This window comes from Schistocerca piceifrons, chromosome 2 (genome assembly GCF_021461385.2).
Source record: "Schistocerca piceifrons isolate TAMUIC-IGC-003096 chromosome 2, iqSchPice1.1, whole genome shotgun sequence".
NCBI classification, from domain to species: Eukaryota; Metazoa; Arthropoda; class Insecta; order Orthoptera; family Acrididae; genus Schistocerca; species Schistocerca piceifrons.
Genome location: NC_060139.1, coordinates 341,521,653 through 342,675,085, shown reverse-complemented (window position 1 = coordinate 342,675,085; position 1,153,433 = coordinate 341,521,653). Strand labels below are relative to the sequence as shown.

Genomic DNA, 1,153,433 nt, shown 5'->3' with positions numbered 1-1,153,433 from the left:
CTTTTTTTCCACATGTTTTTAAGCGTATGCAGGAGTATAGGGATGCAATCTTACAAACAAGTTGAGTCTGATGTAAGTCCTCAATCCTAATTTCATAACGGTAATCATGACCAAGAGCAGGAAATGGGTAATCTACAAATTTATTTTTAACACAATGCAAAATCTTGGCCTGTATATGTTTCTGTCACGTATCCCCTGCAGTCACAAACATCTGAAACAGTTTCTGAGTATTCTACAACAGAGTACACGCAGTCACTTGTTTTAACCAGTTTTCCCCATTTAACAAAATTTACAAATGCATTTTTATTGGCCATATTGGGAAAAGCATAGAGAGAATCACATTCTAATGCAGATTTAATTACTGGTGGCTTCTGTATGTGAAGACAGTCTTTGCATGTGATCTGCCTTGAAAGGCGCAATGACACATACCCTGCAATATAATAGAGTATGTTTTACTTGTGAAATGAGAACTTAATCTTATGATCAAGAAGTGCACACCACTCCTCTACTTCATTTTCTGCAGCACTTTCATCACTTTCTACTACATGCTTTCTTGCATGAAAATCATAAACAGGTGGCAAACAACACACATTAAAATTTGAGCAATTCCCATTCATTGCAGTGACACTGTTACCCAAGAGCAACTTTCTCATGGCACATTGAGCTGGTATGCATTTGGATTGTTGTTCCAACCACATCTGGACCGAATGCAGGGGAAAAAAAAGCTCTATGTGGTCTTGTGACAGTTTATATGTTAGCAAATACTTCAAAGGAGATTCAACACGAAGCATACTTGTCAGAGCTATGTGCCTTACTGATTGCACGTTGAAAATTATCCCAAAAGCAAAAATATTTCTTGCATGGAGCAGCAATGGAACACCAATGATTTTTAAGCTTTTGATATAATTTTCAGTGTGTATGAATATACCAACGTGTTGACTGGGTGTTGTGTGATGTCCTTACGTTAGTTAAGTTTAAGTAGTTCTAAGTTCTAGGGGACTGATGACCATAGACGTTAAGTTCCATAGTGCTCAGAGCCATTTGAACAATTTTTTTTAATTTAATTTTTTTTTTAAATACCAAGCCAATAAGATTTGTTGTCAAGTCTCAGGGGGGCTCTTATACCCTTTACCTAATGGGTTTCTGGAGTTCAGAATATCAAAAATCCTATCAATATTATACAAAAATTCTACTGTTACTTCACTTCCTTTAATATTTGGATCACCAACCCTCCTCAAACACTCTATACTATCTGCCACACTAGAACTCAGTGTGTGGAGCTAATGAAACATTCATTTTTCTATTTACATATCTTATATGTTGTCCTGATAGTTTGTTGGCAAATGTCATACCTTCTTCTTCTTGTACCTTGTTCAATTGCTCAACGAAATGCCATCTAATAATGCCAGTTGGAGATGTTGTACCTTGTTCATTGCTCAACGAAATGCCATCTAATAATGCCAGTTGGAGACTCAATAGCAGATACTTCTGCTAGAGCATTTCTGGCAAACTTAATCATATGACATGCCCAAGACACAATAAACATTGTAGCTCTTAAAATCACCCTTGGAAAAATTTAAAGTACAGCCAAGTGTACGTAAAGTGCTTATATATACCTTGCAGACATCACATGTAACACACCAAACCCTAATGCCAGAACTATGCAGCCTCTCTAAAGCGGATTTTATCAGTGTGGCCTGATTATTTGCCTGTACACCGTTGATAAAGAAATATGCAATCGGGCATATAAATTTGCCTTTAATAGAGACAAGCATGAAAACCAGAGCCTCAGATGCCTCTATTACTTCTTTTGACTGAGGCACTTCCCCACCAAACTCTAAAAAACCTGTGTATTGCTTAGTTCCTTGGTCCCAAACTACTTGCTTCCTAAGTGCCACACTGTCTACAATTAGACATGAATCGCTGAACTGGTCCCTTACAATTGAGTTTGAATCAACATACTTAGAAACATCTTTTAAGAAGCCAGTTTCACAGTCGACACTTGCCCCCCTTTTGGAAATCAATGATTTATGGGTCAGAGGCATTAATTTTTGCAGGTATTCATATGCTGCTGGTGAATAAAAGTACACAGTCATCGCGAACATTTTCACATTTGTTGTGTATCTATTACCCTTTGACGAGAGAGAGTTGTCCACTAAATTGCACACTAATTCCACTTGTGTTCCTTTCTGATGATTAAGGAAGCTATGTAACTATTCAGTAAGATGTCCTTCTCCTTCAATGAACTTATGATGTCATCCATGGAAAACACTTTCTTCTCTCTTCTTCGAAGTTTTTCACGGACACACTTCAGTTTACGTTTTAATTCTTGCACAATGTCTGAGAAAAAATTGCAAGTTTCGGTCGCTTGTCTTCCATTTCTACTTTCGGCTGTATACCACAATCAGTTACTTGAGAACCAACTGCACTCTGAAATAAAGAAATAATTACGTTATATATGATTGAAATAACTCAAGGCTTGATGAAAAAATATTATAAGAAAACTTTGGGGGTGTGAAAACATCCTTATACTAACGATTTCGACACAATTCGTAGCTTCTGCATTGGATAAATGGGACATGCTTTCCACGGAAGAATTCTCATTGACAACATTCTCCACGCAATCAGTAGCTTCTGCAGAGGGCAAATCAAGCACGGATTCCAGGACAGAACGCTAAAAACAAAAATATGGAACTGTATTACAACATTGCTTAGACCTATGTAGCCCATTTGTGTCCGTACGAAATAAATTCACAAAAGTCAAAACCACACACATAGCAAGGAAATTAATCCTAACATGTCGTCGTGGCTGCTTATTTGGTGGCATCAAATGTGTCGGAAAGTCAAAAATTGATGGCACTGCTTCGGATCTGAGACGTTTCTTCCACGTTCCAGGGCTCACTACGTAATCATCTTGTGGGAAAAGGTTTCCGCAAAGAAAACTGCAAGACGTAGGTTTAAAATCTTTCCGCTTCACGGAAGTAATCCACTTCTTCAGCAGCTCTGGGTGCTTTAGAGGAAACCTGTTCAAAAACATCGAATTACCAAACGCACTAAGTCTGTATTGTTGTCGTATTGTATCGGCAGTCTTATCATCTGTGAAATGGTAAGTCACTTCCCTTACTCCATCGCTTCGTACAATTGAAAGCGGGGGTCGACAGAAGCGTCCGATCCAACGCGTCGGCTTTGACCCGTGACGTAAGGGTGTTGTCGTATGTGACGTAATGACGGCGCGGAGTTCGGTTTAAGTGTGGCTGTCTCCAGTTCTGTTTTATCTTATTTTATTTACTTGTGAGATTTTTTTTTTTAAATTTAAAAACACTTATTACTTATTTTAATTATCTGTTTCCTCGAATTTCTGTTTTAGTTCATTATATTTATCTTTCTGATCTGTTCGTTCTATCCCGTGAGATTTTTATTTTTTTAAAGACAAAAAACACTAATCAGCTACTGAGGCATCTTTATCTTCTAAGGGTTGCAGGGGTTACGACCCCTGGGGAGGTGGGTGGGTATTCATGCATGGCTGTCTTCACTTACACGGTGTAGCTACGCAAGGCGTCTAAATTTGTTTGTATTTAGTTTGCCCCACACCCAAAACACCCCATTTCCCGCGCTTGTCCCGTTAGGGTCATTAGGCTTCTTGCGGAAAGTGTGTGTGTTTGTTTTTGTTTCCGCCATATTTGTGACGTCATGGGTCAAAGCAGACAGGTGGGATCGGACGCTTCTGTATTTCCGAAAGCGGAACAAGAAATCAACATTTCGATAATCCTTAATTCCTTATACACCATACAGACCGAGAGAAACTTCTAGGCAAATTCAAATATGGCGGGCAATACAGACGATAGTAATCAGCTGGTAGAGCCATCTATCGGTAGGTCCGGTAGTTGACCATCCCTCATTTCGCTAGCTTTAGACGCCTGTGTGTTAACTTGGTCGCGTGGAGCGCGGGTAGATGGGGGGTCTGGCTGGGTTGGTGCAGTGGAGCAGGTGTGTTGTGTGACGCTCCCGCGAGTTGCCGCGCTTTCGGGGTTGGGCAGCATGTAATTGCGCTCGACTTGCTATGATAGTTTCTGACACGGTGTCGCAGACGGGAAGCATTAGCTGGCGCACATCAAGAGCCTGTTTCGCCTGGTGACCGTGTTGAGAAGAAGGCGCGCCAACATCCAGCTTCTGCAACAGCGACGGCCGACAATGAGTGACTGTCGCCACCTCCTCGATCGACGGCTTCAAACCTTCAATCAACCAACAAGGAAGACTGGAAGCACGTATAGTTTTAGAACTGTATGGCAGACCTCAGCTTTTCAAACTGTTCCATTTTCATAACTAAATTACAGCAACGTAGCATGAACCTTTGTGCTCATTGTCCCAATTGCATTACCAAGCAGGGTCCCTTCCTTTTCCGGAATGAACCCGAGTGTCCTTGAAATTCAAACGCCAGCATCATTCGATTTCAAGGCTTTAATTTCAAAGTTCAGTTAAGGTATTCATAGCTGGCTACAATATTTAAATTACACAAGCACAAATTAAGAATGTGTGTTTTGTTACCGTATTTTAACTTACCTGTGACTGCAGCTCAGCTTGGTTCGTACTAAATTTTACTATTGTTAATTGTTCAGAATCATTTAAATCAAGTTCAAAGTTAAATCTCTTATTTCTAAATTGCGTAGATTCAAGTAGCTTTTGAAATGATTGTTGAGGTAGTCCAAGACTAACCGTATTTTACTGAATTTCGATGTGCTTCAGAAACAAAGTTCACTATTAATTTCAGTCACTAAATTAACTTTCAGTTTTCCGGTTTTATTAATTCTTTTGCTAAATTAAGTCAGAGTGTAGCGAAATTTATTACTTCTGACAAACTTTCAGTTTTCACACTACACGTGTCAACCTTCAGTTGCCATGCTTCTAGTGCTAATTATATGTGTAATAACCTTTCTTTTTCAGTTACTATAGTAATTGTCCATAGGGCTGGTGACCATAATTTCCCCCAAATCTCAAATATCTAATTACCACTAGTTAATTGTTAACATAACGGCCGCACATTTACTTTCTTTATTAACTTTACCCCTTTTCAAAATTAATTTCCACCAGTTTCATTTGCATTTTTCCTTTCATTTAGATGTAACCCTTTCCTCCCTCTTTACCGATAGATTAACTTCGGTGACGATTGCTTTTCCCAAATTTCCATTAGGTACACGTGGTTTAATTTTTCACTGTCATTGAGGTCGATAAGTGAGGAGTAGGTTACAACGTATTCTATTTAATTGCCAGAAAATGACTAATGAAGGTGTTGAACTATTTTCTGGTGCAAATGAATTTTTCCTTGAATTTAGAAATTATGTTATACTGATGGGAGGCATACCAAAGCATCAGAATAGGTCATTTGGATAATTATGGTGTTATTTAGTTTCTGTTTCAATTGAAATATTTTTGGACTGAGGAATCAATTTCACTTTTATATTGTGGTGTTCTTTAGTTTCTGTTTTAACTGAAATATTTTTACATAGAGGAATCAATCTCATTTTTTTCAGTATCTACTTTCTTATGATGAAATAAATAAATGATACCTTGTTTTCATTTTCTATTGAGAGTTCTACGACTATTACTAGACACTCCAGTGCTGCAGCGGTCAAAGCACTTAGCCTCTGACCATTTGTCTGAGATGGATCTGTGTTCAAATCCTAGTGAGGCATGGGTGTTTGTCTAAGGGCACTGGCTCTTTCCCTTCTCTGGAGTCAATGGCTGTAAGTTAGGGACAAGTGAATGGTTATAGCCCAGTGAGTTGCTCATTGTGGTCATTAAACCCTAAGCAAAAAAGAACTTTTGTTAAGTACATTATTTTTCCATTAAACAGTTTCTTCAAACGAAGTTACTGCACAATGAATATTCTTTGTACATAACCGCAAAGAAATTTCAGTCCTAACTCAAAATGTAGCATCCTTTTTATGTGCTCCCCCCTACAAGTAACATTTAAAATCTATTAGAAGTAATTCTCTAGATGATAGTATTTTATTTTTATTTTATAGCCTACTTATTTCATATGAAAACTCTATGGAGACAACAGCTTGCAAATACAAGGCACACAAGTTTTACAATTATGTCCCATCAATAAACAAGTCATGACAAACTCTTCCTGCTTATTGTTTGTGTATATGTTAAATTTTAAGAAAACTACAGCTAATTTGTCTGAGAAAAGACAATATAGTTCTTTTCTCATTCTGTGTGTGTCAGACATTCAGAGACAAACTTACAGACAGATACCAGCTCATTTTTGTGTACTGATATGATGAACTGCACTTACCTTTTACTCCTTTTAGATATGTAGGAAAAAAAGATAACAAATCTAGCTTGTGAATATACGACCGATTATGCACAGGAAATAATAGCAAAACTAAAAACTTCAATAGAACTACTCAGTAAAATTGACGCCTGGCCAATGAAACGCAAAGACGAAAACAAAAACAGGAACCAAGAGATGTGTAGTATCAAGTCGCAACATGATTAAAAGTCAGTGCATGTGCCCCTCTTGACAGAGATGAATCAAGGTTATGTTTGTTTCTGTTTTGTACTCAGTAGTGGGTGCTTTAGATTTGAGGTAGCTGTAGATAATGTGTTTATTTCCATCAAAGTAAGTAAAGACTTATTAAGTAACAGTTCTGTACGATTTTGCAAACAATTCAATATTTTAATTTTTATCTGTTTTTCATTTTCTTATCCTCATTTGCTCAATTTTTTCGCTGTTTGATTTGAAATTAACTTTTTCTCTCCCCTGCCGCCATAAAAATTTTGTCACACTGGTTGGCCATCTAATCCTATGTAATTGAATAAATGGCCCTAAATAAGTTCTCAAAAGGTATTGTATAATGTCATGGTGTCATTTTGCGAGGCACCATTTCGAACCTCATTGCCTTTATGTTGAAACCACTCTTTTTTTGTTGTCATATCTACATCTGCTTTTGACTCTGCAGTCTAACTCAGCATATTTTTTTCCTTGCTATTTGAAACTTTTCTTGATCTTTAGCTTGTTGATTCTGTTGCTTGATCCTCTGTTTTTTCATCTTCAGATGCCAAATTCTGTCTTGAATCCGCTGCTCTTCGATGTTCCTTTCTATCACCCAATTGTCTCTTCAGCACATGTAGTCACAGACTGGTTGAATTTAAATAATTGTGTTTCGATGTCATGACAAAAGGTAGCTGCTGCTACTAGAAGACAAGATATGTATGTGTATTGAGAATGGCATGTCTGAAAGGTGTATAACATTCAGAAAAGGAGAAAATTAGTACACTGTTATGGCATACTATGGCATACAGTAATTGAGACCTGGTAGTAGTTTAAGCTGCTAGTTCTACTTTTTACCAGTGGGGGAAGCTATCTCCACAAGTTTGTCTGACTCCCTGCCACTACAATGTTGACTACAAGAGTCCTTTGAATGTCATGACTGGGACCAATGGCTATGGGCAAGGGAGGTGTTCACCTGGACACTTAATTCATTGAAGATAAATAAAGAATGTATTACTTCTGCAAGACATGGTGGGCTATACCCATTTACAGTGTACAGTAAGTAAAGCCAGGTTCACACACATAACTAACCTGACACCACAACTTGTGGCTTTCTGTAGTGGCTCCATGAGCTACCATTAACACAGGACGCCGTAAATTCTACAGTTTTACTGTTTTCATTATAGACTTAACTGAAATCGTTAAGCAGATAATAATGTTATAGTGCAGGTCATGGCATTAGCGCTGTGACAACAGCGAAACCCAAATGTTGGATCCAAGAATAGATTTCGTGCAGGGATACATTAAAGCCCACAAACACATTTATAAAAGAAATGACGCACGAAAACGAAAAGGCTGTACGCTATTGCAAACTAGCCAACAGCTCGCACATAAATATCATCTGCACACATGTCACTCTTCCGAGTTGTGGAATCTTATTGTATTCGTTGCGGTAGGGATTTCAAATAACTAATTTTTAGTTTAATAGCTGCCATATCACACTTGGCGCTATACCGTGGCTCAACCAAGATGAAATTTTTGTGGAATGACAAAAGTTGCATCTCTTAAGTTGTGCCATTGAAAACCAGAAGTTCCACTAACTGTGGCGACACTTTTTATTGTGTCTGAACCATGCTTAATAGTCGTCCAGATGCAGAGAGACAATGGGATTAAAAACAACAAAATTTTGTCCTCAAGTTCTTCCTATGACCAAAACTTAGTCATGACTTTATAGATGGCTTTCACTGAAAAGGAGGAAAAACAATGCAGAACGGCGGAATTACGGCCACAGCTGACACAAGCAAAGAGTGTCCAGAATTCGCTGGCTTGCTCGCACAGATTTACCGCTAGGCCGGGTTCATACAAGCAACAAAAGTGTCTGCACAACTGGTAGCACACTGCAGTTACAATACAGTTGCATGTGTGGACTCGCAGTTTTTAATGACTCAACTCAAACGATGCAAGTTTTGCCATGCCATAAAAAGTTCAGCTTGGTTGTACTTTGTTGCACCAGTTTACTTCCAACACTGCTCGCTGGTGGCAGTATTTCGAAACAATAGCATTCTGTCACACTTATCGTGCAACAATTGCTGCTGTATTCCATACGATTTAACTGTGTTTTCATTTTTTACTTCTGAAAAAAGTGAAAACAGTATTCGGCAGGTACACTTTCACAGCTTCTGAAACTACAAGAACAGCAACCTATGTTTGATTTTCTGTGTGTGTGTGTGTGTGTGTGTGTGTGTGTGTGTGTAAACCAGGGGTGCACATCAATGATACATCACATAACTTAAAAGATTTTCGAATGAATATACAAAAAAACTTACATATGTATGCTTTAAACCAAAAACTAGTTATTCGAAATTCCTGATGTTGTTGTTGTGGTCTCCAGTCCTGAGACTGGTTTGATGTAGCCCTCCATGCTACTCTATCCTGTGCAAGCTTCTTCATCTCCCAGTACCTACTGCAACCTACATCCTTCTGAATCTGCTTAGTGTATTCATCTCTTGGTCTCCCTCTACGATTTTTACCCTCCACGCTGCCCTCCAATATTAAATTGGTGATCCCTTGATGCCTCAGAACATGTCCTACCAACCGATCCCTTCTTCTGGTCAAGTTGTACCACAAACCTCTCTTCTCCCCAATCCTATTCAATACTTCCTCATTAGTTATGTGATCTACCCATCTAATCTTCAGCATTCTTCTGTAGCACCACATTTCGAAAGCTTCTATTCTCTTCTTGTCCAAACTATTTATCGTCCATGTTTCACTTCCATACATGGCTACACTCCATACAAATACTTTCAGAAATGACTTCCTGACACTTAAATCTATACTCGATGTTAACAAATTTCTCTTCTTCAGAAACGCTTTCCTTTCCATTGCCAGTCTACATTTTATATCCTCTCTACTTCGACCATCATCAGTTATTTTGCTCCCCAAATAGCAAAACTCCTTTACTACTTTAAGTGTCTCATTTCCTAATCTAATTCCCTCAGCATCACCCGACTTAATTCGACTACATTCCATTATCCTCGTTTTGCTTTTGTTGATGTTCATCTTATATCCTCCTTTCAAGACACTGTCCATTCCATTCAACTGCTCTTCCAAGTCCTTTGCTGTCTCTGACGGGAATTACAATGTCATCGGCGAACCTCAAAGTTTTTATTTCTTCTCCATGGATTTTAATACCTACTCTGAATTTTTCTTTTGTTTCCTTTACTGCTTTCTCAATATACAGATTGAAAAACATCGGGGATAGGCTACAACCCTGTCTTACTCCCTTCCCAACCACTGCTTCCCTTTCATGTCCCTCGACTCTTATAATTGCCATCTGGTTTCTGTACAAATTGTAAATAGCGTTGCGCTCCATGTATTTTACCCCTGCCACCTTTAGAATTTGAAAGAGAGTATTCCAGTCAACATGGTCAAAAGCTTTCTCGAAGTCTACAAATGCTAGAAACGTAGGTTTGCCTTTCCTTAATCTTTCTTCTAAGATAAGTCGTAAGGTCAGTATTGCCTCATGTATTCCACTGTTTGTATGGAATCCAAACTGATCTTCCCCAATGTTGGCTTCTACTAGTTTTTCCATTCGTCTGTAAAGAATTCGCGTTAGTATTTTGCAGCTGTGACTTATTAAACTGATAGTTCGGTAATTTTCACATCTGTCAACACCTGCTTTCTTTGGTATTGGAATTATTATATTCTTCTTGAAGTCTGAGGGCATTTTGCCTGTTTCATACATCTTGCTCACCAGGTGGTAGAGTTTTGTCAGGACTGGCTCCCGCAAAGTTATCAGTAGTTCTAGTGGAATGTTGTCTACTCCGGGGACCTTGTTTCGACTCAGGTCTTTTAGTGCTCTGTCAAACTCTTCACGCAGTATCATATCTCCCATTTCATCTTCATCTACATCCTCTTCCATTTCCATAATTGTCCTCAAGTACATCACCCTTGTATAGACCCTCTATATACTCCTTCCACCTTTCTGCTTTCCCTTCTTTGCTTAGAACTGGATTCCCATCTGAGCTCTTGATATTCATACAAGTCGTTCTCTTATCTCCAAAGGTCTCTTGAATTTTCCTGTAGGCAGTATCTATCTTACCCCTAGTGAGATAAGCCTCTACATCCTTACATTTGTCCTCTAGCCATCCCTGCTTATCCATTTTGCACTTCCTGACGATCTCATTTTTGAGACGTTTGTATTCCTTTTTGCCTGCTTCATTTGCTGCATTTTTATATTTTCTCCTTTCATCAATTAAATTCAATATTTCTTCTGTTACCCAAGGATTTCTACTAGCCCTCGTCTTTTTACCTACTTGATCCTCTGCTGTCTTCACTACTTCATCCCTCAAAGCTCCATTCTTCTTCTACTGTATTTCTTTCCCCCATTCCTGTCGATTGTTCCCTTATGCTCTCCCAGAAACTCTGTACAACCTCTGGTTCTTTCAGTTTATCCAGGTCCCATCTCCTTAAATTCCCACCTTTTTGCAGTTTCTTCAGTTTTAATCTACAGGTCATAACCAATAGATTGCGGTCAGAGTCCACACCTGCCCCTGGAAATGTCTTACACTTTAAAACCTGGTTCCTAAATCTCTGTCTTATCATTATATAATCTATCTGATACCTTTTAGTATCTCCAGGGTTCTTCCATGTATACAACCTTCTTTCATGATTCTTAAACCAAGTGTTAGCTATGATTATGTTGTGCTCTGTGCAAAATTCTACCAGGCGGCTTCCTATTTCATTTCTTAGCCCCAATCCATATTCACCTACTACGTTTCCTTCTCTCCCTTTTCCTACTATCGAATTCCAGTACCCATGACTATTAAATTTTCGTCTCCCTTCACTATCTGAATAATTTCTTTTATTTCATCATACATTTCTTCAATTTCTTCGTCATCTGCAGAGCTAGTTGGCATATAAACTTGTACTACTGTAGTAGGTGTGGGCTTCATATCTATCTTGGCCACAATAATGCGTTCACTATGCTGATTGTAGTAGCTTACCCGCACTCCTATTTTCCTATTCATTATTAAACCTACTCCTGCATTACCCCTATTTGATTTTGTGTTTATAACCCTGTAGTCACCTGACCAGAAGTCTTCTTCCTCCTGCCACCGAACCTCACTAATTCCCACTATATCTAACTTTAACCTATCCATTTCCCTTTTTAAATTTTCTACCCTACCTGCCCGATTAAGGGATCTGACATTCCATGCTCCGATCCGTAGAACGCCAGTTTTCTTTCTCCTGATAACAACATCCTCTTGAGTAGTCCCCGCCCGGAGATCCGAATGGAGGACTATGTTACCTCCGGAATATTTTACCCAAGAGGACGCCATCATCATTTAATCATACAGTAAAGCTGCATGCCCTCGGGAAAAATTACGGCTGTAGTTTCCCCTTGCTTTCAGCCGTTCACAGTACCAGCACAGCAAGGCCGTTATGGTTATTGTTACAAGGCCAGATCAGTCAATCATCCAGACTGTTGCCCTTGCAACTACTGAAAAGGCTGCTGCCCCTCTTCAGGAACCACACGTTTTTCTGGCCTCTCAACAGATACCTCTCCGTTGTGGTTGCACCTACGGTACGGCTATCTGTATCGCTGAGGCACACAAGCCTCCCCACCAACGGCAAGGTCCATGGTTCATGGGGGGGTCGAAATTCCTATATCAACGAATACAAAAATGTTCTAAAATCTTGGAAGTGCGATGTGCCTGCTGATAGTATTTACGTGCCATTTGATAGTTAGTTTTCCACTGCAGACAACACTTTCGTCTCCAAGTGTTATTATTTTTATAACTGTGCCTGTGGCTTCTGATTTATCCCTGTGCGATATTTATATACAGATCCAAAATTTGGGTTTCGTCCTCCTTGTATGCAACTCTTGTCACAGCTCTAATGCCATAACTGCATTATAACATTCATAGCCGCCCATATCATTTCAATTGAAGCCATATTGGAAGCTGTGCAACTACATAGAATTTGTGACGTCCTTTGTGAACTGTAGCTCACGATGTGCTACAGAAAGCCACAAGCTGTGGCGCCACTTTAGATGCGTGTGTGAACCCAGCTTTACGCCAAATTTTGGCAAGGGTGCTAGGCGCACCGGCCTGCTCGAGACAAAGTTGGCAGGCAGTGCGAGCTGGACAACGCAGCGCGACACACGTCTCCGATGGTTCTTGCCGCTGACCATGTGGATCGAGTTAAAAGGACTCCTCTCAAACGCGCTCGTGAAATTTTGCTCATTCTTTCGGTTAGTGGTGCCTTTCATCCGTTTGCGAAAGACGCGACGATCCGCGAGTCGCGCCTGTACCGACCATTGAGAGACGCGACCTATTGTTTTGCACAATTTACGCGGCAGCGCATCGTTCTTATCACAGGAGTGTGTGCTCTCCAGAATCGGTGATCAAGTCGTAACGCCAACACAATGCGCCAGGACGGACATTAAAGAGTTTGTTTGCAACATTTAGCGAAGTATGGCAAAATAAATATACACTCCTGGAAATGGAAAAAAGAACACATTGACACCGGTGTGTCAGACCCACCATACTTGCTCCGGTCACTGCGAGAGGGCTGTACAAGCAATGATCACACGCACGGCACAGCGGACACACCAGGAACCGCGGTGTTGGCCGTCGAATGGCGCTAGCTGCGCAGCATTTGTGCACCGGCGCCGTCAGTGTCAGCCAGTTTGCCGTGGCATACGGAGCTCCATCGCAGTCTTTAACACTGGTAGCATGCCGCGACAGCGTGGACGTGAACCGTATGTGCAGTTGACGGACTTTGAGCGAGGGCGTATAGTGGGCATGCGGGAGGCCGGGTGGACGTACCGCCGAATTGCTCAACACGTGGGGCGTGAGGTCTCCACAGTACATCAATGTTGTCGCCAGTGGTCGGCGGAAGGTGCACGTGCCCGTCGACCTGGGACCGGACCGCAGCGACGCACGGATGCACGCCAAGACCGTAGGATCTTACGCAGTGCCGTAGGGGACCGCATCGCCACTTCCCAGCAAATTAGGGACACTGTTGCTCCTGGGGTATCGGCGAGGACCATTCGCAACCGTCTCCATGAAGCTGGGCTACGGTCCCGCACACCGTTAGGCCGTCTTCCGCTCACGCCCCAACATCGTGCAGCCCGCCTCCAGTGGTGTCGCGACAGGCGTGAATGGAGGGACGAATGGAGACGTGTCGTCTTCAGCGATGAGAGTCGCTTCTGCCTTGGTGCCAATGATGGTCGTATGCGTGTTTGGCGCCGTGCGGGTGAGCGCCACAATCAGGACTGCATACGACCGAGGCACACAGGGCCAACACCCGGCATCATGGTGTGGGGAGCGATCTCCTACACTGGCCGTACACCACTGGTGATCGTCGAGGGGACACTGAATAGTGCACGGTACATCCAAACCGTCATCGAACCCATCGTTCTACCATTCCTAGACCGGCAAGGGAACTTGCTGTTCCAACAGGACAATGCACGTCCGCATGTATCCCGTGCCACCCAACGTGCTCTAGAAGGTGTAAGTCAACTACCCTGGCCAGCAAGATCTCCGGATCTGTCCCCCATTGAGCATGTTTGGGACTGGATGAAGCGTCGTCTCACGCGGTCTGCACGTCCAGCATGAACGCTGGTCCAACTGAGGCGCCAGGTGGAAATGGCATGGCAAGCCGTTCCACAGGACTACATCCAGCATCTCTACGATCGTCTCCATGGGAGAATAGCAGCCTGCATTGCTGCGAAAGGTGGATATACACTGTACTAGTGCCGACATTGTGCATGCTCTGTTGCCTGTGTCTATGTGCCTGTGGTTCTGTCAATGTGATCATGTGATGTATCTGACCCCAGGAATGTGTCAATAAAGTTTCCCCTTCCTGGGACAATGAATTCACGGTGTTCTTATTTCAATTTCCAGGAGTGTATGTCACTGACAAAACAACTCTCATCAATTCCCGTCACCAAGCATCTTCCTTGGACATAGTGCGCGGGTGTGGCATTGAGGCCAATTCACTGAACGTCTGCACTGTAAGCGGCGATAACACACACCCACGCTTCACTACTTACCACCATCTTGGAGAGTAATGCAGCGCAGGAAGGACGAAGAGCACATAGTCTACTTTTCTCAAAGACCATCAAGAGAGAGCCCGAACTTAACGTGCTTATCCGACGGAAAGGTTACCATGAAATTTGGTTGTCATCCCGTCCGTATGCAGTACTAAATTGTACGATGAAAATTTCTTCTATCATTGTAAAGTGAAGCGATTATTTTCGGGTTGAGTGCTCATGGACAAGTGTGCGTTACTTCTACAACTTGTTGTCAGTGTAAGAAATTAAGAGAAAACAAAATTATGCACGTGTTTTTCTTCATTATTCTTCAAGGCAACGCTGGTGTTTGAAAGAGCACCTGGACTACAAAACTTTATTCCGTAGCATTCAAGAGGCACTTCAAATTCCTAACTGCAGAATCTGTATCCCCTATATCAACATACTTATGATGGCACTAAGCGACGTATTTTTACTTAAGGACAAACTTAGTCCAAAAGACGCATTCAGAATACTATTAAAACACACTCATGTAGGCAATAGTACTCTGTAATTACTTCAGTTTACATTTAGTTTTGGAAATATTTTTAAACAGTTTTTTTCAGCCACACTTATACAAAATTTCAATAAATAATTACTGGTTTTGAAAGTGACCAGTTATTTCCTACACTTACATATATACTCTACAAACCCCTGTGAAATGCATGGCAGAGGATGCACCCCATTGAACCAGTTATTAAGGTTTTATTCCCGTTCAATTCACGCATGGAGCGTGGGAAGAATCCCTTTTTAAATAGCTACTTTTGTACTATAATTAACCTAATATTGTCATCACGAACTCTATGGGAGCGATATGTAGGGGGTTGTGGTACATTCCTGGAGTCATCGCTAACAGCTGGTTCTTGAAACTTTGTAATAGGCTTTCTCGGGATAGTTTGCGTGTGTCTTCAAGAGGCTGCCAGTTCCTTTTTTTTCACCATCTCTGTAACACTATCACACTGGTCAGATACACCTGTGACCATTCGTGCTGCCCTTCACTGTATATGTGCAATATCCCCTTTTAGGTCTATTTGGTACGGGTCCCACTCACCTGATTAATATTCCACGAGCGGTCGCACGACTGATTTGTTAACAGTCTCCTTTGTAGGCTGATTGCATTTCCCTAGTATTCTACCAATAAACTGAAACCTACCAGCTGCTTTACCTACGACTGAGTCTATGTGATCGTTCCAGCCCTATATTCTTCAGATGAACATCAAAATATCCACGGGTGTACTGCCGGTCTACAGTGTCCAACGGGTACAATATTTCGGCGATCATACATGTCGCCATCATCAGGTGAATTGACGGACTGAGCTCCTGTGAACGTGCCGGTACGGAGATCCGTACGCTATGGCAGATGAAGATAGCAGGTGACGGCCGAACAGGTAATCCCATATAGAAGTTGTGTGTGATGGTGCTGAAAAATAAACTATATCCAAACAAGCATATCTTCAGTGTTTACCAAATCGTTTATCACGCATTATGCCATAATGATTGTAATCGTCTGCTAGAGGGAGTATATTCCCAACAATATCTTAGGTGTCGATTAGAAGGGAGAAGGAGAATGTAAACACTTTGTTGTTGTGGGTTGAAATTCATGTTTGACAGATGTGATAAATGAAGTTATTTCGTGTTCTGAGAGGCTTATGTGGCTTATTAATGTGCGAGATGTGTAACCAAAAATAAGAAGTACCAAATAAGTAAATTAATACAAGATGGCATTCCTAGAGGTATGATATGAAAGAATTGTTATTTTCCCTCGGCCGTCGCGTAATCGAAGCTCATGTAATATCACTAATAACATTCCTATTAATTTCTCCAGTTCACTTGTAGGTGTGATGTAGCCTATATGACAGTACAGATCGATGCCGGAACGGAAACAGTAATTCCTTGTTGCAAGATATATTTAGGGCAGCTTAAGGAATTGATTATTTGTTAATGTGTTCTTTTGTGGCGCTGTTAAAACTGTCAACCTTACCTATCGTGACAATGCAACAAAATGCTTTCTTTTTTGCTGAAGGTTTTCTCACCATTTTGTATGTCGTTATTAATTGAAATCAAAATTGAAATATCATCCTATCCTTTTGAAGGAGCTATGAAAGTTCAACTGTGTGCAAAATGTTAACAGCAGAGATGTTACACAGAATATTTATTAATAAAAGCAGAAAATGGGAGAGGGGAGGGAAGGATAAAGTACTAGTGAAACAATAGATTTGTCATAGCGTGTGCATATGAGTGCCAAATTGGAATGTAAAAGACTCTTAATTACCAGTAGGAACTGCAGTATCAAATAAACCTTATAGATGCACTCGGCAATAACGTATTTCAGTTGAACGTGAGCTTTTAGATGTATTGTTGACTTTTCCATTCAGGTTTCAACCAATTTTTTTTAAAAATTATAAGAAGTGTAGGCTATATTATTCTGTTCAGTGATCAAGTTCATTTTTTGTGTGTCAAGTATTAACATAGTGAATAGTTAATTTCCTTTTTAGCTCTGTGTTACTAATTACAAATCCCTTGAGAGAATGTATGTACTGAGATACCTATGATGTTAATATCCCAAATGCTGGAACATCAGCTATCTTAAGATTGTGAACTGACAATGTAATTGTTACAAAGAAGGTAGCTATTAGCCTTTTGTTGAGTAGGAATAATAATTGGGAATGCACAAAATAATCCCAGAATTATAGCATAGAATATAACTGAGGAAAATGAGTGAACTTTCTCATTCCATTTTGATGGAACAGCATTATATGAGAAACTTAAACATTCTTGCATTTCAAATAAATATCCATCATTTGAGACAATGTTTCATCATCTGCCTGAATGCTTCCCTCTTTTCTAACAGGTTCCATCAGTTCAATATTTTCCATTATATGGTATTCTAGTGTACATTAGATCTTTGTGTTTTAAGGAGGCTGCAGTGTCAAGAGTGAACTACAGAGTAGTATGAAGTATAGCTATGGATGAAAGGTGATAGTTTGGTTTTGAGATTGTAACACCAATATTTCGTGACAGAAAGGTGGTTTATAGAGACAGTCAGATAGCATGAGGCTTGGATTAAGTTTGAAGGTGACAATTTGGTTATGAGTTGGGAAAGCCTGTGTATATGTCATAATACTCATTTTCGTTTGTGTATGGCTACTTCGTGCATTCCCTAGTTGCAGCTACATCCTTGATCAAAATCCCAGGTTTATCACTGTGGTCTTTATTTCCAAGTTGTTAACATGTTTTATGGCATTAATAACAAGAACTCTTCCTGCCCAAAACCATCTGTTCCCATGAAAATCTCATTAGCGTTTGTAGTTTAATGTGATAATGCGCTGCTGGGGGCAAAAATTGGCACACTCTTTTAGAGGTTTCCAATTCCTGCAGGATGTATTGCAACACTGCATATGCAGTACATGAAATGATAACATTTATATTTCAGTAGCACAAGTGGTTCCAAGGTACTAGGTATCGACCCAACCATATTAGTATGTGGTGTAGCCTCCACAGGTGGCAAAGCAGTCTGGAGGTCGTGCTGGCCAGGGATGTTGCTGCCTGTGTTGCAGAGCACTTTGAGATACATGGGCGGTGTCTAACAACATTGTGCTTATAATGAGTGCTGATTAGTGTCCCCTTCAAAAATACTAAAGTTGAACAGGAATTGTAGATTATCACACACCATACCCTAAGGCCTGCAGTGGGGCCAGTGTGTCTTGGACAAATGTGTTTTACGAGACGGCACTCACCAGGTCTACATTGTATGTGCTAATGACCGTCACTTGCATGCAGGCAGAATCAGCTTTCATCACTGAAGGCCACAGTGTGCCATTCCATCTACAAGTGATCCTCCAACAGCACCAATTGAGCTGTGCACATCAATGCTGTAGTGTGAGTGGAAGACGGGCTAGAGCTGTGTGTGCACCTATAGTTCCACTACTAATAGCCGGTTAACAATAGTTCGTGTTGACACATCTGGGCTCACAAGGTCTCTTGTCTGTGCTGTGGTAGTTGTATGATTTGCTACTGCTGACTATACGGTATGACGAACCTGGCAGGCTTGTGTGCCGTGTGGATGCCTAGGACCATGTCTGTGGGTGTGAAAATATTCATGTGACCACTGATATCAGCATTGTTGCACAACTGGGAGAGTTTGTTTGAATTGTGCATGATTGATTTGTTTCCCTATTATTAGAAAATAATTTATTATTTAACATTCCAAGAGGAAACTTCTCCACAGTCAACCGCATTATCAACTGTCTAGCACTAAGAATATCAGGCTCTCTCTCTTTGTCAATAATTTCATTATGTATTGCAAGTCTCAGTGGATCTGTTTACTTGAGTGGCAAAGTCAGCACTGGCTCAACCACCCCTATTTGTGGAGCATAGATAACTGCTTCCACATACGCAGCAGAAAAACAGTCTGTATGAATATCTGGTGGTTGTAGTTCCTTGCAGGTCATCCTTACATCTCCAACCTTCTGCTCTTCCATTTATCAATACCACAAAATTTTTGGGGGTTAATGCTTGATAGAGAACTTAAATGGGCCTCCCTTATGTGATACCACACTGTATCCTTTCTCTGAAGGTCATATGTATCTAAGTGGCACCTCATTTAAAACAGACAGAACAGTCTTTTTTCGTTTGTATCAGACTTTAGTCCAATCAGAACTTGATTATGGAGATATAGAATATTCGTGTGCATGACCATACTATCTTACATTGTCATAACACCATTCATCACCACCATCGCCATATGATCCGTGTTGCCACAGGTGCCTTTTGCTCCAGTCCAGATATGAGTTTAGGTGGGAGCTTCTGAACTACTGCTGTCATTTAGGTGTGATGTTCTACTCTGCAGATAAGCTTTCAGATTGTACTCTGTGTCCAGTCATCCACCTTATGCATCCATTTTAGCACATTCTGCTTCTTTGCAGCCTCCTGGAATCTGCTTTTGTATTCTCTGTGAAAACTTCATTTCACATTACCTGTCACATTTCTAAAGACTGAGAGTCTTTCCTCCCCTTGGCTTCTTGCAAAAGTTCATGTCCATCTTATTTCATTTCTGAAGAACAGTACTCCAGCTTTGATCATTTGTCCAAGTAGTACCTTTAGGATACCATTTTCATTTACTCTTTTTGCTCTAATGGTGACCACAGTATAAGATGTGCATTTGTTGTCGATGGAGAGTGTTTTTAGGTTTTGCCTTTTAGGCCAGTGCTTGATTTTTACTGTCAGGCTTTTAGCCCCTTAATCTGGCAGCATAGATTCTCTAAATGTATTGTGTGGCCAGATTCCCTCAGTGCTCTCCAGAACCTCTGTGCCCTTTAGTAAAGTGAAAGTAGGATTGCCATCACTCACCTGCTGATGCTGGTGCCAGCGTATCATTCATAGAGGCTCCTGGGCACAGCAACGTGTCGGGAATGGGGTTGCTAATGCTGCTGCTAATCTTTCAATTAAGGTACCTGGACCTTGTAGGTGTGAAGTCCGCACACATTAATCAGCATCGTTAGAAACATTCGATGACTCTGGTACGAACAGTGGTTGCCTCTCTCTGTGTACAAACTTGGAGAGTTTTAAACCCCTCCCTCCCTCTACAACTTGGGAAATTTCTTCTAGCACATGTCGTCACAAGGAGATAATTTTAGCTGCTGTATCTATTGGACACTGTCTTTTCAATCATTGTCATCTGATAAGTGACGACACACAGGCTTTGCGCTCGCTGTAGTGAACTACATATAATACTTCAATTTCTAATCCTGTATCAGTGTTTTAATCCTGCCCACCAACTAATTCCGTTTAGTCTCCAGTGTGTTAACTAACGTCAAGAACCAAACAGTGCTTTACTCAGAAACTGGCTCTTTGTATTTTATGATTTGGGCACTTATGGCCACAATGAATTTATAGCAAAAAGATTTAAAAACTTCCTTAGTTCATATTTTGAGTCTTTATAACATAGCATCAGATTTAGATCATAATTTTATTACATTTTCTAACTTTCATGTTAATGTGTAGTTTGCATTCAAGCTGTTTGCCTAGAATAATGAGTGTATTTATTTTGGTACGTGACTGGCAGTTTTATACAAAGATTCCAGTTTCTCACTTGCTGTTATTTGTTTGTAATTGTTGAAAACATGATTTTGTCAATGTGGTCTGTGGTCAGTATATAATTTACTTACAAATGAGATGTAGCAAAGGAATTCCACCGAATGTTGAATTAATATTTGCCAATGGCTTTATTATGTGTGAAGCAATTTTTGTTATGACTGATGTTGGTGCTTCATTTACACAAACTGAAGTTTTTTAGTGTAGTCTTTTGATCCCCTTTTAATACTCCATATTCATTTATTGAAACAGTTTTCATACTGCTGGCAAATCTTTAATGTTGTGATGTGTGTCTACTTCTGAAGGGGTGTAAAGTATGAAATGCACTTACGAAATAATTATTTGAATTGTTTGACAAGTATTTTATTTAAATATTGATACAAGAAAATTGTAATTAATTGTCTGCTTTGGATGTTGATTTCAGTGGAGACGATTCAACTTTTTTGAGTTGATTCAAGATGTTGACAATGGGAAAATAGCTGAGACACTGAAGGTATGCCACCTTAATGGCTTTCTTTTTGTATTCAGCTCTGTACTGATTTAACTAGTAATAGTTGGTAATAGAAGAGTTAAATTAGATCAATTAATTCATATTTGATAAGTATGGCATCTCTCGTAGACTAAGAATATTGATCAGATTGGAGTTATGTTGTGTATCATTTTTCCAATGTTCCAAAGAAAATACGCACTAAACCTATACACCTATCTCTCCCTCGAACCCTCAACCCCACCAACATGAAATTTGCATATAGTGAGATTCTGGCTCCAAGAGGTGAAGTACTTCCAATAAAACTTATAAGATAATCGGTTGCTTATCATAAACTCAAAGAAACCTGAGATAGACATGCTCTTTCATAATTCAGATATGCCCGACTCCAGGAAAGCCAATGATTTCATAGACCGAAAAACTTTTTGTAATAAGTTAGAGAAATTAAAAGTTGGTAAAAAGACAATGAAACAAACTTGTAACAGCAACAACAGCTAAATTTATGAAAGAACATTTTTAACTACGGGAAGTCAATGCAGGTGTCAGAGAAGGTGGTGATTTGTCTGAGCACTGTTCATTTTAGTGATTAAAAAATGGTGACTATTAGTTGATGACTCAAAAGAAGAAGAAGAAGTAAAAAAGGAGTTCCATATTCTGTATGAGGCCAGACCTTTTCTAAACTATCAACATTTAATCAGCATATTTGCAGACCTATGGATTTAGATATTTAGGTGGTATTATTAAACTAAAGATGGCGGACAGTGCAGTGCGACATATTGAGAACACTCTTATGAAGATCGGAAAAGTGGCAGAAGGAGGAGGATATATGAAGAAGGAAATGAAGAATGAATTACTAGATGCGGTGAGTGAAATAAGAAAATGCTTAGAATCTTTGAAAAACGAAACAAAAGCAAAGGAGGAGGAGAACAGGAATCCTATGAGAGAGGTTAGGAACATCTAGCAAGAGGAGATGAGCGAGGAAGAAGACAGCTGCACTGCCAGACAACTACCAACATGTATCGGAGAAACACAGGAAACAGCACGTAACGGCCAGTGGACTGCTGGACACTCAGTGACATCTATTGGGGAAACACAGGAAACAGCACATAGTGGACAGAGGCAGACGGAAGAGAGACCTACAGGATCTGAGAAGAACTTCAGCGGAGACATCTTCGGAGTGGGTAGCTCTCTGGAAAACGCAAAAAAAGACGAAAATAACACGGAAATGAGAGAATTGAGGCATAAAATGGAGGAGGTAACTGATTTCCTAAAAAACCAACTTGGGATGTTAATACAGGAGCAAATAAAGAAAACTCTAGAAAAGGAAAGTCACCTAGAACCAGGGAAAACCAAAACTGATGGAAACAACATACAAACTAAGTACAACAACAAAGTTAAGCCAAGGGGAACAACAATATACAGAAATCCTCTGCTCCAGCAACAAAGGCAGCCACAAGTCCAAATCAATGCACATGAACAACATAATAAAACCCGAAATCAGGTTAATGAACTAGAGGAACCAACTTGGAGTACTGTGGTAGGAAGAAACCAGAGTAAAAATAAAACCATAATTGGTAAAAAAAAAAGAAGGAATGCAAGCATCAGAAACAACAGCATGGCTGTATATCAGTAACTTAATGAGAACCACCACAACTGATACAATAGTGAAATATCTCAACAAGAATGGAATACTGGGACAACTTGAATGTGAAGAACTGTGCACACTGGGCGACAAAAAAGCTGTCAGAGTAGGCATTCCGTTTGAAGATCTACAAATCACACAAGAACCAGAATTCTGACCAGAAAACATAAAAGTATGTTGATTTCGTTTCCCAAGATGATCAATGAAAGAGGGAGCAGAGCTCAACTAAACTAAGAAGAAAACCAGAAGAACAAGAAATAAAAGCAGTCTTGTGGAATACAAAGGGAATAAAAAGTGCTCTTAACCTAACACCAACAGACATTGTGCAAAACTCGGATGTTCCAATTCTAACATGAACCTTCCTGATAGACAGCTGGCAACATAAAGATTTCTACAATTTTCACCTAATGGCAAAGAAGGGAGAAAGAGGATGGCCCTTGGGAGGAGTATCTATCCTACTGAAACCCTGGATGACCCCCACAAAAAAAATTCATGAAACAAGAAAATACTATGTTAGTAGAAGCATCAAACATAAATATAATTGCAGCCTATTTCCAACTGCACACAAATGCTGTAGAAATAATTGATGAAATAATTACACTCATCAACCAATGCGACAGCTAACCCACCATTATTGCAGGCGATCTCAACTGCAGAATAGACACAGAGAACTATAAAACAAGACAAGTCGTTGAAACCCTAGAAGAAGATGGTTTCACGCTGCTGAACGATAGACAGAGACACACACAATGGGAAAAGCACCATTGATAATGCACTAACAAGAGGAGAAATAAAAGGAAGTATTCAACCAATATGGCATGACTCCATCACGTCTATACGAAAACACATTCCAATGAAGATAAAAATAAATAATGTCACGCCACCACCAGCAAGAATGACCCTCCAAATCACACAAAGAAAACTAGATAAAGAAAAATTAACAAACCAGCAAGAACAAATAACACAAATAGAAACTTTAATAGAGGAAGGAAACCTTGAAAAAGCAACAGACAAAAATAGAAGACCTCCTAAAAAATTTAGTGATACAAACAAACCCAGAAACAAGGGCGGCAAAAAGATGGTTCGATGCTGAATGCTACAGCAAAAGGAACACTGTTCTAAGAACGCTCCACACATTAAGAAACCAGCATGACAAGGAAACACGAAAACTATACACAGAAGAGAAGAAAATCTACAAAAAAAAAGCTAATAGAAGAGAAGAAAAAAGAATACATAGAAAGAGAGGCAAAAAGAGAAGCGGATGAAGCAGAGCAAGACCATGAAGACTGGCTCATACACCAATTATAGACATGAAGGAATGGGAAGACCACTTCAGTAAGGAACTGAACAAATTAGGAATCAAAACACCCCCAAAGAAAGAGAAACAACATCAAACAAAGGAAAAACACAATGTTTGGGAACCTCTAAATGAAGAAGATGTAAAAGAAGTAATAAAAACACTGAAGAACAAGAAAGCAGCAGGACCTGATAATATATATAATGAACATATATAAAAGATGCGAAAGAGGCTCTCCAACATGTGTGGATCAAACTATTCGACAAATGCCTGGACCTTTGAAGAATTCCGACCTGATGGACACACTTGATAATAAAAGTTCTCTACATAGGTAGAGGAGACCCAATGGACACAAACAAGTACAGAGGCATAGCCCTGGAAAATACTCAGTTCAAGATGTTTTCAAAGATAATTATACAAAAAATTAAAGCCTGTGTGGACAGTCACCTCCCAGAATGACAAATGGGCTTCAGATCTGGAAGATCAACCCTTACGGCAGTCAGGCTTCTTCTAAACAACATCAACGAAAGGTACAAAAGAAACAAATGTTCTACACAGTGTTCATAGACTTTACCAAAGCCTTTGACCTACTGGAAAGAGATTTCATAGTCCGAAAACTGGAAAACGCAATGGGAGAAGATAGTGTATGGGCAAGAATAATCAAGTGGATCCTCAAATACAACTTAATCACAATATCAGACAACCTCTCTTTTTCGAACCTCATTCTGCAATCAGACGGAGTCTTACAGGGTGGCCCAATGAGCCCTTTGTTGTAAATTCTTGCCACTTAAGAAGTACTGCGAATTGGAGAAAATGAAGATGATGTATACATATATGCATACGCTGACGACATAGCCATAGGATCAACAGATATACAGAAGCTGCAGAAAATCATTGAGAAAATAGATGACTGGTGCAGTGAACACAAACTACACATAAACATAACAAAGACAGAAATAGTGATTCTCAGAAAAGGAGGCAGAACACCCAAGAATGCGGAAATCAACATCAGAGGACAAAAAATAAAAATCTCATGAGACTTTAAATACCTGGGGGTGACATTGCAACCAACAGGCTAAACAAAAATACAACATAACGTGCAGCCCAAGCAATAATAGCAATACAGGACATCAAAAACATCCTACTACTCAGTCTAGAAACGGCCATGAAATTATTCAATGCAAAAATCTTGCCAATCCTGGCCTATGGAATGGAGGTTATATGGGACCATCTGACAGAAAAAAAATCCAAAAACACTGTTCTTGTTGCGGTCTTCAGTCCAGAGACTGGTTTGATGCAGCTCTCCATGCTACTCTATCCTGTGCACGCTTCTTCATCTCCCAGTACATACTGCAACCTACATCCTTCTGAATCTGCTTAGTGTATTCGTCTCTTGGTCTCCCTCTACGATTTTTACCCTCCACGCTGCCCTCCAATACTAAATTGGTGATCCCTTGATGCCTCAGAACATGTGCTACCAACTGATCCCTTCTTCTAGTCAAGTTGTACCACAAACTCTTCTTCTCCCCAATTCTATTCAATACCTCCACATTAGTTATGTGATCTACTCATCTACTCTTCAGCATTCTTCTGTAGCACCACATTTTGAAAGCTTCTATTTTCTTCTTGTCTAAACTATTTACCATCCAGGTTTCACTTCCATACATGGCTACACTCCATACAAATACTTTCAGAAACGACTTTCAGAAACATCTATACTCGATGTTAACAAATTTCTCTTCTTCAGAAACGCTTTCCTTGCCATTGCCAGTCTACATTTTATATCCTCTCTACTTCGACCATCATCAGTTATTTTGTTCCCCAAATAGCAAAACTCCTTTACTACCTTAAGTGTCTCATTTCCAAATCTAATTCCAGCAGCATCACCCGATTTAATCCGACTACATTCCAATATTCTCATTTTGCTTTTGTTGATGTTCATCTTATATCCTCCTTTCAAGACATGGTCCATTCCATTCAGCTGCTCTTCCAGGTCCTTTGCTGTCTCTTGACAGAATTACAATGTCATCGGCGAACCTCAAAGTTTTTATTTCTTCTCCATGGGTTTTAATTCCAACTCCGAATTTTTCTTTTGTTTCCTCTACTGCTTGCTCAATATACAGATTGAATAACATCGGGGATAGGCTACAACCCTGTCTCACTCCCTTCCCAACCACTGCTTCCCTTTCACATCCCTCGACTCTTATAACTGCCATCTGGTTTCTGTACAAATTGTTAATAACCTTTCGCTCCCTGTATTTTACCCCTACCACCTTCAGAATTTGAAAGAGAGTATTCCAGTCAACATGGTCAAAAGCTTTCTCTAAGTCTACAAATGCTAGAGACGTAGGTTTGCCTTTTCTTAATCTATTTTCTAAGATAAGTCGTAGGGTCAGTATTGCCTCACATGTTCCAACATTTCTATGGAATCCAAACTGATCTTCCCTGAGGTCAGCTTCTACCAGTTTTTACATTCGTCTGTAAAGAATTCCTGTTAGTATTTTGCAGCCATGGCTTATTAAACTGATAGTTCGGTAATTTTCACATCTGTCAACACCTGCTTTCTTTGGGACTGGAATTATTATATTCTTCTTGAAGTCTGAGGGTACTTCACCTGTCTCGGACCGCAATGGACCCTTCGACCTCTACATTTCCCCCTACCAGTGGCTTGGGTGGGCCACTGGTAGGAAAACACACCCCATCGAAGAAGCGACTTCGTGCTGCGAGTCCTCCAGCACCTAGTGTTGATCGAGATTTGTCAGACTGTCGTAACAGAGCACATGATGATAATCAGAATGTGTTTTTGATTATTAAACGGAAGGAGGGTAGCTTTGAGAGGGTTTCTCCCTTTTACATCCACAAGGGTCTTGAGGGAATTGCAGGAACACTTAAATCTGTGAAGCGACTGCGCAATGGGACTCTGTTAGTTGAGACATCTAGTTCCCGTCAAGTCGCTTCTCTTCGGAAAGCAACCTGTCTCGGTGAGTATGCTATCGAGACCGAGCTCCACTCCACTCTGAATTACAGTAAGGGTGTTGTGACATGTAGGGACTTGGTGGATATCCCCATAGACGAGTTAAAATCTGAATGGGCTGCTGAAGGTATTGTTGATGTGCAGCATATTATGAAACGAGTCAATGGGGACCTAGTCAAATCCGACTCGTTTATTCTCACGTTCAGTTGCCCACGACTCCCAGAGCATGTTAAAGCGGGGTTTTTACGTTTGCCAGTAAGGCCATATTTCCCCAACCCAATGCGCTGTTTCAAATGTCAGCGCTTTGGGCACACTACGTTGGGGTGCAATGGGATAGCCACTTGTGGTAAATGTGGTCAGCCTGCCCATGAAGGAGCTGACTGTTCATCGCCTGTGAAGTGCGTGAATTGCTCTGGGAGTCACCCTGTCTGGAGCCGGGTCTGCCCCATCTATCTCGACGAATGGAAGATACAGGAGATTAAAACATCTAAGCGCATCCCCTATGGTGAGGCCAAGAAGCTCTTTAAGGCCATGCAACCTCCTGTGTTTACTACATCTTTCGCTTCCACTCTGAAAAAACCGGTACAACTGGCCACTGTTGCTACGCAAACAGAGGTTGCTAGTGTTAGCACTAATACCTGCGTTTGCCAGTGCACTTGTGCTGCTGCGGTTGTTTTGCAACCTACGGCTCTCCCCGCAATGTCGGACAAGGCTGTGGTTGCTGACATTGGGGTACTTCCTCCATCTCCCCATATGGGGCCTTCTGCCCAGGCGAGTAATGCTCCACCTGTTGACAAGGCTCTACATTCTAAGCCCCCCAAGGCAAAGACGCCGAAGCTGAAGGTTTTGCCACCTGAGGAGACTAGTCAGGGTCGGTCCGATGATGAGGCCATCATACTGTCTGACATCTCCCGTGGGTCGTCATCGGAGCTGATGGACATTGACATCGGCCGGGGGCGATCTTCTCGCCCCAGGAATAAATCTCCGGCCAGTACGGGCTCTCCTCCAAAGCACAGAGGCAGGGTGAGAGTTCAGCCACCCTGATCACTGGCTCCCATATTACAGTGGAACCTGAATGGGTTCAGGACGCATGTGGCCGAATTACAGCTCCTTGTACGAGAGTGCCCTTTGTGCTTATGTCTCCAAGAGACACATTTTCGGAGCACTGATGGTCCTTCTTTACGGGGCTATACAGTATATCGGAAAGATGATCTAACGGGGGAAAGGGCAAAGGGTGGTGTTGCGGTTTTTGTCCGTGACATGCACCCCTCATCTGAGCTCCCTCTCGTTACAGACATGCAAGCAGTTGCAGTTGACCTTCTTGTGGGTTGGAGGCTCACAGTCTGTTCAGTTTACTTACCACCTCAGGATGCGATAGACTCTGTGGCTCTCGCAGACCTTATTAGCCAACTCCCCCGCCCATTTCTTCTTCTGGGGGACTTCAATTCTCATAATGTCTTATGGGGCTCTTCGACTACTTGCCCCAGGGGTCGCATTCTGGAAAGCCTCATGATGTCTGAAGAACTGTGCATCCTCAACTCTGGTGCTCCCACTCGTTTCTGTACTGCTTCTGGGTCGTCATCAGCTATTGACCTTTCCTTTTGCTCTCCAGCACTCGCGGATTCTGCTCTGTGGGAGGTTGCTGCTGACCTCCATTCTAGTGACCACTTCCCCCTTTGGATTCGCCTCCTGGATGAGGCTATGGCATTACCAGTGCCGCCCCGATGGCACCTCTGCCGAGCTGACTGGACACTTTTCAGCCAACTGGCTGTTTTGGAACACCGTGCCAGGAACACCGTGCCAGTGTCCACGAATGGGTAGACCATGTTACAGCCGTGGTCTCCCATGCTGCTGAATTGTCAATCCCACAGTCATCCGGTCATCCCAAGAGGCGTCCTGTCCCTTGGTGGACCACTGAGTGCCGCTCAGCCATCTGAGCCCACCGTGCAGCTCTGCGCCACTTCAAGTGCCGTCCCTCAGCTGACAATCTTGCATCCTTTCGGGTCGCAAGGGCCAAAGCGCGGCGCGTGATTAAAGAGAGCAAACGACGGTCATGGCAATCGTTCTTGAACTCCATCTCCCGCTCCACTAATTCTACGAAAGTATGGGAAGCCATCAGGAGGATTTCCGGGAAACACAGCCAACTACCTGTCACAGCATTGCTGCATCAGGGAAGTCTTCTCACGGCACCGAGAGACATTGCCCAGACACTGGCCATGCATTTTGCGGCATCTACCGCCACTATTAACTGTGATCCAGATTTCTGCCGCTACCGCACTGCCATCGAGAGGGGTCACTTGGACTTCAGGTCTCCAAATTCTGAGCCCTACAACTGCCCCTTCACAATGTGGGAACTGGATTCGGCGCTGTCTGTGGCTCATGATACTGCGCCTGGTCATGATCACATCCGGTACAGCATGCTGCAGCACTTGTTACTGCCATCCAAGGAAGTTCTCCTTAATTGTTTTAATATGATATGGTTATCCGGCACGTACCCTGACTCGTGGTGGGAGGTGATTTTGATTCCCCTCCTCAAACCGGGGAAGGACCGAACGCATCCCAGTAGTTATCGGAGTATTGCTTTGACGAGCTGTATCGGGAAGACGTTGGAACGCATGGTCAACCGTCGCCTGGTTTGGCTGCTCGAGACCAGGCAGCTCCTTAGCCCCTCTCAGTGTGGCTTTCGGAGATGTCGTTCAACTATAGACAACTTGACCCTGCTTGAGGCGGCCATCCAGCAGGCCTTCCTGCATAACCAGCATTGTCTAGGTGTATTCTTTGACATTCATAAGGCGTATGACACTACTTAGCGCCGCCATATCCTCAATCAACTCCATGAGTGGGGCTTTCGTGGCCGTCTCCCAATCTTCATTCGGTCCTTTCTTTCCCACCGCCTCTTTCGATATAGGGTTGGTAATGTGCTATCTGATTTGTATGTGCAGGAGAATGGTGTTCCTCAGGGAAGCGTTTTAAGTGTCACCCTCTTTGCCGTCGCCATTAACAGTATCACGTCCACTATCCGGAGTCCTGCCCAATGCTCCTTGTTTGTGGACGATTTTGCTGTTTTCTGTTCTTCCTCCAGTCTTGTCACTGCTAGTCGGCAGTTGCAGCTTACGATACAGCGATTAGAGGCATGGACTGCGAAGACGGGTTTTACCTTTTCTGCAGACAAATGTGTGTGTGTTCATTTTAATCGTTCTCGACGTCTTTTTACCTCCCCTGAATTGCATCTGAGGGACACCATTCTTCCTTTTAGCGACACTGTGCGGTTCCTGGGCCTCACTTTTGATTCCAAACTGTCGTGGTTGCCTCACCTTAAAGACTTCAAGGTGCGGGCCCTGAAGGCACTGAATATTTTGAAGTGTCTGAGCCTTCGGTCCTGGGGAGCAGATCGGGCGCGTCTGCTGCAGTTTTATAGGGCTTTCGTCCGATTGCATCTTGACTATGGTTGCACCGTGTATGGGTCAGCAAGACCTTCGTAACTGAGGATACTTGACGCAGTACACCATGAGGGTATCAGACTGGCCACTGGTGCCTTCCGTACCAGTCCCATCCCCAGCCTGTTTGCTGAGGCAGGGGAACCACCGCTCGCCATCCGGCGGAAACTCCTCATGGTGCGACGGGTGTGTCAATTCCTTGCCTGTCCTACCTCCCCTGCGTACCCTACCGTTGCCCGACCGCCAATGGAACGTCTCTTTTCCAGTCGTCCCAGGGCAACGAGACCATTTGGGATTCGTGCCAAGCATTTGCTTGAGTCCCTTGGTGTGGAGCGTGTGGCCCCCCAACGACAAGGTTTTACTCGCCTGCCTCCCTGGTTGCTCCAGAGGTCCAGCGTCCTTTTAGACTTGTCGGAGTACTGGAGGAGCTGCACTCCTGCGTTTGTTTTTACCTCCTTATTTTATGATATTTTAAACCAGCATCCCGACCATGTACCAGTATTTACGGATGGCTCTAAACAGGGGGACTCTGTTGGTTGTGCTGTTGTTTTCCCTGATCGAGTCGTAAGTTACGGCTTCCTGCGACGTTTACCATCTTTGATGCCGAATTGTTTGCGATCTTGGGGGCATTGGAGCAGATGCGATGTGTTCCCAGTCGTAAGTTCCTCATCTGTTCTGACTCCCTGAGTGCCCTTCAGACCATGCAACACTTGCACCCAGCGGATACGGTCGTCCAGGACATCCATGATGCCCTACTCCACCTGCAACGGCAGGGGAAGGAGGTTTCCTTCTGCTGGGTGCCGGGGCACGTGGGTATTAGGGGAAACGAACTGGCGGATGTGGCTGCCAAAGATGCATGTTCCCTCCCTCACGTTGTTGCATGTGCCGTCCCCCTCCATGCTGTTACCTCCCTCCTGCGTTATCGCGTTCTGCGTCAGTGGGAAGAGGAGTGGCTGGGCAGTCAGTGAAAATGAGCTGCGTCTGGTCAAGGCCACCACGCGGCCATGGCGCACGTCCTACCAGTCATGCAGGCGGGTGAGGTTCTCCTCACTCGCCTCCGCATCGGGCACAGTCCCTTAACACATGGTTTTTTACTCCGGCGGGCGAGCCCCCCAATCTGCAGTGCTTGTGGCGTCCAGATTACTGTCCACCACATTTTACTTGACTGTCTTTTATTCTCTGACCAGAGGGCGGTGGTTTCTTTGCCACCGGATTTGCCCTCTCTTTTACAAGATGACGCAACGACTGTAGTTAAGGTCTTACGGTTTTGTGTCCTGCCCAATTTGCTGCCTCTAATTTTAGGGAGAGGGTTGTAATGTGCTGCTGGGTGACTGGCTCACCCAGGTTTTAGGTAAGAGGTCAGCCAGTCACAATTACCTCCTTGTTTCTCTTCGGTTTCTGTTCTCTTTTCCTTGTTTCCCTTCCTTTTTAGTGTGTTCCTTCTCCTCTTGTTTTGCCTCTGTATGTGAGGATTTGGAACTGCGTCAGGTCTGTGTCTTTTAGCCATTCTCCTTGTTCGCTGTTCGTCTTAGTCCCTTCACTGCATGTGTTCCTGTTTTTTATGCGTTTGGGCGCTGATGACCCCGCTGTTTAGCGCCCGTAAACCTCAAACACACACACTTCACCTGTCTCATACATCTTGCTCACTAGATGGTAGAGTTTTGTTAGGCCTGGCTCTCCCAAGTAGTTCTAATGGAATGGTGTCTACTCCTGGGGCCTTGTTACGACTTACGACTTTCAGTGCTCTGTCAAACTCTTCACGAAGTATCATATCTCCTGTTTACTCTTCATCTACATTCTCTTCCATTTCTATAATGTTGTCCTCAAGAACATCAGCCTTGTTTAGACTCTCTGTATACTCCTTCCACCTTTCTGCTTTCTCTTCTTTGCTTAGAACTGGGTTTCCATCTGAGCTCTTGATATTCAAACAAGTGGTTCTCTTCTCTCCAAAGGTCTCATTAATTTTCCTGTATGCAGTATATCTTACCCTAGTGATATATGCCTCTACATCCTTACATTTGTCCTCTAGCCGTCCCTGCTTAGCCATTATGCACTTCCTGTTGATCTCATTTTTGAGACATTTGTATTCCTTTTTGTCTGCTTCATTTAGTGCATTTTTATATTTCCTCCTTTCATCAATTAAATTCAATATCTGTTCTGTTAGCCCCCACCCCTGATATCTAGTCCTTGTCTTTTTGTCTACGTGATCTTCTGCTGCCTTCACTATTTCGTATCTGAAAGCTCCCCATTCTTCTTCTACTGTCACTCTTTCCCCTGTTCTTGTCACTCATTCCATAATGCTTTCTCTGAAACTTCCTACAGCCTCTGGTTCTCTCAGTTTATCCAGGTCCCATCTCCTTAAATTCCTATCTGTTTGCAGTTTCTTCAGTTTTAGTCTACAGTTCATAACCAATAAATTGTGGTCAGAGTCCACATCTGCCCCTGGAAATGTCTTACAATTTAAAACCTGGTTCCTAAATCTCTGTCTTACCATTATATAATCTACCTGATACCTACTAGTATCTCCAGGGCTCTTCCATGAATACAGCCTTCTTTCATGATTCTTGAACCAAGTGTTAGCTATGATTAAGTTATGCTCTGTGCAAAATTCTACCAGGTGGCTTCCTCTTTCATTTCTTCCTGCCCCCCCAATCCATATTCACCTACTAAGTTTCCTTCTCTCCCTTTTCCTACTATCGAATTCCATTCACCCATGACTATTAAATTTTCGCCTCCCTTCACTATCTGAATAATTTCTTTTATCTCATCATACATTTCATCAATATCTTCATCATCTGCGGAGCTAGTTGGCATATAAACTTGTACTACTGTGGTAGGCGTGGGCTTCGTATCTATCTTGGCCACAATAATGCGTTCACTATGCTGTTTGTAGTAGCTTACCAGCATTCCTATTTTCCTATTCATTATTAAACCTACTCCTGCATTACCCCTATTTGATTTTGTATTTATAACCCTGTATTCACTTGACCAGAAGTCTTGTTCCTCCTGCCATCGAACTTCACTAATTCCCAGTAGATCTAACTTTCACCTATCCATTTCCCATTTTAAATTTTCCAACCTACCTGCCCGATTAAGGGATCTGACATCCCACGCTCTGATCCGTAGAACGCCAGTTTTCTTTCTCCTGATAACAAAGTCCTCCTGAGTAGTCCCCACCCGGAGATCCGAATGGGGGACTATTTTACCAGAAACACTAGAAAAGGTAAAATTGACTTACTTAAAAAGAGCGCTAGGTCTCTAAAAGACAGCAAGATCTAGACTACTGTACCTGCTAGCAAGTGAGACATTCCTAATTGAAGACATCAAACTTTGTTATATGATGCCACACACCAAAGCTTCCAGAAGTCAACTGAAGATCATGGAGGAGAAAAAGTATGGCCGTAGTTCTATGGCACCGAAGCAATGACGAACTGCTCATGGACAGCACCAAACTTCGAACTGTGACATATTGTAACTAGATTATCTGTTCACGGCTTTCATCATGTAATTTGCAAAAACGACCCAACCACAACATCTGTATGTGAACTGTGTAACAAAGCCTGTGAATGATATCACGTAGAACTGTGCGGTAAAAGAGTGAAATCTATAAATGAATATGCAAAAATGTAAAATGTCAAGCAAAGTAACTGTATATGACTATTTGGCTGCAATTTTATTAAATAAAATTAAACTATTAGCACTAAATCAGTGATCAAACAATGAAAATTCTGTAAAACTACAGAGGACGTACAAACTCATGTCTAGTAGATACAACAAAAAAATCTGAACCAGAAATGCAAAAGTACGGCAGTATAATACAACTGCCGGAATAGATTCACTTTACGTTACTTTTTATGACAAAAGTGCCAAGAGTTCAAATTAAATTTTGAGAGAAATTTCTGGTATAATGTGAAATACTTACAGATATCAAATAAGTGACTAAAAAATACCAAAACAGGAGAGGAAAGTTTGAGGACCACAGTGATCCGGCTGAGGGAAAAAACTATACAAATGCGGAAAAGTAATGCTTCTTAATTTTTTTATTCTGCCCTCAATATCAATTTTTTTTTTTAATATACTGATGCGTGTTGCAACCCTCTTCTGCTAGGAGGACTCTAAATTGTTGTGATGAACATGGCAGTGTGTGTAACATAACTATGTTGATGCGTTGACAACAGTGTGCTGTAGTCAAATTTAACATGGCAGAAAATGTGCCACCAACTGAAACCTATAGAAGAACGAAAGCTTTGCATGGTGCTGAAGGTGTTGACATCAGTAATGTGCAATGTTAGGTTCTTTGTGCTCATAATGAAGGACATGGTGGTGCTAACGTTGACATGCATGACACGAGTTCAGAGTGGATGACCACGTGTGACAACCAACAAGACTCATTGGAATCGTGTTGATGAACTCGTCAGAGAACATCATTGGATGACACAGATACAGCTCTCAGGTAAGTATGACATGTCGTGAGAGCATGTACAGGCCATCATTGCAGAACTGCAGTACAGAAGACTGTGTGCATGATGAGTGCCTCAAATGTTCACTTCTGAGGAACAGAGGAGATTGGATATGTGTCAACAATTTCTATTGCATTCTGAGTCTGAGGGTGATGAGTTTCTTAACAACACTGTTACAGATGATGAAAATTGTGTTCACCAATTTGTCTCCCAAAAACAAGAGATCATCAAAGGACTTCTGCCACGAAGGCTCACTAATGCCAAAAAAGTTCAAGAACATGCCATCAGCAGGCAAAGTCTTGCTCACAGTGTTATGGGATGTTCAAAGTGTGGCACAGTTGGAATTATGCGTAAAGGCACCACAATAAACTCTGCAAGGTACAGCGAGACTGTAAGAAAACTGAAAGCCGAATTCAAAGACTTCCTCCATACGTAGAGCAGCCTCTCCTTCAGCATGACAATGGCTGACCACAAACAAGTCCTGCAACATCTGCAGCAGTCCGATGCCTTGGGTTCACTGTCATCGGATCATCCTCCATACAGTCCCAAGTAGCCACATTTGATTTTCACGTTTCCAAAACTTAAAGAACACTCTCTAGGCTGTGCTTTGATAGTGATGAAGTGATGCAAGCAGAGGTGAGGTTGTGGCTCTTTCAACAAGGCCAAACATTCTACAGTGATGGTATCAACAAACTGGTCTTTCATTGGGAGAAATTTGGTTGTTGCTAATGTGTGTCTATCGTGAAATAAATACAGTCGGACAATGGAAAATCCAGGCTGGAATAATGATAATACATTGAGGTGACAAAAGTCATGGATACCTCCTAATATCACGTTGGACCTCCTTTTTCCCGGTTTAGCGCAGCAGCTTGATGTGGAATTGACTCAACAAGTCCGCTGCACAAATATTGAGCCATGCTGCCTCTATAGCCCTCCATAATTGTGGAAGTGTTACCAGTGCAGGATTTTGTACACAAATCTATCTCTTGATTATGCCCCATAAATGTTCAATGGGGTTCATGTTGGGTGATCTGGGTGGCCAAACCATTTGCTTGAATTATCCAGAATATTCTTCAAACCAATCATGATCAGTTGTGGACTGGTGACGTGGCACATTGTCATCCATAAAGCTGCAGCACTGTTAGGGAACATGAAGCACGTGAATGGCTGCAAATGGTCTCCAAGTAGCTGAACACAACCATTTCAAGTTGATCAGTTCAATTGGACCAGAGGACCCAGTCCATTCTATGTAAACACAGTTCACAGCATTATGGATCCACCATCGGTTTGCACAATGCCTTGAACCCTACCATCAGTTTTTACCATCTGAAATTAGGACTCATCTGACCAGGTCATGGTTTTCCTGTTGTCAAGGCATCCAGTTGATATGGTCGTGAGCCCAGGAGAGGCACTGCAAGCGACGTTGTGCTGTTAGAAAAGACATTCGCATTAGTTGCCTGCTGCCATAACCCATTAATGCTGAATTTCACTGCACTGTCATAATGGCTACATTTGTCATATATCCCACATTGATTTCTGCAGTTATTTCAGGCAATGTTGCTTGTCTGTTAGCACACACAACTTTGTGCCAACACTGCTGGTCTCGGCTGTTAAGTGAAGGCCGTTTGCCACTGTGTTGTCCGTGGTGATAGGTAATGTCTGAAATCTGCCATTCTCAGCCCACTCTTGATGCTGTGGCTCTTGGAATATTGAATTTCCTAATGATTCATGAAATGGAATGTTCCACATGTCTAGCTCCGACTAGCATTCTGTGTTCAAAGTCTGTTAATTCCAGATTTGCGATCATAATCACTTAGGGAACCTTTTCGCATGAATCACTTGAGTACAAATGAAAGCTCTGCCAATGCACTGCCGCACTGCCCCTTTTATACCATGTGTATGCAATACTACTGCCATCTGTACATGTGCATGTCACTCTAGACCTGAAGAATAAAATGTAGAATATTAATGAAATGTCTTTTATTCGAAAAGCTTTAAGACTTTTCACATAAAAAATTTAGAAGCGTTACTTTTCAGCACTCCCTTGTCTATGACATTAGTAAATTCTAAGGCTACATATGTAGTGTGTATAAGAGCAGACTCTCAAAAAGTGACTTAAACCTTGTCATATCAGTAAAAAATCAGAATAATTGGTTTAAAGAAATTAATGAAGACCAAAACAAAATTGGCATTCATGATGAAATCGGTTAACGTAACTCAAAATCCAATTCTCTAAATCTCAAAAACAAATTTGCTGAGAAGCCCACTGGACAAAATGCAGCAGCAACTGAAAAATATAAGAAGAAACACATTGAAAACACTAAAATATGTTGGGCTGCTAAGTAAGTTCAAACACGCTCCTCAGTTGGGCGTATTGAGGAAACAACTAAAAAGAAGTGCTTGCTATCTTACCTGTGGAAGCTGAAAAGAAGGAAAGATACACAATAAGATAACTGGCAAAAGAGAGGGAGTATAAAAAATGGAACTGATTGTGTTTCTGTTGAAATAGAAGTAAGGAGTATTTAATGATGGAATATTGATGGGAGAAAGGTGAGGTATGGAGTGGGGGCAGAGAGCGGTTTTTTTTTTTTTTTTTTTTGGGGGGGGGGGAGAGAAACAATGGAGGAGGTCATAGATAGCAAAGGTCGTGAAGAGGTATAAAAAAACTGTGTGGTGGACCTGGACTTATCCATCATGAGCAATGTTCTTAAGGGCTGAACTTTCCAGGCATCTGTCAAGATATTGTGGCAAAATGACTGTAGTCACAGCCTTTCTCTTCAGTATCCTTTCTTCCGGGAGTGCTAATCCAATAAGTATGGAGGAGAACTTCTGTAAAGTTTCTTAGGTTAGAGAGGTATTGGTGAAATTAAAGCTGAGATATGAGGACGAGCTGTAAATTGTTTCGAGTTATCTTAGTTGGTAACAGCATTGTCTATGAAATGCAAAACTCTGGGTTTGAGACCCGATCTGACAGAATCTGCAGGGAAGTTTCAAAACCGAGCAAATTGTGCTGCAGAATTAAAGATTTATTCTTGAAGGTGTTCAGTCTATGTATGGGAAGAGGAGTGGGAAACTTATATCAAATGATAAACATGTTTTTGTGCCTAATAAAGTTAAGAAGTGTTGTAGAAACTCATAATTACTGATGGGATCAGCTTGTATAATATTATAAAGTATTTGGATGTTTGAGCTGTGCTCCAAAAAATACATTTATTTTAACATGTAGTAACTAATTCAAAGTGTATGGTTTGACTGACTACTTTGAATATTTGAAGTGTTAATGCCTCTTTAAATGTCTGCACATGTTTGTTTAGGCTATTCTGAGGCTCTGTTCTTTCAATTCACGATATCTCCTCAAGAATTTGTCTTGTTATTTTGATACAATAATAACTTTACCTTGTAACTGTTGGTTCATCATTATTTGTTGATTTACTTACATGCATTTCTAAAAGAACAGTCACTGTTGACGGTCCAGAGCTCTATGAAATACTTCAGAATTAATTTGCTGGCTGCAAATATATTGACATCAATTTGATTTTGTAATTCTTATTTTCAGTATATTTGTAATTTAAAGTTATAAGAAGGCAGAATGTCTGGCCAACACTTGCCTTCAAGAGACGAAATTTTAAGTAGGCCTACTGCTAATAGACAAACATAAAATTACAAAATTATCTCATATCCTTCTGACTGGTAGTTCCTTCCTTATAGAGGAAAGAATGAAAAGTAGAGATATATCAGTAAGGAGGGATAAGTCACTAAAGCCCTCTGAGGTGAGGGACTCCCTTGTTTTGAGGATGCCATGATACAGACTTGGGTTCGTAATGATACTTTGCTTTATGTCATTGCGGTCTTGGTACTTAGATATGTTCCATTCTGACTTTCCTTTCTATATGCTCACTGCTTTTTGGCTTGTTGTTGGAATATTTGCTGACAGTCAGGTGGTTAATTTTCATAGAATCTGAGTACGTTCAATAACTTCTGCTTCTTTATACCTATTGTACAGTATTCTTTCCATACATTGTTATCTTTTTAAAGTATCCTTTGTTTTCAGTCCCAGTTGCACATTTTTTTATACAGTTTCAATCTTTCAATCTCCCTGGACCATCTCCAGATCTAAAAACAAAATAAAGCTAGATATGTACTTTCTATTATTTTACAAAATTTGGATGAGTATTTTATATAGATGTGAAATTTTTCATGTATATTTGTGTCAGCAACCTGTTTTGTCTGTATCGAAACCAGACTCAGTTGTGATATGCAACTATGTTCCATGTTTTAAATAGGCATCTGGTGGAGGTAAGGGAGAAAAATTGGACTGAGGAGGTATTGGGAAAGAGGAAGGAAGCCAGGGAGGAGGAGTGGGGAGAATGTAATGAGCATAGTGGATTTACGTTCGATAAAACATTGTATTAACTCCTGTAGAGTGCACCACTGCCAAGCAGAAGCGAATCCAATTAACTATAACTGTCGCTCCTGTTCCCTGCAATTTTAGTTGGTTCACGTAGTTTCACTTTTATAATGTTACTGTTTTATGCCTTTTATAAATTTATAATTCCTTTTAATATTTTAAGACATTTCATTCAATTTTAGTGACTTCATGTAATTCAGCATTAATAATTTTACTATTTTGTACCTTTTACAGTGTGCACAGGCATTGTTCTACAGTGTTAACATGTTATCGATAATTTTTATGCTATTTTACTCTTATAATTTCAGCGTAAGACTCCCTCTTCTACACAAGTTTTTACAATGTTTTATCTAATGTAAATTTGTCTTGCTCACGACATCCCTCCCTTTGTTTTCACACTCTTAATGTTTTAATGATAACTTTTACATAATTTCACCTTTTAAAATTTAGTGTAAGATTCTTTCTTTCTATACATTTTTCTACGATGTTATACCGAATGTAAATCTGATGTGTTCATGACACGCCTCCTCATTTTTACACACTGTTAATATTTCAACAAAAAAATTCATAATATTACTTTTTATAATTTTAGGGTAAGACACTTTTTTTATGCAAAGCACAATAATGTTTTACTGACTGTAAATCCATTACACTCATCACATCCCTTCTCTTTCCCCTTCCTGCCTTCTTTCTCCTTTCCCAATACCCCCTCACTCCACTTTTACTCCCCTCCGCTCTCTCCATTTTTGCCCCTCTCCACTCCCTCCACCAGCAGCCTATTTAAAACGTGGACCACCGTTGCTTACCACAATACTCTGATGTATGGTTCCGATACAGATACAATGGTTGCTGATGCAACTGCACAGGTAAACTCTGCAGCTGTGTAAAATTGTAAAGTAATAGATAATACGTTTAATGTTACTTTTTTTAGATCAGAAAGTGAGCCAGGGAGATAGAAACTAGTCATACTATGTAAAAACCTGCAACTGTGACTGAAAATAAACAAGATTTTAAAATTGTTTTAAATATTATTACAGTTTGCGACTCTTTTGTGGTGAATATGTTGGCAATACAGGATTTTCACTTACTCATTTTGACACCCAAAGAAGGATCCTTGTTCTAACGTGGATACCAATGTCTCTTTTTGTGCTGTTCATATGACACGTCATGTGGTCCCTCCCTTTGTAATTAAGTGTTCTTTTACCAATATTCCAGGACAGAAAAATTACTGCATCTACTAGTGGCCATGGGCATCTTGTATTTGGAGACTCTGAAGGAAATATTCATTTAGTAAGCCGCTTGTTTCATGTGACTTCTTTCCGAGCACATGAACTGACTGTTAATTTTGCAGAGCAGCTACGGCATTCTGCTATACTTGTTACTGTTGGGGTAAGTGAAACAGAAGTTTCGAAGTTTACCATTGGCAATTACTGTAAATTAATTTTTGTGTGTAACCATCTTCAAGTGTAATATGGAGAATGGTAAAGTATCACTGTTCTGATGTGCCAAATTGCAGGTAACAAATTCTTTGTACTATATAGAGTTGGACTTAAATATGTAAACTGTAGAAGCATGAATGACTAGGAGAAAGATAGATGCTGGCTGTAGGAAAACTAAAGAAACCTGTGAAGGAAAGAGAAGCATCTGTATAAATATTATGAGCTTAGGTTGCAAGCCATCACTGACCAAATAAAGTAAGCCTGAAAGGTTGAAGGACACAATATAAGGGCTGTACAAGAGAAATGAACTTGAATACAATATTGTAGAAAGGAAGGTGTAAGCAGATGAAGATAATGGGAGATGTGGTATGTGAGAAAAATTTTTGAAGAGCACAGGAACACCTAAGTCAAAACAAGGTCCATGGAGTAGATGACATTTCCTCAGAGTTATTGAATCCTTGGGAGAGCCAGTCATAAGTAAACTATTCCACTTGGTGTGTAAGATATATGAGTCGTGCAAAATACCCCCTGACTTAAAGAAGAATGTAATAATACTAAGCTCAAAAATTCAGATGGTTATAGGCATGACTATTACTAAATTATTGGTTTAACAAGCGTTTGCTACACAATATGGTAATAAGTTATTTACAAAGAATGGAAAAACTGGCAGAAGCAAAAATCAGGGAAGATGAGTTTCAGTTCTGTAGAAGAGTAAGAACATATGAGACAGTACTGACCTTACTATTTTTCTTAGAAAATATGTTGATGAAAGAGAAACCTACATTTATAACATTTGTATATTTAGAGAAAGCTTATACAGTGTTGACCGGAATACACTCTTTGAAATTCTGAAGGTAAGAGACATAAAATTCAGGGATAGAAAAGTTATCAACAACTTGTGTAGAAACCAAACTGAAATTAAAGGAGTTGAAGGACAGAAAAGGAAACCAATAGTTGAGATGGGAAGGAGACAGTTTGAGAAGTGGTATTGGAAACCAATGGGAAGTTTGGAAAGGGAATTAATGTCCAAGAAGAAATAAAAACTAGAAGGTTTACTGATGACGTTATAATTCAGTCATTGATGGCAAAGGACTTGGAAGAGCAGTTGAACAGAATGGACAGTGCCTCGAAAATACATTATAATGTGAATATCATCTGAAGGAAAACAGGGGTAATGGAATGTGGTTGAACTAAATCAGGCGATGCTAAGGCAACTAGATTAGGAAATGAGACCCTAAAAGTAGTAGATGAATTTTGCTCTTTGAGAAGCAAAATAACAGATGATGGCAAAAGTAGAAAGTGTGTAAAATCCAGACTGGTAATGGCACAAGAAGCATCTCTGGAAAAGAATATAAATTTGAATGTTAGGAAGTCCTTTTGGAAGGTATTTGTCTGGAGTGTAGCTGTGCACAAAAGTGATACATGCGTGATAAGCAGTGACACATTCTCTTCATTTCCACTGAATATTGCACACATAGAACAGTCATATACTACATTTATTTGCATACTCCACATGCTTTCTTATGGTGTGTGGCGGAGGGTACTTCTCACATCACATCATTTCCCTTCTTTTATGTTGCATTCGCAAATAGTGCATGGGAAGAATGAGTGTCAGTAAACCTCTGCATCAGCTCTAATTTCTCAGTTTTACTCATTCCTGTTGTTTTGTGAGGTATATGTGGGAAGAGTTGCTTGCCTCTTCCCAGAACTTACTCTCTAGGAATTTCAGTACTAAGCACAACACCTCTCTTTTAGTGTCTTCCTCTGGAATTTGTTGAGCATCTCTGTAATTCTGTTGTTCTTTACATTTAGAAGTTTAATTGCTTATCCTTGCTTGAGGAGGTAGGCTACTTGATGTAGTACATCAAAAAATAACAGCTGGAGATTTTTTTTACTATCTATGAAAGAATTAATTCTTAATATTCCTCCATTATTAATAGCCACTCCATTGGTGTGGCAATAAGTCCTAATATTCCTACAGTTTTACTAAGCATCGAATGTAACAACCTGTAACTGTAATGTTCTTGTCCTGCATCAGCATTTAAAGGAAAATAAATAGCAACTGTATTGCTAGGAGAATACTGACCTAACAATTTATCTTAGAAGATTGGTCGAAGGAAGGGAAAACTTACGACAATATTTACTGGAATATCCTCTTTGAACTTTTGAAATCCAGTAGTAGTTTTATAATTTGTCAGCACTGCAAATATTGCTTGGCCAATAGCCTGCTCTCATCTTTCATTGTCCGAGGGGGAAACAGAGGCTTATCTAAGTAAAAAAGATACGTTTTTACACCATGCTGTTACAAATATATAACTGTCAAATCTTAATTCAAATTTCTTTTATATTCTTGGTTTTATATTTTATCTTATGCGACATTAGTTGTAAGTATTTTGAGATAATTATTGGACCTGTGAGCACATAAGCCTCCATGGCCTTTGTCAGTATCATGAAAATCTTTCAGGGTGTACTGCTTTATCATTAGCATGTTAAATACAAGGTGTCCATAACTAAAGTTACAGTTCCAAAATGCTGTGGAAAGAGACCCACTGCTCAGAATGACTTCAAATCTGAACAGCACGTTATTGATGCAGAAGGAAAAGTCATAGAACAAAACATGATTTAACAAAAATTTTACCAATAGGTGGCACTGTAAACATTTTAACATAAATGGGAATGGCTACAAACGATAGACGAATCGCAATACAATGGTTATAGTTTGAGTTGCACATTACACCGTCCATATTATTCAGTGTGCACGAGAGCACAAGTTTGGTAATCAATGGTCATGGCGCTGTTGGGTAAGACCATCCGTCACAGCAAGATTGTACCACATTGGATGAGAATAATCAGTTTGTAATTGTCTTGAAGCCAAAAACCACATAAAAAGCAAAATGACATTGGTTTTCAATTTTCCTGAGGCCAAAAACTGAATAAAAAACAAAATGACATTGGTTTATAATTGTCAGTAGACTGGCAAAAGACAGGTTCACTATGCTGTCCACTGTTTTCTGACAAAAGTTGAAATCGAGAAACAGCATGTTCCACAACTGATCAGTGTTTCTCGGGGGTCACGTTCAAAATGTGTTGCACAATGCATGCCTTCAATTCAGCTATATTCATAATTGGAGCACAGAACACATCATCTTTCAGATAACCACTCAGCCAGAAGTCACATGGATTAAGATGAGATGATCTGGATGGCCAGGCTGTAGGAAATGGACAGAAAATAATTATAGCATTTCAGAAATGCCTCTCAGTCAGATCAGTGGCTGTGCAATATGTGGAGGAGCACTGTCTTGTAGAAAAACGATTCTACCCACACATCCATACTGTTGAACGGTTGGAATGATGTGGTGCACAAAGGACTATCAAAGCATTTACCAGTGATGGTATAGTTAACAGGACTTGCAGGACTCATCTTCTTGAGAAAAAAAGAAAAAGAAGGTCCTGCAATAAATGATGCCGTCAACCTGTAGCGGTGCTACCTGCTTTATTTCATTTGTTGTCCTCAGTGTCAACATACTGGCTAAAAAAATAGGGGGTGAACGTGCAGTACTGTCTACTGTAAATGATGTAGCCGACAGATGCACAGTTGCGTTTCACAGTCTTTTACTTTCACTTTTCACAAGTTACTTGTTTAAATGATGAAATTAACCTGTATCATTACGTAAACAATACTTTTGACAAAACTGTTAATTACTTTGGAATTAGTGGAGGGCTGGTTTTGCTAACATGTTTTCGAGTAGAGCCAAATAGATACTTTAAGATTACTAATATTTCATCTTCCAAATGTTTATAATGATCACACAATTTATCTTTGTTTGTAAGTCAACAATTGAATTTAAGTTATGAAACAATTACTGATTTCGCCCTATAATGAATGCTTTACCAGCAGCACATGATAATTCATAAAGAGAGTCATGCTGGGTGTCTCAGACGCAAACTGAGGAACAGCCATGTGTTGCGCATATCTATTGGTACGCATATTCTAGTGAAATTTGTGTCCCCCCCCCCCGCATCAGTTGCCGTTCAAATTTGACGTCATTCTGAGAAGTAATTCTCTTTCTACAACATTTTGAAGCTAGAACTTTAATTATGGACATCTGATATTGTGTATTATATAAAACCAATTAGTTTTTTGCTGCACTGAAACTAGCATCATTTGACGTAATTATGCTAATGTAAGATAGTATGGGTAAGTCGTGCGATACCAGTACACTTTATTGCAACTGAATTGTGGTGTCTGATCCAAGAAGCATTTCATCTCTGAGGACATGCAGGCATTAGAGTTTCCACGTGCTCTGAGTACCTCTGTCACCAAAGCCAGTGGCAACCGGCAACAATATGTAGCAGACAGGGATCACAATTGACTTTTGCAGATTGTACTGCTGGTTAAGTGGACTACTGAGCAGCAAATTACTCAACAGTTAATCACCAAACATGAACAGTAATAGGGCAGATATGCTATCCAGAATCATACCTTCACTATGGCCTACAGGAGTGACTGCTCAGTGCAAACACCTGGACTGATGAGCTTTTTTTAATGTTGATATATACCAGTGGCAGAATATGAGTACATCAACCATGTGAGATAATGCTCTCCACTTGTCTGCATTGCACTATTCTGTCAGTTTGTGCAGGTACTATCAAGTGTAGATTGAAATGAGGCTACTGATAACTATCAGAAGTTTTCATTCGCCAATGCTAAAAACTATATACTTTATTTCAATATAGAAATGCATTGTACATGCTAAATAGGCAAATAAAAGAAGTACTTTCTCTCTATATCATTAGGTACAATACAATATGGTTTAGATTTTAGCCTCTTCAAAGTATCCACCCTTGCCCTCATAACAGCTCTGCAAACTCTTGGCATTCTGGAGATAAGGGTCATTCCATGTCAAGTGTCCCAGTTTAGAAGATGATCCCAGCTCGACCATCTTAAATTATGATGAAATTTGTACAGGATGTACCTGAGGGCCCTACGTGAACTTATGCAAAGTTTCAGGCCCACCTGTAACTTGGTTTAGGTGCTAGAGCCATTTTCATGAAGACCACTTTTACAGAGACCGAAAACTCTTGAAGAAATTGTCAAGTTTGGCATTCCAGTTTTCCTAATGTAAAAGAGCTAGACTCTTGCTTCTGGGTATAGTGGTACAACTTTATGTGCTCTACACACAAATGTTGCAAGTAGAGTTCAGAAAGCAATGCATTTGGCATAATCTCAGTTCAAAGTGGGTAACAAATCATGTCGCGAGAAATTTGCCCCATAGTTTAACGAGGCAGAAGTAGTGGAGAAAGTGCGCTATGGACTTAGTCTTTTGCCAAACTACTGTCTGTTTGGGTGTTTTGTACATCACAAATTTTGGCCTGGCTTGTGTGTTTAGTTACTGTAAATTTGCTAAAAAGCATGAATGTATCAAAATATACCTGTGTTCAAAGTCATGTATCTCAAAATGGACGCCTACCACATTACATTCATTAACACCATTCAACAGAGCACATTTCATTCTATTAGAAAAACTTATTTTCATTTTGGTGTCTCTTTGGGTAAGGTGCAAAAAATTCACTTGAACTATTGACTTTTTTGGTAATTCGGAAAATCCTTGCATTGGTCCATGGTGGCTATGCCACAACCAATCTCAAGACTGGTAACCCCATCGCCCAGGGGCGACGCCCGATAGCCATGCAAGGTCAGCCATGGATGGGTTTCTTTACTGCAGGTTCCCAAGTCTGAATGTGGGTATCTAGCAGGTTCCCAAGCCTTTTTTGGGTGTCTCTGTGGTTCCCAAGCCGTAATGCAAAATTCTTCAATTGTTAAATGTTTCAATTTTTTGCTGATGTCCAAAACTGTTGCTTCCGGCAAACTGTATTGCCGCCCCATCATTGAAGCAGCTGGGACTGGTATGACTGCAATTATCTGTTGTTCTGGGATCCAGCATATGTCTCTTCTAGTAGGCCAATGAAATGATTGAGCAGCTCCATGAGGATGCATGAAATTAATCAAGGCATCTTTTTTTTCACATGGAACTTCACAGATATTTCCTATCCACCATTTTCCATCATAAACACAAGCAACATACAGGGCAGGCTGTAGTTCATTAATGGCAAAATGTTTAGTAGCAACTTTAGTAGGTCGGTTAACATTTGCTATAAAGGACAATGTATCATTTGGTACTCTGTGAATCTTAAGTCGCTTTCCATCGATTGGCACAAAATGGTGATGGTCTCTTGCACCAGACACTGTACATCCATCCTCAAAACGTTTCTCTTGATCAAGTTTTGCAACTTCAATAATTTCTTCTTTAATATAAATAAATTCAATGCCATGAACATTATTTTTGCAATATTCAAACAGATCAGTTGCTGTTAAGATTTGATTGTCAATTGGGCGTTGAAGGCTAGCTCTTGCTGCTAAACGCTTAACTGTGCCCCCAATTCCGTCACATAGTGATTTCTCATGGCTTGTTCCGAAAAAATTCCATTCTGCAATAATGCCAAAATCTTTTTGATGATGGCAAAGATTTAGGAAGCTCTTAAAATTTTTGTACTGTGCTGCAGAACCATTGCTAAAATAATGAATGTGCTTAATTTCTTTAAAAATGCACTTGAGGGATGTGATCAAGTACATTAAAAACACATGCACTGCAACTGTGTCATGTCGGAGGCAGTCACTGATTATGCAGTGGCTGACACTCTTTCGGTCTTCATTACCTTTGTAGTAAATGACAAATGGATGTATTGTAGCTTGACTATTTTCCCAGTGGAATCCCTGCAATATGTCTTGGACAATAAGGGAGCAATTTTCTGTGAAATCCATTAACATACTCGATTCTCATGGTTTGAGACCTTCTTCAGTGAACTGCAAATGCTTGCTCTGATGCTTTGCAATGTAGTGGTGAGTAGAAAGGACCAACAGTTTTCTATGAATTCTTCCACTGTCATTTCTCTGGTTTCAAGTGTATCTGTATCAGTGTGAGTCAATTGTTTGAACTGAATTGTATCCTCAGGATCAATATCTGCAAAAGCACTTTCCAAATATTCATTTAGAGCTTCTGTTCCTGTACATACTTCACAGTGATGCAGCATGTAATCCTTTGTTTCCAAATTATAGACAGTTTTGCTCAGTAAAATTTTGTAATCTTCTTTATTGGGCTATGAATGTAATGTGGTCGGTGTCCATTTTGAGATACATGGCTTTGAACGTGGTTATATTCTGATACATTCATTTTTTTTTAGCAAATGTACAGGATGGTAGCACAGTAATTAAACACACTAGCCAGGCCAAAATTTGTGATATACTAAACACCCAGACAGACAGTAGTTTGGCAAAGGACCAGGTCCATAGCACACTTGCTCCACTACTTATGCCTCGTTAAACTATGGGGCAAATTTCTCACGACATGATTTGTTGCCCACTTTGAACTGAGATTATGATGCATTCCTTTCTGAACTCTACTTGCAACATTTGTGTGTAGAGCACATAAAGTTGTACTACTATACACAGAAGCAAGAGTCTAGCTCTTTTACATTAGGAACAGTGGAATGCCAAACTTGACGATTTCTTCACGACTTTTTGGTCTCTGTAAAAGTGGTCTTCACAAAAATGGCTCTAGCACCTCAAACTAGTTACAGGTGAGCCTGAAACTTTGCATAAGTTCATGCAGGGCCCTCAGGTACATCCTGTAAAAATTTCATCAAAATTGAAGATGGTCGAGTTGGGAGCCCTAGGACACTTCATGTGGAACAACCCATAAGATTTTGTAGTTTTAAAAAAGGCTGGCAGCAGCAGTCGTAAACACATTTTCATTACCTAAAGTTTACAGCCAACCAATTTCATAATTTTAATGTAAGTACCTTAAACTGGTTTTGATACTACTAAGGATATCTTCTAAATTGTCTTTGCGGGTTTGCCACTGGATGATGAACCACAAATTCCACAGTATTTCCTTGCAGCAACTGTCTGACATCTTCAGTTGTTTGAACCTTGCTGGTTGCTAGGTACGACTGAGGGTATCCGCACGTTGATGCCCCGTATATAGAACACGCGTGAACAATGCGCAGGTGTGGAAATCATGCATGTGCAATGATTTGCAGATATAAGGTGCCATATTCAAATGCCCTCTGTCGAAAATCACAGAGTGGCCCTCCTGCGCGTGCGCTGTACGCTATGTTTCTTCGCACTCTTGTTCTGTATACTGAGTGTAAACATGCGGATACCATCAGTCGTACCTAGCAACCAGCAAGGTTCAATCACCTGAAGATGTCGGACAGTTGCTCCAAGGAAATATTGTGGAATTTGCACAATGTCGTCCGGCAGCAAACCTGTGAAGGCTATTTACAACATATCCACTGGCAGAGCTTGAAGAGTCACATAAGGATATCTTCTTCAGAAGAAAGGCACCTTTAATGTTTAAATATAGTATAAAATAAGTGTCCAAGATACTTAATACTTGAGGACATTGAGAAAGAGAATATGGAATAAAACTGATACTTACATAAATTACGTGACGGTAAAATTGTGGATTTACAAGGTGAGATAAGGAGCTCAAGTCAAACAGTGGAAAATAGTCCATGGGGGGTTTTATTTCATATTTTATGCTGTTTACTTGATCTTCTTAGCTCATCATGTATATGTACAATTTTAACATCATGTAATTTATGTAAGTACCAGTTTTATTCCATGGTCTCCTTTCCAATGTGAGCAAATATTAAGTATTTCAGATGTTTCTTTTACAATATGTTTATACATTATAGGTGACTCCCTCATGAAGAAGATATCCTTATTGTTACTGAAACATGGTTAATGTTTTTACATTAAACTTATGCAAGTGTTTGGCTGTAAACTTTACATATTGAAGATTTTGTAGTGTTTTTGAAGATATTGCAATCCAAAATGTTTGTAAACTATTCCAAAGGTCTCCAACATTAGATGACCTCAGTTTCCTGACCTCCCTGCTAAGTTAATCCCATGAGAGTTCAAAGGGATTTAAGTCAGGTGACTGACTTTGCCACATCATATTTTTCAGTTCCTGACACTTTCTTTTCTATTGACATACCCTCTGCACAACATACGAGGGCAGTTCAATAAGTAATGCAACACATTTTTTTTCTCGGCAAATTTTGGTTGAAAAAACGGGAAATTTCTTGTGGAATATTTTCAAACATTCCCGCTTCGTCTCGTATAGTTTCATTGACTTCCGACAGGTGGCAGCGCTGTACGGAGCTGTTAAAATGGCGTCTGTAACGGATGTGCGTTGCAAACAACGGGCAGTGATCGAGTTTCTTTTGGCGGAAAACCAGGGCATCTCAGATATTCATAGGCGCTTGCAGAATGTCTACGGTAATCTGGCAGTGGACAAAAGCACGGTGAGTCGTTGGGCAAAGCGTGTGTCATCATCGCCGCAAGGTCAAGCAAGAATGTCTGATCTCCCCCGTGCGGGCCGGCCGTGCACAGCTGTGACTCCTGCAATGGCGGAGCGTGCGAACACACTCGTTCAAGATGATCGACGGATCACCATCAAACAACTCAGTGCTTAACTTGACATCTCTGTTGGTAGTGCTGTCACAATTGTTCACCAGTTGGGATATTCAAAGGTTTGTTCCCGCTGGGTCCCTCGTTGTCTAACCGAACACCATAAAGAGCAAAGGAGAACCATCTGTGCGGAATTGCTTGCTCGTCATGTGGCTGAGGGTGACAATTTCTTGTCAAAGATTGTTACAGGCGATGAAACATGGGTTCATCACTTCGAACCTGAAACAAAACGGCAATCAATGGAGTGGCGCCACACCCACTCCCCTACCAAGAAAAAGTTTAAAGCCATACCCTCAGCCGGTAAAGTCATGGTTACAGTCTTCTGGGACGCTGAAGGGGTTATTCTGTTCGATGTCCTTCCCCATGGTCAAACGATCAACTCTGAAGTGTATTGTGCTACTCTTCAGAAATTGAAGAAACGACTTCAGCGTGTTCGTAGGCACAAAAATCTGAACGAACTTCTCCTTCTTCATGACAATGCAAGACCTCACACAAGTCTTCGCAACCGAGAGGAGCTCACAAAACTTCAGTGGACTGTTCTTCCTCATGCACCCTACAGCCCCGATCTCGCACCGTCGGATTTCCATATGTTTGGCCCAATGAAGGACGCAATCCGTGGGAGGCACTACGCGGATGATGAAGAAGTTATTGATGCAGTACGACGTTGGCTCCGACATCGACCAGTGGAATGGTACCGTGCAGGCATACAGGCCCTCATTTCAAGGTGGCGTAAGGCCGTAGCATTGAATGAAGATTACGTTGAAAAATAGTATTGTGTAGCTAAAAGATTGGGGAATAACCTGGTGTATTTCAATGCTGAATAAAACAACCCCTGTTCCAGAAAAAAAAAATGTGTTGCATTACTTAGTGAACTGCCCTCATAGAAGCTTATTTGGGATCATTGTCCCGCTGCAGAACAAATCCAAAACCAATAAGTCTCTTGCGTTATTGATCAGTATCCTGTGTTATCCTTCCTGTCTTAATGTTCTGTTGATTCTCACCAAGTCACTGACTTTATCACCTGCAAAGTATCCTCACACCATGACCAATCCTCCACCATGCTTCATTGTTGGCTTCACTCACTGACTGTTCGTACGTTCAATGCAACATCAATGAACAAACATTCAGTGATGAATTCCAAATACTTCTGACCTAGAATTGTCCATGAATAACAAATAGCTCTAAGCACTTAACATCTGAGGTCATCAGTCCTCCATGAATAACACCATGGACCATTGCTGCATGCTCCAGTTTTTATGTTGCTGTGCACATTGAAATCTTTTCTCCTTATTTTGTTTGTGTAATAAACATTTTTTTATTTATTTTTTATTTTCTTTACCACTAAGCAGCCCTTTAAACTTTGTTCATGAAGACGATGTTGCACTGTTGAGACAGAGGTTGCGGCTGCTCGCATACTATTTACTTCCTGATGAATTTGAGGTGCAGTATGAATCTCTGGCATTTGCTCTGTACTCACATGAACTGATCTTCCATGTATGATGTTACTCGGAGTCTTCCAGATCGCGAAACACTTGCGTTGACACCAGTTTGATGTGTTGCAATGTATACACCTCTGTAAATTGGGTTATACCAACTTTGGTTGCTATTGTCTTACTGGAATAGCCTTTCTGTGGCAGAGCTACAATTAGAGCATGTTTTCAATTCCCATCTCCTGCTTCCATCCCATTAGGAGATAATATGGTATGAACCTGATCAGGTGTATAAACACACTGCTAGAGGCACACAGTGTACTGTAAACTATTGAAAACTGATTGTTACACAGACAGCTGAATGAATGAAGCCTATTCAGATGGAATAGTCCTAGGTAAAGGCATGTCAGTCTTATGAACTCATCATTCTTACTGCTTCTCCCCTTCCCACCCTCGCCTCGGCTTGCAGTCAGTGGTACCATTGCTACTTGCTGCTAGCCTAGCAGCTGCTGATGAGAGGCTGGGAGGCATGGGGAGTGGTTTGTTTGGATCTGATTCTCAGAGATTGTTGATGCAGTGGCCAGAAGATTGTTGATGCAGTGGCCAGAGACAACAGTCATGTGTGCGTGAGTTGTGTCTGAGTGATTGCATGAATTTGTATGCACTCTCATTTTGTGACAAATGCTGTGACCAAAAAATTAGTTATGAGAGTGTAATTGTCTTTTCTGTGTGCCCGTCAGTGGCTCAGCAATCGTCTTTACGTGAGTTGCTACCTGTCCTCTTTAGTATTGATTCTCAGACTATTGGTGCAAGTTGTCTGTTGCGTAGGTGATCACTGCGGTCTCATTTCATCAACATGGTGTCTGTGACACATGAATAATGGGCCGCATGAGTGAATATCCATGACGGGCCAAAACTGCAGGCCATTTCTGTGGGTATGTCTAATGGATCAAGCCTGCCAATCTGAAGCCCATAGTTTCCCACTAACATGCAGACCCTGCCCATCGGATCTAGTCTCAGCAATTTGCCTGCAGGCCGGGTCTGTCTGTAGGTGTTTTAATGCGGCGGATTTTCATGGTTCATCCTTGGACGCAGGACTCTGGTGCTCCTCGGCAGGCCAGAGGCCACGGGCGATGGATTTCAGGAATTGTGGCTGTCTCACTACAAGTACATTGTACAGTGCAGTGTTTTATAGACATCTTATTTATTGTAGTACATTTTGGCACTTCAAAAGTAGTTTATATATTAGAAATTATGGACAATAAGAAGAAGAAAATTGTGACAGTTGCTGGTAGTTTGTACGCTATGTACTCTTGTATTTCTTGAAAGAAAAATCACATAATACCTGTAGAATAATAGAGATAACATGGCGGGTAATAACCGACAATAACGAACATTGTAGAAGCGACATTTTATTGGTGGTCACCTATAGTACTGGTTTACACAACTCTTCCCCACCTTATACATTTTTTCAAGAGGCCTACTTTTTTCTGAGGTTATTTCTGAAAGCAGTGGAGGTATTTTAAATCTGTCTTGTGAATCAAACAAAATGTGTGTTTTTATCATCGCATGTGTTTCGCTTTATTGAAATAAAATAACATCAGTGGTCTTAATGAAACATTTATACCATTTGGTTTGTTTTTTCCATCTAAAAGCAGTTCATTACGGAAGATGTTGATGTTAGTATTTAAGATTTTTGCTCAGATGAAAAACAGAAGTCCTTACATTGTTTTGTCAACTTATGTCTTTGCTTACCCTTGAGATTTCAAAATTTGTTGGAAAAATGGTAAAACTTGTCTGGAAATCAGGGAAATATCAGGGAATTCCTCTTGGGGAAACTTGTGGCAATCCTGTTGATCCTTACATGTTCATACTTCTCTTATTATCATAACAGAGATATGATAGTTACCAGAACAGGAATATGATAGAACATTCAAAATGAAATCTCTGTTTTAACCACAAATCCATTGTTATGATAATAAGACAAGTATAAAAATGTAAGGATTAATTGCCTCTATTGTTTGTGTATTTGACTGGTTATTTGCATGGAGGGATGCTGATGAGTTCATAAGACTGATATGCCTTTACCTACAATAGCTGTGATTTGTGTTGGAAAAATTTTGAGCAGGAATAGTATCTCCATCATCTTTAATCACATGTACTGTATAGGAACATACTGTCTGATGATGTGCATGAGTTGTTCACCTCCTGTCCTGTCAGGTAACCTGGACTTTCAGCAAGACATAGCATGGTGTGGACATGGTTGAGAGATTATGGATTAAGATGGCTTCTAAATGCTTTCAATGTGCAGTGGAATGCATGCTGTGAGACAGTGAACCTTCATCACAATGAGTGACCTGCACACTACTACATAGGCTGTATCTAATTTAGTTGCCAAGGAGAGTATTTTGATGCTAGTAGAGGCCTTCCTGAAGGAGAAACAATGTGCTTTTTGTGTTTCTTTGTTTGGTACCCAGCTAAAAGTAAGAACATTCGTGATATTCCCGTGCCGGTTCTTATAACAAAGATAATGAAAGAAATTCTAAATTAACCTCCCTAGTTAATGCCCTAGGATTGAATATAAAAATATTTGAAAGTAAAATGTGAAGTATCACACTACTATCTGTTTTTGTGCTTTCTAAATGAAACTTTAACTATATCCTGGATTACCATTAGCAAGTTCTGCTCTTTGAAAAATTGTCATTACAGCCCTGACATTGTTTGGGTATTCATTATGATGTAATTGATTCAGTCGGTATAGACAGAACTTAAAGTAGTAAAGTGTGGAAACAAGGCCTCGGGAGTAGACAACATTCCATTAGAACTACTGACAGCCTTGGGAGAGCCAGTCCTGACAAAACTCTACCATCTGGTGAGCAAAATGTATGAGACAGGCGAAATACCCTCAGACTTCAAGAAGAATATAATAATTCCAATCCCAAAGAAAGCAGTTGTTGATATATATGAAAATTACCGAACTATCAGTTTAATAAGTCACGGCCGCAAAATACTAACGCGAATTCTTTACATACGAATGGAAAAACAGGTAGAAGCCGACCTCGGGGAAGATCGGTTTGGATTCTGTAAAGATATTGGAACACGTGAGGCAAAACTGACCCTACAACTTATCTTAGAAAATAGATTAAGAAAAGGCAAACCTACGTCTCTAGCATTTTTAGACTTAGAGAAAGCTTTTGACCATGTTGACTGGAATACTCTCTTTCAAATTCTGAAGGTAGCAGGGGTAAAATACAGGGAGCGAAAGGCTATTTACAATTTGTACAGAAACCAGATGACAGTTATAAGAGCCGAGGGGCATGAAAGGGAAGCAGTGGTTGGGAAGGGAGTGAGACAGGGTTGTAGCCTCTCCCCGATGTTATTCAATCTGTATATTGAGCAAGCAGTAAAGGAAACAAAAGAAAAATTCAGAGTATGTATTAAAATCCATGGAAAAGAAATAAAAACTTTAAGGTTTACCGATGACATTGTAATTCTGTCAGAGACAGCAAAGGACTTGGAAGAGCAGTTGAACGGAATGGACAGTGTCTTGAAAGGAGGGTATAAGATGAATTAAATTAGGAAATGAGACACTTAAAGTAGTAAAGGAGTTTTGCTATTTGGGGAGCAAAATAACTGATGATGGTCGAAGTAGGGAGGATATAAAATGTAGACTGGCAATGGCAAGGAAAGCGTTTCTGAAGAAGAGAAATTAGTTAACATCGAGTATAGATTTAAGTGTCAGGAAGTCGTTTCTGAAAGTATTTGTATGGAGTGTAGCCATGTATGGAAGTGAAACATGGACGATAAATAGTTTGGACAAGAAGAGAATAGAAGCTTTCGAAATGTGGTGCTACAGAAGAATGCTGAAGATTAGATGGGTAGATCACATAACTAATGAGGAGGTATTGAATAGGATTGGGGAGAAGAGAAATTTGTGGCACAACTTGACTAGAAGAAGGGATCGGTTGGTAGGACATGTTCTGAGGCATCAAGGGATCACCAATTTAGCATTGGAGGGCAGCGTGGAGGGTAAAAATCATAGAGGGAGAACAAGGGTTGAATACACTAAGCAGATTCAGAAGGATGTAGGCTGCAGTACATACTGGGAGATGAAGCAGTTTGCACAGGATAGAGTAGCATGGAGAGCTACATCAAACCAGTCTCAGGACTGAAGACCACAACAACAACAACAACAACAACAGACAGACAGAACTAGCTGTCTAGATGTTAAGCTACATTCTTTACAAACTAGTTAGTGCAGTCCTGTGATGAAAATCTCACATTATAAACAACAGTCAAATTGAAGCAACCTTCCTCTGCACCTAAAGTATGCATGCCATCTATGTCATGTGTACAGGTATAGATTTGTTAATAAGTTTTGTGTAATGTTTGCAGCATAGTCCCACTTTTTAAAGTTTTTAGTGTTTCACGTTTTCTTTCTCATAAGTGTTGTTTTAACACACACACACACACACACACACACACACACACACACACTTCAATTAAAAGAGAACAGGCCCCCAGAGAGGGAGAGAGAGAGAGAGAGAGAGAGAGAGAGAGAGAGAGAGAGAGAAAGAAAATTAAGCAACTATTACTTTCCTACCGTGTTCATAAAATCTTCCACACTGTAATAAGGTTTTGCTTATTGTGTACATTTCGGTGTTTGCTTCTGTAGTTTTTAGCTTGTAGTCCTGGAACTCAGTATGTTATTGCTAAGCTTTAAAGCCACATAATACAGGGTATTTTCAGATAAGCTAAGTCCATGACAAGGCTACATGAAGCTTGATCTGCGCCTTGCTCCACATTTGTTGTTTTCTTCAGACCAAAGACTGGTTTGATGCAGTTCTACACACAACTCTGTCCTTTGCAAGACTCTTCATTTCTGAATAACTACTGAAACCCATATTCCTGCTTACTGTATTTAAACCTTGATTTCCCTCTACACAATTTACACCCCCCCTCCCACCCCCCCTGCCTCCCCCACACACACACTTCCTTCCAGTGCCAAATTAATGATTCCTTGATGCCTCTGGATAAGTCCTATCAACTGATCCCTTCTTCTAGGCAAGCTATGGGACAAATTTCTTTTTTCCCCCATTTAGTTCTGTACCTCCTCATTAGTTATTTGATCTACTCAATTAATTTTCAGTATTCTTCTGTAGTGCCATACTTCAAAAGATTCTGTTCTCTTCTTTTCAGAACTGCTTATTATCCACATTTCCCTTCCAGACATGTACTTTAGAAAATTCTTCCTGACACTTAAATTTGCATTAGATGTTATCAAATTTGTCTTTTAAAGAAATTATTTTCATGTTATAGCCATCTTCATCTTGGACAGTTTTGCACCTCTGGCCGCGTCTGTATGGAACCTCGGCCTCTCCATCGTCTTCTGTCGTGGCACCATCTCTCCGTCTTCAGCTCGGTCCAGTCTTTTCCTTTTTTCTGGATGCATTCCTCTACTCCTTTCAGCCATCTGTCTCTCAGTCTTCCTCTTGGTCTCTTTCCTTCCAGTTTCATCGTGTGTATCCTCCTGGGTATCCTCTTCTCCTCCATTCTCTTAACGTGTCCATACCATCTCAGCCTTGATTTCTCTATCTCCTCCTGTAATGGTTTCACCTTCGTTAACTCTCTGATCCTCTTGTATCTTAACCTGTCTGTCTTTGTCACTCCAGTACTGTTTCTCAAGAATTTCATCGCACTAACTTGTACTTTGCTTTTCTCACTTCATTTCAGAAGCCAGGTTTCTGATGCATACGTCAGGATCGGGACATAGTATGACCGGTATATAACCTTTTTACTGATTTGGGGTACATCCTTGCTCCATGTCAGGCTTCTGACACACTTCCAAAATGCTTCTGCTTTTCTCCCCGGCTCGTTTATTTCTCTGTCATTTCTTCCATCTTCCTGTATACGGCTTCCTAGGTACTTGAAACTCTCCACTCTCCTCAATTGTTACCCACCAATTGGAGAGGGGAACAACAGGAACATGTTATAGCCAACCTGCATTTAATATCCTTTCTACTTTATCAGTGATCAGGTATTTTGCTGCCCAAATATCAAAATTCCTGTACTGCTTTTAGTGTCCTCTTGTTTCATAATCCTGTGCAAAGGAATTTCCTTCGAAAAGTTGTAGCTTCTCTAACACAAAGTGGAGTATTTCACTTATAAACAGACAAGCCATTGTAAGTAAAGGCTTTTGAATGGTGTTTTGCATGATTGCCTATTATTTGTTCCTATCATAGTTGTGATGTTTTTTTCCTACAGTTTGAACTCTCTGAGGTAGTCTGATTTTCAACACCCAAAAATTTATGCCATATGTAACAACTGGTGTAAAATACGCATGATAAACAATTTTCTTGACAGCTATGTCATTACATGATTTAGAACTCATTGCACAAACAAAACTGTTTAATTGCTTCACTAAGCACTACATGCAATCAGTCCGTGACAAGTTTTTGTTGGTACTAATTCCAAGAAATGTAACATAGTCTGCAGCGATCAGTTCTTTGCCCTCATAATTTAACTGGAATATACAGGGTATCCCATTTATCTTGACCACCCTAAATAACTGTTTGTCCAGATGCAAATTACAAAATGTTTCAAGAAAATTCTCTTTAGCCGTTCAGGGGACATCAATCAGCATGATTGCCTTTGTTGCAGCTTTGTTTTTTACAAAGATATGAACAGCGGTATGAATTTTTAAAATGGCACCCTGTATTTTTTATTCAGTAATTCATTTCCTCTCCTAAAGACCTATTCAAAAATGTATCACAGTGTACCATTCTCTGAAACACAATGTTATTAATTACATAACACAACATTGACATTGAATATAATAGAGGGAAACATTCCACGTGGGAAAAATATATCTAAAAACAAAGATGATGTGACTTACCAAACGAAAGTGCTGGCAGGTCGATAGACACACAAACAAACACAAACTGTTTGTGTTTGTTTGTGTGTCTATCGACCTGCCAGCACTTTCGTTTGGTAAATCACATCATCTTTGTTTTTAGATATATTTTTTCCGACATTGACATTGACATTGACACTCCCAGCACTTAGGCAGGTACTCGGGGTAGTGGAACACGTCCAAGTACTGACATTGACAGAGGACAAATGTAAACATAAGTAGAATGCACACCCGTCATTCTGTCAACCATCATCAATTGAAGAGTTGTGTGAGTAGAATGTACACCAACGAAGAGAAGGTAGAAATGGTTCTCATCTATGGGGAATGTAAGTTAGCAGAACAGTAATTGCAATCCTGTTTTCTTATGTACGGGTACATTTAGTACAGTAGTTTAGTCCTTTTTAATACTGTTGTGTAGAGTATGCATACAGTAAAGGCTGTCCTTCCTACAAACTGCATCGACATAACGTTTCTTTTATTGTGTTGTTGAAGGTAAGCGAAATGCTATGCAGGCAGCAGAACTGTACAGAGAGCGATATCCTGACAAGAACCCACCTTCCCGATATATGTTTTCTTGTCAAGACGCTTCAGGAAATGGGAAGTTTCAACCCACAACAATGCAATCATCGTAGCTGCCGAAGTTACTGTTCTCGCTTCCGTTGCTATGAATCCACATGTGAGCACACGACAGCTTGAACACGAAATTAGCATTCATAAAACCATTGTACATCATATTCTTACACATCACCAGTTTCATCCTTACCATATACACCTTCATCAAGAATTGCATGGTAATTATTTCCAGAATCGTGTATAGTTCTGTCTGTCACTGGGCACTGCAGCAAATCCTTGCCAACCTGAACTTCTTCTCCAATGTTCTATTTATTGATGAATGTTCCCTCTCAAACAAAGGACAGGTAAATACAAAGAACATGCATTATTGGTCCAGCGACAACCCACGATGGCTTAGACAGGTGGGACAACAACGTCAATGGAGAGTTAACATTTGGTGTGGGATGCTTGGTACTACAATTATTGGCCCTTATTTCATCAATGGTAGTCTAATCGGCATAGCATGTGCCAACTTCCTCAGACAAATTCTTCCCCCCTCTTCTGGATGAAGTGCCGCTAAGAACCAGAATGCTTATGTGGTGTCAACACGATGGATGTCCAGCACATAATGCCTTGCGTGCACGCCGTGTTCTGAACTGAAGGTATCCTGCCAGATGGATTGATTGAGGAGGAACAGTTCCTTGGCCTGCTAGGTCTCCTGATTTAAATCATCTGAAATTTTTTTCTTTGGGGATGCATTAAAGATGTCTATCGCGATATTCCAGCAACTCCAGAGGACATGCAGGAACGTATCGTGCTTGCTTGTAATTCTCTTCAGCAGGCAACACTGGAAGCAGTAAATAATTCTTTCATTCAACAAGTCCACCAGTGTATTGGTGTCCAGGATCACCACTTTGAGCACCTTTGAATATTCTACTCCTGGACAATGGTACAGGACAGTCAGTCAATTTTGTGTTTTGTTTTTACTTGGTTTTCATTTGTTTTCTGGCAACTCCAGCAAGTGGACAGTTATTTAGGGTGGTCAACATAAATGGGACACTCTGTATAGCAGTCTGCTTGATCCTGAAACATGCAGTTTGTGTGTGTGTGTTGTGTTCCCCCCCCCCCCCCCCCCCCCCCCTCCCGATCTAATAGCAATATTATTTAATCAGATTTAAATTCTTGAAAAGTTTGTTTGGTAATCTTTGCTAGTTATTCATTGTTTTTACAGCAAGCTACTACTCCTGAATTGTTTGCACCTACACTTGTTTCTGAGGTTATCCTACATGGTGTGTCATTTGTGTAATACAGGAACAGTAACAGGTCTAGTGCGGATTCCTGGGATACACCTGCTTGTGTCTCCTTCCAGTTAGAAAGTGCTCTCATGTTTTTGGTGTGTAAATAAAGTATGTTTTTTTTTTTTATTTTTGAGATAGGATGGGAACCAGCTTAAAGATTTTTCATGAAAACTATAAGCAACCATTTTGCAAAGCAGTAACATATGTTTTACAATGTTGAATGATTTAGTGAGGTCACAGATTTTGCGGCGTGCACTGCAGCTGTAGCGGTTATAAGCTAAGTACTGACAAACTTATTTGTGCTCTGTAATACAGTTATTAAATTTAATAGATTGCAGCGGTGTTGCATGCCATTTGTGGCGCAATAACAACTTAATAAACTTTTGTAATTGTTCGCTCACTGTGTTTTATAGAGTTTTCAGTGTGTTGTAGTCGTTTAGTAAATTTCTTGCTTTAGTTTTCAACTGACGTTTATTATTCTTTCTAGTGAAATATTTCAGTAAAATGTTCATTTAGTGTTTTAACTTTGCTTAGTGTTACAGTGGTCGTTTTAATTTTTTGGTTTTAGCTAATAATTTTGTGAAGTTTTGCTGGTATTGGTATCGGCTGTGTTGTAGTAGTATTAATACAAGTAGCTGCTTTCTTAGTAGGCAGAGAATTTCGAGACCGTTATTGTTAGTTCTTAAATAGTTCTACTGGTGTAACTGAACTTTGGTAACGTAGACATATAGTTTTTTTCAGTAACTGTAAAATTTTACCATGAGTGAAAAATGTGGGCTCTATTGTAGGTTTGTGGGTAGTGGATTATGGTGTGGGATTTGTTCAGAGTATTTTCATTGGGAGGAATGCAGTGGGGAAGCCAGTGGTCATTTTAGGGAGATCCTCTCCGGGGAATGTAGAATCTGAAGTAGAAACGAGTTAATAGAGGAACAGGAGCGTAAGATCTGTGCCCTTCAAGTGCAGTTACAATGCATAAAGGAGGAACTAGATAGGTTGAGGAGGGTGAAGGGTGGTGGGGAATGGGAACTGGCAGTTGGCAAGAAGGTAACTAGGAAGAGGAGGTATTCAGACAGTTTTACTATGCATACATGCAATAGATACGACCAACTGTCAGAGTTGAGTGGAGAGGAGCCTCGTGTAGCCATAGATGTAGGTAACGTGCAGCAGTCCTCAGCAGTTAGGAGGCCTAGGTTAGTTGCAAAGTCTAGCAGAAAGAAACCCACGGTAGAGGTGTGGGCCAGCAGTTGCAGGAAGTGTTGGGGAGTGAGTACCAGGTCACCAGCATTGTGAAGCCTAGTGCAGGGTTGGCTCAGGTGACTGAAAGTATAGGGGAGTTATGTAAGAATTTTACGAAAGAGGATGAGGTAGTGATAGTGGGTGGAGCAGGGAACAGTCTCGATAGGGACGGGGAATATAATGTCAGTGGTGACTTGGTTAAGATAGCTACTCAAACTGGTGGCACTAATGTGCATTTCATGCAACTGTTTCAGCGTCATGATCGGCCTCACCTTAATGCGGCTGTTAGGCGCGTTAATGTGGGGCTGGGGAGGGCACTGATGGCGGAGGGCATGGATCACATCTCTCTCATTGGTGCCAGTTGGGTCTATCAGTAGATGGGGATTCACTAGGCATGGCCTGCACCTCAATAGGTATGGGAAGGGGAGGCTGGCTAAGCTTATAGGTGACAGAGTAGTGGGTGGTGGTGGTGGTGGTGGTGGTGGTGGTAGTGGTATCACTCATGGAAAAATTCCTGTAGTAGTTGGTGTTAGAGCTGCACCTTTTTTAGACTGAAGTCAGCTGATAGGTATACCTGCTTAAAGGAAGTGCCTCTAACTAAGGGCTCACCTCCAGAGGATGTAATGTTTCCAAGTAGAGAAGGAATTAGCATATTTCATTAAAATATAAGAGGTATTAGAGATAAAGTTAGTGAACTGCTAATAGATGTTAACTCTGAAATTATTGGTATATCAGAGCACCACTTAAATAATTTGATAATTCAGATCCTTCCTTTACCAGGCTACAGATTAGCTGGCTGTTTCTCAAGGAGTTCCTTGCGGGGTGGGGGAGTGGCTCTGTACGTAAAAAACAGTATTTCATTTGAGTCCATAGACGTATCACGACACTGCACTGAACAGATATTTTAAAGTTGTGCAGCATTAGTTGAATTTAGTGAAACTAAACTTCTAATTGCTGTTGTTTATAGGTCCCCTAACTCTGACTTCAGAGCATTTTTGATTAAGCTAGAGGGGTTCTTGATTCACTTTGTAGGAAGTACCAGAAAGTAGTTATCTGTGGTGACTTCAATATTAATTTTGTACATGATTGTGCAAGAAAGAGGATGTTGGTAGATCTCCTAAATTCATATGATCTGATGCAAACTGTGTTTTTTCCAACTAGGGTGCAGGGGAACAGTAGCACAGTCATTGACAATATTTTTATTCATTCTTCATTACTAGATGGTCATTCTGTTAGTAAAAGGGTGAATGGCCTTTCAGACCATGATGCACAAATTTTAACACTTAAAGGTTTTTGTACTCAAACCAATGTCGTATTTAATTACAAACTACGTAGGAAAGTTAACCCAACAGCAATAGAGTTTTTCAAAACTTGTCAAGGAACAAGAGTGGCAAGATGTTTATAGTGCCGATAATATAGATGATAAATACAATGCTTTCCATAACACATTTCTCATGCTCTTTGAGAGTTGCTTTCCATTAGAACATTCTAAATGGGGTACTAGCAGTAATGGACAGCCCGGTTGGCTGGCTAGTGGGGTAAGGATATCATGTAGAACAAAGTGGGAATTATATCAAAATGTTAGAAGTAGTCACAATCAAGCTACAGTAGCCCATTACAAACAGTATTGTAAGATGCTTAAAAATGTTATTAGCACGGCAAAAAGTATGTGGTATGCAAATAGAATAGATAATTCACAGGATAAAATTAAAACCATATGGTCAGTTGTGAAGGAAGTGTCTGGTCAGCAGCACAAGGTTGATGATATAAAGTCAGTTCGCAGTAATAATATTTCTGCTACTGATAAATCAGATATATGTACAGTATTTAACAACAATTTTCTGAGCATTGCTGGTGAATTAAATAAAAATTTAGTTTCTACAGGGAATCATACAAATTTCTTAGCAAATGCCTTTCCGAGATTGACGTCTGAAATACTCCTCTGTGATACAGACAAGAGGGAGATTGAGTCAATAATTAAATCACTGAAGACCAAGGACTCTCATGGTTATGATGGAGTGTCTAGTAGAATATTAAAGTACTGTGCTGCACATGTTAGCCCTGTATTTAGCCACATTTGTAATTTTTCCTTTAGGAATGGTCAGTTTCCTGAGCGATTAAAGTACTCAGTAGTAAAGCCGCTTTATAAAAAGAGAGAAATGGATAACGTAGATAATTTTAGGCCTATTTCTATGCCATCAGTGTTTGCAAAAGTTATCGAATAGGCTGTGTATGTAAGGTTAATTGATCATTTTGCATCACAAGATTTGCTATCAAATGTACAGTTCGGCTTTAGAAGTCGTTTGACAACTGAAAATGCTATATTCTCTTTTCTCTGTGAGGTCTGGATGGGCTAAACAAAAAGTTTCGAACGCTTGGTGTATTTTTTGATTTAACAAAGGCATTTGACTGTGTTGGTCTCACAATATTGTTCCAGAAGTTGGACCATTATGGAATAAGGGGAGTAGCTCACAATTGGTTCACCTCTTACTTTAGCAACAGGCAGCAAAAAGTCATTATTCACAATGTTGATAACGGCTGTGATGTGGGATCTGAGTGGGGTACTGTCAAGTGGGGGGGGGGGGGGGGGGGCAGGGATCAGTGTTGGGGCCGCTCCTGTTCCTTATTTATATAAATGATATGCCCTCTAGTATTATGGGTAACTCTAAAATATTTCTGTTTGCTGATGACACTAGCTTGGTAGTAAAGGATGTTGTGTGCAACATTGACCCGGTTTCAAATAGTGCAGTACATGACCTCAGTTCATGGCTTGTAGAAAATAAACTAACGTTAAATCACAGTAAGACTCAGTTTTTACAGTTTCTAACACATAATTCAACAAAACCTGACGTTTTAATCTCACAGAACGGGCATATGATTAGTGAAACTGAACAGTTCAAATTCCTAGGTGTTCAGATAGATAGTAAGCTGTCGTGGAAAGCCCACATTCAGGATCTTGTTCAAAGACTTAATACTGCCATTTTCACTATTCGAACGGTATCGAAAGTGAGTGATACTTCGACACGTAAATTAGTCTACTTTGCTTATTCTCATTCACTTATGTCATATGGTATTATGTTTTGGGGTAACTCTTCCCATTCTAGAAGGATATTTTAGGCTCAGAAACGGGCGGTTCGGGCAATAAGTGGTGTGAGTTCACGAACCTCTTGTCGACCTCTGTTCACGAGTCTGGGTATTTTGACGTTGGCCTCTCAATATGTATATTCCTTATTGTCGTTTCTTGTTACCAATGTTAGTTTATTTCCAACAATAAGCAGCTTTCACTCAGTTAATACTCGGCAGAAATCAAACCTCCATTTGGATCGGACTTCCTTAACTCTTGTGCAAAAAGGTGTGCAGTATACTGCTGCATCCATTTTCAATAAGCTGCCACTCGAATTCAAAAATCTTAGTAGTAATCCACGCGCTTTCAAATTGAAACTGAAGAGTTTCCTCATGGGTCACTCCTTCTATTCTGTCGAGGAGTTCCTTGAAAAATTAAGCTGATTCTCATTGTATTGCTGATAGCGTTTGCTTAAACTTATGGACTGATTTTCTTTCAGGTTCATGAACTTTTTTTTAATCTGTTATTACTTTTATGTTGTAAGTTCACGTACTGACACGTTCCATGACCTTGGAGATTTGCTCCTCAAATTGGAACTTGACATGTAAATAAATAAATAAAATAAAAAACAGAATGTACCGGATTCACACAGCTTTGTAGCAAGACTGTAGTGTAACAGACAGATTCACATGTAGTACTACATGATACATTTCATTACTAAACATCACAATAGTTTATAATTTTGTTACAATAACATTTTTTAAAGGTTCATGTCTTGTACTTATCATTTTGAAATAACATTAGGAATTATAATTGATCTGCAGTAGAAAGTACTTAAACAGGTTTCTGTAAAAAGATGAAATCAATTTTTCATTTATTTAGTCATCAGTCTTCTGCCTAGGTTGACACAGCCTACCATGAATTCCTCTCCTGCACTAATCGCTTCATCTCAGAGTAGCGCTTGAAACCAATGTCCTCAGTTATTTGCTGGGTGTATTGGAATCTCTGTCCTATCATCCTGTCCCTTCTCCTTGTCACTGTTTTCCACATATTCCTTTCCTGTCTGATTCTGCACTTGAGCTCCTTATTCCTTACCTTATCAGTCCACCTAATTTTCAACATTTATCTGTAGCACCACATCTAAAATGCTTCGATTCTCTTCTGTTCCAGTTTTCCCACAGTCCATGTCTCACTACCATGCAATGCTGTGCTCTGAACATACATTGTCAGAAATTTCTTCCTCAAATTAAGGTCTTTTCCTGATACTGGTAGACACTTCTCTTGGGCAGGAATTGCTTTTGTCTTTCTTTTGTTTACTCGAAGTCAATATTCTGTACTCACTAGACGTTTCATTCCATTCAGCAGATTATGTAATTCTTCTTCACTTTCACTCAGGATAGCAATGTCATCAGTGAATTGTGTCACTGATATCCTTTCACCTTGAATTTTAATTCCACTCCTGAACCTTTCTTTTATTTCCATCATTGCTTCCTTGGTGTACAGATTGAACAGTAGTGGCAAAAGACTACATTCGTGTCATACACCCTTTTTAATCCGAGCACTTCATTCGTGCTCACCCACTCTTAGCTCTTGTTCATATTGTATATTACCCGTCTCTGCCTACAGCTTACCTCTGCTTTTCTCAGAATTTCGAACATCTTGCACCATTTTACTTTGTCAAATGCTTTATTCAGGTCTACAAATCCTATGAATGTATCTTGCTTCCATTATCAACCACAATGTCAGAATTGCCTGTCTGGTGCCTTTACATTTTCTAAAGCCAAACTGATCATCATCTAACACATCCTTAGTTTTCCTTTCCATTTTTCTGTATATTATTCTTATGAGCAACTTGATGCATAAGCTGTTAAGCTGGTTGTGCGATAATTCTTGCACTTGTCAGCTTTTGTTGTTTTCGAAAAGTCAGATGGTATGTCACCAGTCTCATACATTCTACATAGTCATTTTGTTGTTACTTACTCGAATGATTTTAGGAATTCCAGGGGAATGTTATATATCCCATCTGCCTTATTTGGTCTTAAGTCCTCCAAAGCTCACTTAAATTTTAATTCTAATACTGGATCTCCTAACTCTTCTAAATTGACCCCTGTGTCTTCTTCTCACACATCAGGCAAATCTTCCCCCTCATATAGGTCTTAAATGTACTCTTTCCACCTATACACTCTCTCCTCTGCATTTAACAGTGGAATTCCCATTACACTCTTAATGTTACCACCCTTGCTTTTAATTTCACTGAAGGTCATTTTGACTTTCCTATATGCTGAGTCCTTCCCACAGTCTTATCTATCTTTTTCAAATTCTTCACATTTCTCGTGCAGCCATTTCCCCTTAGCTTCCCTGCACTTCCTATTTATTTCATTCCTCAGCAACTTATATTCCTGAATTTCCCATAATGTTTTTGTACTTCCTTCTTTGATCAATAAATTGAAGAATTTATTCTGTTACTCATGGTTTCTTCACAGTTACCTTCTCTGTACCCATGTTTTTCTTTCCAACTTCTGCGATTATCCTTTTTAGAAGTGTCCATACCTCTTCAATGGTACTGCCTGCTGAGCTGTTCCTTATTGCTGTGTCTATAGTCTTAGAGAACTCCAGTCATATCTCGTCATTCCGTTGTACTTCCACAACCCGCTTCTTTGCATATTGATTCTTCCTGACTATTCTCTTACTTCAGTCTACTCTTCAGTGCTACTATATTGTGCTCTGAGTCTATGTCTGCTCCTGGGCATGCCTTACAATCCAGTATTTGATTTCAGAATCTCTCCTTGACCACGATGTAATCTAATTGAATTTAAGTGGTGGCAAGTTTTGAACCCGGGACTGAAGACGTTTTGATTACGAATAAAAGATGCTACCCCTAGACCATGGGTGTGATACACAATTTTCATGTTACTAGACTTCAGTATAATTTGGAACTTTGTTTCATGTATAGAATGATAAAGATTTGGCATTAGTTATGATTATTGTGCAGAGTTGAAATACTTAATTTAATTTTAATGAAAATTAGGTAATTATAAGAAAACTCATAACATTATTCTGAACAATCAGTATGGTTTTAGTAAGGGTAGAAGTGCTGTGATGCTATTAACAAACTAATTTATTGTCAAAAGGATTTGTTTTATGTAATTGTCATAAAAAGCTTTGCAATTCATAAAGCAGTTGATTGAAAACCTTTTAATTTTCTGTTGACTCTGATGTCACATGTTAAATTATCTGTATTAATCTTTCTTCATTATGCTTAACATGAAACAGTTGTGATATTGCTGAAAATGTGATGCAGTCTCAAGATTTTAAATAAGGGTCGTGTTAGGCCAAAACAGTTTGTGGGTTGTTAGTGGTTATGAGGGAGTGATTCTCAGTTGCGGATGTTGAAAGGATGGAACCCACGTCTGGCCATTGAGATTTAGGTTTTCCATGAGTTCCCTAAATTGGGTCAGGTAAATGCCAGAATGTTTCCTTTGAAAGGGTACGTCAGATTTCCATCCCCATCCTTCCGTAATCAGAGCTTGTGCTCTGCCTCTAATGACCTCGTTTTTGACAGGATGTTAGACACTAATCTCCTCCTCTTTGAAAGTGGAAGACCTATAAATAAATGAAGAATGTTGTGAAATTTTGTTGTAAGAAGATTATTTAAAAGGCAACATTCTCACTACCATGTGAGACTGCAGAATGTTACAAGAAAAACATCTCAGGTCATCTGCAGTGAACGAGAATCAAGGATACTCGCAATTCGGCAATTTTAGTATTAGTATGTTAATTAATTTTAGTATTAATTAATTAATTTTAGTATGAGGATAAGTCAATTATTATCCACAAAGTAGTTATAAAATTTTATTGTAATCAAATAGGAAACTTACAAGAACATCATTTTTTGACATAGTCCCCTTGCGTTTCAATGCACTTGGTCCATCGCTGTACAAGCTTCGTGATGCCCTCATAAAAGAAGGCTCTTGGTTGAGCTGTGAGTGAGGAATGCACTGCTTCTTTCACTGCTTCGTCCAAGGCAAATTGACAGCCCCTTAATGCCTGTTTGAGTGGACCAAACAAATGATAGTCAGAAGGGGCAAGATCAGGACTATGTGGAGGATGATCCAGTACTTCAAATTTGAGTTTCTGGAGCGTTTCAGCAGTGTGGGCAGCAGTATGCGGACAGGCATTATTGTGCAACACCTTTTGACAGCAATCCTAGGCATTTGCTTCGAATTGCAGGCTTTAGCCTGGCAGTAAGGATCTCACTGTAATGTACACCGTTTATTGTTGTGCCCTTTTCCCCAAAATGTTCCAGTACTGGACCTTGTGCGTCTCAAAAAACTGTAAGTATCAGTTTTTTTGCGGACAGTCGGATCTTGAACTTTTTCTTGCACAGCGAATTTGGGTGTTTCCATTCCATACTCTGCTGTTTACTCTCTGGCTTGTAATGATGGATCCATGTTTCGTCCCCAGTAACGATCCTGTATAAGAAGTTGTCCCCTTCTTTACCATAGTGATCCAAATGTTTTTTGCTGATGTCCAAGTGTGTTTGTTTATGTAACTGTGTGAGTTGTTTTGGGACCCATGTTGCACAAAGTTTATGAAATCCAAGTCTGTTGTGGATGATTTCGTAGGCAGAACCATGACTAATTTGCAGATGATGTGTCACTTCGTCACTATTTAATCATTTGTCTAAGAGAATCATTTCATGTGAACGCTTAATGGTTTCTTCATTTGTGGCGGTAAACGGACGTCCAGCTCCTCCACCGTGCGTAACGCTTGTGTGACCATTTTGGAATTTTTCAATCCATTTGTAGACACTCCGTTGTGGCAAAACACTGTTCCCGTACTGTACCAAAAGTCTTCAATGAATTTTGGCCCCTGATATGCCTTCCGACCACAAAAAATGTATCACTGAACGGTGCTCTTCTTTGGTGCAAATAGACAGCGGAGCAGCCGTGATTAACAGCATGGCAGTGATAACGAAACTAACCTAGCAGCTTGAAAATTGCAAAGATATAACAACAAATAAACAAAGCATGTGTCATCAATGTAAAATGACAGTATTATCAAAATAAATAAAAATATAACTAAATTGTGGATAATAATTGACTTACCCTCATATTAATATGTTAATTTTCTGCTCTCAAACTTTTTCGTATCACTTCCAAGTATATTAATAGAATTAGAGTACAGTGGAATTTGTGAGCTGAAATTTACAGGTAATTCACATAATATATGCAAGCAGGAACATTTCAAGGTACTTGATTATTTTGGTGATTCTATTGTTAATAGCAGCATGGTACTGTACGTCTCCTTTTCCTAAATCTGTGTTATTCAGAATAATGTTATGAGTGTTGTTATACTCATCTAATTTATTACACATTGTTTACTGAAATATTTCAGAAAAAATTGATAATATTGTTACTGGGCAGAAATTTCCTATCTCACCAGCTGCCCCTTTTGTGGAGAGGTCCAGCTTCTGCATATTTGTCTGCTGGGAGAGCAGCTCTCATCAAATAATTATTTTATTATTTGTCAGTGTTGGAGTGCAATATTATGACAACCTGCCATTATTTATTTTTGTTGGAACTTCATCTCAGCCCACATATTTAAAATTTTCAAGATGGGATACCGGTACATGAATAAATTTAAGTTCTACTAACCTGTGTTGCACTATGTGGGTCAATCCATATGAAGTGGTTCAATAAAAATTAAATTGGTTGCTTAACCATTTTTAAATATTTTAATTTTTTTATATGTGGTTATCCTATAATTGAGAAGTTCAAAACAGTTTTTAAAAAAAATTTTACATTTCACCTTTGCTGAATGGCGGCCATTTTCGTTTGTAAGCGCGCGGCGATGTTTCAGTTAGCAAAAATATGAGTATCTCTGCACTGGGTTAAGCTACAACATTGCAATTGACATGATTGTTTTTAGAAAAGTGTCTTCTACAACATTGTCTATTGCACAAAATACCCTAAATTCAAAAATTACCTCCAAAGTTTGGTATCCAAATTTTCAGAAATTCACGTTTTAGGCCCAAAAATAACAAACAAGGAGTGATTTATGAGAGTCTATTTTTTTCCTATACTTAGATATCATACACTACTACCCTCGTATAGAGCAAGAACACTTACAAATTTTTCCTTAAATTTTTATGAATTTTTGAAATTTGAAAATTTTCATTTTTTGCAAAGTTTGGGATTAGTTATCTCAGGTGGGACTGAATATAAAAATATGATTTTTGCACAGGTTGTACATCTATATGATAGCAATGTACTGTAAAAATTTCAACATTGATATGTGACTGTGAACAAAGATATGAATTTTTGAAAATGAGGAGATAATTCACATTACTCTGCAACTGATCTTATGGCTGTTGCCTATTCATGTGTGATATTGGCAGGATATAATCAATTATTATTGAAGTAAGATACTGAATTATATACAAAAAGTGGAAACATCACTGAAATTAACATGTTGCAATTTAGGTTATGAGTAGATAAGTCATCTGTTTTATTTGAAATTATAATTTGTCTTGAATCATTCACAGATCTGTCTGAAGTTTGTAACAGTTTGCCATTCAGTTCCCAATTTAGGGTTTAAATAGGAATTTTTCTCACCACCTACTTCACTGTTGACAATCCACCACACAGATTTTGATTTGTTTATGCCATTTGAGATGAATTTACATTTACCATTTATTTGCATGTTTAACAACACTGTCAGATATTTTCCTGCATTTGTTTACATACTTGAGAAGCTCTGCGTCATGGTTGTTCTTTACTTCCATGTGCAATTTTCTTTCGAATGTTAGAAATCTTGATGCCTGTAGTTATACAAAAGTTTGTTGTACTTAGTTTGTCAACTACTTTGATGAAAGGGAAACATCTCATGAATCTTGATACAAAAGCATTGTAATTAGTGTTTACTGAATGTTGATTGCTGAATAATTGGGAAGTTTCATTCTGTTTTGAGACAAATATATTCACGTTTAGGTGTTTTAATGGCTCAAATGGCTCTGAGCACTATGGGACTTAACATCTGAAGTCATCAGTCCCCTAGAACTTAGGACTACTTAAACCTAACTAACCTAAGGGCATCACACACATCCATGCCCGAGGCAGGATTCGAACCTGCGACCGTAGCGGTCACACAGTTCCAGACTGAAGCGCCTAGAACCGCTTGGCCACACCGACCGGCAGGTGATTTAATGTCTTGACCATTTTCACTGTCTAGATTTTATATAATTTGTCACTGAGAAAAAATGGCTGAATGTTCATATATTCACCAATCTAAAATTAACTTTTCTGTAGCAGCATAATTAAAACTACGTAGAATATTACCTGTTGCAGTAGATGCTGTTATCATGGTATATGCACTAAAGTTTAGTATTAGGCTAGTTGTAGATAATGAGGCCTTCAGGAAAATGCCAAATTTGTTATCAGCTCTTATACCTTCGTAGAAGTAAGCACAAATAATGACATCTTTATGCAGGGTTTCTGTCTGCGAGCTACTCAGCAAGGTTCCAGATTAGTGTGGAAATGTGCATGTGACTGAATAGCAGGGGTACAATGTATGCTAATAATTAGCATATGATATATGCTAATAATTAATAGGTCATATTCCAAAAGTTCTTTGCAGCAGCATTCAGGTTATAATTCCTCATTTAGGCAGTTAAAAGTTTTAATATTTATCATCTAATTTTTCTCAGGTTTGTTCTCAATGATGGTCTGACATCAGCTGTAATTATCACATTTTACATTGTCAAAAATGAAAGGTGCAAATGTGTTTTTCCCAGCAACATGGTGAAGTAGATTACTCTGTTATGTTGCTGACTGATTACTTTTCAGAGTGATGAGCCCGGCATTAATCCAGTGATCAAAGTATGGAATTTGGACAAAACAGACAAGCAGGGCCATCCAACATGTGTGCGAATTTCTCGTGCAATACCAAACAACAAGCCAGAAAATGTTACTGCACTGTGTGTTCATGAAAATTTGAATTTGATGGCTGTTGGCTTCAATGATGGATCTGTAATACTTTACAGAGGTAAATACTGTGAGATATATTTTTTCTTATAATAAGGAAACAATGAGTATGTGACTAGAGAAAATTTAAGTATGGTTAGAGAATATTGTGTGATTATTCTAGTTTATTATCTTTTGCCACAGACATTCTATAAATAATTGGCAAGTTTTTTTTTATTATTATTTTTTTATTACTTTTCCTCCAGCTGTAACTTTTTCTGCCAAAACACAGTCATCATCTTGAGCTTTCCTTATCATTAAATTTCAAGTAGCACTATATCTTATCTGGTGTTAATTCTGAAATGTTATATTTTCATTATTAACTGTCTGTGTTGTTTCATCTCTTGAACATAAGGCAAGCAATAATACAATTAAAACTATTAACTAATGTCAGGACTGAGTATAGTCACGAAATACTTTATACAGCAGGACAGCGATGTGCTATTCAGAATCATACACATTGTATGATACACTATAGTATAATTATTGCAGAGTGGTTACAGGTAGTAACAGAGTTCATCTGATAACAGTGAGCCTCGATCATGCTGTGAAAGACAATTGGGATTAAACAGATCAAGTGATAAGTCTTCTAGGTCTGTCACCCACTTTCCTGTCTGGTGGTAATAGCACATACCTCCTTCTTTCATATGCACTTCATCATCGGACTGATTGACAGTACATTACAACATTACAACCATATTTTCCACATTCATTGTCAATATGCTTAATAATTTGTGTTGGGACTGTCGTAGATCATCCTGACTCCACAATTGCTCCAATATCACTCTCTCTGGGCAACTCGCTGTAATTCGCCAATTTACACCACTGTCTCACATGCTTCTGAGTACTAACAAATTATTGTGTGTGGACACCAGCAAACACAATGCCTGTACTCTTTTATATTTATTATTACTCATTGATTTATAGCTACAGAATTATGCATCTGTCTATAATAACAATAGTCACTTTCAGGTCATGTTATCATGTTTATACAGGCCATAGTTTAACACCTATATGTTAATTATATTCAGTATCACTTGCATCAATAGGTCATAACTTTAAAAAATTCTAAGTGTCAGATCAAGTGTGCACGGCATCCAGCCAGTCACATTTGACAAACCAGTTTATTGCTTCTACTTGACAGCTGCTCAGTTGGTACATTTGAAATCATTCTAGTGGGAAATTTCTATCGATAGAACTATGAGTACTGAAGTGTTCCATGTTGTGTATGCCAGTTAGATTGTAAAAAAGTTTTCAGCCACATTTGTTTATTGATTCTTGTGTTTGCCTTAATTTGTATGGCAATCCACTGGCAGAATGCCATCACCAGTGCAGCTTCTTCTATACTAGCTGAAATGTCATTCTAGAAAAAACAGTTTCTATGAAATGTTGTCCACTTGCTCTTCTTAAGTGATGTCTATTGCATCTTGTGTTTACATTTCAGAACACTTCAAGTACAGATCATTTACAGTCTTTTATGTGGACTAAGATTGTCTTTACACATCCACCAATACACTTGTAGATCTAGTTACTGGATGTGGACTTCATTTTATTGTGATGTTATCATTATTGTCACGATCTTCTAGATAAGCGAGTGTCAGTTGTCGTTAACTACCAGTCGTGTATGTAGTGAAGTTTGTAAGCCTTGTGATTGAGAACAGGTCACTGTGGAATACACAAGGGACATCACTACCTCAACTTACAAAGGAAACTATAGTTGCAGAGGACATGAATGTAGAAGCTAAGTGGAAATGCTAATAATAACTAGCAAGAAACTTAATACTGTGTGATCAGATTTGTTGGATTTGTAATGTGCAGTGTACATTGTGTAAGACTGTTTCAAAAATTCTAGGAACTGTATTTGAAAACAAATTTGAGAACAACCTAAATATATGCTAAAATCCCATATTGACTAGGTCTGCTAGATCACCTTAGTGCAGCGTGGTGGCAGAAACAGTACAGATCTTGGAAAAAGCACACATTGTAATATCTTTTTATTGAGTCTTCTGCTCTTTTTATATGTCAGTGACAGATTGCAAGCAGTCCATTAAGTAAGACTGTTTAAAAAATTCTAGAAACAGTATTTAAAATAAGAATTGAGAAGAATATCTTGAACCATACATTCACCTTATAAAACTAGTTTGCTCTAAAGTACTCAAATTGCTTTCATTCATGCATTTCCCCTGCACAAAAGAATGTCATGGAATCATATTGGATGGAATACGCGGCATGACACCACAGTTCTCACTGACGCATATCTTCAACTGTATTTATTGGCATGTAAATCCAGCTGTATGGAGTGTAACCACGTGTGGAAGTGAAACATGGATGATAAATAGTTTAGACAAGAAGAGAATAGAAGTTTTCGAAATGTGGTGCTACAGAAGAATGCTGAAGATTAGATGGGTAGATCACATAACTAATGGGGAGGTATTGAATAGAATTGGAGAGAAGAGAAATTTGTGGCACAAGTTGACTAGAAGAAGGAATCGCTTGGTAGGGCATATTCTGAGGCATCAAGGGATCACCAATTTAGTATTGGTGGGCAGCGTGGAGGGTAAAAATCACAGAGGGAGACCACGAGATGAATACACTGAACAGATTCAGAAGGATGTAGGTTGCATTAGGTACTGGGAGATGAAGAACCTTGCACAGGATAGAGTAGCATGTAGAGCTGCATCAAACCAGTCTCTGGACTGAAGACCACAACAACAACAACAACAAATCCAGCTGCCGATTCTTCCCCCTCTTTCTCAATTTTGACGTTGTGTAACCAGCATATACATTCATGCATAATGTCAACATTATCAGGCTCATCAATTTCAACGCTTTTTTTTGCAGCAGTTACCATTTACTGGTAATTATTCCAGACACATTCTATCACTTGTTGAGTCTTTGAGTCTTGGAAAGACACCTGTTGGAAGTAGTTTGTGTTGGTCCAAGTGGGAGTGGTCTTATCAGGTAAGTCTTCAATTCAGTTGCCTCACGACTGACTGGTCTCCAGCTGTGTTGTATGGGAGTCCGCTGCAGTGAATGACCTTCATCAGTTGGCCATAGTCTTACAGCCATAAGGACAACCTGTTAGATGAATATGGCCCCAGTGGACATAGAGGCTAAGAACACTGGGCATTTCACAGCCCAGAAATTCTGGGTCGACAAAGAAAATCTCACCAAATTCAGTGACTTTTTAGAATCAGTGCTGTTAGAATAGAATATGCGAGTGAAAGGCGAGAAGATATCTATCATTGGTGAGACTTGCTCTCGATAACCATCTTCCTGCTCGAGTTGTTTGTACTAAACTGCAAAGGCACACTGTTTGTGTGACACATAAGGAAAGGACTCAAGCTTAAAAGCGACTTCTGTAGTGGATTTCTAACAGGATCTGCTGTCCGTATGGCAGACTCTGGCTATATAAACAGAGAAGCATTTTTTGCGTGGGTGAACTAATATATATATATATATATATATATTTTTTTTTTGGGGGGGGGGGGGGGGATTAAAGCCAATGGGACCTGGAGTTAATAGCCACACTGATGCAATATTGATCATTGTTCTTGATTGTCATATTGAACATGAGTTGTGACTCAATGCCTTTCAACTCCAACCTTATGACAAGGCAGTTTTCAAGCCCATGAACACATTCTATTAGCAGTGTGCCATCAGTGAGTGTTCAGCCATCCACACTAGCTGTCAGTGAAAATGCACTTTGGGTCTCACTTGAAAGAAGGCTGGAGATATTATGCTACAGTCCTAAATGCTATAGGAGTTTCCAGAGGGACAGGAATCTTCCCTTGAGATTGACTGGCAATTTTTTGAGTGAAGTTGATTTCTGGAACAGCAGTAATGACTAACTTCATCAGCCAACTATAGAAGGTGAAAATAGAGAGGAGTCACATGCAGTAAGAAGCATACGGGTACTGTTGCCTAAGAACATGAACTGACGCGGGGCAGAAATATTTGCAGTTCATAAAAGAATACAAAACATTGAGATTGAGAAAGGATTGTCTTTTTCTCCTAAGCCTTCTGAAGTGAAAAAAAGCCTTGATTGAACAAATCTGGATCCAGATGTGTGTGGATTTTGTGGCAGGTCCTCCATTGAACACAATAGCAGTCGATTTTGGGTATGGATTATATGTAAAAAATTTGATACATGGTACCATGAATACGGACAGGAAAAAAAAAACTTAGTTTTTGTTAAATATGCTTAATATTCACTTCATCACAAGCAGGAGACTCTTGATAGTCACTTTACCCAGTGGTTTGGGATGATGTGGATGATGCAATACTAAAGTTGGAGTCCCCAACAATGGCGGCTGAATTTAGGATCGTTTTGCACACCTACGCCACACATTCTCAGACATCCAATGAGCGTTCAGTAGTGTTCTGAGTGCTGTGTTGGGAATGTGTTTGTATTAAACATGATAGAGTGTTATTTACTCAATTTTTATTCAATTTGTTGTGAGTCATCATGGCTGATGGTGCTGGTAAGCAACAAATTCTATGCAAGCGAGACACTTAATTTGTATAAAGCACAAAGCACATGTCTGTGCATACCACAACTCTCACCTGGAATCGACAACAATGAAGTCCCTGTCCGTTTCTTGACCTGCACGAACCACCATCTTTTGTGGAGCCGATTAGTCGGAGGCAACTTTAGTGTATGGAGTATAGACTGGGATGTCTATAGAGCTGCTGTGGGGGGTGTTTACAAACAAACAGTCATGTAAAATACTTTTGAAGGCATTTTCTGAAGACTGGCTTGAGCAGCTAGCTTGGTAGACCTCCTGCAATGGAAATATCTTGGATCTTGTAGCTACAAGTAGACCGGACCTTATCAACAGTGTCAGTATAGAAATGGGAATTTGCAGTCATGATGTCATAATCAGTCAAGAGAGCTAGAAGAGTGTTTCTGCTAGGTAGAGCAGATAAGCAGTTGTTAGCATCTCACATAGTGAGCTGGGTGTAGATGGGTGTAGAAGAATTATGGGTAAAGTTTAAGCAGATTGTAAATTGTGGTCTGGAGAGTTATGTGCCTAGTAAGTGGATAAAGGATGGAAAAACCCGCAATGGTTTAATAACGAAATTTAGAAGATGCTGAGGAAGCAGAGGCTGTTGCACTCTTGATTTGAAAGAGAACACACAAATGATGGTAAGCAAAGGTTAGTAAGATTCGTGCATCTGTGAAAAGATCTATGCATGAAGCATACAACTACCACTGTCACACCTTAGCAAACCCCACAGGGGGTCCACAACTCTTTTGTGGACACGTGCGTAGCGAGCACGGGACCCCGAGCTAATGTGGCCTTCCTTCTTTTCCGGGCTGCATACCCCCCCTCTCCGTATCCTTCCCCATCCCCCATCTTCGCCCCCCCCCCCTCACCTCTGGATCTTTCCTTCCCTTTCTCCCCCTATGGGAGTATGGTTTGTGCCTACGTCCGGAGATGGACGCTTGTAAATGTACCGCACTCTTCGCCTTCCTTGCTTGTATGTCTTCATCTTTCTTCGTCCTTCTCTTTTCCTTACCTCTTCTCTTTACCTCTTCTCTTTACCCTTTTCTCCGCTGCGGCGTTTGAGACCTCTCTTCTTTCCTTTCCCTGTCTCTTTCTTCCTCCCTGTGCGTGTCTGAAGGCCGACCCACGCACTTCCATGCGTAGCCGGTGACGGGGTAACGCGTAATTCCCCGCCCCGGGTAGACAGGTAGGACACGTACGTACCCCCTGGTAACGGCCAGGCCCAGGGAGGGGTGATTACCCGAGCTGATACCTTCCGAAGGTGCCTATTGGTCCCTCCGTCCGTTTGTCGGGAGGTGTGACCTGAGGTGTGAACAATCACCTAAGGCGGGTGTGCCCTCGGTGAGGGCCCCCACAAGGAAGGAGCGCGCCATCGGAGACGCCGGTAATCATGGGGGATTCTTCCGCAATGGTTTCCTCACCTTCCACTATGTCTGCTCATAAACGTAAGTTCACTGAGTCTCAACCACAGACGGTTCTTCCATCGTTGCCACAGTTCCTTGTTGTTTCTCGGTCTGACGAAGGTCACGACTTTTCCACGGTCAACCCTTTCATTATTCAGAAAGGTGTCGACGCAATTGCGGATCCTGTAAAGTCTTGTTCCAGATTACGGAATGGCACCCTGTTGTTGGAAACACACAGTGCCCTCCAGGCTCAAAAATTGCTGCGTACTTCTCTGCTCCACACCTTCCCTGTCCGGGTGGAACCGCACCGTACCTTAAATTCCTCGCGTGGAGTCGTTTATACACGCTCCCTCGATGGATTGTCTGACGAAGAAATTCAGCACTACCCGTCTGACCAGGGCGTCACAGCTGTTCATCGGGTTATGAAAAGGGTTGATTTGAACATCATTCCAACCCGCACTGTCTTCTTGACATTTGACAAAGTTCAACTCCCATCAAAAATCAAAGCAGGCTATGATATAATTTCCGTTCGCCCTTATGTCCCAAACCCTACGCGTTGCTATCGATGTCAGCGGTTCAATCACACCAGCCAGTCCTGTTCCAATCCGGCCAAATGTGTTACGTGTGGCAAGGATGCCCATGAGGGTGCTTGTCCACCTCCATCCCCTCGCTGCATCAACTGTATGGGTGACCACGCTGCTTCCTCTCGAGATTGCCCCATTTTTAAGGACGAAAAACTCATCCAGGAAATAAGAGTGAAGGAAAAGGTGTCGACCTTTGCTGCTCGAAAGTTACTCGCCAGTCGACAGCCCACTGTGCCTCAGAAAGGAAAATACAGCATTGTCCTTGCTTCTCCTCGGCCAACAAAGGAGGCGGCCACGCAGACTTGCGACCTCACCTTTAGTACCACGGTCGTCAGATCGGCCAGCGCAAAGATCGCCCGTTCAACCTCACCACTTTCGCCTGCCCACTCAATGGCTCACCCTTCGTCGGGTTCTGCTAAATCTCGAGCCCAAAAGTCAGACTCCAAGTCTTCGAAAAAAGAGCATTCTCGTGAAGAGTTTTTACGTACCGCAACTTCACAACCATCGGTTCCTCCTTCATCTAAACATTATACTTCCAAGAAGGCTACGAAGAAACACAGTTCCTCTCCTTCTCCGCCAAGGCGTGTCCCATCTACAGCACCACCTGGCGGAAATCGCCCTCGGCCGTCTTCTGTGTCGCCAAGGCGCATTGCTGGTGGCCGGTCAACTGGCCGATCGTTGGTGGCTGGAGCTGCTCCTGACCAACCTATGGACCAGGATCTTCTGCCTTCGACTGAATGCCATTCCATGCTGTCGGTCGCAAGCTCTGAGCAGTCGTTGAGTTGACAGCACCCTTGGTCACGTTCCTCCATTTTCTGTTCACCCTATGTCCATTATCCACTGGAATATCCGCGGCATTCGAGCCAATCGGGATGAATTGTCGATCCTCTCACGATCCTACTCGCCGGTCATCTTCTGTCTTCAGGAAACAAAGCTGCGTCCCCATGACCGCTCTGTTCTCCCTCATTTTCAGTCCATCCGATATGACCTCCCCTCTGTTGAAGGCACTCCAGCCCATGGAGGACTCATGATTCTGCTCCACGATACTCTCCATTATCACCAAATCCCCTTAAACAGTTCCTTCCAAGCTGTCGCCGTCCGTCTTTCCCTTTCTGGATACACGTTCTCTCTTTGTACGGTATACATTCCATCGTCCACACCAATGGCACGAGCTGATCTCCTTCATCTTCTTGGTCAGCTTCCACCCCCCTATTTGCTGGTTGGGGACTTCAATGCCCACCACCCGCTTTGGGGATCTCCACATCCTTGTCCACGTGGCTCACTATTGCTAGACGTACCGAGCGAGGTGGCGCAGTGGTTAGCACACTGGACTCGCATTCGGGAGGACGACGGTTCAATCCCGTCTCCGGCCATCCTGATTTAGGTTTTCCGTGATTTCCCTAAATCGCTTCAGGCAAATGCCGGGATGGTTCCTTTGAAAGGGCACGGCCGATTTCCTTCCCCATCCTACCCTCACCCGAGCTTGCGCTCCGTCTCTAATGACCTCGTTGTCGACGGGACGTTAAACACTAATCTCCTCCTCCTCCTCACTATTGCTAGACGTCTTCCACCAAGCGGATCTAGTCTGCCTCAACACTGGGGTCCCCACATTTTTGTCTGCCTCCACGACAAATTTATCTCATTTGGACCTTGCGGTCGGTACTGTTCCGCTAGCTCGGCGCTTCGAATGGTTCGCCCTTGATGATACACACTCGAGTGACCACTTTCCATGTGTTCTTAGACTGCAGCCTCAACTGCCATATATGCGCTCGCGACGCTGGAAGTTTGCCCAAGCCGACTGGACACTTTTTTCGTCTCTAGCGACATTCGATGACCGTCGCTTTCCCAGCATCGACGATGAGGTCACACATATTACCGACGTTATTCTCACAGCTGCGGAACGTTCAATACCACGCACCTCCGAATTGCCCCGGCGCCCTCCAGTTCCTTGGTGGAACAAGGCATGCCGTGACGCAATACGTGAGCGGCGACGTGCTCTTCGCATTTTCCGTCACCATCCAACTTTGGCAAACTGTATCCGATATAAGCAGCTCCGTGCGCGATGCCGTCGCGTCATCCGAAGGCAAGCTGGAAATTCCTTATTAGCTCATTTAACACCTTCACTCCCTCCTCGGAAGTTTGGAGTCGGCTTCGACGGTTCTCAGGCGCGCCTAGTTTCTCCCCGGTCTCTGGGCTCACTGTCGCGCATGATACCTTAGTGGACCCCGTCGTAATTTCTAACTCATTGGGTCAGCACTTTGCTGAGATTTCGAGCTCTTCAAATTACCCGCCAGCGTTTCTCCCGAAGAAACGTGCAGCGGAAGTGCGACATCTTGCTTTCTCCTCTCAAAATCACGAAAGCTACAATACTGTTTTCTCCATGCGGGAACTCCAACATGCCCTCTCTTCTTCTCGCTCCTCCGCCCCAGGACCGGATGGTATCCATGTCCAAATGTTGTTGCATTTATCAACCCATAGCCTGCGTTACCTCCTTCGCCTTTACAATCGAATTTGGACCGACAGTACCTTTCCCAGGCGATGGCGGGAAGCTATTGTCGTTCCCGTTCCGAAACCTGGAAAGGACAAACATCTCCCCTCTAGCTATCGCCCCATTTCTCTCACGAGTAGTGTCTGTAAGGTTTTGGAGCGTATGGTGAATTACCGTTTAGCTTGGTGGCTGGAATCCCGCAGTCTTTTAACACCAGCCCAATGCGGATTCCGAAAGCATCGTTCTGCCGTTGACCATCTTGTTGCTCTCTCCACTTATATCATGAACAATTTTCTCCGGAAACGCCAAACGGTAGCAATATTTTTTGATCTGGAGAGAGCATACGATACCTGTTGGAGGACAGGCATCCTCCGCACACTGTTCTCTTGGGGCTTTCGAGGGCGGCTGCCCCTTTTTCTTCGCGAATTTATGGCAGAGCGCACATTTAGGGTGCGGGTGAACACTACTCTCTCCCGTACTTTCTCCCAAGAAAACGGGGTACCCCAGGGCTCCGTGCTGAGTGTTGTACTGTTTGCCATCGCCATTAATCCAATTATGGATTGTCTCCTTCCTGATGTCTTGGGCTCCCTCTTTGTGGACGATTTTGCGATCTACTACAGCTCTTAACAGACCAGCCTGCTTGAAAGACGTCTTCAAGGATGTCTCGATCGCCTCCACTCGTGGAGCATCGAAACCGGCTTCCGTTTCTCACCCAGTAAGACCGTCTGTGTTAATTTTTGGCGACGTAAGGAGTTTCTTCCGCCCTCCTTACATCTAGGTCCTGTCAACCTTCCGTTTTCCGACGTCGCTAAATTCTTGGGTCTTATGTTTGACAGAAAACTGTGCTGGTCCTCCCACGTTTCCTATCTTTCGGCTCGCTGTCTGCGTTCCCTTAACACCCTCCGTGTCCTGAATGGTACCTCCTGGGGAGCGGACCGAGTGGTCCTTCTCCGCCTCTATCGCGCCTTAGTGCGCTCGAAATTGGATTATGGAAGCATAGTCTACTCCTCTGCTCGGCCGCCTATTCTTCGGCGTCTCGACTCTATCCACCACCGTGGATTACATTTAGTGTCTGGAGCTTTTTACACCAGCCCTGTGGAAAGCCTTTATGCTGAGACTGCTGAACCTCCGCTGTCCAATCGGCGGGCAGTCCTTCTGAGTCGTTATGCTAGCCATCTGTCTTCCATGCCTGCTAATCCAGCCCATGACCTTTTTTTCGACGCCTCCTTTGATGTCGGGTATGCGGGCCGCTCCTCCTCCCTACTACCCCCGGGAGTCCGCTTCCGTCAACTGCTCCATTCTCTTTCCTTCCGCTTTCCTAAAACCTTCTTGACAACTTGGGGTACAGCACCGCCTTGGCTCCGTCCCCGGATCGACTTGCTCAGAGACCTATGTCAATTTCCCAAGGATGGTACCCCTACACTTGTGTACCGTCGGGCATTTGCTGCTCTGTGTGCACAAATGACGGAAGCCACATTTATTTACACCGACGGCTCGAAAACATCGTTAGGTGTAGGGAGTGCCTATATTGTTGGCGACACCCCAAATCACTTTCGGCTTCCCGACCAGTGTTCGGTTTATACTGCGGAGCTTTACGCTGTTCTCCAGGCTGTCCACTACATCCGCCGCCATCAGCGGATACAGTACGTAATCTGCTCAGATTCTCTCAGCTCTCTCCTAAGTCTCCAAGCTCTTTACCCTGTGCACCCTCTGGTCCACCGGATTCAGGACTGTCTGCGCTTGCTCCACCTGGGGGGCGTCTCAGTGGCGTTCCTCTGGCTCCCGGGACACTCTGGTATCTGTGGGAATGAGGCGGCCGATATAGCGGCCAAGGCTGCAGTCTCTCTTCCTCGGCCAGCTATTCAGTCGCTTCCCTTCACCGATCTACGGAGCGGTTTATTTCGCAAAGTTGCTCAATTATGGCATGCGCATTGGTCAACACTTCCCCATAATAAATTGCGGGAAGCGAAAGCCCTTCCTTGCGCTTGGACCTCTTCCTCCCGAACGCGTCGTCGGGAGGAGGTAATTTTAGCTAGACTCCGGATAGGGCACTGTCTTTGTAGCCATCAACATCTTTTAAGCGGTGATCCTCCCCCACTCTGTCCCCACTGCTCTCAGCTGTGGACGGTCAGACACCTTTTAATTGAATGCCCCTATTTTAATCCGTTACGCTCCCGTCTACAGCTATCGCCTGATCTATCGTTGATTTTAGCAGATGACACGCGCTCAGCTGACCGCGTTCTACAGTTTATTAGTGACAGTGAAATGACGTCAGTCATTTGATTTTTTTTTTTCTGGGGACAACCAACCCCTTTCTATAGTGGATTTTTAAGCATTCCTTCTGCCTTTAGTTTCTCAAATTTTATGACTTTGTTCCCCTTGCTGCTGATTTTAAATTTCGTTTTTTCCTGTTTCCTACGTCACGGGCTGGGCGCTAATGACCATAGAAGTTTTGCGCCCTAAAACCACGACAGACTCCCATTGGACGACATTGTAATAAGCATCCCTGGCGTAGAGAAACAACTGAAAGATGGTAGGTCTGAATGGAATCCCAGTTAGGTTTTACAAAGAGTACTCTATGGCATTGGCCCCTTACCAAACCTGCATTTATTATGAGTGTTTTGCCCAGCACAAAATCCCAAGTGACTGGAAAAAAGTGCAGGTAATTCCAGTATATAAGAAAGGACCTGTAAAATTACAGACCAATATCCTTAATTTTGGTTTGGTGCAGAATCCTTGAACATATTCTCAGTTCAAATATATTAAACTTTCTTGAGACTGAATAGCTTATTTCTGAGAATCATCATGGCTTTAGAAACGTGTGCAGAACTCAGCTTGCCCTTTTCTCATATGATATACTGCGAACTACGGATGAAGGGCAGCAGGCAGATTCCATATTTTGACATGGTGCTCCATTGCAGGCTGTTAACGTAGGTTCAAGCTTATGGAATAAATTCACAGGTATGTGAGTGGTTCCAAGACTTCGTAAGTAATAGAAGCCGGTCACGGTGGCTGAACGGTTCTAGGTGCATCAGTCCGGAACCACGCGACTGCTACGGTCGCAGGTTCGAATCCTGCCTTGGGCATGGATGTGTGTGATGTCCTTAGGTTAGTTAGGTTTAAGTAGTTCTAAGTTCTAGGGGACTGATGACCTCAGATGTTAAATCCCATAGTGCTCAGAGCCATTTGAACCATTTGAAGTAACACAACCCAGTATGTTTTCCTTGATGACGAGTGTTCATCAGAGACAAGGGTATCGTCAGGAGTGCCACAGGGGAGTGTGATAAGACTTTGTTATTCTCTATATACATAAATGATTTGGCAGACATGTGTGCAGCAATCTGTGGTTGTTTGCTACTGATACTGTGGAGTACGGTAAGGTGTTGAAGTTATGTGTGTGTAAGAAGATACAAGACAACTTAGACAAAATTTCTAGTTGGTGTGATGAATGTCAGCTAGCTGTAAATGTGGAAAAATATGAGCTAATGCAGATTAGTAGGAAGAACAAACCTGTAATGTTCGGATCGGTGTTACTAGTGTCCTGCTTGATGCAGTTAAATTATTTAAATATCTGGGTGTAATGTTGCTAAGCGATATGAAATGGAACGAGGATATGAGAACTGTGACAAGGAATGTGAATGGTCAACTTCAGTTTATTGGGAGAATTTTAGGAAAGAGTGGTTCATCTGTAAAGGAGACTGCATTTAGGACACTAGTGTGACCTGTTCTTGAATGGGAATCCCTGGAGGGAAGGCGACATTCTTTTTGAGAAAGACTATTGAGAAAATATAGAGAAAAAACATTTGAAGCCAACTGCCACAGATTATACTGCTGCCAATACACATTGCTCTTAAGGACCATGAAGATAAGATACGAAAAATTAGGGCTCATACAGAGGCATATAGGCAGTCGTTTTTCCCTCACTCTGTTTGCAAGTGGAACAGAAAAGGAAATGACTAGTATTGGTCCAGGGTACCCTCTGCCACACACCGAATGATAGCTTGCAGAGTATCTGTATAGATGTAGTTGTAGATGTGAGTGAAGTGCAAAGACCAGAATTTTTATTTGTTTGCTATGTTTGCTGTGTAAATATAATTAAGAGCTTCATTCAGTTTGTGTACAGAGGAGACCATTGGTGTTTTTGAAACTATGCCGTATAGTGTCCGTTGTAAATGCATCGTAAAATCAAAAGTACATGAAAGACTCTATAATTTTAAACACTTGCTTCTTCTGTACAGCTTCCGTATTGGATGTGAGTTTTTTGGCTTTACTTTTGCTTTCCTCAGATGTACAACAACTTTTACTGTGTGCTTACATAACTTTGGTAAATAATTTCTTTTTTGGCTATGTTTTATAATCCTTATTTTCCAAGCTGCTGAAATTGTTACTTAATTTAATTTAGTGTATCGTCTGCCACCTTGTTCTTTAATAAATCCACACAATTGATCTTCCTGATTTCCTTCCTGTCGAGCCTGTCACTTTCTAGCTTGGTATTTGTTTTTACTCTGCATCATATGAGTCTCTGATGACTTGCAATTCAGAAATTTTTTAAAACTATTATATCCTATACAATTCCTTTAATGTTTAATAAAATTCTAACAATTTAATTCTTAGTTCAGTTTTGTCTTTTCTGAGTTCATTTTTTGTTTATCTTCTTGATTATTGTGTTAAGAATAAATTTATTAAATGATGACTAACTGAAACCCTCAGCTGCCGACAGGTGTTATATAATATAATTAAGAGCTTCATTCAGTTTGTGTGCAGAGGAGACCATACCTCGATGTGGACAACTGAAAATGTGTGCCCCGACCAGGACTCGAACCCGGGATCTCCTGCTTACATGGCAGACGCTCTATCTATCTGAGCCACCGAGGACACAGATGAATAGCGTGACTGCAGGGACTTATCCCTTGCACACTTCCCGTGAGACTCACATTCCCAACTGTCCACAATTCTACATATGTAATGTACCTTGTAGACTCTTACGGGAATCGCCAAAGCGTGCGCGAGTAATGAGTGAATGGGCAAATGTCTACAAGGTACATTACATATGTAGAATTGTGGACAGTTGGGAATGTGAGTCTCACGGAAACGTGCAAGGGATAAGTCCCTGCAGTCGCACTATTCATCTGTGTCCCCGGTGGCTCAGATAGATAGAGCGTCTGCCATGTAAGCAGGAGATCCCGGGTTTGAGTCCCGGTCGGGGCACACATTTTCAGCTGTCCACATTGAGGTATATCAACACCACCTGTCGGCAGCTGAGGGTTTCAGTTAGTCATCATTTATTCCAGGAAAAGCTGCACGGTCATCAGCAGTATTATCTTCTTTCGAGAACAGTTACTGTCTTCATATATATAATAAATTTATTGTTCATCTCTGCAAATTATATTAATGTATTGCCTCTTTATCATATCTAGAGTCTTTCTACTTAAGAATCATTCTTTAGTTTTCTTTTATTTTTACATTATAAACCCTAGTTATCATCTTCTAGTGGAGTTTTCTGTCATTTATCAGAGTCGGTGTGTCTTAATAGCGATTGTCTACAACCTCTTTGGGGTGTGAGCATGTTAGTAGATAGGTCTCAATGTTTCCCTGTTTGTTGTATATGTGTCAACTATGCCATGGCTGTGTTTGTCATCACGTCTGCCATAATGACCAACTGCCACTGATATAACCTGCCAGTCCTCTATTGTAGGCAAGGTTATATATTGATAAATGGAAGTGTTTATTAATGACTGCACTGGTGTATTGTCAGGGACAACGAAAGATACAAACTATCTAGTTACTGTAACTACATTTATTAGAACCCTCAAATGGGATGTAGAACTCTGATATAACGGAATATAAATACCTCTTCCTTCAAAAGTTAACTTCCAATAATGAAGTCTTCCACCTGATGTATATACAAGTCTAAGAGTTCATCTTAGAAGTCTATATTTACCAACTTATCTTCCGAGATGACTTCCTTCAGGACCACTGTACTGGCAGCAATACTGCCCATTGACTTCTGTAGACAGTATCTGATTCTCTTACTAGCTTGAACTCCTAAAGTTGACTAATTGTGTCCCAGTGAAACTGGTTATTTTGTTACACAGATGAGTACACTTAGACTGCATGATTGGCTGCCGGTCAGGTTGATGAGCTGCTTGCTCATTAGGTCTCCTCATAATGTGATGTCTTCCGGTTGCTGATTGGCATCTGCGGAAGGCATGGAAAAGTAGTTTCAACGACCATAGTGTCCTCTTGAGGCGGCCTTGCCTGTCAGCCTTCCCAAATTGCTGCTCCTGCAACCGGTAACACTTGGCTGTGCAGAGGATGTCGTCCGATGGGTGCCGAAGGACATAATACTATGAAATTAACCGTAAACAATTGATCTAAAACATTATGTCCCTGCTCAGAACAAGATGGAACACTGCTTCATGCGAGAATGTAAATAAGCGGAGCAGAGGTGGGAAATCACTCTAGCAGTGTTGTGGGCTGCAAATGGAGAAATACACTGGTCTAAGCAACTTTGACAAAGGGCAAATTGTCATGACCCAGCACCTGAGAACAAGTGTCTCAGAAATTGCAGTTGCAGAAATGGCATGCTACTGTTGTGAGCATCTATAAAAAATGGCTGAAGGATGGTGAAACAGAATAGACAACAAGGTGCTGGACATACATTCTTCATTGATTTTGGAGGCTTGCCCACTCTGTAAAACAGGATAGTTGGTGATCTGAGGCATACCTGACAACAGGTGCAGGCAACTGTTGGAGCCACATGTGTTTTGGACCACACTGTTCAGTGCACATTGTTGAACATGCAGGTTTGCAACAGACAAGCCCTATATGTACCTGGGGGGGGGGGGGGGGGGCAGTGACACTGCCAGTAATGATTGCAGTGGGCCTAGGGTCATTGAGATTGGACTGTGTATCAACTGAAACATATTTCCTGGCCAGATGAATCACATTCCTGTTTAGAGAAGTTTGATGGTAGTGTCCAGTTATGACATCATCCATCTGAAGGACTGCTGAAAACGAGCACAGCACTGTGGTCGCAGGCCTATGAGGGCATTATTATGCTATGGAGTACATTCACTTGGGCTTCCTTGGAACCTGTAATAGTAATCTATGGCACCATTGCGGCTGTCAACTACACAAATATTTCAGGCCACCAGCACCACTTCATGTTTCACATCTTCCCTAATGGTGATTGCAACTTCTAGCAGGATTATAAGTATCCATGTCATAAGGCCAGAATCATGCTACAGTAATTTGAAGAGCATGATAGTGAATGTACTTTGATATCTGGAACAACAAATTTGCCTATCTGAATTCGATGTAGCGTATCTGTGACACCATCAGGCACTAACTTCATTCTGACAAACCACTGGCCCATAATTTATGGAAATTGCATGACCTGTGACATCTGGTGCCAATCCCTCCAGAAACCTACCAAGGATTTGTTGGATCCATACCACACAAAATTCTTGCTGTATTGTGTACCAAAGGTAGACCAATATGCAATTAAGCAGCTTGTCATAATAATTTGCTCATCAATGCATGCCAATTATGTTTGGCCTTTAGGCTGTAGTCACACGTCTCATAAAGCTACTATGTTCCATTATATGTATATTTAACTCCTATTCCAATTGAAATATCCTGTCTTTGGATCCTAAAGTTATGCAATTTTTTGTTCTCAAAGAAATGGTTGTAGAAGCAGTTATGTTTCTAGGATATTTGTTTCGTCTGTTTCATCAAATTTTGCATAGAAAAAATGTAACTGGATGATCTGCATAGCCTGAAGCCATTGCTTGAATTACCTCAGTCCATTATTCCCAATCTTATTTCACTCAGATCAGAATAGTGATGTCCCTGGAGTGTGCACATCCCAGTAAGGCTTCTTACAGTCCCACCTGCAGTACACTGACTTGCCAGAGACCTAAGAGTTTGACAGTGCATATGAACCGTGTTGAACTTTTGCAGACCTATACTCAGCATCCAATCATGCAGTCTAAGTGTACTCATCTGTGTAACAAAATAACCAGCTTCACTGGGACACAATTAGTCAACTGTAGGAGTTCAAGCTAGTAAGAGAATCAGATACTGTCTACAGAAGTCAATGGGCAGTATTGCTGCCAGTACAGTGGTCCTGAAGGAAGTCATCTCGGAAGATAAGTTGGTAAATACAGACTTCTAAGATGAACTCTTAGACTTGTATATACGTCAGGTGGCAGACTTAGTTATTGGAAGTTAACTTTTGCAGGAAGAGCTATTCATATTCCGTTATATCAGAGTTCTACATCCCATTTGAGGGTTCTAATAATTGTAGTTACAGTAACTAGATAGTTTGTATGTTTAGTTGTCTCTGACAAAAAAACTGCTGCAGTCATTAATAAACACTCCCATTTATCAATATATAACCTTGCCTACAATAGAGGACTGGCAGGTTATATCAGTGGCAGTTGGTCATTATGGCAGACGTGTCGACAAACGCAGCCATGGCATAGTTGACTCATATACAACACATAGGAAACATTGAGACCTATCTACTAACATGATCACATCCCAAAGAAATGGTACACAATCCCTAGTAAGATACTTTTGCAATTGTAGATGGCTGTAGAGGCAGCATAGCTTAGTATTTCTGCATGGGACTTCCAATGGCTTGTTGAGTCCACGACTTTTGTCACTTCAGTGTAAAGCTACCTCAAGATTGTCACCTTATGGTTATGGTTTAAATGTGTGGATTTGACACTTAGATGCACCCTGATTTTTTTCCTTTATTGACACTAAGGTGTAATTAAGGCCCTTCCTACAAGCACTTAGGTGCAGTCAACTTTTGCCCATGTATGACATTTTTAATGACCAAATAACTTCTCTGCATGACTGTAATTGAAGAAGTGAGGTTTTAGGAAAACCATGACTACTGTTGGTATAAAGAAAGAAATACTGTCTGGATCACTTACAAGATATATTATTTTGATGGTCTTTATGGTCTAATAAATTGACTAACTTCAGATTTATAACATTTTATTTTCCAAAAACTTGTGTAACCTAGCTTTACAATTCCAAATACTGTGTTTATCATCTCACTGTTTTTACTGTATCTCATGACAGTTTTACAACTATTGCATCACAACTTGTGACCCAAAATTTACTAATTTCTAACAAAATTGGAGTATTATAGTTCACAGAAATCTATGTTAACTGCAATTTCTTCCTACCTGAACAACGAAATAGACATTACCCCTTAGTAAAAATTGGTATGGATATTCCATAGGGCTCTGTACTTCGGTCCTTATTTTTCATTGTGTCTGTAAATGACCTACCCCATTGTGTATCACAGTCTGTAATCTGTTATGCTGATGGTACAACTTTACTCCACATCATGACATTCCAACTCTCGATAAGATTACGCAAGAAACTGTTGACATTGTCTTAAATTGGTCTGCAGCCAATAAACTTGTTTGCAATCCAGACAAAACCCAAAAGCATATGTTAGGACTGCCTAAGAACTTAGAAAATAAATGTGTCAGAGCCTTAGCAATACATATCGACACCAAGCTCAGTTAGGAGAGCCACATCAACCAAGTCTGTAAAAAGATTTCGTGAGTGTCCTACCTCATTTGGAAACTATGAGATATGGTCAGTAATAAGTATCTCCATATGACATATTCACCCTCTTTGTCACATATCTCATATGGCCTACTCATATGGGGACATTCTCCTCATATGAGTGACATTAAGAAAAATGTTAACTGTATAATATGCAGGGATGTTTCTATAGAACACTGTCACCTTTCTCTCTCTCTCTCTCTCTCTCTCTCTCTCTCTCTCTCTCTCTCTCTCTCTCTCTTTTTTTTTTTACCTGGGTTAGGACACTAACAGCTGTGAATCTTTATATTGTGAGTCTGCGCTCTGTGTCAAGAACAGTATTAGAGAATATTTTATCAGGAAACAATTCACAACCATGACACTAGAAATGAGACAAACATTTAAATTCAAAGGCACAGGCTACCAGTGACAGGACACTCCCATAAAGTGAATGTCCTCAAAATCTTTAGTGAGTTTCCTCTTGCTATTTGATCCTTGCCATTTAAAAAATTCAAAACAACTATAATATAAAACAGTTCTATGATACGGACAATGTTGATACTAATATTTAAGATTTAGCTGTGTATAAGATACATAATTTGTATGAGCACATGTGAAATGAATATTAATTTTAATGCTTTGATTGCAAATGTAACTTCCTATCACTGAGAAAAACTATTCATTGTATGTGGTCAGTGGGAAATTAAGTCTCTGAATCTGAATTTACATATGTGGCATGCAGCTTTTCTGTTAGTGAAATCACAGTTCTGGAACCATCAATATATTCCTTAAGTTTTCCTTCAAGTGCATGTAGGAAATACCATGAAATTTACCACTATGTCAATCTCCATTAAAGGCCTTAATTATAACTGTCTATACATTTCAGTTTGAATACCTGGACATTAGTAAATAAATTAGTTGCATGTCTTATTAGCCACCCCTTCTGTGACTTAACTGGTTGTCTAGAGGTTAAAACTCCTTGTCAGTTGTATGATGGATATCAGTGTCCATAGTAAATAGGTCTCTGTTGGGTACATGAAAAATATAACACACTGAAACGTGGTCTATCTGAAACACTCTCTTGAATTGTTAAGTTACAGCCATGGGCTCTCTTCCATCTAGCTATGTTTAAAGTTAAAGTACATGAAATTGAGATTTACCAAAGTACCCATACAAACTTTAAACAGCTCTAGTGGATAAACATAAATTAATTAGTGGATTGTTATGACCACCCCTCCCCCCCCACCCCTTTCACACACACACACACACACACACACACACACACACACACACACACACACACACTCTTCAAAATTTTGTGTAGCACAATTAAATCATAGCATATTATTTGTAGTCATGGTCATTTTCTTAAATAGCCTCTCGTAGCTACTTCACTCTGTCCTTTTGTACCCAAATTCATTCCACATTGTGAAAGGATGTGCATTGTAATGGAAATGACAGAATGCTATTAATTAATTGACTGTACTTTGGGACATCAGATAACAAATCTTAATTAAACTGTTAACTGAAATATTTAATTGATTTTGATTTGAAGATCATTGTTTGATCAATAGCTCTTGTGTTCTACAAAAAGTATACTCAACATTGCTTAATACAGCTATAATTTATCACATTATTGTACAATCCTGGTTTGATTCATTGTCATGATACAAAAATTCATTTTTAAACTATCAAAAGCTGTTTGTTGTTGATAGCTGGATATTGTTTGAGTGAGTACATCAATCGAATGAGTGGAATCCCATCAGTACATGAAATATACTAGGTTTTCTTATGCTTCTTTGGTTAATTGTCAAGAGTAAAACATCTGTAATAATTTTTGTGTGTGAGAGAGAAGGCAGTTGCATTATCATCATTCACCTTCCTGAAGTGTGTTTTTATTATGAAATGTGAGAAAAATACTTTGTAAAATTAAAAAGGGATATGCTAATTTGAGATATTTATAAATTGTATTGCATTTTCCTAAATAAAAGCATTCAGATCTAATGAAGTTTATCATTTGGCCACGAAAACTGCAACATCATGAAGGCAACATGCAACAAAAATCTGATTGACATATGGTAAGTTTACTACATGCTTGATTATGCAAGTAAAGATCATTTCATTGCAGCTGCACAAAGTGGGGGGGGGGGGGGGGGTGGTAATGTAAAATACATTGTGCATATGCACAGAAGGTTTCTCATACAAAAATCACATTTGAATGTTGTAACAAAAAAAATCAGGTTTTGAAAATATGATGTAATTGGAGAGATAAAAAATCTACTCATTAAGCAGCAGTAGGAGAACTCACATATAAAAGATATTAAAGTTTGCCATTGGCTCCTTCTTCTGGCAGAAGGGTTGTGGAAAAGGAAGAGGGGTAAAGAAAGAGGACTAATGAGGTTTAGGAAAAGGGGTAGAGTTCAGAAAAGGTGCCCAGAACCCTGGGTCAGGGGAGACTTATCAAACGGAATGAGAAGGAAAGACTGATTGTTGGTGACTGTACCAGACAAGATTTGAAAACCTGAGAACTTAAAGGTGGATGACAGGTACTTTTCATGTACTTCAACTTTAAACATAGCTAGATGGAAGAGAGGCCATGGCTGTAACTTAACAGCTCAAGAGAGTGTTGCAGGTAGACCACGTTTCAGTGTGTTATATTTTTCATGTACCCAACAGAGACCTATTTACTATGGACGCTGATACCAATCATACAACTGACAAGGAGTTTCAACCTCTAGACAACCAGTTAAGTCACAGAAGGGGTGGCTGATAAGACATGCAGCTAATTTATTTACTAATGTCCAGGTATTCAAGCTGAAATGTATAGACAGTTATAATTAAGGCCAGGTGGATGGCGCGAACCAAGGATGTTGTAGTCCCGGTTCCCACCTGCAGAGTTGTAGGAAATTGGTGTCTCGGGAAAGAATCCAGATGGCACATGTGGTGAAACATGCATTGTGGTCACATCCATCATGTTGTAATGCATTCTCTGACAGGTTATTGTAAGTTGCCAGTAACATCCTCTGCCTATGCCCGTTCATCCTTACTGATAACTTGGTGGTGGTCATGCCATTGTAAAAGCAACTGTGTTACACGACATGTGGTATATGACATGTCATTTCACAGGTGGCTCTACCTTTGATAGTGTATGTTTCGCCAATTACAGGGCTGGTATAGGTGGTGGTAGGATGGTGCATGGGGCCAGTTCCGGGGCTAAGAGCCAAAGGGTAGGGTGATGGGAGCAGAAGGAGCATAGGGTCTGAAAAGATATTGAGATTGGGAGGGTGACAAAAAGCTACTCTAGGTGTCGCGGGAAAAATGTCAGCCAGAATGGACATCATTTCAGGGCACGATTTTAGGAAGTCGTAGCCTTGTCAAAGTAGCTGATTAATACATTCAAGACCAGTAAAATAATGAGTGAAAAGTGGTGTACTCAATTATATCCATTGAAGGCTGAGGTGAGAATGGTGGTGTCTCGTAAAGAGTCTGCAATGAAAAAGTATGTTTGCCTTGAATCCCAAGGCTTTAAGGGAAGGAACATTTGACATGGAAAGGATGGAAACTGTCAAAATGTAAGTACTGTTGTTTATTAGCAGGTTTAATGTGAAGTGTGCAGCTAAACCTTAGTGAGGATGAGGTCAATGTCAAGGAAAGGGGCGTGGTTTTCAGAATAGGACACTGTGAAATTTAATAGGGAGAATGTATTTAAAGATACCAAGCATTGTAACTGGTCAGCCTCATCTTCAGTCCATATATGGAAAAGATGTCATCAACGTTTTGATACCAAACAAGCAGCTGAATGAAAGCCCGTTTCAAGTGGCCCATGAAATGGTAAACATACGAAGAAGCCATCCTGTTTCCCATGGCTGTGCCACTGATCTGTTTGTATGTCTGCCACTGGCTCCGAAAACTTGCAAAATTTTAATGCCTCTTATATGTGTATTCCCCTGCTGCTGCTTGGTGAGTAGAGTTCTTACATTTGAATATTGGTTATCACTGAGAAGATCATGTTATCGCTTGTGTAAGAATAACAAACATTTATTAGCATACGGCTGAATTCGTCAGGGACACACTCGTGACCTTTCAAGATGGTAGTTTATCATTCTGCAATATTTCTGCTTGTGTTGGTCACCTTCCCATGACTGTCATGTGAACATGGAAGCCATGGGTTCATGAGGGCCATAATCAGTGCCATGCAGGATCTCAACCACCCCACATGACAGTGCACTAGAGGACACACACATTGCTTGCTCTGCCATACAGGATCAAACAGCCTCGTCTCATACCTTGAGTCTGAAAATGGTCCTGTTTGCAATGAGACAAACATTCACACAGATAGTGCAGTGGAGTCTGAAGCACCGTGAACTGTCAGCATGCCAACCATTGTTGCGGCTTCCATTGACATGGCAGCACAGAGTAACGCCAACAGTAGTACACCCAATAACAACTCTGGTTACAGGAATTACACGTCTTTGTCTTTTCAGATGAGTCCTGGTTCTCCTTACAGTATCATGATACATGTCACCATGTATGTAGGCTCCAAGGAGAAGAAACATTTCCAGATTGCATTTGTCGTCTTTGTCATATGGACTCAGCACCTGGATGTGGGGTGCCATTGAGTTCCCATAACTGGGCCTGCAGGAATTATGTTTCTGTTATGTTAAGGCTGGTAGCTGTGCCATATCTTGAAAGTCTCCTATGGCTGTGCCTGTGCCGCCCTGACTTTCCTTGATGTAACGGGTGTTCGACTCTTGTCTCGACCAACACATTCTCCAGATCTCTCACCCATTGAAAACATGAGTTTGCTGAGAAACAAGTGCACCACCACGCTTCAGCCACTACAATTAACAAGCTTTGGCATAGAGTTGAAGCAGTGTGGAATGACACACCGATCTTTTTGTCATCCAAGCTAAGTTTAACTCATTGCCCATTGGGGTTAGAGCCTTTGTCGCTGCTACAGGTGGCAGTTTTGAGCAATGAATTTTCTTGCTTCTATCCCCCAAATCACCTACATATTTAATCATGTGTTCTTCATAGTAAAATGTGTATGAGGTCTACCCAAAATATCCAAGAATTTCATTGTAAAAACCAGAAAACTATACTTGTATCCTAATGACCTCTGTCACCTTCTAAGTAGTCATCTGTGGCTTGTATGCAAGAATCCCAGCATTGTTATCATTTTTGGAAGCACTCCTTGAAGACTGGAGGATGAAGGACTTGTTGCAGTTCCACTTGGATGTCTTCAGTTGAGTCAAAACGTCACCCTTTCAACACGATTTTCGTCTTGAGGAACAGATGGAAGTCATACGGGCTATAGCTGGTGACTAGGGAGGTTGGAGACTGTTGTCCTATTATTTTTGACCAGGAATTCCTTCACAAGTGAAGTGTGTGCACATGTGTTGCCACGATACACCAATCAGTCTTGTTTTCTCCACAAATCTGGCCATTTGCATGGGAACCACTCAAATTTTCTTGTTTGACTCAGTGCACTCTCACCGAATGCCTCCGTCAGCATGTGGTGGGTTTCAGCTATAGTTTTCTTCAACTTGAAACAGAATTTGATGCAGATCTGTTGCTCATTCACGTTATCCATATCACAATTCGCAGAAGCATTGGAAGATGTCTTCTCACACACCATTGCAACTCGCAGCTGCAAGCACCAAAGATGATGCAACTTTTTGTCGCAGAAACTAAGATGTGTACCTCAAGATATCTAATGGCAGAAGGTTGTACTGTTATTGGTTCTACCAGTGCAATGAAATTCTCAGATTTTGTGTAGCACCTAATATGTACAATACATAGTATTTTGTTATTTACTATCCTTCCTGGTGTTGCAATTTTAATGGCCAGCAGTGTAAATGAGTGTATACAGTGAAAAAAATTCCTGTATGTGTTACTCAGGAACTAACAAGTCTCACTGTTTGCAAATTTTTTGCAGGTGACATAACAAGAGAGCGTACAAATAAAACAAAAGTACTGAAGGATGGAAATGCAACAGTAACAGGCTTGGCTTTTCGAACTACATCAAAATTAAGTCATCTGTTTGTTGTTACAACGAATTCCTTATTTTTGTACAATATCACTGTGAGGGATAAAGAACAGAAGGTAACTATAATTGTCTTCTACAATTTCGTACTTAATACTAGTAACTACATTAAAAAATTGTTCTGTGTGCGATCAGCTCTTTCTCCCATCCTTTGTTAGAATACTGCAGCATAGAATGGTATAATCCTTCTTTCATGGCAGAAAGAGCTGTTTACAGAAACTTGTATCTGGAACTAACTTTTAGAAAAGACAATGCTTCATTTTGTGTTTGTAGAAGACATCATAAATCTCTTCTGGGAACAAGAGAAAATGAACATTCTTTATCGTTTTATGTAAAGGTGGAAAGCACAGTATGGAAAATAATATGATACGAGAAGAGATGATTTAGCATCAAGTAGATGTGGATCGAAGGCACAAGGCTTTGGTAGCAGGAGAGGCAAAGTTGACAGACAGCAGTACTGTTTAGCTTGATTGGCTAGCAAAATTTTTTCATGGAGGTGGCCCTCAAGTGAGAATCTTGATTGATGGAATCCTTGTGTGATCGGCGTCTGGCACAGAAAAACTCACTCGGAGTGAACTTATCTGGTCTGGCTCATGTGCTGCCCTAAATACCTTTTGGTGCTAGGATACAGCCAGGTCTATTTTTGATCATGTCTCCTGCAGAAGAGACTAGGTCCATGTGGCCTGCAGCCTCCTGGTGGACACTTGTAGCATGGCCACCTGTCTTCTGCAGAACTGTCCTTGTGTGTTAGGCATCTTCGAAGCACTGATGTGATGCTGATTTCTGACACTGCAGGCGTTAAGACTTTGTACAGCCCCCACCCCTTCCAGAGGGGAGGAGATGGCGAAGCTCATCTCTACATCCCTTTAGTAGCCAGATTCTGTCCAGGCAGCCCGGGCAATTGGGGGACAATGTGCACATCCATTGGTGTCGACCCCCCTGCGGGTCCGGGTGTTAGAATAGGCCCACAGTATTCCTGCTTGTCGTAAGAGGCGACTAAAAGGAGTCTCACATATTTCAGCCTTTATGTGATGGTCCCCTGTAGGGTTTGACCTTCATTTTTCAAAATTTTCCCAAAGAGTGAGCCAATTGGGGAAGGGCACTTTACATGGTGCATAGTGTCCATCATGCGCTGAAACCTCTTGCATCCTTTGTAGACGTGGATCTGCACTTCCGCACATTCTCCAGCTGTTGGGTTCGGTCACCCTCCTGGGTGCATTTTCCTCCATCCTCTGTGCAGTATTGCTTTCTGTGCTGTCATTGATAATGGACTCCTTAGCTCGTTTGCACCTGATATCCAGTGTGGTAGCCAGTCTGTTGTGGTGGGGCTGCCATGCACCCTCTTGGTTGTAGCCCCCTGACCACACAGCGATCACTCTGCTGATGCCTGCACTGTTATCTAACCACATATGCCAAGGAGTAGATGCCCATCACCCTGGGGCATCAGGACTCCCGGCAATGGCCATCCTGTTGTTAGATGGCCTTTGCTGCGGCTGGCACCCATGGGGAGGGCCCCTGGACGGAGTGGGTGGCATCAGGGTGGATGACACGTCATGAAGCATAGTGCGTCATCTCTTGCTGGTGGTCAACCACCAGCAGTCTCCAAGCGATCAGGGTGTAACTTCAATGCTAAGAAATATGACCCCAAATCATTCCTCCCCCCCCCCCCCCCCCCCCCCTCTCTTTCGCCCTCCTGGCCACACTATGGGAGGAATTCCAGGCTAAGGATAGCAGCGAAGTTTATTCACGCCAGTACCTAATATGTACTAGAGTTCATGGGGAATCTTTCTTGTCAATGAACCCTCAGTTTTTTGTGGAGCATTTGGAGGACAAATTTGGGGAGGTGGAGGGCTTTTCCAAAATGTGATCAGGGGCGGTCTTGATCAAAACAGCACCCTCTGCCCAGTCACGGGCTCTACTTGCCTGTGACAAGCCAGGGAATGTTTCTGTTTCCATCATGCCCCATAAGAGCTTAAATATGGTCCAGGGTATCATAATTCACAGGGACCTTCTTTTGCAGTCTTATGATGAGCTGCGTGCCAAATTTGAGTGGTGAGGTGTCCATTTCGTCCGGCATGTCCACTGGGGTCTGAAGGATAATCGGGTTGCCACCAGCGACTCCATCTTGGCCTTCGAGGGTGACACATCTCCCGAGAAGGTCATGGTGATGGTCTACCGCTGTGACATAAAGCCAATTATGCCTCCCCCAGTGCGGTGCTTAAGTGCAGGAAGTCCAGGCACGTCTTCCCACTGTACTTCCAGCGTCACCTGTCGGGGTTGTGGACGTCCTTCATGTCCCAATACTCCCTGTGTCTTGCCTCCCATCCATGTCAACTGTAGAGAGCACCATTCACTTTTATTGCCAGACTGCAGGATTCTCCAGAAAGAAAGAAAAAATAATGGAATACAAGACCCTGGACAAACTGACCTACACTGAGGCTAAGAGAAAATATGAGAGGCTACATCTTGTGCATGTGATGTCAACCTATGCCGCCGCTACAACAGCGGTTCTATCATCTTCCGTTCCGCCACATATAGTTGGCTCTCAGAACTGTCAGACTCCACCTGCCCCCTTGATGGTGGGGGGCACTTCCCTCCCTGTTGCTCCTGCACAGCCTACTTCAGGAGCAACACTCCCCTCCCCTCCCCCCCCCCCCCCCCCCTCCCTCCCCAACCATCGGGCACATCAGTCCCCACTTCTCAGCTGGAGAAGCGTAAGTCTTCTTTGGCTCCACTCGCCTTGAAGGGATCCCTTGGGTCACTCCCTTCCCAAGTTCCTGCCAGTGGGTGAAGCAACCACAGGTAGCTGTTCGTAGGGCTTCACTGTCCTCCTCAGTCTCCCAGATTGAATCAGTGAAGCCCTCTGAGCCAGACAAATTTAAGGAGCAGCAAGAGAAACCTTTAAAGAAAAAGACTCCCAAGAACCAAGGCACTGCAGTGGCACCCACACCACCACTACCTACAATCTCTGTCTCTGAGGATGAGGTGGAGATTCTGGCATCCACGGAGGACGTAGATCTCGCTGGGCCCTCAGTCACTATGGATGTCGGTCACACAGGTACACATCTGGTGGCAGCAGGTGACCCTGAGGCATAGACTGCCTCATTGTGTGTTTCATGCCTTCCCAGTCTCACAATAACGTAATCCTCCAGTGGAATTGTGGTGGTTTTTTCCACGCCCTGGCTGAGCTATGGCAGCTATTAAGCTTTACACCTGCTGTCTGCATTGCCCTCCAGAAAACCTGGTTCCCTGCAATGCGGAGCCCTGCCCTCCACAGCTATAAAGGATATTACAGGAACCGTTGTGGCTATAATAGAGTGTCAGGTGGAGTTTGCGTCTATGTCCTGAACTCGGTATGCAGTGAACCTGCGCCCTTTCAAACCCCTCTTCAAACTGTGGCTGTCACAATAAGGACGACGCAGGAAATAACTGTCTACAATATATATCTTCCTCCAGATGGTGCAGTACCCCTCAACGTATTAGCTCCACTGATTGATCAACTCCCTAAACCTTTCCTACTTTTGGGAGATTTTAATGCGCATAACCTCTTTTGGGGTGGCACCATGCTTACTGGATGAGGTAGGGAGGTCGAAAATTTACTGTCACAACTCGACCTCTGCCTCGTAAATTCAGGTGCCCTCACACATTTCAGTGTGGCACATGGCGTGTATTCGGCCATTGATCTCTCGGTTTGCAGTCCTGGCCTTCTCCCATCTACCCACTGGAGAGCATTTGATGACCTGTGTGGTAGTGACCACTTCCCCGTGTTCCTGTCACTCCCCTGGCATCATGCCCACGGACACCTACCCAGATGGGCTTTAAACAAGGTAGACTGGGAAGCCTTCACCTCTGCTGTCACTACTGAATCTCCCCCGCATGGTGCCATTGATGTTGTCATTGAGCAGGTCACTACAATGATCGTTTCTGCGGTGGAAAACACGATCCCTCATTCTTTAAGGTGCCCCCGGCAAAAGACAATCCCTTGGTGGTCGCTGGAAGTCACTGAAACAATTAAAGAGCATCGGCGAGCTCTACAGCGACAGAAGTGGCACCCTTCCCTGGAGCATCTAATAGCCTTTAAACGGCTCTGTGCTCGCGTTCGCCAGCTTATAAAACGACGGAAACAGGAGTGTTGGGAAAGGTACATGTCAACTATTGGGTGCCATACGTCACCTTCCCAAGTCAGGATGAAGATCAGGTGTCCCTGGCATTAACATCAATGGTGTGTTATCTACCGACGCAAATGCGATTGCCGAGCACTTTGCTGAGCACTATGCTCGAGCCTCTGTGTTGGAGAACTACCCTCCAGCCTTTTGCACCCTCAAACGGAGGACGGAAAGGAAGTCTTCTCGTTCACTACACACCACAGTGAACCCTATAATGCCCCATTTACTGAGTGGGAACTCCTCAGCGCCCTTGCACATTGCCCCGACACAGCTCCTGGGCCAGATCGTATCCACAGTCAGATGATTAAACATACATCTCAGTGGCAGGAGAATACCATCATTTGTGGTCAAAACCCGCTTGATGTGGATAGCTGCCGCTCCATTAGCCTCACCAACTTTCTTTGTAAGCTGTTGGAACTTATGGTGTGTCAGTGGTTGGGTTGGGTCCTGGAGTCACGTGACCTACTTACTCCATGTCAGGGTGGCTTCCGCCAGGGTCGCTATACCATTGATAATCTTGTGTCCCTCGAGTCTGCCATCTGAACAGCCTTTTCCAACACCAACATCTGGTGCCATCTATTTTGACTTACATAAAGCATATGATACGACCTGGTGACATCATATCCTTGCCACATTGTATGAGTGGATCTCCGGAGCCTGCTCCTGATTTTTATTCAAAACTTCCTGTCGCTCCATACTTTCCATGTCCAAGTTAGACCTTTCACATGGCCCTAAGGACTCTGTTAACCTTGCGGTTCTCTGCTATCATTTCTTGACATGTACTGGGGCCATGAAGTGGTTTACACTGACACCTTGATGGCTGATGGTCATGCAGGCTTTGCTTATGTTCATGGAGGACATATTGAACAGCACTCCTTGCCAGATGGCTGCAATGTTTTCACTGTATAGCTGGTAGCCATATCTTGTGCTCTTGAGCACATCCACTCACACCCTGGCAAGTCATTTCTCCTGTGTACTGACTCCTCAAGCAGCGTACAAGCTATTGACCAGTGCTACCCTCGCCATCCTTTGGTAGCATCCATTCAGGAGTCCATCTATGCCCTGGGATGGTCCTATCATTCAGTGGTGTTTGTGTGGACCCCAGAACACGTCGGAATCTCAGGCAACGAACCTGCCGACAGGCTGGCCAAACAGACTACGCAGAAACTGCTTCTGGAGATGGGCATCTCCGAAACTGACCTGTGTTCTGTCTTACGCCACAGGGTTTTTCGCCTTTGGAAGACTTAATGGCTTAACAATATGCACAACAAGCTGTGTGTCATTAAGGAGACTACAAATGTGTGTAAATCTTCCTTGTGCTCCTCTCACACGGAATCGGTTGTCTTCTGCCAGCTCCACATTGGCCATATATGGCCAACGCATGGTTACCTCCTCCATCGCAAGGACCCACCTTGGTGCTGCTGTGGCTCACCAATGACTGTCGTCCACCTCTTACTGGACTGCCCACTTTTAGCCTCTCTGCAGTGGACTTTTAACTTTCCCAGCACCCTACCTTCGGTGTTGGGCGACAATGCCTCAGCAGCAGCTTTAGCTTTACATTTTATTCATGAGGGTGGGTTTTATCATTTGATCTAAGTTTTAGTGCATGTCCTTTGCCCCTCTGTGTCCTCCACCTTAGTGTTTTTAGGATGGATGTTTTAATGTGTTGAAGAGTGGCTGGCTTCTCCTTTTTATTCTCATGGTCAGTCAGTCATGGTAATCTCCTCTCTTATTTTGATCTATTCTACATGTTTCTTGTGTGTCTCTGTGGTTTTCTTGTCCAATTTTGTCCATTTTAGTGTTTGTTTGCCCTTCCTGTAGAATGAGCCTCTTCATTACATCACACCTTCTTTGTAATTTTATTGCTCCCCAGCCCATTCCTCATTACCAGGTAGCATGCCGTGTTAGATTGAGTGCTGGCGGGACACCCTGTTTAAAGAACCCCAAGTCATCTTTCACTGTATCTCATACAGCACATGTTTTTGGAGGTAGACAGAAAAGACATTTAATGTTACGAGGGCGGTTCAGAAAGTAACCTCCGATTGGTCACAGTGCGGGTTGTGGGGGGAGTAGCGATGCCATCTGTGCGTTCACGCACTCAACAAGTCAGTCGGCATCAAGCCGTGGTCGAGTGAACATCATACCTGCGCTAGTTTAGTTTTTGTGGCAGTTTGAAATGTGTGCTGCAATAGAAAGCCCCGCCAAATGTGAAGTGCGTGCTGTCATAAGGTTTTTTACAGCCAAAGGATATTCTGCAGCAGCTATTCATCGTGAGCTTTGTGCAGTGTACGGACCAAGAGTTATGAGTGAAGGAGTTGTCCGTGAATGGGTACGTTTATTTAAAAGTGGACGAGAAAACGTTCATGATGAAGAGAGGAGTGATAGACCATCATTGGTGACTGACGAACTCGTTCAGACAGTTGATGCAAAAGTTCGTGAAAATCGACGTTTCTCAATGTCGGAGTTGTCTACTGGTTTTCCACAGATTTCTAAGACTCTCTTGTACGAGATAGTGACAGCAAGATTGGGTTACCGTAAGTTCTGTGCACGATGGGTGCCCAAAATTCTTACCGACCACCACAAAACTCAAAGAATGGCCTCTGCATTAGACTTTCTGTCACGTTATGAGGACGAAGGAGAACCATTGTTAAACAGAATCGTGACCGGTGACGAAACCTGGATTAAGTACGTGAACCCTGAGACAAAAGAACAATCAAAGATGTGGGCACATTCAAATTCGCCTACCAAACCAAGAAAAGCCTCGCAAGATTTTTCTGCCAGAAAACTGATGGCAACGGTGTTTTGGGATGCCAAAGGGGTGTTGTTGGTTGAATTCATGGAACGTGGTACGACCATTAATCAAGACGTGTACTGTGAAACAATAAAAAAGTTACGACGGGCTATACAGAACAAACGCCGTGGTATGCTGACTTCCGGTATCGTTTTTTTTGCACGATAACGCCTGTCCTCACTCTGCTCGCAGAACAACGGCCCTTCTTGAGTCCTTCAAGTGGGACGTTATCAACCATCCACCTTACAGCCCAGACCTGGCGCCAAGTGATTATCACCTCTTCATGCATTTGAAGAAATGGCTCGGGTCACAGCGGTTTGATGATGACGAAGAGCTCAAAGATGCGGTCACAGGCTGGCTCCAGGCACAAGCGGGTGATTTTTATGCAGAAGGAATTTCAAAGCTTGTGAAGAGATACGATAAGTGCCTCAATCGCTATGGAGACTATGTAGAAAAATAGTGCAAAGATGTAGTTGTAAGATGTATATATTAAAATATTTTTATTTAACTTGGTGTATTTTTTTAAATCAACCGGAGGTTACTTTCTGAACGGCCCTCGTACATTGAGCCAAGATTTTGCTGACTTTCTTCGATACTTTGACAACATTGGCAGATTCACCATTGTCTTATCCTCTTAAGGTTGTTGAGCTCCCTTGACAGGTTTTCTTTAACTGATATTGCATGGGCTCTGTGGCCCAGTGTACATAACATATCTTCATGCTGTGAAAGATGATGGCAGCTGGAGGCATGGGGATACATATCACTGAGAGTGTTTCTTCTGTGCACACTGTGTCTCATAGTGACACGGTGCTCAACTAGGATGTCCAAAAAGGGGAATTCGCCATTCTCCTCCACCACTGTAGTGAATTTGATGTTGGAATGCAGTGAATTCAAATGCTGGAGATGCTCCTGAAGCCTCTCACTCCCATGTGGTCACACCACAAATGTGTCCATCAATATATTTGAAAAACAGCGTGTGTTTTAGGGCACCTTTTTCCAAGTTTTTTCTTTGAAGGCCCCATGCAGTATCAGGCAAAGATAGCCTACCAAGGAAACTCAACAACCTTAACAACATATTCAAGAAGAACGGATACAGTGGGAGGCTAACTGACATCCTTCCAGATGGAAGGTACAGATTCAGTGAATAGAACACGACAAGGAAATAAAGACAATGGCGTATCTACCATATTCAGTGAGGTATCGAACAAAATTGGAAATGAAATGTAAACAAGTGGAAGTGGTAAGACAGGCTTCAGCATTTTGGGAAATACAATTTGCCAATGTCTGATCAATAAAGACAGTGACTTCACCCTCAGTAAAGTATGGGACCCATAGCTGAGTCAACTGAAGTCACAACGTCAATTGAGAATGACATCCATGTCTGAGGGGGCAGCAGAAAAATTAAGGAACTGGAGTTTGCACCCATTGTTTGGCGATTGTATTCCCCCACCGTTCCACTTGATGTAGCATGTGACCTTTTAATGAGAGAAGCAGTAGGGACTGAAAAGAGTATAAAGAAGGAATGATGTAGCAAAGACATTCATTCTGCAGCTTCTCCTGAAGTTGACAGCAAAGTATGCTGTCAAAATATTGTGTTATATAAACAACTGCACTTGGCTGGACACCTGAGAACAGTTGATTCGCCAGGAAAGCTTAAGATCACACATTTCTTGTGTTATTAATAACCATTCATCAGTTGCATTCCCAGTTGCTAAGTTAATTTTGTTTGCAGTTTACACAAATGGTTTGAGAAATACTAACTGCAAAATGATTCTACTAGCAAATGATAAAATATAAAGGTTTGCAGATAGAAAAATTGACAACATTAAATTATTAAGATTAAAAGTGATAATAAATTTACTTGGAAGCATACCTCGTAACTGTGGGAAATCATAAGGGAATCTTTCTTTGCGACAACAATATGGTTCATATTAGTGGCATAAAAATAAAAAAAATAACATTTTATCTAGTTTAATTCTACAATGATATATGGTATCATATTTTACCATATTAAAATTTTCATAAACCAAAAATGTATGATTTGATTTCGTGTGTGAATTGCAGAATTCCTTGTAGAAACAAGTTCAAAGAATTGAAAATGTCATATCCTCCTCCTCAGTTTATTCATTCATAAATGTAAATGTGTGTAGACAATATACCATTTTTTTCTTTCAAGAACAGATCCTGAAAGGCACTTGCTTTGATCCAGAAAGGTATCAATTATTTGGGAACACACATTTTCAGTAATATATCAGTCACAAGAAATTCAGATACTATTAATTTACAATTAAGAGGAATTTGGATTTATTCTCTTCCTCTCTTAAATAATTTCTTAATATTACTAATTTACGTAAATTGGTAACATTAATGTACGTATGCAGCCTACATATTTATGTGTTTATAAACAATATTTTATAAATCCATAAACAGAAAAGTGTAATTTGTTTTTTTTATTTTCTTCTTACAGATCATTCACCATCATGTCAGTTATGACTTGATAAAAACACTTTACTATTACCCATTTCATAATGATTGACCCCTGACTTATATGCTGATTATATCGCATGCCAAATGTGGATGTGTTGTACCTTCCCAGAATTGTGGAAATGTCTACTTCTATTTGGTGTATGAATATTTCATTTTAGTTGGAAAGGGGGCGACAGCATGCTCTTTTGAGCGTTTTTTTATGAGTGTCAACTTTGAGGAGTCATAGAAGTCAGTTTATAATTAGGAGAATAATTCCCTTTGCACAGTTTAAAGGTACAACCATTTTCTACTTACAAGTGAATTTTTGTTGCTCTCTGATTGATCATTTTGTCCTAATAATGGTGGATGTGGATTGCTGCAGTTTGCCTTGTTGTAATGAGTTAACAAACGAAAAGTGTAGATGCAAGCTGTGTTGTTGCCTTTCACAGCAGTTAGGCTTTTATGCACTTAACTCTACATAAAGCACTAATATCGTGAGTTTAATTTATTTGCTTTTGTATCGTTATGCTCCCTGTGCTTGCATGTACTATGTTTCCGGATCTCTAAACAGTATTTCCACTTCATTATTCATCATTGCAGTCTTTACTTTATGGCTTCCTGTCAGATAGGAAACGATCATGCAACCTATCTATGTTTTGTACTCATGCAAGACAGTCTTCGTGATGTAATGCCTTGTGCGTGTGTGAAACCATGTATCATTTATAGATTTGTCGAAAGTCCATGGTGATCAGCAGCTTTCAGTGCATGTGCTTACTTTGGGTCTGAAAAAGAACAGGGCATGATCAGTTCCTATCACAGATGGTAAAGAGAACTTCTGAATATGTCAGTGTTAGTGAAAGTCAAGCAAATTTCGAGAGAGTGTAACTTTGTCTTGGATAACTGAAGAAGTGTACTGGTAGGTGACAGAAGTTTGCATTGGACGAGTTTGCACAGGGAACCATAAGAGGGAAAATCCTGGACTTCCGTGTGGAAAAAGTAGTTTCCAAAAGTAGCTGTCATATTGCAAAAGTTAGACTGAAGTGGAAGACTTTCTTGATGTGAATGAAATGACCCCCTGGTGTTCTATTCAGAAATTGGGCTCCAGAGACAGAAAGTGGAACAAAAACCCTGTGCTGATGGAAAATTACCAAGTAGCAGGAATAAGAAATGAGCCAAACACTGAACGGACTCATTATTACACTGATGAGAACTGTAGCACCAATCCTTCCAGAAAGTTTTTATGGCAGGAGCAAAAATTGCCTTGTGCATCATAAAATATTTACGATTATCACAGACAAAGTATTTGAGAGTGGAATGGATGGAAAGGAGGAATTCAAACACCATCCGGTTCTTGAAAAACAGATTATAAGGTGCCACATTGGGAGCAAAAATGAATTTGAGTAAAATGCTCTCTTATGTTTTACTGGGCAACAAGGAGGTGCAGTTTATCATTCTGAGATGAATGCCTGACCCTACAAAGAGTGGTCTAGGAGTGTAGTGGTGTAGGAGTGTTCTCGGAAAATTACCAGACAGATTGGCCTCAGTATCACTCAGTGATAAAATTGAGGAAGGATTCTATTATTGAATGGATGTAAAGCAATAATGTAGAGCTTCCATCAAACTCCTCATCATAGGCAGAATTTACTAAAGTAAGCCCACTGGAGCCCATGCGACTTTACTTCAGGTCACAAGAATACCTTTTAGAAATGTACGACATTTGTGAGAAAAGTAATGAGGCTGATTTTTTATGTAACTAAGTTTTTATTTATTTATTTTCAGACAATAATATTGTCCCCTTCAAAGTAGTTCCCTTTTGCAGCTGTACACCGGCGCAGTCATACCCAGTCTTGGTAGAGGCAATGAAAGGCTTCAGTTTGTAGGGCCTTTAACATTCAGTCACATTTTTTTTAATGTTCTCCAGAGTCTCAAAATGATGTCTTTTAAGACATTTTTCAATTTCAGAAAAAGAAAAGATCGGGTGAATAGAGGGGCTGTGGAACAACAGGAATGACTTTTGAGATAAAACATCTTGTGACGGAACTGACTGCGGCGTTGTCATGGTGCAGCATCCATTTGTCTGCAGTGACCTGTCTCACTTGATTCACCCTTTTCCTGAGCCTTTCAAGCACATCTTTCTAAAAAGCTTGATTGACAGTTTGCTCTGGAGGAACAAATTCTTTTTGCACAATACCCCTACCGTCAAAACAGAAGATCAGCATTGTTTTGATCTTTGATTTGCACATTTGACCATTTTTTGATTGTGGAGGTGACTCAATGTGCCACTCCTCAGTTTGCTACTTTGTCTCAGGATCATATGAAAAATCCAGAATTGATCACTGTGGTCACACAAATGCTCCATTAATGGTCATTGGCCACCCTGTCGAGAAGATCAATGCACACATTTCTTCGATTGTCCTTCTTCTCAGTTGTGAAGCTTTTCGGCACTATTGTAGTACAAACCTTTCACGTGTGCAAAACTTTGGTTGAGTGTTCACTTGCAAATTCCTGTGTTATTGTAGTGTATTTGTAACAGCAACTGAGTGCACTAATGCTGTATTGGAATGCTAGTACGAAGCTGCCATTTTTCACTGGTGAATAGGTGCTTGCTTATTGCACATTACAACAATGGCAATGCACTGGTGTGACAACGTTGCTCCTCCACAGCCTCACATATATTGCCGCTGCTAACACAATTGCTTTACAAGCTCTTGAGTGATAAACATGGGGACCATTCATTGGTAATGACATACGATGTAACCAATTAGAATTCAAGCTTTACACCTGTTCTTTTTCTGCCTCAGTTGCTACAGTGGTAAGCTCAGTCTCAGAGTCTTGCATTTGACATATAGTGATGAAACGACTAACCAGAAAGTAACAAAAATTTGTGCGCAAATAGAGCAAGGTTTTATCTTTAAACTGTGCAAAGGAAAAATTTCTCCTAAGTGTGTTCTGACTTCTATGACTCCTCAAGGATCACACTCACCAAACAATACTCGAAAAAGCACGCTTTCTCTTAAATTTTACTGTGTATGTCGTTACCATTTCAACTAAAGTGTAATATTCATACACAAAATAAAAGTAGACATTTCCACAGTTCTGACAAGGTACAACACATCAATATTTGTCAAGCGATGTATCCAGAATATGGGCTCATAGTCAGACATCAGTAATTATGAAATTGATTGTAGGTGTGGTCCTATTGAAGATGGCATGTCATTGTCTCCCTTTGAGATTAAGTACTGACATGGGTTACATGGGGTCCAATAGTTTCAATGTGGACTCCAAAGCACATTGCAGCTTGGTGTTTTTTCGCATTAACAAATCACTGAAATCATCGGGAGCGATGAAAAAAGCAATAAATGGCAAAAAAAAAAAAAGGTCTTGGGCTGACTGGGGATTCAGCCTCAGATCATCCAATTTTACTGTGACTCATACCCATTTAGCCATCAAGTTAAATCTAAGTATATCAGTTTTTATATGAAAATTGTATTCCATATCATGTTTAGTTACATGCACCACACCCATGATGATCTCTTCAGTATGAGTCTTAGGAGCAAACAGTGTAACTAATGTAACGTAATGTAATTGTATAAACAAGGGCATAAATAAAGAAAATGAAGTATCAAGCCACCATTTAATATGTTAACAAGAAGCTGAATATTGTAGCTGAGTTTTCAAACTTGCATCTTCACTCATATTGCAAAAACAATTATGGTATCTTTGAAAATGGTTATCAGTGTAGAATTGTATTTTGATGTTAACAGTTATTCTTGTTTTGCAATATAAGGCCCCTTCTTCAATAACCAACACATGCTTTGTGTAGGTATAGGGTGAAGGTACTGTTATGAGAGGACTGTTAATCTGATATTTAGAGAATGGAATTTAAGATATAATTTTATGTTTTTAACTTTTCTTTTTCTAGGTCCTACTAGATAGCATGGGATGTAGCAAAAAATGTTCTGTATTTGCTGATGCCTCACAGGACAGCCATTTCATGATTAGCAGAAATGATGTAAGTCATATTTTAGATAATCTGTAATTGCTAATGCAGGTATTATTTAATTCATAAATTTTGTACATTTTGTGCCTTATTGTATGCTGTCAGGCTGTTTATTGTTATACACCTGATGGGCGTGGACCATGCTATGCTGTTGAGGGTGAGAAGATTATGCTGCAGTGGTTCAGAAGCTACCTGGTCATTGTTGCCAAAGAAACCAAAACAATAACTGCAGTATCAACAGTATCTCCAAAGTAAGTCTGTGATTGTGGGTACTTACTAAGAGTTGCCACGGTTTTGTGTAGTGTGAAGTTTAGTAAAAAAAATAGGGTGTATATTGTAACCTTATTTACTAATTATTAGTTAACAGGGACAGAAGGATTCACTTATGGAATGTGTTGGATCCACCACTCAGTTTGCTTAAATCATATCAGAAAACATTTCAGTGCCATGTATGGTGCTATTGTATCGGCACACTCTGAAAGGTATGCGTCTGAACCAGAAAGCTTGCCTTTAGTAAGTATTTTAAGCTGCTTCGCTACACCAAATATAACTAATTTTAAGTCACTCATTGTGACATTTGTTCTTGATTCAAATTCTGGAATATTTCTTCATCTTCTGTGGCGAAGAAATTTTGGAAAACTGTGTTTACCAACTCTGCTTTAAAGGTGCTGTAATCAGTAATATTAATGTTGGTATCACACAATGAAGTTAGTGATTGTGTCTTGTTGCTGATGTACTTTACATATAATGAGAATCTCTTTGGATTTTCTGTCACATTTCAAGACAGAGTTTCATAGTGGAAGCTATTAAAAGCATCTTGTATTGAACCCCATGCTAAGTTTCAAGTTTCAGTAAAACTTCACTAATCTTGGAGATTTTGTGTTCTTTTAAATTTGGAATGCATTTTTCATTGCTTCTGCAACAGTGTTCTGACCTGTTTTATTTAGCATGAGGGATCAGTACCATCTTTTATTAATTTATTCACCCTAAGTCTCACCTCCAACGGCCTTGCTACAGTGGTTTCCATCAGATCACCTAAGTTAAGTGCTATCAGGCTTGGTTAGCACTTGGGTGGGTGACCATCTGCCAAGCATGTTGGCAAGTGTGGTGCACATAGCTCTTTTGAGGGAAACTGAGGAGCTACTTGATTGAGAAGTAGTGGCTCGGGTTTTGTAAACTGACACACGGCCAGGAGAGCAGTGTGCTGACCACGTGCTCCTCCATATTCGCATCCAGTGACGCCTGTAGGCTGAGGATGACATGGCAGCCGGTCACTACTGTTGGGACTTCGTGGCCTGTTCAGGTGGAGTTTAAGTTATGTTAGGTCTCTCAATTGGCTCAGACACTATTTTGTTGAATTCAGGGCATATCTGCTCTACACTTACATTGCCTGTTGTGAAGGAGTGAGGACTTTCTTAGGAAGATATCAAACAAATTTTTTGTATGCTCTCTTAAATAGATATATTCTGCATTTACTTTTGGTAGATTTGTATGTTGTGGTGGTAAGTCTCATTACAAAGACTTTGTGGCCACTAATCTCTGTATCCGTCATGATGCTCCCTATTTGCTCAGGATTATTTGTTATGAAGAGGTCAAGTATGTTTTTGCAGCCTTTTACACTTAACATATGGCACAATAAAGAGTAACATAACTTCCCCATTGCTTCACAATGATTTGTAAAATGCAGACATCACTACTAAATGCACTTCATTAATAACATGCATTTATCACTATTGTTATCATTGTGAAGCAAATAGGAAGGGACATTGCTCATTATTGTGGCATATATTACATTTGTCCTTGCTCCATTTGTAGACAGACGGTAAGCAAAGTGACTGCTTTTTACCTGTTTAGAAGTTCTTCATTTTTTCCTGTTGTTTAATGTTTCCTGATAAATGCCAAAGTTCAATCAAAACTCAAAGTCCTTGTAACTAAATACAACTAATTTCTGCTCTTCACACATGAAAGTTGAAGTTTACCAAAATGTTGGAGTACTGGCTTATTTTACAAGTACCACAATATCCCAGATATTCAACTCCAGCAAAATGTTAAAGGGTCACAAACACACAACTCATGAAATTTTCGTGGTAACAGAATGGCGCGACCTTCTTGCCACACAGGAATGGAGCACCAAACCAAGAATCCAAGCAAAAGTCAAGGCAAGTAATCATGTCATCGAGCAATCAAGAGTTCAATTGTTATAAGTGTCCATACACTGCGTACTCTACCGCCTCCAGATCCCACAACAGCTGTGACTTTCCAGAAGACAAAATGACCAAGCATTTCAATTTGACCAATGTTGGCATAATAAACTACGCGTGGACTGACAGACATTTTTCACCCATCTTTTTGAACCCTCACAAATTATTATATATCTGATAGCTTTCATTGAAACAGTAAAACATATTTTGGATTTGCAGCTGAATGTCATTTTAATCTTTACACAATATTTCAACAACTTCCTTAGTTGTCTCCATTGGGCCTCTGGAAAACTTTTATTGCTCACTGTCTAGATTCCAACCAATCTGTGAACCATACATGCAGCATATTACCCTAGTGATTGCTTCATTGTTCTTTAAACAGTAAACCAATCAGTAGAAATTATAACTGACATAAAGGCTGTAAAAAAAAAATTAAAAAAATGTGAGTTAGGGAAACAACTTAAGATAATACACATTGCCAAAAATATGTCTTAATATAACTTATCTGTGGATTTGGGGGTGGGAGAGGGGGGTGGGAGAGAGAGAGAGAGAGAGAGAGAGAGAGAGAGAGAGAGAGAGAGAGAGAGAGAGAGGGAGGGTGGGGTGGGGGTGGGGGGATGGATACACAGACAGACAGAACATTGAAATGTGTTCTGATGTGATTTAAGCAAACAGAGTGGTGCATCCCACACTTTCCACAAGCCAAAACTTGTATCACTGTTCTGGTTTCTTTGTGTGTCTTTCCAAGCGACTAAGTGATAGCTGATTTAATGAGCTTGATTTGCGTGTAACAATGTAAAGAGTGCTGCTATAATTAATGTTGTGATGTAATGATGATGTACTCCTTACTCAGTGCTGGCTTGTGGAATTCTGGAAGCCAAAAGTATGTTAGTGATTTGGTTCATTCACGAAAAGGTGCATGGAACTATTTACGAAAGTTGAGAACAGAGCAGCATAGTGTTTCTTAATCAGTAACTTCTGTGGTGGAACTACTAGTACAAAATATTCAAGTGATTACCTGTTAAATTAACATGGAAGTGCAGTATGACAATGGTTTCTTTTCAGTAGAAATGTGAATTGGGTTTAACTGGTGATACAAGAGTGGAAGAGGCTAGATATTGTTAGGGAGTGTGTTGCGTATTGAATGGATAATGAAAAGATGTGGTATTGATTTCTGTTGGTATTATTTCAAAGTGACATTTTCCATCTTACTACTGAGAAACTTTAACATCTGAGAAGTATAAGTGGCATGTGTTTTTATGAGACACACAGTCAAGTTTACTTAGTAACGAAGCATGTTCTCTCTGTAAGGCTCCTTACTTGAGTCTGACTGCCATAAAAATAATCAAAATAATGTAAAAGGAGCTTTACAGTTGTTCTGCAACAGGGTGAGATGCTTTACAGTTGTCACCATGAGAGGGACAATAATTTTACAATACATGTCTTTGTTCCATAGTTCTTGTCATCTGTTCAACATAAAACAGGCTACTTTCACACAATATGTATAAACATAGCCAAAGCCTTGCAGACAAACAAAAATTACGCGAAGCAAAATGTAGTGTGAGGAGGGCTATGCGAGAGGCGTTCAATGAATTCGAAAGTAAAGTTCTATGTACTGACTTGGCAGAAAATCCTAAGAAATTTTGGTCTTATGTCAAAGCGGTAGGTGGATCAAAACAAAATGTCCAGCCACTCTGTGACCAAAATGGTACTGAAACAGAGGATGACAGACTAAAGGCTGAAATACTAAATGTCTTTTTCCAAAGCTGTTTCACAGAGGAAGACTGCACTGTAGTTCCTTCTCTAGATTGTCGCACAGATGACAAAATGGTAGATATCGAAATAGACGACAGAGGGATAGAGAAACAATTAAAATCACTCAAAACAGGAAAGGCCGCTGGACCGGGGGGGGGGGGGGGGATACCAGTTCGATTTTACACAGAGTATGCGAAAGAACTTGCCCCCCTTCTTGCAGCGGTGTACCATAGGTCTCTAGAAGAGCGTAGCATTCCAAAGGATTGGAAAAGGGCACAGGTCATCCCCGTTTTCAAGAAGGGACGTCGAACAGATGTGCAGAACTATAGACCTATATCTCTAACGTCGATCAGTTGTAGAATTTTGGAACACATATTATGTTCGAGTATAATGACTTTTCTGGAGACTAGAAATCTACTCTGTTGGGATCAGCATGGGTTTCGAAAAAGACGGTCATGTGAAACCCAGCTCGCGCTATTCGTCCACGAGACTCAGAGGGCCATAGATACGGGTTCACAGGTAGATGCCGTGTTTCTTGACTTCCGCAAGGCGTTCGATACAGTTCCCCACAGTCGTTTAATGAACAAAGTAAGAGCATATGGACTATCAGACCAATTGTGTGACTGGATTGAGGAGTTCCTAGGTAACAGAACGCAGCATGTCATTCTCAATGGAGAGAAGTCTTCCGAAGTAGGAGTGATTTCAGGTGTGCCGCAGGGGTGTGTCATAGGACCGTTGCTATTCACAATATACATAAATGACCCGGTGGATGACATCGGAAGTTCACTGAGGCTTTTTGCAGATGATGCTGTGGTGTATCGAGAGGTTGTAACAATGGAAAATTGTACTGAAATGCAGGAGGATCTGCAGCGAATTGACGTATGGTGCAGGGAATGGCAATTGAATCTCAATGTAGACAAGTGTAATGTGCTGCGAATACATAGAAAGATAGATCCCTTATCATTTAGCTACAAAATAGCAGGTCAGCAACTGGAAGCAGTTAATTCCATAAATTATCTGGGAGTACGCATTAGGAGTGATTTAAAATGGAATGATCATATAAAGTTGATCGTCGGTAAAGCAGATGCCAGACTGAGATTCATTGGAAGAATCCTAAGGAAATGCAATCCGAAAACAAAGGAAGTAGATTACAGTACGCTTGTTCGCCCACTGCTTGAATACTGCTCAGCAGTGTGGGGTCCGTACCAGATAGGGTTGACAGAAGAGATAGAGAAGATCCAACGGAGAACAGCGCGCTTCGTTACAGGATCATTTAGTAATCGCGAAAGCATTATGGAGATGATAGATAAACGCCAGTGGAAGACTCTGCAGGAGAGACGCTCAGTAGCTTGGAATGGGCTTTTGTTAAAGTTTCGAGAACATACCTTCTCCGAAGAGTCAAGCAGTATATTGCTCCCTCCTACGTATATCTCGTGAAGAGACCATGAGGATAAAATCAGAGAGATTAGAGCCCACACAGAAGCATACCGCCAATCCTTCTTTCCACGAACAATATGAGACTGGAATAGAAGGGAAAACCGATAGAGGTACTCAGGGTACCCTCTGCCACACACCGGCAGGTGGCTTGCGGAGTATGGATGTAGATGTAGATGTAGATGTGGCATACACCCGACTTTTGGATCCCTAAATTAGCTTTCACGTAACTTAGTAGAATTTTTAATTTTGTTGGATGGCTCAATATACAGGGTGTATCGAAAAGAACCAACTGATTGGGGGGGGGGGGGGGGGGGAGAAATCATAACTACTATGTTATTTGAAATATGTGCATGAGAAACATACTGTTGGTAAAAATGGTGCCAGGACAACAGAAAGCATATCATGTTCTACATTTTACTCAGTGCGGGTCAGCAACAGCTATTCAGTGTGATTTTCTTACCAGGTATCATGTGAATCTTCCTACAGCACAGAGCATTAGATGATGGCATGAACATTCCGAGAAACAGGTTGTTTGTTTAAAGGCAAATTGCCAGGCCATCCCCGAGTGTCTGACACAGACGTTGAATGTGTCCACCACAGGTTCACAAGGAATACTCAGAAATCCATTTGCTGTGCAGCTCGATACCTCAACATGCCGCCGATGGGGCGTCTGGTGAGTGTTGCGTCGACATTTACAAGGGTTGAATGAAAAGTAATGCCTCCACTTCATTTATTAGGTTTGGATGGGAATATTTGAATAAATCAAATGCAGAAATAATCCTCAGAATGTGGTCTTTAATTACCAATATTCACTTTTCCTCATAATCACCAGTCAATTGGATACATTTCTGCCATAAATGAACAAGTTTCCTAAAGCCATCACGGAAAAAGTTGACAATCTGTTTCCGCACAACCACAATCTCACAGTTCTCTCAGTGTCGCTGGGTCATAATGGTGTATCCATGTTTCGTCTCCTGTCACTGTTGAATGGAGAAAGGCGTCACCTTCATTCTCGTAATGCAAGAGTTCCTGGCAAATTTCAAGTCTGTGCGCTTTCATTTCAGGAGTCAGCATCCGGGGTACCCATCATGCACAGGTCTTCCAGTAGCCAAGCAAAGCAATAATGTGACCCATATGTTCTTGTGAAATGCTGATTGTGCTTGGAATTTCTCTGTGAGTGATACGACGATCATCCTGAATCAATCTGTCAACATTTTTCTTGTGAAACTTGGTGGTTGCTGTCACAGGTCATCCAACTTTTTGTTTGTCATGCAGGTCACATGTTCCTACCTCAACATCTTTAAACTTACTCGCCCAGTAACGCATAGTACTCACATCAACACAATCACCATAGACTGCTTTCATTCTTTGATGAATCTCCTGTGGGGTGACACCTTCTGCTGTCAAGAATTCAATAACTGCACATTGCTTAAATCACGTTGACCGACCGTCTGCGCAGGGTTCCATACTTTACACTGTAACAACACAACCGTTCAATGCTAAGGCTTCCTGCCAACTGGAGCTGTAGAGAAGACGCTATGGAACAAGTCAGTTCCTGCTGCACACCAATGCTGCCAACTGTTGAAGAGTTACAAAGTTGGAGCCATTACTTTTCAGTCAACCCTTGTACATATGAAACTATACAAAATTCAACTAATGCAAGCTCTTTGTGAAAGTGATAAACAACAACATGTGGAGTTTTGTAATTTCGTTCTTGGCAAGATGAAGGATGTCAGTTTTCTTCCACCGTTAATGTTTAGTGATGAGGCAACATTCCATTTAAATTGAAAGGTGAACCATCATAATGTGAGAATATGGGGTATGGAACAACCACATGAAGTTGCACGATGTGAGAGGGACTCTCCGAAATGTAATGTGTTTTGTCAAGTTTGACAGGAAAATGTGTGTGGTCCATTTTTCTTTACCAAAAACACTGTTACAGGAAGCACATATCTCAAAATGCTTGAGAACTTCCTTTTCCCACAGTTAGAGACTGATTTGAATGACTCCATTTACCAACAGGATGGGGCACTGTCACACTGGCATCTGTAAGTGGGGGAAGTTTTAAATCAAAAGATTGTTGAACGATGGATCGGTCGGACTGTATAATATGATTCAGCCGTAGATTACTGGCCTTCAAGGTCACCGGACTGGACTGTGCATGATTATTTCTTGTGGGAGTTTCTAAAAGACTCTGTTTATGTGCCTCCATTACCAGCAACAATGAATGAACTGAGACGTTGCATAACAGCAGCTGTGAACACTGTAACTCGAGACACGCTCACTGCAGTGTGGGAACAATTTGAATACTGCATTGACATACACCGTGCATGTCAATGCATACCTATGAAAAGGTATGAAAAAAAACTTTTTGAGTTTCCTGTTAATAAAAAAACAATTCATTATATATGTTTATTACTTTCAGAAATATAGGCATTCCAAATTGGATGATTCTTTTTGATACACGCTGTACATTATAAACCATATTTTTGAAGTTATGCCATTTCCAGGAAGAATTTGAGAATATTCCTATCCCTCCCACCTCTCATGTCTCCAAGCACTGGTATTTTAGAACTTCACCATTTGTAACTTCCTCTTTAATATGTACATATGCTTCTGAAGTGATACTTCAAAATCTGTGCTAGTATCTTCCTTTTGTCTGTCTTCAGTTTCCCCATACATTTTTTTGCAGCTCAGTTTTACACTTTGAAAAAATGAGGTATCAATAAATGTAATTAGAGTAATAAGGTATATATTCTGCTGCACGGATGAATATCAAACATACCTTAAGATTGTGTAGTTCACCTACAGATGATATATACAATCTCTTCTTTCGGCACTACCTTATTGATTCATTTAACTTGCATTGCTAGTAATAATAAATAAAAGAATCTGAGAGAATGTAAAAGTTCAAAGTTCCAGATCAATATGTTCTGTAAAGTTATGTGTGGAACACAAACACTGGAAGGAGCCAAACCACTCACATGCAGCTGAGTAGTAGACAAAGACATAAACAACATTGAAATCGTTATTGAGTTTCTGGACACTACCTTTTTTCGTAACTAACAGTGTGAAAATCATGCATATATGCGTGGCTGTATTGCCTCAGCTTGAGTGGGATGAGGGTTTGAGTGATTGAAAGAAATAGGGAGGGTAGAGAGTATGGAGGCTAGGATGGGAGGGCAGCCATACTATTTCCGTAATATTGTTGTGATTAGTGAGAAGCAAATTTGAACTAGGATTTTATTATATTATTGCTGTCAGTTAGAAATTTCAAGCAGCTCTCTGTTAGACATTGCACTAAAACACTGACTGTTGCTCTTAATGTATAAAAATATACAAATAGGTTTTGATGGCATTTAGGACTGTAAAATTTGTTTTCCTTTGCATTTTTCAGTGAAACAGAAGTCCCACAAAAACAAGTGGTGACTATATTGGATATACAAAATAAGTTTATTGTGTTCACTGCGCCCATAAAAGAAATACAAACAGTGCTGGCTGAGTGGGGCTCCTTCTACATTTTAGGAGCCAACAACAAGCTGTATCAGCTCATGGAGAAAGACCTTCAGTCAAAACTTGCATTACTTTTTAAGAAAAATCTATACGATGTTTCTATTAGGTAAGATACATTTAAAAATATATGAAATTACTGCTTTCCTGTAATTATCTTGATTTGCTGTGTGCACTAACCATTTAGTTACAAATTAGAATGACATAATGAGGTTAATTATGAGTCTAGTACTGATGAAGTGCTAGAGTACTGTCCATGGTGTTTCATGTTTATGTGGAAAAAATGCTGAGCTGAGCTCCAGTTGTTCCTTATTAGTTCATGTAACAGCATCATGCAATGTGTTAAGTGTGGCTTTTAGAATTCGTGTTTGAAAATTTGTTTTATAAAAGATGAGGCTAGATAATATTAAACTGTCATTACTGGTAGTTATTACTAACTTTTATGCAGTTTCAAAAATAAATGTATACACAAAATATAGGCATGAAGGTACCAACTCACCAGATACACACGTGCCTGCTCCCAACCCTCCCAGCTGCTGTCAGTGTGTAAGCTAGACATATGTATTAAGACTACATGCAGCTCAGTGTGCACATTGACTTATGTATTGTAAGTGTCCCCCTTACTGTGATGAGTGGTAAAAGTCACATATGAGACTGATAATCATGTATGTTGCATGCCATGTACATGGCATTTCTGTAAATAATATTCTATGAAGTCTCCTCTAGTTGTTTCAGCTATGGCATATTGTAGTTTTAATGAGGTCGTGGTCCTGATCTTTCACATCTGTAACAGCAAATATCGGTTATTGGCACATGTCATCCTAGCCTCGTCATTCTTTAGCAAACATGTGGTTAGAACACCATGCCACAGCTTATGAGCAACAGGATGACAAACTATTAATCAGCTTGTCATTGATATGCATGGCTCTCTGTCACTGTCTGTCAGGTAAACGACTCCTTGCATTATTCAACAAAGCTGGCTATCACAGCAGTCTTCTCACATTTTCTCAGCACTAGTGGTCCACCTGCTTCAAATATGCTGTGTCTGCTATACAAAACAATAGATGTACTTCTGGATTGCATGTTGTAATCTTCTGCAACACTAGTGTTATGAAACATGCTCAACTTCTTAATTACTTCTTGTTTTTACTAGTTAAAGCAGCCTTTCAGACATTTTCCTCAGTTTATGGAAAACACTGTACTAACCAAACATGAGTTTGTAAACATACTACATGTGCAATGTAACTTGATCCTTTGCAAAGTCAGTGATTGGAAAAAAGTTCTACATCCAAATGCTCATTAACAGTGATGGCACCAAAATGGTCAATGACGAAATGAAGACCAAAATACTAAATATTTTCTTATGAAATTCCTTCACTGAGTATGACCACTGCCTCTACACTTCTGTTTGTGCACTAATCTCTGTAAGTTTCTCCTTACCGTTCCTGAACAACATGTATGTATGGGAGAATATTGTGTTTTTAAAATTGTCTATGGAAATGGAATCTCACCTGAAGCTGACTGATGTGTAGTGCATAGAAACACATGAAAGAAAATAGTATTTACACTAGCCTTTGAGCTCTTGCTCTGTCTCTAACAGGAGTACACACATTCACACACGCAACCACACAGACAATCCATGCGGCCGTGGCGAAACAGAAGTTTGATTATTGAGAACAGTTGCCTGTAAACTGGAGGCAAGGAGGAGGTAGTGCAGGGGTAATGTGAAGCTGGTCTTTCGACAGATGACTCAGCAGCTGCACAACAGGATGAAAGGAGTTCAAAGAATCTGGCAAAAGGTGAGGTGAGGCAGTGGGAAACATGCTAGTAGAGATTTATGATGGGGGAATTGTGAGAGTGCAGGATATCCTGGGGAAACAATTTCCACCTGATCCTGGGGAGACAATTCCTACCTGTATAGTTCAGAGAAACCAGTGCATCCAAATTGCTTGCATAATGAAGAAGTTGTTGAAGTCATTTCTGTTCTGGTGTGCAACATGTTTGGCAACTGGATGGTCAAGTTTGTGGTTGGCCATAGTTTGGCAGTGGCCATTCATGTGAGTGGATAGTGGGTTACTTACAATACCCATATAGAATGCTACCCAGTAATTGTAGCTTAGCTGAGATACAACATGGCTGCTTACACCTGTGCACCTGCCTTTCATAGGGTAGCAAATTCCTGGGCCTGGGCTGTGATAAGGGGTGATGGGTGGGTAAATGGGACAGGTCTTGCAACTAGGTCAGCCACAAGGAAATGACTCGGGTGCAAGAGTAGGAGCAGAATCGTAGTAGAGATGAACAAGGACATTCTGTACGTTGGGTGGCAGCAGAACACTACTTTGTATGATGTGGGTCAGATTTCGGGTAGGCTATCCCTCATCTCAGGGCATTACAAGAAATGCTCAGAGCCCTGGTGAAGGTGATACGGGATGTTTAGAAGATTGCTGGTCTTTGACTGCTTAATGGGCTACTTTTGTCAGAGGAGGAGATGGCAAGGGATATCTGTTTATGGATGAGATGAATAGAATATTGTCTTGCAATAAAGCGCCTGGTAAGGCTATCATTACATTTCGTCAACTCCTGCTTGCCACTGCAGATGTGGCATCCTCTGGTGATGAGGCTGTAAATCAGATACATTTTGACGTGGACTGGGTGGCACCTGTCAGAATAGATTTACTAGTGGTTGGTGCACTTGATATTAACAGATGTATTTAAGGGGCAATCTGGGAATTGGAGCTCAGCTTCCAGGAAGACAGCCTGTATAGCTGGGAAGGACCAGAGGAAGATGCAGAGCTAGTTCTTTTTGCTGATGGTACAAGTATAGTAATCACACCCAACAAACAAGAATCAGCTGAGGAAACTGTAAATAATGTCTTTCAGAAAATTATTAAGTGGTTCTCTGCGAATGGATTCTCACTAAATTTTGAGAAAACACAGTATATGCAATTTTGTACAGTAAGCGGGATAACACTATTGATAAATATAGACTATGAACAGAAGTCTGTTGCTAAGGCAGAATATTCAAAATTTCTGGGTGTGTGCCTTGATGAGAAATTGAATTGGAAGAAACATATCGATGATCTGCTGGAACGGTTAGGTTCAGCTACTAACACTATTAGGATTATTGCAAATTTTGGTGATAAACATATCAGTAAATTAGCCTACTGTATTTATTTTTTATTCAGTACTTTCATATGGCATCATATTTTGGGATAACTCCTCATTAAGAGAAAAAGTATTCATTGCACAAAAGCATGTAATCAGAATAATAGCTGGAGCTCACCCAAGATCACCTTGCAGACATTTATTTAAGGAACTCGGGATATTCACAGTACCTTTGCAATACAGGGTTATTACAAATGATTGAAGCGATTTCACAGCTCTACAATAACTTTATTATTTGAGATATTTTCACAATGCTTTGCACACACATACAAAAACTCAAAAAGTTTTTTTAGGCATTCACAAATGTTCGATATGTGCCCTATTAGTGATTCGGCAGACATCAAGCCGATAATCAAGTTCCTCCCACACTCGGCGCAGCATGTCCCCATCAACGAGTTCGAAAGCATCATTGATGCGAGCTCGCAGTTCTGGCACGTTTCTTGGTAGAGGAGGCTTAAACACTGAATCTTTCACATAACCCCACAGAAAGAAATCACATGGGGTTAAGTCGGGAGAGCGTGGAGGCCATGACATGAATTGCTGATCATGATCTCCACCACGACCGATCCATCGGTTTTCCAATCTCCTGTGTAAGAAATGCCGAACATCACGATGGAAGTGCGGTGGAGCACCATCCTGTTGAAAGATGAAGTCGGCGCTGTCGGTCTCCAGTTGTGGCATGAGCCAATTTTCCAGCATGTCCAGATACACGTGTCCTGTAACGTTTTTTTCGCAGAAGAAAAAGGGGCCGTAAACTTTAAACCGTGAGATTGCACAAAACACGTTAACTTTTGGTGAATTGTGAATTTGCTGCACAAATGCGTGAGGATTCTCTACCGCCCAGATTCGCACATTGTGTCTGTTCACTTCACCACTAGGAAAAAATGTTGCTTCATCACTGAAAACAAGTTTCGCACTGAATGCATCCTCTTCCATGAGCTGTTGCAACCGCGCCGAAAATTCAAATCGTTTGACTTTGTCATCGGGTGTCAGGGCTTGTAGCAATTGTAAACGGTAAGGCTTCTGCTTTAGCCTTTTCCGTAAGATTTTCCAAACTGTCGGCTGTGGTACGTTCAGCTGCCTGCTTGCTTTATTCGTCGACTTCCGCAGGCTACGCGTGAAACTTGCCTGCACGCGTTCAACCGTTTCTTCACTCACTGCAGGCCGACCCATTGATTTCCCCTTACAGAGGCATCCAGCAGCTTTAAACTGCGCATACCATCACCGAATGGAGTTAGCAGTTGGTGGATCTTTGTTGAACTTCGTCCTGAAGTGTCATTGCACTGTTATGACTGACTGATATGAGTGCATTTCAAGCACGACATATGCTTCCTCGGCTCCTGTCGCCATTTTGTCTCACTGCGCTCTCGAGCGCTCTGGTGGCAGAAACCTGAAGTGCGGCTTCAGCCGAACAAAACTTTGAGTTTTTCTATGTATCTGTAGTGTGTTGTGACCATATGTCAATGAATGGAGCTACAGTGAATTTATGAAATCACTTCAATCATTTGTAATAGCCCTGTACATATACTCACTCATGAAATTTGTTGTTAATAACCCATCCCATTTCCAAAATAACAGCTACAACACTAGAAGAAAGGATGATCTTCACTATTCTGGGTTAAATCCGATTATGGCACAGAAAGGGATGAATTGTGCTGCCACAAGAATCTGTGGTTATTTGCCAAATAGCATTAAAAGTCTGACAGATAGCCAACGAACATTCAAAAACAAATTAAAAGAATTTCTGAATGGCAACTCCTTCTACTCAATCGACGCATTAAAAAAAAAAAAAAAAGTGTAAAGAAAACTTAGGTTAAAGTGACACGTTCCACATCATTACGAAATGTCATATCCATGATCTGTGGAACAAGTATTAATGTATGTATGGATGGATGGATGATGAAGTGGACTTGGGAGTAAGTGTTACAGAAATTAATTTGGAGGTGTTTGTCAATAAAGGCTGAGGTTCATTTTGTGGAAGCATGTACCAGCCACAGTGAGACGACCAGTAAGGACACCTGGGCCGTTGGGTTTGTGGAGTAGGCAACATGTGGGAGTACGAGGGATTGCTGGTGTGAGGAGGAAGATCGATTCAGGTGTCAGGTTTGGGGATGAATCTGGCACCTTGGGAAGCTACTGGAGGTCATGTTGGACTTCTGGGATGGTTTGTAGGCAGAGATATCACAAACTAGGAAGAGACCCTGAACTACATAGATGCTACAATTCATGACCACTGTGTTAGAGCCTTTGTTTGCAGGAATGATTATAAGGTTTGGATTGGTTTTCAGGTTACAGATTGTTGTGTGTCCTGTAAGAGTGATGTTGGATTCAGTTGGGAGGGATCTAGGAAAGGTAGCTGAGCCTGGGTTAGAAGTTGGGTTTTCCTGAAAGATTGCCAGTGGATGACTGGGTGGAAGAGGAGGAAGATCATCATTTGAGGGAGGTTGGAACTATTTTAAACAAAGTTCGGTGTGTAGTTTTGATTGGCATCTCTCAGTTCCCTCCAGGAACTTCCATCGTTGAATCTCAGAATTTTAAAAGCATCCATCCATGTGATCACCCTCTTATATTATCATCCATTGAGTTTATGTGGATACTCATGTGTTGTCCTTGTGCCATCCAACCAAACTCATAAAAAAAAACACTTGATAACCTTCATGCACAGAGGACCAGATTGCAAGGAATACTGTCAAAGGTGTCTCAAAAGCTCTGTTTTTTATAAAGGAGCTATATATTCTTTATGTTTAGTACCTTTATGCTTATACAAAATTACTTGAAACTTTCACAGACTGGGATGATTTTTTAAGGATTCCATAGTTCCACATTATATGGAATTTTGTTTAATTATGCATATTAAATTATTTTTGTTTTATTTGTGTGGTAGTTGGCAGTCACAGAACAGACACAATTTTCCAACAAAACTTTCTAATGTCCCACCAGTTTTCAAGAGATAGCCAACTAATAAATTTGGGATAATCATTTTTACAATGTTAGATAGTGTGAGACACTATCTACTATAGTGTTATGAATAGGAGTTGTCATATTACATTTTGCATCGATCAGACCCAGTGCTATACAGGGTTTTGACTCTCAGTCGATAGTAGTATTCAAGATCTGCCTGACTGATCATTGATCTAGTTTATAAAATGATTTGAAAATCCATAATTATAAATCTTATTGGTTATAAATAACTTAGGAATAAAAGTAACAACTCGCTTGTTAGAATAGGTGTTGAGTCATTGTAAGACACACAAACACAAGTGAAAAATTTGCTAGCTTTCATGTGAACTTTTTTTAATTTGGAATGTAGACTGGGGTGAGGGGTTGTGTCAGGTGTCGTGAATGAAGGGAAAAAAGAGGCAGGGAGGGGGAGGGAGTATAGGGGAATTGTGGCAGATTGCTCAGAGGAAGCCAGCAGATATACAAGACAGGAATGCAGGAGAGAGAGGCAGGAGTAGCATGGGATAGGCATCTGACATATAGGCACTAGAACAGGTGAGTGCATGCGGTGCATGATAACCTTGACATGGGGGTGGTTTTGGAGGGAGTGACAGAAAAGAGGAAGGGAAGACTTTGGAGAAGGAAGTGTTGGTATAAGGTCTTAGCTGAGATAGAGTCAAGGAGGATTACGGGAAAAAGGATGTGTCACAAGGAGAACTCCCATCTATGTAGTTCAGGAAATCTAGGGCTGGGGATTAAGGGGCCAGATGACAATGGTTGTGAAGCAGCCACTGAAATTGAGTACATTGAGCCGAGCAGCATATTCCACCATTGGGTTGTCAACTCTGCTCTTGCCACAGTTTGCTGGGGACTATTCATTCTGGTGGACAGCTGGTTGAAAGTTGTGCCCACATAATGTCATCTACTAGTAACAGTCTTACACTAGTAATAGTAACTACTCATAATTGCTGTTGGTAGTATCTGACATGTGATGTGTGGCATTATGATCTGGATTCTGTCCACAAGTATTTATGTATTACAATATGTGGCTGTATACGTGTAGAATCTGATACTTGCGCAAAGTAAAGTGTGATGTACACAAGTTGATATCACACATGTGCTTGAAAATGATGCAAAGTTGAAATTAGCTAATTGCACAAATTAAATAAAAAATATTAATACAGCCTGCAATGGAGCATGTTTTAATTATAAAATATTTCGAGGCTATGGATCCAACAGAAACAAAATTTTACAAGACATACTCTCTATGAGGTGATAAATAGGAAACATTACTTAGAAATGGAGAAAGCTGTAATGTTTATGCAACAACAAATTTAACACAAAATCCATTATGTCTTGGAACCTTGGGGTTCTGCAAGCATGTGACACTTTGCAACTTAAAGGATGGGATTAGTATTTTCAAAATTGTTGATATTCCTACCTGGAGTTTCCATTATTGGATTAATATTTTCTTTGCACAAGAAAGAAATATTTTATTTTAATTTCAAAGACCAAATTGTGTTTCTGTAGAAGCCTACAGTAAAACTGCTGAGCATCATAGAGTTGATTTACAGGTACAAAGAAACTCCATCTACATAGCACAGGTATCTGTGAAGTGAAAAACATATTCCTGTGTGTTAATGAATCATACTGCAACCACATTGAATGGTGCACTCTTTTCAATTTCTTTTTCTTGTTCCCTTTATATCCCCACCACCCTTCTTTCTTTCTTTACTGCTACACTTTTTGCTCTATGCTCATGATCTGCTAAACAGCAATGTGTTGAGTCTCATGCTGACTTTCTCTTGTTGAGCAGTGTCAAATGTAACACTAGGGCTAAATTTCAAACTTTTTTGGGGTGCAGAACGTTGCAATTTAAGTGCAGAAAACCAGGTTGGTCACCTTACCCTTATTCTAATCATCTATGAGAAGGAATTTTCAGACAGTTACTTCATGATTAGTGTGTCACAAGTTGACCTTGAATGGTTAAAATAAGACTGATTTTAATCATAGTAATGACAGTTCTGGTAGTGAGTAAATAATTTAGGAATAAAGAAGACCACCCACCAAATAGCAGAAGTGTTGATTCGTCAACAGACATGTACAAAAGAGAAAGAAAACTTGCTAGCTTTCAGAATAAATTACTTGTTGAACTATAGTAGATGCAAGCATGCACAACCCCCCTCCCCGAGGTGTGTGTGTGTGTGTGTGTGTGTGTGTGTGTGTGTGTGTGCGGGGGTGCGGGGGAAGGGGGGAGGGGTGAAAGGCTCAATACTGTAAGTTAGAAAGTGAGAAAATGTTTCTTACTCTCTGTGTATTGGTGTGTGCCTGTCACTGACTTGACACTTCTGCTATTCAGTGAGTGGTCTCTTTACTCCTAAATTATTTACATTAGCCGTATTTTATTTCCATATGCTTATGACTGTCTACACATTTGATTTTGCAAAGCAGGGTGGTGTAGTGGTTAACACTCTGGACTTCAGTCAGGGTAAATAGATTCCAAACCTCTATCCGACAGTTGTCAAATTATTTCAGGTGCTCACCAAAATGATTTCTTCAGAAAGGCCACTGTTAATTACCTTCCCATTCTATGAGCAACAGGTTTAAGGCTCTGTCCTTTACAATCTTGATGTCAAAAAGATCTGCAGCTATAATCTTCCTACTTTCCATGGAGCTGATGTAATTAAATTATGTTTTGTCCCAGATTTTCTGTTGCATATTTGCAAGGGACAAACCTATGTTTTAGTGTAATAGGTCCACGAGAAACTGGTGTCCATAACAATCTCCAGTCATCGGAAGCAGTGAAAAGCAATCTTTCAAATTCTTTGCAGTGTATCATGTGTGTTTGTGATGCTATGAGGCGGCATTCACATTTCAGAACGAAATACCTACGTTAAGTCCACCTTGAGCACAAGAGTTAACTGTTGGAAACAGGGCATTACACAACTTTTTTCAGGAGCTTGCTTGTCATTAATAATTTTGGGATAGGTATGATGAGTGTGATATCTTGTTCAGTTAGCCTAGTGGACAGTGAAATACAAGATTTATAGTTTTATTTATTGTTTCTATCCCCAGAAATTTATTTTTATTTTTAGTGTTTTCATTTCTTTTACAGAATTGCAAAAAGTCAGCAGTATGATTCAGAAGGCTTAGTAGATATCTTCAGACAATATGGAGATCATCTGTATGCTAAGGGAGACCATAATGCTGCCATTGAGCAATATATTAAAACCATTGGGAAACTAGAACCTTCCTATGTTATAAGAAAGGTAACTTTATATTTTAGCTTATTTTATTCCCATAAGTACTAGTGCAAGGTATGCAGTAGACCATTTTGTCTTGGAATTTTGAAAAGTAATTAAGATTTGCTGGCAGAAGTGAAGCTGTGAGGACATCTCATGAGTAGTGCTCAGATATCTCAGTGGCAAGAGCATTGACTGGACAAGGCAAGATTTTGGATTTGAGTATGCACCTGGCACACAGTGTTAACGTGCCAGGTAGTTTCGAAAGCAGTGCACACTCCATTCTGGGAACAAACCCCTAGGGCAGAAGTTCCCAAACTTTTTTCTGATTGAACATTTTGAGAATCTTGATACTTTGGTGGAACATCTTGTTTATTTTGAAGGTTAATACAATTTTTAAAAATGAGAAAACTTGTTTTATTTAGTGATTACTTCAATTTTATGTCATAACTAATCACACACAAACCATAATGAAATTTTAAAAGTCGCACACAAATCATAACGAAATTTTGAAGAAGTAATTAGTATCTTCAAGGTGTCAGAAAAAAACACTATGGAACTAATAGTTTTTTATGAAGCACTTATTCACTTCCGTTGTGTTTGTGGAACACAATTAGGGAAACACTCCCTTGGGGTGTGGCTAGGGCATTTCTCTGCAGCAACATATCCTCAAGGAGTGCTAGTCCCACAAGGTATGTAGGAGAACCTCTGTGAAGTTTGAAGGTAGGAGATGGGGTATTGCCAGAAGTAGAATGGTGAAGGTGAACTGTGTGTCATGCCTGGATAACTTGGATGGCAAGAACACTGTAAGCTAAAGACAATGTTCCAATTATGGGCTCAGGTCTGGCACACAGTATTACTATGCCAGGCAATTTGGAGAACAGCACATGCTCTGCTGGAGAGTGGAAGATTTGTTCCAGAATAGAATATAATTTATCCCTCTGGCACCAGTGACACTAATGAAATAGAAACATATTTTTTATATAACCCAATTACCATCAATGTTGGAGACCTGTTTCTTTATTTTTATCATCATCATCATCATTATTATTATCTTCAAATTATGGAATTTGGCCGGTTTTAGACCACTTATGACCTAAGGTAAAGATTCAGTCTTTTTCATCTTGTCTTTCCAGAACTTCCTCATGCATTGACTGATGGCCTGCCTCTGTTCACTTGAAATCACCCTCCTATGTTGTGTTATCTGTTGCTGGATAGGGAATTTTGCATTATTGATCAATATCCTGAAATTTTCCCAGTCCTGTATGGTTCCATCTGTGATGTTAAGTCTTCTCAGATCCCTTCTTGTGTCTCCCAACCATCCCATGGAGTTTTATAATTTGGAAATGAAATTGATCATTTTGTTTGGTAGCCTACTGTCATTCATTTTGTGAAAATGGATGTAAAATCTCTTCTATCTTATTGTACCTGTGACTGTTTAAGTTTTTTGTTATCTTTGTTCTTCTGTCTAAACTGGTTTTGGGTATTTTTCATTCTCTTGTTTTCAATAAGTCTTTCTCACCTCTTTCATTTGGTGTAAGGCTGAATCCATGTAGTGCTGATCCATATACTGTTGTGTAATGTTTAATTTTTGCCTGGAACAATACTGATCATTTATTACATTAGTTTTGGATGTATTTGTATGCTAATTTCATTTTTAAATATTTCATTTTTAAATATTTCTTTACTTGTGATGTAACCTGAGTCATTTTATTGTGTCCATTCTACTAAATATTTGGACATATCAATTCTTTGTACATTTTTTCTTTGTTGTGCTTATATTCACCATACTCCATTTTCTCATATGATATTTGTTGTCCCGTTTTAGGTGCAATTTTATGAAGCATTTCTGTCCTTAACCCCCCACCCCCCCCCCACCCCTCCCCTATAGATGTTATTGTAATATCACCGACAGAAGTGGGACATTTCACTTGGACTCTTCCTTATCTCAGATGGATTTCTTCTATGTTTTTCCCTTGCAGTGCTTTATCCCACTTTCTGATGACCTTGTCTAATACCAAATTTAAGAGAATCAGTGAGAGCCCATCACCTTGCTAAACTCCTGTGTTAGTTTTGAAGTTTTCAGAAACTTCTAGGAATTTAAGTTTTGAAGTCGTGTCTGTAAGTATTTGTTCAACAAATTATCTGGTGGTTTTGTCAATATCCACTTCTTCTAGTGCTAGGAATACAGCCTCTCTATGGAGTCATAGGGTTTTTTGAAGTTAGTGAAGGTAATGACTGTCTTAAGATTCTGTATTGTTCTGATCCTGAGGATTGTTTCCAAATTAAAATTTTCCCTTGGCACAGTCCTGATTTATATAAGCAAACATAAAGAATGTGCACTCTGAAGCAATATTGGCATTTGATGATCATTTTTTCCGTTAAAAATGGGAAGAAGGATAAAATTTTTAGTTCCTTAAAACTGTTCCAAATTAATAATCTTATGTCAGTGTCTACGATTTCCTGTCCTCTTATCCCTTTATCCAACTCTAGTCCCATAAACTTTACCCATCAATGGGAAAAACATTAATAATACATGGCACTCTGTGTAATGTCGATTTTGCAGAGTTTGCAGAATGAGTTCCGTCACAACTTTTACTCATGTCAAAACTGTCTACACTTAAGTATATTTTAACACTATAGTGCAGAAAGTAAAAAAAAAAAAAAAAATTTCTACAATGGAAAGCAGACTTGAATGAGAGCACAATAATACCTCTAACAGTTTAGTAACTGGTCTACAGCTGATACCAGACCAATATTCAACACACTCAATAACAGCAGATGCCATGGAAATTGTAAGCGATTATAACAGTTATAGCAACCTCTCCTCTTTGGACAATGTTATTAGTGGACCCGCACAAAGCAGTTGTACAGTTGAAATGAGACTGAGCATTTATAAAACCAGACAGGTAACACTCTCCATGCAGCAATGCAAATTTATTGAATACTGTCTGAATGCTAAGTAGACTTAAACTAATATTTGAGCCAATAAATTTCAAGTGCTCCTAATTCCTTACTACCTCAAGAAGCATTAAACAGCAAGTCTTCCATTAGTCAGCATATACAGTAAACAAAAAGAATCACTATACAGACAATTATGTTAGCCCACTCAGTAGTGAGGAGAAGTGATGTGAAGAAAATATCAGAAGACTGAATCCTATAACAATAGGAAAACATCTTTATGGTTACCTTCAGTGTACGAGTGACATGCAGAAACAGGATAAAAATTGAACTCTCCAAGGTGGCCAGTTCACAAATGGAATCTCCAAGAATCAATCCTTTTGAAAGCAAAATTATACACATTAAAATAGCAATGTATTAAAAACATGATCTGGATCAACTTTTTGATAAATGAATTACAAAGTGTAGATAAATTTCACATTACCTGCGATTGCACCAGTGGTAGGAATACAAATGTGTCAGCAATTTTGTAACTCTACTAATTCTAGGTCGGTATTTGTAAACAGGAAATCCCTCAAATTTGAACTGATATTTGCAAAATAGACACCTTGCAGCTATCTCATAATTGTGTCTTACAACCCTACCCCCCTCTCCATCCAGAATGCAGCATTTTTGAAGAGACAGGTGTAAAAGAAAAGGAGTAGCATTTTTTGTTGGGATACTGATTTCAGTATTAAAAAGATACGTTGATCAGCTTCCATGATGCAATGGTGCATGTCCAATTAATGTCTTGACTCCTTTCCATATTTGCATTACATTTTCCACCAAGTTGAGTTTCAATTTTGAAACTCAATAGTGGTATTATTGTGTTCTCATCCAAGTCTGCTTTCCATTATAGAAATGTTTCTTTATATTCTACACTACAAAAAATATACTGTTAAAGTATACTGGAGTGTAGACATTAGTTTCTTCCAGCAGTCTTGAAACAAGTAAAGTTGTGTGGGAACTCATTCTGCAAACTCATCAACATTAAACAGTGTGAACTATTAATGTGACCAGTCCATGTGGAGGGTCCTCATGCACCCAAACTGTGATGGCCTCTTGACTATACGAGGAATGCACAGTCCGAGCAGTTACATACTCACTCATTCTGAAGAGTAGGTGCATGTCCATTTCAGGAACTGGACTCCGAGCAATGGCCATAAAACTAGATGGGCATTGCTCTGGCCGGGTGGCTACCCTTTGGAGAACCCTCATTCCGAGAGTAGTTGGCATCATGGCAGACATCTCATGCGGTGAAGGGACCAAAGCTATCAGCCAGTGCCTGTGAGGTTCTGGCAGTCTCTTCAGACAAACTTGAGCTTCAATGTAGATAATTATGGCTCCAAGAACTTGCCCTTATTGGTCACACTATGAGTCAAAATCTAAATCAAGTGGACTTGAGAAACTTACTCCCCTCAGCTGCTGATTTGCACCCAAACTGACATAGTATCCTTTGTAGCTATTTAGCTGTTGTTCATCTGTAGATAGTATCAAAAATGTTTTTTAATGTAACGTATCACTTTGGTAAAGTGAAGTGTTGCAGAAGCATTTACTGAGTCAGCGAATGATCATCTCCTCTGTAAAAAGGTTATATAAGTATGGTGCATGGTGGAGGTACAACATACCGCTACCAGTCATTTCATTTCAAATTCCACTTGCAAATAGAGTGAGGGGAAAACGACTGTCTATAAACCTTTTTACGAGCCCTAATTTCTCTTATCTTATCTTCATGGTCCTTAGGCAAAATATACATCGGTGGGAGTAGAACCGTCTTAAGTTGGCTTCAAATGCCAATTCTCTAAATTTCCACAATAGTGCCTTGTGAAAAGAGCTTTGTCTTCCCTTCAGGGATTCCCTTTTGAGTTCGTGAAAAATCTCTCTAAACTTGCGTGGTGTCAAACCTACTGGTAACAAATCTAGCAGCACACCTCTGAATTGCTTCAATGCTTTCCTTTAAACCAACCTGGTAGGGATCCCAAACAGTAGGTCAGCACTCAAGAATGGTTCACACTAGCATGCTATATGCCATGTCCTTCATAGGCAACCTACACTTTCCCAAAATTCTCCCAGAAAAACGAAGTCAAGTATTCACCTTCTCAACCCAATGTACTCATTCTATTTCATATTGCTTTATGACATTACGCCTAGATATTTCATTGATGCGACTGTATCAAGCTGCACACTACTAATGCTGTATTCGAACATTACAGGATTGTTTTTCCTACGTATCTGCATTAACTTACACTTTTCTATATTTCGAGCTAGCTGCCACTCATTTCACCACTTAGAAATTCTGTCTAAGTCGTCTTGTACCCTCCTACAGTCACTCAATGACAAAATCTTCCAAACATCACAGCATCATCAGCAAATGACCAGAAATTGGTGCTCAATGTGTCGAGCAGATTGTTTATGTGTGTAGAGAATGAGAATGGCCCCATAACTCTTCTTTGGGGCACTCCTGATGATATACGTGTGTCTGATGAACACTCGCCATTGAGGGCACTGTATTGAGGCCTGTTACTTAAATGTATTGCAACACTTATGCTTTCAAAATATACAAAAAAGACTCAAACTTTTTTTAGTAATAAGTTGCTGTTTCCTCAAGTAATCAAAAGAGGTTATTGCAATACCTAGGAGTTTTGTAGCAGGAAATGTAACATGCTTTTTCATATACTTAACTCAGAAAGATTGATGCTGATTCTGGTTGTTGTTTTTGATAATTCTTAATTCTTTTTCACATTGAAAGTCCTGGATTTTTCTTTATATGTGGAAAAGATTTCATACTTTTTGAATAAATTTTGACATCCAAGAATGAGATTTTCACTCTGCAGCGGAGTGTGCGCTGATATGAAAAGTTTGGAAGGTAGGAGACGAGGTACTGGCAGAAGTAAAGCTGTGAGTACCGGGCGTGAGTCTTGCTTCGGTAGCTCAGTTGGTAGAGCACTTGCCCGCGAAAGGCAAAGGTCCCGAGTTCGAGTCTCGGTCGGGCACACAGTTTTAATCTGCCAGGAAGTTTCTTGACATCCAAGTTAAGCAATTTCCTTGTTTATTAACAGCTTTCACTTCCAACATCCCACATATAGACCACAACTGCTGCCTTACAACAAATCAACAACAACTGAGTAACAACTGCATTGCTCTGGCCTAACACTGACTTGTATATTGATCCTATGACAGCAAATGATACTTATAGTATTGTTATGATTGGTGTTTCATGTAATTTACATTGAAAAATGATTAATATAAATAATTTCACATGTGACACAAAGGTCAAGACGAAATTTGTGAGTGTTTTTAAGCAATTGTTTTGTCAAATAAAATTTTTACTGTCATACATTTTGTGAAATAAATCCTTGTAACAATAAATATACAAGTATGGAAAATTTCACCAAAACGGTTTGGCAGCAATTTACTGCCACCCCCTACCACCTTTCTGGACATCGGTCTTGTGATCCCTTACTTCCTAAATTGTAGCTTAGTCACTATACAATGACCTTTGTGACATCACTTTACATTTATCCTTTCATTTCTTTGTCACCACCCAATGAACCATTTGATACATTGGGCTCTCCAAAAGGGGCAACTAACAATTTTATACCTCTGCCATCATCCTCCATCCCCATTCCATCAGACTGTATCAACAAGATTGTCAGTGACATCTCCCAGTGACCACAATGTGCTGTTGTAACTGCTATCACCTGTTATGGACCCCCATCCACCAGCAGCTAGTACCATGGTGGACCAAAGATGTTACAACAGCTATTCAGGACCATCAAATGGATCTGCAATATCTCCTGCAACATCTTTCATGTACCACCCTCATATTTTTAGCTCTTGGTGAAAGCTCACTGCCTGATTAAACACAGGAAGGTAGGAATCCTGGAAGGGCTTCATCTCCTCGTGGATGTATGCCTCTTCGTCCAAGGTGTGGTCTAAGCTCTATAGTCTACTGGGCCACCGAAGATCAACAGCTTTTCTAGTTCTCCTCCTTCACAGCAATATTTCTACTGATGCATTAGCTCATGCTGTTCATCATGACGTATTTTGCTATGATGTCAGTGTCCTCTTCTTAGCTGCCTACCATTTGAACTTCCCTCTATAATCCTGAGTTATGTGATAAACTTTCACTCTCTAGGAATTGCTCCATGCTCTCGACATGTCACATGATATCGCTCCAGGCTCTGATTCGTTTCATACTCAGATGATCATAATCTGAGTGTGACTGATGGACTCCATGTGCCCAGTGTCTTCTACTGTATTAGGCTACAAGGTGTGTCCCTTCACAGTGGAGGTATAGTGGCATCATCCTGATCCTTAAACCAGACAAAAACCCTGTGTCCATTGACAGTGACCAACGGAGTAGTCTCTCTAATATGCTCTGCAAATTGGAAGGATCGTAGCCCGACAAATATGCTGGGCTCTTGAATCACGGGGCCTTTTGTTACCCTATAGTAGTGATACCCAGGAGGGGCAGTCCGCAGTTGACCATCTTTTAGCCTGGAAACAACAATGCAACAGATTTTTTCTAAATGCCAAATTTCATTGCAGTCTTTTTCACCTGCATAAGGAATGTGTCACTGCTTGATGCCATCATGTTTTACTTATGCTCCACGACTAGGACTTTAAGGTTCCTTACCAATTTACTCCTGTGCTGTATGTCAGTGACATTTTTGTTTGGTGTAGCCTTAAATTTAATGCCCATTCCAAGGAGTCAGCCAAAGGACATCTGCTTGGACACTTTCCCATGGCTTCCAGATCCTCCCACAAAAACATGAGTCGTGTATTTCTGTCATTGTAGCCTGTCCACTAGGATATTCAGAGCTTTGACGTTGTTGCATAGTCCGGATTTTTGAGACTGGTATTTGATAAAAACATCTCTGCCCATATTCATCAACTTAAGACTAACTGCATGGTGAAGCTTAATGCTTTCTGCTTCCTTGCCCACACTTCTCGGGATGTTGATCGTGCTACTCTACTCCATATTTATCATGTGCTGTTGTCATCCCAGCTCGGTCATGGTTTGCAGATTAATGTCTCAGCAGCACCTTTGGCTTTTAAATTATGTAGTACATCATCATGGAGTAAGATTAGCCACTGTTGTCTTCTGGACTATTCCCATAGAGTGTCTCCTCGCCAAAGTTGGGGTCTTACCTCTTCAGTTCTAATGGAACCAACTCTTGCTCTCTTGCGGAATCACCATACAACACTTTCCTAATCAACCAGTTTCCGACTTATCAAATTCTTTCTTCATATAGGATTTTCCTACAGGAGTGCATCTCGAGACCCTCTCCAGACCATCCACCAACGTTCCTTATTATGTTGCTCTCCATGTATTCCCAAACACTCTCCAAGTATTTCCACACATCTGGACCATGAATTAGGACCAATCTATGTCAAGGACATAAAGTTTCAGTTGCCCCCATGATCTTTCAGCATCTGTATCAGAGTGCTAAGATCACTTACACTGATGTCTGCCCCCGGTAGCTGAGTGGTCAGTGCGACAGAATGTCAAGACCCGGGTTCAATTCGCGGCTGGGTCAGAGATTTTCTCTGCTCAGGGACTGGGTGTTGTGTTGTCCTAATCACCATCATCATCATTTCGTCCCCAACCACGCGCAAGCCTCCGAAGTGGCGTCAAATCGAAAGATTTTCACCTGGCGATCGGTCTATCCCACTGGAGGCCCTAGTCACACAACATTTTATTTACTTACACTGGCAACTCTAAAGCCACGAGCAGAACATGTCGTGTTTTTACAACTCCCTTCAGTCAGAAACAGCATTTGTGTCAAAACATGTGCTGTTTTTGTATGGAGATAAGTCATTATCAGACAGAGGCATAGTTTTACTGTACACAACTCCCTCAAACATACATTAATTTGCAGTGACTTATGAGTAGTCTCCAGGCTATTAATTAGTGTTACTCTTTTCACCCTATAATATCTGCTATCCATGATCTTTCCTCTTACCTCAGTCATACTACCAGCTCGGTAGTCTTTATGTGGGGCCCAAGTCAAGTGGGTATCTCAGGAAATGAATTGGTTGCCTGTGTGGAGAGAGAAGCAACTACTCATTCACTTTTATGATCCCAGGCATGGATTTAAGAGTGCAGATAAGATCCCTACTCAGTTGGAGGTGGAACAACTCTCATAAACCCCACTCTATCGAGGAGCCTACACTACACAGCCCTTCTCCTCCTGTTCTTCCCAGAAGGAATCCGCTATCCTGCATCATCCCAACATCAGTCAAACTAAGTTAACCCATAGCTTTACCCTATGCAACGATCTACCCCACATTGTGGTTGCAGAACCTTACAGACAGTAGCTCAATCCATGTCAAATGCTCCCTCCTCCTGGCTCTCGATTTCAAGCATGGTCTTGCAAATTATTTGCCACTAATATTGGCAGACAATGTACAGAGAGGTGAACTGGTTCTTTATTTCCTCTGAGAAAGAGATTTCTATTCTGAGAACTGATGTTTTAAACTGCATTCAAGATGGGGTGGCTCGGTTGGGGTTGGGGAATCCCCTTCCACGTGCTATGCCCAATGCGTCCTCAACCCTGTTTCCTGAGCCAGTTGCCCTAGTCATTTCTCTTTCACTCTGTTTTTAATTATTTCTAGATGCAGTTAGCCTTTTTTTCTGCTGGAGCATATTTTACATTTTTAGGATTGCCCTTTTATATAGCACTTTCATGAGGGACAAACTTCAAGGCTTTCTCATCCTTGATACTAGCTGATGTCAAAAGAACAGTTGAACAAGTGATCATGCTGCTTCCTCCAAAAGAGTGGCTTCTATTCCCATCTGTAACATTGGGGGTTGGACATTCGTGGGAGGGTGTCTCCCATCATATACTGAGCCCAGGGAAACACTCGACTACATCCACTCACTTACCACTCTGATTATTTTGCACTTCCTTTTTATGATTGTTGGTTTTACTGATGCTCATGAGGTTTTTAGCCATTCCATTTTTACTGTTATGCTTGTTCTCCACCTGTTGTGAAGGAATTATTCATTCAGTTACTGTGTTATCCCTGCATCGGATCAACAGCAGTTGAATATGGGGGAGATGTGTCTAGCCCAGGGCCGGCCAAATGCTGCACAGTGTGCAGACGTGCGGAAGTGCTGCACATGTGCGCACGTGTGCGACAGCGACATCTGTTATTCGACATGTGTCCTAAATGAACGGCGGCGGCTCCTCCTCTTCCCTGTTTATGTGGTACAAGCAAGAGCGCAATATACCCAGTCTCGTTTACCCCTGGTGACCGTAACCTTAACAGAGAAGTACTGAGAAAAGGCAGGTACTGTGAAAAGCAAAGGACGGTAGATCTATGTTCTCAGTCGTTTCGATCAAGCATCAGTTATGAAAATCTCCCGCAACTGCTTGCGTTTGTCAATGAGCCGTGCTTTTGTGCCCGATATTAACTATATCATTTCTCATAACCAGCGATAAACGTGTTTCGATTTATTCCTTTCATAATTAAAAATTATTGTTTACTAACTGCTTTTTTTTTTTTTTAAATGTGTGAAGGGCTACACTCAGCTGAAGTCGATAATACGTAACATTCATCTAATTGTCGATTATTATGCAGATTTCAGACGGAACTGATGAAAGATATAGCAACAATGGTACAGGTGATCATCGAGAGGTCTGCGGTTGTCATTCTGTTCAGAGGTCAGTGAGACAGAAATTATGTGGCTGTAACTGAGGGCACCGAGGGTTAGTTATAGGAAACCTTGCATTGGTTTAATGTTATTTGAAATCATGATTAAGGTTCGTTGGAAGTCGCTAAGTGCTTTCTTTTTTAAATACTAGATCAAAAACATTACGCGTATTTATATGCCGTCGGTCAAGGTGCCTTAATAAAAACCCACGGTTGTTAACTGTATTACTTGTCTTACTGGGTTAAACTGTTAACATAAAAGTAGACGTCTCAATGAGTAGACTGTGACAGTATTTTAAATGTTTAATACGCAAAATACCTTCCCATGGCTGGCTTGCAAGCTGTAGGAAGAGCACTAGGATGCACCGGTACAGAGTATCTCAGCAAGTGGATAAAACAACATCTGTGCGTAGAAACATGCACTACATGAACGCTGACGGCTGCGGTGTGCACGCTGTGACCCGGAAGTTGCACATGTGCAGGAGCATCGCATGCATGCAGAATTTCTGGCCAGCCCTGGTCTAGCCGCAGATGAGTCCGGAGGGAGAGGTGTGGGGTGGGGGGTATTGTCTGCTCTCTGGCCTGTAGATTGGCCCTGCCTGTATGCTTTTATCTCTCATTCAGTTGTTTCTTATTTTTGGCACCAATATTGCTTTCAATATCTCAATTTTACCACTCCTACAAACTATCACAATTAATTCAATTTTATGGCTCATTCCACTAACTCTAGATGGACTCCCTATTCAGCTAGAGACTGATGACCTTGTTGTTTAGTCCCTCAATCCCCTCAACCCACAACCCATTTTTGCCGCAGTGTGACAATTCAGTCAAATTTATGGCTCATCTCACAAACTCCAAGTGAACTACCCCTTAATTGAGAGACTGATGATCTTGTTGTTTAGTCCCTTAACCCCTCAGCCAACCATCCTGGCTAAATTTTTGGAAGAAATTCTAAACCAGTTGTATGAAGAGATCAAGAGGACCACCAAAACAGTGAACCTCCTGCCTCTTGACATCACTATAGTTTCTACAAAACCTGAAAGTTATTTACCAGATTCTTGCTGTAGTTTCATGATAAATTTATGCATTGTGCAATTTTGGTAAACATTTATGGAAAGCAGTGATCAATTAATTGTTATATTTTGACTAAAGTTCAGTCTTGATCACATCATGTATGTTTTAATGATATAGGTAACCGGTTTCGGTTCTTTCTACAAAACCATCATCAGACCTGTGGATAAATTTTAAGAAATACTAGATACCAATCTTTAAATAAAATGAAAGTGTCTAATGATGTCAAAATTTAACAAGATAAAATAAAATTAATTATACCCATGGCTCCCTTAGGATGGTAGGTGGAGCTCTCCTTGCTGCTACGCAGTCAACTGATGGTTATGAGTGCTGAGCACGAGCTTAAATATGCAGAGGTTCCGCCTATTCCTGTCACACTACTTCACAACTGCCAATCAGCGTTCATAATATGACGCCATCGTCAAAGTATAAAAGTAGGAAATATACTAATAACATAAAATTGATTTATTTCAATATCTGATTAACAGATAGTTAGTATGTCTACAGCTTATTTATATTTTGGATAAAAACAGTGAACTATGATGTGTAATAGTTGTGCCCTCTATGGGCAACCTTAATACTATTACAGTGCCAGTTACATCAAAGATGCGAAAGTCCTTGGCGTTGTGGTATATATCGATTATACCGAGTCGCCTACATCACAATTGCATCTTTGTTGGATGCTGCAGAATCGTCTTATTTTAACTGTAGTTTTTATAGCAATATTCTTTATAGCAGTAGGGTAGCAGCCAAGAGTACATTCCACATTATGTATATCTGAGTAACTGATGAGACTGCTGATAAAATTTTTATAAAATCATCGATCTAATAGTTTTTATAATAATCAATGTCAATTTAATTTTTTTTTTTATGTTGTGCAGCATATTTTACATACATTGCTTTTGCCAAGGGTATAACTAGTCTTATATTTTTAAAAAACAAAAGAGTAGATGCTTTTATTATAAAATTTCGTCAAAAAGGTCGTAATAATATTTTTCGCAAAAATCTAATTGTTCATTGAGCAGCATTGATGATTTGGTTTTCAAATGAGCATATATCTCGATTTCTTCTAGGATATTCATGAGTAAGCCTTTATTTGCATAATGAAGAACTTGTAAATTCTGTTGTACTGTCCCCTCAGCATGATTATTGAATGCTATATGATGGCCAAATACAGACTTTGTTCGTGAGGTACCCGACATATGTTCTTTGTACCTTACTGCAAAATTTCGACCTGTTTGGCCGATATATATTTTCTCACAGTCTCTACATTGGATCTTGTACACTCCTGATCTGGTAGATTTTCCATTATCTTTACTTACGGTATGTCTTAATTTTTGTTGTAATGTATTGTCAGTTGTAAATGCTATTGTTATTCCAGAATTTTTGAATAAATTAGTAATTCTATCTGATATGTTTCCCATATATGTCATCTTCATGTATTTTGGATTACCTATTAGTGGAGTACTTTGTGATTGTTGTACTTTATTAAAAATGATATCTACCTGTCGTGTGTCGAAAGAGTTGGTTTTTGCAATTTGTTTTAAGATGGTCATTTCCTTTTTGATCTCATTAGCTTCTAGCGGTAATTTTAGTATTCGGTGTATCATAGACTTAAAAAATGCTTTTTTATACTTGTCAGGATGACATGATGTGGCATTAATAACAACATCAGTGGTTGTAGGTTTCCTGTATATGGTGAATAAATGTTTCCCATTGTTATTAGTTATAGTGAGATCTAGGTAGTTAATAGATTTTCGATTTTCATGCTCAACTGTAAATTGTAACTTCGGATGCATAGAGTTTAATTTTATAGCAAGTTTCTCAATTTCATCTTTTGAACCATTATAAAGCAATAATGTATCAATGTGACAATACATTACAACAAAAATTAAGACATACCGTAAGTAAAGATAATGGAAAATCTACCAGATCAGGAGTGTACAAGATCCAATGTAGAGACTGTGAGAAAATATATATCGGCCAAACAGGTCGAAATTTTGCAGTAAGGTACAAAGAACATATGTCGGGTACCTCACGAACAAAGTCTGTATTTGGCCATCATATAGCATTCAATAATCATGCTGAGGGGACAGTACAACAGAATTTACAAGTTCTTCATTATGCAAATAAAGGCTTACTCATGAATATCCTAGAAGAAATCGAGATATATGCTCATTTGAAAACCAAATCATCAATGCTGCTCAATGAACAATTAGATTTCTGCGAAAAATATTATTACGACCTTTTTGACGAAATTTTATAATAACAGCATCTACTCTTTTGTTTTTTAAAAATATAAGACTAGTTATACCCTTGGCAAAAGCAATGTATGTAAAATATGCTGCACAACATAAAAAAAAAATTAAATTGACATTGATTATTATAAAAACTATTAGATCGATGATTTTATAAAAATTTTATCAGCAGTCTCATCAGTTACTCAGATATACATAATGTGGAACGTACTCTTGGCTGCTTCCCTACTGCTACAAAGAATATTACTATAAAAACTACAGTTAAAATAAGACGATTCTGCAGCATCCAACAAAGATGCAATTGTGATGTAGGCGACTCAGTATAATCGATATATACCACAACACCAAGGACTTTCACATCTTTGATGTAACTGGCATTGTAATAGTATTAAGGTTGCCCATAGAGGGCACAACTATTACACATCATAGTTCACTGTTTTTATCCAAAATATAAATAAGCTGTAGACATACTAACTATCTGTTAATCAGATATTGAAATAAATCAATTTTATGTTATTAGTATATTTCCTACTTTTATACTTTGACGATGGCGTCATATTATGAACGCTGATTGGCAGTTGTGAAGTAGTGTGACAGGAATAGGCGGAGCCTCTGCATATTTAAGCTCGTGCTCAGCACTCATAACCATCAGTTGACTGCGTAGCAGCAAGGAGAGCTCCGCCTACCATCCTAAGGGAGCCATGGGTATAATTAATTTTATTTTATCTTGTTAAATTTTGACATCATTAGACACTTTCATTTTATTTAAAGATTGGTATCTAGTATTTCTTAAAATTTATCCACAGGTCTGATGATGGTTTTGTAGAAAGAACCGAAACCGGTTACCTATATCATTAAAACATACATGACGTGATCAAGACTGAACTTTAGTCAAAATTATGCATTGTGAATGTCTTAATTATTTTAAAATGTATTTTTAATGAACAGTTATTGCTAAATGTATTTTGCCATAACCAAATCACATGACAGAGAGATTAAATAAATATTTTTTTAAATTATTTTTACTGGTCCTAGTCAGTGTATGAATGCTTATGCTTTCTGTTTTGATTTCAGTTTCTGGATTCTCAGCATATTGATAAATTAACAACGTATCTGCAAGCTCTGCATAAACAAGGTCTTGCAACTGAGGATCATACAACATTATTACTCAACTGTTACACAAAGTTGAATAATACAGAAAAACTTAAGGAATTTATCATGGTAAGTTCAATGACGAAGTTCTTCTACCAAGTGCACATCCTAATGCAGAAGTTCAGCTATCACAAAATGAAGAGCCTTAAGTGCTCTGTTATTACGTATTTCAGTGACATTACACTAGCTACAAGATTTTTGTTTAAGCTTGAATCTTGAATATTGTTCCTTTTCAAAGAGGGTGGCAGAGAGAGGGGGATGTGATTAAGTTGAATGATCATGTGTAGAGTTTACCATTAAATACAAGGGGCTGTACCTCTAACAATATTGAAAATAAGGAATGTATCACTATAACAGATATATACACTTACATTAGTTAGATAACAGCCACTTTGAGAAGCTAATAATATTTTCAACAGTGAAAATTAGTTTTATCAAATGCTTTTTAGTGCAGGTTTCCAGCTATACTTGTCTGTTACACCAATGAAAGTAAATTAATGTTCATATGTTAATGCCTACTGTGTTGTTACTGCTTGAGGTCAGTGATATTATAAGACTTAAAACAACCAGGCCTTTTGCGTGTGTTTATTGGTTCTAGTGCAATATTTGTGATGGTTGTGCCATTGCAAAACAATATACAGTTTTGCACTGGAGTTGTCAGTAAAGATAGATAACTCCACAGTTAGTTTTTACCTTGTTGGTATACTTTGATGGGGAATGTACAATAATTAATAGAATGAAGGTAAGGTGGCACATCTTGCATTCTGATGTTGAGTTATTAATTATATCTGTCCATAGTATAATGCCTGACAAAATGCAGCTGTAGTGAAAAGTTGTAGCGAACCCTTTACAAGGTGGTGCTTCTTTCGTAGCATGCAGTCCTTTAGTAGCATAACATAAGTAGTAGTAGGAGGAGATTAGTGTTTAACGTCCCATCAACAACGAGGTCATTAGAGACGGAGCACAAGCTCGGATTAGGAAAGAATTAGGAAGGAAATCGGCCATGCCCTTTCGAAGGAACCATCCCGGCATTTTCCTGAAACGATTTAGGGAAATAATGGAAAACCTAAATCAGGATGGTCGGAGATGTGTTTGAACCATCGTCCTCCGAAATGCGAGTCCAGTGTGCTGACCACTGCACCACCCTGCTCGGTAAATATAAGCACTTCATTTATATATTCTTCTCAAATTCGTTGGATAACAATATCCTGACAAAGATAGAGAGCATATTTAAGCTTGTCGTTAGCCCAAGTTCACTAAAATGAAGCTGTTTTAGGAAATACACAAGGTTTCTCACGTGGAGGTTGCATTTTCCAGTGGATGGGCAATGTAATCCATCACATGTATCGCCAGTTCATTGATCATAATAGTACGCCATGTGTGTGGCTGCAAATTTCTCCAGACCCTCTCTTCCCCCTCTTTCTTTCACCTGCAGAGCCGTATTAGTCCTCTGGACTTGAAAAGAAAATTAAATGATGGAAGAAAACATTTTGTAAAGTGATTTATGTCCGACCCATTTATATATAAGACCATACTGCAGTTTAGCATGTAGAAGTGCACGAAAAACTCTTTGAATAGTGATCTTTGTTTTATGGTAAAGTGTGAGACACTACACAATTAATGTCACAAATAAATTATAATATTTTCAGACCAAAGACCGTGAAGTTGATTTTGATGTTGAAATCGCTATTAAAGTATGCCGCCAAGTATCTAGAGAGGATGCTCTTATGCTAGCAAAAAAACATGGTATGCATAGTTGGTATTTAAAGATTCAGATAGAAGATCTTCTGAAGTATAAAGAAGCACTGGAATACATAGGCAGCTTGGAATTTGAAGAGGTAGGGTAATTAGTGTGATTTAGTTTAATTTTATATTGTTACATCTAAGCAAAAATTAAGCACATGCATTCTAATTTTTCTTTTATTCAGGCTGAATCAAATATGAAGAAATATGGAAATATTTTGATCCAACATGCTCCAGATGAAGCAACACAGTTTCTGAAAAGATTGTGTACAGATTATAGACCAAGTAACAAACCTCTTGTTGATCAGGTAAATGGTCTGATACTATAATTGCAAAGTTCTGTTGCATGGTTCATCAATTACAATGTCTCAAGAAGATTGTGTGTTCTATTTTACAAGTATTCCACACAATTTTATAAGTAATGTTAAGTAAAATTTTCTGCAGTGAATACGAAAAATGCTTGACACAAAAGTATCAACAATGTAGAAAAAAACAGGTTGCTGCTTACCTTGAAGTAGACATGTCAAGTTGCAGACAGGCACATTTAAAAGTGTCTTTTAATTGATGATATTCATACCTGGAGTTCCCATTGTTTGATACAATTTTTTTTATCAAATGCTTTATTATCAGATGACAATATTAATGCTTGGTTTTGCTAGTTGTTAGTTATTGTAATTGATATTGTTTAGAGTATGTTGGATGGTTCTTCTTCTTTGCACGTGGAACGAGCAAACCCAGAAGATTTCATTCATCTGTTCCTAAATAATTCTGAGAGGCTTGTGGAATTTCTTGAACATTTAGTGAAGGTGAGTACTTCAGCATGCACTTGTGTGTGTGTGCTTTTTATAATGTAAATTTATGTGATAGTTGTCAGTCACAAGTGTTGCTTTACCACTTAAATGTGAATTGCAAAAATAGAATTTACTGCATATGAATTACATTAAGATATAGATAAAGTCAGTTTGCAGTACAGGTTTGTCTTTCTGACAAGATGTCATGTGCATTGCAGCAGATCAGACATCAACCTTCCAAAACCAAAAGTTACTTTTCCAGAGTCTGGCAATGGCTACATCAGAAAAAGTGTGAAAAGTTGTGCCTAACATCTTGACATAAAATCCCCAGTTATTTCATTTTTATTATTTTGACAGAAACGTAAAATCCCGAATCTATTCAGACAACTTCAGACCAGAACTCGGAAAAAATAAAACCTCATTCATATCTGTTTTGATGCTGATAGTTAAGTGTTGGGCTGCTAGAGAACATCCAGTCCTATATTTTTAGTCTGGCTGTCAAGCTTTTTTGCTGAGATGATTGCCACCAGATATTGCATTTACTTCATGCAGCTTTGGATTCTTGACAACAAACGCCTGCTTTCAGACTTTGTCCTGTATTGCTGTTTTGGCAGTGCTACCAAAAATTGATGGCTATAGTGATTCTGAGTTTGACATTGAGTTTAACTGCTCAGAAAATGGAGAAGAATATGATGTTATTTCATTGGAGACCGAAAGTGACAACAGTTCACCAAATGACTAACAAGTGCTCGTGAACGGTACAAGATAAATATATCTGCTGTTCTCCAGCCAGTCCCTCCAAGATTTCTGACACAGGAAACCACTTGGAAGTACATGGTTCAATTTCATACCTGTTGTTGTTGTTGTTGTTGTTGTGATCTTCAGTCCAGAGACTGGTTTGAGGCAGCTCTCCATGCTACTCTATCCTGTGCAAGCTTCTTCATCTCCCAGTACCTACTGCAACCTACATCCTTCTGAATCTGCTTAGTGTAATCATCTCTTGGTCTCCCTCTAGGATTTTTACCCTCCACGCTGCCCTCCAATGCTAAATTTGTGATCCCTTGATGCCTCAAAACATGTCCTACCAACCGATCCCTTCTTCTAGTCAAGTTGTGCCACAAACTTCTCTTCTCCCTAATCCTATTTAATACCTCCTTATTAGTTACATGATCTACCCACCTTATCTTCAGCATTCTTCTGTAGCACCACATTTCGAAAGCTTCTATTCTCTTCTTGTCCAAACTAGTTTTCGTCCATGTTTCACTTCCATACATGGCTACACTCCATACAAATACTTTCAGAAACGACTTCCTGACACTTAAATCTATACTCGATGTTAACAAATTTCTCTTCTTCAGAAACGATTTCCTTGCCATTGCCAGTCTACATTTTATATCGTCTCTACTTCAACCATCATCAGTTATTTTACTCGCTAAATAGCAAAACTCCTTTACTACTTTAAGCGTCTCATTTCCTAATCTAATTCCCTCAGCATCACCCGATTTAATTTGACTACATTCCATTATCCTCGTTTTGCTTTTGTTGATGTTCATCTTATATCCTCCTTTCAAGACACTGTTCATTCCGTTCAACTGCTCTTCCAAGTCCTTTGCTGTCTCTGACAGAACTACAATGTCATCGGCAAACCTCAAAGTTTTTGCTTCTTGTCCATAAATTTTAATACCTACTCCGAATTTTTCTTTTGTTTCCTTTACTGCTTGCTCAATATACAGGTTGAATAACATCGGGGAGAGGCTACAACCCTGTCTCACTCCTTTCCCAACCACTGCTTCCCTTTCATGCCCCTCGACTCTTATAACTGCCATCTGGTTTCTGTACAAATTGTAAATAGCCTTTCGCTCCCTGTATTTTACCCCTGCCACCTTCAGAATTTGAAATAGAGTATTCCAGTTAACATTGTCAAAAGCTTTCTACAAGTCTACAAATGCTAGAAACGTAGGTTTGCCTTTTCTTAATCTTTCTTCTAAGGTAAGTCGTAAGGTTAGTATTGCCTCACGTGTTCCAACATTTCTATGGAATCCAAACTGATCTTCCCCGAGGTCCGCTTCTACCAGTTTTTCCATTCGTCTGTAAAGAATTCGCGTTAGTATTTTGCAGCTGTGACTTATTAAACTGATAGTTCGGTAATTTTCACATCTGTCAACACCTGCTTTCTTTGGGATTGGAATTATTATATTCTTCTTGAAGTCTGAGGGTATTTCGCCTGTCTCATACATCTTGCTCACCATATGGTAGAGTTTTGTCATGACTGGCTCTTCCTACCTACCTACCTACCTACATACATACCTACAAAGAAATTTAAAAATGACTACGTTTTAGGATACTTTAATCAATATCCAACACATGGGTATGCTCAGGATTGGTGATCCTCAAGCTTAAAAATGTATCTGGGACTGTGCAAAGTATTTCGCTATTTTATGTAATTTAGTTGCACTTACTATAGTTTATATTCTTCAGTTCGAGGCAGAACAGACATATATATATTTTTTTTTTTTTTTTTTTTTTTTTTTTTTTTTTTTTTTTTTTTTGTAAATCTGTCATCATATTTGAGTGAATTTCGTGACACTGCAGTGTTCATTTTAAATCAAGTTCATAACTGTGATGACTACAGTATTCAGTCAGCTGAGCCATATATTTCCTCAATTTTATTCAAAATGTTCATTAATTATTTACTTAAGAAGCAATTAACAAGTTGTCATTATGGTCCCGCATTAGCTGTAGAATATTTCAGAACAAATGAGAATTTGAGCCGGGCTAGGACACAGAACTGGATTTCCCGCTTGTTACAAATGATCGCCTTAACTACCTTGGCTATCCAAGCATGCCTGTAGGAGCAGTCCAATTCTCCATTTGTCTTGGTGAGGGAAAACAGTGCCTCACTTTCTGTCAGAATCACAGTACTGTAGTTTGAGCACAAGGGAGTGAAGACACTCTCCCCTACACTGCCCTTCTCCCCAATACACTGCCCTTCTCCCCAATACACTGCCCTTCTCCCCAATACACTGCCCTTCTCCCCAATACGCTGCCCTTCTCCCAAATACATTGCCCTTCTCCCCAATACACTGCCCTTCTCCCCTTTGCACACCTTGTCATCCCTTCACAGCTGTTCTCCACTTGACCACTCTTCTCCCCTCCACCGCCCATGCCCTCTCTCAACCGCCCGTGCCCTCTCTCGACCGCCCGTGCCCTCTCTCGACCGCCCGTGGCCCAACTCGACCGCCCGTGGCCCAACTCGACCTCCCGTGCCCCCTCTCGACCGCACATGTCCCCCCCCCCCCCTTCCCTGGGCAGAACGTGTCCTTCCCACCCCCCTGGACAGATCGTGTCCTCCCCCACCTCCCTGGACAGATCGTGTCCTCCCCACCTCCCTGGACAGATCGTGCCGCCCCCCCTCCCCATGACAGATCGTCCCCCCCATGACAGATCGTCCCCCCCATGACAGATCATCCCCCCCCCCGTGACAGATCGGGCCCCCCCATGACAGATTGGGCCCCTCCATGACAGATCGCCCCCCCCCCCCCCCCGCCATGACAGATCTGCCCCCCCCCCCATGACAGATCTGGCCCCCCCCCCCCCCCCATGACAGATTGGGCCCCCCCCATGACAGATTGGGCTCCCCCCCATGACAGATTGGGCCCCCCCCATGACAGATCATGCCCACCCCCACCCCCGGGACAGATCGTTAACCCCCAGGACAGATCGTGAACCCCTGGGACATATTGTGCCCCCCTGGACAGATCGTGCCTCCCTGGACAGATTGTGCCCTCCCGGACCACACTTGCCCCCCGCGTATATACACATGCCTCTCCTCTTCGCTGCCAAGTAGACCTCTTCCTCCCTATGCACCTATCTTCTCCGCTACACATCCCTCTTCTTTTGTCCACACTCCTCTTCTCCCCTCATACTCCTCTTCTCCCCTACACACTCCTCTTGTTCCCTACATACTCCTCCCTACCCTCTCCTCTTTGCCCTACATGCTTCTCTTCCCCCTAGACATTGCTTTTTCCTCTACATGCTCAACTCCCCATGTACACTCCTCTATCTCCCTCCACACTCCTCTTCCTGTTCTACACTCATCTTCCTCTTTCCACACACCTCTTACTCGTTCCACACTCCTCTTACTCTCTCAATATTCCTCTTCCTAACTCAATACTCTTCATCGTCCCTCAGTACTCCTCATCGTCCCTCAGTACTCCTCATCGTCCCTCAGTACTCCTCATCGTCCCTCTGCACTCCTCTTCGTCCCTCTGCACTCGTCTTTGTCCCTCTGCACTCGTCTTTGTCCCTCTGCACTCGTCTTTGTCCCTCTGCACTCGTCTTTGTCCCTCTGCACTTGTCTTTGTCCCTCTGCACTCGTCTTTGTCCCTCTGCACTCGTCTTTGTCCCTCTGCACTCGTCTTTGTCCCTCTGCACTCGTCTTTGTCCCTCTGCACTCGTCTTTGTCCCTCTGCACTCGTCTTTGTCCCGCTGCACTCGTCTTTGTCCCGCTGCACTCGTCTTTGTCCCGCTGCACTCGTCTTTGTCCCGCTGCACTCGTCTTTGTCCCGCTGCACTCGTCTTTGTCCCGCTGCACTCGTGTTCCTCCCCCTGCACTCGTGTTCCTCCCCCTGCACTCGTGTTCCTCCCCCTGCACTCGTGTTCCTCCCCCTGCACTCGTGTTCCTCCCCCTGCACTCGTGTTCCTCCCCCTGCACTCGTGTTCCTCCCCCTGCACTCGTGTTCCTCCCCCTGCACTCGTGTTCCTCCCCCTGCACTCGTGTTCCTCCCCCTGCACTCGTGTTCCTCCCCCTGCACTCGTGTTCCTCCCCCTGCACTCGAGTTCCTCCCCCTGCACTCGCGTTCCTCCCCCTGCACTCGCGTTCCTCCCCCTGCACTCGCGTTCCTCCCCCTGCACTCGCGTTCCTCCCCCCTGCACTCGTGTTCCTCCCTCAGTACTCGTGTTCCTCCCTCCACACTCCTCTTGCTCCCCTCTCTTCCTGCCTCCATGCTCCTCTTTCCCACTCAGTGCTGCTTTTCTTCGCTCCACACTACCCTTCCCCCCCTGCACACTACCATTTCCCCCTGCACACTACCCTTTCCCCCTGCACGCTACCCTTTACCCCTTTCCCTTCTGCACGTTCCCTTCACCCCCATCTCTCTCACCTCGTCCCCTCTCACTCACTCCCCACTCACACCCTCTCCACTTACACCCTCTCCACACACCGCCCTCCCACCCACTCCCCTCTCACACCATCTCCACTCACACGCTACCCTCTCACACGCTCCCCTCTCACACGCGCCCCTCTCCCCCCTCTAACCCTCCACCCTCTAACCCTCCACCCTCTAACCCTCCACCCTCTAACCCTCCCCCTTCTAACCCTCCCCCTTCTAACCCTCCCCCCTCTAACCAACCCCCTCTAACCAACCCCCTATAACCAACCCCCTCTAACCAACACCCGTCTAACCAACCCCCGTCTAACCAACCCCCGTCTAACCCACCCCCCTCTAACCCTCCCCCCTCTAACCCACCCCCCTCTAACCCACCCCCCCCTAACCCTACCCCCTCTAACCCTCCCCCCTCTAACCCTCCCCCCTCTAACCCTCCCCCCTCTAACCCTCCCCCCTCTAACCCTCCCCGCTCTAACCCTCCCCCCTCTAACCCTCCCCCCTCTAACCCTCCCCCCTCTAACCCTCCCCCCTCTAACCCTCGCCCCTCTAACCGTCCCCCCTCTAACCCTCACCCCTCTAACCGTCCCCCCTCTAACCGTCCCCCCTCTAACCGTCCCCCCTCTAACCCTCCCCCCTCTAACCCTCCCCCTCTAACCCTCCCCCCTCTAACCCTCCCCCCTCTAACCCTCCCCCCTCTAACCCTCCCCCCTCTAACCCTCCCCCCTCTAACCCTCCCCCCTCTAACCCTCCACCCTCTAACCCTCCACCCTCTAACCCTCCCCCCTCTAACCAACCCCCCTCTAACCAACCCCCCTCTAACCAACCCCCCTCTCACACACTCCCCCCTCTCACACACTCCCCCCTCTCACACACTCCCCCCTCTCACACACTCCCCCCTCTCACACACTCCCCCCTCTCACACACTCCCCCCTCTCACACACTCCCCCCTCTCACACACTCCCCCCTCTCACACACTCCCCCCCCTCTCACACACTCCCCCTCTCTCACACACACTCCCCCCCTCTCACACACACTCCCCCCTGTCACACACTCCCCTCTCTTAACCTCCCCTCTCTTAACCTCCCCTCTCTTAACCTTCCCTCTCTTAACCTCCCCTCTCTTAACCTTCCCTCTCTTACCATGCCCTGTCTCCCTCACCCCTCTCTCACCCTCCCCTCTCTCACCCTCCCCTCTCTCACCCTCCCCTCTCTCACCCTCCCCTCTCTCACCCTCCCCTCTCTCCCCTTCCCTTCTCACCTCCTCCCCTCCTACTCTCTCCCCTCTAATCCATTCCCCTGTAACATCCTCCCATCCCCTCCCCTCACTCACCCCAACCCCATCTGCACTGTCACCTCTCACCCCTACCCTCTCTGCATGCTCCCCTCTCACCCCCTCCCCTCTGCACACTCCCCTCTCACCCCCTCCCCTCTGCACACTCCCCTGTAACCCGCGCCTCTCTGCATGCTCCCCTTTCACACCCCTCTGCATGTTCCCCATTGCATGCTCCCTCCCGTCCCACACTATTCTGCACGTGCCCCTCTGCAAGCTCCCCTATGCAAGCTCCCCTCTGCAAGCTCTCCTCTGCATGCTCCCCTCTGCAAGTTTCCTTTCACCCACTCTCTTCATTATGTTCCCCTCTCACCCTCTTCTTTCTGCATGTCCCCTCTCACCCCTTCCCCTCTCACCCCCTCCCCTCTCACCCCCTCCCCTCTCACCCCCACCCCTCTCACCCCCACCCCTCTCACCCCCTCCCCTCTCACCCCCTCCCCTCTCACCCCCTCCCCTCTCACCCCCTCCCCTCTCACCCCCTCCCTCTCACCCCCGCCCCTCTCACCCCCGCCCCTCTCACCCCCTCCCCTCTCACCCCCTACTCTCTCACACCCTCCCCTCTCACACCCTCCCCTCTCACACTCTCCCCTCTCACACCCTCCCCTCTCACACCCTCCCCTCTCACCCCCTCCCCTCTCACCCCCACCCCTCTCACCCCCTCCCCTCTCACCCCCTCCCCTCTCACCCCCTCCCCTCTCACCCCCTCCCCTCTCACCCCCGCCCCTCTCACCCCCTCCCCTCTCACCCCCTACTCTCTCACCCCCTCCCCTCTCACACCCTCCCCTCTCACACTCTCCCCTCTCACACCCTCCCCTCTCACACCCTCCCCTCTCACCCCCTCCCCCTCTCACCCCCTCCCCCTCTCACCCCCTCCCCCTCTCACCCCCTCCCCTCTCACACCTCCCCTCTCACCCCTCCTCACTTTCCCCCCTCCCCTCTTACCACCTCCCCTCTTACCACCTCCCCTCTTACCACCTCCCCTCTTACCACCTCCCCTCTTACCACCTCCCCTCTTACCCCCTCCCCTCTTACCCGCTCCCCTTTCACACCCTCCCCCATCACCCCCTCCCCTCTCACCTCCTCCCCTCTCACCTCCTCCCCTATCAACCCCTTCCCTCTCACCCCCTCCTCTATCAACCCCTTCCCTCTCACCACCTCCTCTATCATCCCCTTCCCTCACACCTCCTTCCATCTCACCTCCTCCCCTCTCACCCCTCCCCTCTCACCTCCTTGCACCCCCTCTGCCTCACCTCCTCTGCCTCACCTCCTCTGCCTCAACCCTTCTCCTCTCACTCCATCCCCACTCACCCCATCCCCTCTCATCCCACCCTTCACACCCCATCCCCCCTCACCCCATCGCCCCTCACCCCATCGCCCCTCACCCCATCGCCCCTCACCCCATCGCCCCTCACCCCATCGCCCCTCACCCCATCGCCCCTCACCCCATCGCCCCTCACCCCATCGCCCCTCACCCCATCGCCCCTCACCCCATCGCCCCTCACCCCATCGCCCCTCACCCCATCCCCCCTCACCCCATCCCCCCTCACCCCATCCCCTCTCACCCCATCCCCTCTCAGCCCTCCTTCTCACCCCTCTCCAGTGAATCCCTCCCCTCCTATCCCCTCACCTCCTCCCCTCTCGCCACCTCACCTCCTCCCCTCTCGCCACCTCACCTCCTCCCCTCTCGCCACCTCACCGCCTCCCCTCTCACTACCTCACCTCCTCCCCTCTCGCCACCTCTCCTCACCTCCTCGCCTCTCACACCCTCCCCGCCTCTCACATCCTCCCCTCCTTCCCTCTCACACCCTCCCCTCCTCCCCTTTCACACCCTCCCCTCCTCCCCTTTCACACCCTCCCCTCCTTCCCTCTCACACCCTCTCCTCCTCCCCTCTCACCCCGTCACCTCTCATCCCGTCACCTCTCACCCCCCTCACCTCTCACCCCCCTCACCTCTCACCCCCCTCACCTCTCACCCCCCTCACCTCTCACCCCCCTCACCTCTCACCCCCCCTCACCTCTAACCCCCCTCACCTCTAACCCTTCTCACCTCTAACCCTTCTCACCTCTAACCCCCCTCACCTCTAACCCCCCTCACCTATCACCACCCTCGTCTATCCCCCCCCCCACCTCATGCCCCCCACCCTTCTCAGCCTTCCCCTCATTATGTTCCCCTCTCACCCCTAGCCTCATTATGCTCCCCTGTCACCACAACCCCGTCTGCACGTGCCCCTCTCACCCCCACCCCCTCTGACACTCCCCTCTCACCTCCACCCCCTCTGCACACTCCATTCCCACCCCCACACCTTGCTCTCCCTTGGCCGCTCTCCTCTGCACGCTCCCCTCTGCACGCTCCCCTCTGCACGCTCCCCTCTGCACGCTCCTCTCTCACCCCTCCCTTTGCACACTCGCCTCTCACACCTATCCTCTCTGCATGCTCCCCTCTCACCCCTTACCTCTGCATGTTCCCCTCTCACACCCCTCTTCACTCTCCTCTCCCCTCCCCTATGCACACTCTTCTTTCCCTTACACACACCAACTCTTGCTACACACTTCTACCCTTTCCTCCCACACAGTCCTCTCCTCTTAAACTCTTTGTTCTCATCCTCTTATTCCTCCCACTCACCACCACCACCACCACCACCACCACCACCACCACCACCACCACCACCTCACTTACAGTTTCACCAGTCTGCTTTTGCTTGTTGTGAAAGTGATAGGCAGGGGGAAGCTACAGTAAGTGCAGGACAGGGCGAGTTCGGTAAGCTGTGTGTGTAAGTTAAGGTAGGTTGATTCTTGTACAATATTCACCACCCTTACACCCCATTACATATCTATAAGCACTTGGCCTCCTTGAGACAGCCGCTTCACAACACAACACAGCATGTGCCCTGCTCATGTGCACTCACATGAGAGTTAAACATCTTGTATGGAAATTAATATAGAAATATCTTTTCATGCCAATGGATATGACTGGGAATTTCAGTATAGCTACTTTGTGTCTAATTACTAATAATGTAGTAATCCACTCTAGGTTATTATATTATACAGGCGTACTTACCATAATTTTCACCCTTACCTATGGTATCTTTGGCATGAAGCCAGCAAATCAACCCAGCATTGATGAAGATGACACTTAGTAGTAGTGTACTTTCTGGTTTTTACATATACAGTTTATATCATGAAATTATTCTAACTTTGACTTACATTCTCCATTGATTAACCCAGTCTTCATATACTTTTAAGAGCACTGTACAGTCAGGGTATATCTTAGGTTAATGCAACATAAATTTTATGGGGGTGTATTGTAGTGTCTCTGCTGATAATAGTATTTTTTCAGGTCCATACAAAATGGAGCACCCTGGTGTACAATACACTGATTGAACATTATCTACACCTATGGGAATCTCTATCTGATGTAACAAGTAAATGTACAGTAGAGCAGAAAGTTGTCCGCCTGCTACAAAATTCAGAAGCAAACTATGACAAAGATCAAACACTTATACTCTGTCAGATCCACAACTTTAGAAGTGGAATTTTGTATCTTTATGAAGAAGGAAAGCTGTAAGTACTTTGTAGCAGCAACATCTTTTAAAACTCTTTTAACCTTTACACTTTTTCCAGATAATCTCTTTATATTATCGTCATTACAAAAATCTATTTCCTTCGATTTATTGCACAAATCTACCCTTCATTCCATCGTATTAAGCATTTCATATTCTGTTACCTGCAAGATGATTGATAAGGAACTGAGTGAAATTGATGGCACCTACTTCTATGAATATGGAAGAAAGCACTTCTGTGCCACCTATTTGTTGAATATATTCAGTTTTGTAAAATAAAAATGGTAGTTGTGTACATATAAGTACCATGATTTCAAATTTTCCTTGAAAGATGTAGAAAACTACCTAAATACTTACCATTGTTGAGTTATCAGCCCTTGATAAATTGGTGCATTCAAATGGAGGAACACTGCTCCATTTTCCCCAGAATCAAGAAGGAGATGTGTAAAGCCTGCAGTTAACACAGTCATATGACTTCTAGATATTACTTTAATTTTCACTTCATAAGCCAAGGCAACATAAACTTTCAGTGATAAAAATATCTGCATGAAAATTTGATGCTGTGTTATTTTCAGTAAATATTGAAACTGGGGAAAAAAATTGTTGGAGTTTGATTTTTTTCACACTTTCAGTTTCCCAGTGTAAATGTTTACAGTAGCTCAGTAAAAGTGTGCCCTGTAAAGCCAATAATCAACTCTCGTATATTTAAATTTCTGCAGATATTTTATGTTCTGAATGTCCTTTGGGAAGAGGTTGTTCGCTTTTCATTTTTAAACTTTCTGTATTGATTATTGCTGTTGGGAAGTGAAAGGCTGTGAATTCTACTCAATTCACTCATGAATAATCAACACTCAATATATATTACAAAAGTAAGTGTACAATATGTGTGCCACTAAAACACATTTCTGAGTCCCAGTACAGTCAAGGCAGTTATATGGTGTGGTAGCCCTCTATCCCCTAGCCATGAAGAAGCATCCCATTTTTATCTGAAGTGCATGCTTGTGAAAATATAAGGGCTGGAATCTCATCACCTAGAAATTTCTAGAACATTTGAGAGCATTCAAGAACATTCGACAGCATTCTTCTAGAATGTTCCACAATGATCTGGGATGGTTTGGAATGTTCAGGAATAGTCTAGAACATTCAGAAAGATTCCAGAATGTTCGGTAACATCCCAGATCATTGTGGAACATTCAGAAGCCTCTTGAATGTTGTGGAATTTCTGGAACATTGTGGAGCATTTGAAGCCTGTCATGGGTTCAAGCGTCAGTTTCTTATCTGTGACGAAAGGAGGAACCGAAAAAGTAGTGCAGTGAGAAAATAAAAACAAACAATGAAGTGTGAGTAGTCAAAATGATACAATGACTGAATATAAATAAAAGTACAGTTTGGAAAGTATGCTTAGTGTATTTGTTAATAAAAAATTGATTTGATTTATATTTTAGCCAATGCCCAAATGTAAAAGAGGAAGAGATCTTGCCGGTTCAGAAGCAAAATGGTGAAAACAAAATGAATAGCGAAAAATGAAACAGACGAAGAGAGCAAAGCACATTTAAGTTTCCAGCGAATGACAATGAGCACTGTGAGAATCAGAGAAATGGAAGAACAACAAAATGAACGGATTGAAGAATCAAGAATAGTATCACAATCTTATAATAAAAGACTACAAACTCATGCCAGCCGTGAACATCACCCTTAGAGAAGTGCACACGAGGACAAGTAAACAGTACAACCTAACAAATGAAGTATTCCGCTATGACCCGACTAAAGAATATAACAAATGCAAACACATGATTATCAAAACAATGGCTAACATCTGCCAATTTTGCAACATGAAAAAATTCAGTAGAAAACTCCAGGGTTATGTTGCACGAATGGAAAAATTTGATTACCATCACAGGAAGCACCTATGAAGGAATTTTTACATTACATGACCAATGAACTCCAGAATCAAAACACTTTCTTCAACATATAAAAGCTGCAATACCTGCTTCTAAATGACATCTTTTGATGTCATTTCAATCAACACTAACAGAGATGAAATTGATTGCTTTTTCCTTCCACAGACAAATCTACCACAACATGGGATCATTACTAACACTACCCAATGATGATCATAAACTTTTGCAGTTATATTGCATTGGAAATGAAGAAACAGAAATTGATAAATGATGCATAATATGAGGAATGATGCACAATATGAGGGGATTGAGGTGAATAGTAGTCCAAGACATACAGAGAATCTTACACAAACACAATCAACTGATTCACGTATTTAAAATGGCACTAGACCAAATGATCTCTGATGGCTATAAAGTTATATTTCAAGCCAACAAAAGACCACCTGGAGAACATGAATGACAATTTCATGCATCTGAAATAGATGAAGTCACCATCGTAATTATGGGTAGTGAAAACCCAAGCTGTGACATAATTGTACAATGAAGAAGAGGAGGACTACAACACATTGCAGAGACACACAGTTCATATGATGCCCTCCAGTATCCATTAATGTTTCTGCATGGAGAGTATAGATATCATTGTAATGTGAAACAAATATGACCTGAAACAGGCATAGAAACAAACAAGAGTGTCACTTCCAAAAAGTTCTATGCTTACTGCCTAATGATCAGAGGCAGTGAAACAGTCACATTATCAACACTTGCCATTTATTCCAACAATTTCTGGTAGATGTGTATGCAAAAATAGAAGCAGAATGGATGCTTTATGTAAGACTGAATCAGAAGAGACTATACACAGACAATACATCCACTTTCAAGATGCAATCATAAATGACAGAAACATTGATGACATTGGAACAATGGTACTCTGGCCCTCATCATGCACTGGAAGTCTGAAACACATTCATGAATACACTGAAGATGCCATGGCCTACATAAGAAAATATGTATGATGTGACCTCTTCATAACATTAACATGCGACTCATTGTGCGCAGAAATCAAAGAACAACTAAGATACAGACAAGCCCCCGTGCATTGAAACGTCATAGCCCGAGTTTTCCAACAAAAACACATGAGATTTATAGAAGTCTTACAAAATAAATGCTGTATGTACACAAGCAAATGGCAAAATGAGGACTGCCTCACTCACACAATCTCGTATCGCAATATGACAGAATTCATCCCAGGGATATCAACAAAGTCATCCAAGCTGAATCTCCCAACCCACTAGAAAATATGGACCTGTACAACATAATAGTGGACCATGTGGGCCATTAAACCCCAATTTGCCATGTGAGCAATGGAAAATATACAAAAAAAAATACCAAAAATCATATTAGGACAATACGCAAATGTGGGTTGATGGCTATCCCAAATACAGAAGACAATCACCCAAAAACGGTGGTTTCATAGCAAAAATATGAATACGAGGCAGCAATGAACTGGAAATAGATAATCAGTGGGTAGTACCATGTAAAAAACTGCTTTCCAAAGTGATCCAAGCACACATAAATGTAGAATACTGCAGTTCAGTGAAATCCATCAAATATGTCTGTAAGTATGTGAACAAAGGCAGTGACATGACAGTATTTCAAGTAGCCACAGACTGCGAACAACAACACAGAAATGACGAGATCCTCATTTACCAAATGGGAAGATACATTAACAATAACGAGGCAGCATGGCAGATTTTTGGTTTTCCTATACACAAACATGAACCAGCTGTGCAACATCTTGCAGTACATTTGGAGAATGGACAGAGAGCTTATTTCACAAAAGACACCACCAGAAGAACTGCAAACAACTTTTCACCAACTCTAGCAAATGGATCCATTCATAAAAACATTACTATATGTTGACAACCCTACGTATTATACATGGAACACAACAAGAAAAATCTTTCAACAATGAAAACAAGGAATTCCAACAGAAGATCATCAAGGTGTCTTAAAAACAGGTGCACTAGGCTGACTTTTCACTGTACATCTGAACAGCGCTGGATGTTTCTACCTCCTGATGTTGCTACACGAAATACGGGGAGCCCCAAGTTTCACAGATCTCAAGATTGTTGTCATTTACCTATGCCAGACATACAGAGAAGAATTCCAATGCTTAGGACTACTGGAAAGTGACAACCACTGGTAATTAACTCTACAAGAAGCCTCACTCACAGCCTCAGCTGAACAAAATGAGAGATTCATTTCCCATAATTCTAACAATATGTAACCCATTGAATCTAAAACAGCTATGGGACTCCTTCAAAGAGAGTATGAGTGATGACATACTCTACCAAATTTAACAAGCTCATTCTGAACTAACCATTTAATTCAGCAACATCCTCAATGAAACACTCATTCGCCTAGAAGATAAACGTTTAGCAATAAAGAACCAGACCTTGGTACAACCTGGAATACAAGCACTACAAAAATATGCGTCAGTGTGCTTAGCTTTGAAATTGGAAAGGAAAAAGCTACAACATGAATGAATTACTTCAATACATTGCTCACAACAAACCACACGTCAATGACAATCAAAAGAAAATTTTCAACATTATTGTGGACCGGATGAACAACACTGGCAGAATTATTTACTTGGGTCCACCCGGCAGCACCGGGAAAATGTTTCTAATAAAGCTATTGCTGGCGGAAATACATCCTAAACAACACATCGCACTTGCGCTGGCATCATCTGGCATTATAGCCACATTTATGGAAGGAGAACAAACTGCCCATTCTGCCCTACAACTACCATTGAAAATAGCCAAAGAACAATTCCCGGTATTTAAAATCTCGAGAGCATCTGGACTTCTGAAGCAAGGTAAAATTATATTCTGAGACAAATACACAGTGTCACATAAAAAAGTCGCTTGAGTTCGTGAACAGAACATTACAAGATTTGTGAAGAACTTCTGAAGTGATGAGAAGAGCACTACTTGTGCACTCAGGAGATTTTTTACAAACACTTCGTTATCCTGAAGTCAACATCAGCAGACAAGATCAATGCATGCTTTAAAAAAATCATATCTCTGGCCATTCATGCAATTACTATGACTAACAATAAATATGAGAGTTGAACTATTGAAAGATGAAACAGCAGCACATTTTGCTCAAGAGCTTTTAAAAACAAGCGAAGGCACATCTCCTACTGACCAGACTACAGGCCTCATTAAACTCAACAGCAATTTCTGCAACGTAGCCACTGTTGAAAATGAACTCTTCAACCAAATTTAACCAAACGTTGTTTACAACTATACCAATCTGAACTGGCTATTTGAAAGGGCAATTTTTGCAACTAAAAATAATATTGTCAATGATATCAACTTTAATGTTCAAAAGAAAATTCCCAGTGAAGAGAGAATAAACTAATTGGTTGACACAATGGTAAAACTCTCTGCATGTACCAGGAATGCCATTACACTGCCTTCGACTTAAAATTGGATCTCCGATCATACTACTTAGGAATCTCAACTCACTAAAACTATGTAATGGAACAAGGAAGATCATCAAATAGCAATGGAATAACATCATTGAAGCCTAACTTATGATTGGAAATTACAAAGGACACACACTATTTATCCCCAGAATACCACTGATCTGCCATTCCAATTTAAAAGACTGCAATTTCCAGTCAAATTAGCCTGCAGTTTACAGGTAACAAAGTGAAAGAACAAATCGCAAAATACTGCGGCATCAACCTCAAAGACTCTTGCTTTTTATCTCACGGCCAACTATACGTAGTTTGCTCTCGAGTAAAAAATTTGAAAAATTTGTACATATATAATCCGATAACAAAATGAAAAATGTTGTTTATAAACAAGTGTCGTAAATAGTTAGAATATGTTTTCAATAATTTTTTTTACCTCTTATCCTTTAAAGTTTATCCTTTTATTCCAACTACCACACAGTCTCATATCAACTCCCAGAGCAAAGCCAGGTACCCCAGCTAGTATTCAATGACAGTGGTCATATTTTAATTACAGTATTACTGTATACTCACCTTTCAGTTATAGCTCACTTTTTGCCCATGTTTGCTTTCAGATAAATGAGTTTTGAAAAGGTTTCTGTGTTGAACAAACGCAATTTTCTTACTTTTTATCCATACATATTTTGATGAAGCTAAACCATCAGAGGGCTCATTTTATTTTCTGTCAAATAACACACCAGGCGAGATGGCGTAATGGTTCGCGGTGTGGACTCGCCTTCAGGAGAGTGGTTCAAATCTACATCCATCTATCCATATTTCTCTAAATCACCTCAGACAAATTCTGAGATGTTTCCCTTGGAAAATACATGGCTGGTTTCTGTCTTTAATCTTTCATAATTCGATCTCGTGCTCCATCTCTTATGACTTCTCTGTCAATGGGGGTGTCAAACTCTAATCTTCCTTCCTTCCTGTTGAATAACAGGAACAAATTCCATGATAATGTATGCTGCTTGGGTTTAATGTCTTTATATTCATAACATTTTAATAGCACATACTGATGTTCAGGTAGATATGTTATCTGCAGTCACTCGGTGTTTTGGTAAAGTTTGTTACTTGCAATGTATAGAGGATTTCTGTGTGGTTGCAGGTGACAAACAGTACCATACTTCGGCTATCCTGAAGATGACATACAGCTTCACGAATATCAGTATGTGCTATGAAGTTATATACAGGATGATTATAAAGTTATATACAGGGTGATTACAATTAAATTTAAACTTCTGAAGTGCTGTAGAAATAACACCACTGGTCAGAATGATGCCAAATTGCCACAGAATGTTGCCGGAGAAGTGGGAAAACGTATGGCAAAAGAAAAAAATAATGTGAAAGTTGATCAGTGAGTCAGAATCTGTAAATGAAAATACCTGACATGTGCACAACCCATTGAAGTTGGTATAAACACACAAGATACACGGCCTTTCTCCTTTTGCATCGGCAACGTTCACCATGACTGTCTCATTGCAGGATCTGCTCTGCTTGTAAAGCTGTATTACAAGAATGATGACTGTGCACATGTCACTCTGCAGAAGTTCTGGACACTGAAGGGTTTAAAAAAGGCATTGTTCTGATGACTGCTGTGGGTCTGGAGAAAATGATTCAGAAATTTGAAAAGATGGGTTCTTTTGGTGTGCAATCTGGTAGAGGGAAGAAACAAATTGATTTGATGTCAGTGGAAGCAGTGGCCACAGCAGTGCAGGAGGAGATGAGTGGTGGTGTGCAAATTTGTAGTGCTTGGAGAATTGCCCGAACATTGGACATACCCGTAAGCACGGTGCATAAAATCCTATGAAACATCCTTCCTTGCTATCCATTCAAAATTACCCATGTGGACGAGTTGCTTCCTGTTGACATGCCAGCAAGAGAGATCTTTGCTTTATAATTTCTCACTCACATGGAAGTGGACAATAATTGGCCATGGAAGATTTTGTGTACAGACAAAGCCCACTTCTCTGATAGGATATGTCAATACACAGAATCGTCGAATATAGGCAATGGAAAATCCACACGCAAATCAAACAGTACCACTTCATCCTGAAAAGGTCACTGTGTGGTGCGGGTTTACAGCATCATTTATCATAGGGCCATATTTTTTCGAAGAGACAGGTGCTTCAGGTCCTGTCACCTGTACTGTCACTGCTAAGTGCTATGAGTGTCTTTTGTGCAACCACGTCATTCCAGCTCTCTAACAGTGTGGGTGTGTGGATGGGATCATTTTTATGCAAGATGGTGCATCTCTGCACATTGCAGATACAGTTAAGCAGCTGCTAAAGTGCCATTTCGGAAATGCTAGAATTATCAGCCACCATTTCCCTACAGCCTGGCCATCCTGATCATCTGATCTTAATCTGTGTGGCTTCTGGCTGTGGGGCTGTCTGAAAGATGTTGTGTTCAGTGTTACGATTGCAGACTTAGCTGCATTGAAGGCACGCATTGTTCAACACATTCTAAACATGACCCCGGAAACACTTCGATCAGTTGTGGAACATGCTGTTTCTCGATTTCAACTTGCTGCAGAAAATGGTGGACATCATATTGAACATTTTTTGTGCCAGTCACACAGAAATTAATAATCCGATTTTAGTTTGATGCTTTTTATGTAGTTTTTGGCCTCAAGACAATTACAAACCAATGTAATTGACGCTTTTTATGCGGTTTTTGGCCTCAGGAAAATTAAAAACTGATTTTTCCCATCCTATGTGATATGACCTTGCCGCAGTAGATGAGCTTAGGTAACTAACAGTGTCACACCTGTACACCCATGCACACTTAGTAGTACAGTTTGTTTAACGTCAATCATACACCTAAGTCATTGTTATATGATTCATTTGTCATTCGTAGTCGCCCACTGTTAACTTATGATGCTTACTGTGCCCTCTATTGCTACGTTTTGTAACTATTTTTCTTCTGCCATATATTTTCCCCCTTCTCCAATAATATTCCATTACAATTTGATATCATTATGACCAGTGGTGTTATTTCTACAGTGATTTGAAAGTTTAACTTTATTGATAATCACCCTCTACTTTGTTAAAGTGTTATGAAAATAATGACCATAATCCCAAAACTATGTACAGGTTTATTCATAAATATCTCGAGAGCGTTTGAAGATGCTTGTATGAAAACCACAAGACATCCAGAAAATAGACACGTAGAGCATAGAACACCTCTCCAAGTGTTTAATTCATGTCACAAATGCTCAGTATGAGCACTGTTTGTGATGTGACAAATGTCAATACAGTAGACAAAATCTTGTCATACACATTGTAACCTGTCATGTTTGACATCAGTGATCGCATTAATTATCCGACCTTTTAACTCTTCCTAGTTGAGTGGCAGCAGATGCTGGAACACACGATCTTTGACATAACCCCATAAGAAGAAATATCCTGGAGTTTCATTAGGTGACCATGGGCACCACTGAAGAAGAGGAGAGTCTTAATGAGAAGCACATGCAGTCTAATGTTGAGGCAGTGTGGCACTAAAGAAATTACAAACATCTGAAAGGAAGTGTGATGGAGCATCATCTCGCAAAATGAAATCCCCATTGTCTTGCTGTAATTATGGCAGAAGATATTGCTGCAGCATGCCCAAGTACACAAAAGCAGTCTCTCTCTTCTGCCAAGAAAATTGTCCATGAACTTTTAAAGGTGTTAACTTTAGATGAATCATGAATTTGTTACACAATATTCTGTAGATCTTCTGTGCACCAGACATGCACCTTATGATGCTTTACATGGCTTTGTCACTGAGAATCAACTTCTGTGAAAAGCTGTCTTCATCCAGCAGTTGCTGCATATCATTGCAGAAGTCGAAATGAAGCTCATTCTTGTGAGTAGTCAGCTCATGTAACTTCTGCAGCCAGTATGGATTTACACACAGAAGTTTCTGTAGAATGCACCAGTCAGTTGACTGTGGTACCCACAGTTCTCCGCTTACATGTGTTATCAGTTTCTTAGGGCTCCTTGAATGATTCCCACACACACTCCGTATTTCTGCTAACAGTGCTGACCGGCCTACTTCGTTCACACTACGTGAGCAGCCAGTTTCTCTGTCGTGGTGTATTGCCAATGGGTTGTTTTTCTGTTGCAGTTTTTACATGATATTTGGTATGAAATTGTCACCGAACTCTCGCAGTTGACTTACAGTTGAAGACCTGACATTGTCAGGTGAGGGAGACAGTGATTTGTGTTATTTATTATAAATTTTAATGTCTCAATCACAATGTAATGTTGTAACTACATAGCTAGTTTCGGCTGGCTAGCAACCATCCTCAGATCCATGGAAACAAACAGAAATGTGCCCTTCAGTTAATTTTAAAACCTTCTAACAATATTAAAAAAAACACATCCTTTGTAAAAGAATTAAAACATAAAAATAATGCAAATAATACTTACAGTATAATTGGTACCTATGTACAATTGCAATCACAACAGTATCATTCCTAAGCATAGATTGTCAATACTAAATGGCAGCCAAAGCAGTATTGGCAGTCTACCCTTAGTAATGATAGCGTTTGGTTAACACTATATGAGGTCTGCTCAAAAAATTCCGCAACTTTGTCCACAAAATTTTTCTCCTCTTACTTTTTGCTTATTGTGCATGGTCTACGCCCAATGCCATTTCCACTTACGCAAGCAGTCTTGGTATGCCTCTTGCTGTATCATGCAAAACACCGTCTGTGAATTTTCTTTTGTCTCATCTATCATTGCAAATCTTCATCCTTTCAACGGGGTTTTCAACTCTCGAGGTTAAAAAAAAAAAGGTCTGCAGGGGCCAGGTCTGGAGAGTATGGAGGATGAGGCAGCACCGTGATTTCATTTTTTGTACAGTAGTCATGCACCAATAGGGATGAATGTGTGGATGTGTTATCGTGATGCAAGAGCCATAAATTGTCTCACCACATTTCAGGCCATTTCCTTCTCACATTTTCTTCCAGGGATCGCAACACTTCCTGATAGTACCATCAATTAATAGTTTGTCCCTCTGGCATGAATTCATGGTGAACTGATCCGTCAAAGTCAAAGAAAACTGTCTGCATGGCTTTGACATTTGACCTGACCTGATGAGCTCTTTTTTTGTCTTGGAGAACCTTTCGCAACGCATTGTGAAGATTGAACCTTCATCTCAACATCATAACCATAGACCCACATCTCATCACCAGTTATGATTTTCTTAAGGAGCATCATGTATTTGCATGGTTCAGATGCTCTTCAAAGATAGTGAGAGATAGATCTTTCTGATCTTGGGACTTGTGAGCCATGGGATGAACTTAGTGGAAACACAATGCATTCCAAACAGTCAATCTTTGATTGACTTGCACAATTTTGTTGACGTTCCGGACATGAGCAAAGGGCACACTGAACAAGGGTCATTTTTAACTTCCATCTTACCATTTTTAAACTAGGTGAACCATTTGTAACACCAAATATGGCTTACAAAAGTTAATGCAGATGTGTTGCTTCTTGACTCTCCTATCTCAAAATTCGCGAACTGTGTGACGCAACATTCTACTCAACACAGCACTGAACAGTAGGTAATGGGATACAACAATGAAATGTCTGGCAGTTACACATTAAATACAGGCGTGTGCAGGAATGCCAACCACATTTCGCTCCAACACACCACTGGCGTGAAATTATGAATGTTACGGAATTTTTTGAACAGACCTCTTACATAGGTACCATTTATACTGCAATTACTATTTGTATTACTTTTTTATATTTTAATTCTTTTACAAGGTGTTGGTTTTATTTAAAAAATACTGTTAGGAGATTTTAAAATTAACTAAATGGTCATATTTCTGTCTGTTTCCATAGATCCAAGGATGGTTACCATTCAACGGAAACCAGTTATCGAATTATAATGACATTACATTCTGACCAAGACCATTAAAATGTATTCTCTCTGACATTTAATGAATGCAAAGATACAAAATGCACATCTCTCTCCATTATACGCCATGGCCTGTCCGTTAGTGGTGCTGTATCTACACCACTGTGGTGCATGTTGAACTGAAACTTGGATAGATTCTCTATCTGAGATATCTGCCTTATATTTGCCCCCCCCCCTTTTTTTTGCATTCTGTCATCTTCTGAAGCCCCAAAGTGACTTAAGAATAATCCTGTATATTATCATGCAAGTTTTACCAGTTATAGAGTGAACCCACTGGTAGTAATGAAACTTCACCAAAACATTTGTGGATGAAAAAGAAGAGACTTGTATTTGCTCAAGGTAGAACTCTCTTCAAAATCTGTTTACACTTTCAATTGTGAGAGCTGAGAGGAACATCAATATTGTATTATGCGCATCTCACTAGAACAACTGTTACTGTCTTTACCACCATCTTGTGCCCTATAGACATGTATTGTGAATGTAATAGCTGGCCAAAATTGAAACCTGTGCACTGCAATACAGAATTTTGTTGACTAGTTACTATGAAATGAATACTCCTAGCTGCATACAGGCGTTGATGGAAGTCAACGGGGACAGTTGAAAACGTGTGCCCCGACCGGGACTCAGACCCGGGATCTCCTGCTTACATGGCTGATGCTCTATCCATCTGAGGCACTGAGGACACAGAGGATAGTGTGACTGCAGGGACTTTTCTCTGACACGCCTCCCATGAGACCCACATTCCCAACTTATTGTCCCAACTTATTGCATCGTCTGTATGCAGCTAGGGGTGTTCATTTCATAGTAACTAGTCAGCAGAATTCTGTATTGCAGTGCACAGGTTTCAATGTCTGCTTGTGTCTGTATATGTGTGGATGGATGTGTGTGTGTGCGAGTGTATACCCGTCCTTTTTTCCCCCTAAGGTAAGTCTTTCCGCTCCCGGGATTGGAATGACTCCTTACCCTCTCCCTTAAAACCCACATCCTTTTGTCTTTCCCTCTCCTTCCCTCTTTCCTGATGAGGCAACAGTTTGTTGCGAAAGCTTGAATTTTGTGTGTATGTTTGTGTTTGTTTGTGTGTCTGTCGACTTGCCAGCACATTCATTTGGTAAGTCACATCATCTTTGTTTTTAGATATATTTTTCCTACGTGGAATGTTTCCCTCTATTATAACCATATCATTAATTTGAACCCAACAATTACGTTTTTTATTGTCGCTGTTGCATTTTGAAATCTTTCCTGTCGTCTTATTTTCTCTTTCTGTTTTTACCAGTAGTCTCACTTTGTATTCACCTTCCCCTTTTTACCGTAATACAATTTTATCCCGCCTATATATACTCAATAATACGTAACCCACTTCCAAACCATAACCAAAAAAAATTTTTATTTTCTGCTTCCAACACTACCGCTGCTATAAAATCCACCGTTTCTAGTTCAATAACAGCTGCTTTCACGTATTAAACAACCATTTCGGCTAGTTCTAATAACTTTCACTTTATTTCCACTTCCGTTTTTCGCACATCACTGATCATTTTTAGCCGCTCCCCACAGGTTTTAACGTCATTATTTCTTCGTCAGACAATTGTTAGCCCCATTTTCGTAATCTTTCACCACAACACCACTCCTTTTAATACATTTACACGTTTTTTCGAAATTTTCCCGAATTTCTCCATCCTTTAACGTGTTTTAGCGGCAACACAACCACCTAACCTTCATGCACATCGCTGTCTACCAACCCAAGTTCACCACAGGATCAACTTAACCAACACTTTTTCGCCTTTTTTCATACCAGATCTCCAGTTACTTTCTAGTTCACCCTTATCTCTCCCCATATATTTTTATCTTTCATTTTCATTTCAACCTCATGTTACACTTTCCACCTTCCAATACCATGTTACCCTCACAACACCCCCACAACGACCCCATTAAGTTTTATTTACATTCCCTCCGCAAACATGCCTTCCTCCCTAGCCAGATTACGCTCGCATATTTTATTTTCTCAGGCTTGTCTGACATTTGGCATAACCCCCAAGGGCCTCACACTTAAAGTTCCCATCTCTGGCTGCAACCCTTCTTTCCATCAGTCCCTATACCAGTTCCAAACTGAACAATCCATTGCCCTCACCCACCTAATCCTTCACCTACACATCAACTCAGCCAATGAACACACCCGTCAACTCCTATCCTTAATAAAAGTCCTCAATCTTTCCTCTCCCACATTCACACCGGGTATTCAGAGCATCCTCCTACAGGCCAACCGCAAATTAGAACAGCATGCCACCCTTCATCTTAAAAAACTATCCAATCTCCTGGTTTCCCACCTCCGGAAAGGCAACTCACTCACCCTTCACAACCTTTCCAGCAAACCTCAACCACCTCTCATTGCACACAAACCCAGTCTCTCCCATCTACTCAGTCTCCCACTTCCAGCTCCACTCCCTCCAAAACCTCAAAATTCCAATCAACACAATCTGGCACCACAACACCCTAATTCAGTAGTTAACCTTTCCTCCAAACCTCTCTCCCAATCCGAAACCTCTGTCCTATCCAAAGGCCTCACCTTCAGCCCCACTCCCAGATTCAACCAAACAGCCCTCGTCAAAGATTTGCTGTCCTACACTCGTACACTCTGCTGGAAGTATCACTTTGCCACGAAGAAAAATGATCCTAATTCTACCCCTAATGATCCAACTCCCCAAGACACTATCCAAATTGAACCCTGCCTGGAACAGTTCTGTCCTCCGTCACAGCGGGACCCACCTCCTCTTCCTCAAAATCACCCTCTCCAAACCTTCCAGGAATTTCTGACTTCCAGCCTTGCCTCTCAATCCTTCTTAAAAAACCTCAATCCTACTCCCAACATCACCACTGCTGAAGCCCAGGCTATCCATGATCTGAAGGCTGACCGGTCCATCGTCATTCTTCCGGCGGACAAGGGTTCCACGACCGTGGTACTTGATCGTCGGGAGTATGTGGCTGAGGGACTGCATCAGCTTTCAGACAACACCACATACAAAGTTTGCCAAGGTAATCCCATTCCTGATGTCCAGGCGGAGCTTCAAGGAATCCTCAGAACCTTAGGCCCCCTACAAAACCTTTCACCTGACTCCATCAACCTCCTGACCCCACTGACACCCCGCACCCCTACCTTCTACCTTCTTCCTAAAATTCACAAACCCAATCATCCCGGCCGCCCCATTGTAGCTGGTTACCAAGCCCCCACAGAACGTATCTCTGCCTACGTAGATAAACACCTTCAACCCATTACGTGCAGTCTCCCATCCTTCATCAAAGACACCAACCACTTTCTCGAACGCCTGGAATCCTTACCCAATCCTTTACCCCCAGAAACCATCCTTGTAACCATTGATGCCACTTCCTTATACACAAATATCCCGCACGTCCAGGGCCTCGCTGCGATGGAGCACTTCCTTTCACACCGATCACCTGCCACCCTACCTAAAACCTCTTTCCTCATTACCTTAGCCAGCTTCATCCTGACTCACATCTTCTTCACTTTTGAAGGCCAGACATACCAACAATTAAAGGGAACACCCATGGGTACCAGGATGGCCCCTTCGTACGCCAACCTATTCATGGTTCGCTTAGAGGAAGCCTTCTTGGTTACCCAGGCCTGCCAACCCAAAGTTTGGTACAGATTTATTGATGACATCTTCATGATCTGGACTCACAGTGAAGAAGAACTCCAAAACTTCCTCTCCAACCTCAACTCCTTTGGTTCCATCAGATTCACCTGGTCCTACTCCAAATCCCATGCCACTTTCCTTGATGTTGACCTCCACCTGTCCAATGGCCAGCTTCACACGTCCGTCCACATCAAACCCACCAACAAGCAACAGTACCTCCATTACGACAGCTGCCACCCATTCCACATTAAACGGTCCCTTCCCTACAGCCTAGGTCTTCGTGGCAAACGAATCTGCTCCAATCCGGAATCCCTGAACCATTACACCAACAACCTGAAAACAGCTTTCGCATCCCGCAACTACCCTCCCGACCTGGTACAGAAGCAAATAACCAGAGCCACTTCCTCATCCTCTCAAACCCAGAACCTCCCACAGAAGAACCACAAAAGTGCCCCACTTGTGACAGGATACTTTCTGGGACTGGATCAGATTCTGAATGTGGCTCTCCAGCAGGGATACGACTTCCTCAAATCCTGCCCTGAAATGAGATCCATCCTTCATGAAATCCTCCCCACTCCACCAAGAGTGTCTTTCCGCCATCCACCTAACCTTCGTAACCTCTTAGTTCATCCCTATGAAATCCCCAAACCACCTTCCCTAACCTCTGGCTCCTACCCTTGTAACCGCCCCCGGTGTAAAACCTGTCCCATGCACCCTCCCACCACCACCTACTCCAGTCCTGTAACCCGGAAGGTGTACACGATCAAAGGCAGAGCCACGTGTGAAAGCACCCACGTGATCTACCAACTGACCTGCCTACACTGTGACGCATTCTATGTGGGAATGACCAGCAACAAACTGTCCATTTGCATGAATGGACACAGGCAGACAGTGTTTGTTGGTAATGAGGATCACCCTGTGGCTAAACATGCCTTGGTGCACAGGCAGCACATCTTGGCACAGTGTTACACCGTCCGGGTTATCTGGATACTTCCCACTAACACCAACCTATCCGACCTCCGGAGATGGGAACTTGCTCTTCAATATATCCTCTCTTCCCGTTATCCACCAGGCCTCAATCTCCGCTAATTTCAAGTTGCTGCCACTCATACCTCACGTGTCATTCAACAACATCTTTGCCTCTGCACTTCTGCCTCAACTGACATCTCTGCCCAAACTCTTTGTCTTTAAATATGTCTGCTTGTGTCTGTATATGTGTGGATGGATATGTGTGTGTGTGCGAGTGTATACCCGTCCTTTTTTTTCCCCGTAAGGTAAGTCTTTCCGCTCCCTGGATTGGAATGACTCCTTACCCTCTCCCTTAAAACCCATATCCTTTCATCTTTCCCTCTCCTTCCCTCTTTCCTGATGAGGCAACAGTTTGTTGCGAAAGCTTGAATTTTGTGTGTATGTTTGTGTTTGTTTGTGTGTCTGTCGACCTGCCAGCACTTTCATTTGGTAAGTCACATCATCTTTGATTAATCAAGAACTCTTTATCCCAATCTGAAATCAGAAATACTGCTTGTTGTCTGACAGGTGGCTGATTACTCTCTACGTTACCTTTTCTGTTGCATTTGACAGTTTTAACAAAGAAAATTAAAAATTGTTTCTCAGCAGTTCGAATAGAAAACTATCTTGGAAGAATTACTCAGTCTGCATACGTTGGTTAGCTAACAGAGATGTATTTGCAACTTAGTAGCACTGAGCTCCTCTATTTAAGAACCCTCTGACGTGTGGGTGGTGTGCCAGTTGTGACTGTCCATGCGCAGCTCGCCTTTTCAATATCAGGTTGACCATCTTTGCATGGTAAAATTGCAGAATGACATCAGCTACACAGAGCACAAAGCGTTCCTATAACTGCCAATCCATGCATAATCTAACTGGGAGCAGCCATCTCAGCTGATAGGGGCTTGTACGGTTGTATTTCTACTGATTCATGACAGCAGAGTTCCAAAAGTTCGGAATATGGGCCCCAATTTTTGTTTCAGTATATTCCATCAAAAGATGAGCAGGAATAGTGTGTTTGATAACAGTGGACCTGTTAGCTTGGAGGAGATGAGTACGCAAATTGTGTTCCACAATGTGATCCTGAACAGTGTGCATCATTTGCCCTATAGAAGATTTACTCCACTCACACAGAATACCATGTACACCTGCCTTGCACAGCTCTAAATCGTCTATGATAGATCCCAAATGTGCAGAGAATTTTTTATGGGGTATGAAATACCACTTTAACCTTATGTTGTCTTAATACTCTGCCTATTTTCGTTGAAGCATTTCTCATGTGTGGTTGATAAGCTTTTATTTTGAAGGCCTGATCCGCTTCCTTGTTTTGTCATTTGTACTTCTGTAGCTAGGGCTGCCACAAGTTCAGGAAATTTCAAACGTGTCATGGAAATCAGAGGGGAAAAAAAAAAAAAGCTGGAAAAAATCTTGCTTATGCACTGCTTCCCTGCTCCCTCATTCTTACTGCTTCTCCCCTTCCTACCATTCCCCTCAGCTTGCAGTCAGTGATGCCACAACTTCTTGCTGCTAGCCTAGCAGCTGCCGACAAGAGGCTGGGAGGGGTGAGGAGTGGTTTGTGTGGATCTAATTCTCAGAGACTGTTGATGCAGTGACTGGAGACAGTGGTCATATGTGCATGAGTTGTGTCTGAGTGATTATGTGAGAGTGTGTGCTCTCATTTTATTACAAAGTCTATGGCCGAAAATTTAGTTGTGAGAGTGTGATTGTCTTTTCTACATGTCTGTCTGTGACTCAGCGATCATCTTCATGGTGAGTTGCTACCTATGTTCATTAGTATTGATTCTCAGAGTATTTGCGAAAGTTGTCTGTTGCATGGATTGATTACTGTGGTCTCATTTCATTAGCATGATGTCTGTGACTCGTGAACAGCTGGCCACACAAGTGGACTTCCACGATGGGCCAAAACCGTAGGCCATTTCTGTGGGTATCTGTAACGGATCAGGCTTGCCAATCTGAAGCCCAGTTTTATACCACTAATGTGCAGGTCCTGCCCGTCAGATCTAGTCTCATCGATCGGCCCACAGGCTGGGTCTGTTTGCGTGTGGCATAATGAAGCAGATTTTTGTCACAGACTCAGGACTGCCGTGCTCCTCAGAAAGCCTTAGGCCACAGGCAATAGATTTCAGGAATTGTGACTGTCTCACCACAAGTATATTGTACAGTGCAGTGTTTTTATTGTTCTAGTACATTTTGGCACTTTGTAAGTAGTTTGTATATAGAAAGTATGGACGATAAGAAGAAAATTGCAGCAGTCACTGGCAGTTTGTATGCTATGTACTCATAATTCTTGAAAGAAAAATCACACAATACCTGTAAAATGAAATGATCATGTGGCCTTGATGGCCATGAACCCCATCCAGGGAAGTTCGGCTGCTGCGTTGCAATTTTTCATTCAGGTGATGCCACGATGGCCTCCTGGTGTGTCAGTGATCATGAAATGATGATGAGGACAACACAACACCCAGTCCACAAGTGGAGAAAATCCCCAACCCGACTAGGAATTGAAACTGGGCCCGCTGCGTGGTAGGCAAACACATTACCTCTCAGCTAAGCAGGCAGACACACAGTACCACTAAAATAATAGGCTTAACACAGTGGGTAATAACTGACAATAACGAACATAATAGAACCAACATTTTATTGGCAGTCACCTGTAGTAGTGTCTTACACAACTCTTCCCCATCTTAAACACTTCTTTCAAGAGACCCACATTTCTCTGAGGTTCTTCTGAAATCAGTGAAGGTATTTCAAATCTGCCTTGTGACTCCAGGGAAATGCATATATTTGTCACCAAATGTGTTTCCTTTTATTGAAATAAAATAACGTCAGTGGTCTTAATGAAACACACATACCATTTGGCTTGCTTTATCCATCTAAATACAGTTCATTACAAAAGATGTTGATGTTAGTATTTAAGATTTTTGCTCACATGTTTAGAAATGCAGCAGTCCAAACATTTTTTGTCGGCTTATGTCTTTACTCATCCTTGATATCTCAAAATTTGTCAGGAAAGAATGCTGAAACTTGTCTGGAAATCAGGGAAATATCAGGGAATTTCACACTCTGTGCTTGCTAAGATAAATATCCATTGTTCAGGAGCACAGTCTGTAGGTATTCCAGTTCTTCTTGCGGGTTATCGGCGTCTGAGATGATTTGAGCTTGGAGGATCAGAGTCATCAGAATATTGATTGCTTGTGCTGGTCAGTGCCAATTAGTAAATATTGAATTGTATGAGTGGCCTTTCAAAATATTGTGTGTCCAAGTGTGCCATCATTCGCACATCACACCAAAAAGGCTAAAAATAACACAGATTCTTCTTTTTCCAACCCCATAGAAAATATTATGTTTTTGTGTATGGAGTTCAGATTTTGAAGGAAATCTCTAAAGCTGTCCAAAGCATGAGCCAAACTATAAAAATATCATCAACGTATCGCCAAAATACAGGGTGTACATAAAGTCCGGGAACACTTTCAGTTATTTATTGCACAAGAACCAAACATTGCACAGATATTATACATATGTCGTTTTGAAGAGAAAGCCAGAAAGTTTTTTTTCTTTTTTTCATGTATACCGCCACAGCATAGTTTGGTAATTTGCCAATAGTCAGCGCTAGTCACAAACATGGTGAGTTCAGGTGCGGAGCGAGCTTTCTGTGTGTTGGAGTTCAACAAAAACAAGTGTGCTACAGCTGTTCAGTGGATGTTTAGAACAAAGTACGGTAAGAAGTCACCAACAAGGAAGGCCATTTACCTCAGGCACAACAAATTCGTTACGACGGGTTGTTTGTTACCGGCAAAGAACTATCAAAGTTTCTCTTCAAAATGCAATATGTATGACATCTGTACAATGTTTATCTCTTGCGCAGTAAGTAATTGAAAGTGTTCCAGGACCTTACGTACACCCTGTACTGTTGATCTTAAAACAACTGACTTGAGTGTTCAGTCTTCAGAATCTTCCATAAGCAACTGGCCACCAGGTGACACACAGGACTCCCAATGGTGACACTGTCAGACTGTTTGGAAAAAACTCATTAAGTATAAAGTATGTCAAGGAGAGAGTGTGATCTAATAATGCTGTAACATCATCTTGAGACATTTTGCCAGTGAGATGTAATGAGTCCTCCAAAGGCACATTTGTAAAAAGTGAAATGACATCAAAACCTAGTTGCCACCATTTGGCACAAACAATAGGCATTGTCGAGACCTTGATCCACGGAACCCATATCAGCTCAGACACTGTTAACCTTCAAATGGACCTCAAAGATTTACAAACTGTGTTGCTGAACAACAGATATTTATCTCAGCGAGTACAGATAGTACTACAGATGTATAGATGACAGAATAAGGGTGAGGATCAGGCCTTCTAAAAGATAACTTATCTACCATCCTATATGCATCACTCCCATAGGGATCGCAAAGTCAAGATCAAACTAATTACAACTTACACAAAGGTGTTTTTTGCAATCATTCTTTCCACACTCCATAAATGAATGAAATGGGAAGAAGTCCTAATAACACCAACAAGGAGAAGTACTTTCTGTCACGTATTTCACAGTAGTATAAAGAATATTGATGTAGATATACCTGATACGATGATTTCAGCTTTGAAAATAACCATACACATAAAGTAGTCCTCACACTTCAGTGGAAGGTGGCATTATTATAATTTTGATGAAGTTTCCACTGCACCATTTCCATATGAGATGCCTGTGCCTATAACTTGTCATACAGAATATGTATTGCTTGAAGATACATTACTGAACTTCCTCTTACTACATCTCAAAAATCAAGTGGTTTCACATCAGGCATTCCACGGGTGTGCCCAGTGCTACACAGACCAGCACAGAAACTGTCAGTTTGAAAAAAGGCAGAAAAGATCATGGATGCTGAGTGGCAGCAAGTGTACTCAAATCAATTTGTCATGAAATCTCAATATTATTTCGCCATTTGCTGCAAAACTCGTAGGAGTAACACCTTCACCCCAACCTCAGTTTGTCATGAAATCTCAATATTATTTCGCCATTCGCTGCAAAACTCGTAGGAGTAACACCCTCACCCCAACCCGTATCACATCCCCCAACTCAGATCCTGGGTGTACTCTAGTGTGTAAAACTCATAAACTATGGCTTAAAAATGATATTGTGTTTCATGACAGGCAAATAAATTTTGTTTGTCACCTGTCAAACCACAATGTTAATTGGTGTCATTCAGAAACAGCCCATTTGTGGTGACTGATAGTAAGAAACAATAAAAATTGTGACCATGTAGACTTTCCTGGTGTGATGATACATAATATTTTGTTGTTGTTTCAACCAGTCCAACTGATGGCCATCTATCTTCAGATGAAATGCTTCTGTTGAGATCAAGCGAGATGGTGCGGTGGTAAGACACTGAACTCAAATTTGAGAAGGCTGAAATTTGCTTCCAGATTAACTATCCATGGTTTCCCTAAGTCACTTGAGGCAAATACCAGGATGGTTGCTTTAAGGAGGACAGGGCTGACCCCTTTTCCTGTTCTTACCCCCATGCTTGTGCTTGGACAACTTCACAGTTCTCCCCTTGCTTCTACTGAGTCAGTTTGAAATAATGGGGCAACTGAGTCAACACCCTTATATATGCCACTAAAACCCACAGCTCGTGCTCAGTAGCTGTCAGTGCTGCCCCTGATACAGTGTGTACATGTTGCACCACTATTGGTGGATCCTTGCAAAAGCACTATATTATTGTTGAAAATTGCCACCAAAACATCCTGCCAGCAGAGATGAAAGCATTGTGATCTGATGCAGACCCAAACTGCCTTGGTAACAGTAAGCCCCCATTCTCTCGTAATATTATTGTCTACTGTTGTTGTTGTTGTGGTCTTCAGTCTATGCTGCTCTATGCTGTGCAAGCTTCTTCATTTCCAACTAACTACTGGACGCTACAGCCTTCTTAATCTGCTGAGTGTATTCATCTCTTCGTCTCCCTCTACGATTTTTACTCTCCAGACTGCCCTCCAATACTAAATTGGTGATCCCTTGATGCCTCAGAACATGTCCTACCAACCGATCCCTTCTTTTAGACAAGTTGTGCCACAAATTCCTCTTCTCCCCAATTCTATTCAGTACCTCCTCATCAGTTACATGATCTACCCATCTAATCTTCAACATTCTTCTGTAGTAACACATTTTGAAAGCTTCTATTCTCTTCTTCTCTGAACTATTTATCGTCTATGTTTCACCTCCATACATGGCTACACTCCATACAAATACTTTGAGAAAAGACTTCCTGACACTTAAATCTATACTCAATATTCACAAATTTCTCTTCTTTAGAAACGCATTTCTTACCATTGCCAGTCTACATTTTGTATCCTCCCTACTTCGACCATCATCAGCTATTTTGCTCCCCAAATAGCAAAACTACAGCATCACCTGGTTTAGTTAGACTACATTCCATTTTCCTATTTTTGCTTATATTGATGTTCATAGCCTCCTTTCAAGACACTGTCCATTCCATTCAACTGCTCTTCCAGGTACTTTGCTGTCTCTGACGGAATTACAATGTCATCGGCAAACATCACAAAGTTTTTATTTCTTCTCCATGGATTTTAATTCCTACTCCAAATTTTTCTTTTATTTCCTTTACTGCTTGCTCGGTGTATAGATTGAATAACATCGGGGATAGGCTACAACCCTGTCTCACTCCCTTCCCAACCACTGCTTCCCTTTCATGCCCCTTGACTCTTATAACTGCCATCTGGTTTTTGTACAAATTGTAAATAGCCTTTCACTCCCTGTATTTGAGCCCTGCCACCTTTAGAATTTGAAAGAGAGTATTCCAGTAAACATGGTCAAAAGCTTTCTCTAAGTCTACAAATGCTATAACTGTAGGGTTGCCTTTCCTGAATCATATCTTCTAAGATAAGTCTTAGGGTCAGTATTGCCTCACGTGTTCCAACATTTCTACGTAATGCAAACTGACCTTCCCCAAGGTCGGCTTCTACCATATTTTCCATTCATCTGTAAAGAATTTGTGTTAGTATTTTGCAGCCATGACTTATTAAACTGATAGTTTGTTAATTTTCTCACTTGTCAACACCTGCTTTCTTTGGGATTGGAATTCTTATATTCTTCTTGAAGTCTGAGGGTATTCACCTGTCTCATACGTGTTGCTCACCTGACGGTAGAGTTTTGTAAGGGCTGGCTCTCCCAAGGCTATCAGTAGTTCTAATGGAATGTTGTCTACTCCCAGGGCCTTGTTTCAATTTAGATCTTTCAGTGCTCTGTCAGATTCTTCACGCAGTATCATATCTCCCATTTCATCTTCACCTACATGCTCTTCCATTTCCCTAATATTGCCCTCAAGTACATTACCCTTGTGTAGACCCTCTATATATTCCTTCCACTTTTCTGCTTTCCCTTCTTTACTTAGGATTGGTTTTCCATCTGAGCTCTTGTTATCCATACCAGTGGTTCTCTTTTCCCCAAAGGTCTCTAATTTTCCTGTAGGCAGTATCTATCTTACCCCTAGTGATATATGGCTCTACAGACTTACATTTGTCCTGTAGCCAACCTTGCTTAGCCATTTTGCACTTCTTGTCGATCTCATTTTGCGTGCTTCATTTACTGTATTTTTATAATTTCTGCTTTCGTCAATTAAATTCAATATCTCTTCTGTTACCCAAGGATTTCTACTAGCCCTCGTCTTTTTACCTACTTGATCCTCTGCTGCCTTCACTATTTCATCTGTCAAATCTACCCATTCTTCTTCTACTGTATTTCTTTCCCCTGTCTTTCCCCTTGTCAGTCGTTCCCTAATGCTCTCTCTGAAACTCTCTACAACCTCTGGTTCTTTCAGTTTTTACCCAGATCCCATCTCCTTAAATTCCTACCTTTTTGCAGTTTCTTCAGTTTTAATCTACAGTTCATAACCAATACATTGCGGTCAGAATCCACATCTGCGCCTGGAAATGTCTTACAATTTAATACCTGTTTCCTAAATCTCTGTCTTACCATTATACAGGGTGTTAAAAAAGGTATGGCCAAACTTTCAGGAAACGTTCCTCACACACAAATAAAGAAAAGATGTTATGTCGTCATGTGTCCAGAAACGCTTAATTTCCATGTTAGAGCTCATTTTAGTTTCGTCAGTATGGCTTCATTCCAACATGATCAAATTGTACATTTTCACAATCAACATGTGTGGGCTGACGAGAATCCGCAGCAGTTGTGCAATCACGTCATCAACACAGATTTTCTGTGAACGTTTGGGCAGGCATTGTTGGTGATGTCTTCATTGGGCCCCATGTTCTTCCACCTACACTCAATGGAGCACGTTACCATGATGTCATACGGGGTACTCTACCTGTGCTGCTAGAACATGTGTCTTTACATGTATGACACAACATTTGGTTCATGCACGATGGAGCTTCTGCACATTTCAGTCAAAGTGTTCGTACGCTTCTCAACAACAGATTCGGTGACCGATGGATTGGTAGAGGCGGACCAATTCCATGGCCTCCACGCTCTCCTGACCTGAATCCTCTTGACTTTCATTTATGGGGGCATTTGAAAGTTCTTGTCTACGCAACCCCGGTACCAAATGTAGAGACTTTTCATGCTCGTATTGTGGATGGCTGTGATACAATACGCCATTCTCCAGGGCTGCATCAGCGCATCAGGGATTCCATGCGACAGAGGGTGGATGCATGTATCCTCGCTAACAGAGGACATTTTGAACATTTCCTGTAACAAAGTGTTTGAAGTCACGCTGGTACGTTCTGTTGCTGTGTGTTTCCATTCCATGATAAATGTGATTTGAAGAGAAGTAATAAAATGAGCTCTAACATGGAAAGTAAGCATTTCCAGACACGTGTCCATATAACATATTTTCTTTCTTTGTGTGTGAGGAATGTTTCCTGAAAGTTTCGCTGTACCTTTTTGTAACACCCTGTATAATCTGTCTGAAACCTTCCAGTGTCTTCAGGCCTCTTCCACATATACATCCTTCTTTCATGATTCTTAAGCCAAGTGTTAGCTATGGTTAAGTTATGTTTTGTGCAAAATTCTACCAGGCGGCTTCCTCTTTCATTCCTTATCCCCATTCCACATTTCCCCACTACTCTTCCTTTTCCTACTATTTTTGTCTCCCTTCACTATCTGAATAATTTCTTTTATCTCATCATACATTTCTTAAATCTCTTCATCGTCTACGGAGCTAGTTGGCGTATAAACTTGTATTACTGTTGTGGTGTGGCTTCGTGTCTACTTTGGCTACAATAATGTGTTCATTACGCTGTTCGTAGTAGCTAACCTGTGATCCTATTTTTTTATTCATTATTAAACCTACTCCTGCATTACCCCTACTTGATTTTGTATTTGTAACCCTGTATTCACCTGACCAGAAGTCTTGTTCCTCCTGCCACCGAACTTCACTAATTCCCACTATATCTGACTTTAACTTACACATTTCGCTGTTTAAATTTTCTAACCTACTTGCCCGATTAAGAGACCTGACATTCCCTGCTCTGATCCGTAGAACACCAGTTTTGTTTCTCCTGATAACGACATCCTCTTGAGTAGTCCCCGCCCGGAGATGCAAATGGGGGACTGTTTTACCTCCAGAATATTTTACCCAAGAGGACGCCATCATCATTTAACCATGCAGTAAAGTTGCATGCCCTCGAGAAAAATTACGGCTGTAGTTTCCCCTTGCTTTCAGTCGTTCACAGTACCAGCACAGCAAGGCCGTTTTGGTTAATGTTACAAGGCCAGAGCAATCAATCATCCAGACTGTTGACCCTGCAACTACTGGAAAGGCTGCTGCCCCTCTTCAGGAAGCACATGTGTGTCTGGCCTCTCAGCAGATACCCCTCCGTTGTGGTTGCACCTACAGTACAGCTATCTGTATCACTGAGGCACACAAGCCTCCCCACCATCGGTAAGGTCCTAGGTTCATGTGTACTAAACTAATTTAAATCAACCCACGAGGTGCACAATACCAGCAATGGGATGTGGCGGGAGCTATCTGTGTTTCATCCTCGTGTAGCATTAATATTCCAAAGCAGCTGTTGTGGACAGTACAAACAATCTGACATACACTGAGATGACAAAAGTTATGAGACGTCCAAATATCGTGCCAGACATCCTTTTGTCGGGTTTAGTGCAAGAACTCGACATGGCATGAGCTTAACAATCGTTGGAATTCCCCTGCAGAAATATTGGGCCATGCTGCCTCTGTAGCCATCCATAATTTTGAAAGTGTTGGTTGTGCAGGGTTTTGCGCATGAGCTAACCTCTTGATTATGTCCCATAAATGGTCAATGGGATTTGTGTTGGGTGATTGGAGTGGCTAAATCATTCACTCAAATTGTTCCAAATGTTCTTAAAACCAATTGTGGACAATTGTAGACTGATGACGTGGCACATTGTCATCCATAAAAATTCCATAATTGTTTGGGAACATGAAGTCCATTAATGGCTGCAAATGGTCTCCAAACAGCCAAAGATAACCATTTCCAGTCAATCATCAGTTCAGTTGGACCAGAGGACTCAATGCATTCCATATAAGCCCAGCCCACATAATTATGGAGCTACCACCAGCTTTCATAGTGCCTTGTTTCTTGGGTTCATGGCTTAGTGGTGTCTGCACCACACTCAAACCCTACCACCAGCTCTTACTGTTCAAATGTGTGTGAAATCTTATGGGATTTAACTGCTAAGGTCATCAGTCCCTTAGCTTACACACTACTTAACCTAAATTATCCTAAGGACAAACACACACACCCATGCCTGAGGGAGGGCTCGAACCTCCGCCAGGACCAGCTGCACAGTCCATGACTGCAGTGCCTTAGACCGCTCGGCTAATCCCACGCGGCTCAGCTCTTACTGACTGAAATCAGTACTCATCTGACCAGATCACAGTTCTCCTGTCATCTGGGGTCCAACTGATACGGTCACAAGTCTAGGAGAGGCACTGCAGGTGATGATGTGCTGTTAGCATAGGCACTCGCATCGGTCGTATCATAGCTCAGTAATGCCAGATTTCACTGCACTGTCCTAACAGATAAGTTTGTCCTACATCCCACACTGATTTCTGCAGTTATTTCATGCAGTGTTCTTGTCTGTTAGCACTGACAACTCTATGCAAACACTGCTGCTCTCGGTCACTAAGTGAAGGTCACTGGCCACTGTGTTGTCCACGGTAAGAGATAATGCCTGAAATGTGGTATTCTTAGCACACTCTTGATACTTTGGCTCTTGGAATATTGAATTCCCTAACAAGTTTCAAAATGGAACATCCCATGCATCTACCTCCAACTACCATTCTGCATTCAAAGTCTATTAATTCTCCTTGTACAGGCATAATCATGTCGGAAACCTGTTCCATGACTCAGCTGAGTATAAATGACAGCTCTACCAATGCACTGCCCTTATATATCTTGTGTATGCAATACTGCCACCATCTCGATATGTACGTATCACTATCCCATCACTTTTGTCACCATTTTAAGCTTTCCTACAGTAATATGGAATTTTGTTTACACTGAAATTGTGTAGGTGCAGATAATCTGTAACAAAGCTGGCAAAAAAGTAAAGTCTTGGTATGAATTTTTGTAAATATTTTTCAAACAACGGAAAATCCAGGATGGAATGTTAAAATACTATGAGAAGGAAAGTTGCTACTCACAATATAGCGGAGATTCTGAGTCACAGTTAGGTGCAACAAAAAGACACACGCAATTAAATTGTGAGAGTCTTCTTGTTGTGTCTATCTGCGAATCAGCATCTCTGCTATATGGTGAGTAGCAGCTTTCCTTCTCATAATATCATTAAAATATTTTTCTGTTTTTCTGGGAATCCTCCAAGCACTGCAACTGCTCTACATCTACAAATCTACTTATCAGAATACCTATTGTGTAGAAACACAGGCTTTATGTATACGAAAACCTGTGTTGAGCTTTTAGTGACAGTGCTGACATGTTGCCTTCATCCATAAATGCTAAGGATACCCAATGGCTGGCCAGAGTGGCTGAGAGGTTCTAGGCGCTACCGTCTAGAAACGCGCGACCGTTGCGTTCGCAGGTTCGAATCCTGCCTCTGGCATGGATGTGTGTTATGTCCTTATGTTGGTTAGGTTTAAGTAGTTCTAAGTTCTAGGTGACTGATGACCTCAGAAGTTAAGTCCCATAGTGCGCAGAGCCATTTGAACCATTTGATACCCAATGCATTGATATGGTAGATGACAACTCATTTAGGTACAGGTGTGTGTCAGTGAGCATAGGTTTACAATGAATTGTGTGCTCCAAAGTTTCATAATTGGTTTTGTACACCAATATATCATAAATTAGTTTCTGTCACTTTCAACTTCCATTGCAAATTTAATGCCAGAATGAGTAGAATTTAAATACCTCAAAGTCATTAAAATGAATGTAATCTGCATGCCCAAATCGTGAAGGTGTGCTTAATATACATCCAAAAACAGGTTGGTTTTGAAGTTTTTGTCCATCATGCTTAGTTCTTAAAAACCTCCGTGAGAAAGTTAGCAGTTGTGAAGGGTTGATTCTTCATAGTCACTCCATGTATCTGAAAACCTTGTCATTAAATTTCGAGTAGGTTAAAGTCAGAACATTGGCCTTTTCAGTGATCAAGCTCAAAGACTTATCAAGAGGAACTGACATAAAAAGGGATGTAACTTCGAAGATTACAAGCAGGCATAATGATGTCAGATGTTACAGAAATATAATGTTCACTATGTTCAATGGAATAATGAAGAATTGCTACTAAATATTTTGCCAAGGTATATGTAGGTCCATCTAAGTTACTAAAAATGTGATGCTTTGTAATGTTATATAAATATTATATATGTGATGCTTCTAAATATTTTGCTACGATATAAGTAGGTCCATCTAAGTTACTAAAAATGTGATGCCCCCTCTTTGTGGATTTTTAGCACACCACAGCATGTTGACAGAACATGAGCACTTCTGCAGACAGTAAGCATTTTTTCAGAAATGAAAGATCATGTGATCTTTAATAAGTTGGGTAATTAAGGAGAAAATCCTTTTTACTAATATAACCATCATGTTCTAGTTGAGCTTGGCCTGTCTTCCACTGATAAAATATTGTATTTTGATTGCTGAAGGGGAGAGTTGCAATTTCATTGTTAAAAACAATGTGCATGCATTAACCAATTATTTAACAGCATTTTAAAACAGCCTCCCTTCTCTCAATTTTGGATGCTGTGCATTACGTAGTAACCACCTACTCATCTAATATAGAGTGCCTAGGAAGCTGTGTTCTTGGATCACTAGGCAATAGTTCAAGCAAATCATATTAATGGAGTTTATTACAGTAAGTTAAACTGACAATATTTAACTTCGCGTATTGAAGGTATGTTGCAAGCAAATGGTGACAGGCAAATAAAATAATCAATGTCCTTCAGTACATATAATTTCAATCCAAGCAAAACAATTCAGTTCATAAGTCACTGCCATAGCATTTGTATGATGGCTAGTCTTCCACTTCTGCTGGGGCTAGGTGGAGCGGTACTTATATTCTCTTCATATAGAGGCTGCTCCTGTCTTGGTGTCAGCATACTATTGGCCGACATCATCTCACAGCCCTCTCTGCTCTTCCATTCTTTATCCTCATGTTGGCGCTTGTCGTTACACCGTAACACATTAAGCTGTATGAGCATGTCAAAGCAGTGCAGAATCCATTGCATGAAAATAATTTTAATTTATTTTCCATTGATATAGTGTATTACAGTGTGAAGGCTTAAAATACTTTTCCTCAGTCCACCAAACAACAACAACAGAAAAATATAGCAAAACTAAAAATAAATTTGAAAAGAAATAGGGAAAACATGTTTCACTTCTAGCATATATAAAACATGCTTGGTGCATCTGAATGTTACTTAAACTTCAGTTATAACTCATTGTGGAAGTTCTTTATTCGTGGTCACAGTTTCCTTATTCCGTTTGTCACATCTTTATTGATTTTTTTGTAATTCAAGTACAAGTAAAACTGATTTTAGTTACAACACTGTATTTGCGTAATTACAGATATCAGCAGATTCTGCAGTACCACATACGGCAGAGAGATTACAAAGCAGTTCTCACAACATGCAGAAGATTTGGTCAGCAAGATCCTAGTTTGTGGGTTCAAGCACTCTGGGCGTGTACCAAAGATTCTGAAACTCCAAGTGACCTCTTAGGAGAAGTTCTCAGCGTCATAGGTACTATACTGTAACTGTATTTTTATACGAGTTAATAATTCTGAGTGTTAAAATAATTGTTCAAATCACAAAGCTTCCTCCAACAGGATTTATTTTGCAATGTAATGTGTTCTGCTTTCATCCTGCTGTAAAGTAATGTATTGTGCAAATAAAACCTGCAAAAATGTGTAATATTTTATTATGCATCTTATATGTTTTGCAAATTTTTTATTGTAGTACAGTTAGAAATAAGTTTTATTTTTATAATGGGGAAAAATTGTATTTCTGATGGAGAATACATCTGTCGAGTTGTTACTCGTTGCCTTCTTTTGATCATTACTGTCACGGTGAGCAGTACATCCTTATTGTTTTCTGACTTGCAGAGAAACAACGTCTTCTGTCTCCACTTCTTGTTGTTGATGCTTTGGCCAGTTCAGGAACAGCCACTATTGGTGATGTTAGAAGTTACTTGCTCAGTGTTTTGCAAACAGAAAAGGAACTTACAGAGCAAGAACAGCAGCTCATCAACAAATATCGCCAAGAGACTGACAAAATCCGACAGCAGATACAATCCATGCAGACAAGGTTTGTTTTTTTCTGGTGTCAAGGGAAAAATGTTTTATAGGATGTAAAGACAAAAGTTTCAGGAAATTGATTTTGTGGAATATAAATAAGGAACTTTCAAGAAATTAATATTCCGTTAAGTGTAATAAAACCTGCACTTTCCATTAAATTGTATGTGCTGATACAAGGCCCAGCCAATAAAAAAATAGGTATTTTAGATGACATCAGCTTTCATTTCTTTATAATTGCAATCAGAGTCGTAGCATTTATTTTATCATGTACCTCAAAACCACTGTAAGCATATTTTCTTTGTGACTTACACCTAGTGTTCCTTGATGCCGAGAAGCCATATGACAGCATGAAAAGAGGAAAGATGTGAGAGTGGCTGAGAAAGAGACGCATGCTCAAAGGTTTGGTGAGGAAGGCTCAAGTGCTGTATGAACACTGTACTAGCTTTCTGTGATTGAAAAAAGGTCATTTAGCCTGGTTTCAGATCAAAATTGAATTTTAGGAAGTTAGTCCTCTATCATCACTGCCGCTCATCGCTGTCATGGATGACATAACGAAGAACATTGTAAAATACCATGCACAGCTTAACACCGTGGCTTTATTGGTGATGTGTTCTGAGAGACAAGTGGGGCTGGACAAATGGATAGATGAATTCCAGATATACAATCTCAGAACAGTAGTAGTATCAGTGAACTGTGAGGAGGAAACAGCAAACATCAAGATACCCCCTGCAAAATGTGGAAAACTTTTCATGCTTTAGAAATATGAATTCTCAAGGTAATCTAGCCATGAAAGAGGTTGCAGATAGAATTCAGAAGCACACGTGCTTGTGTCAACATGTCAGACGACTTCTATGGATTCTCAAGGTGCCAAAAAAAATCAACCTTACTTTGGCAAGCTAAAGTACACACACACACACACACACACACACACACACACACTGACACATGCACACATTGTGCCTGCTGAAGACACAACGTTGCAGTTTAGCAGGTGGGCTGGGAACGGGGTTGTATTGGTTGTAGTGGGAAGAGGCAGGAAGCAGGAGGAGGAGTTGAGAATTGGTAGCAAGCAATGGAGAGAGGTGGCAGGGGTGTAGGATAGGAATGGGGGCGGGAGGGGTGGCAGGTGAATGGGAGAGACATGTGACACGTGGGCACTGGAGCCAATGAGATGTGGTGCTAGATGTGAAAACGTGGAAGTGTGGATTTGGAAGTGATGAAAGGACAGAGGAAGGGGAAAGTGCTGGGTAGAGGTTGTGGAAACAGTGAGTCAGTAGAGGTTGAGGCCAGGAGGATTACGGGAGCGAATGATGTGCTGCAAGAATAACTTCGATCTATGTAGTTAAGAAAAGCTGGTGATGAAGGGAAGGCTCCAGAAGCAGTGGTGTGAGCCAACAATTGAACTTACGTATGTTATGCTCTGGGTGGTCAACTTTGATAGTGGACATTCATTCTGGTGGACAGCTGGTTGATTTTCACAGACATATAAAATATTGGCAGAACTTTAGCAGCCCCTGCTTCAGATGGAATAGGATTAGCCCATGATGGGACTGGAGTAAGTTGTGCTAAGTTGGTGTTTTGGACAGATCTTGCACCTGTCTTTCACAAGGATATAGATCAGGGCTTCACAACATACGTGTTCGCGGAGCAAGCTGTGAGCAGCAAGGCGCGAGCACGGAGCAGCGCGAGCACGCTATCCCCACTACCGGACCAGAGTGGAGAGTGGGGAGAGTCATGTGGGGCACACAAGAGCTGCCGCCAGTCAATGTAAATCCGTGGCCACCTGCAGGGATATCACTCACGAATTATTATTGCGACAAATGAAACAAATAAAGGAGAATGTACACGCGCCACATAATTTTATTAGCTTAGTGTATGCCTCTACATTTGTATTAATTTGTGAACTGTTACACAATAAAAGGTGTCACTGAAGTGTGGGATTCTCGGTTATCTTGTACTTTTCCCCCTTTAAAATTGCGTCTATGTTAGGAGTAATTGGTCTTGTGCATTGTAGGAGCAGCGTGCAGTTTAAATTTCGATCAGACAATGCGTTTCTCAGGCGCGTCTTGTTACATTTCATTGCAGAGGGCAGTTGTTCACAAACATACGTGGAACGGAACGTTGATATTATTGTAGCCGCCAGTTTGTGTAAACGAGGAAATCTATCCTGAGGGAAGTGTCTGTAGAATTCCAAAATGATTTCTTGCTCTGAAATTTGTCTCCGTATTCTCTGTCACACTGCAGGTCAATAATTTCTAGTTGCAGCTCAGGATGAATCTCTTCAATATTCGCTGAATATGGAGAGGAGAACAGATCAAAATCACTGTCTAGTGCTGTCAGATCTTGAAAGCATTGATCAAATTCTTCCTTAAGGGCAACTAAACTATGTGAATAACGTTCACAGTCTTTGTGAACATCTTGCTTGGATGATAATTTAGGAAAATGAGCTAGATTTCCTGTTTCCAGCTGACTCACCCAAAGTGTCAATTTCATTTTAAAAGCTTGTATTCGATCAATGAAATGAGTAATTAGCAGATCTTTACCTTGTAGTGAAATGTTCAAAGCATTCAGATGGCTAGTTAAATCTGCTAAAAACGCGAGATCACATTTCCATGAAGACTCTTTCAATTCAGGAACACCCATGTTATTTATTTCCATGAACATATTTATCTCATCTAATGGGCAAAAAAATCGATTTAATAATTCGCCACGACTAAGCCAGCGGACCTCGCTGTAATAAGGCAGGCTACCATACTGGCTATCTACATCCTCAAGAAAGCTTTTAAATTGTCTGTGTTGTAGCCCATGCTTCCTTACATAATTGGTTGTGCGAACAACAACACTCATCACATTTTTTAGAGTGATACTCTTTGCACATAAGTTTTCCTGGTGGATCACACAGTGAACGCCCCTTATTTCATTCGGCACGGTCAGATTTTGCATTTTCTCCTTCAACAGTGCAACGAAACATGATTTTTTTCCCTGTCATCGCTGGTGCACCGTCTGTAGACGCTGAAACTAAAGAATTCCACGACAATCCTATATTTTCAACACTTCCTTCAACACTACTTAAAATATCACCTCCGATTGTAGTATTCTTCATGGCTACTACATCGAGGAGCTCCTCCCTCACCTGAAGATCTCTATTAACACCTCTAATAAATATAGCAAGCTGCGCTGTTCCAGTGATATCAACACTTTCGTCCAGAGCTATAGAATACGCCATAAAATCTTTACAGATATTTGCAAGCTGCCTCTGCACGTCGTCTGCCATGTCCTGTATGCGACACATAATGGTCATGTTAGATAATGGCACAATCCGAAACTGCTCAACTTGAGATGGACACAAATGTTCTGCTGCAACTACCAAACATTCTTTTATTAAATCTCCATCAGTGAAGGGGCGCAGGGATTTTGCTAAAAGCAAAGCAATTTTGTAACTCACTCTGAGAGCTGCCTCATTTGATTTTCTTCATCGTCCAGATCTTCTTTGGATAGCTTCCTTTTAAGTTTAATAACTTCCTGTGCACGATCTGGTCCATCACATTTTCCACTTCCGTAGTCCTTCGCGTGGTACGACATATAATGTCGCTGCAAATTAAATTTCCTAAAAGAATTCAGTGTTTTGTGACATACTAAACATTTTGCAAGACCATCTTTTTCTGTAAACAGATACAATTCCTCCCATTGGGGGTTGAACTGTGAAAGCATGGTTGGGGTTACAACAACGGCGACTTGACATGATTCTTAACCAGCAAAGTGACTGTTAGAGCTGATCGTAGTACTTTACCATTACACAGTCGGCGCGAATTCAATAGGCACGCTGCGGCCCCATTCAAACGTGCGCGCACATTTCCCCTCCCTCCCTCCCTACTCCGCGACCTTGCACCTGCTCGCGAGCACATGCCTGAGCAGACGCGAGTACTCGTGCTCAAAACCGGCCAGTTGTTAAGCCCTGATATAGATCCTGTGGCAAGGGGTTGGGAGTGGGAGTGACATAGTGATGGATGATGATGGTTAGGTCAAGAGGTTGTGGGGCTTGATGGACCACCACTTTAGGAGGGGTGAGAAGAATTGTTGGTAGGTTGTCTTTCAACTGTGGGCACGATGATAAATAACCAAAGCCTGGTGAAGAACATGGTTCAGTTGTTACAGTCAAGGATGACACTGGGTGATGAAGGGGTCACTCTTTTGCAGCTGATTGTGGAGGGTGATGGAAGGATTAGAGATGTATGAGGATAAGGCATATGCAATCTACTTGCAGACTTGATTTGTGGTATATTTCCTGTCTGTGAAGGCCTTTGAGAGACCTCCAGCATACTGAGCAATGGAATTTTCGTCAGTGCAGATATGCTTTCCATGGGTGGCTAAGCTGTATCAGAGCAATTTTTTGTGTGAAACAGGTGATAGCTGTAAAGATGCTTATATTGTTGGTGTTTAGTGGGCTTAATGTAGACACTGGTGTGGATGGAGCCAACAAAGAGATGGCGGTAAGTGTCCAGGAAGGTGACATGTTGGGTTGAGGAGGATCAAGTGAATCAGACTGATCACACTGGAGAGAGATTCTGCACATCTGCTGCCTCCCTTCCTCTTCTCCTGCTTCCCACGTCTTTCTCCCTGTACCCTCACCACCTGATAGATCCCCCACCCCAGTTCACCTGCTGAACTGCACTTCTGGCATTGTGTGTCCCTTCCAGCACACTGTATGTGCACAGGTGTGTGTGTGTGTGTGTGTGTGTGTGTGTGTGTGTTGACAACTCAGCCCTTTGTTTTGGCAAGTGATCTCCATTACTCCTGAAGTAAAGGGTGAGGTGAAAGTCTGGATACACCCCTACGAAAGTCGAATGGTGTAAGGAATCGTAATGGCATCTTGTATGCGGTGTCAGCAGGTGAGGCCAGAAGTTACAGGAGCTATGGCGACAGTGAGGCCATCTTGATATCCTCCATTTTGGATTTGGGTTACATGTTTCAAATGGGAAGGGGTTATGTGGCACATCATGTGCATATGAAACCTGTTTTAAGCTATCTTTATTTGTGTAGGAGTTATGGCCTATTAAAATCTAGGACACTTGTCAGAATCGGGATTATAGCATATGCTCAATATGACCTCCATTGCACTGGACATACGATTAAAGTCTTTTTTGCCAGTCCTGCTGCATACATTACAGGATCTGTGAGTCAACAGAGACACATGCCTCCTTAATACACTGGCAAAGATGGGCTATATTGTTGATTTATACCTCATACACAATTGATTTCAGATGTCCCCACAGATAAAAGTCAAGAGTTACAAGATCAAGGGACCCTGGTGGCCATCCAGATGGACCCCTCCTACCTATCCTGTGACCTCCAAATTGTTCATCCAGAAACTGTCTAACTTCAGTAGCATAGTGGGGAGGTGCATTGTCTTGTTGGAAGAGGATTTGGAAATCATCCTCTGGATTCATCAGCATTGGTAGCACATACCCATAGAGCATGTTAAGGTGCCTCTCACCATTGAAGATTCCGACATTAAATGCTGGGTCCATGATTCTTGCGTCCCAGATCCCGCACCAAACCATTGCTTTTCCTCCACCTGCATCTTTACAGGGCTCCACCCACGAGGAGTTTGCATCTGACCAATAACGATGATTCTGTTTGTTTATTTCTTTTTGCACATAGAGATTAGCTTTGTCACTGAACAATACTTATGTGAAGTTTGAATTCCGCTCCTGAGCCCATTCTGCAAACTGCATCTGCGGATCAGGATCATCTGCTGAGAGATGGTATTGCAACTGTAACTTGCAGGAGTGCCATTGGTGTGTATACAGGACATGAAGGATTGAACGGGAACTGACACTGGATATTGCTCATAACCAGTGCATATTGTGATGTGGATGTTTTACAAACAATGCAACTACTGCTGTTGCAGTCTCCAAATCAGTGGCGGCTGTTCTTGGACGTCCACTGTGTGGCTTGTCCACCACAGAACCTGATCCACAAAATTTGTCCAATAACTTAGACACTGTCATATATGAAATGTCATTTCTCATAAGATGCCAGGCATTGAAGTTAGCAGCAATCCCTCTGGTACTTGATCCACCACTTATTAACACAGTTTCAATGTGTTCCTGTGGTGCAAGTGTGATTGTGGATCACCTGCGACAATAAACGGAACTGATCACCTCCTTGTAATTTCAAACTTTAACAGGCCAAAACTCCTACACAAATAAAGATATTTTAAAACAAATTTCACATGTGTTTTCCTGAGAAAGAGGGAGTTCAAAATGATGTGCCACATGACCCCCTTCCCATTTGAAGCATGTAATCCAAATCTAAGATGAAGGAATTCAAGATAGTCACCGCTGTTGCCATAGCACCTATAAATTGTGCCCCCATGTACAGCCACCCCATACCAGACACCATTATGATTCCTCTCACCATTCAACTTCTATAGGGGAGTATTCAGACTTTCGCCTCATCCTGTATATGCTATAGAAACGTGCAACCTCACACAAAGAGTGGTACACTTGTCATACACGAAGTTCCTGAGGCCCAAGATCCAGGATATAAACTTGGGTAGTTTAAGAAATGAAGAGGTGAGAGAGATTGGTGGTATCAAAGGATCACTGCTAGAGTGAGTCAAAATATCTGGACTCTTAATGATTTGGTCATGGTTTGGAACAAGTGAGAATGGCTCAAGGTAATTTGGAGAGATAACTGGAAGGGACTTCTTAGGAAGACCAGAAGCATGCTGGATAGACATTATAAAGATGGCCACTGCAGATAAAAGAGGAAGACTGGATGACGTTATTAACAATAGGATATACTGTATGTTGACTGGAAGATGTGGAGGCTTGTGCGCAGCAGTGATATGAAAGAAATATTTTTAAAACTACTTGTTGGGCCAAATTATTTCTAAATTAAGTGCACTTACAATAAGCAAATGCTAGCAATGTTAGCTAGTTATGTTTCTTGTGCGAGTACAGTGAGCAACTGCACATTCAAGTTTCTATATTTTAACCAAAATGGCTTGAGAACTGTGCAGCTGTTAACATATACATCAGAAAACTGCAACCAGTCACACTATTTGTTCAATGAACTATTTATTTTTCTGCAACTAATTTCAGACTTCATATGGCAATGTACATTTTTGTGCAATTTCTCTCTCTCTCTCTCTCTCTCTCTCTCTCTCTCTCTCTCTCTCTCTCTCTCTCTCTTTTGAAGATATTGCTTTATATGTAAAATAGCACACAATACTCACTCAGTGGAAAGTGTTTGCAGGTTGCAGGATTTTTCTCTCATAGACTTTGTTCCAGTTATTTCCCTCCTATTCTGAAGATGCTTAGATTAGAGAATGTATTAATTGCAAGTTTTATTTTGTGTTACTATTGAAGCATAATGTTCCTAAAGTATTCAATGAAATTAACTCCTTTGTGCAATTTATTTCATGGATGAAAAATAATTAAACAATATCCCATTAATTCTGTAATCAGAATGAAACTACATGAAAACAAGCTGTGCATGGAGGGAAAATCAGAAAAGAGATTTTGGCCTTTATCATACAATATGACTTTAAATTAAAGGTGTGTAAGAAGGGAAAAAAAATCTTAGTTCTGAAATACAATCAATCAAACTGTTGCACCCTCCTTTGCAAGGAACCTTGACTGTTGGGGAAGACTAAATTATCTCAAGTAGTACTTCAAGCTATTTAAGTTATTTTTGTTGTTGTTGTTGTTGTTGTTGTGATAAATCACATTAGTTATTTCTTCTAATTAATTTTCTACATATAAAACTTTTCTGTTTCCCTTTTCTTCACACTTCACACATGATGTCCCTTTATCAACTGATTATTTGTTGTATGTTTCTGTATGTTTATAATGGCTGCGTTTTCTTCACAGTCTGTGTACATAGTCATTCCAGTTGCATTTATTTGTGGTGTATAGAATATATAATATAGTCAGCTGAGACCATTCCCATAAATATTTCAGTGCTGTGGTGTTCCAAGCATCGCGCTGTTCTGCTTGCAACCACCAGTTGGAGCTACCTTCTGTTCATTTTCTGTGCCAGCACTCGTATCACCAACAGTAAGTCATGCAACATAATGTAGTATTAAATTTATGGCTGTTATTTTACTTGATCACACTTTTTTCCATGAACATAAAATTTTACAAGATGAGCTCATTATTTAAGTGACATAAAAATGTAATACTGAGTATCCATAGTTCTTCTACCATTGTTATAATGTATTTCTAATTTTGGACATCCAACATTCAGTTGTTTTCAGAGCTTTGCTGAAAATGAAAATGAGTGTCCAGCCTGTCTGCCAGATAACAAAAAAATACTGGATATAATCAAGTCACAGGTAATCAATGCACATGCCTCTCAAAAGGAATATAATATGATTAAATACCAAATTCAGTTCTTCTCGTGTGTGAAATGATGTTGTTACATTCTTCAGGAGCAGAGTCGTGACCTTCACGAAATATTCCATAGCCAGTTAGAACGTGCTGAGGATGGTTTCTCATTAGTAGCAGATTATTTTGGGCGTGGAGTATTCAATAAGCTAACTCTTATAACTGATTCTTCTGTGTCAGAAAAGCCATCACTAAGTAAGTTCCCAGTTATATAAAATATGGTTGTTTTCTAGTCAATATAATCGTGTTTTTACTGAAGATGATACAATTAGGTCAAATTACAAGAGATGAAACAGGCAGAAATGTGATGCCACAGCCAAAATTTAGTTAGTTACAGATAATACGTCGGGTTGCAGAGAAGCACAATGAAGAGACAGTTATACATTAAGCTTTCAGCCAAAGCTTTCGTCACGAGGCTCGGGCCAGACTGAAACTGCAACTCTTCGAGCAGGAGGAAGAATTCGTAGTGAAGTGGGGAAGGGAGAGGGATAGCTGGGTGTGGGTGCAGGAAGAGGGAAGAGTGCTGCCTGGTGGAGCATGCAGGGACAGGCACTTGGTGCAGTGTTGCGAGGCTGTGATGGAGGGAGGGAGGGGAAGAAAGGAAGTGCAAAGGAGAGGAGCAGAGGAAGAGAAGAGATCAGTTGGTGCACTGGCAGAGAGCAGCGCACAGTGAGGGCTGTGAGGTAGGAGGGGGGCACAAACTGTTGGCTGGGACAATAAGCTATCATAGGTTGTGGCCAGTATGATTTCTGGAGCAGAGAATGTGTGTCAGGAATAACTCCCATTTGTGCAGTTCAGAAAAGCTGGTGATGGTGGGAAGGATCCAGATGGTGTTTGCAACAGCTATGGAAATGAATGCTTGTTATGTTCAGCTGCATGTTGTGCAACAGGGTAGTCCACTTTGCTCTTGGCCACAGCTTAGTGGTGGCCATTCATCTTGGTGGATATCTGGTCAGTAGGTTGGTAGCCGTACCAATATAAAAAGTTGAGGAATGATTGCAGCAAAGCTAGCACGTGACGTGGCTACTTTCACAAGTTGGCCCGACCTCTGATGGGATAGCATAAGCCTGTGACAGGACTGGAATGAGAAGTGCTGGGTAGGTGGATCGGGCAGGTCTTGCACATAGGTCTTCCGTGGAATATGGCAAGGGCCTGGGATTGGGGGGCGGCATGGGATAGACTACAATGATGTGAAGGTTGGGTAAGTGACAGAACACCACTTTGGGAGGGGTGGGTAGGATCTTGGGTAAATGTATCTCATATCAGAGCATGATGATAGGTAATCAAAGCCCTGAGTGTGTGGGATATATCAAGGGAATCTGCAGACTTGGTCTGGGGATAGTGCCTATCTGTGAAAGCCTTTGTGAGACCTTCAGCATACTGGGCAAGGAAGCTGCTGTCCTTGCTGATGTGCCATCCCCATTTGACTAGGCTGTGTGGACACTTCAGTTTGTCTGGCCTAAGCAGCCAGAGATAGCAGTCATGTGTGAGAGATGTGCTTGTGTGTGTGTGTGTGTGTGTGTGTGTGTGTGTGTGTGTGTGTGTGTGTGTTTCTCTTTGCTGATGAAGGTGTTGGCCGAAAGCTTAATGAGTAACAGTCTTTTTATTGTGTCTGTCTTCAACTCAACATTCCATCTGTTTGGTGAGCAGCAATCTATCCTTTCCATTACTGTTAATTTTGCACCTGCTGTCTTGGCCAGTTTGCTGGTGAAATACATGACAAATGACTCGTATTCCAACATGTCCTTTGCAGTTGTTTTGGTCCGGACCATGTCTTTTCCCCAGAAAGCCATCACTTTCAGAAATCTCAAAATTATATTGTTTACATAGACTGTTCCAGTGCTGAAACATACATTATTAGTTCACTACATATAAAGTATAATCTAATACTGTCTCTTAGATTTTAATACCTTTACGCACTCATGGCTTCCAGTTTTGGATAACATGAATAATATACCTGATATTGGACATTTTTATCATACTCTTTTTTATAATTTCACCTTTTTTTTAAATTGAAACTCCGCACGTCCTCCCACCAATCACAACTCCCATTTGAATTCACACTTTCAGCATTTGGCCGTCCTGAACATCACCTCTGACAGACACTCATATCTGCTCCAGACTCTTTATGTTTTTCCAGTAGTCTGCTGTTAACTTCAGGACTGTTGTGTGGTGGTAGAGTATCATCACTTTTAACTATTTTACCTCCCTTTTTTTCACATCATGTCAGTATTCACAATCGCAACACTGATATTATCCACAGACAAACCACACTCTCTCATTTTCCTAATTCCTCAAGTTTACTGCTCAGCAGTATCTTCATCTGCTTTCTGACATAGGGACTCAATCCTCTTTTGATACTTTGACTTTCCCTTTTAAATATTTCAGTTTCGTTTTGTAAAATTCTTATCTCATCCCTACCTTCTTGTTCCTTCACAATCCGTGTTACCACAATTACTGTACTCAGCTCAGCTGAAAAACGAACTGTTTGAGCAGTACTACATCTAAATACCGATATCTAAATGAAATATTAAGCAACCTGAATTCTGTATTTGAAACTACTTGGGCACTAGATCTAAAGACACAGGTCCCCTCAGACTCTTTGTGGAAAAAGAGTCCCACAAACATCCTGAGACTGTCAGTTACCAATTTTATCACATCACAGTAGAAACACACACACACACACACACACACACACACACACACACACTGCAATCTCAGGCAAGTGAAACCGCACTGCGAGTAGCATCACCTGTGGTGAGTAGCAACTTTCCTTCTCATAATATTGTTACGTTCCATCCTGGATTTTCCATTGTTTGATTTCTGCTAAACATCTTTGTCTCTACATATTTAACAAGTAAATCGTACATTTTATCACATACATTTTGCTGTCTTACACAAACAGCATTATTACTTTTTTTAAATTTTTTCTTTACTTATTCATGAGAGTCTCTTGCTGTTAAACACATTCACATTCATAGAAATCTTACTTCTCTGTGCTTTTATTTTAAAAAAAATCCATTCTTCATTGCTCCATGGAATTCTTTTCAAAATATTTAATATTCATTCTCTCTGTCTGCTGCATTCCCCTCTCTTAATTACTCTAGTAACTGTTTGCTATACTCTGTTTTACTGTGGTGCTCATAGATCGTGCCATTCTGGAGCAATATTTTACACTGGTGACTCTGTGGAAAAAATCAATAAATAAATAAAAAAGCTTTAGAATCTTGAATGCGTCCTGACACATTTGTCACTCATTTCCCGAGGGCGGGGGGGGAACGAAAATTTTTGTACAATATTAACTGTCAGGGCAAAGTTTTACCTAACAACAGAGTACTGGACACTTTATAAGACCACTTGAAGTTAAAACAACCCACATGCTATACTGCACTCAGTGCTACACAACACAGCCCAGTCAACAAAGGGGGGAAAAATTCATGTAGTTGCAGATTTTTGCACAGTGGTAAGGAGGAGTGTAATGAATAACATACTAAAAACCCTGATTGGTGGTTTGTGATTGTGTTGGTGGGGTGGCATTTAAAGGTCAGTTCTTATGTTTTTCAGCAATAACTTAGAAACTGCAGCTTCTAGATGAAAATGTCTGGCAGTACAAAATTAAAATACATTAAATTTCCTACAATAAAGATTCTGTTCACATTTTCTCTAGGACTAGTAGTTTCCACATTGCAGAGGTTGGAAAAATCATGAATTATTAAAAATATTGTTGTAATGGTATGAAACAAATGTAGCTCGCCTTATGAGCCACTGGCGATGTAGTGCATTGACACTCCCGGGAGGGAGGTGCTTATTTTCCACAAAGTGTGTCAACACTACATTGAATACAGATATGAGTTGCTGATAATACAAATGCAAGAAAAGCTTATGGACAGATTCTATGTAAATTTCTGCATACTGTTGTACACTGCTAGAGGGGAAATTGATACTTAGTCATCCTGTACAGCAGTTGTTGGGTTCTTCCAGGAGAGTCAATATCTTTCACCCCGAATAATGCTCCCTTTTCTGCTTACAGACAAACTATACCTCCCCAGCATTTTGTGTTCATTTCTCTTACATAAGTAGACAATGTCACAAAGCTTGTTTTCATATAGTGGAGCTATTTCCAGTTTATTGGGTGGTTACTTATTTGCAGTTGTTAGGTGAGTTTTTATGTAAAATATGTTCCTATAAACGGTGGCAGAGAAGTACCTAATTTGTAAGTGTGATGTTGTCAGTGACCTTTGCAGCATTGATGGGAAAGGGATTGGGCGGGTAAATGTAGGATCTTGCCGCTGTCAGTCATTGACAGGATATTGTAAAGCTGTGGAAACCTGTTGTAGTCACTTGGTGGTGAAGTACTGAATGACCAGAAAGTTGCAGCCCATCTCTCACCGTTAATTGCGCTACTGGTACACTGCATAAATCTCTTCCACTCAGGGACTGCTGACACTTAGAGAGTGAACTTCACTGAGTAAAGTCACTTACCTCAGATCCAAAGTATATCTTGCAAGGTGGATGTCAATATGTCTGATGGAACAGGACTGATCATGTTTAAATCTAGGACAGTAATCTGCTATAATGCGTTGCTTGACTTGTATTGAAATATCTGAATTTCCTTAATTAGATAATTTACTTCTGTTACATTGGTAGCCAATTTAAGCCTCTGGGCCTCTTCAGATGTTGGGAGAGCTGACACTGGAGTGATGCATTTGTAGCTTCAAGTTGTGAAAAGTACTCCAGCTATTGATAGTGGAGACCATGAAATCGACATTGTCGAATATAAGTTGACAGCTTGTTATACTTGGGCAGACTCTTTGGTGTTGTAGACAGTTGACAGCTCCAGCTGTCAAGTTTTGTTAGACAATAGCTCTTTTAATAACTGCAAATAAGTACTCAGTAAACTGAAAGTAACTTCACTATGTACGCATGAGCTCAGTGAAGTTATTTTGTCTACTCATATGAGATAAGTGGACAGGAAATGTTGGGGAGGTATAGTCTGTCTGTAAACCAAAAAGTGAGCTACACCTGAGTTGGGAGAGGTCGTCTTTCCTGGAAACCTCAAACCACACACACACACTCACACACACTCTTTCCTGGAAGAATGCTACAATTGCCGTACAGCATGACTGAATTAATTATTAAGAATCACTTTCCCCTGTAGCATTGTAAACAGTCTGCAGAGATTTACATAGATTCTGTTCATATGCATTTCTGCTGTAAGTACTATTAGTATTCCATGTAGTGTTAACCCACTTTGTGGAAAATAACCCCCTCACCCCGAGCGTTTCTGCACACTGCATCACGTGCAATTCAGCCGGCCATGGTGGCCGAGCGGTTCTAGGCAATTCAGTCCGTAACCACACGACTGCTACGGTCGCAGGTTTGAATCCTGCCTCGGGAATGGCTGTGTGTGATGTCCTTAGGTTAGTTAGGTTTAAGAAGTTCTAAGTTCTAGGGGACTGATGACCTCAGATGTTAAGTCCTGTAGTACTCGGAGCCATTTGAACCATTTTGAACCTGAGATTCGTAAGGCGAACAGTGGAAGAGTCAGTATAACTTTGTGAAATACCCTCTAGTTGCTTTTTGTGATGTAGTGAGCTAGACAGACTGAGTAAGTGCCTACTCACTCTTCGTTCTGCACACCTATGAAGGAGGGCAGTGCGTGACCACAGTCCAGTGAGCTGCCTTCCCTCATGCTTCTAGCCTCCATCCCTGCCTTCGCCCACTATTACAGGCACCCGGAACACAATTTATCACTTAAGACAGTTCTTCTGCACTTATGTGTGGATCAGTTTTTTTCTTTATTGGGTCATTAATCTTCTGACTGGTTTGATGCACCCCGCCATGAATTCCTCTCCTGTGCAAGCCTCTTCATCTCAGAGTAGCACTTGCAATCTATGTCCTCAATTATTTGCTGGATGTTTTCCAATCTACATCTTCCTCTACAATTTTTGCACTCTACACCTCCCTCTGGCGCCATGGAACCCATTCCCTGATGTCTCAACAGATGTCATCCTGTCCCTTCTCCTTGTCAGTGTTTTCCATATATTCCTCTCCTCTCTCCGATTCTGCGCAGAACCACCTCATTCCTTACCTTATTATTCTACCTAAGTTTCAATATTTGTCTGTTGTGCCACATCTCAGATGCTTAGATTCTCTTCTGTTCTAGTTTTCCCACAGTCCGTGTTTCACTACCATAGAATGCTGTGCTTCAGGCGTACATTCCCAGAAATTTCTTCCTCAAATTAAGACCTTTGTTTGAAACTAGTAGATTTCTCTTGACCAGGAATACACTTTCTGTCAGTGCTGGTCTGTTTTTGATGTCCTCCTTGCTTTGTCTGTCATTGGTTATTTTGCTGCCTAGGTAACAGAATTCCTTAGCTACATCTGCTCTATGACCATCAGTCCTGATGTTAAGTTCCTCACTGTTCTCATTTCTGCTACTTCTCATTATTTTTATCTTTCCCCGATTTACTTCCAGTCCATATTCTGTACTAATTAGATTGTTCACTCCATTTAGCAGATAATCATGTAATTCTTTTTCACTTTCACTCAGGATAGCAATGTCATCAGCGAATCATATCATTGATATCCTTTCACTTTGAATTTTAATTCCACTCCTGAACCTTTCTTTTATTTCCATCATTGCTTCTTTGATGTACAGATTGAACAGAAAGGGGGGGGGGGGGGGGAGGAAGACTACATCCCTGCCTTACACCCTTTTTAATCCAAGTCTGTCGTTCTTGGTCATCTATTCTTATTATTGCCTCTTGCACTTATTGCATATTACCCTTGTCTCCTTATAGCTTACACCTATATTTATCAGAATTTCGAATATCTTGCACCATTTTACATCGTTGATCACTGTTTCCAGGTCGACAAATCCTTTGAACATGTCTTGATTTTTCTTTAGTCTTGCTCCCATTGTCAACCACAATGTCAGAATTGCTTCTCTGGTGCCTTCACCTTTTCTAAAGCCAAACTGATCGTCATCTAACACATCCTCAATTTTCTTTTCCATTCTTCTGTATATTATTCTTGTCAGCAACTTGGATACGTGAGCTGTTAGGCTGATAGTATGATAATTCTCACACTTGTCAGCTCTTGCAGTTTTCAGAATTGTGTGGATGATATTTTTGCGAAAGTCAGATGGTATGTTGCCAGACTCAAACATTCTACACACCAGTGAGAATAGTCATTTCGTTGCCACAACTCCCAACGATTTTAGGAATTCTGATGGAATGTTATCTATCCCTTCTGCCTTATTTGATCTTAACTCTTCGAAGCTCTCATAAATTCTAATTCTAATATTGGATCCCCTGTTTCTTCTAAATCAACTCCTGTTTCTTCTTCTTCTATCACATCAGATGAATCGTCCCTCTCATAGAGGCCTTCAATGTACTCTTTCCACCTATCCACTCTCTCCTCTCCATTTAACAATGGAATTCCCATTGCACTCGTAATGTTACTGCCTTCGCTTTTAATCTCATCAAAGGTTGTTTTGACTTTCCTGTATGCTGAGTCAGTCCTTCCGACAATCATTTCTTTTCAGTATCTTCACATCTTTGATGCAGCCATTTTGGCTTAGCTTCCCTGCACTTCCTATTTGTTTCATTCCTCAGTGACTTGTGTTTCTGTATTCCTGAATTTTCCTAAACGTTTAGCACTTCGTTCTTTCTTCAATCAGCTGAAGTATTTCTTCTGTTACCCAAGGTTTCTTCACAGTTACCTTCTTTGTATCTGTATTTTTCTTTCCATTTTCTGTGATTGCCTTTTTTAGAGATGTCCATTCCTCTTCAACTGTACTGCCTGCTGAGCCATTCCTTATTGCTGTATCTATAGCCTCCTTCATCACCACTACATTGCAATCTGAGTCTATATCTGCTCCTGGGTACGCCTTACAATCCAGTATCTGGTTTTGGAATCTAACTGAAATCTTCCTGTATCACCAGTCTTTTCCAAGTATACCTCCTCCTCTTGTAATTCTTAAACAGAGTATTCGCTATTACTAGACAAAATTTATTACAGAACTCAATTAGTCTTTTTCCCCTCTCATTCCTTGTAAACAAGCCCATATTCTCCTGTAACCTTTCCATTTACTCCTCCCCCTACAACTGCATTCCAGTCGACTTAAGACCACAGCAGTTGAGTCCCATAGTGCTCAGAGCCATTTTTTGCATTCCAGTCCCCCATGACTGTTAGATTTTCATCTCCCTTTACCTACTGTGTTACCCTTTCAATATCCTCATAAACTTTCTCTCTCTCTTCATCTTCACCTTGCGATGTCAGCATGTTTATCTGAATTAACATTATCGGTGATGGTTTGCTGTCGACTCTGATAAAAACAGCCTTACAACTAGACATTCTCAGCCCTACCTTGCTATTCATAATGAATCTTATTCCTGTTTTACCATTTTCTGCTGCTGTTGACCCTATACTCATCTGACCAGAAATCCTTGTCTTCTTTCCATTTCACTTCACTGACCCCTATTATATCTAGATTGAGCACATTCAAGCTTCTGACATCCATGCCCCAACTTTTAGAATGTTATCCTTTCATTGGTTAGTCAATCTTTTTCTCATGGTCACCTCCCCCTTGGCAGTCCCCCCCTGGAGATCCAAATTGGGGACTGTTCTGGAATATTTTGCCAGTGGGGACATAATCATACACTTTTTCAATTACAGGCTGCATGGCATGTGGATACACATTATGTGTCTTTAATGCAATGATTTCCATTGCATTCTGCATCCTCATTCCATTGACCATTGCTGATGTGCCTTTAGGGTCAGTTTCCCACCTCAAGGACAAGAGAGCGCCCTGAAACTCTGTCTGCTCCTCTGCCCTCTTTGACAAGTTCATTGGCAGAATGAGGGTGACATCTTATGCTGAAAGTCTTCGACTGCCAATGCTGATTATTAATCAAAATTTAAGCTGTGGTGGATTTCGAACCTAAGAGTGAGGACCTTTTGATTACTAATCAAAGACACTACCCCTAGACCATGGATGTTATAGATGTGATATACACATTTAATATTTGTTCTTGACCCACGTTATTTAACTGTATACATAAATTATGTTCCATTAAAGCAATATTTTCAATAATCTGTGATTCCTCTGCGCCCTGCAACAAGCAAACTATTAGTCCTGCAGAAAAAGTGAATAGGACGTTTTTAATGGAATTTCATGTAGTTCAATATTGTCCTCTGAAACATTTCCACTAGAAGCTGCGGTTTTCAAGTTATTCAAGGAAAACAAATAAATGCCACCCCAAACACAGGCTCACATGACCAATCAGAATATTTAGTATGTTGTTCATTACACTCCTCCCTATCACTATACAAAAATTTGTCTCCACATGATTTTTCCCCTATTTTTTCTTTGCCAGCTGGACTAATGCACAGTTGACAGACATGCTACACACATGGCTCACAGAGACAATTGATATACATTTGAATGCTTTAATTAAACACAAAATGTTACTTTTCTTTAACAAAGATAATAATTATGCTGTTTTTCCATGCTTTGGGTATTTTACCGGTTTGCCAGCAGAGATTAATTGCATGTAGAAGCCTTCAGTGTAGTGTCATACCTTCACATTTTAAGAATTCGGTACTTATTTTATATATTCCAGTTGCCAAATAATTTAAATAATTATGAGCAAAAAAGTTTCATTTACCGTGAAGATGTATCACTGCGGGTGTTATGATCATTGTTAGTCGAACAGATTTACTCATTGTTAAATTTGTAAAACAATGCAAACGGCTTATTGTACATTCTGTGGGTAAATAAGGTGAGCTTTCCAGTTAATGGCAGTGTAAATATACCCTACTATTGACTGTACTACAGCACTGTACAAACTACTGACTTAACTGAAACCCCATCTGTCAGAGAAAAATGTACCTGATCTAGCAGGTTTGTTATTTATTTATTTTTTGTTACAAATACAACTTTGTTTCATTATGTTTTTGATAACTGCATCATTCTTCTGCCAATACTTTTTTCTGTAATTTTTAGATCAACTAGTATGTAGTAATTCAGCTACAGGGTAGTACATTAGGGATCATAGAGAGAGTGCACAGTAGCGAGCTGCAACATTGGTATCACAGATGACCCAGTCACTGATCACTAGCCCACCACTGCCATAACCTGTTGTTTTAGTTTGTAAATGGTGATTAATTACAGTTTTAAACAACAGTTATAAGTCTATTGAGGAGTTTTGAGAGTATATTTTGAATTGTTTTCATTGAAAAATTATGGTTTGCTGTGCCATCTCAAGTTATGCTAACCTCTGCAGGTTAGAAATTAAGTTTAATAATTTCCTATGAGTATTGGTATGAAAATAAAAAGGGATAAATGCTTATAAACATGCTAATTCATTTCCAGTTACTAATAGCTGTGTGTGATCAATACATTTTGCTCATTCAGGAGTATAAATGATATTGGAAAAGTGAACTGTTGAACTTTCTCCGAAATGCAAGTCAAAGCCTGGTGCTGTTCCAACTCTGTATCTCCCATCCTTCAAAATTGATATAGGGGGTAGGAATGAGCATAATAATGAGTAGTAAATTCGGGTTCAAAAATGAAGTCTCAGTAAAGTAGTAGAATAGATTTTACATATCAATATATTATCAACTAATGGAACTACAAGTACAGAAAACATTAACCATGAAAACAGACAACATTGTTAATGCAACACTGCATGTTTTGCCAATAATTAGAAATTATGGAAAAAGAACGTTTTTGAAAAGTGGTTGGGGGATCTTTTTCTGACTGGCAACATGTGTTTGTGAAAGGATGGTGTGCTAATTGGCCATCTGGAGATATTGCAAGGGGCGCATTTTCATGTTATATATCATATATATATATGTGTTTAAATAAAGGTATAATTATTTGCTTATTTAATTACCAAATGAGTTAATAATAATACAGTATGACATGAAAAATCCCAGTTGCATTCACAATTGTCTACGAGTTACATGTATGCACAGTTGGCCTATTAGTTTCTGTGTGGTGTGTTGACATGAGAGAGTCAGCGATGACATCACTGCTCACAGCACATCTGTACATTACACCTAACATATTTTCTAGTAACCTCAGGTAAATATATGTTTTGTGTATTGCGTTATTCCCATCTAGTCTTATCTAAAACACATGGAAACATTACTTATAACTCAACCTGCAGATCTTCTACATGTGTGTCCAGTTGTTTGTATGAGGGTTCATTAAAATTAAGGTATTATTATTATTATTATTATTATTATTATTATTATTATTATTATTATTATTATTATTTACTTGTTCCTCATTTCAGAACCATCTGCTATCACGCAGCCTGAGACAACATTGACATCAGGGACATATAGCACTGTTCCAGAAGGAAGATTAAGATTGCATGAAGGGAAACCATCCAAAACATTTGGTGAGAGACTTTTTGCTCATATTCAAATGTACAATGTACATTCTCTTTTGCGGTACGCTCTTTTCTTTTTCAGTGTTCTCATTTACAATAGATCATCCCTCATTCACCTAACGAACTTTACCCTAACACATTACTATTTCTCCTTTGAAGGAAAGGTATATTACAAACAAATCTGCAGCACAGCCATTGGACCTGTATATCACCATACCATGCCAATCTGTTTACGAGCTATCTAGAGAAAACCTTCCTAGCCTCCCAAACCTCTGGTCTGGTTCATTGATGACATCTTCATGGTATGGACACCCTATCCTCATTCCTTCACAACCCCAACACCTTCTCTCCCATCTGCTTCACCTGGTCTTCCTCAACTCAGTGTGCCATCTTCCTGGGTGTTGACACCCTCCTCTCTAATGGCTCCATCCACACCTCTGTCCACATATAACCCACCAACCACCAGTGGTACCTGCTTTTTGATAGCTGCCATCCCTTCCACGCCGAAACATCCCTCCCATACAGCAGTGCCACCCAGGGTTGATGTGTCTGCAGTGACAAAAACTCCATTGCCAGTATACTGAAGGTCTTACCAGGGCCTTCACAGACAGGCACTATACCCCATATCTATAACAGAAACAGATTTCCCATGCTATTTCCCCACACCCCATCAATCCTCCCGCCACCACCAAGGTCCCACTACAGAAGAGTGCCCCCTTTGTCACTCAGTTCCACCCCAGACTGGAACAACTGACCACAACTTTTGTCAGAACTTTGATTATCTATCATCATGACCTAAAATGAGGGAGATTCTACCCAAGATCCTATCCGCCTCCCCTGTAGTGGTGTTCCATTGTCCAGTCCACCCTCCACAACATCCTTGTCCATACCTTGTGCCACTCCCAGTCCCAGGCCCCTGCTACAGAGATCTTGTTCCTGTGGAAGACCCTGGTGCAACACCTGCCCAATCCTCCCACTAGCACTTCCTATTACAGTCCTGTCACAGGCTTATCTTACCCGTCAAAGGCTGGGCCATCTGTGAAAGCAGCCATGTTGTATATCAGATACTATGCAACCATTTCACAGCCTTTTATAGTGGTATGATTACCAATCAGTAGTCCACCAGGATGAATGGCCACTGTCAAACTGTGGACAAGAGCTGAACATAATGCTGGCTGCTTCACAAGCCAGGCCATCTTGATCCTCCCCTCGACCACCAACTTTTCTGAACTGCACAGATGGGAGCTATCCTCATAACATATTATCTGCTCCTGAATATATTCAACATCTGCCTGTCATAACTTGCTGTCCCCACACTCTCCACCCAACAGTTTTGACCCCCTCGTTCTATCATCTCCTCCGTTTTCAAATTCTCTCACCCTATGCCAGTGTACTCACCCATCCTATTCCCTTCCTTGCTCCTCTCCTTTTCTGCTTCCTGTTTTTCCCACCACATCCCACCTCCCAATACTGTGCCTGGCAGTCTCTAGTTCTTGCATGCCCTGCTAGACAGTTCTCTTCTATCCTCCCATCTGTATGCTGTTATCCCTTCCCTGCCCCACTCCAGATTGCAATTCACCTGACAGTCTCATTCTAGTCAGAGCTGTTGGTGGTAGGGTTGTGTGTGCATGAGTTGTGCTTGCTTGTGCAAATGTGTATGTGTTTTCCTTGCTGATGGAGGCTTTGGCCGAAGCTATAATGTGGAACACACTTGCTGTTTTGCCTGTCTGCAACTCAGCATGTCATCTTTACAGTGACTAGCAATCTATTCTTTTCCTAATATTGTTGATATTCTAATCTGATGTGTCCATTGTTTAAATGTAAGTTAATGTAGATTACTAGAGGAAAGACATCTAGAATAAAGGAACCCTTCATCATTTTTGTTAGTTTTTTCCAGTGATTGAATTTCGATTAATCGTATAGTTTCACATATTCACCTGCTTTGATCTAAATCGAGGCCTCTAATCTCTGCAAATGTTCTGTAGAATTCAAGACACAGATTAAGTAAAACTATCTCATACCAAGTAATTAAGCACTAAATTGTCCCTCAGGTGACATGTTAAAGGTCAGTTATAGTTATTAGCTGTTGAGCAATGGGAACAGTTGCTTATTTTGGCCCAGCTTTCCAAATTATCAGGTACATCTTATATTGTCATAATTGTTTTCGTTTTTCAGTAGTAAGATAAGTAACAGGCTATGTCAAAGATCAGGTGTGCATAAAATTTTAAATGGTCCAGATCAAACACTTATTGTATGAATTTGATGTTACATTGAAGTGTCTTACAAGGATACTGTATAATTCCAGTCAGCACATTCTTTCAGAAGACTCAGTTGACATTCATGATTCAGTGCTAATTCAAACAAGCCTATTAATTACAAACAGCATGAAACGCTGAAGTCTCTGTTAATTATGTGGAAAATTGACTTTTTTTATTTAGATCAGTCACTCTCATTGTTTTCTTATAATAATACAAATAACTCACATGAATAAGAAAATAACTGCTTGTAAGTAGCTTTAAAAGTCATGTTGTAATATATATGATATCACTGATTTAATTTGGCAAAAATAATTGTGTTTCAGTTAATGGGCTCTCTAATGTGATCCCAGAGGGAAGGATGCGGTTGGATGAAAGTAAACGTTCTGATAAGCAGTACAGTTCTTCATTAGAAGCAAACCTTACACAGCCTGCTGACAGAACACCACCCTACAGACGTTCACCTGTTCCAGGATCACCAGCAATGGCTAGCCACAGTCTAAAATCTACACCACGACATTCGCCATCTGCTAGAGCAACACCACCTTTAAAAGAAACAATGCAGTCACAAACACCAAGGAACCCATTTGATGAACCTCCTTCTGATGTTTCGAAGAACCCATTTGATAATGAAGATGATGAAGAGTATGATGCAAGTAAAAATCCTTTTGTTGGGAATGATCCCACAAATCCTTTCCTTGGAAGTGATGATGATGCAGTTCTAGAAGATGATGACTATGATAAAAATCTGAACCCATTTGCTACTTGAAGAACTCTTTGTCTGTTTAGAGTTACAGTTCAACTGATGTGCAATGCTCTTTTCTGAAGATCGCTCCAGAATGAGAAACTGGATTCTTACTGTGTCATTAATATTATGAATAAATTACAGCCACAGTAGTTTCATTGTTAATTGTGCTACCAATTAGTTGCACATGAAATGTGTTTTTTCTTGACTCTCATCCTGGCTGTGGAATATTTTATACAATTTTTCAGTTCCTTTTCATTAAAGTGAAGTGGTAATTTGTATACTGCTTTCAGGAGGCAACATTATCTCAATTACAGTAAAAGTTATAATTTGAACAAATGCCACAAAAATGTGCAGAACATTAGTAGGAAGAATACAATTAAAAATCAAGAGTGAATAAGATTGGAAAGGAAGAAGGATTGAGATGTGTTTTGACAGTTGTAATTTCAGCATATGTTGACACAAAACTATAACAGTTGTAATTTCAGCCTATGTTGACACAAAACTATAATTTATGTTTCTTATCTTTTTTCATTACTGTCTCCATTTATCAAGCAGAAATATAATTGAGATTTTTTTGTACCAGTTGCAGTAGTTATTATTTTTTATTTTCCCTCTCTGTTCTCATACTGGCATTATAATTTCTTGAAGATTTCATCCATAGTTTCAGTTTGGAATGATCATGCCAGAGAGGAGCTATAGTCTACAAAACCCTATAGAATATTATCTTGCTTATTTCAGTGGTTTCTAAGTAAGTTTTAGAATAATGATTACTTCCATATCTAGTCTAAATAAAATCTGAGATTTTCTCAAATAATAAGTGTCTATATCTGGCATATACCATCCTTACTTTGAGCAGTGTTATGTCGAATATGAAATATAAACATATAATTTGTTACATAATTTATAATGCTTGAGTTGGAAGTTCTCTATTTGTTTAACAATACATGGATTGTATTGCTGCAGAGATTTTTACTAAAATTTAGTAAACTATTTTCATTTGTTATTAGTGATATAGAAGTGTGTCAGTACCTATAATGAAGATGATAAAGAGGCAGATTTTTGCTTCATATTTGTCAACTGTTTCTTTTCTTCCAAAATATTTTTATTTCTTCTACAAGTTATTAATAGATTTGCTGTTGGCTCAACAACTCTACAGAGTACCATCTAGTAGCTAATAAAAGTAATTAAAAGACTGCAATTTATTGTAAAGACAAAATTTCATAGTACTCAAATATCGTGGAATGTCAGATGTACCGCCATAAATGCTACATTGTCTCAGCAGATAAATTTGCTGCTGTGGCTGTAGTACTTGTGAACAGTGAGGAAAATTTGAAAGTAAAGCTTCAGAATGAAGTGGAATGACAGCAGATGTGTACATAAATCCATCACTGCAACTGGAATTGTGAAAATGTTTTGCCCATAATTTGACATAGGAATGTAATTATCAAAGCACATTAATAAAATGTGAAAATCAGTGCATAGCTGAAAAATGATGACATCCTCTTTTTAAATCTCACATTTCAATAAAGGTGAAGAAGAAATATGCATACAAGGTATTACTGATGTAAGACACAAAAAAAGATGAATGAAGTTCTGTCTTTGACAGGTAAAGGTTGCTTAACCTCCTAAGAAAGTTATAAGAGGAAACAAAACTATTCAGATGTTAAGTAATGTGAGAAATTTGGTCAAGGGAAAAACAGTAGGGCAGGATGATATAAATCAATGATGAGCTTTTCAGTTAGTTTTATTCAGTGTACATGTACGGCTGAAACAGAGTTCTCTAAACATTACTAATAATTCTACACAAGAAGAGACCCCTAGAAAAAGATTTATAGTGCTATATTCTTGCTATCCATTTGTGATTCTTAGTAATTTCATGTCAGAGTGGGGGTGGGGCCAGTTTTACATGTTAACAAGTGTAGTTTACAAAAGAGACAGTGGTGTGATTGGGCTTCATCATTTACAGAACTGGAATCTTTAATTTAATTGGCATGTGGTGTGCATACCATGCAGTAAGTACCATGTTATATTAGTAATACATCTGATAATTAAACAAATTTTTGTTGGTACATGAAGAACATGCAGTAGTCAATAATAATGTGTTGGTTACAATGCCTTCTGAAGTGTGTAATTATTTTGAAGATTTGCATATACTTATGAGAGGATAATGTTGATGTTCCTATAAAATTGATATTTCAATTTCTTAGTCTCTTATGTTACACATGGATCGCCATACCATTCACACACAACTAATATATGATGTAAATCACCTTCTGATATTGAAGTGCATGAACAACTTAGTGAGTTTCTAACACACGTTATCTGGAGTTGGTTGGGGGAGATTCTGTGTGAGTACCACATCCTTAATATTGCTGTTAGCTAACGTCCCTAGCAAGTGCTGTCTGTAAACCATAACCTTGTGGTGGAAGCAAGTTCCATCTAAAAAATTAGGTGGCCTCTGTACTATCATGTTTCTTCCCCCTCTAATTTCCATGTGTTATTTGTTGTCACTTTAAGCTGAGGGGCATGGGTAGATACATTGTAATTAGGGTTAAGTAAGTGGCCATTTAGCATTGTATCTTTTATGCTAAGAGATCCATATACTCATTTTGTTGGAGGTCTTGGTGCAATGGAATTAAGAGAATGTATACTGAAGTTCCAAACTGCCGTAATTCCACCACCTTCTGCATCATGTTCATAAGGTGAACCATGTTTTACCTTCAAATTTCAAGATTTGGTACAGTCCAAGCAGCTTGATGAAACCGACACCACACATGTTGGGCACAGACTGTATGACCATTCTGCTTTGGGATCAGGACAGAAGAAGTCACTATCCACATATGGTTAATAAGTCACTTTTGACATGTTCGGCAGTATTTTCATCACATCTCTTCACTTCATTGTGACAGTTTTCTTGAATGTATTGTTAATATTTGACATTTTGTCTCTAATAAACAAAAAAATCTATAGCAGCTTGTCACCTTGTTGGACTTCTGATGCCTGTGCTAAAAATAATGGTTATTTATGCTGACTTGCAGTCTACTTTTTGTGATGACACTCTGCTTCCAGCTGTGTTCAGGACAACAAATATGTGGCCTAGTGGTCTAGCAGAAAGTACTTAGGAAGAACACAATATAATTTGAAATTTGTTATGAGGCACTTTATGGAGACACGGCTTCACAGTAAATATTAAAAAAATAAAAATAAAAAAACGTTCTTATGGTACATTATTGCAAGGGAGGGGATCTTGCCTGACCCAGATGAAACTGAAGCAAAAAAAGCAGAGTATTCAGTGCCCAAAAACAATGAGACTGTTGTGAGAATACCTCGGTCTGATAAATTTTTGTAAGCATTTTGTAATTGTGGTGAGCTCCTCTCTGTGAACAAACAGGAAAGAAAATGTCATGGATGTGGGATGAAGAAATGGAATGGGAATTTCAGGCACTAATTGCTATGTCAGTACTATCACACATGGGTTTGTCAAAGGAATTTTGCATGGCAACACACAGTGCAAAGACTGGACAGGACTTAGTAATTTTTGAAGATGTCAAGGAAGGTGGAAATATAATAAAGAAAACTATAGCTTCCAATAACAGGTTATTTTCGAAATGCAACAGAATTGCCCCATAACTGTGCTGGAAGTGCTCTATAATGGAACAGTATCCTTACATAGAAGTTTGTAGTCTTCAATGGCCAGTGTCATTCTGACAAAATAATTTTGAGTATGAGGCTGTGTCATTATAAAACACTAAAGTAACTGAATTGCCAATGTTTCGACCTGTTTAGCAGTGGTTAACACAGTATCCTTACATGTTTGAGTGTAGTATCATTGATGTCAGCAATGCAGTGTAGCATGCACAGCAAACAAAGAGCAGGTGGCATTTGACTGTGGGTAGACATGCAAAGTGATGGTTTTTATAATGAATATGTATTTTGTACTATTATATCAAACAATGAAAACTCCGAGTAGGAACATCAACAATGTAGAAAAAGATAGACTGCTACTTACTGTAAAGAAGACACATCAATTTGCAGACAGGCACAATTAAAAGACACCGACATATAGCTTTTGACCACACCCTTGGTCAGTAAACAAACACACACACCACAAGTAAGCACACCTCATGCACACAACTGCCCACGACTGCCAACTCCAGTATCTCATGCCAGAATGCAACATCAAGAGGGATGCAAACAGCAATCTGGAAGGGTATGGGGAAGGGACAGTAGTGTACGGGTGGGGAGAGACAAACACTGTTTGGTGGAGTGTGCAGCGAATAGACTGCCAACAGGTGTAGCATCAGGAGGTTGTGGAGCAGGGAGGTGGGGGAAAACAGGAGAGGAGCAGGAAAATATGGGTGGTTGCATGGGCAGAGGGCTGCAAATAAAAAGAGTGGGAGCCAAGAATGGGGAAGAAATGATGGGATAGAGGGGGTGAAAACCGTTGGGTGGTGGGTGTGGGGACAGTATGTTACCTTTGGTCGAGGCTGGGATAATAACAGAAGTGGAGAAAGTGTTGTAAGAATAACTCCCATCTGCACAGTTCAGAGAAGCTGGTGTTGGAGGGAAGGATCCAGATCAGATGGCTCAGGTAGTGAAGCAACCATTGACATCAAGTGTGTTAAGGTCAGCTGCATGTTGTGCCACAGGGTGGTCTACATGGCTCTTGGCCGCAGTTTGGCAGTGGCTGTTCATCCTGGTGGACAGTTGGTTGGTAGTCATACCAATATGAGAAGCTGTGGAGTGATTGCAGCAGAGGTGGTAAATGACATGGCTGCTTTCACAGGTGGCCCGGCCCCTAATGGGGTAGGATAAACCTGTGACAGGACTGGAATAGGATGTGTTGGGTGGGTGAAATGGTTAGATTTTGCACCTGGGTCTTCCACAGGGATATGATCCTTCTGGCAAGGGGTTGGGATTGGAAGTGGTACAGGGATGGACTAGGATGTTGTGGAGGTTGGTTGGTCAACAGAACACCACATTAGGAGTGTGGGAAGTATTTCAGGCAGGATATCCCTCATTTCGGGGCACGATGATAGGTAATCAAAGCCCTGGCGAAGGATGTGGTTTAGTTGTTCAAGTCCTGGTTGGTTCTGGATGACAAAGGGGACACTCATTTGTGACTGGGTTTTGGGGGTGGTGGCAGGATTGGGGTTGTGAGGGGAAATGGCATAGGAGATCTGTTTGCTGACTAGGTCTGGGAGATAGTGCATGTATGTGAAGGCCTTGGTCAGACCCTCGGCATATTGCACAAGAGAGTTTTCATCACTGCATATATGCTGTCCCTGGACAGCCAGGCTATATGGCAGGGATTTTTTGGTGTGAAAGGGATGACAGCTTTCAAAATACAGACACTCTTGGTAGTTGGTGAGTTTAATGTGGACATATGTTTGGTGGAGCTATTAGAGAGGAGGAGGTCAACATCTAGGAAGGTGGCATGCTGGGTTTAACAGGACCACTTGAAGCGGATGGGAGAAAAGGTGTTGAGGTTGTGAAGGAATGAAGATAGGGTGTCTTGGCCCTGGGTCCAGATCAGGAAGATATCATCAATGAACCTGAACCACACAAGTGGTTTGGTGTTTTGGGAGGCAAGGAAGGTCTTCTCTAGATGGCCCATAAAAAGGTTGGCATAGGAGTGTGCCATGTGGGTGCCCATTGTTGTGCCCCAGAATGGGTTACATAGCTTCCCTTCAAATGAGGTTCGGATGAAGTTAATAAGGTGTATGAGCAATGAGTTTGTGGGTTTGGAGTCTGAAGGACATTGGGAAAAGTGGTGTACAATAGTGGTAAGATCATGAGGATGGGGGATGTTGGTGTATAGGGAGGTGGCATCAACAGTGACAAGTAGGGATCCAGGATCTAAAGGGGTAGGGATGGCTGGGAATCGGTGAAGGAAGTGGTTGGTGTCTTTGACATGGGAGGTGAGATTACGAGCAATTGGTTGGGGCTGTTGGTCAATGAGTGCCGAAATTCTTTCAGTGGGGGCACAATAACCAGCCATGAAGGGGCGTCCAGGAGTGTTGGGTTTGTGGACATTGGGGAGCATGTAGAAGATGAGTGTGCGAGATGTCATAGGGGTGAGGAGGGAAATGGATTCAGGGAAGATGTTCTGGAAAGGGCCTAATGCTTTAAGCAGGGATTGGAGTTTGTGTTGAACTTCTGGTAAAATTTATATGTGGAGGAGTCAGGCAATTGGCAGAGGCCTTCTGCCAGGTAGTCACTGCAATTCATAACAACAGCTATGGAATCTTTGCCTACAGATAGGATGATTGGGTCTGGATTTGTTTTGAGGTTGTGTATGGCCATTCTTTCTTCTATTGAACGGTAGGTGTTCTGAGGAATGGATCTGGAGAAGGATGGTGACAGTAAGTTGGACGTAAAGAATTCCTGGAAGGTGATCAGTGGGTTGTTAAGTAGGAGGGGGGAAGGATCACAGTTGGATGGTGCTACGAGCTGGAAGAGGCAGGGTTCAATGTTGGAATTAGTGGTTTTGGTTGGAGGGATTGTCAGCAAAGAAGTGCTTCCATTTTAGGAGAAGGAGAGTAGGTCTTTGATAAGTCCAGAATGGTTAAATTTGGATGTAGGGCTAAAGGTGAGGCCTTCAGATAGCACTGAAACTTCTTTGGAGGTGAGGATTTTGCTGGGAAGGTTAACAACAGTGTTACGGGAATGTTTTGGCTCTGAATTTGGTGGGGGCTTGGTAGTGAGTTTTGGGGGACTGTGGCAAGTTGAAAAGGCCAGCTAGGCTGGGTTTAGCTGCTATGAGGGGTAGACAAGGAGGAACACTGTGGGTACAATAGGGGGAAGTAGCAGTAGGATGTCAGCAGGCTAGAGAGCAAGGGATTCAATTTCAGAGATGTGATGTATGGAGTAGGGATGGCAGAGTAGTAGTAAACGGCAGAGGGAGTGGGGATGGTTCTGGGATGCTTGTGCCGTGGAGATGTGTTTTTGCAGTACCAGGCTTGCGGGTGCTAGGGACTGGCAGAATCTGAAAATGTTTAGGTCACTGTGAAAGGAGGGGTGGGATCCAGAGAAAAGAATCTTTACAGTTAGGCCATTTGAGGGGATTCCATGGTTTAGGCAGCATACGAGAAACAGGATGTGTGACTGAGTTTGAAAGAGGAAAAGGGATGCTCTTCTGAACTGGTGCAGAATGCTGGAGCAAGGGTCAATTGTGGCAGGAATGGTGCAAAAGAAACGGGAATAACGCAGAAATAAGTAAAATTGGTGTTGATGGTTGTGAGAGGAGCTGGATAAGCAAAAATATGTGTATAAAGAAATATGTAAAGACACGCAGAAACTTGCACAGACATGTTCAGTATCCTGAGGGTCTCACCACGGCCTTCACATACAGGCACTATCTCCCAGACCCAGTCCGCAAACAGATTTCCCATGCCCTTTCCCCTCTTAACCCCAATCCTCCCACCATCCCTGAAAACCAGCCACAAATGAGTGTCCCTTTGTCACGAAGTACCACTCCGAACTGGAACAACTGAACCACATCCTTCACCAGGGCTTTGATTACTTATCTTCGCGCCCTGAAATGAGGGACATCCTACCCAACACACTTCCCACTCCTCCCAGAATGGTGTTCTGTCGCCCACCCAACCTCCCCAACATTCTAGTCCACCCCTATGCCAGTCCCAATCCCAATCCCTTGCAACAAGAATCATATCCCTGTGGGAGACCAGGTGCAAAACTTGCCCAATCCACCCACCAAGCACTTCCTATTCCAGTCCTGTCAAAGTTTATCCTACCCCATCAAGGGCCAGGACACCTGAGCAAGGAGCCAAGTCATTTACTGTCTCTGCTGCAATCATTGCGCAGCTTTTTATATTGGTATGACTGTCCATCAGGATGTACAGCCACTGCCAAACAGTGGCAAAGAGCAAAGTAGACACCCTGTGGCACAACATGCAGCTGAACATAACACACTTGATTTCAGTGGTTGCTTCACTAGCCAAGACATCTGGATCCTTCCCTCCACCACCAGCTTTTCTAAACTGCGCAGATGGGAATGTTTCTTACAACACTGTCTCTGCTTCTGTAATTATCCCAGCCTCAACCTACCGTACCACTGTCGCAAAACCATCCACCCAACAGTTTTCACCCCTTCTGTCCTATCATCTCCTCCCCATTCTCATCTCACACCCTGTTTATTTGCAGCCCTCTGCCAATGCATCCACTCATCTTTTCCCACTCCTTTCCCTTTTTTCGCCCCACCTCCTTGCCCCACAACCTCGCCCCTTGCAGGTCCGGGGGTTAGAATAGGCCCTAGTATTCCTGCAGTTGTAAGAGGTGACTGAAAGGAGTTTCACACGTTTCGGCCTTTATGTGATGGTCCCCTGTAGGGTTTGACCTCCATTCTTCAAAATTTTCCAGAAGAGCGAGCCAATTGGGGAAGGGCGCCTTACATGTTGCATCATGTCCATCGTGCATTGGGATCTTTGGCCCACTTTCTCATCATCACGTTGCAGTCCCGGCCATTCTCCATCTCTTGGGCAAGGACACCTTCCTGGGTGTGTTTTCCATCATGCACTGCTTAGAACCTGATATCCAGCACGGTAGCCAGTCTGTTGTGGTGGGGCCACCATGTACCCTGTTGGTTGTAACCCCTGACCACACAGGGATCGCTCTGCTGATGCCTGCACTGTTAACTCCCCACGTTTGCCAAGGGGTAGATGCCCGTCCCCTTTGGGCATCGGGACTCCCAGCAATGGCCATCCTACCAGGTGGCCTTTCCTGCGGCTGGGTGGCACCTGTGGGGAGGGCCCCTGGTCAGAGTGGGTGGCATCAGGGCGGATGACACACAATGAAGCATAGTCCATCATCTCTTGCTAGTGGTGAAACATTAGCAGTCTCTAAGCGTTGACGAGCTCAGTTCAACGCACAGAAGTATGACTCCAAATCGTTCCCATCGATGGCCACAACATGGGAGGAACGTCAGGCTAAGGATGGCAGAAGATCTTATTCAGCCCGATACCTTGTATGTTTGAAAGCTGATGGGGAATCTTGCATTACAATGAAGCCTCAGTTTTTTGTTGAGCATAGAGAGGACAAGTTTGGGGAAGTGGAGGGCTTGTCCAAAATGAGATCTGGGTCAGTCTTGATCAAAACAGCATCCTCTGCCCAGTCACAGGAGTTACTTGCTTGTGACAAGCTGGGGGATGTTTCTGTAACCATCACGCCCCATAAGAGCTTAAATATGGTCCAGGATATCATATTTCACAGGGATCTTCTTTTGCAGTCCAGCGATGAGCTGTGCACCAATTTAGAGCGGCGAGGTGTACATTCCGTCTAGTGTGTCCACCGGGGTCCGGGAGATAATCATGTTGCCACCAGTGCCTTCATATTGGCCTTTGAGGTTGATACATTGCCCAAGAAGGTCAAGGTGATGGTCTACTGCTGTGATGTAAAGCCCTATATCCCTCCCCCGCTGCGGTGCTTTAAGTGCTGGTAGTTCGGCCATATATCTTCTTGCTGTACTTCCAGCGTGACATGTTGAGACTGCAGACACCCATCACTTCCCAATACTCCATGTGCCCCACCTCCCATCTGTGTCAACTGCCGAGAACACCATTCGCCTTGCTCGCCAGACTGCAGGATTCCCCAGAAAGAAAGAAAAATCATGGAGTACACGACCCGGGACCGACTGACCTACACTGCATCTAAGAGAAAATTTGAATGTGTGCATCCTGTGTGTATCACATCGTCTTACGCCACCGCTACAACAGTTCTGGCACCATCAGCTCCGCCAACGCAAGTCACCTCTCAGATCTGGAAGACTACATTTGCCCCCTTAATGGTGGGAGGAATTTCTCTCCCTGTTGCTCTTGCACCACCTGCTTCAGGAGGAACAGCCCTTCCCAACCATCGGGGACGTCCGTCCCCACTTCTAAGCTGGAGGAACCTTCCCAGGTTTCTGTTAGTGGGAAAGACGACACCCACCAGTGGCTGAAGATCCCAAAAGTAGCTGGTCGTAGGGCTTCACACTCATCCTCTGTTCCGGAGACTGAACCAGTGAAGTCCTCCGAGCCAGGGAAACCCAAAGAGCATCGAGAGAAAGATAAAAAGAAAACCCCCAAGACAAAGGAAATTGTGGTGGCACCCACACCACCGCTAGCTACAAGCACTGCGTCTGAGGACGGGGTGGAGATTTTGGCGTCCACTGTGGACCTAGATCTCGCCAGACCCTCAGACACAATGGATATAGACTGCTCAGGCAATAAGTCAGTGGCAGTAGGTGACCCTGAGGCGTAAACTGCCTCATTTAATGTTCCATGCCTTCCCAGTTTCACGATGTCATCCTCCAGTGGAACTGCGCCGGTTTTTTCCACCACCTGGCTGAACTACAGCAGCTGTTAAGCTTTACACCTACTATCGGCTTTGCCCTCCAACCGTAGCGACTATAATAGAGTGCTTCCCAGAATAATAGAGAGTGAGGTGGAGTTTGCATATATGTCTTAAACTCAGTCTATAGTGACTCTTGAAGCTGTGGCAGTCAGAATAAGGATGACACAGGAAATAACTGTCTGCAATGTCTATCTTCCGTCAGATGGTGCAGTACCCCTGAATGTATTAGCTGCACTGATTGATCAACTCCCTAGACCTTTCCTACTTCTTGGAGATTTTAATGTCCATAACCCCTCGTGGGTTGGCACCATGCTTACTGGCCGAGGCAGGGATGTCGAAACGTTACTGTCTCAGTTCGACCTCTGTTTCTTAAACACTGGGGCCGCCACACATTTCAGTGTGGCTCATGGTAGTTACTCGGCCATTGATTTATCAATTTGCAGCCCAGGACTTCTCCCATCTATCCACTGGAGAGCACACGATGACCTGTGTGGTAGTGACCACTTCCCCATCATCCTGTCACTGCCCCAGCGTCAGGTCCACGGATGCCTGCCCACATGGGCTTTAAACAAGGTAACATCGATGTGGTGGTAGAGCAGGTGACTACAACAATTGTTTCTGCGGCAGAAAACGCGATCCCTCTCTCTTTAGGATGCCCGAGGCGTAAGACAGTCCCTTGGTGGTCGCTGGAAGTCGCTGAAGCAATTAAGGAGCGTCGGCGAGCTCTACAGCAACATAAGCGGCACCCTTCCCTGGAGCATCTCATAGCCTTTAAGTGGCTCCTTGCCCGTGATTGCCAACTTATCAAATGACTGAAGCAGGAGTGTTCGGAGAGATACATCTCGACCGTTGGGTGCCATACGTCACCTTCCCAAGTATGGGCAAAGATAAAACGTCTTTTTGGGTACCGGGCCCCAACAGGTGTCCCTAGTGTTACCATAAATGGCGTGTTATCTACCGACGCAAACGCATTTGCCAAGCACTTTGCCGAGCACTTTCTCGGGCCTCTGCATCAGAGAATTACACCCCAGCCTTTCGCACACTCAAATGGCAGCTGGAAGGGAACGTCCTCCCATTCACTGCATGCCACAGTGAATCCTATAACGCCCCATTTACAGAGTGGGAGCTCCTCAGTGCCCTTGCACATTGCCCCGACACAGCTCCTGGGCCTGACTGGATCCACAGCAAAATGATTAAACATCTCTCATCTGACTACAATCGACATATCCTCGTCATCTTCAACCAGATCTGGTACGATGGTATCTTTCCATCGCAATGGCGGGAGAGCCCCATCATTCCGGTGCTCAAACCCAGTAAAATCCTGCTTGATGTGGAAAGCTATCAGCCCATCAGCCTCACCAACGTTCTTCGTAAGCTGCTGGAACGTATAGTATGTCGGCGGTTGGGTTGGGTCGCATCCTGGAGTCACGGGGCCTGCTGGCTCCATGTCAGGGCGGCTTCCGCCAGCGTCACTGTACCACTGATAATCGTGTATCCATCGAGTCTGCCATCCAAACAGCCTTTTCCAGACGGCAACACCTGGTTGCTGTCTTTCTTGACTTACATAAAGCATAAGATTGACCTGGTGACATCATATCCTTGCCACATCGTATGAGTGGGGTCTCCAGGGTCTGCTCCTGATTTTTATCCAAAATTTCCTTTCGCTCCGTACTTTCTGTATCCAAGTTGGTGCCTTCCATAGTTCCACCCATATCCAGGAGAATGGAGTCCCGCAGGGCTCTGTATTAAGTGTCGATTTTTAGTGGCCATTAATGGTCTAGTAGCAGCTGTTGGGCCTTCTGTCTCACCTTCTCTGTATGCAGACGACTTCTGCATTTCATATTGCTGCTCCAGTACTGATGTCGCTGAGCAGCGCCTACAGGGGTCCATCCACAAGGCACAGTCATGGGCTCTAGCCCACAGTTTCCAGTTTTCGTGTGTCATGAACTTTACCTCAACGATGATCCATTCACTGTAGTGGAGACATATCGATTCCTAGGACTGGTTTTCAATGCTCGATTGAATTGGCTTCCTCATCTTCATCAGCTTAAGCCGAAGTGCTGGCAGCATCTCCAGTGCCCTTGTCCAATCCCGAATTGACTATGGGAGTGTGGTTTATGGTTCGGCAGCCATTTCAGCATTGCATTTACTCGACCCTGTGCACCATTGCGGGGTTCGACTAGCGACAGGAGCTTTTAGGACGAGTCCGGTGACCAGCGTACTGGTGGAAGCTGGTTTCCCTCCATTGCAGATCAGACGTGCACAACTGCTCACCAGTTATGCAGCACACATTCGTAGTTGCCCTGAGCATCCGAATTACCGCCCTTTTTTCCCGCCCGCAGCAGTCCATGTACTGCACTGGCTGCCCAGGTCGGGGCTAACGATTGCAGTTCGCGTGCGGTCCCTTCTCTCCAAACTGGAGTCCTTCTCTTTACCACCTCTACTTGCGGTCTGTTCACGTATGCCTCCATGGTGTACTCTTCGGCTGCAGCTTCATCTGGACCTTTCACGTGGCCCTAAGGACTCCATTAACCCTGTCACTTCCTCTCGATTCTTGACGTGTTCTGGGGCTCTGAAGTAGTTTACACCGATGGCTCGATGGCTGATAGTCACGTTGGCTTTGCCTACGATCACAGTGGCCATATTGAACAGCATTACTTACCTGATGGCTGCAGTGTATTCACTGCAGAGCTGGTGGCCCTTTCTCGTGCACTTCAGTATCTCCATTCATGCCCTGTGGAGTCTTTTCTTTTATGTACTGACTCCTTGAGCAGGCTGACAACTATCTACCAGTGCTACCCTCATCATCCTTTGGTAGCGTCCATCCAAGAGTCCATCTATGCCCTGGAACAGTCCAATCGTTCAGTGGTATTCGTCTTGTCCCCTGGTCATGTCGGAATCCAAGGAAATGAACTTGCTGACAGGCTGGTCAAACAGGCTACACGGAAACCACTTCTGGAGACGGGCATCCCCGCAACTGACCTGTATTTGTTATTATGCTGCAAGGATTTTCAGCTTTGGGAGACAGAATGGCAAAATCTCAGTACGCACAACAAATTGCAAGCCATTAATGGGACCAAGAATGTGTGGAAGTCCTCAATGAGGGCTTCTCTTAGGGACACTGTGATTCTCTGCAGACTCTGCATTGGCCATGCATGGGTGACCCATGACCACCTCCTGCGCCATGAAGACCCACCTCAATATCGGTGCAGCACCCGGTTGACAGTGGCCCGTATTCTTATGCTACATCCTTCTTTGGCTGCCCTGCGATTTCATCTTCGGCTGCCAGACTCGTTATCATTGATTTTAGCAGACAATGCCTCATTGGCTGATTTGGTTTTATGTTTCAACTGTGAGGGTGGGTTTTATCATTCGATCTGAGTTTTAGCTCCTGTGCTTTGTCCCTCCGTGTCCTCCATCCTAGTGCTTTTAGGGTGAAGGTTTTAATGTGTTGTAGGGTGGCTGGCTTTTCCTTTTTATTTTCGTCGTCAGTCATCCACTGTAATCTGCTTCCTTGTTTTACTCCCTTCTAACTGTTTCTTGCATCTCTCTGTTGTTCTCTTGTCCTCTTTTGCTCCTTTTAGTGTTCGTTGCCTTTCCTTCATTATTGTGGTCTTTCCTTTCTTTCTATTTTGTGTTATATGTCTCATCTATTTTATTCTCACACTTTTGGCAATGTTTTATTAGGAACAAGGGACCGGTGACCTCGTAGTTTGGTCCCTTTCCCCCTCTTTTAAACCAACCAAAAAACCAATCCACAACCTCCTGATGGTGTGCCTGTTGGCAGTTTATTTCCCGCACACTTCACCAGTGGTTCGTCTTTTTCCCCACCCGTGCACTTTCCCTTCCTCTTCTCTACTCCCTTCAGAATGCTGCTTACATCCCACGTGGTGTTACATTCTGGTGTGAAATGCTGGAGTTGGCCGTTGTGTGTACGAGGTGTGCTTGCTTCTGTGTGTGTGTCTTTTTACTGACAAATGGTGTGGCCAAATGCTATACGTCGGTGCCTTTTAATCACGCCCGTCTGCAGCTTGACGTGTTTTCTTTACAGTAAGTAGCATTCTGTCTTTTCCTACATTGTTGATATTTTGTAATACTGGTATGATGGAGATAGTAATAACACAGTCTAACACAGCAGTTGTGACACTTAGTGTCGATTTTGTTGCCTACTGCGCTAGCATCGCGCCAAGTGGCCAGTAAGTTAAATTGTTGAGTTCGGTGCGATCATGAAAGCGAATACTAGTCGTTTATTTTGGCTTGTACAATGGTTTTTACAAATGGCAGCGTAGCGTTGCCCAATAAATTTCAACAAGAAGAAGAAGATACCACATGTCTTTTTTTTTTAGGTTTCCTAAGTACCCTGAGAGGTATATACGATTATGTTATTAAACTGTATCATCAGGATTCACTTGTAAATCACATTTATATTGATGATTAATGTTTCGTTTTGGGAGTAGAAAATGGCTAGTGAATAGTAGACAAGATCATCTTAATGTAAAAAAGACCCTGTTTACCTCTATAGTAATGTTAAGTTTTATCCGCTACACGTGGAACAAAAGCAGTTCATGAATGCAGACAATAATAAACTCATGTGGAGTGCAGTTAATCACATTGTTTAACGTTACAAATACGCCACCTCAACTGACGATGAAGGCGAGACTGCCATAAAGGTTCGACAATCCGTCTAAAGCTGTTAAACACTCCTATGGCACAGAAGAAGCCAGTTCAACTCTCCATATAGCAGTGCCATGAATCGTCAACACAGACGGTGAAGTGGTAAAATTAAGTGCAGTTATTCGTGTTTAGAAAAAGCGTATGGAGTATCAGAATGTGGAGATCGCTAGACTTAGTGCAAAACTGTTATGGGGCAAGGAAAGTGCTTATCATTTTAAGTACAGACTGCAACAGAAACTATATCGGAAGGAACAAGTGAAGAAGGACCAACAAATTTTGAAGACTATAGGATCCCAATATTAAAAAAAAAAGATGCCCTTGGCTTGTTAAACCAGATTAGCATGTAATCTGCAAGATGAAAAGACAAAATTAAGCCGTTTGCTCTAAATTAATTATATTCGTATTACAACACTCAGGCATACAGGTTTTGTCAGTATGTACATTACACAAGTATGTGGAAGGCATACAAATAAAATATGGGATCAGTGACAATATGTTCAACCTATTAATGCAAAAGGTACAGCATTTCTCCGATACTGATGAACTAGTGCGTATCTCACTGGATGAAAAGTCTCTAAAGGCAAATGTAACATACAACAGCACTTCTGACAGTGTTACTGGTTTTGAGAAAATGGGGTTTATACTCGCAGTATATTTCTCCCACTATTTGGCAGTTGCTTGTCCCGCTTAGAATAATACAAAGAGGAAGGTCATACTAGTGGCGCAACAGGCAACAATGACTAAAACACTGTAGACCTAAAGAACGACAAATGGGGCGTCGATCCCTTTTCCATGTAGAGATGGAACAAAACCAGTTCATGAATTCAGACGATAATAAACTCATGTGGAGTGCAGTTAATCACATTGTTTGATGTTCCAAATACGCCACTTCAACTGACGATGAAGGTGAGACTGCCATAAATCCGTCTGTGCTTCTTCTGTGGGAATCTATGTGTTTGTATTCCGTTGATATCAACGTGGTAAGCTGCAGTTCCATCCAACATCACAAGTGTTTCTTGACGAATGTATCGTAACTTGCCACTGGAGTCAAGACTTTTATCCCTTCTTGCGCTTATTTTAGAATCATTTTTAAAAAACATTTGTGTCTTCTGATATGCACACATTCTTGGACGCAAAAAATAATTCGAATGTTTCGTAAATCACGTAGGAGAGGGATGCAATGCGAACACTATGCTTACGACACATCTGAGGTTCTCCTTTCTCGCCGCTTGAAGTGCTAGTGTTGCTCCAGCTGTCAAGTTGTAACAACTTTCACTGCAGTGAGTGTCGCGACTGTTATGTTAAGCTGTGGCTGTACTCTCATCCGACAGCGCCTCCTCAAAGTTCCGTGAAATCACTCCTCTCTGCCTCTCAGTACAAATCTGAACAGGTCGGGTGTTCATTTGACTGCCTTGTGAGTGCATACAACACAGGAACTATGGTCAGTTCACCACCTTGAAAACACTTATGTGATTTTTTTTCTGCTCATCTGCTTCAGAATGTAAGTATTTATTTTTGTCATTCCTCTACAATTTCCCCCTATATGGACTCTTTTCCGTACTTTAATATGTGTGCATTGCTTTACATACATTTTTTGTTCCACGAATTCTATTTTTCTTCCTGCTTTTGCACATTTTCATTCAAAGAACTTTCTGTTGTGAAAAGTAAAAACTACTACTATTTTTAAAGGGAACGGGGATGCTTTATGTCTGATGATGTACATCGAATTTTGGATGAACTGGATAGGAAGGAAGCAGAGGGGAAACTTCTTGAGAAATATACAGTGTGAACCACTCACTAACTGTTGGCATCAAGAATAACTCCGGAAGTATGATAGTAGCTAAAAAGTTTGTGGGACATATGTTGCATGGGACAACGGGGGCAATAATATGATGTTGCTTTTTTGTTGCTAGGTGGCGTCGCGCCAGAGATATGGTCAACTTAGTTTTTTTTAATGGCTGCTATAGTTTTGTACTTATTTTCTGATAGCAGCTATCGAGACAAATCCAACGATGTGTAACAGTAAGATCAACGAAGGTCACAAAGGTGGCATGAACGTCCATTTACAGAAGGTGCTCGAAGTGATGGACCATTGGTATCAATGCAGCGCTACAGTCTTCTTATGATGGATTGAGTGATATACCTTATCACATCGGCACTTATCGAAGCACATGCTCTGACAATTCTCTCTCACATATCTTCAGGTGTAGTTCGAACGTCTTTATAAACAATGTCTTTTACTAATAACCACAAGAAAAAATTCAGAGGCATAAAGTCTGGCGAACGAGCCGGCCACAACACATCTCCTCTGTGTCAAATCCAACAGTTTGGGAATTGTCTCTGCAACTCATTTCTAGCCATCAGCGAAAAATGTGCCGGACACCCATCGTATTAATACCACATTCTGTTCCTTGTTCCCAAAGGTATTTCTTCCAATAACAGACCTAGTGTTTCTTGCAGAAATGTGGTATACTTCCTATCATTAAGATTCCCTTCGATGAAATATGGGCCTATAATTCTGTCCTCCAGACTCCCATATCATTCATTCACCGACCATGGTTTTTGGTGTGCAACTTGCCACAGCCATCATGGATTTTCAGGTGCCCAATAATGTATGTTATGCAAATTAACATTTGCATGGTTCGTGAATGTAGCCTCGTCAGTAAGTAAAATCAAATTAATACACGTGTCATCCCTCTGAATCCGAAGTTGAGACCATTAGCAAAATTCAAAGCAACACATACAATCTGTACCACTTAATTCTTGATGGAGGCTGACATGGTAAGGATGTTGTTTATGGCGATGCAGAAATCCTTTGCTGGATGTTTTTCAATGCATTAAAGATACAGTTGTTCTCAGTTTATCATATACATATTTAAATGTGCATTGGGTAGGGTGAGTACATTGAGGATATCTTGCCTCACATAAGTCTCTAGCTCTCACTGAATTTCGTTGGCATTCTCCATAAATGAGAGGCATATGGACTTGTTCTTGGAAGGAGTACATCATTCACATTTGATTGATTCCACGATACTAGTCTTACCGTTTCTATTAGTGTTGTATTGCGAAATTTAGAATGGTGTTTACAAGTCAATGGCACGTGGATACGCCATATTCGGCGAATATTTACTATTTGCACTATATATCAGAGAGAATTGTCAGAGGATGTGCTTCAATAAGTGTCAAAGTGATAAGGAATACTACTCAATCCATGATAAGAAGATTGCAGCACTGCACTGATACCAATGGTCATCACTTCGAACACCTTCTGTAAATGGACGTTCATGCCACTTTTCGACCTTTGTTGACTTTCAAAGACCTCACTATTACACATGATTGGATTCGTCTCGATAGCCGCTATCAGAAAATAAGTACCAAACCATAGCATGCATTAAAAAAAAAAGTTGACCTTCATATTATTGTCGCGACCCCACCTAGCAACAAAAAGCCAACGTCTTACAATGGCCCCCGTTGTCCCATGCAACATTTGTCACATAAGCTTTTCAGCAACTATCATGCTTTCAGAGTTATTCTAGATGGCAATAGTTAGTGACTCACCCTGTATTCAATGTGTTATTTATAATGACCCAGATTATGAACAAGAGAGGATTGAAGAGTATTTACATCTAAGTGACTCAGAGATTGATTTGGAAATCGGTGAAGAAGAAGACATAGGTCAACAAGAGTCAGCAGCAAGTGATCTGAGATTTTATGTAGGTATGGATATGGAAACTATTTGGGTGAGCAGTGCCAGTTTTGCTGGCTCAAAAACAAAGCAAAAAATAGTCAGAACATTAACAGGTCCTAGAAGACAAGCTAGAAAATGTAAAACTCGGCTGGGATGTTTTCAGTGTATAACAACTCCCGAAATGGTAGAAGGGATCTTAAGCTACACGGATATTTATATTGAAAGGAAGAAACTGCTGCGTCAAACCTTAGCCAAAGGAAACAATAATTTTGAGGTACGCCATAGGGATTATAGACCAACAACAATGGCTCAAATGTTAGCATTATTTGGTATTCTGTTTTTGATTGCTGTGAAAATGGGAAACCACGCCTATTTTCTCGCGTATTTCAATAGTAATTGCACAGTTCTGACGATTTTGCGAGCCAAGAGGTTGGAATGTCAAGCAACGGACAAAATTGCCCCCCCCTCCCCCTGCGGGTTCGGTGGTAAGAATAGGCCCGCAGTATTCCTGCCTGTCGTAAGAGGCGACTAAAAGGAGTCTCAACTGTTTCGGCCTTTAATGTGATGGTCCCCTAAGGGGATTGAACACTACCTTTCCAAATTTTCCGTTAGTGCGTACCATTTGGGGAAGGACGGCTTACGTGATGCATCTTAAATCCATCTTGCCTCAAGATCTGGCACACCCGATATTGTCAAGGAGTTGGACTTACATCGAGCTTCTGGCCACATCTGCTCCAGTGTGTTCCGGGTAGCATACATTCCCTCCATTGTGCACTTCCATCTTTTCCCTCGTGATGTACATGGATATTTCGACACCCGACATCCAGCACGTTAGCCACTCCATTGTGGTGGGGTCGTCATGTACCCTCTTGGTGGTAGCCCCCTGACTACACAGGGATCGTATTGCTGATGCCTGAGCTGCTACCTCCCCACGTATGCCGAGGAGTAGATGCCTATCCCTCTGGGGCATCAGGACTCACGGCAAAGGCCATCCTGCCAGGTGGTCTTTGCTGTAGCTGGGTGGCGCCCGTGGGGAGAGACCCTGGTCCGAGTGGGTGGTATCAGGGCGGATGACCTGCAATGAACCGTGGTACATCATCTCTCGCTGGTGGGCCTCCACCAGCAGTCTCTAAGCGATCGAGGTCTAACCTCAACGGGAAGAAACATGATCTGAAGATCATTTCCCTCTCTGGCCACTCCATGGGAGGAACGCATGGCTAAAGACAGCAGTGGAGATTATTCACCCCGGTACCTTGTCTGTACGCAGGTTGATGGTGAATCTTTTATGCCAACCAAGCCTCAGTTTCTTGTGGAGTATTTACAGGACAAGTTCGGGGAGGTGGAGGGTTTGTCCAAAATGCGCTCTGGGTCAGTACTCTTCAAAACTGCATCCTCTGCCCAGTCACAGAGGTTGCTCGCTTGTGACAAGTTGGGGGATATTTCAGTTAGCATCACACCCCATGAGAGTCTCAACATGGTCCAGGGTATTATCTTCCACAGGGATCTTCTTCTGCAGTCCGACGGTGAACTATGCGCCAACCTAGAACGACGAGTTGTTCATTTCGTCCAGTGCGTCCATCGGGGTCCAAGGGATAATCAGGTAGCCACTGGTGCCTTCATCTTGGCCTTCGAAGGTGATGTCTTACCCAAAAATGTTAAGGTGATGGTTTACCGTTGTGATGTGAAGCCATATATCCCTCCTCTGATGCGATGTTTTAAATACTGGAAGTTCAGGCACATGTCATCCCGCTGTAGTTCTGGCATCATGTGTCGAGATTGTGGACGTCCTTCGCATCCCAATACTCCATGTGCCCCACCTCCTATCTGTGTTAACTGCGGAGAACACCATTCGCCTTGCTCGCCGGACTGTAGGATATTCCAGAAAGAAAGGAAGATAATGGAATATAAGACCCTGGACCGCCTGACCTACCCCAAGACTAGGCGGAAATATGAGGGGCTACATCCTGTGCCCATGCCATCAACTTATGCTGCTGCTGTAACACCCATCTGATCCTCTCCCATGTCGTCAAGTACAGTTGTCTCTCAGCTATGTCAGAATTCACCGGCCCCCTTGATTGTGGGGGGCACTTCACTCCCTGTTGCTCCTGCTCCCTCTACTTCAGGAGCAACACCACCCCAACCATCGGGGACGTTAGTTCCCCCTTCCCAGCTGGAGAAGCGTGAGACTTCTTCAGCTACTCTCGCCAGAAAGGGGTCCCTTGGAGCCCTCCCATCCCAGGCTTTGCCCAGTGCCAAAGTGGACACCCGCAAATTTCTGAAGCAACCACCAGTTGCTGGTCGTAGGGCCTCATGGTCGTCGTCCGTCCCTGAGACTGACCCAGTGAGGCCCTCCCAGCCAGACCCACCAAAGGCACAGCGTGCAAAGCAGTCAAAGAAAAAGGCTCCCAAGCATCCTGACATTGCGGTGGCACCTGTCCCACCGCAACCATTCAGCTCTGCATTTGAGGATGAGTTAGAGCTTCTTGCGCCCGCTGAGGACCTGGATCTCGCCAGTCCGTCAGACGCGATAGATAGCTGTTGCACAGGTAGTGACTCGGTAGCAGCAGGGACCCAGGAGGCGTAATCTGCCTCCCCAGTCCCTTCATGCCTTTCTCAGCCATGGACAGTATCATCCTCCAGTGGAACTGCAGCAGTTTCTTCCACCATCTAGCTGAGCTCCAACAACTTATCAGAATTCACCCTTTCTTCTGCATTGCTCTTCAGGAAACTTGGTTTCCAGCAATGCGAACCTCCGCCCTCCGTGGCTATCGGGGTTATTATAAAAGCCGAGCAGCTTATGATATGACGTCTGGTGGCGTCTGCATCTACGTCCTTCACTCTCTTCACAACGAGTCTGTCCCTCTACAAACACCTTTAGAGGCTGTCGCTGTTCGGGTGTGGACGCCACAGGCTGTTACCGTCTGCAGTCTTTACATTCCACCGGATGGTGATGTAGTGCAGCATGTCCTAGCTCCGCTGATAGCCCAATTGCCGCCACCTTTCTTGTTACTGGGTAACTTCAATGCCAATCAGCCTCTGTGGGGTGGGTCAGTGGCAACAGGTCGAGGCGCCACCATTGAGCATGTATTCTACATCTACATCTACATCTACATGACTACTCTGCAATTCACATTTAAGTGCCTGGCAGAGGGTTCGTCGAACCACAATCATACTATCTCTCTACCATTCCACTCCCGAACAGCGCGCGGGAAAAACGAACACCTAAACCTTTCTGTTCGAGCTCTGATTTCTCTTATTTTATTTTGATGATCATTCCTATCTCTGTAGGTTGGGCTCAACAAAATATTTTCGCATTCGGAAGAGAAAGTTGGTGACTGAAATTTCGTAAATAGATCTCGCCGCGACGAAAAAGTCTTTGCTGTAATGACTTCCATCCCAATTCGCGTATCATATCTGCCACACTCTCTCCCCTACTACGTGATAATACAAAACGAGCTGCCCTTTTTTGCACTCTTTCGATGTCCTCCGTCAATCCCACCTGGTAAGGATCCCACACTGCGCAGCAATATTCTAACAGAGGACGAAAGAGTGTAGTGTAAGCTGTCTCTTTAGTGAACTTGTTGCATCTTCTAAGTGTCCTGCCAATGAAACGCAACCTTTGGCTCGCCTTCCCCACAATATTATCTATGTGGTCTTTCCAACTGAAGTTGTTCATAATTTTAACACCCAGGTACTTAGTTGAATTGACAGCCTTGAGAATTGTACTATTTATCGAGTAATCGAATTCCAACGGATTTCTTTTGGAACTCATGTGGATCACCTCACACTTTTCGTTATTTAGCGTCACCTACCACACCATACAGCAATCTTTTCTAAATCGCTTTGCAACTGATACCGGTCTTCGGATGACCTTACTAGACGGTAAATTACAGCATCATCTGCGAACAACCTAAGAGAACTGCTCAGATTGTCACCCAGGTCATTTATATAGATCAGGAACAGCAGAGGTCCCAGGACGCTTCCCTGGGGAACACCTGATATCACTTCAGTTTTACTCGATGCTTTGCCGTCTATTACTACGAACTGCGACCTTCCTGACATTAAATCACGAATCCAGTCGCACAACTGAGACGATACCCCATAGGCCCGCAGCTTGATTAGAAGTCGCTTGTGAGGAACAGTGTCAAAAGCTTTCTGGAAATCTATAAATACGGAATCAACTTGAGATCCCCTGTCGATAGCGGCCATTACTTCGTGCGAATAAAGAGCTAGCTGTGCTGCACAAGAACGATGTTTTCTGAAACCATGCTGATTACGTATCAATAGATCGTTCCCTTCGAGGTGACTCATAATGTTTGAATACAGTAAATGCTCCAAAACCCTACTGCAAACCGACGTCAATGATATAGGTCTGTAGTTTGATGGATTACTCCTACTACCCTTCTTAAACACTGGTGCGAACTGCGCAATTTTCCAATCTGTAGGTACAGATCTATCAGTGAGCGAGCGGTTGTATATGAGTGCTAAGTAGGGAGCTATTGTATCAGCGTAATCTGGAAGAAACATAATCGGTATACAATCTGGACCTGAAGACTTGCCCGTATCAAGCGATTTGAGTTGCTTCGCAACCCCTATGGTATCTACTTCTAAGAAACTCATGCTAGCAGCTGTTCGTGTTTCAAATTCTGGAATATTCCATTCATCTTCCCTGGTGAAGGAATTTCGGAAAACTGCGTTCAATAACTCCGCTTTAGCGGCACAGTCGTCGGTAACAGTACCATCGGCACTGCGCAGCGAAGGTATTGACTGCGTCTTGCCGCTTGTGTACTTTACATACGACCAGAATTTCTTTGGATTTTCTACCAATTTTCGAGACAATGTTTCGTTGTGGAACCTATAAAAGGCATCTCGCATTGAAGTCCGTGCCAAATTTCGCGCGTCTGTAAATTTTAGCCAATCTTGGGGATTTCGCGTTCTTCTGAACTTCGCATGCTTTTTCCATTGCCTCTGCAACAGAGTTCGGACCTGTTTTGTGTACCACGGGTGATCAGTTCCATCTCTTACCAGTTTATGAGGTATGAATCTCTCAATTGCTTTGAATTTGAGCCACATTTCGTCTACATTTGCATAGTCAGTTCGGAAGGAATGGAGATTGTCTCTTAGGAAGGCTTCTAGTGACACTTTACCCGCTTTTTTAAATAAAATTATTTTGCGTTTGTTTCTGGTGGATTTGGAAGAAACGGTATTGAGCCTAGCTACAACGACCTTGTGATCACTAATCCCTGTATCAGTCATGATGCTCTCTATCAGCTCTGGATTGTTTGTGGCTAAGAGGTGGAGTGTGTTTTCGCAGCCATTTACAATTCGCGTGGGTTCGTGGACTAACTGCTCGAAATAATTTTTGGAGAAAGCATTTAGGACAATCTCGGAAGATGTTTTCTGCCTACCACCGGTTTTGAACAAGTATTTTTGCCAACATATCGAGGGAAGGTTGAAGTCCCCACCAACTATAACCGTATGAGTGGGGTATTTATTTGTTACAAGACTCAAATTTTCTCTGAACTGTTCCGCAACTATATCATCGGAGTCTGGGGGTCGGTAGAAGGAGCCAATTATTAACTTAGTTTGGCTGTTAAGTATAACCTCCACCCATAACAATTCGCACGGAGTATCTACTTCGACTTCACTACAAGATAAACCACTACTGACAGACACAATCACTCCACCACCAATTCTGCCTAATCTATCTTTCCTGAACACCGTTTGAGACTTCGTAAAAATTTCTGCAGAACTTATTTCAGGCTTTAGCCAGCTTTCTGTACCTATAACGATTTCAGCTTCTGTGCTTTCTATTAGCACTTGAAGCTCAGGGACTTTCCCAGCACAACTACAACAATTTACAACTACAATTCCGACTGTTCCTTGATCCAAGCACGTCCTGTATTTGCCATGCACCCTTTGAGATTGCAGCCCATCCCGTACTTTCCCGAGGCCTCCTAACCTAAAAAACCGCCCAGTCCACGCCACACAGCCTCCGCTACCCGTGTAGCCGCCAGCTGAGTGTAGTGAACTCCTGACCTATTCAGCGGAACCCGAAATTGTATTGGCACAGCTTGATCTTTCCATTTTAAATGATGGTGCCTTCACACATTTTAGTGTGGCACATGGCACGTACTCCGCCATCGACCTTTTGATCTGCAGCCCTAGCCTCTTACCGTCTGTCCAATAGAGGGTGCATGACGACCTGTGTGGTAGTGACCACTTTCTGATCTTTCTGTCACTGTCACAGCTGCAGTCTTCTGGGCGCCCTTGCAGGTGGGCTATGAAAAAGGCTGACTGGGACTTGTTCTCCTCCACTGCCGCTATTGAGCCTCTCTCTAATGACAACATTGATGCGGTGGTTCACTCGGTCACCACCGGCATCGTTACTCGTTACTGCCGCAGAATCTGCCATTCCTGATTCTTCTGGGTCCCCTCGGTGGATGACTGTGCCTTGGTGGTCGTCTGAGATCGCTGAAGCGATTAAAGATCGCCGGTGGGTGCTACAGCATCACAAGCGACATTCCTCCATTGAACACCTCATCGCCTTCAAACGGCTGCATGCGCGGGCTCGCCGCCTTATCCGCCAATGCAAGCAGGAGTGCTGGGTGCGGTATGTGTCCACCATTGGCCTCCACGTCTCTCTGTCGCAGGTCTGGGCCAATATTCGACGCTTCTATGGCTATCGAACCCCTGTCAGCGTCCCTGCGCTCTCACTGAATGGAGCGGTTAGTACTGACTGTGACGTAATTGCCAACTGCTTGTCAGAGCATTTTGCTCTGAGTTCCACTTCTGCGAATTACCCACTGGCCTTCCGCTCCATTAAAGAGCGGATGGAACGTTGGAGCCCTTCATTTCGCACCCACCATCCTGAATCCTACAATGTTTCATTCAGTGAGTGGGAATTTCACAGTGCCCTAGCCGCTTGCCCTGATATCGCTCCTGGGCCAGATCGCATCCACTGTCAGATGCTGAAACACCTTTCAGTGGATCGCAAGCGACGCCTCCTCGACCTTTAAAACCGCCTCTGAGTCGAGGGTGAGTTTCCGTCGCAATGGTGGGAAAGCATTGTCCTCCCCATTTTGAAACCTGGCAAGAACCCTTTGGAGGTGGACAGCTACCGCCCCATCAGCCTCACCAACGTTCTTTACAAGTTGCTCGAACGGATGGTGAGCTGGCGATTGAGTTGGGTACTCGAGTCTCGGGGCCTCCTGGTTCCATCTCAGGGTGGGTTCCATAAAGGCCGCTCTGCTGCCGACAATCTGGTGAGCCTGGAGTCCGCCATCCGTACGGCCATTGCCCGCCGTCAGCACCTCATCGCTGTCTTTTTTGACATGCAGAAGGTGTACGATACGACGTGGCGCCATCACATCCTCTCTACACTTCATGATTGGAGTCTTTGGGGTCCGCTGCCAATCTTCATCGGAAATTTTCTGTCGTATCGTACCTTCCGCGTGCAAGTTGCGGCCTCCCATAGTTCCTCCCGAGTCCAGGAGAACAGTGTACCACAGGGATCTGTCCTCAGTGTCTGCCTATTTTTAATTGCAATAAACGGGCTCGCTGCAGTGGTGGGAACTTCTGTCTCAGCTTCGCTGTGTGCTGACGACTTCTGCCTGTACTATAGCTCCATTGGCATTGCAGCTGCTGGACGTCAGCTGCAGGGCGCTATCCGCAAGGTGCAGTCTTGGGCTGTAGCGCATTGTTTCCAGTTTTCGGCTGTCAAGAACTGCGTTATGCATTTCTGCCGGCGACGAACAGTCCACCCTGAGCCGCGGCTTTATCTTGCCGGCGAACTTCTTGCTGTGGTGGGGACACATAGGTTTTTGGGAGTTGTTTTTGATGCCCGGTTGACTTGGCTGCCTCATATTCGGCAGCTTAAACGGATGTGTTGGCGGCATGTAAATGCTCTGCGATGCTTGAGCCACACCAGCTGGGGCGCCGACCGATCTACCCTCTTACGGCTCTACCAGGCATTAATCCAGTCCCATCTGGATTATGGGAGTCTGGCTTATGGCTCAGCATCCCCATCTGCGTTGTGGGTGCTGGACCCAAAACTACACAGCGGGATATGACTTGCCACTGGTGCCTTCTGGACCAGCCCTGTGGACAGCATACTTGTAAAGACATGTGTCCCTCCACTGCGGTTACGGCGCCAACATTTATGGACTGCTTATGCTGCCCATGGTTTTAGCTTGCCCAGGCATCCAAATTATCATCTCCTGTTCCCGGAGTCAGTCGTCCATCTCCCAGATCGTCGGCCCCAGTTGGGTTGAATGGTCGCTGTCCGCGTCCGAGAGCTTCTCTGCGAGCTTGGGGTTTTCCCTGTCCCACCTCCTTTCCAGGACCCTCTGCATACACCCCCATGGTGTGTTCCTCGCCCTTGCCTTCGGCTCGAATTGGCACAGGGCCCGAAGGACTCAGTCCCTCCAGAGGCCTTCCGCCTCCGCTTTTATTCCATCCTAGCCACGTATCAGGGCTCTGGCATGTTTTAAACTGACGGTTCGATGGTTGCTGGTCGTGTCGGTTATGCTCTAACTCTAGGGGACCATTCCGAGCAACGTTCATTCCGGCTGGCTGCAGCATTTACACTGCTGAGCTGGTCGCCATCTTTCGTGCCCTAGAGTATATCCGTTCCTGCTCAGGTGAGTCCTTCGTTATCTATAGCGATTCCCTGTGCTGTTTACGAGCTGTCGACCAGTGTTTCCCTCGTTCTCGTCCGGTGATGGCTATCCAGGAGTCCCTGCATACTCTTGCCCGTTGCGTCCGCTCTGTGGTCTTTGTGTGGACCCCAGGCCATGTTGGGATACCCGGCAATGAAAATGTTGAACACCTGGCCAAACAGGCCACCAGTGAACCAACCCTAGACATTGGCCTCCCCGCGACTGCTTTGCGGGCAATCTTACGCCGCGAAATTTTCTGACTATGGGACACTGAATGGCGCAACCCACCCACGCCAAACAAACTCCGTCCTATCAAGGAGACGGCGACTGTGTGGCGGTCATCCATGCGGGTCTCTCGCAAGGAGACTGTTGTCCTCTGCCGGCTGCGCATTGGGCACACTCGGCTGACGCACGGGCACTTATTTCGCCGTGAGGACCCCCCACTATGTCACTGCGGCTCCGTTTTGTCTGTGGTCCACATTTTGTTGGAGTGTCGCCTTTTAGCTGTGCTCAGGCAGACGTTAGCGCTGCCTGATACGCTCCCTGCCCTTTTAACTGATGACTCTGCCATGGCGGACTTGGTTTTGCGTTTTATTCGGGCAGGGGGCTTTCATCACATGATCTAAGTGTTTGTCTTTATTTTGTGTCGAGACTGGCCTCTGGCCTACGGTTTTAGACTGAGTTTTTAATATATTTCTCGGTGGTTGGCTTTTCCTCTTTTTTTCTCTATGATCGGCCAATCACCGTCACACTGTGTGATTTTAATTCATTTTGTCTGATCTGTGTCTGTGTCTTTCTCGTCCTGTGTCGTCTGCCGTCCTTCCTGTTGTTCGTTTTTTGTTCTCTGTCGGTGTTTTTAGTTTTTGGAAAAAGGGACCGATGACCATAGCAGTCTGGTCCCTTTAATCCCACAAACCAACCAACCTTCTTTTACTGCAAACTGCCAAACACCGTTCAGTTTAGGGGAATTTGTTACTACTCATGATGTTGGTAGCGTATAGAGGATGCTGTCCATTCATCCAGTATATATTTAAAAAAAACATCCAAATATGGGTTAAAATGTATACATTGTGTGACATACACATTTTTTTATACATACAATTTAGATGTGTACTGTGGAAAACAAATTCCAGGTTCTAACATACCATCCAACAAACCGCATGACTTGGTGGCTAGATTGGTTGAATGTATAGAAGGGACAAATAGAAATATAACAACTGATAATTATTTTTCAAGTTACCCATTGGCAGAATACCTCCTTAGCAAAGGCCTAACTTTTTTTAGACGCAATGAGAAAAAATAAAATAGAAATTCTCCCCAAATTCGTGACAGTAAATAGAAATGCAGTGGCAGGAGACGTACATTTCCGGACATCTAGACGACAAAACTGTAATTCAATCAAAGGTAGGCTTGATACTGTTGACCTCATGTGCTTTCTAATTTTCACATCAAGAAAGACGCAAAAGTGGCCTGCGTTTATATTTTTCTGCTTACCGGATTTGGCAGGAATAAATTCGTTACAGATTTTTCAATTCAACATAGGTACTGCGAGAGAAATAGCGAGAAGGCCATTCTTACATGAGTTAGTTTTTGAACTGATGAGGGAAAATCTGAAAGAAAGAGCTAAATTGAAAAATGGCTCCAAGCATTATAGGACTTAACATCTGAGGTCATCAGTCCCCTAGACTTAGAACTACTTAAACCTAACTAACCTAAGGACATCACACACATCCACGCCCAAGGCAGGATTCGAACATGCGACCGTAGCAGCAACGTGGTTCCGGACTGGTGCGCCTAGAACCGATCGGCCACAGTGGTCGGCTACTAAATTGAAACATCTACCAAAAGATTTGTTAGTGTTTTTATGAAAGTTTAGAAAGAATGATGTCTCTCACAAATGGTTGTGATATTTAGTTTGTAATTTTTCAACCAAAAATATTTTTTATAGACCAAAATTAAATTATTTTGTGGTGAGCTAAGATAGTGAACAATTCTCCTCCTAAGTTTTATAGTATACATTCACAAACATCGAATTAGAAAAATGTTCTTTTCGTCTACCTTTGTCCGCCCCCGTTAGCTGAGTAGTCAGCGCTGCGGAATGCCTCGCCAAAGGCCCGGGTTCGATTCCCGGCTGGGGCAGGAGATTTTCTCTGCTCAGGGACTGGGCGTTGTGTTGTCCTCATCATCATTTCTTCCCCATCTCCGATACGCAAGTAGCCCAGTGTGGCGTCGATTACAATAAGTACTTGCCGTCGGCGGCGGAACTTCCCCGATTGGGAGACTCCCGCCCCACAATGCCGTATGCTCATTCCATTTTTTCGTGTACCTTTGTATAGTTCATCGATGAATAAACAATTTTGATCGAAAATGTGTTTGAAATATTCTGTGAGAATTCCTTGTCGATATTTTTTGGAAATTTGGAATTTAAAAAATGAAAATCTCAAGAGATTGTTGAAAAATATTAGGCTGTAGAACAACCGCCTGCGCGAACGATTACGTGACTCCGTCTAGCGCGAACGCATGAAGGTTGACGGTTATTAGTAAAAAAAATCTCACAATTATAATTGGCAGGAATAATATCCCATCTTCTTATTGTACACACCAGACTAATGGTACCATATGCATATTTTGTTGTATGTGGCAACGAGTGGTTGCAGGACTTGAAACCAATGCAATTAGAGAAGACAACACAGCACCATGGTGAGTGCATCACCTGTTAAATATAACTGGGAGCAACGTTTTTTAGAAGTGAATAGGAGCGGAACTCTGAATTGTGCTAATAATTTTAATTTAAAGAAGGAACTCTTAACCTACCTAGAGATTTCAGTTGTTATGAACAGTGACCGCAGTAACCTTTATTACCATAGCCCTTACAGAGCAAAACGGTGGTGTTATAATTAATGAAGTACAACAATCAGACGATTCGATTAATAAAGAACAGAATTTTGAATTTGAGAATACCACAGTTAGTATAACATAAGATATTGGCATTAGTGATTTAGACTCAACAATGCATAGTTCAACCGGAAGTTGGTCAGAAAGCTAGGACAGGTATTGTTAACAATGATTTACTGTTGCAGATATTACAAAAAATTGAAAATTCGTGTCAGGAAACTAAAAAATCTAATGAAGAAATGAGTCAATAAACTAAAAAATCCACCAAGAAATTAAATAAGATAATAAAAAAATCATCAGGGAAATAAAAATTTCACAGTGTTGTGAAGGGAGCATGCACTACGTTATTGGAATTCAGTTGGCAGTTAATCAAAGGAGTGATGAATTCCGAAAATAAATTAACATAAAACCTGACGGTCTCAAAAGTTAAATTCAAGATTTCAAGAGGCAGATTACCTAACTAAACAATCGAACTAGAATGTGACGAATGTAGGAAATGTTGAGATGGCAACCATGGTTAGTGATAATACAATTATTCCATGTAGTAAATGTGCGGAAGCAGACGCATGTGAAACAAATGATGTTGAAATGGTATCCGAATCCTCGAAGATTTTCTCTCGTATGCTGTTGCATGTGGGAGGCTTGTTTGGCAAAAGCTATTTGAATCGTGTAAAGTTACTGGTACTCAGTGTTGGGCAGACTGTCAAGATTTTGTCATCAAATGCAACTGAAAGGCACAGCGGTTTAAAAACAATTATAATCAACTTATGGTAGCATACAAAATGGCACTGACACGTCTGAAATTTGTGGCTCTAACAAGTAGGCACGAATACTTAGTCTAATCTGTTGCACTAGATCCTTTTTATTTGATAAGACGTGTAAGCAGAAGACTTGTAGCGAAGTATAGAACCAGAACTGTGTGTAATCGCACCGGATAGATACCGCAAATAGTATTAAATGAGAGATCATGGAGACCTGACAGGTTAATGCATTGTAGCCTACAGAAAACAAAGGTGATGCTTCGAAGTATTGCGAGATTTAGATTACAGACAACACAGTTAATAGGACGTTGTTATGACTGTCTAAGTAACTGTATTAGTTTGCTACAAGGAACTATATGCTTTCCAGGAGGTTACAGCAGAACAAGAACAGTAGTGCGTGTAGCGAGAGTTTCATTTATGTGTAGGCAGCTAGGAATGCGTGGTCTCGCACGCACAGTGCGACAGTGTGTTGTTGTCAACGTTCCTGTAGTATTTTTGTATTTTGATCCTGGTGATACGGTTTCGTACACGTAACGAAAGTGTCGCCACGGCTAGTGGCACACTGCACTGCTCCCTGGCGGCAGTATTTCGAAACATGAACATTCTGTCGCAGTTTTTGTGCAGTAATTGTTGTTATACTCCATTCGATTTAAGTGGGCTTTTATTTTATTTCTGAAAAAGTGAATACAATGGTCGGTAAGTACACTTTCGTAGCTTCTTGAACTACAAGAACAGCAACCTATGTTTGATTTTCCGCAGCAGTGTGTGTGTGTGTGTGTGTGTGTGTGTGTGAGTGTGTGTGTGTGTGCAAACCAGAATGTAGGAAATAAACTTTATATATGTACCAGTTATAATAAATGCGAGTCGTATAAACTTCGTAACTTGTGCGACCAAGCACTGTATAAATTGTGGATTATATACAGGAAGTAGCTCCAGAGAGTGATGTTGTAGCTATTAAACTAAAAACTAGTTATTTGAAATGCCTACATCAGCGGATACAATATGGTAATAAAAGAGTGGTGTGTCTGCAAACGATATTTACATTGCAGCTGTTGATTAATCAACCACTGCATAAGGCATTTTAGTATCTGGGCGTTATTTCTTTTATAATTGTATTTGTTTCCCCTGATTTACCCCTGTGGGAAATCTATTTTTGCATCCGAGAGTTCTGCAACCTGTACAGAAAATTGAAATGGAGATCAACATAAACATCATTTCCGCCCTTTTTATTGCTCATGAAAACCACACATTGCATGTTGTACCACCATACAGCGAGACCTTCAGAGGTGGTGGTCCAGACGCCTGTACTTCTAATACCCAGTAGCATGTCCTCTTGCATTGATGCACGCCTGTATTCGTCATGGCATACTCTCCAAACGTTCATCAAGGCACTGTTGGTCCAGATTGTCCCACTCCTCAATGGAGATTCAGTGTAGATCCCTCAGAGTGGTTGGTGGGTCATGTCGTCCATAAACAGCCGTTTTCAGTCTATCCCAGGCATGTTCGATAGGGTTCATATCGCCACTCTCGTAGATCGATGTCCTTATCCTGAAGGAAGTCATTCACAAGATGTGCATGATGGGGGCGCAAATTGTCATCCATGAAGATGCATGCCTCAGCAATAGGCTGCTGATATGGCTGCACTAGTAGTGGGCCTAAGTATGACTAAGTCACCCCACTCTCCATTGTTGAAAGATGTATCCAAGATGGCGGCGATGACATCATCCAAGATGGCTGCCATGACGACATTCAAGATGGCGGATTCTGGCGGGAAGATAGGTCAACTGGGCTACCTCCACTAACCTAACCCTCCAGAAAAAAAATTGGCTGGAAATTCAAATTCCAGCAGGATAGTGCGCCACACCAAGAAAATGGCGGGAAAATAGACCAATTGGGCTACGTCGACTACCCTAACCCCCAACCCCATAGAAAATAGCGGCAAGTTCAAATTCCAGCACGATAATGGCGGGAAAACGGCACTTGTCTTTATTATTATTTAAAAAATATCATGCAGGTGTGTGTGCCACGAAGTCTGGACACCAACTGGCTTAGTTCATATTCTCGTCAGCAGAGTGTGCCACCCTTACGTCAGATCATCACGCAACTACCGTTATTCAAGGTGTCTGCACCCAGTCTGTGTTCTTCACTGGGTCTGGACTCCAACTGACTTAGTTCATATCCTTGCCACTAGAGGTCGGCACCACGACATCAGATCATGGCGCAAGTACAGTTATTCAAGATGGCTGGACCCACTGTGTCCACCACCACAAGGTCCAGAGTCTACTTCATATCGCTGACACCAGAGAGTGTCACCTTCACGTCAGAACATGATGTATGTACCGTTATTCAAGATGGCTGCACCCAGTGTATCCACCACATGTTGTAAGATTGTACACTTGGCCTATCTCCAACTAATCTAACCCCCTCCCCAATAAAAATCGCGCGAAGTTCAAATTCTGACATGATAATTCGGCACACCTACGATAATGACAGGAAAAATGGACTTGTCTTTATTCAAATGTGTGTGAAATCTTATGGGACTTAACTGCTAAGGTTATCAGTCCCTAAGCTTACACACTACTTAACGTAAACTATCCTAAGGACAAACTTTAAGTAGGCTGTTTAAGTTTGTATGTTGGTAACGCCACATAACGCTCTATATGAAAATTATTGACTGTGCTATATGCAGTCTGTGGCTGGTTTGCATTGTTGCAATTTGCTATTGTAGTGTTGGGCAGTTGGCTGTTAACAGGGCGTAGCGTTGCGCAGTTGGAGGTGAGCCGCCAGCAGTGACGGATGTGGGGCAGAGATGGCAGAGTTTTGAGAGCGGAAGGTCTGGATGTGTGTCCATCAGAGACAGTAAATTTTTAAGACTGGATGTCATGAACTGATATATATATATATATATTATGACTATTAAGGTAAATACATTGTTTGTTCTCTTTCAAAATCTTTCATTTGCTAAGTATGCCTATCAGCAGTTAGTGCCTTCAGTAGTTAGAATCTTTTATTTAGCTGGCAGTATTGGCGCTCGATGTATTGCAGTAGTTTGAGTAACGAAGATTTTTGTGAGGTAAGTGATTCACGAAAGGTATAGGTTATTGTTAGTCAGGGCCATTCTTTTGTAGAGATTATTGAAAGTCAGATTGTGTTGCGCTAAAAATATTGTGTGTCAGTTTAGTGTTGATCAGAATAGGTAAAGAGCAAAATGTCTGAGTACGTTCAGTTCTGCTCAGCTGTTTGAAAATCAAATAACGTAAGGGGTTTACCAGCACAATCATTCATTCATTTTTCTAAGGGGACATTTCAAAACACACACATCCATACCCGAGTGAGGACTCGAACTTCCGCCGGGACCAGCCGCACAGTCCATGGCTGCAGCGCCTTAGACCGCTCAGCTAATACTTGTCTTTATTATTTAACCAATTTCAAGCAGATGTGTTCTCCACTGCGTCTGGACTCCAACTGGCTTAGTTCATATCGCTACCGCCAGAGAGCGCTCTCCTGACGTCAGATCATGACATCAGATGATGACGAAAGTACCGGTATTTAAGATGATGGCACACTCCATGTTCACCGCGAGCTCCATAGCCCAACTGACTTAGTCCATATCGTGCCCACCAGAGGGCGCAGCCGTAAAATAGCGTGATGACACAAGATGGTCTGCTATCTCTCCTCTCGCGCGCACGCGTTATGACCGGACACGCGCCTGGCCACCGGCTCGTGGGCATCCGACCAGTTACGTCACACACCCTCGGCCGCTCCCTCCATACACGCCCCAGACATAGTCTTTCGTAAATATTCTAATACTCACATCCTGCATCTAACTTATTAATTACCCAATTACTTCATTCTATTTCACTCTTAATGTACGACATCTATATTCAATTAACAAATTCAAATTTTTACATTTTCCCACTAGGGGAGCGCTGTCGTCCTTCATGTCATACCACTCCGTCATTAATAGAATGCTGCTGTCCTATTGGCTGCACCAACAGTCACGTCACTCTATGTAAGAAAATTGCAGGAAGGAAAGGACACTTGTACTAACCTCAGCCACCCAACCGCAACCTCTTTTTAGGAACCGACGCCCAGTTTAAATTCTTGCACTAAAGAAAGCTCACTTGCACTTTCGCTGCCATCCTAAGAAATTTTTTGCAAATCAAGCTCACCACCACTAACCTAAGCGTCCAGGACGCAACCTCTTCCTAGGGGCTGCTGGTAAAAAGGACTCAGCCCGCACTAGGCTGATGGAGAGAGGAAGGAATGTACGTTATTTATTTGGGGGCATTTTATTTAGGGATGGAGGATATCTATCACAGAACATACGCACTGACAAGCCCCACAGCATACAGACCTGCAAACCACTCCTACATAACTCATTTATAAGGCTCTACATACACGCTTGCTAATTGTAAACCGTCAATAATAACCCATTGCACAGCCTACAGACATGCGATCCACTCGCAAATAATACAATACATTTACGTCCAGATAGCCAGACAACTTGTAAATTGTCAAAATAATAATCCATCTAAAAGACTCTGCTTGCTAATCGTCAACTGTCGAAATCATACACCAGTCTTTGTTTAAACAATTAGGGGCAGCACCACAACCCAGTGCATTCGCCACTGAGTCCAGTGTCCAACTGACTTAGTTCATATATATGCCACTAGAGGACGCTGTAGTGACGTCAGGTGATGGCGCAAGTACCATAATCTAAGATGGCACCACCTAGTGTGTTCACCACGAGCTCCAGACCCCAATTGTCTTAGTACATTTCGTCGCCACCAGAGGACGCCTCCGTGACACCAGCTGATGACGCAAGTACAGTTGGCTCTGAGCACTATGGGGCTTAACATCTATGGTCATCAGTCCAAGTACAGTTATCCATGATGTCAGCAAACAGTGTGTTCTCCACGGGGTCTAGTACTCACTACCACCAGCAGAGGACGCTGTCGACCGCTAAACCCGCCAAATTGTCTCCACCTTATCAAACACATACCAGACTGACAATTATATTCGAAGCCCTGAATATATTTACCAATGTAACTACAATTAAATATCACCATTGCTACTACAGTCTGACACCAATCATTGTACACGTAATGTCTCCTCGTGATGACTGTGCTTCAGTATCTATAGCGCTTTTTTTTTCTAACACACTTTTGTACAACACAAAACATTTCCTTTTTTCTGCCACGACTTCGATGCCTGTGTCACGTTCTAAGCAAATAATTTTGTTACTGTAACTAGGATAATATGTGACACACGTTGGATGATTTCAAATAAAAGACATTTACAGCATAAGGAAAGTAGAAGACTATGGCTGCGTTGTGGAGAGTTTCCAAACTGATGTCTGAAAGCTACTGACGACCACTACAATCAAGCTCTTCTGTCACAATGACGGAATAGATGATGGTTCTGCGTTCCATTACGAGTGATTCCTCATTCTGCACTCATGTAAGGAATCACTGTTTTCACTGCTAGCAACACCCAGAAGCTGTCACCCATACACAAAACTCATTGTGTGTGTGAAATCTTATGGGACTTAACTGCTACGGTCATCAGTCCCTAAGCTTACACACTACCTAACCTAAATTATCCTAAGGACAAACACACACACCCATGCCCGAGGGAGGACTCGAACCTCCGCCGGGACCAGCCGCTCAGTCCAGGACTGCACAAAACTCATTCCCCAGCTCAAACAAGACTTGTCAGTCAATCATTATGCGGTAACCAACAGCGCACCAATGCACGGATGGGGTGGAAAAGACGCTGTACTGTAATATTAAGCAACACAGTTGATAGCGCGAACATTTTTAGCAATTTTACTCTAACTCCAACACTGTCCAATCATGTGACAGCATGTTTCCCCAATTTCAATATCATAGCTAAACAAACACTTCTCTACTTTGCGAGTATAATTGCGAACATGGATAGATCACTGCTGAGCACATCCATTAACTCTTAATTATCGAACACATAAATCATCAAAGTATGCGAGACAGCACTCTACATATTTCTACCACCTCGAGCATAGTGTGTAATTTACGATCTATCTCTCAGCGTATGAGAGTCACAGAGTATTCTTCCCATCTTAGGGTAAAAGACCAACCTCACACAGTCATTGACTAACCCACCTTGCAGCACCGTTAGAGAATTAATCTCCAAGCGATCAGAAGAAGTGTGTTACACTCCATGTCTCGTGAATGACTATACCTTTCCAAGTCCGAACCCATGCAAGCGCATGAGTTTTCTCAAGATGTGACCATGTCGGGGAGCTTAGCACTCCTTATCCATGTATAGTAACAGATTTCAAAGTGGTGTAATGTAATATCATACAGTTAAGAAGAACAACAAAAGACTTATTTTTATACGTGATGGAGTTCGAGACTAATTGAGTTTGGTACATTTTTACCTAAATCAATGAAGCTATCAACTCTAAATTGTTGTTCTAGAGTCTAAGATCCGTAGTTGGAAGGTAGAGAACATAAACACACACACTCCTAAGACTACAACATTCTTCACTTAAAAACAGGCTATAATGCTAGATTGAATACCTTTCCGTCCTATCAGACATACATCCTTCTTCACAGTTTCTCTACGCTGAACTATCTTATCGAATTGTAAAACAATATAGCTTTGCGGAGACGTATAGTGTCCACTGTTCACATCTGATCATGATTCAGGAATTATACAATGCCTGCATAAGGCCTACATAAAATGATAGTCAGTAGTGGGTACACATCCTACTAGGAAACAGATAAACGCATAGCAGCAGCGTCCAACATGTGAAAATTACAAGTCATTCCGTCACTAACTCTGTAAACAGCGCATCAGTAGGGCAAATGTGTGTACACAGGGATCGCAGTGCATCACAAGCTCTTGCCGCTAAGTTAGTTATAACCCTGAAGTCTCGATTTTACACCCAAGATGGGATAGGGGCGATCGCATAAATCAAAGCTCCTTTAGAGGAGTTTGTCTAATTTCTTCACACATGAGATGGAAGTCCTCTGATGACGCGTAGTGCAGCCTCAATGGAAAAAAACAGACTGCTTCCCTCATTCCCCTCGTTTCGATGTCACTGTTTTCTGCGATTCATTCTGTTGCAGCATACTTGGTCCCATATACAAATTGTTCGGCGCGAACCAGAAGATAGCAAAGTACTTCCTCAATTTCACCGCAATACGCCCTATATTCGGTCAATTTATACCTATTCCCTGGTCACTTTTCGCAATTCTATCGGTTTGAGGTCAGATCTATATATGCGATCATGACATAACATCTCGTACTGTGTTCTAAAATTGATTGTAAATGCAGCGCAGCTGCCACCACCTAGCCCAAATGTATTGATCGGGATGTATAATATAGCACTGCACTCGACTGTATCCAGCCACCTCCATATTCGGAGAGTGTTTGCTTTGATCTTTGTATGTCTTCCCTTGTTGAAAGCCCTTCCTGGCACAAAGTAAAAATGTGGATGTGATCGAACCTCAGTATTGACTGTCTAGGCATGGTTGAACTACAGACAACACGAGCTCTGTACCTCCTTCCTGGTGGAATGAGTGGAACTGATCGGCTGTCGGACTCCTCCGTCTGATAGGCGTTGCTCATGCACGGTTGTTTACATCTTTGGGCGGGTTTAGCGACATCTCTGAACAGTAAAAGGGACTGTGTCTATGATAGAACATCCACAGTCAACGTCTATCTTCAGGAGTTCTGGAAACTGTGTTGATGCAAAACTTTTTTTGATGTGTGTTACTAGATCATATATGTGTTTAAGATCAGAAAAAGTCTAAAAATACCTTCTTAGCGCTGCGCTATTCAGGAAAGCGCTGTAACATTTTCTATTAAAACAACTGTTTCATGCACGTGACAGAAATTAAGAATAAGAATCAATCATAAACATGAGTTGCATAATCCTATGAGGCATATAACATGGTGGCACGTATTCAAATGATCATACAGGGAAGTCCGTAGCGCCATCTCTCCTTACATCCATGATTTCTATTTTGGCAAGACATACCTTGGAATGCAACAGGACAACACCTAGAACCATGGGAGGCAGATGTCATTGGACGACCCGCTTCTTGTAATTGTCAGCACAAAGGTGGATGTGGATCAGCTATTATGATGCTACAGTGTCACCAGAGATATTCAGCTGTCACATCCACTGCAACGCATCTACAGTCCTCTGCAGCATCAATATCACAGCCCTTTGCTTCAAGAAAGTATGTAATGCTGCATCACAAATAAGTACAGGCGTGGATTAGGGGAACTGTAAATTTCGGGCAGCTACGGTTGGAAGGCATTAGTTAAGGAACCGACTGGCCATAGGATGGCAGGCACGGGCAATGTTGATATTTAGCAAACGATTCTGTGTAGCACATTTATGACACTGCTTACAGGTGACAAGACACAGCCCGGCAGTCACTTTATACTATTGTAAAGTAATCATGGCAGCATAGGACACTGACATGCTGTGAAGAACCAATATGTTGTAGTTACAACAGCACCTAATGACCTGTGTATAGAGGCCAAAGCGGGCTGAGGAAAGCTGACGTTATAATTATTAAAGAGCACCTCACTTGTCCCCTCCTGATGAACTATGCCAGGGGTATAGGTAAAAGAGGAGTAAATAAGTGAGCTTGAAGGTTCAAATCAGGCAGTCGTGTCGCCATTCTGTCCGTGTCTAGAACTGAAGAGTATGATAATTGTTTAAGTTGCAGGCCAATCACAACGAGCTTCTGGTGATGAGTATCAGCGGCCAACCAGCCTGCTGAAACTACTGCCAATCTCCACTGCATGAACACTGCTGCACCTTGGAGCTGCACTGGCACAAGGAGCGAGAAGACTGTTGGCCTTCACTCTCTGGGTAAAATCGTTTGGCAGACTGCAAGCTGCCTTCCACAGGGATGGGGCCAGGGTACAAATTGCCTCCCAGGCACAGAGCTGTCTGCAGTCACTGGCTGAGCTGCCCTGGCTGGATGGCTGTAGCTGCTAAAGCTCACTACAATGATGGCGAATGGCTTTTTCCCTTCAGCTCCCTACAAGCGGTCCACGAGTTGCGCTTGAGGGAGCAGTAAGCTACATCATGGGCTACCAGCGCAACTAACACAGATGGCAGCCGCTTAGCCAGTGCTTAGACCAGAGCTGTTTTAGCTTCCCTGCCAAAATCAAATCATATCAAATCAAATAAGTCCTCATGTTAGTTCGTCCATTACCTGCACCTACCTGTGAACTCGTTGCAGCAGATTGCCAGTAGGAAAGCTGAGCAGAAACGTACTGTACTGCAACTTGCTCCAGGCTGCATACAACATAACTATTCTAAGAATCTGAAAAAGGTCTTAATTTTGAATGGAAGGTGGAAATACTGGCAAAACTTTGGTATATTCTGAACCTTGAGATGTACACGTTCACTGCAAGCCCTCGCTAATCTTAACACAGTCATGCTCAAACCCTTTCATATTCACGTCTGCAAGTTTAAGGTAACATATTACCCGAAACCTGAACACCTACTAAGTATGGATTGTTCTTAAATTAAAATACTCAACACATTATTGAGTTTACCGGAGTCTAATGCACTCAAGGTAATCACCGATCTGCTCAATATGCCACGTGGAATTACTGTCTTTTGTCATACACAAAATTACTTAAAAATCCGTACTTTCTAAAAAAAACACTAGAATAAATATGCCTTCACTTTAAAACACTTTTGAAACATGTAGCACAACTAAAACCGGTAAATTATAACTTCCTTCAGAGCTCATACTACACGCGACCATATCATGGAAGTGCTGGGCTCTGTCCCCTTTAGACTGCTGTAAGCATTCTATACCTCCAAGGGAAAAGATGAACGGAGAATATTCCATTCTGACTGGTCAATTTTCTTTAAGGCCAATAGAAAAATATTATTTTCATTATTATTATTTTCATGACTATCCAATCAACAAATAACACACTTTCAAATTGTACTTTTTCTCAAAATAAATATTTAACATACTGATATTTTATTGATACTTTATGTTATTAACTATTTTCATTTGCACACGAATTAGCTTTCCTTTTATCAAAACTTACTTGTGATACAAAATTCCCTGTCGTCTGCATTCACACTGTCTTAAAACTTTCTCACACTAGTTCGTTCAGTGTTCATCAGTAGAACAACGATCTACATATTTACTTTAGACCACATTTACGCACCATTCACACTACTAAAAGCATATACAAAACTGTACAAACGTAAATAAACAAAAAACCTTCAAGAAATAAAAAGAACAATTCACAAAACATTCTCGTGACCTGTTTGTTGAATGTTTCTGTGCACTACTAGACTCTGGTTGTCAAAATTCTTAACTTCTTTATAGCTCTTTCTGTTTGGTCTTATCCACTACTGTCCTCTAGCACATGAAAATTAGAACTACGTACTCGACTCAATCCTCTTCAGACCTTCTGTCACTGTGCACACATGAGTCTTTCTCCCAATACACAGGCTCTAGACAGGAGCTATATAAGGCCTCACTCACAAGCAGGTATGGTTCTAATCTATGATGATGTCGAACAGAGAGACTCGGATACAACACTTCACATACAACAAAGTGAAGCAAGACACTTCAAGCTTCACAGTGTTTTTTCTTTTCCACAGTCATGAGGCCAAAACGACAATGGATGCACTTTCCTGTTTCACCTGGACAATACTCAGGATGTTTACGTAAAACACTTCTTGACCAGGACAGAAGAAGCAAGGCAGTTGGTTCACATACAAACCCTGGACGCCCAGGAGAGGGACCACGAGTGCTACAGTGTCAAACACCAGAGAGATATAGCATGAGAGATTTGGTTTAGAGTTTTACGCCAATGCAGAAACTAGGACTATTCGGAAAGTTACTAAAGCGCTATGTAGGCCATTTGCCCCTCGTTGGACATCACATATGAAGGCAAGGACTATGGCCCATCATCAAGAAGACAGAAGGGCAGAGACGTCGTCCATGTTCTCGACGTGACAATATATCTATATTTTAATTTCCCAAAGATGCAGCTGCCAGAAGCAAAACATTGATTGCCAGAGACAAAATGTTCGTTGCTACAACACAAGTAGACTCGTTTACGTATTATGTCACACATTGTGAAAATCAGTTATTAGCTAAGAGCACATAGGGCGTATATCATTTAATAAACTGAGTTAAGACCTGTACTACCACATAACGCCCACATGAATTATTTTAATTGGCACCATAATAAAAATCGCCAGTGGGAATATAGATCGCACACGTGTAAACACGATTTACTGCCCCCCGAAAGTGTATTGGAGGTACAGCCGACTGCAGTGGGTTATTATGTTGAGTGATGCTTGTGTAAGATTTCATTAACTGTGGAAACCTAGGTAACTGTCTTGTGCAGTTCGGAGAACCAATTGTGATACTAGTAGTGGCGCAAGTACGTATCCACTTTGTTATATCCATGGACAGAGATCACAATCTCTGATACAAAATTGTTTTTCCCGTAGTTATGAACACAGTAAGTAGGGTGTTGACAGTTATTTGTGATTTAGGTATAATTGACAAGAATGGTTCCAGTGAGGAAAGTGTTGGTATGATGTTTCTTGAGGCCTGTCGACGTACACGTAATATTTCATTATTGAAAACATTCAAACTTAAATCGGTGTGCCATTTCTGCTAGTTGACAGTTCGCCTGCAATTAGGAACGTGTTAAATCCAGTGTTGCAAATATTGTTTATGATAGCGCTAAGTTAGATAGCCGCTGTTGCCGTAAAGCAATGAACAGAACCTGTTATTTTTGCATCTGCACGACGTATGCCGTCCTTAGCAGACACTGCACTTTTCATATTGTGGTAATATATAAGTTAGTTTCGTTTCTTCCTTAAACACTGTTAACATATCGAACTGCTAGAAACAGCATGCGTGACAAAACAGTTGATCTTGTACGTCTTTAAAAGGTCGGACTATGCCCATGAATTGATATTCTGAGCAAAATGTTTATCAGATAAACACTAAATCACTGATTATAGTTATAGCGAATTGAATGTGTTGAAGTATTGGCACTACTTGTTTTGGTCGTTTGCGACTTGATAGTGCCTTTGTGCCAAAAAGTACTATTGTGATTGAACTGTTGCCTTACAGGCAAACCATGAAAATTGCAAATATGAACCACTGACAGTTTCATTTTAAAATACTTACTTCTAATACGATGTTTATTGGTGCAGCTACGTATTGAAATGGTTGAGTATAACATAAAAATCTAATCTTATCACATGTTATTTCCCAAAAGATTCGCAATAGCAATTCCACATTGGTTTACTTTGCTTGCACCCATTTGAGTGTATCGTATTATATTAAGTAACTCCCATGTGGGCATCAAAGCAATCAGTTGGTTCATACTTCTTACAACCGATTTCCACAAGATTGAAAGCTGACAGTTACTCATTGAAAACCCCATTACATCTTACCCCACACCCCCACTTTGATTACCAGTTTGTCACTAATGAAGCCCCATCTTCAGATCACTTTGCTCAAATATGTGAAAATGGCAACAGTTGACTCAAGCCACTGTTGATTTGCTTTGATCCATGATCATAGCCTAGAACAAATGTATGACATCACCTCACCCACATCCATCCTTAACCGCGCTGATATCTCATTTTATCATTTATTATAGTGTTGTGTGTAAATAGCTTCTTGTTTAATATTTATCAAGGCAAACTACCACTTCCTTATGCAGCCAAAACTATCCAAGATTTATTGGTAATTACTTTCCCCAAGGTAAGTTAATGATGAATACTGTACTCTCCTTAAGGATTGTCACATATTGACAAGAATACAGTTTTGTTGGCACCTTAGGGAGACTCATAATTGGAAATACAGAAGCGTCCGATCTTACCCGTCGGCCTTGACCCATGACGTCACAAATATGGCAGAAACGACCATAAACGACAATTCCAATATGGCGGATATAAAAACATCGCATACGTATCATAAACACAGAAATACACAGGTTTCACAAAAAGCCTAATGACTCTAACGGGACAAGCGTGGGAAATTGGGGGTTTTTGGGTGGGGAGAAACTAAATATACACAAATGTAGCCACCGACCGCCATACAAAACCACGCAAAACGACGAAAAAAATCAACATCACGAAACTGACCAAATACCAAAAAACACATTCTTATCCAGAATCAGACACTTCCCTTGACCTACATAGATCTACAGTAACTCCCGATCCCATAAATTAGGATCGAACACTTCCGTTGACCTATATAGCTCAACAGAACCTCCCGATCACATCCCCCGATACAAAACTCAAAAAACACTTCCCTTAAACCTACATACATCTACAACAGCTCCCGATCCCATAAATTAGGATCGAACACTCCCCTTGACCTATATAGCTCAACAGAATCTCCCGATCCCATCCACCAATACAAAAATAAAAAAAAACCACAAACCATAGCAAACAAACATTTCCCTTAAACCTACATACATCTACAGCAGCTCACGATCCCATAAATTGGGATCGAACACTTCCCTTGACCTATATCACTCACTAATGCAAATTCCGCTTCAAAACCACGAACACAGCACTCACCACTGAGCAACAGCAAACTGACCCCAACAAACCAAACAAACGTAAACCATGAACACACCACCAGAGGGCACGACAAACATCCCCACGACATCTACAAACACGCCACAATCACAAACCAAACTCCGCGCCGTAATGATGTCACACACCACAACACGCTTACGTCACGGGTCAAAGCCGACGAGTAAGATCGGAGGTTTCTGTTGACCCTCATAATTGGTACACAAAAATGGTCAGAAGGAAATATAAGTTTAACAGGCTATGCTGAATTTGTGGATGTTGTTATAACCATTAATAATGGATGACACAAAATTAATAACTTTTGCGTTACACTTTATTTCTATTTTAGAGGTAAAAATACCCATGTGCTGAAGGCTGCATTTGCTATAGAGCTACTTAGATACACACCAGTGACAGGATATAATAATAAAAAGAACCTTTAATAGATATCACTCTATTATGCAGAACTGGAATACAAATGTGAAAGTAACAAAGTTCGGTTTTGTGTACAACAGTAGCGTCCCCCACACCCACCTGTGACAATGAATTGTGACTAGTGAACATTGCTGGAGGTTGGAAAATAACAGTAGCATAATTTTTATACTGTGTAAAGGCAGAATGGAAATACATTTGAAATCAAAAACATCTAATTTACCCATTGGGAGTGAATAACACCAATATTTGTCTTGAGTGATGTGGGAAAACACAACTCGTGTAAACAAAACTGAATGCTCTGTAACTGAAATACTGACAAAAAATATATATAACTTTAATTTTGAGTGGAACCAAGTTTTCACAATTCACTTATCACATTTATTCTGTCACAGAAAGCAAGCCGTGTACAGCTGTGGAGTTAGCTGACGCTCTCTCTGAAAGCGTTGAAAGGCATAATGTAGCACCACTTCAACTTTGGCAATGCCTGCTGTGCAGAAGATTTTGTAATGTAGTGAAATTAAGTTTAATTTGGACAGACGTGCAAGACTTTATAAAGTTTATAACAGATAGGAAAAAAGAATCCCATTGATCTTCCGAACAGAGTTATTGTGAGTGAGGTGTGGGTGCAGAATGTCACATCAAAAGTGAAAGCAATTGATAGAGTGGGTGGAAGGCACAAAAACAAGTGAAGTCTGTTGTAAAAACCATGCTCGGGGATTGTTCTCATTGGTTACCTTGCACTTGTGCAAACAATTCTTAATAATAATAATATGCAAATATTTTTGGGAAAATCGGTCTGTTGACTTGGTGTTGCAATTATTCTTCTGTTGTGGAACAATAGAAGGAATAGCTTTACACAACACACTGTAGAGGAAAATTTTAATTATTTCTTAAATACATTCCTGTAGCACTTTGAATCTCGTTTTTCCATAAAACAAGTAAGGGTAAAATAGAATTAAAGTAAGAACTATTGATGACCAAGTACTGGGATTAAAGTATTTTCTACTGGTTTCTATGTAATTCGTATAACAAACTGCAGGCTGTGCGGTGTAGCCGTGCGGTCAGAGGCGCCTTGCCACAGTTCGCGCAGCTCCCACCGTCGGAGGTTTGACTCCTCTCTTGGGCATGGGTGTGTGTGTTGTCCTTAGCGTAAGTTAGCTTAAGTAGTGTATAAACCTAGGGACTGATGACTTCAGCAGTTTGGTCCCATAGGAACTTCCTACCACCACAAGTTGCAGGCAACACTTGAAAGTTGTGGTATTGTAAAATCCTCTAGCCTGTTAATAAGAATGCAAAACACATACACTGTCCTATAGTTTTGTGCTGAATGGTGTAAGGATAAAAATAAGTACTTGCACTAAAAGTAAGGCAAAAACAGTTTAGAACAATATCAAACAAGATACAAATAAAAAATAGCAAAACAGTTGCCGTTCAGCCCCAGAAAGCTCTGGCAGGAATGGTAACTCCAACAAATTATTGGCAACCAAATTTGACAATTACTTCCTCACACTGATAGCAAACATGCATAAACAAACAATTACAGATGCCTCCTGCGTAGTCCCCACCCGGAGATCCAAATAGGGGACTATTTTACCTCCAGAATATTTTACCTAGCAGGATGCCGTCATCATTTACCATACAGGAAGCTACATGCCCTCGGGAAATATTACGGCTGTAATTTCCCCTTGCTTTCAGCCGTTCGCAGCACTAGCACAGCAAGGCCGTTTTGGTTAGTCTTACAAGGCCAGATCAGTTATTCATCCAGACTGTTGCCTCTGCAACTACTGAAAAGGCTGTTGCCCCTCTTCAGGAACCACATGTTTGTCTGGCCTCTCAACAGATACCCATCTGTTGTGGTTGCACGTACGGTACGGCTATCTGTATCGCTGAGGCACGCAAGCCTCACCACCCATGGCAAGGTCCATGGTTCATGGGGGATTAAGTGTGAGATTGGAACTTAAAAATTGTTTTCAGCGAATCATGTATATGCCTCCTGAGCCTTTGCCATATCTGTGTTTGATATGGTTTATGACAATTAAACCTGCAGTGGCATAAACAAAACTTTGGGACATTCTCTTTCCATTTGTTATTACTACAAATGGGTGGGCATCATATGTTTGAAACTTTATGACGTCAAAATCTGTGACTCATTAGTAATCTCCCCATTTTTTGTATGCAACTGGCAAGTGACACTTTTCTGTAATTGTTAGCATTAAGTTTGTCTCTCGTTTTATGTAGTGGGTGTATTAATGCTAGTTTTCACTATTCTGGCATATTTTCTGCTTTCCAGATGTTCTCAGAAAACAAGTGTAGAGCACTTGTAATACTTCTGACTATTTTGTTGATTATTTATTGCAGCCTGTTAGAATATTGGTAGGCATAATGACTTCCAGGCACAAGAACACAGTCAAATGAATGCCATTTTTTGGAAATACAGAAGCGTCCGATCTTACCCGTCGACTTTGACCCATGACGTCACAAATATGGCGGAAACGACCATAAACGACAATTCCAATATGGCGGATATAAAAACATCGCATACGTATCATAAACACTGAAATACACAGGTTTCACAAAAAGCCTAATGACTCTAACGGGACAAGCGTGGGAAATTGGGGGTTTTTGGGTGGGGAGAAACTAAATATACACAAATGTAGCCACCGACCGCCATACAAAACCACGCAAAACGACGAAAAAAATCAACATCATGAAACTGACCAAATACCAAAAAACACATTTTTATCCAGAATCAGACACTTCCCTTGACCTACATAGATCTACAGTAACTCCCGATCCCATAAATTAGGATCGAACACTTCCCTTGACCTATATAGCTCAACAGAACCTCCCGATCACATCCCCCGATACAAAACTCAAAAAACACTTCCCTTAAACCTACATACATCTACAACAGCTCCCGATCCCATAAATTAGGATCGAACACTTCCCTTGACCTATATAGCTCAACAGAATCTCCCGATCCCATCCCCCAATACAAAACTCAAAAAACACCACTAACCAAAGCAAACAAACACTTCCCTTAACCTACATACAACTACAGCAGCTCCCGATCCCATAAATTGTGATCGAACACTTCCCTTGACCTATATAGCTCAACAGAATCTCCCGATCCCAACACCCAATACAAAAATCAAAAACCACCACAAACCATAACAAACAAACACTTCCCTGAACCTACATACATCTACAGCAGCTCCCGATCCCATAAATTGGGATCGAACACTTCCCTTGACCTATATAGCTCAACAGCAACTCCCGATCCCATCTCCAATTACAAAAATCGACATACTCCACCAAACATTGAGATTAACACTTCCCTCCAGCTATATAGCTCAACAGCAGTTACCAATCCCATATCGACCACTACCCATGACCTATGATCTCAAACACATCTTCCAATACAAATACGAATACCAACCTTCACAGCCACAAATCTCAATGAAACACTTCCCTATACCCAATACACAACACATACACCAAAAACAAAACAAAAAAAATGGAACTTACCACAAAAAAGTTCCAGCCCCACAACCTAGATTGGCCACCACAATCTCACACACACACACACACACACACACACACACACACACACACACACACACACACACACGCCAACGAAAAAATACTGAACTAAAATAAAAACCCAACCCACCCAAACGTCAACCCCCTCCCCCACAACCCCAAAATAAAAAACCCACAAACATAAACCAAATACAACATAAAAAACATCTCAATCACACACTACAACTCAACAAAAACTTCAACAAAATAGATCCTCCACAACAAAAAGAAAACACACACACACACACTCCCCCTCCCCCTCACCTTAACAAACACTATACAACAAAATAAACCACCCACCCCACCCTGAACCACAGCCACCCACCCACCTACCCAGCCCACCCTAACTAACCACTTTCGGCCTATACATTTTACCCACAGCCCTTAAAAAAACCCGAACAATGCAATAGCCCTCTGGGACACTCTTCCGTCAACAGTACTCATCTAAATGAGACTGAAGGTTGGAAGAGCGCCTCTTCCCCCTCCCAAGAACTGACTTAACCGCCCCCCACATCCCCTCAATTGTGTTAGTGCAAGCCCCTGTATCATAATTCTTAAACTCTAAACTGTGGTTCACTACTAAATGATTAAATCCCCTCTCACCCAACCCCCTATAAGAAGAAAAAGCATCGGAAACTACTGTGGACCCCGGCTCTACATACTCCTCAATTAACCCCACTAATTCAACCTTCGACCTCCCCTCCACAACCCTAAAAACACATTCGGAACCCCCAACCCCCCGGAACAACAGCCCCCCACACCCAAAGACCAGCCACAGACTTCCCCCTCCCATACTTCCTTTTCCCAAACTGCGACTCGTCCACCTCCACAACCACCCCATGCCCCCCCCCAACTTACCCCTGTACTTAATAAATTCCGAACACACTTCACGACAAAAGGAATACCAGTCTAAAACAGTCCTCTCACTCACACCAGTCTCAAACGCGCAAAAACTCTGTGGGGATCTATAACAAAAATAATACGTAACACGCACAATCTCACGCATGCCCAATCTAGACTTCTCGAACCAGGTACCGCGCCTTATGGAACGCCATACGCCATCTTTCCTGCAGCACCACATATACCCGTCCCTGGTCCGAGAGGCCGGAACTTTAACCAATTTCATCGCCTCACGGCAAAGAGAGCACTTTACAACTTCGGCAATTAATCCGAATAGCTGTAGAAACTTGATCAGGTCTAACGGTGTCTCGCCCATCATCGCCCTCAACCGAACACTATTCATGCGGTCTTTCATATCCATTCCTGAACAAAAAACCACAACCGAATACACTCAATAACAAACTCACCCGACGTACAGCAATTACCATTACATTAACCATCACACAAAACCGTTAACTCACTAATACAAATTCCGCTTCAAAACCACGAACACAGCACTCACCACTGAGCAACAGCAAACTGACCCCAACAAACCAAACAAACGTAAACCATGAACACACCACCAGAGGGCACGACAAACACCCCCACGACATCTACAAACACGCCACAATCACAAACCAAACTCCGCGCCGTAATGACGTCACACACCACAATACGCTTACGTCACGGGTCAAAGCCGACGAGTAAGATCGGAGGTTTCTGTTGACCCCATTTTTTAATAATAGCTTTTTTCCAATTACTTGGGTTAATGTCATAAACAGTGCTGAAGATCCTTAGTTTGCTATCCATAAGGGAATGTTGGTTGATGTGAAAAATACCAAGTTGTGCCATGCCTCACAGTCTGTGTTAAACTGTAGGTCCTCCTGTAACTGGTTGGATAAGTCAGTTCCAAGGTTGAGTGGTGTGCTACCTCCAACAGGTCCATGCGTAGTAACTATGGTGTTCAAACTAATCTTTGTATTGATGATGGCTTTACTTTTTTTAATAGAAGTTTTAGAATGATCTTAGTTCAGCTTTAGCCTTGATATTGTTGAAGTATAAGGCTGTCCCATCTTAGTATGTGAAGTTAAATCTCTTATCTCTAACCAGCACATGATTCAAAGGCCAAATTGCATTGATGTATTCAGGGGTTGACCCAACTAAAGCTGTTTTTATGTGCGTAGTCAGAAGTTCACTCCTCAGTTTTAGGAATGGGATAGTTACACTTTCCTCTTGATGTCTCTATCCTACCTGATGGAAGGCTACACTTGTGCCCTGCCACCCCACCGCCATTCCGACACCCCAAACCCAACTTTCTCCATCAGCCTGCTGCAACAGTGTTAAATTAAGTAAGCATCATATCTGTTCAAATTATTTCCATGTGACTTCTTGATATATGCAAATCACTCTCGCTATTTGATAGCACATTGGCCACATGCATGTCAGTGATGAATGCAACACTTCTACATAGTAGTGTGTGTTGTTATGAACAATTAAAGGAACTTATGAAGATTTTTTTTAATATCTCTGAAATACAATGACTCAGTCTGTTCAGTGTAAGATGTGAAATTATGAAATGATAGTGACTTGTCAGGCACAATATCGTTATTTTGATAATTGTTGACCTTATGGCAGTTATGTAGGTTATGTATTTTACCAGTCTAACAACAGTTTTAATTTCTTTGTACTATTTGTGTTCACAGAATGATACTTTACCACTAGATGAATTGAAGATCCCTGTATTTAAGGATGGGACCAGAAAAATGGTTCCAGCATTGGTAAGTACTTATGTTAGTTTTATTTTTTCAGACCTACATCACACTTTAAAAGCCACCTACTGGTATGCGGCAGAGAGTATCTCTAACTGATCACCCTACCCTGTTCCACTACCGAATGGCATCTGGGAAGAATGATTGTCAGTAGGCCTCTGTATTGGCTCTAATTTCTCGAATTTTCATGGTTGTTACACAAAATGTATGTGGGAGAAAGCAGTATGTCATCAGACCTTTCCTGGAAAGTGCTCTCAAAAATTTCAGTAGTAAACCTCTCCAGGATCCACAACACTTCTCTTGTAATGTCTGCCAATGGGGTTTGGTGAGCATCTCAGCAACGCTCACGCACCATCTACATGATCCTGCAATGAAACGTGCCGCTCTTCATTGAATCTTCTCTATCTCTTCTATCAGTTCCTACCTAGTAAGGAACCCATATTGATGAACAATACTGAAGAATCAGTCGAACAAGCACCTCGTAAGCTGCTTCCTTCACGGATGAGTTTCCTATGTATGTGCAATATGTTACATTTATTTACAATTAGGATCAACTGCTAGAGTCTGCTCCCCTCTTCAGTCCTCTGCAGGCCATTTTGCAAATCCATACTATGGCACTGCTACTTTGTTATAGACAACCACATCATCTGTACACAGTCTTACAGAGCATCCGATGCTTTCTACTAGATCATTTATGTAAACCAAACAACTGTCCTCCACTCTTCCTCATGGTACTTCAGAAATTACCTTTACACCTGGTGATTTTGTTCTGTTAACGAGTGACATGATGAGTTCTGTCTGCAAGGCAGTCTTGAATGCAGTCACAAATCTGATCCAATATGTGATTCGCTCGTACCTTTTTCACTAAATGTCCTTTCAGGATGGTGTTGGTTGCCTTCCTAAAGTCAAGGAACACATTATCAACCTGAACACCACTGTCTACAGCACTATGGGTCTCATGGAGGAACAGAACAAACTGAGTTTTGCAAGATCTCTGTTTGCAGATTTCATATTGATTTTTATAGATGAGATTTTCAGTCCCCAAAAATGCCACTATTCTTGAGCTTAAAATGTGTCATATTGTGTGCATCTGTCCTGCAGCCCTTCTTGAAAGTGGGAATGATGTGACCTTTTTTTCAGTTGCTGGATACCCTTCGTTACACCAACAGTCTATGATGATTTGCTGCTAGGAGAGCAAATTATTTTGCATAATTGTCGTAGAATCTTACTGTCATTTCATGTGATGCTGATGCCTTTCCACTACGAAGCAGTTGTAGTTGCTTTTCTATTCTGCGATCGGCTATCTCAATATCTGCTATTTCGATTTCATATGATGATCTAAAGGAGGGACTATGTCAAGATCTTTTCCAGCATTTCAGAAGACCAAATTCAGTATTTCTCTCAGTATCTTCTGTTTTGGTTCCAGTATGATCCCTGAGTGAATGAATAGGTGATTTCTAACCGATTATTGATAATACCAAAACTTCTTAGGTTTTTTACTCAGATCGGTTGACAAAATTTTACTTTTCAAGTCATTGAATGCTTCTCCCATTGCTCTCCTTACGCTCATTTTCACTTTGTTCAGCTTTCTTTGTCAGCCAGTTTTTGACTTTTCTTGAATCTGCAGTGAAGTTCTCTTTGTTTACAGAGCAGTTTGCTAACACAGCTATTAAACCATGGTGGCCTTTCCCATCCTTTAAGACGTTGCTCGGAACATACTTGTCTCATATATTGAACAATGCTTTTGAATTTTTTCTGTTTGTACTCAATATCTTTGTCCTCATCACTGAATATTTGATGCTGGCTACTCAGATACTCTGCAATCTATACCCAGTTACTCTTCCTAAGCACAAATATCTTATTACCTTTCTTAACGTTCCTTGTACAACCCATAGTCACAGTTGCTATCACAGCCTTAACAGTGTGAGTATTACTAATGTGTAGAGACCCAGATATTTAATGAGATATGAACATGTAAAATTAAAATAGGTAAAAATATGTAGAAAATTAAGCAGAAGCACGCCTTCCATAATCCAAATCAGAGTGCAATTAACCGTGTATTACAGCACTAGAACATGATTTTTACAGATTATTTAATTCCTGTCTTCATCTTTTATGTAGTTTGGATTAGAATATTTTCCAAAGGGAAGGGGCTACTGAGAGTTTGGGGAATTATAATTAAAGCTATGTCCCCACTGAGTGATTTGTCATAAGGACTTGTGCCCGGTATGTGCAACCAATGGGATCTGGCACAAGTTGCAGGTTCCTGCAACAAGTACCTATGACACCGACACTAAATTTCCAAGAAATACTCTGTTCTGCCACATGTGCCTGTATCCATTTGAGCTTCGAAAACATAGCACAGATCCAGAATGAGATTTTCACTCTGCAGCGGAGTGTGCACTGATATGAAACTTCCTGGCAGATTAAAACTGTGTGCCCGACCGAGACTCGAACTCGGGACCTTTGCCTTTCGCGGGCAAGTGCTCTACCAACTGAGCTACCAAAGCACGACTCACGCCCGGTACTCACAGCTTTACTTCTGCCAGTACTTCGTCTCCTACCTTCCAAACTTTACATAAGCTCTCCTGCGAACCTTGCAGAACAGTTTTAATCTGCCAGGAAGTTTCATATCAGCGCACACTCCGCTGCAGAGTGAAAATCTCATTCTGGAAACATCCCCCAGGCTGTGGCTAAGCCATGTCTCCGCAATATCCTTTCTTTCTGGAGTGCTAGTTCTGCAAGTTTCGCAGGAGAGCTTCTGTAAAGTTGGGAAGGTAGGAGACGAGATACTGGCATAAGTAAAGCTGTGAGTACCGGGCGTGAGTCGTGCTTCGGTAGCTCAGTTGGTAGAGCACTTGCCCGCGAAAGGCAAAGGCCCCGAGTTCGAGTCTCGGTCGGGTACACAGTTTTAATCTGCCAGGAAGTTTCATAGCACAGATCCTTGATACATTTTCTACTGAGCATGTGCTTTCAGTTCAGAGGCAGACCTCTGGTGTTGTGGACAAAAAGTAATATTGTGAAACTAATCAAAGAATTTTGCAAAAGATGTTCATTATGGAATCCTACATTCCACAATTATAAAAACCCCAAATCAGATGCAGTTCACCAACTCATATCTTTATTTGGTTTTTTCAATAAAGAATTGGACAGTAAAATTCACAACCTAAGGTGATATTTTCTCTGTGAATTTTACAAATGTTCATCCCCGAAGACTTCAGGGTCAGGTAGAGAAGAGCTGTATGTATTGAAGTGGTATGTCTGTGATTCACTGCTCATCTAGGAGAATGTAAGCTAACCGAGATTGAGTTTATCCACATTTGAGGTAATCTAGAGCATATTTATTTTATATGATTATCACAAATGTTTACCTGCATAACAGTGAAAGGCTGTGCATGGGAAAAAAAGCATTTTTTGATGAATATGATACTTATCACTGAACTACCTTTTGACACTAAACCCAAAACTCCAGATTGCTTCCAAACGTTGTGTGTCAATAGACCATCAACCAAAATGCTGATTTAGTGCATGCTGTGTGCTGTCGTCCAGTAGAACACGTGTAAATGGTAATTAAAAGTAATGCCAGAACTCTGGAGTACAGAAAAAGCATATCTGTGGGCTCTGAATGCGAAGAACTCTGATACGTGAATTGGTAGAACATCAGGTCGTCATACTAAAGGTCCCGAGTTCGAAACCCACTGGTGGTGATTTCTTTTTTAATAGTTTACATGCAAAATTGTTATATGGGAGAACATGTAGAAGGACATTTTGAAACTTGTAGCAGCGTTCTTTTGACAATTTGCTTTTGCTTCATTAGTTGAAAGTAGCAAACTTACAGCGTATATTTATATAGATAACATCACACCTAACAATATTATGAAAAGGGAGGTTGCTGCCACCATATAGCTGAGACGCTGAGTCGCAGAGAGGCACAACAAAAAGACTAGCTTTTGACCAGTAAGGCCTTTGTCAAAAATAGATGACTGACACGCGCACACACACACACACACACACACACACACACACAACTCGCACACCTATCTATATAAATGTACTCTATAGGTTTGCTACTTTCATCTAACGAAGTGAAAGCAGACTGCCAAAAGGACATCGCTAGGAACTCCGAAACATACTTTTACATGTTAGAAAAATGTTCTCCCATATAATAATTTCATGTGTGAACTTTTAAAAAATAATCGCCACCAGTGGGTTTCGGACTCGGGACTTTAAGTATGACAATCTGATGCTGTTCCAACTCACCTACCAGAGATGTTCACATTCAGTGCTCACAGATGTGCTTTTCTTGTACTCTGTAGTTCTGGTATTACTTTTAATTACCACTTACACATGTTCTACCAGACAACAGCACGAACTAAATCAGTATTTTAGTTGATACTCTGTCAACACACAATGTTTGGCACAGATCTGAATGCCTGACGTCTCGAGGTTTGCGTGTAAGCAAACAAATACTGTCTTTTCACTTGTCCTTTAGCAGTCACAAAATATGCCGCAAACCCATCTCTCACTTGCTTATCATCTTTGGTAACATTTCTACTGATCCTGAATAGCGGGATGTAAGTGGGGGATGGTCTCCATCTCCCAGGTTTTAAGGTCCCTCTTTGTAGGAATCAAAACTACCTGGTGGTGAATAAATTAGATGTCTTTTTAGGAAGTTGTGAAGACAAGCACAACACAAAGTCATAGTAGTTGCTTTATGGGGATCGATGTGAATAGGTTTTCTTAGAACGTGAAAAACAGACTACAGGATTCCAAAGGCATTCTCAGTGAATCGTTGGGCTCTTTTGCCTTTGTAATGGGTAGGATTTCGTGCCATGTTCTTGAAGTGCAAAGACATCACCAACTATCATTGAATAGGGAATGGACAGAGCTCTTCCAGGCAGAGGCTCTGGTTGTGGTATGTACAGCTCACTTGCTTGAAGGACTGTGTTAAAGGTTGTATGGTTAAACACACCTCCATCTAAAATACATTCTTACACTACCACAGCTGTATTAAGAAACTGGTAATAGACATCCACTAATGCCTTTAACTCAATACTGAAAGTGTCTTTATAGTTGTCGTAAGTGCTTCTAGCATGAGCAGGATTAATAATTTGCATGTGTTTTCCATCTAAGGCCCCTGTGTAGTGAGGAAAGTTCCAGTGAATCTCAAATTCTCATGAAATTTCCTTCCATTGTGCTTCAGAATATGGTGTCTGAAAAAAGGAAACAAAAAATCTGAGGAATATTTTTCCTCATTTTTATGGTACATTGGAAGAGAGAGATGTGAGGAGACTGCCCTCAGTATATCAATACCATTGGCAGACAAAGCATGTACTTTGAGTACCCATTCAGAGCCCCCTTACATATCCACCACGCAAGAAGGCAAAAGTAATAAAACAAATGTCTACTAATGATATAATGGGAGTTTTGAGGTGCACAAATGACTAAATCCTGAGGAACTTTTACCTTGTTTGCAAAATTTGTTGAGTGTGAACTGATAAGCTTTCACAAAAAAACCATTGCTATTCTTCAGAAGAGGATAAAAGACTTGATTTTTGAAACAAGAGTTGAGAAACTTGAAGTATTTGACATCGAGTCTTCGGAAAATGCAAGTGCAATAGCAGAATTAGACTTTTCACTTGTAATTAATATAAATGAGGGCAGCCGGAAAATGTTTACATTTTAACCAAGGAGAATTGAATTTTACTATTCAAATCTTAATCTGAAAAGCCAAAGAAAGATGCTAGTTGGGGAACTGCATAGTATTTGGTTTTTATAATCGGGGAATGTAGAAATTCTTCAATCTGTTTTATGGTATTGTAATTTATGGTAATTAATTTGAAATAAAAGAGCAATGAAGATAACAATTTCCTAACTTAATTTTTCTTTGAAGCACCTTTATTATAGCCTGACAAACTTTTAGTAGTATTTTGTTGATTTTAGGTATGAACATTCTTTGCATGTGCATTAAGGAGCCGTAGGAATCTCCAATAGTTAAAAAGTGTAATATAATGGCAAGTCGTCCCCAGGGGTTACACCTTCTGGAAAATTGGTGTCTTTTAATGTGTAGTATTGAATTGTCATATTTAATACTCCAAACTCTGTCATATATTATAAACAAAATTTTTGAATTAACCTTTATGTCTTGAACTTTTAGGTCACTCATCACTGAACTGTAAGTTCCAAGACTGTATGATTTCCAGTGAAAGTTATACACCCACTACATACATTTTCCTTTCTCAGAGTATTCTCCCTTTTTACAATCATATTAACAGCACTAACACACACACACACACACACACACACACACACACACACACACACAAAAGTTCTGCTTCAGATGCCATGTTTCGTGAAACTGACTGGCTACAAGTCACCAGTAAGAACACTCTCGTTGGCTACTTTTGCTGGGCACATGACCCTGAACTGGGTTGTGATGGACGTGCACCTAGATACTTCTCACCACAGGTTGTGGCAGGTAAAAATGTCCACGACAAATCCCTCAGTGTGAACATAGGTTAAGGCTTAAAAAATGCATTAATACATGTAATTTTGTGCACAAATATATCTAAAACACGTAGAAACATAATTATAGGAATATATGTAATGATAAAATGAAATTAATCAATGCTAGCAACATAGTTCATGAACATTTACACTTTTCAAGTGTGTAGGAGCAAAGAAAAGAATTCTTCACAATAAAGGATGGCAGCCAAAAACAGTTGCAGGATAGAATTTTTTTATTAAAATTCTTGACCAAGGTTTCGGTACATATAAACATACCTTCATCAGAAGTACATTTCTGAAATTACATCATGCACTGGAGAATAATGAAACAATTATGCCAAAAGGCGTCGTCAGTAATTAAAATCTCATCTCCATTTGTACGACATGTGTAATGGGTACAGGATCAAAGCGAACCGTTTAACAATGTTGAACATTGTTAAACGGTTCGCTTTGATCCTGTACCCATTACACATGTCGTACAAATGGAGATGAGATTTTAATTACTGACGACGCCTTTTGGCATAATTGTTTCATTATTCTCCAGTGCATGATGTAATTTCAGAAATGTACTTCTGATGAAGGTATGTTTATATGTACCGAAACCTTGGTCAAGAATTTTAATAAAAAAATTCTATCCTGCAACTGTTTTTGGCTGCCATCCTTTATTGTGAAGAATTTTAACAGTTGCTGCTGCAGCCATGTTTAAAATCTTGAAAGAAAAGAATACTTAATAACATACAAATCTGGGCTGTACTGATGAATGAGTACAGATCAGTAGAATTGAGATGTATTACTGTGATGACATATTGTGCCAGTATGTACTGACTGAGTAGCTGTATTTTCAGCATCATATCAAGCACTTCCCATTATGAATGTACTGACAGTTTACAGTTTTTTAAGAGTCAGTTTAAATATGTTGTATGAAGTTAGAGATGTTGATATTGTAGTTAACCTTTTGAAGGGTATTCAGAAACACCCTTTAAAATAATGATACATATTTCCTTAGCTAATTGGATAAAACCATCTAGTAGGGATTAAATAGTGCAGGAAGTAGTGAAATAGCATCTAGTAGAATATTTCTCAATCCCTTACTGTAACTTGTAAAATTTTGATTTTTGTGGTTTGTGCACATAACACTAGATCCTATATTGTGTAATGAATGTTTGAATGGCGTATTCTGAAATATGACATCTAAATGACTGAAAATCTCATTTAAAATGCTTGATTGAAAGTAATAAATTATCAAAGCATGTAATTTTAACGTTTTTTTCCGTCATAATGAATGGTTACTGGGGCAATGAGTGAAAGAGAGAACTCTGTTAAACACAACCACTCAGTCACACAGCTATAAAATATTTCAATCTACTATTCACATTTTAAGAAATGTGACCCCATTGTAACGTTGTGTGAGTAATTAAATAATAAATACAATGCTATTCCAGTTTCTTTATACAATTCTCATGTCGTCATGTGGGAAACAATAGTATACAGGTTGCAGGCAAATTTAATATCCCAGAAACCTGCAGCAATATTTGTACAAGAATTTTAAGTGATCTTCATGCAAGCAGCACATTTAACAGAATCTTTTCATCCAAATTTGTTTTCCCATTAATCAAACCTCTGCAGGATAATTTCATTTGCAGATATGTATGGGATTAGTTTCAGTACAAACTGTTGAAGATTGACAAAGCAATACAAAAGGAAATTGCAAAATTGTTTACAAAATGTGTGTGTGGAAAAGGAAATTCCTCAAACTGTGACACTGCTGTAATTATTTTACTTCGCAGTGAGGTTCTGGGGGGCCTTTAGTTCCTGAAACCAATATGTTCCATAGAGATGTCCTAGTATATCATGAAGATCATCGAAACCAATGGGTTCAATAACTCAAAAGCAGCTGTAGCCCATCAGTACCAATATTTAGGAGAGGTCCTGCCCAATAGTGTTTGGTAAGACAATGTCCAACTGAGAAAGACAGCTCAATGTAGCCCATACATTTTATTTAGTCTTTTGGTCAGTAATGTGGCTCATTCTGAATCATACAGGAGTTGCTGCATAAGAAGTGATTCCAGTACTGCTGTTCATAGTAAATGGTGCACTGGCATTCAGGTTTGAAGTGGTGACTAGTGACAAAGACTTCGCAATCAGAGGAGGACCAAACTTTTTTGTGTTGGCAATATTGTGTCCACATGTCTGACAGCCTGCTTGATCAGATGTGAGTTAACTGCTATAGAATTGGGAGTTTTGTTTTGTGGTCAAGAGAGGCATGCCAATTAATGTGCCCCAGGTAAGAATACAACAAAACAGTCATTCAGACTTGAATCAGCACTACTTGGTTCTAGTCCACCGATAGTCACAGGCAACACACTGGAAGAGCTTGTACAAGTATGAAATCATTATGGCCATATCTGTGGAGAGTGGTACAGCTTGAAGATGGTTCAGGACACTGGTCCCAATAAGACAGAAGTTCTTAACTAGACAGATATAGTGTGGTTGGTATGGAGAGATGATCTCCATTGGATAGTCTGCAGACATGGTTGGCGTAATCTGGTTACACTCTGACAGGTCGCAGGTGTTCTCAGCTTTAAGTCCAGCATGGAGAACTTGGACGAGATGCAGAATGAAGACTTGGATGCGGTGCAGAAGGAATGACTGCGTTGGGGAGAAGACATACTTTATAACTGCCCAGCACAAGGATGCTGCTACAACAATCAACAGGCACATGGTGTGTGGAGGGTTAATCAGTCCTCGCAGTAGTATCGCTGTTTGCAGCATAGCTGGTGCCACATGTTGCTGTGGTGGCAATGGGAGATGACGTTGATGATGATACTGTGTGCTTAAGTCAAACTCAGATTGTTATCCTGCCTCTCCGATGGTGGTGTCGCCATTAGCCTGGAGAGCGTCAGCCTGCAGTACATGCTTGTATTGATAAATCGTAGGTCCCATGTCAGTACCATTGATTACAACAAGATGTGGAGAAGCTGGCTTTGAGGCAATGCAGATGCCACTGGGAGGTGGTGCCCCTTGACCAGTGAGCTAGCATCAGCAAGTGCGGTGGGCGATGAGAGGCGATGCCCGATTCACAGCAGCCGCCCAAGATGCGACAATGCCAACAGGCCATATGATGTGGCACTGATGTGGCCGGCAGGAAGGGCACAACAATCAGGGACCTTGAAACAAAAGATGCGCAAGGTCATCATTGAGGATGGCAATCCGGCACTGGGAGATGGCAATGGTGATGGGATTGGGAGTGGCACAGGGATTTGCAGTATGTCATGAGGTGAAAAAATAGAAATGGGAGGAGGAAGTGACACAGAAAATGAAACTGCCACAGAAAATGAAACTGCAGGAATGGTGGATTTAATGGCGGTATCAAGAGCAGCTGTGGCAATGGTGGGAAGGCTGTGCCAGTGGCAGTGGAAGCCGTGATAGTAGCAGAGGCAGTGGCTGGGGACTTGCCGGAACCCGGGCTGGAGACTCGTTGGAACCCGTCAGGGGTGACAGGGCCAGTTTAAGTGGCATCCAGGGACTCATCTGAACCTACAAGCTGCATTTGGGGTGCCAGAGGAGAAGGCATGCCTGCCCTGACACCAGGGTGGCAACAGTGCTTGCTACAAAGGAGATGGCAGCAACAGGGCTGTGTGACATTGGCAGAATGTTGTGGACTACGCTGTAAGGTGGCAGGCCAGTGGGCATTGGCAGGAAGCCAATGGGCTTGGCCGGGAGGGTGGTGAGGCTGTCGAATGTCAGTAGAAAGCCGAGAGTATCAGCCAGCTGTTGATTCGCAGGTCAGACGTCAGCCAGGTGCTGGTGAGCTAGGGTGGAAGTGATGGGCCAGTGGTACAGTGATGAGGAGCTGATATTCTTGACCAACTGGTGATGGGCTGGTGGGACATCAGTAGGCTGCTGATGGGCACTGCTGGAAGCTATGGCAATGATGTTGCTCAGGAGATGCAAGCAGGTTAGCTTCTGCAGAAATTTGTTGTTCCGTTGCAGCAGCAGTCCCACTAATACTGTGGTAGGCACTGTAAAGAATTGAGACATATCTGTGCAACGAGAAAGAAAAAAATCATCAACCTCCCTAAGTAGTGCGTGAAAATGTTTAACTAAACTAGGTGAGCAAGCACAGTGTGAAAAAGTCTGTCACTGGCAGGAAGAAATCCACTCCTTTGTTGCCAAGTTTTGTGTCATTAGTGAGGGAGCCTGTCAATTAATGTGCACAGTTGTCAAGGATAAATGAACTTTATTTACACCAATAAATGGAACACAACAAAATGGTCATTTAGACTTGAATCACCACTACTTGGTTCCAATCCACTGATAGTCACAAGAATTTTACTGACAGATTTCATACCAGGGTAGCATTGGTATGGCCGCACCTGTGGAGAGGGACAGAGCTCGAGGGCAGACTAAGAGCACCCCACTGAGGCAGAAGCTCGTAACCAGTCAGAGTTAACTTGGTTGGTGCAGACGATGTGGAGTGATGAGCTCTGTCGGATAGGTCATGTATGTGAAGTGATGGTGAGTCAAGCATTGGCAGTCTGCAGTTGTGGCTGACATCGGGCTCAGCTTCGAGAACTCGGACGAGATATGGACGGAAGACTCGGGTGCAGGTCAGAGCGAATGACTGTGCTGGGGCAGAGGGAGCTCTGATTGAGGGAGTGACAGAATGAGTTCAGCCCATGTCCTGGAGCAACTCCCATGTGAACTGGTTCTGATTGGCTGGGTGGCGTCCTTTATACCGGGTGGAAGTATACTGCTGCGACAATCAACAGGCATGTGACCTGTGAAAGAAACATTGGTGCCCATGATGGCATTGCTGAATCTGGCATCCCATGTTACTGTGACGGCTGTGCAAGATGTAGTCGACAACAATGCTGTGAAGTTCTTTTGTTGGTTGACTGTTTTCGTGCCTCTCCCATGGTGGCCTGGAGAGGTGCCTCTCCCATGGTGGCCTGGAGAGGTGCTGGTGACAGTACAAGCTTGTGTCACTTATGGTTCATCTCAAGTGCATACCATAGAGAGTGTACTACTAGTCCATACAGTCACCATCGGGAAAATATGTCCCCTAGAACAGGAAAAGGGACAGGTAAAATAAAAGTTTCTGTATGATTTTCAACCTCCTTTCTGTAATCAACAAGATAGTCACTAAAATTATCATCTATTATGTAGAAAAGTATTAGATTTTAATAAGGCAAAGGAACAAGCTGGCATTAGGAGTGAATGTAGCTCAGTCAACAGTTTTCTAATCATTAACAAAATTATAGAATTGAATAATGACTATGAAGTGCCACTTACACTAGGATTCATGGATTTTGAGAGAGGTTTTGTCTCTATTTCAACAAAATTTTTACTAACTGCCCCTGGAAAATAAGTCATTGATTAAATTTGCGGTATCATACTAAGGTATATGCCAGTGCTAAAACACCAATTATGCAGTAATATGATAGTGGTGTTTTCAGAAATGATGGAGAAGTCATGCAAGGAGATTCAATACAATTCAAAGTATCCTCAGTGACCCTAGAGGAAGTCTAGAGGTCCCTAAAACAGGAATATGTCAAAGAAATACGTCAAAGAACACGTTTTATGCGACAGTATGAACTGTGTACTTTATGGTGATAACATTGTACTGTTTGCATCTGGTACAAATAAACTTCAGTAATGAGTGTAGAAAATCCTATATTAAGTAGAAAGTAGACCTGAAGGGCACATATAATAAGACAAAAATGATGTAGTATGAACACATAAAGAGAAAATTGTACCATGTGATAGTGAAGTCATTGAATCAGTTGATAATTTTAGTATTTAGAACCATTCAAAATGACAACCAGATGGACAACAAAAGAAATAAACAGAAAAGTAAAAATGACTGGGAGATCCTTTAACCAATTAAATAGGATTTTTGAAACAAATCTTCCAGTGTGTCTGAAATGTGAAGTCCACAAACAATGTATATTACTATTTCTTACTTAACAACAGTGAGACATGGGTTTCTTAACACAAACACGATTCAAAAACTGATATGGAAAGCTCTTCACAATGTGCCTTAAAGTGTGTGGTGCACAGTACATTTACCTTTTCATGCCTTTCCTGTTCCAAACAAAATGGTGCACGAGTAAAATGACAGTAAGTTTGATGAAAATCTTTATAAAGTTCTCTTGCTTACTAACAAACCTATGATGAAATATACTGCTCCTCATTGGATTGACTCTGTCTTCTCTATTAATCCTACTTGGTGAGGTGTCATACTGCTTAGCAGTATTCAGGAATTGATCAAACAAGTGATTTGTAAGCCATTTCTTTTGTGGATGAATAACATTTCCTTGGGATTCTTCCATTGATTGTCAGCTTGGTGTTGGGTTTTCGTACAACTTGTTTTATGTGATGGCCTCACTTTAGGTCATTGAAGATGGATACCCTAGATATTTTAAGATTATCATCGTTTCCAGTGATATGTTGTCATTAGTGTAACTGAGCAGTAGTGAGTCCTTCTGCCTGAGTATGTGCAGTATGCTACATCTGTTTATTTCGAAAGTCAAGCACCACTCCCTGCACCAAGTGTAAATCTGCAGCAGGTTTTCTTGCATCTCTCAGCCTTTAGGTGTTTTGACTTTCAGAGAGATATATTGACACATTATCCACCAGTGTCGGTTGGTCACAGCCAGTGTGCTCCCTGCCGCCGTTGGATAAGCAGCTGCAGCAGCAAGTCATATACCCCTAGCTTGCTTATCTGTTACATAGTTTAATTCTTAATTTCTTTGCGTGTTTTTGGTACTTGCATTGTTTAATTCATAAATTTCGGGCGTATTATAGTATTTGAGAGTTGTAGCATCGCGCTTTAGTGTTTACTTCGTAGATTCTTACTTAAATTGCGTGAGAGTTTCGTATAGGAGGTGTAATTTCGAGTTTGTTACTGTAATTGTAAATTCAGGCAGATTGTAGTGCAGTCGTTAGGCATTTGTACAGGTTAGTTAATACATTCTTTGCGTGCTTTCCTTGCCTTATCTAGGCACTGACTCGTGTTTCAGTAACTGTTGTTCAACATCGATTAGAATGGACAGGGACTGTGATTGCTGTGTTCGGATGAGGGCTGAGTTGGCATCCCTTCGCTCACAGCTGCAAGCGGCACTGACTTCGGTCGCGCAGCTTGAGGCTGTTGCCAATGGGCACCACTGTGGGGGGCCGGACTTGGGTATCACGGGGATGTCAACCTCGTCCCGTCTGTCCCCAGATCGGTCTGCCGCTGTGGTTGCCCCAGTTGCTGCCCGCAGTGGGGCTGAGCCCTCGCCTGTGGTTGATTGGGAGGTCGTTCCAAGGTGTGGCAGGCAGCGAAAGACGTCCCCAGAGGCTGATCAGAAAGCCTCCCCGGTGCGTCTGACAGACAGGTTTCAGGCACTGTCTCTGGCTGAGCCAGATGCAGCTGCCTGTCCTGTTTCAGAGGATGATTCTCAGTCTTCAAGGTCCGGGCAATCACAGAGGGTGGGCTTATTGGTAGTTGGGAGCTCCAATGTTAGGCGCGTAATGGGGCCCCTTAGGGATATGGCGGCTAAGGAGGGGAAGAAATCCACTGCGCACTCCGTGTGCATTCCGGGTGGAGTCATTCCTGATGTGGAAAGGGTCCTGCTGGATGCCATGAAGAGCACAGGGTGCAGCCAGCTGCAGGCGGTGGCACATGTCGGCACTAATGACGTGTGTCGCTTTGGATCTGAGGAAATTCTCTCTGGATTCCAGCAGCTATCTGATTTGGTGAAGGCTGCCGGTCTTGCTTACGAGATGAAGGCAGAGCTCACCATCAGCAGCATCGTTGACAGAACCGACTGCGGACCTTTGGTGCAGAGCCGGGTGGAGGATCTGAATCAGAGACTCAGACGGTTTTGCGACCGTGATGGCTGCAGATTCCTTGACTTGCGCCATAGGGTGGTGGGGTTTCGGGTTCCGCTGAATACGTCAGGAGTTCACTACACTCAGCTGGCGGCTGCACGGGTAGCGGAGGCTATGTGGCGTGGACTGGGCGGTTTTTTAGGTTAGAAGGCCTCGGGAAAGTACGGGGTGGGCTGCAATCTCAAAGGGTGCATGGCAAATACAGGACGTGCTTGGACCAAGGAACAGTCGGAACTGTAGTTGTAAATTGTTGTAGTTGTGCTGGGAAAGTCCCTGAGCGTCAAGCGCTAATAGAAAGCACAGAAGCTGGAATCGTTATAGGTACAGAAAGCTGGCTAAAGCCTGAAATAAGTTCTGCAGAAATTTTTACGAAGTCTCAGACGGTGTTCAGGAAAGATAGATTAGGCAGAATTGGTGGTGGAGTGTTTGTGTCTGTCAGTAGTGGTTTATCTTGTAGTGAAGTCGATGTAGATACTTCGTGCGAATTGGTATGGGTTAAGGTTATACTCAACAGCCGAACTAAGTTAATAATTGGCTCCTTCTACCGACCCCCAGACTCCGATGATATAGTTGCGGAACAGTTCAGAGAAAATTTGAATCTCGTAACAAATAAATACCCCACTCATACGGTTATAGTTGGTGGGGACTTCAACCTTCCCTCGATATGTTGGCAAAAATACTTGTTCAAAACCGGTAGTAGGCAGAAAACACCTTCCGAGATTGTCCTAAATGCTTTCTCCAAAAATTATTTCGAGCAATTAGCCCACGAACCCACGCAAATTGTAAATGGTTCCAAAAACACACTTGACCTCTTAGCCACAAACAATCCAGAGCTGATAGAGAGCATCATGACTGATACAGGGATTATTGATCACAAGGTTGTTGTAGCTAGGCTCAATACTGTTTCTTCCAAATCCACCAGAAACAAGCGCAAAATAATTTTATTTAAAAAAGTGGATAAAGTGTCACTAGAAGCCTTCCTAAGAGACAATCTGCATTCCTTCCGAACTGACTTTGCAAATGTAGACGAGATGTGGCTCAAATTCAAAGATATAGTAGCAACAGCAATTGAGAGATTCATACCTCCTAAATTGGTAAGAGATGGAACTGATCCCCCGTGGTACACAAAACAGGTCCGAACTCTGTTGCAGAGGCAACGGAAAAAGCATGCAAAGTTCGGAAGAACGCGAAATCCCGAAGATTGGCTAAAATTTACAGACGCGCGAAATTTGGCACTGATTTCAATGCGAGATGCCTTTAATAGGTTCCACAATGAAACATTGTCTCGAAATTTGGTAGAAAATCCGAAGAAATTCTGGTCGTATGTAAAGTACACTAGCGGCAAGACGCCATCAATACCTTCGCTGCGCAGTGCCGATGGTACTGTTACCGACGACTGTGCCGCTAAAGCGGAGTTATTGAACGCAGTTTTCCGAAATTCCTTCACCAGGGAAGATGATTGGAATATTCCAGAATTTGAAACGCGAACAGCTGCTAGCATGAGTTTCTTAGAAGTAGATACCATAGGGGTTGCGAAGCAACTCAAATCGCTTGATACGGGCAAGTCTTCAGGTCCAGATTGTATACCGATTATGTTTCTTTCAGATTACGCTGATACAATAGCTCCCTACTTAGCACTTATATACAACCGCTCGCTCACCGATAGATCTGTACCTATAGATTGGAAAATTGCGCAGGTCGCACCAGTGTTGAAGAAGGGTAGTAGGAGAAATCCATCGAACTACAGACCTATATCATTGACGTCGGTTTGTAGTAGGGTTTTGGAGCATATACTGTATTCAAACATTATGAATCACCTCGAAGGGAACGATCTATTGATACGTAATCAGCATGGTTTCAGAAAACATCGTTCTTGTGCAACGCAGCTAGCTCTTTATTCGCACGAAGTAATGGCCACTATCGACAGGGGATCTCAAGTTGATTCCGTATTTATAGATTTCCAGAAAGCTTTTGACACTGTTCCTCACAAGCGACTTCTAATCAAGCTGCGGGCCTATGGGGTATCGTCTCAGTTGTGCGACTGGATTTGTGATTTCCTGTCAGGAAGGTCGCAGTTCGTAGTAATAAACGGTAAATCATCGAGTAAAACTGAAGTGATATCAGGTGTTCCCCAGGGAAGCGTCCTGGGACCTCTGCTGTTCCTGATCTATATAAATGACCTGGGTGACAATCTGAGCAGTTCTCTTAGGTTGTTTGCAGATGATGCTGTAATTTACCGTCTAGTAAGGTCATCCGAAGACCAGTATCAGTTGCAAAGCGATTTAGAAAAGATTGCTGTATGGTGTGGGAGGTGGCAGTTGACGCTAAATAACGAAAAGTGTGAGGTGATCCACATGAGTTCCAAAAGAAATCCGTTGGAATTCGATTACTTAATAAATAGTGCAATTTTCAAGGCTGTCAATTCAACTAAGTACCTGGGTGTTAAAATTACAAACAACTTCAGTTGGAAAGACCACATAGATAATATTGTGAGGAAGGCGAGCCAAAGGTTGCGTTTCATTGGCAGGACACTTAGAAGATGCAACAAGTCCACTAAAGAGACAGCTTACACTACACTCTTTCGTCCTCTGTTAGAATATTGCTGCGCAGTGTGGGATCCTTACTAGGTGGGATTGACGGAGGACATCGAAAGAGTGCAAAAAAGGGCAGCTCGTTTTGTATTATCACGTAGTAGGGGGGAGAGTGTGGCAGATATGATACGCGAATTGGGATGGAAGTCATCACAGCAAAGACGTTTTTCGTCGCGGCGAGATCTATTTACGAAATTTCAGTCACCAACTTTCTCTTCCGAATGCGAAAATATTTTTTTGAGCCCAACCTACATAGGTAGGAATGATCATCAAAATAAAATAATAGAAATCAGAGCTTGAACAGAAAGGTTTAGGTGTTCGTGCTTGAACAGAAAGGTTTAGGTGTTCGTTTTTCCCGCGCGCTGTTCGGGAGTGGAATGGTAGAGAGATAGTATGATTGTGGTTCGACGAACCCTCTGCCAAGCACTTAAATGTGAATTGCAGAGTAGTCATGTAGATGTAGATGTAGATTGTTTACGTATGTAGGAATAAAATGGTTCTGTGGCACGGTCTTGAGGTACTCCTTGAAGATAGTTTTCCATCAGATGATTTCAACCGGATGAGAACACTGTGTTGAATTCTGTGTACTAGGAAGCTCTGAATACATTCACAAAGCTGGTCTGATATTATGTGAGCCCATATTTTCTTCACTAAGAGACAATATGATATATGATATTGTATTGTATGCCTCCCAGAAGTCTGTCCTTGACTGCAGCCAGTAATTCATCACTGAACCTATGAAGGGCTTTCTGTAACATAGAAATACCCATGCATGCACATATCAAGTACTCTGGTATGCAAGGAATCAATAACTCTGTGTAGCACACTCTTGACCTTTTAAAGAGGTGAGGGGGATGCTGTAAAAGTCCACCTGTGACAGCAGATCTCAAGAAATCAAATCTAAGATCTCAAGAAATCAAATCTAAGATCATCTTAGGATCTGGTTTAAGCTCTCTGCTTAGTTCCAAATTGGAAGAATGTGACTGATTCTGGATGTGTTGTTGCATGTTGTGAACTGTTTACACTCAGTATGCTTCTACCATATCAGGTAGCCATCTAAAGTGGTTGGATTAGTAAATATAACCAGCCACTGCAGAATGGAGAGGTTTAGCTGTGAATAGACATACAAAAGAGGATTGTAAAATAGCTCACCTTACAAATATGTATTTTTCGTTAGCGCGCGCACACACACACACACACACACACACACACACACACACACACACACAAAAAGCATTATCTTGGTCTACGACACAGCTGAAGGTTATTTATCCCAGAGCTGTGGCACATCTGAGTTTTAGTTGTAACTAGCCTTCTTCCCGCGACATTGCCCGCTTACGTATACTACGTACCATATTTTACGGACCAGAAGGTACATTTCTTTTTTTTTTTTCCCCCCCCCCCCCCCCCCCTCGAAAAATTGCCTCTAAAATTCAGCTGTGTCATTTACTCATAATTAATATAATAATTGTCCATTGTCTGATTTAAAATTCTCACCAGTCTTAAAAATGGCCATATATTGATTCTGCAGGAAACCTCTCTTTATCTGCCAACATTGGATTCAACTGGCAGCAGCAGTGCACTGATGCACTGAACATGAGTTGCGGGGATTCACAATCTTCCTAACATTGTCTCCCTCCCACCCCACCATCACGAACTTAGAACACTGTCTAGCCTATGATGTATCATCACAGTCTACGGTGCCTGTGAACTTGAATTGAAGGTGATTTGTGTTATTGGTAACAGTACAATATTTTTGTTAGTAGCAAATTCATAACGGAAAAAATAAAAGGTATTCGTGTGATGCAGGGTATAAATTGAGAGTAATAACATAAGCAGAACAACAGGGAAGTAGAGCAGCTGAGCAGTAATTCGGCCTTCCACCAACAGAAAAAATCATTTGTGATTGGTGGGCAGCTAAAGAAGAACTGAAAAAAATGAGGAAGATTAAATGTGCCATAGCAGACTGAATGCAAAATGACCAAAAATAGATGATGTATTGAAATGGATTCAAGGACATTGTCAAAATGGCCTTGGAATTGATACAAAAGTGATTCAAATACAGGCTTGTAAGCTAGTGCTACAGTGGTACTTAACAGACTTTAAGGGTTGAGTTGGTTGGTGCCATAGGATTATGAAGTGTCATGGACTGCGCATGCAAACAAAAAACAAAATATGCCAGAAAATTCCACAAGGGTACAAAGAGAAAATATCATTTTTTCAATCACTTTGTTATTCAACATTGAAAGAAAACCAAGGTGGAACTAGGCCAGATAGCGAGTATGGATGAAACTCCTCTGACATTTCATGTGCTGAGTAACAGAACTGTTGCCATGAAAGGCGCTAAAACCTTAACTACAAAAGCAACTGGACATGAAAAAATTCACTACACTGTTGTCTTTTCTTGTTTTGCTGATGGTACTAAACTCTGTAATCATTTTCAAAGCCAAAACAGGGCCAAAACCTTGACAATGCTTAGGTGGATAAGGCTGGTATGAAATTATGGATTAACAGAGTGTGTTAGGGAAGGAAAGGTACTTTGCTGAAGAAGAGCTCTCTCTTTGTGCTAGATCAGTTTAGGAGTCATTTGGAAAATTCTGTGAAAGAGACATCGAGACAGGAAAATACAGAGGTGGCTGTTATTCTGGGGGATCTTACTTCAAAATTTCAACCTCTGGATGTCTTAATAAATAATCCATTTATAGTGTATATGAGAGAGAGATGAAAAAAATGGATGAGGGATGAAACCCAACATGAATTAATGCCGAGAGAGCTTTAAAAGGACCTAAAATCAAACAAGTGTGTCAGTGGATAAAACAGTTAGTAAAACCTTTCAAGAAGTGCTGCATAAATAACGGTCTTGATGGCAGTCAAGATCATCTTATATATGAAGAGGATAAAGATGACGATGAAGAGGAAGAAGAAGAAGAGAGGTGAGATGATGATTTTCAGGGGTTTGAAAGGTCAGTTCAGCATTATAAAATAAGGTGTGTTTTTTTTCTGGCTTTGCAATGTAATAATAAAAATGGTAAAGATGCAGTTTTTTCAAAAAATTGCTTAAAAATTAAGATATGTCTTATAGTCCATAGTGTTTTATGGTTCATCAAATATGGTGTATTGCACTCATCTCCTAAACTCCTATATTGGTCCATCTTCTCCTCGCCCCCTCTTTCTGGCCATCTTCTCCTTCCCCCTCTCTCTATCCATCCTCTCCTCATCCCCCTCTTTCCCATCTCCAATTCTTCACCACTCTGCCTATTTTGTACTCCCCCCCTCTGCGACCCTCTTCCTCCCCCCTCTCTGCCCGTCTCTTGCTCCCCCTCTGTGCCCATCTCCCCCCTCCCCCCCCCCCCCCCCGCCTATCCCCAGTTTCCCCCCCTGCCCATCTCCTGTACCATTCTCTGTTTTCGTATTCTCCTCCCCTGCTCCATTTCCTCCTCCCCCCCTTCTCTCTCGCCCTAAGGGGGCTCAGCATTTAGTTGCTGGGTATGGGCTTGGCGACACCGGGGTCCCTGAGCTGGGGACTGGGAAGCGCCACCAGTCCTCAATACCGTAAGCTCTGAGCGTGCTTCAACGACCATCGTAAGGCGCAACGGTGGAACATTGTACGGTTCAGAGCCCGGGGATCTTGGCTTAACTGCCTGGGTCGCGAGGATGGTATAAACTTCTACAAAAAAAAAAAACTCAATCTCAAGGTGTGCTGCGCGCCGAGGAGACGCATGGCTGTTGAGGTAGAACAGTTGCTAGCGGGCGACCTCTGGGGAACCTGCCACCCCCCGGTTGTATTAGCCTTACCCAGCCAAGTGGGGCTCTGTCTTGGTGGACATTCCTTCCCCTAGCTGCTTGTGGGACCACCATGAAAAGAAATACGAATAGTGCGCAAGCATGAGTCTCTAAGAAAGGAAAGTTCAATGCTTTACAGTATGACCCCCAATCCTTCCATTCTCTGCCCACACCAGGGGAGGAACGGCGGTCTAAATTACCTGGTGAGACGTATTCTCCTTGTTTTCTGGTTTGCAGCCGAACAGATGGGGATTCATTTCTGACCACAAAGCCTCAGTTTTTTGTGAAAAATTTAGAGGACAAGTTTGGAGAAGTTGAGGGCCTGTCTAAACTGAGGTCTGGAGCAGTCCTCATACAGACAGCATCCCCAGCACAGTCACGGGCATTGCTTGCTTGTGACAAGCTTGGTGATGTTGTAATCTCTATTACGCCTCATAAGAGCCTCAATATGGTTCAGGGACTTATTTGTCATCGTGACCTGTTGTTGCAGTCTACTCCATGCAAATCTGGAACGCCACAGTGTCCACTTTGTACTACGTGTCTTCAGGGGACCTAAAGATAGTAGGGTCGCCACCGGCACCTTCATCTTGGCTTTCGAGGGAGACACCTTGCCCGAGAAGGTTAAGGTGATGATATATCGATGTGATGTTAAGCCTTATGTCCCTCCTCCCATGTGCTGCTTTAAGTGCTGGAGGTTTGGGCATATGTCATCGAGATGTGACGCCAACCCTACCTGTCGGGATTGTGGACGTGCCTCCCATCCTGACGTCCTGTGTTCGCCGCCCCCTGTTTGTGTCAACTGCGGACAGAAACATTCCCCTTGCTCGTCAGACTGCGCGGTTTATCAAAAAGAACGGAAGATTATGGAGTATAAGACCTTCGACAGGCTCACTTACACAGAGGCTAAACGCAAGTATGACCGACTTCACCCTTTGCGCATTTCATCGACGTTTGCTGCAGCAGCTACAATGTCACCATCCCTGGCGACGAGCCCCCAAGCTCAGCCACTGTTTGTGGGCCCTCCAGCCTGGCCGTCTATTCCTGCTCCCCCCCCCCCCCCCCCCTCCCGCCAGGTAGTTGGGGGAAGACGCTGTTCCATTGCTCCCCTGTTATCAACATCGGGAGTAACAACCCCTCCTTCTTTTGGGACTTCAGTCCCCACCTCTGCGTCGGAGAAGTGCCTGCCTCCTCCAGCTCCGCTTGTGCGGAAGGGATCGCTTGGTGCCCTCCCTTCCATGGTTACTGCCCCTCCAGATGTCAGCCAGTGGCTGAAAAAGCCACCACCTGAGAGCCGTAGGGCTTCCAGGTCTTCCTTGGTCCATGAGACTGGGTCGGAAAAGCCCACCCAGCCTGATAAACTGAAGGACAAACGTGACCCTACCAAAAAGATGAAAAAGGAAAAGGAGAAGGATATAGAGACAGAAAAGGAGCTAATCACTGCACCTGAAGATGATGATGATGTGGAGCATCTAGCGTGCACTCAGGAGCTCGATGTTGCTCGACCCGCAGCTCCTATGGAAGTTGATCAGGCTACTTTGCAATCAGTGGCAGCGAGCGCTTCTAAGGCGTAACCTATCCCCACCCTCAGGTTCTTTCATGTCTTCACAGTTGGATACCACTATCCTTCAATGGAATTGCCGTGGTTTTTTCCACCACCTTGCTGAGTTGAAACAACTTTTGTGCAGCTTCTGTCCCACTTGTCTGGCCCTACAGGAAACCTGGTTTCCTGTTCGACGGACCCCCTCCCTCTGTGGCTACGGGGTTACTGTAAGAACTGCGCAGAATACGACAGGGTGTCTGGTGGTGTCTGTGTTTATGGTATTGCCACTGTTTCTAGTGCCCCAGTGCCACTTAACATGGCTCTTGAGGCTGTGGCTGTTAGTCCGGGCAGGAATGGAGCTTACCATCTGTTCCCTCTACCTTACCCCGGATAAGGTTGTCCCTCTTGCCAACCTAGCTGCCTTGTTCGCCCAGCTCCCCCCACCATTTCTTCTTTTGGCAGACTATAATGCCTACCACCCTTCATGGGGTGGGGCCCAGATCTCGGGCCAGGGTAGGAACGTTGAGGCTCTCTTGGCACAGCAGGACATTTTGCCTCCTTAACACTGGTGCTCCCACATATTTTGTCTTGACTCATGGCGCATAGTCGCCCATTGACCTCTCTCTTAAGGCCTGGCCAAACAGAATCCGGCCTGCCGCTACGACGGACGGCGCAGCGGGAGGCCAGGCCTGTCAGCGGCCAGGGACGCCACACAAGCAACGGCCGGAAGGCCGGCCGCAGCCACTCTTGATGCGTCAGCTGTTACATTGTGGAAGCGGCCGAACACCATTATTAAGCCTGCATGCGTAGCGCGATTGTCTTGGTGTTAGACGATTTGGAATCTTCATGCAGGACACGTTATCTTTATGCGAGTGTTTTTTTTTTTCCCGAAATGGCACCAAGAAGAGATGTTGGGTGCACAACATTAATAGCAAGAGAGAAAGCTTAGGAGAATACCATCATCTGTGTATTGATCTAGAGTATGACGAAGATAGGTTCTTCAAATATTTTCATATGTCGCGAGAATGTTTCGAGGAAATGCATCGCCTGATAAAAAGGTAGCACCGAGAAGTTCACAACGAACTGGAGAAAGCCAATTGATACAAGGCACAGACTAGCCATTTGTTTGAGGCAAGTTTTACCATTTGTGGCCTCTTTGTGTTTCAAATAGAAGTCATACAAATTATTCCATTTCAGTTTTGCTGTATCATATGAAAGGTTCGGCGGAAGAAAGTGCTATCGCACAACGTAGTTACGAGTGGAGTGATAAATTTATCTGCAATGTTTACGAATACAGCAAACGATAGTAACATCTAGTTCCATATGTCCTGCTAGAGAGAACCTTCTACTTAATAGATTGTTTTGTTTCATTGTATTCATAACATTGTCATTGACTTTAAACAAACATATCTTTGGTCGTTAAATTATCTATTTGTTCTATCGGCATAATTGATTTTAATCTTTTCCAGATACTTGACTACAGGCGACAGTCACCAGACCATAGCTTTTTCTTTTCGGTTAGGACGTTCAACAGTCTCAGAAATTGTGAAACAAGTGTGCCAGGCAATATGGACTGTTCTACAGCCCAAGTATTTACCTACTCCTGAAACAGAGATGTGGAAGAAATCTGAAGAAGGATTTCTAGAACTTTGGGGGTTTCCGAACTGTCTTGGAAGCATAGACGGAAAGCCTATCAGGTTAAAATGCCCGAAGGATAGTGGATCCTAGTTCTTCTGTTACAAACAGTTCTTTTCGCTAGTTTTCCTGGTGATTGTTGATCCATACTACCGAATTTACAGTAGTTGATATTGGAAGTTATGGATGTCACAGTGGCAACTCTATTTCTGAGAATTTAGCTTTCTATCAAAAGTATATCGAGGGCAAAAGTATTCTACCTGCAAATCAGGATCGCGTGCATCATACAAAAAGTTGTATCCTCTCACCTCCTCTATAAGTCTTTCTGTGTGCATGCACTACGAGCTGCAAGACAAAAACCGCCTCACGCCGCTGCTTCCAGTGTGACCGCAGAGCAGTTGAATGCGCCAACAGAGGCAAGCAGCCGCTCCGGCTTGCAGCGAATCTGTAATCTGTGACAACCTGGCGGCGGCCGGTGCGGCAGGCCATATGCCGGTGTGTCAAAGCCGCACTCTGTGTGACCGCCGCCATACAGTAACAAGCGATTCAACAGTGCGGCCTGCCGGCTGCGGTTCAAGGCCACAGGCCGGACGGCCAGGCCGCATTCTGTCTGGCCAGGCCTTTAGTAGCCCAGGTCTTCTTCCGTACCTCAGTTGGAGGGTCCACGGCGACCTCTGTGGTAGCGACCACTTTCCTATCCTGGTTTTCTTCTTCAATCCCAACCCCCTGACCAGCTGCCATGATGGTCTCTTCGTGGAGCTGATTGGGCAGCCTACACCTCAGCTATTATGGCCATTGCTCTGCTTCCTGGTGACATTGATTTGGCAGTGGACGAGGTCACTATGGCCATTGTTTCTGCTGCCGAGGCACCTGTCCCCTGCTCTTCAAGTACCCTAAGGCATAAGTCAGTCCCTTGGTGGACACCAGAGATTGCAGAAGCTATCCGGGACCGCCGGTGAGCCCTGCAACGACACCAGCATCATCCTTCCGTAGAGGATCTGGCCGCCTTTAAACGGCTGCGGGCCCGGGCTCGGCGGTTAATCCGGCGGAGCAAACAGGACTGCTGGGAACGATATGTTGCCACCATAGGTTCTCGCACCTCCCCATCTCAGGTGTGGTCGTAGTTTCGGCGCATTTTTGGCGTACGTCCTCATGCGTCTGTCCCTTGCCTTTCTCTTCGGGGTACACTTTGTACTGACCTAATCGCCATCGCTGAACATCTGGCCGAGTACTTTGCTCGTATTTCCGCAACAACAGGCTACAGCGCAGAATTCCGTGCCATTAAAGAGCAGGCTGAGCGTACGCAGTTGTCATTTCGCACGCACTGTTGGGAACAATACAATGCCCCGTTTAGTGAATGGGAGTTCCAAAGTGCCCTTAAAGCTTGCCCCGATACCTCTCCAGGTCCAGATGGAATTCACAACCAGTTTCTTCGCCATCTCTCAGCGCGCTGTCAGGGTGAATTACTTGCCCTGTTTAACCGCATCTGGACGGAGGGCGTTTTCCCCAACTCGTTGGCAGGATAGTGTTACCAACCTGGTGCTGAAACCTGGTGCAGATCCGCTGGTGGTTGACAGCTATCGCCCTATCAGCCTTACCAACGCTTTGTGCAAACTCCTGGAACAGATGGCGAGTCGTCGGCTCATGTGGATCCTCGAAGCTCGGGGTCTCCTGGCCCAGCAACAGGGGGGCTTCGTCAGGGCTGCTCAGCGATCGACAATTTAGTCTCGCTGGAGTCAGCTATTCGTACAGCTTTTACACGGCGAGAACATCTAGTTGCTGTTTTCTTTGATCTTCGGAAGGCGTACGATACCACCTGGTGCCATCATATCCTTGCTACGCTGCACGAATGGGGCTTAGGGGTCCACTTCAGATTTTTCTACGGAATTTTCTCTCCAATCGCTCCTTTCGGGTTAGAGTTGGCACGTATTTTAGCTCTGCTCGTATTCAGGAGAACGGTGTCCTGCAGGCCTCGGTTCTCAGTGTTCCCCTCTTTTTGGTGGCGATTAATGGTCTTGTGGCTGCGGTGCGCTCATCGGTCTGTTCCTCTCTATATGCCGATGACTTAGTCTTTATTACAGTTCCCCAAGCATCAGTGTTGCTGAACGGCGGCTGCAGGGAGCTATCTGTAAGGAACATTCTTGGGCATCCAGCCATGGTTTTCAGTTCTCAGCCTCTAAGACCCGAGTGATGCATTTCTGTCATCATCGAGCGGTCCACCTCCATCCAGAGCACTACCTTGCCAATGAACTCCTTCTTATTGAGGAGACGCATCACTTCCTTGGCATGCTGTTTGATGCTCAGCTCCCTTGGACACCTCATCTTTGCGAGCTTAAACAACGGTGCTGGCGGCACCTCAACATCCTTCGCTGCCTCAGCCACTCCGTTTGGGGGGCTGCATGAACAACCCTCCTACAGCTCTATAAGGCCTTAGTCCAGTCCCGTCTCGACTACAGGAGCGTGGTGTACGACTCAGCAGCACCTTCAACATTGCAGATCCTCGACCCGATTCTCCATTGTGCCGTCAGACTGGCGACAGGTGCCTTCCGCACTAGTCCGGTGACTAGCCTTCTTGTAGAATCTTGAATCCCTCCCCTATGATTCCGCCGACAACAGTTGCTTGCGTCATACATTGCCCGCGTCCATGCTTCGCCCGACCACCCAAACCACAGGCTCCTTTTTCCATCCTCTGCACTCCCCTCCCCACGATGGCGCCCTAGGTCGGGTCTCCCGATCGTGGTCCGCGTTCGTTCCCTTCTCTCGTCACTCGAGTCCTTTCCGCTTGCTCCATCCTTCCGGCCCTCTTCTTCTACCCCTGCTTGGTCCTTCCCTCGCTTGCGGCTTTGCTTGGATTTGTCCTGCGACTCCAAGTCCTCCGTTCCACCTGCCTGTCTTCATCAACAATTCCTGGCTCTTCTTGCCTTGTTTCGCGATGCAGATGTAGTCTACAGTGATGGTTCTGTGGTCGATGGATGCACTGGGCTTGCTTTCATCCACGGCGACTACGTTGAGCAGCATTCCCTGCTTTGTGGGAGCAGTGTTTTCACTGCAGAGCTGGTTGCTCTTTATTGTGCACTCACTCACCTTTCCTCCTGCCCTGGGGAGTCATTTGTCATATGCAGTGACTCCCTGAGTGGATTTCAAACACTCGACCAGTGTTTTTCTTGGGACCCTTTGGTGCGCGGTATTCAAGATCCTGTTTTTGCTCTCGCCGAGTGTGGTCGTTCAGCGACGTTTGTGTGGACCCCGGGCCACATTGGCATTCCAGGAAACAAATGTGTCAATCGGTTGGCCAAGCAGGCCACCACATTACCACCCTGGAGTCTCGGTGACGATGCCTCTATAGCTGACTCAGTTTTACGTTTTATCCGTGCAGCTGGATTTTATCACTCGCTCTAGTGTGGGTGCTCTCGCATGATTTCTCAGGCTACACCCACTCCAGCGACTTTTAATTGTGACGTGGATACCAAAATAGTGTCTTTTATGGTAACAAGTTGTGTTGGTACCTCTCTCAACGCTTTACAGCTGGAGGTTCTTCGTTTGTAGTTGAGTGGTTGACCTTTTACCTGATCCATCAACCACTGTAGTCTATTTTACCCTAGTCAACTATTTGCTCTGCTCCTTTTAAGTGTCCTCTATTTTTTGTTACTACGGTGTTCATTTTAGCTCTGTACCCCTAGGTGTTCCCTCCCTCTGGGTGCAGTGGTTACGCTTTCACTGTATAGGCCTTTTAAAAGTATGTCTGTTTGGAACTGGGGACTGACGACCTCGATGTTTAGCCCCCATCAAACCCCAAAACCAACCAACCCTTTCTCTCTCTCTCTCTCTCTCTCTCGCCCCCAGGGGCTCAGCGTTCCTTTGCTGGGTACGGGCTTGGCGACCCCGGGGTTCCTGAGCTGGGGACTGGTAAGCGCCGCCCGTCCTCTGTCACCGTAACCTCTGAGCATGCTTCAGCGACCACCGTGCGGCGCGGCGGTGGAACGTTGTGTGTCTCAGGGAATGGGGATCTTGGCTTGACCGCCCGGATCGTGAGGATGGAATAAACCTCTATAAAAAACCCCTCAATCTCAAGGTGTGCTGCGCGCTGATGAGATGCATGGCTGTTGAGGTGGAACAGTCGATAGCGGGCAACCTCTGGGGAACCTGCCGCACCTCATTTGTATAAGGCTTACCCAGGCATGCGGGGCTCTGTCTGGGCTGACGTTTCGTTCCCTAGCTGCTCGTGGGACGCACATGGCAACCACGTATTTCCCTTCACCAACTTCCCAATCAGTCAAGCGCATGAGGGAGGCTAGTCCTCCAGATATGCAGATGGAAAAGAGTAACAGGGCTCATGGAGTCGTAAATGACAATGTTTTCATCGTGATCAAGAGGAAGGAGGGCTCATTTGAAAAAGTGTCTCCTTTCTACATACATAAAGGTTTAGAAGGACTCGCAGGTACACTGAAATCTATCAAACGCCTGAGGAATGGTACCCTGTTAGTTGAGACTACTAGGGCATCGCAAGTGGAGCTGCTTCGGAAGTCACCCAAGTTAGGCGAGTATGATATTACTGTCGAGTTGCACAATTCCCTCAACTCCAGTAAAGGCGTTATCACCTGCCGTGATTTAATGGATATCGATGTCGACGAGCTGAAGCAAGAATGGGCAACACAGGGGATTGTAGACGTGGAACAAAGGACACGTAGAAATAATGGCGTCACGGAGAAATCTGCCACTTTCATTGTGACTTTCAATTCGCCTGTCTTACCTGAATACGTTCTGGCTGGTTTCCTCAGACTTAGGGTTCGGCCTTATATACCTAACCCTATGCGCTGTTTCAAATGTCAGCGATTTGGCCATACGACGATGAGTTGTGGGGGTGAACCAACCTGCGGTATCTGTGGCAAGGCAGCCCATGAAGCTGGGACCAACTGCACATCTCCAGCGCTGTGTATAAACTGCTCTGGGAGCCATCCCGTCTGGAGCAGAGACTGCCCCGTCTTTGCGGAAGAACGAAAAATTCAGGAGATCAAGGTGACAAAGAGGCTACCTTATGTGGAAGCCAAAAAAGAGTATAGGGCTACAAAACCCCCTGTCTTTGCCACGTCCTATGCCTCCTTGGTGCACAACCGTGCGTCGCGAGTCGACGCTTCGACACAGACCATGTCCAGCGTCGCAGTATCCTCCACCAATACCTGTACCTGTGTTTGTACTTGCCAGAGCACTCCCACTAACGATATCGCTATTCAGGCTGCTCCGCCTGCACCCACCGCTATTGCAGAGACAGCGCCAGTGAAACCTTCGAAGGCCCTCCAGAAACAGAGTGCCTCTCCACTTCCCCCATCCCCAGCTTCCACAAAGAAAACAGGACCAGGGAAAGGGGCACGGCGTTTGACGTCACGCCTGCCAAAGGCACCATTGGATGTCGTCATGACATCCCTGACTGATGAGGAGGACATCGTCATGGATTTTGATACCTCTTCCCCAGAACCTGGCAGCCCCTCTGCTGCCACTCGCTCTACAAGTGCCTCACCAGCGCGGCGCAAAGACAGGGGGAAATCTAAACCGAAACGCTGATATGGCTCCCATACTTCAGTGGAATCTGAATGGAGTCAGACCTCGCCTTGCAGAATTGCGGCTGTTAGTACAGGCAAACCCCATTTGCATCTCTTTGCAAGAAACATTTTAAAGCGACTGACACGCCTGTACTTACGGGATATCGCATGTACAGGCAAGACGACCTGACTGGTAATAGGGCTCAGGGTGGGGTGGCAGTGTTCATTAAGGACACATTCCACTCCTCACCTGTGACCTTAACCACGACGCTACAAGCGGTTGCAGCTCAGATCCTGGCCCAGGTTCATGTTACAGTGTGCTCCGTGTATTTACCACCCGCTGAGCTCATTGACAGTGAAGCCCTCGCACGGCTCATTGATCAGCTACCCCGTCCCTTTCTCATTTTAGGAGACTTTAATGCTCATAATGCATTATGGGGTTCCAACAAAACCTGCCCCAGAGGCCAGATGATTGAGCAGTTGCTCAGGACTTCCGACGTCATACTGCTGAACACAGGTCAGGCCACGCATTTTAGCACCGCTTCAGGTTCGTCTTCTGCCATAGACCTCTCTATTTGTTCGCCTGTGCTTGCGGACATTGCTCAGTGGGTCGTCGACGACGACATTCATGGCAGCGACCATTACCCTATCTGGCTCCATCTGCCAGTTGAAATGGGTCGTGTCGCACAGCCGCCGAAATGGTTGTTCCGGAAGGGGAACTGGACGCTCTACCGGCAGTTGGCTGTTTTTGAACGGTGTGAAGGCGTCCAGGATTGGGTGGATCACATTACGGCGGTGATGCACCATGCCGCTGATGTATCCATACCAAAATCAAAGGGAACACCTGTGAGGCAGCCTGTCCCTTGGTGGAATGACGACTGTCGTACCGCCATCAGAGACAGGCGGGCGGCTTTGAGGAGATTCCGTCGGTGCCCCACTGCTGCGCATCTGACAACTTTCCGGATAGCACGGGCGCGGGCGAGGAAAATCGTTCAGGAGAGTAAACGGAGGTCTTGGCGTGAGTTCCTGAACTCCATCAATAGGTCCACATCTTCAAGCAAAGTATGGGAAGCCATTAGGAGGATCTCAAGGCGATACTGTCGACCGCCACTAGCCGCTATACGTGAGCGGGGGTGTCTCCTAACATCTCCGAGAGACATCGCCCGGGCGTTGGCAGAATCTTTTCAAACTATTACGGCCGATTCTAGCCAGGACCCCGAATTTCTGCGCTATCGGGGTACACAGGAGAGGGCTGGTTTTGATTTCCATTCACAGAACACTGAGGAATACAACCAGCCTTTCTCTTTGTGGGAGTTGGACTCTGCACTGTCCATATCTCGGGATACCGCACCTGGTCCAGACCTGATATCGTATAGCATGCTGCAGCAGTTGGATCTGCGGTCAAAGGAAGTCCTCCTTCAACTTTTTAATGAAATCTGGAAGACCGGCGACTTTCCTAGTTCGTGGAAAGAATCGATTTTAATTCCGCTTTTAAAACCAGGGAAGGATCGGACCGAACCCAGTAGCTACCGTAGCATTAGTCTCACGAGCTGCGTCGGAAAGACATTTGAGCGTATGGTCAATAGGCGCCTGGTGTGGGTTCTCGAATCTAGATCCTTACTTACCCGCTGCCAGTGTGGATTCAGGAGGTATCATTCCACCCTAGATAACCTGATCCTACTCGAAACAGCAATACAAGATGCTTTCCTCCGTAAGCAACACCTTATCGGGGTTTTCTTCGACCTGGAGAAGGCGTACGATACTACCTGGAGGCATACCATTTTGCGGCAGCTTTATGAGTGGGGTTTCCGTGGGCGTTTACCCACACTCATCTGATCCTTTCTGTCGGACAGGTATTTTCAGTATAAGGTTGGGAATGTCCTGTCTGACCGTTTTAAGCAGGAGAACGGTGTCCCTCAAGGAAGTGTCCTCAGTGTGACAGCTTTCGCAATTGCCATCAATAGTATTGCGTCCACAGTGCGCCGGCCCGTGCAGTGCTCCTTGTTTGTGGACGATTTCTCCATTTTCTGTGCGTCTTCCTCCGTCACAGCTGCTACACGCCAATTACAGCTGACACTCGTGCGATTGGAGAAGTGGTCTAAGACCACGGGCTTTAAATTCTCTTTGGAGAAGACCATTTGTGTAGATTTTAACCGTTCCCGTTCTCTTTTTAATCTCCCTGTTTTAAAACTAGGAGACACTGTTCTCCCCTTTATGGAAAAAGTGAAATATCTCGGGCTTATTTTTGATGAGAAGCTCACATGGTTGCCACACTTAAAGGATCTAAAGGTCCGCTGTTTCAAGGCTTTAAACGTCCTTAGATGCGTCAGTCATAGATCCTGGGGCGCTGACAGGGCACGTCTGCTCCAACTTTATAAGGCCTTTGTGCGACCTCGACTGGAATACGGATGTCAAGCTTATGGCTCTGCAAGACCTTCCTACCTCAAAATGTTGGATGTGATTCACCATGAGGGTATTAGGCTTTCAACGGGGGCTTATCGCACGAGTCCGGTTGCTAGTCTGTGTGTCGAGGCGGGAGAGCCTCCGCTGTCCATTCGGCGTCTTCTCCTCGTGGTGCGGCACGCGTACAGGACCAAGTCCACTCCTCTTTCATTGGCGTCCGACACTTTTTCCCAGCCGGCACTGGCACGTCTCTTCCGCCACCGTCCGGCGGCGACAAAGCCGTTTGGCATCCGTGCAAAGGAGAGTCTCGAGTCGGTACACCTGGAGGGCATTAAGGTCCTCCACCAGGGATGGAGTAGGGGATCTCCCTGGCGACTACAAAGGCCAAGATTACTTCTTGATCTGGCTGCTTACAGGAAGTATTGTACCCCGGACCACCTTTTTAAAATTAAACTTCCTGAGATTTTAGAACGCCATTCCGATTTTACTCCTGTTTACACGGATGGTTCTAAACAGGGGGATTTTATGGGCTGCTCTGCTGTGTTTCCCGATACTGTCCATCGGATAGGGCTCCCAGAGCAGTTCTCAGTTTACTATGCAGAACTGTTTGCCATTCTGCAAGCATTAGAGCATATGCGCCGCAATCGTGGCACGAAATTTATCATCTGCTCCGATTCCCAAAGTGCTCTCCACGCTCTTCAACAAATGTACCCAGCAGATCGGATGGTGCAAGAGGTGCAGGACGCACTCCTGCTCTTGCAACAGCAGGGTAAGGATGTGATTTTCTGCTGGGTTCCAGGGCACATAGGGATTCCTGGAAATGAACTTGCAGATGCGGCTGCCAAGGAGGCTTGCTCCATCCCACCTCCTGCTCGCTGTTCCGTCCCCCTGCAGGCCATTATGTCTTTCGTGACTCGGAAGGTCATGCGTTGGTGGGAGGCTCAGTGGCTGGACGTGAGGGATAATAAGTTGCGAGCGGTGAAGGATTCTGTCCGACCGTGGCTCACCTCCTTCCGACAACGACGCGCTGAGGAAGTAGCCCTTACACGGCTTAGAATAGGACATTGTCCTTTGACACATGGTTTTCTGTTACGTCGTGAGGAGCCACCAACGTGTCAGACATGTGGGGCACAGTTGTCGATACGGCATATTTTAACTGAGTGTGTTTTATATGCAGGTTTGAGGGCAGATTTCAGTTTCCCACCAGACCTCCACTCTCTTTTAACTAATAATGAGGCGAATGTCACTAGGGTTTTACGTTTTTGTGTGATGTCTGGCCTTCTTCCCAAAATATTGGGATTGAAGTCCTAATGTGCTGTCCAGTGGTTTGGTCACCCATTATTTGTAAGTGGTCACTCAGCCACCGTTACTTATTTTTCCCTGTTTGTACTGCTATTTCATTTTTAGTTTTATCTCCCTGTTTTGATGTGCTGTGTCCAATCTTGCAATTTGAACAATACCACTTCTCTCACGATTCGGCTCTTAATTGAACTTTTGGGAACGGGCGCTGATAACCTCGCTGTTGTGCGCCCTACAACACTAATCATCATCATCATCATCATCATCATCATCCAAAATATTGGGATTGAAGTCCTAATGTGCTGTCCAGTGGTTTGGTCACCCATTATTTGTAAGTGGTCACTCAGCCACCGTTACTTATTTTTCCCTGTTTGTACTGCTATTTCATTTTTAGTTTTATCTCCCTGTTTTGATGTGCTGTGTCCAATCTTGCAATTTGAACAATACCACTTCTCTCACGATTCGGCTCTGAATTGAACTTTTGGGAACGGGCGCTGATAACCTCGCTGTTGTGCGCCCTACAACACTAATCATCATCATCATCTCTCTCTCTCTCTCTCTCTCTCTCTCTCTCTCTCTCTCTCTCTCTCTCTCTCTCTCTCTCTCTCTCCCCCCCCCCCCTCCCCCCCCAACCTCCCTCCCCCAATCCCCTCTCCTGCCACCCTTCTTTCTGTCCACTGTCCATCTCCTCCTACTCTCGTCTCCCTATTTTTCTCTTCTGGCCTTATCTCCATCTCCTACTTATCCCATCTCCCTATTTATCTCATCTTATCGTCTCTCTGTCTCCTCCTTGTATTTCTTGCTATACATCTCTTCCTTCCCTCCTTTCCAAGCTCTCTGTCCCTCCTATCCTTCCCTCCTCTCTCTGCCCTTCTCCTTCCCCCTCTCTCTGCCCTTCTCCTTCCCCCTCTCTCTGCCCTTCTCCTTCCCCCTCTCTCTGCCCTTCTCCTTCCCCCTCTCTCTGCCCTTCTCCTTCCCTCTCCTTCCCCCTCTCTCTGCCCTTCTTCTCCTTCCCCCTCTCTCTGCCCATCCTCTCCTTCCCCCCTCTCCTTCACACTCTCTCTGCCCCTCCTCTTCTCCTCCTCCTCTTCTCCCCCTCCTCTTCTCCCCCCACTCTCTTCCCCTCCTCTTCTTCCCCCACCCTCTCTGTCCATCCTCTTCTCTTATCTACTCAACCTTCCCCCACCTGTGCCCATCTGCACATGTAGCTCCTCCCAAACAGATCGATAAAGCTCCAACACAACTGTCGTGCTCAACATGCCTGTCATGCAGGGCAGCCTATATGCCAGGCCTGGAGCAAACATGTCTTTGCCCATATCTCCATTCCTTTTGGGGGTAGGTGGTTATAAACCACCCTGTGCTGATACTCACGAGGCTTGTTGTTTCTGTGCCAAATTTGATTGAAATTGGTCCAAGGTTTTGGGTGATTGTGGACGTACATGCACTCTACTTTATATATAAAGATTTGTTTCTCTCTTTATAAGGACATCCCATTCCAAATTTGACAAAGGATTATCATTTCATTTATCTTGGTCAATTTAGGAAAGCATCTCTACCTCTAACCAAACCAAAGTCCCTTATCCTGTTACTGTAATACTATTTAACCAATGGATCCGACTCTAATGGCTTGAACATGAAAATTCCCATTCCAGATGTCACACTTTCCTCCACAAATATTTTAAAATCTACGATTCCCATCAATGTGTATTTTTTTCATTTAAGAGCTCCAGTAAGACCATGTGAGTGAAAGATGTTTTGTCCTTTGACAAGTCACTTCATTGAATGAAAAGTTCTGTTTCCTTGCTGCATCAGATTTGGATAAAATCCCATGCTTTCAATGATTGCTTCTATCATCGCCACAGGGGCTAAGTCAGCCTTGTGAAATGGGTGAGGCTTCCACTTGTATGCCCAAAGAAGATATCTGATTAACTGGATTACATTGTAGTAGTGGTGTATGCTGAAGTGGTGCCTTGTACATCCATAGATTATCCTCACACTTACTGTTCAGCATCACTTGCAGCTACATCACTTACAACAGGTGGTAAACTATGGGAAGTCTTCCTCTGTGCTCTTTCTTTTTCAGATGCTCATTTCCGTGCATTTCTCTGTTAAACATTATCGCATAGTCTGATTTCAACTGCTTTCCTGATCACAAGAGACCCAATAGTTGAATGTGTTAGCAAGAATTCTTGTTTGTTAAAACATAATCCTGTGTTTATTTAACAGGTTGTGCTTGACCACCCCTGACTTTTAGAAAAATCAGCTGCGGCTGAGCACAGCCCGCTAAGTAAATATAAAATTATGTTTGAATAAACGAGAATTCCCACTTGCACATTGAGCTATCGGGACTCTGATTGGGAACATCCAACTTGTATTTTCCATTGTTTACTTTAGTTAATTGCATGTTCCATGGATTGTGATTGTGACCTCGCGCTATTGTACAGGAGAGGCAGTTTTACAATTACAGCAGTCTCCACATTATCCAAGTGGGTATTATCTGGCATGTGGATTAACTACACATAGTTTTTCGATTTTTTGAAAACTTGAAAAATATAGCGCGAAGTATCCTTCTATAATTAGAATGAATATTTTTCATTTGGAAAACAATTTTTTGGTTGTGAAGATGTATATGACAAAAAATCCATGAATGGTTAAATAGCGATACCCGTGAACTATAATGGAAGTAGCTAAACGACACAAACATAGTGAAAAAAGTATGTTAGCTAAAGGGAGAGAGCAAAGACAAGCTGATCAAGGGATTTATTATCATGCACGCTGAGGCACTACAGTGCATTGATTTTTTATTAGAGCATACAGAGCAAAATTAGTTTGACTAATACCAATGTTTTGATTCTCTGGAAAATGAGAATCATCATCACAAAAAAAATTAAAACAGAAACATAAAAAACTGAATGACTGTTTCCTAAAAGTAGACTGAAAGAAGTGATACAAAATACTGTGGGTTTTAGTTTAATTTTTAAACAATTTTTTCAGTTTCCGGAGAGGAATGTGCAAGTGATGCAGTGAGCTTTCAAATGTAATATGTAGCATGTTTTGATAATATAGTACGTAAGTGTGTGTGGCAAAACCTTGTGTATTTTGGATTATCTAAGTTTTTCAGTTGTCCACATAGTCTCAGGTCTACATTAATCTGGATAATTGGGCACTTGCTGTGTAGTATGGCAACATGCTGAAAATGTGTTAGATTGCTATAAGTTGTATTATTATTACACATTGAGAAATTCTTCTGTGAATAGGAGAAGTTCAAAGTAAATGTGATTTCAGTTTGTGTTTGAAGTTAATTGTATTATTTGTTAAATTCATATTATCATTCAATCTTCCTGAAATTATAAACTTTTGGCTTTCTGTTTCTCTTTCATTAGCACAAGGGTTGGGCAGAAGAGAGAAAATTCATCTACTTTAAAACTCCACCACTTGCCAACTCAGATGGCAAGTATCTTCTTGGAGAAAGGGAATCCTGGCTGGATGTTGTAAAGCTCTACAATAATGATATGGAATGGCTTCTCAACTTAAAGCAACACAGGTAGGTTGCTGCATCACATAATTTATTGATCTAAAAGACCATTTTGCTTTTCTTTCTTTCTCCAGATTTTGATTGTTCTATGATACTTCATGATACTTCATTTTTTCATGATACTTCATTGAAGAGAGTAGCCTAAAATTGGCGACAAAGATAGTAGATTTCTAATGTATATTAATTTGATACAGAAATTGGTAATTCTAGTTATCTCTTGTCCACAGATTTTGGTCACAGATCATATATTATGATTCCACAATGCCAGCAATAGTATCATTCTTACAAGAAGCAGTTCCATTTTATGCACTGAAAAAGTACTTTCAGGATGATGACATGTGGAAAATGTATAAGAAAACATATGGCCTTATATATGCCATTGTTAATCGTTTAATTACGAATAGAGAATCTGAGGTATATCAGGTTTTTTTGTTTTGCTTATCGATTTGTTAGATATGAGCATAGTGTAGAACTATATATATATTTATTAGTTTTTTTTAACTAGAATAAATATAGGTGACTGTGAACTGGTTAATTTTAACAAAAGGAGAATTGACTTGAGAACACTATAAAGTTATGAGACATGTAGCTGCTGGCTCACTCCATGTAGTTGAAGCTGAGTCAGAACACTTCATGAGACCTGTTACCCAGTGTAACATCTGACGTATTTACCTTTTTCTTTTAATCCGGTTGCCGTAGTTTATTTTCTTTAAATAGAGGTCCTGCTAATCAGTGCCTCTGAAATCCTGTGTGTAGTTGATAAAAGGCTTGACTTCTTCATGTTCTGCAATTCTTACTGTTACTCATACCACGAAAAGACACATCCACTACTTTCCTTTTACAGATATATATTTCCTTGAATGGGTGTACAGATCATTAGCATGACTCGTGAATTAGAGTAGAACACAACTTTTGTACAACATATGCTTCGAAGACTCAACATGACATTCCAGTTTCCAATAATTTCATTTGTCAGAAAACCATTATGTTTTTTGTTCTCATTCTTTGAGTGTGTGGTTACTCTCTGATGATCAAGCCACGTAAAAGGCCCTGCCCACATCTTGGTGTTTTTCTGGTATTCCACACCTCCCGTTTAATGTCTGCACAATGAAAACAAACACCCGTGCACAGTATATGTTCTGCGACGTACTCCCTACTTAATATTATTCTGCCGCTATCATCTTTCCATGTACTACACAAGGAGTGTGAAATGTCATTTACCTAAACGGCATGTAACACTTCACATTCCCCCAGTTGAAAGAAAGATGTCGGGACCTATCACAACCTCAAAAGAAATTGATTTCTCATTAACATACAACAATAAACAATGTAATTACATAAAAACACTAGATATTATTTCATTTTTAATAACAGTCTTTTCAATTTTGTACTTCACGTCATACGAGAAAGCGTTGGTCTGTTGTTAGACGCAATAAAAAACACCAAACACACGCACAAATTTCAAGCTTTCGCAACCCAAGGTTGCTTCATCAGGAAAGAGGGAAGGAGAGGGAAAGACGAAAGGATTTGGGTTTTAGGGGAGAGGGTAAGGAGTCATTCCAATCTAGGGAGCAGAAAGACTTACCTTAGGAGGAAGAAAGGACAGGTATACACTCGTGTATACACACACACACACACACACACACACACACACACACACACACACACACACACATATACAGACACAGGCAGACATATGTAAATGCCAGGCATTTACATATGTTTGCCTGTGTCTGTATATGGGGGTAAAGAGTCATTCCAATCTAGGGAGCAGAAAGACTTACCTTAGGAGGAAGAAGGGACAGGTATACACCCGTGTGTACACACACACACACACACACACACACACACACACACACACACACACACACACACACATGCCTGGCATTTACATATGTCTGCCTGTGTCTGTATATGTGCAGATGTGTGTGTGTGTGTGTGTGTGTGTGTGTGTGTGTGTGTATGTATGTATTGTGTCAACTTACATATGGTACCAGAATGAGATTTTCAATCTGCAGCGGAGTGTGCGCTGATACGAAACTTCCTGGCAGATTAAAATTGTGTGCCGGACCGAGACTCGAACGCGGGACCTTTGCCTTTCATGGGCAAGTGCTCTACTATCTGAGCCACCCAACCACGACTCACGCCCCATCCTCTCAGCTTTACTTCTGTTTTAATCTGCCAGGAAGTTTCATATCAGCACACACTCCGCTGCAGAGTTAAAATCTCATTTTGGAAACATCCCCCAGGCTGTGGCTAAGCCATGTCTCTGCAATAACCTTCCTTTCAGGAGTGCTAGTTCTGCAAGGTTCGCAGAAGAGCTTCTGTAAAGTTTGGAAGGTAGGAGACAAGGTACTGACAGAAGTAAAGCTGCGAGGACGGGGCGTGAGTCGTGCTTGGGTAGCTCAGATGGTAGAGCACTTGCCCGCAAAAGGCAAAAGTCCTGAGTTCGAGTCTCGGTCCAGCACACAGTTTTAATCTGCCAGGAAGTTACATATGGTTTTTTATATTTATTTATTTATTTATTCAACAATGCATTGCCTTCAGACCAATATACTCTTTAGTTTTTTGTTTACATCATTTGTATGCACATAGTTAGTTACCTTTTACTCTTTTTCACATTATTATTACCTGAGGAGTTGCTTGTCATGTATATGGCTCCTGTTTGGTCTCTAGAGTCAAATATCAGTACAAGCTGTAGTCAACAAGTGTGGAACATTCATGGTTCAACCATTCTCATCTCTGTCTCGTGAGTCTATTCAATTATAGAAATAGTTTGGAGAAAACTGTCATATCATGACCACCACTCATTATACAGCTTCATACTTCTTTATTCACTGCACTTACACTCCTTCTAAGGCAGTTACTATGTCAAACCTTTATACCATTATCAATGTGGGTGTACTCTTACTTCCCATAAAAAAAATATGATACAGATTATTCCTTAATGGATGCACGTATATCAAGGTATAGACCATTCCTTCTATGGATTCGTCTAACTTTAACTGTCGCCTAGCTACTTTAAATGATAAAGGTCATTTCCCCCACAGATTCATCTGACCAAGGTATAGGCCATTCCTCTTACGGATCCGCGTACCCTTTTCCTCTTCTGCACTTCGTCCACGATTTGGGTATGCCCCATCTTAACATCATTAGTAAACTTGGTTACTAAACCTGTTTACTATCTTTTCTCACTCCAAACGATAAGTTTAATGTCAGCTTTCCACTGACATTACTTGCTTGCTCTTAATGTAAATACCTTAACTCCTCTCTTCTTTTATTCTTCCTTACTTTCATTTATAATATGTATAACATCACTATGTACACATTCTTCTCACGCTTGTTAACTCTTAATATCTTGCTTCTTATTCAGCTGTGTATGTTCGCATGCCATCAGCTTGTGTTGTCTTCCTTCTCCAACCTGGACTCTTCTCCCCTTCAACGTGTGGCGTGACTAACATGCATTTAGTTAACTCTAAAAAAAAAATCCTGTTAGCCTGTTGTCATTGTCACACATGAAATACTCGCCAGTGCAGTCCTGCTTATGTAGGTTGTAAATGCTAGTATATTGACTGTAAAAAGAAGAGATCCTGTGATAGGAACTCTGCATATGGACAGAGGGATGATAGACATGGTACTCCTAATGTGGAACAAAAGAAAGGAAATAGTGAAAGACAAGTATGTGTAGACCGAAGAAGAAAAGAAGAAAATTCCTCCCTTACCATCCCCCACACCAAGGCCCCATCTGCTAAGGTTACTTCATCATAGCACCAAATGAAGAAGTTGTTCAGTGTTCCCTACAGAACAGACTTGACGCATCTTCATCACCACAGACACCATGAAAATTGATCCTAACAAACCCACATGAAATGCAATGGAAAAGGCAAGTATATTTACGTAGGTCATCATCAATGGTTAGTATAATTTCTGTGGTCTGTCTAATCATCGGTCATTTCTTAATAGAGGAGATATCACACCCATGGTTAACCTCCCTTAAAAAAAATTCGAATACAAACCCAACTATTCTATTCTTCTTTCTTTATGGTAAAAAAATTACAAAATCATTAACTTCTTATTCTAAATTCCAGAATATTTAGCTTACTGTATTCGTAGCTTACCCAAAGACCCTGTGAGTTAAAATATTTCTCTGCAAGTGTCATAATGCTAAAACCACCATATAGTAATAGAGCTAAACTCGTTCTTATTCTTGGTTTTTCATGCACTACATGTACATCTTCAAAAGTTTTCTTAAAATTTTAATTTGTGGTGTAAGTTTAGTAACTAAGATCACAGCTTTCGTAAACATACCAATGCAATTATTGTTGGTACTAGCTGCTACATGTACAGGTGTTGGAGTCATAATTTTTTTATTTTATTTATTTGTTTATTTATTCTGGAAGAAGTTGTCATAGAAGGTATAATATTAATAAAAGATAATAGAAAAGTCGAATAAGAAGAAGAAGAAGAAGAGGAAGAAGGTAGAAATTGGTTCCAAGAAAACTAAGACAGAAATATGGAAACAGTTTAGCTTGGACAGCTGGTGGTCATCAATCAACCAATTTTGCAAAGGGCGCGAACTCTCCTGGGGCCTTAAATCTTTTAATCGGATCTGTATTGTACAATCCTTTATTTTGCTCTGTGTTTTTTCGGGGTCTATTAGATGTTACTGCTTTTGCATGCGTTATATTCTGAATTTTAAAAGATACACTGTAATGCTGAAAAGTTCGTTCATTTCCTTCTTTAGATTCAAGCTACGATGAAAATCACATACTAATACCAAATCATTTATTTGAAAGTTTGGTACAGTAGCCTTACCATTAAAAGTACTGACTCGTTTTTGTGCCAGTGTAATCAAATTCTCTTATACCTTCTTTTGCAACTTTTCTAAGTCAGCTGTCGATGAATTCGGCCATGTAAACAAGTTCAGCAAGGTTCTCCTATAAAGGTTCTACTCACAATTTCTACAGGAGCTAATACTGTTGACATGCAGTAATTTGTTAAGGTTTACTTGGAATCCCAGCACCAGTTGTGGCCCAGTATTGTGCCTCATAGAAAAGCATGCTCTATGCAGTCATCCTAGTTCCTTCATAACACGTTCACAAGGTTTAGTTTGTGGGCTATAATGGGATATAGTTACGTGTCTTACCCCTTCCCAAGCAAAGAAGTCCTTAAAATTATGGCTAATAGCCATTATCAGTTAATAGATGTCATGGTTTACCCATATCTTGAAAATACTCTTGCAAACAATGCATTACTATAAACAGGTGTGTCTCAACGACAGCGATAAGTGTACTGTACTTTGTCATACAGCAGCACCCTTGCAGTGGTGCTCAGCTGCTACTGTGTCCCTGCTGCTGTCGGGATTCTGAAATCTTCTTGTCTAAACCTACTGAGAAATTCTTTTCCTCCAAACCCACTGAGAAAATACTGTGTCATAGTTAAAACATTATTTTGTTTATGTGCTGATGTCATTTACTTGAAACATAAATTTAATTGAAGTTGCTGTAATAGTTGTACCACAATTGTATAAGTATGATTTGCTTCTAGTTTCTCCTTTTGTGTAATCCTTGTGCTCCTAGCAACACATTTTAATGTATCACTTGTTAAATTTCAAGATTTTGCAAATTAATAGTTCTTTGTTTTCTTCCTTTGTGCTCCAGTGTACTGTGTCCTGTCACAGTTGCCAAGTGAAATGTTTTTCTTGTTGGTGTATGGGTTTATGTAGCTGTTGGCTTGCTCCTTTGTTTTCTTCCTTCGTGCTCCAGTGTACTGTGTCCTGTCACAGTTGCCAAGTGAAATGTTTTTCTTGTTGGTGTATGGGTTTATGTAGCTCTTGGCTTGCTCCTTGTAGCTGAAGCTGAGTTAGAACACTTAATGAGACCTGTCACCTGACATGACACATGACGTATTTAACTTTTGCCTTTAATTACGTTGCCGCAATTGATTCTCTTTAAGTAAAGGTCCTACTAATCAGTGTCTCTGGAATCCTGTGTGTAGTTGAGGAAAGGCTTGTCTTGCACGTCCACTACTTTCCTTTTAAAAACATATATTTCCTTGAATGGATGTACATATCATTAGCGTGACTCATGAATTAGAGTATAACACAACTTTTATACAACATATGACCTGAAGGCTCAACATGACATTCCAGGTTCCAATACATTTCATTTGTCACAAAACCATCTTGTGTTTTATTTTTATTCGTGAAGAGTGTGGTTGCTCTTTAATGGTCAATCCACTGCCAAGCTGTGACGCCAAAATGTAAAAGGCCCCTCCCACAGCAGCCGTTTATTTATTGTCACATGTTAGCATTTTCTTATATTCCACAACTCCCATTTAATGTCTGCACATACAAAAACAAACACATGTGCACAGTATATGTTCTGCAACATACTCCCTACTTAATAGTATTCTGTCACAATCATATTTCTTTGTACTACACAAGGAGTGTGAAATGTTGTTCGCCTAAATGGCATGTAGCACTTTAGTGACCCAATCTGGAATATATTCCCAGCTCAACCATATTCAGTTTTGCTGAAATTTGTAAATAATGTACCTAAGGATGCTACATGGTCTTCTGTCTAGTTTCAACTCCATTTGTAAGATGCTGCAGGTGATAGAGCCCTTTTGTCAAGTGTTGATTTCTTCGTAACTCTAGTATGGCAAGCCAAGGTTCATGACTTCATGCCATCTAGACATAATGTTTTGCGCAGAGTACAGAAGTGACATAAACGAAGATCAGAAGACTATACCCATGGCATTACTTCTCTTCAAACTTACTGAAAGATTTTGTTGTGATAAATTTTACCTTGTTGTTTTAACCAAGAGTAGGTAGTGAATTAAATGCATTGAAAGCATGCTAATTTGTCAGTGAATTTTTTTCTCTTCAAACTTACTGAAAGATTTTGTTGTGATAAATTTTACCTTGTTGTTTTAACCAAGAGTAGGTAGTGAATTAAATGCATTGAAAGCATGCTAATTTGTCAGTGAATTTTTTTCTGGTGTCAGAAAATTAGTGAGTTACGAACTTTCCTACAAAATTATTCATGTGTTATCAGCCTCTTTAAATTAAAATGTTCCAAATTTTGTATATCTTTAACACCAAGTGTCTTAAAATTGACACCTCTTATATTATAATTGTGAATACCACTGAAAAGAGTGCATTTGAATTTATCATAAACTCATTTTGTTGTCATTTCTGCTAATGTACAAACATTTAGCTTACATTTGAAAACAAAAAGAAAAAAAAACAATATATATCAGTCCATGTTGGTCACTTGTGGCATAATGATGCATTGTGAACATTGAGTGTGAACCTCTGATGCATGAGTGTGAACCTCTGATGCATTTTGTAACACCACATTGTACCTTTCACAAAATTTTGAAAATTTGGCTTCAGGTAAATTTCGGTTTTGGTAAGCAATGAACACGTCTTTTAAATCACTCAGTAGCAAATACTTTTGTTTCTGAACTTTTCTGTCTTTTGAATGGAAGCACATTATTCTTAGCCTGCACATGTCCAGTAACCTTTTGCTTTGTGTTTTCTGGAAGCTTCTTTCCATGTTTGCATTATGGATGTACCAGTATTTCTTTTTTCCATATTCAGTATCCTTGCTTATTTTGTCACGATTTCTGAAGAACAAAATTCTTCTTGAGCCTTTTTAATATATCAGCTGAGAAGAATTAAGATTAAAAGCTTTTTTAAATTATATTTCGATTGGATATTTTTTCATTTCATTTCTTTATCAACTGGTTGTAATCTAAAAAAATTAAGACCTTGTTTGTTTGCATTAATTAAATCAAGTCAATAGCTGTTACAAGTTTCGTAAGATTTACATCTTTAACCTGATGCATTTTTTTATTTGTGTATTATCTTTTACCAGTTTCATTGAAATTTATGTTAAGGCATTGCAGCTGTTTGTAAGCTTGTATTCATATCTTCAGAAATGTCGGTCTCATCAGCTTCATGTTGTTGCTGTGGAATTAAAATCTATGGTGTCTTCTGTTTGTGGGAAAATCTTTCCTTCATGATGAGCACTATTTTTGGCCATGTCTTATGAAACTTCATCATACATTTTACCTGAGCATCCATTTCTGAATCAATTGAGCACAGATCTTTTCATATTGTATTATTCTTTTTCCCAAAGAGATTACAATTTTAACTTGGTGAAAATTGCAGTGTTAAAGAATAATGCTTCATGGTTGAAATCACATCCAATCATCTTCATCCAAGCATATTCCAGTTTGTCAGTCGAGTAGCAGGTTGCATCACAAATTCACTGCAGTTAGAACCGTAACAAGTTTCAAGTCACTAAAAAGCAAGCCAGTAACCTTTATTGGAGTTATAAACTTATTTTTTAGCATAATTCAGTACAACATAGAACCTGTAAGGCGACAATGCTCCAAATGCTTTTTGTAAAATGGACAGGGGACAGAAATCTTGTTAGCCACTAAATTAACAAACATATTTAAATGTGTCGATAAAACCCTAAATTAAGCCACATTTTGCACCTTATCTGAAATGATACTGATATGAAAACATACGTTTTTAATAGTCTTAACTGCTCTCTTTTCATTGATGTACGCTACAGCAACTGTAATTTTACAACACGTGGTGTCAGATGTAGGCAAAATGTGGTACATTTAGTATTTTGGGGGGAATTTAGAGGCTAATAAATAGTGAACGAAGTTCTAGGAAAGTTTGCAATTCACCACCTTTCTGAAAGGCAGACCAACAATGCACTGATAAACGATCGTGTTTCCGGACCTTTCGGTCACTATCTATACCCCATTAAAACACGGGGAGAATTTCTCGTTACAAAATTTTTTACGATTTAGAGAGAGATTGCTCCGTGGACTTTTTCTGATCTCCGTGCGTATTATTTTTGCATTTAGAAAAAAATGTTGTGGTAAGTAGCGGGATCCTAACTCCGTTAGTTCGGGAACGGTGGCTTGCCAAACTTTACATTTCCGATTGCCAAGAAAGTAGCCCTTGTGAAAATGGTTCTAGTACCTACACCAAATTACAGATGGAGTTGAAACTTGGCAGAAGTTAATTTAGATCACTTGTGTTCATTCTTCACAAATTTCCACAGAACTGAATGTCATTCAGCTGGAGTCCCAAAGTCATTTGACACGGGAATGACCCAACTGTGAAAATCGTGGCTGTAGATTAGAGTGAAAGAAACTACAGAAATGATTAAGACTGTATCAAATTGTGAGCACATGTATGAGGGAAGTTCAGTAAGTAATGCAACACTTTTTTTTTCCCCCCTGAAAGCAGATTGATTTTATTCAGGATTTCAATACACCATATTATTTCCCACTCTTTTGGTTACAAAACCCTATTTTTCAACACAATCTCCGTTCAATGCGACAGCGTTACGCTACCTTACCGGAAGGGCGTGTGCGCCTTTACGGTGCCTCTCTACCGGCTGACACGGAAGACGACATCTTGTTGCACGAGTGAGCTCACCACTATACTGTGGAGTGCATCCTTCACTGAGCCAAACAGGTGGAGCGGGTTTACGGTCTTCTGTTAGGTGGTGAGCAGCTCAGTGGGCACAAACCTTTGGAGACCCCAACCCGTGGACAAGTGTGTCACGACTGTCAACAGACATGTCCAGTTGAGCGGCAAGGTGTCTCATTGCCATCCGTCGATCACCTCGAATGAGACTGTGCGCGCATTCTGACATTACGGGAGTCACACCTGTACGCGGCCGGTCGACACGGGGGAGATCGGACAACTTTGCGCGAGCTCGTTACGGTGGTGACAGGTGCCTCGCCTGACAATTTACCATGCTTTTGTTCACTGCTACATCTCCGTAATCGTCGTACGAGTGCCTGCGAATACCTGCTATGCCCCGGTTTTCCGCTAAAAGAAACTTGAAGACGACTGTCTACTCGGAATGCACCTCCGTTACGGACACAGTTTTGAAGGCTGTGTACAGTACCGTCACCTGTCGAAACTTCGTGAAACTGTACGGACTGAAGCAGGAATATTCCACACTTTTTTTTATCGAAAATTGATTGAAAAAAAGTGTTGCGTTATCTATCGAATGCCCCTCGTATTTGTAGACTTTGCGACATCAGAGTGCTCTCCCAGGTAGAACGTAACAGAGAATCAGTTTCGGCTAGAAAGAAAAAAATGAAAGATGCAAATAAAATTAAATACTGAAAATTAATCGTGAATATATTTATGTATTATGAATCCGTCAGTTATTATTTCTAATAATTTAACACGTATGCAACATCGCATTATCTCAGAGCCTTGCAGTACAACAAAATAATCACCATCACCATCGTAATCACCACCACCTAAAAAGAAAAAGAAGAAATCCTCTTCAGAAGGATCAGATACTGACCAAATTTTCAACTAATCAAATTTGATACATACGTAATATCACAAGAAGATTTTGTTTGTATTACCTCGACAGAGGCATTATATGCTTCTCAGTATCCGACGAAGGATATGCATCATTTCTGTCAAATTTTTGATCTACAGGAGAAATAAATCGTGCTATGGTAGTTTATCTATATGACAAACATAATTCAATGTGTATTTGTTTCTTCTTGCAGGATGAATACATGTCTGAGAAACATCTGGGTAATCTCATTTATGATAATTACATTTTCACTGTCTCCATGATGCTCGACCTTTGTTTAGTGTATGGTGAAAGTAACAGATCTGGTCTGCAGAGTGTAATATCGAGAGTACTGAAAATACAGCCTCGTTATCTGGACGATTTGAAGGATACAGTTTCTGTTTGCTCAAAGGTGAGACACAGTTTCTTTCAAATGGCATTCGTCATCTTCTGGTACTATTATACAGTTCTGGGATGGTACCGTGTTAAGTTGTTGTTAAATAGTCTATTGTACTGTGTATCTCCCTCTCCCTCATACCAACTACTGTAGATGCCAATATCCAGTCCATTCGTTCACTCCACGTGTCTTTTAGCACCCGTATAGTAACAAACTTGTTGATTTTATATCTTCTGGGGAACAGTTCATCAATTCTAAACCAATTGCATCAAATGATGTACTGTAGTCATGCGAAGTTGCAGTGACATTTAAATCATTTGACAAGCTCAGCTCACAATTGTGTGCTTCACTGTACGAATGCATAGAGTTCAATTTCTAGCTTCCAGGTGGCTCTTCAAAGTTAATCTAGTTCTGAAAGTGGTGGTGAAAGGGATGATAATGACGAGTTTGCACAAACCTGTTCAGAAACTGTTTGTACTAAAATGCGGATGAACCAAAGTAAATAGGACTGGGGAAAATTTGATAATGACCCTGTTATCTTTACCTTCAGTGTTTACAGTGTGGTTTGTGAAATAAAAACATGAATAACAGGCAGCACTGAACTACACATTTCTTCAGGATGTATGGGGCCATTGTTAAGACTGATTTGTGATCTAGGTGATAATGTGAGCAGACCCCTTAGATTGTTTGCAGATGACGCTGTAATTTACCGTCTAGTAAAATCATCAGACGATCAGTTCCAATTACAAAATGATGTAGAGAGAATTCCTGCATGGTGCGAAAAGTGGCAATTGGCACTAAAAAAAGAAAAGTGCGAAGTCACCCACATGGGTACGAAAAGTAATCTGACAAATTTTGGGTATACGATAAATCACACAAATCTAAGGGCTGTCAATTTGACTAAATACCTAGGAATAACAATCACGATGATTTACCGTCTATCACTACGTACTGTGACCTCTCTGAGAGGAAATCACGAATCCAGTCACACAACTGAGATGATACTCCATATGCACGCAATTTGATTAATTTTCGCTTGTGAGGAACTGTATCAAAAGCCTTCTGGAAATCTAGGAATATGGAATTGATCTGAGATAATATTGTGGGGAAGGCAAAACAAAGACTGCGCTTTGTTGGCAGAACACTTAGAAGATGCGACAAACCCACTAAAGAGACAGCCTACATTACACTTGTCTGCCTCTGCTGGAATATTGCTGCACGGTGTGGGATCCTTACCAGGTAGGATTTATGGAGGAAATCGAAAAAGTGCAAAGAAGGGCAGCCCGTTTCGTGTTATCGCGAAATAGGGGTGAGTGTGTCACTGATCTGATACGTGAGTTGGGATGTCAGTCACTGAAACAAAGGCGGTTTTCTTTGCGGCGAGATCTATTTACAAAATTTCAGACACCAACTTTCTCTTCCGAATGCGAAAATATTTTGTTGACACCCACCTACATAGGGAGAAATGATCATAATAATAAAATAAGAGAAATCAGAGCTTGAACGGAAATATTTAGGTGTTCCTTTTTCCCACGCGCCATTCGGGAGTGGAATGGTAGAGAAGTAGTATGAAAATGTTTCGATGAACCCTCTGCCAGGCACAAGTGTGAATTGCAGAGTAACGATGTAGATGTAGAATCAGTATGATGAAGTAGGTCATACGAATCATTGTGTAGGGAGTACAGTGATATCATGCCAAATCTTACAGGCCAATTTCACTAAGCTCCTGCATCAGGAAAACTCAGGAACAATTAAACACGACTTGTGTTTGATGCTTAGCATACAAAATGGCATAGAAGAGCAGGGAACTTACTGTAATAATGCAATTTTAACAATTGGTAATAGATGGCTCTACTCAACTCAAAGGCCAGGTCTCTCCCCGGTATCTCCAAAAGATTGCATCATGCTGCCATAATACTTGTCATTTGGCTAATAAAAATGGGAAAGAAATGTATATTACAAATCCAAAGTAGTAAGTAGTTTACTTGCAAACATGTACAGTACTTTGTTCTGCAGATGAGGTGGGCAGATCAAACAGTAGCAGTAATCTCACCTACACATTTTATAAAGCTAATCTATGACTCATGAATTATCTGGTATACCTGCATCAGACATCTGCTTCAAAGTATAGAACGAGCAATAAGTGTCCTCTTTCTGTTGGCGCATACTTGGTGGGATGTACGTTCTGCCATAATACTCACTTTGTATCGATCATTGTTGTGACCTTAAATCTGTGTGATCTTTTACCTCTGATCCATCAGGTTAGCATACAGTACTACTGCATTAGAATCTTCGTCAGAGTGGTGCCTTCAATAACGATTACTACTACTCTCCATGAGTAGTGTAAATCCCTCTTTGTATTCGCATCAATTTCTGGTGGATAAATTTATGCTGTGTAGAATCCAATCTGTGTAACCCATAGTTGTCAAGAAACTTTCTTATCTACAAGAGCTCCTGTGAACCAGTCATCATTTCTCTATTGAAACAAAAATCCCTCGGATGAATAGTAACCACTTTTTGAAAGCAACACTTGGTGTAGCTAACCAGTTCACCGGATGAACCAGCACTTTGAAATTCTGTTTTCTTACCGACTCGGTGGCCATCGTGCAAGCACTCCTGTTTGTCATTGTGCTTGGAGTGAACAAGACCCTTATCATATCTGATTCTTGAAGTATAGTTTCACCTCTCAACAGCCCAGAAATACGAAGGGTCAGCAACACTCATCAGATTCAGGCCGAATTAAAGCAGTACGTAACTTGAATGGACTTTCTCTGGACATCAGTGCACCAAGTCTAACAAAATGAGTAGATGGACCACCTTGCAAAGAGTGCAATGCACCATGGGCATTTAATTATCCTTGATTTCAATACACCCCATATCCCTGAATTTAAAGCAGAGATATATAATGCGGAAAGAAATGCATAATTAAACAGATGTTGACCATACTATTACCTTCACGCTGCCCACACCCTCTCCCCCTTTCCCTTCAGAAGATCTTGGTTTATGGAGTATATTTGAAGTGGATGGGACACATTGTCCATTATAAGAATCTGATTCCATCACAAACTTCACCACTCACCTCCACAAGATAGCCATTAGATAATTCCCAACTTGTTCATTAAATCAACACTAGAATGTAGTTTAAAACACCTATGCTTCCATGTGAGTGTATGATGAGCAGCAATCCACTTTGTGCAAGAGACTAAGCAGTTGAAACACCAGTTTCCCATTAGTGTCACTAATATTCTCAATCAGGAAATACAACTTAGAGTGTTATCAAGGACTTTTTAAGGGACTGTAACCTAATTGAATGTATTCCATGGAGAGCTCTTGCACCTAATCTGTACTTTATGGAAGCTATTTTACAGCTGGAAGATTATAACACAATATTGATTTAAAAGAAATTATTATATTTTTACAAAATGAACAATATGTTTGTCCTTCATGTCGCCTTCCAGAAGGAGACTAGTAGAAAATGGCCTTGGAAAGAATTGACTGTAATTATAAATGAAATTAACTACATTTTATCTAATAACAAGAGAATTTTGCTGGTTGTGATGGTTCTAAACCATGTTTGAACTGCAAACTTGTGAGATATAAGGCAAAAATGAATAACTAGCTAGGAGTAATTTAGGAAATACAGTCGTAGACGAATGATGAATTATTTAACAAAGGTAGGTAGGGCCTACTTACGCACACAACAAAAATTGTTGCAAATATGCAGAAATCTCAGATAGAAAGAGGTGGTGAGAGTTTCAGGCAGAAAGTGGTAGGAACTTTAATACTACATACTGAATTAAAACTGTTTGTAAATGTTTTCAAGAGGACACAAGAAGATGCACTGAAAATTTGATGAGAGAAGCAATTGCAGACAGTGTGAGTATGAAGGAAACAAAACAGCAAATTACATTGGGTAGACACCATTTCACCAGTTAAGACAGCAGGTAACACAGTAACTAACAACATAAAGACTTTTGTAAATTTTTGTATATTTTAAGATATATATATCAGGAGCATAGATTGCTCTGATCCTAGTGATTAACACATCTGTTTATGAAAAGCTGGAAATCCAGTTCCAAGTCTTTGTCCTGTTCAAATTTCTCATGTGTTTTGATATATATTTGTGTAGGTTGTTACTTTTTTAATCCTGTTTTGTCTTTGTTAGGCATGAAATCAGCAGGGGGAGGGGGTCATGATATCCTTTCCCTTTCAAAACTCATTATATTTTTAAATATATCCATTTCCAAATTTCATAGCTAACTTGTGGAGAATATAGTACTATGAAAATTTAAGTGTGTTGGAAATGGTGAGGAATTATATAAATTACAAGCCACGTTCAAGAAAAGAAACCTTTCAGTTGCTTGTGTGAAGATCAGCCCACTTGGACGAGCTTGTGACCTGACCCGTAGCATTGCATTCTGGTAAAGGTGCACATTCCCACGATGGACGTATCCGCTACCACAACAAATCTGACAGGGTTGTTAAGTCCAGGAGTAGAGCTGACAGATCAAAGGATGTTGAGTAAGGGAAGATGGAAAGGAAAAGTGCTCAAGAAAAAGAAGAAGAAGAAGAAGAAATAGAAGAAGAACTGACTCTCCAAATGCAGGTGAAAATGACTGAAGGGAACAGCATTTCCCTTCTGAAACTTCCTGGCAGATTAAAACTGTGTGCCGGACCGAGACTCGAACTCGGGACCTTTGCCTTTCACGGGCAAATGCTCTACCAACTGAGCTACCCAAGCACGATTCACGCACCGTCCTCACAGCTTTACTACTGCCAGTACCTCGTCGCCTACTTTCCAAACTTTACAGAAGCTCTCCTGCGAACCTTGCAGAACTAGCATCCTGAAAGAAAGGATATTGCGGAGATATGGCTTAGCCACAGTGTGGGGGATGTTTCCAGAATGAAGTTTCATATCAGTGCACACTCCGCTGCAGAGTGATAATCTCATTCTGGAAACATCCCCCAGGCTATGGCTAAGCCATGTCTCCGCAATATTCTTTCTTTCAGGGGTGCTAGTTCTGCAAGTTTCGCAGGAGAGCTTCTGTAAAGTGTGGAAAGTAGGAGACAATGTACTGGCAGAAGGAAAACTGTGAGGACGAGGCGTGAGTCGTGCCTGGGTAGCTCAGTTGGTAGAGCCCGCGAAAGGCAAAGGTCCCGAGTTCGAGTCTCGGTCCAGCACACAGTTTTAATCTGCCAGGAAGTTTCATATCAGTGCATACTCCATTGCAGAGTGAAAATCTGATTCTGCCAGCATTTCCCTTCATTTACGTGCTCCTATAGCTGTAGTCTTCAGACCAGTGTTCTCTGTTGTAAGTGAAATAGTGACGTTGGTGATTGCACACTTCACTTTTATACTGTTTAAATTATAATGTAATAAAAGTTGTGGGTGTTTGTTCTTATTGTAGCTCTTCATTTACTTGGATGATCCATGTACTCTCAGACAAATGTTTTTCAAATGCTTCTTTGATCGGCCATTTCTTGTATATTATGACACACACACACACACACACACACACACACACACACACACACACACACACACACACACATATACTAATAATAAAACTCTCATGCCTGTCTGTTTGAACACAAATTTCCTAAACTACTTGACAAATTTGCATGGGATTTTTCACAGGAAAGAAGATATTGTAATTTAAACTTTTATCTAAACCGTCATGTTTGTCTGTTTGAATCTGCTATCTCCAAAACTACTGGACAAATTTTCATGGAGTTTTCATAGGTAACTTAAGCACAACAACAAATAGGTTTTATTTCTTCAAAATCGGGTCACGGAAAGAAAGTTACCGTAATTTAAAGTTTTAGGTGTCTGCTCAGCTTAGTATTTCAGGGGACACTGCAGGAGCCTCCACGAAGATTGCGTTCACCACTCGAACAACAAGCAATCGGGCGTCCCCTGGAAACGACCTAGTCGGCCAATCCTGCAAACACCGGAGCACCAAAACCAAAGATGACAAAACTCTCCGAAGAGACTCAAAAAAGGCCTTTATCAAGACCATCACTAGTGACAACTTCCTGCAATATTGAAGGCTTATCTGTAAATAAAGAAATTTTATTATCTGACATGTGCAAACGAAATAACTGTGACGTTTTAGTGTTACAAGAAACACACAGAGCACCAACTAGCCATAGACCAAAAATACAGGGCATGAAATTAGTTCTCGAGAGACCACACGAAAGGTACGGAAGTGCTATATTTGTGAAACCGAACTTAGACGTACGCTCCTGTGCTCTGACCTGCGAAAAAAATATAGAAATTTTAACTATTGAGCTACATTCATGTACTGTAACATCCATGTACAAACCACCCAGTGCGAGGTTTAAATTTACGGAGCCTGGAAATTTCCATTCAAAAAACATTAAAGTTGTACTAGGAGATTTTAACTGTCACGGTCTTGCATAGGGTTATAAAGAGACAAATGATGATGGCGAAATGCTGGAGACCTGGGCAGACCAGGCTAAACTGAAATTGATACATGACCCAAAGTTGCCTGCATCATTTAACAGCGGAAGATGGAAACGAGGATTTAATCCAGATAACATCTTTGTCTCCGAAAAGGTATCCCTGCAAACTGTAAAGCAAATCGAGGACCCAATTCCAAGATCGCAACACAGAGCAATAACTTGCTGCATTACTGCAGTAATCAAATCAGATGTAATGCCCTTTAAGAGACGCTTCAATTTCAAAAAAGCTCATTGGGAACTTTTTACAGAGGACCTTGATAAGGAGATCTTGGAAATTAAACCAGAGATACAATCATATGAAACTTTCATAGACCTCGTCAAGAAAATCTCTCGACGGCGCATACCTAGAGGGTGCCGCACCCAGTATATCGCTGGACTAAATGGTAGCAGCAAGGAAGCTCTGAAAAAGTATGAAGAACTATACAATAAGGACCCCTTCTCAGAGGAAACGATCCAGGCAGGTGAGGCACTGATGTCTGGTATCTCCGAAGCGAGAAAGGAAAAGTGGTGCAACCTCCTACAAGAGACGGACATGAAGCACAGCAGTAGGAAGGCATGGAAACTGGTCAAAAGTCTCAACAACGACCCAACAGAACCACAACCAAATTACAGTGAAGTTACACCCGATCAGATAGCTCACCAACTACTCATGAACGGAAAAACTAAAAGGAAGATCAGGAATGGCAAAATTAAAAGAAAATTGAACGAGGAGATTAGCTTCCTAGCTCGCCCGTTCTTCATTCAGGAGCTACAAGATGCCATCAATGATTTGAAAAACAATAAGGCCGCTGGCCTCGACGATCTGAGATCTGAGCAAATTAAACATTTTGGACCGGGAGTACAAGCATGGATCCTAGAGCTAATGAATAACTGTATTACAACAATGCAAATTCCTAAACTGTGGAGGAAAGCTCGGGTTATTGCATTACTAAAACCAGGGAAAGACCCAGCTGAAGCTAAAAATTTCCGGCCTGTATCACTGCTTTGTCATTTATTTAAAGTGCTGGAGCGAATGGTCCTCAAACGCATAGCTGATTATGTGGACAAAGCCCTCATTAACGAACAAGCTGGATTCCGACCAGGAAAATCATGCTGCGGCCAAATTCTTAATCTCACACAGTACATCGAAGACGGCTATCAGAGAGGAGAAGTAACTGGGGTCGCATTCCTGGGTCTCAGTGCTGCATATGACACAGTTAACCATAAGTTGCTTACCCAGAAAGTGTATAATGTCACTAAGGACTACACCCTTTCTATGTTCGTGCAATGCCTGCTACAAAACAGACGCTACTATGTAACCTTACAATCTAAAAACAGCCGTTGGAGGACACAGAAAAATGGACTTGCACAGGGTAGTGTCTTGGCTCCAATATTATTTAACATCTATACCAATGATCTTCCCATCAGCCGCCGGACACGAATGTTCATATATGCTGATGATGCAGCAGTGGCCACACAGGATAAAACCTTTGAACAAGTGGAGGAGAATCTCACAGGAGCCTTAACAGAACTTGCTACCTATTACGACGGCAATAATCTCAAACCAAACCCTAGTAAATCTCAAGTATCCGCCTTCCATCTTAGGAACAAACAAGCCAAACGGAAACTCCGAGTCATGTGGCAAGGGGAAGAGCTGAAACATACAAACAGCCCAAAATACCTGGGAGTAACATTGGACAGAGCACTTACTTTTAAGCAGCACTGTCACAACACTAAAAAAAAGGTCTGTGCCAGGAACAACATACTGCGGAAGCTAACAGGTTCATCGTGGGGAGCTCAACCACATGTTTTGCGCACCACGGGTCTGGTGCTGAGTATCTCAGCAGCGGAATATGCGGCGCCAGTTTGGAGGAACTCTGCTCACACTAAGCAAGTTGACGTCGCCGTAAACGAAACTGTACGTATTGCCACAGGATGCCTCAAACCAACTCCCACAGACATCATTTACCCCATCATAGGCATAGCACCACCCACTATCCGCAGACAAGTAGCCGCCGAGATCGAAAGATCAAAACAAAAGAATGATCCTCGACACCCGTTGCATATGCACCGAAAACAACGTGTCCGGCTGAAATCCCGCAGGAGTTTCATTGAAACTACTGAAGAGCTCGTCACCAAACCCGCCGCAAGGCGGCTATCTCTTTGGGAAGAAATGGTGCCACACTCCACAATGGATCTACTTGAGGAGGGATCTGCAGGATTTCAACTACCTTTTACAACTTGGAGGTCATTAAACCGGCTGCGCACTGGAGTAACTGGGTGCAAATCAAACCTATTTAAATGGGGTTACAGTGATGGCGACAGGTGTGAATGCGGAGCAATACAGGACTTGGATCACCTACTGATCTGCCCAGATATGTCTATGACATGCACTAAAGATGATATTTTGAAAGTCAATGACAAAGCAATCTACGTTGCTAATTTCTGGGAAGGGAAGATATAATTGGTGCATCCGGACACGGAAGAAGAAGAAGTATTTCAGTTGCTTACCTTAGTGCCTAGTGACATAATCATGGCATAGTACCTGAAAGAACAAACAGATGGTGCTTCTTTTATCTTTGTGACAGAATTATATTTGGATGTTTGTCAGGGACAGGATTACGTGCCACAGTCTTATCTTTACGAGTACAAACTAATATTTGAATTTACTTTACTAGAATGTAAGGATATACCGATTTTGCTTTGTGTATTAAAAACTTAACAAAACCACTTCACTTCTTTGGTAGGTTTTATTTTATTTGGCTTCATGGCTAGGAAAAACAAATTTATTGACAAAGTAACACTGTAAGAGTTTTGTTTTTACCGAGGTACAGAACCCTAGAAAGGGACAGCATGCAAAGGTCCTTCTTTAACTTCCATTGTGAAGCACAGGCATATTACTAGTCCAAGAATATGTTGTGATACTCTTAAATTTCTTTATCTGCTCTTATTCTGTTTGTTCCTTCTTAAGTATAATTTGAACATAAAATATTCCGTATTTCCTTTTCTTCTCTGCCTTGAATGCCTTCAGCACCTTTCCTTCTGCTTAAAATGAGCATTTAAATCTAATAAAGACACACTGTCATAAACATTTTTAGAAGGTGACTGTCAACAGCTGTTAAGTAATGTACAAAATGCATATTTGATTCATCAGCTGTTTTTATTTTAAACCCAAGTATTTACCAGTTTCGGTCTTGGACCATCTTCACGGATGAAGGGTTAAAATTGTTTAAGCCACCACATTGATTAGTCATTACTTAAAATGTGTGTGCATGCCATGAATGTAAATATATGAGACAGGACGTTAAAAGCAAACATAGAACACTAAATGTATAAAGAAACAGTATCTGAACTAACAAACCCTCTTGATTTTCCCATACTTAGTTTTTAGAATATAGATGCCAGGTTGTTGCCAGATGTGTATATCACCACCGCCGACACCAATCTCGAAGAAGGCAGTTTTGATACAGGGAATCTGGCACTGATTTACAATTTGGGTGAAACTATGACCCATGATATTCAGAAAAACAAAGATAAATAATTCAATTTGCTAGCAGTTCTGACTCGTCTAAAGGTTTGTCAAAGTGGAAGTCTATGAAGACGTCTACATATGCAGAGCTGGATAAAGCCATGTTGGAATGGTTTCGGCAGAAAAGAGCAGAGGGCACACAAGTATCTGGTTCAATATGTGCCGAACAGGCCCAGTTTTTCTTCAAAACCTTGGGAATTGAAGGAGATTTTAATGCACTTTCCAGTTGGCTACAAAGTTTAAACAGTGTCAGGATATCCAGGAGGTTGCTGTCCAAGGAGAAAACTTAAATGCAGATAATAGAACTGCTTCTGATTTTTGTAATGATTTCCAGGAGTTTATTGCACAAGAAAATTTAGAGCTGGTGCAAACATACAACATGGACAAAACCGGACTGTTTTGGAAGTGTCTGCCAACAAAGATTTTAGCTATCGAGGCAGGGCTTAGTGCGATTGGTTGTAAATCAAGTAAGGAAAGGATAACTCTGCTGTGTTGTGCTAATGGTATGGGCTCACATAAAGCTAAGCTTGGTATAATAGGTAAAGCTAAAAAACGGTGCTATTTCAAAGGAAAAGAAATGCACAGCTTATCTATTCTTTATTTTCAGCAGAAAGGAGCCTGGAGGGACTGCCCAGTATTTCAAACATGGTTCCATAATTGCTTTGTGCCACAGGTGTGACAACATTTAACGTTAAACGGTCTACCAGTAAGGGCTGTATTGTCACTAGACAATGCACCAGCACATCCAAATGAATATTTATCCCCTACTATGACAGCCTTAATTCAGCCATTGGATCAAGGTGTCATTGCAGCCGTGAAGAAAATTTATAGTGGCAATGTGCTGCAAAAACTTATTGATGAGGGCAGCAGTCTTCAAACTTTTGGAGACAATTGACAGTGCATGATGCCATTTATGAAGTGAAGTGTCGAAGATGTGGCATAAGATAAAACAACCAATCATAGCCAAGTCGTGGAAAAACAATCCAAAAATTGATGAAATTGGTGATTCTGATGACGAAGAAGGCTGATCATTACCAGTGTTACCTCCTGTTTTGAAAAGTTCTCCAGGATATGAAACTATTGACAAAGAAAATATTTCTGAATGGTTTGACATGGACTACACAGAGTCAGGTTATGAGATGTTGAGGGCAGTGCTATTGTTCAGCGAGTACAAACATAATCCAAGGTGGTGAATGACAGTGACCAATATGACAACAGTCCTCTAATTCCAGAAACAGTAATAAGTCATGCATCAGCAGTTCAGTGGGTTGAAGGGATACGGGACTACCTGGAATGGCAAGAAGGTGCTTCAGTTTGTGACAAGTTGATGTTGCGTAAAATTCATAGTGCAATATGTAAAAGACAACGCCCCCCTCTTTTCCATTTCAAATACTAGAGTTTTGTTGTATTGACTTACAATGATAAGCCTGAACAATACTTAATTCCCTAGTGTAATTAGAACTACTAGAGAGAGTATTAGCTGTAAGTTAATTATGTTTGCTATTTAATTTGTGTGTCACAGGATAAATGTTTTATGTCTGATTAACAAGGAAAACTGAAGTCATTTAAGTAGCCCAATCTCACTGTTATCACCTTTTCAAATCATATGCTGTTACAAGAATTATGTAATTCACTTTCTAAATTTTCCTCATTTATTATTTACCAGTTATGCATATATTTTAATGGGCATTGCATATAGTTTATAGGCAATTGTTACAGGTGTTGAAATCTGTTGAAGCGAGTTTCGGTATACACCATGACACAGAAAATGAACCTATTAAACTGAGTGAAAAGAACAAACTCCAGCAACGAACAATGTCATTGAGTGTTTTTGAAGATATTGTCATTCATATATTGGATACAGCCATAAATTTAAGAATATTTCTGGACATCTGTAGTCCTGCATGTGTGGCATTCCATGAGCTTCAATTTGAAACACAGTACGTAAAATCTTGTTTTCCCATAAAATACTATTGTTTTAAAAAATCCCTGCAAAAAATGCAGACTTAAAAGTATAAAATAGTAGCTATTTCATTTTCTTCATTTGCTTATTTTTTTCTGTTGTACGATTTTTTAAATAATCATGTATAAATTTGAGTGTGAAGACTAGTCTAAACATTATCAAGATAGCAGTTGTCTTTCTAATACCTCAAGACTGAGTTAGTAATAGAACAAAAGTACTGCATTGCCTGTGAATGAGAGATGAGCATCTGGTCCTGTTGCCTAGTAACTGCTTGAATTGAATGTGCTTTATCCCACTGCATTGATTGATATTCCATGTAGCATCAGACTACGTTTAAAGACAATGAAATCATTGTTACATCTCAAGTTTGAGTTGTTTTGTTTTTGTGACTGTGTGTGTCAGTATGACAGTATAATTCGAGCAGGTATGTTACAATACAGGTTTAATGTGGAATTTTCATAGTTATGTCCGTAGCTATTCTTAATATCAGTATTAACAGCGTTATGCCCTTAGTTGTATGCTGATAAAAATATCAGGAACAGAGATGTGAAGATATATTAATTAACATCACTTCTTCATGGTTGTGATGTCTATAATGTATTGTCTGAACAAGTATATGAAAGTAATAGATTTGGCAGCAAGAGAGATCTGTGAATTTAAGTTTCAAAAATGTTAGTCCAGAATTTCAAATAATTTTTATTAAACTAGCTATCCTTTTTGACCTAATGCCCAAATTTTCTGATGACTGCACATTTTAACTGTTAAAATTGTAGAGCACTTTGGTAAAGGTCTCAGTGAAATTGTATCATAAACGCGGTTAGCCAACTCTGGCAAAGAAGAATAAGGCTAAACATTTATGATGGTAGAATCGTTAAGTCAGTAATTGGAACTTTACATGTAAGTTTAGTATTACAAGGAAGTGTAGTGTCTTAGTTATCTTTTATGATGCGTTTAGCAAGTCAGTTGGCAAAATAGTACTGTAACACTTGTGGGTGGGTGGGGGAGGGGTTATTAAGAGGACTGTATCCGAGGGAGAGTATTGGTTTAATTGTATTGTGTACTGACTATACCTGTAACATGAGCTGCTTGCATTTAATCTTGTAGTGAAAAGGAAAAATCTGTTTACTGAGTTCATTTAATGACGAAATATATGCCAAGAAAAATTAATATTGTACCTGGTTTTCCTTTATTCATATTGCCTATTAAAATTTCCTCTCAAGATCTGCTGGCTTCTCTGTACTTTAGTTGAACTAATCAGTCCTATCCTGTTAAAATTAACAGCTCCTCTCATTTTCATTTTAAACACTTCGCTTAATACTTCTATGCGACTACATCTATGTAGTATCCCAAATGGAAACTGTACTGTATTTTATGAACACGTGTGTAATAGGATAATGTATATGACCCTACAAGATCATTGTTTCCAAATAGTTCTTCAGAGGCACCCAGAATTTTTTGAACATTTGAATATTTGTTGCAAATTTAAACTATGTCTGCTATTGTACATGAGTTTGGAGGGATATTTTAATTTTAAAACTTATTCTCCTTTGTGATACTGGCCTTGGTTCTGAGCCAATTGCGCAGTACAGTTTGTTATGGTTAGTTACCAGGAATGTCAAAACAGCATTGGCACCCTACCAGTTTGCTGTTTTGAATCATATTTCTTGCTATATATATCCCCTTGTGTGAAACATAACTGAAGGCAAAAAAATAACGTCTGTCTCAATTTTCAGGCTTGTAAAATTCTATGAGTATGCCATACCTGAAGTGTATGAAAACTTGGAGATTTTGGTAAATAAAGAGGGCTGCAGTTCCAAGTATATTGAGCTAAAGACAAATTTGGATATAATTCGTACTGAATTGCTGAAATCGTATAGGTATATTGTTTCTTCTACAATCAATACAGTCATGGAAGAAAGGTAAAGATTGTGTACTTTTTACTTTGGAACAAAATTGAATTACATTGATTAAATGATTTATATTTTTCTGTTGAAATTAATTGTTTTATTTGTTTTTGAAAGTTATGATTGGCTAAGACAGATTTACATGCTAGAATCACTACTCAATATTGCAGTAATCCAGAGTCTGTCGTATTCACCATATAATTAAAATCGTGTAGCCATTGTAAAAACAAGTGTAACATGACGTACACCTTAAGCTTTATGATTCATTGATTCCCTCATCAAGAGTTTCGGTCCCCTCATCATGGGTATTGGTCAGTGAAAGTGATCAAGTCAGTAAAGCAATATTCTTTTAACAGTATCTTTTTTGATAAAATGAGAAACATTTGTAGAAAACATATTTTGTCTGTAATTATAAAAGCTATTTGCAACTTAAAATTGACTCCTATTTTCTACACAACTTCTTCCCTAATGGTAATAGTAACATTTATACTGTTCAAGTCAGTATGACCCTGTTGTTGTGGTCTTCAGTCCAGAGACTGGTTTGATGCAGCTCTCCATGCTACTTTATCCTGTGCAAGCTTCTTCATCTCCCAGTACCTACTGCAACCTACACCCTTCTGAATCTGCTTAGTGTACTCATCTCTTGGTCTCCCTCTATGATTTTTACCTTCCACACTGCCCTCCAATACTAAATTCGTGATCCCTGGATGCCTCAGAACTTGTCCTAGCAACCGGTCCCTTCCTGTTGTCAATTTGTGCCACAAACTCCTCTTCTCCCCAATTCTATTCAATACATCCTCATTAGTTATGTGATCTACCCATCTAATCTTCAGCATTCTTCTGTAGCGCCACATTTCAAAAGCTTCCATTCTCTTCTTGTCCAAACTATTTATCGTCCATGTTTCACTTCCATACATGGCTACACTCCGTACAAATACTTTCAGAAACGGCTTCCTGACACTTAAATCTATACTTGATGTTAACAAATTTCTCCTCTTCAGAAATGCTTTCCTTACCATTGCCAGTCTACATTTTATATCCTCTCTACTTCGACGATCATCAGTTATTTTGCTCCCCAAATAGCAAAACTCCTTTATTACTTTGTGTCTCATTTCCTAATCTAATTCCCTCAGCATCACCCGACTTAATTCGACTACATTCCATTATCCTCGTTTTGCTTTTGTTGATGTTCGTCTTATATCCTCCTTTCAAGACACTATCCATTCCATTCAACTGCTCTGCCAAGTACTTTGCTGTCTCTGACAGAATTACAATTTCACCGGCGAACCTCAAAGTTTTTATTTCTTCTCCATGGATTTTAATACCTACTCCGAACTTTTCTTTTGTTTCCTTCACTGCTTGCTCAATATACAGATTCAATAACATCGGGGAGAGGCTACAACCCTGTCTCACTCCCTTCCCAACCACTGCTTCCCTTTCATGTCCCTCGAGTCTTATAACTGCCATCTGGTTTCTGTACAAATTGTAAATAGCCTTTTGCTGCCGGTATTTTACTCCTGTCACCTTAAGAATTTGAAAGAGAGTATTCCAGTCAACATTGTCAAAAGCTTTCTCTGTGTCTACAAATGCTAGAAATGTAGGTTTGCCTTTCCTTAATCTTTCTTTTAAGATAAGTCATATGGTCAGTATTGCCCTACATGTTCCAACAGTTCTACGGAATCCAAACTGATCTTCCCCGAGGTCGGCTTCTACTAGTTTTTCCATTCATCTGTAAAGAATTCATGTTAGTATTTTGCAGCCGTGACTTATTAAACTGATAGTTCGGTAATTTTCACATCTGTCAACACCTGCTTTCTTTGGGATTGGAATTATTATATTCTTCTGTCTCATACATCTTGCTCACCAGATGGTAGAGTTTTGTCAGGACTGGCTCTCCCAAGGCTGTCAGTAGTTCTAATGGAATGTTGTCTACTCCTGGGGCCTTGTTTCGACTCAAGTTCTTCAGTGCTCTGTCATACTCTTCATGCAATATCATATCTCCTATTTCATCTTCATCCACATCCTCTTCCATTTCCATAATATTGTCCTCAAGTATATCGCCTTTGTATAGGCGCTCTATATACTCCTTCCACCTTCTTGCTTTATCTTCTTTGCTTAGAACTGGGTTTCCATCTGAGCTCTTGATATTCATGCAAGTGGGTCTCTTTTCTCCAAAGGTCTGTTTAATTTTCCTGTAGGCAGTATCTATCTTACCCCTAGTGAGATAAGCCTCTACATCCTTACATTTGTCCTCTAGCCATCCCTACTTAGCCATTTTGCACTTCCTGTCGATCTCATTTTTGAGACGTTTGTATTCCTTTTTGCCTGCTTCATTTACTACATTTTTATATTTTCTCCTTAGTATGACCCTAAAAGAATTAATACATTCTGTGGAGTTTACTGCCACATTGTCTTGATAGTGTTGATAGCATACAGCAGAAATAAGCCACAATTTTGTTTTTGTTTAATTAAGTGAAAAGCACCATTGCTAATTTCAAAGTTAGATAATCATTGTCAGGCCACTTGCATACATTAATCAAAACATATGTGTGAGTTGCTATGCAATTACTGCCAGAAACATTGGTTTTCATCATTTTTCTGTTATGAACAATATTAATGTTGTGCTTCATGTTTTCACATACACACACTGTGGTCTTCATTATTGTTCATGTTTGTTGGGTAACAACACAATTTTTTTCAATAACGCAACCAGAACTAAATGGTGGCTCATTGCTTTACAGTATCAACATACTGTATCACATAACAATCACATTTCAACAATAATATCATTATTTGAAACAAAATAGCATTTCACTTGTATATTGTCAAGAATTTTATTTTCATGTAACCACACACGTTATCAACAACTGACTTATTTTGCATTATTGCATACATGAAATCCTGTTGGCAAAGAGTCCCATGGGTTGCTTGACAGCTGTAATATTGTAATTTATTTCGTGAATAGTCATCACGATAACAAAAAAAACTACCCGTTTTGTTGTTGAGATATATAGTTGGAAAGGCAAATCTCAAAAATCTTTTGGGATAAGGAAAGGGAGCGGAATATATTTTTGGTGACTGTATTATTAGAAACATCTTGTGTGCTTTGATAAGAGACTATAGAAGAAAGTCAGTACACCGACAGATTCTCAACATTTTGTATTATTTCGAAAAATTCGGTAAAAGTAATTTCCAAATTGTATAATACTGGATGTAACATAATTGTCAATACAATTTTGGAAAATTGGGTGCAAATCATTCCCAGGCTGTTTAATCCTAGAATTAATCTGACTGTCGATGAACGCTTATTAGGGTTTTGAAGTCAATGTCCATTGAGACAGTAAATTCCAAGTAAACCAGCAAAATATGGGATAAAAATATGGACACTTTGTGATACTGGAGCTTCATACATACAGGAAGTGCAAATTTAAGTATACAAAACAACAAGAACAGCATCAGAAAAAAATAAAAATATGATAGCTGTGCTTGATCTTACCAGTGAACTAAGAGGTGAAACTTCAACTTGTTATGACTTTCCTCTTATTGTTTGGGACAGCAGCTGCTAAAAATAAATGTAAGACTATTAGGCACTACATGAAAGACAATTCGTAACTTCCACAGCAAATAACTAACAAGGAAGTTCGTAGATAGTCATTTTACTTCACAAGGGACACTGCTGTGGTTGGTTACATACCAAAGAAAAACAAAAATGTTATATGTGCAAGTTAGTTAGTTAGTCAGTTAGTTAATTATATGTTCTAGATACCATTTGCATGCTTCTTTTATCAAAATGATGTGAAATGAGTCAGTTTACATTATATGTATATGTGATTATTGTTAACGTTAATGAACACATTATCAGCTTTTTCCCACTCACGTGGTCATTCGTAAAAACATGGTTTTTTTTTTATGATCAAAAATTTTTATTGGTGCATGTTGATCTCCTCTTTGAGCCACTGATAGCTTTAACAATGGGTAATACAAGTCAATTTTTCCCTGTAGTGTTGTAGGTATGTCCATCACTATTCTTTTCAAATTGCAGTGGATTGTTTGATGAATTTTATTAGCAAAAGTATGTACTGTGACAGCACAGTTAAAATGCGTAGCTCGTTGAAGAGGCACCTACTTGACATCTGTTGGTGGACACCACATATTATTCTTACTGCTGTCTTTTATCCAATCAGTACTTTCTTTCAAAGTGATGAGTTTTGCCAGATAGTTAATACATCTAGGTACATAACCCACAAGCCATTATGCAATACAGCAATGAGGGAAAAATGGCTTTCTATATGCCTCCGTATGAGCCCTAATTTTTCTTCTCTTGGCTTTATGGTCCTTATACAAAATGTAAATTGGCAGCAGTAAAATTGTTCTGCAGTCAGCTGACCCAAATGCTCATTTTGTAAATTTTCTCTATAAGAATATTACCTTCCTCACAGGGATTCCCATTTGAGCTTACAAAGCGTTTCCATAATACTCGCATTTTGATCGAACCTGCTAGTTGCAATTGTAGCAGCAAGCCTCAGAATTACTTCGATGTCTTTCTTTAGTCTGATCTGCAGGGGTCCCAAACACTAGAGCAGTACTCAAGAATGGGTTCTATTAATGTACTGTATGCAGTCTCGTTTATAGAAAAGGTACACTTCCCTAAAATTCTCCCAGTAAACTGAAGTCAACCATTCATCTTCCCTTCTACGATCCTTACATGCTCATTCCATTTCGTACTGCATTTCAATGCTACACCCAGATATTTAATCAACATGACTGTGTCAAGCAACACACTGTTAATGCTGTATTCAAACATCGCAAGTTTGTTTTTCTTACTCATCTCCATTAATGTGCCTTTTTATACATTTAGAGCATGTCCCCATCCATCAGACCAAATAGAAATGTTGTCCAGGACATCTTGTAGCCGCCTCCTGTCACATGATGATTACACTTTCTCCTACACTACAGCATCATTAACAGTCGTGGATTGCTGCTCATCCTCTCTGTCAAATCATTTACACACATCAAAAAAAGTTTTGCATCACCTCAGTTCCGAGAGTTCTGGACGCTGTACAGAAAATTGGAATAGAGATCAACATAAACATCATTTCTGCCCTTTTTATTGCTCATGAAAACCACACACTGCATGTTGTACCACTATACAGTGAATCTTCAGAGGTGGTGGTCCAGAATGCTGTACACACTGGTACCTCTAATATGCAGGAGCATGTCCTCTTGCATTGATACATACCTGTATTCGTTGTGGCATACTATCCACAAGTTCATCAAGGCATCGTTGGTCTAGATTGTCCCACTCCTCAATGACGATTCAACATAGATCCCTCAGAGTGGTTGGTGGGGCACATCGTCCATAAACAGCCCTTTTCAATCTATCCCAGGCATGTTCGATAGGGTTCATGTCTGGAGAAGATGCTGGCCTCGTTAGTCGAGTGATGTTGTTATTCTGAAGGAAGTCATTCACAAGACGTGCGCGATGGAGGCACAAATTGTCATCCATGAAGACGAACTCCTTGCCAATATGCTGCCGATACGGTTGCACTATCGGTCGGAGGATGGCATTCACGTATCGTACAGCCGTTAAGGCGCCTTCCATGACCACCAGTGGCATACATCGGCCCCACATAATGCCACCCCAAAACAGCAGTGAACCTCCACCTTACTGCTCTCGTTGGACAGTGTGTCAAGGCGCTCAGCCTGACTGGGTTGCCTCCAAACGCGTCTCCGATGATTGATTGAAGGCATATGTGACACTCGTCGGTGAAGAGAACATGATACCAATCCTGAGCGGTCCATTCGACATGTTGTTGTACCCATGTGTACCGCACTGCATGGTGTCGTGGTTGGAAAGATGGACCTCGCCGTGGACATCGGGAGTGAAGTTGCGCATCATGCAGCCTATTGCGCACAGTTTGAGTCGTAACACGACGTTCTGTGGCTGCACAAAAAGCATTATTCAACATGGCGGTTTTGCTGTCAGGGTTCCTCTGAGCCATAATCCATAGGAAGCGGTCATGCGCTGCAGTAGTAGCCCTTAGGCGGCCTGATCGAGGCATGTCATTGACAGTTCCTGTCTCTCTGTATCTCCTCCATCGCTTTGGTTCACTCTGAGGCACCTGGACACTTCTCTTGATGAGAGCCCTTCCTGTCACTAAGTAGCAATGTGGATGCTATCGAACGGCAGTATTGACCGTCAAGGCATGGTTGAACTACAGACAACATGAGCCGTGTACCTCCTTCCTGGGGGAATGACTGGAACTGATCAGCTGTCGGACCCCCTCTGTCTAATAGGCACTGCTCATGCATGGTTGTTTACATCTTTGGGCAGGTTTAGTAACATCTCTGAACATTCAGAGGGACTGTGTCTGTGATACAATATCGACAATCAATGTCTATCTTCAGGAGTTCTGGGAACTGGGGTGATGCAAAACTTTTTTTGATATGTGTATATTGATAGAGAACGAGCAGTCCCATCACATTTCCGTGGGCCACTCCTGATGATACCTTTGTTTCTGATGAACACACGAGGACAGTGTACTTTGTTCTATTACTTAAAAAGTAATGGAGCCACTCACACACCTAGGTACATATTCCGTACGCTTGAATCTTTGTTAACAGTTCTGAAGTGGTGCACTGCATCAAACACTTTCCAAAACTCTAGGGTTGTGGAGTCTACCTGTGGCCCTTCATCATGGTTTGCAGGATATCGTGTGAGAAAATCACAAACTGAGTTTCACATGAGTGCTGTATTCTAAATACATGCTGAATTGTGTGCAGAAGCTTTTCTACCTCAATGAAACTTATTATATTTAAACTGTGCTCAATAATTCTGCAGCAAACTGATGTTATGGATATGTAACTTTGCCGGTCCGTTCTGTTAACTTTCTATGTATGGGAGTCACCTGCACTTTTTTTCCGGTCGCCTAGGACTTTGTGCAGGGGAAGAGATTCACAATAAATGCAAGCTAAGTAAAACAGAATTGGGATTGTGTGCAGATTTGTCTACTTACTTGTTTTCAACTCTTTCAGTTGCTTCTCAATGCCAGGGTTGGCTACTCCTATTTCCTCCACATGGGATTCTGTGTGATGGTGAATTGATGGCATTTCTTTACAGTCACCCTGTGTGAATGAGCTTTTAAATATCTTCTATTGCCACACCAGACTGGTCAACAAGTGGATTGATAATGCCTTCTACCTGCTTACATCCTTTTACATGGGAACAGAATTTTCACAGTTATCAGTAAGTTCGTTCACTAATGTATGACGGTGGAAGTTGTTGTAGGCATTGCACATCAATATTTTTATAGGTGCATGAATTTCTACTGATGCTTGCCTGTCGACAATTCACATCCTTTTTGAACCAAGAGTGCAATAATCTCTTCTTCGACAGCATTTTGTTATTAAACCATGGTGGGTCTTTTCCATCTTTAATACACATACTCGGCACATACTTTCCTAGAGTGCAATTTACAATCAGTTTAAACTTTGTCCATGAGTCACCTATGTCCAACTTATTTGAACCAAATGATGTCCATTCATTGTTTAAGCAGGAAGCTAACAACTGCTTGCTGCATATATATAATAGAGGGAAACATTCCACGTGGGAAAAATATATCTAAAAACAAAGATGATATGACATACTAAACGAAAGCGCTGGCAGGTCGATAGACACACAAACAAACACGAACATACACACAAAATTCAAGCTTTCGCAACCAATGGTTGCTTCATCAGGAAAGAGGGAAGGAGAGGGAATGACGAAAGGATGTGGGTTTTAAGGGAGAGGGTAAGGAGTCATTCCAATCCCGGGAGCGGAAAGACTTACCTTACGGGGAAAAAAGGATGGGTATACACTCGCACACACACCCATATCCAACCGCACATACACAGACACAAGCAGACATTTGTAAAGGCAAAGAGTTTGGGCAGAGATGTCAGTTGAGGCAGAACTACAGAGGCAAAGATGTTGTTGAAAGACAAGTGAGGTATGAGCGGCGGCAACTTGAAATTAGCAGAGGTTGAGGCCTGGCGGATAACGAGAAGAGAGGATATACTGAAGGGCAAGTTCCCATCTCCGGAGTTCTGACAGGTTGGTGTTAGAGGGAAGTATCCAGATAACCCGGACGGTGTAACACTGTGCCAAGATCTGCTGGGCGTGCACCAAGGCATGTTTAGCCACAGGGTGATCCTCATTACCAACAAACACTGTCTGCCTGTGTCCATTCATGCGAATGGACAGTTTGTTGCTGGTCATTCCCACATAGAAAGCTTCACAGTGTAGGCAGGTCAGTTGGTAAATCACATGGGTGCTTTCACACGTGGCTCTGCCTTTGATTGTGTACACCTTCTGGGTTACAGGACTGGAGTAGGTGGTGGTGGGAGGGTGCATGGGACAGGTTTTACACCGGGGGTGGTTACAAGGGTAGGAGCCAGAGGGTAGGGAAGGTGGTTTGGGGATTTCATAGGGATGAACCAAGAGGTTACGAAGGTTAGGTGGACGGCGGAAACACACTCTTGGTGGAGTGGGGAGGATTTCATGAAGGATGGATCTCATTTCGGGGCAGGATTTGAGGAAGTCGTATCCCTGCTGGAGAGCCACATTCAGAGTCTGATCCAGTCCCAGGAAGTATCCTGTCACAAGTGGGGCACTTTTGGGGTTCTTCTGCGGGAGGTTCTGGGCTTGATGGGATGAGGAAGTGGCTCTGGTTATTTGCTTCTCTACCAGGTCGGGAGGGTAGTTGCGGGATGCGAAAGCTGTTTTCAGATTGTTGGTGTAATGGTTCAGGGATTCCGGACTGGAGCAGATTCGTTTGCCACGAAGACCTAGGCTGTAGGGAAGGGACCGTTTGATGTGGAATGGGTGGCAGCTGTCATAATGGAGGTACTGTTGCTTGTTGGTGGGTTTGATGTGGGCGGACGTGTGAAGCTGGCCATTGGACAGGTGGAGGTCAACGTCAAGGAAAGTGGCATGGGATTTGGAGTAGGACCAGGTGAATCTGATAGAACCAAAGGAGTTGAGGTTGGAGAAGAAATTCTGGAGTTCTTCTTCACTGTGGGTCCAGATCATGAAGATGTCATAGTTTTATTACACTGCAAATATGTGAACTGTTGTGTGATTCTTGTCAGTGACAACTATTCTCTACAGTCATTAATATTATCTGTTGCACATGCCCTGTGTTCTTTGTTTTAAATTATTAAAAGTGTCGTCAAAGCTATTAAAAATTCAGAAATTTTCAGAAATATCTGTAAGAGGTTAGGAGAAGTTGAAAAAGTGTCAGATGTATTTCAGTTTCTCTTTACCTGACTCAACCAATATATTTCTTCCTGGTACATGTATCTTGTGAAAGGATCATGAAGGTAAAAAGCAGAGAGAATTGAGCTTACACAGAGGTTTACCAGCAGTCGTTCTTACTGTGAAACATTCATGACTGGAACAGAAAAAGGGGAAATTGCAGTGGCACCCAAACTACCTTCCACCACACACCAAACAAAAAAGCGAGTATATTTCATTGCCATCCAATTCTGAGTTATACTGAAAGTTTTAAGTCTGTAACTCATTGGAAAGTTAGTTTGAAATCAAAATGTGTACCAGACAAGAAAGCGACCTAATAGAAACTTGTTAATGCAACAATGTAACACTATTAACCATTGAGTGGGTGTACGTGCATATGAAGTGCTCCACTCACAAATAACATTGTTTTGCACTGTTCCATTGTTGTTTTAGAATTGCAATCTGGTACCTTTTACTTCAGCTAACACAGTAGTAATTTGTGTTGTCATGTGTCCGAATTAGCAACAGTAATATAAAATAAACCACAAGGTAGGTGAGAAAAAATTTATGATTTGTGCAAGAAAATGACCCAGATTCCAAGCTAGCAGCACAGACGGTTATCTACAGGATAATTTACCCTGGTAATGTAAAGACAGCTATTGTTTACATGTGTACAAAGTGTGCCGTGTGTCCACTTGTGTTATAGAGAATGGCACACCTATTCAAGGGTTAAAAAAAGTATGCAGCTGGACACAAAGATTGTAAGTCTCCCATTTTTTCAATAACTGTATGTGTAGGAATTTATTTTACAGTTTGTACGCAGTTTTAATAGTTTGGACTGTACTGACCGAAACAGTGTGACCCAAGTAGTTATCTGCAAAGTAAATTTTAACAAAGAAATGAGGTTAAATTGTCATCGTTTTTCTGACCAAGAATTATTGGCTGTTGACGATGACATTATGTAGGTAAACTCCAACTGTGAATGCACCAAATGTAAGTTCTGTATCGTAACCACCATGCTAACCTACTCAGCCAGCAGAAAAGTTTTGTATGTAGATTGCCTCCTACAATAAATTAAGAATTATTGGTTGTAGACTACTGTGTTTGCATGGAAATAGGTCACACTTTCTTCCTAAAATTTAACATAAAAAGAATCACGGTGAGGCCTATAATCATTTTTTTTTTTTTTTTCCGTTGGCTCATAAATCAACTTCAAATTATATGTATATGTATCTTGCAGGTTGAAATTAATACCGTTATAAGTTGCTGCAGTTACTTTTGTAAAACAGCAAATATTTAAAAAGAAAATAGCAGAAAATCTTATATCTTGTTCGCAGATACAATAGCTGTCCTTGACCAAAGAAAAGCAACTTGATTTCACAAAAGTGCATCAGTTTGTACCTGCCAGTACCCAAATCAAGCACAATCACTTCTCACCGTCTCAGCATCATTAAAATCTGATTCTTCATCCTCATTAGACGATCCAGAATGCAATGACAAACTTACTTTTTTGCATAGCTTATAACTTGAAGTTAAAGTGTCACTGTGTTACTAGTAAGCTCCTTTCCTATCATCACTCACAAACAAAACGTCTTCAACTTTGAGCTTCCTTACACTTTCTCTTCAATTAGTCAAGTCATGAGACCTTTCAATACACAAAACCTGTACTGCTAGTGATGAGATATCCTTTGTTATGATATTATGAAAAGGATAGTTGCTGCTCACCATAAAGCGGAGATGCTGAGTCACAGAAAGGTACAACAAAAAGACTGTCAGAAAGTTAGCTTTCAGCCAACAAAGCCTTTGTTAAAAATAGAGCACACACACACACACACACACACACACACACACACACACACACACACACACACACGACCACAGGATCTGGCAGCTGGAGCCAGTTTTTTTCCTGGAGACACCTGAATGCTTCTTAAAGGTAAAACACCTGCTGCTAAATGTGTTTGTAGGGACTATTCAAAACTGTAACTACACAGAATACACTTAAAATAAACTAAACATATTATTTGGAATGACTGACATGTTACCCACAAAACAAATACTTTTTCTAAATGAAACATAGTTTTATGCTTTACTTAAGCATGCGCTCAATTTGTTTACCATCAACTGCAAGGCTCATTTTCTGCCACTGTTCGAGGGATACATGAAGAGATGAAAGTACATCGGATGATATGCTGTTGCCTGCTGTGGTGATTCAATGGTGCACATTGTCTCCTGTAGTTGGGCTTTCATCTTTCAGAGCTCTCCACAAAAAGAAATCGAGAGGAGTCAAATCAGGGTCATCTCTGGCCATTGTACTGCAGCATTCTGTCCTATCCAACAATCTTAAAACTTTTCATTTAGTACTTGTGTTGCAACATGGGAACAGTGATCTGGGGAACCATCGTGTTGGAGCCACATATGTTTACTATATGTTAACAATCCACAGTAGTTGGTGTTGTACCTGATGAAGACAGTGTGGATTGCTAGCTGCTTTGTAGTGCATGTTCCATAAATTTACATCACCATGGTTCATTAACATTACTTTGCTGGTAAAGAGCAAACATTGGAAAAAAGTAGTGTCATCTCCCATGCACTGTAGAACAAATTGACAGAATTCTATGTTGTTGTATTTATGGTCTCCAGTCCAGAGATTGGTTTGATGCGCTCCATGCTACTCTATCCTGTGTGAGCTTCTTCATCTCCAAGTAACTTCTGCAGGCTACATCCTTCTAAATCAGCATACTATATTCATCACTTGGTCTCTCTCTACGATTTTTACCCTCCACGCTGCCCTCCAATACTAAATTGGTGATCCCTCGATGCCTCAGAACATGTCCTACCAACCGATCCCTTTGTCTAGTCAAGTTGTGCCGCAAATTCTTCTTCTCCCCACTTCTGTTCAGTACCTTCTCATAAGTTATGTGATCTACCATCTAAGCTTCAGCATTCTTCTGTAGCTCCACATTTCGAAAGCTTCTATTCTCTTCCTATCTAAACTATTTATCATCCATGATTCAGTTCCATACATGGCTACACTCCATAATAATACTTTCAGAAAAGACTTCCTTACTCTTAAATCTGTTTTCGATGTTAACAAATTTCTCTTCTTCAGAAACACTTTCATTGCCATTGCCAGTCTACATTTTATATCCTCTCTACTTCGACCATCATCAGTTATTTCCTTCCCAAACAGCAAAACTCATTTACTACTTTAAATGTCTCATTTACTAATCTAATTCCCTCAGCATCACCCGATTTAATTTGACTACATTCCATTATCCTTATTTTGCTTTTGCTGATGTTCATCTTATAGCCTCCTTTCGAGACACTGGCCATTCTGTTCAACTGCCCTTCCAAGTCCTTTGCTATCTCCGACAGAATTACAGCATCATTGGTGGACCTCAAAGTTTTTATTTCTTCTCCATAGATTATAATTCCTACTCCAAATTTTTCTTTTGTTTCCTTTACTGCCTGCTCAGTATACAGATTGAATAACATCGGGGAGAGGCTACAACCCTGTCTCACTCCCTTCCCAACCACTGCTTCCCTTTCATGCCCCTCGACTCTTGTAACTGCCATCTGGTTTCTATACAAGTTGTAAGTAGCATTTCACTCCCTGTATTTTACCCCTACCACCTTCAGAATTTGAAAGAGAGTATTACAGTCAACACTGTCAAAAGATTTCTCTCAGTCTACAAGTGCTATAACCGTAGGTTTGCCTTTCCTGAATCTATCTACTAAGATAATTCATATGGTCAGTATTGCCTCATGTATTCCAACATTTCTATGGAATACAAACTGATCTTCCCTGAGGTCGGCTTCTACCAGTTTTTCCATTTGTCTGTAAAGAATTCGTGTCCGTATTTTGTAAATGTAATTTATTAAACTGATAGTTTGGTAATTTCTACACCTGTCGACACCAGCTTTCTTTGGGATTGGAATTATTATATTCTTCTTGGAGTCTGAGGGTATTTAACCTGTCTCATACATCTGGCTCACCAGATGGTAGAATTTTGTCAGGGCTGGCTCTCCAAAGGCTATCAGTAGTTCTAATGGAATGTTGTCTACTCCTGGGGCCTTGTTTTGACTTGGGTCTTTCAGTATCATATCTCCCATTTCATCTTCATCCACGTCCTCTTCCATTTCCATAATTTGCCCTCGAGGACATCATCTTTGTGTAGACCTTCTGTATACTCCTTCCATCTTTCTGCTTTCCCTTCTTTGCTTAAGATTGGTTTTCCATCTGAGCTCTTGCTATTCATACAGCTGGTTGTCTTTTCTCCAAAGGTCTCTTTAATTTTCCTGTAGGCAGTGTCTGTCTTACCCCTAGTGATACATGCTTTTACATCCTTACATTTGTCCTCTAACCATCCCTGCTTAGCCATTTTATACTTCCTGTTGATCTTCTTCATTTACTGCATTTTTATATTTCCTCCTTTCATCAATTAAATTCAATATCTCTTCTATTACCCAATGATTTCTAACAGCTTTCGTCCTTTTATCTGCTTGATCCTCTGCTGCCTTCACTATTTCCTCTGTCAAAGCCACCCATTCTTCCTCCACTGAATTTCCTTCCCCCATTCTTGCCAGTCATTCCCTAATGCTCTCTCTGAATCTCTCTACAACTTCTGCTTCGTCCAGTTTATCCAGGTCCCATCTCCTCAAATTCCCACCTTTTTGCAGTTTCTTCAGTTTTAATCTACAGTTCGTAACCAATAGATTGTGGTCAGAGTCCACATCTGCCCCTGGAAATGCCTTACAGTTTAAAACTTGGTTCCTAAATCTTTGTCTTACCATTATATAATCTGTCTGAAATCTTTGTGTCTCCAGGCCTCATCTCCATGCATACAACCTTCTTTCATGATTCTTAAACCAAGTGTTAGCTATGATTAAGTTATGCTCTGTGCAAAATTCTTCTAAACGGCTTCCTTTTTCATTCCTTACCCCAGTCCTTATTCACCTACTACTTTTCCTCCTCTTCCTTTTCCTACTATCGAATTCCAGTTTCCCATGACTATTAAATTTTCATCTCCCTTCACTATCTGAATAATTTATTTTATGTCATCATACATTTCTTGAATCTCTTCATCTGCGGAGCTAGTTGGTATATAAACTTGTACTACTGTGGTAGGTGTGGGCTTCTTGTCTATCTTGGCTACAATAATGCATTCATGCATTCACTATGCCATTCGTAGTAGCTTACCGGCACTCCTATTTTTTTATTCATTATTAAACCTACTCCTGCATTACCGCTGTTTGGTTTTGTATTTATAACCCTGTATTCACCTGACCAGAAGTCTTGTTCCTCCTGCCACTGAACTTCATTAATTCCCACTGTATCTAACTTCAACCTATCCATTTCCCTTTTTAAATTTTCTAACCTACTTACTTGATTAAGGGATCTGACATTCCACAATCCGATCCAGAGAATGCCAGTTTTGTTTCTCCTGATAACGACGTCCTTCTGAGTAGTCCCTGCCTGGAGATCTGAATGGGGACTATTTTACCTCTAGAAATTTTACTTCCGGGATATTTTAGCCAAGAGGATGCCATCATCATTTAACAATACAGTAAAGTTGCATGCCCTAGGGAAAAATTACAGCCGTAGTTTCCCCTTGCTTTCAGTTATTCGCAGTACCAGCACAGCAAGGTCGTTTGGGTTAATGTTGCAAGGCCAGATCAGTCAATCATCGAGACTGTTGCCCCTGCAACTACTGGTAAAGGCTGCTACACTTCTTCAGGAACCACACGTTTGTCTGGCCTCTCAACAGATAACTGTCCGTTGTGGTTGCAGCTACGGTACAGCTATCTGTATCACTGAGGCACGTAAGCCTCCCCACCCACGGTAAGGTCCATGGTTCATGGGGGGAAGAATTCTGTATGGTGTTTGAAATCATGTCCACCAAGCGCCTGATGTAGTGACATATGACACAGGTGGAATTTATGTCTCTGCAAGATGTAAAAGATACTTGTCTGTTTCATCCTGCATGCCTTGACAGAAAGAAGTAGTCTTTGCGTTTCAGCGTGCTCTAGCACCAGTACTGCTCGCCATAAAATCAAACCAGGGGGTTTTGCAGGAAATTTTGTCTACTTTAATTTTGCTGGGAGTGGTCATCTTTGGAAAATGATATAAAAAAACTTGAAAATGTGTGAAAAGTTTGAGGTTTCTTTGCACTTTTTGATATGCAGCTGACCTGCTACAAGGCAGCAGACATGAAATTTGGATTCAGCACACCCAAAAAACATATAGAGCCATTGAGAAAAAAGTTTCCATGTTTTTGTTACATAAACAGCTGTTTTGAGCACCAGTCGACTGGACTGTCCAGAGTACAAAAAAGAAAAGACACCTGGAGATGATAGAGTTTTAATAAAATTCATTAACTCTGTAAGGAAATCATACAAAAGGAATTTGCAATAATGTAGAGAACTTCTGCAGAAGAAGACCATTTCCGAAAACTATAAGGAAACCATACTAAAGGAACTTGCAATGCAGAACATCTGCAGAAAAAGGCCATTTCCCAAAACTTAAACAATGCTGTAATTATTTTACAAACTATACCCTATAAACTACACGATACGATAAATCACATCAAAAGCTTACTAAAAATGGAAGATGTGTCTCATGTTTGTAAAACAAATGGCCTAAGTGAAAAATTTACCACCTGCATTATTACATCAACTCTTCACTTTCAAATTGTTTTTCCACAAAAAAAAGAAAACCTATAACAATAAGGGAAATAACCAGTTTTTGACTATAATGTAATTGAATGGATAAAAAAATCTACTCGCCAAGCGGCGGCAGGAGGACACACATATAAAAGGTATTAAAGGTCTTCTGCCAGAAGAGGGAACCACTGGCTCTAAAAGCTGCAGACATTAATGCCTTTTATACGTGTATTCTTCTGCCACCACTTGGTGAGTAGATTTTTTAGTTATCTAATTACTTTGTATAATCATAAGGAGCAATACTAGAATGAACACAAGGGAATAAAGGTTTCATGCCAGAAGATGAGACTACTACATAAAATGTGTAACTTTCAATTCCTCACCTGAATTACATGTATGTTATAAAAAAAACTCCAAATACCAAGAAAAGTCATAAGAGTAGCAAAAATAGTACGTAATAATACATTTGTAATTCAACAAATGAATCAAAGGCTATATGGAGTGTTATAAAAACTGGTGAAAACAGAGCATCATGTAAAAATATGAAATTATCAAAAGAAAATAAAAGGGCGACAAACCCTTTACAAATAGCCCACACACTTAACAACTGTTTCATAGTTGTTGCAGAGTTTATGATCAAACCAATCATAAATAAGCATACACCATCCAATAAATACTGTATAAAATAAGCACATGTAATAGGTCAGCGTACATCAGCACTGTCACACAAGATGAAGTAGCAAAAGCAATAGAAGGACTAAAGAAGTTGATCTCTGCAGACATTGATGACGTCCCTGAAACAGTCTTAAAGAAGACTCCTGTAAACCTTCAAGCTCACTTCAAGCAGGCCCTTTCGCTCAAGATCTGAAACCTTCTAATGTAATTTCAGAATACAAAAAAACTGAGAAAGACATTGTAAATAACTGCAGGTCCATAACAGTTTCCTCTTGCATTTCAAATACATTAGGAAAATTTATGTATGACAAACATAAAAACAAAATCCTAGGTAATAAACAATACAAATTCAGAAATGAAAGACAGTAATGCGTGTGTTCATAAATTTTATAGTGTGTCTGACGGACAAAAAAAAGGAATCAACGGGAGTATTTATTGATTATAATAGAGGGAAACATTCCACGTAGGAAAAATATATCTAAAAACAAAGATGATGTGACTTACCAAATGAAAGTGCTGGCAGGTCGACAGACACACAAATGAACACAAACATATACATAAAATTCAAGCTTTCGCAACAAACTGTTGCCTCATCAGGAAAGAGGGAAGGAGAGGGAAAGACAAAAGGATGTGGGTTTTAAGGGAGAGGGTAAGGAGTCATTCCAATCCCGGGAGCGGAAAGACTTACCTTAGGGGGAAAAAAGGATGGGTATACACTCGCACACACACACATATCCATCCACACATATACAGACACAAGCAGACATATTTAAAGACAAAGAGTTTGGGCAGAGATGTCAGTCGAGGCAGAAGTGCAGAGGCAAAGATGATGTTGAATGACAGGTGAGGTATGAGTGGCGGCAACTTGAAATTAGCGGAGATTGAGGCCTGGTGGATAACGGGAAGAGAGGATATATTGAAGAGCAAGTTCCCATCTCCGGAGTTAGGATAGGTTGGTGTTAGTGGGAAGTATCCAGATAACCCGAACGGTGTAACAATGTGCCAAGATGTTCTGGCCGTGCACCAAGGCATGTTTAGCCACAGGGTTATCCTCATTACCAACAAACACTGTCTGCCGGTGTCCATTCATGCGAATGGACAGTTTGTTGCTGGTCATTCCCACATAGAGTGCATCACAGTGTAGGCAAGTCGGTTGGTAGATCACGTGGGTGCTTTCACACGTGGTTCTGCCTTTGATCGTGTACACCTTCCGGGTTACAGGACTGGAGTAGATGGTGGTGGGAGGGTGCATGGGACAGGTTTTACACCGGGGGCGGTTACAAGGGTAGAAGCCAGAGGGTAGGGAAGGTGGTTTGGGGATTTCATAGGGAATTGATGTGTTTAAAGCTGTGAAGATGGAGAATAATTATATTCTGCTGCCAGCTGGTTCCCCATTTTCTTGACAGAATCTTTCAAATAGGATCTTATTCAACTTCTTTGTGCTCTGAGAGGAGCATTTTTCCAATGGTTCCCTTTTTTTCCTTGCTATAGCAGGGTGTGCTGATTATATAAAATGAATTCCACAGGTCAGTAAAGTTTTGACAGTTTATTAGAATATTTTAACACATTTGTATGCTTTGACACCTATAAACAACAAATGAGTATGTATAATGTAAGGTAAACACAAAATTGTTGGCTTTACTTTTGTTCTGGATACTTTGCCCATCAATCGCAATTAATCAAAAATGCCTGGCTTATGATTGTGTCTTAAAAGAGTAAAAATATCATTAGAAATATTTTACTGAATTTGCAGTCTTTTCAGTTTTACATAATTTTGTACTGGCATTTTAAGTTCTTTCCAGGCGTGCTAAAACCTGCAGTTCCACATTGGGCATATTTGTATAGCCTTCAGGTGCCCATTATAAAGACACAGTGTGTCATAAAGTTTTATTAGTGAAAAAATGCTGACTAAATCATAGTTTGGTGATCTCTGAATCCTTGCAATGAAAGTAGAACCTCTCACCATGTTGTTTAAAACTAAAATTACACCTCATACTAGATAGTACATCCTTAATTTACGTGGATATGTATGGTAACATGGACCTTTTTATCTCAGCAACAGATAATGATATTGAAAAAGTTTCAAAGTTGCCTCAGAACCTCATCTTAAGAGCATATGGAAAAAATTTAGACATTTGGTCATGAGTAGAAATTATGGTAGTGGCAGTCCCCACAATTGGTAGTTTTTGTGCCCAAAAGTAATGGTTTTTCGTAATTTTCTCAGGAACTGCCCATGAACAAATGTTGCTTTTATAATGTGCCTGAGGTTCATACTGGACCACACGTAAAGTAAGAGAGCCAACAGATTTACTAAATTTGCCAGGGTTGAAGTAAGTGTATAATTTTTAAATTTTACTGTAGGATAGGTATACAAATGGTTTCTAAGCTAAGGGACATCCAAAACACTTGACACCTTATCTCTGTGTACAGTAGAACCTGAAGGTATGACCCCGTGAAAAATCAGATTTTTGCACTCACCTTTTTGGAGCATATTGGTACCGTGCACAGACAAATCGAATACTTTGACCCCTAAGGATCAATAATGAGGCCACTTTTTTTTTCCCCCAACATTGAAGACTAAGCTTAAATGTGGATGATAAAAAAATATTTCCAGAAGAAAACACAGTTCTATTAAAGGGAGAAATAAGAAGAATTATAGCAGTCAGGAAATACTGTTACATAACAACCAGGCACAGAACGAACCGTCTTTAATAAATAGTAAAAAAACTGATGTCCTAGACCTTCACAGTGCTCTGGACAAGGATATGTACATCCAGTTCTCTCTATTAGCAATTACTCATTGGATAACAGCACAGAAACCAAATTCTTAGGATTATGGCTGCAGCGTAATGTAAAATGGAATAAGCATATAGCATATTGTAATACAAAACTGAGTCAGACCTGCTACCTTCTTCGCTCACTAAAACTATGCTGTAGTGAGAAAACAGTAAAAAGTGCATATCGGACCTCCTTTCATTCTCACCTTAAATATAGGAAACACTAAAGCAGGTATCAGTACATTCAGGCTTCAGAAAAGGACCATTATAATTACGTTTTGATTCAAACTTAGAGACTAATTTAAAGCTCTGTTTAAAACTCAGGTATTTTTCCTTACCATCTATCTACATTACAGAAACTGTTATATTGTTTAAAATAAATGTCATAGGTGAAACAGTCGATTTGTGATCATTTATCAGACAAAACAAAAACTTACAGATGATTCAAATCAACACATCCCTGTGTCAAAGTGGTTTATAACAAATACCCCAAAACAAAAGAAAATACTGAAGTCAAAACCTTTGGAGAATCTTTAAATTCATATTTACACTGTCACGGCTTTTACTCCATCAAAGAATGTTTAAAAAGTATGGAAAGCTCTAGTTGAGTATTATGGATTATTTAGAAATGAAGGAGATGGCTCACCAAAGGACAGAAACATTGCATCATTGACAGATGCACAAATAGAAGATACAGAGATTGGATAGCTTTTGGAATGCGCTTGCTTTTTCTAACTGTAGGAAAAACATGTGCGCGTGCACGTGCATGCATGCACGCACACACCTGTCTCTCTATCTTGTGCTCAGTCGACATGTAGGGGGACGGGTATGTACAGTGGAGTGTGTTTGTGTGCATGTTTTACCTACAGACATAAAAAGGAAGTGCATTCTGAAAGCTAACCAAGCTCTTTTGTTTATGTACCTATCAATGATGCAGTGCTTGTGCCTTTTGGTGAGTCGTCTCCTTTATTCCAAAATAATGTTTAAATGTATGAAGCTTATTATTTCTAATTTTAAATATGTATGTGTGAAAATCACTTTCATTTGTATATTAATGTCATTTTTGCTATGGTTATAACTACGTCTTCCACACCAACCTGTTCTCTGATTCATTTGTGTTTTCCTGTCTCCCTTGGCAGTTGTCTCCAGTTCTCTCTCAATGCTCACTAAGCAGCACTGTTTTTGAATGACTTTTATATTTCAGAAATCCATGTCTGACTGTAAGAAGTTAAAATTGGTGACACACATCATTGTAAATTTTCTCTTTCAGACTCATAATGTTTTGGCTGATCAGTATATAGTACACACAGTGTATATAATAATAGCTTATGAAATGTGGAAGAATAATATGGTGGGTAGTAAATATAACCATAAATAGGAGAATATTCAGTAAAAAGGTTCTGTGTGTTGAGTGGAGTTACAGGATATAACAGAAAGAAATCACAAGTAAAACACATAATAATCGGACAACAAAGGGATAAGGTAGGAATATGAAGGACTAACCAAAATGAAAGGAGTGGCAGTGATCTGGGAAGTAAAGATGATAGAGGGGAAGGGGGTAGAAGCATTAGAAAGATTACTGTCAGAAGTTTTTGACAGCTGAGGAAAGCTAAGAACACATTAGACAGAAAAAGTTTCAGCAACAAAATAGTAAAGTGCTGATGCCAAAAGAGAGGACCCACTTCTTTTTGTTTGTTGGAAGGGTAGACAATTTACTTTTACTGTGTTTCAGCCTATGTTGTGCAGAGTGTATAGGTTTTCAACATGTGCAACCTACCAGTGCTCATTCATTGTTACTGAAAGCTGTGTAGTCATTGTGTTAACATAAATGTCTTAAATGTTAAACTCTTCGCTAAACAGCTCCTCCACCTCATCATCATCATCGTCATCGTCATTAGCTGTTCTTAAAACTGCTTTGCTATATCATTGGTGATAATTTTAGTGAATATCATATGTTGTAGAGAGGAGGCTAAAGGTTTACAGATATTTATGCCATTCCCTTCGTTCTTGTGGAGTAGAACATTAACAGCATTGGTGCAGAGGACATTGTGAAATTTTGTGTGTAAGCATATAATATTGTCATTATCAAATTTGCAGTATTCTAATCAATTTAAATTGAAACTATTTTACAGAGAATTACATTCGGAAGAGGTTACAAAGAAAAAATTGGAAGAATATATTTCTGTATTAACTGATACTGCTTCAGAGAAGATTTTCATGAGAGATTATCATTCTACTTTCAAAGTAGATACAGACATAGACATTTTGATGCAGATATGTCCTGATATGTATCCTTTGATGGAATAATTTTAATCTTTTTAAAGCATTAATTAGCAATTTCTTATTTGCATTGGAAGTTTTGAATATTCAAAATATTATAAACATGTATATGTGCCTCTCACAGAAAGTGAAAATATTGTTTAGAGTCGTAGTAGCTTTCACCAAAAGTTGGTAATTTTCCAACATCCATTTCAAATTAACATTTAAATGAGTTTTTTACAGAATAAAAATGAAGGAGAGATAAGTCTTGCAACTGTCTCAGAAATGTGGACTGTTATAAATAAGTAATAAATAAACTTAAATGAAGTATCATCATATCAGTTGACATTACATAAAGACAGAGTGCAGCTAGGAGAAGTGTACCTGTGTGTAATATGTTGAAAGGGTGTTTCAATTTGTGTCGATTGAGTTTTCTGCACCTGAAAATTCATTTGAGTTTGTTATTATATCTTAAATGGTCAAGCAGTTTCTTAACAAAAGTGGCCAGTACAGTAAACAATAATGAAAAGAATAAGAAGAAAAATGGCTGGAAAAATGATCAGAGAAATTTTAAAGAAATAAAGTGCTTGTGATTGTAGGTAGATAAGAAAGGATCTAGTGTTCAAATTTCATACACAAAAACTCTCCAGTGCTGTCATTCTAAATAGGACTCAGCTAAGTATGTACAGATGGCAGTATGTGGATTGTGTCAAAGAAATACTTGGCCCAGAGTTCCTTCCGACAAGAACATTTCCAGTAGTGATCCCCATCTTGTTACCAACAAATGTCATAGTAGAAATAACATTATCAAAATGAGAAAATTTGCCATAATCATAAATTTGATTAAACTCATAGCAAAAGTAATGCAGCTATGAGTAAATGAAATAATTTTTACATTTAAAAATAAGTCTCAATTGTTAATACGAGGGCCGTTCAGAAAGTAACCTCCGGTTGATTTAAAAAAATACACCAAGTTAAATAAAAATATTTTAATATATACATCTTACAACTACATCTTTGCACTATTTTTCTACATAGTCTCCATAGCGATTGAGGCACTTATCGTATCTCTTCACAAGCTTTGAAATTCCTTCTGCATAAAAATCACCCGCTTGTGCCTGGAGCCAGCCTGTGACCGCATCTTTGAGCTCTTCGTCGTCATCAAACCGCTGTGACCCGAGCCATTTCTTCAAATGCATGAAGAGGTGATAATCACTTGGCGCCAGGTCTGGGCTGTAAGGTGGATGGTTGATAACGTCCAACTTGAAGGACTCAAGAAGGGCCGTTGTTCTGCGAGCAGAGTGAGGACGGGCGTTATCGTGCAAAAAAACGATACCAGAAGTCAGCATACCACGGCGTTTGTTCTGTATAGCCCGTCGTAACTTTTTTATTGTTTCACAGTACACGTCTTGATTAATGGTCGTACCATGTTCCATGAATTCAACCAACAACACCCCTTTGGCATCCCAAAACACCGTTGCCATCAGTTTTCTGGCATAAAAATCTTGCGAGGCTTTTCTTGGTTTGGTAGGCGAATTTGAATGTGCCCACATCTTTGATTGTTCTTTTGTCTCAGGGTTCACGTACTTAATCCAGGTTTCGTCACCGGTCACGATTCTGTTTAACAATGGTTCTCCTTCGTCCTCATAATGTGACAGAAAGTCTAATGCAGAGGCCATTCTTTGAGTTTTGTGGTGGTCGGTAAGAATTTTGGGCACCCATCGTGCACAGAACTTACGGTAACCCAATCTTGCTGTCACTATCTCGTACAAGAGAGTCTTAGAAATCTGTGGAAAACCAGTAGACAACTCCGACATTGAGAAACGTCGATTTTCACGAACTTTTGCATCAACTGTCTGAACGAGTTCATCAGTCACCAATGATGGTCTATCACTCCTCTCTTCATCATGAACGTTTTCTCGTCCACTTTTAAATAAACGTACCCATTCACGGACAACTCCTTCACTCATAACTCTTGGTCCGTACACGGCACAAAGCTCACGATGAATAGCTGCTGCAGAATATCCTTTGTCTGTAAAAAACCTTATGACAGCACGCACTTCACATTTGGCGGGGTTTTCTATTGCAGCACACATTTCAAACTGCCACAAAAACTAAACTAGCGCAGGTACGACGTTCACTCGACCACGGCGTGATGCCGACTGACCTGTTGAGTGCGTGAACGCACAGATGGCATCGCTACTCCCCCCACAACCCGCACTGTGACCAATCGGAGGTTACTTTCTGAACCGCCCTCGTATTTTGTACATGTTGCAAAATGTTAGCATCAATATATAGTCAACCGTCTTCTACTTCTTCATCTTCTTCTTCCTTAACATTTGTCGCACATGCCAGCGGGGTCCACTGTTTTGGCTCGTTGTTGCCACTTCTTGCGATCTTGTGTCTGATCAGGGTGAAGGCCTGAGATCTTGAAGTCTTCATGCAGGGTGTCAAGCCATCGCTGCCTTGGTCATCCTGCTCACCGTTTCCTATTTACATTTAGGTTGAAACTAGTCTTTGCCACTTGTCTCGTTTGCTCTAAGGATATGCCCATACCAACATAGGCGGCTTTCTCTCATTTAGTCTACTATTGGTGCAACACTGTATAGCCTGCGAACTTCATTATTTGTGACATGGTAATGCAGTGTTAATCCCGATGTCCACCAAAGCATTTATGTCTCCATAACAGCAAGTTGTTGCTCTACTTCTTTTGTTGAAGGCCAGCATTACTGATAAGTATACATTTGCTTTGAGCCTGTTTGGAATTTTTTTGTCACATAGTATTCCAGTAATGGAACGCCATTTGAGCCATGCAGTGCTAAGGCAGTTGAAGATTTTTGCACTGAGATTTCCATCAGCAGCAATTGTTGAGCCCAGCCACTTAACAAGTCCTTGCTGTTGGGAGGTCGACACCATTGATTCTGATGGTTGCAGAATCATTTAAATCTGTGGAAAGATAATTGTTTTCAACACATTGAGCCTTAGTCCTACATCTGCAAGGCAGTCATTCCAGGCTTGGACTTGAAGTTGTAGATTATTCTTATCTTCACTGGTCAGTAGCACATCATTAGCGTACAGTAACTTTCAGAGTGAGGGTTTCTGCAGGTTTCTAGTGGCGGTATCCATGACAGTGATAAATAGGAGCAGTGGGAGAGCAGATCCCTGATGAACTCCCATGGAAATAGGGAAGTCGTCAGATAGTCTGGCAGCTAACTGTATCTGTCTCTTCGGGTTCTGGTAGAGCGGTCTGACCCACCTGATGAGCCCTTCAGGTACTCCATGGGTACTCTCAGGGAAAGCCAAATGAACTTGTGTGGTACTCATTCAAGAGATTAGATTAGATTAGTACTTGTTCCATAGATCATGAATACGACTCTTCGTAATGATGTGGAACGTATCAGGTTAATAAAAGTTGTCTATACAAGATATTACATTACACAAGATATTACATGACCCTTATTATTATTTCTTTTATTTTTTTGTGTGTGTGTGGGGAGGGGGGGGGGGGGGTGTTGGGGAAATTACCCACTTACTATATCCAAAAATTCATCTAATGAGTAGAAGGAGTTGCCATTATGAAATTCTTTTAATTTCCTTTTAAATGCTATATGGCTATCTGTCAGACTTTTGATGCTATCAGGTAAGTGACCAAAGACTTTTGTGCCAGCATAATTTACCCCCTTCTGAGGCAAAGTAGGGATTAAACCTTGAGTAGTGAAGATCATCCTTTCTCCTAGTGTTGTAGCCATGAACACTGCTATTACTTTTGAATTCATTCGGATTGTTAATAACAAATTTCACAAGTGAATATATATATTGTGAGGCCACAGTAAAGATCTCTAGCTCTTTAAATAAGTGTCTGCAGGATGATCTTGGATGAGCTCCAGCAATTATTCTGATTACACGCTTTTGTGCAATGAACACTCTTTCACTCAATGATGAATTACCCCAGAATGTGATGCCATACGAAAGCAGAAAATGAAAATAGGCATGGTTACCGTATTTACTCGAATATAAGCCACACTTTTTTCCCGGTTTTTGTAATCCAAAAAACCGCCTGTGGCTTAGAATCGAGTGCAAAGTAAGCGGAAGTTCTGAAAAATGTTGGTAGGTGCCGCCACAACTAACTTCTGCCGTCGAATATATTTAGCGCTACACAGGAATGCTTTGCAGGCACAAAGATAAATACTGGCCGCAAAACCTCTGCGTCAGTAAATAAATTAAAAGAAAAGGTAGAAGAATGTAAACATTATGCCATGTATTCTTTCGTGTTTGCTGTTATCTCATTTAAACCCTGTCTGCCTAATTATTCTTATGCTGAATAGTGATACAGTCAGAAATGAAGCACGGCATCTGACTAGATTTTTAAATCTAAGGTGACTCAAATTTCTGCGCAGAATGTAATGTAATGAAGAGGCGTCTGCAAAGATTTTCAAACGGAGAAAAATTTTCGCTAAACTCTCGTTCAGAACATCTATCATACGCAGTCTATTTGGTTATTCTTGATCATGATCAAAGAAAGCAGCAGTGTAAGTAACAACAAATAGCAGTCTCTTGCCATTGTTTCCCTTATGAGACAATTTCTCTCTCTCTTTTTTTTTTTTTTTTTTTTTTTTTTTTATTGTAAGCCGCGGTAGGGCGCACAAAAGCAAGCCATGCCGCGAGCGGTGACAGGAGAACGGCACTTATCAGATCAAAGCAAAATAAGCAATCGAATCAAACCAGATGAAGCACGTGAAAAAGGAAGGGTACCCGTACAAATACGGATGGAGCGCCTGACACATAGCAATGGCTACTTGGTAAAGCTTAACTGTTAATCTTACGACTCGAACCAAACTACAGTAGCTGTATCTTCATCCATTCGACCTAAATTGTGTCTCATGTTACAATGGACCAACTTTGTTTCGATTTGGAGATGCGGTCTAAAACTTTTCTCTCCCCTTGAATTTCGAGTCTCAAAATTCAGGTGCAGCTTAGATTCGGGAAATTTTTCCCCTTGATTTCGAGTCTTTTTTTCAGGTGCGGCTTAGATTCGAGTAAATACGGTAGCTAATTTACTGACATGTATATCACCAAAATTTGCAATGACCCTAATAGCATAAGTAGCTGAACTCAAACGTTTCAGCAGATCTTCAGTGCATTTTTTCCAGTTCAACCCCTCATCAATGCATACACCTAGAAATTTGAAATGTTCTACGTTAGCTACTGATTTCTGATCGAAGTCTACATTTATTAATGGTGTCATTCCATTTACTGTGTAGAACTGTATGTACTGTGTTTTGTCAAAGTTTAATGAGAGCCCATTTGCAGAGAACCACTTAATGATTTTCTGGAAAACATCATTTACAATTTCACCAGTTAATTCTTGTGTATTGGGTGTGATAGCTATATTTGTATCATTGGCAAAAAGTACCAGCTTTGCATCTTTGTGAATATAGAATGGCAAGCCATTAATATATATTAAGAACAGCAGAGGACCCAAGACCGAACCTTGCGGCACCCCAATCATGATTGTTCCCCAGTTTGAGAAATCACCAGTTTTTTGCATATTATGTGAACTGCTTATTTCAACTTTCTGCACTCTTCCAGTTAGGTATGATGTAAACCATTTGAGTGCTGTCCCATTCATACCACAGTACTTGAGCTTATCTAGGAGTATTCCATGATTTACACAATCAAAAGCCTTTTGAGAGATCACAAAAAATCCCGACGGGTGACTTCCGGTTACCCAGAGCATTTAATATTTCATTAGTGAAAGTATATATAGCATTTTCCGTTGAAAAATCTTTCTGGAAACCAAACTGACATTTTGTTAAAACTTTGTTTTTACAAACGTGTGAAGCTACTCTACAATACATTACTTTTTCAAGAATTTTGGATAAGGCAGTCAGAAGAGAGATTGAGCGGTAGTTGTTGACATCAGACATATCCCCTTTTTTATGCAGTGGTTTAACAATGGCATACTTCAGTCTATCTGGGAAAATACCCTACTTCAGAGAGCTATTACATATGTGGCTAAGAATCCCACTTATCTTTTGGGAACAAGCTTTTATTATCCTGCTGGAAATGCCATGAATTCCACGAGAACTTTTATTCTTGAGAGAGTTTATTGTCTTCCTAATTTCAGGAGGAGAGGTGGGTGGAATTTCAATTGTATCGAATGGTGTGGGTAAGGCCTCTTCCATTAACTGCCTTGCTTCTTCTAATGAACATTTAGATCCTATTTTCTCTACAATATTTAAAAAATGATTATTCAAAATGTTTTCAACTTCTGGCTTGTTGTTTATCAAGTTTCCATTCGCTTTGATGGTAATGCCATCATTCTGAAGTCTTGGTTGCCCTGTCTCCCTTGTAATAGTATTCCAAATTGTTTTGATTTTGTTATCAGAGGTATTAATCTCAGACATGATGCACATGCTTCTGGACTTTTTAATAACCTTTCTTAATGTAGCACAGTAGTTTTTATAATATTTGCCTGTTTCTGGGTCATTACTCTTTCTTGTTGTTAGATACAGTTCCCTTTTGTGGTTGCAAGATATTTTTATTCCTTTAATAAGCCAAGGTTCTTTGCATGGTTTCTTATAATTAGATTTAACTACTTTCTTGGGGAAACAGTTTTCAAATTCTCTCACAAGTATATCATGAAATAGCTATATTTTAAATTAGCATTGGGTTCCTTGTACACCTCATCCCAGTGTAACTGTTGAAGATTTTCTCTGAAGATTTTTTCGAGGTCGAGAAAGGCAAGGTGTAGATATTTTGACTTCTCGCAGTGCTTTTCGATAAGCGGGCAAGCTGCATGGATAGCATGTGTCGTCCCACAGCCCTTCACGAGACCACATTGATTGATGGAGAGACTGATAATTTGTTAGATCCTTTTATCAATGATGCGCTCGAATACTTCTGTGGTGTGTGACGGAAGGCGTATTAGGCAGTAGTTGTTACATTGAGCTGGACTTCCCTTCTGCTTCCAAATTGGAACTGTTGTGCTACATGTTCAGTCAGCTGGAATCGTTCCCTCCTCAATGATCTTATTAAAGTAATCTGTCAACCAGTCAGCTGAATCCCAGTGTTTTGATTTCCCCAAGTCTGCAGGAAGATCATTTGGCCCCGTTGCCTTTCCATTTTTCATTTTCTGTAATGCTTCGGCAACCTCATCCTTGGAGACTGGTGCAGTGGGTCCCTCTACTGGAGTCAACACTGGAATTGGAACATGTGGAAACTCCTCATTGCAAATATATAGTCAACAGTAATGAGGGGAAAAAAGGTTGTTCTTATTCTCTGTTGTATTTAATATTGCGCTATATGAGTGAATAATCATTGATTTAGAGCTTAACTTGTGTAATGTTTAGTTTTTGTAATGCACGTATGCTGAAAGAACATTTACTATTGCATAAAATCAAATTGTATTGATGTACTTAACTTGGATGCAGTGATACAATTAAATTTGATTTCTTGATGGAATCTGTTCTGTCATGTTTTGATACCCCGAGTTCACAGAAAAATAGCTTTTTTTCATCGGAGTTTTCAAAAACTACAGACACGAAGGACATCCAGGTTGGTATTACCTCTTAGTTATTTTGTTTCTTTGTTGCTTTACAGTGCATGCCTGGATTGTAGTTGGCAAAATTTAACATTATTTCAAGTTTTCATTGTGTAAGCAAAGAAAAGTATGACATGTGAATAATGATGTATCTTTATTGTACTTGTAAAAGTGTTTTCTTCTTTGTGTTAAAAATTAAATTTATTTACTCTTGTTGAGTTTGGGTCTTCTTTTATACAGCCCATTCTCAATAAGTACCAGTTTATTTCTTATGCAACGTAATTTTTCATATTTCTCCACCACCGTGGATCCTTGCTCCTTCCATCTGTGTCAATACAGAAAAGTTTCCTTATCCCTAGCCAGATCCCGGTCTCACATATTATTCCTGCCTTGTTGCTTGGCTCATGGAGTACCCTCTAATGGCCTTACCATCAAATTAACCCATATCTGGCTGCCACCCCTCCTTCCACAATTACCTCCACCTGTTCAGGTTCTGCCAATCCTTAGCTCTTACTAACATAGTCCTGCAGAACCATATGAATCAAGCCCAATCCTCCTTGTATTACCTTCTCTCCACCCACAAAAGTCTCCTGCTATGCAATCCCAAATTCCTGGAACCCATAACACACATTGAAACTCTTGCACTGCAGGAACTTGAGTAACATGCACAACTCCACTTCTAAAAGCTCTCCATCATGCTCACTTCCTACTCCCACCTTGAAGTGCCGCTGTGCACCGCCTCTACAACGACCTCCAAATCTCCCCCACATCCCCTCATAGCTGACAGACCCTGTCTCGTAGACCTTCTACACTTACCCCACCCTCCAAAACTCCCTCCCACCACCACACAGAATCCAAAACCTAAACAGACCTGCAACACAGTCATGAACCTTCCCTCCAGAAGCCTTAGCCCCACAGGGATATCAGTCCTTTCCAGAAGCCTCATCTTTTGCCCCACTCCCAAATTCAGTCATGCAGGACTTGTTAAGGACCATCTCTCTCCTTCTCCCGGTCACTACAGTGAAACACTTTTTTGCCACTAACCCTACCAATCAGACTCAACCAAAGACTAATATTGAACCTTGCCTAACTCAATTCACTCCTCTATCCAACTGGGATCCATCCCCACTGCCTCCAAACCACCCCCTGTTAACTTTCCAGAATTTCTTAACCTCAAACCTTGCCTCACCATCATTCCTCAAATCCCTCAACATGCAAACTAACCTTATATCTGCAGAAAGAACTGCAGTCCACCATCTAAAAACTGATCCTGACCTTATAATCCTACCTGCAGACAAAGGCTCCACCACCGTTGTTTTGAACCTCAAGGATTTCCTGGTGGAAGGACTCCACCAGCTGTCAGATACTTCCACCTACAAACCTTGCCACAGTGACCCCAATCCAGTAGTCCAGCAGGATCTCCAGTCACTACTCAAATCCGTAGGCCCATTCCAGAACCTCTCCCCAGACTCCATCTCTCTGCTTATACCTACCACTCCCCACACTCCTACCTTCTACATGCTTCCTAAAGTCCATAAACCTAATTACCCAGGATGTGAGAGACTCTTTGCTCTTGTGGACCAACGCCTTCAACCTCCTATATGAAAGATACCAACCATTTCCTCCACCAACTCTCCACAGTTCCTGTTCCTTTACCAAACGGTGCCCTGCTCATCACTATTGATGCCACCTCCCTGTACACCACATCCCTAATGCTCATCACTATTGATGCCACCTCCCTGTACACCACATCCCTAATGCTCATGGCCTTACCGCTATGGAACACTACCTTTCCCAATGCCCGATGGATTCCAAACCAACATTATCCTTCCTAGTTGCCATGACCAACTATATCCTCACCCACAATTACTTCTCCTTTGATGGAATTACCTACAAATAAATCTGGGATATGGCTATGGGCACCCACATGGCACCATCCTATGCCAACCTATTTATGGGCCATCTAGAGGAATCCTTCCTAAAACCCCAGAATCCTAAACCCCTCACCTGGTTCAGATTCATTGATGACATCTTTGTTACCTAGATCAAAGGTGAGGGCACCCTATCCACATTCCTCCAGAAACTCAACTACTTCTCCCCCATTTGCTTCACCTGGTCCTACTCAACCCAACAAGCCACCTTCCTAGATGTTGACCTCCACGTCAGAGATGGCTACATCAATACCTCCGTCCTTATAAAACCTACTAACCACCAGCAATAGCTCCACTTTGACATCTGCCACCCCTTCCATACCAAGAAGTCCCTTCCATACAGCCTAGCCACCTGTGACCGCCACATCTGTAGTGATGAGCAGTCCCTCTCGAAATATACCAAGGGTCTCACTGAAGCCTTCACTGACCGTAATTATCCTCCCAACCTTGTACAAAGACAAATCTCCTGTGTCTTATCTTTCCAGTCTCCCACCACTTCCCGACATCCCACCATCCAGCCACAGAGGAGCATTCCCCTCGTAATTCTGTACCACCCAAGACTGTAGCAGCTGAATTACATTCTCTGCCAGGGTTTCATTTACCTCTCTTTGTGTCCTGAAATGAGAAATGTCCTGCCCACTATCCTTTCCACCCCTCCCACAGTGGTATTCTGCCGTCCATCGAACCTACACAATATATTCGTCCATCCTTACACAACCCCTGCTCCCAATCCCTTACCTAAAGGCTCATACCCCTGTAATAGACCTAGATGCAAGACATTTCCCATACATCCTCCTACCACCACCTACTCCAGTCCAGTCACTAACATCACCTATCCCATCAAAGGCAGAGCTACCTGTGAAACCAGTCATGAGGCCTACAAGTTAAGCTGCATTCTATATAGGCGTGACAACCAGCAAGCTGTCTGTCGGCATGAATGGCCACTGAAAAACTATTGCCAAGAAACAAGTGGACCACCCTGTTGCTGAACACGCAGCCAAACATAATATCCTTCATTTCAATGACTGCTTCACAGCCTGTGTCATATGGATCCTTCCCACCAACACCGGCTTATCTGAATTTTGCAGGTGGGAACTTTCCCCACAATACATCAGTCATTCCCGTAACCGTCCTAGCTTCAACCTTCATTAGTCACTTTCCTCACCCATCCAGCCCCTTCCCTGTTCCCATTCCAGCACTACATAGCCGTCATTCCACCACCACACCCAGTCTTTTTACTTCTCTCCTTTTCCGCTACTTCCCCCCCCCCCTTCCCACCCCACCTCTCTCCTGCCCTCTGTGTAACCTGCAGTATTTTGCTGTCCACCACGCCCACCATACTATCCCTCTCCGCTCCAGCCTCCTCCTTACTCCCACCCATTCGCCACTCCTACCATGCACTGGTGCTGCTCCTCACAGCATGGTTTAAGTTGCGTGAGACTGCTTGTCATGTGTGTGTGTGTGTGTGTGTGTGTGTGTGTGTGTGTGTGTGTGTGTGTGTGGTTGACGAAGGCCTTAACAGCCAAAAGCTATAATAGTCTTTTGTTGTGCCTATCTGCGTCTCAGCATCTCTGCTATATAGTGAGTAGCAACTTTCCTTCTCATAATATTGTCTTATTCAACCAGCCTTTGTTTAATAATTGTAAGATGAAAGTTGATCTTAAAAAGCCTAAACTGCTACTTAATGGAAATGCAGTATGGTGTACTGCAACAACTTTACATCTACCTCACTATTGGTGTTCACTTTTAATTCAAACTCATTTCTAGACCAGGCAGCTAGACTTGCACCAATCTGCCCTTAATGTCTTCCTTGCAGTATCTATCATGAGTGAAAGTGTCAACAGCAGACTGGTATTAGATAGTGATTCAGTTGATAACCATGTGGTTTCCACAATCACTAAGCCAAATGGAACTTTACAACACATGCATAGTGAAATAGACTTGTATTAATTTTAGTCAGAAATTGTTTCATTATTAATTTCTATCTGTAGTTGTTAAATAGATACAGGAAAGGCTTACCATAGAAAACAAATGAGTGGCTTTGAGAGGTGGTGTAGGGAAGGCAGCAGAAGATCACACAGGCAAAAGGACAAGACCTACTAGGAATCCTTGGATATCACAGGAAATATTTGATGAAAGGAGAAAATATAAAAATGCAGCAAATGAAGTGGCGAAAGGGAATAAAAATGTCTAAAAAGTGAAATTGATAGAAATACAAAATGGCTAAGCAGGAATGGCTACAGGACAAATGTAAGGTACAGAAGCATGTATAACTAAGGCAAAGATATTACATGTAGGAAAATTAGAGACCTTTGGAGAAAAGAGAAGCAGCTATTTGAAAATAGAGAGCTCAGATGGAAAACCAGTACTAGGAAAAGAAGGGACAGCTGAAAGGTGGAAACATTATATTGAGAAGTTTCACAGGGAAATTAACTTTAAGACAGTGTTATAGAAAGGAAAAAGAACGTAGGTGGTGGTGGTGGTGGTGGTGGTAGTGGTGGCGACGACGATAGGATGGGAGGTATACTGCGCAAAGAATTTGACAGAGCACTCGAAGACCTATACCACTAGAGGGCTCCGAATTGTAGCATTTAATACAATGGTGTGTAATGTAACTGTTATTTATTTATTTATTTATTTACATGTCAAGTTCCATAGGACCAAATTGAGGAGAAAATCTCCAAGGTCATGGAACGTGTCAGTACATGAACTGACAACATAAAAGTAATAACAGATAAAAAAAAGAGTTCATGAACCTGAAAGAAAATCAGTCCATAAGTTTCAGCAAACGCTATCAGCAATACAATGAGAATCAGCTTAATTTTTCAAGGAACTCCTCGACAGAATAGAAGGAGTGACCCATGAGGAAACTCTTCAGTTTCGATTTGAAAGCGCTTGGACTACTGCTAAGATTTTTGAATTCGAGTGGCAGCTTATTGAAAATGGATGCAGCAGTATACTGCACACCTTTTTGCACAAGAGTTAAGGAAGTCCGATCCAAATGGAGGTTTGATTTCTGCCAAGTATTAACCGAGTGAAAGCTGCGTATTTTTGGAAATAAACTAATATTGGTAACAAGAAACGACAATAAGGAATATACATATTGAGAGGCCAATGTCAAAATACCCAGACTCATGAACAGAGGTCGACAAGAGGTTCGTGAACTCACACCACGTATTGCCCGAACCGCCCGTTTCTGAGCCAAAAATATCCTTCTAGAATGGGAAGAGTTACCCCAAAACATAATACCATATGACATAAGTGAATGAAAATAAGCAAAGTAGACTAATTTACGTGTCGAAGTATCACTCACTTTCGATACCGTTCGAATAGTGAAAATGGCAGTATTAAGTCTTTGAACAAGATCCTGAACGTGGGCTTTCCACGACAGCTTACTATCTATCTGAACACCTAGGAATTTGAACTGTTCAGTTTCACTATTCATATACCCGTTCTGTGAGATTAAAACGTCGGGTTTTGTTGAATTTTGTGTTAGAAACTGTAAAAACTGAGTCTTACTGTGATTTAATGTTAGTTTATTTTCTACAAGCCATGAACTGAGGTCATATACTGCACTATTTGAAACCGAGTCAATGTTGCACACAACATCCTTTACTACCAAGCTAGTGTTATCAGCAAACAGAAATATTTTAGAGTTACTCATAATACTAGAGGGCATACCATTTATATAAATAAGGAACAGGAGCGGCCCCAACACTGATCCCTGGGGCACCCCCCACTTGACAGTACCCCACTCAGATCCCACATCACAGCCGTTATCAACATTGTGAATAATGACCTTTTGCTGCCTGTTGCTAAAGTAAGAGGTGAACCAATTGTGAGCTACTCCCTGTATTCTGTAATGGTCCAACTTCTGGAGCAATATTTTGTGATCAACGCAATCAAATGCCTTAGTTAAATAAAAAAAAAGCCTAGCATCTGAAACCTTTGTTTAACCCATCCAGTACCTCACAGAGAAAAGAGAATATAGCATTTTCAGTTGTCAAACGACTTCTAAAGCCGAACTGTACATTTGATAGCAAATCATGTGATATAAAATGATCAATTAACCTTACATACACAGCCTTCTCGATAACTTTTGCAAACACTGATGGCATAGAAATAGGTCTAAAATTATCTACATTATCCCTTTCTCCCTTTTTATAAAGCAATGACTAACAATGTGCTGTAATCAAGTTTCAAATTCAAGAAGTTCATTCATACGTGGAGCACCCTTTCCTCCAGGATGACAATACCAGAACACACATGAGCCCTGTGACATCTTCAACAGTCCGACACATTGGCTTCATTGTCATTGATCATTCTCTGTGCAGTCCTGACTTGGCCCCATCTCCTTTCTACTGTATCTGTATCAAAAACTTAAAGAACACATTTGAGGCTGTGACATTGTTATGAAGTGGTGCAAGCAGAGAAAAGATTGTGACTCCGCCGACAAAGTCAGATATTCCACGGTGATGGTATCGACAAACTGGTCTCTCGTTGGAAGAAATGTGTTTGTTGCCACTGAGAAATAAATATGTAAGCCTGAAGAATACAAGGTGTAGAATGTTAATAATGTTTTTTGTATTTAAAAATCTGTAAGCGTTTTCACTGTAAAAATTCAGACACATTACTTTTCAGCACACCCTTGTATTTACAGGAGAATGGAAAAATGGAAAAGGCTGCCCTGTGGAAGATTAATTTGAGTTCCACAGAAATGTAGGATCACACAATGAAACTTATACTTATCCTAGAAGATATATGAAGGAAGGCAGACCTACATTTATAGCATTTGTAGATTTAGGGAAAGGTTTTGATAGTACTATGTGAACTATGCTAATTGAAATTTTAAAGGTAGCAGGGTTAAAAATACTTGCACAGAAGAGTAATTTAAAACTTGTAAAGAAATCAGATTCCAGTTATAAGAGTTGAAAGACGTGAAAAGGAAACAGTGGTTACAAAGAGAATGCAGCAGATTTGCAGCCTATCCCTACTGTTATTCAGTCTGTATTTTGAGCAAGCTGTGAAGGAAACCATGGAGAATTTAGTTACGGGAAATAAAGTTTAGGGAGAGAAAATAAAAACTTTGCAGTGTGCCAGTGACATTGTAATTCTGAACATAATGGATAGTGTTTTGAAAACAGATTGTAAGATTGACATCAGTAAAATGAGGGTAATGCAATATAGCCAAAGTAAATCAGGCAGTACCAAGTGAATTAGATTAGAATTGAGACAAATAAAATAGTAGATTAGTTTTGTTATTTGGACAGTAAAATAAATTATGATGGCCGAAGTATGAAATATACAAAAATGCAGATGGGCAGTAGCAAACAAAGCATTTCAGAAAAGAGGAATTGTTAACATCTAAATAAATTTAAGTGCTTGGAAGTCTTTTCTGAGGGTATTTTTGTGGAGCGTAGCCTTATATGGAAGTGAAAAAGGGACAGTAGGCAATTCTGACAAGAAACTTTCAGAATTGCGTCCCATAGAAGAATGCTGAAGGAGAGTAGACTGAATAAAAAATGAGATATTGAATTGGATGTAAAAAATGAGGTATTGAATTGAATTGGGGGGAAAAAGAAATATGGCACAATTTGACTAAAAGAAGGAATTTGTTGATAGAGCACATCCTGTGGCACCAAGAAACTATCGGTTTGGTAATGGAAGGAAGTGTGGGGTGTAAAAAGTGTAGATAGTGACCAATGCTTGAATACAATAAGTAGGTTCAGATGGATGTGGGTTACAGTACTTATGAAGAGATTTACACAGCATATACTAGCATGGAGAGCTGCGTGGAAGCAGTCTTCGGACTGAAGACAGTGGCAACATCTGGAACTAGAGCTTATTCTAATTTCCACAGTGAATTGTTATTGATAAAATTCTCTCAAGCTTCCAGCCATATCAAGCGGTTTAAAATCCACAAGCTTTCAGCCAAGTACTACTTGGTCATTTTCATGTGTTCACTGTCTTCTGGTTGCTGCTACCATCCGTATACGGCTGCTATGTCTTCTGTGATGTTCACGATGTTTGCTCCAGTGCTATATAAGGTAATGTTTTCATTGCTCACACTGTAGGCCCGATTCAACCTTCTGATGGCCAGGTCCCAAGCTGTGCTTAGCTGAAGACCACCATCTTTATTGAGAATATTGTCACAAAGTTTTATGTTGGTGGCTTCTTATATTATGCTGTCCTAGAAACTTCTAGTCTATGTAATAACAGATGTCTCTGCTAACGCTAATTTCTCAGGGTACTGAAGATGAATGCACCTTGTGTCCTGCACAGCATTGTTCAATAGTGCACGCAGTCTGTCCAATGTAAAACTGCCCATACCCATACAATATTTTATATACTCCTTGCATTCTGAGGCCTTCATCATCTTTCACAGGCTTCATGAGTTGTCAAATATTTGTTGGAGCACTGAAGATCGAATTGATTTTATGCCTCTTTTGGAGCTGGCTAATCTGTCCTTTTACTGAGCCACAGAACAGCAACAACACAAGCTTCTTACAGTCCTCCTCAGGGTCCTTCTGTTTCTCTGTTTTCAACAACATGACCTGCAAAAAAATCTGGTGGTTGTTGTAGCCATCTTCCTGGAATACTTTCTGTAAGTGGCTCAGTTGCTTCAGCAGGTTTTCAGCATCTGAGATGGCTTCCGCTTGGTGCACCAAGATCCTCAGAATGTTTCTGCAATTGTCAGTGATGGCTGTTAGCATGCAAATATCGGCCCATGTGGGTGGGTTTCTGTAAACATTGTGGCTGAGACACCGATTTGCTTTACGGCGATCAAGGACATTAAAGAATGATAAGGTGCCATATGTCTCTACCTCCATTGACAGTGAGAGAGATTTCTAAATGCAAATTAGTCATTAATGAGCTTTTTGGTTAATTTGTCTAGATGCTAGTGCCACCTCAGTTTGTTATCCTTAATGGATGCCCCAGAACTTGGCGCGTCATCTGTTGTATGTGTGCCATTGATTGCTATTTCTGCTACCTGTAAACTGTTTTTATTTGTTTGGCATGTTATAGAATTGAGCATAAATAATAATATGGGAGAAGGTGTCAGGAGAGAGTAAGAGCTGCATTTACTATATATTTATAAATAACAGTCTTTGCAACTGAAAGCATATTTTGGCACACTAGTACTCATTGTTAAAATAGTATATTGCTCTTCTGCACATGAGAAACAAATTGGCAGCATATGACTTTTACATTGCAGCATGTCATATGGCACTTTAAGCTGTAAGGACTGTTGTTTATGAAAGTATGATGTAAATACGGCTCCTTTTAGTCTAGCTTGTGTGAAATTGAGTTTCGTAAAACTGAATTGACACTTAAGATTTAAAATTGCCAAATCAAATGGTGAACATGTATTCTAATGCCAAATCATTTTGATTGCAGTGCAGTTTTACAGTCACAAGAGAAGTTGTAACTTCCAACATTAATTTGGATATGGCATCTGACATTTGAAGTTTTACATAGGGTTAAAACATGCATAGAGATCAATCAGTAGTTACCCCGTCAACTACTACCTTCACTGTACACCCATGTTCTCCACTGCACTTTATTGAAACACACAATGTCTTGTACCATTAACATATATTATCTGATTAACTGGTGTATTTTCCTGTAACCCGCCACTGTAAATAGCAAACCCGTAGTTGTTTTTAATACTGCTGAATAATATGTATCAAATGATGTGACAGAGTGGTTATTGTTATATTCTAGCCAACTGCAAGTGGCCATGTGGAAGCCCCGAGTGAGAATAAGAAAAAAAAAGTAACAGGAGTTGAATTAGATTCTCTCATCACTGAAGTGCAAGACATCCTTCCTCACCTACAAGATGGATTTATAGAGGTAATTATTTGTCGTCAACACTCCATCCTTCATTGTTAAAAGTTGGTAACCCATCACACAATCCTCTTTACAGTCTGTCTCAGTTTTTCTCTGTCTCCTACATCTTTGAGTAGCTGGCTCCATGTTTGGTGTGTCTTCTCCTTTATCTGCTCCCTCTACCGTCTCGTAGTCTTCCCTGCAGTATCTTTCCACCAACTTTGCCTTGAATGATCACATTTTCCAAGTTATCCTTCTTTTGTCGAACTATTGGCCAAAGAACTGTAATAGTTGCTGGAAACAAATACTGGACAACCTATTCTCCACCCTGAGTTCTCGAAAGATGGATTTGTTGGTCTTTTTGTCCATCCATTATATTCTCGGCAACCTCCTATATGTCCACATCTCAAGAGCATCAATTCTTTTGCTGTCCCCTTCAGTTAATGCCCAGATTTCAGAGCCATAAAGGAAAACTGAAAAAAAAAAAAAAAAATCAGAGATTTCAGCACACTCAATGTAGAATGTCTGTTTAAGGTTACATTTTTACAAATCACTGTCAGCTTCAGTGTAGCATCTCTCCCCAGAAAAGTTCTACATCTACATACATACATACATGCATACTTACTCTATAAGGCATCACATGGTGCATGGCAGAGGATATCCTGTACCGCTACTAGTAATTTTCTTTCCTGTTCCATTTGAAAATCGAAGTAAAAATCGACTGTCGATTTGCCTTCATATGAGACCTAATCTCTGTAATCTTATCTCAACATGCTAATTCCATTTCATATTGCTTTGTAATGTTACATCTAGATATTTAATCAACTTAACTGTCAAGCAGCACACTGCTAATGGTGTACTCAAACATTTTTGCTACTCATCTATACTAACGTACATTTTTCTATGTTTATTGGTAGTTGCCATTCGTAAACGAAATGATCAGCTTCTTCATATACTGATAGAACCTGATTAGCTGGTAGTAAGTCACCTCTGTTACTTACCATGATCTTGGGCTAATATAACAATGAAAACAATCACTTATTGATAAAATTATTTTATTGGATGGATAAAAAATCTACTCACCAAGTGATGGCAGAACACACACGTAAGAGTGTTGTGAATGGCAAGCTTTCAGAGCCAGTGGCTCCTTCTTCAGGCAGAACCCTTCAACCCTTCTGCCTAAAAGGAGCCACTGGCTCTGAAAGCTTGCCATTCACAACAGTCTTTCATGTGTATGTTCTGCCGCCACTTGGTGAGTAAATTTTTTATCTATCCAATTAAATAATTTTATCATGATCTTGGTCTTTTTCGTATAACTGACAATCCAAGTTTCTCATTCCTTTTCTTAACTCTATCCAGTAGCTCCTTCATTTCCACTTGTGATCCTGTGCACAGTGTGGTGTCATCAGCAAATCTTACAAAGAGAAGTTGTGATAGAATGCACCCTATGTGACTTCCTTTAAATGTTTCAAAAGAATTTGAAATAGTCTTATCAAATCTGATTAATGCAGTGCTATCGGAGTAGAGATTTCTGATAAGGATAATAAGATGATCAGTAATGCCCATTTCTGCTAGCATGTTTCTCAGTTCTTTCCATCAAAAGTGTGGCTGTAGTCCAAGAAGCAAAGAACTAAAGGAGTATTGAATTCTCTTTTTCAGTTATCTGTCCAACATTGTGAATCTGCTAGTGTTCTTCATTATACAGAAGTCCAGCTTGCTCTAGTGGTATATCTGTATTTAAGTAGGTTCTCAGGCGTTCGTGAATGACATTTGTAAGAATATTGCTGGCAAGTGAAATTAATGAAATGGCTCTGTAGTTTGCAAAATGCTGTATGTTTCATTTCTTACGAAACAGAATCATTATCGACATGGTCCAGTCTTCTATCCACGTACCATTAGTCTATATGTAGTTACATACATTGTGCGTGATTTCCAAACCCAAATTTCAAGATGCTTTGATCATTTCAGTAGTGTAAGGTCATATCCAGGTGCTTTGTTATTTTTCCCAGTTCAGCTAAAGTTTTTTGGACCACTTGTAAGATGTTAGGTTCCTTCTTTACTGGAATGTTTGCACAACTAAGTTTTCCACCTTTATCCATATCAAACTTGTTGCAGTATGTTCTCCAGTGATTATTGGCTTGTACTATATTGGTAATGGTTAGACATGTGCCATCTTCCATGTTGTACAACCCATGTTCATTGTTTCAAGGATCTTGTTAATTTCAGTGAACATTCTTCTGGTCTCATTGCAATCTCATAATTTCTCAGTTCTCTCACATGTTTCATTGATGTAATTATTTGAGTGATCCCATCCCACAAGTCCGTAATTTCCAATCCCTGCTTAAAGCCTTAGACCCTTCCCAGAACCTCCCGCATGAATCCATTTCCCTCCCCACCTTTGTGACACCCCACAGGTCCATCTTTTACAGCCCCATAATCCATGTACCCAACAATCCTGGACACACTATTGTAGCTGGATATTGTGCTCCCCTCAAAGAATTTTGGCACTCATTGACCAGCACTTCCAACAAATTATCATAATCTACCATCCCACATCAAAGATATCCACCACTTCCTTCACCAACTCTCCTTATCCCCATCTGTTTACATTTTGGATCTGTACTTGTCACTGTTGATGTCACTTCCCTTTACACCAACATCCCTCATACCCGTGTTCTTACTGCTATTGAACACTATCTTTTCGAACTTCCTTCAGCTCCAAACCCACTATTTCATTCCTCGTACACCTTGCTACCTTTATCCTAATTCACAACTACTTGTCCATTGAAAGGAAGGTATACAAACAAATCTGCAGCACAGCCACGGGCCCTCATGGCATCCTCCTATGCCAACCGATTTATGGGCTCTCGAGAGGAATCGTCTTAGCCTCCCAAAACCTCAAACTGCTGGTCTGGCTCAGGTTTATTGATGATATCTTCATGCCAAAGAGCAAAGTAGGCCACCCTGCCCCACAACATGCAGCTGGAGACAACATAGTTAATTTTAATAGCTGCTTCACAGCATGGGCCATATGGATCCTTCCTTCCACCACCAGCTTTTCCGAACTGCACAGGTGGGAGTTATCTTTACAACACATTGTCCACTCCCAAACTTATCCTACCCTCAACCTATGTTAATTTAATGCTTCCACATGTGCCATCCAACATTTTCCAGCCCCTCTGCCCTATCACATCCTCCCTATTCATGTCTCCTCATTCTGTGTGCCACACTGCCTTTTGCCAATGCACTCCCCTGTCTTCCCCTTTCCTGCTTGTATCCTTTTCTGCTCCCTGTTTCTCTCCCATCCCTCGCTTCTTTCCTTTCCTGCTTGTTGGGTACTCCCCTTCCTACCTCCCTGCCCCAACAGCCTCTTGACACTGCGCCTGGCAGCAGATTTGTCATATTTCCATCTGGTGCCTGCGTGCTTTGCCAGTCAGCACTCTTCTCTCCCACTACCCTTCCCCTTCACCTCCCCCTCCCCTTTCCAGAGTGCTGCTTTCATTTAATGTGACAGTTGCAGTCTGGTCTGAGTTGCCAGAAATTGCAATCATGTGTAAGCGAGGTGTGCTTGATTGTGTGAATTTGTGTGTGTGTGTGTGTGTGTGTGTGTGTGTGTTGTCTCTTTTCTGAGGGAGGGTTTGGCTGAAAGCTAGATGTGTAACAGCTTTTTTTTCCATTGTGCATGTTTGCAACTCAGCTTGTTATCTTTATGGTGAGTAGAAATCCATCCTTTTTGCCATATTTTTGAGATTCCAGTCTGGAGTTTCTGTTATGTAAACTTATTTTTGTGACAGAATTGAATCAGTTGATCTCCACGAAAATGTCTTTTGGCCAAACCACTCAAGTACTTCATTTGAAGAACCCCATTACCCTACCTTAACATTAAAATCGCCTTGCTCTATGGTAACTTTGTTTTTGGGTATTTGCTCAAGGCAGTTGGATAGAGACTCATAAAATTGGTTTGATTTAAGTTGGTGCATACACTTGTGTAACATTTAGTTTGCAGGGTCTAGTGTTGAATTTCACTAGTATTATTCGGTTGCTGACAGGCTTGTGTTCAGGCAGTGTGGCATTCCATCGCTTGTCTACTAACGAGGCAACTTCATTAATGGAGTGATCTAATGTATCAGAAAAATATACTGAATTACCATTAGCTGTTTTGAATTGTCCACTGCCTTTCCAATTGAGTCTCTGCTAATACTTTTATTTTAGTTTTCTGATACTCTCTTTCTACAATCTGTAATTTACCAATTTGGCATAATACTTGTACATTCCAAGTCGCAATCTTGTGTATGTTCCTTTGGATATTCATAGTTTTGCATCTGGCTTATTTATAAACTAGCTATATTGCAGAGAAAATATTACTGTTTTTCCAAACTAAAGATACAAGGACCAATATGCTGTCACGTAATATACAGTAGTGAATGTACAAGAGTGAGTATTAATTTTTTCCTCATATATTAGATGGCTTCTTTGATGTAATCCTTTTTGAAGAAAATTTCATTTGAATTCCTTATATTTTGTCCAAATGTTCAGTAGGTGTGGAAAGATACTGAAATGCAGGCCAAGTAATTTGACACTGTCATTCTGTCATTCACAGCATAGATTCATGTTTGGAAGTTACAGCTTTGAAATCCCCATCTGACCATCTATTTTAGGTTTTCCATGCTTTTCCCAAACTATCTTAAGGCAGATGACAGTAATATTTTTTAGCTTGTTAAAATCTTTGGCAAAAATTATAAGAGCAATTTGAGCTCTTGCTTATAAAGTGCACATGAACAGTTGTAAAAAAAGACTTACATAATAGCTGTATTATGGAAATGACAGTAAAAAAGGTAGAAGGGATAAGGTCAAATGAAAAAAGGGGTAAATTTGGGGACATGACCAGAGGAAGGGGAATATATGGGAAAACAAAGATGGATGATATGTAAATAAGAGAGGGATTATAATGAAGGTCTGTGAATAAAAGGTAAATTTGTGTTTTAACAATTGAAAAAGAAGAATATAGAAGAACAAAGCTGCAGAACAAAAGAAGTAAAATGTGAATTTTAAAAAAAAATTTTTTAATGCTGATAGAAAGGTAGTTAGATCAGTAATGGCAGAGGTTGTAACATCGGTAACAGTTCAGTTCCTGTAGAATTATGATTATTGTATCATGTGTTGGTGGTATAATGCTCTCTCATACAATTCAGAGGAACTAGTTTTGAAGGTAAACACTCAAGAGGATGTTAACAGTATAACAATGGCAGAACTTGTTGGTACTGTAGAAAGCAGTGTATTTTTGGCTGAAGAAGAGCCATTTTCAGCTCAGATAATATTTACTTAAACTGTTATTGCATATCATGTCATAATGTAATCTTGTTCAGTGCATGTAGTAAAATTTGTGTGGATGTGCTCACAAGCGAATATCTAGCTTTGAATAATGTGAGAAACATATGACAAGACTTCATTTTTAAGATATATGATGGTTTATGTCTGTAAAAAGTGTAATGTTTCTGTCCAGAAATTTTCATTATTGGGACACTTCAAAAGATCTCCATACTTTGTTTGAGATCTTTATTTTAACTAATTTTTTTATTTCTTCTTACCAACATTATCATACGTGCACAGTATCTTTGGGTAAGAAATGGCAAAGGAAAAAGGAGATTTCATTACACTTAGGTGAATCTTTTGTATGTTCTTACTTTTATCAGTATACTTTGTGTTCTTTTTATAACAGTATTTGTGATACAGTACTCTTATTCCTAGAAATGCCTAGAATACTATGACTATGCCAGTGAGAGAGTAGTTAATGCAGTTCTGGAAAACCAACTTCCAGAAGAATTACAGAACATAGATACGTCAATGCCTCGTATACCTCCAGAAAAGGTATGTACCGGAACTCAAATTGAGTAATCTGTGAGTGTGTAAATTGTGGATAACCAGTCATATAAAATAAATGTTTGATAACATTTTTAGAAAAAGCTTTTCTTTGACTCTGTCAGATTTGAATAACGTTTCTTATTTATTAAAAAAATGACCAACAGCTTTCAGCTTAGAACCATTATGGTAATATTCAGCATATTTTCATCTTTGCTTTTTTCTTGCCTGCTAGTTTTGAAAAACTTGTTTTATTATTTTGAAGTGCCAACAGAATGAGGTAGGGAGCTCTACTCAACAGAAAAATATTTATTAATACTGTTATTACTTTCTGGCAGTAACTGAAAATACACTCCTGGAAATTGAAATAAGAACACCGTGAATTCATTGTCCCAGGAAGGGGAAACTTTATTGACACATTCCTGGGGTCAGATACATCACATGATCCCACTGACAGAACCACAGGCACATAGACACAGGCAACAGAGCATGCACAATGTCGGCACTAGTACAGTGTATATCCACCTTTCGCAGCAATGCAGGCTGCTATTCTCCCATGGAGATGATCGTAGAGATGCTGGATGTAGTCCTGTGGAACGGCTTGCCATGCCATTTCCACCTGGCGCCTCAGTTGGACCAGCGTTCGTGCTGGACGTGCAGACCGCGTGAGACGACACTTCATCCAGTCCCAAACATGCTCAATGGGGGACAGATCCGGAGATCTTGCTGGCCAGGGTAGTTGACTTACACCTTCTAGAGCACGTTGGGTGGCACGGGATACATGCGGACGTGCATTGTCCTGTTGGAACAGCAAGTTCCCTTGCCGGTCTAGGAATGGTAGAACGATGGGTTCGATGACGGTTTGGATGTACTGTGCACTATTCAGTGTCCCCTCGACGATCACCAGTGGTGTACGGCCAGTGTAGGAGATCGCTCCCCACACCATGATGCCGGGTGTTGGCCCTGTGTGCCTCGGTCGTATGCAGTCCTGATTGTGGCGCTCACCTGCATGGCGCCAAACACGCATACGACCATCGTTGGCACCAAGGCAGAAGCGACTCTCATCGCTGAAGACGACACGTCTCCATTCGTCCCTCCATTCACGCCTGTCGCGACACCACTGGAGGCGGGCTGCACGATGTTGGGGCGTGAGCGGAAGACGGCCTAACGGTGTGCGGGACCGTAGCCCAGCTTCATGGAGACGGTTGCGAATGGTCCTCGCCGATACCCCAGGAGCATCAGTGTCCCTAATTTGCTGGGAAGTGGCGGTGCGGTCCCCTACGGCACTGCGTAGGATCCTACGGTCTTGGCGTGCATCTGTGCGTCGCTGCGGTCCGGTCCCAGGTCGACGGGCATGTGCACCTTCCGCCGACCACTGGCGACAACATCAATGTACTGTGGAGACCTCACGCCCCACGTGTTGAGCAATTCGGCGGTACGTCCACCCGGCCTCCCGCATGCCCACTATACGCCCTCGCTCAAAGTCCGTCAACTGCACATACGGTTCACGTTCACGCTGTCGCGGCATGCTACCAGTGTTAAAGACTGCGATGGAGCTCCGTATGCCACGGCAAACTGGCTGACACTGACGGCGGCGGTGCACAAATGCTGCGCAGCTAGCGCCATTCAACGGCCAACACCGCGGTTCCTGGTGTGTCCGCTGTGCCGTGCATGTGATCATTGCTTGTACAGCCCTCTCGCAGTGTCCGGAGCAAGTATGGTGGGTCTGACACACCGGTGTCAATGTGTTCTTTTTTCCATTTCCAGGAGTGTAATACTTGTAGTGCTGTGGTTTACATTAAGTGCCAAAGAGAGGAATGTGGAGTGTTACTCGTATGTCACACCTTATTTGTCTGTCACATCTTAAAGAATATAATTTCTTCCACTCAGCAGTCATGAAATATCTTCTTAAATCAAGTATGACTATAGCTAAACAAATATTTTACTTCTTGACATGTTCAGTGAAAGAAATGTGTGGCTATATTCTGATACTACGATGTTAGTAAGCAAGAGAGGAAGAAATGCAAAGATGGAAATACTGTGTTATTATTAAGAAGTAACATGTTCTTTAAATGTGTACTTGTCGTGCATGCAGCTTTCATTATAGGTAATTTATTATAACACTTGACTGATTTCCTTTCCTCTTTGAGTATGTCAGTCACCTTACTCATGAGCTCTTGTACTCAAGCTGCAAGTTGCTCATTACCCATCCCTTAAGCAGTTGCCAAGCTCACAAGCAATAATGAGTGAACTTGCTGACTACCTGTACAGTATAATTTCTAACAACAAATATTGATTGTAAGTGATCAAAATAGGGTCTCAACTTCCATGTAGATTTGGGTAATGCTTTTCTGTTGATAGAGATAATTATCCACAATATTGTAATTACAGTTTTTATTGTCAAAATACTTATTGGCATGATATGAGATGTAGTGTTACCTGTTTATTTCTTGTTCCTGATTTTGAGAGATCTGAAAGTAAAGATAGTTTTAATGTAATTGTCATATTCATGTTTTTAGTACATTATACTTAATATCCAAATACCTCTGGCCTGAATAACATCAATTCTGGTTGGTGTATAACATAAACAGTTTCAGGTCACCGAGAGGTCCATTCAGCTTCTTAAACTACGCAAATTCGCAACAATTTGTTGGAAATAACTCCCAATCATGCAGCTTTATGTGCACATAGATTTTCCAATTGGTGGGATTAATTATTCAGTACCAGAAAAAGCTTTTGCTGGTTTTCATTTAATCTCAAGTGTGATGATACTTCATCAACCAAGCTGTCTTATCACCTCTGATCAGTGAGGAATGTTTGAGTGAAATCTGCAAGGTTTCATCGTGATATAGCAACCTGTTAAATGTTGATACATTCTACTTACAGCATTAATTCCGCTTTCAATCTGAAATGCATTGAGTCCAGCAACTTGGTGCCCATTAGTGTCAGTCCTTTTTATTTTTTAAACTGACCAAGCACAAAATTTGTCAACGTGATTTTTATTACAGCTTCAGAATCTGCAAAAAAGAGCAAGAATTGTATCATAACTTGTGAACAAAACAAGATCAGATGCAACAAGTAAGAGAATGCCCATTAATTGAAGGGGAGAGGGGAGGGGGGTCTGGCAAAATCTCACCAACTCACCAAATCTCATTTTAAAGTTGGGGTGAGGGGGGATGAAAATCTCATGCCAACTTTTTAATTCAGAGAATATACATTATCAAAATGTATAATTTTTGTTATAAAATTAATCCCAAGCATAGAAAATATTAAAGTACCCACCAGTCTTTGTGGCATCTCTAAACTGAACTGAATTCTTTAAAATAATTTTAAAAGAAAATCACCTGCAGATTAGTCACATACCTTGTTAAAAAGAACATTTAGATCAAATTATTACTTGCTTTTAATTCAGAATAATGTACCACATTCTCTCTCTCTCTCCCTCTCTCTCTCTCTCTCTCTCTCTCTCTCTCTCCGCTGTGCGTGCATGCGTGCGCGCGGGCGCGCGCGCGCACACACACACACACACACACACACACACAGATCCCTTGTCTCCCATGACTTTCTTATTCTAGGCATTTGTAGTCTTAGAATAAGCCAACCATAACTCTTATCACTGAATTCAATTTATAATGTCATGTTCTGTATACATAAAGAGGTAATTATTTGTCTTGCCTGGTTTCCTTTGGTTCTGGCTGTCAGTTCACTGTCTTTTTTTTCCCCCCTTCTTTTTTAGGATGAGGAATCGTATGTTTCTAGGAGACACAACATTTATGATAACGATGAATTTGATATAATGACTCAGGATGTCATGGACACTACAAGGATAATCAGAGGGAAAAGGTATGATAATGATCTGAACTTTAAAGCTGTTATAGACATCTTATTCAAAGTGAAGAAAAGTCTGTACTTCACTTTAATATGATAGACCATCATATTTCGGACTTCCAATTAAAATCTATCACATTATTATTATTATTATTATTATTATTATTATTATTGAAATATATCCCTACCCACTATTTTTAAAGAGCTCCTTAACATATATACCTTGCTTTTCCATTTTATTAATTATAGTCATTTGTTTTCAAAGTATTCCTCTACATTTCCATGCCCAAGCAGCGTGCGTGACAATAAATCCTTCTGTGCGAGCTCTGATTTCTCTTATTGTATTAAAGTTATCATTTCTCTCTCTGTGAGTGGTTATCAACAATTTTTTTTTTTCGCTTTCAGAAGAGATATTTGTGATTGAAATTTCATGGAAAGATCTTGCCAAAACGAAAACTCATCGCTGCCCCAACTCGCATATCATATCCATGACACTCTCTTCCATTTTTCAAAATAATACAAAACGAGTTACTCTTCTTTGAACTTTCTTAATGTTCCCCATCAAGTTTCCTGCCAGTAAAACATAGTCTTCGGTTTGCCTTCCCCGCACCAGTTTGTGTGTGATCGTTACAATTCCAATCAAGCAAGAGTCCACTCAGGGTAAGATTTTCTCTGTTTCGCAAGATCCGTTCAAGCAAATACTAGAATTTTTTTTTAACAGGGCTGTAGTTTGTTTTCCCATCTTTCTCCAACTTAGCTAAGTCTTTATTTGTAACAACTTTGATGCAAAGGATGTAAATTTCTCAACATTGTTAGGTAATCTATTAAATGTTACCAAATACTTAGGTAAGAGACAAATGTGACATTGTGTGGTTAAATGGTTCTTCTGTGGGCTTATTATAGTGGCCTATAGTCATGAAAAGAATTTAGAGGAACTTCTGTTAGCTTTAGTTGCATTTCCTCGAAGTAGGAGAGACAGGGCATACAAGTATGCTAGCAGATTATGTCTCTTGAACATTGAAAATGTTGTGGCTATTATGGTACACCCACTCATTCAGAACATGCTTAGAAATGGTAAATGTAGGACAAGGAACATCGGAGAAAGTGCTGTGTATATCCAAATGGAGCATATCTGTTGTATTTAAAATGGTCAGTTTGAATAATGACATGAAATTTAATATTTTTTGTTTCCACATAACAGCTATTAAGGCAATTCTTACTGTTTCAGTTTAATGAACACATTACGATTGCATTAATGTATGGTAATAAAAGACCTACAGGAGTGCTAGAGCCTGCTACATTGTCTTGTAATTCAAGACTTCTTATGCAGACTGTTTTGTATGTATATTGGTGACATTTTAACTGGTAAGGACATGCAGTTTGTTTATATCATCGAAAGTGGTAGGAGATACAAGCATTTCAACAATATGGAACATAATGGGAAGGTCCTTTGGTGAAATTGAAAATATAACAACATTTTTCTTGGTCAGTTTTAGCCAAATCCGTAAATATTGTAGGTGTTGGTGAGTCATAAATTTATAATCCATATCTTAAGCCATGTTTTGAATACTAATCAATTTGCCATACATATTTAAAAAATCATACAAGTTGTGGAATTTTTTGTTTGATCAACATCTACATACATTCTCCTCAAGACACCATGCGATGCTTTGGGAGGGTTTCGTGCATCACTACTAATCATTTCCTTCCCTGTTCCACTCACATTCTGAGGGAAACACAACTGTGTATATGCCTGTGTATGAATCTTAATTTATCTTATCTGAGATTCTTTAGATAAAATGTATGTTGGTGGCAGTAGAATCATTCTGCAGTCAACTTCAAATGCTGATTGTCTAAAATTTCCCAGTAGTGTGCCTAGAAAAGAACATTGCCTTCCCTCCAGGGATTCCCCATTTGAGTTCCTGAAGCATCTCCTTAATACTTGCATGTTGGAATGTATTGGTAACAGCTCCTGCAGTCCATCTTTGAATTGTTTCAATATCTTCCTTTAATCCAACCTGTTGCGAATATCAAACACAGCAGTACCATATTTACTCGAATCTAAGCCGCACCTGAAAAATGAGACTCGAAATCAAGGAAAAAAAAATTCCCGAATCTAAGCCGCACATGAAATTTGAGACTCGAAATTCAAGAGGAGAGAAAAGTTTTAGGCTGCACCTCCAAATCAAAACAAAGTTGGTCCATTGTAACACGAGACACAATTTAGGTTGAATGAATGATGATACAGCTACAGTAGTTTGGTTCGAGTCGTAGGCATAGCAGTTAAGCTTTACCAGGTAGCCATTGCTATGCGTCAGGCGCTCCGTCCGTATTTATACGGGTACCCTTCCGTTTTCACATGCTTCATCTGGTTTGAATTGATTGCTTATTTTTCTTTGATCTGATAAGTGCCATTCTCTTTGTTATAGGTGTTTACGTCACTCTAAGCTGAAAATGCATTACTATACTGTGTCATGCATTGTTTGCCGCATTCTGATAATGAGTGTTTACGGCCTGTCACCGCTAGCGGCATGGCTTGCTTTTGTGCACGATACTGCGGCTTATAAATAAATAAATTTTAAAAAATTGTCTCATTATTGAAACAATGGCAAGAGACTGCTATTTCTTGTTACTTACACTGTTCCTTTCTTTGATAATGATCAACAAGAACCAAATAATAGACTGCGTATGATAGAAGATGTTCTGAAGAAGAGTTTAGCGAAAATTTTTCTCTGTTTGAAAATCTTAGCAGACACCTCTCTAGTACATTACATTCTGCACAGAAATTAGAGTCAACTTAGATTTAAAAATCTACTCAAGTGCCATGCTTCATTTCTGACTGTACCACTATTAGGCATAAGAATAATACAAATATAAACATGACATGATATGTATATTCTTCCGCGTTTGCTGTTGTCTCACTCCAGTTTCGTAGTTTATTAGGCAGACAGGATTTAAATGAGATAGCAGCAAACGCAAAAGAATACATGGCAAAAAGTTTATATTTGTATTATTCTTATGGTGAAGAGAATACTGCATGTGATTCACAATTCATAAAAGTTCCTATTAGTAACCATCTCTTCTGACAGGTAGAAAAAAATTCAGAACGTACAGTTGGCCATATTGACAAACAACCCAAACAGTCTTGCCAGTCAGATTTTCGTTGTACATTGAAATGCTGCTACATTCGAAGATGAACAATACAGAATTTGTATTTACTTCGTTGAGTAATGTATGAAAATGCAGTGGTCGAAACTCAGGGCGGAGAAGAAAGCTCGTCTTCCACCCCACCCCCCCCCCTTTTTTTTTTTTACTGACGCAGAGGTTTTGGCGCCAGTATTTATCTTTGTGCCTGAAAAGCATGCCCGTGTAGCGCTACATATATTCGACAGCAGAAGTTAGTTGTGGCAGCACATACCAACATTTTTCAGAACTTCTGCTTACTTTGCACTCGATTCTAAGCCGCAGGCGGTTTTTTGGATTACAAAAACTGGAAAAAAAGTGTGGCTTAGACTCAAGTAAATACGGTACTCAAGAATGTGTTGCATTAGTGTCCTATATGCGGTCTCCTTTACATATGAGGATTGTCAGACATCACTCTACAAGGCTTATTGTCTGTTACAGCTTGCTTAGTGTATTATAAGCACTTCACCAATTGTATCCACTAGATCAGCTGAATCAGCTCATCCATGACTCCTTACAGTGGCTCTAACACTGTGGCATTCCCTCAGGGGGCTCACGGTTCTTTCGTGAGTTCGTGTGTGGCCCACATAGGGCTTCGACCTATTGCAACCCATTCTTCCTTCCTGGGCTTTTCTTCTTCTTCTTCTTCTTCTTCTTCTTCTTCTTCCCTGTTCTGTCATCCTTTTTTGGGGTTTTTGGTCCCCACTTGGGATTTGACCTCCACTTTCAAATTTTCTGTCTTTAGTGTGAGCCTGTTGGGAAGGAACACTCTGCCTGGCATCTACACTGTGGATTCCTCCCCCCTCCCCCTTTCCTTCCCCTCTTCCTTCCCCAGCATAGCCCCCCTACCCTGCCAACTTGCCAGCATGTGTAACCAGTCCTTGTGGTGGGGCTGTTATGTACCCATCTGGCAGAGCCCCCTGACAACACAGGCATCACACTACTGATACCTGAGCTGTTGCCTCCCCATGTATGCCAAGAAGTGGTTGCTTATAATCCTGGAGCATTGGAACTTCCAGCAACAGCCGCCATGCCAGATAGATCCTGCTGTGGCTGGGTGGTGCCCATTGGGAGTGGCCTGATCAGAGAGGGTGGTATCAGGGCAGATACTTCACGCATGAAGCTTATCAAGTACCATTCTCAAACAGCTGCCTCTTCGAGTAGTACCAGATCATTGACTGCTGCTTAGTATGAGCCTGCAGCCTTCCCTGCCCTGGCTATTCCCTGGGAGGAGGGTCAGGCTCGTTGTCTTGGGATGACACTTTCCCCACTTCCTGGTCTGTATTAGAATGAACAGGGACACATTCACCTCCACAGAGTCATTGTTTTTTTTTTTGTGGAGAATATTGAGGACAAGTTTGACAAAGTGGAGTCTCTCAGTAAGGTGCTGTCAGGCTCCCTGTTGAGCAAAGCTGCTTCTGCCACCCAGTTGTGATCGTCTTGGCGACATCCCATTGTCTTACCTCTCACCTGGACGTGTGCGGAAGAGTCATAAAGACAACAGCATCGGTACGGGTGCCTTTATTCTGGCTTTCAAAGGAGATACCCTTCCGGAGAAGATCAAGCTTGTGTGTTACCATTGTGATGTGAAGCAATACATCCCACCACCCGTGTGGTGCTTTTTCAGTGCTTGCGTTTTGGGTATATGTCTTCCTGCTGTACAGCAGACCCTTTGTGTGGTGACTGTGGACACCCACTCCATGAGAGAAGCCCCTATGTTCCACCATCTGTGTGTGTAAATTGTCAGGACTGCCACTGTCCATGCTAGCTAGATTGCCCAGTTTACAAGAAACAAAAGAAGATGCAAGAGTGTAAGTCCCTGGATTCTCTCTCTAATACTGAGGCTCGTCAAAAATATTACCAACTCCACCCAGTGTTGACATCTTCTACTTTTGCCTCTGTTACATCTTTTTCCCCTCCCACCTTTTCCTTACCTTAGTCCCATCCCCCTCTCCTCTCCCCCTCCCCTGTGGCTCTCCCTTCCCTTTCCATTTCCCCTTCCCCGGCAGCTCTCGTCCCTTCCCCTCCAGGAACCCCCCCCCCCTCCTCCTCCTCCTCCTCCTCCTCCTCCTCCTCCTCCTCCTCCTCCCCCTCTTCTCTGGCTCATGCTGGAGATGGGCCTCCCTCTTTGAACACCCCTCCCCAGCGTTCTCAAGATAGAAAGCCTACAACCTCGGGTTGGATGAGGGACCCACCCTCTGAGGGCCCCAAAACCAGTCACTGTCTGTCTGATCCAGACATTGCTGCCACCTGTTCTCTTACTGATAACACCTCCTTCCGAGGGAGAAGAAATAGCAGCACAACTCCAAGGACAAGGGTTCCCGGAATCCCAGCAGGCTTTGCCCCTCCTTCTCACTCCGAACTGGACCCAGTTTTTATGGATGTCATCCCTTCCTAGGTGACGGCTGCTGACGCAATGACATGATCTCCCCTCAGTTTCTTTATGCCCAACCTGGACTCTTGCAACATGATAATCCAGTGGAATTGCAGTGGATTTACCATCACCTAGCAGAAATACAATAACTTGTGTCCTCTTATTCTGTATTTTGTCTTGCTCTTCAAGAAACTCACTTCAGTGATGACCACTCTCCAACGTTTCATGGTTATCGAGCTTTCTGTCGTAACCATGCCAGCCCCGAGATAGCATCAGGAGGGGTCTGCACTTTGGTTAGCATCGATGTCAATAGTGACTGGATCCCCCTTCGTACCAACCTGGAAGCAATAGCGGTATGAGTGCGGATGACCCCAGCAATCACCATTTGCATTGTCTTCCACCATACAGGTACACCACTTCCTTATGTTGAACTACCTACCTTAATGCAGCAACTCCTGCCCCCTATCTTCTCCTCAGGGACTGCAATGCACACCATCCCCTTTGGGGGAGTGCCACTTCAATTGGTAAGGGTCTTCTAATTGACCAACTTATTACAGACTTTGATTTGTGTCTGCTTAATGATGGTTCTCCTACGCACTTCAGTGCCACTCATGGCACCTTTTGTGCCATCGATCTCAGAATCTCCTCTCCTGCTGTCTTGGCTTCACTTCACTGGTCACCCCATGATGATCTTTGTGACAGTAACCACTTTCCGGCGATTCCATCATTCCGCTACTGCTTCCAGGGAGACAGATCACCATGTTGTGCATTCCGCAGAGCCAAGTGGCCTTTATATATGTCTGCTGTGCATTTCAGCACCTCTCTCTCGGATGCAGTCATGCAAGACATCTCTGCCACCATTCTTCACGCTGCTGGCATTGCTGTCTCTCTGTTCACTATCACTTTTAGGCGTCTCTGTGCTAAGGCTCACGACCTTATTAAGCAGAGTAAAATCGATTTACAAAATTGTTAAGGCTTTCATGGCCACTTGGTGACAAACTGCCTATTGGCTTCTGTCTCGGGTTCTTCGGCCGACGTTCATCTAATGATTTTTCTGATGTTTCGCCAGCACGAGTGGCTGGCATTGTCAAAGCTTCACCCTCCATTGCCGGTGGTGAACTGGAGCCGAGCTCGCGGCCGCAGACTATATGTACCTGGCACGCCAACGTCCGAGGGCTTCTCCGCGGTCATTTCCGGTATGGTTCTCCTCTTGCTACCTGCGACGGTCGTTCGCTGCAGTACGGGCAGCCAGGATCCGTTTACCTTAAGGCTTTCCTCTTTCTTGTTGAAACTGTTCGTAGGTAAACGGATCCTGGCTGCCCGTACTGCAGCGAACAACCGTCGCAGGTAGCAAGAGGAGAACCGCACTGGAAATGACCGCGGAGAAGCCCTCGAACGTTGGCACGCCGGGTACATATAGTCTGCGGCCGCAAGCTCGGCTCCAGTTCACCACCGGCAATGGAGGGTGAAGCTTTGACAATGCCAGCCACTCGTGCTGGCGAAACGTCAGAAAAATCATTAAATGAACGTCAGCCGAAGAACCCGAGACAGAAGCCAATTGGCAGTAAAATCGATTTCTGGGAGTGCTATGTTTTCTTCCTGGGGATGTATGCCTCTTCAACCCAGGTTTGGTTCAAGTTCTGTAGCCTTCTGGGCCGCCAGCGACAACTGTCCAGCGTCTTATCCTATAGGGTGCTCTGTGTACTGATCGATCAGTCCTTGCATAACATCATGTGACACACTTTGCAACAGCATCAGCATCGTCTTCCTATTCTGCTACCTTTCTCTGGCAGAAACGAGTTGAAGAAACCCTCCACTCTTTCAACCTTTGCCAAGCTGAAGCCTGTAATGAACCCTTCACCTCTTCACATAACTCAGCCACAGGCCTGGATTCCATCCACAACCAGATGATCCAACACTTGGAAATTACCCAGAGGCAACATCTATGCAGGGTCTTGAACCGCATTTGGCTCGTGGGGGGTCTTGCCCTTGCAATGGAGGGACAGCACAGTTATCCCCATACTTAAGCCCGCGGAGAACCCAATGTCTCTCATCAGCTACCGACTGATTAGCCTGGCCAACTTCCTTTGTAAACTGTTCGAGAGTATGATTAGCTTCCAATTATGCTGGGTACTCACATCTCAGCGTCTTTTGTCCCCGTATCAGTGTGGCTTCCGGGAAGGACGATCTACAACTGAAATGGAAACAGCAATCCAACATACTTTTGCCGACCGCTGACACCTAGTCGTGGTGTTCTTTGACCTACAAAAGGCTTATGACATGGCCTGGTGCTGTCACAGTTTATTATCCTCCAAGACTGGTGCTTTCACTACCCCCTTCTGATTTTTATCTGCAAGTTTTATTCTGCTAGCTCTTCCAAGTTAGAGGTGGCACTTCACTCAGCACCTCTTGCTCCAGGAGGACTGTATCCCAAAGGATTCTGTGTTATGTGTCACACTCTTCCTCATCGCCATCACTGGGTTTGTAACCTCTGTGGGGCCTTTGATTACCCTGGCATTGTATGTCAACAATTTTTGCATCTGTTGCAGCTCTCACTCTGTAGCATCTTCTGAATGCCAGCTTCAAAGTGCTATCCAATGGGCCTATGCGTGAGCCCTTTCTTATGGCTTCCAGTTTTCTTCTTCCAAAATTAGGTTACACATTTTTGCCATCAACCCACAGTACTCTTGTAGCAGTTCTGCCTGCTTTATTTATTTCTTCATTGATCGTTTGTTGTCCTCAGTGTCGACTGGCTGAAAAATGGAGTTTGTAATTTCAACACTGACTGCTGTAAATAATGTAGCCGACAGGTGCACAGTTGTGTTTCACAGTACTTTGCTTTCACTCTTCACAACCCCTCAATAATACAGTTATTTGGCCAGTGCACTATTGTTTAACTTTCGATAAGCCTCATTAATAGTTTCCAGACAAACCTCCACATACTGCTACAATAGTTCACTGTTGAACATCTATGAGCAGTAACATCCTAACCACAAAGTTCACTGTCTTTCAGACAAATTTGAACAGTCACTGTCAGTGTTTTAACACATGGCCTATTGGTGTAACACTTATTTCACAGTTAAATTGAAGCATTGTTGTTCTAATCAACACAGGTTTCTCGTCTGAAACTCGGCTGTGGACTGACTGCATCGTGGCCAAAAATTGGGTCTGAAACTGCACATTGTTTAAAGTGAAATTTGCAGAAATTACAATTAAAACTTAACTCATTAAATTAACTGAATACATTGAATTTTTTTTTACTACAAGGGTTAAGCCGAATTATTTGTTTAAATTGTGAAATTAACAAATATTGTCACATAGAAGAAGGTGTAATTACATGAATGACGAACACGAGCTTCACTTGTTGTTGTTGTTGTTGTTGTTGTTGTTGTTGTCTTCAGTCCAGAGACTGGTTTGATGCAGGTCTCCATGCTACTCTATCCTGTGCAAGCTTCTTCATCACCCAGTACCTACTGCAACCTACATCCTTCTGAGTCTGTGTAGTGTTAACTTCACTTAACGAAGGTTTAATCAGCACTTGCACATACAATAGTGCGGACCAACTGCCTCCGGCCAGAACACATACGGCATATATACAGTTACAGAATATTCCAGTACAATGATTCTTGACATTTGTGGTTACTTCTAGATTGTACTCAAACCGAATATAGAAATTAAAATTTTACAGTTCTGGTGAGTTTTGAACTCACGACCCTACATCTACATCTACATCTATACTCCGCAATCCACCATACGGTGCGTGGCGGAGGGTACCTCGTACCACAACTAGCATCTTCTCTCCCTGTTCCATTCCCAAACAGAATGAGGGCAAAATGACTGCCTAAATGCCTCTGTACGAGCCTTAATCTCTCTTATCTTATCTTTGTGGTCAATCCGCGAAATATAAGTTGGTGGCAGTAAAATTGTACTGCAGACTCAGTAAGATGGCGCCGATAGGAAAGTGTAGTGACGCTTCTCTCTCGTTAAAAAGGCAAAAAATGAACAGTTCTTCGTGTAGAGAATGTAAAAAGCGTGTGATGAAGGGTATTCTGTGTATCAAATGCAACTTCTGGTTACACGAAAAGTGCGCGAAAGTAAATCTAAAGTTCGTCAGCGATGATTTTCCGTGGACATGTCACGGTTGTTTACGTGACGAAACGGCCGATCTTGTAAGTGCAGTTGATACAAAAAACGAAATTATAAAGTTACTACGAAGTGACATTGAGGCATTAAAAACCGAACTTTCAACCATCAAGAAAGAAAACGATACATTAATACAAGAAAAGAAGTCCTGTGTGTGTAAAAGCCATCAAACGGAAAAGCAAGAAGATCGCGAAAATACGAATGACCGATCGTACTTTAAAAACAACATTTCAAGTGTTCCCGTTGATGTCTCGGTAAACTCAGTAAGCCAAAAACCGGAAGATAAATATAAATGGAAGGTGGTGACATACAGCAAAAGGAAAAACAAGGCGACAGATACGCAACAAAAGGAAAATGACTTTTTAATAATTGGCGATTCGCTGCTGAAGAATATCGCTGTCCCCAATTGCAAGATCGACGTACGACCTGGCATTAGAACGCATCAACTCGGTAAACATTTTAAAAATATGGTAAATGCAAGACAAGATACTACAGAACCAGATTCTGAAACCAGACATAACTATAATGGGGTGTTTATACATGTTGGGACGAATTCGTTAAGGAGCAGCAGTGAGGAAGAAATGGCAAGCGAAACAAGAAACATGATTCGTACTGCAAGAAATATGTATGCAGGATCTCGTCTGATACTTAGCGGAATCATAAACAGAAGGTCGGTGAGTGAAAAATATATCGCCAAAATAAACTGTGCTCTTAAAGAACAATGTGATCGTCTTGGGGCAATTTTTATAGACCCAAACAAATTCCTATGTAAAAACTCACTAGCGAAGGATGGCTTGCATTTAAATAGACTGGGGTCTGTAACGTTCAGCAGAATGTTTGCAGATGTCTGCAAAATCATTAGATGCAAGGGAAACTAATATGGCCTGAAGGGGATGAAAAATCATACACTCCAGCTGGAAAAGAAAATTATAAGCACCATACAAAAAAAGACGATACTAAAGAATTTGCCCCAGAATACAGCTCACAACATGTAAACCAACAAAATAAAAATTACATAAAAGTACTTCATCAAAATATACAATACTTTGGTAACAAAAAATTAGAAGCAGAAGTACTCCTGAGTGAAGTAAGACCAGACATATTATGCATAAGTGAACATGGACTAACTGAAAGTAAAATACATAATGTGGCAGTAAAGGACTACAAACTAGCTAGTTACTTCTGCAGATCTAAATATAAGGGTGGTGGCGTTTGTATATATATTAAAACAGGTACTCTTTCAAAGAATGTAAACAGTGAAGCTGCTACATTTCCCATAGCTAGAGAAAAAGACTTTGAAGTTACTGGTATAGTGGCAGAAGATTTTAGAGTGTTTTGTGTGTACAGGTCACCATGTGGCAATATTAGCATCTTTCTAAAAAAAGTTGCTAGCTTATTGAGAATGAATATGAAGAGAAATCTTATTATATGTGGAGACTTCAACATTGACATGGGAAAAGACACAAAAATAAGACAGGATTTTGAAGAATTGTTAATACAGCATAACATGAAAGTGACAATAACTGCACCAACAAGAGTGACTTCACAAAGTGAGACAATTATTGACAACATAATTACTAATATGTGTAACTATGAGTCACATGTAGTTCAGACAGAAATATCTGATCATCATGGACAACTAATCAGCTTTTGCAGAAGTAATGACACAGTATCAGAACCAAAACAAACAACCAAAGAAATTAGGATCATCAGTGAACAAAATATCAACATCTTTAGAACAATGTTAAGTAAGGAAACCTGGAATGAAATCCTACAGGCCCAGAGTGTAAATGAAAAATATGATGCATTTATTTCAACAATTAAGTACCATTTTAATGTAGCATTTCCCAAAGTAAAGAGACAAGAAAGGCATCAAGATCAAACACAGTGGATTACGAGTGAAATACTAGAACAGCGAAGGAAGCTTCAGGATGTGAGACGGATGGGCGAAGCTGAAAACTATAAAATGTTAAAAAAGAAGTATAGAAAAACAATAAGAGAAGCGAAAGCAAGAGCAATTGACACCACTATAGCGAACTCAAAAAACAAGGCAAAGGCAGCTTGGAAGGCAATCAATGCTGAAAGAAAGGAAAAAGATGGGTCAAACAAAGAAGAAGGTATTAGGTCAATTAAAGTAGACAACACAGTGGTCACAGATGGTATGGAAATAGCAAACATACTGAATAATAACTATATCAGTGTAGTAGAAAACCTAAAATTGGAAAGAAATAGTCAAAAACAGAAGGGTATTAAGGTACCAAGAAGATCATGCAGTACTATGTTCTTAAGACCAGTCACGGAAGATGAATTGCGGAAAACTATACAGAAACTGAAGTCCAAGAAATCAGCTGGTGATGATGAAATATCAAATCATGTAATAAAGCTGGTATGTGAGGAGATAATAACACCACTGCTGAACATAGCAAACTGTTCTTTCAGAGATGCAATTTTTCCAGAAAAACTGAAGATAACGAAGGTAGTGCCAGTGTACAAGAAAGGGTGTAAGGATGATCCCAACAACTACAGACCAGTTTCACTGATATCAGGTTTCTCAAAAATCCTAGAAATGCTTATGTATACCAGATTAGTTAACTATTTGGACAAACATAACATTCTCATGACCTCACAACATGGTTTCAGAAAGGGTAAATCTACAGAATCAGCAATTGTCAGTCTAACAGAATACATTTTACAGTCCTTAGATGAGAAAAAGGTTGTCTCTGCAATGTTTCTGTATCTTTCAAAGGCATTTGACAACATTGACCATGAAATGCTGATACAAAAATTAAGCAACTATGGCATTCGGGGGCAACCAGGTGAATGGATAAAATCATACTTGTGCAACCGCAAGCAGTATGTATCATTAGGAAACTCATACCAATCAGAAACCCAATCCATCAAATATGGAGTGCCGCAGGGTTCGGTAATGGGGCCATTGTTATTTAATGTATTTGTTAATGATATAGGTGTTGAGGAGGAAGAAAAGAAAATATTGTATGCTGATGACATGACAATACTAAATAGTGACCAAAATATGGAACAGCTTGAGAGAAGAGCATACATATCTGCAAATGTCACAGCTCAATGGCTGTTGGAAAATGAACTGGTTATAAATCTAAAAAAGACTATGTATGCAGTGTTTAAAAACAAGGAAAAGGCTGTAGACATGGATTTAGAGGTTGACGGAACAAGGCTGGAAGAAGTAGAATCTGCTAGATTCTTAGGTATTCTTGTGGATAATGAACTGAAATGGAAAAAACATATTAATAATGTCTGTAAGAAACTGAGCTCTGTCATATTCTTAATGATGCAGCTATCACAGTATTCAGACAAGAACCTTCTGTGTACAGTGTATCATGGACTTTTCGAACCATACTTACAGTATGGAGTGACGGTGTGGGGAAACTCAAACAAACAAGAGACAAAACGAGTGTTCACATTACAAAAAAAAGCAATTAGGACCATTTTAAGAAGAAAGACCTCTGAAACATGCAGAAACTGTTTCAAGAATTTAGGTATCTTAACTTTTTCATCATTATATATATACAAAACAATAATGTACATCACAAAAGGTAGTGAGGACTGGATTACAAATGCTAGTGTACACACCCACAATACAAGAAAGAAGAATGAAGTACGGAGCATACCCCACCGACTGGCAATGCTAGAAAAAGGACCCCAGTACTCTGGTATCAGACTACTAAGAAGTCTGCCCAAAACCTTGCAAGATAGTGTACTTCACAATGAATTTACAAAGAAACTTAAAGACTATCTCATTGAAAAAGAGTTTTACAGTGTTGCAGAATACTTATGCCATTAAATTTGTATATATTGTTACTCATTATCAGTGATGTAAAAATGTAAGCTAAAGGTGTAGAAAAATAATTGATAAAGAATTTTAATACTTTGACATGTCCTATATTACACGTACATTTACTGTACATGATGTAATCTTACAGGATCAAATAAAATTCAATTCAATTCAATTCAAAATGCTGGTTCTCTGAATTTCCTCAGTAGTGATTCACGAAAAGAACTCCTCCTTTCCTCTAGAGACTCCCACCCAAGTTCCTGAAGCATTTCCGTAACACTCGTGTGATGATCAAACCTACCAGTAACAAATCTAGCAGCCCGCCTCTGAATTGCTTCAATGTCCTCCCTCAATCCGACCTGATAGGGATCCCAAACGCTCGAGCAGTACTCAAGAATAGGTCGTATTAGTGTTTTATAAGCGGTCTGCTTTACAGATGAACCACATCTTCCCAAAATTCTACCAATGAACCGAAGACGACTATCCGCCTTCCCCACAACTGCCATTACATGCTTGTCCCACTTCATATCGCTGTGCACTGTTACGCCCAAATATTTAATCGACGTGACTGTGTCAAGTGCTACACTAATAATGGAGTATTCAAACATTACAGGATTCTTTTTCCTATTCATCTGCATTAATTTACATTTATTTATATTTAGAGTTAGCTGCCATTCTTTACACCAATAACAAATCCTGTCCAAGTCATCTTGTATCCTCCTACAGTCACTCAACGACGACACCTTCCCCTACACCACAGCATCATCAGCAAACAGCCACACATTGCTCTCCACCCTATCCAAAAGATCATTTATGTAGATAGAAAACAACAGTGGACCTACCACACTTCCCTGGGGCACTCCAGATGATACCCTCACCTCCGATGAACACTCACCATCGAGGACAACGTACTGGGTTCTATTACTTAAGAAGTCTCGAGCAATTCACATACTTGGGAACCAATCCCATATGCTCGTACCTTAGTTAGGAGTCTGCAGTGGGGGCACCAAGTCAAATGCTTTCTGGATAGTCTAGTATCATAACCACTACACTACAGTGACTGTGCCACTTAGCTTCTTCTGTGACATTGCTTCCTCCTTAAGAGAACAGCGTTTTGGTGTTACGTCCTCCTAGTTCGAGAACGAGTCATCGGTCCAGCATACTCCGACTCCTGAGGACTGATGTTCGCCCTAGCGGTGATCTTCTTAGAACTTCCTTGCCGCTACGCTCTTCATCACCTTTCCACTTGTTGCATATCGCTGGAGCTTCAAATTTACCCTGGGTTGCAGGATCCTTATAGGGCTTCATTCGAAAGACGTGGACTGTATCTCTGATCTTTTGTCGTCTTGTGTCAAGGTTGAAATCTTCAACTTCATAAGTAACATCAGACAACCATCTTACAACCTTATAAGGTCCAAAGTAGCACCTGAGGAGCTTCTAAGAGAGACCAACCTTCCGAACAGGAGTGAAGATCCAGACGTGGTCATCAAGGTGGTAGACAACAGGGCAGTGGCTCGCGCCGTACCCTAGACGATCGTTTTCTTGAGCCTGCAGCGTGCGGAGTCGAGCTAACTGCCGAGCTTCCTCAGCTCTGGTTAACACCTGGCTGATGTAGTCATCGTCCACATCATCAGGATGTAACGGAAACACAGTGTCCATCGTAGATCGCCTCACGCCCATGCACCAGGAAAAATGGCGTAAATCCTGTGGTATCTTGTTTGGCAGTTTCGTAGTCAAACATCACGAAAGGTAGCACCTCGTCCCAGTTGGCAGTCATCATGTGATGAGTAACGTTGCACCGACTGTTTATTTCTATCTCAAGATTCGATTGAAAAACTTTCCCTTGATCCCTAATTAACGACCTTGGGGCAGAGTGTTTTAATACAATGTCTTCCATGATGAGCTACCTCGAACACTTTGGCTGTTTTCACTGCTTTTGTAATGGCATAGTGTGTCAGATAATCAGTGCAAACAATAATCCATCTATTGCCACTAGCAGATGTTGGAAATCGTCCGAGGAGGTCAATCCCAAAACGCTGGAAAGGCGATTCGGCTGGTGGAATTGGTATGAGTCGGACAGGTGGTTTCTGAGGAACTGCCTTTCTCATCTGGCACTCTCGACAGTGCGACACATAGTGACCGACACTCCTAAATAAACCTGGCCAGAAAAATCTCTTGCGGATCCTATCATATGTCTTAATAAATCCTAAATGTCCGGCCTCAGGTGTGTCATGGAATTTTTGTAGAACATCTAAGCCCATATGTTTAGGAATCACTGGTAGCCACCTCTTTCCAAATGGATCAGAGTTTTTCTTGCAAAGTAATCCATTAATTATCTTAAATTGTCCTTTCACATCCTCTGACCGATTTAAGGCAAGCATAATTTGAGGTATCTGGGTGTCGTCCTTCTGTTCAGCGGAGAGATCCTGGAGTGCAGCGAGACAGTTACTATCGTCATCAAAGTCTTGATGGTCTTGCACAGGGTTTCTTGAGAGACAGTCGGCATCTTGGTGTTTTCTTCCACTTTTATACACTATGGTAATGTAATACTCTTGAAGACATAATGCCCACCTGGCGAGTCGTCCTGTTGGATTCTTAAGACCTATCGGCTGAAAGCAAGGGGAAACTACAGCCGTAATTTTTCCCGAGGGCATGCAGCTTTACTGTATGATTACATGATGATGGCGTCCTCTTGGGTAAAATATTCCGGAGGTAAAATAGTCCCCCATTCGGATCTCCGGGCGGGGACTACTCAAGAGGATGTCGTTATCAGGAGAAAGAAAACTGGCGTTCTACGGATCGGAGCGTGGAATGTCAGATCCCTTAATCGGGCAGGTAGGTTAGAAAATTTAAAAAGGGAAATGGATAGGTTGAAGTTAGATATAGTGGGAATTAGTGAAGTTCGGTGGCAGGAGGAACAAGACTTCTGGTCAGGTGACTACAGGGTTATCAACACAAAATCAAATAGGGGTAATGCAGGAGTAGGTTTAATAATGAATAGGAAAATAGGAATGCGGGTAAGCTACTACAAACAGCATAGTGAACGCATTATTGTGGCCAAGATAGATACGAAGCCCACACCTACTACAGTAGTACAAGTTTATATGCCAACTAGCTCTGCAGATGACGAAGAAATTGAAGAAATGTATGATGAAATAAAAGAAATTATTCAGATTGTGAAGGGAGACGAAAATTTAATAGTCATGGGTGACTGGAATTCAAGTGTAGGAAAAGGGAGAGAAGGAAACATAGTAGGTGAATATGGATTGGGGGACAGAAATGAAAGAGGAAGCCGCCTGGTAGAATTTTGCGCAGAGCACAACATAATCATAACTAACACTTGGTTTAAGAATCATGAAAGAAGGTTGTATACATGGAAGAACCCTGGAGATACTAAAAGGTATCAGATAGATTATATAATGGTAATACAGAGATTTAGGAACCAGGTTTTAAATTGTAAGACATTTCCAGGGGCAGATGTGGACTCTGACCACAATCTATTGGTTATGACCTGTAGATTAAAACTGAAGAAACTGCAAAAAGGTGGGAATTTAAGGAGATGGGACCTGGATAAACTGAAAGAACCAGAGATTGTACAGAGATTCAGGGAGAGCATAAGGGAGCAATTGACAGGAATGGGGGAAATAAATACAGTAGATGAAGAATGGGTGGCTTTGAGGGATGAAGTAGTGAAGGCAGCAGAGGATCAAGTAGGTAAAAAGACAAGGGCTAGTAGAAATCCTTGGGTAACAGAAGAAATATTGAATTTAATTGATGAAAGGAGAAAATATAAAAATGCAGTAAGTGAAACAGGCAAAAAGGAATACAAACGTCTCAAAAATGAGATCGACAGGAAGTGCAAAATGGCTAAGCAGGGATGGCTAGAGGACAAATGTAAGGGTGTAGAGGCCTATCTCACTAGGGGTAAGATAGATACCGCCTACAGGAAAATTAAAGAGACCTTTGGAGATAAGAGAACGACTTGGATGAATATCAAGAGCTCAGATGGAAACCCAGTTCTAAGCAAAGAAGGGAAAGCGGAAAGGTGGAAGGAGTATATAGAGGGTCTATACAAGGGTGATGTACTTGAGGACAATATTATGGAAATGGAAGAGGATGTAGATGAAGATGAAATGGGAGATATGATACTGCGTGAAGAGTTTGACAGAGCACTGAAAGACCTGAGTCGAAACAAGGCCCCCGGAGTAGACAATATTCCATTGGAACTACTGACGGCCGTGGGAGAGCCAGTCCTGACAAAACTCTACCATCTGGTGAGCAAGATGTATGAAACAGGCGAAATACCCTCAGACTTCAAGAAGAATATAATAATTCCAATCCCAAAGAAAGCAGGTGTTGACAGATGTGAAAATTACCGAACTATCAGCTTAATAAGTCACAGCTGCAAAATACTAACACGAATTCTTTACAGACGAATGGAAAAACTAGTAGAAGCCAACGTCGGGGAAGATCAGTTTGGATTCCGTAGAAACACTGGAACACGTGAGGCAATACTGACCTTACGACTTATCTTAGAAGAAAGATTAAGGAAAGGCAAACCTACGTTTCTAGCATTTGTAGACTTAGAGAAAGCTTTTGACAATGTTGACTGGAATACTCTCTTTCAAATTCTAAAGGTGGCAGGGGTAAAATACAGGGAGCGAAAGGCTATTTACAATTTGTACAGAAACCAGATGGCAGTTATAAGAGTCGAGGGACATGAAAGGGAAGCAGTGGTTGGGAAGGGAGTAAGACAGGGTTGTAGCCTCTCCCCGATGTTGTTCAATCTGTATATTGAGCAAGCAGTAAAGGAAACAAAAGAAAAATTCGGAGTAGGTATTAAAATTCATGGAGAAGAAATAAAAACTTTGAGGTTCGCCGATGACATTGTAATTCTGTCAGAGACAGCAAAGGACTTGGAAGAGCAGTTGAATGGAATGGACAGTGTCTTGAAAGGAGGATATAAGATGAACATCAACAAAAGCAAAACAAGGATAATGGAATGTAGTCTAATTAAGTCGGGTGATGCTGAGGGAATTAGATTAGGAAATGAGGCACTTAAAGTAGTAAAGGAGTTTTGCTATTTGGGGAGCAAAATAACTGATGATGGTCGAAGTAGAGAGGATATAAAATGTAGGCTGGCAATGGCAAGGAAAGCGTTTCTGAAGAAGAGAAATTTGTTAACATCCAGTATTGATTTAAGTGTCAGGAAGTCATTTCTGAAAGTATTCGTATGGAGTGTAGCCATGTATGGAAGTGAAACATGGACGATAAATAGTTTGGACAAGAAGAGAATAGAAGCTTTCGAAATGTGGTGCTACAGAAGAATGCTGAAGATTAGATGGGTAGATCACATAACTAATGAGGAAGTATTGAATAGGATTGGGGAGAAGAGAAGTTTGTGGCACAACTTGACCAGAAGAAGGGATCGGTTGGTAGGACATGTTCTGAGGCATCAAGGGATCACCAATTTTGTATTGGAGGGCAGCGTGGAGGGTAAAAATCGTAGAGGGAGACAAAGAGATGAATACACTAAGCAGATTCAGAAGGATGTAGGTTGCAGTAGGTACTGGGAGATGAAAAAGCTTGCACAGGATAGAGTAGCATGGAGAGCTGCATCAAACCAGTCTCAGGACTGAAGACCACAACAGCAACAATCAGCCAACAAAGTGAGTGGTGGTCTGTAATAACTGTGAATGGCCTTCCATAGAGATACTGTTGAAATTTGCACATGGCCCAGATCACAGCAAGACATTCTCTTTCTGTAGTTAAGTAGTTTCTCTCGGATTTTTTAAGTATCCTAGAAGCATAGCCTATAACCTTCTCTCTTCCATCTGTGTGCAGTTCTGTAGGTGCTCTCTCATCATACAGACCAAGTACAGGGTCAGTTGTCAGGGCTTTTTGCAGCACATTGAAAGAATCTTGTTGAGCACCACCCCAGATAAATTTAGCATTGGCCTTTAACAACTCTTGGAGTGGTCTGACTTTGATATAAAAGTCTTTGATAAAATGACGGTAATAAGAACATAATCTGAGGAAGCTTCTCACATCTCTAATACTTTTAGGAATAGGAAATTCCGTTACAGATCTCACCTTTTCTGGATCTGGCCACACACCTTCGTTTGACACAAGGTGTCCAAGTATTTTTATTTCTTTTGCTCCAAAGAGACACTTTCTTGGCTTAAGTTTCAGTCCGCCTTGTTGGAGACGCTTAAGAACGGCCTTCAGTCTCTTTTGTGTTCATCAAATGTCTCTGACAATACTATGTCATCTAAATAACAAAGACACATCGTCCACTTCAGATGACTTGGAAGATTATCCATCATCCATTCAAAAGTTGCTGGTGCATTACACAAACCAAATGGCATTACCTTAAACTAATACAGGCCCTCGGGGGTGATGTATGCAGTTTTCTCACGATCAGCATCATCTATTTCGATCTGCCAGTATCTCGAGTACATGTCTATGGTTGAGACAAACTTAGGCTCCTTCAGACAGTCTAGTGTATCGTCAATTCGTGGAAGAAGGTAAACATCCTATTTACAGGGCTATTACAAATGATTGGAGCGATTTCATAAATTCACTGTAGCTCCATTCATTGACATATGGTCACGACACACTACAGATACGTAGAAAAACTCATAAAGTTTTGTTCGGCTGAAGCCGCACTTCAGGTTTCTGCCGCCAGAGCGCTCGAGAGCGCAGTGAGACAAAATGGCGACAGGAGCCGAGAAAGCGTATGTTGTACTTGAAATGTACTCACATCAGTCAGTCATAACAGTGCAACGACACTTCAGGACGAAGTTCAACAAAGATCCACCAACTGCTAACTCCATTAGGCGATGGAAATCAACGGGTCGGCCTGCAGTGAGCGAAGAAACGGTTGAAAGCGTGCGGGCAAGTTTCACGCATAGCCCGCGGAAGTCGACGAATAAAGCAAGCAGGGAGCTAAACGTACCACAGCCGACAGTTTGGAAAATCTTACGGAAAAGGCTAAAGCAGAAGCCTTACCGTTTACAATTGCTACAAGCCCTGACACCCGATGACAAAGTCAAACACTTGGAATTTTCGGCGTGGTTGCAACAGCTTGTGGAAGAGGATGCGTTCAGTGTGAAACTTGTTTTCAGTGATGAAGCAACATTTTTTTTCTTAATGGTGAAGTGAACAGACACAATGTGCGATTCTGGGCGGTAGAGAATCCTCACCCATTCGTGCAGCAAATTCGCAATTCACCAAAAGTTAACGTGTTTTGTGCAATCTCACGGTTTGAAGTTTACGGCCCCTTTTTCTTCTGCGAAAAAAACGGCTTGATGTCTGCCGAATCACTATAGGGGCACATATCGAACATTTGTGAATACCTAAAAAAACTTTTTGAGTTTTTGTATGTGTGTGCAAAGCATTGTGAAAATATCTCAAATAATAAAGTTATTGTAGAGCTGCGAAATCGCTTCAATCATTTGTAATAACCCTGTAGTTATCTTATTAAGCTTCCTGTAATCGGCACAAAAGCACCAACTGCCATCCTCCTTCCTGACGAGGACCACTGGTGATGACCATGGGCTCTGCGAAGGCTGTATGATGTCATTCTTCATCTTTTTCTCTACCTCGTCGTGAATTATTCGACGTTTTGTTGCTGACACACGGTATCCTCTCTGGCTTATTGGTTGATGGTCTCCAGTGCTAATCTAGTGCTTCACAGTTGATTTGTCTAATTTGCTCTTCGCTTGTGGATTGAAGCATTCATAGAGCTCTTGAAGAATGGCAAGTAGCTTCTTCTGTTGTTCCTAAGTGAGATCTGGTGATAGTCGAGCTAGAAGATCTTGTCTCATAGTGGTAGCACTAGTTTTGCCCACAGACTCGGCCTGGGAGATTTCTATGAAGCTCAGCTGTTCTTCAGTTAATGGCTCAGTGTTTGCTATGCATTATATTATGTGACTTGGGTCCTGATACTAACAAGTAAAATAGTGCAAATATATCTAGATGTTTTGATTTAAATGCCTTCAAGCTACCAGATTATTCAAAAAGCTAGTTCCCTTCTTTTACATCCCTAACTCAGCCTGGAACATTTTTGCCCCCCCCCCTCTCTCTCTCTCTCTCTCTCTCTCTCTCTCTCTCTCTCTCTCTATCTGTCTATCTATCTCTATGATAGGAGCATTTTTTATTTTGATGTTTATATATTTGGAATATTTCTTTATGATGTTACACTACTTCTGTACATTCATCATCCCACCACCTTGATGACATTCTTATTGATTAACAAAAAGGTTTAAGTTGCTGAGTAGATATTTTTCTGCAGCTTCATTTATGCATTTTACTAAGTTTCAGTAGTTCCTCTCTGTGTCATCTATTTTCTGTAGCTTTTTCACCTTCTCAGTAATTTCCCTTTAGAACTTAAGCTATTTTGATTCCTCATATTCTGTCTTTGTGAAGGAATTATTATTGTTGGCCCCAAAGGGGAGAGAAGAAGATAAGGATTCAACATTTCATTGAGTGTCTTCAACGCAGATATAAGAGTAATATGTATATGGTTGTGATCCGAACATAATGTGTGCACAATTACTTCCAAGGTGGCTTCCGTGGCAGTTTATGACTGTCACACTGTGTTTTGGGTGCTCTTTCTGCTCTTGTAAGGGGGACATCATTACAGTGATGAGTGTTTCTCTTATAATAACTCTGCTACAACTTTCCCAATCTGACTTCTCTACTACAACCCCATACTGAGATTAATACCGATTGTCTGATCTGTGGCATTAATTTCATTATTTTTACAGTTGATGGATGTTGTATTGTCAGCGTAGCCAACTCTGTTTCTATATAGTTTGTTGATATTGCCTCAGACTGAATGTTTTAACCACTGAAGTCTAATTCAGTGCTAGTATCTTCAATTCCATTCTTTACTAACATTGCTGCACCACTGTATCCACCCTTCCATCCATCCTACCACTACTGATTGCTTGTTAATAATGATATTTGAATTGTGGTTTTACAGCTCTATAATTTCACTGTAATCTATTATGACTGCCATTACGGGAGCAGGGTATAATAGTCTGTGCATTGTGTATTAGTATCTTTGCCCTATCAAGTAATGTGGTCATACTCATTTATGGTTTTGTGGTATTTGTTTCAAAATTGTCATGGCAGTGTCATATATATTGTTCACCAAGTATTACTCAGCACATTGGGTCTGTGTCATTGATAAATGATATATCACTGGCTACTGATTCTGAACAAGACCAGTTATTGGGAGTCTATTAGATCGTGGTTCCAATCAGTAATCCTGTTCCACTCTGAGTGGTGTTTCCAACAATAGCAATTGGCTCCTGTTGGTGATCGTTGAGTCCTTCTAGTATCAATTGGAAGTTTTCCTCAAGGGCTCTGTCCAGTTGTGTTTTTTTCTTGATACATGTTTGGTGGAACAAATTATGGTGCAGGTCTACCATAGAAGATGATGATAAATCACTAGTAACCAGCATACCGTATTTACTTGAATCTAAGCTGCACTTTTTTCTGGTTTTTGTAATCCAAAAAACCGCCTGCGGCTTAGAATTGAGTGCAAAGCAAGCGGAAGGTCTGAAAAATGTTGGTAGGTGCCGCCACAACTAACTTCTGCCGTCAAATATATGTAGCGCTACACAGGCATGCTTTGTAGGTACAAGGATAAACACTGGCGCCAAAACCTCTGCGGCAGTAAATAAATTTAAAAAAAGGTGGGAGACGAGCTTTTTTCCTCCGCCCTGAGTTTCGACCACTGCATTTTCATGCATTATCCAACGAAGTAAATACAAATTCCGTATTGTTCATCTTCGAATGTAGCAAAATTTCAATGGACTACGAAAATCCGTCTGGCAAGACTGTTTGGGATGTTCGTCAATATGGCCAACTGTACGTTCTGAATTTTTTCCTACCTGTGAGAAGAGATGGTTGCTAATAGGAACCCGAAGAAATGTGAAACACATGCAGTATTCTCTGCACCATAAGAAAGAATACGAATATAAACATTTTGCCATGTATTCTTTCGTGTTTGCTGCTATCTCATTTAAATCCTGTCTGCCTAATAAACTACGAAACTAGAGTGAGACAACAACAAACACGGAAGAATATTCGTATCGTGTCATGTTTATATTCGTATTATTCTTATGCCTAATAGTGATACAGTCAGAAATGAAGCACGGCAACTGACTAGATTTTTAAATCTAAGATGACTCTAATTTCTGTGCAGAATTTGATGTACTAAAGAAGCGGCTGCAAAGATTTTCAAACGGAGAAAAATTTTCGCCTAACTCTCGTTCAGAACATGTTCTATCATACGCTGTCTATTATTTGGTTCTTGTTAATCATTATCAAAGAAAGCAGCAGTGTAAGTAACAACAAATAGCAGTCTCTTGCCATTGTTTCACAAAAGCAAGCTATGCTGCGAGCGGTGACAGGCCGTAAACACGCACTATCAGAATGCCACAAACAATGCATGACACAGTACAGTAATGCATTTTCAGCTTAGAGTGACGTAAACACCTATAACAAAGAAAACAGCACTTATCAGATCAAAGAAAAATAAGCAATCAATTCAAACCAGACGAAGCACGTGAAAAAGGAAGGGTACCCGTAAAAATACGGACTGAGCGCATGACGCATAGCAGTGGCTACCTGGTAAAGCTTAACTGCTAAGCTTATGACTCGAACCAAACTACTGTAGATGTATCGTCATTCATTCGACCTAAATTGTCTCTCGTATTACAATGGACCAACTTTGTTTCGATTTGGAGGTGCGGCCTAAAACTTTTCTCTCCCCTTGAATTTAGAGTCTCAAAATTCAGGTGCGGCTTAGATTCGGGAATTTTTTTTTCCTTTATTTCGAGTCTCAGTTTTCAGGTGCGGCTTAGATTCGAGTGCGGCTTAGATTCAAGTAAATATGGTATTTGTGTTGCTGGCGTTGCTGGAGAAGGATTCCTTACATTTCCTTGTATACAGTGGATGTGTTGTGTGAACACAGTGAATGTATTCCTTGTACACACTGAACGTGTCGGCAAAGGTCCTGTTCTCAATTGAACCACTTGCTTCTCGGAACATAGGTTATTCTACAGTTTGCTTCCTTGTGCTGTAAATACACTGGGTAATGTTTATTAGTGGCCATGTGTGGTTCCTTGGTGGCCCATTTTTAACACGTGTCACTGTTGTGTAGACCTGCACTGTAGCAATGCTACAATTGGCATCTGCATTGTTTGCTAAGGGTTCCAATACCATAGGCAGTTATAACAGTGCTCCATTGGCTCTACATTTGATTCTATGTGACATCTATCTCCAGGAATATCTATTCAGTCAGGTCACCTTTGTGTTTCAAAAGTAATGGTGAAACCAGAATTAGTATTACAGCTGTATTTCTATCTTCTATTAGTTTTTAGTAAATCATATTACTTTCTCAACTCAGCACTGACCATTCAGTGACTGCCAACAATTGATATCCTCGTAGATCAATAACCTAATTTCTTACAATACCTTCTCTTCTGGCAGATGGTACATGTATATAGGCTTCTGCGATTGACACTAACCTGTTGTCATTCAGAGCAGATTGTTCAGATTTCATTTGCTTTCAGCCTGAAGCTGAAGTATTAACAATATTTCTTGTTAGAAGTTCATCTTCTTTCCAGATAATTTTTGTCAATCACATGGAGTGTAGGCAATTTGTAAATTGTTTTTACTTCCTGTGAAAAGAACATAAGCTGCAGCATTGTATCTTTCATTTTTATTATGTATGCACATTTCTGGCGTACTGTTAGTTGCTGCTGTACTCTGTGATATGATAGTAGCCATCCCTTCTCTCTCTCTCTCTCTCTCTCTCTCTCTCTCTCTCTCTCTCTCTCTGTGTGTGTGTGTGTGTGTGTGTGTGTGTGTGTGTGTGTGTGTGTTTTTTTTTTTTTTTTTTTTTTTTTTTTTTTTAAGGGTGGTTTGGGGGGGGGGGAGGGGGGGCAGTTAGTTAGCTATTATTCCCACATTAAAGGCTGTGCAAAAGTTATGCAGAGTTGGTAAGTAACATTGCTCCTACCACAGCATTTGTGATGCCTTGCACCACTCCTCCTCCCCACTTCAGCTGTCAGTTACAGTTACACCATTCCTTTCTCCTTCCCACTTCCTGTCTCCCGTCACCTACTCTAACCATATCACTCCCTCACTCCATTAGGGCACTAGAGCCAAGACAATGTGTGTATTGTGTGAGAAACTTCGTGTCATCTATTCTCTCTCTCTCTCTCTCTCTCTCTCTCTCTCAAGATTCTGTAACTTACCAAACGAAAGCATTGGTACGTTGATAGAAACAATAACGAACACAAACACACACACAAATTTCAAGCTTTCGCAACCCACGGTTCCTTCGTCAGGAAAGAGGGAAGGAGAGGGAAAGATGAAAGGATGTGGGTTTTAAGGGAGAGGGTAAGGAGTCATTCCAATCCCGGGAGCGGAAAGACTTACCTTTGGGGGGGGGGGGGGGGGGGAAGTACAGGTCGAAGTTGAGGGGTTCTAAAATTCTGACGCAGTAACAAGAAAAGTGTTTTGAAAATGATGTTAGAAGAATGTTTAACGGAATAAAATGCATAATACGAAGATGACAGTCCCGGACAACAATACGCAGGAATGAAACAGGATGCTCATCGGATATGACACTGGACTTACAGAAAGATGGGAGGAAAGTTTAAAAAACTACCGAAATCTGGCGAAATGCATGTATTTGAAAATGATGAACTGGTGAAACAAGTTGATAGCAATGATGATGGAGAGGAATCAGTGGTGAAACAACTTATTTTAGCTGTTAAGGAGATGAACTATAGAGCACGCGCGCGCACACACACACACACACACACACACACACACACACACACACACACACACAGACACACACACACATCCATCCGCACATATACAGATACAAAGAGACATATGTAAAGGCGAAGAGTTTGGGCAGAGATGTCAGTCGAGGCGGAAGTACAGAGGCAAAGATGTTGTTGAATGACAGGTGAGGTATGAGCGGCGCCAACTTGAAATTAGCAGAGGTTGAGGCCTGGTGGGTAATGGGAAGAGAGGATATATTGAAGGGCAAGTTCCCATCTCCGGAGTTCTGATAGGTTGGTGTTAGTGGGAAGTATCCAGATAACCCGACCAGTGTAACACTGTGCCAACATGTGCTGGCCGTGCACCAAGGCATGTTTAGCCACTGGGTGATCCTCATTACCAACAAACACTGTCTGCCTGTGTCCATTCATGCGAATGGACAGTTTGTTGCTGGTCATTCCCACATAGAAAGCTTCACAGTGTAGGCAGGTCAGTTGGTAAATCATGTGGATGCTTTCACACGTGGCTCTCTCTACCTTTGATCGTGTACACCTTCCGAGTTACAGGACTGGAGTAGGTGGTGGTGGGAGTATGCATTGGACAGGTTTTACACCGGGGGGGTCGGTTACAAGGGTAGGAGCCAAAGGGTAGGGAAGGTGGTTTGGGGATTTCATAGGGATGAACCAAGAGGTTACGAAGGTTAGGTGGACAGCGGAAAGACACTCTTGGTGGAGTGGGGAGGATTTAATGAAGGATGGATCTCATTTCGGGGCAGGAGAGCCACATTCAGAGTCTGATCCAGTCCCGGGAAGTATCCTGTCACAAGTGGGGCACTTTTGGAGTTCTTCTGTGGGAGGTTCTGTGTTTGAGGGGATGAGGAAGTGGCTCTGGTTATCTGCTTCTGTACCAAGTCAGGAGGGTAGTTGCGGGATGCGAAAGCTGTTTTCAGGTTGTTGGTGTAATGGTTCAGGGATTCAGGACTGGAGCAGATTCATTTGCCACGAAGACCTAGGCTGTAGGGAAGGGACCGTTTGATATGGAATGGATGGCAGCTGTCATAATGGAGGTACTGTTGCTTCTTGGTGGGTTTGATGTGGACGGATGTGTGAAGGTGACCATTGGACAGATGGAGGTCAACGTCAAGGAAAGTGGCATGGGATTTGGAGTAGGACCAGGTGAATCTGATGGAACCAAAGGAGTTGAAGTTGGAGAGGAAATTCTGGAATTCTTCTTCAATGTGAGTCCAGATCATGAAGATGTCATCAATAAATCTGTACCAAACTTTGGGTTGGCAGGCTTGGGTAACCATGAAGGCTTCCTATAAGCGACCCATAAATAGGTTGGCATACGAGGGGGCCATCCTGGTACCCATGGCTGTTCCCTTTAATTGTTGGTATGTCTGGCCTTCGAAAGTGAAGAAGTTGTGAGTCAGGATGACACTGGCTAAGGTGATGAGGAAAGAGGTTTTAGGTAAGGTGGCAGGTGATCGGCGTGAAAGGAAGTGCTCCATCGCAGCGAGGCCCTGGACGTGCGGAATATTTGTGTATAAGGACGTGGCATCAATGGTTACAAGGATGGTTTCCGGGCGTAAGAGATTGGGTAAGGATTCCAGGTGTTCGAGAAAGTGGTTGGTGTCTCTGACGAAGGATGGGAGGCTGCATGTAATGGGTTGAAGGTGTTGATCTGTGTAGGCAGAGATACGTTCTGTGGGGGCTTGGTAACCAGCTACAGTGGGGCAGCTGGGATGATTGGGTTTGTGAATTTTAGGAAGTAGGTAGAAGGTAGGGGTGTGGGGTCAGGAGGTTGATGGAGTCAGGTGAAAAGTTTTGTAGAGGGCCTAAGGTTCTGAGGATTCCTTGAAGCTCCACCTGGACATCGGGAATGGGATTACCTTGGCAAACTTTGTATGTAGTGTTGTCTGAAAGCTGACGCAGTCCCTCAGCCACATACTCCCGACGATCAAGTACCACGGTCGTGGAACCCTTGTCCGCCGGAAGAATGACGATGGACCGGTCAGCCTTCAGATCATGGATAGCCTGGGTTTCAGCAGTGATGATGTTGTGAGTAGGATTAAGGTTTTTCAAGAAGGATTGAGAGGCAAGGGTGGAAATGAGAAATTCCTGAAAGGTTTGGAGAGGGTGATTTTGAGGAAGAGGAGGTGGGTCCCGCTGTGACGGAGGACGGAACTGTTCCAGGCAGGGTTCAATTTGGATGGTATCTTGGGGAGTTGGATCATTAGGAGTAGGATTAGGATTATTTTTCTTCGTGGCAAAGTGATATTTCCAGTAGAGAGTACGAATGTAGAACAGTAGATCTTTGACGAGGGCTGTTTGGTTGAATTTGGGAGTAGGGCTGAAGGTGAGGCCTTTGGGTAGGACAGAGGTTTCGGATTGGGAGAGAGGTTTGTAGGAAAGGTTAACTACCGAATTAGGATGTTGTTGTTCCAGATTGTGTTGATTAGGAATTTGAGGTTTTGGGGGGAGTAGAGCTGGAAGTGGGAGATTGTGTAGATGGGAGAGACTGGGTCTGTGTGCAACGAGAGGAGGTTGAGGTTTGCTGGAAAGGTTGTGGAGGGTGAGTGAGTTGCCTTTCCGGAGGTGGGAAACCAGGAGATTGGATAGTTTTTTAAGATGAAGGGTGGCATGCTGTTCTAATTTGCGGTTGGCCTGTAGGAGGATGCTCTGAATACCCGGTGTGAATGTGGGAGAGGAAAGATTGAGGACTTTTATTAAGGATAGGAGTTGACGGGTGTGTTCATTGGCTGAGTTGATGTGTAGGTGAAGGATTAGGTGGGTGAGGGCTATGGATTGTTCAGTTTGGAACTGGTATAGGGACTGATGGAAAGAAGGGTTACAGCCAGAGATGGGAACTTTAAGTGTAAGGCCTTTGGGGGTGATGCCAAATGTCAGACAAGCCTGAGAAAATAGAATATGGGAGTGTAATCTGGCTAGGGCGAAGGCATGTTTGCGGAGGGAATGTAAATAAAACTTACTGGGGTCGTTGTGGGGATGTTGTGAGGGTGACATGGTATTAGAAGGTAGAAGTGTACCATGAGGCTGAAATGAAAACGAAAATAAAAATATATTGGGAGAGATAAAGGTGAACTAGAAAGCAACTGGAGAACTGGTGTGAAAAAAGTCGAAAAAGTGTTGGTTAAAGCTGAGCTACGTTGATCCTGTGGTGAACTTGGCTTGGTATACAACGATGTGCACAAAGGTTAGGTGGTTGTATTGCCACCAAAACACATTAAAGGGTGGAGAAATTTGGGAAAATTTCGAAAAAACTGTGTGTAAATGTATTAAAAGGAGTGGTTTTGTGCCTTTGCCTTTACATATGTCTGTTTGTGTCTGTTTATGTGCGGATGGATATGTGTGTGTGTGTGCGAGTGTATACCTGTCCTTTTTCCCCCCAAAGTAAGTCTTTCCGCTCCCGGGATTGGAATGACTCCTTACCCTCTCCCTTAAAATCCTCATCCTTCCCTCTTTCCCTCTCCTTTCCTCTTTCCTGATGAAGCAACCGTAGGTTGCAAAAGCTTGAATTTTGTGTTTGTGTGTCTATCAACATACCAATGCTTTTGTTTGGTAAGTTACATCATCTTTGTTTTTAGATATATTTTCCCCATGTGGAATCTTCCCCTCTATATATATATTCCACATGGGAAAATATATTAAAAACAACGATTCCATGACTTACCAAACGGGAAAGCGCTTGTAGATAGGCACAATAAAAAAACACATAAACACACACATAAAATTTCAAGCTTTCGCAACCGATGGTTTCTTCGTCAGGAAAGAGGGAAGGAGAGGGAAAGATGAAAGGATGTGGATTTTAAGGGAGAGGGTAAGGAGTCATTCCAATCCCGGGAGCGGAACGACTTACCTTAGGGGGAAAAAAGGACGGGTATACACTCGCGCACACACACACATATCCATCCACACATATACAGACACAAGCAGACATATTTAAAGGCAAAGAGTTTGGGCAGAGATGTCAGTCGAGGCGGAAGTGCAGAGGCAAAAATGTTGTTGAATGACAGGTGAGATATGAGTGGCGGCAACTTGAAACTAGCGGAGATTGAGGCCTGGTGGATAACGGGAAGAGAGGATGTATTGAAGGGCAAGTTCTCATCTCCGGAGTTCGGATAGGTTGGTGTTAGTGGGAAGTATCCTGATAACCCGGACGGTGTAACACTGTGCCAAGATGTGCTGAGCGTGCACCAAGGCATGTTTAGCCACAGGGTGATCCTCATTACCAACAAACACTGTCTGCCTGTGTCCATTCATGCGAATGGACAGTTTGTTGCCGGTCATTTCCATATAGAAAGCGTCACAGTGTAGGCAGGTCAGTTGGTAAATCACGTGGGTGCTTTCACACGTGGCTCTGCCTTTGATCATGTACACCTTCCGGGTTACAGGACTGGAGTTTGTGAATTTTAGGAAGTAGGTAGAAGGTAGGAGTGCGAGGTGTCGGTGGGGTCAGGAGGTTGATGGAGTCAGGTGAAAGGTTTTGTAGGGGGCCTAAGGTTCTGAGGATTCCTTGGCCTGTAGGAGGATACTATGAACAGCTGGTGTGGATGTGGGAGAGGAAAGATTGAGGACTTTGATTAGGGATGCCTCTCAATCTTTCTTGAAAAACCTTAATCCTACTCCCAACATCACCACAGCCGAAGCGCAGGCTATCCGTGATCTGAAAGCTGACTGATCCATCATCATTCTTCCGGCTGACAAGGGTTCCACGACCGTGGTACTTGATCGTCGGGAGTATGTGGCTGAGGGACTGTGTCAGCTTTCAGACAACACTACATACAAAGTTTGCCAAGGTAATCCCATTCCTGATGTCCAGGCGGAGCTTCAAGGAATCCTCAGAACCTTAGGCCCCCTACAAAACCTTTCACCTGACTCCATCAACCTCCTGACCCCACCGACACCTCATACTCCTACCTTCTACCTACGTCCTAAAATTCACAAACGCAAACATCCCGGCCGCCCCATTGTAGCTGGTTACCAAGCCCCCACAGAACGTATCTCTGCCTACGTAGATCAACACCTTCAACCCATTACATGCAGTCTCCCATCCTTCATCCCCCTGCGGGTCCGGGGTAAGAATAGGCCCGAGGTATTCCCGCCTGTCATAAGAGGCGACTAAAAGGAGTTTCAACCGTTTCGGCCTTCCATGTGATGGTCCCCCTTAGGGTTTGACCTCCATTTTTCAAAATTCTACAGAAGTACGAGCCTTTTGGGGAAGGACACCTTACATGGTGTACCACTGGTCCTAAGTGCACTAAGACCTTGGCACTCAGCATTGTACCGGCATTGTAACCATACCCACTATTCCTCAAATTGGGCCTAAACGCCTGATGGGTTGTCCAAGTTACGCCCATAGTGTGTCTCCATCTGCACCAGCGATCATGATGGACTTTCCATGGCACCAGAAATCCAGCACGGTAGCCAGCCCGCTGTGGTGGGGTCGTCATGTACCTTCTAGGTTGTAGCCCCCTGACAACACAGGGATCGTACTGCCGATACCTGAGCTGCACCCTCCCCATGTCGGCCAAGGAGTAGATGCCCGTCTCCTTGGGGCATCAGGACTCCCGGCAACGGTCATCCTGCCAGGTGGCCCTTGCTGCGGCTGGGTGGCGCCCGTGGGGAGAGCCCCTGGTCGGAGTGGGTGGTATCGGGGCGGACGTTTCGCAGATGAAACGTCAACACGTATCAGGTCGCTCTGCGGCCGAGTCTTTCAAAAGAAAAGGTACCGTTTCTAGTTCTGGTTCTCCTGCCCTTTCCCCCTTGGCCACTCCCTGGGAGGAGGGACAGGCCCGCTGGCTTGGGGCGAAGTACTTCCCCCGCTATTTGGTCTGTTCTCGAACCGATGGGGGGACGTTCGCCACCTCCAAGCCCATGTTCTTTGTTCAGCACATTGAGGACATCTTCGGGGAAATCGAGGCTCTCAGCAAGATGCGTTCAGGGTCCGTTCTTATCAAGACCACCTCCGCCACACAGTCGGCGGCGCTCCAGGCGTGCGACCGCCTAGGGGACATCCCAGTATCCATTGTCCCACATCTGGCACTAAATAGGACGCAGGGGGTTATTTTTCATCGTGACCTCCTGCTACAATCTGATGAGAAGCTCAGGGCCAACCTGGAGCGCCGAGGTGTGCATTTCGTCCGGCGAGTCCAGCGCGGCCCCAAAGACCGTCGCATCGACACCGGGGCCTTTATCCTCGCCTTCGAGGGGGACGTTCTCCCGGAGAAGGTAAAGGTAATGTGCTACCGGTGCGACGTGCGACCTTACGTCCCGCCTCCTATGCGCTGTTTCCGGTGTTTGCGCTTTGGGCACATGTCGTCATGGTGTGAGGCTGAGCCCCTTTGTGGCGATTGTGGACGTCCTCTTCGTGAGGAACATACATGCACCCCACCACCTCGGTGCATTAATTGTCCTGGCGTCCACTCGCCTAGATCCTCAGACTGCCCCGCATATCAGAAGGAGAAGAAGACACAAGAACTCAAAACTTTGGATCGGCTCTCTTATTCTGAGGCCAGGAAGAAGTATGACCGCCTCCATCCCGTGCCGTTGACCACTTCGTTTGCCTCAGTTGTGTCCACTCCTTCCGCGGTATCCTCACCCGTCTCCTGTCCCCCCTCTGCCTCCTCCGCCCATCAGGGGGCTCTGCCTCCGCCTCCCAAATCCCTCCCTTCCAAATCCTCCTCCCCCGTGGCCCCTGCCCCCTCTGCCCCAGGGGCCACCCTTCCTCCTCCTCCCCTCCCCCCGCCACCTGAGAAGCGATCCTCTTCTCAGGCGTCCATCGGGGAAACGTTCAGGACCCCAGCTTCCGAGGTCTGGCGTTCCAAAACGGACCCCTCACGTGAGGACCTTCTTTGGGTCCAGCCCACCATCCCTGTGCCTCCTCGGCCTTCCAAGAAGGCCTCCAAGAAGAAGTCTCTATCCCCCTCTCCAACCCGGCGCATTTCATCTGACGCTCCATCCGTGAGTCGCTGCTCCTGGCCATCCTCAGTTTCGCCGGGACGCTCTGCTGCCAGGCGCTCAGCTGCCCTCTCGTCGGCAAATGATGCTGCCCCTCCTACACAACCAGGGACAGCGGCCGCAGCTGGCGACGACTCGATGGAACCGGATCCGCCTCCCGCCGGTTGTAGCGTTGTTCCCTCGCAACCTGGCCCTCCGCGGCCGTCGAGGTGACCAGCTCTTCCCCCATCTCGTTCCCCCAACTTTTTGACTAGCGATGGCCTTGTTACATTGGAACATAAGAGGTATTCGATCTAATTGGGAGGAATTACAACTGCTCCTCCGCCTGCACTGTCCGCTCGTCCTTGGTCTCCAGGAAACCAAGTTGCGCCCGACTGACCGTATTGCCTTTACCCACTATACCTTGGAGCGGTACGACCTCACCCCTGTGGACGGTATCCCAGCTCATGGTGGGGTCATGTTGCTCGTTCGGGACGATGTCTATTACCATCCCATCCCATTGACCACCCCACTCCAAGCAATAGCTGTCCGTATTACTCTTTCTGCTTGTACTTTTTCAGTTTGTACCATCTACACTCCACCGTCATCTGCTGTTAGTCGGGCTGACATGATGCACCTGATCGTTCAGCTTCTCCCGCCGTTTTTATTGTTTGGCGACTTCAATACCCATCGTCCCCTCTGGGGCTCTCCTGCATCCTGTCAAAGAGGCTCACTCTTGGCGGATGTCTTCAACCATCTCAATCTTGTCTGCCTCAATACCGGCGCCCCAACTTTCCTCTCGGACTCCACTCATACCTACTCCCACTTGGACCTCTCGATCTGTTCTACCACTCTTGCCCGTCGGTTCGAATGGTATGTCCTTTCTGACACCTATTCGAGCGACCATTTCCCCTGTGTCGTTCGTCTCCTGCACCACACCCCATCCCCACGTCCTTCGCGCTGGAACATACTGAAAGCTGACTGGGGACTTTACTCCTCCCTGGCGACCTTTCTGGACCACGATTTTTGCAGTTGTGACAGTCAGGTCGAATACCTCACGGCTGTTATCATCAATGCTGCCGAACGTTCCATTCCTCGTACTACCTCTTCTTCACGTCGTGTTTCCATCCCCTGTTGGAACGAGGCTTGTAGGGACGCTATCCGTGCTCGACGACATGCTTTACGCACCTTTCGCCGCCATCCTACGTTGGCGAATTGTATTGAATACAACCGACTCCGAGCGCAATGCCGTAGAGTCATCAAAGACAGCAAAAAGCTTGTTGGGCCTCTTTCACCAGCTCCTTTAACAGTTTTACTCCCTCTTCCGTCGTTTGGGGTGGCCAGCGCCGGCTGTTGGGCATTAAGGCCCACTCCTCGGTAACTGGCCTGACCTCAGGTAATGAGGTCCTTGTTGATCCTGTGGCTGTCTCCAACGCCTTTGGCCGCTTTTTCGCGGAGGTTTCAAGCTCCGCCCATTACCACCCTGCCTTCCTTCCCAGGAAAGAGGCAGAAGAGGCTCAGCGACCTTCCTTCCACTCGCTGAATCTGGAAACTTATAATGCCCCCTTTACTATGCGGGAACTCGAACGTGCGCTTGCACTGTCCCGATCCTCTGCTCCGGGGCCAGATGCCATTCACGTTCAGATGCTGGCACACCTTTCTCCGGCGGGCAAAAGCTTCCTTCTTCGTACCTACAATCGCGTCTGGACCGAAGGTCAGGTCCCCATGCGTTGGCGTGACGCCGTCGTTGTTCCTATACCCAAACCCAGGAAGGATAGACACCTTCCTTCTAGTTACCGCCCCATTTCTCTTACAAGCTGTGTCTGTAAGGTGATGGAGCGCATGGTTAATGCTCGGTTAGTCTGGATTCTTAAATCTCGACGACTACTTACTAATGTCCAATGCGGCTTTCGTCGCTGCCGCTCCGCTGTTGACCACCTTGTGACCTTGTCGACATTCATCATGAACAACTTTTTGCGAAGGCGCCAAACGGTAGCCGTGTTCTTTGACTTGGTGAAGGCTTATGATGCCTGTTGGAGAGGAGGTATCCTCCGCACTATGCACAGGTGGGGCCTACGCGGTCGCCTGCCCTTTTTTATTGATTCCTTTTTAACAGATCGAAAGTTTAGGGTACGTGTGGGTTCCGTATTGTCCGACGTCTTCCTCCAGGAGAACGGAGTGCCTCAGGGCTCCGTCTTGAGCGTAGCCCTTTTTGCCATCACGATAAATCCAATTATGGATTGTATTCCACCTAATGTCTCAGGCTCTCTCTTTGTCGATGACTTTGCGATCTACTGCAGTGCCCAGAGAACATGCCTCCTGGAGCGCTGCCTTCAGCATTGTCTAGACAGCCTCTACTCATGGAGCGTGGCAAATGGCTTCCGGTTCTCTGAAGAGAAGACGGTTTGTATCAACTTTTGGCAATATAAAACGTTCCTTCCACCATCCTTACATCTCGGTCCCGTTGTTCTCCCATTCGTGGAAACAACTAAGTTTCTAGGGCTCACGTTGGACAGGAAACTGTGTTGGTCTCCACATGTCTCTTATTTGGCGGCCCGTTGTACTCGTTCCCTTAATGTCCTCAGAGTTCTTAGCGGTTCATCTTGGGGAGCGGATCGCACTGTCCTGCTTCGCTTGTATCGGTCCATTGTCCGATCGAAGCTGGATTATGGGAGCTTCGTCTACTCGTCCGCTCGGCCATCCCTCTTACGCCGGCTCAACTCCATCCACCATCGGGGGATACGTCTTGCGACCGGAGCCTTCTACACTAGTCCTGTCGAGAGTCTTTATGCTGAAGCTGCCGTATTACCATTGACCTACTGGCGCGACGTACTGCTGTGTCGGTATGCCTGCCGGCTGTTGTCTATGCCCGACCACCCCTCTTACCAGTCCTTCTTCGCCGATTCTCTCGACCGTCAGTACGGGCTGTATGTGTCTGCCCTGCTGCCCCCCGGAGTCCGCTTCCGTCGCCTGCTTCGACAATTGGATTTTGCCCTCCTTACCACCTTCAGAGAGGGTGAGAGCCCGACACCACCTTGGTTCCAGGCTCCGGTTCATATTTATCTCGACCTCAGCTCACTCCCGAAGGAGGGTACTCAAGCTGCAGTGTATTGCTCACGGTTTGTCGAACTTCGTGCTCGACTTGCCGGTCACACCTTTATTTACACCGATGGCTCCAAAACTGACGATGGTGTCGGCTGTGCCTTTGTCGTCGGGGATGCCACCTTTAAATACCGGCTCCTCGACCAATGTTCGAGCTTTACGGCCGAGCTTTTTGCTCTCCATCAGGCCGTTCAGTATGCCCGCCGCCACCGCCATTCATCGTATGTACTTTGCTCTGACTCACTCAGTGCTCTTCAGAGCCTTGGAGCTCCCTATCCGGTCCATCCCTTGATTCAACGGATACAGCAGTCCCTCCATTCTTTCGCTGATAATGGTGGTTCTGTCAGCTTTCTGTGGGTTCCCGAGGCTGCAGTCCTCCTGCCTCGACCAGCCTCCCATTGTGTCCCGTCATCTGACATTCGTGGGGATGTATGTAAGAGGCTTGTGTTGTTGTGGTGGGATGCTTGGTCATCCCTCCAAGGAAACAAGCTCCGGGCGGTAAAACCACTCCCAACTGCTTGGACAACCTCCTCCCGACCATCTCGGCGAGAGGAGTTCCTTCTGACCAGGTTACGGATTGGGCATTGCCGGTTTAGCCACCGCTACCTGCTCTCCGGTGACCCAGCCCCGCAGTGCCCTTGTGGTCAGGCATTAACAGTGCGCCATGTTTTATTGTCGTGTCCCCGTTTTAGTCAATTTCGTGTTGTCCTGTCCCTGCCATCTACTTTACCAGATGTTTTAGCTGATGACGCTCGAGCAGCTGCCCGTATTCTGCGTTTTATAACTTTAACTGGTTTGTCCAATGACATCTAACCTTTTTACTTATTTTATCCGCATCTTTGTCAGGTCCTTCTGGTGTCCCCCCCATCCCCTTGAGTTTTACTAGATTCCATGTGCTCTAACAACAGCAGTTGAGCGCCCTTAAACCCCTTAAAAAAAAAAAAAAAAAATCCCATCCTTCAACAGACACACCAACCACTTTCTCGAACGCCTGGAATCCTTACCCAGTCTGTTACCCCTGGAAACCATCCTTGTAACCATTGATGCCACTTCCTTATACACAAATATCCCACACGTCCAGGGCCTCGCTGCAATGGAGCACTTCCTTTCACGCCGATCACCTGCCACCCTACCTAAAACCTCTTTCCTCATCACCTTAGCCAGCTTCATCCTGACTCACAACTCACAACTTCTTCACTTTTGAAGGCCAGACATACCAACAATTAAAGGGAACAGCCATGGGTACCAGGATGGCCCCCTCGTATGCCAACCTATTTATGGGTCGCTTAGAGGAAGCCTTCTTGCTTACCCAAGCCTGCCAACCCAAAGTTTGGTACAGATTTATTGATGACATCTTCATGATTGGACTCACAGTGAAGAAGAACTCCAGAATTTCCTCTCCAACCTCAACTCCTTTGGCTCCATCAGATTCACCTGGTCCTACTCCAAATCCCTTGCCACTTTCCTTGATGTTGACCTCCATCTGTCCAATGGCCACCTTCACACATCCGTCCACATCAAACCCACCAACAAGCAACAGTACCACCATTATGACAGCTGCCACCCATTCCATATCAAACGGTCCCTTCCCTATAGCCTAGGTCTTCGTGGCAAATGAATCTGCTCCAGTCCTGAATCCCTGAACCATTACACCAACAACCTGAAAACAGCTTTCGCATCCCATAACTACCCTCCCGACCTGGTACAGAAGCAAATAACCAGAGCCACTTCCTCATCCCCTCAAACCCAGAACCTCTCACACAAGAACTCCAAAAGTGCCCCACTTGTGACAGGATACTTCCTGGGACTGGATCAGACTCTGAATGTGGCTCTCCAGCAGGGATACGACTTCCTCAAATCCTGCCCCGAAATGAGATCCATCCTTCATGAAATCCATCCTTCATGAAATCCTCCCCACTCCACCAAGAGTGTGTTTCCGCCGTCCACCTAACCTTCGTAACCTCTTGGTTCATCCATATGAAATCCCCAAACCACCTTCCCTACCCTCTGGCTCCTACCCTTGTAACCGCCCTCAGTGTAAAACCTGTCCCATGCACCCTCCCACCACCACCTACTCCAGTCCTGTAACCCGGAAGGTGTACACGATCAAAGTCAGAGCCACGTGTGAAAGGACCCACGTGATTTACCAACTGACCTGCCTACACTGTGAAGCTTTCTATGTGGGAATGACCAGCAACAAACTGTCCATTCGCATGAATGGACACAGGCAGACAGTGTTTGTTGGTAATGAGGATCACCCTGTGGCTAAACATGCCTTGGTGCACAGCCAGCACATCTTGGCACAGTGGTACACCGTCCGGGTTATCAGGATACTTCCCACTAACACCAAACTATCTGAACTCCGAAGATTGGAACTTTCCCTTCAATACATCCTCTCTTCCCGTTATCCCCCAGGCCTCAATCTCCGCTAATTTCAAGTTGCCGCCACTCATATCTCACCTATCATTCAACAACATCTTTGCCTCTGCACTTCCGCCTCGACTGACATCTCTGCCCAAACTCTTTGCCTTTGAATATGTCTGCTTGTGTCTGTATATGTGTGGATGGATATGTGTGTGTGTGCGCGAGTGTATACCTGTCCTTTTTTCCCCCTAAGGTAAGTCTTTCCGCTCCCAGGATTGGAATGACTCCTTACCCTCTCCCTTAAAACCCACATCCTTTCATCTTTCCCTCTCCTTCCCTCTTTCCTGACGAAGGAACCATGGGTTACGAAAGCTTGAAATTTTGTGTGTGTGTTTTTTTATTGTGCATATCTACCAGCGCTTTCCCATTTGGTAAGTCATGGAATATATATATATGTATAAAAAGTGCTGGCTGGTCGATAGAAACACAAAGAAACACATACATACACACAAAATTCTAGCTTTCGCAACCGATGGTTGCTTCGTCAGGAAAGAGGGAAGGAGAGGGAAAGACGAAAGGATGTGGGTTTTAAGGGAGAGGGTAAGGAGTCATTGAGTCATTCCAATCCCGGGAGCAGAAAGACTTACCTTAGGGGGAAAAAAGGACAGGTTATACACTCGCGCGCGCACACACACACACACACACACACACACACACACACACACACACACACACACACACACCTGTCATTCAACAACATCTTTGCCTCTGCACTTCCGCCTCGACTGACATCTCTGCCCAAACTCTTTACCTTTAAATATTACGGGATGGATATGTGTGTGTGTGTGTGTGTGTGTGCGAGTGTATACCCGTCCTTTTTTCCCCCTAAGGTAAGTCTTTCCGCTCGTGGGATTGGAATGACTCCTTACCCTCTCCCTTAAAACCCACATCCTTTCGTCTTTCCCTCTCCTTCCCTCTTTCCTGATGAGGCAACAGTTTGTTGCGAAAGCTTGAATTTTGTGTGTATGTTTGTGTTTGTCTGTGTGTCTGTCGACCTGCCAGCACTTTCATTTGGTAAGTCACATCATGTACTTTTGTAGCTCCTTGTAGCGTCACTTGTGGTTGCTTCAACTACGGTGTATTTCACTCCTACCTGCCCAACCACTGTTCAACATAAATCCTACATTATTTAATTATCAAAGCACATCATTTGATCCCCTAATTTACACACCCCTTTTTTGTATTTCACTTTGTTGTCATTTCATGTGATTGTGCAGAACCACTTCACCTACAAGGCAGTGTATTGTTCTCACGCACAATGATTGAGGATGGCAACAAAATAATCATACAGAACCATCCTAAAGCCAACAGTATAATTTCCTTTTACATTTTTGTGACTCATACTCTCATCTCAATTTCCATAGATTCTTTTATAACTGTCTAACAAATTGATACTTGCGATGTTTATTACCTATGTTTTCCCAACTGTTTATTTCATGTTTGACCTATTAGTGCACACCTCTCAGATTATCTCAAATGTTGCCCTTCAGCATTCATTCTCTGGTATCATTTGTGTTCCTTTTTGTGCTCCTTATGTGTTAGTTTAGTGGTTACAAATAGTAGGTTGGTTGCGGATTTTTGTCAGCTCTTCACATGTGACGTGTATATGGATGGATGCAGCATGTCTTCAAGGTGGGACAGTGATTGCAGTATGATCTCGAGTTGCAATACACGTATGGAGTTTGTATAATCTCTGTGAGTCCGCATCCCAATATGGAGTAGTGCAGTGCACCATCCAAGTAAATAGACATGCCGTGACAGTGCTGAGTGACGTCACAGCAGAACAAACGAGGACTAAACATCTGTCAGGTACAGCCTCAAACTGTATGTCTGAGTGATGTTTTCCTGCTACTAAATGTTTAAATACAGTAAGAGACTGTACAGTGAGATGCAATACAGATACTAGTTAAAGTAAACAGCAAATTGTATTTCTTCATAATAAGTTGAAATTGTTTAAAGATTCTAAGCTTTCAGCGCGAGAAAAACTGCATAGGTGACAATTTCTGTCAACCTGTGCTGACACGGTCCATGAAGAAAGTTCATTTATGGGTGCAACAGTTCAGAATTGCAAGATAACAACAAAGTTGAATCTGAATGTATGTTCATATTTAAAGGGGAAGTCCAGGATGGAATAACAACAGTATTACAAAAAGGATAGGTTGCTGCTCACCATGTAGAGGAGGTAATGAGTCCCAGACAGGAACAGCAGAGGTAAGACTGTTGTACAATTAAGCCAAATGATATACATTTAAGCTTTCAACCAAAAGACCCTTTTCTAATAGAAAATGTGTGTGTGTGTGCGCGTGGGTGTGTGCACGCACACGCTCTATTTCAGAAGAAGGCCATTTGGCCAAAAGCTTAATTGTATAGCAGGCTTTTCATTGTGCTTGTCTGCAACTCAACGTCTCCTGTACATAGTGACTAGCAATCTATCCGTTTCATAATAGTAAAGGGGAATATTGCAAGATACATGGCCACCTGCGAAAGCAGTCATGTTACAGACCAACCCTTCTGTAGTTTTTATAAAGACTTCTATGTGGGAATGCAGTGGTTGGTTCAGGACACATGCAATTTTTTGGATACTCACTCCTAGTACCAGTGTCTCCGAGTTAAGTAAATTGTCCTTGGAACACGTACTTCAATTCTGCAATTTGTCTGGTCTTCGTCCCAGTTTTGAATTCCACATTTTACCCAATTAATCTGAATTCCCACTATCATCTCTACAAATCTCCACCCCCCCCCCCCCCCCCCCACACACACACACACACACACACACACACACACACACACACTACTTGACTTCATTACGTGCCACATACCTATCCCATTCCCTTGCAACCTCTCCCTCTGTCATCCATTACCATTTCCTCCACCACTCACACTTCATCCCTGCCTCTCAGTCTTGTTAATGTGCCTGTTGACCACCCAGTGCCTCAACAGTATGATGAATGGTTACCTTTATTCCTTGTAGTATATGTGTTCCAAATTGAACTTTCCATAAAAAGCAGTTATTGATAATATCTCCCCTTCCACCTCTGTTACATACAATGCACTTGGCTCTTCACTCTTCTATAGCTGCTGGTTCGAATCCTGCCTCAGGCATGGCTGTGTGTGATGTCCTTAGGTTAGTTAGGTTTAAGTAGTTCTAAGTTTTAGGGGACTGATGACCTCAGATGTTAAGTCCCATAGTGCTCAGAGCCATTTGAACCTCTTCACTCTTATTAACTCGTACACAATGTTTTAGTAGTAATCTATGTCTTGCATATTACCTTGTCTTCAACCTTTAAGCTCTCAGGTTTTCAAATCTTGTCCGGTAAGTCTCCCCTGACCCGGGTTTCTGGGTGACTTTTGTCAACTGCACCTCTTTCCCTAAACCTTTCCAGTTCTTTTCCTTCACCCCTCTGCTTTCCCCTTCAACTCTTCTGCCAGAAGAAAGAGTGACTGGCTCTGAAAGTGTGTAAAAGTTAAATCATTTTATGTCTGTGTGTTCCCCTGTTGCTGCTGCTTGTGAGTAGATTTTTTTCACATCAAACTGGACTCTCCAGTATCATATACTTTACATAGATCATGTTAACTTAAACTTTTGCTGTTGTCTCAGCCTGACAAATATATTTCCCCACTTTATCACATTCCCATCACTTTACTCACAAAATGAGTTGTGACATGACATTACATTCTGTACTATATACTTAATTGTCTGTGCATTTGTTTCCAAAAGTGGAAAGTGACACCGTTTGGTGTGGACTAGGAGTTTCTGTACATTTATGAATCTTTGAAGGTCATGCAGTGTGCTGAACGTACAACCATACTCTTACGTGCTAGAAAAAACACACTGCTATGCCACTGCAACATCAGCTACAAAGACGGTATGATGCATTTGTGTTTTGCCAAGATTGTAACATTGCCAGAAATGGGAAAGAACGCAAATGTCTTCATCATCCTTAACAGATTGCTTATATTGCTTTTGTATATTACATCACAAGTAGTATTGTGAACTGCATAGATCTGTTAAAGCCGTTGTAATGTTTGGTTTCTCTCTCTCTCTCTCTCTCTCTCTCTCTCTCTCTCTCTCTCTCTCTCTCTCTCTCTCTGACCAAGGGACTCATGGACTCACATTTAAGAGGAAAATGGTTTAAAGCCACATCCGGACTTCCTGATTTAGGTTTGCTGTAATTGCCGTAAATTGCTTAAGGCGTCTGCTGGGGTGGTTCCTTTGAAAGGGCATGGACAATTTCCTTCATTGATTGGGACTTGTACTCCATCTGTAATGATGTTTTTGTTGTCCCGTGTTTTTGGCTGTGTACCACAAACTGTTGTTTCAGATATAAAACACTGTAGAATACAAATATGTATGATGTTATGAACAGTATGCCTCAAGGTTAGTGTTTTGTCTAACAAATCAAATTTATAGTTCTGCTCATCATAGTATCATGGAGTAATTTAATTATTTTAAAGATGAATTTATTGTATTGGCAGAAGGTAAGAAATTGAAAATAAATCCTTTTGGTACAGTTGAAAGTGAACTGCAGTGTTATCCTCCAAGAAGTAGGCCCCTTACATTGGAGAGACATCTTTCACTGTTCCGTGCCTGCCTCCAGCATTTAAACTTGTCCGTCAAACACTTTCTTCAAATGGCACAGTGGTGGAGGAGCTGGAGTGCTGATTTGGTGTTGGTGCTCTCACAAGGCCAGGCCTGATATATAGGTTCAAGCACAGCCATTTCTCAATTCTGATATTTTATTCCTTTTAGACAGATTTTTAAATTGTTGTTCTCTATCTAGAAACCTATTCAATTTAGCATTTTCTGTTGCATGTACTGAATTACATTTAGTTCTTTTTTTTCTTTTAGGAAGCCAAAGTACAAAGACGTGAAAGAGTTGCTTGATGATAAAACACTGATAAAGCAGTACCAGAGCACATACGCAAAACTGGGACTTGTGGAAGAAGATGAGAGTCAGTTTAATTATTATGACGACGAATATGATGACACCTGCGATGATCGTGAAATCTCGGTACCTGAAGTTGGGGATGATGAAAGGTATGTGTAGAAGTGCCTTGCTTTCTTTTGTCTGCAAAAATAAGCAATACCTTGAGGATTCATGTTCAGTAACAGAACTGTAATAGTTTGCTAAGATCACTCTAAAATTTACATTGAATAATGTCATGTAGTATTTAGTTAGCTCATTTTATTTGCCGTATCACCACATTCCCTATTGTCGCCCTACCTTAGCCAGAATACAGATTTAACTATCTAAGAATGTCTCATTTTTACAAAGCTATCATAGTAAACATTTTTTAAAGGCAAGCAACACCTCAGGTAGCAGGACCTTGCCCTGGTTTATTTACAGCAAGAGATAGACACAGGATGCTCTTCAGAAACAGTGCAAGCCAACTTAAGTCCATATTCCTAAGCAAAATCCAGTCCTTGCTGTATCAAAGTTCTGCCTGTGATTAAGTCCATGTTATTAGCACCTGAGCCAAACCTGCTGCACACTCACCACACATTCCACAGATTGCATCACACTTGACTCAGCCCATCCCAGGACCTGCTTACAGGTATATGTGGGATTCTGGCATGGTCTTGTCATAGGGCACTCATCATGACTAATTGTCTCTGGGTAGTGGTGCCACAGCAGCCAACTGTAATGTTGTCCCAGCTACTTGATTTCCATAATTGCATTGAGTGGCAGCATTACATATCCCTTCCTCCCAGCAGCAGCTGTGGGGGAGAACAATATAGGTGGTACAAGCCCTGGAAGAGCCACCACTGGGAAAGGCAGCATACTAGTATCCATTGGCACCACTGCAGAAGGCTGGGGCAAGACAAGGTACCATAGAAGCTGCACGAGTTGCCACAGGAGCATAGGGTCCACTAGAAATGGAGAAACCAGATACAAGTTGTGTGCTGTTGAAACTCATGGGCGCATACCACCGTGACCACTCAAAAACAAGTGGTCTCAGATGATGTGCTCCAATAGTGGTTGTAGTATGTCCGGGAGAGTGCAGTGATGGACGATCATCAAGTCAGTCTGCAAAGTAGTGTTCTTCTCTTGCAGTGACCCTGTAAGTAGCTAAAAGACCAGAGTGAGCATCAGGTGCGGTGTTAGACATCATTTTCTTATGTGTAATGACTGTGACATAATTCTTCATTGGTGCAAGTCCATTTGCTGCAGGTTTGAACCCAAAATATGTCAAGAGCGGTTACTCAAAAGAACACTTGTGCAAAACATGAAATCACCAAGGTAAGTGGTATAGTTTGGTATGCCATTTGGTAATTGGCCCATAAAACACTGTAATATGGTGGCGGCCAAAAAGGTTACAAAAATAACCAATTATTAACAGTAGAGGCCATATGGCATTAATTTTGCAAGAGTCCCATCTGTTATCAGTAGAGGATGAGTTTGTGCTTCTGTTTTGCATCATTTCGAAGTCACCACAAAGTCTTAAGGTGCCACTGGGTTTGTGTACAGGTACGAGCAGAGTGACCCACTGAATGTGAGAGTTTAACCTATCTTCATTAGTGAGTCTATACAGTTCTGTTTTAAGAGAGTCGTTTAGAGCCTGGGGCACCAAGTGACCTTTGAAGAAGCATGAGGGTAGTCTTAAGAGTGATGTGAGTTTGAAATCGGGTCTCTTCCCAAATCCAAACAAGAAACAATAATTGATAATGTTTTTTACCTTTAATTAATTCTGTCTCAGAAATTATATAAGCAGTTTCACAAAGATATATAAGTGTATACCTAATAAGAAAGAGTATCTTGGTAATTTAAAATTTAGAAAGACGATTCAGTCATCAAAGACAGGAAGTGGGAGAAATTGGACTATATGGGAGTGCAAGCTACTAATTATCTGAGCTAATGTTGACCCAAAACTGCATGAATAATGCAAAACACATATGTTTTTACCAGAAACTGCATTTAACTGTATTTTCAAAACATGCTAAATGTTGCATTTGAAATCCCAGTGCATTACTTACACATCATCGCTAGAAAATGACAACTTACTTACAAAATGACACGTAAAACATGTTGTATTTCATATTACTTGCTTTCATTTCACTTTCAGAACTTGTTCTACTTTCTCCTGCAACAGTTCTCATTTTCCAGAGAGTCATGACAGCAACATAATGAAATGATATTCTAATAACATATCAACATATTTTAGTGCAACAGTGTGTGAGATAACAGATTTATCGATCAGTTTATCTTTGCTCTCTTTCTTTACCGAATGCACTACATTCAGTATATCCATGTCACTTAGCTGCTCAAAGACCAGTTCATAGACATCAAAGTTTAACTACTCATGGATGTTTTTGTCATAAACACCTTCACAACCAAAAACTAAAATCTTAATTCTAATTATTACAGAATACTTGAAAAAAGAGACAGCATTGGTCGTATACTTTTTACTATTGCAAAATCGATTTTCTGTCACTGAGTGACCATCTTCAGTGCTAGAACTTAAAATTTTTTTTCACATTACGATCAGAGAGTACAACATAGAAAATCACAATTACATCTGCATATGAACATAACACTTGTTAGAAACAAACCTATATTGTATAACTTAAATTGGGATGCACTGTTGTCACTAAGCATACGGCAATCACATAGACTGAGGTCGCTGTTTACCTGCACTTGTTCAGCAGACCTCGGTGTGACGGGGCTTGACACGCCCTCTATGTGACATGTGTCACGTGAAGACATAGTATCATTGGTTTTGCGAATTATTAACACTAAATAACTCTTGTACTTTTGTGAATGGTGTAGTAATTCAAATTTAAAATGTACGTACAACACATAGCAGACGCAGGAGAATATCTAAAATACATTGGCATATTGTTTTTTATAAACTATAAAACATAAAATAGATCGATGATAAATTGTTAGAGTGCAGAACATATAAAAAGCAAAAGATAATGCACCTTATATTTGCACGGCATTTTAATTATTAAGTAATGGCAGTTTCGTACTGTGATTATTTTTTATATATTTGACTCCTTGGTATTAACGTTTGTTACATAAATTACGAACGTTGTACTTTTGACTTCCCACGCCAGATGGTGGGTGTTACGTTTTTTAAGAAAGACCTGTGTTGCGCCTCTTTTTATGTTGTTCATTTATTATTCTTTGGCATTATCTTTTGCTTTTTATATGTTCTGCACTCTAACAATTTATCATCGATCTATTTTATGTTTTATAGTTTATAAAAAACAATGTGCCAATGTATTTTAGATATCCTCCTGCGTCTGCTATGTGTTGTACGTACATTTTAAATTTGAATTACTACACCATTCACAAAAGTACAAGAGTTATTTAGTGTTAATAATTCGCAAAACCAATGATACTATGTCTTCACGTGACACATGTCACATAGAGGGCGTGTCAAGCCCCGTCACACCGAGGTCTGCTGAACAAGTGCAGGTAAACAGCAACCTCAGTCTATGTGATTGCCGTAAGCTTAGTGACAACAGTGCATCCTAATTTAAGTTATACAATATAGGTTTGTTTCTAACAAGTGTTATGTTCATATGCAGATGTAATTGTGATTTTCTATGTTGTACTCTCTGATCGTAATGTGAAAAAAAAAAATTTAACTTCTAGCACTGAAGATGGTCACTCAGTGACAGAAAATCAATTTTGCAATAGTAAAAAATATACGACCAATGCTGTCTCTTTTTTCAAGTATACCTGTTACCTGGTCGTAGTGCACAAGACAACATGGAGTCGCCAATCAATAATATTACAGAATACTTCATGTTTCATTTTTTATTTTTTCAAAAGTCACCACAGTACGTGTGGCTAATCTGCAAACCAGACAATTCAAACCCTGATAATCGGATGCTTCTTGTATTGGTATGGGTGACTGGACATGATGCAGGAAGAGAAAAAATATGAAAGATGAGGCATGGAAAGGGAAAGAGGGGCAGTTTGATATGAGTAGCTTGAATTTGGGATACAGGAATAAGGACAAGATCTGTAATAATATCATCTTTTGTGGACAAAAGACTACAAACCTATGAATAAATGTACATCACAACGGATCATCATCTTCAAATGTTAGTGTAAAATTAAGAAAGATGTTTCTGAAACATCTTGTTTGAATGAAGTATGAACAATCAGCTGAGTAAAAGGCTAGGAAGTAGAAATTGTTTTGACATAAGTTTTTATAGATTTTTTTTTTTTTTTTCCTTTTAAACTAACAAATTAATGAACAGAATAAAGGACGAAAGTAGTTGAAATGTTGAGGATAACATTTCCAAAGAAAAGAGAGACAAATTAAGTATAAAAATAGAGGCTATTTAATAACCAAGACTCATAAGAAAAAGCAGAGTGAGATTGCAGAATATTAAGAAAATATTACATAGCCTAGGCTAAAGTAAATACTGACTCATATAGAAAAATGCAACTTTTGTGCTGTTTAGTTATTTGTAAAGTATTGATCATTGCTTGATCTCTCCCTCCCTCCCTCACTCACTCTCCCTCCGTCCCTCCCTCCCCTCTCCCCCTTTTCATTGTTTATGGTACCATTCCGCCTTTCTGTTCAGTTTTTCATGTTTTTCCCAATGATCATGTCATTCATTACACCTTCTTTATTTTTGTGACAACCGTTTTCATAATAATGTTTTTTGTGTGTGAGTTGTTGTGTAAATTAGATCTTCTATTACAAATGAAATTATCATGTTATGCATATTCCTTATTTCTGCATAATTAAAATATTCAATACTTTAGACGTCCTCTGGTCATTCCCCGTGTTCTGCGGACGAATGAAGATGTGAAATCAAGTGAAGAAGAATCCGGAAGTGAAGGTGATACAGCAGCAGTTCCCTCTGATCAGTTCGTTCCAAATCCTGAAGAACTTCGAGCACAAGCTGAACACAGACGCCAAATGAAATTACAAAACAGGGGTCGTCGTCATTACAGTGGAGCAATGCCTCAGTCCAGAGATGTAGTTGGTAAGTTTGAAAAATCCCTTTGACTTTAACACTCCTTCAGAATATTTTATTCTATGTGGTATTGTTAATTCAAATACTGTGAGTCTTTTGTGGGCTCACTAATACAGTATGAATCATATTTAAATGGATCAGTTCATACATTAGTGTGGTTCTATGATTGTCATTTGGAGACCATATTTACCACTGACAACTGGAATGACCTAAAGAAACCACCAAAGCTGCTACAATGTGTATTTATATATGAACAACCAATTTTGGTCAAATAGCCACCTTCTAGTCACTTACATTTTAACAAAAATGTATAAAAAACTTTTCACTTTGAAATAGTTAAACTGAAGCGCTGCATTTACAGCTACATACATACTCTGCAAGCCGCCATATGGTGCATTGCAGAGGTTACCACTTACTACTACTAGTGATGCTTCTTACTTGAAATGTACAGTGGCAGTAATAGAATTGCTCTGCAGTGGGTCTCAGATGCCAGTTCTCTAAACTTCCACAATAGTGCCTCGCAAAAAGAAAGTCATCTTCCCTCCACTGATTGCTGTTTGAGCTTATCAAGCAGTTTCGTAATAACAGCATGCTGATTGAACCTAATAGTAACAAATCTGGCCTCTAAATTGCTTCAATGTCTTCCTGTAATCCAACCTGGTGGGGATCCCAAACGCTCAAATAGTACTCAAGAATGGTTCGCACTTGCATCTTGTATGACACCTCCTTTATTGACGAGCTGCACTTTCCCAAGATTCCCCCAATAAAATAAAAAATAAAATATTTGCCTTCCTGCTAACAGCCTGACGTGCTCGTTCCATTTTGTATCTCTGTGCAGTGTTATGCCTAGATACTTAATTAATGTAAATATTCCAAGCAGCACCCTGCTGATGCTGTATTCGAATGTTACAAGATTGCTTTTTTTACTTATCTGTATAACTTAAATTTTTCTACATTTAGAGCTAGGTGACATCAACTAGAAATTGTATCAGAGTCATCTTGTATACCCCTACAGTCACTCAGTGACAACACTTTCCTGTGCACCACAGTATCACCAGCTAACAGCCATAAATTGCAGCTCAACTTTTCTGTAAGATCATTTCATTGTGTGACGATCAGAGTAACATAACTCCAGTTCAGTGATTTTACAGGAGAGATGGAAGAACATATTTTAACTTGTGAATTTTGTATCTCAGTGATGTAATACAAACTTTATTGAAAACCTCTACACCACTAAAGAATACACTTAAAAAGCTGTCAAATGATAACATATCTTTAAAGATAGTCCTTAATGGTACACTGTTATTTATTGCTTGATATATTGCCTAGGAAGTATGTCATTATGAGTCTAGGTGAATCAGTATAAATAAAGGTCTTGCACATTGGAGATATGTATTATACTGAGAAAATATAGTGTAAAAAGTTAATTTCTATACTCGAAACAGATCAATTCCAGTGGAAATAAAAGAATATTAGCGGATTTTTGTACCAATGTCACCACTGAACGTTCACTTTCCCACTAATTTCATTACAACCATTGCCACCGCAGTCGAAATCTCCAGCTTCCTCTTCTTGAAGACTTTTACAAAATTTGTGATACTGTTCCTTCATAATGCTGGTGTGGCAAAGATCCGTGTGGTCTTCTATTTTCTCTTCCTGGTATTTCGGTTCTGACTGGAAGACTGTATTGGAATTTTGGGATTTTCGGGAAACTGGCAAACTTTTGAATTTTTGATCATGGAAATGTGTGAAAAAGATACGATTAACATCACTTTTGCAATTTTGAAGCCTTTCCACCTTAAACCAGTGTACTTCATTTACTGTCATTTTTTGTATTTTTCAACCTTTTCTTCTGCATAGGATCAAAATCCAGGAAGTCGTTCTGGTCCATTTCAACAACTTCGTGCAGCCTTTGTTTTGAAGCATACCAACAATGTACCATCCTGAAGGGTATAAAGTCAAATTTTTTCAACTCTTGTCTATACTGGCATGGAGTGAGTCACCCTCCACTGAAGTGTGCCAAGCGCAAAGAAGCATCGCTGTATTGTAGAAATGTTCAGAGCGTGTAAAGCAAGGAGAAGCATGATGCTCCTATTGATGTTGGGATTTTGTCCTCCATAAATGCCTGAGAGTGAAAAAACTTGATTGCCATGTGCAGTCTTCTAGAGTTCTTGAAATAAGCATGATGCTACTTCAATCAATCCACATTCATGCCATATGTAATGTCTACCTTAGTTAATCTTCATTTGTAGAAAATGTCCTCAGCTGCTATGTTTTGACAGTACGTTATAGCTTGTGGGTCAAACTCCAATAAATGGTATCTCTTGCTCTGCCCTGCTCTTTCATTTCATTTTTTAGCTTTCTAGCAGCTTCTTGTCTCTCTGAGTATTCTGAATGCTGGCCTTTCTTTGCCTCTTCATTTTCTTTGGAGAGATTTTGAAAACAATAGCAGTGGCCGCATACAACTTTTCTAATTACGTGAAAGCCTAGGTTAAACTGTGTATTGAATATTTCTCTGTAGACCCATTATTTTTCAGGAGTAACTTGTTCCTCTTTGCAAAGTTTCTTATATAGTTCATGCAATATTTGTATATTCATATGTCCTGGAAAGAACTGTCACACAATGCTCTGTTTCAAGTAATGCAATGGAATAGTAGGAAAAGATTTTATATGGTTACTTATTGTCTCCTTTGCCTCACCCATCTCCTTATACCTGAATGATGATGACCTCCCTTATTAGCAGTCAGTATCATGTTGCTGCTGTCTCTTCTCTTTTGTATGTATCACACGGATACATTAAAAAGTTAAGAAATACCCCTAGACACGCTTGAACTTCACAACCACCTATCAGTAGAAAGTACTTCATCACATTTCTTCGAGGCTGTGCACCTGAAGAATGTGGCCTTGCATTAGGCACTTCTTTAATTAGTGGAGCTAAATACTGTTGCTGTTTCTCTGTATATTGCATAATTCATGGAACATTACCTCTTGCTGATGATCTCGTTACACTTTCTTGGTTATTTGGAACAGTTCTTGTACTGAAATGTTCAGTCTGGCACTTCTTTCTTAGCAGCTGATGTGTATGCCTTTCTTGACTGTCTGTTCATTCTTCTTGTATTTCTTCTTCTCTTGTCTGTGTTTGTACTTCAATGTATATCTAATAGAGAGTGTACATTAACATTAACTTCTTCACATTAAATCCTTCAAGAAACTAAACAAAATGTAACTTGACAATGAAGGCAATGTGATCAAATTGACAGTGCTTATAAAGGGCAGTCATTGTTTTGTCTAGAGTTTCAGCACTTGCTGATACTCAGAGGGGAAATAGAGTAGCTTGAAATCTCATGTGTAACGTGTTTCAAGAACTGATGGACAGACAAATGATTCAGCAGTGAGATGTAATGCAACATTTCCAGCCTGATGCTGCAAGATTTATTTGCTACGAGACAACTTATACTTCTTTTTGAGTAGAAAGGAAAATGGCACACAGGTGTATGAGAACAACATTATGCAAAACTGGTAGATGATGGTCTCTTCTGGATTCATATAGTTAGGAGTCAGAAGAACATAAATGCCACAGTTGACTGGGGTCCTTTGGTTTGGAACTGAGTAAAGGGTTTCGACCAAAGTCTTCGTTGACTCTGTAACGGTCTTGGCTGCAGATTTCTAGAACTGCGTTATCGTGTGGGGATTTGTAGGGCTCCCCTTGATAGTTCAGGGGCGCACTACACAAAGAAAGCAGCTACTTGGGTTGCAGAGTACTTGTGGACTGCACATAAGGGTTTTTTAGGCAAGGCAGTAGTTTGATGTGCTCTGATGAACACTTTCCAGTCAGTTCACAGCACAGGAAGTCAAATGTCATTCAGAGTAAAGACACTTCAGCTGTCACAGTTTTATGAGTAAACTGTCGAACTATTCATAATAAAGTTCCCGAACTTACTGCCCTCCAGGAAAGTTCTCACACTCAAATTATTCATGGGACCGAGAGCTGACTGAAACCCGAAATGGAAAGCTCTGATATATTTAGCAAGTCATGGAACATTTACAGGACAGACAGATTAGAGGCCGTAGGAGGTGGAGTGTTCATTGCAGTTCACGAAAATATTACCTCTAAAGGTTGAAGGTGAGAGTGACAGTGAAATCATCTGGTCACATATAACAGGTGCAGGTGAAACTAAGTTAATTGTTGGATGTTTTTACCGGCCACCCGATTCCATTGTGACAGTTCTAGAGTCATTCAAAGAAAGTCTATGGTTAGTAGCGCATAAATACCCAGATCATGCAATACTGGTTGGTGCAACTTAAACCTGCCAAGTACAGACTGGGATGTCTATGGATTCATTGCGGGGTGGTACAGACAGACAGTCATGTGAAATACATTTGAACACACTTTCTGAAAATTGCCTTGAGCATCTAGCTCAGCAACCCACACACAATGGACCTTGTAGCCACAAATAGGCTGGACTTTATCGACAATGTCAGTGTAGAAATGGGGATTAGCCATCATGATATCATTATAGCAACTATGATTATGAAAGTTATAAATCGGTCAAGAAGGCTAGAAGAGTGTTTCTGCTAGATAGAGCAGATAAGCAGTTATTAAGCAGATAAGCAGTTATTAACATCTCACTTAGAAAGTGAATTGGCATCACTTTGTTCCAATAAGATGGACGTAGAGAAATTATGGGCAAATTTTAAGCAGATTGTAAATTGTGGTCTGGAGAGTTACGTGCCTAGTAAGTGGATAAAGGATGGAAACGACCCACCATGTTTTAGTATCGAAATTTGGCTGATGCTGAGAAAGCAAAGGCTGTAGCACTCTAGGTTCAAAAGGGGACACACAAATGACGACAAGCGAAGGTTAATAGAGATTCTGTGCGTGAAGCACACAACTACTACTCCCAGCAAACCTTACTTAGCCAAAGATCTGGCAGAGAACCCAAAAAAATTCTGGTCATATATAAAATCACTAAGTGGGTCTGAGGCTCCCATTCAGTCCCTTGTTGACCAGTCTGATGTGGCAGTTGAAGATAGCAAAACAAAATCCAAAGTTTAAAATTTCACATACAAGAAATTGTTCATATAGGAGAATCGTACAAACGTAGTGTCATTTGACCATAGGGCAGATTCCCGTATGGGTGACATAGAAATAAACACATCTGGCGTAAAGAAACAACTGAAAGATTTGAAAACAAATAAATTACCAGGTCTGGATGGAATCCCAGTTCGATTTTACAAAGAGTACTCTACGGCATTGGCTTCTTAACTAGCGTGCATTTATTGTGAATCTCCCGCCCAGCACAAAGTTCCAAGCGAGTGAAAAGAACGCAGGTGACTCCAGTATATAAGAAAGGTAAAAGAATGGGCCTGCAAAACTACAGACCAATATCCCTAACTTCTGTTTGCTGCAGAATCCTTGAACATATTCTCAGTTTGAATATAATAAACTTTCTTGAGACTAAGAAGCTTATGTCTGCGAATCAGCATGGTTTTAGAAAGAATCACTCGTGCAAAACTCAGCGTGCCCTTTTCTCATATGATATACTGCAAACTATGGATGAAGGGCAACAGGCAGATTCCATATTTCTAGATTTCTGGAAAGCAGTTGACATAGTGCCCTTTGCAGGCTGTTAATGAAGGTATGAGCATATGGAACAAGTTCACAGATATGTGAGTAGCTCGAAGACTTCTTAAATAATAGAATCCAATATGTCGTCCTCAACAGTGTGTATTCATCAGAGACAAGAGTACCTTCAGGAGTGCCCCAGGGAAGTGTGATAGGACCGTTGTTCTCTATATACATAAATGATTTGGCAGACAGGGTGGGGAGCAAACTGCAGTTGTTTTCTGATGATTCCTTAGTGTACGGTGCAATGTTGAAGTTGATTGAGTGTAGAAAGATACAAGACAACTTAGAAAAAATTTCCAGTTGGTGTGATTAATGGCAACTAGCCCTAAATGTGGAAAAATGTAAGTTGATGTGGATGAGTAGGAGAACAAACCTGTAATGTTCAGATATAATATTACTAATGTCTTACTTGACACAAAAAAGTCGTTCCAATATCTGGGTGTAACATTGTAAAGCGATATGAGGTGGAACAAGCATGTGAAAACTTTGGTAGGAAAGGCAAATGGTTGACTTCGGTTTACTGGGAGAATTTTAGGGAGAAGGGGTTTACTTGTAAAGGAGACCATATATAGGACACTGGTGGGACCTATTCTTGGGTACTGCTCAAATGTTTGGGTAACATACCAGGTCGGATTGAAACAAGACATCGAAGCAATTCAGAGGCAGGTGGCTTGATTTGTTACCAGTAGGTTCGAACAACATGTAAGTGTTACGGGGATGCTTCAGGAACTCAAATGGGAATCCCTGGAGAAAAGGCAACGTTCTTTTTGAGAAACACTATTGAGAAAATTTAGAGAACCGGCATTTGAAGCTGACTTCTGAACGATTCTTGTGCCACCAACACACATTGTGCGCAAGGACCATGAAGATAAGATATGAGAAATTAAAAGTTCATACGGAGGCATGTAGACAGTCCTTTTTCCCTCACTCTGTTTGCAAGTGTAACAGGAGGGGAAATGACAAGTAGTTATGTAGGGTACCCTCTGCCATGCACCACAGTGCTTTCAGAGTATCGCTGTAGTCATAGATGTAGAAGAGCATAAGTGCCAATACATTTGTCTGTCTCTAAAATAAACTCACAACTTGGAGGTACACAATACCTTATTTTTGCGCTTAGAGAAGAGAGAGAGTTAGGTCATTTTGATCCAAAATATATCTGACTACTGTGAGAACATACATTAAAAAAGACCAAAATCGTATTTTGGGAGTTATGTTCCTCTGACTCTCGCACCATCATTTATGTATGTAGAGAATAAGAGAGGTCCTGTCATTCTTCCAGAATTTATGCTCAGAGCTTCATCAACACTCTGTAGTGGGACATTGTGTCAAATGATTTGTGGAAATCTAGGAATATAGAACTACCTGTTGCCCTGCATCCGTGGTTTGTACGATATCATGTAATTAAATGGCAGACCGAGTTTTGCACAAGCGATGCTTTCTAAATCTGCACTGATTTGTGGACAGAAGCTTTTCTGTCTCAACAAAATTCACTCGAACTCAGAATGTGTTCAAGAATTCTGTAGCAAACGGATGTTAAACCTTTCGCTGCTACAGAAGTGCTGTGTGCATTCCATGCTGTGGCAACTTTTGTTATAGTTGTACTGCTTACCAGATGCTGATGCCTGTGCTGAGAGATCACATTACGGCCAATATGAAATACTTATCATTCTATTTTTTTGAAAACGATTAGGTTTGAACTTCAGAAATCACTTGGAAAAAGTTGTTCCATTTTGTAGTTGTGGTTTCTCAATTAGCTCTTCTGACAGTCCGCTACCTCCTCTTTCGTTTTCATTAGCTCATCTCAGATTTTCCTTCCTTTGCATATCTGAGAGTTCTGTGTACTGTGGTATACTGACTGTCAATTCATTTTGTTTCGTACCTTCTGATGTGTTAAGTCAGTTTTCGATCCTCCAAACTAGCAAAGGTTGAGCCGGGACAAACCGTTAAATCCAAATTTTTAGTCTGCTCTGGTAGTCATAATTGATCGTGTGTCTGAGATTTGTCGCTTAAACGTTTGAAATTGCTCTTCCATAAAATCTTGTATTTCCTTTATGTCGTTATTTACCTTACAAAATTATTCATTGATCTCGTATCTTACTAGATCACACTGTTTATTAACCTCTGAATATAACAACCCATGTTATGTTTTTATTGAAGTTTTCAACTCTGTAGTCTTAGTATTTATCCCTCTTTTCGATATTCTCTGATATGTGTATCTAACTGGCCTCCATTTCAGCGTTAGTACTGATGCTAGTAGGCAGTTTGGTTCCTAAGTCAGTAATACAGTAAGTTTAAGCGTTGAAGGTTGATATTTCATGCTTTAAATTAGCTATACTCGTACTCAGGTCCTCAACCATTCAGGGATATTTGTCAGCATGCCTGTTGTTGTTAATGGCATGCACTAACAAAGTCTGGGTTTTAATTTCATATCTTGCCACAGCATTCTAAGGGCTGGGTATATATCCAGCAAAAGAAAACTTTGGTTACTGAAGACTATTATGACAACAGATGAGTTGAACCGCATTGCTGGCAATAAATTGTCTGCAACAGCGGCTGACTCTGGAATTAGCAGCACTGCCAATGCAGCTGCAGATGTGTTGACACTGTGCTGAGGAGACAATAGTGGCTTACAGCCAATGCATGCACAATTCTTTCCACTCATGGACTTTTATTTGCTCCTTTAATGGAGTCACAGTTAAAGGATTTAACTATGTCCCCTCAACAAATTTACTTTTTGTAGAATTTATTTATTTGCAGCGCAAATAAAGTTTATACACTGCCACAAATCAGAGATGTTACTAAGGGTGTTGACATTTTCCAATGAAATTTTTCTTTTTTAATACTGTATTCTCATTTTAAATCAAACTTATTTCTTTTGCTCAATTGAATCTTCTTATTCAGTGGCAAAGACTTGTCCTGGCATCCTCTTTGAAAGGTGAATTGAATGAAATACATTTGCCATTGTTCAGGTTTTTGTGGTCATAGTTAATTATCTATATTATCTGCCTGACTGTGTTGTTATATCTTGAAGCAGCTGACTCCTTTGTCAAAGACACAAGTCCCTACCAGCTGGAAATCTCAACGCCAATTACGACAAAATAAAGTCACATGCTGCTTCTTTATTGTGTGTGTACTTCATCTCCCTTATATACATTCCATTTTATATTTTACCACAGCATGTGACTTGAACTAAGTTCACAATACAATCATTTGTGCTCTGTACATCCTTTCTGTGTTTTCCTTGACAACTGACATCATGACCATTGTGATGCTCGGTGAGGTTCTGTGGTCCACAGCAAATCTCTGAGGTGGGACAGTGTTTTCCTGGAACATCTGCACCAACGTGCAGGTGACTCAAAGCACAGGAATCCAGGGACCCGTAACCCCTGCCCTGAAGATATGCTGTATCCACTTTCACCCCCATGACACGTACGAAAGAAACAGAAACTTCCTGCACAAAATAGAGCCTAAAAGTAAACACTTACTTACTGAAAGAACACAGTGCTTGCTCAAAGAACACAGTTCTTGCTCAATGTCATGAGTATTCTAAGTTGGTTAGAGAGATCGTGACAAAGCAAGCTTGGATCTTGTTACTTCCTCTTGTTTTGCCATCTGCCTCCTTTAATTCATTTTTCATATTAACTAATTACCATTAACATACATGAATGTAATCTGCACCTTTGTGGTAGAAGAAACTGTTAAAAAAAAGGAATTTTTCTATATATTCAGTTAATTGAATGAGTTGTTTTAATTGTAATTTCTATAACTTAAACGTCGAAGACTGTATAGTTTCAGTACCTATTATTGTGAGGGTATATAAAGGCCCGATTTTTGGTCCCGAGTCAGTTAGTCCACGGCAGAGTTTCAGACGAGAATCCAGTGTCGGTTAGAACGACGACACTGCATCAACTTAACTGTGAAATAAGTGCAAGACAAATAGGCTGTGTGTTAAAACAATGACAGTGTTTGTTCAATATGTACCGTATTATTCTGCAAGAACTGTGTGTTAAGGGTTTCACTGCTCTAGATATTCAAAAGTAAACTATTGTAGCAGTATGCTGGTGTTTGCCTGCTAACCATTAATGAGGTGTATCAAAGGTTAACCGGTAGTGAAATGGCCATATTAACTGTGTAATATTGGGGGGTTGTGAACAGTGAAAGTAAAGAACTGTGAAACACAAATGTGCACTTGTCGTCTACATCATTTACAGTAGTCAGTGTTGAACATCCACACCCCACCCCCCATTTTTCAGCCAATATTACAATGCAGTACGTCGACACCGAGGATTATCAATGAAGAAATAAAGCAGGTGAACGTCACAAGATGAATGGAACGACACATCACTTTCTCTGAAGTGATAGGTTATCCCTAACATACAGCACTGGTGTTTTTTGGAACAACAGACAGTTTTGGTTGATCTCCATAAACTTCATCACTGATGGATGCACAAGCATGACAAAATTCTGCAAACCAATTGTAAAGTTTATTGATCGTTAAAAAGTTGAATGAAGTTATTTTAGTCATTGTTGTTTAGTTAGGTCTTTACAAAATTAATTTAAAAAAAAATTCAGTGAAAACCTTCATGTGAAATTTACATTTTCTCACGACACAGTTTCTTTAAATGCTCACTGTAAAATGCTATGCAACCAGTTTTGAAGTAGCTGTTGTTTTAGCAAAAATAAATGATAAATTTTAACAGAAAATAGTAATGTCACATCTCCTAAATTCCGTCTACTTCACCAAATCAATCCAGACATAGTTGGTCCAATAATCAAGGCTAGCAGTATTATAAAGGTTATCCATGCACACACTGCAGTGACAGGAGATTAAAGACGTGTCTCCAGCACTCACTCCCTGTAGCCTTTGCACAGCACATAAAATCTCTGAGAAGTAAAATGGGCCAATAGAGTATACAGATGAAGAACCCTGAGATTTTAATTTCAGCATCTTCTTTAGGATTTTACAAAGTGCTACAAAGATTTTTGTAAGTGATTTCCAAATGACAGTGAAGTGAAAAACAAGCAGTACTATTGCACACTTTGGCCCATCATCAGACACCTTCCATGGTGGAGACTTTATTACCTGTGGGTTTTTCATAAGTTAAATGTGTTGTAGTTTATACATAGCAATGAGGGTCGTACCCATGCCAAGAACTGGTGTTTTGAGAGTTTTGGAGCTATATTCCTTTATTAAAGTATCACAGTGGCTACTACACCGGACTTATCTTAGTGATCCAATAGCTTTAAGTTTTCGATGATGCTTCTGTCACAAAGGTTTTCCTTTAACTATTTTTGGCATAACAGGTTTGCAGTAATCTTCAATTTAAAAATAAATTTGTTGTTCTGTCTAGTCTTGAAGAACACTGGAAATAAATTTCAGTTACCGCTCATTTGGTTTTTTAACAACTGGAGTGCAAGTCACATCTCAGATACTTTATTCAGGCTCCTTCAGTACCCCAACCTGATGATTACTGCTCACTAACTGTTGAGATTTTTACATAATCATATTACGGTCTCAAAGAAATTCTTACATGGTTATTTGCTACTTGATGAAACTGAGACCATCTTCTCCAGTCAAAGGAGGGTAGTAAGTGGTGGTCTCATTCCATATCACTATACAGTGTGCAATATGGTGATACAGTTTTGCAAGTTGATTGGTAGATGCTGCTTATTTAAAGTGAATTAAGCAATAAACAGTGAAGGCAATAAATGACATTTTTGCGTTAGCTTACAATGTTAGATTTCTTTACTTTAAACTAACATTTTTTTTCTTTCCACAGAATAGAATTTTCAGTCCAATCACTAAAATGAAAACTGCTAAAATTGGGTACAAATATCAGATCGTGGTGTTCATAACTCACAGTCCAGTACTCCACATTTACTTCAACTTTGTACATGTTTGTACAAGATTATGCTGCCATTGTTACAAATCCAAAAACAACATTGAAATAAGTATTCATTTCTAATATTGTTTGTGTTGTATTACAGGACGGCCAAAAGGACAAGGGCAAGACAAAACTGTAGTTGTAAATCGACAGAACAAGAATGCACATAAGTCGTCATATGCAAATCACAATCGCCGAGCAGGGGCCCAGAGAAAGCGTCAACAAGGAATGTTTCCTGCATAACATCTGCTTCATACTTTATATGGAAAAAGTTCCTATCAATAAATCGTAATGACCAATTTTTTGCACCCTTGTTTTTTGTTATCATCTTTCTGTGGAAGTTTGTAAACTAAAGAAATAAAATATATATATATTCTGGCTTTTGCAAGTGTAAAGGCAAAAATAAATTTATAATTAACTGAAGGACTAAGTTTAACAAACTTTTATCATGCTTATACTTAAGCTTCCAGTAATTGTCCCCCATCATTTTATTGCTATTTATTTATTTATTTATTATTCAGAGCTACCACAACAACTTTTCATCACACTGTAACACTGTTGCTTTGCAGTTTCACTAACATTAAGGCTACTGAGAGGGCACACCAGTGCAGTGGCCTTTTAGTGAGTTGCAGATGGGAAGCAGTCATTTGTGGTTAGGCGCTAAAATTCCTGGGTGTGTGGAGCACCTAGGGATCGTATAACTGCAAAAGATGGAAAGATGAATTATTCCATTGTGGAACATGACAAATATGGGTGTGTTAGTGTTGCCTCTACATTGTGAAAGGATTGAGGTTGTATGAGTCAAACATTTCACCATACTGCAAAACTGTTACAAAAAAGTTAGTTGTTGTAACATTGTACAAACACTGTATCAGTATTCCTACCAACCAAGTTTTATTCCACTTCTACAAGAACAGACATACCAAACACTGAATAAAGTATGAAATGGTACAATACCTCTTAAGAGTAGAATATATTAAAACACAGTATTAACAGATGAGCATACAGTCATCAGCTAACATCAGTTTGACCAAGGGCCCAGAACACCGGCTTACATAAGGCTGTTTTGCATACCATTGTGTCATTGTGGGGCAACCTCTGTAGGCCAGCCAAGGAGCGTTTGCTGTTTGATTACGCGTGCTCACTCTATATACAACACTCCTTCTCCCTCGGGGAAATGTGTTCCCTGTGGTGATGTAAATGTCTCCATCAGAAGGTGACAACTGGTGGAGCAGGTGTTATGCCATCAAAGGAGAATATGGTTTGAAATGGTGAGAGACTGTATCAGAGGGAGATGGGGGCACTGAATCGATTTCCATACCTGGGCAGGCACTCAGTGATGGAGGCAGCTGAGAAGATGGCGGCACTGGGACAGGCTGTGGAGATGGAGGCAGCCCTGCACTGTTTACTCCATCCGGTGGCAGTGGCATCAAGAACAAAGATGGCGCAGGAGCCTGGGAGCTGGCACAGATGGTGAAAGTGTCTGCGGGGTCCAAGGGCTCACCAGTGTGTGGTCAGTCATGCATGGGCAGAGCTGGTCGTAGTGTCAGGACACCAAGCCATTGGAGATGACACAACACATTGTTGAAGGCCTCAGCAGCACTGGTCGACCAGTGGTTATGGAGCTGGCGAAACCTGCAGGCCCAGACAGCGGAACACAGATGGGAAACATTGCAAGGCAGGTGCCAGCAGGTGGAGATGCTATGAGGTGGGTGCCACTGGGTGACTGAGCATCGGTTGCAGCAGATGAAGCAGTGTAGGGGGCTGTTGGCCATGAAGCAGCTGCACCGGGCTACAGTTGCCATTGGGAATGACCCCATATGAACTTGAGAACCTATCAAGGGCTTGCTCAGGAGAAGATTGAATGATATATTTTTTCATCTGGATTTTGAATGTACGACCAGCCACTCCACCTCTCCATCAGACTAGAGATGAGGACGAGGAGGCTCAACATGCCAGATGCTACACTGTATGGAAATCTTCAAAATCTTGATATACAAACGGTGGGCCATTGTCCATCACAAATGTATACAGCAAACATTCAAAGGAAAGAATCTTTGAGATGGTTGTGACTGTAGCCACCATGGACAGGATGGGTACCGAACCACATAAGGACAATTTGAGAAAGCATCAGTCACTACAAGCCAAATGGAGTTAAGGAATGGATCCACAAAATCAGCATGGATACACCCCCAAAGTCACTGGTGGATGGGCCACGGGAAGAGAGAGGCCCGTGGTGCCACTCAATGGACAGCGCACTGCATGTCGGCTGTCACCACACACTTGATCTTATTGTGAGTACCTGGTCAAAACATATGGTGACATCAGGCCAGCCAATTTGTACAAGAAACACCCCAGTAGTCCAGGTGGAGAAGGTGCATGACTTCCTGCTGCATTGTGGACAGAATCACAACCCTGGTTGCTAATTCTTTAGTAGCAAACAGTGACACACCTTTAGGAGCTAAGAGGTGGTGGCAGAGGGCATACTAAATACACAAAGGATCCAATGCTCAACACAGTGGTATATCTGGCCAGCCATGGTGGACAAATTGTACAACCTGGTGTAAGAGAGGATCAGCCACTATAGCTGCCAAAATCCAAGAACTGGTAATGGGAAAATCATCCATGGTATTTTGGGCTTAGATGTCGAAATGGAAACACAACGTTTCATCCTGATCAAATGCTGGGTTGGTGTCAATTGACAATCGAGGAAGAGCATCCACATTAGCACGTGCTGTTGGTTGGAAATGTATTTCATAGTTACAGTATGACAGAAATGGAGCCAGTGTTGCAGGCAATTGGCCACTTTGTCCGATAATGATGCCAAGGAACTGAAAAGAGAAGCAGAGGTTTATGAACTGTAAACAAATGAAACTTAGGACCATATAGGAAAACATGAAATTTTTTTGAGCGACTATCTACGAGTAGCACTATTGTGCCTGATTCAGAGTTTTGGAAGCATATGCAGCAAGGTATTCAGAACTGTCCACATATTTTTGTGTGAGAAGTGCCCCAAGATCATACTGGGAAGCATCTGCGGCCATAAAAGATTTGGCCTGGTTTGGAGGTACCCAAGCAAGTTGTAGTGTGCAATATTGACCTTAGTTGGGTATAAGATCACTTGCAAGCAAGCGAGCAGTGAAAAGAAACGTTAAGAGCATGAAGTGATTGGGCCACTGTGGCTGCACCAGAGGAAAATTTATGGTAGCATGCAATCTTTCCAAGAAAGGCATGCAACTCTTTTTACATTGGTAGGACGTGGTAAAGCTGTAATGGCATCGACATGCTGCCATAATGGTTTGAGACTAGCACGCAAGACTTCAAAACCTAGATAGATGATAGATGGCTGAAAAATTGCAGTTTTGTCCAAGTTTCAGTATAAACCTGTGGCCTGCAGCACCGTGAACAAACCGTGAAGGTTCTGCAAATGTTCGTCTGTTGAGGAACCTTACACCACAATACCAACCAGGTAGTTAATGCACCTGAACACAGAGGCCATGAGTTGCTTCAAAAATCATTGGGAAAAGGAGGGGGTGATAACTAAGCCGAATAGCAGGCACTGGTATTAATATAACCCAAAAGGGGCATTCACTACAAGGTCTTTTGCAATCATGATCCAGAGGCATATTTAAGTAGGCTTCTGACAAGTCTTATTTTGGAAAAATATGGCCTGCAGAAAGCTGTGTAAGAGTTTATCCTGATGATGGGGTAAGGGATAGGTATCAGTATGAAATATGCTCACTATTTTTATATACTTGAATTTAGCATATTTTGTGACAGTACTCACTTTTCCGTGAAATGTTTATAAGATGATATTTGACTTTTCTATGTTGGCTTCAGTCGTCTAGTGAAAGTACGATTCCACAATGCTGTTTCATCAGCTGCAGAAATGACCTGGTTCAATGCGTTTGTCTCATTTTTGGTGCTTCAAATACCATTTCTTCGAATGTGGTTCCTTCTTGATGTTTATATAAAAAAAGTAGTAACATAATTCATTTTTCCTGTTCACTAGCAAATTATTATAATGGCGACCTGCACATTGTTCCACCGTCACACACACCGAGAGTTCACTGCCGACTGACTACGTTCGAAGACGACTCCAGCGTCAAAGGCATTTAACACAACACACAAGCTTCCACTTGTAACCAGTCTCTTTGATATTCTTCGTCACATCTACTAATATTAATCAAAATGCCGTCACTCTCAAACATATAAGCAAATTAGCATAAAATAAGGCAACATTACAATTCACAAAAAAAAAAAAAAAAAAAAAAAAAAATATTCTGACAAAAATATAAGAAAACAGTTACAACTTCCCTCATTAGATTTGGTATCGACAAATCCAGTAGAAAATAACACATCTCCCAGATCCATTACAAGTAACAGATTGTGAATTTACAGACTTTTTAAAATCACTACTCTGAAAATTATTAGTGGAATAGCCCATTGACCAGAAGAGACAAGCATGATAACACCCAAAAGGTGTAAGTTGATGTAGTTCTGATCTGACTTGCTTGTGTAAAGCTATGGGGATTAGGCGGGCACAAAAATGGGGTTTTGCCAATTGTTTCATTGTGATATGAGACTTGAATTGGGTAGCACACCATAAATCTTCCAGAAACAAGGAGGAATATTCGAAGCAGAGTGCATCCTGTTGATGGTTCTGAACTTGCTCTAATACCAGGTGCACTTAGTCACAAATAGATAACCAAAAAATTTTGAAGGCATGTATCCCAAATAAGTTTTCAGTTTTGGCATCATCCACCACTAGAAAGGTCAAAGGCTGAACAACTGCTTTGTACACCATGGAAGTAGAAAACTGTCCTAATAAAGGTATTTGTTGTAATCACCAACTGGCGAGAGGCGCAGGGCAGCACTTGTGATCCAAGCTCCACATAGAGTTGAGAATTTAACAAAGTCACTGCTGCACCCATGTCCACTTACATTTTTAACATCTTGTCCATCACACGTACTTCAATGTAGAGTTTGTTCGGGCTACCATCAATTGGGCGTTTTGGAACACTGTTCACATCCATGTTAATGTCTGCTGAAGAGGGTTGTCTAGCTTCTGTTCCTGTCAATTTTATGATGCATTTTGGTACAAAAATTTTCAGTAATTATAGTGTCTGTGTGTGCCTCAGGAGAACTGGGAACAGAGAGAAGAATACATTGTCTAAAACCTATTGTTGTCTTTCAAGTACACAAAAGGTTTCAAAACTTGCTTTATTCTCAATGTCTAAGTGACATCATTGTAGTAACCACAATGCCAGCTCGAACTAACAATTGCAAGCAAAAAATGTACATTCAATCAGTCAGTTGTGAGCAGACAGTGTTGAGTAGTGGACATGTGGCTTTAGTGTGTCGATATTGAATTTGAGACATTCTCTGTAATGTTTTGGAAGAAGAATGTGTACAAACTTTATTCCATGGACCTTGATTCCCAAACAAAATGACATGGACACCTGCTGTGACTTGTTTGAAATGCAAAACATGGACAGTTCTTTTCTGGAAAAAATCGCCACGGATGCTGAAACTTGGTGTTATCAGTGTGACTATACCACAAAATGACAAAGTGTACAAATGCACATGAAGGGTCAATGTTTTGATAACATAACTGACATTCAAGCCAATGTGGTGCAAGAGTTGCACACCATGCTAAAGGAGGACTTTTCTGAGAGTTTAACAAGATGGTATGAACGTTATTTCTGTTGTACTCAAGGGGAGGGCTGTGTAGAACACATGAAGGTCTAAGATCACCATCTTAACTTTTGTCTATTTTTTATTAATCCAGTCTCCCAGCGTTTTGAGCTGATAGGGCATGTGGGAATAAAGCGTGCCTACTCGTAACAGAGAAATGTGTATGACATTGGTTTGGTGTTTAGTAGCTTGTAAGTGCTTTTTGTTTCATAAAATGATGGAACTGTTAGAAGTGTGGAAAAGTTTGAGGATAACAAAAAAACTGTTCTTAAAGTGACAGTAATATTGTTTGTTTTAAAGCAAAAAGAACAAACAGTTTACTGCCTTTTACTAAATTTGCAGAGACTCAAAAATAATTTTAAAAAATTCTGCAGAAGGGGATTTTTAAAACATTGTTACACACCTGATCTTTATTTTAATATTCATCCCAAAAAAGAGGACCAATGTCGGGTTGAAACTTGTACCTTGTTTTTATAGTCAAACATTTACCCACCAACCCACATTTTTTGATATAGCTAGACTTAATTTATTTAGCTGAGAAAACAGTTATGCCCAGGTATGTATTTATTTCAATTATAATAGTCTATCTCCTCCTGCTCCTCTCTCTGTAAGTCTATCTGCTACTGCCTCCTCCCCCCCCCCCCCCCCCCCCCCACCTTTTGTAGTTACATTCAGCAGCACATGTGGATACTGCCTGCGAAATGTTTTGCAAATACATTTAGTAGCAAAGAAGCAATAAATTTAAATGTAATGCACAATGCAGCAGTTTTTCAAACATCTCTTGAATTATGTGTGGTATCCTGATATAATTTTGTAGGTACATTTAGTGGCATATATGGATATTGTCTGTGAAATTTATTGTGAACAGAGTTAGTAGCACAGAAGTAATAAATTTAAATGTCATGCATAATGCAGTATTTTTTCATGTTTATCACTGTTTATGACATCATGGTAGGTAGTGGTTCTTACACCACAGCAAAAGTTGCCTGAGAGTAAGGGATATGTGTACCAAGTTTGGTTGAAATTAGTCCAGAGGATTAGGAGGAGATGTGGAACATGCACACATACATACCTCGATTTTCATAATAGATAACAAAAATAATCGCTTTTTGAAGAAAATAAAATGTAATTGGAGAGAGAAAAAACTACTCACCAGCCACTGGTAGGAGAACAAACACATAAAGGTATTGAAATTTGCAAGCTTTCGGAGCCAGTGGCTCCTCCATGTGGCAGAAGGGTTAAAGGGGAAGGAAGAGTGGTAAAGGAAAAGGTTTGGTGAGGTTTAGGAAATGGGAAGAATTTGGAAAGATATAGAAAACTAAAAGGGAGTGAAGAAAGGAATAGTTACTGAGAAAAAAATGCTGATACCAAAGAAATTAACATAAATTAAAGCTAGGTGAGTGGCAAAAACAAAGGATGTTGCAGCACCAGCTCCTACCTGCGGAGTTCCGAGAAAATGGCGCCTGGGGGAAGAATCCAGAATGTTCTAAATGGGGTACTAGCAGTAATAAGCAGGCCGGGTGGCTGACCAATGGGAGAAGGATATCATGTAGAACAAAGCGGGAATTATATCAAAATGTTAGAAGTAGTCACAATCAAGCTACAGTAGCCCATTACAAACAGTATTGTAAGGTGCTTAAAAATGTTGTTAGGAAGGCAAAGAGTATGTGGTATGCAAATTCACACAGGATAAAATTAAAACCATATGGTCAGTTGTGAAGGAAGTGTCTGGTCAGCAGCACAAGGTCGACGATATAAAGTCAGTTCATAGTAAAAATATTTCTGTTACTGATAAATCAGATATATGTACAGTATCTAACAATCATTTTCTGAGCATTGCTGGTGAATTAAATACAAATTTAGTTTCTACGGGAATCATATAACTTTCCTGGTAAATGCCTTTCCAAGATTGATGTCTGAAATACTCCTCCGTGGCACAGACAAGGAGGAGATTGAATCAATAATTAAATCACTTAAGACTACAGATTCCCATGGTCATAATGGAGTGTCTAGCAGAATATTAAAGTACTGTGCTGCACATGTTAGCCCTGTATTTAGCCATATTTGTAATTTTTTCTTTAGGAATGGTCAGTTACCGGAATGATTAAAGTACTCAGTAGTAATGCCGCTTTATAAAAAGGGAGAAAGGGATAATGTAGATAATTTTAGACCTATTTCTATGCCATCAGTGTTTGCTAAAGTTATTGAAAAGGCTGTGTATATAAGGATAATTGATCATTTTATGTCACATGATTTGCTATCAAATTTACGGTTTGGCTGTAGAATTCATTTAACAACTGAAAATGCTATATTCTCTTTTCTCTGTGAGGTACTGGATGGGTTAAACAAAGGTTTCAGATGCTAGGCTTTTTTTTTATTTAACTAAGGCATTTGATTGCGTTGATCACAAAATATTGCTCCAGAAGTTGGACCATTACAGAATACAGGGAGTAGCTCACAATTGGTTCACCTCTTACTTTAGCAACAGGCAGCAAAAGGTGATTATTCACAATGTCGATAATGGCTGTGATGTGGGATCTGAGTGGGGTACGGTCAAGTGGGGGGGGGTGCCTCAGGGATCAGTGTTGGGGCCACTCATGTTCCTTATTTATATAAATGATATGCCCTCTAGTATTATGGGTACCTCTAAAATATTTCTGTTTGCTGATGACACTAGCTCAGTAGTAAAGGATGTTGTGTGCAACTTTGGCTCGGTTTGAAATAGTGCAGTTCATGACCTAAGTTCATGGCTTGTAGAAAATAAACTAACGATAAATCACAGTAAGACTCAGTTTTTACAGTTTAAATTCAACAAAACCTGACATTTTAATTTCACAGGATGGACATATGATTAGTGAAACTGAACAGTTCAAATTTCTAGGTGTTCAGATAGATTGTAAACTGTTGTGGAAAGCCAACGTTCAGGATCTTTTTCGAAGACTTAATGCTGTAATTTTTACTATTCCAAACATATCTGAAGTGTGTGATCATTTGACACGAAAATTACTCTACTTTGCTTATTTTCATTCACTTATGTCTTATAGTATTATATTTTGCTGTAACTCTTCCCATTCTAAAAGGATATTTTTGGCTCAGAAACGGGTGGTTCGAGCAATAAGTGATGTAAGTTCATGAACCTCTTGTCGACCCCTGTTCACGAGACTGGGTATTTTGACACTGGCGTCTCAATATTCATGTTCCTTACTGTCATTTCGTGTTACTAATATGAGCTTATTCCCAAGAATAAGCAGCTTTCACTCAGTTAATACTCGGCAGAAATCAAACCTGCATTTGGATCGGACTTCCTTAAGTCTTATGCAGAAAGGTGTGCAATACACTGCTGCATCCATTTTCAATGAGCTACCATTTGAATTCAAAACTCTTAGCAGTAATCCACACACTTTCAAATCGAAACTGAAGAGTTTCCTCATGGAACACTCCTCCTATTCTGTCGAGGAGTTTCTTGAAAAATTAAGCTGATTCTTGTTGTATTATTGATTGCATTTACTTAAACGTATGGACTGACTTTTTTCAGGATCATAAACATTTTATTTTTGTCTGTTATTACTTCTATGTTGTAATTTCATGTACTGGCATGTTCCATGACCTTCGGGATTTGCTCCTCAATTTGGTCCTACTGAACTTGACATGTAAATAAATAAATAATAAAAGTGGTAGATCACTTGCCTGCTGGGAGGATAATGATGGAGTCATTAGTTTTTAGGGAACAAAGAGCTTGTAGTTCTGCAGAGGACAGGTAAGGATCATGTTGTAGAGACCTAAGGAAGGGTTGTGAAGCAACGCTAGTTGTTAGAAATCCTTGGAAGGCTTGTAAGGGATGGTTTTGATGTAGTGGTGGTGGATCAATTTGGGATTGTGGTTGGAACTCTTCAAGGCAGAGTTGAATGTCAGGTTTGCTGTTGGAAAGGTTTTGGGATTAGATTACAAATTGATATTTCCAGTTAACATTACCTGTGAAGGAATGTAGATCCTTCACCAAAGCAGGCTTAGGGCTAAAAGTGAGAACAGTGTACTGTTGTGACTGGTTCTTATGATCAAGAGTTATCATAATCAAAATATCCACGGGTATGCTGCCGGTCTATAGTGTCCAACGGGCACAATATTTCGGCGATCATACATGTCGCCATCATCAAGTGAACTGACGGACTGAGCTCCTGTGAACGTGCCAGCACGGAGATCCGTACGCTATGGCTGCTCAGAGGGAACTGGGTTCGGTTGCGGCGGCAGCCGATTTAAATAGCCCCCGCCTGCGACTCCCTCCGTTTGTTCATGGGTAGCCCACTCTCACCGGTGGTAGCAAATTTGTACATGGAGAACTTCGAGGAGGAAGCCCTGTCGTCATCCGTATGGAAACCTACTTGCTTCTTCCGTTACGTGGACGACACGTTCGTCATCTGGCCACATGGTATGGATAAACTCCTTGACTTCCTTAAACATCTAAACTCCATACACCCCAACATCAAGTTCACTATGAAGACTGAATCGGAGGGTAAATTACCTTTCCTTGACGTCTTGGTCAAGAGAAGGGCTGACGGCACCCTAGGTCATGGAGTGTATCGGAAGACTACGCACACTGATCTGTATTTGCACGCAGACAGCTGCCACCGCCCTTCACAGAGGAATGGGGTACTTAAAACTCTAGTACATAGGGCGCGCACTATCTCTGACACAGAGAGTCTACCCCAGGAATTGGAACATCTGAGAACTGTATTTCGAAAAAATGGGTACTCAGAGTGGCAGATTCAACGTGCTCTCCGCCCAACCACTGCAGCACAACCTGTTGAGATGGATGAAGTCACGAGGGAGGAGGTAGGCGCTGCATTTATTCCATAGACAGGCGCACTCTCGGGGAAAATCGCCCGCATTCTGAAGAAACACCGGGTCGGAACTGTGTTTTGTCCAAATAAAACTCGTGTACTGGTGGGGAGCGCCAAAGATGACCTCGGTTTGAGGAAGGCCGGCGTGTACCAGATTCCGTGTCAATGTGGCAAGTCGTATATTGGTCAGACCTTCATTAATAACAATAATTTCTAACAAATGTACAGTACGAAATGCAAAAACTTCACGAGATGTAAAACTTTCCAATCCAGTACTAGAAGCATCATGACAAACAACAACAGCGAATGTAAACCAACCATTACCAATACTACTTGATTCAGATGATTTCGCAATAGAAAAATTCAATTTCATACCTAAAAAGTATTTAGGACCTGACAATACAGATATACTGGCGATCTTCTTCAGATTGGATACCTTCTCACTGGTACCTAGAGCTGGAACGGAACCATAAGTGCCAGTAATATTCAACAAATCTTTGTAGACCAGCATACGTCTGCGACTCGGTTTGAAGAAGGCCGGCGTGTACCAGATTCCGTGTCAATGTGGCAAGTCGTATATTGGTCAGACGATGCGTACCGTCGAGGATCGATGCCGTGAACACCAGAGGCACACTTGACTGATGTATCCGAGCAAGTCGGCGGTTGCTGAACATTGCTTGTCGGAAAATCACGCCATGGAGTATGACCGCACGAGGATTCTGGTACAGACGTCGAGATACTGGGACAGCGTTGTTAGAGAGGCCATCGAAATTCGCACCAATGACGACCTCATAAACCGTGACTGTGGCTATAATCTTAGCAAGGCTTGGGAACCAGCGATCGGGTTAATCAAGAGTAAATCGAGCAAACGTATAGTTGTGACGACCACGGCGGACAGAGCCATCACACCGACGTCATCTCAGACGCCGTCGCAATCTGTTCCACCGCACGACCGTGGCGCGGGGCGCGGACGGCGGAGGGAGCGCGCCGCTGGCGGAGGGTATTTAAATCGGCCGCCGCCGCGACCGAACCCAGTTCAGTCTGAGCAGCCATAGCGTACGGATCTCCGTGTCGGCACGTTCACAGGAGCTCAGTCCGTCAGTTCACCTGATAATGCGACATGTATGATCGCCGAAATATTGTGCCCGTTGGACACTATAGACCGGCAGCATACCCGTGGATATTTTGATTATCAAATACGCCGGGAGAAACTCAAGAATCACAAGAGTTATCATTGCTCTGGGAGGCAGTGGTGAAGGCTGAGGGATGTTAAGAAGGTTGGCCAAGCTCAGTCTGTAGAAAAAGAGTGATAGTTGATAGTGTGGCACCAAACTTGTGCCTACTAATTGTGTGGCAGCTCCTTAATTTTACTTTAATCATATCTTTTCAGTTAATATTATACTATGCCATATTATACCACATTACACTATCTTATCCTACCAATAGTCTGCCACTCGTGGTCTCGCGGTAGTGTTCTCGCTTCCCGAGCACAGGGTCCTGGGTTCAGTTCCCGACGGGGTCAGGGATTTTCACCTGTCCCGAGATGACTGGATGTTCGTGTGTTGTATTCATCATCATCATTCATCTCCTTTCTGGTTGGAGGAAGGCAATGGCAAACCACCTCCATTAGGACCTTGCCTAGTACAGCGATGCGGGTCTCCCACATTGTTCCTCTACGCTCTGTCAATAAGCATGGAACTTCATTTCCATTTTCCATCCTACCAATGTTGAAGCTCCCTGGATCAGCATACGTTGGACTAGCTGTGATAATAGTTTTGATAAATGGAAAAGGGAATTGCTCGCATGATGGAGCTGTTGAATACTGGAAAGAGGGGAAGATAGACTGGTACCCCAACAGGGGAAGTACAAAAAGAAAAGAAAATGAGGATTGCTGAGACTTTTAATGAAATTAAATAAATAAAAATAAACACCTTTTTTTAAAATTGTTTTTTTGTTATTAGTTATTTGCTCTTCCTTTCTTTCTGTACGAACTTTGTTGTAGAACCCCTTATTTACGTGTGGTAATAAAAATTCATTTAGACAGAATTAAGTACATTTAAAATTACGTGAACTTAGTCAACCCTCTCATGCTGATAAATTCATATTAACTGATTAAGAATATTTAGTTGAGAATTAAGTCTTTTACATAATTCGGCCTTGGCACACATTTTCTAAATGCAGTGGGTTTTTTTTTTTTTAATATTTACTGAATTCTTTCCCGGCGTTAGCTATGGAACACAAGACTGTCTCTATTAGCAGAAAATGGTTAAATATTGCCAAGCCAACGTTTAATTATCATTGATAAAACACACTTCACTATACATTTAAGTTATTTGAAAGAACCAACAAATTGTTAAATTTCAACGTTAACTATCCGCCTATGAATGCACAAATGTGAAACTAGTAATAAAATCCGTCAGTCTCAGGATCGCTGTAAAAGAAAAACATTTTCTTAATTCACTGCTAATTTTTATCTGCTCTCGATTTACGGGTTTGGTTAATTTTTCTTAGCGGAACAATTTTTTAAATGTGCCGCCGCTGCAAATCGTTCGGTCGCGGCACAGCCCAGCAACACCAGCGATAATTGATAAAAATGCTGAAAATTCTTTAAAGAAATATTATAGATGACATGGGCAAGCTAATTTACATTAGTAATACACACTTTTGATCAATTATAATGTATTTAGACCACAACAATAATTCAACTTACATTAGTTTGTAATTTCTCCTCTAATGGCGGCTAAATCTAGATACAGACAAATGAAGTCTACCCATTCATAAAATACTACGTCACACGTTCCTCTCTCTCTCAGCTCTCGAGGAAGACTACAAAGAATGCACACTATGTATTCCTATTTATATCACCATCAACCGTTAATGTCTCTTTGCAATCTGCGGCTGTATTTTACATTTTTGTTATCGCAGATATTGACACATTTCGTAATTACATTATGAGTATAGAAATATTACAATCATAAATACATCGAGAATATTACCACAGAAAATATTACAATAATAACGAATGTCCTTTACACAAAATTAAATAATATTTTTTGTTAATTAATTACAGTATATACAAATTGCTTCGTAGCGGCGTATATAGTACAATTAAATTTTAGTTTATTAATAGTGTGTGTGTTGCCAGGGAACTTTACAGACTGAAGAAAAAGAAGACATCCCCAAAAGACAGATACAGTTCCTACCTTCAGTCAGAAGAAAATTGTTTACTCCACAATGAACCTTATTACTCGTTACTGAATATGGATATAACTTTAACTGTACATTCTTATGATTGCTGGTTTAATTTAAATATTAAGAGTGTTGATAAAAGAGAAACTATCCTGTTAAAAGACACACAGCAAGCAAACATCATCATGTGTGTGTATGTGGGCAGTGTTATCGGATAAAGCTTTGTGTGTATCTTTGAAGTTTTTACTTTTACTGTTTGGCATATTTCACATGTCTTCAGTAACTTTTTAACTGTTCTTGACGTGTTTTTGAAGAAATAATATTTCTTCCTATGCCAGGCACACTTCTTCCACCCGAAATAAGCATCGTCTAGGTATCGTGTACCACATGAATAAGATAACGCCATTGTGAGGAATGCACAATAACCATTTTTTTGTTAGGAATTTTGTATGAAATAAAATTCCTTTATGCAGTGTCTATTTGGTGTTAATGCTAATTGTATTCTGTTCTAATATATATACTATATACGTCATCATGGCATTAGTCATGTCCTGAAGTATGACATAACGTTCTAAATTCCTTTTCATAGTTCTTGGCATTCAAAAATATATTGTAAAATTACCTCTATCTTTCACATCTTCATTTGGGTCTAAGCGTATTGGCAATCAATATACAGCATCTGATACTGTTTGTCCTGGCCCTTTACGTATTGAATTGAAAACTTAAACTCTCATAGGGCCATGCCGCATCACATCAATCTAATATGTAATAGTTTACTTTTTAATAAGAATGTCAGTCCCCCACGAACCATCGACATTGCCGTTGGTGGGGAGGCTTGAATGCCTCAGCGATACAGGTAGCCATACCATAGGTGCAACAACAACAGAGGGGTATCTGTTGAGAGGCCAGACAAACGTGTGGTTCCTGAAGAGGGGCAACAGCCTTTTCAGTAGTTTCAGGGGCAATAGTCTGGATGATTGACTGATCTGGCCTTGTAACATCAACCAAAATGACCTTACTGTGCTGGTACTGCTAACGGCTGAAACCAAGGGGAAAATACAGCTGTAATTTTTCCCGAGGACATGCAGCTTTACTGTATGGTCAAATGATGATGACGTCCTCTTGGGTAAAAATATTCTGGAGGTAATATAGTCGCCCATTTGGATCTCCGGGACATTATTAGTAGGAACAGAACTGGCATTCTATGGATCAGAGTGTGAAATGTCTGATCCCTTAATCAGGCTGGTAAGTTAGAAAATTTAAAAAGGGAAATGGATAGGTTAAAGTTAGGTATAGTGGGAGTAAGTGAAGTTCAGTGGTGGGAAGAAGAAGACTTCTGGTCAGGTGAATACAGGGTTATACTTACAAAATCAAATAAGGGTAATGAAGGAGTAGGTTTAATAATGAATAAAAACATAAGAACACGGATAAGCTACTAAGAGCAGCTTAGTGAATGCATTAATGTGCCAAGATGGGCATGAAGTGCACACCTATTGTGGTAGTAGAAGTTTATATGACAACTAGATCTAAGGGTGATGAAGAGATTGAAGAAATGTCTTATGCGATAAAAGAAATTATTCAGGTAGTTAAGGGAGATGAAAATTGAATAGTCATGGGGAACTGGAATTTGAAAGCAGGAAAAGGAAGAGAAGGAAATTTAGTAGGTGAATATGGACTGGAGGTAAGGAATGAAAGAAGAAGCCGCCTGGTAGAATTTTGCACAGAGCATAACTTAATCATAGGTAACACTTCGTTTAAGAATTATGAGAGAAGATGTATACATGTAAGAGACCTGGAGACACTGGAAGGTTTCAGATAGATTATATAATGGTAAGGCAGAGATTTAGGAACAAGGTTTTAAATTGTAAGACATTTCCAGGGGCAAAAGTGGACTCTGACCACAATTTATTGGTTATGAACTGTAGATTAAAATTGAAGAAACTGCAAACAGGTAGGAAATTAAGGAGATAGGACTTGGATAAACTGAAAGAACCAGAGGCTGTAGAAAGTTTCAGATTGAGCATTAGGGAATGATTGACAAGAACAGGGGAAAGAGAGACAGTATTAGAAGAATGGGGAGCTTTCAGATATGAAATAGCGAAGGCAGCAGAGGATCAAGTAGACAAAAAGACAAGGACTAGTAGAAATCCAGGGGTAACAGAATAGATATTGATTTTGATTGATGAAAGGAGACAATATAAAAATGCACTAAATGAAGCAGGCAAAAAGGAATACAAACTTCTCAAAAATGAGACCAACAGGACGTGCAAAATGGCTAGGCAGGGATAGCTAGAGGACAAATGTAAGGATGTAGAAGCATGTATCACTAGGGGTAAGATAGATACTGCCTACAGGAGAGACCTTTGGAGAAAAGAGAACCACCTGTATGAATATCAAGAGCTCAGATGGAAAACCAAACCTAAGCAAACAAGGGAAAGAGTATATAGAGGGTCTATACAAGGGCAATGTACTTGAGAGCAAGATTAGGGAAATGGGAGAGGATGTAGATGAAGATGAAATGGGAGATATGATACTGCGTGAAGAATTTGACAGAGCACTGAAAGATCTAAGTCGACACAAGGCTCTGGGAGTAGACAACATTCCATTAGAACTTCTGATAAGCATGGGAGAGCCAGCCATGGCAAAACTCTTTCATCTGGTGAGCAAGGTGTATGAGACGGGCGAAATACCCTCAGACATCAAGAAGACTATAATAATTCCAGTCCCAAAGAAAGCAGGTCCTGACAGGTGTGGAAATTACTGAACTATCAGTTTAATAAGTTGCGGTTGCAAAATACTAACACGAATTCTTTACAGGTGAAAGGAAAAACTTGTAGAAGACGACCTTGGGGAATATCAGTTTGGATTCCATAGAAATGTTGGAACACGCAGGGCAATATCGACCCTACGACTTATCTTAGAAGATAGGTTAAGGAAAGGCAAACCTACGTTTCTAGCAATTGTAGACTTAGAGAAAGCTGTTGACAATGTTGACTGGAATACTCTCTTTCAAATTCTGAAGGTGGCTGGGGTAATAAAATACAGGGAGCAAAAGGCTATTTATAATTTGTACAGAAACCATATGGCAGTTATAAGAGTAGAGCAGCACAAAAGGGAAGCAATGGTTGAAAAGGGAGTAAGACAGGGTCATTCAGTCTACATTGAACAAATTCAGTCTACATTGAACAAGCAGTAAAGGAAACCAAAGAAAAATTTGGAGTAGGTATTAAAATCCATGGAGAAGAAATAAAAACTTTGAGGTTTGCCGACAACTTTGTAATTCTATTAGAGACAGCAAAGGACCTGGAAATGCAGCTGAATGGAATGGACAGTGTCCTGAAAGGAGGATATAAAGATCATCAACAAAAGCAAAACGAGGATAATGGAATGTAGTCGAACTGAATCAGGTGATGCTGAGGAAATCAGATTTGGAAATGAGACGCTTAAAGTAGTAAATGAGTTTTGCTATTTGGAAAGCAAAATAACTGATGAATGTTGCAGTAGGGAGGATATAAAATGTAGACTGGCTATGGCAAGGAAAGCATTTCTGAAGAACAGAAATTTATTAACATCAAGTATAGATTTAAGTGTCAGAAAGTTGTTTCTGAAAGTATTTGTGTGCACTGTAGCCATGTATGGAAATGAAACATGGACAATAACTAGTTTAGACAAGAAGAGAATAGAAGCTTTCAAAATGTATACTAAGATGGTATCTGAAAGAACAGATACCATCAGTGACCATGCACCTTGTTAGAATGAAATTACAATGAAATGAACACCCTTAGCTGCTTACAGGCATTGACATACGTCAACGGGGACGGATGAAAATGTGTGCCCCGACCGGGACTCGAACCTGGGATCTCCTGCTTACATGGCAGATGCTCTATCCATCTGAGCCACCGAGGACACAGAGGATAGCACGATTGCAGGGACTTATCTCTGGAACGCCTCCCGCGAAACCCACATTCTCAACGTATTGTTCCACACTACATTCATAGTGCCCCCGCCCATTATACTCATTACTCACAGTGTGTTGCCGATTCCCGTAAGAGTTTGGGCACTGTTTGTGCGTTCGCACAGAAGAAGAAGATGGTCAAGTGGCTGGTGAGCCTTAACTATATATTTACTAAAATGGTATCTGTTCTTTCGGACAAGTCCAAAAGAACAGATACCATTGGTGACCATGCAGCTCGTTAGAATGAAATTACAATGACATGAACACCCTTAGCTGCTTACAGGCATTGACATGCATCAACGGGGACAGATGAAAATGTGTGCCCTGACCGGGATTCGAACCCGGGATCTCCTGCTTACATGGCAGACGCTCTATCCATCTGAGCCACCGAGGACACATTTATCTCTGGCACGCCTCCTGTGAAACCCACATTCTCAACGTAATGTCCCGCACTACATTCGTAGTGCCCCCGCCCATTTTACTCATTACTTGCGGCGCGTTGCTGATTCCCATAAGAGTTCGGGCACTGTTTGTGCATTCGCACAGAAGAAGATGGTCAAGTGGGCGGTGAGCCTTAACATGTCCAAAAGAACAGATACCATCTTAGTATATATATATATATATATATATATATATATATATATATATATATATATATATATAGGGTGTTCATTTCATTGTACTTTCAAAATGTGCTGCTACAAAACAATGCTGAAGATTAGATGGGTAGATCACGTAACTAATGAGGAGGTACTGAATAGAATTGGGGAGAAGAGGAATATGTGGTACAACTTGACCAGAAGAAGGGATCTGTTGGTAGGGCACATTCTGAGGCGTCAAGGGATCACCAATTTAGTATTGAAGGGAAGCGCGTAGAGTAGAAATGGGAGAGGGAGGCGAAGAGATGAATACACTAGCAGATTCAGAAAGATGTAGGTTGCAGTAGCTATTCAGAGATGAAGTGGCTTGCACAGGATAGGGTAGCATGGAGAGCTGCAGCAAACCAGTCTCTGGACTGAAGACCACAACAATAACAACAACAAGAATGTCAGTGTGCTGTAGTCACTAGTAAATATCTGAACTTCTTAAATGTCAATACTATCGCTACTGCTTCTTTTTCTGTTACTCCATAATTCTGTTCTTGGTGAGTTAATGTGCAGCTTGAAAATTCTATTAGGTAATGTTCTATCCTATGTCCAGTATCCCCCTGCTGGTACAAATGTCCTCCAAGACTGTAGTCCGAGGCAACTGTGGCTAAATGGAAAGCTTAAGTTAAATTTAGGATTTACCAACAAGTGTGTCATTGCTATGTGCTCTTTGATCTGTACGCATTCCTTATTGCACTCCGTCATCCATTTTCAAAGTGTATTAGTGTTTAGGTAGTTCATTAAATAAATGTTGTGTGACTAGGGCCTCCTTTCAGGTAGACCGTTCGCTGGGTGCAAGTCTTTTGATTTGATGCCACTTTGGTGACTTGCGCATTGATGGGCATGAAATGATGATGATTAGGGCAACACAACACCCAGTTCCTGAGTGGAGAAAATCTCCAACCCAGCCGGAGTTCATTATGTGTGGTGTATTAATAACTTTATTCAGTAGGGATTTTCTATAAAATCCTACTATTCCAGGGAATGACTTAAGATGTCTTTTATTTGTTGGTGAGGGACAATGTTTTATTGCATGTAACCAATTTGAATCAGGTTTGGCCCCACTTAAACACACAATGTGCCCTAGAAACTTTACTTGACTCCTCCCAAATTGAGATTTGCCCAGTTTTATAATTAAACATTGTGAATATAGTCTTTCGAAAAACTGATCTAAAGTCTCAAGGTACTCGTTCCAGTCCATTGTAATGATGACTATATCATCCACATAGACCAGAATATTTTCTTGTAGTGGGTCACCTATTGCTTTGTCGTAGGTTCTGATGAAAGCACAGACAGACACATTCAGACTGGACGATAAGACTCTAAACTGAACACTGTGTATTTCCTTGAATGCTTATGTAATGGTGTGTGCCAATATCCTTCTGTCATATCCATTGTACTGATATACCTAGCTCCTGTGAATTTTATCAGTAATTCCTCTCATTCTAGCTCGACTATCCTGTTTAATGTGTGAGCATCCAGTACCAATCGTACTGACAACAATGACCAGTGAACTATTGTAACAGCTATCTTCGAAACCATCCTGTTTATTTCATTTTTTACTGACTGTTTGGCAGCTATTGGTGTTTGATATGGTTTGAAGAAAATAGTTTATGCAGTTGATCTTTATCTTGCACACAAAGTCATGTATTAGTCCAGGCCTGATGGAGAATACTTTTTATAGGTTTCTTTAGTAGGGTTGTTATCTCTATTTTCTCTCTCTCTCTCTCTCTCTCTCTCTCTTACTCCTGATGACATATTAATGTTGTTTTATTAAGTCATCTTCAGTCATACACTTATCATAATCATATAAAAATTTTGGTCCACAATTATCTAGAGTCATTTCGACTACCAGTGGTATGATATGTGAGATTTATGTGATTCAGTTGTTTCAGATGGCAATGATACCAGTTCTACATTTTTCCTTAAGGATAAGTTACCATCTACTTTCTAAAGTCTAGTATAACTCCCTGTTCCAACAACCAGTCTATACCTAAATTCACAGGAATGTTTAATCCATAAATAACGAGTACTGGGTAAAAGTTATCACCTTCTTTCTAAAATCTAGTATAACTCCCTGCTCAGACAACCAATCTGTACCTAAAGTCACACTAATGTTTTATCCATAAATAATGAGTATTAGGTATTTGAATATAAAATCATGAAGACTATAAACTTCAGTAGCACCTGTGATTGCATAGGTTTACTAGTTGTTCCTGTGACTCCTCTTATTTTCACTCCACATACTGGAAACGTTGGAAAAGTTGTAAAATATTTTGCTGGCCTAGAAAATATTGATTTATTACACAAACATCACTTCCTGAATATATATAAACTGCTATGTTTTCTATTTTTCCACTGAGTTTTGGTCTAATATATTTCCTAATCGGTTGTTCTGGTTCTTCCAAAAAGTCCTCTGTTATACGAGCTCCATTGTTATACATATTAGCATGTGCTTCTGGGGACCATACCTCTACCCAGAAGCTTGCTAGTTTTCCACTCCATATTATTAAAAGCATTAGCAAAAGTTCTATTAAATTGCATTCTACTGTTGCCACAGTTTCTCTCTCTCTCTCTCTCTCTCTCTCTCTCTCTGTCTGTCTTCCCATGTTTCTCTGCTGCCCACTGTTGTCATTTCTAGCATTCCTTGATTCTGCATTCCTACTATTGTAATTTCAGTTGGTATTGTATGTATGATGTATTAAGGGTCTAGCAGTAAAACCTCACTGATTTTAATGGGTTGTCACACAAAAACTATGTATGGTAAATTACTTTTCTTTATAAAAATACATACTTTGCCTTTTTGGATTATTTGATTTTAAAAATTATATCTGCTAAATGATGTCCTGTATTGTTGACACATTGACGGAGTCTATCCCGAAAGTCCTACATACATCTTCATCTCATTTTTCTTGGAATGGCTGCCACTGCTTTGGTAATGGCCTTTTTAAGTGGTTGCATGGTTGTGGGACGATGTTTGTACACTAAAGCCTTTAAATGTCCCCAGAGAAAAAAATCACACAGAGATAAATCAGGCAACCTTGAGGACCATGCAGTGTCTCCTCACAAAGAGACAAGATGACCAGGAACCAACTCACGCAACATTTCCAAAGAATGCCGAGAGGTGTGGAACATTGCTCCATCTTGCTGGAACCACACTACTTGATCTTCATTATATGCAATAAACTGATTTAGCCTAGGTTTCAGGAAGGTCTCTGGCATGGTTTGAATTAAATGTTACCATGTGACCACCTTCTTTGAAAAAATACGGTCCCCACACAAAACATTGAGCAATGGCGCACCAAACTGTCACATGAGGGCTGTGTAGTGGATGCTGATGAATTTCATGATGGTTTTCTACAGCCCAGTAGCGGAAATTCTGTTTGTTTACAGTTCCTGATAAGTGGAAATGGGCCTCATCTGAAGAAATAAACAAAGTGCCAGGTGGAATGTTTTGAAGAATTTCTTCACACACAGCTCTGCGAGTTTCAAAATCTGTTTCACTTAATTCCTGAGTAACCATCATTTTGAAGGGGTGCACATGAAGTTCTCTATGACGAATTCTTCTTACACTCCTATCAGATGATCCCAGGGCAGCTGCATGTTTAAGTGCTGGACGCATTGGTGATTGTTGCACAGACACTCTCACACGTGCTACATATTCCGGCATTGTTGCAGTCTGAGGATGGCCAGTAGGTTTTCTTTTCAGTGCTGAATCTGTCTTTCTAAAGTTTTACATACAGTGCTGAATAGTTTTTCTGTCCGGGACACGATCATGTCAGCCAAGTTCACATTGTCTCCGAAATGCTTGCTAAGTATTAATCATAGAACCACCATTACGAATAAATTCCTCCACCACAAACGCTCTTGCTCACCAAGCCACGCCATGGTGCACACTGAAAATGACATGTACACTGCTTTCACACAAAACACACTCCACATCAGTATCCTTACTACAACTCACACACCAGCTACATCAAATGCGGTAGATTTTATTGTCAAACCCTGTGTAATTTCATATGTCCGATTGACGATCTATTGTATCTATTTGATCTGGGTATTTTAACAGATTATTTATCTTCCCTTTGCCATGTCCAACAAGTTTATCTCACACTCTCCATGGGAGATGACTTATAATTACTTCCAATAGGCGATCTTTTCGAATGGAGTTGTCTATGTATTATCTTTATTCATTTGGTACTCCACAAAGTCTCTGTAGCCTTTCCAGTTGTTACTGTTATAAGGTTTTGCCCCAGTAGTTATAAACAAAGTTTCTTTTGGGCTCCCTCACTACAGTGTTGATTTAAATTGCAATTCAAAATCCGTATATGTTTTGAAGTCATCTAATCTCAGAATTCCCTGTTTTCCCACTTCTCCTGTAAGATAATTTACTAAAAATCTCATCTTATCATGATCAGACCGACTGATAGGTAGTATTTCTTGAAAGACTTTCAAAAATAATACCGGGTGTAAATCGATTAATGGTGTAAACTTCAGAAAGTTATAGTTGATATCTTTGCTAAACAATAATGTAAAATCTTGATCTGAGGAATAATCTAACATAATACTAGGTGATCCTTCTTCCCACCTGCCTCCGGCTTCCTGATTTGTGTAGTCAAGTGTAGGTGGACTAATGGTTGTAAGCATTACATGTCTGTTATTGTTAAAGGCATGTTCTGTACTATTTGAGACTGAATTCAAGAATGGGCGTGTTGTATTGAACAATGAATTAGAACTGCCTAACACTGAAGACTTGTCATGAAACTGTATTCTGTTTCCAATTGATCTCTCTTTGTTCTCTAGCCTTTGTATCCTGGGCTCTAATTCATTAATCACCACCGATACAGCCCCTATGTTTGTGTTTATTACTTTTTCTAAACTGGTTCCAGTTTGTAATAATTCTCTATCTAACATACTAATGCAATGAAGTAATTCATCCTGTGTTGACTCAATCACAAGTGTATATTCTAGCTTGTTTTCTAGTTTATCCTCTACTACTTCCTGTTGGGTGTCTATTTCCACAACACGCTTGACTCCCATGCTCAACTGATGTTCTATCCTAACCATCCTTCCCCCGATTTGAAACATTGCTTCATCAATCTGGTTGAATCTAGTGTTCACTTGGGTAAATCTATAGCCTATCTTATTTTGTCCATTATAATAATGCACGGAAAGTTCTGGTTCAGAAAAATGAATTATTTAAGGATAAAGAGGTGACTCACCGAAAGGCAGAAGCAGTGCATCATCAACAGATACACAAACAAAAGATACAGAGCTTTGCTTTGCTAGCTTTCGGAATAAAATTCCTTTCTCAAACACTGTAGGAGAAAAACACACACACACATACACACTCTCTCTCTCTCTCTCTCTCTCTCTCTCTCTCTCTCACTCATTCACTCACATCCACATGCCTATCTCCCTACTTTGTAGTCATTCGACTGCCAACTCTTTCCTGGCCCACGGTGAGTATACTGAGTGGGGTGAGGTGAGTGTGCAGGGTAGGGTGGGGTGAGGGATGGAGAGGGGCAGGAGGCAGCCCAAGAGTTTGTTTGTTTGTTTGTTTGTTTGTGTGTGTGTGTGTGTGTGTGTGTCTACCCACATCCAATACGTGTCAGCTAGTTGTGTGTTGCCATCTCACGCCATAGTCTGTGAAAGCGCGTGCTCAGCCATCTGCCATCTGTCTTCTCTACCTGCACCCCTAGCTAGCCCAGAGATGGCTCCCCATTCTCCCATGAGCCGCTAGACGCTTCCCCCAACCCCATCCGTGCCTCCCGCTTCTCCCCATCCCTCACCTCACCTCACCCCACCCCACCATGCAGCCGCACCTGATCCCAGTACACTCACTGTGGACCAGGAAAGAGCTGGCAGTCGAATGAGCACAACATAGGAAGACAGGCATGTGCATGTGAATGAATGAGTGTGTGTGTGTGTGTGTGTGTGTGTGTGTGTGTGTGTGTGTGTGTGTCTGTCTGTCTGTTTTTGCATGCATGTTTCTCCTACAGCGTGAGAAAGGAATCTTGTTCTGAAAGCTGGTAAAGCAAAACTCTGTACGTTTTTTTTTTGTGTATTTGTTGACAAAGCAGCACTTCTGCCTTTCAGAGAGTCACCTCTTTATTCCTAAATAATTTATTTAGTTTGTTATCTATTTGATCAACTCTTGTATCCATATTAGAATTTAACTAATTAAATTTGCCCGTTAAACTCCCCATGGAGGCTTCAATTGCTAACTGATTTTCCATTTGAGCCGTCTTTGCCACAAGACCAATTACTAAATAGTAATTATTAATATACACATTCAACTAAATATAAAACCTGTTAATCAAAATTATTTGTCACTTGTTACTAAATACTGCAAATACTATTCCTTTGTGTCGTAAATCGTAAAGTTCTGAAATGAATAATGAGTTTATGGTATCTTACTGACAACACTAGATGTGACACACTAATAAGTGCTATAGTAAAGTTCACTACTATTCACTATAAAACATTGTGCGACCCACTGGATAACTTAATACTATCGGTGGTCTCTGCTCTCATGTATGACTGCCCCCTCATTGTCGGCGTGACGGGCTGCTGTTCCGTCTGGCTTCATTTCACTGCAGATGTGCACAGCTGTTTCTGGGTTTGGCTGTGCTGCCGCTGGTGAAGAGGTGGGCTGCTGTTACTGCATCCATCTGATTTTCTCCTGTAACACATCAGTGTTGGGGTATAATCCTCAATAACCTTTGCTAGTCGTTGCCACTACAATTGCTTATTATAGTGGTAATCAGCCACAGTCACCCTGAACACTGTAGTTACAATACATGTTGTTGATCACATAAGTAATGAGGAAGTATTGAATAGGATTGGGGAGAAGAGAAGTCTGTGGCACAACTTGACCAGAAGAAGGGATCGGTTGGTAGGACATGTTCTGAGGCATCAAGGGATCACCAATTTAGTATTGGAGGGCAGCGTGGAGGGTAAAAATCGTAGAGGGAGACCAAGAGATGAATACACTAAGCAGATTCAGAAGGATGTAGGTTGCAGTAGGTACTGGGAGATGAAAAAGCTTGCACAGGATAGAGTAGCATGGAGAGCTGCATCAAACCAGTCTCAGGACTGAAGACCACAACAACAACAACGAGGAAATAATCTTGTCAAAGATTTCTTGGATGTATCAAGTGAATTAATCTTGAATAAACTCTTCTCCATATGTCGTATCAATGGTTTACCTATTCATTTATTTGCCCGGTAACACTGTTTAGTAACATTGCCATGTAAAATTTTCTGAATTTGGTGCCAAATTATGTTCTGGTCGACCCTGAATCAATAATAATGCAAATAATTCACCTTACTACATGATATGCAGCCATTTTAACCACAACTCATAATGTTACACAGTTGCTAACATTGCAACACTGTCACTGGTATCAATGCACCGGCATGTTTATTTGCGAGATCATATCTTTTTGTTTATTTTTTATCACTTGTTCTGTTTTTATTAAATATTGTCATCATTACCAATTCAAATACTAACATAGTTGCCTCTCGGTCAGTTGCCACATATATCTTCCTGTATAATATTTGTGTCTCATGACGTTATATTTGAGACTTCGTTTCCGTATTGCTGTTCTCTCTTTAACAAAGAAACATGGTCACCAGATGTGAAGGTTCTGTGGACTTGATGTACGCTTTTACTTTCAGCTGGCATAACTCCCCACTTCTTCCAGAAGTCTAGGGATAATAGGATCCCTGCAATAGACTCTGAACAGCTCTGATATGGAGTTTGTCTGGAGTTTTACGCTTTATCGTTTCCAGAATATAGTGAAAATTGTTATAGTAAACTGCATTTTCTATGAATCCCAGACATCATCCTCTATCCTCAGAGTAATGAACAGCAATAATCAAAGACTTAAATTCTCTATCAGAGTGGGCACAGTGAACTCTAATTACAGGCATCATGTTTTTGCTAATCACTTTCTGGTTGCCAACATTGTAGTTAGAGAGCCTGTGTTGAGAATGGCAATACAAAAGAAAATAACCCACAGGTTCAAGCAATGTCTGATGAAAGTCAGAGGTAAAATCACGATGAGTAACGTATGTTACATCTCTAAATTTTTGCAATAGTTCGTTTATATTTTCAAGAGTGTCAATTTCTCTCTCAGAAGTATTGTTTAAGTGTCATGAATCCAGTAGAAGTCTCATCCATGGATTCTTTACATACCACAACAAGTGGGTTATTGTATACACTGCAACTCCTTTCTATGAGTCCCCAACATTCCATCTTTTATAGATCTCTTTGTAGCGGGACTTTGAATTTCACTGCGCTACACTCGTTCCCTCAGATAAAAAAATAAAAAATATCCCGTCGCAGCAGTATGAGCGCTCGACGGCAGAGAAACTACTAAAATTATAACTCTTTTTTTTGTTCTCTATTCATTTCTTAATTGTCTCTTGTTAGCCGAAGCTTAAAGCAGACGTGATCTGATGCTGACGTAAAAAACTTAATAGCTAGTCTTGATCTGATTGTAATGCGTAGACATTGTGGAAGTTGTTAAGAAATTCAGAGGATGGAGAGAAGCAACTAAAATAAATTGTATTTAAGATCAAGACGGTTTTGTATACATTAGAAATTCCTGGACAATGAAACTTATTGCAAGATTTCGGAGCAGACTTTTCGTGCAGAAATGAAGTAGGAGATTTTTGAAGACCTGGACACCGCATGAAAGAAGACATTTAACCTGGTAAAGGATGAACTCTTATCTACGCCATTTCCCCCTGTCAGTTACATTTTGTTATTCTCTGTTCTTTTTCAATACTTTTTGTAGTGGAAATTGGTTTAACTTTTGCTCAAAAACGCCACAAGGACCACCCCAACAATAGCTTTTCCGAATCACCAAGTCCGATAGCTTTTCTGTAATACAAAGTCTGATTTGCTTTTCATTCTTTCCCTTTTTTCACAGTCATTTACGATTTTAAAACCCCTTTTTTTTATTCAGGATTTCTTCCACATTTTCAACCTCTTTTCTTCTCTCTGATTTTTCTTCTCTTTTTTATTAACCACTACATCTTTCTAGAGCCTCCCTTCTTAACATACACTATGTGATCAAAAGTCTCCAGACACCCCCAAAACACATGTTTCTCACATTAGGTGCATTGTGCTGCCACCTACTGCCAGGTAATACGTATCAGCAACCTCAGTAGCCATTAGACATCGTGAGAGAGCAGACGGGGGTGCTCCGCAGAACTCACGGACTTAGAATGTGGTCAGGTGATTGGGTGTCACTTGTGTCATATGTCTGTACTCGAGATTTCCCCACTCCAAAACATCCCTAGGCCCATTGTTTCTGATGTGGTAGTGAAGTGGAAATGTGAAGGGACATGTACAGCTCAAAAGCATATAGGCTGGCCTCGTCTGTTGACTGACAGAGACCACCGACAATCGAAGAGGGTCGTAATCTGCAATGGCAGTAATCTATCCACACCATCACACAGGAATTCCAAACTGCATCAGGATCCACTGCAAGTACTATGACAGTTAGGTGAGAGGTGAGAAAATGTGGATTTCATGGTCAAGCGGCTGTTCATAATCCACACATCATGCTGGTAAATGCCAAATGATGCCTCGCTTGGTGTAAGGAGCGTGAACATTGGACAATTGAACAGTGGAAAAACGTTGTGTGGAGTGATGAATCACGGTACACAATGTGGCGATCCAATGGCAGGGTGTGGGGATGGCAAATGCCCAGTGAACGTCATCTGCCAGCGTGTGTAGTGCCAACAGTAAAATTCAGAGGTGATGGTGTTATGGTGTGGTTATGTTTTTCATGGAGAGGGGTTGCACATCTTATTGTTTTGCATGGCACTATCACAGCACAGGCCTATATTGATGTTTTTAAGCACCTTCTTGCTTCCCACTGTTGAAGAGCAATTCGGGGATGGCGATTGCATCTTTCAACACAATTGAGCACCTGTTCATAATGCACGGCCTGTGGTGGAGTGGTTACATGACAGTGACACCCCTGTAATGGACTGTCCTGCACAGAGGCCTGCTCTGAATCCTATAGATAACCTTTGGGATGTTTTGGAATGCTGACTTCGTTCCAGGCTTCACGACAGACATCGATACCTCTCCTCAGTGCAGCACTCCATGAAGTATGGGCTGCCATTCCCCAAGAAACCTTCCAGCACATGATTGAATTTATGCCTGTGAGAGTGGAAGCTGTCACCAAGGCTGAGGGTGGGTCAGTACCATATTGAATTCCAGAATTACCAATGGAGGGCATATGAACTTGTAAGTCACTTTCAGCCAGATGTCTGATTACTTTTGATCATGTAGTGTAGGTACTCCATAATGTTTAATAAAAAATGGTTCAGTTACCTTTACTCCAGTAATTCTTCACTCTTCCTAGTTTCTCATTAAATAAATCACAGTACTCCCATAAAAATTACCTTAAATCGTGTTTCTACACTGGTTAAGTTTCTCAGCACCTTCTACTTTGGTTTAAACTGTATTATGGTAATATTCTACATCTTCTCTCCCATTTAAACTAACTTCCTCCTCTTCAAAGTATCCTCTATCATCTATACACTTTACCCCTCTTACTTGATTATTACTAGTCACGCTATTTACAATGATCAATTTTGTTTGAGAATAAATTCCATTTCTTGATTCTGTAAAGTATAGTTTCTCATTTCTCCAACAAAATCCTACTTTAGTTTTTAGAATCCAATTCAAGTCTAAAACAACTTCCTTGCTCAAATTGGGTATCACAAAACAACTTTGAACAAACAGTATGTTATTAATTGACAGCAGTATTTCTTTACTCACTATTTTACTATGTCTTCTCATAGCTCTTCTAATATTAATCTGTGTTACAGGTAACTCGATGGTATCTGGACTGGATTTTATTCCATCTCTCTTGTTTTTCAGACACAAGTTGGGCTCCCTGTACCAATCAGCATTCCCAGTTATCAGTTTCACTACGAATGTACGGACTTCCCAGGGTATCACTTTTACCTTTGTCTTCTACTTCATACAAAAGATCCTTCTCAATTTCTTTGAACCCCATAACTTTTACCTCATCTTTGTTCATGTGCTTTCTACTTTCTGTTGCATATTACTCACAGGCATATCAGTTTTTTTCCCCCCACCATTCTGGATGCAAACTTTCACAAACCTTTTTCCGTGTTCCGTGTGTCACGTATTCTATCATAATAGTCCCAAGCTATGCTTCAGATCTCATTACTTATACATTTTTCATACTCCCTCTTTTCCTTACAACATGTTACTGTTTTACTGATATCAGCTGGTAAGATCTCACTTTCATGTACCACCCTATTGCAGTTATGGCTCCCTGGATATGTTCATTCTTGTTCTCATAAATACCTACCTCTAACACTTCATCTTTAACTTCTACATAAATCATGCCATCTATTCTCCATAAAAGTCAATTTGACTTCCTATTTTCTCTGCAGTATCTTCAATAAGTTTTCACTATTCTCACTGGTATTAACAGTCACATCTTCTTCACTAATCTCACTATAACCATGTAAGATACTCTCTTCACTCTTCTTGCCATTTTGGTGCCTTCCTAAATTCTAAAATTCCATGAGCCCACAGTCTGCCCTAGCAGACAACTCGCCCTTTGCACCCACACCATAGTGAAGACCTACTGACTGGAATGTCTTTCCTCCCACTACCACAGTCTGCCTGCCAGTGCTTCCACCCAGAATTCCCACCCATGTATGAGGCAAGCAGTCTTCAGCATGTGTGAGTGATGAATGGTCAATGGAACTTTTGTGCGAATACTCCTCTTTTTGTTGTGAATCAGTGCTGCTGTTTGTGAATCAGTGCTGCTGTTTGTGAACCAGTGCTTCTTTTGTGAAACAGTGCTTTTGTTTTGGACCAGCACTTTCAACAAGAACTCAAGGACTGCTCCACAATGATTATTCAAGGACAGATCAGGTGAGTAGGCCTTGTGCATTGCTTTGGGCTGGTAGCTTGGGAGTGCCATAGCTTCCAAACAGAACCAGTCACAATTTAGCAATCTGTGGCTCACAAGCCATTTTCCCTTTAATTTTCCCTGAGATGCTTTGGGGAGCCACCTCCCAATTTCTGGAGGCTGTAATTCCATGTGCAGGGACACATGTAAATGCCCTATATCTGGTACTGCTTTCTTCAGGTGTCAAGCACTCTTACGGACCATTCCATTCAGTTATCATGCAGCTTTATATCTTCCTACATGCACAACAGTGCCTCTCCTCAATGTCCCAATTACATGTATTTTTCATTAGCCACAGCATCTGCTAGAGATGAACTTTTAGTGTTTATAGTGAGTTTTTTAACTTTGTTGAAATATTAGTGAAGGCTCCTGCGTAGGTACTTTAAAAGTGTGGTTGCTCCTATACTGGCACTGACCTTTGCTGTGGAAATCACACACAAACTGTGAACAGATCCCATTTTTCCCTTTTTGTTTTTGTCAAATTAAATTTAGTAGTGTCTGCATTAATAAACATTTCATGTTGCTGAACATTTGCCTCTTGCTTTTTTGTTGCTTCTCTGGAATATGCTTTCCAAGTCATTTCTGCCTTCTCCTGTGCCCTCAGCCCTCTGTTATATTATGAGACCCCTGCAAAAGCCAGTGCACTGACCCCATGTCGTCTCCATGATGCCGTGGAAAGCACAAGACAGCCGTGCACTGTGACCTCACATCATACATTCACATAATGGTGCACATTGACACCTGATAGCTCCCATTCCACCCACAATACTCAGGTCCTCACATCATTTTACAACCAAAAGACAAAACATTTAACATGCATCTCCACAGTGCCCCTTCAGTTGCATCCACAGAGAGGTCAAAGCCAGCTTATGTGCTCACTCTCAACAACACCCATACATTGTCAATGGTCGAGTTTCACGTGCACACTGCCGAAGCCGGTGACGCCACTGCCAAAGCTGACGATGAAGCTAGCCCTCGTGCTACCCTCGCCAGCACTGCTGAACCACATAATCCAATGCCAGGGACCCAGCCATAGCCACCTCACACCCATTATTTCCACTCCAGCTCCCACTTCTCAGCACACAGAGCCCGACACTGAGCATGTGATGCCTGATGTTGACCCTAATACCTCACTGCTGCCACTAGGTGGAACTGTGTGTGATGCTCTTCCAGCACTCTATATTCGATGCCATAACCTGCTGCTGCACCAGCATCTTACTAGGCTGTCTGACAGATGACAGCACCAGCAGCATTCGATGGTGCATTCTCTTTCACAAGTGCTGGTGGCACAGTGCATTGCCATAATGTCACAAGTGCTGGTGGCACAGTGCATTGCCATATCTGCCCCACCTACCCAGGCGCCCACCCCCCACCCTGCAAATAACGAGACTGCACAGCATTGCAGTTCCTCGTGCTACCTGATGCCTCCTCCATGCCCGTCACTCTGTCATTTGGTTCCTCATTTCCTAAGTTGCAGAACCAGCCATGTCGGACTTCACTAGGCATTGTTTTGGCAATGCAGTAAAGGGCACTGTCCTGCCGGTCATCTGCCCCGTGTTCTAGACCATTGCCCGCTGCCACACACAGTACATCTCTGTTACGTGCTGTCGTCACCACCGCACTACCCCAGCCGCTGGCAGCAGCCAGTTGTTTTCCCTCACCACAAGCTGTGTTGCCACACCGTGCTGTCAATGTGACAGCTGTCAACACAGCACAGTAGGCCTGGCCCATCACACACCCCTGCCACCGCTGCCCACACTCACCACCACGCACCCACACTAGCATTTATTGTCCCAGAGCTGCATTCAGTGTCGTTACCCCAATGTCGTTCTCTTGCAGGGGTGGCAACTGTATGGTGTCTACCTAAATTCTTCAGTTTTGCAAGTCCCTCAGTCTACCCAAGCAGATGACTCTCCCCTCACAGTCACACGTACACACTATCCAAAGCACCTACCAACTGGAATGTTTTTCCTCTTTCTACTCCAGTCTCCCTACCAGTGCTTCTGCCCAGAATTCGTGTCCACGTGTGAGGCAAGCATTCTTCAGTGTGCATGAGTGAAGAACTGTCAATGCAGCCTCCATGCTAGTTCTCCTCCTCTTGTTGTGACTCAGTGCTAGTGTTTGTGAACCAGTGCTTGTGTTTGTGAAACAGTGCTTTTGTTTTTGACCAGTGCTTTCAACAAGGACCCAACGGCTGTGCATGATGACTATTCGAGTACAAATTGGGTGAGTCAGTCTTGTGCATTGCTCTGGGTTGATAGCTTGCGAGTGCCATAGTTCTCGAGCAGGACCAGTCACAATCCAGTGGTTTATGGCTCACGCACTGTTCTCCCTTTTAGTTTTTCCGAGATGCTTTCGAGCAGCCCCCTACCAATTTTCGCAGGCCTTAATTCCATGTACAGCAAGAAAGGTAAATCCCATATATGTTGTACTGTTTTGTGCCAATGTTGAGCACCCACATGGGCTGCCCTGTTCAGTTATCACACAGCTTCATATCTTCCTTTTGACAGCAAATCTAAAGCATTAACAATGCATAATAAATAACAAAATTTCAGAATTTAGCCATGCATAATAATTAATGGTCTGCTGAAGTGGTCTTCAGTCTGAAGACTGGTTTGATGCAGCTCTGAGTGCTTGTCTAGCCTATGCAAGCCTCTTCATTTCTGCGTAACTACTGCAACCTACATCTATTTAAACCTAATTACTACTGTATTCAAGCCTTGGTCTCCTCCTAAAATTTTTTTCCTCATGACTTCTTTTCACAACCAAATTTATGATTCCTTGATGCAGGATTGTGTCCCCAATCAACCATTTCCTTCTTTTAGTCAAGTTGTGTCACAAATTTTTTTCCCTAATTTGATGCAGTACCTCCTCACCAGTTTTTCTAATTCACCCATCTAATTTTCAACATTCTTCTGTAGCATCATATTTCAGAAGCTTCTATTCTCTTCTTATCTAAACTGCTAATCGACCATGTTCCACTTCTGTACAAGGCTACACTCCATACATATATCTTCAAAAAAGACTTTCTATCACTTGAATTTATATTCAATGTATGAATGCCACTTGACAATGACTGAGGAGAGCTCAGTCATAAGCTCATGGGATTTTAACCACGTGACGCGGCTGGAAGCACGAGAAAATTTTATATTTGGTGTTAACAAATTTCTATCAAAACTGGACATTCTTGTCAGCAGGGAGATTCCATGATAATTCTTTGCAGGAAATAGACTTACTTACCATTGTTCCATTGCTGTTTTTCATTATTTCAAACTGACCAGTTCTGAGCAGTGTCACCCATCTTTACAGAATAACCATTCTTAATGGAACTATCAATTTCACTGTCATGTACTGTAGCAGATTTAATCATCATTATATTATATGAGAGTGAAACCATTAAGATCGTTTACTCTGGAGCTATGAGAAATGATCTGATCTATGGAATATTTGGCGAGCAATTTCTGTATTAGATATCCACTGAAAAAGGACCTAATGTGAAACTCGTATATCGTGGGAGAGTAATGACTGTAATCGCATGATAATTCTGGTTGGACAAGTACATTCCTGGCTGCCTTGGTGTGTACTGGGTTGTCTGAATATTATTCGTTAATTAAATACAGGCTGATGGCAAGTTTTATTTTGAACCTAAAGAAAAAAAAAGAACTTGTTGCAGAACTTTGACATTTTTCTACAAAGATGAAGCAATTACCCTCCACCCAAAAACTATTATAAGATATTACAGGATAGTTTGCTACCAGAGTTTACGCAGACTTTGCAAGTGTAAGTATTGACGGTGTTTTTCTTCAATGTTGCTTTTAATGCTATCTGAACGGTATCTACGTATGCAGAAAAAATGGGCTGGTGATCAGAAGCCGTACTGAGGTAGGTGGAACTTGTGTAGTGCATAGTATGACGAGAGACAGTGATCAAACAAATGTGCCACAATTCTTAACCTGCCCCGCCGCAAGAGCACAACAGTGATTCTAATTTGGACAACCGGGATACTTTTTATGCTACTGCAGATAAAGAAGATGACTATTCAAAAACAATTATGCTGCCTGATGTCAACCATCACAACAGTTCTATTCACACCAGTTAACTGCATATGATTATAGCTGACCTATAGGACCAAGCACCTCACCGTACCCTGGACAAGGTCACTTCCCAAAATGCTGTAGTCATTCCCTATGTCCATAAAGAGGTACCAGATGCCTGCCTAACTGCCAAATTCAACAAAACAAAATTAAGGTGACTATCTGTTGAGGTGAGGCTGCCATCTCATTAACATTGCCATTGACAGCCAACCTCTCTGGGTGCTAGTCGACTCATGTGCTTCCTTTTCTGTAATGTCAAATGCTTATCATCGCCAGCTAAAGAAGCCTATGCTCCCTTATATGAATGCAATTGTGCTGAAAGTCACAATTGGGAAATAAGTCCTACAGACAGGGACACATATTGCAAGAACAGTTATCAATCAAATAATATAGCCCTTCAAATTCACTGTTTTATCAGAATGACAGGGCTTCTTGAAGGTATCAAATTAGTCATAGGCCATGGAAGATCCGAGCTCCCGACTGACGAAACTGTTTCAACAAGCACACATACCAAAGATAGCTCTGGGCAGTTGTTAGCTGCTGAAGACATTGTTATCCTCCATCGTCAGTGAGCCAAGCCCCAGTTGTAATCAGTTGAACTGTGAAGCTTTCATTGACTGCAAATAGCTACTCAGACTCACAAAAGAAATCTAAATGGCAGCGACAATCATTATCATTGTAGGTGATCAAGGAGAACCCAGAACACTAATTGTCATGTGTAGCAACAATTCATCCATAAAAGTATGTTTGTAGGGACAGCTGAACCCAGTTTAGGAAGAGCAGCTTTATGTCATCAATGAGGAATCAAAGTACATTACCACTACAGACGACACTGGGGAGGAAGCTGCTGTCAGTCAATAGGGTCTGGGCTGACACAGGAACAATGATGGCAAGTGTTAGCTGTTCTGTGCCAATTTTTGGATGCTTTCAAATCCAGAGTGGACAAAAGACATACCACGTGGCACATGGTAAAACACTGTTTCAACACTGGGGAGCATCCACCCCAATTAGACAGCACTTGTTCATCATGGAGAGGCACAATGTTCTGACTTTGGAGCCACTACCTCTCAACCACCCAGTCCTCAATTGGCATCAATGAGTGCACCCCAGTCTAGTCCTCCCCCAAGGAAAAATCCGGATCTGTAGCGTTGACCACTCTGCTATAGAGGCAGACATTTGAAAGGAACAAAATATTTCTCAACAATGGACATTGAGACAGGATACCAGCAAATCGACCCTGACCCAGAAAAGAATGCTTTCATAACTCCTGACGCTCCCTGTGAATTCAAAGTTATGCCATTTCGCCTGTGTAAAAAATGAGCCACCTTCAAATGAATGAAGGACAACTTGATTCAACACCTCAAATGGATGATGTGTCTTTGCTACTTAGATGACACTGTTTCTTTTTGCACATTTGAAGAACTTCTAAGCCACCTACAACTGTTGCTGAACTTTGTTTGGACAGCAAGCCTCTGGTTGAATTAAAAAAAGTGCCTCTTTGACAATCATGAAATAAAAATCTTGGAGCACCTAGTGAGTGGAGGAGGAAGTCCATTCCAATCCAGAGAAAATAAGATCAGTTACAGATTTTCTGGCTCATCGCACATTCGTGACGTGAGAAGTTTCCTCAGAATTTATTCGTACTACCAATGAATCATAAAGGGCTTCTGTACCAGGGCACATACCTTGCAAGAACTTCAATAGGGAGATGCAAAATTCTCCCATAATGGGGTGCAAGAAGTATTTTACCTTGTCCTAAGGTTGTGTAAACTTCTCCAGTCCTAGTATTGTATGACAGGAATGCTGAGGCAGAAGTTCATGCTGCTTCTGGGGGTTACGGGTGAGGTGCCCTTCTAGTACAAGTTCAGGAAGGTGCTGAAAAGGTGATAGCTTATGCTTCCGAGGTATTGTCCAAATTCAAGATGAACTACTGTAAAATCAAGAAAGAGTGCCTCGCAATTGTTTGGTCCATCAACAAGTACCAGCACTATTTACATGGCAAAACATTCACTGTTGTGACTGACCACCATTCTCTATTTTAGCTGACTAGCCTGAAGGACTCATTGTGTTAATTGCTGTGATGAGCACTGATGCTTCAGGAGTATGGCTTCACAGTGATGTACAGAACTGGGCACAATACAAGGACACTGACTGCCTTTTAAGGAATCTTTTGGTGGAACACAACAATGTGGATGAAATCTCCAGTCACCACTGCCTTAAATGATATTGCTGCTGAACAGACAGATCATCAAGCATTGCTGAAGGCCATAGAAGCCTTGAAGAAGAAGGTACAAACCAAAGGATGAAGGCTTTCATGACTGGATGACATTGCTGCTGGTAAATCTTTCAGGATATAAGGTTGTGGTCCACGAAACTCTTCTGTTCCTTATGTTACATCCAGAACTGTGCTGGACATTCTAGTCAGTTTTAATGGGATGATGAATTTTATGAACAACCTGATGGTGTAACAATTGGTAACCCATTAGGCACTGCAACAGCTAATTTCTCTCTGGAGAAATTTGAACAGTCAGCTTCAGAATAAGCAAATTAGAAACCATCTCGCTGGTATTGGTTTGTGGATAACACAGTTTTAGTCTGGCCATGTGGTAAAAAAGCTTTGGACAGATTCTTTGGTTTTCTAAATAATATAAATCCAAAAATCCAGTTCACTATGGAAATAGAAAATGACAGCAAAATACCTTTCTTTGATGTTTTAGTTACGACACAGACTGATGGAAGTTTGGAATGCACAATTTTTTGAAAAGTAACAAAACAGACAGATATTCATGTAAGAACTCTAATCAATATCCACAACAAAAGAGAGGTGTCTTATTGATAGAGCCAAACATGTGGTAAAGTTTGAAACATGGAACACCTTGTATGTTGATCTCTGACCATGGAAAAGTTTTCCAGTCAAGACTGATATAAGAGATAATTTCAAACTGCCATATCACTCACAAGATGAAACTGACTACCATCCATAGAAAAATGGCCTCACAGAATGCTTTAATAAGTTGGCAGACATGCTCTCAACTTATGTCCAAGTCAAAGAGATTGGGATACGCCCATTACAAAATTTGCATGTAAGACAGGGAAGCAAGACATTACATGCTTCACACCACTCAGTTTGATCCACAGTCACAAGGCTGAAACAACAATAGACACACTGTTCCTGTTCCAGCTGGATGACACTCAGGATAACTCTGTGAACGCCCAATCAGCACAACCAAAGAAGCAAGACATCTGGCCTGCTTACAGATCCTAGATGCCAGGAGAAGGATCAAGAGCACTAGAACACTAAACACCGGCCAGTAAGATACAGCCTGGAGGGGGGACAATGACAATGACTTGATATGTATTTGCCTATGTGGAAAGTGGAATTAATGGAAAAGTTGCAAGAGTGACAATTAGGGCCAAATCGTATCCTTTATCACGTGTCAGAAGCCATATATGAAGTCGAGGATTATGAATCTTCATCAACAAGAAAAAAGAGCAGAGATGCCACCCATGTCCTCCATATGAAGACATACTACAATCCTGAGGTGCAGATTAATGATGGGGGGCTGCTCGTTCAAGGAAACTAAAGACTCGCTCGATGATCACAAAGCTTCAATGGGAGGGCTTAGCTTCCATATTCATCATAATGAAGAGTATGTCACGACACGACCAGAGTGTGAGGCTCTACCAGCACTTGAAAACTTCTGAAACAGTGCGGTCACATTTCTCCAACACAGGGAGTAATGCCACAAGGTTGTTAGCAGTTTCTGAGGAAAGTAATGAAAACAATGGGAAACAGGAAAAATTCAGGTGATAATACATGAAACATTCTGATCTAATGTTTTGTTCAGCTGTGTACATTTCCTCGCAAAAGATGTTCCAAACAGTCCACTGTCAACTGTAATGCAGTTTTGCAGCTCTCATAGACAGCTCCTGTGCTGCTGATATGAGCTCATTCCTATGTTCCTTTACTTGAGGACACGAGCATCAGTTGCATGTCCTCCTTCACCAACACTCACATGCAAACAAAACCAATGTGACAATAGGTTACATAGTGTTGTCTTTCTTGACCATTTCAGTGCACACTTCACTTGTACATGTGGCAACAGACACATGTAAAATAAAAGTGAGCAGTTCCTCCTTTGTGTCCTCTCTACGCTTGTAGAATTCTTCACTCTTTAATCAGTCCCACAAACAGTAATCTAATGGAGTAAGATTGGATGACCAAGGTAGCCAAAAATGACTCCACAGCAACTGATATATTTCAGTGGGGTACTGTGTCATGGGCCATAGATTTTGAAACATCCGTACATCTCATACAGTTAATAAAAGGGCATACATTTATTTGAAGTTTTTATGTCCAGGATCACCAATAGTATCACATCTCAAACCATGAACCTTTCCTCTTCACTCACCCTTTCTTTACCATTTCTGGAGGTTCTCAAAAGGTCTTGTGTTTATATTATGCATATATTCTGGAATATTAGACGTTTGTGTAAACAGCAGCTCTCTCCATCCAGAAGTTCTGGTCTATTCTGGCTGTTTAGATTAGATTAGATTTACTTTCATTCCAATTGATCCATAGTGAGGAGGTCCTCCAGGATGTGGAACATGTCAGAAAAACAACAATACATGACAAATATTTAAACTAAAACAAATAAGCTAATGTACCATTCCACAGGTCCCAAGTGGAATGATCGTCATTTTTTAATGAACACTAAGAGTCATTTTACAAATACTATTGCACTGAATTTAAAATAAAAAAGTTTTATATTTATTTATAAGGTAAGAAACATGTAATACAACTACTGTAATACTTATTTACAATGAACACATTACTGCACTGAAATGGTGCAGAAGTTAGATTATACTTACACACACACACACACACACACACACACACACACATTTTCAGTGAACACATTACTGCACTGAAATTGTGCAGAAGTTATGTTGTACTTATATACAAATCAGTTGGTTTTCCTCAGAAATTCATCAATGGAGTAGAAGGAGTTCGCCACCAATAAATCCTTTAGGCTTCTCTTAAACTGAATTTCATTGGTTGTTAAGCTTTTTATGGCTGCTGGCAAGTTATTGAAAATGTGTGTTCCTGAATAATGCACACCTTTTTGTACAAGACTAAGTGACTTTAAATCCTTGTGAAGATTATTCTTATTTCTAGTATTGATTCCATGAATTGAGCTGTTGGTTTGAAAAAGTGATATATTTTTAATGACAAATTTCATTAAGGAATAAATATATTGGGAAGCTGTAGTTAGTATCCCTAGTTCCCTAAACAGGCTTCTGCAGGATGTTCTTGAGTTCACACCACATATAATTCTTACTGCACGTTTTTGTGCCCGGAAAACTTTAGCTTGGCTTGATGAATTACCCCAGAAAATAATCCCATATGACATTATGGAATGAAAGTAAGCATAGTATGCCAGCTTTTTCATTTTTATATCCCCTATGTCTGACAAAATTCGCATTGCAAACAGAGATTTGTTAAGACGCTTCAGCAGTTCTGTGGTGTGCTCCTCCCAGTTGAATTTATTATCAAGCTGTAATCCCAAGAATTTAACACCGTCCACTTCTTCTATCTTCTTGTCATCATATGTTAGACATATACTCTTGGGACACCCCTTACAAGTTCTGAACTGCATGTAGTGTGTTTTTTCAAAGTTTAGTGACAAAGAATTGGCTAGGAACCAGTGATTAATGTCTACAAATATTTTATTGGCTGATCTTTCTAAGACTACACTTGATTTGCTATTTATTGCAATGTTTGTATCATCAGCAAACAAAACAAACTTGGCATCTGGTAATGTTACTGATGAAAGGTCATTGATATACACAAGAAAAAGTAAGGGCCCCAAAATGGAACCTTGTGGGACCCCACATGTAATTAGTTCCCAGTTGGATGATGCCTGATAGCTTGATACATGTCTCTTTCCTAATAACACCCTTTGTTTCCTGCCAGAGATATAAGATTTGAACCATTTTGCAGCATTTCCTGTTACACTATAATATTCTAGTTTACTTAAAAGGATATTGTGATTTACACAGTCAAATGCCTTTGACAGATCACAAAATATACCAGTTGCCTGCAATTTTTTGTCTAATGAATTAAGTACATTTTCACTGTAAGTGTAGATAGCCTTCTCAATATCAGAACCTTTTAGAAATCCAAACTGTGACTTTGACAGTATGTTATTTGAGATAAGATGGTTATAAAGACGACTGTACATTACTTTTTCGAAAATTTTTGAGAATGCTGGCAACAGTGAAATTGGACGGAAATTTGATGCTATTTCTTTATCTCCCTTCTTAAACAGTGGCTTAACTTCAGCATATTTCAGCCATTCGGGAAATATTCCACTGATAAACGACTGGTTACACAGATAGCTTAATATGTTACTTAGCTCAGAATCACATTCTTTGATTAACTTTGTTGATATTTCATCATACCCACTAGATGTTTTTGATTTTAAAGATTTTATGATGGACATTATTTCTGTTGGGGTAGTGAGGGTCAAATTCATATTATGGAAGTTACTTGAAATGTCTGGTCTAAGGTAATCCATAGCAGCATCTACCGAACCTGACAACCCCATCTTTTCAGTAACAGTTATAAAATGTTTGTTAAAAAGTTCTGCAACACTATACACATCTGTCACCAATGCATCATTTACTCTTAATGCTATTTGTTCCTCTTCATGTCTGGTTCTACCGGTCTCCTCCTTCACTATATCCCATATTGTCTTTATTTTGTTATCTGATATGACTATCTTTTCCTTGTAATATATTTGCTTTGACATCCGTATTACAGTCTTTAATATTTTGCAGTATTTCTTATAATGTGCTATAGCATCAACATTGGAAATGTTTCGGATTGACAGATACAGTTTTCTTTTTGTTTTACAAGATACCCCTATTCCTCGAGTAATCCATGGCTTCTTTGTAGACTTTGCTCTAACCTTGGTAAGTTTTGGGGGAAAGCAGTGTTCAAATAAGGTAAGCACTTTATTAGCAAAAATGTTATATTTTTCATTCATGCCATGAGCACTGTAAACATCAGTCCAGTGAATGTCTCTGAGGAGTGTCCTAAAATAATCAATTTTTGGCTTACTGATTACCCTCTTGAGCTCAGATTTAACATATTTTATATCCTGTTCAGTATTAACATTTAACAGAAGGAACTGCATGTCATGGTCTGAGAGGCCATTGACTATTGGTTTTGTAATATAATTTTGTTCATTTGACTTTTCTATAAAGATATTATCAATGGCTGTTTGTGAGCAAGTGGTTATCCTAGTGGGGAACTTTACTGTGGGAATTAAGTTGAATGATAGTGTTACTAACTCAAATAGGTTCTTATTGGGAGAGTCTTTAAGGAAATCTACATTGAAATCACCAGCAACCACTATTTCTTTGTTTTTGGTTGTTAAATGGGCCAGTACAGCTTCAAGGTGGTTTACAAACAGATTAAAGTTACCTGCAGGTGCTCGATATACACTTAATATTATGAAAGATTTTTTGTGAAAATCTAATTCTGTTGCACATGCTTCCATATGCTGTTCTAGGCAAAATTTATGAATGTCTATGTTCTTAAATTTATGACAGTTCCTGATGAATGTGGCAACTCCTCCTTTCTCCATTTCTGATCTACAATAGTGAGATGCTAACCTAAACCCTGTAACACTTAAAAGTTCTATACCAGTGGTCACATGATGTTCAGAGAGGCAGATTATGTCAGCTGGGTTTGAAGACTCTAATTCATCTATGCAGATAGTTAATTCATTAATTTTATTTCTCAGTCCTCGAATATTTTGATGCAATAAAGATAGCTGACATTTCACATTGACTGACTTAAAATTGGATGGAGTTAAAATATCTGCTGACAGTTGAAAATTCTTAACCAATGGCTGTTTATGTTGATGTAATAAGCTGGAATTATGTTTTTTGATTTCTTTCTCAAACTGAAGGTTTGTCTCAGTTCTAACCTCTCTTAAAATTTGTTTTCTTTCTGTCCTCCCTACCCTAAAAAAGGGTCTTTTCTGAATCCTATAACCACTGGTATTTTACCACTCATGACAGTGCCTCCCCCCTTTAACTTTCCTGCTATTTCCCCAGCCAATTTACCCTTCCCCTTCCTGTTGAGGTGAAGGCCATGCCTAGTATAATCCCACCTACTGACAGAATCAACATGAACCACACCAATGTGTGACCCCGCACCCGACATGAGCAGCCGTTCCAGCTCCAAATTAACTCTCTTGACAGAAGAGTTCAAATGAGGTCGGTCATGGCGCCCAAGAACAGATACAAACTCAACACTGGTATGCCTCGATGCTGATGCAATCTTCGCCAGGTCACACTCTATGCTGTACCCAGGATCTCTGTCAATACTGTTACCCGCCCCACCCACTATAACCACGGTGTCTTCCTTAGTGAAATCTTTGCAAAGTGATCCTAAATCCTCTGTCACCTGCTCCAGACCAGCACTAGGTTTAAAAAAATTGGTGACCTGGTATTCTGATCCTGTTGGTGTTTGTAATAAGGAGTGTAAAAAGTGTATTTCACTGACGATTCTGCTTTTGGATTTGGACTTGATTGATCATTGCATGGCAGTATGTGTTATTTTTTACCTATGTATAGAGATGTAAAGGTTACGATATCTAGACTTTTGAAGCAGTTTATGCATGTTCCAGTTGGCCATTTTGTTAAACTGATAAAAAGTAACCTCAGAATGTAACCATATGTGTTAATTAATTTGTGATGCGAATGTAAAATGACTCATTCCACATCATTACAATCTATTGAGGAAAGTGTTCCATGGAACATCTAACTCACTCACTTCTCTCTTTTTACCACCACCACCACCACCACCACCACCACCACCACCACATTAAATCTGGCAGAAACTACTTATTTTGGAAGGTTATGACCTTGACACTATATTGCTATAAAATGCTGTTAAATATCATCACAATATCATCCATAATTTTGCTTGTTCAGTTGATGTAAAATTTGTCATTACCGGCACTCTGGAAATTTTCAGAAATGACACTTTTATTGGACTTCAAATAAGATATTTTAGAACAGATCTTTGGGAAAAAAATACTTACCCAGTAGGCACAATCCCTTGTGCTGGTAACAAAAACACTAAGAAAACAGGGAGGCAAAAAATGTATGAATGGGCATGAAATCGAAGGTACCATCTAATAAAACACTCAAGATCACAAATTATCATGACTAGGTTCAGCCTTTATGCTGGTCAGACCTATGGCACTATAAACCTGTAAAATGGCACCAACAGAGGAAGTCAGAAAATAACAAAGTGCAAAACAGTGGAACTACCAAAAGTGAAAGTAACATAACATATGGCTGAAGTTGGCAATGCACAGAACAGTTAGATGATGCCGCAGTTATTTACTGCTGCTGATGGCTAATCCGCCATTGGTTAAATAGAGTGGAAAATGCTTGTTTACACCGTATAATGCCAGACTCACCCAATGGGCAATGATTTACATGAAAATATGTTCAAAAGAATGGATAAAATACAAAAGAAGACATGAAAATATTTATATAACATTATATAAGCAATAGCCTTTCAAATAACTGTATCAATGCATTGATAACAACATCAGCTAAAAAAGATTTTAAATATAAATGCCAATGTTATAGGATGTATGGTAATCAACCAAACAACACCACGTGTCCATGGAAACAGTGTCCATGAAAGTACCAGCCAATACCACCACATGGTGGTCAATTACCACACGTCCTATCACATGGATTCTTGTATTGAAAGCTTTCTTAGCTTATTTTATTATCATTAATGAACTGATACAGTTATTTGAAAGGCCATTGCTTGTATAATGTTACATAAATACTTTCATGTCTTCTTTTATATTTTGTCTGTTCTTTTCAATGTCTTTTTGTGTAAGTCTGACATCGTGCAGTGGAAGCACACATTCCACTCTAACCTTTGAGAGACTGGCCATCAGCAGTAGTAAACAATCATGGCATCACACAATTGTTCTGTGCACCACTGACTCCAGCCATATTGGTAAATGCATTATACTCTATTATTTTCTGACTTCCATATTTTGGCACTATTTGATATATTTGCAGTGCCATAGATCTGAAGATGACCAGCATAAATGCTGAAATCAGTCTTCATTTTAAAATAAATGATTATCTGCGATCATGACTGTTTCATTACGAGATCATTTGCAACAGATCACTATTTTACCTAAAAAATTACAAAGATAGTATAAAGTGACAAAGTGGAAATTAAAAATGCAGTAGTAAACCAATAAGTAAATAATGAAATCCTACCATATGGGGAAAACAAGGGATGGTGCGTTTAAGGAGGTTAAGTCCAAGCAGTTGACACATTGTGAGAACATGCTAAACAGCAAACTTTCATCTCTGGAGTACAGGTACACTAGTACTGGGTTGGAGGATGCAAATGCCCATGTGTAACTGAAACACTCAAATCTTTTAATTTACACTATGGAGCAAGTTTAGAAATGCATACTGGGACACACCCAAGGCAAACTTTTGTTGTGTGTCCAACCATGCATTCATAATACAACACTGAAGTGCCAAAGAAACTGGTATAGGCACGAGTATTCAAATACAGAGATACGTAAATGCACAATTTGGCACTGCGGCCAGCAACGCCTGTGTAAAATGAGTGTCTGGCACAGTTGTTAGATGGTTATTACTACTACAATGGCAGGTTATCAAGATTTAAGTGAGTTTGAACGTGGTGTTATAGTCAGTGCACGAGCGATGGGACACAGCGAGGTGTAGCGATGAAGTCAGCATTTTTCTGTATGACCAGTTAATGAGTGGTACCGTGAATATCAGGAAATCTCCTACATTGCTGTGGCTGTAGAAAGATCCTGCAGGAATAGGACCAACAACGACCAAGGAGAATCGTTCAATGTGACAGAAGTTCAACCCTTCCGCAAATTGCTGCAGATTTCAATGCTGGGCCATCAACAAGTGTCAGCATGCAAACCATTCAACAAAACATCATCAATATGGGCTTTTGGAGCCAAAGGCCCACTCATGTACCTTTGATGACTGCACAACACAAAGCTTTATGCCTCACCTGGGCCCATCAGCACTGACACTGGACTGTTGACTGGAAACATGTTGCCTGGTCAGACAAGTCTTTTCAAATTGCATCAAGCAGATGCATGTGTGCGGGTATGGAGACAACCTCATGAATATATGAACCCTGCATGTCAGCAGGAGACTGTTCCAGCTGGTGGTGGAGGCTCTGTAATGGTGTGGGGCATGTGCAATGTGAGTGATACGAGACACCTGATATGTCTACATACGACTGATAGATGACACATACGTATGCATCCTGTCCTATCACCTGCATCATTCATGTCCATTGTGAATTCCAATGGACTTGGGCAATTCCAGCAGGACAATGTGACACCCCACACATCCAGAATTGCTACGGAGTGCTTCCAGGAACACTCTTCTGAGTTGAACCACTTCCACTGGCTACCAAACTCCCCAGCCACAAACATTATTGAGCATATCTGGGATGCCTTGCAATGTGCTGTTAAGAAAGGATCTCCACCCCCTCATACTTTTATGGATTTACGGACAGCCTTGCAGGATTCATGGTGTCAGTTCCCTCCAGCACTACTTCAGACATTAGTCGAGTCCATGCCACGTCATGCTGCGGCACTTCTGCATGCTCGCATGGGCCCTACATGGTATTAGGCAGGTGCACCAGTTTCTTTGGCTCTTCAGTGTAGTATAGCAATGAATTCCTACATAAAAATCCATGCAGTGAACCTCATTTACCTACCTGTGTGTTCCCAACAAACACTCTGCGTAGTCAAGATTAGAAGTACAAAAAAGGTGTCTATCACATGTCAGTCACTTGTTTAAGGAATGGGCAGTATAAGACATTTAGTTACTAAAAAAATATTATGGTGCATATATCATTTGTAAGTGAAAACATTTTTATTTAATCTCCACAAAGCTGTAAAAATTATGTACAAAACATGATTCCAACATGGATTAAAATCAGTTCAATTATTCCTTACACTGAATAGCATGAAACAAGTAATGCTATTTCATGGTCACAATTAACCAGAAACAAGGATCAAAACAGAAAAGAGCATATATTAATTACATAACATCCATTTGTACATTAAGATCTCTGCATAAAAGAGTGTGTGTGCTGTGTCATCTCTTGAGAAGTTAGAATCATATTTAGTGGGGATAAGCACAGAGAGAAATATAATTGGAACATCTGAAAAAACCTGCTGCAATTGCTCTTGAGGCATAGGTGGAAGACTATTACACCACAGGAGTGGCAGTGACACTTGTGATGTGATTAGAAAAAGAGTGCATCGTTAAAGACATGCACTTGTGAAAAAAAAACATGATGGAATGGCCTGTCTAGAAAGTTTTATTTCATAATGAATTATTCCAGTTCTCCTTCCATTTTAGTTACTGGTCTCCCATATATCCCTCATAGAAGCACACTTCTTTTGAATGGTTTTCTATCACAATCAATTTTTATTTTTGTCCTGGTATGATCTTTACGTTTGCGGGATGGGAGGGGTGAGTCTGTAGCTCATGGTTTATAGTAAATGGAATATAATGTTTATCATGAAACCTTGCATTATTTTGACTAGTTACTAACCATAATTTTTGGGTAGGTGGGGGCAGAAATGTATATAACATGTTAAAGTATTACAAACCAAATACAGAAAGTGAATAGTTTTATTGAAAAGAAAGTAACTGCAATACTCAAAAGCCACATTAAAACATCAGCAAGGGTTTTGCTAATACAGTTCTGAAATATTTAACAAGTATTTACACAAGTTGTTTAGCTGCCCTTACATGGAATGTGAATACTGTCCCATATTTTCACATTTCCACAGATCATATTCATAACAATTATTGGCGCACCTTACACATTCTTCTAAAACCAACTTACTTGGTTTAGCTGGGCTATGCTTTGATACTTTGTTTTCGTGATGATTTTAAGTGTTCCTTACTGTCAATGTTCTCCTGGTACTTAATAAAAGAATAAAAAAGAAAACTAACAATATTAAAATACTGTCACTTGTTGCAGTTTATTCTGGCAGTGGTGTTTCACGTTTCCCCATGTCTTTTGTATGACAACATGTATGTTTACAAGGAAATCTGAACTATGCTGATAAACATCTTTGTTTGTACAAGGTCAAAGGAAGTATTTTACATGTTTGAAAGCTAGCAAAAATCATCAAATAGTTGCCTACGAGTACATAACGTAAATCTGATGCACAACAGGATGTGTAAGTTTCTCGTATACCTTTGCCTTGTACAGATATTAAGGAGGTAACCTTAAGCTTCCAAAGAGTATATAAGAAGTAATAAAAATGCTTTTGAATTTTTCCATATTCTTCATTGTTTGCATTCCACAAGCATCATGAATCTATACAAAGGAACTTAATTTTTGCCAATTCCATTCAATCACATACTGCAAGCAGTTCTTACAGACAAATTATCTTTTAAATCCAAGACAAGAGTAAAGAACTCAGTAATCCCAATGTCTTCTCTATTGCACATGGCAGTAAACTGTACATAACAAACACGTAAGACAACATTAAGGCACAATGGGAGACAGCATACAAATTTTAATAGACCAACTAGGTGATGAAGGCTCTAAAACATTTTTAAATTAAGCATTTTCTTACATATAAAAGCAAAACATATAACATTAAGTACACTTTCCTACACTCTGATTACTTTAATTTTCAAGCATTGACATTACAATCTGTGGTTTACTCAAATTCATGCAAATAATGTGTTGGGTAATTTGACAACCAGACACTTTGTTTGGTCCATTGTACTGTGTGTTTGTCCATTTCAGCAGAGAAGAATCAACATATTACAATCTGACATTTCACGAGCATACCTTGTGCAGTAAAATTAAGCTGCCTGCAGCACTTAACACGAAGGAAACCACCCTCCTTTGCTACCATTCATCATCACTTCAACAAGAAACATTTCGTTTTTATTTCATCAGAACTTTGAACTGTTGCTGGAATACCTTGTTATACAGAATTAAACACACAGATTTTTTTTTTTTTTTATTTTTTTTTTTTATTTTTTTTTCCAGCAGTGTTACATTGTATCACCTCAAAACTAAGACTGAACGAATAATTAATCTACAGGTACCTTTTCAATATTGATTGTGTAAAAAAAAATTTAGCAACTTATTACATGGCAGGAAATGCAAGGATATGAGTGAAAATAAATAAGTTATATGAGCAAAATAATTTTCAGTGTAAAATATCAAAAACTTAATAACTTACTTACACACACACACACACACACACACACACACACACACACACACACACACGCACGCACGCACGCACAGATACTGAGAGAGAGAGAGAGAGATATGTTTTCATACATCTTAATCTATATTTATTCTCTTTTTTTTCCGTTTCATTTGATGTGCTTACCCAAAAATGAATGTGGTCAGAGTCTCTGAACAACATTCATTCATCTGGAAGTGCACATATCACATTTCACTTACTGTTTTCAACAAGCGTAAGTGGTACCATGAGAATTGTGCTGATGCACGTGGTTTGCTGATTAGTTTAGTGAGTAGCTACAATACAGCCACAATGACTAAAACATCTCAGTTTGGTTTTGAAATGAGTTACAAAATTATACGACTTACAAGACTGACTATCAAAGACAGGTACATTTGATACCAATTTACAGATTTGCAGAAGCAAATTTGTCAAGTGTGCATCATTCACTGTTTAAATCAGGTCACACAAGGATCATATTACTTTTGTCCTGCATAATAATTTGTGGCAGTGATCGAGCATCAGAGGCCAAGTTTTTCTTGTGCTGCAAATGTTGTTAACATGATTTTGTTGTTGGTGGAGTCCTGGTAGTGGTCCGTTATGTGTGATTAAGAAGAAAACAGCAGAAGAAAAGTAAAGAAAAGACAAAGATTGGGGAGTAGTGTGAGCAGACTGTACGAACCCCCATGTAAAAACATCAGAAATTTTAATAGTAAGAACTGTAAGCACTACTTGAATGGAAATATTTTACCTACATTTTGTACAGCTTTAATGAAGCAGGGAATGGCGCAGCTGCATGCTTATAAATAAAAGTATGTAGCTACAAATTTATCAGCCCACAATGCGGGCAAAGTTGTGCCACTTGTAACTACCTGCTTGACAACAGCAGATAGTCTGAGATCACAAATGAAACTGCAAACAGTAGTGGACAGCATTACAAGTTGCTTTAGATAAAGATTCTAATTTATTTTGAAACTACCTGCATTTACAGGATATAAAACTGTTGATACTCAATACTAGCATACGAATATACATTACTTACATTTGCAATAAAGAGAATACATGTATATATTTAATGGTGCTGAGAAAATACAGCACCTAAGTTTTGTACTTTCAAATTGATAAAAATATTTGCCAGTAGGTTTCTTTCTCTCTTAACCTCGTTAAAAAATTTCTTAATATCTCCTCCTAGATTTTGCTACCGTGAGGACAAAGCTTATATCAAGAAAACAGGAAATAATATTAGGCACTGCATTACTTTGCCACTCAATGCTCGGTGTGATGTCCTATTTCATCTACTTGGAGCAAAAACCTTTACTCGACATTCTGGCAGTACAAATTAAATATACAAAAGCCCTTCATTTTTCAATTATACATACAAAATATGACTGTCTTCACGTTCCACCTAGTTGCCCCACTATAGCATACTGGCTCGGCACACTGAATCCATAAACATTGATGAGCAATAAATGTAAACAGATATCCATTTTACAGTTTTGGAGGAAACTCCCTTCGATTCTCAATGGACTGGTTCAGTCAGATGTTTGTGGCTCAGACTTAATGAGGAGTGGGGGAGAAGTTATGACTGACACAGGGCTGCCGCCACCAGTCTGGATTTTCTGTGGACGAAAGCCCAACCTCAGAATTTTGCTTCCAACCTCTGCCAACTCGTTCTCCAGTTTTGATATTTCTTCCGTAGGACCATCTTGACCTTCCTGTAACAGATAATGTTTGGTAAAGATGATGAGTTCAGATTATTTAGTTACACTGCAGTATACTTTAGCTAATTACATTAATTCTTGAATTATTAATATGGTGTCATCTTCGTGGATGCAGTCTGGCTGAAACAACATACAACAGTATGACCTTCCACATTCTTTGCTCAAGGACTCAACAACTAATTCAATAAGCAGTTCTTTAAACATTAACTGAATTTTTCAACTGTGCTTGGTAGAACATGATAAATTTAATATTAATTCTACACAAAATTATAAAATTTATGTCCACAACTTGTTTCCTTTGACTGATCTACAGTGCTTGAGGGTGCCAATGACCTATGTACACTATTCAACCTGCAGCAATACATATGTTACTTAATCCTCTCTGATCACATAAACAGACAAAACTGAGATAGAGGGAGTTTTCAAGAGTATGTCGGTCTTCAGTTTTTAATGTACTGTCACCAGTTGCAGTTCCAATGCAATCACTTCTTAATCTCAAATAATTCCTGAAGAGTTTAAAATTAATGTAGTGCCTTTTCTGTCATTACCACCATATTATTATTTTAAACATGTTTGTTTGCTTTCAAATGTACCACTATCAGTTTCATGCACAGAATTAAATGATTTGTTTTCACCCATCACAATTTGTGTGTTGACACTTTACAACAGGAGAAACATATTAGATGTATAGTGACCTTTTAGCGAGGTTTTTAAAAACTTTGAAATAATGTCAAATGTCTCACACCAGATGTACAATATGTGACAAAGACCAAACTAGCCTTTAACTTTTTGAGAAACAATGCACACTGTGTACATAAATTAAAGTGGTAGCTGACATTTATCACTCTCATATTCAACTAAGGGTCTAGACATATCACATACACCAAGAGATCTATATTACATAAATCACCTGTGCAAATGTAAATTACGTCCAAAAGAAGCCCTGTTTATAAACTGATGAGTGAGTTGCTGAATCTCCAGTCTCTCTACCCAACTATGTCACCAGAAACACATGTAGTCTGTTCCACAGCCCCTTGAGAGTTTTCATTTTTCACTGAAAGTGTTAACACTATACAAAATAGAGAAATTAGTAACTAATATTGCTAATATGAGAAAGGCACACAGGGAGAACATACATTAATCACCACAAGCTACACTGCACAATGGCAAACTGATCCATAATCATCCTATAAGGCAGCTTTAACATTGTTCTGGGAAAGGCCACTGCCCCATCAAAAGTGCTGCTCAATTTTTAGTTTATAAACAAACTATAGCAGTCATTTATTTTCACTACTTGCTGCTGTTAAAGAAAATGTTCAACATACACTAAGTGAGGCAGAGCTTGGGACATTTTAGAATATTTTTGAAAGGATCAAAGATCTAAGCACAGTAATAACAGTATTTACCATTTTAGAGAATTCACAGTGGACCGAGATGAGAAAAATTCTAATCCAATAAAAAAAAAATTCACAGATTATTGCTCTAGAGAGTGCTTCATGCATTGCTGTACACAAGGAATGGAGTTCCAAAGGATGCCCCATTGATAATGATGATGGGTATAAAGAGACTCTAGCTGTGTTTACAGTAGTTCTCATGTGCAAATGTGACAATGTTTTCTAAATGAAAGTACAGTGCATATCTGAGGTAGGATGTTGATACCATCCATATATTTACCTAGATGGATGAGAGAACCTGTCTAGAAACCACATTAAGAGTGGTCACATAACCAGCACTCATTATTAATCTGAAAGGCAGATTCGATCCAGTTCAGGCTTTCCACCCCATGTCCCGGAAAAAGGGAAGAGGAGAGTTAATGAGTGCCACTATATAGGTGGTTGATACCCCTTGGAATTCAGTACTATGAGGTAGAAGAGCACTTTATCCTTCCCTGCAGCCCCCCAACCCTCCAAAAAACACCAATTAGATGTGTAAACAGCCAGATGTCGGTGTCCAACAGGTACAATATTTTGGCAAGCAACCACGCTGCCATCATGTGCCCTGATGATCTGATTGCCTGGGAGCCGGTGCAGAACTTTTATTTCCCTCTCCAAGCTCTGGTGTTCAGAATGCAGTCTCCACTCACACATAGGCATGAGTTTATCATCTCGTCCCCACCTCCCTCTCCTCTCACATCACCACCGAGTCATTCCATCCATATTTCATGCCCCGGGATGTGCACTAGTGGCACCTCTACTGTTGCTTTGCCTGCCCCAAAGTCAGTTTGCTGCCCCCTTCCCCCTCTTGAAAAGATTCAATCCAGGTTCACAATGTGGTCACTTGCCAAAATATTGTGCCCATCTGACGAAGGCATCTGGCCTTTCACCCATGAAGTATTTTATTGCAATCTTTTCATATGTTTTCTATTTTTTATATATAGAAGTTAGATCTAGCCAAATCCTACCTCCTCTGAAAGAAATGTTATGGAATTCATTTAGTATTACTACACTAAAGCATATGACAGAATTTTGATGTTGGTATACTGGAATTTCATTCTGTCCCTTGTGAACTGTGCCAACTGATGAAGTAACCCTTCCTTTTCTTTGTATCTCCAGACAAAATACTTCATTCTAATGTGAGTTGTCATTCAGATAAAACATGTAATACTTCAAGTATAAGATCTGTTTCTTTGTTGGTCCCAGAAGGTGCCAGGATGAAGAGAGTTTAGATTTTTAAATTTCTCTTTTTAATGAAAAAGTGAGCGGCATTGTCTTACTCAAAAATCTTAAGATCAATGATGAAAAGCAATATTTTTGCATCTTATTTTGTACATTACTTTACATGCTTCCCTCAGATAATTGGGATGTCTTGTCAGGAACACAATGAATTGATCAAGCAATTCGTCATTCATAAAGTATTTGCCTGTTTACATCTGTTGCAACTTCCAACATTTGTGGGAAAAATTTTAAACACAAGCTAGATTACTGTTCCCACAGTAATTACACTATATTATATGCACATGGGAAAATTTTAATCGGAAGTACAGTAAAAACAGAGGTAAAATATGGCTCCTCACTCACTCAGCAGATGAAATGCTGACAGCAAACAGCAATCAAGGAAAATTTATATTTCACAGGCTCTGGAGTGCTTGCTCTTTGTTGTGACAAAAAGAAAAGTTATGCTGTACATGGTGGTTAGTATCTCAAACTGTCTTGATATCACAGGTATGTCAGAACAAAGTACATACTAGTTGTAGGAGTCTATCACGAGTCATCAGTACACAAGAACATTAAATTATTTGCCGACCAAAGCAAAGAGAGGGCGACTAATAACTACATTAAAACAAATGTCATAAAGGATATAAAAAAGGTTTGCATGAGTAATATGTATTTAATAAAGTAGCATATTTTGAGAAACTGTAAGTGCAACTTTATGAAGGAACAGGATACAATTGTATAATGAACTACTAGATGGCTTATCAAACAGTAAGAACTAGCTTTAAAGCTTAAGAGAACAGAGGAAAGACTGAAGAAAAGAATTAGATGTCTGTGCGGTTGATATATGATAGTGTGTACTAAACTGAAAAGAGTGATGACTTGAAACCTATTAATGTGTCTGTGCTGTTGTGTGTGCTTATGCACCACACATCAATCAGCTACACATGATTAATTTATGTAAAGGTTGTTTCCATTTTAAAATTTCCTGTGGTGTAGTACAGAAGTATCTTATACCCAGAAGATGTGAAGGAAGGATATGTTATCTGATATTTGCAAAAGTGAGGCATCTTTAAGACACTGAAAAATAAAAATTCATGGTCCCAACACCAATGAACTCAACTGCAGGTAATCTACAGCAATGCAAAGAAAAACTCGATAATGAGGCTAAAATTATATAACCAACATAGTGTAAAAATCCAGCTGGATTTTGGTATTCAAGGGAGCTGAAGAAAACAACTTTATGGAGAACAAGAGATACCGAGAAAAGAGTGAGAACAGCCAAGAGTGGTTTTGGCAAGTTAAACAGCATTTCCAAACTGAAGATCCTAATGTGCCTTGAAGATTATTATCAACTGATTTACTGGTTTTAAATTCTGGCAGTGAGACAATGGCTTTTAATGTGAAATCAATTCAAAAACTGAGGGCTACTCAGTGAGCAATGGAGAGGTGAATGTTGGGAATTACTAGGAGACACAATAAAACAAACAAACGGATTGCTGAACCAACTTGAACAGAGGACTGTAATGAAATTGAGACCTGGAGGAAAAAAACTGGAAACATTTGAAATGTGGTGATACACAGAATGTTATAAATCAAAAGAAAGGACTTATCAGCGGAACATCTATGGCATCCAGAAATCAATCTGTTGCTTGGAAGATCCGTAGAGGGAAGGGGGACATATCAAGATTAAAATAGGGAAAGGGGATTATATAGATTTTGGGTGTAATATCTGCACAGGGATGATAAGATTAGCACAAGACAAGGAAATATAATGTCAGTATCAAACTAGTGTAAACAGAGGTTGGTGAGACAAGTAGCAAGGATTCCAAGTAGTAAGAAAAGACTACGGTGATAACCCAATGGTGGGTAGGTATATGACAGAGGAATGTGACACACAGTTAACCTCTACGCCACAGAAACATTTACAGGAAGCGTTTATTGATCACAAGATGCCAAATGGTTGGTATCTTTACTTTTTCAGCTTTTAGGTTATTTATTTGTGCACTTATAATTATTCATTTGTGAGAAATAAAAATGTATCGAATGAACAAAATAATAGATATTAAAGGAAGAAATGGAAGACAGTTTCATGTACGAAGCATATAAAACAAAAATAATATGTTGGTGAGAAATGATGGAATATCTCAGGTGTGCATATCTGCAAGACAGAATCATCAATAATTTAGTTTCTAGTTTGTTCACCAATCTCCAACTTATGCCATATAAATGCAAAATATGTATTTGACAAAGGCAAGTCATAGCAGACTGGCAGAGCAACACAAGTAAAATGTAAGATTAGAGACAAGAAATTTGTATTTAAAATACGAACGGTGGATAATCTGCAGGGTAACAAGCATGGTTCTCAAAAATTCCTATGAACAGTGTAATGTTGACAAGACAGAACAAGGGAGAAGAATTTACATAAGACAGATAAATGACAACTGGGCAAGAGAGAGTGAGTGAGTGAGTGAGTAAGTGAGAGAGAGAGAGAGAGAGAGAGAGAGAGAAAGTTATTTTTATTTATTTCCCATTAGTTCACATACGAGTTCGTGAGAGTCTTGTGGGAGACTGCATATTTCAGTTGAAGTCCGTGCATACAATATGGGAGACAATGGCTCCTCACTTGCATACAAAAAACAAGCAAAAATGCATGGGAATCAGTAGAGTCCACATACATCACAAAGCAAATGTATCCATCACTGTTTAGACACAATATTAAACAGTATTTACACTGTAACAAAACTGAAGAGCCAAGAAAAAGAGTATCAACAGATTATCTGTTCCATAGTATTTTAGTCTGCATAATGTTGAAGGTTTCACATATAACGAAGATTCCTATAATGGGATCACTCACCACAAGCAGAGTTTGATGGGGAACCAATACCTTGTAACTGATATGTCAAATGAATAATAGCAACTACTCAAAGCTTAGAATGTCCATGACTATTATAAAAATATTTTATACCAGGATACGTTTTGACACTATATGTCTTGGAAAAGCAAGGAACTAACAAGACAAAGAAGAAATAACGTACTAAAGGATGAAGAACCTGCAGGTGCTAAAGGAGTAAGCATTCTCCAGAGCTCATCAGTTTCCATTTTATTTTTATTTTCATGTGCTTTTCGTTTTGTATTTACTCATCTCATCACTATACCATCTACTAGGTGAGAGAGGACAAAGTTTGTTTCCTTTGTACTTTGGCTAGGCCATCAAAATTCTGAAACTGCAGTTTCAATAACTGTGGTAAAGTTCTCATTACACTCTTGTGACATGAGCAAAGACGAAAATGAGACTAACCGCGGGTGTGCTGTGCCTCTGCAGTATTCGGATCTGCTTCAGCAGCCCATTTTCCTTCTCCAGCAGTCGGTTGTGGGACCTCAGCCGCTCCATTGACTCAGCCATGCGACCCACAACCCTCGCAACACGACTGCGCTGGTCCTCTGTTAGGTCATCGGATACGGCTTCCAACGCCTCTGCCACACAATCCTTGTTTGCTCTGGCCAGTGAGGCTGTAAGCAAAAATACGCGGCATAGGACCAAACACGAAGCTAAACTTCCTTTCAACAAGTCTTTGTTCTGGTTGTGAGATATGTAAGAGAGGAAAAGTACCTTGCCCTTGCATTCACTTCATTTGTACTTTCTTTCCAAGGAAAAAATGGTTTCCATTTCTGTATTTCTTCTGCCGATCAAGTAATGTAATAAACTTTATGGTTATTTTTCAAAATTAATGATATGATTCACACGAAATGTTAAGTACGTGTTCTCGCTTTTGAGTTTACAATGGTAATAAATGAACAGTGAAAAATAAGTGAAATGAAAGATACTTGCTTTACGCATTATGATTCAATTTGTCCCAGTGCCACAACAGCAACTAAGAATGTACCCATGTAACAATCCTGAAGGTTCCCATTATCTCTGATACATGTGGTATCCTATGTTCCATTACAGCTTTAAGAGACAAATTAAATGAAAAGCAAATCTAACATAATCTAAGCCTTTCTTGACAGCAAATATCTATTACATAAATCTACTAGTTTGTGCACAAAATAATTTTAAGATTAAAACTGGAAGCAAATTCTCTTGCATTATTCTTTTTAACAACAAGTAGCAGTTCACAGTTGTGAACAGTGAAACTGGTTATACTTTCTCCGAGTTTTCTTATTTTTTGTCATGTTTTATAACTCTGAATAAATGACAGAGAGAAGCTTCTAGAGGTGGTTCCTTCTTCTAGAGCTGAATTTAAAAATGATACTGACAAACACTAAAAATTTGCAATATTTGCGAATTTAACTTTGCATGACATATTTTTAGAACGAAGGATTCCTACTACCCCTTCTGAAGCACTTTGGTGTGGAAGAACAGAACTATTTTAGAAACACAGATTTTCTGTCATCAGTTTTTTGGCTGGTGCATCCCTGATACTGGAGTGCAAAATGAAGCTAATACATTATCTGTGTGTAGTAAATATTGAAATCTCCTTTAACTTCCCTGTTGCCCACTTTGTAAGAGTAAAGGAGATCAAAGTTCTCTTATTCAATTACAACAAGCACTGTGTTTGCAAAATACAAAAATCATGGCTTTCTTTATCATTAATCAACTTTTCTTCTGACATAATAGTTTACAATCTGTCCCACACTTTCATCCTTTTTGATAGGTAGCCCGAAGAGGCTTTCTTTTTTCATGTGCCTTCTGTAAAAAGAACAGGAATTTAGTTTTATTTTGTGCAATATAAGTGTGTGAGTATTGCTTTGAAAGCAGGTTTGGTGTTAAATGATTTGGCAACATACCACTAACTAGTGTCAGATCAACTTCATTTACATCAAACATAGCTCTAAAGCTAATATTTTAATATTTGACATTCCACAGAAGAGAGCCAAAGATACTTGAATCTATTTGGCAATACTGAAGAAATTTTTATAAATGTAAACTATGACATATTTATGTTAACATTCCATGAATCCATTATTTAAAGGATAAATATTAATTTTTCATTCAATGAGATAAGAAAAGGAAGAACACTTCCACATAAGTATGTGTTCTAACTCTACTACTTCAATTTTAATAGTGTGTGTCTATCAAACCATGGCAGTCCAGCTAGTTTACTGAACAACGTGGTAATAGGGAAATACAGAAATGTGTTCCTGTGGAGATATTAGGATGACAATAGCAGACTAATAAGCAGTGTTGTGGGAAGCCATGAAATCTAAAAAAATGAAATTATGAGAAGTTGATGGCCAATACATTAGTCGCCAATCTGACATAGGTATGGTTGTACTTAACCCAAATATTAGCTTAAAAACTGAAGTGCCCACTGCGTTAAAAGAAGGAGATAAATTGTCTGCTCCTATACATTCTGAATTATATTAGTGTTTTCCTCAAAGCGATCTAACTGTTTGTAGATTACCCAAAATTATTGTGTACCACCGCAGTCATGTTGTATGGATAACTAATGTTTTATGATTAAACATCAATGGCAGTTCTGTGGGTAAGGCTACAGCCTTCAAAGTGCACAGTCTGAGAAAGATTTTGGCTGTTCTGTACAGTAAAAATAGAGAGCAGAAGAGTATGAAGGAACAAAGAGTGCTCAGGAGAGGAAAAGATGTTGCAAATGTAGATTCTGCCTTTCAAATAACAGCAAAATTTTAAGCTCTAACAAAGTAAACAACAGCTCATGAAAAGAACAAATTTATTTCTGCCCTGGAATTTTTTGTAAATAACAATATTACATACAAAAAGTTTCTTCAGCTGCAACAATAGTTGAGAAAAACTTAAAAGATGATATCCTTACAAATAACCTGCCCGTAGTAAATTAGTTTTTTCTTTATTATATTTTGTCTTCTTAGCATCAAATCAACCACAGTAAACAAGCTCTTAAGAATTAGATTTTTTTGTTGTATAATGATGAGGACTACAGCTTTGAACACCAATAATTTGCTTAATTCTGTGATGTTCAGCACTTTTCAATGAATATCAATCTCTTACAAGCACTAACAGTGCATCTGCTCCCATCTGAGTGGATTCTTAAGCCTATAGGTTTTAATTCAATTTGCACATTATCTTAACCATAAACCATAAAACACTATCTTCCACATTCTCATGCCATGACAGAATATATTACAGAAGGGAGAAGTAAAAGACCAACTCGACAGTAAACAGGTCTGAGTCAGAATGACATACTCACAAATTACCAATGTGAAAAGTAACAACAGCAAATTATGTATAACATAAAACTTTGAATACATGAAGGAGTACAGAAACTGGCTTTGAAGTCACACACACAAATATAAATAAATTATAAAAAGCTGTAGAGGAGAGGTAAGCAAGAAAATGAACACCAAATACAAAAGAAGACTTCAAGTAACTGAAACAACAGGAAAATTTATGTTACGAAAGAAGACAAGTGAACAGAAAGATTGGTGGCTTCTTAAGAACAAAAAAAAGAAAGCAAAACCATCATTATTCCTATGTGACAGACTAAGTTCCAGTGGTGTTTCTATAACAAAAAATCAATCCAAACAAATATGCATGGAGTTTTCCATGGTCAAACAATGAAATAATTTTTATTCTGGCTTGGGAGGTACATGATATTCAATGTAGTGTGGAACAAAACAGGTCACATAAAAACAATGCCAAATAAAGGTAAAAGATTCAAACAAATCCAAATTAGATCTAAATGGCACACATAAAATGTCATTCAATACAGAATATTAAGAAAACAAAAATGATGTTCTGAAATCCAGCTCTGACCACAAAGAAAATCAAACGTACATATTTAGAAAATTTATCTTTGAAATGAGGATGAATGTGTAATTAAGTGTGCAAATCTGACCAAAAAAAGTGGAATACTTATATAATTAACTCTGTATTAGATATGGAATGAAGGCTATAACACCAACTATCTATATATTCAGAATGAGATTTTCACTCTGCAGCGGAGCGTGCGCTGATATGAAACTTCCTGGCAGATTAAAACTGTGTGCCCAACCGAGACTCGAACTCGGGACCTTTGACTTTCGTGGGCAAGTGCTGTACCATCTGAGCTACTGAAGCTTGACTCACGCCAGGTCCTCACAGCTTTACTTCTGTCAGTATCTCGTCTCCTACCTTCCAAACTTTACAGAAGCTCTCCTGCGAACCTTGCAGAACTAGCACTCCTCAAAGAAAGGATATTGCGGAGACATGGCTTAGCCACAGCCTGGGGGATGTTTCCAGAATGAGATTTTCACTCTGCAGCGGAGTGCGCACTGATATGAAACTTCCTGGCAGATTAAAACTGTGTGCCCGACCGAGACTCGAACTCGGGACCTTTGCCTTTCGCGAGCAAGTGCTCTACCATCTGAGCTACCGAAGCACGACTCACGCCCGGTCCTCACAGCTTTACTTCTGCCAGTATCTCGTCTCCTACCTTCCAAACTTTAACAGAAGCTCTCCTGCAAACCTCCTTTCTTTCAGGAGTGCTAGTTCTGCAAGGTTTGCAGGAGAGTTTCTGTAAAGTTTGGAAGGTAGGAGACGAGATACTGGCAGAAGTAAAGCTGTGAGGACCGGGCATGAGTCGTGCTTTGGTAGCTCAGATGGTAAAGCACTTGCCCGCGAAAGGCAAAGGTCCCGAGTTCGAGTCTCGGTCGGGCACACAGTTTTAATCTGCCAGGAAGTTTCATATCTATGTATTTTTTGCCCTGTGGAGAATATATTTTGTTTTTTAGGAGTAATTAACTTTTTTATTCTTACAGAAGGCACAACTTCCTCACACAACCCATGCAGGCTATAGATGGATAAAGCACTTTAAGTAATACCATGCACTCACTAGTCCAGCATCATGGCAACATAGCCAAGTTCAGTCATGGGTTCAGGACAATGCCATACCTTTGTATCAGAAATTGTCTCATAACATGAATGTTAAACAATTGACTTAGTTTACAGGCAACTCGTCAACTTATGACTATTGAGTATACATTGAATACAATATTTATTACAACCACAAATTATGCATGTATTTTATCCTGCCCAAATGGTCAATATTAAAACAAATATCAACAGAGTATAGCATTTCTGTATCAGAGGACTATATGCTTTTCTTTTTGACACAGTTTCAATTTTTTGAATGTTTGTGTTGTTTAGTTTACTCATATATTGTGAAGTCTGCTTGAAAAGACAGTCTGTGTGTAGGAAGCATGAAACTCTCGTTTCGAGTTTAACACCTGACCCAGAAGTTATTTGAAGTGAACAGTTCATGATCACTATGTGTAAAAAAAAATTGTTTCAAGTAAATACACTCCTGGAAATTGAAATAAGAACACCGTGAATTCATTGTCCCAGGAAGAGGAAACTTTATCGACACGTTCCTGGGGTCAGATACATCACATGATCACACTGACAGAACCACAGGCACATAGACACAGGCAACAGAGCATGCACAATGTCGGCACTAGTACAGTGTATACCCACTTTTCGCAGCAATGCAGGCTGCTATTCTCCCATGGAGACGATCGTAGAGATGCTGGATGTAGTCCTGTGGAACGGCTTGCCATGCCATTTCCACCTGGCGCCTCAGTTGGACCAGCGTTCGTGCTGGACGTGCAGACCGCGTGAGACGACACTTCATCCAGTCCCAAACATGCTCAATGGGGGACAGATCCGGAGATCTTGCTGGCCAGGGTAGTTGACTTACACCTTCTAGAGCACGTTGGGTGGCACGGGATACATGCGCACGTGCATTGTCCTGTTGGAACAGCAAGTTCCCTTGCCGGTCTAGGAATGGTAGAACGATGGGTTCGATGACGGTTTGGATGTACCGTGCACTATTCAGTGTCCCCTCGACGATCACCAGTGGTGTACGGCCAGTGTAGGAGATCGCTCCCCACACCATGATGCCGGGTGTTGGCCCTGTGTGCCTCGGTCGTATGCAGTCCTGATTGTGGCGCTCACCTGCACGGCGCCAAACACGCATACGACCATCATTGGCACCAAGGCAGAAGCGACTCTCATCGCTGAAGACGACACGTCTCCATTCGTCCCTCCATTCACGCCTGTCGCGACACCACTGGAGGCGGGCTGCACGATGTTGGGGCGTGAGCGGAAGACGGCCTAACGGTGTGCGGGACCGTAGCCCAGCTTCATGGAGAGGGTTGCGAATGGTCCTCGCCGATACCCCCGGAGCAACAGTGTCCCTAATTTGCTGGGAAGTGGCGGTGTGGTCCCCTACGGCACTGCGTAGGATCCTACGGTCTTGGCGTGCATCTGTGCGTCGCTGCGGTCCGGTCCCAGGTCGACGGGCACGTGCACCTTCCGCCGACCACTGGCGACAACATCGATGTACTGTGGAGACCTCACGCCCCACATGTTGAGCAATTCGGCGGTATGTCCACCCGGCCTCCCGCATGACCACTATATGCCCTCGCTCAAAGTCCGTCAACTGCACATACGATTCACGTCCACGCTGTCGCAGCATGCTACCAGTGTTAAAGACTGCGATGGAGCTCCGTATGCCACGGCAAACTGGCTGACACTGACGGCGGCGGTGCACAAATGCTGCGCAGCTAGCGCCCTTCGACGGCCAACACCGCGGTTCCTGGTGTGTCCGCTGTGCCGTGCGTGTGATCATTGCTTGTACAGCCCTCTCGCAGTGTCCGGAGCAAGTATGGTGGGTCTGACATACCGGTGTCAATGTGTTCTTTTTTCCATTTCCAGGAGTGTACGATGAGGTAACACTTAGACTGTTTGGTCTCTCAAAAGTGGCCAACAAAATTATCTTGGCATAACACTGCAAGTTTCTTACTTTTTTTTTCTGCAAAGTTAACAGTGTTGTCAAGTTTCTAGCATTCCCTCAGAATTTGTGACTGGACTGAGGACTTTTTGACAGGCAGGGCGAAGCTTGCTATTTTGGATGGAGAACCATTATCAGACTAGAAGTAACTTCAGATGCGCCCCAGGGAAATGTTTTGGGTCCCTTAACGTTCACACTCATTTTACTAAGGTTTGAAGCTCCTCTTTTCATTCTTCTGTGTTTGCAGTTTAAAAACTGGGTTGTTTTGGAAATCAGCCTTATATATACACAAATTAGTTTATTTTTATATTTACCCAGACAATGTTGAAAGATGGCACATTTGTGTCGAAACAGGTCTGGGTAAATATAAAAATAAACTAATTTGTGTTTGCATAAGGCTGATTTCCAAAACAACCCAGTTCTTAATGTTCATGTTGTGTATTCATGACAATATTATGAGTAATGTCACACTTTTTGTAGATAATGAAATTATCTATAATGAAAGAAGCTGAATAAATATTCAGTCAGATCTTGATAAGATTTCAAAGTGCTGCAAAGATCGGCAAATTGCTTTAAATGTTCAAAAATGTAAAACTGTGCACTTCACAAAATGAAAAAACTGTAGTATCCTATGACTGTAATTCAATAAGTCACTGTTGGAATCTAACAACTCACAAAAATACGAGAGTGTACCACTTTGTGTGGATATGAAACAGAACGATCACAAAGGCTCAGTCATGGGTAAAGCAGGGTGGTAGACTGGTTTATTGGTAGAATATTGGGGAAGTACAATGAATCTACAAAGGAGACTGCTTTCAAATCACTCATGTGACTCATTCTAGAATATTGCTCAAGTATGTGGGACCCATACCAAATTGGCAATGGAATATTGAACGTATACAAAAAAGGGCAGTATGAGTATCACAGGTTTGTGTAATGCATGGGAAAGCATCCCATAGATACTGAAGAAACTGAACTGAACTGGCAGACTCTAGAAAACTGTCATGAACATTCCTGAGAAAGTCTACCACCAAAGCTTCAAGAACCAGCTATAATGATGACTGTAGGAACATACAACAAACCCCTATGATCACTCACATTGGGATCATAAGGACAAGATTAGAAACACTACAGCACACACAGACACATTCAAACAATAATTGTTCATGTGCTCCCCGTATGGGAATGGAATGGGAAGAAACCTCAGTGACTAGTACAATGGGATGTATCCACTACCATTCACTTCACAGTGGTTTACAGAGTAGTAGTAGTTGTGGTCTTCAGTCCAAAGACCAGTCTGATGCAGCTGTCCATGATACTCTATCCTGTGCGAGCCTCTTCATCTCCGAATAACTACTGCAACCTACACCTTTCTGAATCTGCTTACTGAATTCATCTCTTGCACTTAGTCTCCCTATACAATTTTTATCACAAACACTTCCCTCCTATATAAAATTGGTGATCCATTGAAGTCACAGAATGTGTCCTATCAACAGATCCCTTCTTTTGGTCAAGTTGTGCCACAAATTCCTTCTCTCCCCAATTCTATTCAGTACTACCTGATTAGTTATGTGACCGACCCACCTAATCTTCAGCATTCTTCCGTAGCACTGCATTTCAAAAGCTGCTATTCTCTTTTGATCTAAATTGTTTATCATCCATGTTTCACTTCCATACGAGGCTACACTTCAGACAAATACCTTCAGAAAATGCTTCCCAACACTTAAATCTATACTCAATGCTGACAAATTTCACTTCTTCAGAAATGCTTTTCTTGCCATTGCCAGTCTACATTTTACATCCTTCCTACCTCGACCATCATCGGTCATCTACTAATTTAAGTGTTTCATTTCCTAATTAACTCCCTCAGCATCACCTGATTTAATTCAACCACATTCCATTATTCTTGTTTTGTTTTTGTTGGTTTTCATCTTATATCCTCCTTTCAAGATACTATCCATTCCATTTAACTGCTCTTCCAAGCCCTTTGCTGTTTCTGACAGAAATATAATGTCATCAATAAACCTCAAAGTCTTTATTTCTTCTCCCTGAAGAACAGATGTACACAAGTGTAGCATACAGATATAGATGCAAGACATTACCCTATCTCACTTCTGCCTCAAGGTAACTACAGTACACTGTTTGTATCTTTATCAGTAACGTTGGCTAAGACTACATCGCAAATGCCAGGCTATTTAGTTTATTTTTTAGATAGTCTGTGTGAGAACCATGACATTTCCATCCAGTTGCATTCCTAAGAAATTAATAGGTTCTGCTTTGTTTGGTTCCAGGGCATAATTTGAATGACTTAGTTTAGACTTTCGTCTTAAACTGCATCAGTTGCATTTTTGAAATATTTAGTTTTAGACCATGTACATGAAACCGGATATCTAGCTTTTACACAGTTTTTATGCCATTTTCAGCAATGTCTTCCATGCTTGTATTTTCTATCAGTATTCTGGTGTCATCACCAAATAAAACAATTTTAACTTATATATATAGGTAAACCATTTACATAAAAAAGAAAGGATTGAACACAAAATTGAGCCTTGTGATACCCCCTCTTAAACAGTTCACCACTTTGAGCACTACTTTCTTTCTCTTCATGTTGTGAGAACTTTTTGCTTTCTCTCTGTCAAATATTTTGGGCAAGTCAGAAGCTCCTGCAGCATTTTGTTATTGTCTAGTGTGGAACTAACTGTTCACAAATTCATTACTTGCACAAACTGTACTTTTGTTTTTTGGAAACCAAACTGATTTTTTGAGATTACATTAAATGTGTGTGAAATATTGAATTTGGATTGCTCCAATCATTCCAGAGAATTCAGAAAAGACAGGAAGAAGGGAAACTGGATGGTAATTTCCTGTATCTTCTTCGGAGCCCTTTTTAAAGAGTTGTTTCACTTCTTTACAGGTCTATTAAAGTCTGGAAAATAAGCCTCTTCAAGTGATTATGACCACTCCAATCGGTTACTTGACAGTAACATACTGAGTGCTTGCAAAACATTTTGCAGATATACAATCCTATTTTTTATAATTTCATTAATTGTTTTTTAACTTTCTCTTTTTAACAAAGCAGTGTTTTGATAGGTATGTTCAAATTTAATGTGAACATGGAAACACAAATATAAGGAGCATCTAAAGTAAACCAGAGTATGATAACTATCTCAAAATCTGAAAAATGCAGACAAAGCCTAAAATTAATAACACTGCATATCAAAAGCAAACAAACAAGTGAAAGATGATACTGTATCTGGATATTTGAGTGAAAGGTTTCTTTTAATGGTAAAGAAAAGAAATAGGATTTGGAAAACTAAGAGATGAAAATGGATAACTTTTCTAAATCCCAGGCTAGTTAGGCAAATTGGTTGTGCTTCCCACACTTTGTAATTTCGTTACCAACAGCCTCACAAGAGATGATTTGTTTCTATCACAACTGCAGTTACATGGTTCTCCCCCTTACACCTTTCCCCCAAACACTTGAGAAAGCCACCTTGTCACAAACCAGATTATCCCACTGGGTTTAAATTTTGGAGGAGTTTAAATTTCATTTATTCATATAGATTTCATGTATTGTGATGGCAAATTAAATTCTCTACAACAGATATAGAAGTAATTTCTTGAATTTGAAACAATGCCATGTAAACATGAAGCAGGACAGTTATAAAACATCAAATAAAAATCCATACACACCTGCATCAGATAAGCTATCATCTGTGTCAGTTGACAGTTCAATCTCAGGATTATAGTGTAGCTGCAGATTGTGGCCAGGCACAGGATTGGGTTGCACTATTATAGCAGACTGCTTTTCATGCAGCTCATCACTTACAGCTTCCATTTTCACCTAAACAAAAAGTTATTTGCATTTATTGGTCATCTTCTCTATAATTAATGAAACATGTTTAGCATAAAATAGTAGCATATTTCTAACTTCACACCATTCAGTCTCATTACTGAGATGTGGTGAAATAATAATAACTGACTTAATTTTTTTGTTTATTTGTCCAAAGACCATTCAGTACAGCAGCATACAACACACCAAGTGCATTGCAGTATTAATACACTGAGGTGGCAAGTACATTGCAGTATTAATTAATACACTAAAGTGACAAATGTCATGGGATAGCGATACAAGCATATAAAGATGGCCACAGTACCTTTGTTGGGTACATAAGGTATAAAAGGGCAGTGCATTCGTGGAGCGGTCAGTTGTAATCTGGTGTCAAAAGGTTTTCAACGTGATCACAGCCACACAACAGGAATTAACAAAGTTTGAATGTGGAATAGTACTTGGAACTAGATGCATGGGACATTCCATTTCAGAAATCATTAGTTAATTCAGTATTCCAAGATCAACGGTGTCAAGAGAGCGCCGCAAGTACCACATTTCATACATTACCTCTCACCGAGGACAATGCAGTGGCCGATGATCTTCAGTCAATGACAGAGCAGCAGCATTTGCATAGAGTTGTCAGTGCTGACAGACAAACAACACTGCATGAAATAACCACAGAAATCAATTTAAGATGTATGATGAACGTATCTGTTAGGACAGTGTATTGAATGGGCAACAAAAGCAGACAATTGATGCAAGTGCCTTTGCTAACATCACAACTTTGCCTGTAGCATCTCTCCTGAACTTGTGATCATATTGGTTGGACTCTTGATGACTGAAAAGCTGTGGCCTGGTCAGATGAGTCCCAATTTCAGTTGAGAAGAGCTGATGGTAGGGTTTAAGTGTGGTGCAGACTCCATGAAGCCATGGAGCCAAGTTGTCAACAAGGCACTGTGTAAGCTATCAGTGGCTGCATAATGGTGTGGGCTGTGTTTACAAGGAATGGAGTGGGTCCTCTAGTCCAGCTAAACTGACCATTAGTTGTAAATGGTTATGTTTGGTTACTTTGAGACCATTTGCAGCCTTTCATGGGCTTCATGTTCTAAAACAACGATGTCGTGTCACTGGACCACAATTGTTCACCATAGGTTTTTAAGAACATCCTGGACAATTCAAGTGACTTATTTGGTCTGAATCCCAGCGAACATTTATGAGACATAATTGAGGTCAGTTAGTGCACAAAATCCTCCACTGGCAACCCTTTCGTGAGGCTATAGAGGCAGCATAGCCCAATATTTCTGCAGAGAACTGCCAACAACTTCTTGAGTGCATGACATGTCGAACTGCTGCACTATGCCAGGAAAAAGGTGGTTTGACATGATATTGGGAAGAACCCATGATTTATCACATCAGAGTATATACCTGTATAAAACGTTAACAGAGAAGAAAAAGAAGGTGAGAATAGGGCAGGAAGTCGACAATGGCCTAATAAGGGAAACAATCTCAGCATTCACCTTAGCAATACCATACTGCGGAAAATGCAAAGTCTAAACACCACAATTTCTCCAAGTTTTAAGATTATAATCCTCAAAAAATCTTTTATTTACATTATTCCTTTTCACAATAACTCTCAAGGGATTTCAAATAAATACCTATCATGCAAAGAGAGACAGTCAACTTTCTTCACTCTTTGATGTACAGCAACTGTAAATAAAATAAAAATTAAGTTAACTGTAAAACCTTTAAATTGGTGGTAAATTGGTTAAAATGTTGAAAATTCTAATTACAATTTTAACAGCTTTTTATGGAAGTATTTTTCCCTCTATTTATATGTCTACTTAGGAAAAAAATTATACCATAAATACAAAGCCTGTATTTACAATGTAACTATTGCCTCGGCTTTTAATGTTGATAATACATGTAGCACCATCACCATGTTTTTTGTAATTAACATAAATTTACAGAACATGGGTCAACAATCATTGCGTAATGGTTAAAGTAATCTGTTCCTGATGGAAAAATAGTTTCGTTTCAGGCTCTCTAGAGTCTGAATCTTTCATGTTAAAAGACTTAAAATATTTCTTGTTAGCTTCCATTGCCACACTTCAGAAATTTAAATACATTTTACTATTACATTTCAGTGAATAAAAACAGATAGCAGCAGATCAAAACATGTGCACAAAATGTCAGACTCAAGGTTCAGAGACCAGTGGGTTCTTAATTTAGGGTAAGAGAGAAATGGCTCTGGGGAATGTACGAGTGTTGAATGGACACAGAAAAATCAAAAGAGAAAAACTAAGGAATATCTGGGGGCAAGTTTTCTTCCCATTTATTCTTTCTTGATACCATTTATGAAATCTTAATCTCATCCCTCCCCCATGTAACAAGTTTTATTCGTACCAGCTTTGGCTGAAACTGTTAGAAATATTCCAACATGCAAAATGTTAACTTTCATGTCCAGAAATGTTGAACTTACTGAAACATTCTGGGTTGTTGTGTTGTGGTCAAATGAATTTCTTGGAGAAACATCGACTGTGGCACAACAGCCCAGGTATTTTGACAAATGTGAAGTATTCCATAGTTTTCTTAACATGAGACCCATTTCTACAGCTTCTCCTATCCCTAGGAGTTAACAGTTATCTGCAGTGTTCCCACGGAGCCTAGAAACTCTAACTGTTGATTAGATACTAATATTGTTTGTTTTATTTTCATATTTCACCCTCTTCTCCATCACAACTCACCTAAGTGTGCCAGAAATAATACACTAATATGTTTTCCAGATATGGTAAATCAAACACATGGCTAGTTTTGTCAAAACTGCTATGGGTATTCCAAAGTTACTCTTATCACTCACACAAATAAGGATATTAAAGTGGTCTTACCCCAAATCAATTCTCCTCTACTATGACACATTTGTATCCAACATGGATGAAATTGTTCCAGGTCTTCCAAAGCTATGATGCAAATACTGCCCTCCCCCCACCCCTACCCCCTACCAATCCTCACCCCATAAATACATACCTTTTTTTTCTAAAATTTATATACAGTTTCATGTCTAATAAAGATCTGCAAGGGGTATGTTAAAATAGTGTATCCCTGAATTACCTGTCCTTATGTGCCTCAAAACATTAGTTGATCTAACGATCATTCCACACTGTGCACTGTTCAAAACACTGAGAAAGCCAACTTTAGATGGCTGTCATGGGAGTGGCACCAAGCGGATGTGTAAAATAAAGTGGTCCTGCAGAGTGTTCTTCATTATCATGTTCAAGGCCCTGATACCGAGGCATAGTGCTTAGCTAAGTAATATATATTTAGAAATTTGTGTGTTAATTTAGTGATGTAAATTTCAATTTGTAAATGATATAAAAATTACAACAAATTTACTGTTGTAACCAAACATGTTTAAGCAACATGACCTGTGCGTTAGTCTTGTGAAACCAGGACCTACTGATACCAAACATTGGTTCTTGGTTCTGACCAATGATGTAATGATAAATGACCTATCACGTCATTTTTGTGTGAACAGAGGTGAAACAGAACACTGACAACATTTATTTTGCTTTTTGGACTGTGTGTTGTGGTGTCAGTGAACTGTGTTGTAGTCTGAAGTCTAGTTAGGGTTATGTAAGATTCAGTTGTGAATTGGTAAAGCCAATGAATATGATTTCATGAAAAGAACAATAATCCTCATTGTGGTGTGTATTTGAAGTAAATTTGATATCTGTAAATGGTTTTATCTGACATTTTGATGGTTTAGTTGATCAATGATGACAGGTAGTACTGACGGATTCAATATTTACCTTCAGAACCATGAAGTGTAATTTTCGATTATTAGTTAGCACTACATTACTACTAAATGGTCTACAGTATCATCCAATCACAAGTATTTTAAGTACAGTATTGGAACATCCAGGTAAACTGTGTTTTGGGCTTGGACATTCTTGTTACTGTTGTTGTTGTTGTTGTTGTTGTCGTCTTCAGTCCAGAGACTGGTTTGATGCAGCTCTCCATGCTACTCTATCCTGTGTGAGCTGCTTCATCTCCCAGTACCTACTGCAACCTACATCCTTCTGAATCTGCTTTCTGTATTCATCTCTTGGTCTCCCTCTACGATTTTTACCCTCCACACTGCCCTCCAATACTAAATTGGTGATCCCTTGATGCCTCAGAAGATGTCCTACCAACCGATCCCTTCTTCTAGTCAAGTTGTGCCACAAACTTCTCTTCTCCCCAATCCTATTCAGCACCTCCTCATTAGTTATGTGATCTACCCATCTAAACTTCAGCATTCCTCTGTAGCACCACATTTCGAAAGCTTCTATTCTCTTCTTACCTAAACTATTTATAGTCCGTGTTTCACTTCCATACATGGCTACACTCCATACAAATACTTTCAGAAACGACTTCCTGACACTTAAATCTATACTCGATGTTAACAAATTTCTCTTCTTCAGAAACGCTTTCCTTGCCATTGCCAGTCTACATTTTATATCCTCTCTACTTCGACCATCATCAGTTATTTTGCTTCCCAAATAGCAAAACTCCTTTACTACTTTAAGTGTCTCATTTCCTAATCTAATACCCTCAACATCACCCGTCTTAATTCGACTACATTCCATTACCCTCGTTTTGCTTTTGTTGATCTTATCTTATAGCCTCCTTTCAAGACACTGTCCATTCCGTTCAACTGCTCTTCCAAGTCCTTTGCTGTCTCTGACAGAATTACAATGTCATCGGCGAACCTCAAAGTTTTTATTTCTTCTTCATGGATTTTAATACCTACTCCGAATTTTTCTTTTGTTTCCTTTACTGCTTGCTCAATATACAAATTGAACAACATCGGGGAGAGGCTACAACCCTGTCTTACTCCCTTCCCAACCACTGCTTCTCTTTCATGTCCCTCGACTCTTATAACTGCTATCTGGTTTCTGTACAAATTGTAAATAGCCATTCGCTCCCTGTATTTTACCCCTGCCACCTTTAGAATTTGAAAGAGAGTATTCCAGTCAACATTGTCAAAAGCTTTCTCTAAGTCTACAAATGCTAGAAACGTAGGTTTGCCTTTCCTTAATCTTTCTTCTAAGATAAGTCGTAAGGTCAGTACTGCCTCACGTGTTCCAGTGTTTCTACGGAATCCAAACTGATCTTCCCCGACGTTGGCTTCTACTAGTTTTTCCATTCGTCTGTAAAGAATTCGTGTTAGTATTTTGCAGCTGTGACTTATTAAGCTGATAGTTCGGTAATTTTCACATCTGTCAACACCTGCTTCCTTTGGGATTGGAATTATTATATTCTTCTTGAAGTCTGAGGGTATTTCGCCTGTTTCATACATCTTGCTCACCAGATGGTAGAGTTTTGTCAGGACTAGCTCTCCCAAGGCCGTCATTAGTTCCAATGGAATGTTGTCTACTCCGGGGGCCTTGTTTCGACTCAGGTCTTTCAGTGCTCTGTCAAACTCTTCACGCACTATCATATCTCCCATTTCATCTTCATCTACATCCTCTTCCATTTCCATAATATTGTCCTCAAGTACATCGCCCTTGTATAGACCCTCTATATACTCCTTCCACCTTTCTGCTTTCCCTTCTTTGCTGAGAACTGGGTTTCCGTCTGAGCTCTTGATATTCATACAAGTGGTTCTCTTTTCTCCAAAGGTCTCTCTAATTTTCCTGTAGGCAGTATCTGTCTTAGCCCTAGTGAGATAAGCCTCTGCATACTTACATTTATTTGTCCTCTAGCCATCGCTGCTTAGCCATTTTGCACTTCCTGTCAATATCATTTTTGAGCTGTTTGTATTCCTTTTTGCCTGCTTCATTTACTGCATTTTTATATTTCCCCTTTCATCAATTAAATTCAATATTTCTTCTGTTACCCAAGGGTTTCTAGTAGTCCTCGTCTTTTTACCTATTTGATCCTCTGCTGCCTTCACTATTTCATCCCTCAAAGCTACCCATTCATCTTCTACTGTATTTCTTTCCCCCATTCCTGTCAATTGTTCCCTTATGCTCTCCCTGAAACTTTGTACAACCTCTGGTTCTTTCAGTTTTTCCAGGTCCCATCTCCTTAAATTCCCACCTTTTTGCAGTTTCTTCAGTTTTAATCTACAGGTCATAACCAACAGATTGTGGTCAGAGTCCACATCTGCCCCTGGAAATGTCTTACAATTTAAAACCTGGTTCCTAAATCTCTGTCTTACCATTATATAATCTATCTGATACCTTTTAGTATCTCCAGGCTTCTTCCATGCATACAACCTTCTTTTATGATTCTTGAACCAAGTGTTAGCTATGATTAAGTTGTGCTCTGTGCAGAATTCTACCAGGCAGCTTCCTCTTTCATTTCTTACCCCCAATCCATATTCACCTACTACGTTTCCTTCTCTCCCTTTTCCTACTACTGAATTCCAGTCACCCATGACTATTAAATTTTCGTCTCCCTTCACTATCTGAATAATTTCTTTTATATCATCATACATTTCTTCAATTTCTTCGTCATCTGCAGAGCTAGTTGGCATATAAACTTCTACTACTGTAGTAGGTGTGGGCTTCGTGTCTATCTTGTTATTAACACCACTGAAAGATTTGAAAAGCTTGGGTGCATCAGCGAGAAAAACAGGGCTCCTCTGCAAGGCCACAAATATAGCTACAGATGTTAAATGTACAAAAACCTCAGTAACTTCAGCCACATTCTGCTAATGGACAATAGCATACGTGTCCACAATAAAATGAAATTTAAATTTTAATCTCACCTCCCCATATATTTTAATATTTATGTTTCTTTTCTTTTCGTTACTATTTTATTTCTTACCATTATTAACTTTCCTCAACTGCACACACAAATCTACGGTCACAGTATTCGAAATTATTATTTCATGCTTAGCTTTACTCTTCCTTCAATATAATACCTTTGGAAACATCAAAATTTGTGTACTAAAGGTATTTGAAATATGTTCACATCCACATCATTATAGTTCTATTTTGAGAGATAATATAATTTATTTTGTACAGAACCACAATCACTTGAGAATAGCTTAGAAGGTTGAAACTAGACATGAATAAATAAAATTAATAAATAAAAAGTGTAAAATGCCACCTTCTTTTAATAAATTCATTGCTGGGGTACCCACTAAGAAGAAAATTGGGATGAGATGGGAAGGAGGTGGGGGCTTTGCCAGATCTCAACCAAATTATCAGCTTCCCACCTATCTTAAATCTGACCTCGGGCAATGCTTCAGATCTGTCTACCATTATAATCAGTATGCCAGGAGTAAAGAGGGCAAAGCACTATCACATTAAGCCAATACTTGAAGTTCAGGAAAATGAGTGACTGTACAAATATCCATCTACATTCTGTGGAAATGGGGCACTAGTGACAATACAACCCATCAGTTATATTCTTTGAATTGTGATGTAGTGTGTTACCTATGATGGTGTCTGGGATATTTTTCTTTGTATATATCAGTTGTAAATGTTGGTCATATATTTTGTTTACGATATTCTGTTTATTTCTTGTAGGTCATGATTTAGATTGTGTTTACTAGATTTTTCTGATACTATTATTTGGGGTAGCTCAAATGGATAAGGGAGGCGAAGGGGGCAGGGGGACATGAGTATTAGCCAAATTGTGTTAATTGAAGCCTTCAATATCACTTCACCAAGGGAGAACCAAAATATCACCTTTCACCTCAGGCTACACCATTGGCAAGTCCACCACAATTTGCATTCCAAAAAATAATATAGAGGGAAATCAAATTTTATCAATGTCTTTCCAGCTAAACTTCACAAACCCACACACTGCATTTGTTCACAGTACAGAGCAGATATTGGTAATGTGTCTCCATATCAAATTTCAAGCAGCCAACAGGAGGCTAGTATGTGGTAGCCAAAGAACAGTTATGAACTAGATGTCTTTATGGCACAAAAATAAGAACTGATTGTATTTTGTGGATGGGCTTTCACAACATTCTGCTTTTGCGACTCACATTTCTATGCTGGTAACTTTTGGATTAAGTTGGTGCCTAAGGTCTAGTTTAGGTTGGAAGGTAACATTTCATTGCAAGTTGGTGAAACAGACAAACATAAATAATAAATCTATGACAGATTAATCTGAAGTGTAGCCCTAGTTCTAGGTTAGCTCTGATGTGACCATTTGGTTCACAGTTAGTGAAGTCAGCGATTGTGAATATGAAATCTTAGTTGTGGTAGCATACTTATCTGCAGGGTAGCCGACATATATGTTAAGCTGGAAGGTAACATTCTTGTTCAGAGTTTATGAAGTCCACATGTGTTAGTCACATGTTCCATTGGTCTTTTGGATGATTAAGCGTAATGATATGGAATGAGTTACTTGACTCCTATATACTCCACAAGCCACCTAACAGTGTGTGGTGGAGGGTACTTCTGTTACCACTAACTGATTCCCTTGTATGTTCCACTCCCGAATTGCGTGGAGGGAAGTGATCATTATAAACATTTGTGTTGGCTGTTCTTTCTCAGATTTTCTCATCGTGGTCATTTCAAGAGATGTATGTGGGAGGAAGTAATATGTTTTCATACTTCCTGAAAAGAGCTCTCTCGAAATATCAAACTCAAATCTCTCTGTGATGCACACCACCTCTCTTGTAATGTCTGCCACTGGAGTCTGAATGCACCTGTAGTGCACCGATTAAACGATTCCGTAATACAATGGGCCATTCTTTGTTGGATGTTGGATCTCTCTGTCTCTCTCTCTCTGTCCCTGTCTCGCTCTCTCTCTCTCTCTCTCTCTCTCTCTCTCTCTCTCTCTCTCTCCTCTCTGTCCCTGTCTCGCTCTCTCTCTCTCTCTCTCTCTCTCTCTCTCTCTGTCCCTGTCTCTCTCTCTCTCTCTCTCTCTCTCTCTCTCTCTCTCTCTCTCTCTCTCTCTCTCTCTCTGTCCCAGTCTCTCTCTCTCTCTCTCTCTGTCCCAGTCTCTCTCTCTCTCTCTCTCTGTCCCAGTCTCTCTCTCTCTCTCTCTCTCTCTGTCCCAGTCTCTCTCTCTCTCTCTCTCTCTCTCTCTCTCTCTCTCTCTCTCTCTCTCTCTCTGTCCCAGTCTCTCTCTCTCTCTCTCTCTGTCCCAGTCTCTCTCTCTCTCTCTCTCTGTCCCAGTCTCTCTCTCTCTCTCTCTGTCCCAGTCTCTCTCTCTGCCCCAGTCTCTCTCTCTCTCTCTCTCTCTCTCTCTCTCTCTCTCTGTCCCAGTCTCTCTCTCTCTCTGTCCCAGTCTCTCTCTCTCTGTCCCAGTCTCTCTCTCTCTGTCCCAGTCTCTCTCTCTCTGTCCCAGTCTCTCTCTCTCTGTCCCAGTCTCTCTCTCTCTGTCCCAGTCTCTCTCTCTCTGTCCCAGTCTCTCTCTGTCTCTGTCTCTCTCCCCCTGTAAGAAACTTCCTTCATGATGAGCTACATTTCCTTAAGATTGTTGCTATGAATCTAGGTCTGGTGTCTAATTTTCATACCATTTGTTTTATGTGGTCATTCCACTTAAGGTCTCACTGAATAGTTATTCCGAGATATGTTATGGTACATACTGTTTCCTCTGTCATCAACACTGTAGCCGTAAAGTAGTGAATTTCTTTTGCTATGTATGCACAATACGTTACATTTACTTACGATCAGAGTCAACTATCAAAGCCTACTGACAACTGCATCATCTGCGAACACTCTAAGAGCTTCAGACAGTTTCTACTAGATCATTAGATCACTGTAAACAGTAACAGTCCTATTACACTTCCTTTGGGTACTGTGGAAAGTACCTGTAGGCCTTACTTCTGTTGATTTTGTTCTGGTAAGAGCTACATGTTGGGTTCTGTCTGCAAGGAAGTCTTGAACCCTGTCACAAATGTGATCTGATGTTCTGTACACCCCCCCCCCCCCCCCCTCACATTTCACTGAATAGCAGTGCGGGATCATGACAAATGCCTTCCTACATCAAGAAACCCTGGACTAGCCTGAGTGCCGATGTCTACTGTGTTATGAATATTGTGGTGGAACAGAACAAGCTAAGTTACACGTCTCTGTTTCCAAAACCTATGGTTTTTGAGATTTTCATTCTCCAAAGCCATCAGAATTCTTGAGTATATACCACATTTCACAATTTATTTATAAGCCACGTTCTGTAGTACCAAATTGAGGAGCAAATCTCCAAGGTCATGGATCGTGTTAGTATATGAAATTACAACATAAAAGTAATAACAGACAAAAATAAAATGTTTATGATCCTGAAAAAAGTCAGTCCATACGTTTAAGTAAACGCAATCAATAATACAACAAGAATCAGCTTAATTTTTCAAGAAACTCCTCGACAGAATAGAAGGAGTGTTCCATGAGGAAACTCTTCAGTTTCGATTTGAAAGTGTGTGGATTACTGCTAAGAGTTTTGAATTCAAATGGTAGCTCATTGAAAATGGCTGCAGCAGTGTATTGCACACCTTTCTGCATAAGACTTAAGGAAGTCCGATCCAAATGCAGGTTTGATTTCTGCCGAGTATTAACTGAGTGAAAGCTGCTTATTCTTGGGAATAAGCTCATATTAGTAACACGAAATGACAGTAAGGAACATAAATATTGAGACGCCAGTGTCAAAATACCCAGTCTCGTGAACAGGGGTCGACTAGAGGTTCATGAACTTACACCACTTATTGCTCGAACCGCCCGTTTCTGAGCCAAAAATATCCTTTTAGAATGGGAAGAGTTACAGCAAAATATAATACTATAAGACATAAGTGAATGAAAATAAGCAAAGTAGAGTAATTTTCGTGTCAAATGATCACACACTTCAGATATGTTTGGAATAGTAAAAATTGCAGCATTAAGTCTTCGAAAAAGATCCTGAACGTTGGCTTTCTACAACAGTTTACAACCTATCTGAACACCTAGAAATTTGAACTGTTCAGTTTCACTAATCATATGACCATCCTGTGAAATTAAAATGTCAGGTTTTGTTGAATTTAAACTGTAAAAACTGAGTCTTACTGTGATTTATCGTTAGTTTATTTTCTACAAGCCATGAACTTAGGTCATGAACTGCACTATTTCAAACCGAGCCAAAGTTGCACACAACATCCTTTTCTACCAAGTTAGTGTCATCAGCAAACAGAAATATTTTAGAGTTACCCGTAATACTAGAGGGCATATCATTTATATAAATAAGGAACATGAGTGGGCACAACACTGATCCTTGGGGCACCCCTCACTTGATCTTATCCCACTCAGACCCCACATCACAGCCATTCTCAACACTGAATAATGACCTTTTCCTGTCTGTTGCTTAAGTAAGAGGTGAAGCAATTGTGTGTAACTGCCCGTATTCTGTAATTTTCTGGAGCAATATTTTGTGATCAACACAATCAAACACCTTAGTTAACTCAAAAACTACGCCTGGCATTCGAAATCTTTTGTTTAGCCCATCCAGTACCTCAGAGAGAAAAGATTATATAACATTTTCAGTTGTTAAACGACTTCTAAAGCTGAACTGTACATTTGATAGCAAATTGTGTGATATAAAATGATCAATTATCCTTACATACACAGCCTTTTCAATAACTTTAGCAAACACTGATGGCATTGAAGTAGCTCTAAAATTGTCTACATTACCCCTTTCTCCCTTTTTATAATGTGGCTTTACTACTGAGTACTTTAATCTTTCAGGAAACTGACCATTCCTAAAGGAAAAATTGTAAACATGGCTAAACACAGGGCTAGCTTGTGCAGCACAGTACTTTAATATTATACTAGACACTCCATCATAACCATGAGAGTCTGTAGTCTTCACTGATTTAATTATTGACTCAATCTCCCCTTTGTCTGTATCACAGTGGAGTATTTCAGACATCAATCTCGGAAAGTCATTTGCCAAGAGAGTTATATGATTCCCTGTAGAGACTAGATTTGTATTTAATTCACCAGAAATGTTCAGAAAATGATTGTTAACTACCATACATATATCTGATTTATCAGTAACAGAAATATTTTTACTACGAACTGACTTTACATTGTCAACCTTGTGCTGCTCACCTGAAACTTCCTTCACAACTGACCATATGGTTTTAATTTTGTCCTGTGAATTAGCTATTCCATTTGCTTCCACATACTCTTTGCCTTGGGCTACTCTAGCTTGATTGTGACTATTTTTTTACATTAACGCTTTGTTCTACATGATATCCTTATCCCACTAGTCATCCACCCAGGCGGCCTTTTATTGCTAGTACCCCATTTGGAACATTCTAATGGAAAGCAACTCTCGATAAGCATGAGCAATGTGTTACGGAAAACATTATATTTGTCATCTATGTTATTGGCATTATAAACATCCTGCCACTCTTGTTCCTTGGTGAGATTTTAAAAACTCTCTATTGCTGTTGGATTAACTTTCCTACACAGTTTGTAATAATATGTGACATTTATTTTCTTGCACCATCATATACAAAATTAATATTGAAGTCTAATTTCTGGAACTTCCTATAAAGTGAATCCAAAACCCTCTCTAGCTTGATCAAAAAATTCTGTGAAGCCAGAGTTACAGGACCTATAAACAACAATTATTACAGGTTTAGTGTCACTAAATTAAACTTCCCCTGCACAGCATTCAAAAATCTCTTCAGTTTAGTGCCGTGATACGTCTATGGACTCAAATGGAATACTGTTTTCTATGTACATAGCCACTCCCCCACCCTGCAAGGAACTCCTTGAAAAACAGCCAGCTACTCTGTAACCTGGTAAAGGAAACCTCTGGATTGCCAAATTAACTGGTGCTCCGACATACCAATAACTTCAAGTGAACGTCAATAAGCAGTTCACTAACTTTATCTCTAATACCTCTTATATTCTGATGAAATATGCTAACTCCTTCTCTACTTGGAAACATGATATCCGCTGAAGGTGATCCCTTAGTTAGAGAGACTTCCTTTAAGAAGGTATATCTATCAGCTGACTTTAATCTAAGAAAGATGCAGCTCTAACGCCAAATACTACAGGAATTTTTCCATCAGTGATTCCACCACCACCCACTACACTGTCACCTATAAGCTTTCCCAGCCTTCCTTCCCATACCCACTGCACTGCAGGCCATGCCTAGTGAAACCCGATCTACTAATATACACAACTGGCCCACTGATATGTGACCCATGCCCTCTGACATCAGTGCTTTCTCCAGCCCCATGTTAATAAGCCTAAGAGCCGCATTATGATGAGGCCAATCACAACGCTGAAACAGTTGCACAAAATGCACATTAGTGCCACCATTTTGAGTAACTATCTTTACTAGGTCACCACCTACATCATATTCCCATTCTCCGTCCCTATCAAGACTATTCCCTGTTCCACCCATTGTCACTATCTGATCCTCTTTCGTAAAATTCCTACATAACTCCCCTACGCTCTCAGTTACCTGAGCCAACCCTGCACTAGGCTTCACAAAGCTGGTAGCCTTGTACTCACTCCCCAACACTTCCTGCAACTGCTGGCCCACACCTCTACTGTGCGAACTACCTAGCAGCAGAACCTTCTAACTGCTGAGGACTGCTACAACACACTAACATTGGAGATATAGGCCTAAGAATTAAGTGCATCTATCCTACAGACCTTCTTGAAAATGGGAATGGCTCTTTTCCAGTTGTTGCAAACCCTTCGTTGCTCCAGCAATCTACGACGAAATACTGCTACAAGGGGAGAATTTCTTGTGCATAATCTTTGTAGAATCTTAGATATCTCATATGGCCCTGAAGCCTTTCCAATAATGCACGATTGTAATTGCTCTTCTATTCCGTGATCGGCTGTCTCAGTGTTTGTTATTTGGACATACGATGATTGAAAGGAGAGACTGTGTTACAATCTTCCACGATGAAATAAGTTCGGAAAACCAAATTAAATACTTCGACTTTCTCTCTTATCTTCCGTTTTGGTGCCGGTAGGGTCACTAAGTGACATGCTTTTGAACTGCTTACTGAATTTTACGTAAGATTGAAAGTCTCTTAGGATATTCAGTCAGTTCGGTTGACAAAAATTTACTTTCAGTCAGGGAGTGGCTCCTCTCATTGCTCTCTTTAGGTTCATTTTCGCTTTATTCAGCTTTCATCTGTTGGTTTTCACTTGAGTCTGTGATAAAGCTCTCTCTCTCTCTCTCTCTCTCTCTCTCTCTCTCTCTCTCTCTCTCTCTCTATGAAGTAGGTTTCTAACACTGCTATTAAACCACGGTTAGTCTTTCCCATCTGTTAAAGGGTGGCTAATCAAACCTGTGGGGAGATGGGGGGCAGGGGGAATTTCCTTAGAATTCCAAGCGTGAGGAGGAAGATGGCATTAGGAAGCTCCTGACAAAATTGCGGTGAGGGGGCAGGTAGACCATTTATGACTTTTCTTTCCTCTCAGCTGTGCTATACTAGCCATAAGCAATAATTCAACTGCAGTTTTTAAACACTGACAATTTATATAGATTAAAATTCATGAAATTAAAACTTCGAAATTCAAAGTATTTTAAAATCTGTGATTCGTAAAATTAAAAATTAAACTTCAATGCTAGGTTAAAAACACAGAATTCCCTGAGATTACCCTGATTTTTTCCTAGTAAAATTTAATTATCTGAGAATTCCAGGTTTTCCAGAAAAATCGCCACCCTACCTTATCACCTTGCTTGGAACATACTTGTCTAAGGCATACTGAACAATGCGTTGAGATTTTTTTTCCTCGCTGTGGCCCATATCATTGTCCTCAACACTGAATCACATTCATTTGTAAACATAGCTGTAAGCTGACCTTTACGAGGTTTTTTTTTAAATGAGCAGGTGTAATTTTGTCCGCTATCTTGTAAAATTACAAAAATAGAAAAACTTCAACGGAAAAGAATTAGTTGTCCAGGACAAACATTTTCAATTTGTTTTCAAATTTACCTTCGCTGTCTTGTCAGACATTTTATACCAGGGGGTAAGTGATAAAAAATTTGAATACGAAAGGTAAATACGAAATTTTAGTTGTGCACATATCCTGGGGATAGCATTGACCTCCAACTACGCCAACACATCAGTATGTGTGCACACCTAAAATTTCGTATTCATCTTTCGCATTCAAATGTATCACTTATCCCGCGGATGTCCCGTTAGTTTGATTGTCTTTTTGGATGGAGATGTTATTTTCTTATTTATACGTATTTTCGTGTTTGTTGCTGTGTGTATGTAGTGATATCATAGGCGCCATATTGGAGACAGAATAGCCATTTTCGCCATATTGATGAAGTTATGGGTCAAAGCAGACGGGTGGAATCGGACGCTTCCGTTGACCCTTATCCTGGAAGCTGACTGTTGTGCTTCCCGTTATTTTCTGTTTACTTTCATCCATAGTTCTACAGTATACGTATTAATAACAGGAACATCAAAGTACAACAAAGCAGGAAACGAAAACTCAGCATTAATTCAGTTATCACCTGTTTGTGTGTATTTGCTCCTGCAGGCGAAGTGTATTTGATCGTGCTCCCGAGCCTACTATGTTAAGGTGGTTGCTGCGTTAAATACGAAAACATCGTTACGTCACTGGCTATACAAATCACATGACAGCTAGAAACAGGGCCCCTACACGCGCACTAATTTATCAGCCGACCGACGGACCGACCACATTCGTGGCAGACTACACAAGGGGGCTGCATTCAGCGATTACAGCGCCGTCCTGTTTTTGTGATTTGTTTATCTTAAGTTCCCTGGGTTTAGATCCTCTTGGTTTTACACACAAACAATAACTGCAGTTTTCCTTAGGCCAAAAGAAGTCTAGGGTAAAGCTGTGGGCAGGGAATTGGCTAAGGGAAAGAAATTCAAAAAAATGGTTCAAATTGCTCTGAGCACTATGGGACTTAACATCTATGGTCATCAGTCCCCTAGAACTTAGAACTACTTAAACCTAACTAACCTAATGACATCACACACATCCATGCCCGAGGCAGGATTCGAACCTGCGACCGTAGCGGTCGCGCAGTTCCAGACTTAAGCACCTAGAACCGCTCGGCCACCCCAGCCGGCTAGAGGTCGTCAAATTCAGTGTTGTGTCCCCACAATTAATATCTGAGATAATTTCTGAAACCTGTACTGTGATTTACAGTTGCCTGAGAAAATACATCATGGTAAAGCAAAATAAATGAAACAAAAGATGTTCACGTAAACTTTATTAGGTTATTTATGTATGTAGGGTACAATATGCCCGTGTAAGTTTAAGAAACTCATTTCAAATGCGAAGAAGAAAGACTAAAAATGGTGGTGGCGCACATCATCTAAATACAGCAACAGATTTAGCAAGTGTTTGAACCGTAATAAAATACTACACTTTGCTCCTTATAGCAGAAGGCTTGGATATAGGCTGGACCTTTGTTCTAAAGCTTGTAATAGTGAAGCAAGTACGTTTTATGAATAAGCGTCTGACTTCCTACATTTTGGTTTTTAGAATTTACTTGCGATACATATCGGAAGGTCGACTGACTTTTATTAAAAAAAATTATACTTTTTACTCCATGTGCCACATAAACCATTAAAGATTCGTTAAACAATGAAACAAATGCTTCATTTCTTGCAGCTCTATTGCAGTACTCTTCGCTCGACGCGTTCCACGAACATTCCCAGTCTTTAAATTTCTTCCGAAACTGTCAAAGTTTCGTCCGCCTCACACTCTGTAGCAGAGCATTTAATCCCGCGCGTAGTTACAAAAGGCGAACTTTTGTCGGGTGGTTGGAACGGCAGCTCTACACACGGCAAAATTGGGTGATGTGGTGGGGAGGGGGAGGGGGCGGGGTCCGCTGTCGTGTAGTCCTATCCACCCGATTTCCCTGCAAGAAAACTTCATCGGTCGGCCAAAACGCCTGCATATGTCCAGTATGCCGGTGGATTGGTCGGTCCATTGGTGCGTGTGTAGGGCCCTTTACTAACATACACACTATGTGATCAAAAGTATCCGGACAACCCCAAAAACATACGTTTTTCTTATTAGGTGCAATGTACTGCCACCTACTGCCAGGTACTCCATATCAGCGACCTCAGTAGTCATCACACATCGTGAGAAAGCAGAATGGAGCGCTCCGCAGAACTCACGGACTTCGAACGTGGTCAGGTGATTGGGTGCCATTTGTGATATACGTCTGTACGCGAGATTTCCACACTCACAAACCTCCCTCGGTCAACTGTTTCCGATGCGATAGTGAAGTGAAAACGTGAAGGGACACGTACAGCACAAAAGCGTACAGGTCGACCTCCTCTGTTGGCTGACAGAGACCGCCGACAGCTGAAGAGGGTCGTAATGTGTAATATGCAGACTTCTATCCAGGCCATCACACAGGAACTCCAAACTGCTTCAGGATCCACTGCAAGTACTACGACAGTTAGGCAGGAGGTGAGAAAACTTGGATTCATGGTCGAACGGCTGCTCATAAGCCACACATCACGCCCTCAGTAAATTCCAAACGACGCTTCGCTTGGTGTAAGGAGCGACATTGGACGGCTGAACAGTGGAAAAACGTTATATGGAGTGACGAATCACGGTACACAATGTAGCGATCCGATGGCAGGGTGTGGGTATGGCGAATGCCTTGTGAATGTTATCTGCCAGAGTGTGTAGTGCCAACAGTAAAATTCGGAGGCGGTAGGGGGCTTGCACCCCTTGTTGTTCTGCGTGGCACTATCACATCACAGGCCTACATTGGTGTTTTAAGCACCTTCTTGCTTCCCACTGTTGAAGAGCTATTCGGGGATGGCGATTGCATCTGTCAACACGATCGAGCACCTGTTCATAATGCACGGTCTGTGTCGGAGTGGTCACACGACAACAACATCCCTGTAATGGACTGGCCTGAACAGACTCCTGACCTGAATTCTATAGAACACCTTTGGTATGTTTTGGAATGCCGACTTCGTGCCAGGCCTCGCCGACCGACATCGATACCTCTCCTCAGTGAAGCACTCCGTGAAGAATGGGCTGCGATTCCCCAAGAAACCTCCCAGCACCTGACTGAACGTATGCCTGCGAGAGTGGAAGCTGTCATCAAGGCTAAGGGTGGGCCAACACCAGAATTCCAGTGTTAACGATGGAGGGCGCCACGAGCTTGTAAGTCATTTTCAGCCTGCTGTCCGGATACTTTTGATCACATAGTGTACTTGAGAGACCAGTGCGCGGAAGGCCTCTCTTGAAGTGTTACCGACTTTTCCCTTTCTGTTGCCGCACGTATTACGCCACACTAGACATAGAAAGCCAGCGTCCAGTATCGGTAGGTACAAGCGATTTACTTACGTCGGGCTTGGAGTCGTCGTGCCTGGGACGCACGACGGGCGCCAGGGCGACGTTGGGCTGGAAGCTGCGCTCGAAGCGCTCGCTGTCGGACAGTGGGACGACCCTCTCCGGGTGCAGCAGCACGGGCGGGCTGTGGCTCAGGTACGCGGGCACTGGCGGCAGGCTGCCAACACACACACACGTGCTAAACATTGCCCTATAGCTTTTCCACCATTTGCCTGGCTAACGAGGGGCTCGTCATTGTGATGCTGTAGTGGTGTAGAGAGTACCTGACTAGCGGCTTTTCGTGCGACGGTCTCTGGTTTCCGAGAAAATCGATGTTGAAGTTTCATGTGTTCCTTCTATAGCCTTAACTTTAGCCATGTTTCCAGTAAGTGAGCGTAGCGCAATGGGCCACGCTACTGGCGCTACAATTTCTAATACTGTCCGTGCCTTTTTATTTATTTATTTATGATCTCTTGCATCGTTTGCTGCTAGGACAGAACTCCGGACGGTATTTGTCCAAGAAGCAACCGAAACACACATTCGCAGAGCACATGCACATTTAACAAAAGCTACAGCTTTGCGGGCACGCGGATTTCTCAAAACCAATACCGGAAAATACAGTCCGTTTAAATTCAAGACGATTGTTCTTTCCTCCATAAACTTCACTGCGAACCACGCGTATTTTATCATTCCTGTGATAGCAAGTGCATTAATTTTATACAGAATTGAAGAATATATTTTTATGGAATCTTCCTTCCAAGTTTATTCGTGTTAGTCTTTAGCAACTTCGAAGCATTTTGAATTTTTATCGCCGGCCGATGTGGCCGAGCGGTTCTAGGCGCTTCAGTTTGGAACCGCGCGACCGCTACGGTCGCAGGTTCGAATCCTGCCTCGGGCATGGATGTGTGTGATGTCCTTAGGTTAGTTAGGTTTCATTAGTTCTAAGTTCTAGGCGACTGATGACCTCAGAAGTTAAGTCGCATAGTGCTCAGAGCCATTTGAACCATTTGAACCTGCCTCGGGCATGGATGTGTGTGACGTCCTTAGGTTAGTTAGGTTTAAGTAGTTCTAAGTTCTAGGAGACTGATGACCACAGATGTTGAGTCCCATAGTGCTCAGAGCCATTTGAATCATTTTTTTGAATTTTTATCGTGCCTGTAAAATGAACGTCGCACGGTTGGCAAAGCAGAGTACATTTCGCTGGGATAATTTTTACGGTGCAAGTTCATGTTTTTCTTTCATCTACAATGATCTGATCGTAATGTGTCTGATCAGTCTGCAAATGGTTCAAATGGCTCTGAGCACTATGGGACTTAACATCTGAGGTCATCAGTCCCCTAGAACTTAGAACTACTTACACCTAACTAACCTAAGGACATCACACACATCCAAGCCCGAGGCAGGATTCAAACCTGCGACCGTAGCAGCAGCGCGGTTCCAGACTGAAGCGCCTAGAAACGCTCGGATCAGTCTGCCCTCCCCACGAATAAATAAAGCATACAAATTTTTCTTGACCCACATACGGGAGAATGATCTCTTTCGTCTGCATCTGGAATCATTCTGTAGCTATTATTACTTTATCTATCGCTGTGAACTCTGGTAGCTGCCCAAATATTTCTAATGTTTACTGCGAACAACAACTGGGACACACATTTGAAGAAAGCGTTATGACTGATTTATTAATTGAATCAGTACTTCGAAAATGACTATTTCTGAATAGCTTTGCGTGAGATACGCTATTTAATGATACTCCGTACGATGAAATTGGGGGGGGGGGGGGGGGACGAAGTTCACAGTTTGAATCCGTACCGCCAGCGTGGTAGCACTGAACCTTAGTCCCTGCGCCTAGATAGCTAGTTCGAAACGTGATTAACGAGACAAATACAGCAGATACAGATAAAACTTCAACATGGATTTTCTCGAAAACTAGGAGCCCTTGCACGAAAATCCGCTGGCCAGGTACGTAGGACAAACCTTCTACAACATACCTGAGACTCACAAAAATCAGTTGTTATAATATTTTAATAGGGAATTAATTTTAGTCAAGCAACTATCTCCAAGTTACAGATTATTTTACACCACGTTCCTTTGACCAGACAGAACGGTTAACACAATAACAGGCTGTTATTTGCACTCAGTGACTGGTGAAAAATGTGTAAGATAAGACACATGTATGTGAAAGATGCTGCAAAAAAACATTTAACACTTTGACGCCAAGAAACGTTTCTTATGTTAGATATAGTATTAATCCGTAATTTTAAGATAACTGCTTGGTCGAAAGCAGCTTCCTGTGAATAAATAGTATATAACAGTGTTAGGTGATACTATCACGCCGTTCTTTAAGCCGTAACTGTAGTCGTGAAAAGTAGTAGCGCTTCTATAGTCGTAGGTCCGCTGGGCCCAGCTGTTTTGAAAAGATACCTTAATAAATATAAAAGTATGTTTTGAGTTTAAAATTACTGTATTAAACGTGGAACTTAAACATTAACAAAGGCAGTATTTAGCAAAGTCAACGTCAGCAACTTGAATTTTTTACTCTAAATGTGCACTTTCATAACTCAGTCTAAACTAGCAACATATTGCCATCGAAAAAAGGATAAAAAACCAAACTAAATTCTTTCTTAAATTTTAAAATTGTCAAAATCTTCTGCCACAAAAATTTTGACAATGGTCAAAGTGAACCAAATTACATGTAAGAATTGCACAGTGCTTTAGAACAAGTCATGCAAACTGGTATGTTGCACATGGCGCACAAGCTTAGCTTTGCTCTTTTATTATTTAAAAAAATGGTTCAAATGGCTCTAAGCACTATGGGACTTAATATTTGAAGTCATAAGTCCCCTAGACTCAGAACTACTTAAACCTAACCAACGTAAGGACACCACACACTTCCATGCCCGAGGCAGGATTCGAACCTGCGACCGTAGCAGCCTCGTGGTTCCGGACTGAAGCACCTAGAACCGCTCGGCCACACAGCCGGCTCTTTTATTATTCTCCAATTTTATTTATCTCTAATTTGAGAGTGCTTGTACGTCAATCTGAACTCTGCTAGAGTTTTGTTTGTCCAAAATATCATTTTGTTCTTGATAAACGCATCAAATATCTAGAAAGCTGTATTTGGATAAAATGGTTCAATAAGTGATGATACAGAAATAGTACAGGGAAATCTGATATTATGGCTCCTGACACGAGTGTTTCTTGCAGGTTGTTTTAGCCCACGTGAAACTATTTTTTTTAACAATTCTTGGAACTACGCTCTTATTCACTTCAGTTTAACCTTGACGAATCTCTTCAGTATCAGAGAATTCTAAGTTTGAGTCGCGATCATTCGTTATCAAAAAACTCTTCGTGACTGTCTGAAAACCTATTTTCTGAATTTGAGGTCCGAAAATGATTACGCGCAAGTAGTGAATTTTGTCTTCATAGCTGCATAATAAGCTCTGATAAGTCATATCGATTTCCAGAAACAGTATTTAGATTCGCCGTTACAAATAACAGAACTAAAACACTGAAGCTACAGAAATGTCAAAAAGAAATAAACCGTTTATTTACAGATACTGATCTTAGGAGTAACGAGCGAAGCACGTCCGTCACACTGCGCTGTCTTCGACGTATTGCTGGAAGGTAAGTAGGAGTGGGTGGAGCTGTCTTTCCCTCTACGTCGTCTAACCACGTCCAAAGACTGAACATGGGTCCGCTAGGTTAAGGGTTAGAGCAAGATAGAAAGTTCTTAGCTTGATGGTGTTGATGAGTCCTCCTCCTATCCTGACGTTTGCACATCCTTTCAAAGCTCTCGTCTGCCATTCTTCATACAGGTTGAAGAGACTCGGCGATAGAAAACATCGTTGTCTGACTCCTCTTCGTATTTCCAGCTGTTCGTTTCTCCGCAGTTCAGTGACATCCTTTGTCTTTGTCCCTGGTACAAGTTGAAAGTTAGTCTCCTCTATCTTCAGTTGACTACTGTCTCCTCAAGACGTTTCATCAATTTTGCCCAGTTGACTTCATCGTAGGGCTTCTGCCAGTCTATAAATCAAGTGCAAACTTCTTCGTTAACAGCCAAAACCCTGTCCGATACAATCCTCATCATGCCGATGACGTCTGTTTTTTTTCCCCTCCCTAAATCTAAATTCGTCCTCTCTTACACTTCAATTTTGTGTTCCAGCAGTCCGTTGAGTATTCTTGCAACTATCTTCGCCACGTATAAGATCAGACTGATTATTCTGTAATCAACACATTTCTTAGCTTGTTGTTTGTTCTCAAGAGTAACCATTGAGACGTACAAAACGTCCTTGCCTTGTCGAACGCCCATATTAATATATTCTGAAACAAGTTCTCCTGGTCTGTTTTCAACAAACATTTCTGTCTTATTATAGAGGTTTATCAACACTTTTGTAAAACGCTCGGGAATCCCCTTCTGTCCATAATGTTTCATAGATTGTTCCTCAGAAGCTCTCACAGGCTTTGACACAGCCTATAAACACGCAGTAGGTGCCGCGGTTCTCGGTCTTTTTTCCTCAGTCATCTGTTTCATTACGAAAACATCAGTACAAGATGTACCCTTGAGAAATCCAGTCTGCTCTTCTAGCAAGGTACTCGCAATATTGACTTGACCCAAACGACCTGTTACTTGTCTGCCCTTAATAAACTTGTGGTTTATGTCCTTCTGTTTTTTACATTAAGTACTATTATTTGCTATGCAATATTGTTGTTGCCGCCTTTAATCCGTAAGAGTGATTTGATGCAGGCCCGACGCTAGACTATACCGTGCAAGCCTCTTAATATCTGAACAACTACGGCAACCTACATCCATTTGGACCTGCTCAGAGTACTCGAGCCTTGATCTCCCTCTACATTTTTTTACCTCCCTCACTTGCCTCTCTTACGAAACTGATTATTCCTTGACACCTCGAGATGTTTCAGATCAACTGACCACAAATTCGTTTTTGCTCCAAATTCGAATCAGAACCTTTTCATTAGCACCACTACTCAGCATCTTCCTTTCTCTTGTTGTCTACACTGTCTATCGACCACATTTCCCTTTCATACAAGTCTAATCTTCAAATACCTTCACAAAGGCCTCCTACTATTTACATTTGCACTGAAGTGACAAGAGTTATGGGATACCTCCTAACATCGTGTCGGACCTCTTTCTGCTCAGCGTTATGCAGTAACTGAAAGTGGCATGGACTCAACAAATCGTTGGAAGTTCACTGCATAAATATTGACCCATGTGCCTCTATAGCCGTCCATAAATGCGAAAATGCTGCCAGTGCAGGATGTGGTGCCCAAACTGACCTCTGGATTATGTCCCACATATGTTCGATGGCACATGTCGGACGATCTGTGTGGCCATATCATTCGCTGGAATTGTACTGAATGTTCTTCAAACCAATCGCAAACAGTAGAGGCTCAGTGACACGGTGCACTGTCATCCATAAAAATTTCATCGTGTTTTGGGAACATGAAGTTCATGAATGGCTGCAAATGGTCTCCAGTAGCCGACATAACCATTTCCAGTCAATGATCGGTTCAGTTGTACCAGGGGACATTCCATGTAAACACAGCCTACACTATTATGGAAAGTGCACAGTGCCTTGTTGGCAACTTGAGTCCACGTATTCGTGGGGTTTGCGTCACGCTCGAGCCCTACCATCAGGTCTTACTAATTGAAATCGGGACTCTTCTGACCAGGCCACGGTCTTCCAGTCGTCTAGGGTCCAACCGATATGGTCACGAGCGCAGGAGAGGCTCTGTGGGCGATGTCGTGCTGTTAGCAAAGGAACTAGCGTCCGTCGTCTGCTGCCATGGCCCGGTAACGCCGAATTTCACCGCACTGTCCGAACAGATGCGTTCGTCTTACGTCCCACATTGATTTCTGCAGTTCTCACGCAGTGTTGCTTGTCTGTTAGCACTGACAACTCTACGCAAACGCCGCTGCTCTCGGTCGTGAAGTGAAAGCCGTCGGTCGCTACGTTGTCCGTGGTGAGAGTTAATGCCTCAAATTTGGTATTCTCGGCACACTCTTGACACTGCGGACCTCGGAATTTTGGATCCCCTAACGATTTCCCATGCGTCTATTTCCAACTACCATTTCGCGTTCAAAGTCTGTTGATTCCCTTCGTATGGCCATAATCACGTAGGAAACCTTTTCGTGTACGTGATACTACAGCCATCTGTATATGGGCACATCGTTATCCCATGACTTCTGTCACCTCAGTGTACATCGACCATTGTCAGTTACTTTGCTGCCTAAATAACAAAATTCATCTACAGCTTTCAGTGTCTCATTTCCTAGTCTAATTCCTTTAGCATCTCCTGATTCGATTCGACTACACTCCATCATACTTGTTGATTTGTATCTTGTAACTACTTACCGACACACTATCCCTTCCATTCAACTGGACTCCGAATTCATTTGCCGTCTGAAAGATGTAAAATGTCATCGGCGAATGTTCAAGTTTCAATCTCTCTCCTTCACAGTTCGCTCAACGTATAGATTGAATAACATCGGGGATAGGCTAGAAACCCGCGTCTCTCCCTTCTCAACTGTTGCCTCCTCTTACAACAGCAGGTTGGTTTCGCTGTCAGAAGCTAGCGTACCTGTCGGCGAGGGCTGCGGCCTTGTGTTTGGCGGTGGCGGCAAGGGGCAGGGGCCAGGGCCGGAAGGCGATGCGCGGCCCCCAGGCGTCGCACCACAGCAGCTGCTCCGGGTAGACGGCGTAAACGGCGGGCGCCGCCGCCGCGGTCGCAGCGCCGCAGTCGGCCGGCTCCAGCCGCACGCGCTTCAGCGCCGCCTCCGACGGCTCCTTGCACGCGTCCAGCGCCGGCGCCTCCTGTCGACACGTCACACGCCTGCCGTCAGCCGCTGTTGCACTTGGCGTTTCTTAATCTCTTCCGTAAGTGGAACTTTCTTAATGTCCACTTACATGCTCAAAGATAAATTTAACATATCCCCATCAAACAGAACTTCTAAATTTAAATTTTAATAAGAAGAGCGGTACTGGTACTTATTTTCACGGAGATACACTACTGGCCATTAAAATTTGCTACACCAAGAAGAAATGCAGGCGATAAACGGGTATTCATTGGACAAATATATTATACTAGAACTGACATGTGATTACATTTTCATGCAATTTGAGTGCATAGATCCTGAGAAATCAGTACCCAGAACAACCACCTCTGGCCGTAATAACGGCCTTGATACGCCTGGACATTGAGTCAAACAGAGTCAAACAGAGCTTGGATTGCGTGTACAGGTACCGCTGGCCATGCAGCTTCAACACGATACCACAGTTCATCAAGAGTAGTGACTCGCGTATTGTGAAGAGCCAGTTGCTCGGCCACCATTGAAAAGACGTTTTAAATTGGTGAGAGATGTGGAGAATGTGCTGGTCAGGGCAGCAGTCGAACATTTTCTGCATCCAGAAAGGCCCGTACAGGATCTGCAACATGCGGTCGTGCATTATCCTGCTGAAATGTAGGGTTTCGCAGGGATCGAATAAAGGGTAGTGCCACGGGTTGTAACACATCTGAAATGTAACGTCCACTGTTCAAAGTGCCGTCAATGCGAACAAGAAGTGACCGAGAGGTGTAACCAATGGCACCCCATACCATCACGCCGGGTGATACGCCAGTATGGCGATGACGAATACACGCTTCCATGTGCGTTCACCGCGATGTCGCCAAACACTAATGCGACCATCATGATGCTGTAAACAGAACCTGGTTTCACCCGAAAAAATGACGTTTTGCCATTCGTGCACCCACATTCGTCGTTGAGTACACCATCGCAGGCGCTCCTGTCTGTGATGCAGCGTCAAGGGTAACCGCAGCCATGATCTACGAGCTGATAGCCCATGCTGCTGCAAACGACGTCGAACTGTTCGTGCAGATGGTTGTTGTCTTGCAAACGTCCCCACCTGTTAACTCAGGGATCGAGACGTGGTTGCGTGATCCGTTACAGCCATGCGGATAAGATGCCTGTCATCTCGACTGCTAGTGATACGAGGCCGCTGGGATCCAGCACGGCGTTCCGTATTAACCCCGTGAACCCACCGATTCCATATTCTGCCAACAGTCGTTGGATCTCGACCAACGCGAGCAGCAATGTCGCGATACGATAAACCACAATGGCGACAGGCTACAATCCGACCTTTATCAAAGTCGGAAACGCGGTGGTACGCATTTCTCCTCCTTACACGAGGCATCACAACAACGTTTCACCAGGCAACGCCGGTCAACTGCTATTCGTGTATGAGAAATCGGTTGGAAACTTTCCTCATGTCAGCACGTTGTAGGTGTTGCCACCGACGCCTACCTTGTGTGAATGCTCTGAAAAGCTAATCATTTGCATATCACAGCATCTTCTTCCTGTCGGTTAAATTTCGCGTCTGTAGCATGTCATCTTCGTGGTGTAGCAATTTTAATGGCCAGTAGTGTACTTAACATATGTGAATGGCAGTAAAATGAACCTCAAGACAGCTGTAACTGCTGATCTCTTTGTTGTCACAACCGGTTTCGCTGCATTAAAACAGCATACTCTGGTGAAAACAGTGTCACATTAGTGCACCAAGACGTCCCCAATGCTCGTAGTCAAAAATCAAACCCTGAAGAAAGGAAGTCGTCAAAACAAATAAAACAGGACATCTGAGCGATTAATGCGATGTCGCGCCTGTGGTGGTGATTGCAATGGCACAGCATGGACGGCGGTCGGGTGTGTATTTACTCTGCCAACTTCCCCTCTTCAGGGGTTTAATTTATCATTACAAACGTTGGGAGCGTCTTGGTGCGCTAATGTGACACTGTTTTCACTTGAGGATGCTGTTGTAATGCAGCGAAACCGGTTGTGAAGATAAAGAAATCACCAATTTCATTATGAGCTTTAACGGTTGTGGCTACCTATATTACAAAGTTCTATACTTAACATGCGCTGTATGAATGAACGTTGAATTCTCATGACAGGCTCTGTTGCAGTTTCTTTCTTTTTATTTATTTTTTTTTCTTTCTTCCCCCCCGACACATTAGCTGAGAATCCTGTTTCGCATTTCCCTTATACACTAGCTGATCAAAGGTACAAGAAAAACTATCAGTGGACTTTCGCCTTTATAATGATTTCAGCTCTGCTTGGGGGCGCTTTCAATGAGGCGTTTGAATGTATGGGGAGGAATGAGAGCCCTGTCTTTCTCAAGAGCAAAAACCAGAGAAGGTACTGGCGGTGGACGCTGGGGTTTGGACTGAAGACGGCGTTTTGATTCAACCCAAAGCACAGAGACAGAAGTGATGACACTTTCTGCAGGTGCAAGCTGTTACTGATTTGTTTCACTGATGAGGCTGCTAAGTGCTATACCACCTACTGCACTCCCCTGACTTAAGCCCTCGTAAGTGCCCTCGTAAGTTCAACTCGATTTCTAAACTGAAGGAAATACTTCACAGCATTCGCTTCAGAACTGCTACAGATTCGTCAGGCAATAGACCGCGCCACTCGAACTGTCAACACAACTGGCATCCTACGACTTCACAATGCTGGTGACTCCCTTGAAGGGCAGTAAAACTTCGAAACACGTATCTATTTTGTACGAGCTGTAAATAAATAGTTGCCACTATTCAAGTTCCAACCCTCGTAGACGGGCATACGCTGTCCGCATCGTATTTCTACGGACTATTCAAATTACTGAGTGGTTGGAATTCAGAGAGCTAGTACATATATCATCACAGACCGCAACGCCTGCAGAAGACGACTCCGTCAGTCGTCGAACTATTGTGCATAAAATGGAAACAGCTCGCCGAACACCTGAGAGTACAAAATTAATCACGGTTAGTTGTTAAAGACTTTCAAAGTTTTAGAGGCATTAATATATGTGTTTCCTAAGTCATTTTCTTGTACGTTATAAAAAAAGGCAGGCACGTAAGTTACGCAGAAACTTTGACTGATCTCCACGGAAACCTAGGATTTGGCAGAACACAACTAAGAAAAAACGTTGCACTGTGGCACTGCAAACGCGTAGCTCTGCTTCGTCACTTGACTGACAAATCCTAAAAATACAACCGGAGCTAGCGTTTTTGCGCTAATATGGAAGATCTGGTTGAGACAAATTCAGTGTTGCGGTCGTTTGAACGACGCAGTCCAGTGCTGGAAGGAGCGTACTATTGTCCGTAATAGATACCTAGAGGACACACTGATTGTGTTGGGGCGTTTCCGTTCTGTCTAGGTCGACGCAGCCCTCCCACTTGCCTTGCAATACCTACGAGCCATATGTGGGTAGCAGTCATAATCTGATGATGTTCACCACGGACGATCACTAAGAGATGTGCAATATTTTATGTCTCACAACATCGCTTCAATGTTCGAATGACTTCGCTGTGTTGTACGCCAACTATGCGAGTAACTTGCCGTGCTGACAATCTTTCTTGCCGTAAAATGGCAATGTGCGCACGGACTAAGTCTGAAATGACCCAAGGCATATTGACACATTCAGCAGTGTGCAGAAGCAGCATTGTCCCGTTCATGGTTGGAAACACAGTGCACTCAGCTACCCTGCGTTTATACTGTTTACTTCCGTTACAACAGTCGCGATTTCTTCTGGTCAAAATGGTACACTGAAAGAGGTTTCCGATGGAAAGAAGCAGAAACTATACAAGTCATGAGGTACGGCACAACATTGTGGGTATAACTGAAGTCTTCATTCAAAAGTAATCACCGGAGGCCTGAGCACAAGTACCCCACTGTTTCACGGCCCGAAGAATTCCCTGTTCCCAGAATTCCTGTGACTGTTACAGGACAGAAGCCAGACCTGAACCGTGATCTTCAGTTCGTCGTCCGAGTTGAAGCGCTTCCCTTAGAAATGTTTCTTAGCGGACCAAACAGACGTATGTCTCGTGGCGACATGTCCGGGCTGTAAGACGGATGCTCAAACAGATCCCATTTGGACTTCGTGTGACCTTGGAGACATGTGGACGCACGTTACCTTGGAGCAGAATCACCCTCTCCGCAGACCGTTTGTTCTGGATGGATTTGCGTAAGCTACAGTGTCTCACAGTACATACCAGTGGTAAGTGTTTTTCTGTGCTCGATGTGTATCGGGTCTGGGACGTCGAAAAAGACTGTGAGCATCAACATGGCTTCTGAGGACACAGCTTTGTACTTTTTAGAGGGCGGTTCGATAATACATTCGCGTCCTTAGATGTCTCACTAACTTATTCCAAAGCGGCATATGCAAATTTCAAGTGGTTTGATTGTTACGACGTTTCGCACCTTTCATTTGAGCACTCATAAATCTTACCATACGAGCTCTGATTTCCCTTGTTTTATTATGATGATTATTTGTTCCTATGAAGGTTGGCACCATAAAATATTTTCGCATTCCCAAGGAGAACGTTGGTGATTGAATTTTCGTGAAAAGATCACGCCGCAATGAAAAATGCCTTTTTTTTAATGACTGCCACCACAACTCACTTATGACATCCGTGACACACTATCCCCTATTTCCTGATAATGCAAAACGAGCTGTTCTCCTTTGGACTCTTTCGATATCCTCCGTGAATCCTATCTGATAAGGATGTCACATCGCACAGCAGTACTCTAGCAGAGGACGGACGAGCGTATTGTAGGCAGTCTCTGTAGCAGACTTGTTGTATCTTGCAAGTGTTCTGCCAATAAACGCACTCTTTGGTTTGCCTACTCCACGAATTGTCTACGTGACAGTTGTAGCTTACGTTGTTCGTAATTGTAATTCCCAGCCTTTAGATTTGTGTGATTTATCGTGTAAAGGAAATTTAACGGAATCCTTTGAGTAGTCGAGTCGAAGACCTCATACTTTGGCTTATTCAGAGACTTTTGCTTATTCAGAGACAACTGTCACTTTTCGCACCTTATAGATATCGTGTGTTAGTTGTTTTGCAATTGATTTTCGTCTTCTGATGGCATGGATGTGTGTGATGTCCTTAGGTTAGTTAGGTTTAAGTAGTTCTAAGTTCTAGGGGACTGATGACCTCAGATGTTAAGTCCCATAGTGCTCAGAGCCATCTGAACCATTTGAGATCTCCTGCCGATAGTAGTCACTTACCATCGCACTTTTTCCCCCCTCTGTTCTAAACCGCTACCCCTCTAAAGCGCCTGTCTACTATATCGCAGGATAGTCCATATTAATCGATGACTGCAGTCAGACGCAAGGGCAACATCGCAATTTTGCATCCTGTGAACTCACGACAGCAAACAAACGTTTTCGCAGATATGACTGTAGAACGTTTTATGACTGTCACAGGATAAGTGCGGGCGTGGAAGGACTGCACGTCTGTGTTGAGTGCAGAAGTAGCTGCCGGCAGCTGTCCTATCTACATCTACATCTACATTTATACTCCGCCACCCAACGGTGTGTGGCGGAGGGCACTTTACGTGCCACTGTCATTACCTCCCTTTCCTGTTCCAGTCGCGTATGGTTCGCGGGAAGAACGACTGTCTGAAAGCCTCCGTGCGCGCTCTAATCTCTCTAATTTTACATTCGTGATCTCCTCGGGAGGTATAAGTAGGGGGAAGCAATATATTCGATACCTCATCCAGAAACGCACCCTCTCCAAACCTGGCGAGCAAGCCACACCGCGATGCAGAGCGCCTCTCTTGCAGAGTCTGCCACTTGAGTTTGTTAAACATCTCCGTAACGCTATCACGGTTACCAAATAACCCTGTGACAAAACGCGCCGCTCTTCTTTGGATCTTCTCTATCTCCTCCGTCAACCCGATCTGGTACGGATCCCACGCTGATGAGCAATACTCAAGTATAGGTCGAACGAGTGTTTTGTAAGTCACCTCCTTTGTTGATGGACTACATTTTCTAAGGACTCTCCCAATGAATCTCAACCTGGTACCCGCCTTACCAACAATTAATTTTATATGATCATTCCACTTCAAATCGTTCCGCACGCATACTCCCAGATATTTTACAGAAGTAACTGCTACCAGTGTTTGTTCCGCTATCATATAATCATACAATAAAGGATCCTTCTTTCTATGTATTCGCAATACATTACATTTGTCTATGTTAAGGGTCAGTTGCCACTCCCTGCACCAAGTGCCTATCCGCTGTAGATCTTCCTGCATTTCGCTACAATTTTCTAATGCTGCAACTTCTCTGTATACTACAGCATCATCCGCGAAAAGCCGCATGGAACTTCCGACACTATCTACTAGGTCATTTGTATATATTGTGAAAAGCAATGGTCCCATAACACTCCCCTGTGGCACGCCAGAGGTTACTTTAACGTCTGAATCCCCACAGTATCCTGTAGAGCCGGCAACCTTTCCGTCGATCAATAGGTTGGCGGCCGGCGGCGTGACATTCTCAACCCGGCTTTGTGCCTGCGAGCCTCGCCGCTTTTCCTGTCCTTTGTGCGACCGCTCAGTCGTGAAAACGACAAAGGGGTACGCGACGCGGCGCGACGTGACGTGACGCGACGCCGGGCGGGCGGCCGGAGGCGCGGCGGCGACCCGCGCGAAAAGAACCAGCCGCGTACCCAAATAGCCGCCTATAAATATGGGAATCCCCACACTGGGCGCTACGCTTTCGTTATTTTCCTCCTCATCCGCGCGAGTTTTTGGACCACCCCCTAAAGTCGTCAGCTTCTACCTTCGAAACTTCCACCTCACTACGTATTTACGAAAGTCCTATCTGATGAACTAACACACTAAAATATTTCGGACTAACCGCCGAGCGTAAACGTACATGGAAAGCGCACCTGCTAGCCATCCAATAAAAAATCCACAATAGATTTAAGTTACTGCGACATATTTTCTATTTTGCCATTGTCGCCTGCATTCACGCTCCACCAAACTATTACCACTCCTTCCAAATCCTCGAACGCTGTGCACTCCCTCTCGCTTTCTGTATCTGTTTACAATTCCCCGCGAGGTTCCTACATGAGCATTAATTTCTCCTCCATCCTCTCCCACATTGTCGACCTTTGGATATCCTACACCTGACAATTAACACCCTATCTTTTCAGTCCTAATTATTAACGCTTGCATTCTGCCCCGTTAGTATCGACACATCTCCGAACCTTATACTTACTCACTCTACCCACATCCTGTCTCAATGAAACTTTGTCTCCCCCCACCTGACTACGAAATCTGCCCAGAGATCTATCCGTCTTTCCAACTTTGAGTACTTCTCCATGATACAGTATTCTTCTTCATCGTCGCCCCTCCCCGCCAGTTTAGCTTCCATCCGCTCCTTTCTACACTCTTTCTTCTGGGTCCTCCTCCTCCCACTCTTCCATCCCACATTCATTTCGAAACATTCTCGCTCCATCAAACCTCTACACCTACTGTTTATTTCCTGTAATATCAATGAAGTGGTGTTTTTACAGAGACGATTGTTATTTGCTTGTATTTAAAAAAAAAAAGGCAATAATATTTGACTTAACATCTTCAATTTATCACCATCTGCTTTTGTAATTTATGAAAACATGTACGTATTTTATATTTTCAAATTTTTTAAAAACTATTTATGTGTATTATATAAATTCTCTCAGCTGAAAAGAAGCAATGCACTGCCTGCCCAGCATCGCCTTAATTGGCGAGGGAATAACGTAGCATATGTATAAATCGGAAGATTGCGGTTTCCCCTCCCCGCCGTTATTTTTTATGATTAACCAGTACTGTAGTGCAGCATACGCATTGGCGAATACGTTGTTTCGTTTCGTTGTTCCCAACTGAATCTAAGGCTGTTCTCATTTCGAAGCAAGAATTCAACAGCAAACACATTTACTACGCGTAGACGTACTGTCTCTGACCTTCAAATTGTCTTCCACGTTCAGTTATACTGTTAACTTAACTTGGAGTAACACCTTCACTCCGGTGCTGAGAACTGCGTTTCTCGCTGTGGGGCGGCGAGCGTCTTCATGCTTTCGTTCATCTGGTGCAGTTGCTTTTCCTGTTTCTCGCCGTGGAGCGGTAATCGTATTCAACGCCCTACGCTACTATTTTAATATATGTCTATATTTAATTTTGAAAGCCGCATATTCCAATTATTTCGAATTTTAAAACAACCAGTGATCACATAAAATAATTTTACACTTGTTAATCACAAACATGTGATATATCATTTGTTCAGGTGGGAGGAGTTAGCGTGGGACACGCCGGCGTGAACATGTGAACGTGAACTCCGAACCAAGACGCAACTTAGTACTTTACACAGACAAAATCCTCGCCAGGCGTATATGAGGAGATAAGAGACAAAAATCCCTCGGGCTGACCCAGGACTTAATGTTTTCAAGCGCTTTTGACTCGGTACCTACGTATAGCGGAAAATATTTTTGATAATTTTTGTCCACTGTCAGATGCAAAACCATGTTTCGTGGTACTCGTGCATGAATATGAACAAGCTCGAATAAATTTATGTACCATTTCGACGCTAATGTGGACTGTTACCTACCAAAGTGATGCAGGATGTCTTTTAACTTATTTGAGATCACGGCAAGAACGAAGCACGTAGCTACGAGATACATGAATATGATGAGAATACAGAAACCAGTAGCAAATATTATTTTACTGGCGATTCTTCATTATTTTGAAATACTTGTTTTCAAATGCTCTTCAGCTGCGGTTCGCCACCCAGACAAAATAAATCACATTTGTCCCAAAAAATAAAATTACGTATTCATTGCCAGCAGAACATTTGAAGATTGGAAATGGAAAACGTTTTAAGCGACATGTTTTCACAAAACGCAATCTTCTGTACTCTCTTGCATGTTCCTAGATTTGATCAAGGTGCCAAACCATGGAGAAAGTCGTTCAAACATGCGTTAGTAGATGGCACATGGTCCTTGTGCCAAGCTATGCTTTCCTCTGCAGTTTCAAAATATAAAAGATAAGAGAAGTGATTTTTGTTGATTACAGTTCTACTGGTTAAAAACTTTATACCGTAGTTCAATACTTGTATTATCACAAATAAAACATAGTACTTTAGTGTTAATGGCAAGTGGAACAAAAACATTTTTCCCTGCTGTTTCGTAGAAAACTGAAATTTTTGAGACAGTGGCTATGTACAAAGCGGAAACTGACTCTTGCAAAGAAGTAAATAGCAATCAGCCACTGCCAGTAACGCTTTTTGTTTACACAAACACCGCTGTTACCGGTTTCGAACGGTTACTGATGAACTATTAAAAGCATAAACAAACTGCACTGAACGTGACTGCGGTATTTACCTGCGATACGCTGAAGCCTCTCGCTATCGTTTATTTAAACAACGTGTAACGATAAAACAATTTTTATAGAATTAAAATTTCCTGGTCGTATACTACAACTTTCTACCTCGTCCGTTTTATTACAACTGTTACTTCAAAATGGTTCAAATGGCTCTGAGCACTATGGGACTTAACATCTGAGGTCATCAGTCCCCTAGAACTTAGAACTACTTAAACCTAACTAACCTAAGGACATCACACACATCCATGCCCGAGGCAGGATTCGAACCTGCGACCGTAGCGGTCGCGCGGCTCCAGACTGTAGCGCCTAGAACCGCTCGGCCACTTCGGCCGGCCAACTGTTACTAACTAGCACTAATCTCTACTGTCTGTCCCTGAAGACTACTTAGAACACAAAATACAATCAATATAAATAAATACAATATATCCTATACTATGAGGTTCGAACCTTTCGCTAATTTTTTGTGGTCAGACCCAAGCCGATAAAGTTTTTGTCACCCATGAATATTACTCACAGGGACGGCGATTATCGCTGAAAAAACCGGTTTTCGGTTACACCGGATACCTTCACCTCTAGTTTAACCTGACAGTTAAAACCGCCCAAAATAACTGGTTTCCGAAATAACTGATTTTCGGTTTTTTTATTGCTATTATTTCCAACAATAAACGTAGACAAAAGTTGCAAAATTCTACGACTCCCGCAGACTTCTGGGTTATACATTTCAGGATACATAGAATTAAAATATCAAATAAAATAGATAAATAAAAGAAAATTTAGTCCGTCCACCAGAAAGTAATGGGTGTTCTGTAAAAAAAAAATCACAATGTGATCGAGAATCATACCACATTATTTAAGCATTATGAGTACTCAGTGCTGAGTGTAAACTAAGATAGGAGTACTCTGTTTTTCGTGTTAAGTTGTCCGTTTCTGAAGGCCACAAGCAGATAATGACATATTATATAGACGCAGGCAACAGATCGACTAATTTCTGTTTTTATTATAGACTGAATGAACTGTTAACTTTTTAGTTTATTACTGCTGGCATAAATTCCATTTTTATTATTTCATGGAAATAGTAGCCAAACAATAAACTCTTGTGTAAAAATTGCTGCGTTTTTTCTCTTTATTTCGAATGAAAAAAAACAGTTTTTTAGTCAAATATGTAGCTTCACTTTTTAACGGGAATTTGAATATAACAGATTTTTTTGCTGACAAAACCAAAAATGCTGTTTCAAAAATTCAAATTAACAACTTAGATAGTGGGCAAAGCAGGACCAATTACATGACAGTGATTGAAATTTCAATAATGAATTAATCCAATGGCGAATATTTATTGTCCAATGTGTTCATAAATAATCGTTCTATACTGTGTTGATCTGTAAGTTGACTTCTTTCATCAGAACTGTACAAAAAAAAAAAAAAAAAAAAAAAAAAAAAAAAAAAAAAAAAAAAAAAAATTGCAATTTTGTCACATGATGACATGGTTGGAGACCGTGGCTGTTATTTTAAGACAAATGTTGATGGTGTTGGGACAGCAACCAACCACAAAAACTTAATTTGTGGCTGGTTGCTGTCCCAACACCATAAAAAAATCTGAAACCAAAAATTTTAGCACCACTATTGTGGCAAATTGATATATTGGTTTTATCAGTAAACGAGACAAATACCTGTTGTTACCGAGACCAAACAAATACCCAAAAATACGGGTTATTCAGAACTGAAATACCGGTATCGGTTTTTCCCATCCCTACTATATAGTGTTTTATTTTTCTTCTTCCGAGCCGGTGCTGCTGCCTGCGGGCTCGCGCTACGCGACGCGCCGCGACGCCAGCCGCCCACGCGACTGCGTCTGCGGCGGCCGGCGCGACCTTGGCGCCACGTGGCACGCAGGCCGTCGACCCGCGCTGGCCACGCCCCCTCCGCCGTGGCGTCACGTCTGACGCGCGCCCATTGCCTCGCCGTCTCGATTGCGCGCCATGTCGGGGCACAGTGAGTCAGGTACAGACCTCTTCCTGAACCCGCGTCCTCACTCACCAAATGCGCACCGCTACTCGCAAAGTTAACGGAGCAGTCTTCATTTGCCCAAACAGTGACCTCCTTTTCTCACTAGCGACCAGTCTGCAGATTTAATGTCCGCGGAAGAGGTCGCAAAGACCGAGAGCACTGATTCCAATCCCGTTGATGGAAGGAACTTTCGTCGCTGTAGACTGACATACGCCTGTCCACTAGATAGTGCTCCAAATTCCTGGGTTAAATTCTATACCTCTCTCCAATTAACACAGTGAGAACATTACGCACTGTGGACGTTCCGGATTAGTCGCCGTCTCCGCCCCGTCCCCCTCGGAGTGTGTACGTACTGATATGCTTACATGCATACTGCAGCTTTCACTTTCTCAACACCCGAACTCCACAACTAGCAGCAGACCTGCGGTTTTCTCTTGGCCGCTCCCCGCAACAAGTCAGTAAGCCATCTTGTAGGAGTTTAGCAATGTACAACGAGCTGACAGAAGCCATGGGATAACAGTAGTATCGCCCACACAAAGTACAAAAGGGCAGTGCACTGGCGGAACTGTCATTTGTACTCAGCTGATTCGTGTGAAAAAGTCTCCCGCGCGATTACGACCGTACGACGAGAAATAAGACACTGAACGCGGAATGGTAATTGGAGCTAGACGCATGGGACATTCCATCTCGGAAATCGTTAGAGATTTCAATATTCCGATATTGACAATGTCAAGAGTGTGCCGTGAATAACCAGGTTTCAACCATTACATCTCACCACAGACAACGGAGTGGCTGATGGCACTGACGTAAATACCAAGAGCAGCGACGTTTGCGTAAAGTTGTCACTGCCAACAGACAAGCAACACTGCGTGAAATAACCACATAAATCAATGTGGGACGTACGTATTGTTTAGGCCAGTGTGGTGAAATTTGAGCTATGTCAGCAGACGACAGACGCGAGTGGCTTTGCCAACAGCACGACATCGTCTGCAGCGCCTCTCCTGGGCTCGTGATCATAATTGCTGGGCCCTGAAGGACTGGAAAACCGTGGTCTGGTCGGATGAGTTCAGATTTGCAGTTAGTAAGAGCTCATGGTAGCGCTCAAGTGTGGCGCACTCCCCACGAATCCACGGACCCAAATTGTCAACAAGTCACTCTGCAAACTGGTGGTGGCTCCATAATGGTATGGGGCTGTGTTTAAACGGAATGTACTGGGTCCGATTACTGAGTGGAAATGGTTATGGTCGGCTACTTGGAGACAATTTGCTGCCATTCATGGATTTTACGTTACCAAACAACGCTTCAATTTTTATGGGTGACAATGCGCCATGTCACTGATCCACAATTATTCGCGACTAGTTTGAAGAACATTTAGGTAAATTCGAGCGAATGATTTGGCCATCCAGATCGCCTGGCACGTATCCCACAGAACATTATGGGACATAATCAAGAAGTCAGTTCATGTACAAAATCCTGCACCGCCAACACTTTCGCAATTATGGATGGTAATAGAGGCAGCATGATGCCAAGTCGAGTTTCTGCACTACGCCGGAGGCGAAAAGGAGGTCCGACAGCACGATATTAGCGGGTATCCCATGACTTCCGTTCCCTCAGTGTAGTATTACATTTTTATTATAAAGATTAAAAACGGTTAATTATTATCTTCAATACCGTAATTGACAAAAAGATGATGAATAAATAAAGAAAAAAGTATACAGTATACCAGCGATCTTCATTTGCAAGTACCGTCACGCAGAGGATATTTCAAGCTAAAGGTAACAGTTAAAAAACATTTCAGTCATTTAAATCTGTCCATTTCACCATTTTCTCGTTGCGCGATTTTGTTTTAGATGAACACCTGTCTTTCTCTCGTTTTGTTGCCAATCATTCGGTACACCAGAACCGACATTACTTAGAATTAAGCTGGATGTATGAGTCTGTACTCTTCTCAAGTTACAAAAATTTAAATATTAGAGTGAGCCAGTTCAAACAGTCAAAACGAGAATGAAAACTGACTCACGCAGTTTGTCGTTTTCCAGCTCGCAGAGAACTTTTCAGACCAACTACAAGTAGTGCTCTTCTGCCTGCTGTGTAATTTGTAGCATTCGGATACGATGATTAGTGGACCATTCCTCGATCTTTTCTGAATTGCGGATTTCTTATCCGCCGCGCAGACAACAGGTTATAACGTCTCCTCCCACCCCCAGCCCACATCCCAACCGTCATCAAAACATAAACACTGCAGTTTTCACTCTATCATAGTTGCCAACAATAAGCACTTTAGAAATAACTATCACCTTAAAACAAGATCATAACACGTCTGCCACAATCCTTCAGCAGTCCAGGTTTTTCCCATTTCCAAACTAATAGTAGAGACGTTAGGACACAGTCCGCCGAAAAATCTCTCGGGTGGAGGGGAGGGCGGGATGCTGCGGTAGTTAAGACAATGGACCCACATTCGGGAGGACGCCGGTTGAAACTCCCGTCCAGCTATCTTTGACTTCTCCAAATCGCTGAAAGCAAATGCCGCGACAGTTCCTTAGAAAAGGACACGACTGATTTTCTTCTTCACTCTTCCTCAATCACATATGTCGGGTCTCCAACGGTCTCGCCGTCGACGGAACATGAAACGTTGATCTACTTCCAATCCTTTAGTACTCTGGAGGAGCACTGTTGAAAATCAGTACGGACACTTCGATTTAGATATAATTTCATGAAAGGGGCATCTTGTTCCGACACGGGAATACGCTTTTGCAGAGTCGTGAATATTGTGAAGAGGATAGAGGAGAGTTGCATACAGAGAAGAGGTCATATATTCCATGATTTAGTGTATGTAATTCTTTGTTCCGGCCATATCTGGCTTAGCTCAGCTGAATTTCTCTGCAGACCCATTATACCACAGGCAAGGCTATTAGTACGAACTGGCAAAAATAAACTACGAAACGATACCTATACAGTCATTTGAAGACGAGTGCTGACTCAGAACTAGTTATGGTTTTCTTAGAAGATAGTTCATTACTCAAAAGAGTGAGAATTTTTGTAAAACCAAACCTTACAATGTATCCGTAGTTATGGCATGTCTATAAGAAACAAAATGAAGATGCTTGACATGAGGTTAGTTCGGGAACATTTCTACTAGAAATGTCGTTAGTGGATGTCACTTTACAAGAACGTCATGAACTGACATAACAAAGGTTTTCAACAGATGTAGTAGCACTGTCCACAACACGCAAAGAACCGTGGTTCCTCTTTTTAATATACAGTGGTTGCAGCAAAACAAAAAAGAGGTACATAAAAATGAAAGTGGGGCAAGGAGTAGGACCCACAAAGAAATGTTGAAGTCGAGTAACAGCGAGACAACCAAACTGTCCTCTGAAAGCGCGGGGAACACGCAGAGCTACTATTATTGCTACTATGAAAAAACGAAACGGTGAGTGCTGTCGGCGGTAGCCTAAAGGATTGCGATAGCGGCGATGAGTAATGGGCGAGACGTTAGTACACAGCAATATTAAAAGGAGCGGGCGCTCTCGGCGCAGGCCGTAAAATTTATGGGGTGCTGTAACGTGAGCGTTGGAGGTTTTGCTGCACAGGGCTCTCTTATCATCTGTTATTCTCCCAACAATTCTGTAACGAGTTTCGACACAACGTAAGGGTATGTATCTTCGGGGCATCGTTATTCCTGCGTCCTGCTTCCCTGGGCGCATCACGGGACACGAACGCTACAAATAAGTGAAATCGAAATTACAAGTATGCAGCCTTGCAGGTTCTTACAATATGAGGCACACTGAACGTTTCCACCGCACCATCACAGGAACGCAGAAGAGAAAGAACAAGAGTGATGGTAGCGTGCAGATCGTCCAGCAGTCGCTGACGTCTCCCCAGCACCATTCAGACCCACTGTCAAACGTGAACGATTCAACTTCTGTTACGATTACTGTAATCACTGTAAAGCTTATCCTGCCTGTTGTGGGCAAGGATTTTTAACTAGTATCTCGCGCCAGACATGCCTAAGAGCATCAGAGTAGTTCAGTGTACCAGTGATAACCTCGTCCTCTTGGCAGGGGCACACATCTGTCATTCCACGGCAGATATTACTTTTGACAGTGTCAGTCTAACGTCCCTTACTTTGTCGCATTTAATTGCACTGCTGTGGGGAGCATCTTTGCTTGTTTCTTTCTTTTGTGTTGCATCTCGACTTAGACAAGTCGAGTTAGCCTTCGTCTTATTCAAGAAACCATCTGAAATGTTCTGTAGAAACCACGTGCAACCTAAATCTGTCTGTATGGCCGAGAATTTCAGTACAACTGTTTCGTGAGTACGAGTACATCGTCTTAAAAGCAATGTTATCTCGCTTGGCAAAACAACGTAAAATATCAGGATCCACACAGGTTATCTGGCAGAAGTGACATCCAGCACATTGACAATTACGGTCTTTAGGAGACACCCCAATGTTCGTACCTCTTTCGGTGCAAGCTGGATTCTATGTCAAGTTACTCCTATTCCGTTCACAAATGCGCGTTATTAGTTTGCGAGTCGATGGAAAAATACATTATGGTAATGTGCACAAATTCTAATTGTGAGACGTTAAACTAGGTATATGAGACAGAGGAGGACACAAGTTTCTTGACAATGGTTATGCTTAACGACGTTCTAACACAATTGCGTCGGATTTTGGACAAATTTTGTTGCATTCATATTTTATCATAGACAACTTCACTGTCAGAAGGTAGAGGATGGAGGAAGAATATCTTGCATTGGCGTAAAGTTATCGCTTCATACAAAGATGGCGTAAACATCAACGGAATTTTGTTTTAGTTGTGTTGGTGCTTGTTCAGGTGTAACGAAAGTACGGAGTAAGCTCGATTTTTGGAATATTTTCGTTTATGTGATTTTCTGAGGTAATACACGTATTTCGTTTAAATGGAAATAGTGAAATATAGTGCCGTCATAAAATACTTCGTTTTGGACGTTTCATCGTAATCGTAAATTCATAAGTTGGTGAAGTCCTGCAAGGTGTCCATTCCTTCAGTTTCTCTAGGGTACTAAATTTAAACATAAGTCTTACTTTTTAATGACTCGAAAGATGTCCCAGAAATTGCAACCATCGAATGAAACATCGAGAAATTGCATATAATAAGAGAGTACAGCACATTTTACATGACTGAACTGCAAAACTCTTTTGTACGACATGGACACGGAATTTGTTGAATTCTGACTAGAAACAAATGCGGAAACAAATTTCTCGGCAATACTGGAACCAGTTAAAAAGTAGGCCACAGACTGTTTCGTGGAATAATATGTTAGTGCGGATAACACGTACGCCCACCCCTTGAAGCCAGAAATGAAATAGCAATCAGAACGGAAAGTGGAAGTCGGTCTGCCGGCATCAAAGAGCGTGAAGTCGATTTCATTTGTCGGTGTTTTCTAGGAGTCACAAGCGATTCTTCTTACTGTTTAACTTGCAGCAGTTGGGGCAATGAGTACCCAGTTCTACTGTAGTGCTCTACCATTGGAAACTGAAGGAAGTAAAATTTCGGTTGAACTTCGCGACGGTGTAATTATGCCTGGAGAAGGATACCTACGAATATCGGCGATGTCCTTTCCAAAGAAGCCGTACTGGCATTCACCTTACGCAAAGAACTAATTCAGAGTGGTCGGAGGGGAATCTGAACCGCTGTCCCCCGAATGCGAGTCCAGTGTGTTGCTACTCCACCACCTCGCTCCATGGGACCAACTGAATGACCGCAAAAACATGGGAGTAGACGGATGCTCCTCTTACCTTTGTATTTACTTTCGTACTCAAGGCGACCCATGGAAAGGAAGCATAATTTTCGTTTTGTGAAAGCTTGAAAATACATAAGCAATCACTATCTTGCAATACTTCCGGTAAAGATATTTTTGTTTCTAATTAATCGAGATAGCAATACATTTTTAGGTATCTGCCCTGATAAAAACACCAAATCGAACCTGACATTGGAACGTCCCTAGATCTATATTAAAAAAGCAACACTGATTAGTTCTATAAAGATTTGTTTACAAAACAAAACAGACTGATGTCAAAAATTATTTGAAAATACTCCACATTCATCAAATTTGGCCGGCCGCTGTGGCCGAGCGGTTCTAGGCGCTTCAGTCCGGAACCGCGCTGTTGCTACGGTCGCAGGTTCGAATCCTGCCTCGGCCATGGATGTGTGTGCTATCCTTAGGTTAGTTAGTTTTAAGCAGTTGTGAGTCTAGGGGACTGATGACCTCAAGTCCCATAGTGCTTAGAGCCATCTGAACCAACCATCAGATTTGGTTTCTTCAGATTCTTCCCAATTCCACCATAGAAATTTTGTAGGTAACGTCAGCCATAATGGGTGTTTTGCATACCTTACAGTTTCGTACTCCCGGATTTGTATCTAACTATGGAAAACCATTGGGAAAAGTACATTGAGCTAAAATTGGTCTACGTCGAAAACTAAAGTAGTTTTCACTAACAAACACAGTCTTTCGTTCCCAAGTTCGGAAACGTACATTCGCCCTCGTACGAATGTTTTTACTGTTTGTTCCAACCGGCAGAACAGCTCGATTCCAGTGTTCGCGGAGAAGGAGAGAGAGCAGTGTGCTCAAGCTGAAATGATACTCCACAGGAATCGCCATCGCTCGTCGATTGAGCTTTCACAACGGGAATGATATGAGGCGCGGTGCACGTGAGCGGCAGCGAGGCTGAGCGGCAGTTTGCCGAGTCATTATACGGGTTATGGACGACGCGAGGTTGGCCGAGCGCCGCGCCGGTTCTGCCCCAGCGCGTCGTGACCGCCAGCCTCACGTGAGTCAGCGAAGTGGTCAAGGACGCGGCGCCCTTGGGGACATCCTGGCCAAAGCTATACTCTGTTCGCAATTACTTTACGAATGCCACATGGGCACTAACACGTGGAGGACTTGCTAAATATCGCACAGAACACACGCGTATACACTGATGAGCCCAAACATTATCATCACCTACTTAATTGCTTGTTTGTCCGTCTTTGGAACGAAATACATCACTGATTCTGCGTATCAGGGATCCCACAGTTTTTTGGTAGGTTTATGGAGGTACACTATGTGATCAAAAGTATCCGGTCACCCCCAAAAACATACGTTTTTCATATTAGGTGCATTGTGCTGCCAGGTACTCCTATCAGCGAGCTCAGTAGCCATTAGACATCGTGAGAGAGCAGAATGGGGCGCTCCGCGGAGCTCACGGACTTCGAACTTTATCAGGCGATTGAGTGTCACTTGTGTCATACATCTGTACGCGAGATTTCCACACTCACAAACATCCCTAGGTCCACTGTTTCCGATGTGATAGTGAAGTGGAAACGTGAAGGGACACGTACAGCACAAAAGCATACTGGCCGGCCTCGTCAGTTGACTGACAGAGACCGCCGACAGTTGAAGAGGGTCGTAATGTGTAATATGCAGACTTCTATCCACACCATCATACAGGAATTCTAAACTGCATTACGATCGACTGCAAGTATTATGACAGTTACGCAGGTGATGAGAAAACTCGGATTTCATGGTCGAGCAGCTGCTCATAAGCCACACAACACGCCGCCGGTAAATGCCAAACGACGCCTCGCTTGGTGTAAGGTGCGTAAACACTGGACGACTGAACAGTGGAAAAACGTCGTGTGGAATCACGAATCACGGTACACAATGTGGCGATCCGATGGCAGTGTTGGAATGGCGAATGCCCGGTGAACGTCATCTGCCAGCGTGTGTAGTGCCGACAGTAAAATTCGGAGGCGGTGGTGTTACGGTGTGGTCGTGTTTTTCATGGAGACGGCTTGTACCCCTTGTTGTTTTGCGTGGCACTATCACAGCACAGGCCTACACTGGTGTTTTAAGCACCTTCTTGCTTCCAACTGTTGAAGAGCAATTCGGGGATGGCGATTGCATCTTTCAACACGATCGAGCACCTGTTCATAATGCACGGCCTGTGGCGGAGTGGTTACACGACAACAACATCCCTGTAATGGACTGGCTTGCACGGAGTCCTGACCTGAATCCTATAGAACACCTTTGGGATGTTTTGGAATGCCGACTTCGTGCCAGGCCTCACCGACCGACATCGATATCTCTCCTCAGTGCAGCACTCCGTGAAGAATGGGCTGTCATTTCCCAATAAACCTTCCAGCACCTGACTGAACGTATGCCTGCGAGAGTGGAAGCTGTCATTAAGGCAAAGGGTGGGCCAACACCATACTGAATTCCAGCATTACCGATGGTAGGCGCCACGAACTTGTAAGTCATTTTCAGCCTGGTGTCCGGTTACTTTTGATCGCATAGTGTATGTGGCATTAGATGTCTATGCACAGGTCATATAATTCTCTTAAATAACGGGCCGCTGACTGCGTGCGCGGTGATGGCGCCCGATAGCGACCCAGATGGGTTCCATAGGATTTACGTCAGGCGAATTTGGTCGCCGAGTCATCAACGTCAGTACACTATAACGCTCCTCAAACCACTCTAGCACGGTTCTTGCCCCGAGACACGGAAAGTTACACAGCTGAAAGATAACACCGCCGCCTGGGAAGATATAAAACAAGAAGGGATGCAGGTGGTTCACAGCTGTCAGCGTGCCTTCGGTCACTAGCACAGGTCCCACGCAAGTGCAGGAGAATGTCTGCCACAGCATAACATTGCTCCACCAGCCTGCGTCCGTGGCGCGATGCACGTTCCGAGACGCCGTTCACCTCGATGACGGCATCTGTGGAGACGACCAGCGACCTAGTGTTGCAGAAATGTGATTCACCGGAAGGGCCGACACGTCGATCGAGTCCTGATGGTCCCGTGCCCACTGCAATCGTAACTGACGATGTCGTTTGGCCAACATGTGAAGACGTGGGGGAGGTTTGCAGCGGAGCTCCGTGTTCAACAATGTACGATGAACGGTGTGCTCCGAAACACTTGTACGTGCACCAGCATTGTGCTCTTTCGGCAGAGACGACACAGATAACCATCTATACAGAACAGACAAGTCTCCGCACCCCACGCTCTGTGAAGAGTCGTGGACGTCCAATCATTTAGCGCCTAGTGGTAGTTTCAATGTTCCTCTACCTCTTCCCGTAGATGCTCAAAACACTAGCAAGTTTTCGACCACCTTCGCCGCTTTCGAGATACTCGTTCACAGCCTCTGCGTAATAAGTATCTGCGCTTCATCAAAGTCAATCATCTCAATGGATTTCCTCAATCGCAGTCCCTATCTTCGCCAGGGTGTTCCCCGTCCGTATCTGGTCCGCTTACATACTTTTGTTACCGCGTCACATGCCCGCAACGCTACAAGGCGACATCCACGTCATGGTGGGCAGCGGTCATAAAGTTTCGGCTGATCAATGTACTCTGAACTCACTCAAACTATCAAACTATTCGATAAACGGAGTTAGTTCTATCTGCGGGAGCAAGCTTAGAAGACGACACACTGGAAGTTTACAATAATGCAATTCCCGAAGAAGTTACTGAATTTTCGTCATGTGAGAAATTGCCTGTTATTGAATTTAGGTGAACATTATGCGAACAAATTCTTAGGAATATATCATATTTTCATTTTCTCCAGACAGAACTCGGTCGGAGATTTCTGACAGGAGAGAATTTGAGTTAAATGTGAGCTCGTGCGTGCAAAACCTCAGCGGCCGCCCGATGAGTTTGACTTTCTACAACCTTCGTAGCTGTGAATCCTAAAGCAAATTTTAACACACTACAGCCGCTTCGAGTCTAATTTTTACGCAGGCCATGAGTCACATACATCACCGAATGAGATCGAGTACTGCTTAACACTATGGACTCTTATTCGGAGGAGTAGACATAAAATCCTCTCACGGCCATCCTGATTTACATGAATGCTCGGACGGTTCTTGGTCATGTTCAAGCCATCCCTGATCATCGCCCAACTGAACTCTTGCTCCGTCTCTAACGACCTCGATACCAACGCAATATTTTATTCTATCTCATCTTCCTTTACAATAGTAATTCATCTTCTTGTCTAGTTTGTTAGTGCTACGCTTATGCTAAGGGATGTAACATTTTTATAATATGTGTGGGTCGATTCTGTACGCGGTATTGATGCGAAAGTAAGAGATGACCACATACGTTAATATCTATACTCTGCAAACCAGAGTGTACTTCCCATTTTACCAGTTATAGGGCTTCTTCTTCCGTTTTTAATTAACGTATGGATCGCTGGAGGAATGACTGCTTAGATCCATCTGTGCGTTCTGTTATTAGTCTAATTTGTCTTCGTGCGCGATACAGGGATGACGAATAGGGAGTTGTAGTATATTAGTAGATTCCTAATTAAATATTGTTTCTTGAAACTTTCTAAATAGCTTTCACGAAAATGCCATCGACAAAAATTTGTTCAACAGCCGGGATTCGAACCCACTGCGTCAACGATGAGTGAACTGCGCATGGAGAGAGACATTATCGTTCTAAAGTTGACTGAAACCAGGAACAGCTGAAAAGCAAGTGCTGCTTGGAGGGCGCGGTAAGATGTGGCGTGCAGAACCCGCTTGTCCAACGGCCGGACGCTCATGATTGATGAGGCTGAACGCTCCAATTAGTGGCGAGCTCAATTGCGGGCGCCGGTGTCAGCTAATGCCCGTGCTGCGGCCGCGATTACGCCGATTTTTCTTACACATTCGTAATTCTGACTGCCATCCGAACGGCCAACGAAATTGGCCGCTGTTGCCGGACGAATTGCTGCAATTACGGCTAAACACGGCACTGGCGGCGCGGCTCGATCGCGGGCCGTTCTGCGTTCGTGTTGTGCTCCCTTTCACATCGTACTGCCAACTGCGAAAACCGGACGTGTTGCGTGACAACGGAGGGAGCGCGGTCCGTGCGCGCCAGAAAGCATTTTCCTCTAAACGCTTTAACCACATAGCACTGTTAACGGGTACCGCCCAGTTGAAAGACGATGTGGCGAAACGGTGAACCGTAACAGATGCACACGTGCCTTTCAAATGTACGTGAACAACGTAAATTGTGCAGTATGCAAAATATTGTGCCCCTATCACGCGGTATTCATCATGGCAGATGAGTCGGCAAATACACACAAACCCTGCCGCTTTCAAATCCACGAATCATGTGAGATTACTTTCCTGGTTAAAAAAGTTAAACCGGTGCGCACTGAGAAACTTCTTATTGATCACACAATATAGCCCAGTATTTACATCACCGGTGATTTTTGTCATATAAGCAACAGACCATGCTCTAAGGCACTTTTCTGTGCCTGGCGTTTCGTCTTCTAATGCTGTAGACATAATAAGAGCCTATGAAGACTTCGTCAGTTATTTTTAATCTCAACGAAGCTCAGTGAGCCGAGAGTGCAGCGCGGATAAATCAGCAGTAGCATCTAGGAATCATCAAATCCGATTCTCTGATGCTGAGGCATTATCAAAGTCCAATCATTACAGAGAGTACAAAAGTTGTGGGCCTTGGTGACTAACAGCCCCAACCCTTTCGCAGTACAAGCTCCGTGACACACGCCGACACGACTCGGTGATGTTTAACATCAGTTCTATGACGTTACGGTTCGACTGTTTCGTGGTTACTATTAAACAGTATGGCTTGTTGAAGTTTTCTGAGTTCGAAAAACTAACGAAGTTCTTTACAGCCTCTGAGGATGTCTCCAGTATTAGGAGATAAGATAAAACGATAGACACAGCACATGTCTTAAAACACCGCCTAGTGCCCACGTAACAAAATCATTAGGTCCATCATATGCACTGCCTGACACAAAAAAGTTAAGCACTTAGAAAGTCAGGAAGGAAAGAAATGAAAACCTCACCGGTTGGCAGGGTATATGATGTTATTTCGGTGATTATAAAATCGAGTCAAATTTATGAAGAACTTGACAGTGTGAGCCCGTTTATCAGTATGGTGTTGCGCCCCATCTGACGAAGATGCAGGCTCTGCTTCTGTTGGGAAGGATGTCGTAAAGCCGTTGTATCCTTCTCCTGACGCAAGTTGGCTCACAATTGTTGTAACTCGTCCTTGGCATCCTGGGCATGGCACTGGGACGGAGTTCACGTCCGACATGTTCTGTCGAGGACAGATTTGGGGATCACGTCGGCCATGAGAGTAACTCAATATCACAGACAGTTTGAAAAATAGCATCATACGGTCACACGAGAGGCACGTGATGACCAGGATGTCCGTGACGTACCGTTATGCCGCCAACAGTTCTCTCAATCACTACCGGACATGACCTGAATTCATACCCGATGGCTCCCGACACCATGATGCCAGGAGTAGCACCTCTGTGCCTCCTAAAACGTTGGAAAAGAATGGGACCTCTCGCTACGTCACCGCCACATTCGCCGACAACGGTCATCCAGCGTACTGCAGAATCGCGATTCATCGCTGAACACAAAGCGACGCCATTCATCAGCAGTCATCCTTCCCGTCACAGTACCACTCTAAACGTAGCTCTCCGAGTTGTGTTAACTACACCCTGCGCATAGGACGGTAATTCCCTAGTCCGGCAGCTGTAACTCTCCGATTACTGGTCTGGGACGACACAGAATGTTGGAACGAGTCCATTATTTGTTCTCGGATGTGAAGTGGTTATGATGTGTTGTTGCACAATACGGCAATCCTCCGTCGAGGAGATGAGACGCGGTCGTCGGGAACACTGACGACGAGTACGCCTGCCCTCATATTCCCATGCAGTCAGCATCAGGCCACTGTCACATCCGGACGTCCCATAAATATGGATATTACGCGATTCGACTAGCCGGCCAAATGGAGATCCACAATAAGGCCCCTTTCAAACTCTGCCAGATGCTTATAACGCTGTCTCGCACAAGTACGCGACAACTCGTGTTCTTTACAGTGCTCACTCAACATTTGAGACTGTTCTCGTCCCGTGTGTATCCTACCAGGACTGGTAACAGCACTACACACCACAACACTGAGGCATTCTCTCGACTCGAAGAAGAATTTTAATCATTTTGAGACTCCTTTCGCTGTCGTGCCGGCTACCTCACTTCCAAAAATACGCACAAGTCCGTGCGCCCAACAACCCTTTCTTTTCTTGCTTCTGAGAGATCAGCATATTGTCAGGTTCGCCTTTTTTGGCTTTGTTAGGATTAAATATTTCCTTAGACAAATAGTTCTGAGGTCGTCAGTCCCCTAGAACTCAGAACTACTTAAATCTAACTAACCTAAGGACATCACACATATCCATGCCCGAGGCAGGATTCGAACCTGCGAACGTAGCAGTCGCGCGGTTCCGGACTGAAGCGCCTAGAACCGCTCGTCCACCACCGCGGCCGGCTTCCTTAGACAGCGACGTCCTTTCACAGGAGCATTTCCGCGGTTCGTCAAGGTTGCGTAAAATGGTTTGCGGTAGCTTTGACGAAGAAATAACGTTGCCACGTGTCTCGATAGAACGATGAAGACAACCGAAGCTTGCATATAGGCGGATGTGAGTTTCCGCAGATGGGGAACACCTCACTTAATCGAGACAAAGACGAGCAGTAAATTTCGAAAAGCGCAGCATGGTGAGCAGGAGCAGGTAGGAGTGAAGGTGCGGCGAGAGAGCGGGCCACAAACCGGAGCCAGAAGTGGCGCCGCGGAGAGCCGGCTATTTTAAGCCCGGCGCAGGGAAAGGGGCCGAGCGAAGCGCGAGGAATGGAAAAGGGGAAAAAAGGAGCACCTCGCCGCACCGCGCCGCGGCGCGCCGGCCAGCCGGCATAATGGGCGGCGCCGGGTTCGACGACCGGGCGCGCCACAATAGGCGCTCATTACGCGTCAGCGATCAATCTCGCGCTACCGCCGGCCCAGCGCCGTTTGCCGAGGAAAACGAAAAAACACCGACCCGGCCGCCAAAATGATCCGGTCCCGCCATTCTTCTGGCCTGAGTAATGGCGGACGTGACACTATGTCTCCGCTCTCTTTCATTTCCACTTCCGCCTCCCTCTCTTTTACAGCGCGGCTTCCCAAACTTTAACACCATACTTTCCAGCGAGGAAAGGGGTGACGGAGAGGGAGGCATCAGAAATGAGTCCATTCTCACATGCAAGAGACAAGCCGTTTCCGGATGTATCAACCATCCAATGATGTGCGACAGGTAGTGTCTATTACTTGTAAGATACTTGCTAAAAATCTGAGAAAATTTAATACAAGCTTGGGTGAAGAAACCTTTCGTTAATTTTGATGACCAGTGTTGCAGTAGTATAGTAGTAGGAGCAGTAGCAGCATCAGCAGATTATTTAGTCATTGGTGGGTAACTTTTACTAGGATATTGCTCACGTTAAGGACAAAAAAATATAATGTGTGTGTACAGGAATAGTTACAGGTCGCCGGCCGGTGTAGCCGAGCGGTTCTAGACGCTTCAGTCCGGAACCGCGCTGCTGTTGCGGTCGCAGGTTCGAATGCTGCCTCGGGCGTGGACGTGTGTGATGTCCTTAGGTTAGTTAGGTTTAAGTAGTTCTAAGTCTAGGGGACTGATGACCTCAGATGTTAAGTCCCAAAGTGCTTAGATCCATTTGAGAGTTACAAGTGCAGATTGTGAAGTGTGGGACAGTGCCATCATTTAGGAGCTAAGAGATTTAAGGGAAGAATATGGAAAACACTGACAAGAAGAAGGGGCAGGATGATAGCACATCTGTAAGACATCAGGGAATAAATAACCTCCACGGTATTAGGGGCAGCCGTAGAGGGTAACAACTGTAGGGGGGGGGGGGGGGGGGCACACACACACACTCACACACACACACACACACACACACAGTGACCGGAATACATCCAGCAAATAATTGAGGACTTAAAGGTTCAAATGCTACTCTGATACGAAAAGGTTGGCACATGAGAGTAATTCGTGATGGGCCGCATCAAACAGCCAAAAGACAGATGACACAAAAAAAAAAAAAAAAAAAAAAAAAAAAAAAAAAAAAAAAAAAAAAAGCACGGAAGACCTCACTCAGGATATGTAAAAAGCTAATGCTACACTGATCACGCATTTCTCAACACCCATCACTGCATACCCTGTTAGCTGATGTAAGAACCGCGACGGTTTGGTTATGCCCACCTCTCCAGGCCACGGTTTTCCTGACGTCTAGGGTCCAAGCGATATGGACACGAGTATTTCAAATTCCCATTTACTTGAAACTGAGTTAGTATCCCTCCATTATGAATGAGATGCTGAGCTCAGACGGGGTTACTACACTGAAGTGACTAATCATCCCGGCGCAGTGCAGCAATTCCACGTGGCAAGGACTCAACAAGTCATTGGAAGTCTCCTGCAAAAATATTGAGCCAAGCTGCCTCTGTGGCCGTCCATAATTGCGAAAACGTTGCCGGTGCACGATTTTGTGCACGAACTGACCCTTCGATTATGCCCCATGAATGTTCGACTGGATTCATGTCGGGAGATCTGGGTGGCCAAATCATTTGCTCGAACTGTCCAAAATGTTCTTGAAACCAATAGCGTACAACTGTGGTCCGGTAACACGGCACATAGTCATCCATAAAAATTCCATCGTTGTTCAGGGTACGTGATATCCATGAATTGCTGCAAATGGTCTCCAACTAGCCGAAAATAACAATTTCCAGTCAATAATCGACTCAGCTGAGGACCAGCCCATTCCATGCACACACATCCCATACCGTCATGAAGCCACCACCAATTTCCACAGTGCCTTGTTGGCAAGTTGGGTGCATGGCTTCGTGGGGCTTGAGCCACACTCGAACCCTACTATCAGCTCTTACCAACTTAAATCGGGACCCACCTCTCCAGGCCAAAGTTTTCCCGACGTCTAGGGTCCAAGCGATATGGACACGAGCCCAGGAGAGGCGCTGCAAAGGCACTCGCGTAGGTCGTCTGCTGCCACGGCCACTAACGTCACAAATTTCGCCGCACAATCCTAACGGATACGTTCTGCGGTATTTAAAGTTGTGTTGCTTGTCTACTTAGCACTGACAACTCTACGCAAACGCCGTTGCTCTCGTTCTTTAAGTGAAGGCCGTCATCCAGCTGCACAGCCTATGGTGAGAGGTAATGCCTAAAATTTGGTATTCTCAGTACACTCTTGATTCTGTGGACTTTCCGAAATGCAATATCCCATGTGTACCACCTCTAAGTATCATTCCGATTTCAGAGTTTTTTGTTTCCCGCCGTGCGGTCATCATCACCTCCGAAACCTTTTCACACGAATCACCTGAGTGCAGATAATGGCTCCGCCAATGCACTGCCCTTTTATTCCATGTGTACTGATTCTGTCGCCATCTGTATATGGGCATAGCGCTATCCCAAGACTTTTCTCTGCTCAGTGTATATTAGTATTATCCATTACAGGTGTTCAATGGAAGATTTCCAGAAAAAAGAACATTGTATACAGAAAATTTTAGTGTACATACGTTCTGTTGGTTTTCAAAAATGGTTCAAATGGCTCTGAGCACTATGGGACTTAAACTTCTGAGGTCATCAGTCCCCTAGAACTACTTAAACTTAACCAACCTAACGACATCACACATACCCATGCCCGAGGCAGGATTCGAACCTGCGACCATAGCGGTCGCGCGGTTCCACACTGTAGCGCCTAGAACCGCTCGGCCACCCCGGCCGGCCATTGGCTTTCTTATTGCCATTCATCAAGTACTAATGCCACTTCGAGTGTTACAAAAGCGTTCGCATACAAACGAAAGAAAATGCTAACAATAACCGAAGCGGTATAGAAATATTGTGCGACTGACGAAATTCGTACTACTGCCCTGTGCACCGCTTTTCAATGTTCAAATGTGTGTGAAATCTTATGGGACTTAACTGCTAAGGTCATCAGTCCCTAAGCTTACACACTACTTAACCTAAATTATTCTAAGGACAAACACACACACTCATGCCCGAAGGAGGACTCGAACCTCCGCCGGGATCAGCCGCACAGTCCATGACTGCAGCGCCCCAGACCGCTCTGCTAATCCCGCGCGGCTTTTCCAATGTATACTGCGTCATCGAGGCATCTGTTGAAAATGCCGACCGCCTTCACTACGACAGAGAAACGGTGTAGGCGCTTGCATCTCCCTGAAATAGTATACATATGTACCGGGCCGCACCACGAGTCTGACTTTATTTTTTTCGTCACCAAAATCTCCAGCGACATGTACAAACATAAACCACTGCCTCCGAAACATCGACTGTACTCTCATAAAATTTCTGCCACCATCAGCATTCTAACTGGCTGCTACCAAGTCGTACACCACTGCAAAACCGTGCATTTACGATTTCCGGTACGGCGACGTGTAGATTACCATTTACTACTTCAGTCCCAACTTGTAATTCTGTGTGATGAGTTGTGTGCACCTCTTCTCTCCAAACAGTAACTATTACATGCGCTTATTAAGGCTGCTGTACAATTCTTTAAGGGTCCCACAATTAGGAAAAGACGTTCAAAATTTCTTGACATAATGAAACTGACGCGCTACGAATTATACAGAAACAAGCTAAAAATAGATAGACTAGCGCGCGGCCAGGAAGCAGTCCCAAGCGCTACTTCACCGTCTGCCCCTCCCCATCCTCCATCAACGTCACAATAATCTCGTGTCAGAGCCTGCAACGCCCAGACAGCACGCCCAATCCGCGGTGTCCGCAGTCCAGATGGTGCCGGACCAGCTAAGCTATCCATGCAGGACAGCTCAGTTGCTAAGAGCTCTGCCCGGGAAGGGCTACTTGCGGGTTCGATTCACGATCCAGCACACAGTTTTAACCCGCCAGGAAGTTTTAGCTTATGACTCGTTAAATGTGACTAACACATTTACGTACCTTCATTAATCAAGTCGTCAATTTTTAATTTAATACAGCAGTAGTAAATTATCGAATTCAGGTCCGCCTATTATGAAACAACTGTTGTTGATAAATGCCCGAACATGTTTCAACACCTTTGTGCCATCATCAGTTAATATCATTATCAGTTATACGAAATTCCAAACATGTGTTACGTACTTATTATTGTACCGAAATGTACGCCTAGAGCAGTTTAGAGCTGCTGGGGTTATTAACTGATTTTCTGCACTGCTGGGTTCTGTAGGGCAGTGGTTTCCAAACTGTTCCTCTGACGGAATACTTTCAGAATATTTGTTTGTTTTTTTTTTTTTGTTTTTTTTTGTTTTAGGGTGCAAAAACAACTAGGGTTGTACGCGTCCACAAAAGAACTGTAGAACACGAAGACGAAAAAGGAGTTAAAAACGACTATCGTTAAGCCCAATCGACGGGAGTTAAGACAGCTGAAAACAGGGACCTGGAGAAAGATACATAAAATACGCCACTGAGAAAAGGACGCCATACTGCTACGACGGATAAAAAGTGAAACGCGGTCGACAAACCGCGCATCGTTCGCTAAAACGGCCAACTCAGACGGCAAACATAAATGAGAACGTAAGTGGTTAAAAAGTGCGCATTCCATCAGGAAATGGCGAACCGTCAAAGGTTGAGGTTAACGAGCACAATGTGGTGGGGAACAATCACTTAACACATGACAATGGCTAAAAAGACAGTGCCCAACACGAAACCAAGCTAAAATGATCTCCTCGCGGCGAGAGGAGGTCGTCGAAACCGCTGGGAGAGGTTCAATTCCGCGGAATTTGTTCCCATGAAGTGAGGACCAGTGCTGATGCCAAAGTGATACCACCTGTTGACAGACGGCAACACAGAGATCATCGGAGGGAATGGAAGAACTAGCGGGCTGAGAACGAGAACTGCAACCTTGGCAGCAGCGTCAGCGGCCTCGTTTCCCTTCAGACCGATGTGACCTGGGACCCACACAAACATCACAGTGGCCCCAGCAAAAGCGAGCAAGTGGCAACTTTCTTGGACCCACTGCACTAAGGGATGGACGGTGTACAGCACACAGAGGCTCTGAAGGGCACGAGAGAGTAGGGGCACATGATACAATTGAAAATGCTATGTCGTCGGATGAACTACGTGGCATGATACAGGGCGAAGAGCTCCGCTGTAAATACTGAGTTGTGTTCCGGAAGCCGATACCGAAAAAAACGTCGGTCCCAATGACGAAGGCACACCCGACACCATGGTCAGTCCGAGGGCCACCAGTGCACACAAAGGTACTATCGCTTAGTTCCGTGCGAAGATCGAGAAACTTACGGCGATAGAGCGAGGCTGAACTGTCCTCAGGAAGCGATTGAAGGCCAAGATGAACGCGGGCCGTCACACGGAATCAAAGTGGTGAAGGGTTCACACCCATTCGAAAAGTGGCAGGTAGCGCGAAGTTAAGCTACCGGGTGCAATAGCGGATAATCGTGGTGCTTTGATGGAACACCTTGTTTATTCTGAATGTTAATAAAATTTTAAAAACAAGAAAAACTTATTTTACTCAGTGATTACTTCACTTTTAAATCATAACTAATAACACAGAAATCATAATAAACTTACAAATGAAAATTAATATCGTCAAAGGCCCGTGGAACACAGTTTGGGAATTCCTACTATAGGGCCAGCTTTACATTGTTGTATACCGGTACCTTTTCATCAGCAACTAAATGTTGCTAGTGTAATTACGACTGACGAGTTAAGAAATCACTTTACCTGCAAAGTTAACTTTGTTGCGCGAAAATATTTCGAGACTATATTTTGCGAGTCAACATCAACAGGAACGGTGTATATTGTGGAGTGCAAAAATGTAACTTGCGAGTGGAGTTCCTCAAATATATGTATTGTGTTTCTGAGTGAATTTCTACACAGAAGAGTGTGCAGGTTAAGACTTATACATTTAAAATAAATAAGACTGTAAAATAATGTAGCGAGATATTTTCGCACATACAAATTTCTTTTATAGGTAAAGTAATTGGCTAACTCGCCAACCAAACTCACAATAACACCATATAGTTGCAGGTGAGAAGACACCGGTATAAGTAACGTAAAGAGGGTCCTACAGAACCCAGCAACGCACAAAATACGCTAATAGCCATAACAAGCATAAACTAGGCCCAAATTTCGTTAGAATAATTAGTGCTTAAAGCACGTTTGCATTTTATAGAACTGAATAAATGTACCCGTTAATGATAACTCAAAGTAGTTGGAACATGTCTGGGCGCTTATAAATAACAGTTTGCATAATATGCGGACATGAATTCCATAACTTAGTCTGTCAATAAGGGTGTCGCTAAAGCCTCAAAACCAAGATTTTGGTGCCACGACACCAAGGGCAGTAAATCTAATAAAAAAATTACGCAATAAAAACCCAATGAATACGGGGATCTTTGTGCGTATGTTGTGGCCGTTAGAGTTGCGTGACGCCCCAAGTTCAAAGCTCTCCAGGTAGCGTCGGCATCAGCGTAAACTTCCGGGAGACATGCCGTTCAAACAGTTGCGACGACAGCACAAAATTCAACATAATTCCTTGTCAGATCTGCAACAAAGGTATAGCGCTAAATTTGTCTCATGCTGTTCTGCGTTTGTGGCGCAAAAATACCACGTTACTATTCAAACAAGTTCACATCTGTATTCACGTAAGTAATGAAGCTAAGGCCATTATTTCATGAGCCACTGGTCAGTACTCGCCAAGGTGAAAAAATTTTTGTGCTATCTTCAATTATTCAAAAGTTATTTGAGGTAAAAAAACTAAGCGCCTCACTCCGTAAAGTCTATGAAACGTTATGTCCGATAGTGTCATTCTTCATTTCTCGTCTATTAAACTGAATTTTTTCAATGTATTTACGTACGAAATATTTGACGTAATGCACTTACTAATCGGAAATATATGTTTAGTTTAAATGGATTTGGTGAAAATGTCCGTATACTAAATGAAGCTAACACCGATAACGCACTTTCTTCGTTAACCACAAGACACCAAAACTTTTCACTTTGACTCATTTTCAGCCAATAATAAAGTTGCGGCTCGTCAGTGTCTGTATGAAGCACACTAAATCTGTCGGGTAATTTTCAACAGAGTCATACACGCTGATCAACCGGTTGCACTTGCTGACTGCCTCGTCACTAAATAAAGGAAAAGCAGAAAGTGACCTTGAAATTAGTTAAGAGTTTATGTCGCGATAAAAGCTTTCACATAGGCAGTAACAATGAAATTACGACTGAATTATAATTCACGAATTTGCAAAGAATTACGAGAGATCCGGGCTCCAATGATCTGTCTTAATCAGAATTGATATTTGAGAAAGTCTATCTTCGACTTTGGATTTTGCACAAAAACACGAGACGCTAATATGTTGAAGGAAAAATATATGAACGGGAACAAAGTCCCGCTTCTGTCGTACAAATAGAGACTCTTGAAACAATAACAAATGAAACCATTTTAAAATCCGACTGTTCCATGTACGGAGAACCAAGAATTCTTAACTGACAAGAACGACGGAACCGACTAGACTGCCAGGGCTAAATCTGCGACATGGCCGTTGTGGTGTGATTTTACAGTCAGAAAGTTGCTTATTCCGGGCCCGTCATTCGTTTGCTCCCATCAACAGCAATATTTCCGGTGGCACGAATTTAAAGCCCTCTAGGTCTTGCAGGCCTGCGGGCTTTGACGACAGTGAACTCGGAACGGGATATAATGAGTGGCAAACAGAACTCGCTGGTGTGGTCTCAGTCTGAGGACAGTATGTCTCGCGTCGAACGCAGGGACGACGGGCTGTCTGTCCTCCGCAGCACGAGTGGAACGCTGCCAGTTGCTGCCATCGCTGTTTCTTCACGGTCCATCCACGGCAGCACGAGACAAAGCGTGCGTCCCCGCGGATGCCAAATTCTTCGGAGCTGAGTCGCTTCTTTTCGGACTGCGACGACAGCAGGCCGGAGCGGCGGCCGGGATACTTGGCCGCCCACGCTCAAGGCTCCTGGCCAGAAAACCGCATACCGCAAGGCTGGCTAGCGATTCACGCCCGAGTCATCGCCACGCAGAGTTTGCTTACCCCTCCGGGGAAGCATTCATGATATCCTCTTTTCCTCGAATGCTTTTCCATTTTTCGTCGTCCGTACTATCACCACATTAGCCCCTCATTTGAAAATAACTGTGTATCGTTATCAGGTTACCTTCCACTAGGAACGATGATGATGATGTTTGGATAGTGGGGCGCTCAACTCCGCGGTTATCAGCGCCCGTACAAATTCCCAACCTTTTCTCAGTCCAATCTTGCCACTTACATGAATGATGATGAAATGATGATGAAATCACAAACACCCAGTCATCTCGAGGCAGTGAAAATCCCTGATTTCGCCGGGTATCGAACCCGGGACCCTGTGCTCATATCAGGAACGTGGATGCACTCAGCGACTGTGATATGATTTTCAAATGATAGAGCACAGCAATCAGTCGTCCTTTTTTGTAGGTTTTGTTTGGCAAATCTAGATTTCGGCTAGTGCCCAGCCATTATCAAAGCATTATTTCATAGTATCAAGGCATGTCAGTTCCCTGTTGTTCCCTTTCAAGACTCTTCGTATCGTTCTCGTGTTTTTGTTCCTCTCTCACTTCGTACCTAAGACTCCCCCCCCCCCCCCCATACTCGCACAATTCCTACCCGCTAGTTATCTTTTCTTCGTTAAATCTGCAGCCTGCTTATAATTGCTCCTTTGCTGCTGGTTTGAATAGTTTCACGTTCACTAACATGAGGAATTTTCAATCTCTGACTGATTATTTACAAAAATAGAAAACAGAGTTGATCCTGAATGTTTAGTTGCCCATCGTGCTCCACTAGTGCCCATCTGGTCAGCTGCCCCGATCGAGCACGGCGCTCACACAATGCACGCATGTGGAAACAGTTTCACGTTTCCTCAATGTAGGCGGCACCGCACTCAAACTATATCTCGTATACAACTGTAATTTTGAGGACTGTTACTGCATCCTTAGGTACCAAACCCTGGAATCTGCGGCCACTATCGAAAACTGGTCTGATCCATTGTGATTGTGGGAAGTTCAAGGAAACGCGAGTATTTACTATGTACTGTGGATACGCACACGCAAAATAAAAGAGGCTTTCGAAACTCTGAAGCAGTTTAACATCATCAACAGCGAGGACGGCTACACGCACCCGACGTCCCGACTGTCAGCAATCCAGGTACGACTGACCGAGTGTGGTCGGAGGACAGCGGCCTAGCCGGACACTGCCCTTCCGGCAATCACAAGCATGTCGTCTCCAATACGCAGGGAGGTTGGTTGGTTGTTTGGGGGAAGAGACCAAACTGCGAGGTCATCGGTCTCATTAGATTACGGAAGGATGGGGAAGGAAGTCGGCCGTGCCCTTTCAAAGGAACCATCCCGGCATTTGCCTGGAGCGATTTAGGGAAATCACGGAAAACCTAAATCAGGACGGCCGGAAGCGGGATTGAACCGTCGTCCTCCCGAATGCGAGTCCAGTGTGCTAACCACTGCGCCAAATACGCGGGGAGGGGTGGAGGAAGAACAACCAATTATCAAAAAGCGGTGTAACCTACGTATTGTCTGTAATGTCTGAGAGATGCTTTACAAAATCCAATGGCAGACGCTATAAGAGAGGCGTTGTGCATCACAGAGAGTATTATTACCGAAATTTCGATAAAATACTTTTCGGGAAGGGTCGAACAACATATTACTTCCTTCCACATACATCCCGCGAAATGACCACGATGAAAAGATTCGAGAAATTAGAGCTAATACGTAGGCTTACCTATATCCATTCTTCCAACGCGCCATTCGCGAGTGGAACAGAGAAGGGAGGATCAGTTGGTGCTACCGTAAGTACCCCACGCCACACACCGTCACGTGGCTTGCGGAATAATGATATAGACGTAGGTATTTCCTCCCTCTCTCCTAACGCCGACCAGTGGTATCGCAGGGTCAATAGATTCTACGAATTTTGAGGTCAGTGATATTTAGAAACGCAATATTTTGAAGAACCAATTCTCAACTAGATAAGCCTACGTCCTGAGGAAGGCCGCTTCAACAGGGCTAAAACGCCAGTTGACTGAATTACACATTATAAGATGCGGATTTATAGCCAGAAAGATTTTAATGAGATTGACAACGTCCGCTAAAGCATACGCATTTTTGTATCATACATATGTAGCCTGTAAACCGACTCAGCCCATATTATCTCGTGCAAATAATTGTCGTTCTCCGCTGCGGGGAATACGAACGCAAGGAAAATGCGTGCTGCTGGGAAAGTGATACGGCTGTCTACTTATTGGGATGGGAAAAGTGGGGGAGGGGAGGGGGGAGGAAGGAAGCCACAAGCGGTATTTCATTTTACTCTACGCCACGCTCTGCTGCAATGAGCGAGGGAAACACTCTCCTGAAAAAACACAATCGAATCTACTGCTGTGGAGTTCACGGGTTTCTGTCGAAGTTCGGATTGGCCCCGTTAGAAAGTTGTCCCCGACCTTTAGGATTAACATTATAAAGGTAACAGAAGGTCTTAAGCTAAATATCGTTGGAAATTTTTTAGTTTCTTATTGACATAAAAACACACGTCACAGCTTAAGCTCTTAGTGACGACCGCTACTCTGAAGGTATTTATTGCAATGGCCTAATATTTTTTGCCACACTATCATAAAAAAATGGTTCAAATGGGTCTAAGCATTATGGGACTTAACATCTGAGGTCATCAGTCCCCTACACTTAGAACTACTTAAACCTAACTAACCTAAGGACATCACAAACATCCATGCCCGAGGCAGGATTCGAACCTGCGACCGTAGCAGCAGCCCGGTTCCAGACTGAAGCGCCTAGAAGCGTTCGGCACACACTATCTTCAACATCCCTGTTGTTGCTGCATAATGAGACAGACATACAGGGCTCTTAACAGCCAGTTCCTCTTCAGTTTCTGCTCAGGTTTCATTAGAGATGGGATAAACTACAACGTATCCGTTTCCAATCAGGTAACAGGTTCCCGAGTCCTGTTAATTATTTAAATGGTCCCACGTAGGCAGAAGTAAACTGAAACCAGTCAAATACATCGCATTATTGTAGTGCACTGTCTATGAATTGACAAACTAATTATTCGATATCTTCATCCCATATGTTCTCTAAGGCTTCTTATAATCGTTTTGAAACATAATGCTTTACCACGAACAACACACTGTACTATTTTGTTAATTTTGTCTCTTACAGAAAAATATCCCCACAGATAACTATACAGGGTGTCCACAATGAGACTCCAACATTTTAATATCCTATATCTTTCTCATTTCAGATGGTGGACCTGTGAATGCTGAAGGGGCAGACAGAGCGACTCAACAAGTTTGTGATGTGCAAATTTGATACGCCGTGGCCATAGTGGAGCTGCAATCAATTGTTTTGGCAAAATGGAGGATATGAAGGAGCGTGCACAAGTGGTCTGCCGGCCGCGGTGGCCGTGCGGTTCTAGGTGCTCCAGTCCGGAGCCGCGCTGTTGCTACGGTCGCAGGTTCGAATCCTGCCTCGGGCATGGGTGTATGTGATGTCCTTAGGTTAGTTAGGTTTAAGTAGTTCTAAGTTCTAGGGGACTGATGGCCACAGCAGTTGAGTCCCATAGTGCTCAGAGCCATTTTGAACAAGTGGTCTGGTGGTATGCAGAGACAAAATCGGCGACCCAAGTGCAAAGAAACTTTCGTCGAGTTTACAACAAAGCGCCCCCGTCGTTCAAGACTATAAAGAAGTGGTCTGATCAGTTCTTGGCTACTGGGAGTGTTGTGAATGGGCATGGTGGTGGTAAGCCTGGGATGAGCGAACATCATGTGGAACAAGTGTGGCGGTCATTCGAACAAAGTTCACAGAAGTCAGTGCGACAGGCAGCACGAGAACATCGTATGAAACGTTCAACAGTGCACGAAGTGCTTCATCGGCGATTACGTTTGTACGCATATAAAGTGCATGTTATGCGAGAAATCAAACCTGATGATCGACCAAAGCGAGAAGAATTTGCATGTGTCATGTTAGATCGCATTGCCGCGAACGAGACATTTTTATCACGCGTGATGTTTACCGACGAGGCAACCTTTCACGTGTTAGGGGCTGTCAATCGTCACAATGTGCGCATCTTGGGGTCCGAAAATCCACATCCACCTAGGGAACACATGCGCAACAGTCCGAAAGTTAATGTGTGGTGTGGTTTGATGATAAATCGCATTGTTGGGCCGTTTTTATTTCTGGAGTCGACTGTGGATGGAGCCATCTACCTGGACATGTTGGAACAATTTGCCGTGCCACAGATAACAGACCTGCAGCCAAATGTGATGTTTCAACAGGGCGGCGCACCACCCCATTGGAGCCTTGATGCCCGAAAATTTTTGAATGACACATTCCCGTAACGAAGGATTGGCCGTGGAGGTCCAATTCCTTGGCCGACACGTTCGCCCGACATAACCCCCTCGATTTTTTTCTTGTGGGGTTATGTGAAAGACCGGGTATACGCTACACCAGTAAAGGACCTGCAAGACTTGAAACAGCGCATAAGAATTGTCATCAACTCTGTCACAGAACAGATGCTCCGTAACACATGGCACGAAATCGATTATAGACTTCATATTCTTCGCGCTACCCGTGGCGCCCATGTTCAAATGTACTGAACCTTCCACCTGTGTATGAAAACTTGATGAGCAGCTGTATGATTTCCCTGTATTTGTTCGTCAATAAATTGTGTTTCCTCTCAGATTTTATGAAGTCAAATGGACACCCTGTATTTCCGAAAAAAATTATATAACTTTTTTGCCATGTCCGAAAGAACAGACGCCATGGTGGATCATGACAGCCGCGAAGAAAGAAAGCTCTGTACGGGACATTGAAAATGTGTGCCTGACCGGTATTCGAACCCGGAATCTCCTGCAGGCGCTCAACCCTTTTTTTTCCGGTAACGTACTTTGCGTTTGTTCGGGGCAAATGTCCCATTACACCCATTGAAGTTCATCGTGGCTCTATTCACTCAGTTTTTTTCTTTTTTATTATAGAAGGCAGTTAACCCTCTGACTGAGCACGCTGAGCTACTGCGCCGGCGACCCCTAAGTCACCGAGGACACAGAAATTAGCACGGCTGCGCGGTCTTATCCCATGCACGCGCCCCAGCAGACCCACATTCTCAACTTACTCCACACACTACGAGAGTAGTGCTTCCTGCCCATTAATCTCAATGCTCATGGCAAGGCCTATTCCCGCATGTTGGAGACTATGTGTGCATCCGCACAGAAATCATCCTTGGCTTGTGACGGCCGTAAGTATACCCACAGCATGGTGGATCGCGACAACCACGAAGCATGAAATTTCAATGAATTACAAACATCAGCTATGTACGGGACGTTGATAGAAATCAACGGGGAGAGTTGAAAATGTGTGCCCGACCGGGATTCGAACCCGGGATCTCCTTCTTACTAGGCAGGCGCTCTAACCCCTAAGCCACCGAGGACTCAGGAATGTGACAAAGCACGAATGGTATTGATCTGATTAAAATTACGGAAATTTTAACAGCAAGAAGAAAAGCACTGTAACTAATACAAACAAATACGAGGGTCGTAACTTTAATAGTGGCAACTATTTATTTACAGCTCGTACAAAATTGATACGTTTTTCAAAGTTTTACTGGCCTTCAAAGTAGTCACCAGCATTGTGTATAAACCGCTGCCAGCGATGTGGAAGTCGTAGGATACTCTTAGAAGTGCCAGTTCTGTTGACAGTTCGAGCGGCGGGGTCTATTGCCCGGCGAATTTGTAGCAGTTCTGAAACGAAGTGTTTCCTTCAGATTTTAGCAGCCCCATCAGTCAAACAAATCAGTAACACCTTGCACTGTACGTGCTTGAGCACTGTCCTGCACAATTATGGTCAGGTCCTTCATAAAGTGTCATCACTTCTGTCTCTAAGCTGGTCGTAGGTTGCGTTCCAAAAATGAACAGCATCCTACCTTGCAAACGTCACTGAAGTACTCCTGCAGAACTTGCGAGACTAGCACTCCTGGAGGAAGGGATACTATGGAGACAAGGCTTAGCCACATCCAGTGGGATGTTTTCAGAATCTGACGAACTCTGCAGGTCAGTTGGTAGAGCACTTGCCCGCTACAGTTAAAGGTCCTGAGTTCTAGTTTCAGTCCGGTACACAGCTTTTATCTGCCAGGAAGTTCAGTGTTCTAAAAGTTTGCGTAGCGTGTAACTGAGGCGAAATATGGGAACCAACCCGGTATTCACCTAGTAGGAAATGAGAAACCGCCTATAAACGACACCCCGACTGACCGGCACACCGACTCCTCACCGTTAATCCGCCGGGCGGATTCGATCCGGAGCAAGCACACCCCACATCCTAGAAGCGGTCGCATTAACAGCGGGGCTACCCAGGCGGTTAGTTGCTAAGTCCTTTTGGCGAATGTGAGCTGTCTCATTGTTAGTGTGGTTGGTTGAGTGACACCGGGGCAGGCGACGCGGACGCAGCCTCCGCTGTGGCCGGCGAATCGCGACGCAATGCCGGCGGCGCGGCCGTTATTAATAGCGCGCAGCACAGCCGGCGATTGATGACGCCGCCGCCACCGCCGCCGTTGCCGCCTCCCACAATAGAAACCAATTTCCCGCCGCCAGATGAATGGGGAACCGCGAGTTATATTCGGCGGCGGCTGCCCGCTGGTCGCTGTCGGTAATTGCAGCCGCTTCCCTCCGCGGTCACGCACATATTTTAACCGCGCAACCAGTAAATTTCGGGCAAAGCCTTGAGGATGCCAACGAGCGCTGAAGCCGACACATGCCTGCCAACGTGGGGACACCGTATTCGGCACCCCAATTCAAACTGATTTCAACTAAAAGCCATCATCTCTGTTGTTTCATCGTGGATACGGGACAATAGCTGGTCAGACATTTACCAAAGAAAAATCGCCAAACAGCCGTTTATTTGCACCCGAGTGACGTGAGAAATGGGCGAGGGTTACCTACTCATGGACGGGGTAGGGTAAAGAAGTTAGTCCAACCTAAACCACTAATGAGATTTGCGACCCTCAATATTGGTACATTGACCGGCCGACATCGTGAACTCACAGAAATGCTTAAAAACAGACGTGTCAACATTGCCTGCATCCAGGAGACCAAGTGGAAAGGTTCAAAGGCAAAAGAAATCTATCATGGTACAAGTACACGAAACGGCGTAGCAATAGTCGTCGACCAGGACTTCCGTAACAATGTTACCAGTGTCAGCAGGGTGTCAGAAAGGCTAATGTCTCTCAAGAGTGATTCAACAGCTATCACTGCCCTCACTGTATCTTGCTGTGCACCTCAAATTGTATGCACTGAGGATGATAAGGACAAGTTTTGGAACAGTCTGGACGCCCTCCTTCGAGCAATTCCCCAGGATGAGTGCATTATTGTTGGAAGAAATTTAGACAGACATGTCGGAGCTCACAAAGAAGGATATATGCAATACCATGGAGGACATGTGTTCGGTGTGCGGGACGATGATGGATGTCGGATACTTGATTTTGCAGAAGCTCATGATCTCACTATGACTAACACATTCTTTAAAAAGAGGCCAGCACATCTGGCTACTTATATAAGTGGAGGTCATGCTACTCAGATCGATTATTGGCTAGTTCGTCAACAAGACGTGAAGCTGGTAACGGATACCACAGTAATTCCGTATGACTGCATCGCCCCTCAACACCAATTGCTTGTCCTCGATATTCGTAAGAGTTATACAACCCAAACCTAAATCTAAGAGTGGGCCTGACCGAATTAAGTCGTGGCGAACGAACACCCAGCGAAACGAGTTTATGACAGCCTTTGAAAACTTCTCCGTGAAGACCGATCAGTCGGTTGAAGGTATGTGGAAAGATGCTGTGGAACAAATACATCAAGCAGCGACAATTAACGCTGGGGAAAACCATACCTGGAAGAAAATACATTCATAAACAAACCTGGTGGTGGACAGATGAAGTCAAGCAAGCAATCAAGGAGAAAAAGATGGAGTACAAGACTTGACACTAATCTCCAGAAATATCGCAACCTGAAATCAGCAGCAAAAAGAGCAGTAGCTTCAAAAAATGACTAGTATTACCAGACTGTATGACCAGCTTGACACACCACCTGGAGAAAACAACATCTACCGTCTTCTTCAGGTTACCTTCCATTCAGAAGGCTGCTGCACTCAGCGACTGTTATATATTCAGCTGTCAGTCGTCCTTTTTAAATTTTATTGACAGATCTATATTACAGCTAGAAATCAGCCATTCTCAGTGCACTATCACCGTCTTACTAAGTCACGTCACCGTTCAACTCAGGGCATTGGACACGTCATGCACATCAAGGGAGCCAGTCACGTCACCGTTCAACTCAGGGCATTGGACACGTCATGCACATCAAGGGAGCCGACGCCAAACTGCTGAGAGACAAACAATCTATTCTCCAGCGTTGGACAGACTACTTTCATAACATCAGCAACAAAGAGTTTACGCATCCACCAATTAGTAGTCTTGATCCTACCTTAGGACTCGTCCCCTCAGTTACACCTGAGGAAGTAATGCTTGCCATTAGCAAGATGAAAAATGGAAAAGCAACTGACACAGACGACCTACCAGCGGAAATCTGGAAAATGCTCGGTAAGCCTGACTCAGAATTCCCTGCCTCACTCTTCAACCGAATCATCGCCGAAAAGCAACTTCCACAAGCATGAACAACAAGCATAACAGTTGCAATCAGGAAGGGAAAAGGAGACGTGAACATCTGCTCGACTCCTCTGTCATACTTTAAAGATCTTTGAACGGGTGCTTGATAGCATACTCAGAAGTATTGTCTCTGAAACACCAACCCAGTGTGGATTTATTAAGGGAAGTGTGCAGGTGCCCCGTCGTGTTGGACGTACATGTGGCGTCTTGTTTCCAGAGGAACATCTTCGAGAAGCTGCGGTAAGTCTTCTCGTAAAAAGTTACCGTACATCTGACCATTTAAATTTCCCGAGAGAATAAACGGCCCTAGTAACTAAATGGTCACACGCAACACCACACCAGACATTGACATTGAATCTGCGTTGAAATTGAGATACTACAGTGGCATGGGGATTTTCGTCTGCCCAGACATGCATGTTATGGATGTTATTGACGCCATCTCTTGTAAAGTTTGCCTCATCACTGAACATTACGAAGCGATAGAACTGCCGATTTCCATTTAACCAGTTACAAAAGCGCATACGGTTGGGACAATCATGTCGCTCTAAATGCTGAACTTCCTGCAAAGGATACAGTCCATTCTCATGAAGAATCCTGCATACCTTAGATTGTGAAACGTTCAATCGGGTAGCTAGGCGTCTTGTATTTGAACGAGGACTGCACTCTACAGAATTAAGAATGTTTTCCTCTTCTTGAACGTCACTATGTCTTTCAGAGTGAATACGAATACTGGGAAGAGTACCAGTTTCTAGCAATGTTCGATATGTTCCACGAAATGTTTTGGCACTCGGAATCCTACGATTAGGATACCGACGGTGATATTCGGCAACAACAGCTTTCGGATAACCATCACAGAAGCCCAAAATGTACACCATCTCTCCATACTCCTGCGATGAAAACTTGGACGGCATCGCAAACTGTACTGTACACAGAAGGCAATAACAGTAAACAGTGACTGCAGTATCAACAACGTAGTTGTTATCCAAACGTACCTGCACTTGTCTACCTAAGACTAATCGTGTGTCCTGAGAACACAAGCGGAGCGCTCCATACACCGTGGCATGCTTCGGAACTCTGTTGTAGGTCTTTAATTATGGATCTGATCACATTACTGTATTTACATTTTTTTGTTCCAAATAACCTAAGCAATAACCTCCAGCAACCGGCGGAAAACCTCGTGACTCACCCTGTATAAGGCCCGAGGTGCTGCCCCACAATATCAGATTGGCTCCTGAACAAAGAAGTTCGACGATCACTACTCTAACACTTGAAACCTGGGAATCTTTCACTCAACACTTCTACACCATTTTGTTTCAAATTACCTCAACAAGAAAGGGGGTAGGAAATGGATGAAAGGACTTGCGACGCATCCCCACAATTCGTAACGGTGTAGCAGCATTGTAGGAACGGACTCTTCGACCCCACTCTCAACGGGAGAAGGCCACGCATGTTTACAAGTGAAGCAAAAAGGAGCGACTGCGGAGAAAGCAATTGGTGGGAGACACGGAGTGTGCCGCAGACACAGACACATAGGCGGATACGGCGGGCCCGCGAGCGGAGTATCGCGTGCGGACATCACGCCCCGACACCAGTAAAACGCCACACCGCGATTTATGTGATGTTTCCTCCTCGCGTCGCTTCCGGCGACGCGCGTGGAAACGGCAATAAATTACGCCCGCGCGTTCATGGATGCCCTTCGGAAAACTTCGTGCACAGCTCTGTGGATCTATGCGTCCGTGAAATGAAATATGCCGCACTGCATTCGGCATACTTCAGAAGAGCCACTGGTGCACCACTGAGAAGTTACTGTGAGCCAGTGAAGACAATACATAAATACGGACATGCTGACTTAACCGCCGCTAGATATGAAGCCGTACTCACCTGTCCGGGCATAACGCGCTGTTAATCATATCGAGTAAATACAGCAATTCGTTCTTTTCGAGATATCGAAATATCTAAAAACAGTTTACAAACTTGCTCGCAATCAAAATCGTTCGTATCGAAGATGTAGTTTCCTGTAGATAGTGAAATAAAGAATAATTTCTTTTTTTTAAGCGAACACCTCATGTTCACATACGTTTGCATTCTATTCACGTATATTTTACCCGGAAGTTATTTTTAAATGTTTAGCAGTTTTATGATATGTATCAAACAAGTACAGCGTATAATTACCGCAGAAAAATTTGGTCAGTGATGGATACAGCTGTAGTTATCTTCGTGCAAACTACAAACGTGTATATTGATATTACATATATTTTTAAATAATTGTTAGCCCCTCTTCAAATTCAGTGTTGGGTCCCTGCCGCCATATTAGATGCATCAAGTGGTTCCGAAAACTTGGAATCCACCTCCATCAACCAATCCACCTCCTCGGCAACGACTTCTGCGCCTACACTCCAATGACACTGAAAGCTGCTCGCTCCCACCTACATACAAATATTTTTTTTGCGATTTTACAAAGGTGCTTACTCGAATTAAAACTCAAGTACATAAACGAACACTCGTATGCCAGTTTTGAAGACTGTACAAAATTAATTCTGAACGTTGAGCAACTGCCCCCCCCCCCCCCCCACCCCCACCCCCGTGGCTGAAAGCGACATCATTTCAACTTGTCTATTCACAAAAAAAAGTCATCAGATCCAATACAGTTACTGTTCCGTTCAACGCAAGACGAGTTCTCTATAAAACAGTGAGAAAGATGTCTAATGTTGAAGCAAACAATGAGGCATCTTGTTTGTCTATGGAGGACGCAAGAGACTGTAGGGCAGACAGTCAGATGCAGATATCTGAGACAGAGAAGTCACTCAGTAGAACATGAGGAAGGTGACAACAAACAAAAAATTTCTTTTTAAGAAAAGGAGGGGATGGTCCTGTGAAACCAAGTGTCAGTAGTCGACAGAAAGCGATAAGCAAAGGCATACATTATAAGGCTGCAGGTGGGAGGGAAATGCGGGTGGAAGCCAACAAGAAAAAAAAAAAAAAAAACAAGCAGACCACAGATTTTGGTGCATTAGAGAAAATGCCCATCCAGGTATAAGGGCCCATGAAAACTTAGACACGATTAAATACCTCTTTGAGTCTATTGAGACTTTTGGGGAATATAGTACGCAAACCAAACCTTTTTTCTAACAGGGCGGAGAATGTATAAAACATGCGTATGTGCTGCGTAAATGCCAAGCATACAACGTGTACTTACAGAACAATTGGAAATTACAACTGTACATCATTTCACAATACATTTTTGTTGACCGCATGATGATAATGACCAGCCATCTGACATCTATTGCTGCAAGAAAGGCCCCTCTAAGTTTCTCCACGCACTGTACCCAAAGTTGTGACTTTTCAACGGCCCCTCCTACAAACCAAAAACCGCAATTGGTCTACCGAGGTCGTACTTTAATCATTACATTACGACCCAGCGAGATTCCACAGTGACAAGATACAGGACTAGTATTTGGGATGACGCCAGTTCAAATCTCCGCCTGGCGATCCATATTTAGGTTTTTCGTGATTTCCGCAAACAGCTTAAGAAAAAATTCTGGGATGGTCCCTTTTTGTAAAGGACAGGACGGAATTTCTTGCCGATCCTTTCTCTAAGCTGAGCTTGTGTTCGTTCTCCAATGACCTCGTCGTCGACAGGGAGTTAAACCATAATTCGCCTTCCTTCTCCCTTTTCCTTACAAAAGTGAAGCCATTTACTGCGGTAAGACTGAACACGATCGGCGAAATGCTCCTTCGCGAGTTCTACGATGCATTCCGACGCATCTTGCAACCATTCAAACGACGCTAGCATCAGAACGGCAGTAAGCGACCTGTGGTTTCCTGTGTGTTATGTGCTGTATCTGGAATTACACAATGAATCTGCGAGCTTGCTGTAAGTGGAGTTATGCAGTGCACCTACAAAAGAATAGCTACAGATAAGAAGGATATGCTTTTCATCTATGCAGGAAAGCGCAGACGTGTTCAGATAGCAAAAGTGTATGTAATAACACTGACGATTGCTTATTTAACTTAATAGTAAGGAAACAAGTAACAAATCAGAAAGAACAATCCTATAACAAGAACAATCCTGCTGTCTCCCAGAGTCAGTCTAGTACCTTTCATTACTTACATGAAGCGTCCATCACACCTTCGGCTCTGTTCTGCAACATCGTTTCTTTTTATTAGTAATATAAAGTAAATCTATTATCAACCCACAGACTTGTTTGAACACCACAATGCTTTACTAGGCATAGTCCTATTAGAGTTAGTATACAGTTGCCTTTAACCGACCTTCGAACTCACTTCCCCAACCCAACATTCCCAGACATGAAAAAAGTACAAAATCGCAGATGAAAGTCCTAGGACTGATAGAGGACTGAACTCGACATCTTTGGATCCGGATTCTCGCACTTTATTGCTGAGTCACCACGATATGTAACCAGTAAAAGCCAGTGTAGGATTTTGGTCAATTTACGTAAAAAGGAGAGCGAAAAAATGTTTCTCTCGTCCATTATGGACACTGCTTACACTGTATCTGTGAGGTAAATGGAGGATGATTTGATCAAGTACCAGCGGCCAGTGACGATTTCTGCTCGGATTACATTTTAAGTCTATAATATAAGGGGCGATCAAAAAGTTTCCGTTTGAGGGCGTTGGTGCAGCGTATGTATAACGTAGGGCGACTCCGAAACGGATACATAAGCACCGACGTGTATTTCAAATGGTTCAAATGGCTCTGAGCACTATGGGACTTAACTGCTGAGGTCATCAGTCCCCTAGAACTTAGAACTACTTAAACCTAACTAACCTAAGGACAACACACACATCCATGCCCGAGGCAGGATTCGAACCTGCGACCGTAGCAGTCGCGCGGCTCCAGACTGTAGCACTTAGAACCGCTCGGCCACTCCGGCCGGCACCGACGTGTAGTCAAGGGATTAGTGTGACACCCGTGTCTTTCCGGCGTGCGTGCTGTAAATGCGGAAACGTGAACTATGGTGACGTTATTGCCAAATGCGTTCAAACAGGACCGACGTGCTGTCATTCTTCTCTTGGGTGCCGAAGGACAAGCACTGGTAGACATCCACGGTGTCATCAATGGTCCCCTCGTCCCAAGACGTTCAAGGACCAGCCATCTGCTGGTAAGGTCACGCTCGCCCTTCTTTGATTACCGGGGCCGACAGCTTATTGATTTTAAGGAAACTGGTGTCTCCATCACTGTGTAACGTACCTAAAACTCTGACAAGGGGTGCACGTGCCCATATTGCTAATGTCGTAACGCAGAAGTTACGCCTACGCATGTGGGACACTCGAGCACTCTGCAGTCGTGGTCTCTCACCACGCGATCATCATGCCTTCGGTCCCTTAAAAAAGGCCTTGAAGAGCAGACGATTCCTGTCGGAAGAGGACGTGCGGCAGACAGTTAAGGACTTCTTCACGCAGCAAGGACACGGCGTTTAACCAAATGGGTATCTTCCAACCCGGTGCGTCGGTGTGACGATTGCCTCAATGCTCATAGCGATCGCTTATTATTGGCATACCGGTTCTGGACTGTACGGCCTTCGAACAGAAACTTTTTGATCGCCCTTACAATTACAGTCCCAGCGCCTACCGTCGCATTGACGGGGGCACTGCAAAACGCATGCATGCGCAGCGTAGCCTGTCTGTCGTGTTACAGCCGCTCGCCACTGTAACAGCACTCTGAATGTATTTACTCCCGTCGAAGTTAGCAAAATATTAAAAACGTAATCAAACAGGGTACGTTTTTAACTGAGTACAGGGTGCACTTGGCGGGCAGAAAAGAAACAGGAGCGGCACCCGTGACGCGGGCAGGGCGCAGGAAACAAATGAACGCGCGATGACACTGGGCGTTTGCAGGCCTGATTAATGACCGCACTGGGTACGCTTTAATTTTATCGCACGTTTTAACTGCATGTGTGCGCGCTTGTTTTACTTTCATTTCGCTGCCGCCGGGCGTAAACAAATCAGCGCGGGGGTTCACCGCCGTTATGCTGTTAATACGATGAGTGACTGCCAATGCGAGGTCAAAACGTGCAAATGCTGACTGCACAGCTCTGCCCTGATTTGATAAACAATCATGCTTTCCAGACTGACAGAGAATCACAGGGAACTCCCTGACGCTTCCGTCACTCGTGAACTTCCATACTATCGCTGATCCTTTTGGTATTATCAACAACTATAAAACGACATCCACTTATAAGTATGGTTGTATTTCGAATTAAGGACACATTTTAATGGCAGTTGCCACGATAATAATGTAATCTGCACTACGGTGTGCACCGACGTGGAATTAAAAACCATAGCTACTTCGAATAGCACAATATATTTGAAATTTTTAAATGTTTTGAAAGTAGCTGAGTAAAAGAGAGTAAAAGAGAGAACATACGAAGATGCTTTATTTAAGGTCATCAACAGTTTGAACCTTGAATAAAGGCTCCCATAGACTTTTCCATGCACTACGATCTTCGCGTACTGATTAAGTCGTTCTCTCGCTCTTTTTTCTCTCTTGGAATCGCACAGAGAACTTTTTCGGTCCCTCTAGCAACAGTTCCCATATTTCAGTTCTATTCAAGTCTTAATTACGCTGACAAAAGTCAAAGCTATTAACAAACAATGATCGCAAACTTCCAATTTCAAACGCATCGGAATCATCGTTCCCAAAACTATTTGGGAGACTATTTTTCCCTCCTGCCCATTTTTATCTATTTTATTTTCCATACAGTAGCCGTCTTCAACTGCCTTAACTACAAAATACACTCCTGGAAATGGAAAAAAGAACACATTGACACCGGTGTGTCAGACCCACCATACTTGCTCCGGACACTGCGAGAGGGCTGTACAAGCAATGATCACACGCACGGCACAGCGGACACACCAGGAACCGCGGTGTTGGCCGTCGAATGGCGCTAGCTGCGCAGCATTTGTGCACCGCCGCCGTCAGTGTCAGCCAGTTTGCCGTGGCATACGGAACTCCATCGCAGTCTTTAACACTGGTAGCATGCCGCGACAGCGTGGACGTGAACCGTATGTGCAGTTGACGGACTTTGAGCGAGGGCATATAGTGGGCATGCGGGAGGCCGGGTAGACGTACCGCCGCATTGCTCAACACGTGGGGCCTGAGGTCTGCACAGTACATCGATGTTGTCGCCAGTGGTCGTCGGAAGGTGCACGTGCCCGTCGACCTGGGACCGGACCGCAGCGACGCACGGATGCACGCCAAGACCGTAGGATCCTACGCAGTGCCGTAGGGGACCGCACCGCCACTTCCCAGCAAATTAGGGACACTGTTGCTCCTGGGGTATCGGCGAGGACCATTCGCAACCGTCTCCATGAAGCTGGGCTACGGTCCCGCACACCGTTAGGCCGTCTTCCGCTCACGCCCCAACATCGTGCAGCCCGCCTCCAGTGGTGTCGCGACAGGCGTGAATGGAGGGACGAATGGAGACGTGTCGTCTTCAGCGATGAGAGTCGCTTCTGCCTTGGTGCCAATGATGGTCGTATGCGTGTTTGGCGCCGTGCAGGTGAGCGCCACAATCAGGACTGCATACGACTGAGGCACACAGGGCCAACACCCGGCATCATGGTGTGGGGAGCGATCTCCTACACTGGCCGTACACCACTGGTGATCGTCGAGGGGACACTGAATAGTGCACGGTACATCCAAACCGCCATCGAACCTATCGTTCTACCATTCCTAGACCGGCAAGGGAACTTGCTGTTCCAACAGGACAATGCACGTCCGCATGTATCCCGTGCCACCCAACGTGCTCTAGAAGGTGTAAGTCAACTACCCTGGCCAGCAAGATCTCCGGATCTGTCCCCCATTGAGCATGTTTGGGACTGGATGAAGCGTCGTCTCACGCGGTCTGCACGTCCAGCACGAACGCTGGTCCAACTGAGGCGCCAGGTGGAAATGGCATGGCAAGCCGTTCCACAGGACTACATCCAGCATCTCTACGATCGTCTCCATGGGAGAATAGCAGCCTGCATTGCTGCGAAAGGTGGATATACACTGTACTAGTGCCGACATTGTGCATGCTCTGTTGCCTGTGTCTATGTGCCTGTGGTTCTGTCAGTGTGATCATGTGATGTATCTGACCCCAGGAATGTGTCAATAAAGTTTCCCCTTCCTGGGACAATGAATTCACGGTGTTCTTATTTCAATTTCCAGGAGTGTATCATCGACTGGTTATATGGCTCCGTTATTAATTTTTGCTATTTTGTATTCCATGTTTTGATAACACATCTGAACTGAACTGATATCATACCTAACCTGCACTAGCGGCTAATACTACTTAGTCGTCAGCAACCCTAAGAAAGTTTTGATGTTTTAACACGGTTTTTTCTGGAAGGCGTGAAAACTTCATTGTAAGCTTTAGCATTGACGTATGTATTCTTCAGCATACCAACATACACTGAATCAATGTCTCGTCTCGCACGCCCTATTGGTACAGATTTTGATGAGGTGAAGTCAAAAGCTTTCTAAAAAATCTATGACTCCGACATAGAAAGGGAATTCATGGTCATGCTGACACATTACAAGAAAATAATCAACACACCACGTCATTTGAGTGTCGTACACAAAAATGGTTCAAATGGCTCCGAGCACTATGGGACTTAACATCTGTACTCATCAGTCCCCTAGAACTTAGAACTACTTAAACCTAAAGAACCTAAGGACATCACATACATTCATGCCCGAGGCATTACCTGCGACCGTAGTGTCGTACACACATTTTAAAAGAGCAGCATTATTTCGCTCCTCGATAACAGATTTTTAGGAGCAGTTGTGAAATGATGTTGATGGAATTTAAGTACGTAGTCAACACTGAACCAGTACTAACGTTATCAAAAGTATTTGCAGGGAACTACCATAAAAACATATTTTCTACTAATTGTTAACCGCAACTACACTCACATATCAGTAGGTTTGTTATGATGAGTAATGATACGGAAGCAAGCTAGTGTGCATACAATAACGTCATCTGCTCTCACGTGTCTGCCTCTTCGGGTAAGCGAAGAACGGTGCATAGGTGCGTCCAGTCCCCCCAACTACACCGACACACACGACGACGTGGCACGCGTGCAGCGTTGCTGCCGAGCGGTGCATGCGGGTATGCGTGGGCAGGAGCGCGCATCTATGTATCGTGCTACTGACGTAGCTATCGTTATACAGTGTACATTATGCAAAAAAATGTATTATTTTTTAAACTTGGTTTACGTTCACTGGTGTACAGAAATGTGTTCTAGCTTCTACTTCACTCTTTACAGCGTCGATTAGCCTTTTTTCCCTAAAGAAACCTATATTCTTCCTCAGGGTCCAAACCATATCCATACCAATTTTCATTAAAATCGGTTCAGCTGTTTAGTCGTGAAAAGGTAACAGACAAATATACTTGCGCTTTATAAAACATTAAATTACTATATCTTTCTTTTTCCTGTGAACCGATTTGGATGAAATACCTGTGAAAATATCATGAAAATTTGTCTGATAGTTTTGTAGAATGGCGAGCTCAGACAGAGACAACGGTTTTACAGTTTTATTAGTACTACAAAATAGACAGATATAGAAGAGATTCAAATTTTTTGTGAGAGACAGTTATTTTCACGCCACTCTCTACCTATCTCATCAACAGTTTCATAGCGTGTGTCTGTAACGACACAATCTATCAATATGACGTGAAGTCCAACCTCAGCGCTTTATATCTTATTGCCTTTTATGTCAATGATGCCATCCTAATTTGCAACTTGAGCTTAGACTAGGACATTGGCGGATCGATTAATAGAACAGGAAGTAACAAAATCTGTCACAGCACAATAACTTTCTTGAATGACACCATGTTACTTTCCAGGCGTTCACCCGGATCTAACCCGTCTCGCGTACGCTGCTAAAATTGTTTTTCACGGCACCTTTTGCAGCCCCTGGTTGTGCTAACAAATTACGCTTAGCAGAGCTTCCAACAACAACTCTGAAAGTCCGACACTGATGAATAACACCATGTGAATAGACGGAAGACAACTTTTCCAGCGTTTCGTCGCGTCGCACATTTCAACGTCTACGACTTTTCGGCGAATCCTCTCATCCACAGAAAGAGATTTTTTTTCCCTCGTCCTCATTTCTTCCGGGCGTGTCCTGTGTCCTCTCGGACCGCTCGCCAAATTAGAACCGGAGTGAAACTTCTCGAAACGTAGCAGATGGCGAGCGCTATTCGACGCCACGGACTTCTTAGAACTTGAGTTAATCCACCAGCAGTCATCACTTCTGGCTTTCAGCTTCTAAAAATACCGAGATATCAAAATGTAATGCCCTCTCCCTTACCTTTATTCTCTTCAATGTTGTTCTTCGTTTGAAACTGTGGAGTCAGTTTACTATGCCTTATCATTTAAGTATTAAACTTTCGTTGCAAATATATTTTAAATCGTTACAAACATATTTTAAATCTGGGTTGATATTCAGACGGCACTTTTTTAACAACAAAGCAAACGAAAAGCAGTTATTTGTTCTGCGCTACGCTCATGTAGTCTGATTTTTATCAAATGGTCTTTCCTGGAAGAGGAGCAAACCAGAAATGGTAGCATGCTCAGTGCCATTCATGATGATGAACACGTAGTTAAGCAATATCTGATTCAAGTTGGGAGGTGACTCGGGAGGAAACGATTACATTGTATGAGGTCATAGTAAGTAGCATTCTGAACAGAAACAACAGAGAAACTTACTTTAACGACAATTTCCGAAATACAATTATATGAAAGTAAATCAAAGATCACAATCACTTATGGACGAGACAGGAACTGAAATTGAGAGTAGAAAAGCAAAATAGGAATGTTTAATTCTTGTTTCCAAATGTCCCTTTACAAAGGAAAACCCAGGCGTATTGCCCCAATTTAATTCTCGTCTGAAAAGTGAGTGAAATAGATTTTAGTGTCAGTGGTGTTGAGAAGCAGTTGAAATTGTTGAAACTGAACAAAGCCCAACTGCTCGATGAAATCCTTATGCGGTTCTATACCCAATTCGCGGCTGTTCATGTTGTACATTAATGATATTGTGGAAAATATTTACAGAAACCTCAGACCTCTCGCAGACGATGCAGTTGTCTACAACGAAGTACAGTCTGAACGAAGCTGTACGTTCTGTCAGACCTTGATAAGTTTTTAAAGTATCGCAATGATTGGTAGCTCGATTTAAATGTTAAAAAATTAAAATTTAGATACTTGTATGTAACAATTAGTAGGGTCATGAAATGGAACCATCATATAAACTCAGTCTTGGGGAAAGCAGGTAACGAAGTCCGGTTTATTGGTAGAACACTAGTGAAGTGCAATCAGTCTACAAAGGAAACTGCTAAACTGCTCATGCGACCCATTCTAGAATACTGATCAAGTGTGTGGGACCCATACCAAGTAGGAATGGCGGGAGGGAGATACTGAACGAAGGGCAGCATGAATGGTCACAGATTTCTCTGACTCGTGGGGGAGTGTCATTGATATGTGAAAGAACTGAACAGGCTGACTCTTGAAGATAGACAGAGACTATCCCAGGACCTACTGACAGCGTTTCAAGAACCAGTTTTAAACGATGACTCTAGGAATATACTAGAACCCCTACACATCTGTCCCAGGAATATACTAGAACCCTACACATCTGTCCCATACGGATCCTGACGACAGGATTAGATTAGTTAAAGCACGTGCACAGGCATTTAAAAACTCACTTTTCCCGAGTTCCATACGTGAATTGAACCAAAAAAAACCTTGCCATGCATTTCAAAGTGGTTCGCACAGCGTAGATGCAGTTTTACATCTTGGAGATACGGCCCATCTATGAAAGGCTGTCTGTTTCGTGCCATACGCGTGTCGCTTTTCTGTATTTATGCAGCATCTTCGGTGGCCTGTAATGCATGTTCTTCTCATGTACATAGTAATTGCGTTACATGAGGGCTATTGGGAAAGTAAGGTCCGATCGGGGGCGGAATGGATAAAACAATGAAAGTCTGATGAAGCTTTGCACAGATGTGGTCAGTGCCTCTAGTATGCCCATCAATCGCATCACGTCGCACTTTTCAGTTCTGAGCGCACAGTGTGCACATAAAGATGCCTAGAACATAGTACTTCACGCCAAGTATGAGCACCTGGTGATAGATTTCGCCTGATGTCATGCAGTCCACATAACACCGCTGTAATGCGTTTCCTCCTCCGTGAGGATTCTCGGCCGTACTCTCCAGGTGCAATGAAGATACTCCTGTAGCGTTTTCGATGGAAAGTGTTTGATCACTCATAAAATGGATAAAACAATGAAAGCCTTGCACAGATGTATTGTTCAGTCTTTCCTGTAGCCTGTAATTGGCCACCCCTGAGTTTCATCTCTGCGCACATGAGCTGCTGGCTTTGAAGACAACATATTGGCACAGACAAAGAACTGCAGACCAACGCAGAAAATTGGCGGAAAGCACACCGGCTGCCTTCTACGACGAGGATATTGCAAAGTCGGTACAACTCTGTGACAGATGTCTAAGTCGATGCGGCGACTGTGTACTGAAGTTGCTGGAGGGTGTAGCTAACTGTTGCAAATAAAGTTTTTTTTCATTTTCACTGTGGTTTTCATTTCGCGATCGATCCAACGTTACTTTCCGAATGGACCTCGTATAACATACCAGATGAGTTGGTATATTAGTTATTTGTTATTCTCTTCTTAGGTAAGCATTTTTAACACACGTAACCATACAGGCAGAAGGTAATAAATGGAAGAACTGTCACATCACAGCGAAGGCAAATTCCCATCTCTGGTTTCTTCCATTAAATACACTTTTAAATTTAAATACATCCACAACCTATTACGTATCTCATTACTATCATTATCCAAGATAGTAGCAAGTTTAAACAAAATTGCTTGTATGCGTTTGTACTTATATTATTTGTTTTGTTAGTGTATTCTTTTGTAATATTTTCAATAAAAAAAGAAATATCTAGTAATAAAACTGAACTTGTATGGCAGAAAATGTAAATTCACACAATGTGCCACCTGCCACATAACAACAGGCAGCAGGCTTTTGCTTAAGAAATAAATATATAAATAAATAGGTAAGAAATAACTTTCTGGAGTGCAAGTTTCCTACATTTAAATTACTATTAGTTCTACTAACAATTTTGTGATCTTATTATTCCATATATGTCGTCCCGGAGTTGCCCTTACACCAGGATGTCCGTTTTGCGGCGTTTGCGAACACATTTTGATAGAATTGACTGAACACTTCACTTTCACTCATGTGTGTGTGTGTGTGTGTGTGTGTGTGTGTGTGTGTGTGTGTGTGTGAGAGAGAGAGAGACAGAGAGAGAGAGAGAGAGAGAGAGAGAGAGAGAGAGAGAGAGAGAGATAGCGTTATTGTTGTGTTGTTGTGACTGCTCTGGGGAAACGAGGATTTTCTGAGTGGACGAATTTGTAATATTTTTTTAAAGATATTGTGGTGGGAGATAAAGTTACTATTTAGCCTACTTATGTTCTTCAAGTCAATTATGTACAACTCTAGGAAGGCAGTGTAAATGGTCACAGGCTCCTTTGACAGACGAGGTAGTGGAATAGAAATGTAGGAACATCCTAAATGGCTAACACCGAGAGAAAGATGCCATTCATGTCGCGAAAACCTGCCTAAAAAACTCCAGTAATCGAATTTCAGAGCAGAAACTATTTATTTGTATTAGCACACGCCCACGAGATTTGTTGATAACATTCATGTAACGGACCAGTTAATGCGACCGTGGCAAGCAGCATAAAACTGCATAACATCCAAATTTACATGCAGATTACCATAGTCACATACTCGTAACTGGACCATTACATGAATGTTATCAAGAAATGTCTTTTGCATGGGCTAAGATAAATAACATTCTGGTTAAGATGAACATGCGCTCGATACTAGGTCAGGAATAAAAAACTACACTCTATTGGGAGTTTACGTCAGTATACAGGGTGTCTCATTTATCTTGACCACCCTAAATAATTGTTTGTCCAGATGCAAATTACAAAATGTTTCAAGAAAATGTTATTCAGCCGTCAGAGGGACATCAATCAGCATGATTGCCTTCGTTGTAGCTTTGTTTTTTTCAAAGATATGAACAGCGGTACGACTTTTTTAAATGGCACCCTGTATTTTTATTCGGCAATTCACTTCCTCTCCTAAAGACCTATTTGAATATTTTTGAAAATTTATCACAGTGTACCGTTCACTGAAACACGACGTTATTTATTACATAACACAACATTGACTTTGAGCCCGGGATCACAAACTCGTCCACTTGCTGGAGTTGTAAAAAAAAAAAAAAAAAAAAAAAAAACACACACCAAGTAAAATCATAACACAAAATTGACTCGTTGACTGAAAGAATTATTTACTGCTTCCAGTGTTGCCTGCTGAAGAGAATTACAAGCAGGCACGATACGTTCCTGCATGTCCTCTGGAGTTGTTGGAATATCGCGTCTACAACGTCTTTAATGCATCCCCAAAGAAAGAAGTCCAGAGGATTTAAATCAGGAGACCTAGCAGGCCAAGTAACTGTTCCTCCTCGACCGATCCATCTGGCAGGATACCTTCGGTTCAGAACATGGCGTGCACGCAAGGCATTATGTGCTGGACATCCATCGTGTTGGTACCACATAAGCTTTCTGGTTCTTAGCGGCACTTCATCCAGAAGAGGAGGAAGAATTCGTCTGAGAAAGTTGGCATACGCTGTGCCGTTTAGACTACCATTGATGAAATAAGGGCCAATAATTGTAGTACCAAGCATCACACACCAGACGTTAACTCTCCTCTGTCGCTGATGTTCCACCTGTCTAAGCCATCGTGGGTTGTCACTGGACCAATAATGCATATTCTTTGTATTTACCTGTCCTTTGTTTGAGAAGGAACATTCATCGGTAAATACAACGTTGGAGAAGAAGTTCGGGTTGGCGAGGATTTGCTGCTGTGCCCACTGACAGAACTGTACACGATTCTGGAAATCATTCCCATGCAATTCTTGATGTAGGTGTACATGGTAACGATGGAACCGGTGACGTGTAAGAATACGGAATGCCAATCTCGTCTTCAAGCTCTCGTGTGGTCACATGTGGATTAACTGCAACGGAAGCTAGAACATTAACTTCGGCAGCTTCGTCTGTGCGAGTGCTACGACGATTGCGTTGTCGTGAGTTGAAACTTCCCGTCTCCTGAAGCGTCGCAACAAGACGAGAAAACATCCGTCGGGAAGGTGGGTTCTTGTCAGGATATCGCTCTCTGTACAGTTCCGCTGCCTGCGTAGCATTTCGCCTACCTTCAACAACAACAACAACAACAACAACAACAATATGCTGATGCAGTTTGTAGGAAGGACAGCCTTTACTGTATACCTACTCTACACAACAGTATTTAAAAGGACTAAACTACTGTACTAAATGTACCCATAAATAAGAAAACAGTACTGCAATTACTGTTGTGCTAACTTACATTCCCCATAGATGAGTAGTAGCATTTCTACCTTCACTTCGTTGGGGTAAATTCTACTCACACAACTCTTCAACTGACAATGGTTGAGGAAATGACGGGTGTGCATTCTACTTATGTTTACATTTGTCCTCAGTCAAAGTCAGCACATGGATGTGTTCCATCACCCCGAATACCGGCACTAAGCACTGCGAGCGTCAACATCAATGTTGTGTTATGTAATTGATAACGTTGTGTTTCAGTGAATGGTACACTGTGATACATTTTTGAGTAGGTCTTTAGGAGAGGAAATAAATTACCGAATAAAAAATTCAGGGTGCCATTTGAAAAAGTCATACCACTGTTCATACCTTCGTAAAAAAACAAAGCTGGAACGGAGGCAATCATGCTGATTGGTGTCCCCCTGACGGCTAAAGAACATTTACTTGAAACATTTTGTAATTTGCATCTGGACAAACAGTTATTTAGGATGGTCAAGATAAATGGGACACCCTGTATAACAGGACTGCATATTTGCAATCTGTAGAGTATGTATAACGACCAGCTAAATGAAAATGGGGCAGACGGTAAAAATATGTGTAAACTGTTTAGTATTTCAAAAGTAATCACCGTAACTGTTAATACATTTATCCCACTGTGAGACAAGACAGTCAATGCCTTCATGAAAAAATGCTTGCGGTTGCCTACGGAACCATGTTGTTACATGAATGTTTCCATATTATTAGAGCCCCGAAGAAAGACATTCGTGGCGTCGATTTGTTTCGGTCTAAGAGATGCACGACTGGATACAATTATGATTCCGTAGGCAACCGTAAGTATTTTCTATGAAGTCACCGACCGTCTTGTCTAACCGTGGAATGAATGTATCAACAGTTATGGCGATTACTTTTAAAGTAATAAAAGGTTTACTTACTTTTTGGCATCTGTCTCATTTTAATTTGACTGCCCATTATAGAAGACACTCACATACGAACAGTAATTCTCTTCATGCTCAGTCTGTGAATGGCGCGAGAAGAAACCGTAACACACGATTCCAGAAAAACTAAACACCAGCCGCACACTTCACAGAGAAGCAGAAGGTGGGTACCGGCAGACTGCAGAGGGAATGCTGAGGATACTAGGCAGTGGACACAGATGTAGAACGAGATGCAGACGGAGCCGGCCATCTCTCACGAGCTGGGCATAGTGCGACTGCTTTGAAAGTCAAATGTAATTCCCGGCCGGCGGACAGCCGAGGGGACGCTCGAAACAAAAGGAGGCCACGCCGGCCGCTCCAACTTTACGACTCTGCTCTGCTCCGCCGCACCGCGCTTTGCATAAAAATGTCATGCACAGTAGTTCCTCAACGGCGGCACCACTATCTGCTCGAGCGCCCGATAGCAGTTCGTCCAACTAGTTCTTATATCTCGCTTTTTAACAGACAATGGTTTGGGACATCTATCCGCGTTGCGTTTCGTGAGCCTCTGATAAGAAGTTCAGGATACTTTTCACAATTTTGAAAGAAAAAGATAAACCGAGCTTCTACTTTTTTTTACTTAATACTGTTATTACGTCGCCGTTCGCTCCACCCCAGGCACCGCGTTCATGTGAGATCAGTGATTTAACTAAGATATGGCAACTGGGACACACTGTCTAGGCGCGTTCCCGTATGGGGGGGGGGGGGGGGGGAGAGAGAATATATATGGAATTGGCTAAAAAATGAAGAAGGGCAATAGACAGAGCGGAGGAGGAGGACAAGGAGGAGGATGAAAACGAGGAAAGGAAGGAAAAGGATTAGAAGGCTCTAGCATGGGGCTGATGTCGTGAGGATATTCGGATTAGACTGTATTGATTTCAGAAATCCTTTACGGCAAATGGAATATCTGAAAAAGCGAACTCGTTGCTTGTCCTACCTCGATCTGAACTCGTGCTGTCCGCAGCTCGTGGTCGTGCGGTAACGTTCTCGCTTCCCGCGCCCGGGTTTCCGGGTTCGATTCCCGGCGGGGTCAGAGATTTTCTCTGCCTCGTGATGACTGGGTGTTATGTGATGTCCTTAGGTTAGTTAGGTCTAAGTAGTTCTAAGTTCTAGGGGACTGATGACCATAGATGTTAAGTCCCATAGTGCTCAGAGCTATTTGAACCATTTGAACTCGTGCTACGTCTCGAATGGATTTATCGGTGACGGGACGCAAAACCCTCACCTTCCTTCTACATCTGCATACACATTCAGTAATGCACCATACGGTGCTTGGCGGCGAATACCACGCACCACTACTAGTCATTTCCTTTCCTGTTCCACTCGCAAATATAGAACGGGGAAAACGACTGTCTAACAGCCTCCGTAGGAACCCTAATTTCTCGCATCTTATATGTTGGAATCGTTGTGCAGGCGCCCTCAAACGCCGGTTCTCTAAATTTCCGCAGTAGTGCCTCGCGAAAAGAGCGTTCGTCTTCCCTCCAGGGATACTCATTTGAGTTCACAAAGCATCTCTGTAATACTCGCGCGCTGGTCGAACCTAGCGGTACCAAATCTAGCAGCACGCGTCTCAATTACTTCTATGTCTTCCTTTAATTCGTGGAGGCCCCAAACACTCGAGCAGTACTCAAAAATGGATCGTACTAGCGTTCTATACGCCATCTCCTTTATGGATGAACTACATTTCCCCAAAATTCTTCCAATAAAACGAAGATGAGCATTCGTCTTCCCTACTATCAACCTAGCGAACTCATTCCATTTCATATCGCTTTGCAACGTTACGCCTACATATTTTTATCGATGTGAATATGTCAAGCAGCGTCCTACTACTGCTCTAACGTTCAAGATTTTTTTCCTTCCTTTAATACCACAGCCGATTCCTTTTCCTAACTAAGAAGCGATACGGTATCAAAAACTATAAACAAAGTTATTGCGGTTTCTGATTTTTTCCCTGCGCAATTCATATATGGTATATTTTTTGATGTGCAGTTTGAGTGTTACTTCCATTTTTATGCACAGTGTTTCGAACAGAGTCGTTGTCGTCTGGCTAAGGTGCACCGACAGATGTTGCAAAGTGTATTCCCTTACTGGACTCCAGCCACAAAGTAGACACCTGTACATACTTCACTAGAACCATCTGACAAAGCAGACTAGGTCAGTGGTCGAAATACTACAGCCTAAGAGCCTGTGATTTTTAATGAACGGTAGGCCTACATCTCACCATCGAATGTACAGAAAAATTTCTGAACTGTTCACAGCGATTGGAACAAAATGCTAATGTGAACTGTTCAGTGTTTCCAAATATCCTATGAGAAGTCTACTCTGAGGAAGTGACAATGGAGGTGGATTACATAAGCGGCGGTGAACACTCACCGCTATTTCGGAGACTGCCGGAGCGTAGCAGCGGCGGCGGCGGCGGCGGCGGCGCCAAAGGCACGGCTCGTCTGGATGGCGCGTGCTTACCTGTGAACAGAGGAGAGGTGGTCTGTTAGCACGCGTGGCGCACGCCGCTACACGCTGCACACATTAATATCTCCGGCCCGGCAGCAGACGAGCCGTCCACTTTAATATCTCTGGCACCTTGCCAGCGAGCAGGGGCTACTGAACTGCGTAGAACGCACGTGGCTACCAGAATTCTCGCACGAGACGCGGCGAACTTCGCGTCTCGCGTCCAAGCAAAACAGTGTGATGTAAGCCGTGAATCAAACATAGCACCCAATAAGAATAGTTCACTACATATTGACAATAATTTTCGCAGTACTCCTTTCTTTCATCCCACAAGCACAACACTGCACTGGACTAGCACTCGTCAGTCATACGACATAAATAAGCAAATTAAACTTCGTAACAGTCTGGGCCAAGGTATCTGCAGCCACGTACATTGGCGCCTAGCCCAAGAGAGCATGTAGGATTCCGGCACAGCCCCAATGTTCATTCCCTGCAGAACTGATTTTGACAGGTAGTAAACTATATTTGATAGCCTATTGGAAGGAAAAATATTGCAATACTATCAGTTTTTGATAAAACATACCTACGCATACACATAAGAGTAGGCTTCTTGTGCTTTGCCTCACTTGTAGGTTCACCGAGCGACTGGACGCAAAGAAACTAGATTTATATTGTAATGCAGCGTGGTACACATTCAGTCACAACTGTGGTTCAGATGTTCAATCGCTTCTTCAAAGTACACTTTCTTGCATTATTATTGGCCTCTGGTTTCATTACGATACATCAATTATTGATACGTATTACTCATAGTCAGTTTTGTGTGTTATCTACATACACTGTTATACATACAATAATGACAACAGTACTGCAATTACAAGGGAAAAATATTAAATTCATTTACTAAATAAGTAGCATAACTTCATATACTTGCAGTAAAATTCGCAGTATGAATACACTCAATCTCTATGTCCATTCCGTATTCTGTCGTTTTGAGTGTTTGGGAGCCTACAAGTGATTTTCTTCTTTAGGTTGTTCTCCACTGGGAGCTGCAATCCTCCTATGTCGACTACTACTGCAGGTCTTCTCCGGCTCATTCCTTGGTCTAGTGTCACTTTTGCACCGTGTACAGCAGGAAAACGTTCTTACTTACTAGTCAAATTTAAATTTTCCGCTGTCTTATTATATGGCAGCTCCTAACTCCTTGACAACTGTGCGCAGAAGTTTACAAACTCTAATGTCCCTCGCTTTGCTAACGGATGAGGCACATTTTTAACTCACAACACTGAATCTTTTTAGTGTTTGAAATTCGCGGCCTTCTTTTCGGGACGTCCTAGTAATGCCTGGTTTGTGTAAGAACAAGCGAGGCAAAACCAACCCACGACTTGCTTTAGAACATTGTTTCAAGAAAGGGAAATTTCGTTTGAAATTCTGGAGAAATAAAATACTGTGAGGGAAACTTGTACAGAAACCAGACTGCAGTTTGTCTCCACACGTATAAGGAGGGACTTCATATAGTCCCAGTCGATTTATTTTCTAAATAGACCATGATTAAATTTTATACTTGCTCGGATGGTTCCTCTGTTACAGCCACAATGGCTTCCTTCTCCATCCCCAGCAAAGCTAGTAGTTCGTATCTAATAATGTCGACGAGAATTTTAGTTCTACACACTGATTTAAGGGAAACATTGGGAAAGCGACGTCTGTACAACAGGCGGACGTACAGGATGATTCTGAAAGAAAGAACAGATTTCAATTCATTATTACAGACAAACTATGAAAGAAACACATTGCGCACGTCACTGGACAGAGGAAGATTCAAAGTTTCACATTCGCATCGACATTGTACCATATACTCGACATAAGAGCAATGTGTTTTTCCAGAAACATCGACATTGTAGTCCATTTCATTCCACACACGAAGTAACAGGTCCCTCTTTTTTGAATCGACAGCTAAAAGATTTCGATTTCTCAGGATCTTGAAGAGTAGCAGCCATAGGTGGGGAAAAAGGCTTTCTTTTATGTACCGCCACAGAAGAAAAAGCCGCAAGGTGTGAGGTCCGGTGACCTGGGAGGCTAAAACCAATGAACAGGATATTGCTGCCCACCTCTTCCGCTCCAACGTTGTGAGGTGGTGTTAGGTCCATAAACATTGTGAACAGAAACGGCTCAAAAGACTCTTTCGGAAAGTCTCTTTCATGTTCGACGACGACGCCAGGACTTCGTGACCCCAAAATACTTATCACTGTGGCGAATACTTATCATTGAGGTGGTTTAAATTACCCACAGATAAAATGTACACTCGTCTGAAAAGATGAGTCGTTCGGAAGAAGTGTCCTCTACCATATCCTCGAGAACTGAAACGCACAAGTGGTACCTTCTACTATGGTCGCCGGGACGCAATTGCTGCAACGTTTAAGGTTTCACATGTAGGCGTCGCTTCAGGACATGCCTCGCCGTTGTTTGATGAAGCTGAAGTTCCTGGCCTGTTTGTTTTGTGGACTTCTGAGGGCTCCGTATGAACGCATCTCGGATATGCTCGACGTTTTCATGAGACGTGCTTAGCCGACCAGTGATCTTTCCTTTGCATATGCAGCCAACTTCCAGTAACTTTCGATAGGGAAAGAAGCTAAAGTAATGAATTAAAATTTGTGTCACGGCCAGGACTTGAATCTTGGTCTCCTGCTTACTAGCCATTACACCACCGTAGCGTTGTGGCTACCACAGCTGCATGGACTACCTAACCCTAATGCCTCCATAATACCAACTTCAGTTCAAACCTTCAGCCCATTTTTCCTCTTCTCGCATCATCACTATTGTCGAAGCTCTCCGACACTGAAATAGCACCCCAGCATTGTGCGTAATGGGTTAATCCTTCCTATACCTTACGCATAGATGATATATTGATCTGATTGAATTACATTTTTCCGGGGACATATGAGTCTCAACTTTATGTTCGATAAGAAGAGAATAGAAGCTTTCGAAATGTGGTGCTAAGAAGAATGTTGAAGATTAGATGGGTAGATCACATAACTAATGAGGAGGTATTGAATAGAATTGGGGAGAAAAGGAGTTTGTGGCACAATTTGACCAGAAGAAGGGATCGGTTGGTAGGGCATGTTCTGAGGCATCAAGGGATCACCAATTTAGTACTGGAGGGCAGCGTAGAGGGTTATAATCGTAGAGGGAGACCAAGAGATGAGTACACTACGCAGATTCAGAAGAATGTAGGCTGCAGTAGGTAGTGGGAGATGAAGAAGCTTGCACAGGATAGAGTAGCATGGAGAGCTGCATCAAACCAGTCTCAGGACTGAAGACCACAACAACAAGTATAGAAGATGAAGCAATGAATTAAAATTTGTGCTACAACGGGACTTGAACCCAGGTCTCCTGCACTACTTACTAAGGATTTATCCTGTTCCATAAACGTATCCGCCATGGGAAGAAGTACTACTTCTTCGCGCCGTAATTAATCTTATCTAAGTTTTGCAGTTTCTACCCCAGCAATAACTATGGGACTGTACACTGTTGGCCATTTAAATCGAAATGCCAGGAATGATGGCAAATAAAGAAACTCTAATTCATTGCTTCAGATTCCATCCTTATCGAAGGTAAAGTTGAGACTCTTACAATAAAAAAATGTAATTCCATCAGATCAACAGATCACCTATGCCTGAGGCACAGGAAGGATTTCCCCATTTCGTACAAAGCTGGGGTGCTATTTCATCGTCGGATACCCTCGGCAATGGTGACAATGTGAGAAGCAAGAAAATGGGATGAAGGTTTGAACTGAAGTTTGTGTTCTGGAGGATGATGGACTTAAATTTGCTTGTGTAGAGGTGACTTCCGGCTGAAACGATGGCAGAATGCACGTTACACTTGAACAACGGATTGACTTCGCACAAATTCCAACACTGTGTTTATATCTTTTATAGTCTGTCTGTAAGAGAAAACTTAAATCTTGTTCTGAATCACCCGGCATGGTTACCGAGGTACGGAGGCAGCTGAAGTAAACTTGGAGAAGAGTTCCAAACGGGAAACTCGAGAGATTGCAGGCCGCTCTAAGGAGGAAACACTAAGTATCATCCAGCAGAAAGGGAAAAAAGACTGAATGTGGTAGGAGGGGCGCGGTGTGAAAGGAAGCGGGTGAGGCGGTATAAGTGAGCAGCGGTCTGGAGAGCGGACAAAGCCGGGATTGCAGCACGGCGGGCGGCCAAAAAAAGGAGCGCCGGCTGCGTGCCGTGCCGTGCCGTGAGGGCTGGGCCGGCCAGAGACCCGCTCCTAAACGGCCGCGGCGACCGCCATCCTCCGCACTAAATCGCGATATTTACGGCAACGGCAGGAGGGCGAGCGACGGCGGTTGCCGGCCTCGCAGGCGCCAGTCTCTCTGCAGTCGTAACCCGCAAACCACCGTGACGTACAAGGCAGACGGTACTCGCCAGTGCACTACGAACTAAGAATTCATACCCTTCCATCCATATATCCGCCTTGGGAAGAATTATTATATCATCGCGCGGTAATTATCCTAATTTAATTATTGCAGTTTCTACCCGAGCAATACCTAAGGGGCCAGAAAGGATAGCAAATAAAGAAATTTTACTTATTGTGTGTGTTCAGTATACACTGAGGCGACAAAAGTCATGGAATAGCGCTATGTTCATCTACCAGTAGCAGTTGTACCGCGAACACAAAATTTAAAATGACATGTGTTGGGGGAGCTGTCCTGTGTACTCAGGTGGTTCGTGTGAAATGCTTTCCGACGTGATTACGACCGCACGATGGGAATTGACAGACTTTGAACGCGGAATTATAGTTGGAGTTAGACGCATAGGGCATTCCATTTCGGAAATCGTTATGGAATTCAATGTTCCGAGATTTACAGTGTCAAGAGTGTGGAGACAGTACCAAATCTCAGGCATCATCTCTCGCCACGAACAACGCAGTGGCCGACGGCCTTCACTTAACGACCGAGATCAGCGGCGTTTCCATAAAGTTGTCAGTGCTAACAAACAAGGAACACTGCACGAAATGACCGCAGAAATCAAAGTGGGACGTACGACGAACGTATCCATAATGGGCTATGGCGGCAGACGACCGAGGCGACTGCCTTCACTGACTCTCTCTATCTAAACTCAAGAGCGAGCTGCCCTTGTGGCGGGGGAAGTGCCCTTCCAGGAAGAACGCTGCCACTGGCCTACAGGGGCACCCAAAATCAGTTGCCTGTTACTTGTCTTGCGGTGTAGATCGACGTGCAGTGATATACGTCGTTTCTGTTCGTGGGATCTTAGTTGCCAGTGACAGACTTTTGCCAGTGACAGACAGTTAACTTTGTATACTCACTGATATACTACGGTATCCGGAAGTGATGGATAACCGCCCTGCATTGCAAGAAAATGTGCAGAATACGAAGAAAAGAAGGTATTTTCGGAGTAACGAACGTTCGATCGTCTCTAATGTTAAGGAGGCGACACAATAAGAACTTTCGGCTAATATTACTAATATTTCCAGTCCCAATCAAAGGGCTGCAATTTATGCAAACATCAGCCTCGCCACAATAGGACGCATAAGGAAGGAACGCGAAAATAAGCTGCATGGCTTGGCTTGTTTGTGGGAAGAGACCAGACAGCGAGGTCATCGGCCTCATCGGATTAGGGAAGGAAGTCGGTCGTGCCCTTTCAAACGAACCATCCCGGCATTTGCCTGGAACGATTTAGGGAAATCACGGCTGCATGGTTTACTGGAGCCGCCACGAAGGAAAACAGATAATTTTGGGAGGAAACCCATCGTTATGGACAGTTTCACAAAATCGGTCATTCGACAAACGATGGAGGACGTTTACATGAACCAAAAAGTTGTGCCCACATTACGGAAATTACTTACTGCCGTCAAACAAAAAATACATTTTCCTTGCCAGGACGTCGCCGCAGATATAAAGTGCTTGCCGCGGCGGGGATGGTACTGCGTTGTGAAACAGCCTGTAGTAGCGCTTTGTGACGTAGCTGGGTAGGCAGAGTGGGGACTCGTTCGCTCGCTCTTCACTCTATAAGAGAACGACATCGCCTGCAGCACCGTTCCTGGGCTCGTGACCACATGGGTTGCACCCTACACAACAGAAAAACCGTGGTCTGGTCAGATGAGTCCCGATTTCAGCAGGTAAGAGATGATGATGATGATGACGATAATGATATTCGGTTTGTGGGGCGCTCAACTGCACGGTTATCAGCGCCCGTACAAAACCCCAATCTTGTCACAATCCAGACTCGCCACTTTCCCGAATGATGATGAAATGATGAGGGCAACACACAAACACCCAGATCCCGGGTGAAGAAAATCCCCGTCCTGGTCGGGAACATAACCCAGTACCACGTGGGTGTACTTACAAGGGAACCTCCCCATGCACCCCCCTCAAATTTAGTTATAAATCGACACAATGGATAGGTCTTGAAAAACTGAACACAGATCAATCGAGAAAACAGGAAGAAGTTGTGTGGAACTATGAAAAAATAAGCAAATTATACAAACTGAGTAGTCCATGTGCAAGATAAGCAACATCAAGGACAATGTGAGCTGATGAGCGCCATGGTCCCGTGGTTAGAGTGAGCAACTGCGGAACGAGAGGTCCTTGGTTCGAGTCTTCCCTCGAGTGAAAATTTTACTTTCTTTATTTTCGCAAAGTTACGATCTGTCCGTTCATTCATTGACGTCTCTATTCACTGTAATAAGTTTAGTGTCTGTGTTTTGCGACCGCACCGCAAAACCGTGCAATTAGTAGACGAAAGGACGTGCCTCTCCAATAGGAACCGAAAACATTTGATCGCAAGGTCACAGGTCAACCGATTCCTCCACAGGAAAACACGTCTGATATATTCTTTACGACACTGGTGACGGCATGTGCGTCACATGACAGGAATATGTTGTCGACCCACCTAACTTGCACACTTGGCGAATGGGTAAAAAGATTCTTCTACCTTGCCCGATTTAGGTTTTCTTGTGGATGTGATAATCACTCCCAAAAAAGTGTTGAAAACATAAGAGTTTGTCACATAAACTGCAACAAATGACTGCAACAGTTTCACAGTCGCACAGTTTTCCCTGTGCTCTGTCAAAACATATGTTTTTTTTACGTTTTCAAATGTTTCCGTGCGTAGACCGTCAAATCCTGTGTATGTCCAAGCAAATCTGAACATGTCCTGGAATTTTGGAGAGCGAAGTTGATTATGTGTGAGTGACTGAACTTTGATAATTATCTGAAAATAAAAAATTAAACTTTTCACTCGAGAGAAGATTTGAACCAAGGACCTCTCGTTCCGCAGCTGCTCACGCTAACCACGGGACCACGGCGCTCATAAACTGACACTCTCCTTGATGTTGCCTACCTTGCGCATGGACTACTCAGTTTGTATATTTTGCTTATTTTTTCATGGTTCCACACAACTTCTTCCTGTTTTCTCGATTGATCTGTGTTCAGTTTTTCAAGGCCTATCCCTGTGCCACCTTATAACTAAATCTGAGAGGGGTGCGATGGGGAGGTTCCCTTGTCAGCCTCGTGATGCCCGCTGAGCAGCTAACTGATTGAGAGGTAGCGGCTCGAAGGTCTGAACGTTGACAACGGCCGGGAGTGCAGTGTGCTGACCCCATGCCTCTCCATCCGATGACAAAATATGAGGATGACACGGCGGTCGGTCGACTATCGCGTGGTCTTCAAGGCCTCGCCGCGGGGTTTCTTGTCTCTCCCCCCCCCCCCCCAAAAAAAATCCCTATTAGGATCCGGAACAAACCTGAGCAGGAACGTCGCAGAACCACAAACTGCTGCATCGATATGCCACGATCCACCTGCAGTCGAATAGCGACATGCGCTTGAAGGCGTTTCTCGTTCTTGCACAAGGCATAACATCACCTCCTCACAAACAACCAACATTAATATGCCATTTCTGAAAGAGAAACCTACTTTATAATGTCTACTTGAATGCGGAAGCTAGATACCGTTCCTCCCACCTACATTGTGTATATGCGCTATCATACTAATCATTTGCACATCCGAGCAAATTTCTCGTTACAATTTTAAAGGTCAGCCATGAACATCCCTCACTTAATACTGGATCTTGCAACTTTCTAAGTAGGCTTTGCTCAGTGTCTGCCAGTTCAGGTTTTTCAGTATCTCCGTGAGGCTCCCCTTGAGTCGAACAAACCTGTGACCATTCGCGCTACCTTTCTTTGTATAAGCGGAATATCCGCTGTTATATCTTGTGTGGTTCTCACAAGCTTGAGGAATATTCTAGGAAGAGCCGCGTAAGTGTTTTGTAAGCAGTCTCTGTAGACCGGCTGCATTTTCTTGTGTACTACCAATGAAGCAAAGTTTCCCCACCCAATTCGCCAATGATTAAAGTATTGCGTCCATTACAGTCAATCTTCAGAAACTGTTATACGGAGGTATTTCTAACAGTCAACAGACTCACATTGTGACTCACTGATATTGTACGTCAGGCTACGTTTTTGTGTTTTGTGAAGTGCACAGTTTTACATTTTTGAATATTTAAAGGCAGTCGACAATGTTTCCGCTACTTTGAAATACTATGTAGATCTGACTTCAAGCACATCATCTGCAGAAAGTCTGGGACTGCTATTAATATTGTCTGCCAGGTCATTAATATACAACACGAACAGTAAAAGTTTTCTAGACCACTTCCATGGGGCACACCTGAAGTTATTCCCACATCTGTCGATGACGCTCCTCCAATTAACATTCCGCGTCCTCCTCTTCCCTGAAAATCCTCAAGTAAGCCACAAATTTTGTTTTATAACCTAGCATGTGGTACAATGAGAATTTACCTCCCTCTTGTACTTCACATTAGTTTCCGGAGTATGGATGTAGATTTAGCTGCAGATATATAGATAATAAGCGTCAATACGTTTCTGCTCCCGACCGTTGTGTGTCGCCCAGTTTCTATGATCCCAGACATTGTGATCTGTTTAGGAGGCGTTTCATTAAATATGATGGACATGGTACACAGGAAATAATTCATTGCATACAAAAGAAGACATGAAATATGTCGCACATCAACGTTGTCAGAGTAAATGACTTGACAAAATTAGTGACCAAACCCTGCACATTATAACATCTGCAGTTAGTCGTGGATTTCCTTACTGGTTCTTCAGAAAGCACTGTAGCCTTTTCTTCAATCGATTGTTATTACCATCTAGTGGTTAAGTCAGACCAGAATCTGGATGCACTGCACCAAGAAGGAGTTGTGCGACACAAACGTGTTTCACATCTGAAAGATGAAGTCTATTCAAATTTCGCGTCGGTCGCTTAAGAGGGGAGCTAATAGCGCCACTACGAGGATGCAATTCGGGCTTGCTTTAAATACACGCTGTAACAGTCGTGAGCGATGGTTATCTTTGAGATTGGGAGTGGTGAGTTGATGTTAGTGAAGTATGCCTTTAAGGCGACAAAGACGCCCATGTCAACACCTCACAGAGTTTGAACGACGTTGTGTAACAGGCTACGAGCAGCTGGATGTTCCTTCTGCAATGTTGCTGAAGTACTTGGCAGGTATGTAGCCACTATACATGATTGCTGGCAGCGGTGTTCACGAGAATGTACAGCTGCAACAAGTCCGGTCTCTGGACAGTCATGTGGCACTGCCGAGAGGGAAAAACCATCGTGTTCACCATGCGACTCTGGCACATCGTATGCGGTAGCGTTCTCGCTTCCCACGCCCGGGTTCGATTCCCGGCGGGGTCAGGGATTTTCTCTGCCTCGTGATGGCTGGGTGCTGTGTGCTGTCCTTAGGTTAGTTAGGTTTAATTAGTTCTAAGTTCTAGGGGACTGATGACCATAGATGTTAAGTCCCATAGTGTTCAGAGCCATTTGAACCATTTGGCACATCGTAATGCGTCTGCAGCAGCAATTTGAACAGCATTTGGCACCACAGTGAACTATTAAAAAATCTGTTACTTCAAGGACAACTCCGAGAAAGACACCCTGTGAATTCCACTGACCCCAAACCACCGCCAATTCCGACTTCGGTGGTAGCAAGCGAGAGCTCATTAGAAGGCAGGGTGGGGGTCTGTTGTGTTTTCTGGTGAAAGTTGGTTCTGTCTCGGAGCCAATGATGGTCGTGTGTTGGTTATGATGCGGCCAGATGAGGGCCTGCAACCAACTTGTCTGCATGCGAGGCTAACTGGACCTACACCTGGAGTTTTGGCATGGGGTGCGATTTCTTATGACAGGAGAAGCACTGCTGTGATTATGCCACGGATCCTGACTTCAAATTTGTGTGTCATTCTGGTTATTAGACTTGTTGCGTTGCATCCATGAACAACATCCCAGGGGATGTTTTCCAACAGGATAACGTTCGTCCACAAAAGGTCGTTGAACCCAAGATGGTCTACAGAGCAACGGCGAAGTCTGGTCGTTCACCAGATTTGAATGCAATGGAGCACATATGGGACATCATCGGACTTCCACATGCAGTATTAAACGTCCCTATATTGACCGACCAAGTGTAACAGGCATGGAATCAATCCCACAAATTGACATCCACTACAATACAACGTATGTATGCGGTTACGCCGCTTATTAATGTAACAGCATTTCACATTTTCAATCGCTTATCTCGCGCTTACATTAACCTGTGATCTTGCAATATTAATCACTTAAATATATTCCCTACATAAATGTATTCCTTTTTTGCGTCCATGTAGACATCATCACCGACGCCACGGAGAAAATATCATGTACAACTCCATTTCCGAAAAACACGCCCTATGTATTGATGACGTGTTTATCAAACTTCTCCCATTCGGTTGCGGTGAAAACATTCCCTATCCTGTAGAGCTCCCACTCCTTTAATTCCTATCCCACAGCATTCAGTTAAAACATACAGAGAGTTAACAGGAACATTTGGTGACCACTTCTTTTTTTTCAGTTCGTGAAAGCGAAATGGAAGGATCCGGCTTTATACCCCAATCCCGCACATACATTTAGCTTATCAAGAATTTTAAAAGTTTACTATCAGTTACGCATCGACTGAGTCTTAGTCCCAGTAAATTATTGAGCAGGCAGATACGAACTAGACAGAACAAAGAGCCACGAATACGTATACTGCCTTACTGAGATAGCTAAAACGTACGACAAATCAAGTATTCATTGATTTCGGAGCTATTGTGACTACTCCATTGACCTGCTGGGATATTAAAAGCTTTCTTTCCGTTAGCGGGCTGTGCAGACAGAGGCGTAACGCACGTTGATGGGTACGACGGCCGTATATCTGCGGTCCAATTAGACGCGCCGAAAGCCGCTGATGATAATAAACGAGCGCTCGGCGCACCACATCACCACCCGAGAGCGCGCGGCGGAGAATCCACTCCGCCGAGCGTCTCCCGGCCCCTGCTGTTCCCGAAGTGAGAGTCATACAGCCGTAAAAAGTTACAGGATGGACGAAAGTCGTGTTGTTTTCAGCAGAAGGGAAATGGAATAACTCCAAAAACAGTAAGCAGGACAAGATTAACACACAGAATCCTTCGCAGGATAGCTTGCATCACAACACATTACCGTTGACACCAAACACGATTATACAGGGTGAAAAATATTTAAACCGACAAACTCTAGGAGGTTGTACGGGACATGAAAACAAATATTTTTCCCTAAGGTCATTTTTTCCTATGACGATTATTTAAACCAGTGGAGGCCTTATTATGCTCTTCAGTTCTTAGAGGCCGTATTACGATCTTCAGTAGTTAGAGGGCTTATTACGCTCTTCAGTTGTAAGCAACTGCTGTCCACCAGTGTAGTAGTGCATTGTCTCTGTTTACTAATGGAGCGATACAAAAAATGGTTCAAATGGCTCTGAGCACTATGGGACTTAACTTCTGAGGTCATCAGTCCCCTAGAACTTAGAGCTACTTAAACCTAACTAACCTAAGGACATCACAAACATCCATGCCCGAGGCAGGATTCGAACCTGCGACCGTAGCGGTCGCGCGGTTCCAGAGTGTAGCGCCTAGAACCGCTCGGCCACCCCAGCCGGCTGGAGCGATACACCTGGAGTGAGTACACTGATATGGTTGGTGCATACTACGTAGTGCATCACAATGGACGAGCTGCACAGCGGGTTTATCAACAACAATACCCTAATCGCCGTATCCCGCATCATACGACCTTTGCTGCTGTGTACCAACGTCTGCGTGAGACCGGGTCATTTTGCAGATTACCTGGACAGGGACGCCTTCGCACGGTAAGAACGGTGCAATCTGGCTCGTAACATGGGGATGAATCAGACGAATGTGAGAACAGTTCTTCGAGAGCAATTGTTATGTGCATTTCACTTACAGCGTGTCCACAACCTGGAATCAGTTGATTATCCACCCAGAGCACAGTTGTCACAGTGGTACCTGGAACCGTGTAAAATGCATCCTGCATTTCCATCCTCTGTTGTTTACCGATGAAGCAACGTTCGGGCGTGATGGAGTCTTCAACATGCACAACTCATATGTTTGGAGTGAGGATAACTCACATGCCACAGTTACTAGCGCTCATCAAGTGCGGTTCTTCGTTAATGTGTGGGATGGTGTTGTTGAGAACTGTTTAATTGGGCCGTATCTACTACCTAGGCCATTAAATGGCAGGCACAATCACAATTTTCTCGCCAGAGCATTGCCAGAATGCTGGAAGACGTCCCGCTCCCTGCAAGACAACGCATGAGGTTCCAACATGACGGGGCGCCGGCACATTTCAGTTGCCGTCTGCGTCGATTCCTCGACCGACGGTTCCCGGAAACGTGGATTGGCAGAGGTGGTCCTGTACCATGGTCTGCTCGATCCCCAGATATGTTCCCCTTTGGACTTTTTTGTGTGGGGAGAGATGCGCAACCTTGTTTACCGAGTGGTACCTGTTGCATCACAAGAGAATCTGGTTGCCCGGATAGTAGCAGCAGCAGGAACAATTCAGGATACTCCCGGGGTTTTAGCCCGTGTCAGACAGAACATGATCCGACAGTGTAACCTTTGTTTACGTGTCAATGGAGGCATTTTTGAAAATCTACTGTAATTGAAATCAGGTTGTGTTACTTTGTTGTCTCTTGGTCATAGAAAAGTGGAAAAGTGTTTGTTGGTTTAATTAATTTGCCGCCAGAGAAATCTTCTTCTACCGGTTTAAATACTCCTCATAGGAAAAAATGACATCAGGGAAAAATATTTGTTTTGATGTCTCCTACAACCTCTCAAAGTTTGTCGGTTTAAATACTTTTCACCCTGTATAGACAAATGCGATATTGCAGTGCCTGTGTTGTTAAGAAGTACGATGCAATGTTCCTTCGGACGCGCGTGCATGTTGCATCGTACTTACGCGCATGCGTGTCTGAAAGAACCTTACACCGTACTTCTTAACAAAACAGGCACTGCAATATCGTATTTATCCGCCGATACCAGGGAGCGACTTCTAGTTAAAATGTCCTCCCCTGTACGGGAGTTATGTCATGTGTGTGCTAACGCAGCAGTAACACAGGAGCGACGACATATGGAAGTTTGGGTCTCGCCGTGAATCGTGCACGGACAGCCAAAGCAGTTAAGGCGACGGCGCGCGTACACAGGGAAATCCGGGTTCGAGTCCCGGTCGCGCGCAAATTTTCATTGTCGTCATTCCATTACATAGCTGATTGTTGACCGCATTCGCAACTGTGAATACATTTCATGTAATAAACGGAGAAGCTAATAATCAAAGGAGAGGAAGCGAACACGGACCGAAAGAGGGGTTACTACGTCTACATCAGTTCGCAAATACAGAATCAGACAATGCTGGCCAATAAAGTTGCGACTACAGGAGGAACACAAAATAACAACGTTTTATTTATTGTCCTCATAAAGCATAGTATGATTAAATTTATAGGTGACTTGGTGGTATACCAGATGGAAATTTAGTAAAAAAGAGCTCCCACCTCTGAGACTAACAGTAGCTCTTAACAGCCTGGCCTTCGAGACGAGTTTCGATGATAGATTACGGAAGGAAGACTGAAGAAAAATCACCATACGTTCACAGACTTTTTCAAACAAGAAAAGCTATCGATAACGTCGAATGGTGCAAGATGTTTGAAACTCTAAGCTATATGGAAAGACGGGCGATATATAATACGTTGACGAACGAAGAGGGAACAATATGAGGAACTGTATGACTTGAAGACCAAGAGTGAAGTACTCAGCTTAAAAAGGGTGTGAGGCAGGGATGTACTCTTTCGCCACTACTGTTCAATCTATACAGCGAAGAAGCAATGACGGAATTAAAAGAAAGAATCCAGAGTGGAATTGAAATTGAAGGTGAAAGGATATCAGTGATGAGATTCGCTGGTAACATTGCTACCCCCAGTGTAAGTGAAGAAGAATTACAGGATCTGTAGAAGGAAATGAGTAGTGCAAGAGGTACAAAATATTGAAGAATATCGAAGAAAGAGAACGTGTTGAGAAGTAGCAACATCTGAATTCGGGATCATGAAGCAGACGAAGTTAAAGAATTCTGCTACCTAAACCACGATGCACAGAGCATGGAGGACATAAAAAGCAGACTAGCACAGGGATATGGAGCATCCATGGCCCACAGAAGTCTGTTATTTCAAACGTAGGCCTTAATATTAGGAAGAAATTTCTCAGAATGTACGTTGGGACCACAGCACTATGAAGCTGTATGCAGAACCCGACAGCCGGCCGCGGTGGTCTCGCGGTTCTAGGCGCTCAGTCCGGAACCGTGCGACTACTACGGTCGTCGGTTCGAATCCTGCCTCGGGCATGGATGTGTGTGATGTCCTTAGGTTGGTTAGGATTAAGTAGTTCTAAGTTCTAGGGGACTGATGACCACAGATGTTAAGTCCCATAGTGCTCAGAGCCATTTGAACCATTTGAACCAGAACCCGACATGTCTGAAAAGTCGGCGTGTTTCCAACCCTGGGTCCACGGTTGTCGCTGGACCTCTGTCAGCGAGCGCGTGTCTGCAATTATGGTCGCCTTGCTGGCAGTCTGTGGTGCTCCAGCCGTTCTTGTAATGTCCTTTCTCATAATTCAAAAGAGCCCATTTCCTGAGACAAGGTAGATGATGTAGTCGTACGATCTTGCATCGCCGAACGAGCAACATATACATATATTTCCTTTAGGGCGCTAGACGCTTTGAGTTGCCCTCCCCCCCACCTCCCCGTGGGCGATAAGCCGCAATCTCGATAGGCTGCTAACCTCCCCCTGCCCTGTCGAACTTCCATATTTGCTGGTAGACGTTTCTCCTTCTGACACGAGGCGTTACTCAGTTTACATTAAGATGCAAAATAACGCTTCGGAAATCAGGTGATTATACTGTTATTCAGTGGAAAGTGACACAGGCACGGAAACATCCGAATTACCGGAAATGTTATTACTGTCGCATGACAGTGTGCATTCAGATTGGATATGTGTAACACAAAGAAAGCTAATTTTTATTCAGTTTTTCGACTGGCGAAATAGTGTGCAGATATCAGTAATATGGAGTAGCAGCGTCTAACGAACGCAGACCGGTGAAGGGTCGCTGTACGCGAGGCTTGTTGTTGTTGTGAAGGCCGCGTGGCCCGGCGCCTGCAGCCACGTCCCAGCGAGGCGCGGGATGCGCCGCCGCGCTGCGGCTGCGGCTCCGGCGCATGCGCAGTGCGGCGCGGGGTCAACGCTCGGTGAGCAGCCGCGGTCGCCAAGGACGTGCTGCCTCCGTGGCAACGGCAGCCTCTGTCTCAGCGAGAGGCGCCTCTTCCGCTAGGCATCATTGCCACTACTTTATCACTACTGTGAAGCTGCCACTGGCAAAGCAAATTCCAGCTAGCAGTCAGTACCACTTGTAAGACGACCTCGTCCCGGCCGTTGCCGGGAGTAGATGTATCGATGGATGTTCAGTATCCGTTAACTCTGAAGAAAATCTTCTTACAAACTTTGCTGTGTTGTTATTTCACTGGCATCGACGTATTACTGCATCCGTTTTCTGGTTTCAACGTACAGCGGATGTAGCCGACACAATTGCTCACAACCAATCTTTGTGAAGCCAACAGCGTATCATTACAGTGTATTCACTAATAACTTTTACATCCTTCTTCATTAATTTCTGTGTGCCGTATCGTTCACTTTGTGTTTGTGGCTCAGGAGCGGATCCACGTTATTATTACTATTTTTATTATCATCGTTGGAGTGGGTGGGACGCCTTTAGTCTGTTACTTCCTCCTCCTCAACATAATTTGCCGTCACCTCTACTTTTAGCGTGCCACAGATGCCTGCGATTTTAGTTCAGTAATACTAATAATAACAACAAGAATAAAATATGTATATAAAATATTGTAATATAATTATACATACGTTATTTACGTCAGTGCTTAGTACATTGCTTGAGTAAAACATGCACGAAATTGTGATTCAGAAAAAAAGTAATTTCAAAATCACTCGCTCAAGTTCATGTGTCACGTAACTGGTTTAAGAACTGTAATAGTAACAAACTCTCACAACTTTCAGAAGAATACAGTTTGCACGATACAAAACCAAAGTTTGTACAAGGGGAAAACGTTCCTTTTCAGTCGTTCGTTCAGGAAAGAAAGTCAGTCCTTCTGTTAATATTTTTTTAGTGAAGAGTCTTTTCCTTTGTCTCTCCTTTACTCAGTTTTCTGTGGTTTGCCGGTTCTGCGGATTCCCGAATCTTGTCGTATTTGTTGCTGGAACTAGGTATGTCTGACTGCGAATGTGTGCGTTTTTCTGGCTGGAATGTTTTCTGGAGCACCCCTCCCCCGTCCGTCAGATGACATGAACCACGCCTACTAAAGCACATTGTTGTTCTGACCATCCTTTGGGTTGATGACAGCTTTGCCTATTTAAACATTGTTTAATTGCACGCTTGGACTTCTATAATTCGTTAGAAATAGTTTTATGTTGTGAAAATCGCAGCTGAAGTAATACATATTTGACAAATAAACGCCGCGCAAAGTGGCCGTGCGGTTTGAGGCGCCATGTCACGGATTGGGCGGCCGCTCCCGCCGGAGGTTCGAGTCCTTCCTCGGGCAAGGGCGTCTGCGTTGTTCTTAGAATCACACAGTTTAAGTAGTGTGTAAGTCTAGGGGCCGGTGACCTCAGCAGTTTGGTCCAGCCGGCCGCTGTGGCCGAGCGGTTCCAAGCGCTTCAGTCCGGAACCGCGCTGCTGCTACGGTTCGAATCCTGCCTCGGGCAAGCTGTGTGTGATGTCCTTAGGTTAGTTAGGTTTAAGTAGTTCTAAGTCTAGGGGACTGATGAGCTCAGATGTTCAGTCCCATAGTGCCATTTGAACCATTTGAAGTTTGGTCCCTTAGGAATTCACACACATTTGAACATTTTGAGAAATAAACCGCTTCCATCTGTATTTGAACCTTTATTTACAAGAACATGTCACATTCTACTTGTGGAATCGAACAAAAGTGTACAAGATTCATTATGTGTCACATAACTGTACATAATACTTAGGTAGCCATTCCATTAAGCTCAGCATGTAATCTAAATTTGTATCTAGTCAAAAGAAGCTTTGCCTAGCATCAGTAGGAAAAACATCTCCACATACAATTCCAAAAACCCGGTTCTGGAGGCAGAAATTACGAACGTTCATAATCACCACATACGCCAGTCGTCGAGATAGCGAGGATGGAATTAGTCTAATAACGGGGCGCACGTGGTTATCAAAGGAGACCACCTAACGATCGCAACGGGAAGGATCACGTAAGAAGCAGGAATAAAAAGTAGTGTCTGATATTGGGCGCATCCGTTGCAAGTGTTAGCTTGACTGTACAGACATCACAATCACGATAATTCCATAATAGTACGAAGTAGCCTGCTGCCGTCTTCTGCGAATGTGCGGCTACGCGGTATGAATGCTTTAACAGGTGGGGGCACTTTAGCGGATCGTAAAAGTATCGGCTGGGCGCGCGCGCGGCGCGGCCTTGCGGCGGTCGGGACAGTCGGGAGGCAACAGGTGGCGCGGTGTGGTGTGGTCAGGCGAGGCGACGAGACGCGCCCCGCACACTGATCCTGCGACGCGGCCACAAGTCTGGCGCCGCGGTCCAACCTCCAGCGGTCTCCGTACTCGACCCTTGTTCAAAATTAAAACTACTAACACTGTTTCGAAGTAACACATACGATTTAACTAATTTCCCCTGCGCCGAACGTTAACAGACTGCCGTACATTTGATATACTGTTCACTGCAAGGAACCCTCGTAGACGTGGAATTTGTGGAAAATACAATACAGATACGGTATGTACTTTATACGAAAATTAATATGCTTAGATTTATTGTTCATTCCTCAGCTACTTAGCGATACTGAACTCTTATTCTTAGCGTGTGTCCTGAGTCAAGAGGTTCGCTTGTTGTTGTGTCGGTTATTTCATATTTCATGATTAGGTGGTGATTTATTTTTAACCTCATGGCCAGATACCTTTCCCGTCACCAAATGGCTCTGAGCACTATGGGACTTAACATCTGAGGTCATCAGTCCCCTAGAACTTAGAACTACTTAAACCTAACTAACCTAAGGACATCACACACATCCATGCCCGAGGCAGGATTCGAACCTGCGACCGTAGCGGTCGCGCGATACTAGACTGTAGCGTCTAGAGCCGCTCGGCCACCACGGCCGGCTCCCGTCACCAAAAATCTGTTAACCTGGGAGGGGGGTCCTTGTGCGTCATCGGTTTGTCAATCGTGTTAGGCATTCTGCTTAAAAACCTGATTGATACTGATCCGTGTACCACACCAATGATTGTTAATACGCAGTGCTGAACGAACCGGAAGTACGCCGTTGCGTCGTAAGCTATGTTAGCAGTTCATGTAGGACCTCAATGATACATGGGCATGTAACTCAAGTTTCATTTACAAATTTACTCATTACGTATCAACAGACATGTAAAAATATATCAGTACATTCTAATAGTTATAATAATTTCTACGTTATTGTAGACAAGCAAGGTCAAATGTCACGTATATTGTCAGCAGGGGACAACATCAGATGTTGTTCCCAATTGGGCATACGTAGCAAAGGCTACAGCCTTGTAGTTTACTTTTGACAGGAGTATAGCTGCTGCAAATTATGCCTGTTCTTTCTAGCAATGTAATTTTACGATTTACTAACATTTATTCTGATGAAGACACTCCTAGTAGGCGTCGAAACCTAGGTCAATGAACATACCGTTTATGTGCAACGCGGTTGGCTGTTAAACCTTCGATGAAACCAGTATACGGTTAACGAAGTTATCTCTTTGAGAAACGTATGTTTTGCTGTTGCCAGTCTACATTTTACAATGTATGTCCTTCGGTCATCGTCAGGTACCTTGCTGCCCAAGTGGCAAATCATTTACTCCTTTCCGTGTTTCATTTCTTAATACAATTCCGTCAGCATCGCAAGATTTAATTCGACTAAAAAGCATTAATTGTTTTTAGTTGGTACGCATCTTCTAACTATTCTTCCCAGTCCTTTGTCATCTCTGAGAGAATTACACTCTCATAGGCACCTGAAAGTCTTGATTTCTTCTCCCTTAACTTCAATCCCCTTTGCAAGTTCGTTCTTAGTTTCCTTCACAGCTTGTGCAGTTTACAGATTGAGTAACATCAGGGATAGGCTACATCCCGTCTGATCGCCTTCTCAACTACTGCCCCCCCCCCCCCTTACCACCACTTCAAATGTCCTTCGAGCCTTACAACTGCAGTCTGGTTTCTGTGCAGCTTGTAGGTAACTCTCACTGCCAGTATGTTATCCCTGCTACCTTCAAAATTTCAAAGAGTGTATTCCTTTCAACACTGTCAAAAGCTGTTTCTATTTCTACAAATGGAGGTTTACCTTTCTTCTGTCTCTCCTAAGACAAGTCGCAGAGTCAGTACTGACTCGAGTGACCCTACATTTTCCCAGAACACAAACTAACCTTTCCCGAGATTAATTTCTACCTATCTGTCTTTCCACTGTTCTGCAAATAACTGCTAACACTGACATATGTCAGCACCTGCCTTCTTTGGAAAAGGAATTACTGCATTTTTCTTTAAGTCCAAGGGTATTTCACTTGCCTCACACCTCTTGCATACCCCAAGTGTAATAGTTTTGTCATGGTTGGTTTCCAGAAGGATCTCAATAATTCTGAGGGAATGCCGTCTACTACATGTGCCTCTCTTCGAGTTAGATCATTCGGTGCTATGTCAAATTCTTCTCGCAGCGTACCAGCTCCTATCTCACATTAATTACCAAAATTTAAATATATGTACGTAAGAAGTCACTGTACGCCGCAGCATGACCCACAGTGTTTGGCAGTGAGCGCACGCAGGCGCTGCCAGCAGTTGGAGGCGTGTCGCCGCGAGCCGGCAACCGCGCCGGCCGCCGTGTACGTGGCGGCTGGCGCTGGATGTGGGTCAGGGGCTGCACCGCGCGGCGCGGCCGTTGCGCCCGCCGCACGTCACAGCCCGACCGCCGGCCCAGCCGCCCGTGCCGACGCGCTCGGTGCCACTCCCTCACAATTAACTGATACCTCCGATACCGCTTCTCCAACTCGTAACCACGCTGTCATCTTTCATCCTAACCTAGGCCTCGGTCTACGCTACGGATCAGTATTTCATCACAACTAAGTTTCGTTTGCACATTTGTTGGCCCCGCCAACTCACGACCGCACAGTCACCTTTCAACTGAATCGATTCCTCGGATTACGCTACTAATAGCCCCTAGTCTGTCACCATAGCTAATTTTCAAAAAAACACTCCCAATGCCCTGTGATCTCTTCACGTTTTCTCATGTATGGCGCCACACGCCACATCATTACGTCACGGCACGAAGCCCACATCCAGTACCTGTAGGTTCATTTTGGAAATGACTGACTACTGCATGTACAACTCTCGTAGCTGAGCGTTCAACTTCAGCGTGCCTCCACATTTTTATCGTCTGCAATCGTCCACCACAGACAGGCAAAATAGTTTCCATTGAGTGACATATTTATGAGAAGTGTCCAGACTCTCAGCTGACTGATACTAATTTTTATTTCTTTCACGTGTCTCTTTCGGTTAAACTGCAATTATCGAGTGACCTGCCGTACAATGTGGGTGACATGATTTACATTATACATATAGATGTCATGGAAGAATACAAAGCATGGATTGCTACTTACATATGTGTATAGGACGATTCAGGTGCGCCGGCCGGGGTGGCCGTGCGGTTCTAGGCGCTACAGTCTGGAACCGCGCGAGGTTCGAATCCTGCCTCGGCCATGGGTGTGTGTGATGTCCTTAGGTTAGTTTGGTTTAAGAAGTTCTAAGTGCAGAGGACTGATGACCACAGATGTTAAGTCCCATAGTGCTTAGAGCCATTTGAACCATTTAAGCGAAGAATAATAACGCGAAAAATCTTCCCATGAGGCAGTTTTTTTCAGTGAAGTGCTATTAGCGACAGAAAGGGATTGACCAACGAGAATGCTAGCGTTTGAGTCGAAAGTCAACCATTCTAGACTTCATCGGTGATCTGACTGAAAGGTCCAACCGTTTCAAAAATTTTGTGAGTCTGAGGTTTCAAATCTGGGAGTCGATCGGCAGCCCTCCTTGCTGTAGAGTCAGGAGTAACGGATACAAAGCAACAAATTTTCCGGCACGAAAAGTTCACAATAATGCATGGAAATAATTGAAGGTGTCTTCTTTACTTTCAGCGGTATAGAGTTCCATTCTGTTGTCGGATATATGTGTATGTATGTATACAGGGCGCAGAAAAACGATTTGCCCGAAAGTGTAGGGCAGAAAGTTGGCATCAGATGGAGGAATTTGAAGACAGAAACCAGTGGTCTCAGTTGAATATTTACGGCGCTATGCCAGGGTGGAAACGATGTTCAGTTTGAACATTTTTTACGACATACTTATGTTAATTAAATGGTGCAAAGTCTGTGTATAAGAGCACAATCATTTTTCATTTACTTGACCTTTTTAGGGCATACTGAAACATGAAGCATGGACAGACGATCGTTTTGATTTGTGAAGAAGTGGATTGTACATCACCTAAGCACAATACACGTGTATGTGAGGCTGTAAAATTTTCTTGTTCTCGTCGTGACGATTGGTTAGTCTATACATTTTGTTTACGTACACATTTTCTGTGAATTTCGTTTAATTCTGAGTAAAGACGTCCATATATCATATTTCAATTACGTTCATGTAGCGCCGAAAATATGCACTTGCGACTCCTAGTTCGTATACTACAATTCCTTTGTTTGATGCTGCATTTCTGCCCTACGCTTTTGGTCAACACTGTATGTATCTGGCGACAAAAATGACACAACTCAAAAACGCAGTACTTGAAAAAACCGAATTTACAGAATTAATTAGTGGGCCGGTGTGGCCGAGCTGTTCTAGGCGCTTCAGTCTGAAACCGCGCGACCGCTACGGTCGCAGGTTCGAATCCTGCCTCGGGCATGGATGTGTGTGATGTCCTTAGGTTAGTTAGGTTTAAGTAGTTCTAAGTTCTAGGGGACTGATGACCTCAGATGTTAAGTCCCATAGTGCTCAGAGCCATTTGAACAGAATTAGTTCTGTAATACTTACAATGAAATAGTATAAGCTGCCTTTAAATTTCAAATAAGTATTGTTGGCAATAAATTCCACTATTTCTGAATGTTGGACCACTTAATGAATATTTTTCAGTGACATAAACTAAAAATGCCATTTTTCGACTCGTGCCACTTTTCTTGCTGGGATACGATGTACTGATACAGGGCATCTATCACAGGTATTCGAGATGTGGCTATGAAATTAGTGTCGCGGGTTAAGTGAGATGAACGAATCTTATGAGGACAGTTATGTAAGTTTTGCAATGCCTAGAATTAATCAGGGTCTGCCATAAACAATTCCTTGCTAATCAGTGGTGTAATTCGTCGCCTGCTTTGTCTCGCGCGCTGCACGTCCGTAGGAGCACATCGAGTGCAGCGACGGGCGCGCGTGAGACTTTGTGTGACCCCTGGAGCAACACAGAACATGCGGAAAGGAACGTTTCAATATATCGCGAAACAGAGAGAGAGATTTTAGGGCCGCTGATTACGCGTGATTAATAAGTAAAGCGTAAAGAGTACGTCACAGAAGTAGGTCTTTAATCTACTCACACTGACGCTAAGATAAGAATAGCAACTTAGCTGCTATCGAACAGTAGCAATCATACAATATAAACAGAAGATTTTCTGTGCTGGGCTGAACAGAAGTTGTCAACTAGCAGCGGCCGTCTTGTGTAAGTTGCGAAGGTACCAGAGGCAACAGGTCGAGGTCAGCCGGCCGGCGGTGACCTGCAGACGTGACATGGGCGCCCCACTCGCCATGACGCAAGAGACGGCGAGTCAACAGCCTGCGCGGTGTGCAGCGCGGCGTGGCCACGTGCGGCCTTGCAGCCGCCACGCGCCGTCGCCTAATGAGCCAGCGCCGTGACCTCACCACATGCACAACGCCCGTCTCAACACACTGACATCATACTCAATGCGTCGTTTGTTTCCCGTTTAAACTGCGCCTGCACCCCGTTAAAAACAAATTTCCTGCGCTGCTGCAGTTACCTGCCTCTGTCACCAAACAAGGATAAATCTGTGTAAAGTTGGTACAAGATATATAGGATGTCCGAGCTAAAGATGCCCACGAACAATTCCTTATCACGAGAGAACGCTAAACATGCACTCAATAGAAACCTCTCCAAATCGTGATCTTCACCATTTCATAAACTGCGCCGAGTCGAATGGAGCATGCGCACCAAAGATCTCGACATGCTAGCGAACAGTGCAGTTTCCACAGGTACCTCTCGACGTCATTTTTCAACGGGGTGTGTCCTCCCCCGCCCCTCCACTATCATGGGAGTTACCACATTTTTCCTATGTGACATTTCCTAAGCGTTGGATCAGAAGGGGTGCTCCCATTGTCTGGCCCCATTAGTCTCCCGAACTGACTCCGCTGGATTTCAGTGCATGGGTGTTTATCAAGGACACTGTTTACGGACCAAGGTTTCGAGATCTGGTAGACTTGAGACAACGGATCTACGTCGCAGTAGAGACAACAACACCTGTCACGCTTGTGAACATGAGGCGAGAAGTGGTGTGCCATGTCGATATCTGTCAAGCTACAGACAGTATCCACTTTTAACTGTTACAACATGCATGAAAGGTTTGAGCTTCTGAGTACAGTGTTGAAAAAATAAAGTTATAAACCTTAACAGGTATTGAAATTAAAAAAAAAAATATTTCTGTATACTTCTAACCCGGACACCCTGTACTTCCTTCAAACACTCAGCGCCTTTATCAGATACTGGTCATAGGGGGAAAAGTGGTGGTTCACCAGTATGTGAGTCAACAGTATGCATTAAGTGCAGAAATTTTCCAATGCATCTAATCGGATGAAATAGTACAGTTAACGATTGTCCTTGTATTTACGACCGCATCGAAACTTTTTGAGGCAAATACGTTTCTCCCGACGCTAGGTTTCAGATTCGCTGCGATCTTTTACTTATATACACATTCATACCACAGTGCTTGAAAGACAGAAACCACTGGCACCTGTACTACGGAGCAACCTCCGCTTAAGTTCATGTCCGAAGGGCAGGGATGGTTCCCGCAAAGTAACGGCGCAAACATGTAAAATGGATTATTTATGCTCGTGTGAATTTATCGATATTTAATCTCATTATGACGACTGGTTTTCTACTTCAGAACAAATTGTGCACACTCCATAGAAGATAAAGTCGATTACGATCACTACAATAATCGTGTTTATTGTTGATATTTATCCAAGTGGAACTCTGGCACACAATACCGCTGATGAGTCCAAAAAGGAACCCAAGAACAAGTGTTGTCCTTGGGGTGTCTTGTTACAAGGCACAAGTAATCTTTTGGTATAGTGGTTAGAAATACTCAGGATAGTTTCTACTGAGAAGTAAATGTTACAAAAAAAATTGGTAACTTGCATAGTTTCCGAGTTAATTAGCATTGACGTTAACCAATCTGTCCGTTGCAAATTCAAGCTGCCCGCCAGAAACGGTGTCGTCAAATGTTTTCTTCGTTTCTTCCGAACACGAGAGCGATACAAAAACTGGACATGAGACGGTAGTAAGGGGACCCAAAAGCTGAGCAGTCTCGTGCGCTATCATCTACGCTGTGAGAGCCATTGACATGAACTGTATCTAGCGGGCCGCTTTAATTTGTGCGTGCACAACGTCCTGGTTGGTGAACGTCAAAGCTAAGTAACTCCGAGACGAAGTAATGTACTGAATTTTTTTCTTAAAATTATTTCTCAGCACAACCCATCCTGCAACACCCTTAGAAGCTTGTAAGACTGTTCTGATCACCCTGTACATCCATTGCGGAACTGGTATTTCTAGTGTTGCTGTTTGTGAACTCTTTTCTATTGAGAGTCATTCCCCTTCATCCTTCCTTGTTTTCCTTTGCGAAGAAAAAAGACACAATAACTGTGAAAGATGTATGTTAACAGCAGCTAAAGAGTTCACTAAGGGTAATGACTGAACTGACTGACTGAAAAATCGAATTTCCGAAGAGTGAAGTGCATAAGGTTACTCGCTCAGTTCAGTGGAATCGCCTTGCTAACGATCTCGATCTACTATAATAACTGTAAGTGAACATAGAGTTATTGAACTCTCGTCGGTGTTAGCGATATTGTGCTATCGAATTCAGTGCGATGTCAAGACTGGAGTCTCCACAAACGGCGTGGATAACAGTTTTTCTTATACAAAACTCTGTACAATAAGATATGCGTGTAAAAGTCAATGTTTTGGATTAAAAACGCTATCACATTCCAATATAAGTGATTCACTTAAACTGCAGAACACTCTGTGTGAGTGACATTCACTTAAATTAAAATACGCGACGTGAACCTTTTCAAATTACAAACAACTTCATTTACTAGGCCTGTATGTCATTCAAATACGCAGAAATTACCTATCATTCATTAAATTAAAACGAGTATCACTCCACAGCGTACGGAAAACAACACTAACACATGTATGCTGACCTACAGCAGTTTCTTCTTTCAAAACCGATTTTATTTCCCTGCAGTTGTCTTCCTGCGAACATTTTGTTCGTGCGCGGATCGATCATGTTGTCCACACAAGTACCTATGCGTATTCTGCTCTACGTTGTTTTGGTCAGAATAAGAAACTTGCTGCAATAGTGGAGAATGCAGGAAGTACGAGGAACGCGCCTTCCAAAATGACAAAACCGACGAACGGTTAAGTCCTTATCATAGTATTCTCCTTACTTTGGAATTCTTTAATAATTCGGATCTTCTTTAAATGTTGGAACATTCAATAGAAGCGAAACAACTCGCATATTCTGATGTTACTAGCGAGCTTACGAGGTTTGTTCCAAAAATCCCGGAAATTTATCCACAACATTTTTCTACGTTTACCTTCTACTTACTGTGCATGGTCTCCTCCGAAATACTCTCCTCCAAAATTGATACTTCGCTCCCACAGGAGTTTCCACTTCCGGAAGCAGTCTCAGACCGCCCGTCGCTGGATTGCGCGAAGCGCCGTCTGCGCATTTTCTTTTGTCTCGTCTATCGTTGCAAATCTTCGTCATTTCAACGGGGTTTTCAACTTCAGAAATAGAAAAAAGTCCGCAGGGGCCAGATCTGGAGAGTACGGAGGATGAGGCAGCACAGTGATTTCGTTTTTTTGTGCAATAGTCACGCACCAACAGGGATGAATGTGCGGATACATTACCGGGTTGCGAGAGCCATGAATTGCTTCGCCACATTTCAGGCCGTTTCCTTGTCACATTTTCTCGCAGACGTCGCAACACGTCTCCATAGTACCATCGATTAACAGCTTGTCCCTGTGGCACAAATTTCTTTATGAACTAATCCTTCAAAGTCAAAGAAAACTGTCGGCATGGCTTTGATATTTGACCTTACGTGACTAACTTTTTTTTATTCATGGAGAACCTTTCCCAACTCATTGTGAAGACTAAACCTTCGTCTCAACATCTCAGTAGTAGACCCACGTTTCATCACCAGTTATGATTCTCTTAAGGAAGATCTGATTCTCATTTGCGCGAACCAAAATCTCTTCACAGACTGCGAGGCGAAGGTCTTTCTGGTCCTGACTAATGAGTTGTGGGACAAACTTGGCGGTAACACGATGCATTCCAAGATGCTGTTCCCAGGATTTCATGACATGATCCAACTGAAATCATACAATCTTCTACAATCTCTTGGACAGTCAGTCTTCGATTGGCACGTTCCTGAAACGAGCGTCATCGGTAGACCTTGACTGGCACGAAATTACGAATGTTCTGGAATTTTTCGAAGAGATCTCGTACAGGGCCACGAATGACAACATTACGAAGAATGTAATGAATACGGTAAGGCGCGGTCACGCAAAGAAAACATTTTGGGGAGAAGATTTTATGAGCAAAACAGGTCTCGTGGCAGAACAAACTCTAACTTGAATCAGGAGTGTCGTTTTATAGAGCTGCCATGAATTAGTTTCCGTGGTTATACTAACTGTAAATATACAGGAAAAGAGTCATGTGATTATAGTACGCACAAAATAAAATTGAGATGCACAACGAGTGGGCATGCCGGGTGGCTAAACTTCAAAACTGGACAGAGACTCTTAAATTGGTGGACGATTTCGAAAGCGGAATTGCTAAGGTAGGAAGACGCAAAAAACGCATTTTTTAGGAAAAATAGCACAAAGCAAAAGGACTCTCAAAAATGCAAAAGAAAATATTACTACTATCGCTAACATTCGAAAATATAGACCTTGACAATTGTATAATATTAATGAAAAACTATGTTTGGAACAGAACGCTGTATGAATGCCACAGGTCAACAAACGGCAAGAGGAAACTGTAATGGTTAGAAGCGACTGAAATGTGGAGTTACAGGAGAATGTTGAAGATGAGATGGAATGATCGAGTGCGGAATAACGACGTACTGCAACGTGTCAATGAGAAATAAAGACGTACTGCAACGAGTCAATGAGGAAAAGTTCCTGATAAACAATAGAATGAATCGAAGAGGAAGAATGGTAGCGCATATTATTACGATGTGTGTCGTTGCTGCAAACTGTAGTAGAAGGTATGCTGCAAGGAAAAAACCGCATGTGTAGGCCTAAACATGACTATGTTAGGCAGACCACTGATGATATAACATATAGTAGTTATACTGAAGATGGGAGACAAGCGACAGAATTGGAGAACTGTATCAAATTCCCTTAAGGTTGATGACGGAACGGCGTTAATTGGAACTGTAAAACAGGCACAATACAAAATTTTTTGCATATGCTGACAGCTAACAGGTTACGAATTACGAACTCGCTCTGCCCCCGACGAAATCGCTTCCAACACTTTTGTTAAAAGGGCGGAGGCGGGCGGATGATGGCTGTTGGTGTGAGGTAAAACGGCAGCTTTGACTATGTGAGGTACAATCCGCTGAACTGTGCAAGAAACTGAAAGAACAACGTGCGACTCGTATGTCTACATGCGCGATTTTGTGTGTGTGTGTGTGTGTGTGTGTGTGTGTGTGTGTGAGAGAGAGAGAGAGAGAGAGAGAGAGAGAGACAGAGAGAGAGAGAGAGAGCTGACTCTGTACCGGAGCGGGACTCAAACCCGCAGCATTTCTCTTTCGCAAGGAAAATGTTTTACGGGATGTGCTCTCCAGGCACGACCCATTACTCGCCCTCACAGCTTTACTTCCGCCATTCAAAACTCCGCTGACATGCTCTTGCATAGCTTGCTGCACCTGCACTTCTGGAAGAATGGATATTCAGGAGTAATAGATTATGGTCGCGACTCGCGCCTGGATAGTTCAGTCTGCAAGAGCATTATACGCGCAAGGCCAGTTTCTGGTTTCGAGTCTCAAACCGGCATACCGCTTTAATCTGCCAGGAAGTTTCGAATCAGCGCACACTTCGCTGTAGAGTGAAAACTCGCTCTGGAATATTTATTTTATTACTAAACACTGTTTATATGCATGAGACGAGTATTTCCAGACAGGACAGTTGACATCAAATTTACTACCCCGAGGGATCACGTTCGAACCCAAATTCTGCAATCTAATTTATTCTCTCCGTGTATTCCGTAATCCGTTATACTCGTACGCAGGCGTGGGGAAAATCCATTTTACCTTACTGATTGCAGGGCATGAAACTGAACAAAGAAAAACGAGCACAAGAAGTGATTTGTAGCTGACAGACATTCAAAAGAGCGCGGAGCGGGGCGATGCGGTGGCGGCAGCAGAGGTGAGGCGAGGAAAGCGTGCTGGCCCGGAGACCCAGATTCGAACCCCGGCGGCCACATTCCGCAGCTGTCGGGTCGCGGCTGCTGCCCTCTGGCCTCGGGGGCTCCCACGGACGGGCCAACGCGCTGGAATTTGGGTCACTGTGCGTCTTCCGTTTGCAGCCCACAGCCGGCTCCATATGCGCCGCGATGTTGGGGATTCTGATGGAGCGTTACAATGTTCCCATTAGCAAAGCGAAGCGGTTCTGCGATTAAAACATGTGATCATGAGGATCTGAGCTCTACTCCACGTCTCATCATTTAGATTTTGGGTATTCGTAGTTTCTCCAAATCAGATCAAACGAATGCGTGAATTAATTCTTTGATACGGTCATGCCCGATTCCCTGCTCCACCCGCAGCATGCTACGCTAGTGTGCTTCGTTTCTAATTACTTCGAAGTCGACGTAAAGTAAAACCCTGGCCTTCTTTGTTTCCTGTTTCCACAAGTCTTTATAGGTTCATGATGGAATGGATATGTACTGTAATATGTTTTAATCGTCCTGTTCCTCCCATTCTCAACACTGCTATTATGTTATTATTTATCTGAAAGAAATTGTTAGGACTTGCTGCACATAGCTTCTCAGCTGGGTCATAGCTCATATCTGCCATGTTGCCCGTAGTTCCAGCTGGGAAAGATAGCAATAGAACCTCGAACACCCATCTGTAGCTCAGTATGTACGCTCCAGAATACAAATCCAGAGGTCCGGAGTAGGATGCGCAGATCTTTCTTTATCACTTCCTCTGTTGAATCGAAGTAGGCAATAAATGCTGTTGTTTCACTCAGCCTCTTAGAAACGAGCTTTAGTCTGACCGCAAATCGACAACGCTGTCCTGTTCTTACGGCTCAGCGTCCGACTCCTTCCTCAAACGTCCTGACAGATACCAGTATAAGGCATTCGTATGCCTCTGGGAGCAAATGGTTCAAATGGCTCTGAGCACTATGGGACTTAACATCTATGGTCATCAGTCCCCTAGAACTCAGAACTACTTAAACCTAACTAACCTAAGGACATCACACAACACCCAGTCACCACGAGGCAGAGAAAATCCCTGACCCCGCCGGGAATCGAACCGGGAACCCGGGCGTGGGAAGCGAGAACGCTACCGCACGACCACGAGCTGCGGACCCTCTGGGAGCCATATTTTCTATCCGGAAGAATATACTTTTCGTGGAAATTAATGAATCTCCAACTACCTATACGTCGTAGTACATCAGAATGACATTTGCAGCAAAGCGCGGTTACAAGGAGAGTTTTTACTTCTGCAAGTCTATAAAAACTTCCGATGTTCTAATTGTCTATCTTCGTACAACGTGTAACTCCGCATGATCCCTCTGATAAATTTTGTATACTTATTGCTCAGAGCTCACCAGTGTTACAAGGAATACAAAAAAACTATTTGTGGCATAATACAGACCTATGAGTATACTAATAAAGGATGTACTTGCCCTCAAACGCTCAGAACCGCACAAAAATGTGCATAGAGTATAAATCGCTCATTCCAACAGTGGTATGTGCCATTCGCATGCGCGACTTACAACGAAAGGCTTTGAATGATAATCTATTCAAGGTCTACGAGAGGAACGTGGGTAACACGAAGAAAGAAAATATCAACATAATAGGACTACACATATTTTTGCCCGCCCGGATAGACGCGCGGTCTAACGCGCTGTTTCCCGATCGCGAAGGCGTGCCGGTCCCCAGCACAAATTCGCCCGGCGGATTAATATCGAGGTCCGGTGTGCCGGCCAGCCTGTGGATGAGTTTTAAGGCGGTTTCCCATCTGCCTTGGCGAATGCGGGCTGGTTCCCCTTATTCCGCCTCAGTTAGACTATGTCGGCAAATGCTGCGCACAATAACCCTAGCTTCGGCGTGGTGCGGCGGTGGGGTTGGTGGACTGCTGTAGCCTGTTGTGGGCTTGTGAACGACTGAGAGTACGGCGGGGACGAATCCTCTCCGTCGTTTCTAGGTCCCCAGTTCAACACACACACACACACACACACACACACACACACACACACACACACACACACATTTTAATACAGTGACTTACTGCTAAACTCCCCTCTGCTTATCTGAACAACAGACAGACAGCCTGACGGAGAGCTATTCAGCATTCCCAGTGGAAGTTTTGGACTTAATGAAGTGGTCAAAGCAAAGTGGAAAATGGTTCAAAGGGCTCTGAGCACTATGGGACTTAACTGTTGAGGTCATCAGTCCCCTAGAACTTAGAACTACTTAAACCTAACTAACCTCAGGACATCACACACATCCATGCCCGAGGCAGGATTTGAACCTGCGACCGTAGCGGTCGCACGGTTCCAGACTGTAAGCAAAGTAGAGCAGAACAATATGCGTATCTGACTATATCTGACTAACCATACTTTTTAACATTCAACAATACTTCTGCAATCAAGCAGTTCAATATCAAACGCCACTCTAATTATATTTTCAAACGTTGATATTGCTGCGTCAATGTAGTAACCTGCTCTTGCCAAGCGAATTTTAACACAGGCTTGTACTTACGTGCACAACGATGATTGATTGTTCTGAGCGTACGACGTCATGCACTTCCCTTGTAACTTGGGTGAGATACCAAACTGCAGAACACCTAATCTGAGTCCTCTCTCCCAAATCAATCAACCACCTAATCTGAAGAGTATGCAATTGTGAATACTGTTCTCGGGATAACTTCGACGTGAATAATTTGTATCTATAAACTCAGAATGGTCGACAAAAACTCGGATCTTCACTAGCTGCAACATACATCAGCAAGTTCCTGGTAAAAAGTAAGTCAAGAACGACACTGATTGTGCTGTCTATGAAAAAGACAGAAATCCGCTAACTAGCAATAGCGTTGTGGAATACATTGGCGCAAATTGGTCATTTGCAAATGAGTGTGCAAAAACAAAATAAATGGTTGGACATCTTCCCTGCTCTTGCGATTCTGAACTACAATTAATAAACCTGCTGACTTCCAGCAACGCTTACATAGAGGGCTGGAAAAAGCTCGTGAGTGCCGTGTCTCGCGGCGGCTGCAGAAATAGACGTGGGACTGTGACTCAGGTAGCGGCCCCCCAGGCCAAAACATGTTTGCCGGTAGACGCCGCCGCGCCGGTAGCCAAACAAACGGTGCGCTGCTGTGTGCAGCGATGGCGCTAGGTCGCTGGAACTTTCCGTGCCCGCCACGCGTGCAGTGAGGCGCCGGCCCGCGCTGACCCCGAAAAGTAACGCCGACGAACTGCCTGTTTAGAACAGCCTCGTGCCGGCCGTTCGCCTCGCATCTGCTGACCATCGCTCTCCTCTTGAACAACACCATCTCCGTGCCAAGATGCGTGTGTTTACAAACACGGGGTGTGTATTTGTAGCGCCACAGAAACCATCACTTCCCCTCCCCAGAGGAGCACGAGTAAAGTCCTAAACTCTAAAATTTCCCCGCCAGACACAAAAAATTTCATGAATGTGGCCAACCTGGACAGTACTAGTCTTTAGATGACACGCTACGACATTTCAGAGGCACAGGTTTCGTTATTTGTTCTAAATCTACGTCTACATACATAAGCCGCAAGCCGCCGTACGATACGTGGCCGAAGACACCTTGTACCACAACTAACGTCTTCTCCTTTCCTGTTCCGCTCGCAAATGGAGCAACGGAGGAATGACACTCCTTATGTGTCTGTAACACTCCTGATTTCTCTTCCTTGTCTTTACAGCTGTCATTAATTAAACTAAGCATAAATTCTGCCAAAGTCATTCTGTATCCTCCTACAGTCACTCAACGAGGATACCTTTCCGTACACTACACTGTTATTAGCGAACACTCGCAGATTTCTGCTTACTCTATCAGATATTTTTGGTTCGTAGAGAAGAAGAGAGGTCCTACCACACTTCCCTGGCGCACTGCTGATGATACGCAAGCCTCTGATGAACACTTGATACGAAGACAACGTACTGAGTACTCACATACCTGGGAACCTATTCCATACGCTCAGACCACCATTAACTGTCTGCAGTGGGGCACCGTGTCAAAAGCTTTCCGAGAATCGAAGAAAATGGAATCCGCCTGTTGTTCTTCATCCATGGTTCCCACGATATCATGTGAGAAAAGCGCAAGCTAAATTTCGCACCATCTATGCTAAAATATAGATAGTAGCTTTTTTGTCTCAAAGAAATTTTACTGCCTTCGAAATTATTATTATTATGCTCAATAGCCCTGTAGAAAACCGAGGTGAAGGATACTGGTCCGTGATTTTGTGGGTATGTTCTTTTACCCTTCTTAAACGCAGGAGTCATCTGCGCTTTTTCCCATTCTCTTGGGACTTGGCGCTGGACTAGAGTTCAGTGATAAATGCAAGCTAAGTGAGGGGCCAGTGCCATAGAGTACTCTCCGTAAAACATACTTGGGGTTACATCCAGAACTGGCGTCTCATTTGAAGTCTTTCAGTTGTTTCTCTGCGCCAGGAATGCCTATTAATATGTCTTCTAAGCGGGAGACAGTGCGACGGTCAAAAGGCGATATGGCTGTCTGATCCTCCTGCGTGAATTATTTCTTAAACACGAAATTTATAAATTCAGCTTTCCTCTCGCTGCCACATCAGACTGGCCAACGAGTGCCTTCGACCCGGTTCGGCAGGATCTTTCTCTAAGGTATGACGTTGAACCGGAAGTTTTGCATGCTTCGCACATTGGTCTTTTCACAGTAGCACGAATTTCTATTAACTTTTACCTGTTGACATTTCCGCGCCCTTCTTTGTAAGTGTGAAATCCGTTTAAACTTTGCCAATAATTCCTCTTCGTCCGTCACATTGGAAGTAAATGATATCCATTCATTGTTTAAGTAGGATGCCAACAAACTGCTTATCTGCTCCTTCCAGCAGAAATACTACTTTCCTAGCCTTTTTGATGGATAAACTTTAGTAACCATCGTTGGTATGATAACATAATCACTTATCCCTGTCTGTATGTAACCACAAGGTCTAAAATCTTCTCGTTATCTGCGGGTCTTCGAACTACCTGCTCTGGAGAATTTTCGGAAAAAGTGTTCAGAACTATTACATAAGACTCTCTGCCCTGCCACCAGCAATGATTTACAAACGTTCCAGTCTATATTCGGTACGTTATAGTCGCCTTCAACTAATGTTGGATGAGAAGGTAAATGGTGATAGCTTATATTTCACACGATGAATTTGAAGAATTAGATTCGACAATGAAAAATCCTTCCCCTTCCTTTACGACGATTAAGAAACGGATGGCAGAGATGAAACGAGGTCCTGACATATAGTGAGAATGACAGACGGACGGAACAACCAGAAATCTGTACGGCCGACAAGATCATGGCAAAAATTCGTGTTATATTCAATGAGCACCGACTGAACGTAGGCGAAATCGTTGACATTGCAAAGATCTCAACGGGTCATGTCTACCACATTTTATACGATATTTCTGGTATGTCAAAGCCTTCCGCTCGATGGATGCCGCGTCTGTTAGCCATCAATAAATAATGCATTCCAATAAATATACTTCTACAGTGTAGGCTGAATTCTGAGTATCGCCAAGGTTTCATAACACTTAATTGAACAGAAAATTATCACCATACGGTAGAGACAAAGGAGAAGTCAATTACTGGTTGTCATTACGTGAAAGTGCACCAAAGACTGTAAAAACGGTTCCACATGCAACGAAAGTCGTGGATACAATCCCTACCTCCAGGAGGGTAAAACCATTGTTGGCGAGTACTATGTCTCACTACTTCCCAAACTTAAGGGTAGTATTCAGAATAAATATTATCAATTTTCAATGACGAAAGTTCCGTTACAGTGCGATAACACGCACATATGTGGTCCCTATTGCAAACATTCATCACATCTTGCATACAAGAATTTCTCTTTTATCAAATTGTCTGTTACTGTTAAAACTCCGCAGACTTCACATCAAAGTGTTTCCACGTCCACAGTATTCGCCAGATTTACATTAAAACCATTTGCTGCCGATTCTAAACGCAGAAAAACACATCACATGATCATTCTAAAACTTATACAAGCACAATTTTGCGTAACTGAGCGGATCTTATTTTTCGTGGGGCATTACCGCAGAGAACACAATAACTATTCACGATGGTTCAGGAATTTTTCCTTTGTAGACGGATTGGTACGAGGTGCATATAGCTTCGTGAGGCAAAATGAGAAGCTACTTAATGAGAAGAAGTGGTTCCATGGTAGGAAAGCTCGTAAGAGATGGGAGAGCGATGTATAACATCTTGCGATCTTGTATTTTCTTTCTCAGGCCAAGTTCTTAACGAAATCGTTCACTATTCCATATGCACTGCTGCTATAATTTAATTCTTGTTTCAAATATAATCCGTCCAAGCAAAATATGTGCTTATTATTCCACGAAGCCACGCTGTGACGCAATACATCACAGCCGCCTTGATATATCGGGTCAAGCCGCCAAATCGTTATACAGGAGAAATGAAATTATTGTGTACTGATACTAAGTGACGCTGTCTAGGTTTAGTTTGTAGTTCAGTCAAAGAACCGGTCGAAAGTCGTAAGCACAAACTGTACTAACAACCGTGAATGGCCCTCGTCAATATGACGTACCCGCCAAATACCGTAATGGCCTCCTATGCAAAGACGCTTTTTGAGTCTCCAGTGCAGTAATGAGCTCATGATGCCGCGACAGCAGGGCAGCATTGTGCACTGTGCCTCACAGAGAAACAGTGTGCCGCTTATCGAATAAATTTACTTCTATCGTATTGGAAGATCTGACGGCGGTTTGTAAAACAAACGCCGGCCGGAGTGGCTCAGCGGTTCTAGTCGCTACAGTCAGGAACCGCGCGACCACTACGGTCGCAGGTTCGAATCCTGCCTCACGCATGGATGTGTGTGATGTCCTTAGGTTACTTAAGTTTAAGTAGTTCTAAGTTCTAGGGGACTGATGACCTCAGAAATTAAGTCCCATAGTGCTCAGAGCCATTTGAACCGAGTTCCAGTTTGTTTTACAAAAAAAACTGGAACTCGGTTCAAATGGCTCTGAGCACTATGGTACTTACCGTCTGAGGTCATCAGTCCCCTAGAACTTAGAACTACTTAAACCTAACTAACCTAAGGACATCACACACATCCATGCCCGAAACAGGATTCGAACCTGCGACCATAGCGGTCGCGCGATTCCAGACTGTAGGTCCTAGAACCGCTTGTACCTTGTGTATGCGACACTACAACCATCTGTACATATGCACACCGCTATCCCATAGCCGCGCGGGGTAACCGAGCGGTCTCAGGCGTCCTGTCACGGTCTGCGCGGCTCCCTCCGTCGGAGGTTCGGATCCTTCCTCGGGTATGGGTGTGTGTGTTGTCCTTAGCGTAAGTTAGCTTAAGTTAGATTAAGTAATGTGTAATCTTAGGGACCGATGACCTCAGCAGTTTGGTCCCGTAAGATCTTACCACAAATTTCCAAAATTCCGCTATCCCATGACTTTCGTCACCTCAGTCTACATCTCCGTAATGACCGTGAAGACAGGAGATATGAGAGCTAGTATGTAAGCATATAGACAGTCGTTTTCCCTCGCCCCATTTACGAGTAGAACAGGAAGGAATTAAACTTGGCAGATTACATCTGTATGCCAGACCGGAACTCGAACTTGTGGCCTTTGCCTTTCGAGAGCAAGTGCTGCACCGATTGTGCTACCCAAGCTCGCCTCAACACCCACTGTCACAACTATAGTTCCGCCAGTGCCTCATTTTGTATCTCCCAATCGTCACAGTTCTCTAGCTTCTAAACTTCCGGAAGATCGGGTACAGCGAAGACATGGCTTAGCCAGAATGAATCTAAGGGAATTGTGTAGGAAAGAGAATGATTAGCAGGGATTCGGTATAAAACGTACTTGAAAAGGTTTATATGGAAAATGCCTACGGGGTATCACGTTACTAAGATACCCGTGCCGCTTGAGATAAGAGTACCGTTTATCCTCTCATGCGAGAAGAGAAACGAAACTTTCGGCTGGCAGGCGAGGCATACCTTTCTTTACTACTGATGATAACATCAGGGCACGCTGGCCTGTCCCACGCATTCAGCGGCTTCCGGGTCCGCAGCGTAGCGCTGCAGTGGCTGTTACGAGAACTCATCCTGACGGCTGACGGCCGCTGGCCTTGGCAGCAGACGCGTGGAGCTGGGCCGGTTCCTCCTTTCTATATGATAATGCTGCAGCTCGGTCGCTGCCAAAATACTCTCGGCAGCAGATAACCTTTTATCTGCGAGTCGCTATTCGTGTCTTCTCTGCCCACTCCCGCTCCCTGTTTTTATGAGCCTGGCAGCAGAACGGGCCAAAATTGGCTCGTAAACTGTCGGACTTGTACTTATCTGTCACATCTCTGGTGTTGTGCGTCCCACTGAAACCTATTTTCTTTTCTTATTATTTTCCGTCATTTCAAAATGAAAATAATGCTAATGTTGGGGGTGACAACGCCAGCATTTGACCTGGAGAATCTGGCATCGCATTAACCAGTTCTTCAGTCGTCCTAAATATTTCATTAGAAGCTTGTGGGTGAATTGTAGACACTATCATCCATGCTCACAGCTTACGACCTTTCCGTGTTATACGATGCTTTATAAAATACATTGCGCCACAAAACGTTGAGTACAAGATAGATAAAATAACATAACATATTAACAAGTCGGTGGAAATGAATGAAAGTGCGGGAGCATGTTGCCAGAGATGTGCCAGTCGTGCTGGACGTCACATGGAGTGATGGCTGCGTGACTGTGGCGTCAAATGGGGCTGGCCGCGCATCACGAGGCAGTTGCAGGAACGGGAAAAGACAATGTGTGTCAGTCAGAGAATAGTTCACGGTGTATCGTGCTGGTGCTCTTCTTTACATGACAGCAGCAACACGACTCGGAGACCAACATTGGGAGTACCTTACACGGGGAAGTGTCATCGGCAAAATGGAAGGAGAACGAAGAGTGGTGAGTGCAGGCCAACTGTTCGGAAAGGAATGTGACCCTGAAACTCATACAGCTTTTATTGATTGGCTGGCTCTGAGCACTATGGGATTTAACAGCTGAGGTCATCAGTCTCCCAGAACTTAGAACTACTTAAAGCTAACCAACCTAAGGACATCACACACATCCATGCCCGAGGCAGGATTCGAACCTGCGACCGTAGCGGTCGCGCGGCTCCAGACTGAAGTGCCTAGAACCGCTCGGTCACTCCGGTTGGCTTTTATTTATTACGAAAAAGAATTCGACCGAGTTAAGTACGGAAAAATTATGGGAAATCACTACTCAAAGAAGATATTCGACTCACCTAATTGAAGTACTAAATTTTTTTTCGTAAAAACTGTGTCGTCTCCTTCGCATTCCAGCACCTTTTAAAACCAAATCTCATAGACAGAATAATTTTTTCGGAGTTTCCTTACTAACTTTGAAGTCAAGACTTGTACAACAAATCTCATAGACAGAATAATTTTTTCGGAGTTTCCTTACTAACTTCGAAGTCAAGACTTGTACAACAAAAGCAGTGAAGTTTTCGCAAACATGGTATTTTCTCTGTACTGTTCATAATATCGCAGAAATTGCTTCTTACTAACACATTTAACTACACCGTCAATGGGATGCTTATTGTGTGCGCTTTGCTTCTATATACTTGTATCCCTCTTCTACCAACGTCGTTCCCTTCTGCTCTAGTTTGCGCATCACCGGCTCACTTAAGATTTTGCTTGGACGCTACGTCACCTTTTGCATCAGCATTGTCATTCATTTCTTCTTCTCACTGTAAACAAATTTAGTGACTTGAAGAGCAAACCGCTGCTGCTGTGCAGAATGGTACCTTTCGCGAGTACTACCCATGCTTGCACTACGCGATACTCTGAAGGGGAACATGGCTGCAACTACTCACGCGCCCGGCTGTGGTCGGGTCTACGGTTCGTTTTGCCGAGTAATGCTTGCCACGTCCACCCGACAGAGCTTTTTACAGCTGTATTTAGGGCAAAGTGGAAAGGTTTGTAGCAGTGGGAATAAATAAATACAGTACAATACAATCCAAGAAAATGAGTGCAGCACGTGAGAGTGAGGGTATGGCGACGCGGGTCTTGTCGCCTGTGGCGGGGAGCGGCGTGTGCAGCGCGGCGCCGCCCGGAACCACAACAAAAGCAGCTGAAGAAACAGCGCTTATCGCCTGCCACAGGTGCCCGCCCGACGAAAGCGCCGCATCAAAGGCACCCCTTGTGCGCCTCGCTCCGGTCAAGTGGGCGACGCTGTTCGGAAAATACTGTCGCCGTGTAGGCGGGCTCTGGGCGCGTCGCTCGCAGACACTGAAGCACTCACAGCAAGAAAGTTCACAGCCACCCTGTCATAATAAATCAAAGTCGTCATGAAATAAGAGCTATTGACCTCTTCCGTCTCACAAGGGGACCGTGCCTACTCGTCACCGCCGGTTTCCACAGTGGGAGCACCAGATGGTCACGAGTTAACAAATATTGCAGTACATACATTCCACTTTACATCACAAGCTGTCCTCTACAATATTTGGCGAAATGATGCAATAAGTGTGCTTCGCTGCAAACGATGAGAGAAAACATTTTATAAATGTAAACCAAGCCTGTTTCTGTATAGAAACTTCAAAACAAACATTTAATTGTAAAAATGCAGCGTTTATAACGCGTCAAGATGCAAAGTTAATTAATTGTGCCCCTCTTTTTACGATGAATATTACCCAAGCACGTGTAAATCATCAACTGTAAATGATAAAAGTACCTAATTTTATGTAAGGAGTTACCACGTACGCTTTACAGTATCTTCCCCGAAATTTATTTGCAGTTTCAATTTTCCCCTTGCCTTTCTTTTTCACGCCTATTATGAAAATATAAAAAATATACTGAGCACTATTCCGGTTTATTTGTTGTGTAAGTAACGCACGAATTAAAAATTTAAAAAAATCCGCGGAGGGACTCGATCCGACGACTTGCAGTTCCGTATTCTTTCCGCTACTCCATTTGCTGCCTGAAAAACTACGCCCATGCCTCACCCGACCCTCGGCAAAACGCTATTTTTTTTTCCCTAAACGCTTGGCCATCTGGAGCTACCACTTCTGTTACTTTAATTTCCAACCAAGCTCTGTATATACTAGTACCATAAATCTGGACGATATCGGCGATGAGGAGTAGGTACGGCTCCCTTGTCAGAGTTGTTGACGCCGTCTTCTAAAAGGGTGGCCAATACTTTGTGTTCCTCTGTAATTATACTGCAAAGCAATCTTACTGAATCTATTGCATTCCATGTGATAGCATGGTCTCTCCACTGTATTCCGTGTTTCTTTTTTATAACAGTTGTTACTGTCTCTACATTCCATGCCTGTCTGATATAAACTTCCTCTTTATGATCCAGGCGCGAGTATCCCGCTACATAGTGGAGAAATCTCATTTCAAACAATTCAGTTTATCTTGTTAGAGTCCAGCTTTCGCATCGGTACAGCAATAGGGAAGAGCTATAACTTTGTACAGTTTGAGTAGGGTTTCCATTGGAACGTTAGATTTTAGTGCTGTCCGCAATGTGCCATGAAAATGTTTAAACCTTTGAAGTATCATTTCAACACCGCCTGATTTTGTATTTTGTCCAACAAAACACATTAACTTCTGGAACAATTTCAAGAAAACGTGGTACACATGTGATTTACTGACTGGGGAAAAGAAATGCCGCGAGGAACAGATACCGATAGCGCTCGTAGTGGAGGGACTGTGAAGGAGATCACAACGACGGATTTAGTGGTGTTCCCGGGCCGCTAAGCAGGCGACAGATCCAACAACATTTAAGTCCAAGAGTAGTCGAATACCACGATTGCAACTCTGTAGGACCTTCTATAAAAACTAAGTGTTGAATAAATCATTTTACCATGTGCCTACGTTCTGAGAAAGTGGGGTAAATAAGTTACTGAATTAAACGTTAACCAATCTCAGTCACAAGATGATATCGCGAACACATAACTGTCATCACAGCCAGACGCTCTTTCTACGTAGAGACGTGCAATAAGTGATGTCAGATGCGGAGACGGCCATAACAATATTACTCTGAGGAAACGTAGGAATAGTTTGATCTCAGATACAGGTGTGAAGTGGTCTTTCTTCTATGGTCATTTTTTTTATCACAAGTAACTGACTATAACAAGCGAATTTGATATAGAAATTTCATTAGGAACAGAGATCATTTACAAATGAACAATTGCTATTTCCACGTAAACAGATGAAAAAAGGAAAGAATAAAAGAGAATAGTAAATACAAACTTTCATTATCCTATCCTTCGACGATACCCAGACCCGAAAATAGTTTTCAAACATTTTAAACTTTTTCAAACTTACGTAGACGTTCTTTACGTACAATGTCTACTGTTATGCCTACTAGATATAAGGATTTGAAGGGTGTCTTGAATGCGTTTTCGTGTACGGTTGCACTACGCTTTCCCAAAACCTTTCAAATAAATCTCAATCTTTGTCTTCCATGATATTTGGACACCAGCGAGATATTAAACGCAAACTTCCCATCCTTTTCAGCTCTTATGACAGTCGAAAATGGAGTAAAATATTACTAGCATTGGCTTGGCTACCAGTACTGCTAAACGAAAGTAAACTGTAGGAAACTCAATAGAAGGAAAATGAGGTACATATATTTTCGGGTAAGCATATAGTAGTCCTGGTCACAAAAGACTGATGGCTGTCCAGCAACTGCGAGCAGCGCTCGCAGTCCACAGCCTGCCGCCGTGTAATTGCCGAGCGGGGGGCAGCGGCGCATATCGCTAGTAATGACGCTGCCGACAGCTCCTAATGAACGATCCCGACTGAGGATGCGACTTCAACACGGTCCAGATCGAGGTTCGCAATTAAATAATACCTTGGGCCTCGTGTAAAAAGTAATATTTTTGACCCCTGTCCATCTTTGTGTCACATATTATTTTCGAGTTCGTCATGAGAAGCAAGGCAGAAAGAAATACCAGCGGTGACAGTCGAAGTGTTCAAATTGCCTCGTAAGTGCCCCTACCTCTCTTGGCACTTGTACATTAATAATGCTCTGTGCTTAACCAAAAAATGCCCAGTAATAATAAATGACATGCACACACGAAATCAGTGCAAACATTAACTCGAAACACTCCAGTCTAGAACTATGATCGTAATTCAGTAATTGAGGATTCCTTGACGTTAATAAATTGATATAACATAAAATACATGTCACTTAAAAATCAGTTGCCCTTCTTTCTCTATACTATCATCCCAGGTATTTTTGCATTTGTCTTAACTGTTCATAAGCTTTAGATTTCACGTGTTGTCGACTGCTGCTTAGTCCATTAAACCAAATTTTCAGTGTATTCTTCACATCGGCATCACTCCTAAACGTTTCCCACTCAGGAACACTGAGCTTTGTGAAAAAGTGAAATTCTCTGGTGCAAGGACCGGACTATAAGATCTAAAACTTGCCCTTCAAACTGATCCAGCAAGCCTTTAATTGCAGCAGCAGTCACATGGCGGACCCTGTCGTGAACAGGCACAATACCGTAAAATACGATTCAATTTCTACGATGTTGAATTGCTCATCGTAGTTGTATTAGGGTGTGGCAATATAAATCTGCCTGAGCGCAGCGCCTCTTGAAAAGAAATCCACACAGAGAAAATCCTTAGTTCTCCATGAGTCTGAGTTGACAGATATTAAAATCTCGCTTTTTTGGGGGGGAGAGGGGGGAGGGCGGGGTAGGGGAGAAGGCTGTTATGAAACATGATACCTTTTGAATGGTTGACGCTTGGTCTCTGGGATAAAGCCAGACACCCGTAACTCGTAACCAGTAATAATTTGATCAAGTATGGCATTTCCATCTGCGTGACACCGCGTCAAAAATATGCTGCAGCCATTCTGTTAGTTTTGTGTTGGTTACTCAGTTGCCAGGGAACGCACCAAGACTGAATTTTTACTTCAAATATTCAAGCTTAATTTTACCAGTTAAAGAACTAGAAACATTTGGAAAAGAAACATGTAACTCGTCTCAGGTCCACCTTGTTTGCTCTCTTTCCATTTTTATACGATTCTTCAGATCGTCTGCGACGTACCGTCGTGCTCATTTCGTAGGTCATTGTTGAAAATTCCACAACACTTTCTCATATTTTTTCCGTTGATTTTGTTATCTCCACACACTCCCTTTATTTGTCGGTCAAAGTGTGCATGTTTAACTTCCGAGGATTCAAATGTAGACAACACTCTGACCTCACAGCTCATTTTAGACAGCTACAGAGGGCGCACTCACAACTTGTTTCATTGGCACCTGCATAACCCTGAGAAAAGACGCCGAGAAAAAGTTCCCTCTCGAATAGCCGACTGATTTCAAGCTGCTTGGCGGGAATGTGCAACACGTCATGATTTTCTATATTATCCTCGTAATCAGCAACGTGTAAGTAATATTCTACAATAACAAAGCAGTGTGTCATCTGAAAATAACGACACATGAGAATGCGGCGGGAGAGTGGAAAGTGGGCGCATGGTACATGTCCGTGCCGTCGCGAAGGGGAAAGCAGAGCCGGCGGGATGCCAGCGCGCGTCCTTGGCGGCCCTTTGACGTTCTGCCGGTGCCATGCCGACACACACGCCGCCAGCGGCATTGTTCGTTACCACCGCTTGCTCCACGGAAGAGTACCCCACGCCGCGTTTCCCATACGCTTCTATGCAACGTGCAAGCAGCAAGCACGCCTTGCTAAAATATGCTTCCTTTTACTCGTTCTCACCTTTCGTGCTCCACGGACCGCCACGATACTGACACTGAATTGCAGAGTAACAACTGACGCATCGGAATTTGTATGCAGATTGTGCAATACCCCGTAAATTGGCGCTAATGTAAATCAGCGTATTAATTTTTTTTTATTGTGGCAAGGTTAGGGTCAGCAGGCTCTCTCTTAGACCTAATCATCTATTATATACACACTGTTTGGAGAGAAAAAACAAGAAATAAAAAAAATTGAAGCACCCACAAGATATAGACGGTTGTCAATGAAACATCCGTACACGTACACACCGTAGGCAGATTTGTAAATGGTTAGATTTATAGTTTCTTGTGACAAGTAGAACGGCCACCAAAGTGAATTAGCGTTGTTCGTTTTTACGGTTGTTATCAAACCGGTTGGGTATATCGCCTGTGCTTACCTTATTCTTATGTTGTTTCCTTCTAGCGTTTCTTGGATATCGGCCTCTGAGTATATTTAGTTTTTATTCTATTACCATATTTTAATACCAGGTACCTTTCCTGTTTATAAGCTAGTTCTCATAGCGTAATATAATTGCTATACACGAGCTGCAACAACTCCCAGCTGCTCCCAACCTACAGTCACCAAGGCAAATGGTGCAGTTGTTAGCACAGTGGACTCTCATTCGGGACATTCGGGAGAACGATTCAAATCTGCGTCCGGCCATCTAGATTTAGGTTTTCCGAGGTATCTCTAAATTGCTTCAGGCAAATGTCGGGGTGCTTCATTTGAAAGGGCACAGCCGATTTTCTTCCTCACCCTTGAAAGTTTCCGAGCCTGTACTCTTTCTCTAATAACCTCGATGTCGACGGGAAGTTAAAGCCCTAATCTTTCTTCCGCCATCCGCTACATACCCTATGCTGCTGCTAAATCATTCCACCGAATCAAGGGTAATAAAGGATTATGTCTAATAACGAATAATAAAGTTAGAGCCGGCCGGTGTGGCCGTGCGGTTCTAGGCGCTTCAGTTTGGAACCGCGTGACCGCTACGGTCGCAAGTTCGAATCCTGCCTCGGGCATGGATGTGTGTGATGCCCTTAGGTTACTTAGGTTTAAGTAGTTCTAAGTTCTAGGGGACTGATGACCTAAGACGTTAAGCCCCATAGTGCTCAGAGCCATTTGAACCAATTTAACTTACGCTAAGGGCAACACACACACCCTTGCCCGAGGGAGTACTCGAACCTCCGACGGAGGGAGCCGCGCGCTCGAAGGTTCTTTAAAATGTTTAAAGAGCGGAGAAAATGAATTCAAAGGAAGGTGCTCCAGCTACTGCCCTTACGGAAGAAAACATCAACACTGCTGCTGTCATTGTGAGAGATGATCGGCGAATTACCTTAAGATCACTTTCTGAAGTACTGAACATTTCATTGGGTAACACCCACATGTTGGTGACAGAAAAATTGCACGTAAGACGTGTTTGTGCGCGATGGGTTCCAAGACTGTTGATTCCCGAACAAAAGGGCATTCGCGTGCACGTCTGCATGCAATTAAGGTTGATGTTAGAGGAAGATCCGGTGTTTCTTTGAACTGTAATCACTGCTGATGAAACATGGCTACATCATTTTGATCCTGAGAGCAAACAGCAAATCTCAGTGTGGAAATCTCCTTCAACACCAACCCCAAAAGAAGCAGAAGTGGTTACTTCTGCTGGGAAAGTTATGGTCATCTCATTTTTTTATATTCATGGAATGGTTTATCAGCACGTTGTTTCTGTACACACATCAGTAACTGGACAATACTACAGGAATGTCCTGAAAACATTGCAGGTCCGTATCAGGTGCAAAAGACCACGTTTCCGTGATGCTGTACCACGATAGGGGCCGCATATTGCCAATGTTTTTGCTGAATATCTTGCAAAAATCAACGTGAAGCGCATCCTTCACCCTCCCTATAGTCCGGATTTAGCCCCATGTGACTTTTTTTCCATTCCCTAACATGAAGAAACGCATTCGTAGGAGGCATTATCAATCATCAGAAGCAGTGGTGAAGGCTGCAGAGGCGATTTTGGAGGACCTCTCAAAAAAGGTTTCCAGCATGTATTTGAAGACTGGCAGAAACGCTGGGACAGGTGCATCGCATTCATGGGAGGCTACTTTGAGAAGGACCATCATAATTATGAGGATGAGTGAAGGTATGTTGTCGAAAAAAATTATGATCAGTCTTTATTGAACAGCCCTCGTACAATGATTGATGCTCAACGTGTGCTGGAGATGAAATTTTCGTGTTGACCGTTCAGGTAATCTGTTTCTTGTCGCCCTTGCTAAGCAGAAAGATCTTCCTACCTTTCGCTGTATTCCTATTTTCAGCCGTATTAAAAAAAATGGCTCTGAGCACTATGGGACTTAACTACTGAGGTCATCAGTCCCCTAGAACTTAGAACTACTTAAACCTAACTAACCTAAGGACATCACACACATCCATGCCCGAGGCAGGATTCGAACCTGCGACCTTAGTGGATGCGCGGCTCCAGACTGTAGCGCCTACAACCGCTCGGCCACTCCGGCCGGCCACACGCAGTTACAATGAATTAAGCATCTGGAAAGAAAATCTCTTGCGTGTTCCGCTCAATTCAGCTCCATACATAGTAAGACCTGGAAATAAATAATTTGTTGTAGGTAAATCATTAAAAATTTTAATCACATAGCTATTATCAGTAATTTTTACAATAGTGAGGTAAGCCGTATCGACTTACAGACGCTGGAACAAACGATAACAACGGTGTTAATAATAGGAGTATCGGAACAAGAGAAGAAAGGAGCGCGTTGTAGCAGCACACTTACTACGCGGGAGGTGTAATTGTTTACGTGAGAGCGCGCCGATCTGCGTAATTGCGGCGTTAACGTGCGACCTAACGAGTTACCAGAGGGTGGCCGGCTCTCATCTTGATACGTCACGCTTCGGGAGTCCTGGCTACTGCAACACCCTTCTGGCCCAGCCTTGTCTCGGTTGCTTATCTCGCGAGGATTTCCCAACTTCGCCCACAGGTTTGATTTCGCCTTGGCCTGATCCTCCTACTCAATGCCCAAGGCTGTTCAACTACACGACATCGTCATCCGGTTACCACAATGAGCTGTAGGACCCACTCCCACTCTCACTGGAGCAATATTTTTGTTTTACTTGCAGATACTGTAACTGATATGAAGACAATGTAAAAGCCAGAAATCTAAGGTGTTACTACATACGAATGTTGTATATAAAACATGTTAGCATCACGCACTACAACTTGTAAGCAAAATACCTCGTACGTGAAGACGGCAAAGATGATTATGACCCAAGAGTTTAAATTTCTCGATATTTTAAAGAGTTATATCTAGCCGTAAATTCTTTTCATGAGGCAATGACTCCTGCAGATGCATACAGACGTCGAACAGCAATAGGACTCGGACTGGAGACAAGAAACTCATAACCTCCTCCTAAATCTACATTATGGTCTGTACCGGAGTGTACTTATGGTGCCGCCATTATCATTTTCCCCCTTAACTGTTCCATTCGCGAATGGTGTGAGGGAAAAACGACTGTCGACAAACTACCTCGTGAGCTGTAATTGCTCTCATTTTCCCGTTATGAAGTAGTATGTTGCCCGATTCTTCTTGGAAGGTACGCTCTCGGAATTTCTACAGTAGAACTCTATGCCTGCTTCACAGTGAGCTTGCCAATCACGAATGACAAGCCTTCAATATCTGACTGACGTTTTACTCGACTGTATCGCTGCGTACAAATTTCGCAAATATAACCCCGCAGGCATTATGTCGCTTACGCTTCAAAAATAAAATAGTGTGGACCATACATTACAGCAACTAATAAAATTCCGGTACATGCGGCCACGTCTTAAACTAAAAAAAAAAAAAAAAAAAAAAAAAAAAAAAAAAAAAAAAAAAAAAAAAAAAAAAAAAAAAAAAAAAAAAGGTCCACAGCCGGAGATGGAACTTCTAAAGTAAAAAGACGAAGAATCGAGATCATAAATTTATCTATACACTAACGCAAAGAGAAAAAGAAAAGAAAGATTGGTGTAAAGATTTTAGTCAGCAGCAAATAAAAACACAAAAAACTAAGATGTTAATTACCACATATTTAAGTTACTTGTAAATGTCACATTGAACAGGATAGCTGTAGCAAATCCGGGATCTCTGTCGACGCAGATAAACGTTACAGGTCTTCTGTCTAACAATACTAAACCATTTCGAATGCGTATTTTTTAGTTTTAAGCTGTGCAGGGCGAGATGCGCTACAAGATGGAGTCATCGGGCGACAGACGCTAACAGGATTTTCATGACAAGCGTCTACTACCTGAGAGGGCCACCCTGAAAACGATGAAATTTTGTGGAAAGATTTGTAAGGACATGGGGAACAGAAATAAAAGAATAAACCATTTAAAGAAACACATTTTAATTCCCATATGAGAGGTAACATTCGTTGATTGCGTAACACGTTTGAGTTCCAGGTTACAAATGTTGCTCAATGTGACGACCATCTTAACTGGTGAGCAATGTGAAGTTGTACGAATAGTGTTTCGTAGTTGTTCGCAGCACTTTGCAAAGGGTCGACCACGGAATGTTCAGTTGTCGTGACACAGCTCGCGCACTGCTTGAAGGTCGCACACTGAATCCCGCATTCTCAGCCGTAGCAACAACAACTTCTTCAACAATTGTAGCGCAAATGGCCGTCGGCCTCTCCCATTAGCAACTCCCAAATCGCCAGTTCATTCGAACTTCCGAAACATGTTCTGCAACCCCAGTGCGGAAAGAGGAGCTCTCGACAGTCCCGCGTCGATTCCCGCGAAGAGCAGCAACACTATTGCTGTTTCTGGAAATTTGTGGTAAGGTCTTACGGGACCAAATTACTGAAGTCATCGGTCCCTAAGCTTACACACTATTTAATCTAACTTAAACTAACTTACGCTAAGCACGACACGCACGCACACACACACACGCGCACACACACACACACACACACACACACACACACTCATGCCCGAGGGAGGATTCGAAGCTCCGACGGGGGGAGCCGCCTGGACCGTGACAAGACGCTTAGACCGCGCGGCTACACCGCACTACTGCTGTTGGTTTGATACAAAAATAATAACAATAAAAACAGCTTTACGAGTAAAGTCCTGCTCACTTAATCCACACCAATGTTGACTGTCTGCAACTGTAATGCATTTGTGTTTGAAGTGTTGCCTTACCAGTACCGGCGCCTAAAGGCAAGTCACGGCACTAACGACGCTAGTCCTGCAGCACACAGTCTGATCAATCATCCCGATAAAGTTGGGCACCCATACGGTAAATAGATTTCCATGTACACTGTTTCAAGTAGCGGAATTTTAAATACAACCACCGTGAGCAGACAAGAGGTCTCGGACATCCGCGCATAAGATGCGAATGACCCTGAAGCTAATCCCTGGAGGAGCCGTCACAACAAGACGAAAGAAAAAACAAATACGGCGAGGAATTCCGCGGCCTCATCACCAGCCCTGCTCAGCGCGGCGCCTTTTTTTCTCATTCTGCAAAAACTTATTCCGGGAAGGGAGTCAAGGCTGCCAGAGGCTCGTACGCAATAAGAGACCAATAAAGTGATGTAGTCTGGTAAGCTCGCAGCGCCCAGACGACGCCAGATTCAATGAGTCCATCTATGAGTTGCTACGAACGAAGAGAGTAAGATCACCGACGTGCATATCATTGTGTAGTACACCTCCGGACATGATTTGTCTTTGAGGTATGTCTCATCGCGTACAGTGAAGTCTGGTGGTATCCTTATTGCAGTACATGTCAGAAGAAAAGACGATCAGTGTACAAAGAACCGTCGATGGTGAGATCATTAGAGGCGGAGTGGATAGGGCATAGAATTGAAAGAAAGCGGCCGTGTCCTTTACAAAAGAGCCATCACAGCATTCGCCAAAATCGATTTATGGGGCACGGATGCGCATAAAATCGAATGGCAGTGCGGGAATTCGTAATTATCTGCTCGTGAACCGCAGTCACATGCCTTAAACGCTGCCTCATTTAGCTCGGGTATGGCCGTGCAATCCTAAGACAAATGCTACGGCGGACGAGGGCGTAGCCACGCCGAACTGCGGTTCAGCACATACTTCTTATCGGGCCATTAGTTTCATTACAGCGTATAGTACACTGTAGTACCTGTCTGCGGCATTTAGGGGTATATTGGTGAATTATTGGTTAGATGCCAGATTACGAATCTAAAAATCTGTGATTCTATCCCCGGTCAGTTCTAAGATTTAATCTGTCTCTTATCACATCTTTCACATTGGCAATATTTCTTGATATGAAAACTGACGAATCGCACAGTCGCACGGATGCACGTTAAGCTGTACTCCCCCGTCTGACTGATTTAAGTCAGTTCAAAAAATCAGGGGAAGGCACAGACCACCTTCAACAAGGTCATGCATTATGGTGTTCAAACCAACCTTCGAGTTGAACAAAGCTTTACATTCTGTCATTACTTACTGAACAGGCTCTGTAGGTCAGGTGAGGTCAACCATTTCAACCAGGGTTCTCCCATAAGCCCAGCGTGGTTGTAAGAAGAGGATGGCTACAGTGTAATAGACCCTTGCTAATTACTGAGTACACGCACCAACCTGTACGTGTGTTGATATATGCCATCTGTTGTTTTTCATCATGTGGCTAAAATGATAAACGAAAAAAAAAGGACTCGGAGCTTTAATTCCTTGGACATAGTGGTCATTGAGAAGATGGGGAAAGAAAGTAAAGCTGTCATCAGTTCGAAGACTGAACACCACAGTGCTTTACTAGACATGGTCCTCATGGAGGGAGTAAGCCTTGCCCCGACCTTCAAACTGACTTACCGGAGGACGGAACCACGGAGCAACTTGGTATTTTTCACATTCACAGATCACTGCCAGAGTTGAAACAAACGATAAGTGACGGGAAAAAAAATCTTAGGACCGACCGAGCATCGAACTCCCGACGGCTGTGTTTTGATTGTGGGACTTACCCGCGGAGCCATCGAGAAGGTAATTACCTTTTACATAAGAATGTTAGGTAGCGACGCGACCCACATGGAACACGATGCCGGAAGCGGTGGCCCGGAGCGCCGCTGCTGACGGAAGGCCGCCTTCCTGACGCTGACGCGCTCTGCGCCGACAGACGCCACGCCGCATTTCCTGTCGCCCGATCTGGACGACGCGTCGCGCCTCCCGTCGCCGTAACCTGTATATAAGGCACCTGACAGCGGCCCGTGGAGATCTACCGATCTGTGTCGTGCTGCGCAGTACACGGTTTGCCGTGTTCTAAAATCGTTTCCAGAAAGTAGGGAAAATTACCATGATTCCGGTAAGCGAAAGGAACTGGCACGAACAATGGCAGTGCTGCATGAAATAACACAAGCGATCTTCTTGTGTCACCTGTAAACGGCATTTGCTAGGAGGGACATTGACAGACTGGAAGTTTAATGAATGGCAGGTCTCTTTAATTATTGATGAACGCAGGGTAAATCTATTAAGAAAGAGAAAAAGCCCCATAGTATCTGATTACAATATTAATGGTGAACATCTTGAGGACTTCACCAAGTTTAAGTATTCAGGGGTAATACTACTTCGCGATATGAAAGAGGACCACCACGTAGGCCTATTAGTGAAGGAGAATATAAGACACACATTAGTTGGAAAGTTGGCGGCAATGTGCACTGCATCTGTAAAGGAAATTGCATACAGGATGCCAGTGTGACCGATTCCAGAGTACTGGTAACCAGTTCCAGAGTACTGTTCCAATGTTTGGAGTCTGTCTCAAGTACGTCTGACAACAGTTCAAATGGCTCTGAGCACTATGGGACTCAACTGCTGTGGTCATCAGTCCCCTAGAACTTAGAACTACTTAAACCTAACTAACCTAAGGACAGCACACACATCCACGCCCGAGGCAGGATTCGAACCTGCGACCGCAGCAGCCGCACGGCTCCGGACTGCGCGCCTAGAACCGCGAGACCACCGCGGCCGGCCTGACAACAGTCATCAAACGAATTCAAAGATGGGCTGCTAGGATCGTAAAACGTTGTTACAACCCATATGAAAGTGTAACAGAAAAATGCTTTACGAACATAAACGAAAATCCTTGGAAGAAAGACGACACAGTTCTCACGAAATTTAGAGAACTTGTATTCGAAGAACGTTGTGCGACCATTATGCTGTAACCATGGCGTATTTCGCGTAGGATCAAAAGAATAACGTAAGCTAGATTAGGGCACGTTCAGAGGCATATAAACATTCATGTTGATTTACCTGACGAGGCAGGTCAACCTCAAGTACAGGTTAATTGTGCGCAATTCTAAAGCTTACAGCTGTTGGCAATTATTTATAACTGCAACCTAACGTTCCGATGTTTCATGTTATCCTAAAATGGAATAATAGGACCAAACCTACATCCCGACTAGGATACTCCCTTCCTATAGCCGCCGTAAAAATGACTTTACGAGCACTGTAAGTAGGATTCATAGAGGTGTACACCCACCCTCAATACAGATCATAACGCGAAAAGTTCAGCTTCATATGATTGTGATCCTCCCGGTTTTGCAAACACAATCTACTTTCAGTTACTTTGTCGTGTCATATACAAACAATCGAAACTCAGTTCTACAATATTTCTGAAAAAAAAAAAAGAGTTTACTGTACTTTTAAGAGCATCACAAACCGCAGGATGAGTGCAGCTTTGTAAGAAGAGTGGTATCACTTCCTGTTAAGCTCGAAGATTTCGCCATGTACGGCATTGTACATTCCAGAATGTAACGCTTGAATGAACGAGGTATCACCACTCCGTATTGACGTAGATTGCGTTAACGAAACTGACACATCCAAGTTTTTTGTTCTAATTTCAACTCACTCTTTAACTATTCTTCCGTGTTTCATTATATCCTGTTGTTGTTTGTACACTTTGACAAAGTTATCATACTGGGCAGATAAGTCATGGGTTATAGTTGCTTTCTTCGCGATTTCTCCTTTCTGTTTTTTTTTTTTTTTTTTTTTTGTTTACTGAAGTCACTATTTTTGGTTCAAATGGCTCTGAGCACTATGGGACTTAACTTCTGAGGTCATCAGTCCCCTAGAACTACTTAAACCTAACTAACCTAAAGACATCACACACATCAGTGCCCGAGGCAGGATTCGAACCTGCGACCGTTGTGGTCGCGCGGCTCCAGACTGTAGCGCCTAGAACCGCTCGGCCACTCTGGCCGGCTGTCACTATTTTTATCAGATGTTCTGTATTTCCAGAGTGAACCTATGTGGCTAGAAAGAATGCTTTCAGTAATGTCAACATCAACGTTGTGATTCTATTTCCATCTCCTTCCGAGCGAGATATCGCATTCTTATGACATGGGACTCTTATTCAGAAGGACGGTAGCTCTTATATGCGTGCGACGAACCATTCTGAAGTTAAGCTTGGCTTCCCGCACCCGCTCAAGCCAAATATCGGAGTGGTTCATTCGAAAAAAGATACCGCTGTTTTCCTTATCCATTCCGAACTTGTCCACCGTATATAATAGCCTCGTCATAGATGCCACGTTATATTTTGATGTTCCTTCCTTTTCCCTTCTATTATCGTGGGTCTCCAGCTCAAATTCCATTTTCACGATTATTTTCAGAGATATTCTCTTCAAATTACCAGGCCATTCTTAAAAGAATGGCTTGACCTGCAGCGGAACACGAGCCAAAACAGATGTAACAACTCGATACAGTTATTTAAACTATTTTCTCCCGCTTAAAAGTGGCTTATTTTCCTCCACAATCAGATATAATTTGGACAAGAAATTGTCGGTGTCTTCTAACTGTAATTATATGTGATTGTGTCCAAAACGAAAATCATTTTTAAAAGGCATATCAATAAAAACCGTCGTCCGCATCACGACCGAAATGTCGTTCTTTCTTTCGTTCTTCTTCTAGTTTGGCTATGGTTTCACCGAGAGTGAATACCCTAGATTACACATAATATTTGTGGAAAGCCTTTCCCTCTGCCTGCAGTATTATCATGAACTGCTGAGACACACTGAGTTATTGTAGTTGTGAAATCTGAACTGTCTTGATATCTAGCAATAAAGATGTTTCTTTCCTAAAACTTAACTCCTGCGCCAGCGATGGGGACAGCTGTTGTCAGCCAGGGAGTGCAACCGAAAGCGTGGACACGTGGCTATCTGAGAAGACGGAAGTGTCGACACGTACGTGCAACACTCAGCGGCTAGCTACTGCATCGGTTTCGTTAGGCGCTCGCCGAATTACTTACGAACGCAGACTTTACACTGCTGCGCCTGACAGACGAGAGGACACGGAGTACCTTTTTTTTAATATAAAAAACAGTTTATGCCAGAACAGCATATACTTTCTTTCCCATCCACGGAACGTATAACAGACCGATGAGGGCCATGAACTGTGTAGTTTACAGAAGATTGTGGGTATTAAAAATCTAGAAAATACGGATATGGTGCGTGATTGTTATTGCATGCATTTTATCTTCGGAGTAACAAATGGTTCAAATGGCTCTGAGCACTATGGGACTTAACATCTCTGGTCATCAGTCCCCTAGAACTTAGAACTACTTAAACCTAACTAACCTAAGGACACCACACAACACCCAGCCATCACGAGGCATCGGAGTAACAAAGAATCACATAATCAGTCAAATATAAAATTTGTGTTTTACTCAAACTTAAAAATCTGTTAGATGTTCTGTTTACGTTGCTGAAATTTCGGCGATGCTCCGCCCAAAACTGCCACGTTTCACTACTAGTTGGTGGTGGACATAATTTTCAGCAGCACATTTTGCCCAGGAAGAGAAGGAGAGCTAATAAGGTATAAACCTTGGTCACAAAACGTGTTCCAATGTCCATCGTTCAATTCCAGATCCCTTCGCCGTATATTAACGAGTGAGTGGATATAGTATTCGCGGTTATGTTGTTTATCGCACCTATCAGTTGCACGGTGACGTTGGCTCGGGTGGCTTTTTTGAGGATTTACAGCACCAGTTTGCTAGGTTGCATCGTCAGTTTCCCCTTTATACCTTCTTTTCTTTCCACTGTCATCCATAACAATACAAAGGCAACATTATGCAGCATAGGCTTCCATTACAATCAATATACAATTAAATACGAAACAGTCGCAGGAGGTCAACTTCAAAGAAATTCATGTCCATTACAGCGAAGCTGTATTCCTGAACACTCAGAATATACAATTGTTTATCATATATGAAAAACTAAACGCGGGTGTGCGATAAATGATTCCCTATAAGAATGTTTACGAACAAAAATGTAAACCAACTGTGCTGTTGGTAAATCCGATAACTATGATACAAGAAGAAAACATCCTGAATAATACGTAATAGATGCACTTCGAGATTCACAGTTATCACAATCATCCTGAATCAGGTCTGTATTCTGTGCTTGGTTGGATATCTATACAATGTGTCCATGAGGGACCGTCAATATTCAAGGATATGGCAGGAAACATTCTAATCAAAGAAGTCTACTAAAGACAGGCTCTAAAATGCATACTTTAAGAGCTACAAGCTCTTGTTTTATTCTTTACAGCTGCTTGTAGCTCTGTTTACTGGATAATTTTCTCTTATTTTGGTCCATAATACCTCCTCCCAAACCACAGAAAGGAAAGAGCTTGCAATAGAAGAGATTTGTTTCAATGCATCGAAGATGAAGAAGTGCCCATAGCTTTGAAGGTATGTATTTTAGAGCCCGTGTTTACTAGACTTTACGACTTCGAATGATCTTTCCTGTAATATGCCTGAATACTGGCCACAGGAAGCCAGATGCTGCTGATACCGTCACTATCTGATGTACTACATGTATCCCCTCTCTACTGGGGCTATCACGTTTCTAGCCACAGTTTAAAATAATCAGGCGGCCTTAAGCGCTCTTCTAAGATTAAGATGTATCGCGTTTCCCACACACTTCAAACAAGGCAACCGGAAACCATGCACTACCTCAGAACATCAATACAGGACTCGTGTACATTGTTCCTATCATTTAGTGACGAACAAATGACACACATTTAACGAAGTGAAACTTGTATAAAATGTTTTCAGAAGCAGTGAGCCGATAAACAATCCACAGAACGATCACAAAAAACTTTCTTCCTATTTCCACATTAGCATTTGTTGCAGAAGCTTTCCAGGGTGAACATATCTCCGCTATTTATCTCGGTAGCATACCAAGACAACTGTCTGGTCGTTTGCAGGGCGCCGTAGTCTGGATTCGAGACACAGGCCTGCCGCCCGCAGCCTTGCTGGTGCCGGTTGCCATATGGCGTCCCCCGACCCGGTCTGCGCCGGAAGTGCTGCAGGGGAGGCGGCGGCTAAGGGGCAATTCGCCAGCCTGCGTGCGCAAACCGCTCCCTCTTGTAGGCCCACCTCCAACTCGCCTCTCTGGGCACTGCTGAAGTGCACGCCTACGCTCTTAGCGCGCACTTCACTGCCGAGCAAGGTTACACGCGCATGACCGCTTTTTCGGTCGACCGACTGTATCCGGCCGATAACGAATGTAGCGTACACGGAACTGTTGCAATACGGGCGAAAAATTTACAAGTTTCATCTATTCGCGTAAAATAACTTCAGTGACATTTCCCCCATGATCCTCAGTTAATCCTTTAGTAAGTTCAGCCTCAGTTATGCAACGTTATGCCCAGTGAAATGCCTAAGTAAGACATACAGTAAAATGGAAACTTATACTGTCCTTGTATAGTCCCTACAACGAGAGTCGAAAAGAATAAGAGAAACAGATTCTTTGAAAACAATATTAACATTCAATTTTCAGAAGACGGATGATATATGTTCTCATTTACGTCATATACATAACTGAACTATAAAGTATAAACTGAGGAACAATAGTTGCAAATATTAACAAATTAGATATTACTTCTTTAAAATATGAAACATAGCTAAATAAAGTTTATCTTGCGATGTGTTCTCAAAATTTCCGTTCAGTCGGCCGACTAAAATCAATACAGCGTTATCCGACGTTGAAAACAGCATATGCAAAACCCCTCGGGCAATAATTTTGTGTTGTGCTACAGACTTCACTATTGGCCGAATTTTCTTTTGTCCTTGCGTGTACTTATACAGGCTGTCCAAGGAGGAATGCTCAGTATTCATGGATATGATACAAATATTCAGCCGGAGCTGAAGGTGTTAGAGCCGATTTTTGCTAGACTTTTTTGTTTCGAATGATCGTTCCTGTCATATTCCTGAGTATAGGCCATTCCTGTATATAATATCAGTATCCTAATGAATCAATAATGTCGTCGGCCGACTGAAAAATCGCTCATGCGCGCCTAGCCTAAAGCACTTCACTCTGTGTAGCTCCAGGAAAAAAATCCTCTAGAACTAGGAATTGCGAGACAACTAAAACTGGAAAATGGGTGGAAGGATTTAAGACCGGAATAGTAGACGTCCGCCAAAGATACATCGATTTCTGGTTCAGCAGTACCGCTTAGATGTAATCCGACAAATTTTTTAGACTGACTGAATTATTCTGTTGATCAACAATGCACATTCTGATACACAATTTCATCGCCTGCCTTTCAACGTGTTATTTGAGACGTTCAAATGGCTCTGAGCACTATGGGACTTAACTTCTGAGGTCATCAGTCCCCTAGAACTTAGAACTACTTAAACCTAACTACCTAAGGACATCACACACGTCCATGACCGAGGCAGGATACGAACCTGCGACCGCAGCGGTCGCGCGGTTCCAGACTGTAGCGCCTAGAACCGCTCGGCCACCCCGGCTGACTTTGAGACGCTGATTGCGATGTTTCCTCGTACATGAGATCGCGTTGTTCGGATAGTTTTTTTTTTTTTTATCACGTCTGCCTCTGTATCAATGGTGTGAAAGGAAGGAAGATGTTCTTCTTGCTGTTGAAGTCATTAGATACGGAGTGCAGTTAGCCGTGGTCTTGTTGTATAAACCAACCCAGTATTCATCTGAAATAATTCAAGGAAATAACGCTAAAAGCAAAGAACTGAAATTGATCCAGCTGTTTCTAAAAAGCCGTCTAAAGTTGCTAACTGTATCACTTCCTTGTCCAGTTGTATAAAGACGACGTTTGGCCACATACTCAATCGGAAAGAACTCGCAGTTTTCACACGTGAAATGTAATTGCTAGTGAGTAATACAATGGCTTCTCGGTAATATTTCTTTTCTGTTCCTTCCTGAAAGAAATCGAAAATATATCTTGCCAGCAGAGGGACTGCAACCACAACAGTAGCGTCACAGGTCTACGCAATTGAGCAGCTGTCACGCATAAGAGGACACAGAAACGAAAATGCCAGTGGCAAGGCGCAGGCAGGTAAACACGCTTCTGTAATTACCATGCGAGATGTGCGAGCGGGCGGCCACGGTTTTACGACGGGCCTCCTCGTCGGAGCTGTGCTCCGCTGTGGCGAATATTAAACGGGCGCAGCGGATGTCATAAAACAACAGATGCATCCGGCAGGTTCGTGCTCGTGTGATCAAGGTCACGCGGAATCCGATCTAGCTGCGAGAGTGCAAACTGATTCACTGAACTGTTAACGTTAACACGTGGCAACACAGATTTTCAAAGACTGTAAATCGACAACTGATACTTATAATTTCCATAATCTTTCTTGAGCGGGAGATTGTCTCAGAGAGATAATATTCGTGAAGCAAAAGTCTAGCAGAAGTATTTAACCTCTCACAACAGAAGTGATATCGGAAAGGGTACGGATTTCGTGGCTTTACAGGCAAGAAAACCTCAAAAGCTGCTGATGCCATTGAGTGTGAATCTTTCACGTTAAGTATAATAGTGATTATTAGGAATAGCAATTGAGACGGACTGAAGTCTCGTGCAGCCTGGTGTGTGTCCATCAGTATGTGTCAGAATACGAATCCCGAGGTCCGGGATGTAAACCACAGTTATTCGTACGATTGTTTCGCCTATTTCAGTTCAAGCAATGATTTGTATGTGTGATCACACCAAGTTCCATCGTGGTTCGGGGTATTTGTTAAACTGTAGGTTTCAGTATAACTGGCTGGGTATGTTACTTCGAACGTAAGAGAAGGCAACGCCATACCACCTTCAAGACAACCATCTGCGTATATACTCTGCAAGCAACTAGGAAGTACTTGGCAGAGTTTACTCTCCATTCTACAACATGTTAAGATTTACTCCTGTTCCATTCAAGTATGAAGTACGGAATGAATGACTGCTCTAATGCCTCCCAAGGCGCTGCAATAGTCTAGTCTTGGCTGTAGTATATTCCCAGACACCTTACTTAATACTGGTTATTGAAACATTGTAAATAAGCTTTGGCCTCACCTAGTTCAGGTTCTTCAGAATTTCCGTGATAATCTCCCGTATGATCATCTTACGCAGGGTGAACAGAAAAATTCTGAAAAGCTTGTAAGGGTGTTGCAGGATAGCTTGTGCTGTGAAACAATTGTTAAGAAAAAGATTCTATACGTTGTGCCGTCTCCGAGCTAATTTGCACTGAAGTTAGCCAATCCGGCCGTTGCGCGCGCAAATTCAAGCGGTCCGCCAGAGATGGTGTCGCCAAAACTGTTCCTCTTTAGGTTTCCTCCTAACAAGACAGCGATACAAAAACCGTGCGCTGTCACCTACGCTGTGAGAACAACTGAAACTAATTGTATCTGGCAGACCGCTCGAATTTTCATTGGTGCATTTCAGTGCTAATTAAATTGGAAACGGCGCAACGAATTTTTTTCTTAACAATTATTTCTCAGCACAGCCTACCCTGTAACAGCCTTACAAGCTTTTCAGACTGTTTCTGACCACCATGTGTATGTTCAGCATCACCTGTCAATCCTATTTTTTTATGTATTTCAACACACTTGAGGAATGTCCTAGGATGGGTCGCTCGAGGGTATTGTAAGCGGTCTCCTTTGTTGACTGGCTGCATTTTCCCATTATACTACCAATGGAGCGGAGTTTGCCACCTGCTTTAGCTATGACATGCTGTTGCCTACAGGAAAGTTACAGCGACAGAGTTGTAGCGAAATGCAAGAAGTAGTGTTGACTAGAGGATCGACGACTCTAGCAGAGTCTCGCAGTTGATACAGACAGCAAATAAATGCACAATATTACATGTAACTAGGAGGAGAGGCCTATTACCGCTACTGATACTGGAAACTACTGTCGTGTAACACCTAATAGTAACTGTCTGGAGCGAGTTAAACGTGGAATGATCACATGTATGAAAAGGAGATGCCTGGCTGAGATTCATTGTAACAATGACACACCGTGAGGTGGTTCGCGGAATACATGTGTAGATGTACGCAAGGTTCTTGAGGTAGGCCAGCGTGAGACATAAGTATGTCTTTAAGCCTGCGTAACACAGTTTAACACACACTAATTAAGATCAGACGTAATGTTAAAAATTTTTGCCACACTCGTCTCAAATTACTATAGTAATGACGCTTATGAATCTGATTTTGAGTGCCCTGTACATAAATACAACCAACAGACCAACCACTCATTAATTAAAAACGGTTTTGTTAAGACGAGCTGCAAAAAAACAAAATTCATGTGAACTGTGCAAGGAAAGACAACAGATGTTACCATTTTAATAAAATGGGCACTGTTGGCTGGAGCGATAAAATGTATTAGTACGGCAGGTGATACGATAATCTCTACCAAGCGGAGGCAACGCTGCTGGTTCATTACCTGAAGTCAGATGTTACTGGTCCCAGCGTAGTTCAGATTTCATCGCTGATAGAAGTTCGACAAGGGGGACCAGCAGCCGACTGCCGAACTTGGACAATCACATTCCGCCTGAGCTCACTGTTAATAACTTGGTCGCTGAAACTCCTTAATAAAGTTCGCAACGGCGAGCTCTGTAATTGCTGTTCCAGTCGCAGAAGTCATTAAGTTTCCTTGGCAACTACGGAACGTTAAACTTAAGCACTGTATGCATGTAAGTGACGTGAGGTTTTGATAGGCTTATCTGCTTACCAAAAGGCTTGCGTCCTCCCTTACAATTATCAAAGGAGGTCATTACGAGTTTACAATACACTAAATGCGAACGGCAAAGGAGGCTGCACAGAAATATTTCATAAAAAGCTATATTCAATATGGTATAACAGAGGCTCACGGACGAAGTAATAGTGGTCTTACTTCTCAACACATCTTTGAAGTTGTTACATCCACAAACGTTTGAGAGATGCATCGCAAAACCACAGCCATAAATATTTTCTATCAACTTTTGTCAAGTATTTTCGAACGACAATAATCTGCAGCACTGGCTGTCGTTACTAGCGTTAGAACCTCATTTTATTTTGACTTTTTTTTACTACTGTTCAGAGTAGGCTGGGCAGTCATTTTTAAGTGTACGGTATAATACGTCAAAGGCACCTTCGTAATATACTGTTTGAATTCAGCTGTATTACCCAACGCCCGGCGAGGTGTCCTTTCAGTCACAGAGCTGGTTTGATATTCCGTCGGCTCAAATTTTGCTTACTAGGCGACTGTTTCGAACGTCTCCCGAGGGGAAAGAAGGGGGGAGCAGAGAAAATGGTTCTAATGGCTCTGAGCACTATGGGACTTAACTGCTAAGGTCATCAGTCCCCTAGAACTTAGAACTACTTAAACCTAACTAACCTAAGGACATCACACACATCCATGCCCGAGGCAGGAATCGAACCTGCGACCGTAGCGGTCGCGCGGTTCCAGACTGTAGCGCCTAGAACCGCTCGGCCACTCTGGCCGGCAGGGTGTAGGGGGGGGGGGGGGGGACGAGGAGGAGGAGGAAGAGGCACACGACACGAACCTGGACGCCGGTATCTACTGCCTCTGGGGTCTCGTGAAGAACAGCCCAATCTGTTTCAAACCATTTTGCGGCATTCAAGTAGAATTCGACAGAAGAGATTCCCGGTCTCCAGTAAGGTCAACTATAGGGACTGAAGCGGGAATATTGCAGGATTGCTCACAACAAATTCTGCGTTTTTTTAAACCGAAACTGGCCGAGAAAAAATGTGTCGAATTACTTATTAAACGCTCCTTGTAGGGTTCTCCTGCGTTAGTAACTAGCTGTTGGTACTTTACGTTTATTCCTTATTCTATGTCGACTCATCTTCCCGTCGCTGTCGCCTCATCTGCTACAACCAATATTGTTGGCTCGTTAGTATTGTCTGTGAAGTCATATGTCGCTTGGGCTCGTCGCCGCCTGCGCCCTCGTCGCTACCTTCGTTAATGAAACAATTTCGGAAAAGAGGGTGTCTGACTTCTCTCGGACATCTTCCCTTTCGGCGCCAGTTTGAAGTGCTCTCTGCCGCGCCCTGCGTTCCGTGCCGCGCTGGTGTGAAGGATGAATACCCGGTCGGGAGCTAGCTAGTATCCGCAAAACCGAGAAGCCCCGGCGCGTGCGAGCAGGGGCGGGTGTGGCCGGCGGCGCAGTGGGCGTGGCAGGCCTGCGCGACCTGCCCGATGGGCGACGCGTTAGGGCGGCGAGGGCCCGCGCCCGCTGCCGCGGCCCCATCGATCCCCGGCGCCGGCCCGGCCCGTCCTGGCCTGGGGTCAGTGCTCGCCTCGCCCTGCCCTCCGCAGCCGACAGTTCGCCTCCACACGTCCCCGCGTTCCTCGACCGTTTTTCGGCAGCTGAATCACCAAGCACCGCGAACAAAGGACACGCAGTTCCCTGCAATTTCCCCAGAGCTTCCAAATGAGCCGTGCGTATCTTTTTGACTCAATTTATTCTTTACCCTTTTGAAAAAAGGAAAATCAGTATTTAACATCCCGTCGACGACGGTTTAATCAGAAAAGACGGAGCACTAGCTCAGACTGCGGAAGGAAATCGGCCATACTATTTTCATTCAGGAAAATCCTGGAACACCTCAATCTAGACAGCCAGACTGGGATTTGATGCACTGACCTTCCGAATACGAATCGATTGGTTCAAATGGCTCTGAGCACTATGGGACTTAACTAGAACTTAGAACTACTTAAACCTAACTAACCTAAGGACATCACACACATCCATGCCCGAGGTAAGATTCGAACCTGCGACCGTAGCGGTCGCGCGGTTCCAGACTGTAGCGCCTAGAACCGCTCGGCCACTCTGGCCGGCAATACGAATCGAATGTCTTACAACTGTGCCATCCACTGCCTTCTCCTGTCCTATTCCTTTAATGTAAGACAAGGTATTTGCCTCTCTAAGGTAACCCTGGAATGAATCCGTTCACCGTCTATGTTATGTTACTGGCATGCATTAAAATGGTAAAGTTGTCTTCTCTCTCTCTCTCGCTGAGAAGGAGAGCGCGCCTAATCAACATCACATTTTTCGTCCAAATTTATGATGTATGCTGAGCTTGCCCGGGAATATAAGTGACAGAAGTGGTAGCTCCAGATGGCCAAGCGTTTGGAAAGAAAGCATTTCATTTCCGGTGCGGGTCGGTCTAGACACGAGTCATTTATATTAGTGTGATGTCCGGGCAATGTTTTGGTGCAGCTGAAAGAGTACAAACGGTAATCCGAGGGTCGTGTCCTTGAGTCTCTATTCTGTAACTTTTTTATTTTTTATTTTCAGTGTTGCGATATTTACACTGCAAATAGACCGAAAAAATGCCCAATACATTGTATTTATTAGCATTTTTCTTGTTTTCTGACTTACAAAAAACATCTAGAAAACGTAAGCCAAAAGCCAAAGAGTCGCAAAAACATCCTGAGAAAATTGGCTGGCTCGTCTTGGGGAGCTCAAGCACCCACCTTACGTACTGCCGCAATATCCCTGCTATATCCTGTTGCCGAATATTGCTCTGCTGTCTGGCATTCGAGCACTCATACTAAGAAAATCGACGTCCAGTTGAACGAGCGTATGAGGACAATAACGGGTACTACTAAATCCACCCCAGTTCCTTGGCTGCATGCTCTAAGCAATATCCCACCTCCTCAATTGAGAAGGCGAGAAGCAGCAGCAAGAAGTGGTCAAAAATTCATGAATCAGATTAACCACAGAATCTACCAATCCATGATGTTTTGAACGAAATACCATCGAACCGCTTGAAGTCACGGAAGTCTATATGGGTTAATACACAAGAACATCAACCTGACATCAAGGAGCAATGGCGGCTCTTTTGGAATGATTCTGGAATTAATAAACAAGGTATCCAAGATCCTACTCTGGAATTACCGGACTTTGACCTGAAGAGATGTACCTGGACTAAATTAAACCGTATCAGAACGGGCCATGCAAGATGCAATGCATGTAAGTACAAGTGGGGTCCATGCGACTCACCAGCCTGTGACTGTGGAGCACCACAACAGAACGTCCGCCATATTATTGAGGAATGCCCCTTAAGAAGATACGCCGAACCTGTCTCTGAGGTTATATATGTGAAACCCTCTGCTTTGGATTGGCTATGCAATCTAGATATTGAGCTTTAAATATATGAATGAGTTTCTAGTCAGGCTTGCCAAGCTTTTAACGTGTAGTTATTTTGTCTTGAGTGTTTGTACTTTATCCTTTTGTGCTATTGCTTGTTTTTTTACACATGTACTATTTACACATTGTTTTGTTTTATACATTTCGTCTACATATTGTTGTACTTATATAAAATATTGTCGCTGTATTGCCATACGCAAAATAAATAAATAAAATAAATTAGTATTTTCATAAAACGCATGAAAAGGCAAAGGAAAATTAGGTCACGCAAATAAATTTCCAAAAAGGGATTGTAGAGGGTATGTGAACTCCGTATATGAAATTGGACACTTTTATTATTTTACAGTTCATCATATATACGTGCTGCGATGATTTTCGTCGTAGATACAGGAGAAGCAGTAATTTTCTCGGCATCTTGCACAAAGCTATAAGCGCCGCATTTTTATGGTTATATTGTCCTTTAAAGTTCCTATAAAATATACGTAGTTTTCGTTCATAAAAGGTTCTCTTTCATTGGACACTATGAGAAAAAACCATGCGTAATGAAGCCCTTTACGCTCAAATTACAATTTTGCAATTCCTAAGTTTCCGTTCTTTCCCTTTCAAGCCTTTTACGAAATTATTAACAACTACAATACTTAAAATGTAAAAACTGAACATACGAGGGCGTGCTGAAAAGTAATGGTATTTATTTTTTTCTTTTCCATATCGGCTGATATATTTCTCGGTCGAATTTGCCGCATCGGTGACGAAGCTGCAACCCTCACCGTTAGAGGGCTCCGAATTGTAGCGTGTGGCGGTGTGTAACGTAACTCTGTACGTGCATGAGAAACAGCGTGCTGTAATCGAGTTTCGAATTCGTAGAGTTCGTCCACAAATGCGGCACCTTTCAGTACGACAATTCCGGATCTCACACACGCGCTGCGACATCTGCAACAACCCGACGTCTCACATCCTCCATACACTTCCGACTAGGGCCATCGTATTTTCATCTGTTACGAAAACTTAAAAGCACACCTTTGAGGACTTCACTTTGATAGTGATGAAGCGGTGCCAGCGGAGATGAGGTTGTGGCTCCGTCGACAGTTTCGAACGTTCTGCAGTGACGGTATCAACAAACCGGTCACTCTTCGGAGAAGTCTATTCGTCACCGGGATGACTACGTTGAGAAACAAATATGTAAACATGAAGAATGTTGTTTTATTTAAAAAGTTTTCATCTATGAAATTCGGAAAAATTACTTTTCAGTATGTCCTTGTAAAAAGAGAGACAGAGAGAAAAGTATGTGGCCACATAGGAAATCGTCCGTACGATCCGACCCTCAGATTATCGTCCTGTACTCTTTCCCTTGCGCCAACAGCTGCCTCGAAACTACGCTAACATAAATGGTTCGTGCCTCGCCCGACGCGACAAAAATGCTATTTTATCCAAAAGCTTGGTCATCTGGCGTTCCTTCATCTGTCGCTTTCATTTCTGGTCATGTACTGCATATACCATAAATATGAGTGAAATCTGCGATGACGATTAAGCGAAGACCGCTTGTGAGACTTTATTGGATAACATCGCTGGGTATCAATCATAAATGTCAAAGCCCAGGCATAAGATGCGGAAGTAGTAGGTTTCCAGGATCTGCTGAAGGTAACCGTAGCTTGTGCGGTCACCATTAACAAAAAAATTTTACTATCACGCCCACAGGACTACGCGATTCCGACAGACCGCAGTGAGAGAGATCTTCTGTCGCATGGCGTCGTTTAGATGCGGTACGAAGGGGCAACGGGTCACAACACAGGTCTCCCGTTTTCTCATTCACGTAGCTCCTCATTTGGCATCACGAATGGACCCCGTTACAGTCCTCTCACTAAGGAAAAATCCTTGGCAGTACAGGCAGATGAATCAGGCCCTCAACAGGGCTGTCTGATGCGCTGAGCACTCAGCTCAAAAAAATGGTTCAAATGGCTCTGAGCACTATGGGACTCAACTTCTGAGGTCATCAGCCCCCTAGAACTTAAACCTAACTAACCTAAGGACATCACACACATCCATGCCCGAGGCAGGATTCGAACCTGCGACCGTAGCGGTTTCACGGTTCCAGACTATAGCGCCTAGAACCGCACGGCTATATCGGCCGGCAGCACGCAGCTACGGAATCAGATTTCACCCTTACACACTTTGCAAACTGTCTTGTTCAATCCTCATGTAGTGTAGTCAGTCACATGCAACGTGCTCAGCCGGCTGATGTGACCGAGCGGTTCTAGGCGCTTCAGTCCGGAACTGCGCGCCTGCTACAGTCGCAGGTTCGAATCCTGCTTCGGGCATGGATGTGTGTGATATCCTTAGGTTAGTTAGGTTTAAGTAGTTTTAAATCTAGGGGACTGATGACGTCAGATGTGAAGTCCCATAGTGCTTAGAGCCATTTGAACCCTTTAAAAAAAAAACAAAAAACAAAAAAAAACAAAAAAAAACAAAAAAAAACTCGCTCGGAAATCCCAGTTATAGACTTCTAGGACATGTTGAGGGGAGTGAGTACGTAATATTTTGAATAGGAACTCATGCCCGGAAACGTATCTGCTAGGTATGTTTGCAACAGGGTAATCATGATGGAGGTGCTTACGTCGGATTGGTTGATGTCATTTGACGTCCATCTTACCTCTCTCATCTGGTTCGACACTCATTCACGTATCTGTGAGTGTTAAGAGATGGTATGGAGTGATGGAGGTGGTATTGGTATGGACGTAGTTGTTGGTGACACACAGTAATACACTCCTGGAAATGGAAAAAAGAACACATTGACACCGGTGTGTCAGACCCACCATACTTGCTCCGGACACTGCGAGAGGGCTGTACAAGCAATGATCACACGCACGGCACAGCGGACACACCAGGAACCGCGGTGTTGGCCGTCGAATGGCGCTAGCTGCGCAGCATTTGTGCACTGCCGCCGTCAGTGTCAGCCAGTTTGCCGTGGCATACGGAGCTCCATCGCAGTCTTTAACACTGGTAGCATGCCGCGACAGCGTGGACGTGAACCGTATGTGCAGTTGACGGACTTTGAGCGAGGGCGTATAGTGGGCATGCGGGAGGCCGGGTGGACGTACCGCCGAATTGCTCAACACGTGGGGCGTGAGGTCTCCACAGTACATCGATGTTGTCGCCAGTGGTCGGCGGAATGTGCACGTGCCCGTCGACCTGGGACCGGACCGCAGCGACGCACGGATGCACGCCAAGACCGTAGGATCCTACGCAGTGCCGTAGGGGACCGCACCGCCACTTCCCAGCAAATTAGGGACACTGTTGCTCCTGGGGTATCGGCGAGGACCATTCGCAACCGTCTCCATGAAGCTGGGCTACGGTCCCGCACACCGTTAGGCCGTCTTCCGCTCACGCCCCAACATCGTGCAGCCCGCCTCCAGTGGTGTCGCGACAGGCGTGAATGGAGGGACGAATGGAGACGTGTCGTCTTCAGCGATGAGAGTCGCTTCTGCCTTGGTGCCAATGATGGTCGTATGCGTGTTTGGCGCCGTGCAGGTGAGCGCCACAATCAGGACTGCATACGACCGAGGCACACAGGGCCAACACCCGGCATCATGGTGTGGGGAGCGATCTCCTACACTGGCCGTACACCACTGGTGATCGTCGAGGGGACACTGAATAGTGCACGGTACATCCAAACCGTCATCGAACCCATCGTTCTACCATTCCTAGACCGGCAAGGTAACTTGCTGTTCCAACAGGACAATGCACGTCCGCATGTATCCTGTGCCACCCAACGTGCTCTAGAAGGTGTAAGTCAACTACCCTGGCCAGCAAGATCTCCGGATCTGTCCCCCATTGAGCATGTTTGGGACTGGATGAAGCGTCGTCTCACGCGATCTGCACGTCCAGCACGAACGCTGGTCCAACTGAGGCGCCAGGTGAAAATGGCATGGCAAGCCGTTCCACAGGATTACATCCTGCATCTCTACGATCGTCTCCATGGGAGAATAGCAGCCTGCATTGCTGCGAAAGGTGGATATACACTGTACTAGTGCCGACATTGTGCATGCTCTGTTGGCTGTGTCTATGTGCCTGTGGTTCTGTCAGTGTGATCATGTGATGTATCTGACCCCAGGAATGTGTCAATAAAGTTTCCCCTTCCTGGGACAATGAATTCACGGTGTTCTTATTTCAATTTCCAGGAGTGTATACCAGACGGCGCTGGGAGTAACATCCACTGCACGCGCAACTGCTCCTGTACTCATTGACGGGTGAGTCCTAGAACTCTGTAACGGGAATTTCCGAATGCCCTGTAGTTATGATACTTTCATTTTCCGAGTTTATTCAGCTTCTCCGTCGCGTATGTTCGTGAGCCAGCCGACAGCACTTTTTATCGTATTTGAAAGTGGTATTCCTGTGTGATATGGCTCGGCGATATACGTGGTGTAGCTGAGAACGTTTCTCGGCAAAAATAGTTACAACTCTCTTATCAGTAAATCATGAACAAACTGTACTATTCGGATCCTTTTTTTTAATTTTTTTTTCAATTGTGTAGAGATAAGTATCACTGCCTTCTGTTAAATTGTTAAAATTCCCGAAGTTCTGAAGAAGCGATCGCCCAAACACACCCGAGAGCAAGAGAAACAATGTAATTGGAAACGAAATCTAGAACCGCGGGTAAAACAGAAGAATCTGTGGTCTGCACAACATCTGCTGGACGAAGGACTCACTGGAACCAAAGCATAAGCAGCGAGCCACAAATGTTAGCAGAGTTGCTTGCTGTGTGTGCCCTGGCAGAGCTCGCTGGCTGGCAGGACAGCGGGCACGACACGCAGCACGCAGCGGCCTGCTGCGATCAGCTCATCGCGGCTGACAGCGCTAAATTGGGCGGCAGCTGGCAGCGCCGAGCCGAGCCGGGATCTCCCGCGGCTCCACGCATACACAGCTGCTACCAGTCCGGCCGCACACCTTCACTCCACCACCACCAAGATTCACATTAACAACAGGGGTAGGTTGACCGCTGTCAACTCCTTTTCCCAGCGTATACTAGGCGATGTGCTGCCCGAAGAAAACCAATGGTGAGGCCCGAATCAAGTAGTCGTGAGGCCCGCTATTCTCAACGGTATTGTATAATAATATACATCTAGTAACTAAAAGCCGAATCCAAAAACGTTAAAGCTTCCCAAGAGTGTAGTTTTCCTGTTCAGTTGAAGATGTGAGAGGGCGTATGTTTCATTGTTTGTCTCCTGGTACTGACAACTCACGGAAGTGCGCGATTCGTTCCGACCAGTTCCTATGGTGTATACAAAGGGCGTTCAAAAAGTTTTGCACAGTCGTCTCTAATCTTTTTATTTTTTTGCAGGTGGAGAATGAATTTTTTTGTGAACATACTTGGAACATTTAGCTATAAGTTGGTATATAAAAGTTTTTTCTTTTATTTACAGGAGTCAGGTTGCGACAACGGTCGGTGATGGACTTCCTCTTCCAGACCTGCGATCACTCTGCCACATCGATTAGCAGGAAGTGCTCCCTGTTTATGGCGAGGTGTCATCCGGGTTCCCCTCGGAAGAAGAAACCAAGACTTTCACGAACAGCAGGCCGAAAGGTGATGGCCTCCATCTTCTGGGATCAGTGTGGTGTTGCCTTCTTGGAACCTGGCTCCACAATTAACCGGGACCGTTACTGTTTGTCATTGGACAAGCTGCGACGTGCCATCAAGACGCACAGATCACAGCTTCAGGGTCACCTCATTAGACTACACCATGACAATTCCAAACCCCATACAGCTCTTATGACGCAGGAGAAAATCAGGAAAATGGGTTGGAAAATTGTTCCTCATCCTCCCTGTAGTCCGGACTTAGCTCCGTCTGATTTTTACCTGTTTGGCCGTCTGAAGGCCCACCTGCGCGGTAAAACATTTGATAGTGAGATAGACCTTATTTCCTGTGTCAAGCGATGGTGTAAAAGTCACTCCCCAGAATTTTACCAAAGTGCATTTATATAATGGAAAGAACGTTGGGCGCCGGCCGCGGTGGCCGAGGGGTTCTAGGCGCTTCAGTCAGGAGCCGCGCGACTGCTACGGTCGCAGGTTCGAATCCTGCCTCGGGCATGGATGTGTGTGGTGTCCTTCGGTTAGTTAGGTTTAAGTAGTTCTAAGTTCTACGGGACTGATGACCTCAGATGTTAAGTCCCATAGTGCTCAGAGTCATTTGAACGTTGGGCCAGATGCGTCACAGCTTATGGAGGCTACACTGAGTAGGCTCAATGTATAGCTAAATGTTCCAAGTACAGGTATGTTCACAAAAAATTTCATTCTGCTCCTGCAAAAAATAAAAAAGTAGAGACGACTTTGCAAAACTTATTGAACGCCCTTTCTAAAAATTATTTTTTTTTCGAACGCTGTGTTTTCCTAAGGGCAATGTTCCAAAAGTTCTTACTGCCACAGTATAAATTTTGACGCAGCACTAGCATAGCTTCGTGACTGCTCATTAAAGAGGCGGCGATCTTCAAATGTGGCACTTATTTGTAACAATGAACACTGTTGTAATTCATCGCAATGAGTAGAAGAAACATAACATTCAAAACATTTACTAGACACTAGTGATCGTGTGAATCTGAATATACAGGGTTATTACAAATGATTGAAGCGATTTCACAGCTCTACAATAACTTTATTATTTGAGATATTTTCACAATGCTTTGCACACACATACAAAAACTCAAAAAGTTTTTTTAGGCATTCACAAATGTTCGATATGTGCCCCTTTAGTGATTCGGCAGACATCAAGCCAATAATCAAGTTCCTCCCACACTCGGCGCAGCATGTCCCCATCAATGAGTTCGAAAGCATCGTTGATGCGAGCTCGCAGTTCTGGCACGTTTCTTGGTAGAGGAGGTTTAAACACTGAATCTTTCACATAACCCCACAGAAAGAAATCGCATGGGGTTAAGTCGGGAGAGCGTGGAGGCCATGACATGAATTGTTGATCATGATCTCCACCACGACCGATCCATCGGTTTTCCAATCTCCTGTTTAAGAAATGCTTCTGCTTTAGCCTTTTCCGTAAGATTTTCCAAACCGTCGGCTGTGGTACGTTTAGCTCCCTGCTTGCTTTATTCGTCGACTTCCGCGGCTACGCGTGAAACTTGCCCGCACGCGTTCAACCGTTTCTTCGCTCACTGCAGGCCGACCCGTTGATTTCCCCTTGCAGAGGCATCCAGAAGCTTTAAACTGTGCATACCATCGCCGAATGGAGTTAGCAGTTGGTGTATCTTTGTTGAACTTCGCCCTGAAGTGTCGTTGCACTGTTATGACTGACTGATGTGAGTGCATTTCAAGCACGACATACGCTTTCTCGGCTCCTGTCGCCATTTTGTCCCACTGCGCTCTCGAGCGCTCTGGCGGCAGAAACCTGAAGTGCGGCTTCATCCGAACAAAACTTTATGAGTTTTTCTACGTATCTGTAGTGTGTCGTGACCATATGTCAATGAATGGAGCTACAGTGAATTTATGAAATCGCTTCAATCTATTGTAATAGCCCTGTATTATTTACTTAGCAAACACAGTCGTGGTCGCTTATAAGCTGTTACTTTTTATTCGTGTACGACTGGTTTCGATCTACTACAGAGATTGTCAGATCTACATTCCTTGATGATAGTAGCAATCCCTGGCGTGAAGCAGGCCCCTCCGTGCTGGCGTTGAGAACACTGCGAAACCGCACATAAAAAGTAACATCTCATAAGCAACGACGACTGTGTTTACTAAATAAATTTTAATATTATTTTATTATATAACTGTTTCCTGAAATAATGTTCAAAAAATTTTAATTTGAATATAAGTGCAATTAGCGTTATTAATCAGTCATCTGCCCACAAAGACAACACAAACCCAACTTTGGGGTCGCTCAGGGTGGCAGCAATCTAAAACGCAGAACGTCACAAAGTGTTACGGATGAAGTCGATTTTTAACGATCAGCGACTGGCGACCGGCAGCCAACATATCGCGATCTTACTGAAGCTTTTCTACCGGTGTCTCACAACATACTAATTTACGCAGGTCACCAATTACTATTAAGTTCGGCACCTGTGCGGCCCGAGCTACCATACCACAACGTCAGTATTGGCTCCTGAGCAGAAGTTTGTGACGACCACTAGTCTAAATTCAATCTGTCTACTCGTCGTACGCATGTCGACTGCAACTTCTTTGACATATTATTCCCGTAGGAGTCACTGAGTTTACAAGCCGACGCCCATACTTGGATACTCAAAAAGTGTTTGTTGTGTTTAACAGTAATTTTTATTTGTAGGAGTTTCAATGGATCGTACATTTATTTATGCCGTAAATTAGTCTACTTGCGGATCTAAACATACGAATATTTCAGTTTTTTATCAAGACAGCGAATGGTCAGGAATCTCGTAAAAGAGCAGCAGCAACGATAACAATCGGCGTGTTGCACGGAAAGAAAAATCACACAGGCAGAAAGCCAGATTGTGGAAATATATAAATGTTTGCCAATGAAATGTGGCTAGAGGTCTCCTAATGAATTCCGAAACTTTGTAAGGGTGTGCGAATGGAGACCAAACACACTTTCGTGCTCTACAAGTCGGCTAAAAAATAATTTTTTCTTTAAAATAGCAGCTGTCCGTAATACGATAGCAGTCTGCAAATTTGGCTATGTACTCTCCGATCATATCACTTACTTCAATCCCTCTTTCATGACGTGCATTATATTTTATGTCATGCTTTTCCTCCAGCAAACCAATCAAAAAGAGCGTCAGGCGATGACAGTACTACGTCGCCTCGTTTTTGAAAGGAACCGTATCGAGTTATTTGTGTACTCAGGCCAGACGAATATGAAACGGTACAATATGTTACACCTATTATCATTCCCCGAAACTGAATACAGAAGAATGTGAACTAATTCATCCTAGGCAAGCACGACACTCATTTGATCGACATCCTCTACAAAAATCTCATTCCTATAAACCAATTCGGTATGACTCACATCTCGGAGAATGTTCTTCAACTAAAATGTTAATGACAGCAATGTATAAAGATCAGTTGCAGTGTGCAATGCTTGGGCAACTACATCTAAAACTGCAAAAGCTCAGTCTAGATTCCCAGATTTTTCCAACCCTACTACATCAATCTGGCGCAAATCTGATGAATAACATGTTCGTTTCTTACGAATAGTGAAACACTGGGTATAATATGTTTCGCCTCCCACTATTTCCCCGAAATTAAATACAGAGAAATGTGAATTAATTCATCCTAGGTGAGGTATAATAATAGAGCCTGTAGACTACACTAAAGAGACTGACACTGTTGTGGTACGCATACCCTGTGGCTGCAAGTTCTGTCTACTAATTCACACAAACTCGCTAATTCACACAAATCTCGAGCTTCAGACGCTGTAACTTGTCGAAGTGTTCTTTGGAAACGGAAGAAAGGATTACTGCGTAGCTGATCCAATCTAGTTAGAACCGATTACGAGTCCGGAAGTCAATGCCCTCTGGCTCAGCGTTTGTATTATACCCACTTTACCTGATCTCCATCTACGTTCGTCTGGTTTGGAATTTCCCTCCCTAGCAGTGGAGTGAGCTTGGATCTCGTTACCGGATTGGGGCACACACGGACAGGAATAGAAAAGCAGATGCTGGCGCCGATCTGCCGTGCTGACTCCGCGGTCGTTTCCCACGCCACGACCACTTGCTGGTCTCGTACGAAAACGATACTTCCTGTTGACGACGTGCGCCGCCAAACGCAGCACAATAGTACTTGCCGTCGCGTCGCCATATGATCACACGAGGGGCGGACTCCAGTGGTGGTGAAAGAAGCTCGTCGCCATGTTGGAGACGACACGTTTAACAAGTTGCTACACAACCGCCCGAGGTATTCAATAATTTACAGAGCAAGAGGCCGATCCTCATCACGTATGGATAAATTTTTGCCAAACCAAACAAATGACTCCACTATCAAAATCCATGCAAATCCAATGCAATTACAATGCCAAAAAATGAGTATTGACTGTATAAAACAGAAACTGAGTTACACGATGCCACGAATATGTCTACCTCTACTAAAGCTGCGTTCGAATTTCACACACATATACAATTGTAACGCGATAAATGATTGACAAACATCTGTACGATGTCTCTTGGCGTCGTTTCAAAGGAGAATACGAAGCTTGAATTTATTAAACAGCATTGGCACATGAAGTTTTAAACTCCATGTCGCCACACGTCTTCCTCATGACTAAATTCTGTTTACAAAAATTGAACCAACAATGTTTTAACTATAGTATCGCTTCACTTATATCTTCTACGTTCAGTCACGAAAGTGTGTAGCAAACGGCTGTAGGACGAATACACGTCTTACCTCTGCAGCACGTCTGGGAAATGCATATAAAATGACGGAGCGAGGAGGCGCAGTGTTAAGACACTGGACTCGTATTCGGACAGCTTATCAAATTCCGGTCCGACCATTCAGATTTAGGTTTTCCGTGATTTCACCTAGCCAATGTCCTTGCCGCAGTGGTAACTCCGGTTCCCGTCAGATCACCGAAGTTAAGCGCTGTCGGGCTCGGCTAGCACTTGGATGGGTGACCATCCGGTCTGCCGAGCGGTGTTGGCCAGCGGGGTGCACTCAGCCCTTGTGAGGCAAACTGAGGAGCTACTTGATTGAGAAGTAGCGGCTCCGGTCTCGGAAACTGACATACGGCCGGGAGAGCGGTATGCTGACCACATGCCCTTCCATATCCACATCCAGTGACGCCTATGGGCCGAGGAAGACACGGCCGCCGGTCGGTACCGTTGGGCCTTCATGGCCTGTTCGGGAAGAGTTTTTGTTTAGTTTTTAGAGATTTCACTTAAATGGGTTAAGGGGAATGCTGGGATGTTTCCTTTGAAAGGGAACAGCCTATATCCTTCATAATTCCGTGTTTGCGCTCACTCTCTAATGATCTCGTCGTCGACGAGATGTTAAACTGTAAATATCCCTTCCTACTTACACATAGAATCAGCTGCCTCCGTGCTAGCCGTGACTGCATTGCATGTTGCGTACTATTTGTTGTTTCATCATCTATTCTAAAGTTCACTTCATGCTGTTATCCATTCCCGCCGCTTTCCTGCTATCTATTATTTAATCGTCCCTTTTACTACAGGTTTTAGCGAAGTCTCTCGTCGTAACACACACATCAGCCCGAGCATTATGACCACCGACCTACTATCGATATAAACCCGCCCAGGCGACAGCAGCGTCACCTGTAGAGGAATGAGTGCTAATCACACACACGCACGGTTGCGTGTAGTATCAGTGAGCGTGCAGTCCGTGTGTAGTATTGGGAATGCGCGCGATGTATCTGAGTTTGACCGAGGGCAGACTGTGATGGCCCGGAGGCTCAGCACGAGCATTTCGGAAACTTCACGACTTGTCTGGCGTACGAGGAGTGCTGTGATGAGTGTCTTCAACACGTGGCGAAACCAACGTGAAGCCACGTCCAGACGTTGTGGGGTTGAGCGACCACCCCTCATTAGAGATGTCGGACGTCGTACGCTGGGCAGACTGGTAAATAGGACAGACGGCGAACTGCGGTGGAACTAACACCAGACTTTTAATGCAGGGCAGAGCGCATGCGTGTCTAAACACATAGTGCATCGAACACTCCTAACGACGGGCCTTTGCAGCCGATGACCCAAGCATGTGCCAATGTTAACACCACAACATCAGTGACTACAACCGAAATGGACACGTGACCATTGGCACTGGACGTTGGCGCAGAGACAGAGGCGATGCATGGTCTGATGAATCCCAATACCTTCTCCATGGGAGGGCGCGAATCCGTCGTACAGTAGTAGTGGGGCAAGGGGAGCACCAGTGCATTTTGTTAGTGCGGGTTGCCTACATCAGGGGCAGGTATGCACTCAGGGGCGACTGCTTAGTTGCTAAAATTATTATGGTTATTTTCTCCCTAAATGAGGACCGTTTCTGGCACTAACCAAGGTTTTTTTTAACCATGCATGTTTCGCTTTTATTTATTCTGCATCTTTATTTGCGATTTTCTGCATTCCTTTCCTCACATCAGGGCCGGGGCAAGATAGTCGTTTTTTTTGTTTTTTCTGTTTTTTCTGCCTTTTTTGTCAATTCGCATTTCACGTTGCAACAGGCGGAAAAAAGGCTTTACAGATGTGCAAACGCAGAAAATTTTTAAAAATAAGCAGAAAAAACATGTGTTACCTCGGTAAAAATATAGCGCCAAAAAGTCGCCACCACTGACGATGCTTCATGAATAAAAGAAACGAAACGCGTATAGCAGACAAGCAAAAGTCCTCAATTTAGTGGCGGTAACTGTTGTGATACACAAAGAAGATAATCATAGTCATGCTACAGATGTTTAGTCTATTGCCGATTTTAAAAGATAGGAGTGAGAAGAAGAATACAATTTACAGGAAACTCTAGCTGTGTGTTGTTTTGAGTGTAAGCACTGGTGGAGTCTGACCCTGACGCGTGAGCAGTGAGCGGAGAGTTTGCGAGCAGCGTGAACACGGGAATAGCGCGGCTGGGCGCGGCGCGTGTCGGCACCCAAACAAACAGAGGCCGCCCACGCAGCCAGAGCCCTGCCGTCGGCGCAGGGGATGTGATTCATGCGCGCGTGCCGTCTCAACCGAACAAGTCGTATGTCCTCCTTCAAGGTTAAAGTCGGAACCTTGCTATGCCCATTCCCTACGGACGGTGCAAACTCCCAGAGATGAAGTACAAAGACATTGCACGAACCCTTGTTAAATAGAGAAATTGGCACATACAGGTAGCCCTTTAGGACAAATGAAGCTGATGAGAAATAATTGTACGACAGACAATATCAGGAATTTGGAACGACCGCCACCTTCTATGCCAATAACGACCGAGCCGACACAGAGTTGTCCACCTTTCATTACCTCATCACAGCGGTGAGAATGGGTGGTAGAGGATGAACTAAGGAAGTACTTTGCGGATTCCAAGAAATAGGAAAGCCCGCGGCGATGACATAATGGAAACTGGACAAACGATATGAACGAGCAATATGGACACGTAATGGTGAAGATCGAAATTCATGGAGGAGCATGCAAAATAGTTGTCAATATAAAAATGTTACCATCTTTGTTAACTACGGACTTTTCATTTTGCCTAACACTCTAAATTACTGAATATTATCTCTCTTTGGCATCAACAGATGCATTCCTTGATTCGATTTCGTTTTTAGAACTGCAAACTGCGTTTTTTCCTTATGGTTAGCACAACGTATGTTTACAGTAAACAGTACACCGACGATAATTACTGTTTCAATTTCTTCTTTCTGCCTCCAGCTTTCTGGCTGCCACAGTGTTTACATTTCATCTCTAAGTACCCTTCCTCAATGTAAGATCATTGCTGTTTTCCTAACGGCGTAGGTGCTTAAACGGCATTTCGCGATTTAAAGCATAAACGCGTCGTTCGATTCATATTCTTGTGCAGTGTTAGATTTTCTCGATTTCTTCACTACTTACTTTTTTTACATCGGAAACAGCTTTGTTACTGCTGGGATGGTAATTTCATTAATGGATCTTAACACTGCTAGAACAAAGTACGTAATTATGATGAGAAATGAATTTTCTATGCAGATGGGAAATGTAGTGACTACAGCGGCCGTCACGAAAATAGGCACCTTAAGGTCATCTCACCGTCTTACAGCATTGCTAGTAACAGATAATGTCAAATGTTAGTAAAAATTAGGATAAACATGTTAGACGTCTCTATTTTTAGAATATGATGCAGTACTTTCTAAAAGAAAATGTTAGCCACATGCTACGAATAAATAAATAAATAAATAAATAAAGACTAACGTTGCAATAAATTCTGAAGAAAAATAACTTTGAACTTCAACCTGTTAATAAAATAGCGCCACTGACATATTTGGACTGAAAATAATAAATGAACATTCTCAAAGTATATAGATGCACGTGATACATATTTTATCGTGAAAACATGGGAGTATTCACAGGTAAAAAACAAAATACCGTAAGAGGTGTGAAACTGTTCCGCGTGTGTAACGACGGATGTCGTCGCTATTGAATCTGCGTTCTGTTGAACTTTGTAGAAACGTCCAGCGAGAAAGTTGTTAGGAAAACTATACAATTAATTTTAATAACATCTGAGAGATCATTATTGTATCATGTCACCTGTGAACGCATTTTATTTGCGACGAAGTGTTACATTTCACCGGCCGAGGTGGTCGAGCGGTTCTACGCGCTACAGTCTGGAACCGCGTGACCGCTACGGTCGCAGGTTCGAATCCTGCCTCGGGCATGGATGTGTGTCATGTCCTTCGGTTACTTAGGTTTAAGTAGTTCTAAGTTCTAGGGGACTGATGACCTCAGCAGTTAAGTTCCACAGTCCTCAGAGCCATTTGAACCATTTGTTGCATTTCCATACGTTTTCAAGCTCAGTGAAGAAATTTGTCGCTCGGTGAAGAAATTTGTCCCCAGCGGTGCAGCAGCCAGTGCTCGGAAGGGCTCGTTTCAACACCGGTCACACGGCAGGCCTGTGTTACCGAGCCGCTGCCCGCGTTCCGGCTGGCATCAAAGCCGCGCACAGCGCACTCGGCATTGGTGACACGAGTCCGCCCCCTCCCCAGGCGTGCACGCGGCCCACGTGGCGTGCCTCGGCGCGTAGAGCCTGAATATCCAATGACGCTCTGAGGGTCTTCTGCATATTTCTGCGTGTGCCTTCGCTTCCCCATTACATACGGCATTCCCAAGAGAGAGAGAGAGAGAGAAGGGAGAGGGGGGGGGGGGGGCAGACAACCAGTACAAACAAACCATGTTCTTATCAACCATTTGGTTTAGTGTTTCTGCTTATTAGCGACAAGGCGCTGTGATATGGAACGTGCCAGTACTTTTACAAAACCATTACATTATCTCCTTATAACATGGCTACATGCTGGCCATTTACGTAACTACATTTACAGGAGAATTTGATAAATGTAAACTAATCATATATACACTACCTAGTCGTAAATTTATCTATGAAGTACAAGGAGGATGATTTCAGTTTGTTTTTTACGATTTAATTCCCTTTCAGTACCTTTATTTCACAAGGAAGGTGGTAAAATACTTTAATGGCTGTATACTTTAATGCTTTTGTGCATAAACACCAAGCAGTGGATGCTGTTTTTGTTCGTAGTCTTATATTTATAACTGCTACTGTTATTTTCAAACTGGGCCTTATTCTTCACAACTTCATACTTGATATGAGAGCAAATGTATTTTGAAGCTAATTTTTTAAACAGTTAGATGCTGAGCGTGACATGCTGTCGTTACCGCACGTTTCTGTGCAGTGAATATTTTGATTCTATGCGTAAAATTGACATAGAAACCATATGACATCAGTGAAATGATGTATGCAGAGTAAGCTGATTTTCTAATACTTTCATCATTAAAATCAGTTATTCCACATAAAGCACATGTTGTTGAACTTAATCGTTTGAGAAGATCTGTAATATGTGTCTTCAAATTCAAATTGTCATCAAAATATACACATCCAGAAATTTTAAACAAAAAAAGATGGTTCGTCAAATATCAAAACAGCTACATGAAATGTATGTGAAAAGTTCGCAGTGACTAGTGTCAGTGAGGTGAATGCCTTGCTGGGAAACGTACTATTCAGCTCGATGCCCATATTGCTCTACACACGCAATTAATTAGAAATGCGCAATGAACTTTACAAGGAAGACAGCCCCGACCACATTTTCGACACAAATAAATTATTTGTGTGAAAAGCCAAGTAAAAGTAAATTTACTTTCACGTATACGTTGCATCCCAAACGTGGCGAAATTTCTAAGAACGACTTTAGATTGTGCTGAAGGAGGCAAACACGACTAACATTATACAAAACCGTAGAGACCAAAAAACAAGAAACTTCCAATATAGTGCAACGGCGAAGCTCATATTAAGCTTTTCCAACAGAAAAGATGTGATACCCGACGATGGTACCTTTTGCACGAGGTGTACGTGTACGGCGCGTTATACATGTAGCATCAGAGTACCTTCACGTGGCCCCAGGTTTTACAATATACCAGCTAATAAGTGAGCATATGATGGAGTCTACGACTAAATGTCGTATAACAAGCAGTGCTGCTGTGCGACAGCATCGCTTCGTATCAGAAAGGGGACGTCAGTCTGGCTGGGGTTATGAGCTGTGAGAAGTATACGAAACGAGCCAAGACAATGGAGTCCAACGGCCCGCTGCCGTAATCAACACGTGGAGAACAAAGGCGGTGACCCAGCTGCACCTGGGATCGAAGCCCGGACGTTAGGCGGCGGCCCTTCTCTCCGTGGGAACACACGTACTGAAGGCTGCCGGTACGGTGTTCTTCAATAGCTCCCGGTCCCGGCGTATACACGTGCGCGCCTAACGATACCTGGTCCGTAAGTGAAAGGCGCGTGCAGTCGATACATAGCGAGAAGCGGTTTCCAGAATGAAATACACGTCTGCATTGTAGCGATATTATTAAAATATGACTTTTTTTCAACAGGTGTGGAATTTTACCTGCTTTAGGTTGGTGCAATTAGCATTAAGTAACATGGTACATAATTGTGATTTGGCTGGTACCGGTTAGTGATACAGGTGTTCTTAACAGTCCTACACATCTTTTGTGCAAGGTATTTCGATGTGCTACTATTTTGCGAGTTCTCCGACGAATTTTAGACGCTGTTCATCAAGAATATCGCTAATGATTTCCTAACTGCAATGTTTCGGGTTAGCAAGTGGAGCACGATCAACCTTCTCCTTCAAAAGTGACTAAAGTTGTGTTTTACACGTGACCATGATTTTCATGTGATTTTGTGTGCAGAGAGTATGTGCTGAAGCGAAAAGATGATAGTTCATCGTTTAAAGACTGCCGTAGACTAGTAACCCATTCTTCATTATGTTGCCTCAATACCGCGAGTTCAAACTGGGATTTGGCCTAGATCTTTATGGCTCTTTTTGAGGTGTGGTAAAGTCCAACAGAACGCCAATGCAAGAATTTTTCTTGTGTGACGTCACTTGGAGGAGGAAAGAAAGAAGTAAGATTAAGAAGTAAAGTTCTGTCGACACTGAAATCATTTGCATCTGCATATATACTCTGCACACCACTGTACAGTGCACAGTGAAGAAGCAGCAGCTCAGAATCTTCGAGCTGCAAGTAGCAGTAGCAGTGAACTATAAACATGCTGACTCTTAGGACTATACCAGAAATACAGAGTGAGCACAAAGTCTTACCCTGGTTATAACAAGTTATTACAGAATAACCGTTTGACATAATAATTTACATTTGATGCCGTTACATAGGTTAGTGTTACTAGTTTTTTTTTAAAGACCACTTCCGTTAGTAAACCTCAGCGTGTGCTCCCTTGGTAGCTCGGAGAATGTCGTGGCGATATTCCAGTTCCCGCCAGGTGTTTCGTAACATGTGTTGTGTCACAGTACCCACAGCAGTTTGTATCCTAACCTTCATTTCGTCGACGTCAGCAACTGGTGTGACGAAGACTCTGTCCTTGATATAGCCCCAGAAAAAAAAGTCAAGGGGGCGTAATGTCTGGAGAGCGGGGTGGCCGGGGTGTTGGACCGTGACCTTCCAATCCACCGATCCCAACATAACGCCTCTTGACATTTTTTCTGGGGCTATATCAAGGACGTGTCTTCGTCACACCAGCTGCTGACGTCGACGAACTGAATGCTAGGTTACAAGCTGCTGTGGGTACTGTGACAGAACACATGTTACGAAACATCTGGCGTAAACTGGCATACCGCCTCGACATTCTCCGAGCAACCAAGGGAGCACACGCTGAGGTTTACTAACGTAAGTGGTCTTAAAAAAACTAGTAACACTAACCTATATAACGGCATCAAATGTAACTTTTAAGTTTCAAAATAGCGCACACTCCGCTGCAGAACGGAACATTCATTCTGGAAACCCCAGGGACGTGGCTATACCATTTATACCATTTCTCCGTAATATCGTTTCTTTTTTTTCCCCAGGAGTGTTAGTCCTGCAAAGACTGCAAGAGAATTTCTGTAAGTTTGGAAATAGAAGAAAGGTATTGGCGTAGGTCATGCCTAAACAGCATAATTGCTGACAAGGGGATCGCGTCTACTAGTCATCACCGACTGCGTCCAAACTTATGGTACATGCGGGGCCTGGTCGGAGATCAAAGTGACAAGAGGTGGTAATTGCAGATGGCCAAGCGTTTAGAACAAATAGATTTTTTGGCACGGTGAGGCAAGGCACGAGCCATTCATGTTGGCGATGTCTCCAAGCAGTGATATTACTGTATTTCCGCTGCGTAAACCGCTGCATGAAAACTACGCTAAGGTAAATAACTCATACCACGCCCGATCCGCGCCACCAATCCAAATTTTTGTAAATGGTTTGCCATCTGGAGCGCTCACTTCCGTCCCTTCCATTTCTGGCAGTGCAGTTCAAGGTTCGTGTCCCGGTTCGGTACAGTTTTAATCTGCCACAGAGTGAAAGACTACTTTGGACATTCGAGATCTATTTGACTTTATATCACATTGAGGAAACTCTTATTGCAGCTCTTCTCAGCTTCTTAAGACATCGTTTTAAATATAATGAAGACTTAATGGCCTGAGAGATTAATTTCTGTGTCCAGATGAGTAATTTTTGACTAATTTTGAGCTTCTTGGAGCATTAATAACCGCATGCAGTCCTCTACTTGGTGTAATAACGGTACTCTGGGGAGACGGGAGAAGACTGTCTCCTATACAAAAGCGTTTCTTCGCAAGGCTCATTTGTCAAAAGGAACGTTTAGGCTTCAGACGCATCTGCCGGTGGCAGCTAAAGCTAGAGCGGCGTGGGAACACGGTGAGCGCGGATTAGCCTAGTTCGCAGCTAGGCGCGCACACACCCGACAGACCGGTCCACCGCCGGTTTTTCTCCAGAAAAACCCCTTGTGTCCTTTCTGGGCGGCTAGTGCTGGCGTAACGACCGTCGCCGCTGCGTAGCATTTCTGAAATGTAAAAATAACTGCGCGTCGCTGGGGTTCGCTGAATAGCAGACGCATAAAGAGATGCGGAGTGGTGGCCGCCGGTAGGGGACGGGTCCGCGGGGCACATGCAGAAACCCCGGGACAAAGGAGCGCCCGGCGAGGGAGGCGGGTACTGCCTCGCTTCCGGAAGACGCCGCCGGCCGCGGCTCGCAAATCTTGCCCTCCTCACTCAGTCTCTGCTGCCAGAGCACGACGATCCTCTCGGCGTTTATTTCGCTACCGAGTAAAATACACCGATCAACCACAAAAAATTACCACCCACTCTGTTGCGCACATGACACGCGCAAAATTGATTTCCGGTACGGTTTCGACACATTTCCGCACTGTCCCCTAATCGAAAAAACAGGAACTTATGGAGGGAATAAGAATAGGAAATGAGATACTAAAAGTAAAAGTATAAGGTGTATTCAGATGAAGAGGCACGAAACGTCATAACAACCAAACTGGCTGAAATTTTTATCTCCTGCTTTTGGATAAGGTAGTGAGACATCTACGGACGTGGAAGCATGCGTCGTCACCTCACCCTAAAAAGTTCGAAGCTGTGCCCTCAGCAGGCAAGGTGATGTTCACCGTCTTTTTCGACGTCCGAGGTTCGATACTCATCGAATTCCACGGACACGGAAAAACCATTACCAGCGACGTGTACTGTGAGACACTCTGTAGCCTACGCAAGTCCTTCAAGAGCAAACGGCCTGGACTGCTCACGGAGGGAGTAATTCTGCTCCACGATAACGCGCGTCCACACGTCTCCAAGGTCACACAAACACTCATGGCCAACTACAAGCGGGAGCAGCTTGTGCATCCGCCTCACAGCCCGAACACGCGGCCCAGCGACTTAGATGTGATTGGTCCGCTAAAAACCATCTCAAGGCTCTTCAATCTGACGACGAACTAGATACAGAGGAGGACAGTTACAGCAATAGGAATTCTGGGAACAATACTTCGGCTCGTGAAACAGTGGGATAGTTGTGCTCACGCCTGTGCTGATAACTTTTGAATAAAGATTTCAGTTACACCCCAAGTGTAGTTTCGTACCTTTTCCTTTGAACACTCCTCATGGCACACGAGTTCTGCTATTTGAACAGCAAAATAATAGGCGATGGCTGAGCAGAAAGGATATAGAGTACTTACTGACTGGAACAACAAGAATAGCAGTTCTTAAAAAAGAAATCCTTAACATCGAATGTAAATTTGTGTGTGTGTGTGTGTGTGTGTGTGTGTGTGTGTGTGTGTGTGTGTGAGTCAGTCTTTCAGGTTAGTGAACAATAAACAGTTTAGACAAATGGTGAATAGCTTCTGAAATGTGGTGCTAATGTGGTGCTACTCAAGACAGTTGGATGAGTAATCAGATAACTAATGAGGAGATACTGAACCGAATTGGAAAGCAAATTCTGAGGCATCCAGCAATCGTCAATTTGGTAATGGAGGGAAGTGTGTGTGGGAGGGGAGGGGGGGGGGAAGAGGAGGGGGAGAGAGAGGAAGGGGGAGTGTAGACGGAGGCCAAGGCTTGTTTACACGCTCTGCACAGATGACGAAGCTTGCACAGGACAGACTAACGTGGAGAGCTCCATCAAAGAAATCTTGGGACTGAAGACGAGAACAACATGAAAAACAACAGCTTTGTGTTTGGATTCAGACTAAACACATTATTCTTGACGAGTTGAAACTGTCAGCTCTCAGAAAATTCTGGAGAAATGCAAGAAAACCTGCAGGCTGCAAGAACTGACAGCTGGTTCCCAAAATAAGTAATTGTACTATAATGTGCATAAATAAGCTGAAGCCTCCATGACTGTTAGGTCATTCGACTGGCGATCAGTAACTAAAAATGGTAACAATCGGAAAGTATTTAGTAGCGTGCCTACGAAGCGACCTGAAGTGGAACTACCACCTAGGACTAGCCAAAGGAAAACTAAGTCCTAGACTGAGATTCGTAGAAAGATAATACCTGTAACAAACAGAATAAACACGACAGTTCTGATTGTAAGATAAGAAGCGAACATCTGAAATTCGCCGCATAATTTAAATGAGACAGATGTCTCATGCACAGATGTGCATGATATACAACAGGCTCTAGATACCGACTTCCGGGTTGATGCCATATTCCTCGACTTTCGAAAGGTGTTCGACTCAGTTCCGCACTGTCGTTTGCTCCACAAAGTGCGCGCTTACGGTCTATCCGATGACATATGTGGTTGGATAGAAAGTTTTCTACCAGACAGAAAGCAGTATGTCGTCCTGAATGGGGAGACTTCAACAGAAACAAACGTAACGTCAGGTGTGCCCCAGGGCAGCGTAATAGGTCCGCTGCTTTTTACGATTCACGTAAACGTTCTGGTTGATGGTACTGACAGCGGCATTAGACTGTTTGCAGATGATGCTGCAGCCTACACGAAAGTTGTGCACAAATCAAAGAGGATTTGCAGAAAATAAATGCGTGGTGTAATGACTGGCAGTTATCTCTCAATATTAGTAAGTGTAACCTGCTGCGCATAACAAAGCGAAAATCCCCATTAATGAACGGTTACTACATAAATGCCCCGTCTTTGGAAGTGGCAACATCCGTCAAGTAACTGGGTAATGATCTCAAATGGACCGATCAGATTACACAAGTAACGGGTAAGGTGAACTCTAGATTGTGGTTTATTGGCAGAACCCTGAAGCAATGCAGTCCTTCAACAAAGGAAATTGCTTACAATACGTTAGTTCGTCTAGTCCATTGTTCGTCTGTATGGGACCCTTACCAGTTGGGTCTGGTTCAAGAGCTTGAGAAGGTCCAAAGAAGAATGGCAAGATTCGTGACTGGTACGTTTAGCCATCGCGAGATCGTTACAAATCTCATAGAAAGTTTGAAGTGGGACACACTTGCAGATAGACGACGCGCTAAACGGAAGGGGCTGTTCACTAAATTCCAAAATCCGATCTTCGCCGAGGATGTAGAGCATATATTATCACTACCAACTTCAAAATCGCGCAATGATCACCAGTCAAAGATAAGGGAAATTAGAGCTCGTACTGAGGCGTTCAGACAATCGTTTTTCCCCCGCGCGATCCGCGAGTGGAACAGACGGGGGAGGGGGGGATATGACTTTGGCGCGAATAGTGCCCTCCGCCACACACTGCTTGGTGGCTAGCGAAGTTTATGTAAGTGTAGACAATTCACCTACGAAAGAAATAACTTTGGTAAATCTCACTCGATAGATTACTGAATACTGGTCTTCATTCTCGGATTCTTACCAGGTAGAACTTAGAAGAAGACATGGATGTTATACACAAAAGTGCGTTAAGACTCGTTATAGGGCCGTTTGGTATGAGCTGTATTATCGAGGAGATGTTCGGTATGGAAATGTTCATCCAACTCCAGAAACAGTCGCTGCAAGAGTGGCTTTGTGCGCAAGGGTGAGTTATAGTGCTAAAATTCAAGAGGGTTCAATCCAAGGAAAATTAAGCTACATATCGCTTCCTTCCACATCTTTCGCGAAGTAATCATTACGATAAAACCAGAAATTCTAGTTCGTATCAAGTGCCATTTTGGGTTCGAATAAGAAACATGGGGAGGGGTGATGCACTATGTGCCATGTATCCTGTGCCACATTCGGTGTATGACTTGCTCAATATACACAGATGTTTTACTGGACATTTCCCTAACTGCGCTATCTCAGTTTGAAGATGGGGAAGGAAATGGCCCTAACTACTGCGGACAGTCGGATGGGCCGATTTAGAGAAACCATAGCAGACTTAATTCTTGATGGTAGAATGGAGGATTGAAGCTACATCCTCCCGAATGTGCGTCCAGTTTCTTATACAACGTGTCTCATCATCAGGTGAAAGCTGCACAAGTATTTTTCTGCAGGCTTGTACTGTCGCGAACAAAAGAGGTTAGCAGGTTTCCGAATTAAGCCATACATCTGGTGCCCCATCGACATCCCCGTACGCAGATGATAACGAGTCAGTGTACGCCTGCTGCTGGTGAACGCCTTGGGGGTCCTCTTAGGCCTACGCAGAAACGAGCACGAACGCCCCCGCGGCGGCTGGCGCGGCGAACAATGGCGACCGACTGCCGAAGATAAGGCACGGCCGCGCTTTTGGAGGCCAGGGACGCTGGGTGCCCGCTGCCAAACAGTGGAACTCTGTGTCTGGCGCTTAACGGCCGCAGTCTGGCGCTCGTGCCCACAGGTCGGCCGCGGATTCCGTAAGACACGTGAACGCTAACGTAAATAGATGCGACATATTGCGCATGTATAGGAAAAGAAATCCACTGCTGTACAGTTACACTACTGACGACATATTGCTGGAAACAGTAACCACCGTAAGATATCTGAGTATTTATCAGGAGTGACCTTAAGTGGAATAAACACATAAAACAAACAGCAAGAAAAGTAGACTGAGATTCATAGGAAGAATACTAAGGAAATTAACTCATTCACTAGAGACCGATTTTTGAGTAGTGTCCATTAATCCAGGACCCTTATCAGGTAGAACTGATAGAGAAGATCCAACGAAGAGCGGCGCGTTTCGTCACGGTATCGTTTAGTCGGCGCGAGAATGTTACAGAGATGTTCAACAAACTCCAGTGGCAGACGTTACAAGAGAAGTGTTGTGCATCATGGAGAGGTTTAGTACTGATATTATCGAAATTCCGAGAGAACAATTTCCGGGAAGAATCGGACAACATATTACTTCATCCCACATACATCTCATGCAACGACCAGGTCCAGAAAATTCTAGAAATACAGAGGCTTCCTGACAATCACTCTTTCCCCGCACCATTCGCGAATGGAAGGGGAAGGAGGGATCAGTTAGCGGTAACAGACGCACAGTCCGCCACACCGTCAGGTCGCTTGCGCAGACCGAGCGAAGTGGCGCAGTGGCTAGCACAATGCACTCGCATGCGGTAGGACGACCGTTCAATCCCGCGTCCGGCCATCCTGATTTTGGCTTTCAGTGATTTCCCTAAATCGCTCCAAGCAAATGCCGGGATGGTTCCTTTCAAAGGGCACGGCCGACTTCCTTCCCCGTCCTTCCCTAATCCGATGAGACCGAGGACCTCGCTGTCTGGTCTCCTTCCCCAAACAACCCAGCCTAACCCTCGCTTGCGGAGCACTGATGTAGACGTAGATGTACACCAGATATATCAGAAAATTGACAAGATTTCCTCGGCGAACAAATGCCCTGGCATCGTTGTCGCAAAATTAGCTTTTAAGTTATGTGACGCCTTTCTACAGTCCATCGCTTCAAGTGAATCGCTGTGAACTGGTTATATTTCAGCTTTGTTCTCCATTCACATAAATGTTTATTTTCGTTAAGCAGACTAAGAACATGTCCCGCTCGAGTCTAGAGTAAATCGGTGAGTGTGATCACAAAGAGCATCCTAGAAACTAACTCGGCTGACGTTTTTCAACGTTCGACCGACTTCGCCAGTCTCTACTGAATGAATAGCCACTGTCTCTTTTGTTGTTTCGATGAAACCGAATCTGATGAGTCCATTAATTCCATATTCGCAGTAAATCGAGGTACATGACATAACTGTCGTACATAAGCTCGACAGCCATGAAACATATTCATGTTGGTATATCTATAAGCGTAGCACCGGATGTATTGTCCACGTCGTATCTGACTGGCAAATCCAGAGAAGTAGCTAGACGTAAACGCTTATATCAAGCGATTTGTATTCGGGGTTTAATTCACCGTCTGCCTACCTGATTTTGCCTTTCCACGATCTCCTTAAAATAAATTCAAGGTGATTCTGGGACGAGTCATCCAAAATGACCAAGGCCGATATCATACCTAATAACTGTCCAGTTGAGACACTAAATTATCGACTATACATTATAACCCAGCTTCCCTTCAACAGCCAATTTCTAAAGCATCGCTCTGCCCATAGACGCCAGTGGATCTCCGTGCACGTGTTTTCACAAAAGTATATATTGCGAGAGCTGACAGGTGGCTGGCCGTAGAAGTTAATCGACTGGATATGTTCGTTACTGGGTTTCGATAGGAGTATTGTCGAGAGTGAACATAATCAGGATGGGAAGATAGAGCGCTTTGTACAAACACCAATGATTTCTCCAATTATGAGTAGATCCAGCGCTTACAACAGGAATATCTCTATGATACGAGAGTTTGACGGAAAATTGCAGTAATTTAACTGCCACTGAAATCATATATTAACCCTTCCTCGTCGAATAACTCTCCTGTTGCATCTTTCAGTAACCAACGACAAACAGCAATGCTTCCAAGCGAAGTCGCAACGATGTTCCTTGTAACGGCTCGTGACCAGTCCAGCGAAAGGTAAACAGCAAGCTCTCACGTAAAAGGATATCCCAGAGAAACTGCTACTAATATCTTCAATTAAATACTAATGGGTAGATCGCCGTTTACTTTTTGCCCCCTCCATTAGATTTCTGGCTAGTTTGATTCGGTCCACCATGACTTCCTCTCTAATGCCTTCTTCAACTCAAGAGTAGCACTTATACCCATTATCACAATTATTGTTGGGTATATTCCAATTTCTGTCTTTTCCTACAGCTTTTTTCTTCTACAGCTGCCTCATGTCCTATCATTCTGTCCCTCGTTCCTGTCCTGTGTTTTCCTCATATTCGTTTCCTTAACGACTCTGCAGACAATCTGCGTCTTTCTTTTCTTATCTGTCCACCTAATAATCAACATTTCCCTACCAGGTTGTCATGTGATAGCAAAGACGTTCATATTTCTCTATTTGTCCATGAGCATTATAAACAACATCCTGTGACCGTAAGAAAGACTAAAACTCGAGTTCAACGTCTCTTTGAATTCAACGTCATTTGAGATCGAGCGTTTAGCTCAAAACTGTCAAAATTAAGAGAAGGAATCCACGATGGTCTTATTCAAGGAAGCATTCCGATATTCTCCTACTGCCGTTTGTGTAAACCACGGATAATTCAAGTAGTTCAACAATGATTCTGAACTACGACTCCACCGTACTCTTCTCAAAGTGACCCAACGAATATTCTCATTCATTATCTTACTTCAGTACCTTACTTCAGTACCGAACTGGAAAAAAAAAGAAAAAAAAAATTAAGACAGAGGCGGTGATCGTTCCTCTGGTTGTGAGAACAATTTGCAGCGTTCGCTCACCAAGAAAAGCTTATCGACTGTCAGATACCCTACAGCCATTCCAGTGTCAGCAGACGCTTGCAGTGTGGCCTGACACAAGAAGAGAGGACGGCGTTGGCCTGCCGTCACCGGGACCCAAACCGCGGTTTCACATCCGGCACAGCTGTGCGCAGCCGACACGAGGGTACGCATGTGTCGCTCGTTGTCTACAGCCACGCCATAAAACTAGTTGGCTTCCGGAACCTCGTGTACTTTAATGCTTCGTCTGGTTTCTAGCAAAGAAATTTTTATTTATTTTTAAATTATGTTTCATTATCGAAATAATAATTCAAATGATACATCGTTTGCAATTATCTACATTGCGGCTTCATTCACGAAATAAATCTGTACGAAGCATTTGAACAATCTTCGGATGAATTGTTTCGCGCTTGCAGTATAAGCGAAAGAAAAGGGGCTCGATGATCGTGGAATACTGTGGAAACGATAATATCCCAAGTCCCATCCTGAAGACAGAGACAATTAAAATTAAGCCCTCTTCCGCGCCCCATTTTAGTGGGCGTCCAGGGAGCAGGGACGAATACTTAAAAGTGCTACATTAAAGTGCTACAGAATATACAAAATTTATTGAAATTGTAATTTTTTTTTACAAACGCGTTAAGTAACTTCTCTGTTTATGTTTGAAAAATTATATCTTCCATATGACCACCCCATACTTCATACTTCAATTGGTGTATTGTTTGTGGTTTATTCATGTACACTTCTGACATCACAAATCCCCACAAAAAAAGTTACAAATTTTTTTGAGGAAACTTTTCATTCAGTAGAGCAATCGTTTCACGGGATGTATGACATGTCGCACCATCTTGTTAAAACCAAAAATCGTCATTTACATCAATAAAAGGGGGAAAAAATCAGAAAGCATGTTTCGGTAACGGTTGCCGTTCACAGTCGTGCGTTGTGGGTGCATCTCATCTTCCACAGTCACTCGCGAATATTCGTGACCCCAAATTCTGCAGTTCTGCTTGTTGACATACCTACTGAGGTGGAAGTGCGCCTCATCTGAGAAAATTATTCTTTTTGTGAACTTCTCGTTCTCCGCTGTCCAGACAAGACCCACGATCCGCAGGCTTCAACTCTTGTGTAAGCTGAATCTTGTACGCATGCATATTCAGATCTTTTGAAAGTATTTCATGAAATGAACTTGGTGATACATTCAATTGTTGAGCTCGTTTCTTGAGTTCGAACAGAACGCGGTCATCCTGTTTTCTTAACGTTTCTAATAGAACCCATGGCCTCAAACTTCTGGATCAACTTCCGAACTGATGATTCGGCTGTAGCACCAGTACGTCCAAGTGTCACACGCAATCCACGAACGATCGCCTTAGGGCTCTCACTGTTTTTGTAATAACTTTTAATCACTTGGATCGTTGCTGTGTAGTCATCTGCTCCATGGCGAAAATAAACACCAGACACACGAGAAAACTGCCAGGGTACTAATGGGAAGGATCGCAGACTAAAACCATGAAAAAACCACGGCTACCAACCATATAGGACAAAATGGCGAAAAATTCAAATTCGTCCTTACTTCCCGGACAACCGTTATATTAAAAATACTATTCCCTGTTATTTTAACTTTTGTGTCATACACTGTAGGGTCAGAGCTTCAGACTGTTCGTTACCTCCGAGCATTAGTGCATAACACATTTCAAATTCAGCCTCATAACGCTGCTACTTTGGTCCACCGTTGTTATAAAAATTTAAGCACACATGAAAAATGTCCAATTTTGGCACATCTTCCAAGTTAAACAGCTCAGGAAGCTTCCCTACTCATCGATCACGTTTATTACAATTATGCGATAAAAGCAATATGTTGTTTAAACCAGGCTGTTGTAACTGGTGATATAATGTGCTATACGAGCTGTGAGCAAAAAGGAAGAAAGAGAGAGAGAGAGAGAGAGAGAGAGAGAGAGAGAGAGAGAGAGAGAATTTACGCAAGGGAGATATTTTCTTGCGACGAAAAGCAGTTACCCAAAATGAATAGACAAGTTTCGCAAGACCTTTTTTCTTCCAATAGCAATAATAGCGCAGACCACGATGTCATCAGGACACAGCAAATTAATAACATACTAAAACAAATAACAATCGCTAAGAGAAAATGACTGTCACTGTATTGAATTACATTATATGCACCGCTTGTAGGACAACAGTGCAACTGAGAGACATACCTGCGACATAAATATAAATAAACAAATTATGAGATCAGTTACACAGAGCTTACTTCTACATGTCCCTCGTGGATAAGCTCGAACTATTGTCGCTCCACATTCTCCACAACACGTGTGATAGCAACATCCTTACCTGAAAAACAAAATCTCGATTATTTTATGTTGTCTTGTAAAATACTCTGAGATTAATAACCAATATAGATACAACAAATGTAATTTGGGGCTACACATAAGCTATTTGCACAGCTAAAACAAAGAATTGGTTTATTGCTTCAGGTAAACACACCGATCGCATATTTATGTGCGTTAAACCTGCGGTCTAGGGACAAATTTCTAACGAACAGTCATGAGAACTTAGATGAAATATGCTTTTTCTTTTCTGGAATTCATTCAAATGTGGTTGATGTTGTGTTCTTAAGTCAGAAGATTGGTTCGATGCAGCTCTTTATGCTACTCTATCCAGGTCAGTTGAACTATGTTGGACGAGGGAGGCACATTTTCACGGTTAAGGTTCCGGCTTTAACAAGGTGATCAGTTCAGTCTGGTCGACTCATTAAGCTATTTTCGGCATAATGTTCAGTGGTATGCCACTTTTGGGGAGTCGCTTATCTGAAAGTGAACGTTGGAACTGAAAATTCACTGACTAAAGCTGTTTACGAAACCCGTGGCTATTCAGCTGGGCTAGACTTACCCGAAGGAAAATACATGAACAGAACTATAAGAGATTATTTGGCCCAGTGATATTTTTTGCGAATATACTCTTTCGCTGATACGGCATAATGCACGTCCCCAGATGGCACCAGGAGCAGCGGATACGACGACGCAGACGAGCAGGACGCGCCGCGAGCGCAGACGTGGTTTGGCCTCCTGACGCCCACCTTAATAAACGAGGCGTCGGCGTCAGCGCCGCGCCGGGGACCTGTCAGTCATGAGTAGTGAGCGTGGGAGTCAGGCCCTTCGCCCGCTTTGATGCATTACATGGCGCAGTAGGCAGGCGGAACGTAAACAAGGGATCTCTCCAGAATTACCGAAAACTAACTAAAAGCATATTATCTTGAAGTACCTTCACCGAATCTCGACATGGAAAAAATAACACGTCTTGTGAAATGACATAAACTATCCAATAGCAAAAATTTTTCAGTTACTGTATTAATACACTCATCATAACTTCGTGAGAACATTTTTCAATAACGAACAGAAGCCTAAATGCGTAACAGTAAGAGACCACCACGTCACGCCACGTCACCGCTGCTGCGATGGCAGAAGAAACGTTAGAGTTTGTCTCGTCGATGTAGCCCTCATTAGAGACGAGGTACCAATTCATTTGCACAATAATGGGCGAGGAAGGAAGGGAGACTGGTGTTTAACATCCCGTCGATATCGAGATCATTCGTGACAGGGCACAAACTCTGAGTTTCAAGAATGGGGAAGGAAATCGGCAGTACATGTAATGCACCCTTTCACAGGAACCATCCCAGGTTTTGCCTGGAGCGATTTAGAAAAATCATGGAACCGTCGTCCTCCCGAAAGCGAGTCCAGTGTGCTTACCATTGCGTCACGTCGTTCGGTATGCGGGAGGAAGTAAAAGCCCTCATCTGCCACCCGCTGAATCTTGAACTTCACTTTTATTTTGACTCGAGTCTATAGTAATGGCATCATTACTAGTCAATAATCGATACACAGTGGGCTCATGTAACAAACTATTATTTACTCTACGATTCTGAACTTAAAGATAAAAAGCAAGAAAACTGTAACTAAGTTTCATGATTAGTCTATCTTCAGATGAATGCGGTTTGGACGTTTACTGCGAAGAAATGTTACTTCGGTACATCACTGCAAAGTGTTTAAAAAACCGAATTAGTCCATAGTTGTCATTAGTTTCCTTTGTATTTGTCTAATGTATTCTACATCTATCTAAATTATTAGGGTATGTGCATTTCTCATTTGAGATTGTGGAAACAGAAGTTCCAAATCCAAAGAATACGATATGTGCTAAGGTTCAAAATCGTTCAAATGTCTCTGAGCACTATGGGACAACATCTGAGGTCATGAGTCCCCTAGAACTTAGAACTACTTAAACCTAACTAACCTAAGGACATCACACACATCCATGCCCGAGGCAGGACCGTAGCGGTCTCGCGGTTCCGAAATGAAGCGCCTACAACGGCTCGGCCCCAGCGGCCGACGATCTGTGCTAAGGCTTTTAAACAGGATCAACACCAGCAAATGAACAGATTAGCTTGAAATCGGTAATGGAACATTAGCTAACAGCGAATAACTCACGTTGCCTGGTTGCTATTTTCCTCAAAGCATACTACTTTGAAACAACACTCACCTATTCTCGACTTGGAAACAATAACACGTTTCGTAAAGTGACATCTGTGCTTGATCTTTCTGTAAACAAGATTTCATTCAGAACAAATCTGTCCGTACTACATCTACATCTACATCTATACTCCGCGAGCCACCTTACGGTGTGTGGCGGAGGGTACTTATTGTACCACTATCTGATCCCCCCTTCCCTGTTCCATTCACGAATTGTGCGTGGGAAGAACGACTGCTTGTAAGTCTCCGTATTTGCTCTAATTTCTCGGATCTTTTCGTTGTGATCATTACGCGAGATATATGTGGGCGGTAGTAATATGTTGCCCATCTCTTCCCGGAATGTGCTCTCTCGTAATTTCGATAATAAACCTCTCCGTATTGCGTAACGCCTTTCTTGAAGAGTCCGCCACTGGAGCTTGTTCAGCATCTCCGTAACGCTCTCGCGCTGACTAAATGTCCCCATGACGAATCGCGCTGCTTTTCGCTGGATCATGTCTATCTCTTCTATTAATCCAACCTGGTAAGGGTCCCATACTGATGAGCAATACTCAAGAATCGGACTAAAGTTGAAATTTCTGTCGCGTAGAGGATTCCTATTGGAGTACTTTCATACACTAACATGAACGCACTTTTCAACACTCACGATCGCTTACCTAATGGCAAGAAATGTAGATAAAACATTTCCAACGGTAAGTCCCAGTCGCCTGTTATGGCACAGTGAACACAATATCGTATAAGCCTTACTTCTGCTGCAACTTTTTTTCCCAGTAGCGACAGAGCAAGTAAATAAGAGGCCCTAGACCGCCCGGTTAGCCGTGCAGGCTAAGCAAGGCTTTCCGGATTGGGAAGGAGCGCCTGGTCCCCCGCACGAATCCGCCCGGCGGACTTGTGTCGAGGTCCGGTGAGCTGGCCAGTCTGTGGATGGTTTTTAGGCGGTTTTTCATCTGCCTCGGCGAATGCAGGCTGGTTCCCCTTATTTCGCCTCAGCTACACTATGTCAGCGATTGCTGCGCGAATAAGTTCTCCACAAACGCGTACACCACCATTACTCTACCACGCAAACATAGGGGTTAAACTCGTCCGGTGTGAGACATTCCTTGGGGGGGAGTCCACCGGGGGCCGAACCGTACAATAACCCTGCAGTAGTCGTCGTGGGGTTGTGGACCACTGCGGCTGCGGCGGGGACGGGGACGGAGCCTCTCCGTCGTTTCTAGGCCCCCGGCTAACATACAATACAAATAAGAGGCCCTAATATTTTTTCTGGTCTTTGCCCTCCTTGCTTAAAGGGTATGCTTACTCTACCGTTACTTTCTTCTTCTTGCGCGTAAGTCTGCCGCTGCATGAATATGCTAGACGCAGATTCAACCACTACGTGACAGGGAGAATTTACAATTTGCTCTGTATTGGCAGGTGGTACTAGTCTACAAACAGCAGCCGAATATGTTCGGCAGTGGCTGTGCAGCAGATAGATCTGTGATTTTTTGCTGTGGCTCGATGCGGCGTCAGCAGGCTATTTCTCCCCCAGGCAGAGGGTAGTAGGGCAATCTGTTGGGGTAGGTCGCGGCGCGGCTGCCCCTAATTAAAGGCTGCAGGGGAGAGGGGAGGCGACGCAACCCCACCAGGAAAATTCCATCCCCGCTATACGGCGCCCTGTCAACCACTGCTGAATACAAGCCCGCCCGCTTGCAGCCGACGACCATCTGATGTCGTTTCACAATTCCCCAAGGGGTAAACGGCTGCCATGTGGAAACAGCGCCTGCATTCGCATTATCGATTCACAGGAAGCCAGAAACAAAATGAAGAGTTCTACCGTATTTCGAAATATCACGTCACAAGTGCAACGTACAATACATGCTTGTAATTTCGTTATTATGGGGATATACTCAGTACGGTAAACTTGCTCATATTTCAATGAGATAGTACAAACATGGCTATAATCAGCTGGCACATACGCAGTTTCCGTATTGCCGTATTGATCGGCACAATCTTAAGTGTGCTGCTCATTAAAATTGTGTGTGTGTGTGTGTGTGTGTGTGTGTGTGTGTGTGTGTGTGTGCAGGGTGAGGAGGAGATACTAAACACAATGTAGCAGTGTACCACATGACGCGCCAGATAATTGTGGCATAACGCCGCATCTGTCCGTTGCGTGCGCTTCGTAGGGTGTGAAAAACACGATGTAGCATGTTAATTTAGGTTTGGTGAGACTACTTATCCATGATGTGAGAAATTAAGTAAATACAACCATTAACACGTTATAGCACTAGTTTTCCAAGTATTTATCATTTCGGAGAGTGAGTCGCCAGCAGAAGCAGTATTCTCATATGAAGCAAACCCAAGCGATGCCAGTTGGCACGGATGAGAACCGCTGGAACGTGTGGGGTAGAACAAGATGAAGACCACAAAAGCTTCAAAAGTCGAAACCTTGTCTCTGCAGCCACAGCTTTCTCTCTTCAGAAGACCTCCTCATCTTCATGAATGAATATTTTCCCATCTCACTGAGCATACTATTGAAATAGAATGTTCTCGGTGGTCCCCTCGTTTTCTTGCCTTCGAAAATATTTTGTAAAAGAATATCAAGTCTCATCTAGCGTCCAAAGAGTTTTGCTTTGCGTTGGCCTATAACTTTTCTCCTATTTCTTGTAGAACCATGTCATTCGGTTTTCTATCAGTCCAGCTAGTTTTTGTAATTCACCTCCTGAACCACCTTTCACAGCTACGAGGCGAACTTTCTCCTACTTTGCTAACGTCCAGGTTTCACATCTGCATGTCAGGACACTAAACACAAAGATCTTTACAACGCTTTTCTTAGTGTGGAAGCCGGTGTGATTGTTCAGCAAAAGGTTTACGACCAAAAGCATGTTATTTAGTTCCTTCTCTGAATCTTCAAATCATCGGGAAATATGATGCAATGAATATGCATAGACTCCATTAATTTTGATTCTATTCGTACTTCTCTTCCATTATCGTTACTGACTCCTCGATTAACATATTAAACAAGTAAGATGATAGAAGCCACCCCTGTCTCACTCCCCTTCTGATTTTTCCTTTTCTTTCTACCATTAACATCCACTTCAAAGTCTTACTCTGCGCATGGATTTAAATAATTTCTTCGGGTCAACGATATCAAATGCCTTTCCTAGATCAATAACGCCAACATATGTTTCCATGTTTACTTGTAATCTTACTTCCGACTTTGACGTGGTTCAACATATCTTCCTTTGCCTCTTTCTCTCAAATGAACCTAAATTGGTAATTGTCTAATTTTCAATCTATTTTCTTTTTAACTCGCTCTTTTCAACTGACAGTAATGCAACTTCCTGACTAATATAAACTGTGTGCCGTATGGAAACCAGAAGCTGGGACCTTTCCTTTCGCAGGCAAGTGCTTACCGACTAACTGTAAGCTATCCAACCACGACTCACTACCCACCGTCACACCTTGCTTCCGAAAGTATCTCGTCACTTACCATCAAACGCAATATTTTTGATCTATGTGAATACATGGGCTAAGTGTTATATAGTTCCTACAGTCCTTTTGCATTTGCCCTCTTGGGTACCGCAATAGTTTTAGTTTTTGTGATGTCAAGTGATATGATACACTCTTCAAACCATTTAGATACCACTGTAAACAATTTATTTTAGATCTTGTCACAAGTGTTTTGTAGGAACTCTGCAGGTATATCTTCTTTATCTATTGCTTTTTTTATCTCTTCAGGGCAAATTCTGTTGTCATTAATTAGTTTTCCATCTTCAGTATGTTCACCTTAACTTCCGACTTTAGCTCCACTTTACGCGTCTTCAGTATACTCTTTCCATCGGTCAATTATACTGAGGTGACACCGTATCAGACCTCCTTTTGGCTGGCGTAGCGCAGCAACTCGACATGGCGTACTCTCAACAAGTCATTAGAAGTCCCTTACATGCTGCATCCATACTCTTCCAGAATTGCGAAAGTGTCGCCGGTGCAGGATTTTGTGCACGAACTGATCTCTCGATTATGTTCCATAGATATTCAATGGGATTCATGTTGGGCGATCTGGGTGGCTAAATCATTCACTCAGATTGTCGAGAATGTTCTTCAAACCAGTCGCGAACAACTGTGATCCGGTGACGCGTATGGGAAGATGAAGTCCATGAATGGCTACAAATGGTCTCCAAGTAGCCGACCATGACCATTTCCAGTCCATGATGGGTTCAGATGGACCAGAGGACCCGGTCCATCCCATGTAAACACAGCCTTCATCATCGTAGAGCCACAACCAGGTTTCACACTGCCTTGTTAGCAGCTTGGATCCACGGCTTCGTGGGTTCTGCATGACGCTCGAAGCGTACCATCAGCTCTTACCATCTGAAATCGGGACTCATCTCTCCAGGTCACGGTTTTCCAGTCGTCTAGGGTCCAATCAATATTGTCAAGCGTCCAGGGGAGGTGCTGCAGGCGATGTCGTGTTGTTAGCCAAGGCGCTCGCATCAGTCGTCTGCTGCCACAGCCCTTTAACGCCAGATTTCGTCGCACTGTCCTAACGGATTCGTTCGTCATACGTCCCACGTTGATTTATGCAGTTTTCATGCATTATTGATTGTCTCTTAGCATTGACAACTCTACGCAGACGCCGCTGCTCTCGATCGTTAAGTGAAAGCCGTCGACCTCTACGGTGCTCGTGGTAAGTTTTAATGCCGCAAATATGGTATTCTCGGCACACTCCTGACCCGTTGTATCTCGAAATTTTGAATTCCGTAACGATTTCCGACATGTAATATCCCATTGGTCTAGCTCCGACGTTCAAAGTCTGTTAATTCCTGTCGTGCGGCCACTAACACGTCGGACATCTTTTCATATGAATCACCTGAGTACAAATGACAGCTCCAACAACGCAATCCTCTTTTGTACCTTGTGTACACGATACTTCCGCTAACTGTATCGCTATCCCATAACTTTTGTCACCTCAGTGACTTCCGAGAAACGTTATCCGTGGCCCAAAAACTTGGTGCGACGAGTGAAAGAGCAGTTTTTTTTCCGAGAGGAGAGCATGACTGTATCATGAAGATGTTTAAAAGTGTCAACTTATTATTGATTATTCTCTACTGAACAGTCAGAGTAGATTTTTTTTTTTTATTTCGTACGTTAAGAAGACTGAATCGTATGTTGAAAACAGTACCAAGTTTGCTCTCTGGTCTACGGAACAAGAGAGCTATCTCTGCGCGCCGTAAGCGTTGGTGTAAATAATGGAAGGCCGGACGCCGGAGACCGTGGGTGTTACGAGCAGCCAGCCTGTATCCGCGGAAGTTGGCGCTGGACCGCCGGCCAGTAATTGGGGCGCGAGATAAGGGCTACGCTGGCGGCCTGCGGGAAAAGTGCGTGCCGTATCTGGTGCGCGGCTCACGACGCGCCCCCGGTTATCTCGGCCGCGGCATTAGAGTAAGCTGCGCGGTTATTTCGGGTTCCGCTGACTGTGTACGTCCCTACGGCACTGCGTCACGCCGGGATAACACCGGCACGCACAACTTCTGCCCGTGGGCGTTAGTAGAATACGCGTCAAGGACCGAGCGGGAGATTCTTACACTCACGTGCCAATACACTTAGACCTACTCCGTAACGATATTTGTGGTTACTAACAAGAGTTAATTCAGGATGAACTGTAAAATTCACAACCACTGTAACTGAAGTACGAGGCGTAGTAATAAAATTGTAATTATCATCTCAAAAAATGAAGTCAACTAATTAATTTTTTCGTTGTTCGCACGTACACATTTTGAGGTGAACAGTCAAAATAAATGGTTCAAATGGCTCTAAGCACCATGGGGCTTAACATCTGAGGTCATCAGTTCCCTAGACTTAGAACTACTTACACCTAACTAACCTAAGGACATCACACACATCCATGCCCGAGGTGAACAGTCATGGGAGAGCCATAAGCACATATACAGACAACGGAAGTATCGTATACACAAGGTACAAAAGGGGATTGCGTTGTTGGAGCTGTCATTTGTACTCAGGTGATTCATATGAAAAGATGTCCGACGTGTTAGTGGCCGCACGACAGGAATTAACAGACTTTGAACGTTGGAGCTAGACCAATGGGATATTACATGTCGGAAATCGTTACGGAATTCAAAATTTCGAGATACAACGGGTCAGGAGTGTGCCGAGAATACCATATTTGCGGCATTAAAACTTACCACGGGCACCGTAGAGGTCGACGGCTTTCACTTAACGATCGAGAGCAGCGGCGTCTGCGTAGAGTTGTCAATGCTAAGAGACAATCAATAATGCGTGAAAACTGCATAAATCAACGTGGGACGTATGACGAACGAATCCGTTAGGACAGTGCGACGAAATCTGGCGTTAAAGGGCTGTGGCAGCAGACGACTGATGCGAGCGCCTTGGCTAACAACACGACATCGCCTGCAGCACCTGCCCTGGACGCTTGACAATATCGATTGGATTCTAGACGACTTTTGATTTTATGCTTGCCCTGAGAAAACAGAATTAATAACAGTGGAAAATTGAGAAAACTACGTGGATAGAATGTAAAGCAGAAACCCTGCTTATGAGTGTTGTATAACGTGGGCGATGAAACTGCATTCAAAGACGTGGATGAATTTCTTCGGGACAGAAGTAAAACTGTAAAGACGAGACTAACAATATTAAATTAACAGATGATACCCTCTCGATGGAAAGAAAAAAAAAGTAAGAAGACCTACATGTCGATAAAAGGACAGACAAAAACTGAAAAAATGGGCTCAGAAGTATAGGGAAGCACGAATGAAAAAAAAGAGCTGATGAAAACAAAAAACAGGAACATGGCACATGAAAGCTGAAGCAAATGCGGAGTATTCAAGCAAAACTACGTACAATAATGACATAACAAGCAGACTACAGCAAGTGAATAAGGCTTATCTTGTGAAAAGGAAACTGCTGCCCTCAAATAAATGGTCTTACAAACACGAAAAATACAGTTTCAGGTTAAAAGAACTAAAAGAAGGTCGCAGTCTATCAATTTAGAAACGACAGGTCGGTCAGCTTCCTTAAGAGATACGATGCTGATTCCAGGACGACGATAAATACTGTATTCACTCGCGGCTAGAATGCAGTAAGTTTACACAAAGTTCCTATCAGCTGCAGTATTACGGCCTGATTTTAAACCCATTTCGTTTGCTTCTAATCCCATTTCTCAAAGTGAACACACATATTATTATCCATTTCGCCTTAACCTGTTAGCATTACAAATAGGAACACCAACTCAACATGTTTCACGGTTTTCGATACGTTTTGGACCAGGTAATGATCCTAAGAAGAGCATCAGCACGAGACCAAATGACAGTGTGGCCACTCCAAGGTATATTGTTTAAGAGGGAGCACAATCGAAACGAAAAAGGGCATTACTTGGACGAACGACTAACTTACCCAACACAACATAAACGAAATGGACACATGATTTAGTGTATGCATACAACGAATTTTACTGCTAATGTAAGAAACTTATACTCTTTGTTTTGTAAAAAAGGAGGTGGTATGCAGTTGCCTCAAACTGGCTTCCCTAAGGAACGCCCATTAATTACATAAACTCAAAATGGGGGGAGGTTTCGACAAAATCTCACCAACATCCTTTAAAGGGGGGGGGGGGGGGGGGACAGAAAATCTCACGTCAGCTATTCAGGGAATACACATTATTATAACTGATAATATTTAAGTGCCTACGAGTCTTTACGGTCTATCTGAGCGGAAGTGAATGCCCTACAAGTGTGCCTGCCTCGGATTCCTGACCAAGTGTCAGATTTCATTCGGGAAGTTCTCCGTTGCGCTGGTCGACATCAGTGCATGTCAGTCACTGAGTAAGTCATTATATTCTGCAACGAACATAAAGCCGATGTTATTGTGTTGTATCAGAAATTTTACAATGTGTCAAACGGTGTGCCGATGAGTCGCAACACACGTGCGAGCAAAAAGCTAATCGTTTGTGAAAAGAATCTAAGATGAAGTTCACCGACAAGAATTCTCTTAGTGAACATGAAGGGCGTATTTCAATAGTGGTACAAGTCCACTTTTGTTCATTCTGAGATACAGTGTCCTAAAGTTAAATGAGTGCTGAAAAATCTGCAGTTGAGATACCACAAATATTCAAGCATATGGCTTCTTGCTAGAGATGAACCTTTCTTTCTGTTTGTTTGGACCATTAATGTCAGAAACATTATAGACAGCAAAGTGGAGGTAATGGACTTGTACCACTATTGAAATAAGCCCTTCACATGTAAGCCAACAAATTCAAAAGCTACGATTCGAAGGAAGGTCCAGACAATTTTGCCTTTCACCTGCAAAGTAAGAAAAGGTGCAGCGACATTTAATGTATATAATATAACAGTAAGAAGTCAAACCGGTTATTACTATTTTCTTGCAGATTTTTTGTCCGTCCGTCCGTCCGAATAGAAGTCAGGGTTGATATGTTTAAGATAGTGTCTTTAATGCCCTTTTAGAAAACAGTTAAATACACTTTCTAAATAAAACACGGTTTTATTGAAGTGTTTTAATCAATGTTTAAAACAAATAAAAAATTTTCATTTTCATGTATTTTTACCCGAGTACGGAGTAAATCTCACATGAAGACGAGGTTGTGGGTCCTACCACTCTCATCAGATCTCACCAAGGGGGAAGGGGGTTTCAAATTTTCAGGGAAACACCACACATAATTATTGGTCGTGCTCTAACAGTTATAAGGAGATCTTCAATTTAACGCAGACTGCTAAGCACGGTGCAGTGTTTCTTCTACAATTGCAGTAATACCAAGTTACAGGCCATGAAACCAAACAGCAATTAAAGAAAACTATTTTCCTCATCTCTACCGCTATCTTAATTTTACGAGAAGTGTGAGAAAATCAATAAGACCGACACCAATGCGAGCGACCTGGCAACGCTGTTTTGTTCTACTTGTTTAGACCGATGTGCTCATCCCTTCCCGATGCTCAGTCCAAGTTTCAGCCATCACGTGGTTATCAAGAGTGTCATCAGTGAAATTGTGCTTTTGTTGCGTGCTAGAAATTGGAACAGCGGAACTTAGTGGCCGTTATGCCATCAAGATTTGTACGAAACTTGGGGAGTCCGCGAGTGTGACGTTTGAAAAGCTGAAACAGGCCTGTGGGGAATACTCTTTACCACGAGTACAATTTTTCCGCTGGCACAAATCATTTTTTTCGGGAGGCCGAGAACACGTTGAATATAGCTCAGGGCGATGTTAAACCTCAAAACCCAACGGTACCGCAGAACGTGTGAGTACTGTTGTGAGATGAAACAGACGTTAAACAATAAGGATGATCGGTGACTTGTTAAACATTTTCTCCGTACATTAACTTTTGCCCGATGTTTTGCACATGCGAATGGTTTGTGTCAAAATAGTGCCAAGAAATCTCGTAACTCAGCAGAAGTGCAATCGAAGAAGCGAAAACGAGTGCGATGATCTTTTTCAGAGGATAGCCAATGACGACGAATGATTCACGCGTGTGATCGCAGGCGATCATTCCTGGCTTTTTGAGTATGATCCTGGGACAAAGCGAAAAAGTGAGACATCTCCTCGACCCAAGAAAGCTCGAATGAGCAAATCAGACATCAAAACAATGCTGATCTGCTTTTTTTACAGTAGAGGTATCGTTGTTAAGGAATTTGTTCCTCCTGGACAAACTGTCAACAGAGTGTTTTACAAAGATGTCCTTGAAAGGCTCAGGAAAAGGGTGAATCGACTGAGATCGGACATTGCAGATAAGTGCATGCTGCATCATTGCAACGCCCCATGCCACATGGCTATTTTCATCAGGGAATTTTTTACCTCTGCGGGTATTCCTGTTTTTCCACAGCCCCCCCCCCCCCCCCCCCCAATTCCTGTGATCCGAGTCCTTGTGACTTTTTTCTATTCCCGAAATTGAAAATGTCTGCCCTGCAGAACATTCAAAAGAATGTGACCGACATGTTAAAGGCCACACTAGTTGAAGCCTTTCACTGCTGCTACCAAGACACCGGTGTACAGCTGCCGAAGGGAACGTCTTTGAAGGGGACAAACTGTTATTCAAAGGAAGTAAAAACTTTGGTAGATGAAAAATCAACCACATTACTTTTGTCACTCACGTCGTACACTATGAGTTCTGAAGCAAGTTAATTGGGGATAAACACAGAGTTATTGTGTTTCACAGTAGGAATGGCCAGCAGAGTGAGTGAAGCGGCCGAACAGCAGCGAGAGGGTAGGATGGGTTGCGAGGCGAGGCGTGGCGTCGCGAGGCGCTGGGAGGCGGCAGCTGCGCCCGCAGCCAGCGGCGGCGCGTCATCAATCACGGCCGCTCTGAAAAGCAGGGGGGGCCGCGTTAAGCCCGGCTCGATTACCGCGCAATGCTATATCCGTCTCTCTGGCAGCGCCCTTCCACTTGCTCAATGGCGGACCACCTATCCGCGCCGACCTATCTGCGCTGCCTTTGAGTTGACACCAGTCTTCACGAGAACTACGTCGCCGTTTCCTAAGTACCACTCTATTGTTACTTCTAAGAATGTCGTCTCCTTGCCTCTATTCATCATTAAACTTTCCAAATCAGCGTGCGTACCTAATATGTTCCAAAACGCTGTGCATAAAAAATGGACTTTCCGGTGCTCAAACCTCGGGTTGTATTAGCAATTAAAACATACGGTCAGGTGCTTTGGACAGCCCTTGCGTTAGGAACCATTTGTATACCCAACAGAAGATCGTCGTAATGTCACTTTCTCAAAGTACAAGGTCAAAGCACAGATACTGCGCATTTCCTCCGGCTGGGGCAAATGGGGAAAACTGGTTGGTTCTTTTTGCATTTGGTGTGGTCTACGGTGGGCTTCGTGACACTTACGGCAGCGCTATTAGTTAAAGAACGGTTCCTCGGAAAACTTCCACAAAAGATTTTTTTAAATATATTTTCGTCGTCACAAGCGGACCTAAACTCAGCCGAGTATTCCAAGACAACCCGATCTGAGGCGAAAACTTAAATTCGTAAAGTGACTTAGGACGGAGAAATAAGCTGTAAAGTGTCTCCTTTGGCATCTCGAAACCCTATGTTGTAGTGCTGAAGAACACGCATGTAAAATCCGGACTGAGGTGTAAAATTAGTTTTAGTTCATTTCAATGCCACGTAAGTAAACTTTCTAAATTTTACTGTCTAATACATTTCTTTTCAGTTACATGCCCCACCGCAGCAGGAAAACGACGGGAACTACTGGCAAACTGCTCCTATAGGAGCACGAAAAACGCGAATATGTTACTTTTTTATTTAAAAGACTCTGGCTGAAAAGTGGAGTACCAGCTGTCCTATTCTACCTTCGTCAGCACCTTTAAAATTTTTCCCAAAATTTAGCATGCGAACATATTCGCGATTTTTTTATGCTGTATGAGAGAACAATAGGAAGACAATGACAGTGACAGGAGACTGTAGTAACAGGACAAATGAAGCGGATTGTGGCTGTGACACAGGAGACAAAGAAAGAGAGACACAAAGAGATTATGACAATGAGTTGGGCTGTGTGAGTGGGTGATAAAGGGCAACTAGGAGTGGATGGGTGTAAGCTAGTTACAGCGATGGACTAGTGGATGCGAGTGAGTTACAATTAAGGGAGCTTGTGGAAGTCTGAGGTGAGTTCCATATTAAAAAAAGGGCGAAAATGTTCGCATGCCAAACTGTTTTGGAAAATCTTTGGAGGTGCTGCGGGAGGTGGAATGAAGCAGCTGTTATCCCATTTTTAAGCCAGTTTTTTCAATAAACAGGAACATACTGGCGTCTTTCGTGTTTCGATAGGAGCATTTTGCCGCTTGTATTTATTACATAGAGGAAAGCATTTCTGGAAAATAGAAATGTAAAAACGCATACCAATTTTAGAGATGGAACGTCTTCCCTGAAGATATTTGTCTGGAAAGTAGCCTTATAATGGAGGTGAAACATGGACGATGAACACTCCAGACAAGGAGAGAATAGAGTGATACTACAAAAGACTACTAAAAGATTACATCGTAGATCGCAGCAGAGTGGTACCGAGGTGCTGGCGAAAACACACAGAGGATGCGCAAAAACTGACAAAAAAAATTAAGAAAGAGCAAGCACGAAAGAAAGAAAGAATGACGGTTTAAGAATTAAGCGGGAGAGGTACGTGATTTCTCCTACCCAGCGGGCTCCTGTCTTCTGCCATCCAGAAGCAGCCTTTCCCTCGCTCCGCGACTGCAAACGCACGCTGTTGTCAAAGTGTTATTTCGTCCATGTAGTATCATAAAGAGATGCTATACCGAAACGACATCTAATGCTAACGTGATTTTGTGTGGCAACAGTGCGCTTGATACACAGGCGCATACAGAGCTCGTTGACGTTCAACAGGTGGAGTTCTCGATGCTACTTCGCTAGAGTGCTGTAGGAGCTCGAATGTCGGTGAGAGGGTGCTCGAACAAATATGCTATTAGGCCGAAGACATCGGATTTTTGTCAATGTCTGAGGAGCAGGGCGAGTGGAGCGAGACGCAACGTTGTAGGAAGTAATGCAAAAAAAGGTGAAGGGGCAACGTCATTTACTTGCAACTCCGGCCAGTACCTTCCCCGCTCTGAAGTTTCCGTTGGTACCATGTGCTGTGTAAATAAGAAAAATTCAAGAATAAGTCTTTAGCATGATAATAATATTAGGGGACTGATTACATGTTATTACCTATAGACACTTGTACTCCATTGCCGGCCGAAGTGGCCGTGCGGTTAAAGGCGCTGCAGTCTGGAACCGCAAGGCCGCTACGGTCGCAGGTTCGAATCCTGCATCGGGCATGGATGTTTGTGGTGTCCTTAGGTTAGTTAGGTTTAACTAGTTCTAAGTTCTAGGGGACTAATGACCTCAGCAGTTGAGTCCCATAGTGCTCAGAGCCATTTGAACCATTTAGTACTCCATTCGTCCAAGTTGAATCCTCGTGTAAAAGGTATACTCTGCCACTGGTCATCGGCTGCATTGCTCAAGCATGTGCTGTCGTGAGACCACTGAAAGATCTTACTTATTTATTAGTTATTATAGCACGAACGAAACTCTAACACCTGCTAATCTGTGTGCTAATCATTTATCCTGTGTTTTTCTTGTATTAAATCTCACTGGACAATCGGTTTCGCCGTAGTTCATTTTTACTAAACCTAAATACAAAATCTGCTACAACTGCGTAGAAAAATTGTAGAAACAAGTTTTACGGGTGTCGGAGGGGCAGGTTGGCAGTTCCGCCAAGGGTGCAGGATCACCTCGGTGCGGGTCTACGTAGGAGGGCTAGATGAAGAGGTACTGAATCTATCAGAGGAGGAAAGAAAGCACAACTTCACTAAAAGAAGGAATGGGACCAAGGCTTGAATAGTAAGCTGGTTGAAATGGATGTGGGCCGCAGTACTTCGGCTACGATGATGAAGTTTCCACAGGATAGACTAGAGAGGAGAGCGGTATCAAACCATTCTTCAGACTAAAGACTACGACATCATCAATAATATAAACGATGTTTGTTTTCTGTCCCTCCTTGGAGAAAAAGCTATTAGGGAAAAACATACGAGTTTGGCGAGTATCGGAATAGGTCTGTGACAAGAATCGGGACTGCCAAGCAAACAGAACTAAACAGGTCACTGTTAAATGTGCGAAGTCGTGTGCCCAAACATGATCTGCTCGATCATGTTTCCGCCTTCGTTATGTTGTGAGGTTCCAAAAACGGTCGCCGGTGTCCTATCCCTTGTTCACGGATTAATGGGAATAGTTTAATGATTCATCTCACCACACCTGATAATGGAAGCAACCCCTGATAGCTGGTGAACATTCCTTTCAAAGCTGCTTATTCTCGAGCTATCGTGGTCGTCTTCATTCGACCTGATATCAATACGTAGCCTTCTGCAACCGCTCTCAAGCTCATTAAGAACCTGTACGTACTGCCGAGTCGTAAACTACTAATTATGTCAAGATTTTAAGTATTATATAAGAGGACGCGACAATACACCCAAGATTTTAAGAGAGTCACTTTATATTACGTTTATTAATTTGCATAATATTTTTTCTGCTTTACTAACCTGAAGCAGGTTGCCAAATCGTATACACTGTTGCTACTTTTCGAAGACTCAAATATTGAGACTGTGGCTGTTTAAAGATATAGAATGGCTACAAAAAGTAGAAACAGCAACCAGCCAATGTCAATAGTCCAATTTATTATATCTAATAGCGTTACCCGTCGAAAACTGGTAGGTCCATCGTCAGATAACTATCCACGTTAGCAATTTCATTTAGCTTATCCCGGACAGGAAATTTTCCAGTCTAGTGTACGCGGGGAATCGGCAGGGTTGTGTGCTGTCTGTCAGTAGACTCTGCTCGGTTCTTCAAAACCCGCAGTACATGCGGAGTATACGGAAACTCGAATGGATCTGGCTTCACCTTACACACGTTTGTTTTGCTGCTGCCACGTGCCCGCGGCAGGACTGCTGAGCTCGCATAGTGCAGTTGGGGTAAATGAGCAGGGTAAGCATCCGGTACGTTCCCTCCGGAAGCAAACAACAAACGCAAGCTAAGGACAATCGTGGAATACCTAAATCATGATGAACGAATTACTCAAGCACCTATCCTGATCTGTACGATTCTCAATGCTTTGACCACTACTCCACCTCGCATGACCGATCGATCGTAACTGAACCTTTTCATAAATTTTCCGTCGTTTCAAAAATCGCTATAAAAACGGGAAAACAAAAAAAAACTTCTAACGAAAGGTCACAGCCACTTTTTCCCACAAACACTTAAAAACAGAAACGAAAAACATACTTTCTTACACAGTCAAGAGCTTTTAGTTATTCTTTGTGAAGACAGTCAGGAAACAGCATAGAATCTACACACTTTACGACTGTGAAAGAATCCTAACCACACATTGCGCTATACATCATCACAGCGTAAAAGCAGTACGTAACGGTTATCACGTTGCGCAAATGAGGAACTTCACTAGACCGATCACTTACAAATCACATTCCAGATGCTGAAGAACTGCCTGGGAACTGATTGTCCAGTTCAGGATGCATCTCTCCAACAAAATAAAATTATTGACGCTTATAAAATACGTGAACACCATTGAAACAAACTGCACCTTGTAAACAACAAAGTCGGAATGATTCTTCCTCACTGATAGAAAAGTAAAACATCTTTACAGGTTCCATGTTGTTATCATTAAACGATCAGACTGGTATGCCAACTGGAAATGCTACCACCATTTTGTGGCTTCCAATGAAATGAACATACCTGTACATAGGAGGAACACGCGCCATGAACTGGAAGTCTACAAGGTATAACGGCACTGAATGTTCTTACTTTATTTAAAAGATCCTCATTGAACTTTACTCGTAGCTAGGGAGTTACTAGTTATCAACATTTCTTCAGCCGCCAGGACTCGAATTGACTACATCCGGGTGGACTGGCATCGCATTACTGTCTGTTAGCAATCTTGTCTACGGAGGCACGTTTCTGTCTCCGATGTTTATTTTTTTATGGTTGCTGTAAGAATCTTAAACTCCTTCAATGGCTTTCGAGGTGCTGTACAGCGCTTGCTTCAGTAAGAGAAGTGGATGGAGAAATATACGGGCGACACGAGCAGCCCAAAGCTAAAGGGGCTAGAGTGAGAACTTGACAGGTGTTCAGTATAGACGAGTCTCAGCAGCATACACGAAAAGCGCGAGGGTGATGTGGCAGCAGCCGGAACGCCTGGTGCGGCCGCGAGACAGCGCGTCTACCCGAAATAGCCAGCTCGGTGCGCGCGAACCGTGTTTCTATACGGTCGGCGACAGCTGCTGCCGCACAAAGCAGCATATACCGAACGATGGAGCAGGGCGGCCACACAGATGCAGATTTTCCGTGGTTCATCAAAATCCTTCCGGGAAGAACATAGCCGAGTTCCTTCTTCAGCCTTCCACATGTGCTTCGTTTCTATTGATTTCTTCGTCGACGGGACGTTAGAGCCCACTTTCCCTTCCTTTCATCAGAAAAGCATTCTCTCAATCTTATTTCACCGCCACGCAGTCTCTGTAACGGTCGTCATTATTCTGGATGGGTACGCCACTAAATAATTTCTTTTACACAGCATCTGAACTTGAAAAGTTGTCCCATCAGTAGATTCTACAATTAAATCGTGCACAGAAGCGTGCAACCAAACAATTATAGACATCTTTACATAATAATGTCGTTATAAAGTCAAATAATAGCCACCAGCAAAATACACAGTAGACGTGTTACCTTGACGAGAAGTGCATGAGAATTTAGATCTACTCACTATTAGTATCGTTAACAGGCGCTCGCTGCGATTCGCCGGCCGCGGTGGTCTAGCGGTTCTAGGCGCTCAGTCCGGAACCGCGCGACTGCTACGGTCGCAGGTTCGAATCCTGCCTCGGGCATGGATGTGTGTGATGTCCTTAGGTTAGTTAGGTTTAATTAGTTCTAAGTTCTAGGGGACTGATGACCACAGATGTTAAGTCCCATAGTGCTCAGAGCCATTTGAACCATTTTTTGCTGCGATTTGCTCGATTCAGCGCTGCTTCTAATCCGTGTTAAATTGTTGGAGAAGACTTTTGCACCATTCGACTAGGAACTCAGCATAGCATCGTCAGTGGTTACGTTTTGGTGACACCTAATGGGGTTCCTCGTTTGCTTGCTTATTTTGCTCTTGGAATCTCTCTTTCCTGGTGTTTAACCAACTGTATAGGATCCACTATTTTCGTAATTTGCCTGTTTCACTTTATTCTAAACTATGTTATCGGATGCCCTTCCTGCCCCTACAGTTGTCAGTTAACGTAAGCATGGAAAGAAGTCTATCTGTGAAACGCGCAAACTTTGTTCTGTGTTCGTATGATTCTTCTTTATGGGTGGAAAGTTTAGAGCGTTAAGCTGAATGTAATTTAAGTATCGATATTGGATAATCAATTCAGCTGTTTCAATGCGTTTCTAATTCACATGACAAGTTTCGAAATAATACAATCTTATCTTCGAACGTGTCTGTGGCGTACATACTGATCCAAAATGTAACCATATCCAAGATCAGTAGTACTTCTGTAAACATAAAATTTGCCGGTCTTGGGTGAACACAATATGATGGCTAAACATACTGTAATTGAAGTTTCATGCCTGGCCAACGAAAACTTTGTGTTCTGTATCTCATTAACCTTTAACTGTTCATGTATCGCTATTTTTTGAGGCGGAGATTGGAGATCAACGCGACATTTGCCCAATGAGCATCGAAAACCGCTTGAAAACCTCATGCTGACCGGCGTATAGACGAACGCGTAATCTGGCTAGTGATTACAAATGGCTGTCTTACCTAGACGACTGAATGTTCACTTGGTTTTTTTGTCCCTTTTTATCTCGATTTACTCACACGGGTCAATAAAGAATATTTATGCTGAATAAGGATTAATTCTTGCAGTTAAAGTGCTCTTCACATTTCGCATTCATTTGCCAATGCTTAATCACGAGTACAAATTTAGATTTTATTAATTCACATAATTGCTTTACTATCCACTTTCAGCAACACAGATAATCGGAATGATTTACCTACCAAGTTTCGGACAAAATTTCTCTGAACGGACCACGCGCACGTTACAGTTCTTTCTGCTGTTAAACTAAACTACTGCCAACAATACCCACCCGCTGAGGACGCGAAGGACAAAAGGTGCTGTCGAAAGTAATCCAACACACACATCTTAAAGAACCCTGCACGCGAAGTACCATACTGACGGCTGCACCTTGCGACGTTTCAAACCGTCGTTAATACGATTCGCGGATTCGACCAGCGTTTGGCTCACCAAGTAGCCTCGCAAGTTTGCGAGCGCTGCTTGATGTGCTTGAGATATATATTTCCTGCACTAATTTATTTTTCCGTTTTTTGTGCCTTCTTCACAGCTTCAGAAGCATTCGCCAGTGAACAGGAAGCAAAATAAACAAACTCCAATCCACGTGCAGCACTGCATGTAATTTTGGAATATATTACTTGAAGCTACACGCAAGCAGTGTCTCCAATAGGAGAAACGCTGAAAAGCTCGAGTGGTGAAGCACAATCAGTGGCTACGACGCAGCAGCGCCTCTGGAGCTACAGCTATAGGGTGGTAGCGTACCGAGGGCCAAGGGCGGCTGTGGCCCATCAAAGGGCAGCGCAGGGCGGCGCGCCCGGAATGCCGGGGTCCCTGTTCGACGCTCGCTCGGCCCATTAGGCGGCACCCCCGCTAATGCGCTCCGTGCCGCGCAATTACACCGGCTCTGCGCCAAGTGCTGCTAGCCCTCGAGGCATTGTGCGAGCTCCTGGCCTACTATATTACACCAGTCAACCCCTTTCAGTCACCAGATCCTGGGTCTGGTTGTTCGTTTCAACACCAACAGCCTCACAGACCGCTCATGTTCCCTGTTTTAGCAACCGCCGTGGCTGCGGAGCGAATGAACTTATTTATCCGTTAACCTACTTGCTTAGCTCTGAGCCACAAACTGCAAATTCCAGTGCGACTTCTGTTTAACGACGGCTGGACAAGCGCTTCTAAGCTCCCACGCTTTAATTTCTACATCTACATACATAGTCTGCAAACCATCACACGGCGCACGGCGGAGACTACCCTACGCTGCTGCTAGCCATTTCCTCTCGTTTCACTCGCAAACACAGCGAGGGGAAAACGACTGTCGAAAAGCCTCTGTACGAGCCCCAATTTCTTGCATCTTATTTTCATGGTCCTTACGCGAAATGTAATTCGGCAGCAGTAGAATGGTTGTTCAGTCGGACCCAAAATGCCGGTTCTTTCAATTTCCACAACTGTGCCTCGCGAAAAGATTGTCGGCTTTCCTCCACGGATTCCCATTTGAGTTCAGGGAGCATCTCTGTAATACTCGCGCGCTGGTCGAACCTACCTGTAACAAATGTAGCGGCACCCATCTTAATTACTTCGATGTCTTCCTTTAATCCGACCTGGTTGGGACCCCAAACACTCGAACAGTACTCAAGATTGGGAACCACTAGCGTTCTATACACGCTTCCCCTTTATGGCTAAGCTACAATTTCCCAAAATTTTCCCAATAAAATGAAGTCGAGCATTCGCCTTCCCTACGACCAAACTGTCACGCTCATTCCACTTCATATCGCTACGCAACTTTACACCTAGACATTTCATCGAAGCGACTGTGTCAAGTTGCACCGTACTAATGCGTATTCGGAAGTTAAAGGACTATTTTTCCTACTCATCCGCATTACCTTGCATTCTCCTAGATTTATAACAAGCTGCCATTCACAAACGAACCAGATATTTTGTCTAATTCATCTTGTATAATCCTATTGTCAATCTTCTGACTGGTTTGATGATTAGATACGAATTCCTATCCTGTGCCAGTCTCTTCATTTCGAAGTAGCATTTACTCCCCATGTCCTCAACACAACGTAACACAGCACAATAACTCTTCAACAACTTGCACGGCCCTACAATAGTCTCTCACGTTGCTCTTTGACGGAATAGGTCCTAACTGAAAACAATTGTACAAGTGATACAAAGCGTTAGTTACTTTGTGTATCCGACGATACAGCACTGAAATACAATACCACTTCTTGAACTTCTCCAATAATTAAGGCATTTTTAACGTCCTATACCCAAGACTGAATACATACTGCGGGCCACTAACACTGCAACTCCACGGAGACAGTATGCAGCACAAGTCTAATTAGAATTCAGTGTGCTAGATGCTTGGCTATTCAAATTATAAGCATCTGAGCACAAATGCAGAAAGTACGTTGGAGTAATGCTGTCAACATTCAGTATGTAAGGGAATATTATGCTACAGGTTTCGCAACAGAAGTTGTATATGAAAGTTCGCTATTTGTGAGAAGATCGTGTTATGTCCGTGTAACAAAAACAAGCGTCTACCAGAACGTGTCGTAATTCGGTAGCGGTAGGATCGTGACCTACGGAGACAGGTTTAATACTGAGCGACACTAAGGTATAATACTGAGCGACACGGCTGCCAGCATTAGTCGGGATCCCACGACTGTCATAAGGTTTAGTCGGTCGTGCAGGATGTTACAGTTACGGGAGGACATGGGCTTGTTTGGAGCAATGCAACGACATCTGGAGCAGCACGAACCGTGACTACGGACACCAACGTTGCGGCTTCTCATGACGCACTAAGAGAGCGCGCCTCGTCGGCAATGGTGCGCCCGACGACAAAACTAGACACAGGACTGGCAATATCTCGTCTTCTCAGACGCGTCCCAGTTCTGCGTACAGCATTACGTTGGACGTATCTGTATGTGAAGACTCCGAGGATGACTACCGCTGTCAGACTGCTTTCGTCGTCGCCACAGTGGCGCAACAGCGGGCTTGATGGTATTGGGCACCACAAGATAGGCAACACGATCACCTCTGGTTCACACAGTGGGTAAGCTGGAAAGCAGACGTTAAGCAAGGTACATCAGGACAGCTCGAGCAACATGCGAATGTTGTTCGTGCTGTCCTGACGTACGCTCATCTACCATCCAACTTCAGTTCGACTCGATGCCCGGCCAAATTGTTGCTGCCAAAGTTAGCAGCTCTGTGTATTAAATTTCGCACCCCATATACCGCAAATCATCTGCAAATTGAATCAAATACCCTTCCTACTATACTGCATACGTACAAACAGTAAAAATTTCTTATTTACTGTTGTTCCTTGTGATGTAATTTTCGTTGTTGCGCACCCATATTTGCGGCACAACGTTCAGTGACTTTAGTGTCTTCAACGTCAATGTGCAATAACCACTCACAGACGGCAAGCGGTAGCACTGGCAGTGGAGGATACATGAAGGAAGTCGGGGGGACGCGGAAAACAGTGCAACCATTGTCATAACGCGGAAACAGAACGATTTATCTGACGTCCATAAGCGCATGATCTTTGGGTTTCGGGTGACGGGTGGAAATATTTTCAAAAGGGCTAAGCTTGTAAACTGTTGGCGTGCTGCCGTGGTTAAACTGTATCGTGCATGGCAAAATGGTGCTATCCACAACCGGCGCCAAGGCAACTGCGGTTCATCACGGGCCATATATGACACGGGTTAACGATGGCTGCAGAAATGTGTCCGGACGAATAGATGTGCAACTGTTAAATAACTGACCGCACAGATGAACCAAGTGGCTACCAACAGTGTCTCTTCAGCGTAGTTGCGTATGGGCCTCCGCTGCAGGCGCCTAGTTCATGCATCCATGCGGACTACTGTTCATCGGCGACATAGGCTAAAATTTGCACGAAAATATCGCAACTGGATGCTCACTGTGTGACGACAGCCATCCTTTTCAGATGAAGCAGCTTTTATGCTCCACCGGACAGTACGACGGGAAACATCTGAAAGCACACACTCTGCAACAATCGTCGGTAGTGTCCAAGCCGAAGGAGGGAGCGTTATGATCGTGGTATTCCCTGGGTCATTTCGTCAATCTGGAAGGCACAATGAATCAAAGGAAATATGCATTTACCCTTGGGAACCATGTCTCTCCCTACATGCAGCTCGTTTTTCCTTAGCAGAATGGCATTTACCGGCAGAAGAATGCAACACGTCGCACAGGTCGTAGTGTACGTGCGTGGTACGAAAAGCACCAGGATAAGTTTCTCGTACTGCTGCGGCCACCAACCTTCCCGGATTTAAACCCAGTCGAGAATCTACGAAACCACCTACATCGAGCTTTCCGCGTAATGGATCCTTAATCGAGAAACCTAGCGCAGCTGGCCACCGACATGGCTCCATATCCCTGTAGGTGCCTTTCAGAACCTCATTCACGTTCTTCTTGCACGTCTCGCAGCGGTCCGCGCTGCGAAAGGCGGTTACACAGGCTTTTTAAGAGATGGTCACATTAATGTGATTGGACAGTGTAGATGCAGATTGTGATCCTGCTCTCAGTCCTTGTCTACTTCCTCTCTGGTGTTTAGTAGCTCGTTCCGTTCACCTACAAGTAGCAGCAGTTATCAAAGAATCCCGAAATAACTTTATGAAGTACCTCTCGCCGCCGGGAGTGATCGCTAAGGTCTGTAGCCACAGGGAGGAAACAGAGGAGAAATGGTGTATGTGATAATTGCGGTTGCCCACCTAGATGGAAGGACCGAAATCGCCTCAGAGGTGACCGGGCTGACACTGTGGCATGGCGCTGAGGAACCTATTGTCGGTTTCAGGCGCCAGCACTACGGGCGCGCGCCACATTGCACTAGGTGAGCAGCTCTTCGCGTGGCGTGCTAATCCCAGGGGCAACGCCCAGCGCTTCGCAGGCACCGCCCAGCCGCAAATATTGACGCGACAGTCCGTCAACCGCACGAAAATCCACTTTCCTCTGGTTGCCGCATTACTGTGCACCACAGCTGGGACAAGAAGCCCGAAAATAAAAACAAGAGATCCAAGTGTAGCGCATTTCTCAGCTAAAATTTTGATTTTATTTCATTAGGTCTCTGATATGAAGCCACAAACTCGATTGTCTGTATCTGAATATTGACAGTCCTACGATATTTTTTAAAAAATTGTTTCACTGATGGAACAATTTTAAACACCGAGCGAGGTGGCGCCGTAGTAAGAAGGCGGACTCGCATTCGGAAGGTCGGCGGTTCAAGTACCCGTAACGGTCTTAAAAATTTAGGTTCCCAATAGTTCCCCTAACACACTTGAGACAAATGTCAGGATGGTTCTTTCGAAAGGGAACGGGCGATTCTTTTCACGGTGCTTTGACAATGCGAGCTTGTTCTCCATCTCTAATGTTCCCTTCGTCTAATCTACATTTTCTTTTGTAATTAACATCCGAAACGGTGTGATCGTTAAGATACTGGGCTTCAAAATGGCGAAAGCAAGGTTCAAATTCTCGTCTAGACAGACTAATTAATTTCTCGCTTCCACAAATCATTTCGTCTCCTATACACTTGGATGCCGACAGACAGTTATTAACTTTCCTTTTACAAAGTGGCATCTGCAGAATGTCCATATCTTAATCATATGTAAGTCGTAATTTGGAGCCTCTGGGGATCAACTGGGAACTTGTTACTTCGTTTGCACGCAAACTGCTGAGTTTAAGAAGGAGAAATTAAACTATACAAAGGAACCCATTTTCATATGCTTTACAACAACGTTCACCAGCACCACAAATCAGTTATCAGTGGACGATGGGATCCTCAGTGGAACAGATATGATTTTGTACCCTGAGAATGTAATTCGTCATACGGAGAGACCATTCGACAGAGAAATGCGAAGTATTTCCCTGAAGTAATTCCCGTGACGTTAAGAACGATGTCGATGATGGTGCCAGAGCAACCATGACGTATAATCCGGCATGCAGCTTTGAATCGTAGGTAAGCTGGCTCTATAAGATGTGGCAAACTCCCTTTAACAGTGTTTAGAATGTTTCAAAACTATTAACTTTTGTGTATTCTACATTAACGGAGATAGAAACTTAGTAATATTTTTAATTTACCAACCGAAACTAAAACGTACTCTGGTTCTAGTTGTACGTTATCGGTTCATGTGGATGCCTGTGAGAGACTCTTTGGTGCATCATACACTTTCGTTCCATCTCTCGGTTCGTCTGTTTTTTTGTTTCCGCTGACAGAACATGCCAAAATGTCATAGTTCGATAGGACGGAGAACCAGTGCCCTGGCACCTGCAGTCAAGGGCATTTCTTGACAAGGAGTTGCCCGGACGATGGATCGGTCGCAAGGGGAGTACGGATCTCGTATTGAACCTTTGTCCTCCAAGCTCGCTTCATCGCACGGCACGTCATTTGATCATATGATCCTAAACGTAATTGTAAAATATAGCTTAGGATTGTACGTGTATGTATGTAAATGATAAAGCCTTGTAAAATCGCACACTTGTTTGAAAACAAAAACCTACATTGCTACACGTAAGTAAGAACACACCACAAGCTTCTGTCTTCATTCGGTTAAAAGGAACAGACTCGTAAATCGGATGAATCTTTTTGAAACACACTGTAACTTTTATATCACTTCAGTCAATATATAAACTGTTACAGCTGCTGCAGCCGCTAATCCGAACACTACAGCATATACACACAGCCTGTGTTTTGAATTTTCACAGTATTTGATTGTATTCCGCCGGGAAATGAGACTGCTGACGGGAAATGGCTCCCTTTCGAGCCTCTGGCGGTGAATGCACTCTGAACGGAGCAAGCCTCGCTCGCGTATGCCCCGTGGAAGCACGCTTCTCCCACTCGACGGCTGCTGGCTGTCACCGTAATTGTCGCCTTGCGGCGACGAATGGTGGAGCGGCGCGTAGCACAGAAGCCGTGCTGCTTTGTGCAGCAGCCTCGTCGCTTCGCACGAATATTTAATAAGCACACTTTCCTGACAGCCGTCCCAACTCGATTAACATAAGCACCCGAGGCAGGAAGTTGTAAATTTCATAATTCCATGGCCCATCATCATTACACGCAAGGACTCGTGCTTCCTCCCGCCGACGAGGATTTTAATTTCAACTCGCGGCGGCATTTAAGCCGCGCGTCTAACTTCCTATGGACGTTAAGAAGCCACGCCGGTAATTTTCTTCACACGAAAGAAGGCAGACACCGTAGCTGGCTGATTTATGAGAAAAGTAGCTGTGCCAGGCGTGCGTTGCAATGCCTCTCTTTCTTTCTTAATAGGTACCCAACTACAAAGCGTACGCATATGTCACATATATTTCACGTACGCTTAACATATCTTACACACACATGCACATATATTTCATTGTATCTTTGGCAAATTTTCCCTGCGGTTTGGTCTGAATTCTGAGGAAAGTTGTAATTCTGCCAGTAACTGAGGGTCATTTCGAGAAAAAGGACTGTCACTGGCAACTACTCGATTCTCCACTGTTTTATATCATGATATTCTAGAGAATATGTTAAATGTATCTGTAGTTTTGAACCTTGTGGCATGATCTTTGGCCCCAAAACACGCTGAAAAACTATTGGCTCGCTGCAGTGCTCATTTTCACTACTCCGGGGAGCCTTGTCAAGGTTTGCGCGGCTGCCTCCGTCGGTGGTTCGAGTCCTCCCTCGGGAATGTGTGTGTGTGTGTGTGTGTGTTGTCCTTAGCGTAAGTTAGTTTAAGTTAGATTACGTAGTGTGTAAACCTAGGGACCGATGACCTCAGCAGTTTGATACCACAGGAACTTACCGCCATCAAAATGTTTACAGAAAGAATCCGTACCAACAAGTCATTTTCGGAAGTTTCTGCATGTCAACTCTTCTCACCGTCACCTGCACCTCCAGCGATAGTAGGGGTTTCTTACTCTCACAGTATACAAACAATGAGCCATGTGCATACGAAAAGTGGTTTACATTGTTCCAGGTGTTACTGATGAACACTTTTATGTCACCCCTTTTCACCCCAAACCCTAGCCACAGAGACGTTAGAGGTGTCTTACAGTCACAGTAAATTTTTCCAGATAGCAAGTGATACGTGTGCAAATTTTCGTAGAAATTCCTTCAGGCACTACTGAGATATGTCACAGTCTTTGCACTCGCACCCTTCCTACCCACTACTCTGCGGGTGAAACGCCATAGTGACTGCCACCAGGATGTCTTGCGACACCGAAAACTGTGGGTTTGATACTAAAATCGGTCACTATCGAATTTATTTTTTATGTCACGCCGGCACATCCACACTCCTTAGTGATCGGGGTGTATTACCCCCCAATATTATTATACAAATGATGAGTCACACAAAATTGACTAAAACCGCTCCAAAAATACATGCGTTAAGCTTCTTTGTCAGCCTCTTTTCACCCCCGCCTCTATGGGTGGAATGTGATTCTTACTTCCACAGAAATTTCGCGAACTTGCGCACAACTCATCAAAGTTTAGCGAGCCAGGCACTTGCCTGCAAAGAAAGAGGTACCGTCAGAAATTAAAATTGTAACGTATGGCACTCGGCTATGTATTTTCTGAAGATGGTCGCGATGGTTGAGAGAAAAATGTAAAAATTAAGAAACAGTTACATGCGAATTGTGACTGCTCTACAATTTTAATCGCCAAAGTTTCATCGTACTCGTATGACTGGTATAGGAATGCATAGAAGACGAACAAAGAAATACTCATTTTTACACCTTAGGTTACGAGTGGCATAAATGGTCGTCTGACACAATCTCGCTGAGATACCTATTTGTTTGGTCACGATATAAGACTTGCAAGTCAACTGCTTTTTCGCTCTTCTGTTGGTTAAGACCGTCATCATTCGCGAACAAAAGACAGGAAGTAAGAATTTGGTTAATGCAGTGATTTAAGTGTAAATACATAGTTTCGACAATCATGATCTGTAATAACCCTAAATGCTGCCGAAATTTCTGTGAAAAGTGATTAAAAAAATTGAAATACGTAAAGAGATAGTAGCACTACTGTACGTATGGTACATATGTCACTAGATTATTATTTTTAATATGATGTTGGCATCCAAAAAAGTTCATTTGTAAAGAAGAGTAGGAGTGAAGTATCGAATAACCCCGTTTAAATAATGCAAACACGCTTAGGTAGCTCCATTGGTGGACAAGCATTGGATACGTTTAGCGTTGTTGTTTTTGGCATTCTTTATGCTGCTTAAAGATAATTTTACTTCTAGCAATGCTTTTGTACGTGGAAGGTTTTAACGCATAGCGTGGTTCTGAGCCCACTTAAAGGTGTATTGGCACCAAAAATTTAACAGAACTGCCAATAAATGAGGTAAAAGAAATACCACTTCCAGAAAGACCATTTTTTGTTGCGATTATAGCATTCATAACGATTTCTGGGTAAGCAACTACTTTACTCGGCATACGTGACATTAAGTTGGGGTTCTATTTCATAGAATACGGCACATCTTTGGAAGAGGTTCTTTAACAACGATGTCATTTTTGTTTTATTTCATCGAATTTTATATTTGCTCTACAAGAAGACTGACAATAGCAAGACAAGCGTTTCTGAAAAAGAGAAATTTATTAACATCTGTGTTAGGAAGTCTTTTCTTAAAGTAATTCTTTGTGGAGGTTACAGATGTTTGTGTGCTGGGAGAGATCTGTCGATTTAATGAAAAGAAAATTCTTCTGAAGCCAAGATCGCTAAATATTACTTATTTCACCATGACCGGTTTCAACAGAAGCTTGCTGTCATCTTCAGATCTTTGGAAAGTCAAAGACAATTCATATTATCAATGGAATGTGTTAACGCTATGTGATTCATATGAATGCACTTTAAATTGCCGAAGATCAGAAGATGATAAGAAATTACTGTCGAAACCGGCCATAGTTACATAATTAATATTTAGCGATCTTGGCTTCGGGAGAAATTTCTTTCTATTTCTCTGTAGTGTAGCCCTGTACGGAAATAAATGATGGACGATTAGATTTACAGACTAGAGGAGAACAGAAACTTCTGATATGTGGAACTACAGAAAAGAAATGAAGATCAGACGCATAAACAATGAATAGGTACCGAATTCTGGGGAGAGAAGAAACATATTATGGGTCGTTTTCTAGGACATATCCTGAGGTATCATTGGATCGTTATTTTGTAAGTAGAGGCATTTGTGGGGAGTAGAAATTGTTGAGGAAGACCAAAGTTCGACCACAGTAGGCGGGTTCAAATGGATATAGGTTGTAGTAGTTACCGCACAGATGAAGAGGCTTGCTCTGGATAGACCAGTGTGGAGACCTGCGTCAAATCAGCCTTGGGACTACAACAACGTACGAGTACGGTATACACTTCAATGCGACACATCTTTCCCAACCTTAATTGTACCAAGGCGTTCACTAAGTAATGCAACCCATTTATTTCCCCAGCCAATTTCGGTAGAAAAAAATGCGGAATATTTTGTAGAGCATCGTAGAGTACGCCAGCTTCAGCCCCTATAGTTTCATAAAGTTCCGATAGGTGGCCTTCAAAACGGCGTCTGTAACAGAGACGAGTTACAAGCAGAGAGCTGTCATTGATTTCCTTTCGCCGGAAAACCAAAGCATCACAGATATTCATAGGCTCTTGCAGAATGTCTGCGGAGATCTAGCAGTGAACATAAGCGCGGTGAGTCGTTGAGCAAGGCATCTGCCATCATCGCACAAAGGTCGCGCAAACCCGTCCGACCTCCCGCGTGCCGGGTGGCCGCACACAGCTGTGACTCCAGCAATGTTGGAACGTGCGGACACTGTCATTCAAAAATTGTTCAAATGGCTCTGAGCACTATGGGACTTAACTTCTGAGGTCATCAGTCCCCTAGAACTTAGAACTACTTAAACCTATCTAACCTCACGACATCACACACATCCATGCCCGAGGTAGGATTCGAACCTGCGACCGTAGCGGTCGCGCGGTTCCAGACTGTTCTCGCCCCTTCCTCAGTCAGACTTTCAAGAGAACACGGGAACAGTCTGCGGCACCTAACCACTGTGTTAGAGAATGGTGGACTATTGCCGTACACCCCACCAACGCAGCATGGATTGTTGCATCGTTGTAGTCTTTCAGATCCAGGAAACAATTATCGCTCCATACTCCGCTTTATAAATGGACTGCGCCCTTTCGTTTTGGCTCCCCCTGCGGCTTGGTGTGGTACTGTTAAACTGTACTAAGGATTGCAGGTGTGAACCTGCAAACAAACAAAAAATTCGGGTAAGTATGAGGGCTTGCGCGCCGAGGGTATCGTACGAAGTTAATTGTGTGTGTAAATAGTTCATCGATCCCGGGAATCGAGAATTTCGACCATTTTAACGATACCGATCCTGGCAACATATCAAACTAGGTGTCAACTGGGTGCATCTTTTGATTACATTGACTGAGAAGATTAAATTTTTTAATACCGCCAAGGGACCGTAGACTTTAGTTTGTGACGTATAACTTGGTCGTTCCTGAGAAAAAGGGGTCTTAACAGGCGGACAGCCGGCCGCTGATTTTGATACAGAACAAACAATGTATTTACCTTAATACTATTCAAAAGTCATCATACATATATCAGTTAATGATATACAGTATTAGAAATTTACTCTTTCTGATGGACACACGTCCACATCGTCCGCTCTCAAAATTCTGCCATCTGTCCCCCCAAATCCACCACTGCTGGCGGCTCACCTCCAATTGCACAACGCAACTGCCCAAAACTACAATAGCAAATATTCCAATAATGCAACCCAGCCACAGACTGCACACAGCACAGTCAGTGATTTTCATACAGAGCGCTACGTGGCGTTACCAACATAATAACCTAAACAGCCTACTTACACAGCCCCCATGCTCGCCACAAAAATTTTTAAAAATTGTTTTGGGCAATGGCCACCACATATTTGTTAATTTTTTTATATTAACGCTAATAAATATATCAAATGCACGCACTTATCGATACAATGTTGGTCGAAAACAAAAATTTTTCACTGTCCATAAAGACAGTCCTGATCATTCCTCACAGTAGTAATTACATTGCAGAAAGTCTGATCCGTAAAAGAAAATGCACACGGAAGTAGTGGATTTTCATGCAGTCTTGAAGAAGTAGTGTTGTCCTTCCAATGGAAAGACAGTGCTGACTCTTGACATGCAGACATGTAATGGGCCACAACAGAGCAAACCCACAGCAGAGTCAGTCGAAGTACTGAAGAATATTGGTAGGTAGGTCATCACAGACCAGACCCACTGTAGTTCTGGTAGATATTATGGTATTTGTGGGCCACCAGAGGTGCAGAGCCACGGCAGTCCTTGTAGAGATAATGGTATTGGTGGGTCATCAAAGGTGTAGACCCACTGTAGTCCTTGTAGAGATGGCCAGCAGCCATATGTTGCGACTGTGCGGGTGCACAATCACCATTAAACAGTCTTGTTCTAAGTCTAGGGGACTGATGACCTCAGATGTTAAGTCCCATAGTGCTCAGAGCCATTTGATAATTAGAAGTTTATGATCACAGCTGCTGTAATGTGCTTACGCTATCACTAAGTACCTCGCCAAATGACAACCGCAAGGACGAGGAAAGGGCCAAGCTGTCAACGTGAGACGGATGCTAAAAGCTAACGACACAAGGGACGTGTTGGCAATCGACACGCGAGCTGCGAGCGGGCGCGCGTGCCGCGGGGCCCGTGTAAAGTGAGACACTGGGCCGTCTCGCCTGGCGGGGCGGACGTGCGCGCCGCCGTGTTTGGGTGGCAGTCGCTCGTCTGGAGAAGCCGCTCTGCGTGACGGGAGAGGCGAGTGCCTACGTGAGAAGCAGGCCATCTGGCTCTCGGGTCCCAGCACGCAACTCGTCACTAGCTATCTCACTATTCTCAGCTCGAGCTACGGATTCCCAAAAACTATTACCGCATGCGGCAGGGACCGCTATCATCTCGTCCTGCGATCACCGTGCAATGTTATCGATAACTTGAGACACGCAGTTCACGATGAGTCCATCCGAGGCACAATAAAGTACCCGAATACCGATCAACGAAAATATCGGTTAACGCAAACTTTTCCATTTGGCAAATACAAGTTGGAACGCGCGCTATGCATAAGTTAAGCTGGTGCTGGGCTGGCCATTCCGGAGTTTTCCCACGGTGACAACCGTCATTTTGTTGCTGTTCTGTGATGATGTCTAAATCTTCGCTTGTGACAGATCGAGCTGTTGTCGTGCCGTTCGCAATAGCGACTAAATGTGAACGCGCAGTTCTTAGTGTTTTCAGATAAACTTAAAATAACAGACTAGTTGAAGAATGGAACGACCTGATCAATCTTAGCTCGAAAATATCGAGACCTAAATGCTGCACTATCGGACATTGAAAAGAACAGTAATGCCCCTACAAAATTTGTAAGTGTATTTGACAGTGAAGATGAAAGCCTGAACAGAAACACGATTCAAATGACTCTAAACCAGGATTTATTCACACCACAAAGCCATGGCACTCAAGAGCTATCCTTACCTCGCAACATGTATTACCGAACTGGACTCTAATTAGTGACCCACAGAAAGGAAAGCATCATCAATATCACCAATGCGACACACAATAAAAATCAGATATCTCGCCCTACGACTTTGAGCAATCAACACTCGGAATAAGCTTTTTTCTTCACTGGAGTCTATCGTTGCAGCTAAAGAGCCACCAAGGAGCAAATTTGTATCCAAACTGGCTGGGCTGATTTATTGGCTCTTCACAATTTGAAGAATGCAATCAGTAAAATTGTTCTTGATTTCCTCCAATGAGATGTTGACATGTCTATCAAGTATTGACGAGCCACGAAATAACTGCCAGGGTCATCGATCCGAACACTTGTGACTAGGAGAAAGAGCCTAGTGACGGCGACCGTGCTAAAACAGGGACACTCAGTGAGGAAGCTTTTAACTGCCTTGAGAAGGTTGTGAAGTAGTTAGAATAACAAAAGGTATATGACGTTGTACAATTTATGCCTTTAAAACGTTTGCAAGGTTCAGGGAAAAAAATATATACTCTCTCCTCTGCAGTAACAACAAATTTTATACTTCTTTTTCCTCGACTGTAGCCCTAACTAAATGGGGACTCTGAGCTTTTCCGACTAGGCTCTATAGTCAGCTCTCTGTGTTATTATTAAGTACGTGTGACACAAAACACACACCAGTACGTACAATTTTGAGTTTAGCTTCGTGTTTCATATTCGTACGGACACTGGCAGAATAAATTTTCGTAAATGATCGGTTATCTGAAAAATCACTTATCCGAAATCCCGTCCTCAATTGATTCGGGAAATAATGCTCTACTGTATGAGGATTTTCTCTGGTTAAACGTCAAATTACAAACGTCATCATCAGAGTCTAGAGCCACACCTTTAATTCCGACGTGTTTCGCCGCCTGTGGCTGAGCGAGTGAGTTTGGCCTTGTCCGCTCTTTCAAGACCTGTGCCGCGTCGACCGCTGGGTACTTTCTTTATTCCCCTACTATATAAATCACGATGGAACCGCATACTCGCTAGAGAATTTTACTAGAAACGTATATACAAAAGAGGGAGGTAGGTAAAAAGTTGACTACCTAAGCTCTAAACGGTTAAACTCAAGTCACCCCGACCGCTCCACTCACTGTTGCAATCAAGAGTCCTTGTCGCCACTTCTTTAGCCTCTCCGCACCGCGCACCGTGAACTTATCACTTCTGCCAAAATTTCCAATAAAGCCTCCTCTTCAATGGTTACTCCGACAGTCGCCTTGGCTGGCGAAGATCTCCCATTCCTCGGCACCGTCGTAGTACCATTGGAGGAACAGCACTGGCTCAGTAGGCACAGGTATCGACCACGGCCCTGCTGAAGAAATTAACTGCGCATTCGTCTGAAATAGGAAAACAATAGTCAAACTACATCTTGATTATTGCACATGGATCTTAATCACACTCATCTCGAACAAGGCCCAGTGTTTTAGTTACTGCGCCGCGCTTTCTGTAATCGATAATCGTGCAGACAGAGACGTTGATACAGGTGAGAAACATACACTATTTGTTCACGACGTCCTGAGGTAGGTCTCCCTAGTTCTGTATTGGTAGAAATCGCTCGGCTTCCAGCTGCAAAAGCTTTGTGTTCGGCCGCTGCCAACATTAGCAATTTGAAAAGACACTACTCGTGCGTATAGCAGTCATTATGAAATCACTGTCGTGTCATGCCGCGCCCAACCACTAAGAATGAGGGGGGGGGGGGGGGGGCGGGGGAAGCGCAACTTGATTCCCCCTCCCTCCCCAGCGCATCATTTTCCCCTTGGGTGCCTATGGGCGGAGTTCACTTCCCCCGTCTCCCGCAAAGAACTCTGGACATCGTGAACGAATAGTATAGTCGTGCTGGCACTGAGGGCGTTTTGATGTAGTATATGCACGACTTTTTGCTGAAAAATTTATTTCGCTTTACTGTAACGTAACAGCCTTTATCCCTTGCTACTTCAACGGCAAATAAAATAAATATGTCGGAACGTTCATTAGATGCATGCTTGATACTGTGAATCGAAAGTTAAAACCTAAAGCACACTTCGTTTGTGGAGTTTCAATATACCCATCTCGATTTTCGACTCCAGTGCGGACAGCAGGCGCGTGCCACACGCGTCTGGCCCTTCGGACGACGCGTGGGTCCCGGCAGAACCTGAGCCGTGCGAGGGTTAATTACGGCACGAGCACCCTCCCAGGGCAGCGGGCGTATTGTGTGCCACGCACTCTTGCGCGCAATCCCTCGGCGCCCTTCGAGGATCCGTCCCCGACTTGACTCAGAAGCCACACGCTCAACCAATCTGCTGCACCGACGCCCACATTTCTCGCCGAACACGGTCAACTAAAATCTCACTTAGGGCTTCGGGATTAAATGCCAGGATACAAGTATTTGTCACGTTTGTACACTAACGTGGGATGTTGGTAACTAAATAGAGAATATTCGGCGACAGTCGCTCAGTTTCTCCAGATCTATTCAGGTGAACGGTAGTTCAGGGTAGACATGACTAATTCTTTCGTCCAACACTGTCCAACTCATATGTGGCTTCATCTCAAATAATCTCCTTGTTGAGTGGACGCAGGACGAGCTGAAGTGGGAAAACGAGAAGAAATAAAATACACAATCAGTAGAGTTGTAAATGGTTTTACGTACTCTATAAACGCTTCAATCAGGGTGCCCGATAACAGATGCTGATCCTCTGTCGTCAAACCATTGATAAGATAAGTAATCCTGAATGCGTTTTCGTACCCCACGGCTCTTCTCTTTTGTGTAACAGGTATTTCCACAACCTCTACGTGGCAGTTGCACATTGTGATTCTTCCTTTCAAGCTTCACCTGTAAACAAAATTTTTACCATCACTGAATGGTTCCACGATTCGAACATAAACTATCAATTTCTCCTCTCTAGTTTTATAGCTGCCTATATTTTATTCCCATAAGCTGACGTCGCCAAACGTACAGCTTCAGAAATATCTCTTGACATTATGTTTCAATGTTTGGAAACGCTGAACCAGTTACCTCCGTCAGTACAACTCAGGTTTTTGCGTCTGATACGGCTCAGAAGACTTGTTTGATTTTGCTTCTTTAATGCAAGAGTAGCCAGCAGTTTTTCTCCTATCCCCCATCCTCACCAAATTACGCTTTTGAACCGACTGTTAATCATCGTTTCTTCTGGGCGTCATAACTTCCTTAATTTTCCTGCTCAGCCTTGAAATGAAATTGTATCCGTGGTTTTTTGTTCGCGGTCTTCGCAAGTAAATTGGAATATATCTCCGGAAATAATTTATTCTTGCCAATAAATTTCCAATATGTTCACAACCATGGTGGTAGCAGTGAATATATGAAGTGTTAAAAACTGACATGAAAACAGGCTGAGTAGTCGCAAGTCATAACAAATATGGACAGTAGTCATTATGTGGTTAAAATCAATTTAAACAAGAAGAAGAAAATGGTATTGTATAACATGAAGCAAGACATAACCCATGTTTTGACCCGGGGCTCTCCTACAGTTAATGACTCACGAGTTCGGTCAACATTGTTTTCTTGTGTTCGGCGTTGGCTCTACACAACGAGTAATTGTGTGCCATTTGTTTCGGAGGACACAGTGCCTCAAAGCGATGGCACCATGTTCGTTGTTATTCCTAGTCCACACTACTGTGAGTACTATTGTTCGCGGCTGTCCCGCAGCTTTGGCCACCATTCACTTTCGTCATGTGATCCCCGCGAAATAAATATCACAAACAGATGCCGAGGCCGCGGGGTCGTCGGCGTATTTATAGGGCCACATTGTGTTAAATCGGCGCCGCTCGTGCGTTCCAGCTATTACGCACGCGAATTCTTGAGCTTCGTCCCGCGGGCGACGAGCTTCAGTGTATAAATACTGTGGCCGGACCCGAATAAGACGCAAGAAGATGTGTTTATGCGCTATAAATACGCTTCCGCCGCCAGACATAGCACGCCGCGGGCTCCGACGTGGGAGCGCCACATATTTCTGTCGACAGAGATGCTCCAACCATCCCAACGTGCCATCCATCCACCTCCGTCAGCCTTTCCGTTATCCAAGCTCTACAGTACACTGTACATAGGTAGATGATAGATTCAAGCTCACGATCAATACGACAAATCGTTGCCACATAACTGATATTTTCTTACGGTACCGGGAGATGGTTTTGGGTTCAGTTCCAAACCTATTGATATCAAACCAGGAAGAGATTGGTGTGATCATGAGTTATTCCCTTACAGCATGTTTGATCAAAATCCAGAGGTCGCTGGAAGTTTTCTGATGTGAGACTGCCAGCAAGTAGTCCAGCGACCGAAGAGCCTACACGAGCTGTTGGGAATACGTCTGACAAACAAGTTGTGTCAACAAATAAAACATGGACTTAAATGAGCCGTCCAGCATCCTTTTATCAAATTCTTTTTCGATGGTTTTCTGCACCTTCTAACTTCGTGGATATTTTAATTGTCCTCTTGAAATTTTGCCGTCAGAGGGTGTCTTGTACACCGAGCGGGACGCTATTTGGACTCGTGCGCTTTGCCGTGGGTTTCTCCTGAAATGTAGGACCTGCGGTTGTGAGATGGCTCCCCGCGAGGTGCCGCGGAACTACAAGCGTTCGAAATGAAATGCATGAGCTCCCATGGATAGCCGGCCAGTGTGGCCGAGCGGTTGTAGGCACGAGGGCAGTCGGCCGTAGTGTGTCTTGAGGTGGCTGTTACTTGTGAGAAGCGTGGTACGGTTGGTCCGATTTGCCATTCCTAGAGGCAATTGCGTTTCGAATGGCTCTATTAGCATCCTGAAGAGCAGATCAGGAGACACTGCGTTATTTTGGAATACTGTGAAAGGGACGCTTGTGGAGCCTGCAACGAACTGGTGACATTGTGGCAGACTATTGTGGGAGTCTTGTCACTTATTCCCATTCTGGTATCCTGTTGCCACCGTGTTAATTCTAGACGGTCTAAACAGCTAAGTTATGTGCCGGTGGTTTTCTTCTACCTAGTCCTCCAGAAAGCGGTGAGAATTTTTGTATTCCTTATACTGTTCCCGTGTCTCGATTGCATCTGAAAGCCGAGTTATGTGTATCCCCATGCTAACTTTTGAGCAGTGCTGTGTTCTCAAGCTATTCGTGTTTTGTCAACATTCAAATCAATAGCCATTGCACGTAACAAGTAAGTGCCATCGCTTATGCTGTAGTTATGATGGTTGCTTGTGACAACAAATCTGAGTTTGAGGTCTTTCTACGCAAATGTTCTTCATTGTTAAAACATTGTAAATGCCACCTTGATGACACATGATTTGTTAAAAACCCAGGAAGCAGCTATTTATGGGGCTTATACCTGTGTGTTATTATTTGGAGCCAGGATCTCAGATTAAGTAATCTGGGTTTTAATTTGCCGTGATGTAAGCTAGTCAATTTTAAATTTGTCACGCTGTAAGATAGTCAATGGTAATTATTCCTCGTTGTTAGTTACAGAAAATTGGAATTAAGTCTAAGCTGTAACTACTGTTTTCTTGGAACTACAAGCGTTCGAAATGAAATTCATGAGCTCCCATGGATAGCCGGCCAGTGTGGCCGAGCGGTTGTAGGCGCTTCAGTCTGGAACCGCGCGACTGCTAGGGTCGCAGGTTCGAATCCTGCCTCGGGCATGGATGTGTGTGATGTTCTTAGGTTAGTTAGGTTTAAGCAGTTCTAAGTTCTAGGGGACTGATGACCTCAGATGTTAAGTCCCATAGTGCTCAAAGCCATTTGAGCCTCCTATGGATAGATATTGTTTGAAATGGCTGTGTGCCTAAGATTTACGTAATTTTTGGTATTTGTTATCTAGTTATTGTCGCTCTTTTAAAAATATGTTCACTGCAGTGATCTTTGTTATAACGCCCTTTACAAGTTTTAATAATTTATATGGCAACTGCAAATTCATTCTTCTGGAATTCGATTATGTCAAAATTCGAGAAAGAGCAGTTACGTTTTCTAACTCAGGCTTTAACCCACAGTTGTTACCTAAGCTCTGTGAAACTGATGTCAGTTTTGAAAACGTCTTTTCCTGAGTTACAGTCAATGTGTAAAACTTGTAATTTGAGCTTCATTTCAAGTGAGTTGCCATCAAACCGTTAAGCTGTTATTCCTGTATCACGGTGTCATTAGAGACTGTAATATTAAGTAACAGTATGCGACGCTTAACTGTAAAGGAAAACTAAGTTTTGAGCTTTAATATTAATCTTCTTGTAATAAATTATTGTTTGGTAAAATGTGTAAAGTAATTTCGGCCCAGCATCTTACCATTTCCTCCTCGCTCCTGCCATTAAATGTGACTGGTCGTTTACTTGCTGGAGTACTTTTTTCGACTGGGTATGAGGGGAAGGTATAAATTTCTTCTTCACAGCTGCACTGCAGCAGCAGTTGCTGTTTACTCACGGTTAACAGTAGAAGTGAATCAGTGATGCTCCATAGCTTTATGACCGTTACATATCACTGAGTGGGGTGGCGCTGTGGTTATCACGATGAACTTGCAGCCGGAAAGAGTGGTGTAAAAATCGCCTTTCGACCACCAAGAGCGTACACACTACCTGACCAACGGAGGGGCAACTCATTGTAGTTTCGCCGTGAATGGCGAAATAGATTTCTTGGTATATGGTTCTGGGTACACTTCTATTACATGTTCCGCTTTTCTTCAAATTTAAACTACTTTGATACATCTGTTTCCGTTTTAGGGCAGAATGCAAGTTCGGTTTTGAAACATCAATTTCTGAAAACGATTTACATTCTCTTTTAATTCCTTCGTAATCTGTAACACAATAAAGGTTGAATGCAAGCCTCTACTGGAATGAATGTTGCCCTCAAAATTCGACGTTGTATAATTCCTTCTGCTCTACATGGGTAAATTGTGACGCGCGGTTTTCATTCTTCCGGAGCATTAGGTACAAGCTTAGGTAGAATAAATTAAAGAATGACAATGTTTCAAATCGAAAACAACGTTTTTTTTTCTAGTTCAAACGTTTAAGAGAGTGGAAAAAAGAAAACAGCAGTCACACGAATGACGGTTATTTCTCACACTTACTGAAATGAAATTTTTTGTTCTTTTCCTTCATTAAAGAATTTTATTTGTCGAGTAAACTGACAGACGGCTGTTAATACGTGCTGTCGACAACAAGCACTTACCTACTGACACATGCCATGGCAGCTGTTATTTCACAGATGGGTCGCCGCAGCATGAACTGAAATGTAGATCTGCAGCTGACAGCGTGCTGTCGAAACACGTCGTACCAATTTACTGGCGAATAAATTTCACAGCTCAGAAGCATGCGTGGGTGGGTCCGCCTGCGGAGTGTAATCAGATGGACCGCTCGTATAGTCCTAGCTTTCTAGGTCGCATGAATGGTTCTTCCGTGAACTGCTTTTTAGAGCTTACGTTATGAGTAAATGTCCTACGGAAATATCCATGTTTCACGTAAAACGAAAAAAACTGCAGAATGAGGATGGTGAAACATCTCCCTCAAATTAAGTGAAGTAGCTAGTAATATGCAAAAGGTAATGACGTACAGACACATTCAGTGACTCGACTACAACGCGGTCGCATCAGCAAGTCACTAAACTCTAAATCGGTGAAGCGCAGCATTTCGACAAGTTTCTTATTTCGAAACTCCTAGTAAAGAATGCGTTAACATACTGATTATTTCAACAATAATGTGTACAGCAGCAAAAGTCAATGATTTCCAGTTACCAAAGGAAAAAAGGAAATGACTAAATGTTGGTAACATTAAGAGTCGCTAAATTGCTAATAATTCAGGCAACTGAAAATTAATGCTATACCTCCGATGACTCGTAAATCACGCAAGCTTATATGCACCGGCGCCGACTTTCCTCTACATACGCATATGTTTCAAGGTGGCTGGATCGTAAGTCACAGGATTCTTTTCTTCTAGTTTTGTTCCCATGAAACTTTAAGATTGCCATGAAATGCTTCCCGCAGATGATTACTGTACACTGCATACAAAATTCGCTTGGTGTCTCAGGAGACATGGTAAAAACATCATTGCGTCTAGAACTTCCTCCATACTCCTGTGCACGGTTCGGTTCTGATACTTTTCCAGCGCCACTGAACGTCCGAGCAATTACTGCCAGTGTCATCAAAGCTCATACCGTACGAATGATTTTGTATATTACAAATAGCTGGATCAATCACTCGTCTTCAGAACACTTTTCGAAAAAAATTCACCATGAGGTACACCACGAGTGGTCGTAATAAAGTTTGAATTACCACTTCAAAAAAATAGATTTACGTAATTATTTCTTGTTTCTTTGCTGGTACATGTCTACAGTCGTGGCACACACTGAAAGTACGACGCCACAGTACTGTAGCACGCCAATGCAAAATGGTACCTCCAGTAGCTCAAGTGTGGTATCACGCGGTGATTAATTATCGGCGGCAGCGGAAATGTTACAGCTATGTCAGCCCAATTCTGACTGCTAAACAAATCATCTGGATTGATCTGATACAGCTGAAAATTTTCCAGCGCTGTCGAAAACGAATAACGAATTTCAGCACGATACTCCACTTTATTAATATGCTACGCCACATTTCCTTTTTCTTTCTGGCTCCTTTAGTGGTGTGCTACAGTTCTGCTGCGGGGGATCTCACAGTACAAGAAATGCAGACATGTAAACCCAAACAAACGGAATTAATTATGCAACATTGTTTTATCGAGGCAGTAATTAAAATTTTACGAATGCTCCTCGTAGTGTCCCTCTGTACAGAAGTTTTCAAAGAATGAAGTGCATGACGTCTAATTGCAATCAAAAAGAAACGACTCGTCTCTGGCATAACCGTTTCTTCTATGAGTTAATATACTCTCCAAACCTTTCACTTCCAATGGGACGTAGGTGTCACATGACATGTGACAGAGAATCGAATGGAATTGTTTTTTGTTATTGGTATGTATCAGTGTCCCACTGGTAAAGGGAGGCCTACTAATGATTAGCAGAATTCTTTTGACTGCACCTGTAGGTTGTGCTGTCCTCGAATTTCACTGTCAACCCTCGTCAGTTTACTGTCACGTCGAATTAGTTCGCGCCTACACATAGGCAACCCTAATACCAGATTCGCAAATCGGGCTGCCTTCGCGTCTTCCCAGGCACATCGTGTCAACGACTTGAACCCAGGAATTGACGCTTGCCACATCAAAAACGAAGCCCATACTGAGCACCTGTAGTGTGAGTTAACAAACTTTCAGAGATGCTCTGTCCATGATGTGTATCTGTTTCGAGCAAGTCTTGTACGTTCTGCGCCGTCTTCTTCTGAAACGCTGGAAGCACTTATAAATAAACCTGTATGTCCCGCCTCCCACCCTCAACTTTCTTGGAAAACGAAACGGCGGGAAATATTCTTTCCACATTGTTATTTCTGACGAAGACATGAATTAAAATAAACATATATTATTGTTTGAAATAAAATTGTTAGTCAACGGATTCGCCGCTGTTGACCTAGAGCGTGCACCCATCTCCCCCTCCGCACTCGGAGAGAGCGACAGATCGGTAACAGGGGGAGGCGGAGGCGGTCGCAACGAATTCAACAGCAACGCTGCTGTTTATCTTAGTGTCAACTGCAGTCCCGTTCGCCGCTTTGCTTTCGGATGATATCCCATTTAATACTGAGCAACGCTCTCGGCGCGACTTTGGAGTATGGAATAGCGATACAGGCGGGAGGGGAGAGGACTGTGCAGCTGACGCGGCGGCGAAAGAGCGCAGGCAGTTTTTCGCCAGTGAGCCCGGCGGTGCCGGCCGCGGCCCGCGAGCGGCGCGTCCTTGACGCGGCAACTGGCCCGCAGCCGTGTCGCAAGCGCCCAAACTGTGATCAATGAGACTGCCGTGCTGCACCGTGTCCGGCAACTGGCTGCTGCACTCTGAGTGTCCGAAAACCACTGTTTACCCTACCAGTTTCTCCTACAAAATACACAGCACACCAAGTCGTGTCAGGGTTTTCTAACACTTCACAGTTAATAAAATTTCATCCACATCTTAGGCACACCGTACATCAGTACTCTCTCTCTCTCTCTCTCTCTCTCTCTCTTCCTCCCTCCACTACTTGAGAAAATAAGATCAGGAGTGCCAGAGTCGGGGAACACATTGATTTCAAGATCCAGACCGCTGAAGGTAGTTTGAGAAAACTTACACATGCTGTATGCATTAATAATGAATAAATTTAGCCTGACATACAATTCACATGCACGTATTGTAAATCATAAGTGTTTTTACTTTTATTCTTGTTATTCCCGCCTCCATCGACGAATGCAAAATTTGAAATGAAATCTAATCATCAGTAAATCATATTTTGATCCGCTCACCTTTGGTCTGAACGGGAACATTTCGCCAAAATGAAGGAGTATATAACGTATGAAAAGAAAAAAACCCTCACAAAGGACACGACTAAGCTGCTTCTAAGGGGGAATATTAATTTTAAAGATACGCTTTGAGTTGCATTCAACCAGTATACTGACGACACTTTTTAAATGATTTTATCGGCCCATTGTCGATTTTGAACATTTTGTTTATTATCAGATGGCTGCATTGCACTCTCAGGACAGACTATTGAACAGTAGTTAAATATTTTGAGTGCTATGGTGCCTAGAGCGAAAAGCAATATTGATTTGCAAAATATTCGAAATGGAATGAAAGTGAAGGAGAGAGACAAGTTAAAAACAGAGAGAGGGTGAATGGAATTGCATACATATTCTAACGCGTCCTATTCTACAACAATGCTTCAGGTTTTCGGAATATTATCAAGTGATCCTGGCGGAAGACGTTGTACGGATACAGATACATCCTGTTACATGCCAGAGTAGTGCACAGTAAAGGTGCCCAGTGAACAGAAGAAAGTCGACGCTGCTCTGCTAAAAAATCCCGTTGCTAAATTTAGGGAACCGGTTTTTTAGGTTGATTCGTATCTCCATCATATATCTCGCATAGATATTATGAGACATCACGGCGTGAAAGGGCACTCAATTTTGTACTCGCTCTACACTTGAACGGAATGTCAGGGGATGCCTAATACTGCGACGAGGTATCCGTCTGTTAGGAACCAGAATGTGACCTTCCGAATGTACACATTATCTATAAGCACAAAGAACGACATTATTTCCACACGGCTCTTGGGTTAAAATGAGTCATTTTCAAGAGCACTAATGGATATGAACATATCCTACTAGTAAACATATACAATAGTCACATGTTATATACATTTGTACATGGCATGGTAGTCACATTCCAAAATATAACAGGCACAGAATATATTACGTGGCGTCAGAATAAATGATCCAGAAATTATGGAGAAAATGTCCATCGCACAATGAAATCTCCGTTCTGCGTGAGCACTAAGCACAGAACTATGCCGGTGTACATCAAAGTGTGCCCTATGCAGCGATTGTATGGGGCACAGCTGTCAGCATTCATCTCAAAGACTTAGTTTCTATCTTCACTGATGGAGAAGACCTAGTCTTCTGAAATAGGATTAACCTTTCTGAAACATGACTCAGCCACAACAGAAACTTTACCGTGACGGATAGCATCGTTGTGAATCATAATGGTAGACGTCTTAACCCTTCATATACTAACCATAAGTTGTTAAAATTGTTTACCATGCACGCGTATTTTTTCGTAATATCCCCACATAGTAGTGTAGAAGATTACTCATATTAGATTCTTTGGAGGTCTGAAACTATATTTAAATTAAATAAGCATTGTTGACCGGTTGCTTTATCGTCAAAACTGTTAAACTGAAAGATATGAGCAAATCGATTTCGAGACATAGCTGCAGTGAATACTGCACGTTATCTTTTGTCTTCTGTTCACATTTCATAAATTTATTCCTTTCGGCAGCGAAGAGCTCCAGCAAACACTAGCACACCAAAAACACTCTCAGTTTGGCGGAAACTACGTCTAACGACAGTCTCATTCTGCTTAGAGCAGCATTTGTATTGTAATGCCGAACAACACGCGATGCTTCAGCATTGGTGAACGTGCATACAGCGTCCACAATTTGGTCGTCAAATATCATGTTGACAAATTTGGATATTGTGGGTGCACGATGATTTGCATTCGGTGGCCTGGAAGAATCTTTCACAACGTTATATTGACGATAGTGAGTCGAGGGAACGCTGAAATCTTCCATTTGCGTCCTGATTTGGCAATAAACTCATCCCCTTCATAATTTTCAGTGGCGATGTCACTTTCTTTTGGAATCACCTTCAGGTTATATTACAATTACAGCGCGTTCTGACGCTTCGCTCCAGACATCTTCTGGGTCACGGAGGTCACATTTATCCAGCAACAGAGCAATGTCATCACCTAAGAAACTTCCTGGCAGATTAAAACTGTGTGCCGGACCGAGACTCGAACTCGGGACCTTTGCCTTTCGCGGGCAAGTGCTCTACCATCTCCGCTACCCAAACACGACTCACGCCCCGTCCTCACAGCTTTACTTCTACCAGTACCTCGTCTCCTACCTTCCAAACTTCTCATTCTGGAAACATCCCGTAGGCTGTGGCTAAAAGGCAAAGGTCCCGAATTCGAGTGTCGGTCCGGCACACAGTTTTAATCTGCCAGGAAGTTTCATATCAGCGCACACTCCACTGCAGGGTGAAAATCTCATTATGGAATCATCATCTAAGATTTCAGAGTTTATGACGTTCACACTACGAAAAACAACAGAAAAATGAATCCTTAAAGCTACGTAACGTAGTATATTAAATAGGGTTCTGCCAGGACCTCCAAGTGTGTTTTTATTCTTTTTATATTTTTTAATGAACGCGTCATGGATCCAGTTATGTGATATAAATTTAAACAGATGCAGGTCACACATAAAAATCAAGAACAAATTGATTCTTATAGTCGTATCACCAAAAATCTCTTTCTCGGGTCCCTGCGGGACCCCGCTTGGTATTTTAAGGGCTACGCGGACGGAGAAGGTTGGATCAGAAACATATCAAAAACTAATTCAAGGAATTACACGCAGAAGAAGGAAATGTGACTACAATCGCCCCGAACTGAGACTGTAAATGAGTGAGAGATTATGTTGTGCTGGAAGATCCGCGAACAACACACGTCCAGCAAGAAACATGGAGTTCTCTAAGTGAATCTGATGGTCGCGAAGGGAAATCCTGCCGAGGCGGGCCGGCTGAGTGAGTCGCTGTGATAACGAGCGGGCAGCCTGCGCGCAGCGATCTATTTTGAGGCGCCGAGCGTTTTTCTCTGGTCGCCTGCGTGAATGTTTTATGAGGTGAATTAACAGCGCGCCTCGGCCCACTGCTTATCTTGCGACGTGAATAATAGAGGAGACCGGCCGGCTGGCTGGCCGTGGCTGGGTGCGGGGCGCTGCCGGAGGCGCCGGGCGCACCCTTGGCGAATAATACGCCCGCGGCAGCGTAATGGCCGTAATGCCCGCCCCTTTGTCGGATGGCGCCGCTAAGAGGCTTACAGGTGTTCCGCCTCTGCTGCATCAATGATTCAGCCGCCGTCACAGCCAGCAATGCTACCGCGGGCGCCGCTTGGCGCAGCTAGGTACGACGAGGAAGCGCTCGCTATGACAAATTTTACTTCGTGCACTCTAGACAAACTAAGTCACCGTACTGTAAACCGATCAGTACATCGGCAAATACCGCCGAGGAAATATACATAACGAATGACAATAGTGAAGAGCAGACCTATGAGTCATTACTGACTGTAAGAATATAACGTAACATATACCTAAGCATTCGGTTTTATTTAGTGTAGATTGAATCAAGCTGTTTCAAGGTTAAAAATAATTTTGAAAAATGGCAACTCAGAACAAGGCACGTAAAACAGGTAACATTTCCACAGCATTAGTAAGACCCTTGGGAGAGCCAGTCATGACAATACTAGTCCTCCAGGTACACTGAAGGCAAAGTACCCTTAGACTGGAAAGCATCCTTAGACTGCAAAAAGAATATAATAATACAAACTCCAAACGAGAAAGGTGCTGACAAGTGTCAATATTACAGAACCATCACTTTAATAAGTCATTACTTACAGAACAACCGAAAGACTGGTAGGCAACGGTTTCGGGGAGAGTCAGTTTGAGTCCGGAAAAATGTTGAAATACACAAGGCAATACTGACCCCACAACTTACCTCATACAACTGGTCGAAGAAAGACCAACTTACTTTTGAAGCACTTTTGGCTTAGAGAAAGCTTTTGATAGCGTTGAAAGAAACAATGAAAAACTGTAGAACACGAAAGATATACAACTTGTATAGAAACGAGACGGCAGTTAGGAGTTGAAGGATGTGAAAGCAGAGCAACAGTTGAGAGGTAAATGAGGCAGGGTTGCCCCCTTCCCTGACGTCATTCAATCCGTACGCTGAGTAAGAAGTAAAGGAAATTAACGATAAATTTGGAAAATTAATCGAAGTCCAAAGCGACGAAATTAAAACTGGGAAGTGTGCTGATGACACTTACACAGACGACAGACGACTTGGAAGTGCAACTGACGAAAAAGAATTCTCCTTGTACATGAAACAAGTATTACTTTGACAGAGGCGCTAGCTAATAGGGTAGTAACATCCGCACATGGCTCCCAGAGACCAGAGTAACACTTAATAGCAACAAATCGCAATGCATACAGTTTCTGACACGGAATTCCTGCTTAAAGCGAAATTTTAATGTCTGAAGGTGGTCACACAATCAGTGAACCCGATCATTTTTAATTTTTAGGGCTGAGGGTAGCTAGACGGCTGTCTTACAAGCATCACGTTCTATATCTTCGAGAAATTGAATGCTACTATCTTCACTGTACGAATGATCTCCACTGTCTGCGATACCGAAACGTGAAAGCTTGTTTGCTTTCACTACATTATCTTGTACGGTATTATATAATGAGGCAACTGTGCGCGCTCACCAAGAATATTCTTACCTCAGAAAAGGGGCGTCAGATCGCGAACTTCGTGCAGGCCGTTGATCAAGTGTTTCGGTATTCTAACTCTGCCTGCCTATACATATACAGTATTCCATCCTGAGATTTGCCAGTGACAATATTCACGTATTCAGGAGAAACTGCAGTGCTCATTCGGTGAACACTAAATGGTAACACGATTCGCACTTGGATAACATTTTCGTAAGCATTCTGCTAAAAGGTGTGCACTATTCAGCAGGCTTTATTTTCAGTATTCTTCCAGCAGAGCAGAAGACAAAAGAAAATGATAAAGTGATAAACCCCGAGTATTCAAACTCAAGTTGGATGACTTCCTTGTGGCACACTCGTGTTCTGAACAGGAGTTCCTTTCAATAATTGCGAACTTTCCTGCGTAATGTGGTATTGATTCGTATGTTCTCTAATACTTTGTTTCGTGTCATTAATTCTTTTCAAATTTTCCAATGCGCATTCTGTAAACTAAGTACCGATTCGTTCCACGACCAAATTACTTTGGTGTGCCTGATCCCACTGAATCTGATAAGTAAATAAATAAGGTGAATATCAACACAAGTAAAACACGGATACTGAAATGTATTTGAATTAAATAAGGCTATGCTGAGAGGATTAGATTAGAAACATCGAATATAAATTGAAATTTTAGGAAGTATTTTCCGTAGGTACTTGTCTAGAGTATAGCCTCGTATGAAGTGAAATGTAGCCGATAAACAGTTGAGACAAGAACAGATGTAAACTTTTGAAATATGGTCCTAGAGATGTGTGTTGAAAATTAGATGAGTAGATCGGGTAACTAATGAGATCGTACTGAATCGAAATGGGAGGAAATTTATGCCACAACTTTACCGAAGACAGGATCGATTCATAAGACAATTCCTGACACATCAAGGAAATCTAAATTTGGCAATGGAGGAAGGAGTGGAGGGTAAAACACGTAGTCAAGAACTATTAAGTGAAACTTCGTGTTGTAACACTTGTGTCTGATATCGACTATGATTCCTTTATGTAACCTCTATGTTTGCTGTAGACACATTACTATCTGTGTTATGTGTGTTTTTGACATGAAACGAAGAAAAAAAATTTTAATATTCTGTAACTTTTTGTAACCAGAAATATATTTGCAAATATTCGTTTTAAAACTATGATATTTCATGGTATATATCAACTAAAATATTATGTGTGTAACTGGTTCACGCTAGGGAACGCTAGGGTTATATATGATGTAAATGCTGGAGGGAAGTCCCTCTGAACGAAAATACTTCGGTAGGAGTGTAAAAGGTGGGTTGGCGAAAAGTAGCACGAGAAGTCTTTATGGCACATAATTACAGTCAGTGGCCAGCAATCGACGAGCTGACAGCGCAAATGCTTATCGAGGCAAGCGCTGCAGTAGAAATGGAAGAAATATGCCTCGGATACTGACCTGCTCTGTAACGCTAAACTCCCGACGCCAAGGAGTCACGATTGCAAAATATGACTTTTTTTTCTGAAGAACAGAAGAGCACCACTACATCCTCCTTAAGGAATAATATATGTAATTTTTATATTTATAAGCACTGGCCAGAAGTTAGCCAAAATCTTAAATAATAAGCGGTCCAGTTTTTAACTCTGTGTCGTAAACTATGATTTGTCCTTTACTATGATTTGTCATTTACCAAGGAGGATCACGTTGTAATGGTGTGTGGAGCAGGGAACAGTATCGATAGGGACCAGGGCTACAGCATTTAGAGTGACCTGGTAAAAACAGCATCAGCAACGAACCATACTAATGTTGAGTTTGTGTCTGTTTTCGAGCGGTACGATCGACCCCAGTTGAACAGCTCTGTGAAGGGGGTCAATATGGGGTTGGATCGACTGCTTCGGGCTGGTGTTGGGTCAGGGATTGGTTTGGTTCCTGTTGACACTATTGGTAGGTGGGGCTTTACTTCTCATGGCCTGAATCTCGACAGAATAGGGAAGGATATACTGGCTAGGTTGATAGCAAATTCTTTAAGGGGGGACACTGCAACTCATGGAAGTAGTTATTTTTTTAGGTTAAGCTCATTATCTACAAACTCACTATTGAAACTAGATGCATCTGAAAATGTTAAGCAAAATACTTGTGAAGACAAAAAAAGTCAGTAAATTTACTACATCAAAATATCAGAGGTTTAAAAAACAAAATTAATGAATTTCAGATCCGTTTAGATTAGCTACAGTCTACAAATCCTGTTGATATTATTAGTATTTCTGAACATCATTTAGATAGTGAGGTTGAAATGCTTGATATTGAAGGGTAGACCTTAGCTTCAAGGTATTGTAGAAAAGAGATGGAGAAAGGAGTTGCCACTTACATTAGAAAGGGTCACAATTATAAAAACACTGACATCTTAAATATTGTAGTGATCAGCATTTTGAAGCATGTGCCGCACAAGTAGAAACACACAAAAGAAAAATAATTATAGTCACAATATACAGGGCTCCAACTGGTAATTTCCAGCTATTCACTAAACAGATTGATGCAGTATTTAATTTCTTAACTTCTAAAGATAATGAACTCATACTAAGTGCGGATTTTAATTTAAATTTTCTGGAAGATAGTTACTCAAGCTCCATACCACTCTTACCACTTCTTATAATCTCATTCCCTTAGTACAGTTCCCAACCAGGGTTATGGGTGCCAGCAGCACTGCTATTGATAAAATTTTCGTAGATACTACCACACTAGCAAATCATAGTATAAATCCAATATTTAATGGCCTTTCAGATCATGATGCCCAGTTGCTTACATTTAATATAGTGGGGTCTGATTCTAATAACAACAGGAAGTAGGAAACTATACGAATAATAAATGAAACAGGAACTGAAGATATAAAAAACTGAGGAATACACATTGGAAAGATGTATACAATTCACCCGGGATAAATACGGTCACAGGTCACACTGAAAACTGCTGCCCTACTAAAGTAATCAAAGCAAATAGATTAAATGTTTCAAAACCTTGAATTACAAATGGAATAAAAGTATCTTGCAAAACAAAAGGAAGACTGTACTTAATGTCAAGGGAAAACGATGATTACAGAGCTAAATCACATTACAAATTATATTGTAAAATTCCAAACAAAGTAATCATAACCTCAAAATGTATTTCTTTTCAAGAAAAAATAAATGCCTCTAATAACAAGATAAAAACTATATGGAACATAGTAAAAAGTGAAACAGGAAAAACTAATCAGGCAAATGAGGAAAATACGTTAAATGTAAATAATGAGTTGATTAGGGATACCTCCAAAATTACAGACACCTTCAACAACTTTTTCCTTTCAGTAGCAGACAACTTAGGTTTGCATAGTTCCTCAGAAGACAGCTTAAAATATTTAAAAAAATGCATTTCTGCAGAAGTTTGCCAAATTAAACTATGTCCTACCTCACTGAAAGAGATTTCTAATATTATTAGCTCTCTTAAAAACAAATGTTCCAGTGGTTATGAATGAAATCAGCACTACCATAATTAAATGTTGCTCCTCAGAACTTTGTGACATACTGAGTTACTTACGTAATGAATCCCTCCACAGTGGTACTTTTCCAGATAGGCTTAAATATGCTATTGTCGAGCCATTACAAAAAAAAGGAGATAAATAATCCGTGATTTTGGGTAAAATATCTGAAAGTTTATCCAAGCAAGCACTGCAACTGTACTTACCATTTCAAGCACTTATTTATACGAAAGGTCATCTTCAGCAGTTGTAGCAATGAAAACGGAATACAGTAGCAAACTATATTGCTAGTGATTTACGTTGTGCTCTTTCTTCTATTCAACCAAGAATTTAAAATGTGTACAAAAATATGCAAGCTCATCCATCACATTGATTTATTTGGTTTTTGTTACCAAATGTGTGTGCAAATCGTAATGTCTGCAATAAAATATTCATATAAAGTTCATGAACGTTTTTTTGCGACAGGCTGCAGTTGGATCGCCCAATATCGTTCCCATTCGAAGCTCTTTATGTGAGCTGTCTTCTGTTTCAGGCTGCTCGCAACTTCACCGATCTATCAGCAGTCCCCATTTTTCTTTTTATTTAACATCTTGTATTTAGAAATTTATAAGGGATACAAATAATCTTCCTGGCTTCAACGGAATATTGCAATAACTTCCGTAAGCGTAATAGGTACTACACTTTCTCATGTGAATAATGACCAAACTGAAGATTGCGCGTATGTAAAATTTATGGTAATCTGGTTGAACTTATTATTATTTTAGAACTGAACAATTGAGGCAATTTTTGGAGGACTTTATCTGACAGAATTGTGAATAAAATACAACGCAATAGTCGTATGTCTGGTTAAGATGTTACTCCACAAGGCAAAAGTGTTCCCTTGTCACTCACAATGGAAAGTATAGTTCGCATATTTTTTGGTGTTCTTCCTGGGGCTTGTCAGAACAAGTCGGAACATTTTGTATCGATAACCCTCTTTTTCCTACTGGTGCCATCGTCAAAATCTTACTGTTGTGGCACTAAAGATGTGAGGAACGTGGGGCTGTGTCGTAGTGTATTGCATGGCGTTGACAATTTAAATTATAACGAAATGAGCAATTAATTGTTAGTGATAACAACTGTATTTGTATAAAATTATCTGACACGACCTAAATGCGCAAACTCAAATCTATGTTTCTCCCGCGTCAAATTTATACCACTGCAGATTTTTGGTACGATGCGCGCGAACTCGTCGCTTGGCAGCTCCGAACCGGAGACAGATAAACATTCCTCCTATCTCGTCACTCCTCACCTCAGCGACAATGGTACTCCCTCGGTCTCCTACACCTGCAGGCCTTGAGATAGAACACTGACTTCAAATGTTCCTACAGTAACAAATAATACTCAACCGCTTGTGCCCGTCGGCCAAGGTTTCGGACAAAAGCACATGCGAAAGTGAAGTAGATATAAATATAAACCTAAAACTGAATTTTGATACCGAGTATTTTTATTGTGTTTTGTTTCATTATTTGATTTTGGTGTTGTTGCAGTTCATGAATGTATGCACGTTTAAGATATGATAGTGTATGGAAACTGGGGTTCTAGTAATGAGTCTTCACGAATGCATTTCACTTCCGTGCGGTATTTACACTATAGTGGCTGATAGGTACACCTTTCAAGACCCCCTCTCTTTACGAAGTCCTTACTGCTTTCCCCTTTTGATGCTTCTCCCCAAACAATTAGCTAATCGGTAGCATTTTCAAGTGCTTGCTGTAGGTAATACAGTATTATTAAAGTGAAGCGGGACGTAAAGTTTCCATTTTTGATAGTGCAGGGGCGCAACAAACAAAAGTTTGGGAACCCATTTTCTATAGCAATGGTTCCCAACCTTACTTAGACCATTATCCCTGAGTGCAATTAGATATTAGCTAGAACTCCTTCCCCTCCCCCACAGTTTCACCAACTTTAAAAATGATGAAAGATGAATAATTGGAAGTATGAACTATAAAAAATCGCCTTCAGTCACAAATTGTCGTGTTTTATTAAATACACGGTGCATTTCGGACCCTGTGGGTCCCTCCTCAGGTGTGAGTTGCCTTAGTACATGATTTAATTTTGTTCTTGAATGAGATGAAATACATGTTCCTGTCACTAAAAAGTTTAATGTAGGTTATGAATTTCGTAAGTTAAGTGCGCATAATATGTGCAGAACAGTGGAAAAATTGAACAGTGTAAAGTTACCACATAATCTAAGAAAAGCGTTTTTAACTTTTTAACATCATCATGCAATAGTTTCTCCATCGTATTCATGCATATCCCTTCACTCAAAAGACATATTTACATAGACATTTTTGTAAACGCTTCATCGATGATATAAATGGAGTGATCAAAGATGAATTTATTCGTAGTGCCAGAGATCTAATTATTAAACAATTGACATGTGCAGAGAATAACTCTGGAACTGGTCTTTAAAATAACTGAAAGAACTGTGGCTTGCGAAATACTGAAAGAACTGTGGCTTGCGAAATCCGTCCATTTAACATACATTCTGGTTTTTACGTGTTCTTGAAAACGGGTTTTGAAGTTTCTGCCTGTTTTCCCTACACAGCAGATAGGACAACTGGGACATAAAGTTCCTGGACCTTAACATAGGTTCAGCATATACAGAAAACACGCATACACAGACGTAACACTAGACAATTCCATGCCATCCCTCTACACAGAAACATGCTGCATTTAGGTCCATGCTACACAAGAGCACACTCTTGGTTTGGAAAAAACAGCCTCAGGAATGAGGTAGATACAATAAAAAGCTTTGCCATAAACAATGGCTACACAGCCACAACAAATGACAATTTAGACAGACAAATACACACAAGTAAGACAACAAATGGCCACGCTGTGAACGAAGAGAAAATATTTGTCAGTATCCCATACCTGGGCGCCATATCACAAAAAATCGCTAACCTGTTTAAAAAAGAAAGATAACTGTTGTATCCTCAACCAATAGTAGGTCAGGAAACTTACTCTTCCATAACATACTCGTAAAATCAAATACACAAAACTTCAACAGCAGTGCAGTGTACGAAGTATCGTTGTCCCGCCTATTATGTAGAGAAAACTGACAGAAACTTCAAAACCCGTTTTCAAGAACACGTAAAGGCTTTCAGGTTGAACCACTCCGAAAAATCTGTTATTGTACATGTTGAAAACAAAACATATCATCAACAGTCTAGAATACTACGAATAAATTCATCTTTGACTACATCATGTACAATAACATCTGTGAAGTGTAAACAAAAATGTGTATGAAAATGTGCCTCTTGAACGAAGTGATATGTATGAACACACTCGAGAATGCATTGCATGATGGTGTTAGAAAGTTAAAAACGCTTTTCTTAGATTATGTGGTAAATTGTAAGTAGGCTGTTTAGGTTCTTATATTGGTAACGCCACCTCCACGTAGCGCTCTGTATGAAAATCACTGGCTGTGCTGCGTGCAGTCTGTGGCTGGTTTGCATTGTTGTTGGCTATTGCAGTGTTGGGCAGTTGGCTGTTAACAGCGCGTAGCGTTGCGCAGTTGGAGGTGAGCCACCAGCAGTGGTGGATGTGGGGAAGTGAGATGGCGGATTTTTGAGAGAGCGGATGATCTGGACGTGTGTCTATCAGAAACAGGACATTTGTAAGAATGGATGTCATGAACTGCTATATTAAGGTAAAGGTAAATACATTGTTTGTTCTCTATCAAAATCTTTCATTTGCTAACTATGCCTATCAGTAGTTAGTGCCTTCAGTAGTTTGAATCTTTTATTTAGCAGGCAGTAGTGGCGCTCGCTGCATTGCAGTAGTTCGAGTAACGAAGATTTTTGCGAGGTAAGTGATTTGTGAAAGGTATAGGTTAATGTTAGTCAGGGCCATTCTTTTGTAGGGATTATTGAAAGTCAGATTGCGTTGCGCTAAAAATATTGTGTGTCTGTTTAGTGTTGATCAGAATAGGTAAAGAGCGAAATGTCTGAGTACGTTCAGTTCTGCTCAGCTGTTTGAAAATCAAATAACGTAAGGGATTTACCAGCACAGTAATTCACTAATTTTTCTAAGGGGACGTTTCAAAATTTACACTTTTCATTTTTTCCACTGTTTCGCACTTGTTTTGCGCATCTGACTTACGAAATTCATTAACTTAACATCAAACCCTTTCATGACAGGAACATACATTTCACCTTATTCAAGAGCAAAAATAAATTATGTATTAAGACAACTTACACCTGAGGATGTATCCACAGCATCCGAAATGCATAATGTATTTAATAAAACACGAAAAATTTGTGACGGAAGGGTTTGTTTAATTCATACTTCCAATGTATTGAATACAGGTACCTCTGCAGCTGCAAAATATAGATAAAGTTAAATTAGAAAGACAAATGATATTTACTTTGTGTGTGTGTGTTTTAGAATGTATGAATGACGAAGGAATTCGTGGTGCATCGCAAGTGCTACCCACAATTCTTCCTCAGAAAAGAAAGCTGAATTATCCACATTGACGGCTCACACTTGTTATAAAACATGCTTCCCCTGCATTACTCCTCTCCATTGCGGCACTTGCTTGACCTGCATACTGCAACCTTATTTAAAATCAAACCAGGTCAGATGTGAGCACTATATTTACTGTTCGTAAATCACTTCATTGCTGCATTCCTTACTTCTGAACTGGCAGAAATCTGACGGCTTCAGGCTGTTAATGCTTTGTGTCTAACCGCGCTAATAATAATAATAATAACAATAATGAAACCGTGTACAGCACTATTGCAACCCTTATGTAGTTATTGCTGTATCGTGCTGTCGATTAATTAGTAATGGTCTTTTGAAAATAATTTAGTTTCGTGACTGAAACAAAATCGTTGTTTTTACCCCTCACAAAATTTTACCCCTCAGGGTTTAATTATCCCAATTTGGGAACCACTACTGCTCTACGGTTAGCACATTAGATACTAAGGAGGAACTGAAACTTCCCGACGGATTGTATTGGACCGGAACTCGAATCCGTTGCAATACTTTTACCAGCCGTGCTATCTTCGTGCAGCTTCGATTGTGCCAATACGTTACAGATAATGAACGTGACAGGACGCATCGTTATATACCGTGCAGCAATATAGCAGTTCTAAGTGGGTGGAGCGAGTTGGACGGAAAACGGTATCAACTCCGTCTAGTAATTAGATTAGCAAAAGAGGAAAACCGGGATTAAAAAGGTTTCGAGCTGAAGTGAGATTGTAAATGTGTGAAACCTTAGACTGTGACAGCTAGTCGAGATTACCGTTACAACCAGACGAACCAACGCACGTCCACTCTAATGTTAAAAAACGTCATCATTTGAACAACCTATACCTCACGTATCTAGAATTTCTCCTGTGTCGGAATGACAAGTCAGCAGCGTAAGGAACTCCAGTCAAAAGTGAGAAGTTGCTGATGGCAGGATCACAACTGTCTGTGTCAGCAGAACACTGGGATCTCGTACTATTTCTAGGTCTGTAAGTAGTTCGTGGATATCAACAAGTCCAGCAGTAATAGAAAGGGAAGGACGTTTCTCGCGACATTCGTGTACAAGAAATTTTCCGTATTCTAACCGAGTGATACTGGAATGATTTCGTTTTGACGTGGCAAGAATATCGAGTGTTTTATAGAAGTGAAACGGCTTTCGTGGTCTTTTTTGTCGCGTTAAATTAATCAACTCACAGATTATGAGTGTTCATGCACACAAATCCAATAAATCGAACACAATATGGGTCACTTAGGATAGGTACGAGCATATGGCGTATCGTTTAGGAGGTGTTCCAGGGTGTCGGTAGCGCACAATTCTTAGCTAAATGGCCATGGAAAGACAGCGATCTGTGCTATCAGTACTGTAAAACTTGGCAAGGGACGGTAAAAGTGTTGTGACCTAAGCCAATTGAATTTCACAAGTTTATTCTTCTCGGATACAAAATGCTAGCCGTGCCTGTAATAAAAGTATTTCATCGTGGTGTTCCCAGCGCTTTAGTACGAATTCCTTGACACTGTTTGTAGTTCAGCATAAATTTACGGACACTGTTCGCGTTGTTCGTGCGCCAGTAAGTTGCGCGTGCCTTGTTTTACGAGGTTGCTTATCAGAGCTGACATCTTTTTTGCGTGCCACGAGGACAGGAATATGGCACGCCAAAAGCTGTTCGCTGTAGCCTACGACTCAGCAGCGAGAACTTAGCGGTTACTCATCCCAGTTTAGTAACGCGGTAAGGCAGGTGATTAAGTGAACGGAGAGGCACCTACACTGTCTGTCAGCACTGCAATCTATCGTAAATGATTATGTGCTACAATACGTGTCGTCTGGTTTTGTGGATCAGTGCGACAGGTGAATGTGAAGCCATAACTGCAATAGGCGAAGGAGGTGTGTGTGTGTGTGTGTGTGTGTGTGTGTGTGTGTGTGTGTGTGTGTGTGAGTGAGTGTGTTTTGATCCTGGTTGGTTCCAAAATTTTTCTTTCACTGCGTATGCGATTCACCTGTTTTGTTCGCGAGGAAGTGTATCATCTTCTGTCTAGGATATTATTATTATTATTATTCATTTTATTATTTAATGTTTGATGGCCTTGGAGGGCCAATTTCCTTTATTTTCTTTGACTGAAAACCTCCATTTTTAAATGTTCATTCTCTCTGCACATCGCCATTTCTCGTACAGTTTTTAATTTGAATGTCCCTGACACTGATATGTTTCGTATTCGTCATCCACGCCTGTGAGCCTTACATGGAAACTAGTGTAGCCATTCACATATAAATCTCACTCTTTCCATTTCGTTGACAATGTTGAATGAAAGTCATTTTTATTATAATAATGTCGACTGAAGTTGCATATTATTATTTATCTACTTTCTCGGACGAACTAATATTAGACATCGGATCGGACGAGGCACGAGCCATATATGTTAGCTGAGTATCCAAGCAGCGGTTGGCGCAATGAAAAGAGTACAGAACGATAATCCGACGGTCGTGGGGTCGAGTACCTATGTGGCCATATTTTATTTACGAAGATATGCTGAAAAATAATGCCTCCCATTTTTTCTGTAAAAAATCTTCAATTGTTTTAAACAACTAAGTTAGTAACATTCTACATCGTTACTGTTCACGTCTACATATTTATTTCTCAACATAGTCACCCTGGCAACGAACACATTTCTCCCAATGGGAGACCAGTTTGTTGATAGCATCACTGTAGAATGTTTGCTACGAGGGTAATCCCAAAAGTAAGGTCTCCTATTTTTTTTTTTAAGTACAGAACTCTGTTTGTGTGGCAGGTGGTCACATTGTTATGAAGAGTGCTTCACGCGCTGTGTGTAAACATGCGCACGCCGCGGTGAGGCGCTCAGTCTTAGTTTGGAACTCGTTGAGAATGGAGCTCCCGTCGGATGTTAACGCCAAGTTCGAATTGCGCTCAGTTATTCGGTTTTTGAACGCAAAGGGCACTACGCCGATTGAAATCCATCGCCAATTGACGGAAGTGTATGGTGAGTCGTGCATGGATGTCAAAAATTTTCGCAAGTTGGTGTAGAGAGTTTGCAGCGGGTCGGACAAATTCACGACGAACAAAGGAGCGGGAGACCGTCAGTTTCTGAGGAGACAGTTTGAAGGTTGAGCAAACGATGCGGAAGTTCGGCGGATCACCCTGGGTGATCTCTGCACGTTGGTTCCTGAGGTTTCCCGAAGCACCGCCAACAGAATTTTAACGGAAAAACTGAACTAATGGAAGGTGTGCGCAAGATGGGTGCCACATGCGGCAACGACGTGATGCTTCTCGCGCATTTCTTCACCGCCTTGCAGGCGAACAGGACAACTTTATGGACTCAATGGTCACGGGTGACGAAACCTGGGCATACTACTTTGGCCGGAAAGCGATTCAGCTCCGACGACGAGGTGAAAGAAGAGGTTCATAACTTTCTGAACAGCATGGCGGCGAGCTGGTATGACATGGGTATACAAAAACTGCCACAGCGTCTACAAAATTGCATCGACAGAAATGGTGATTATGTCGAAAAATAACTAAATGTTCAAGCTGTAAACTGATGTAAACCATTGTAGAAATAAACAAGTATATGTACTTATAAAAAAAATAGGAGACCTTACTTTTGTGATTACTCTCGTACAACCTCATCTTTGCTTACGCCTCTTCATCACTATCGCAACGTCATCTCTGCTTTCGTCGCTTCATCACTATCAAAGTGAAGTTCTCGAAAGTATTCTTAAAGTTTTGGAAAGAAGTGAGAATCGGATGGGGCCAAGTCGGGACTGTATGGAGAATGACCGGTGACAATGAACCCACGGCGTCTGACTGCTGCAGATGTCGCAGTGCTCGTGTGCGGTCAGGCATTGTGATGCTGGAGGTGAGGGTGTTCCATACGTGGACAAACTCTTCGAATTAGAAACTCGCTTACAGCGCTTGTTTCTAACGCACCGACATAGTTACGTCACACCGCAATGTTACACGTTACAATTCGGATCGCTCTAGCAGCAGAGGGCTGCAATACGTAGGCATGAGGAATAAGTACGTAGAATGTTAATAACGTTTGTTTTATTTAAAATGCTTTAAGAGTTCTCACAGAAAACCGAGTAATACATTTGACATGTAATACCCCAAACGATACTGAGAACAGAATAAAAAATTCGGAGACATTACTTTTCAACACGCTCTCGTACACAAGTGATATTTCATATTCCTACAAAAATACATGTGTTCACAGCCACAACCACAGAAATGATCTCGTAAGAATATTTGCAGCTTCAGTCGGTATTGTCATATCAAAAATAACCTTCCTTCAACTAATTTGAGCTCTACAACACTAGTGTTTTAATCTTCCTAGACGATATTAATCTTCCTAGATAATGTTTTTCGGGTTATTCCACTAATATCCTGGGTCTTATTCAATTTATGATAGATATTATGAACTGGATATACAATGCACGTGCTGCGGGGGGGGGGGGGGGGGGGCTGTGTTTGGCAAGAATTAGGGAGGAGGGAAGTTACCCATAAAAAAAACATCTGGCCGCCTCCAAATTACAGAGGCGGTTTATCCAGCACTGGTAATAAAGTGTGTAACATACTGGTCTAATTTATGGTGGAGGGGGCGATTTGTTGGAGACATAACTTGGCATAAGGGCAGAAGGCTGGCACGAGGAGAGACAAGGCGCCCAGTTGCTTGGAGCTTTCCCAGAAGCACGTGGCGCGGTGTGGCCCGACGGGGGGGTTGGGTCCAGGTGGGGAGTGGCGCGACCCAAGGAGGGAAGGGAAACGAAGGGAAGGGAAAGGACCAGGAGGCAGCGGCGGACGGCTTCCGGGAAGCGGGCAGGGGCTGCGCGTGGGAGCCGCTGCTACCTGCCGCCTTCCGGGAATGCGTTACAGATCTGGCAGCCTCCGCGCCTCCACATTCCTGCCTCAGCAAAACCACTCACCGTCCTGCGAGATTACACGTCGGCGTTTCAGCGTATTCCTCAACTGCCGAGCATTACGTATGTGCGTCTTATCTCCAGCAGAGGAAACGCACTGCTGACTGCAACAGATATTTACACTGCTTCATGCTCCCTCGAGTTTAGGCTTGCAATGCCCCTTATTGTTGCCACAGTACCGCTTCCTCAGAGCCAGAAAACTGAATAGGCTTCCGTACGGACGGTGCATGTTTCTGCATTCACATACAATCTGCAAAAAATAGTTTTCACGTACATTTACGTCCCAAAAGCCACCTTATAGTGTGTGATATAAATGAATGTTGCGAGGGAGAATGAGTGCCAGGTGGCCTCTTCACGCGCTCGAATTCCGCCACGGTCGTTTCGTGATAAATCTGTGGTAGGAAGTTATAAGTGCACTTCTTGGCACATACGCACCATGGATTTTGATACGGGAGCTCCTTACGGAGTACAACGCCTCTCTAGTAGCGTCGGCCACTGGTGTCTGACGAGCTTCTCCTTGACGCTCTGGCGCTCACTAAATTTACTTGATCTCTATTAACACTACCTGGTAAGGGCCTCGGACTGACCAGTAGCAGTCAAGAATCAATCAAACGAGGGTTTCGAAAGCTCTCTCTTTCGTGAGTGATTCCTACAATGACTCTGCTTCGCACTTTATTTTTCTACAACTACTAATGTCCTCCGGTTCGTAGGACTGGACCGGCGTTTGTAGCATGAAAGGGGGGAGGGGAGGGGATTAGGAGAGCGGCCAGCTCATACCCCCAGCCAGTTCGTCAGTAGCGCTCATTATGTCAGAGCAACATGTGCACTCCTCTACTGCGCAACATGAAATCATAAAATTTCCTGCTCGTGAAGCAGTTGAAGCGACGAAAATTTTTCGGATATTCCACAGTTCGAAGACCAAACACTGTCAAGCACTCGTGTGTTGGCCTGGCATAAAGAGTTCAACGAAGGACGAGAACAAGTGGAAAACCGGGAACACAATCGCCGTCCTCGGAGGAAAACATTCGCACGGTTCGAGATATTCTTGAAGGAGATCAATGGGTTAAGTGTATCAGAAGGTCTAGAGAGGGTTGGAATAAGTTCTGTTTGTTGTCAAACGATCATCATAAAAAACCTTAAGCTCTGTAACATGTGTGCCTTTTGCTCGCAGATCAGAAGTTGAGACATTTTGTTTGTCAGAGACTTACAGCAAAATTTGGCGAAGAAGGTGATGCATTTTTGAGTCGCATCGTCCCCTGCAACGAAACGTGGGTCCGTCACTCCCCAAATCAGTATGGGGGAAAGAGGAGACAGCCCCCGTGAAAGCCAAGAATCGAATATCAGCTGGCAAGGTTCTTTCAACCCTTTTCTTCCACCGGCGAGGCATTTTCTACATCTACGTGATTACTCTGCTATTCACAATAAAGTGCCTGGCAGAGGGTTCAATGAACCACCTTCATGCTGTCTCTCTACCGTTCCACTCTCAAACGGCACGTGAAAAAAACGAGCACTTAAAATTTTTCTGTGCCCTGATTTCTCTTATGTAGGTGGGTGCCAAAAGAATGTTTTCGCAATCGGAGGAGAAAACTGGTGATTGAAATTTCATGAGATCCCGTCGCAACGAAAAACGCCTTTGTTTTAATGATTGCCACTCTGATTCACGTATCATGTTTGTGACACTATCTCCCCTATTTCGCGATAATACAAAACGAGCTGCCCTTCTTTGTACTTTTTCGATGTCATCCGTCAGTCCCATCCGATGCGGATCCCACACCGCACAGCAATACTTCAGAATAGGGCGGACAAGCGTAGTGTAAGCAGTCTCTTTAGTAGACCTGTTACACCTTCTAAGTGTTCTGGCAATGAATCCCAGTCTTTGGTTTGCTCTACCCACAATATTATCTATTTTGTTCATTGATTTGTTGCATGAGTGACGCACAACCAATGCTGCTGCTTACTACTGCGAGCTATTGAACCGGGTGAGGGTCGCCGCAAAAGACAAGACCAACCAATTCGTAGGACCATCCTCCACCATGACAACGCCATGTCCCATACTGCAGATCTAAAGTCTCGAACCTAGCAGAAATGCACTTGACTCAACTTGATTATTCCCCCTACAGCCCGGACGTATCACCCTGCGATTTTTACTTGTTTGGGTCGCTTAAAGGAGTTTCAGGAGGGCAAAGATTTGAAAATGAGGACAGCGTGGGGAAATCCGAACGCAACTGGCTCCTTGTCCAATCAGCTTCATTCTACGGTGATGGAATTAAAAAAACCTTCCTTCTAGCTGGGAAAAATGTATTTCTAAAAGAACTGACTACGTAGAAAATAAATTATATTTGCTTTTTTTTCAATAGATAATTAAAAAATATAACAAAATTCTCTTTATATTTGACGTACCCTTATAGTATTATGTTGTGCTTCCCGTCTAGGCCGTGCCGGGAGCAATTTCTAGATAATGTCTGGTTGTTTCCAGTGATTTATCGACAATAGAGAAATCGAAAAATGATGCGTAGTTCCGTCAATTTATGCATAATACGTTGCATTTATTGATGTTCAGTGACCACTGCTAGTCCTTACACCAAACGCAGATCCTCTGCAGGTCATTCTACATTTCGCTACAATTTTCTGGCTACGTAACTTTCTCATATTCACTAGTGCCCAAAAGTAAAGCATAAACACGAAAATGAAAAGAGCAAAGCTGAGCAATCACGGTAAATATTTGCCTACGAACCATACTTCTTTGTTCAGTATATAAGGTGAGCATTAATAAAACCGACAAACTGCAGGGACGGATTCCTGACTGGAAGCGGAGGAAAGAAGGTCCTACGAACGTGTGTCCCGAAATGGACGGTGTGTGTTCAATGACAACCAATTGTCCGGGAACACACTAGAGAACTCCACGTCACAATAGATCTTCAAAGTGGCCTCCGTGGGACTGCAAATGATACAGATAGCGGTTGTGATGCAAGATACACAAAATCGTATTTTGGCTTACCACATCTTAGCTGGCCACTTGCCTATGTGCTTGTACAAGGACTCGCCTCAAAATCCTGTAGAACATGTCCTCCAGACCTGGTGTAAGCATAGTCCGCCGCTCCCTGCACGTTCATCTGTCCGGATGGATTCTTGATCACACAAACGCCCAAAAAGGGCTTGAAATGTTGTGTGATGTAGTTCGCGTCTGCCTCTCGCCAGTTTCCATCTTCTTGGCCGTACGCAAACACCACCTTGGCTTGTTCTCAACATGACTACCGGATCATTCTGCTGCTTACAGCAAAGCCAACTACTGTGGCAACGTTGCATTTCCGGACACATGTACATAGGACATATTTTTCCTTCATTTCCGGTCAGGAGTCGGTCCCCGCAGTTAGTCGGTTTTATTGATGTTAACCCTGTAGGAAATCAGTACTCCGTGCTGTGTGCAGCGGCTTAACAGAAAGGCAAATACAAACAGTGCATGAGACCACTCATGTATCGGTCTTGTTTGTCTATTCATAGTGAGCCAAGCGTAGTCGCCTTGTGAAGTGATAACACAATTCCACAAAGACGCCATTTGGACCCATTTTGCAGGGTAGAATACTCGGGTGTCTGGAAGCAGGCCAGACACAAACCGAAGTCTCAGTATCCTCGGACGTGTCACAAAGTGTCATTTCCAAGCTTTGGCAACAGTTTCGAGACACAGCGGATGTTCCTCGTAAGCCAATACAATGTCCACGAAGAATAACCATCCCACGGCAGGACCTACATCTGGTCGTAACTGCCCGACGAAAGTGGGTACACTCTCAAGACAATTGGCTGCAGAGCTTGCAGCTGCGTCAGGAGTTGCTATATCCCGACAAACTGTGTATCCGAGGATACGAAGCTGTTTCCCCGACATTCGCAGAGTACATCCCGCGCACTCCAGCACTGAGACGGGCCAGTGCATTATGGAGTTTACAACATCAAAGCTGGACCATGAATGTATGGCGCAATGTGCTCTTCACACATGAAACCCGATTCTGTTTGCAAAATGATTCTCGTCGCATATTACTCTGGAGAGAGCCTAGTAACCGATGCAACCCCATGAACATCGTGGGAAGACATCGGTTTCGATGGTAATGGCGTCACGGAGTGCTGAGGCATAATATTGAATGGCCATACCGAGCTGTTCATCTTCGTTCGCTGTCGGAGGAATACTGTAAATGCTCAGACGTACAGAGATGAGGTACTTTTACCGTATGTGCGCCTTTTCATATAGATGGTCCAGACTTTCTCTTTATGGACGATACTGCCCGTTCGTAAGGAGGTGTTCTGGTGCAGGAATTTCTTGGAGGTAAAGACATCTGTCGCATCACCAGGCCAGCGAAATCTCTGTATCTGAATCCTACACAACACGCCTGGGATGTATTAGGGAGGCGAAGTGCATACCGCCACCTTCCACCAAGGACGTTTCCAGACCTACGCACCGCTCTTGCTGAGGAATGGGATCGACTGCCACGAGCGCTCATAAATCATTTCGTAGACAGCATGCCCCGTCGCTGTGCAGCGAGTGTGGCTGTTAGGGATAACCAAATCCCCTATTAATAGCTCCTTTTGTTGTGGAAGAGATTTCCCACTTGTGTAATTTGCTTACAAATATGTATGTCAGCTATCATAACATTCGGGCACTGGTGTACGCCAAATGTCTTGTGATTAAGCTGCAGCTTGTTCAGTAATCCTTCCAGCATCCTGTCCTATTTTTGTGATTACGATTAACGTTTGGACAATAGTCTACATAACAGTACCATTATGGAATAACTGAGCAGCTCCGGGAACTTAAATGGGTACCTTTGGCAGACACCTTTGGCAGACAACGAAGTGGTTCTAGTGAATCCTTGTCGGGATAAATTAGAGAACCGATGCTCGAGAAAGAATTTACGACAATGTTGCTTTCACCACCATGTATGTCGCGTTGAAATCATGAGAATAAGATAATGGAGAGGGGGGGGGGGGTAGTACAGAGGCATATAGACAGTCCTTTCTTCTACGCTGAATACGCGAATGAAACAGTACAGAAAATCACTTCTTTTGATATGGAACACCTTCCACTACAAACTGTATACTGGCTTGCAGAGTATAAATGTAGTATCGCTGAGAGTGGAGGGCCGGAGATAGAGAAGATGGAGAAGGGGATTATGAAGATGGTAATGGCGATATGGATGGTCTTAAAGCGCCTAACTGCATAGTCATCAGCGTCCCCATTGTACATTAACACACACATCTCGTGGTTTGAACCTTGTTTGTTTTCACAAGCGAAAGTGCTTCGACGAATCATCAGGAACACACATTACCAGATTTCTTCTGAATGCCTGGCTTACTCGACGTAAATATGTAATTCATATGTTTTAAAATCAGACCACCGTTTGGGGAAAAAATGACAGATTGCTTGTTACATGGATGGCCGACTTTAAGAAAACAGGGTTCGAGCAATCCATGTTATCCTCATGTCAGGATACCTACACAAGCAGTTATAATATTTTTAGCGAAAGTGGTGTTCTACTAGATTGACGTATTGGTGGATAACACAGCCGTAGGAGGACACTATGCGTCAATGAACAGCGTTCTATTCTCAACACGGTGAGCATTCACTTCCTTCCATCGGTGCGGCTGGCATGAGAATCTACGCCTGAGCGGTCGATTACATTGATCACAGTTCGTTGTCTACCACTTCGAGCCTCTCGTCTTACCACTGACACATGATCCTTTCGTTAGACAATAAGTTGTTATCGCGCGGACGGACGGCACATCGAATCAGAACGCCTCCTGTACACGAGTCTTCGGCTGCTTTGTCGGTTGTATTATTTAGCCATGTGCCAATGTGTCCCGACAGCCAGCAGAAAACCGCCTCTTCGTCTTAGACGGTCTGAATCATTTTTTATGCCGGTTAAAATTGCTGTACATATTTCAGCCAATGAGAAACTTTATACTACGATGGTGGATGAGAATGCCTCCTGGTCCAGAAAAACGTGCCCGTCCGTGCCTTCGTCAAACTGTGGAATGTCAAGACAACTGCAAGGGTGACACTGACATGTGAGTTGCTATTAGTGAACGTAAGCCGGCAGGAAGCTGCAGACGCGGCACGTGCGAGGAGTCACGACCGGGCGCTGAACCCGGTGCTGGCTGACGGCGCCTCTGCGGGCGGACTGGGTCACCGCCACAGCACGCCGCCGCCGCCGGTCGGCGATCAATGTGGCTGCCGCCCGTCTAGACGCGCTTCCCCTCCCCTGCCTCCGCCCCCTCCCCTTCCGCACCTCTCCAGCCGCCGCCGCCGCAGAGTATCGACCCGCCACGCCGCGCCGCCTGGGTCACCGCGGCTCCCCACTACCGCCCCCGCCACACGCCTACCCGACTGCACCAGCTACGTTCGCACTCACCCTTCTCCCCCCGCCTTTGTTGTCACTCGCACATTCTCTTGCACTCGTGATAAAAACACAGGAAGGGTGACAATTAGTAGCATTCACAACACCCATCATTTGCAATCTTGTACCACAGACAATGTCCAGACACATATTCGACTGATTGTGCAATAATCACTCAACGGACGGCAGGTGGTAGCACTAACAGTGGAGGGTATCAAAAGCATGTCGGAGGGACGCGGAAAACAGTGCAGTCGTTGTCGTAATGCGTAAAAGGGAGTGATTCTCTGACGTCCAAAGGGACCGATCATTGCCTTTCGGGAGAAGGGTGGAAACATTTCCGAAACGGCTAAGTGTGTTAACTGTTAGTGTGCTGCGGTGTTTTAAGTACCCTTGCATGGCAAAATGGCGCTATCCATAACCGGCGCCGAGGCAGCTACGGTGAACCACGGCCCACAGACGACAGGAATGAACGAGGGCTTTTCTCTGCCTCGTGATGACTGGGTGTTGTGTGATGTCCTTAGGTTAGTTAGGTTTAAGTAGTGCTAAGTTCTAGGGGACTGATGACCACAGTAGTTAAGTCCCATAGTGCTCAGAGCCATTTGAACCATTTGAGGCGGATTATTTACCGCATTTATAACTTTTTTCAAACGTGAATTTAAAAACAGGTCTATTACTATTGACATTAGAAAACACAAGAACGGACTCCAGAACCATGTGGTGTCGACCAAGAGAAATGTAAAGAGAATTGTAAAGGTAAGTGCGAGCTGTAGGAACCGTAGTAACTGTTGGTTTCGCGTCGCCTGCAAAGCATCGAAATCACAAGGAATCTGTAACACAAATGAGTAGTTTTAACAACGATGTTTTAAAGTGCTCCATGTGAATGATGAACGCCCGACACAACAAAAACGCGTTACAGTTATGCAGGCTTCAATCGTAAGCGCTTCGCCAAGTTAAAGAATTTAAAGAGACATTACTATATCCATATAAAGATTCACGATACAAGAGAAGGAGGTACAACAGTGTATTAACTTGATGAAACTAGTGGCGATAAGAATTATTCCAAGAAGATCAGCTGGAAAATGAGTGATGGTACTGGTCTTTTTAAAGTTCTCATAGGGATAGGTTCTCGGGTAATTATTCTGCATGCTGACTCTTCTTCTGGTTTTATTTCTGAGAATAAATTCGAATGTACGTGCAAGAAAAACAGCAGTGATTACCATTCGGCAATTAACGCTATCAGTTTCGTGACGTGATTCACAATTCTTATCATACCTTGCTTCGAAAGTCGGTCGCTGCCAGTTACAATTCAACTCTTGTTGAGGAAAAATCAAGTACAAACACCAAAAAAACGAATATTTTTCCCCGGCTTAAAAATAAAAATATTGAGCACCGTATAAACCAGACTCGTGCCGATCTCCTGCAGCTCGTTAATTTATACTGTACAAGTCACGTGACGCAATGTACAAAATTGGCTTCCTTGCACGCGAATGGGATCACACAGTTTTGCGTTTTACTCACGTGTCACTGTCATCATAGACCCACGGAATTAATTTGGCAAAGGGTGTTAAGGCTCTGTAGGACAAGAAAACAAAACATTCAAGAAAACATACAGTGAATCGCTTGTGCATGAGGCAACAGACAACATCCCGCCTCTGGCGTGGGCACAGACTGTGTGTGTGGCACGCTGAAAAGCTTCAGAAAGAACAGGGAAGTGATGTTGGATATAAGCCTTTAACCTATCAGAAGTGATGGTAGATATAAGCCTTTAACCTATCAGCATAAATTTAAAATCAGATTGTTCGGAAATAGACTCAAATAGAAGTGACAATGGTATTACAACGTAGACTTCGGAACAAAGTAATAATATTTCTTAGTTTTAAAGACTCGTGGCTTAAAAAATGTGTTTGTCAACATATCAGTTGCATACACAATAATGAGAACTTGCTAGCCTTTTTTATTAGGACTTTGTATCCTTTTAATTATGCAGACTATAATGTTCAACATATTTCCCAAAGAGAAGTTAAGCTTGTCCCACCATGTTTTAAACCTCGTCATTTTCAAGGCACGAACTGGAAAGACCATTTGACAGTGATTGTTACTTGTCGAGATATCGGTGGTTTTCAATATTATCGGTGAGATTCCCTGGGGTCATTCGCAGATGACGGTTAATTGTTTGCTTGTTCAATGGATTATAAATGCGGTCTCACACTGCAATATCGAGCACGTTTTAGTTTACACTCACAATGCCCGTCAACAACGAAAAATACGACAACTTACTGATCATTTTTATGATAGTCTTTTACATTAGTGTTTTCTACCACTAATTCTCTTTTACACGCAGTAATTACACTTAACTATGGTCAAACACACACACACACACACACACACACACGCACCTTACACATTTTTAAAAATAATATTGAGCAGAATTCGGAGTAGGTATTAAAATTCATGGAGAAGAAATAAAAACTTTGAGGTTCGCCGATGACATTGTAATTCTGTCAGAGACAGCAAAGGACTTGGAAGAGCAGTTGAATGGAATGGACAGTGTCTTGAAAGGAGGATATAAGATGAACATCAACAAAAGCAAAACAAGGATAATGGAATGTAGTCTAATTAAGTCGGGTGATGCTGAGGGAATTAGATTAGGAAATGAGGCACTTAAAGTAGTAAAGGAGTTTTGCTATTTGGGGAGCAAAATAACTGATGATGGTCGAAGTAGAGAGGATATAAGATGTAGGCTGGCAATGGCAAGGAAAGCGTTTCTGAAGAAGAGAAATTTGTTAACATCCAGTATTGATCTAAGTGTCAGGAAGTCATTTCTGAAAGTATTCGTATGGAGTGTAGCCATGTATGGAAGTGAAACATGGACGATAAATAGTTTGGACAAGAAGAGAATAGAAGCTTTCGAAATGTGGTGCTACAGAAGAATGCTGAAGATTAGATGGGTAGATCACATAACTAATGAGGAAGTATTGAATAGGATTGGGGAGAAGAGAAGTTTGTGGCACAACTTGACCAGAAGAAAGGATCGGTTGGTAGGACATGTTCTGAGGCATCAAGGGATCACCAATTTAGTACTGGAGGGCAGCGTGGAGGGTAAAAATCGTAGAGGGAGACCAAGAGATGAATACACTAAGCAGATTCAGAAGGATGTAGGTTGCAGTAGGTACTGGGAGATGAAAAAGCTTGCACAGGATAGAGTAGCATGGAGAGCTGCATCAAACCAGTCTCAGGACCGAAGACCACAACAACAACAACAATTGAGCAGAAGCAGCTGTCAAGCAAATATAATGATTTCGGTTTGTGCTTGAAGTTAATTTGTTGTGTATTAAATTTTTACAAGCAGTTTCAACGTCGTTTTGAGAACAATTGTACTTCACGTTGAGTAAATCTGTGGAACAGTGGACGTGAATTATTATTTCTCTCATGACGATTGATAGAAATTGGTTTTAATATTTATTATTCCCCTCATGGATTTGAACGTACAGTACGCAAACGAGCCTGACTATTATCCGCAGCAATGCAGTTCGGCAACGTAGACTTCGTTTGCCCGCTCTCTGCTGCCGCACAAGCGCAGTTCTCATCTCCCCCACCCGTTGCACAGCTCTCACTGTCCGCACGTGGTGTGAAGAGCACAAAAATGAGTTTACCATACTCCCATACTCCCTTGACTACCAGACTCCCCGGATTTAAAGCCAATTGAGAATCTATAGGACCACTCCGATCGGGCTGTATACGCCACGCGTCCTTAAGCGGGAAACCTAGCGCACTGGAGTCAACATGGCTCAACATCCCTGTCCGTACCTTCTAGAACCTCACTGACTCCCTTCCTGCAGGTCACGCAGCGGGCCGCGCTGCGAAAGGTGGTTATTCGGGCCTCTAACAGTCACATTAATGTGACTGGACAGTGTAGTATACAAGCACCAGTACCATGTAGAATCTAGAATTAAGAAGACTAGCTTATAAACATACCTTAGTAAGTAACCTTGGGAGGCACAGCACACGAATGTTGGACTCGAGGCCACATTCCGAGACCTTCTCCCAGGGCAGCCCAAGTGAATGAACATCTAATACTCAATCTACCCTATCTTCTTTTACCGCTCTTCTTAATCAATTTTGTTTTCTTTTATCATTTCCTATTTTCAGTTTCATGTACAAAAGTTTTATACGTATAACACAGCTGCCATTTACACAAAGATGCAAAGGTTCTGCAAGGACAATGGAGCCAGTTGGAGTCTTTGGTTCCGTTTAAGTGTATTGCTGGAACATTACGGCCCACACAAAACTTATTAGACAGCTGACCCTGGTAGTCCAAATGCAGCGTGAAAAACAAAATGTAACATACTCTTGCATTGCCGAGCCACACTACCACATAGGTCTTAATTTGAGGATGAAGTTTCTGAGAATGTGCGTTTGGAGCACAGCATTGTTTAGTAGTGTGACAACAAGAAGGAACAGGATGATAGGATATGTGTTAACAAATTAGATAGTAACTTCCATGATACTAGAGGGGGCTACAGAGGGTAAAAATAGCAGGGGAAGACAGCGATTAGAATACGAGCAATAAATACTTGAGAATGATGGATGCAGCTGCAACACTCAGATGAAGAGGTTGGTATTAATGAGCAGTTCATGGCGGATCGCGTCAATCCGATGAGGAGACTGATGGAGGGGAAAAAAAAGAGAGGGAGACGGTAACAGACAGTTGGGAAGTAGTTTCGCAATAATTCTGACAAGTTGTTGTTGTTGTTGTTGTTGTTGTGGTCTTCAGTCCTGAGACTGGTTTGATGCAGCTCTCCATGCTACTCTATCATGTGCAAGCTTCTTCATCTCCCAGTACCTACTGCAACCTACATCCTTCTGAATCTGCTTAGTGTATTCATCTCTTTGTCTCCCTCTACGATTTTTACCTTCCATGCTGCCCTCCAATGCTAAATTGGTGATCCCTTGATGCCTCAAAACATGTCCTACCAACCGATTCCTTCTTCTAGTCAAGTTGTGCCACAAACTTCTCTTCTCCCCAATCCTATTCAGTACCTCCTCATTAGTTACGTGATCTACCCACCTTATCTTCAGCATTCTTCTGTAGCACCACATTTCGAAAGCTTCTATTCTCTTCTTGTCCAAACTATTTATCGTCCATGTTTCACTTCCATACATGGCTACACTCCATACAAATACTTTCAGAAACTACTTCCTGACACTTAAATCTATACTCGATGTTAACAAATTTCTCTTCTTCAGAAACGATTTCCTTGCCATTGCCAGTCTACATTTTGTATCCTCTCTACTTCGACCATCATCATTTATTTTACTCCCTAAATAGCAAAACTCCTTTACTACTTTAAGTGTCTCATTTCCTGATCTAATTCCCTCAGCATCACCAGATTTAATTTGACTACATTCCATTATCCTCGTTTTGCTTTTGTTGATGTTCATCTTATATCCTCCTTTCAAGACACTGTCCATTCCGTTCAACTGCTCTTCCAAGTCCTTTGCTGTCTCTGATAGAATTACAATGTCATCGGCGAACCTCAAAGTTTTTACTTCTTCTCCATGAATTTTAATACCTACTCCGAATTTTTCTTTTGTTTCCTTTACTGCTTGCTCAATATACAGATTGAATAACATCGGGGAGAGGCTACAACCCTGTCTCACTCCTTTCCCAACCACTGCTTCCCTTTCATGCCAATCGATTCTTATAACTGCCATCTGGTTTCTGTACAAATTGTAAATAGCCTTCCGCTCCCTGTATTTTACCCCTGCCACCTTCAGAATTTGAAAGAGAGTATTCCAGTTAACATTGTCAAAAGCTTTCTCTAAGTCTACAAATGCTAGAAACGTAGGTTTGCCTTTTCTTAATCTTTCTTCTAAGATAAGTCGTAAGGTTAGTATTGTCTCACGTGTTCCAACATTTCTACGGAATCCAAACTGATCTTCCCCGAGGTCCGCTTCTACCAGTTTTTCCATTCGTCTGTAAAGAATTCGCGTTAGTATTTTACAGCTGTGACTTATTAAACTGATAGTTCGGTAATTTTCACATCTGTCAACACCTGCTTTCTTTGGGATTGGAATTATTATATTCTTCTTGAAGTCTGAGGGTATTTCGCCTGTCTCATACATCTTGCTCACCAGATGGTAGAGTTTTGTCATGACTGGCTCTCCCAAGGCCATCAGTAGTTCTAATGGAATGTTGTCTACTCCTGGGGCCTTGTTTCGACTCAGGTCTTTCAGTGCTCTGTCAAACTCTTCACGCAGTATCTTATCTCCCATTTCGTCTTCATCTACATCCTCTTCCATTTCCATAATATTGTCCTCAAGTACATCGCCCTTGTATAAACCCTCTATATACTCCTTCCACCTTTCTGCCTTCCCTTCTTTGCTTAGAACTGGGTTGCCATCTGAGCTCTTGATATTCATACAAGTGGTTCTCTTCTCTCCAAAGGTCTCTTTAATTTTCCTGTAGGCAGTATCTATCTTACCCCTAGTGAGACAGGCCTCTACATCCTTACATTTGTCCTCTAGCCATCCCTGCTTCTGACAAGTATATGCACGCATTTCGTACACAGCTGTCAAAGGCATACGTAAAGATTTATCCGCCTTCTAAAAAGGTAATCACCAGCCTTCAGCGATTGAAAGACGGTTGCAGTTCTCCGCGGATAAGACAATGAGATCCGCATACGCAAGTGCCTTGCCCCTTCCGCAAGCCTTTTACCCTCTTCGTTATCCCTGAGCTCAGACGGTAGAATACTACGACTGACCCTGGTCTAAATTTTCGGCTGCTGAAGTTGGAACTCCAAAGGGAAATGTTAGTCACGATAGCCGTGGAATATCGATCTGTACAAATGAATTACAGGGTAGCCGGGCATACTAACGTGTCTTGTGAAATTGCGAATGCCAACTTAGCAAAAGCGGCTCTGAGATGTTTGATGGATAGTCCATCTAATGTCGTTCTCGCTGCACGACGTACGTCAACAGTACAATGCTGAAGTACGTCTAGAATTTACAGAATATATAACAGGTTACGCAGAGGGTAAAACACGTATGAAGCTATGTTTGGCTTACTAATAACTGCGTCATTTGACCGAGAAACAATACTACAAGAGAACGTCTGTCTATGTTCATCAACTAGACAGCATTAAAATTTTGCCATTTACCGACCTATGCAGACAGCACATCAAACTAAATCTTTTTTGCCTCTAAACAACATTATTCACCTTTTGAAATTGTACTGCCATTTAAAATAATACACGTAAGGATGTTGACTCTCTGGTATTTATTAGATACGCCACACTGCTAAAATATCTTGTAATTTTCAGGATCCAGAGGAAGTCACGTCACTGACTACCTTTCTAAATTATCTACTGCTACTCAACTACTTATTGTTAATGAAAATGTGACTAAAATAAAAGGGAAAAGAACTCTCAGAGACGGGGTGATTGAAGGATAAGTAAAAGCATCTTTCTTCAATAGGAAACAGGAATCCATCTCATAGAATTGCAGATATTAAAAGATTATGTATCCGTCTGCTGTTTTTCTTTACAGACGTTCAGCATACAATCGAGAAAAAAATATTCATGATTCCTTCACCGCCAAATAAAGTTTTGTTTAAAGAACAATCTTTCAGACGTGTAGGGGGTTGTTCTACTAGCATTATAACTGCAATTTAACTCGACGTGAACGCTGAAGAAATAGTTATCATGCAGTTTTAAATTTGATACTAATCAGTAAATAAGATGTCATTATTATACTATGCATTCCTCCTATAATTTTCTAATTATTATTATCAGTAAATTAATTTCATTAAGAAAAAGGAATTGAAGACGCATCAAGGAATAACGAATTTGGTAATGAAAGGAAGTGCAACGAGGTAAAAGTTGTAGAAGGAGAATCGGAAATGAATACAGCGAATAGGTTCAAATATATGTAGGTTGCAGTAGTTATTCAGCGATTACGAGGCTTGCTCAGGACAGACTACGCACTGAATACTAAATATCTGCATATTTATATAGGATGTTTCGAGGTCCATAAGGAACAACTTTTGTTAGAGAAAAAAATGTTCGCTCACGTTTCCCACCATCGCCAGGGTTCCATTGGTATTTGGCGACCCCGGGATGACAAGATTTTACCCAAGCAGTGGGTTCGATTAACTACGAGTGCAACATACTACCAGTTCAATAAACTGACAGAATGAGTGCATGTAAGCGGTGAAAGGTACTTTAGAAGCGAATCGGAAAGTACGAGACTGTCCGGAAAGTAATGTCCGATAGGTCGCAGAATGGAGACTACATCAAAACTCTGTCGAAGCTTTGCATTGATGTAATGGGCAGTGTCTCTAATATGCCTATCGATCGCATCACGTCGCTCTCTTCAGACGCACATGCCCAGAACTACAGTCTTCCGCCAAGTACGGGTGGCCGCTGTGAGGTTTCGCCTGATTTCATGCAACCCCACGTAACATATCTGTCATGCGTCTTCTTCTTCACGACATTCTCCGCCGCACACGGCAAGAACAATGAGGACCCACCTGCAACGTTTTCGATAGGAAGTGTTTGCTCACCGACCTTACAGCCCAGACTTGGCTCTCTCTGACATTCATCTCTGCTTACATAAACTGCTGGCTACGAAGACAACATTTTGGCATACACAACGAACTGCAGACCAGCGTACAGACGTGGCGTAAAATACAGGCAGATGTCTTCTATGAAGAGAGGTTTGAAAGTTCGTACAGCGCTACGACAAGCGGCGGCTATGTAGAGAATTAGCTGCAATGTGTAGCAAACTGCTGCTAATAAAAAGTTTTTGATTTCATTGTTGTTTCCATTTTGAGACCGATTGGACCTTTCTTTCCGAATAACCCTCGTGGAATTGGATCTGCTTGGCGCTTTTACAGGGTAACGATCATTGAACTATATGAAATAAAATCGTCGTAACTTCTGATCGGTTTGCGTTAGGACGTTCAGCGAAAAAGTCCACTTTCATTTGGATGGGTTCGTCAATAGTCAAAATTGGCGCATTTGGGGGACTGAGAGTCCGCATTTCGCGATCGAGAAGTCTTTTCCCCATCGACGGGTGACTCTGTGGTGTGCAATGTCCAGCCACAGAATAATCGGTGCAATATTCCTTGAAGATACAGTGACTACTGAACGCTACGTGAAGGTTTTGGAAGATGATTTCATCTCCATTATCCATAGTGACCCTTATTTTCACAAGATGTGCTTCATGCAAGAACTCGACCCCATTGAAGCAGGAGGGAGGAGCACTTTGGCGACCGCATTCTGGCTCTTGAGGATTGGCCGGCATATTATCCGGATCTGAACACATGCGAATCCTTTTTGTGGAGGCTACATTAAAGACAAGGTGTAGAGCAATGACCCCAAAACCATTGCTGAGTTGAAAACAGCCATTGAGGAGGTCATCGACAGCATCGATGTTCCGACACCTCAGCGGGTCATGCAGAATTTCTCTATTCGTCTTCGCCACATCATCGCCAATGATGGCAGGCGTATTGAAAATGTCATAACATAAATCCCAATGTCTGTAGTGACATTTATATCTTGAATAAAGTGTGTGCACGCGTAGTTTGTAATTAATTTTCCCTTTTTTTCCTAACAGTTCAATAATTGGAGCAGTTGACTGGATGATAGGCAACACATGATGCATACGAACGCACACCGCGCCTTCGCCCTGCCGCCTTTCAGGTGCATTACAAGTCTTAACAGGCGCCTAATGTTGCTGGGAAGCGTCAGCGAGCATTTTGCCTCCAACAACAGTTGTTCTCTATGACGAGATCTGTCTGTCATAGGCGTTTGTTGTAAAGGCTATGCAAGATTCTGTATATGTCTCTATAGGTATAGGTTTACTTTATTCCTCAATAGAAGGAACAGTCGAGTTCCGTGGGTAAATGGGATGTACGGGCTCTGCACAAAAGAAATGAACCTGCTGCTGCGAATTTTTATACATACTGACTTCAGAGTAGGATCCATTTGAGCCCATTTACGTCTGCTTTGTATCTTCCACGTTTCTGCGAATTGTTTTCCGGGAGGCTGCGCAAGAGCTTGAGATATCAGCGCCCTGGAGGGGTCGTGAGGCAGTCAGCCTAACGTTTTTGTGCTTTCTTCTCGTATCAGTCTATTAGGTTTTGATAGATTCTATCTGTGTCGATCACTCCTGTCAAAGATCGCAAAATACTTTTGTTCCTAAAAAATTAAACAAGAAACAAGTTTCTGTTCTGTCTGTGTTCCTGCATGGACGCAAAAACGATATTACAGGAATAAAATAATTTGGAGAGTTGTATAGCTGATGCGGCTGTTTCTGTTGAAATTTTGCTGTATTATTACCTGTATGTAAGAATACTTGCAGCTGCCACCGCATTTGGAGAACTTTTTAACATTCCGCCACTATAAAGGAACGGTAAAAGGTTTCATATTGTTTTGGAGTGGCGAGTTGGAATGTTATAAGCTATGCCGTTTTTGTGTTCCAGAGGAACGGAAGGACATGGCTGTAGTAAGCTGCTCGTCCACTGACACTGAGTCGATCGAGCAGGACGAAATTGGTCACAGTGCGAGGCCACATCTTAAGATTATGATAAATAGCTCCTTAATAATGTGGGCACTCTCTCTCTCTCTCTCTCTCTCTCTCTCTCTCTCTCTCTCTCTCCCTCTTTTTTTTCTTTTTTATTTTTTTTTTTTGGGGTGGGGGTGGGGGGTGACGACTAAATTGCTGAGTTCATCGGTCCCTAGCCTTACACACTACTTAATCTAAAGACAACGCGCACAAACACATGCCCGAGGGAGGACTCCAACCTCTGACGGAGGGAGCCGCGCGAACCGTGTCAAGACGTCTTTGACCACGCGGCTCTCCCTCTGATCTGATATACCTGTGACGACTGGCGGTAAAGAAAGTGCACCGTATTACGCTCAGCCTACTTTTATTTGAAAATAATGACATGAGATCCAGGCAGGGGTGCTGTCTTTATCTTTGAGTCAGGTCGGTAATGTAAATTTCGTCATCAATTTCTTATACACATCTACGATATCCGAAGACTTATGTATCAGCTATTAGAGAAGGCCCACAAATTAATCACCAGTGCGAATGGGGTGTGCTGGTACGAACAACTGGTGTCGAATTGAAGACAGAACATAATTTCACCGGTTGTTGCTGTTGCTGGACAACTTCATCTTAAAGGGAAGATATTGAACCATATTATCGTCAGAAAATGCTCTCATTTCAAGTCCCTGACGGACGACTATAGAAATCTTCACAACGCTTCAGCCGCACGCTGTTGAAATTAGCGGACGCTGTTTCGTCTGGGATATGGAACAGTGACAAAAGACCAAACCAAAATCGTGCTGATATCGTTCAGAAAGATTCTCGCGCAAATACTCTACAAGATGGACTAAAGAAAGGACGAAATCTTGTCTGGTGGTCACGGGGAAAAAGTTGTCTCCCATGTTCATGGAAGTACACACCAGGAAGCGGCAAGTAAAGGATACGTAGCGAACTGTGAGTGCGACGTAAAGTTTTCCGCCCAGCCCCCCGGATGCACCATTTTCTCCGGTTGAATATCGACTGCTTTCACCGCTCCACCCGCAGCTGCAGGCCCGGGCCACGCTTTCTCCTCATCTGCACCCAAACCTGTTTCACGGTGGGGAGAGCAGCCTATCGAAAACTGCAACGACCTGGCTCGCACTAACGCAGCCGCCTCGAAAACACTCTGTCAGCCTCAAAAACGCCACAGGATGACGTCAAATATCAATTTTCGTTCTAATTTTCAAATATACAACAGCTACACATACAGAAACAAGTAAGAGGCGCTACGCATAGTTTTAAGGCAGTTTCACTCATCGCAGTAACTTCCCTTATCTTATGTCACGAGGGTTGCCCAGAAAGTAATGCACCGCATTTTTTTTTTTTTTCTCAGGCGTGAACAATGCTGCGAATGCGAAACATTAAGTATGTATTATTTGAAGTCTCCTGAGTAAGCGCCCAGAGTCTGCAGGTGATGTACGTTACTAGCACCGTGCCATCATTGAATTTCTCACTACAGAGAAAGAAACTGTGGGGAATATTCGCAAACGCTTGTGCAAAGTCTATGGAGCATCTGCTGTCGACAGAAGTACGGTTAGTCGCTGGGCACGGAGGGTGAGGTCATCAGAAGGCGGTCCGGCGGAGCTCCACGATTTGCAGCAGTCAGGGAGACCATCCACGGCTGTCACACCTGACACACCTAGCCTCCTCGGACTTCCATTTCTTTTAAAGAATGCCATTTGTGGAAGACATTTTGAAGACGATGAGGAGGTGATTCGCACAGTGAAGCACTGGCTCCGCCACCAGGATAAGATTGGCAGCGACACGGCATACAAGGCCTTGTTTCGCGCTGAAGGAAGGCCATAGAACGGGATGGACATTACGTGGAAAAATAGGATGTGTAGATAAAACACCATTCTTTTGTGTGTGTCCAATTCTCATTATGTTCAATAAAGAATTGTTGAAGAAAAAATGCAGTGCATTGCTTACTGGGCAGCCGTCGTAGTATACTGTAGAATATACTATTCAATGCTACTGTCGTCATTAAGATTTGATCAGTAGGGTAAAAATTAATTATTGGAAGAGGAATCCACCAACGAGATTCAGCATCACGTAAACTATTCCCAACAGTCGTAGAGAAATACCACGAACGCTTCCGCGGCCGGTGTTTAATTCTGTTAAGATGTCACGTCTGAGAGGCCGTGGTCGATATATAAAACTATTTACTGAAGGTTTGTCCCTGTCTGTGGAGGGCATCTTCAGCGATGAACACTGGCAAGTGCGTAGAATGCTCAAGCGACGCCGAATATAAGAGGCATGTTCTGAAAGTAAGTACCGTTTTGAAATTCCGCCGTGGTCGGCATGCGCGGTGTACCGCACTCCGTTGGCAAGCCACAACACAATTAGAGTCATTCGGCGTGTTTACGTCTGTCTGTATTTGAAATGCCTCCTCTGACTGACAATCCCGCCGATTGTGAAATACGCGTTGTGGTTCCTTTTATTAATGCTAAATGCGTGAAAGCGGCTGAAACTCATTGACAGATCAATGAAAACATTGTGAGTGATGGATGTACAGAAATGGGTGAGAGCTTTTAAAGATGGTGGTACGAATGTGCACAATGAGAAACGAAGTGGGTGACTTTCAGTCATTACTGACATGTGTTACAGAACTTTGATGAAAAAGTGAGAGAGAACAGACACTTTCCGATTTCGACGTTATGTGATGAATTTCCTCAAGTGCCAAGAATATTGTTGTCTAATGGTATTCGAAATATGGTTGTACAACATGGTAAGTGCCTTAATATTGGTGGTATTTATGTAGAAAAGTAGATTAAAGTACAGGTTTTCATGTAAAAAATAAAATTGCTAAGAACAGTTTAGCTGTTTTATTTTTATTTCGATACAGTACTTACTTAAAACAAACAGGTCTCGTATATGGGCACTGTGAGCTGGATAGAGGGCACACAATTCGTCACATGATACAGAATCCGTTAATTGTTTCAACAGTTAATTCCACTCACTGTGAAAAGTCGATGTACGTATTTTATTTCCTCTTCCATCCTGTTAAAATGATTGTAGTCTTTACAAATTTCTGCACCATCTCTAAATAACCACCCATGGCAATGTACTGTCTTGGCTGAGACTTTAGTCTCATGACATTCTATTACATGGTCTTCACACTATGAAATATGTTTAGCAATGGTCGACTTATCAATTTGACCAAAATAACAGTAGCTCTCGTGTTCAACCAAACGAATAAAGCCGATTTACATAATCGATCCAAACAAAGGTCAAAGTTATTATGTAAGTTGAGGACGTAGAATGAAAGTTAAGAGTTGTTGCACTTGTTACAGGTGTGAGTTTGCATAAGAAAAATTAAACGTCAACCACAAAAAAATTAAATAAATTAAAAGAAACAATACAGTTAGTATGTGCAAATAACTTGCATTCAATAGAAAACAAAACAAATTAAAACTATAACGAAAAATAAGCAGTGTTGTTCACCTTGTACTTGTAGTGATGCAGCGGCTCATACCAGAATGGTTTGTGTCTTTTACCAAGCCTGCCACTAGCAGCGAGCACGGGATCGAATCCATACTCCGTCGCAGAAGTGGGTTTAAACTGCGAAATAAATAAACAAAATTCTTATAATCCAAACAATACAACATACAGAATATTTGATGCGATTTCAAATAATTTAGAGAATTAACTCCGGCCGACTATCCATGCTACGTACGCTCCTGCGGGAGGGCAGGATTTGGTACATCATTTCGTTATCCTTTGCTTTTGTTTTTCCTCTCTAATCTTCGTACTTTCATGTAGCACAACAGAACATATAACAGAAGCAGATTAATAAACCAGATTTGAAATTAACTATCAACTTGAACTACAGTTTGGTGCTGTATGGCGGGCCCTGACACGTAGTAGAAGTGTGGCATTACAAGAAGACGACTCGTGGACCGATTGGCAATCGTGAGAGAGGTCTCCGACAGCTCGCCGCGGTCAGTTGAGCGGCTAGGCTCGTGGCCCGACACCGGATGCAAGGATTTGCCCGGGACCCGAAGCGTGGGCGGTGGGATGAGTGGCGGAGGCGGCTCAGTATGGCAGGCTAACGCTGAAGAAATGAAAGACGAATCTTGTCGTTTCAACGAATCTACGATACGGATCTTACGAGTGTCATTCAATAATTAAAGAGACAAATTGCTCTGGAGAAAAAAAACAGTTATTTTACAATACTTTTTCTACTTTTCAACATAATTCCATTGAAAATTTATACACTTGTTCCAACGAGCTACAAGCTCTTTTATTCTGGCTGCAAAGAACCCTTTATCTTGATGTTTGAACCAATTTCCAACAAACTTTTTCACGTCGTCGTTGTCCTGGGACCTCTTCCCACGTAATGCCTCCTTCAGTGCACCAAACAAATGGAAATCACTAGGTGCTATATCAGGACTGTAAGGGGGACGAGGCAGTACTTCTCAACCCATTTTGTCGATGGTTTCACGGGTTAGTTGAGCAATAAGAGAAAGTGCGTTGTCTTGCTGGAGAATCACACATCTCCTCTGAGATCCACGACGTCTCTCTCTCACAGCTGGCTTCACCTTGTTTAAAAGCAAATCCGAGTCGTATTGGCTGTTCACTGTATGCTGCTCTTCGAGATCATCACAAAAAACTGGACCTTCAGCATCCCAAAACACCGTCACCATGACTCTTCCTGCTGATGCTTGGGTTTTGAATTTTTTCTTTACAAGTATATTGGTGTGGTTCCATTCCATGCTTTGTATTTTTGATTCTGACTCATAATAGTGAACCCAAGTTTCATCACGAGTTAAAATTTTGTTGGGGAAGTGCTCACCTTCTCTTTCATAACGTTCCTTTAGCACTGTGCACACTCTCAACCTTGTTTCCTTGTGCAGCCGTGTCAAATACTTTGGGACCTATCTTGCACATGCTTTGCGGTACTTCAGCTTGTTACAGATAATGTTATGAACTGTACCAGTACTAACTTGGACCTTATCAACTACCATTTTCACAGTCACACGGCGGTCGGCACGAATAACGTCATGCATTCGACTTTCAAATGAGGGAGCTGAAACTGCAACTGGTCGGCCAGAACGGTGTTCGTCAGTCACTAAGTCGCGACCATTTTTTAACTGCTCTACACACTTAGATGCATACAACTTTCACCATAAATGTCCGGCAGTTCGTGGACTAGTGGCTAGCGTTACAGCCTCTGGATCACGGGGTGCTGGGTTCGATTCCCGGCCGGGTTGGGGATTTTCTCTGCCCGGGGACTGGGCGTATGTGCTGTCCTCATCATTTCATCATCATTCTCATCATTCGTGACAGTGGCTCGATTGGACTGTGTAAAGAATTGGACTGTGTACAAATTGGGACTTTGTACGGGCGCTGATGACCGCGCAGTTGAGCGCTCCACAAACCAAACATCATCATTCATCATAAATTTTATAGACATTCTGCAGCATATATTCACTGGTTTCTCCTTCAGCAAGTAAAAAACGAATAACAGAACGTTGTTCAACTAATGTGGACGTTTCAAGCGGACTCGCCATCTTGAAAACTATTTTTGAGGTTATAAGCAAAACAATATTGACACATCAGCTGATCAGCCATAAAAGTACCAAACTTGCCCTACTAACAGTTTTTACCCCAGGCCAATTTGTCTCTTTAATTACTGAATGACCACCGTAACAAATGTGATACTGTTTTAGATAGTGGTGTGCGTGTGCGTGTGCTTGTGCGTGTGTGTGTGTGTGTGTGTGTGTGTGTCCTGACATTTATTAAAACAAACGAATGTGGATAAGAACTAAAATTGTCGTACACGCATGCACTCAAAAGGCAGTGGTTATTCAGGAAAATGAACTGTAGCTTACATCATGCACTTTCGGACCTGGACCGTTTGCAGTTGACTGTCGTGAACTAATGTGCAGCTAAGTTACCTTTGTTCGCACTTTTTCTGTATTATTTAATCGTTTTTCATTTGAGTGCGTAATTTACGTGAGACCACCATACGCATACTTGTGAATATTATTGAATAAACATTTATTTGGTTTAAACTATGCTATTAAGTCAACAGAATTTACGAGGGCGTGCTGATAAGTAATGCCTCTGAATTTTTATGTAAACACACTTAAAAGTTTTTAGAATAAAACGAATCTTTATTAACGTTCTACGTCTTTATTATTTATGTCTACATACATATTTCTCAACATAGTCATCCTGCGATGAATGCATGTCGCCGAACGGGGGAATAGTTTGTTGATATCGTCAGTGTAAATGTTTGACTTTGTCGAAGGAGATACAACTTCGCTTCTGCTTGTACCGCTTCATCACTATGAAAGTGAAGCCCTTGAATGTTCTTTAACTTTTGGACACAGAGAAAATGCAGACATTGGAACTGCATGAAGGATTATCGATGACAGTGAACCCAAGGCGTCCGATTTTTGCAGATGAGGCAGCGCTAGTGTGTGGTCTGGCATTGTCACGCTGATATATTACGAAACGGCTAATCCGGATCACAGCACAGTTCCAGTCGAAGGTCGAACGTCTTTCAGGACCAACAAAAATTTGATTTTTAATATTACATACAGTTTTTGACCAAATTTAAAAATCTGTCGTAATCTAATCATTAATATGTATAATCTTATGTTAAAGGTTTAACGCAGTATTAAATTTAGAAGCTGTGTCTATGGCGCGCGAAATTCCAACAAATTTTACAGATAATTTCAAACCATTACAAAATATTTTCTCGCTTGCACTCTCCACAAAATTATGAAAGGAAAAAGAAATTTATCGCTTACTACATTTTCGCTGTTCATGCAATGAAACTGCAGCTTCACTCATGAAGTTTTAATTTATTACTTCTTTACTACTAAATCCATTTGTAACGCATTTTGCAGAACGTATCCACATATACTACTGAATGTACTTGCAATACTGTACGACAAATAGTTCAAGAGATATGATGTCACAAACACTGGGCTTCGTGAAAAACTAGCTTTTGCTTAAAACGGAGCCCAAATTATCCATACTGTAATCATTCATTGTTTGATACCGATTGTGAGAGCTCTCAGCTAATGCTAACAAACTTTAAACATAATTTCAAATCTTTTCTACACTTTCTTCTCACTTACATGCTTAGCGCCGAATGTTTAACACATTAATGCATTTGTAAAGTAATCTGGCGTTTAAAGCAGTTTATATATATGAAAGTACTGTTCTTCAATGAATCAAGGGTGGGAGGTTTACCGGAAAACGTACTAAACGCTCACGTAAAGGTGGCCCTTTTGCAGAGACTGCTGGGAGCAAAACCATGCGATCGGCTCGTAATACATTCTCTGCTGGAACAAGCTCCTCTTCTTATTCCTCTCACGACAGTCAGCTTTTATAAGAGAAACGAACAGGTAAAGGGTTAATACGTCGCATAAATGACACTTAAGTTGATGGTGAGTCGCTCGATGGATCAGGTACAGCCACTTTGTTCGTTTTCCTGAATAATAACTACCGTGCACAAACACCGCACACGAACCAACACTATTTTCCCTATGGCTACTTTATTTTATGTTGTTAGGTAGCTAAGGCTGACAATGAGCGTAAACATGCCGTAGCAGCCAGAAGCCAGACGAACCTAATCGATCTGTAAAGGGACAACCTTAAAGTGTGCGATTAATAACTTTGGATATTAACAGTGTTGTAACACCGGCATGTCTGCAGTTGTGCAAATATAGGACCTATGATTATTCTGATTATTTGCTTGTTTCTTTGTTCTCTACTCGCCCCTTTTGTCTGTACCTTAGTAGTCGAACACTGTGTATACATTGCATGTGGATATAAAGCAACTACAGAACATTATGTAAGATCTGTCGATTTATAGGCCTGCTTCCGTAGCTCAGTGGACGCCGGCACGGTAGGTTAGCGCGTTCGGTCAGAGAGGTAGTCGCCTACTGTAATTAAAAACCGACTAATGTTTTAAACATTAGGCTTTCATAGACGCCATGTGACGTCCGCAGAGAACCGTTCTCCTTGTAGAAGAAAGACAACGAAAAAAAAGAAGAAAGAAAGAAAAACTGGTTAGCGTGTGGTGTAGCTGCTGTGTGGAGGTCCCAGATTCGGGTATTGCCAAGATTCTTTCCTTGATGGGAGGACTGTAAGGGGTGCACTCCGCCTCATGGTCCCAACTGTATAGCACTTGAATGAGAAGTAGCAGCTACAAGGTCTAGAAAGCCGACAACGGCCGAGACAGCGGTGTGCTAACCGTCATACCCCTCCAAACTGCTTCCAAATGTGTGTAGCTTACAGACACCAATCATCTCAATAACAAAACTATTTTCTCTTGGGATGCCACCTCTCGTTATCCAATATCACCAATTGCGAATTTCGAGGTGCACGTACTAAATCATTTATTGCAAGTTATGAAAGTTGCACTCTCGCATCACTGCTTCCAGCGATACCTGACACACCTTTGTCTCGAGCAGTAATCTGAGGGAGGCCGCAATGGATCTTAGTTCACGTCTTTGGCATCGCTGTGCTGCCTGGATAATGGGGATCCGCTAGTGCCGGGGCGCATCGCGTATGTTTTATTCACGGCGGAAGTGCGGTTTCTTATCCGTCATTTTTTTTTGTTTCCTCCGCAGTCGGCAGAGGCGCAGCAAACTGCGGCACATGGAGCGTCTGTGGAAGAAATGGCTTCTCGTCTGTATTGTTGTGCTCGTGGAATGGAAACACAGCTTTTCCTGCCATTACCGAACAGTTTTGTGTTTTAGTCAGTGTTGCACTATCCTTTTGCATTGGGTCAAGAAGAAGATGCACTGAGGTACACCAGGGGTTTACTCAGATTGTAACATCTATAAGGTTGTAAAATAATATACTGGAATAGTTACAGTAAATTTATTAGAAAAATTCACAATTTATACCTTTGCGTTAATTCCCTACACATTCACGTTTCAGTTTGAAATATTTTTGGTTTCTCACAATAAGTGAAAAATTCCCTCTCCACAAAATTCGTCGCCCAAGAGTTTTGGAACACCATGACAAAAACAACTTATGACATTCTACGTATTTAGACATTATCTTCCACAAAACATACTCTAAGACAAAAGAACCGACGCACCACGAAGAAATTATCTGAATGAAACGGAAATTAGTAGTTGTCATGTACATGCACAGACAAATATATGATTAAATTTTCAGAAAAATTGGATGATTTATTCAAGATAAAGAGCTTCACAAATCGAATAACCAGCAACGTATTGATCCACCTCTGGCCCTTATGCGAGCAGATATTTGGTTTGACACTGATTGATACAGTTATTAGATTTCCTCCTGAGGGATATCGCGCCAAATTCTGTCCAACTGCTGTGATAAATCGTCAAAACCCCGAGATGGTTGGAGGGCCCTGTCTATAAAGCTTCAAACATTCTCAGTTGGGTAGAGATCCGGCGACCTTTCTGGCCAAGGTAGGGTTTGGCAAGCAAGAAGACAAGCAGTAGGAAACTTTCGCCGTGTGCGTGCGGGCATTATCTTGCTGAAATGTAATCCCAGAACCGCTTGCCATGACGGGCAACTGAACACGGCGTAGAATATCGTCGACATACCGCTGTGCTGTAAGGGTGTCGGACATTTGCCACGATTTTACCTGCTCCGAAGGGTTGGGTCTCTTGTCTCCCCCTCTTCCTCCTCCTCCTCCTCCTCCTCCTCCTCCTCACCAGCCTCCCGACCCGCAGTAGAGGTACTTACTGAGCCTTTCCCCTGGTTTACTTAACATAGGACCAGTATCTCTATGGATTTTCCGCAACATTTCTAGAGAGAGTTTCGTTGTGGTAACTATTAAATGCATCTCGCATTGAAATCCGCATCAAATTTCGAGCCTCAGTAGTAAAACTTCGCCAATCTTGGAGATTTTGCACTCGTCTAAATTATACGTGCCTTTTTCGGTGCTCCTGCAGCAGCCTTCTGTCGTGTTTTGTGTACCATGGGGAATCAGTTACGTCTGTTATAAATTTATTTGGTATGAATCTCTCGAGTGCTGTTGATACTATTTCTTTGAACTTAGGCCACATATGGTCTTCACTTACATAGTTTGAAAGTGATTGGAGACTGTCTCTTAGAAAGTAGTCAACCGAATTTTCAGTTGCTTTTATAAATACATATATTTCGCGTTTAGTTTTGGTGAATTTCTCTGTTACGGAATTGAACCTCGCTACGACTGTGTGTTCACTAATCCCTGTATCCGTCGTGATGCTCAGGATTATTTGTGGCTAAGAGGTCAAGTGTGTTTTCGTAGCCATTTACAATTTGAATGGCCTCATGAATTAATTGTTAAAAATAATTTTAAAAAACGCATTTAGAACAATTACTGAAGTTGTTTTCTATCTACAATAGGGTCTGCAAATGTATTTTTGTCAACATACGGAAGGTAGATTCAAGTCACTGCCAACTATAATTGTATGAGTAGGGTACCTATTTGTGATGAGACTCGAGTTTTCTTTGAAATGTTCAGCAACTGTTTTATCTGAGACAGGGGGGTCGGTAAAAGGAGCCAGGTATTAATTTATTCCGTTTGTCTAATATAACCTCTGCCCATACTAAGTCACAGGAACTACGAAACTTCCTGGCAGATTAAAACTGTGTGCCCGACCGAGATTCGAACTCGGTCGGGCACACAGTTTTAATCTGCCAGGAAGTTTCATATCAGCGCACACTGCGCTGCAGAGTGAAAATTTCATTCTGGAAACAGGAACTACCTGCTTCAATGTCGCTTGTGAGCTGGAACACACATTACATTATTTTTCCTTAAGTTGTGCTTCTTGTTTCTGTTGTTGTGGAGATTATTACAATTACGGCTTTTCCCTCCAAAACCTAGGATGCTTTCTCTGTGACCCTTTAAATACCAGAGCTAGACAATATAGAATAACAACGTACATTACAAGCATAGCATTCTGTATTACTTCCTTTCCTTATTTCTAACATTTTAAAACTGTACGTCGAATTTAGATGACATGTCAATCATAGATGTTATTAATTCTGTTTATGAACGTACTTTCAGTCATGTTTTGAACATTGTCCCACTACAATGTATTAACTAACGTTTCGTCGGAAGGGATATCGCATTTTAGAGAGTAAACTAATATGGAGTATGTCGTTCTTCTTTTCAAACATTCACATACCCATTTCTTCTTTCCTTATTGTCTTTTGGGCATTCAGTTGTAGTAATTAAAGTAGGCACAAATGCAGTGATCAAAAATAAATGATTAGCGTACATTTGCATTCTCTTTACATCGTTCCTTTCTTGTTGCTCCCATGGGGATGGACTGTTTCTATCGCAATCAGTAAGCGTGAAAGGAAGCTACCGTACAGAAAGAGGGATCTATATTTATTCTTGGCAAAACTAATTACATACTGTCATAATTGTCGGAATTGCTTTCGTTTCCCAAAAGTTATAAATATTTCGATTTCGGAGAAGAAGCTCTGTATTTCGCCAAGATGTCGAAGAAGAAGGTCCCTTGCGTACTGGTTGTATCGAGTAAGATGTGGGGACGGCGGTATGAAAGCGGACAGTAGAAGTTCGAGGAAGGGCGTCTCTTACCTGAGGGATCGCTACTCAAGCTACCTGGAGAAGGGGCAAATGTGGCAAACGTCCGGCGTGGCAAATGTCCGGCATTCTCCCCACACACGTCTTCGCTGGTCATCGGGGCTCAATTCGAGGTGAGAGTCCTCAAGGAAGACAATTCTGCTCTAATCAACGAGATTCCAGGCTGAAAACGTGTGAAGGTAACAGATTTAAATTTCTGAACATTTAAAGCAAGTTGCCAACTTTGCAGCACTTTGAAGTCTTATCAAGATGCGATACTCCAGTTTCGAATGGACTGAGCTATATCGTTTCGGCTCTTCAGGGGCGTGCTACGGTACAGTGACGCTGGGATTTCAGTGTGTAGCACGACTGCAGGCACGACCCAACAAACACAAACAAAAAAAGAAGAAAACACTTTGCAGTATTTGGATGGAGCACCTGTTTGTAGCCTTCAGACAAAATTCGACTTCATAGACGGACTATGAAAAGCAACTACTCCATGTTTAGAACGTACCGTTTCTGTCACACCACCCGACGCAAGCACAGCGAGCCTCTGCAACAATAAATTTCCTACCCATGACCTTTTTGCGGACACTTCCTGTGACCAGGGTGTGACTGCGTCCGCGCATTACTTTGCAGCGCGCTCTTCCCTCTCAACGCTGCACGCGGCGCCTCGGGAACAAAGCACACGGCAGTGCCGGAGTGGCCGGCGCGCATGCGCGGCGCGGCGCGGGCTGCGGCGGCAGCCCCGGGCAGGGCAGGGTGCACGCAGGTGCCGGCGCTGGCTGTGCAAGTGGGTCACCGGGTGCCGCCTCCCCTCCCTATCGACCCGCAGCGCAGCGCCGCGACGCCCGTATTGATTGCGGAGGGCGACGCCTGCCGCCGACGCAGACGTCGCTGCATCTTAGGTCGCGGTTACCGCGCGCAGCAGCCCACGCACGCGCCCCGTGCCTCGGCGCCGCAGCAGCGCCGCGGAACGGGTAGTATAGCGTCAACCGCTCGCTTGTAAGTTGAGCCCCAGCAAGACTACAGGTCTCAGCGGAACTTCTACTACGTTTTACACAGGATGTGCTGCATAACTAAGCCTTTCATAAAATATAATTATAGTTGGTGTCCGCCCCCGGTAGCTGAATGGTCAGCGCGACAATGTCAATCCCAAGGGCCCGGGTTCGATTCCCGGCTGGGTCGGAGATTTTCTCCGCTCAGGGACTGGGGGTTGTGTTATCATCATCATTTCATCCCCATCGACGCGCAAGTCGCCGAAGTGGCGTCAAATCGAAAGACTTGCGCCCAGCGAATGGTCTACCCGAAGGGAGGCCGTAGTCACACGACATTTACATTTTATCAAGGTAAAGCTGTCATCATCCCGAAGTTTGGTTTGGTCACCACAATGCAAGGTCCTATTGGGGATGGTATGCCGTTACCATCCTCTGACCTCCGAACCGACATACCCAGCCAGTTATAGCGGGACGTACAGTTTAGTGTGGAATCCGGAACACGGTGCCTACTCGGGATTTTTCACATTAACAAACACTGCCAAAAATGAAAAAAACTGACAGACAAAAAACCTTAGAACGACACATATTTATCTAGAATCTGCCGCGCTGCGAATAGTCCGTGTGATTGAAAGAGCACGCCTATAAGAAATGTAAGACATACAGACGAACTACTTTTTATGTTTCAGGTCCATTATGCAGTTTTTAAGTTCGGCCGTTACGGCATAAAAGCAAAGTAAAGTTGTCATAACCCCAAACGTTCCTTTGAACACTATACTTGTAAATTACGGCATGGTTCTTTTGGATGTTGTAAGCGTTTACCTACCACCGATCTCTGAACAGTCACAGAGGGACGTATAGTTGAAGTAGACTCCATACGACTCGGCATTTTGCCGGCCGCGGTGGCCGTGCGGTTCTAGGCGTTTCAGTCCGGAACCGCGAGACTGCTACGGTCGCAGGTTCGAATCCTGCCTCGGGCATGGATATGTGTGATGTCCTCAGGTTAGTTAGGTTTAAGTAGTTCTAAGTTCTAGGGGACTGATGACCTCAGATGTTAGGTCCATAGTGCTCAGAGCCATTTGAACCATTTTGACTCGGCATTTTGTACATAAACAAACGACATTCCTGGAGAAAAAGAAACTTCTTTGAAAGAGTCAGCAAAAGGCTCAAGGCCGCTGATATGAAACTGTGTTTGCTTGTTTTTCTCTACACGTGATAAGCGACAGACCCCTGTCAAGTGTACCACAATGTCGATTGATAACAAAGATACAATCCTAATTTCTGAAATAAGTAATCAGTTTGTTTTCACTTTCGACTGACGTTGATACAAGACGGTAAACGATAAGCATAAATTAGTGTATCACTCAGCGGATGCGTAATACATCTCTTTTTAAAGAATGGTATACGGTTAACTGTATTAGGTCTCAACACTTTGTTTGGCGACGATTCTGCTGCATACACGAAATCACTGATTCTCTAAAATTTATTGTAAACGACGTAAACATTATTTCGACTTGTGAAATTTGAAATTTTTCTGGCGAATTAAATTTTGAAAGAGATTTCGGTGCCCCACCAGAAGATGACTAGCAGGTGTCTAGTTGAAATACCGTGGAATGAAGTTTACGACGACCGGCTGCACTCCCGGAATCTCTTCGAACAAAATTTCGACTTGTTACAGCTTCCTTTAATTGTTGATAAATATAAAAAGACACAGAAAGACTAAATAGTGGTAAACATCTGAATCCTGCTTCATGCCTACGAGTTATATCACGAAGCGATATTTTTTTCAGTGTACGCGAAACCAACGGTAGGAATGGAGACCTTATATGTATGTGATGGTTTTGGGGTAATGCTGGGCAACCGTTAAGGGAACGCATACAAGAATAGAGCGCCCTATTCTAAAGAACTGCCGATAAAATACACCGAAGAAATTCCCAGCCGCATTGCTACGATCGTAGCAGTTCGGTGTACGAAGGTGTAACACAAACGCTTAAGTAACTTAAATGGTAATGGTTAGAGGAAAACCAAAGTTATTCTCACAAAATTATGCGAGAATAACCTTGATTGTCCTCTAAACATAGCCATTTGAGCTAACTAAGCGTCTGTGTTACACCTTCGTACACCGAACTGCTAGGATCGTAGCAATGCGGCTGGGAATTCCTTCGGGCCGGCCGAAGTGGCCGTGCGGTTAAAGGCGCTGCAGTCTGGAACCGCAAGACCGCTACGGTCGCAGGTTCGAATCCTGCCTCGGGCATGGATGTTTGTGATGTCCTTAGGTTAGTTAGGTTTAACTAGTTCTAAGTTCTAGGGGACTAATGACCTCAGCAGTTGAGTCCCATAGTGCTCAGAGCCATTTGAACCATTTGAACCAATTCCTTCGGCGTATTTCATCAGGCAGACTCGATAAAGACCGGAACACTAGAACAGTGGGATTAGCTAGCCGAGCGGTCTCAGGCGCTGCAGTCGTGGACAGTGCGGCTGGTCCCGGCGGAGGTTCGAGTCCTCCCTCGGGCATGGTTGTGCTTGTTTGTCCTTAGGATAATTTAGGTTAAGTAGTATGTAAGCTTAGGGACTGATGACCTTAGCAGTTAAGTCCCATAAGATATCACACACACACACACACACACACACACACACACACACACTAGAACAATTCTACTAAATGTAGAAATATAGTATTCGAGGAAGACAGTGCAACAATTCTACTGTTCCATAATATACATCGTTCACGCAACCAGCCTGAAAATACGTAAGAACGATTACGGCTGGTCCTAAGGCAGGCATGGAGACCGACTGTTGGATGACCAACTTATTCTTCGTCCTTCAAATTTCATCTTCGGCAAATGAGTTGTCATGTACGCATGACTATAGCAAATAAGAAGAAAATATCAACTACGTTATCAGATTAATTCATGAAAGTTTCAAAATAAAGCACGAATCCGCGCAAAAATTGAGACGGTCTGTAACATATGGAACAGAGCCCCCCCCCAGGAAGACGTCAGGGGTTAGACTAATTAGTGTGTTTGGCCACGTAGAATAAAATGGTTTGCTGTAATTAGAGAAGAGATAATAACAATTTTTAGTATAAATTAAACAAAAGTGGACAAGCGTTCGTGATGTAGTAAATCCATAGGAATATACTTAAGTTCTTTTGTGTGCAATTCCATTACATTTTGGTAAGCTCTGACAATCAATACAGTATTTACGCTAGCTTGTTGTTCGGGAATGTTAGAATTAGGATACTGATATGGTTCTATTCGGAAGGCATTTCGACCTTCATTCAATAAACGCAGTGTTAGTAGCTAAAGACTGGTTTCATATCGCAGCCAAAAAATAGAACACACATTCAATTTTTAATTGAGGAATTCTACTACAATCCTACTTGCGTCACAAACCACCACCCCTTGAAGGAATTCCCCACACCAATTCAGAGCTGTTCATTAAAGTTAATTAAGGAAATGTTTGATGAACGATAATATCCGCTCTGCAATTCCTTTTAAAAACAAACGCGTAGTGTTAATGTGTAACTGGTAACAAAACTGAGAGCTCCACAAATGTTCGTTTTTAAGACATAGGCCTACTTGGTACTCTTCTCCAAAATACGTTTTTCGTTTGAAATTGTGTTGTTGCATATTGCGTCGCCCATGATATTGCTATAGAAATGAAACAAGTATGAGAGGCAAAAGATGAAGAGTTAAATGACACGCGAGATGCCTAGAGACACAGCAAACCGAGCGCGGAAATGGAACGGCGGAACTGCTAAACTGGGAAAGAGCATAGTCGTGTCGACGCGGCTACGTGCAGCGTTCACCTTACCAAGGGGTGATAATTTCTTACCGTACTTTTCCTTATTAGTATCCTTCACTAAGGATGAGAACTTCTTATCGTACGTTTCCTTCACTAAGGATACTAACAAGGAAAAGTACGGTAAGAACTTCTCACCCCTTGGTAAGGTGAACGTTGCACGTAGCCGCGTCCACACGACAATGCTCTTTCCGAGTTCAGCAATTCCGCCGTTCCATTTCCGCGCTCGGTTTGCTGTGTCTCTTGCGGAATCGAAAGGCCTCGGCTCGTCTTATTTATAGGGGCACCGTTCCAATCTAGGCATCAGGACTCCATGAATATTAATGCAGCGTGCCGCGGACTACAGCATCTGCTCGTCTCCTGAATCGATCACGGGGCGCTTAAGGATTACGTGACTGGAGCTAGGGAGCATGCCAATCGCACAGCGTCTCGTCAACAACCACAAGCATTAAATTACTATCAGCGACATCCTTTCGTTGTCCAAAAGTAGTGTACAGTGCCCCAAATGTACCAACATAATTAACTATTTTACGTTTCGTCTCTTTCGGATACAGGGGCGTGAAGGAATATGAAAATGAACTATGTTCCAGTGTATAAAAAGCACTATTTTTGGAAGCATCTGGAGTCTAAAAGCTGCGGGTGTGTCTTGCAGTAGTAGTAGATGTTTCCTTTTATTTTAAGCTTGTTTCATGCGTTCATTATTTCACAAAAAATGGTTCAAATGGCTCTGAGCACTATGGGACTTAACTGCTGTGGTCATCGGTCCCCTAGAACTTAGAACTACTTAAACCTAACTAACCTAAGGACATCACACACATCCATGCCCGAGGCAGGATTCGAACCTGCGACCGTAGCGGTCACGCGGTTCCAGACTGAAGCGCCTTTAACCGCACGGCCACACCGGCCGGCATTATTTCACAATTATTACTGATATATTAGGTCACGTTAACCCGAAATTGGTTCAGAAAATATTTTCGTACAGTGCTAAATACAACTTAAAGGTGATCCTGTGCTAAAAAAAAAAAAAAAAAAAAAAAAAAAAAAAAAAAAAAAAAAAAAAAAGAACGGATATCGTGCTGCTGAAGGTAACTTTCCCCTTCCTCCAACTGAGAGGCTGACTGTGGGAAGAAGATACCCTGCTGAAAACCATGAGAGGCAATTTAGCAAAATGGTCCGGTCTACAGAGCGAATAAAAATATGGGTTGAAAAGCGAAAGGCAACTGGAACACATGGATCTTTCAAAGTGAGGGAAAACGAATTCGTATGGAAATAGAATTACTGATTTCAAAGAAGTACATCGTCGATGCTTCAGTTTCACGAAACGGAATACTCGTATACTAAGCACGCGTAAAATGTAGATTGTCACAGATGTCAAATTATCTAAGAAGTGTGGTATTCTAAATATTACAGGTGGAACCAAGTGATTTAACAACTGACACACGTGAAGGCACGCAAATTTGGAGTTTCGACAGTCAAAAAGAGTTATGTTAATTTTATCATGAATAAAACTTGAGTTAAATAACTTCATAAATTGCAGCGTCTTTTTTTCTGAATTTGGCCAACTATGGACTGCGCAGAACTTACGGTTTCTTCGCCTTTCTTTTCCTCTCGTCCCACAACCTCTTCATTCTTTCATTTTTTTCCTTTCTTTCCTCCTCGGAAATGAAATGTATTGCCCTCCTTTTGGGTGGTTTCTCCTTAAATGATTTTATGTTGTTCACTTTGCTTCTTAATTTTTCTCTGTTTTGGATCATCTCTGTCGTAATATCAGTTTCTTGTGCATATATTTTGGCCTCTTCTACCCACTTAGAGGTGGACATTGATGTAACTGAAGACCATTTTATTCAGTCTGTTTTCGCCTGTTCGTCCGCCGTTTCCGCACTGTAAGCGTGACCTTGCCGGTGTGCCTGTAGAGCTCCTCGTTGTTGTTATTCTTCAACAAACTTCTGGGGAAATAGTACAACCATTTTATCACCAAATGACTTCTTGTGGGTACGGTGACTGCTTGGTAATACATGCTGTTAACATGTACCCAACAACTACATTGACAACATGTTTAAATCATTTTTGTTTTTTTTTATGTTATGGGTTTCTGAGAAAACAGTAGTCGTAAGATGGCTGCAGTAAATTAATTACACAATGTACCAACCGTTTTAGAGTTCTGTGATTTCGTATATATGGCGTCAGGGTACTAAAAAAAGGGGGGGCAGATGACCAGTAATTCGTATTATTAATGTGCAAAGCCATTCGGCATTGGCCTTGACAGATGGTTTGTTCGGTATGGGTATCGTAAGAAAGAGTGCGTAAATTGTGGTCCTTCTCCGCGACTGGCTGATGCATTTGGAAGTTGGCGCCAAAATGATAATCTTCTGTTATTAGACAAACTAAACATCGTATTTACCCGCATTCCACATTAAAGCATCTGTCAATAAAGTGCTATCATTCGATTATTTCACAAGTATTATAACCTAGAATAACAAAGAACTGCTAAGCGAAAAGGCAGACGAAGCATCTCGGTGAACTTCTGATCGCGCCTAACTCGGATGGCCCGAAAATAACGAATCATACTTCACACTCAAATGGACTTGTGGGGCGAAATGGTTCGGCTGTAACATCATAGCTGGTTCGCATTACGGAGGACAAACATGTTGTCTGCCGCGGTATCAGTTAAGACTTAATTTGCAATGTTTAATTTGTAAATATTAGAGCTGTAATTACGGAGATACGCAGTTCATTAATTTCTTGAAGAATAGATATTATTTGTGATTCTAAAGTGGAATGTAATTGTGCAGTTTCTCGTGTTCTGCTAAAAAAAAGCGAGAGGCATCCCGTATAAACAAACTGATAGGAAATTTAATTATTTCTAAAATGTCAGTTCCTCACTACGAGTTTCTTACGGCATCAAGATAACGGATTCACGACGTACATGCTGTTTTCTGCGCCGGGGACAACAACTAAAGAAGGCTGCCGGTTGGTGAACAGTTATTAGAACTTATGCGTTCCATTCAGGATTGTGGAAGTAAATAGGCACCTCACGTGTACTGCAATCTTAGTACAAATGATATCAGTGACATGCCATCTGTGGTAACACAGAGGAGGTATGAAGGAGAGGAGTATTTTTAAGGCAAGGGGTTTATCATACGCACGTATATATCACCCTATCTCTGTCTCTCTCACTCCCCCCCCCCCCTCCCCCCACCCTGTGTCTCTTTTTCTACTTGCCGTAATTGCCTGATCCAAATTTTCCAGACTGTGTGAGGAAACCGCTAGATGAAGATGGGAGTAGCGATGCAAATGATTTCGGAGATGAAAATGTCCCTCGCTACAATAGCGAACACGAAAAGTGCTTCAGAGTGAATTAGTGACTCTAGTGAATCATATAATGAACAGAGAAATGAATACAGAGAGGAGGCATCTAGTTTCTATGGAAGAAATAGATATTAGTGGACCGCTATTGACTATTGACTCTCGTCAAGTGAGTGCGAGAACACCAAATTACAACTTGATCATGAAAGTCTACACTGAAAAGCCCTGCAAGCAGACTGGGAGAGTGATGCAGTCCACTGGAAGCCTGGGAGTGCTTTTTACCACATGTTAGAAGAAACGAATTTTGTTCAGTGATGTGCAAAGGCTATGGAGAGGAGAACCTGTGTGAATTTTGAACGTTTGTGAAAAATTATGTATTAATTTATATGTGATGTTAATGATATGCTGCTGGTTTCTCTCACCCTTTATGCTCATCTTACAGCAATCTATTACTGTTTAATGTTATTTCTAATGCAACAAACAAGTTCGAAGTCTTTAAGTTCCATTTCTCTTCACTGTTATGCAGGGTTACATATATTTTGTTTCCCTTTCCTGATTTTTTAAAGATTTTTTTTGTTCAACTGATGTTTTGTATCACAAAATACGCAAATAAGAAATTTATTAAAGCCAAGATAATTTTCAATGCACGCCGCGAATGGAACGAGAGGAACGAGGTGCGGTTAGCAGCCCGACCATCCGCAGCTGGTGGTAGCGCTGAACCGCAAACAGTTGCTGTCCGCTGGAGCAGGGGGATAGGGGGAGCGGGCGGGAACCATGGTGCGGGCTGGGCGGCTTTAATTATGAGGAGGTGGCGGAGGGAGCTGAATAATTCATGCCAGCCTGCGCAGCACTCGGTCTCTGGGGCAGCCCCCTCCCCTCTCTGTCGTCCACGGCGTAGCACAGAGATCACTCACACCCCTGCTGCCCAAGGCCAGCAGCTGACACTCGTCACCGAGCGATGAGGGGTAGTGGTAAGACACTGGACTCTCGATCGGCAAGAATGCTCATCTAGATTCAGCTTTTCCGGCTGAGAAGCTTCCTTTGAAATGTCGTGGTAGGTTTTTCTTCCGTATTTTCGTCCATTCAAGCTTGAGCTCCTTTCACAACGACCTCGTCTTCGAAAGGCTGTTAACCCCTAATCTACTTCCATAACTGACACCAGTTCGTCACATGTCCAAGAGTACGTCAAAGACACGCAGGATTAGCCAAGCGGTCTAAGGCACTGCAGTCATGGACTGTGCGGCTGATACCGGCAGAGGTTCGAGTCCTCCCTCGGGCATGGGTGTGTGTGTTTGTCCTTAGGATAATTTAGGTTAAATAGTGTGTAAGCTTAGGGACTGATGACCTTAGCAGTTAAGTCCCATAAGATTTCACATACATTAGTATGTCAAAATTTGTTCCCAGTTAGCCCCAATTGCAGCTACGGTGGCTTGTCGATGCTTTTGTCCATTTAATCCATTACTGCCAAGGTGCTGACATAAATGCAAGTGCTGTTATGGGATAAGGACGTTGGCACAGGAAGGAGAGGAGGTTGTGGCAGGCCGCATCGAACTAGACAGAAGACGCGTTACGACAGTGCCTTCATACCCTGATCGTTGTTTATGCTACTCCTACATGTTTACGTTCTCTTTTAAGACTTATGTAGTTACAATACTGCAGTGCTGATTTGTTAACAGAGTGATGCAGGAACAGATGCTGCAGCGACTACAGCTGTTATGAAATACCGGGTGATCAAAAAGCCAGTATAAATTTGAAAACTGAATAAATAACGGAATAACATAGATAGAAAGGTACAAATTGACACACATGCTTGGTATGACATGGGGTTTTATTAGAACCAAAAAAATACAAAAGTTCAAAAAATGTTCGACAGATAGCACTTAACTTAAACTAACTTACGCTGTGGACAACACACACCCATGTCCGAGGGAGAACCCGAACCTCCAACGAGGGAAGCCGAACGGACCGTGACAAGGCGCCTTAGACCACGCGGCACCTCATTACAGATACAAATGTATTTATGTCCCAAGGAACAGAGAATCGTTCTTCTTAAAAAACACTGCAATACCGTATTTATCCCAGGCAGCGAATTTCAATTAAAACATCCTCCCCTGTACGGGAATTACATAATGTGTGCACGAGTACAGGTTGTGGTGATAACAACATATGGAAGTCTTTGTCTGGTCGTGAGTCGCGCACAGATATCCAACCGCGACCGCTCGCGTCAAGCGTGAAATCCGGGTTTGAGTCACAGTCTAGCACATAGTTTCATGTCGTCATTCCTTTGTACAGTTGCTAATTGCTCGTATTCGCAATTGCGAATATGTTTCGTGTACTTACGCAACTGTTCCGTGCACCTGTATGCGGCAAGTGAGCTATAAAGATTTCATCTTACGCACAACACTGCTGCAAGACAGAATATGGCGTACGACAACAGAAAAAGCTATCATCTAAACAAAATTTAATGTAAAGGTACCTCACGCAGCCTTGGAAACAAGTAGTGCCGATCAGTTTCGTGGAAAACGAAATTTGTGAGCAATGAATTCTCTTCGCTAGGACCATTAGGGCATCCTACGGTTTTAAATCCTAATACATTTACGATTGAGAAAACATACGAAACTGGTGTAACATTCCTCAACTTTTATTATTTTGCAAAACGGTTTTGGAATGTTACTCCCTCGGGGGATATCTCTTTGGCTGAGGAAAAGGCTTGGATGGCTAATGGCGTAAAAAGTGGAGAGTAAATGTGATGCACAAAAGAAGAGAAAATCTACTTTAGTAGTAGTCCAGACGGGTTCTACAATTAAATTCTGACATGAGTGGTGCGTTAGCAAGTCTAGCAACTTTCAGAAATCCACGTCTCCATTTCAATTTTATGCATCTAATAGCCCACAAATAACCAAAACCAATGAATATTTTTAATATAAGAAATGCTTTCGAAAATTATTTTCATCATAATAGTTGATGCAGGTCTAAAGCAGAGCTGAAAAGTAGAGAAATTCAAGATGTTAGTATCTACTTGGAGATTACCACATTGACGCATATTTAAAAAGGCAAATTTGGACATTTAGTGGAAGCGACACTGTGTAAAATATGGATACAGTTGTAATACTTATAGTAGTGTTTTGTGTTGCTGATACTTGTATGTTTCAGAAGCTGCACATCACTTTGAAAGTAATGCTGTTACAGATTCGCTTTGTAAAGACCGAGCGGGTTAGCGCAGCGGTTGTCTCGCTGGACTGGCATTGGGGAAGACGACGGTTCAAATCCGGGTCCGGCCATCCTGATTTAGGTCCCCGCGATTTCTCTAAATCGCTTACGGCAAATTCCGGAATGGTTCTTTTCAAAGGGCATGGCCGATTTCCTTACCCATCATTCCCTTATACGACCTTATGCTTCGTCTCTAATGACGTAGCTGTCGACGATATGTTAAACATTAATCTCCCCCTCCGTCCCTTCGCCAGTCGGTTAAGTTCATTTCTCGGGAAACCTCCACCCACGGAGTTCTTTGACAGTCAGTGTCCATTACTTTGGTCTCACAACGACCACCATTCATAAATTAAGCGTACAACCGTTTCAGTTTCCATCGCACGCAACAGGCGGGTCGTACGACTCCGCTGCGTAAGTCACAGCAGGATGGGAACCAGTCGCTGGTTGCATGCATCTGTCGTACGACACATTAGCTTACTTCACTTTAGTTCGCTCTAAGGTAACAGTCCTGATGCTTCATTAACTCTCGTATGCACAACATGGAGCCTGCCAGTCAATTCATGTCAAGTACGTCTGAGAGTTAACAGTTTACAATGACTCTTTTGCAGCGACCAAAGCACATGGTGTGCGTAAATAAATCCCGAAACGTGGTACATGTCACTTGTTGACAATGACATTTGACAGGAAGAGAGATTGCGCTCTGTCTGGACAAAGGCGTCGCAGATAGCCAGCCGTCAACACTGCCGAGATCGCGGCGGCAGGCGGGCGTGTGGCAGGCGTGCGTCACTATGCGGCCCTGAAAGAGGTCGGCCGGGAGGCGGCGGCGGCTGCCGCCCCGGGTGAGTCAGGCAGGTGGGCGGCGTGGGCGCTGCCGGCAATCGATAGAAAGCCGCCGGCAGGACAGAGGTCGCCCCGCCGCCCACGCTAAGGTCAGCCGAGAGAGCTCCGCCACCCTCGTCGTCGTCTGTACGTTTATACATTTGCCCATGTGTTATCGTCACGGTCATAACGCGATACATATGCTATTTCAAATACGGCACAAAAGATAATAATATTGAAAAAAGTATTCGACAGTTGATTCGTTACACACTTAAGTATAACTCCTTTATCTGCTGAGATACAGAAACAACTAGCACATCGCTGTTTCACATCCAATACTATCTAAATACCAAATAACGAAGCTCCGACTAATGCTTTAGTACTAACTCTTAGTAATTTTACTGGTTCTTTTTGCAGGAATTTTCAATGCAACTATCGAGCTTTTTCATCCAGAGATCTAGACAAAAGGCGGTGAGGCTTCTTCTCACGCAGCTCCCATAAGGATCGAATTAACGACAGGCGAACATGCGTACGGAACTCGCAGGCGCGATAGTGTATACATCTCACTATTGCTGCTGAAGAGGAAAAAAAGCTTAGCACGATTGAGCCGAAGGTGTAAAAAAAACTTTAGGGAAATGTTCCTCGCACCAGAGTGAGTAAAAATTTCTAGTAGACATGAGGTCTAAAAAAAATGGTTCAAATGGCTCTGAGCACTATGGTCATCAGTCCCCTAGAACTTAGAATTACTTAAACCTAACTAACCTACGGACAGCACACAACACCCAGTCGAGGTCTAAAATGCATACCTTAAGAACTATGAGCATTTTTTTCAGTAGACGAGATGTGTTGCACACTAGCGAAGATGAACAAGTGCTCATAGCTCTTAAGGTATGCGGTTTAGGTCCCATGTTTACTAGACATTTTTTCTTGTTTTGGTGTGAGGAGCTTGTCCCTAAGGTTTGTCAGTTTTTCTTTCTTTTGGTGTGTGTGTGTGTGTGTGTGTGTGTGTGTGTGTGTGACGGAGGAGGGGGGGGGGGGGGGGGGGGGGGAATAGGCCGCACCCTGTATAACGCCATTACAGTACTACGAGCAAACATGGACTCATTCATAACAGTTAACAAAAGTACCCTATAGGCAGCTCAGGATTCAGATAAAATTATCCCACTGAATACGTCTTCTGAAGTAATCACGAGCTGCAACAAAATCATCAACGTTCATAATAAATGAACGGGGTTTGGATATGATTGGGGACTGGATCTGATTCAACATGACCTTGAAAAAAGGGATGGAGGTATCATTCGCTTAAACTGAGGTTTCGGAAGAGCCGCCTTCATCTTTTGTTACAGATTATAAAGCAGTACGAGAGAGTTGCATTAGCAAGAACTCCATGGAAAGCCGCTGCAAGGAAGATATACAATATCATTTCATAGGAAGGCAATGCCCCACCTTGTGCTGCTATTGTTTATTTCGATGGATACTGTCCGGGAACCTTCTGCATCCATTACCCCAGAGTGCAAAAGGACGAACATAAAAAAAAAATAGCTAACTGTCCACACTGAGGGTAGACACTTTTTCGTCTACCCCACTCACCTCTCTGCCAACACATGCTTCACTCACACCCCGCACCCATATTTAAAATTAACCAAATTGTTTTAAAAAATTGGCCTACTGCTTATAAATCACTTGACTGTTGGACTCCTTACTTTTGAAATGGCAGAAACTGGAAGAATTCAGCTTGCCAATGCTTTGTGTCTGACCACTGGCACTAATAATAATAATAATAATAATAATAATAACACTTCTTAGGCCCTACAGTAGTGTAGTAGTCATTACACAGTTATTGTTGTACTATCAGTTAGTATATTGTTGCAAAGTGCATAACGAGTGAATTTTTGGTCTACTGCGGGAACTATGTACAACTGGGAGAAGGCACTTTCATGAGATACTTAAGCGAATGTGACATTTGGTGTCTCAATTTTATAGTCACTGATTCATGGTACGAAGTACAAAGTACGTATGTACTGGGTACACTGCGTAAGGATGATGATGTTCATAAATATGTTTCACAAGCTGTAACATCTATCACATTGTGTCATATATTATGCTAGTACTCAAAGAAATATGTAATTATTGGCAACTTAACTACTGAGCGCTACAGTCTTAAAAAACAGTGATAATAGTAACGACCTGTTAAAATAATTTAGTTTTGTGACCGAAATACAGTTTCATTTTTTTTTCTCCCCAGAAAATTACATTTCATCCGTCAGGGGATAATTACCCCCAGGTTGGGAACCAGTGCGCTAATAGTTCAGCTGACGACCGTAACAGTTGCTGTGATGAGTTTTTACGTAACCAGGTACATTCACTTACAGTCTATTTTACTTGCTTAGTGACCAACGTATCTATTGATGTTGCATACAGCTAACTTTAATTTTTAATGTTAATTTGTAGATCTAAAGAAGGTCTACACTGGCTGAAACTGGAGATCAAAAATAAATAATATTAAGACCTAGACTGTTTTATTCAGACAGTATGAATAAAAAGATCGTCTGGAGTCTCCGTGACAGCGTAATACTGTCTTACCGTACATTACTTCTACTCTGGCGTTTCTGTCAGCACATACGGCATTGACTAACGGGGTATGGAGACGGCACGTGGTCCAGCAATGCCTCTGGCAATCATGGGACAATAACAAATGGCAGACAAAAGCTCAGTCAAGCAGTCGACGTCTCCCTGAACCCGTACCAAGATGTATAAAAGCTCTTACAGTAGTTAGACAGTACTGGCGAGCCCCTGCAACACAGTTATTACTGGAAACCCAGATGTGCGACTAGCCGAAAAACAGGCAACCGCAGGGAAACCGTACTGTACACAGCACGCAAACCAGCCACACACACCCCCCTACACAGTCCGTGAGCCGATCTATGACCGATCGCCCACTAATCCACAACGACCTTGAACTGCTGCAGGGACGCAGCAACTGCAGCAAGCGCCGCAACAAGCTCCAACAACGACAAAGGTAACGATGCACGATACCTCGAACTAACACAACCACACCTTGCATGCACTGTCGCAGATAGCAAGCCGCTACTGCCCTTACTACCCGTCCTACTGTCGCAGAGGTTTTTTTCCCTTGGCGCTGGCCTTGGCACTTTTTTTCCTCTGCTCTTACAACCGCTACCCTTCGATCGTTTTCGACCACTTCTATCTCCTGATGGACCATGTTAATGAGTAGTCTTACCCAGAAGCATGGATAACATCACAGCATGCATCCTGTGACGCCTGATTCAAAACTAACATGCATACGGAGGTGACAGTAGAACTTTTGTGTTGGTCACCACGTTGGTGCGGGCGTGGAGGGGCCCCATCCTTTGTTAGTGATGGCTTCACAAAACAGAGGTAATTTATCAGTAACGTGTTTTGACGGTACAGAGAAGGAAGTGGCAGCCTGACCTGGCAGAGCAGCGCGCTATCTTTAGCAGCGCGTGGTGGCGGTTTGTTAATATCTGTGACGTATGCGGATCTCTGCCGACAGGTGCCGCGCCGCGGGCCCTCTTCATAATAAGGTAGTCCGAAATAGATGCCTGCTCCCTAGGCCCGCCCCCTTTGTCAGGCTATACGACTCACCGAACACAGGCTCACACGGAGGCACGCTCCAAGGGTTACTCCAGCCTTCCAGCTAGAGTCATACCGAGACTTACGACCAAGCAAAAGGTTCATGTTACGACAGGCTCTTCACACCGTTAAGAATACCTAACACAAATCTTCGTACTTCTCGAAGTACAGGGTGACAAAAAGTCCGTAAACATTTGAAAATGCACTATAACGCAGGTAGAGAGGTAAAACTTGACACAAACGACTAAAATAAAAGAGGTTTATGGAAACAAAAAACGAGTGCAAAAACCGGCCGACAGCTAGCGCTGGACAGCAACACGTCAGTGACGCAGAATGAGAACAAACATACGTGCAGAGCTGTGGCTACCGACAATCCAAGAACAATCTTTAAAACACCATTACATGACGAGAAAGTCACCGTGTGGTATGGATTTATCACATCAATCGTGATCGGACCCTTTTTCTTCGAGGAAATGCGGGTTGCTCCTTTTCAAACTGTCATCGTGACGGGTGCGAGGTAGGCCGATATGTTAAAGACTCCCATCGTCCCTAGTCTGGCTGATAAACACCTACTATAAGGTACGACTTTAACAAGGAAGGCGCTACACCCCATACTGCTACACATGTGAAAGATCTCTTGCACACATCGTTTGGTGAGGACTGCGTGCTGAGCCACTTTCGTCATGGTTGCTCTCACCCCTAAAATCTGTTGATTATTGGTTGTGGGGGTTACCTAAAGCCGCAACTCTACTGCGATCGTCAGACTTCATTAGAGCGAACGACGTGGCGCAGTGGTTAGCGCACTGGACTAGCATCCGGGAGGACGACTGTTCAAACCCGCGTCCGGCCATCCTGATTTCCCTAAATCGCTTCAGGCAAATGCCGGGATATTTTCTTCGAAAGGGCACAGCCGACTTCCTTCCCAAATCCGATGGGACCGATGACCGTACCCCTCCCCCAAATCAACCAACCAACCAACTTCATTAGGAATGCTAAGACACAAAATCCGACGGCAATTTCTCATCATATCTACCGATATGCTTTACGGTGCAGTTCACATGTCTGTCTACTACAGGTATTGTTGATGAATGACGGTCCACATGATGAGCATTTGTTATAAAGACCATCCATTGTCTAAGCCAAAAAGTCAATTTCTACGCTAATTACTGATTTTATATCATATGAAACGCCATCTGTTTCTCATTTTGTGCACCTTTTTGGTTTCAGTAAAACCTCATCTCATTTCAAGCATGTGGTGTCACTCTGTGTACATTATCTCGCGAAGTATTTAATTTTCAAATGTTAACGAACGTTGGTGTCACCCTGTGCTTCAAACATTAGAGATTATGACAATTTCGTCAATCCTCTTATACGGCTTGGTAAGAAACAGTTGGAAAATCTTGTGAGTGAGTGTTGCAGGGTAGGTTGTGCTGAGAAATAACCGTTATGAAAAAAATTCGATACGTTGCGCCGTTTCCGAGTTAATTATGATTGAAGTTATCCAAACTAGCCGCTGCGCACGCGAATTCAAGCGGCCCGCCAGATACAATTAGTGTCAGGCTAGGTGTTAGCCCACGAGACTGCTCAGCCTTTGGCTCCTTACCAGCGTTTCACGTCTAATTTTTGTATCGCTCTCTTGTTCAGTTTGAGAAAACGGAACGGAAAACGCGCTTGGCTACACCGTCTCTGGCGGGGCGCTTGAATCTGTGCCTCACAACGCTTTGATGGGCTAATTTCAATGCTAATTAACTCGGAAACGGCACAACGTACAGATTTTTTTCCTTAAGAATTATTTCTCAATACAACCTTCCCTGCAACACCCTTACAAACTTTTAGACCGTTCATGACCACTCTGTACAAAACAAATCGCAGGTGGTATGCAGCTGCCTTCCTTCAACCTGTTCCGACTGATCCAGCCAATTATAGGTGGACCTACAGTGTAATGTCGACTTCGAACGAGTGCGAACTCGGTATTTTTCAAATAAACAAATCATGAAATTATCCCCAAGGCGGAAGATGGGACATGTGACCTTTGAATTTTCAGCCCGGCACTTAAAACAAGTTGGCCTTATATTTATTTAATTATTTGAATTTGTTCTACTCTTCGCCATTCCTTTAACTACATCTGCATCTCAAGATTGCGCAGATTGATATCAACACAAAACCTCCACAGTATTTAATCATTTGTGGACGTTCCGGAAGTACAGTTGCCGAGCTACAGCTACATACAGGTTACAATCTCGTAAAAAGCTGTATGCGATATTGGTTTTACTGTTGGTAAACTGATCTTTTACTTGTTTAGTTTGTTGCACATAGTGAGTACAGGAGACTGGGAAGTTCCCGTGATGGTGAACGTTACGTATCACCTATCGCATGCCCATTTCGTATACCAACACCAACTAGCAGGAAGGTGTGGCGATGGGGAAGGGAAAAGCTGGTGAATGTAATATTAAAAGCGCTGTTACCAGCTAATGAACTGGAGAAAAGTACAATATTTTCAAATAATTTCTAGCCTTTTTGCAAGGGATCGCTGCTTCTGATGAACGTCTGCAGATAGAATTTACTCAATGCCATTGCAATTTTCCTGACGGTAATATCTTTGAATCCTAGACTGTGATCAAGGGGAGTATGCTTCGTTTCTGTGAACCGTGAATTTTAACTTTTTTCAGTTCGTTAATCAGAATTAAGCCGCGAAAAGTAAGTACAACGGAATCCCAATTGTGCAAACGTCGTACAATCATCCCATATGTGTATAAACAGTCACTAACCCCGAAACTCCGTGAAATTCTGTGAGCAGCAGCTGCGGAGTGGCTAGTTGGTTGACAACGGGGTACCTGCGGTTCCGAGAATGCCTGGTACGCCGATGTTTATCATCGGTTTGATCTGACCACGCCGGCAGTCTGCAAGCCGCGAGGACAGGAAATGGAGGCGACAGAACGTAACGAAAATTTCTTCGAAGCGCCTTAGGGAAGGAATAGGACTACAATAGCATCGTTGATAACTCCACATTGACGCTCTTTTGTACCTGTGCTGAGAGTGCAAATGAAGCCGCCACAAGCATTTCTACAACAGATTAAAAATTTGGCCTGAAGAATAAGCAATATGCACTGAGATTTCTGTTCATCATAACACACGTTACTATCAAATCTGAGCCCGCCTCCGTAGCTGAGTGATCAGCGTGACTGAATGCCACGCGAGGTGCCCGGGTTCGATTCCTGGCGAGATCGGAGATTTTCTCCGTCCTGGGACAAGGTGTTGTGTGTTCATCATCATCATCATCATCATCGTCGTCGTCATCGACACGCAAGTCGCCCAAGTGGCACCAAATGAAAACACTTGAACCATGCGGCTGAACTCCCCGAAAGGGGTCTCCGGCCAAATATGCCGTACGCACATTTCATTTCATCAGTTCTGAATGTCGACGTATCTAACAAGCTACGGCTTATTGTCCGCCAAAGTACCTGATAAGCTACGGCTTACTGTCTGTTTAGTTCCAACTTTTCATCATACAATGAACTCTAAAGGCGCGGTTACTGTAAAACAGCAACTATCCCAAATTTTATTTGTAGTGACAGAAGAAATCTGAGCAGCCCTATGGAAAGATAGGACGCCGTGACTATGATTCGAATCCGCTCCTCCTGAATAGCATATTGGTACGCCAATCTTTGTACATATTTATAACCCTCAACTTACATTAAAAACACAAGGGAATTTGGTTACATGGCTTGTCGAGCTTCAGGCTGGTCACTAATAACGTTAAGTTACGTATTTCTTACTTCGTCTACCCATATGCTTCTCCAACATCTCCAGCCACTACAAATTACAGGTCGTCTGCCAAGAAGCCCCATTTTCAACAGGTGCAATGAACGCTGTGCTCCGAAACACTTGTGCCTGAACCAGCATTGTACTCTATCGTCTGATCTGCCAGCATGTTTTACAGAGCGCGCAAGCCTCCGACCTCCACGTTCAGTGATAAGGCTTCGAGTCGTCTACTTGTGGTTTCACTATCCTTCAATTACTTTCCATAAATGTTCATGAGAGTAGCACGCGAACAGCCGAACAATTTCGCAGTATCCAAGTTGCTCATTACAATCCGCCCTTTGTCAAAGTCGCTTGTGTCAATGTACTTGCCCGTTTGCAGGTCGTATCATCGTTAGAATGATTTCCCAATTCGTATCTCCTCTGTTCATATAGTTTCCTTACCGCGTGATGTATCCTAGCACCACTATGCAGTATTAAATCTCGTGATGGCCAATGGTCACAATGTTTTTCCTCGTTAGTGTACTCTCCTAACCAGTTCCACATTAAACTTATTCTTCTTGTAGAACTTTCTATAGAATTTTTCTCTTTCTATTCTGTTCTCTGATAGTAAGACGGCAACCTTCCTTTGAATGTTAAGTATAGTCGGCACATAATGGTACCAACAAAGGCGTGGGATTGTTGAAGATATACAAAGGCATAGAAGGGGACAATCAGAACAGCGAGTAGGTTGAACATTTCAGTAACTGCAACTATCGAGCGTCTGGCTAAAAGAATATCGCCTGATTTATATCTATAAATGATATTAGAAATCGGAAGCACTAGTGATACGATAAATGTGTAGGAACATACGACCGTCCAGGGGACAGTTTAACAATATTATTAATGAGGTAATTAACTGTGCTAGAAAGCACACGAAAGCAGTTATTGTATACACACTAATCGAGGAAGCGAAACCAAGCAGTTTGTATTTATACTGTTGCGGACTGTAGAAAGAAATACAAACTACAAATTTATAGCTATCGTAGCTTTTACACCGCTGTTAAAATGACAAGGAATATATTACATCGCTATTCAGACGCACGAATCGTCTGTTATCAGCACCAGAGGATGAATAACGGCTATAGCGAAGAGATCGTGTTAACAGCAAGGGTGTGACGCCCCGTACAACTGTGTAGTAATCTCTTTGTTACAAGGCTCGGCAAGCGGGAAATTAAGCCACAGGCGTGAGAGCCCTGTCAATGGTACGGACACCTCTGTTCCCGGTAAAATCGCTTCTGAAAGGCGGTTTTAGGGCAATTGGATTAAACAGCAGGCCTATTGACAATGTTACAAAGGCCATGCATCAGACAGGGCAGGACAAGAGACTGCTTCGATAACCACGCGGAATCTGGCGTATGGTGATAGCAATATGGCTGACAGTAAACATGGATACGGGGAGACAATCATTAAAAATTGCAGTTTAGGTAAACCACGTTTAACTAGATTAACACCACGTTATTTATGATAATCAGTGCGTAAAAGCACATTTGGCCATTATAATAACAGTTGCACAAAAGAGACTAATTCAACTTTACTCGTGTCAATTAATTGAGACATCATACAGTGGTTTTGAAAAAGCGTCGCGTGTGTTTAGCTCTAAGAGTTCCGAGTCGAACGGAAAAATCAGCGTGGCTCGGTGAACACACAAAAATGACACTACACACGCCCAGTACTCCCAAACAACACACCATCTGTCTTTGGTAGAAACATCGTGCAGCACTGGATCACACATCTTCAGACCATGTGTTGTCCGTTCAAGAGGTTGCTCTGTATGCTTGGCGAGCTGTCAGATGCAAGTTCCTCACACAAGGCACCGCGTGGTTTCGTGAATGTGTTGTATTGCCCACTGTAAGTGACCCCGGGAACAGCGAGAAAGTGTGCTGTTCATATGTAAAGTGCTTCTCGCCGTCGGTTCGTCTGGCAGGGTTCTAGGACGACCTACTACCTTCCGGAATTATGGAAAATCGTCGATATGGAGGTGCAGTGCTCTCCTCTGGTATGGCATAATCTTTGGAATACGTAAAGCGATTTCATTCGTTTCTTCGGGGAACATGGCGACTGCTGTCTGTAAAGATCTACATCCCAGAGCGGTATGTACCTGTTTTTGTAATGATTAAGAATCTGTGTTCCATCTGATGGATGAAAATGATCGAGGAGATTGGGTGACACGTACAACATGAGGAAATCAAGCGTTCAGAGGGTCAGATCGCTCAAGGCAAGGTTGCTCATGCAGCAATGGAAAGAATTACCCCACAGTATGGAACAGTTACGCTTCCTGGTGTGCTGTGGGAGGGCAATCACATCGCATACTGATGTGCTGTGAGTTACCGGCGGAGGGACACCCCATACTGTGTCACCCATGGCCCGTTGACTACGGTACCTTCACTGGGTCAGCTTTTGGAGCATATATTATCGCCGTGCCTCATGTTTCGTGAATCTCGAACACCCCTCAACTAACGTTTATGTGCATGTGTTTACTTCTATAACGAAAAATTCGTTAATAGAAATTATAAAATCAGGCTGATAATATGAGAACAAAGCTGTGTGTTCAGAATCGCGTCGATATAGAAAGCATTAGACGTGAAACGCTCTGGCTCAATTGTACGAGAAACACGGAGAAAATCATAATTAAAGCGCTAAAGCAAAACATGTTCTGCACTTAGCCGAAGGAGGGCACGATGAAATAAAACTCTACAATTCCCTAGTTTTTCTGGTACTCCTTCTCTCTTATCTGGCGATTCTTCCCCTCCTTTTATTTTCTTAATTTTCCCTGGTACTTGATGTCCAGGTCTCTTCCTGTACTGAGTGCCACGAAGTTCAAATCCCCGAACGGCAAATTTAATCAGGATTTCCGTGGTTCTTTCAACAACACAACGATCGATTTCGTAACCCTTCCTTATTCAATTGTTACCTAGTCGTCCCCGGAAGGTTAAATCCTAATCTCACTATGTTCTCTGGCCTTAAATTAATTGCAAATCAAATGTAGGTAATACATAGGTCGATAGGTACGAACTTGTGACTCACAGCACTGGGTTCAGATTGTTTAAATGACTGACTGCTCATGATTGAACATTGAAAATTTCGTTTTACAAAGACAAATCGAGTATTACTTTATGTTATGTGCATTTTATTTTTAGGTTTAGAGCCTAAGCTCATCAACAGGCGACCGTTCACAATAAAATTACTACACTACGCAAACCTGAATTACGAGGCGTTAGCAATGTGACATTCCGCTTCTGGCATACGTGCAGGGGTAGTTACCTAATAGATAATGAATTACTGCCTACTCCTCATTACTGTTGGTGAAAATTCATGTGCTGCGTTGTCAGCACCAATTACAACTCTACGGTTATATATACAGTTTCTTCAAGTAACCCAAAAAGAGTGTAGCACGGCTGTTAAGTATTTGGTAGTTTTAATGCAGTTCAGTTACAACAGTTTCCGTATGTTATCTCGATTTATTGGTGTTTTGACGATTTCTCACTAGTTTATGTCATCATCAAACATCTGACATCCACTTTAAGATAAAGAGCTTCTATAGATCTTTCCGTGCATTACAGTCGTCTGGTATAAGCATTCAAGATGCCGCTGCACGTTTATTAGTCATCTAGCCACCTTCCATGAGGTCGTCTTCTTGGTCTTCTCTTATCTCTTGAAACCTACTTGATCCAACTTGCTCCAGGTCTCCACACTTACATTTTCTTTTAATTACAGTCGTAATTACGTTTTCTACTAACCCGCCAGGGTAGCCGAGAGCGCTACTGCGCTGCTTCCCTGACTCGGAGAGGCGCGCCGGCCCCGGACCGAATCCGCCCGGCGGATTAACGACGAGGGCCGGTATGCCGGCCAGCCTGGATGTAGTTTTTAGGCGGTTTTCTACATCCCGCTAAGTGAATACCGGGCTGGTCCCCACGTTCCGCCTCGGATACACGACTCACCGACATTTGAAGACGTTCGGACTATTTCATGGCTTATGCTCGACGCAGACAGCTGGGGTACACTACTTTATGTCCCAGGGGGTTCGGGGTGACAGCAGGAAGGCCCACCCTCTGCAACTAACACTGCCAAATTCGTAATAACAAGGCCGAGCCCGCGTTGAAGAAAGAAAGAAGTAAAATTACGTTTTCTACTCTAGTCTGTTCTCTGATCCACTTGTTTGTATACCTGTAGTTCTCAAAATTTTACAGCATACATATCTCCACTGTTCGCTAAGTAATCCTCGGTTTCTGAAAGCTTTTCGCATTAAAACTCCATGCGTCAAAATAGATGACACTTCACGCTATTCTGACTCTTCTGTTTATTTCTGATCTAACGTTTCTCTTCAGCTGCCCTAAATGCAGAAATTCATCAACTGGTTGTATAAATTCATTGTTAATTTGTACTGCTTTCTTGCTTATGAGGTGCTTATGCATTATTTTGCTCTTCTAACAATCGATTTGCGGACACACATTCAAATTTACTATATCAAGGTACTTCACGGTATTTTGAACCTTTTATTTATTTATTTCGCTGCCTAAATACAGGAACTCTTCAACTGGTTCTATGAATTCACTGTTAAATTGTTGTATATCCCTTTTTACGCGGTGATTGTACATATTCTGCTCTTGCTATAATATTGAAATATGCTCTATTAAATTGTGCCTTTCGTCGTTATAGCCTATCTGCACTAGAGGTAAAAAGAAACATGTCAGCTAACCTAAGGAATTGTCACGTGTGTTTTAGTAACTCGTATTGCTTTTTATTTTTCCCAGTTTAGAGATGATAAAATTCCCTCTGGGACTGCTGAGAACACATCCTGCGACACGACATCTCCTTCTCACGATTCCTCTTTCGATTCTGTATTTCTCACTATGCTTTTGACATCTAATGGGAGCTGCAGCATAAAGAAAGGAAGAAAGTGGAACTGAACAGCATTGTAAGAGATTATGTGTATTAATTTGATCATTGGATTATTTTATTTTGATATTTCTGTTTATGACATCCTTTAAAAGTTTTTAATTTAGCTTTCTCATAATGTTATTTTTATGAAGCGAATACAGATTTTCTTTCCCGACCTGCAAGCGCCCACTGAGCTAAAGGCACTTAAAAAAAGGGCTGCTTGCGCTACTTGATTAAAATCCAATGCTTATTTGTGTGCGCTTGGTGCTAATTGTAATGGATGTCTTGCGCATTACTAAAAAATTTAGTTTATGCAGCATGGTGTATAGAACAAACAGTTTTTTGTGGAGACTTGGAATCAGTCCGGATATTTTCGTGTAAGCCTGCGCAAGACAGAGGAAGCATCTGCAGCGTTTAGCGGGGCCCTCGCGGTAGGCAAAGTGGAAGGCCCTGTCTCGCCGGCGCCCCGCTGCGGCCGCTGATGGCGCAGCGCGCGCCACCGCTGTTAAGCGCATTATGAATCCTGTCCGTTCAAGCCTCCCAAGTGTAGCTGAACCTATTAAAAAGAACGTAAAAGCTCGTTACGGTGCACTTGTGTCCCTCAACACGGGCCGAGTCGTGTCCTCGCGGCCGTACGGCGCAGGAAGCTACGCTGGCGCGTGGCGCCACTGACGCAAGCACGCAGCGGCCCTCACCTACAGCGCACGCGCTTTTCTCCGACGGCTGCGTTCAGGAACCGTACGAAAGAAGGACTTGAACGCCACTTCACAGACTGGGATGTCATCGCCCACTGAGCGCCTGCTATCGTCAGCGACGACATACAGCAGGGCTGTGCTGAGAGGGTAAAATGTCCTAGAAACGTGCTAAGGCAGGCATTCGTGGCGAAATTAACAGGCGTTGCGTCCTCGGACTCTGTGATTACGATAACAAAACTCATTGAAACGTTGCATAAGCGTTAAAACAGCACATTAAATACTCCTTTCTCGCAATCGGTGGAAGGAGTTCGGACACCACATGGAATAACACCGTCTTCGTGTACCAAATGGTTCAAATGGCTCTGAGCACTATGGGACTTAACAGCTATGGTCATCAGTCCCCTAGAACTTAGAACTACTTAAACCTAACTAACCTCACACAACACCCAGTCATCACGAGGCAGAGAAAATCTCTGACCCCGCCGGGAATCGAACCCGCTATGGGACTTAACAGCTATGGTCATTAGTCCCCTAGAACTTAGAACTACTTAAACCTAACTAACCTCACACAACACCCAGTCATCACGAGGCAGAGAAAATCTCTGACCCCGCCGGGAATCGAACCCGGGAACCCGGACGCGGGAAGCGAGAACGCTACCGCACGACCACGAGCTGCGGACTTTCGTGTACCCAACGAAGCGACCACAAGTAGTTATTAAGGCACTGGACTCGTATTCGGCGGGACCTGGATTTAGTTCCCTGTTCGACCACGTAGATTAAGGTTTTTCGTGGTTTCACTAACGCACTTAGGCCAAATGGTTTCTTTGAAAGATCACAGGTGACTTCCTTCACCATTCCGTGCTTGTGCTCCGTCTCTAAAGACCTCGTCGCCGGCGGGACATTAGCCCATGATCCTCCTCTTTTGTCTAAAATAAGGGGGCAAGTCCCTAGGCAGTCTGAACGCTGTTCTCTAGTCTGCATATGAAATCACATCCAATGACGTGAAGACGCCCGTATACTTGAGGCACGATCAACGGTGTCTCTCCCAGCTACAGAAGGAAATCTTTCGCAACTTGGAGAGAGAACCCCTGTCGCGTGTACTCTAGACGCCTTCCTCAGGAGCGAGGAATATGTATCACTGACAGCAATTTACTGTTTCTCGCTTTTACAGGCGACTGCTGTCTGACTCAGTCGATCCATCCTTGTCCCCAAAAATAACTGATATTTGTGACATTATGAATATAATTATACAGTGTGAGTCAAAAAGGACTTAACAGCTTTGGAATGGTACAGAAATATATTGAGGTAGGCTACAAAATCGGTATATGTGTCATTTTGTAATAAACAACCTTAAGTTTCACATAAAATTATCAAGTGACATTTTGGTTCGATGTGACAACCATTTATGACGCTGCAAACATCCCACCGGTAATACATTTCTCCCCACATTCGTTGCAGCAAATCTGGTGTAACTTGTGCAACGGCTGCCTTGATTCTATTTTTCAGGTCGGTTAAACTTTTTGGTAGGGGACGAACGTACACACTGTCTGTAATGAAGCCTCGGAGAAAGAAATCCAGTGGTGTCACGTCTATGGAGCGAGATGACTGTGCGATTGTACCTTCACGGCAAGTCCACCGAAACTGGCCACTATTAAGCCTGCCCAGCAGGCGACGTGGGACGTACGACGAACGTATGTCAGGAACAGTGTGGTGAAATTTCGCGTTAATGGGCTACGGCAGCAGACGACCGACGTGTGTGCCTATGCCAACAGCACGACATCGCCTGTAACGCCTCCCTGGGCACGTCACCATATCGGTTGGACGCTAGACGACTGGAAAATCGTGCCCTGATCAGATATCCGATTTCAATTGGTAACAGCTGACGGTAGGGTTAAGTGTGGAGCAGACCCCACAAAGCAATGGACTCTAGTTGTGTGGGCTCTGCGTGCGTGAAATGGACTGGATCACTGGTACAACTGAACCGATCATTGAGTGGAAATGGCTATTTTCGGCTACCTCGAGACCATTTGCAGCCTTTCATGGACTTCATGTTCCCGAACAACAGTGTCGTGTCACTGGGACACAATTGTTCGCGATTGGTTTGATGAAGAACATTCTGGATAATTCGAGCGAATGATTTGCCCCCCCCCCCCCCCCAGGTCGCCCGACCTCAATCCCATTGAACATTTATGGGACATAATAGAGAGGACAGTTCGTGCACAAAACCTGCTGCGGCAACACGTTCGCAATGATTGGTGGCTATACACGCACCATGCCTCAATGTTTTGCGGCGGACTTCCACCTACTTGTTCAAATGAGGTCGGACCCGATATTAGGAGGTATTCCATGACTTTTGTCAGTGTACAACACAATGAATTAGCACACGCGTGTGTTTCCAGTTCCTGCCGGCTGGCTGGTGGTCGTGACTTTGAAGAAAGCGCCGAATTCGTCCGACAACGCAGGCTGGCGTTAATCACTGCTGACAGACGGCCTGGCAGCTAAAAGCCGTTCACGGAAATGCAGTGATTAATCAGCACCGCTAACGACTGTCTGCGAAGCATGGCGTGGCACGACCATTAAGAGTGGAATGACGCTTGGAGAGGTCCTCGTGAGAAGCTCAATCGATAGCTTTACTCTCACTGCCGTACTGACTACTCCACCACATTTCTGGTAGTCTACGCCTGTGCCTTTCCAAACTATGGGCTGCTTAAGGAAGCAAGCTGAGGGACCGGTGAGAACATCGTAAAAAAATTCTCATCAGCAATACACAGATGAGGACAATGTGATAAATGTAGCAAATACTAGTACTGTGTGCCGAAATTACCGTTTGTCTATTCAGGCTATACGGTGCATTGGGATAAGTTTGAGTGGGAGTTCACTCTACACGGCCGTCAGTCGCCAAAAAGACAACGTAAAGCGCGAAGTGAGGACAATATCGCAGCAGTAGTGCCCAGTTTTGAAGAAGAGCCGAATGTGTCAGTTTCAAGACCATATCAACGGTTGCGAAGATCTTAGACATCAACTTCACGCATCTTGCGAAAAGATTTGGGCCTGACCCATACAAAGTTGTATGGCTCAAAGGCTGAAGCCAAACGATCACAGATCGCGTCATGAGTTCGCTGATTGGGCCGTACTGCAGTTGGAAGCTGGCTCTGATTTCAGTACGAAGATCATTTTTTCCGATGAAGCGGTTTTGTTGTGGCTTCATCAATAAGCAAAACTGCTTTACTGGTGCGAGGAGAAACCTCAAGTGCTCCACGAAGTGCCACTGCATTCATAAAAACTCACTGTGTGAAGCGAGTTATGGCGTGGCGGCCTCAATGAACCCTATTTCTTTCGAGATGGTAAGAGAAGAACCTACAGATCCATATTACGTGATTTTCTGTGGCCAGAACTAGAGACCACAGATATCGAAAACATTTTGTTCCAGCATGATGGTACCAAGTACCTCGCAGCTAATGCTACGCTTGATTTGCTGAGTGAGCAAGAAGTTCGGCGAGCGGATTGTCTCGTGACGTGGATCTGTGAATTGGATGCCACGATCGTGTGATTTAACACGCACGGATTCTTTTTTCTTCAGGGCTACATCTAACCCAGGTCTATACTGACACAAGTCACAAACTTCGGAACATTTGGAGGCCAACATTCCTCAGGCTGTTGCCGACATAACGCCACTAATGTTGGACAGAGTGATTAACAATTGGAGCCATCGTGTGCATCAGTGATTTAGTTATGGCTCATTACTTTCGTTCTTGCTTCTAAATTCTCAAGGTTCTTCTCTGATTATTTAATCAATAATCTCTCTAGGAATTTGACAAGTGATCATTATTTATGTGTTTCTGTGTCTTTTCATGAACATTTGGCTTGACTCACATCAAGCCTGCGGATCGCCGTACAACACAGAATTGTGGGCTAGCAAATTATGATTTTACGTAACGAGACTACCTCGCTTTTCTGTTTCGGTAATAATATATCAAATGTAATTACCAATGCCCGTCTATTACTGTTCTGTAGTCTATCCTTGTTCCGTTCATTAATCAATTTACATATTTATCTCGGCAACTGAATTCGCTGCAGTAAGAGAAGAGCGCAGCTGCTTCCATGGCCCTGGGAGCAGAAGATTATCAGATGCGGTCGACTTAATCAGGTGGCGGGGGAAGAACTCCTTCATTTCTTGCAATTCAATTCCATCAAGTTCTCAGCGTCAACAAACTGACATTTATAATCGTCTGATGATATAATGCTTATTTATCATTCAGCTAAAGGTACGTTTGATGTGTGTAGCTATCCCTGGAAGCGACTCCACTGGGCGTGGCCCCGGCTCCGCGCGCGAGCTTGAAGGGAGGGGTGGTGACAGAGGTGTGCTGTTTGTAATGGACTACAATGAGGAAGAGGGGACGGCGATACCGTTCGTGCTGCCGCGCCGCGTCGCACACTCAGAATAAAAATCCTACGTCTATTCAAGATATTACACAGTGTATTTCCACGCGGCAACGACGTGTTCGACTGTCCTACCGTTTGCAGCACTATATCCGTGACAACTTCTTTTTTCATGTCTTCAGTCTTCCTAATGCTTAACGCTGTCCTTTGTCTTCGCCTGTCGTGTGCTAATTTTTTCATCTCTGCGTGACTACTATACCGAACAGCTTCTAGAGGATTAATCCGAACTTCACCGACAAAGTTCCGAAAGTTTGTCGGCGATAATTTCTTAGTATTTCGGTATGCGATAACTGTAGTGTCCTCGTTTCAGATTAGTAACGTAATAATGATTTATTCGGTTTGTTATCCTTATTACCTTTATTTCGGATAAAATAACCTTCACAAGGTGAGAACTCCTGCAATACACCATAATAAAAAGCGTAAAACAAAAATTCTCGTAAGCACCAGCGTACAGATACAAAAATACTGTGACACTGCCGGAAAAACAAACCAGAGCCAGAACCAAGCAGTACTAAAAGCAATCTTGAGTGCTAACAGTAAAGTGTGCATTACTGTTGTAAACAGCAAGTGCAATGAGAGAAGGATCAAGTTTTTTTTAACTTTTTTGCACATATTTTCACAGTAATGCATGTACGAAGATACGTAGGTGAGAATTAAACGAAATGCAATTATCCTACAACGAGCCACCGGGGATCACGGGTATAGCAATATTAAAATGCTGAGAAAATATCTCTGAACGATCTCTGAAACTTAGCCGGTGGAATTCGAGAGTTCACCTTATTAATTTATTTTACTCCGCTTCTACTTTCTTCCTCTCAGCGCCATCTTCCATAGCTTTCTTTTCTTCACCTATTCTTTCCATTACTTTTTCGATTCATACTTTATTAATCGACTTATTTTTGCGTTGTTCCATAGAAGCACGTTTCAAAAGCTTCCAATTTCTTCATCTCTGAGTTTTCGAAGATCCAACCGTCACTTCCGTGCATTGCTGTGCTTCAGGCGTACACTTCCAGCAGTGCCTTCCTTGGTTCCGTATCAGTACCTGATATCGGTAGAGCTCTCAGCTGTCATCACTTGTTTCATCACCAATTTTGGTGTTAACAAGTGGTTATTCTTCTCTCTACTTTATCCTTAAGCCGTATTCCATGTTAACTATGCTATGCATTCCTGTCGACAGGACTTCTAAGACTTCCTTGTATCCAAAGAGAAGGGGTACGTTGTCAGCGAACCTTAGCACTGAGTCCCCAGTTCACTGTTATTGCTCTTTCAAAATTCTCTTTTTCTTCCTTCTTCGGCGTGCATGTTCGCATTACTAAAAGTAACTTGTTCTTGACCTCCCACCACTAGGTTATTCGTCGATGTAAATTATTCGCTTGTTTCTATACTTCATTCATAATAATCAAAAAATTTTCATAGTTATTAGAATAAAAGATGGTATAATGTTCCTGATGGTTTAATGCGACGTCTCGAAGACGAAACAGACGATTTTGCGTCAAAGCAGGGAAGCATTTTCGGAAACCTTCCAACTTTTGAAGTAAACTTACGAAGGTTCTATTCTTGGTCGAAAGAAGTGTTACGACTCTTGATTCAAAACTGGTCGTCAATCAACTGAAGGTGATCATCGACCAGGAGCGCCTCCGCTTTCAACTGGCATCACTCACATTCAGAAAACCAACGATCTGTTATAGTGCCCGCCAATAGTCGTCTGTCAGAGAACCTGTGAAAGTGGTTCGATCGCAATAGGTTGTATAACGAGATATTTAACCCCAAATGAAAACACGTCGAGTTGCGGCAAAGCCTGCTGGTGGAAGACCAGAAGGAACACAGTGTGAACGTTTGCTACGAACTCCGTGAACAATCTAACAATGGCGAAACATTCTTACAAAGGATCAGCAGAAAAGACGGGTGATGGATTTGAGCTACGATATAGCGGAAATCTAGCCATCAAGGTGGATTGCCAAGGATCTCCACGCGTCCTGAGCATTACAGCTCGATCTTATGTCAAAAATGATGGTCACAGTTTTTTCGACGTCAATGGGATTGTAAACCTTGAATTTCCGCATCAAGGTTAAACGGTCAACCGCCAATAGCATACATATGATTCGAAAAGTTCGGGTGATGAAAACTACAAAAGGTACCTATCCCAACGCTCGGATAATTGTCCTCCTCCAGCTACCTCGCTCTCCAGACACCGCTCCATGTAACTTAAGATTAAACTCACAGCTGAAATGACACCAATTCGGCTCCTTCAAAAGTGATATGAAGGATAAATCGCCACCAGCACTGAAGAACATTCTAAAAAACGACCTTTCCAGGATAGCACGAAGAAGTAGCAACACCCCTGGAACAAGTGCGCGGATAGTATAGGACAGTAGTCACAAGCAGTAAACATGCTTTTTCAACAGATTGTTTTATAACGCCACTCATGAAACTTTTAATGAATCGTGAAAACCAAGGGAATGATTGTGTGAAAAATGCTTCATGAACGACGTGTCACAGAGCATCAAAAATGAAGTAATTTTCTAAATTGAAGCATCTATGAAATTGTCTCAGTCCGTCCTCGTCGGTAAATATTTTACCCTTTCGGGTATAACAGATCCATTGCAGCGCTTTCACACGAACGAAAACTAGCGGTAAGCTTTTGTTCACTTTGAAAAAGCATTTGCAACTGACGGATCTAGTAAAAAGCAGATTTCGACGAAAAAGAACGTACTCAGAGGAATGGCAGTCCGTACATGCTTCTCTAACGAAGACTAGATCTCCACTGTAAATTCAAATATCTCGTTCTCGGGAAGGTAGAGGCACAGTAAACAGAGCGCTGGCCCCTCCGGAGAGAACATTTCGATGCTAATCGCCCGCATGGCGTCGGTTCATGACCCAGCCGGCTGGCTGGCGATGGATTCATAGGGTGACCCCGCTGCTGACGGCTGTGGGGCCCTAATAGGAACCGCTGCAGATACCCATCTGCTCGTGTCTACAGTCCCACTCTGCCGGCTGTCAGTCAGAACCTTTGTGCACAGAGATACGATCCGATTATGTTAATGTGTCGCCCTTCACACGTCGCTGAGCCCCTGCTATGGCTGCCGCCGGGGTGGATGTGCCACACCTGGAAGGCTACCCAAATAACGGCATAAGCACACCGACAAACGCTGTTCGCGGAAGTGACGGTAGCTACCGAGGGATAAAGGACATAGTGTAAATGACACCAATTTAAGGCTAAACGGAGAGGCTTGAGCGATCTGAACCTCAATTTTTAACTCTGCTTCAAACACAATAGCGCTCTCTTCCTCCTGCTAGATAACGCAAATAACTAGTATTTTGACTTGCTTCCGCTCTTTTATCTCCCTTTCCTTGTTCTTGGGTCATTTCACTGGTTAAATCTTGTATCTTCGCAGCCACTAGCTCCGGCTCCGGCAACCAGTGAGAGATATTCCCTCAACGCAGCCCTACTCCTGGAACGGGAAAGTACCTTTCCATATTTCAATAACGTACTTCTTCTTCTTTTGTATCAACCTCTTAAACTACGTACAATCACAGTTTAAATAATTTCGATGTTGCACTCCGCTGCCGGAAGTGAATGCTTAAAATCGGCGTGGAAGATTAATAAAACATTCTCATTAGTTTGCCCTGTTGTTAAGAGTTTTTTTTTTCCAATGGCAGCAATTAGCTTCCATTAATAGCCGAAGTCAACTGAGAAACTGAACTGAAACAATTACCCCTGCCTCAAAAACAAGTGAAAAATAACGTCTCGCTGAAAATATCTTCAGGGACGTAAATGCGAATGTCAGATTAAAATTAAGTATTCTGTTGAGAGTTTTCATTAAAGATCTTTCTGGAATGAATATGAATATTCAGAAAACATATGTGTAAAATGATCATTCGATAATCTCCGCAAATAAAACCAGAAGAGATGCTTACAATGCTCAATTTTTAACGTACCAGTGGATTTATCTGGGGAAAAAACTTTGAATGATGGGTAACGGACATCAAGCTTTGAACTGAACACCTAGTATGTAAATGATGCTAAGGTATTGTCGATGATATTGAATGTAAAACATGGAAGTGATATGCTTTATTCATATTAGATGATAGTTCCACAATAAATCGAAAGTTGTCATCTCTACTCAAACTGTGGAGCGTCGCTGATGGTAACTTTGTCAGAATGTGATCATGTGAACGTTCGTGCCTGGAAAATGCTTTCCAGAGACGATTTTTACGAATCTGAGGATGATGTGGATACCTATGACTCAGATAAAGATCCCGAATAGGTTCGTGAACGCAAATGCGATTCAACAGTTGTTGTCAGTCATGTGAATGTACTTACTTAACCCTAGGATGCATATACAGGGCCTCCGAGGCCCTTGTATGTCTTCATTTTTAAAAATATTCTATAATTTTTGTTTGATTTCAAACTGCTTTCCAGTACTCTTTCACTAACACTGTGACATTCCTCCTACCAAGTCTGAACGAGATACCTTTTTAAGTTTTTGTATAATTCAATACGTTTACCCATACACCGTGAATGCATAAGCAGGGCTTCAGAAGCCCTCACACATTTATAAATGTTCTTTAGCCTATATTGTCTTCAACATTTGTTTGGGAGCAGTTATTAATTCAACAATAACTGTAGTGGTATTTTCAGCAACAGGAGTGCCAACAGCAGCAGTAGCTGTAGTAGTAATAGTATAACTAAAAAATAACACACACTAATTTCACATATTGCCAATTTCGGCGTATATTTGATCTTTTTGCTATCAAATGTTTTATTATTGTATAGTATTGTTATCCTGTGCTGCTCTTGTCAGCCTCATTGTTACTGTAGTTTGTTTGTTGCTGCAAGGCCCATATTGTTACGGGTATGACTCGTTTAGTGCTGCACAAGCTGCTGACCTGCTGACACGCATTTTGCTATGGCTTCGACACGCAAAGCAAGAGAGTCAGTACATGCAAATTCAGCTAATTTTGAAAGTGTTGTGGCTCAGTGGTTTGAAGAAGATGATTCTTGCGAGGAAGGAAACATTTTTGGACATGCTAGTAGTGCAGAATCAGCCAATGAACCTGCAGATGTGAATATTGACGCAGATGACGGTCCTTTCGATAATTTTACTTCATCAGAGTCTGAAAATGAAGAAGCGCCACAAAAAGGTATAGAAGACCACACATAAATTGCTCGGAATGGAATGATTTGGAAATTAGATCCTCCTGCAACTTTTCGTACGCCTGTCCATAATATCGTAAAGAAGGCACCTGGTCCAGCCTGTGGTTTGAAAACCTGTAAACCTAAGGATGCCTGGGACTATTTCATCTCCAAGGAAATACTAAAGGAAATCATCAACTGCACAAATATTGAAGGCAGAAGAGTGGCTGCTTTACGTGGTAAAACGTGGAAAAACGTTTCGCTTCCTGAAATGGAGGGTTTTCTTGGTCTATGTCCCTATTAGAGAATTATTCTTGGATGAAAAGGCAAATCCTACATAAAAAGCCACCATGTCAGTAAATAGATTCGAGGATATAAGGAGAATGATTAGATTTGATGACAGGCATACCCGTGAAGATCGATCTGCAGATGACAAATTTGCAGCTGTTCACTATGTATGGGAACTATTTCTTGACAAGTGTAAAAATAGAATGATTCCCAATGATTCGCTCACAGTTGACGAACAGCTAGTCCCATTCCATGGAAGATGCAGCTTCACCCAGTATATGCCCTCTAAACTAGCCAAGTATGGCATAAAAATATTTTGGTTATGTGTTGCTACATCTGCATATGCTTTAGACGGAATTGTTTACACGGGACCTATTCAGAAAAATCTTGGATTGAATGTGGTGAAAGATCTTGCTAAAAGCATTGAAGGATCATCAAAAAATATTACTGTTGACAACTTCTTTACTAGTGTGCAGCTGGCAGAAGAGATGCTTCAGAAGCAAATTACAGTGGTGAGAACAATCAAACAAAATAAACCAGAAATTCCTAATGAGATGAAACCATCTGCCTCAAGAGCGATTTATTCCTCTTTGTTTGCATTTAGAGGTGACATTATAATGGTGAGTTATGTTCCCAAAAAGAAAAAGTCTGTAGTTCTCATTGGTACAATGCATCATGACAGAAACATATTACGCTTGTAAGAGACAAACAAGAAGCTGGCCATTTGCATTATGGATGAATATGATGGACGTCGCAGCAATGAACAGTGAAATTTTATTTTCCGCCCAACATCTGACATACCATAGTGGAAGAAGTGATAAAAGGCGTTTGTTCCTAAGAGATTTAGCAGAGGAAATGGTAAGACCACTAATGGAACTTCGTATTCAGATCCCTAATCTTCCAAAGAAAATCGTTGATGCCATGCAAAGATGTGGTGTTCAAAAAGATGTCATATTGCCGAACCAACTACCTGTTTCAGGAAAAAGAAGAAGATGCAATTATTGTCCATATAATAAACACAGGAAAAGTGCTATGACATGCATTAAGTGTAAAACCAACATTTGTAAGGAAAATAGTGGCGTTCTTTGTGCTTCTTGTTTGTTACATGTTGAAAACTAAGAAAAATGCAATTTTATGTGCAGAATGAATAATAACTTTTTGTCAAAATATTGTCTATATACATAATATTGTGAATAATGAGTATGTTTTAATTGAAGAAATTGGTTGTAATAAATGTTATAAAATGTAAACTGCAACAAATAATAAAATTATGTGTATATGTTGTATGTAAATGGATGTAATTAATAAAAATTCACTCCTAGAGCTTTTTTTTCAAAAATTAATAAAATGTTAATCAGGCCCACCAAATCCTGTTACTGTATGTTACGAATCTTTCAATATGACAATAAATTTGACAGAAATAAATGTAACTCCAAAGAATGATTACATGAAAAGAGGGAAATTTTAAATTAGGGCAAGGCCTTGGAGGCCCTGCATATGCATTCATGTGAGTTTTCTGCACCATGCATTCTAGGGTTAATCAAGTCAACAATGATGTCTCCCATACCACAGATTATATAAATTTATGTGTTAGGGTGGTGATAGAAATGTTAGGGACCATCCCATCCTTAACATTATTTACATGCTTTAGTAAGGTGCTTGCTAACATTAATTTTATATCGTGAAGAGCGAAAGATGAATCTATGAGATTGTTATACTTTATTGTTGCAAAATTTGTTAATGCAGATCTTAGTATCTAACACTAAAACAATTCGAAATTTTTACATTTGTACTTTTTGAGAGGTTTCGCAGTAAATCTTCTTTGATTCACTCAGCAAGTACATAGTGGTAAGTCAGTGGTAACACAAATGTAGTGCACTATTCGCAAATAGACAATGTTAAGTACCAGTTTACGAAATGTCAAAAATAAAATTTTGAGTAGGTTTACCATTTTCAAAATATAGTTCTTCTAAAATACGTGAAATAATTACTTATCTGGACTAAATAAAACACATTGCAATTACTTTAAATATCTTATTTATGAGATTTTATCGAATTTCACAAAGCAATGTCTGAAAATAACCAACCTGTCCATCCATTACCATTGTTTACAGATGGGGCATTCAATTGCAGTTTGAACAGTACAAAACATAATACTACTCGTGGTTAGATGTGCAACATCTCTGATAAAAACCATATCATTAATAAAATTCACGATCTCTCGGAATTTTGTCTTCTCTACTAGTCTCGTGAGATTCTTTTCTTCCTCCTCCCGTCCCTTCCACCCACGAGTCAAGGAACGAAATAAGAATACCTCTACCTGACAAAATGGTTCAAATGGCTCTGAGCACTATGGGACTTACCTTCTCAGGTCATCAGTCCCATAGAACTTAGAACCACTAAAACCTAACTAACCTAAGGACATCACACACATCCATGCCCGAGGTAGGATTCGAACCTGCCACCGTATCGGCCGCGCGGTTCCAGACTGAAGCGCCTAGTGGTCGCAGGTTCGAATCCTGCCTCGGGCAAGGATGTGTGTGATGTCCTTAGGTTAGTTAGGTTTAAGTAGTTCTAAGTTCTAGGGGACTGATGACCTCAGATGTTAAGTCCCATAGTGCTCAGAACCATTTGAACCATTTGTAGCGCCTACAACCGCTCGGCCACTCCAGCCGGCAACCTCTACCTGACAGAAAAAGATCAGATGACATATGGGAAATTGAGTAAAGTATTTATATCAAGTTACATTTCCATCGTTACGAATGTCAAGTTATAAGAGAAAGGAAGAAGTGGATGAGACATTCGTTGAGTCGGAAGTGCTTGCTAACAGACGCTTTGGAAGGACTAGTTTGAGAAGGAGATTGAGAGGAAGGAGGAAATATAAGATGGCCGACGACATAAAAGGAAGCGGAAGTTACGCGGACGTAAATAGAGTGGCAGAACACAGGGGAGAATGGAGAGTTACTTTGTACCATGTGAAAACCTGCGTTAGGGCACAACACTGAACGATGATGATGAATGTCAGCCTACCAAATCTGCATGAGGCACTAGAGAATGTAAGAAAGAAATGAAATGTTACGTCGTCACACGATACGACAGGACACAAGTTTCAGTAGCAGAAATAAACTGTGCGAATTCCAACAGCATTTATTGAGCTCTGAGGTTGATAGGGACAACCACTATACAGTTACGCTAATCACTGCAGAAGTTCAGAAACAACAAATTACGAAATCATTTTCATGCGGTAAACTAACAAGAGTAGCAAATAATGTTAACACATAACTCACCACAAAACAGTCATTTGTCTTTTCTTGAAACATACCAGTACTCGTACCTGAAAAAGAAAATACAGTCTCATTCCATTGTAAGATAAATAATCCACATTAATTTCACACAGATAATTTTACTAATAACAGATGTTTCATAAAGAAAATATAAGGAATTGTACACAAATATAAGTTTCTGTCTGCGAGCTATGACAGAGTTACGATATTGTAGTCCAAAAAGCTTACTTATATGTTGGAAAATACTGGAAATAACTGAATACCATAGAGTTATCTAACTCCCAGTCAACATTTGGAGTAACAGCTAACCCTAGACATAACTAAAAATTTACTAACGAAAGAGCACTTGCTCAGAAACACTCGATACATATATTACAACAGAATATAATCAAATTAGCAAAAAGGTTTCAGTACAGTCGGTGCTGTGTACTAAAGCAACTGAATTTCAAACATTCATAATCACTGTTGAACGACATCGCAACAAAATCAAATTCTGTTTGAGAGTAAGTCACTAACGATACCGGGAAGAAAGCCGGGATATTCCTCGGGCTTCATTACAGCAAACACACTGACAAAGAAACAATTTATACGAGGCCTTACGACTGCTGGCAACTGGGGAGAAAAGAAATTTTTGGCACAACGTGACCAAAAGAAGGGATCTATTGATAGACACGTTCCGAGACATCAAAGGATCACCAATTTAGTATCGGAGGGAAGTGGTGTGTGTGTGGGGGGGGGGGGGGGGGGGGGAAGGGGGGGCGGGGGTGTAAAAATCGTAGAGGGACAGCTCCATCAAACCAGTCTTTGGACTGAAGACCACAACATATATGGCAAAAAGGGACAGGACAGCACAAAACACTTCGCTTTACACACATCAGCACTAGAGATGGGTCGTTCACGAGCTAACGGGTCCAAAGTAACAGCTCATCAAGATGAACGGAACGAGCGAGGAAAGAATTCTATGGAACGGCCTTCATAGTTCACTTCGGTCGCGGCTCTCTACTTATAGTTCCCGGGAACGGGAAACGGTCGGTCTCGTTCCCGCAGTCACGTCGGCGGGCTCGTTCCAGCTTCGGTCCCGTTCCCGTCTGTCTCGGTCTCGGTCGCGGCTATCTACTGACAGTTCCCGGGAACGGGAAACGGTCGGTCTCGTTCTCGCAACAGCACGTCGGCCGGTCTCGTTCCTGCCGACTGCTTCTAGCTAGTTCAGTATCGAGTTGTTCGTTTCGTTCGCTGCTCACGCCCATTCTAGATCTGTTTCAAACCTTTTTTGAACTCAGAACTTCTGGTTCTTTTCGTATTCTATTCAGCGTCCATGACAGGTAATTAAAATGTATTTTATAATTACGTAAATTACATAAAAACTACGTCGTGTGTAATACATACATCTTATCAGGTAACAAAACGGCATATCAGCTTACTTCACAATTTCGATAAACAGCAGAAAAAATACTTGAAAAATGGCAAGACTTTTTTGTTACTGCACATCCAAAGGAAGTCGGCACGGCACACACATGTGGCCACTTTCCGTCTTTTTTTGAGCCAAGATAAAAGAGCATGTTCATTGTTACGGAAGCCCGCGCTCCATAATCGAGTGTCTGGTGTCACATTTTGCAAAAAGAATATGATAGCTTCTACAGCATTATTTCGGTGGTACAGAGTGGCGCACGAAAAATCGTCCCCGAGTACTAGACTGCTCACTGTCGCCTATTAATTGTCATCAATTGTTTCGAAGTAGTTGTTTAAAAAAATGGCTCCAAGCACTATGGAACTCAACATCTGTGGTCATCAGTCCCCTAGAACTTAGAACTACTTAAACCCAACTAACCTAAGGACATCACACACATCCATACCCGAGGCAGGATTCGAACCTGCGACTGTAGCAACAGCGCAGTTCCGGACTGAAGCGCCTAGAACCACTTGGCCACAGCGGCCGGCAGTTGTTGTTTGCATTAGCTTATTTGTTATTTCTTCACTGCCTAATTATTACATGTTTATCTATTCTGCTCGTAGCGGTCAACAAATCGTGCGTAATCGGTGAGCTGTAGTCGGGGCCGGTATTTCATAGGCCACCTTATATTATTTCACTGCGATCAGCCACATGACGCTATAGTTGGCTAAACGAGAGGTTTTGTAGAATCACTAGAATTACAATTGTGTGACAATTCTGTTATGAATAAAACACCGTACTCTAGGGGGGAGGCAAGTGCCCCTCTTGGCGCCTTCTATCTTCGGTCGCCTATGCTACTAATTTTCAATTTTTCATAAGAACCATATACCAATCACAAATGAACGGTGAACGAGTAAAAATGAACGGTTCCCAAAAAAGAGCGATCATCAGCGAACTAGTTCCCACGGATGAACGAGTTTGCCCGTCTCTAATCAGCACACTAGCAGACATACTGGGATTGTTCAGTAACGAAGCAAACACCTCCACGTAGACTATCCCACGAGAGTGTTGACGGAGAATATCTGGGAGGTAAGGCGCCAGGCAGGGGAGCGGAAAGTAAACGCGACCCCGTGCCGGTAAACAGAGGTACAGAGCGTGAGGGCGGCCAGCCTGCGCGTCTACCGCTGTTTGATGTTTGCCGCTGCCGCGTGGCGATGGTGCTAATTAGGCCCGCGCACTGATCGTCTCAGTCTCGGCTCCCAAATATTGGTCGCCCAGCACACTGTCGACAAATATTTGACCACGCCGGTACTCCGACGGCAAGTAGCGGGTACACACAGGGCTGTCGCTGAGTTCGTATCTCCATATCTATATTTACTACTGGCAACCTATGACAACGCATGTAACTAACCGTTCTCATGAATGCGGCGAGGTTATTACATAGTAATAATCTGGACATCAATCAGTGAGTCACAACTGCAATACCTAGGTTTAACGATTTGTAGGAATATTAAACAGAATGATCACGGCGCTCAATCGTAGATAACGCGGAAAGGAGATAACTTACAAAACAGTCGAGTGACTCATCCTATAATAATCCTCAGCCGGCTGGGGTAGCCGAGCGGTTCTAGGCGCTACAGTGTGGAACCGCGCGACCGCTACGGTCGCAGGTTCGAATCCTGCCTCGGGCATGTGTGTGTGTGATGCCCTTAGGTTAGTTAGGTTTAGGTAGTTCTAAGTTCTAGGGGACTGATGACCTCAGAAGTTAAGTCCCATAGTGCTCAGAGCCATTTGAGCCATTTATAATAATCCTCAGGTGTGAGCGAACCATATTAAATAGGAGTATCAGGGGATGTTGAACATATACAAAGTAGACCCGAAAACTTATTTACGAAGTCTGAAGAACCATAGTGATGCGAGGAATCTGGGAATACATTACAACCCCTTTCCACGGACGGGACCACTGCCTACTTGGCCGGACTGACGTTGTACACCTTTACAGTAAGCACAGCAATAAAGCTTTACATGCGGCTTTTTCAGTCAGTTGGTTATTATTAACAGTCTCGAAATTTTGTCAACTTTTGAATTTTTATAAACGTTTTTTGATGAGGGTACCTACATAGTCTGTCGTCTCAGAGCTCTTTTAGTTACATTTTCCCCACTTATTTTATGTTGCTTCCTAATCCAATATGTATATTGGGTTTTCCGAAACTACCCGTTCAAATTAATACCTAAAAACAAATAAATTTAACTGTGGTACATATGGTTTCCGACGGCAGTTTCTAATGCTACATAGTTTAACATGCTAATTACATCAATGGCATTCACAGGATCTGCTAGAATGTGCGGTTTGTATGCACGCACTACCTCGTTGAACCGCTGACTATCGGGTCCGTTCGAAGATTCCTGACATGTCCGCAATGGTACCAGCAGCGATGGAAATTCCAGCGTTGGCGGCAATTCCAGCGACGAGGTCTTCTTCGCTTTCCAGGCGGTTTCATCCACAGCTGCTTCATATGCCCCCATAGGAAGAAATCCAGATAGAAGAAGTCAGTGACCTGGAAGGCCAGGCAACAGGACCACTCTACCACGGCTCGTTCCATTGATTAGCGAAGGTGATTTCTCACAGCAAAGCTGAAATGGGCTGGCGACCCATCATGCTGCAAACACATCAGTTGTCTAACACTAAGAGGTACATCATCCAGCAGTTCTGGCAACATGTGTTCGACGAAGACGTGGTATCTCCATTTGTTGAGACGGTATGGAAGAACATATAGTCCAATCAAACGATCACAAAGAATGCCGGCCTACAAATTAACACCGAATCACTGTTTTGATGAGCGCGAGGTCGAGTTCCTGGTGGATTCATATGTGCCCGAACATGCAAACTGTGGATAAACAAAAGCCTCGCCGGTGTACAGGACCTGGGCCAAAAATAAGGGATGCTGGGCAGTCTATTGTAAAAAAATAAGAAAAGCGCGAGGAACATTGGGGAAGATCTTCTGGTGCTGGTGCTGCCACGCGCTGAAGGTGGAAAGGATGAATCTGTTGGTCATGTAACACTTTCCACACAAGGAAATAACTTATGCCAAGGACGAAAGCAATACGTCGTACATTTGTAGATACAGTGTCTTGAACATGTCTTCCATTTCGGGAGTCCGCCCTGTTCGATTGCTACCTGTGCCATGCATTCTTGCACGTGAAGTGCCCGTTTCACGTAGCAACGCAGACGTCCGAATGTTTGGTTTTGTGGAACCCGTCGGTTGGGAAAAGCGCTGTCGGTGATCTCTCATTGCAGCTCGTCAATTTCCATTCACAGACCCGTATACCAAATTCATGTCACCCATTGCAGTATCCGTAAATCGCTCCATGCTCACACTGTTGTTGTCACAGGGCGGTGCATTAAGAAGGAAGTCAACGTTGTTGTCACAAGGCAGTGATGCTTGAGAATGAATCGGTGCGTTTCCAAGCAGACCCCAGAGCCGATCATCCGAACACATATTTTACTAGGACGTTTCTCTGTCTACACTATTGACAATAAATTACAGCAACTTTGCCTTGGAAGACTAACGTCTGCTGTTTAGCCCCTCATTCAGTGCTACTGGATGTGACTTTCGACTACCTGTGTTTGGTAAGCCGAATGTCTAGTGGCGTCGCTGAAACGTACGACGAAGGTCCAACCGTCAGTACAGCCATCACACACGAGCAGGAGCGCTGTAAAGGTGGCACGCGGATGACCTAGATGGCTGAGCGTGGCGATCATTGAACCGGCGTCAGCCTATATTTACATCGGTGCCTGCCACACTGGACGCTATACAGGCCCCGTCACTGTCCTGATACAAAGCCCTAGCTCTCTCTTCCACCAACGCTCAACGATCACACACACAGACTGAAATTATCACAAGCCATATTGAACGCAAAATACTTCGAAAGACATTATTTAGCAAATCGCTACTTATATTCTTTTCTTTTTACACAGGCGAACGGAAATCCTCCTGCTCAGAGCTCATTTCATGATCCAAATGCCTGACCGTGTAGAGCCCTACTGAATACGGGTGCGATTGTTTTTCACGATGTACTGTACTACAGCTACGGCTTGCGAGGCTCTTCTTTGGGGTGATAAAGTTTGTTTCAGGAACCCACCAACCACCTCGCTGAATCCACCAACCACCTCGCTGAATCCCCGTCAGGCAGGTGCAAAGGAATGTTTGCTGCTCGTAACAAGAACACAACGAATTTAATCGACAGATGCGGCGGTTGTTTCGTCTCGGTCCATCTGTACACAAAAATTTACCTTCTACATGTGGTATCAGAGTACCTAAAATCTTATTTTCTTACACTGATGAAAAAAAATCGAAACATCACGAAAGAGCTGTGCGACACAAAGGAAAGTGTGTAGCCATGTTTCTACATCTGAAAGATGATGTCTGTTCAAATTTCTCGTTACTCACAAAATAGTGGCATTAGTAGCGCCACTATGACGAAGCAAATAAGCTTTGCTTTAAATTTAGTCTGTAACGGTCGTGAGCGTTAGTCAGTTTTGAGAATGGACATGGTGAGTTGATGTAAGTCAAGAATACCTTCAAGGCGACAAAGACGCTACTATCAACACCTCGCTGAGTTTGAACGAGGTCGTGTAATAACGCTACGAGATTCTCGATGTCCCTTCTGCGTTACTGCAGAAAGATTTGACAGGAATGTAGGCACTGTACACGATTGCTGGCAGCGGTGGTGACGAGAATGCATAGTCGGAAGACGACCGCGTTCTGGTCGGCCACGTAGCACTACCATCGTGTTCGGCGTGTGGCTCTGGCCTACCGTACTGCATCTGCAGCAGTAATTTGAGCAGCAGTTGGCACCACAGTGACACAACGACCTCTTCCATTCAGTTACTTCAAGGAAAGCTTCGAGCTCGACGTCCTGTAGCTTACATTCCACTGAACCTAAACCGTCACCATTTGCGACTTCAGTGGTGTCAAGCGAGACCTCACTGGAGGACAGGGTGGAGGTTTGTTGTATTTTCTGATGAAAGCTTGTTCCGCCTCGGTACCGTGATGGCCGAGTGTTGGTTAGGAGGCCAATTGAGGGCCTGCAACCAACTTGTCTGCATGCTAGACACACTCAGTGTACACCTGGAGTTACGGTCTGGGATGCGATTTCGTGTGACAGCAGGAGCACTCTCGTGGTTATCCCACGCACCCCGACTGCACATTCGTACGTCGGTCTGGTGATTCGACCTGTTGTGCTGCCATTCATGAAAGCATTCCAATAGGTTTTTACAACAGGGTAAGGCTCGTCCATATACCACTGCGTTAACCCAATATGCTCTACAGAGCGACGATACATTGTCTTGACCTGTTCGATCACCTGATCTACCTCCAGCCGAGCACATATAGGACATCATCGGACAACTCCAGCGTCGTCGACAACCAACATTAACCGTCCCTGTATTGACCGACAAAGTGCAACAGACAATGAACCCCATCCCACAAACCAAACATTGTGGTGGTTGCACCGGTTATTAATGTGCCAGCATTTCATATCTGCAATGGTTTATGTCGCGTTTACATTAATCTGTGATATTGCAATGTTAGTCACTCAAATGAGTATCTAGACAAATGTCTTCCCAAATTTTCATTACTCTACATTCATTACTTTTTGGTGTTGTCGTTTTTTCCGTCATTGTATAACCTGAGATGTTATGTTAATTGTTTCGACTAGCTTACAGTCTTGTCAAAAGCTGTCAACTCCTTGCGAAGAAGTCACGTATGGAATATGAGTGTGTTGCACGGCAACACTTTAACTTAGGCTTGGGGTTTATCACTCTCCTTTTTTCAGTTTACTTTTGATCGAGGTAAAATGTTCACTGAATGGATTTTGCAGTTTCTTTCGAACTAGTCAATACCGTCAATGACAAATCAATTTTGGTCGAGGTTTAGTGCTCGCTGAATGAATATTGTAGTTCCTTATGAAAGAGCCGGCCGTTGTGACCGAGCGGTTCTAGGCGCTTCACTCCGGAATTGCGCTGCTGCTACGGTCACAGGTTCGAATCCTGCCTCGGGCATGGATGTGTGTGATGTCCTTAGGTTAGTTAGGTTTAAGTAGTTCTAAGTCTAGAGGACTGATGACCTCAGATGTTAAGTCCCATAGTGCCCAGAGCTGTTTGAACCTTATGAAAGAGTCAGTGCAGTCAACAACAAATCTATTTGGTTCGAGATACACTGCTCGCTGAATGAGTGTTGCGGTTTCTTCTGAACGATTCAGTGCTGCCAACAACAAATCAAATTATTTGTACAGCAATGGCAGACTTAGAACACCGAGACACCTGAACAATGCAAATGAATGTTTGCATTAATGTGACGTGGTAAAAAACAATGTAAATATATCTTCTGTCTTGTTTTTCGTATTTTATTTCTTAAGTTTCTTTTCTTTTTTCTAATCAGCATTATACCAAATGTGTACTGACTCGTCTCAGCTTTGGCTATCATGTTAACTTTGAGTAGTTGGCTTTCTTTTCCTCATCCAGACAACCAATGCCGAAGATAAAAAACATCGAACGCTGTTATTGACAAGAGTAGAAAGCTTGTCTTATACGTGGTCTGAAAAGTGCATCAGTGGTTGTGCCGGGTGCCGCGGCAATCGTGCGCGGCAGGAAAATAGCGCTCAATAAAAACTTACGAGCATCAGCATGAAGAGAGCAGGGAAACCTGACACGCAAACTGGGAGACTAGACGGTGTAAACACGAGTGTTTATGTGGCTCTCCTCTGTGCTTTGCCCCGGCTGTTAGTTTACACAACGGCGAGACACGTGCGCCCTTCCTCGGTCAATGTTGCACCCGGAGCCAAGGTCGGGGCTGCGCGGCCTGCGAGTGCCAGCACCCTCCCTGCCTCAAGGCGTCGAGGCTCGTCTGCAAACCAAGTCCCCCTTACTTACTATCCGCTACCTCGTCTACACTGATAGACTGCAAACCATACAGTTTGCACTCGTGATTTCGTTGGGCCCCCGATCTCCATTAAGTCAGATAACTCAGAGTCACCAACGGATGGGAGGTCTTAACGAGGAATTTTATAATGAGTCGTGGCGAGTGCACAGTTCACGTAACATAAATTAATTTTGCACTGTGTTAATGGCAAACAGTATGACTGAGACATTGCTTCATATTCTCGATGAAGGTTATCGGAGGCTGGATTCTTCCTGATTCCTGAGGGCATTCATTATCTCACTATATATATTTTTGCTTTCAAATCTGTTCAGGAATGTCTGTGAATGCATTTCGTGTTATCGTAACAGTACACTGTCGAAACACATTATTATGAAAACTTTCTAGAGTTGATGCCTACAACGAGTATGGTATATAAAAGAGAAGAAACGCCTTGCGTTCTCCCACTTTCCTGAAACCTAAGAAATACTGAGCAGTCTTCATATAAGAAAGCTTCATTTCCACCAATCTTTAGCTTTACTCAAAGACAGCAATTTATGCGATTTGTAAAAGAGGATGGTCTTAGGCTTTTAGACCACAGGGTGCTTCAAAAACAACAAACGTACTACAAAGTACACCAAGAAAAAAGAAAAAAATGAAAACAACGTTGCACCACAAAGGAACGACCCGAATAGGTCGGAAATCGGTATATGTGATGTACATGTGCAGACAAACAAATGATGAAAATTCCAGCAAAAAAATTGGATGTTTTATGCAAGAGAGACAGCTTCACAGCGTGAGCAAGTCAATAACGCCTTTGTCCATCTCTGGCCATTATGCAAACAATTATTCAATTTGGCATTAACGGACGGAATTGTTGGGTGTCGTGGTGGATATCGCACCAACTTCTTTGCGGTTGGCGCGTTAGATCGTCAAAATCCCGACACGGTTGGAGGGCACTGCCCGTAATGGCGGGCGACAGTGAGTTTGGTATTCCACCGGTGTCAGGGGCGTCGCCAGACACGGCTTCGCTGGTCATCTAACAGGTCATCTTACTAATATGAGTGAAACGTTCAGAAATATAAAATTGTGCACTTCAGATAATTCACATAAATAACTGGGTGTAACAATCTGTATGGATATTAAATTCAATGATCACACCGACTCGGTCTACAAAGGAGACTGTTTATAAAACACTCGTGCGCCCGAGCTGAGAATATTGCTCAAGTGTGTAGAGCCCATACAAACAGTATAGAATAATGACCGCATACAAAGAAGGACAGCACGAATAGTCACAGGTTAGTTTTCCCCAAGGTAGAATTTCACTGAAGTGGTGAAAAACTTGAACCGGCAGATGAGAGTGTTTCAATAACCAGCATTAAGTGAGGAATTTGGGATAGCACCAGTGGCGACCGCAAAGATAAGATTTGAGTATTTACTGTGCGCAGATGCATCTAATCAGTCCCCGCGCTTCATACACGAATGAAACGGAAAGCAGTCCCGACAGTTATACAGAGGGAAGTATCTTCTGCCATGCACTTTACAGTGGTTCGCAGAGCACGGATGTTGATGAAAAAATGTATAAGGGGTATTCAAAAGAAAAGGTACGACAACACTATCGGTATATTTGAAGTGTTTATTCAAAAGTAATCACCAGAGGTCTGAGCACAACTACCCCTGCCGGCCGCGGTGGTCAAGCGGTTCTAGGCGCTCAGTCCGGAGCCGCGCGACTGCTACGGTCGCAGGTTCGAATCCTGCCTCGGGCATGGATGTGTGTGATGTCCTTAGGTTAGTTAGGTTTAAGTAGTTCTAAGTTCTAGGGGACTGATGACCATAGATGTAAAGACCCATAGTGCTCAGAGCCATTTAAACCAACCACAACTATCCCACTACTGGTTCAAATGGCTCTGAGCACTATGGGACTTAACATCTGAGGTCAGCAGTCCCCTAGAACTTAGAACTACTTAAACCTAACTAACCTAAGGACATCACACACATCCATGCCCGAGGCAGGATTCGAACCTGCGACTGTAGTGGTCGCGCAGTTCCAGACTGAAGAGCCTAGAACCGCTCGGCCACAACGGCTGGCCTATCCCACTGCGTCACGAGCCGTAAGGTTCCCAGTTCCCAGAATTTCTGTGGCTGACAGGAGCTAGTCCTCCACTGTGACCTTCAGTTCGTCGTCTGAGTTAAAGAGCTTCCCTCTGAGATGCTTTTTTAGCGAACCAAATACATGGAAGTCGCAGGGCGACGGTCCGAGCTGTAGGGCGAGTTCTCAAGCTGCTCCCACTTCGAATCTGTCCAGTACACTTTGCGTGACCTTGGAGACGTGCAGACGCGCCCTCCGTGACCAGACCGGCCACTTTGCTCTTGATGGTCTTGGCGTAGGCTACCGAGTGTCTCACACTAATGGTTTTTCCTATATCGCGGGATTCGATACGTATCGGACCTCGGACGTAGAAAAAGACGGTGAGCATCACTTTGCCTGCTGAGGGCACAGGGCACAGCTTTGAATTTTTTTGAGGGGAGATGGCGACGCTACATTCGCGTCCCTAGATGACTCACTACATTATCCCAAAGCGGCATATGCAAATGTCAACTAGTATGGTTGCTATAGGTTTCGTACCTTTTCACTTGAACACTCCTTAAACGTATGCAAATATTTTATCACGTCCTCCTTGAATGTTAATTTTTTATGACTTCCTATTCGCCACTGACTGTACATTAATTACAATATACGCTATTGCAATTTTTACCTTTGGTCATTTACAAGTGGTTAAAAGTACAAAAAACAGAACTGTAACCACTTGAAGATGACGAAAAGATCGAATGCGCAACAGTGTATACCGTAATAAACGTGCAGTCAATGACGAATATGAAGTCATTTAAAAAACTTCTACTAGACTGTGCACCGACGAAAACTTCTACTAGACTGTGAACTGACAACAAATACAACTGTGTTCCAAAGCTTTTTAAAAAAAATTCACATGACTCCTCCGGGGTCCCACAATTCTCATAAAGAGTAGAATGTGTAAAGATGAAACACACACTGCACATTGCTTGTACAGAGTACAGCGGCTCCCAGGTGGTGGCATTCCCCAGAGACGGGGTCCTGGCGAGCACCGCGGTTAGAGACAGGACGCCGGCTGTCAGCGCGGCGCGGGGTTATTTACGTCCGTCTACCGGCCGGCGGCGGCGGCACGTGCGCCTCTGCCCAGCCACCTACCGCATTCCTCGCCCCATTGGCTGCAATAATAAGCACAGCGGCCGCTCCGTCAACACCACTGCTTACTTTCAATACTTTTGGCGTCCAGCAGCACTTCGAAGCACACGCACCAATTCCACGGCACCTGCTGCGGCACTCACTAGAGTCTTTGTAGGTCACTGAAAGTGATCAACTTGAACAATACGACGGTCGCGAAAATTACCTCCACTCGCAGCCGTCACCTAGCGTTTGTATGTACACTCATGCTCATAAATTAAGGATAATGCTGACACATGGTGAAACAACGCTCTGGTGGGCGATTTGCGGGTTTAAATCACCTCTGTTATGACCATGCGGTGCATTTGACCTGCGGTCGTCGCACGGTGGCTCTGGCAGCAGTCCACATACGCAGAGATGTGTTGGTGCATGTCAGAGTACGGTGCAGCGAGTAAGTGTGCAGATGTTTTCAGACGTGCTAATGGTGACTGTGTGTTGAAAATGGCTCAAAGAACACATATTGATGACGTTAAGAGGGGTAGAACACTAGGGCGACTGGAGGCTGGTCATAGCACGGGCCCTCCGTGTGCCACAAAGTGTGATCTCACGATCATGGCAACGATTCCAGCCGACAGGAAACGTGTCCAGGCGCTACAGTACGGGACGTCCACAGTGTACAACACCACAAGAAGACCGATATATCACCATAAGTTCCCGCAGACGGCCACGGAGTACTGAAGGTATCCTTGCTCGGGACCTTACCGCAGCCACTGGAACGGTTGTCTCCAGACACACAGTCTACAGACGACTGAACAGACATGGTTTATTCGCCCGGAGACCTGCAAGGTAAAGCCTGGTGTTAAGAACACAGTCATGGTCACTGGAACAGTGAACCTAGGTTACGTTCACGGACGAGTCCTGGTATAGTCTGAACATTGATTCTCGTCGGGTTTTCATCTGGCGTGACCCAGGAACCAGATACCAACCCCTTAATGTCCTTGAAAGGGACCTGTATGGAGGTCGTGGTTTGATCGTGGGAGGTGGGATTATGACTGGTGCACGTGCACCCCTGCTTGTCTTTGCCAGAGGAACTGTAACAGGTCAGGTGGTTCAGGATGTCATTTTGCACCAGTATGTTCGTCTTTTCAGGGGTGCAGTGGGTCCCACCTTCCTCCTAATGGACGATAACGCACGGCCCCAATGAGCTGCCATCGTGGAGGAGTACCTTGAAACAGATCAGGCGAATGGAGTTGTCTGTCTGTTCTCCAGACCTAAAGCCCATCGAGCACGTCTGGAATGCTCTCGGTCGACGTATTGCTGCAAGTCTTCAAACCCCTACGGCACTTCAGGAGCTCCGACAGGCACTGGTGCAAGAATGGGAGGCTATACCCCAGCAGCTGCTCGACCATCTGATCCAGAGTATGTCAACCCGTTGTGCGGCCTGTGTACGTGTGCATGTTGATCATATCCCCTATTGATGTCGGGGTACATGCGCAGGAAACAGTGGCGTTTTGTAGCACATGTGTTTTGGGACGGTTTTCTCAACTTATCACCAATACCGTGGACTTACAGATCTGTGCCGTGTGTGTTCCCTATGTGCCTATGCTGTTAGCGCCAGTTTTGTGTAGTGCCACGCTGTGTGGCACCACATTATGCAATTATCCTTAGTTTATGAGCATTAGTGTAGTTGAATGTAATCAGATACCATCAAGTGTGCACAAATACTCAATGATGGCCGTTTTGTAGAAACTGTAGAGCTTCTGAACGTTTCGTGTATACGAGTCAATCTGTTTACAGGACAGCGATCTCGTGTTCATGTTATGCTGTCATTCCTCCACAGATATTCAGACGTGTCTTAGAAAGCGTCTTCAGAAGTATTCAAGCCGCCATAAGTGCGAAGGCTGGACACAGCTTGTATTAATGCCCACTAATAGGTGTTCAGATATTTTTGATCTGACAGTGTACAAAGAGAAAGAAGAAAATGTTGAAATTGATTCAAATAATACAAAATTATCTTACAACTGGAGTTATGGGTCTTAGTAATGAGAGGCGATTCTGATATCCACGGGCCGGCCGCGGTGGTCTCGCGGTTAAGGCGCTCAGTCCGGAACCGCGCGACTGCTACGGTCGCAGGTTCGAATCCTGCCTCGGGCATGGATGTGTGTGATGTCCTTAGGTTAGTTAGGTTTAAGTAGTTCTAAGTTCTAGGGGACTGATGACCACAGACGTTAAGTCCCATAGTGCTCAGAGCCATTCTGATATCCACGAGACACCCCAAGACATAACCACTTGAGAGAAACCGACACCTATGCATACACTGAAGTGACAATATTCATGGGACACCTCGTAATATCGTGCCGGACCTCCTTTTTGCCCGGCGTAGTGAGGCAATTCGACGTGATATACACTCAACAAGTCGTTGTAAGTCCCCTGCGGAAATACTGACTCACACTTCCTCTATAGCGAAAGCGTTGCCAGTGCAGGATTTTGTGCATGAACTGACATTCCGATTATATCTCATAAATGTTCGATGGGATTCATGTCAGACGCTCGAATTATCCATAATGTTCTCTAATCCAAGTGCCAATACTTGTGTCCCGGTGACACAGCACCTTCGACCATAAAAATACCACAGTTGTTTGAGAACATGAAGTGGTGGTGGTAAGTTCCTATGGGACCAAACTGCTGAGGTTATCGGTCCCTAGGCTTACATACTACCTAAACTAACTTACACTAAGGACTACACACACACCCATGCCCGAGGGAGGACTCGAACCTCCGACGGGGGAAACCACCCGAACCGTGGCAAGGGGTCCAAGACCGCACGGCTACCCCGCGCGGCTAGAACACGAAGTCCATGAATGGCTGCAAATGGTTTCCAAGTAACCGAACGTAACCACTTCCAGTCAATGATCGGCTCTGTTGGACCAGAGGACCCAGTCCACTCCATGTAAACGCAGCCAACATTGTTATGGAGTCACCACCAGCTTGCACAGTGCCATGGTTTCGTGGGGCCTGCGCCACACTCGAACCCTACCGCCAGCTCTTACCAACTGAAAGCGGAACCAGGCTACGGTTTTCCACTCGTTTAGGGTCCGACCTAAGCGGTCTACAGGCCAGGAGATGCGCTGTAGGCGATGTTGTGTTGTTAGCAAAGGCACTCGCGTCCGTCTTCTGCTGCCATTGTCCCTTAACGCCAAATTTCGCCGCACTGTCATGATGGGATACACTCGTCTTCCGACCCACACTGATTTCTGCGGTTATTTCACGCAGTGTTGCTAACCTGTTAGCACTGATAACTCTACGTAATCGCCGCTGCTCTAAGTCATTAAGTGAAGGCCGCCGACCACTGCGTGCTCCGTGGTTAGACGTAATGTCTGAAATTTAGTATTCTCAGCACATTCTTGACACTGTGGATTACTGAATATTGAATTCCCAAACGATTTCGAAAATGGAATGTCCCAGGCGTCTATTTCCAAGTCTGTTCATTCCCGTCGTGCGGCCGAAATCACTTCGGAAACCCTTTCACATGATCCCTGAGTATATATGATAGCTCCACAAATGCACTTCCCTTTTATAACTTCTGCGCATGATACTAGCGTCAAATGTAAATGTCCATATCGCTATCCCACGACTTATGTCATCTCGGTGTATAACAATAAGAATGCTATGGACCATTTTCCGGATATTCGAATATCTAAGATATTGCTCTGAAATAAGAATGATAAAGGAAAGTATATGCTTGCACAAAACGTGGCTGCGAGATTAAAATTATCTTTTACTATCTTTTTGATGTTTTTATCCCGTACTCTCATGCACATCTCCATCAGGTATGCACCCCATGCAGACAAGTACTGAATGTCGCCCATGCAGACAAGTACTGAATGTCATAACACCTAAGACGCATCTTCAGTAGTATGGTCGAGATACATACATTTTTGAGTGGCGTCAAGGACAGATTTAGGAGTCTCCGCTTGTCTTGGCGTATCTCGGCTATGCAAGCTTGGACCGTAGACACGTTTGCGGGTGAACAGCAAGCAATTACACCAACTCCATAAGTGACTCTTGGTCTAGTGTCGAATCGCTGCACACTCTAGCCATTATTTCTTCTTTTCGCAGAGTTTTCGCCCGATTTTGAAATTAAACTACTCCTTGAGGTTCGGAGTATCTTGGTCAATGCAGAGCTATCTAATAATTAGGCATGAGGGGAAGGATGGAAGATTGGTTTAACGTCCTGACAAAGACGAAATCAAGAAGAGGAGGACCACAAGCTCAGATTGGGGTAATTATAGAGAACGAAATCCGTTGTGCCCTTTCAAACTCTGGTTATGCTTCTGAAGTTGTAATCAAAACTGTTATTTCTAATGTTAAATAAATATACTAACTTCGCTGTAACATTAAATTTCGCACGACCTGAACTCAGTACATCTTGGTGCCAGAGAAACACGGAAGTGTTACCTCTCACCATTGCACCGACCGCAAAGTAATAACGAACATTTCACTGGGCCTCATAATCCGTCTGAGATTATACATTGATTCTGTTTGAGGTATGTTGTATATAGTGGATTAAACAACTACCGTATGTTGATGATTTTCACTTATGGACCGTCTGACAGCAACTGAATAAAACACAATTTTAGTGCCATACGCGTTTCGCCTTTATTTTCTGCAAGGCATCATCAGTGGCCTGTAATATGTACATATGTTAGCTATTTTATTTACATTTTTGTCACTGTGCCTATAGGTTATAAACAGTTCTGGTGGTTGGTATTTCCTATTAAGTAGTAATGTTTTGAACTGTACTTACAGGTTGCGTAGACAGTTTCTTACATATTACGCTCCTGTTGCATTTTTGGTCTTGTTCTTCTTCCTATGAGCGCCAATTTGCTGTTTTTTCTGCATTCCACAGCACTATGCACTGAACGCTTGTTTTAATGCAATGTTTTGGTTTCTGTTGCCGACTGTCAAATGTTTTTGCCAAAGATCGAATATTACTGCCAAACTTATGAGTGTAACTATCGAAGTATCTGTGGTCTGTTCGTGTATGCATTTGTGTGTGCATACACGAACAGGCCACAGATACTTCGATAGTTACACTCATAAGTTTGGCAGTAATATTCGATCTTTGGCAAAAACATTTGACAGTCGGCAACAGAAACCAAAACATTGCATTAAAACAAGCGTTCAGTGCATAGTGCTGTGGAATGCAGAAAAAACAGCAAATTGGCGCTCATAGGAAGAAGAACAAGACCAAAAATGCAACAGGAGCGTAATATGTAAGAAACTGTCTGCGCAACCTGTAAGTACAGTTCAAAACATTACTACTTAATAGGAAATACCAACCACCAGAACTGTTTATAACCTATAGGCACAGTGACAAAAATGTAAATAAAATAGCTAACATATGTACATATTACAGGCCACTGATGATGCCTTGCAGAAAATAAAGGCGAAACGCGTATGGCACTAAAATTGTGTTTTATTCAGTTGCTGTCAGACGGTCCATAAGTGAAAATCATCAACATACCGTAGTATTACGCGCAACTGAGGAGGACAGGACCAAAAAATTGAAGATGTCAATACAGCTATGTCAAGCATTCCCTGTCAACGTGTACAACAGGTTCAAGAAAATACATCTGAGACTCCATAAGACGATACAGCATATAAAATTCAACAGAACATGCAAAAAGAACGATTTAATTCCAAGCTACATTAATGTAAAGGTTAAAAACAGTTCTATAGTGGCACAAAAGTCGAAATCATTTGCAGAACGATATTGGTTACTACATGAAATTAAGATGCTCTATTCGAAAAAACAACACCTAAACATGGCAAAAAACGTAGGAAACGCCACAGTTTTCATGGCACTAGTAGAAAAAACTGAACACAACACATACATAGCAATGAAACATTTACAAAACAAACATAAACACAAGATAATGAAACTAACAGTAAAAAAGACGCAAAAATACATTTACATTTTAAATGTGAAACCACATGAACACCAACACTCATTCCATCCACGCTTAGTTAACCTAACAGAGACAGAACTACACGAAAACGAAAAAATGCTCTTGGAAAAAGGTTTGAAACACTGCACCAATAGCAAGGTGAACAATCAATACATAGAAAATCTCATAGTAGAAACCGAACACATCCTTACACGTGAAGAACAACAAAATAATTGTGAAATAAACATAGGACTGACAAGAGAACTAGTAAAAGAAGAAATAAAAGGCATAATAAAACAAACACAGCAGACACATAATAAGAACAACCAAACAGAAGCAGCTACTATGAAAAGGTTAAAACAAAAGTTAACAAACAACAACGTATTAATAACAAGAGCAGACAAGGGAAATGTAACAGTACTCATGGATAAAGAGCAATACATCACAAAAACCAAGGAATACATAAACACCAACGCAATACAAAAACTGAAGTCAGATCCAACTACACGATTCCAGGCAAATGTGAAACGAACACTGAAAAACATTGAACACACACTCACAGACAAACAGAAATACTACTTAACACAGAAAAACCCACAAGCACCAACACTCCGCAGTCAACCGAAAGTACATAAAGACGGAATGCCAATGAGACCTGTTATCAACTTCAAGAAAGCCCCAACATACCGCATAGCCAAACACCTCCAAAAGTTAGTTACAAAACACTATAAAGTAGAAAACAACAGAACAGTGATAAACACAGGAAACCTAATAGAAAATATACAGAACATACAGGTACCACACACAGCATCACTGATTTCATTCGATATAGAAAATATGTATACCTCCATCCCTATCACAGAAACAATAGAAATCATAGAACAAAATCTCTCATCCCACAGCAACCTCACCACAGACGCAATAAAAGAAATAACAGATATGCTCAGACTGACAACTGAACAAAACTACTTTCAGTTTGAGGAAGAATATTATCTACAAACTGATGGACTCCCCATGGGATCCCCAATATCAGGAACACTAGCAAACATTTTCATCAGTCACCTTGAAAATCAGATATTTGATAAGATAACCACAAATGAAAGTTTCAAAATCATATATTGGTACAGATACGTGGATGACATTATTTGTTTGGTAGACGAGCCAAGTGAAAAAATAGATGAACTCCATTCAGAAATAAACAAAGCTCATAAGAACATAAAATTCACACTTGAAAAAGAAAAAGAAAATCAAATAAATTTTCTTGACATTACAATTAAAAAAGAAAATGGAAAACATACATTTAACATCTTTAGAAAACCAACAGCCACGGACACAATAATACATTCCACATCCAACCACCCCCAAAGCCAGAAATTTGCAGCACTAAGACACATGTTACATAGATTAAACAGAATCCCACTCAGTAAGAGAAACTATGAACAAGAAATGAACACGATCATACAAATAGCTAGGAACAACGGGTATGACACACATGTGGTACACAGGCTCAATCAAAAAATAAAAACACAAATAAAAAACAAACACAACATTTCCACAATACAAAAGAACTCACAAGCTGAAAACTTACAAACACACTCAACAAACACACACAATGAAAACACCACACAGAAAAGAACCAGATGGTACACCATGACCTACACACATAAACTAACACACAGAGTTGCAAACATCCTAAAGAGACAGGGCTTCAAAATAGCATATAAGCCTGGGCAAACCCTTCAATCACACCTAAGCCAGCCAGCTACCAAGAGGGACAAATTCCAACAATCAGGAATATATAAACTTGAATGTCAAAGTTGTGATGCAGTATACATAGGCATGACATGCAGGAATTTTGAAACAAGATACAAAGAACATATCATATGTTGGAAGTATGAAACAAACCATTCCACATTTGCAGAGCATTTAAAACACTACAACCATCATCCTACAAACATGGAACAAGAAATGAAAATAATGAGAATAAGCAATCATGACAAACATCTTATACAGATGCAAGAAAACTTCCACATCCAGAAAGCCATAGCAGAAAACAAACATTTGATAAATGAACAAACACACATCAGCTCAGGCTCCTTATTACACTTAATAAAGGAAATGATAACATAAAAAAATAGTATATAACACCAAAATACACACACACACACACACACACACATACATACACAGCCCCCTTTCAAAAAAAATTGTATATATCACACCAAAACACACACACACACATACACAGGACATATACAAAAATAAATAATTAAATACAATAAAATAAAATTAATATGACAGCAAAAAAAAAAAAAAACACACACACACAAGCGCACACACAAATGCATACACGAACAGACCACAGATACTTCGATAGTTACACTCATAAGTTTGGCAGTAATATTCGATCTTTGGCAAAAACATTTGACAGTCGGCAACAGAAACCAAAACATTGCATTAAAACAAGCGTTCAGTGCATAGTGCTGTGGAATGCAGAAAAAACAGCAAATTGGCGCTCATAGGAAGAAGAACAAGACCAAAAATGCAACAGGAGCGTAATATGTAAGAAACTGTCTACGCAACCTGTAAGTACAGTTCAAAACGTTACTACTTAATAGGAAATACCAACCACCAGAACTGTTTATAACCTATAGGCACAGTGACAAAAATGTAAATAAAATAGCTAACATATGTACATATTACAGGCCACTGATGATGCCTTGCAGAAAATAAAGGCGAAACGCGTATGGCACTAAAATTGTGTTTTATTCAGTTGCTGTCAGACGGTCCATAAGTGAAAATCATCAACATACCGTAGTATTACGCGCAACTGAGGAGGACAGGACCAAAAAATTGAAGATGTAAACAACTACCGTTTTCGTCGATAACACGGTTATACTGGTTAAGGCAGCAGATCAGCTTTGGGACGTGATAGAAATTGACGATCAGCGTACCTGATACTGGCTTTCCTTGTTTTCTCCATTCTTATCCAGTCTGCGCTTGTGATGTGTGTCTAATAGTCTTAATGCTGAGGAGCGTTATATGTAGTTCCTTTCCGCGTCAAAAATAGCAAAAGCATGCGAAATACTAAATTCTGCCACTTATAGTAGACTGCACGACAATGAACGGCCGCTCTGTAAATTATCAATAGAAATCTGCTATAAAGGTACAAAGAGTAACAGTAATAAAACGCCGGGCGAAGTGGCCGAGCGGTTCTAGGCGCTACAGTCTGAAACCGTGCGACCGCGACGGTCGCAGGTTCGAATCCTGCCTCGGGCATGGATGTGTGTGATGTCCATAGGTTAGTTAGGTTTAAGTAGTTCTAAGTTCTAGGGGACTGATGACCTCAGAAGTTAAGTCCCATAGTGCTCAGAGCCATTCGAACCATTTGAACTAATAAAACCATAGTACTAGTGGTAGAAACAGGTCAATGGGGCGGGGGACGCATTTGTGGGAGTGCTAAACTGAAAGTAACTTCACTCGAAGTCCGTAATTCAACGGTGTTGCAGTATTTACTTGATTTTTAGATTAGCAATTGTAGATATTAGGGGTAGTATGTTTTTAGGTTGGTTAATTCCTCAAAGCACATGTGACAAGAGCAAGCCATTAATGCTTAATTTCCACCGGGCAGCAGGTCAAGTACTGAAGTGTGACACGTGCACGCAAAACGGCTAGTCTATGCAGTCCACTTAGTGGTGCAGTTAGGACCGTGCAAAAAACATAGGTCGTACATTGTGACGTGTTTGCGGGAATAAGCACAGAAAAAACAACCAACACACTGAAGTGTGTACATACTATGGTACCAATGATCACAATGTCAGGACTTATACCCCTAAGACCCTGTATTGCTGTCCCCAATGGATGAAAAGTTCTCGATCAACTTGCCGCGTCGAATTAGGATATAGTCTGAGGATTTCGATATCTGCCTCCATCATTGTAGCCAAGCGCTAAGTCAGATTTAACTCCTGATTACGATGATGGAGGCAAACCGAGAACTTTTTATCCACGCAAATACTTCGCAGCCATACTGAGCCTATTGTTTTTATAGTATGAATTATGCATGCTAAAACATAACTCCCACTCCAACGAGGTCAAGTACGTTTGGGTCCTTTATGTACGGAACCACAGCCACTGTTAAGATTTTAAAATAGGCTAGTTTGATACTTCCTACTCCGCTGCAGAGTGAAAATCTCATTCCAGGCTAGTTTGATGTGTAGACAGTTTTTTTTATTTTGAATTACTTCTTTTATGATTAGCATTTAACTTGTTTTGCCCCTTAGGGTATTTTCATGCTACATCTCACTATTGACACTTCTCTACGCGGATGATGTCATGTTGGCTGCGGAGAACTAATCTGATCTCCAGCACCAAACACGGGAGTGCTATCACCAATTTGCGCGATATGGCCTGCGGCTCAACAAAAAGAAAAATGAGTGCATGACAACAGATTCAAAATAATTTAGGACCATCTCCATTGACGAGAAGGTCTACCAAAGACTACCAAGACTATCAAAATTTGAGTATCTCGCTTCTACAATACAGCGATGGCCAACTTACTGACGAGGTCAACGCAACGGCGCGGGCAGTCAACGCAACGGCGCGGGCAGCGTGGATTAAGGATCACACGAAGTCATAGATCTACCAGAATGTCATCCGTTCTGTTGCTCTCTATGTCACCGAGTACTGGCCAGCTACAAAAGAGACAGCACGGCGATTGGAGGTCATGGAGACTAAGATGCGCAGACGAACAGGTGGCATGTTCAACTGGATCACGTTTCGAACAACACAATCAGGCAACGTTTCGGGGTCGCAAGGGTTCAGAAGAAAATGTGAGAAAGCCGTCTGGGATTGTTTGGCAGCCAACACAGTGGAAGTAATGGGAAAGAGACCCAAGGGTCGACAGCGATGGGCCGACACTCTGCACGACGACCTGAAGGCTGTAAATCTCTATCCAGACATGGCCCACGATTGAACAAAATGGAAACATCGAATCCACTTAGCGGACCTTGTCACCAGGCAGGACAGCCGCCAAAGAAAAAGAAGAAGCTGCGCTCTTCTGAAAGCATCTGTTAGAATTCCATGGAACCAATGTTCGTGCCTCTGTTGTCACTAAACTTTCATGGCCAAGTTAGAGTGAATGCTTCGCTGTCTTCCAGTTTGGATGAGGTAAATGGGTTTCGGCGATTGGCCATCGCAGTACTGTTCTGAATGACAAATGTGGTTAGTTTGACCCCTATGTGAGTATATTTTAGTTCTAAAATTGTAAAGTAAAATGGTAAATAAATATAAAGGGACCAAACAAGAAACAATTTAATAGTAAACCTCGGAAAAAGTGCTCTCTCTCTCTCTCTCTCTCTCTCTCTCTCTCTCTCTCTCAGTGTGTGTGTGTGTGTGTGTGTGTGTGTGTGTGTGTGTGTGTGTTGCTGAGATGGAAGCGAAGAGGATAACATCAGCAAAGAATTAAACTCAATAGTAGAGAGGATGTACAACGGTAAATCAAACTAATAGCCTATATAAAAATTTAAATTGAATTAACGACCACAATAAAATAAAATTAATGCAAGAGTACTAAAGACAAGCTTGAACAGAAATTGCGTACGGAAGGTGATGCAGAAACATACTGACAACTTCAAATACGTTATCATTGCGCTGCCAAAGATGACATTTACTATGTGTATGTAGTTCATTCTCAAAGTGCAACAAGTTTTTCAGTATTGTTCAATATAGTGCACCTTCTTTGACGACGATAGACAATTAAAGTTTAATGTTGGCCTTGTAAACCTAAAACCGGTTAACGAAATAAGTTTATGCTGTACAACTTCTCTAATATTGTGCTTTTCTTTTATAAAGTTGTTCCGCCAAGAAATGAAGGAAGAATCAGCTAATATGAGTATATTTTAGCCTGGTCACCAGCTGACACTAGCAACAATGTTAGGCACGAGTAGAAGCTAAATAAAGGCGGCACGTGTGCAGAAGAGACTCTTCTGCAAAGTATCAAGACCCTCGCCAGTTCCACGGACGCCAGCCAACCTGTTACGACTGTTAGGCCCGATTCCTGCGACTCTCATTGGACGAGCAGTTGGCCCTCGTCCGACATGCTGCCACGATAATAATCGTGGACAGGTGACAACGGCGCGACCGCGCTGGCGAAACTCGCCGGTCGCGAGGCACTAATCAGACACAGCAGGTCTCTCTCACAACGCACCTGCCTGCCAGAATTTGCTCCCAGTCTACTATGTAACCACACTCTTGGAACAGACACTAATCCCACACAAGACTTCCCAGCTGACGACGGCAAAACAATGCTCGCCGTATACTGAGCGACAATGTAGAAATTTATGTGGGACAGTGTGCTTGTTATAGAATGAACGGTGTCTTGTACTTAATCCCCATTTTGTTTAAATTCAGAATAAATGTGAGTTCTGGAAAGTGCATGAGGTGCCTTACTACGTGAGTAAGGAATCCTAAGTCTGGTTCTCAGCGACTGAAAAATTATCTACAGTGTTCTTCGCAGGCACCAGAACATTTTTTATGAACTCTATAAATAAATGACAGTGGGGTGCAGTATGGCACCTAAGGCCATGGAGGACTTTTTACAATTAAATGGCGCAAATTCAAGGACACTTCATTACACCGAAGTGCGAAACTTTTAGCTGGTAGGTTAATAATTACTGTATTCAAAATTTAACATTACGATTTTCTATGTGCTCCCGTGACAAGGGAATGATTTAAATTACCTCATGTTAATCGTTAAACGTGTAAGTACTTCGGATGATTTTAACTTTGACGTGATTCCACTAAATTTATAATTTTCTTCAAACAGCTAGACTACATTTTATAGCCTCTTTATTTCTGCCGCCATCACTTATTTTGCTACCAATATAATAAAACTAGTCTACTAATGCCACGTTACAAAATGCAATGCGCTGTTCCTCACCGACTGTTACCCCCACAGTTTCTCTGAACAGTTGACTGGCATGTATAGGTTAGTTCCCTGAACTGAGCAGCGCCTAATTTTGAGTGCAACTTTCTCAGATCCAAATTCGTGCTCCATCCAAAATTTTCTTTGTTGTAATTTCATCGGTGACATGTAAAAATACTTGTTGTCGATGACAATGCTGCCAGCACACTCATATTAGCCCAACCGTTTTTTTGTAAACTTGTGCCATGAAGATTTTTTTCTTCCGTGATTCAACATCTCCTTATTAATAATCCGATCTACCACGTAATGTGCACCATTCTGCTACAAAACCACATTTCAAGTGGTTCTATTCTCCTCTTGCCTGCACCGTGCATCATCCAATTTTCACTTCCGTACATGGTTCACTTCACTCAAATATCTTCAAAAAAGACATCCTAACACTTAAATTTACGAGGACGAGCTGAAAAGAAATATGTCTGCATAATTTATGTGAAAACTCTTAAAGCTTTTTAAATAAGATAAACCACGTTAACAACTTCTTGCTTAACATTTTGAAAGAAATTTCCGCCGTTTGACTATAAATAGTTCATTTATTTCACACAGTCATCATTTCGGCTTTGTACTCATCCTCAAGTACTTGTTGCACTGAAAATCAATAAAGCGTACATATCGTATAGTGCACGGCATAGGAACAGGAAGTCATTACGTACTTGAGAAAATTAATTAAGGTAAGGTGGTACAATTACGATCATTTCGGACAAATGTTATTGTAACTGGAAATATACTGAGAAAAGAAATAATTTTAATTACGGCACTTGTTCTTGGATGTTTAATGAATATGTAACACAAATATAGGACAATTACAAATGTTGGTATAAACACAAAAAAAGGTTACAGAATTGAGAAAAATCGATCGAAACTGTACCACACTAGGTACAATTGTGATCACTTCCCGCGTACAATTTTGATCACTTGAATCTTCCACATAAAAAGCACTTTTCCCCTCGTGCACCAACGCATACTTCATGGTACCAAACATTGCATTTTTGGCAACGAATACAGTCACCCTTGGCTACTGATTCTGCACTATAATAATTCAATCAACAAAATCCACAATTATTCTCGTTGTTTGCTGACGATTTGAAGCTTGGTACACTTCTTTCATCATTACTCACAGACGTGTGTTTCTGTTTATTGTTCTTGTTGCATTTGTTCATTGCTTTCCTTGTGTCCTGTCGAACAAGTTTTCTCTTACTGCGGATGTTTTCCAGCTTTTCATCTTAAGTGAGTCTAGCTCATGTCTGTGTTTTCCTCTACCGAGACGATAATTTTTTCTCTGGACTTGGCAAAATGTCCTTGACAGTATCGTGCTGAGAAATGGTACTGGACCCTGGCGTTACGGATTTGTCGTGTTCTTCAGTTACATCTTTTGAAGAGAAGGGTTCTTCTCACATAATGCTGTTATGTAGCTTGGCTGGTGGAGATTGAAGGAGCAGGAGCCTCGAATAACTTTGAAGGCGCAAGTTCCTCCTCGGGAACAATGTCTTTGCAAAAGGGCATTGTTCCTGAACATTGGAACCCTTTGACTGCGAACCCAACGGACGCAGTTTTGCTACAGGCATCACAGAAAATAATACACAATCGTTGTTTTGTAATGCTTTCATTGGGATTACGATGAATCCAGTCAGTTGCATTTCTGTGACACTGAGCCTTTAGGGATTTGAAGAAAGTTCTATCTAATGGTTGCAGTACATGTGTAATGTGCGAAGGCAATCCCAAAAGTTCTATCCAATTTTCCCGACAATATTCTACAGCATCTAAGCTGGTGTGGCTGCCATGGTTGTCAATAATAAGAAGTGTAATAGGATTACCCGTTATTTTGTATTTCTTGAAGTGTCGAAGCCAGACCAAGAACAATTCTTCATTAATGTATCCCGATTCACTCATTTCCGTAATGGAACCAGGAGGTAAGCCATCTTGAAATTCAGGGCGTTTCCTCACTCCTTTAAAAAGTACCTTTGGTGGTAAACACGTACCACTTGCATTCATGCATGCAGCAACAGTCTTCTTCCCGCGTTTGTTAGTGAAACAACAACTGGCTTTCATTTACAACTTACTATTGTTGTGGGTCTGTTGTTAAGAGGAAAGACGGATTCATACATATTATAAATACAATCTGGTTTATCAAACAAATCATATTCCTTTAAGATTTCTTCTAAATTCTGAAAACATTTACTTACTTCTGCTTTATTTAAGCCTTCAGTTCTGGCTCGCGAAAGACCCACGGGTTTTCTCAGGCTAAGGTGAGTGTACTCTTAACAAATGCTCTAAACCAATCAATTCCAGCAACCTTGCTTTCTACGTTCCATGCACGTTTCAAATTATTTTTATCAGCTAACCGAAATACAGCTTTCCTTAACTGGAGTGGCGACAGACCCAATCCTCGCTGTTCTAGAAATAAAGCTCTCTGGACCAAAGCATCTTCCATTTCAGAACTGAGTACCCTTGGATGACCAATTCTGTTTCTATAGGACTGTTGTTGTTGTTGTCTTCAGTCCTGAGACTGGTTTGATGCAGCTCTCCATGCTACTCTATCCTGTGCAAGCTTCTTCATCTCCCAGTACTTACTGCAACCTACAGCCTTCTGAATCTGCTTAGTTTATTCATCTCTTGGTCTCCCTCTACAATTTTTATCATCCACGCTGCCCTCCAATGCTAAATTTGTGATCCCTTGATGCCTCAGAACATGTCCTACCAACCGGTCCCTTCTTCTTGTCAAGTTGTGCCACAAACTTCTCTTCTCCCCAATTCTATTCAGTACCTCCTCATTAGTTATGTGATCTACCCATCTAATCTTCAGCATTCTTCTGTAGCACCACATTTCGAAAGCTTCTATTCTCTTCTTGTCCAAACTATTTATCGTCCACGATTCACTTCCATACATGGCTACACTCCATACAAATACTTTCAGAAACGACTTCCTGACACTTAAATCAATACTCGATGTTAAAAAATTTCTCTTCTTCAGAAACGTTTTCCTTGCCATTGCCAGCCTACATTTTATATCCTCTCTACTTCGACCATCATCAGTTATTTTGCTCCCCAAATAGCAAAACTCCTTTACTACTTTAAGTGTCTCATTTCCTAATCTAATTCCCTCAGCATCACCCGACTTAATTCGACTACATTCCATTATCCTCGTTTTGCTTTTGTTGTTGTTCATCTTATATCCTCCTTTCAAGACACTGTCCATTCCGTTCAACTGCTCTTCCAAGTCCTTGGCTGTCTCTGACAGAATTACAATGTCATCGGCGAACCTCAAAGTTTTTATTTCTTCTCCATGGACTTTAATACTTACTCCGAATTTTTCTTTTGTTTCCTTTACTGCTTGCTCAATATACAGATTGAATAACATCGGGGACAGGCTACAACCCTGTCTCACTCCCTTCCCAACCGCTGCTTCCCTTTCATGCCCTTCGACTCTTATAACTGCCATCTGGTTTCTGTACAAATTGTAAATAGCCTTTAGCTCCCTGTATTTTACCCCTGCCACCTTTAGAACTATAGGACTAGTTGGAATTAATCCAGCTTGCATTTTCATTTTAATTTGCAATTTACCATGTTAAGTGCTGAAAAGAATGTCATATAATTCTGAAGCAGCTCGAAGGCTCTAATGTCCACTCATTACACTTTTCATTGCCTCATCTAATGCAGCTAGACTCCATTTATTGTAGATTTTCTTTTCTGTTCTTTTCGTGGCATCTAGGAAATAAGAGGTGGCTTTAAAAAATCGCGTAGGAAAATGTTTAAATATACAGAATTTATTTGCAATAATTGTGTATAATATGTCTATGGTAACCAATCGTGGCGGACTAAACTAAAAATCTGCATTGATCGGAATTTTACTAGGGTATAAATTGTACCATTTTTCTGATCGAAAATGTGATATTGGCGTTGAGTGAAATCACGAGTTAATAGTAGTGAATTGTGCCAAGAGCTGGTAGCACATGTCACAGAGGCTTTCTTTGTAGGTGCCTCAGAACGGAAAACAAGTTACTAATCTCACTAATATGGAATTTGCAAGCGCGTGGAAACTCGAAAATTTATAAGAGCGCGCTTAAGTAGCTTCACTTACCTCTTAACAGGAAAAAGTGGTGTATTCTTGGAAAAGACAGGAGTTGTAGAAACCTGCTACATTACAACGCCACACAAAGGCAAGTGCTACCAACACTACGAGACTGACAAATGGCACGAAACCTTATGTTGATCGGAATTGTATCTATATCGAAATTGTACCATTTTTCCCTACATGTTACAATATATCTGACCTGTTTACGTGACATTTCATCGTCGAAAAAACATATCTCTGGTCTTATAGACAAATTGTCATATTACAGGATATGAGCACTTACCGAAGGTACATAATGCGGCTGACATTGTGCACAGTGAATTACTTTATTAACATTCTGCGACTTTATTCTTCATGTCTCTACCTTACTTGTCAACATAAGTCACCCTGGCGACGAGCAGTTTGTTGATAAGGGCACTGTACAATGTTTGACTTTGTTGACGGAGCCAGAACGTCACCTGCACCGTTTCACCATTACCAAAGTGTGGTAACAGATGAAAATCGGATAAGGCCAATTCAGGACTGTATGGAGGATGATCGAGGACAGTGAACCAAAAGTGTCGAATTCTGGAGTCCTCTAGCGACAGAAGATGGCAACTTGCGTCAGCGGAGTGGGAAAGTCGACCGAGTAATATGCATTATATGTATACCTAAATCGACAAGAGAAGAGAATAAAAAAATTCGGAGGCATTACTACTTTTCAGCTCGCCCTCGTAAATTCGATGTTAACCAGTTCCTCTTCTTCAGAAATGCTTTCCTTACTATTGCCAGTTTGTATTGTCTCTACTTCTGCCATCGCCAGTTACTTTAGAGCCCAAAGAGTGAAAGTCATCAATCACTTTTTAGCGTCTTGTTCCCTAAACTTAATTCCCTCATGACTGATGACCTCCTAGTTCGATCCCTTTAATTATTAAATCAACCAACCTTCATTCCCTCAGGATCGCCCCATCTAATTTGAGTACATTCCATTATCATTGTGCTACTTCTGTTGATAGCTAATAATGTATTCTCAAGACGCTGTCAGTTCGGTTCAACTGGTCCAGATCCTTCTCCGTCTTTGTCAGAATTGCAATGCCATTGACATGGTTGTTCTCGCTGAACTACACTGAGGTGACAAAAGCCATGGGATACCTTCTATATCGTGTCGGACGTCCTTTTGCCCGGCCTGGTGCAGCAGTCCCCGTGGCATTGACTGCGCGAATACTGAGGCATGCTGCCTTAATAGCCGTCGGTAATCGCGAAACCTTTGGATCCGTAGCCTCACACTTTAACACACATATTTTGTGCACGAAATGACTTCTCGATTATGTCCCGCAACTGTTCGGCGGGAGTAATGCCGGCGATCTGGGTGGCCAAATCATTCGCTGCAAATAATCTCGAAGTAGCCGAATTAGCCATTTCCAGTCAATGACCGGTTCAGTTGACCACAGGACCCAGTCTATTCCATGTAAATACAGTCCACGTCCTTATGGGAGCCACAGCTTGCAAAATGCCTTGTTAACAACCTGAGACCATTGCACCGTCGGGTCTGCGCAACACACGAACCCTACCATCAGCTCTCATCAACACTTATCTGAACTCATCTGATCAAGCCACGGTTTGAAAAATAGTCTGGGGTACAACCGATATATATGGTCACGAGTCCAGCAGAGGCACTGCAGGCGGTGTCGTGCTGTTAGCAAAGCACTGGCGTCTAAGTCTGCTGCCACAGTCCGTTAACGCCAAATTCGCCGCACTGTCCTAACGGATACGTTCGTCGTACGTCCCGCATTGATTTCTGCGGTTATTTCACGCAGTGTTGCTTGTCTATTAGCACTGACAACTCTAGGCAAACGCCGCTGCTCTCGGTCGTTAAGTGAAGGTCGTCATCGACTGTGTTGTCCGTGATAAGAGATAATGCCTGAAATTTGATATTCCCGGCACACTCTTGACTCTGTGGATCTCGGGATATTGAATTACCAAACGCTTTCCGAAATGGTTATCTCCAGTGCGCCTAGCTCTAAATACTATTCCACGTTCAGAGTCTGTTAATTCCCATTGTGCGGCCATAATCACGTCGGAAACATTTTCACATTAACCACTTGAGTACAAATGACAACTCTCTCAATGTACTGCGCTTTTATACCTTGCATACCCGATATTAACATCATGTGTATATGTGCATACAGCCTTAACATGGCTTTTGTCACTTCAATGTATTTCCAAGTTTGCTACACTTAATTTTTAAAACGAAAGTGTCCATACAACCGCTTCGTGAGACATTTGCAGTTAGTCGTGAAACGCGCTGTACTTTAGGGCAAAAAGAGGGACTGCTAAATGCAGTGTGCAAGTGAACGTTAGTGCGGTGATTACAGAATCTGGCGCAGCGACCGAGGCCACGCCGCATCCTTTAGGATCGGCCTGTGCGTCCTTGGCAGTGGCCGCGCTGCACACACACACACACACACACACACACACACACACACACACCTCGTATTTATAAAGACAGCCGGGCCTGGCCGTAGCACGTGGCGGCCGAGGCCGCTGCTGCCAGTACAATTGTCCACACCACAGCCGCTTTCAATCAACTGTACCGAACTCTATTCCGTACAAATGGAAGAGCTGGCGCAGTGATTGAAGACACCCGCCTAATATACGATGAACTGTGTACCGATTATCCAACGTAAGTAGCGTCAGGTGGTCAGGTGGGCATGAACATCACAGTGCTTTACTAATGACTTTTGTATTTGGAGATGGCATGGAGATGCCTTTCTTCAAACTTTGAACTGACTTATCAGCCAGTTATAGACGGGCAGATACTTAAATTGGACCCAAAGGTGCAACTCGGCATTCTCCACATAGACAAACATTGCCGAAGATGAAAACAGCGATACGTTGCACACCTTACCGCTCAGCGATCCAACAATAGAGCACAAAAGTTTACCCACGACATACAAACTTAAATTGAGATACAAAATTGTAAACATCCTTAAAGTGAAATTGGCATTATCGAATTGGAGCAAGCGACCCACTCCGAACATAATAAGTTTTTACCCACAACGTCGTGCTCACATTTGGCGGATTTATTTTAGTCGCGAGACCGGTTAGTTTCACCCCACTGATGACTGTGTCGCTGCGACAGGAATCCTGCTCAGTACGAGAGCAGCCGGAGTTTCGGACATTTGCTTCACGCAGTAGGGCGGCCGAACAGCCGGTGATGCGACGTTACCATTAGCGTGATTAAGCCTTAACGCCTCTAAGATCGAACCCCGTCTAGTCATCGTGGTGACGATATCGCTATGGAGTCCCGAAGATCAGAGATACTGTACGTGACTACCAAGGCGCGGTCGCTCGCGGTGGCGTCGCGCCTTACTGTCCCAACTTTCTTCTGCGAGTGAGACCCGTGCGGCGGCGCCTGGGATCACTTCCTGCCGCCGCCCTGCTCTACCGGTAGATCATTATAGCGTCGACTTACCACAACCAAAAATCCAGAGAGAAAGAAAAGTGCAAGAGTTCTAGCACACACATTCTCTTATCTTGTACTTTTTAATATTTTATAACTTTTTATTTTTAATAGTAATTTTATATTTTTCTCTTTCCTGTGTTTTATAATGCTGATGATGACTTGTTAAGAGTAAAAATTGGTTAGTTGTAGCTAACCCACCAAATGCGAAGAAGACAGCTGTGAATAAAAAAGTATTATTCGAATAATTAAAATTGCCTCTCTACACAGCATATGAACTCTCTACACAGCATATGAAACAACAGACACCCTTCTTTCTAGTTTAAACAACCCAATAATCGAAACTGATAGATTCCATGAAGCCAACTAGCAATGATTAGCAATAATTTTAGAAGAAGATATAAAGAACATATCAGAAGTTGACAGTATGACACTATTCACTCAACATTTAAAATAACAAAGTTCGCATCCCATAAATATGAAGCAACTCATGGAAATTATCAGAATAAATAATGAGAACAATTACCTCATCCCAATTCAAGACAATTACATATCCATAAAGCCACAGTAGAGAACAAGCAACTAATAATGAGATTTTCACTCTGCAGCGGAGTGTGCGTTGATATGAAACTTCCTGGCAGATTAAAACTGTGTACCGAACCGAGACTCGAACTCGGGACCTTTGCCTTTCGTGTGCAAGTTTGGAAGGTTGGAGACGAGGTACTGGCAGATGTAAAGCTGTGACGACGGGGCGTCAGTTGTGCTTGGGTAACTCAGATGGTAGAGGACTTGCCTTCGAAAGGCAAAGGTCCCGAGTTCGAGTCTCGGTCCGGCACACAGTTTTAATCTGCTAGGAAGCAACTAATAAATTACCTAATACACAGAACAGCAATTCACTACTAAAACTAGCCAAAGACATGATATACGAGGGCGTCCCGGAAAGTAGTGCCTCCGAATTCAATATGTGAAAACTCTTAAAGCTTTTTAAATAAAACGTTATTAACGTTCTACCTCTTTACGCTTCATGTCTACATATTTGTTTCTCAACATAATTAGTTTGTTGACCAATACTTTCGCCCGACGAGAGATCAAGTTGTTGATACCTCTGATAGGGCTAATTGGGATTGTGTGGAAAATACCGATGACAGTGAAACAAAGGTGTCAGACTGCTGCAGATGTCGCAGTGATCGTTGTGTGGTCTGGCATTGTCATCCTGAAGAACAGGGTACTCGGTGTGTGAAAGAATTCTACGAATTCATGCATTCGCATTTCTGAACGTCTGTCACGCACCGACATACGGGGTGGTCGTTATTGAACTATATCAAAAAAAGTAAATTAGTTATAAACTACGGCTTGCACACACTTCATCCTGAACGGCTGTATTCAGTTCAGCAATGGTTTTGGGGTTATTACTGTACACATTGTCTTTAATATAACCTCACAAAAAGGAGTGCCGCGCGGGATTAGCCGAGCGGTCTATGGCGCTGCAGTCTTGGACTGTGCGGATGGTCCCGCGGAGGTTCGAGTCCTCCCTCGGGCATGGGTGTGTTTGTTTGTCCTTAGGATAATTTAGTTAAGTAGTGTGTAAGCTTAGGGACTGATGACCTTAGCAGTTAAGTCCCATAAGATTTCACACACATTTGAACACACAAAAAGGAGTCGCATGCGTTCAGATTCAGAGGATATGACGGCCAATCGAGGCCCATGCCAATGGCCCCTGGGTGTACTAGAGCCAGAATACGGTCCCCAAAGTGCTCCTCCATAACATCAAGCACTAACCTGCATCGATGGGGTCGAGCTCCGTCTTGCATGAACCACATCTTGCCGAAATCATGATGGATATTGGGGATGAAATCATCTCCCAAAACGTTCACGTACTGTTCAGCAGTCACCGTGCCCTCAAGAAATATCGCACCCATTCCGTGGCTGGACATCGCACACCACACAGTAACTCATTGAGGGTGGAGAGTCTTCTCGACCGCGAAGTGCGGACTCTCAGTCCACCAAATGCGCCAGCCACATCAAAGTCCCGTTCCTCAGTTCTGTGGGCAGTAGTGCTGGCGAAACACAACCGTTGTTCCATGGCCCGTGGCTTAATGGCTGATGGGTTTGAGTTTTGTATGGGAAGAGATGCTGGTCTTCAGCAACAAGTCGTCGCAGTGTTTCCTGGTTGATTCCCACCTGTTGTGCAGCTCGTCTGATCGATTTTCTGGGGTTGGTTTGAAGCACCGCGCGTGTTTTCTCGATGTTTTCAGACGTTTTCACCTTTTTTGGACGACCGACATTGCCAACACTTATCACGTACACTATCCGTTCTCTCAAACTTGAGACTCAAATTCGTGATTGTTAGCACATTTGGATCGGTTGTCTTCAGTTTGAACTCCATCGCAAAGCTTCGTTTGAGCCGTAGTTGGGCTGTTATTGGTCGCATAGTAGGCCTTCACAAGCGCTATTAGATGCAATGTGACATTTTCACGTGCAAATGGCCGACAACAAGGCGCCTGCTCATGCACACACTAATTCCCATCATGCCCCGCGGCCAACCGTACAGTTTGAACGTCCTAACGCAAACTGTTCAGACGTCAGGACGGTTTTATTTCACATAATTTTGTCACCCTATAGTTACGATACATAGCGTGACGTTGGAAGCTACAATTCGGGACCCCTCTAGTGGCAGAGGGCTGCAAACACGTAGTCATGAAGAATTAAGATGTAGGATGTTAATAACGTTTGTTTTACTCTTGAAGCTCTTTGCTTCAAGAGTTTTCATATAAAAAATTTGGAGGCATTACTTTTCACCACGACTTCGTAGATACAATACACACACACAAACACAAACACACACACACACACACACACACACACACACACACACACACGCACACAACTTTTGATCGAGTGGAGGAGTCTTCCAGTTGGACGGCTGGTTTGATGCAGGTCTCCACTTCGTCTACCAGCGCAAACCTCTTCATCTCTCCTTTTCAACTACACATCCATTTGAACCTAGTTATTGCAGACAGTACTATGACCGTTTCCCCTCCCCTCCTCGCCGAAGCGAATTCTAGATCCAGGTTTGCAAGAGGCACAATTATTATGAAACGAACGAAAGCACAGTAGCAAAAAATGGAACTCGCATTCGGGAGAACGGCGGCCCAAATCCCCGCCCGGCCACTGATATGTAGCTTTTCCGTGATTTCACTTTGAGAAGGACACTGCAAATTTCCTCCCCTCTCCTTTCCCAATACTAATTTTGTCTCTGCTCTACTGACGTTAAAGCACAACAATAGTTTAATGTATTTAAACGATTTATCGGATTTGCTCAGCGGCACTATCAGTTTGTGCGCTGACAATGCGTTTGTCTATAGGAAAGTATCATCACTGGATGATCATAAGGGACCGCAGAGAAACGTGTACATAATTTTCTCTTCGTCCAATGAAAGGCCAGACTTTCTGAATGTAGATAAATGGAAGGTAATGCCAGTAATATAGGGAAAAAAACGCGTAGTGTCCGATTACAAGATTAGTGGCACACATCTGGGATACGTCACATAACACTAAGATGTGATATGGAATGAAACGAATATGTAAAATCAGTATTTACTAAGGCTGAAGACTTATAATTATTGTAAGGGTTCTATGAAAGCGTAGCGCACCTGTGAAGAAAATAGAATATAAGATGCTAGTGCGAGAAATTTTGGAGTATTGTTGCAATATCTGGACAGGGATGACAGAAGACATCAAACGAATTCAGAGGCTCGTTACTAGAATCGTGTGAGGCCAGTATAGCTCATAGGAAGGTGTAAAATAAATGCTCGGTGAATTTACACGTGAAGTTTTGAGAAAATGCGACGTCGTGCTAGTGAAACCCCGCTGAGCAAGCCAGAGGGCAGCGCAGCTAACTGCATTGTGGAGGACCAGGGTTCCATCACCGGTACGGCATGGATTTTTCCTTGGTGGGAGGACTGCAACATGGTGCACTCAGATTTGTTATGTCAGGTAAGGAGTTACTTCACCGATTAGTAGCGGCTCCAAGTCACACAAACTGATAACGCCAGGAGAGCAGGGTTCTGACCAACGTCCATCCATACAGCATCCAATGACACCATTGGCAGAGGATGAGACGGCGGTCGGCATATACTGATAGGTTCGCTAGGGCCTATGGACGGAGTTTACGCTTATGGAATTTTAGGGAGCATACAAAGGAATAGGAACAGTCATTTTGCCCCGCCCCTCACTCAATATGTGAATAGCAGAACAGAAATCGTTATTGTTGGTACTAAGTACCCTCCGCACGCTTGCGGAGTATACCGGTATATGAAGACGTGAATGTGTAAGCTTCCTTCCTTCCCCTATTACTGTAATCAAACAACGCCGCTCGACATGTGAATGTTACACCAGGTTCAACCTGAGTGGGATTGCTCGTAACTGACAAGGAAACAATGGTCCAATTTCGAGTGTCTTGCACAGATTACTCGATATACACGGGTAGGCGCCGTACGAGCCAGCCACATGTGGCGGTACGCGGAGGCTAGCTCCCGCCCCTATGCAAAGCAGCCACTCTGCACTCCGGAGCGGCGAGCGCTCAAGAGCCCCTAAAGACCACGCAGGCCTCACAGCTAGGTTGCGACTTTCAGGCGCGGGACCGCTGCACTCGCAATGCACGGCTCGAGTGGCTTCCCCCCTTCATCACCAGCGCACTTCAGACACACACACACACACACACACACACACACACCGCATCGCTGCCTGGCACACCGTGTCTGCCTGCTTCTATCCTCCTCAACGGCCGCGGTGGTCTAGCGGTTCTAGGCGCGCAGTCCGGAACCGCACGACTGCTACGGTCGCAGGTTCGAATCCTGCCTCGGGCATGGATGTGTGTGATGTCCTTAGGTTAGTTAGGGTTAAGTAGTTCTAAGTTCTAGGGGGCTGATGACCTCAGAAGTTACGTCCCATAGTGCTCAGAGCCATTTGAACCAATCTATCCTCCTCCGCGGGCCGCAATGAAATAATCCAGAGAATGCAGCCACGTAGGCTCCTAATTCCGTCCAGATGTCGCCGTCGCGGGTGGTTCTCCGATATAAAAGGCTTTTTCCCAAGCGATATGCCGCCTTTTACGGCGCTCCGTGTGTATTCAGACGGAAGAGTCTGAAAGCCGACGCGTGGCTGTGGGGAAGAAGGTTCCGACGTCATTACCAGTGACGCAGGTAACTTCCACAGAAACGATTGCGTTAGGTGTAGCACAAGAAGAACATTGTCTGCCTTACACAGCTGGGAATGGGCCGGCTGATATCATAACAATTTAGAAGTGCTATGGTGGAAAATTGCAGTAGCTGTATTAAGGAGGACAAGTGGTAGAAAACGGTGGGAAGAGACATTACGGTGGAATGAAAAGGAGGTAATGGGAAGGAAGAGCAAGCCTTCAGAATGTGGTTCCGAGAAAGGACCGAATTCGCAAAAGAGGCGTATAAGAAAAGGAGCAAATAAGACAATGACTCATGAGAGACAAAGGTGGGTGAAAGAACGGACAAAAACGATGGAGGAAGATAACAGAGGAAGTAAGAAAGTGGTATATGGAATGGTCAAAAACAAGAAGAGATGTTAGAGAGGATGCGATGTGTAGGAATGGGAGAGAGGATAATAACAAAGAGACACTGACAATAAAGTGGAGGGAGTACTTTGGACACTTGCTAAATCCGAACAGACTTGAAGATAAGGATAATAGACAAGATGAAAGGAGGAAAGGCACCAGGTATGGGCGAAGTAAATGTCGAAATGGTGAAGGCAGTAAGGATGGTTGGAAAGCAGTGGCTATATCGTGTGATGAGGGTGGTGTGGAATGAGAAGAAGACTCCAGAAGATTGGAAGAAGGTAGCAACTGCGCCTATATTCTAGGTAGGGAGGGGGAAGGATTACAGGGACTACAGGGGACTCACACCCAAGGTGTATGAAAAGATCCTGGGGACCATAATCTAAAGAGGGGTTAAGAACTCAGAGAGTAACAGCATGGCTTCAGGCCTCGGAGGTCAACTGTTGACCTCATCCTTGCAGTGAGGCAGCTCCAGGAGCACCACTACGGATTTGGGGAAGACCTTGTGATGGACTTTCTCGATACACAGAAGGCATTTGATAGCGTCTGTAGAAGAAATGTCGGGAAGCATAGGAAAAGCATGGAGTGAAAAAAAGGGAGGAGATATTCAGTGGGCGTCTGAGTTGCGTGAAAATGGGAAATGAAGGACGGATTGGTTCCAAAAAACAAGAGAAAAAACTGGAGAAGACAAGATGAAAAGAATGGTGTTCGTAAATGACTTGATCAACTGAGGAAATAGGGAGGAGGAGATTCAGGAACAGCTGGATGCTTGGTAAGAAACTGAGATACAGTACGGAATGAAATTTTGATGTAAACAAATGTGAGATCCCAGTTACATCTAGAAAGAACGATGGACCTACTAAAAGAATAAGGATTAAGGTGAACAACTGAAGAAATTAGAAAGTGTCAAATACTTGGAAGTGTGATGGAGGGAAATGAATGAAATTAAAAAGAGAGCAGTGAACGTGGCAGACAGGAAGAAGCACGCCTGCGAAGTGATGGGCGCCTGGTTTGGAACAACGACGGCCCATAAAAAAGCAAATTAGTAATATATAGAAGTTACTACGTCACAATACTGACCTACGCATTTGAAACATGGGTAATGAAGAAACCACACGTGAGTAGATCACAGTTATGTGAAATGAAGTTCCGCAGACGTACGATATGAGTAACAAGGAGAGTTAAGTCGGGGGTCGGGGAAGCAAAAGTTAAGCGAAATAGTCCATATACCTTGAACAAAAGGATAGAAATATCAAGGTTAAGATATCGTTGTTTGTAACTCTGCTGTAATCTGCCGTAATGTGTCGCTAAATTATTATGGCAAACATATTAAACTATATTTTCAAACGTGACCTGTATATGACAGTCATCAACCTAAAATCGGTGACATTAACGTTATATGGTTTTATTCTTACACAACACTGGACAGCTATTTAAGATCGTCTCTACTCTCCAGCCTGTGGTATTAGTTCCTGGCAACGGGATGTCTCCGTTGTCCGGCTGTAAGCATTTGGAAACAATGGTAACAAACATCATGACCCTTTTTCTCGTTACCACGCATTTCTGTCCGATGGGTATGTGGTTTTTAATTTCTGGGCTATAGTGCTGCTTATCAAGTAACATTTTCGAAAATCGAAACGGGGTAGATCCAAAATCGCCGTTGCTTAACCTCACTACATAGCAAAAAACCCTTTCGTCATTTGACATAATTACTCCATATAGAGAAGGCCAAACGAAAGACTACCGTCGACAATGTCATTAATGACAACAGGATAGTGACGTAAGAGACAAGCTGCTATTTATTTATTCGAGTCAGAAAACAAATATAATACTTGGTAATTACTGTTGCAAACAAATGAAAAAAGGATACCTAGCTATACTACTCTTGACCAACACAATTCAATGGCGAATAAAAAACGCCCCTTTTCAAAGCCAACACTAACCATCACCCCAATCAATATTAAAGGTCTAAACCCAAAAAGGAGGAATTACTAAAATATGTAATGACCAGAATTGATTTAATTTACATTCAGGAAACACACAGAAGAGGTCTGGAACACGAAATGCACAGTTATAAGAACAAATGTCAGAATGAAGAACTAAATCTTTTTTCGGAGCGGCAAGCGTGGTGGCTCATAACAATGAGACTGCATTTTTACGGTGGACGTTTCTCGGACACAGAGAGTTGGGGCGTAAAGAAGCGAGGAGACGCTGGCAGATTCAGTTAGCGACACGGCTATGCTCGGTTCACAATGGACTTGTCAGCCAGTTCAGTGACCGGCGGCGGCGGCGCCATCTGAATAACAAATGCTCGCTCCGCGCCTATCTCATCTCGGCAATTTCCGGCTTCCGGCTCGGGTGCTCTCGGCGGAGGCCGCAGGGAGCACCGAGGCGTGTGACGTCACGGCTCCGGCGTGTACTTGGCGGCCTCCTCCGGAATACTGGGAACGCGTTAAGCACACCACGGGTTCTCAGACTGCGAAGCAAAGTGGATCCCACACGCAGAAGTGTTAATCACAACTTCACACTGTTTATTCGCGGGGCTGCAGGGATAAGCACCAGTGCCCGCGTCTCGAAATGACCAGCTACAGATCTAATGGTAGTCAAATGGCTATTCTCGCTTTTTAATAGTGTTTTTACTTTGTCAATCTACATTTCGAAGTCACACCGTCATCTTTACAACTTCCCGCTACCTTGCAGAAGTTGAGGTTCAGTTGTTATGTACAGACTTCCACTGCGATGTCAACACATCAGAAACTCATATCTGCAAATTTCGCTGATATTTCCACTACACTGTTCTGCAAAACTTAAGGACGAGTTAGATAACGTAACAGAACATATTAACTATAAGGACTCGGTGGAAATGAATGAAAGTGCGAGAGCAAGTTGTCTGAGGTCTCCCAATTGTGCTTAGCAAGTTGGACGCGCTTAGCGTGAGATCAGCGTAACTACTGCACCAAATTGGTTGAAGGAACTGGGAAAGGACACTGTGCGTCAATTAGCGAGCACTTATGGTGCGCTGCGGTGTGTTCTTCGTTACAATATGGCCCGGAGACAACATCTGAATGGCTTAACAACGGGAAGAATCATCGGGAAACTGGAAGAAGGACGAAGTGAGACGAGTGTAGCTCAAGAGATAGAAATTTCTCACAGCACTGTTTCATGTGCATAGAGAGCGCTCCGATCCAGACACTGCTGCCCGAAGAAGAGGAGATGGTCGACTACGGTCAGCTACAGCAGAGACGGCATGGGGCTGGTCTATTTGCCCGAAGATCAGTACATTGTATTCCTATGACACCCGAACATCAGCGGCACCATCTGCGATGGTGCCACAAGAACAGGGACTGGACCAGCGAGGAGTGGGATTGCGTGCTGTTCTCGGATGCAGTAGATTCAGTCTGAGCAGTGATTTTGGACGTACCTTCATATGACGAGATGTGGGGAAACATAATGTTCCTGGGAATATTGTCGAATACGATCGCTTTGGTGACCCAGGTGTTGTGGCGGGGTGAGGCATAATGTTCCGTGGGCGTACTGATCTCTGAACGCTGTGCTCTCACCGGTCAACGTCACTGTAACACTACTTCTTACATCTGCGTCTTTTCAGGGGTGCATTAGGCCCTGACTTTATTTATATGGCTACAAAGCGCGCGAGCGCATCGAACAACGCAGGTGGAGGAGCTCTTGGAATGAGAAGATATTTGGCGAATGGACTGATTGCTAGTTCCCCGACTAAAACCTTATCAAGCACCTGTGAGACGCGTTGGTCGGGGGGGAGACGGACGTATTGCAGAACATCCACGTGCACCGATTGTCAACCGTGCTGGTGGAGAAATGGAACGCCCCAACTCAAGGACTCCTCACCAACCCTTGGGGGCCAGCATGGGGGCACGTTGCAGAAAATGCACTGTGTGTTGATCACACAGCCTATTATGAACTACGTCCCGCCTTTTGTAATACCCAGAGGACCACTATAAATCAGAGTAACTTTAGTGTAATTTTTGTCTTTTAATAAAAAGGTCATTCCTGTTCGTTTCATTGCACATTCTTTTCAGTTGCCTTCTGTACTATACTGTCTCAGTTCTTTGCGTGTATTGTCCAACCATCACATCACGCGAAAGTTGCTTTCGTGCTTAGGTTTTGTACGCTAGTGTATATATACATCTTCACTGAGATATTCACATGCCAGAAACGCGTATCTACGAATTTTGCTGATTTTTGTCACAAATTACATCACAATGAAGTAACTACCACATGTAGTTTACACAGTTTTCAATTACCGTCTCATAAAACTTCGTTGTGATGTCATATACGACATAAATCAGGTAAATTCGCAGATATGTGTTCTGGTGTGACCAGTTTGCAATGATGGTTCTTACATAATAACTCAAGCCCTGATGGTGAAGCTTCGACTTCGAAGGTATATAGCATGTCGCCTATAGACTGATTTCAGTCTAATTTTATGTCGATAATAAACTACAGTTCCTTTCTTCGCAAGGCCGAATATGAAGATCTTCTGAAATCTTCATATTCTAAAAATTATCTCGTTAAATTCTACAGATTATCTATGGTCAATCACGCTAGAAACAGGACAGATTAGCCTTTTGTTCTCCGACCCGAAGACTTCCCGGCCCTAAATGGCTTAAGGCAGTACTTGTTGCATCCGAATTCGGGAGAAAGAAAACCAGACTTACGTGTGTAAGACAACACTCGATAAGAATGGCACATATTGAAGTCACAAAGCTAGAGTCATAATTTTAGTTTCCAGCTTAAACCCAAATACGTCATTTTCGAAACTTTTTCTTCGCTCCTACGCATACAAAAAGTCTAAATGTCCACGCATTACGGTACCACTGTTGATATATTTGGTTTTATCGTTACATGTACTTACAGATTTCAGTATAATTGCAATTGTTTAGATATTTAAACTTTCTACTAGATAATATTGCATATTATTTCTCTTTTTGCTCTTATTCATATTTCCTCAGTAGGCTAAATCCGTAGAAATAGATCCGAATGCGACCTGCCGTAAAAGTTCAGGAGAAGAAGAAGTAAGCTATGTCTTCAACTAAGTTCTAATACAATGAAACATTCTTAATTGCACTTTGAGTTGGATTACGAGGGTCGCTCTTCTGTTTAATTTTCTAAGATCCGGAATTTCAGTTTTCAAAGTGAAAGAAGCTGAAATAACAGTACTGTGTGTACTTGCAGTAGTCATTATTATGTGTAGTAGTGTGCTTCGTGTGCTTCCGAGATTGGCAGTGTGGTCAAACAAAGACTAGGGACCCGATGCTCGCAAGCTATTAGTGACTCCCACCGATTCATAACCATGGAGTGCCAATAAAAGTCTGCCAAACAGCATTTCTTAAGATATCAGGATTATTTGTGCGTCCTGTTGCATCAAAAATTGTTCAAATTGCTCTGAGCACTATGGGACTTAACTTCTGAGGTCATCAGTCCCCTAGAACTTAGAACTACTTAAACCTAACTAACCTAAGGACATCACACACATCCACGCCCGAGGCAGGATTCGAACCTACGACCGTTGCGGTCATGCGGTTCCAGACTGTAGCGCCTAGAACCGTTCGGCCACTCTGCCCGGCAATCAAAATTATAATATAAATTAAGATCTTGGGTTACGATGGACGACGCTTTCACTACTGATGGAGTGATGGTCCCATGTCAAGCGTGCGTGTTGAAGTTTCAGCTTCAACATCATATATGTAGTGATGCGCATACAAAGAGTAAAACAGTCTCAGATGCAAATATTATTGACGCCGCTGTAAAAGGACTTCAAACTTCACAAATGAATTTTTCCATGATGTGCTCTATGGTTACTGCGAACATTCCATGGTACAAACTTCACGTGGCTGAACGGATAAACTACTTAGATTTTTGCTATCAGGAGGCTCTGAAAAAGAGTGCGGTGTGATTTAAGTAAGCACTACATACGGATAGCCACCGACGAAACAACGGACGTATGTGGAAGCCTCACTGCTAGTTTCATCGCTGGCAAATTTTACTGGAAGAACTCTAAAATTGTTGATGGTGAACAGCAGCAACCAGCCACAGGTTCCTGCTGTTCACCGTCAACCATTTGTATCAAGCAACAGTCACGGTCTCCAATCATGTCTTTATTTGACAAAATAGCACAAAGAATCCTCAAAGCCATTATTGTTTTCCTGTAAAGTGAAGGCACGCACAATTCATTCAACAGTAATTCGTTTTGCGAGCGGAAGTCTTAAAGCGCTGTGGCCATCGGGAATGCAGCAAGAAAAAGTCTTTGTTTTGTATTCGGATGCTGCGGCCTAAAAGCTAAAGGCGGCAATTACTCTTAGCGAATTCTATCCGCATTTAATCCATACACGGCAAACTATCGCGAAGAAGTGTGTGGCAGTTACTCAAAAGACTCCGTCCGAACAGGCCTTGGAAGGCCCAACGGTACCGACCGGCCGCAGTGTCAGCCCCAGCTCACAGGCGTCACTGGATTGCGGATATGGAGGGGCATGTGGTCTGCACACCGCCCTGCCGGCCGTACGTCCGTGCTCCGGAGTGCCTGCTCCTCCACAGGCACATTCGTTTGTTTCCTTCCTTTTGATTCGGTGCGAGTGCCTGGCACAAGACAAGCAGACCAGCGCGGCTGTGTTTAAGCAGGCGGCAGGCGGCAGGCGCGCATGTGTAGCGTCCGACGGACAGAGCGTCCCTTGTCCCACTCCGAGGTGGAACCGCGCGGGGTCAGCTCCGACCTCACCTCAGCACACCACACCACACACAGATCCGGGACATGCCGCCCACGCCAGCACTCCCGCCCAGCCCAACTCCTTTTTTCCTTGCACCCGCGCAGCAGCTTTCGCCAGGAGGCAGCGGCTCGTGCTGCGAGAACTACTCGTTTCATACACGTACAGCGAGGAATACTAAACTTACACCTAGCAACAGAGCACGGCTATCACTCCACGAGATAGCGCTAGCTTTTAGATTATGATACCAGGGAGGAACAGCGAACATTAAGTATAGGGGCAAATTTTCGCTTTGCCCTGCAACTGTGTAGCAAGTAGGAATATTGTCCAAAGCAGGGGAAAGATGGGCACAACCCCCTACACGGGTCAAACCGATTATCTCGAGATCTCTCTGAATAGCTTTGACTCTCTGAAGTGCTACCAGTCGCCATTTCGGGCAGTCGTAGATAAACGTCATTCGTGGATGCCTGTTCTTTTTATTTCTATACTATTTCATTGCTTTTGTTGTAATTTTCTCCAACGTTGGCGCTTCTTGGAGCAGCATTTTGAAGAGAAACATGTAAGTAATTGATTATATTACGCATGTTTTCCAATGTATTTCAATGTTTGTATGATGAACATAATGTCAATGCTAACATGTTAAGATGACGCACCTTACGCCATTGTGGTCCAAAACAAAGTTTCTCAATCATCTACAACAGAAAAGTTTCCAGAAACACAAAATGTATTGGTTGAAGTTGCTGGGAACTTCCGTTACGCCATCTTCATTCTTTGTGTCATCGAAGCTTTTAGTGCTTCCTCAACAGGTTTAGACGAAATAAGTATATTTTTCAATAGATTATATTGAGACTCCTTACCAAAGGATGGATGGATCTAGTGTCAATCTTGTCGTGGATGGGCTCATGAACACTGTCCAAGTGCCGAGGATGAGGACAATTATTTCGTCGGCAATTTCTGTTCATAATAACATATGTTCTTGTTTTTATTAAGGCCAGTTCTTTAGAGTTCTGCCCATATTTCTGTAATATTTTGAAAATCTGAATTTCTTTGCCAAATAACAGTTTTGGTGCTTTAACTAGGTTTACGATTCTCCTTGGCAATATTTTTAACGATTTCTATATCTTTCCATGTATTTTCTGAAGCAAAACAAAACTTTTTTCTTGTTTTCAAATATTTTCCATTCATTTAAATGGGTGCCACATTTTACCCCACGGATGGGGCAAAACAGGATATTTTGCACCTAACGAAATAAGTACTTTTTATGCTGGGGTGGTTTATTTTAAGCTGAAACCGAACTAGTACAAGAGATCTGAATAGTCTTACTTTGAAAACTTATTCATTACTGAAAATAATTTACATGAATTAAAGTTTAGGCACCAGGTCTTCCACTACCTCCGGTGACAGCACAAACTACATTTAAAAAAAGCGCCGAGTACTCGTACTCTATACTCGTGTGGCATTGCCCTAGAGCGCATTATTCTCTCAACCGCAGCCTTCGCCTGAAGAGACGCAGCCTTCGCCTGAAGAGACTCAGAGAAATCACAGAAAACTTAAACCAGCATGTCGAAAAGCAGACTCGATCCTCGCTTTTCCTGACTATAAGAATCCAATGCGTAGAACACAGCGCCATCTAGATCGATGAGGCTGTTGTGTTTTATGTCAGTTTCACACTACGCTTTTTGAGAATAATGTTCAATCTTCAGGCAAACATTCAACTACAATAACAAATGGTTCAAATGGCTCTGAGCACTATGGGACTCAACTGCTGAGGTCATTAGTCCCCTAGAACTTAGAACTAGTTAAACCTAACTAACCTAAGGACATCACAAACATCCATGCCCGAGGCAGGATTCGAACCTGCGACCGTAGCGGTCTTGCGGTTCCAGACTGCAGCGCCTTTAACCGCACGGCCACTTCGGCCGGCCTACAATAACAAAACAGCAAAGTGAAGTAACAGCTGTAGTTTGGAACATCTATTGGTAAGTTCCCATGCAGCGACACATACGTAGTGACTTGGTAAAGCTGAGTTACACATGTCGCCCCACGCTAAAACCAATGCGCCTAAAGAGTGAAGCATTCTCAGAAGAGAGTAAATGTTCCATGTTTCCAGACGACACAGTTCTGCTGCGGTTCGGATAGCATGCGCATCACAGCGTGCGAATGAAATGGCACGGCAACTGAAAATGTGCTCCAATGTTAAAGTACGAGGGACAGAAATACTTTTGATGGTAAACCGTCTAAATTACACAGAAAGCCACCATGAAATTCTGGCGCTGTATTGATCAAATGGATGTCGCGCCCAGCGGAAGTGAAGTGATTCCAAAATTTGACCAAGGCTGCACGCATGTAGGCGATGTTGAGCGGGAAGAAAGGCAATCGATAACGACCACGTATAACAATGTCCAGGCAATCGCGGAAGAACACCTGGCGAGGAACAGATTTTCCAATGACGACGTTGACACATCTGTTCTCGAATGGCTTCCTGACCAAGAAGCGGATTTCTATCGCCGAGTAATTGAAGGACTGGCAGAACGTTCAGACCTATGTTTACAGAGACTTGGACTATGTTCAAGAATAGTGCCATGCAACCGCGTCTTTTTCAAGTGCAGTGCAGCATTCAGCAACTGTTACTTGGTCTGCCAAACTTACTTTTATGCCCTCGTAGTTAATGAATAGAAGGTTCCTCACAGTACTGGAACCCGCAATTAAGCTGTGCGTAGATCCTACTTGCGAAAAAATGGAGACATTTTTGCCGTGCTTGTTTACGGTAGAGGATTTAGAGCTAGGAATACATTAAAAAATAAGTCCACCTTGTGAAAAGACGTTGTGATTGTGATACGAAGTTTAATCGTACCTGATCGGAAATCACGATTTCAACATCACAAAATGCGGCCGTCGTCACCGTCCCCCCCCCCCTCTTCTTTTAATTTTGTAATAGTGTTATTTTTATTCTTCTGTCGTACTTCCTTTTTCTTTGGTACAACGTACTGCACAATCACAACCATCCGCCTCCTTTTGTTAGCTTCCCGTCCAGTCCAAGTCCTGTCGTAAACTGACTCATATAGTAATCAGTCTTCCAGTTTCATGACCCCGAAATTATGTACCGAATGAAGAAATACAGACAAGAAAAAATGTGATGACGGAAAACATGAATGGATTAGTAGTAGATGGAGAAAGGATAGCTGCTGGGTGGCGGGAGAACTGATGCAGTAACCGGAATGCATCACAGCATCGGGTTCAAGGTTGGTCAAGTACATATGACTCCGCAGGAAGACTCCACACACTTAGGCAATTCACTCCCGAACAGTACCGCCCATTACCAAAATGCCCACTTTAGGCAGAGGAGTTTCAAAATATAGTTTTCTCTTCAAGAATTTGTCTCACTCGACAGCCATCTACAGAACTTTAATCATACCATCGTCGACAGTGTAGTGTCAGGTTTCTATAGATCACTGAAAACTAAAAAAATTACTTATTAGACCTTTTGCACAAGTGTAATTGTGATGAGCACCTTGCTTAAGTAAGTCAACTAAATCAGTGGTAAAATTCTGGACCTATCAAATTGTGTAATTAACCATCGGTTATGGGGATGGTCGGGAAACTTACAAGGAAATGTCTACACGAAAGCCTACAATATCTCACAAAACTTTGTTGGATAAATTTAAACAGTTCGGAGAAGATTAGTTACAACTCTGCTGCCTCCATCGTACGACGCACTTGGGAACAGTAAGAATAGGATATAAGACAGGACGCGTGCGGTTTCTAATATTTAAAGGCTAACATAAAACTTAATTTCCAGTTTCTAAACCGCAAGACCAATATCTCTACACACCATAACTAATCTATGCTTAGAACAATGTTGCCCAGAGTAAGAAAGTACAATACTCAAAATCAGCATTTAAACTAATATCGTGATAATTGAAACGAAGGGAAAACTACAGTGACGAAGAGCAGCATCTGGAAGCCTTTTCTCCTGATTTTAATGTTTTTTCCACGCCGTGGATTTTGAAATTTTAATAAGTTTGTTTATATCTGCATGTATTATGTCAGACGAAAATGAAGTGGGATAAACAATACTATAGGCACAAATACGCAACCTCACTTCTAGCGCCTTAGCTCTGAATTCACAATATTAAAAAAGACAGATACAAACCTCTACTATTCCAGAACGAACATTTAGAAAGTAAATATCAGCGCGGTTCTCAGATGAACCACTGAGCGTTTTCTTTTCACCTATTGTGCGACGGAAAGACAAACAGAGATGTGGTTTCCAATACAGAGTGGGATCGTCACGTGCTTGAAGGAAAATGGATGAAACACGTAAGAAAGCAATGAATGCGATCGCCACTAACACGCATCCTCACTTCCAACGCCTTATCTCTTTGAGATTGGTGAGATTGAAATAGACAGAGAGGTACAATACAATACAAACTATTTTACCTGGCCCTCTGCTATTCCAGAACGAACGGTTAGAAAATCAGCGCGATTCTCAAATGAACAACTAAGCTTTTTTATCCTCGCCTGTTGTGTGATTGGCGAAAGGAAGAGAGATGTGGCCTGCAGTACAGGAGAGGCATCGTCACGTGGTTGAAGGCAAGCAGAGGAAGCTGTAACAAGGTAACCAACGACCAGTTGCCCTCGCAGTTCAGCCGAGATTAATGGATGCTCTCGGGACAGTACCGCAAGGGCACACCTGGCCAGACAGAGGGCGCCAGAGGGACCGGTTAGCTCATCACAGGCCTCTTTCAAGGTGAAACGGGATTTCAGCACCTCCACAACGGTGAGAGTCAGGACATTTAAAAATAAATAAATGAAACGAGCACGAATGGAGTATAGTCGGTAACGACTTGATGAAGGATTGAAGAAGCGTGACGCAGCAGACGTGGATTAACTGTCGGAGGATCAGTAATCTACTTTTTTCCTTCTTGGGGCCTTAAAACGCTGCACTTACTCTTGTAGCTGGTGTGTCGGGCGTATTACAGTGTCAACTGCACCGGTTTCCAGTCTTTGTCTGTCCTGCAGAAGCCGAACACGGCAGCAAAATTGTGGTGCTCTATATGATTCCGCTGTGTCCCGTGTGGTAGGTCAGTACCCAGTAATACAGCAGAACCCAGCAAAAGTGGTATGAATCTGCGACGATATCAAAACTATAAAAAAAATTGCACTGAACGTCATACACATTAAATGTTTTCCATATGGAAATATGGTTATGCAGATAAAAAATTTTAAGCATCATTTGTCGCTGTTTCGTGTTCATTAGTGTCAATATTACGAGAAACAGGAACGAAGAGTCGAGTTAAACATCACGCTGAGACCGAGGCAAGTCTAGTCGGAGCAAAAGCAAGGATTGGTTCAAATGGCTCTGTGCACTAGGGGACTTAACATCTGAGGTCATCAGTCCCCTAGAACAACTTAAACCTAACTAACGTAAGGACAGCACACACATCCCTGCCCGAGGCAGGATTGGAACCTGTGACCGTAGCGGTCGCGAGGAACCTGTGACCGTAGCGGTCGCGCGGTTCCAGACTGTAGCGCCCAGAACCGCTCGGCCACACCAGCCGGCTAACGCGAAATGGTGGGCAGAATGCAAACTCGGTGAGTTTATGGATCTATTCATGCGTCATCCATACTTGCACAAGTAATATTTTGGAAAATATAGAACTCTGAAAACGAATAGATCATTTCCAGTAGCCGTGTATACTGTATTTATGAAAATATGATTCTGCCTCAAGCAAACTCTGATTCTTCTTCTATAACAACCAAACAAGTTATTGACGTTTAGGTGGGTTTCTAATACGCACTGTGTACCTAGAGGAGTGAAAAAGAGGAAGCGGCAGAAAATGACAAACTAGAGAAAAATGTCAGTGCCATACAAACACCAATATGTGATGTGAAGAAAATAAATGAACCCACTGACGAGCGTGAAACTTCACCAAAATATGTTGGTTGTCAAAGATGAAAAATTTGTGATTGCTTAAGCCAGAATCATAGTTCCATAATAATATATTTCAAAGCGCACAAGGGCAAAAAGTGAGCTTCAGCCACAAGGTGAATCTCTCAATAGTAACTTATGACAACTGTTTGTTAAAATATATTTTACCAATTAAATTTTATATACATTGTGAATCGAAAAATTAACGGTTCAGTTTCACTCACTCACGTCAAGAACTCATAATCAATTAACCAGAAAAAGACATAAATGGAGCATGGTGGTAGAGTTCCTTATCAATGGCCACTGTAACATACTCGTTTTATCTTTGTGGAACAGAGATTCCCAGACTTTTTGTCACTGCGAACCACTTGACATTTTTAGAATTTTGGGCTTAGTACTACAGCTTATCCACTTTTTAACGAACTCTGAGATGCAGGTGGGGGGATTGGCTACGGCAGGTTGAGCGATGACTGGCGCAGTAGTGAGAAATGGTACGAGAGAATAATTTTCGCCATCTCGTTCATTGCTGACGACACACATACGATTTTTGCGTCTTGCCTATCAGCTACTATGCACGTTAGAAATGTGACACACACAAGTAATAAGATTTTGTGGACGCACATTTTTACAGAGTCGTTCCTGTTCAGATGCAAACAACATGAAATTAAGTTAAGCCAGTTCTGATACACATATTCAAAGAGTAAGAAGGAATTATGTTTAAAACATTTATTAGACTTTACGTTACAAATAATATAAACCAGTCGTGCTAGGGAATAAAATAAACTGAACGCGGAGAATACTAAATTATAATAAAATTTTCAGAATCCAATCCAACTTTGACAGTAAATTAGACTTCAAAATCAGTAATTAGTCAGTTTTCAAATTTAGATTCTGATGAAAGAACATCTAAATGTTTCAGCTGTAAGCATGTTGCTGTTTATCTTTAATCACAGCTTCAAAGACTGGCTCGACTGAGCTCAAGTTAATTCTCAAGTTTACTTCAACACTAAATCTGTTTCTGTATTTATTTTTAATATACAACTCAGAAAACCCACTTGCACATGTAAGTGGGAACTAAGGGCACCAAAAATCGGACTGGCTGAAAAGAGAAGGGCATTCTGTGTCTGTTCCCATCCAAAAACGAAGCACATTTTTCTTTATGAAAGCATCTTCACTGAAATGTCGCTAATCATGTTAATGAAAATTTCATTCGTAATTACTTCTTCCGGTACTTTCCTGAAAATGAATTTCCTATCCAGCGATATTTTGTGTAATCTTCGGGAAAGTACTTTTCAAACATTTTTTGAAGGACCTCTAAATGAGTAATAATTCCCCGAACTGAGTCGCCCATGAGAGCTAGTTCACAGTCTTCCAAAAATTATTTAAAACTAGCGAATTCGAAAAAGTTATTGCACAGTACTTGGTAACTAAAACGAGTAAACGTTCCTTCGAATGACGATATTCTGACATTTGAAGAAAGCTGTTGTGCCTCGTCGTTGTAGGCCCATACTTAAAATGTGAAGCCTGTCAAAGATATCAGCTAAATATGCTAATCTTCATGACCACTAATCATCAGCTGCAAAACTCTTCATGTCATTCGGTTTTAAATCTTGCCGCGAGACAGCCACCCTGCTTCACGTCCTTCACCTTCACACAATAGCGTGAACAGTAGTGAGTTTAGAGCCCTTGCCTTGTTGAAGTTTATAGCCTTTACAGCGTCTGACAAAATAATACAAAGTTTCGGGCATATCCTCAGAAGGCAATGCTTCTCGGTGTATTATACAATACATATTTCGACAACCAGGTACCAGTTTCTACACTTTTGCAACATTCACTATTAAGTGAACATATATTGCCTTGGCCCTGTCTATACACATATCAAGATACTTTTGCCAAAGATTTTCTGAGCCGTTCGCGGATAGCTCATAGTAAACTGTTTTTGCGATGATCTTAGCTGTTCCTTCTACCTCCTTGATTGGTTCGGCTGTTCTCTCGAAAATTCCCGTCAGATAGTTTCTTGTGCATAGGGCGCGTGCGCGTTGCCTTGGAGAGTCTTGGACGCAACGCCAAGTGCCGGAGTGTGGTGACTGGGATCGGAGCAGTGGGCTGTGGCGTGTTCAGTGTGGCTGTCACCTGGCCAACAGCGTCGGCCGTTTTGTGATCGCTAGAGGTACGTGTGTCTCGAAGGGCTCTGACAGCATTCTGAAGAACAAGTTAAGGTGCTGCGTGGTATTCTGGAATTCCGTAGTGTGGAGTCTTGTGGAGCAATGAGTTGCTGACGTTGTGGCGGACTGTTACGGGAGCCTTGTTAATTCTCCTTCACTGTGGTAACCTCTGGCCACGACGTTATTTCTAGTTGGTCTTGAGAGCTAAGCTGCGGTGCCGTGGCTCTCTTCGTCCGGTTTCTCCAGCATCCGGTGAGAATTACTGGGCTTTTTATACCGTTCCCGTGCTCTGGTTACATCTCAAATTCGAGTAATGTATTTACCCTCCTGTCAAGTTTTGTACGGTGTCGTGACCTCAAGTTGGCTGCATTTTGTTAAATTTTAAATCAGCAGCCATGTTATGTAACAGATACCAGTAATTTTGTCTCGCGTATAAGTGCCTTCCCTTATGTTTTATGTATGTTGGTTGCTTGTGTTTCAGGTATTCTCCTCTGTTTAATGCATTGTAAGGGCCACAGTGATGAGTCATGCCTTAAAAACGCACAGACCAGCCATCTGACAGTGGGGCTTGTAGCTGTGAGTTGTTATTTGGAGCCAGGCTCTTAAGTAATTTAGTTTTTTAATTCATCAACCTGCTGTAAGTTAGTCGTTTCTAATTATTACATCGTTATTCAAATTGTGTGTACTGTGGGATCTCTATCATTACTGCTTTTTGAACTGTCTGAACTCAATGCCTTGTAATACAGTACAGCGGCTCGTATAGGAAGACACCATTTTGAAAAGTTTGTGCGCCCGTGATTAATGTTATTTCTTATTTGTGAACTCAGGCTTTAAATTTTAAGATTTGTTCACTAATTGCAGTTATGTAATTACTGTCGTGTTTCACCAATCTGTTCACTCTGGTATAACGCCATTTACAAGGTTATATAATTTATATTATACATGCAATTTCATATTCGCTTGATCAGGCGTAACCATTGTAACTGGATTAGGTCAATATTCCGTATGCACAGTTACGTTGTCCAACTCACGGTTTAACTTGTATACCAAGTGCATCTGTAATTTTATAGCTATTATCTAAAATCTTTGAGACTCGTTTGAGTTTTGACACCTATTTCCCTGAGCTATAGTCGATGAGTATAGTTGTGATTACAGCTTGGTTTCATGTGTATCACCATATATAAAATACTTTGGTTTGCAGATGACATTGTAACAAAGGAAGATAAGCAGTTCAGTCAAGAAGAGAACAGAATCTTTTGCAATGTGGTGCTATAGAATAATCCTGAAAGTAAGCTGGTCACATAGAATAACTGATAAAGAGATACTGAACAGAATTAGGGAAAAAAGAAATTTATGGCTCAACTTGACTGAAAGAAGGGATCGGTTCATAAGACACATCACGAGACATCAGGGAATAGAGAGTTTGGTAACGGAGGGAAGAATGGGTAGTAAAAATTGTAGACAGATCCCAAAGGATGAATACAATGAGCAAGTTCAAATGGATGTATGTTGCAACAGTTATGCAGAGACGTAGAGGCTTCCTCCTCACAACAAACTAGCGTGGAGAGCTGCATCAAACGAGTCTTCAGACTGAAGACCGCAACAACTAATTCAAATTTCGAAGAGTGTGTTGCAGACGGTAATCGTGTAAGGCAGACTAACGACTCAGTGGAAGAGGGGTCAAAGTAAGCTATCACATGTCTCGACTTATCCGTAGATACTCGACCGCTTCTGGTAAAAAACAGGTCAATTTCTCGAGGTATTTTCCGGGTACTACATGTGCCTTTTACCGCATAATATCCTCAAACGAACTGGTAGCCCAGCGGTAGGCGTTGTGACTTCTTAATTTTGTGCTCCGTGTTCGAAACACGATTATTACTTTTATTTTTGTCTTTCATGTCTGTAGAAGATTAGTAGACGAATGTTTTCCAGTGTATATTGAAATAACGTCGTCCTTATTCATCTACTAATTGCATGCCAGAAGAATGAATTAAAAAAAAAGTGAGCGAAAATTATCTGAAACTGTTTATGATGAAATTCCTGTAGTATATTTGATTCATGATGAACTGCAAGCGCCAGTTTTCGGAAAACCGATTGGTTAGGCATGGTATGCCAGGAAATTATTGCCAAAGCGCGAAATGTGTTCAAATGTGTGTGAAATCTTATGGGGCTTAACTGCTAAGGTCATCAGTCCCTAAGCTTACACACTAATTAACCTAAAGTATCCTAAGGACAAACACACACACACACACACACACACACACACACACACACACACACACACACACACATGCCCGAGGGAAGACTCGAACCTCCGCCGGTACCAGCCGCACAGTCCATGACTAAAGCGCGAAATCACCAGTGCTAACGACACTTCTTCCCCGAGTGAGAATCATACGAAGAAATGTCACTGTGGCAAACCCGATTTTTCGCGATGCTCGTGTTACTCGGAATATCCGTGTTTCGAATGTTTCCACGATCGGTATATTTAAAAAAAATGGTTCAAGTGGCTCTGAGCACTATGGGACTTACCATCTGTGGTCATCAGTCCCCTAGAACTTAGAACTACTTAAACCTAACTAACCTAAGGACATCCATGCCCGAGCAGGATTCGAACCTGCGACCGTAGCGGTCACGCGCTTCCAGACTGAAGCGCCTAGAACCGCACGGCCACACCGACCGGCCACGATAGGTATCATCCGAGAGAATGCACCAAATTTTCCTGAAGAATAAACATATGAATAAAATATAAGAAATAATATAAAAATTGATATGAGAGTGAATGAGAATTGAAAAAGTTTGTAACCACTGAACATACCACAAGCACATACATTACATAATTAATAATAATGTCGTGTAACTAGGGCCTCCTGTCGAGTAGACCGTTCGCCTGGTGCAAGTCTTTCGATTTGACGCCACTTCGGCGACTTGCGCGTCGATGGGGATGAAATGATGATGATTAGGCCAACACAACACCCAGTTCCTGAGTGGAGAGAATCTCCGACCCAGCCGGGAATCGAGCCCGGGCCCTTAGGATTGACATTCTGTCGCGCTGCCCACTCAGCTACCGGGGGCGGACATTACATAATAAATGTGGCACTTATTATGAAATCCAGTTGTAATTTTACAATTAGACCTACTATAAGGCCCTGTATTTATTAATATGATAAGAAACATTCCTGTAGTAAGTAACCTTCTGCGGCCGTAGATAAATAAATGAAAGCAATAAAACTAAAACAAATAAAAACAATAATCGGGTTTCGAACACGGAGCGCAAAATTAAGAAGCCGCAAGCTAACTACTGTGGCACCATCCCGTCTGACGATATCGCGAGGTAAAAGGCACATGAAGTACCTCGAAAACTTTGACCGTCGTGTTTTCTCAGAAACAGTCAAGTACCTACGGACAAGCTGAGACAAGTGTTCACTTGTTTTGACTCCTCTTCCAAGGGACGAAGTTCCTGGGTAATCGGATGAGTGGACTTGCCGTGTTCTCGTAAGACGCCATTGACCTGAGTTCCTTGACAGGCGCCTTTTCCCGCGGCCCTGTAGCGCGCGTCAAATTTGCCCGAATCTCGGTGTCCGGCCATTGTGATTGTAATGGGCGGCCGGCAGTGCCCGCCTCTCCAGTCCGCACGAGCGGCGCCCTTATTTGCCCCGCGCGTCGTTGTCGTGTTTTTGTTGTTGCACTCCTCTCCCCGAGACGCGCGGACCTTTTTTCCCCCCACAGCGTCCGCGCCGTGTTGCGGCGTTGTCGAACCCTGTGTGGAGGCGGCATCTGGAGAATTAGAAGGCCGCCCGAAAGACACTACTACTGGGGGCAGCGACCTGCCCGATGGCGGCATCTTTCTCCACCTTCGCCGTCTGCGGTGTCCGGGACTCGATCGAGAAAACTGAAGCTAAATTTTACATGAAAATACTGTAAATACCATCACACTATCTAGTAAGACGAAATTACAAACACAAAACATTACTTTTCAACCTTTAATTTTCATTTTTCCATGAGATCGTAGTTTTTTGCGACGGCGCTGTTGTATATAAATTTCTCAGACTTCTTACCAGTCAATTCTTAGGGTTGTTGTTGTGGTCTTCAGTCCTGAGACTGGTTTGATGCAGCTCTCCATGCTACTCTATCCTGTGCAAGCTTTTTCATCTCCCAGTACCTACTGCAACCTACATCCTTCTGAATCTGCTTAGTGTATTCATCTCTTGGTCTCCCTCTACGATTTTTACCCTCCACGCTGCACTCCAATACTAAATTGGTGATCCCTTGATGCCTCAGAACATGTCCTACCAACCGATCCCTTCTTCTGGTCAAATTGTGCCACAAACTTCTCTTCTCCCCAATCCTATTCAGTACTTCCTCATTAGTTATGTGATCTACCCATCTAATCTTCAGCATTCTTCTGTAGCACCACATTTCAAAAGCTTCTATTCTCTTCTTGTCCAAACTATTTATCGTCCATGTTTCACTTCCATACATGGCTACACTCCATACAAATACTTTCAGAAACGACTTCCTGACACTTAAATCAATACTGGATGTTAACAAATTTCTCTTCTTCAGAAACGCTTTCCTTGCCATTGCCAGCCTACATTTTATATCTTCTCTACTTCGACCATCATCAGTTATTTTGCTCCCCAAATAGCAAAACTCCTTTACTACTTTAAGTGCCTCATTTCCTAATCTAATTCCCTCAGCATCACCCGACTTAATTAGACTACATTCCATTATCCTTGTTTTGCTTTTGTTGATGTTCATCTTACACTCCTGGAAATTGAAATAAGAACACCGTGAATTCGTTGTCCCAGGAAGGGGAAACTTTATTGACACATTCCTGGGGTCAGATACATCACATGATCACACTGACAGAACCACAGGCACATAGACACAGGCAACAGAGCATGCACAATGTCGGCACTAGTACAGTGTATATCCACCTTTCGCTGCAATGCAGGCTGCTATTCTCCCATGGAGACGATCGTAGAGATGCTGGATGTAGTCCTGTGGAACGGCTTGCCATGCCATTTCCACCTGGCACCTCAGTTGGACCAGCGTTCGTGCTGGACGTGCAGACCGCGTGAGACGACGCTTCATCCAGTCCCAAACATGCTCAATGGGGGACAGATCCGGAGATCTTGCTGGCCAGGGTAGTTGACTTACACCTTCTAGAGCACGTTGGGTGGCACGGGATACATGCGGACGTGCATTGTCCTGTTGGAACAGCAAGTTCCCTTGCCGGTCTAGGAATGGTAGAACGATGGGTTCGATGACGGTTTGGATGTACCGTGCACTATTCAGTGTCCCCTCGACGATCACCAGTGGTGTACGGCCAGTGTAGGAGATCGCTCCCCACACCATGATGCCTGGTGTTGGCCCTGTGTGCCTCGGTCGTATGCAGTCCTGATTGTGGCGCTCACCTGCACAGCGCCAAACACGCATACGACCATCATTGGCACCAAGGCAGAAGCGACTCTCATCGCTGAAGACGACACGTCTCCATTCGTCCCTCCATTCACGCCTGTCGCGACACCACTGGAGGCGGGCTGCACGATGTTGGGGCGTGAGCGGAAGACGGCCTAACGGTGTGCGGGACCGTAGCCCAGCTTCATGGAGACGGTTGCGAATGGTCCTCGCCGATACCCCAGGAGCAACAGTGTCCCTAATTTGCTGGGAAGTGGCGGTGCGGTCCCCTACGGCACTGCGTAGGATCCTACGGTCTTGGCGTGCATCCGTGCGTCGCTGCGGTCCGGTCCCAGGTCGACGGGCACGTGCACCTTCCGCCGACCACTGGCGACAACATCGATGTACTGTGGAGACCTCACGCCCCACGTGTTGAGCAATTCGGCGGTACGTCCACCCGGCCTCCCGCATGCCCACTATACCCCCTCGCTCAAAGTCCGTCAACTGCACATACGGTTCACGTCCACGCTGTCGCGGCATGCTACCAGTGTTAAAGACTGCGATGGAGCTCCGTATGCCACGGCAAACTGGCTGACACTGACGGCGGCGGTGCACAAATGCTGCGCAGCTAGCGCCATTCGACGGCCAACACCGCGGTTCCTGGTGTGTCCGCTGTGCCGTGCGTGTGATCATTGCTTGTACAGCCCTCTCGCAGTGTCCGGAGCAAGTATGGTGGGTCTGACACACCGGTGTCAATGTGTTCTTTTTTCCATTTCCAGGAGTGTATATCCTCCTTTCAAGACACTGTCCATTCCATTCAACTGCTCTTCCAAGTCCTTTGCTGTCTCTGACAGAATTACAATGTCATCGGCGAACCTTAAAGTTTTTATTTCTTCTCCATGAATTTTAATACCTACTCCGAATTTTTCTTTTGTTTCCTTTACTGCTTGCTCAATATACAGATTGAACAACATCGGGGACAGGCTACAACCCTGTCTTACTCCCTTCCCAACCACTGCTTCCCTTTCATGTCCCTCGACTCTTATAACTGCCATCTCCTTTTTGTACAAATTGTAAATAGCCTTTCGCTCCCTGTATTTTACCCCTGCCACCTTTAGAATTTGAAAGAGAGTATTCCAGTCAACATTGTCAAAAGCTTTCTCTAAGTCTACAAATGCTAGAAACGTAGGTTTGCCTTTCCTTAATCTTTCTTCTAAGATAAGTCGTAAGGTCAGTATTGCCTCACGTGTTCCAGTGTTTCTACGGAATCCAAACTGATCTTCCCCGAGGTTGGCTTCTACTAGTTTTTCCATTCGTCTGTAAAGAATTCGTGTTAGTATTTTGCAGCTGTGACTTATTAAACTGATAGTTCGGTAATTTTCACATCTGTCAACACCTGCTTTCTTAGGGATTGGAATTATTATATTCTTCTTGAAGTCTGAGGGTATTTCGCCTGTTTCATACATCTTGCTCACCAGATGGTAGAGTTTTGTCAGGACTGGCTCTTCCACGGCCGTCAGTAGTTCCAATGGAATATTGTCTACTCCGGGGGCCTTGTTTCGACTCAGGTCTTTCAGTGCTCTGTCAAACTCTTCACGCAGTATCATATCTCCCATTTCATCTTCATCTACATCCTCTTCCATTTCCATAATATTGTCCTCAAGTACATCGCCCTTGTATAGACCCTCTATATACTCCTTCCACCTTTCTGCTTTCCCTTCTTTGCTTAGAACTGGGTTTCCATCTGAGCTCTTGATATTCATACAAGTCGTTCTCTTATCTCCAAAGGTCTCTTTAATTTTCCTGTAGGCGGTATCTATCTTACCTCTAGTGAGATAGGCCTCTACATCCTTACATTTGTCCTCTAGCCATCCCTGCTTAGCCATTTTGCACTTCCTGTCGATCTCATTTTTGAGACGTTTGTATTCCTTTTTGCCTGTTTCACTTACTGCATTTTTATATTTTCTCCTTTCATCAATTAAATTCAATATTTCTTCTGTTACCCAAGGATTTCTACTAGCCCTCGTCTTTTTACCTACTTGATCCTCTGCTGCCTTCACTACTTCATCCCTCAAAGCTACCCATTCTTCTTCTACTGTATTTATTTCCCCCATTCCTGTCAATTGCTCCCTTATGCTCTCCCTGAATCTCTGTACAACCTCTGGTTCTTTTAGTTTATCCAGGTCCCATCTCCCTAAATTCCCACCTTTTTGCAGTTTCTTCAGTTTTAATCTACAGGTCATAACCAATAGATTGTGGTCAGAGTCCACATCTGCCCCTGGAAATGTCTTACAATTTAAAACCTGGTTCCTAAATCTCTGTCTTACCATTATATAATCTATCTGATACCTTTTAGTATCTCCAGGGTTCTTCCATGTATACAACCTTCTTTCATGATTCTTAAACCAAGTGTTAGTTATGATTATGTTGTGCTCTGTGCAAAATTCTACCAGGCGGCTTCCTCTTTCATTTCTGTCCCCCAATCCATATTCACCTACTATGTTTCCTTCTCTCCCTTTTCCTACACTCGAATTCCAGTCACCCATGACTATTAAATTTTCGTCTCCCTTCACAATCTGAATAATTTCTTTTATTTCATCATACATTTCTTCAATTTCTTCGTTATCTGCAGAGCTAGTTGGCATATAAACTTGTACTACTGTAGTAGGTGTGGGCTTCGTATCTATCTTGGCCACAATAATGCGTTCACTATGCTGTTTGTAGTAGCTTACCCGCATTCCTGTTTTCCTACTCATTATTAAACCTACTCCTGCATTACCCCTATTTGATTTTGTGTTTATAACCCTGTAGTCACCTGACCAGAAGTCTTGTTCCTCCTGCCACCGAATTTCACTAATTCCCACTATATCTAACTTCAACCTATATTTCCCTTTTTAAATTTTCTAACCTACCTGCCCGATTAAGGGATCTGACATTGCACGCTCCGATCCGTAGAACGCCAGTTTTCTTTCTCCTGATAACGACATCCTCTTGAGTAGTCCCCGCCCGGAGATCCGAATGGGGGACTATTTTACCTCCGGAATATTTTACCCAAGAGGACGCCATCATCATGTAATCATACAGTAAAGCTGCATGCCCTCGGGAAAAATTACGGCTGTAGTTTCCCCTTGCTTTCAGCCGTTCGCAGTACCAGCACAGCAAGGCCGTTTTGGTTATTGTTACAAGGCCAGATCAGTCAATCATCCAGACTGTTGCCCTTGCAACTACTGAAAAGGCTGCTGCCCCTCTTCAGGAACCACACGTTTGTCTGGCCTCTCAACAGATACCCCTCCGTTGTGGTTGCACCTACGGTACGGCTATCTGTACCGCTGAGGCACGCAAGCCTCCCCACCAACGGCAAGGTCCATGGTTCATGATGGGGGGGGGGGGGGTGAAATGTGAAAATGTTGAACTTTCACGTGATGAGCCAGCGAATGTTTCCTTGTTTGCTGTGGCGCAACATCCAGCAAAATAGGCCGAGTCTTGGGAAGAACGACGTGTAATAATACCTATTTTCCGATTTCCTAAGAAGCTAAAGTACATATTACGCCGTATAAGGTACAGTCTCCGCCTCTGATTCCCATGAGTTTATAACGTCCTTCGTGAGTGCGGAATCAATTACTCCGGTCAGTCCATCTGCACAGTTTCAGATTGCTGTGCAGAACATCAACAGCATATAAAAAAATCGAGACCTGGAGAAATCTGCAGTTGCTGAGCACAGCCAGATGATGGTGTAGTGCTAATGCCTGAACCTTCCTCTTTCATTTGCAGGTGGTTCCGTTGTTCTGCGGTAGTCGGTGCCAGCAGAGAAGAGTTATAAAATGAAGTCTGATATGGACGCGCATGTAAAACAGCGATGTGTGATTGAATTCCCCACTGTTGAAGAAATTGCGCCGATCGAAATACATCGACGCTTGCTAAAGGTGTATGGAGACGACACAATACACGTGAGAATGTGAGGCGATGGGTGCTTCATTTTCAAGTTGGTGAAAAGGGTGTGAATGACAAGTCACGGTCCGGTCGACCCTGCATAGCTGTCATCCCTCTCAATTAAGAGCATCTTGATCAATTCTTCCGTGCTGATCGAAGGATAACGACCCGAGAATTCTGTGCAAAGCTCAGTGGCCGCTGTAATGCTTTGGAAACAATGTTGGAACATCTTAGTTATCGCAAAGTCTGTGCGAGATGGGCCCCGCGGATGTTTACAGAAGAAGAAAAAACTCATCGAATGGAGATTTGTCGGTACCTACTGGACCAATATGAAGATGAAGGTGACAATTTTCTGACTAACATCGTCACCGGGGCTGAGACACGGTGTCACCACTACGAGCCGAAATCCAAAAGATAGTCCATGGAATGACGATATGCGAATTCTCCGTCACAGATGAAATTCAGACGCAGTCGTCTGCAGGCCTAGTGATGTGCACAGTCTTCTGGGATAGCCAGGGTGTGATTCTTTCGGACGTCCCAGAGCCTGGTGAAACCGCCAATTCAGTACGCTACAAGACGATACTAAGATGAAAGCCCGAATTTCCATGGTAAGGCCAGAGAAGACCATCTTTCACCTGCAACATGATAACGTCAGGCTTCACACCAGTTCTGCGATCACGCAACCCACTGTAAAATTCGGCTAACCTGTCTTACCACATCTACCGTGCAGTCCCCATTTAGCGTCTTCAGATTTCAATCTCTCCGGGCCTCTGAAAGATGGACTACGTAGCGAACATTTTCAAGAATCGGATGCTGTTGTCAAAGCTGTAAGGAAATGAGTAGCCTCAGCTGATTACCATTTTTACAAGCGCGACATGCAGGCTCTGGTTCGTTGGCAAAAGTGCATAACGAATGGTGGTGACAATGTGGAAAAATGACAGTCTGCAGCTTAAACACTGCTCTATTTAGCTGTGCTGTTGTGATTTATGTATTTTCTGTAGTTTCCATGAATAAAAATAGGAGGCATTACTTTCGAAACGATCCTCGTACAAAATACTGTTTGACGAAACAAAAGTTTTGTCAGAGGCTCTTAGTTCCTATGGTTCTGTAATTGATCGTAACAGCCGATATCTTACCGATGCACAGAGACAGAGCTATTCGTCGCAGTGCTTACGTTACAACGGGAGCGGTTTCGCCGCCAGTGCAGACGTTGATACCATCTGGGACAGCATTACGTAATGACCGACCTATCAGAAGCCGCCTGTGGGCTATATAAGGCCATCACAGCAGCAGTTTCGACAGTCAGTTACTCCTTAGGAAGGCGATGGAGGTAATCGTCGAAAGTTGGAGGTTTTACCCTCAACTGACGCGGCAATAAGTCCGAGAATGGTGCTCCCATTCAGTTGTACAATGAGGGGGAGAGGAATTTACCACGATGTTGTCGCACGAGCCGCTTTAGCATCCGTATGAGGCGATGTGAAGAAGAAATCTGGATCAACTGGGGCCGATAGTCCTGTGCTACATCTACAAACATACTGCGGAAGCCACTATACTGTACATGGCGGATGCTATTCATTTATGTGTTTCACTCACGAGTAGTGAAGGAAAAATGGCAGTCAATGCTTACTTACAGACCCTGATTTCTCTCGTCTTCGCACGAATCAGGTGATACGTACGTCAGCGGCAGCAAGACCGTCCTGCAGTCTTTCTAAATATTCTCAAGGGTGTTCAGCGAAAAGGGCGTGTTTTCCCTACAGGGCTTCCCACTTTAATTTAGGGTGCGTATCTGTAACACTTGCTTGTTGACAGAACCGACGGGTAACAAATCTAGCGGCACACCTATGAAATGCTTCGATGTCGTCCTTTAATAGGACCTGGTGGGGATCCCAAACAGTGGAGCACAACTCATGAACGGGTATAAACCGAGGTCGACCATCCGCCTTTCCTACAACCGAATCTGTGTGCTCCTTCCATTTCATGTAGATTTGCACCATTACACCCAGACATTTAATCGACGTGACTGTAATGCAGCACACCCATAACTGTTTTTTATATGCATCTACATTTGTTATAATCTCGCTCGAATTCTGCAACCTTTGAAGCAATCCCCCATATACTGAACCTCGCGCTAGTCGCATCTAGAATGTGAAATGAGATTACTGAACCTAATCCCACGTAACTAAACTCATTCCTCCCACAAGACTACATCGTATGCGGTGCAACAGTGATGTACACAATAGGGGAATGTATCATACAGTTCGAAACTTAATTTTCATTAGTTATCTACGAAAAATGTTCAAACTGAAAGCGACTAAGCTAAAGATTGGGAGCAATTTCTCCTTGTCAACAAAGGTTGGCATTCCTTCGGTCTACGAACGAAATAATTTGACGTTTTAGTACACAAGCGTTGAAGCTACAGTATAACGTGTGGATCGGTAATTTTCGTAACAGGGTGGTACAGATACAAATCGATTCTGTGCGCTTGTTTAACTTTCACTGGAGTGGTCACGTGCTAATCTTAGTGTTTCACACAAATGGGAAACAACAAGGAACATTGACAATCAGTATGTAAACCGCCCAAGTTACTTAGGGACAAGTAACAGTGAGCTATTAAAGAGAGCCTCAATGATCAGAAAGAAAATCGGCAAATCTGTCATATATATACGTATGTTTGATGCACATAGCAAAATTAAGAAAACCGCTAAAGGAGAAGAACTGAAAAAAGTGCTACTACTGTTATTCCCGTTGTCACATCAACAGCTAGTTTAACTACTCCCGTCATCAGTTCTCTGATTTTGAACTCGTATGAAGTACATGGGTGTACAAGTACTCTACAGGAAACTGGTCGGAAGTTACTCTATGGATTCGATGTAAATACGTACAATTTGATTGCGAAATACTTACGAATGTTTACTATGCAAATTTAAACTGGATACTACAAGTCCATGTGGTTCAAGTAATGTTATTGAGTCACCGAGTTAGAATAATGCGCTGTACTTTTGTTTTTTTTATATGAAGACACAACTTATTGTTCCTTTGTATACTTTTTAAATTAAGAGTTTGTGTGTGTGTATATGTAGATTCAAAGTATCTGGAATAAGGCATTCCACATTAAGTCATTGTAAGATTAGACTTTCACGTACTGTAATCTCTTCAGTATATTGTACTGTCCACAAGGCTAAAATTACACTGTCATTTTACTTTATCTCAAAGATTTATTTTAATTCTGTACAGTTATAACTATTGTTGTCTGTATGTTCAGTGTTACGTAATGCCAAAATAAATAAATAAAATAAAAAATTATACCCCAGTACGGATGTTTCCTTTCTCCGGAAGAGGCGAATCCTTAATACCTAAACTGGCATTCAACTCAGCTTTTTTATACGGTAAAACCCGGCTTGCACTTGCGAAGTATGTCAGTGCAGTGCTGTTAGGAGCTCACATTGAGCGAAATACTTCAGTAATGGCACCGTGTGTCACATTCATAAATAGAGGCAACAAAGTCCGTAGCAATGGCTACAAAACACAGCATGACCACAACAGATATCACGCTGTATTATTATAATGCGGATACCAGTAAGAATAGCTCTGACCAAACCTTACAAATTTTGTGCTTTACAAAATTACTGTCATTTCAGCACTCTTACAAAAAAATTTTGAATATTTTCATCACGTTTATTAGGCGCTGATTCTCTAAAGAAAGCAATTCTTTTGGTTTGTGTTACAGCCCGCTCACTAGTTACATACTACTTGCTGCAGAGTAACGAGGATAGAGAAAGAAATCTAACATGTCATTGCCTAGGAATCACTGTCAGTATTCATCTATGACTGCCTGACATGTCAACAATATGTGCTTCTTTCTACTGACTCTAACGGAAATTTATTCCTACACTTAAATTGAAACAGTCGAAGAATCATGTACAATTGATGACGTTTCTTGTTCTAAAGCCTTATTTAAACGTTAGCAAGTAAAACAGATTCCTTCTTCTGTCTTCTCAAAATGAGAAAATTCAACCTTATTTAAAAATATATGTTGATTCATTGTGGACATGGGACAGCGGCTGGTCAAGTATTTAACAAAGAAATTCGCCAAACAGCCGTGCACATTGAGAAGTTATTTTATTTTATTTCGCTATCAGTTTCGGCAAGGGACTGAAGATGGAATATTGAATTGCCGAAACTGGTAGCGCAAATGAAATAACTTCTCAATTTGCACGGCAGTTTGACGAATTTCTTTGTTAAAAAATGTTAAAAGTTATTTAAATATATCTCTAATTAAATGGTGCCTCTGGTGTCACAATTGTGTTCGCAGACCAGTCAGCTGACAGTGTCAAACATTAAAAAAATGTACCTTGTAATGTAGGCATCTTCGCCAAATGAGTCCTGAGTTTGTGTTGTTGCATCATTCTGCACGTGCCCCACCTGACATCGATTCTGAACTCACCTGCAACACACAAAATGAAAAACAAAGTTAACAACTGCAGCTTATGTTTGTAATACACTAACGTTAGATATATTTTGATTTATAGAAGATGAGTGAACGTATCCTCCGCAGTAGGCTGTTGTGGCCGCCACACAGTGAGTGCTGCCAGGTGGAAGGAGCTATCCTAGCATGTTTTTGGTGGCCGTAAGGGTAACATGAATTTTTCCTAAGCCACATGTTATAATAAAACAGTTCAGTATGAGTGAGAGTTCATTTGACTTATAGCGACAGTTTATCACCTCCTACTTTAAACTATTTACCATTTAAAACTGTGGAATAACATCATATGATCATGATAATTTCTTATAATGTCAGCTTTACCACCGAGGTAGGCGCAAGTTTAAATAAAATTATGTAATCTCTTGTATACTGAAAGCGGTTGGGGATCCAAGGGCTCATGATGATCTTCGATATCGGTAACTAATTTCAGTCATAAAGTCTGCATGTCAGTGTGCCGCCAGAGACCACCTATGAAACTGTGTTGATACATCTATCATTTGCTGTGGCTTTTCGACATGTGATCATTCAGATTTTCTCCGCGTGATTAATTAATGGGGTGCTTCTGGATGTTAAGTCGAATCGTTGAATCCATTCAATGTCTATCTGACAAAAACAGCTCAAGAGTTTCACGTATTCTTTCTTTGTTTGTTTCTTCTCTTTGTTGCAATGCGCTGTTTTACGGTAGGTGCATTTCCGTTTGGCAAAGATCGAGGCGGACGTGACCGTACTTGAAACAGCGCAAGACGTGGGCAGAGTTATCTTCTTCACTAGACCCTCGGCTCAAGATTACGGAGGAGAAACGGCGGTCCTGCTGCCACTAAGGAAGTAACACACAAATCACCCAAGTGGCCTCGACGAAAAAGGCTTGCACCGACCAACGAACAAAATTTATGAAACACATAAAAAATTTAAAAAATCGGTAGCTACTGCAGTCTGCCTTGAGATGGAGAATCCTCACTCCCGTGAACTGCGAAGAACCTATCATAGAAATTATGAAGATGGAAATGTCCCGATTTATTACACACAAAGTAATAACTACAAAATAATCACCAACACAGTAAAGAGTATTTGTAACTATTACAGACTTCTGAGCGCCAAACGGAGTACGTAATTATTCTGAGTTATGTACATCTTTTGTCCAGAGATCGTCAGTATAGCGCCACACAAGCGACAATACTATAAAAAAGAAACGGCATTATTAATGAGCCTTATAAGCCTAACACTGAAAGCTGGAATGCCTAACATAGTACCCAATGTCAGAACATTGAGGACGGCATTTATTCGCAAACGAAGCATATTCTAACGATAGTGTAGTTTATTATAAACACAGAGGCTTTCTCGTCCAAGTAAACCCAGTATGTTTACGATTTCTCCCCATGGAAGCACTCCACAATTATAAACATCGTAAACAGTGAAGAAGCTCATAATATGCAGTTACCAAAACGTACAAAACTCAACACAAGAGTAATGCAACAAACCTCAGACGGAATACGTACAAAGCGTGTTCAATCCATTCTGTTAAGTGTACAGTACAACAAGTAACAACTGCAGAAGCGTTCCCTTGCATGTACTGTTCACAATGTCGACCACCATGATCACGGCAGACTGTTCAGTGACGCACCACTGACCGTCTTACACGTATCAACCAAGTCTGTGCGATTATCGACCGGAGACTTGTACACTAGGCTCTTCACATACACCCCGAAGAAAAAAATCCATTGATGTCATGTCTGATGAGCTACCTGGCCACTGAACAGGATCGCCAGAAAAAATCCATTATCGTAAAAACCGTACTTCAGTATGGCTCCTACATCAAGCGCAAAGTGTGCCGTCTTTCCCTCATTATGAAATCTCATACGGTGACGAATTTTTTCCGGCATATCTTCTATCGGGTGTTCTAGCATGCCTCAAACAACGAGTATCTTCCATACCAACAATTGTGATGTTGTCATCGATGTGCGGACAGCTCAGCATAGCGTCATTTTACCGCTCTTCCATTGCATTCAGTGAACCCAAACATGACGAGCAAATCGGCCAACTCTTCATCAGTAAACCTATCCAAAATACTAATGTGTATCACTGACGTACAGCTAACAGCGCCGGAAAACAAAACCAAGGGCAGAATCGAGAAATACTGTATGTAAACTTGAAGGTTCAAAACGTCTACAGTCAGGTCTAATAGAATCATGGATTGACTTACTTGCTCCCATATCCAACGCGTCTGTTGTATCTGCTGAAATTATTTTTGAACATGCTTGCACAGGTCAATATTCTTGAATACACTATGACCTTTAAACGTCGCCCCCACCCCCTCCACACACACACACACACACACACACACACACACACACACACACACACAAATCCAACGAATAGGGATCAGGAGATCGAGCAGGCCAAGATGTTGCTGCCCCACGACCTATCATTTATTCGGGGAATACTGATTTAAAATTTTTGTTGCATGCAAAGCAAAATGAGGTATAGTGGAACATCTTCCAGAAAAACAGTTAAATGTTCCGTTAATAATTCACTGTATGATGTTCCAGTCTAGTTAATCTGTCTCTAATTATGTCAACCCATGCATTAATGTTAAACTGTTGTTGATGTCATGTTTCCAAAACTGTAAAGGGATTCTCATCCGAACTTACATCAGTGTTACGAAAATGGTGCACTCTACTATTTCTAGTAATCTTTGCTTCGTCAGTGAATGGACAAAAAGTGTTGGTCCTGAGCACACATCCCCATTGACCAACCACAAAAAGCTTTTCTGGACTGAAAATCTGTTTCAGTAAGGCCTTGCACTCCATGCGACGACGGTATGGATACATGAGTTGCTCTTGTAACACTTTACACACTCTCACATGATTCTCATGCTCAGTTTCTATTTCTCTAGTACTGCTGCCATTATTGTTCCCAATATGATGAAGTACGTGAGTTCCTAAATCAGGTTTTCTAACACTATGTGATTTTCCACAAACGAACCACATTTTCTGAAACGAATCTGTCTCCACATAACGTTAATGTATTGTTTGAAAGGTCTTATTATTCGATAAATGTGTATTAGGAAATTTTTCAACATACAAACGTCTGGCTTTAGACCCATTGCAATTTGCAAGTCGATACATCAGCTGTATATCTGCCATGTGCTGATTAGAGTACATTGTAACCAGAAACGTACAGTACATAACACGGCCGAGCAGGTCACGCCTATGGCTGTATGATAAGTTTCCACTGCTGATTGTGTTCTCAGTACTAAAATATTTCTTTATCTAAGATAAATATAAGAAGTCTTTGAGGTAACACTTCGCAAAACAAACATTTAAAAAGAAAAACTACCTGCAGAACCAAGCTGCAAATTTGATAAAAAAAAACAGAATCGAAGCAAATATGTAACAACAAAAAATTGTCTGTGACTAAGGAAATAAGACCATATATCAACATAGACATCAACTTTTTTGTTTGTTTTTAAGTCCTCTATCTAATCATCAGAGGCTTCCCACAATTAACACCCTGACACGAAAGTGCTTTTATACGGAATCTGAAAGCATAACGTGAAAAAAAGAGGGGCGTAGTTAATTTTTGGTCTGAGATGCCATACCCATACATACGATTCCTATTTCTTTCTCATAAAAGAATGGGATAAGTAAGTAATCGAGAAATGTCAAACGACCCGGTGGAAATATCAAATACAGTAATAACCACCACGACTGTGAGTTCTTTGGAATAAATTCCATGAAATGCGAGAACCACTAATGACAAGTGCAAGGGGGAAATGATATGCTACTATCACAAGACGGTATTGTTCACCAACCGTGACGGTTCGCGTAAGTCGAGGCACCGACAAGGACTTTGCATTGTTGCCATTTCCAAGCGACAGTTACAACACATGCACACATGTGCTTTGCGTTTGAACAAAGTGTGTACCCTGTAAATTATGTTTCTCGCTTCCTTATGTAAAAATTTTCGCTTACTACCACCGTCAGCGATGACAACTCGCAACAAACGGATTAAAAATTCACAAAGTAACTCGTTACGATCACGTTTAATGTTCGCATTTTCTGCGACATTCACGGCAGAGCGCTCAGAGAACGATAGAACGCTCATTGGCTGTTGGAGGATGCGTGACGTAGGTGCGGAGAATAAGCCTAAATCGCCCGCCATTGTTCGTGCCTCCAGGTGTAGCAATTGTTTCCGTAACAAGCCGGCCTTCAGTAAAAGCCCTACTCACACCGAACCTATTTATATCATTTGCTGGTGAAAATTAATTTAAACTATTGCTTTTAGACATAACACGGACATCTAGCAGACTGTGATAGAGGTAGACGGTAACAGCACAAAAGTCGAAAGAGTAGAGGTGAGTGCGACAGTTTGTCGAACAAAACACTTCGGAGCTGGCCGCATAGTCGGGCTGACCGGAAAGATACGATGAAACCAGCCGGCCACGACATTCTCACAGAGCGGGCATCGTAAATCAGTTCCCTTCCTGCCCACCTACTCCCACTCTTTCTCTCTTTCTTTCTTCGTCCTCTCGCAGCGGACGCAATCACGAGCTCGGCTTTTACGACTGGCCGGCCTATAACACAACGCGTCTGCCCTCCGCTAAATAAGGCGCCTATCGTAAACGTCATAAGGTGGTTTTCAAAATTCGGAGAGAAAAGATTAGAAAAAGAGAAGTAAATTCAGGTAATAAAGGAGTTCGGAACTGCGGTACCTGCTCGTTCCGTAGATTGTGTTCGTCGAGACTTTTCTGCTATTCAGACGGAATCATTGTTTCTTCTTTCTCAATCACTATTTCATCTTTCTCTCTCGTCCACTTCCTTCAATCCCGAGCGAGAAACATCAGGCGCACGCAGATAATTCGAATGCCCCAAATCAGGTGTAACATTTTCTTAGTATCTATCAACAGAGTGAACAGTGTGGTTTAATTTCGAGCGGCAAGCCAACTGCTTTCCTACGAGTCAAACATTCTACTGAACCTAGTGGACTTCCTACACGTTTCATTTGTCGTAATTCCACCGCAACACAGATAATTATCTGACCGCTCACACTTTCTTGTGGTCCGTACATTAAATCTGAACCCTTATAGATCACATTGTTGTCCGGCTGCCTGTCTGTTCATCTCTTAAGAACCCTTTTTCTCGGGTACGGGTAGAGGTATCAATTTGAAATTTATGTCACATACTAACCTCTACTGTCCCTCGGCGGCGTGAATAATTAAGTACATATAAAGCAACAATCTGTAGTTTGTTAATCTGTGCTTATATCATATAAAAACATTTTTCTGTCATTTGTTGCCCATCTTTCTGTCTGTCCGTCTGTTAAGACACCTTTTCCTCAGGAACAAATAGAGCCATCAAGTTGAAATTTATGTCAAACACTATGGTTTACCGTCCCTTGGCGGTGTACGTAATTTAAGTTTCTAAGACAATGCTATGAAAAGATACGGTCACGTATGTCAGTTATTCATCAGCGTCATCAGTTGGTTACGAAAACTGTTTAATCCAACAACTATATAGTTTTAGCAAATCCTTCCTTCTTCGGTGGCGGCGGCGGTGGGGAGGGGGTGAGGGTGGGGGGAATGTAACATTTTGTGTCCTCTGAAATCTTAATAAAATGATGTTATTTTGACTGGTACGTTTCGGTCTTCGCACTGTCACTCGCACATGCCGCTGTTATATTTTGGCTTCGCACTCACCTCCTCAAAAATACGTCATTTAGAGTAAGAAATACATCTTACCTGTGGATTCTTTATTCTTGCTATATGACACTGACGCTGTGTCTAACATTCCAGGCACGTTTGTCGCACGCCACTCTACAGTGCATGGCGGAACGTTGTTGTTGTTTTGTTGTTGTGGTCTTCAGTCCAGAGAACGCTTTGATGCCTCTCTCCATGTTACTACATTCTGCGCAAGCTTCTTCATCTCCAAGTAGCTACTGCACCCTAAATCCTTCTGAATCTGCTTAGTGTATTCATCTCTTGGTGTCCCTCTAAGATTTTTACCCTCCACGCTGCCCCCCAATACTAAATTGGGGATCCCTTGCTGCCTCAGAACATGTCCTACCAACCGATCCCTTCTTCTAGTCAAGTTGTGCAACAAATTCCTCTTCTCCCCAATTTTATTCAGTACCTCCGCATTAGTTACGTGATCTTCCCATTTAATCCTCAGCATTTTTCTGTAGCACCACATTTCGAAAGCTTCTATTCTCTTCTTGTCTAAACTATTTATCGTCCATGTTTCACTTCCATACATGGCTACACTCCATACAAAAATTTCATAAACGACTTCCTGACACTTAAATCTATACTCGATGTTAACAAATTTCTCTTCCTCAGAAACACTTTCCTTGCCATTGCCAATCTACATTTTATATCCTCTCTACTTCGACCATCATCAGTTATTTTGCTCCCCACATAGCAAAACTCATTTACTACTTTAAGCATCTCATTTCCCAATCTAATTCCCTCAGCATCACCCGACTTAATTCGACTACATTCCAATAACCTCGTTTTGCTTTTGTTGGTGTTCATCTTATACCCTCCTTTCAAGACACTATCCATTCCGTTCAACTGTTCTTCCAAATCCTTTGCTGTCTCTGACAGAATTACAATGTCATCGGCGAACCTTAAAGTTTTTATTTCTTCTCCATGGGCATTTAATACCTACTCCGAACTTTTCTTTTGTTTCCTTTACTGCTTGCTCAATATACAGATTGAATAACATCGGGGAGAGGCTACAACCCTGTCTCACTCCCTTCCCAATCACTGCTTCCCTTTCATGTCCCTCGACTCGTATGACTGCCATCTGCTTTCTGTACAAATTGTCAATAGCCTTTCGCTCCCTGTATTTGATCCCTGCCACCTTCAGAATTTGAAAGAGAGTACTCCAATCAACATTGTCAAAAGCTTTCTCTAAGTCTACAAATACTAGAAACGTAGGTTTGCCTTTCCTTAATCTGTCTTCTAAGATAAGTCGTACGGTCAGTATTGCCTCGAGTGTTCCAACATTTCTACAGTATACAAACTAATCTTCCCCGAGGTCGGCTTCTACGAGTTTTTCCATTCGTCTGTAAAGAATTCTTGTTAGTATTTTGCAGCCGTGACTTATTGAACTGATAGTTCGATAATTTTCACACCTGTCAACACCTGCTTTCTTTGGGACAGGAATTATTGTATTTCCTTGAAGTCTGATGGTATTTCGGCTGTCTCATACATCTTGCTCACCAGATGGTAAGAGTTCTGTCATGGCTGCTCTCCCAGGGCTATCAGCAGTCTAGTGGAATGTTGTCAACTTCCAGGGCCTTGTTTCGACTTACGTTTTTCAGTGCTCTGTCAAATTCTTCAAGCAGTATATCTCCCATTTCATCTTCATCTACGACCTCTTTCATTTCGATAATACTGCCCTCTAGTACATCGCCCTTGTATAGACCCTCTATGTACTCCTTCCACCTTTCTGCTTTCCCTTCTTTGCTCAGAACTGGTTTCCCATCTGAGCTCTTGATATTCATACAGGTGGTTTTCTTTCCTCCAAAGGTGTCTTTAATTTTCTTGTAGGTAGTATCTATCTATCTCTGCTTAGCCGTTTTGCACTTCCTGTCGATCTCATTTTTGAGTCGTTTGTATCCCTTTTTGCATGCTTCATTTATTGCATTTTTATATTTTCTCCTTTCATCAACTAAATTCAATATCTCTTCTCTTAAGGATTTCTACTAGCCCTCGTCTTTTTACCTGCTTGATCCTCTGCTGCCTTCACTATTTCATCTCTCAAAGCTAGCCATTCTTTTTCTACTGTATTTCTTTCCCCCATGAATCAAATTTTTTCACCGAATAGTTTTCTTAAAATCGGATGTTAAGTAATTCATAGCTGCCGTCGTGTCCGCTCCTCTGCTCTGCGAGAAGACACGAGGCAGTCGCCCTCTGTCGCGCGTGCTGCAACGACAAGATTCAAACACGTTTGAATTTAAACGTCGCCAATTGCAGCGGGAGACAGGCAGCGACACAGATGTCGCTCACGTAGGACACTTCCGTAATTACACCTGCGGTTGTGTTTTGTCGCCTGAAGCTGTCGCGCGCTGTCGCTCGCTTCTGTCGCTCACGTAGGACACGGCCTTGCGGCTTATTAACACTCAAGATAATTAATCATACTGTGGTTTCCCTATCGACAAGGTTGTCTACTGCTGTGGAAAGCACTCCATACAACATGGTTGTAGATCACCTTAGTGATCCGTCGACAATAGTTTTTGAGCCACTTCCTGCACTTCTGCTGTGCAGTTACTTTGGATTCTTGCAACTGCTAGAAATAACGATACTGGACAACACAAATCTTCCAGTGGCTTCTGACCACATCTGTTCTCACACTTCTCTATGTAAGTTCACTGGACAAAATGTTAGTTATCCACAGCAGAAGAGGACACTGGTCGATTTGGAGCGTTTTGGGGCCTGGTACCTGGACTACAATTTCCGAGCGAGCACTGCGAAGGACTTTTGCAGTCAGGTAACCCGTAAAGGCCGCCATTACTAACAGCTGAACATTTTAATGGACCAGACAACATGGAAACTGGACGAGTAGCACTCTGAGGCGAGTAATTTGCTCTGAGGAGTCGCGATATTGCCTCTTTTTTATGGCGTCCTGTGCTGTGACGACCCTCGAGGAGTTTAACCCTCAGTGAGTGGACATGTATATCAGAGCGCAGGTTGTTCACCAATGTTTTGGAAATTTTTTTCGTATCATGTCACCATAAATACGAACTATAATGTCTATTTCATCTTTCTTCGGTGGGAACTGTTGTTCTTTCTTCAACAGCTTTATGATAAATATGCTATGGAAACTCTTTGTCTTCCAAAATGATGACAATCTTGTTCATAGGGCTGCATGCATACATTCCTAGTTTGACAACCGCTCACGCACTCTATCGCACCTCGTTTGGCCCGCTTAATCCCACAGAAAATGTTTGGGACTATTTGCAACAGCAGGTGAAAGCCGATCTTAATCCCAGAGAAAATGTCTCTGACTATTTGGAACAGTCGGTGAAACGAAACAATATGCACCCCTGTAATCTGATGCCTCTGTACCTACAGGATCTACTCAATGAGCATGTCTTCAGCCGGATTTGGCATAAACTTGTGGACTCTATTCGTCGTCGAACAGAGGTCATTATCAAGCCTGGGGGCTGCAGTATTCGAGTGATGTCTCCTGTGAGTGACGTGGGCGCCGGGAATTAGCAGAATAAAAAGCAAACAGACGGCCGACATGGCGGCGGTGATGCAGCGGCTGGCGGCAGTAGGAAGCCGTCCATCAGCGGCGCGTCTCAGCGGGAGCCCGCAGCCCGGCAAGTGCCGGTGGGCTCGGGTTGCCTGGGTCGCTGCCGTTGCCGCTCCACGGCCGGGCTCGAGTTTCCGGCGCGCCGGCTGACGTCACGCTTTGTCCGTAGACACACTGGCTGCGCCGCGCCGCGTTGGCTCGCTGCCTGCTCCTCAGTATCACTGCAGCCGACGACGCTCAGATTCATCGTCTGTGAGGTAAATGCTCACATCTATCAAATACCTCCTAAACGGCGCTGTAGCCTCATTTCTCAGCTTGTTCCTTGACTTATAAGGGGTGGTCAACAAGTTTCCGTTCAAAGGTCGTACTGTCCAGAATCGGTATTCCAATCAGGCAAAATCACCGTGAGCGTTGAGGCAACACCCCACCGATGCACCAAGTTGAAGATACCAGATTGGAAAATCGCCAAGTCCTACTGTGTGAAGATGTCCGTAACTGCCTGCTGTATATCTCGCCCGACAGGAATAGTCGGCCCTTTGAGGCCTTTATTATGGGACCGATGGCGTGATAATCGCATGGGGAGGCGTCAGGACTAGAGGGCGGGTGCTCGTGTGTCTCCCACTTCCACACAACGACATTTGCCACATGGGGACGAGCGGTGTCAAGAAGCAGCAGTATACTTGTCGCAGTTTGCCGAAAGTTTCGCCCTAATTGCACCCCACAACTTATCCAGCGTATGTCAGTACCGTTCGCCAGTGACGGAGACACCTGTTTCTTTGAAATCAATACGCAATGGGCCCCGGTAATCAAAGAACAGGTTGAGCATTACCTTTCCAGCAGATCGCTGGCTCCTGAACTTCTTGGGACGGGGGGACGGTGTTGGGACCACTGCATCGTCGACGCTTTCCACTATGGTCCTCATTGGTGGCCTGCAACAATGTGCTCAAAGAACGTATTGCCTTCAACATTGGAAGCGCATCAGGTGCTTTAGGCAAGCAGCCATACGGTTTGCATTTTGTTCGGCATATAACGCCCGGGGTATCCACTGGCTACAGACCTTACGATAACCTAGCTCCTGCTGGATAATGTGTTGCACGCCACCGAAACTGACGTCGAGACCCTTTGCTATCTGCTGCTACGGTCGCAGGTTCGAGTGCTGCCTCGGGCATGGATGTGTGTGAAATCCTTAGGTTGGTTAGGTTTAAGTAGTTCTAAGTCTAGGGGACTGATGACTTCAGATGTTAAGTCCAATAATGCTTAGAGCCATTTAACCATTTTTGAAGAGCCCGGCCTCTCTGTTCAGCCGGTGTCTTGTATCGAATCGCGACCAGTGCACCATTCCACAACGGTGGTTTTCGACAGACAAGCTGCCCCATACACATTCTTCATTCTCCGATGGATGTCGTCTACCAGTGTGTCACCTTCGCCCACCAAGAAAAGAATGTCAGCACACTGGTCCTGTATGGACACATTTGGTAATGATGTCGCCATAGTCCACGCACTTGGCAAAGGCAGAGATATCACATTAATCCCTTGCCTACATGTCGGTGCTTATATACTCGCATCGGAATCGCGCTCAGTTGAATATACGCTGCAGCAACGACCTCAAACGGAAACTTTCTGATCGCCCTTATATTTGTAATGCACTAAAGTAGACTCCTGTTTTCCTTTTGTACTAACACAAATTTCGACGACACTTCTTAAGTTTCCCCCGTGATGAATTGACGATTCTTATTATTATTGTTTTACGGCACCAAACAGCGTGGTCGTCGGTCCCCCCGTCAGTGTAATGCTCAAAAAATGGCTCTGAGCACTATGGGACTTAACTTCTGAGGCCATCAGTCCCCCTAGACTTAGAACTACTTAAACCTAACTAACCTAAGGACATCACACACATCCATGCCCGAGGCAGGATTCGAACCTGCGACCGTAGCCGTCGCGCGGTTCCAGACTGTAGCGCCTAGAACCGCTCGTCCACTTCGGCCGGCAATGCTCAACAACTATCGATGATGCACTGGAAAATCAATAGCTCTTTTCCATTCAAGGAAATTGCTATTGTCCGCTGTTAGAGGGGCGAGGGACACCGAAACGGGAAAGTGCCCTGTGCGCAAGCGCAACAGTACTATCAAACACTTCACTGTCTGACGTGTAGGGCAACGTTGGCGGTTCGGACTGGAGCGTCAGCGCCAGCTGCGTAGAGCTACGTACAACTGCGGCTTCTGCTGTGCAGATAGTAGAGTGATATGCATGTAAGAAGGCCGGTGGTAGGTCCAGTAGCAAGGGGCAGTACACCACGTGACGCTTCAGCCGGTAGTATCATTCTGCCGCGCCTGTCTCGCAAGAGACGGCGTTAAACCACATTATTTGTTACGTCTTAAATTGTGGGTGGTTATTTTGGATTGCCATTCTTCTTCCCGTATTTTCAAAAAAAGGTGCCTTAGTTGAGATAGTACATCGGCGGCAGGTGTTTCGTTGTCTAGCAGTTTTGCAGTAACTTCCTAAGCGTTTTGATCATCATGCTCTTTTCCTGGAATGCCCGCGTGGTTTCGTGTTCAAAAGACACGGGAAGACGCCGCTGTTCCGGGTCTCTGCTAAGAAGTGGTAACATTTGTCAACGGTTTTTAGGCAGCTCATCGAACCACAGCATAAAAGAGAGCTCACATTCTTCTGATTTCTTAGTTACGCACAGCTGGGAGGTGGTTAGAAAATCAGCAGTAAACTCGTAACATATATTCGGTGCCATTCATGTAAACAAAAGCAAAGTCAACTCGTCTGTTGATTCCTGAGCCGTTACTGCAGATAGATTTCGGGTTGATGTAGTCTCCGAGAACTGAACAATTCAGTACGGCAGGAGCACCTGATGATGACGTCAAGGTACGTCGTCCAAATATTGTACCGGTCAGACACTAACAACTGAGCGAAGACGGGTGAGGCCTTTAGACAGGCCGGCCGGGGTGGCCGAGCGGTTCTAGGCGCTACAGTCTGGAACCATGCGACCGCTACGGTCGCAGGTTCGAATCCTGCCTCGGGCATGGATGTGTGCGATGTCCTTAGGTTATTTAGGTTTAAGTTAGGTTTAAGTAGTTCTAAGTTCTTGGGGACTGATGACCTCAGAAGTTAAGTCCCATAGTGCTCAGAGCCATTTGAACCATTTCAACCTTTAGCCAGTATCTGGCTGTGGTCTTACAGCGGCGTCACGTTGTCTTGATCTCCCAATACAACGGACTTAGAGAATTACGAGGACACTGGCGGCATCGCTTAGCTGGCGCATCCGTGACAGTTGTGTGTGTCTAATGCTACGGTGTCATTGTCATTTAACTTCATGGAGGAAATTTCACTTGATAAACTCAACTGATACAGCAGAAGAGCCCTTGTTCCCAAGAAGACCATTACTTTGATGAAAGTAACTAAGTAGCGTGGAAGTTTTCTTGAGAACACTGTCTCACTGCAGCTAGTGAGAACGGAAGCATAAACAAAGCATTCACATTAGAGCTGCTACAGCTGCCAAAAGAAAACACATGTTCTAAGGTTCATGAAACCATTTGGTCACGCTGTTCAGTGGCGCCACGAAGAAAATCCCCCCTCCCGCCGCCACATGGTTGGGGATTTCCTAGTTCGAATAACGTCTGCTCTCGTGGATGCACAATCGCACTTAATTTTTAAATGACACCATGTTGCCTTTGAAAGTATTATTTTATTCATTCATAATTCCAGTTTCAGGTTCCGTGACACCATCAAGTGGTAATTGAGTGGACCAGTAAAAACGCTGATATGTGTAGTACTTGTAGTGGCACACAGTGAAGCATGCTTCCTATGATTTTTGCTTGGATGTTAAATAGTTATGTTGCCTATAGCTTACCGGCGACGTCCGCCTCTTATTTCTGACATGTGTTGATGCAATTCATTACCACTGAGAATGGCACAGAGGCTGAAACTGAAATTGCTATATGAATAAATAAAATAGTATAACCAAAGACGACAACGCGATGCCACAATTAAGTACATATCTCAATCCTCCAACAATCGTCGAGGAATTGTTAAGTTTCTTTTCGATGAATGTTGGTAAACGAAGGACACCGTGAAGAATGTCCAAAAAAAATCGAATCGTTATCGTGTAGATAGCCCAGTGCTTCATCACAAGGCAAAGACGTCTTCAACAACGTTCGTCAGAGAAACCGTTTTCCTTATCAGCCTCATAGAAACTCACAAGCTAGCGCAGACGTGTACAACCTTTCGGAGAGAGTACGACACACGGATTACAATACCAGAAGTCGGCAAATTCTGCCACACATCGTTCAGTATGACGGGCGGCGCTTGTGTCAAATGCAGTTGCTGGCGCGAGCCTTTCGGTTCCCATGGGAATGCTGGCGAGTCGCGCCGAATACAGATTGCACTGCAGGAAGCCGCCCGGTCCAACCGGGGACTTATTTTATGCGACGAAAGGCGGAGAGAGGGGGCGAGGCGCAGCCCACCAAAAACACATGCGCGAAGCTGCCGCTCTCGCTCTCTCTTTCTCTGGGGAAGTGACGGCCAGCGAAAGGCACGCTTTTTCATAATTGCGTCAAAGGAGCATAAGTCTATGATTTTTTTTGCCAGTGGAAACGTACATTCTTTCTCTGCACATCAAGCATTTAGATTTTGCCTGTTACGGTGCCCGTCTCTTTCTTGATCTTCCAAGACTTCTAGGCGTACCAAATTGTAATTTCTGACTTTGTAAGTTAGTCTAACATGTTCATTCTGTCGAGGTGTTTAGTCTATTTTCATTTTTTTTCTGTGGTCTTCAGTTTCGTTCCTTCGATTAACACATTTCAGTACTGGAACTGTGTCATATGGTACGTTGATAACCAGTCGATCGACAACAGAATCCACGAAGCCACCCAGACGCCGCATGTTGTTCTCTTCTTGTATGGCGTGTCATACTATATCCCACCAACGTTCGGAGTTAGTTCCAGTACGTCTGGCAGCTTAAGTCTTGTTATTTCTCGAGCCAAACCCCTTAACCTGGCTCCAGGTCAATTATGTTGGGTTCATATTGTAAAGGTACAGAGGCAAACGTAAAAATGCAGAATTTATATGCGTGTCTGATGCTGTGAAAATGATTGTTTTTCATGTTTCTACGATAATATCTACATCTGTGGTATAAAAAAATGGACAGAGTCCAAATAAAGAGTATTTAGTTCTTCATTTTTGCCTTAAAAATGAAATTGTTATGATTTCGTAATTTAAGCAACAATCTTTCATAAAATATCATAACTGCGAATTTATATTTCAAATGAAAACAGGAATTTCGCGCGCAATATGTAATTAAACAAGAAGACGTGCATTATTCATAAAAAATGATGATGAATTTTACAATTACAAGACATTGGTATTTCAAATTGAACGAGAAAAAAAATTGACTTAACGTGAGACTTGAACCAGCGTACCATACACTTGACATTTTAAGATACTACGCTACCGACTCCGATATACACGAATGTTTAGTTCTGTTTCAACTGTACGTAAAACAGAGGAACAACCTATTTCTCGGCACTTTTTTACCGTGTTCAAAAAATGTTCAAATGTATGTGAACTCCTAAGGGACCAAACTGCTGAGGTCATCGGTTCCCTAGACTTTCACACTACTTAAACTAACGTATTCTAAGAACAACACACACACCCGTGCCCGAGGAAGGACTCGAACCTCCGGCGGGAGCGGCCCCCAGTTCGTGACAGGCGCCTCTAAAAGCACTAAAGAATAGGAAGCAGCCACAGCCACTTTGATACTGCGATTAACAGCACGACAATCAGAGCACAAGAGTGCAGAGGCTGTGACTATACACGATTTTTGAAATAAAAACTACATAAGTAAAGTGTGATTAAGAATAACGTTGATGACTATTAATACATTAGAATATCTTAAAGTTTCATTTAACGTAACTTAATCTTAATACAGGGTGATTATAAATGAATGCCGTCAAATTGCAACGGAATATTATCGGAGAAGGGGGAAAACGTATGGCAGAAGAAAAAAATAGTGTGAAAATTGATCAATGGATGATCCTGTATGTGTAAGAATACGTAAATGAAAACATCTGTCACGAGCACTGAAGTTGGTATTAACACGCCGGGTACACGGCTTTTCCTCCTTTCGCGTCTGCGACGTTCGTCATGACTGTCTCAATATAGGATCGCGCTCTGCTTGTAAAGCTGTAGTACAAGAATGATGACTGCGCACACTTCGCTCTGCAGAAATTCCGCACACTAAAGGGTTTGAAAAAAGGTGATGGTCCGATGACTGCCGTGGGTCTGGAGAAAATGATTTGGAAATTCAAAAATACGGGTTCTTTTGTACGACCTGGTAGAGGGAGGAAAGGACTTGATTCGACATCAGTGGAAGCGGTGGCCACAGCAATGCAGCAGGAGCTGAATGGTGGTGGGCAAACGTGTAGCGCACGGAGAACTGCCCGAACATTGGACATATCCTTGAGCACGGTGCGTAAAATCCTACGAAACATCGTTCTTTGCTATCCATTCAAAATTACCCATGTGCACGAGTTGCTTCCTGTTGACCTGCCAGCAAGAGAGACCTTTGCACTAGAATTTCTTGCTCGCAACGAAGTGGGCAATGACTGGCCGTGGAAGATTTTGTGGACAGACGAAGCCCACTTCCATGTGACAGGATATGTCAATACACAGAATTGTCGAATATGGGCAACGGAAAATCCACACGCAAATCAACCAGTAACACTTCATCCTGAAAAGGTCACTGTATGGTGTAGGTTTACTGCATAATTTATCATACGGCCATATTTTTTCGAAGAGTCAGGTGCTTCCGGTCCTGTTACCTGTATCGTCACTGGTAAGCGCTATGAGTGTCTTTCGCGCAACCACGTCATTCCAGCTCTCCAACAGCGTGTATGTGTGGGTGGGATCATTTTTACGCAAGATGGCGCAACTCCGCACATTGCAAATCCAGTTTAGCAACTGCTGAAGCGCCATTTCGGAAATGCCAGAATTATCAGCCACCATTTCTCTACAGCCTGGCCGTCCCGACCATCTGATCTTAATCCGTGTGACTTCTGGCTGTGAGGCTATCTGAAAGACGTTGTGTTCAGTGTTCTGATTGCAAATTTAGCTGCACTGAAGGCACGCACTGCGCAACACATTCTGAACGTAATCCCGGAAACACTTCGAACCGTTGTCGAAATTGCTGTTTTTCGATTTCAACTTGCTGCAGAAAACGGTGGACAGCATATTGAACATGTTTTGCGCCAGTCACAAGGAAATTAATAATCCGATTTGATTTTGATTGATGCTTTTTATGCGGTTTTTGGCCTCAGGACCATTAAAAACCGATGTGAGTGATGCTTTTTATGCGGTTTTTGGCCTCAGGACCACTAAAAACCGATGTGAGTGATGCATTTTATGCGGTTTTTGGCCTCAGGACAATTAAAAACAGATTTCAGTAATGCTTTTTATGCCGTTTTTGGCCTCGGGACAACTACAAACCGATTTTTCCCATCCGATGTGATATGACCTTGCCGTGGTGAATGGGCTTACGGAACTAACAGTATCACACCTGTGCACCCATGCACACTGAGTAGTACAGTTTGTTTAACGTCAAACATACACCTTAGGCATTGTTGTATGATCCATTCGTCATTTGTGGTCGACCACAGTTAAATTATGATGCTTACAGCGCCATCTATTGCTAAATATTATAACTATTTATTCTTCTTCTGCCAACGTTTTCCCCCTTCTCCGATAATAATCCGTTGGAATTTGACGTCATTCTGACCAGTGGTGTTATTTCTACAACGGTTTGAAAGTTTAACTCTAATCACCCTGTACATCAAATACTTAAGTAGGACCTACTTCCAAGAGCTTAACAACACCAGTGTACGTGTGCTACGGCTCCTGACCAATCGCCGCGTTTGTGTTTGTTTACATCAGGTTTATTCTTATGATGAAGGGAGTACAGTTGCGAAGTTCAAGTACTGGCGGTAAGGGTAGTTCTGGGCAAGTTACGGAGTTGATGTGAGCCTGCCCAGCTCTCACTGTCCGGTATTTACGTTAGACATACGAGCGTAGCGCGACAGTTGCAGTCGCCGGCCTAATTAAAAGGGGGCGCACCGGTGCCGTGCGCTGCCGCCGTTAGGCGCCGGCTCCAGCGCCGGCCCGTATATCAGGGCGCAGCCCAGTGACACGCCGGCCGGCCCATCCGTCTTGGCTGCCGTGCGCGCCGCCCATTACTCAGCGGGCGACGGGCGTGGGCGGCCACTCTGCCAATTCCCAATTTCCACTCCACATCTGAGCCTCTGCGGATGTTCTGCGGCGGGACCCGTTGCGGGGACACGGGAGGCACACCTAGTGATCCACAAGTCACTCAAAACGTGGAAGCAGTGAAAGCGAAGCGGAAAAAGTATTTTTTTTTCTTTTACAATACAAATTTATTCACCGACGTGAATCAGTAAATGTAAACAGCACACGGATTAGACCTTCAGTCCGTTCCGACAGAGCTACTGTTGCCTACAAGGCAGTACGAGAAGCGATCTACGATCGTGGGAGATGCGATCAGCATGTCGCCAACCCCTCCAGCCGTTGTTGCCAGTAGGTGAATCCTCACGATGCTGCTGCTTCTGTACGCAGACACCTCCTGACATAGCCTCACTGGACTTCTGCACCGAAGGCAGCGAAGCTGTCAATTCTTGTCCGTTTTTCTATCTTTCGATCTGCTTTTTCGTTGTTTTGTCGTCAGCGGTTGTTTACATCTTTCATATTCTTTGCGTGACAACTTCACTCAGTTCCTGACTATCTCGTTGAACTTCCGTGCCGGCACCATTCGGCGACCCGAAGCGATCACATATGCATCAGTAAATCAGTTAAGGCACAGATATGTATAGTGACGTAGTGCAAAAGGCGACTGGACCAAATAAAGACGACTGTGAGAGGTAAAGAGAGGCGGGACGGCTCCGAGAGGGACGAAATCTACCAAGAAAGGAACTGACGGATGTTGACCTTCCAGATACACTGTACCCACTCTGTTGGAAACACTCCCTGACGATAATGACGTAGCACAGCTCAAAGCCTAGTGTATTTCCACTTCAGCAACTGAGACGTGCAACTCACAGTACGTATAAGGTTGTCGTTGTTGGACTCATATTGAACCCATTAGTATAGACCGTGAAATATGGACGTCAAAAATATTCGTTCCCAAAATACACTAGTTTGCGTCAGAAAGTTCAGGGATTAAAGTTAACATAACTAGATCAGCGAAAATCTTAGATTAATTTAAGCTTTTCGTCTCTGAAGATCTCGTAGAGTTAACCTTCCGGTGGGCGCGCCTGTTAAACTCGTACGAGCGGGCGCGTGCATCACTGACTGTTGTCTCCAGAAAATAGGCTTTTCCGCTCATGTAGCAACCCTGTTTTAGATGTAAGGTAGGTAAAATCATTACAAAGAAATCGTGATATCGAACTGAATAATATATTTGGTTCCTGAGCATGACTCAAACACCTTCACTACCACTTCTCACACACACATCAACGTGGCAGCACCGAGTTGTTGGCGTGCACCCACCGGAAGGTTAATTGTAAATGAAACAAATCACTATTGGTCTCGGAAAGATAATAGTAACATAAACAATTCAGAAGGAACTGGAGTAGCCGAACTACACTGTTTTTTTGCCATATCATTTTTAATGACGAGCAACAAGAAGTTGCAGTAAAAAGAAGCTTCTGTGTAGCGATATTTTTGGAGAAGTAATGGCTAGATATTGCTACTTCAAATTATTACGAATGCTACATTTCAACCATGATATCGGTTCTACCAATGATCGTTTATACAAAATGCGGAACGTCATTGATTTATTACGAAAAAAAATTTAGTCAGTCATTTTAACCATTCCGAAAGCTGTGCATAGACGGAACTTTACTGTTATATAAAGGGCAGCTGTCTTTCAAACAATACATCCAGTCAAAAAGAAACAGATTTGGAATAAAATCTTTTGTTCTCTGTGACTATGAGACAGGATTTGTACAAGATTTAATTGTTTACACCGGCTCATCTACTCTGGTGGATACCAAAAATAAGGATATTGCAAAGTGGGGAGCAATAGTTGAACACATTATGACGCCCTATTTAGGGAAGGGCCATACCGTTTACGTAGATAATTGGTATCCAAAAAATGGTTCAAATGGCTCTGAGGATTATGGGACTTAACTTCTGAGGTCATGAGTCCCCTAGAACTTAGAACTACTTAAACCTAACTAACCTAAGGACATCACACACATCCATGCCCGTGGCAGCATTCGAGCCCGCGACCGTTGCGGTCGCGCGGTTCCAGACTGTAGCGCCTAGAACCGCTCGGCCACTCCAGCCGGCAACTGGTATTCCAGTCCAGCTTTATTTAGAAGGCTGCACAGTAATTGCACAAATGCGTGCGGGACTGTCAGAAAGAGAAGGAAAGCAATGCCTAAAGTTGATGAAAGATTAGAAAGAGGACAGGCAACCTCTCGATCAAGCAAAAATTTAATGCTCATAAAGTGGATGGATAAAAAAGAAGTCTATATGCTTTCTAACATGCATCGGATGAATTTGATATAGTAATCACGCTCGTTGGGAAAAAAGTTATCCAAAAACCTGTATGCGAATTGGATTATAACAATTGAATGGGTGCAATTGATAAAGCTGAAATGGTTATAAACACTGTGGAATCAACACGCAAATCTCTGAAATGGTATCGCAAATATTTCTTTCGCTTGTTGGACATTTGTGTGTGCCTATTGCCTTTATAAACACAAGAGGAAAGAACCGATATCCATGGCGAAATTTGAATTGCAATTAATTAGGAAAATACAGGAAAAGAATCATCGAAGTATAAAACGTCAACATCCAACAGGCAATAATCATCCACGGAGATTAATAGAAAGACATTTTCCTTCAGTTTACAAATCGGTAGGAAAAAACCGAAATAGAAAGTATGTTGTTTGCAGTGCAAACGACAGAAGACGATAATCTAAACATGAGTGTAAAAACTGTAATGTGGGTTTGTGTGTTGACCCTTGTTTTCAAATTCATTATACTGAATTACATTACTCAGCATCTTTTGAATGATCCTAAATTGCTTTTTTATTTATAATACTTGTAAAGTCTCCAAATATATTGTTATGTAACATTTCAATAAGGTAACCTGCACATCAGCTTAGTGACGTGCAATGTGCACAGTTCGCGGCACGCTGCACCGATCAATGGTGTCAGTGCAGCGTTCAGTGGCGCCACTGCAGCGGTGCACACTGCCGTAACGAAAGGGTTAATCTCCTCCCTCTATTATCAAATTTACTATTCCCTTATGCTCCACGATATGTCCTATCAACCCATTCCTTAGGAAAAGTTGACCCATAAAGATCTTTTGTCCCCGATTCGATTCACTACTGCTTCATTAGATACACGCTCTACCCATATAATCTTCTGCAAAATGACATTTCAAAAGCTTCTATTCTCCTCTTATCTGTATTGTTAATCGTCCACGTTTAACTTCTCCATAAAATTACACTCCTGACAGTTTCATAAAATACGTCCTAACACTTAAATTTGTATTAGGTGTTCCATACTTCCCTTTTTCACAAAAGCTTTCCTGCTACTGTCTGCCTGCTTTTATTATCTTCTTCCATACTCTGCCATTTTGTTGGGCAAATGGTAGAATCCGTCTACGGCTTTCAGCTTACATTTCCTAATCTCAATACCTCAGCATTATCCGACTAAATTTGACGACACATCGTTAACCTTACCCCGCCCGAATTATTTTTTTCTTCTGTTGTCAGCCAGCGAAATATATTTAAGTAAAAACAGGCGGAAGATCCAGACCCGAAACTATTCCATCTGACGGTAGAATTACTTGTCCAGCCATTTTTTTCCCAGTCCGAATTCTTTGGAAATTGGAAATTAGTGTTAAGTTCTATGGGACACAAACTGCTTACACACTACTTAATCCTAATTAAAGTAACTTACGCTAAGGACAACACACACACACCCATGCCCGAGGGAGGATTCGAACCTCCGACGGGGGGAGCCACGCCAACCGTGACAAGACGCCCCAGACCGCACGGCTACCCCGCGTGGCTAAGAATTCTGTCTGTGGATTTTTGCAGTGTGCTACAGTTAAGTCCACAACTATTGCTTTCATTGACTTTTTCTATTCTTTTTGAGCCATATCGTATAATACGTGCAATGCCGTTAAAATGCAGTTCGACCCACAAGCGGGAAACATAACTTTATCCTTTTGGAAAAAAATAAATAAAAAATAACCTTCCAAGTTATATAAGCCTCCAAAAATGGTTTTCACTACATTTAAAGCTGCACAACATAATGAAAACTTTTGAATCTGTTTGGTATCCACAAAAAAGAAAAAACAGAAGGAAAAACACGAAACCCGACGTAACTAACTTCTTTTGATACGGCGGTTGTACTGCAGGAGAAAATGCGTTTTTTCCGATAAAGGTCATTGTGCAGCTGTCGGCCGCTAACGTTTACCACATTAACCTTTCTGAAGAGTTCAACTGAAATTGTACCGCTGGGTTTGCAAGTGAGTGGAATCGGAGAAAAGATTTTGCTGGCTATGGTGATGGCAGACAATGCGAAACTGTTACACTACCATTATATTACTTCACCGCCCCACCAGAATCCTGTTAGTGATGCCGATGACACAACTAAATTAGACAGCGACAATGGAAGACAGAAGTGCGGGTGCAAACTTTTTACCACTCAGGCATTGGTCGGTTCCCCGAAATGAGTTATCGTGCATCGTTAGGCGAGTAGTTGGCTTTAGAGCAGCAGCGCGGCACGGGCTGTAGGCGGAACAGAAGAGGCAGTAGGTTCGTATGAGCAGTTGCCAGCGGGCTCGTGCGCATGCGCAGAGCTGAATTCGCGTATGAGCAGTGCCTTCCTCCCGCTTCTGGCTACTTGGAGCGTGGCTGTTTGGTGTACGAGGAGTAGCAGCAAGTAGCCAGAAGCTACCCGGAAAAATTTTCCTGGCGCGCCCAAGCTGCCAGATTCGCGCATGCGCAGAGCAAGCTGAGTTATAGTGGGGGGTCCTTCCTCACGTGACCCGTGGCCGTGTGTTCGTTTACAGCTCCCACGTCAAATGAAAACAAAACAGATTTCTGTAGCCGGGAGCCATCAAGTGAATTAATATACATTCTCATAACCATGAAAGACCAAAATAAGTTAGTAGTTTCAATTTTCTGATTTTATATTATTTCCACGTTATTAGCAATCAACCATTAATGTCTTAATGAAGCTACTTCTGTCTGTTTTATAGAGAAATTTGCTTCAGTTAATTTTTTTTTCCGCTGAGGCAGTTTATTTGAAACGAAACGAAGTGTTTCATTCCGCGCTATTGGCTACTTTCAACCTCGTTCAATTTAAAGTGCAAATTTTCATTTTCTGGGACGAGACGTTATACCATAATAAAGAACCAATTATGAGAATACAGTACTGGACCTCCAAGAAAATTTGCATCACGAGAACCACATGAAAAGCTGAATATCAGGAACATCAGAGTCCATCTGGACATAGAAATGTGCAATTAGAGCGGAATGAAGCATTTAGTATGGTTTATGGAATTCCGATGCTGCTGGAGTAGTCTCTGACGTCCTGTTCCTTGTATGACACTGTAAGATCTCTTAATGCTATATACGTACCAACATACGTAAACATTGACTTGAAGCTAAGTAGGCAGATTTGGTCAGTGGTTTTGAACTAAATATTTTGTTTCAAATATAATGACAGCTGTAGCAGAATTTTATAGATCTGCCTTCTGTGAAAGTGTTTTTCGATCACAAGGCACTTGTCTCGTACTTCCTCTGGGCCTGAAGTTATTTCTTAATTTGTGTTTACGTCTTAAATTTATAGAATGCCATTCTATGCTAAATTTTAGACTGGCAGCATACCATGTTTTATCGTTTTAACTCCCCACATGGCTTCATATTTATTCCTAGAGTAGAATATAAACTGTCAGTTGTACAGTTTCTTTGCCTCATAGACAACCATGTTAATTTTTTCACATTTTGAAATAGTCATGAAATTTATTGTCCTTCATTCCGGTGTAAGCTACACAAGAAACTCCCTCTTTTTTTGTTGAAAGTAATTTGTATTCCATCCTAGTAACTTTTTGCAGTGATGTGTAAATGTAAACGTGTTGGAAATGCTACATAACAACATTGCAGAGCACGAATTAAAAAAAAAAAAAAATTCTGTCAAAAATTTTATGGTACTTCGAGCTGTGGAGTCTAATTTTGAAACGACTCAAAAGCCAAGAACTGCTTCCTTATTTGCATCCTTTATCTGTGTGGGATATGACAAAACAATTGCTCTAAGTACAATTCAGTATGTCCTCCCAACAACATGCCGCACGGGCGGCACGGCTACACATGGTCACGTGATACCCCACCAGAAATACGACGAAAAGCGTATGAGCAGAGCAAGCACCAAGCACGGGCTGCCTACGTCATCGTAGCTGCGCATGCGCAGTACAGCCTGTTGTCTGGCGCATTCTGGTAACTGCTCAAACGAACCTAGTGTCTGCCTCTGCGCCACGTGGGCGGGCTGGGCTATTCCGCCTGCGTGGACAGGTATGGGTCGGCTAGCGCGCGTTGCGGGCGCTATGCCTGGTGAACGACCCAGCTACATTCAGCGCCCCGTACAAATCGTAGCTATGTACTACGTTCTCCAGAATTACAAGACACAAGCCATAAACAGAGACGGTACCGTAGGGCAAGCCCAGCCGCCAGAGGCGCAACATAGTAACAGAGGCCACAGAGAGCGCACACAACACGAACTACTTATGGGTACTGAAAAGTTCCTGGCTTTGTTGCCTTATAGTTGAAATAAAAGAAACCTGGGTTCATTTGAAAGTTTGGAATCTTAATACGTAAAGTGTAAATATCAGGAGCCCCTTATTCGTACAATTTGTTCTGTTGCAGGCGATAGCCGAGATGGCAGATTCACAAGTAAGTTTCTCGTCATTAGATTCTTCAGGACAGATGAATATCCGCCTAAGAGATAGTCGAGATACAGCACACCTACCTGGAGCACGTTTATTTCATTGTCACAATACTAGACATTCGCAAGCTTTCGGCGAAATGGGGGCCGAAATGTTTGAACTGTGATCAGCGAAAGAACGCGTTGAGACATCGAAAGACATTTTGCGCCATTTTAGAGTTCCAGAGACCTTTCTAGTGAGGTTAGTGACCAGCATGAAACTTGGTTTCACATTTATGACCCTCACACCAAAGGAACAATTTAAAAAATGGCGCCATAGTGGGTCTCCATGTCCGGAGGAGTTCCGCACCCAGAAATACGTCAGTTTTCTGGGAAAAAGACGACATTACGTAGGTGGATTATTTACCTCAGGGATCTGCTATAACCTGACACTGAAGAATAAACGGCGAGGAAAGTTTAACAAACGAATACTTTTGTTCCACGACATCACACCTACGCACACGTCTAACGTTATGGCTGCCAAATTGACGACCCCGTGCTTCCAACTAGTCAACCATGCTCTGTACTCGCCAGTCCTAGCCCCTGGAATTACTATCCATTTTCGAACTTAAAGAAACACCTGAAGGGTAACCGATTCCAGGACACTGAAGATGTTAAAGAGGCTGCGGGGAGCTGCTTTCGCGACCGATCACACGACTTTTATTTGCGAGGGCTACAAAATCTACAGCAACCATGTACCAACTGCATCAGTCTCTGGGAGGAATATATTGAATAAAGGCGTAATTTGAAAACTCTAGCTTTATTCTTCCTAGGCAATGTCAGCAACTTTGTAGCACCCCCTCGTACATGCCACCTTATGTCACGCAAATAGTTCCCAAGAGGACATCTATCCGCCAAACACGGTTATAAGAGGACGCACGGCTCCACCCAATGTGTATCAACAGCTAGTCGACAGTATCGGCACCTTACCTCAAGGCAGCACCCAGGCTTTTCTACAGTCCCCACCCCGAAGAACCTAACAGGACATTCCACTAGTTGTGTTAACCATAGTTCACTTGATTCAGTGACCAAATATTGGTCAGTGCAAATGATCATTTAACTACACTGCCACGGATTCTTTTCGTACTTAAGTAGTGCAAAATCTGTAAACTTTTTATTAGTAAATTACTGTTAATTGTTGTTAATCTGTGTTGCCATAATTTCTGTCTTAGTTTGCCTAAACGTATTCGGCTCTATGATAAGGCTGTATAGCCATGGCAGGCAAGCGGGCCATCTCATAACAGCAACTACTTTCAGTGGTTTGGAGTGTTCTTCCTGTCACCTTAGTAGATTGACACCAAGTATATTTGCTAAATAAAACGATTTTACAGCTATTTCTCATTTTCTACTCCAAGAATTACAGCGACCCGTTGAGATTCGGTCCATTATAGAGCCTAGGTTCTATTCAGATACAGGGAGAGCTAGTAGTGGGCGAAGCGGGAGTTTGCAACTGGGAGTATTTCAGCGTCCTCCTTGCCCACGTGGAAAAGAAAGAAGAAATATTGGGAGTTCAACGTCCCATTAACATCGGTATCATTATAGACGGAGCAAAAGCTCACGGATTGTTTCAAGAATGGGGAAGAAACTCGGCTATGCCCTTTGGAAGGAGACACACCGGCCGTTAAATGGAGTCATTTAGAAAAATTACGGAAATCCTAAATCTGGATGGCCAAACGCGGATTTGAACCGTCGTCCTCACGAATGCGAATCCAATGTAATAACCACTGCGCCACCTCGCTCAGTTCCAAGAGGTAATATATTTCACCCACGTGCCAGAGGCTAGAGGTCTGATACCTGGTGTTTGGCAGAACAGAACCAAGACACTGTAATGGTCTGGATGTTAAATACTCGTAAAGCACCTATTTGTTGTTGTAGACAACTTTAGTGCTGCAGGATATACTGCGCTGACAGTGGCACACATAGGGGCTGAGAGACCGTACTGCAGTTAACTAGGATCTGTTAAAAAGTGTACAAATTACGAAATTTCCATTTTTTAGTCTGTTCAAGATACTGTGCTAGTGCCGGAGGCCGTAAACTTTATACTGACTGCTTTGAAGCAAAGCAGCTAAGTAAGGCCCAAGGCCTTAATTAATAGGTAGTTACGATAACACGTTGATAAATTTAGTTAGTAGGCGAGGATTGTAATTAATCGAAGCACTTGATGTGTGGTGCTAATAGAAGGACGCTGAAAACTGAATGGACTGAGAAGATAAGAAAAAAGGACGTTGTCCGCTGAATCGGCGAAGAAGGGAATATATGGATAACTGTAACTAGAAGAAGGGACAGGATGAAAGTCATGATATGATGAAAGACTGGCACAGGAGAGGAGGTCGTGACAGGACGCTTCATATCAGACAGCAGACTGATGACCCCCCCCCCCCCCCCCAAAAGTTGCGTTATCGTAATAATTAGAGAATTATCTGGAAGACGTTGTTTCTCTGAAAGGAGGTTACTAAATAAAATTGTAGGACAATGAAGAACTCTATGCAACATCACAGTGGGATTGAATTATTTCGTTTCGCTTGAGTAACGGAATCGCCCGAGCGTTAGGATTTAATCAGCCTCATATTATTGACTTACCAATAAACCCCGATCTCGTACACAGCTGCTCCATTTTGTTCACAAGCTCTTTTCGTATTGCATCTGCCAACTTGGTGCTGCGTAGTGAAATAGCCCGCGATATCCTGAACTAGGGTATAGAAAAATTTCGTAACATGTTCTGTGACAGAATAGCTACGTACGGCTGCGAAAAAAATAACGGAACAGGAGCAGGACAAATAGCGAATACACTTTTAATAAAAAAAATAAAAATCGGGTTACATGATATCGACTTTTCTTTTTTTCGAGGGAGGGGGGTATAGGTCTTTTGACTGGTTTCATGCGGACTGCAACGAATTCCTCTCCTGCGCAAACTTCTTCATTTCAGAGGAGCACTTGCAACCAAAGTCCTCGATTAAGTGTTGGATATATTCGAATCTCTGTCTAATTTAGCTACAGTTTTTACCGCCTGCATCTCCTTCTAGTACAACGTAAGTTATTACCATACGACATATCCTGTATTTCTTCTTATCAAAGGTTTCCACATGTTCCTCTCCTCGCTGATTCTCCGGAAAATCTCCTCATTTCTTATTTTATCGGTCAACGTAAGTTTCAAGCTTCGACTAATGGCATTATTAACATGCTGAAAAATTGGAAACCATATTTCTAGTACTCAACAGAAAAAAAATTTATTCCCGCAGCTACGCTTGTTAACGACGTTTATTCAGTTATTAAAAGTTATTAGGAGGTTTTCTAAATGCTGTCGAAGCAATTACTACACTCAAGGAAAAAAAGGCCAATAAATTCAGTATTTCACAGTGATACACATATGTACGCGTGTGTCCAATAAGATGTTTAAAACATACGGAGGCTTGTTGGTTACCTCGCGTACAATGACTGAACAGGAAAAATTTACCATAACTGTACTGGATAAAAATATTTATCCGTTTATTTTTGGTTTCTAGGAATGCACATGTGTTCGCAAATAACACACCGCAACTCCACTAACGACATTACTGCGGAAAAGGCCCGTCAAGACGTTTCTGGAGGACACGGCGTTGAGACGCGTCTCGCATTCTCCCACAGTCACTACAGCTTCATAAGGGAAAAGATAAACAGAGGACTCCGTCTGGAGTAAGACGGCAACAAACTGCGTCATAATTGACCTTGAAGCTACTACGGGGCGACTCAATGTACCAGCAACTGAGAGACCGTTACAACACTAAAGCAAACGTAACTGTGATAATTGTCAAATACTGACACGATTAAGGCACATTTAGTAACGGAAAAAATTACTATGCAGTAATACAAAACCTACAAATTTCATACCTAACCACTCTCGTACGAGTTACGAGGCTTAGCATCTCATCTACGAAGTACATGTCTTTCAAATATTCTGTTTTGTTGGCTGATGTTATTGTAGTATTCTCTCAAAAAATTAAACTTAAAAACAATTGTTTAAGTACAGGAGCAGAGACTATTTTGTCATAGCACAAATAACATATGGGACTCCATGTAATTCCTTGTGTTCTTCGGTGGCCAATTATAAAATCTCCCTGTCACTCTCCGCGGCAGATCTCGTACAAGCCGTTAGCGCCGTGTGACCGAGTTGTTATTGATCATCGGTGTGATAGTACCATGACACCTTGTGTCTGGTTTCAAAGTGCATCAGCGCTTGGGAATTGTGCTTCAGCCTTGAAATTATCTTAAAAAAGGAAAAGTGTAGCTGTGATTAATTTATTTCCGGAAATGCTTAAAACGTTTTACATCGGCGTTATGAACTACAGCAGTTTTTTCTCTTTCTCACTACTCTTTCAATCACAGGAAATTAATTTACAGTGACCTGCTAACAATAAATTGTGGCTAGTATCTAAGCCGACGAGAATGCATCCGAACTTTGGAAGGCAACTGGGAGGGCTGAGTCGACCCAGACAGAACGCAATCATCTCCACACGATCAGTTCCATATCTAGACGTCCATTGCGAAAAACAGGATTTGTCTGACCCTGATAACCGTAGACGCGACCAGGTATCAGACATTCAGCCCACAAGTTTAGCAAGGAGTCAGACATATATTGGTCCGGTGTCATGTCGGACGCCTCTCATCGCTAATGATGCAATTTGAGTACTGTAGGGTATCGAGACACGAGAACGTTCCGTACAGCCATACAGTCAAAATTCCAGCGATGGGTGCGTCTTTAAAGACAACAGTGCACGAGTCCATCCGCCCATGTTAACGCGACCGCTTCCGGAACGGGGAGGTGTGCTGGCCCCGGATGGAATCCTTAACGACGAGGGATCGTTGTGTTGACCAAAAAATGTGTGTGAAATCTTATGGGACTTAACTGCTAAGGTCATCAGTCCCTAAGCTTACACACTACTTAACCTAAATTATCCTAAGGACAAACACACATACCCATGCCCGAGGGAGGACTCGAACCTTCGCCGGGACCTGCCGCACAGTCCAGGACTGCAGCGCCTTAGACCGCTTTTTTAAATTCGTTTTAGCGGCTAATCCCGCGCGGCTTGTGTTGGCCAGCCTGGATGTGGTTTGTTCCGTCTGACATACAGGCTAACCAAACATTTAGGTTTCCCACGCATTGTACGCAAGCAGACACATTTGGTACACTGCTGCTGTCTTTGGGGAGGAGGGAATGGCGGGGGGGGGGGGGGGAGACTAAATAAGAGAGTGATAACCTCAACTACCTTTGGTCTTCGTTGATCCATTATGGACCATGGGGCAACGGCTGGCATGCATTTCTTGATGCAATAATTTACCAACAGCCGTATGTATTGTAGAAATTTATTTTATGAACTTCTTATGTGCTACCAGTTTCGGCATTACATTGAGGCCGTCTTCAGGACCCTGTACAATGAGTAGAACAAATGTACTACTATAAAAAATATAGAACATATGTTAACAATTGACAGGAATCATGTTAACTATGAGTGGCTCAAAAAGACATATTGTATATCATCAAAACTTTATGTAACATTAGGGCAAATATCCTTCTGCCTATGTCATGCTGTTGTTAATAGTTTTCATTGTTTTACCCGAATATAGCATAACAGATGAATATATGTATACGCTATTATCCATAAATCCGTACCACACAGTTGCAATAGGCCATGCAACACAACAATCAAATGTACTGCATACAATCATATGTCTAGTGGAAGAATATTGTTTTATTTTTTTAAATAATTAACTAATATAAAAAATAATGAAATAAATTAAAATACAAGGAAATGTGCCATAACCATGTCAGAATACATAAGTTACATGTGTGTAGCCTAGGTTGTGTTATGTGTGGTACGACAAATAGCTGCCGCAATATTAACGATAAAAAGCATTAAAAAAGTTTGTCTTAAAAGCCAATTGCGTTCACGATATAACCAATGCAATCGTACTATAAAAATCATCATCAAACATCTGGTCCCATAGGCACTTCATTAGAACCCCCATGTAAGACCACCCCGCACTGTGCTGAGTGGATTAATGCAACGACAATATTTGGTGTCCGTAACACATACTCCGCATCAGCACGAACACACTGTGCCCACCTCGTGAACATCATTCTCGCAGGTGTCAAAAATTAACCGAATGGAACGGCGTGCGGTATCTGGGTACCTGCAGACATTAACCAGGTGGAATATGCTAGGGACCAGTCGAAATTTCCATTGCTTTGTAGGAGGAACCTCGCTCACAAACTGGATGCTCTCAGGAGGACTGGCGTCGAAGAGTGAGAGGCATACCGCTCAAGAGCAACAGCTCCAACACATTGTGGCCAGCATGCAATAAAGGATCAAAGCATGTTACAGTGCTCGGAGTATAGCAACAGGACCGGATATTGCCGAAGAGAAGGTGTACTCTTTTTAACATACTGCCTTTATTCTGGGTATCGTTTTCCTTTTATTTCACAGCAAAGTTATTTCTTATTTTCATAAGGCTTATTCTTTCACTCGTGACTCCCCTTGAATCGATTCTTAACCGTTGCGTGCCCGAGAACAGTGCGATGCCAGCTGGCTTCTGTGTCATTCTCTGTCAACGCGTCATCTGAATGCTGTGTGGATTACGGAGTAGCAAGGAGTCAGCAAACCGCTCTGTCTGCTGCTATCAGCTTTCCAGACTACTTGTCCCTCAAGCAGCACCTCAGTTAGCATCGGCAGGCTGTGAGCCCAGGCTCAGAGTTCCCTGGCTGCACAGAGTACTTAACCCTGGTCCTCTGCATGGCTTTCAGACAAAGCGACTTCTCAGCTTGTCATAACACGCCGAATCTGCGACGAGTACTTTTATATATATTGATGTTTAGTAGAGACCTGACACTGAACATTTAAAAAAAAAAGAGAAGAACCGGCGGCTCTATCAATGAACGGGCACGGCAGGGAAGTCGCACAAGCATATCTGTAGTACGAATATAGCCGGGAAGGAGTCACAAATGAGCTCAGATATAAGCTACAGCGGAGGCGACAACTGGCGAAAACGGCGCGTCATAAAACAAACGGGAGAGGGGCTGTGTTATTAGTCTCCCCGCGAGTCAGATAAAGACTGAGTAATGGCGGGAGGTTTCGGAGCGAGGCCCACCGCCTAACGAAGGCCACTTGTCACGGCGGCCTCCCGCGCGCCGGAATGTGGCTCGCGTGCCGCGCCGAGCCTCTGAGCACTTAGTGCACCCAGCTGTCCAGCTAAATGACAGCCGTTTTAGAGTAACTGCCTCCTTCTCCTGAGGCGCTACATTCTACATGTATAATCTGCGATCTCAGCTGTCCACACTACATGGCATTCACTCACTGTCAGCCATAGAGGTTACCCGTCCGTCCGACTGCTGCTGGCGACATCATCTACATCTACATGGATACTCGGCAAATCTCACTTGAGTGCCTGGCAGAGCGTTCGTCGAAGTGCCTTCACAACAATTCTCTTTTATTCCAGTCTCAAACAGCGCGTGGAAGAAACGAACAGCTATATCTTTCGTGCAAGCTCTGATTTCCCTTATTTTATTATAATGATCGTTTCTTCCTATGTAGGTCGCCGTCAACAAAATATTTTCGCGTTCGGTGGAGAAAGTTGGTGATTGAAATTTCGTGAGAAGATCGCGTCGCGGTGACGTCCAACCCAAATCCTGTATCACGTCTGTGACACTCTCTTCCCTACTTCTCGATAAAACAAAACATCCTGTTCTTCTTTACCTCGATGTACTCCGTTAATCCTATCCAGTAAGGATTCCACACCGCGCAGCAGCACTCCGAATCGTTCTGTCACTAAACCACAGTTTTTGTTTTGCCTTCCCCACAACATTTTCCATGTGTTCTTTCTATTTTAGTTGCCCGTAATTGTGATTCCTAGGTATTTACCTGAATTTATAGCCTTTAGATTTGATCGATTTATCATGTAACTGAAGTTTAACGCATTCCTTTTAGCACTCGTGTGGATGACCTCACACTTTTCATTATTTAAGATCAATTGCTATATTCTGCACCATACACATGTCTTATCTAAATTGTCTTGCAGTTGGCTTTGGTCTTCTGATGACTTTACTATGCGATAAACGACCGGACAATATCATCTGCCGCGCGACCGCTACCGTCGCAGGTTCGAATCCTTCCGCGGGCATGGATGTGTGTGAAGTACTTATGTTAGTTAGGTTTAAGTAGTTCAAAGTTCTAGGGGACTGATGACCTCAGAAGTTAAGTCCCATAGTGCTCAGAGCCATTTTTTTAGTATCATCTGCAAACAACCTAAGACGGCTGCTCTGATTGTCTCTTAAATCGTTTATACAGATAAGGAACAGCAGAGGGCCCATAACATTACCTTGGGGAACGCCATAAATCACTTGTTTTATTCGATGACTTTCCGTCAATTACTACAAACTGTGACCTGTGAATCGAGTCGCATGATTGAGACGATATTCCATAAGCACCCAATTTGATTACAAGTCACTTGTGAGGTATGGTGTCAAAAGGAATCAATTAGAGATCCCTTGTCAATAGAACTAAACATTTCATGTGAGTAAAGAGCTAGTTGTGTTTCACAAGAACGATGTTTTCTAAATCCGTGTTGACAGTATGCCAACAGACGGTTCTCTTCGAGGTAATTCATAACGTTCGTATACAATATATGTTCCAAAATCCGGCTGCCCATCGAAGTTAATGATATTGACTAGTAATTTGGTGTACTAATCCTATTGCCTTTCTTGGAAAAAAATGTTCAAATGTGTGTGAAATCTTATGGGACTTATCTGCTAAGGTCATCAGTCCCTAAGCTTACACACTAGCTAATCTAAATTATCCTAAGGACACACACACACACACACACACACACACACACACACACACACACACACACACATGCCCGAGGGAGGACTCGAACCTCCGCCGGCACACACACACACACACACACACACACACACACACACACACACACACACACACATGCCCGAGGGAGGACTCGAACCTCCGCCGGGACCAGCCGCCTTTCTTGTATATTGGCGTGGCCTGTGCAACTTCCCAGTCTTTGGGTACGGATCTTTCGTCGACCGAGTGTTTGTATAATTATGATTGTTGAGTGCGGAGCTATTGCATCAGCATACTCTGAAAGGGAACAAATTGGTATACAACCTGGACCGGAAGACTTGCTTTTCTTAAGCAATTTAAGTTGTTTCACTACTCCGAGGATATCCACTTTGTTATTCAAAAAATGGTTCAAATGGCTCTGAGCACTATGGGAGGTCATCAGTCCCCTAGAACTTAGAAGTGAAGGAATTTCGGAAAGCTGTGTTTAGTAACTCTGCTTTGACAGCACTGTCATCGACAGGATTTCCGCTGCCATCGCGCAGAGAAGGTATTGATTGTGTCTTGCCGCCAGCATACTTCACAACGACCAGAATCTCTTTGGATTTTCTGCCAGGTTTCGAGACAAAGTTTCGTTGTGGAAACTATTACAAGCATCTCGCACTGAAATCCGCGCTAAGTTTTGATCTTCTGCAAAAAAAAAAAAAAAAACAAAAAAAAAAAAAAAAAAAGCCAATGTTGGGGATTTTGCGTTCGTTCGGATTTGGCAGGTTTTTTTCTTTGCTTTCAACAGTGTTCTGACCCGTTTTGTGTACCAAGCGGGATCAGCTCCGTAGTTTTTTAATTTATTTGGTATAAATCTCTTAGCTGCCGTCGGTACTACTTCTTTGAATTAGAGCCACATCTGGTCCACACTTACACTGTTAATTTGAAATGAGTAGAGATTGTCTCTCAGGATGGCGCTAAGCGAATTTTTATCTGCTTTTTTGAATAGGTACATTTTTCGTTTATTTTTGGACTATTTGGGGGTTACGGTATTCAGTCTCGCTACGACAACCCTGTGTTCACTAATACCTGTATCCGTTTTGCTGCTCGTTATTAGCTCAGGATTACTTGTTTCCAAGAAGTCAAGTGCGTTTTCACAACCGTTAACTATTAGAGTGGGCTCATGAACTAACTGCTCGAAAAAGTTTTCAGAGAATGCGTTTGGCACAATTTCGGATGATGTTTTATGCGCACCTGCCGATTTTAACACGTACTCTCGCCAACATGCTGAGGGTAAATTGAAGCCACCACCAACTGTAATAGTATGAGTTAGGTACGTGTTTGAAATCAGACTCCAGTTTTCTTCGAAACTTTCAGCAACTGTATCATCGATCCGAGTTGGGAGGTCGGTAAGAAGATCCAATTATTACTTTATTCCGATTGCTAAGAATGACCTCTACCCATACTAACTCACAATTTCGATACAAGATAAACTACTTCTAACAGGAACAAACATGCCACCGCCAACTGTATTTAGCCTGCCCTTCGCAAAAATTTCGGCTGAAGTTTGGCTTCAGCCAGCTTTCAATGCCTGTAACGATTTGAGCTCTGTTACTTTCCCAATACAGCTACGACAATTTACAACTGTTATACCAATGTTCCTAGATCTACGTTCTTCCTGTGTTCGGCCCGCATCATTTGTGACTGAAGCCCTTCTTGTGTTTCCCCGAGACCCTCGACGCTCCCCCTCCCCTAAAAAAAATAATAATACAAAAAATCAATGTGATCTTCGAAGTAATCATTTGCTTGTACGATTTGATTTGGCAACTTTTCTCCTTACATGATTAGGTCCTTAAGTTGTGTGTGTTTTTTAAGGTGGTCCATCACGTAGATCTCTAAATGAACGATATTTTTAGTTATATTTTTGTAATAAGTTGCACAAGAAGATATGCACCTTAATTGTTATTTCACTTACGATCTCGTTCATGAACGGAATTACATCTTTCGAGAGTCCGCTTTTATTATTAGATATGCATCATATTATAATGTAATGATGACGGGCTACTTTGTCCGTTTACACGATATTTAGATCAGCTAGTAAAACTTCTATTTTCTTATTGTTATGCCAATACCCAATAGAATGCTTTTATAAAATGTTTATTAAATCGACTTGAACGCCACGGAGTACAATGTAGTATCATATTTAAGCCGTTAACTAGACCAATATGATCCTCAGTATCTTATTTTACAAACTTGTTTCGTATTCAGGAGAGATAAATAGTATATAACGACGCTGTCCTCAACAACTAAGGAACACAGTCTTCCGACTGACCTAGTCTTCCTAAAATTAGCTTAACTGCCCTTCGCTCTTCCTCCATTCCACCGTAAACTAGTAAAAATAATGAGATGTGCACCTATCAGTTTTAATGACGGTGTTTACTGCAGACTCTCTTTAGCCTTTCTGGGTACGTTTCCTTGGTCTTGGGTTCTCCCTTTCATAGATGTTCAGCTTATTGGCTTCATCAATTGCACAGAAATATCCATTATATACTCAACAGCACTTATTTGACGTACTGTTCCGTCACTGTAATGTCGCAATGATCGTTGCTCACGTCGATTTCATTACTTGCTACTTACTTCCCATGGTGGGAATACGAGAAAAATAAACTGATAAATACTTTCAAAAAGTCTAGATACGAACGAAAATTAAAGCAGGGAGACAAATAATTAAATCATTTCTTTCCTACTATTTATCCGGGTAGTACGGGGTCCGTTTTTCGGGCGTTGGAAAATTTTATTCTATTAAACTTTTTCGCTGGATGTCCCTCTTACGCCATAGAGTGTGAATCGTGTAAGCGTTGCTTTTTGTTTTATAGTTCAAATGGTTCAAATGGCTCTGAGCACTATGGGACTCAACTGCTGAGGTCATTAGTCCCCTAGAACTTAGAACTAGTTAAACCTAACTAACCTAAGGACATCACAAACATCCATGCACGAGGCAGGATTCGAACCTGCGACCGTAGCGGTCTTGCGGTTCCAGACTGCAGCGCCTTTAACCGCACGGCCACTTCGGCCGGCTGTTTTATAGTAATTTTACTTTTGTGTACCGTATTCTCTGAGATGGAATTTTGGAACCAGCCCAGCATTTGCAAAAATGAGCGACAAATAACTAAAACATTAATGAATCTAAACATGTTTAATGCTTTGTTTTCCGCTTCCCATAAAAAGTAGTTTAATGCTTCTGGCACGACGTATTGAAAGAGCATTCTAAAGAAACACTTCTTACTTTTTCGAAGTTCCCTTTCCTTGAATGCTAAACACGTTTAAGGCTTTAAGCAGTGAGGATATAGGAAATAACACTAGTTTTGTTCAGGAATATGTTTTGCAGTCATGGCAGTGTCTTGACATAACAATGTTCCTAATACAGAGTACAGTCCAGAGGGATCATTAGCGACGGAATACGTGTTGGGATTGGACTGGAATGAATGTGGAAACGGCGCCGATTCCTTTTCAACAGAACCATCATTCACACTAATCGACTTAGGGAAACCACGAAAACCTAAAATTGGATTGCCGGACCCTTACCGAATTCCAGTCAGGTGTTATTATTTTAGCGGCCCGCCAGTCACCGAGATATAATCGACACCTTCGTACCTTTATGTTCAGAAGATGCAACCATAGGAGTTCACAAATGTATAGTTTATATGTAGAATTCGCAATATTGTTTTTCCGTTGGGAATAGCACATTAACTAGAGAACATCATCCACGAGGAAAATCATGGTGTGTTATAGAATCAAATATCCTGGACATTAAACTGTGCATCGGCTGGCTTGCAAGAAAAACAATGAGAAACGTGAATGCTGGAACCTTGAGCCGCGACCGGGGTCTCCGGCTAAACAATTCAGTAGAGCAGCAATAATGCAGGAGGTTTCCAGAATTGGTGAGGCGGCGCCGGCTATCCGAGGCCCGATCGGCCGCCGAGGGTCACGGGTCAACCGGAGCACGGTGGCTGATGAATGCTGAGGAGCTGCATAGATCAGCAGCCGCGCCGGCCCGCTGATAACCCCCCCAGCTGCACCGTCGCCGCTGAACCCTGGCAGAAGCACGTCACTCAACACAGGGCAAGGGCGAGGTCGCGAAATCGTGTATACACAGCCATGGGATAACCGCATTTGGCTTAATCACATACTTTCACTGTCTCATTAATTCACAACAAGCCAAACGCAACACTACCCATCACAAGCACCAGTTAAAAGTATTACACTACAAACTTATCTAAAACATCACCTACACTTATATCATACCTCGAACACCATTTAGCTGTTCCAACAGTTTCGACACGTTCAGTGACAGCTCACTGATTCTGTTCAGACCTGTGATGTCGTACCCTTAAAGGATAGCGACAAAACGAGAAAAATTATAAACATATAGATTAAAGAAAATGAAGCACTTGAAGCTAAAAATTAATCCACAAACACTGATCATTTACGAGACCTAGAGATGATAAATATATAATGATGACACACAGAAATGTTTTTAATGGTCAAAACTTTTGAAATGGTCCTCGTAGGATGGCCGTAAAAGTAACGCCACTTTGGTCCGTCGAACTGTTCTGCTTGGGAGCAGAGACATTAAATAGCACCCGAGGCGAGCAATGGTTCCCACGTTTTGGACAATCTTGGAAAGATCAACGCGCGCTTTTGATACGTACAGTCAGCCTCCGGATAACGCAGACCCACAGTTTAGGCAAAGCTCCTCAGTGCTGAAGTCTAAGAAGTTAAAGTTCCCGACGAGAAATCCGTATGTTATTCTCCAATCGCAAAAACTTTATTAACATTAATAAGATATTTCGGTGATGGATTTAAAGTACGACCGCAATCGAGATGTGAAGCCATTCATGATCCAACTCAGCTAAAGTTTGCTACCATCATATCATCATTTGACACTACGTTATGTAAACATGTTCCTAGGCAGACTCAAACAAACTAGTATACTGAATACAGTCCTCAATTACAGATACAAGAAGCTCATTTAATCCGTTAATATGGTAGCACCCAAATGAGCAACAAGGCGTAAAGCTGCTCAACCTTTACAGGTCATTGGACTGACAGTCACTGTTCGCTAAATAGGAGAAAACCTGACCCCTTGCTAAACTTATGGGATCGAACGTCTGAGACATGGCCGCCTCTCCGATCATCAGGCATCAGACAAAGTATCTTGAGAGTACGTGGGGCAGATCCTTGTACTTTTGAAATAATGAGACGCTTTGGGGAAAGTACAAACCATTCATTACTTTTTAATTTTTCCTCCATGTATTTAGCGAAACCTATTACATGTTCGCCGCGAAGAGATGGGCGGAAAATATCCGAAAACTACGTCAATAACCTGCACCTGTCACCTCGGCACATACAGCCAAAAGTGTAGCTCAATACTGGGCCAAAAATCACATGGAGCGTGTGTTATCCCCTCTATATGGTGCAGATGTTTATCCGTGGGGGAAAGGCATCAGACCGAGATGAAATACAGGTACCTACAAAGAATACGCGGAAGACCTTGCTCCCCTTCTAGCAGCAGTTTACTGTAGGTCGCTGGAGAAACGACAAGAACCTAGGGACTGGAAAAAGGCGCGGGCCATTCCCGTTTCCAAGAATGATCGTAGGACAGACTTACATAATTATAGGCCTCTATCGTTGATGTCAATCTGTTGTAGAATTTCGGAACATGTTTCAGGCTCAAGAATTATGACTTTTCTGAAGAATGAAAATCTCCTCGATAAAAATCAACATGGACTGCGAAAAAAGAGACCTTTCGAAACTCGGCTTCCACTGTTCCTCCATCGGATCCATAGCGCTGTAGGCTACGGCGCTCAGGTTGAGGCTGTTTTCCTTGACGTCAGGAAGGCATCTGACATTGTTTCGCACACCGGTTAGTGAAAAAAAATACGAACTTACCGGGTACGGGACCAGACTTGCGACTGAATTCAAGACCTCCTTGCGGACAGAACTCAACATGTAGCTCGTAACGGAAAAAACCGACAGATATACATATAATTTCCGGAGTACCCCATTGGAAGTGTGATAGGACGGTAGTGTTTACAATGCATATAAACGATCTAGTAGAAAACTTTGGAAGCTCTTTATGAATATTCGGAGATGATGCGGTTGACCATAAGAAAGTCGAACCACAACATAGTATCGATTTGCAAAATGATTTACAGAGGATTGATGAATAGTGCAGGCTTCGAAAGTTGACCCTGGGCGTTAAATTGAGCATCCATTGAGAAAAGAAATCCACTACTGCACAAGTACAACGTTGATTACAAATTGCTGGAAACAGTACCTAACGTAAACTATCTAGGAGTAATTATCCACAGCGATCTTAAGTGGAATGGTTACATAAAAAGAAACAGTACGAAAAGCAGGTGCCAGACTGAGATTCACAGAAAGAATCTCAAGAAAATGAGCCATCCACGCAAGAAATGGCTTACAAGACGTTTGTTTGACCGATTCTTGAGTACTGTTCATCTATGTGGGACCCTTACCAAGTAGGACTGATGGAAGACATACAGAAAATCCAACAAAGAGCTACGGCTTCGTTAAGGGATCGTTTAGTCGGCGCGACAACTTTACAGAGATGTTCCAGTACAGCACTCGTGGCTGCAGCATCGCGGTCGCGAAGTGGAGCCGAGGCAGTTCCAGATAAGTTTTATAGTCTGAAGATAATTTATGGATTTGAAGTTTTAGCTTGACGATGTCCACTATGGAAAGACGGTAGTTACTGTTATTCTGAAGAAGGTTGGGTTATCCCGACTGAAACCTAGGTAAATTCTAGGCAAACAGTGCAACTGAGGCTGTTAATTATTAAAATTAATATTTACAGAGATGCTCAACAAACTCCAGTAACAGACGCTACAAGAGAGGCGTAGTGTATCACGGAGAGGTTTACTAATGAAATTTCGAGAGAGAACTTTCCAGGAAGAGACAGACAACATATTACATCCTCCCACACACCTCTCCCGAAATGACCAAGATGAGAAAATTTGATACATTGAAGCTACTACAAAGTTTTACCGAGAACCATTCTTCCCAAGCGCCAGTCGTGTGTTGAACAGGGAAGGGAGGGATCAGTTAGCGGTGCCTAAAGCGCTCTCCATCACACACCGTCAGGTGGCTTGCGGAGTAATGATGTAGACACAGAGCAAGGGTGCACACTGAGTACCACTAACATCTTGTTCGCAGCGTAACCGACGTTCAAATCTACAGACGATTTCCTCTACCGCAGAGCTTACACAATCTTGCCTGAACATAGGTAGGACTTGGCCTCCACGAAACACATAGCAAACTTATTCTTCGTCCCGATCTTACGCATCAAAACAAAAAGTTTTTCTTAGTTCCCGATGAACTTAGCACAAATGTTATTCACAATACCACTTATTGTCACTACCTCTTTAAACTACTGAAGCAATATGATGTATCTTACGCACAAGTCGCCAGATAGCTGCCGAGCAGCCTGCAGATCCCTGTCCCCCGCTGAGCGTTCGATATCCTGGCAGAAGTCTTAAACTGCTGAACTGCGGTATTCGCCACATGTTCGCGGCTAAGCACCTCATAAACTTGTGTCCACCCGGTAGGAACCATCCTGTTTACAGACCGCCCCCCTTCCACGCTATATTCACTCCTGCCGCTCTACCCGCGGATCTGTAAATTATGGCTGCCTGTAAATATCGACGCCGTATATTTCGCTAAAAATAGGCAGCAGGGGACTGGCGATGTGTCCGAGATTAGCCGCCGACAACATCCACACGCTATGGGGTGCGCCCCTATCCTTTCGCTGGGCCTATTTCTATTACTTTTTGGTCTCGTTTTCTTGGCCTGTGTGGCCGCTAGCGGACCTGTTCGGCCGCTCGTTTGCATCACAAATACGTGGAACGCGCCGTGTTCCGCGCAGCCCGGCGACCACCGCTCCCAGCCGGGCCTTTCTTTGCAAATGCATTGAGTAATTAGTGTCTCGAGGGGCGGGACGCGCGATACGTCAGCGCCGCATCTGCGAGCTAGGAATGCCGCACCGATGCCAGATAGCGGCCGTCTGCCGTTACTGTGTCTCTAACCCAATTATGCGACTCCGCTACTCCCTGCTATTTCTCTCTCTCTCTCTCTCTCTCCCCCCCCCCCCCCCCACACACACACACACACACACTTGCCCACACTGCTATATCAATGACACAGGATACAAACCAAAATGCGAAAACTACATCATATGAAAATGTGAAGCTAACGAAAGAGATGGAACTGCAAGTACATCCGAAAAAGAAAAATTACAGACCCCTATCAGACATCACACCGTCTCTAGCCTTGACAATGGCCGGGAAACAGAGCCCGCAAGTTTCCACAGGTACGCCATATCGACCTGAAGTCACTCATTGATGACATGATACCACAGATCTGCAAAATTTCAGGGATGTTCACCGCTACATTTCACCTGTAGTTCAAATTAGTCTCAGACATCATCTACAGTTTAAATTTGGGAATTTAGCGGGCAATATGTGGTGCGTTAGATCTTCTGAGTGTTCGTCAAACCATGAGCTGACGCGTGGAGTCCTGTGAACACAAATGTCCTCATCTTCGTAGACTGAAAAGTCCAAAGCATACTCATCATGGACACTGATTTGATGCAGCTCTGTAAGCTAATCCCTTCTTTTAAAGCCTCTTACCCCCTACGCCTTTCTCCATTACCAAATTAACTATTCTGTGATGCCTCGGGACGTGTCCTGAAAATCGATCCCTTAGTCAAACTGAGCCACACATTTCCCACCCTCCCCAATGACATTCAATACCTCTTCATTAGTTACCCGGTCCATCCATCTAATCTTCAGCATTCTTCCGCAACACCACGTTTCGAAAGTCTATTCTCTAATATTTTTATGTTTCCATAGCCATATTCCGCAGCAGCCTTTGAAGTCGGGTATTATTGGTTTCTCCACCTTAAGCTTACTGCAATTTAATTAAAGAGAGTTTTACACCTGACGCGTTTAGCTTTTATTTATAAAGCATCTTCTGTAGTTATTCTGCAATTTGGCTACATGTGTCTGCACATTTTTGGTTGTTTTGCATTAAAAACAGCATTTTGGTTTACTCGTAATGCTTCTGCCTCTTGTTTACATGTTTAGAGAATATGTAGAAAAGAGGCAGAAACACCGCAAGTAAAGTGCACATCAACTTTATAAACAAAAATTCTGTTTTTAATCCAAAACTACCAAAAATGTACAAACATAGGTATCCAATTTGCAGAATAACCACAGAAGATGTTTTATAAATAAAAGCGAAACGCGTCTGGTGTAAAACTATCTTGTCTGAGCTGTTTATTGACTATGATTCACTTCCCTGCAAAGCTACACTCCAGACGCTTACCTTAAGAAAAGATTTCCTAGCAAAAAATACCCATGCGAAAATTTACCAAAGTCATACGAGCGACGATGAAGCGTTTAAACATCGCTTATATAACATACGAACCGAATAGCACTCGCATGATAAATAATAAGACAGACTTTTCGAAAACAACGAGAAAACGCATTCATGGAAGTGGAGGACTCAGCAATGAGCAATTCTTGGTTGGTAGGAAGCAGGATCCGATGACACTAGCATCGATAGTGATATATTGCACTCGAATAAAATCAATATTTACGACGACTCTGGACAGTGACATGGTATTTGTGCACGGCCCTCTATTTGTACAGATTAATGATCTCTTGCTGTTGGAACATCGATGCCTGCACGCCAGGTAATTCGTTAACTATTTACATCCCGTTTACTGTCCACAGGATTTTATTTGCTTACCCTAGACAGCAGATTACACACGGGCGAGAGTCCGCACTTCATTGCAGGACACTGTGTATACCTCTGCGTGGGCCGTACGCGCTCGGCCGCTCTCGAAATACTCTCAGAATTTATGTAGGAAACACACGCAGGATTCCGGAGATGCCGGCCGAGACGGAGGCGCCAATACGGGAGCGACGGTCGCTCCTAATTTACTGTTGGGCCCGAGGCGGCCGAGCGGCTCGCCGACGTTTTAAGGCCACGCGCGGACTGATTAATGGGGGAGCTGTTATGAGAGGTTCCCTCGCGTGCGTTATTTTCCTCACTCGCGGCCCGATCCGTGTTACGCAAGCTGGAAGCCCTCCAAGCACCGGCGGTCGGAGCAGCGACCGGGCACCACGCGGCCGGCCTTCATCACAGCGCAGATCAAGTGCCCGCCTTCCCAAGACCGCTCTGGACTATTCTTGGCAGAAGAGTGGTTTAGTTCACGTCAAGTTCGCCAACATACAGAGGAAAAAAAATGGCTCTCAGCACTATGGGACTTAACATCTATGGTCATAAGTCCCATAGAACTTATAACTACTTAAACCTAACTAACCTAAGGACATCACACAACACCTAGTCATCACGAGGCAGAGAAAATCCCTGACCCCGCCGGGAATCGAACCCGGGAACCCGGGCGTGGGAAGCGAGAACGCTACCGCACGACCACGAGTTGCGGACATACAGAGGAAAGCACATAAATAATACGATTATACGAGCTATACTGAATCCAGACTGTCCTTCATGATCAAGCTATAGACTTCGAAATTCATTGTGCTCAGTTGCCGTAGTGTCGCACGAAGTCTCAGGCGTGGCTGCGGCAGAAGCCACTTGCGGCGCGCAGTACAAATTGTGCGATGTATTGCTCCGTAGAATTATTCGCAATCTAACATTGACTGAATTTTCCGTCGATGCTTGGCAGTACACCATAATAATATTAAAAAGAAAAACACTTTCTAATGTTCTGTAAAATTATATTCATTTGCTCACGAACTAGTTTTTGGTTTCTCAGGCCATCTTCAAGTGTCAACTGAATGTCGCAAAGATAAACATGATGTGCGACTTACACGGATATTATATGTAAACTGAAGGTGGAGACGGGAAGAAAGGAAAGGGAGGGGATCACTACTGTCAGCTGTATCGGTACATTACGCGGAATCAGCGGGGACAAGTGAAAATGTGTACCGCACGGAGGTTCAAACCCGGGATCTCCTGTTTACTAGGCAGGCGCGTTAACCATTGCGCTATCCAGACTATCTCGGCATGCCCTACGGCCAATCGACATTCCCATCGAGCGCCACCTATCCACAGTCCCTGTCCATTTTCTCCATATTCGCGCTCAGGTTCCCGCAAGAGGTCGGACGTATTTGTGCATCCGCACTGAAGAAGGTGGATCCATCGGAAATGTCCGAAAGAACAGACATCAAGCAGAATCCGTAGCTGGTATACATTATATCTAAATTGAAGGTGGAGAAGAGAAGAAATGTCCCGATGTAGCTGATAACAGTGATCCCCTCCCTTTCCTTTCCTTTATTCCCGTCTCCATCTTAAATTTACATTTACGTACTCACTCATATAATTACACAAATATTATTTGTACAGAAGATACAAAACTGACAGTCCTTACAAAGGAAAGTATTACATTTTCTATCACAAATAAACAATTACAGTAAGTAAAAAACGAGGTAAAAATGAAATGATCGTATGGTATCGTTTGCCGAGAGGCCCCATCCGGGGAAGTTCGGCCGGCAAGTGCAAGTCTTATTTCCGTCGACACCACATTGGGCGACTTGCGCGCCGGTGATGGTAAAATGATGAGGAGGACAATACAACACCCAGTCCCCGAGCGGAGAAAATCTCCAACCCCGCCGGGAATCGAACCCGGGCCCGCTTGCAGGGGAGGCGAGCACATTACCGCCCAGCTAAGCAATCGGATAACGGGGTAAACACCTTTTTCAGTTAATGTAATTATTTTCATGTGACAAAAAAACTAGTTTCCTGTGCAAGAACTCAAGTCATTTTTGTATCTGCTGTACAAATAAGATTTTTGTAAGTCGCACATAATGTTTATTTGTGTTTGATACATTCATTGTCACCCCAAGATGGCCTGAGAAGCCAAAGGGCAGTTTGTGGTTAAATAAATATAATTTTGCAGAACGTTAGGAACTGTTTGCTTTTTAATATTACTCGCAATCGTCTAGTGGAGGTCCCACACTAACCTTCTGTATGGCTACATTATTGAATCAGTCTTAATAAGGCTCGCCAGCCTCCCTTCCACCGGCGAGACAGGTTCGAAATTAAATGCCCTGCAGCAGTCTTAACTACTTTCAGAAAAAAAAATCTGATAGCCGACAAATGGACGGCTCCACGTTCCAGAGCGTGCTAGGATAGTTTAACACAACACTCGCCGAGAAAACCGGAATATTAAGCAGAGCTGCACCCCTGTACAGGAACACACCTGTGAACTCTTTCGAAGATTTCTTCACCGGCACAACAATAACTTTACGGTTACGGGTATATAAACTAATAATACTCCGTCCTTGGTCACAAATTTTTATTTTTTGGTCATTGTCAATCGCATTTCAGAGCTGCAACTGCATTTTCAACGACTGTGTAGGTGCAATGGACTTTACATTTGCTTCAGTTTTTCATCTAACATAGCGGAACGACACAGTTGTTAGATTTAATGAGAAAACTGTACCTCAGACGAGATTAGAGAGAATGCTGTAGATATGAGAGAAATAAACTTCGTAAAATATTACCTGCGTTCGACCACATAGCAATTGTCTTCTGCTTTTGGAGAACAACTTCCATATTTTTTATGACAGTACTGCATGACTCAAATGATGCAAAATTAAACTATGCAACAGTGTTGTGATGGGAGTATTTAATTTTCTGTTCTTTCCATGTACAGAGATTAACGAAATTAAAAAATTACTAGGAGGATTGACAGTTAACAACTTCATGTTTTCATTCTTACATATTCAAGGCACCTCACGGCGGACGGTAGTTGTGGTACCACTGTTTGATCCCTCCTCCCGTTTTCCATTCGCGAAAAGCTCGTGGGAAGAAAGACTGTCAGCAAACCTCTGTATTAATTTCTCGAATTACCTCACTGTGGTCACGCTTATAAACATGCAGCATGTGTAATTTTTATTTGTTGCAATTGTAGTAATACCCTCATACTTTCTTAGTTATGCTTACGAATGAAATGAAACTACCTACACGGTACCAGTGAGAAGGATCTGAAGGTTATTGTGGGGGAAAGGAGGGACACACACACACACACACACACACACACACACACACACACACAGAGAGAGAGAGAGAGAGAGAGAGAGAGAGAGAGAGAGAGAGAGAGAGACCAGCGTAGGGAGAACGAAATGGAAATGATATGCTACATTTATTTTTGAGCAGGGATAAGACAATTGTGTTCACTGCTTTTTGTTAGACTGTTGAATTATGAGACAGACACTACTGAATACAGAAAGCAATCTGTTGTATCCTCTACCTCCAACTTCTGGTAGCAATAGCTGGCAATAACATTAGACAGTTTGCAACACCATCCAGAACATAACAACAACAACTCCTTGTGCTGTATAGTGTGAAAACTAAATTTGAAATGGCAATAAGACGAACAACAGATGTAAGAAAGGAACGAGAACACATGCGGACAGCATACACGAAATCTGTAAGTAGAACTTTGAATTATTACTACATTATAGAAAAGCAAAAAGTGCCAGAACTGTTTATAATGGGTATGTACTATTGGGTTTATATTTAGCACGTTTTAACGTCCTAAAGCTAAACTCAATAGTACACAGAAAAATATGTACATATTCCCGGCCACTGAAGATGCCTTGCAAACAACAAAGGCGAAATGAGTATGGCACAAAAATTATGTGGATCTCAAAGTAATAATTATTAACATACCATAATTCCCTGTCTGTGTTCATTCACCATGCCAGTAGACTGCAAAATCTGTTGTCTGTGTATTTCAAGTGCCCCTGGTTTACTGAGTTTTGTGCCTGAAGGTTGTCTATGACAGATTGTGAGATTAAGCTTATCCATTACGGATATTTTAGAACCCGTGACTGTTAATTGAATGGAAATATATAAAACTGCAACCAGTCACTTCTTTGAATAGTTATTTATTATTCCATGAACCGGTTTTCGAACATTTTCAGGTTCATCTTCAAATGGTTTTCCGGAAGTTGCATGTCTCTAGCATGATGCTGGGTGTTGGTCTGTGACAAGAACCTGGAATATGCTTTAATGTATCGCCACGAGTATCGTTCATCTGTCGATTGTTTATCTGTCGGTCTGGCATCCACATCACATCGACAGATAAACAATACCCATGGCGATTCATTAAAGCATGTTCTATCTTCTTGTCACAGAGCCAGCACCCAGCATCTTGCTAGAAATAGATATGTAACTTCCGGAAAACCATCTGGAGATGAACCTAAAACCGCTACATGGAAAACTTCAAAAAAGTGGTTAGTTGCAGTTTTACATATTTACATTAGATTGTGAGAGATTTATTGACGTCCAGAAGGCTGCTGTCACAAAGGTGAGTTGCCATTGCAGATTTATGATGTACATTAAAACTAAGCCCTGGCCTGTGTTCTTTACATACATCTGTTAAATGATCTGCTTGTTGACATAAACAGAAACTGCGTGAGACTGGTCATGTGATCTGGTTGTTTATGTTTGTCAAGTTCGTTGCAACTGTGAAGCAGGACATGCTTTATTTTATTAGTTCTGAATAGCTCATCTTAATGCATTTCCTTTTGAACTGATTGGCAACACCATCCAAAACATAACACCAAAACGAGTGTTCAACTGTACTGCAAATTCCAATGAATGGAATACAGAAATATTTTATGATTTTAGTGTCTATTGGTGATAAGTGTATTGGTTCATTTGTATTTTCTGTCTTTTTCATGAGATCCCAATCTGATATTCGCAACACTCTTTCTACATCGTCTCCACCCTCACTAGGCGCACGGCTTGCCTGTACGGTCAAGGGGTATGCTGGCCGCCTCCTTCGTGTCACTAGCTCCAAGCCACTACACAAAACTGTTGCAAATTCAGGCTGAGGAACATAATGCGGGCATTTTCATCGGCCTGCTCCTGATAACAGTACTCAACGGAAAACGGCAGCTTCCTCCATCATAAAGACACTGAGCCCAAAATTTTAAAACGGACAGATGATTCGTCTTGTTTAAATCCTCATAAACAGCACAATTACTGCACACAGGTTCAACAAATGTTCCACCGCTTGCGAAGAATAACTTGAATAAAATGAAGAACACAGAGATAAGGATGGGTGAATGAATATGGTCACACGTGCCTGACAGAAAAAAAATATACAGAGCGATTCTTGTTAACGTTAAACAACCTCCGAAGCGACCTAGATGACGCTGAGACAAGTTATTTAATATAAGACACAGGGGTCGCAGGCGTCGGGAAACACTCCAAAAGTGGATGACAAAGGTTGAATATGTAACGTCACCAGATGTCGTACCTCGTCGCAGATGGAGCGGCTGAGCCTGTCGGTCTGTCGCACCTGATCATCCCAACCCTAATACTGAAGTCGGTGTGGCTCCGCGCCTACGTGCGCGACTTTAGCATGTGAGGTTCAGGGTTAGAGTCAGGCGCCTAGCACGCAGTAATTTTTGCACTGCGTGGTACAACTGTATGTTCAAATTGAGAGTAGCATGGAGAGCTGCATCAAACCAGTCTCAGGACTGAAGACCACAACAACAACAACAACATTAATTTATTTACCGGTCTCGCAGTTTTCGCTGGTTTATTGCAAATTACAGTACAACAAGAACCTACCGTATTGCGCCGCAAGTAAATGAATATAAGCTACAGAATTGCGTCATTACTAGTAAATGACCAACGTTCTCTTTGCTACATAAAATCTGTACACAAGGAAAGAAGGGAGGAAAGGAAAGAAACACAAAATAAGAACAGCTTTTCCTTGGTTGCAGCGAGGACAATAATTTTACATTTTTTACATGTACAACAGATCACGTTTACAAAAGACGTTCGAAATTTGCACCGTCTGCTTCAATGCAAGTAGTGCATCGCTGAATTATCCCTTCACGTACGCGCACGAAAATATCCTCCGTATTTTGGATGTGACATAACATGTTCGACATTTGTCACCCACTTCTGTGGTATTTCCCGACATTTGCGGCCCAATGTGTATGACATTAAATTAATTGTCTCAACCCTCATCTACGTCGCTACGGGGCTTCTTTAAACGTTAATGCGAATCGTCCTGTAGAAGGAAATTCGTCATGAGAACCACCACTATAATCTGGAAATAAAAACTAGGACTGACTTCGATTTCCTTATGGTACCTGTATTTCCTACATCAGTCACGACCTTGAGCTGGCATTGTACGCCGCCATGGCTACGGTTTGTGATGACTCTTTTCTGTCCGGGTGTTTTTTCAGGCACGCACACGGCTCCGTCATCTGAAGGTTTGCCAACTGTATCTCGCGAGGCGAGCAGACGGCACTGGCGGGAGGCGGCTCGCACAAAAAAGGTGCGTCGCGCGTCCAACAGGCCCGGCCGGTTCCAGCTACAGCTGCGCCGAAATACGCTGCCACCCAGCCACAGCGCCCTCCCTACTCCACGGCCGTGGACGTGCCTACGACGGGGTACCCGAGTAACCTACGTTAGTCGGCAATCCACTGACAGGGATGCGTAACGCACAACGGGTCATCACTTTTGCTCTTCTTTCGCACGATTTTAGTACGTACTTACATGCAACACATGCACGATGAGGTTCTGAAGCGTCTGCGGGAATCTGAGGTTCCAGGTTTACGAGCGCCCGCCGTCGAGCAGTGGCAGTGCAAATGGCTAACGCGACAGACTAGAAGTCCGCCCGTACTGCTTTACACTGACATGACAAAGACATGGGATAGCATTTTGCAAACCTACATATGGCCTTTTGTACACAAGGTATAAACGGGTAGTGTATTGGATGAGCTGTCATTTGTACTCAAGCTTTCTGCGTGAAAAGGCTTCCAACGTGATTAAGGAAGCACGACGAGAGTTAACAAACTTTGAATGAGGAATAATAGTTGGAGCTCGACGCAGGGACTTTCCATTTCGGATATCTTCAGGGAATGCAATGTAGGCGAGTGTCCTTGCTAACAGCACGACAGTGCCTGCAGCGCCTCTACTGGGCTCGTGATATCGGTCGGACCCTAGACGACTGGACAACCGTGCCCTGGCGTGCCCTGGTCAAACGAGTCCTGATTTCAGATGGTAAAACCTGATAGTAGAATTCGAGTGTGGCGCACAGCCCACGAAGCCATGGGCCCAAGTTGTCAACAAGGCACTGTGTAAGCTGGCGGTGTTTCCATAATGGTGTGAGTTGTGTTTACATGGAATCGAATGGATCGTCTGGTCCAACTGAACCGGTCACCGACTGGAAATGGTTACGTCTGGCTACATGGAGACCATTTTAAGCCATTCATGGACTTATGTTACCAAAGAACGACGGAATTTTTATGGATGACGATACGCCATGTCACCGGCTGCAGTTGCTCGCGATTGGTTTGAAGAACATTCTGGACAATTGTAGCGAAAGACCTGACCACAAAAATCGTCCGACATGAATCCCATCAAACACTTATGGGAGATAACCGTGAGGTCAGCTCGTGCACAAACTACTGCACCGGTAACACTTTCGCAATTAAGGACGGCTAAAGAGGCAGCATGGTTCGTTATTTCTGGAGGGGACTTTCAGCGACTTGTTGAGTCCATGTCAGACCGAGTTGCTGCACTACACCGGGCAAAAGGAGGTCCGACACGATGTTAGGAGGCATCCCATGACTTTTGTCACATCGGCCGCCATTAGGCGAGGAGGAGAGGTCACAAGTTTCTACACGTACGAGTATGTCACATCCAGATGAGGCCACAAATTGATGACTACACCCCTAGAGCAGCCAAACTGTGGTGATGTTGACTGCTACGTTTCACGTACTTACCATTAAGATGCAAAACGAAGGGCAATAACTGATCATCGAACATGCTGATATAAACATTCTGATTCACAATCAGGGTAACGTGGACGAGTGCGTTCAAGTCTCCAAACACTATGGGTTAAACGTTTCACTGGATCGTTGGTGCACTCGACGACACGCACCACTTGGAAAGACGCAAAATCACCACTGAACAGACCACACTATACTCTTACAGACAGCTTCTATCCAGTTTCTGTGCTATAAGTAATCCCATCGACGCAGTGTAAGCAATGGCCTTTTACGACGTATCCGATTCCAAAAGTCAACTGCACGCAATTCCCTTCGCAGTGCTTGCTCGGAACCTACATCTAATGACACCAGCAATGCCTTGTCGTGGTAGAAACCCAACTGTTGTTAACATGGCGTGACATTCGTCTCCAGTTCCAGTCGGTTAGGATCATTTTACCCCCATAGTTCTCACACCGTGTTACATGGCTGCGAGTGACAAGCAATTCCTAAAAGACACGTTGAAGAGTCCACGTTGATACACAAATATATTTGTCAACTTCATTCACGGTGGGATCACGGGCAGGCCCAAACACGATAGCTCCTTTCTGCCATCCTGTCACGTCTCTACGACGATTCATCTTACTGCGCTGATTTCACGCAATCGACTGGTACATATACAGCACTTCAATACCATGATAAATCAGCAACTGAAGGTCACGTGACCGTCTCGTACCAGTTACACAACCGTCCACAACGCTTCAAAGCGTGTGTTCTTTTTGGGAGTGACTATTACTTTGTATGGTGAGGTTACAACTGACCAAGGAATCCCAGCACTTTGTTATGATTAACCGCAACTCATTTTGTCAATGTGATTAACACAACTATGGGTACAAATTAGAACAGTTACTTTCGCGTTATCGTCGCAGTGAAATGGGAACTAGGTAGCTTATCATATTTTTTTCGAGTAGGATAATGTAGGATCCTCAAAATCGATGTAGCTGGGATCTGTGACGGAAGGATCATTTTAATTTGGTGTTTATGTTGTGTTTTTTATTTATTTCCCGAATCGTATTCATACGAGCAGAGGAAATTTTTGCAAGCATCGAAATCAACTCCATCAAAGTAGTTTTGAACTGTTTCTCATAATGCACGTTATGTTTTGATTTTATTGTCAGTGGCAAAACCAAGTTGAATGAGAAGGAATGAACAGTATGAAGCAACAGTTGAATGAGAAAAAGAATGTGACGAAGGGCGCAGGACAACGATAAAATGCAACATTTACAGTTGTTAGTGTCGAGTGGAAAATTCCAGTTTCTGAAGATTACAACTGGATGTTCTGCTTACAAAGCATAGGAGATTGAAAGTACATCGTAAGGTGTCTAGGAGGCAGATTTTTTGATGGCTGAGACCATTGGAGAGCATTTATAAATTTTTTCCCCCACGTACCGAATCTTGCCTCGGATGGTGCTGTTTGCAAGATGTTGCTATTTTAATGAAACTTTCCTTGTACCTCAATCGCTGGGCACTTGGTATAATACCTTGTGACGGATAGCTAGGCTTGGTGGTCAGGTTTGTTCTTTTTACACTGGCAGCAGCGTCATGACGGGTGTCAGGAAAAGCAATACTTGCCGTATGAAATTTACACAGTGTGTTCCAGTTTCGCTAGGAATAAGACAATGAAAAATAAAAGTCATGGATAATGTTCACAAAATCACTGTATTTATTCAAAATACTCTTCTCCTAAATCAGTACACAGCTGAAATCGTTTTAGAATTGTTTTAAAAAGCGCCATTACAGTTCTCTCTTGGAACTGCATTTAGTACTACTGTACAGTGTTGTTGGATGTCCTTAATTGCGTCTTAGCGGTGTTCTTTCATTCCCAGGTTCAATTTGGGGGACAACCAGAAGTAGGCTGGGGCCAAATCCAAGCGAATATGGCGGATGATCCAGGAGTGCGATCTGTTTGCTGGCCAAAAACTTATGCACGATCTTCGCTTTGTTGGCTGAGGCACTGTCGTGGGGCAGCGATCACGGACCTGCCTTTCGGTATTCGAATCGAATTCGACGAATTTTCGCCCAGGAACACAAAACTTGATGATGCCTCGCTGCTCCACCGCCATTTTCCGAGAAATGTGCACTGTTACACTTAGGCCTTCTACACGGCTGTTGTTGAAACTTCACGGATTGTAACGCCGCAACTCGCCATGAGACAGCATTGCAGTTTGGAGTTACACACAAGCAGTCATAATGGAGTTGGGACACACCCATTTAATTTGTTACCTAGAGACTAAAATGTGTATTCACAATATTAAATTCTCCGTGTGTTTACCTCCAAATACTAGGAGACTAAGTAAGAAGAGAGACGGGGAAAGAGGTATTGGCAACAATAAAAAAAATAAGAAAGATTAAGAAATCAACCGTCGGAACCATCAAAAGACAGCGGAGCATCTTACTGTGGGGGTATCGCCTCCTAGCAGTGGTGGCGACAGCATGGCCCAAGACGAATTCGGGAGGCTGTGCGCGTTGCGGTTTCGCAAACCGATGTCAGGCCCGCCGCCTTTGTCTCCGCGGACAAAGAAAGGAGGGAGGAGCAGGTAGCGCCTAGCGGGCAGCGAGAGGAGCGCGCTGCGCGGCGCGGCGCGGCTGGGCGCGCGCGGGGCAGAAACCGAAACCCAGCATTGTGCCTCTCTTCTCCGCGCCGTCAGGTGGCCGCCGGGCTCGTCTCGCGTGCCAGACGATACACTGCGGCTTACCTGCGCCGTCACCCGAGACACGCGCCCCGGCCTCCGCAGTCAGCGATACTTTTTGTGCTCCAACGCTCCGGCCGCTCATATCCATCTCCACGGCGGGCAGCCCCGAGACAGCAAAGTAGGGCATCTCAGCGGACTGATCCTCGAGCGGAACTAATCGCTTGCCAACGTTTCTGGATGACTGATAGCTTTCATAAAGTCCATCTTCTATTTCTTTAGTTAATTCGTGTTTTACTTCAGAGCACCTATCACTATTTTGCTTGCGAATGAAACAAAGCAAATTTGGTAATGTGCAAAATCGGCTGGTCTGTAACTATACAGGATGTCCCAAAAATGTTGGGACAAACTTCGAGGGGTTGTAGAGTATCTCTTGAGGAACAAATCGAGAATACGAACGAAACGCCATCCAACGACGGCGTTGAAATTACAGGCGCCGATACCTGCCAATAGGCAACTCATTCGGCAGCAACGTGACTTTGTACACTGACGAACCGTATGGGAAACGTCTCAAATGTCGCTTATTATTAGCTGATAGCGGGCGACAGCCACGATTGCCAATGGAGAAAATGGTGCTAACTGTCGGAAAGAGGGCCTTGTTTACTGTGAATGCGATGCTCTGTTGTCTCGGTAGATGACCGTTTCGGACATGGGTTTCCATCCACAGTTTATTTTTCTACTGGAATCTTCTAAAATCAATATTTTTCGGTATACTGAAGAAAAATAGCACGTGGAAACCCGTATTACAAAGCGTTATCCACCAACGCAACAAAGCATCGCGTTCATAGGAGACAAGACCTGTCTACGCAGCAGTTAGCTCCATCTCCTCCAACGGTGGTCGTGGCCATCAGTTGCGATCACTGAATAACAGACAGGCTGCGAGACGTTCCGCCTACGTTCTGTCAGCATACAAAGTCACGTTTGCCGCTTAAGGGGTGGCATAGTGGCAGGCGCCGGCGCCTACAACTCTTCGACGCTCAGTAGCGTTGTTGGAAGGCGTTTTAGCACGCGGGTTCCTATCCTCTATTTGTTCCTGTTGTTATGATTAACCGCAACTCATTTTGTCAATGTGATTAACACAACTATGGGTACAAATTAGAACAGTTACTTTCGCGTTATCGTCGCAGTGAAATGGGAACTAGGTAGCTTATCACATTTTTTTCGAGTAAGATCACACTGCTTTAGCAGGCATGGAGCTATTGGACCTTATGTCTGACTTATCCAGCCAGATGCCATATGTGACAGGAAAACCTCAGATGATAAGTCTCATAGTGCTCAGAGCCATTTGAACCAGACCTGACTGAGGATTGAAATCTGGACCTTGGGCTTTGTTCACTGTTCTGCCATACGCCTTGTCAAAGAGGTCGCAGTAGCGGACAGAGTTTCATGGCAACCTCTTGCCCTTCGGTTGGGAAATTACTCCCAAAAGACGGAAGAATCAGCATTGGTCAAAAAATCACTGCATTAAAGATACACAATGTGTATCCACTGGGCTTGAAGAAGTGTCATACGATCTCTCCACTGACGAAAGATTCCAGTTTAGTCCCCATTCGGAGTGGGAGGTAACCATGAGAAAAAGAATGGCGAACGAAAGGGTAACATACTAGGCATCGGAGCGTGAAGCAGAAAAAGAAAATGACAAGGCTCAGTCTAGATACAGTGGGGGTCAGTGAAGTAAAATGGAAAGAAGATAATGATTTCTTGTCAAATGAGTATAGAGTAACAGCAACAGCAGCAGAAAATGGTACAACAGAAGCAGTTTTCGTTATGAATACGAACTCGGGGCAGAGAGTGAGTTACAGTCAACATTTCAGTGATAGAGTTGTTCTTATCAGAATCGATAGCAAACCAACACCAGCAACGATAGTTCAGGTATACATACCAACGTCACAAGCCGAAGATAGAGAGACAGATAAAGTATATGAGGATATTGAACGGGTAATTCAGTACGTAAATGGAGATGAAAATCTAATAGTCGTGGGTTATAGGAATGCGGTTGTCGGGGAAGGGGCAGAAAAAATTGTTACATGAGAATACAGATACCATCTTCATATAGTTAAGGCTAACCGGCCATTGACGTCCTTCTTCTGTGCGGATGCACACGTATTGGCCGAACTCTTACGGAGGACTCGGTAACATTGTCTGCCGCGAGTAATGAGTGAAATGGGCAGAGGCACTATGAATGTAGTGTGTGGACATATTATGTTGGGAACGTGGGTCTCAGGGAAAGGGGGGGGGGGCGTGCAATGGATAAGTACGTGCAGTCGCACTATCCTCTGTGCCCTCGGTGGCTTAGATGGATAGAGCGTCTGCCATGTAAGCAGCAGATCCCAGGTTCGAGTCCCGGTCGGGGCACACGTTTTCAACGGTCCCCGTTGATGTATATCAAAAAAATGTTCAAATGTGTGTGAAATCTTATGGGACTTAACTGCTAAGGTCATCATCAGTCCCTAAGGTTATGCACTACTTAACCTAAATTATCCTAAGGACAAACACACACACCCATGCCCGATGGAGGACTCGAACCTCCGCCGGGACCAGCCGCACAGTCCATGATTGTAGCGCCCAGACCGCTCGGCTAATCCCGCGCGGCTGATGTATATCAACGCCTGTCGGCAGTATAGGGTCTTGATTTGATTATCATTTCACTTTGCTTTCATGTATACCAGTTATTATCAAAAAGATGACACGCCTTTTTAGGCAGCAATCGAGATAACTTTACAATGCGATGACTGTGGAGAAAGACGGCACGGAAGACATAGCACCGTTTCCATCATTCCTGGAGATGGGTGGACCGTAACTAATGATGGTGGATTTAAATGTGAATTCGAGATTAAATACCAGAAACAAATGCAACGTTGTATCTTATTGCACAAATATCTTACTTGAAGAAGCTCCAGAATTCGCCTAGCTCCAATATAGACTGGGATGATGCAATCGGCTGCATGTGACGGAGATAAAAACTCGCAACTCGTAGCCCAGTTCTGGGAATTTCCACTGCATTCTGTTGGACGTCCAAACAGGAAGTTTTCACAGCGCAGCGTTATACTTGCAGATAGAACTCGTTTCTTCGCGAGCTGGACGTCACGAAGGCCACGCTGGCAGAGCTCTGCCAGCTAGTTATAGGCAGGGTGTACTTCGTATTTGTCTAAGGCAGAATACAATTCATATTTGCCTGAGCTCAAGTGGAGAAATATAACTCGCTAACCGCAGAACCTCTACACCGGACTGGCGTGGGACAAAATTACAAAAGAAGAGATTAGTCTTAATATGTGATTATTAACAGGTGTCCACGGTAGCTACTGGCTAGCTGCCACAGAACAATCAATTAAAGTTCCTGTTTTATTTCAAGAACAGCTTATTCGCAGTTGAGCATGTAGAAATTAAGTTCAGAATCCGCCACCAGATAGCATTAAACTGAAAAACTGATGCTCCCGTCTGGGAAGTAGTGTGAACAAAGTGGTTATATGTATTTGTTGTATGTAGCAGAAAAACTCACTCCAAGGAATTTGATTTTTTTTTCTAAAAAAGATCGCTTTATTGACACGCTTTGAGAACCCACATCTTTAAGATTGCTATACTTCCCCTACTTAAAATCAAAAACTTTACTCCACTCTGTAAACAGCAACATTGTGTCTGTCATTCAAATCAAATCTGAAGAAAAGGATCAGGATAAGTTTAAGAGTGGGGCACGGGGAATTGGATTATGTTGGGTTGGTACGTAAATATGATTAGTGTTGAAAAACAATTAAAATCGCCAAGACTGTAGCCAGAACTGGAATTGGGGGGCGGAGAAATGTTAGTGTCGCGTTTAAAGACGGAATAATTTTGAGATTTTACGACAGCTGTCTCTACATATACTTGCTATTATACCACTACATGTTCTTTCTTTTTTTAAACTGATACTGAATTAATAGTCCGCAGCTCGTGGTCGTGCGGTAGCGTCCTCGCTTCCCGCGCCCGGGTTTCCGGGTTCGATTCCCGGCGGGGTCAGGGATTTTCTCTGCCTCGTGATGACTGGGTGTTGTGTGGTGTCCTTAGGTTAGTTAGGTTTAAGTAGTTCTAGGGGACTGATGACCATAGATGTTAAGTCCCATAGTGCTCAGAGCCATTTGAACCATTATTGAACTGTCTGTATGCCTGACGCTGTAAAGCAGGATGCGAGTTCTGTTTACGATGACTTTTTGCATTAAGGGAGAGTGGAGGAGCTGCCTTTCCCTGCCACTGGGTACGCCCTTTATAATAGCCAACTTTCAACAAAAATGTGAGTCATATCCGACACGGGATAACGAATGAAGAATAGTGGAGCATTTCGACACGGGATCATTAGTCGATGCGAGAGCGTTACGGAGATTTTCGACAAACTCCAGTGGCAGACGCTGAACGACATGCGTTGTGTACAATGGAGATTTACTGTTAACATTCCGAGAACATACGTTCCAGTAACGTATTACTTTGTCCAAAATACGTTTCACGAAATTGCGGCGACGAGAAAAACAGGGAAATTCGTGCTTACACTGAGGTTTACCGAAAATCATTATTGTGCGTTCCCTGAATCCATCAGTAACACACTCGCAAGTTTCCGTCCCTCCCAGTGCCAGTCACGTTGGCTGCAGATGGTCTAGGAAACTTGCAACGCAATGATATTTCCGTCGGAGCAGGTTCTCGCAGTGCTTTGTGAATGCGAAAGGCAAGTGGTGGGAAGCGGTCGCAGCGCTTTTACAACCGACCTGTCCTCGCCCCACTTGACGGCGGTGGTCGACCTCTGAGGCGCGGCGCGGCAAACAAAAAGTGAGCGGAAACGGCGGTTTGTTGGGCACCGCGGCGTCAGACGCAGGTCAGGCCGGCACTACTCGCGCGGTCACGCAACGTGGCAACTTTCTCTCCAGCCCGCCCGTCTCCGTCTGGCGCCCGTCTAGCCGGCAGAACGCGACGCGACGCACCCGTCACCAATCTGCGCCAGCTCTCTCCGTTAACAACACAAATGCCCATCACCACGTTCACGTGTTACACGACTTGCAGGACGACAAAAACAGAATTTCGTAAACCGATTCTGCAGTCGTGTTTACGTGTTACGACAGATTCGAATTTTTAACGAACCCCTAGTGGTGTTGTGTGGCACACAGAAACAGTGTAAAATATTTATTGTATGAATGTAACTTCTCAACTGTCTGTATTTCGATTTTTGTTTCCGATATATATTTCAGAGGGAGAGAAGCTCTATAGTCAGGATTAGTTAAGCAGTCGCACCATCCGATATGAATGCTAGTACGAAACAAACCACGGCACACTGTACAGGTGCTTTATGGCACTGTAATTTCCTTTAGTAGTGCCCGTAAGCTTTGCTGTTTACATAATAACGTAACCTCCCTCAGGTGCGTCTGCTTCGCCAGTTCATGATGATCTGAGGTGAATTTGGGAAACCTCAAGACGACTGAGCTTTCGCTCTGAAACACATATCGAAAATAAAAACCTAAAAAACTAATAAACAGGCAAGAAAGGAAGATTTGAGTTTAAAGTTCCGTCGACATTGAAGTCATTAGAACACAAGCACGGGATGTTTCAAGGGTGGGAAAGGAACTCGGCCGTGTCTTTTTAAAGGAATCATGCCGGCATTTTCCTGGAGCGATCTAGGGAAATCACAGAAAACCTAAATGTGGGTGACCGGACGCGGATCTGAACCGTCATGCTGCGCGGAGTGGCCGCGTTGTTTAAGGCGCCTTCACGGATTGCGCGACCCCTCCCGCCGGATGTTCGAGTCCTCCCTCGGGCATGGGTGTGCGTGTCGTTCTTAGCATAAGTTAGTTCAAGTTGTGTGTAAGTCTAGGGACCGATGACCTCAGCAGTTTGGTCCCTTAAGAATACACACACATTTGAACATTTTGAACCGTCATCTTCCCGAAAGCGAATCCCATGAGCTAACCGTTGCGTTAGCTCGCTCGGTGAAATACCGGTACAGTCAGCAGACTTTGATTCGTAGAATATATCAATCTATTTAGTTACACCAATCAAATATTGCTTGCCGAGCGTCAGTTGTTGTGTCTGAATGGTGACAGTATATCAAATATTCCGATTTTGTCAGCATGATGAAATGAGGTTATCAGTAGCATAGTAAACTTTTAATAAAGAGATACTACGATTTTGTTACGTATGTCCGAAGGTTGGAGCAATTATTCACGAAAAATGTTTAAAAATGACATCCACGCAATTGAAGAGTGCGAAACCCATTTTTTACATTCACCTAGACAAAGCGCGTAACACTTTGTAGACTTGGAATGGCTAGAAATGAATACGAACACATTCCCATTCCCGTGCAGAGAACTTACAATTGTTTTGTCACCAGCCACTGATTGTGCACGAGATGCTTTACAATAAAAGAGAGGGTGGTTACATCAGGCCGGCCGCTTTGGCCCAGCGGTTCTAGCTGCTTCACACCGGAACCGCGCTGCTGCTACGGTCGCAGGTTCGAATCCTGCTTCGGGCATGGATGCGTGTGATGTCCTTAGGTTAGTTAGGTTTAAGTAGTTCTAAGCCTAAGTGGCTGATGACCTCAGATGTTAGCTCGGTTTAAGTAGTTCTAAGTCTAGGAAACTGATCACCTCAGATGTTAAGTCCCATAGTACTTGGAGTCATTTGAACCATTTGCAGTTCGAATTTCTTAACTTAAGAAACATATGTGGAGCAATTTATCTCTTTCCATCTACTAAATTAAACAAATGAAAGGAAATGGATAACTTCATAGCAATTTGAAAATTTCTTTTTCTTCACTGTAGTTATTTCACCTCGTCCACATTAAGTAACATATTAAAAAACAAATAGTGATCTGACAACCTGGTGACGGTTCAAATGCGACAGAGCGTTTACACGGAGCGGAAATCGATTATGGGATCTGATATCTGGCAATCAATCCAGCATTTCGAGAATCGATATTGTAGTGTTTACATGACCAACCAAGAGCGTTACTGAAAAATCGGTTTACAAAAAACCCGATTTGAGAGCTCGTGTAAACGTAGTGAATAAAAGGAAGGCTGTCCCGTTCACACGTAGCCTGCACGTTTCCGAGATATCTTTCGGGAAACTAGACCCTATGCATATCTGATAGAGGGACGAAACTTAAATACTTATACAACGCACTGATAAGTGTACGCTCAACTCGGCGCCATTCAAGGCTTAACAGGCGAAATACATTGACCTAGTGAGTGCCTCCGTCGGTAAAATTTACACCATAATCATCATCTTCATTTTCTTGGACAGCTTGCAGTTTTGTGGGTGCGGTGACCATTAACCACATATTTCTTAACTTAATAATACGAACCCACAACATCCCATAAACGCATTTTCCGCGGTTTGGGAAAGTACTGTCAAGATAACTGTCTGAGATGCAGTTTTTCCCTGAAAAAGTAGGAGTGGTCATAAAGTTTTAAGTATCGCCCTGAAACAATAAAGTTACGTAAATAATTATTTGTTTTCTTGCAGTTACACATAGAAGCAGTCCTGGTACACATAAAAGCTACAACAAAATGGCCCAGCCGATTGATGAAGTGGAGACGGATAGCGGATGAAAGCATCAGCTCTTAGATGCCTGGAATAAATCATTCATTCCCATGTAAATGAGTCCAGTAGCAAGGTATTGTCCGGTTTCGCCAATTAATAAGAAAATGAATACTAACTCAAAAGAAGTTCTGCAATGTAACTTCGTTTTGCCGTAGATGACAACGCAAATGGGCGAAGACAACAAACGCACGGCCGGCCGCTGTGGCCGAGCAGTTCTAGGCGCTTCATTCCGGAACTGCGCGACTGCTACGGTCGCAGGTTCGAATCCTGCCTCGGGCATGGATGTGTGTGATGTCCTTAGGTTAGTTAGGTTTAAGTAGTTATAAGTTCTAGGGGACTGATGAGCTCAGATGTCAAGTCCCATAGTGATCAGAGCCATTTGAGCCATTTGAACAAACGCACGGGCCCGTAAGAATTTTGGCGTAACTCTCTGTAAGCGCGAGATTGATTAAGATCCTAACTACAATGGCACGGAAACCGCGCACTCGACGCAAGAGATAAAAGAGAGGCAGGAAGACGGATGAGGAAGTCGCCATAGGATTAAGCCGAGTTGGGGCAAATGGAAAAGGGCTGGCGGGCTCGTGTGCGAAGCTGCCTTTTGCCGGTGCCGCTACCCCTTGCTGACAAAGACCGGCTCCCCTCCCGAGCTGAGCGATCGCTCACGGCCTGATGGGGCGGACAAAGCGGCTCCCCTGGGATGGCCCACCCCCGCAGACAGACAAAGACAGCTGTAGGTAGTGGTGGACCTCCGCATCTGGAGGGGTGCGAGGCCAGATGGAAAGGCACGACCCCTGCGGCGCGCCGGCGGCGGCGCCAAGAATTCGCGAGCCCCTCCCGTCTGGCCTCCGCAGGTAGGAAGGTCGCTGCCGCTTCCGCCGTCTGGCGCCAGTCTAGCCGGCCAATGCCCTTACGGACCGCACAACAAAACTGTATCCCCTGTTCCGACAAGGCGTACATGCAAGAGATATCTCCAAACTCTTATCTTTGAGATCATTTTGACAAATTCTATGTTTCATTGTCACTGTATTGAGAGAACACTCAATTGGTCAATTTGAATAACGTGCATAAAAGGCCGTGGTGGAACGTGACGGAAACGACAGATTGCACTGTAAAAGGACGCAGGATTACTCAGCTCTTGTCTTACAATATTGTTTACGTTGTTTTAATTTATTGTTAGGTCCACCCAGTTACAGAAAAGCAGTACTTTTTCTTATGTCGTTTTTCACTTACGGTATCCACATTTTCTCCACAACAAAGAAGCAACTGATATTACTATACACAAGCTAAATGCCATTTCACCTTGATGTGACCACTTTCAAATTCTGTCAGATGCTGATAAAGCTGTCTCAGAGGAGTGCGCGGCAGTGCGTGGCGGCTGTGTGTCCTTCCTATAGTTCAATTCTTTTATCTTGGCGGCTCGCGCATGCCCGCCCAGACGCGGGAGATTGCTGCGTTGCCAGTTGCACACGACGCACGCGCCAATAGAAGCAGCGCTATAGTATAGCATAGTTCGCAAGCTTACGTTTAGGGGGGAGCGCGCAGTTCATGAAGTAGAGCCACCACGGCCGCATTAACCCTTTCGCTGCTACAAAGACTTGCTCCCTGCATTCCGCACTGTGCGCGATTTTGTCACTCCACTGCTCGCCTGTGCAGACACATCGTGTTCCGACTGCTTTGACACTCTTTATCATTCGATTCCACAAAAACTATTTGGCCCAAAAATTAGATTTTTACACATCATCTTGACTGATACCTTCCCCCCATAAATGACTTAATTTTGTTTCGATGTTCAACGCAGTTATTATGCATTAAATATAGTAAACCATTGCACGAAATTTTGAAGAGTTTGCGGAGGTAAAAGTCCATAGGGTATACTTTCCGTATGGTCGATTTTAGTTGCCACAATGTTGAGAATGAAATGTGGACAAGATACCTAAATTTCATATAAAATTTACTGTATAACAATATCTCATTTAAGTACCACATAGGTGTCGTATGTAATATTGAGAAATATTCCGTCTTTCGCTACTGTAACAAAGGTTTTATTCACACTGAGCACGTTTGGCTTTATTTTAAAGCACTTCAATCAATCAAATGGAAGTAGACAAAATACATTAAACAAAACTCTGGACTTACAAAAACATTAGGACTTGAATATACCGTCTATCAGTGAAGTGCTCTGAGCTATGTCAGATATAATTTTAGTGTGTGGCACACACAAACATCATTTATTTGCTAAAATACTGATCAGCCAACACAAACGTTGAATATTGTGTTACCGCAGCACAAAACTACGAAAGGTGACTTGGCAATGGAGGAGACAAAATACTGTCCACTGAAGATGCTTCACCGGCCGAAGTGGCCGTGCGGTTAAAGGCGCTGCAGCCTGGAACCGCAAGACCGTTACGGTCGCAGGTTCGAATCCTGCCTCGGGCATGGGTGTTTGTGATGTCCTTAGGTTAGTTAGGCTTAACTAGTTCTAAGTTCTAGGGGACTAATGACCTCAGCAGTTGAGTCCCATAGTGCTCAGAGCCATTTGAACCATTTTTTTTGAAGATGCTTCAAAAGAGAGAAACGCGTCTGGTCTAAATAAGTCGCTTATTACAGTTGCAGAAGAGGAATATATTTCAGTACCATTGGTAAAACTGCGACTGTGGAACAAAAACAAGAAATAGAACATGAGTACCATTGTGTATATGCCATACCTTTCGCTGATTGAAGTGCTTTAAAATAAAGCCAAGCGCGTCCGGTGTAAATAAAACTTTTATTACAGTCGCGAAAGACGGAATATTTCTCAATATTACATACGACACCTTTGTGGTACTTAAATTAAATGGGATATTGTTATACAGTAAATTTTATATGAAATTTAGGTACCTTGTCCACATTTCATTCTCAACATTGTGGCAACTAAAATCGACCATACGGAAAGTATACGCTATGGACCTCTGCAAACTCTTCAAAATTTCGTGCAATGGTTTACTACATTTAATGCTGCATAATAACTGCGTTGAACATCGAAACAAAATTAAGTCATTTATGGGGGGAAGGTATCAGTCAAGAAGACGTGTAAAAATCAAATTTTTGGGGCAAATAGTTTTTGTGAAATCAAATGATAAGTGTGTCAAAGCAGTGGGAACACCATGTGTGTGCACAGGCGAGCAGTGCAGTGATGACAAAATCGCGCACAGCGCGGAATGCGGGGAGCACGTGTCTGCAGCAGCGAAAGGGTTAATGAAGAGACAAAGCACTAGAAATTTCAAAAAATTGCATTGAAACGAATATAATTCGTGAAGTAAGGCACTTCGATATTGTTTTTAAATAATGAAAATATTAAGCATCGCACAAGGTTTGAACTCATAACCCTTCGCGTAGAAGCCCAATACCTTAACCGTTACGCTAACACAGCTATCGAACGCCATGAGGACTCTTAACACATCACGCAAAATATTGACACACACTGTTGGTATAACTATGAATTACTCACGCTTTGTCGAAGTGCAATAGCAAATAAACAATTACCGCTCTTCTTTACTGCGAAAAAGCAGTTCGTGAGATCGATACAAACACCTTTTCTTGCTATCGCCTGAATTAGGAGTCTTATTGCTTGTTTGGTTTAATTTATTAATAGAATATGAAGCAATTGGTATAAAGAATACTTTTTCCAAACTTTCTATAAAAGAAAGTCTGCTATCAAGACACTGCTTTTGTTCTATTACTTTATTTATGACTGAACGTTTCTAAAACTGAAGACACTCATCCATGCTCTGCACTGCAGTCGAGATCTGGCAACGTCGTTCTCTGTTCATTGGCTGACTGTGTTTTGTGACGTCAGATGCGCAGAACGAACCTAAACTCGGCCGCCAACATAAATGACACGCACTTTAGTGATCACCCAACATCTGACGCTGTTCATGCCTCTTACAGATCCTACCAAGCCAGGTAACAACACTAAACACGAACAACATTAATGCAGTCTGGCGGCCATTCTCCCTATCACAGCGAACTGCAACGATAAATCATTTATATACCCGACGATGGTGTGTACATTTTTTACATTGACATCCGACCATGACCTCTGGGTGCCGAACTTTTCTTTGTCTGGCAGCATATTGTGGCCCCTCCATCTGCGTTGACGTGAGGAGGGAAACGGCAGAGACGCGGCGGCCGCCCCGGCCGTCTGCACGATGGGCGCTGCTGCTTGCGGGACGGGTCTACGGCGCCGCCCACGCGCTGCCCCGTTCGTCGACCCTGGCAGCCCTGGCGAGCTGCAGGCGAGCAGGTCACTGCACGTGCAAGCGATCCGTTCAATACCACTACGTCACCTCGGTCGGAGCTGCACAAGGTACTCCTCATCTTCCGTGGCTGCTTCTGCTTCTGAGACCAATCCCCGCCCAACCAACAACCTCACTTTTTCCAACTGTAATCGACTTCATACCTTACGCGAGAAAATATACTTTTCAATAAATGCCCTTGTCTACAAGAAGGTGACTTATACTAACAAATACGTCAGTCGAAGGTCAGTCAGTGAGCTAGTAAAGGAATGAATGAAAGCAAGACGGAAGATAACGTCATTAGAAATGGAGAGAATCGGCGGTGCCGTATTCAATGAAACGATTTCCCCTTTCGCTTGAAGATGTCTACGGAAACTGCGTGACACACAAAAAAAGGCTCTGAGCACTATGGGACTAAACATCTATGGTCATCAGTCCCCAAGAACTTAGAACTACTTAAACCTAACTAACCTAAGGACATCACACAACACCCAGTCATCACGAGGCAGAGAAAATCCCTGATCCCCGCCGGGAATCGAACCCGGGAACCCAGGCGTGGGAAGCGAGAACGCTACCGCACGACCACGAGCTGCGGACCGTGACACGCATTTACATGAACATGATTACTCTGAAATTCATACTTAAAAGCCTAGCAGAAGGTTCATCGAATCACTTTCACACTATTTCTCCCCCGTTCCATTCTAGAATAGCGTGCGAGAAAAACGAACGCTTAAATCTCTCCGTGTGAGTTCTCATTTCTTATACACAATTTCTTAGATATTTAGCAATTACGAAGCGTTCCCGGGTTCGCTGGTTTTATTACAGTGATCATTTCTCCCTATGTTGATGGGCGCCAACAAAATATTTTCTCATTCGGCGGAGAAAGCTGACGACTGTAATTTCGTGAAGAGATCTCGCCGCAACGAAGAACGGCTTTGTTTTAATGACTGCCACACCACCTCACGTATCATATCCGTGCCACTCTCTCCCTTACTGCACGGTAGTACAAAACGAACTGCCCTTTTTTCAACTTCTACGAAGTCCTCCATAGTGTACGCAGTCTCTTTAGTGGACCTATTGCCTCTTATAAGTTTTCTGCCAATAAAAGGCAGTCTTCTGTTCGCGCGTTCCCCACATTATCTACGTGGTCGCTCCAGTTAGTTTTTCGTGATCATTATACCTACGTATTTAGTTACATTGACAACCTTTATATCTGTGTGATTTATCGTGACGCCGACATTTAACAAATTCCTCTCACAAGGGGAGGCCGCCAATTGTGAAATTCAGATTCGATTCATACTGCGCATAATAAAAGCTCACGGCCAGAGGTGTAATGTGGCAAAGCACCAAGATGCACTTCTCAGCCGTTGTCGAGAAAATCGACAGTTAAAAGAAACCGTTGCGGTGAAATACTCTCTACGATTAATGATTTTCTACAGCGTCGTGGCGCAGCGGTAAGCGCTGGAGTTCGTAATCCGAAGGTCGCCGGATCGAATCTCGCGCCATGCAATTTTTTTATTATATATATATATATATAAAAACTATTAATGAATTGCTTATGCATGTTGGTGAAAGCGGATCGCTCTCCAGTTGTACCGCCTCCATTTTTCCGTTTGTTTAACAGGGTGTACCAAAGCTCTCCCGTCCGCACTCATTTTCGACGATGTTATAAGTTGCGCTAGGGACCACATCTACCTTCTTTCGAAGTTAGCAGGCGACTACGCTGTTATGCGGCGGCTCGTTTCGGCCCATTCAACATCTGTCCTTCAAGTATAACGAGCGAGTAACGGAGTTTATATTTCATACCTGCCACAGCAAGTTTGTGTTCGTGGAGTCTCTATTCTAATTTGACTTACGCTATACGTATTCGTTTCGGAATATCGTTTCTACGTCTTCCGTTAACTATTCGTGGTTAACCTTATGAAGACAATTAATAACATTTGTGAAATACAACTTTGTTTGCGGAAAACATAATGATGTTCGAAGTCGCCAGTTTTTCCACGACAAACGACTTTCAACAACTTATTATATGCATAATTGTTGCAACTGATTGCCGGGAGTTATATATATATATATATATATATATATATATATATATATATATATTTGAATTACAAAAAACAAATACTAATAAAAAAAAGATAAAATGGCGCGAGATTCGATCTGGCGACCTTCGGATTACGAACCCGAGCGCTTACCGCTGCACCACGACGCTGTAGATTATTACTAATCGTAGAGAGTATTTCACCGCAACGGTTTCTTTTAACTGTCGATTTTCTCGACAACGGCTGAGAAGTGCATCTTGGTGCTTTGCCACAGTACACCTCTGGCCATGAGCTTTTATTATGCGCAGTATGAATCGAATCTGAATTTCACAATTGGCGGCCTCTCCTTGTCAGTATAGTTGCCACTTTTCGCACTATACAGATATCCTGTCTAAATCATTTTACAATTGGTTTCCATCTTGTGATGACTTTATAAGACGGTAAATGACACCATCATCTGCAAAACATCTAAGACCGCTGTTCAAATTGTCTCCCTAATCATTTATATAGATTAGGATCAGCAGAGGGCATGTTTTTATCACTTACGCTTTACTCGACGAGTTTCCATCTATAGCTACGAACTGACAGAAAATCACGAATCCATTCACACAAGTGAGATGATACTCCATAGGAAAGCAATTTGATTAGAAGCAGGTAGTGAAGAACGGTATCAAAAGACCTTTGAAACTACAGAAATATAGAATCAATCTGAGATCCCTTTGTCACTTGCGTTACCACCAACTATAACTGTACGAGTGGGGTACCTGTTTGAGATGAAACTCAAGTTTTGGAAATTTGTGGTGAGGTCTTACCGGACCGAACTGCTGAGGTCATCGGTCCAGAGCACACACACCCATGCCCGAGGGAGGACTCCAAACTCCTACGGGGAGGGGGTGAGGGGGACGACGACCGTGACAAAGCGCCTCAGACCGCGCGGCTCTCACGTTTTCTTTGAACCTGACCAACTGTGTCATCTGAGTCAGGGGAGCAACTGTTCATACAGCTGACCGACCCTTGGAGCGAATTTACAAAGTCCTCACGCCTGACAGAGTTGTTAGCAGATGCCAGCCTGATCGCGGACATAGCTGGCCACCCACGTCGTGCGATTACTTTGTGTGAAGAACCCTCGAGTCTTAAGGTGTATTGCAACAACCCACATAGTCTTCAAGAACTGCAGAAGAACATTTCGGATGAGATTGCAGCAATTCCAACAGTCTGGCTAGCTTCAATCCGCCTTCAGTGTCTTGCTGACCATGGGCCAAAAGTGCAAAGAGGTGAATGGTGGTCACTTTCACCATCTTTTTCAGTCAGGTTAGTACCGTATTTTCTTTCTTTTGCTGTGCTTCTTTGTACCCTGGATCTCTGTTCACAGCGCCACTTTTATCTGCCCTTCCCCGTACATTCCAGGAAGCCACAGACTAAATAAAAACATAGTTGTACAACCTTTGTAGGGTAGTAAAGCAACATATCGGTAAGTCAAATAATCATTATCACTTGCCTATACAAACAGCCGTTACTAAACTATCGGCCGACCGTGGTGGCCACGCGGTTCTAGGCGCTGCAGTCCGGAACCGCGCGACTGCTACAGTCGCAGGTTCGAACCCTACCTCGGGCATGGACGTGTGTGATGTCCTTAGGTTAGTTAGGTTTAAGTAGTTATAAGTTCTAGGGGACTGATGACCGCAGATGCTAAGTCCCATAGTGCTCAGAGCCATTTGAATCATTTTTTGAACTAAACTATCTGTCTCAGGATTTTAGTTGACACTGAGGCCGCTGCTTACAATTATTACACAGCTAATTTCGGCGTATGTCATCACGGTGTGCAGAGCTTGTTAGTGACTGATTGATTTACACTTCTAAATTTTAATAAATAAAGTCGCTGGGCACATCCGTTCCTTATGGAAGCGAACCTGAACTCTTGATGGAGCGTCGTCCATGTGATCGTACCATTTCATATCCTTACAAATTAATACACCAGGCGTATGTACGAGCTGCTTGATTACAATTTTGACGAGCTGATTTTACGCTCGTAGGATACCATGTTGTTGCGTTTTGTGAAGTGCACAGTTGTAGTTTTCTGAAGATTCAAAACAAGTTGCCTTGTTGGCACCACTTTAGTATTTGATCAAGATCTGAGTATCTGTACAGCTCTCTTCACACCGTACTTCACAATAGACATATCTACACCATCCACGCACGTCAGACTATCGTCGTATCTTCAATGCAGACGATGGCCCCAGTGCGGCGACGGCCCCCCTGCAGCAGGCGCCGACGCAACCGGCTGCACGCGAGACGGAGGGGCCGGGCCGGGTTCATTTACACAGGCGAACGCGCAGCGCAGCGCGGTGCGGTGCGGCCTTCCGCGCCAAGGTCGTCTCTAACGACACCACAATACGCTGCGCGGCTGTTAACACCCGCATCTTCACCGGCTGTTGCTAATAGCTGATTGGTTCGTCTTCCCCTTCCTGCACAGGGCTTCGATACTCCTCAACTAAGTTATCGCATCGTTAATGCTGAAGATACGTTACTGCCGCACCAGATGCTAAAAACGGAAAACAACTGTCTTTTATAATCATCGACGTTAAATTCTCTCACGAGCTGCTAGGTCCTCCACCGTAATTTGCCAGATAAGGAAGAGACCACACCCTAATCACCCTAGCGTGTCGGAATAGCGACCGCTGGTTTAGTAAATCGTCCAACTTAAGCGTAGTGTAGTCAGTTTCCACATCCATGTGTCTTCTTATTTCCACCTGACGTAAACTCACCATAATATTAGGGTCACCTCCTCGTATGAGCACACTGATCACTTTAGAGCGCTGTAGGTAGCGCAGAACTGATATCAGGCTCTCTTTTGGCTCCCTACCTCTGGCGTTAAGTCATGGCATGGAACTAGTACAGGGTGTTTGTTTTAACTCGAGATAGCTACTTCGAAAATGGTGTATCCTATGAAAAAAAATTCTAGATGAAAAGTTAGTATTAGTAAATGGGACAGCTGTCTATGCCCCAACTGGCCACCTCCCAACCACCACTCCCGAGTAGGTGGCGTCAACTTTGCAATTTCAAATCGGAACCCTACATTCTTATTGCATTTTCGGGTCCTACGCAAAAAGACTGTACGGTTTACTCAATTATTTTCCATTGGTGGTAGATGGCGCTGTACTAGAAAAATGTCGAGAGTACCTGCTTTTGCAATTAAGAACCGACGCATTTGATTTTCCATTTCATTTATGATGCAAACCGTTTGCGTTCTAACGGTCGATATTTATTTTCGAAATTTACTTTTGTGTTGCAAATTTGATTGTACAGCACAACAGGGTAGCCGTTTGAATGTCGGGTTAGAAACTACGTTTAGCGTTAGCTAGAAAGAACAACATGAATAATAGTTTACTGTTCCCATCGGGATGCTTTACCTCTCTCATCTTTGGGGCGCTTGATTTCGGTGAGTATATGTGGCTTGTGCGCCTGTGACTATCACTTCGTGGGCAATTCACCTTACTACTATGATTGTGGTCTGTATTCCGCCGGTAGCCAAGTAGAGGCCAACACAGGGAGCTACGGCAGTTTGATAGTAACAGATACCGAAATCAGGCACCCTGATGGAGGGGTTCAAGGGTGGCCACCGAAATCAAGTATTCCGATGGCGTTGGGACTCACCAAGGCAACACCGCAGGGAGCAGGAAATTACGTTACCACCCAAGAAGATATTTTCCAGAAATGTCAGTGTTATCATGTTTTCTGTACTGTACAATGACATATGCAACACTCAAGTAACGTCTGAACATCAGTGTCAACCGTTAGAACACAAAAGTTTACATTTACATCGTAAATGAAATGAAGACTCAACTGCGTCGGTTCGTAAGTGCAGAAACAGGCACACCTGATATTTGTCTATTACAACACCATCTGCCACGAATGGAAAACAATTATTCGAATAAACCGTACGTATTTTTGACGTAAAACCGAATATGCAATAAAAAGGGCGGGGGGGGGGGGGGGCGGTAGTTCCCATTTGAAAATACAAAGTGACCCTGCCCATGCAGGAGGGGTGGTTAAGAGATGGCCCGTTGTACCACAGATACAAGTCTAACTTTTCACCAAGAACATTTTTTTCGTACGATGCGTCGTTTTCGAGATGTTTAGTAGTCTCAAGTTAAAACAAACACGCTGTATGTGACAATCACTTGTATGGAATCAGGGCAGTGAGATGGGTCGACATGAAAGAATGGCGAGTTTGAACGTGCTCATGAACACAGAATGAAGTTTCCCAACTTGATGTATAAACGCGATGAACACAGAATGAAGTTTCCCAACTTGATGTATAAACGCGGACTGCCCAACGTGTATACAAGGGCGTAAGGTCGTAAAAAAAGATCCTAAGCGACAGGGACTAGTGATGACTGTCACACCTTATGACAATCTGTTCAAACCCGACAGGAAATACTGTTTTAGAGAGAACATTGCAAAGGGAACTGCATGTAATGTACATCGCGAAAGGTTATTGCCACAGTGAGCACAAAGTTGTGCTTCGTGAATGGACCAAACAATACAGATCTGGACAATAGCATTGTAGGAAGAGTGCAGTTCAGGCCGGAAGTGGTTATGTGATGTTTTAGGCGAATTTTCTGTACCAAGACTAGTGCGCACCTATTCTAGTTACCCAGTACACGAAACAGAATGCTTATTTAATGCTTATTTCAATCATACGCCACAATCCTGCCGCTGTCGCGTTCCAATATGTGCTGGAGGGCGTTCTTCTTCTCACACGATATTCCCACAACCAAACAACATCCAAATGAAATTTCTAAATTAGATAACCGCTGCACAATCTTTTCTTTTATACAGAATGCAGATAACGTTACTTGTATCTACTTTGTACGGCTGACGTTACTTGTATCTACTTTGTGCGGCTGAGCTGCTAATTTTCATACAAATGAGGTACATTTCACGCTAATTTTACATTTGTTCACAGCGTCTCAATTTTAACGTCTAGCAACATATTCGCCGGGTAAATTGCAAAAATCAGAGTATCTGTGATTGTACTTAAACAAAAGGATAAGACAGTGAACCAGAGTGTACGACAGGAGGAGGAGACACTGGTTGCAGGCATGAGAAAAAAAGAGCTGCCATCAGAGCGGCTACGGAAAATATAGCGACCCAGATAGCAGGGGACGTGGCCGCATTACGTGACCAGCGTACAGAGAGAGCAATCTCTCCGTACTCTGGTGGCATTCAGGGGGGGAAAACACAAGCTTCCTACGCTGAACTCGTCTGAAACTAATTTGTAATCTATATTACTTACAAGATTGACACGCGCTATGAAAAATATACACTTTTCTGGCCTGAATTATTAATTTACAGGCTTACAGCGCTTTTATTAGCATTAACGAGTTGACCTTCAACTCAAAATGTCTTACTGATTCACGTACCTACTTGAGAATTTTACGTAGCGTTGGCACGAAAATGGATTCCATATGAATTAAGAGTAGAATTCATAGATAATCAAGATATTTGCTCTGCATTTTCTCGATATTCGTTATTTAATTAAGGCGAAGGTCGGAATAGCTCCTCCAAGAAGACCACGGTCACTCTTTCCCCATTCTTGTCTAATTCGATCCCATGGTCCGCAGCACCGAACGTCAAGTGGCAGAAGGTAAACAATGGACAACATTCGATTTCACTTCCATACTCTCTGCATATTCCGAATATAACTCTTGGCTGGTTTAAGAACGTAATATTTTGTTAGTAAGTTTCTCCGCTATATACACCTTTCCCACAGCCTCTACACTGCAACTGGTTGACCACTTCTGTAACACCTCTTAAGCTAGTCCAACGAATCCGTGACGATGCCCGAAGTTCTTCTCTGAACATTCTCTATCAGTCTCTTCCGTTAATCCAACTTGATTTGCGACCCGGACCACCTATAAAAAACAATAATTTATTAGAACGACGTTTTTTGAGTGACTTCTTTCGTCTGTGATTTACATTTCTTTAGAATTTCCCCAACAAATATGAGTCTTGCATCTGCCTTCCCCACGGCTTGACACACGTGGATGTTCCACCTTCAATTGAGAAAGAAAGGCAGGAAAAGTAGCATTAACATCCCGTCAACAACGAGCTCATTAGAGACAGAGAATAAGCTCGGACTGAGAACGGATGAGAACAGAAGTCGGTCGTGCCCGTTCAAAGGAACCACCCCGGCATTCGCCTTAAGCGATTTAGGGCTGATTAAAGCTAATCTAAATCTGGATGGAACTGCCGCCGTCCTGAATACGAGTCCAGTATCTTAGCTATGTGCAACATCGCTCAGTCTCTTTAATTGTTCCGAACACGTTATTTTCCACATACCTGGCGACTGTTACTTAGTCCGCCTACTGATCACAGAACACGTGTTATTATTTACGCGCGTTACCTTACATTTACTTACGCTGAGGGTCAGCTGCCAGCCTTTGGATCATTTTATGGCCTCTCTGCATCTTATAACAATTTCCTAAATGGTTCAAATGGCTCTGAGCACTATGGGACTCAACTTCTGAGGTCATTAATCCCCTAGAACTTAAAACTAGTTAAACCTAAGTAACCTAAGGACATCACAAACATCCATGCCCAAGGCAGGATTCGAACCTGCGACCGTAGCGGTCTCGCGGTTCCAGACTTTTGCGCCTAGAACCGAACGGCCACTAAACGATTTCCTAAGACGTCACCTTCTTGCAGTCTACATCGTCTACAAACGTTATCTGCGGTTTATCAAATACAGGGTGAACATTACTAAAACAGACATATTGCAGGGACGGATTCCTGACTGGAAATGGAGGAAAAAATCTCCCATAAAATGTGTCCAGAAATGGATGGTGTGCGTGTAACGACGACGAATCGTACCGGAGGACAGTACAGAGCTATATCGCATTCACGTCACAACAAATCTTCAACGTGACCTCCATGGGATTGAAGGTGATAGGTATAGTAGCGGATGTGATGCAGGATACAGATAATCGTACTTCGGCTTACACAATGTTGATGGGCCACTTACTTTGAGCTTGTACTAGGGTTCGAATAAATATCCTGTAGAGCCCTGTTCTCCAAATCTGGTGTACGCACAGTCCGCCTCCTCCTTGCACGTTCGTCTGTCTGAAAGGACCCATGATCACACAAATGCCCAAAAAGGCAAAAAGGGCTTGAAATGCTGTGTGATGTGGTTGGTGTCTGTGACGGTGAGGGTACTTGGTGTGGTATTGCAGTACTGCCTCTCGACACAACCGCCCACAAACACCATCTCGGCTTGTTCCCAACACGAATACCAGACTATTCTGCTGCTTACAGTACGCTGCGTTAATCACACAGCCTGTAACATACAAGGAACACACGGCAAGTGGTCAGAGGAGCTCTCATTCGTCGACTCCATCTATCGTGGCAACGATGCATTTCCGGGCACATGTTCATAGGACCTTTTTTTCCTCCATATCCAGTCAGACATCTGTCCCTGCAGCTTGTCGGTTTTAATGATGTTTGTCCTGTATAATCAACCACTAACTACTAATAAGGCAATTCTCTTGCATCAAATTGTTGCATTACTTTTAAAAAGTATTGTATTTTTTTTCAAATAAATGCAACTTACCTCTATAAAGTAGGACCACTTGAAAATTCCTAAATACGAGTATTAAGAGAGGGCTGTACGTCATGCAGGCCGAAAACCACTATAACACACCAGTTAAGATGAGGTCACTAGAGAAAGAAACAAAACGTTTCTTGTCACACGAATCAACGCAGCGTCTTCTGCAAGCGCAGCAAGTAGCTGACGGCTGAACAATCCACAGGGCTTGAACGCTGGCGTACTTTTGTGAGGAGGAGTTCTGGTCGTAGGGGTGGGTGCCTCCACCGTGGGTAGGTAAGGCTGCTGGTCTGGGGCAGATTAATCGCAGCAGTCCGGGTGGCGGTCATTAATAAGCGGTTTGTGCGCCCGCTGTGGCTGATGCTTCGCTATTTATAACCGCCGTGCCGCGCTGCGCCACGCCGGGACCCACAGGCCAAACTCGCCGACCCTGCACCCGTTAGTCTCAGCGTACCGCTGGTCTACTGCTGCGTCTGTGTTCTGGGAACCACGTAGTCCCACTGCCGTCTCCCACGTGATTCTGTTTCTGATCACACACATCACCCTCTGCTCTCCTTACCCTCTTCGCAATTCATAGTATATTCAAAATGGGCAAAAATCGCTACGCAATATACCACTTTCTGGCCACGCCACGCTATTGCCGATCCAGGGGAGGTGTGCTTTGTTCATCCTGTAATAATTTTCCTGTGATGGTCTGTTTTTGCCAGCATTCGACGAAAATCAATTTCTGCAGGTCCTGCCACGGTACAGCACCTATAAGGCAGTTTTTATTAGAGGAAGCAGGAACTGACCAATGGATGTGCCAATATCTTGCTTTGGAAACTAACTAGCTGAAAGGTTTGAATGTTGTAACAATTTAGTTGTACGGTTTGAAGCCCGCAAAATCAAGGAGTGGGGGGAGGAGGGGTAACCTCGTGGGGCTGAGGTGGCAAGTCGAGGGACCTGTAGAACGTAGTTGCATGTCTCCAAGTTTTTAACTGAAGTAAAGACTTTGTGATCGTCAGTGATCTAGAAAATTACTTTTCACGTACGGGAAGACTCCAAGGATCGAGAGTGCGTTTGCGCAGACTTCTGTTTAGTCTTTTCTCATTTTCCAGGTGACTGTTGCCTTTTAGTGAGCGTGCAAGTGCTCGACAGGAAGATGCAGCTTATATAAAAACGTGGAGCCATTACCTGTCTGGAGGCTGTGTTCACTGAATGAAGCGGGCTTGATAAGATTTAACCGAAGCAAACAAATTCCATTTGCTTCCGAGGAAATTTGAATGCGGTGATTTTACGTAGCTTTTGACGCCTGACGATGAACTGCTTTTCTGTTTTGCTGTTGTGGAGATTATCGGCGGAAATGCTAGGGAGCAGTTGGATGTAGTGTTTGGGCTGTTAGCTATGTACATGTTCCAACCCAGTGGTCGGATCTAGGTATCGGTTACAGGTAATTTAATTGTTGAATGCTGAGTAATCATAGATCGTTGGCCAAAGTGAGGCTGGCGATCGTGTGCAAATGAGACTTCGACGCACGGAGGCTTCGAAAACGGACGAAAGGTAAGTTTCAATTACGGCTGTACCAAAGGGATCGAGGGGAGAGTAACTTTTATCGAAAGCTGCACTATACTTCAAACGGACACAAACACATGACACTATTTTTCATCATAGTCACCAAGTCTCTGTAAACTATAGTCGGAACATTCTACCAATTGCCGGCCGCTGTGGCCGAGCGGTTCTAGGCGCTACAGTCTGGAACGGCACGATCGCTACGGTCGCAGGTTCGAATCCTGCCTCGGGAATGGACGTGTGTGATGTTCTTAGGTTAGTTAAGTTTAAGTAGTTCTAAGTCCTAGGGGACTGATGACCTCAGATGTTGAGTCCCATAGTGCTCAGAGCCATTTGAACCATTTTACTCTACGCGAAATCGAATTAGGATTCCACCCGGACCTGGTGATTTATTTCTTTCGAATCTTTCAGTTGTTTCTCTACGCCAGGGATGCTTATAACTATACCATCCATACGGGAGTCTGTACGATGGTCAAATGACGGGTTTTTTGTGCATTTCTCCAGCGTGAACGATTTCTCGAACGTGGCAGTTGCTATATGGTTCGTGCAAAGATCTTTTCACAGACGCACGAATCTCTATTAACCTTCGCTTGTCGTCATTTGTGAATTCCCTTTTGAACCGAGAGTGAAACAAGACTGATTCCTCAGCACCTTCCGAATTTCGTTAGTAAACCATGGTCGGTCTAATGGTTCAAATGGCTCTGAGCACTATGGGACTCAACTGCTGAGGTCATTAGTCCCCTAGAACTTAGAACTAGTTAAACCTAACTAACCTAAGGACATCACAAACATCCATGCCCAAGGCAGGATTCGAACCTGCGACCGTAGTGGTCTGGCGGTTCCAGACTGCAGCGCCTTTAACCGCACGGCCACTTCGGCCGGCCATGGTCGGTCTTTTCCACCTTTTCTCCGCTTAACAGGGACATGACTGCCCACATTTACATTCTGCTTAAACTTTGCCCATAATTCCTCTACATTCATCTTACTGAAACTAAGTGGTGTCAATTCACACTGTAAGGCATGTGACAAAAACTGCTGATCTGCTCTACCTAGCAGAAACACTCTTCTAGCCTTCTTGACTTTTATCAACGTTCGTAATCATAGTTGATATAGTTGCATAGTTGTTAATTCCTGTTTTTGTACTGACATTGTCGTCCGACCCCGGTAGCTGAGTGGTCAGCGCGAAAGAATGTCAATCCTAAGGGCCCGGGTTCGATTCGCGGCGGGGTCGGAGATTTTCTCTGTTCAGGGACTGGGTGTTGTGTTGTGTTGTCCTAATCACCATCATTTCATCCCCATCGACGCGCAAGTCGCCGAAGTGGCGTCAAATCGAAAGACTTGCGAACGGTCTACCCGACGGCAGGCCCTAGTCACACGACATTTACATTTTTACTGACTTTGTCGATAAGGTCCTGCCTATTTGTGGCTTCAAGGTCTAAGATATTTTCATTGTGCGTGGGTTGCCGAGCTAGCTGCTCAAGACAATTTTCAGAAAACGTGTTCAAAAGTACGTCGCACGACTGTCTGTACGTACCCCCCGCAATGACTCCACAGACATCCCAGTTTATACTCGGTTGGTTAGTCGCCTCTGACTCGTATTGCATGATCTGGGTATTTACGCGCTACTGACCATAGACTTTCTTTTAATGACTCGAGAACTGTCGGCGGAATCGGGTGGCCGGTAAAAACTTCCAACAATTAACAGTGTTTCACCTACACCTGTTGTAAGCGATCACATAACTTCACTGTCATACTCAACTTCGATCTCAAGAGAGAGATATTTTTGTAAACCGCAATGAACACTCCCCCTCGTATGGCATCTAATCTGTCTTTCCGATATACGTTCCACGACTCGAAATATCTCAGAGCTTTCCACTCCGGGTTTCAGCCAGCTCTCGGTCCCACGAATAATTTGAGCGCGAGAATTTTCCTGGAGGGCAGTAAATTCGGGAACTTTATTAGGAATACTCCTGAAGGTTTCTGACAAAAACTGACAGTCGAAGTGTGTTTATTCTGAACGCCGTTTGACTTGCTTTACTGCGTATCGACTGGCGCGTGTTCATGAGGGCACCTCAAACTACCGTCTAGCTAAAAAGAAAACAAAGAAAACAAAGAAAACAAGTGCTCTGTTCCCTGAGAAGCTGTTTTTGTGTAGTGCACCCCTGACCTATCATGGAGAGAGCTACAAATCCTCACACGATAATTGTTATCCGTTCTGCAGGATAACGGTGTCTGCAGGAAAGCCGGAACATGTACTCTCTTCTAACAATGCGTCACTCCTGTTGCACATAGGTCTTAGAGTGGGATGACTGTGTACAAATGATCTACCATAAAATATCAAAGAAACAGAAATAGTCTTTTAACTGACGATGCAAATATTATAATCAACCGAATGGAGTAACCTCAACACTTGAAAATTCAAAAATTTCCTGAAAACCAACAACATTTTCTCTGCAAATGGACTGTCACTGAACTTCGATACAAAAAAATTCATGTATACAACCACACAATTATAAATTGTACTTGATGCTAAATGAATAAATGTTTATATTCTTAAGTGTTCATATTGATAAAAACATTATCTGGAAGTCACTTGTTACCACGCTCAGAATTAGCGTGCCAAAGAGATGAGTGTGGAACTCAGCCACAAAATCCTTTGATCATTTACACAATGACATCGAGATTATTTTCGGTTTTTTTTCAAGGTCATCAAAATACTGACTGGTTTGATGTGGCCCACCAACAATTCCTCTCCTGCGCTAACTTCCTCATCTCAGAGTAGCACTTACACCCTACGCCCTCAGATATTTGTTGGAGGTATTCCAGTCTCTGTCGCCCCCTTACAGTACCACGGAAGTTGTTACGTGACGTCTTAACAAAAGCCCAATCATCCTGTCCCTTCCTCTCGTCAGTGTTCTTCATACGTTCAGTACCTAGCTGACTCTGTGGAGAACCTACTGTTTCCTTACCTTACCTTACCTTATCAGTCTACCTATTTTTTAACATACGGCTGTTGCACAACATCTCAAATGCTTCGATTCTCTTCTGTTCCGGTTTTTTTCCGGTTTTCCCACAGTCCACGTTTTACTACCATATAATGCTGTGTTTCAAACGTACATTCACAGAAATTCTCCCTAGAATTAAGGCCTATATTTAGTACTAATAGGCTTTCCCTGGCCAGAAATTCTCTTTTCGCCTGTAGTAGTCTGCTTCTACATCCTCCTTCAAATTAAGTTCAACGAAAAGCTGAAGTCATTACTGCTTCACATCTACAACTACACTCCGCAGGCCTTCTTATGATGTGTAACGGAGAGTATTACGTGCGCCACTATTACTTTCTCCCTTCCCCGTTCCAATCTGGAATGGTCCACGCGAACTATTTTTGATAACCCTCTACGTGAGTTCGAAAATCTCTATTTTTTTCTTCATGGTCTTTTCGCGAGATATACATAGGAAGGAACAAGTATTCAAATGTGTGTGAATTCCTAAGGGACCAAACTGCTGATGTCATCGATCCCTAGACTTACACACTACTTAAACTAATTTACACCAAGAACAACACACACACCCATGCCCGAGCGAGGAAACGAACGTCCGGCGGGAGGGGTCGCGCAATCCGTGACATGGCGCCTCTAACCGAGAAAACTGACTCTACTAGAAACGTACGCTCTCCGAATTTAATAGCAAACTACACCGTGATGCAGAACGACTCTCTTGCATCGTCTGCCACTGGAGTTGTCTAAGCATCTCCATGAAGCTTTCGCGCTTTCTAAATGATTCTGTAACAAAACGCGCTTCTCTTCTTTGTATCTTATCTGGTACAGACCGCAGACTGGCGAGCAATATTGAAGTATTAGTCACTATGAAGATATCACACTGCTGAAGATTCTTCCAATGGATGTAAGTCTGGCAGCTTTATGGCATTGTTCCTCTTCATTCGTTCTACCAATAACTCCCAGGTATTTAATGGATGCGTTTCGTTCCAATAATTGTTCTGCAATCCTGTAATCGTATAGTAACGGGCCTTTTTGACCATTTAGCCGCAATATATGATATTGGTTTATGTTGTGGTCAATTGTCAACCACCGTACCAAACGGCAGATCCTTTGCAGGTCTTCCTGCATTTCACTACAATTTTCTAGCGTTGTTACTTCTGTATACCGCAGCATCATCCGGAAAAGCTTCACGTAAGTTCCGAAGTTATCCACAATGTCATTTACATATATTGTGAAAACTAATGGACAAATCACTCTACACAATAATGCTTTTATTTCGCATATCATCCTGCGTTACATTCTGCCCTCCGGACAAATCTTTTCATACATCAGTTGCAGAAGCAGCAGTGACTTCGCGGAGACGCTGTTTTACAGGACTTACAATCATTCCGCAGTGTGTTGGGTTGATTTACGACGTCTATCTCACTTACAAGATATTACTGAAATTTCGGTGTACAGTGATCGTATTTTGTGAACATATTCCATCACAGAGACCCGCTTTTAAAAAAAAAAACAGTTGAAAGGATTTGTCTGAAAGCATGAAAGCAGAACTAACACAACCGTTACGGTTGGCTCGTGTTATATAAAATAAAAGCATAAACTAAAATCTCCGTTAAATATTAATCAGTCTTTCAACATGGCAATGTAGTCAGCGATTTTAGCACGTATAAAAATAGTCCAATAGCGCACAATGTGTTTGTTCCCAGTAACTAAAGCCGGCAGGTTGTGTGACGTTCGAACAGCTCTAGGGAGCGGGAAGTTAATACCCGAACCGGTTCTGCATTATCTCGGCCACGCAAAAATTATGTTAATCCTGTCAGGAAACGCAGCGGTCGGCGACCGCTAACTGGATTAGCATTACTGGTGCTGCACTGCGGCACCAAGGTCAGATAGCTGCCGTAAATAAGTTGAAATGCGATTTATAGCCTTAGCGGTTATGAGCTCCTTCCCTTACGTAGAATTTGTAGCTAATTGAATTCAAGAGAGTGTTTTCTTTTTCCTCTTCTGCTTTTAAGTAAGGGTTCGGCCAGTAGGTCGGATATTCTTAGCAAATGACACCAGTATATTACAAGGTGGATCATTTTTAAACGTTTCAGCGCAAGTATCTATGAAACAACTAGTTATTGAAAATTGACTCACTTTTGTGAGCCTGCCTTACATTCATAAATGTAAGGCAGGCTCACGAAGTGACTACTACAAGATATTCTAAAACGTAAGCAAATATTATTTTCAACAGAAACTTATGTTTTATATGGACAGTCCATATTATTTCTTATACGATCCGTAACATGAAAAATCGAAAAAGAATTGCAGAGGTTGCATCGCAATATGTCAATTACACCCCAAGAAATTGCAAAGCGAAATTGACGTTTGAAATAAACGAAACGCGCCGCTATTGCACATGCCGGGATGCAAGTGTGAACCCCATGTTGCGCGTAATCACGTATGAGGATGCAGCAAACGCTGTATTTATTGCTGTTAACACTGTTGTTAAGTGGATCGGAAACAATAAAGATGTCCAGCCACACACAATGAAAAATAAGGAAGGGGTTTGCTCGTCTGTGCTGACGTATTGTGATGTAACCAACACCATTCTTTTTGTGATTTTTCATGTTACTGACTGCGTAAGAAATAATACGGGATATCCATTAAAAAAAAGTTTACCTTGAGAACAATATTTCCTTACGTTTTAGAATGTCTCACAGTATTTACTTTCACGAGTCCCTGTCTTGTCGTTTTTCAATATCTATTGTTGTTCCACAGATACTTGCGCTGAAACGTTTAAGTGAACCACTCTGCATACGGAGAATCGGTTCTACGCTATGAGGCTTCTTGAAGAACCTGAAACATTTTCGCCGCGTTGAATTTTGTGCAATATATGCTTTTTAAGCAGGGAACTAGTTAGTGGAAATGCGATAATCCGTTCTTAAAACCTCTTATAAAGCACAAACTCGAGAAATGTACGACACCTTTCTTGTAATGCCTACCAATGGATTTCATGGAGTGCATCCGTTACGCTATCAGAGAAAGTAAACCACCCAGTAGTGAATGACGTATGATTTCTTTGAACATCTGCATTATCTTCGGCCATTAAGACAAGATATCCGAAACTGACATTACTCGGTGATAGGCCTATATCGTAAATACGTTTTATAATATAATCAAAACCTCATCAGAATTCTTATAACTAACTGTAATTTAATGTCTGATTTCTGCAGAATAAGAGCCAAGTGTAATTTCCATTCAAGGTGTACGAGAGTTGTCACTGTATTACAATTTATTTCCGATGTATTATTTCAAGAAAATGCGTACATTATATATATATACTGAACTCAATAGCCAATACAGATAGAATCTTCAGATCACAAAAAGCATATAAGCTCACTTGGAATCACTATAATAAGAACTCTAGTTCTGTCAATGCAAAACTTAGGCATTACAACGCCTAGGAGGCGAGGTACTGGCGAAGTGAAGCTGTGAGGGCGGGGCGTGAGTCGTGCTTGGGTAGCTCAGTTGGTAGAGCGCTTGCCCGCGAAATACAAAGGTCCCGAGTTCGAGTCTGGGTCCGGCACACAGTTTTAATCCGCCAGCAAGTTTCATATCAGCGCACACTCCGCTGCAGAGTGAAAATCTCATCGAAAATTGAACTTCTCCATATTTTATTCAAAGAAATTCATAATCTATATATGAATGCATGGTGACATGTGCGAAAGAACAGATACCGCGCAGAATCCAGAGCTGTGAAGCATTACATGTAAATTGAAGGGGGATCACTGCTGTCAGCTGCAGAGGGACTGCAGATATCTACATCTACATCTACATCCATACTCCGCAAGCCACCTGACGGTGTGTGGCGGAGGGTACCTTGAGTACCTCTATCGGTTCTCCCTTCTATTCCATTCTCGTATTGTTCGTGGAAAGAAGGATTGTCGGTATGCCTCTGTGTGGGCTCTAATCTCTCTGATTTTATCCTCATGGTCTCTTCGCGAGATATACGTAGGAGGGAGCAATATACTGCTTGACTCTTCGGTGAAGGTATGTTCTCGAAACTTTGACAAAAGCCCGTACCGAGCTACTGAGCGTGTCTCCTGCAGAGTCTTCCAGTGGAGTTTATCTATCATCTCCGTAACGCTTTCGCGATTACTAAATGATCCTGTAACGAAGCGCCCTGCTCTCCGTTGGATCTTCTCTATCTCTTCTATCAATTCTATCTGGTACGGATCCCACACTGCTGAGCAGTATTCAAGCAGTGGTCGAACAAGCGTACTGTGACCTACTTCCTTTGTTTTAGGATCGCATTTCCTTAGGATTCTTCCAGTGAACCTCAGTCTGGCATCTGCTTTACCAACGATCAACTTTATATGATCATTCCATTATAAATCACTCCTAATGCGTACTCCCAGATAATTTATGGAATTAACTGCTTCCAGTTGCTGACCTGCTATTTTGTAGCTAAATGATAAGGGATCTATCTTTCTATGTATTCGCAGCACATTACACTTGTCTACAATGAGATTCAATTGCCATTCCCTGCACCATACGTCAATTCGCTGCAGATCCTCCTGCATTTCAGTACAATTTTCCATTGTTACAACCTCTCGATACACCACAGCATCATCTGCAAAAAGCCTCAGTGAACTTCCGATGTCATCCACAAGGTCATTTATGTATATTGTGAATAGCAACGGTCCTATGACACTCCCCTGCGGCACACCTGAAATCACTCTTACTTCGGAAGACTTCTCTCCATTGAGAATGACATGCTGCGTCCTGTTATCTAGGAACTCCTCAATCCAATCACACAATTGGTCTGATAGTCCATATGCTCTTACTTTGTTCATTAAACGAGTGTGGGGAACTGTATCGAACGCCTTGCGGAAGTCAAGAAACACGGCATCTACCTGTGAACCCGTATCTATGGCCCTCTGAGTCTCGTGGACGAATAGTGCGAGCTGGGTTTCACATGACCGTCTTTTTCGAAACCCATGCTGATTCCTACAGAGTAGATTTCTAGTCTCCAGAAAAGTCATTATACTCGAACACAATACGTGTTCCAAAATTCTACAACTGATCGACGTTATAGATATAGGTCTACAGTTCTGCACATCTGTTCGACGTCCCTTCTTGAAAACTGGGATGACCTGTGCCCTTTTCCAATCCTTTGGAACGCTACGCTCTTCTAGAGACCTACGGTACACCGCTGCAAGAAGAGGGGCAAGTTGGCGCTCGGTGGGAGTGTGGATCGGCCGTGAGGAGTGCAGAGATAGTCCGCGCAGTCGCGATAACGTTGTGTCCTGGATGGCGCAATGGTTACCGCACCTGCCTAGTAAGCAGGAGATCTCGGCTTCGAATCCTGGTCCGTACGTATTTTCGCTCGCCGCCGCTGATTCCGTTTAGTGTCTCGCTGCAGCTGACAGCAGTGATCCCCTTCAATTTACGTATATCATAATCCATAGTTTATGCGCTACTTAATTACAAGTTCTCCAAATGTCCTGTTTTAACCCTATACTAATAATACCAGATTGGTGGGAACTACGAATTTGTTAGTTTTACTAAGGTTTACTATTCTAGGGTTAAGTACGTTCCTAGTGATGATTCGAATAAGAATGACAAACTAGGGAGTTAATCGAGGTTAAGTAACTGGATTCGCATCAGAGAGCAATGGAGCTCTAATTCCAGTCCAGTCATCCGGATTCATAATCCCATGGCTTAAATTAATCGACTACGCCAAAGCCGAGATGCTTTCTTTGAAAATAACAGATCTGACTTTCTTCTCGGTCATTGTTCCGCACGAGTTTAGGTTTCCGTATCTAACGACTTCGTTGTCGACATCTCGTTAAACCCTTATCTTCTCCTTCCGTCTCTAATGAATTCAGTTTCAACGAATCGTGAAATTCTTCCTTCTTTTTTTAACTGAAAAATTCTGGGAGACAGTTGCTTATAAGCAGCTGCTTTTCAGAAGCTCTTGGGACCAACCCCAAGATCCGTTATAGTACGGTGAAGATAATGATGTGGAAAAATGAAACTAGTACAGTATTTAAGAGCTTTGTCTTATGAATTGTTTAATCGTGATCCTAATTATGTCACGGTTTATTAGATATGAAATGACACTCAATTTATCATAGTTTCATATCGAGATTACAAGAGCAAACGTACCAATATGTCTTCTTCGTACCTGTTGGTTGGTTTTCCGATACGATATATGTAGCATGCAATACCAGCAGGTCTCATACAACCACGAGACGGTGAGCTACGACGAGAGAGAGAGAGAGAGAGAGAGAGAGAGAGGAGGGCTCGTCCTTCCGGAGGCCGTGTCACGTCTAGGCGGCGGCTCTAACGGAGCACGCTCGCTGCTGGTGACGTAATGGCGCACTCAGGTCAGGGACCTCTCCGCGGCGGGACTGCCTCCGCTGCGTTGTCTGCTTACGAGCTGGCTTGTCCTTGCTCACGTGACCGCTATCATGCGCCTGCCAGCAGCACGACATCAATCGACTGCGAATGCTCATACTTATTGTCTCCTCTTTGTTTCACCATCAGATTTCATTATTTACCACTTCGTTCTTTCTTTCACAGGGCGACTTCCACGGAATGTGTTCTCCGTAAGCTTCGGCTGCTTGCTTAAATTCTGTAGTTTTGTGGAAGTGGCGTTGGCGAGGGTGAGTCGCGTACAACAGACACCTATCTCTCAATTGCTCACTGAACCACTCTCAATTCTTCGCATATAAGTCAAAACCAGTAATACATAACTGTAAACTTTCCTTTCTAGGTACATCGAAAGCTAATTTTGGAACCACTGGTACCAAACGGTCGACAAGCCATTTTTTTACGCCTTTGTTCATTTCTTTTGGTGTCCATCAACGAGTCTAAATAAAGGTACTTATCAACTTGTTCTATAAATTGGTTGTTAATTTGTAACCTACTCAAGTGCTGATTTACATTACCTTGCTGTTCTTGCAGTAAATCCTCAAGTTATTTCACATTTTCTATACTGAGTTCTTCCATTACTAGCTGGTATTTATGTGCACTGTCGTCCATCAAAACAGAAGTGATTCAGCTATGTTCGAGTGTTACACGTATTCCTTTTTTCCCATTGTTGGATCTATAACCTTCTATGGCTGCTAGGGTTTTGGTGATGTGGAATCTCCGAGCCCGGCTCCTCTTCTATCAGACTTTTATATAATTCGTGGCCTTCGAACATAATTCACTCAGTCAGCCTTTGATACAGACATGCTACAAATTAAATGACATATACAATCAAATACACAGACACACTCACGACTCACTTAGAATACTTACATTGGCTGTAAAAATTCTGATTATATCACGTGTTGAACCGCTAAAGCGTTGTATAAATGTTTACACAGAGACACATAATGTGTTGTGAATAGTGACTTCATTTTGGTGGGATGCTGTTGTACACGAAGCCATAGTCCAGGAAATTGTTTGTCACGTGGTATTGCAGTAGGCTACCGAAAATGATGTGGTCGATGTCCTCCTCTGCACCAAAATCGCATAAGATTGAACCAATCTCTTGAAGCCATAGAGGTGCATTCCACGTATCACGTAAGATATAGCATTCACATATACATTATTTAGCATATTAACATAGACTGAACCATTAACTTGCTCCTAAATGGCTCTCAGCACATTTTTGTTGGCACTGAGCCGAAAGCTTTTTTAAAAAAGTCAATCCCAAGCGAAGCGATAGTTCATTGTAATTTCGTCTGCGATTTCGCAGACAATCCGTTGTGCTGAACCCACTTCAATAGCAACTTGTTCGTTTGCTTTTCTGTATGTGTATTTCTTATACAGTTCGAAACACCGAAACACCGGAACAAGACAGGCGGCAGGATGTGTTATATAAAGCAACGAATATTCGGATATACTGTTGGTACTCTCGATATCACCAATTTAGTATTGGAGGGCAGCGTGGAGGGTAAAAATCGTAGAGGGAGACCAAGAGATGAATACACTAAGCAGATTCAGAAGGATGTAGGTTGCAGTAGGTACTGGGAGATGAAGAAGCTTGCACAGAATAGAGTAGCATGGAGAGCTGCATCAAACCAGTCTCAGGACTGAAGACCACAACAACAACTCTCGATATTTTTCCCACTGTGGTCTAAAACAAACAAAAAACACAATTTTATGTCTTTTGAGAGCTCTTAAATATAGAAGTACGGCGATATAACGTTCGTTGAGGATTGCAGCGAAACGCTTCTTTACAATAGGCGGGAAATGTTTCCAAATAAGGACAACGTAAGCACGCATTGTTTACAAGACAATAGAGTCGTCTGAGTGTGTTGTGCTGCCAGTCTAATCCGTTATGATAGTTCTCAATGAAGTGTTAAAGAACATCTAGCTCACACATCACTGAACTGATATTTATTATTTAGCTTTATTTGACTAAGTAATTATACATTTGTCTCCCACCATCTAAAGAAGCTGCTTAACTGTGAATTCCCCACGCGACGTCACATTGATAAACGTGTTTGTAATCGTGGAAGTATGCCTAAAGCAGAAGAATGAATTTGGCACACCCAATAATCAGCACCTCCCTTGCTCGACATATGAAAAAGGGCACGTGCGGCCTTAGCGAAAATAAAGTGGGGGGGGGGGGGGGGAAATTCCCCCCCCCCTCCCCCCCCCCCACGCAACGGCGGAATATCTTAAGCCAGGAGAAGCAGCCGGCTGGGCTCCTGCCCTGTACTTGGCAATTACGCCTATGTATCACTTTGTATTACGTGGGATTTCGCGTCGCACACCTCTGAAAACTTTGTAAAGTGGGCATCTCTGCTGGCAACTGGCAACATTTTAGATTCGTTCCCAGCCAGCAGCGAAGGTTTGGCAACTTCGCCGATGACTGAGATTAGGATCCAAAACACTTCTCCAAGAGCGCAATGCAGTCGCGAGGATCCTTAGGGCACTTGTACCGAGTCCAAAATACAACATTTAATTCCTAACCATGGATATAAAGGGAACGACTGAGTCGATTTTACCTTACTGCGCAAATTCCAATGACAATAATTACATGGCACAACTGTTCAACGTCTTGCGATATTCTGATTGAAGGTAACAGACTTAACAGGTTCCACAATGGGCTATACAAACACGTTACACGTTAGTTATTGCTCAAAAATGGGCGAAAACACTGTTGTTCGAATACACGACTGGCGATCAATCAATACGAAGCAACAAAATGGATCGCAAATGACAGCAACTGTGATGATTCAAATGAATATATGTAAAGATACAGGTTACAGTGACAAAATAACCACTTAGCTATTATGGCATTTTGTATCATTTGAATCCATCTCGAGGTGCTTCTGTTCTTGAGACATCTCTATGTGTCTTATACATTTATTAGAAACTTTATAGCTAATTAAACTAGCTGCACCAACAGAGAAAATAGTATAAAGCATCACAACACATAACTTTAGTACGACAGACAATACGGACACTACAGAGCAAGCTTAGAAACATCAGTAGTCGAAGATGCGAATTTATCAATTTAGTGTGTGATGTCCTTAGGTTAGTTAGGTTTAACTAGTTCTAAGTTCTAGGGTACTAATGACCTCAGAGGTTGAGTCCCATAGTGCCCAGAGCCATTTGAACCTTAGCGACTCGCCATGTCACAACTATTCATGACGTCGCCTTTCCGGCTTAGATCTTTTTTAATATGTGACTTGTAAGTACTGCATCTTTTTCCAGTCAGTACAAACTTTAATTTTATTAATGTATTATATATCTAATGTGTTTTAGAACAGTTAGTCTAAATCTGAAGACGACGCTCATAGTAGCGTCGAAACCTGGTCAATTTTGACTTAATATTTGTGACCGAGGGCTTATTTGTTCTAATACCTTTCAACAATGTTTTATGGACCAGGATACCCAAAAACGTATTTGTTGGCTCGAGAACAATGAAGACTGGGGTCAATCATGCTGTGATTACCTTTAATCCTGGAAATGCAGGCAGAATAAAAATTGTGAAGGAATTTGGGCTCAAATGGCTCTGAGCACTATGGGACTCAACATCTGAGGTCATAAGTCCCCTAGAACTTAGAACTACTTAAACCTAACTAACCTAAGGACATCACACACATCCATGCCCGAGGCAGGATTCGAACCTGCGACCGTAGCAGCAGCGCGGTTCCGGACTGCAGCGCCTAGAACCACGTGGCCACCGCGGTCGGCAAGGAATTTGGAATTAAGCCTGGCCGTAATACAGAAGACAGTCTACAAGGACTGGATAGACAGCGAGTCTCCAAGGCAGAAATTACAGTCAAAAAATACAACACAAGCAGCAAGATCCCTCAGACGGACACCGAGCGAGGTGGCGCAGTGGTTAAACACTGGACTCGTATTCGGGAGGACGACGGTTCAATCCCGCGTCCGGCCATCCTGATTTAGGTTTTCCGTGATTTCCCTAAATCGCTCCAGGCAAATCCTGGAAAAGTTTTGTTTTATTCCCTTTGAATAGTTCCTTAGAATACGGTATATAAATATGTTACGTTTAACATTATAAGGACATTGCATTGACATTCCCCTTAAATAATATGATGAAGTCAACGACTGCAACGGAATAATGCGTATCACTGAGTACCCCCGGTTTGATAGTTCGCAGCTGAACGTTCAGGCACGGATTTGTCTTGTTCGGGCTGTAGCCCAGTGGCAGAACGCCTGGCTAAATAAGCAAACAGCTAAGACGCTCGCAGCCTCACGTGAGGCGGTGAGGCGGCGCGGTGTTTACTCCGTTACACGTGGTTAGCGGGTGGGGCCTGGCCCGGCCCAGGAGCTAATGAAGGCAAACACGGCACTGCCGTGGGGCAGGTCGCAGCGCCGCGCCCGCACACTGATAACTCGTCGGCGTACCCAGGCTGAGATCTGAATAAGGCGGACATGCGAGGCAGTCGTCGGGCTAGATCAAACCCGGTGAATAAGTCATGCCGTTTCGAAGCTTCCTGACAGATCAAAGAGTCTGGTTCGAATGTAGGTCCCGAATACGTACGGCTTTGATCTGTCAGGAAGTTTCCAGAAATGTATGGTCTTTCCTCTTAATTATGCTGATGTCGTCGTTAGAAAAGTACTGTAAGTTATATGATCAAGGGCTAATTGTAGAGCAAGGGAGATATTATTTCAGTAAGGATTATATAAGAGTTTTCTATTTGACATATTTTTTCTAATGACAATCGAATATACTGCGCAAACATCGTGCTATTCCTTTAACGTCCTGAAAAGCATGCTATCAAGACTTTAATGAGAATGAAAACCTTAAAAATCGTAATCGTATCACTCACTACTCTAGATGTAATTACTACAGTCAAATTTCTTGTGCAATAAAATACCAAATTAAATGGAAAGTGCATATTTTTACATAAAAAACCTGATTCACTATTACGAGATCACACGAAAATTAATTTTCCCGGACTGATTTCTCGTTCTTAAATCTTTTATCTGTGTTCTGTAATACTGTAAGTCTCTTTTAGCAATGTTAGTCGGCACGAATGGAGCGCGTATGACAACTTTTAAGTATAGCGTACACTTTCTTTTTTCGTCAGTTCTAGCACTGAACTATCTATAGTTTTCTTCTCTCTCTCTGTCTCTTTTTTTTTTTTTTTTTTTTTGTTGCTGTTTTGGGTTACCATTCGATGTTTTTATTTCTAGGAATTGGGTTATGGGCCAGCACTAAGCTATTTTCTCCGCATTTAGTAACATCTTTGATCTGACGACCACTGCATGTACATCTTTTAGTTATCCTAATTTGATGGACGAAGTATAAAACTGTGCATCAATTACCTTCAAGTTATGCATTATATAGTACAAAATAGTTCTGAATATTGTTCAGTGTGTTCGCTGGTATGAGCACGGTTTTCACAACCTAAACCAGACATGGGCACCCTCTGGCGACCTGCGCGTCTGAGCGACATACTTAATAAACTTGCGGGCCGCCTCGTCACAAAAAATAGTTCAAATGGCTCTGAGCACTATGCGACTTAACTTCTGAGGTCATCAGTCGCCTAGAACTTAGAACTAATTAAACCTAACTAACCTAAGAACATAACACATATCCATGCCCGAGGCAAGATTCGAACCTGCGACCGTAGCGGTCTCTCGGCTCCAGACTGTAGCGCCTAGAACCGCACGGCCACTCCGGTCGGCCGCCTCGTCACGCGACGCGGCAGCAGCGCTTCTAGCGCGTGTCAGTCACGTTAATGTTTATGGAGTTAACCAACGTTATGAATAGCACACACTTACCGACACGCCACACCAACAAATTACGCCTCAAAACAAGCGTTTTTGAGAGTACATTCATTTTGTATTCACCTCTTTTTCAAATGGTTACGTTTATTTGCGCCTCGTTAACAGTATTTACTTATGGCGATTTACAATAGCTGTCTTAAAAACTTCCGTTGCAAATATGTGCAACGCGTTTAAGTAAAGAAACTACACTACTGGCCATTAAAACTGCTACACCACGAAGATGACGCGGTACAGACGCGAAATTTAATCGACAGGAAGAAGATGCTGTGATATACAAATGATTAGCTTTTCACAGCATTCACACAAGGTTGGCGCCGGTGGTGACACCTAATTTCTCAAACACAGACAGCAGTTCACCGGCGTTGCCTGGTGAAACGTTGTTGTGATGCCTCGTGTAAGGACGAGAAACGCGTACCATCAAGTTTCCGACTTTGATGAAGGTCGGATTGTAGTCTATCACGATTGCGGTTTATCGTGTCGCGACATTGCTCCTCGCGTTGGTCGAGATCCAATGACTGTTAGCGGAATATGGAATCGGTGCGTTCAGGAGGGTAATACGGAATGCCGTGCTGGATCCCAACGGCCTCGCATCACTCGCAGTCGAGATGACAGGCATCTTATCCGCATGGCTGTAACGGATCGTGCAGCCACGTCTCGATCCCTGAGTCAACAGATGGGGACGTTTGCAAGACAACAACCATCTGCACGAACAGTTCGACGACGTTTGCAGCAGCATGGACTATCAGCTCGGAGACCATGGCTGCGGTTACCCTTGACGCAGTATCACAGACAGGAGCGCCTGCGATGGTGTACTCAACGACGAACCTGGGTACACGAATGGCAAAACGTCATTTTTTTCGGATGAATACAGGTTCTGTTTACAACATCATGATGGTCGCATCCGTGTTTGGCGACATCGCCCGAGCGCACATTGGAAGCGTGTATTCGTCATCGCCATACTTGCGTATCACCCGGCGTGATGGTATGGGGTGCCATTGGTTACTCGTCTCGGTCACCTCTTGTTCGCATTGACAGCACTTTGAACAGTGGACGTTACATTTCAGATGTGTTACGACCCGTGGCTCTACCCTTCATTCGATCCCTGCGAAACCCTAGATTTCAGCAGGATAATGCACGACCGCATGTTGCAGGTCCTGTACGGGCCTTTCTGGATACAGAAAATTTGCGACTGCTGCCCTGGCCAGCACATTCTCCAGATCTCTCGCCAACTGAAAACGTCTGGTCAATGGTGGCAGAGCAACTGGCTCGTCACAATAGGCCAGCCACTACTCTTGATTAAATGTGGTATCGTGTTGAAGCTGCTTGCGTAGCTGTACGTGTACACGCCATCCAAGCTCTGTTTGACTCAATGCCCAGGCGTATAAAGGCCGTTATTACGGCCAGAGGAGGTTGTTCTGGGTACTGATTTCTCAGGATCTATGCACCCAAAATTGCGTGAAAATGAATCACATGTCAGTTCTAGTATAATATATTTGTCCAATGAATACCCGTTTATCATGTGCATTTCTTCTTGGTGTAGCAATTTTAATGGCCAGTAGTGTATATTCACGACACATAAATACACTTATAAAAGCAACTAGTTGCAGCTAATCATTTTCAAATTGCCTTCCGTTATAACAGTTGCAGTCTTGTAATACGCCAACAACGGACAAGAATTATAAATGTTAATACGAGAAACAACAGAAAAATAAAATATGGCAATGAAATACGCAATCCCTGTCGATAAACAAGTCGGAGTAACTTTCGAATTTCTTCCGCGGGCCTATCGCGGATCGGATCCGGTCTGCAGGCTACCCGTTACCCACCCGTGCCCTAAACGGTCAAAAAACGATCACGACCTTTTTGCTGAGCAGTGCTTTCATTACGCAAAATCTCCAGTTTCACAGCCGAATCGCTTCCTTTGCTCGGCCCCATAATTAAAACCACATTTAACAACAGCAGTTAGCATTAAAAGCGTCACCCCAAATACACTTCGATACCTCTTTCCATTCCATCAACCACGGAAAACTACATAAGTCTAAGAGCTGTACAGCATTTCGCGCGTGCTGAGGAACAATAAATCCCCTGCTCCTCTTATTTCCAGCACTGCTAGTCGTTTAAAACTTTTGCTTCCAAAATAGGAACCAGCCTGAGGAGCAGCACTGTCTGGAGGTTCATTCAGCGTTTTCGTCGCTACAAAGGCCGCCAGTTAACTGGCAAAGTCTGAGACGTACTGTGATTCACCATTCCTAGCAATACATTACGTCTCAAGAATACAAAAGTAGTTTTCTCCTTTGTTCTCCCTTCTCCTTTCAACCCCTACAAACCCGCTTCCGTGTTCTGCTCCTTTCGCGCCGTGCAGCATTCACTACAGGTTCTTCTCTCCACTTGCATTCCGGATACATTTCAGATGTAAGGAATGTTGTTCATAACTCGTTATCTTACATCTATGACCTTTGTATGCTCTTGCAGAAAAGTCTCTTAAAACGAAGCATGGGTGTTGTTTTCCCTGAGTTATCGCCCAGTGTACAGGTAGGTCTTTGTAGGAATAACATTCATAGAAGAGGCTCCAGAACACACCCCTTCTCATTTACTTTGAAGGTATTATGAGAAAGCCAAGGTGCACTACCCGAAGACAACCAAACATCGCCGTGCGTCAAGGAAACACAGAAAACTGAATCACGAAATTGGTGCAACTCATACACGACACTTCCTCAAAGTATAACTGATAAGCCGCCTGTTTATTTCGAAATAACTAAATTATGATTAAAAAATGGTTCAAATGGCTCTGAGCACTATAGGACTTAACATCTGTGGTCATCAGTCCCCTAGAACTTAACTACTTAAACCCAACTAACCTAAGGACATCACGCACATCCATGCCCGAGGCAGGATTCGAACCTGCGTCCGTAGCGATCGCGCGGTTCAAGACTGAAGCGCCTAGAACCGCTAGGCCACACCGGGCGGCGTCTTGATTTTGGCTCTTGAAAATTCGAAACTGAACTACGATTTTTGTGAGTGAATGAATTGTTTATTTGTGTGTCCTCTTAACAACACGGATGAAATATTCATGTACAGTTCCTAGTCTTCTTCAGGTACCTGCCGATCTATAGATCAAAAAATTCTATATCCTCGTTAAAGGTGCAGATGCAAAGTTCCATTGATATCAATTAATATAGCAGAATTCCACAACCTAAAACAAACTTGAAGAGCTTCTAGGCAGGATTTAGCAAATAAGCAGATAACATTTAACTCGAAAACATTTTAAAAGAAATCAGCATTTTCCTCTTTTGACGCATTAACACAGCAAACATGGAAAATGGCACATTTTTTTTAAATAAATTCATTGCTGTGGTGCCCGCTATGAATGAAATCACAAACATAATCTCTGGAATCGGTCTATTTTACAATTACAAAGACAAAAAAGTACATTAAAATTACTAGCGCTCGCGCTTATGTTCATGTTTATTATGTAGGTTTCCAGTACGGTAGGTCATTTAGCGTAGTACTATCACCGGATGTCACATCACGTCGTGTTTTACAAGCTGCCTCTCCAATTCGATCGTCGCAGTCAACAGGTGCAAAGTGTGGTGCCTCAACGAGTTGAAGTGGCGACTTTAAAATCGTCCTGATCCCATATATTCCTGAGGATTTTATTACACCTTCAAACCTATGTAGTGGCAGGTATCACTTTGTGGTTTTATTGACCGGTAGATGCTCCCTCCCCGCGTAAGAGAATTAGATGATTTTCCGGCAGGGAGTATTTGTGGAATTTCTGGAAGACATATCAACGAACACTAGTGAAGCAATGTAGCCTCATTGGGAAGGCATAAGTTTGACTCGTGCAAATTCTTGTGAAGATTCGTGATAATGAGAACCTTACAGTGAACAGGCAGAAGTAGATGTACAAGTGATGCGTGCTTCCATAATGAATCGTCATATGCCAGGTATTTCTTATGCAGTATGTAAGAAGTTACTCGACACAGTCTGTGCAACGCACTGTGTTGTCAAATCGACCAGTTTTTGTCTATAACTACTTAAGTAGCCTTATTATTATGAGACTTAGGAACATGAGTCGCTTTTGATTTCCCCAGAAAATGACAATCGATCGCTTCTAGACATACGTTCCAGCGTATTAATTAAGGAATTAAAAGATATGGCCAACGTTCAGGATAATTTACTCATGCATGGAAAAAAATATGTTGTGTGGAAATGGGTCCAAAAACTCTTTATTTGCATGCAAGAATTGTTTTTCTAGTAATTTCCTTCGGGAAATACAAGAGACAGATTGTACCAGTAGGCCTATAGCATATGAAACATTTTTTGACGTGAAATGTTCGAAGTGCTCTCTTGGTTACGTTCAGTTAAATTGTACTTCTTAGTTTCATCGCCAATGTTCTGTGATCCAGTTCACGGGTCGTAGTCTTGACGCGACTTAATTCATTGCCTTCTTACACGTAGCTTCTTTACAGACTTGGAGAGCACGTAATTGTTCATCGTGGCCTTGCAATGCAAGTACACACAAATGCGGAGCCTGCAGATGACCACGTGACGTAAGGATTTAATGGCAGTGCAGCTCAACGTTTATTGTCAGGAAATATTTCCAGAGTTAAGGTATCCTCATAGGAGGACGCTTGTATTTGACTGTCGTCTTAAGGAACTAGGGTATTTAAGCCTATTACCTGCGACTAGGGTAAGCCTAGAAGGGTGAACAAACTGTAACTGAAAAACCACACGCAATACTCCAACGCATCTGGGGTTCAAACGATAGCGGGTTGATGCGAGGGGAAGAAAAAAACATTGTAATCCACCCGTTGTAAGAACGAAACCGGCACGTCTGATTGCCACGCAGAACACTCTAGATCAGTTCTCGTTAATGCCATGGATTTTTCCTTGATAGAGGGACTGAAACGAGTTGCACTCAACCTCGTGAGGGCAACTGAGGAGCTACTTGAATGGGGAGTAACGGGTCCACGTTCTAGAAAAGAATAACGGCCGGGAGAGCGGTGTGCTGACTCCATGCCCCTTCGTACAGCAGCCGAATGACGCCGAAAAGTAAAGGATGACACGCGGGCGGTCGTGTGGTCCTCTGGTCTGAGACTTGCAAGTTACACTTAAAGTCGAAGAAGAACGCAAGAAGAATACAGCAAATCATATAGATTACCGGATAGCTCGTAAGTTTGCAAGACTGTGATGCGTCCAGGTTTGAATCGACAGGGCAGATTAACGATAGCTAGCCTGGTACACCGGCGAGCCTGGGTATAGGCAGTTTTCCACATTCCTTTAGACGAACTCTGCGCTGGTCCTCAATCTCCAACTCAAAAAATACGATATAAAAACAACTAAACTACTATAAAACACAAAATAAGATTTACAAATGGTTCAAATGGCTCTAAGCACTATGGGACTTAACATCTGAGGTCATCAGTCCCCTAGACTTAGAACTACATCCATGCCCGAGGTAGGATTCGAACCTGTGACCGTAGCAGCAGCGCGGTTCCGGACTGAAGCGCCTAGAATCGCTCGGCCACACCGGCCCGCAAAATTTGCACATTTCACGAACACGACTTCCTCTCTTAGTTTAAATGACGACTGTCGCGACAGGTAGCATAAAGTTAAATAAAAAATTGCTAAATCACAAAATACTCCTACAACGGGATAATGGTAGGAAAGAGGAAGGAGGACGCTGAGGCAGATGTTACGGAAAAGATAGGGGTGGGAAACGGCTCTGGCCTTGTTGAAGAAACATACCAGTACATCAAATCAAGTTGTCGGACTGGGACTTCGAACGCAACTCTTCGCGAACATACTACTACTGCGACTCTTCACTATATTTCACTCACATCTACCTGTAAGGAATGCCATTCTAATGTACTGCAACTCACAAAGATGTGAGGTGAGGTGTAGGACAGAGGTTCGAGAGTGTCAACTGGAAGATAAGGAAGTCGCCACATACCATACAGCGCCGTGACGAACTCTGATGTTGATATATATGTATAGGAAATAAGCCAAAGAGAACATAGTTACACGGGACAACTAAATGGACTGCTTACTGTAGCCAGCCGTCCGCTGTGACCGAGCGGTTCTAGGCGCTACAGTCTGGAACCACGCGACCGCTACAGTCGCAGGTTCGAATCCTGCCTCGGGCATGGATGTGTGATGTCCTTAGGTTGGTTAGGTTTAAGTAGTTCAACGTCTAGGGGTCTGATGACCTCAGATGTTAAGTCCCATAGTGATTAGAGCTATTTGAACCTTTTTTTTTTACTGTAGCCGGTATCATCGCAGCGTAAGCAACAGTCCACGCAGCCGGAATTCCTGCACGCCTGTAGCACACGTCCCGCAGCCTCTGCGGGGAGCACGACGGCGTTCGACGGCTCGGGAAGGCGAGCCATAAACGGCGACAACCGGATCCAGAGACGCATGGACCGCTTTTCTAACTCCTCTCTCTTTTTTTCGCTATTCCGAGAAACCTCTATCCCTCTAAAGGCGACCGAACGGCGAGGAGCTTGACGCTCGGTCGTAACTTATAATTGGCCCGAAATTTAGCGAACCGGCGCTGCTGCCTGCTGCGCCCCGCGGATTCCGGACCAGCAATTTTCCGTAAGGGACAATAGGGCCATCAGCACGCGTGGCCGTCATTCCAACATCGACTCGGCTGCTCGCTCTTTGTTGTGGACCGCCCCGCGCCACAAAAAGCCGCTTCTTTTTGTACCATGCGCTGTCCAGTCTTATTATTATCATCATCACCTCTTGGACGGGACACTGACAGCAAATAGTTCATGACATATCTTATTTACAACAAATGTAGACAGCTGGGAATCACACACTCAGTTAGCTCGCTGCCATTAATAAGTAGGCGTTTTATCCAAACGGTAGAAAGGAATGATTACCGGCTCTTGGGAAGCACAGTATGTTACTAATGGTTCTAATGGCTCTGAGCACTATGGGACTTAACATCTGAGGTCATCAGTCCCCTAGAACTTAAAACTAATAAACCTAACTAACCTAAGGACAGCACACACATCCATGCCCGAGGCAGGATTCGAACCTGCAACCGTAGCGGTTGCGCGGTGTCGGACTGAAGCGCCTAGAACCGCTCGGCCACCGCGGCGGGCAAGGTGATGTTGGTTGCGTTTTTTGACTACGAAGGCATCATCCATGATGAATCTATGCCACATGGTCATATGGTAAGGAATGAAGTCCACCATGGAATCCTAATGCGCATGGGGGATGTTGTGCGCAGGAACAGATCTGCATTGTGGAAAAACCAGAGTTGGATGTTGCGTCATGACAATAAGCGAGGGACGGTGTATTGGCAATAGAGGGGCTGTTTTGAAGGGGACAGAGCTTAAAATGTTGTACAGTAAGCAATAAGGCTGATACAAACAAGCTCAGTTTCTTTTTGAACACACTTCCATTTATCGATTAAAAATGACTAGTGAGGAAGACTTCCGACCATTGGTCAAAAAACATAAATGGCGAGTTCTCAAAACAAATTTATTAGATTTGATGTTAATTAGCTGAAAATGGAGAGAAATAATGGAATCATCTGAATGTGGGGAAAAAACGGAAAATCGAGGGTCTCCCGCCTAAATTGGGAGAGTTGGCTAGTACGCCATCAATGTATAAACACGTTCAAGGTTATGCATATCAGGTAAAGCTGTCTCCAAAGCGAAGGTTGATTTGAACGCCACAGTGATTTACTAGGCATGGTCCTAAAAGAGGTGGTATATCAATGCTTTTCTCCGAGCTTTGAACTGACTTACCCAGTCAGTTATCGAAGAGGGGGTGGCGGGGTGGGGGCTGGGAGGGAAGACACCAACAGTTAAAGGTCCACAGCCAACCACGGTGCAATTCGACATATTTTACACAACAAACACTGTCACAGGGGAAAGGAGTGGTAAGTGATAAACATCCTAGCTGACGATGATGATGACGTTAGGAACGGCTGAGCTAACCCCAATCGCAAAACTGCTCAGTTTTCTGCGACTGGGGTCAGCAGAGCTGTTCCAAGCGTCACCATCGTCATTCATTTTATATTCTCATTATTAATGCTATAACAAAACATTTCTTTAATATAATGAACAGATTATTAACGTTTCCGTCGGAACCAAATCATCATGTCTCGTAGTAAAAGTATGTGTTTTATCACTTAAAACAAAAACAACTGTAAAAATAGGCTACCACATTTTCCTTATCAGAAACCACGCGTTCCGCGTATCGAAACAATCAGCCAGGAGCGGTGGACAAGTGAGAAAGCGTGTCGGGGGAGTTGGCTCGAGGAGTGCAGTTTTACGTTAGCGGCTGCGCAGATCAAAGCCGCGCGCATCGCCGCCAGCTGCGGGCTACCGCGAAACCCGCGTGGCGTGTCCCACTTGCAGGACGAGAAAGTAAACGGCGAGGCGAGGCGCCGTGTGGGGCCGCTGGCCTTCCTGGAAGTCCAGGCCGGTCCGCGTTCCAGGCACCGCCGTCGCGGTCCAGCGCCGCCCAAATCGGGCCACGCCTACACTCACTCTCGGCGCTACCAGGTTGGGTAATATTTGTAAACCTACGTGCACACAAGGTCTACAGCGGTCATCAACCCCGAGGTTGATTTGGACACTGTATTGCCTTGGAAAATCTACGTACATCCATCTACCTACGTTCTACTAGCAGTAACATATATTTTCAGAACGTTTCGTGCGGGATTCAGATATTTTACATCTCTACGTAAATGTTACAGTTGTTTCCACTGTTCAATGCACGCAGCACTGACGACCTGCAATACGTACCAGCTGTATTATATTCTGTGATGCTGCCTGCTATTTTTTTATTTTTTTTTTTACGCATATTATGTCCAAATGGCTCTGAGCACTATGGGACTTAACATCTGTGGTCATCAGGCCCCTAGAACTTAGAACTACTTAAACCTAACTAACCTAAGGACATCGCACAACACCCAGTCATCACGAGGCAGAGAAAATCCCTGACCCCGCCGGGAATCGAACCCGGGAACCCGGGCGTGGGAAGCGAGAACGCTACCGCACGACCACGGGCTGCGGACACGCATATTATGTTACTGGAGTGTTTCTTTATAATTTGATCAAATACTCCATTACATAGTGTAACACTGCGTGGAATAGTTTACTTAATTACGATCTTTGTTGCAGATAAAAAATAAATATTTTGAATATGCCACGGTTTCTCTTACAGTTGCTACTTTCTATAAAATTTGTCCACGGTTTGTTTTACAACTGGTGATACAAATACTTGAAGCACTCCGTCATCAGGCCACGAGTGGCCTACCGGGACCATCCGACCGCCGTGTCATCCTCAGTGGAGGATGCGGATAGGAGGGGCGTGGGGTCAGCGCACCGCTCTCCCGGCCGTTATGATGGTATTCTTGACGTAAGCCGCTACTATTCGGTCGAGTAGCTCCTCAATAGGCATCAAGAGGCTGAGTGCTCCCCGAAAAATGGCAACAGCGCATGGCGGCTGGATGGTCACCCATCCAAGTGCTGGCCACGCTCAACAGCGCTTAACTTCGGTGATCTCACGGGAACCGGTGTATCCACTGCGGCAAGGCGATACAAATACTTACATCTGAAAATTCTAATAAATTACAAAATTTATAGAAGCCTTATAAAAAGAGTTGTACCAGTTCACTCTTGCTTGCTGGCCAGTTTCCGCCTTTCATTCTGCCTCTGTGCCTCCTACATTCCAGTAGCAGGTGGCAAACAGTTTGATTCTAATGCATGGACATATAATAACACTGGTTATTGTGAATCGAGAGTAGTAAGGTTTTCATTTTCCTTATGCCTTAGCACTGCTGTGAGGTTAGAATGGTCGATACTTTAATCGCAAGTCGTCCAGCTTTGGAAAATATTCATTTGTAATACTTTGGTCGTGTGTCAGCATATTTTATACACGTGTGTTCGTACAAGTGGCTGCATACATCTTTAATATTTTCGTTATTTTTATGACTCGTGTGTACGAAATGAGCACCACTCTCCCTTTCTTGATTCTGGATAGTTTGCATCAGTTCTTTATGGGGCACTTGAACTTCGAGTACGTAACGCGGCAGTGGTAGCAAGTTAAGCACAATCACACTTCAAAGTACAGATCTGCAGGTTACCTTCGATCATTAGCAGACTAGGCTACAGGTGAGGAAGGAGGGGGGGACGGGAAATCCCTATGTTTCTAGCAATGTTTAATCCCACTATTTTTTTTCCGCTGCATCCACTGTCCCACTCCCACAGATATGAGTACACGCGCGAAGGCATCGCCTGTTCTTGACTGCAAGTTCTTGCAGTGGCTAAACGACCCCGCTCAGTATACGGTATTCAACACACACGTACATTCGCCAATGGCTATACCAAATGTCAGAGGGAGAAAAGTGCATCCTACACCGTAGCCCCCTTCCGCTGGCAAACCGCTGCAGCGTTGCCCGTGGCACGCGAAGACGGGGCGTGCGCGGGATGTGTGGGGCCCCGCGAGATTGGCGGGTCACGGCGGGCCGTTAACCTCGTCTGTGACAGGTCGCGGGTCGCCACTCTCACACGGCGCTCACTTGAAAGGACAGCACCTCGGCCTAGGGCGCACGATTCTAGACTCGAACAACGTCATCACCTTCACTTCTCAAAGTCTGTCGGTATATCCGTACTCTCTCAACACATGCTCCAAAGCAAAATCGTTAACAATGGATAATATAAATCTAATTACATTCAAATAATTCCTCATTCTCGGCCTATTTTAACGACTACTAACTAGCAAAAAATAAAAAAATACATATTTAAATTAAAGAAAAACCTAAGATAATAATATAACATTTCAGTAAAAGTTGATCGTCATCATTACGAACATGATCACCAGCAATTTGATATTTCCTGCTAAACAAAGGCCTCATCTACACTTCTCTACGCATTACGGCATTTTGCTATCTGTGAACATCCTGTGCTAGAAAAATGTTACCGGCCAATATGGAGCGACAGAAGAATCTGACAATGCTTAGTGATTCTTTCATCGTTGCTTAGCAGAACATTTTTATCAATTATAAGGCGCAGTAAAAAAAATAAAATAAAATAAAAAATGTGGTAAAAAGAAATTAAACTGTTTATTGTTTCAGGAGTTACCTCCATAATTGTTAATCATTTGTCCCCTCTACGAGACACGCGGAGTGGCCGCGCGGTTTGAGGCCCCATGTCACGGACTGCGTGGCCCCTCCCGCCGGAGGTTCGAGTCCTCCTCCGGCCATGGGTGTGTGTGTGTGTCTGTGTTTGTTTGTTTGTTTTTAGCATATATTAGTTTAAGTGGTGTGTAAGTCTAGGGACCGATTACCTCTGCAGTTTGGTCCCTTAGCAATTCACAAACATTTTCTACGAGACAAGACGGTCTATGCCTGCATATTAGAATGATTGCGATTGTCTACGGAATCATGATTGTTACCAAAGGCGTGCACCCCTTAGTCCGAAGTAAATGTATTTCTTCAGGGCTCCAAAAATACGGTAATCGCATGAGGAGAGATCCGGACTGTGTGGAGGATGTGTAAGGGTTTCCCGGCGAAACACCTGCAGCATGGCCGAAACAACCTTAGCAACACGTGGGTCTCCATTATCCTGCAAACGAATGATGAAGATCGTTAACATTTCTGGACGTTTGGACTTGATTGCGCACTTCAATTTTTGCAAAGTCTCCACATACTGCTGAGCGTTAATTAGAAAGTCAATGAGCAGCAGTTTGACGGACGGCATCATTCTTTTGCACGATTAATGCCCTCCCACATGTCGGCAAGGCTCTTTCGACTACGCTGCAGAAGTATCGCTGGGAAGCTCTTACACATCCTCTTTACAATCGCCATCTCTTCCCATACGATAGCCAAAAATTCTGGAGCCCTGAAGAAAAGCATTTGTGGGCGTCGATGCCGGCCGAAATGGCCGCGCGGTTCTGGCGCTGCAGTCTGGAACCGCGAGACCGATACGGTCGCAGGTTCGAATCCTGCCTCGGACATGGATGTGTGTGATCTCCTTAGGTTAGTTAGGTTTAACTAGTTCTAAGTTCTAGGGGACTGATAACCTCAGCAGTTGAGTCCCATAGTGCTCAGAGCCATTTGTGGGCGTCGATTTGCATCAGAGGACGAGGTGCACGTCTGGGTACAAACAAGATTCTGAGGAAAACCACAAACATTTTTCCATGAAGATGGTTCAAATGGCTCTGAGCACTATGGGACTTAACAGCTACGGTCATCAGTCCCCTAGAACTTAGAACTACTTAAACCTAACTAACGTAAGGACATCACACACATCCATGCCCGAGGCAGGATTCGAACCTGCGACCGTAGCAATCGCGCTGTTCCGGACTGAGCGCCTAGAACCGTGAGACCACCGCGGCCGGCTTTCCATGAAGACAAAAATGCGTGTGTGTGAATTCCTAACGGACCAAACTGCTGAGGTCATCGGTCCCTAGACTTACACACTACTTAAACTAACTTATGCTAAGAACAACACACACACACGTCCGAGGGAGGACTCGAACCTCCGGCGGGAGAGGGCGTGCAATCCATGACACGGCGCCTCTAACCGCGCGGCTACTACGCGCAGCTATATGAAGACACTGACCGTCTGATCTCACAGTGGCATAAACATATTAACAGTTACAGCGACTTCTTTTAAAATAATGAAGAGTTTACTCGCATTTCCATCCTCTGACACGTTTACAAGATAAAAACTTATACTAGAAAATCCACAGTTTATTTCTTAATCGATAAATAACAATCAATTACTGTGAAACGTGTGTAATTACACACCAGTAGCATACATCCTCGCAGCTTCAAATCATATTTGCAATTTGGCCTTGTTGAAACAAAAATTAAAATTAAAGAACCGTTTTACTATTGATTTGTAATATTCAAGAACATCTAATCACACTATTTTTGACGTAGCATTTAAATACGGTTTGTCGCGCCGAAAAGAGTCAAGTTACACAGTAATGACTCACTTCACACTCGTCAGCTACGGGTGAAATAGTGTTGAAAGAATAATTGTGGCACGACGCGTTCGAACTATGTCTCGAACGGCAGGTGGGCCGTTGTTTCTAAGAACACTTTGTACGCCTGTCGCTGAGCATATTCAACGATAAAGCTCCATCTACACAAGTTGCGGCGCCAGACATGCGTTCAGCTGGAATCAATGAGAATCATTACGCGAGTCGTTGACTGTCTGGCACTGATATTCGTTAATGGGTACGAGAGTACAATAGCAAATACGCACGAACTTGTAACTGGTTGGGTAAATGGAAGAAACAACTTCAGGGACGAGCACTATTTCGTGGCGACGAAGTTAAAGATTAAATGATAAGGTAACTCATACGTGTGGACCATCGGTTTCATTGTCGGGTAATTCATTCGTAAAATAATGAGCGACCAGTAAAAACTGAGCTGAAATTTTGTATTCAGGGGCAGGACCAACTTCACTTGTGCAATGTGTGAGGCGTAATGTGTTAATGAAGTACTCTGCTATAGCTTGACAGAAGTATTTAGTCGTCGTTTTCCACTGGTCTTTCTGGATACTAAATCGTCCGTTCGTCGCATCTCAACCTACATCAGATGCCCATTTGGCATGACAGCTCCTCGCAATAACGGACGATACTGAATAGGCTCTCTGTCCTGCGGTCTTTGACCTCAGGCGGCTAGAGAGCGCCTCTTGTCGGCACGTAACACACAGTGGACCATTCCACTTCCGGCTTGCAACGAAACAGGACTGCTGCTGCTCTTTCCTGCATGAAACTAAAAATACACTCCAAGACAAAAAAAGACGCACCCCGAAGGATTTATCCGAATGGGACGGAAATCGGTAGATGTGATGTAAAAATACAGACAAACAAATGATTAAAATCTCATAAAAATTGGGTGATTTACTCAAGAGAAAGAACTTCACAAATTGAGCAAGTCAATAACGCGTTGGTCCACCTCTGGCCCTTATGCAAGTAGTTACTCGGCTTGGCATTGATTGATAAAGTTGTTGGATGTCCTCCTAACAGACATCGAGCCAAATTCTGTGCCCGCACACGTCAAGACTTTCTACTGCTTGTATACTTTCCTGCCAAACCCTACCCTGGCCAGCAAGGTCGCCGACCTCTTCCCAATTGACAACGTTTAGAGCATTATGGGCAGGGCTTTCCAACCAGCTCGGTTTTTTGATGATTTAACACGGCACTTGGACAGATCCTCGCACGATATCACTCAGGAGGACATCGAACGCCTCTGTCAATCACTGCCAAGCCGAATAAATGCTTGCATAATGTTCAGAGGTGGACCAACGCATTATTGACTTGCCCAACTTATGTTCTTTCTCTTGCATAAATCATCCAAATTTTTCCGAAACTGTAATCATTTGTTCATTTGTTTGTCTGTACAAGTAATCACATCTACCGATTTCTGCCGTATTCAGATAATTCCTCCGCGGCGTGTCCTTTTTTTTTGTCTTTGAGTGTAAATACGCTACTGCTTCTAGTACGCCCCCTGACTGCCCTTGCTACACATGACAGGCGTTTCGTTACTCTCCGAACTACATTTGTCCTCCACAAGCAATCTTACAATGCATGGCGGGAGGTACATGATTCACCAGTAACACTCGCCCCCATTCGCGGTAGGTGGGTGTCTCTCTTAAAACAAGTATATTCGTTATAAAAGGCATTTATTTTTGGTTTTCTTTCCTACGTAATCGCATTAACTTCAAAGTAATTTTCGTAACGTTACACTAGCTTCTTCAGCTCCTCAGCACAGAAGCTATCCACCTGGGAACTGAACCAGTTTACAATGGCGGTATTGGATTTTCCATCATCTTCAAACAGTTGTCACCAGCCATTTTTAAGTATAAGAAGAGGTAATTACCGCACGATGCGAGATCGAAACTGTAGGTAGGGTGGTTGGTGGCGGAAGAAAAAAATAATGAAATAAAATAAATACGGACATTCTGAATCTGATCCTTGGTATGGGCAACGAATATGTGTACACGCGCACTCTCGACTATCCAAGGGAAGTTTCCCGCGCCGTCGATTCTGGATGGCACTTCTAACACGGAGAAAATTCATCACCACAGCTTTAACCGTCAGTCGTCGACGAGAATGCAGTTTTCTGTTCACTAATTGCACAATTCCTTCCGCCTGAATACTGTGACTGCGCCTCGCTCTTCATCATGCAATTATGTAGAGCCACTTTAACTCTTGATGGCATTGTCCTTCACACATACCTGTAGGCCAATAAACTACGCACAACTGCTGATGAGTCTGATAAGCTGTAGATCCTTCCGCAAGCAAAAGTTGAATACAGCATGCAGTTCGAATCTGGCGTGAGCAATGATTCGCTTTCGCCCGTAGCCACATGACTACTGAATAAAAGCAACGAATTCAGTGACTTCGTAAACAATTAACATAGGGCGCTGCATTCGCGCAACTGTTCTGGGCAGCGAATATTTAAATATGACGAAACACCTTGTACTTATTATACCTATTATTCTGATACGCCATACAACGGCAACAATTGCAGTGATACACTGAATTCTATCCGATGGGCTGTGTTGTCAAACGTCAACGACATTTCCCGTAACTAGTAAAAGTGTCAACATGAATGATCAGCGAAGCAAAATTTTAAAACTCAACTTTTCCCACTGTTTGACGCACAAAGCATGAACCCGAAATCCACCGATTAAATCTCAGGGATTGTTCAGTGATATTTTCCGAGTATTCTGATAAAGGGACTCGTGATCTCTGGTGGCTCGTTATAGAGTAATAAAGTAATTATGGTTTATTTCATTTGTTAGTCTAGTTACTCTTGCTTTTGTTCAAATGTGTGTGAATTCCTAAGGAACCAAACTGCTTACGTCATCGGTCCATAGACTTACACACTATTTAAACTAACTTGTGCTAGGAACAACACACACATCCATGCTTGAGGGAGGACTCGAACCTCCTGCGGGAGGGTCCGCGCAATCGTGACAATCAAACCGCGCGGCCACTCCGCGTTCAAATGCCACTATGCACAGTGAACCCACACACGAGGTGTATGCCAGCCAACGCTTCATCAATAAACGTACCCATACTGCTCTGTATCACAGTTAACGTGCAACGGAAAATTAAACCCGAGAGAGAACCGACCATTACTAAACGCAAATTTGATGGTGACCAGAAAAGAACGCATCACTGTTGCCAACACAAAGTACCGCGACGGAATGGAACAAGCTTACTTCTAAGCAAGACATACAGTGCATACCGTAAACAGCTGCACTGTTATGCTAATATCTTCGATGCAATAAAGACACAAATGAACGAGGACAGCGAATGAAACTAAATGCAATTACTCTTTAATGAGGTTCCAGATACCACGGGTGTCTTATGCCTTAAACCATCTCCAAAATGTTGTCGGTGACGTTAGGATTCACTCTGTACAATAACCAACCTGCCCTACCCTCTAGTTTCTGTAAACCGACTCGCAAAATTACAGTTTGCTGCAGAATCTTTCAACACATTCTTAGTCCGAATATAATTAATTTTCTCGAGACCGTGACTCTTATGTCAACGAGGAAGTATGGTTTTAAAAAGCATCGCTCATGCGGAACTCAGATTGCCCTTTACTCGCATGTTATACTGTGAACTATGGACGAAGGGCCATAGGCAGATTCCATATTTCTCGATTTCCGGAAAGAGTTTGACACGGTGCCCCATTGCAGGACATTAAATTAGGTAAGAGCATAAGGAATAGGTTCACAGATATGTGAGTGACTCAAAGACTTTTGAAGTTACAGAACCCAGTATGTTGCGCTCGACGGAAAGTGTTCGTCAGAGGGAAGGCTATCGTCACAGTGCTCCAGTGAATAGGATCGCTGTTGTTCTCTATATAAATAAATGATTTGACGGACAGGGTGGGCAGCAATTTGGGCTTGTTTGTTGATGATGCTTTGGTCTACGGGAAGGTGTCGTATTTGAGTGACTGTAGGAAGATACAACATGACTAAGACAAAATTTGTAGTTGGTGTGATGTATGGCAACTAGCTCTAAATGTGGAAAAATGTAAGTTAATGCGGATGAGTAGGAAGAACAAACACGTAATATTCGGCACAGCATTAGTTCAAAATGGCTCTGAGCACTATGGGACTTAACTTCTGAGGTCATCAGTCCTCTAGAACTTAGAACTACTTAAACCTAACTAACCTAAGGACATCACACACACCCATGCCCGTGGCAGGATTCGAACCTGCGACCGTAGCGGTCGCGCGGTTCCAGACTGTAGCGCCTAGAACCGCTCGGCCACACCGGCCGGCGAAGAATTCTAGGAAAGTGTGGTTCATCTGTAAAGGAGATACTAGTACGACTTATTCTTGAGTACTTCTCGAGTGTTTGCGATCCGTACCAGGTCGGATTACAGGAAGACATCGAGCCAATACAGATGCGGGCTTCTATATTTGTTACCGGTAGATACGATCAACAGGCGAGTGTTATGGAAATGCTTTATGAACTCAAATGGGAATCCTTGAAGGGAAGGCGACGTTCTTTTCGCGAAACACTATTGAGAAAATGTAGAGAACAGGCATTAAGCTGGCCGCATAACGATTCTAGTGCCTCCAACATAAATTGCGCGTAAGGATTGCGAAGATAAATTAGGGCTCACACGGAGGCATACAGACAGTCGTTCTTCCCTCGTTCTGTTTGTAAGTGGAACAGGAAAATAAATGACCAGTAGTGGTACAGGGTATCCTCCGCCACGCGCCGAACAGTGGATTGCGGAGTATCTATTCAGATGTATGTGTAGATCTTGCGCCGTAAACTGGTGGTTGAGGGAAAAGTCTAATAGGCGCTGCTGTGTGGTCTACGGGAGCTGCGCAGACACCCAAGTTGCGAAACTCGAGCAGAGTCGGGAAAGATTTCGTAAGCTGCCGTTAGGCGGCTGTACTGAGGGGAACTCGTGTGTGACTGACGGGTACTAGAGGCAGAGGAGGACGGAAGTTGGGTCACAACTGTGACTGCCACCGCCGGCGGCTCCTTTGCGGATTTTCCCAGAAGACGTGGGCGCGGAATGTCTTCTATCTGGCGGCACGCCTATTAGTGGGCCATCCCGAGTCGCCCTTGCCCGCTGGCACGACCACCAGTCGTTCCGAGAATCGTCGCGGATTGCTCAGCCCAGTCCTGTGCCGTGCCGAGCAGACGGACACCCGCTTCTCTTCTGCGTGGACGCTTCCCACCAGCAAGTAAGTCGTCCGGGAACCGTTATCATCATATACGTGTACTCAATTGCCTTGCCTTTTCTCGTTACGCGTTGAATTTTGCCTCTACTCTTTTCATTTCCCCTCATGTTGTCTTTCAATAACTGTCCGACAACCAATGACGTTCCCAGAATGTACAAGATTGAAGTGATTTCACAAATTCACAGTATCTACTATAATTGACATATTCTCACAAATTTCAATAATCATATAGAAAAACTCGAAACGTTTTGTACTGTTCCAGCTGCACTTCAGATTTCTGCGACGAGAAGATAACAGTGAGCACATACGCAAGATGGCGACAGGCGCCGAGAAAGCATATGTTTTGCTTGAAATGCATTCACATCCTTCTGCTGTAACAGTGCAACGACATTTTAGAACAAACAAGAAGATCCACCAACTGCCAACTCTATACGGCGATGGTACGCGCAGTTTAAATCTCCAGGATGCCTCTCCAAGCGGAAATCAACGGCAGGTCGGCCTGCAGTGACTGAAGAAACGCTTGTCGGCGTGCGGGTGAGTTTCGCACACAGCCCAGAGAAGTCGACGACCAGAGCAAGCAGAGAGGTGATGTTCATCAATTCTTAAACATGAAACTGAGAAACCATTGGATCTGTTCTGGTGGGGTTGAAGTTCAGCAGTTCTGTCATGACTCTACGCTCTCCCGACCTAGCTCGACGCATGTGTGTGTGTGTGTGTGTGTGTGTGTGTGTGTGTGTGTGTGTGTGTGTGTGTAGTTATGTGAAAAACTTGATTTCTGCAGCACTGGTAGTGTGGCATATATGGAATACCTGCAATATGTAAAAAAACTACTTTCTGAGTTTGTGTGTGTGCAAAGCCCTGTGATAATGTGTCAAATCACACAGCTATAGCAAATCCTTGAATACAATCATTTATAATAACATTTTATTTTTCACTGTGCAGCGGAGTGTGTGTTGTTATGAACCTTCCTATCAACTGAGCTATCCAGAGACGACTCACGACCCGCCTGCACAGCTCTACTTCGGCCAGTCCCACTCTAATGACTTCTAAACTTCACACAAGTTGTCTGCATACCTTGCGGGAGTACCACTTCCGGAAAGCAAAGCTGTGAGGACGTGTGTTAAGTCGTGCAAGGATAGTTTTGTCAGTAAGTTCTTTGTCCAAGAACTGCGAACTGTTAATTTTTTTCTACACTTTGGTCTGGCGGATGCATCCGCCAAAACAATGATAATAGCGGTGCCTAATGGATTCGATTTCCCCGGCATACATGGAAGATGGCTAATAGAGTCTTAGTTGATATGCGGATATGCTACACAAATGCTATAAGTTTTCTTCATCCGAATGGGTTTGGCGATATGTAAACCACACTATAAACAATACTGTGCACCATTGCAAAATTAGTTAATATCCTAGCTGACATTGTCAACTAGATCAGTAACCCCGATGGATAAAACAGCAACGCGATTAACATAATCAGTAAACGCTATTTCGTCAAAAACTGACTTAATGGTGCTGTGGGTAAGGTAAAAAGGCTTTCAGAAGGTTCATTTCTTACTGTCCAAATGTAAAGCTGTATTTCATACATACAAGTTAGGTGACTACTTGCATCGATGCACCGATGTTTGGAACGAGTAAACGTTATGTTCGCATTTTACACACACCGCCTTTTCTGCTGCATATTTCTAAATTCCGCTTCTTAGTAGGTAGCCATTCAGATAAAAATAAAGAGAGAGCCGAAGAGAGAAACGAAACACTTGTAACTTTTGAAAAAAAATGGTTCAAATGGCTCTGAGCACTATGAGACTTAACATCTGTGGTCATCAGTCCCCTAGAACTTAGAACTATTTAAACCTAACTAACCTAAGGACATCACACACATCCATGCCCGAGGCAGGATTCGAACCTGCGACCGTAGCGGTCACGCGGTTCCAGACTGAAGCGCCTAGAACCGCACGGCCACACTGGCCGGCTGTAACTTTTGAAATCGCCTTTTTTATATAAGAAGGACTTCTAACATAGACAGAATGGCTACATAGCAGACAAGTCTGTTAATCGGTGACTATTATTCAGACTTCTGAAAGTGTGCCAATTTTCATTATATCTGTCATATATACATGGCAAAGTACAAATAATAGAGCTTTTCATTTACGAATAGGCGGAGGTATCGGTTTGCATCATCCCTCGTAACCAGCACACGTAGGAAGGGTGTTGGCCCTTTCCTACCTTCATAGAAAATTTTATATTGGCACGAAGACTGCTCAGGTGTCTGAGTTGTACGTCACCTTGGCTCCACTCAACATAGGTGTCGTCGATGTACCTGTACCACACCTTACGCATATTTACTAATTCTTCCTGGGAACGGGCGTCTTTAAGTGAATTCCACGGGACCTCCATCTTCCTTGCAGTTTCATAAACTGATAATCTTTCATTATTTATTGGTTTCACTATTTGTGATAATTCACTTTTCTAATATTTTCAATGTTTTCTCATTTCTTTTCGTGTATTATGTCCTGAAATGGGAACAAAATATTTTAAAGTAGGTAATTTCATGATATTTTGAAACGAGGAAACATTTACATGAAGGGAAAACTAATTATGTAACCAACCAATTTTGCTTGTTACGGTACATTGTGTTTATAAAGTGCAAAGAAACCTAGCTATAACACTATAACACAAAACATTGGATAGCTTGTAAACGTTATCCTTAAAAACGCTGAGAAGCTATGAATTTCCTTAAAAACTTAATCTGTAGAATTGACCCGTAAACAAGAAACTAAGTACGATAAATAACAAATTAGCAACAATCAAGGCTAAGAAAACGACATTTGGTTTTTTCTCTTACCCTGGTTCCTTGCTTTTCAGTTGTAGTGCACACACTGTCTTGCGGCGAACGACACCATACTAACATTTTCCTCTCTCGACTAAGCCCATGCAGCTATTTCAACAATATCTTGGGCTGCCAATAATGCCGCTGCAACAGGTACGGTCGCAAAGAATTAACAAAACAGTACACGGAATTACCTGTATCAGGAAAATACCTCCCTTTACCTTATAATCACTAATCATGCCCACCGAAATGAGAAGTCAGTTCGCAAGTTGCTGTAACGATGGTCCAGATGCATCACCTGCTGCATCGCTTCAAACAAATGAATCTTTCGTGCATACAATCTTTCCCCCATTAGCTTCCTTTTACAACAAGCAACACTAAAATATTTCAAAATTTGTCAAGGGGAATTAGATCACAGGATTTCAGAACTTTTCGTTCATGTCGCTTTCTAAGTAGTGCGCGATGTCGGTGACTGACTTAAGTCGTAGATTACTAACTAGCGTAAGAAGGACAATCTTACGCACTATCAGTCTGCAGCATTCTTAATTCTTAAACGAGATTTCAAGTGTTTGGTCTCGAGAGCACCACGCGGAAGATTCACACACGAAGACTTCATTCACACTACTATCAGGATCCCTGTGCACTGATCACAGTCTATAACAGGGATGTCCAACCTTTTAGCTTACATGGGCCACATTGGAAAAAGATGAGTATTTTTGACGGACGAATGAGAGAATAGCATCGAGTAGCTGGAGATTCGTATTGAAAATATTCAATTTAAAATTTACCCCAATTTTATATAAACGGATTTTTTCTTCTTTTTATCGATCGTGTAAACTTGGTCCGCTTTGATACACCTTTTAGACCGCAAGCAGACTGCGGGCCGAGGTTTGGACACCCCCTAATCTTACAGCACCTCAAATGTGACGTAGCAGTCGGTTCTGTTCATCTGTATCTTCTTTTATTTTCGATATACTGAGTCCTACCGTTTGTATTGAAGTCAGCAATAGCTACATAATTCTTGCGCTTATTTAGGATTTCTTTTAATGGTAGATGAAATCAGGCATGATAGAACCCCTCTCAACACTGCTACTCCTTAGTTATAGTTCACACAATTTCCGTATTACATCCACGTTACTTGTAATTAGCTAGTTACTTCAACGGCATGGAATGATTACTAGCGAGCCTACCGCGCTGGTTTCAGTAATCCATGACTATGACCAAATATTTGACATACTGTTTGGAGTACTAACATTGAGTCCTTCACATAAAATGCGAAGTTGCTACACCAAGTTATCTTTCAACTCAGTTTTTTCTTCCTCGGCGCCGGGAATTCGACTACATAAAGACGAGACAGATCTGCGACATTCCGGCCGACGACCCATGATCAAAATATCGGAGCTGAAGCCAGGAGATCAACTACGAAACTCCAAAAGACAATCAACTTAAGAGCCTCAGATAAAACCCTGACGCAAGGGGAAATGTTGCCGCGACAAAAGTTTCCACAGATAATCTCCAAGACTGAACGTAACTTACTGGATTTCGTTGGACGGAACCCTCGAGATCTCTTCTGTTCTTTCTCTCTTCTATATTCCGCCTTGGATGGGCACGAACAAGCGAAACCGAACTATGTATGAGACACGAAATAAACATGAAACTACCTTTAAAAAGCTTAATAACGCTCTGAGGTATTAAGAACTGCGTTTTTAGTCCATTTCGATGTCTTATCAAGTGACAATAACGATGCTTTATAAGGACATTTTCTGCATTTCATGCTATGCTCCTCACGAATTCCCATTCCGTACAGTTCTGCAGGTGAAAGTGAATTATGCTCTGACAAAAATTTAGCATATATGGAGGATAGTGTTGACAACCCCGCCCGCCACCCAGATTGTTTCCCGTGATTCCCATACATCGTATAGCGTACTGCCGGGACAGTTCCTTAGCATAGAAGACGGCCGATTTCTCGTCCCAACCAGGCAGAAACCGAGGTTTTCCGTGATCTCTACTAAGCTATTGTTCGTCGTCTATGGGACGGTTAATGACGTTAAACCCTAATCTTCTTCTTCTTTTTTGGTGGCGCTTCTCCTTCTAATGAAGAGAGCCTGAATTTTCACTACTATCCAACACTCAATACCTCAATAGTAATTTTTCTGCAGAGCCCTTTCCTACTTTTTAAAAACCCAAGTATTCCACTTTTCCCTATTATCATCTCTCAGCAGACCCCGCATCTTCACTTGCAATTCTGTTTTGTCGAAATACAACATCCAATTCAGTGATATAAATATTACCAGCTCTATTTGACAGCCGAAACATCAATAGAGCTGCTAATGTTATGTGATTATGTTGTGCTGCCATTACAGTAACGCTGATATAAAAATAGTGAGGTGAACGTGTCATTAAAAACAGTGCATCCATCCTTGTTGCTGCATGTTTAACAGTATCACAGCGTTTCTCAATCTTTCAGTATTCGCGCGTCAATTTTCAATCATAATTTTAACTGCCCCGACCCCCATTTTCCTCATACGATAACAATATATATTTTGACGCTAATGCTGCAAAGTTAAAAACGTTACAAATTACCAAGAATAAATAAATTTACTGTTATTTCGCAACAGCGATCCGCCACATTGACAAAACTAGAAACGATGGCTATGGGTAGCAAGTGAAAATACGTCCGGAGATCTCACAAAGGCAGAAGAAGAGATCTTGATAGATTTCACGGCAAGTGGCGTATTCAAAAGACAATTTAGTAATAAATCGCTTTCTGAATTTTGAACATGGGTGGATGGTGAGTTTCCTGCACAGAAAACGAGCGATTCGCATACTATAACTATTTTCAACATCCCATCTTTGCGAAATTGGATTTTCTGCGTTGGCTGCTTTGAGCACAAAACAAAGATATCAGCTAAACATAGAAAAAGAACTTAGAGCTTCTAATATTAACCTCTTCTTCGAAAAACTATGCTCTGAAAGCCAATTCCAAGGGAGCCTCCAGTAATTACTAAATTTGATTTAAGGTAGTACTGAAAAGTTAATTATTAAATGCATTGTGCAGTACTGATCGAGTCCAATTTGCAAGAGCATTATACCAGAGTAAACTTGATTTCAATTTTTTATTATATCAGTATGTATTTTGCTTTTGCTTTCAGTAAATTAATTCGTTTCTGAATTCATTTTTTTGTCTTTTCGATAAGCTCGAGCCTCCAGCGGGGTGCACCCACAGGGTGAGAATCGCGATCATACACCAACCTTCCATTATATCATCTCCCTTGTCTTATCTTATTTCTTGGAATTCAAGAAATAAGTTCCTTGTTCCCCGGCTACATTCACACCCACCTCCATTTCCCTATCAACACAGCCATAATTTCGTCGAAACTTGCAATTATTTTTCTGATCCATTTGATTGCGTTCCTGTACCAATTAACAATTCACGATGTGCATCTCTCCGTTGCTCACTGAACAACTTTCAGTTTCTGAATGGTTTCCACATGAAAAATTCATGCGCCGCTGCTATTCAATCGAAACTGGAATACACAAAACTGTACTTACTTGTTAGTGTATGAAAAACAGTCCACATCATTTTTACTCTCCTGTTTTTTTTTCAGCCTTTGTCTTCCAGTGCCCTGAATATCAGTCACATCAAATCGTTCTATGACTTTAAGTGTTAATTAGAACCGTTCTCTTTTCTGTTTTTTGGTTATACATCATTTTAGTTTCGTTGTGATTGACTTTCAGGCCTACTTTCAAACTTGTTTTAAGTTCTTCCGTTCGTGATCACTCGAAGCGAACAGTAAAACGTCACTAGCAAATCTAAGTATTTACGACAGTATATATTTTTTTCCCAATTTAGCGATCTGTAATGTTCTTCTAGGGCGGCTGAGAACAAATTTGCAGGTTTTCTGATAGTATGCCATCTTACCTGACTCCCCTTTTCATTCTAAATTTGCACTGTGCTAACTCTATCTACATCTATACTCTACCATTCGCCATCTGGCAGCAGTTCCCACACTTTTATCTGAAAGAACGCTTTGAGAACCTTGGTACTTTGGTGGAACATCTTTGTCTTTTTAAGGTTAACAAAATTTTTAAAAATGACCAAAACTTGGATTATTCAGCGGCTGCTTGAATTTTAAATAACAACTAATAACACTGAAATTACAATAAGGCGTGTGGCGGAAGGTTCTTGGCCTGTCAGTGGGACTTCCCTACTTTTCATGTCCCAGTCTGGAATGGCGCGGAAAGGATTGTTACTGTTGGTAAGCCTCTGCCTGTGTTCGAGTTTCTCTGATATTAATTTGATGGTCTTTTTACGAGATATACGTAGGGAAGTACACTAGTGGAAATTTCACAGTAAACCACTTTGTGATGCACGACACCTGTATATCTACGTCTGTCACTGCTTTTGGGCCCCAGACTCACGAGCAAATCCTTCTTGCTTGTAATACACTTCCGGAATCAGTCTGGCATCAGTCGTTCCTGCAATCTGTTTTACGTGGTCGTTCCACTTTATACTGTGCATACTCACAGATATTTGGTGAATGTGCCAGCTTCCAGTGATTGTTCGACAATCGAGTAATCATACATCAACACGTCTTTCTACCTATTTATACACAATCCGGTAGATTTGTTTATGACGAAGATTAAAAGCCAGTGCCAATACCAACCTTCGATGTTCTGGAAATCTTCCTGGACATCGCTAGAATTTTCTAGCACTGTGACTTCTCTGTTACTCGTAGGCAGCCTGATGCAGCTTCCTGCGTTACCCATCAGGGCATTTATATACAGTATGTCCCAGGGGGAGTGCTTAATATTCATGGATATGACAGGAACAGTCATGTGAAGCAAAAAAATTCATATGGACGCTTGTCTTATTCCGAATGTTTTCCGAAATAGAACACAATTAATGTACATTTGTTTTTGAGCTAGTGGGGCGCAACACGACACGTTCTCCCAAGAGTGCAAAATGCACTGGAAGTTGAGGCTGGGAAATTCGAACACTTGTTGTGAACCGTACAGCAACTCTAATATGACGTATCCGAAATGCTTGGAGCTGAATGTATTCAAAAAGTCGTATTTTTCAATTGCTACTGTGTAAAACGAATGTTGTAATCAAATGAACTATATGGTTCCAAAGACCGTTTCAAGTCTCAAACATCTATCCCCACTAACCATTACGCCACTCTGGCACAGTGTCTTTGCACAACTGCACAGACTACACTAGCACGCCTCCCTCCTCAGTCCAAATACCCATTCACGCCTCAGCCCAGCCATTAGTGGTTAGCAAGTCTGCTATTGAGCAGGAGACGTGGGTTCGCATCCTGGCCTTGGTGCACATTTTCTTTTGTACCTTAAGTCTGCATATACACAGCAGGTTTACTAACTGTTGTACATTTGTTTGGTTCGGATATCTCTGATACTGCCAGTCCCTCTAGATCACCCTGAATATTATGATCATTAGTGGGCCCTATAGCAATCCCTTGGGGCACGCCGGAAGTTACTTTTACATCTAAATACTTTTCTCCGTTGAGAAAGACAAACTGTGTTATAACTGAAACTTCCTGGCAGATTAAAACTGCGTGCCCGACCGGGACTCGAACTCGGGAGTTCGAGTCCCGGTCGGGCACACAGTTTTAATCTGCCAGGAAGTTTCAAATCAGCGCACACTCCGCTGCAGAGTGAAAATCTCATTCTGTGTTATAACTGTTCTGGATTCTTCAATGCAGTCATAAAGCTGGTCTGATATCATGTATGGATATATTTAGTTCATTACGCAACAGTGCCGAGCTGTATCGAACACCATCCTGCACTCAAGGTAGCCTATACGGTATCAACCTAGGTGCCGGAATCTACTGCCTTCTGGATCTCGTGATAAGGAATATCAACCAATATGACTATTCCGATGCTACTAGTTCCACGATATTTTATGGATTCTTGTTACACGGCAGCGATGGAGATATTGACAACGACATTCGGCTAGTTTTCAGTGCAGGGACACAGCCGGTGGACAGGGCGGGGTGATTAATCACGTGAGCGGGCAGGAGCACGGGCGGCGCGCGTGTGAGGTAGGGCAGAGCAGCCGGCGCGGCGCGGCGCGGTCGCAACAAGGGACGGCTGCCGGCCAGCGCGGCTCTGGGTCTGCCTGCTGCCTGGCCTGCTCGCCAAGGACAGCCGCGGCGGCGGCAGCCGGCGGGCGGCGTTGCCGGCTCAACGCGCAGCCGCGGACCGGGCCACTGCTTATGTTACGGAGCTGCGAAAAGAGGTCGCACCGATGCTCAGTGCTGTCCCTCGCCTCCTAACATCGACGTAACGCACTGTTCATATGTTTTTGGATGGGGTCTGCCTTTAGCAAAACACAATTTTGTTTTTTATCCCAAATATGTTTCACTGCAGTTGCAGCATCAACAGTGGGCTTTTATTTTATGGCTGTTAAACATAAATAATATTCTTTATTGTTTTTATACATGTAAATATTAGTTTTTAAAATAGTGATTCCCGATTTTCGAAGAAACACATAACATTATGAATTCGTACCTTTTCACCACATGGTGTGATTTTCCTGATGTGTTATGTTTTTTCAGTGACTGATTTCTTTCACAGTTTGTCATCTGCAATCATATACAACTTAATGTAGACAAATTATTACGTTCAGGGACCTGTGTTGGCTATGCCTGAAATTAATTAATTCTATGTGGAAGGGTGTGTGTGTGTGTGTGTGTGTGTGTGTCTATTTACATTATGTTTCACTTACGTTTTCTGTTTTCCTCATCTTCTTCACCGTCACGTGTTATATACTGAGCTGTCACTGCTATTGTTTCACTGGTTACTGTCCTCAAACCTATCTACTCTCTCTCTCTCTCTCTCTCTCTCTCTCTCTCTCTCACACACACACACACACACACACACACACACACTAAACAAAAAATGCGCAGACACTACTGAAAGATTCAGAATAACTGCCAGGAACACCTTCAACTGTTCCACTGTCAACCATCTTGTTCTTACACCTTCAACTGTTGCACTGACCGCCATCTTGTTTTTACAGCTGGTAAACAGCGAAACAGCAGTGACAGCTCAATATATAAAACGTCACAGTGAAGAAGATAAGGAAAACAGAAAACCTAAGTGAAACATAATGTAAAGAGAGATGAGAAACTGTGAAAAATGAAACTGAGAAACTGTAAAAACATAGCACATTAGGAAAACCACACCATTTGGTAAAAATGTATGAATTCATAATATTATATTTCTTCGAAAATCTGTAATCACAATTTTAAAAACTAATATTTACATGTAGACAAACAGTAAAGAACATTTTCTCTGCCTCGTGATGACTGGGTGTTGTGTGAAGTCCTTAGGTTAGTTAGGTTTAAGTAGTTCTAAGTTCTAGGGGACTTATGACCATAGATGTTGAGTCCCATAGTGCTCAGAGCCATTTGAACCATTTTTAGTAAAGAACATTCCTTAAGCCGGCTGGAGTGGCCGAGCGGTTCTAGGCGCTACAGTCTGGAGCTGCGCGACGGCTACGGTCGCAGGTTCGAATCCTGCCTCGGGCATGGATGTGTGTGATGTCCTTAGGTTAGTTAGGTTTAACTAGTTCTAAGTTCTAGGGGACTGATGACCTCAGAAGTTAAGTCCCATAGTGCTCAGAGCCATTTGAGCCATTCCTTAAGTTTAACAGCCATAAAATAAACAAATGGTTCAAATGGCTCTGAGCACTATGGGACTCAACTGCTGTGGTCATAAGTCCCCTAGAACTTAGAACTACTTAAACCTAACTAACCTAAGGACATCACACACATCCATGCCCGAGGCAGGATTCGAACCTGCGACCGCAGCGGTCGTGCGGTTCCAGACTGTAGCGCCTTTAACCGCTCGGCCACTCCGGCCGACCATAAAATAAACACCCACTGATGATGCTGCAACAGCAGTGAAACATATTTGGGATAAAAAACAAAATTGTGTTTTGCTAAAGGCGGACCCCATGGAAAAACATATATATTGTTAAAGCATACACGGAGAGCAGAGCTTCAACCCCAAGATAATTAACGCACTGTTGTTTACAGAAAAAAAAAATGATAACAGAGTATCTGCTTAGCTTTGTGAACAAATTCAGAACATTCTTACAGAGAGAACGCAACATGTCACTGTTAACGGAACAAAATTGGCAGATGTAAAGATAATTTCGTAAGTATCACAAGGAAGCGTATTACAAAAATGGTTCAAATGGCTCTGAGCACTATGGGACTTAACAGCTGTGGTCATCAGTCCCCTAGAACTTAGAACTACTTAAACCTAACTAACCTAAGGACATCACACACATCCATGCCCGAGGCAGGATTCGAACCTGCGACCGTAGCAGTCGCACGGTTCCGGACTGCGTGCCTAGAACCGCGAGACCACCGCGGCCGGCAAGCGTAATACAACCGTCACTGTTTCCAACATGCAGGGTGGTTATTATTAATGTTTAAAAAACCCCGAAGCGACGTAGATGACGCTGAGACGAGTAATTTAATAATAGACACCTGGAGGCACAAACGTCAGAAACAACACAAAAGTGGATGACAGAAAGATGAAGATGTGACATCGCCAGATTACGTACGTTGCCACACGGGCAGCGGTCTGTCGCAGCTGACCATCCCAACCCAAGTATTCGCGTTGGTGTGGTTCCGGGCCTAAGCACGCAGCTTTAGCGCCTGGGGCTCAGGGTTCGAGTCTTGCTTCTGGCAGGCAGTGTTGTTTTTTTTTGCATTGGATAGTTATATGTTTACACTGAGGTAAGATTTATTATTTCATTTACAGGTCTCGTGGTCTCTGCTGGTTTATTGCAAAATACAATACAAAACAACCTATCGAATTGCGTCACAAGTATATCAGTTTAAGCTTCCGAATTTCGTTGTTACTGGGAAATGACCTACGTTTTCTTTACTATATAATGCCTGTAAACAAGAAATAAGAGACAAAAGGAAAGAAACACAAAATAAGAACAGCTTTTGCTTGGTTACAACAAGGACAGTTATGTTATAACTTCTACGTTTACAACAGAACACGTTTACAAATCGTGTTCGAAATTTCCATCGTTGTGAAGCAATGTCTTGGCATTTCCCGACATTTGCGACCCCATGTGTCTCATATTAAATAACTTGCAGTGGCGCCTCGGGTGTTTTTAAACGTTAAAAACAATAATCCTTTATATACACACATCAAAAAAAGTTTCATCACCCCGGTTCCCAGAACTTCTGAAGATAAAGACGTTGACTGTGTATATTGTATCACGGACGCAGTCTCTTTGACTGTTTAGAGATGACACTAAACCTCTCAAAGATGTGAACAACCACCACGTATGAGCAGCGCCTACTAGACGGAGGGAGACCGACAGCCGATTAGTTCCGGTCATTCAGCCATGAAGGAGGTACACGGCTCGTGTTGTTTGTAGTTCAATCATGCCTAGACGGTCAATACCGCGGTTCGATGGCGTCCGCATTGTTACTTTGTGCCAGGAAGGGCTCTCAACAAGAGAAGTGTCCAGGCGTCTCGGAGTAAACCAAAATGATGTTGTTCGGACATGGAGGAGATACAGAGAGACAGAACTGTCGATGATATGCCTCGTTCTGGCCGCCCAAGGGCTACTACTGCAGTGGATGGCCGCTACCTATGGGTTATGGCTCGGAGGAACCCTGAGAACAACGCCACCATGTTGAATAATTCTTTTCTTGCAGCCACAGGACGTCGTGTTACTACTCAAACTGTGCGCAATAGGATGTATGATGCGCAACTTCACCCCCGACGTCCATCTTTGCAAGCACGACAACATGCAGTGCGGTACAGATGGGCCCAACAACATGCCGAATGGACCGCTCAGAAATAGCATCATGTTCTCTTCACTGATGAGTATCGCATATGCCTTCGACCAGACAATCGTCGGAGGCGTGTTTAGAGGGAACTCGGTCAGGCTGAACGCCTTAGACACGCTGTCCAGCGAGTGCAGCAAGGTGGAGGTTCCCTGGTGTTTTGGGGTGGCGTTATGTGGGGCCGACGTACGCCGCTGGTGGTCATGGAAGGCGCCGTAACGGCTGTACTATACGTGAATGCCATCCTCCGACCGGTAGTGCAACCATATCGGCAGCATATAGGCGAGGCATTCGTCTTCATGGACCACAATTCGCGTCCCCATCGTGCACAGCTTGCGAAAGACGTCCTTCAGGATAACGACATTGTTCGACTAGAATGGCCAGCATGTTCTTCAGACATGAACCCTATCAAACATGCCTGGGATAGATTGAAAAGGGCTGTTTATGGACGACGTGACCCACCAACCACGTTTGAGGGATCTACGCCGAATCACCGAGTGGGACAATCTTGACCAACAGTGCCTTGATGAACTTGTGCCACGACGAATACTGGCATGCACCAATGCAATTTGAAATCGTACTCCTCAGTCACGCCTTTTCAGGGGCGCATTCGGCCCGACTGTGCACTGTGAAAAAAGTTCGGCATTTTTTACTTGTGCAACAAGTTTAATAAAAGGTGTTTTTCATTTTACGTTCTTATTTATGGACAGTGCAGGCTTTTGGTTTGTCCAGTCATTGTAAAACCTGAATACAGGTAACTTTTTTCTTTCAGATATTTGGTCTCTTTTGTGCGTGTGAACACTAAGAGGAAAAATATCGAGTCCTTGTGCAACCTTTGCAAGGTGTCACGAAAACAAAACAATAAAATAAATTTCTACAAGAGACAAAATCCATTACTACAAAATGAGTGAACGCAGCAAAAATTGATCAACTTCGATTGTTAGGAGATGAAGCTACAGTCCCTCGCTCCTGCGCATGCGGAATCTGCAGCATGCTCAGAATTTTGTAACTCTACACTCGGCACAGTCAGTTGGTCACTGACGTCACGTACACACTCGCTTCGTGGCTGGGGGCTCGCCACGAGTAGGCAATTTCGAGCAGAAAGTCGCTCGCCTAACCCGGGCTGCTTGTCGGCGCTGGCTGGCGGGGCGCCCCCGGCCGCGCGCAGCGCCGCGACCTCGCCTCGCCAGACAGCAGACTCGCGGCCGGCGAGTTCCCGGAAGCTGTGGCGGCACCTGCGGCCTGAAGGTGACACGCCGCTTCGTTTACGCCGCCTCGCCTTCTGACTCAACGCCGTAAGCCGTCTCCTGCTGACGTCACGCGCTGCTGCGCACAGTGGCTGGGCGCTCGCCGCCACGCTGCCAACGTCACCTTTACGCATCCCGCACTAAAGAACGCGCTGTTTATGACGAGTAGCTCCACATTTTACGGGTACGACTGCAAGCCGTTTCTGGCAACAGGGCGCAGTTTTCTTCCAGGTACTGCAAGAGAGTTTCTCTCGCAGAGTGTTGCTGTGTGTAAACCTCAAAACGAAACCGACACCCAAAGATACAAACAAAGATAGAACAGAGAATTCAAAACATCATATTTTTACGGAAAGAGCTGAGTAGTCTTAGCGACATCTCCATAGCCTTCCCTTTAGTTCACACAAAAATAACCTTTAACTGTGAAAAATGTAGACAACTTACAGAAATGTTTGATACAGCACGGAATTATTTCCGTTTAATACTGTGAGTTCCCGACGTTCCCGCTAGGTTGCATGCACGAATCAGTTATCCCAACAGTCATCGTGGAGTCGTGTAACGAGGCAGTGTGTGCACTGTTGTTTATGGTTTAATCAATCCAAATCTGCTACTATAGTCCAGAGACAATACAAGACTAAATATCGAAAGCAATCAACTCAAAGACAAACTGCTATTAATATGTACAATCGTTTCACTGAAAATGGCTGTATACCACATAGACACCAGGTCAGGTTCGGCTAGCTGTCTCTGTCACAGCAGCTGAACAAGTTCAGCAGTCTTACATTCGTAGTCCAGATAAATCAAGGAGACGCACCGGCTCAGAATTGAATATGCCTAGTCTTACAGTGTAGAAGGTAAGACTGCCGAACTTGTTCAATTGCTGCATCAGACAGTGACCCAGCGTCCTATGTGATACACAGTCCTTTTACGTGAAACGATTGTACCAATTAATAACGGTTTGTCTTTGAGGTGGTGGTTTCCAATATTTAGTCCTGAATTGTCTCTGATTTGGATTCATTAAAACGTAAGCAACACTGCGTTGTTATACGTCTCCATGAGGACTTTTGGAATAACTCATTCGCACAAGCCACCTAGCGGGAACTGCGGAACACGCAATGTTTGGCAGGAATAAAATTTGAAGATATACTGCAGTCAGTGCTTATCAAACATTTCTGTAAATCATTTAGCCTTTTCACAATTAAAGCTTACTTTGTTAACTAATTTATGAACAGTCGGCATACTGAGCGGACAAAAGACCCGGGACCTGTATGTGTCTCCATACAGTCTTGGTGCAAATGGGTTTCTGGCGCCCAGCACTCAAATCGGCGGTGACCTCCCTTACAGTAGATCGCCGTTGGCTCGGAAGGCTCCACGTAGGCGATGTGATGACTTTGCTGTACATTTGTGGTCATAATGTGCATCGGTTTATGCGCGTAGAAACACTGTCTATACGATACTGAAGATCACTCTAAACAATGATGACATGGGAGACTGAATTCCTGTGTTATCTCCGACATGCCATGAGCTATGCGTATTGCACCACTTATCATCCCCCGAAGGAAGTTGGGAAATCGCGACGTGCTGCCACGATCACTACACGCTAAAGACGCCCATAATGTAGGGTCGCCGAGGCGCGAGCACTGATTTGGCACATCCAGCTGGTGTTGAAATTACGCTCATCCAGCTCTACTACTCAGAAATTTTTGTGGATATTAATAGTGTGATATGAATTTCATAAAAATATTTTTTACGGTCCCACACTAAGAATAAGATTAAAACATTATTCATTCCATTTGGAAAATACCACGCCGGCCGGGGTGGCCGAGCGGTTCTAGGCGCTGCAGTCTAGAACCGCGCGACCGCTCCGGTCGCAGGTTCGAATCTTGCCTCGGGCATGGATGTGTCTGATGTCCCTAGGTTACTTAGGTTTAAGTAGTTCTAAGTTCTAGAGGACTGATGACTGAAGTCCCATAGTGCTCAGAGCCATTTGAACCATTTTTTTAAATACCACTTTTTAACAGAAAATCCACGTTCAGACCCGTAGTATTTGCAAAATTCTTAACAAAGTCACCAACTTCAATTCAGCTTGAAGGAGGAGCCAATTAAACATGCGTGTCACGTTTCCAAGCCGGTCACACATTTAAACGGATGTGTTTCCAATGTCTAGATGTAAATTAAAATTAGTAACGTAGCAGCTTTGAGCACAAATTTCTATTTATCTTAGTGTTGGATCGCACGGTTAGTTGCTCTCGGATACTGTGCGACTCCTGCCACCTCCGGATATTGGCTGCTTATAAACTTGTCTTTGATAAATTGTTCACATACCTGTCAACACTCCACCACACACACACACAATATCTTGCCGCATCATTCCGGCACCATTTACAGCACATCTTCAAATGGAATAACCATTCCCGAAATTATGAAAAAATGTTGCATTTTCTACTTTTGCCGTATTAATTTATTTAGTTCACAACTAGTTTCAGCCTTCTACGAAATTCTAAAGTGATTCTGTAACTGTTGGAGGCTCAGTTTCTATTGGCCAGATGGCCCGGGATACAGCGGGCAGCAGCTCGTGGTCGTGCGGTAGCGTTCTCGCTTCCCACGCTCGGGTTCCCGGGTTCGATTCCCGGCGGGGTCAGGGATTTTCTCTGCCTCGTGATGACTGGGTGTTGTGTGCTGTCCTTAGGTTAGTTAGGTTTAAGTAGTTCTAAGTTCTAGGGGACTGATGACCATAGATGTTAAGTCCCATAGTGCTCAGAGCCATTTGAACCATACAGCGGGCAATAGCCGCCGCAGCGTGGGATCGAAGCCGGAGCCCACACCCACCCACCCCTCTCAACTGCGTGTCCCCAACATACCTCATTACTGCTACCAGGGAACAGGACCTATGGTTTAACGTGGAATTGAACGACGTGTCGCTCCCGTCGAATCTACACAAATCTACACATCGTTGAGAGGTGATCCCGAGACCTTTCCGTTATGCCCGACATCTGGCAAATGGGCTGCAATATAGGAAATCTTTAGCTCAAGACGAACCAAAGACTGCGTGTTATTGGAAGAACCCTTAGAAGATGCAACAAATCTGCTAGACAGACAGCCTACACTACTACGTTTGTCCGTCTTTTTCTGGAGTACTGCTGTACGCTACGGGATCGTTACCAGACACGATTTATGGTTTTCCCACGTACTATTCGAGAGTGGAAAGGTTGAGAAATAGTCTGTAAGCGGTTCTATGAATCCTCAACCAACTACTTGCGTGTGAATTACCTCAACCAACTACTTGCGTGTGAATTACAGAGTATGCATATAAATGTACATGTAGGCTAAACTTGAGGCTTGGATGCATAGGAGAAAGCACAGCTCGCGATAACGAAAGAATTGTAGTGAGTGTGATAACCGGTGCCCGTCCTACCATCGTTCAACACCGGCCACAGCCGTAAAATGCTCAAGAGCTGCTGTTACCCGAGAATGCCGACAAGTGCGCACACCCACCAGTCTCACTTCAGCTCTCTGCCAAACACCGCCTGGTAAATGACATGCGCTTAAACACTCCCATCAAAGTCAGCCTGCAAATATTGCTTTATCTCAGAGTGACTATAACTGAAAATCTCGGAAACGGCCCCTGAAGATTTTCATTAACATAACGGACATGTTTATGATTTAATAGTAGAGACTGAAATACATTAATTGTTTTGCAATCTTACTTTGTAAAAGATAACAGAAATTAAGTATTAATTATCTGTGGGTCAATCAACATTATATGCATACTACTGTCATATACCCTTTTTACATTCTACATACGCGTCTATACTCTGCAAACAAGGATGAAGTGCATGGCAGAAGGCACGTCTCACTGTTACGATTTCTTCCCGTTCCATTCACGTGTGGAGCGCGGGAGAATGACAGTTTGAATGCCAATGTGCGCACTGTAATTTATCTAATCTTGTCATCACCATCCCTATGTGAGAGATACATAGAGGATTTTAGTGTATTCCTAGTCATCATTTAAAGCTGGTACTGGAAACTTTGTAAGTATTCTTTCTCGAGGTAGTTTACGTCTGTCTTCAGAAGTCTACCAGTTCAGTTTCTTCGGCATCTCGGTGACACTCTCCCATGTGTCAAACAAACCTGTGCTCATTCGTGCTGCACTCATGTATACGTTCAATATACTCTGTCACTCCTATTTGGTATGGGCGCTCACACTTCAGCAGTATTCTAGGATGGGTCGCACTAGTGATTTGTATGCAATCTCCTCTGAAGACCGACTGCCAATAAAACGAAGCCTACCACCTGCTTTACTCACGACTGAGGCAATGTCATCATTCCATTTCATATCCCTACAAAGTGTTACAATCAGATATTCGCATGAGTTGGATGATTCCAGCTGTGACTCATTGTATTACAGTCATAAGATACTACGTTTTTTCATTCTGTGCAATGAACAGCTTTATACTTCTAAACAATTGATGCGGGTTGCCAATCTTTGCACTACTTTGAAATCTTATCAAGATCTGACTGAATATTTATTCAGTCTCTCTCATATAAAGATAACTGCATCATCCGGAAAAAAGAGGCTGAGGTTAATATTAATTCCTGCAGCTGGAGTACCAAATACCTCAATTTACGAACGCAATTGATGTAGTCAAATAGTATGTTATTATTAATAAATCTTATCAACATTAAATATGTTTCACAAACGTGGGATCTTAACAGAATACATCTCTACATACACTGGCGCCCAATATGGAGCCTAATACGTATTTCCATCTCCTCAACAGCAATAAGCCTGTATTGTCATCTGCCGGAAGGATACTCATGTCGGATGCTGCTTCCTGCTGCCAAATGTAAAGGAAGAAGGCAGGATCGTTGACTTTCGGCCCAATGGAAACAGTATTTATGAAACGGAGAAATTTGTTAGCTTTTCCATTTCTTTGCAGAAAGTACATCATTAGTAGATTAATGGCTCCACCGTGAATAACTGCTATAGAATCTGTAGATTACCATATACCACTGACATACAACGAACGGCAATTACAAAGGAGCGTGAATAATTGCAAGCCATAGTTAAACCAGCTCAACATGCAAAGAGATAATGAAGCACCAGACTCCTCCTACACAGCAGTCCATCGAACCCTGTTGCGCTCAGTTATTCTGTAACTACCTGGAGGAGAGCGGTAAAACTCTAGGTTCTTCCATGAATAATTTCCTCGATCTTAATCTCACTAACATTTTGATGCCACTCCCATCCTCGTATTCAATAACTGATGGTTCAAATGGCTCTGAGCACTATGGGACAACATCTGAGGTCATCAGTCCCCTAGACTTAGAACTACTTAAACCTAACTAACCGAAGGACATTACACACATGCATGCCCGAGGCAGGATTCGAACCAGCGACCGTAGCAGTCCCGCGGATCCGGACTGAAGCGCCTAGAACCACTCGGCCACCGCGGCCGGCTAATAACTGATGACAGAAGCACCCGGTCAGTCCTATTCCAGATATCTGTGGAGACATTAAGCAAGTGAACCAGTCTCTTCCAGCTAACCTAACTGCAAACGTGAGCACAGTCATTTGACACAACAAGTGATTTTCAGCTTGTTAGACGCGCAGCCGACGCCCTGTTCTCTTCTGTTACAGAGTGACCTAACTAAACTGGGTTCTACAGGCTCCATATCGCCACGCGTAATAGACAGGACAAAGCAAGGCGCTGTTCCGGCTATGATGAAGAACAATGAGAACAATGTTGTGCTGTACGCTCAGCGAGAGTTTTTATCTCTGAAAAGAAATTTGTCCAGTAGTAAAGTCTGTGGAATCCCTAAAAAGAAATTTGTCTAGCAGTAAGGTCAGTAAAACAACTACTAAATCATGCAATCACATCCTAACCCCCGCATTCTGCGTTGTTTTTTTTTTTTTCCTCTCCAAATGTCGGCATCAAATGCTGCTATATTTCCTACAGAAACAAAAAAAGTGATTATTTCCCTTATACTCGACAGATGAAATAATGCCTCGTCTATACTGCCCTCGCTGGGGTTTTTAAACGCTAGTAAATCCCACACCGGCGAAATATTATCCCCATGAAAAATGCATACTTCGTTCTGACAGAGGATGCTATGCCACCGTCTTCACAGCAGGCCTACACACGAGAGAAAGGTGAACAGGAACTCGACGTGCTACAAGGCCCCAGTGGGCAACGTTTGTTTTTTTAGAGAGTCCTCGATGTATGGAACTATTCACGTACTCCGCATGACCAGTCAGCTATGTCGCTTCTGACGTTGAATGGCGCTGTGCTACTTATAGGAATGCCTTATCTATTATTGTTTCCGGACCTGTATGAGCTATCTGACTATTTAGCTGACATCTTTTTCCTTTAAAACAATTTGTAAACTGTCTTCTACTAGTTGTTAGAAATTTATTCTAAGTACTCGTTAATAAAACTGGAATGCACTGACAATTGGCTGAATTGATTGACACCATACTGATTTTCTTCCTACCCAAACATAAATTGGATATGAAACATCTCCCCTCCCCTCCCCCCCCTCTCACTGAGACAGAGGAAAATATGTAATTCCCGACCCATTATCACCTGATTCGCAATGACAGTAACGCACCACGTTGAAAGGTGTAAAAACGAAGGACGAGCGACGGGCCAATGCACACGAATCGACGTCAAGGGGGTGCAAAACCAAGAGCTGGAATACTCACGGGCAAATTCATTATGGAGAGATGTCACTGCCAGAAATCAACTGGCAACTTTGGCTGCTTTATGGTAAACAAACGTGAAATCGTGAAACCAGAAATGAGCAGTAATCAAATATGTTCTTAGCGCAGTTAAGCATTTTGACATTTTCTCGTAAATGCCGGCCTTACAAGCAGCCAGTCTGGATTTCCTCTGAGTGACAAGTCTGCTTACGTCAGCTGCACATTAGAGGCAGACATGCTGCAGAGGCAACGCTGGTCGGTTCTCGAGAAGGCATTCCATAGAGTCTGTTTCCAAAACGGCAGCCAGAGCGAATTGCAAGCCACGTACTGTATTCTAAACTGAAATCTAACTAGGATCTGACTCACGTACAATACAGAAGCAAAGAAGATAAGGAGCTGTACTACCCTAGTTGCTACTTTCCTGATCAGCAACTAATTACTCGGAAGCAAGGAGCACGAGAAAATCCCTTTTTTGCCCGGTATTATCTTTCCAAATAAATTCTAACTACCGTTCAAATTAGTTAACAGTAAAACATCGTATTAGGTAACTTTGATTTTTATGTACATCATTCTAACAGAGTAAGTCTGCGGCATGAGGCTGCACAGTTTAATAATATGAAAACACTTCTAAGTCACTACGTGGCAGATTCCACATAAACGGCAAAAAATTAATAGATACAAATTTCCCAGTCAACAGTTCTTTACATTACGTAGCAAATACGTAGATGGTGCCTGAGTAGAGTTTCATATACGTGATATTTGATATAATACCGGATGCCCCTCACCAAAACTAAGAGTGGTTCAAATGGCTCTGAGAACTAAGGGACTTAATTTCTGAGGTCATCAGTCCCCTAGAACTTAGAACTACTTAAACCTAACTAACCTAAGGACATTACACACATCCATGCCAGAGGCAGGAGGATTCGAACCTGCGACCGTAGCAGTCGCGCGGTTCCGGACTAACTAAGAGTGGAATACGAGTATTTTAAGTTACATTGTTGGGCAATATGACATGACGTTCAAACAGATCCAACTCTGTGACATGAATGCAACAGTTCAACAACACAGTTGTTGCGTCATTTCCACGTTAAATTTTAGCGGCCCTCCTATCGAGTGTCGTAGCAGCAGCCTAATTAGCTTCCAAGTTCTTCCGCACATCCATAATTCTTGTTAAGAGCAATGCTCCGAGAGCGAGGGGCGCTTAAACAATTCCCAGAATCGCCGAAGACGACCACCACCTCCCCGAAAGCAGCTCCTCCTCATGTGCTCCCATTCGCAACAAAGCTTCTGCTCCTGTAGCTTCCGAGTAGACTTGTTATCAGAAGTACTTAGCGAGAGTCTTCCTCAACTGTTCCCAAGTGATTCTCACTACAGTCAGCCTAAAAAGCGTACATCCGGGTATCCCGCGGAACAAGTGCCTTCAACGCCTTGCGGAAATTGGTCCCAATTTGTGACACATTGCGCTGAATCCGATCATCGGACAGATCGTCTTGAAGAATGGAAGTAACACTGTGGTTCAATCACGTCAATGACGAGGCCATTAGGGACGATGCTCACGCTTACGCAAGACAAGGTTGGAGAAGAAAACTGGACAAGTCGCTTTCAGAGGAAATACCCCTACATTAACCGTAAGGAATAACTGGAAACCAATGACTGATTAATTAGGATGGCCTGACGGGACTTTAAATACCACTTCTCCCCACTGCGGGTTTAGTGTTTTAAGCGCTGCGCCATTTTCTCGTTCGAGATTATCTTGAGGCAATGTAATCACAGCCTAACATTTCCAGAGAATTCTTCCACTGTAACACTAATCTGTTGCCTGTTCTCTTACACAATGGGCGTAACATATAGGATCTTTCCCCTTCTGTTTGTTACCAGTAATTTCGCACTCACATTAATTAACTGAAAAGCTAATAACACGCCAACAGCAATGCTATGCATAGTCAAATATGAGCAACATTAGTATTACTATACTTTGGAAACTGTTATCATTAATTAAAACAGCAAAAATGTTTTCCTTTGACTCAAGTAGACAATGTAATTGGTAGCAATGTTTAAAACCATTCTATTCCCTTAAAATTTATATATTTCTGCCAGCATCATTGTCGATAACTTATTTAAAACAGAATTAATTTCGAAGTAATAAAAATCAGAAAAATTCAGTTAAAAAAAGAACAGAATCCATTTAAAATACGAGTGTAACTATGAGGTTACAAAACATATCCTGTCTGCCACACTCAGTTTTGAAAAGATTGTTTTACTAAAATGTAGTGCATTTATATCAAAGCTAAGAAACATGCTAGAAGGAATTTATATTCTGTATTTTAAGAATAATCCACTAAAATGAAATATTTATTGTTAGAATTACGCATTTGACTATTTTCATTCTTAATGAGACTGCTTTATAAAGTATTTCACATATCGGGTGGTTATAATTAAAATTTCCCTATTTAACACGTTGTAACACGGAAACCAATTACCGTACGAGTACCAAACTTGGTAGCATTAATGTCCAGAGCATGGGGTGCATGATTTCCATGCGCCACAGCGCCACCAGGTGTGATCAGTTACCATGATTCATGGTGTCACAGACCTGACCAATCGCAGTGCACTTGTTGACGTATCAATATGAGTTTGGACAAATGGAGCAAGGCATTATTGCTCAAGCTCTATTATCAAAACAACAGTAATGCTGCAGATGTACTTCGAGAATATCGCCGGCTGAAAGGACTACGGAAGGGTCCGAATCAACTGGAGAACTGGGCGTCGCTCCGGGAAGAGACCGACAACTGGTTGCACCACAGGTCGTTGATGAAGTCGCTGTTGCTATGGCAGACAACGCTGCGCCCAGTTCCCGTGCTGTCACAACAGCTGAACATCCTGTGGCCCACTGCAAGGAAGATGCTTCGAACCATTCTCAAATGGTATCAGTACACGATCCATATCGTACAGCTGCTTGCACCACAGGACTTCGCTCTCCGCTTTCTCGTAAAGATTGAAGTTAACGAGGGCTGGCCCTTCACCGTCCTGTGGACAGACGAAGCTCATTTTTCTCTGACGGGTGAGGTGAACACACAAAATTGCCAAGTGTGGGGATCTTCACCTCTAGTCCCTGTATATGAAGTTCCTCTGTATGGTGAACGTGTCACCGTATGGCGTGGAATCACGGCTGTTGTCATCATTGACTCATTCGTTTTTGAACAGGTTGGCCCTCAAGGATCAAATACATGCAATGTAACTGGCCAGTGTTACTGCGATATGCTTCGCCAGAATGTCATACCCGCCCTACAGGAAAGAGACGCACTGAACTTAATGGTTTTCTTACAAGATGGGTCTCCACCGCACATCGCTCATGAAGTTCACACCTACTTCTCGAAAACACATTTGGAAACGATCGAATTATCAGCCGATCGTTTCCAAATGCTTGGCCAGCACGATCACCTGATCTCGCTCCCTGTGATTCCTGGTTGTGGGGCTACCTGAAGGATAGGGTTTACCAGGGGAACATTCACATACGTGCTGACCTGAAGCACAGCGTATCAAGAGACGTAGCCAGCATACATAAGGACATGCTTTGGTCTGCTGTACAGAAGGTAATCCTGCGCTTTCAGACTCTTCTGGACACTGATTGAGCCCCTTTTGGAGCAGTAATGGCACCGATATACAATGCTATGATTTACCGTAGCAGCACGTCAAAAGTGTTTCAGTTGAATTGATTCTGCATTATTTCTCTTCTCCATGACCTTGACATTAATGCTACCAAGTTTGGTCCTCCTACGGTAATTAGTTTCCGTGTTATAAAGTGTTAAAAAGGTAAAGTTTAATTATAACCAACCGGTATTATGGACTGTAATTTTATTTTACGATTTATTCAGTGTCATTTAATGTGCTGTTGTCTGTCAAAATTCATTGTAATTCTTTAAATTTCTGTTTTTCGCAATTACGTCATTGTAGCAAAACCTGCGTAACGCCGATGTGGAGCTACTGTTGTACCCCCAGTTTTGCTTGAAGTATCTATGCGGCGCATGGCCGATCAATTAACATGTAATCGATTCTAAACGCCGCACGCTGTGCTAACTTTGTACACTTGTTCTCTGAAATAAACAAAACTGAAGCCCAAAACAGTGTGTCACGACTTAATGTGGGCATTTAGCCATTTGGTCATTATTTGTTACTCCTGGACATCTATGTATTCTTGTTTTCCATAATAACTCCAGCAACATCAAATCTTCGAAGCTGACGACACAGGCTAAGTATTTGATCCCAGCCGAAAAACAGCCCTCTTCTTATTTGGAAACTCCTCAATACAATCAAATGCCACTGGAAGTTTAACAGCGTGTGCGAAATAATTTGTACAGTACCAAAGCAGCACCTAGTTTCTCCTGAGCCAAAACCTCTCCTCGAACAGCTAATTCTAGTTTGGTTTCTACAGAACTAATAAGCGGTCACTTATGACCCTCACTATGATAGACGTTGAAGGGCTCTTTGGTGATTCCGTGTTAGTTTCAGATAATGCCTTGAGGTGACGTAATGTACAAGTTCCTGGTGTGCAGCCGGCCGGGGTGGCCGAGCGGTTCTATGCGCTACAGCTTGGAACCACGCGACCGCTACGGTCGCGGGTTCGAATCCTGCCTCGGGCATGGATGTGTGTGATGTCCTTAGGTTAGTTAGGTTTAAGTAGTTCTAAGTTCTAGGGGACTGATGACCTCAAAAGTTAAGTCCCATAATGCTCAGAGCCATTTGAACCATTTTGAACCTGGTGTGCAGGTCAGTAGATACATACGTAATTACTGCCTTCACGCAATCGCGAATATGTTTCAACAAGGATGACAGCATTAAAACGTCAGCTACAAACTACTTTAATGATCACGTCCTGGCTCTTCTTTTGGGCGACTGTGTGATACATTGTACACGCAGTTCGAATACTTGCTTAATAAACGGCAGTCTTTTTCGACGTTTAGTAGTTGGAAACGAAACTCGTGGCTCTTCTTTTGGGCGACTGTGTGATACATTGTATACGCAGTTCGAATACTTGCTAAATAAACGGCACTCTTTTTCGACGTTTAGTAGATGGAAACGAAACTCGTGTTCACAATAAATATGGCAGTTTGGAAAGGTAAGAATAGGGTTTGACATCCCGTCGACAAAGGGCTTATTAGATACACGGCCCAAGCTCAGAAGGACACGAATAGGGGTGGAAATCGGCGGAGTTTTTGTTAGAAGAATTCCGACGTGAGTGGGTGGGAAACGGCACAGGTTGCACGTCATGTTCGCCCATCATGTATTTGATACCCGTCCCTCTGGAATCCTAGTCCACCATATCAGAATATTCCGCAAATTTTTCTCTGTTTGAAAAGTACAGGTTTACTTCTACGCTGCGCAAAAACACTGTCTCCACGTACGCGTACACCATCATTACTCTACCACGTAAACATTTGGGGTTACACTCGTCTGGTATGAGACGTTCCCTGGGGGGGGATTGTCCACTGGGGGTCGAACCGCACAATAACCCAGGGTTCGGTGTGGGGCGGCGGTGAGGCGAATGGACTGCTGTGGCCTGTTGTGAGCCATTGAGGGCCACGGCGGGACGAAGCCTCTCCGTCGTTTCTACGTCTCTGGTTCAATACGCACACAAAGGTTTAGTTGGTAATTCGCTACTTGTATAGTGTGCTTTCTTAGCCAGTTCAAAAATGGTTCAAATCTCTCTGAGCACTATGGAACTTAACTTCAGAGGTCATCAGTCCTCTATAACTTAGAACTACTTAAACCTAACTAACCTAAGGACATCACACACATCCATGCCCGAGGCAGGACTCGAACCTGCGACCGTAGCGGTCGTGCGGTTCCAGACTGTAGCGCCTAGAACCGCTGGGCCACCCCGGCCGGCTCTTAGCCAGTCATTGTTTCATAAATCAGTACGCTATTAACCATCCCGAACCGGTAAATCTGATATTTGACTCCCTGAATCACTTTAAAATAGGGAAAATTATATTTGGTAGCTTACTGTAATAATCACAGAATTACAGTGTTATAATCTGCAAAAATCTCCCTATAAGAACTACAGTATGAACACTCACGTCACACAGAATACCGTACGGCAGGGCGCATTTCTTACTTTCTTCTGGAGCAGAAATGTGAAGCTCGAGGCCTACCTGAAACACAAAAAAAATTATATTTTGAAAATACGCTGCCAATACATTATTAATACATATCATGTTGCAAACAAATAATGTTGAGTAATATTTGAAAATAACGTCTGCAAGTAGAAGGTGGCTTTGAACAGCACAGTGCTTTCCTGTTTTCTGAGAGCCAGAAATGCCAATCGAAGATGTGATCAGTGGGCAACATAGTTCTGTAAGCGGTTACAATAACTGGAAGGTGTACAGTATACAAATACGAGAAATACAATTAACGTAGGCAGAGTAAGGCGACGAAATATCAACGGACTATTAGCTACGGGAGATCGGTATTTAAATCTTTGTTTGAATTACTCACAGTTTAAATCCTTCAATCTGGCTTCTGCCGATTTCCTTTCCTATCATGGCCCAATTAATCTTGTGCTCCGCCTCCAATAAACATGTTGTCGATGGGATAATGGTCGCATCACTTTTAGAATATGACTTAAGAAATTACTGGCTATAATGCAGATTGTTTATAGTTCCAGCGAACTTGTGTGGACTAGAAGTAGCGGAAGTTACGTAACACAAAAGCAGAGGTTCTGCAGAAACGAAATATACGAATTTTAAGTTTGTGAATACTGCATCGCAGCATAATCTCCTTCGACCTTAGCTCTTTAATGAGATCTATTAGACCAAGCAGGAATTCCATAAGGTCGGTAACAGTGCGTGTGTACACGGATTACTTGGTAACACCACAACGTGTGCAACATCAACAACATACATAAACGAAAACAGCTACAAGAAATGCGTTCTGCGAAAAGTTGCTCAAACAGTTTTTTTTCTAATTTCAGAAGGTATTTTCGGAAAATGCGTTTCCGACATACATATGATGGCGAAATCATAATCGTAAAAAGTCAGAAATTACGGCGCGTCGTGTGGAAGAGTTGATTGTTGTTTAAGTTTCCGGAGTCTTTACCGTTACAGGTCTTTTTGGTACACACTGTTCGCTTCTTGTGGTGTAAGAAGGCCGGACCGCGAATGTACTGCACTGCTAGGTGTTTCGCTGTACCCGCAGCAATTGCGAAAGGCGTAGGGCACGGTCTTTGGCCCATGGCTGAGCCACCAATTTTCTCTGCCCGATGCTTTCGAAGGTCGACCGCCTCCAGTTGGGAATTTTCCACCAACGCAGACAGCTAACCGCGCGAAAGCTGCCCGCGACTGTTCCCATTCCTGGCTCTCCTCTGCGTGTACAGTTGTTTCATTTTACCTGCCTGTTTGATTAATTAATATTAAATGTACAGAATTGTCGAAAAAGAACCATGTAAGCTTTACAGAGTAACCGGAACCATCATTTCAAATACAAGATTTATTACAGCATTTTGAAAGTAAGAACGCGTTTCACATGACAAACAAATCCGCAGTTAGAAACAAAATACCTAAAAATTATTTAAATTAAGAACTGTTTTGATATCTACCACTGCGTTCACGAAATATAATAGCAGCGAATATCTGCGTTTTCGAGGAAGAGTACAAGTGTGAATAAAAATTGCCTTTAATTTTAGGGAACACGCTGTGTCTCTCCGTGATTGTGAAGGGCAACAAAGCAACAATATATCTTAATTCTACAGCCAGGGTAAGCCAGTCTGAACAGCTACGAAGCTAGAAAAACAAATGAATCGCTAAGAAGCCAGAAAAACAAATTAAAGGATGTTTGTTGCTTTCTTTTGTGACTGGATTATTTGATAGACAAATCGATTTTCAATCATGTAATTACACATGACTGTCTAATCAACTGTCGCCTAACTCAGCATCTTATTTTGCCCAAACTTCATTTCGAAGGGCGCCTCCATCAATGAATATTCTGTTTTCTACTTTAAACGCATACACTGGGTCAACGCCTTGGGTATTCCACCAATATATCATCCCACTAACTGCATGGCACTTACAACAATTTACTTCGTAAAAATATCATGTCAAATACTACTGTATCTTTACGATAAATGTGAAGTGTATAGTCTGTGAATGTGAAACACGTCAGCTGCTTCCAGATTTTGATGCTCGATTTCGGAAAACTGCACCTGGATGACAAGATGGGATCTACAAGTAGTACAGCATTTTCTCACTGTATATATGTAAAATGATTGCAGCAGAAATGACTAATATAAGGGTCGTGATCTACCACTAGATTTAACTTTTCCTCCGATATTTAACATTATTTTTGCGCCTTGCTAAACTTCCTATAAACGACAAATATAAGATGCAAGCTGATATGAATCCCTTGTTGAACCACCTTTCCCATCAGAACTGAATATGCACACTAGGTCACAGTTCACAGAAAAGGCATTGAATAACAAAGCTCTTCGCTTTGGTCTGGTGTCCATACAAACTTTCTTCATCCTGATGATAAACCCGTTTGTTGGTCACCGATTAGCACAGTAGAAACGATGGTTGGCTAATCACACCATTCTCAAGCACATACGAGTTCCTCCCTGCTTCTATTCACTGTGACTGAAATCGCATCAACACGGTGCCAAGTGTTCCTGATTATGCTACACCGCTTTCCACTGAATATTGCTACAAACAAAAAGATTATGTACAGTTCCGCGTGAAGGCGACGGAAAAACGAAAAGCGGAACAGAAATACAAGTTGGAGTTCTGTGTTTACATGCGCACTCCACAAACCACCGTTAAGGTGCACGGCGGTGAGTACAATGTACCACTACTTCCCATTTCCTTTCCTATTCCACTCGCAAATGGAGCGACGGAGAAACGACAGTCTATATATCTCCGTACGAGACCTAATTTCTCTGACCTTCGCGCTCTTTACGTGAAAGTACATCGGCGGCAGTAGAATCATTTCGCAGTCAGCTGCAAACACCAGTTCTCTAAATTATGTCGATAGTGTTTCTCGAAAAGAACGGCTTCCCTCCACGGATTACCACTGACTTCACGAAGTATTTCCGAAACACTCTCGTGTTGATCAAATCTACCGGTAGCAAATATAGCTGCACGATCTGAATTGCTTCGATGTCTTGTTTTAATTCGACCTGATAAGAGATCCCAAACACTCGAGCAGTACTCAAGAATGGATCGCACCAGTGTTCTATACGCTGTCTCATTTATAGATGAACTATATTTTCCTAAAATTCTCCCAATAAACCAAAGTCGACCACTTGCCTTTCCTATTACCGTCCTTAAGCGCTCGATTCATTTCATCGCGTTGCAACGTTCCCCTGAATCAATGTGACTGTGTCAAGCAACACACCACTAATAGTGTATTCGTACGTTACAGGATGGTTTTTCCTACTCGTCTGCATTAACTTACATTTTTCTACATTTACAGCACGCTGCCATTCATCACATCAAATAGAAATTCTGGTTAAGTTACCCTGTATCTTTCTACCTTCATTCAAGGACGACACTTTCCCATATACTACAGCAAACACACGCAGATTGTTGCTCACCCTATCCACATGCTATGTTGTCTGTGATTATACGGAAAAGCAGAACGACAGAAAATCTTCCTCTGGTAGCAATGAGTGGAACCTCTTTTTCCATGGTGATAAATGCATAATGCCCACAACAGAGAAAAAGATCTCGGCAGAATACAATATTAGTGGAATACATTGTTCAAAAGCGAAGGAGTACTACTACGAAGCGATTGAAAATGGGACTAGAACGTAGTGGTGAAGTTGAATAGAAAAATTACGTTTGTCGAATGGTTGTGGGAAAAAGTAATACGTCTATAAATGAAACTGTATACTTGCGCTCTTAATTCTAGAGAATTCCTCCAGAATTTGGAATCGTTGTCAAACAGGCACGACAGCAGACACTGGACGCAATCATATGAGTTCTGGCGGGATAGTAACATGCCAGTACTGCCCATACTAGTGTGCAGCAAAGATGATGGGGGAAGGGGGGGGGGGCGGCAACTTAAATGGGAATTGTTAGAAGAACGGTAATACTGATCTCGTGAAATCCTACTTCGAAATACATTAGTATACGAGACAGACTATGTCAATTATGCTGCTTCCATCGCGTATCTTACATAGAGGCCGGCTGCTGTGACCGACTGGTTCTAGGCACTTCAGTCCGGAACCGCGCTGCTGCTACGGTCGCAGGTTCGAATCCTGTCTCGCGCATGGATGTGTGTGATGTACTTGGGTTAACTAGGTTTAAGTGGTTCTAAGTCTAGGGGACTGATGACCTCAGATGTTAAGTCCCAAAGTGCTTAGAGCCATTTAAACCATTTTTCTTACATAGAGACTTTGAAATAAAAGTAAGTACATTAGGGCAAATAGACATTACTCCTTCGCTCAACAGGCGCAGGATAGAACAGGACTCGTCACCACGTCATTCTTAACGGAGAAAATCTTCAGGTGTTCCCATTGTTTTTTTAACCAATCTTTATTTATTCATTAACACTCACTTTGTCCCCTTTCAAGTAATCCCCCCACAGATACAATACACTTGTGCCAACGCTTTTTCCAATCTTGGAAGCACTTCTGGAACTCACTTTTCGTTAAGGTGTTCAGTTTCTCATCAACTGTGGCAAAACGAGATCCTTTCACGGTTCTCTTCAGCCTCGAGAATAGATCGAAATCGCAGGAGGCCATGTTCGGCGAATACGGTGGCTGAGGCAACATAATGGTTTCGTTTCTTCCGCCAAAAAATCACGAACAAGCACTGAGGTGCGCAGTTTCCGCGAGTGGTTTTGCCACAATTCTGGTCGTTTTTTCAGAATCCTTCATGTAAACGGCACATAACTACTAGGTAATATTCCTTACTGACCATACCACCATAAGGCAGGAACTCATGATGCACTACTCATCGTAATCAAAGAAAACAGTGACAAGAACCATCATACGTTATTGAACTTGTGTAATTTTTTTCAGTCTTGGCTTTTCAGGCAGTCTCCATTGGGACGTTTTGGCCTTAGTTTCGACGTCTTCCCCGTAAATTTCAACTTCATACCCGTACACCCAAGTTTCGTCACTTGTTATAACCATCTTTATACGTTCTGGATCGTTGTCGACTTCATTCAGCAATTCCTGAGTGATGTTTACACGAAGTCTTTTTGGTCGAAATTCAACATTTTCGGAACAAACTTTGCCGCTACACGTTTTATGCCCAAAACATGACGGCATCATCAGTAAATTATCTGATGGTGACTAGCCGATTATCGAGAACCAATTTCTTTACTTCTCCCACATGTCGGCGGTAACTGATGTGCTAGTGCGCCCACGGTGGTCGTCGCCTTCAACTTCTTCTCGTGAACTCTTGTGTTACTCATAGCAGATTCGACAAAAGGCACAACCAACATTTCGTAAGTGGTGCTGCACTTTACTCCATTTTTCAAGCAAAATTTAATGCGAATTCTTTGATCCATCTTTTTCGAAAGCAAAAATTCACCGAGCACTTGAAAACATATATAACCTTTTTCAGCCGTCAACAAGACTAAATTTTCAAAATAACTGAAAATGCAAATATATATAAGGAACACGGGTACGGACAAGAAAAAAAGAAAATTTTGAAAATCGGATGTATTATGCACACGAAATTAAAAAAAAATTCCCGTTACTTTTTTATCACACCGGTATATATAAATGATGTAAAGGATATCGTCGGAAGCATCATGAGTCTTTCGTGGATGATATTGCTGTATGTAGAGAAGTCGCAACGCTAGAAAATTGTAATGCAGGAAAGCCTGCATAGCATCGTTGCTTGCGACTGGGGTTAGCACTTGACCCGCAACAACAAGAAATGCAACGTGTTGCGAATAAATACGGAAAAATATGCGTTGTTTTATGACTAAATGATTATCAAACAAACGCACAAAACATTCATTAAATACGTAGGAGTATGCGACCGCAACGACTTTGAAATGGAACGCCCACATAAAACAAATAGCACTAACTGTAGATGCCAGATTGTTATTTATTGGAAGATCCCTCAGGCAGTGTTGTCCACTCACGACAGTGGGAACTTACGCAAGTGTCGTTCGGCCTGCACTGAGTGACAGTGGGAACTTACGCAAGTGTCGTTCGGCCTGCACTGAGTATTGCTCGTCAGCTTAGGACCTTACCAGACAGGACTGGTAGATGAAATACAGCAGATCCGAAGTAGAGCCGCGAGTTTCGTCACAGGTTAGTTCAGTATGCTCACCAGGCTCAGGTAGCACACGTTACAAGAGACATCTTGCGCATCACTGTGTGGTTTGCTGTTAAAAATTCAGAGACTGAACTTTCTTAGAAGAGTCGATCAATATATACGTGGCAAAAAGACCACTAAGATACAATTAGTGACATTCGAGCTTACAAAAAATCGTTCTTCTCACCCAACATTCACGACTGGAAAACGAAAGGGGGAACTGACAGCGGTACACGAGGTACCCTGCTACACGCCGCATAAGGTGCATTGCTCTGTACTGTGGCTTGCAAGCTATACTGCGTACAAGCGGTCGGCAGAGCGAGGCGAGGAGGGCCACGGCCAGGGAGGACGTGGATGCTGCGACTGCGGCTGCAACGGTCGTTGCCCCCGCGGGCCCAAATTCCTGCTCGTTTTTTAGGCGAGCCGCCGCGCAGGTTCCAGGCCCGCTACCCCGCCTTGGCAGGTAACCCAAGGACGCCGACGCCGACAGCATGCGGCTGCTCCGACATCGACACAGCAGATGCACTTCTTAAAAATAGCGCTGCCGCATCGCCACACCTGACGTGTTCTGTGAAGGATCTAACAAAAAGAGGGTACTTCCCCATTGATAACACTTCTTTCCGTTTTATTCGCGTAAGGAGCGCGGGAAGATTGATTTCGTGCATGTCTTTGTGCGCGGTAATAACTGAAACCTTGTCTTGGTGGTCCTTACGTCAGCGATACATGCGAGTTGTAGTATATTTCTACGTTCCTCACTTACTGTTGATTCTTGAAACTTTCGCGCGATGACTGCCTGTCTTAAGTGTCTGCTAGTCCAAATTTCTAGCATTTACGTGAGGCTCTTCCAAATTCAAACAAAATGGCTCAAATGGCTCTGAGCACTATGGGACTTAACTGCTGAGGTCATCAGTCCCCTAGAACTTAGAATTACTTAAACCTAACTAACCTAAGGACACCACACACATCCATGCCCGAGGCAGGATTCGAACCTGCGACCGTAGCAGTCGCGCGATTCCAGACTGTTGCGCCTAGAACCGCTCGGCCACTCCGGCCGGCTAAATTCAAACAACCCTATGATCATTCGTGATGCCCTTTGCACGCGTTCAGTATCTTCTGTTGGTCCTGTCTAGTATGAAACCCACATACTTCTGCGACTCATCCTGCCATATTGTCGATTGTTTTATGAACAATCTCCTTCGTAAGCTAATTGCATATTACCAGTATCCTATGAAAACTATGAACTGAAGCCGGCCGCTGTGGCCGAGCGGTTCTAGGCACTTCAGTATGGAACCGCGCGACCGCTACGGTCGCAGGTTCTAATCCTGCCTCGGGCATGGATGTGTGTGATGTCCTTAGGCTAATTAGGTTTAAGTAGTTCCAAGTTCTAGGGGAAAGATGACCTCAGATGTTAAGTCCCATAGTGCTAAGAGCCATTTGAACCATTTTTATGAACTGAAATCTGCCATATGCTTTGCCTGCGGCTGAGCCTATGCCATCATTCCACTAACAGCGCTACAAATTTTTATGCCCACGTTGTTGAAAGAGTCGACTCACGCCAATTGTGACTCACTGATATAGTACTCATAGTATACCACAATATTACATTTACAAAGATTTAAAGCAAGTCGCTGAATTTCTGCATCACTTTGAAATATTACCAACGTTTCTGTAATTTTTCAAACATTACTCCGTTACAAGTAACTGCAAAATGTGTAAGAAGTCTGAGATTATAAGGAACAGTCAAATGAAAACGACCCAGATGGACGTAAAATTAAGTAAACTGTTTATTATCCCACTGTGAGACAAGACGGTCAGTACCCTCATGGCAAAGTGCTGCCTACAGAACGATGATTGTACGCAGGCGAGCACATCTTAGTCCAAAGCGAATTGACAGTCACGGTGTCTGTCTTCAGGGCTCCAAAAATATGGAAATCGCATGGAGAGATACCGGAACTGTATAGAGGATGTGTAAGGGCTTCCCAACGAAACTTCTGGAGCGTTCTCGAAACAACTTTGGCAACATATGGGCAGGCATTTTGTTGACAACTTTCTGCAAAACCTTTGTCGAGGGCCCTCGATCAATCGTTGAAACTGTTCACTAGCTCAGTATTACCGAAGATTAAGACCATGCGCCGGGACTTGAATACAGCTTTTTATTGTTCGAGGGGAAAGCTATGATCAAATGGCCATCCCAGTGCCAGTCCAGTGAAGTATGCAGAACTGTCTCTGCCGCATAGCGCTATAATGACTTTCTGGAAAGTCTTCTGATTCTTCTTAAAACACGTGTAACTACATGACTCAGAGAGCCATAACGGGTAAATGACAGCCGTTCTACAAACGGATAAACAGCAACAGTTGCATTGCTCTTTAAGAACACTAAATGTACGAAACCCAAAGAAAGTTATGATGTCTTTGTGACTACGGGAGGTCAGTCTGCTGTCTCAGAAGCCCGCTTATTAAGTCTCACCGCTCGCTGGCCGGACCTTGACCCACTACGTTCGCAGCAAGAATTTTTCTCCATTGAGTGACTTGAACTCTGATGTACAGAGCACTGAAATGCATAAAAACGTGTAAGTTCAGATGCGTATACGTCACCTGTGGAAAGTCCAGTCAGTGTACAGTTACCGATGAGTGATTATGTTATGCATTAATTGGCACAACAACGACATGATTAAATGCTACATTGTTCAATTACAACAAGAACTCGAACAGGAATCATGACAACCTTGGTAAGGAAACCATTTCAACATCCATCATTAGTGGCTCGGAGAACTATGGAAATTCTATTATTATAACACATGAACTTGGATCTGATATTGGATCTTCCCAAACACGAGCACAACAAACCTTCCTTTAAGGTTAAAACTGCACGCTGCTTGGGCATAGAGATACCTTTGTTAATCGTCGGCAATGCACCACCATCAAAACCATAAGAATGTTTCAACTCCCAGGAAACTGCGAACTCCGACGGCTAAAATGAAAAAGGTAGCAGCAAAAGGAAGATACGTGCTTTGGTGTCATGCACAGCACAAAGGTATAATCTACCAGAAAAGTTCATTTTACAGTATACTACACTCCAATGTAAAAGCTCATTGTGGAGTAAGTAAAATATACACTCCTGGAAATGGAAAAAAGAACACATTGACACCGGTGTGTCAGACCCACCATACTTGCTCCGGACACTGCGAGAGGGCTGTACAAGCAATGATCACACGCACGGCACAGCGGACACACCAGGAACCGCGGTGTTGGCCGTCGAATGGCGCTAGCTGCGCAGCATTTGTGCACCGCCGCCGTCAGTGTCAGCCAGTTTGCCGTGGCACACGGAGCTCCATCGCAGTCTTTAACACTGGTAGCATGCCGCGACAGCGTGGACGTGAACCGTATGTGCAGTTGACGGACTTTGAGCGAGGGCGTATAGTGGGCATGCGGGAGGCCGGGTGGACGTACCGCCGAATTGCTCAACACGTGGGGCGTGAGGTCTCCACAGTACATCGATGTTGTCGCCAGTGGTCGGCGGAAGGTGCACGTGCCCGTCGACCTGGGACCGGACCGCAGCGACGCACGAATGCACGCCAAGACCGTAGGATCCTACGCAGTGCCGTAGGGGACCGCACCGCCACTTTCCAGCAAATTAGGGACACTGTTGCTCCTGGGGTATCGGCGAGGACCATTCGCAACCGTCTCCATGAAGCTGGGCTACGGTCCCGCACACCGTTAGGCCGTCTTCCGCTCACGCCCCAACATCGTGCAGCCCGCCTCCAATGGTGTCGCGACAGGCGCGAATGGGGGGACGAATGGAGACGTGTCGTCTTCAGCGATGAGAGTCGCTTCTGCCTTGGTGCCAATGATGGTTGTATGCGTGTTTGGCGCCGTGCAGGTGAGCGCCACAATCAGGACTGCATACGACCGAGGCACACAGGGCCAACACCCGGCATCATGGTGTGGGGAGCGATCTCCTACACTGGCCGTACACCACTGGTGATCGTCGAGGGGACACTGAATAGTGCACGGTACATCCAAACCGTCATCGAACCCATCGTTCTACCATTCCTAGACCGGCAAGGGAACTTGCTGTTCCAACAGGACAATGCACGTCCACATGTATCCCGTGCCACCCAACGTGCTCTAGAAGGTGTAAGTCAACTACCCTGGCCAGCAAGATCTCCGGATCTGTCCCCCATTGAGCATGTTTGGGACTGGATGAAGCGTCGTATCACGCGGTCTGCACGTCCAGCACGAACGCTGGTCCAACTGAGGCGCCAGGTGGAAATGGCATGGCAAGCCGTTCCACAGGACTACATCCAGCATCTCTACGATCGTCTCCATGAGAGAATAGCAGCCTGCATTGCTGCGAAAGGTGGATATACACTGTACTAGTGCCGACATTGTGCATGCTCTGTTGCCTGTGTCTATGTGCCTGTGGTTCTGTCAGTGTGATCATGTGATGTATCTGACCCCAGGAATGTGTCAATAAAGTTTCCCCTTCCTGGGACAATGAATTCACGGTGTTCTTATTTCAATTTCCAGGAGTGTATTACTTTTACGCAACGTTGCTCGCCTTGTCTGACTGATAGACAGACAGACGGAGAATGCATGACGCCTGAGGCGTCTCACTCCGTGAGAGATACACAATGACGCGACACAGGAACAAAGGAACACGCGCCAGAAGACGTACATGATACCAAATTACAAACCATTGGTTAAGCATTTTTACTTATGTTCCTGTGTCGTGAACCACTCTAGTTATTTCCGTGGAAAGTCCAAATGTTTTGCATATTCTTTTGGTCTTGTTACATTACTTCTGAAATATGTTGCTTGGAATTAGTAAGAAAATCTGAATTTCTTTTCGTGTTTTCCGAAGCATCCATTTCTCTATCCTTTATTAGCTCGCGACAAAATGACACTCCGAATATGAAAACATTTTAATTTATTTCCTGCAAAAATGGCACATGGCTGCTTCTAGACTATAAATAGATTGTTAAGCTCACCGAACAAAATATTGGTTACCATTTAAAAGGGCACACTGGTGACTGAGGCGCTGTGATGGTGTAGAACTGGTACCATGTCTAAGCGCCAGCTGGTTGTCAGCAATAAGCGCAGTCGGATGTGAAGACGTGTCAGAATGGCAAAAAATGGGGTACCTGTTTAGATCACATCGTGAATGAAGTAAACCGATTTACTCGTGCGTCAAAGCGGCCGCCCAACGAGTCTACAAGGAATGGTGTACCACTCAAAACCATGTAAGAACAATGGTCGTAAACAGACCCTGACCGACAGTGACTGGAGGCGAAGAATGACAGATGGAAGATTAGTGCTTAACGACCCGTCGACATCGAGATCATAGCGACGGAGCACAAGCTCGGATTACGAAACGATGAACATCAACAAAAGCAAAAGAAGGATAATGGAAGGTTGCCGAATAAAATCAAATGATGCTGAGGGAATTAGATCACGAAATGAGACCAAATTTAAGCAGTAAAATAACTGATGGTGACCGAAGCAGCGAGGATATAATATGTAGATTGGCAATGGGAAGGACAGCGTTTCTGAAGAAAATAAATTTCTTAACATAGAATAAAAATTTAAGTGTTATGAAGTCTTTTCTGAAGGTATTTGTATGGAGTGTTGTCATGTGTGGATGTGAAGCATGGACGACAAACAGTTTCGAGAGGAACAGAACAGAAGATTTTGAAAAGTAGTGCTACAGAAGAATGCTGAAGGTTAGATGGGTAGGCCAAGTAACTAACGAGGAGCTACTGAATGGAATTGGGAAGAAAAGAAATTCGTGGCACAGTCTCGCTAAAAGAAGGGATAGGTCGATAGGATACATTCTGAGACATCAAGGGATCACTAATTTAGTACTGAAGGGAAGTGTGGGGGTAATAACTGTTGAGGGAAATCATGAGATGAAAACAGAAAGCAGATTCAGAAGGACGTAAGATGTGGTTGTTACTCAGAGATGAAGAGGCTTGCACACCACAGAATAGCATGGAGAACTGTATCACATCAGTCTTCAGACTGAAAACCACGACGACAACAAAAACAACAACGACAACAATGTGGGAGGAAATTGTCCGTGCTTTTTTTCAAAGGAACAATCCAGCATTTGTCTGGAACGATTTAAGTAAATCACAGAAAACCTAAATCTGGGTGACAGGGCGGGGATTTGAACTGTCGTTCTCCCATGTGCTAGTCGAGTGTGCTAACCTTTGTGGCAGCTCGTTCGGCTCCAGAGACGGGTGTTACGCCTTGTCAATGACAATCATATTAAGACAAGCCAGGAACTGTTGCTGTCTGTGTAACCAGGTCCATCACAATTGATTTGTGAGTGAGCATTAAGAAGGAAACTGCATGCAATGGAAATTTGGTGTCAGGTACCTTGCAAAATTCTGTTGTTCGTAGTGGTACATAAAGCTGCTTGTCTACAATGTTTCGAATAAAACAGAGACGGGTCAGTAGCTTACCAGAGCCACTGGCCAGCTAAGTGTGGTCCAATAAGTTGCAGCTCTTCAAATTGTGACATCATGTATCGATACCACCCCACGGGCGTCGCAATAACAGAATCACAAATTTCCGTTAGACGCCGATAGCGCTTGTGCTGGATCTGGCAGACCCAACAGTGCGCGCCCACTGAGCCACGCCTCCAGCGGCTCTGGATTCAAAATGGTTCTGAGGTCATCAGTCCCCTAGAACTTAGAACTACTTAAACCTATCTAACCTAAGGACATCACACCATCCATGCCCGAGGCAGGATTCGAACCTGCGACCGTAGCGGTCGCGCGGTTCCAGACTGTAGCGTCTAGAACCGCTCGGCCACTACGGCCGGCGCGGCTCTGGACTAAGCGCTCAGGGCCTTTTTGCTACATGACGCTATGCAGACGCCGCCTACCCGTGCCTCTGACTTCGTCGTTCATGCTTTAGTACAGAAAACTTATTTCTTGTTGACATTTAGAGTTGGACTCTGCTTCTTGCTGCACTACTTGTAATGAGTCTTCGTATACTTCGAGAAATAAAAGATAAGTAAATCTTCTGTTTCTTGTGTTAACTTGTTCGCTAATCATTTATGCACTTGTCCAGCTATTCTGCGACACACCACTCTGTAACCCACCTCTCCTAACTGTTGTGTTCGAAGTCGTACACAACACAAATGATGCAAGGTGTCGAGTATACCGAAGGCTCTATGAGACTTTTAACCCGCACTGGAAGGAGGGTGTAGTAATTCGGGGCAGAGGCGGTTCACTTAGGGAGTGCTTTTCGTACGACGACTTGGGCTCTCTAATTTAAGTTACAGTGAGAATGAACCAGGATGTTAATTTCAGCATTCAGTGTTGCCCTTCCTTCTAGATCTTCACGACGAGTGTCAACACTGTCGTCTTGCAAGCACGGACGCCCATACCTATGGGCAAGTGGAGTAGCCCCCCCCCCCCCCGCCCCCCCCTTCCAGGTCTCACGGAAAGGAAAAAAAAATATTCAGGTGTTCTTATTTCTAGAAAACGATTTAAACGTCAGTATTACAGAGGTTTTTAACAGGGTCAGATCTGAAAATTTTTTATGGCTGCTTAAAAGTTGCCATACGTCTTGGAAAATATTAAAAATATACCATACCCCATGTCTAGCACACACCACTATAAACTTTTGTATTGGCACCCTTGCTCAGATGATGTCAACCGCCGTGCTCACAGTGCTGCAAACATACGTTCCTAGTCATCTATCACGCAGGCGGTCTGTCACACCATGATTTCCCTCTAAATGACCCATAAAAACGCCTGGGAATATTTGGAACGGCCAATGAATCGTTGCAATCAACATCTCCGCAGTGTGGTAGTCAGTCACTGATGAGAAGCTTCAGGTGGATATGGCAGACATCAAGAGACTAGTGGACTGTCTCCACGATCTGAAGTCGCTATCGTGCTAGAGGCGGTATTAGCAATACTTTTTGCCCTGTGTGCATATCACGTTCGAATGGGAGTCGGAGGGCGAGGCAGAAATGAGAGGAGAGGAGCGGAGTGGAGTGGCTGACACGACACGCGAGGAGAAACGAGCGGGGCCGGTAGGCGGGCTCGGAATGCGGCCCCACCCTGGCCCGCTCAACTGCGCGGCGGGTCAGCGCCCGCGCAACCCGCGCCGCCTTGTTGCATTTGCGCTGCCTGCCGGCGCTCGGCTGCCCACTATCTGGCTGCACACGCCACCCGACGTCTAGGATGAGAGAACGGTTTCTCCCAAACGTCAGTTCCACTCAGCAATCTGCAACTTTCGTGCCACATTTATACCGACCGTATTCTAACCCGGATCTTCGCAGTTCACGAACAACTGTCTACCCACTTGCATTGCGCGCCGGCGGAATGGAAGTTTCATTGTGGAACAGACCGGCAGAACGTGATCGAGACAACAGCCTTCGCGTCCTTGCTCTATGAAGTCCTATCGTAACAAGAAATGCGAGAAAGGGTTACTTCCTGGAGTGTCGCTCTGCACTCGCCGGTGAAACATGCTCGAATGTCTCACACGTATTGGAGAATAAGCAACCCATATTTCAGAGTTACGTCTCCCAGAATAAATAGGAGCCAGAATAAATAGGAGCCAGAATAAATAGGAGCCCTCACACTGCGAGTCTGAATATGGCGGATCTGGTACGTGGGTGCAGTTTAGGCACACATTCGCCTCACACGCGTACAGAATCTGTACACTCAAGACTCTGTATATAAACAGGTACAACGGCGCGTAGGTACGCTACAGAGTGGCGTGTGGACTTTTCATCACTTGAAGTTTTCCGCAGTATATTGCAGCCACTTCTAAGGACATTATACACTACTGGCCATTAAAATTGCTACACCAAGAAGAAATGCAGATGATAGACGGGTATTCATTGCACAAATATATTATACTAGAACTGACATGTGATTACATTTTCACGCAATTTGGGTGCATAGATCCTGAGAAATCAGTACCCACAACAACCACCTCTGGCTGTAATAACGGCCTTGATACGCCTGAGCATTGAGTCAAACGGCTTGGATGGCGTGTACAGGTACAGCTGCCCATGCAGCTTCAACACGATACCACAGTTCATCAAGACTAGTGACTGGCGTATTGTGAGGAGCCAGCTGCTCGGCCACCATTGACCAGACGTTTTCAATTGGTGAGAGATCTGGAGAATGTGCTGGCCAGGGCAGCAGTCGAACATTTTCTGTATCCAGAAAGGCCCGTACAGGACCTGCAACATGCGGTCGTGCATTATCCAGCTGAAATGTAGGGTTTCGCAGGAATCGAATGAACGGTAGAGCCACGGGTCGTAACACAGCTGAAATAAAGCGTCCACTGTTCAAAGTGCCGTCAATGTGAACAAGACGTCACCGAGACGTGTAACCGATGGCACCCCATACCATCACACCGGGTGTTACGCCAGTATGGCGATGACGAATACACGCTTCCAATGTGCGTTCACCGCGATGTCGCCAAACACGGATGTGACCATCATGATGGTGTAAACAGAACCTGGATTCATCCGGAAAAATGACGTTTTGCCATTCGTGCACCCAGGTTCGTCGTTGAGTACACTATCGAAGGCGCTCCTGTCTGTGATGCAGCGTCAAGTGTAACCGCAGCCATGGTCTCCCAGCTGATAGTCCATGCTGCTGCAAACGTCGTCGAACTGTTCGTGCAGATGGTTATTGTCTTGCAAACGTCCCCAGCTGTTGACTCAGGGATCGAGACGTGGCTACACGATCCGTTACAGCCATGTGGATAAGATGCCTGTCATCTCGACTGCTACTCATACGAGGCCGTTGGTATCCAGCACTTCGTTCCGTATTACCCTTCTGAACCCACCGATTCCATATTCCCATATTCCCCTAACAGTCATTGGATCTCGACCAACGCGAGAAGCAATGTCGCGATACGATAAACCGCAATCGCGATAGGCTGCAACACGACCTTTATCAAAGTCGGAAACGTGAAGGTACGCATTTCTTCTCATTACTCGAGGCATCACAACAACGTTTCGTCAGGCAACGCCGGTCAACTGCTGTTTGTGTCTCAGAAATCGGTTGCAAACTTTCCTCATGTCAGCACGTTGTAGGTGTCACCACCGGCGCCAACCTTGTGTGAATGCTCGGAAAAGCTAATCATTTGCGTATCACAACTTCTTCTTCCTGTCCTGTCTTCGTGGTGTAGCAATTTTAATGGCCAGTAGTGTATGTTCAGTAAGCCAAAACGTTGCTATATTCAATTTTTTTTTTATTAATGCAAGAAATGTATTTGCAGTTGCGAATAAGGACACTCATCAGCTGTATAATGGAATGACAGCACCTGCCCGTGAAAGGCAAAGGTCCCGAGTTCGAGTCTCGTTCCGACACACAGTTTTAATCTGCAAGGAAGTTCCATATCAGTGCACACTCCGCTGCAAAGTGAAAATCTCATTCTGAAATAACTCGTAGCAAATCGTAGTACCCCAAAGTTAGTACGCAAGTATCATCTAGAGACCCGCGACTATGCCCACAGTCAAAGTTCTCTTCATTTCCTTCTGAATGTGCCTCAGAAGCATTTTTTTTCCAGCAAAATAACAGTTGACTACTGGTACTCTGCATGTGTTCATGAACGTAAACATGAAGTATTTGGTCCAGCAACAGGAATCCGCCATGGTCGCGTAACGTAGATCTAAATCCATTGGAGTGCAGGTGTTAGGCCCATCTAACTTTTTTTTCTGTCTTACACATCTGCCTACTTTATGAGGGTACGTTCACACGGACATTTTTGCGCGCTCCTGAGTGGCTCGAAATAAAATACGCGGTTAGGAGGGGGAGGGGGGGGGGAAGGAGTGGTAGGAATGAAAGAACAGAATAACATTACAAACGGATGCCGCCAACAGTGGGCAGCTAATCTGAATAAAATTTTTCAAACACTCCTTCCTAAAAAGGAAATAAAACAACTACTTTGGCTTCTGTCTCAACATAAAATCGATGTGTATGTTTTGTGAGTTACCTAAGTACACTCCTGGAAATTGAAATAAGAACACCGTGAATTCATTGTCCCAGGAAGGGGAAACTTTATTGACACATTCCTGGGGTCAGATACATCACATGATCACACTGACAGAACCACAGGACATAGACACAGGCAACAGAGCATGCACAATTTCGGCACTAGTACAGAGTATATCCACCTTTCGCAGCAATGCAGGCTGTTATTCTCCCATTGAGACGATCGTAGAGATGCTGGATGTAGTCCTGTGGAACGGCTTGCCATGCCATTTCCACCTGGCGCCTCAGTTGGACCAGCGTTCGTGCTGGACGTGCAGACCGCGTGAGACGACGCTTCATCCAGTCCCAAACATGCTCAATGTGGGACGGATCCGGAGATCTTGCTGGCCAGGGTAGTTGACTTACACCTTCTAGAGCACGTTGGGTGGCACGGGATACATGCGGACGTGCATTGTCCTGTTGGAACAGCAAGTTCCCTTGCCGGTCTAGGAATGGTAGAACGATGGGTTCGATGACGGTTTCGATGTACCGTGCACTATTCAGTGTCCCCTCGACGATCACCAGTGGTGTACGGCCAGTGTAGGAGATCGCTCCCCACACCATGATGCCGGGTGTTGGCCCTGTGTGCCTCGGTCGTATGCAGTCCTGATTGTGGCGCTCACCTGCACGGCGCCAAACACGCATACGACCATCATTGGCACCAAGGCAGAAGCGACTCTCATCGCTGAAGACGACACGTCTCCATTCGTCCCTCCATTCACGCCTGTCGCGACACCACTGGAGGCGGGCTGCACGATGTTGGGGCGTGAGCGGAAGACGGCCTAACGGTGTGCGGGACCGTAGCCCAGCTTCATGGAGACGGTTGCGAATGGTCCTCGACGATACCCCAAGAGCAACAGTGTCCCTAATTTGCTGGGAAGTGGCGGTGCGGTCCCCTACGGCACTGCGTAGGATCCTACGGCCTTGGCGTGCATCCGTGCGTCGCTGCGGTCCGGTCCCAGGTCGACGGCCACGTGCACCTTCCGCCGACCACTGGCGACAACATCGATGTACTGTGGAGACCTCACGTCCCACGTGTTGAGCAATTCGGCGGTACGTCCACCCGGCCTCCCGCATGACCACTATACGCCCTCGCTCAAAGTCCGTCAACTGCACATACGGTTCACGTCCACGCTGTCGCGGCATGCTACCAGTGTTAAAGACTGCGATGGAGCTCCGTATGCCACGACAAACTGGCTGACACTGACGGCGGCGGTGCACAAATGCTGCGCAGCTAGCGCCATTCGACGGCCAACACCGCGGTTCCTGGTGTGTCCACTGTGCCGTGCGTGTGATCATTGCTTGTACAGCCCTCTCGCAGTGTCCGGAGCAAGTATGGTGGGTCTGACACACCGGTGTCAGTGTGTTCTTTTTTCCATTTCCAGGAGTGTAGTAATGAATAATGACTTGTCGAGCTGATCAAGTACCACAGTGTTGGATACTTTCGTCCTTCGGTATTTTTAATATTCCATTGTACACTAAAAATGAGTCAAAACATTACGACCCTCCTCCTAATAGCTTAGTTGTCTTTGGAACGAAATACATCACTGATTCTGCGTATCAGAGATCCGACAGTTTGGTGCTAGGTTTGCGGCATTAGACGTATACGCACAGGTCACGTAATTCACGTAAATAGCGGGCCGCTGATTTGCGCACGCGGTGATGTGATTTATATAAGGCGAATTTGGTCGCCGAGACATCAACGTCAGTTCACTATAATGTCCTCAAACTACTGTAGCACAGTTCTGGCTCCGAAACACGGACTACTACCCTGCTGAAAGATGACATCGTTGTCGGGGAAGACATCAAGCATGAAGGGATACAGGTGGTTTGCAGCTGTCAGCGTGTCTTCGATTACTACCGCAGGTCCCATTCATGCGCACGAAAATGTCTCCCACAGCATAATATTGCTCCCACCAGCCTGCGTCAGTAGCGTACTGCACGTTTCAAGCCGATGACGGCGTTTGTGGGGACGACCATAGACCTAGTGCAGAAAAAATGTGATTCACCCAGAGGCAGGTTTCCAGTGATCGACGATCGAATCTTGATGATCCTGTGTCTACTGCAATCGCAATAGATGATGTCGTTGGGTCAACATGTGAAAACGTAGGGGTTTTCTGCTGCGGAGCTCCATGTTCAACAATGTACGATGAACGGTGTGCTTCGAAACATTTGTGCATGCACCAGCACTGTGCTCTTTCCGCAGAGATGCCACAGATCACTATCTATCCTACTTTGCAGAGCAGACAAGCCTCCGAACCCTATGTTATGTGACGAGTCGTGGGCGTCCAACCATTTAGCGCCTAGTGAGACACTCACTGTCCTACTTCTTTCAGTAGATGCTCACGACAGTAGTACATAAACATTCGATGAGCTCCACCGTTTTCGAGATACACGTTCACAGGCTCTGTTTAATAATAATCTTCCCTTTGTCAAAGTCTGTTATCTCAATATATTTCCCCCTTTGCTGTCCATGTCTTCGCTAGGGTGATCCCTCGTTCGTGTCCGTTCCGGTTATATACTTGTGTTCCTGCGTCATGTGCCCGCAACGCCATCAGGCGGCATCCACCGTCTCGGTGGGCAGTGGTCATGATGTTTTGGCTTATCAATGTGTTCTGAGTAATAGAAGTTCGTCAGAATCGGGAGGTGGACATAAACCCAAGTCCGTAAATTTTTAGCATGACACATTCAGCTCTGGCTTCTCAAGTGTTTCGAGTCATTAGGAGTCAAAAATTACAGATAACTTACACATGTCGACTGTTGATGCAAAAGCTGAAATATCTGTAGATTTTTTAAAAAAATGGTTCAAATGGCTCTAAGCACTATGGGACTTAACTGCTGTGGTCATCAGTCCCCTAGAACTTAGAACTACTTAAACCTAACTAACCTAAGGACATCACACACACCCATGCCCGAGGCAGGATTCGAACCTGCGACCGCAGCGGTCACGCGGTTCCACACTGTAGCGCCTAGAACCGCACGGCCACTCCGGCCGGCTAGATTTTTTAAATGAGGAAGACTTGTGCAAAATACCATACGAACCAGGGACCTAAAACCGAGCGGGGTGGCGCAGTGGTTAGACACTGGGCTCGCATTCGGGAGGACGACGGTTCAATCCCGCGTCCGGCCATCCTGATTTAGGTTTTCCGTGATTTCCCTAAATCACTCCAGGCAAATGCCGGGATGGTTCCTCTGAAAGGGCACGGCCGACTTCCTTCCCAATCCTTCCCTAATCCGATGAGACCGATGACCACGCTGTCTGGTCTCCTTCCCCAAACCAACCAACCAGGGACCTAAAACTCTCCCTTTGTTAGATTGAGCGATTGTTCCGCCACACTTGGGACAGCTAGCACAAACAAACAATCGGCAGAAAAAATTAAAGACAGGAATTGACAGCGTTATATATGAGGCAGTTGAAGGAATGGGAAAAGACAGTGGGTCTCGATCAGCGATCAGTCACGGTGCACAGTGATCGTGTTCTTCATTACAACATGGCCCGGAAACAACAGTTGGATGACATCACACAGGGAAGAACCATCGGGAACCTGGAAAAAGGACGAAAAATGACGAGGAGTTTGATCTTGCTCACATCATTGTTTCACATGTATGCGGAGCTTTCCGAACCACAATCATTGCTGCCCGATGACCACAATCACTGCTGCCCGATGGAGAGAAGTGGCCGACCACGGCAGCTATAGCAGCAGATGATCGCTACATTGTGCGACGCGGAAGAATGGACCCACATCAAACAACGGGTGCAATTACAACCACATTTAACAGGACTGAAAGACACGCAATCTCAAGCTGCACAGTGACACAGCGTATGCGGGTGCTCGACAACCAGGACATTGTCTTCCGGTGAGAAAAGCACATCGACGGCAACGTCTGCGTTGGTGCCAAGAGCAAAGGAACTGAATCAGTGAATCAATGAGGAGTAGGGTAGCATGCTCTTCTCGGATGAGAGCAGATTCTGCCTGAGTAGTGATCTGGACGTAACCTCGTATGGCGAGAGGTGGGAATACGTAAAGAATCCACGAACATCGTCGAACATTGTCGTTTTGGTGGTCCAGACGTTATGGTGAGGGAAAACATAATGTTTCGCGTGTGTACTGACCTCCAAATCTTTGAACACGATACAGTCATCGGTCAGTGTTACTGTGACACTGTACTCCTTCCCCACATCTCTCTTTTCTGGGATGCGTTCTGCGATGACTCCATTTGTGTGGATGACAATGCGCGACCGCATCGAACGACGAATGCATTGGCCTGGCAATTCGCTCGAATAGAGTCCAGTCGAGCATGAGTGGGATGCATCGGGGAACGCATTGCAGCACGTTCAAATGCACCAACACTATCCAGCAATTGTCAACAGCCCCGGCTGAAGAGTGGAACGTCCTACCACAAGGACTCCTTCTCAACCTTGTGGCCTGCATGGGAGCACGTTGCACAACATGCATTGCTGTCCATAGTGATCACACATCCTATTAAGAACAACGTCCGGCCTTGCGGTGAATTCCATGAAATTACTGTCTTTGAATAAAAGTGTCATTTCTGTTCGTCTTGTAGCATATTTTCTCCAGTTACATTTCTATACTATACCATACTGTAACTATTGTTTCTATGTATGATCCAAGTTTCATTGAGACGTGTTACTAGGCAGTCACACAATATGCGAAAGTTACTTTCATCCTTAAGTTTTTCACACTAGTATATACGGGGTGGTCAGAAACAGTCTGAAAAGCTGGTAAGGCTGTCGCGCTGAGAAATAACTGTTACGAAAAAAATTCGATACTCTGCGCCCGGCCCGGCAGGTAGAGTTAATTTCAGCTGATCTCATAACGTAGGTCGTAGATGACAGCGCACTAGGCTGCTCAGCCTTCGACTAGGGTTCGATCCTTAGTACTGTCCCGTGTTCGAATTTTTGTATCGCTGTCTTGTTCGATTTTAGGAACGCTTGTGGGGCAATGCCTCTGGCGGGTTGCTTAAATTTGCGTGCGTAATGGCCTAATTGGCTAGTTTCAGTTCTAATTAACTCGGAAACTGCGCAACGTACAGAATTTTTTCTTAACAATTACTTCTCAGGACAACCTACCCTAAACGCCCGAACAAGCTTTTCGGACTGTTTCTGAGCACCTTGTATAGATAATCTGATGAGAAGTGCCCGGACACTCCTGTGTAATGCGGAATTGAACACTAGGTACGTATCACGTCAGACAAACTAGCCAGGATAAAAGGAGGCGGGAAATATTGTGTTTTCAGTGGAGAAGCAGTAACAGCAGAATGGGTCGTTGAGGAAAGCTCAGTGACTTCGAACGTAAACGATTCACTGGATGCCACCTGAGTAACAAATCCATCAGGAACATTTCAACCCTTGTAAAGCTGCCAAGCTCGAGTGTCGGTGATGTGATTCTGAAGTAGGCTCGAAGAAACAACCACACCTATACCAGCACCAGGCACACCTTCTGTACTGGCATCGACAGGGGCTGTCGAGCATTAGGGAAGGTCGTTGTAAAAATAAAAAATTAAAAATTAAAAAAGAATGGGTTACAATGGTCGAGCGACTCCTAATAAGCCACACATTTCGATAAGCAGTGGTAAGTGACGCTTGAGGTGGTGTAAAGGGTGACGCCACAGGACAATGGCTGACTGGCTGGTTCTAATGGATCTGAGCACTATGGGACTTAACAGCGGCGGTCATTAGTCCCCAAGAACTTAGAACTACTTAAACCTAACTAACCTAAGGACATCACACACATCCATGCCCGAGGCAGGATTCGAACCTGCGTGGCTGACTGGAAACGAGTGATTTGGAGTGATGAATCACGCTGTACCCCGTAGCAATCGGAATGAAGTGGCTGGGTTCGACGAAAGCCTGGAGAACGTTGCCTGTCATCGTATGTAGTGCCAGCAGTGGAGTATGGAGGAGGCAGTGTTAAGGTACGGGAGCGTTTTCCATTGTTCGAATGTGGTCCCCTTTCTATGCTTCTGACAACGCGAAGAGTGGAATGATATGAACACTTTTTACAGCACTGTGTACTGAATACAGTGGAGGAACGTTTCGCAGACGATGACTGCTTGTATCAAGATCAAGATGACAGTGCACCCTGCCATAACGCAGCAGCTATGAAGTAATGGTTTGTGGATCATATCATTCCTGAAATGGACTGGCCTTTCGAGTCCAAAACTGAACCCAATGAAACGCCTTTGGGATGAACTAGAGCGTCTCCCTTGATAAGACCCCAGGGTCCATCATCGTTGCCTTCTCTGGTTTCCGCTCTTGAGGAAGATTGGACTGCCATTCCTCCACAGACATCCTGACACACCACTGAACCCCATGTTAATGTCCAGTATTAGGTGTCCGGATACTTTTGATTAGATAATATATACAAAGCGAAGCACATTCAGTTATTAGGACGAAAGGAGGGATACAGCTACGGCTAATTTTCATAAAACGGTCCTACCATTCGACTTAAGCGATTTGGGGAATTCCGCGAAACCTGCACCTGTTTCTGGAATTATATCCTTTGGATTGCGCGTCCGGTGAGTTGCAGAACCACGGCGTCAACGTCGCTAAGTCGCCTTGCATCTTCTCACATCCCCCGTCAAACCAGTCTAGTTAGTTCTGCTGTTATTGAAAGAGCTCGTGTGTCCGAACTTACTCGATCGCAGATTCGCTTAAATAGTAGAACATCCGGAAAATTACTGTGAGATATTCAGAAAAGGTCGAGGAGAAGCGCAGATGGATAATTTCCGTTAGACAGCGACGGTGGAAGAACGCGGTAAATACTTAACGAGTGGAGCTCGCTGCAGTTCGATAGCGGAATACGAGCAGCTCCCACGCTCGAGTGGAGGTAGAGACGGCAAAAAGCGACGGGAACTTGCCGTCCGGCTAGTGTCAAGAGAGCGGCAGCAAGCACGGGCCTGCGGTACCGGTTCTGGATAGGCCGCGACCGCTAATATGGACACACATGCCGCCTCCTTAGCTCATGCGCGTAATTTACGGAGAGCGGTGGTTGGCCCATGTTTACCTCCAGCCAGCAATAAGTTCACTGGCCGACAACGCGGAACCGCCTCAAGGGCAACTGGCCGCTTACAATGCCCTAACTCACACGGGGACCACAAGGCAATTGGTTTTTCGTAATTTTTTTATACTATCGCAGGTGAAGTTCAGAACTCAAACATCAGTTTCCCAAAGCAAGAAGATGCAACTCTCAAAAATTCTCGAGAAAATCGACTTTGACGATTTCCGAGGACTTCTAAGTAAATTAAGCGATTTTCGCGGCGGGTCATGTGGATTACTCGGTAGTGCATCATTCCATAGTGACGGCGAATGGTAATCTGGTAATCAATGGATATCTGGTTAAAACCTTGCTACATCATTTTAAAAAATTCATCAAAATATACGTTAATTAACACACAACTAATCACACTTTTAATGAAAAGTGCACTTCTTTTTGTTCGTAACTTCATTTTGCTCGTATTGCAAATATAACTTAATTATCTATTATAATACTAGATTATTAAAAAGATTGTTAAAATTTTATATTTAGTATGAAAACAGGAACTTTGTGTGCGAAGTGTAATTAGCAACAAGAAGATGTGCGTTTTTCATTAAAAAATTGGCCAAAAGTGATTAAGACTTGTAATCTAAGGGTTCTGTCAAACTTAATGATGTACATAAATACTTCATCCCTCCCGGAAATCGGGAATCTCGATGATTTTTGCCTGTTTCGATATCGATACTCAACAGACGGACTGACAGACAATTGGATGACAAATGACATTTTTTTCGTGTGACATAATTACAATTCAATAATTTTCGGGTTTTTATCCATTCCTTGTATTGTGAAACCTTGCTTCTTACCAAATTTCACTATTCTGGGTCAGCGGGAAGTACCCTATAGGTTTTGATGAGTGAATTTGCGGTTATCTAATTATGTGATGTAAACGGCCGTGTCTTCCGATTGCACTGACTTGGAAGTTTAAATATTGTACACCGCCAAGGGACCATATATTTTAGAACGTATTCCCGGCGGGGTCACAGATTTTCTCTGCCTCGTGATGACTGGGTGTTGTGTGCTGTCCTTAGGTTAGTTAGGTTTAAGTAGTTCTAAGTTCTAGGGGACTGATGACCCATAGTGCTCAGAGCCATTTGAACCATTTTAGTACGTGCCATAAACTTTGACTTAATAAGTTACACTGTTTTTCTGAGAAAATGGGGTCTTAACAGACTGGCGGACAGAGAGACGGAGGATAACAACTGAGAAAAAAAAATTTTTTTCGTGTGATACAAATTAGCAATTTTCGGACTTTTTTCCTTTACTTGTATTGTGTAACCTTGCTTCTCGCCTAATTTTATGATTCTAGGTCAACGAGAGCCCTAAGGGTTCTGATGAGTGAATGTACGAGTTTCAAAACATGTGAACATAAATGGCTGTATCTTTAGTCTGCACTGATAAATATCGAAATACGCTCTGAGCGCCATTTACCGTACTTAGACCACTGATCAAAACTCAAGTGTCCCCAATCCCAACCTTTAAGGTCAAAATTTTACACAAAGCAGAGAACGCTAAACTGAGTACTTCGAGGTCATGCACTAATGGTCGGGTGTGAATGTCTAGCTAGCTTCTTACACATCGAAATAACTTCAACCTTCCCGTAACAACCAAAAGCTGTACCAATTGTCTCAATGCACATGTTAAAATATAGAATGGAACGACATTTTATCCACGAAGAAAGTGGCGGACATCCACTTTCAGTTCTTTTTATTTCTGCAAACACAAGCTTTTTAATTGTGAGACACTGGCCCTCTACAGAAACCTTAAATCTATTTGCTGTTTCCCCGGTTATCCACACTCTGCAAATCGCTTACCATATATTTTATAGCGCTGTATTTAAGTAATGAGGTGTCACAAATGGTAGCCCACCGGTATTAATCTGAGCTAGGTAACAACCTTCAATCTTCCTTTTTCGTATGGCAGGTTGTTTCTCATGTTTTTCTTTCTGTTTGAACATTCACTGTCATCGACAGTAAAGTGAAACAAAAATGCTGTTTATGCAAGACAGTTGGCTCTGAGCACTATGCGACTTAACCTCTCAGGTCATCAGTCGCCTAGAACTTAGAACTAATTAAACCTAACTAACCTAAGGACATCACACACATCCCAAGGCAGGATTCGAACCTGCGACCGTAGCGTGCAAGACAGTTAATGACTACTGTTTCGAAATGCTCCATAAAATGGAAATCCGGTAGGTTAACCTCGCGTTTCTTAACCTTAATCGAAGGAAATTCGGGGCACGGCCCTACGTGTGACTTTTTTCCTAGATACTAAAATGCGAACACACAAAGTATACACAACACTTTTTAACTGTGGAATGACTATGAGACAAATTTTACAAATTTATTATTCCAAGAAAAGATTTGGCGATAAATTTTTTATGATTTAGATATTTTATCACCGGATGATTAGAAGACATCCAAAAATCCCGCGACAAAACTGCCATGCACTCACGACACGCACACTCCGCGATTGTGATACACCGATCGGAGAACGTCCTTGAAATCAAACTTCTATCTTGAACGGTTGAGTACAGAACTGTGCTTCGGGCATTCACAACTCTTAGAAACAATTTCTCAGAGCACTGGTTCATCAGCCCTGAAAAAAAAATTGTATTGCAAAATTACTCAACAAACTTTTATTGTTTTGTTAGCTAAAGCATAACTGAAGGGAAAGACCTCTAACCACCAACCACATCCCATGTATGGACCGATCTAAATTAAATATACTCCAAAGCAAGTACTTTTCCATATTTAGCCTTCCGTAGTTAAAGATAGAGAAGTGGTTGGCTCTGAGCACTATGGGACTAAAGATAGAAAAGTCAAATACACATACATATGTATAATTTTCGCATGAAGTACATCTGGCAAACTCAAGGGAATGTGAAATTAACAGAGGGAGAAGAAACACGTTTCCCGACTACAGTCAAGACCTGTTGAATTTCAGCGATCAGCGCACGTAATGACAAGAGTAAAGAGCGCCTTTGGTAAGTGACATTTACGCCGCAAAAAGTCTTACAGGTAATTGTGACGTCTCATCAACTAATGAGCTACAACACGCATAAAGAATTCTTCCTAAATAAAAAAAAACTATCGGGCACTGTCACGGTTTCTAGTATCATTATATGCTTCCTTATTTAGTTTACAATATCGTCTGTGCCCTTCAGGTGCAGTTGAAAAACGCACAGGAGGAGCTAGATAGGATGAGGAGGGAGAAGGGGGTTGGGGAATGGGAGCTGGCTGTTGGCAAGAGATCTGCTAGGAGAAGGAGATTTTCAGATAGTTTTACTATTGGTGTTTGTAATAGATATGACCAACTGTCAGAGTCTAGTGGAGAGGAATCTCTAGTAGCTGTAGATGTAGGAAGTATGCAGCAGACCTCAGCAGTTACGGTGGCTAGGACAGTTGCAAAGTCTAAGAGAAAGAAGAAGGTTCTGCTGTTAGGTAGTTCTCATGGTAGAGGTGTAGGCCAGCAGTTGCAGGAAGTTTTGGGGAGTGAGTACCAGGTCACCAGCATTGTGAAGCCTAATGCAGGATTGGCTCAGGTGACTTTTAACATAGGGGGGTTATGTAGGGATTTTACTAAAGAGGATCAGGTAGTGATTGTGGGTGGGGCTGGTAATAGTATTGATAGGGATGGGAAGTATGACATAGATGGTGACCTGGAAAAGATAGCCACTCAGACTGGCAACACGAATGTGCATTTCGTGGAACTGTTTCAGCGTCACGATCGGCCTCATCTTAATATAGCCGTCAGGCGTAATAACATGAGACTTGGGGGTGCGCTGATGACAGAAGGCATGAGTCACATTTCAGTGGTGTCGGTGGAGTCTATCAGTAGGACGGGTTTCACCAGACATGGCCTGCACCTCAACAGGTATGGGAAGGGGAGGTTGGCAAAACTTATAGGTGACAGCATAGGTGGGGGTGGTGGGATCACTCATGGGAAAATTCCGGTAGTTGTGGGTGTTAGAGCTGTACCTTTTTTAGATTGAAGTCAGCTGATAGGTATTTCTGCTTAAGGGAAGTCTCTCTAACAAAGAAACCACTTTCTACAAAGCTTGGGTATCCGATTAATGAGGGAATTAGTATATTTCATCAAAATATACAAGGTATTCGAGATAAAGTTAGTGAACTGCTTATAGATGTTGACTCTGAAATTATTGGTATATCTGAACACTTCTTAAATAAGGAGATAATTCAGAGACTTCCTTTACCAGGATACAGGTTGGCTGGCAGCTTTTCTAGGAGCTCTTTGCGGTGTGGGGGAGTAGCCATGTATGTGAAAAACGGTATCCCATTTGAGTCAATTGATGTTTCAAAGTACTGCACTGAAAAGGTGTTTGAATGTTGTGCAGGTGTGGTTAAATTTAGTGGAGCTAAACTTCTTACTGTTGTTATTTATAGATCCCCAGACTCCGATTTCACAACATTTTTGCTAAAGCTAGAGGAGGTTCTTGGTTCACTTTATAGGAAATACAAAAAGTTAGTTATATGTGGTGACTTCAATATTAATTGTATAAGTGATTGTGAAAGGAAAAGGATGCTAGTAGACCTCCTTAATTCATATAATCTTATGCAAACCGTATTCTTTCCAACGAGAGTGCAAGGGAACAGTAGAACAACCATAGACAATATTTTTGTTCATTCGTCATTATTAGAAGGGCATTCTGTTAGCAAAAAAGTGAATGGCCTTTCAGATCATGATGCACAAATTTTAAGTCTAAAAGATTTTTGTGCTTCAACACATGTTAAATATAGTTACCAACTTTTTAGGAAAGCTGATCCAGTTGCTGTACAGACTTTTGTAAACCTTATCAAGGAACAAGATTGGCAAGATGTTTATAGTGCTGATACAGTAGACGATAAATATAATGCTTTCCTCAAGACTTTTCTCGTGCTCTTTGAAAGTTGCTTTCCGTTAGAACGTTTAAAACAGGGTACTAGCACAAACAGGCAGCCTGGGTGGCTGACTAAAGGGATAAGAATATCTTGTAGAACAAAGTGGCAATTATATCAAAACGTTAGAAACAGTCAAAATCTAAATGCAGCAGCCCATTACAAACAGTATTGTAAGGTGCTTAAAAAAGTTATTAGGAAGGCAAAAAGTATGTGGTATGCAGATAGAATAGCTAAGTCTCAGGATAAAATTAAAACCATATGGTCAGTCGTAAAGGAAGTGGCTGGTCTGCAGAGACAGGTCGAGGATATAGAATCAGTGCGTAGTGGGAATGTCCGTGTTGCTGATAAGTCGCATATATGTACAGTACTTAATAATCACTTTCTGAATATAGCAGGTGAACTAAATAGAAACCTAGTCCCAACAGGGAATCATATAGCGCTCTTAGAAAAAAGTGTTCCGAGACTGTTACCTGAAATGCTCCTCCATGATACTGACAAGAGGGAGATTGAGTTAATAATTAAATCACTAAAGACCAAGAACTCTCATGGATATGACGGGGTATCTAGCAGAATACTGAAGTATTGTTCCACGTATATTAGCTCAGTACTTAGCCATATCTGTAACTTTTCCTTTAGCAGTGGTCGGTTTCCTGACCGATTAAAGTACTCGGTAGTGAAGCCACTTTATAAAAAGGGAGACAGGGATAATGTTGACAATTATAGACCTATTTCTATGCCGTCGGTGTTTGCTAAAGTTATCGAGAGGCTTGTATATACAAGGTTACTGCAGCATTTAAATTCACATAATTTGCTGTCAAATGTACAGTTTGGTTTTAGAAATGGCTTAACAACTGAAAATGCTATATTCTCTTTTCTCTGTGAGGTTTTGGACGGATTAAATAAAAGGTTGAGAACGTTAGGTGTTTTCTTTGATTTAACGAAGGCTTTTGACTGTGTTGACCACAAAATATTACTGCAGAAGTTGGAACATTATGGAGTAAGGGGAGTAGCTTACAATTGGTTCGCCTCCTACTTTAAGAACAGAAAGCAGAAGGTAATCCTCCGCAATATTGAGAGTGGTAATGATGTTCAGTCCCAATGGGGCACTGTTAAATGGGGCGTTCCCCAAGGGTCGGTGCTGGGGCCACTGCTGTTCCTTATTTATGTAAATGATATGCCTTCTAGTATTACAGGTGATTCAAAAATATTTCTGTTTGCTGATGACACCACCTTGGTAGTGAAGGATCTTGTGTGTAATATTGAAACATTATCAAATAATGTAGTTCATGAAGTAAGTTCGTGGCTTGTGGAAAATAATTTGATGCTAAATCACAGTAAGACTCAGTTTTTACAGTTTCTAACCCACAATTCAACAAGAACTGACATTTTAATCAGACAGAATGGGCATGTTATAAGCGAGACGGAACAGTTCAAGTTCCTAGGCGTACAGATAGATAGTAAGCTGTTGTGGAAAGCCCATGTTCAGGATCTTGTTCAGAAACTAAATGCCGCTTTATTTACCATTAGAACAGTATCTGAAATAAGTGACATTTCAACACGAAAAGTAGTATACTTCGCATATTTTCATACGCTTATGTCATATGGTATTATTTTTTGGGGTAATTCTTCTGATTCAAAAAGGGTATTTTTGGCTCAAAAACGGGCTGTTCGAGCTATGTATGGTGTAAGTTCGAAAACCTCTTGTCGACCCCTATTCAATAGTCTGGGAATTTTGACATTGCCCTCACAGTATGTATTTTCTTTAATGTCGTTTGTTGTTAGCAATATTAGCGTATTCCCAAGAGTTAGCAGCTTTCACTCAGTTAATACTAGGCAGAAATCAAATCTGCATGTGGAATGCACTTCCTTGACTCTTGTGCAGAAAGGAGTGCAGTATTCTGCTGCATCCATTTTCAATAAGCTACCACAAGAACTCAAAAATCTTAGCAGTAGCCCAAACACTTTTAAGTCTAAACTGAAGAGTTTCCTCATGGCTCACTCCTTCTATTCTGTCGAGGAGCTCCTGGAAGAGATAAAAAATTAAGCAAATTCCAGTGTTACATTCTTGATTTTCTTTATTTAAACTAACGACTTGTTTCATTTTATCTGTTTCTACAATCGTGTTATAATTTCATGTATTGACTCGTTCCATGACCATGGAGACTTCTCCTAAATGTGGTCCCACGGAACAATAAATAAATAAATAAATAAATAAATAAATATTCTTGTACCTTAGTTTTATTTGCGGGTTATAAGAGATGGATAATTTGGCTGATCTCAGTTTAAACAGGCTGATCTGAGTTGAAACAGTGAGTATTGTTCCACGTAACCAAGGCAAGTGTCTACATTCCACGCAGTTCTGAGCAATTCAGATTTCCGTGAGACATTTTTACAAATTCCTGCAAACTGATTTTCTTATCCGAGAAACAAGTTTATTTTTCGTATTCTGTACCCCTCTACACATTTCGGTAATTCGAGCACCGGCAAACCGACTTTCCGTTTAATCCGAGATTGATGACGGATGCCTACTACGTTAAAAAAAAATATCAGGGATAAAATCGAAAATACGGTGAGTGTGTGTTTGTGTGTGTGTTTAGCAACCGAAATGCGTGTCCGTGCATTGTTTACAATACTTTCCGCTGTAACGGCTAATGTTGTTTCTCTCGTCGTAGTCTTTTTTATTATTTTTTTACCTTCCAATTCTACTAGCCTTCTCCAATCATTAGGTCAAGAAACGCTGGCGTTAAAAAAAAAAAGGTAACGGTGTAAGCCGTTGCAATCACTTTTGCACTCTACAGAAAATGAGCTCCGAATCACGTCAAAGGTGTCCTGAAAAGAGTTAACTTGAAGGATGTTGTCTACTGGATTGCAGGAACTTGGCATTATTTACAATCAGAATCACTAAAAAAGTCTTGGGAAATTCTCTTGGAGAAACATAATGAAAACAAAAAAATAATTAAAGCAACAATGACATTCGATCAGACGAAAGGAAAAGTGAACAGCCGTTAGATCTCGTTCGACTTTTTCCTGGGAGTGAAAATGCAGACGCACTGAAGTGCAAATATTATTGAAGCAAGACGATCTCTATAAAGTGACCTACAGTGTTATTTTGGAAATGGAACAAAGAAACAGGGATTCTAGTGACCACGAGGAAGAGGACGATGTTGATAACAAAGTGAGCCATTGTGACGAAACGGCATTAAAATGAGCACTGCGCTATATGAATCGACAGAATGTGCCTCAACAATTGACGTTACGCTTCTACGAAGATGGCGTGACTACACTGCTAAGAACAGATGTCCTTCACAAAAACAAAAAAAAATAATGATTCTTTTTTCCGAAAATAAAACATGTACAGCAGTAACAGTTGCACATTAGTTTATGTAATATGTATGTGTTTACAATAAATCTTCGAGTTTCTACTGGAACATTACTTCTAAAACAAAACCCTAACTAATAATTTAACTGCCGAAATAACTTTGTTTACTGTACTAATACTGTGAACATCAAGAACTGAATCAATTTTTAAATAAAATGTCTCTTAAACTGTCACTATCTGTGTAATTCGAGCTTTCCTAAAGTCGAGCTTTTCTCGAATTACCGCGAATCGATCCGATTCAGAACTAGCTAATCCAGCGATCGATAAACATTCAACTCATCTACGTAATTACTCTGCTATTCACAATAAAGTGGCTGGCAGAGGGTCACATGAACCACCTTCAAGCTGTCTCTCTACCGTTCCACTATCGAACGGCGCGCGGGAAAAACGAGCACTTAAATTTTTCTGTGCGAGCCCTGATTTCTCTCATTTTATCGTGATGACCATTTCTCCCTATGTAGGTGGGTGTCAACAGAATATTTTCGCAATATAGAACGTACAAAAAATCTGAGCAGTAACTTAACAAGATTGCTTTAAAGTCGTTGGCGAAAAATATTATCTGATGGCAGATATCCGACAGCAATTATTGTAAGACGTGCAGTGTTAGACATGTTTTAATAAACAGCTAAGGTGTGACAAATATAAAGGATGTTTCACATTTAAGGTCATAAAGCTGAAATTGACCTGTCACATCAGCCCATATAAAGAAGCAGTAAACAGGGAAACTTGATTTGATTTCATTATGGAGTAAATCGTCTGTTGTAATGCGGGAGCAAAAACCCACAAAGCTGCAAAGAACCTTATCTTAAACATAATCCAGGAGAGACTGAAGAAGAGAAATAACACTGAGGATCTGAATCTAATGAGCACTGGCGTTTCTAGACTTTACTGCCTTTCGTACGCAGAGTTCTCGAAAACTGTTGATGTGTAAAAGATGCTGCGAGGCAATTATGTGAAGAACAGAAATTTACATCTTTCTCGATGCAACATGGAGGGAAGGGTCGAGAGCAGTAGCCCACGAGCCGCATCCCGTCCGATTCAAATATTCGTGCGGCTCGCGGTTCTCAGTCGTATCTTATAATATCCACTTAGCAAATAACAGCAAAATCCAATAACATCGACTAACGTTAAGAGCTTCTTGAGAGTGTAGTTTCCCTGCTTAGTAACAAACAAAAATACTTACACAGACAATTACATATCTAAGAAGTGCTCAATTTTAATTGTCGTTCGTGAATTTGGCCGTGAACTAAGTAAAGTTTACCGGTTAACTCAGGGACAAAGGCGAAACTAGAGCGGCTACTGCGAAAGGGAAAAAGTTTTGTTGTTTATCTTCCGGTACTGACTACTCACGGGAGTGCGCGTCTCTATCACCTGGCTATAGTATAAATTTCAAACGGTAGTACCATAGATTCATCACTGTGCATTATAGGGGCGGTCATCATCAAATGCGGTGCATATTTGTAGCAAGTAATATGAAATTGATGCTGCTGTAATACAACGCAATGAATAGAAGAAAAATGGCATTGAAAACATTTAATAAAAATTTGTGATCGTGTTTCACATTGCGAAAGACATTTAAATGTAAGTACAATTACTACTATTAATCAGTTAATCATAGGCCCACATAGACACCACAACTAGGCAAGTACAGTGTCTACTTTGGGGTAGCTGTGGGTGGCAGCAAGCTGAAAGACAGAGCAGTCGACACAAAGTGTTCTGAATCGCGCAGACTTTCAAGAACCGGTACCTAGTAGCCGGCCAGCTTGTCGTGTCCTTAGTGTAGCTAGTCTATTGCGGCTACTAACATCTATCTACGTACGTTACTAACCATAAGGACGGTGCATATGCGGCCCGACGTGCCGCCCCAAAATGTCAGTATTGGCTCTTGAGCAAAAAGGTTTGACGACCACTGATCTACAGTATGAAAATGGGGCAAAGTAGGATGCGTGCAATTCGTAGTCAGCTGAGAGCTAATGGTAGTAGATAACTTGACAGCGGTTGGGGTTCGCTATTATTACGACGTGTGCGTGCAACTTGAGAAATGTAATGCATCGTCCGCCGGGCGACAGAACAGGGACAGGGGGTCAGTGTAGAAGCGATTGGCCAACCGTCGAAAATAATGTCTGCCGTGGCATGGTTTCTGCGGCGGCAGCAAGGCCTCGGGCCAGCCAGCAACTGCCCCGAGCGTTGCGTCACCACCAGACGTCTCTCCTGAAACGCGTCCCTGGGGCGGACGCGTCTCTGCAGTCTACACCCCATCCATAAACGTAAACACAGCACCTGATTTAGCTGTGTCACTGTATACAGTGTCCACCCGTTTCAGTTCCTTGGGATGAACATGCACAAGGAGTCATCAATATGGGCAAAAGGCATGAAAGGTCGCCCACACTAAATGAATAAATAATACGCATCGGAAAGGAAATATCTATATGAAGCTACGTGGGTATAAAAGAAAAACAAATTTACAGTTTAAAACCTAAATGGCAAAAGGTACCCAGTCCTGACTGAAGTTATTCATTTATTTATTGAGATTCCGTCAATACAGAGATTTCTCTCCATCGTTACAATACACTCGGGATTGCACAAGTATTCAAACACTATTTCTTCAAGATGTTCCTTAAGGTATTTCGATCTTGTATATCCTCTTCTGCAGTGCCAAGTCTTCTCATTGTCATCTGTACAGTTTGGAGCCAGGATGTCATCGGAGGTCTTCTTCTTCTTCTTCTTCTTCTTCTACCCTTAATTTCGCACCCCAGTATCAACTTTGGTACTCTTGTTTCCTCCACTCTTCTTACATGTCCGTGCTCACATCGCACATTCCTTCTTCCATTTCCATTATCTTTATCATATCGGTGTTCTTTCGTGGTCTTTTCTGGGAATTCTTGCTGATCTTCTCCATAAATCCATCTCTAACACTTATTCATACGATTCTGATTTACGACTAATTTAGGAGCCCTTGCTCAGATAGCCGCTATCACTTTGCCCGCACAGAATGCTTTTCGACGATTAGTAAGAAGAAATATTGTACGACTGATGTGGCATACCTGCGTTCAGTCCGCAGCTCGTGGTCGTGCGGTAGCGTTCTCGCTTCCCGCGCCCGGGTTCGATTCCCGGCGGGGTCAGGGATTTTCCTGCCTCGTGATGACTGGGTGTTGTGTATTGTCCTTAGGTTAGTTAGGTTTAAGTAGTTCTAAGTTCTAGGGGACTGATGACCATAGATGTTAAGTCCCATAGTGCTCAGAGCCATTTGAACCTGCGTTCATGTGCATCTTCATTGTGGACTCTTCTCGAGAGCACGGCCTTTCAGTCATACATCGTCAGTGTTAACAAACTTTAGCACAGGTGTTAAAAATATATGCCTCCTAGCTTACAGAGATGATGAAATTTTTTTCTCTTCTTATGATGTGCAAATATTATTAATACATATATTCATCAATGTATACTCTATTTACGCTTTTCTACATATAATTATATAGAAAAAGAAAGAAACATCCCTGAATTGCATGAGGACAGAACCCAAACCTTTGGAGTCTGACTCTTGTCGATTCAGCTACTGAGCTGCACTTCCAGGGAGTAGAACTAGAAAATGGTAAGGGAACCCGACTTGGAGGCGATCAGAACAGCACAACAGTAATCTGGTGACAAATGTAACATTGCAGTTGTTCAGACTGGTTTATTCGAACTTTCTTATATCACAAGTCGAATAACCTACATAACTCCGCTTCATGGTTTATTCGTGCACTTAATTTGTAGCAGTTCTTCGTGGTAGGTCGTCTGTTTCATTTGCTCCAAAAGTAGTTCCCGGAAATTTCATCTTTCAATTTCCAGATGTATTATTCTAGTAAACTTCTTATCGCCTGTATTGACCTCCTCCCATTGGTATTTTTACATCCGGCATCGTTCGTGATTCCTTTTCTTACAGTACCTTACCAATTTCGATAGGTTCATATTCTCCTTCCCAATGCTCCGCATTCCTCTCTTCTGTTTATTCACAATGTAGGATACATGAAGTGTACATGGGACACATTAAAATTAGAAGCAACAGCTCACAGGATCTTCCAGGTAGGCAGAATCGAAGGAATCTAATGTAACACAACCGTGATCCACTGCTGCCGACGAGGCTTTCGCAAAGTGCAGGCAAAACGTGTTTTTCTGTAGCACACAAATTCAGACGGGGCCCATTAAAAAAACAGTTCGCCGCGTCCCGCTTTAAATAACAACCGCGTAATATCTGGGACTGACATTGTAACGTGAAATGCCACCTGATTATAGCCGCCCCACATGTTGATCGCCGCATTATATTGCCCAAACGCCCTTCAGAGCTGCCTGGTTTTACAGCCCGTGTCTGCCGAGGAATTTTTGCAGAGCGGGGACGGCGTCCTTATTATTGCGACAGCTGCTGTTAACAAAAAGATAACATTAAAAGAAAATCAGACCTGCAATCATAAAGCCCTCCTCCCCCAAGAAATCCTACTGTCGTACCCAGCACACGTCGTCGTTTGCTTCGCACTAATCCGCATAAATCACTGAAAATGAAATGGAGTATCTATACTGAATGTAGGATGGGTCTTTTGCAAAGTGCTCCCGTAAATTACATACTGAAGAACGACTATGACGTCGCATATAACAGGAACACACAAGCTTCCTTTATACGGAATTTCACGCGCATGTTCGGTGAATCTTTATCACTGCAAAATGACGAATGAAGAGCCATCATTTCATTTAGAGAATAGTAGTTAAATGAGCGCCTGAATATACGAACTAGTTTGTTGAGGGATTTAAGCTTCTAAGATAACGTTATCAGCCACAAATTCAATACTCACACTGACAACACGACACCTCAGTGGGTAAAAATTTAGGGAACAGCAAGTAACTACCGTACCAGCAAGTCAGACGAATTTTTGTTTACGTTTAAATTCATTTAATTGGTTCCCACACAACAGTCCCACCTGCCTTAACTACTATCCACAATGTAGAATAGTAATTGTTAAATTCTCCTCAATGTTCGAGCACTGCAGGATCATCAAATAAGAAGTTAAAATTTTCCTAATGCTTCTACGATTTCACGTAAACAACACATTCATCCCATGAAGGAAATTATCCGCGGCGGCAGATTGATAGGAAACTTGATCAAAACGACAAGAGATAAGACAAGTATTAGGCCGGTGTAAGATCAACGTAATGTATCACTCAATTCATCGATAGTTCAGTTTCCTTCATTTGGGGCATTCCAGATGCAGCCCCTCATCGCTAGAAACGTGGGTCTGTATCTGAATTAACACAAGTAACAGAAATAAGTTATGGCAATAAGTTCCGAAAGCAAATCCACTCAAAATATTTAGTATCTCTCTCGTGTTTTGAGTTGTAGCTGTAACGAGGAGTACATAAACAATTTCTTACCGTGCACGATTATCACGCAGGGCTAGAAAATACAACTCGCAAGCAACCGGTTGATTTTGAATGTAAATGTCAGTTAAAGCAAAAAGAAACTCCAAAAGCTCCTCGGTTACGAAGAAAAATCAAAACTGACAACTAGCAAAACGTGGACTGAGGCGTGTAAGGATAAGCTTAGGAAATGATTGATGGCTTATGGCAAAAAGCTGAAGTCTAGGCACAAGGAACAGGAAAACTACATTTGAAATAGCGTTATCCGTAAACGGACGAAACGACAAGACGAACAGTCGAAGTAAATTACAGTAAAACCCCGGCTAACCGAACTCGGGTCAACCGAAACCTGGGTTATATGAAAGGTCTCCAAAATTCCCAAGCCCGAGAAACAATACTGTACTGCATGGAAACAATTCGAGGGCGATTGTTTGCTGCCAGCGGGGAGAGGTAAATGACCGACCTTGAGTTACTTCCACAGCCACCGACTCACCAGTCTAAATATAGCTACGTTGCCAACAAAAATGCATTCAAATGGTTGTTTATTTCCGTTGCGTGGGCGTTTTTGTGCTTTGGCTTCTAAGAAGAAGCTTTCGATAATAAATTACCTGCTAGCAAAGAAGTTGAATAACAAGGTTACTGAAAACTGTTCCGAATAATTATGGAATTGTTATTTCTAATCATTTCAGTGTGGGTGAAGTCTCAATCTAAATTTTTAGAGACAGCTGTGAACAATCTTCTTAGGAAAAAACTGAAAATATTCGACTTTAAAAAAAGTAGACGAAGCTCTTTATCTTTGGTTCACTAAACAACGAGAAAGAGATATGCCTTTGGCTGGCCGCAAGTACAAGAAACAGCTAAAAATGTTCACTGAAAGATTTTTTCAAACTCTGGGTGATTAGACAACTTTAAAACAGATACGACATTCGGCAGTTGAATGTATGTGGAGAAAAGTATGTGCAGTACCAGACCAGGGTGATGTTTTCTAAACAGAGTTTGAAGATTACACCCAGGCTACACTAAGGACCAAGTCTACAATGCCTATGAAAGGGGTGTTAATTTCAATATGGTGACTACAAAATTCTCAGCTTCCACAAAATAAACGCCTGTCCCAGGACAATAAATGCGACTGGCCCAGGACAAAAAATGAACGAATAACTGTCAAACGCTTCTAGCACATAATACACTGCCCCCATTATGTATAGAGAAGTCGAAAAAATATCGAGTCTTGAAAGATGATGTGTGAAATGTGATACCAGTTTTTTGTACAGCCTAAAAAATTCTTGGATGAGATTTTTAAATTCGTTTGCAATTACAAAGTAAAATACGGCAGTCCTATTAGATGTTCATAGCTTAACCGGAAAACGGCCTCTCCCTCTTTAGGTCGGTTAACTGGGGCTGTACTTTACTCTTATTTTTCTGAGACAGCGAATCTGAAAATGTTCCAGTAAACATTATGTTACCATATAGCAGTAATTTACAGTGACTGTACGTGAAGAGTTTTCGGTGAATTTAAGATTTCGCGCTGAAAATTATGGAATTCTATTTGAATGAGCGGCCAGCCATTTAAATTGGTGTAAATAGTTAGATTTATAGAGTTGGCGTTGGGTATACTTACACGATTAATGTTTGTCTGTCCAGGTGTGTAAATGTTTTTCAGAAACTACATTTTATTACATTGTTAACGGCCAGATTCGGGCTTAGAACGCATTTTCAAATGACAAATAGTTACTCGTGTACACGTGCGTCAAATACCTTCCATAACCTAGACTGTCTTCATCTTGAAGACACACATTAACGGGCGATAGCACCATGCCCAGTACTAAAAAAAAAAAAAAAAAGCAGGTAACACGGTTAGGGCATTCCGTATTTTGGAAATACTCCTGAATCGCGCTTCTAGTCCACATCAATATAGTTAACTTTTTTTACACGTTCACCGATTCAGTACTGTAATATTGAGATTCATATATGTAAACTGATGCTCCAGTTCTTAGTAGTTTAATACATGCAAAGCCAGATGATGCGTACCAAGATTTTCAATTAGAGTGTTAATGAACGAAATAGCGTAAAATTAACCGTGACTCTTTGCTGACACTTGAAAACCATACATCATACAAAAATGGGTGTGTTATCTCCTAAACCATTGGACCGATGTTAATGAAACTTGGCACACATATTCCTTACTTTCAGGCAACAATCGCTTTGGGGGTAAGTCTAGGAGATATGACGTCATAAATAATGAGATGTGTGAAAAAATGCCACAGCATGCATGATGTTTAAATTTATTACTTCTGTTATACTAACTCTATTCACAATAAATTTTGCAGACAGAATCCACATATGCTGCAGAACGCACCTACAAAAATTACACTGTGGTACAACACGTAGTTCAAGAGATATGACTTCATAAAATATGAGATGCGTGAAAAACTGCTGCTTTGTGCATGACGCTTAAATTTCGACATAAAAGTTTTCTGGGTTTGGTACCGCGTCATATTGTAAAAAACTACCGCTGCTGGAGAAAAACCAACGTTTCGGCCACGATTGCAACGGCTTTCTTCTGGGTCTAATCAGACCCAGCAATAAATTTAAGCGTAATTGCGTAGGCTTCCGCGGCCAGAGTCAGTCGACATAAAAGTTTTCTGGGTTTGGTACCGCGTCATAACGTAAAAAACTACTGCTGCTGGAGAAAAACCAACGTTTCGGCCACGATTGCAGCGGCCTTCTTCTGGGTCTAATAAGGCCGCTGCAATCGTGGCCGAAACGTTGGTTTTTCTCCAGCAGCAGTAGTTTTTTACGTTATGACGCGGTACCAAACCCAGAAAACTGTTACGTCGACTGACTCTGGCCGCGGAAGCCTATGCAATTACGCTTAAATTTATTGTTTGTTTGCTACTAACTGTATTTGCAACGTATTTCGCACTCAGTGTCTACATAAACGCTGCATGTAGCTACATAAATAAAGGGTGTTACAAAAAGGTACGGCCGAACTTTCAGGAAACATTCCTCACACACAAAGAAAGAAAATATGTTATGTGGACATGTGTCCGGAAACGCTTACTTTCCATGTTAGAGCTCATTTTATTACTTCTCTTCATATCACATTAATCATGGAATGGAAACATACAGCAACAGAACGTACCAGCGTGACTTCAAACACTTTGTTACAGGAAATGTTCAAAATGTCCTCCCTTAACGAGGATACGTGCATCCACCCTCCGTCGCACGGAATCCCTGATGCGCTGATGCAGTCCTGGAGAATGGCGTATTGTATCACAGCCGTCCACAATACGAGCACGAAGAGTCTCTACATTTGGTACCGGGGTTGCGTAGACAACAGCTTTCAAATGCCCCCATAAATGAAAGTCAAGAAGGTTGAGGTCAGGAGAACGTGGAGGCCACGGAATTGGTCCGCCTCTACCAATCCATCGGTCACCGAATTTGTTGTTGAGAAGCGTACGAACATTTCGACTGAAATGTGCAGGAGCTCCATCGTGCATGAACCACATGTTGTGTCGTACTTGTAAAGGCACATGTTCTAGCAGCACAGGTAGAGTGTCCCGTATGAAATCATGATAACGTGCTCCGTTGAGCGTAGGTGGAAGAACATACTGACGAAACTAAAATGAGCTCTAACACGGAAATTAAGCGTTTCCGGACACACGTCCACATACCATCTTTTCTTTATTTGTGTGTGAGGAATGTTTCCTGAAAGTTTGGCCGTACCTTTTTGTAACACCCTGTATATCATTGTACGGCACATAGTTCAAGAGATATGACGTCATAAACAATGAGATGCGTGAAAAAAATGACGCATCATGCGTGAAGCTTCAATACAGTTGTCTTTTACTATTAAGACACTCCTACAGTCGACTTAACCGTAGGAAATTCTTGACACTTGGCAGCGCTTTTGACAATCTTTAACTGCGAAGTGCAAACGGTTGTAGGCAAAACCAATAAGCGTCTGTAGAGGTATGAAGAGGCGTTGCCATGGAGACGTTTACAAAATCGCGTTATAGACACGCGAAGCAGCTACGCCCAGAGTACGGAAACGATCGGCAATATTACACTACACATACAGTTAAATTTTTGTTTTCGTTTCTAATAGAAAATAGGCAAAATAAATAACCGGCCAATACTGGATTGTAAGGCGTACCCAGGAGCAGATATAGACTCAGATCACAATATAGTAGTGATGAAGAGTAGGCTGAAGTTCAAGACATTAGTCAGGAAGAATCAATACGCAAAGAAGTGTGATACGGAAGTACTAAGGAATGACGAGATACGTTCGAAGTTCTCTAACGCTATAGATACAGCAATAAGGAATAGCGCAGTAGGCAGTACAGTTGAAGAGGAATGGGCATCTCTAAAAAGGGCCGTCACAAAAGTTGGGAAGGAAAACATAGGTACAAAGAAGGTAGCTGCGAAGAAACCATGGGTAACAGAAGAAATACTTCAGTTGATTGATGAAAGGAGGAAGTACAAACATGTTCCGAGAAAATCAGGAATACAGAAATACAAATCGCTGAGAAATGAAATAAATAGGAAGTGCAGGGAAGCTAAGACGAAATGGCTGCAGGAAAAATGTGAAGACATCGAAAAAGATATGATTGTCGGAAGGACAGACTCAGCATACAGGAAAGTCAAAACAACCTTTGGTGACATTAAAAGCAACGGTGGTAACATTAAGAGTGCAACAGGAATTCCACTGTTAAATGCAGAGGAGAGAGCAGATAGGTGGAAAGAATACATTGAAAGCCTCTATGAGGGTGAAGATTTGTCTGATGTGATAGAAGAAGAAACAGGAGTCGATTTAGAAGAGAGAGGGGATCCAGTATTAGAATCGGAATTTAAAAGAGCTTTGGAGGACTTACGCTCAAATAAGGCAGAAGGGATAGATAACATTCCATCAGAATTTCTAAAATCATTGGGGGAAGTGGCAACAAAACGACTATTCACGTTGGTGTGTAGAATATATGAGTCTGGCGATATACCATCTGACTTCCGGAAAAGCATCATCCACACAATTCCGAAGACGGCAAGAGCTGACAAGTGCGAGAATTATCGCACAATCAGCTGAACAGCTCATGCATCGAAGCTGCTTACAAGAATAATATACAGAAGAATGGAAAATAAAATTGAGAATGCGCTAGGTGACGATCAGTTTGGCTTTAGGAAAAGTAAAGGGACGAGAGAGGCAATTCTGACGTGACGGCTAATAATGGAAGCAAGGCTAAAGAAGAATCAAGACACTTTCATAGGATTTGTCGACCTGGAAAAAGCGTTCGACAATATAAAATGGTGCAAGCTGTTCGAGATTCTGAAAAAAGTAGGGGTAAGCTATAGGGAGAGACGGGTCATATACAATATGTACAACAACCAATAGGGAATAATAAGAGTGGACGATCTAGAACGAAGTGCTCGTATTAAGAAGGGTGTAAGACAAGGCTGTAGCCTTTCGCCCCTACTCTTCAATCTGTACATCGAGGAAGCAATGATGGAAATACAAGAAAGGTTGAGGAGTGGAATTAAAATACAAGGTGAAAGGATATCAATGATACGATTCGCTGATGAGATTGCTATCCTGAGTGAAAGTGAAGAGGAATTAAATGATCTGCTGAACGAAATGAACAGTCTAATGAGTACACAGTATGGTTTGAGAGTAAATCGGAGAAAGACGAAGGTAATGAGAAGTAGTAGAAATGAGAACAGCGAGAAACTTAACATCAGGATTGATGGTCACGAAGTCAATGAAGTTACGGAATTCTGCTACCGAGGCAGTAAAATAACCAATGACGGACGGAGCAAGGAGGACATCAAAAGCAGACTCGCTATGGCAAAAAAAGGAATTTCTGGCCAAGAGAAGTCTACTAATATCAAATACCGGCTTTAATATGAGGAAGAAATTTCTGAGGATGTACGTCTGGAGTACAGCATTGTATGGTAGTGAAACATGGACTGTGGGAAAACCGGAACAGAAGAGAATCAAATGGTTCAAATGACTCTGAGCACTATGCGACTTAACGTCTGAGGTCATCAGTCGCCTAGAACTTAGAACTAATTAAACCTAACTAACCTAAGGACATCACACACATCCATGCCCGAGGCAGGATTTGAACCTGCGACCGTAGCGGTGGCTCGGCTCCAGACTGAAGCGCCTAGAACCGCACGGCCACTCCGGCCGGCAGAAGAGAATCGAAGCATTTGAGATGTGGTGCTATAGACGAATGTTGAAAATTAGGTGGACTGATAAGGTAAGGAATGAGGAGGTTCTACGCAGAATCGGAGAGGAAAGGAATATGCGGAAAACACTGATAAGGAGAAGGGACAGGATATAGGACATCTGCTAAGACATGAGGGAATGACTTCCATGGTACTAGAGGGAGCTGTAGAGGGCAAAAACTGTAGAGGAAGACAGAGATTGGAATACGTCAAGCAAATAATTGAGGACGTAGGTTGCAAGTGCTACTCTGAGATGAAGAGGTTACCACAGGAAAGGAATTCGTGGCGGGCCGCATCAAATCAGTCGGTAGATTGATGACCAAAAAAACTGGGCTTGTCATCTTGTTATACAAGATAAATATGAACTCCACCCACAAAATATCGCATTTGGTTGTCGGATATTTTCTGAGTGTTTTCGTATAAATTAGGAAATTTTATCGGAGGTGTTCGGATTTATCCAACACTTACAACAGAATTAGCACATCGTCCACCCACTTGCACAGTATTGCGCAACATTATTCGTGTACTTTTCCGAACACTCTGGAACACTCTTAACATTTGTTCATCTAACCAAAGCCTGCGAATATACGCAGAACAAGGGAGACGCCGGCAAATACGGCATGTCCTGCACTCTGGGCTTCAATGTACTCTAAAGAAAGGTAGGGAGTGTTGCAGAAGCGTTGTTTTAGTTTACCAGTAAGTTATTTAATACTTACATGACCAGCATAATGTACTAATTTCTGAACAAGTATTCCTTAATGTGGTGAGTGTATACTTAATAACTATACAGATAATGGCCCTGCTACGCCGAAGAATTAACGCATGTTTAACGCGGCACAAGACCCAAAAAGAACAATTCGCAAGCACAACGTGCCGCCGGGGGCTTGTGGGCGGCCCTGGGAGCGCGCCGGCAGCCAGGTGGGCCAGCGGTGGCCGCGGCGCGGCGCCTGTCCTAGGGCAACACGGCTGGCGGGAGCGGCGTCGGCGGCGCGTCCCGCCGTATTGATTCCGCGGCCCAGACCCGCCTGCAGCGCCTGCGGTCTCCGACGCCGCCCGTCTGCCTGCAGCGGCCACAACGATCCCTACCTGACCGAGCGCAGTTCTGGCCAAAACGAACGGATTCCCCCCTCCCAAACCGTCTTTACATGCAACTACCGGACAGACCAATCTTCAGATAATACAGCTGCTTCAGAATCGATGTGTCCGGATGTAACCGTTATTTACATGAAGAACTCAGTGTTTTAACGATCGGACAACAAATTCAAAATCGAACGCAAAAGCTGTTCGACGCTGCACTGCCCAACTAGAATACGCCGCAGACCATGACAAAGTTCGTGTCCTACGAGCGATTGTCACCAATCACTGACGACTGAAACAAGGAGTGTACGACACAAGGACCCAAGTGAGCCTCACGTCCTGCAAAAGTAAAAAAAAAAATCTTTGAACTAGACTAAAGAGACAAATGATTAAAAAACAATACGAAGAACAAACAGTGATATGAAAGATAAAAAAGCTAAACTCACTCAAGGAGTTTGACAAGGATGTCCCCATCCCTGTTCAACAACTATACAGAAAACGCAATAAATGTGCACAGAATTCTCTACAGGTAATATAATATGTACAACATACATGGTAAAGATTACAAGTTCTTACGTTTACGGATCACATAGCTCTGATAGTTCCAGATGAAATAAATGTCGACCTTCAATTCACAGGCTGCCAGTGGGCGCACATTATATCTGGGACGGCAGGCCGAGCGAGTATCCGTTCCCATTGTAGCTAGCTGCGTCCTGCTTTACACATCTTTACATCCATGTCTGCGTTGCCCATCACATAATCTTTGCAAAACAGTTTCCTCTGTTGCGCATAGACGACAGTTCAGCGTGTCCTAGCCGTTACTTGTGGCTTCTCTAATACACTGAAGAGCAAAACCTAAGCACGAAAGTAACTTTCGAATGATATGTCAGAGCCAAGTAACATAGCTCGATAAAAATTGGGCCATACATAGAAAGATCAGCTACAATGCAGTACAGTGCAGAACGTAACTGTACCAAAATGCAAGGAGACGAACAGAAATGATTCTTTTCAGACAATTACACGTAAGTCACCGCGATTTGTGATGGTCCTCTCAACGTTACAAAAGATGGGACATGGTTATTTATATGGCGTATGGTCACTACGGACGGCAATGCATGTTCTGTAACGTTGGTAAGCAGTTCTTGTGGAAGCGCGTTCAGTTCCTCCTTTAACGCGATTGACACTGCAAGGTGATCGTTGGTGCATATAGACGTGCTGCAAAACATCTCCCCAACTCATTCCACACGTGATCGATCGGCGGAACTGGTAGGCCTGTCCATTAGCCGAATGTCCTCTAGTTGCAAGAGCTCCTCCACATGCCCACTCTGTTGAAATCCACAAAAACGAAGTCAGCGCAGAATGCACCCCTGCAAGGACAAACATGGCAAAGGAGTACGATGTCGCAACAACGCTGACATGCGAGTGAACCATGTTCAAAAATTTGGATTTCAGTACGCGCGTGTATCATTATGCCTCCCACAATGTAACACCTGGACGTACCACGCCCATCGTGTTCGACAATGTTGGTCGTACCCTGTACCCTCATATGGCGAGCGATGGGGACACGTAACGTACCCACGAACACTGTTGAACGTGATCATTTTGGGTGGGCCACATGTTATGCTGTGGCTGGGTATAATATTGCATGAACGCACTAACCTCCAAATCTTTGAACACGGCACACTATCGCTCAACGTTATTGTGACACTCCTTCCCCAAGTGTGTCTTTGCAAGGGTACATTCGACACTGACTTCATTTTTATAGATGGAGATGCGCGAGCGCGTCGAACAACGCACGTGGAGGAGCTCTTGCAACGAGAGGATATTCGAAGAATGGATAATTACTCCGACATAAATCCCATTGACCACGTGTGGGATGCGCTAGGGAGACATTACTGCAGCATGTCCACATACACCAACGACCATCCAACAGAAATCGCGGTGCCTTCAGTGTAATTATTGTCTCTGAATAAAAGTGTCATTTCTGTTTGTCTCATTGCATAATGTATTAACAGTTATGTGGATTAAACTTGAAATAATAAACAGTTTACTTCCTTTTTTCCCATGTATCTCGTTTTTATTTGACTGCCCCTTATATGTCAATAGTAACTAACATTGTATTTGAACACATGTATGACGTTTTTAAAACTGTACACACGTTATTCTGTGTGTTTAAATGCTCATTGGTTTTTCAACTGATCACTGTGGGCGGAGTCCTCTCTTTATAACTCGTAACATCCCTAAGCTAGCTGCCAGCTAAGGGCAGGTGTCTCCTAGCACCTTCAAAACTCCCCACATCGGCTACACGCGACAACAAAATCCTTCTCGGCCATCCACATGGAAGCTCTCTTTTATTTCCCAAAATCATTTAGAGCTTATACTAGTACTGTTCCATTGAAGATGGAAGAAAAAAGAAAAACAACGCCTTCCTTGTTCAACACAACCAAGGAGCGCCGGAACAAAACCCGATACATCCACTTTTGCTGTATTCACGTGTTTGAGCTGTAGTGGGGAGGTAAGGGAGTAATACATGCTGCCACAAAATAATTTTCAGCACAACGCGGCATCAAATATTTTATGGTGTGTTTCTTCTTTTTATAGCTTGTGGAACCATTTAGAGATCACTATTTGTTACTTTCTGTATTAACACCAAATGCGGATTTATCAGTTTCTGTTCCGGCGCTCCTCATTTAACCTCTAATAATTTCGTCGCAGATGGGGCTAAACCTTAATCTTTGTATAGATTGAAGGAAATACGTATGTCACTTGCCCGTACGTTGCGTGCTTGTTATTTGTTTGGTTTCTTCGTCTGCCTGTGTGCTTTCATTTAAAGTGAAAATGTGACGTATTCCTAGGTAGTAAAACTGTCTAAAACTGACGTGAAACTGGGAGCCATACCATTCTTCAACCTGACAATTGGAACCGACTTGCCATATCCTGTCCTCCACTCCTCTACCAACATCGCAATTAATGTACTTGGCCAAGTGTATTACGAAATTCACATATTTTGGGGCAATGCAAAATGCGACGCGTGTTTGAAAGTTCTAAGAGACCATGGTTTACCACTAGCTTCCTCAGAGCAGTCCACGATGTTCTCTATTTGTTTCATACGGGCCAAATTAGGACTGGAAACAACGTGCATGAGCGGCAGTAACCAAGCACGCAAAAAAAAAAACCTCCAATAGAACACAGAGTGGAATAAGAAGACAGGAAGAACATGAATTTGTACGTCTGGCAAGGCTACAGTGCTGGGACAGAGTTCCTGTCGTAATGTCTCCCGTAAGCGGCAACACGTTCTGAGACACTTGGCAGTTATAGACTGCTTGCAAAAAGAGGTTCGTCGTGAGAAACGTATTTCTTATTCTCACTACCAAGTACGTTCTTCGACTTTTTGTCGATCGTAAGTAGCGATGAGTCATGCTTTAATAAACGACTGCTGAAGCGGGCCACGTGAGAAGTGAGAGTGTTTGGCAGTGGCACGGCCTTGACCTTGGCGCCAATGAGAAGCCATTAAGGTTCATAAGCACCGCCAGAGGAGCAGCATCGCTTATGCAGTGCGAAAGCTCCCGCTTCGCTGCGCCTACCTCGTTTCTTGGAAATCGTTTTATTGGGTGCATCGACCTTTGCCGAGTGTGTTGCATAAATGCTGCAAAGTAAAGAGCCCAAAAGAGCTTACTGGTGGCTGTCTTGAAATGCGACGACCTTTATTACTTTTTTTTCAGTACAGATTACAACGATGCCCACTTTACAACCATGGTGTGAGGTGTGGCCTTCTCTGAAGGTCATCAATGGACGTTATGACTTTACTAGGAAAAATGCAAGTGAGATTGTGGCAACGATAAACTAACCACAGTTACATTCCAAAATGCCAGTGAAACTGGACCTATGCCCAGTCTTCATACAGCGTACTATAAACACGAACGTAAAAATATGTGCTCGTGACATTGTCTGCAAGCTGACAAACAGGTGGTGGGGTGCCGAGCCGCAAGTGCTCCCGACGCCTGTAATAATGCTGAGCATCTACGCAGCGGAATACCCAAGCGTACTGTGGAGGAACTACCTGAGCGTCGACAGGTCCACTTCGTCATCGTTGTAGGAAATCCTGTTAGCATCAGGTACTGAATCGAAAACTGTATTGAAAAAGCTATTATTCCAACAGAACAAATTAACGTAAAATAAACTCGCTCCTGGCAATCAACGCTCCATATATTTGTAATGATACTACGGAACACTCACCAGAAACTACGCAGTTCGTATGGGCATAATAAGCCTGAGTTAGAATGCTCCAAAACGAAACTGAATGCTACAGTTTTGCCAGGAATACACTCTTCACACGACTTTATTTCCTTTGGCGCCAAACTTTCCCTGCGCTCAAAGTGGCCATCTGGCGTTAGTTTGAACTAAGGCTATTTTCTGTGGTTCATTTCGTCCGATCGATGGCCCTCGCGCAGCGCTACAAACCTACAACAGGCTAGTGAGTGCAAGGTCGATCTGTATGGCTTTTACGCAACATATTGCACTGCACGTTGGCGGATGTAATGCCCGGAGTAATCTACAGCAGGATTGCTTGGGTTGACGTTTACCTCGCAGTTCGTATTCGCTTCGTATGCACTGTTGACTGAAGGATGCTATAGCTGGTTAATCGAGGAGACATTATATGCAAGTGTCACTGTTCGAGCTTTAACCTCGTCAACAACGGGCATCCCTTTGCGATACAGTCTTGTAAATATAAACACAAAAGTTAGCACTCTGATATCTCGCTCTCATAATATTCAGCAGGCTATGAAAACACTTCTGTTCTGTGTATTAAACACACGCGTCACAAATTTTAACCATACTAAACAAAGTCACTTAAGTTATGCACGTCACAAATAAAACAAATATGTTTTTCACTGCATTTATTTCTACATTTCCTTTCTTTTTACCTTGCCCTTATTATGCTATATACTTTATAGAAGTAATTTAATTTATTTGTGTAATCATATTATTAGGTAATTTCCTGGAAATTCAACATACAAATCTCGTTGTAAGATGAACTGTTGTGGTTTTAAATTGCATTGTTGAACACCAATCACTTTCGGCACGATGTAGAATTTTAGCCGCTGAAAGGAGCACCGTACACAGCAAAATGGTTACAGTAACGGATTAATCACAAAACTGCCGTCTACAGAAAATCAATAAAGAAAGATATCAGTTAAGTAAACATGTGGTTGGAAACTCGGTACATCTGAGAGACAACAATTATGAAATGGGTGTATATCTTGTGATGGTGAAAAATGTCAATTATACTTGTCCAACAAATGTGGCAGCCACGTTTCTCAGTGACTACGTCCTTATCTCCCGAAAAATGTCAATTCTACTTGTCCAACAAATGTGGCCGCCACGTTTCTCAGTGACTACGTCCTTATCTCCCAATAGCTGTCGGAGGAAAGGACAACACTAGATGTGGACTGCGTGGTTGGAAAAGTTGTGTCGCATACGGAAAGGTCAAAGCACTCGGGCGAATCATCACGCAGTTCCGAGAAAGAAGCGTCTAGCTTTTTGTCGATGTGCTTTGAGAACGCGTCGCCCTAATGGGACGCAGATTCGTGACGAAACTCGTTTACCAGTGAACTGTCTTTTAACATGTCATCATCCTGCCATCCTTACATTCACACACATGTTCTACAGGTGGCAAAGAGTGTGGGACTTTAAACATTAAGGGCAGTGACCTCACAGAGTGAATAATAACGGACATGATAACCTGTGGTTTCCTAAGCGTGTTTTTGTAAAAATAGCTAAGCACTTGGAAATAACACTGCGAACATCATAGCTTCGAACAAAATACACTATACGACGTAATGTTAGGGTATACGGATGCAGCAGGTGCTTAAAGGAAAAATTAAACGGCATTATCTTACGAAACGATAATGCCGGCCGGAGTGGCCGTGCGGTTCTGGGCGCTACAGTCTGGAACCGAGCGACCGCTACGGTCGCAGGTTCGAATCCTGCCTCGGGCATGGATGTGTGTGATGTCCTTAGGTTAGTTGGGTTTAATTAGTTCTAAGTTCTAGGCGGTTGATGGCCTCAGAAGTTAAGTCACATAGTGCTCAGAGCCATTTTTGAAACGATAATACCGACAAAAACAATGTAAAAACAGGAAATTCCAAAATGCACTACAGAAAACTACGTGTCGATCATCGCAGTACCATGAAGAAAAAATTAACTCTAAGGAGCTCATAGGAGTAAGGAATCGTTTATCAAATATGTCTACCCGTGAACGAAATATGGATCATAACAAAGAGCCGGTTTCGCATTTTCAACATTTCACATCAATTTTCAGAACAGAACGTCGATTTATGACATTTTCTGGTACGCGTGATTTGGTTAATAACGAGTAAGTGATTCGACGGGCAACGTCATCGGAACTAAATTTGAAGCGGGACTCTCACTGAAGACAATTCTACTCCTGTCAATGAGATTCCGGGCCGAAGACATGTCTGGGGACGCCCCGCGCATCAGTGGGATACTAACCTGACTGTCGCCCGCGATTATGGCCGCCAACCCGTAGCGATGGTCTGGGGTTCCATTTCTTTTCATGGCATCCTTACAGCACAGCGGTACGTCCGCAATATTCTACACCCAGTCTTGTTGCCCTTCATGGCAAAATATGCTGGGTTTACATTTCAGCAAGATAATGCCCGTCCGCACACGGCGACAGTTTCTACTGCTTATCTTCGTGCTTGTCAAACCCTACCTTGGCCAATATGGTCGCCGGAGCTGTCCCCAATTGAGAACGTCTGGAGGATTATGGCAGAGCCCTCCAACCATCTCAGGATTTTGATGATAACGCGCCAATTGGACAGAATTTGGCACGATATCCCTCGACATCCGACATCTATATCAAAGAATTCCAACGCGAATAACTGTTTACATAAGATACACATGTGGACCAACGCTTTATTGACTTGCTCATTTTGTGCTCTTTCTCTTGAATGAATCCTCAACTTATTCTGAAATTGTAATTATTTGTTTGTCTCTATCTGTACATCACATCTAACATTTTCCGTCCCATTCGGATAATTCCTTCGTGGCGCGTCGTATTTTTTCCCCTCTTAGGGTCTACTACCTTGTGTTACCCCTCATAGTGAAAGGTATTGGGGCAATACCGTGGAGGATATAGTGTGCTTGCGTGTGCAGGCCCATGAGCATGTCCATGGAGACTGATTTATAATAAATTATGTCTTTCAGGACCGTTCACAGTATTAGTCTTGAAGTCGCATTGATTTAATACGGAAACTTCCGGTAAGTGTAATGGATATAGACTTTTCAGAAAACACGCCGCTGACAAACCTAGCGAATTGAGGCATGACTTTAAAAAAGGCCACGTAACTGAAATTGGAAAAAAAAAATATTGAGGAAGATGAATGACTCCACCATCAGAATGATTCGGTTAATGGTTCTTCTAGTAATAACACTTCGTCACGAAAATTATACGTTTCGCCAAGGGATGTGGTTTCATTGCCCAACTACCAACCTTATCGTTCACATATGCGTCCAAGCGACCATGTTCGTTTCACAACCTGAACAAATGTCAACGACGGCAACGCTTCCGTTAAGACAAAACAGTCAACGATAAAGATGCAACTGTTTTCCGCAGTCAAGGCGTTTCCTTATATACTGACGGAAAAATATATTCCACCACCAAGAAAGAGTTGTGTGAGATAAACGAAAGTTGGTACGCGTGTTTCTACATCTGAAAGATGACGCCTATTAGAATTTCGCACCAGTTGGTAGCGCCACAAAGTGGATCCGAATCAGATTTGCTTTAAAAGGCGCTTTAACCATCCTGAGCGTTAGTTACCTTTGAGACTGGACGTAGTGAGTTTATGTTGGTCAAGAATGCCTGTGAGATGACGAAGACGCCATTATCAACAGTTCACTGAGTTTGAACGAGGTAGTGTAATATGGCTACGAGAAGCTAGATCTTCCTCATGCGATACTGCAGGAAGACTTGGGTATCAGCGATAGTCACGAGAATGTACGGTCATGTGACACAACCGAGAGGGAAGACAGTTGTCTTCGGCATATGACTCTGGTGCGTCGTTCTGCAACTGCAGCAGCAATTTCAGCAGTAGCTGGCACCACAGTGAGACAACGAACCGTTACAAATCGGTTACCTCAAGGACACCTCCGAGCCAGACGCCTTGTAGCATGCATTTCACTGACCCCCAAACCACCGCCGAGACTTCAGTGATGTCAAGCGAGAGATCACTGGAGGGCGCAGTAGAGGTCTGTCGTGTTTTCCAGTGAAAGCCGACTCTACCTCTATGCCAGTGATGGCCGTGTGGTCGTTAGAATGAGACCAGGTGAGCGACTGCTAACATCCTGCCTGCATGCTAGACACACTGGGGTGCGATTTCGTACGACAGCAGGAGGATTCTCATGGTTATCCCACGCATCCTGACTACAAATCTGTACGTCAATCTGGTGATTCGACTTGTTGTGCTGCCATTCATGTGTAGTATTCCAGGGGGTTTTTTCCAACAGGATAATACTCGCCCACATGCCGCTGTTGTAGCCCAACATGCTCCACAGAGCGTCGAACTGTTTTCCTGGCCTGCTTTAACACCATCAGTCTCCAATCATATATGGGTCATCATCGGACGACAACTCCAGCGTTATCCGCAAACAGAATTAACTGTCTCTGTATTGACCAAGTGCAGCAGGCATGGAACTCAATCCCACAAACAGGCATCCGGCACCTGGACGACATTATTCATGCACGTTTGCATTCCTGCATTCAACATTCTGGTGGTTACAACGGTTATTAATGTACCAGCACTTCGTTTGCAACGGCTTATCTCGCGCTTATCTGCACTTTACGTTTGCAACGGCTTATCTCGCGCTTACATTAACCTGTGATCTTGCAACGTTAATCACTTAAGTATGTTACCTAGACAAATGCATTCCTGAAATTTCATCGCTGTAGAGTATTATTTGGTGTTGGGACTTTTTTGTCACTGTATCTGTGGCATTTAGCGCCTGGTGGAGAAGAGAAACCAAGCACAAACAAGACGGGGGAATTCCAGCTCTGTCGGCTCGATCGGAGGCGCCTGCGGCGCGCTGCGGAGGTCAGCCGCGAATCCCGAGCTGAGGACAGGAGGCGAGCCTTGGCGACGCGGCCGGTGAAAGTCCAGCGCGAGGTGAGGCAACCAGACGCGCCACTGCGGCGCCGGCCGTGCGAAACTGGCTGCGCTGTGCAGACCTCGACGCCATCGCGTCAGCACACGGCAGCTCCTATAGGCGCCGCACGCACACGCATCTTCAAGTGCATCGACGTCACAGCCTACTGGTCCTATAGTAACCAGACGCTTTGCCTGTATTTCAAGTGAGAGCCAAGTCAATTGCAGAGTTACACATCCTCTATACCGACATAAACATACAGAACTACCAGTTATCAACTTTGCACATTTCGAGTGGCACCGTACAGAATTCTAATTCTAGGCTATATTTTCTTTTTATTATACAGGGTGTCTATAAATTAGTTATACAAAAGTTACCTTTCATTGTGAAAAAGGTAAATAATTTACAGAAATGTTTTATACAACACACTGCAGTATATCTTCAAGTCTTATTCACAAATGTTTAATGTGGCTACCTTTTTTAACACGACAAATATTCCATCTGTCACCAATTTCCTGTCACACCCTGTGAAGTCAGTCTTCATGTACGGTGGCAGCTGTTTGTGTTATCCGTTGTCGCAGCTCGTCGACGTTTCCCGGATGCGGAAGAACAGTGTCTTAAGTGTAACCTCTTACACAGAAGTCTATTGGGATTAAACCAGGTGATCGTGGTGGCTAGGATATTGTACCACCAAGTCCAATCCAAATCGGCACATTCCTACGGAGATACGAGACAACTTCACGATGATAATGTGATGGCGCGCCATATTGCTGGAAAACAAATTCTAATCCTATATCCTGTTGTAACTGGGGCATTAGATAATGTTCAAGTACGTTCAGGTACGATATGATTCGGCAAGATGGCTTCGTCACAGAACAAAATTTTATTAAAAATACCATATTCGGTCTGCATTTTGCTAAACAGTTCTACAGAAAACTAAGCTCGTTTTTCTTTGTCACTTTCTCGTAAAAATTGCAAAAGTTCCAATATATAGGGTTTGAATGACAGGAGTTTCCGTAATACCTCAACACCGTAACACTTGGCATATTCAATTCTAAGATGGCGCGTTTGCTTGACTACAAATGTAAGACGGCTGAAGTAGTTCAATTACTGTTCAGAGACTGCTGGCCGACCCTGGCCCGGCGACTAGGTAACACATAGCTAGTGTAGGTGAAACGATTTTATCAATTAATACCAGTTTGTCTTGGAGGTGCTCACTTTCGATATTTAGTCTTGAATTGCCGCTGACCTGTAGTAGCGGATTTGAGTTCATGAATTTATAAACAACATTGCAAACACTCTGCAACATTATACGACTTCATATGACTGTTGGAATAGTTCGTTCGCGCATGCCACCTAGAGGGTACATTGTTAAATGGGAATAGAACTTGAAGTTACACCCCATTCAGAGCTGTTACAAACATTTATGTAAGACACTTACCCTTTTCACAATTCACGATTATTTTTGTATAACGAATTTGTAAACACCCAGTACTTAACGCCACGCTGACAGAGGTCAAATGGTTCAAATGGCTCTGAGCACTATGGGACTTAACTGCTGAGATCAGTCCCCTAGAACTTAGAACTACTTAAACCTAACTAACCTAAGGACATCACACACATCCATGCCCGAGGCAGGATTCGAACCTGCGACCGTAGCGGTCGCGCGGTTCCAGGCTGTAGCGCCTAGAACCGCTCGGCCACTCCGGCCGGCGACAGAGGTCATTAGATATTCAATAAACTGACGCAAATTGAAAGTGTTACACTGTGAACACCTTGACCGAACGCTACTAAACTTCAGTATTTCCATGACCATGAGACATGTTGACTAAATTTCATTCTTATCCAAGCTTATTCTTCCGTATGGGTAAAGGCTATTCCTATACATGAAGAATGGCGCAGCTATGTGCTGGATATTGGGTGCTCCAAGCGATACTGGAACTTTTCAGGTGGAGAATCCAACGCAGCAAGGCTACAAGACGTGCACGTGCAGCTTATCGCTTCTTTAGAACTTTAAAGGTCAAATCATTGGTACGATTGATATGGTAGCATCATACCGACGGAGCGCATTCACAGTTGGTGGTAGTACAATAACTGCAGAACACGAGACGACGACAAGATCGTATGATTGTTACAGATGCATGAGAACAGCTGAAATCTGGGGAAAGGTTACAGGCAATCTGGGGAAAGGTTACAGGCAGTGCTACCACGAACATTTGGGAACTGATGACTAGAAGATGGGTTGAGATCATGAGGTGCCAGGCGTCGTTTACCGCTTATACCATACCACAGAAAAGAATGGTAAGCCCTGTTCTCATATCCGTCTTGACTAGGGTACCTATCAGCATATTCCAGCAGGATAATGCAAAACCCACACTAGATCACGCCACAAATGCCTTGGGGGGAATATGGGATAGTTGAATGGCCAGCTCGTTCCCCTGATTTGTCACTCATCGAGCATGCCTAGGATGCTCATACCAGCCAGCAATATTCGCGAACTGACAGCATGGCAAGAACTCCCTCAAGACCGTCCGCTTTCAAGCCTCAACGAATACAGAAGTACAAGAAACGTATTCGCAACTGCGAGTATGATCAGGCTCCAGCTACACACTGTTGCTGACAATGAAAAATTGTGCTGGACCGGGAATCGAACCTGGATTTCCGGCTTGATGCGAGTAGTTGCCTTAACTTACTCGGCCTTCCAAGCATATCTCCAGGATCGACCCAAATTTCTGTATGTCACCGCGCGTCTACGTCTTACACTCGCACGACCACTGTTATTCCCGCGCAGGGAGAGACTTAAGATTATTGTCGCGTCCTTGTCTTGGCATGAAATACCATATTACAGATACGCATGCATGTCTGAAGGACATTGCTGAGTACATCGTAAAGGCATAGGCACTGCAATATAATATTGAATACTGACGTGTATTCGTACCCGTGGGGGTCACACCTCACAATGATATTAATGATGGATATCAGCCAGGAAAGAAATGAAAGTTTAATAATTACTATCCGTTATGTGAAGAATATCCCCACGAAGGCTGATAAATACTGGACTCGTGTAAAACTTAATCATTTTCGTCCGTGTGTTAGCTTTATTGAAGAAAGGCATAAAGGTTATATGTGTCCCCTTCCTCTCAGCATTAGTTTTCTACTGGCAAAGCGGCTCGAAAAATTATTTGGATATTTTAACAAATTAATATTGGCCTTTCTACCACCAATTTACCACGATTTAACATGAATTATCCGTAATCACGTCCGACGCTGATCATAGGCGTGTACTAGTCTAGCATCCATAAACATTCGAATACTGCTTTCTCCGGTAACATTTTTTTATAAAACGATGTGAGTTCTAGATAATATTTTCGTTTAAACCAACTTATTGTATTACGTACGTCATTTCGATGTTAGTGGAATTAATGCTGGCGGAATAAAATTTTACGTTCTGTTAGAGATTAAGATAAAAAGTGTCGTTTGTCATCGTGGGAGACGCTGAATGTACAGAGTTTCTGACGGGGCAAAAGTTTCTGCGTTCCGTCATGGACCTCCATTTGTTTCAACATGTTAACTTAGCGATTAGGAAGTACTACAAGTATGATGAATGGTTATAAATGTATGTATGCTCTGTAACTAAAGTCTCTGTGTGTGCAACTGTTGAAGAGAAGCCAGTTTTCGGCCGCGCTTGACAGAACACGCAAGCTGCGGCAAAGGATCACCTCGCTCAGTCATAAGCACACGTCAGCTGTCCGGGCCAGAGATATCATCACATTGAGCTAGCCGCTATTCAACGGGACGAAGGCCGCCGAAGAACTTACTTTTAATTATTAAAAACAATGGAATTGTGAAGTGATTGTCTAAATCGGTTCCCCTGTGGTTTTTGGGATTCAGAAGTTCAGTTCCGATTTGAGTCTTTCCAGGGAAGCCTACGCTAGAGCTAGTACGTGTTGCAGATTAGAAGTTAGTGTGACCGAGTTGTTAGACTGCTTCGCAGTGTATCTCCTTCAATTTATACTGTTCCACGAGAGAAAGTAGGTATGTTAAAATAATTGATTTGAGTTTATTTTGGGTCCTAGCGCTGGAGAGATTTTTGCTACGTTTATGTGGAGGCATTGGTTAATTGCCGCGGTAATAGCATGGATAAACTGTATTAGTGATCACGTGATGTAGGAAATAACGGACTAGCGTACCGTTGTGGAGTTACGCTCTAATTTTGGTGAAACTGTGTTCCATATATGGAGAAGTTGATGTTTGAAGTGTTGGTCAGACACTGGACTGGGCTTAGAGTGCAATTCTTGGTATTCCTGGTGCATACAAGACACTAAAAGTCGTTGTGGTTTAAGTTGGTGGATGTTGTATCCAGGCGCGCTCTAAGGTAATTCGACGGTTCCGGTATTTGTGATTTTGGACGCCCATTCTAAGGTAGTTGAGTGGTTTATGTTGGTGTATATTTTGAGTACGCATTACAGGGTTAGTGGCGTAAGAACTGTGATTTTGTGTACCGTTGAGTTAAAGTTTCAATTGGTGTTTCATAAAGCGAGGTGCCAGGACCTGCAGAGAAAACAGTTATTGTTGCCCGTAAATTTTTTGACCCTAACCTTAGAAGACAGACTTCCTACCATACCAATAAATATTACTCGATGATATTCAATTCTATTGCTTGTTAGGGTGATGAGTGGCAAATTTAATTTAGGAACGGTTAGAGGGAACGCGATTGCCAACACCTGAAGTGGATAAGTCTCGATTGCTGTATTAAAGTTAGTACAAAAGTGGTGGTGGGAAGTAGAATTTTTGTTCGTGCTTTTATTTTGTGTGCCCTATCTCAATTTGTTGGGGCTTAGATTTTTTGAATGTCACTTGTTCACATGAAAGTTGATTCTAATAAGGAAAAGTCAAACTTAATTCTGAGTTCGGAGTCTAATTTTACGGTGGAAAGGATTGAATCCGCACTGACAGATACGCAAGTGGCGTAAATAATAAAGAGCTACATTGATTCAAAGTCAGTCTTGCGAAGGTAAGTCAGTTATTCCTGGTTAAAAAGCTAGATCTAAGGGATCAGTGTCTTACTGGATTTTATTACGATTTAAAATCAGTAATTAGAAGAAAAGGATTTAATTAGATTTCATTTAAGAAATGGCAAGGGTATTAACTTCTTTATTCACTTAATGGTTGTTTCGTGGATTTAAAGAGAAAGAACTACGGGAAATGGACAATATGAAATAACGTTTACAGATCATATGAGAGTTAATAGTATCGCAGAGATAACTAAAGCTTTATCGCTGGTTTGCAATAACTTTGGTTGCTACGTTAGGAATTATCGTAATAAGAAACGGTTTATTAAATTTAACTGAACGAAGGTATACGAAATTGATAAGTGAAACGTTGGTCACGGTAAATATTTATCACGCGTTTTTAGGTGATTATGTTTTATAGTAATGAGTAAATGATCTCCGCGTAGTAAACTATTCCGATCTTTAGCATGAATAACGTAAACACTATTGACGACTGTAGTATTGACAGTGTGAGTACGATGTGACAGGGGCATGTAATCAGTGTACTTCTGTTTTAATCGGATGCGTAGTTTGTGCACAGATCCTTTTACATTCACGCAGTTAAACATCTTAGACTAAACTTTAACGATTTATATTAGTACTTGGACGAGGTGTGTCTAGTCTTGAAGACAGGGTTCAAATGGCTCTGAGCACTACGGGACTTAACATCTAAGATCATCAGTCCCCTAGAACTTAAAACTACTTAAACCTAACTAACCTATGGACATCACACACATCCATGCCCGAGGCAGGATTCGAACCTGCGACCGTAGCGGTTGCGCGGTTCCAGACTGAAGCGCCTAGAACCGCTCGGCCACACCGGCCGGCTTGAAGACAGGGCTATTGTCAGTATACAGATTAGTCACGTCTCGCCACGCATAGTGACATAACACAGCACAATTTCTCATTTCGATGCAGAAGAAATGAAACATTTGGTCACCGAAAATATACTAGAATAAATAATCATTGTGGTTCATGTTACGACAGCCTGAATTGGTAGGCCGAAATCATAGCATCAAAAACACTCAAGAATCACTTAACCATCTCCGGCCTGAACTAAAGAATCCACATAGTGCAGGTTGAATGCCTTACTGGGTCGTCGGTGTACTCGACGCCCTGTATTATTTGAAAACTTAATAACAAAACACCTTCGGTTCCTGGGTTTTTCGTCTCACTGAAGCCGTGCAGCCCTATGTGCTGCTGTGAGTAATGGTATTCTGGTAGGTACGCAGTTCCCCTCGCAATATGCTCTCGGAAAGTGGCTGAGAAGTTTTTTTAATTTTTTTTTATTCATTGGCTTTCGGGAAGTGCCATACAGACATCTCAACTGTGGAATGTCAATTATGACGATGCGAGCGTAAGGACAACACAATATCCAGTCCCTGAGAAGAGAAAATCTGTGGCCGGGCCTGTAATCGAAATCGGACCCCATCCGACGAGGCGAACAGGTTGAGATGTACGTGCCTTCACTCACGGCAGCAGTTCCTGTCCGGTATGAACCCGACTGTCACTCTTCCCCGGTGCCCGTCGGTTGAGACGCCCGCCGCGCGGAGTGGCCGCGCAGTTTGAGGCGCTGTGTCACGGACTGCGCGGCCGCTACCGCCGGAGGTTCGAGTCCTCCCTCGGGCATGGGAGTGTGTGTTGTTCTTAGCATAAGTTAAAGTAATGTGTAAGTCTACGGACCGGTGACCACAGCAGTTTGGTCCCTTAGGAATTCACGCACATTTGAAATTTTGATATGACCACTGTTCTTACGACGTGTTACGTAGCTACGAGTGGTGCCCCATTTCTTGTAGATACGTCGGACAGTTCTGCGCTGATACACCAATAAAGCGAGCAACTTCATTCATAGTATTTCTTGAGGTTTTCTCGACGGATCGAATGTTCCATCATTTTCCGGTAGTCCATGCGTGATATTATTAACTCTTTTATCGATATTTCGACTGACAACCTTACCAACAGCGTTATCTCGAACGATTGCGCGTTTACTTCACAGTGTACAATGCTTTAAAAATCCTGTAAGGGAGAATGAAAAGTCGTCAGCTGAAATATCTATCGATACTGGAGTCGATAACATCACGGATGCACTCCCGAAAAGTGATGGAATATTCAGTCATAGTGTTATCAAGGGTAAGTCAAAACACAACAACTCAATTCTGCCATTCTGTCACAGCTTACCACGCCGATTCTTTACAAACATATTGTGACATACACACCACTTCACTGCCATGACTGAGTCAGCAGTGGAGGATCACATGACCACCTAGTACCAGTTCTGCAATATATGCAGCGCTCTCAAACGAACAGTGCGTTCTTTTAAGAGGTAATATTTTGTCCGGTGAGGTAACGTACTATACTGTAAAAGCTTCAAACGAGCGGGAACGAGTAAACGAAACGCAGTATGATCAGCGAAAACAGCAGTGCTGGAGCAGAATGCGTGGCTAGGCTGGGTTAGATCCGGAAGCAGCGCGCCACGAATGTGTGGACGGCTGCAGGTGCAGCCGGCGCAGCCAGGCGTGACTGCGGACCTCGGTGCGGTGAAAGCCCCTGTGTGCCCCCCTCCCCACCCCCCTCGAGGAGGCTGTCTCAGCGGGTTAGTGAACACGGAGCAGCCGCTGCCAGGAATGTCCTGGCCGTCGGCCACAAAGCTGCTCTGCGAATAGCTCGCCGCGAGGCCCCAATATTCTCATATCGCTATTTTTACGTTGCTCGATTTGAAACACAAACAGCCCAATCCTGTTTTTTAACGGGAACCAGCAGGCCTTCGCTACTGGCGTTTCTGCGGTTCCTTCAGAGACTCGACCAGGTATAAACGGAGAGGAGAATATTCTTTCAACACTGCTTGTTTTTAAGCTGCTGTTTACTTCTCGTCCGTCTCGCTACTGTTTAGAAAGGATCCCCATTAAACTGCGACGAATCATGAATTCTAATATCGCGATATCGATTAGGCATCTGCTTAAGCAGAGAACAAAATCTTACACAATTGTTGAATCTAAGTTTTGGATAGGGTGAATGGCTCTGAGCACTATGGGACTTAACATCTGTGGTCATCAGTCCCCTAGAACTTAGAACTACTTAAAGCTAACTAACCTAAGGACATCACACATATCCATGCCCGAGGCAGGATTCGAACCTGCGACCGTAGCGGTCACGCGGTTCCAGACTGCAGCGCCTAGAACCGCACGGCCACACCGGCCGGCGGATAGGGCGAGTTTCGTCCACTAGTCTTACCAAGTGGAATTGATGAAAGACATACACTCAAACAAATTCCAATATTAGAGGACAGGAATATCAAAAGTCTCATGTTTTAAATCCCCAGAAATGCTCCAAGATGAGTAAAGAACCATTTCACATTCTACCACACATATCTCGCATAAAGAATATGTTTAAAATTCCCAGAAATGTTCCAAGATGAATCAAGAACCATTTCGCGTTCTCCCGCACATACATCGCGCAAGACTATGAACATAACATGAGAGGAATTTCTGTTTGCAAAGATGTGTACCGACAGTGTTGCTCCTTGTGTAATACCGAGAACGAGAGAGAGAGAGAGAGGGGGAGACAAAAACTCAGAGCAGTATCTAACATGACTTGTGAAGCTAAAAGTTAACGTATAAGTATGCAGGTACTCTGTTAAATTATCGACATAAAACTCGCCTCGTTCGCTTTTGAGTAACGAGAAACCCTAATAAGTCTAGATATGGCCATCCAAGATCAAGTTTTCTCCTAAACACTAGATCTCTGCGTCACCTAATACAGTATCTCTGCAACGTGTTACGCAAATCTGTTTGTGCGTTGTAATCATGAGTCCTTGAACTATAGGGGATACCTTTTATTTTTGTTTTGATTAATACCATCACTTTTGGCAACGAAGTAGGTTTTCCACTGGTTACACTGAGGATGGACAAAAATACGGAATCACCAGAAATAATATGCTATCATGCCTAATACGAAGGAGGAATACCGCTGGCATTCAAAACAGCTTCCGGTCCTCTTGGAATAGATAAATAAAGGTCCTGTATGGTTTTCAGGCAATCTTATATTATTCTACCTTAAGAATAGTGGAAGAACAAGTAACGATGATGGAGGTGGGTAGCGACCAGGTGCACTCCTCTCCAAAGCAGACTTTTAGGCTCAATAATATTGAGATATGGTGCAGTGGTGGCCAGGGGAGATGCGGCAATTCATCCTTGTGCTCACAAACCACCAGTCCTGGACTACGCGTGCTGTGCGAACGGCGGCCCTGTAGTCTTCGAACACAGAATCACCACTGGGGAAAGACACTGAACCGTGGGATGGACCTGGTCATCCAAAATAGTCACACAACTCTGGGCAATAATGTGACTTTGCAGAGTAAACCAGGGGCGCAAGGAATACCACGATATTGCAACCCAAATCATCACCGAACCCTCGCCATGTTTCATTCTTGGGACGTAAACCCGGCCAGAAGTTGGAAACAGTATGAAAGGCGACTCAGTCCGACCAAATGACATTCTGCCATTGCTTCATAGTCTAGGTTTTATGACTCCGGCACTAAGTTTTCCTGCTATCGGCATTTGCATCACTGATGAGCGGTTTGGAGATTCCAGCTCGCATTGCCATTGCCTGCTCCTAGAGATCCCTTCATTTGTTTTGTTGCTCACAGGGTTCGCGAGTGCCACATTCAGTTCTGCAGTGACTTTCGAAGCTATGGTCCTCTTATTTTTCGTCACAATCCTCCTCTCAATGATCGTCCGTCACGATCACCAAGCGCACACTTTCGTCCGCGTTATGCCTTACGGATGATGTTTCCTCGCTTCCCCCATCTACCGTATAAACACTTCAAACACCGAACACCTCGGCTACCTTGGTTACGAAAGCATCCACAATACGAGCACCAACGATTTTCCTACATTTGAATTCACTTGTTCACCAATGCCACTTGCAACGTATTGACAACTTTGCACAGGTACCGTTCGTGGCCAAATACAACAGCACAACCTGCATGCTTGGCTAGCATCTGCATTTACGTTCACGCAAGCATTTCTTGTGGTCAGAATGAGATTTTCACTCTGCAGCAGAGTGTGCACTGAAATGAAACTTCCTGGCAGATTGAAACTGAATCCCGGCCCGTGACTCTAAATCGGGAGAGCTCCTGTGAAGTTTGGATGGTACGAGACGAGGTCCTGGCAGACGTGAAGCTGTGAGGAGAGGGCATGAGTCGTGCTTGAGTAGCTCAGGTGGTACCGCGAAAACAAAGGTCCCGACTTCGAGTCTCGGCCCGGCACACAGTTTTAATCTGCCAGGAAGTTTCATTTCTTGTCTAAACCCGTCTGTCTGTGTTTTTCCACGACAGTACACTTATGGAAAATGGACTTGGAGGCTGAAACCGCTCATGGTAATTAAATACACTACTGGTCATTAAAATTGCTACACCACGAAGATGACGTGCTACAGACGCGAAATTTAACCGACAGGAAGAAGATGCTGTGATATGCAAGTGATTAGCTTTTCAGAGCATTCACACAACGTTGGCGCCGGTGGCGACACCTACAACGTGCTGACATGAGGAAAGTTTCCAACCGATTTCTCATACACAAACAGCAGTTGACCGGCGTTGCCTGTAGAAACGTTGTTGTGATTCCTCATGTACGGGGAGAAATGCAGACCATCACGTTTCCGACTGATAACGGACGTATTGTAGCCTATCGCGAATGCGGTTTATCGTATCGCGACATTGCTGCTCGCGTTGGTCGAGATCCAATGACTGTTAGCGGACTATGGAATCGGTGGGTTCAGGAGGGTAATACGGAATGCCGTGCTGGATCCCAACGGCCTCGTATCACTAGCAGTCGAGATGACAGGCATCTTATCCGCATGGCTGTAACGGATCGTGCAGCCACGTCTCGGTTACCCTTGACGAGTCAACAGATGGGGACGTTTGCAAGACAACAACCATCTGCACGAACAGTTCGACGTTTGCAGCAGCAAGGACTATCAGCTCCGAGAACATGGCTGCGGTTACCCTTGACGCTGCATCACAGACAGGAGCGCCTGCGATGGTATACTCAATGACGAACCTGGGTGCACAAATGGCAAAACGTAATTTTTCCGGATGAATCCAGGTTCTGTTAACAGCATCATGATGGTCACATCCGTGTCTGGCGACATCGCGGTGAACGTATTGGAAGCGTGTATTCGTCATCGCCATACTGGCTATCACCCAGCGTGATTGCATGGGATGCCATTGGTTACACGTCTCGGTCACCTCTTGTTCGCATTGACGGCACTTTGAATAGTGGACGTTACATTTCAGATGTGTTACGACCCGTGGCTCTACCGTTCATTCGATTCCTGAGAAACCCTACATTTCAGCTGGATAATGCACGACCGCATGTTGCAGGTCCTGTACGGGCCTTTCTGGATACAGAAAATGTTCGACTGGTGCCCTGGCCAGCACATTCTTCAGATCTCTCACCAACTGAAATGGTCAATGGTGGCCGAGCAACTGGCTCGTCAGAATACGCCAGTCACTACTCTTGATGTACCGCGTTGAAGCTGCATGAGCAGCTGTACCTGTACACGCCATCCAAGCTCTGTTTGACTCAATGCCCAGGCGTATCAAGGCCGTTATTACGGCCAGAGGTGGTTGTTCTGGGTATTGATTTCTCAGGATCTAAGCACCCAAATTGCATGAAAATGTAATGTCAGTTCTAGTATAATATATTTGTCCAATGTGTACCCGTTTATCATCTGCATTTCTTCTTGGTGTAGCAATTTTAATGGCCAGTAGTGTATGAAACTGAAAGTGCAACTGGTGCTTTCATTTGAGCCCAAGTAATACTACAGTTGCAGAACTTGCACCACCACTGGTCAAAACGAAGGAATAAACAGGGGCAGAGTCAGTGTCATTTTAAAACACCCTGGTATACTTCTCATACCTTCAAAATTCAAATGTGTATCTTCGAAAGCCGCTGCACTCGTACTCTTTGCTTATCTGGGCTACACAGATACAGTGACAGTGCGATGCGACAAACATTGACAGCACACCCAACTACCCAGTGAGCTCCTTCAAATGCGGCTCTCCAGCAAGCATTTGTCAACAGAAGAAAGATGCCCCGATAAAAGCGATGCCTAGGGGCTTACCGGGCCGTAGCAGAAGAGAACGCCTCTGCTAGACGCTTCGAAAATGGCGATGTCTCCTTGGCACGAGTTATAAACACACACACTGAGAGCTCCGCTCCCATTTCTGGACCCAGTTCCCCCTATTTTCGTGAGCGAGCGACGCTATCGGAAGTATTTGTATACATTTCTGGAGGACCCTGGCGATGGTTAGGTCCTACCCTCAGCCTACAACTCTCTTCCGGGCGACAAGCGCGGCGTTTTTCTCTCTTCGCATGTTTGGCCGCCTCTCGTCTCGGACAGTCCAAATGGCAGACCGTCCGCCGGCCGTTTCATTTTATTCGAGTGAACGACACCCGAGGGAAAACTGCAGTCGCCTCGCCCGTGCCGTATGGCGCCCTTACACATTCGCTGGAGGACACTTCGGGCACACCCTCAAATGGAAAGGAAAACAGAATTTTTTTTATGCGCCAAGGAAATGCGCATAATCCCAATGCTGCAGCGCTTACAGTTGTTAAACTGCATAAGTTTAGATAGCCTGAAATATAAGTGCCGGCGAGATCTATTGAGACACTTACGGCAACAAAAGCAGTACTTAGGTACAGGTTTCGTGTCAACACTACCTGAACATCGACTCTAATTGCGCAAGGCGTTCCAAAGTGACATAAACGTCACTGAAAAGTGCTGCTCACTCTTTCACCAAACTCTGTGAAGCTTTAGCGAATTATAATACGTATTGTTATTGCAAATATTAATCACATGGCAAACAAGCAGGTGCCGCTCTACCCAACCCACGCTCCTTGTTTTTTATATGTGGAGGGTCTTCAGTCTTCTAACTGGTTTGATGTGGCCTGTTACGACTTTCCCCCTTGAGTTAATCTTCTCCCCTTTTTCACATGTCATGAAAATGTACCACGTGCAAGCGTTTTACAGCAGTCTGCATCTAACCAACAGAAAATTTGACACTGAGTTTGCCGCTAAAGACCATCGTTGTTATTATAGTGATCTTCAATCGGAAGACTTGTTTGGTTGAGCTCACCACGACAGTTCATTCTCTGCATAAATACCAACTACGGCCGTTTGAACCTGCCTACTGTTGTCAAGTCCTGGTTTCCCTGTGCAGTGTTCACGCCCACTCTCCCCTCCATTAGCAAAATCACAATTTCTTCATGCCTCTTGAGTGTCCTACCAACCGATTCCTTCTTGTACTCAAGTTGCGCCACAAATTTATTTCCAGATTAAATTCAGTGCTACCTCATTAGTTTCCTGATTTATTCATCTAATATTCAGCGTTTCTTTGTTGCACCATATTTCAAAAACTTCTGTTCGCTTCTTATCTGAACTGTTTATCGCCCACATTTTCACTTCCGTGCGAGGCTAAGCTCCAGATAAATTCCTCCAGAAAAAACTGGCTGTAATGACTACACAAAATAATGCAGCATGATGTACGAAAGAGGCGTCTCGTTCTGAGCTACTGTTCGAGTATTCGAACTCCCTACCTGGAGGATACAAACTGGACTCCTGTAGGGTGCTTCATCCACACGGACAGACTGAGCTTGAAAGAGTCATTATTCCAGAATACTGTGAACTGTCCGAAGTCCTCAGTCGTTATTCCCTGTTTTCAATAGGACACGAGAAATGGGGAAAGCAGATGTGGAAGAAGTCATATTCGTACGATATGCGCCAGTGAGAGAGCTCCCGCTGTGACCGCGAGAATGCACTCCGAGCTGATAAAAGCTGCCTACGGTACAATGAACCCAGAGATATCTCACTTTTACGTAACGAAGTACAGCGCGACACAGTGATACACACGGTCAAGAATCAGCTTGAAATTCTGCGAAATGCAGATGGAGCGCTTATCTCAGTGCACAGATGTCTAGAGCTGCTGCCAGTATTCATGACGTTGCCATCATATTCAGACTCCGTTTCGTAACCGATTCCCGACTCCTTTGCCAGTGTTCTTCCTGGAAGCCGCACACTGCCAGAGTTCCCCCAAGGACGTATAGAATAGTGAGTGAAATCAACACAACGGCAGCGCCAGTGTATCGAGAACGGAAAATATTGATCAGTAACCAAACTGATACACCCACATTGCAGACATTAATACGCTGCCTTGAATGTTTTATAACATCGGTATAGTATTTGCGTTACAATTTATGACACTTTTGAATCCATTTTCCCACAAGGGTTATGAAAACGCCAACTTGCCCGATGCTTGTACATATTGGGACATCAATAACAATTGTAGACATAGTAAATGTTAATACTTATATAGTAAACAGAACAAAATAGGAAATTTGCTATTTACTTAAAAAGTTAGCCCTATACTACCCGTTCATTCTACGACGGCACGGCGCAATAGCTGTCAGGATTAGCTATTTGAATAGATGTAAAATGGTCTCGGACGCTACCGACATTTTACTCGACGCAGCTAACTTAGTTAAGTTTAGCTAGCAGATAACACTATATTCAGTGCGTCTACGTACTTGAAAACTAAACTATATCATTAATTCCAGATACCGGGGAGTGGTAGTCCCCTGGATATGATGATAATCATAGGGCGTGGTTCACACATAACCAACATGGCTACAAGAACGCTGGTGTATTAGGAAACCATACTGAAAATCAACGTTAGTAGCGACCGGAAACAAGTGAATATTGGTCCCAAATCTCACACGATCTCTAGACTTCTAGCAATACAGCTATTCCTGGCAGCCATAGCTACCAGTCTTCTTACAGTAACGATTAATACGGTTGTAAATTATGTAGCTCAGACGACTCAAACTAGCGACAGCTCGAGAAATTACAAGGAACTTGGTTCAGTCCGGTTTCGTTAAATATTAGGGGAGCATTAACGGGAATACTTGAAGTATAAATTCATTTTTGAAATTACCTATTTGTCTATTTCCCATTTTCTGTGTCCTTCTGGTATTAAGTAATTCTGTTTCTTCCACAGTGGTACTGCAACAAGATACCAGATTTAGCTATAACCGATGTGGAAAGTAAACACCTGCCAAACAGCAGTAGCCTGCCTGTCCAAGTACTGAATGCGAGTTTTGTCACAGTAAGAAAGTAGAGTGCAATTATGTGTGAAACACTCCTCTAAAAGACAAACGACTGTTCACGTCTACTTCGCTCATTCTCTGTCTAACATCTCATATGATAACACATTTCGGACAACTCTGTGTGTTCAAAAATAATATTCATAGAAAAAAAAGAAAAACGAGGAGGGCGAAGAGAAAAATAAGATGATGTGATGATCAGAGTTAACCGTGGAGATACTTTGTCAATTTCGTGCATGCTGTTACTAAAATCCCGTGAATTATAACTCTACTGTACCAAACATATATTCGCTCCTGGGATTTATTGCTAATAATACAGACTCATTTTAAAAGACACTGCGCCATCCAATAGTCAACGCTGACGACGTTGCAGAGCAAGTGAGACAAAGATTTGAGAGCACTTCTACACAATCGACTCAGCGTGCTTCTCTAAAGCTGGTGCCCCACAAATGAGTGTTTGGGTAGTGTTAACTAAACTGTAGCATCACCGACATCTGGGATTTCCTAAATGTCCACTTTCCAGCTAAATGGATGGGTCGACGTAACTGAACAAGTCACACTTCACATTCTGCAATTAGTTTGGTAAGAAACTGACTTCAGATACCAAAGGAAGTCACACTGATGTATTTTTCTCTCAAATGACACCAAAACAACGCCTGTAACCAAATGAATAAATCAATATACATTTTCAAAGTTGTTAAGTCCTTTTTGATACATCCTATACAGTTGCGCTTAGAGCACAAGAATCAAATGGAAGGTGCCAGGATGGTACAGTATTGACAAATTTCAAATTAAACTACTGAAAAATATTCCATAAAACTGTAAAATAAGAAACTGTATCCATAACGCAGCCATGCGCACGTTTTAATACTTATGCTCGATTTGTTTTGCGCATCACATCCGTTTCTCAGAAAGAAGTCGAAGCACAACTTCTCGAAGGTGGTGTTGGTGCCGGCGGGAGCAATAAGGTGTTCCGGCGATAACGACTGTGGGCGAGGTAAACACACGATTCAAAACACCTTTATCACGGTCGCCAGGCTGGAAGTGGGCGCCCTCGCCACACTCTACCGCTGGCCACGGCTTAGCCAGTAATGGCTTTGGAGCTGATCTGAGTCACAGTTAGCAGGTCGTAAACCTCGTGACACGCGCAGACGTGGCGCTGGCTGCAGCAACACAATGGATGCCTTCCTAGCGCTACTACATCAGGAACGCAAACTGCTCGTGGCTGTTAACGTGAGTTTTCTGTAGCCAGTCAAATCCCTTTATCAGCCGTTTGGGCGCAAGAGCTAAAACTGCATCTTTTGACAAAAATTGTCGTATCTATCACAACCCAGAGAACCTGTATCAGAACAGTTCTGCTAGATTACAACTACGGATAGCATTTTAAGATGTGTAGATTATCACTACGCAATAAAATTATTAATCCCGTAAATGTGGTTTCTCATAAACAGTCTGCCGAATTTCGTGGGCTACGAAGCTACATGTGTGGTATGTGTTATGGTATTTTTTATTTTGAAATTTTCTAGCAGTGGAGTTTTCTCGACTTTCAGATATTACAAATAAGGCTTATGAGTACACGCCCATAATGCTTCTGGTCTTTAGAAAACGCACGGCAGTGCGGAACTGTATCGAATGTCTTTCTGTAGTCAAGGAATACGAATCCTACCTTCTTTCTTTTTCAAAGATCTATTCTTCCGTTTCTAACGGCCTTTACGTCTATGTGAAGTTACACTCTAACCTTAATCCCTTTCTAGCGAAGAAAGATTAAACAGATGAAAAAAAGTTAGGACTAGGAGAATATACAAATACTGATGGTAACGTACAGGAACCACGTAGATAACTAAGAACGGACCTTCTGAACTGGTCCTCTTCGATTTCTTCATACTTACATAATTTGAAGGTCCGTGCCCGAATATAAGTTTCCTAAGGGCAGCAAGACATAATAATATATATCAGAGATTGGAAGATTTTGAAGCATTTAGCAGTCTCTGCTAGCTAAGTGCGTAGCGCTAAAATATTGTATTCGTGAAACCCCTGGCCCGATTCCCCCTATTAGCTGTTTACCTGGAAAGGAAGGCGTGGTCGGTTGCTAAATGGAGACCACAGTGAAAATCAAATTGTTTTATTTGCAACAGTTAGCTACACCTTCCAGCTACTACTCTACATGTCGCCGCTCCGATGTAGACTTCTGCCGTAGCGTTGTATAAACTTTCCAATACTCTCGTCATAGAAGGCAGTCTCCCGTGCATTCCTGCAATTTTCTACGCTGGGCTGCAATTCGTTTGTCTGTGCCAAAATGTTGTCTTTATAGATAGCAGTTCATTTGAACAGAGATGAAGATCAGAGGAGCCAAGTCCGGGGCTGGAAGATGAGTGATCAAACACTTCCCATCGAAAATGACACAGGAGCGTCGTCATCGCCCCTGCACTGTGCTGCCGAGAACTGCCATGAAGAAGGAATTGCAAGACGGCTGCGTTATGTGGGGTTGCAAGAAATCAGGCGGAATCTCACCGCAGGCACCCATACTTGGCGAGAGACACCATTTTCGAGGCATCTTTACGCGCTCGCTGAGCGCTCAGATCTGAGACGAACGACGTGACGCTATCTACGGTCATACTAGAGACACTGCCCAACACGTCTGTGAAAAGCTTCATCACATTTTCACTGTGGTTTCCCTTTCGCAACCGATCATTCCTTACTTACAGAATAGACCTTGATTACATATTTACCAGATAATAACATAAGCATTCGTATTAAATTAAAAAATTAGTAAAAATGCGCAGATCATACTGAAAATAAAGTACTTTTTTTTATCTAGAGAATATATGTATATTTCGCTTGTCGATATGAAATTTTAATGTACTTTCATGCTAAGCGCAAATTGAGACGTGTATAGCGCGTGTGGCAATGCGCACCGCAACGTGCGTTTTTGTAACATCACAGGTTCAAATGTGACAGCGCAAAGCGCGACGCGACGCGACGCGACTGGGACGCGACACGCGCCTGCGCCAGGTGGCGCGGCTTTGTGGTTGCGGCAGTTTCTCGCGCCGCGCGTCACGCGAGCACCGCGGGAGTGGTGAGGCGGGCTCGGGAAGGCAGTTCTGTCAGATGCTCACTTCGGCAGAGCGCATATGGGCAACGCAAGTATTGCCCATCCCAAAAATCAGCCTTACGGTGTAATGAGTTTTCTTGTCACCGATTAGTTTTTCGCCGTTTAAGCGCTCCATATCTTTCCGTTAGTTCATAATAGTTTTCAGTTACATATATCTGTATACTTTTTAGTTTTGTTTATTCTTTGTCAAAAACAATGCACAGTTCAATAACCGGTGAGCCATTAGCCACTGGAAATATATCTTCTGCCTCCACAATGTTTTCAGATCGTAATAAGAGACAGACGATTCGTCGTGAGGGTAGTGAATGAGGAAATAAGGAATCATGTGATCTAGAAGAGGCAGGTAAGTAAAACAAGGTTATCTACTTGCTGCCTGTCTGACGTATCTCTACAATCTGTTGCAAAAAAGTCGAAAAAGGGGTAATTTGCACAGGTGTGACCCCATTGTGCTTCTGATAGAAAGCGGCCAAGATATGAAGTACATAAGTTTCACTATCATTATGTGGATATGGGTCTAATAAGAGACATGTGGACATCACATTTCCACTACAAGCCAGAAGCAGTCGAGAAGCTCTCATGAACAACGGTGTTTTAATCGGCTCGTCGTGGCAAGAAAAGCATTTCAGTGGTTGCATACACACTATCAGTATTAAGAAACTAATTATACAACAGGCTACACAAATGAAGTAGTGGTCAGTATTATTTCGAAAGTATGAGTATCCTGAAAGAGTGTGGTGATTTGATATATTTAATTTGTTGAAATGTATTGATGATAAAGACAGATCTAGTTACATGACAATGTTTTTCGAACGACATGAACTCTTCCTCTCACAAAACGCACGTGGCTAGCTTCCGCATTCCTGTCGCGCGTATTACTCTCAGCAGCTGACGATACACTGACTATTGTGTTGTGCCACGTATCAGTTGTTTACTTTTATCAATAACAACTACTTTATCCGCGAATCACGCACTGTTAGCTTGGCAAGGCGTAGGTGAGTAACCAGCATCAGGGACGTGCGTGTCATTCCGCCTGAAGGGTACGCTCGTCATTACTTTGATACTGCTCAGATGAAGAAAAAGAATAAAATCCTTTGGTTGGTTTCCATCCCAGTCGCTCAGAGTTAAAAATACGATGGGTTACGGGATTCAATAAAAATTCCAACAGAATTGGCGATTTATTTGTTGTCAACTGTTAACCTTTTCTCACTCGAAGAAGCATCACCACTTACGAGTAACGGCCACATTTATCTTGCTGACACTTTGAGAGTACTTATTTTGCCAAAACACAATATAATTTGCATGAACTCAGTTTTGCAGCAGCTATTGTCACAATTCTGAATGGGGGCTCCATATGGTTCCCAAGTTGTGCAGCGGCCGTAGACCATAAAATTACCAAATAAGCAGCGACCAGTCGCAAGATCATGTTTTCTTTATTTAATTTTGCATATCGATTTCGACTGATTAACAGCCATCAGCGGTGCTTTCAACGTGTATATTCCCTGAGTAATAACACTGCCTTAAACAGACGTCAAACATGGAGTGATTTCATTCTCGTGGGCGTGAGATCGGGAGTGAATGCTCTACATAGAGCCCATTTTCTCGAGATCGGAGATGATGGAGGCCTCCTCTCAACTCTAAACAAAAATTCAATATGTTAGCTGAATTTCATACGCAGCAACATATGGTGTAATCCCCCACTCCCAAACGCAAAATCATAGCGACCCCTTTTTCTCATTGTAAACTTCTTGAGTTTTCAGTAGTGTCTTCCTAAAATGTGTATATCACAATAAGCATGACCATTAGCGGGACGAAGCTGACACATGACGCTACAAGTAAGGCAAACATCAAATATTTTCAGTGAATAGTTTCTGTAAAATCGTTTGAGAACGGTAACAGGGTGCGCGCGCTTTGGTTCCGTCAGCGCAGAGCGTCGCCAATCGGCGCGTGCGAAGTATGTGTATGCGTCGCAATGTGCGTTGGACCAGCGCGACATGTGCGGAACGTGCGCGTCGCGCTGTAGTGTCGTGTCACGCCACACAGGCTATACGCGTCTCAATTTGCGCTAGCCTCAGAGAAGAGTGCGAGGGAGGCGGCAGGGCGCAGGTCTTTGTGCTGAGCCCCGGCGGGGCTCGTGCGTCACGCCGCGATCGATGTGCCTGCGGCCTGCTTGCGGGCCAGCCACCAGTCTTAATATGCGTCCGCGTCCAGCCGGGCGACGCGGTCGTAGCACGTCTCTCACTTGGCGATTAGTGTGCAAGCCTGCGGGTGGCAATAGTCTGAGGGCGTGAAGCGCAACAGTGTCCCCCACTGCGAGCTGTACAAAATTTCTACGTCTACATACTTACTCCGCCAACCAGTGTTGGGTACGTGGTACTGTACCACATGTTAGGATTTCATATTCCTCTCGAGAATGGAGCGGGGGAACAATGCTTAAATGCATCGCGGACTAATGCGTCTCTAATTTTTAACATTTCCGTGGCGCTTTCCCATGGCCCAAACATATCTGAGACCTTTCGTGCAGCCCTGTACTTGTTTACGTTCAATGTCCTCTGTTATTCTTATTAGTACGGACCCCACAAGCCATCTCCATTATGTACAGACTTTATTTCTCAGTATCCCATCAATGAACCTAGTCTACCATCTGCCTTACCTTCGACTGAGCCTATGTGACAATTCCAGTTCATATCCCTGCAAATTGTTACACCCAGGTATTTGTGTGTCTTGGCTGATTCTATTGTAGTCACAGGATACCACGTGTTATCGTCTTGTGAAGTTCACTGTTTTACATTTCTGTACGTTTAAAGCAAGTTGCCAGCCTTTGCACCTCTTGAAGATCTTATCAAGCTCTCACTGAATATACGTGCAGCTTTTTTAGACATTACAGGTAATATCATGAACAACAGTTCCTATACACTTTTGCCCTGGAGCAAGCCTGAAGTTACTTCTCTTCTGTCGATGACTCTCCGTCCCAGATAAGCGGCCTCTCTATCAAGAATCCTCAAATCTAGTTTGATACCCCATACAATCACAGTTCTGTTAATAAATGTTGGTTTCGTACCGAGTAAAATGCTTTTCGGGAACTTCTAGCCAACATAGCCGTATCACATACAGCACAAAAAGTAAACGTTGTGATTACAACAAAAAAAGGTCACAATAATCAGCTCTTTCTCAATCACAGTTATCAGCGCCAATACGATGAACTAACACCGCAACGTCTTTATCAACGTAACATCTTTCTTTTACTAACACTAACATATGGTTAAAATCAGTATCGTCATCACAGAGGACAGGGTCATAACACCAGACTCACGATCTGGATTGGAGTTCTTAACAACACGGGGAATTATCTTGTGTACCGTACCTTACAAAAAGCACAAGAATTTTCAGCCTACAATAATCCCTTCATAACGATCTGAGTTATGGGCCATATCTGAATTACAAGTTAATGAAAAGAAATAGATGCCTGAGTAAGGGAAGCACTGTGCTCTGCAACAATGAACTACTACATGGCTTATGGCTTGCTATTGTAGCATCACGTCCCGAACAAGGTTCAAATGGCTCTGAGCACTATGGGACAACTTCTGAGGTCATCAGTCCCCTAGAACTTAGAACTACTTACACCTAACTAACCTAAGGACACCACACACATCCATGCCCGAGGCAGGATTCGAACCTGCGACCGTAGCGGTCGCGCGGTTCCAGACTGTAGCGCCTACAACCGCTCGGCCCCGAACAAGGAATCAGTGAAAAAGCGAGCTGCACTTGTCAGTCGAAAGTGAGGGAAGAATTGTGGCAGTGGTCCCCAATGACAAAATTAATTGGAACAGAGATTTCCACGTGACAATATCGTGCCTGATATTCAACAACGGTAAATTCCGCCAAAATCTACGTCAACTCGGTATAGTCCCATCTTCCTACAGCCACAGCGGCTTCGAAGAAGACTTCAGTCAATTTTCTTTGGCTGCCGCAGAAGACAGAACACGAAATTACTGGAGGAAGTACAGCAGTCAGGAAACGAACTCCAAAGACCGTGAAAACCTTACCAGCGACAAACTACGTAACCATATATACAGACACATACAAGATTGCACAGTATAATGTCAAACAGGGACAGAAAAATTTGAGCTATATAAATTAGCAAGCGATTAACATTTAACAAAATAATCATGTTAAAAAAAATGGGCAAATGTGTGTGAAATCTTATGGGACTTAACTGCTAAGGTCATCAGTCCCTAAGCTTACATACTACTTAACCTAAAGTATCCTAAGGACAAACTCACACACCCATGCCCGAGGGAGGACTCGAACCTCCGCCAGGACCAGCCGCACAGTCCATGACTGCAGCGCCCTAGACCACTCGGCTAGTACCGCGCGGCAATCATATTAAATTGTTACGCTTTTTTATAATAGGTGTTTAGTGGGCAATTACATCCTGTTAAATCGACATGTATTATAGTACAATATGTGTCTCCAGAGGCACACTGCATGTATACTAGAATAAAACACGTCGTGGCTGGTTGTATGGTTTTATGTACGGATACCAATACATGGTAACATGGTATTATTATCAATATTTCCAATCTCAACTACTTTTTCACGGTCCTCATAGCAAACGAACATTACTGTCTTCCTCGACTTACTCATAACCATTATCAACATCACATTGTTGGAAAACGACATTCGATTAACAGTTCATGACATTTTTACATACCAGTAACTATGCCTGTGGAATCAGTCAAATGTAGATTAGGGAAATTACTGACAAATCAGTACAAATAGCACACAACTACACTAATCGCTAAATTACAGCAAAAGTGATGTAATGAACTGTTATAGTAAAATGTAGGAACTAAATGCATGCACTTTACTAAGAAAGCAATGCATGTGCACTATAGTTGAGTAGGGTGTATTACATTTTTTCGTGCTTCGTTACAGAAGTGTTGTCAAACGCGTGCATTGCATTATACACACGCGCAATTCTTTTTCTGGGGTGTCTACGACACGTAACAAGTAATGAGATGCGAGGCACGCAAGTGCTATTTGTCTTGCTGGAGTGATAAGCCTCAGTATAAGAAACCCACCTGTACGAGGGCAGCAGATAACTGTGAGATACCGTCTGCATGGTTCAACTGTTATGTCGCCCTCGGAAACGACAAATAACATTGTACAATTTCCTGGAATAAGAACAGCTTAAGAATCATGAAGATAAAAGCATGCAAATTAAAAACAGGCGAGGGAGAGTCGATCCCTTTTATACTACTCACTGCTGACAAGCCGGAGTATGGCTACTACTGAAAAGTGTTGAAAAATTAAGCTAAGCAACGAGTGGATGCAGTAAAAGAACGAACACAGTTTATCTTCAAAAATTTTCCTTCGCTATGAAAAACATTCATATCCAGTACACTCACCCTCTAAAGTGAATAGCTCTTATAAGCATTAGCGTCCACCAATAATGGAATAAACAAACATTATTGGTACCAGTATAAACTGGAAAATGGACAAGGGAAGCAAGTGGAAAGTGGGTCCAACATGATAAAATCTCTGGACATAGCAGGATTCAATCGTCCGAAAGGGTGCTTCTCTTTAACCTCTGGGTGCAAGCTCAGCACAAAGGCTTGGTAAAAGTGATACTCCAATACACTTGCGAAGATCCGCGTCCAACACTTGGAGGGCAGTAATAAAAATTATAGAACGTTAGGTGCTCAACAGTGAAATACAAGGAGGGACAAATAAAAGTGGCCCAGAGAAAAGATTTCCATGGTACAAAGAAACAAAACAGAGTACTAACTTGACTGTAGCAGATGCCTAAAATGAGCATCATTCATCTCTTGGCACTTTTGAGCCCTGGTCAGCAAGTTGCTGAACTTGGGGGCTTTCCACACGAAGTAATCGCACGCTGACAGAACACGTAACCATGGTGGGCTACTAGGGCCGCGACCAGACTAACCTCTGCTAGCAACTCTTTTCAGGCGGGAAGATTGTGTAAATGGGCTCCACGGTTCCGTCGCCTATATTAGCAGTTGCTCCAGCCTGTCGCGTGACGGGGTGTGGTTATACGCATACATTCACGTTCAATCGTATTCACTCGTCCCGGCCACTTTTATTTGCTCCACCCCGTATGAAAAATACTTTATTGGATGAAATTCATCAGAGATTAAGTAGCTGAGATAATGAGTGAGGATTAAAGAATCGTGAGGAAATGAAGCACCACGAGGTATGAGCAACAGCTAAAGAACTACATAACTACATAGCACAATATCATATCGCACACACACTTCCCAACAAATTACCATATCTTTATTTCGCACGGTAAAAATTTTATGGCGGAGACAGTGAAAAATAGATTAAGTGAGTAATTTCGGCGTAGAAAATTCAACTATTATGAAAGCGACAAAGGCTCTGGTTACCCCACTTACTGCATAAGAAAGTAAATAATTCATCGATCTGAATGCTAAGCTGAACTCCATAGTTACATTGAGGTTGCTAAGCACTTGCCTCCCTGCGATCAGTGAACTGTCTCACTTATGCGAGTCCCACAGTTTAACAAGGAACACGAACCACGGCGATGCTTGGTACTTTTTACGTACACAACCACTACCAAACGCACATGAAATTTTCAACTCTAGGAAAAATTGCTAGTGCTAACTTTTAACTGAACCTTGTGTCCTAGCATCTGTAGCCGATTTCTTTGGAGAATATTTATCGCCGTCAGCTACTAACGTCTGAATTTTCACTAGTAATGTAGTAAATGACAAACAGTTACTACTCAACATTTTTACATTTCCCATGAACCAAAACTAAGGTAAAATTACAAGTGTGTTTAAATATGGCACACTAGGCTTCAGATTTTTCTAGCCACAAAACGAGAGAAATTTTGAGACTATGAACAGAAAGGCGAATAGATAATGCTGCAGGAAACCGAATCAGTAGAACCACAGAACAACATGTAAACACACACGAAAGGACTTACCCCCGTTTACTGAGTCTGGGGGCGAATATCATTCCTTTCGTGTTGTCATAATTTACTTAAATACGGAACTGAAGTCGTGTTGGGGAACAATTTCTTTTTTGTATTTATGAATCACTCTGCCATTTAACTGAAAGGGTGTGACCATCCGCCAGCCCCTGCAACTAATCAGGTAAGGGTAACCATCCGGTGCGCGAAATCCATGCTGAGTTGTGTAATGGAATTAAATCAGCCAAGGCTAAGGGAATTAGATTGTGAAATATGACACTGAAAGTAGTAGACGAATTCTGCTATTTCTGCAGCAAAATATCTGACGATGGAAGAAGCAGTTTAGATATTAAATGCACACTGTCAATATTACAAACATTTCTGAAAAAGATATTCGTTAACTGTGACTTTTTCTGAAGTTTTTTGTCTGGAATGTGGCCTTGTACGGAAGTGAAATCAGGTCGATAAACAGTTCAGATGTGAAGAGAATAAAAGCTTTTGAAATGTTGTGCTGAAATGCTGAAGATTAGTTAGTGGATCGAATAACTAACAAAAAAGCACAGAACTGAACTGGAGAAAAAAAGAAAATAAATTTATGGCACAACTTGGCTGAAGGGAGGGATCGGTTGAAAGGATACATCCTGATATCAAGCAATTGTCAATACGATAATGGAGCGAAGTGGAAACCAAGGCTTGACTTCAAGCAAGCAGTTCCAATGTCAATAAACACTGAAGAGCCAAAGAAACTGGTACACCTGCCTAATATCGTGTAGGACCCTCCGCACGCAAACAGAAGAACCACAATACGACGTGGCGTGGGTTCGACTAATGTATGAAGTAATGCTAGAGGGAACTGACACCATGAATCCTGCAGGACTGTCAATAAATCCCTAAGGCTACAAGGGGGTGGAGATCTCTTCTGAACAGTGCGCTGCAAGGCATCTCAGATATGCTCAATAATGTTCACGTCTGGAGAGTTTGGTGGCCAGTGGAAGTGTTTAAGCTGAGAAGAGTGTTCCTGGAGCCACTATGTAGCAATTCTGGACTTGCGGGGTGTCGCATTGTCCTGTTGAAGTTGCCCAAGCCCGTCGGAATGCACAATGGACACGAATGGACGCAGGTGATTAGACAGGATGCTTACGTATGTGTCACTTGTCAGAGTCGTATCTAGGCGTATCAGGAGCCCCATATCACTCCAACCATTACACAGCCTCCACCAGCTTGAACAGTCCCCTACTGACATGCAGGGTCCATGAATTCATGAGGTTGTCTCCATACACGCACACGTCCATCCGCTCCATGTAATTTGAAACGAGATTCGTCCGACCAGGCAACTGACGGGCCCAGGTGAGGCGTAAACCTTTGTGTCGTGCAATCATCAAGGGTACACGCACTCTGAAAGCCCTGTCGCTGATGTTTCGTTGAATGGTTCGCACGCTGACACTTGTTGACGGGCCAGCATTGAAATCGGCAGCAATTTGCGGAAGGGTTGCATTTCTGTCACGCTGAACGGTTCTCTTCAGTCGTCGTTGGTCCCGTTCTTGCAGGATCTTTTTCCGGCCGCAGCAAAGTCGAAGATTTGATGTTTTACGAATTCCTGATATTCACTACACTCGTGAAATGGGAAAATCACCATTTCATCGCTACCCCGGAGATGCTATGTCCCTTCGCTCGTGCGCCGACTATAACAACTCACTTAAATCTTGATAAGCTTTCATTGTAGCAGCTGTAACCGATCTAACAACTGCGCGATACAATTGTCTTCCGTAGGCGCTGCCGACCGCAGCGCCGTATTCCGCTTGTTTACAAATCTCTGTATTTGAAGACCACAACGTGTCTAGTAAGCTTTATCACTCGGGTGGTTCGCGGCGTTGTGCCAGTGACGAGGCCTGCGCCACCTTTGGTGCCACTGGAATCCCCTGGTGACCCGGACGTCCCTGCGGCTTCTCATACGCAACATCTGACCGGTCCGTCCTCATTTCAGAGTGGGTGGCAGACAGCGGTGGGTTCGCGTGTCATAGGGCGTTCGCACAGGGAGCAGGCCGTGCGGCTGGCTCCCTACGTCTTAGCAACAGGTACAAGGTGCTACTCAGTGTTGATCGTAACTCTGAGCCAGCACGGAATGCCTCTCCTGTTGGGCCAGCGGTCGATTTTCCTGCCCAGTCCGGACAAGTACAGAGGGTGGGTAAGCTTGACATTGGGAGCTCCACTGTTGGGTCAGGCGTCCACTATACGCAGGAATCGGCTACTAGGGTAGCGGAGTACGTGTGGCGTGCACATGGGGCTTTTTTTAGGTTAGAGAATCCCTCCCTTGGGATCAAAGACGATTTGCCTCTTAAATCAGCCACAATGACCTGAGAGAATCTTGGTTCTCGCCGATCGATATAGAAAAGAGTAATATGATTTTAGTAAACTGCAGGAGCATCTACAGAAAGGTCCCAGAATTAATATTGCTTTTAAGTTCAGATTGGAATGTTTACCGTAAGGATACATTAGTCGCCAATGGTGGCGGCGTGTTTATTGCAGTAAAAATTTGATAAAATGTAGGATGCTATTACAGATTCCGAATGTGAATTAATATTGGTGAAACTATCTAAGAACGGTCAAAAATGGGGATAGGATGCTTTTACTGACCACCTATGTCAGGATCTGTGGTTGTAGACCGCTGGAGACACAATTTGCGCAATATCATTAGTAATTTTCCTGATCATGCCGTTTTAATAGCCGGACCTTGTGGCCGAGCGGTTCTAGGCGCTTCAGTTTGGAACCGCGCGACCGCTACGGTCGCAGGTTCGAATCCTGCCTCGGGCATGGATGTGTGTGATGTCCTTAGGTTAGTTAGGTTTAAGTAGTTCTAAGTTCTAGGGGACTGATGACCTCAGATGTTAAGTCCCATAGTGCTCAGAGCCATTTGAAACGTTGTAATAGGGGTGACTTCAGCTTGGCAAGTATAGATTGGGAGCGTTATGCCACCGAAACTGGTGCACCGAAACTGGTGCCAGAGACAGGGATTCGTGTGACATTGTTCTGGATGTCTTGTCCGCAAATTACCTTGAGCAGACAATTAAAGAACCAACTCGTGAGGTAACGTCTTAGACTTCCTGGCAATAAACAAGACCTGAAATTATCGAATCAGTTTACGTAGAGGAAGGTATAAGTGATCATAAGGCTGTGACAGCATCTATGACGAAAGGTCCTATAAGGAATGTTACGAAAGGTAGGAAGATATATTTGCTCAGCAAGGGTGACAGGATAAAAGTTTCAGAATATCTCAGTAGTCAGCGCTGAGGACGAAGATGTGGGGGAACAAATGGAAAAAATTCAACGGCATCGTTCAATATGCCCTAGGCAAGTACGTTTTAAGGGATGGGAAAGATCCATCATGATTTAATAGCCGTGTTAGAAAAGCGCTACGTAAACACAGAGCACCTCATCTCAGATTCAAGAGAAGTAAAAAAACCTACCTGACAAACAAAAGCTGAACGAAGGCGAAAGTGAGTGTAAGAAGAGCAATGAGAGAAGCGTTCTATGACTTTGAAAGTTCGGTCTTCCGAAGTTGTTTCACCGCGCAAGATCGTAACACTGTCCCTCCTTTCAGTCGTCATACGAATTGAGATAATAGATCGCGGAATTGAATATCAGCTACGATCGCTTAGTAGTGGAATGGCGTCAGGACCAGATGAGATACCTATAAGGTGCTATGAAGATTAAGCGAAAAATCTTGCTCCCCTTATAGCAGTAATTTATCGTAGATCGCTTGAGCGACGAAAGCTACCTAACGACTAAAAAAAAAAAATCGTTGACGTCAATCTGTTGCAGCATTGTGGAACGTGTTTTATTCTCAATAATTATGACGTTTCTGGAAAATGAACATCTCCCCTATAAAAACCAACGTGGATTCCGCAAACAAGGATCCTGTGAAACTCAGCTCGCTCTGTTCCTCCACGAGGTCCACAGCGCAGTGGGCAACGGCGCTCAGGTTGATGCCGTGATCCTTGATTTCAGTAAGGCATTTGACACCGTCCTGCATTGCCGTTTAATGAAAAAAATACAAGCTTACCGAGTATCGGAGCAGACTTGCTACTGAATTCAAGACTTTCTTGCAGATAGAAGTCAACACGTAGCTCTTAAGGGAACTAAATCGACAGATGTAAAGGTAATATCCGGAGTACAACAGGGAAGAGTGATAGGACCGTTGCTGTTTACAGTATATGTAAATGATGTAGCAGAAAGCGCCGGATGCTCTTTAAGGCTATTCGCAGACGATGCAGTTGTCTACACCAAAGTAGCAACGCCAGAGGATAGAATTTGCAGAACGACCTGCAGAAAATTGATGAATGGTGCAGGCTCTGACAGTTGACTCTGAACATAAATTAATGTTAACATATTGCGCATACATAGGAAAAGAAACCCACTACTGTACAGCTACACTATTGATGACAAATAGCTGGAAACAGCGTCTGCCATAAAATGTATAGGCGTAACTATCCGGAGGGACCTTAACTGGAATGACCACATAAAACAGATTGTGGGAAAAGCTGACACCAGACTCAGATGCACCGGAAGAATCTTTAAGGAAATTTAACTCACTCACGAAAGAAGGGCTTATAAGGCGCTTGTTCACCCGATTCTTGAGTACTGTTTATCTAACTGGGATCCCTATCAGGTATAATTGATAGAGGAGATAGAGACGATCCAACGAAGAGCGGCACGTTTCGTCACGGGATCGTTTAGCTGGCAAGAGAGCGTTACGGAGATGCTAAACAAACTCCACTGGCATACGTTACAAGAGAGGCGTGGTGCGTCACGGAGAGATTTACTACTGAAATTTGGGGACAGCATTTTACAGGAAGAGTCGGACAACATATTACTTCGCCCGACATACATCTCGTGTATTGACCGCGAGGAGAAAAGTCGAGAAATTTGAGCCAATACAGAGACTTACCGACAATCATTCTTCCCATGCACTATTGGCGAGTGGAACAGGATTGGAGGGATCAGACAGTGGTACCGAAAGTACCCTCCACCACACACCATTGGGTGGCTTGCAAAGTATGATGTAGATGTTTATCTGATGCAACGTGAGCAGCTTGCGAATCAAGTGCTTTGACTGCAATTGTCTCGAACTGGTGACTGTTATGCATACATGACAGCGCAGTGTAGTTTTTGTGGTGGTGAAAGAAGATGAAAGAATGCAAAGGTGAAATCTATTGCTGTTGCATAATAGCCTAGGCATCTTGGACAACGTGAAAGAAGGTCGTATTCATGTGATGGACAGATCATCGGTGCCTTGTTTGCTCAATGAGATTTATGTAAAAATCTCATGATTTTTGTGACTCGTTACGGTTGATGAGTCACGTCCATGAACATTCGCGTTCCTAGCCAACAGATAATAGGATTAATTACCGGAAAGTTAAATTTCACTATCAAATTTGACACTACTGGAGGAAGGATTGCGTATCAGAGAGGTCAGATGACTTAGCCCACGTGTCAAGGTATGGCATGCGTGGTGTGGGTAACAAGACGGGCAGAAGCGCCGCGACGCGACATCGATCGGCGTCGATTGCTGTGAGGACGCGGGGCACCGGCGGGCCGCCGTTGCCACGTCGCCCCTCGCCCCCATTCCTCGGCCCTCTCCGCCCACGCATGCATACGCCCGGGCTGCGAAGCGTCTTCAGCGCACAGGCCGTTGCTAGCAGCGTGCCTCCCACGTGTGTGACACCCTGTCTGTCACTCGTAGAGCATCTCTGCACTGACGCAAGCCATTTCCCCCCACAAACCGGTGCCAGAGCAAAAGGACTACTACTTGTCAATCTTTGCTGAAACTCAATGTAATAGAACCCACAACATAAAAACAACGGAAAATTAAGTATACATCGTATGAGGTAGAGCAGGCGCGGCTCGTAATTAAAGGCTCTGAGGCGGAGCCGCCCCAAAATATATGTTAAAGTAAATTTCGCAAGAACATATTACATAATTTAAATTATCAGGACGAATTTCGCACATTTCCCATTCCGATTAAAATAACGACGGTCAACGTTTTTGCAACTGTTTGTATCGATAGATGTTTTCCGAACAGTTAGTAGTGTTTAGGCTGCGCCTTGGAACGTCAGTAAGCTGCATGTAGTAGCAGTTTGGGGGCGTGGCTTCTACATAGTACTGCTCTTTATGGGCGACCCGAAGGCTCAGAGCTTGCAGCCTAAGGGTGTCATACCAACCACCACACGTTTTTCACGTTCCACTATCTATGTAATAAAGGAATGTAGAGTGGCCGAAACTTCGCTATCCAATCTCTGTCTCTGCACATCTTTACTACGCTTCGATGCGTCATTAATCGACGTTTAGTATTATTGTTTTGATAATGTTTTACATAGTTGTTTTGTTTCTACCGTTGGCTATTTTATCCACATTTAGAATAAGTTTGCAAATATCCCGCCAGAGTGCACTAGACTACCGTAGCATAACAGCACTGCCATCTAGCGAGAGGACAAAGCGCGCGAAATTTGTCCCGTTAATTTACTTTCCTTGCTTGCTGATGCTGACTGCTTTTGTTGATACCGTGTGATATTAGCAAGTTTCTTTTTCGAAGTGTATTTTGCAAGATTTTAGTGAGTTTTACTTGCTTGTGAATATCTGCGACATACTGCGAGTGTAAAACCAGCGCAATATGAATTCAATTTGCAATTTAATAGGTAAAAACTTGGGACACGGCCATAGGATGCAAGTGAAAGAACTTGGTACACCCAGATCCGATCTAACGATCAATCAAGAACAGAAACAGTGCAAATCTAGGCGAGGATACAAACGCAGTTTTAATAGAGCAATGTACGATGCAGCTGAGTGGTTGTGTGGTTGTGAAGTGAAAAATGCATTTTTCTGTTTCACCTGTCTTCGTACAAATAGTACTGATAGTGCCTGGACTGAAACTGGTATCACTGACTTAAAGAATTTTCACGCAAAGGTGAAAAAACATAATTCCAGCGAAAAACATTTAACTTCGAGCTTTGGAGGTAAACTACAATAAACGCCTTAAATTTAGAACTGAAAACACCAAAAATATTAAGCAGCCGCAAAGTTAACATTCATCACATTAAAGATCTCTCCGAAATGCGTCTTTTCATATGATTTGCTGCAAAGTGTCAGAAAATGTAATGATAACGTATAAAAACAATAACCAAAGATTTTAACTCGAAGTTAGCTTCTAATGATATTTAATACCTGATTATAGAAGACACAGTACGTAAAATTATGTGTAGAGAGTGATCTGCCCACCCCCCTCCCCCTGAATTCTTAGTTGTTTATGTCAGACTAATCTGTAGCGGAACCAGAAGTCTATATTGGCTCCGACTGATACATGCCGCAGCCTTCCCCAGTATAGAAACCACGAGCCGCGCCTGAGGTAGAGCTATCGGTCCTGCTTTTTCGGGGAGCTTGGCATGCTATCACGGTACATTTCCTACGTCATTTTTAGGATAATAGTGGGAGGCGCAGCCACAAACCATATCAAACTAATTTTCCTTCCGTTAACATCTAACAGAGCCACTATTGAGTTTCCCGTCAGATTCCATTGGATATTAAGCTGTAACAGATATTTCCAAGTGATTGCAAAAGTTTCTTTCCTGTTTGTACCCGCAGAATCTCTGCATACTATGTCCTGTTTTTCTCCAGTTTCTGCTGCACACTGATTTGTAACTCAAGTTTCCGTAATCGTAACATATGGTTCACGTTGATCGACAAGATGGTTTTGACACAAAAAAAGGAGGGTCTTGATTTTTCTTTCCAGTTCCTCTTCAAAAGAACTTCTACTTCGAGCACATTGCTAATTTATGTTATACACTAATTCGTCCTATCTGCACACTTATCTCTTTAACACACTGGTCGCATTACATTTTCACCACTCTTTCGGCCCCGTCGTTACCTCCCTGGGTCACGAGTACAGCCTCCCACATTTTTGTGATGATGATTCTGCATTTGTTGATGGTTAAAGATTACTGTATCGTCGACAATACGTATATTATAAATGTACACTGTTTCATTTTTGCTCAGAGTGGCTACGAAAAAGCAGTTTTCTAGACAATTGCAGCTCGGCTAGATTTTTGGAAGGTGTCGTAAATTTAAGTAAAGATGCAAATGGGTAACTGAACCTCTCCCATCATGACACAATAGAGGTGGGTCACTTCCGACGGCAATATTTTTTCTTTCTTTTCTGGCCAGCACGTAACTATGCTGGGAATAGAATTGCGCCTTTTCATCCCACCTATGGTTATATGCTAGAAAACCGGCAACGAAATGGCGTATTCACTCTTGTTGTTTGTTCTCGTAATTGTTATTATAACTATATTGCCCGATAACTGACGTAAGCACTGGGAAGTTGCTACAGTTCATCAGTACAAAATGAAGTTTGGACTTTTATTTAATCCTGAGAAAATGATTAAATAGTACAGTACAAAAAAAAAAATAAAAGCAAAGTCTCTATTATACATATAAATGACCGATCGGACGATATCATTGAATTCAAAAGACGTAAGACCACGGCAGATGTATGCTATGTGGTACTACCCATGTTTATCAGTTGCAAAGCAAAGAAGTATTGACGATGTTGACAGCACAGAGTTTTTTGCAACATCTGATCGCAAAAATAAAATGTATAAGAAACAGAAGTTAAATTCTGAGGGATATTTCTCTATGAATGAAATGCTGGTATCTCTTGCGGGAAAAGAGAATGCGAGTGAGTGTGTGTGTGTGTGTGAGAGAGAGAGAGAGAGAGAGAGAGAGAGCGTAAGTTAAAATATTACTGCAGTATTTCAGTAGTTGTATTATCACAAAAAAAAAGTAGTGCCTCTGTATTAACGGCACTTGGAACAAAACGTTTCTTATTGGCACTAACAGTCAGTTCCTTAGTATAGCACTTAGAACGTTCTTAACAAATTATTTATTTTCTAATTTACGAAATTATTTTTTGCATTGATGAGGTGTTCAGTGTAATTCCGTGCTATCAAAATACCTTTTCAATTTTTTGGATACAAATAGGTTAGTACAGGAAGAGATTTATTGTTTTTCACTCTCCTAACAAATGAGAAAATTGGTACCTCGAACGTTTTCCACTTGTACTCTCCACATGTCGTCCAGTTGGATACGTTTCTATTTTGCTTTTTTTAGAGTGTGTCTGTTTCGGATTTGAGCTTACCGGTGGAACGTTGTCAGACAGGAGCACCTCTTTGAGTGGATGACTCAAGGGGACAGAGGCTACGGTCTTCTTGTAATTAACCGATTACTTGAGATTTAGATTTAACATAATAGTAGTGATAAAAATGAAACAGGTATTTCAAAGGGTATTGTTCTGGGCTTTTGGTAGAGTTTCTCTTGTTTACACACCGAATACTGTTTTCGTGGTTTGCTACGCAGCCTGTGGCACGTATTGACGCGTGTGGTTACGCTGCACCACGCGCTGCGCGCTGTGGCGATGTAGGCACGTCGAATGTTCTCTCCGCAGTTATCGCGCGGCATGCAATTACCACGCTTATCTGCACCCGGCTCCGGCCGTGAAGGACGATGTCGATATCGCTCACTTGTCACCGAGCGACCGATTGCACAGGTGCAGATCCCCCAGTGCTGGCGCTCGCTCACGCACTGCTTGTGTCTGGAAAATGCGGCTTGGCAAACACACCGAAACTCACACACTCAGCTTAGCGGCGGGTGGTTGGCAACCTTGGGTAAGACCAGTGTCCTCTGTGTGACGTGTTATGCTTCCTCTGAGAAATGATGGGCACTATGTGTCTAATTTCGAGTACACGATTCCGTAGCACCTCAGTACCAACTATGCGATTCTCAGGCGATTAGCATGAGTGTGTAAGAAATCACTAGGGCACGATTATTACATCTACATATTCTGCAAGCCATCTTTCGGTACTAGGCGTCGGGTACCATTACCATTTCTTCCCTTTTCCTTTCCATAATGACGGGAGGGGGGGGGGGGGGAAGACGCAAGATACCGTTAGACATTGTTAAGTCAAAAGGAGATTAAAGATATGTTAATTACTAATTTCTGTAACTGTTTTCATAATAACAGGCTTCTGCGCCCACTACGACTGGACAACTATTATTTAGTGACAATTATCAGTTTAGTCGAGATTGTAAAGGTTAAAAAGTATTGGTTGATAAGCGGCGGCTACTTAATATTACCGAGGAGGCTCCACATTTTCAAATGAGCAGCTTTCAAATTAATTATAATATTTTAGTTAATAGCTTTTGTTGACGACAAACAAACAGCCTTTAGATGACTCTGGAGAAAAGAGAGAGAGAGAGAGAGAGAGAGAGAGAGAGAGAGAGAGAGAGAGAAGCTGCCATCAGGCCGAAGATCGGTTTGAACAACACAGTGCTCTTTGGAGATGGTATGCTCTTGCCTTCCTCCGACCTTTGAACTTGCTGACTCAAGCAGTTACAGTTTAACGGGGGCTCCGAACGATGGCGGAACTCTGACATTTTTCACATCAACTAAAGTAACAGGATGAAAATGGCCTGGAGTACTTTTGGTCAAAAGCTAAGCCTCCCATGTGCACGACCATGAAATTTTACAATCAGTGTATTACTAGTTTTTACTTATGGCAGTGAAATGTATGAAAGATTCTAAAACTGAGGGATCAGGATCACACGAATAAATGGAGAGCTAAATGTTGAGAATTACTAGAAGAGAAAGGAAAAGAAATTAATAGATCAAAGAACACACTGGAAGATGTAAATTATGACAGCGCGGGTATGTAGCTGAGGAAACGGATAACAGGGTCAAGAAAGTTGCGAATAACAGGATCAAGGATGTTCTCTGCAGGCTTTCAATAGACAAGACAAGATAGAGTCCAGGGACAAGACAAGATCGAGTTCATGGCTTATTGGAAAATTGCAAGATAATATCATACAGCAACACGATAGTGTTTAGCTACAGTATATGGTTCAAATGGCTCTGAGCACTATGGGACTTAACATCGAAGGTCATCAGTCCCCTAGAACTTAGAACTACTTAAACCTAACTAACCTAAGGACATCACACACAACCATGCCCGTGGCAGGATTCGAACCTGCAACCGTAGCGGTCGCTCGGTTCCAAACTGAAGTGCCTAGAACCGCTCGGCCACCGCGGCAGGCGTTTAGCTATAGATCGCAATGCATGGAGAAGTGTAACGGCCTTTATCTAGCAACGGATCTCGAAACACAGGCGATGACGACGATAAATTGCAAATAGAGAAACAGTAATCGACAGTTTGGTTAACGTAAGCGTTTAGTCGTCCCCAGATTCTTGGTGCTCGTATTTGGTGTGCTCTACGGAAGAAGCAATATAGAAAGTACTTGGGCGGAGTTACGGAATAGTACCAATGGATTCTTATTTGGAATAAGAACGATCAGTGCTACTTGTATTTATTTGATGTGATTTTGCATAAGTACCTGTCTGAGCGCCCAACAACGCTATGTGCAAGCATTTCTTCCATTTTTTGTACCCCTTCGCTGGAGCTCCCTTCTTTTCTAACCACCTCAAACGCGTGAAAACTAATTTCTAACTACATTCCTATAACGAGGAAACCAAATATAACATATGGCATTTAACATTTATAAGATTATCAAAACCAGTTTGTTAAGAAACGTCTAATAAAGGCAACGATCGAAGTTGAAATAACGAACAATAACAATACGCTGACAAGGCGGAACCAAGACTGAACAACGGAATTACTCGTAGTTAATGAAACACATATTTACCAGTTTTGTGTCTCAGTGAAGGCACGACCATAATGCCCCAACGTTTATTTGTGAAGCAAGAGAGTTGGAACTGGTGATGAAAAAAACAACCCGTATACGCAAGTAGTAATTCAGCAAAAAGCGCGAAGAAAGTGAAACAACACGGCCGGGCCGAGATACAAACTCTATGGAGTCCGGCGTTTAACTGGTGCATAAGGTGGAGGAGAGAAATAACAGCTGCAGCTTTTAGGGCGCTCTTACCTGTGGGTCACGCTAAGCTGCGAGGGAGAGATGCCAGCCGAGGCGGCTCCGAGGGGTTCCAACAGGATTAGATGCCGGTCGATCTCAGGGTTGCGTGACACAGGAGGATAACAGGGTCTGGGAATGGAACAGGAGCTTCTGAGACACCAGCATCTCTGCGCAGCATGCAGGACTCCGAGTATAGATCGAAGCGACTGCTACATAGTTAACTCTTTTAGCGACAGCTGCAAATTCTACTGGCAGCATAGGGGGGAGGGCAATCTTCTGCACTGCAGACCGAGGCTTGTCGGCCTCTCAAGTCTCTGCGATCTGCTTAGGAAGTTTCAGAGGATTGAGAAATTAGGAAGGGACATGACGCCAAGAAAATAATGTACCTCTTGTAGTCGGGAGTCCGTTGCCTTTTCCATATATTTACCTACTGTTCAAGTTCAATTTACTAGAGGTCACATTGTGCAAAACGGGCAGATCGTGCTGTTAAAATACCAAGAGCGCATACTCCAAAATGAGTCACGAATCGTGTTACTTCCGCCCACCTTGGCTTCCGGAAGGCTTTTGATACAGTTTTGCGGTGTCGTTAAGAGAACAAAATTTGATGTTACGGAAAATCTGACCTTCTTTGTGACTGGATTCAGGGCTTCCTAGGAACCAGAAATTAATAAGTTTTCTTAACGTGTCGAATGTAACCTCGGAGTTGCTAGAAGATAGTGTTACGTTACGCTTCATGATATACACAAATGATCTGATGGATAACCTGAGGCTTTTCACGGATGCTGCTGCTGTGCATAGTTGCGACAGCAGAAAACTGCAGCGAAAAAACTGCAGAGAATAAACGCTTGAGACAGGGACCGGCAACTGATCGTCAAAGTAAGTACATGTAAATACCGCGCATAAATCGACGGCAAGACCCGTCACTGTTCGATTACGCTTTTGGCGATAGATCACTGGATACATGACAACCGTAAAATATCTGAGAGTAACCGCCCAAAGCGACCTAAATAGTCACATTAAAATCAGGATTTTAATCCAGGCTGAGGGTAACGGGGAGAATCCGAAGGAAATGAAACTTATCGATGGAATAAGCGGTTTACAAGTCTGTCTGAACGCTTACCACGTAGGGTCAGTGGAGTAAATGGATAAGATCCAAAGAACAGAGGTACGTTTTGACATGGGTTCGTTTGGCAAACGTGATAGCATTATAGGCACGCACAGGCTTTCTGTTAAAAATTACAAAGGGTATCGCCCAAGAAGAGTCATGCATAATATTATTTCCCCTTGGGTGTTCGCAAAATTACGACTATGGGGAAATCAGAGATCAAACGGAGGCTTAATAGCAGCCCATCTCGCCGCGCGCCATCCGCGAGTGGATCGGAAAAAATGGGAAAAAAACAACAGTAATACCAGGCGTGTCCCCCGCCAGATGCCCTAGGCTTGGGGATTATAAATATAGATGATTGTTTTCCACACAATACTACAAGTAATTCCACGAACAACGACAGCAATGTTTCAATATGGGCTTTAACTGCGGAATGATTCGTAGTGGTTACTGTAACAAGAAAACGTCATCGTGGCTTTTGGTGAGCAACTCAAGGAAATAATAAACAGGCAAGTAGTCAGTTCCATACCAGAGACAACCCAATCAGCATCCTACTGATCCAATCATATACATAAAGCGTTCGCTGGACGAATTAAGTTCTACTTTTATGCTGTTCCAGTTGAGAGACAGTCAGTAAGTTTGAATGATCGGAATACTAGCAGAGTTACAACATGTACAATTGTAAACGACCTCTTAGGAAAGGGCACAAAATTTGAATTGTCAGTTAGGAATAAAGCGTCAACTCGTTTTGCGCATGTACAATTGTAAACGACCTCTTAGGAAAGGGCACAAAATTTGAATTGTCAGTTAGGAATAAAGCGTCAACTCGTTTTGCGTGCATGAAACCATGTGTCCTTTTTTGTTGCCTATACGAGATTCCTAAACAGCACAAGCCCCCCCGGCTCATACAGCAATGGGTAGAGCTAGCAAGATGATCAATTTCTAACCTCAAAAACGCCGTTTCTTCTTTCGCGAGCGGTGCGTTCAACGAATTTTCTTTCGTGACTAAGCGGCATGATAAAGTCGAATCCGAACCAGAGATTCAATAGGAGACGCAAAAGGTAATCGTCCCTATTCAGAAAAACGTTATGCTGACTAAATGTATGTCTTTTAAAACATGTGATGGTCACAAAAGGGCAATTTTCCAACACATATTTTGCTGAACAGATCAGCCCACTGCCTAAACTCGATTTCCGATGGAAGTTCCCATGTTAGTGACACTGTTTTGTTAGTATGACACAATAGAGTTGAGTGACCGTAAAATTATTGCATGGAAAGCTTAAAATAAATCAAAAACTAATTACTGTTCCGAAAGAAATAAGAACAACACAAGAAAGGCAGAAGCAGGCTAATGAGCACTAGAGTAAAATCGACAAAGTACTGTTTTGAACGTGATTCAAATCCACTGATGAGGACAATAGTTAACTAAAAAATTCAACATATTAGGTTTCTGTACACCCAAATGAAGGTAGTTCAAGATACGTTTGCCATATTTACCTGGAACCTCGTCGGGACACTCTGAGATGGGGGTATAGAAGTGAAGCAAAAAATTTATTTAATATAATTACTTTTTATTTAGAAGACAATTACATGGAACTTATTGCGACAGAAGTAGTTAGTACGCCACCTTTTTTTTGGAAGATATCACCTTTTTCAGCAAGTCTTTTTTTTTCCTTTTACGTATTTCTAAAACTACATGCTAGTCAGCTTATATTTAAATTGGCACTGTAAGACTGATTAAACACAGCACTTGGCGCCAGGATCGTAACAGTATTTTGCAAAATTTGGTCTTGTCGGGATGTCGAGACAGGAAGGCGTATAACGTTAGGTGACGGTCCCGACACATCGAGACGGATGGTGACCCTAGTCTAAGAGAAAGGTGAATGAAAATCAAATTCAATGTATTCCAAAAACATAAGTCGAGTATGCGAGGAATAATCGTTAGCTGACATTATTTGTAAAGGAAACAAGAGTCTTTCACGTTTCACCTTTAGCAGGCATCAAGGCCATCAGAATCCTAGAGGTAAGTTCGATAGAATCAACGCCATCTGTTAGTCAAACTCCTTCGAGATCTAAACACTTACCAATGCAGCAAGAAGCAGCTCATAGGATGATTCGCGTGTCGAACAACTTGATAAATTCTCTCAAGACGGACATCACCGTGGTGATGATTCTAACTCAAACACAGATTGGGGAATGGTACTGTTAATACTCGTATGGTTCATTTTTGTGAGGAGTGGATAGAGGTAAAAGGATAGGCTTGGAAAGGGAACAACATAAAAAAAACATCAAGGCGAACGAGAACGTGCCTCGCCTACCACACACATTAAATACCAAAGGAATGGGTACAGTCATAGCCTTCAAGATGATGTGATACTGATGAACAGTAGGACAGAATCTAGATTATGACATACACATGGTGTGACACCTTCGTCTGTCCGATACGTAAATAAAAACTGCACATTCTTAAAACTGAAGAGTTAAGTGACTTAATAAGGTAACAGCGCTTCAGTGCATCAGTAGTATCGATACACTGTTTACCATGGTTCCAAAAAGCTTAACGCAGTTAAGAGTTAGATTTAAAAAAGAACTCTTTACAAAGGACTGTCTGAACGGCTAACTCGGGTATACAAAGTGTTTTCGATGTTCACACGAAATTAGCTACGATTAGTTCTGGAAGGCAGCATATTTTTATTAAATCAATAATACTATCGCACTAAATTAAGGCATTAAACATATAATTAAGGCATTAAAACCTAGAGAAATTGCATACATACGAAACCAAAAACAACAAAATCTGATGTAAACATATTCCTAACCTTATTCTATCGCTCACATAGGGATCGTGAGGATACGATTAGAATAATTACAGCACGCACAGAGGCATTCAAACAATCATTCTTCTAGCGCTCCATACGTGAACGGAACGGTAATAAATGTAATAACTAGTGAATGGGACTACCATCTGCCAATGCGCTTCACGGTGGATTGCCGAGTATAGATGTAGATGCAGATGTAGAAGTAGGTGTAGAGTCGCTCTAACACTTCGAATTTAGAAAACGTTGCGAGTCTGACAAAAATAAAGAAAATCAGGAAATGCTCAGTGGAATGGATAGATATTATTAACATAATCTGAATAAAGGATTCAATACAAACAAAGGACAAAGAAAATAAAAATAGGATACTATAAGAAAAACTAACTGTCTTTTCATAAGAAATGGGAAGCACTACACAGCAAGTAGAAAACCAGCATACGTATAAATCCCTGAATCTACAAACAAGAGAAATAAAGTTGTGTAACCCTGGCCTATAAATGCAGAACAAAGGGCTGTAAACTGCTCATTTTCAAATGGTTCAAATAGCTCTGAGCACTGTGGGACTGGTCATCAGTCCCCTAGAGCTTAAAGCTAACTAACCTAAGGACATCACACACATTCATGCCCGAGGCAGGATTTGAACCTGCGACCGTAGCGGCCGCGTGGTTCCAGACTGAAGTGCCTAGAACCGCTCGGGCACATCGTCCGGCTGCTCATTTTCAACACTGCACAACATATATGGAGTAGTTCTATAGGGAAAATATTAGCACAAGATTGTAAGAAATAGAGTACAAAATCAAACCAGTCGAGAGTCAGAAGGCTTCTCAGAGACCGGTTTTGACCTGGTAATCTGAGTAGAGTAACTTTCCACACTGTGCTGCATAGCTGTTGTTTTTGAAACAGTTTTTGTTGTGACATACGTCTAGTGACTGGATGAAATGCAGTCAACCTGATATAAGCATTCACTAGAATCATCACTGCCTGTTTTATTCTAAAAGGATAATTAAGAATGACAAAGACACTGCTTTTTAGAGATGAGCAATGCACTGTCGGAAAACGCCTACAAAACTTTTAACTTTTCTTACTCCAGTCCTAAAATCAGGCCTTCTTACTGGAATATGTGTTACCCCAAAACGACGTGTAACGGTTAAATAAACCTGCAACTGATCAAAAGGAAAATTCACTATTACCATCTCGACTAGAGTGAAATGCATAAATCGGAATAAATGTCGTGAAGATGCGATGAACTTTGAATCTTAGAATGGTATATCCTATATGTCAAAATGAATAAAAACTTGGGGAAGCGCACACGTAGTTTGTTACATTTTAAGTCCAAGGCAGCACATGCTGTATCGAAGAACAAGAGAGATGTTCGTTTCTACAGCAAAAGAAATTAGCTATGAGAAGAGGGAGACGACATTTGTTTCAAATGAGGAACCCTACTTTGTTTAACGATCAAGTTGAAAATATTGTAATAGTGTATGCCATTCAGAAGTTTTCATCCGCTTCCCAACATCAGGTGACTGACAGCTGGGGCTACCATCCGAAGAAAACAGATACGTGGCAGGGTGTTACAGAGTCTAGAAGGCAGAATGCAAGAAACGCTGTCAAATGGGCCCGAATACTGACATCAGTAGAGTCAATGTCTGCAACCTATACACAGAGCACATCAAACAGCAGATACTGCACTTATCACGAGCCACATGGTGTTGGCAGTAGGGAGGCCTGTCAGGACAGGAGCAGGAGACTACAAGAAAGCGCAGCAGACTGCGAGATACCGCACCAAGGTCACCCGACGCGCAACGCGGCCGTTACGTAACCGCACAGACTCGAGCCTGCGCGCCATACAACTTCCCACCAGCCATGGCGTTCTACACCGACATGACGAGTCATTGTCAGCAAGAATAACTTTCCTCTGACACTACTACTAGTATTGTTGGAAAGTTGCCACATATGAGACAAAGATTCCTTGTAATAATAACTATTAATCTACGTAAGAGTGCACTCATGCGCTGGTAATAGCTCGTTGTAGCTCTGACTTGCATGTTTTAAACAAAATTCAGGTTGCCTTTGTTACGTACAAAGGACGCCGTGGGTCGGTTACCGATGCCTGTTTTCATCATTATCAGGAACATGACCTTTAAAATATTTCGAGGCTCTCATCTGCTGTTCACACTACTTCCCACCTTGTCTTAATTTTTCTTTACATTTTCCATACACAACTCTTCAAGGAAAATACTAGGCGAATCCCGTTTTCGTGCGCTTTATAACGGTTATGTTAATGTAGGCATAAACTTGCGTATCGGGTGTCTCGCAGTATAGTGTTGGGTGCGCTTCATTTTTCTAGTACAGGCAAGAAGTATGGAAAATATAAATCAGAGAAAGACAAAATATGATATGAAACGATCTTCGAATTCCTGTTAGCTGGCATTTTCATGAATACTGACCAAGGACTTGGCACCACTAAACTCCAACTACGAGAAAACTTTCGTTCTATTTAGCATCCGATGCGTAATTACATACACAGTCGAGCAGTCTGGCTGGAAAACTCAGGAGTGGCGGGATCGAATCACGGTCGAATACGAAAATTTTTCATTCTGCTTTTAACCTCTCAAAGAACGACGGTGGTTCGGATTCTACGTTCAACTGTAGGTCCTACTTTCCCGGCGGATTAGTAAGGTGAGTTATGGTCACACAAGTCGCCGAGGTGGCGTCCAATTGAAAGACTTGCACTAGGTCGTTAACCCACACGAAATTATTATTATTGTTATTATTATTATTCAAAAGCACTTTCACCCAAGGACCATGTTTCGTAGTTTTCGGCGAGTGTCAAGTGAGCTAACTTTGGTAAGTAAATACCTGAAATCATATACCAACAAGAACACCTATTATATTTCAGCTATATTGATGTCTTTTCCTAAAATTGTCGATGTTGTTTTATTTTAGAGAGAGATACTAGTTATTTTGTTTTGCACCAAAATTTATTATGAAGGAACACACGTCCGTACAGTCACATCTAAGGAAAAAAAAAGTTTTGTTTCACACAAAAGCAACGTGTGAAGAACTATTTTTAACTTTGTTTAAAGCGGTAATTCTCATTAAACAATTGAGTAATTGAATTTCACCGACACCTGCGTTTATAATCAGTTTATGGCTTATATTACAGGCGTTCCTAACGCGTGTCGCTCGACATTCGCATGGAGAAGTTCATTTGTGCATTAAGTACGAATAATTGCACATACGCAATTGAAGATTACAGAAGGTATCACGGTATGTTCATAACACATAAGGGTTATGTTCACAAGCTATAGCTGTCCGTTACAGCTTACTCACATGGTCTGCCAGAATCTGATAGGCGTCGCAGTCGCTTATTGCGATCGCATGCTGCGAACAGGGGAGCGCCCTGAAATTGCATGTTAGCTGGATGAATTAGGGGAATCTTATCAACGCCATCACGACAGCTACCGTGTGTCTGGGGATCACGCAAACTCAGCTGCCAAAACATCGTTCCAACTTCGCCAACTTCATACCCTTTACTGCAATTTTAAAAATATGCTTCACTTTTTAAGCAGTCGTGCTTTATAATATGGTTGTGTAGTTCAGTGTAACGAATGGAGTGTATTGCTGGTGGTGAACGCTTCTACACTACTCTGAACATTACTTACAGCATGACCGCAACTAATTCAGTACCCTAGTACTGGACAAGGAGTGGTCAACACTTAGTTACTGAAATCATTGTTCACATCATTCACATCTGAATGCCGGAAGATTCATACACTCAAAACGTGGCAGTGTATTTCAGTACCAGACAGAATTATCAGACAGGCTTATAATCACTACTGTACTGCCATTTCTTAGTTTATCTTCAGCATCGAAACAGCTTTGAGAGATAACACAGAAAGGATTTACAGGCAGTCTGGTATTGAAGATGGGGAGAAAAACCTCCGCAATATTCATTTTAACCGTTTGAACCGCCAGAGTATTGCATCACAGATGGTTCTTACGGCGCGCAGTGTTGAAAATGAATAATGCATTCAACAATTTACTCCCAAAGCTGGTGAGAAAAAAAATGAGTCTGCAATATCACATAAGGGCCTTCATGGTCCCTGAAACGTTTATCACCCTGTTTATAGATAGCTCGGATAAGTTAACGCGGTATTGGTTATGCAATTTAGTTCAGCACTCTTATTTTCTTATACGCAAAGTAGTGTGGTTAGAATTTTCGAATTCATCTTTATAAACTAGCTGCAGGCAGAGCCCATACCTGAAAGGCAAGGGGGGGGGGGGAGGGGGGCGTTTGGTGCTTCTCTTCCACGGAAATTATTTAAAAGTCGGTATTATGCAGGTTTTTAACAGGGTCTGAAGTGGAACATTTTTATGGAATATTACTAATACTTCATACCCAGGGCTGCCCCCCCCCCCCGCCCACCAACAAACTATCTTGTGGCAGCCCTTGGGCTGGATGGTCTCGTTCTTCGATTGGAGGGTGCAAAGACATACGTTTACAGTTACAATGGAATTCAACAGACAACAAAAAACGTCTTTCACTTATCATTGCGAATCGTGATCACTGCTCTGGATGTCAAAGTGAATAAATCACCGCAAGTCTGGTAAACTGCAAGAATGCTATGATTCTCTTATCGTTACTAATCCTTGAATATGAGCTCTCACAGCATAGGTTCAACTGGTTCAAATGGCTCTGAGCACTATGGGACTCAACTGCTGAGGTCATTACTCCCCTAGAACTCAGAACTAGTTAAACCTAACTAACCTAAGGACATCACACACATCCATGCCCGAGGCAGGATTCGAACCTGCGACCGTAGCGGTCTCGCGGTTCCAGACTGCAGCGCCAGAACCGCGCGGCCACTTCGGCCGGCACAGCATAGGGAATGTTGGTACATGGGTGTAAAGGGAAAGATGAAAACTTTTAAAGTTTTCTGTAAATTATTAAGGCAAGAAACATGTCTTCCGGTCAAAAGCCTCTTCGTCTACTCAGTGACGTACGTGAATGGAGTGCCTGAATTACTTCCTGATGTGGTTTTTGATTTCTAATTGTACTCGCCATGTAGAGCTTACGTTAGCAAACCTTCCACTCTCCTATGTGGAACTAAAGTTGGCAAAGCTCCCACTCTCCTACTTCTAACCCCACAGCCTGAAGCGTATGTAGTCATTTGCCTTCAGGTTAGTTTTGATTCTGGCAGGAGAATCGGCTCACACCACAAATATAGCAGCCTACTGTCAACGGGAGACTCGAAATATGAAACAATTTCACATTTTTCAGATGCCCAATACGATGCCAAAAATGAAAGTCATGTTGTACGGCACAAGAACCAACAAGTTATACAACTCCGAACCTTTAGATTTGAAATCTGACACCCACAGAGCCATCAAAAGCGCGCTACAAGAAGCAATCAACATAGTTCTGCAGTAAAAATAAATCAATCAAACGCTGTACAGTTACAGCTTAAAGTCATTCTTGAAAAAACAGAAATAAGGCGAATATGTTAAAAGTATAATTTATTGTCTCCTCATGTACAACGCTTGCTCTGCTTCACCTTCCCCTGAGTAGATCACCGAAAAATTCTCACAGACCTTTTGTTTGAATAAATTCATGTGAGAAGCTTAAGCAGGCTATACGTGGTTCACAAGGAACTGTATTAGCAACACATAACGGGTCAAGCTGTATCTCTAAATTCACGTGTCTGCGATGGACTTAAATTGGAGTCTTATCAGACGAAGTCTTGGAAGATTACAGATAAGATGCAGGCAACCGACACAACAACTCTTCACTGACACAGCGCAACTAAACACAACATTTATGGTTTTTTGGGGTAAACGATGTAAAATTTCTCAGCAACTCTGGCTGGAGTGGGAATAGTTAAGTGCCCGTCGGTGCAGTAGCCGAAAGGTAGACATAATGCAGATATTCTGGGAATATCATTTATATGACTATTTACTTCTTGATTATCTTATTAACCCTGCTGATTCATGCAATTTCGAAACGGAAAAAACTGAAATAAAACTCCTGAATGCATTTGGGAATCGAACACAAGTTCTCTCCTCCCTTCCCAGGTGTCTTGGTCGCCACACAGCGATGCTTTTGTAGAACAGTTTACCTTATGGGTAAATAAGCGGCAGTCGTTAGTTCTTTCCTTCAATTTGTTGGAAAACAAGCGTTTGCGAGCCCCACATATTATGATGACAAATGCCCAGTTTTTCAATTTCCTATTGATCTGGTAATTTTGAGTCGATTACGAGACATGAACTTTAGGGATGGTTTTCTCAAAAACAGTGTGGGTGGGTGGGTGAGTGGAGGTGTTAACCCAAAGTATCTTGGACTAGGCTGTAGGCAAGCGACCTGCCAAATATATGAGCCGAATCGGCGGTTGGCCATATCTGAGGTCTTCCCCTTGTTTGAGTTCTGGAAGCTTGTGCTCGTCTCATTGATCGTGGCGCATTACAATAACACAACTAACACAAGCAAATAGAGCCAGTTAATGAATTCACCGATAGCAATAAGTTATCCTTAACATGAAACGAGGAAATATGTAACGGTGAAATAACAGAAAGATGTTAAGGGTGCGAGAAACAGCTGTCGTCGACAAAACAGTCTACATCAGCAGTCGTACAAAATCTTGCCAGATGCTACACTTAATTCACAAATGAGACAATTTCACTCAAATTCGTGGTTACTTGTTTAACACTACAAAGGGCTGTTGATTATATCATCAAGGAAAGAACATACCCTAAACATGTGTTGAAGGCCGGCATGTAGGCCTATATATGAGCTTGATGAAACTCTATTCCCTTCTGAAAATGCTTTGGCGTTCTGTATGAACGTTTCTTGTTAGTTTAGCAACTGTATAAAATGCAAGAAATCTGTGTCCAAATTGGGGACATCCTAAATGTAGTGGCACTCTGTCAAAATAGCTTGCATCCGGAAATCACACAATAGAACATATTGTCTTTAAGCCCAAGTAGTTGTTTTATCAACTGCGAAACTGACAATGAAAATATGAAATGAATTACTCACGTTCATCCATTCTGCATATTTGTTTCTATGGCATTTAAAATTTCATCTTTAGCAGTAAGGTTGTATTTGCGATCGATTATAAACAAAGACATTGGTTTCACACAATTATTGTACTTCATTTACTACGGTCAGTCCGGTTAACTCTGTACCACTTTTTACCATTTTTTTAAAAAATACTGGACACCACGTCGCAAGTGAGATACTGGGTGCTTGGAAAAGTGAAAATGTATACTACCTATGACCTACTGGAGCACAACTTCAATTTTAAAGCTGGTACAAAATCACTGCCGCCAGAAGCTCTTAGCCAAAGCATTTAAAGGTAATCACAAGCCTAAGAGCTTGTAGGAAGTTGGAAAGACAAATGAGGGACTAACTAGAAATCACAGAGGTAATAAAACTGTTAACTTTAATACAAAATAATGCAAGTAAGTGGAGCAGCAACCATCTGAAACAAAAAAGTGCTACAATGATACCCTGACTGGCACATAGTTATCCTGATTGACTGTAAGCAATTGAACACCTTGCTGCTCACATCAGAACCTAAAGTTCCTACAATGAACAATGATTAACAGTTCATATTATAAAGGTAGGATGGATCTTACTTATTTCGTCAGTTTATTGCTCACTGATAACATTTTTAGTATCGTATAAATAGCTTACGAGGAAATAAATTTACTGTAAAAGCAACAAAATAGTTATAAAAATTCATTTACTTATTTTTCCGTTTCGCGGTTAATCAATTCGGTATTACGACGTTTGTTGCTTGTTTTCTAAAAACTCACAGTGTTGTCTGCATCCGTTGAAGTTTTGTAACGTTCGCCGTCATGCGCATGTAAACGATTCCCACCGCGTACATTTCTCTCTCTTCGATTCTTCACCTCGAAATTAGTATGAAGAGCCCTAATTTGCAAGCACTTTTTCGTTCTACAAGCACTGTTTCTCACTATTAACATTTTTAGCTACTGTTAAGTGCCCACAACTACTGGTATATCCGCAGGAATTAAGATGGCGGTAAAAAACTAACTTCCACTGTGCTTCTATCGATCGATCTGCGTATATCGATATGAAGTTGTGAACTACACAGAGAATATATCGATGGAATAAGCGTTCAGATGCGATGAACAGAATTTTTGTCGTCACATCATGTTATCAACCAAGGCCAAGTGACTGCATTACTGCAGATAGCTTGCCCACAAGCTTTCCTCTATTCCTCCCTTAACGTATCTCAGTTTGCATGTGCAGCACCAACAAATATTCAACACTGCGATTAACAATGAGGAAAGACAGGGGAAATAGTATAATATTAGTTAAAATCCCGGCGCAAATCATAAATAATAACACTATAATAAATTCACGTGACAATTCCCGCTTGATGTTTGTGACATGGGCTATAAGCTATGCTCACTCTATGCATGTTCCTATTCAATGTAACTCAAAAGCTATCACGAATTATTTTACTCTCTGATTATTCCATCTTAATTTACTAAGTCTACATATTTCTTTCACTAATTTTTGTTTGTGTCACTCCGTAGATCATAAAAATTTGTGACGTAGGTCATCAGAGCGATAGTGTAAATTCTACGAGGACATGTCTAATAATGATCTTGATCCACTTACAACGTGTTCATTTGGAACTGATATAAAGTTGCAAATCTAGACTGAAATAACTGCACTGTGTGACAGTTGTAATGGGCTTTGCGCGGCTGTTTCGCGCGCCTACAACCACCAAGCACGTATGGCGATTTTGTTTACGTTTCTATAGCACTATCTAATGGTTCCCGCAGTTATATGCGGTTACGGCTTTCGGGCACTACCGACAGCCTTTTCCAACTAGTAACTGAAAGCCGGCAACAGCGCTGCCGAATGTCAGAGATCTTCTTTCACCGTATCAATACTTTCCTCGTCACAAATCTGAAGTCTCGGTTCGACGCTGACATTCAAAACAAAATTCGTTTCAAATATGAATTACTTCAGAAATTCAAAACGCCTAGCACAAGGTGCACTTGCAAAAGGTAATAACAGCACACACATGCCATTGAGGGTTTATTAACGTATGTATGGCTCACTTCAAAGAACAAGTCGTCCAAGAGAATTTTGAAAAGTGTGTCAATCCACTCATTTGAGTTCGTTCATAAGATTCTATAATCTGAGAGAAAGAAGAGTATACAAATAACAATTTAGTTATTATACTTACGGAATGCATAATCTGTGATAATGGAAAATGAACAGTACAGGCTTTCACAGATAATGTTCAAGCGTAGACATTTGCAATATCGATAGTGGCGTTATGCTGGCCATACTACTTCCTCCAGCATCTTGATGTCAGTACTGGGTACGGCTCATGATACACACTCATCTTTTGTTAGTGCAAGTCTCGGATCACAATGCGGCCAACACGATTGGGATTTTTTCATTTTTTTTGTCAAACAATAAAATCGTTTCTTGAACCGCATCACGCATTTCGGTTGAATGAGGCGGTATTCAACGTCGTAATTACACGATGGATGGCGTCATGAACCCCAAATCACGAAAGACGATGAACATATATTTCATCCAAAGTTGAGCGTCGTTATCCAACTGAACTAACGATAGACCCGCCCCGCATTATTTATTAGGCATCGGTAAAGACACAGACATATAATGGTATGTTTAGATGATACCACTTTCAGCCTTCCGTCGAGCCACAGCAGTTGTACCAGCAAGAGACAGTCTACTAGGGCAGTTGTCCGCTTGTGTGACTTATTTTTGACGCTGTATGGCAGCATGTTTCTTCAAGGTTCTCAACACGTATTGTAGCTGTTCTGCACATGAAACTGATATCACGCTACGCATTTGACTTTTAGACCTCACTGACACTGAGTTGCATGAATACTGAAACGGCTACTAGATAAGTATTCAAACACGTTTCACACAGCATGTGTGCACAAAACAGGGCATCAAGTTTTCCACGATACAAAATCTGATGGCAACACATTCTACAATTTAAACTATTTTACATCATATCCGATACGGCTAACGACAGTCGAGAAAATGGGAACAGTATTAGAATTCGACAATAATAAAATTAACTTCACCTGGAAACGTGCTCGTGGGGAAAGGAGTGGAAAGAAACAACCGTTGTTTGCCGGCAAAAATCTCAGAAGATGGGAGTTCTCAGTTCAGACAAGAATGCGGAAGATGGGGAAGCGCAGATCAGCAGGCGGTGAGACCTCAATACGGGGGGCCAAACAAGACCCCTGGAGACGACGTATATTAGCCAGCATTCATATTGGCTCCGACAGCTTTCAAATCCAATTCGCCCGCCATAAAAACGCCAGTGAAGGGCTCATCGAGCGAGAATGGGAGACTGATACCACTTTGGTCGGATGAATCCGTATCTGCAGCACCGAGCGAAGTGGCGCAGTGGTTAGCACACTGGACTCGCATTCGGGAGGACGACGGTTCAATCCCGCGTCTGGCCATCCTGATTTAGGTTTTCCGTGATTTCCCTAAATCGCTCCAGGCAAATGCCGGGATGGTTCCTTTGAAAGGGCACGGCCGACTTCCTTCCCCGTCCTTCCCTAATCCGATGAGACCGATGACCTCGCAGTTTGGTCTCTTCCCCCAAAACAACCAACCAACCAACCGTATCTGCAGCTTTCCGAAGCATTAGCGGCGGTTAGATAAGGGACAGCCCTTATTTGGGACGCCCCGGGAACGTTGCCAGCCGCGTCTCATTTAATATTCTTCCTCGCCGCTACGAAAACTCGTTTCCAAGTGATGAGTAGAAAGAGCATGGACAAGGGCGTACGCAGCGTCTAAGGCAATGGAGGGCGGGGAACTCGTTAGTGTCGCGGTGAATAACGAATACACTGCCTGACATATGGCGATGCACCCATACGACATGGTCGGATGTCAATGTGACTTCGTACACGTACATACTATCGGCGGGTGTGTAAAAATTAAAATTCCCCGTGACTGGTTGAACGGCCGCGAGAGCACAGTAGCGTAGTTCGTATTGGTAAATAATAAAGGAAGAACTTCGAGGTCATCAGTGACGAAGCACAAGTTCGGACTGTTTCAAGGATGGATAAGAAAATTGGCTGGCCTGGGGCGATTTGGGGAAATAAAGGAAAACCTATATCTGGATAGTCGTGTCGCTAACAGGCCTGGTAGGGATTATAATTGGCGTGAACAACATTAGATGTGGAGTGATCACTGTGCAGGACACGGAGACGCCGCGTACTCGTATGAAACAGCGTTATCAGCATGTGACAAGAGTTTCAAAGGGGCCTCATTGTGCGGCTTTTCTTGGCCGGCTGTTCGAATCGTGCAGTACGCAGATTTGTGGGACATCCAGATTTGGCAATGGTCCGACGTTTGCACTGCCTGTGAACGTGAGGGCAGCCACACTCGTCCTCAAGGTTCAAATGGTTCTGAGCACAATGGGATTTAACATCTGAGGTCCCCTGGAACTTAGAACTACTTAAACCTTACTAACCTAAGGACATCACACACATCCATGCCCGAAGCAGGATTCGAACCTGCGACCGTAGCGGTCGCGCGGTTCCAAACTGAAGGGTCTAGAACCGCTCGGCCACCGCGGCCGGCACTCGTCCTCAAGGCTCTGCTCGACTAAGTCTGACCACCACAAGGGAGGGTCGCCGTAGAATGCGCATAGTACACCATAAACCCCTTCCCATCTGCGGCTGCCATCCGAGAACATTCTGTGTCATCCCACACCTTTGGTCAGAGGCTAGCAGCAGCCGGAATAAGGAATTACTGTCCCTTGTGTAGGTTGCCGACGACACCACAATACCAACGGCTGCTTTCCGAGCGGTGCCATGGCGGGAAGCGTGGATTGCTGATGAATGGTATCGCACTGTGTCCAGCTATGAATCGCGGTTCCGCACTACCCTGATGATTATCGTCGCTGAATGTTGGCGAACTGGGGACAGGTCACATTCTTCCAGTGTTTTGGAGAGCTATGAGGGAGCTGAGAGGTATCTAAGACAGCAAAATGATAAATCACGGACATCCTACGTCCTGTTCTATTACTTTTCGTGTAACAGAATCGTGCCCGTTTCCAACAGGACAATACTACACGGCACGTGTCTGTGAACTGTTTGCATGTTGTCGACGTCCTCCCGCGGCCAACAATATCAGCAGACCTGTCCCCTACGGAACGTGTGTGGGGCCAACTTCGAAAGTTAAATTCGTGCCTGTATACAGTTACAACAGTTGTGCGCTAGCTTGCTTCAAGAAAGTATACAGCGGTTTTAAGAGTCTTCCCGACTGAAGCATCCAAGCCAGCGGAGAAGCAATACCATACTGATAAGAGGGTTGTACGACAAATTCTTTTTATTTATCTCGAATCAATGATGTAACAATACGTACCCTGTCAACCCCTGAAATCTAATTTCGTTCCTTTCTCACCTTTTGGGTGCTTCACTTTTTCTGTCAAACACTTTAGTTTTGTGACTTCACAAGAAATGGCGCTATGCACTTGGCATCTACATGGATACTCTGCAAATCACATTTAAGTGCCTGGTAGAGGGTAGACTTGCTACTGATCAATATTCACGACTAGCCGTCCTTTCTTCAAAGCGAAACGTTTTGGCGGGGCAGGGTGTGAGTTTGGCGTGCCATTATTTTTTTCCTACGGCCTCCTCGTCCCTGCCCGTCACTGGGTACTGACGAAAGATTACATACATCACTTGTTTCCATAGAGGAACGATAGAAGCACTATCCCGAAATACAAATGATACATCGCCTTCGGCAGGCTTCTATTCACCACAACCTGAAAGTTTTCCTATGCGTGGGAAGACAAGAAAGCGCCCTTCCTCAATAAAAGCGGACGAAATAATAGTTACTCGATTACCCGCAGAAAGTAATCTACAAGCACTGAATATCTGGCGGCAGAACGACTTTGCTAAAAAGATTTACAGTAGATCCAGTTGCGAGACAATCTCATCAAAATGACACATTGACTTGTAGACAAAAAAGGATTATAACAGTTACCGGAGACTATGTACGGTAAAAACTGAAAATAGGGCCTCGAAGCGCTGATGCATGCGTTAGTCCGTCAGGAATTAGCAACACTGAACACGGCTGATCATGCAATCTGGTTTTGTTGCTGTTATGTGCGCAATGCCTAAAGACTAATTTGTTGCATCTTTGCACATTAGTCTGTCCTGTGCAAGCCTCTTACGGACTATTGGAACCTACATCCACTTGAACCTGCAGACTATAGGCAAGCCTAGGTCTCACTAGTGGTATCATTCTACAGTTTAACGCACACATACAACTCCCTGCATTGCCAAACTGACGGATGCATTCTGTCAACCGATCCCATCTTTTACTCAAGTTTTGCCACAAATTTACTTCCTCCCCAGTTCCATTCAGTAGCGTCTCATTTTTTATCTAATCTACCTATCTAATCTTAAGCATTCTGCTGCAGCGCCACATTCCAAAAGCTTCTATTCTCTTCTTGTCTCGACTGTTTATCGTCCACATTTCACAAGACTACACCCCAGATAAACACCTTCAGCAAAGACATCCAAACACTTACATTGATACTAAATGCCAGCGAATTTCTCGTTTTTAGAATGCTTTCCTTGCAAATACCAGTCTGCATTTTACATGTTTTCGACCAAACAGCAAAACTCTTCTGATTCCTCTAGTATCGCCTGGTTTAATTCCACTACTCCCATTATCCTTATTTCATTTTTGTAGATGTTCATACTGTAATTTATATTCAAGACACTATATATTTCGTCCGACTGATCTTCCAAGCCCTTTTGCCATCTCTGACAGAATTGCAACACCATTAGCGAACTTGAAAGTCCCTATTGCTTGACCCTGAAATTTAATTAGCTCCAAATTTCTCTGTTTCCTTTACTGCGTCCTCAATGAACGGGATGAACAATAAGTTGGAAAGGCTACAACCCTCTACGACTCCCCTCCTCAACTTCGCCTCTTTTCCATGTCCTTCGACTGAAGTCTGGTTTTTAAGAAAACTGTAGATCAACTTCCGTTCTCTGTATTTTATCACTGCTATCTACAAAAACTTTCTCTGAACCTGCAAATGCTACAAATGTAGGTTTGTCTCTCTTGAATCTCTTCTAATATTAGTCGTATATACAGTACTTCCTAGCATGTTCCAACATTTCTTCGGAACCTACACTGATCTTTCCTGAGGTCGGCTTCTCTCGGGTTTTTCCATTCTTCTGTAAATAAATCCAGTTAGCATTTTTCGACAATGATTTATTAAGCTGATAGTTCGATGATAGTCGCATGCGCCAGTACTAGTTTTCTTTGAAACTGGAACTCTTCCGTTCTTTCTGAAATTGGGCCTATTTCATCTGCCCCGTACATAGTCCGCAAGCTCCTAACACCGAATACGGTGGATATAGCTGAGCACTTATCTCAGAAACTATTGAAGCATTGTTCATAACAAGTGTTTGAAACACCGAACCAACAGTCAGAAATCTTTTTGTGCGACGGACGTAGCCGACAACAATGAGGAGACTTCCTTCGTGAGGAAGCTGTTAACGTTGTAGCCCAGATCGCGTGATGTGGGCTGACACTGGCGCGACACCATTATGTAGTACATAACATTTCTGTTAGAACCTCGCAATTGTAGGATATCGAAAATGTAAAGAACTTTTGTCGTAAGACACTAAGTATAACAATAACCACGCAATAGTAATACACTTCTGTGGGGGTAGAAGTTCAGAGACGTAACAACAAGACAAATCGCTCTGTATGTTATTGCAAACATCATATAAAAAAGGCGAATATAACGCAAATGCTAGGCGACGGAGGGTACTCAGCTTCCAAATACATGGGAGGTACAGCAGCGGACAAGATAATGAACCGCTATTAGAGAAATGTCAGGTTCAAATCTTTATCTAGCCGTCTTGAGCTATGTTGCGGATTCCTAATTTAATTGTGGAATGTAGGCCCGGTCCAGAATGCTTTTTTCGGCTGGTGGAAAACTTAACATGATATTATCATATTTATTATGTTAAGTAAAATATTTTCTCATGCTGTAAATATTATTAAGGCTATGAACAGAGAAATGAAAGTTTTTTGCATATGTGTACTGAACGAACCGTTGCAAGGGCTACTGATATTATAGCAATTTAAAACACGCCAGACGGTTCTATCCCATATCCAAGCATCCGCGCTAGCGCTGAGTCTCTCAGGAATTCTAAGTCGATGGGACGTTGTACGATTCTTTCTGATAAACAGCACTTGAACCACAGAAATAAATGAACCTGTGCGTAGCTTGCCTGGGTGGACCATAACATTAAGAGAATTATTACATGCGAGCAATACAATTAACAGTGCAGTCTACTGACTAAAAGTCATAGAACGCGTTAGTTAAAAGCCTTAAATATAGGTCAACGGTTATTACATGCGCCCACACTAATAGCTGTATAAAATGAATTTTAACGCAATATCTTTCGCTCATTGAACTTAATGGTAAAAAACGGCTGAGGAAGTATCCAAAGTAAGAAGAGCCATTAATTACTAGAGTAGATAGCATCAACGCGTATTAATACTAGCAATACTTGTTAAATAGCTTAAGTTACTGTTACAACTGCAATAACAACATAAAACATGCAATTATTAGCTAATGATTAGTATATTCATTATAAGCAAGACCAAGAGATGAATACACTAAGCAGGTTCAGAAGGATGTAAGTTGCAGTAGTTACTGGGAGATGAAGAAGCTTGTACAGGATACAGTAGCATGGAGAGCAGCATCAAACCAGTCTCAGGACTGAAGACCACAACAACAACAACAACAATATTCATTCTATTTATAGATGATGAAAAACCCACTGATAACTACTAATATGAGTGGCACAACAAGAAAATCACAAACAAAAAGAAGTACGCACAAAGGACAATTAAGCGTTTACATCGTAACTGGAGGAAGGTGCAAGCATATCTGAAGGCATTACATACTTAATTTACTTTACCGTAAGCGTTTCGTTTTATTCATTTGGAACATCGTCAGTGGTATATAATTAAACATTATTTACAATTCTGGCTAGCCTTCAAGAAATTATTTGGCTTAATTTCATATCGGTTTGCAGCAGCGGCATGTTTCACGCCAAGAAATGTGTATTGCTGCAAGACTACGTGAAATTAGCCCAAAAACATTTGTGCCCAACGCAGAAACACCTAGAATATGTACATGCAGACGACACCAGGTGTGCGTACAAAGTTACACAAAAAGACTGTACGTAAAAATTACACTTCAATCTGTTTTGTAACGAACAAGAAAGCAAACCAAAATTGTAAATAATGTTGCATTCCAGACCACGCATTACGTTTAATAAACAAAACATATCACGTACGGTAAAGTATAAGCGTTTTTAGTAGTTGCGAAGACGGATTTTAAACACCAGTATAAACTGTAATGCAGTTACAGACAGTGGCTACACAAATGTACAGTCGGCGGCACGCCTGTTTCATTGCACAGTGACGGCTGCTAAACAACAGGACGTGCGGGTCGGGCTGGCAGCTTACCTGTTTGCGCTTGAGGGTGGCGGGCGGCGGCTGCGGGGGCGGTCCGCTGGACGCCTGCTCCTTGAAGGCGTCCAGCAGCTTGGAGAGGCGCTCGTGCTCGGCCTGGTCCTCGGCCGCGTGCAGGTAGCGCGTCCAGTTGCTGGAGTCGAAGCCCCAGTGGCAGGTGCGGTTCTCGAGGGCGCGGTGCGCGTGGCACACGAAGTGCTGCGGCGAGAACATGCCGTGGCACTCTGCGCACTCTATGCAGTAGGCGTTGCCGCGCGCGTACAGTTCGGGCGTGCAGATGCCGCTGCACTTGCCGAAGCACTCGTGGTACACCTTGATGGAGGGCAGGTCGGGCATGCAGGGCGGCGGCGGCAGGCCGGCGCGGTGCAGCAGCGCCGAGCACAGCCGCTCCGCGTCCGTCTTGGTGATGAGGCCGCACGACGGCGCCGTCGCGGGCAGCACGCCGCTCTCCTTCAGCTCCGTCAGCTGGTCCTGCGTGCAGCGCGAGCAGAAGATGAGCAGCTCGTCGCACACCTGGTTGATCTGCTGCAGGGAGAAGTCGCGCAGCACCGAGTTGAGCACTTGCGGCAGGCACAGCCGCTTCTCGCCGCCCACGGCGAAGCAGGCGATCGTCTCCCCCTCGAGCACCGTCTCGGACCTCTCGCTGCACGACTGGTCGGGCGCCGTCAGCAGCGGCGGTTGCTGGATGGGCAGCGGTGGCGGCGCCCGGAATCCGCCGGCGTCCGAGGAGGACGTCGACGCCGCCTCTTCGTCGCCCCTGCGCCGGTGGCGGTCGTCGTCCTCGTCGTCGTCGTCGTCGCCCACGGTGGCCGCCGCCGCCGCCGCCGACGCCAGCACCGTGCTCGGTCCGTGTAGGCTCTTGACGGCGCTCAACTGGTACGTCTTCAGCACTTTCTTCAGGTGAGGGGAGCAGGGCGCGGGCGACGACGACGCCGCCGCCGCTGCTGCGGCCTCCATGGCGCGCGGAAGCACTCACTGGCAGGCCTCGCTGCTACTGTCGCTACTCATCGCCGTGCGAGAGACGCAGGCGCGCATTGCGTCGCGGGCGCGGTCGCAAACATGTCTGAGAGGCGCGGCGGCAGACCGGCGTCTGGTCTCGCCACTGCCCCCTCCAGCGGCGCCCGACAGTTGCGCGCGCAGCTCTCCCCTCCACGGCGACGCCTGGGCCGGCGGTGCCAGACGGGTGGCGGGGGGCGGCAGACCGGGCGCGCCGTCGTGACCTTCCCGTCAAAATAGCCCGTGCTGCGCTCGCGGCGCTGCCGTTTGGCGGGGAAGGGGAGGAGGATAGCCGGGCGGCGGGGGAGTCGGACGTCTCGCAGCGCCGTGCCCGTCTGCCGGCGCCGACTTCCCTTTCCCCTTCCGTCGCAGCAACACCTGCTGCCCACTAGCGCGAGTCCGATACACCTACGTGTCACGCAATGCAGCGTTACGCAAGTTCCCTGTTGGAGCTATTTTTCGATAGAGCACAATTTCTCCCGTGCATTTTTTGTTAGCTTCACAGTTATTTACTGAGCTACGCGAATCGTAAACCTGGATGTGGAGGGAAATATCATAGCCATTTGACAGGGTCCAGTCGCGCTACAATTCAAAGTACTGTGCGTTGTCATCTCGTATTCCACGTCTACATCTACATTTACATTTATACTCCGTAAGGCACCCAACGGTGTGTGGCGGAGGGCACTTTACGTGCCACTGTCATTACCTCGCCGGCAGGGGTGGCCGAGCGGTTCTAGGCGCTACAGTCTGGAACCGCGCGACCGCTACGGTCGCAGGTTCGAATCGTGCCTACCCTTCTTTGGATATTCTCTATCTCCTCTGTCAATTTGACAGATGCGTGTGATGTCCTTAGGCTAGTTAGGTTTAAGTAGTTCTAAGTCTAGGGGACTGATGACCTCAGAAGTTGAGTCCCATAGTGCTCAGAGCCATTTGAACCATTTTTTGTCATTACCTCCCTTTCCTGTTCCAGCCGCGTATGGTTCGCGGGAAGAACGACTGCCGGAAAGCCTCCGTGCGCGCTCGAATCTCTCTAATTTTACATTCGTGATCTCCTCGGGAGGTATAAGTAGGGGGAAGCAATATATTCGATACCTCATCCAGAAACGCACCCTCTCGAAACCTGGACAGCAAGCTACACCGCGATGCAGAGCGCCTCTCTTGCAGAGTCTGCCACTTGAGTTTGCTAAATATCTCCGTAACGCTTACCAAATAATCCTGTGACGAAACGCGCCGCTCTTCTTTGGATCTTCTCCATCTCCCTTGTCCACCCGACCTGGTAGGATCCCACACTGATGAGCTATACTCAAGTATAGGTCGAATGAGTGTTTTGTAAGCCACCTCCTTTGTTGATGGAATACATTTTCTAAGGGATCTCCCAATAAATGTCAACCTGGCACCCGCCTTACCAACAATTAATTTTATATGATCATTCCACTTCAAATCGTTCCGTACGCATACTCCCAGATATTTTACAGAAGTAACTGCTACCACTGTTTGTTCCGCTATCGTATAATCATACAATAAAGGATCCTTCTTTCTATGTATTCGCAATACATTACATTTGTCTGTGTTAAGGGTCAGTTGCCACTCCATGCACCAAGTGCCTATCCGCTGCAGATCTTCCTGCATTTCGCTGCAATTTTCTAATGCTGCAACTTCTCTGTATACTGCAGCATCATCCGCGAAAAGCCGCATGGAACTTCCGACACTATCTACTAGGTCATTCATATATATTGTGAAAAGCAATGGTCCCATAACACTCCCCTGTGGCACGCCAGAGGTTACTTTAACGTCTGTAGACGTCTCTCCATTGAGAACAACACGCTGTGTTCTGTTTGCTAAAAACTCTTCAATCCAGCAACACAGCTGGTCTGATATTCCGTAGGCTCTTACTTTATTTATCAGGCGACAGTGCGGAACTGTATCGAACGCCTTCCGGAAGTCAAGGAAAATGACATCTAGCTGGGAGCCTGTATCTAATATTTTCCACGCGGGAAACTGATCACTAAAATTTTATTACTTTTGAATTCATTGTGGGAGTGAACAGTGATCAATGTTGTTACAAATATTTACTATCAAAAACAGTCTTGATCACAAATTATTTATTCCGGTGGTAAATTTACCACTAGGAGGAGGTTCTTACTCATAGATCTGAAGATGACCACAGTTGCGCTCGAAACCGGTCACCGGAATAAATAATTTGTGATCAAGACTGTTTTTAATAGTAAAAACTAAAAATTTACCTGCCTTGGTCTGACTTTACCAGATACAACGTACTTGTACGATAATCTGCTGCATTCCTGCAAGACCCTAATTTTGTACTATTTCTATCAATGTTAAGCAAATGTGTTGAACTGTGTATTTGTCATCCTGGACAACGCACTGCAAAACGATGTTAATGGTCAAGAACGTTGTACTCGATAATGACGTGAAAGCCAAAATCTAGATTCTACACAAGAAAAATACAGAAATATACAGTTTACAGTTTAATGGCGGTGTTTTCTTTCAAAAAAATACTGTTTGACTGGCTCAGCGCTGTCGAAAACTTTTATGATTTATCTGTTTTGAATATGAAAACGATTGTTGTCTTATGCGGTTCGTGCTGTACGGGTGATGGTGCGCTACTGCTCACGGCAACTAAGAGAGTCTGTTTACATAAATGTAATAACTGAGAAAAGTTTGATTTAAATCTTATACTAATCACGCTTGGCCACATGTCGTCGGGCCGATACTCCAACTGCTAGGCTAAGGACGTGGCATCTAGAGATGATTCAAAAGTTACCTACGGAAACAGTTCTGCTCTTGTTTCTGCCAGAGTATTGAAAGATGCACGTCAAAAATTGAATGAATTTATGCAACAGGAAATCAAAAAATGACTCCGCATTATGACTTACACTGCAAAATTACACCAGTGATAGTAACAAAAAGGGAATAACAAAAGTATGTGGTATAAACACTTCCTTAAAATTCCATTCACGTCATCAAGTTTTCGACATGCTCATCGTCTAGTGCAACACACGTATGCAGTCACTGGTACAAGGATTTCTAGCACAGACAGAAGAGATTCCTTCCACATCATTGCACATGCTGCAAAAAAAGCGACGTTTTAAATACCTTTGGATCGTCGCAACTTGTGCGTAAACTTCATCTAATAGTCTACTCTAGAGAAAGAAGCCAGTAGCGTCAAAGCAGGCGAAAGCGCAAGCCGACTGATAGCACAATCACACCCTATCCAGTGGCTGACCAGAAAAGAGTTGGATAAGCGCTTCCCGAGGCACGTGAGCCGGGCCTCCGGCACCATGCGCACCGAGGTGGCCAAAGTCATCGGTTAGCGGTACGCCCATACAGGACCTACCTATCGCTGTAGCATCGCCTACACGAGGTATAAAGGGCAGTGCATTGACGCAGCTATCATCTGTTCTTAGACATTAATGTGATTATATGTGGTAATAAGAACCTTCTTATGCATACCCTCATGACCCACTGCATGGATGCCTTCCTCCTGAACGAAACCTTTCTCCAGCCCCAACATCCCATACACATGTCGCCCCACCACCTTCACTTCCCGATAGCGCGTGGTGGGGTAGCCATTGGCTCCCACCGCCAGATCCCTGTTTGGCTCCAGCACTTCCTTCTCGACCCTACGGAACACCTGATCCTCACTCTCTTCTTCCCTGGCCTTACCGTTACCTGCGCCACCATCCATGTCCACCCCTCTGCCCCTATTCCCTTCGACATCCTTTCCCAAATCGACCGTACGTTCTCCTCCTGCGTGATTGCCGCCGACCTCAACATCCGTAGTCGTTCCACCACCCAGCTACGGCGGTGGCAACGGTTCCTCACCACACTCCAAGGTGACATCCTTCCCCTTCCACAACACACCCGCCCCAAATCCATACCACTCCCGATGTCATGTGATTATGGCCGCAAAACGGGAATCAACTGACTTTGAACGTGGAATGGTGGTTGGAGCTAGACGCTTGGGACATTCTATTTCGGAAATCGTTAGGGAATTCAGCATTCCGTGATCCACAGAGTGTGCTGAGAATACCAAATTTCAGGCATTACCTCTCACCACGCACAATGGCCGATGGTTTCACTTAACGATCGAGAACAGAGACGTTTGTGTAGAGTTGTCAGTGCTAACAGACAAGCAACACTATTTCAAACAACCGCAGAAGTCCGTGTGGGACATACGACGTTTTTATCCGTTAGGACCGTGGCGTGAAATTTGGGGTTAATAGGCTGTGACAGTAGGCGACCGACCAGAGTGCCTCCGCTACAAGCACGACATAGCGTGCTGCGCCTCTTCTGGACTCGTGAACATATCAGTTGGACTCCAGACGACTAAAAACCGTGGCCTGGTCAGATGAGTCTCGATTTCACTTGGTAAGATCTGACGGTAGGGTAAGTTGTCAACAAGGCTCTGCGCAAGCTGGATGGTGGATCTATAATAATACGCACTGTGTTTACATCGAATGGGTATGTCCTAATGTCCAACTGAACAGATCATTGACCAGAAATTGTTATTTTCGACTGATTGGAGACCATTTGCAGCCTTAGACCTCAAACAACGATGGATTTTTTATGGACGACAATGTGCCATGTCACCGGGCCACAATTGACCGCGATTCCTTTGAAGAACATTCTGGACAATTCGAGCGAATGATTTGGCTACCCAGATCGCCCGACATGAATCCCATAGAGCATTTATGGAACATAATCGAGAGGCGAGTTCGTGCACAAAATCCTGCACCGGTAACAGTTCTTCAGTTATGGACGGCTATAGAGGCAGCATTCCTCAGTATTTCTTCAGGTACTTGTTGAGTCCACGCTACGTCGAGTGTCTGCATTACGCTGGCCAGAAGGAGGTTCAATACGATATTAGGAGGTATCCCATGACTTTTGTCACTTCGATGTATGTCTACGAATTATAAGTCGTACTTCCTGTAGAAGAAGAGGTAGTACTTTAGTAAGAAATCGTATGTGCGTGCTAGAGGTCGCTTGCTTTACCATTGATGCTAAATGTTATTTTCTTTGCATATAGAAAAGAATTATCTTCTCAACAATCTTCAAATCGTGGGCTACACCCTTTTGTATACACCCAATATGTCCACCACAAGTTGCATACCACAAGTCCCACCCACTAGGGTAAGGCCTGAAATTCTCCACCGGGAGAGGTCCAGAAGACGAAGAAGGCAAAGAATCACAATCACTTTCCACCAAGCCTTGTACAGGAGCCGACTTAGCAGTAAAACCCCGCTCCACGTTGAACAAACCAATCGAACTATCCTGCCCTCTTGACTGTTCTGCTGGCCTAGCACCTAATCCAGACACAGCACCAGGGTTCCCACGCGGGGGGGAGCAAGCCTCTGCTTTGCATATCCTAAGGGGAGCCAATCAGCAACTCAAAATCTCTCCCATCTGAAAAAAGAAGATTTTAGACTAGGAAGGTGTCGTTCTCACGGTAAGCGTGGCCACGTCTACCTAGATGGGACCACAGCCCCTCATTTATGAAGAGATCTAATCTTTCCAGGCTGACCATTTCCAATTTCTAATGGAAGGCTGTGAAATGTATGTCTTTTTCTGCTCTCTAAATGAACCTGGCGACTTCCTGGTATCAGGGGAGTGACAGTCTTGCCTCCACTAAACATGTGCACCAGCTGTTCTGATCGGATCGTTCCAGCTTCTAACACGAGAATGCTTATAGTTTTATGACCATCCCACCGTTTGCACAAAAGCTCAGATTACAGGAGTCCCTCCACCTACATTCCGCCATCGGGTCGCCTTCACACCGGACTGTCAGCTGTCCCAGATAAAATGTTTTGCAAGCCGGCGGCCTCCTATCCTGACCCTAAGTTGGAAGAGTGGAGTGCCACGGCCCAGGGCCCCTCTGCTGGTACAATTCACAGAGCGCTGCTTCCCTGAGTCATCTGCACGGTCAGGTCGCTGGACACACCATTTATGGGCCACAATCCATCTTTCTCCCTGTTCTCCATCGCCTCCACTATAGCTCCTTGGGTACAAGTTCTCTACAGGCTGCACATGCAGTAAAAAGAACATTCTGCTCACAGTTTTCTCGTGTAACGAAGTTATAAGCCACACATACTAAATGTAGTACTGGGAAACATGGAGATCATGATCTAAAATATGAATATTAATCTGACCAACAAAGTGAGAGAGTGGCTTGCCACATTTCATGTTTTTTGTTTGTTAAGTTTCTCAAGCAAAGTATGGACTATTTACGTAATCTCCAATAATTCCATGCAAGACGTACACTCGAGATCACGAACCTTTTGTGGCTTTTGTGATCTGTTACAGCCAGCCCTACCGAGAGACAGATCGCTCCCTATGAACTCAGACACGTAACTGAATTTGTTGCAGACTGGTCGCACAATGAGAGAAGTGAGTTGTGGGTGTTGGTTCTTGCAATATTCCTGATGATTAACAGCTGGCTAGTTTATCTATCTACTCAGTTAATAACATTGGTCCAAATTAAATCTCTATTTCGCTCTTTGCGAACACACACAAAAGAAACATAAACTGACGAGATTAATAAAATAAAAACAAAGAAGTAAATACAAAGAGTGAACACTGGGGCAAGGTAAATGTGTTTAGAACTGTTAGACAAAAGCCACAAGGAATGGATAAGCAAACAGTGCCGATCATTTCAATAAGGTGCCCCCCTGAAATGCATAATCGCTCTTGGGTGTGTAATCATTCCAAGGTATATTTTCCACATGCAAATCTCTAAACCTGCCCTCTGCTGCAGGACGAATTCTTAAATCGTGACGTCTAATCACGTTTAAGACAAACAAATCTCCTACTGTGATAGTGGTGTCCAAGAAATTTTAGAAACTGAACTCCAACATAACAGCAAAAAAAAATTTAGCCTCCCAGTTTGTTCCTTTCCCGCAACAGGAGAGAGAAATTTGTCGTTCATGTGGTTTTGTGACCTTATGGCGCCACTTTAGTAGTAAATGCCACATTGCTTTCCCTCGTGAAAACAATTAAATTATTATTTTCTGCTCAGAGTCCTTCTTCCTAGTTTTTCAGTAAGCCCCAAAGCCAGAACGTACCACCAAGAGGTAGTTTTGAACAGGGATAGCGGCTCGCAGGAGTAGGTTTAATAATGAATAAGAGAATAGGGATGCGGGTAAGTTACTATAAACAGCATAGTGAACGCATTATCGTAGCCAAGATAGACTCAAACAAACAACCACAATAGTAGTACAAATTTATATGTCAACTAGCTCTGCAGATGATGAAGAGGTTGATGAAATGTATGATGATAAAAGAAATTATTCAGATAGTTAAGAGAGGCGAAAATTTAATTGTGGTGAAGGACTGGAATTCAATAGTAGGAAAAGGAAGAGAAGGAAAAATTGTAAGTGAATGTGGACTAGGGTAAGGAATAAAAGAGGAAGCCGCCTGTTAGAATTTTGTCACAGAACATATTTAAATCATGGCCAACACTTGGTTTAAGAATCATGAAAGAAGGTTGTATATGCGGAAGAGGCCTGGAGACGCCGGAAGGTTTCAGATTGGTTATACAGGTTGTTCGGAAATTCCCATTACAAACGTCTAGGACTTTCAGAGGAGAGTGAATATATAATATTTTGAATAGGAACCTATGTCTGGAAACGTACTGTTTCCGTCCTACGACGGTTTCAGTTCAGAGTGGAGATTGTTCCAGAAGACCAGCCAAAGACAGCATTTTCGGTACCATGGGAGCACTATTAGTTCATGAGAATGTTGTTTGGTTTGAAAAATGTACCTGCAACATTTCAGAGGTTTTGGACGGTGTGCTGACTAAGGTTGCACCAGTTTCTATCTTACCTAGATGATATCATCATATTCTCAAAAGACACAGAGAACGATAGACAACATCTGAAGAAGGTGTTTAAGAGACTGAGAGCTGCATCTGTTGAGCACAGAGAAGTATCGTTGGCATTGGAGGGGGTAGCTTATTTACACTGTATAGTTTGTAAAGGCAGAATAAAGACAGACCAAGGCTAATGCAATCTATACCATTAAGAAACTACATTCCATTTTCATGATTCCAGATTACTACAGAAAATTCTTGAAACGGTTTGCTGACGTGGCGTGACCACTCATGCAGTATCTAAGGAAAGGTGTGAAATTCGTGTCGAGAGAGCAGTGTCAGGGCGAGCTTGAAAATTTAAAGAAAAGTTTGACATGAAGCTTGGTTCTAGTATTTCCAGAGTTTATGCTTCAGTGTGACACACCTGATCATTCCTTGCAGTGTGTTTTACATCAAGAAATTAATTGATGAAGAACATCCTGTAGCCTACATGTCGAATTAGCTGAATGTGGCAGAGAAGAACTTTTCGTTGACAGGGGAAAGAGATACTGAGCCTCATTTATGGTGTCAGGTATTTTGGATGTTATGTTGTTGTTGTTGTTGTGGTCTTCAGTCCAGAGACTGGTTTGATACAGCTCCATGCTACTCTATCCTGTGCAAGTTTCTTCATCTCCCAGTACCTACTGCAACCTACATCCTTCTGAATCTGTTTAGTACATTCATCTCTTGGTCTCCCTCTACATCTGCCCCTGGAATGTCTTACAGTTTAAAACCTGGTTCCTAAGTCTCTGTCTCATCATTATATAATCCATCTGAAATCTGTCAGTATCTCCAGGCTTCTTCCATGTATACAACCTTCTTTTATGATTCTTGAACCAAGTGTTAGCTATGATTAAGTTGTGCTCTGCGCAAAATTCTACCAGGCGGCTTCCTCTTTCATTTCTTAGCCCCAATCCATATTCACTACTATGTTTCCTTCTCTCCCTTTTCCTACTCTCGAATTCCAGTCACCCATGACTATTAAATTTTCGGCTCCCTTCACTATGTGAATAATTTCTTTTATTTCGTCATACATTTCTTCAATTTCTTCGTCATTTGCGGAGCTAGTTGGCATATAAACTTGTACTACTGTAGTAGGCGTGGGCTTCGTGTCTATCTTGGCCACAATAATGCGTTCACTGTGCTGTTGGCAGTAGCTTACCCGCATTCCTATTTTTTTATTCATTATTAAACCTACTCCTGTATTACCCCTATTTGACTTTGAATTTATAACCCTGTATTCGCCTGACTAAAAGTCTTGTTCCTCCTGCCACCGAACTTCACTAATTCCCACTATATCTAACTTTAAAATATCCATTTCCCTTTTTAAATTTTTTAACCTACCTGCCCGATTAAGGGATCTAACATTCCACGCTCCGATCCGTAGAACGCCAGTTTTCTTTCTCCTGATAACGACGTCCTCTTGAGTAGTCCCCGCCCGGAGATAAAATTTATGGTAAATATTAAGGTGTTTGTGTGTGTGTGCATGCTTGTTAGGTATATGTCCACCCACTATAGTTTTTTGTAGCCTATCACAGGCGTCGTTTCTTTCGTAGGGCAGAGGTTAACTTCTGTTACATAATACTGAGATAAACAGCTTTCTCTTTCATGCGTGTTTTAATGCAGGTGGCTACAGTGAGTCACCAGTGTTTTGAGTTGAGTTTCTCCGGACGCTTATGTGCGGTCTCAGGCCGTGTTCGTGCAGAAGGTCTTTCCGAAGGGTCGTCGTTAAAAGCAGGGACAAGGGCTGCTTTTGCCGGCGGCCTATACAGTGGCTGCGGCGTCTCATTGCTAGGTGTCCCGTGGCGAGGGTTTCAAGCGCGCGCGAGAGACGGCGTGCCGTCGTAACATTCTCGTTTGCCATGCAATTACTAGTGTGAGTGTTAGTGGTTTATATTCACAAAATGTCGGTTTGTTTATTCGCTTCGCTTTGCCTATCAATAAAATTCATACATTTTCACATAACTATGTCGTGTGACATATCGAGTTAACCGGAACTGTTTCAGAAATTCAATGTAAGATGTGTTATTTGTTTGATACCTTACAACTGTTATGTCCACATTAGATTGATGCACTGCATTATCCTTTCCTAAGAAGAAGACCCGTTCCCTTGGGTCACTCTAAAAACCAGTTTCATATTATAGTTCATGTTTTATATCCCAAATGACTAATGGCTTCCCAGTTGGATTATAAACTGCATCCAATCTTTCTCACTATGATGCTTATTGTTACTTTACTCACGAGTCGATTTATCATACCTGATTTGCGTTTCTGGCAATTTTAATTTTCACAGCTGGTCCGGTTGCCATCTTTCCTCTTAATCCGAAATTTAAATCTTTTTCTGCATTCCGTCTACAAAGCTATACTCTCACTCTCTCTTATGCTCTAGGGTCCAGTCTGTTGGAATCTGGACTATGAGTGATTTATGCTGACGGTTGGTTCTCTGTTTCATAAGAACAGAAGCTATACACAGCAGAGATACAACTGTCCTGGCACTTAGTACTGCGGCACTCAAAATCACTGTCATGCGCCGTTGTCCTTCTCCGAAGTGCTCTACCTGCTGCATTAACTGCACAGCTGAAATGTGCTCTTCCTACGCAGCAGTGAATCAATCCAGGGATGCATTAGGTCAGGTTCTCAAGTTTGATCTAGATATGTTATATTCGGCGCTGGCAATAACTTCAAAACGACACCTGACCAATACAACTACGTTCATTTATGTGATTTTGGTAATCGTGGCTGGTAGATGGAAGGTCGCATGTAATCCCATTGAGTAGTAACCCACTTCCCTTAAGGTTAGTCCATCTGGCCTCTTTGAGAGTCCCCCGCTTGTAATAACTCACCACTACTATCATGTCCTCGTGACTGGAGTAAATCCAATAAAAACCTGCTTGCTGGTAAACCAGTCTGGGTTACACAATATTCCTCGAACAACTCGACCCTTCTGTCTGGCTAAGAAAAAATTTACCGCGCTTGTTCCTGCGTTGGTTTGTATTTTCCTTGCTGGACCTTTGCGACCTTCCTCCCCCTTTGACAATGTCGTAACTCTTACCCCGTCTACCATCTTCCGAAAGTAATAAAATCCCGCAGATCTTCACCTGTACGAACTTTCCAAAACCTCCCCACTTCACTGTCTACATGTGAACGGCATAATACTTAAATTGAACTCGTCTTCCTGGTACTGGTAATCGAATTAGAATATGAAATCATGCTCAGTCAGATCTATTTCTACTGCTGCTGTGTGTTAGTAGACGGGCAGGTTTTGTCCACTGGGTTCTGTAATTAGATGGAAATTTCTGTTTTGTCCACTGGGTTCTGTAATTAGATGGAAGTTTCTGATAATGTGATGGAGCGATCTGCATATATTTTAAAGAAAGTTTTTATAGCCAAGATCGTGTTCAAAGCCAATTTTTTTCACCAGTTTTAACACGTTAGGCTCTCATCTTGAAATCTTTACAAACTTTGTTGCTTGTATGGCATGTTCCATTGTATGCTCATTACGCATGCCATTTTAGTGGACAGTATATTGCAGATTCCACATAGGTGCCGGCCGCGGTGGCCGAGTTGTTCTAGGCGCTTCAGTCCAGAACCGCGCGACTGCTACGGTCGTAGGTTCGAATCCTGCCTCAGCATGGATGTGTGTGATGTCCTTAGGTTAGTTAGGTTTAATTAGTTCTAAGTTCTAGGGGACTGATGACCCCAGATGTTAAGTCCCATAGTGTTCAGAGCCATTTGAATCATTTGAACCACATAGGTTTCTCAAAAATAAAATTACAAACAGGTTTGTCACAAGTAAAAATACACACAGCTAAAATGCACCTTGTATGGTAGACATGCTAAGTTCCACGACGAGCATTGTAGCTGTGTATATTTTTGCGTGTGACAAACCTGTTTTTAATATTTTTGAGAAACCTGTGTGGACTCTGCAATATACTCTTCACCAAGATATTAACATGGCACGAGTAATGAACGCACAGTGGCATATGACGTACAATCAAAAAAGTTTTTAAAGTTCTGAAGATGACAGCCTTACCTGTCGAAACCCGGTCAATAAAAAACAATTTTGAACGCGATCTTGGCTGTAAAAGATTTCTTTAAATTCTGTAATTAGGCTGAACTCAGGCAGTGGCTCGCTCCACCCTTTCTGTAATCCCAACAACTATGGTTCAGGCAACAGAAGATTGGCACTCAGTTATCCATGCAAGTCCTGATGTATGGCTCCTTGCAAGTTTGACATTACTCCTCGTGCGTCCCATAGGTTATCCGCTAATGCTTGTAACAGCCTCGTCACTGCAATCCCCTTTTCCAATACTTGTATACTTCTTCTCTTGCTTGCAATACTCTCAAATTCTGATTAATCACGTCCTCCAAGGCCCTATCGTAGACCATTACTCTACCCGTAAATTTCAATAACAACCGTGTATCGTTAAGTACTTCGCTCTCCCAATTCACCATCTGTGTTGCGTACCACTCTTCTGCCGTCTTACTACCCTCTGCCAACTTCTTTATTGCTTCTACAGCTTCGTTTAGTTCTCTAACATCACTCTCATCTGCCCTTCCAAATACAGTCTTCAGATTTTTTCTCCAACGTCTAATCTTTTCTCTTCCATCGTGTATGTGGCACAACTTCCACTGCCTATCTCATTTGTTCCCGCAGTGGCTGCTAGGATCTACGCAGTTTATCACACTCGCCTGACGCTTCCTTGAGCACCCTCTTTCTCTTAGCACTTTGTCAAAGTCCGTCGAATACTTCTTCTAACCTCCTCGCCTTATTCCGCATTTCCCATGCATTAAAAAGTACTTTTAGCGCCCACTGATGGCTGATAACTATCACTTCCCCTAGTCTCAAGACAGCACCACTCCTGCCAAGTGCTGATTCTGCAACGCCTTCACCCCAATCCAGGCAACGAAATGCAATACTACTACGACTGCCATTCCTACCCTCAAAGTATACCTGAGGCTATCCATAAGCAAATATATGAAAAGAATCATCCTTCATTTTCTTGAGCTTAACTCATATGGTATTTCTTGCACAGGCTCAACTACATCTTTTTGTCTCCTCTTCCTTCTCCTCGCTTTCTTCATTGGCTATACCCTTTAAACTACTGAAAACGACTCTGGACTACCTCTAGAACGTCGTAGACGCCCAGTGTGCACTATTGCCATTCTTGTTGGCAACCGAAGCTTCACGTTGACCGGCGAAGTGGTCTCCACCACCTAATAGCATCGTTGACACCACGTGATGAACTTCGCATTCCCTTTCGGCGTATAAGGAAAGAGTAACATCGCCGATTGCCCTACTTTATACTGCTGTAAACTTTCCGCACGTTTCCCTGATTCCTCTTGCTTCCGTAACGCCTTCGTTAGCACATTTTGCACACGTTTCCGTACTTCTAGTACTGCTCTCGCAAACTCACGGACCGACTCCCATCTTTACTTTTATCTGTTGTAACCTCCCCACCGTAATTTTAAAAGGAATGAAAATGACAATACTCAATACAAATGGGAGCCGAATGTAACCTCCCCACAATGAAATTTGAAAGAAAGAAATATGACAATATTTAATTATGAATGCTAATGGACATGGCTCTATGCGTAACCTGCCCACAATGAAATGTACTGACAATGGCAACAAAAATGTGAAATACGCAATCTGACTCAAATATAAATTCTTCACAAAATTTAAAGTCCGTTCAGTGACAAGAAAATACAATTAAACCGAAATATCGGTCTTTGGCCCTGTGTAAAACAATCAGAATTAAAGTCTTACCTCAGAATAAATGGATGTCACATATCTGCTCTTGTTGTTGCGCACCGCTTGGAGGAACTGCATTGCAAATAATAATATTCTCTTTTTTTGTGATTTTAGTGGAATTTTTCTTCAAAAGAAGTGGAATGAAATGGGAAGTGCAACGAAATCTTGAGTTCAATAAAAAATTAAATTTTTGAGAAAATGCTTTTAAAATAAAAAAATTATTATTGGGAGACTTGTTGGAGAATAATTACAATAAATAAAATTTTTCATTATCTAATGATTATATTAATTAATGGTATACCTTATTCACCATCTTGACCAGTGTTGCCGACCGCCTATATCACACAACCGCACTGGGCTGCTACTACTGACCGACCGCTCTGCATGACGACTACAGACTGAGTACTGCTCTCAACTAGACAGAGCTACAGACTCGCAACGACTGAACTGACAGACTCGCAACGACTGAACTGACAGACTCGCAACGACTACTGTACTGCACTGGCCTACAGCTACTGACAGACTCGCAACGACTTACTACTAACACACAACGACTACTACTGACTGAGAACCGCTCGCAACACTCGCGCGGTCAAGCGCAAACTCTCTGGTCACAGATGCTACAATGCCTCGCCATCGCTGCTGCGTTACATACGTGTTTCATAACCCTCCACTGGGGGGGCAAAAATTTGGCAGCGATGGTGAGTCATTTGGACTTGCCAATCGCGGCAAAATTTTTCTTTAACTAACAAAATTCTACAACTTACAGAATATTTAAATGTTGTGCACACGCACTAAGTACAAAATATTATCAGACAAAGACAAAATGTGAATACTAAACATAGTAGCAAATCAGAAAAAAGTATATACAAATTTTTTTGACAGATAAAGTGCACAGGCACTGAAAAAATTCTTTAGCATATGCAGAACAAATAAACAGACTGGCAAGAATAATTAGATGTAGTACATAAAGTAAATGTTGTGCACACGCACTAAGTACAAAATATATCAGACAAAGACAAAATGTGAGTACAAAACATAGTAGCAAATCAGAAAAGTATATACAAATTATTTGACAGATAACAAAGTGCACAGGCACTGAAAAAATTCTTTAGCATATTCAGAACAAATAAACAGACTGGCAAAAAATATTATGTTGACAAGTGCACATGCACTGAAAAATGTCTTTAGCATTTTCACAACAAATAAACATAATGGCAAAAAAAAAAAAAAAAATCATGTCCAAAGTGCACATGCACTGAAAAATGTCTTTAGCATTTTCACAACAAATAAACATAATGGCAAACATCATGTCGACCAGTGACATAAGTGTACTCGCACTGGAGTTTAGCGAATCGAAAAAATGTATAACCTATGAACATAAATGATGTTACCAAAAAATTTTTTCTTTATGTGACAAGAATCAGGATAGGAAAGGGAAGGATTGCATCATGGTTGTAGCACTTTAGATTGCACACAGCTGCTCTGAAAGTCCATATCTTTCCACAGAAGTACAACACCAAGTGACACAACTTGAAGATCTTTTCCCATCAGAATTTATCAGTGTAGCAAAGACACTGAACTGTCGTAGTAATGTTCCATGTTTTCATTTTGGCAGTACATTACGTACACCAAACAGTGGGACCATAATAATGTCTTCATCGCTCATGGTGGTGGACAGCATGTCGTGTCAACACCACACTCTTACAAGGCACACAAACGTAGAATTAGTGCAAAACCAAAGATAGTGCTCCATGATCACTAGGATAAACAGGACAAATGGACATTGCAGTAATTCAGGGTAGTCAGCTTATGAGGTGAAGGACATCAAGTCACATAATATTGACAATTACAGACTTAATTAGTAGGTTGTGGCATTCATAGCCCAGTTATTGAACATTTCTGTACCAAGTATGTAGTATTACAGAAAAATGTTCATTAATTGTTTTACATAGAATCAGTAATCTTCTTTTCCTAGTTACAAAGCATTATTAAATAATCGCATTCTTTTCAGTTACAGAGTATAATTAAGAATCATTAACCTTCTCCTAATTACAGTTAATTAATCATTTGTCGTTAATTAATCATTTGTCTAATTACAGTTAATTAATCATTTGTCTAATTACAGTTAATTAATCATTTGTCTAATTACAGTTAATTAATCATTCGTATAATTACAATTAATTAATCATTTGTCGTTAATTAATCATTTGTCATTCTAATATAGTAAGAATCATTAATATTCTCCTAATTACAAAGCATTATTAAACAGTCACATTCTTTTCTGGTTACAAAGTATCAACATTGGAAACAAGAGCTAATCAATGGCATAATTAATCACAATTCGTGGAGTGACATTAATTATTGGCACTCAGTGGCCAGCAAGTATTGAATAGAATCATCATTCAGTATTATTCAGATTATTACGAAGTCATTATTAAAAATCAGTTAATTACAGTCATAGCATTAATAATCATGGGCATTACAAGTACTCATTACAATAAACAGTGTTCCTCATTCAGTAGTATTCAGATCATTACAAAGGCATTATTAAAATCAGTTAATTACAGTCAAATCATTAGTAATCACAAGCATTATAAGTGGTAACATTACAATAAACAGTGGCAGTTATTAGCTAGTGACAAAGCATTATTTTGAATATAGTCTCATTAAGAGGTCATTACTCAAGTGACGTACTATTCAGAGCTAATCAGTATTATTCAGAATTTTCATAAACTAGTGACATTATGTGCGACTGGTAATACATTTTTTTTGGTAGCAATGCATTGCGTTGGGATCGATAATTAATTGCTGAGGCATAATACTTTTTGCTTTTGACCTATTGCTGCAAATGAGGATAGGTAACGTCATTCGTCATGAGTCAGCTGTAGCAAGATTATGTAACAAGGCAGTACATGTGATCACATTTATAAATGATAAACACAAATGGGTAAAAAATATAAAAATGCAAGTACTAGAACAGGTATAATAACTAACAGGTTTAGTAAGTATCATGAAAAGCTTCTCCTGGAAAAAATACAAAAACGGATTATTGACCTGAAAGAAGAAACGCACACTATGCCGAAAAGTAGTGAACTTCGAATTAACAAGTAGTGAAATGTGTATAAAATGTGTTCCATAGCTGTCCTTTCCAAAACTTTCAGTCATCCTACTATGCAATGTAACACCTGCTGTCAAAGCAAACTGCAACAAATACTTAAATAACTACGTAGCATAAATACATTACTTCAACATTATCCTCATCTGTAAAGAAAAAAAAACTTCATTATCCATATCATCATAACTTCACTATTATCATCATCTGTAAAGAAAAACTTCATTATTCATAATACCATTTCCTTCATCATTATTCATCAGTATTCATTATCATCTGCAAAAAATCACTTCATTACTCATTACATAACTATTCCTTATCTCTAGCATATTTCATCACTAAAACTAAGATGTGTAGTTCTCTCTGACAGCCTGCATCAATCACCTTGTATTCTGAAAGAAAAAATTAGTTAAGACTGCTATTCTGTGATGAGTATAGTATATTCTTGTTAATGTTTGTTAATCCTGATCCATTTACTCTTCCTCATAAAGTTATTGCATCTCCTTTCGTTTATTCCGTAGGTGAAATTCCCATTTCTGTTGAATTTATTTCTTACAATCATCATTCCTTTCTGAAATTGATGAACAAAGATTAATGTCCTGCATTTAAATCATATACCCACTAAATAATGACTGGTTTATGGTGACACAATTAACCATACAGCATAACATGACAGAAAACGTAATATGTTAAAGACGTTGACAGTGTTCAGATGCAAAAATGTACACAGAATAATACAATGCAGCAGCAAAAAAATGTGAAACAGTCACGATGTTGAGATGTCATAAGGCAAAAAAAATGTCAAAGTCGACTGGTGTGTGTTATATCTTAACTATTTCATAGTGCATACAAACAAAACTGGAGTACAATCATACACACAAAAAAAAGTGGAAAATGTGCACGGTCTGATGTGTAACGACAAGAAAAGCGACCTGCTAACCTTACCTTGCCGGGCACTTGCCAAGAAAAAATACGATAATCATCAATAAGTAGTCACATAAATATAATTGCTTTAGTAAATGGCATCATAGTGTGTTGAATCATACAGTGGTTTCACTCAATAAACGGTTTAATGTTTGATATATGGTGATTGCCTTTCGATTTTCTGGTTCTCAAAGTTTCGACGTGTACAACATTGGGGTGAGGGATGCTGCGAATCCGATATGGACCTGCGTATAGAAGTTCAAATTTACTGCACTTACCTTTTAATTTGCTGGATAAATAGTGTGTACGCACTAATATTTTCTGTCCAACGTGAAAGTCTCGGCGTTTACAAACCTGTTTTTGCTGTCTTCTCCGGCGCTCTGCGGCACGTTTGATGTTGTTCAGCGCAATGTCAACTATTTCGTGGTGTCGTAGGCGACGACTTTTGGGAAATTCTATTAATTCTTTAATTTTGTTCGGTGGTTCAACGTTTTTCAGTATAACAGTCGGAGATAGCATAGTGGATTCATTTGGAATGGAATTAATTACATCTTGGAATGAGAGTATGTGTGTATCCCAATCAATATGTCTTTTGTGGCAGTATATTCGGCACAGCTTACCAATTTCTTTCATTAATCTTTCACAGGGGTTCGAAGAAGCATGGTACTTGGATATATAGATCGGAGAAATGTTTCTAGCTCGTAACATGCGTGTCCATACGCTACTACGAAATTGAGATCCATTGTCAGAAATTACTTTCATTACATGCCCTACATGAGATAGAAAATGTTTTACAAATGCATTTGAAACAGTTTTAGCAGTAGCTTTGCGTAACGGAGTGAAAGTAACAAATTTTGAAGTGAGCTCAACAGCGACAAATATGTAGCAAAAACCTCTGTTAGTTCTGGGAATTGGACCAAAAATATCTACTGCGGCCATGTGTCTTAATTTAACAGGTATAATGGGATATAAAGGAGGAATATGTGAAGTGGTGTCTGATTTAGCTTTCTGGCAAATTTTACAAGACGCTAAAACTCGTCGTATACGTTTCTCCATGTTGGCAAAATAACAGTTCTGTCTCAGTATAAGAAAACATTTTCGTGCTCCGTAATGTGCGTAACTTAAATGAGTGTACCAAATTAGTTTGTTAACCAGTTCGTCAGGAATGCATAATAACCAATTGTTGCTGTCAGGATGAGAGCGGCGAAACAGAATGTCATTGCGTACAGTGTAGTGGTTTCTAATCGTAACATTATTCTTATCTTGCCAAAGCTGTTTAATTTCTTTCCACACATTGTCTTTGTTTTGTTCTTGTGCTATGTCCTGTAATGACGATGAAATAAAATTTTCAAATGCAACTTGCTGAATGTACATGACACTGAAATTTGCTTTGCAGAAGTGGGTTGCTACGTCTTGCTGATTGTTGCTGAGAGAACGCGATAGTGCGTCTGCTATAACATTTTGTGTGCCGGGAATGTGAACAATCGTAAAATTAAATTCCTGTAAATACAGCTTCCATCTACTTAATCTATCGTGAGTGAATTTGGCTGAAAGCAAAAATTGTATGGCTCTATGGTCAGTGTAAACGGTGGTGTGTCTGCCATAAAGAAAATGCCTAAATCTCGTGAAAGCCCATACAACACATAATGTTTCAAGTTCTGTAACAGAATAATTTCGCTCAGCAGGTGACAAAATGCGGCTTGCAAATGCGATGTTTTTAATAACTGTTGAACCATCTTCTTCTATTTCCTGGAAAATATGTACGCCTAAAGCGGTGTTGGAACTGTCGGTAGCAATGGAAAAATTTCTAGTAAGATCGGGGTGCGATAACAGTGGAGCATTCAACAGAGCATGTTTCAGGTTCACAAATTCAGAATGTGCTTGCTTATCCCAAGACCAAATACTGTTTTTACCTGTTAATTGGCATAATCTAGGCGTGTCTAAAGCAGAGTGATGAATAAATTTACGAAAAAAGTTAATTAAGCCCAAAAAACTGCGTAATTGCTTTTTTGTTGTAGGAACAGTAATGTCACGTAAAGCCTGAAGTTTTTCCGGATCAGGTGCAATGCCTTCTGCTGAAATTACGTGTCCAAGAAATTTTATGGAAGTTTTGCCAAAATGCGATTTACTGAGGTTAACTGTAAGGCCTTGTGCATGAAAAGTTTGTAACAGACGTTCTAAAATCACATTGTGTTCAGACCAGTTAGCTTCTGCGATAAGAATGTCGTCTACATACGTCGTAATTCTGTCCTTAATGCAAACGTGTGTCGGATGGCGTCAAAATTAATAACATTTTCGTGAAGAAGATTCTGCGTGTCAAAATTGTTGCTTACGTTACTGGAATATGCAATCTGTGCTGTATCTGGTTAAAATCTATCGTACGTGTTATTATTTACGGGAGAATGTTGTGGCATATCCACTATATGAACTGTTCTGTTATTTCTTACTGACGTGTTACGCTATGGATGACACCTATTGTCTGTTTCATTCATGATTATATGTTGTTGCTGATGTTCTTGCTGCTGAAAAGATCGACTATTATTAAATGTACGCTGAAAATTGTGCTCGTTATTTTTACGTCTGTCATGATAGTAATTTCTATACGGCGCATTGCGATAGGAATTGAAATGGTGTGTTGTCTGGACGTAGTTATTTTTTTGCTGCCATGCGTTACTATTTGTTATACCAGGGACTATACGTGCACGCGGCGAAACATTAAAGTTTGGTTGACCTTCTAGACTACATTGTTGGTTAGGTATGCTAAGCGGTTGACTTTCATGTTGTTGCGGTGAAAAGGTCTATTGTTACCAAAAAATGCGTTTGCTGTTAATTTTACACATACTGATGATTACGATTTTTATCTGTTATTTAAGTTCTCGTGATTCTGGAGTGCCTAATGAAAATTGTCACATTCGGTAAAAAATTTGTCATGTCCGGTTTTCATTACATATGTTTCTTAATTCTAGAAAGAGCAATAGTTAAAGAGCAATTTTGATAGATATAAAGGATAGTAGAAGAGAAGGCAGCAGTGCAGAAAACTAAAGATGAAACAGCACTACTACAGCTCGGGGCCCTATGCTCGCTACGGCACATATTCATTAAAGCGTAATGAATCCCCTGAGGTCAATTACGCACTGCAAATAAATTTTAGCTTTTGTGTTACAGGCAATAGCGGTAAAATTTCAAAGGCAAATTGTTGTATGTGTGCTAATTCAAATTTCTTCATTACAGGCAATGCTGTTGTAAATACAAAAATAAATTGTCGCATCTGGTTCAAAGCTAGCTTCTGCATTACAGGCAATAGCGGTGAAAGCATGAAAACAAATTGTCGTATACAGCTCAAAGCGTGTACCTGTGTTCTGTCATTATTAAATTCTTTACATTTTCCTGCGGATAAAAATTTCTCGTAATCTACGTTCTCGTCATTGAATTTGATAATACGTTCAGGTTTGTGTGAAAGTCTGTTTGTCTGTGTGATTTCGTACTTCAAGTTGCGTAGTTTTTCAGATTTTAAGTCTCGTAGTCGCTGTAAATTGCTCACATGATACGCGCTGCGTGACTCTGACAAATGCTCGCAAAGTAGCGGATTCTGTGACGTATTAGTGGCTGAAATAATTGTTAATTCTGTTACTTTAATACTTTCGTCAATCTGGTTATTGTGTCGTTCACTTTTCTCGTCAACTTCCGTATTCGGAGTGTATGAAACTTCCACTGACTCTAAATTAACTTCGTCGCGAATCTGTACTTCGTTTTTAGGACATTCTTCAGTGACTGCATTAATTTCGTGGATCTGTGTTGCATTTGAATTATCTAAGCCTTGTGCAACAGTGCCAACTTCTTCATTACTGTTATTAGCACAAGCCTTAGTATCCGCATGTAATTGTTCTTTACTGTCCTGACATTGAACGGTAACAGCTGTAATCTGCTTACTAACTTGTTTGTTCTGTTCTTTAAGGTCGTCTTGTCTTTCGCTTGTGAGTTCGAAACTTTTATCAATTGTTTCTCTAAGTTGTTCGAAATGGTTGTCGAAACTTTCACTCTGTTGTCTGATCTGTTCACTAAGTTTGTCTAGTTTTTCGTTCTTATTGTCAAGTTTTTCATTTAAGTGTTTGAAATTTTCGTCATTTTTGTTCTTAGACTGTAGCATTATTGTCATAAATTGTTCCAAAGTAACATTACCTACTTTATTCTCACTACTGTTTGATGGTGTATCTACAATTGTCGCGTTTTGTGTGACCATTTGGTCATTCTGTAATTTACAAAAACGTTTATCAGTCGGATGTACATTGTCAGACACTGTTCCGGAATTAAATAAATCCGTCGTACTTTGTGTATCCTGATCACTTTCTTTAGACAAATTTGCCTGTACGTTACTTGAATTTTCCAAATCGGGTGTGTTAAGCTCTGCAGCACTCATTACCATAGAGCATTCTGCGTCATCAATTGTCGTCAAGTTAACAGACGAGACAATTGAGTTCGTTTGTTCATCATTAAGGTGAAAGTCATCATTAGTGGTTGGAATGCACTGATTGTTAGTGAACGCAGGATTGTCATCATTACGTTGCGTATCACAATTACTATCGGTCACGTTGTTTAAGTCGGTAATTTCATTCACAATACTTCGCGATACACTATTCACAGTCTTTCGCGGCATTTTTACAATAGTCAAAATTTTTCACAAAACAAATAAGCACAATGCAAAAGCAACACACAAATACAACAAAGCAGCAAATTGCCGTTGACCTGTAGAAAGAAAGTCACAATATTATTAAAAGCGTAGCGCCAAATCCTAATTATACTTAAGCAAATAAGAGCAGATATCTGACTGTTGCTCAAAAGACTCTCAACGAAATTCGATCCTGGACTGGGTGTCGCCAGGTGTAACCTCCCCACCGTAATTTTAAAAGGAATGAAAATGACAATACTCAATACAAATGGGAGCCGAATGTAACCTCCCCACAATGAAATTTGAAAGAAAGAAATATGACAATATTTAATTATGAATGCTAATGGACATGGCTCTATGCGTAACCTGCCCACAATGAAATGTACTGACAATGGCAACAAAAATGTGAAATACGCAATCTGACTCAAATATAAATTCTTCACAAAATTTAAAGTCCGTTCAGTGACAAGAAAATACAATTAAACCGAAATATCGGTCTTTGGCCCTGTGTAAAACAATCAGAATTACCTCAGAATAAATGGATGTCACATATCTGCTCTTGTTGTTGCGCACCGCTTGGAGGAACTGCATTGCAAATAATAATATTCTCTTTTTTTGTGATTTTAGTGGAATTTTTCTTCAAAAGAAGTGGAATGAAATGGGAAGTGCAACGAAATCTTGAGTTCAATAAAAAATTAAATTTTTGAGAAAATGCTTTTAAAATAAAAAAATTATTATTGGGAGACTTGTTGGAGAATAATTACAATAAATAAAATTTTTCATTATCTAATGATTATATTAATTAATGGTATACCTTATTCACCATCTTGACCAGTGTTGCCGACCGCCTATATCACACAACCGCACTGGGCTGCTACTACTGACCGACCGCTCTGCATGACGACTACAGACTGAGTACTGCTCTCAACTAGACAGAGCTACAGACTCGCAACGACTGAACTGACAGACTCGCAACGACTGAACTGACAGACTCGCAACGACTACTGTACTGCACTGGCCTACAGCTACTGACAGACTCGCAACGACTTACTACTAACACACAACGACTACTACTGACTGAGAACCGCTCGCAACACTCGCGCGGTCAAGCGCAAACTCTCTGGTCACAGATGCTACAATGCCTCGCCATCGCTGCTGCGTTACATACGTGTTTCACTGTCTTTATCAAATGGAATAACGATGGCATTTTCTGACCATACATCACATCATCACCTCGTATTAGGACAACCCAGTATTCGTGTGTACTATAAATTACACGCTGACACGACATACCTAAGATATAAATCCCAATCTTGGTGATATGCGTTCACATAGTAACTTAACATTTTCCTAATTGTCCTACGTACCCACTCCGTTCTACAGTTGGCCTGTGGACGAGGAAGACTAGTTCTTAACTTCTTCACATGCAACAATCAATCCAGCTCCTTCAATAAGTCCAATATGAAATTCATACTCTGGCTTGTAATTATCGTACATGGCACTCAAAATTTCAACATCCAGTTGTTAACCATTGCTTGTTCGAAAGTCACTGCGTGCTGGTTTCTCACAGTAACGAACTCCATGTACTGATCTATTATAATTAATATGAATCAGTACACTCACATACAGTGCACAATTCCTCGAGTATTGATACACATCCATTTTCATTCCCCTCCGTCAATATCTTGCGGTCATTCTCCAGTTAGTTGCCCTGCACCCTCCACGATCAGATAACGCGTGTTCATGTGCTTCCTTTATAACTACCTCTTAAAGCTTCGCTGGTACTACTACTCGCATCCCTAGTCTCATTTCTTTGCACAACATTGTATTACATGAGCTACACTGTGATTGCGCCCTGTACTATTCGCAGTCACTGTCAGCACGCTGCACTGCCTGCCGTTCCACAAGACCATGGCTCACAACTTTCAACACTGCTACCTTCCTGCTTGATGCACCTGCATTCCTGTGCATCTTCTCTAGTTTCTGCACTACTTCGTAGCCGAACTCGCTAAGTCTCAGGATCCATCTTGTCAGCCTGCAAAGTAGATCATCCAGTCGCAGTAACCACTTCAAAGCACCATGGTCGGCCACTATTCGAAAGTTTTTCCTATACAAGGGCGACGTTCTTGAGGACAATATTACAGAAATGGAAGAGAATGTAGATGACGATGAAATAGGAGATATGATACTGCGTGAAGAGTTTGACAGAGCACTGAAAGACCTAAGTCGAAACAAGGCCCTGGGAGTAGACAGAATTCCATTAGAACTACTGATAGCCTTGGGAGAGCCAGGCCTAACAAAACTAACCATCTAGTGAGTAAGATGTATGCGACAGGCGAAATACCCTCAGACTTCAAGAAGAATATAATAACTCCAATCCCAAAGAAAGCAGGTGTTGACAGATGTGAAAATTACGGAACTATCAGTTTAATAAGTCACAGCTGCAAAATACTAACGCGAATTCTTTACAGACGAATGGAAAAACTAGTAGAAGCCGACCTCGAGGAAGATCAGTTTGGATTCCGTAGAAATGTTGGAACATGTGAGGCAATACTAACCCTACGACTTATCTTAGAAGCTAGATTAAGGAAAGGCAAACCTACGTTTCTAGCATTTGTAAACTTAAAGAAACCTTTTGACAACGTTGGCTGGAATACTCTCTTGCAAATTCTGAAGGTAACAGGGGGAAAATACAGGGAGTGAAAGGCTATTTACAATTTGTACAGAAACTAGATGGCAGTTATAACAGTCGAGGAGCACGAAAGGGAAGCAGTGGTTGGGAAAGGAGTGAGACAGGGTTGTAGCATGTTATTCAATTGTATATTGAGCAAGCAGTAAAGGGAACAAAAGAAAAATTCGGAGTAGGAATTAAAATACATGGAGAAGAAACAAAAACTTTGAGGTTCGCCGATGACATTGTAATTCTGTCAGAGACAGCAAAGGACCTGAAAGAGCAGCTGAACGGAATGGATAGTGTCTTGAAAGGAGGATATAAGATAAACATCAACAAAATCAAAGCGAGGATAATGGAATGTAGTCGAATTAAATCGGGTGATGCTGTGGGAATTAGATTAGGAGATGAGACGCTTAAAGTACTAAATGAGTTTTGCTATTTGGGGAGCAAAATAACTGATGACGGTCGAAGTAGAGAGAATATAAAATGTAGACTGGCAATGGCAAGGAAAGCGTTTCTGAAGAAGAGAAATTTGTTAACATCGAGTTTAGATTTAAGCCTCAGGATGTCTTTTCTGAAAGTATTTGTATGGAGAGTAGCCATGTATGGAACGTAGCCATGTATGGAAATGAAAAATGGACGATAAATAGTTCAGAGAAGAAGAGAATAGAAACTTTCGAAATGTGGTGCTACAGAAAAATGCTGAAAATTAGTTGGGTAGATCACGTAACTAATGAGGAGGTACTGAATAAAATTGGAGAGAAGAGAATTTTGTGGCACAACTTGACTAGAAGAAGGAATCGGTTGGTAGGACATATTCTGAGGCATCAAGGAATCACTGATTTAGTATTGGAGGGCAGCGTAGAGGGTAAAAATCGTAGAGGGAGACCAAGAGATGAATACACCAAGCAGATTCGGAATGATGTAGGTTGCAGTAGGTACTGGGAGATGAAGAAGCTTGCACAGGATAGAGTAGCATGGAGAGCTGCATCAAACCAGTCTCAGGACTGAAGACCACAACAACAACAATTTAGTCATGTTACCATGACAGCCACCAAGAGTACAGGAGATTGACCTCATTTACAGATATTTCATCACATCGACAGCTTGTACCTCTTGTCAGCTTGAGTCTCTATGTACACCAACTACTGGCACAAATTGTACATCCATCTGCATATTTTAAACCATTAACCAATCTATTACCCCAACCTTTAGGCAGCTAATATTTGTAACAGATATAATCTCAAGACCCCTTGCCATGGAAAAACCGCTCTCATACAGTCTCTCTTTCCACCCTCTCTCTCCCTCTCACTTTCTCTTTCTCTTCCTCTCCTTCTGCCTCCAGCCTTTCATATCTATCTATTAATCCCAATCGAAATTGTTATTATGTATAATTTTACCGCTGTAACCAATATGATTATTGTACTTAAAGTGTTAACATTTCGCCTGGTTGTTATCAACAAGTACGAAGTTTAAGCCGTTTTAACATTTCACCTGATTGTATAAACGAGTATGAAGTTTAAGCTGTTTTAACTTGTCAAAATCGGATTTATATGCCACCTGATGTATTTATTCCAACACATGTATTCGACACCTCAAAACAAACACCTCCAAATCCTTTAAATAAATTATTCTGCAATAATGTTGTTACGATGTATACTCTTTGTACTATGCGATAATGTCTTCTCTTCTGCTGTACGAAGCTTGCACCCAGCAGTTTCCAGACGCCATGTTTGTTTACAAATATGACAGTATACATGTGATGTGTTATGACAGCGAAAGGAACCTGTGACCACTGGAGGTACTCTGTTTTACTTATGTTATGTTTACCGTTAGATATAAGTTTAATTTTTTGTCAGAAGAAACCCAAAACCATGTTCTGAGATAGTGTCTTGTTTTACCAATAGACAGCGCCACAAGTTCCTCCAAAAAATCGTAACACAACAAACACACAAATGTCATACTAACTAATGTAAATCCACCTGATGATGGAGGTTTAAACCTTTGAAACGTGTCGTGGAGATAAATAAAACGGTGACTGGTAACAGTAAACTTGTTGTTTCATTTAATGTCAATAACAGTCACGGTAAAGCCTAACCTAAAATGTTCGCATTTAAAGTATGAACGCCCTGATTGGCCAGAAAGAAAACGTGTGGCCACCAACTTTGATTAGACAAATTGTAGACAGAGTAATTGGCTCCTTCTCTTGTAGAAAATAGTCGAGTGTTTGAGCAAGGCCACTCGCGCCATGCCGAGACGATCGCGGAGTCATAATGTGACCACTTGTTCACAAGATCGTCTTAAGTCGTAAGGAGTTAAACTGCAAAGTCTTCTAGTACGGAGAATGACACTCAGCACTTATAGTTAACGCTTGCATGAGATTTGAGGGCAACGATGTAAATGTTATTCCAGCCAAATAGCGTGTATTGTGCCAGTTAACTTAGCTAGGGAATAAACAGGAGTCTTGGCTTCACCGAAGACGGAGGAAATGTATAAGACTGATGTTTAACAGTCGAGCGAGATTTAAAATAGATTCTCAGATTCACAGCTCGCGCCGCCACTGCCGCTACCGACGCAAGGTAATCAGACACGCTCGCTCTACACCAGCAAGTAATAGTCAATTGACACCTAGAACTGCGGTCACCTCCGTCTCTCCTAATTTTCGTACATTCGACCATGACCTGTAGTTAAACATATTCACGATCGTCGGGCTTAATTGAAGCAGACCCGTGAGATGTCCGAGCTAACGAAAAGGATTGATCAGCCACTGTAGAGTTATGAATTGTTTTAGTTGTGTATTTCTTTCTGATTGCTCTTTACCGACCCCCATTCAATTTAGGGTATTTTCATGGTACATTTTAGCGTAATTGATATCTCTGGCCCCAGTTGTATTTAATTTATTTGTATTTTTATCGACCCCCAGACATGGTCATCAACCATCTTACCATTAAAAAACCTTATAACAGTTAGGAATTTCGCTTCACAGTTGTGAACACCCACTGTCAATATTATACCATCCTATATGTAATTTTGCTAACATTGCTATGTCATGAAGTCATTAAGCCTGAACCCGTACACTAGTTTCTGTTAGTGATAACGTTACCTTTACAGGGAGTGTAGTGGAACCGATATTCAGATCATTGTCTGATTACATCACTGTCTGTACTGCTGCACTCTTCTGAACTGTGTTTGCGTGAGATGGTATCTTCCTACCTTGCAGGCCAGAGGTTCAACACCAAATTCCTAAAGCACTCACAGAGCGTCCTTGCGCAACTGTGGTAGGAAGATAGATCACATGTTAGACAGTGTGAGTCTGAGTGGTGTACTGACAGCAGGCGAGCTCGGGATGTTGTCACTAATAATTCATCGAGGCTGACGCACTGTTGCGAAGCAAGTTAGCTTACTGAAACAGCGGACTCAGCACTATAGCACCAAATTTTATAACAAGAGGCAAGGCAGATTTACTAAGTGGTAGTGGCGTTGGTGTTTTAGGATATGTGATCGGTAGTGGCGCGAATGAAAAACAAGTGTGACGCTGCTGCCTATAAGTACTGGCCACTTTGTAGAGAAATTATTCCCACTCTCGAGCTCTACCAGGACGAAGGGGCTGTGTTCGGGGAGGTCGTCACACACTGACAAGTCAAATTGTTATGACCCCCTGATTAATAGACTGTTGGGCAATCTCTGGAACGCAATACATCGCCAGTTCATCATATCGTGGATTCGACAGTTTATTGGTAGGTTTCTGGAGGTATGTGGTGCCAGATGTCTATGCAAAAGTCATGTAATTCCCGTAAATAATGGGCTGCTGATTTGTGTATGTACTGAAGGCACCCAATAGCGACGCAGATGGGTTACATAAGATTTTCCATCACATGAATTTGGTGGCCAGGTCATCAACATGAGTTCACTATGATGCTCCTCGAACCACTGCAGCATGGTTCTTACTTTGAGACACTGACAGTTATACTGTAAGCTTATTTGTCCGTCGCTGACACAGAAGACCGCAAACCTTCTTTCCTTCCCGTCTGGGCAAGCTGTGCAGTGACTAGAGCACATGTAAAGCTTACTGGGACAGGGTAAATGCTAGCTACAATGAAGTCGATAATTCGATTGTGATATTGGCATTTTAATTTGATATACCCCACAACTGACAAAATGTGAATTTTTTTGTACACCCACACACTCCTGAGAATGGCACATTAACAATTTGCAATTACGCGCCCCTATTACCGGCAGGTGTGTTGATAAATACTCGGCACCTCGCAAGGATAACTACCAGATCAAGAATATTAGGTAAGTTGTTGGAAGTGGTTAAGCGTTGGTGAAAATCTCGCTTCAGAGCACGCAAAGAACTCTAACCGCAGAACTCGGCACGGAACACGCGTTGCTCAGTGCTGCGATTCAGACCGTATATCTCCCTTCGAAGACGATCGCCAAGACGCCGTCTTCAAGTCCGTACCACTCGATGGATGAAGGCGAAGTCCACACTCTCCACAATTCTCCCGTCTCCCACGCGTACGAAACGCGGCTGAAGAATACTCAGTTTCGGCCAATGTCGAACGCTCTATCATCGCCGAATTCCCTCCAACGGCATTTCTGAGATCTACCCAATGATCGAGTAGGTCATAACGCCCCAAGGCAAACGAAATTCCCGTCTTCCCCACGTGTTGCCTAGCACAGGTGGCTCCGGATGTCGGGCTATCCCCAAAAGCGCCGTATTGTCCCGTGTTTTCGGTGACCACTACCTGCCGCCCACGGCGAGCTACGGCCAGCTGCAGACTTTATATTCCACAATTCTCAACTACCGACACTTTTCACCAACGCTAGTGGCTCAATCACGCAGACATGCAGGGAATACTGCTCGAGAGTGCCTCATATTTATCATAATTCAATAGAGTCATGATCTGATGCCCTTGTAACACCCCACCCGTCACTTATCTGGTTTCGGCGTGTGTTCACCCCAGCTAATTGACTAATAGATCCACAGAGAGTGCAAAACCGCCGCAATATCGGATAACGCAAATAAAGTAATAAGGCCCTGTGACTCCTGATTGAACTGCGGTGGCAGTGTTGACATTAATTGATTCAGAATTGATCATTTTTAATTAAAAAGGGGTGCACATTGATGTTATATTCATCTATAGAACACCAGATGCAAATGTTGAACATAAAATTAACTAAGAAAATGACTTGCGATTTCAACTACTTGATTGAAAACAGGTTCAGTCGATTAGCACAAATTTATTTTAACTCCCGACCTTCCATCATCACATTACATGAATCAGGCAGTGGTAATAAATTGCGTTTACGTGGAGTAAAGCGTGATAAATCAAAATTAATTCCTTTCGACTGACCCAGGCGTAATGCGAAGTGCGAGAAGAATTCCCCAATACACGGCTCATGAAATCCTCGTGGAAACTTTGCCGACGTGATCCAACAAATTAATGTGGCCTAATCCAAGCCGGAGCGGGTGCAATATCACCGAATTCAGCGTGGCGGGGCGGCGTTGTTGTGAGGACGTCGGCCGGCCTCGTGGTGCTGCAAGGCTGCACTCGTCTATTCACTCCTAGCTATCTTGCTCAGTACATAGCTGAACCAAAACTTTCTATCGCCAAACTCAATCGTTCCATTTGCTAAGTCCTAAAGTGCAGAGATACTCACTCTCTCTCTCTCAGGCAAGCTGAGTAAAGAACGCCACGTCCGCACTCTAGGCAAGCTGGGAATGGAAAAACCTCCACGGGGACTTCTCCCAGTCCGCTCTTCGCCTCGGCTTTCCCTCCAGCAAAATCACTTAGGCCAATTGCAGCACAAGTCGTGTTAAATATGTGTCGCTTCCCAGTGCTGACCAATGCCTGCTCTGGGAAGTGAACAAATTCCCACAAAATTTCCCTTCCTCTCAACTTCTGCTATTTAGCTCCTCCCCGGCCACCCATCAAGGTTAGCGTCTACACAAACACCAAGTTGTCCAGAATTCTGACTCCCAGGAGAGTACTTCAAATTCCTTGGTCCTACGTTCCCATCGGAGGCCGGCGTATTTCATTCTGCCGCTCTTCACCTGATTTACTTCAGACTCTGCGGACCGTGAATTCGGCGTGAAGTTGCTATAGTCACGAACACGCATATTTTGGCCTCTGTTGACCGCTCCACCATAGCTTTGCACGGGTTTCTCGCATGTTTCACTGAAAACGGGATGACGGACATTTATCAACAGGCGTACAAGTTCTCTGTCTGCTTTCCAGTACACCAGCATGGGGTCAACCACCCAGTCACTGTCACTCATCTTAAGGTAGCTGGAGGCCGCGCCCCGTTACAGCTTTCTCAGAGCTTGAGCCGCCCTAAGCTGCCTATTGTCGCTTCCCTTCGCTGTTCCTGGGGTAAACTAGCCTCCAGTAAATCGACATGTTTCCACAAAGTTTTCATGCCATGTGAATTACTTTAAAACCATCACCCGACATTAATTATTCCAATACATCCATACTATACCCTCTACAAGATGCATTGTGCCTTGTCATTTTTGTTCAGCCCTACTGTTCGCTCAACGTGAGAGAGGTGATCTTTAATGACTTCATATAAGGGGCATAGTTCTTGCCATCTTACACCCTTGCCAGTCCCTTTATTATTAATACTAATGTTGGTAAGCTAACGTGTAAGTGCCCATGTCGCCATAGGGAAAGACATAAAGCATGAAGGATTGCAGGTTGTCAGCGGCTGTCGGCGCGTCTTCGATTACCATCACAGAGCAGGAGAATGTCCCCCACAGCATAGAACTGCTTCCACCGGCCTGTGCTCGTGACGCGATGAACGATTCGAGCCGCCGGTCACCTTGATGATGAAGTTTATGGAGATAGACATCGACCTGATGTAAAAAGAAACGTGATTCATCTGCCCAGGTGACAAGCTCGCATTAATCCAAGGCCCATCCTCGCTGCAACCATAATTGACGAAGTTGTTGTGTCAACATGTGAACACAAAGGGTGCTGCGGAGCTTAATGTTCAACAATG

The 1,153,433-nt window shown here is 42.6% G+C and overlaps 3 protein-coding genes, 3 non-coding genes and 1 pseudogene across 16 annotated transcripts; 3 read left to right on the top strand and 4 right to left on the bottom strand.

The window, feature by feature from the left end:
• Positions 1–16,123: 16,123 nt before the first annotated feature.
• LOC124776759 (vacuolar protein sorting-associated protein 11 homolog) lies at positions 16,124–211,903 on the top strand. 3 transcript variants are annotated; one of them, XM_047251894.1, is made up of 21 exons: positions 16,124–16,309; positions 21,094–21,162; positions 40,590–40,763; positions 72,692–72,890; positions 97,369–97,535; positions 110,822–110,911; positions 111,005–111,150; positions 119,690–119,911; positions 129,023–129,176; positions 144,155–144,301; positions 145,882–146,070; positions 146,161–146,283; positions 146,665–146,781; positions 156,601–156,824; positions 186,880–187,052; positions 187,415–187,616; positions 195,577–195,672; positions 195,863–195,950; positions 196,047–196,197; positions 207,312–207,419; positions 209,992–211,903. In XM_047251894.1, the coding sequence occupies exons 1-21, from the start codon at positions 16,295–16,297 to the stop codon at positions 210,432–210,434; spliced, it is 3,297 nt and encodes a 1,098-aa protein (XP_047107850.1). In that variant the 5' UTR covers positions 16,124–16,294; the 3' UTR covers positions 210,435–211,903. The 3 variants fall into 3 exon arrangements, with proteins under 3 accessions (XP_047107850.1, XP_047107852.1, XP_047107851.1); XM_047251896.1 differs by lacking the exon at positions 119,690–119,911; XM_047251895.1 differs by lacking the exon at positions 146,665–146,781.
• A 40,957-nt stretch (positions 211,904–252,860) lies between these two features.
• LOC124776797 (activating signal cointegrator 1 complex subunit 2) lies at positions 252,861–432,385 on the top strand. 7 transcript variants are annotated; one of them, XM_047251941.1, is made up of 16 exons: positions 252,861–252,883; positions 261,647–261,721; positions 298,269–298,429; positions 298,648–298,834; positions 308,999–309,196; positions 320,895–321,115; positions 322,872–323,057; positions 344,570–344,725; positions 352,130–352,253; positions 361,896–362,024; positions 367,749–367,868; positions 371,596–371,702; positions 415,352–415,540; positions 416,676–416,744; positions 420,234–420,457; positions 432,066–432,385. In XM_047251941.1, the coding sequence occupies exons 2-16, from the start codon at positions 261,707–261,709 to the stop codon at positions 432,203–432,205; spliced, it is 2,226 nt and encodes a 741-aa protein (XP_047107897.1). In that variant the 5' UTR covers positions 252,861–252,883; positions 261,647–261,706; the 3' UTR covers positions 432,206–432,385. The 7 variants fall into 7 exon arrangements, with proteins under 7 accessions (XP_047107897.1, XP_047107895.1, XP_047107894.1 ...); XM_047251939.1 differs by lacking the exon at positions 252,861–252,883 and adding an exon at positions 252,916–252,964; XM_047251938.1 differs by lacking the exon at positions 252,861–252,883 and adding an exon at positions 252,960–253,037.
• On the bottom strand, positions 313,849–313,923 carry Trnas-uga. Its single transcript has one exon. It is a non-coding gene; the product is annotated as a tRNA-Ser (tRNA).
• A 17,576-nt stretch (positions 432,386–449,961) lies between the features above and the next one.
• Positions 449,962–450,036, bottom strand: Trnat-ugu. Its single transcript has one exon. It is a non-coding gene; the product is annotated as a tRNA-Thr (tRNA).
• A 29,084-nt stretch (positions 450,037–479,120) lies between these two features.
• Positions 479,121–1,121,509, bottom strand: LOC124778009 (ski oncogene). Of its 3 annotated transcripts, XM_047253582.1 has the most exons (8): positions 1,120,429–1,121,509; positions 805,247–805,258; positions 758,851–758,967; positions 523,540–523,772; positions 516,955–517,117; positions 498,556–498,706; positions 488,397–488,608; positions 479,121–482,438 (listed from the first exon to the last, which is right to left on the bottom strand). In XM_047253582.1, exons 1-8 carry the CDS (start codon positions 1,121,389–1,121,391, stop codon positions 482,256–482,258), a joined length of 2,034 nt encoding a protein of 677 aa, XP_047109538.1. In that variant the 5' UTR covers positions 1,121,392–1,121,509; the 3' UTR covers positions 479,121–482,255. The 3 variants fall into 3 exon arrangements, with proteins under 3 accessions (XP_047109538.1, XP_047109540.1, XP_047109539.1); XM_047253584.1 differs by lacking the exon at positions 488,397–488,608; XM_047253583.1 differs by lacking the exon at positions 805,247–805,258.
• On the bottom strand, positions 562,413–562,487 carry Trnat-agu. The gene has a single exon. It is a non-coding gene; the product is annotated as a tRNA-Thr (tRNA).
• LOC124778647 lies at positions 659,509–659,626 on the top strand (annotated as a pseudogene).
• Positions 1,121,510–1,153,433: the final 31,924 nt, after the last annotated feature.

Excerpts from the sequence above, each read along its gene's own strand:
- LOC124776797 (XM_047251937.1), top strand. The coding sequence starts at position 253,224 with ATGAACAGAACCTGTTATTTTTGCATCTGCACGACGTATGCCGTCCTT. Across the intron at positions 261,722-298,268 it reads GAAAAATGGTTCCAGCATTG|CACAAGGGTTGGGCAGAAGA; the intron begins GTAAGTACTTAT and ends CTCTTTCATTAG. Across the intron at positions 371,703-415,351 it reads AGGATAATCAGAGGGAAAAG|GAAGCCAAAGTACAAAGACG; the intron begins GTATGATAATGA and ends TTTTTCTTTTAG.
- LOC124778009 (XM_047253582.1), bottom strand. The coding sequence starts at position 1,121,391 with ATGGAGGCCGCAGCAGCGGCGGCGGCGTCGTCGTCGCCCGCGCCCTGC. Across the intron at positions 488,609-498,555 it reads TGATAGCTTATCTGATGCAG|CCTCACTGGCCAGAGCAAAC; the intron begins GTGTGTATGGAT and ends TTTTGCTTACAG. Across the intron at positions 482,439-488,396 it reads AGAGGCACAGCACACCCGCG|GAAGGTCAAGATGGTCCTAC; the intron begins GTTAGTCTCATT and ends TATCTGTTACAG.
- LOC124776759 (XM_047251894.1), top strand. Across the intron at positions 129,177-144,154 it reads CTTCCTATGTTATAAGAAAG|TTTCTGGATTCTCAGCATAT; the intron begins GTAACTTTATAT and ends TTTTGATTTCAG. Across the intron at positions 146,284-146,664 it reads ACAAACCTCTTGTTGATCAG|AGTATGTTGGATGGTTCTTC; the intron begins GTAAATGGTCTG and ends GATATTGTTTAG.